Raw genomic sequence first — 1,153,433 nt, 5'->3', positions numbered from 1 at the left:
GTTTCCTTGGTATATATTGAAAACTTTTTTTGAAAAACAAAATTTGAGCTTGATAATCATTAGGGAAGCTTGTATAACTATGCAACTTTCTTTTCCACAAAGACTTGTCAGCAGTTGCCTGCTTTTTTTTTTTTTTTTTTGATGTACCTGTTGGTCTTCCCCAGTGGGTTTTTGAGAACTTGAGTTAATGTTTAGTTTAATCAGACTTTCCGATTAAAAGGTTTTTTGTGTTTTTTTCACATTTTTTAAAATAAAACACTTCTGACTGGTGTGGGGAAAAAAGGAGCACAATACAACACTTACAATGTATTCAAGATAAACAAGAGGGGGGATGGGGTAACTGGGTGATGGGCGTTAAGGAGGGCACTTGATGTAATGAGCACTGGATGTCATATGCAACTGATGAATCATTAAACTCTACCTCTGAAACTAAGAGGGAGAGAAACAAGACTGGAGGCAGAGAGATTGTTTAGAAAACTATTTCACTAGCCAAGCCCTAGAAATGTGGTCCAAACCAAGGCAGTGATTTTAAGATTAGACAACACAGAATAGGTTTTGTTCATAAGACATTAGTAACAAAGAATTTGCAGGCTTCATCTCCTACTGAGTATAAAATACAAAGTGAGAACTTCCTGTTTTCTGAATGGACAGAAGGTGTTGCCAATCATGAAGGTGGGAACTGGAGGAAGGAGGACTGATCTGGGTTTGGGAAAAATGAGTCTGATTCTGAATATGTTGAATTTGAGATGCTTATGACACCACATTGAGATGGCCAGTTGAAGCTGGAGGTATAGGTTTGGAGCTCAAAAGCACAGTTTGGGCTGGAAATATGGCATGTAGATTGGATTTAAAACACAAGAGTGAACGGGGTCACATGGGAAGACTATGAAGAACACAGAAAGTAGGAAGAAGTCAAAGACAAATCCTAAAGAAAACTAACATCTAAGGAATAGGAAGAGAGTAACAGCAAAGAGACAGAAAACATAGCAGAGAGGTAGAAAGCCAGTATGTAGTTTCGTGGAAGTTAAAAGAATGTTTCAAAAAAGACAGTGGCAGACAATGATACTGCTTTAAAGTCAAGTGACAGAGAACTAACAAGTTCCCATTTGATTAAGGAGCTAGGAAGTTGTTGGCAATCTTAGCAAAACAGTTTCAGGGGATAGTAAGAACAAAATCCAGATCACAGGAGGTTGAGAAGATGAGGAAGGGAAGCAATTCTCTTTCTGTAGGAAGGGAATTGAGTAGGAACCAGTATTCTTTTTTTTTCTTAGTTTCTGAGGTAGAATTTAGTGATTCATCAGTTGCATATAACACCCAGTGATCATTACATCAACTCCTCTCCTTAAAGCCCATCACCCCATTATCCCATCCCACCACACATCTCCTCCAACAACCCTCAGTTTGTTTCCTAGAGTTCAGCATCTCTTAGGGTTTGGCTCCCTCTCTATTTTCATCTTATTTTAGTTTTCCTTCCCTTCCTGTATGTTCCTCTTTTTTGTTTCTTAAATTCCACATATGAGTGAAATCATATGGTATTTGTCTTTCTCTGACTGACTTATTTCACTTAGCATAATACCTTCTAGTTCTATCCACGTCATTGCAAATGGCAAGATTTCATTCTTTTTGATGACTGAATAATATTCCATTCCATATATATATGTGTGTGTGTGTGTGTGTGTGTGTGTGTGTGTGTATGTATATGTGTGTGTGTGTGTGTGTGTGTATATATATATATATATATATATATATATATATATATATATATACTACATCTTCTTTATCCATTCATCTGTTGATGGATGTGGGCTCTTTCCATCTGTTGGCCATTGTGGACATTGCTGTTTTATGCAGTGGGGTGTATGTGCCCGTTTGTATCATTTGAATAAATACCTCGTAGTGCAATTGATGGTCATAGTATAGTTCTATTTCTAACTTTTTGAGGAACCTCCATACTGTTTTGCAGAGTGGTTGCACAAGCTTGCATTCCCACCAATAGTGTAAGAGGGTTCCCCTTTCTCCACATCCTCACCAACATCTGTTGTTTCCTGAGTTGTTCATTTTAGCCATTCTGATCAGTGTGAGGTGGTATCTCATTGTGGTTTTGATTTGTATTTTCCTGGTGCCAAGTGATGTTGAGCATCTTTTCATGTGTCTGTTGGCCATGTGTAGGTGTTCTTTGGAGAAATGTCTGTTCATGCCTTCTGCCCATTTCTTGACTGGATTTTTTGTGGGGTTTTTTGGGTAATGATTTTCATAAGTTCTTTACAGATTTTGGATACTAGCCATTTATCATATGGCATTTGAAAATAGCTTCTTCCACTCCGTAGGTTGCCTTTAGTTTTGTTGACTGTTTCCTTTGCAAAAGCTTTTTATCATGATGAGATCAAAATCATTCATTTTTGCTTTTGTTTCTCTTGCCTTGGGAGACATGTCTAGCAAGAAGTTGCTGTGGCCAAGGTCAAAGAGGTTGCTGCCTGTGTTCTCCTTTAGGATTTTGATGGATTCCTGTCTCACATTTAGATCTTTCATCGATTTTGAGTTTATTTTGTGTATGGTGTAAGAAAATGGTCCAGTTTCATTCTTCTGCATGTGGCTGTCCAATTTTCTAAACACCATTTGTTGAAGAGACTTTTTTCCATTAGTTATTCTTTCCTGCTTTGTTGAAAAGTAGTTGATCAGAGAGTTGAGGGTCCATTTCTGGGATCTCTATTCTGTTCCATTGATCTATGTGTCTGTTTCTGTGCCAGTACTATACTGTCTTGATGATGACAGCTTTGTAATAGAGCTTGAAGTCTAGAATTGTGATGCCGCCAGCTTTGCTTTTCTTTTTCAACATTTTTTTGGCTATTCAGGGTCTTTTCTGATTCCATACAAATTTTAGGATTGTTTGTTCCAGCTGTATGAAAAATGTTGATGGTATTTTGATAGGAATTGCACTGAATATGTAGGTTGCTTTGGGTAGCTTAGACATTTTAACAATACTTGTTCTTCCAATACATGAGTATGGAATGTTTTTTCACTTCTTTGTGTCATCCTCAATTTCTTTCATAAAGGTTCTATAGTTTTCAAAGTACAGATCCTTTACCTCTTTGGCTAGGTTTATTCCTAGGTATTTAATGGGTTTTGGTGCAATTGTAAATGGGATCAATTCCTTGGTTTCTCTTTCTTCTGCCTCATTGTTAGTGTATAGAATGCAACTGACTTCTGTGCATTGATTTTATATCTTGCGACTTTGTTGAATTCCTGTATCAGTTCTATCAATTTGGGGGTGGGGTTTTTTGGGTTTTCTACATAGAGTATCATGTCAGCTGTGAAGAGTGAGAGTTTGACCTCTTCTTTGCTAATTTGGATGCCTTTTATTTCTTTTGTTGTCTGATTGCTGAGGCTAGGACTTCCAGCACAATGTTGAACAAAAGCAGTGGGAGCAGACATCCCTATCATGTTTCTGACCTTAGGGGAAAAGCTCTCAGTTTTTCCCCATTGAAGATGATATTTGGTGTGGGTTTTTCATATATGGCTTTTATGATATTGAGATATGAGGAACCAGCATTTTAACCCCAGTCCTTACATCTTTGAGGCTCACTTCCCACCAGGAGTATCAGGAATATATTTGCTGAGAAATCATTCACACAATTACATTAGGCACAAATCTTAACTGTATATTTTTTACTTTAAATTATACTTATTTGTACCCTATGGCACCAATTGTCAAATGGTGAAATATGTCCAGCAACCCAGAAGACAACCCCAGGCCCTTTCCAGTCAACAGCCCCTCTGTCACCCAACCACTGACAAATGTTGTTGGGATTTGTTTCACAAGTTACTTTTGCTTGTGTTTTAATTAACTTCATATAAATGAAAACTTACTGAATATTATACCTGTGTAATTAATTCATTTTGTTATGCCAATAAGTACTACTCAAGTATTATAATAATAACAACAACAAAGCCATCAAAAAGACAACCTAATATTGCCACACCTAAGCAATCACCTTCACTGTATAGACGGCAGTGAAATCACTCCCTTTGGAGAAGGCACAACTTCTTTAAAACTATCATGAAATAAACATGCAAACAATAGAAAGATGTATACGGTATGATGTGTAAGTGCCCCTTTGCTACTTTCCCAAATCCTGTATCCTTCTGCCTTCCCCATAGGTGACTGCTGTGCACACTTTGCCATGTCCTTCCAGAACTTTTCCTATACATTTACATATGTTTCATTCAACAAATAGTTATTGAATGCCTACTATCTGTGAGATCCTTCGTATTACAGAATTTTTGGTACTGTTTTTAAGAATTTCACTGAATATATATTGGAGAATTTTCTGTCTGTATCTACATATCTAACTTATGTTTGCAATGCCTTATCATATTTCATAAGATATATGTATATGCCAAAAATTGTTTACTGGTCCCCTGATAATGAACATTCAGGTTGATTCCAATTTTCACTGTGTAACAATGCAGGGTATATTTAATTTTTATTTATCTTGTGTCCATATTCCAAAAATGGAATTGCTGGTCAAATGTGCATTTTTAATTTTTCTAGATCTTGCCAGCTTTTGATGGCTATTGCAAAAATACCATCAAAATGGCTGCAATAATATGCACCACAGGATATGAATGCATGTTTTCTTCTGTCCCTCACCAATTCCAGATATGATTTTTATCTTCTTAACTTTTGCCAATCTAACCAGTAAAATATGGAATCTTGCTGTTGTTTTAGTTTATGTTCCCCTGATTATTAGGGAGGTTGAACATCTTTTCAGTACTTATGGGTCATTGTTGTTGTTTTTCCAGGACTCTACCTCTCCTGTCATTTGCCTTTTTCTTATTGATTTGTGTGAACTCTTTATTATGACTATAACTCGTTCTGTTGTATGTGCAGCAGATATTTTCTTCTGATCTTTGGTTCTTGTTTTAACTTTGTTTATCATGTCTTTCACTAATCAGAAGTGGTTTTAGTGTTTTGTTTTTGTTGGTCAGAGCTGTCAATCAATTCCTTGATGGTGTTCAGAATTTGTGTAACTTAGTAAACTCTTAGTTGACCCCAAGGTTATGAAAAGATCCCTCTATAGGTTTTCTTTTAGCACCTTTTAAAGTTAGGCTTTCCATTTTAGAAATATATTTCATCCAGAATTTACTTTTGTATTTGGGGAAGTCAGGACTCTAATATTTTCCCCCATCAGGTAGGCAGTTGTCCCAAAAGCCCTTATTGGATGGTCCATTCTTTCTCTATTACTCATTGCATACGTTCTTCTTCAATCCCATATATCCCCAGGAACTGATTTCCCTATGTTCAATTACAGGTGCTCAGCCACATTATTTTGAAAAAATTTTGGTGAATACAAAATTTTTCAAGATAGTATATTTCCAAGACTTACTAGAAGTTCACGAATGGTTTCCAGGCTCTGTCAACTTCCCTCAAACCCCTTTCTCCTCTACTAAAAAAGCCTGGCTGGGGGAGGTGGCTTAATTGCCACATTAATCAGACCAGGATGTGTCAGGGGCTGCTGCCCTCCACAGTGGAGTGGCTCAGGGACCTATGGCACAGTGACAGCCCCAAGGAAAGGCCCTGTGAAATTACTCCATCTCCATAAATTTTCCTCCGAGGCAGCTTCTTTGTAAAGTCCTTTTGTTCTTTCATTGATGTTTGTGAGTTATCAGGGCTTAATGTAAGAAAAAGTGTATTTCAAGACAAAAGCCTTTCTTCTCAATAATAGTCAAGACAGTTGGGAGAGATTAGTCAAATCATAGTATTCTAGAGATGGCATGGCTTTCATCATTTTTTCAAAAGTAAAGAATATGTTTTATTACTGTGAACTGATTTGGGTAGATCAAACCAAAGTGCTGTGGTTCATTTTTGTTTTGTAATTGTCCTTAATGCATGACTGCCACCTGGCCAAGTTTCCTTCTCACAGGGAACAGATCAAATGTTCTTTCAACAAGTATGCAAATAACTTTCTTTCAAATCTCATTGATATAGTTGATATGGATAAACTTCTGTTTATTTTTATTGTAATTTTTTAATTCGTCAAATGCATGATCCATGCCATTCTCCTTGTGTGTATGTGTAGTTTTTTTAATTATACCATCTTTAAGAGACCTGCCATCAACCAGACAACACACAAGAATTGGAATAAATGATTCAAAATGAGCAGTTGCATTTCAAACCTTTGACATAGCACAAATTGCCTAAATAGGCCACATGCATAAACAGTTTAAACTTCTATTGAGCCAAAATGGTTAGAAACATTAAGTTCCAGATTCTAACCTGCCCACCCACTGTCTGTAGAACAGGCACTTCTGGATGATCTTGCTAGTATTGATGGTGATCCCTCACTCTCTGTTGTGACCAAGCATGAGACATTGACTGAAATAAGGAGTTAGGCTCTTCCCATGTGGAGCAGAGTTTGTCTCTATGCCAAGGTGGTTTGCATCTTTACATTAACACAGGAACTTTCTCTAATCAGCTGAGTAAAGTAGCTCAGAGCTCAACTGACACCAGAATTCATGGGGAGACAAGCCCCTATCCAAATCAAAGATTCAGGATAAGCTACAATCTCTAAGAGTATGATTCACTCAATTCAACTTTTTAACAAAGGCAGGGTGCCATAGACTGTAGTAACACAAATGCGCCCTTAAGAATATTTTTTCAAGATCCTCTTTGTAGGCCTGTTGTTTTCAAAATTCACAGTACAAAGCTTCACATGGGGTAATTTGTGAAAATGCTGATCCAGGCTTGTCCCAGGTCTGTTAACTGATATCATCATGTTAGATGAGAAGTGCAAGGCCTGAGAGAAAAGCAAACTGGACAGAGGGTGACAGCACAGGGTTGCTGCCATACAGCATGGCACACCAGCACAGCTCCAAGTGGGTGACTAAGGACCACAAGCAGCACAAGTACATTCCAGTAACAAATTCCAAGGTAGATATTCCATAGTCCAAAAGGACAGCAGCCATCATTTCCTTCACACTGCTTTAAGCCAAAAGGATAGCTTCCAACTTCCCACATTTGCCTTAAATTTGTTTGTGTAGATTTGCTAGTTACCAGTCAGTTTACTATACACAATGAGATGATAAACATTCTCCAGGCAGTGACAGCAAACAGTGTATCAAAACCCCATTATGCTTCAAATCTCTCTGACTTGTACCACCAGCCAAAGAAAACCCTCTGCTTGTAAGGGTTACTCCAAGTATACTGGACCCACCCAGATTATCCAGTTAATCTCCTTAACTTAAGGCCAGCTGTGCCATGTAACATAAGGCAATCAAGGGAGTGATAGCTCATTACTGTTTGGGGGTGGGGGAGGGGGCATTTCAGAAATTTTGCTTATCACAGCTATAAACACTGCCTGTTTGCTAGTATTCTAGGTGGCCGTGTTGTGTGTCATTAAGTTCCCAAATTGGCAGTTTCCTTTCCTGAGAATTTGAGATAATGACCCTTTTTCAGGACTCAGTAGACCATGAGAATGATTGCAAATTCAAGCCAAATATTTGTTTGCAAATATTTCATTGCTATATCAAATATCCTCAGCAGGTATAATATACTGTGTTGTCCTTAACACATAAAGACAATGCTATTGATCCCCCTGCCTTCCCATTGAAAGGGGTTGTGTTTTTTTTTTTAAGATTTTAATTTATTTATTTGACAGAGAGAGAGAGAGAGAGAGAGCAGCAAAGGGAGAGGGGAGAAGCAAACTCCTCACTGAGCAGGAAGCCCAATGTCAGACTCAATCCCAGGGCCATAGGATCCTGACCTGAGCTGAGGGCAGACACTTAACCGTCTGAGCTACCCAGGCACCCTCAAAGGGTTATGTTTTGAATGTCCTTCCTGGGAGTGATGGTGGCTTAACCTGCTCTTTCTCACTTATTTCATCCACCCTGCAGCAATGCTCATTGTACCAGTCAAGGTTTGGGGAAAACTAAGAAGAGTTTAATAAAGGTAAATAATAAGATTTGACCAGATACATAACAACAGCAGAAGGCCATTACATCTGGGTCTGGAGGGCAAGAGGAAGGAGTGTTTACCAGATCACTGAGGTCTTAGGTAGAGGAACACAGACATCTCCAACCTATAGCCTGGCAAGGAAGAAGCCAGGGGATAAATACTCTGAGCTTTCTCTCCTCCCCTCTCCAATATCCTACTGATGCCTCCCATCAGTTGAACCCAACCAGAGGCAGAAAGAAAGGAAGCATGGTGGATATAGTCAATAGAGATCAGCATCCCAGAGCACAGGGCATAGTGAGAAAATTGGAAATATAGTAACTTTGATATCAAAGAGGAAGAATGTATTAGTCATAACAAAGTTTTGCTGCAGCAACAAATGACCCCAAATCCCAGTGACTTTCAATAATGGTCACATGCTCATCCAGGTCCAGCTGCTACTTTGCTCCATGTCATCCTCCCTCCAGAATGGAGGCCGATGGAGCACCACCAGCTGATGTATGTCCAATCTTATAGAAAGAATAAAGGAAGCAATCCTGGTGCCAGGTACAAAAGACTCTGTCTAGAAATGGCACACATTAATTCTGTCCCCATTCCAATGGCTAAAAAACATCACATGGCCACTCTTGTCTTATTAAATATATGGTGATGTATAACTTCCCATTGTGAGGGGCATTATAGGGAGGAAAAACTGGAATATCTAACAAACAGAAGCACAATGTAACATAAAAGGGATGAGTGGATATGGGTAAGCAAACAGCAGTCTACCACAGTCTACCTCTCGCTATCCAATATCTACACCTACCCTTCCAATACAGAGAATCCTTCAGTCCTTCCCCATGGGAGATCAACCCTGAGGACTCACCCTGTTACTTCATCCTCCTTGAAGTCTAGGAACTCTCAGTGATACCCTCATCATCAGGTCCAAATGTGGCTTCTCAAGACCCAGTGACCTATGAACATATGACCTAAAAAGGTATCTTCCCCATTAACACACCCAATGTGCATAATTGCAATAAAAACTCACTCCCATTGGGAAAGGAGGAGAATAGGAATTACACAGCAACAAGCAGCCATGAGTCTATAGCAATTATCAAACCCTTCTAGGCAAAATTTTGTGTATATATGTGCATTTTTCTGAGGAAGCAGTCTATAACTGATAAAAATCTCAAAAAAAAATCCGAATTTGAAAAAAGTTAGGAACCACTGAAATAAAAAGAAAATGTTATTGAGAACTAAAATTTTTCTGCTGTAGTAGAATTTTCTTGGAACAAAAGCACAGTTAGAACTCATTTCTATATTATAGAAGTTGAATATAAAAGGGAGATAACCCCTAACTTCACTGAAGTAAGATGAAAATCATTCTACACTCAGTAGAGAAGAGCTATCATGCAAATATAACTCCTTAATTTCTCAGCACCTGGATCATTTTGTGTTCAGAAAACATATAATTTTGTTTCCTCAAGTGGTTTAGGAATTAGGTATACTTTCTCTCAGGAGCTGGACAATTGAAGTGAAATGGGATAGATAAGCAGGACATAATCACTTCATCTCAATTTAGATTTACCCCAGTTAGCTTGCAGAGCAAAGTGCTCATAATCAATTACTTCCAATAAGAAAGAAATTATTTCACAGAAGAACAGAAAAATAATTCATTATGGTAAATTCATTTTAATGAGATCCCTGAAATCAGCTCTCATCTTACATAAATCTCAGTGCATGCTGGTGTCAGAGAATATTTATCAAGTGAGTTTCTGATGGAATTCCTTTCACTTTATCCTTTTCCCTTGGGCTTCTTCTTCCAGTGGAATTGGCAAGGTAAATTGACATGGTCTTCCATTTTCCTGAAAAAACGCACATATACACAATGTATATATACACAAAATTTTGCCAGTCCCCAGATTCTTTAAAAAAAAAAAAAAGACAAAGATGCCATTAGGGAAACTGACAGAAAGAGTATGTCACTGAGAAACTACAGTGAGAGTTACAGAGAGATCTTCTAAGTCCACCATCTAAAATAATCTATATATTAGTCTCTGGAAAACTGTGACAAAACTGTCTTTTTAAAGACAACTAATAATTATATGTGACTGAATTCTAAACTCTAGAGGAGAGATGACAAATACAAAACACATACGCCACCAATACAATTACTACCAGTCAATCAGATACGCTTACAATCTCTGTCTATCTCTGCCCAGGAAAATTCAAAGCTATGCTACTTTCTTTTTTTATTATTATTATCAGTTATGTGCTACTTTCTCTTAAAAGAAGTAGTGATGATGATGATGATGATGACAAGAAAAATAATCCTGGGGGTTCAAAGGTCAAGATTTTCCCAAAATAGAGTGGACCACTTTATGGAGCAATAATGAGAAATTCTTCTAGTAAAAATATCAACAAATGTACTTATACAAGTTGGGGATAGGGGATCTGCAGTTGAGATGATGTAGAATAAATTCTAGTTGGAAATGATAATTGTCATCCACCAGAAAATTCATAGCAGAAAGAAGAAAGAAATGAGTTGGTTGGTTGGTTTCTTCCTATAAGCAAGTCTTTAAAGAAAGATGAAGCCTCCATAGAGACCTTCCTGACTGGGAGGAATCTTGTAAATGTTATAAGAATTAATTAAATAAATCCTCAAATTTCTATAGATAACTTAGAATCCAAGGAAGATGCCCCATCTATTTGATGCTATGGTAGATCTCAACAAAAAAAACTACAGTGTTGTTTTTTCTTGCTTCTGGGAAATAAAAATAATTCTGAGAAAAATATTCGGATATTTATTCTAAGAATACAAGCTACACGATCAAATATTTAAATATTTCCTGAGGTAATTCAAGTATGGCCATAGTTGTTACAAGATAGAGAACCATATCTTTATAAAAGAAGTAAGCTGGACAGATGGTATAAATATCTGCCATCTAAGCTAAGTGTCCATTTGTTTCTGAGCACAACTGAAAATGGTACAAACATTTGCAATTTTGATTTTTTGCAGGTTTATGTGGTGAAATCTTAGAAATTCTTATAATCAAAACTGATTCAATAGGAAATAAAAACCTGATAGTACTGTTAGCATTAAAGAAATTGAAATAGTAGTTTACAATCTTCTCATAATAAAAACCCCAGCCATACAAAATGTTATCATTAAGCTCTAGCACATATTGAAGAAATAAATAACTCAAATGTTACACAAACTATTTTAGATAAAAGATGATATCGGTTTATAACCATAATGTAGGTTTGATCTATTATTAGAAAAACAATTAATGTTATTTACTACATTGACCAATAAAAACAAATAACATATGACCATCTATATAAATGCAGGGAAAACTTTGTATGAAACCATATCCATTCATGAGTTTAAAACAAAATAAAATTCTTAACATGCTGGAAACTTCCTTAATCCAAAAATCAAAAAAACAGTCTCTTCAAAAAACCTACACCGTATGAGATACTTAATTGATGCTTAATTGAATATCAGAAAGATCTGCCTGCTTTCTGCCACACTATACTAGAAATCTTAAACACCCCAGCAAAGCTAGAAAAAGAAAAAGGTAAAAGAAGTAGAAAGAAAGGATCAAAAAGTATTTTCCACATGTACAAATGATAGAGCCGTATACATAAAAAATTACAAAGAATCTACACATAAATAATTATAATTAATGGTAGAAGTCAGCAAGACTTCTGGGCACAAATTCAATTTTTAAAAATCCATTTTGAGAACTTTCTCTTTCAAAAAAGTAGAGTAGACATACTTATTCTTATTCTTCTCTTTAAGTACAGCTAAAAACCCTGGATGTTATATATAAATCAAACAAAAGGAGACTCTGAAAGGTGTAGAGAAGAATGCAAACCAAGTAGGAAAACCTGGACCCAATAAACAACATGATGCTGAGTTCCTCAGGTTTTCTTTGCTTCATATATCCCAGACTGGTGCTAGAGAAGCTAGCAACATGGAAATTCCAATGGGCACAGACACACAAAAAGCACCAAGAAAAACCTGCTCTCTTTAGCCTATGGACCAGAAATTGGGCAGCCTAATAAGACAAAAACCTTTAGATGATAACCACTCTATTCCAGCCCCCATAGCTACCTCTGACAGCAAAGACTGAATGCAGAGCATAGACTTGGTGAGCCTGAACCTTCACTAAGCTGTGATGAGGCATCCCATCTCCCATGATGAAGTGCAGTCAGAGAAGACCAAGAGGGGATGAAAACATAGTAAGTCTCAGCAAAGAAAAAGAAGGTATAAAGAAGAACCAAATGGATATTTTATAGCTAAGGTACAATAAACAAAAATTTAAAACCCAATGAATGTATACCAACTACTGGCGAGAATGTGGAGTAACAGGAACTCTCATTCATTGCTGCTGGGAATCCAAATTTTGGAAGAAATTTTGACAGTTTTTTATAAAGCTCGACATAGTCTTATCATATAATCCAACAGTGACACTTCTAGGCATTTATCCAGTAGATTTTAAAACATGTCCATATGAAATTCTTCATGTAAATATTTATAACAAATTTATCCACAAAACTGTGGAAGCCACCAAGATGTCCTTCAATAGGTAAATGAAAAAATAAACTATGATACACTCATACAATACTATTATTTTCTATAAAAAAGAATGAATCATGAAGCAATGCAAAGATATGAATGAATCTTAAATGCATATTGCTACATGAAAAAACCCAGTCTAAAAAGACTACATACTTTATGATTCCACTTATATAATATTCTGGAAAAGGTAAAACTATACAGATGGGAAATACATTAGCATTTCTCAGGATAGGGGAAGCACAGGTGATTTTTTGAAGCAATGAAATTATTCTGTATGATACTATAATAGTGAATCCATACAACTTTACAGCAGAAAGAATAAACCTTAATGTATGTAAATTTATTTTATATACTAGAAAAATTTAGTATATAAGAGGAATTTCAATATGGAAAGCAAACTATGACAAAAGAATTCAACTGTATTACCAATATATGAAATAACCTTACTGAGAAGGGGTAAGAGTGGGAAGGGTGACGACCTAAGTTATTTTGCATATTAGCAGTCTGTAAAGCTAAAGATAAAAGGAACTGCATATAAGCACTGTACTGTAGTTGATAAAGTTATTTCCCATTAGGGTATAGATTAAGAATTTTGAAGCCACAATTTATGTATGCCATAATTGAACAATATATAAATCTATGGCATATGAAGAGGGGCAGGTTTTGCACCACTGAAGTGGGAGATTACAGAGAAGTAAGGGTAGGAGTCTAGAATAACCCATGTGGTAATGGGTTAAAGTTTGAGACATCAGTATGAGCCCACCTTAGTTTAATATAGATGAATATGATTATACAGAGAAATGTTTATACATTTGTGTGTATACAGGTTAATATACACACATGTATTTCTTTGCTCTGTCAGTTTAGAGGGACTAGTAGCATTGAACACAGCTAGCACCCAAATCTTAGTTCCTTAATGCCCTTCTCTGATAAAAAGAATCAGGTTCTACAGTGACATGGCTGATCCTAGGACTGTGACAGGAAATATATGGGATAAGCCAGGAGAATTGTGTAGTGCCAGCAAGTAAGGAAGTGCTAAAAAAATAACAACAATAATAATACATACACTGATGGGAGTATGTCAAAGGGACAAGGAACCAATTGAAAGGGTCCCTAATGGCCAAAGTTGGAATAATTTGAGCAAAAATAATTTGACCAACATAGTATTGGATTAGAACACAATGTATAAAATAAACATTCATGAACCCATACTAATATAGGTAAATGAATAGATGATTGATATGATGGATGAGGATAAATAGAGGATAGATGATGATGACAGATGATAGATAGATGATAGGAAGGAAGGAGAGAGAGAGGAAAGAAAGAAGAAAGAAAAAGAAAGAAAGAAGGAAGAAAGAAAGAACGAAAGAAAGAAAGAACGAAAGAAAGAAAGAAAGAGGAAAGAAAGAAAGAAAAGAAAGAAAGAAAGAAAGAAAGAAAGAAAGAAAGAAAGAAAGAAAGAAAGAAAGAAAGAAAGAAAGAAAGAAAGAAAGAAAGAAAGAAAGAAAGAAAGAAAGAAAGATGGGCAAATCTTTCGTGGAGAATTTCCAATGATTTATGTAAATACTCTGTGTTCAAGGAGATATAGCATAAATCCCCCTTCCTTAAGTACTGGTTGCAATAGTGACTTTATTCCAAAGAGTACAGGATGACTTGGGGGGGGAAAGAGGAACTTTACAGTAGAGATGGCAAATGTCACCTCAGCCAAGGGATCAAGAGTAACATCAACAGTCATGTTGACAGTATATTGATAGTATGTACTTTAATAGCATGTGATGAGAATGGCATTTTACCTCTGTGACGTTCCTTCCCAAAACCCACAATCCCAGTCTAATCATGAGAAAAACACCAGACAAGACCCAATTAAGAGACGATATACAAAATATCTGGTGAGTATTCCTCAAAACCTCCAAGGTCATCAAAAACAAGGAAAGTCTGAGAAAATGTCACAACCAAAGGAGCCTGAGGGGACATGGTGACTAAAGGTAATGTGGTATCATGGAATGGGGTTCTGGAACACAAAAAGAACATTAGGTTAAAAACTAAGAAAGTGTATAAAGTATGGACTTCAGTTAATGTATCAATATTGGCTCATTCACAGTGACAAGTAGACCATACTGATGCAAAATGTTAATGATAGGGGTATATGGGAGCTCTCTACACTATCAGCATAACTCTTCTTAAGTCTAGATCTATTCTAAAGTAGTCTATTTAAAAAGTAAGTTTAAAAATCAATGGATAGGCTTATTAGCAGAATAGAGAAAACAAAGGAAAGATTTGGTAACCCAGAAGATAGAAATCACCCAAACTGAAAAGAGATAAAAATAGATTTTTAAAAAATGAACAGAGCCTTAGGACCTATGGAACTATAACAAAAGATCTAGCATTCATAACATCAGTCTCGGAAGGAAAGGCTGCAAAGAAATAATGAAAGAAATTTTTCCAAATTTGGCAAAAGACATAACCCTACAGATATAAAAAGCCGAGCAAACATAGGGTAAAAACAAAGAAATCCATGCCAAGATTTATTATAATTACCAAATGTCATGTTTCTTATCAGAAATCATGGAGGCCACCAGAAAGTGACACATTATCAAATGCCTAAAAAGAAAACAAAAATTTAAGAGCTGCAAACTCAGAATTCCATATCTAAGTAAGTTTTTCTTCAGAAATGAATAGTATATGAAAAACATCTCAAATGAAGGAAAACTAAGATCATTTGTTGAAAGCAAATCTACCTGGGGCACCTGAGTGGCTCAGATGGTTGGACATCTGTCTTCGACTCAGGTCATGATCTCCAGGTCGTGGGATCAAGCCCCGCATCTGGTTCCCTGCTCAGCGGGGAGCCTGCTACCTCCTCTCCCTATGCCTCTCCCCCTGCTTGCACTCGCTCTCTCTCTCCTTCTCTCTCAAATGAATACATAAAATCTTGAAAGAAAGAAAGAAAGAAAGGAAGAAAGAAAGAAAGAAAGAAAGAAAGAAAGAAAGAAAGAAAGAAAGAAAGAAAGAAAGAAAGAAAGAAAGAAAGAAAGAAAAGAAAGAAGATCTACCCTTAGAAAAATGCCTGAAAGAAGTTACCCAAACAGAAAATTTATCAAAATAGGAAATGGAACATCAGGAAGAAAAAAGAGAACAGTAAGAGTAAAAAAGGGGGGGAGGGTAAACTTTTCTTCTCTTTTAGAGTTTTCTAAGTTACGCTTAGACCTGCAGCAAAAATTATAACATTGGATGATGTGTCTCTCAGTGTATGCAAAAGTTAATATTTAGGATATTGTAAATGAAAGAAGATAAAAAATATAAAGGGAGGTAAGATTTTTACACTTCACTAAAACTGATAAAATAATGACATAAGCAAACTGAGATATATATAGATATATAGATATAGATATATGTGCTTAGAGCAATCACTAAAAAGTAAATAAAATGACACACCAAAAAACACTATAGATAAAAAAAACAGAGACAAAAAACAAAAAATAAAATGTCAGACTTAAGTAGTCTAACTACATTAATTAAAAGGCAGAGATTGGCAGAGTGAATTAAAAACATGATCCACTTATACTCTCTGTATAACTCACTTAAAATATAACAACATAGGCTGAAAGTAAAAGGAACCAAGATAGCCATACAGACATTAATCAAAAGAAAGTGGAGTAGCTATATTAATAACAGAAAAAGTATACTTCAGACCAAAGAAAATTACCAGAGGCAGAGGGACTTCACCCAATGATAAAAGGGTCAATCCACCATGATGATATACAATTCAAATAATGCACCAAAAAACAGCTGCAAAATATATGAAGAAAAAATGACAAAAGCAAAAAAAGAAATAGATGATTCCATAACAATAGCTGGAGATTTCAATTTCCTGCTCTCGAGAATTGACAGAAAATCAGCAAGGATATGGAACTCAACAACATATACCAAGGTGCACCATATCTTGGGGAATAAAACAAACCTCAACAAATGTAAAATAATTGAAATAATAACTTATTCTCCAACTACGATGAATTCAAACTAGAAATTAATAACATTCTTTGGTCTCAGCCATAGAAAAAAGATGACAAAGGGGACATCATCATTTGGAAAGTCTTGCAATAAGACACACACATTGTGCTGCCACTGTGGCTACCACCTTCAGAAGTCAATTTGTGGCAAGCAGAAGAGAAATAATAACTGGAGGGCCAAGGTTAAAAAAGAAATACCAACTTCTGGGGAAGACGGTAGGGTAAGAGGACCATAAATACCTCATCCCACAGATACAACTAGATAACACTCACTGGCCTCAGAACAAACACCCAGGAGGAGCAGCAAGATGGCAGAGGAGTAGGAGACCTAAATTTTGTTTGGTCCCCGGAATTCAGCTAGATAGGGATCAAACCAGTCTGAACATCTACAAATTCAACACAAGATCGAAGAAAAGCAAAGCAGCAACTCTCTGAACAGAAAAGCAACCACTTTCTGGAAGGTAGGACATGCAGAGAAGTGAATCTGAAGCGATATTCGGAAAGACAGATGGTGGGGGAAGAGGCCTCCATCAGCCGCTACCGGCAAGTGATGGAGCCGCGGAGCACAAAATCGGAAATTTTAGAAGTCAGCTCTGCTGAGGGACGTCGCTCCAGTGGCTCAGCAGGGGGTGGAACCCTCGCTGGGACAGTGTGGTCTCAGGACGCTGGGGGTCACAGAAAGACCGGGGGTGCCTGAGTGTGGCAGGGCTCACAGGTATCAGAGCGGGGAAGCCGGCTGCAAAGACTAAGCTGAGGAGTGGGTTCTCAGCTTGGGGTTGCCATAAACTGTGATCCGTGGCACAGTCAGGCCACTGCTCCTCCAGCAGGGACCCAACAGGAGGCAGATCCAGGGAGACTCCCCTTCCTCCCCTGGGAGGAGTGGCATGGGAGCACACCGCAGGAATCTGCTGGGTTTGGAGACTCCACATGGGGTCATGTGCCAGAGATAGAAACGCAGTCACAGGCCAGGTGAGCACGGAGTCCAGCCGGAGACCGGGGAGACAGGAGTGATTGCTTTTCTCTGGGGGCACACTGAGCAGTGGGGCCCTGAGTTCTCATTTCCTCCGGGGAGGAGATTGGGAGGCCTCCATTTTCACTCTGGTCCTCCAAAGCTGTACGGAAAGCTTGCAGGGAACAAAACCTCCAGAGAGCAAACCCGAGCAGAATACTTAACCTGGCCCCCGGCAAGGGCAGGGCAATTCTGCCTCCGGCAAAGACATTTGAAAACCACTGCAACAGGCCACTCCCCCAGAAAATCAGCAAGAACAGCCAGCCAAGACCAAGTTTACCGATCAATGAGAATGGGAGAACTCCAGCACCAGCAGAATACTGCACGTAGAATTGATGGCTTTTTTCCCATGATTCTTTAGGCTTTCAAAGTTAATTTTTTTAACTTTCTTTTTTCCTTTTCTTTTTTTTTTGAATTTTTCTTTTTCCCTTTTTCAACAAACATTTTATCAATCCCTTTTTTTAAAGAATCTTTTTTATTTTTCATTTTTAGAGTCATATTCTATCCCTTCATAGTAGTTAAAACCTTATTTTTGGTATATATAAGTTATTCTCTTTAAAATTTTGAGATACAGTTTGGGGCACCTGGGTGGCTCAGTCGTTAAGCGTCTGCCTTCGGCTCAAGGTCATGATCCCGGGGTCCTGGGATCGAGCCCTGCGTCGGGCTCCCTGCTTGGTGGGAAGCCTGCTTCTCCCTCTCCAACTCCCCCTGCTTCTGTTCCCTCTCTCACTGTGTCTCTCTCTATCAAATAAATAAATAAAATCTTTAAAAAATAAATAAATAAAAAATAAAATAAAATTTTGAGATACAGTTTCTTCTGATAGACCAAAATATACCCTAAATCAATAGTGTATGGCTTTGTTCTAGTCTCCTGCCTGATCGCATTCTCTCCCTTTTTTTTTTCCATTCCTCTTCTTTCTTTTTTTCAACCAAATTATTATCTTATCAATTCCTTTTATAAAATCTTTTATAATTTTCATCTTTATAGTCATAACCATCCCTTCATTGTATTTATCCTTATTTTTGTACATATATGTTTTTCTTTCTTTAAAATTTTGGAGGCACTTTCTTCTAACAAAAAAATACGCACAAAATCTAGTGTGTGGCACTGATTTATGCACCAGCCTGATCATATTTGATCATATTCTGTTTTGTTTTGTTTTATCTTTTTCTTTTCTTTTTTTTTTTTCTTTTTTCATTCTTTCCCTTTCTTTTCCCCCAGTTTCAGGTCTCTTCTGATTTGTTTAGTGCATATTTTTCTGGGGTCGTTGTTACCCTGTTAGCATTTTCTTCTCTCATTCATCTATTCTCCTCTGGACAAAATGAGAAGATGGAAAAAAATCACCTCAACAAAAAGTACAAGAGGCAGTACCACTGCCAGAGACCTAATCAATACGGACATTAGTAAGATGTCGGACCAAGAGTTCAGAATGACGATTTTAAAGATACTAGCTGGGCTTGAAAAAAGCATGGAAGATATTAGAGAAACCTTCCTGGAGAAATAAAAAACTAAAATCTAACCAAGTCAAAATCAAAAGGCTATTAATGAGGTGCAATCAAAAATGGAGGCAATAACTGCTAGGATAAACGAGGCAGAAGACAGAATCAGTGATATGGAAGACCAAATGATGGAAAATAAAGAAGCTGAGAAAAAGAGAGATAAACAACTATTGGATCACAAGGGCAGAATTCGAGAGAAAAGTGATACCATAAGATGAAACAACATTACAATAATTGGGATCCCAGAAGAAGAAGAAAGAGAGAGAGGTGCAGAAGGTATATTGGAGCAAATTATAGCAGAGAACTTCCCTAATTTGGGGAAGGAAACAGGCATCAAAATCCAGGAGGCACAGAGAACCCCCCTCAAAATCAATAAAAATAGGTCAACACCCCAAAATCTAGTAGTAAAACTTACGAGTCTCAGAGACAAAGAGAAAATCCTGAAAGCAGCTTGGGAAAAAAGATCTGTAATCTACAATGGTAGAAACATTGGATTGGCAACAAACCTATCCGCAGAGACCTGGCAAGCCAGAAAAGACTGGCATGATATATTTAGAGCACTAAATGAGAAAAACATGCAGCCAAGAATACTATATCCAGCTAGGCTGTCATTGAAAATAGAAAGGAGAGATAAAAAAGCTTCCAGGACAAACAAAAACTAAAGGAATTTGCAAACACAAAACCAGCCCTACAAGAAATAATGAAAGGGGTCCTCTAAGCAAAGAGAGAGGCTAACAGTAACATAGACCAGAAAGGAACACAGAAAATATACAGTAACAGTCACCTTACAGGCAATACAATGGCACTAAATTCACATCTTACAATAGTTACCCTGAATGTAAATGGGCTGAATGCCCCAATCAAAAGAAACAGGCTATCAGATTGGACTAAAAAACAAGACCCATCTTGCTGTCTGCAAGAGACTCATTTTAGACCCAAAGACACCCCCACATTGAAAGTGAGGGGGTGGAAAACCATTTACCATGCTAACGGACACCAAAAGAAAGCTGGGGTGGCAATCCTTCTATCAGACAAACTAGATTTTAAAACAAAGACTGTAATAAGAGATGAGGAAGGACACTATATCCTACTTAAAGGATCTATCCAACAAGAAGATCTAACAATTATAAATATCTATGCCCCTAACATGGGAGTAGCCAATTATATAAGCCAATTAATAACAAAAGCAAAGAAACACATCAACAACAATCAATAATAGTGGGGGACTTTAACACCCCCCTGACTGAAATGGACAGATCATCTAAGTAAAGATCAACAAGGAAATAAAGACTTTAAATGACACACTGGACCAAATGGACTTCACAGATATATTCAGAACATTCCATCCCAAAGCAACAGAATACACATTCTTCTCTAGTGCCCATGGAACATTCTCCAGAATAGATCATATCCTAGGTCACAAATCAGGTCTCAACCGGTAGCAAAAGATTGGGATTATTCCCTGCATATTTTCAGACCACAATGCTTTGAAACTAGAACTCAATCACAAGAGGAAAGTCGGAAAGAACTCAAATAAATGGAGGTTAAAGAGCATTCTACTAAAGAATGAATGGGTCAACTAGGAAATTAAAGAAGAATTAAAAAAATTCATGGAAACAAATGAAAATGAAAACACAACTGTTCAAAATCTTTGGGATACAACAAAGGCAGTCCTAAGAGGAAAGTATATACCACTACAAGCCTTTCTCAAGAAACAAGAAAGGTCTCAAATACACAACCTAACCCTATACCTAAAGGAGCTGGAGAAAGAACAGCAAATAAAGCCTAAACCCAGCAGGAGAAGAAAATAATAGATCAGAGCAGAAATCAATGAAATAGAAACCAAAAGAACAGTAGAACAGATCAGTGAAAGAAGGAGCTGGTTCTTAGAAAGAATTAACAAGATTGATAAACCCCTGGCCAGACTTATCAAAAAGAAAGAGAAAGGACCCAAATATATAGAATCATGAATGAAAGAGGAGAGATCACAACCAACACCAAAGAAATACAAATAATTATAAGAACATATTATGAGCAACTATATGCCAGCAAATTAGATACTCTGGAAGAAATGGATGCATTCCTGGAGATGTATCAACTACCAAAACTGAACCAGGAAGAAATAGAAAACCTGAGTGGACCTAAAACCACTAAGGAAATTGAAGGAGTCATCAAAAATCTCCCAACAAACATTAGTCCAGGGCCAGATGCCTTCCCAGGGGAATTCTACCAAACATTTAAAGAAGAATACTTATTCTTCTGAAACTGTTCCAAAAAATAGAAATGGAAGGAAAACTTCCAAAATCATTTTATGAGGCCACCATTACCTTGATCCCCAAACCAGACAAAGACCCCGTCAAAAAGGAGAATTACAGATCAATATCCTTGATGAACATGGATGCAAAAATTCTCACCAAAATACTAGCCAATAGGATCCAACAGTACATTAAAAGGATTATTCACCACGACCAAGTGGGATTTATCCCTGGGCTGCAAGGTTGGTTCAACATCCGCAAATCAATCAATGTGATACAATACATTAATGAATGAAAGAACAAGAACCATATGATCCCCTCAGTAGATGCAGAAAAAGCATTTGACAAAGTACAGCATCCTTTCTTGATCAAAACTCTTCAGAGTATAGGGATAGTGGTACATACCTCAATATCATAAAAGCCATCTATGAAAAACCCACAGGGAATATCATTCTCAATGGGGAAAAACTGAGAGCTTTCCCCCTAAGGTCAGGAACACGGCAGGGATGTCCACTATCACCACTGCTCTTCAACATAGTATTAGAAGTCCTAGCCACAGCAATCAGACAACAAAAAGAAATAAAAGGCATCCAAATCAGCAAAGAAGAAGTCAAACTCTCACTCTTTGCAGATGATATGATACTTTATGTGGAAAACCCAAAAGACTCTACCCCAAAACTGCTAGAACTCATACAGGAATTCAGTAAAATGGCAGGATATAAAATCAAAGCACAGAAATCAGTGGGATTCCTATACACCAACAACAGGACAGAAGAAATAGAAATTAAGGAGTCGATCCCATTTACAATTGCACCCAAAACCATAAGATACCTAGGAATAAATCTAACAAAGAGGCAAAGAATCTATACTCAGAAAACTATAAAATACTCATGAAAGAAATTGAGGAAGACAAAAAGAAACAGAAAAACGTTCCATGCTCATGGATTGGAAGGACAAATATTATGAAGAGGTCAATGCTACCTAGAGCAATCTACACATTTAATGCAATCCCCATCAAAATACCATCCACTTTTTTCAAAGAAATGGAACAAATAATCCTAAAATTTATATGGAACCAGAAAAGACCCGAATAGCCAGAGGAATGTTGAAAAAGAAAAGCAAAAGCTGGCGGCATCACAATTCTGGACTTGAAACTCTATTACAAAGCTGTCATCATCAAGACAGTATGGTACTGGCACAAAAACAGACACATAGATCAATGGAGCAGGATAGAGAGCCCAGAAATGGACCCTCAACGCTATGGTCAACTCATCTTTGACAAAGCAGGAAAGAATGTCCAATGGAAAAAAGACAGTCTCTTCAACAAATGGTTTTGGGAAAATTGGACAGCCACATGCAGAAGAATGAAACTGGACCATTTCCTTACACCACACACAAAAATAGACTCCAAATGGTTGAAAGACCTAAATGTGAGACAGGAGTCCATCAAAATCTTAAAGGAGAAGAAGGCAGCAACCTCTTCGACCTCAGCCGCTGCAACTTCTTCCTAGAAACATCGCCAAAGTCAAGGGAAGCAAAGGGTAAAAATGAACTATTGGGACTTCATCAAAATAAAAAGCTTTTGTGGAGCAAAAGCAGTCCACAAAACCAAAAGACAACCGACAGAATGGGAGAAAATATTTGCAAATGACATATCAGATAAAGGGCTAGTATCCAAAATCTATAAAGACCTTATCAAACTCAACACCCAAAGAGCAAATAATCCAATCAAGAAATGGGCAGAAGACATGAACAGACATTTTTCCAAAGAAGACATCCAAATGGCCAACAGACACATGAAAAAGTGTTGAACATTGCTCAGCATCAGGGAAATCTAAATCAAAACATCAATGCGGTATCACCTCACTCCAGTCAGAATGGCTAAAATTAACAAGTCAGGAAACAACAGATGTTGGTGGGGATGCGGAGAAAGGGGAATCCTCCTACACTGTTGGTGGGAATGCAAGCTGGTGCAGCCACTCTGGAAAACAGTATGGAGGTTCCTCAAAAAGTTGAAAATAGAGCTACCATACGACCCAGCAATTGTAGTACCGGGTATTTACCTCGAAGATACAAATGTAGTGATCCGAAGGGGTACATGCACCCCAATGTTTATAGCAGCAATGTCCACAATAGCCTAACTATGAAAAGTGCCAAGATGTCCATCGCCAGACGAATGAATAAAGAAGAAGTAGTATATATATATATATATATATATATACAATGGAATATTATGCAGCCATCAAAAGGAATGAAATCTTGCCATTTGCAACAACATGGATGGAACTGGAGGGTATTATGCTGAGCAAAATAAGTCAATCAGAGAAAGACATGTCTCATATGATCTCACTGATATGAGGAATCTTAATCTCAGGAAACAAACTGAGGGTTGTTGGAGTGGTGGGGGGTGGGATGGTTGGGGTGGCTGGGTGATAGATATTGGGGAAGGTATGTGCTATGGTGAGCGCTGTGAATTGTGTAAGACTGTTGAATCACAGACGTGTACCTCTGAAACAAATAATATGTTATATGTATAAAAAAAAAAAGAAGATCAAGATAGCAGAAAGGGAAAAATGAAGGGGGGCAAATCGGAGGGAGAGTCGAACCATGAGAGACTATGGACACTGAGAAACAAACTGAGGGTTCTAGAGAGGTGGGGGGTGGGAGGGTAGCTTAGCCTGGTGATGGGTATTAAAGAGGGCACATACCGAATGGAGCCCTGGGTATTATACACAAAGAATGAATCATGGAACACTACATCAAAAACTAATGATGTAATGTATGGTGACTAATATAACATAATAAAATAAAAAATTTTTCAAAAAAAAGAACAAACAACGCAGAAAAAGACCCAAAGTTTGGCCAAACAAATGCAACTAAATGTAGAGACGAGGTCTCATCAAAGAGGATAGGAAGGGCAAGGATTCATGAACCCAAGCTCCATGAGTCTCTCCACTGGAGTGAAGGAGACATGGGTACAGAGAGGGGCAAGAAACAGACAAGCACACCAAGGATCCTACACGGGAAAGAGAAATACCCATAGTATTAGGCTTAGAAAATCAGAAGGGCTAAATTTCATGAATTCTTACAACCAGTGGGAATTAAAGCCTGGAACTTCATTTTTTTTTTTAAGATTTTATTTACTTATTTGAGACAGAGAGAGCATTAGCGGGGGAGGGGGGGCACCGAGAGAAGGAGAAGTAGACTCCACTGAACACAGGGCAGGGAGCCCAAGGCAGTGCTTAATCCCAGGACCCCAAGATCATGACCTGAGCCAAAGGCAGACACCTAACTGAATGACTCACCCAAGGGCCCCAAAGCCTGGAACTTTAAAAATCAGTGGACTCGGCTGTGAGAGAGACTGGTGGGAGATAGGAAGCTGGACCCCTGCCCTTAAAGAGACAGCACAGCAAACAGCCTGTGGAGATACAGCTTGAAAGCAGCAGTTTAAAAGGTGCCTGGGCCTTAGAGGAGGGAGAGTTAGTGACTAATCTCAGGGTTCACTGGGGACTTCTTCAGGAAAAATGGCAGACACTTTTTCCCTCTCCCACCCCTCATCATAAACACACAGCCACCTGTGAGAACCAGCAGAGCACTGGCACTCAATACCTCACTTGCTTACACCATGCCCTGCCCCCTCCAGTCAGATCTGCCTCAGTCCTGGTGATGCAGATCCCTACCTCAGAAGATCCACACAAACCTCGCCAACATTGCAACTCCCAATCTCCTGCACAAGACTGTGCACCTTGTTAAAATTGCACCCAACCAGCACACACTTTGTGCAGTGGCCCTAATCAGCCCAGATCTCCATGATGGCTGTTAAAGGAGAATCAGTGCCACCTAGTTTAAAATGCGAGTCCCATCTGCTACTTTCAAGAGCAAGAGACATAGCTGACCTTTCTAACATAGAGAAACAAACAAAGAGAGCTAAGCAAAATGAGGAGACAGAGGAATATGTCCCAAATGAAAGAACAGGACAAAATCACAGCAGAAGATCTAAGCAAAACAGAGTATCATAGAGATACTCACCCGACTTCAGTAAAGAGTGGAGGACATCACTGAGACCCCAAACAAAGACATAAAAAAATAACATATCAGATATTAATGACTCAATAAATGAAAAAAGTACACTTGGTGGAATATACCAGGCTGGAAGAAGCAGAGGTATGAATTAATGAACTAGAACACAGAGTAATGGAAAGTAATCAAGCTAAATAAATGAGAGAAGAAAGAATTATGCAACATGAACAGAGACTTAGGAAACTCAGCAACTCCATCAAGCATGAAAATATTTGCATTATAAAGATAACAGAAGGAAAAGAGAGAGAGAAAATGGGGCAGAAAATTTATTTTAAGAAATAATAGCTGAAAACTTCCCCAATGTGGGAAAGGAAACAAATACCCAGACTCAGAAAGCACAGAGATCCCCCAAAAAATTCAACCCAAGGAGATCCACATCAAGACATATAGTAATTAAAATGGCAAAAAGTACCAATAAAGAAAAAAAAATTAAAGTAGCAAGAGAAAAGACAGTTACATACAAGGGGAAACACCATAAGGCTATCAGCAGATTTTTCAGAAGAAACTTTGCAGGCCAGAGGGTAGAGGCACTATATATTTAGAGTACTAAAGGGAAAAATCTACAGCCAAGAATACTCTATCTAGCAAGGCTACCATCCAGAATAGAAGGGGAGATAAAAGAGTTTCTCAGACAAACAAAAACTATAGGAGTTCATGACCACTAAACCAGCCCTACAAGAAATAGTAAATATTAAAGAGGACTCTGAGTGGAAAGGAAAGACCATAAGTGAAAGTATGGAAAGTAAAAAACACAAAAGCAGTAAAAATAAATATTTCTGTAAAAATCAGTCAAGAGAGTCACAAAATAAAAGGATGTAAAATATGACACCATATACCTAAAATATGGGGGGAAGTAGTAAAGAATTAGTTCAAACCTAAGCAACTATCAACTTAAAATAGACTGCTATATGCAGATGTCATATACAAACCAAATGATAACCATGATGAAAATCCAGGAATAAATATGCAAAGAATAAAGAAAATGAATCCAAGTATATCACTAAAGAAAGCCAACAAACCATGAAAGAGAGCAAAAGAAGAAAAGATCAGAGAGAAAATTTTAAAAACAACCACAAAACAAGTAACAAAATGGCAACAGATACATATTAACAATAATTACTTTGAATGTAAATGTACTAAATGCTCCAGTCAAAAGACATAGGGTCACAGAGTGGATAAAAAAACAAGACCGATCTATATGCTGCCTACCAGAGACCAATTTCAGACCAAAAGATACCTGAAAACTGAAAGTGAGGGGATGGAGAAACATTTATCATGCAAATGGATATCAAAAGAAAGTAATAGTTGGATCAGACAAAATAGACTTTGAAACAAAGGCTGTAATAAGAGACAAAGAAGGACACTATACAATAATAAAGGGAAAAATCAACAAGAGTATCTAACATTTGTAAATATGCACCCAACATGCAGGCAACCAAATACATAAAACGGTTAATAACAAACATAAAAGAACTAATAGATAGTAATACAATAATAGTAGGGGACTTTAACACCCCACTTACCTTGATGGACAGATCATCCAAACAGAAAATCAACAAGGAAACAGAGGCTTTCAATGCCACACTGGACCAGATGGATTTAACAGATATATTGAGAACATTCCATCCTAAAACAGCAGAATATACATTCTTTTCAAGTGCACACAGGGACATTCTCTGGATTAGATCACGTACTGGGCCACAAAACAAGTCTCAACAAATTCAAAAACTGAAGTCATACCATGCATCTTTTCTGACCACAACGCCATGAAATTAGAAATCAACCACAAGAAAAAATCTAGAAGAGCACAAATACGTGGAAGTTAAACAACATGCTACTAAACAATGAATGGGTCAACCAAGAAATCAAAGAAGAAATAAAAAGTTACATGGAAATGAAAATGAAAACACAACAGTCCAAAATCTTTGGGATGCAGCAGAAGTGACTCTAAAGGGGAATTCGATAACAATACAGACCTACCTCGAGAAGCAAGAAAAATCTCAAATAAACAACTTAACCCTAACACCTAAAGGAGCTAGAAAAAGAACAACAAACAATACCCAAACCCAGCAAAAAGAAGGAAATAATAAAGAATAGAGCAGAAATAAATGATATGGAAACAAACAAACAAACAAAAAACAATAGAACAGATCAATGAGTCAGTAATCTAAAAACTCCCAACAGAGAAAAGCCTAAGACCAAATGGTGTCATAGGTGAATTCTAAAAATCATTTCAAGAATTAAAGAATTAACATCAATCTTTCTCAAAACCTTTTAAAAAATAGAAGAGGGTGCCTAGGTGGCTCCCTCAGTTAAGTGTTGGCTCAGGTCATGATCTCAGGGTTGAGGTAGAGCCCCAGATGGGGCTCAGCTCTGGGCTTGGAGCCTGTTTAGGATTCTCTGTCTCCCCCTTCCTCTGCCCCTCTCCCACTCCCCTTCTCAAAAAATTAAAACTAAAAAATAAAAAATAAATTTAAAATAACAGAAGAGGAGGGAAAATTCCCACATTTTATGAGGCTAACATTACCCTAATACCAAACCCAGATAAGGGCATGACATGAAAAGAAAACTATAGGCTAATATCTCTGGAAATATATAGATGCAAAAATTTTCAATAAAACTCCAGCAAACCAAATTTAAAGCATTTTAAGAGGATAATGTACCATGATCAAGTGGGCTTTATTCCTGGGTTACAAGGATGGTTCAACACATACAATCAATAAATAAGATACACCACATTAATAGAGTGAAAGATAAAAATCTCTCTGATCAGGAGAATGGAGTTAAGATGGCAGAGAGTAGGGGACCCTAAATTTGTCTGGCCCCTCAAATACAGCTAGATAGTTATCAAAACATACTGAACACCTGCAAAATCAATCAGAGATCTGAGAAAAGAAATGCTGCAACTCAACAATTAGAAAAGTGACCATTTTTTAGAAGGTAGGTGGTGCGAAGACTTGAATCCAGAGAGATATACCTGAGGATATGGCAGAGGGGAAGGAGTCTGCTTAAGGAGGCTACTGCAAAGTATTATAAGCAGTGGATTGCAAAATCAGAACTTCTAGAAGTCTGCTGCAGTGAATAAGTCCTAGCTTAAAAGTGCTCAGATGGTAAAGCTGGGTAGAACCCCAAGTTGGACAGTGTGGTCTCAGGATCTCTGGGGTCACAAGAACAGGGGTGGCAGAGTTCCCAGGCACAAGGGTGGGGAAGGTGGCCAAAAACAGCAAGCCTAGATGCCGGCTTTCTGCTCTATGTTGCCATAAACAGCAAACTGCTGCATGGTCATGTGACCGCTTTCCTGGCAGGGGTCCAGCAAAGGTCAGAAATGTTCTAAGACCCCCTTCCCTTTCCTGGGAGGAACATCATGATCCACACCTCAGGAGTCTGTAAAATTTGGAGTTTTGAAACTCAGTCTCCTGCCTGAGATAAAAATGCTCAGTCACAAGTCAGGTGAACACAGAGTTCTGACAGAAACTAGAGACAAGAGTGATTGACTGCTTTTCTGTGAGTGCTCACTGAAGAGTGGGGAGCACGAACTTTCAGCTCCGGGGCTAGAGAGTAGTGCACAGCCATATTCATCTTGCCCATTGGTGCTGAAAGCCTTCAGGGAGCAAAATAGTGTCACATAGTAGAATTTAGAGCCATTTACACCGAGTCCTACCTCCCTGTGCACTGGAGGCTCATTCCCATTAGGGCAAGTGCACCTGAGAATCAGTGCAACAGGCCCCTCCCCCAGAAGACCAGCCCAAACAAATGGCTTGCACTGAGTTTACTGATTAGAAGGGGATGCAAAGCTTCAGCTCTTGGGGAAAACAGTATATAGTATTTATTGTTTGTTTGTTTTTTTTATTCTATAGTCTTTCAGTATTATTTTTCAGGTATTGTATTGCTCTATTTTTTCAATTCTTTTTAAATTTTTATTTTTATATATGTTATACACATCTTTTATTTTTTCTTTCCTTTCATTTTATTTTATTTTATTTTTGTATATATATGTTTTTCTTTCTTATTTTGGCATCTAGTTTCTTTTAACAAGCAGAAAAGACACACCAGCGTATCAGAATGGATTAAAAAAAAAATGAGACCCATCCATATGCTGTCTATGGGAGACCCATTTTAGACCCAAAGACACCTCCAGATTGAAAGTGAGGGGGTGGAGAACCATTTATCATGCCAATAGACAACAAAAGAAAGCTGCAGTAGCATCCTTATATCAGAAAAACTAAATTTTAAACCAAAGACTGCAATAACAGATGAAGGACACTATCTCATAATAAAAGGGTCTATCCAGCAAGAAGATCTAACAACTGTAAATATTTATGCCCCCAACTTGGGAGCAACCAAATATATAAACCAATTATTAACAAAATTAAAGAAACTCACTGATAATAATACAATAATAGTAGGGGACATTAACACCCCACTCACAGCAATGGACAGATCGTCTAAGCAGAAGATCAACAAGGACACAACAGCTTTGAGTGACACACTGGACCAGAGAGACTTAACAGATATATTCAGAGCATTTCATCTTAAAGCAGCAGAATACACATTCTTCTCAAGTGCACCTGGAACATTCTCCAGGATAGATTACATCCTGGTTCACAAATCAGGACTCAATCAGGACAAAAAGATTAAGATTATACCATGCATATTTTCAGACCACAATGCTTTAAAACTTGAAGTAAACCACAGGAAAAAATTTGGAAGGACCACAAATACATGAAGGTTAAAGAGTATCCTACTAAAGAATGAATAGGTACCAGAAAATTAAAGCAGAATTTTTTTAAAAGTACATGGAAGCAAATGAAAATGAAAACACAAAAGTTCAAAATCTTTGGGTTGCAGCAAAGACAGTCCTAAGAGGGAAGCATATAGCAACACAGGCCTTCCTCGAGAACCAAAGAAAGTCTCAAATGCACGACCTAACTTTACACCTAAAGGAGCTGGAAAAAGAAAAGCAAATAAAGCCTAAAGCCAGCAGGAGAAGAGAAATAATAAAGATTAGAGTAGAAATCAATGATATAGAAATTTTTTTAAAAAGTAGATGCAGAAAAAGCATTAGATAAAATAAAGTGTTCTTTCTTCATAAAAACTCTGTGCCACATACAGATAGAGGGAACATACCTCAATATCATAAAAGTCATATACGAAAAACCCACAGCAAATATCATCAAAAACTGAGAGTTTTTCTCCTAAGGTCAAGAACACAACAGTGATGTCCACTCTCATCATTGTTGTTTAGCATAATACTGGAAGTCCTCACCTCAGCAATCAGACAACAAAAAGAAATAAAAGGCATCCAAATCAGCAAAGAAGTCAAACTCACTCTTCACAGATGACATGATACTCTATGTGGAAACCCAAAAGACTCCACCCCAAAATTGCTAGAACTGATACAGGAATTCAACAAAGTCACAGGATATAAAATCAATGCACAGAAGTCAGTTGCATTTCTATACACTAACAATGAGGCAGAAGAAAGAGAAACCAAGGAATTGATCCCATTTAAAATTGCACAAAAAACCGTAAGATATCTAAGAATTAACCAAACCAAAGAGGTGAAGGATCTGTACTCTGAAAACTATAGAACACTCATGAAAGAAATTGAGAGTGACACAAAGAAATGGAAAAACATTCCATGCTCACGGATTGGAAGAAGAAGTATTGTTAAAATGCGTATGCTACCCAAATCAACCTACATATTCAATGCAATCACTATCAAAATACCATCAGCATTTTTCATAGAGCTGGAACAAACAATCATAAAATTTGTATGGAACCAGAAAAGACTCTGAATAGCCAAAGGGATGTTGAAAAAGAAAAGCAAACCTGGCGGCATCACAATTCTAGACTTCAAGCTCTATTACAAAGCTGTCATCATCAAGACAGTATGGTACTGGCACAAAAACAGACACATAGATCAATGGAACAGAATAGAGAACCCAAAATGGACCCTCAACTCTTTGATCAATTACTTGTCAACAAAGCAGGAAAGAATATCCAATGGAAAAAAAGTCTCCTTAACAAATGGTGTTGGGAAAATTGGACAGCCACATGCAAAAGAATTAATCTTGACCACTTTCTTACACCATATCAGAAAAATAAACTCAAAATCAATGAAAGACCTAAATGTGAGACAGTAATCCACCTAAATCCTAGAAAAGAACATGGGTAGAAAATCTCTTTGACCCTAGCCCCAACAACTTCTTGTTAGATACATCTCCAAAGGCAAGAGAAACAAAAGCAAAAATGAACTATCAGGACTTCATCAAGATAAAAAGCTTTTGCATAGCAAAGGAAACAGTCAACAAAACCAAAAGACATCCAACAGACTGGAAGAAGATATTTGCAAATGACATATCAGATAAAGGGCTAGTATCCAAAATCTATACAGAACTTACCAAACCCAACATCCAAAGAACAAAAAATCCAGTCAAGAAATGGGCAGAAGACATGAACAGACATTTCTCCAAAAAACACCTACAAATGGCCAACAGACACATGAAAAGAAGCTCAACATCACTAGGCACCAGGGAAATACAAATCAAAACCATAGTGAGATACCACCTCACACTGATCAGAATGGCTAAAGTGAACAACTCAAGAAACAACAGATGTTGGTGAGGATGTGGAGAAAGGGGAACCCTCTTACATTGTTGGTGAGAATGCAAACTGGTGCAGCTACTCTGGAAAACAGTATGGAGGTTTCTCAAAAAACTAAAAAAATAGAACTACCCTTATGACCCATCACACTACAAGGTATTTATCCAAAGAGTACAACCATAGTGATTTGAAGGGACACATGCACCCCACTGTGTATAGCAGCAATGTCCACAATGGCCAATAGATGGAAAGAGCCCAGTCCATTAACAAAACAGTGGATAAAGATGTGGTGCACATATATATATAATGGAATATTACTCAGTCATCAAAAAGAATGAAATCTTGCCATTTGCAACATGGATGGAACAAGAGGATATTATGCTAAGTGAAATAAGTAAGTCAGAGAAAGATTTACTTCAGATGATTTCACTCATGTGGAATTTAAGAAACAAAACAGAGGAACATATGGGAAGGGAAGGAAAAGAAAACTAAAATAAGATGAAAATAGGGAGGAAAACAATAAGAGATGCTGAACTCTAAGAAACAAACTGAGGGTTGCTGGAGGGGAGGTGGGTGGTGAGATAGGATAATTGGGTGATGGGCTTTAAGGAGGGGAGTTGATGTAATGATCATTGGGTGTTATATGCAACTGATGAATCACTAAATTCTATCCCTGAAACAAATAATACAGTATATGTTAACTAAGTTGAATTTAAATTAATAATATTTTTTTAATCTCTATGATATTCTCAATAGAGCAGAACAAGCCCTTGAAAAATTCAACATCTTTTCATGATAAAAACTCTCAACAAAGTGGGTTTACAAGGAATGTACCTCAATAGAACAAGGTCATATATGACAAGCCTCCAGTTAACATCATACCCAATGGTGAAACGTTAAAAACTTTTCCTCTAAAATCAAGAACAAGAGAAGGATGCCCACTCTCATTACTCCTATTCAACATAGTGCTGGAAGTCCTAGCTATAGAAATTAGGCAAGACAAAGAAATAAAAGGCATCCAAATCAGAAATGAAAAAGCAAAATTGTTTGTATTTGCAGATGACATGTTATTAAATATAGAAAACCCTAAAAACTCCATCAAAAGACTGTTAGAACTAATCAACAAAGTAAACAGATACAAAATCAACATACTCAAATCAGCTGCATTTCTGTACATTAACACTGACCTGTCTAAAAAAGAAATAAGGAAACAGTCCTATTTATAACAGCAGAAAAGAAATAAAATACTTAGAAATAAATGTAACCAAAGAGGTGAAAGATGTACATGTGATAATTATAAGACATTGATTAAAGAAAGTGAAGAAGCCACAAATAGATAGATATCCCATGTTCACAGATCAGAGGTGTTAATATTGTTTTAATCTCCATAGTGCCCAAAGCAACCTAGATTTAGTGCAATGCCTATCAAAATTCCAATAGCATTTTTCACAGAAATAAAAAAAAAATTCTGAAATTCTTGTGAAACTACAAAAGACCCTGAATGGCCAAAGCAATATTAAGAAAGAACAAAGCTGAGAACACCACATTTCCTGAGTTCAAACTATATTACAAAGCTACAGTAATCAAAAGAGCAAGGTAATGGCATTAAAACAGATATATAGATCAGTATAACAATATGGAGAGTCTAGAAATAAGCTGATGCATAAACAGTTAACTAATACTTGACAAGGGAGCCAAGAATACTTAATGGGGACAGGATATCTTCTTAATAAGTGGTGTGGGGGAACTGAATATACACAAGCAAAAGAATGCAATTAGACTGCTTCTTACACAACTCACAAAAATTAACTGAAAATGGATTAAAGACTTAAATGCAGAGGTGGAGGAAAAGATGGTGGAGGGCGCCTGGGTGGCTCAGTTGGTTAAGCGACTGCCTTCAGCTCGGGTCATGATCCTGGAGTCCCAGGATGGAGTCCCGCATCAGGCTCCCTGCTCGGTGGGGAGTCTGCTTCTCCCTCTGACCCTCTTCCCTCTCATGCTCTCTATCTCTCATTCTCTCTCTCTCAAATAAATAAATAAAATCTTTAAAAAAAAGAAAAAGAAAAGAAAAGATGGTGGAGGAGTAGGGGACTCTATTCCAACTGGTCCCCTGAATTGAGCTGGATATCTATCAGACCACTCTGAAACCCATGAAATCAGCCTGAGATGGAAGAAGATATATCTGGATTTCTACAAACAGAATATCGCAAGTGGTTGGTTTCAAGGTATGAAGCAGGGATCCAAGATTTCGCGGGCAGATATTGGAAGGTAAACTGAAGGAGGAGGGAACCTTCGGGATCCTGTACCACTGGTGGGCGAAAGCCTCCCGAGCTGGGGATGGGAACAGACTCGCAGACCGGTAGTGGCGGGGAAAATGGCAGCCCCCTGGATGGAACCCCAAGCAGTGGGGCGTGCATGCAAACTGGGGGTGGCTGGCGGTTTTGGAAGCACAAAGGGCAGAGAAGTGTCCCGACCTGGATGCAAGGGCTGGGAGTGTTGCTGAGGGGTGCACAACCCAGGACACTGCAGTTTTTAGCAGCACAGACAGAAATGAAGATAGTGTGGCCTGCAGAGCTCACTGAAGAACAGACTACAAACTCTCTGTTCTGAAGCAGAGGTTTGGAAATGGTCTCTTCCACTCTGATTCTTGGAAGAGATGTGGAGAGATGCCAGGGAAAGCCGCCAGAAAACAAAAGTCCCAAAAAAACAGTTATCACTGAGCCCATCCCCCCCACACGGGGCAAGGCAACTCTGCCAAAACAGGGCTGCCTGAGTAACAGCAGGGCAGGTCCCTCCCCCAGAAGACAGGCTGGGAAAACAAGAGGCCAACAACCCTAAGGTCCCTATAAAGCAGGTGCATCTTGCTTGGGTTGTGGTCAATAATTTGGACTCTATACATTCCCCCAACCACCCCTCAACAGAATGACTAGGAGGAGGAACCCCCCAAATAGGAAAGACTCGGAGACTGTGACTTCTAGCACAGATTTAGAAATGGATACAGATATAAGCAAGATGTTGGAAATGGACTTCAGGGTAGCAATTATGAAGACGATAGCTAGAATGGAGAAATTGATTAATGGCAACATAGAGTCTCTAAGGGCAGAAATGAGAGCTGAACTGGCAGGACTTAAAAATGCTGCCAATGAAATCCAATCTCATCTAGATACTCTTAACAGCTAGTGTAAATGAGGCAGAAGAACGAATTAGTGACCTAGCAGACAAATTAATAGAAAAGAAGGAAAAACAGGAGGCCTGGGAGAAACAGCTTAAAATCCATGAAAACAGAATTAGAGAAATAAGCAACACCATGAAACTGAAATTTCAATGTCAGAATTATTGGGATCCCTGAGGGGGTGGAGAGAGAGGACTAGAAGATATATTTGAGCAAATCATACCTGTGAATTTCCCTAATCTGGGGGATGAAATAAACATTCGTGTCCTAGAGGCAGAGAGGACCCCTCCCAAGACCAAGGAAAACAGACCAATGCCCCGGCATGTAATAGTAAAACTCACAAATCTTAGAACCAAGGAAACCATCTTAAGGGCAGTTAGGGGGAAGAGATTCCTTACGGACAGAGGGAGGAACATCAGAACAATTTCACACCTATCCACAGACACCTGGCAAGCCAGAAAAGGCTGGCAAGACATACTCAGGGTACTAAATGAGAAGAACATGCAGCCAAGAATACTTTATCCAGCAAGGCTGTCATTTAGAATGGATGGAGAGATGCAGAGCTTCCAAGACTGGCAGAAACTGAAAGAATATGTGACCCTTAAGACAGCACTGCAAGAAATATTAAAGGGGGGTTCTATAAAAGAAGACAGACCCCAAGAGTGATATAGAATAGAAATTTACAGAGACAATCTATAGAAACAAGGGCTCCACAAACAACATGATGACAATAAATGCATATCTTTCAATAATCACTCTCAATGTGAACAGCCTAAATGTTCCCATAAAACAGCAAAAGGTTGCAAATTGGATAAAAAGACAGGACCCATCCATATGCTACCTACAAGAGACTCACTTTGAACCTAAAGATACATCCAGACTGAAAGTGAAGGGATGGAGATCCATCTTCCATGCCAATGGACCTCAAAAGAAAGCTGGGGTATCAATTCTCATATCAAACACGTTAGATTTTAAGCTAAAGACTGTAGTTAGAGACACAGGACACTATATCACTCTTAAAGGGTCTACCCAACAAGAAGATCTAATAATTGTAAATATCTATGCTCCCAACATGGGAACAGCCAACTACAGAAGCCAACTGTTAACCAAAATAAAGAGTCATATTGATAATAATACGTTAATTGTAGGAGACCTCAATACTCCTCTCTCAGCAATAAACAGATCATCTAATCAGAAAATCAACAAAGAAACAAGAGCTTTGAATGACACACTGGGCTAGAGGGACCTCATAGATATATACAGAACATTCCACCCTAAAACAACAGAATACTCATTCTTCTCAAGTGGACATGGAACTTTTTCCAGAATAGACCACATACTGGGTCACAAATCAGGTCTCAACTGATACCAAAGATTGAGATTATTCCCTGCATATTCTCAGACCATAATGTTTTAAAACTGGAACTCAATTACAAGAAAAAATTTGGCAGAAATTCAAACACTTAGAAGCTAAAGACCACTCTGCTCAAGAATGTTTGGGTCAACCAGGAAATCAAAGAACTTAAACAATTCATGGAAACCAGTAAGAATTAAAACACATAGGTCCAAAACCTATGGGATACTGCAAAGGAGGTCCCAAGGGGGAAATACATAGCCATCCAAGCCTCACTCAAAAAAGCAGAAAAATCCCAAATTCACCAACTAACTTTACACCTTAAAGAACTGGAGAAAAAGCAACCTATGATGCCTAAGCCATGCATTAGAAGAGAATTAATTAAGATTAGAGCAGAGATCAATGAATTAGAAACCAGAAACACTATAGATTAGATCAATGAAACTAGAAGCTGGTTCTTTGAAAGAATTAATAAGATCGATAAACCACTGGCCAGACTTATCCAAAAGAAAAGAGAAAGGACCCAAATTAATAAAATTATGAATGAAAGGGGAGAGTTCACAACTAACACCAAGAAAATAGAAACAATTATTAGAAATTATCGAGAACTATATGCCAATAAATTGAGCAACCTGGAAGAAACGGAGGCCTTCCTGGAAACCTATAAACTGCCAAGACTGAAACAAGAAGAAATTGACAACCTGAATAGGCCAATAGCCAGTAATGAGATTGAAGCAGTGATCAAAAATCTCCCACAAAACAAGAGTCCAGGGCCTGATGGATTCCCTGGAGAATTCTACTAAACATCCAAAGAAGAAACCATACCTATTCTCCTGAAACTGTTTCAAAAAATAAAAACAGAAGGAAAGCTTCCAGAGTCATTCTATGAGGCCAGCATTACCTTAAACCCTAAACCAGGCAAAGACCCCATCAAAAAGGAGAATTTCAGACCGATATCCCTGATGAATATGGATTCCAAAATCCTCAACAAATCCTAGCTAATAGGATCCAACAATACATTAAAAGGATCATCCACCACGACTAAGTGGGATTTATCCTCAGGAGGCAAGGGTGGTTCAACATTCATAAATCAATCAATGTGATAGAACACATTAATAAGAGGAGGGAGAAGAACCATATGGTCCTCTCAATTGATGCAGAAAAAGCATTTGACAAAATACAGTATCCCTTCCTGATTAAAACTCTTCAGAGTAAGGGATAGAGGGAACATTCCTCAATTTCATAAAATCCATCTATGAAAAACCCACAGCGAATATCATCCTCAATGGGGAAAAGCTGAGAGCCTTTCCCTTAAGATCAGGAATACGACAAGGATGCCCACTCTCGCCACTATTGTTCAACATAGTACTAGAAGTCTTAGCAACAGCAATCAGACAACAAAAAGAAATAAAATGTATTCAAATTAGCAAAGAAGAAGTCTCTCTCTTTGCAGATGACATGATACTTTATGTGGAAAATCTAAAAGACTCCACCCCCAAATGTGGCAGGATACAAAATCAATGCACAGAAATCAGTTGCTTTCTTATATACTAACAACGCAACTCTAGGAAGAGAAATTAGAGAACTGATTCCATTTACAATAGCACCAAAAACCATAAGATACCTCAGAATAAACCTAACCAAAGAGGTAAAGGATCTATACTCTAGGAACTACAGAACACTCATGAAAGAAATGAAGAAGACACAAAAAGATGGAAAAACATTGCATGCTCATGGATCAGAAGAATAAACATTGTTAAAATGTCTATGCTGCCCAGAGTAATCTATACCTTCAACAACATCCTGATCAAAATTCCAATGACATTTTTCAAAGTGCTGGAACAAACAAGCCTAAAATTTGTATGGAATAAGAAAAACCCCAAATCGCTAAGGAAATGTTGAAAAAGAAAAACAAAGCTGGAGGCACCACGTTGCCTGATTTCAAGCTATATTACAAAGCCGTGATCACCAAGACAGCATGGTACTGGCACAAAAACAGAATAGAGAGCGCAGATATGGACCCTCAGCCCTATGGTCAAATAATCTTCAACAAAGCAGGAAAAAATATGCAATAGAAAAAAGACAGTCTCTTCACTAAATGGTGCTGGGGAAATTGGACAGCTATATACAGAAAAATGAAACTCGACCATTCTCTAACACCATACACAAAGATAAATTCAAAATGGATGAAAGACCTCCATGTGAGACAGGAATCCAACAAAATCCTAGAGCTGAACATAGGCAGTAACCTCTTTGACATCGGCCACAGCAACTTCTTTCAAGATACATCTCCAAAGGCAAGTGAAACAAACGTGAAAATGAACTTTTGGGACTTCATCAAGATAAAAATCCTCTGCACAGCAAAGGAAACAGTCAACAAAACAAAGAGGCAACCCACAAAATGGGAGAAGATTTTTGCAAATGACATGACAGACAAAGGGCTGATATCCAAGATCTATAAAGAACTTCTCAAACTCAACACCCCAAAAAACAAATAAGTCAAAAAATGGGCAGAAGACATGAACAGACACTTCTCTGAAGAAGACATACAAATGTCTAACAGACACATGAAAAAATGTTCATCATCAGTAGCCATCAGAGAAATTCAAACAAAAACCATATTGAGATACCACCTTACACCAGTTAGAATGGCAAAAATGGACAGGGAAAGAAATAACAAATGTTGGAGAGGTTGTGGAGAAAGGGGAACCCTCTTACACTGTTGGTGGGAATGCAAGTTGGTACAGCCACTTTGGAAAACAGTGTGGAGGGGCCTCAAAAAATTAAAGATAGAGCTACCCTATGACCCAGCAATTACACTACTGGATATTTACCCCAAAGACACAGATATAGTGAAAAGAAGGGCCATATGCACCTCAATGTTCATAGCAGCAATATCCACAATAGCCAAACTATGGAAAGAGCTGAGATGCCCTTCAACAGATGAATATATAAAGAAGATGTCGTCCACATATACAATGGAATATTACTCAGCCATCAGAAAAGATGAATACCCAACTTTTCCATCAACATGGATGGGACTGGAGGAAATTATGCTGAGCAAAATAAGTCAAGCAGAGAAAGTCAATTATCATATGGTTTCACTTATTTGTGGAACATAAGGAATAGCATGGAGGATATTAGGAGAAGGAAAGGAAAAATGAAGGGGGGAAAATTGGAGGGGGAGATGAACCATGAGAGACTATGGACTCTGAGAAACAAACTGAGGGTTTGAGGGGGGATGGGTTAACCTGGTGATGGGTATTAAGGAGGGCACATATTGCATGGAGCACTGGGTGTTATACGAAAACAATGAATCATGGAACACTATCAAAAACTAATGATGAAATGTATGGTGACTAACATAACATAAATAAAATAAAATAAAATAGACTTAAATGCAAGAACTGAAACCATAAATCTCCTGAAAGAAAACACTGGGAAAAAGCTTCTTGATGTTGGTCTTGGCAATGATTGTTTTGGATTTGACACCAGAAGCATAAACAGCAAAAACAAAATCAACAAGTGGGACTTCCTCAAACTAAAAAGCTTCTGCATATCAAAGGAAACCATCAAAAAAATGAAAAATCAACTGTAAGAGTGCTGACAACACTGATTCCATCATTGGCCCTCTATCTTGTTCTCCCCTCTGGCACAGAGATGGCACCACACTAGATAACTACCCTATGACCTCACCCCCATGCCCCTCAGTCTATAAAAGCTGTGGGTTGAGGTCCAGGTTTGGTGAAGAGGGAGGAGAGAAGCAGCAAGAATAGGGACAGAGAATAGCTGCATAGTGATCTGGATCATCCATCTACCCATCCTCCCACCTGTCCAATTGCTCCATCAGTGAGTTACCCTGAATAAAACTCTGTGTAAATGGTATGGAATGGCTTGCTTCATTTTTTGGTGTTAAAGTCCCTTCTTAGTCTGGAAAATATATTATTGACCTTCCTCCACTTCTGTAGTATGGGAGAAAATATTTGCTAACCATATGTATGGTAAGTAGTTAACATATAAAATATATAAGGAACTCATACAACTCAATAGCAAAAAAACAAATAATCTAATTAAAAATGCACAAAAGATTTGAATAGACACTTTTCCAAAGAAGACATACAAATGGCCAGCAAGTACATGAAAAGGTACTCAACATTATTAATCATCAGGAAAATACAAATCAAAACCAGAATGAGTTATTACTTCACACTGATATAATGGCCAAAAGATAAAAGATAACAAGTGTTGGTGAGGATATGGAGAAAAGGAAATCCTTGAGCACTGTTGGTGGGGATATAAATTCATAAGTCACTATGGAAAACAGTATGAAGTTTCATCAAAAAAACTAGAAATATAACCACCATATGATCCAGTAATTCCACCTCTGGATATATACCTAAAGGAAATGAAATCAGCATCTCAAAGAGTTATCTGCATTCACATATTCATTGCAACATTATTTACAATAGCCAAAACATGGAAAAGCCCTAAGTGTCCATCAACAGATGAATGAATAAAGAAAATGTGATAGATGATAGATATAGATTAGATAGATGATTGATAGATGATAGATATGATAGCTAGATTAAAATATATATATTACACGTACATATGTATGTATAATGGATGAATTTATTTATACACACATACAATGCCATTTGTGACAACATGGACACCCTCTGAGGGCATTACACTAAGTGAATGTCAGATAGAGAAAGTCAAACATTATAAAATCTCACTTATATGTGGGGTCTAAAATATCTAAACTCATAGAAACGGAGAGTAGATTGGTGGTTGCCAGGGGCTGGGGTGTGGGTAAAATGAGATGTTGGTCAAAGGGTAGAAACTTTTAGTTATAAAATGAACGGGTCCTGGGGAATCTAATGTAGAGCATGGTGACCATAGTTAACAATATCATAATGTATACTTGAAAATTGCTAAGAGAGTAGATATTAAATGTTTGCCCCAGAACAACAACAACAACAAAATGGTAATTATGTGAGGTGATGGAGGTGTTAACCTCATCACCCTTCATTTCACAACATATATGTGTTTCAAGTCATCAGGTTGCACCCCTTAAACTTAATGTTATATTCAATTATATTTCCATAAAACTTGATAAAAATAATTTCAACAGTGAAAAATCGCACAATTCGATTAGAAAATGGGCAAAAGATATAAAGAGATATTTCTCCAGTAAGGATATATGCATGGCAAATAGTCACATGGAATATGTTCAACATCACTAGCCATTAGAGAAATGAAAATTAGAACCACAGTGAGATAGCACTACACACCTGTTATAATAGTTAAATAAAAAATAATAATAATACCAAATGCTGGTGAGGATACAGAAAAACTGAATCTCTTATACATGACTGGTAGAAATGTAAAATGGTAGAGCCACTCTGGTAAACAGTTGGCATTCATTAAAAAATGGCAGATACACTTACCATACTACTGGGCAATTGTGCACTTGGGCATTTATTTCAGAAAAATGAAAACTTATGTTGATACTAAAACTTGTGCATGGTTGGTTGTTCATAGCAACCTTACCTGTAATAGCTAAAAACTGGAAACAACAAAATGTTCTACAATAGGTGAATGTTTAAACAAATGTAGTACATTTGTATCCTGGAACACTACTCAGCAATAAAAAATAATAAACTATTGATACATGTAAGAGCTTGGATGAATCTAAAGATCATTATTCTAAGCAAAAAAAATCTCGTATCAGGGTGCCTGGGTGGCTCAGTCGGTTGAGCGACCAACTCTTGATTTGAGCTCAGGTCATGATCTCAGGGTAGTGAGACTCAGCCCCACATCAGGCTCTGCACTCAGTGCAGAGTCTGCTTGTCTCTCTCCCTCTGCTCCTCCCCTCACTCATGCTCTCTCTCTCTCTCTTCCTTTCTCTCTCTAAAGTAAATAAATAAAATCTTTTTTAAAATTTCATATCAAAAAGTCACATGCTGTATATTTGCACTATATAAAGTCTTTGTAATGACAGAAATATAGAAATGGAGAACAGATTAGTGGCCAAGAATGAGTGATGATGAGGTCAGAGAAGGCTACTGGAGAACCATAAAGGGGTAGCACCAGGGAGAGCTTCATTGGGATGGAGTAGCTCTGTAACTTGTTTGCGGTGAGGGTTATCAAAATCTACCTTTGTGACACAATAACCGAATTATACACATATATTGTACCAATATCAATTTCCTGCTCTATTTACATAAGATAGTGTGCTCTATTTACATAAGATGTAAAGACATGGAAACTTTCTGTACTATCTTCACAACTTCCTGTGGATCTGTAATTATTTCAAAATAAAAAGTTTTTTAAAAATCAATTTCATTTTTATTTATCAGCAACAAACAGTTTGAAAATATGTTCCTTAAAAGAAACACACAAAAACATTAAAAAAAAAAAACCCTAGGGTTAAATCTGACAAGAGATAAACAAGATTTTTATGAGAAAAATTATAAAATTTCATTATAAAACTTATAAAAGAATGTAAGTAATTGGAGAAATAGGCAACCATTTTGTGAATTAAAAAACTAGGTGTAACAAAGACATTAGCTCCCCCTTCATGGATCTATAGATTCGGTGCAATTTCATTTGAAACCAAGTTCTTTTTTCTTAAAACTAGAGACGCTGATTATAAAATTTATATGAAAAGCAAAAGGCAAAGAACAGCCAAGATACTTCTAATGAAGAAGGTAGCAGCAATTGCCTCACAGATACCAAGAGTAATTTTAACACTACAGAAATTAGAAAAATGTATTGCTGCAGAGATAAACAAATTGATTAATAGAACAGAATAGAGGCTAGACCCAGATCAGCACATGAATAGAAACTTTCTGCATTTCTCAGTTGGCATTGCAGACTAGTGGAGAAAGATGGATTATTCAATGAATGATGCTGGGACATTGACTATACATACAGAAAAAAATGAAACTGGACACTTAACACACACGATACACAAAAATCAATTCTAGAACATCAAAGACAAATGAGAAATATAAAACTATAAAATTTTAGAAAACAAAATCTGTGCATATTGAGACAATAAAGGATTTCTTAAAACACCAAAGCAAAAGCATATGGGAAAAGACTGATGACTTCTGGCTAAATTAATTTTTTTATTTCTGTTCTATGCAAAGACCTTATAAAGGGAATGAAAAAGAAAGTAAATTTCTGGGAGAAAATATCTGTTAGACTTGTAAATAAAAAAGGAATAATATCTGGGATATAAAGAACTGTATAAGTAAGAGACAATTCCAATATGAAAATGGACAAAAAGCTTGAACAATACTCCACACAGAAAAATAAAACATGGCTCATAAACATGACAAAATATACTCAACCTCATTAGCAACCACAATAAGAAACCATTTCATACTTACTAGATCAGCAAAGATTTTTAAGTCTGATGATATTAACTCTTGGGAAGGATGTAGAACATCTGCGAAGCGTGCATGTTCCCTGGTGGAGTGTTAATTACTACAACCAATTTGGAAACCCACTTAGAATCTAGGAAGTGTGAAGAATGCATACACTCTATGACTTAGCAACTCAGCTCCTAGGTAAATAAGCACCTTAGAAAGCTGTTGCATTTTACAAGGAGATAGAATGTTCATAGCAGCTCTTTTTGTAATAGAAAGCTAGACTCAAATCAAATGATCATCAACAGAAAATGGTATATTCCTTCAACTGAAATGTATATGGCAATGAAAATGAATTACAATTACATAAAACAACATGGATAAATCTCAGGGACACACAAAGATGAATAAAAATGAGAAATCACAGAAAAATATATAAAGAATATAAAATGATTTCATTTATTTCAAGCTCATAAATAAGAAAAAAAACCTAAAATATTTTGTAGGACAACAAACATGTAGTAAAACTATAAAGAATATCAAAGGGAGATAAACACAAATTTTAAATATTAGTACTTGGAAGGGACCAAAGAGGAGATGGCTCAGGAGGGGACGTACACATCAAAGGTGGTCAAAGTTTACTTAATTATGTATAATTATATATGTTCTCAAAATTACAAAAATAAAGATAAAAGAAAGTGAAAGTCTCTAGGAACCACTTCACCTTCTTTAGAATTGATGAAGGGAAAAAGAAGGCAGAGCTTCCACAGTATCTCCGACTGACACCCTCTACTCAAGTAAGCTTCCGGTTTTCCCCAGTGATGGCTCACTGCCTAAACCTGGAAAGTGGGGGATTAAGGAGCATGGCTGCCCATCACTAGGAGAGTCAGCCAGGAAAGAGCAGTGAGGGGAGAGGAGAATGACCCTCACCTTCATCTGCAGCTGCAAGACTTCCTCACTTTGCCCTGGAGTGTGCTGTGCAGAAGACTGGGCCCAGGAGCAGAGCACTTCTGTCTGCTAGCCATCTAGTTCCTACTCATGTCAAAGCAGGTATGCCCAAGCCTGCTTTGAAGGTAGGGGAGGGAGGATGTCCTGAATTCAACCGCCAGCTCCCAATCTCTTCAACTCCATGCCTCTCTCCTTCTCCTTCCACATTGTTCTGTCTTTCATGCTATGTCCTGACACAGAAACTGACCCCCTTGTATTCACCATTCCACTGTAATTCCTTTTCATGTGCTCCAAGTGAAAATGTTCAGGAATATAAATAAGGAGGGGGAAGAGCATGCCATAGGGAGGAATATAGAAATGACAAGGTTCAGTGACAGTCAAGAGACTCTGAAATTAGTTTATGGCCACCATCTATCCCTTGGGCCCAGGAGATTTGTCTCTGGGTTTCTCCTGGTATCTTGTCCTCAAGTGTGTCCTGCCAATCACCCTTTCCATGCTAAGATCTTTAGGAGCTAAGATCAGTTGGAATCACTTGTGTCTTTGGGTCCTAAACTTTTGTGACCTACTAATGTCCCTGGTGCCAGGAATCTCTAGCAGGAAAATTCCTCTCTTATCTCAGGGGAGCTCACCTGAAGAAGCAGGCCTCACCAGACCTCTCCTTATCTCCTCTGCATGGGCACAAGAATTATGGTGTCTTGTCAGGCAGCATTTCCTGGTCAAATCAAGGGAAATTGTCCATTTACTCTCCGACCTTTTGGGAAAGTAACTGCTGGGAGCCTTTCTTGTATGGTGGAAAATTACAGCACAGCGCTTCTAAAAGACAGGCTGTAAAATACTTTTCGTGTCTTGTTCAAATCTGCAAAGCCTTACAGGTGAAGTTCTAGGCTTGATAGAGTCCAGCTAACTCTGCCAATGAGTGCTCTGTGCCTTTGGGATCTGGGGGACATTCTGCTCATGTGCAAATCTGAGCTAGAATCTCAAAGAAAGACATTTCTTAGAAGGACAGCATTCAGCTCCAGATGCCCCCACAGCCTTTCTCTCTTATCTCTTGCCTCTCCCTTAAGAGCTAAAAAGGGGTCATGGGACAAAGTAAGTCCAGTTTACATGAATGCATCTAAGAGGTTTAGTGTTTTCTAAGGCATATTTGTCCCACAAATACATAAAAAGAGTTTGTAACAATTGCTTCTATTCTCCTCCAGTGGCCTTAAAGCTGACCAAACAGGAAACCAAGAAAGCTTCTGAATACTTGAAATTCAGTGTCCCAATATTCACTAAATGTGTTGAGACACTTTTTTTTCATTATTTAGAAGGTCAGTGAAGTTAAGTAATCAGAATAAAAACAAGACAAAGGTATAAAAAGCTAGAACTGCACTTAGAAGACATTGTGATTAAATGGTCCCAAATGAGATTAGAAATGTATGGCATTTGGGGAAAATATATTAATTAAGTGTATCACTTACTCACAACAGCAAATTTTGGCAACCTCAAATACAAAAGGATCTCTCCAAGAAGAAGCTAATGAAATAATAAGATTGAGGCAGATATGGATAAAAGGGCAAGAAAAAAAGTATGCACCCAGCAAGTGATTAAGAGCCTATACTACATTGGACTCTAATTCTCTGGGTAACCCAAAAGGGCACAACTCACTATCCCCTTCTTTAAAGAACTTATATTAAAATTACAATTCTGATATATCCAAAAGAATTGAAAACAGACACTCAGAGAAATACTTGTACACACATATTCATAGCAACTTTATTCACAATAACCAAAAGGGGGAAGGAAGCCAAATAAATGTTCATCAACAGATAAATGGACAGCAAGATGTGGTCTATCCACACAGTGGAATATTACTCAGCCATAAAAAGGAATGAAGTGGCAATACATGTTGTGCCATGCATGAACCTTGAAAACACTATGCTCAGGGAAGAAATCAGACACAATAGGCCTCACATTGCCTGATTCCATCTGTATGAAATACCCAGAATAGGTAAATTCATAGAGGCAGACAGTAGATTGGTGGTTGCTAGGGGCAAGGGAACAAGGAGAATGCAGAGTGACTGTTAATGGTACAGAATCTTCTTTAGGGGTTGCTAACGTATTCTGTGACTACATAGAGGTGGTGGTTGAACAGCAGAGTGTACTAAATGCCACTGAACTGTACACTGAAAGGTTAGTTTATGTTATATAATTTCACCTCAATTTAAAAAAAAATACATTTTACGGGCTCCTGGTCGGTTCAGTCAGTTAGGCATCTAACTCTTGACTTCGGCTCAGGCGGTGATCTCAAGGTTGTGAGATCAAGCCCCGAGTCCAGCTCCATGCTGTGGAGTCTGCTTAAGATTCTCTCCTTCTCCCTTGGCCCCCTCTGCCTGCTCACACACACTCTCTCTCTCTCTCTCTCTAAATGAATGAATAAAGATCTTTTAAAAAAAATTTTTTAACTGCATTTTGATGGAATGTCAGAAATCATCTAGCAGTTTTCTTTTTAGCCACAGAATATTTTCTTCAAATGAAAATATAAGGCATGCTAAAGTATAAAGAGACAAACATGGAATTTCTCCAGCTGAAACAAAGGTAGGTGAGGCTCTGGGCCCTCAGTGTTCACTTCTGTGTCCCAGCAGCCCGGAAAGAGATGCCACTAAATCCCTAGGGTTCCCAAAAGGATATGACATAGCCCATCTTCTTACATAAAAACTCTGAGGCAGAAAGGATATGTCAATTGTCTAAAAAACTTATGCATTTTTGAAAGATTGAAGACAGATTCATTATATTTCCCATGTGAAAGATACCAATAAAAACTTAGCTAAGGGGACGCCTGGGTGGCTCAGTCAGTTAAGCGCCTGCCCAGTGTCCTGGGATCGAGCCCCGCATTGGGCTCCCTGCTCAGCAGGAAGCCTACTTCTCTCTCTCCCTCTGCTGCTCTCCCTGCTTGTGCTCGCTCTCTCTCTCTCTCTCTCTCTCTCTGACAAATAAATAAAATCTTTAAAAAAAAAAACTTAGCTAAGTGAATAGTGTGGATAACACATGCAGAGGTGTGAGAAAAGTGGGCATAGCGAGGGCCTGGGTCCCCCAGAGGCCATGTCACCTGGGCCAGCAGAGCAGTGCAGACACTCTGGGAGAGATGCCAACACAGAAAAATGTCAAAACAGATTACTATTACATCTGTGTACAATAAAGAGCTTAAGCAAGGGGATGTCTTGCTGGATCAGTCTGACTTCAGCTCAGATCACGATCTCAGGGTCCTGGGATGGAGCCCCGTGTAGGGCTCCCTGCTCAGTGGAGAGTCTGCTTCTCCCTCTCTTTCTCCCTCTGCCCCTCTCCCTGCTCATGCTCTCTTTTTCTCTCTCTCTTGCAAATAAATAAATAAAATATTTTTTAAATGTGTCAATAATTACATCAATAATTAATATAAATTATTTATTATTTATCAGTTATTAAATAATATGTGAAATTATATTATTACAAAATAATATATTAATAATTTAAATAGTAATGTTATTTATAACTATTTATATGTTAATAATCAAAGAACATTCTTCTCTCTAATTCTCTGCCCTTTAAGAGCTCATTACACAGAAAAGCACAGCCCCTTCTTCTCCCTAGTTCATATGGAAGAACCACCAAGTGGTAAACATCCACGCAGTATCTTCCCACAAACTCAGCCCGGGAGACACAGGAGCTGGGACCCTGAGCCAGGATGGATCAATGCTCCCAAACTCTGGAGCAACTTCTAGTTGGGAATTAGGTGCAGCAAGGATGGCATCTGTCCTGTCTCAGTGGCATCCTCTCCTGCAGGAGCTTCTTCAACACCCCCCATTACAGACTTTACCTGGCTCAAAACCCCACAGGGTGAAATACAGCATGCTCCTGACCCTTCTGTTTCAGATGCTAGGGAGACTGACTACAGTGAGATGAGGAGTGTCATTTTCTGCTGTTTTCCAGAAAAGGAAATATTCCTGATTTCCACACTGATGAAACTACTGGACTGTATGGTAAAGATTCTGGATGTACTGGAAACGTTTCCTCTTTTTCGAGTTCTGTGAGCCTTTCAAATGTGTGTAAAAAAGAAATGAGAAACCAGGTGAAGAATGTTATTAAGAACAGAAGTGAGAATGGGAGCAAGATGGCGGAGGAGTAGGAGACCTAGATTTTGTCTCATCTCAGGAATTCAGCTGAGTAGGGATCAAACCATTCTGAACACCTACGAACTCAACAGGAGATCGAACAGGAGAGTAGCAACAACTCTCTGAACAGAGAAGCGACCACTTACTGGAAGGTAGGACGTGCGGAGAAGTGAATCCGAGGCGATATTCGGGAGGATAGACGGCGGGGGAGGGGCCTCCGCCGGCCGCTTCTGGCAAGTGCTAGAGCCGCGGAGCACAAAATCGGACCTTTTAAAAGTTGGCTCGGCGGAGGGACGTCGCTGCAGTGGCTAAGCGGGGGGTGGAATCCTCCCGGGACAGTGTGGTCTCAGGACCCTTGGGGTCACAGAGAGACCGGGGGTGCCTGAGTGCGGCAGAGCTCCCAGGTGTCGGGGCGGGGAAGCCGGTTGCAGATACGGAGCAGAGTCGCGGGCTCTCAGCTCGGGGTTGCCATAAACTGTGATCTGTGGCCCAGTCGGGGCACGGCTCCCCCAGCAAGGACCCAACAAGCAGCAGATCCGGGGAGACTCCCCTTCCTTCCCGGGGAGGAGCGGTGCGGGAACGCACTGCAGGGATCTGCTGGGTTTGGAGACTCCGAGCGGGGTCGGGTGCCAGAGATAGCAACGCTCGATCACAGGCCGGGTGAGCACAGAGTGCGGCCAGAGACCGGGGACACGGGAGTGACTGCTTTTCTCTGGGGGCGCACTGAGGAGTGGGGCCCCGAGTTCTCGGCTCCTCCGGGCGGAGACTGGGAGGCCGCCATTTTCGCCCTGGTCCTCCAAAGCTGTACCGAGAGCTTGCAGGGAACAAAAGCTCCTGAGAGCAAACTGGAGCAGCTTCCTTAGCCCGGACCGACAAGGGCGGGGCAATTCCGCCTCCGGCAAAGACATTTGGAAACCACAGCAACAGGCCCCTCCCCCAGAAGATCAACACAAACAGCCAGCAAGCCAAGACCAAGTTGATCGATCAAGGAGAATAGGAGAACTCCAGCGCTAGGGGAATACTGCACATAGATTCATGGCTTTTTTTTTTTTTTTTTTTACCATGATTCATTATTTCATCAAAGTTAATTTTTGTTGACTTTTTTTTATTTTTCTTTTTCCCTTTTTCAACCAACATCTTATAAATCCCTTTTTTTAAAAAAAAACATTTTTTATTTTTTTTTCATTTTTAGAGTCATATTTTATCCCTTCATAGTAGTTATCCTTGTTTTTGGCATATATATATAAGTTGTTCTCTCTTTAAAATTTTGAGGTACAGTTTCTTCTAACAGATCAAAATATACCCTAAACCACTAGTGTATGGCTTTGTTCTAGTCTCCTGCCTGATCACATTCTCTCCCTTTTTCCTTTTTTTTTTTTCCTTAAATCTTCTTTCTTTTTTCAAACAACTTATCTTACCAAGTCCTTTTATAATATCTTTTATAATTTTCATCTTTACAGTCATCTTCCATCCCTTCATTGTATCAACCCTTATTTTGTACATATATGTCTTTCTTCCTTTAAAATTTTAGGAGGCACTTTTTTCTAACAGACCAAAATACGCCCAAAATCTAGTGTGTGGCACTGATCTATGCACTAGCCTGATCATATTTGATCATATTCTGCCTTTTTTGAATTGTTTTGTTTTTGTTTTTATCTTTTTTTTCTTTTTTTTTTTCTTTTTCTCTTTCTTTTTTCTTTCTTTCCCTTTCTTTTCCCCTGGTTTCAGGTCTTTTCTGATTTGTATACAGTATATTTCCTGGGGACGTTGTAAACCTGTTAGCCTTTTGTTCTCTCATTCATCTATTCTCCTCTGGACAAAATGACAAGACGAAAGAAATCACCTCAGCAAAAAGAACAAGAGGTAGTACCGTCAGCCAGGGACCTACTCAATACGGACATTAGTACGATGTCGGACCTAGAGTTCAGAATCATGACTTTAAAGATACTAGCTGGGCTTGAAAAAAGCGTGGAAGTTATTAGAGAAACCCTTTCTGGAGAAATAAAAGAACTAAAATCTAACCAAATCGAAATCAAAAAGGCTATTGATGAGGTGCAATCAAAAATGGGGGCACTAAATGCTAGGATAAATGAGGCAGAAGAGAGAATCAGCGATATAGAAGACCAAATGATGGAAAATAAAGAGGCTGAGAAAAAGAGAGAGAAGCAACTACAGGATCACGAGGGCAGAATTCGAGAGATAAGTGATACGATAAGATGAAACAACATTAGAATAATTGGGATCCCAGAAGAAGAAGAGAGAGAGAGAGGGGCAGAAGGTATATTGGAGCAAATTATAGCAGAGAACTTCCCTAATGTGAGGAAGGAAACAGGCATTAAAATCCAGGAGGCACAGAGAACCCCTCTCAAAATCAATAAAAATAGGTCAACACCCCGACATCTAATAGTAAAACTTACGAGTCTCAGAGACAAAGAGAAAATCCTGAAAGCAGCTCGGGAGAAGAGATATGTAACCTACAATGGTAGAAACATTAGATTGGCAACAGACCTATCCACAGAGACCTGGCAGGCCAGAAAGGACTGGCAAGATATCTTCAGAGCACTAAACGAGAAAAATATGCAGCCAAGAATACTATATCCAGCTAGGCTATCATTGAAAATAGAAGGAGAGATAAAAAGCTTCCAGAACAAACAAAAACTAAAGGAATTTGCAAACACGAAACCAGCTCTCCAAGAAATATTGAGAGGGGTCCTCTAAGCAAAGAGAGAACCTAAAAGCAGCAAAGAGCAGAAACGAACACAGAGAACAGACAGTTAACAGTCACCTTACAGGTAATACAATGGCACTAAATTCATACCTTTCAATAGTTACCCTGAATGTAAATGGGCTCAATGCCCCAATCAAAAGACACAGGCTATCAGATTGGATTAAAAAACAAGACCCATCCATATGCTGTCTGCAAGAGACTCATTTTACACCCAAAGACACCCCCAGATTGAAAGTGAGGGGGTGGAAAACCATTTACCATGCTAATGGACACCAAAAGAAAGCTGGGGTGGCAATCCTTATATCAGACAAACTAGATTTTAAAACAAAGACTGTAATAAGAGATGAGGAAGGACACTATATCCTACTTAAAGGGTCTATCCAACAAGAAGATCTAACAATTGTAAATATCTATGCCCCGAACATGGGAGCAGCCAATTATATAAGGCAATTAATAACAAAAGCAAAGAAACACATTGACAACAATACAATAATAGTGGGGGACTTTAACACCCCCCTGACTGAAATGGACAGATCATCTAAGCAAAAGATCAACAAGGAAATAAAGACTTTAAATGACACACTGGACCAAATGGACTTCACAGACATATTCAGAACATTCCATCCCAAAGCAACGGAATACACATTCTTCTCTAGTGCCCATGGAACATTCTCCAGAATTGATCACATCCTAGGTCACAAATCAGGTCTCAATCGGTACCAAAAGATTGGGATCATTCCCTGCATATTTTCAGACCACAATGCTTTGAAACTAGAACTCAACCACAAGAGGAAAGTCGGAAAGAACTCAAATACATGGAGGCTAAAGAGCATCCTACTAAAGAATGAATGGGTCAACCAAGAAATTAAAGAAGAATTAAAAAAATTCATGGAAACCAATGAAAATGAAAACACAACTGTTCAAAATCTTTGGGATACAGCAAAGGCAGTCCTGAGAGGAAAGTATATAGCAATACAAGCCTTTCTCAAGAAACAAGAAAGGTCTCAAATACACAACCTAACCCTACACCTAAAGGAGCTGGAGAAAGAACAGCAAAGAAAGCCTAAACCCAGCAGGAGAAGAGAAATCATAAAGATCAGAGCAGAAATCAATGAACTAGAAACCAAAAGAACAGTAGAACAGATCAACGAAACTAGGAGCTGGTTCTTTGAAAGAATTAACAAGATTGATAAACCCCTGGCCAGACTGATCAAAAAGAAAAGAGAAATGACCCAAATCAACAAAATCATGAATGAAAGAGGAGAGATCACAACCAACACCAAAGAAATACAAACAATTATAAGAACATATTATGAGCAACTCTATGCCAGCAAATTAGATAACCTGGAAGAAATGGATGCATTCCTAGAGATGTATCAACTACCAAAATTGAACCAGGAAGAAATAGAAAACCTGAACAGACCTATAACCACTAAGGAAATTGAAGTAGTCATCAAAAATCTCCCAAGAAACAAAAGCCCAGGGCCAGATGGCTTTCCAGGGGAATTCTATCAGACATTTCAAGAAGAATTAATACCTATTCTCCTGAAACTGTTCCAAAAAATAGAAATGGAAGGGAAACTTCCAAACTCATTTTATGAGGCCAGCATTACCTTGATCCCAAAACCAGACAAAGACCCCATCAAAAAAGAGAATTACAGACCAATATCCTTGATGAACATGGATGCAAAAATTCTCACCAAAATACTAGCCAATAGGATCCAACAGTACATTAAAAGGATTATTCACCACGACCAAGTGGGATTTATTCCTGGGCTGCAAGGCTGGTTCAACATCCGCAAATCAATCAACGTGATACAATACATTAACAAAAGAAAGAAGAAGAATCATATGATCCTCTCAATAGATGCAGAAAAAGCATTTGACAAAGTACAACATCCTTTCTTGATCAAAACTCTTCAGAGTATAGGGATAGAGGGTACATACCTCAATATCATAAAAGCCATCTATGAAAAACCTACAGCAAATATCATTCTCAATGGGGAAAGGCTGAGAGCTTTTCCCCTAAGGTCAGGAACACGGCAGGGATGTCCACTCTCACCACTGCTATTCAACATAGTATTAGAAGTCCTAGCCACAGCAATCAGACAACAAAAAGAAATCAAAGGCATCCAAATCGGCAAAGAGGAAGTCAAACTCTCACTCTTTGCAGATGATATGATACTGTATGTGGAAAACCCAAAAGACTCCACCCCAAAACTGCTAGAACTCATACAGGAATTCAGTAAAGTAGCAGGATATAAAATCAATGCACAGAAATCAGTGGCATTCCTATACACCAACAACAAGACAGAAGAGAGACAAATCAAGGAGTCGATCCCATTTACAACTGCATCCAAAACCATTAGATACCTAGGAATAAATCTAACCAAAGAGGCAAAGGATCTGTACTCAGAAAACTATAAAATACTCAGGAAAGAAATTGAAGAAGACACAAAGAAATGGAAAAACGTTCCATGCTCATGGATTGGGAGAATCAACATTGTGAAGATGTCAATGCTACCTAGAGCAATCTACACATTCAATGCAATCCCCATCAAAATACCATCCACTTTTTTCAAAGAAATGGAACAAATAATCCTAAAATTTGTATGGAACCAGAAGAGACCCAGAATAGCCAGAGGAATACTGAAAAAGAAAAGCAAAGCTGGCGGCATCACAATTCCGGACTTCCAGCTCTATTACAAAGCTGTCATCATCAAGACAGTATGGTACTGGCACAAAAACAGACACATAGATCAATGGAACAGAATTGAGAGCCCAGAAATGGACCCTCAACTCTATGGTCAACTTATTTTTGACAAAGCAGGAAAGAATGTCCAATGGCAAAAAGACAGTCTCTTCAACAAATGGTGTTGGGAAGATTGGACAGCCACATGCAGAAGAATGAAACTGGACCATTTCCTTACACCACACACAAAAATAGACTCCAAATGGTTGAAAGACCTAAACGTGAGACAGGAGTCCATCCAAATCCTAAAGGAGAACACAGGTAGCAACCTTTTCGACCTTAGCCGCAGCAACTTCTTCCTAGAAACATCGCCAAAGGCACGGGAAGCCAGGGCAAAAATGAACTATTGGGATTTCATCAAGATAAAAAGCTTCTGCACAGCAAAAGAAACAGTCCACAAAACCAAAAGACAACCGACAGAATGGGAGAAAATATTTGCAAATGACATATCAGATAAAGGGCTAGTATCCAAAATCTATAAAGAACTTATCAAACTCAACACCCAAAGAACAAATAATCCAATCAAGAAATGGGCAGAAGACATGAATAGACATTTCTCCAAAGAAGACAACCAAATGGCCAACAGACACATGAAAAAGTGCTCAACATCGCTTGGCATCAGGGAAATCCAAATCAAAACCTCAATGAGATACCACCTCACACCCGTCAGAATGGCTAAAATTAACAAGTCAGGGAACGACAGATGTTGGCGGGGATGTGGAGAAAGGGGAACCCTCCTACACTGTTGGTGGGAATGCAAGCTGGTGCAACCCCTCTGGAAAACAGTATGGAGGTTCCTCAAACAGTTGAAATTAGAGCTACCGTTCGATCCAGCAATTGCGCTACTGGGTATTTACCCCAAAGATACAAATGTAGGGACCCGAAGGGGTACGTGTACCCCAATGTTTATAGCAGCAATGTCCACCATAGCCAAACTGTGGAAAGAGCCAAGATGCCCATCGACAGATGAATGGATAAAGAAGATGTGGTATATATACACAATGGAATATTATGCAGCCATCAAAAGGAATGAGATCTTGCCATTTGCAACGACGTGGATGGAACTGGAGGGTGTTATGCTGAGTGAAATAAGTCAATCAGAGAAAGACATGTATCACATGACCTCACTGATATGAGGAATTCTTAATCTCAGGAAAGAAACTGAGTGTTACTGGAGTGGTTGGGGGTGGGAGGGATGGGGTGGCTGGGTGATAGATATTGGGGAGGGTATGTGCTACGGTGAGCGCTGTGAATTGTGCAAGACTGTTGAATCACAAATCTGTACTTCTGAAACAAATAATGCAACATATTTTAAGAAAAAAGAAAAAGAAGAAGATAACAGGAGAGGAAGAAAAGGGGAGTATGTCAGAGGGGGAGACGAACCATGAGAGATGATGGACTCTGAAAAACAAACTGAGGGTTCTAGAGGGGAGGGGGGTAGGGGGATGGGTTAGCCTGGTGATGGGTATTGAGGAGGGCACGTTCTGCATGGAGCACTGGGTGTTATGAACAAACAATGAATCATGGAACACTGCACCAAAAACTAATGATGTAATATATGGTGATTAACATAACAATAAAAAATTAAAAAAAAAAAGAACAGAAGTGAGTTTTAGAGCCTACTGGAAGTCAGAGCTGAAATCTGGACAGAGGGGACATGTCAGAGATCACCACAGAGCAGAGAGTTTTGTGTAAGTTGGGGCAATTTATACAGGGAGACACCTTCTACCTCTTTCCCAGTGGATATTGCATCTCACCCAAGGACAGCGTTTGGAAAGGAGAGCGTGAACTGAACCTAAAATGTGTAAGAAGGCAAAAAATAACTACACATAGAATCAGCTTAAGTCCCTGGCAGTAACTTGTGTCATAGCTTCCACCCAAGGCACTCCAACACCCACCCACCCCCTTGCCCACTTTGATTTAGATCCGTGACTGTCAGCAAACCTGGGCAGGAAGCAGTCAGATGCCCACCCAGATCTTTGCACGTCTGAGTCACCCACGTTGATTATGAGCCATTCCAAAGCCAAGAAAATAAGATGCTTCACTTACCAGAAACATACAACTTCCCAGATCGTGCTTATTTTACTTGAAGACTATCCTCAGAAATACATTACCAGGATCCCTCTGTACATTATCCATGTTTGTACTTAGAAAAAGAGCAATGTCTTGCCAAAGATTTCAAATGGGTTTAGAGAGGAAAAGTCCATAATACATAGGTATGTGTAAGTTTTAACTGCAGAATTTTTTCTGAGAAGATAGGAAAAGCTACACCACCAGCTCTATCTAGACACATCTATGTTCACATGGAATGGGCATCCTTTCTCAGAGAACAGGTTCCTTCATTCTTTTACAAGGGTGGGCACTGCCCTCTGCTGATTACTCAAAAATAGCAGGGGGGGGATACTTGATATATGTAAGGGCAGAAGTCTCTCTCCCTCCCAACCAGTCCCTCTTCCTGAAATGGACACTTTACAGCATCACATACCCTTTTTCTCTGACCTTCAAACTGAGCCATCTCATAGTTCATTAACTGAAGCCAGAAGCCTATGACAGATTAAATCTTGGTCTCTGAGTGCCCAGAACAGACTTGGCCACAAGACCTTGGTCTCATCAAAGTTCAGAGGGTCACAAAGAAGACACTTGTGCACAGATGACTCAGGGACCCTGGCTACTGAAAGGGAACCAGAACTCCATGGGCAAATATCACCTCTAAAGGCCACACCTTCACTCTTTTATTTAAGACTTATTTATTTATTTTAGAGAGAGAGAGAGAATACAGGAGAGCGAGTAAGGGGAGGGCAGAGGGAGAGAATCCTTCAAGCAGATTCCCTGCCAAGCACGGAAACTGATGTGGGTTTAATCCCACCCCCCATGATATCATGACCTGAGCTGAAACCTAGAGCCAGATGCCCAACTGACTGAGCCACCCAGGCACCCCAAAAGGCCACAGACTTCATGACCCAGGTGTCCCTCTGCATACAGCCAAGGACTGTGTCTCCACCACCCAGCAGTAGCCAGGAAGGAGCACAAGGACACAGAAGCTCAAATGTAATGCAGGAAAGAGCCAAATGGAGTCTACTGACTGTGGTTAACAGCACCAGCTCCACACAGATGATGAAGCTCATATGGAATTCACCTAACAAAGAGTGAATTCTCTCTTCCACTCAGCCCCAGGCTAGGTACCAGGGCCACTGGCCATGAGTAACACCCAGCCCTTTGGCCAGCATGGAAACTGCAAGGAACATGAATGGAATTTAAATCAAACAGCTATTCTTTTTCTTTTCTTAAAGATTTTATTTATTTGAGAAAGAGAGAGAGCACAAACAGGTGGAGGGGCAGAGCTCCCTGCTGAGCAGGGAGACTGATATGGGGCTCCATCCCAGGATCCTGAGGTCATGACCTGAGCTGAAGGCAGATGCTTAACTGACTGAGCCACCCAGGTGCCCCTCAAACAGCTATTCTTCAGTGAAAACAGCATAATAAACAATATAAATTGACTTTTGCAAAAGGATTACAAAGCAAAGAAAGGGTCCTTGATTTCCTTATAGTTTACACCATTTGCTGAAATCTCCATTATAAAACATCTTAAAGCAGTCTAAAAACAGAATCAAAAATGAGTGAATCTGAATGCTAAAATTAGCCAATTGCATAAACAAACAAAAAACTCAATCCACCTTTAAATACCTAGTTTTATTTTAAATAGCTCCTTAAGAGAACTAACAGCACCCAATGACAAAGCAGCAAATTCCTTCAGTAACACTAGACTCAATGAGCAAAACTGAAAAAAACAAATATTTTTCTTGAGAAACACCACCCACGAGCTTTCCATATGCGTTTATTTAATGTAAACTCTCTTGGTGAATGTCACAAAACATGAAAGGCGTGCTTCCTGGAGTCTGCCCAGCACTGCAGGGAAAACATTTCTGTTTACTGGAAGAGCTGAATGGTCGGACTCTGAGGAGCCCAGGCCCAAAGCTTGTTCATAGTGATTCTGCCTGGTTTTGTCTCTGGAGGCATTAAAACAATAATCAAAACACTCTGTACTTATATAGCATCTTTCACCCTGGAATTTCAGAGCCCTTTGCAAACATTAACTTGTTCGTCCTCCCTGTGTTATGTGGTCAGCTGGGGGAGGGCACTCCTCATGCTCCTTTCAAAAAAGCAGGTCTGAATGTGTCTCCTGGAATCACCAGTTTCAGACCAGATCACCAAACCTAAAATAACTCACCCAAGTAATTCAAGCAAACGAGCATCTGTTGAGGGGGGTGTTAGCTCAGGCATCCAAATAATGGCCTAAAGCTCCCACTTTTCTGGCCTGGAGATCATAGCCCACAAGTCAGAGTGGCATTGAGGAGGGGCCTCAGCCCTCCACAACGCCATACAAGCAAAAGCAGCACCTAGGGTTTAACAGCCAAGGCTCCCCCAGCTACCATGTTAGTCAGCAGAAGCCCTAGCATGCCACCAGTGTACCATAGAGCAATGGACCAAAGGTGTGGATTTGTCTAGTATAGCAAATATTTCAGAGGAATAGTCACTTGAACAAAAAATACCTCCAGATTTAAGTAAACACTCAAGGCATCTTCCAAAACCTCGTTTGGATTGGACTTGGTCTAGAATAGGCCCAGGTCAAAAGAACCGGTTTCCTGGGATTTGAAATTTGGGATTTATAGAAGAATCAAAATTTCTCTAACACGATTACTGGTTGCTTCACAGTCAAAATCTAGGGCAGACCATTGGGGCTAAAATGGAATCCTCAGCAGTCTATAAGCATTCCCTCATGATGCTTATAGCCTTGGGGTGCAAACCCACAAACCAGAAACTCTCAGAGGACACTCAGTGTCTAGAGAATGCCTTGATCTTTGAAGACTCAATTTTTTAACACCCTGCAGTTCAAAAAAGCTATCTTTCTTCTAGACTCCTAGGGTTCATATGACTTTTCAGTGTGATCATAATGCATTAGTTGATGGAAAATCAGAATATACAATGCAGAAGTCTTAGAGATGAGAACAGAAAGAAGGAATATTTATGAGAGCAAAGACCCTGCTAAGGAGGGGGGCAGCAAAGGAAGTGGTGGAGAGCAGAAAGGTCAGGAAAGGAACACACATAGCTTCATTTAAGGGCAAAAGAGACTGCCTTCAGAAAAACATAAACATTGTATCCTACATGACATTAAAAGGGAATTGTTAATTTAAAAAAAATTTTATCTGCCAATCACAGAACCATCCTATCTTCATCTGAAAAATGTGAGTGTTGTCCGTGATCTCCTAAGTGATGAATGAATCAATAGGATATTTTGTCACTGCCTGCTTGCCTGTGGTATATAAGCGGGTTTTCATGTTGGACGGTCTGAGTCATTTTCACCTAAGATTTTAACGCACAACTTCAGAAGTTTCAAACAGATTAAAATTAGTTTTTATTCCATTCCAGTTATGTCAAGGCCAGGGGAGACTCCTGGCCAAGGGCACTGGTGGGAAGATGAGGCTCCAAGGGACTCCTTTCCAAGCTGCCATGTCCTGCGGAAATGGCCAAGTCACAATCCTGGCTCACCGTGCAAATGACTAAGTCACCTTCTACTCTACATGCAGGTTGGCAGGGAAGCTGTTCTATAGAGTCTGTAAGTTCCCACAATTCCTTTCTTCCTGGTTGAAAAAGTCTCCCACTTCAGTTCACTGTAAAATGATGGTTTGTATATTCTATTTTCTTTCCTAGTTCAGTGAAGGCAAAACAGAGCAAACAGAGTTGGATGTGGGTCCCATGCACCAGTGTTCTATCTTGCTCTGTGATGTTAAAATAGCAAATTGTGGTGTCAGAGTCTGGTTATCACAGAGGAAAGCTGTAACTTTCTGGAATAAAACATTTAAAAAATCATTCCTCTGGTATAATATGGTCTCTGCTCTTCTTCCCACACATTAGCACCTAGGGATGAGAACATCTTAGTAAAACTCTCTGGGGAAATTTTGATATTTGCAGAGGATAGATAACTTTAAAATGTATGAGTTGGGAGGAGTTAAGATGGCAGATGGTGAAGTAGGGGGACCCTGAACTTGCCTGATCCTTTGAATATAGCTAGATCAACATTCAACAATTTGGAACAACTAGAAAGACGATCTGAGGATTAAGGAAACAGTCTGTACAGTTGAAGCAAGAGAACACAGCAGATGTGAGGTTCGGAGCCCTGAACTGGGAGAAAGGAAAGCCACAAGGCTGAGAAGGGGACAGAACCCACTTCTTGGAGCAAAGTTAGGGAGAAGGAGAAAGCGGGAAAATCCTGAATGGGTTTCAACTGAACAATAAGCCATGGTGAGGAGATCCCCTGGGTTGCACAGGGAGAGGTCACTCACCTTCTCAGAGGTCATTTGGAAGAGTGTATTTTGCCTCTCCAAGGACCAAAGGCCAGCTGGAGCCATTGAGCAGTGCTCATCAGCAGGATCAGAGGTGTGCACAGAGGGCAGAAAACCTCATAATAACTTTTCTCTGTGAGCCACAATAGGTTTAAACCTCTGTGTATGCTGAGCAGCTGCTGCTTTTCTGTGGCAGAACTGAGTGGAAAGCAGAGACTGGGGCAGATTGAAGATAACCTGGCCATGGTTTTTGCTGTCTGCCACAATACATTCAAGCCTCTGTGATGACTTTTCTGGGACAGAAGGGATCAGGGGACTGAGTCAAGTGCAGACAGCTGATAACCTGGTTCCAGCTTTTTGCTGAGCATTATGGTAAGCTCTAGGCTCTGCATGAGCACTGTTCAATGGCTTTTTGGGATGGGACAGTGCTGGGCACACCCTGAGCCTCTCCTCTGGGGGACAGGAGTGGGCCTGCACCTTACCAGACCCCTTAAAACTTGGAGTTTTGAATCCCAGCCACTGACCAGAGGTAAAATACAGGAGATCTGTGGGTGTGCCAATGGCCCTGGCACAGACTGGTTAAGGGCAGGGAACTGACAAAAGCCCAGGACACAGGAGATTGTTTGCTTTTCTAAGAGGGCCTCCTGAACAGCAGTGGTAGGGAGTTCTGCTCCCCAGGGACAAGAGGGTGGGTGATGCCACATTCTACCTCCTCCACCATCAGCACAGTGGGACTTCAGAGAGAAACAGAGCACCTCCAGTGGAGGCTGGAGTCCCCTACACTAAACCCCGCCCCCCAGCACCTGGCAGGAACATCTTTACAAGGGCAACTCAATTTGTGAGCCAGTCCAGCAGGCCTCACCTCAGAAGACCAACACAGGCCCCTGCACCTACCAAGTCTACTGATTAAAGAAACCTCCAAAACATCAGCTTCTGGTGGAAATAGGGCCAGGCTTGCTTCTTAATTTTTCTCTTTTCTTAATTTTTAAAAATTTTTTATTTTTCTATTTCTTATTTTTTATTCTTTACCCTTTATATTTTATATGTATATTCTTTTCTTTTCTTTCCTCATCTTTTTTTTTTTTTCTGGTATCAGGCTTATAAACTTTTGTTCATTTGTTGGTTTGTTTGTTTCATTCTCTTATTTTTCAGGTCAGGCTTCTTATTTTTTTTTCTCTCTTTCTTCTTTCCCTACTCTTTTTTCCTTCCTTCTTTCTTATTTTTTAGAATCAGGCTTATAGTTTATTGTTCAACTGTTTGTTTGCATTTTTGTCCCATTTCCTTTTCTCTTGTATTGGATCAGGGTTTCTTTCTGTTGTTTTTTGTTTTTCGTTTTTATTTTTATTTTTTTCTTTTCTTTTTTCTTTTACAGGCTTATCTTAACAAACAAATCAAAGCACACCTACTTAAAGGTCCAAACACACCCTACTACAAGCAAGAAAGAACTCTCTAGAGGAAGGACCAGAGAGAAAGAGCAGGCAAAACACAACAGCAGTGTGTACACAGCACACACCAGAAACACTTCCTTTTTTTCTTTAATATTTTATTTATTTATTTGACAGATAAACACAGCGAGAGAAGGAACACAAGCAGGGAGAGTGGGAGAGTGAGAAGCAGGCTTCCCATGGAGCAGGGAGCCTGACATGGGGCTCAATCCAGGACTCTGGGATCACAACCTGAGCCGAAGGCAGACGCTTAATGACTGAGCCACCCAAGGGCCTCCAGAAACACTTCCTAAAGTCTTTGTTGTTGTTATTATTATTGCTGATTTTGTTGGGGTTTTTTTTTTCTTTTTCTTTTTTTTTTTCTTTCCTCCTTTCTTTTCTGGACACAATGACTAGATAGAGAAATTCATCCCAAGAGAAAGAACAAAAGGTAATACTCATCACCAGGGATTTAATGAATAGGAATATAAGTAAAATGTCTGAACTAGAATTTAAAACAATGATTATAAAGATACTAACTGGGTTTTAAAAAAAGCATAGAAGCCCTAGAGAATACCTTACTGTAGGAATAAAAGAACTAAAATCTAATCAGGCTAAAACTAAAAATACTATTACAAAGATGCAGTCAAATGGAGGCTTTAACAGTGAGGCTAGATGAGGCAGGAGAGTCGATGATGTAGAAGACAAAATGATAGAGAATAAGGAAGCTGATAAAAAGAGAGAAAGACAACTACTGGATCATGAAGGAAGACTTCCAGAAATCAGGGATTCCATGAAGTGAAATAATGTCCAGATAAAAGGGGTCCCAGACGACACAGAATGGGAGAGAGGAGCAGAAGGTTTATTTGAACAAATTATAGCTGAGAACTTCCCTAGCCTGGGGAAAGAAACAGGCATTCAAGTGCAAGAGGCACAGAGAACACCCCTCAAAATCAATGAAAATAGGTCAACACCTCAACATATAATAGTGAAGCTTGCAAATTTCAAAGATAAAGAGAAATACTGAAAGCAGCTTGGGACAAGAGGTTCTTAACATACAAGGGTAGAAGCATAAGGCTGGCAGCAGACCTGTCCACACAGACCGTGGTGGGCCAGAAGGGACTGGCATGATATATTCAATGTGCTAAATGAGAAAAATATGCAGCCAAGAATACTTTATCCAGCAAGGCTGTCATTCAGAATAGAAGGAGAGATAAAGAGTTCCCAGGACAAAGAAAAACTAAACGAATTTGTGAACACTAAACCAGCCCTGCAAGAAATATTAAAGGGGACCCTTTCAGTGAAGAGAGAGCTCAAAAGTAACAAACACCAGAAAGGAACAGAGACAATCTACAGAAACAGTGACTTAATAGGAAATACAATGGCACTAACTTCATATCTTTCAAGAATTTTTCTGAATGTAAATGGACTAAATGTTCCAATCAAAACACATAGGGTATCAGAATGGATTTTCAAAAATGAGACCCATCAATATGTTGTCTATGGGAGACCCATTTTAGACCCAAAGACACCTCCAGATTGAAAGCGAGGGAGTGGAGAATTCATCATGCCAATAGACAACAAAAGAAAGCTGAAATAGCATCCTTATATCAGACAAACTAAATTTTAAGCCAAAGACTGCAATAAGAGATGAAGAAAGACACTATCTCATAATAAAAGGGTCTATCTAGCAAGAATATCTAACAATTGTAAATATTTATGCCCCTAACTTGGGAGCACCCAAATACGTAAATCAATTAATAATAAACATAAAGAAACTCATTGATAATAATACAAAAATAATAGGTGACTTTAACACCCCACTCACAGAAATTGACACATCAACCTAAACAAGGGCTTTGAGTGACACACTGGACCAGATGAACTTCACAGATATATTCAGAGCATTTTATCCTAAAGCAGCAGAATACACATTCTTTTCAAGTGCACCTGGAACATTCTCTAGAATAGATCATATACTGGGGTCACAAATCAGGACTCAACTGAAACAAAAATTTTAGGATTCTACCATGCATATTTTCAAACCACAATGCTTTAAAACTTGAAGTCAACCACAGAAAAAAATTTGAAAGGACCACAAATATATGGAGGTTAAAGAGCATCCTACTAAAGAATGAATAGGTCAACCAGGAAATTAAAGAAGAATTTTAAATAAATAAATGTAAGCAAATGAAAATGAAAACTCGACAGTTCAGAACCTTTGGGATGCAGCAAAGGTGGTCTTAAGAGGTAAGTATATAGCAATACAGGCCTTCCTCGAGAAACAAGAAAAGTCTGAAATACACAAGCTAAACTTACACCAAAAGAGCTAGAAAAAGAACAGCAAATAAAGCGTAAATCTAGCAAGAGCAATAATAATGATTATAGCAGAAATCAATGATATAGAAATTAAAAAAAAAAAAACAGTAGAACAGATCAACAAACCTAGGAGCTGGTTCTTTGAAAGAATTAATAAGATCAATAAACCCTTAGCCAGACTTATCAAAAAGAAATGACCCAAATAAATAAAATCATGAACAAAAGGGAGAGGTCATAACCAACACTGAAGAAATACAATTATAAAGAGATTATTATGAGAAATTATATACCAACAAATTAGGCAATCTGGAAGAAATGGATGCAACCTGGAAACACATAAACTACCAAAACTGAAACAGGAAGAAATAGAAAACCTGAACAGACCCATAACTAGCAAAGAAATTGAATCAGCACATGTGGTGAGCACTGGGTGTTATACACAACTAATGAATCATTGAATACTATATCAAAAACTAATGATGTACTACATAGTGGCTATCTGAACATAACAAAAAAAAAAAGAAAGAAAGAAAGAAAGGAAAAAAATCTTCCAAAAAACAAGAGTGCAGGGCCATATGGCCTCCCAGTGGAATTCTATGAAACATTTAAAGAAGAATTAATACCTATTCTTCTGAAACTGTTTCAAAAAGTAGAAATGGAAGGAACACTTCCAAACTTGTTCTATGAGGCCAGCATTACCTTGATCCCAAAACCAAAGACTGCACCAAAAAGGAGAAATACAGACCAACATTCCTGATGAACATGGATGCAAAACTCCTCACCAAGACAATAGCTAATAGAATCCAACAACACTTCAAAAGGATTATTCACCATGACCAAGTGGGATTTATTCCTGGGCTGCAGGGGTGGTTCAACATCCACAAATCATTCAATGTGATACACCACATTAATAAAAGAAAGGACAAGAACCATATGATCCTCTCAATAGATGCAAAAAAAAAAAGCATTTGACAAAATACAGTGTTCTTTCTTTATAAAAACTCTCTGCCATGTACAGATAGAGGGAACATACCTCAATATCATAAAAGCCATATAAGAAAAACCCACAGCAATTATCATCCTCAACAGGGAAAAACTGGGAGCTTTTCCCCTAAGTCAGGAACAAGACAAGGATGTCCACTCTCACCACTGTTGTTCAACATAGTACTAGAAGTCCTAGCCTTAGCAATCAGACAACAAAAAGAAATAAAAGGCTTCCAAATTGGCAAAGAAGAAGTCAAACTATCACTCTTTGCAGATGCCATGATACTCTATGTGGAAAACCCAAAAGACTCCACCCAGAAATTGCTAGAACTGATACAGGAATTCAGCAAAGTTGCAGAATATAAAGTCAATGTACAGAAGTCAGTTGCATTTCTATACACTAACAATGAGGCAGAAGAAAGAGAAACCAAGGAATCGATCCCATTTACAATTACACCAATAACCATAAGATATTTAAGAATTAACCTAAGAGGTAAAGGATCTGTACTCTGAAAACTATAGAACACTCATGAAAGAAATTGAGGATGACACAAAGAAATGGAAAAACATTCCATGCTCACGGATTGGAAGAACAAGTATTATTAAAATGTCTATGCTACCTAGAGCAATCTATACATTCAGTGCAGTCACTATCAAAATACCATCAGCATTTTTCATAGAACTGGAACAAACAATCCTAAAATTTGTATGGAATCAGAAAAGACCCGAATAGCCAAAGGAATGTTGAAAAAGAAAAGCAAAGCTGGAGGCATCACAATTCCAGACTTCAGGCTCTCTTACAAAGCTGTAATCATCAAGACAGTATGGTACTGTCAGAAAAACAGACACATAGATCAATGGAACAGATTAGAGAGCCCAGAAATGGACCATCAACTCTATGGTCAACTCATCTTTGACAAAGCAGGAAAGAATGTCCAATGGAAAAAAGATAGTCTCTTCAACAAACGGTGTTGGACAGCCACATGCAGAAAAATGAAACTCCTCCACTTTCTTACACCATACACAAAAATAGACTCAAATGGATGAAAGACCTACATGTGAGACAGGAATCCATCAAAATCCTAGAGGAGAACACAGTCAACAACTTTTTTGACCTCAGCCACAGCAACTTCTTTCTAGACATGTCTCCAAAGGGAAGAGAAACATAGCAAAGATAAACTATCAGGACTTCATCAAGATAAAAAGCTTCTGCACAGCAAAGGAAACAGTCAACAAAACTAAAAGACAACTTACAGAATGGGAGAAAATATTTGCAAATGTCTTTTCAGAGAAAGAACTATATCCAAAATCTGTAAAGCTCTCATCAAACTCAACACCCAAAAAACAAATAATCCAGTCAAGAAATGGGCAGAAGACATGAACAGACATTTCTCCAAGGAAGACATATAAATGGCCAACAGACACATGAAAAGAGGCTCAACATCACTCGGCATCAGGGAAATACAAATCAAAACCACAATGAGATACCACCTTACACCTGTCAGAATGGCTAAAATGAACAATTCACGAAACAACAAATGTTGACGAGGATGCACAGAAAGGGCGCCCTACACTGTGGGTGGGAATGCAAGCTGGTGCAGCCACTCTGGAAAACAGTATGGAGGTTCCTCAAAAAGCTAAAAATAGAACTACCCTAAAACCCATCAATTGCACTACAAGGTTTTATCCAAAGGATGCAAATATAGTGATTCAAGGGGTACATGCACCCCAATACGTATAGCAGCAATGTCCACAAGAGCCAAAAGATGGAAAGTGCCTTGATGTCTATTGACAGATGAATGGATAAAGAAAAATGGATATATATATCCATTCGATATATATATATTTGTGCCATATATATATATTTGTGCCATATATATATATTTGTGTCATATATATATATCTCGAATGGAATATTACTCAACTATCCAAAAGAATGAAATCTTGCCATTTGGAATGACATGGATGGAACTAGAGGGTATTATGCTAAATGAAGTAAGTCAGTCAGAGAAAGACAAATACTATATGATTTCACTCATATGTGGAATTTAAACAAAACAGAGGAACATAGGGGAAGGGAAAGAAAAATAAAATAAAAGGAAAAGAGGGAAGCAAACCATAAGTGACTCTTGGGGTTTTTTTGTTTGTTTTGGAGGGAGGCTTGGGGTTTGGGGTTTTTTTTTAACATTTTTTTAATTTATTTATGACAGAGGGAGAGAGCACAATTAGGAGGAGCAGCAGAGAGAGAGGGAGAAGCAGGCTCCATGCTGAGTAGGGAGCCCGATGCAGGGCTCCATCCCAGGACCCTAGTATCATCACCTGAGCCAAAGGCAGAGGCTTAACCAAATGAGTCACTCAGGCACCCCCCATAAGAGACTCTTAACTATAGGGAGCAACCTGAGGGTGCCGGTAGGAGGTGGGGGGAGGATGGGCACCTGGGTGATGGGCATTAAGGCAGCACCTAAAGGAATGAACACTGGGTGTTGTATGCAACTGATGAATCACTGAAATCTACCTCTGAAATTATTAACACAGTATATGTTAATTAAATTGAAATAAAATTAAAAAAAAATAAAATGCATGAGTTTGTTAGATACCATAAAATATTTCAGAAGAACACAAATACCTCTTATCTAGCTCAAAGAAGTCCCTGAAATCAAATAGTCCTATATATTGATTGAGTCCTATCATATCACACAGTGCTATTTTTGATGGTAATTTAGAAAATAAGAAGTCTTATTTTAAAATATTTTAAACATATTGTCACTTTTCTAAACAAAAATGAATCTGTGAGTGAATGCAATATCATACAAGACTTGAAAAATGATTAAATTTATTGTTCAAATTATGTCTCCTTTATCAACAATACTTGCAGTACAATACAACTTCATATAAAAGACAAATAGGACTTAATATTCATAATACCAAATGCAGAAAAAATCTCAAGTTACTTGTTATGCAATGAAAGTAACATTTTTCTATTTAGATATTTTTGGCTAAGTATTAAATAAAAAATGTTACAGATGACGTGCAGAATGGGGGGTGGGGAGGTTAGGGAGAATATGGAGAAATGATTGACATTCTTACCTGATAGAGCCAAGAAAAAGCACTTTATTTCAAAATTGAAAAAAAAATTTCACAAGACACTAGTATTATTAGTGTTGCCTTAATAAAACCACACCAACATTAATGAGAGCAAGTTTTAATTCACTTACCATCCCACCACCCTAACAAATCACTTTTATTCTCCCCACTCTCAAAATAGTTCAATCCTAAGAACCCACATAAGCTGAAGTGCCAAGAACATAGAAAAAATGCACTTCCACATTTGATAAAACTCAGTTTAAAAAAATATATCCTAAAATATTTACAAGAACAAAGAAAGTTATTAATAAGAATGAGGCATATTTCATTCACGTATGTTGAAACCTATTCCTAAGACTTCTGTGTTTCCCTATCATTCTGAACATGCCCAAGAGGAAATGCAGAAATATTCTGGATGTGGGAAACAGGTGCCCTGAAAGCATCTGCAACTGATCCAAATTTTAACTGATTACTAGTGAATTTTCTCACTGCTGTGGGGCTGGTCATGAGAACAGAAAACAAAATCTCATAGCACTGTCCTCTATGGTTTCAGCATACTCTTTATTCTAGCCTCAGGGAGTTCTCACAGCAAATGAAACAGTCACCCAAGGACGGAGGAAAAAATTGGAGCTAAGAATTTACCCAACTTAAAACTTACGAGTATAATTCCTGAAACTGATCAGGATTTAAGAAAACATGGACTGCTATGTTCATGCCCCTCCTGGTGACTAAATTGGGGAAAATTAAAAATCAGGTTTTCCAAAGTCACATTCATTAAATGTTTGAGTGTCCACAGTGTGAAGGATGGGACTCCACCAGTCTTCAAATAAATGTCCATACAGCCTCTCCGCTATGGAGACCACCCACCATTTCACATCCTGCCTGTAAATTCTCTGTATTAAGTAGAACATGCTGTCCTGGCTTGGGCCTTCAGCTTATAAAAAGCTTCCTAGAGAAAGGTTTGTTCTGTTCTTTATTTGGCAGATGGCATTTCAGGTTTGTGCACATGCTCGACACTATAAATAACAGCTCAAGCAGCCTTCAACTAGCTCTTGCCTTCAATGACATATAGAAGGCCTTAGCTTCTATGGGCCACTGCTATTTCCTTGTCAAAGTTAACCTTGTGTCCTGACATTTTTAGGCTATATTTCTTATGACTCCCATTAAGAAGAAAAAGACACCAACATGGTATTTATTAATTCTAAAAAATACCACTCTTTATAAAATATACAGCACCTGGGGGGCACAGGCCTCCACAATGCAACATTAGTGATGTACATGAGCCATCTCACACTGGCAGGGCCACAAGAAAGGTGTCAGTGTGGGAGCCCCAAGGTTAGGCTTCCATGGGAAATTGTTTGGGCAGCAAGTTGCTCCTACAGCTTGATGATATTAACAAGGAAAAGCCAGCTGTTGTTCAAACTAATCTTCAGCTCAAATACAGAATGGAATAATTTTTCCACAGTCGGGAGGAAAAGCCACTTGCAAATTTCCACGGTCTGTGGCATTCCAGAGTTCTGTTTATAGCACCCTAGGACCCTAATCTTCAAGGAGATGAAATGCTAAACTAGACAGAAAAATACAGAGCCTGAGTCCTGCACAATTTGGAATTGAGGAAAGGGCACCCATCTTGGTGGTAATCTCTTTCCTCAGGCATGTGAGCACAATGGTGATCCTCTCCAGGGAGGCTGTGGAGGTCTCCCCAGAACCTCACCATCTCCCCTTAGTCCTGTCTTTTTTCCAACACTGCAGCCAAAGTGGTCACATTGAAACTTACTTCTATTCATGCCCTTCTTAGCTCAAGACCCTGCAATAGCTGCTCATGACACTCAGAAAAAAAACAATGTCATCCACGCATATGCATAAATATCCATGTACAAAGACATTCTTTGCAGCATTGTCAGTAATGGTGGGGGAAAAAACCTGGCCTGAAGGTGAATCAGTCAATTGTTTGAGAGGTCAAAGTAATGTCAATGCAGCCACCTACAGAAGGGGTGCACCTATATGTACTGACATGGAAATGTAAATAACCCAATTTGTTAGGTTAAAGAAAAAACAAAACAGAATATTACATTTAGAATAAATCCATTGATGTTGTTTTAAAAGTGTGTAAAAGTGGGGGGCACTTGGGTGGCTCAGTTGGTTAATGGTCCAACTCTTGATTTCAGCTCAGGTCTCCATTTCAGGGTTGTGAGTTCAGCCCCTCTTTGGCCCAGCATGGAGCCTACTTAAAAATAAAATAAAAGAGTGTAAACCTTTCTCCAAGTCTCTAAGGAACCCATGTTTGGGTTTTGATTTTGTAAGTGTAGAATGGTGTTTAGAAACCATTTGCTAATATTTAATAAATGAATTTGTTAAAATGAGTCTGATATCTGATTATTGGGTTAAAATTAAGATTTCAGAACATGATTAAATTACTACCAATTCTTTCCTTGGAAAAATAGTACTAAAAAAAGTCCTTTTATTTTTTGAAATCCCCTGAAGCCAAAGAATTTAATAGATGTAGCAATCTTTGTTCTGCATTTAATTATCTGTACCCTCCTTACTCCCACCCAAAATTATTTGTTCCACTTTTTTTTTGTCCCTATTCAGAAGAAATAAAACTTCTCAGCAGGCAGCCTAAAAACCAATAGCATTTGGGGAAGCAATTCAACAGCTTTAGGTCTCATGAATATTGAAACAACCCCCAGGGCACAGCTGGTCCCTTGGGAACCAGCTTTATGTCCACTCTTGTCAGCAACCTGAGTTGGTAACGAAGCAGTTTGTCTGAGATATTGGCCTAAATCTTGCAGATTCACCTTGATCAGCTTCACTTCAGCTAAACTTCAGATCATGGCTGATGTGATATAATTTTGGGGTTCAAGAGTGAATAGTCAAGAAAGAATTCTTCAGTGCACAAAGGGGGGTTTTATTAAAGCACAAGGACAGTCCCCGTGGCCGGAAAGAGCTGCACTGGGCTTGTGATGGTGACTGATGACCTATTTTCAAGTTGGGAGGAGGATGAGGGATAGAGTAAGTCTCTAAGGAATTTGGAAGTAGGTTTCCAGGACTTTGAGGGATCACTTACTACTGTCTAATGAAACCTCAGTCATGAGACCCTTAAGATGTATATCAGTGGGCCATATGCTTGGAGGATGACTGCTAACATGTATCTTGGGGAGGGAAGGGTGGAGATTAAGCGACTTTTATAGGTTAAAGAAGACTTACAGGATCCTGGAGGTGGGGCTTATGTCAAGCTAAGGTTGCCTTTTGCCTCTAGCAAAGTATTAACACTGAAGCAGTTGAGTTTCTAGAGGAAAGTCACTCTGCCTGTCCCAAGTACTTGTCAATGGGCTGCAAGTTGTAAGGAACTTTAATTTTTTTCTACATTTCTTTTGCATTTGTTCTCCACATCAGTGGGCAGATGACCTTTCATCATCTGATAGCTCTTCCTAGAACTACAGCTTTACCATCACCCTGACTATGCTTATACCTTCTTGCCTGTGCTTGCCCTGGTTGTACAATAAATGTGCCAAAAGAATCTGAGACTGGAAATGCCCAAGAGCTTACAATGATCTGATTTGCTTTCCTATCCTCAACTCTCCCTCCCCTCACTCAGAACTTACAATATTCCCTTGCATATAGTAAGGACTCAATAAATATCTGTTGAATAAATAAATGAGGCAACAAATGGACAGATTTCTTTCTCGGACATGCAATCCTCCCCCCAGTTGCCATATTCACCACCACATGTCCCTCCAAGTCTCCCACCTACTCATCTTTGCCCCCACTCAAACTCAGTTCACCTCACATCCTCCACAAAACTCTCAGTAATCTATACATTATCATTCACCCACCAAAAAAATGCATACTTACTGTTATATATACAGTGTTTAATAAGGGTAGTTATATGCATGCATGTGTGCATTTGTGGCATACAAATTTGTTTTCACTGATCAAATCAATGATACTCTACCAAATGCCTGAGCCTTCAAACAGATAAATGTATTAACTCTAGCAAACTGAAATGTGAAGCAAGAAATTGTTTCTGAGATTTCCTCTAATAGCTTTGAGATGTATATGTCTCTTTCTTTAGATAAAATTTTCAAGAATAAGGGGTGCCTGGGTGGCTCAGGCAGTAAGCATCTGCCTTAGGCTCACGTCATGATCCCAGGGTCCTGGGATCAAGCCCTGTTTGGGGAATCCCTGCCCAGTGGGGAGCCCAATGTCTTCCTCTCCCTCTTCCCCTCTCCACTGCTCATGCTCTCTCTTTCTATCTCTCTCTCTAAAATAAATAAATAAAATCTTTAAAAAAATTTTTTTTTGAGAATAAAACTTTTTTTCAAGAATACATCTTTACCTGCTTTGAAATCAGGTGTCATGAAGTGGAAATTGTAACGAGAATCTTTGGCACCAGAATTTTTCTTATTCCATTCTGTTATAAGCCTTTTGGAGTCAAAGATGAGAGCTTTAAGCTGGTGTATCATCAGTGACTCAATCAACCACCAAAAATGATTAAGCTTCTTTAACTTCATTTTTGTATTCTGGTTCTTTGCTTGTTTGGTTTGGTTTGGTTTTCCCCTGGGAGGGAGGGAGAGAAGAGGAGGCTCAGGATAAGACAACGATAAGTGAGCAACTTGACAAGGAGCAGCCAAGAGACATTTTTAGAAAGAGCATGTCTGACGTTCAATTTATTTGCATTGCTGTGCTACAGATCCTCCTTTTATTAACTCCTTCACATTTTCTCCCACTCAAAAAAAAACAAAAACCTACATGGTTAAGAATGCCTTTGTATAAGTGACATGTAGAATAGAAACTGATCAAGAGAGTTAGTGAGGTATCTAGGTCAATGGTATTTGGAACAGAGACAGCTCTTCTGAAAGCAGGCCCCAGAGCAGAAATGACCATAAATACATAAGGACTCTGGGAATTTTCACAAATTTGTGTTCCATGGAGAACAGAAGTCAATTAGCTATGTATAATTAACTTTTGCTGAACTCAATAGCTTTAATAGTTATGTGTGTAGATTGCTTACAATTTTTTATATACAAGATCATGTCATCTGAAATAGAAATAGTTTTATTTCCTTCCTTCCAATTTCAATGCCTTTTATTTCTTTCTCTTGCCTAACTGCCCTTGTTAGACCTTCTAGTACAATGATGAAGGCAGTGGCCAGAGCCGAGATCCTTATCTTGTTCCTCATCTCAGAAAGCTGTCAGTCTTTCACCATTAAGTATAACGTTAGCTGTAGGTTTTTATAAGTGCCTGTTACCAGGCTGAGGAAATTCCCTTCTGTTCCTGATATGTTGAGTGTTTTTATCATGAAAGGATGTTGGATTGATAAATGCTGCTTCTGCTTCTATTGAGATAGGCTACGGGTTTTGTCCTCTATTCTATTACTATGGTGTATTACTTTGATTGAGTTTTCTATATTGAACTGGCCCTGCTTTTCTGGGGTAAATCCCACTCAGTCATGATATATAATCCTTTTTAAATGTGGCTGGATTGTGTTTGCTAGTAATTTCCTGAAGATTTTCATCAATATTCATAAGAAATATTGCTCTATAGTTTTCTTTTTTTATATCTTTGTTTGGTTTTGGTATCGAGGTAATACTGGCCTCATAAAATGAGTGAGAAGTGTTCTCTTCTATTTTTAGGAAGAGTTTGTGAAGAACTGGTATGAATTCTTCTGAAACATTTGGCAGAATTCATCAGTGAAGCCACCTGGGCCTAACCTTTTCTTTGTAGAAAGTCTTTTTTTTTTTTAATTACTAATTTGGTCTCTTTACTTATTGTAAACCTATTTAGATTTCCATTTCTTCTTGTTTTGGTAGTTCAAGTCTTTCTAGGAATTTGTCTAGGTTCTCTAATGTGTTGGCATAGGAATCACTTATAATCCTTTTTATTTCTCTAAGTTAAGTAATAATGTCCCTAACTTTATTCCTGATTTTGGCAATTTGAGTCTTCATTCCATTTTTCTTGGTCAATCTAGCTAAAGGTTTTTCAGTTTTGTTCATGTCTAGACTTAATTTTATACAGAACTCAAGATGTCAAGAGCCCCCAGATATATTTGGATTCTACTGTGTATGTATAATGGAAACTCTAAATGCTTATCCTTGAACACGCTCCAGAGTTACACTCTCTTCTCTTTCCCCTCAGTGACATTCAGATAGCACTAAAACTGACCCTATAAGCCCATTATTCTACATAACTTCATTTCCACAAGTTTAAATAAACTTGGCAAGAGTTGAAGATAAATATGTGTCATTTGATCCCTTTCAGAAACATTAAAACAGACAGAATTATAAAAGAAGATATATAGTATCATTAGTAAATGTAGGTGAGTAACACAAATCAGCTACATTGAAGTCATTTTTCCTCAATTAACTAACATTAACTATCTCCAAGTTGAACGATCCAAGTACTAAACTTTTAGAATCTGAAACCTGGAGAGTCCCATAATTTATAGTAGGAAAAGAGGCCCATGCACAGAAGGCCTTATGAACCTGTCTCACCACTGTGGCCTCCTGAAGTTGCACCTATGCAAGGAAGAGGCAGCCCACACTTACAGGGTGTAATAAGCATGTGACAAGAGTTGGACATAAGTCCTACCATCCATGGTGACTCAGACAGGGAGTAAATAATGATGCCAGTGGAGCTGCTTTCACAACTACCTGTCCTTAAAATTCATAGCCATGTTCATGCATATGTATACATACTCACATACACATGTACACACATACACACATCTGAAATAATCCCAAAATAGAGAGAGAGTGAAAGAAAGAGACGTGAGCCAAACTCAAAGATTAATGCACAGCTTCATATGAGGTGAGCCTGAAATGACAGAAATCGAATGATACCAATTTGGTCTAGAAAAGAATGAGCTTCTACTGCAGCCACTCACATTCTCTGCAATCTTTCCCTCAGATCCCAGAGTTCATCTTATCCATCAATGTTAACAATAAGAAAGTGGAAAGGCAAGATAGCACTATGCATCTACACAGGCTAGCCATGATCCTATAAGGAAAGAAGGAAAGATATAGAAGAGCAATGAAAATTTTTTTTATGCAGTGAAGGACTGAAATATTTTCAATTAACTGTAGATGAAGAATCTATCAATTTGACTGTCAAATAGTAACAAAAGAGGCAAAAAGCTAAAAGAAAAGAGTAATAGTGGTTGGATCAGGGTAACATGACCTTGCTAGAGGTTACCACCAGCATAGTAGAGAACTCCCCCTGACTCAGGAGAAATGAATAAGTGAGCAAAGTACGACCAATCAAAAATATGGGTCTTAACAGAGCCCCATATGCCTGAGTTTCTACAGATTTGTGGAAGAATGATTCAGAGTATTGTCACAGGAACACACCATGGGGTGTAGTGGCTTTGACATTAAAAAGGCCAGGACATAGCAAAGAAGGATGAGATTATAAACTGAGGTTCTTGTCCTATATTCAATTTTTTTCTTAGTATAGATGTTTATGGACACACACAGTAATTACACAATCTAGCAGGAAATACTTGCAGAAGTTAAAATTATCTTCCTGTTATGAGACATGTTAACATCACAAAAATTTCCCAGATGCATAACATCTATATTTTCATAGCACTATTTTCCAATGGCTACCACACTATATGATCACCTTTATAGGTCTTTTTTAGAAAATACAAATAAAATTGATGATGGGAGTCTATAAATTGCTTTTTTATTAGAAGTATATTCAACCTATTAAAAAAAAAAAAAACCAAATCCCAAATGTCTGATTTCAAAAGCATTAGACCAGTAGTTTTCAAATCAACTGATCCCAATTCCTCACTGCTTCGGGAAAACAAGGTGCTCTAAAAAAATTTTTAGAGCCAACAGAAGGGCTCCAAGCTGCTCCACTCCCTCCCCTGACTTCAGTGGGATCCAAGCCACTGTTGTCTCATTTTTATACTGGGTTCTCCAGCTAATGATTGTATTCGAAACCATTGGCTGAGATCATGGTCTATCATTACTCTGAAATAACAAAATAACAAAATTTATAAGTTGTATTATTTCACTGATGGTTCTCTACATAGTATTTCAACACACATATGATATTTTAACACAAAATCACCAGGAAATCCTTAGTGACTGTGTTCGGTATTCTCCAGTTGCCCCTCCAGATTCCCTCTCAACCTCTCCATCCTGCTGCCCACCCTGGGAGGCTGAATGCCTGGACTATGTGAGCATAGACCACCTCAGCAAGGACTTTGTCACCACATATTACATGAGCAGTCCCACTCTAGACTTTTTGGTGGGTTCAGCCAGGCTGAACCCTGTCCTGGCAGGGGAGCCAAGGGCACAGAATGTGGCCCATCCTGAAGTCCTGGATCCTGACAGGAAGGCAGTCCTCTTGAGGCTTCTCTGCCCCCTCCTGGTTGGTAGCCATTCCCTCTCATATGCCCCATCCCTGCCTTCACCTGCCTGGGCTACTACAGCAGCCCTGAGGGTTCCCAGCCTGGGTAATCAGCACCTTCATTCAGCCTTCTTTGAATTATCCTCATTCACACATGCCTTGGATTCTGACTGATAAGGCAACTTTCATACCTCATATCCATGTCAGATTTTACAGTCTATTAAGCCCTTGCACACACGTGATCTAACTTAACCCTCCAAAGAACCTAAGAGGTTGCAGTCTTGGCTTAAATGAACAAGTATTAGCCCAACAGACTCTACAGCATAGGATTAGGTGAGCAGGGAGAGGCACATGTGGCAAAGTGAGCAAAGGCTGAGCTTAAGTAGGCCTGCCTAAGTCTCTAGGACCTCACACCAACCTGTCCCCTGGCCAACAACTTAGAAACAGTCTCTAAGACCTTGAAATCAATGACTCCTCTAACTTCCTTAATCTCCCCCTTTGCAGTGGAGTCTACATCTGAAGTGCTTGCAATTCTAGAGAATCAATTGGTAGCCTCAGGTCAGTCATAGAAGCGTTGAAAAAAAATTTTTTTAGATTTTATTTATTTGTTTGAGAGAGAGCATGAGTGGGGGTGGGGACAAAGGGAGAGGGAGAAGCAGGCTCCCCGCTGAGCAGGGAGCCCACTGCGGGGCTCAATCCCAGGACCCTGAGATCATGACCTGAGCTGAAAGCAGACACTTAACCAACTGAGCCATCCAGGGGCTCCACTTTGAAAAACTTCTTAAAACAGTTTATATCCACTCTGTTTTCTTTCTTAATGATGTCCATATTCCCATAGGAGTTAGTCCCCATTGTTTACATCTTTAACATAGTAGTACTACCAATTTTTTTTCCTTTAAGTTAGTTGACATTTCTTCCTCAAATTAAAGAGGGGTAGGTTCATATCAAAACGTTATTCATAAGGTGTCTGCCACTACTTTTCCTCAATTTGCCCTAACATTTAGGATATAGTTTTGCAGGACCATCACCCAAGTTTGCCCATAACACTCCAATATGAACTGCATTCATGACAAGAGCTCTGCTGCATCCAGGCGCTCAAAGACTGGAGGCACCCTGAGCCGGGGGTTAGGGGGACAATGAGAAAAAACCTGTTAACAATTCCTAAGCCCTCAACTCTGTGTAAACACTTGCTCTTTTTAAACAGGGATTTTACATGGACAAATAATAACAGAAAGCAAAAGGAAGAAGTGGTTTCTGCCTGTCAGTGTTGGCCCTTAGCGGCATTACTACAGTATTTTCTTCTTTCATCTAATTTTTGCCTTGTGATAAAATCAGGCATACTAAATATCAAAAATGAAATTTTCTTCTTTTTTTAATAAATGGTATACAAGCACTGTTTCATTCTAATACATAAAAATTAAGCCCCAAATACCTTTCCAAGCTCTTGTTAAAGTTTTATGACTATCCTATGAGATTCTACAGAAGCCTAGGACACTTAAAGGAGGGAATTAAAATAATAAGTAGAAGCATATGTGTTTACTTAACCCAACTAGTGGGAGACTAAATGTACTTTCTGTTTTACTTTCTGGTTGAGGAGAAACTTCAAAACATTAAATATAAGACAAAGACTAGAAAAAGAAGAACAATAAGAACCTGAAGAAAGTAGAAGGAAAAAATAAAAATTGGAGCAGCTATCAGTGAATTGAAAACAGGAAATTAACAGACACAATCAATAAAACCCAAAACTGGCTCTTTTAAAAGATCACAAAAATTGATAAACCACAAGTCAGGCTAGCCAAGAAAAAAAGAGAGGACACAAATTACAACTATCAGAAACTAAGGAGAAGTCATCACTAATGTTCCCATGTCCATTAAAAGGTTAATAAAATAATACTATAAACAATTCTGTTTGATAACTTAGATGAAATGAACCCAATTCCTTGAAAGACACAATTGATCAAAACTCACACAAGGAGAGGTGGAAAGGGTTAAGATGGCAGAGGATCAGGGCTACCCTAAGCTTGCCTCCTCCCTCAAACACAGCTAAATAAGTATCAAATCATTCTGAACACCCAAGAAATCAATTGGAAGTCTTAGAGAACAAAGCTGCACATCTATAAACAGAAAAAAATGACCCATGAAAGGTAAGAACTGCAGAGAATTTATTCATGGGAGAAAAGAGCAATGGGTGCTGCACAAGGAGGGAGCCCTGATCACAGATGGAGTAGCAAGAGAGAATGAGAGAGAGAAAGAGTGGGGGTGGGGGAAGAGTATAAACACATGTAGAGGACTGCACAAGAAAACTGCTCCCTAAAATCATTGACTGGGGAAAAGGAGAGGGTTTCTATACTGCCAGTTTTTTTCTCTTCAGTTTTTTATAAACACTGGAGCACAACAGGGATGCCTGGGTGGCTCAGTCAGTAAGGGTCCTGGAATCCAGTCACACATCAGGCTCCTTGCTCAGTGAGGAGTCTGCTTCTCCCTCTCCCTCTGCCTGCTGCTTCCCCTGCTTGTGGTCTCTCTCTTTCACACACACAAACAAATAAATAATATCTAAATAAATAAATAACAGTGGAGCACAGAATCTGAAGTTTCAGAGGTCAGCACCATAGCCACTGCACCTGGCAGTGTTCTTGTAGGGAAGTAGGGCAGAGCCCTGAGAGCAGGCAGCACAGTCTGAAGATCCCCTGGGTTGCACAGGGAAAAATGGTTCCATGCTTGGAGTACATCTGTCATTCAGAAAAGGAGAGGTAAAGAGTTTCCAGGATAAACAAAAGCCCAAGGAGTTGGTAACAACTGGAGCTAGCCCTGAAAGACATGTTAAAGGGGACTCTTTGAGTGCGGGAAAAAAAAGACCAAAGCAACAAAAACTAGAGAGGAACAGACAACATCACCAGAAACACCAAATTTATAGGTAACACAATTGCACCAAATTCATATCTATCAAAAATCACTCTGAACATAAATGCATTAAATGTTCCAATCAAAATACATAGGGTATCAGATTGGGTTAAAAGAAACAAGATCCATCAATATGCTGCCTATAGGAGACTCATTTTTTTTTTTTTTGAGATTCATTTTAGACCTAAAAACATCTGTAGATTGAAAGTGAGGGGATGGAGAACAATCTATCATGCTAATGGATGCCAAAAGAAAGCCAGAGCAACCATATGTATATCAAACAAACTAGATTTTAAGACAAAGACTGTAATAAGAGATGAAGAAGGGCATTATATCATAATTAAGTGGTCTATCTATCCATCAAGAAGATCGAACAATTATATAAATATTTATGCCTCTAACTTGGAAGCACCCAAATATATAAATCAATTAATAATAGACATAAAGAAACTCATGGGAGGGCATGGAACAAGATGGTGGAGGAGTAGGAGACCTGGATTTCATCTGGTCCAAGGAATTCAGCTGGATAGGGATCAAACCATTCTGAACACCTACGAACTCAACAGGAGATTGAAGAAAAGAATAGCAATAACTCTGAACAGAAAAGCGACCACTTTCTGGAAGGTAGGATGTGCGGAGAAGTGAATCCAAGGCTATATTCAGGAGGATAGATGGCGGAGGAGGGGGCCTCTGTCGGCTGATTCTGGCAAGTGATAGAGCAGCAGAGCACAAAATCGGAACTTTTAGAAGTCGGCTCTGCTGAGGGACATGACTCCAGTGGCTAAGCAGGGGGTGGAACACTCACTGGGACAGTGTGGTCTCAGGACCCTCAGGGTCACAGGAAGACCGGAGGTGCCTGAGTGTGGCAGAGCTCCCAGGCATCAGAGCAGGGAAGCCGGCTGCAGAGAGGGAGCTGAGGTGTGGGCTCTCAGCTTGGGGTTGCCATAAACTGTGATCCACGGCACAGTCGGGCCACTGCTCTTCCAGCAGGGACCCAACGAGGGGCAGATCCGGGGAGACTCCCCTTTCTCCCCCAGGAGGAGTGGCACAGGAGTGCACTGCAGGGATCTGCTGGGTTTGGAGACTCCACACAGGGTCGTGTGCCAGAGATAGAAATGCTCGATCACAAGCCGGGTGAGCACGGAGTGCGGCCGGAGACCAGGGAGACAGGAGTGACTGACTGCTTTTCTCTGGGGCCTCACTAAGGAGAGGGGCCCTGAGTTCTTGGCTCCCCCAGGGTGGAGATTGGGAGGCCGCCATTTTCACTCTTGTCCTCCAAAGCTGTACAGAAAGCTTGCAGGGAGCAAAAACTCCCGAGAACAAACCTGAGCAGATTACTTAGCCTGAACCCGGCAGCGGCAGGGCAATTCCGCCTCTGGCAAAGACATTTGGGAACCATGGCAACAGGCCCCTCCCCCAGAAGATCAGCAAGAACAGCCAGCCAAGGCCAAGTTTACCGATCAATGACAACGGCAGAACTCCAGTGCTAGGGGAATACTGCACATAGAATTCATGGCTTTTTTACCATGATTCTTTAGTCTTTCAAAGTTAATATTTTTAACTGTTTTTTTTTTTATTTTTCTTTTCCCCTTTTTCAACCAACATCTTATCAATCGCTTTTTTAAAAAATATTTTTTATTTTTCATTTTTAGAGTCGTATTCTATCCCTTTATAATAGTTACCCTTAAGTTGTTCTCTCTTTAAAATTTTGAGATACAGTTTCTTCTAACATAAAAATACATCCTAAATCTCTAGTGCATGGCTTTGTTCTAGTCTCCTGCCTGATCACATTCTATCCCATTTTTCTTAATCCTCTTTTTTCTTTTTTCAACCAACTTCTTATCTTATCAATTCCTTTTATAAAATCTTTTATAATTTTCATTTAATCCTTATTTTTATACATATATAAGTTTTCCTTTCTTTAAAAATACACCCAAAATCTAGTGTGTGGCACTGATCTATGCACATATGCAAATATGATCATATTTGATCATATTCTGTTTTCTTTGTTTTGTTCTGTTTTTGTTTGTTTTTATCTTTTTCTTTTATTTTTTTTTCTTTTTCTATTTTCTTTCTTTCCCTTTATTTTCCCCGGTTTCAGGTTGTTTCTGATTTGTTTAGAGTATATTTTCTGGGGACGTTGTTACTCTGTTAGGATTTTATTCTCTCATTCATCTATTCTCCTCTGGACAAACTGAGAAGATGGAAAAAAATCACCTCAACAAAAAGAACATGAGGCAGTACTGACTGCTAGGGACCTAAACAATATGGACATTAGTAAGACGTCGGAACTAGAGTTCAGAATGATGATTTTAAAGATACTAGCTGGGCTTGAAAAAAGCATGGAAGATATTAGAGAAATCCTTCCTGTAGAAATAAAAAACTAAAATCTAACCAAGTCAAAATCAAAAGGCTATTAATGAGGCGCAATCAAAATGGAGGCAATAACTGCTAGGATAAATGAGGCAGAAGACAGAATCAGTGATATAGAAGACCAAATGATGGAAAATAAAGAAGCTGAGAAAAAGAGATAAACAACTACTGGATCACGAGGGCATAATTTGAGAGATAAGTGATACCATAAGATGAAACAATATTAGAATAATTGGGATTCCCAGAAGAAGAAGAAAGAGAGAGAGGGGCAGAAGGTATATTGGAGCAAATTATAGCAGACAACTTCCCTAATTTGGGGAAGGAAACAGGCATCAAAATCCAGGAGGCACAGAGAACCCCTGTCAAAATAAAAAAAAAATAGGTCAACACCCCAACATCTAATAGTAAAACTTACGAGTCTCAGAGACAAAGAGAAAATCCTGAAAGCAGCTTGGGCAAGAGATCTGTAATCTACAATGGTAGAAATATTAGACTGGTAACAGACCTATCCAGAGACCTGGCAGGCCAGAATGGACTGGCATGATATACTCAGAGCACTAAATGAAAAAAATATGCAGCCAAGAATACTATATCCAGCTAGGCTGTCACTGAAAATAGAAAGGAGAGATAAAAAAGCTTCCAGGACAAACAAAAACTAAAGGAATTTGCAAACACAAAACCAGCCCTACAAGAAATCTTGAAAGGGGTCCTCTAAGCAAAGGGAGAGCCTAAAAACAACATAGACGAGAAAGGAACACAGACAATATACAGTAACACTCACCTTATAGGCAATACAGTGGCACTAAATTCATATCTTTCAATAGTTACCCTGAATGTAAATGGGCTAAATGCCCCAATCAAAAGACACAGGCTATCAAATTGGATTAAAAAACAAGACCCATCCATATGCTGTCTGCAAGAGACTCATTTTAGACCCAAAGACACCCCCAGATTGAAAGTGAGGGGGTGGAAAATGATTTCCCATGCTAACAGACACCAAAAGAAAGCTGGGGTGGCAATCCTTATATCTGACAAATTAGATTTTAAACCAAAGACTGCATTAAGAGATGAGGAAGAACACTATATCTTACTTAAAGGGTCTAACCAACAAGAAGATCTAACAATTGTAAATATCTATGCCCCTAACATGGGAGCAGCCAATTATATAAGGCAATTAATAACAAAAGCAAAGAAACACATCAACAACAATAAATAATAGTGGGAGATTTTAACAACCCCCATGACTGAAATGGACAGATTATCTAACCAAAAGATCAACAAGGAAATAAAGACTTTAAATGACACCCTGGACCAAATGGACTTCACAGATATATTCAGAACATTCCATCCCAAAGCAACAGAATACACATTCTTCTCTAGTGCCCATGGAACATTCTCCAGAATAGATCACATCTATGTCGCAAATCAGGTCTCAACCGGTACCAAAAGACTGGTATCATTCCCTGCATATTTTCAGACCACAATGCTTTGAAACTGGAACTCAATCACAAGAGGAAAGTTGGAAAGGACTCAAGTACATGGAGGCTAGAGAACATCCTACTAAAGAATGAATGGGTCAACCAGGAAATTAAAGAAGAATTAAAAAAATTCATGGAAACCAATGAAAATGAAAACACAACTGTTCCAAATCTTTGGGACAGCAAAGGCAGTCCTAAGAGGAAAGTATATAGCACTACAAGCCTTTCTCAAGAAACAAGAAAGGTCTCAAATACACAACCTAACCCTACACCTAAGGGAGCTGGAGAAAGAACAGCAAATAAAGACTAAACCCAGCAGGAGAAGAGAAATAATAAAGGTCAGAGCAGAAATCAATGAAATAGAAACCAAAAGAACAGTAGAACAGATCAACGAAACTAGGAACTGGTTCTTTGAAAGAATTATCAGGATTGATAAACCCCTCGCCAGACTTATCAAAAAGAAAAGAGAAATGACTCACATAAACAAAATCATGAATGAAAGAGGAGAGATCACAACCAACACCAAAGAAATACAAACAATTATAAGAACATATTATGAGCAACTCTATGCCAGCAAATTAGAGAACCTGGAAGAAATGGGTGCATTTCTAGAGATGTATCAACTACCAAAACTGAACCAGGAAGAAATAGAAAACCTGAACAGACCTATAACCACTAAGGAAAATAAAGCAGACATCAAAAATCTCCCAAAAACAAAACCCGAGGGCCAGATGGCTTCCCAGGGGAATTCTACCAGACATTTAAAGAAGAATTAATACCTATTCTTCTGAAACTGTTCCAAAAAGAAATGTAAGGAAAACTTCCAAACTCGTTTTATGAGGCCACCATTACCTTGATCCCCAAACCAGAAAAAGACCCCGTCAAAAAGGAGAATTACAGACCAATATCCTTGATGAACATGGATGCAAAAATTCTCACCAAAATACTAGCCAATACAGTACCCAACAGTACATTAAAAGGATTATTCACCATGACCAGGTGGGATTTATTCCTAGGCTGCAAGGTTGGTTCAACATCCGCAAATCAATCAGTGTGATAAAAAATTAATAAAAGATCAAGAAACATATGATCCTCTCAATAGATGCAGAAAAAGCATTTGACAAAGTACAGCATCCTTTCCTGATCAAAACTCTTCAGAGTATAGGGATAGAGGGTACACACCTCAATATCATAAAAGCCATCTATGAAAACCCTACTGCAAATATCATTCTCAATGGGGAAAAACTGAGAGCTTTTCCCCTAAGGTCAGGAACACAGCAGGGATGTCCACTATCACCACTGCAAATCAACATAGTATTAGAAGTCCTAGCCACAGGGGCGCCTGGGTGGCTCAGATGGTTAAGCGTCTGCCTTCGGCTCAGGTCATGATCCCAGGGTCCTGGGATCGAGTCCTGCATCAGGCTCCCTGCTCCTTGGGAGCCTGCTTCTCCCTCTGCCTCTCTCTCTCTCTCTCTGTCTCTCATGAATAAATAAATAAAATCTTTAAAAAAAAAGAAGAAGAAGAAGTCCCAGCCACAGCAATCAAACAACAGAAAGAAATAAAAGGCATCCAAATCAGCAAAGAAGTCAAACTCTCGCTCTTTGCAGATGATATGATACTTTATGTGGAAAACCCAAAAGACTCCACCCCAAAACTGCTAGAACTCATACAGGAATTCAGTAAAATGGCAGGATATAAAATCAATGCACAGAAATCAGTGGCATTCCTATACACCAACAACAGGACAAAAGAAAGAGAAATTAAGGAGTCGATCCCATTTACAATTGCTCCCAAAATCATAAGATACCTAGGAATAAATCTAACCAAAGAGGCAAAGAATCTATACTCAGAAAACTCTAAAATACTCATAAAAGAAATTGACGAAGACACAAAGAAATGGAAAAACTTTCCATGCTCATGGATTGGAAGGACAAATATTGTGAAGATGACAATGCTAGCTAGAGCAATCTACACATTCAATGCAATCCCCATCAAAATACCATCCACTTTTTTCAAAGAAATGGAACAAATAATCCTAAAATTTGTATGGAACCAGAAAAGACCCCGAATAGCCAGAGGAATGTTGAAAAAGAAAAGCAAAAGCTGGCGGCATCACAATTCTGGACTTGAAGCTCTATTACAAAGCTGTCATCATCAAGACAGAATGGTACTGGCACAAAAATAGACACATAGATTAATGGAACAGAATAGAGAGCCTGGAAATGGACCCCCAACTCTATGGTCAACTCATCTTCGACAAAGCAGGAAAGAATGTCCAATGGAAAAAAGTCTCTGCAACAAATGGTGTTGGGAAAATTGGACAGCCACATGCAGAAGAATGAAACTGGACCATTTCCTTACACCACACACAAAAATAGACTCAAAATGTTTGAAAGACCTAAATGTGAGACAGGAGTCCATCAAAATCTTAAAGGAGAACACAGGCAGCAACCTCTTCGACCTCAGCTGCAGCAACTTCTTCCTAGAAACATCGCCAAAGGCAAGGGAAGCAAGGGTAATACTGAACTATTGGGAATTCATCAAGATAAAAAGCCTTTGCACAGCAAAAGAAACAGTCCACTAAACCAAAAGACAACCGACAGAATGGGAGAAGATATTTGCAAATGACATATCAGATAAAGGGCTAGTATCAAAATCTATAAAGAACTTCTTAAACTCAACACCCAAAGAACAAATGATCCAAACAAGAAATGGGCAGAAGACATGAACAGACATTTTTCCAAAGAAGACCTCCAAATGGCCAACAGACACATGAAAAAGTGCTCAACATTGCTCAGCATCAGGGAAATCCAAATCAAAACCTCAGTGAGATATCACCTCACACGAGTCAGAATGGCTAAAATTAACAAGTCAGGAAATGACAGATGTTGGCAGGGATGCAGGAAAGGGGACCTTCCTATACCATTGGTGGGAATGCAAGCTGGTGCAGCCACTCTGGAAAACAGTATAGAGGTTCCTCAAAAAGTTGAAAATAGAGCTACCATATGATCCAGCGATTGCACTACTGGGTATTTACCCCAAAGATACAAATGTAGGGATCCGAGTGGGTACGTGCACCCCGATGTTTATAGCAGCAATGTCCATAATAGCCAAATTGTGGAAAGAGCCAAGATGTCCATTGACACAGTGTGGAAAGAGCCAAGATGTCCATCGACAGATGAATGGATAAAGATGTGGTATATATATACAATGGAATATTATGCAGCCATCAAAAGGAATGAATTCTTGCCATTTGCAATGACGTGGTTGGAACTGGAGTGTGTTATGCTGAGCAAAATAAGTCAATCAGAGAAAGACATGTATCATATGACCTCACTGATACGAGGAATTTTTAATCTCAGGAAACAAACTGAGGCTGCTGGAGTGGTGGTTGGTGGGAGGGATGGGGTGGCTGGGTGATAGACATTGGGGAGGGTATGTGCTATGGTGAGTGCTGTGAATTGTGCAAGACTGTTGAATCACAGATTCGTACCTCTTAAACAAATAATAGATGATACGTTAAAAGAAGAAGAAGAAGAGGAAGAAGATAGCAGGAGGGGAAGAATGAAGGGGGGAAATCGGAGGAGGAGACAAATCATGAGAGACTATGGACTCTGGAAAAAAATTCAGCGTTCTAGGGGGGAGGACGGCGGGGGAATGGGTTAGCCTGGTGATGGGTATTAAAGAGGGCACATTATGCATGGAGCACTGGATGTTATATGCAAACAATGAATCATGGAACACTAAATCAAAAACTAATGATGTAATGTATGGTGATTAACATAACATAATAATAAATAAATAAAAGAAACTCATTGGTCATAGTTCAAAAATAGTAGGGGACTTCAACATCCCACTCACAGCAATGGACACATCATCTAAGCAGAAGATCAACAAGAAAACAGTGGCTTTGAATGACACACTGGACCGGATGGACCTAACAGATTTATTCAGAGCATTTCATCTAAAGCAGCAGAATACACATTCTTTTCGAGTACACATGGAACATCTTCCAGAATAGATCACATATTGGGTCACAAATCATCCCTCAACAAGTAAAAAAAGACTGAGATCATACCATGCATATTTTCAGACCACAACACTATGAAACTTGAAGTCAACCACAAGAAAAAATTTGGAAAGACCTCAAATACATGGAGGTAAAAGAGCATCCTAGTAAAGAATGAATGGGTTAACCAGGAAATTAAAGGTGAAATTTAAACGTACGTTGAAGCAAATGAAAATGGAAACGCATCAGGTCAGAACTTTGGGATGCAGCAAAGGTGGTTCTAAAAGGGAAGAATATTGCAATACAGGCCTACCTCAAGAAGCAAGAAAAGTTTCAAATATAAAACCTAACCTTACACCTAAAGGAGCTAGAAAAGGAACAGCAAATAAAGCCTAAATCCAACAGAAGAAGAGAAATAATAAAGATTAGAGCAGGAATCGATGATATAGAAACAACAACAAAACGGTAGAACAGACCAACAAAACCAAGAGCTGGTTCTTCGAAAGAATTTCTAAAATTGATAAACCCTTAGCCAGATTTCTCAAGAAGAAAAGAGAAAGGACCCAAATAGATAAAATCACAAATGAAAGGGGAGAGATCACAACCAACACCACAGAAAAACAATTAGAATACTATGAAAAATTATATGCAAACAAATTAGGCAATCTGGAAAAAAATGGTTAAATTACTAGACAATACAAACTAGCAAAATTGAAACATGAAGAAATAGAAAATTTGAACAGACCCATAACCAGCAAAGAAATTGAAACAGTAATAAAAAATCTCCCAACAAACAAAAGGCCAGGGAGAGATGGCTTCCAGGGGATTTTTACCAGACATTTAAAGAACAGTTAATACCCATTCCTCTCAAACTTCTAAAAAATAAAAATGGCACGAAAACTTCCAGACTCATTCTACGAGGCTAGCATTACCTTGATTCCAAAACCAAAGGCCCCACTAAAAAGAATTACAGATCAATATCCTTAATGAAAATGGATGCAAAAATTCTCACTAAGATACTAGCAAAATGAATTTAACAGTACATTCAAAGAATTATTCACCACAATCAAGTGGAATTTATTCCTGGCCTGCAGGGGTGGTGCAATATTCACAAATCCATCAACATGATACACCACATTGATAAAAGAAAGGATAGTAACAATATGATCTTGCCAATAGATGCAGAAAAAGCATTTGACAAAATACAACATCCTTTCTTGATAAAAACCCTCAACAAAGTAGGGATAAAGGGAACATACCTCAACATCATAAAGGCCACATACAAAAGACCCACAGCTAATATCATCCTCAATGGGGGAAAAACTGAGGGCCTTCCCCTATGGTCAGAAACAACACAAGGATGTTCACTCTCACCATTACTATTTAACATAGTACTGAAGTCCTAGCCTCAGCAATCAGACAACAAAAAGAAATAAAAGGCATCCCAATCATCAAGGAAGAAGGCAAACTCACATTTCACAGACAACATGATATTCTATGTAGAAAACCCAAAAGACTCCACCAAAAAATTGCTATAACTAATACATGAATTCAGCAAAGTCATAGGATATAAAGTCAATATACAGAAATCTGTTGCATTTCTATACAACAATAACAAAGCAGCAGAAGAAGAAATCAAGGAATTAATCCCATTTGCAATTGCACCAAAAACAATAAGATACCTAGGATAAAACCTAACCAAAGAGGTAAAAGATCTGTGCTCTGAAAACTATAAAACACTGATGAAAGAAATTGAAGAGGACACAAAGAAATGGAAAAACATTCCATACTCATGGACTGGAAGAACAACTATTGTTAAAATGTCTATGCTACCCAAAGCAATCGCCACATTTAATGCAATCTCTATCAAAATACCACCAGCATTTTTCACAGAGCTAAAACAAACAATCCTAAAATCTGTATGGAACCACAAAAGAGCCTGAATAGCCAAAGCAATCTTGAAAAAGAAAAGCAAAGCTGGAGGCATCACAATTCTGGACTTCAAGCTATATTTCAAAGCTGTATTCATCAAGACAGTATGGCACTGGACCAAAAACAGACACATAGAACAATGGGACAGGATAGAAAACCCAGAAATGGACCTTCAGCTCGATGGTCAACCAATCTTCGACAAGGCAGGAAAGAATATCCAATGGAAAAAAGTCTCTTCGACAAATGGTGTTAGGAAAACTGGACAGCAACATGCAGAAAAATGCAACTGGACCACTTTGCTACACCATACACTAAAAATAAATTCAAAATGGATGAAAGACCTACATGTGAGACAGGAAACCATCAAAATCCTAGAGGAGAACACAGTCAGCAACTTCTTTGATCTTGGCCGCAACAAGGTCTTATTAGACACATTTCTGGAGGCAAGGGAAACAAAAGCAAAAGTGAACTACTGGGACTTCATCAGGATAAAAAAGCTTCTGCACAGCAAAGGAAACAACCAGCAAAACTGAAAGGCAGCCTATGCAATGGGAGAAAATATTTGCAAATGACAAATCTGATAAAGGGTTAGTATCCAAAATCTATAAAGAACTTACCAAAGTGAACACCCAAAAAACAAATAATCCAGTTAAGAAATGGGCAGAAGACATGAATACACACTTTTCCAAAGAAGACATCCAGATGGTTAACAGACACAAGAAAAGACGCTCAACATCACTTATTAGGGAAATACAAATCAAAACCACAATGAGATACCTCCTCACATTTGTCAAAATGGCTAAAATTAACAACACAGGAAACAACAGATGTTGGCAAGGATGCAGAGAAAGGGGAACCCTCTTACTCTGTTGGGAATGCAAGCTGATGCGGCCACTCTGGAAAACAGTATGGAGGTTTCTCAAAAAGTTAAAAATAGTGCTACCCAATGACCCAGCAATTGTGCTACTAGGTATTTATCCAAAGGATACAAAAATACTGATTGGAAAGGGCACATGCACCCTGATGTTCATAACAACATTATCAACAATAGCCAAACTATGGAAAGAGCCCAAATGTTTATTGATTGATAAATGAATAAAGAAGTTGTGGTAAATAGATATAATATATTTTATATATTTATTATGAATATTTTGAATATTCATATTATGAATGTTTTATATATTTATTAGGAATATTACTCAGCCATCAAAAAGAATGAAATTTTGTCATTTGCAATGACATGGATGGAGCTAGGGTGTATTATGCTAAGCGAAATAAGTCAGTCAGAGAAAGAAAAATACCATATGATTTCACTCATGTGTGGAATTTAAGGAGCAAAACAGACGAACATAAGGGAAGGGGGGGAAAAGGGAAAAAGAGAGGGAAACAAACTATAAGAGACTGTTTGATAGAGAACAAACTGAGGGGTGTTAGAGGAAAGTGGGTGGCAGTGGACTAGATTGGTGATGGATATTAAGGAGGGCACTTAATATGATGAGCTTTGGGAATTGTATGTAAGTGATGAATCACTGAATTCTACTTCTGAAACCAACATTGCATATATGTTAACTAAGTAGAACTTAAATAAAAATTTGACAAGAAAAAAAAATACAAGGAGAAATATATAATCTGAATAGACCTGTATCTATTAAAGAAATTGAATCAATACTTAATAACCTTCCAAAAAACAAAACACTATACTCAGATAGTGTTACTGGTAAATTCTATCAAATATTTAAGGAAAAATGATAACAATTCTCTATAATCTTTTCAGAAAATGGAAGTAGAGGGAACACTCCTAACTTACTCTATAAGGGCATTGCCAGCATCACCCTAATAAAGACCTTACAAGAAAAGAAAACTACAATATGGTTTCACTCATATGTGGAATATAAGAAACAGTGCAAAGGATCATAGGGGAAGGGAGGGAAAACTGAATGGGAAGTCTCTCATGGTTATGAGAGATTCTTTAACTATAGAAAACAAACTGAGGGTTGCTGGAGGGCAGTGCGTGGGGGTAATGGGGTAATTGGGTGATGGGCATTAAGGAGGGCATATGATGTGATGAACACGGGTATAATACACAACTGATAAATTATTGAACACTACATCTGAAACTAATGATGTACTATATGGGTAATTGAATTTAAATAATTAAAAAAGGAAAACTACAGACCAATATCCCTCATGAACATAGAAGCAAAAATCTTCAACAAAATGTTAGCAAATTGGATCCAACAATTATATGCTGCAACCAATTGGGATTTATCCCAAGTATACAGGTAATTTCAACATTCAAAAATAAACTAATGTAACCATCATGCAAACAGGCTAAAGAAGAAAAATCACATAACCGTATCAGTGGATGCAGAAAGCCTTTGACAAAGTCCAATACCCATTTATGATTAAAACTTTCAGCAAATTAGGAGTAAAAGGGAACTTTCTCAAATTGATTAAAAAAAAACCCTACAGCTTATATTATACTTAATTATACTTAAATGATGAGAAATTAGATGCTTTCCTCCTAATATCAACAATAAGGCAAGAATACCGCCCTCTCACCAGGCCTATCCAACATTGTATTCAAAGTCCTAGCTAATGCAATAAGACAAGAAAAGGTATACAGGTTGGGAAAGAAGAAATAAAACTTTCTGTTTACCAGTGACCTATTTGTCTATACAGAAAATCCCAAAGAATTCAGAAGAAAAACTTATTGGAACTAATAAGCAATTATATAGTAAGGTTGCAGGATCCAAGGTTAATGCACAAGTCAATTGCTTTCCTATTTACCAATAAGGAACAAGTGGAATTTAAAATTTAAAACACTATACATTTACAAGCAGCACCCCAAAAATGAAATGCTTATGTATAAATCTAACAAAAATATATGCAAATCTATATAAAGAAAACTATAAAACTTATGAAAGAAATAAAAGAAGTCCTGAATAAATGGAGAGATATCCCATGTTCATGGGTAGGAAGACTCAATATTTTCAAAATATTCAGTTTTTCCCAACTTGATCTATAGATTCAGTGCAACCCTAATCAAAACTCCAGCAACATCCAAAGAAGTGACCTTTAATCTGGGAAACCTGAATGATAGGTAGGACACAGGCAAGAGAGAGAGAGAGAATTTCACTCTCCAAGTAGAGGAAACAGGATGTATGACCTCTCTGCAGCAGAAAAATACATAGTATGTTAGTAAACAAAGAGGAGAGAGCAGATTGGAAGGTGGCACAGAGTGAGGCTGCAGAAGAAAGTAAAGAGAAATCATGCAGGGTTTTAGACCAGCTGGGAGTTTGTGCTAATGGGAATGGGAAAACACTTGTAGAGTTCTAGGCATAGACAGTATATAATCAAATTTACATTTTTAAATAAGACTATTCTGGCTACCACATGGAAACTGGACTGGACAAGGACAAGGGTGTCTGTCAGGAAGAGTTAGAGAGCCACTGTGGCTGGAGGGACTCTAGAGGGGGTGGACCAAAGCATGAGGTGAAGCAGGATTAAGTGGGGAGACTTAGAGGTAGAATATGGGGACCAGATGAAAGGAAAGGAAGCACTGAAGTTGACTACTGGGTATTTGGTCTGAGCACTTGAGTAAATCATGGTGTCATTTCTAAGGGAAGGTGGGGACAGCAGAAGATCATGGTGTCATTTCTAAGGGAAGGTGGGGACAGCAGAAGGCCAGCTTTGGGGCAGGCTGCCTATGATGTGAGATATACTGAGGCGGGGGTGGCCAAGGGGGTGGCAACAGGGAGAGGCCAAATCTGAGACTTATATAAGAGTCTAGAGCCACACAGCACTCTTTGGCTGAAGCCCCAGGAGTCCACAGATAGCCTGAGAAAAGAGTAATGTACAGAAATCAGAGGAAGGGCAGCATTTACCAGTTAGGATAACCAAGCAGAGGAATTGAACAACAGCAACAGAGGCAGAAAGAAAACTAATACATTTTGGTGTCAGAGGGACTAAGGGAAGAATGTTTCAAGGAGGAAGAAATGGTTGACCATGTGCCTAGAGTCAGCTAAAAAGAGTCCTCAGAGCATAGAGACATGGACCACACTGGAGCTGCCATCAATGGGTGCAAGCATTGGTGGCAAAGTGAGGCTGAATCATAATGGAATGGAGGGAGACGTGATGAGGGTGAAGAACTGCAGAAAGCAAGGAAGGAGGCCCAAAGTCCCCTCAGAGGACTTAGAGGGGGCTATCATTGAGAGAACAATACACCAGAAGTGTCCATATGCAGGTATGGGTTTGGCCCTCTGGTTGCTGGCACTAAGGGTCCACAGGCTTCAGAGCATCCTTGCAGCCAGTGTTTTCTCTGTGGCCAACCCCAACATGTGGCAGCAAGATCACCCCCATAACTGGATTATCAGGACAAAGGATTTCATTTGGGTACTGTGGATTCAGAGAGGTGGTGGCTTCTTGAGATTTTTCTAAGTGTTCCGAAGAGTAGGAAATTAAGTGAGGAGGCTCTGGCCCTGTTTCTGGAAGGGTATGAAAAGAGAGAAGTACTCTCCAGATTAAGAAAATGTTCTCTGGACGTGAGGGATAAACAGAGATCTTTGGGTCTTTGGCAGCACTCAGTCAGAGGCCAATATCAGGATGCCACTGTGTGCGCTAAACCCAGGGACTTTGCATGTCTGAGGGTGGGACCCCAGGGATGAATAAGGCAAACTTCTCTCCAGTCTCACCTACTAAATCCTGCTGTGATTAGGGCTGACCCCCTGAGACCCAAGAGGCATGGTGTACAGCCCCAGGTGGGCACACCTGCTCACCACCCCTGTCTGGGTCCTTGCCCCCATCCCCTCCCCTGCCTCTTACCTGTGTACAGGGGATGTGTCTCGGGCTCTCTGGGACACAGCAACCCCTGACTTCAGAACACTCCACTTAAGCCCTCCCTTCCAGGGCCTTCGTCCTCAAGTCACTACCTCTGTACAGCCCTAACTGGGGATGGGTGTGGATTATATTTCTCTGCCCCTTGTGCTCCCAAGCACAGGGTACCCACAGCCTGGCACACACCAGGAAACACACGCATGGCAGTGCCTGGTTGTCACTGCCCTTTAGGCATCCCCAGAACCCACTTGCTGCCTGGCCCACCCCAGGGCCACTCCAGCCCCAGTCTTACTGGAGTGCTGTGGGTTGGCTATGCCACAACTTCAGTGGACAGTGCAGCCACCTTGGGCTCTGAGCACTCACCCTGGCACCAACCTGCAGGTTGTGCAATGACGCAATGTTTGTTTTAAAGACTCTATGCCTGGGTGCCTGGGTGGCTCTGTCATTAAGTGTCTGCCTTCAGCTCAGGTCATGGTCCCAGGGTCCTGGGATCAAGCCCCGCATCGGGCTCCCTGCTCCATGGGGAGTTTGCTTCTCCCTCTCCCACTCCCCCTGCTTGTGTTCCCTCTCTCTGCTGTGTCTTTCTCTGTCAAATAAATAAATAAAATCTTTAAAAATAAATAAATAAAATAAAGACTCTATGCCTTTGTAAAATTTGCATCAAGGCTCAAGTTGGGCCTATCTCAGCCAGGTTCCAGTCCCTTTATCCCAGCGAGGTGAAGTGAATGGATGCTCCCGAAAGACAGACCTTGCCCACCAAATTGGGCTCTAGCACAGAGTATTGCCCAATAAACATTGAAGCAAAGAAGGACAGAGGGAGGGAAGGAAGGACAGAATTCCACATAGAGCTTACTATATTCACTGACCACAGCTCAGACTTCAAAACATTCTGAAACAGCTCCTCAAAAACAAGCCTTTTTTGCACTACCATTTAGCCCCTGTAATCCAGATGTGCTGGCAGGCTCCTATTCAATTCCTACTCAACCCCAACTCCATGATTTTATTAATTATTCCTCCATCTTGGAAATCCCTCTGCCTATTTCCAAACTAATTCTTCATCCATAATTTCTCTCTAGTAAACTTAGATATTTTTTGTTTTCTTCATAAAATTAGATTTTAAGCATTTGCAGAGGAGCAAAAAGCACATACTTCATTTCCATCCCCCACTACAACTCGCAGACTCTTAAATATTTACTAGGTGGTGGGTATTAGGTAAATTCTTAACTGAGTAAGGCTTTTTGTTTTTAAACAAAATCTTTTTTATTGTGAAATATCACATATACAAAAGTACACAAAACAAATATTACAGTTTAATGGGTTTTCACCTCTCAGCTCAGAGTAACCCTCTCTTCAACTACTGGGTAACCACATTCATGCTTACCATGTAAGCATATATTCTTAAACAAAATGGCTCAGTTTTGTTGGGTTTTTAGAACTTAATATAAATAGAATCAAACAATAAGTATTCTCATATCTTGCTTCTCTTATTCAACATGTTTGTAGATTCATCCAAGCTGTTTTTGTGTATGTTGAACAACATTTGAAGGAAAGAACCATAAATTGTTTACCTTGCCCCTGTTGATAAACCTCTGGGCTGTTTCCAGAGTGTAGCTATCATGCATACCTTTTGTGCATGTTTCTTGGTAGCTTTGGGGATAGAGTGACTGGGCTATTGAATATGCATATCTTTGACTTTATTAGATGATGCCAAGCAGTTCTTCAAAGGCACTGTTTATGCCATTGTACACCGTGGATAAGAACTGGGGCAGCTGTACATTCTCAACAGTGTTCAGTTTTGTCAGTCTTCTTAATTTCACCCATTCTCAGAAGTATCAGAGACAACTCACTGAGCACCTTTTCATATAGCTGTTGGCCATTTGGTTATCATCTTTTGTGAACTGCTGGTTAATACCCATTTTCCTAGTGGGTGGTCTTTTTCTTATTCATTGATAAGATTTTTACTTATAGATTTGAATTCTACTTATTTGTGTTGCAAATATGCACTCTTGATGAGGATTTGTCAATTTTAGAAATCTTAACAGAGAGCAAAACTTAGATTTGTTGGTTCTCTCTATTAGACATTTATTTTCTAATTTATTGTTCTTTACTTTTATCTTTATTTCCTCCTTTCTACTATCAGTTTAATTTTGCTTTCTCCCTATAACTTCTTCTTTTTTAATTTAATTTCATTTAAATTCAACTAATTAACATATAGTGTATTATTAGTTTCAGAGGTAGAGTTCAATGATTCATCACTTGTATATAACACACAGTGATCATTACATCATGTGCCGTCCTTAATGCCCATTACTCAGTTACCCCATCCTTCCACCCATCTCCCCTCCACCAATCCTCAGTTTGTTTCTTACTGTAAAGAGTCTCTTATGGTTTCATCTTATTTTATTTTTCCCTCCCTTCCCCTATGATCCTCTGTTTTGTTTCTTAAATTCCACATGAGTGAAATCATATAATTGTCTTTCTCTGATTGACTTATTTTGCTTAGCATAATACCCTCTAGTTCCATCCACGTCATTGCAAATGGCAATATTTCTTTTTTTCTGATGGTGGAGAAATATTCCATTGTGTATATATATACACAGCAGAGGTTGATGGACATCTGGGCTCTTTCCATAGTTCAGCTTTCGTGGGCCTTGCTGCTATACACATTGGGGTGCATGTGTGCCTTCGGATCACTACATTTGTATTTTGGGTAAATACCAGGTAATACAAATGTTTGGTCACAGGATAGCTCTATTTTTAACTTTTTGAGGAACCTCCATACCAATTTCTAGAGTGGATGCATCAGATTGCATTCCCCCCAGCAGCGTAAGAGGGTTCTACTTTCTCCACATACTCACCAACATTTGTTGTCTCCTGACTTGTTTTTTAGCCATTGTGACTGGTGTGAGGTGGTATCTGATTGTACTTTTGATTTGTATTTCCCTGATGCCAAGTGATGTTGAGCATTTTTTCATTTGTATGCCTTCTTTGGAGAAATGTCTATTAATGTCTTATGCCCATTTCTTGACTGGATTATTTGTTCTTTGGGTGTTGACTTTGGTAAATTCCTTATAGATTTTGGATACTAACCCTTTATCAGATTTGTCATTTGCAAATATCTTCTCCCATTCTGTAGGTTGTCTTTTAGTTTTGTCAACTGTTTGCTTTGCTGTGCAAAAGCTTTTAATCCTGATGAAGTCCCAATAGTTCATTTTTGCCTTTGTTTCCCTTGCCTTTGGAGATGTGTCTAGCAAAGAGTTGCTGTCCTGAGGTCACAGTGGTTGTAGCCTATGTTCTCCTCCAGGATTTTGATGGATTCCTGTCTCACATTTAGGTATTTCATCCATTTGAGTCTATTTTTGTGTATGGTGTAAGAAAATGGTTGAGTTTCATTCTTCTGCATGTGGCTGTCCAATTTTCCAACACAATTTGTTGAAGAGACTGTCATTTTTCCATTAGATATTCTTTCCTGTTTTCTTGAAGATTAGTTGACCAAAGAATTTGGGTCCATTTCTGGGCTCTCTATTCTGTTCCATCGATCTATATGTCTGTTTTTGTGCCAGTACCATACTGTCTTGATAATGACAACTTTGAAATATAGCTTGAAGTCTGGAATTGTGATGCCATAAGTTTTTGTTTTCTATTTCAAAATTCTGTTGGCTATTCAGGGTCTTTTTTGATTCCTTACAAATTTTAGGATTATTTGTTCCAGCTCTGTGAAAAATACCCATGGTATTTTGATAGGGATTGCATTGAATGTGTAGATTGCTCTGGGAAGCATAAACATTTTAACAATATTCATTCTTCTAATCCATGAGCATGAATGTTTTTCCATTTCTTTGTGTCATCCTCAGTTTCATTCATAAGTATTCTGTAGTTTTTGAGTACTCATCCTTTACCTCTTTGGTTAGGTTTATTCCTAGGTATCTTAGGGTTTGGGGTGCAATTGTAAATAGGATCAATTCCTTAATTTCTCTTCCTTCTGTCTTATTGTTAGTGTATAGAAATGCAACTGATTTTGGTGCATTTATTTTATATCCTGCCACGTTGCTGAATTCCTGTATGAGTTCTAGCAATTTGGGGGTGGAGTTTTTTGGGTTTTCCACATAAAGTATTATGTCATCTGTGAAGAGTGAGAGTTTGACTTCTTCTTTGCTGATTTGGAAGCCTTTTATTTCTTTTTGTTGTCTGATTGCTGAGACTAGGACTTATAGTACTATGTTGAACAACAGTGGTGAGAGTGGGCATCCCTGTCATGTTCCTGACCTTAGGGGAAAAGCTCTGAGTTTTTCCCCATTGAGAATGATATTTGCTGTGGGCTTTTCATAAATGGCTTTTTATGATATTGAGGTATGTTCCCTCTATCCCTACATTGTGGGAAGTTTTAATTAAGAAAGGAGGCTGTACTTTGTCAAATGCCTTTTCTGTATCTATTGAGAGGATCATATGGTTCTTGTTCTTTTATTAACGTAGTGTATCACATTGGTTGATTTGCAGATGTTGATTAAGGACTAAAGGAGTAAGGAATAAATCCCATGTATTTGTGGTGAGTAATCCTTTTAATGTAACTGTTGGATCCTATTGGCGAGTATCTTGGTGAGAATTTTGACCTCCATATTCATCAAGGATATTGGTCTGTAATTCTCCTTTCTGATGGGGTTTTTGTCTGGTTTTGGGATCAAGATAATGCTGGCCTCATAGAAAAAGTTTGGAAGTTTGCTTTCCATTTTAATTTTTTGAAACAGCTTCAGAAGAATAGGTATTAATTTTTCTTGAAATGTTTGGTAGAATTCCCTTGGGAAGCCATCTGGCCCTGGACTCATGTTTGTTGGGAGATTTTTGATTACTGCTTCAATTTCCTTGCTGGTTATGGGTCTGTTCAGGTTTTCTATTTCTCCCTGCTTCAATTTTGGTAGTTTATAAGTTTCCAGGAATGCATCCATTTCTTCCAGATTGCCTAATTTGTTGGCATATGGTTGCTCATAATATGTTCTTAAAATTGTCTGTATTTCCTTGGTGTTGGTCATGATCTAGCTTCTTTCATTCATAATTTTATTAATTTGGGTCCTTTCTTTTTTCTTTTTGATAAGTCTGGCTAGGGGCTTATCAACCTTATTAATTCTCTCAAAGAACCAGCTTCTAGTTTCATTGATCTGTTCTACTGTTCTTCTGGTTTCTATTTCATTGATTTCTGCTCCCATCTTTATAATTTATCTTCTGCTTGGTTTAGGCTTTACTTGCTGTTTTATCTCCAGCTGCTTTAGGTGTAAGTTTAGCTTGTGTATTTGAGGCTTTTCTAATTTTTTGAGAAAGGCTTGTATTGCTATATAATTCCCTCTGAGGACTGCCTTTGCTGCATCCCAAAGGTTTTGAACAGCTGAGTTTTCATTTTCATTTGTTTCCATGAATTTTTTAAATTCCTCTTTAATTTCCTGGTTGACCCATTCATTCTTTAGTAGGATGCTCTTTAGCTTACAAGTATTTGAGTTCCTTCCAAATTTCCTCTTGTGATTGAGTTCAAGTTTCAAAGCATTGTGGTCTGAAAATATGCAGGAAATAATCCCAACATTTTGGTATTGGTTGAGACCTGATTTGTGACCCAGTATGTGATTTTTTCTGGAGAATATTCCAGGTGCATTCAAGAAGAAAGTGTATTCTGTTGCTTTAGGATGGAATACTCTGAATATATCTGTGAAGTCCATCTGGTCCAGTGTGTCACTCAAAAGCCCTTTTTCCTTATTGATCTTCTGCTTAGATGATTTGTCCATTGCTGTGAGTGGAGTGTTGAAATCCCCTACTATTATTGTATTATTATCAATGTGCTTCTTTAATTTGGTTATTAATTGGTTTATATATTTGGCTGCTCCCAAATTAGGAGCATAAATATTTATAGTTGTTAGATCTTCTTGTTGTATAGACCCTTTAAGTATGATAGTGTCCCTCTTCCTCCCTTACTACAGTCTTTGATTAAACATCTAATTTTCTAATATGAGGATTGCTACCCCAGCTTTCTTTTGAGGTCCATTAGCATGAAAAATGGTTCTCCAACCCCTCACTTTCAATCTGAAAGTGACTTTAGGTCTCAAATGAATCTCTTGTAGACAGCATATGGATGGGTCTTGCTTTTTTATCCAATCTAATACTCCGTGTCTTCTGATTGGAACATTTGCACATTTACATTCAGAGTAACTATTGAAAGATATGAATTTAGTGCCATCGTATTACAATTAAAGTCCCAGTTTCAGTAGATTATCTGTTTCTTTCTGGGCTATGTTACTTTTGGGTTCTCCCTTTGCTTACAGGATCCCCTTTAATATTTCTTGCAGGCCTGGCTTAGTGGTCACATATTCTTTTAGTCTCTGTTTTTCCTGGAAGTTCTTTATCTCTCCTTCCATTCTGAATGACAGCCTTGCTGCATAAAGTATTCTTGGCTGCATGTTTTTCTCAGTTACTACCCTGAATATATCATGCCAGCCCTTTCTGGTCTGCCAGGTCTCTGTGGATAGGTCTACTGCCAGTCTAATGTTCCTATCCCTGTAGGTTAAGAACTTCTTTTCTCGAAGAAAGAGAAATGAAGGAGTCAATCCTATTTATTATTGCACCCACAACCATAAGATACTTAGAAATAAACCTAACCAAAGAGGCAAAGGATCTGTACTCAGAAAACTATAGAACACTCTGAAAGAAAAGGAGGAACACAAAGAAATGTAAAAACATTTCACACTCATGGATAGGAAGAATAAGTATTGTTAAAATGTCTATGCTATCCAGAGCAATCTACACATTCAATGCAATCCCTATCCAATGACATCAGCATTTTTTACAAAGCTGGAAAAAATAATCCTAAAATTTGTATGGAATCAGAAAAGACCCTGAATAGCCAAAGGATTGTTGAAAGAGAAAACCAAAGTAGGTGGCATCACAATTCCAGACTTTAAGCTCTATTACAAAGCTGTCATCATCAAGACAGTGTGGTACAGGCACAAAAACAGACACAAAAATCAATGGAACAGAATAGAGAACCAGAAATGGGCTATCAACTCTATGGTCAACTAATCTTTGACAAAGCAGGAAAGAACATCCAATGGAAAAAAGACAATGCCTTCAACAAATGGTGTTGGAAAAATTGGACAGCCACGTGCAGAAGAATGAAACTCAACCATTTTCTTACACCACACACAAAAATAGACCCAAATGGATGAAAGACCTAAATATGAGACAGAAATCCATCAAAATCCTAGAGGAGAACGCAGGCAACAACCATTGTGACCTCAGTCACAGCAACTTCTTGCTAGACACATCTCCAAAGGCAAGGGAAACAAAGGCAAAAATGAACTATTGGGACTCCATCAAGATAAAAAGCTTTTGCACAACAAAGGAAGCAGTTGATAAAACCAAAGACAACCTATGGAATGGGAGAAGATATTTGCAAATGACGTATCAGATAAAGGGCTAGTATCCAAAATCTATAAAGAACTTATCAAACTCAACACTCAAAGAACAAATAATCCAGTCAAGAAATAGGCAGAATACATGAACAGACATTTCTCCAAAGAAAACATACAAACGGCCAACAGACACATGAAAACATGCTCCACATCACTCAGCATCAATACAAATCAAAACCACAATGAGATACCACCTCACACCAGTCAAAATGGCTAAAATTAACAAGTCAGGAAATGATAGATGTTGATGAAGACACAGAGAAAGGGGAATCCTCCTACACTGTTGGTGGGAATGCAAACTGGTACAGCCACACTGGAAAACACTATGGAGGTTCCTCAGGAAGTTGAAAATAGAACTACCTTATGACTTAGCAATTGCACTACTGGTTATTAACACCAAAAATACAAATGTAGTGATCTGAAGGCACATATGCACCCCAATGTTTATAGCAACAATGTCCACAATAGCCAAACTATGGAAAAAGCCCAGATGTCCATAAACAGATGACATGGATAAAGAAGATGTGGTATATTAATATATATAATATAGTGGAATATTACATAGCCATCAAAAAATGAAATCTTCCATTTGCAATGATATGGATGGAACTAGAGAGTATTATACTAAGCAAAATAAGTCAATCAGAGAAAGACAATTATCATAAGATCTCACTGATATGTGGAATTTAAGAAAAAAAAACAGAGGATCATAGGGGAAGAGAGGAAAAAATAAAACAAGATAAAACCAGAGAGGGAGATAAACTGTAAAAGACAATCATAAGAAACAAATTAAGGGTTGCTGGAGGGGAACGGGGTGGAAGGATGGAGTAACTGGGTGATGGACATTAAGAAAGGCACGTGATGTAATGAGCACTTGGTATTATGTAAGACCAAGCCTGTACCTCTGAAACAAATAATACATTATATGTTAATTCATTGAATATTTTAAAAATGTTAAAAAAAGAACACTTCAACTCCAGTATAAACTATTTTTTAATTTCTGCAAATAAATTATTTCTCTTAAATTATTACTTTAAAAAATAAAAGAAGTTTATGTGCCACAAAATCTAAAAAAATAAATAAAACTTGTCTCAAGCTGCTTTCAGGATTTTCTCTTTATCTCTGAAATTTGCAAGCTTCACTATTACATGTTGGCGTGTTGATCTATTTTTATTGATTTCTAGACGAGTCCTCTCTACCTTTTGGGCTTGTATGCCTGTTTCCTTCCCCAGATTAGGGAAGTTCTCAGCTATGATTGCTTAAATATACCTTCTGTCCCTCTCTCTCTTTCTTCTTCCTCTGGCACCCCAGTAATTCTAATATTGTTTTGTTTTATGGTATTGCTGATTTCTTGAAGCCTCCCCTCATGGTCCATTAGTTGTTTTTCTCTCTTCCTCAGCTTCCTTCCTTTGCATCAACTTGTCTTCTCTGTCATTATTCTCTTTTTTGCCTCATTTGCCGTAGGTGTTAGAGTGTCCAATTTAGACTGCTTCTCAGTTAAAGCATCTTTAATTTTGGCGTGATTAGATTTTATTTCTGCACTAAGAGATTCTCTAGTGTATTTGATGCTTTTTTCAAGCCCAGCTAGAAATTTTATAATCATTATCCTGAATTCCAGCTCCAACATTTTACTTATATCCATATCAATTAGATCTGTGGCAGAGAGTATTACCTCTGGTTCTTTCTTTTGATGTGAATTCCTCCTTCTAGTCATTTTGCCCAGAGAAGAATGGATGAACAAGAGAGCAAAATTAAAAATATCAACCATCACCCAAGCAAAATACACAGTAGACAAATCCCAAGAGGTCAGAAACAAAAACAAAAACAAAAAAGAAAGGAAAGAAAAGGGGTGGGGAGAGAGAATATAATCTCCTAGGTGGCCAAGATCCACTTGGCCTTGGGTGTATTTTGGTCTGTTTGTTAGAAGACACTAAATCCCAAAATTGTAAAGAACATGAAAGTTTATATATATATATATATAATTGAATACGGTGAAAGGAAGCCAAAAATGAATATAACCATAAAATGTAAATGTAGAAAATTAAAGTTAGAAAAAGACAAGGAGTTGATAAAATAAGAAACTAGTTGAAAAGGAAAAAAGAAAAAGAAAAAAGTAAAGGAAAATTTTAAACTGAAAGATAACCAAATCATGAGGAAAAACTTCGAATTCAATATACTATATTCCCTAGCACTGGAGTTTTGCAGTCCTGTGTGCTTGTAAACTTGGCGTTCGCCTGTTTTTTCAGTTTGTCTTCTGAGGGAGGGGACTGCTGCACTGATTCTCAGGTGTCTTTGTCCAGGCAGAGTTGCCTGGGGGCTGGTCTCAACTGCTTCTGGTTGCTCTATGGCTTTTGTTCCCAGAAGGCTTTCTGTGCTTCTTTAGAGGATGAAAATAAAAATGGCCACACCCAAATTTCTAGCCCAGAGCTGAAAGATCAGGGTACCCTCTCTTCAGTAAACCCTCAAGGATAAGCAGTCTTCACTTTTGCGTGTGCCAAACTCTGCAGTCTCCTATGGTGCACACCCTCACTGATCCTCCCAGGAAAAGGCATAGGGTCACTGAAGTCCTTTGTAGGACCCCTACACAGAGAGCTGTCACTAGACCCAGCTGCAGGTCATTGTTTATGGCAAACTGAGCTGAGAGCCCCCTCCTGGGCTCACTGACCCTAACTGGTTTCCCTGCTCCAATGCTTGGGAACTCTGCCAGCGCAGGCACCTCCATTCTTTCTGTGACCCTGGAGAATCCTGAGACCACACTGTCCCACCTAGGATTCTGCCCCACTTCACCACCTGAGCACCTTTCAGGCAGAGATGTCTCTCACTGGAGCAAATTTCCAAAGGTTCTGATTTTGTGCCCTGGGGCTGTATCACTTTCCCATAGCAGGCTTAGAGAGGCTCCCTCCCTATGGTGATTATCCTCCAAGATATCCCCTCAGATTCACTTCTCTGCACCTCCTACCTTGCAAAAAATGGTCTCTTTTCTATTTGTAGAATTCCAGCAGTTCTTTTCTTATGTCTCAGGTTGAATTCATCTAGTTAAATTCAAGGGACCAGATGAAACGAGGTCCCCTACTCTTCTACCATCTTGCCTCCTTCCCTAGAACCTCATTGTGGTTTTGATTTGTATTTCCCTAATAAGTGATGTTGAGCGTCTTTTCTTGTGTCTGTTAACCATCTGGATGTCTTCTTTGGAAAAGTGTGTATTCATGTCTTCTGCCCATTTCTTAACTGGATTATTTGTTTTTTGGGTGTTCACTTTGGTAAGTTCTTTATAGATTTTGGATACTAACCCTTTATCAGATTTGTCATTTGCAAATATTTTCTCCCATTGCATAGGCTGCCTTTCAGTTTTGTTGGTTGTTTCCTTTGCTGTGCAGAAGCTTTTTTATCCTGATGAAGTCCCAGTAGTTCACTTTTGCTTTTGTTTCCCTTGCCTCCAGAAATGTGTCTAATAAGACCTTGTTGCGGCCAAGATCAAAGAAGTTGCTGACTGTGTTCTCCTCTAGGATTTTGATGGTTTCCTGTCTCACATGTAGGTCTTTCATCCATTTTGAATTTATTTTTAGTGTATGGTGTAGCAAAGTGGTCCAGTTGCATTTTTCTGCATGTTGCTGTCCAGTTTTCCTAACACCATTTGTCGAAGAGACTTTTTTCCATTGGATATTCTTTCCTGCCTTGTCGAAGATTGGTTGACCATCGAGCTGAAGGTCCATTTCTGGGTTTTCTATCCTGTCCCATTGTTCTATGTGTCTGTTTTTGGTCCAGTGCCATACTGTCTTGATGAATACAGCTTTGAAATATAGCTTGAAGTCCAGAATTGTGATGCCTCCAGCTTTGCTTTTCTTTTTCAAGATTGCTTTGGCTATTCAGGCTCTTTTGTGGTTCCATACAGATTTTAGGATTGTTTGTTTTAGCTCTGTGAAAAATGCTGGTGGTATTTTGATAGAGATTGCATTAAATGTGGCGATTGCTTTGGGTAGCATAGACATTTTAACAATAGTTGTTCTTCCAGTCCATGAGTATGGAATGTTTTTCCATTTCTTTGTGTCCTCTTCAATTTCTTTCATCAGTGTTTTATAGTTTTCAGAGCACAGATCTTTTACCTCTTTGGTTAGGTTTTATCCTAGGTATCTTATTGTTTTTGGTGCAATTGCAAATGGGATTAATTCCTTGATTTCTTCTTCTGCTGCTTTGTTATTGTTGTATAGAAATGCAACAGATTTCTGTATATTGACTTTATATCCTATGACTTTGCTGAATTCATGTATTAGTTATAGCAATTTTTTGGTGGAGTCTTTTGGGTTTTCTACATAGAATATCATGTTGTCTGTGAAATGTGAGTTTGCCTTCTTCCTTGATGATTGGGATGCCTTTTATTTCTTTTTGTTGTCTGATTGCTGAGGCTAGGACTTCAGTACTATGTTAAATAGTAATGGTGAGAGTGAACATCCTTGTGTTGTTTCTGACCATAGGGGAAGGCTCTCAGTTTTTCCCCATTGAGGATGATATTAGCTGTGGGTCTTTTGTATGTGGCCTTTATGATGTTGAGGTATGTTCCCTTTATCCCTACTTTGTTGAGGGTTTTTATCAAGAATGGATGCAAGCAAGATTTGAATCATCTTAAATTGGTTGTTTTGTGACCTAAAATAGCTTGATAAATGTTCCATATGCAAAATGTATTTTCTGTATTGGATGGAGTATTCTATAAATGCCAATTATGTCAAGATGGTTGATAGTGTTGTTTGAGACCTCTATATCCTTATTTTTTGTCTTCTTATCCTATTCAATTATTGAGAGGGTTGTTGAAATTGCTGACTCTATTTGTGGATTTGTCTACTTCCCCTTGAAGTTCTATAAGATTTTTTTAAGATTTTATTTATTTATGAAAGAGAGAGAGAGCAGGGGGAGGAACAGAAGGAGAGGGACAAGCAGACTCCACACTGAGCCACTGAGCATGGAGTCCCATGTGGGGCTCAATCTCAGGACTCTTAGGTCATGACCTGAGCCAAAACCAAGAGTCAGATGCTTAACCAACTGAGCCACCCAGCCACCCTGAAGTTCTATCAGCTTTTGCTTCACTTTTGAAGCTATTTTATTTGGTAAAGAAATGCTTAAGGTCATTATGTCCCTATGATTAATTGATAATTTTATAATTATTAAATGACTCTTTATCTTTCATAATATTCTTTCCTGTGAAATCAATTTTGCCTGATAATATAACTACTCCAGATTTCTTTTCATTAGAGTTTTCATGATGTATCTTTTTCCTTTCTTTTAACTTATTTGGGTCTTTTTATTAAAATTAGAATTCTTGTAGACAGCATATATTTGGGTCTCATTTTTTAATCCAGTCTGATAATCTCTGCCTTTCAATTGAGGTGTGTAGAGCACTTACATTTAATTGATATGAGTGATATAATTAGTATCACTGAGTATAAATCTAAGATCTTACTATTTGCTTTTTATTTTATTTGTCCAATATTTTTCTCTTTTCTCCTTTTCCTCTTTTCTGCTATTTTTTGGATTTGGTGATTTTTTTATTCCATTTTATACCTTTTATTGGCTTATTAGTTGCAACTCTTTGTCATGTTATTTTAGTAGTTGCCTTAAGATATCTAGTTTACATATTTAATTTATTACAATCTACCTTCAAGATATATTACATCACTTTTCATATCATATAAGAGCATTATAACAGTATAATCCTATTTCTCTCCTCCAATATACACAAAAAAATATGTATGTATATATATATGTGTGTGTGTGTGTGTGTGTAAATTGTAGTGTTCTTCATGCCTTTGTATTGATCCATATTTCTTCTGGTACACTCTTCCTTCTGCTTTAACAATTTCCTTTTATAATTCTTATACTGCAGGTCTCCTGGTGATTAACTCTTTCAACTTCAATATGTTTGAAAATGTTCTTATATCACCTTTGTTTTCTAAAGATATTTTCAATTGGCAAAGAATTCTAAGTTTGTTTCCCCCTTCCAGTACTTTGAAACTGTAGCTCTACTGTGTTGTAGCTTGCATAACTAGAATACAAGAACTACAAGAAATACACTGTCATCCTTATCATCGTTCCTTTGTACATGATGCACCTTTTCCTGCTGCTTTTAACGTCTCTATATCACTGGTTTTAAGCAATTGAGTAGACTTAATGTTGTTTCTTCATGTTTCTTGTGCTTCAGGTTTATTGATATTTTTGAATATGTGGATTTATAGTTGTCATCAAATTTGGAAAATATTCAGCCATTATTTCTTCCCACACCCCAGCTCTTCAGAGTCCCTTTTTTCCCCTCCAGTCTTTTTTCTCCTTGTGTTTCTTTTTGAATACTTTCTATTGTCTTTAAATTCACTACTCTCTTATTCTGCAATGTAATCTGTTATTAATCTTACTTGGTTAGGATTAATTCCTATTAGTTACTATTCCTGTCAATTCTATTTTTCATCTCAGACATTTTAGTTTTATTTCTAAAAGTTCAGTTTGGGTCTTTTATATCTTTTATATCTCTACTTAACATGTTTAGTCTTTCCTCTATATTCTTAAAAATATCAAATACAATAACTATTTTAATGTTCTTCTTTGCTCATTCTATCATCTGTTATTTTTGGGTCAGTTTTGATTGATGGATGGATTGGATTGTTGTTCTTTTTTTTTTTTTTTTCCTCCTCATTATGGATCTTATTTTTCTACTTTGAGCACTGGGTAACTTTTGACCAGATGCCAGACAATGATTGTTGAGTGCTAGGCATTTTTGTATTCCTATATTTTGTGCTTTGTTACAGGACACAGTCCAATTTCTTAAACAATTTGATCCCTGGTCTTGCTTTTAAATTTCCTTAGAACCATAACAGCATTTAGTCTAGGGTTGATTTATACTGAGGCAAAGCCATCCTGAGTATTCTACCTAATATCTTGTGAAATACGAAGTATTCCACTTTACATATGGAAACAGCCACTGTTCCACGTCCTCTGATTTTTTTCCCTCTAATCCTTTCAGGTACTTCTCTTTCCTTGGCCTCGGGTGCTATTCTCTCACAGACAGGCTGATCTGTACTGAGCTAAATAATAAATGGAGACCCTCTGTAATCCCTTTCTGTGTGGCTCCCTTCTCTCCAGTACTCTGCCCTGCAAAATCTAGCCACCTCAGCATCCCCAAGTTCCCAGCTCTGTCTCCTCAAATCAGGGAGACTGCTGGACTCTACCTGGCTTCCCCTACCCGCCCCTGTATCTTAGGAAACTTCCTCCAGGTAATTGGCACGGTAATTAGAGGGCTCCATTCATTTGTTTCCTTTCTCCATTACCTGATGTTCAGTGCTTCAGAACCATGGCTTCATATATTTTGTCTGGGTTTTTCTTTTTTTGTTTTTTTTTTTTTTAATAGGGAGAGTAAATATGGTCCCTTTTTTCCATCTTTTAATAAATAGGAATTTATATCTTTACGTTATAGCTGTACATCATGTTAGCTATCATATAATTAGGTATTTTCTTTGTTTCCAACATGACAATATTTGTTTTTTATTAGAACAACTTACCATTTACTTTAACATAATTACTGATATATTTATGTTTGGATATGCCATCTTATCAAGCTCCTGTGTTACCTATTCTGTATTACTTTTCCCTTCCTTCTCACCTTCTTTTGGATTATTTAAGGAAGGGAGAGTACAAGAAGCAGCTGACAACCCTCAGATGGGGTTCTCTCTGGATAATGAGAATCACCTTAGCTGATATTATGACCCCTTTCTGGAGGCAGTCCACATGCAATGGTTGGTTGATGCAAGAATCTAAGGACCTAGTCCCCTCACCTTGATTTGCAACAACTCTGAGGAGCCTCCTACTCCAGAGTTCCCATGGAACTGGCTGGGGCTTTTGCTGTGACTGCCTCTCAGCTCAACATTGTGGTGCAGTGGCCCTGCCAGGTAAGCTATACAACTAAAGAAACTATATGCTAGGAAGGAAAGATGGCGGAGGAGTAGGGGACCCTATTTCAACTGGTCCCGGGAATTGAGCTGGATATCTACCAGACCACTCTGAGCACCCACGAAACCATCCTGAGACGTAAGAAGATCTGGATCTCTACAAACAGAATATCGCAAGCAGTTGGTTTTGAGGTACGAAGCAGGGAGCCGTAATTGTGCTGGCAGATATCAGAGGATAAACGGCAGCGGGAGGGTGCCTGGCCATGGGAATCCTACACCACTGGTGAGCAACAGCCTCATGTGCTGGGGACGGGGCACAGACTCGCAGACCGGTAGCTGCGAGGAAAGGACTTTAAGGCAGCCCCCGGGGCAGAAACCCAGAGTGGCGGGGTCGCGCATAGGAACTTGGGGCAGCTGGTGGTTTTAGAAGCACAAAGGCAGAGACATGCTCCGACCTGGAGGCAGGACTGGGGGCGCTGCGGAGGGGCGCACAACCCAGGATGCTGCAGTTTATAGCAGCACGGACAGAAACGGAGTGGTGTGGCCTGGAGAGCTCAGTGAAGAACAGACTGCGGTCTCTCCTCTCTGAGGCAGAGGGTTGGAAATGGCCTCTTCTGCTCTGACTCACGGAAGAGACGTGGAAAGCCACCAGGGAAAGCTGCCAGAGAACAAAAGCCCCAAAAACTGATTACCACTGAGCCCATCCCCCACCACAGGGGGGCAGGGCAACTCCGCCCAAAAAGGGTTGCCTTAGTAACAGCGCAGCAGGCCCTCCCGCAGAAGACAGGCTGGGAAAACAAGAGGCCACCAACCCTAAGGTCCCAAGAAAAAAGGTGCATCTTGCTTGGGTTCTGGTCAATAATTTGGACTCTGTACATTCCCTCAAACACCCATCAACAGAATGACTAGGAGGAGGAGCCCCCAAAATAGAAAAGACTCAGAGATCATGACTTATGTTGCAGATTTACAAATGGATGCAGATATAACCAAGATGTCAGAGATGGAATTCAGGCTAGCAATTGTGAAGACAATGGCTAGAATGGAGAAATCAATTAATGGCAACATAGAGTCTCTAAGGGCAGAAATGAAAGCTGAATTGGCAGAACTTAAAAATGCTATCAATGAGATCCAATCTAATCTAGATAACCTAACAGCTAGGTTAAGTGAGGCAGAAGAATGAATAAGCGACCTGGAAGACAATATAATAGATGAAAAGGGAAAAGAGGAGGCTGGGGAAAAACAGCTCAGAATCCATGAAAATAGAATCAGAGAAATAAGTGACACCATGAAGCATTCCAATGTCAGAATAATTGGAATCCCGGAGGGAGTGCAGAGAGAGAGGACTAGAAGATGTATTTGAGCAAATTGTAGCTGAGAACTTCCCTAATCTGGGGAATGAAACAAACATTCGTGTCCTAGAGGCAGAGAGGACCCCTCCCAAGATCAAGGAAAACAGGCCAACACCCCGGCATGTAATAGTAAAACTCGCAGATCTTAGAACCAAGAAAACCATCTTAAGGGCAGTTAGGGGGAAGAGATTCCTTACGTACAGAGGGAGGAACATCAGAATAACGTCAGACCTATCCACAGAGACCTGGCAAGCCAGAAAGGGCTGGCAAGACATATTCAGGGTACTAAATGAGAAGAACATGCAGCCAAGAATACTTTATCCAGCAAGGCTGTCATTTAGAATGGATGGAGAGATGCAGAGATTCCACGACCGGCAGAAACTGAAAGAATATGTGACCACTAAGCCGGCTCTGCAAGAAATATTAAGGAGGGTTCTATAAAAGGAGAAAGACCCCAAGAGTGAAATACAACAGAAATTTACAGGGACAATCTATAAAAACAACATCTTCACAGGCAACATGATGACAATTAATTCATATCTTTCAATAATCACTCTCAATGTGAATGGCCTAAGTGCTCCCATAAAAAGGCACAGGGTTGCAGATTGGAAAAAAAGACAGGACCCATCCATATGCTGCCTACAAGACACTCATTTTGAACCTAAAGATACATCCAAACTGAAAGTGAAGGGATGGAGATCCATCTTCCATGCCAGCGGACCTCAAAGATAGATGGGGTAGCAATTCTTATATCAGACAAATTAGATTTTAAACTAAAGTCTGTGATTACAGATACAGAAGGACACTATATCATTCTTAAAGAGTCTATCCAACAAGAAGATCTAACAATTGTAAACATCTATGCCCCCAACATGGGACCAGCCAGCTACATAAGCCAACTGTTAACCAAAATAAAGAGTCATATTGATAACAATACGTTAATTGTAGGAGACCTCAATACTCCATTCTCAGCAATAGACAGATCATCTAAACAGAAAATCAACAAGGAAACTAGAGCTTTGAATGATACATTGGACCAGATGGACCTCATAGATATTTACAGAACATTCCACCCTAAAACAACAGAATACTCATTCTTCTCGAGCGCACACGGAACTTTCTCCAGAATAGACCAGATACTGGGTCACAAACCAGGTCTCAACCGATACCAAAAGATTGAGGTTATTCCCTGCATATTCTTAGACCACAATGCTTTAAAACTGGAACTCAATCACAAGAAAAAATTTGGCAGAAATTCAAACACTTGGAAGCTAAAGACCACTCTGCTTAAGAATGTTTGGGTCAACCAGGAAATCAAAGAAGAACTTAAACAATTCTTGGAAATCAATGAGAACAAAAACACATCAGTCCAAAACCTATGAGAAACTGCAAAGGCGGTCCTAAGGGGGAAATACATAGCCATCCAAGCCTCACTCAAAAAAAGAGAAAAATCCCGAATTCACCAAGTAACTCTACACCTTAAAGAACTAGAGAAAAGGCAACAAACGATGCCTAAGCCATGATTTGAAGAGAAATAATTAAAATTAAAGCAGAGATCAATGAATTAGAAACGAGAAACACAGTAGATCAGATCAATGAAACTAAAAGTTGGTTCTTTGAAAAAATAAGATCGATAAACCACTGGCCAGACTTATCCAAAAGAAAAAAGAAAGGACCCGAATTAATAAATTATGAATGAAAGGGGAGAGATCATGACTAACACCAAGGAAATAGAAACAATTATTAGAAATTATTATCAACAACTATATGCCAATAAACTGAGCAATCTGGATGAAATGGAGGCCTTCTTGGAAACCTATAAGCTGCCAAGACTGAAACAAGAAGAAATTGACAACCTGAATAGACCAATAACCAGTAACGAGATTGAAGTAGTGATCAAAAACCTCCCAAAAAACAAGAGTCCAGGGCCTGATGGATTCTCTGGGGAATGCTACCAAACATTCAAAGAAGAAATAATACCTATTCTACTGAAGCTGTTTCAAAAAATAGAAACAGAAGGAAAGCTTCCAGAGTCATTCTATGAGGCCAGCATTACCTTAATCCCCAAACCAGGCAAAGACCCCATCAAAAGGAGAATTTCAGACCAATAACCGTGATGAATATGGATTCCAAAATCATCAACAAAATCCTAGCTAATAGGATCCAACAATACATTAAAAGGATCATCCACCATGACCAAGTGGGATTTATCCCTGGGAGGCAAGGGTGGTTCAACATTCACAAATCAATCAATGTGATAGAACACATTAATAAGAGGAGGGAGAAGAACCATACGGTCCTCTCAATTGATGCAGAAAAAGCATTTGACAAAATACAACATCCTTTCCTGAAAAGACTCTTCAGAGCATAGGGATAGAGGGAACATTCCACAAGTTCATAAAATCCACCTATGAAAAACCCACATCGAATATTATCCTCAATGGGGAAAAGCTGAGAGCCTTTCCCTTAAGATCAGGAACACGTCAAGGATGCCCACTCTCACCGCTATTGTTCAACATAGTACTAGAAGTCCTAGCAACAGCAATCAGACAACAAAAAGAAATAAAAGGTATTCAAATTGGCAAAGAAGAAGTCAAACTCTCTCTTTTCACAAATGACATGATACTTTATGTGGAAAACCCAAAAGACTCCACCCCCAAATTACTAGAACCCATACAGCAATTCAGTAATGTGGCAGGGCACAAAATCAACACACAGAAATTAGTTGCTTTCTTATACAATGACAACTCAACTGTAGAAAGAGAAATTAGAGAATCGATTCCATTTACAATAGCACCAAAAACCATAAGATACCTCGGAATAAACCTAACCAAAGAGGTAAAGGATCTATACTCTAGGAACTACAGAACACTCATGAAAGAAATTGAAGAAGACACAAAAAGATGGAAAAATATTCCATGCTCATGGATCGGAAGAATAAACATTGTTAAAATGTCTATGCTACCCAGAGCAATCTATACCTTCAATGCCATCCCGATCAAAATTCCAATGACATTTTTCAAAGTGCTGGAACAATCCTAAAATTTGTATGCAATCAGAGAAGACCCTGAATCGCCAAGGAAATGTTGAAAAAGAAAAACAAAGCTGGGGGCATCATGTTGCCCAATTTCAAGCTATATTACAAAGCTGTGATCACCAAGACAGCATGGTACTGGCACAAAAACAGACATAGAGACCAATGGACAGAATAGAGAACCCAGATATGGACCCTCAACTCTATGGTCAAATAACCTTTGACAAAGCAGGAAAAAACATGCAATGGAAAAAAGACAATCTCTTCAATAAATGGTGCTGGGAAAATTGGACAGCCACATGCAGAAGAATGAAACTCAACCATTCTCTAACACCATTCACAAAGATAAACTCAAAGTGGATGAAAGACCTCAATGTGAGTCAGGAATCCATCAAAATCCTAGAGGAAAACATAGGCAGTAACCTCTTTGACATCGGCCACAGTAACTTCTTTCAAGATACATCTTCAAAAGCTAGTGAAACAAAAGCAAAAATGAACTTTTGGGACTTCATCAAGATAAAAAGCTTTTGCACAGCAAAGGAAACAGTCAACAAAACAAAGAGGCAACCCACAGAATGGGAGAAGATATTTGCAAATGACACTACAGATAAAGGGCTGGTATCCAAGATCTATAAAGAACTTCTCAAACTCAACACCCAAAAAACAAATAATCAAGTCAAAAAGTGGGCAGAAGATATGAAAAGACACTTCTCTGCAGAAGACATACAAATGGCTAACAGACACATGAAAAAATGTTCATCATCATTAGCCATCAGGGAAATTCAAATCAAAACCACATTGAGATATCACCTTACACCAGTTAGAATGGCAAAAATGGACAGGGTAAGAAACAACAAATGTTGGAGAGGTTGTGGAGAAAACAGAACCCTCTTACACTGTTGGTGGGAATGCAAGTTGGTACAGCCACTTTGGAAAACAGTGTGGAGGTTCCTCAAAAATTTAAAAATAGAGCTGCCCTATGACCCAGCAATTGCTCTCCTGGGTATTTACCCCAAAGACACAGATGTAGTGAAAAGAAGGGCCATATGCACCCCAATGTTCATAGCAGCAATGTCCACAATAGCCAAACTGTGGAAAGAGCTGAGAGGCCCTTCAACAGATGAATGGATAAGATGTGGTCCATATATACAATGGAATATTACTCAGCCATCAGAAAGGATGAATACCCAACTTTTACATCAACATGGATGGGACTGGAGGAGATTATGCTAAGTGAAATAAGTCAAGCAGAGAAAGTCAATTATCATATGGTTTCACTTATTTGTGGAACATAAGGAATAGCATGGAGGACACTAGAAGAAGGAAGGGAAAAATGAGCGGGGGGGGGTGGAATTGGAGGGAGAGATGAACCATGAGAGACTATGGACTCTGAGAAACAAACAGGGTTTTAGAGGGGAGGGGGGTGGGTAGGTTAGCCTGGTGATGGGTATTAAGGAGGGCACGTACTGCATGGAGCACTGGGTGTTACACAAAAACAATGGATCGTGGATCACCACATCAAAAACGAATGATGTATTGTATGGTGACTAACATAACATAATAAAATTTAAAAAATAAATAAAAAATGTGAAAAAAAAACTATATGCTATTATATTTGTGTTGTGGTGGGGAAAGAAAAAAAAAAGATACCTGGGGTATTTGCAACAAGTCCTTACAGGAGAATCACATTATAGTGCTAAGGTTCTAAAGCAAAGCCCTGCCTTCTATGGCAGACACTTACGTCTTTTGAAAAACAGCTGTTGGTACACTACTGGCCCTGAGAGAGACAGAGTGTCTGATCATAGCCAATCAGATGTCCGTGCAGCCAAAACTACCTTTGATGATCTGGCTCTGTCAGACCCACCAACTCATGAGGCCAGAAGGATCCATCAGCAATCCACTGTAAAAGGAAATGGCACTAAGGGATCAGGCACGAGCATGACCACAAGGAACTTGTGAGCCTCACATGCGAGTGACCTTGAACATCATGTCATCCCCATTGTTGCATCAATACCTCTTCTTCAGCTCACACCTGTAGCCACACTGGGGCCAAAGGGATATCTGAGACCAGCTTACTGAGGAGAAACAAGGACAAGCCTGGTTTGCATGTTGGTCAGTTTCGCGTATCAGTACAAAGCCAAAAAGGGACTGCTGCCACATCACATCCCTACTTATGGCAGCCCTGAAAGGCAGCAGTGAGTGACATCCTCATGACATCCTTGAGCACCACACCTCACCATCTACTTTGTGAAGCAGGAAGAAGCCTAAAGTCACAGCATACATGAACTCATGGGAGAGGACAAAACACTCAGCTGGTTGAGGAAGAGTATGGCAGAAAAACAACTGGGAGGTCAGAGGAAGAGGCATGTGGATGCATCTATGTAGTGGGTACAAAGTGTGAAGATCACTGGATCAGAGGTTAATGTCCACCAGGGAACATCTACTACAAAAGAGATAGCAAACATCCAAGGGGACAGAATGACTCAGCCAGCTGGCATCAGCTGGTCTCTCTTCACCACCTCAGGGCTCACACAATGGATACATGAAGATACAAGGACGGCAGGGGTGGAAGTAACCAAGACCAGTCTGTCAACTGCTGCTGCTGAGTGTCCAACATGCCAATAACAGCCCGATACAACACATCCTGAGACAATCACCCAGACACTTCGGAGCAAGTTGAGTCTGCTGTACCCTTTCAATCCTAGAGAAGGATGATTTAATCTTGCCTCTAATAGACATATTCGGGGGATGGATTCACCTTTCCTGCCACAGAGTGTCATGGTCTGATCCTGGGGGCAGCCTGGACTATGACTGTCAGTCCAAGGATATAAAAGCCCACTCCTCTTGCCCCAAATTAGGACAACTCTGAATGGCCATGCCAGCTCCACAGCACCCCCATTGGAGTGGCTGAGGCCTTTGTTGTGACTGCATCACAGCTAACATTCTCCCTCTGCCAAGACTGCTTTACTCCCATACGTATTGATTGCAAGAGCACTTCTCAATAAACTTCCTGCACAAAAGTCTCCATCTCAGAGTGTACATCCTGGGGAACCTGCTTGCAGTAGAGGACAAGGCTAGAGACAAACAGACCAGCCCAAGCCAAAGTGTATTGAGTGCTCTCTTCTATACATTGTCCATTGCTGATCCAATCCCGGACTAATGGGCACATTCTAGCATTAGGTTCTTAATGACAAACTGTTAATTCTGATTTCTGAGTTTCCAAAAAGGGATCCAGTGTTTGCAGCCTTGAAGGTTCACCTAGTGCTTGGGCTTCTGAATTAGAAAATCAGGATTTCAAAAGAGAATAAGCAGAATGTTGTTAAACTGGCAAATACACTAAAAACAAAAAGGGTCACATTCTCATAGCCATAGGCTGCGATATAATTTGCATTAAATAAAATCATACAATAAAATATGCCCTGTGTAAGATTTCTAAACAAACAGAATAGCTTGAACATGATAGCAAGTATGAGAATACTGGCCTTCTGATTCAGAAAAATGAATTGTCTAGAGAAGAGCTTAATAAACCAGATTAAAGCTATAATATAATAATATCTGCAGTTGGTTATATGTTGTCTAGCAATGCCTTCAATGAATCCTGAGAAAATTTAAATATTGCTCTGTAATAGAAAACTGCCAATTCTGATTGGTCAAGAAGAAATAGAAATTTAGCTACTATGTCCTCTTTTTCTCCCTTCTCTTTTTCTTCTCTCAGAGATATTTTTTCCTGCCACAAAAGCCAAGAATTACCAAAATAAAAACAAGCCCTTGAAGTCATATTAAGTACCTGAAACAAGAGGATGACTCTAACATATCTTGTCCTTGAATTTTTACAAATGCCATATTTATAAGCTTTATATTAACCTGTATCTCTATTCACATTATCAAATGAATGAGGTATCCAGCAATTAGATTTACTGTAATTATCATTTTCTCACACTTGATTAAATTTTTTTATATGTTAAAAAAAATCCTGTACATATAAATACCATAGACAAGTCCATATTGAAACATAATTAAATAATGTGCCAGAAGTGATAAAATGATAATTTGGGGCCCTAGAAAAAAATAATGGTTCAAATTCAATACTGGAAATAATAGAAGTTCAATTAGAGAGTAGATAAGAGCCCTAGTGGCATTTAGTTTTCTCAATCAATATCCTAACAATAACCAACAGATTGTACTTCCCTCCAGAAATCTTTGTTACATTATTTGCTCATCAAGAGATCAGTGTCTGTTTATAGTGGGTCTTATTTTTAAAACTTCCTGGATCAATTGAGAAAACACCATCTATAGTTTTTTCAGGACACAGTTGCCACATGCATTAGCAGTATTTCAGTAAAAGGAGTATTTCAGTAAAAGGGGCAAGGCTCCCTCTTAGATTTCTGGGCCCCCCTTCCTCAAATCCCACAGCTGGGCTGGCTCCATCACCTCAGATCTTCTGCCTGCAAACTCAGAGGAGACAGGAAGTGAGTCCTGGTAGCCTACATTGTTAAGAGCCAGAGAGGAAAAGAAAGGACTTCAGAAGTATCTAGGTTTCACTTATGTGTTTCCAGCATGTTATAAAAAGTAAATCTTTCAGAAGAGTCAAAAAGGAAAAACATCTAAATGATCCGTGGACATGAATTTGGCTTCTAAAATGCAGGACATTCCGTTTTCTTTTGCACATGTTCACTTCACCCAATCTAGAGTCCCTTCCCTAGATGCAGCACTCAACCCTGTGGCTGCCTTCATTTCCATTGTTACATAATGACAGATAATTGCAATAAAACACATCCACACATTTTTATATCTACAAAGTGCCTGATAGTAAACAATTCTGGTCTGGTCTTTGCAAAATTTCAGCTTTTATTTAGCTAAGCCAAAAGTAAAACAAATAAACAAATATCCTATTTCTCTTAGGAAACTGCCTACTAGCAAAACTCTTCTGGTCAAATATATAAATTTTTGTTCCCAGGGTGCCAAAATAACACATGTGCCTATAAATAGCAAAGAAAGCTCTTCTGGAAAGTAATATGTGAAAATGGGTTATGTCAGTCTCCTTTCTCTCTGAGCCTTGCGTCAGCCCTGGTGCATTTCCCCAAATGGCTGTCCTGTTGAGTCTGCTTATTCTCAAGTCAGTCTAGTCATTTTCAGCCACTACTTTTGCCAACAGGACAGAAGAAACAGAGAGAGGATTTTTGTCAGTAATCTTTTATCCTCAGCACTGCCAAGTCATTCTTACTCAGAATAATACTTCCTTGGAATTGCCCAGGTTGTTAACCATAAATAATGGAATATTATAAAGCACTACCTTATTCATATTTTCTTTATTTAGCTTAATTTTTAGCTTGCCACTTCTCAATTCCAGAATCCAATCAGTTCCAGGTTTAGCAATAACCTCATACTCTTTCTCTGTATCCTGCCAACCGAGGTCAGTTCTTATTTGGGGCTTCTGACTTGGATTAGTTGGTGACATGGACTTGAGAAGTGTGTGGAGGACCTCTCATCCCTGACAACTGCCTCAGATTGTGCCAACTTGACTGGCTCACTGCCTAGGAATCGCCAAGATGGACAAAAATGCAGATATGCCCCACTCTGTGACTTAGAAAATTCACTCCATTCATATAAAAATTAAAATACACACAAAAAAAGATCATGTCTCTATCACTGTTTAATTTACCTGCAAAGCTCCAGCCCATACCAGTCATCAACCCCACCTATATTACAAAAATCCAGGAAGATGATTTCTTAAAATTATTGGGTTTTGTATTTATATCTTACTATAATAAACATTTGATTTTTTCCCCTCCAATCTTTAAAAAAAAAATGTAGGGCATTTTTATGTAGAGAGAATATCCATGTACACCCTCTCCCCATTGCACACACTTTCCCTAATTAGCATCTTGCATTGGTGGGGTACACTTGATGAACCAATATTGACACATTATCATTAACTAAAGTCTTTAGTTTGCCTTAGGGTTCACTCTTTGTATTGCACATTCTGTGGGTTTTGACAAATGTATAATGCATGAATTCATCATTACAGTATCATACTGCCCTAAAAATGTCCTGTGCTCCGCCTATTCATCCCTCCCCTGCCTCCCCACCACTCCCCAAACTCCTGGCAACCACTAATCTTTTTACTGTTTGCCTTTTCCAGATGTCATATAGTTGGGATCATAAGGTATGTAGCCTTTTCAAACTGACTTCCTTGACTTAACATGTATTTAAGATTCCTCCATGTCTTTTTATGGCTTGATAGCTCATTTCTTTTTATTGAGGAATAATGTTCCACTCCTGAGAAAGCATCTTTCTCTTCCTCCTCCTCCTTCTTCATCATCATCATCACTATTGCTATATGCCAGGCATTATTCTAAGTGCTTTATACATGTTAACTTAATACTTTCAACAACCTGATAAGTACTACTAATATCTCCATTTTACAGATAAAAGAGGAAATATTTTACAGAGGAAACAGGGCAGAGAGCCCAAGCCTGTAAAGCTAATAAATGGTGGAACAAGATTTGAACTCAGGTAGTCTGGCTCTAGGGTCTATGCCCTTAACAACTATAGTATACTGTTTCATGTAAACGTGTCTACAATATTTTTCAGAGCCTTATCTTGTTTAATTAATTCAAAGAGCTATATGAATATATAATTATATATAATTGAATTAGGGGTGCTCTTTATTTCTCAGGAAGAGTAACTCATCTTAGTTCCTACATCTCTCTTTACTTTTATTTGAATGTCTCACTACCCACATTCAGTAATATCTGTATGCATAAGTATAACTGGTGACAGTAACTAGACTCATCATCTAATCTTCAATTTACATTCAATTCTCATATTATGTAGTATTTCCATAACTTCAGATATCTTAGCCAAAATTATACTTTCCATCATCAATTGTAAAAAGTAGGATATTAATTTTACAAGATTATGAAAATTCCAGACTGAATAACACTGGGCCCACTTATAGTCATGTTGTTGTGAGAGGTCCTTGGTTAGATATATACTTCAAATCTCAACATCATGCCCTCTGGGCAACACAGTAACCTGGTTGGCAACCTTACCAGGAAAATTACTCTTGAAATATTGAGTGTTTCTGCATTATGACTGCAAAACATAATGGAAGAGCAATTGGGCAAGAAAAAGAAATGAAAGGGCGCCTGGGTGCCTCAGTTGGTTAAGCGACTGCCTTCAGGCTCAGGTCATGATCCTGGAGTCCCGGGATGGAGTTCCACATCGGGCTCCCTGCTCAGCGGGGAGTCTGCTTCTCCCTCTGACCCTCTTCCCTCTTGTGCTATCTCTCATTCTCTCTCTCTCAAATAAATAAATAAAAGCTTAAAAAAAAAAAAGAAATGAAAGACATCCACTTTGGAAAAGAGTAAAATTATCTCTATTTGCAGATGGCATGATTTTATGTACAGAAAACCCTAAATAATTTACACCAAAAACTTATCAAAGCTAATAAACAAGTTCAAGATTGAAGACACAATATTCTCAACAAAGAGGATACAAAGGGAATATCTCAACATAATAAAAGCCATATGTGATAAACCCATGGCTAACAAGGTACTAAATGGTGAAAAGCTGAAAGATTTTCCTCTAAGATCAGGAACAAGACAAAGATGTCCACTCCCACCAGTTTTATTCATCATATTACTGGAAGTCCTAGCCACAGCAATCAGACAACAAAAAAATAAATAAGTAAATAAAAGGTATTTGGATTGGTAAGGAAAAATAAAACTGTCACTATTTGCAGATGACATGACACTATGTATAGAAAACTCTAAAAATTCCATCAAAACATTATCAGAACCCATCAGTGATTTAGTAAAATTGCAGGATACAAAATTAATATACAGAAATCTGTTGCTTTTCTGTACAATAATAACAAACTAACAGCAGCAAGGGAAATTAAGAAACAATCCCATTTACAATTGCATCAAAAAAAAAAAATACCTAGGAATAAATTTAGCCAAGGAGGTGAAAGCCCTGTACAATGAAAACTATAAGACATTCATGAAAGACATTGAAGACAACATAAATCAATGGAAAGCCATACCATGCTTATGGATGGAAAGAATTATTATTGTTAAAATGTCTATACTGACCAAAGAAATCTAGAGACTAATGCAATCCCTATCAAAATACCAAAGGTATTTTTCACAGAATTAAAACAAATAATCCTAAAATTTGTATGGAACCACAAAAAAAACAGAACAACAACAAAAATAACCAAAAATCTTGAGGAAAAAAGAACAAAGCTGGAGGTTTCACAGTCCGAGATTTCAAACTATACTACAAAACTACCATACTACAAAACTATAATAATCAAATCACTATGGTACTGGCACAGAAACAGAGATCAATGAAACGGAATAGAGAGCCCAGAAATAAACTCATGCTTATATCGTCAATTAATCTACAACAAAGGAGGCAAGCATATGCAATGGAGAAAGGGCAGTCTCTTCAATAAATGGTGCTGGGAAAACTGGAGAGCTACATTCAAAAGAATCAAACTGAAATACTTTCTTACACTACACACAAAAATCAATTCAAAATGGATTAAAGATCTAAATGTAAGACCTGAAACCATAAAACGCCTAAAAGAAAACTATATAGGCAGTAAACTCTTGAACGTTGTTTTAGCAACATTTTTGAATCTGTCTCAGGCAAAGACAGTCAAAGCAAAAATAAACAATTAGGACTAAAAAAAGTTTTTGCACAGCAAAGGCAACTACCAACAAAACAAAAAGGCAACCTACTGAATAGAAGATATTTGCAAATGATATATCCAATAAGGGTTTAACATCCAAAATATACAAACAACTCATTCAATTCACCCCCCCAAAACAAATAACCCAGTTAAAAATGGGCAGAGGTCCTGAATAGACATTTTTCCAAAGACATAAAGATGGACAACAGACACATGAAAAGGAGCTCAACATCAGGGAAATACAAATAAAAACCCCAATGAGACATCACTTCACACCTGTTAAAATGGCTGTCATGAAGAAAAGAAAACACGTGATGAGAATGTGGAGAAAAGACAACCCTTGTGCACTGTTGGTAAGAATGTAAATTGGTGCAGCAACCACTATGGAAAACAGTATGGAGAGTCCTCAAAAATTTAAAAATAGAATGACCTGGGGTACCTGGGTGGCTCAGTCAGTTAAGTGTCTGACTCTTGATTTCAGCTCAGGTAAGGATCTCAGGGTTGTGAGATCAAGCCCTGCACTGAGCTCTGCACTGGGCATGGAGGATGATCCTCTCAATAGATGCAGAAAAAGCATTTGACAAAGTATAGTATCCTTTCTTGATCAAAACTCTTCAGAGTATAGGGATAGAGGGTACATACCTCAATATCATAAAAGCCATCTATGAAAAACCTACAGCGAATATCATTCTCAATGAGGAAAAGCTGAGAGCTTTTCCCCTAGGGTCAGGAACGCAGCAGGGATGTCCACTCTCACCACTGCTATTCAACATAGTATTAGAAGTCCTAGCCACAGCAATCAGACAACAAAAAGAAATCAAAGGCATCCAAATCAGCAAAGAGGAAGTCAAACTCTCACTCTTTGCAGATGATATGATACTGTATGTGGAAAACCCAAAAGACTCCACCCCAAAACTGCTAGAACTCATACAGGAATTCAGTAAAGTAGCAGGATATAAAATCAATGCACAGAAATCAGTGGCATTCCTATACACCAACAACAAGACAGAAGAGAGACAAATCAAGGAGTCGATCCCATTTACAATTGCACCCAAAACCATAAGATACCTAGGAATAAATTTAACCAAAGAGGCAAAGGATCTGTACTCAGAAGACTATAAAATACTCATGAAAGAAATTGAAGAAGACACAAAGAAATGGAAAAACGTTCCATGCTCATGGATTGGGAGAATCAACATTGTGAAGATGTCAGTGCTACCTAGAGCAATCTACACATTCAATGCAATCCCCATCAAAATACCATCCACCTTTTTCAAAGAAATGGAACAAATAATCCTAAAATTTTTATGGAAACAGAAGAGACCCCGAATAGCCAGAGGAATATTGAAAAAGAAAAGCAAAGCTGGCGGCATCACAATTCCGGACTTCCAGCTCCATTACAAAGCTGTCATCATCAAGACAGTATGGTACTGGCACAAAAACAGACACATAGATCAATGGAACAGAATAGAGAGCCCAGAAATGGACTCTCAACTCTATGGTCAACTCATCTTTGACAAAGCGGAAAGAATGTCCAATGGAAAAAAGACAGTCTCTTCAACAAATGGTGTTGGGAAAATTGGACAGCCACATGCAGAAGAATGAAACTGGACCATTTCCTTACACCACACACAAAAATAGACTCCAAATGTTTGAAAGACCTAAATGTGAGACAGGAGTCCATCAAAATCCTAAAGGAGAACACAGGCAGCAACCTCTTCGACCTCAGCCACAGCAACTTCTTCCTAGAAACATCGCCAAAGTCAAGGGAAGCCAGGGCAAAAATGAACTATTGGGATTTCATCAAGATAAAAAGCTTTTGCACAGCAAAAGAAACAGTCAACAAAACCAAAAGACAACTGACAGAATGGGAGAAGATATTTGCAAATGACATATCAGATACAGGGCTAGTATCCAAAATCTATAAAGAACTTATCAAACTCAACACCCAAAGAACAAATAATCCAATCAAGAAATGGGCAGAAGACATGAACAGACATTTTTCCAAAGAAGACATCCAAATGGCCAACAGACACATGAAAAAGTGCTCAACATCACTCGGCATCAGGGAAATCCAAATCAAAACCTCAATGAGATACCACCTCACACCCATCAGAATGGCTAAAATTAACAACTCAGGAAACGACCGATGTTGGCGGGGATGTGGAGAAAGGGGAACCCTCCTACACTGTTGGTGGGAATGCAAGCTGGTGCAACCACTCTGGAAAACAGTATGGAGGTTCCTGAAACAGTTGAAAATAGAGCTACCATACGATCCAGCCATTGCACTACTGGGTATTTACCACAAAGATACAAATGTAGGGATCCGAAGTGGTACGTGCACCCCAATGTTTATAGCAGCAATGTCCACAATAGCCAAACTGTGGAAAGAGCCAAGATGTCCATCGACAGATGAATGGATAAAGAAGAGGTGGTATATATATACAATGGAATATTATGCAGCCATCAAAAGGAATGAGATCTTGCCATTTGCAACAACGTGGATGGAACTGGAGGGTGTTGTGCTGAGTGAAATAAGTCAATCAGAGAAAGACATGTATCATATGACCTCACTGATATGAGGAATTCTTAATCTCAGGAAACAAACTGAGGGTTGCTGGAGTGGTGGGGGGTGGGAGGGATTGGGTGGCTGGGTGATAGACATTGGGGAGGGTATGTGCTATGGTGAGCACTGTGAATTGTACAAGACTGATGAATCATGTATCTGTACTTCTGAAACAAATAATGCAATATATGTTAAGAAAAAAAAAGAAGAAGATGATAGGGGAAGAATGAAGGGGAGTAAGTCGGAGGGGGAGACGAACCATTAGAGACGACGGACTCTGAAAAACAAACTGAGGGTTCTAGAGGGGAGGGGAGTGGGGGGATGGGTTAGCCTGGTGATGGGTATTAAGGAGGGCACATATTGAATGGAGCACTGGGTGTTATACACAAACAATGAATCATGGAACACTACATCAAAAACTAATGATGTAATGTATGATGATTAACATAACAATAAAAAATTATTTAAAAAAATGGGCAGAGGATTTGAATAGAAATTTTTCCAAAGACATACAGATGGCCAACAGACACATGAAAAGATGCTCAATATCACTTTATCATCAGGAAAATGCAAATCAAAACCACAGTGAGATAACAACTCCTACCTTTTAAAATGGCTATCATTAAGAAGACAAGAGAATACAAGTGCTGGCGAGAATGTGGAGAAAAAGGAATCCTCATGCACTGTTGGTGGGAATGCAAACTGGTGCAGCCATTGTGGAAAACAGTATGGAGGTTCCTCAAAAAATTAAAAATAGAATTACTATATGATCTAGGAATTCCATTCAAAGGAAACAAAAACATTAATTCAAAAAGATATCTGCACCCCCATGCTCTTCAAAGCATTATTTACAATATCCAAGACACAGAAACATCTTAAGTATCATCAATAAATGAATTGCTAAAATGTGGGGGGAAAGAAATATATATATATATATATATACTCACAGACACAATGGAATATTATTCAGCCATAAAAAAGGAAATCCTGCCATTTCCAACAGCACGGATAGACCTAGAAGGTTATATGCTAAGTAAAATAAGTGAGACAGAGAAAGACAGATACCTTATGATCTCACTTTTTGTGGAATCAAAAAAACAAAACACTTTATATACAAAGAAAACAGATTGATGGTTTGCCAAAATGGGGTGAAGATGATAAAAAGGTGCAAATTTTTGGTTACAAAATAAACAAATTGTGGGGATGTAATATACAGTGGAGAATAAAGTTAATAATACTATATTGTATATTTGAATGTTGCTAAAAGAGTAGATCTTGGAAGTTCTCACCACAAGAAAAAAAAATGTCTTGTAATTATGTGTGGAGATGGATATTAACTAGACACTGTGGTGACCATTTCACTATACGTATGTTGAATCATTACGTTGTACACCTGAAACAATGTTACATGTCAATTATATCTCAATTATTAAAAATTATCGATTATGTTAGTTTTGATAATAACTTATGTAGGACCCATGTTACTTTTAAGAAGTATTTAGAGGTAAATGTTAGAATGTCTGTATCTTTAAAAATACTTCAATATAAACATAGAGTTTTCAAAAAGGATGGTCAGTTGCAAAAACAATTGTAAAAATGTGAGTATAAACAGCCCAAGTTTCAAAAATCATGCTCCAGTGTCATGAATTATACTTAACTGGACAAAATGATGCATGGACACAGAAGCTTTAATCTCAAGAGGCCTCCCTATAACCATCCCCTCCCCCACACACAAAATGCGAAATAAAAATTTCTCTAATTTAAAGTAAATTATCAACTTTAAGTGATCCCCTAATATAATTTTAGAGAAACTTTTAGGTTTGTTATACCATGTCCAGAATCACTAAAGACAGGGATTAGAAGATCTGAAATTATAACAAAGTATTCCAGAATAATCACTACTCAGGCAACATGGAATGTTGATTTTCATACTGTTGTCTTTATTGCACGTGCTTCATTTTCACACCCTACCCTGGAATTATTTCCTTTGTACAGTAACAAACATCCTTTGTTCTAAGCACATATCTAACAAGGAAGCAAAGATCAGTGTTTGGGAGAGAGGAATTAAACTTCAGTTAATGTTAACAACTAACTCATTTCACCGTATGACTTGATAAGCTGCTGTGGCTGACAGTGCTGGTCATTACTTGGGAATAATGTAAAGGCAACTAATGAAAAGTAGTAAAGGGCTTAGATTCTTTGGGATATAAGATCAATCTAATTAGGATACAAATGGGTTAGACCTACAGAGTACACATAATTTCTCTTCAGGGAGCCTACCGCAGAGGGAAAAAAATATTGCAGACACATGATCAATATACAAAAAATCAGTTGTACCAATTAATCATCTGAAAATGAAATTAAGAGAACAATTCCACTTACAGTAGCATCAAAAATAATACATACATAGGTATAAACTTAAAAAAGTGCAAGACTTGTCTACTACAAAGACAACTATGAAACATTGTTGAAAGAAGTCAAAGATGTAGATAAAGTCATCCCATGTTCACTGGTTGGAAGATTTAATATTGTTAAAATGGAAATACTTCCCAAAGCAATCTACAGATTCAATGCAATCTCTACAGAAATTTCCAATTTTTTTCCACAGGAATGAACAAGCTGGTGTTAAAAGTCATATGGAAATGCAAAGGACCCAGAATAGTCCAATCTTGAAAAGAACAAAACTGGAGGACTCACAATCCTTGATTTCAAAACTTATTGCAAAGTTACAGGAATCAAGACAGTGAGGTACTAGCATTAAAGCTAGACTTACAGCAGATTGATGGAATAGAACTGGAAGTCCAGAAAGAAACCCATACATATATGGTAAACTGATTTTTGACAAGGGTTCCAAGATCATTCAACAAATGGTGCCAAGATAACTGGATATCACCATACAAAAGAATTTGGACCCCTCCTTCACACTATATTCAAAAATTAACTCAAACCAACCAAAGACCTCAATGTGAAAGCTAAAAATATAAAATTTGTAGAAGAAAACATAGATGTAACTCTTTGTTACTGTATCAGTCAGGACCAAAAGACAGATCAATAGATATAGGTAGACACAACATAGAGATAGACAAATTTATTACAAGGAACTGGTTCAAGTGACTGTGGGGGCTGGCCAGTCTGAAAGGTGTAGGGCAAGCTGGCAGGCTGGAAATTCGGGTAGGACTTGATGCAGAATTTATTCAGAAACCTCAATTGTTTCTCTTAAGGCCTTCAACTGACTGGAAGAGGTCTACTCTCATTGTTGAGAGTGGTCCCCTTTACTTAAAGTCAGCTGATTGTAGATGTTGCCTGTATCTGTGTCTACATCTATAAAGTAGCTTAAGAGGACAACCAGATTAGTGACTGATTAAATAACTGGTTACTATAGCCTAGCCAAGTTGACACATAAAACTAACCATCATAATGACCTTGGACTAGGCAATGATTTCTTAGATGCATCAAAGTATAAGCAACCAAAGAAAAAAATAGAAAAACTGGACTGCATAAAAATTAAAAAATTTTGTGCACCAAAGAATAGTGTCAAGAGAGTGAAAAGATAATACAAAGAATGGGTTGCAAACCATGTATCTGATAAGGATCTAGTATCCAAAATATATAAAAATTCAACAATAAAACAAAGAACCCAATTTTAACAAGGGGCAAAGAACTTGAATAGATATTTCTTTAAAGATAATATACACATCTTGTAAAAAAAAAATGCTCAGCATCAGTGATTAGTAAAAACCACACTGAATTACCCTTTATATCCATTAGGATTTCTAGAATCAAAAACAAATAAGCGTTGAGAAGGATGTGGAGAAATGAGAACCCCCATACACTGCTGGTAGGGATGTAAAATGACACAGCCACTGTAGAAGATATCCAGGCAGTTCCTCAAAATGATTAAACAGAGCTGCCATATGACTCAACAATTTTACTCCTAGGTATCTACCCAAGAGAAATGAAAACATTTGTCCATGCAAAAACTTGTACACAAATGTTTGTAATAGTGTTATAGCCAAAAAAATAACAGCTCAAATGCCCATCATTCTGGAAATGCTCTGGAATTAGATAGTGGTGATAGTTGTACAATCTTGAGGATGTATTTAAAAACACTGAATTGTACACTGCTATATGGTGAATTATACGGTATGTAATGTATATCTCAATTTAAAAAGATATGGAAATGAAAAGCTCAGGACATGTAGATATGACATCACTCCCAGCTATTCTGGCCTCAGGGCTAGTACTGTCAGGGCTGGAATGGAGTGGGCCTAATGGAGTAGCAGAACAACACTGCAGCATTGTCCAACATAGCTTCACCTCCAGGGAGCACCTTCATTGGGTGCATGAACCAATCATGCTTAGGAATGGACCTGACCAGGTTGTCAGTCAGCACATTCTAATAGAGAGCACTATTGGGCAGTGTTCCATACCATGTTAGCTCAAAGGTAAACTGGCTTCATCAATATGTCTAACCTCTACATAGTTACTTTGAGATGCAGGTCAAATGTCTGTATTTCAGGTAAGCCAGTGAAGTGTATGCCAATACCTGTGCTGGATCAATGAACTACACCAACAATACCAGTTCAATTTGTAACTTATCTTACAACAGAAAAAGAAGGCAAACCATCATAAATATCTATTAATGGTCACATGACCATGAAAAGGGCAGGTGGAAAGGGCAGAAGTGGAGCTGGGTTTTAGAGGCAACAGGAACCAGAATTGAATACCACACCATCCTTTCTGTCCATCTCTTATGTCTGTCTCTGAGGGCCAATCTGTCCTGACTGGCTGCACCCTCACCGTGAGAATAGCCCTCCACACCACCTCCTCTCCCTCAGCCCACACACATCTCCCCCAGAGGGAAAATGAGCAGTGTCCACTTCTCAGATGAAAGGAAAGAGGTGGACAATGGTTGTCTACCATGTTGTCTTTCAAAATTTGTTTCAAATTATACACAGTTCATTAAAATTTCAATCCAGACTAGAACATAAATATTGAGAAAGTGAGCTGATGACAAAATTCTGGAAGTCATCATGGGGTTTTTATTTGCACTTTTACTCTTTGCTTAGAGACAACAATTCAGAAAACTAGTATATTTGGTAACAACAACAGGAGTAATTTTCAGTGATGAAAATATTTTCTAACATGAAGGTGGCTCATGATGTCACTGCTCCCCATTTTTGGTTTTAGCAAGATACCCTTTCAACATCGCTAACTCTTGACAAGTACCTGACTTTTCCCTTGTCCAGGGAACACATCTAAACTCAGTGGTAATCATATTTAGTGCCATCATTATTACATGAGTAGTTTCTCAAAAGAAATGGTCTCAAAATTATAGTCATATTCACCCACAAGTGCTAACAGGGAGGCTGTAGATAAAAGAGCAATACAACCTTAGAAAGAGAAATGTCTATAGAGCTTGGAATGTTTTAAGAGCCATCCTACCTAACTCTACAACATTAAGTTCAGAACTAGAGAGAAAGGAATTAAAATAAAGATCATCCAATACACATTGCAGGTAACCTTAAAATCACACTTTATGTAGTAAACTATTAAATCAACAAGTATCTATTACATAATTATCTGTAACTATTATGTATCAATTTGCCTGGTCAATTAAAAACGTTTGAGAAATAGAGTTAAGAAAAAAAAAAAACCCTTGGGGCGCCTGGGTGGCTCAGTTGGTTAAGCAACTGCCTTCAGCTCAGGTCATGATCCTGGAGTCCTGGGATCGAGTCCCACATCAGGCTCCCCGCTCAGCGGGGAGTCTGCTTCTCCCTCTGACCCTCCCCCCTCTCATGTGCTCTCTCGCATTCTCTCTCAAATAAAATCTTAAAAAAAAAAAAAAAAACCTCAACAGTTCTAGTAGTAACTGAGGAGGCCCCTCTTTTCACTTATCTCCCTCTTCCACTGCAAGCTGACATTTCTGTGACCTCAAGTAGCAAAGTTTGCTTCTTACTCCCCTGACCCTTTCACTCAATGGTTATGCCAACACCAGACAGGTGAGGCTGGCCATGCTGGTGGGCAGCACACACTGTATGCTAGTGAGGACTGCACTTACATCATAGCAAGCCACTTTGCTGCTCCCTCCAGGAAAATAATGCCTCCACCTACAAGTTCTTCCTTTATATACAGTTTCGGAGAAGAAGAAAGTAGTATAACATTTTAATTGAGATAAGATTTGAACTTAGCCATAACAGGATACTTGAAAGAAATCTCCTTGTTTTGCAAAAGTAAATGGCCATGTGTCTGGAACAGGGATGAGGAGCTTCCCAGGGTTGGTAAAAGAACTAGTATTAACAGGAGATGAAGGTTTGGATTCTGTGAGGCAGTGTTCAGAAATGCCTATCCAACCAGGGGGAGGGAGTAGCTTTGCAAATAAATTCAAGACCAGAGCAATGTGGACATACACCAATGGTGGGTCCACAGAGACCAGAGGTGCACTGAGGGGATGGGGGGCTGGAGGCATAGAAACATCACTGTCTGCACAGGAAATGCCAAGGGCAGCAGTCACAGTAAAACTAATTTATATACAGCCTAGATAGGAACATTTGAAAGAGAATTAAACTTCATGATGTAGCAATGTCAAATTTAGATATCTGGGGTAGAATCACTCCTCCACCCCTCCACACATATGCACAAACACACGATTTGACAGTCAGCAGATCTCAAGTATGGGGCTGGTGAAGAACACCAGAGGAATTAACAGCAGAGGGCCAGAAAAGTAAGCAAGGGGAATTTGGAAAGACAATCAGCACACATGGGGACTTCTCGGTGCAACTGCCCTTGTTCCTTCTCTGTATAGATAAGAGAATGAGCTTATGCACCCAAATCGTGGTCTACTCAACAGTGTCTGCTATATGCTAGATACTCTTCCATTACTTTCCTCCAAAATACTGTTTATTAGACCCTTTGGTAGGGACATCACTGGGAATTTAAGAAATACTGAACCTGAGGGCCTATCCCAGATGTACTGAATTTAAATCTTCAACAACTCCCCACTCAAATGCCATTAAAATCTGAGCAGCACTGGTCTATACCACTAAATTAAATCCTTTCCAGATTGCACACTATACACAAAATTATGATTCTGTGTGCCCCCACAGGACCAGCAAGGCTCAACACATGATAGAGCATTCTATGCTGCTTAGAGCACACACTCTAAATGACTGAAAAATCAACAAACTTGGCACTGAAGGCATTTCAGAACTTGTCTACTCCAGCTTCCTTTTCATGGGTCAGGAGACTACCCCAGAGAATATGTGGGCTATTTAAAGTCTAAGTTATTCTTAAATGACAATATAACCCTTTAATAATTCAAACACACGGATGAGCAAATCGGTATGTATTTATACTTTTTAAAAGATATGCTATCAATCATACTGTGTGTAGCTGTTCAAGAACCTTCGGAATTCAGTCCCAAGAAGATAGATGTTCCTTATGAATATCCCACAAAGGCCAACACTTCACCTCTCTTGGCATTTGTCAATAAATAAGTTGCCTATTTGCCCATCTCTAAGCCCCAGTAGACTGTACCCATAAGATGCTGTGTGACACTACCTTGTGACACTCACCACTGTACATACATGCCTAGTGGACTGCACAAACCTAATACAGTTCTGTTGAATTACTAGACTAATATAACCAAATAAAATCAACTAACCAAAATCAGACAACTGTTAGTGGTAAAGACAGTATTAAAAGCCAGTCTTTTAACACCTGGCAGGGGAATTAGGGGCAAGTATTATTAACTTAATCCACATTTTTGACTAGATAAAAAACAATTTATAAGCATTTACTGAGGTCTTAACCTATCCAGGAATTACATTATATACAACTCCAGGAAGGCAAGGATGAGCAAAAAGAAAGCCTTTTTTTAAAAAAAGATCTTATTTGACAGAGAGAGACACAGTGAGAGAGGGAACACAAGCAGGCAGAGGGGGAGAGGGAGAAGCCGGCTTCCCGCCTAGCAGGGAGCCCGATGCGGGGCTCGATCCCAGGACCCTGGGATCATGACCTGAGCTGAAGGCAGATGCTTAACGACTGAGGCACCCAGGCACCCTACTCTTGAGATTTCCTTGGAGGCACCACATATTGACATTTACTACAAGTAGACTTTTTTTGCAGGGGGAAGGGAGCTCTACAACTCAGATGACTTCAATATGATTACATTCAAGAGTGAAGATGATTGGGACGCCTGGATGGTTCAGTCGGTTAAGCACCTGCCTTTGGCTCAGGTCATAATCCCGACGTCCTGGGATTGAGTCCCGCATTGTGCTCCTTGTCCAGAGAGGAGTCTGCCACTCCCCCTGCTTGTGCTCTCTCTCTCCTGACAAATATATAAATAAAATCTTTTAAAAAAAATACAGCTCTCTTCTCTTTAAAAAAAAGTGAAGATGATTACTGGAAGATGTAAATTTGAAATGTAATCTTTTCCTTTAATCATGTTTCTTAGCACATACATTCACTTTATGTGGGCTGCATATACAAAATTTTCTACTGGAATGTAGTTGAAATAGTGGGGCCTTCAGCCCAAGTTACGCAAGCTTTCTTTTGCACTACAAGTAAGTTACTTCTTTCCAATGGAATTCATTGTAAAAACCTGCTGATACCAAAACAACCGTGCCCATCCAGATGTGGATCCACCAGGCCCACCACACCCAGGAGCAGGACAGGGGGAAGGGATCCTCTGGCCAATGTCAGGGGTGCCAGGCATGCCAGAACTAACATCCAGAAGCCCATCTGTTTACCTTCAACCATGACCAGAAATTAAATTCATCCAGAATGCACAAGTAGCTAAATAAAGCCTACATAACCTCATATAACTTTCTGAAAAATCAGCCCACACTCTCCACAGTAGACACTTAATGCAAATGCATACTTTAAGATTTAATGCTTAGATTAATATTTTTAAATGCTACCACTTATTGATCACTCTGTATCAGACTGTAAATAAAACTTTCATATTATTTCATAAAACCACAACTCTGGGTAAACATGGACTTTACAGAACAAAGTGAAGATTACAAAAGCTAACTGGCCTGAAGTCATAGGGCACATGGCAAAACAGTATTCACCCCCAGGATTTGCACTAACTTCCTCTCTACTGCTCTTCTTCATTTACCAATTATTACTATCCTGTTCACCTTAGAACCTTATTGCTAATGGGCACTTAGGCTCTATCAGTATTTATTTGTCCTGCCAACATAATTCACTCAATAACCAAGAGTTGGCCATAATTTATATTTACGTATAAACTCCATATTATCATCTATATTCATGTACTAGTAAGTGGCATTTCATAAGGATTTAACACAGGGAGTTCTTGAAAACAAGTATCCCAATGTGTTTCATAAACAGAACTCAGGAAAGTTTTCATGACATAAAAAGTTACCTCATATCTGGTAGTCATGATTCCAACAACTTTTAATCCAAATAAATAATTCTAACATTTCTTTGTAGACAAATACATTTGTTTTCAAAAGGTGATATTTTTAATAATCTTAAGTATTTCAAATAAGAAAACATCCAATTTTTTTAGTTTCAAAAAATATACTTTGGAGGTATGTTATTTAAAATTCAAATAATACAATTATTAAAATACATTTATAAATAACTTTACTGTGATGATCATGACCACCATATTTGGCTGCTTGGACATCAACTCTCAAAAGTTAAAGCCAAAAACATCAACACAAGGCCAAGGAGGACAACAGAGATAGGTTGAGAAAAAGATCTAAAATCAGAGTGGTAAAGAAGTTAGGAAGGAAACAGGATTACAAACACTAACAGAGGTGATGAACAAAGGGCACATGGTAGGAAGGAGTCAGAGCATACCAAACTGATTCAAGCTGGTGAAACAATCTCCCAAGAGTATTCTTCAAACTCATGGTTAATGCTGATGCCAAAGGAAGAGGATGGAGGAGATCACATCCAGGATGATGGGGAGAAGAAACTGAAAGTGCCTGAAGGAATTCCAAAGAAAAATCCACTCAACAAGACAGGAGAACTGGTCACAAGAAGAACAGAGGTGACCATGAGCTGATGGAAACAGAGATTCACCAGAGAATGGTGACACAGTACTCAAAACAGAGAGGGAGGGGTCTCTTTTAACTGCAGTTTATATTCTAAAACAATAAATGTGTTTAGCATCCCTTACCACTGAGCTTGGGGATCATACCATTTAGCTTGAAGACATCATTAAAATGTGTTACCCTAGAAACTAGTAATATACTATATGTTAACTAACTTGAATTTAAAATTTTAAAAAAGGAAAAATTGTTACCCTAAATTAAAATGTTATCAATGTATCAAGTTACCTATCATCACCAATTATAATTGTTATTCCTATACAGGACCACAATGACAGTAAAGTATCACTGTAATTCTTCATAATCAAGGTTTTAAGACAATTGTGGTCTCAAAGTGGAATCAAAGACTCAGGAATTTTAGTTCTTTGCAAGAACTGTCTGGCTAATAGAAAACAACAGTAGTGGACTTAATAAAGAATTGTATTTACACCAAATGAAGGTCAGATAACATAGCAAAGATGTTTCTGTAGCAGTCTGGCAAGAGAAAAAAGAAAATTTGAAATATGGCAGCACATCATAGTATGGACATGGCAAAAAAAAGGGGAGGGGGAGCCAAAAAGAAACACCACCTATATTTACATTTCAAGCAGATTAAATAAAACATCCTCAATTCTAAATTATTTTATATTTTAATTACTCTGTAGTTGAATGAAATATACTTTGTAATTTTATAAAGCCCAAGAGCGTGTTTATACATTGCATTAGTACAGTTTTATGCATTAAACAATGTTTTAACAATAATTCAAAACAATACTGAGTCCACAAGTACTATTTTTCTCCTTAAAGAAGTCCATACATTACTCAGGATTAAGAAATCTAGGCATTTAGATATTTTACTTTTCTTGTGTACTCAATTATTTTGAGTATTGCAAATTATTGAAGAAAAACCTATCACCCACTTTGAATTTGTCTATCACCCACTTTAAATTATCTGGAGTTTTTAAAATTATAGCAATAGAAAGATAATTATGATAAGCTGGACATCTGACAATCATTACTTGGCCAACATGGCTTGAAAAGGAGTAAAACAGTAATACATTTCTTTGTCAGTTATCAACTGTGAAGAAAATCTATTTTTCCTCTATTAAAGACTGCTAAACTACAATTCATCCCACCCTTGTATAATAAAGCATTTACATTTACCTTGCTTGTTGACTGTATAAGGAGTCGTCTTTGGACCCCCCAAAAATGACATTATCGTAACAAATTTTACTACATTTTAATATGAGAATATCCTGTTAAAATCTCACATTATATTGTAAATTTTCCAGGTTACTTTTATTTTTTTAAAGATTTTATTTATTTGACAGAGAGACACAGCCAAAGAGGGAACACAAGCAGGGCGAGTGGGAAAAGGAGAAGCAGGCCTCCCACGGAGCAGGGAGCCAACCTGATGTGGGGCTCGATCCCAGGACCCAGGGACCACAACCCGAGCCGAAGGCAGACACCCAACGACTGAGCCACCCAGGCGCCCCTCCAGGTTACTTTTTTATCTATCGCTTTTAAAAAAGCAATTCTACTACATGAAGAATAAACACTCAATTGTTAACAGTGTTTCTTTATAATCTTTGAAAAAATATTTTAATTTTTTTAAAAGATATTATTTATTTATTTGACAGAGAGACAAAAAGCATAAATAGGCAGAGTAGCAGGCAGAGGGAAAGGGAGAAGCAGGCTCTCTGCTGAGCAGGGAGCCGGACATGGGGCTCGATCCCAGGACCCTGGGATCATGACCTGAGCCGAAGGCAGACGTTTAACCGACTGAGCCACCCAGGCGCCCCGAACAAAATATTTTTTATCCAACTACTGCACTGAACAAACTAAAGTTTTTACTCTCAACTCAGTAATTTGCTTCTTTGCTGGCCACAGGTTTCTCATTACTACTGGATTCTTAGTGCCAACTATAAGTCTTCCTTTGGGGGTAAAATATTAACTTCACTTCTGTGTAATTTCTTGGCTGCAAAAACTTCCAGAGAAACAGCTGTGCATTACTGAACAAGGACAAGACAAAAGAATTCACACAAGTCTACACTTGGCAGCCAACGGATCCCTGCACGAACCTTACGTGGTATTTGGTCAGTTACTCATTTTAGAAAGAATGATTCCTGGAACTTTTCTAAGTTAAGAAAGTGAGATCTAACTGGCTTTGATCGTTGATTTCCTAATGAACTTGCCAAAAAACTCGTGGCTCAGTCTTACAGACTACATGGGAAATGAGATGAAGCCTACCCTTAGGAACTTTTTTTGGTGAGAATATCCAACTAAGGATGTAAACACCATGGCAACCTCTTCATATCCACTTATTTTTTTTAAATCATGTACTCACTCCATGAGTTCCCCAAACTCGCTTATTCCACAAATTGATGGTTTTGACGTCATTTTCTGTATCACCAAATACCTTCAAATTTTTCTCTTCAGAAAATGCATATGGTGTATCTTTTATTTTCAACGTTCCACTATACTTTTAAAATAACATTTTCAGTGTGAACTATGGTAAGATTTCCATCCACTCAATATAACTTCTATAAGGCATATTAACTTTAGCATAAAAGGTATTTTATTTCCATACATTTCCTGCTTTTTAGTAAACACAGTTCTGGGTGGGAATTAACTGCCAATGCTCATATAAATTCTGTAATACACTGTATCCATTCCATTCCTTTTTATACTGTTTCTATTTTATATACAAAATACATATGCTTTCCAAAATTGTGAGAATTGGAATCTTTTTGTGAAAATAACCAAAAATCAATCAAGATGATACTGGAAAATTACATTGATACTTATCAGAAAAGTAAAATCAGTGCCTTTTATTTAGATCCTTCCCAGCAATAAACAATACTATGATTCTACACATAGGTCTAAAAAATATACTTCTAAAATGAAATCAGGGGGGAAAATTCCTTAAATACCTACCAAATCCCACTATTCATTACAGTAGACTTTATCATTAGTACTTACATTCTTTAAACTGTACATAAGAACACAATCATGTGCTCATTAAAAGGGTTAACATAGTTTTGACCAAAGTCTGTAATTCCATGATGCACCTACCCAAACCACCCAAAGCCATACACACCAAATCTATTAAGGATAATGTACTAATATTTTCCAGCTGTCTCCTCTAAATTTTTAAAACAATATTAATTTCACATGTATTTATCAGTAAAAATATATACAGTGGGAAATATTTAAAATCAATGAATTGGCATTAAGTAATCCAGACCAATAAACCATAGTGAGTAAAACTAATGTACTCTCCAAGCACTTACTCAAATTGAAGTGTGATAAATTCTTTTCAAAGGATAATTTGAAATTATAAATTTCCTCTGTATTACACCCAGAAGACTCAAATACCACGATCCTTACAAATGTTTATGGTCCAAAATTCTGAAAAGTAACACTTAACCCATAACAAATGCCATCACTTTAAAAATATTAGAAAAAATATGTTAAAACCAGCAATTCTGAAAACTAGTAACTAAAACCATTAAAACATAACACTGACCTAATAGGAGAAGAATTTCATTTCTGTAATCTTTATTAAATGTGTTGATCATCCCCTAGGATCACAACTGCTAGCCTTTTAAACAAATTTTGAAGGCAATTTTACAGTTCATTTAATACCATACACTCCTATAACCTTAGCCACTTTAGAAAACAAAGGAAAAACTGCTTCAAAAATGCAGTCTTAGAAATGTTACTATAATTAAGAGTGGTTCTATATTAGCTCCTTTTATAATCAACCAGTGTGTTTCAGATTGCCATGTATATCTTGATTGTGACATGCAAAATGGATTCTGCTTTGGAAACTGTCTAATTGGCATGCAAAATTCTGCAGAGATCCATAGTCCTAAAAACAAAACAGGAAATAAATATCCTCAGGCCGACTCAGACAACATATACTTGGGGGAAGAAACCCTTCAAAATAGTGGATTTGGAAAGGAAAGAGGACAAGAGATCAAGGTACCCAGATTTTCAGCGCACCAATATAATTTAACATTCAGATGGTTATTAGCTACACTGTACGACAAGACACGCTTCCAAAGTGGAAAAGTAGCTGCTAGTCTGATTTAGACCAGTAATGGTCTTAAAATGAAGTCATTGTAATTCAAGTTAATCTTCAACCATTTAAAATTTTTAAGAATGTATTCCAAGATAATTCATTTCAAACCTACTTTAATAAATTACACATGCACTAATTTGTGGGTATATAATTTCTATGTATCATCTGAAAGCATTTTAAACATCTTTGATAATTAAAAATAGCCATGTAGGAATTAGTAAATTCAGACAAACTGTCACTAACTTTCATGTATTATTAACCAAAAAAAAGTAGCTCAGAGCTTTAACTGTGAATGACTTGATAACATGTCAGGCATCTTTGAGAAATTTGTCCCTGTTATCTAACTGCCTTTCTATTTTCTTCAGGGAATTCATAAGAAAAGAACATTTTTAACAAAGTAGTATAGCCAGTGCTTTGAAATGAAAAACAGTGACCTAAAGCCTTGAGTCATTTTGGTTAAGACAGACCATAAATGAGCTTTCACTTAAGAATTACTATTCGCCAAAGTGGAGGTTAAGTGAAACGATAAAATTAATCCCAATTAGTATTAGAAGCACTGAGGGAAGAAATGTCACAGAAAACTAAAGAAAAAAGAGGTTACAAAGAAAAAATGGAATGTGTATTCGGATAATTTGCAATTTATAATTCTGTAAGAACTGCTAGAATTCATTTTTAAATAATAGTTCTGGTAAACTAAAATTCAAAATATAATACCTGGGATTCCTCTTTCTCCAAAGAAGAAATTAAACTAATTAGGTAGTTTGTTCTCTGAAATACTCTGCAAATTCCAATTCAGAAGAAGTATATAAAATAGGATAATAATAAAAGGTATTTATAGATGAATAGCTACAATAATTCCAATTTTTGCTACCTCAGCAAGGTACTGTATATATACCACATCAATATAATAGAAATGGCACAGTTTCTGAGGACACGTTCCACATTTTATTTACATTTTAAGACTAACTTTAATCTCAAAATCACATATCCATACACCTATTTCCTTTTTGTTGATTTCACTTAAATGCACGGTTTGTCAAACAAAGACTGTAAACAAATATTTACCATGTCTGTTACATGTAACACACAGGAACGGCTTTTAACAGAAATTCATCGACCTCCCCCACAACATTTTTTTATTATAAATACAGGTATCAAAACAATCCTGAACATATTTTTGATACTACTAGTAGTCAGCACCCACACCGCTTCAAAAATTAACACAATTTGTGACAATATTCATTGTACCTGCTACTTTAGACAATTTCAACTGAAGCTCTTTCACTAAAGCAAGATGGATAAAGCATGCCATTTGTTTTTCCTTCTTGAGACTTTTTTTTACTTTTCAGAAACACATATGCTTCCACAGCATCTGACTCTTCTCTCCATGCTTTCATCTTGTAAACCTGAATTCTATTTTGAGTACTCCAGGTTTATGCTTAAATGATAGTGCCTTAACAAGAGAAAAAAAATTGTGCTGCATTTTTCCTCCTGTAACCTGAAAACATAATGGTGTACATATATTAAATATATTCTTACAAATGTCCAGGTCATGTTTACCAGCTGGAATTCTTGTACTTAATGTGTGGGTATTCTGCATTGTGATATTTAATCAAGACATTAACATGAGTAGAAGGTTGTTGATTTAAGACAAGTTTGAGATCCACTAAAATTAATTGTTGTATGTTTGTCCTTCTGGTGGCTGTGGAAGCTTCATATTTTCTTTGGACATCATTAGACGTCTTAGCTCTTGAAGTACAACTTTAATGCTATATGAATTTTGCCATTTTGCTAACACTGGTATGCTCCGTGCATCCACCTGAAATGGGGGGGAAAGAGCAAAATTAACTACAAAGTTTAAAGTACTATGGCACCAATTTATTAAACATATTTTAATGAGAAGAAGTGCTTTTAAAATTCATAGCCTGGCTCTATTTTCACAAAAGAGAACCTTATGAAACTACAGGTTCATATCATACTTAGGAAAAATAGTTACTTCTGTAACAGGTATTTCCTAAAAATATATGTATGTCTTTTGTGTGTATGTGCTTTTCTATATCTTACAATAAACATGTAGTGAACTTTGGACATCAGAAATAAACAAACGTTACATTAAATAACTACACTGTAAACATATTTAACAATTGCTTCTTGATGAGGTAAGGTCTGAAGGTTCCTCTCCATTTCCAATGCCACTACCCAGAATCTGGGAAATTATCTTCACTGGGATTTAGGAAAAAGCTGTGAACCTGATCTCTGGTTTTGGATTTTTCTTTCCAGTGTTTTCTCTGCACTATACTAAAATAACCTTCCACTGAAGAAGATGGACAGAATCGGACTGCAGCTCCTTCAAAGCCTTATTCCCAGATAACTGACATCACTTGACCTGTCTGGCAGTTCCCTGGAAAACCCCACTCGCAGGGTTTTTCTTTATCTGACCTCAAAATTCACCGATTGAGTACTGCCTGTCACTCCTCCCAACCACATCCACACCTACCCCAGGAATTTGTCAAAAATAATCAGCGTCAATTGTTTTAATATCTCTGCTGCCTGGGGAGACAATACAAACAGGAAGGTGATCAAAATATTTCAGAGGAAAAACTGGGAAATAAGATGCCCAGAGGGGCTTTGAAAAGTTCCAACATATCTCTGGGAATCTAGAAGACTACACATTGACAGGGCTGTGCACAGGCTCACAAAAGACTTGATAAACTCCCACCTGTGGCTGACCTTGAGTAACACATAAAAAAGATTACAACCAAGTGGGATTTATCCCAGAAATGCAAGTTTGGCTCAGGATTTTAAAAATTAGTCAATTAATAAACCATATTAATAGAGAACAAAAACCGTAATTATTTCAACAAACACAAAAAGATATTTGATAAAAATCCAACAACTTTCATGAAAAAAACACTTAACAAACCAGGAATAGAAGGGTACTTCCTCAGCCTGAAAAAGGGCATCTATAAAAACCTACAGCTAACATCATACTTAATATCACTGCTACTCAACATGGTACTGGAGGTTCCAGCCAGGCAATCAAGCAAGAAAATGAAATAAGAGGCATCAGACTAAAAAGAATGAATAGATCAATCTCCATTTGCAGATGACATGATCTAATATATAGAAAATCCTAAGATATCCATTAAAGAAACTAGCAGAGCTAATAAATAAATACAGTAAAGCTGCAGGATACAGAATCAATTTATAAAAACCATGTCTATATACCTGCAATAAACAATCTGAAAATAAAATTAAGAAAACAATGCCATTTACAACTGGATAAGAATAAAATGCACAGGTATAAGTGTAGGACTGATATGAGGAAAACTATAAAATATTGTTCAAAACTTAGACCTAAATAAATGAAAAGACATCCTCTATACATGGATTGGAAGACCTAATATTGCTAGGATGACAATACTCCCTTAATGGGCACGGGGTTTCCTCTGAGAAGGACAAAAATGTTCTAAAATTAGATTGTGGTAATAGGTCCACTATCCTGTGAATACTAAAAAAACACTGAATTATATGCACTTTGAATGAATTCTATGGTATGCAAATTATATCACAATAAACTGCTTAAAATAGAAGAGAAAGATAATTTTTAAATAATTCTCTTACTGAAACAGTAAGAAGAGTATTATAATGTTAAGATATACTTAAAGTGCTTACTCTAATGCTTTAACTTATGGAGTAGCAAGCCCCTTAGCCTATTTTAAGTAGACTCCATTAGTGAACAACAATTTACAAGTGGAGAAAATACGAAGTTCTTTCCAAAGCAGAAACAAACACTTCCAGCTGTAAGGTTACATGATAGTTAAATAAACATAAGTGATTGCAAATCCTGTGAAATACCAACAGAGTACACAAAAAACTGGAGGAAAAAAAAATGGAGAGAGGAGAGAAAAAAAGAGCATGGGAAAATAAATATGTCAGAACAAATCTGCATCTTATCATTCTATAATATACAATAAACTCCAAAAGTTGAGACCTCACAGCATAAATACCTATGATTTACGTTTTACAGTGCTAACCACCCACAAGGAATAATTCTGTCTTGTTGTATTAAATAAATATAAACCAAAATTACTAAAGCAAAACCCATAATTCATCAGGTACTTAAATAACCTCAAAATATATAAAATTATCCTGGCATATCACCAATGGTCAATGTGAGATTATGGTTATTTATTTACTAGTTATGAAAGTAATACTTTAAATTCTTAAATATCGATCAAAAGAAAAACTGATGTCCAGTGTATTCACCCTACCTCTAACCCTCTACACACTCATCTACACTCTAATAATTAAAATCAGTATTTCCTTTTTCTGTTTTCAAATCCCCGTTCCAGATTGACAATATGAAGTGTTGGTGAGAATGTACAATCACAGGGTACTGTTATACACAGCTAGCAGGACAGACATGGATACAGCCCTGTAGAGAGCAAGCTGGCAATATTCAAGTTGAAGGCAAGCCCCACACCTCAGCAGACATTCCACTTCTAGGTGTATGCCCTGGAGCAGCGCTACTCAAAGTATGTTCCATGGAATGATGTCAGGCCTTGAACTAATTTTTTGCTGGTGCACCACAAGATAAAAACACAGAAATTGAGAGTGTTTCAAGAGTCCTATGATAATTTGACAGAGAAATTTTCACTTAAAAAATCCAAGCTTGTATTTTATCTTTTTTATTTCATTTTCTTGGTAATTTTTATTGTATTTTACAAAAGTACTGATCTGTAACATACTGGAACCAACAAACCAACCAACCAATACCCAAGTCTTGAGAAGCACTGCCCTAGGATAAAAGAATACATGTATAAGAATGTCCACAGTAGCAATCTTTTCAGTGAAAACTGAAAACACGGGTGCCTGGGTGGCTCAGTCGTTAAGCGTCTGCCTTCAGCTCAGGTCATGATCCCAGGGTCCTGGGATCAAGCCCTGCATCCAGCTCCCTGCTAGGCGGGAAGCCTGCTTCTCCCTCTCCCACTCCCCCTGCTTGTGTTCCCTCTCTTGCTGTGTCTCTCTCAGTCAAATAAATAAATAAAATCTTTAAAAAAAAAACAAAGTTGAAAACAGCCTAAAGGAACAATCTAATTTAAATGACTCAACATGGATGAAGCTCAAAAATCACTGACAAAAGCAATACAATACAGAAGTATACACACACATGCATAGTAAAAGCACAACAATCATGCTCAGAAATGATAAGCACCAAATTCAAGATGAGACTACGTCTCTGAGGAAAGTGGAAGGGGAAACTGGGGAAAGGTACACATAGCTAACAACCATTTAAAATATAGTCTTTCTTTAAAAGAAGAAAAATACTAATAAAGCTATTACAAACAAGACCAACATTCTAAAATTTGACAAGAGAAATGGAAGATGTTGGTTATATCATTTTCTAAAACTTGTCTACATGTTAAAAATATTTCTTGTTTTTAAAACACCAAAAATGAGGGCGTCTGGATGGCTCAGTTGGTTAAGCGTCTGCCTTCAGCTGAAGTCATGATCCTCGGTTCCTGGGATCAAGTCCCGAATCTGGCTCCCTGCTCAGCAGGGAGTCTGCTTCTCCCTCTCCCTCTGCTCCTCCCCCCTACTTGTGTGCTCGTTCTCGCTCTTCTCTCTCAAATGAATACTCTTTAAAAAAAAAAAAAGACACCAAAAATGAAAAAAAAGAGAAAAGTGGTAATGAACTTAAAGTAACTACTACAAAGAAAAAGATTATCAGAGTAAAAAAAACAGAATTCAGACTGCAGAATCAGGAAGGACTCCTCTGAGAAAGTGACATTTACACTAAGAAATGAAGCATCTGTAAGGATTAGCCAGAGTGGAAGAGATGTCCAGACCGAAGAACAGACAGTGCAACAGTCCTAAGGCAAAATGAAAGGTGTGTGGGGCAGTGTGTACCCTGTGAGTCCCAACGAGACATAGCAAAAAGCATGCACAATGAGGCTGAAGTCGTTAAAGGATATTAAAACACAGAAGTGACATGACACAATTTGTATTTTAGAAAGATCCTCTGGCTCCTTGCTCTGCAAAGATTGGAGGAGGTAAAAAAGCAAATTCAGAGAGACTGTTGCAAGACAAGAGATGATGGTCAACATTCATTCAGTGGCAATGTAAACAGAAAAGTAAGACCTGACTCAAGTTACAATTTCAACAAAGACTGACAGGATTTATGGTAGATGGGCAAGGGAAGAAAAACAGAGAAAGAGACAAAATGTCAAAAAGTAGGTAAGACACCCGTGAGATCAGATAAACTTGTTAGAGGTGTGCCTGAAATTTAATCCTGAATTTCCTAGTTCCTACAACAATGCAGAACCCACCATTAATTAATTTACAGAGTCTATAATATGAAAACAAACCAGCAGTTGAGAAGAACAGCTCCTCCTGGTAGAGAAATTTAACAAAAATATCTTCCTCATAAAGGCAATGCTGTATGTCACAAAAGAAATTCCCTAAACAATACTTTCTGTAAATTCAAAATGTTTTATAATACTATTTCTATAACATTTCTTAATATTACCTGACATAGAAATAATTAAGTTATTTCTAGAATAACCATTGAAAGAATAGAAAGAGAATTTAAAAAGTTGAGAACAGCCATTTCAAAAGTAGACAAGAAACAGAAACACACGGAAAAACAGAAACCACAAAATAAGGTAATTTATTAAACCTAAATGTATTAATATATTGTGTATTAAATGGACTAAATATTCCCAGTAAATTACAAAGATTGACAGACTGACAGGAAGGACTCTCAGGACCCAGCTTTTAGTTGGCATGCAGCAGGTAGAGAGGTTTGGAAGTGACCCAGCAGGTCCGGAGCTGAGATTTCCAATGACCTGTTCATCACCTTCTTCCTGTCAGGATCATGCTTTCATCCAGTGCACCCAGCAGCGAGGCACTAGCCATTCCAGGGCCTAGCTGTGTGCCTGCATATTTGACTGAGGTTGGGGGCTAGAGGGATAGCCAGAGGGAATTACAAATGTGGAACAGATGAAATGTGGACTATGCTCTATCGTGTTGGAATAGAACTGAAGGTACTAGCATAAACTCATGGTTTTTTTGTCTTTGTTTTTCATTTATTCATCAGAGAGAGAGAGCGAGTGAGCAAGAACGAGCAGGGGGGAGGAGGCAGAGGGAGAGGGAGAAGCAGGCTCCCCGCTGAGCACATGGCATCTCAAGAGTCTGGATTTAAAGGTCTTAACATGAGGGACACCTGGGTGGCTCAGTCGGTTATGTGTCTGCCTTCCGCTCAGGTCATGATGGAGCTGCGCATCGCGCTCCCTGCTCAGCAAGGAGTCGGCTTCTCCCTCTCTCTTGCCCCTCCCTCTGCTTGTGCTCACTTGCTCTCTCTCTAATAAATAAATAAAATCTTTAAAAAAAAAAGTCTTAACATGGACGTTAACAAACTCACTCCTCATACTGAAATTCAGCCTTTCCACTAACTTCCCTGTGTGAATCTGGTAGAACATGTCATTTTGGTTTATTTGCTTTCAACAGACCAGCGCTTATCCTGTTTGTTCTAATACAGACATACTTGTTCCTCAAAGAAAAGCCTCCTCTTTAAGAATATTCATCTTTTTAATTTCACCAAATGTACCTTAACCTAAAGAAAAATAACATTCAAAAGGAAATAATGGTCTTCTTTTCACCAAATAAGGATTCAACTAAAATATGACTACTGAAGCAATTAATAAAACCCTAAGAAAACTGCTATCATCACATCTATCTAGGCTGGTACATAAAGGTTTTTTTAAGGATAGGTTGATTTATAAGAGAAAAACAACATTAAGATTAACTTTTTAACTTCCAGCTAAACAAGGGTCCTTTTTAAATTTTGTTTCTCCTGACTACATATTATTCATTATATAAGAATAAAATGACTATTTTAACTTACCATTCCACTGGAATTATTAATTCCATTCATATTAATTTTGGTTACAAATCTAACTGATGGAGGAGCTTCTGGGTATTTAGGTCCACATTCTACTTTCAGGCTATATATTCTGTTTTCATAATTTGTCTGAAAGGCAAAAAATAATAATAGTAATAATAATAATAATTATATTCAAATGCTAATAAAGAGAAAAAGTACAATATGAATATATTTGATATTACTTTATGATCAAGAATTTGCTTTTCTACGTTGAAATTTATTTGACTTATATGGTCAGAAAAAAATGGAGCAAGCACACTTAAAGTCAAGATTTAATAATATTAAAATAATTCTACAAAGTAATATCGAGACAATCAGAACTTGCTTTTTGTGGTACAAACAATGCCTATAACAAAATTAAAAGTAAAAAACAAACAAAACAAATCCAGATTTTGTTAAAAAAAAGTTTACATTGTGAGGGAGGGACTACTTGACTTGTATCAAACATATGTAAAGGTTTCCATTTGTCCAGAACAATTCTATCTATTCCTACTGTCCCAGTATTAATTATTAACAACACTTCTTCACTCTCAAAAGGGTCTGGCTGGACAATAAACTACACGGTTAATCCATTTATACAGCAATCAAAAACTTCTAGCTAAAGGGAAACCAGCATATTATACCACCTTACAGCAATAAAACAATTATTTCATGCCCATTATATTTATATTACTTCATTAACCTTGTGATTCATTAAATTCCATTTTCAGAGCTCTAACAGCAAGCTTTGTGTCTCCATATCATTTTAAAATAGTTTCTTATTTAAGAGGTTGAATATCACATTATAAAATAACTATTTTAAAGCTCCCAAATAAAATACTTCCAGATTATTTAGGCTTATTTTCATGCTATAATTAACTCTTTATCTTATGGCTTTTGCTCACTTGGTTAACTTATTAATGTACAATTAATAATAGTAAAGAAAAAAATGAAAGTGACAAATTTAATACCTGTTGGTTCCTGCATAAACCTGGAAAAACAAATTAGCTAACCATCTATAAATTTCACTTACCCAAACTGATGCACAGCTTCCTTTCCCTTAAGAGCTATTCCCAAGTGGAGGTCAGATCTGGGATATTAAACTACTGTAATTTAAAGTGTATGCAACAATCTTGTACATATGATTATTAAATATTTTGACACTTTAAAAGAAACACCTGTATAAAAGTCATCCCAGTTTAACAGCACACATCAATTAACAACATGCCCAGCACTGGATACACATTAGCCTCTCTGTAAAACTTGCATTAAAAAATAATAATAGCCCCCAAGAAATTCTACAATGTTGGAAATACTCACTGTATGTGGAAACAACCAGAACTCTCACACTTTGCTGGGAACAGAGAATGGTATAACCGTTTTGGAAACAATTTGGCATTTTCTTATAGAGAGAAATAAGTGTCCACCTACCCTATGATGTAGCAATTCCAATCCTAGGCATTTTATCCCCCCAAAAATGGAAACAAACATGTTCACAAAAGACTTTTAAAAGAATGCTCATAGCAGCTTTATTTCTAATAACCACAAAGTAGATAAAATCCAAATACCATGAACACATTGTGGTACAGATCCATACAATAAAATACTACAGAGTGATAAAAAGAAAGACACTCCTACCATATGGAACACACCTGAATCTGTAAGATACTGTGCAGAATCAAAAGAAGCAGACCAGTAAATACGAACACTGCATGATTCCACTTATACAAAGTTCTACAACCTGCAAAACTGCTCCAAGGTGCAGGAAGTAGTGCCTGGGGTGGAGGTGGGAAGAGGCACAGGTGACTGAAATGTTCTATATCTAGAGTATAGGCAGCAAGGTATATTTGTGGAAACTCATGGTAAGATTTGTACATTTCATTATACGTAGGTCAAAAAACTCTAAGCTAGCCTTTTGATCTAATTCAATGCTTAGAGTAAAACATCATCTAAACTTTGGACACCTTGGACTAATTTTATAACCTCTAAATTTTATTTATTTAATTTATTTTACTTATTTATTTTTTTGACAGAGAGAGAGACACAGCAAGAGAGGAAACACAAGCAGGGGGAGCGGGAGAGGGAGAAGCAGGCTTCCTGACGAGCAGGGAGCCCATGCAGGGCTCGATCCCAGGACTCCGGGATCATGACCTGAGCCAAAGGCAGACGCTTAACCGACTGAACCACCCAGGCGTCCCTATAACCTCTAAATTTTAAAAAACAGCCACATCTTTCTATTATCTAATAAAATAGTAAAATAAAGTAAAAGGAACTAATATTTACTAAATATATACTAGTCAGGCACCTTCCTATTGTCTAATTAAGTCATTTAATCCTCCATATTTCTTTAAGATTTTATTTATTTGAGAGAGAGAAAGAGAGCACTTGCACATGCGTGAGCAAGGGGATGGGTAGAAGGAGAGAGACAATCTCAGAAGACTTCGTGCTGAGCCCGACACAAGGCTCAATCCCACAAGGCTGAGATCATGACCTGAACTGAAATCAGGAGTGAGACGCTTAACCGGCTAAGCCACCCAGGCGCCCCTCCATATATATATATATAAAGATGGATACAGTATCTTCATTTACACATGAGAAAACTTGGGAAAGTTACTAAACCTCTAATGCTAAAAAATATTGCTTCAGAAAATTTAAAACACAAACATATATGGAAAAACAAAATTGCTAATCATATAAATCCAAATACTGGAATAACATAAAGAAACAGGGATCTTAATAATGCATAAAACAATTTAAAAACCATTAACCAAGTAACAGTATGGTAAGGTAAAAATTTTCCCATTATCCGAGTTAGATGTAGATACCTAAAGCTGAGGACAAACTGCTCTAAACCTGGTACCTTCTAAAGAGAAAACAACTAAGGTGAGACAGCAACCCCTGCAGGTTTTATTGAAAGGCAACTGAGGGCACCTGGGTGGCTCAGGTCATGATCCCAGAGTCCTGGGATCAAGCCCCGCATCGGGCTCCCTGCTCAGCCGGAAGCCTGCTTCTCCCTCTCCCACTCCCCCTGCTTGTGTTCCCTCTCTCGCTGTGTCTCTCTCTGTCAAAAAAATAAAATCTTAAAAAAAAAAAAAAATTCAAAAGGCAACTGAATGAGTGCACAAGGCATTCACCCCACTGGGTCCCACATGCCTCAGTGAGGAAGGTTAAGTGGAGAGAAAGCGGGTGATGCAAGGCAGAAATCACTGGCTGGCTGGAAAGATGCTGTGCCTTTTTAAGGTGCTCCCCTCTTGCCTCTTCCTGGCACCCAAAGGAAGTGAGAAGAGGCTCTAAGACCCCCACCCCCAGAAAGGGGGAAGGCCCAATGAACAGAAGCCCAGCATGGCCACTGGCGGCACTGTGTCTACATGCCCTTTTCAAGCAAGCCAGGCCCACTCCTCCCCAAGCTAGAGCAGCCTTCACTGTGCACTGGGCATAGCCTGGACACAGGAGCTTCCTGCAGTTCAGTGACACCAGGAAAGGCAGCTAATCTGGGGAGCCCTGCTGGTGACCCCAACAGTATGAGATCAAGTGGGAGCTGCTCTTCCATATTTGGGAACTATGCTATGGGACAGCCCACAGAACCACTAAGGAACTCATACACAAGCTTCAAAACATTCCTAACATTTGAAGTCCATTGGAGGTAGTGCCTGGAGAAAAACGAAATCTAAATAATTTCAAATTTATATTCTATCAAGCTCAGACTGTCAAATCTTCAAACTATTCATTAAGAATGTTCATAAATTAAATCACTTTTTTTAACCAAACATGGTAATAATGTTCACAGGCACTGAAAATCAAGGTTTTCATTACAAATACCAAGTTATAAAATACATCAATATTACATTTCCTTCCTCAACTATCTTATAGAAAAATCAAAGCAGTGGAAGGAAGTGGGAGTTTGTTAGGTTAAGTAGTGTGTTCAAATCTTGCAAAGGAATACCAGAAAATATAAAGCATACATTAATTAACTCTCTAAAGTTAACATTGCTGATTACTTGGATCCATTTTTCTTTTGTAATAATCAAGAGGAAATCTAAACTCTACCCAACAGCAAAACAGTTGAAATGCTCTCATAAGGTAGCCAATAGTATACAAGACTGAAGACTAAAAAAAAAACAAAACCTTCAAATTGGTGTTCTTGCCAGTTAAGTCAAAAACATTACGCAACATATATTTCAAAGACTCACTGCCAAGAGTGCTGTAAATGGGACCTTTGAGTAAGGAATGCAATGTAGAAAAATATTTCCCAGTCTGGAAAAGATTCTGAGTACAAATAAAACTTCATAAACTTGAGAAAGACCTAAGAATAAAACACAACTGGATCTGTTGCCAACAATGCTAGAAAATATGCAAAAATCACAGACTTTTCTCTATACTTTATTAATGAAGAAATTGAGGCCTATAGCATTTACAAGGCAAGTCAAATGTCAAAAGGGCAAATAGCAGTACGCACTCAAAACAAACCAATTTAGAAACCCTTGGTTACACACATAGCAGATTAGTAACATGTTATGTCAAAATATACTGTTTGTTCTTCCCAAATACCCCTCCATTTCCTCACCTTTTCTCCTCTCTATCTGGAATGTTCTCCATCCCCATCACCACCTTCTGAAATCCTACCAGTCAGTCCTTTAAGGCTCATTCCAAAGGCAACTTCCTCCACTGTTCAGCCTTCCTCAATTATTCCAGCTAGAAGAAACATATTCTAAAGTCCCGTAGTGAACTTTCTCTGCCATATTTAAAGTCTGTCATTTGTACTTATTTTTTCTCCTCTACTAAACTGCTAACACCTTGACGGCAATGACCATATCAATCTTTTCCCCCCAGGCCTCCATAAAATCAAGCATTATACCTTACACGCAGGAAGCATCAATAAAAGTATACAAAATGAATTAAAAGGGAGGAATTGTTTCAGTTAGAGGTGATAATTATTTTAATATCAATACTATAAAAATGCTTACTCTAAAATGACAATAAATAATAAAAAATATATAATTTATAGCACTGACCCTTGGTGGCCCAATAATCATGCCTGTCCACCTTGTAAGTGTCATATCTTCATCATCTTCGAGGCCCCAGCTAACCGTACCATCGCCTACTCCTTTTTGTCCTTCTTCAAGTTCTTCCAACAAGCGAAAATTACGAGGAACTTTAACTCCTATACAAAAGAATGTCAATGTAAATGTAAAAAGCCCATAATTACAAGAGCTACATATATTCAAATTCAGCTTTTTCCAAATTAACTTTTATAAATTATTTCCCCAAAAAGACAAAATTCCCTTTAAGCATTCTGCTCAGAAAATGCTCAATCAAAAAACTGCTCAAAATGTTAACGCTAAAGAAAACACTGTACCAAATATTTACTGCAATACAGAACATGTATATAAATTCCTAATTAATCAATGTTATCCTGACATAAAAAAATCATAAAGAAATCATTATAAAATGAATATTTTCTGTAATTGAGATTTCTGTTCCAAGCCTAGAACAATGCATCAAATAAATGGGCAAAGACCAAAGTTCATAAAAGTTCAAATTTATTAACAAACATTCTCTAATGCTTTTTAAAGAATAGAATTATGTTCCATCTTTAAAAAAAAAAGCGCTAGAGGGTACTATTTTTTTCTACAATGCTGAAGCAGCCCCACCCACAGTCCCCAGTCAGTCTCCTTTCCTTTTCTCGCCCCAAACCAGTAGGGTCTTACCTCTTCCATGTCAGAACAGCGCTTAATCATCACTTGGAGAGTTCCTCCATTGAGGAACAACTCTCCTCATGGATGTAAGTTTCCTAAGACCCACCCTTCAACTCTGGGCCCAACCTAGCAACTATTGATCCACTAGCCCTTCTCATACCTGCCTTTCTTTAGACCTCATTACCCCTACTTTATATCTAAAATCTTTTTTTTTTTTAAGATTTTATTTACTTGACAGAGAGAGATACAACGAGAGAGGGAACACAAGCAGAGGGAGTGGGGGAGGGAGAAGCAGTCTTCCCACAGAGCAGGGAGCCCGATGCGGGGCTCGACCCCAGGACTCTGGGATCATGACCTGAGCCGAAGGCAGACGCTTAACAACTGAGCCACCTAGGCGCCACTATATCTAAAAGCTTAACACAGACGTCTTGCCCTCTGCCTAGAATCTCCTAGCATTTCACAGTTTTCACTCTTTCATTCTCAATAAACCTGGTCTTTGCCACCATTGTGACCTCCAACCCCTAGAATCCAACCATGATTCTTTTAATTGACCACAACCTTTCCCAAAATTATTGGCCTGGCCTTTCCAAAGGATGGACCCTGTGGCTCCCATGTTCTTAGCAGCACCTAGTTTGAAACATCCCCCAGTCCAAACACATAAGTCTTGAAAAAATTATGTAAATGCCCCTAGAAGCCTCTCTCTCTGGCTCTGGAGCTTGCACACATATGCTTGCACACTCTCTCTCATGCATGCACACACACAATTATGAAACAGAAAGAATTGACATCTCCTGCTTTTTTTTTTTAGACATCTCTTCTAAAGAAACCGTCATTTTGTGTAACTTCTCTCTTGGTACTAATTCACAGTAATCCTTCTGGACATACAATAAAAACGCAATAAATATTGTAACTTATAAAGAACACTAGCCATTTTAGATACTATGCTTTATAAAAAAAAATGCTTGAAAATTTTGGGCCACAGAAATATGGAGCGGTCATAAATTACAAGAAACAAGAGTAGTCACTATTACAACTACTATGATTACTAATAACCACTTGTGCTACTTTAAGCAAATTATCCCATTTAATCCTAAAAGCACCCATTTTACGGTTAAAGGAACTAGGATATGAAAAAGTTAGGTGACCTACCCAAAGTCACACAGCTGTAAGAAGCAGATCCTCAGTTTCTAGACCAAAGCCACTTTTAACCATCAAGTTGCACAGCAGTACAAACTACGCAGGCAGGATGTGAGGGTGATCTGGCTGTGACATCTGTCACCCCACTGATCGCCAAGGTTGATTCAGCTGATCTGACTGGCTAGGCTGGTGTCCCCTTCCTCCCTCACCACTCCATGTGCGTCCCTCCCGAAGCTGCGTGCTCAGTTGAAGAAGATGACCTTCCCCAATAGAGGAGGACCATTCTTCGGTCAAGGGTATACGAGTAGCTGTGCTCCCCTGCTAGAACCTCCAAACAAGCTCTCTAGATCCATTTGTAGGAGAATGTAGGGTAGTCAAGTTTCCAAGACTCCAGACACATCCAAATGAGGCGCTGCATGCAGCAGTCTGCCTTTCTTAGGGGGGAAAAAAACCACACAGGCAGCATATTCTGGCACAGATCTAAGTTTCGGACTGCCTAAGTCCAGTTCTGCTAACCACTTGATATGTGACCCCCCCAGCCCTGTTTTCTTGCCTATAAAAGCGAGGTAACAGTAGCTCCTACCTCATGGAATCACTGTGAAATTAAACAAGGTAATCCATCTTAAACTCAATAAATGTTGACTATGATGATAATTTTAGTATTTGTTTTTAGACAGAATTACATAAAAGTTCTATTAACCTCCATCTAAGCTATGTGAGAAGAAAAGCTCTTTGTACAACCCTGTAGGGTGGACCCTAGAAATTGTATCCTAAGCTGTAAGTTTCTATTCACCTAACATTGCTATTTTCCTATAGAGTCATGACTTCTACAATATATTGCTACTGAATTGTTTTTTTAAAGTAATCTTAAATGAGTTTGATTACCCTTATCCAAGAATTATTAAATTTGCATTGAATTTTGTTGCCTCCTATTTATAAACAATTCAGTCAAGTGACCTTTATGGCCACCAAAACTACAAAGTGAACGATGTAAAATTAATGCTTTTTCTTTTTTTACATAAGTGCCATAAAAGTGATAAACCTAGTTACTGCTAAACTTTTCACCCTTTCTTTATATAGCTTTTTGGGGAAAGAGTTCTAAGATTGATAGATCAATTACTGACAATACTAACATTCAAAAAGTTATAGCAGCTACTTTCCTTTTAAAATATAAGACGGGGCGCCTGGGGGGCTCAGATGGTTAAGCGTCTGCCTTCGGCTCAGGTCGTGATCCCGGGGTCCTGGGATCGAGTCCCGCATCGGGCTCCCTGCTCAGTGCAGAGCCTGCTTCTCCCTCTCCCTCTGCCATTCCCCCTGCTGTGCTCTTCTATCTAACTCTCTGTCAAATAAAAAAAAAAAAAAACAAAAACCTTTAAAATATAAGACAAACAATAACCAAAAAACACTGTGCCATATTTTCAAATTCAGGACTAGAACACTCTGGCTTTATTTCACCCAACCACTAATGTCTGTGAAGAAAAAAAAAAAGCCACAAGATGGGGATGTTGTTCCATGAAAACTGAAGTATTACATAAACTGCCTTCTGGATCTCTGCCATCTACGAGCCTTTTTCTATAGTTCTACTTGTCTTTTTCCTGTATGTCTGTGTGTGTTGTTTTTTAATAGTTTTAAATATTTTACTCCCTTAGTCTGGGATCGTCATTAAAAAAAAAATAGTAACCCACAAATCTACCCCTTTCTAGCTGACACTTTTAAAATGCTGTCAATTTTTGGTCCAGAAGAACACCAGAGATCATCCAGTCCAAAACTTAACACTTTAGAGGAAAGAAAATTATCACAAAAAGTCACTTAACTATTTGTTGACAAACCAATTCAAAAACCCATCTCCAGGCTTCTCCACTAATCTAGTTTTCTCTTGAGTAGATTACAATGTAACCTGCACTTCTGAGGAATAACACCAAAAATATTACCATCCATTAACACAAACAACCTAGAAAACATGCTTCCAGCTTTTTAAATCTGAAAGATATCAAATTCCAAATCACCTGCCTTTAACTCCCATGATACCAAAAATAAAGGCATAAAGACTACCAAATAAATAGAATAAATCTTGCCATGCCATATTTATTAGGAAAAAAGATTTCCCAACTTTAATTTACAAATCTTTACCTTTTTCAAGTTACAGCGAAAAAGGTATAAGACCCTGAATGTAATAAATCTGTCAATCTATCCATACAAACATGAGAAACGATAACAAAGCAAATCTATCAGTTTGCAATTAATCATCTAAATTAAATAGTTCTAAAGTAACACTAAAAAAAGATGAGAGGTAGTGCAGTTTTAGAGAGGGTAGTGTGGATTCCAGTTCCAGGTGATGGTAAACAGTCTAAGATGTACAAAAGTCCCCAAAATTCAGGAATAATTATTGTTACCATTTAGTGTCTCTTCAGATTACTTTCCATACACAATATATGATTTCCGCATGTTACCAAAATGAAATGATGACTCATAGCTTTGTAACTTCCTTTTTCCCCTACTTATGAACATATTTCTATGGAAGACATTATCAAGTGCCATTTTAAAATGCCCCAATGAATAATATTAGTCTTGCTTGAGGGGCAGGAGTAGGGAGACCGGACCAGAGGAATCATCACCTACTCAAAAATTAAAGGAAAACACCTGTAGGGATGGAGTAAACCTTTTCTGTGTTATGTGCTTTAGCTGGTCCTCAAGAACACCCAAGTCGGCCATGGGTCCCTTCCCCTTATCCTACTACACAGAATATCTATGAGGTTAAGGAAGAGAGTATCTGGGGCATGTGTGCTGTGGTATGCAGCCAGGCTGTTTACCTGCCGCCTGCAGAGTTCTTAGGTGTGGGTTGCAACAAACCTGAGCAGACACACTGTTAAGATGGAACTCGTGAAAAGTCCCACCTGTGATTTTAGTTCTCTGGTTCTGCCCCATTTTGGGAGTTCTGAGTTCTCCTCAAACCCCCAACAAACTGACTTGATTAAACATAACATATTTATTGAGCTCCTCCTATGAGACAAACATCTGCTAAAAGTTTTACAGGCAGAAAGTACTTCATTAAAGCTCACCTTATAAACTGATATAATATCACCATTTCACTCGGTAAGAAAATTAAAGCTTAAATTATTAGGTTGAACCTTATAAAATGAAACTGCTACTATTCAGGCATCTTTTTAACCAACAGAAAGAGTAATCTCATAAAATTCAATCTAATTATATGAGTGAGTGAGTCAGGGTTGAAGCTTAGCCATTATTCTCCAATGCCTCCTCTGGAACCCACTAGTCCCGGATGGAACTCATTTCCCTAGCTACTGCTAACTTGTCCCCAGTCCCTGCAAATCTGATGGGGATGAGAGACACACTTGGCCAACTGTGGAAGCAACTCTGACAAAATACATACTGTTCTGAACTCTCTTGAAAAGAACCTTTCCATACGTCACAGACTGGGTGTACTCAAAGCAAAACATTCCTATCCAGTGAAATAACATAGCATTTTATATTTTTCAAATTACTTTCTCATACAGCCATCTATCTGTATATAAAAGAAATTTTCTGAGCTATAATGGACAGCTATATCCACATTTACAAAGACCAAAGACATGAAGTAACTTATTCAAAACCGTAGTAAGCTAGCAGCTGAGTCAAAACTAATACTCAAATTTCCCAACACTCTATCACTGTATACTGCATCTCAAACTCCAGAAAATTTTACTCATTTTTATTTTAAGTAAGCTCTAAGCCCAATGTGGGACTTGAACTCATGACCCCAATATCAAGAGTCACATGTTCCACCAACTGAGCCAGCCAGGCACCCCAAAATCCAGAAAATTTTTTTAAAAAGTAGGGAGATTACAGAATGTATAGAACTTAAAATATGTATTTTCTAAAAACCACTCATTGTTGAAATATGTCTTATAAACAAAGAATTTCTGTAATTTGTCATGTAAAAAATACTGTAAAGAAAATATTAAAATTGAAGTCCAAGAAATTTCTGGTTTTATGGTGCTTAAAATCATGTATTAATAAAAGCATTTATAAAACCTGAGTAATACTCTACAATTTTTCAGTAATTTAAGACTCAAATATTTGTCTGATTTTCACATTATCTTCCTTAATGAGACAAACAAAATTATGAAAACACAAAGTAGAGGAACACACATAAGGTATCAGGAGACCTATATTTTTTTTTAATAGATTTTATTTATTTATTTGATGGAAAGAGACACAGCGAGAGAGGGAACACAAGCAGGGGGAGTAATAAAGCCTAAATCCAGAAAAAGAGAAATAATAAAGATTAGAACAGAAATCAAGGAAATAGAAACCAAAAGAACAGAACAAATAAAACTAAAAGGTGTTTCTTTAACAGAACTAGCAAGATTGATACCCCAGCCAGACTTACTGAAAAAAAAAAAAAAGAGAAAGGACCCAAATCAGTAAAATCATAAATGAAAGAAGAGAGATCACAACCAACACCAAAGAAAAACAATTATAAGAAAATATTATGAGCAACTATATGCCAACAAATTAGGCAATCTGGAAGAAATGCATACATTCCTAGAAACATATGAACTAACAAAACTGAAACAGGAAGGAACAGAAAACCTGAACAGATGCATAACCAGCAAAGAAATTGAAGCAGTAATCAAAAACCTTCTAACAAGCAGGAGTCCAGGCCAGATTGCTTCCCAGGGAAATCCTACCAAACATTTAAAGAAAAATACCTATTCTTCTAAAACTGTTCAAAAAACTTGAAATGAGAGGAAAACTTCCAACTTATTCTATGAAGCCATTATTTGATCCCAAAACCAAAGACCCCACTAAAAAGGAGAATTACAGACCAATATCCCTGATAAACATGGATGCAAAAATTCTCACCAAGATACTAATAGGATCCAATAGTACCTCAAAAGGATTATTCACCAGGATCACCAAGAGTGGGATTTATTCCTGGTCTGCAGGGGTGGTTCAACATCTGCAAATCAATCAATGTGATACACCACAATAACAGAAAAGATAAGAACTATATAATCCTCTCAATAGATGTAGAAAAAGCATTTGACAAAATGCAAATTCCTTTTTTGATAAAAACACTCCAGAATGTAGGGTTAGAGAACATACCTCAACATCATAAAGGCCATATACAAAAGACCCACAGTGATTATCATCCTTAATGGGAAAAAACTGAGAGCTTTCCCCCTCAGGTCAGGAACATGACAGGGAACATAAACTCTCATCACTGTTGCTCAAAACAGAACTGGAAGTCCTAGCCTCAGGAATCAGACAACAACAAAAAATAAAATAAAAAGCATCCAAATCAGCAAAGAAGTCAAACTTTCACTCTTCACAGATACACTATGTAGAAAACCCAAAATACTCCAAAAAATTGCTAGACTGATACAGAAATTCAGCAAAATCACAGGATATAAAATCAATGCACAGAAGTCAGTTGCATTCCTATGCACTAAGAAAGCAGCAGAAAGAGAAATCAAGGAATTGATCCCGTTTACAACTGCACCAAAAATGAAAAAATACCGAGGAATAAACCTAACCAAAAAGGTAAAAGATCTGTACTCTGAGAACTACAGAACACTTATGAAAGAAATTAAGGGTGACATAAAGAAATGGGAAAACGTTCCAGGCTCATGGATTGGAAGAACAAACATTGTTAAAATGTCTATGCTTCCCACAGCAATCTACACATTCAATGCAATCCCTATCAAAATACCATCAGCATTTTTCACAGAGCTGAAACAAATAATCCTAAAATTTGTATGGAGCCAGAAAAGACAAATAGCCAAAGGAACTGTTGAAAAAGAAAACCAAAGCTGGAGGTAAAACAATTCCTAGACTGTATTACAAAGCTGTCGTCATCAAGACAGTATGGTACTGGCACAAAAACAAGACACATAGATCAATGGAACAGAACAGAGAACCCAGAATGGACCCTCAACTCTATCGTCAACTACTCTTCAACAAAGCAGGAAAGAATATCCAATGGAAAAAGAATGGTCTCTTCAACAAATGGTGCTGGGAAAACTGGACAGCCACAAGCAGAAGAATGAAGCTGGACCACTTTCTTACACAATACACAAAAACAGACTCAAAATGGATGAAAGACCTAAATGTGAGACAGGAATCCACCCAAATCCTAGAAGAGAACACAGGCAGAAACCTTGGCCACAGCAACTTCTTGCTAGACACATCTCCAAAGGCAAGAGAAACAAAGGCAAAAATGAACTATTGGGACTTCATCAAGATAAAAAGCTTTTGCACAGCAAAGCAAACAGTTGACAAAACTAAAAGGCAACTTACAGAATGGGAGAAGATATTTGTAAATGTCTTACAGAGAAAGGGCTAGTATCCAAAAATCTATAAACAACTTATCTAACTCAACACCCAAAGAACAAATAATCCAATCAAGAAATGGGCAGAAGACATGAACAGGTATTTCTCCAAAGACATACAAATAAATGGCCAACAGACACATGAAAACATGTTCCACATCACTCGGCATCAGGGAAATACAAATCAAAACCGCAATGAGATACCACCTCACACTGTTCAGAATGGCTAAAATGAACAACTCAGGAAACAATAAATGTTGACGAGGATGTGGAGAAAGGGAAACCCTCTTACACTATTGGTGAGAATACAAACTGGTGCAGCCACTGGCAAACAGTATGGAGGTTCCTCAAAAAGTTAAAAATGGAGCTACCATAAGACCCAGCAATTTCACGATTAGGTATTTATCCAAAGGATACAAACATAGTGATTCGAAAGGGCATATTCACCCCACTGTGTAGAGCAGCAATGTCCACAATAGCCAAACTATGGAAAGGGCCCAGATATCCATCAACAAATTCCATAAACAGAAAATATGGTGTATATATGTACAATGGAATAGTACTCAGCCATCATAAGAATGGAATCTCGCCACTGGTAACAACCTGGAAGGAACTAGAGGGTATTATGCTAAGTGAAATAAGTCAGTCAGAGAAGAACAATTATCATATGATTTCACTCATATGTGGAACTTAAGAAACAAAACAGAGGACCAGAGGTGAAGGGAAGGAAAAATAAGATAAAAACAAACAAGGAGGCAAACCATAAGAGACTCTTAACTACAGGGAACAAACTGAGGGTTGCTGGAGGGGAGAGAGTAGGTACGTTACTGGGTGAGGGGCATTAAGGAGGGCACTTGAAATAATGAGCACTGGGTGTTATATGCAACTGATGAATCACTAAATTCTATCCCTAAAACTAATAATACAGTATATGTTAACTAAATTGAGTTTAAATAACAAATGTAAAAAAAAAAAAAAATAGGGCGCCTGGCTGGCTCAGTTGGTTAAGCGACTGCCTTCGGCTCAGGTCATGATCCTGGAGTCCCTGGATCGAGTCCCACATCGGGCTCCCTGCTCAGTGGGGAGTCTGCTTCTCCCTCTGACCCTCCCCCCTCTCATGTGCTCTCTCTCTCTCTCTCTCTCAAATAAATAAAATCTTAAAAATAAATAAATAAATAAAGCTCATTAGTGGGAAATTTGGCAGAATTTGAATAGGGCCTATATGTTAGAAGTTCTGTATCAATGTTCATGTCCTGATCTTGGAAAATTACATTGTTGTAATGTAAGAGAATGCCTGGTTTTAGTAAACACATAGCGACATATGTAAGAGTGAAGAAGCATATGTCTGTCACTTATTTTCAAATGGTTCAGAAAAAAATTGTCTGTGTGGGTAGGGAAGGGGAAAGAAAGCACATATGCAAGTACACATAAAAACGTTAAAATATTAACATTTGATGAATCTGGGTGAAGGTATTATATGGGAATCGTTTGTACTGTTTATGTAATGTATCTGTAAATCTGAAATTATTCCAAAAGAAAAAACTAGGAAAAGAATGTACTTTTCAGTTAATGGTGTTAGGACATTTTATCTATATGGAAAAAATTAGATCCCTATCTCACAGTATACATAAAAAATAAATTCTAGGCAAATTAAATGCTAAATATGAAAAGCAAAATATTAACTTTAAGAAAATATAAGGTATCCTTATGACCTGAGATATAAAAAAGAATTTCTTAAAAGTAAAAAAAAAAAAGCAAAACCAAAGGACTGATAAACTTCACGAAATAAAAAACAAGTTCAATGAAAGATAAAAGATGAGCCACAGACTGAAAGAAGATTCGAGTAACATGACTGGCAAAATGTTACCATCTAAAATATAGAGACAAGGAAAAGACAATTATGAATAAGAAACTCCACAGAACAGGAAAAAGGACTGAAAAATAAACATAAAAAAAAGATGCTTAACATCAACAGTAATCAGGGAAACATAAATTAAAACCATAATAACTATCCCCCAGATAGACAAATATTAAGTCTCACAATACTTTATTTGATGAAGACGTAGAGAAAAGAAGCTCATTCAATGTTGACATGAGAATAAACTAGTACAACTACTTTGGTGAGCAAACTGGTAATATTTAGAAAGATCCGAGCATAGGGCTGAAGAAATTCATTTGAGTGCTCAGAGGAAGACAGGAATAAGAATGCTCACTAGGCATTATCTCTAAGAGTGAAAACTTAGAAACAACCTAAGACTAACAAGGTATAATCAATGACACAAGACTATTGCAATTACAGTAAAAGAATTAGAGCTGCAAGTATCCATCAATGCTAAAGTTTTTAAAGCACAGTATTTAACGAGTACATGGTTTGTTTTGCAAGTTGAAAAAGTTCTGGAGATTGCTGCAAACAACATGAATATACTTAACCTTACTGAACTGTACAGTTAAGATGATAAATGTTATGTTATATATATTTTATCACAATTAAAAAGAAAAAAAATGAACCCCTCAAAAGCCATATAAAAATGTCTTTTTACTGTTCCTGAGTACACACATATGTAGCAAAAGTAGAAAGACACTTGTGCAATATACTCCAAAATGAGAATAGCAGTCATCTCTGGGCAAAGAGAAAGAGGCCTAGGACTTGGAAGGGTACTGATAATATTTATTTCTTCAAAAACAACCTGAAGCAAGAATAATTTACTAGAATTTGAGAGAGTTTTCCTGCCATTTAAAGTCTCTTTAAAAAAGGAGGGACATCACCAAAAAAAAAAAAAAGAGAGAGAGAGAGAGAGCGAATGGTAGGCAATGTTTGGGGACAGTAGTTGAGAATGAATGAGCAAAGAGCCAGATACGGCCTGGAAGGCAGGGCTCAACAAAGAAAGGGCAGGTGCACTTGCTAACTCAGACTTTACCTGCAGCAAGGGGTGGGGTTGGGGGCGGGGGCGGGCAGTAAGCATTAACTCCATTGATAAGGAAAGAAGAAAAGGAAAATAGCATCAGTTGTGATGAAAGACCAGGAAATGCCTCAACTAAGAAAACTGTAGTTCATTTTATTGTAATCCTGTAATTTTATTTACTTCCAATTAACCAAAATCAAAAATCAACTACAAGCTAGAAACTATGTGACACAAATGGGATCTAGCACTGACACAGTCCCAGCCCTCTTGCAGCTTACAGTTTAATAGGGGAGCAAGACACAGAAATCAGAGTATGAGAAGTGCTACAGACAAGAAGGAGCAACACAAAATTTTCATTAATATTTTGCTCTACCCAGAAACTAGCCAGGTGACTCTGAGCAAATAGTGTTTTTTACACTGCGTATTTCAGTGTGAAATGTGGAACTAAACTACATGAGTGATGTACAACCTTTTGTCCATCCCAACAAATCTCAATGACCAATACATAAAAGCTTACTACAGGAAGGAATCCACCAGTGTAGGGAGAAAAAAGAGGCAACAGGAAGAAGACATCCTCTCGCCTTTTTTCTGCCCTCATCTCCATTCTCTGGTTCAGAATCCTTCCTGAACCACATTTTTTCCAAATTTAGGATTCTTGAACTCCATGAAAGCAAGCTATCAGAGATCAATTTTGAAAAAAAACAACTTACCTATATGATTCCTGAAACACCTTTAAATCAAAGATAAAATGCAGTTTTAGTGTTTGCAATTTATACTGCTTTACCTTCTAAAAATTCATGATTCTTTTACTAACTTGCAATCAAAATAGTTGAGAATCACTGTACTTTGTAGCACATTAAAGGTGGCCAGAAATTCTTTGCTATTCTTACCACTGCAAAGTGTCTAATTTTCCTTCCTTCATTTTATCTAGAGGACTGTTTCAGAATTATCGGACATGACCCTATCTTAAGAAGTTGAAAAGAAAAATAAAAGGGAGAAGTATGAAATATAAGGTATAAAATTCTCAAGTTGATTTCAATATTTCTTAATTAAAACCTGCTAATATCAATAACCAGTTCCTTGAACAAGCAGTAAATGTTCACACGTTTATAACAATGGGTAATATGTATTTCACAGACATGTCAAACGATAAAACAAGAACATAAGCCAAACAAGAAAATTTTTAAAAAACAAGCAAGCTAAAGTATGATGAAATTATACAACCATCAAAAAATAAAATTTAAAACATGCATTTAAACACACTACACAGTGCTGGTAGAACTGTGAGAAAAGTATATTTATACACAATTACACACAACTGGAAATCAATTCTACCTTGCTTAAGAGGTAATTTGACAGGGCGCCTGGGTGGCTCGGTCGGTTAAGCGGCTGCCTTCGGCTCAGGTCATGATCCCAGGGTCCTGGGATCAAGCCCCACATCGGGCTCCCTGCTCGGCGGGAAGCCTGCTTCTCCCTCTCCCTCTGCCTGCCTGCCGCTCCCCCTGCTTATGCTCTCTATCTCTGTCTCTGTGTCAAATAAAAATAAATAAAATCTAAAAAAAAAAGAGGTAATTTGACAAAATATAACAAGAATTTTTACTCATATGCTTTGCCTTAAAATTCCACTTTATGAATTTGTCCTCAAGAACAGAAGAGAAGGAGGGGCACCTGGGTGGCTCAGATGGTTAAGCATCTGCCCTCGGCTCAGATCATGATCCCAGGGTCCTGGGATCCAGCCCCGCATCAGGCTCCCTGCTCAGCGGGGGGCCTGCTTCTCCCCTTCCCTCTGCTTCTCCCCCTGCTCATATTCTCTCTCTATCTGTGTCTCGAATGAATAAAAAAAAAAACAAACTTTAAGAACAAAACACAAGGAGCAGTCTATAGATTGCCTCCAAAGCCAACTATGAACAATTCTTCTCCCTCAGGACACAGCCCCCTCCCCCATCAAGGGATAGAGGGTATTTCCCCTCCACTTGAATCTGGGATGGCCTTGCCACTTATTTTAATAGAATATGGTACAGTGATGCTGGTGCAGTTGTGAGAATAGCATTCTCAGAGGCCTGATGGCTTCTCTTGTTTTTAGCTCTCTTGGAAACCACACTACCAGGATGTGAAGAAGTCAAACAGGCCAGAGAATGGCCAATCCTTATTGAACCAAGGCACCTGGGCAACAGGTCCAGCCCAACATCACGTGAAACCAACAGAGCCACCTAGTTAATGAAAATCATGAGAAAGAATGAATCACTGTTTGAAGCCACTAAGTTCTGCAGTGATTTGCTATATAGCCATAGATAGGTAAAGGTGAGAAGAGCAGGTGAAAAAGTACTCTGGAGAAAAATGTTTAGCAATGCAAAAACTTAAAAGGCCAACTGTCATACATTCAGGTAACTGTCATATTTAAAACATTATATAAAATCATTTTAAAATACATGAGTTATGGACACCTGGGTGGCTCAGTCGGTTAAACATGACTCTTGATTTTGGCTCAGGTCATGATCCAGCCCCACATCGGATTCTCCCTCTCCCCCTCCCCCCCACCCCAGTCTCTCTAAAAAAAATAAAATTAAATACATGAATTGTATCCCACAGCTAACATCATCCTTAATGGGGAAAAACTGAGCGCTTTTCCCCTAAGGTCAAGAACAAGACAAGGACATCCACTCTCACCACTGTTATTTAACATAGTACTGGAAGTCCCAGCCACAGCAATCAGACTACAAAAAGAAATAAAAGGCAATCACATTGGTAAGGAAGAAGTAAAACTTTCATTATCTGCAAATGACATGATACTCTATATAGGAAACCTTAAAGCAAGTCCACCAAAACACTGCTAGAACTGATAAATGAATTCAGTAAAGTTGCAGGATACAAAATCAATGTACAGAAATCTGTTGCATCTCTATACACCAACAATGAAGCAGATGAAAGAGAAATTAAGAAAAGAATCTCATTTCCCATTGCACCAAGAACAGTAAGATACCTAGGAATAAACCTAACCAAAGAAATGAAAGACCCATATTCTGAAAACTGTAAAATACTGATGAAACAAATTCAAGACAACACAAAGAAATGGAAAAATATTCCATGCTCATGGGCTGGAAGAACAAATATTGTTAAAATGTCTACACTACCCAAAGCAATCTACACATTTAATGCAATCCTTAGCAAAATACCAACAGCAATTTCCACAGAATTAGAACAAACAATTCTAAAATTTGTATGGAACCATAAAAGATCCCGAATAACCAAAGCAATCTTGAAAGAGAAAAACAAAACTGGAGGTATCACAATTCCAGGCTTCATTACAAAGCTGCAGTAATCAAAACAGTACAAAAAGAGACACATAGATCAATGGAACTGAATGAAAAACCCAGAAATAAACCTACAACTATATGGTCAATTAATCTTTGACAAAGTGGGAAAGAGTATCCAATAAGAAAGTCTCCTCAACAAATGGTACTGGGAAAACTGGACAGCAACATGCATAAGAAACTGGACCACCTTCTCATATCCTACACAAAAATAAATTCAAAATGGATTAAAGACCTAAATGTGTAACCTGCAACCATAAAAATCCTAAAAGAGAACAAGGCAGTACCTTTTTTCCCCATCGGCCATAGCAACTTTTATCTAAATATGTCTCCTGAAGCAAAGGAAATAAAAGCAAAAACATACTATTGGGACATATGAAGGAAACAATCAACAAAACTAAAAGACAACCTATGGAATGGGAGAAGGTATTTCCAAATAACATATCTCATAAAGGGTCAGCATCCAAAATATATAATGAACACCCAAAAAACAAATAATTCAATTTAAAAATGGGCAGAAGACATGAACAGACCTTTCTCTAAAGACACAAAGATGCTCAACATTACTTAACATCAGAGAAATGCAAATCAGAAGTACAATGAGGTATCACCTCACACCTCTTAGAATGGCTAAAATCAACAAAAGAAACAACAGGTGCTGATGAGCTTGTAGAGGAAAAAACCCTCTTGCACCACTGGTGAGAATGCAAACTGGTGCAGCCACTGTGGAAAACGGTATGAAGGTTCCTCAAAAACCGAAAAATAAAACTCCCCTATGATCCACAATCACACTACTGGTTATTTACCCAAAGAATACAAAAACACTAATTCAAAGGGATACATGCACCTCTATATTTACAGTATCGTTATTTATAATAGCTACAATATGGAAGCAGCTCGTGTCCATCAACTGATGAATGGATAAAGAAGATGTTGTGTGTGTGCGTGTGTGTGTGTGTCGAACATAATGAATATTATTTAGCCATAAAAAGGAAGGAAATCTTGCCATTTGCAATGACACGGTGGAGCTAGAGTATAATGCTAAGCAAAATAAGTAAATCAGAGAAAGACAAATACCATATGATTTCACTCCTATATGGAACTTAAGAAACAAACAAGCAAAGGGGAAATAAAAACAAGAGACAAAAATCAAGAACTTATAGAGAGTCTTAAAGAGAACTAATGGTTCCCAAAGCGAGTCGGTGGGAGAATGGGTTAAATAGGTAATAAGGATTCAAAAGTGCACTTGTGATGAGCACCAGGTGATGTGTGAAGTGTTGAATCACTATATTGTACACCTAAACTAATACAACACTGTTTACTAACTGAAATTAAAATGAAAACTTAAAAAAATAATAAAGTACATGAATTACACTATGTATAAATGAAAAAAACAGGCCTAATTAACAACACATACACATCGATCATATTTATCAGAAGTTTTCAAATGTTCATCAATATGGACCCATAGATAACCTACAAATGATGCTTTAAACTCATTAGGCCTTTTTATCTTACAATGTCATTAATTGCAGAATATTTTAGAAAAGTATGTAGTCATTCTGTGTCACCACTTTACTGCCCTCTATTTTGGACTATGTACACTTACTCTCTCTTCCACACACCATCAGTGGAATTCCTAGCTGAGTAGGCCTATCATCCAATTAGCTCTGACCACTCGTTCAGCAAAGGAGCAAATCTGACTGAATCATTAATCCTTATTCACAGTTCTTCACTCAGAAAAAAACCCATTCCACAATTCTAACTAGGCCTATAACCCCACTAGCTTTTTCAAAACCAGCATTACAATCCCACATTAAATGCTATCATCAAGAATGTCAAAAACGTCAAGAATACAGAATTATTGACATCAAGGCTTATGATTACAAAAAACTTTAGAATGGAATTATATCCATCAATAGTATGAAGCGGCAATATAAACAATGATTTAATACTAAAAATATAAAAATTAAAATTAAAAATTACATTAAGTCAGAAAATATATGAAAAATATATTTTCATATATTTTTATATAACTTTTATATAAAATATATTCTTTAGCTGAAATGAAGATTTATCATGTATAGCAATTTTAACTTTTGTCTCTAAATTTTTTGTCTAAATTATTTTGTCTAAAATAAATATTTCAAGAAATTGCATGAGATTAAAAATTATTTCACTATATTGTTTTTAAGATTTTATTTTATAGAGAGAGCGCACACATGTGCACACACAAGTCGGGGGGGGCAGAGGGAGAGACTCCTCAAGCCGACTCACGGCTGAGCACAGAGCCCAATGCAGGGCTCACTCCCAGGACCCTGAGATCATGACCTGAGCTGAAATCAACAGTCAGGCACTTAATAAACTAAGCCACCCAGGCGCCCCTACAATACATTTAAGTTTATAATAACTACTTAATTAATAAACGAATGACAACACAGTTAACATGCTTGTAGAACCCTGTACTTTAAAATCTGGTATATGGGGCACCTGGGTGGCTCAGTCGGATGGATGTCTGCCTTCAGCTTACGTCATGATCTCGGGGTCCTGGGATGCAGCCCCATGTAGGGCTCCCTGCTCAGCTGGGAGTCTGTTTCTCCCTCTCCCTCTGCCCCTCCACGCCACTTGTGCTCTCTCGTGCACACGCATGTATGTTCTCTCTCTAATAAAATCTTTAAAAAAAATAAAGAACTGATTAAACATGGTAAATAAAAACATCTGAAAAAACAAAATTCAAATCAAATATTGTACATCTGAAGCATCTGTACTATACCTTTAAATATAAGTGGAAAAACCTCTGGAATACAGGATCTGTAAAGTATCTCAATTCTATGGTTTAGGAGATGCATTATGCACAGAATATTAATTATGCTACTGGTACTCTAGGTTACAACCAAAACCACTCTGCCCCTAGATACTCCCAAAAAATTCTGCAACTATATGAATAATTCATTCATATAGTTATGTGCTGTATACTAACTCAGCTAGATTAGGAGAAAATAATCAACTTTATGTGTATTTGAACTAAAATCTTTTAATACTGTTTTACTTCAGAAAAATAAACTAAAAGCAGAATTCATGTGTAAAACATAATTTACAAAGAGGGAAAGGTAGATTTTACTTCAACCATTTATTTTCTCACTAAATCACTTAAATAGACACTGTACCATAATGATGGCAACACAAGAGGCACTCAAAAAACACTTAGTGAATTTATGGTAGGTGCTTACTTTCAATCTTGCTCTCAACACTTATCGACCGACGGTCCAGTAACAGGTGCTGCTGATTCTAACACCAACACAGAATCCTTTCCCCAAGCTTACACTCAAGTGTCAGATATATTCAACATTCAAACACAATGCAGTTAAGTTGTTGAAGACTTTGCTCAGATACTTTATAGATATCTCAATGAGATAGGCAAACCAAGGGAAAACACAAAAGTAACAGAAGTTACTTTCTCCAGGAAAGCAGCTAACAATGTCTATTCTAGAACTGGGAAAGGACATTTCCCTTAGAATAAACTAAGAGGTGGAGGAAAGTTAGGTAAACTGCAATATACTGTGGTTCCTGTCTAAGTAAAATTAAAAATGGCATACACTCTAGAAGATATGAGGTCTTCTGACAGAGACCATTTAAATGAGTATAACTGCTCTCCTCTATCAGTCCAATTAGCTTGCAGTCAGAAAAACGTATTAAGCAAAAAATTAAATATCCCTCCAAATCGCTGCTTGTAAGGTAAACACTTAAGAAAATTAAGTTTTACAACTTACGTGTTTCAGGAAATAACCATTTATGTCAATATAGTTTAGTAAGCCACAACCGATAAATTAGGTAACAAGTGACACTAGCATAGATAACAAATAGTAAGCCAACGTATGCATTGTTTAGATTTTTCAGTAACATTCCAGTCACCAAACTGAAAAATCCACATCATAATTACAGTACTTACAAATCATAAACTGTTTACAGTATGCCTTATATCTGGCTATTTAACTTCTTTAACTGTAAGGTTAAACCTCATACCTGGCAAGAGAGAGCTTGGACTCCTACAGCCCTCTGTCATACAATAATTATGTAAAACAATCATAATCAGATTACCAATTAGAAGTTACATTATGTCATCACTTCTCCCCTTTTGGCTAAAATCAAGTGCAGAATTTACATTATGTCAACACGATATTTTTAAAACAAAGAGACAATGAAATACATACCAAAAGCCATACTTCACATCTTAATAAAAGTGGAAAAAATAGATAATTGGACTTAACCAAAATTTAAAACTTTTGGGTTTCAAGGATACCATCAAAAAAGTGCAACGATTACCTACAAAATGGGAGAAAATACTTGCAAACTATATATATGATAAGGAAGTTATATCTAGACTATATAAAGAGCTTTTACAACTCAACAAGATAGCCTAATTTAAAAGTAAGCGAAGAATCTGAATAGACATTTCTCCAAAGACCATATACAAATGACCAATAAGCACATAAAAAGATGCTCAACATCATTAGTCATCAGGGAAATGCAAATCAAAACCACAATGAAGGGTGCCTGGGTGGCTCAGTTGGTTAAGCGTCCGCCCTCGGCTCAGGTCATGATCCCAGGGTGCTGGGATGGAGTCCCGCAGGGAGCCTGCTTCTCCCTCTGCCTCTACCTCTCTCTCTGTCTCCCATGAATAAATAAATAAAATCTTTTAAAAACACACACACACAATGAAATATCATGTTACACCCACCAGGCTGGAATCGAAAAGTCAGGCAGTTTGTGAAATGTGAAGAAATCAGGACTCTTAGAAGGTACTGGTGAGAATATAAAATGGTCTCCCTTTGGAAAAGAGTCTGACAGTTTCTCAATTAAAAATAGAATTACCATATGACCCAGCCACTGTACTCCTAGATATATACCAGAGGAAATGAAAATATACATCCATACAGAAACTGGCACACAAATGTTTATAGCGGCATTATTCATAATAGCCAAAAAGTGGAAACAATCAAAATCAACAATGAATGGATAAATCAAATGTGGTGTATATATAAATGATAGATTATTCAGCCATTAAAAGAAATGCATAAGAACTGATAAATTCTACAACATCGATGAACCTTGAAAACATACTAAGTGAAAGAAGTCAGACCCAAAGACCACATACTCTATGACTCTATTCATATGAAAGTCCACAATGGGCAAATCTACAGAGACAGAACATAAATTAGTAGTTGCAGGGGCTGGAAGGGGACGATACAGGGATAAGATGGTGAGGGTTAAAGGATACAGGGTTTTTGAGGTAATAAAAATGTTCTCAGGTGACTGTAGTTAATGGTTGCTCACATCTGCAAATATACCAGAAAATAATGACTGTACACATAGGTGAACTGTATGGTACATGAATTCTATCTCAACAAAGGTTTTCAAAAAAAAAAAAATTAAGTAGAAAAGAGTAACTCCCTGAAACTAAACTCAGTATTTATTTACAGTTCCATCCCCCAGAAGCTTCAGCTTTCTCAGTGAACCATCACTCAAAGGTATAGTCAAGGACCTCATGGAGAAGACTGGCCTTTTTCCAAAGGACACTGGATCTTATCTTTTTTTTTAAGATTATTTACTTGAGACAGAGAGAGAGAACAAGAGAACACGAGTGGGGGGAGGGACAGAGGTAGAAGCAGATGCCGGGATAAGCAGGGAGCCCAACACGGGGTTTAATCCCAGGACCCCAGGATCATGACCTGATTAACCAACTGAGCCACCGAGGCACCCCAGGACCCTGGATTTTAGAAACCATTTCAAACCTGATTAACCAACTGAGCCACCGAGGCACCCCAGGACCCTGGATTTTAGAAACCATTTCAAACCCCTGGGGAGAATAAGGAGTCCAGATTACATAGCTGTTGCCCAGTCTTCCCAGTCCCACAAAGCTTGGAACCAGGTTCTTCCCACCTGATGAACATACAGTCCTGTCCAGAGGCACCCTACTTGGAGAAGTAGGTAAGAAGAAGAATGGGGAAAAGGGGAGTCAGTATTAAGTGTCCTTAAGGGCCACTTTATAAGCAATATGGAAATGTTTAAGATAACTCATCAGGTTATGCTTCCTACTTCTGATAGAGATGAATTTCTATAAATCTCATAGCACTACCAATAACCTCTTCTCCATCCCATCCCCAAAATAAGCTCAGAGGGAAAATGTTAGATATTATAAGAATCACCAAGGGAAACAATTACTACATGTATTTGCCCACAATACCAAATTTGTGCTCACAAAAAAAAATTTTGTTTAAATGTGTAACAAGATTTAGCTATTAATATCAATTGTTAGATTTTTTTGTTATTCTTTCAACATAATCATTTACATCTTAAGAGAACATATAGTTTTAATTACTTATAATCCATTACACTCTTTCAAGTGTTTTGTCTTGATTCTTAATGACATTTATTTATGAAATCACATTGTTAGATTCCTACAAAATAAAAGCAAACAAAAAGTTTATAGAATACAGTGTAATACAAAAGTAGTATCAAAGAACTTGAAATAAAGAAACTAGCTCTGGACTCAATATCTAGCTAAATAATCTTGTGAAAGTCATTTCATATCTAGATTTCCATTGTTCATCTATAAAATGAACTTGGTCCAGGGCCTAGATAATCAATAATGTGCTTTCCATTAGAACTACTATTTCAACTTATGTAAAGACTTACACAGGCTTTAAGGATTTCTCTCCTGTGGTCTGAAACTTTGCTGAGTTCTAACTTAAACTGAATATAACAACTGCTCTTATACAAATCAGTGGAGACTTTGTAAATAAGAATAAGTCACTCACAAACACCAGTCCTGAAGACCCACCTTATAATATCACCTCAAAGATTTACTTATAAAAGCAACAGCTCTTTTAAAAAGTCAACTAAATTTGAAACAAACTTTTGAACACTGAATTTTATTCCATTTATTCTAGTCTGCCAGCCTCATGTACCCACGTCGAAATTTTGTGTCAAACAGCTCCCCAAATAATTGTCAAGTGGATGTTTCCACTAAGGATAATCTTTGCTTTCCATAGTTTCCATTTGCCTGACTTTCAGTTAGCATTGTTTAAATAGCACCAGTCCCCCAACAACATGATTGAAGCTTCAATTAGCAGCCTACTAACTGTGAGTAACTGCATTAAGTACAAACTTTGCTGCTAGCTCCCCAGTCCACAAATCACTTAAATAGATAAGCATTGTAACCAGTGGCCAATCACTTCACATCTGTTGGTGATGGGTCATTGCACATTTGTTAGTCACATACAGACAGCAAAGCTTATAGTAGTGTTGCCTCCTTGTCTGCCAGTTGTAAACCCATGTGACATTCTCATTATTTTCTTTTTAAGATTTTACTTATTCATTTGAGAGACAAAGACAGCATGAGAGAGACAGCACGGAGTGGGGGGGAGGGAGATGCAGTGGGAGAGGGAGATGCAGACTCTAGGTCGAGCAGGGAGCCCGATTTGGGGCTCAATCCTAGGACCCTGTGATCATGTCCTGAGCCAAAGGCAGACACTTAACTGAGCCACCCAGGCACCCCAACCCATGTGACATTCTATAAAAATAGCCAATAAAGGAAATTAGCCAACAAAGATCAAAGCAATCAAAGCACAGCGAAGAAATGAAAACAAAGTGCAGCAAAGAAACAGAAACTGGTAACAGTGAAGTGAAATGTGAATCAAATATAAGTAGTTATGGAAGAAATACCCGACCATAAAGTGTTGGAGACTCTAGATGAGCAGCCACATCAACTTTGTGAATGTGAGCTTATGGATGTAAATGAGGTAAGTATTAAGAAAAGGATGACAATGTTCCAGAGAAAGTAAAACACTTCACAATAAAGAAAATCACAGATTATTTCCTAACACTGAAAGCACAAAGGATAAAATATTGGAAATGATTCCAACTTGTATGACAATTCACCAAAGCACAGAAAAGATGCTTGCTCCACATCCTAAGTTATATGAGAAAAAGGAAACACTGTTCCATACTCTTGACAAGCTTTTTTAAAAAATAAAACACTCTAATTCTTAATGTCTCATGTTTAATTTCGAGTACTAAGCAAATACTAGTTTTACAATTTTTTTTTCATTTTCCTATACACTTGTAATCACAGGAAGAGTTTTTAATGTCTGAGCAAACATTTTCAAAGGTCACAGAGTAATAATTTTTCTTACTTAATAAAACTGCTTTGGGGGCACCTGGGTGGCTCAGTTGGTTAAGCATCTGACTTCGGCTCAGGTCATGATCTCGGGGTCCTAGGATCAAGCCCCATCAGGTTCTGTGCTCAGCAGGGAGCCTGCTTGTCCCTCTCCCTCTGCCCCCCTTGGTCTCTTGGTCTCTCTCTCAAAAAAATAAAATCTTTTAAAAAAAATGCCTTGAACAGTTTCAGTTTGAGTGGTCATTTTTACCACTCTGTAGTACTGTACAAAGGGATGACTGCCTATATAGTAAGGCTGTATTATTTAATCATATTGTCAAGAGCAAACATGTATCAAGGGTATGCAGGTTCCTAATGGACACAGAAAAACCTATCAAGCCAGGTAATAAAGTCTCAAGAGGGAAATGTACTAGACTACTGCAATTTGGCTCTCCTACTGTTTAGTTCCCAGATTGTATGTTATGATCTACACACGTAGATCTTTTCTATTACTACTCTCAAATTCTGTTCATTAATCTTGAAGATGGGGAAAACAAAATCATGTTGTCCAACCTTTTCATAGAAGGGATGGGGAAAGCAAGGCTTAAGAGATCCAGTGGCATGCCTACCATGCCACAGTAATCTATCAAGGGCTGGCAGGGGAATTAAAACACTGCTAATCTAGTTCTTGTTCCCATATACACAATGCTACCCACTTCTGAAGAGGGTAATTAGTAAGTTTTATTTTGGTTTCATTTTTCAACCATATGGTTTACACAGACCCACTATTAAGGAAAAAATACTCCATTTTTTCCTGAGCTTCTCATTCCTTAAAGATATTTTACAACCATCTACATTCAAAGACTAGAACGCCACTGTAACACTAGTGTAACTTAAGTAATATGAAATTTTAAAATGTTTCCCATTACAATGTATCCCAGATGGGATCCTGAGACACAAAATCTACATTAGGTACTCTAATGTACAATCGTTATGTACCATCTTCACAACTTCTCTGTAAAACTGTTCTAAAATTTAAAATTTATTTTTTTTAAAGTACTGCACATACTTTTTTTATCCACGTCTTTTCTTAGTGCAGGGATCTAATTAAATTTTTGATCAAAGTTACTAAATGTATTAATAAATTTCTATTCCTTAAAGTAGTGTTTCTTAAGCTATGTCCTATGAAATCCTCTTGACCCCCAGAGGTGACTCTGCCTCTTGGAAAAGGGGAACCTAGCCAGTGGGTCTCCACCACAGCCCAATTTCCATTCATAAGAAGCATCTAACAGTCCAAAACAAAGATTCTGCTAGAAAGAAAAGTGTGAAAGTCACTCTCAAGCATAAAAGGGAGTAAGATTCATGTTTGAGGAATATTCCAAATTCACAGTTCCTCATAACAGAAAGAACATTAAACTGAGGACAAAAAAAAACCCCAAATTCTAATCTTGACTCCATCACTATGTACAATCTTTATTTCTTTAGGCCTCAGTTTTCTCATCTGCAAAATAAGAGGACCAACAGTTCCCATTCTAATTAGAATTTTTTTCTCCCCAATTTTTCTTCTAGTAAAAGGAAGGGTAATGCACCTTTAGATAACGCACATTAAAATATAATTCCTGGGGCGCCTCGGTGGTTCAGTCGTTAAGCGTCTGCCTTAGGCTCAGGTCATGATCCCAGGGTCCTGGGATCAAGCCCCACACCGGACTCCCTGCTCAGTGGAAAGCCTGCTTCTCCCTCTCCCACTCCCCCTGCTTGTGTTCCCTCCCTCGCTCTCTCTCTCTGTCAAATAAATAAAATCTTTAAAAAATAAAATAAAATAAAATTCCTTAGAAAAGATAAAAAAATATTTGTCAAGTGTCTCTTCTTTTTGTCCTACCAAATAACTATTTTTATCCAAGATTACTTTGTCTATGTACATTTTTAAATGATTCTTTTTTACAAAGTTTTTTTTTTGTAATCTCTCCACCCAAAATGGGGCTCAAACCCAAGACCCCGAGATCAAATACATGTTCCTCAGACTGAGCCAGCCAGGCACCCCAAAACATGCACATTATTACATCCATCTAGCTCATCTCATTTTAATAAATTTCAAGTTACATCATTTATTTCACAATATACACATACTGTTTCCCTTCCATGCCACTAAGAAGCAAAGAATACAAAAATATAGCTAACAGAAAGCGTAATTTAAAATGTCCAAAGCTGCTTCTGCGCTCATATCCCTCTCAGTTCAACAATACTGTCAATAAATAAAGCACATAAAATAAGTAGAATAATACTGAAATTTACCAGGGGAAGTTTTTAGCAATAGTTTCAAAATGAGTTTCAGTGATTTAAGAAAGCTCAAATGCCTAAATAACATCTTTACTAATTATGCGAAGGCTTCAAATTTCATAAATCTAAAAACAGAGTGAAAATGTAACAACTGTGATGCTGAAGTATAAACTAGAAAACACAGGCATCCGATGTATGCATAAGGAAATATGCCAATAATCAGCAACATCTTTATAATTTATATTTGACTTCCTTAAAAATGACTAAAAGTAGTTAACTAAAAGTATCTGCCATTAACATCATCTAATATTTGGTCTTTTCAAAATATTTCCACACTTTCTCATACGTATAATGTTAGGGAAAAAATCATGTTTAAATAAACGCAATCTACAAAATGACTAATAACTATCAAATTACTATAACTCATAACTATCAAATTAAATTACTAAATTTTCAAGAACCCATAGGTACTAATAAGCACAATTCTTAAAAAGATATGGCCCATTCACAAGCACACTGGATTTCAAACAGCAAGTAAAGTCTTAACAGTAAAACCTCATTTTTGAAATAATCCTTGTTTTACTAGTTCGTTCTGACCTCAAGTATATTTCTCAGCGCTAAAACTGTTAAAGATCTCATCACCTATGACATCTGTAAATAAATATGAGACTTAAAAGACACAATTTTTCATTAAAATGTATTTTAAATGTATTCTGAGGTGTTCCAGTAACATACACTGCAACCTTCCATTTTTCAGCACAATATAGATTTAAAAATTCGTTTTCATGCAATGATGGCGTGAATTATTAAATCACACTGTTCTATAACCTGGTTTCAATAATGACTAGGAAAAATGAAAGATCAAACGTATGTTTAAGTAGTAAAACTTAACATTTTCATTTTAACATTTTTTTAAATGGCCAAGCTTCGAAAATCTCAGCGTTAATATTTAATTTCAAAGTCTGTGCTCATAGGAAACCAAACACTTTACTCAGTACGAGAAGAGTTGAACAGCCTGAGAAACCACTTCTTCAATTAGCTTTTACTTGCTCTATGCTTTTATTCTACTTGCCCTACAGTTTTGCATTTAAACGAATAAAAAGACAACACATATTCAGTCAGGTAAGAATAGTCATCATTTCTCCGTTATTACAAAGATTAACAGTTCCAAGGGAACGCAAGCCCCACTCTATCCATGACGCCCCTTACCCCGAAATCCTTCCGTGCCTGAGGTTGACACCGCCCACCTTGGGCCTCCTCTCCTCCCTCCCACACCGTCTTCCGCTCAGCAATCGGACCCGAACCCGCCAGACCCCGCGAGTGCGCCCGCGCCAGAGCCACCCCGCCCCCAGCCCGAGGACGCGCGGCCGACGCGCAAGCACGACCCGCCGCCCCCGACGGCCGCCCCGGGCCCTGGGCGCCGGCCCGGCCGGCCCCTCCCCGCTCCCGGGCTTCGCTCCACGGGGAGCCCGGTGTCCGAGAAGGCGCACTCCGGATTCTCCCACACAGTCAGTGCCCGGCCGCCAGCAGCAGGTGGAGGGGCAAAGCCGGGCTGGAGTGGGAAAGCAGGCAGCCCAACCAGGGAACCGACCTGTGGAGACCGCCATCTTCTCCTGCAGCCCGACGCAGCCGCCTGCACGCACAGCGACGTCAGTGCCACTTCCGGAAGCGCGCCGCCTCGCCCCGCGCCCTGCGGCGTCCCGGCGCGCGTCACCATGGGCTCCGCCCCCGGCGGCTTTCGCTCCGGTCACCTAGCCCAAGGGTATGCAGGGCCTCGCTGGTGTTTGGGCGGCTTCCTAAGCTACTAGAGTAGATTCAAAGTAATAAAGAAAAAGTTCATTGGGACATCACGTTGAGTCAGTCATCCTAATGTAGAGCAAAAGGCCAAAGAGAAAATATTTGTTAAGAGGCATGTGCAAGGGAGCGGAGGGGAAAATTTTCTTTTAATTTTTTTTTAATTTTTTAAAAAAGGCATGTGCAGTGCGGCTGCAATCCCTAATACGGCAACCACCTGTATTATGAGCTCGTGCCTGGAGATGTGCTGTAAGGGAGACAGCGCAGGTTTGCAAAACCCTAATCTGTTTAACAATTCATGTAAAGAACATCTTGTTAAGAATGTTTTATGTTGATTATGGAAATAATATTTTGATATATTGAATTAAGAGAAGCATATTATTAAAAGTCAAAACAAAATAGGGCATTGACAATTCTGTGTTGAAAAGTGATTCAAAGGCGTTCAACAGAAAATTTAAAGAGCCCCTTGGAATTAAATGAATTTTTGCATTCATATTTCACTTTTGAGATATGCATGATAGTGAAACACTAAAATCTATGTCTAAGTCAGAAAGTGCTTTCAAAAACGTCTAAAATAAAATTTCTAAGTAATTAGGAAGAATGTCATTCAAAAAGCAAAGATTTTACATCCTTAGTTTTCACCACAGTGACACAGTAGAAATGTTGCCATCTAGTATTATGTAACTATCATGGCTCTTAATACCATCCTCACAAATATAATTAGTAATATTTGATACTACCATCCCCATTTTATAAGAAATGAAACTAAACCCCAAAGAACTGAAATGACTTTCCTAAGAGCGTGAATCTACCAGTACTTACAAAAGAGCTGGAATTTGGACAAAATTCTGATTCCCAAGTTAATGGTCTTTTCATTCCCAGTTGCCCTTACAGTGCTGGTCCTGATGGTAAATGCTGATGCCACTATAGTAGTATTCAGGAGTCTGAAGTTTTTACTTTTAGTGGTTCTTAGTTCTTTCCATCCCACATACTTATTTACCCCATCTTTTTTTTCTTTAAGATTTTATTTATTTATTTGAGAGTGAGAAAGCACAAGCAGGGGGATAGGTGGAGGGAGAAGCAGGCTCCCCGCTGAGCAGGGAGCCTGATGGGGGACTTGATCCCAGGACCCTGGAATCATGACCTGAGCCAAAGGCAGACGCTTAACTGACTGAGCCACCCAGGCACCCCCTACCCCATCTCTTAACCTGTGTCTGAAGCTTTGGGAAAAGAAAGGCCCTATTCTTAATTTCTGAACTTGGAGCGCCAGCTGCTTTTTCTTCATAGTCAGTCCCATCTCCGTCCCATAACGTGAAGTGACGCTATGCAGCATTCTTCTAATGTTGTTTCACTCTTTGTGGTAGGCAGACCTCTGAGATGGCTCCCGGTGATCCCCTCCTGGTGTCCATGCCCTTGTTTTTTATAATTCCCTTGCCTTTTATGGGGGCTGAGTTTACTAACTAGCTTTCAGTGAATAAAGTAAGACAGCAGTGCTGGGGTATCACTTTTGAGATTATGTTTTAGAAAGACTAGATTCCATCTGCAGCACAATCTCTTGCTCTCTTGCTTCCCCTGAGGGTCACCAGCTGCCATATGGAGAGTTACCCTAGAGAGAAGCCCAGGTGGCAAGGAGCTGATATCAGCTTCTGGCCAACAGCCTTGGAGGAAGTAAGGCCCTCAGTCCAACAGCCATGAAGAACTGAATCCTGTCAACAAACATAAGGGTGGGCTTGAAAGCATACCCTGCCCTAGTCAAGTCTTCAGATGACACTGCAGTCCTGGCCATCACCTAATTGCCCAGGACACCTAGGACCCACCTAAGGCATGCCCAGATTCCTGACCCACAGAAAATAAGATAATACATGTTTGCTGTTTTAAGCCACTAAGTTTTGGGACAATTTGTTATGCAGCAATAAGAAACGAATACATTCTCCCTGGTTACTGTTACTTTGTGTTAACTATTCTTACAAACATTGTTTGAGTAACCATTATCATACATTTTTCACAAATGTCCACTTACATTTGGATGTTGATGAACTTCTGCTGACATATATTTACCATCTTATTAGGGCAGACTGATGGATAATGGCATTTAATAGCTTAAATCCTCTCCTCCCCACAACAGAATCAAAATTATCAACTAGCAAAACATTGACCAAATTCAATTCTACTTTACCAGTTGTAAATATTTTCTCAGGAAATGCTGGAATCTTAAAAACAAAATACATAAGGACACCTGAGTGGCTCAGTCAGTTAAACATCTGCCTTCAGATCAGGTCATGATCCCAGGGTCCTGGGATCAAGTGCAGCATCTCCCTCTGCCTGCCACTCCCCCTGCTTGTGCCCTCGTGCACTCTCTCTCTCTCTCTCTGACAAATAAATAAGTTAAATCTTTAAAAAAATAAAATAAAAAATAGACACCCTTTAAAAAAATACATAAATGTTGTCTTCACATTTTATAAACAAGACTGGCAAAGCCAACAGTAGTCCTGCCATTTTCCTACCTATTGTTCTTTGAAGAGCAAATTACAATCTATGGGAGGAAGTCAGATTTTGTGTAACTTGAAAACAAAAATGCTCAATTTTTGCTTATTCACAATAGTATGTAAAGCAACAAGCCTCAGTGACAACCAGGAAAAACTAGGGGGAAAAGTTACTTCCAATTTTTTGGGAGTCAAAGAAGAAACAGAAGAAAACAAAAAAGAAAATCTGGTGAAAGAAGAATAAAATCACAGAAATAAAAAAATCAACTAATCTAATACAACTTTGATCAATATGGAACTGAAATTGAAGAAAGAAGCAAATCAAAAGTTGTCTAGAGTGTTAGAAACAGTCAAAGAACAACTGTGGAAGCAGTCTGGCATTTGTGGGGTACCAGCATGAGGCAGGGGACAGTGTGAAGGACTCAAGAACCCGGGAGGTTCAGGAAAGGCCAAGGTGAGCAATAGGTGTAGGTTCCCCCATCACCTTCCAGCACGGCTCCCTCGGCTCTTCAGTGTGCAATGAAGAAATGATGGATTTGGAATCAAAGAGATCTAAGTCCAACCACTTGTTCACCTTGTGGTGTTAAAAAAGGCATTGAATCTCTTTAATCTCCAATTTCCCACCAGTGAAATAGAAGTGATCTTAGGATTAACACATTAAATATAGTATCTGGCAATCAAATGTGCACAATAAATTGTTGCCATTTTTATGATGATAATACCATAGAAGAAAACTATTCTTTTTCCTAGTAGGCAAATAATTTTTATAGGCATTTTGTGTTTTCCTCCGCCTCTGGCTGTGAAGAAACTCAAAACCAAATCTCTAGCACCTGTCTAGGAAATGTTCATGGTGTATAATGTATGTTCTGACTTCACCTTTTCAATTCACTTTGTTTTCTCATTTCTTCCATGTCACAATTTACACTTATTTGGTTCCTTATCTTGGTATTTATTATACTGTACTGTAAACTACCACAAAGTCTCTTTTTTAGAAAGAAGTACAGTATTAATAAATGATAAATTAGCTATTTATTAGCTTTTGAGTTCTATATAACCACTGGATAACTGGTATATGTCATTTCCTAATCCCTTCTTGAGGAAAAAATGCCCTATCATGTGCTCTAGTGGAAGAGACCCTAAGCTGTTCCTTGAACAAAAGTGGTCCAGCTGCAACAGTTAAACCACTTCCTGCCAGCTACAGCTAATATACCATTCCAGGGCACCCATTCTATTGACTGACTAACAGCCTATGTGAAGGTCTGTCACAACAAACACCTTGGTCAAACATGAATATCTCTCCCCCCACTCTCTCTCTATCTCTGTATCTCTCCCTCATCTAACCAGGAAAATACAGAAAACAACTATGGATGGAAGCGGAAAGAAAAGAATGACATACAAGAAGATGCATAGACACACAAAAAAGTCACAGAATCCCTTTAATGAAAATTTGAAGGCATAATGCTGACTAGGTCCTTAGATCCATGTTGGCTCCTTCTAGTTGCCAAAATAACTGTTCCTCTTCTTCCAACAGTAGAAGTACAACTCCCATGAAGTTCCTGCTTCCCTCATTATCATTAATGTTTGTTCTGGACAGTCTAGGGCACCACATGATCCTAGGATGTTCATGCCCTAGGATGTTCCCTTCCCCTTCAGTGTGAACAGGACTTATGGCTTGTCTTTTTTTCTTTTCCAGCTTTATTATTATTGACAAATTAAAAATGTGTATATTTAACATAAACAACATGATGTTTTGATATATTTATACACTGTGAAATGATTCATAATCAAGCTATATACATCACACATAATTACCAATTTCTCAAGTGACGAGAACACTTAAGACTCACTCTCTTAGGGGTGCCTGGGTGGTTCAGTTGGTTAAGCGTCTGACTTTGGCTCAGGTCATGATTCCAGGGTCCTGGAATTGAGCCCTGTGTCAGGCTCCCTGCTCATTGAGGAGTCTGCTTCTTCCCTCTCCTTCTGCCCCTCCCCCTGTTTGTGCTTTCTCTCAAATAAATAAATAAAATCTTAAAAAGAAAGATTTACTCTCTTAGCAAATTTGAAGTATATAATACATTATTATTAACTATAGTCCCCGTGCTGTAAATTAGGTCTCCAGAACTTATTTATCCTATTACTGGAAGTTTGTAACCTTTAATGAGTATCTCTGCACTTCTCCTATATCCCAGCCCCTGGCAATCACCATTTACTCTCTGTTACCATCATATTTTTTTTTAAGATTCCACATATAATTGAGACCATACAAAATGTTTTTCTGTGTCTGGCTTATTTCACTTAACATAATATCCTCCAGGTTCATCAATAGCATTTACAAATAGCAGGATTTCCTTCTTTTTTAAAGAGGATAAATATTCCAGTGCAGGTATACACATCTCATTTTCTTTATTTGTTTGTCAACAAACACTTTGATTGTTTACATGTTTGGCTACTGGGAATAATGCTGCAATGAACATAGAAGTGCAGATATATCTTCAAGATGGTGATTTTATTTCCTTCAGATATGTACCCAGAAGCAGGATTGCTGGATCATACGGTAGTTCTATTTTTAATTTTTTGAGCAACTTCCATATTGTTTTCCATAGTGGCTGTACTAGAACTTTGTCTTTAATCATTAGAGAATATGGTAAAGTGATGGGATATCAACTTGTGCAATTATGATACCTACTATTGTAATGATCATCTCACAAGGAAACTTTTTCCTTTGCTGGATTTGAAAAGGCAAGCTGCAATGTTGCAAGCTTTGCTTTGGAGAGGGCCGTGTGTCAAGAAACTGAGGGCAGCCTCTGGCTTATAGCCACCAATAAACTGAGGCCGTCAGTCTGATGGTGTGCAAGAAACTGAATGCCTCTAACAACCACATGAGCCTGGAAGCAGCTTCCTCCCCTGTCAAGCCTTTAAAGGAGACCACAGACCCTGAACTGACACATAGATTGAAGCCCTGCAGAGGACCAGTTGAGCCATGCCCCAGACTCCTGACTCCTGATGCAGTGAAAAATAAATGTGTGTTGTTTGTGTGTTATTTGTGTGATAATTGGTTATACAGCAATAAAAACTAATACTGTATAATGACCATGACTTGACAAAGCCTGAGGGAGTCTTTTTATTTTTTTGACAAAGGAACCTGACATAATAACCTAACTAGAATTTCTTATCACTATGGGAAAAAAAAACCAATATCATCAAATTATTAAATATACTTTCCCCAAGCTTGTTTTCACAATTCCCACTGATCTCAGCATCGTATTGCATACCTAGATTGCAACAGCCTCTCAGCTGAACTATCCTAAACATCAATGTTTCTTAAACATTGCCTTTATTCTGTCCTTTCTAATTGAGAAAACCTACATTTGCTCCGTTTTGCCTACAACCAGGTTCACAATAAGTTTCATATTTGTTGTCAATCCTGATCAATTCATAATGGCTACCTGAAGAACTATCTGGAGAATTCTAAGGCTATATTCATGCTCAGCAGAAAAAGAAGTGCTGTCATCAAAAGTTGAAATCTGCCATAGGGAGTTACAGCAAATAACTCTCTACTTAACAACCCAGACAAGGATATCGAACCCAAATACCTGACCTTCACAACCTTCCAGAATCCAGCCTCTGCTGACCTCTCCTGTATTGTTTCTTATCACTCTCCAATGGTCAACCTGCACTTTACTCAAGCCACCTCTCAGGTATGCCATTGCTATTGCTATGTGCTAATTGCCACATTCATGCTTATATCTCTACCTTAGATTTCCCCTCTCATCTCTACCTTCCAATATCCTGTCCTTATTTCAGGCCAAATTCACGTTCTACTTTCCTGAATCCTTTTCTGATTAATTTTTCTTGTCCCTTCATTAAACTACTCTACCTCTTTTAGTCTGTATTAAGGAGGTAGTACAGAAAATGCAGACCTGTTCTATCTGCAACATAAAAATCAGATCCATTTAAAGTCAGTTAACTTGTCGACTCAGGAAGTTGTAAGTCTTCAAAAACCAATGCAATCATGGATTTTCTCACAAATGGGAAGCTTAGTACCTGTGATTGAAACACTCTTGTGCACATATACACACACAAAACCTCATTATCCATTCTGGGAATATTTCTGTCTTCTCAGAATTTTGATGCTATCTTCTCTGTGTTGCCCTTTTATGTAGCTGGGCTTTTTTCTTCCTCCTGTTTGGGACAAATTTCAATCATTTAAAGTCTTTGCTCCAAAGCTTACCTTTCTCCACTCTTGTTATCTTTTCCCTGCTTAGGAGCCTTCTGATATTGAAATGCTGTCCAATAATGGAATCTCACGGTTAATTCCCAGTGCTCATCCTACTTGACCTGCAAGCAGATGGTAGCATAATTGACCATTCTGTTATCTGAGAACCACTTTTTCATTTGGCTTCAAACTCATCACATTTTCCTGGTATTGTAAGGGTAACTGGGATTCATTTTAATCAGATATGATAGGACACATAGATAGAGAAATGACTGTCATGAAGAAAGAAATTTGTTATACTCACAGTTCCCTAGAAAAAGTAGGCATGGACATCCCTGTCGTGTTCCTGACCTTAGGGGAAAAGTTCTGTTTTTCCCCATTTTCAGTCAAGAAATGAGCAGAAGACATCAATAGACATTTCTGCAAAGAAGACATACAAATGGCCAACAGACACATGAAAAAATCCTCAACAACGCTCAGCATCAGGGAAATACAAATCAAAACCACAATGAGATACCACCTCACACTGGTCAGAATGGCTAAAAGGAACAACTCAGGAAACAATAGATGTTGACAAGGATGTAGAGAAAGGGAAACCCTCTTACACTATTGGTGAGAATGCAAACTGGTGCAGCCACTTTGGAAAACAGTATGGAGGTTCCTCAAAAAGTTAAAAATAGAACTGCCTAAAACCCAGCAATTGCACTACTAGGTATTTATCCAAAGGTTACAAACATAGCGATTCAATGAGGCACATACACCCCACTGAATATAACAGCAATGTCCACAATAGCCAAACTATGGAAAGGGCCCAGATATCCATCGACAGAGGAATGGATAAAGAAGATGTGGTATGTAATGGAATAGTACTCAGCCATCAAAAAGAATGAAATTTCACCATTTGTAACGACCTGGATGGAAATAGAGGGTATTAAGCTAAGTGAAATAAGTAAGTCAGGGAGGCTCCTGGGTGGCTCAGTCAGTTAAGCATCTGCCTTCGGCTCAGGTCATGATCCCAGGGTCCTGGGATTGAACCCCACATCAGGCTCCCTCTCCCTCCACCCTTCCCCCTCACTCATGCTCTCTGTCTCTCAAATAAATAAAATCTTAAATAAAAAAAAAAAAACAGACAAGGAGGCAAACCATAAGAAACTCTTAACTATAGGAAACAAACTGAGGTTGCTGGAGGGGAGGTGGGGGGATGGGGTAACTGGGTGATGGGCATTAAGGAGGGCACTTGTGATGAGCACTGGGTGTTGTATGCAACTGATGAAACACTGAATTCTACCCCTGAAACTAATAATACAGTATATGTTAATTAAATTGAATTTAAATAAAAAATTAAAAAACAAAAGTAGGCATGGTATATCATGTTGGGCCACATTGGGAAGCACCAGTCAGTCAGGAGACAGAGGGGGTAAGGGAGAAATGTAGGCAAGAATCTTTATTGTGGATTCCACAAGAAAGAATGGACAAGGCAGGATAAGCAGGTTTAGGACTGACTAATTTAAATAATTTCAGTGGGTTCTGGAACATAGGAGATGTCCTTAGTTTGATCCCTTACTCTGGAGTGATTAAGGCAGGAAATAGTGACCCAGAATGTCTAATAAAGGAGGTGATGTCAGTGTAAACTCTGGATTGTTTGGTTTGCTTTTGAAAGGCACAGTCCCAGGAGAGTTATTTACCATCTTTAGGAATTGACTAACCCTGAAGAGGGCCATCCCTCAAGGGCCAACAAGACCAAAGGATACCAAAGCACGGAAATACAGAAAATAAAAAGACATAGTTAATACTTCTTGTCTTCCTCCTACCTCACTGGCCATTCCTTCTGAGTCTCCTCTTCTGATTTCTCCTTTTCTCTAAGAATCAGAACAGTGAGGGCTAATTCTCAGTTCTTGGAAGTTTTTTCTCTCTCCACGGTCACTTAGTGACATCTAGACTCATGGTGTCTATATGCTTTGCCTCCAAAATGGTCCTTCATTTCTCCTTCTCTCACATCATGTATTCAGTCCATCTGGAAGTTCTGCTGGCCGTACCTTTCAAATATATCTGACATATTGCACTCTTCATGGTCTCCATTTTTCCTGCCCTGCTGTAAGCCTCCGATGTCTCTCACCTGGCTTACTCCAAGAACCTCTCTGCTGCTACCCTTCCCCCAAATAGCTCATTCTTTTTTTTTTTTTTTTTTTATTGTTCTGTTAATCACCATACATTACATCATTAGTTTTTGATGCAGTGTTCCATGATTCATTGTTTCTGCATAACACCCAGTGCTCCATGCAGAACGTGCCCTCTTTAATACCCATCACCAGGCTAACCCATCCTCCCACCCCCCTCCCCTCTAGAGCCCTCTGTTTTTCAGACTGCATAGTCTCTCATGGTTCGTCTCCCCCTCCGATTCCCCCCCTTCATTCTTCCCCTCCTGCTATCTTATTCTTTTTTTTCTTCTTAACGTATATTGCATTATTTGTTTCAGAGGTACAGGTATGTGATTTCAAAAGTCTTATGCAATTCACAGCGCTCACCATAGCACATACCCTCCCAAATGTCTATCACCCAGCCACCCCATCCATCCCACTGCCCCCACTCTAGCAACCCTCAGTTTCTTTCCTGAGATAAAGAATTCCTCATATCAGTGAGGTCATATGATATATGTCTTTCTCTGATTACTTATTTCCCTCAGCATAACACCCTCCAGTTCTATCCACGTTGTTGCAAAGGGCAATATCTCATTCCTTTTGATGGCTGCATAATATTACATTGTATATACATAAATATATACCACTTCTTCTTTATCCATTCATCTGTCGATGGACATCTTGGCTCTTTCCACAGTTTGGCTATTGTGGACATTGCTGCTATGAACACCAGGGTGAATGTACCCCTTCGGATCCTAACATTTGTATCTTTGGGGTAAATACCCAGTAGTGCCATTGCTGGATCGTACGGTAGCTCTACTTTCAACTTTTTGAGGAACCTCCATACTGTTTTCCAGGGTGGTTGCACCAGCTTGCATTCCCACCAACGTGGGTTCCCCTTTCCCCGCACCCCCTCCAACATCTGTCGTTTCCTGACTTGTTCATTTTAGCCATTCTGACATTGAGGTTTTGATTTGGACTTCCCTGATGCCGAGCGATGTTGAGCACTTTTTCATGTGTCTGTTGGCCATTTGGATGTCTTCCTTAGAAAAATGTCTGTCGTGTCTTCTACCCATTTCTTCATAGGATTATTTGTTCTTTGGGAGTTCAGTTTGATAAGGTCTTTATAGATTTTGGATACTAGCCCTGTATCTGATATGTCATCTGCAAATATTTTCTCCCATTCTGTCGGTTGGCTTTTCTTTGTGGACTGTTTCTTTTGCTATGCAAAAGCTTTTTATCTTAATGAAGTCCCAATAGTTCCTTTTGCACTTGCTTCCCTTGCCTTTGGTGATGTTTCTAGGAAGAAGTTGCTGCGGCTGAGGTCAAAGAGGTTGCTGCCTGTGTTCTCCTTTAGGATTTTGATGGACTCCTGTCTCACATTTAGGTCTTTCAACCATTTGAAGTCTATTTTTGTGTGTGGTGCAAGGAAATGGTCCAGTTTCATTCTTCTGCATGTGGCTGTCCAATTTTCCCAACACCATTTGTTGAAGAGACTGTCTTTTTTCCGTTGGCATTCTTTCCTGCTTTGTCAAAGATGAGTTGACCATAGAGTTGAAGATCCATTTCTGGACTCTCTATTCTGTTCCATTGATCTATGTGTCTGTTTTTGTGCCAGTACCATACTGTCTTGATGATGACAGCTTTGTAATAGAGCTAAAAGTCCGGAATTGTGATGCCGCCAGCTTTGCTTTTCTTTTTCAACATTCCTCTGGCTATTTGGGGTCTCTTCTGGTTCCATACAAATTTTAGGATTATTTGTTCCATTTCTTTGAAAACAGTGGATGGTATTTTGAAGGGGATTGCGTTGAATGTGTAGATTGCTCTAGGTAGCATTGACATTGTCACAATATTTGTTCTTCCAATCCATGAGCATGGAAAGTTTTTCCATTTCTTTGTGTCTTCCTCAATTTCTTTCATGAGTATTTTATAGTTTTCTGAGTACAGATCCTTTGCCTTTTTGGTTAGATTTATTCCTAGGTATCTTATGGTTTTGTGTGCAGTTGTAAATGGGATCGACTCCTTCATTTCTCTTTCTTCTGTCTTGTTGTTGGTGTATAGGAATGCCACTGATTTCTGTGCATTGATTTTGTATCCTGCCACTTTACTGAATTCCTGTATGAGTTCTAGCAGTTTTGGGGTGGAGTTTTTTGGGTTTTCCACATAAAGTATCCTATCATCTGCAAAGAGTGAGAATTTGACTTCTTCTTTGCTGATTTGGATGCCTTTGATTTCTTTTTGTTGTCTGCTTGCTGTGGCTAGGACTTCTAATACTATGTTGAATAGCAGTGATGAGAGTGGACATCCCTGCCGTGTTCGTGACCTTAGGGGGAAAGCTCTCAGTTTTTCCCCATTGAGAATGATATTCACAGTAGGGTTTTCATAGATGGCTTTTATGATATTGAGGTATGTACCCTCTATCCCTATATTCTGAAGAGTTTTGATCAAGAAAGCATACTGTACTTTGTCAAATGCTTTTTCTGCATCTACTGAGGGGATCATATAATTCTTGTTCTTTCTTTTGTTAATGTATTGTATCACGTTGATTGATTTGCCGATGTTGAACCAACCTTGCAGCCCAGGGATAAATCCCACTTGGTCATGGTGAATAATCCTTTTAATGTACTGTTGGATCCTATTGGCTAGTATTTTGGTGAGAATTTTTGCATCCATGTTCATCAAGGATATTGGTGTGTAATTCTCCTTTTTGACAGGGTCTTTGTCTGGTTTGGGGATCAAGGTAATGCTGGCCTCATAAAATGAGTTTGGAAGTTTTCCTTCCATTTCTATTTTTTGGAACAGTTTCAGGAGAATAAGTATTAATTCTTCTTGAAATGTCTGGTAGAATTCCCCTGGGAGGCCATCTGGCCCTGGGCTTTTGTTTGTTGGGAGATTTTTGATGACTGCTTCAGTTTCCTTAGTGGTTATAGGTCTGTTCGGGTTTTCTATTTCTTCCTCGTTCAATTTTGGTAGTTGATACATCTCTAGGAATGCATCCATTTCTTCCAGGTTCTCTAATTTGCTGGCATAGAGTTGCTCAGAATATGTTCTTATAATTGTTTGTATGTCTTTGGTGTTGGTTGTGACCCCTCCTCTTTCATTCATGATTTTGTTGATTTGGGTCATTTCTCTTTTCTTTTTGACAAGTCTGGCCAGGGGTTTATCAATCTTGTTAATTCTTTCAAAGAACCAGCTCCTAGTTTCGTTGATCTGTTCTACTGTTCTTTTGGTTTCTATTTCATTGATTTCTGCTCTGCTCTTTATTATTTCTCTTGTCCTGCTGGGTTTAGGCTTTATTTGCTGTTTTTTCTCTAGCTCCTTTAGGTGTAGGGTTAGGTTGTGTATTTGAGACTTTCTTGTTTCTTGAGAAAGGCTTGTATTGCTATATACTTTCCTCTCAGGACTGCCTTTGCTGTATCCCAAAGATTTTGAACAGTTGTGTTTTCATTTTCACTGGTTTCCATGATTTTTTTTAATTCTTCTTTAATTTCCTGGTTGACCCATTCATTCTTTAGTAGGATGCTCTTTAGCCTCCATGTATTTGAGTTCTCTCCGACTTTCCTCTTGTGATTGAGGTCTAGTTTCAAAGCACTATGGTCTGAAAATATGCAGGGAATAATCCCAATCTTTTGGTACCAGTTGAGACCTGATTTGTGACCTAGGATGTGACCTATTCTGGAGAATGTTCCATGGGCACTAGAGAAGAATGTATATTCCGTTGCTTTGGGATGGAATGTTCTAAATATGTCTGTGAAGTCCATTTGGTCCAGTGTGTCATTTAAAGTCTTTTATTTCCTTGTTGATCTTTTGCTTAGATGATCCGTCCTTTTCAGTCAGGGGTGTGTTAAAAGTCCCCCACTATTATTGTATTGTTGTCAATGTGGTTTTTTGCTTTTGTTATTAATTGGCTTATATAATTGGCTGCTCCCATGTTAGGGGCATAGCTATTTACAATTGTTAGATCTTCTTGTTGGATAGACCCTTTAAGTAGAATATAGTGTCCTTCCTCATCTCTTATTACAGTCTTTTGTCTAAAATCTAATTTGTCTGATAGAAGGATTGCCACCCCAGCTCTCTTTGGTGTCCATTAGCATGGTAAATGGTTTTCCACCCCCTCACTTTCAATCCTGAGTGTCTTTGGGTCTAAAATGAGTCTCTTGCAGACAGCATATCGATGGGTCTTGTTTTTTAATCCAATCTGATAGCCTGTGTCTTTTGATTGGGGCATTTAGCCCATTTACATTCAGGGTAACTATTGAAAGATATGAATTTAGTGCCATTGTGTTGCCTGTAAGGTGATTGTTACTGTATATCGTCTGTGTTCCTTTCTGGTCTATGTTGGTTTTAGGCTCTCTCTTTGCTTAGAGGACCCCCAAGATTTCTTGTAGGGCTGGTTTCGTGTTTGCAAATTCCTTTAGTTTTTGTTTGTCCTGGAAGCTTTTTATCTCTCCTTCAATTTTCAATGAGAGCCTAGCTGGTTATAGTATTCTTGTATGCATATTTTTCTCGTTTAGTGCTCTGAAGATATCATGCCAGTCCTTTCTGCCCTGCCAGGTCTCTGTGGATAGGTCTGTTGCCAATCTAATGTTTCTACCTTTATAGGTTACATATCTCTTCTCCCGAGCTGCTTTCAAGATTTTCTCTTTGTGTCTGAGACTCATAAGTTTTACTATTAGATATCGGGGTGTTGACCTATATTTATTGATTTTGAGACGGGATCTCTGTGCCTCCTGGATTTTGATGCCTGTTTAGTTCCCCACATTAGGGAAGTTCTCTGCTATAATTTGCTCCAATATACCTTCTGCCCCTCTCTCTCTTTCTTCTTCTTCTGTGATCCCAATTATTGTAATGTTGTTTCATCTTATGGTATCACTTATCTCTCGAATTCTGCCCTCGTGATCCAGTAGTTGCTTATCTCTCTTTTTCTCAGCTTCTTTATTTTCCATCATGTGGTCTTCTATATCACTGATACTTTCTTCTGCCTCATGTATCCTAGCAGTTAGTGCCCCCATTTTTGATTGCACCTCATTAATAGCCTTTTTGATTTCGACTTGGTTAGATTTTAGTTCTTTTATTTCTCCAGAAAGGGTTTCTCTAATAACTTCCTTTTTTTTTTCAAGCCCAGCTAGTATCTCTAAAATCATGATTCTGAACTCTAGGTCCAACATCATACTAATGTCCATATTGAGTAGGTCCCTGACTGTTGGTACTATCTCTTGTTCTTTTTGTTGAGGTGATTTTTTTCCATCTTCTCATTTTGTCCAGAGGAGAATAGATGAAATTGAGAACAAAATGCTAACAGGGTAACAACGTCTCCAGAAAATATACTCTAAACAAATCAGAAAAGACCTGAAACCGGGGCAAAAGAAAGGGAAAGAAAGAAAAAAGAAAAAGAAAAAGAAAGAGAAAGAAAAAGATAAAAACAAACAAAAACAGAACAAAACAAAAAAAATAGAATATAATCAAATATAATCAGGCTGGTGCATAGATATGTGCCACACACTAGATTTTGGGTGTATTTTGGTCTGTTAGAAGAAAGTGCTTCCCAAAATTTTAAAGAAAGAAAAACGTATATATGTTCAAAAATAAGGGTTGATATGATGAAGGGATGGAATATGACTGTAAAGATGAAAATTATAAAAAATTTTATAAAAGGAATTGATAAGATAAGAAGTTGTTTGAAAAAAGAAAGAAGAGGAATTAAAAGAAAAAGGAAAAAAGGGGAGAAAATGTGATCAGGCAGGAGACTAGAACAAAGCCATACACTAGAGATTTAGGGTATATTTTGATCTGTTAGAAGAAACTGTATCTCAAAATTTTAAAGAGAGAACAACTTATATACATATGGCAAAAATAAGGGTAACTACTATGAGGGGAGAGAATATGACTCTAAAAATGAAAAATAAAAATGTTTTTTTGAAAAGGGATTGATAAGATGTTGGTTGAAAAAAGGAAAAAGAAAAATTCAAAAAAAAAAAGACAGTTAAAAAAATTAACTTTGAAAGCCTAAAGAATCATGGTAAAAAAGCCCTGGATTCTATGTACAGTATTCCCCTAGCTCTGGAGTTCTGCTGTTCTCATTGATCAGTAAACTTGGTCTTGGCTGGTGGTTCTTGCTGATCTTCCGGGGCAGGGGCCTGTTGCCGTGGTTCCCAAATGTCTTTGCCGGAGGCAGAATTGCCCCACCCTTGCCCTGTCTGGGCTAAGTAATCAGCTTGGGTTTGCTCTCGGGAGCTTTTAATCCCTGCAAGTTTTCCCTACGGCTTTGGAGGACGAGAGTGAAAATGGCGGCCTCCCAATTTCTGCCCCGGAGGAGTCGAGAACTCGGGGCCCCCCTCCTCAGTGCGGCCCCAGAGAAAAGCAGTCAGTCACTCCCGTCTCCCCGGTCTCCAGCCACACTCCGTGTTCACCCAGCCTGTGCCCGAGCATTCCTGTCTCTGGCACCCAACTCAGTGTGGAGTCTCCAAACCCAGCAGATCCCTGCAATGCGCTCCCACACTGCTCCCCCCAGGGGAGGAAGGGGAGTCTCCCTGGATCTGCCACTTGTTGGGTCCCTGCTGGAGGAGCAGTGACCCAACTGTCACCGATCACAGTTTATGGCATCCCCGAGCTGAGAGCCCACGCCTCGGCTCCGTCTCTGCAGCCAGCTTCCCCACTCCAATACCTCAGAGCTCTGCTGCACTCAGGCACAATCCTGATCTTCCCCTGACCCTGAGGGTCCTGAGACCACTGTCCCAGAGAGGGTTCCACCCCCTGCTAGCCACTGCAGTGATGTCCCTCAGTGGAGCCGACTTCTAAAAGTTCCGATTTTGTGCTCCGAGGCTCTATCACTTGCCAGAAGCGGCCAACGGAGGCCCCCTCCCCCGCCATCTATCCTTCCGGATATCACCTCGGATTCACTTCTCTGCACGTCGTACCTTCCAGAAAGTGGTCGCTTTTCTGTTCAGAGAGTTGTTATTCTTTTCTTTGATCTCCAGTTGAGTTCGTAGGTGTTCAGAATGGTTTGATCCCTATCCAGCTGAATTCCTGAGACCAGACGAAATCCAGGTCCCCTATTTCTCCACCATCTTCTCAATGATATTCCCAAATAGCTCATTCTTACCATAGTAGCCAGAGTGATCATTTTAAAGCACAAATCAGATTAAATTATTCCTCTGCTCAAAAATCTCCACTAACTCCCAAAATATGTGGAGACAACAGACTTCCAAATAACACAAGTCAAAGAAGTAATCTCAAGAGAAATTTGTATTTTTAAATAAATGAAAGTGAAAACACAATTTATCAAAATCTCTGGGATACAGTAAAAGCAGTGCTTAGGGAGAAATGTATAGCATTGAATACATGTGTTAGAAAACAAGAGAAGAACTAAAGTCAGTCATCTAAGCTCCCATCTTAGGAAGCCAGAAAAAGAAGAGCAAATTAAATCCAAAGAAAGCAGAAGAAAAGAAATAATAAAAATTAGAGTAGAAACCAATGAAATTGAAAATAAGAAATCAATAGGCAAAATCAACAAAACCAAAAACTGGTTCTTTGAAAAGATCAATAAAATTAATAAGCCTCTAGCCAGACTAATAAAAAAAAAGAGAGAATGCAAATTACTAATTTGGAAATGAAAATACAAATCCTATGGACATTAAATATTCAGTAAAAAAATATATACTATGGGGCATCTGGGCGGCTCAGTCAGTTAAGCACCTGACTCTTGATTTCAGCTCAGGTCATGATCTCAGAGTCATGAGATCTAGAGGTGAGTCAGGTTCTGTGCTGGGTGTGCAAACTGCTTAAGATTCTCTCTCTCTTATTTATATAAGAATGAGCTTTTTGGGAGGCGCCTCAGTCATTAAGCATCTGCCTTTGGCACAGGTCACGATCTCAGGGTCCTGGGGTCGAGCCCCACGTCAGGCTCCCTGCTCAGCGGGGAGCCTGCTTCTCCCTCTCCCACTCCCCCTTCTTGTGTTCCCTCTCTTTCTATGTCTCTCTCTGTCAAATAAATAAATAAAATCTTTTAAAAAAAGAGTTTTTTTTTTTTTTAACAACAATATCCTTTTAGAAATTTCTAACTACTTTGTAACTGCATGACTTAACCTGGTGATAAAAGCAGTTATTAAAAGTCTACCTTTTCAAAAAAAAAAAATTCTTTCTCTCTTTCCCTCTCCCCCAACTCGAGCATGTGCTCACTCGCTCTCTCAAAAAAACAAAACAAAACACTATGGGGCGCCTGGGTGGCTCAGTCATTAAGCGTCTGCCTTCAGCTCAGGTCGTGATCCCGGGGTCCTGGGATCGAGCCCCGCATCAGGCTCCCTGCTCAGCAGGAAGCCTGCTTCTCCTTCTCCCATCTCCCTGCTTGTGTTCCCTCTCTTACTGTGTCTCTCTCTCTCAAATAAATAAATAAAATCTTTAAAAAAAGAAAATCACTATGAGCAACTCTATGCCCCAAATTCAACAACCTAGCTAAAATGGACCAATTCCTTAGAAGACACAACCTGCCAAAACTCACAGAAGAAGAAATAGACAGTATAAATAAGTCTATATGTATATTCCAAAAGAGAAAGCACCAGGCCCAGATGGGTTCAATGGTAAATTCTATCAAACATTTAAGAAAGAAATTATACCAATTCTGTAAAATCTCTTTCAGAAGATAGAGCAGAAGGAATACTTCTTATTTCATCTGTTAGTTCAGCATCACCTTAATAACAAAACCAGACAAAGACATTACAAAAGAAGAAAACTATAAACCAATATGTCTCTTTAACATGGATGCAAAAATCCTCAACAAAATATTAGCAAATAGAATCCAACCATGTGGAGTGCCTGGATGCCTCAGTCATTAAGCGTCTGCCTTTGGCTCAGATCATGATCCCAAGGTCCTGGAATGGAGCCCTGCATCGGGCTCCCTGCTCAGCGGGAAGTTTGTTTTTCCCTCTCCCACTCCCCTTGCCTGTGTTCCCTCTTTTGCTGTGTCTCTCTCTCTGTCAAATAAATGGATAAAATCTTTAAAAAAAAAAAGAATCCAACCACGTATAAAAAGAATTACACAATAACCAACTGGGATTATCCCAGGGACACAAAGCTATTTCAACATTCAAAAATCAATTAATGTAATCAATCACACAAACAGATTAATAAGAAAAGCACATGATCATATCAATAGATGCAGAAAAGCATTTGATAAAATTCAACAACTATTCATGATAAAAACCCTAAGTAAAATAGGAATAGAGGGGAACTTCCTTGACTTGATAAAGAATATCTACAAAAAACAACAGTTGACATGATACTTAATGGTGACCAATTATAAGATTTTCCACTTAGATCAGGAACAAGAGAAGGATCCCTTCTTCATCATTCCTCTTCAACATTATACTGGAGAAGAAGGAAAGAAACTGCCAATGACATGTTTGTCTAGGTAGAAAATCTGAAAAAAAAATCAACAAAAATAATCTGAAACTAGCAAGGTTACAGGATAAAAGGTTAACATACAGAAGTCAATCACTTTCCTAAATATCTGCAATGATCAAGTGGAATCTGAAATTAAAAACATAATACCATTTACATAAGCACCCTAAAAATTAAATTCTTAGCTATAAATCTAACTAACTGTGTATAAGATCTATATGAGTAGGGACAGCTGGGTGGCTTGTTTGGTTAAGTAGCTGCTTTCAGCTCAGGTCATGATCCCAGAGTCCCAGGATCAAGTCCTGCATCGGGCGCCCTGCTCTGCGGGGAGCCTGCTTCTCCCTCTGCCTGCCGCTCCCCCTGTTTGTGCTAGTGTGCTCTCTTTCTGACAAATAAGTAAATAAAATCATTTTTAAAAAAATTAATTAATTAAGCTGAAGGAATCTATAGTTGGAGACCTTGATTTGGAAAGTAACCTGACTGACTGAAGATGACTCAGTCATTCCTATTGAACTTTTTATCTATGCATTATGTAAGGTTTTTATTTTCTCCTTTAAAATTATTTATTCTTAACTAGCAGAACATGCTTGAAATCTAGACCTGACAACAAGATTTCACATATCAGACCCTTTCAGGAAAGTCTTGCTGCTGCAATGCATCCTGACGTCCCAGTACATTTACTGACTTCTAATCACACAAACATGGGCACTCCTTCCATTTCTACCTGGCTGAGAAAATTGCAGGATTGTGATAAGGGAAGTCAGAGGATTGGTTCACTGTTTCGCAAAAGAAAACTTCCCTGGAATTTTAGTAGAAAATAAAGTGTACTATATTGCAGATGACTGTAGTAACACTCCTTATACAGTATCTAAGTGGTATCATTTCAGGTACACATGAACACTTAGAGAATGCTTAGTAGTGTGTCCAGAAACACAAATAATTTTATTATTTGTAAATGATTCTCCAATGACATAAATTTTTAAACAGACCTTTAGTGACTTCTGACCATAAGATTAACTTGCCTTTAATTAGATGAGTGTTGGAGCACCCTGCTGGCTCCATCAGTAGAGCATGCAACTCTTGATCTCAGGGTCATGAGTTCAACCCCACATTGGGCATAGAGTTTACTTAAAAAAAATAATTAGACAAGAGTTAATCCAAAACCCAAGTCTATATAGAGAGACCATTGTACTATTAATAAAACATGAAATTTATTAGCATTTATTTAATATTTGCTCAGCAAGCATTTATTGAGTTCTTACTGTTTTTATTAATAAATAATACTGTGGGAAAGAAAATGAAAGAATAAGAAAATTAAGAAAAAAACTTTGAGCAGTTCCAATCCTGAGATTAGAACAAACTACATGTGAATATAAAGATATTAGAAAATAATTTTCACAAACAATGAATCATGGAACACTACATCAAAAACTAATGATGTGCTGTATGGTGACTAACATAACATTAAAAAAAAAAAGAAAACAATTTTCACATACTAATAATACAATTAAAAATATTGGGAGTTCACAACTAAAGCACACACTTTTAGGGGTTTATACCTGAAGTACATAATATTTTCCCCCTTACCGGCAAATTCCTTCAGGATGCACTGCTATATGATATCATCGAAAGCTTTTGGCATGGTAGGGCTCTTCAGAAAAAATAGTGAGTCTGTTAGTGTGGTAGAAGAAAGGCTACATCTGGTCTTTGTTTCCTGTGCCTGGCACAGAGTTTCAAACACTCTTGGAATTTCCAGGGGTGTCTAGGTAGCTCAGTTGATTGAGGGGCCAGCTCTTGATTTCAGCTCAGGTCATAATCTCAGGGTTCTGGGATTGAGCCCCATCAGGTTCTGTGCTCAGAGAGGAGCCTGATTCTCTCTCTCTCCCTCTCCCTCTGCCCCTCTCCCTGCTTCATTCTTGCTCTCTCTCTCAAATAAATAAATAAATCTTTTTAAAAAAATTATTGGAATTTCCATCAGGATAAGAGTGTCTTTGATATGTTAATGAGGTTACTCATTAAGATAATTTAAGGATGAGGAGGGGTCACCAGAAAAATCAACTACATGATTCAAAGGCTCGAACTTTGGGCTAGCCCATCTGAGGAGGGAAAGGGGACTGGAGATAGAGTTCAATCATATGTCCAATTGCTTAGTCAATTATGCCAACATAATGAGACCTTCATAAAAACAGAAGCTCCATGGAGATTCCTAGTTGGTGAACACATTGGTGTGCTGAGAGGATAACATGCCTGGACCCTGTGAGGAAAGGACATAGAAGCTCTGCTCTCCCACTTCCCCAGACCTTGCCATATGTGTCTCTTCATTTGACTGTTTCTATCTATATCATTTGTCAGAGTTCTCCAGGAAAACAGAACCAATGGGATGTATATATTGGGGAGAAAGATATGTATTATAAAGAATTGGCTCACATGGTTATGGAGGCTGAAAAATCCCAAGATCTGAGTCAGCAAGCTGGAGACCCAGGAGAACTAATAATGTAAGTTCCAGTGTGAAGGCTGGCAGACCCAAGAAAGTTGATGTTTCGGTTCAAATCTGCAGGCAGGAAAAGACTGGTGTCCCGGTTCAAAGCAATCAGGCAGGAAGAGTTCACTCTTACTTGTGGGATGGTCCTCCTTCTCTTCTATTCCAGCCTTCAGCTGATTGGATGAGGCTGAAGGAGAACAGAAGACATGACCCAAAAATATGCCAGTTTGACATTTACCTCTCCATTCACAACCTAAAAGAATTTAGAAAGGAGGGCTGGCTCAGGGTGAGAGGTATTACCAGATAACTTTTATCTGAATGACCTGTAAGGTCATGTAATTACTATACATCTGCATGTATGTAATTACTATAGCATGTAATTACTATACATCTGCTCTTCTTATCATCCTGTGAATCACCTCCTCTCCTTTGAAGCTCCAGGCTCCATCCTTTAGCTCAGATTGGCATATAACCCTCAATGCCCAGGTTGCCCTTGGGTTTCATATTACTATAGGTTTCCCATATGTATGAAATTAAATCCGGTTTTCTCCTGTTAATCTGTCCTATGTCATTTTAATTATTAGAGAAGCCAAAGAATCTAGAAGAATAGAAGGAAAAATTTTCCTTCCCTACAGGGCCCACCCACAGTAAGGAGAGCAATCTGCTCTCCTCAATCTAACAATTAAAACATTAACCATTAATCTTATCCAGAAACACCCTCACAGACACATCCTGAATAATGTGTAATTAAATATCTGAACACCCATGGCCCAGTCAGGTTGATAACATAATATTAACCATCACAATATTCTTTATAATAAAACTGTAATGTTAAGAATAGCACTTTTAGTGAGTTCTGTGAGTAGTTCTAGTGGATTATAAAACCTGAGGGGATTGGGGGAACCTCCATATCTATAGCTGCTTGGTTAGATGGTGCAGGTGGCCTCCCAGACTCACAGCTGGCATCTGAAGTGGGGGCAATCTTGCAACAGACTTTGTCTTTAACCCATAGGATCTGTGCTAAGTCTGGTAGTTAGTGTCAGAATTGAATTGCAGTCCATCCAGTTGGTGTAGAAACAGAGCATTTTGGAATTTGTAGCAAGGTGAGCAGAAGTGCAGGTGGTTTGGGGACACCAAAAACTTGCAAATGACATCTGAAATGGAGGAATTTTTGTTGGGGATTTTGTCCTTAAGTTTGTGAGGTCTGTGTAACTCTGGGTAGTTAGTGTTGGAATTGAATTGTGGGATACCCAGTTGGTGTCAGAGTTGGTGTTTGAACACTGATAGACTATGTAAAAAAGATAACAATACTTGGGACACCTGGGTGGCTCAGTCAGTAAAGTGACTCTTAATTTAAGCTCAGGTCATGATCTTGGAGTCCTGGGATCAAGCCCCACATTGGGTTCCATGCTCAGTGGGGGGTCTGCTTGAGGATTCTCTCTACATCTCCCTATGCCCACCCTCTCTTTCTCACTCTCTCTAAAATAAATAGATGAAAAGGTGGTTTTTTTTCAAGGTAGCAATACTTTTTATATAGCCGTAGCCACTTGTCAAAAGACAAAGCATGTTAGTGCTGGTCGTGCCTTGGTCTTTTCAGCTTTATGATAGATCTTTAGTGATCTTCTCTAGTAGAGTCATCTCCAAAAACATAATGACCATATATTAACAATACTGCAACATGACATTAACTTGCAATATGGTGTTGCAAAGGTAGCACTGTAAAAAAAAAAATCTTTTGGTGTGTCAGAAGTACAAGAAATGATATTCCAAGTTCTCACATAGGTATTTGTCACCATCAATATATCTAGACCTTTGCAGACTCTTTGTATGTTTGGTCACATTTATAAGTCAATTCAAGTATTAATGAAATGACTCTGTAATGACAAGACTAGCTACATCACCAAAGAAAAGCATAGTGTATGTCCAGTTAAATTTTTTCTTTTATTTTTGAATAGGTAATACATTCCCAATGTTCATAACTGAACTACAAGAAACTATAGCAAAAAGTGTTACTTCCATCTATGTACCATCTGCCCCATCAACTCCCCAAGTAACCACATTTATTAGGCCTTTATATATTCTTCCAGAGTTTTTTTATGCATTCTAGCAAATTAGAATATAGATTTTTACTCTTCCCCAATGTAACTAACTAAATACACTATTTAACACACAAGTGTAACTAACTAAATACACTATTTAGACCTGGCTTTTTCTTCTTAGCAATATTTCTTAGAGATCTTTCCATGTAAGTACATTGAGAGGCTAACTCATTCTTTTTTTATAGTATTCCATTGTATGGATGTATATAATTTATTTAATCAGTTCCTATTAATGTGTGTTTGGGTTGTTTCTAATTTTTTACAGTTATAAGCAATATACAATAACCTTATATATAAATCATTTCATATGTCTGCAAGTATTTAGACGGAGAATTGTTTTGTGCAAACATTCACAGTGATACATTATGGCAAGTTAGACTGTAACAATTTTTGACAACTAATATTTGCTTGAGATCTCAGGACAAACAGATAGTAAAACATTTTAAGGAAGAGGAAAGTGAGATTCTGAGAAGTGAAGGTGTCTTCTCAGGTTGTTCAGCAGTGCTAAAGCCCAATCACCACCTCTTGATTCTAATGTCTGAGCCTGTCGATATGCAAGGCTGTTTCCATTTGTGTCCCATCACTCAGAAATCCTTTCCAGTCAAGACTGAAAGCCTCCCCAGGTCTAGTGATGCAAGGATTATGTCTTTAGACTCTAATTAGACAAGAAATCTTGGCAATATCTTCATGTTCCAAAGTTTGCACATTCTTTTCTTTTCAAATGCTCTCTTCCACAAAATTTTATTTCCTCTCTATTTTCAAACCTTCTGTTAAACTGGTTGCCTTGTAGAAACACTATGGGGAGTGAGTGTGGAAAAGAAACATGTTTGGCTCTATATTATTCGGTATTGTTTGAAATTTTAAACCAGATGTTACCTTGTTCTTTTAAAAAATAATTTTTCTAAATTTGCTTATTTGTCAGAGAGAGATAGAGCACAAGCGGGGGAGCGGCAGGCAGGGGGAGAAGCAGGCTCCCTGCTGAGCAAGGAGCCCGATGTGGGAACTCGATCCCAGGACCCTGGGATCATAACCTGAGCCAAAGGCAGACGTTTAGCTGACTGAGCCACCCAGGCCTCCCAAAAAATAATTTTAATAGGCAAATAAAACTGCTTCAAAAATCTTTTCTTTAAACTAATCACACATGGCCTTTTCCAAAATTCTTTCCAAAATTTACCATGTATATACATGATGTTTGTTTGTTATTCATTGGTATATAAAAAATCCTTTTTGGATCTTCTCTTTTGGCCCTCAAGCTTTTGATTTCAAAAGTAGCTGTGTAGGGTATCTGGGTGGCTCAGTTGGTTAAGCAACTGCCTTCAGCTCACGTCATGATCCCGGGGTCCTGGGATCAAGTCCCATATCAGGCTCCCTGCTCAGCGGGGAGCCTGCTTCTCCCTCTCCCTCTCCCTCTGCTGCTCCTCCTGCTGTGCTCTCTCTCTCTGTCAAATAAATAAATAAAATCTTTAAAAAAATGTAGCTGTGTAAAAGGGAAAAGTTTTAAAATTAACTTAAAAGGCAAAGTGCAAAAGTTCAGTACATAGTATGAACATAAATATTTCAAAACATTCAAGCATACGTTAAGGAAATACATTTAAAAGTGGTTTTGTCCGGGAGATTTTTTTGAGTAGGCTCCACACCCAAAGTGGGGCTTGAACTCATGACCCTGAGATCAAGAGTGGCATGCTCTACTGACTGAGCCAGCCAGGCACCCCTTAAAGTGCTTTTTTAAAGAGTTTTTTTTAAGATTTTAATTTATTTATTTGTCAGAGAGAGAAAGAGAGGGAGAGGGGGTGGGCAGGCAGAGAGAGAAGCAGACTCCCCATTGAGCAAGGAGCCCGATGTGGGGCTCCATCCCAAGATCCTGGGGTCATGACCTGAGCCGAAGGCAGCCACTTAACCAACTGAGCCACCCAGGTGCCCCTAAAGAGGTTATTTTTGATTAGTGGAACTACTGAGTGATTTTTTTTTAATCTCTTTTAGCTTTCCTGTATTATACAAATTTTATTTTATTTTATTTTAAAGATTTTATTTATTTATTTATTTGAGAGAGAGAGAATGAGAGATAGAGAGCATGAGAGGGAAGAGAGTCAGAGGGAGAAGCAGACTCCCTGCTGAGCAAGGAGCCCGATGTGGGACTCGATCCCAGGACTCCAGGATCATGACCTGAGCCGAAGGCAGTCGCTTAACCAACTGAGCCACCCAGGCGCCCACCTGTATTATCCAAATTTTATGCAGTATAGATATATATTAGTTTCCTAGAGCTGCCATAACAAATTGCCACAAAGTTGGTGACTTAAAACAACAGAAATTTATCCCCCCACCCCCACTCCCGTTTTGGATTCTAGAAGTCCAAAATCAAGGTACCTAAAGGTGGGTTCCTTTTTGAGGTTCTGAGAGAGAATCTGTTCTATGACTCTCTCCTAGCTTCTGGTCGCCAGCAGTTCTTGGCATATAGACACATCGCTCTAATCTCTGCCTCTGTCATCTAACGGTATTCTCTCTTTGTATCTCTGTGTCCAACTATCTCTCTTCTTATAAGGACACTAATGCTTGATTAAGGACCCACTCTAACCCAATATAACTGCATATTAACTTGATTACCTCTCAAAAAGCTATTCCAAATAAGGTCACATGCACCAATATTGGGGGTTAGAACTTGAACATACCCTTTTAGGGGACAAAAACCAACCCACAGTGGCATGTATTCATTATTTTATTCTGTCTTTCTTTCTTTCCTTCCTTCCTTCCTTCCTTCCTTTTTCTTTCTTCCTTCCTTCCTTCCTTCCTTCTTCCTTCCTTCCTTCCTTTCTCTCAAAGATTTGTTTATTTCATTTATTTTGGAGAGAGAAAGAGCATGAGCAGGGGGACGGGCAGAGGGAGAGAGAGAATCTCAAGCAGACTCCCCACTGGGCATGGAACCCAACACAGGGCTCGATCTCAGGGTCCTGAGATCATGACCTGAGTTGAAACCAAGAGTTGGACACTTAACCGACTGAGTCACCCAGGCATCCCTTATGATCTTTTTCTTAATACAAAAGTAAGAAGTTAATTGGACAAAGGTTAAAAATAAGTAAAATTGTATAAAGTATATTTGGAAGGATACATAAAAATATAACATTGCTCAGCTCCTAGGGAGGGAGCTGGAAGGACCAGAGTAGGATAAACAGTTTCCCTTGTGTGTCATTTTATATCCTTAGTGTGTTACACTATGTACATGCATTTCCCTATTCAAAAATAATGTTTTGTTTTTGTTATTATTATGTTATGTTAATGACCATACATTACATCATTAGTTTTTGATGTAGTGTTCCATGATTCATTGTTTGCATATAACACCCTCCATTCAGTACGTGCCCTCTTTAATACCCATCACCAGGCTAACCCATCCCCCCACCACCCTCCCCTCCAGAACCCTCAGTTTGTTTCTCAGAGTCTATAATCTCTCATGGTTCGTCTCCCCCTCCGATTCCCCCCCCCTTCATTCTTCCCCTCCTGCTATCTTCTTTTTTTTAAAAAAAAACATATAATGTATTATTTGTTTCAGAGGTACAGGTCTGTGATTCAACAGTCTTACACAATTCACAGTGCTCACCATAGCACATACCCTCCCCAATGTCTATCACCAAGCCACCCCATCCCTCCCACCCCCCCACCACTCCAGCAACCCTCAGTTTGTTTCCTGAGATTAAGAATTCCTCATATCAGTGAGGTCATATGATACATGTCTTTCTCTGATTGACTTATTTCGCTCAGCATAATACCCTCCAGTTCCATCCACGTTGTTGCAAATGGCAAGATTTTTTTCCTTTTGATGGCTGCATAATATGTTTAAATATTTTTAAAAGGTGATCTGAACAAAGATGAAAAAGTAAAATTACCTATAATTCTACCATCCAGAGACCACCCTGCTATTATTTCTAGATGCATCCTTTTGGTATTTTTCTCTGTGTGTATGTGCAGTTTCTACAAAGAGGAAATCATACTGTACCTTTAGTTTTTAATTTTAAGATTTTATTATGTGAAAATAAGGGTATTTGGGAGATCCTCTTCCTGAAGTGATGGTAGTGAAGAGCGATTACTTATTAAGCACTTACTCTGTACCAATACTTTATATACATCATCTCAGGTAAATTTTCCAATCTGCCCATGGGCTAAGTGGGTACCAGCAGAGGACATCTCTTGTTCTCCTTCAAGCGTCCATCTCCTTTCTGGTGACAGCACTATGCTTTTCCTTTGGAGAAAAGTCTCTGCCCCACTCTCAGTCTGATTTGCAGGCAAGAACTATTCCCACTCCACTGAGACCTAGGTGGGCAAGGGACTGAAGCTGGGGCATTTACATATTCCACCCACCGACAGTGAATGGGTGCAGAAGGTTCTTACTGCAAAAGGAAGTCTGTCTTTCAGGTTGGTGAGCTCTGTGGTAGCCACCCAGCCTCCACCCCAGAGAACCTGCCTGAACAGAGGAGACCACAGAAAGGAGGGCTGAGCAATGGAAACAGATATCAACCACATCAGCAGGCCTCTGTATCTGGCCAAGATTGAAATCCATATGCCCATAAACATTCTAGTTATGCAAACCATATATTTTCTTTTTTTCTTAAGCCAGTTTGTGCTAGGTTTTTTTTTCCTTTGCTAACTAACTAATATAGTAGCATTACCTCTATTCTACACATGAGGCAATTGGGGCATGGAGGGGTAAAGTAATGTGCCCAAGATCATACAGCTTTCAGGTAATAAAGCCAGACTTGAACCTCGGCCTGTCTACCTGAAGGCCAATGTTTAAAGAAATATACTATATTGCAAACAAGCATACCTACCAATGCCTCTGTTCATAAGATACAAATAAGTCTTATTGCTCTTTTAAAAAGGTAATTTAAATGACTGGGTATAAATGAGCAGATTTTCTCACCTGTTCCATGCAGGTGACCTCAGTTAGACACATTGTCGCAGAGCAAATCAATCAATGAGACTACTTCTGTCCCCTGAAAATGCAGTAATACAAGTACACTTTCTAAATAAATGATCAAAACTAGAACACTACATCCTTCATAAAACTAAACAGAAGGTTTATGATAATAGCATTTTCTAGGTTTTACCAGCACGGAAGGAGGGAAGCCTGGAACTCTACTTGATAATGAAATTGAAGTGCATTGTCTTGAAGCCCAGGGAAGAAAGAGCAATAATGAGTGGATAAACCCTTTCCTTGGGCTAACTGGAAGTCACTATCAGTCATTTCTCAGTTTATCATGGAGCTATTCACCATTTTCCTCTGACAAAATACAGAGGCTTCCAAGAAAACTTACAACTAGATGACTGAAAGGAGCAGCAGAAGTCACTGCTTCCTATAAAAATAATAATCTCACGTCCATATGAAAACTGGATGTGACAGGGGTGAAGGGATGAAGGGCATCAGACTATGTCACCCCAAAGTACGCCACTTGGGCAGAAGAATTATTTTGAGTTGAAGACATTTGGGAATGAACACACACAGGAAGAGTTCTCTGCCCTCTCCTAACCTGCCTGAAAGCAGAGTAGAAATTTCCCTTTGTGTAGGTGTTTCCCTCCTCTGAACTTGAAAAAGAACCCTCGTCACTGGAGAGTCAACCCTGACATAAGTTTGTATAAACAAACCTTACTGAAATAACCCCAATTTTCCATTAGTTTCCCCCACATATTTTCTAGTCACTTTCCTACAATTTACCATCCTTTGTAAGCCAAACCCTCTTTCCTTAGTTAAAAATAGTACGTAAGGGGGCACCTGGGTGGCTTAGATGGTTAAGCGTCTGCCTTCCGCTCAAGTCATGATCCCAGGGTCCTGGGATCAAGCCCCACATCCGGCTCCCAGCTCAGCGGGGAGCCTGCCTCTCCCTTTCCCCCTGCCTCCAGCCCTGCTCATGCTCTCTCTCTGTGTCTCAGATGAATAAATAAAATCTTTTAAAAAAATAGTATGTACGTCCTGTATCTAATCACTTCTTTGAGTTTCATTTTTTTCCTATAAATCCTATGTGCATGAATGTTAAAAATATGTGCCATTGCGGTACGTCGGCGCGTAACTGGGGGTGTGTGTGAGGTCATCGCACAGGCGGGCAGTCGCGGTCGGGCGGTTTGAACGAGACGAAGTCGGAACGAAAGCCGGGCACAGGCCGTGGACGCGGTTCCGCCGAGAGCCGAAGATGGCAGTGAACATATATTCAGCATCAGTCACCAGTGATAACCTAAGTCCACATGACATGCTGGCCTGGATCAATGAGTCTCTGCAGCTGAATCTGACGAAGATCGAACAGTTGTGCTCAGGGGCTGCCTACTGTCAGTTTACGGACCTGCTGTTCCCTGGCTCCATTGCCTTGAAGAAAGTGAAATTCCAGGCTAAGCTAGAACATGAATATAACCAGAACTTCAAAATACTACAAGGAGGTTTTAAGAGAATGGGTGTTGACAAAATAATTCCTGTGGACAAATTAGTAAAAGGAAAGTTTCAGGACAATTCTGAATTTGTTCAGTGGTTCAAGAAGTTTTCTGATGCAAACTATTATGGAAAAGACTATGACCCCGTAGCTGCCGGACAAGGTCAAGAAACTGCAGTGGCTCCCTCCCTTGCTCCAGCTCTGAACAAACCGAAGAAATCTCTCAGCTCTAGCAGTGCACCTCCACAGAGGCCCATTGCAACACACAGAACTACTGCAACCCCTAAGGCTGGCCCGGGTGTGGTGCGAAAGTATCCCGGTGTGGGTAACGGGGATGACGAAGCAGCTGAATTGATGCAGCAGGTCAAAGTATTGAAACTTACTGTCGAAGCCTTGGAGAAAGAAAGAGATTTCTACTTTGGAAAGCTAAGGAACATTGAATTGATTTGCCAGGAGAACGAGGGGGAAAACAACCCAGTATTGCGGAGGATCGTGGACATTCTGTATGCCACAGACGAAGACTTTATGATACCTGATGAAGGGGGCCCACAGGAGGATCAAGAAGAGTATTAACGGCCTGGACCAGCAGAGCAACATCCGAATTCTTCACTCCAAATCATGTGCTTAACTGTAAAATACCCCCTTTTATTATTCTTAGAGGACTCACTGGTTTCTTTTCATGAGCAAACAGTACCTCTTCTTAAAGTGCACTTTGCAGAAGTTTCACCCCTTTTCCAATGAGTTTGAGTTAGGAGCTTTTACCCTGTAGCGGAGCAGTATTAACCTCTAGTTGGGTCACCTAGGGAACAAAGAGACTGACCATGGGGCTCACCGTGTGGACGCTGGTAACACTGATTACTGGAGAAGGTGTTTTCATGTGATACACTGAGGCAGAAACCTCAGTAGAGAAATGTAAAGACTGATTTGAATTTTAAGCTAATGTGAAATCTTGGCAGAGAACGTTTTAATAAATAAATGCCTTAAGAGTAAAAAAAAAAAATGTGCCATTGCTCTTGTTTATCTGTCTTTTATTAGTTGAATTCATAGTACCTTGCTCACAAACTTAAGAGGTAGAGGAAAAGTTTTTCATCCCTTACAGGGGTTTGTTTAGAGGATCTTTTCTGATCCTGTTCACACTGGGAGAGTTCTTTGCTGTTGTTGGTTACTAGGTGCTGGAGGTGGGGGAATAGAATGGGGCCTCTTAATGGGCATGAGATTTCCTTTTGAAGTGATGAAAATGGTTTGAATATGGGCAGAGGTGGTGATTGCACAACATTGTGAATGTACCAAATGCTACTAAATTGTTCCCTTTAAAATAGTTAAGTTTATGTTATGTGAATTTCACCTTAATGAATTAAAAAAAAAAAGGAGGGGCAGTGGTTGAAACTATCTAACCATCATTCACTGGTCCCCTCCAAGAACAGCTCTTTCTGACATTCTTTCTGCTTCTCTTTTCACAAACCCTTGCCCTTCCCATTGCTCTGAAAACTGCATCTCTTCCTCAGAGGCTCCAGTACTTGAGCCCTTGGTTAGTCCTGCGACTTAGGCTTCTGTCAGGTGCCAGTGGAGCCACTCTGAACTAGTCTACCCAGGAATGAGGGGGAACAGGGGTGCTTGATTCCAGCTCTGTCTTTCCTTTGGAGAAAGCTGCGTTTGAAATCCCTGACTTGGGCACCCAGGAAGAAAACACCCTTTGTCAAGCAAACTATGGGTTTTTCTGGCACAATATAATATAATCTCTTACTAGAAAAGGACATTCATTCTGCTGGCATGTCATTGACGAGCCAATTTTCCAAACAGAAACTCTCAAGGCACTTTGTGAAAGAGCATTTACTTCTTTTCCTGGGTCTGGTTTAAATCACAAAAGCTACCCTAGCTATAAATGTTTCACTATAACAACGAAGTCGATTCTGTTCATGACAAATGTCTGCTAATTGGGGGTGGGAAGAGTGAAAGAATAGGACTTTTTCTTCCATTTCATTCTACCATACCTGTAATACACTACTTTACAAAATCCTTTAAATGTATATGTGCACCTTCTAACCACCTTGTAACATGGTTGAAATGAGTATCCTTATTCCAGTTTGACAAATGAGGAGGCCACTGAAGCTTGGAGAGATTAAGTGGTCCAGCTGGAACGTGAATCCAGGCCCTCTGACCTCTAATCCTGTGCTTTTATGAAGCTTAAAGGCTGAGAAGGAAATAGTATACATTTTTACATGTAAATGATAATTGCTACCCCTAAATCAAGCACTTCCTCTGTGTCAGGCACTCTTACTTAATTATGTACATGTGTTTTTTCATTTAATCTTTACAACAGCTATTTACATTGACATAATTATTATCACTTTTCTAAATAAAAAACTTAGAGAAGTTAGGTAATTTGCCCAAGATCACGTAGTAGTGGCAAACCAGAGAATAAACATAGGTTGCCTGACTCCAAGGCTTAAGTTTTAAACCTCTACATATGATGTCTATAAACAGTGGTTTGGTTTAGGTGGAGGAAGAATTTAAAAATGACATATAACCATTTTTTCCTTTACTTTCTTTACATATAATTTGTAAGAAGGCTAGAGAGATTGTAACCAACTGCTTCTTTAACTTCTGTTTTTTGGTTGACTGAAGAAATAATTAAGTCTTAACTGCCATTTTTCTGTTTTAATTTTTCTAGTTAAAATTGCCTCATTAAAGGGCACCTGGGTGGCTTAGGTGGTTAGGTGTCTGACTCTTGGTTTTGGCTCAGGTTATGATCTCATGTGCAGAGCCCATGCCAGGTTCTGCACTCAGCAGAGTCTGCTTGAAGATTCTCTCCCCTCTGCCCCTCTCCCCATACATGCACATAATGCTGTGTCTCTCTCTCAAATAAATAAATAAATCTTTAAAAAAAGATTGTCTCTTTAAAAGGAAAGAATGAATGGAAGAGGAACAGCTAGAATAAATCTGTGGTGTTATTTTGGAATTGCTTGTATCAGTATGAAATTGCAGGGAAGTAAAAACGATCCCCTCTCCTCTCAGGTTAATTTCTGGTCTTGCAATTAATTAAATGGACAAAAGACGGATTAACAAGAGAAAAAAACAGACTTAATTAAATAAGTCAATGACCAATGACTTAATCATGACTGTGCAATGAAACTGCCATAAAAATTCAAACCTCCATAAAAATTTACAACAATGTGAATGTGTGCATGTGGAGATTGGGAAGAGCGGTACCTGGGGAAGGTATGAAAGCTTGGTGCCCTCACCTTATGTATCTTTTCATCTGATTGTTGATTTATATCCTTTATCATATACTTTAATAAACTGATAAGCATAATTACTTCCCTAAATTCTGTGAGTTATTCTAGCAAATTAAAAAAACTAAGGAGGAGGTCATTAGAACCTTTGATCTGTAGCCATTGGTGAAAAGCACAGGTAACATCCTGGGGTTTCCAACTGGCATCTGAAGTTGGGGATGGGAGCAGTCTTTAGGACTGAACCATTAACCTGTGGAATCTGACACTATCTCTGTGTCAATAGTGTCAGAATTGAGTTGAGTTCTTGGACATCCTACTGGTGTCTAAGAATTGCTTCATGTTGTACATGTGGGGAAACCATCATCTATATGTCGGAATTGGGTCTGGGAACCCTAAAAGAAGGGCATTATTTTAAATGAAATAAGCCCATCTCAAATGGACAAATACTTTATAACTCCACTTATATGAGGTACCTAGAGTATCAAATTCATAGACAGAAAGTAGAATGGTGATTACTAGGGGCTGACAGGCAAGGAAAGGGGGGTTATTGATTAAGGGCACAGAGTTTCAGTTACATAAGATGAAATGACTTTCAGAGATGAATAGTGGTGATGGATGCACAAAAATGTGAATGTACTAAATGCCACCAAAATGCACACTTAAAAATGGCTAATATGGTACATCCTATGTTATGTGTATTTTACCCCAACTTTTTAAAAGCAATGCCCAGAAGTGTATATAGTATGCTATTGTGACAGTTAATTTTATATGCCAGCTTGGAAGGTATTTTTGCAAGAGATTAATATTCAAATCAGTGAACTCTGGATAAAGAAAATTGTCCCTTTAATGTGGGTGGGCCTCATCTGGTCAGTTGAAGGCCCAAATAAAAAAATAACTGGTCTCACTAAGCAAAAGGAAATTCTCCAGCAGGTAGGCTTTATACTTCATCTACAGCATAGGCTTTCCTGGGTTTCCAGGCTGTCAGGCCACACAGAAGATTTTGAATTTCCCAACCTCCATCATCATATGGCAAATTCTTTATTATATATATTATATATATTCCTTATATATAATATATTATATAGTAATATATGTTAATAATATATTAGGAATATATTATATATATTCCTTATATATATATATAGAGAGAGAAAGATGATTAACACAGCTACTCTTTATGTATTAAGAAAAGAAAAATTCAATTGCACCAAAAATAATAAAATATCTAGGAATAAACTTAACCAAGGAGGTGAATGATGTGTACTCTGAAAACTGTAGAAAACTTATGAAAGAAATTGAGGAAGACACAAAGAAATGCAAAAATGTTCCATGCCAATAGATTGGAAGAACAAATATTATCAAAATATTTATACTACCCAGAGCAATCTACACATTCAATACCATCAACATTTTTCACAGAACTAGAACAAATAATCCTAAGATTTGTATGGAACCAGAAAAGACCCCAAATAGAAGAATGTTGAAAAAGAAAACCAAACTGGGTGGCATTAGAATGCTGGACTTCAAGCTATATTACAAAGCTGTAATCATCCAGACAGTATGGTACTGGCATAAAAACAGACACATAGATCAATGGAACAGGTTAGAGAACCCAGAAATGGGCCCTTAACTCTGGGTCAACTAATCTTCAACAAAGCAAGAAAGAATATCCAATGGAAAAAAGACAATGTCTTCAACAAATTGTGTTGGGAAAATTGGATAGCCACATGCAGAAGAATGAAACTCGGCCACTTTCTTGCACCATACCACAAAAGTAGACTCAAAATGGATGAAAGACCTAAATGTGAGACAGGAGTCCATTAAAATCCTAGAGGAGAACACAGGCAGCAACCTCTGTGACGTCAGCTGCAGCAAATTCTTCCTAGACACATCTCCAAAAGCAAGGGAAACAAAGGCAAAAATGAACTCTTGGGACTTCATCAAGACAAAAACTTTTTGCACAGCAAAGGAAATAGTCGACAAAACCAAAGACACCCTATGGAATGGGAGAAGATATTTGCAAATGTCTTATCAGATAAACAGCTAGCATCCAAAATCTATAAAGAACTTACCAAACTCAACACCCAAAAACAAAAAATCCAGTGAAGAAATGGGCAGAGGACATGAACAGACATTTCTCCAAAGAAGACATAAAAATGGCCAAAAACACATGAAAAAATGCTCCACATCACTCAGCATCAGGGAAATACAAATCAAAACCACAATGAGATACCACCTCACACAGTTAGAATGGCTAAAATTAACAAGTTAGCAAACAACAAATGTTGGTGAGGATGTAGAGAAAGGGGAACCCTCTTACACTGTGGGTGGGAATGCAAGCTGGTGCAGCCACTCTGGAAAACAGTATGGAAATTCCTGAAAAAGTTGAAAATAGAGCTACCCTACAACACAGCAATTGCACCACTAGGTATTTACCCAAAGGACACTAACATAGTGATTTGAAGGAGCACTTGCACCCCAATGTTTATAGCAGCAAAGTCCACAATAGCCAAACTATGGAAAGAGCTCAGATGTCCATTGACAGATGAATGGATAAAGAAGATGTGGTATATATATATATGTATATGTGTATATATATATATATGTATATGTGTATATATATATGATGGAATATTACTCAGCCATCAAAAAGGATGAAATCTTACCATTTGCAATGATGTGGATGGACCTGGAGGGTATTATGCTAAGCAAAATAAGTCAATCAGAGAAAAACAATTATATGATCTCACTCATATGTGGAATTTAGGAAACAAAATAGGGTCATGGGGTAGGGAGGGAAAATAAAATAAGATGAAATCAGAGAGGGAGACAAACCATAGGAGATTCTTACCTATAGGAAATAAACTGAGGGTTGCTGGAGGGGAGGAGGTTGGGCATGGTGTAACTGGGTGATGGGCATTAAGGAAAGCATGTGATGTAATGAGCACTGGGTGTTATATGCAATTGATGAATAACTGAACTCTACATTTGAAAGTAATGATACACTGTATGTTAATTAATTGAATTTAAATAAAATAAAATAAATTCAAAATGGATTAAAGGCCTACATGTGACACCTGAAACCACCAAAATCCTAGAAAAGAGCACAGGCAGTCACTTCTTTGACATCAACAATAGCAACATTTTTCTAGATATATCTCCTAAGAACAGAGAAACAAAAGCAAAAATAAACTATTGGGACTATATCAAGATAAAAAGCTCTGCACAGCAAAGGAAACAATCAATAAAACAAAACAACAACCTAAGAATGGAAGAAGATATTTGCAAATAATATATCCAATAAGATGTTAATATCCAGAATATATAAAGAACAGACACAACTCAACACCCAAAAACAAATAATCCAATTAATAAATGCACAGAAGACATGAACAGACATTTCTCCAAAGAAGACAAATGGATGACCAACAGTCACATGTAAAGATGTCCAACATCACTAATTATCAAGGAAAAACAAATTAAAACCACAATGAGATATCATCTTACACCTGTCAGAATGGCTATAATAAAAAACAATAAACAAGTGTTAACAAGGATGTGGAGAAAAAGGAATCTTCATGCACTGTTGGTGGGAATGCCAACTGGTGCAGTCATTATAGAAAACAGTATGGAGGTTCCTCAAAAAATTAAAAATAGAATTACCATGTGAACCAATAATTTCATTACTGGGTGTTTACCCAAAATATGCACCCCTGTGTTTATTGTAGCATTATTTACAATAGCGAAATTATGGAAGCAGTCTGTGTCATTGATAGATGAATGGGTAAAGGTGTGTGTGTGTGTGTGTGTGTGTGTGTGTGTGTGTGTGTGTGAATACACATTATATGAATATAGATGAATATTACTCAACCATAAAAAAGAACAAAATCTTGCCATTTCCAACAACATGGATGGATTTAGACAGTATAATGTTAAGTGAAATAACTCAGAGAAAGACAAATACCATATGATTTCACTCGTTGTGGAATTTAAGACACAAAATAAACGAAGGATAACTTTACAGGATATAGAATTCTTGACTGACAGGGGCTTTTTTTTCTTTCAGCCCTTCAAATATATCATCTCATATCTTCTGATCTCCAAGGTTTCTGATGAGAAATTAACCGATATTCTAATTGAGCATCCTTTTATGTGATAGGTTGCTTTCAAGATTCTTTCTCTATGGTTTTGACAGTTTGACTGTATTGTGTGTTGGTGTTGTTCTCCTTAGGTTCATCCTATTTGGAGTTCATTAACCTTTTTGGATTTGTAGATTCAAGTTTTTCATCAAATTTGGAATGTTTTTTTGCCCATAATTTTTTTCAAATTTTCTTTGTGCCCCTTTCTCACTCCCTTCTCTTTCTAGGAGTCCATAAGCTATATGTCCATTTGATGGTGTCTGTATTAGTCAACTTTGGCTGTTATAGCAAAATACCATAGACTGGATAGCTTAAACAACAGAACTGTATCTTCTTAAAGTTCTGGAGGCTAGAAGTCCAGATCAAGGTCCAGCAGAGTCAGTTTCTGGTGATCACTCTCCTTCTGGCTTGTAGAATGGCACCTTCTTTCTAAGCCCTTACACTGCCTTTCCTTGGTGCATGAGATGGACAGAGAAACAGAGCAAGCTCACTGTTGTGTCTCCTCATAAGGACACTAATCCTATCAGATCATCACCCCACCTTTATGATTTCATTTAACCTTACTTATTTCCAACACCAAATACAGCCACCCTCTGGGTTAGGACTTCAACATATGAATGGTGGTGTGCGTGTGTGTTGGGGGAACTATCCTTGAAAAATGAGGGAGAAATCGAAACATTTTCAAATACACAAGAGCTGAGAGACTTTGTTACCACTAGACCAGCCACATAAGAATTGCTAAAGGGAGAGGGTGCCTGGGTGGTACAGTCAGTTAAGCATCTGACTTTGGATTTCAGTTCAGGTCATGATCTCAGGGTCATGAGATCAAGTCCAGCATCAAGTTCCATGCTGGTGTGGAGCCTGCTTAAGATTATCTATCTTCCTCTTCCTCTGCCCCTCCCCCCACCCACATGCTCTCTCTCTCTCTCTTTCTATCTCTATCTCTCTCTCAAAAAAAAAAAAAAGAAATGCTAAAGGGAGTCACTTAGGTTGAAATAAACAGCTGCTAGATAGAAATTAGAAGTTGTATGAAGACACTCAGCACAGTCTGCTTGAGATTCTCTCTCTGCCACCCCTTTCCCTCTGCCCCTTCTGCTTGTGCTTTCTCTTTCAAATAAATAAGTTACCTTTAAAAAAAAAAAAAAGGAACTGAAGGGAGAAAAAAATTGTCAAAATAGACAAAGAAAAGAGAGAATCTTGAAAGCAGAAATACAGGCATACCTCAGAGGTATTGCAGGTTTGGTTCCAGATCACCACAATAAAGCAAGTCAAATAGTTTTTGGTTGTTTCCTGGTGCATATAAAAGTTATGTTTACATTATACTAAAGTCTATGTAGTGTGCAATACCATTGTCTAAGAAAAATTTCTCTGTAGCATGTGATGCTGTTTGATACCATTTTACCCACAGCAGAACTTCTTTCAAAATTGGAGTCAGTCCTCTCAAAACCTGCTGCTGCTTTATCAGCTAAGTTTATATAATATTCTAAATCCTTTGTTGTCATTTCAACAATCTTCACAGAATCTTCACCACAAGTAGATTCCATCTCATGAAACCACTTTCTTTGCTCATCCATAAGAAGTAACTCCTCATCTGTCAAGTTTTATCATGAGATTACACCTTCAGGCTTCACTTCTGATTCTAGTTCTCTTGCTCTTTCCACCACATCTGCAGTTACTTTCACCACTTAAGAAGTGAACCCCTCAAAGTCATCCTTAAGGTTGGAATTAACTTCTTCCAAACTCCTGTTCATGTTGATATTTTGACCTCTTCCCATGAATCATGAATGTTCTTAATGGCATTTAGAATGGTGAATCCTTTCCAGGTTTTCAATTTACTTTGCTCAGATTCATCAGAGGAATAACTCTCTATGGCATCTATACCTTTATGAAATGTATGTCTTAAATAATAAAACTTGAAAGTCACCTGGTTCGCTCAGTCAGTGATTCCTGATCTTGGGGTCATGAGTTCAAGTTCCACATTGGGTGTAAATCTTATTTTTTTTAAAAAGACTTAAGGGGCGCCTGGGTGGCTCAGTTGTTAAGTGTCGGTTCAGGTCATGATCCCAGGGTCCTGGGATCGAGCCCCACATTGGGCTCCCTGATCAGCGGGAAGCCTGCCTCTCCCTCTCCCACCCCCACTAATTGTGTTCCCTCTCTCGCTGTGTCTCTCTCTGTCAAATAAATAAATAAAATCTTAAAAAATAATAAAAAATAAAAATAAATTTAAAAAAGACTTAAAAGTCAAAATTACTCTTTGATCTATTAGATGCAGAATGCATATTGTGTTAGCTGGCATGAAAACAAAAAATCTCATGGTTACCTCTCCATCAGAGCTCCTGGATGACCAGGTACATTGTCACTGAGCAGTAGTATTTTGAGAGGAATCTTTGTTTCTGAGCAGTAGTTCTCAACAGTGGGCTTAAAATACTCAGTAAACCAGGTTGTAAACAGATGTGCTGTTACCCAGGCTTTGTTATTCCATTTAGAGAGCACAGGTAGAGTAGATCTAGCATAATTCTGAAAATCCTAGCATTTTTTGAATGGTAAATGAGTTGACTTCAACTTAAAGTCACCAGCAGCATTATCCCCTAACAAGAGAATTAGCCTGTCCTTCGAAGCTTTGAAGCCAGGCATTGGCTTCTTCTCTCTAACTAAGAAAGTCCTAGATGGCATTTTCTTCCAATAGAAAGCTGTTTAACCTGCATTGGAAATCTGTTGTTTAGTGTAGGCACCCTCATTAATTACCTTAGCTAAGTCTTCTGGATAACTTGCTGCAGCTTCTACATCAGTACTTGCTGATCCACCTTGCACTTTAATGTTACGGAGAGAGTTTCTTTCTTAAACCTCAAGAACCCAACAAGATAAGGATGCCCATTTTGCCATTTTTATTCAATACAGTATTGGACATTTTAGACAGAACAATTAGGCAAGAAAAAGGAATAAAAGTCATCCAAAATGGAAAGGAGGAAGTAAAATTATCTATGTTCACAGATTGACATGATCTTATATGTAGAAAACCCTAAAGATTCCAAAAAATAAACTTTTGGAACTAAAAAACTAATTCAGCAAGGTAGCAGGATACAAAATCAATACAAAAAAGTCAGTTGCATTTCTATACACTAACAGTGAATAATCTGTAAAGGGAATTAAGAAAATCATTTTATTTGCCATACCATATAAAAATACTTAGGAATAAATTTAATCAAGGAGGAAAAAGTCTTGTATACTGAAAAGTGTAAAACATTGCTGAAAGAAATTAAAGAAGACGTAAATAAATGGAAAGACATCTCATGTTCATGGATTGAAAGACTTCACATTGTTAAGATGAAAATACGACCGAAATTGCTTCAGTTCACCAGGCAGGAGAGCTCCATGTGATGTCAGCGAAAGTCAGAACAGACAGGGGTCTGTGTTGTCTTCCTAATGCTGAGGACTAAAGTGAGGTTGACGCTCTTTATCATAGGGCTATGCTCACACCTGCTCCTGAAGGAGGGGTAACCTGGGAGGGAGCACAAAATGCAGACAGAATGGCTGTTTTTTGTTTTGGTTTGGCTTTTTTTTTTTTTTTTTTTTGCACATTCCTTATCTCTTGCAAATCTCTCCTGTGGCCATCCCAACCAAGACCATGTAGGGAAAGGAATTCCACAAAACATAGTTCCAGCTTAACCAAGTTGACATAGAACAAAACCACCACAGTTATAAAATATTTATAACTTGAGAACTAAATAAAGAATCTATTTGGTTGACAAGCCAGGAGGTTGTGAATGCTTCAAGTAAGATTATGTTCTAACTTTTATCATAAATTTCATATCCTACCTGTTGTGTATTTAAGAATTTCAATGTACAGATATATGGAAACTCATTAAAATGATTTACACAGAACCTCTTTGTTCCCATCCAAACAATTTTATGCTTGAAGAGATGTCATCAGGATTTATGAAGTATATTTTAAATTATTTCCAAACTCATAAGTGATTTTGATAGTGCCAATTTATATGTATAGCAACCTAATTATTTTAGATATGTTTGTACATGCAGTGAATTCAGTTTCTGTTTTGTTTTTCACCTTGATCTAAAGCAGAATATTTGTTTATTTTTACATATTTATTTATTTGAGAGAAATACATATTTTTTATTGAGAGAAAGAGAGAGTGAGCACGGGGTGGGGTAGAGGGAGAGGGAGAGAATCTCAAGCAGACTTCCCACTGAGTCTGGAGCCCGGCATAGGGTTCCTTTTCACAAGCCTGAGATCATGACCTGAGCCTAAATCAAGAGTCAGATGTTTAACCAACTGAGTCGCCCAGGTGCCCCAGAATATTTGTTTTACACACTATTTATAGAACTAAATGTGTCCTCTGATGGTTGAAATATATGTTTCAATTGCATCTCCCTGCTGTTACCATTTATAATAAACTTAAAAGTTTTTAATTCTTGTGGTTTCAAACAGTATAGGAAAAAAATGTAAAGGACTTTGAAATGGACTAAGAATCACACTGGGCGTGTATAATGGAAAATTAGGGTGCTGTCTGGGTTACCTGATCCTGTAGGTTCTCTGCTTCTTTTGCTGTCTTTGAGCTACTTTACAACTCTGTAAGTTATAGAAAGCTGATAACAGTAGCAATGATTCTTGTCCATAGAAATATAAATTGTGTCCTGTGGATTGCAATTGATTATTCCCTGTGTGTAGTCTCATTTAACTTCAGTTTGTAAATTAATGCCAGCACTTTTCATATGAACCAGTTCTAATTTCTTACTGATTCCCTGATTATTACTTAAAATCTTTAACATATGTTCATTTTATATCTTTCTCAGTTTCTTGATTATATTCTTTTTTTATTGCTACAAGTATTTTTTTTAATTTTTATACTATTTTTTAATTAACATATAATGTATTATTTGTTTCAGGGGTACAGGTCTGTGATTCATCAGTCTCACACAATTCACAGCGCTCACCATAGCAAATACCCTCCCCAATGTCCATCACCCAGCCACCCCAACCCTCCCACCCCACCCCCCACTCCAGCAACCCTCAGTTTGTTTCCTGAGATTAAGAGTCTCTTATGGTTTGTCTCCCTCTCTGGTTTCATCTTGTTTCATTTTTCCCTCCCTTCCCCTATATTCTTTTTTTTAATCACCTTTTAACAACAGCTTTATTTATATTTCTTATGCTGAATTTCAGTAAGAGCTCATGGAAGCCACATGTGACTTCTGGTTGTATTTATATATTTATTCTAATTTTATTGAGGACTCATGCCCTGCCTTAGGCCCTGGGAAGGAAATATGAAAACCACAGCAGCAGGTAAGCACAGCATTGCAATGTAAAGCAAAGGTCATGGGCACCTGGGTGATGTAGTCAGTTAAGCATCTGCCTTCAGCTCAGGTCATGATCCCAGGGTCCTGGGATCAAGTCCCGCATCAGGCTCCCTGCTCAGCCAGGAGTCTGCTTCTCTCTCTCCTTCTACCTCTGCCTCTCCCCTCCCGCCCGTGCTCTCTCTCAAAAATAAGTTAAATCTTTTTTAAAAAATAATAAAGCAAAGGTCATGGTAGAGGGAGGTGCAAGGAGAGTGAGCTCCTAGAGAGGATCCCAAGGGCATCTTGGCTTGGATCTTATAGAAGGGCAGGAGTTGGATAGAGAAGGAGAGGCATTTTGTGCAGAAGCACAGAGTAATGGGAAGCATGGCATGTGTAGAGAACTGCCACACATCCAGAGGTGAGCATGGGGCACTGCAGGAAAGTGTGTTAGTTCATCTGGTGGCTATAAGGAAATAAAACACCAGAAATTGCGTGGCTTACACACAACAGAAATTTATTTGCCACAGTTCTGAAGGCTGAGAAGTTCAGAATATGCCTCTGACAGATTTGGTGTCTGGTGAAGTCCCTCCTCTGAGTTGCAGAGGGCCAACTGTGTCCTCACGTGGTAGAAAGAGGCAAGAAATATCTCTGAGCTCTCTTTTATATGGGCACTAATCCCATTTGTGAGGGCTCCACTATCAACTCCCAATGCCCCACCTACCTTGGGCATTACATTTTCAACATAGGAACTTGAGGAGGATATAAACATTCCAACCACAGCAGCTGAAGAGTTGGATAAGGACCTCAGCTATCCCAGGGAATTCAGATTTTCTTAACAAGGTTCTGGGAATTGTAGAAGGACTGTAAGTGAGCAAGTCACATAAACAGAAAGGTATTTCTGCAGGCCAGGGATGATGCCCTTTCCTCAGAGGTGGGGGAAAGAGTGTGCAGCTGACCAGGAAGCCCTCTAAATGCTGCCTGGATGCCTCGCCTTTCTCAGACTGCTCAAGCTGCTATTTCTGCCTTCCAGAGCAGTCTGGCAATTCAGAGGCACATGGCTCTGCTTCTAAGTGGCACTAGAGTTGGACAAAGTGGAAAAAAAATTCTATTTTGCTCCTTCTTGACATATATTTCAAGTTTATCTGAGTTATCTAGTTATAACATTATTATGCAGAGGATACAAGATGTAAAAATGAAATATTATTATTTTATTTATGTATTTTTTTGAAGTAGGCTCCACACCTGAAGTAGGGCTTGAACTCACAACCCTGAGATCAAGAGTTGCACCCTCTAGCAACTGAGCCAGCCAGGAACGCCTGAAATATCATTTTAATCAAACATGCTTATCAACACTATGGATTAATCTTTCCTTAGTGAATAAAGTTCTATTTTTTTAATAACAGCTACTAATTAAGCAACAGAATAGTTTAACTTGACATTAACTTTTTCCTAAAAGAATCATTAATATGTAGAATCAGTTTGAAAAGTACCTGGAACTCCACATTCATATTCTATTTCATGAAACTGTCTGTTTTTTGTCCATGTAAACTACAGTATACACAAGATTATCTACAATCTTTAAATCAGATATTGAGAATAAGTAAGCAAATTGTTGAACGTACTTGAAAATTTTCTCCCCTGGCATTTTTTCTTCTGAAGCCTCACTAACTTATAAACTCATTCAAAGTAAAATTTCACATTTGTTAGTGGTTTGATGTGTAACCCTTTAGAAATATTTTGCATTTTACAGTATCCCAACTAAGAAAAGATTGTTTTCATTTTTTAAGATTGTGCATTCAACTGCCCTTAAGATGGTTTCCTAGGTTCTAAGATTTGCGAGTTTTACTATTACATGCCAGGGTGTTGGCCTGTTTTCCTTGACCTTGGGAGGGGTCCTCTCGGCCTCTAGGACACGAATGTTTGTTTCATTCCCCAGATTAGGGAAGTTCTCAGCTACGATTTGCTCAAATATACCTTCTAGTCCTCTCTCTCTCTCCACTCCCTCCGGCTTTCCAATAATTCTGACATTGGAACGCTTCATGGTGTCACTTATTTCTCTGATTCTATTTTCATGGATTCTGAGCTGTTTTTCCCTGGCCTCCTCTTTTCCTTTTTTTATCTATTAAATTGTCTTCCAGGTCGCTTATTCGTTCTTCTGCCTCACTTACCCTAGCTGTTAGATTATCTAGATTGGATTGGATCTCACTGATAGCATTTTTAAGTTCTGCCAATTCAGCTTTCATTTCTGCCCTTAGAGACTCTATGTTGCCATTAATTGATTTCTCCATTCTAGCTATTGTCTTCACAATTGCTAGCCAGAATTCCATCTCCACCATCTTGGTTTTATCTGCATCCATTTCTAAATCTGCGGCATAAGTCATAATCTCTGAGTCTTTTCTATTTTGGGGGTTCCTCCTCCTAGTCATTCTGTTGATGGGTGGTTGAGGAAATGTATAGAGTTCAAATTATTGACCAAAACCCAAGCAAGATGCACCTGTTTTCTAGGGACCTTAGGGTTGCTGGCCTCTTGTTTTCCCAGCCTGTCTTCTGGGGAAGGGGCCTATCCTGCTGATACTCAGGCAATTCTGTTTGGGTGGAGTTGCCCTGCCCCCATGTGGTGGGGGATGGACTCAGTGGAAACCGGTTTTGGGGGCTTTTGTTCTCTGGCAGCTTTCCCTGGCGGCTTTCCGCATCTCTTTTGAGAGTTAGAGCTGAAGAGACCATTTCCAACCCTCTGTGTCAGAGCAGAGAGATTGCAGTCTGTTCTTCATTGAGCTCTCCAGGCCACACTACCTCCATTTCTGTCTGTGCTGCTATAAACTGCAGCGTCCTGGATTGTGCACCCCTCCACAGTGCTCCCAGTCATGCCTCCAGGCAAGCTGGTACAGCCACTTTGGAAAACAGTGTGGAGGTTCCTCAAAAAATTAAAAATAGAGCTACCCTATGACCCAGCAATTGCACTCCTGGGTATTTACCCCAAAGACACAAATGTAGTGAAAAGAAGGGCCATATGCACTCCAATATTCACAGCAGCAATGTCCGCAATAGCCAAACTGTGGAAAGACCCGAGATGCCCTTCAACAGATGAATGGATAAAGAAGATGTGGTCCATATATACAATGGAATATTACTCAGCCATCAAAAAGGATGAATACCCAACTTTTATATCAACATGGAGGGGATTGGAGGAGATCATACTAAGTGAAATAAGTCAAGCAGAGAAAGACAATTATCATATGGTTTCACTTATTTGTGGAACATAAGGAATAGCATGGAGGACATTAGGAGAAGGAAGGGAAAAATGAAGTGGGGGGAAATCAGAGGGGGAGATGAACCATGAGAGACAATGGACTCCGAGAAACAAACTGAGGGTTTTAGAGGGGAGGGGGTAGGGGGGATGGGTGAGCCTGGTGGAAAGTACTAAGGAGGGCATGTACTGCATGGAGCACTGGGTGTTATACGGAAACAACAGATCGTGGAGCACTACATCAAAAACTAATGATGTATTGTATGGTGACTAACATAACATAATAAAATAAAATTAAAAAAAAGATTGTGCATTCAAGGTTCACAGTGCTTAAAGACATCAGATGGCACGCTTTCCTTTTGAAATCCCGTTAAAAGAGCAGGGAGGTCAGTGCTAGGAGAAGTAATAGGGCATCTGAGTAGGGAAGATGAAACTGAGATTTGAATTTTATAAGCAGCAAATTTCTTCTAATTAGAAATTTCAATCTAAAGACTGATGCTATTTTATTGGGGCAAAGCAGGGGGCCCATATAGTTTAACTGCTTTCAGGTGGTAATATAGGAAGTACTACTTAAGTCTGAGGCCTTCCTTACAAACAACCTCTTAGCCCTTTTTAGAAATCAGCTCACTTTTGTAATCATTGTGAGGAGATGGCAAAGAAGAAAAGATGGGGCGCAATCAACCATTCCACTGAAGTGAGAGGGGAGACAGCACTCAAGGCTTACAGAGATGGGAGGGAAACTGAGGAGGGCAGAAAGCAGGAAGGGACTGGGGAGGAAGGGCTCCGGGGAGCCAGAGGAAGGCCATGGGGTAGGCAGCACTGATCTGTACCCAGGGGCTTGCTGAGAATGACCTGCCACTGTGTGCACGCTCACACTTCAAGATCATGCAGAGGAAAGGCCCGGGACTTTTCCTGAGCTACAAATAGATCTGTTTTATAAAATATCTTTGAATTACACATTATTACTGCAAAATAATTGTATCCATGTAAATGAAGGTGTATACTGATTAAATGTATGTACATGGAGTGTAAATATATGCATGTTTTTAAATTATAATCCAAATACACAATATTTTCATGTAACTGTCAGACCCCAGAATATGTGTAAGACTCCCTTTTACTTCTGTAGTTTTTGGTTTTGGGGGTTTTTTATTTTCATTTTTTTGCCCTTGTATTTTTATAATTAAGTTTTGTAAAAATAAAAATGAATCTGTTAAAGTAAAGCAGGTAGTAAGAGACAGATACCATAGTTTAACTTTTCTTCAAAGGGCAAATTTTGTGAGCCTTTAATTGATATGTGGAAATAAATGAAGGCCACACAAATGAGAAAAGCAAGGGCTATTTATTCAGAGGTTGATAGATAGCAAGGGAGCCAGCAAGTCACTTTCAAAACTTTCTTTTTTCAGAGACTTAAAGGCAGGCAAAGGAGTGGGCAAAATTTTTTTAATTTTTTATTGTTCTGTTAATCACCATACATTACATCATTAGTTTTGGATGTAGTGTTCCATGATTCATTGTTTGTGCATAACACCCAGTGCTCCATGCAGAACGTGCCCTCTTTAATACCCATCACCAGGCTAACCCATCCCCACACCACCCTCCCCTCTAGAACCCTCAGTTTGTTTTCAGAGTCCATCGTCTCTCATGGTTCGTCTCCCCCTCCGATTTTCCCCCCAGCATTCTACCCCTCCTGCTATCTTCTTCTTCTTTTTTTTTTCTTAACATATATTTCATTATTTGTTTCAGAGGTACAGATCTGTGATTCAACAGTCTTGCACAATTCACAGCGCTCACCATAGCACATACCCTCCCCAATGTCTATCACCAAGCCACCCCATCCCTCCCACACCCCCACCACTCCAGCAACCCTCAGTTTGTTTCCTGAGATTAAGAATTCCTCATATCAGTGAGGTCATATGATACATGTCTTTCTCTGATTGACTTATTTCACTCAGCATAACACCCTCCAGTTCCATCCACGTCCTTGCAAATGGCAAGATCTCATTCCTTTTGATGGCTGCATAATAGTCCATTATGTATATATACCACCTCTTCCTTATCCATTCATCTGTCAATGGACATCTTGGCTCTTTCCACAGTTTGGCTATTGTGGACATTGCTGCTAAAAACATTGGGGTGCACGTACCCCTTCGGATCCCTACATTTGTATCTTTGTGGTAACTACCCAGTAGTGCAATGGCTGGATCGTATGGTAGCTCTATTTTCAACTGTTTGAGGAACCTCCATACTGTTTTCCAGAGTGCTTGCACCAGCTTGCATTCCCACCAACAGTGTACGAGGGTTCCCCTTTCCCCACATCCCCGCCAACATCGGTCGTTTCCTGACTTGTTCATTTTAGCCATTCTGACGGGTGTGAGGTGGTATCTCATTGAGGTTTTGATTTGGACTTCCCTGATGCCGAGCGATGTTGAGCACTTTTTCATGTGTCTGTTGGCCATTTGGATGTCTTCTTTGGAAAAATGTCTGTTCATGTCTTCTGCCCATTTCTTGATTGGATTATTTGTTCTTTGGGTGTTGAGTTTGATAAGTTCTTTATAGATTTTGGATACTAGCCCTGTATCTGATATGTCATTTGCAAATATTTTCTCCCATTCTGTCGGTTGTCTTTTGGTTTAGTGGACTGTTTCTTTTGCTGTGCAAAAGCTTTCATCTTGATGAAATCCCAATAGTTCGATTTTGCCCTTGCTTCCCTTGCCTTTGGCGGTGTTTCTAGGAAGAAGTTGCTGCAGCTGAGGTCGAAGAGGTTGCTGCCTGTGTTCTCCTTTAGGATTTTGATGGACTCCTGTCTCACATTTAGGTCTTTCAACCATTTGGAGTCTATTTTTGTGTGTGGTGTAAGGAAATGGTCCAGTTTCATTCTTCTGCATGTGGCTGTCCAATTTTCCCAACACCATTTGTTGAAGAGACTGTCTTTTTTCCATTGGACATTCTTTCCTGCTTTGTCAAAGACGAGTTGACCATAGAGTTGAGGGTCCATTTCTGGGCTCTCTATTCTGTTCCATTGATCTATGTGTCTGTTTTTGTGCCAGTACCATACTGTCTTGATGATGACAGCTTTGTAATAGAGCTGGAAGTCCGGAATTGTGATGCCACCAGGTTTACCTGTCTTTTTCAACATTCCTCTGGCTATTCGGGGTCTCTTCTGGTTCCATACAAATTTTAGGATTATTTGTTCCATTTCTTTGAAAACAGTGGATGGTATTTTGATGGGGATTGTGTTGAATGTGTAGATTGCTCTAGGTAGCATTGACATCTTCACAATATTTGTTCTTCCAATCCATGAGCATGGAACGTTTTTCCATTTCTTTGTGTCTTCCTCAATTTCTTTCACGAGTATTTTGTAGTTTTCTGAGTACAGATCCTTTGCCTTTTTGGTTAGATTTATTCCTAGGTATCTTATGGTTTTGGGTGCAGTTGTAAATGGGAGCGACTCCTTAATTTCTCTTTCTTCTGTCTTGTTGTTGGTGTATAGGAATGCCACTGATTTCTGTGCATTGATTTTATGTCGTGCCACTTTACTGAATTCCTGTATGAGTTCTAGCAGTTTTGGGGTGGAGTCTTTTGGGCTTTCCACATACAGTGTCCTATCATCTGCAAAGAGTGAGAGTTTGACTTCTTTGCCGATTTGGATGCCTTTGATTTCTTTTTGTTGTCTGCTTGCTGTGGCTAGGACTTCTAATACTATGTTGAATAGCAGTGCTGATAGTGGACATCCCTGTCGCATTCCTGACCTTAAGGGGGAAGCTCTCAGCTTTTCCCCGTTGAGAATGATATTCGCTGTAGGTTTTTCATAGATGGCTTTTATGATATTGAGGTGTGTACCCTCTGTCCCTATATTCTGAAGAGTTTTGATCAAGAAAGCATGCTGTACTTTGTCAAATGTTTTTTCTGCATCTATTGAGAGGATCATATGATTCTTGTTCTTTCTTTTGTTAATGTATTGTATCACGTTGATTGATTTGCAGATGTTGAACCAACCTTGCAGCCCAGGGATAAATCCCACTTGGTCGTGGTGAATAATCCTTTTAATGTACTGTTGGATCCTATTGGCTAGTATTTTGGTGAGAATTTTTGCATCCATGTTCATCAAGGATATTGGTGTGTAATTCTCCTTTTTGACAGGGTCTTTGTCTGGTTTTGGGATCAAGGTAATGCTGGCCTCATAAAATGAGTTTGGAAGTTTTCCTTCCATTTCTATTTTTTGGAACAGTTTCAGGAGAATAAGTATTAATTCTTCTTGAAATGTCTGGTAGAATTCCCCTGGGAGGCCATCTGGCCCTGGGCTTTTGTTTGTTGGGAGATTTTTGATGACTGCTTCAATTTCCTTAGTGGTTATAGGTCTGTTCGGGTTTTCTATTTCTTCCTCGTTCAATTTTGGTAGTTGATACATCTCTAGGAATGCATCCATTTCTTCCAGGTTCTCTAATTTGCTGGCATAGAGTTGCTCAGAATATGTTCTTATAATTGTTTGTATGTCTTTGGTGTTGGTTGTGATCCCTCCTCTTTCATTCATGATTTTGTTGATTTGGGTCATTTCCCTTTTCTTTTTGATAAGTCTGGCCAGGGGTTTATCAATCTTGTTAATTCTTTCAAAGAACCAGCTCCTAGTTTCGTTGATCTGTTCTACTGTTCTTTTGGTTTCTATTTCATTGATTTCTGCTCTGCTCTTTATTATTTCTCTTGTCCTGCTGGGTTTAGGCTTTATTTGCTGTTTTTTCTCTAGCTCCTTTAGGTGTAGGGCTAGGTTGTGTATTTGAGACCTTTCTTGTTTCTTGAGAAAGGCTTGTATTGCTATATACTTTCCTCTCAGGACTGCCTTTGCTGTGTCCCAAAGATTTTGAACAGTTGTGTTTTCATTTTCACTGGTTTCCATGATTTTTTTTAATTCTTCTTTAATTTCCTGGTTGACCCATTCATTCTTTAGTAGGATGCTCTTTAGCCTCCATGTATTTGAGTTCTCTCCGACTTTCCTCTTGTGATTGAGGTCTAGTTTCAAAGCACTATGGTCTGAAAATATGCAGGGAATAATCCCAATCTTTTGGTACCGGTTGAGACCTGATTTGTGACCTAGGATGTGACCTATTCTGGAGAATGTTCCATGGGCACTAGAGAAGAATGTATATTCCGTTGCTTTGGGATGGAATGTTCTGAATATGTCTGTGAAGTCCATTTGGTCCAGGGTGTCATTTAAAGTCTTTTATTTCCTTGTTGATCTTTTGCTTAGATGATCCGTCCTTTTCAGTCAGGGGTGTGTTAAAAGTTCCCCACTATTATTGTATTGTTGTCAATGTGGTTTTTTGCTTTTGTTATTAATTGGCTTATATAATTGGCTGCTCCCATGTTAGGGGCATAGCTATTTACAATTGTTAGATCTTCTTGTTGGATAGACCCTTTAAGTAGAATATAGTGTCCTTCCTCATCTCTTATTACAGTCTTTTGTCTAAAATCTAATTTGTCTGATAGAAGGATTGCCACCCCAGCTCTCTTTGGTGTCCATTAGCATGGTAAATGGTTTTCCACCCCCTCACTTTCAATCCTGAGTGTCTTTGGGTCTAAAATGAGTCTCTTGCAGACAGCATATCGATGGGTCTTGTTTTTTAATCCAGTCTGATAGCCTGTGTCTTTTGATTGGGGCATTTAGCCCATTTACATTCAGGGTAACTATTGAAAGATATGAATTTAGTGCCATTGTGTTGCCTGTAAGTTGACTGTTACTGTATATTGTCTGTGTTCCTTTCTGGTCTATGCTGCTTTTAGGCTCTCTCTTTGCTTAGAGGACCCCTTTCAATATTTCTTGGAGGGCTGGTTTTGTGTTTGTAAATTCCTTTAGTTTTTGTTTGTCCTGGGAGATTTTTATCTCTCCTTCGATTTTCAATGAAAGCCTAGCTGAATATAATATTCTTGTCTGCATATTTTTCTCGTTTAGTGCTCTGAAGATATCATGTCAGTCCTTTCTGGCCTGCCAGGTCTCTGTGGATAGGTCTGTTGCCAATCTAATGTTTCTATCTTTATAGGTTACATATGTCTTCTCCCGAGCTGCTTTCAGGATTTTCTCTTTGTCTGTGAGACTCGTAAGTTTTACTATTAGATGTCGGGGTGTTGACCTATTTTTATTGATTTTGAGAGGGGTTCTCTGTGCCTCCTGGATTTTGATGCCTGTTTCCTTCCCCACGTTAGGGAAGTTCTCTGCTATAATTTGCTCCAGTATACTTTCTACCCCTCTCTCTCTTTCTTCTTCTTCTGGGATCCCAATTATTGTAATGTTGTTTCATCTTATCGTATCGCTTATCTCTCAAATTCTGCCCTCGTGATCCAGTAGTTGTTTATCTCTCTTTTTCTTAGCTTCCTTATTTTCCATCATTTGGTCTTTTATATCGCTGATTCTCTCTTCTGCCTCATGTATCCTAGCAGTTAGTGCCCCCATTTTTGATTGCACCTCATTAATAGCCTTTTTGATTTCGATTTGGTTAGATTTTAGTTCTTTTATTTCTCCAGGAAGGCTGTCTCTAATAACTTCCATGCTTTTTTCAAGCCCAGCTAGTATCTTTAAAATCATGATTCTGAACTCTAGGTCCGAAATAGTACTAATGTCCATATTGAGTAGGTCCCTGACAGACAGTACTACTTCTTGTTCTTTTTGCTGAGGTGGTTTTTTTCGTCTTGTCATTTTGTCAGAGGAGACTAGATGAATGTGAGAACAAAATGCTAACAGGTTATCAATGTCCCCAGCAAATATATTCTAAACAAATCAGAAAAGACCTGAAACCAGGGGAAAAGAAAGGGAAAGAAAAAAAAAGAGAGAGAAAAGAAAAAGATAAAGATAAAAACAAACAAAAAACAGAACAAAAGAAAAAAAAACAGAATATAATCAAATATGATCAGGCTAGTGCATAGATCAGTGCCACACACTAGATTTTGGGTGTATTTTGGTCTGTTAGAAGAACATGCTTCCTAAAATTTTAAAGAAAGAAAGACTTATATATGTACAAAATAACGGTTAATACAATGAAGGGATGGCAGATGACTGTAAAGATGAAAAGTATAAAAGATTTTATAAAAGGTATTGATAAGAAGTTGTTTGAAAAAATAAAGAAGATTTAAAAAAAAAGAAAAAAAAGGGAGAGAATATGATCAGGCAGGAGACAAGAAGAAAGCCATACACTAGTGATTTAGGGTATATTTTGATCTGTTAGAAGAAACTGTATCTCAAAATTTTAAAGAGAGAACAACTTATATATATATGCCAAAAATAAGGGTATCTACTATGAAGGGATAGAATATGACTCTAAAAATGAAAAATAAAAATTTTTTTTCAAAAAGGATTGATAAGATGGTGGTTGAAAAAGGGAAAAAGAAAAATTAAAAAAAACAGTTAAAAAAATTAACTTTGAAAAAGTAATGAATCTTGGTAAAAAAGCCATGAATTCTATGTGCAGTATTCCCCTAGCGCTGGAGTTCTCCTGTTCTCCTTGATCGGTAAACTTTGTCTTGGCTGGCTGTTCGTGCTGATCTTCTGGGGGAGGGGCCTGTTGCCATGGTTCCCAAATGTCTTTGCCAGAGGAGGAATTGCCCCGCCCTTGTCAGTCCGGGCTAAGCAATCTGCTCGGGTTTGCTCTCAGGAGCTTTTGTTCCCTGCAATCTTTCCGTACAGCTTTGGAGGATGAGAGTAAAAATGGTGGCCTCCCAATTTCCACCCGGAGGAGCCAAGAACTCGGGGCCCCGCTCCTCAGTGCACCCCCAGAGAAAAGCAGTCAGTCACTACTGTGTCCCCGGTCTCTGGCCACACTCCATGCTCACCCGGCCTGTGACCGAGCGTTTCTATCTCTGGCACCCGACTAGGTGTGGAGTCTCCAAACCTAGGAGATCCCTGCGGTGCTCTCCCGTGCCGCTCCTCCTGGGAGAGGAAGGGGAGCCTCCCCGGATCTGCCACTTGTTGGGTTCCTGCTGGAGGAGCAGTGGCCCAACTGGGCCACGGATCAGGGTTTATGGCAACCCCAAGTTGAGAGCCCGCACCTCGGCTTTGTCTCTGCAGCCAGCTTCCCCACTCCGATAACTGGGAGCTCTGCTGCACTCAGGCACCCCCGGTCTTTCTGTGACCCCGAGGGTCCTGAGACCACACTGTCCCACGAGGGTTCCACCCCCACTTAGCCACTGGAGCGATGTCCCTCAGTGGAGCCAACTTCTAAAAGTTCCGATTTTGTGCTCTGCTGCTCTATCACTTGCCAGAAGCGGCCGACGGAGGCCGCCTCCCCCGCCGTCTATCCTCCTGAATATCACCTCGGATTCACTTCTCCACACGTCCTACCTTCCAGTAAGTGGTCGCTTTTCTGTTCAGAGAGTTGTTGCTATTCTTCTCTTCAATCTCCTGTTGAGTTCGTAGGTGTTCAGAATGGTTTGATCCCCATTCAGCTGAATTCCTGAGACCAGACGAAATCCAGGTCTCCTATTCCTCCACCATCTTGCTCCGCAGGCAGGAGTGGGCAAATTTTATAGTGGCAAAAAGAGAAGGTCCACCTGTGCCCTGATTGTTGGTGAGGGGAAAATGTAGTGGGGTTGTTATTGGTTAGGGGAGCATATTTGACTTTCTCTTGTTGATCCTCAGTTGGAATTAGGTCAAATATTAGGGAAGCTGGCAGTTCTTAAGTCCTGGCCATTTTAGTTTGTTTGTTTTTTTTTTTTAATTTTATTTATTCGTTTGAGACACACAGACAGAGAGCATGAGAAGGGGGAGAGGCAGAGGGAGAGGGAGAGCCACCCAGGCACCCCAAGTCCTGGCCATAACAGGAGTTATTGTTTAGCTGCCTGAATTGTCACTAGACAATCTGACATTCTGCATGTCTTAGAGCACTCTGGCTTCCTGAGCTGTTTATTATAGATGAAGCGTCACTTTCCAGCACAGGTTGTGGCAGGTTGTGGGTCAAAGTTCTATTTTTATATAAAGTCTTGCTGTTGCCCCTTTGTATATTCAGTATCTCAAATAATATTAAAATAATGGCATATACTGTTGCATAAAAGTACATATTAAAAAACATTTATTCTGGGGGAGGCTGGGTGGCTCAGTCTGTTAAGTGTCTGCCTTCTGCTCAGGTCATGATCCCAGGGCCCTGGGATTGAGTCCCACATCAGGCTCCTTGCTCAGTGGGGAGCCTGCTTCTCCCTCTGCCTGCCACTGGCCCTGCTTGTGCTCTCTCTCTCTCTCACTCTCTGACAAAAAAATAAATAAAATCTTAAAAAACAAAACCAAAAAAAGGACCTTGGCGAGACCCCCCCCTTACTCCCCAGGGAGGAGCGGCATGGGTGTGTGCCCCAGGAATCTGCAGGGTTTGAAGACTCGAATTGGGGTTGTGTGCCTGAGATAGAAACACTCAGTCACAGGCTGGGTGAGCACGGAGTGTGGACAGAGACCAGGGAGACAGGAGTGATTGTCTGCTTTTCCCTGAGGGCACACTGAGGAGTGAGGCCCCAGGCTCTTGGCTCTGGGGCTAGAGATTGTGAAGCTGCCATTTTCATTCTCATCCTCTAAAGAAGTGCGGAAAGGCTTCAGGGAACAGAAGCCAAAGACAGCAATCCAGAGCAGATTATTTAGGCAGGCTCCCTAGCAAGGGTGGTGCTGTTCCTCCTGGGGCAAAGACACCTGATAATCAGCACAACAGACCCCTCCTCCAGAAGATCAGCAAGAACTTCTTGCTAAGACCAAGTTTACCATCAGTGAGAACTGCAAAACTCCAGAGCTAGGGGAAAATACTATATAGAATTCATGGGTTTCCCACCCCCCCATGATCCTTTAGTCTTTCAATTTTAATTATTTTCTCTTTCCTTTTTTCACCAATTTTTATTTTATCAACTCTTTTTTAAAAATCTTTTTTAATTTTCATTTTTACAGTTACATTCTATCCTTTCATTGTATTTAATTTTATTTTTGTATATACGTAAGTTTTTCTTTCCTTCCGATTTTGGGATGCAGTTTCTTCTGATAAAGAGACAAAAATGTACCCAGAATCTAGTGTATTGCTCTCTTCTCTTCACCTGTCTGATCATACTCTCTCTTTTTTTTTTCCTCTTTTTCTTGTTAAAGTCTTTTTAAATTTCCATCTTTATGGTTACATTCTATCCTTTCAATGTATTTAATTTTATTTTTGTATATATATAAGTTTCTCTTTCTTACAATTTTGGGATGTAGTTTCTTCTAAAAAACAGACCAATATACACCCAGGATATAGGGTATTGCTCTGTTCTGTTCATCTGTCCAATTATATTCGCTTTTTTTTTTAATTTTTAAATTTAATTTAATTAATTTATTTTTTGTGGTTTTGGGTCTCTTCTGATTTTGTTTAGTGTATCTTTCTCTGGGGATGTTATTGCCATTTAGTATTTTGTTCTCATGTTCATCTATTCTTCGGACAGAATGACAAAATGGAAAAAATCTCAAAAAAGAGAACAAGAGGCAGTACTGCCTGCCAGGGACCTAATCAGTATGGATAAAAGTAAGATGTTGGAACCAGAGTTCAGAATAATGATTATAAAGATACTAGCTGGGCTTGAAAAAAGCATAGAACAATAGCATCCCTTTCTGGAGCAATAAAAGAACTAAAATCTACTCAAGTTGAAATTAAAAAGGCTATTAATGAGATGCAATAAAAAAAATGGAGGCTCTAAATGCTAAGATAAATGAGACAGAAGAGAGAATTAGTGACATAGAAGACAAAATAATAGAGAGTAAAGAAACTGAGAAAAAGATAAACAACTACTGACTGAATCAGGGGAGATTTTGAGAGATGAATGATACCATAAAGCAAAACAATATTAGAATAATTGGGATCCCAGAAGAAGAGGAAAGAGAGAGAGGGGAGTAGAATGTATATAAGAACAAATTATAGTGGAGAACTTCTGTAATCTGAGGAATGAAACAGGCATTCAAGTCCAGGGGACACAGAGAACCCCCCTCAAAATCAATAAAAATAGGTCAACACCTTGATGTATAATAATGAAACTTGTGAATCTCAGAGACAAAGAGAAAATCCTGAAACAGCTCGGGACAAGAGGTCCCTAACCTACAAAGGCAGAAACATTAGACTGGCAGCAGACCTAACACAGAGACCTGGCAAGCCAGAAAGGACTGGCATGATATATTCAGGGTGCTAAATGAGAAAAATATGTAGCCAAGAGTATTTTATCCAGCTAGGACGTCATTCAAAATAGGAGAGATAAAATCTTCCAGGACAAACAGAAACTAAAAGAATTTGTGATCACTAAACGAGCCCTGCAAGAAATATTAAAGGGGATCCTTTAAGCAAAGAGACAGTTCAAAAGTAAAATAGACCAGAAAGGAACAGAGACAATATACAGAAACAGGGACTTTACAGGTAATACAATGGCACTAAATTCATGTCTTTCAATAGTTACCTTGAATGTAAATGGGCTAAATGCCCCAATCAAAAGATACAGGGTATCAGATTGGATAAAAAAGCAAGACCCATTGATATGCTGTCTGCAAGAGATTCATTTTAGGCCCAGAGACACCTCCAGATTGATAGTGAGGGGGTGGAAAACCATGTATCATGCCAATGGACAGCAAAGAAAGCTGGGGTGGCAATCTTTATATCAGACAAATTAGATTTTAAACCAAAGACTATAATAAGAGATGAGGAAGGACACTATATAATTAAAGGGTCTCTCCAACAAGAAGTTCTAACAACTGTAAAAATTTATGCCCCAACATGGGAGCAGCCAATTATATAAGACAATTAATAATAAAATCAAACAAACACATTGATAATAATACAATAATAGTAGGACTTTAACATGCCCCTCACTGCAATAGACAGATTGTCTAAGCAGAAGATCAACAAGGAAACAAAAGCTTTGAATGACACACTGGACCAGATGGACTTCACAGATATATACAGAACATTCTATCCCAAAGCAATAGAATACACATTCTTTAGTACACATGGAACATTCTCTAGGATAGATCACATCCTGGGCCGCAAATCAGGTCTCAACCAGTACAAAAAGATTGGAATCATTCCCTGCATATTTTCAGAACACAATGCTTTGAAACTAGAACTCAGTCACAACAGGAAATATGGAAAGAACTCAAATCCATGGAGGCTAAAGAGCATCCTAATAAAAATGAATGGGTCAACTAGAAAATTAAAGAAGAATTTTTTAAAAATCATGGAAACAAATGAAAACAAAAATACAACTGTACAAAACCTTTGCGATGCAGAAAAGGCAGTCCTAAGAGGGAAGTATATAGCAATACAAGCCTTTCTCAAGAAACAAGAAAGTCTCAAATACACAACCTAATCCTACACCTAAAGGAGCTGGAGAAAGAACAGCAAATAATGCCTAAACCCAGGAGGAGAAGAGAAATTATAAAGATTAGGGCAGAAATCAATGAAATACAAACCAAAAGAACAATAGAACAGATCAACAAAACTAGGAGCTGATTCTTTGAAAGAATTAATAAGATTGATAATCCTCTGGCCAGACTTATCAAAGAGAAAAGAGAAAGAACCCAAATGAATAAAATCATGAAAGAGAAGAGTACACAACCAACACCAAAGAACTACAAACAATTATAAGAACATATTATGAGCAACTATATGCCAAAAAATTAGGCAATCTGGAAGAAATGGATGCATCCTAGAGATGTATAAACTACCAAAACTGAACCAGGAAGAAATAAAAAACCTGAACAGACCCATGACCAGCAAGGAAATTGAAACAGTAATCAAAAATCTCCCAACAAACATGAGTCCAGGGCCAGATGGCTTCCCAGGGGAATTCTACCAAGCATTTAAAGAAGACCTAATACCTATTCTTCTGAAGCTGTTTCAAAAAATAGAAATGGAAGGGAAACTTCCAAACTCGTTCTATGAGGCCAGCATTACCTTGATCCCAAAACCAGACAAAGATCCTACTAAAAAGGAGAATTACAGACTAATATCCCTGATGAACATAGACGCCAAAATTCTCACCAAGATACTAGCCAATAGGATCCAACAGTACATTAAAAGGATTATTCACCATGACCAGGTGGGATTATTCCTGGGAAGCAAGGTTGGTTCAACATTCGCAAATCAATCAACATGACAGAGCACATTAATAAAAGAAAAGACAAGGACCATATGATCCTCTCAATTGATGCAGAAAAAGCATTTGAGAAAGTATACCATTCTTCCTTGATTAAAACTCTCCACTCTATAGGGATAGAGGGAATATACCTCAGTATAATAAGAGCCATATATAAAAAGCCCACAGCAATTATCATTCTCAACAGGGAAAACTGAGAGCTTTTCCCATAAGGTCAGGAACACGACAGGGATGTCCACTCTCACCACTGTTGTTCAACATAGTACTAACAGTACTAGCCTCAGCAATCAGACAACAAAAAGAAATAAAAGGCATCCAAATTGGCAAAGAAGAAGTCAAGCTCTGACTCTTTGCAGATGATATGATACTCTATGTGAGAAACCCAAAGACTCCACCCCAAAATTGCTAGAACTCATACAGGAATTCAGCAAAGTCCCAGGATATTAAATCAATGCACAAATATCAGTTGCATTTCTATACACTAACAGACAGAAGAAAGAGAAATTAAGGAATCAATCCCATTTAAAATTGCATAAAAACCATAAAATATCCAGGAATAAACCTAACCAAAGAGGAATAGGATCTGTACTCCGAAAACTATAGAACACTCATGAAAGAAACTGAGGAAGACACAAAGAAATGCAAAAATGTTCCATGCTCATGGATTGGAAGAACAAATATTGTTAAAATGCCTATGCTACCTGGAGCAATCTATACATTCAATGCAATCCCTATCAAAATAACATCAACTTTTTTCACAGAGCTGGAACATATAATCATAGAATTTATATGGAACCAGAAAAGACCCTGAATAGCCAAAGGAATTGTTGAAAAAGAAAACCAAAGCTCTTGGCATGACAGTTCCATACTTCAAGCTCTATTACAAAGCTGTAATCATCAAGACAGTATGCTACTGGCAGAAAAACAGACACACAGATCAATGGAACAGATTAGAGAACCCAGAAATGGACCCTCAACTCTATGCTCAACTAATCTTTGACAAAGCAGGAAAGAACATCCAATGGAAAAAAAGACAGTCTCTTCAACAAATGGTGTTGGGAAATTTGGACAGCCACATACAAAAGAAACTGGACCATTTACTTACACCATACACAAAAAAGACTCACAATGGATGAAAGTCCTAAATGTGAGATAGGAATCCATCAAAATCCTAGAGGAGAACACAGGCAGCACCCTTGTGACCACAGGCAAAGCAACTTCTTGCTAGACATATCTCCAAAGGCAAGAGAAACAAAAGCAAAAATGAACTATTGGGACTTCATCAAGATAAAAAGTTTTTGCACAGCAAAGGAAACAGTCAACAATACTAAAAGGCAACCTACAGAATGGGAGAAGATATTTGTAAATGTCTTATCAGATAAAGGGCTAGTATCCAAAAATCTATAAAGAACTTATCAAACTCAACACCCAAAGAACAAATAATCCAATCAAGAAATGGGCAGAAGACATGAACAGACATTTCTGTTCCAACAGACACATGAAAACATGCTTCACATCACTGGGCATCAGGGAAATACAAATCAAAACCTCAATGAGATACCACCTCACAGCAGTCAGAATGGCTAAAATTAACAAGTCAGGAAATGACAGATGTTGGCGAGGATGAGGAGAAAGGGGAACATTCCTCCACTGTTGGTGGGAATGCAAGCTGGTGCAGCCACTCTGGAAAACAGTATGGAGGTTCCTCAAAAAGTTGAAAATAGAGCTACTGGGTCATAGACCCAGCAACTGCACTATTGGTTATTTACCAAAGATATAAATGTAGTGATCCAGAGGGGCTCCTGAACCCCAATGTTTATAACAGCAATGTCCACAACAGCCATTCTATGGAAAAAGCCCAGATGTCCATCAACAGATGAATGAATAAAGAAGATGTGGTAGGGGTGCAGCAAGATGGCGGAGGAGTAGGAGACCTGGATTTCATCTGGTCTCAGGAATTCAGCTGAATGGGGATCAAACCATTCTGAACACCTATGAACTCAACAGGAGATCGAAGAAGAGAGTAGCAACAACTCTCTGAACAGAGAAGCGACCAATTACTGGAAGGTAGGAGGTGTGGAGGAGTGAATCTGAGGCGATATATGGGAGGATAGACGGCGGGGGAGGGGGCCTCCGTCGGCTGCTTCTGGCAAGTGACAGAGCAGCAGAGCACAAAATTGGAACTTTTAGAAGTCGGCTCCGCTGAGGGACGTCGCTCCAGTGGCTAAGCGGGGGGTGGAACCCTCGCGGGAGAGTGTGGTCTCAGGACCCTCGGGGTCACAGAAAGACCGGGGGTGCCTGAGTGCGGCAGAGCTCCCAGGGATCAGAGCGGGGAAGCCGGCTGCAGAGACGGAGCCAAGGCACAGGCTCTGAGCTCGGAGTTGCCATAAATTGTGATCTGCGGCCCAGTCGGGCCAATGCTCCTCCAGCAGGGACCCAACAAGCAGCAAACCCAGGGAGACTCCCCTTCCTCTCCTGGGAGGAGGGGCGCGGGAGCGGACCACAGGGATCTGCTGGGTTTGGAGACTCCACAGGGGGTCGGTTGCCAGAGATAGAAACGCCCGATCATAGGTTGGGTGAGCATGGAGTGCGGCTGGAGACCGGGGACATGGTAGTGACTGACTGCTTTTCTCTGGGGGCACACTGAGGAGCGGGGCCCCGAGTTCTCAGCTCCTCCGGGCAGAGATTGGGAGGCCACCATTTTCACTCTCATCCTCCAAAGCTGTACCGAGAACTTGCAGGGAACAAAAGCTCCCGAGAGCAAACGAGCAGATTGCTTAGCCCGGACTGACAAGGGCGGGGCAATTCCGCCTCTGGCAAAGACATTTGGGAACCACGGCAACAGGCCCCTCCCCCAGAAGATCAGCAGGAACAGCCAGCCAATACCAAGTTTACCGAGCAAGGAGAATCGGAGAACTCCAACGCTAGGGGAATATTGCACATAGAATTCATGGCTTTTTTACCATGATTCATTAGTTTTTCAAAGTTAATTTTTTAACTGGTTTTTTTTTTTTTAATTTTTCTTTTCCCCTTTTTCAACCAACATCTTATCAATCCCTTTTTTTTTGAAAAAAAATTTTTATTTTTCATTTTTTGAGTCATATTCTATCCCTTCGTAGTAGTTACCAGTTGTTCTCTCTTTAAAATTTTGAGATACAGTTTCTTCTAACAGATCAAAATATACCCTAAATCACTAGTGTATGGCTTTCTTCTAGTCTCCTGCCTGATCACATTCTCCCTTTTTTTTAAATCTTCTTCTTTCTTTATTCAAACAACTTATCTTATCGATTCCTTCCATAAAATCTTTTATAATTTTCATCTTTACACTCATATTCCATCCATTCATTGTATCAACCCTTATTTTGTACATATATAAGTCTTTCTTTCTTTACAATTTCAGGAGGCACTTTCTTCTAACGGACCAAAATACACCCAGAATCTAGTGTGTGGCACTGATCTATGCACTAGCCTGATCATATTTGATCATATTCTGGTTTTTTTTGGTTTTGTTCTGTTTTTGTTTGTTTTTATCTTTTTCTTCTTTTTTCTCTTTCTTTTTTCTTTCTTTCCCTTTCTTTTCCCCTGGTTTCAGGTCTTTTCTGATTTGTTTACAGTATATTTGCTGGGGACATTGTTAACCTTTAGCATTTTGTTCTCTCATTCATCTATTCTCCTCTGGACAAAATGACAAGATGAAAAAAATCACCTCAGCAAAAAGAAGAAGAGGTAGTACCGTCTGCCAGGGACCTGCTCAATACGGACATTAGGACGATGTCGGACCTAGAGTTCAGAATTATGATTTTAAAGATACTAGCTGGGCTTGAAAAAAGCATGGAAGTTATTAGAGACAGCCTTCCTGGAGAAATAAAAGAACTAAAATCTAACCAAATCGAAATCAAAAAGGCTATTAATGAGGTGCAATCAAAAATGGGGGCACTAACTGCTAGGATACATGAGGCAGAAGAGAGAATCAGCGATATAGAAAACCAAATGATGGAAAACAAGGAAGCTGAGAAAAAGAGAGATAAACAACTACTGGATCACGAGGGCAGAATTCAAGAGATAAGTGATACGATGAGACGAAACAACATTAGAATAATTGGGATCCCAGAAGAAGAAGAAAGAGAGAGAGGGGCAGAAGGTATATTGGAGCAAATTATAGCAGAGAACTTCCCTAACGTGGGGAAGGAAACAGGCATCAAAATCCAGGAGGCACAGAGAACCCCTCTCAAAATCAATAAAAATACGTGAACACCCGACATCTAATAGTAAAACTTGTGAGTCTCAGAGACAAAGAGAAAATCCTGAAAGCAGCTCGGGAGAAGAGATATGTAACCTATAAAGGTAGAAACATTAGATTGGCAACAGACCTATCCACAGAGACCTGGCAGGCCAGAAAGGACTGACATGATATCTTCAGAGCACTAAACGAGAAAAATATGCATACAAGAATACTATATCCAGCTAGGCTCTCATTGAAAATTGAAGGAGAGATAAAAAGCTTCCAAGACAAACAAAAACTAAAGGAATTTGCAAACACAAAACCAGCCCTCCAAGAAATATTGAAAGGGGTCCTCTAAGCAAAGAGAGAGCCTAAAAGCAGCATAGACCAGAAAGGAACACAGACAACAAACAGTAACAGTCACCTTACAGGCAACACAATGGCACTAAATTCATATCTTTCAATAGTTACCCTGAATGTAAATGGGCTAAATGCCCCAATCAAAAGACACAGGCTATCAGATTGGATTAAAAAACAAGACCCATCGATATGCTGTCTGCAAGAGACTCATTTTACACCCAAAGACACTCAGGATTGAAAGTGAGGGGTGGAAAACCATGTACCATGCTGATGGACACCAAAAGAAAACTGGGGTGGCAATCCTTCTATCAGACAAATTAGATTTTTAAAAAAGACTGTAATAAGAGATGAGGAAGGACACTATATCCCACTTAAAGGGTCTATCCAACAAGAAGATGTAACAATTGTAAATATCTATGCCCCTAACATGGGAGCAGCCAATTATATAAGCTAATTAATAACAAAAGCAAAGAAACACATGCACAACAATACAATAATAGTGGGGCACTTTTAACACCCCCCTGACTGAAATGGACCCATCATCTAAGCAAAAGATCAACAAGGAAATAAAAGACTTTAAATGACACCCTGGACCAAATGGACTTCACAGACATATTTAGAACATTCCATCGCAAAGCAACGGAATATACATTCTTCTCTAGTGCCCATGGAACATTCTCCAGAATAGGTCACATCCTAGGTCACAAATCAGGTCTCAACTGGTACCAAAAGATTGGGATTATTCCCTGCATATATTCAGACCACAATACTTTGAAACTAGAACTCAATCACAAGAGGAAAGTCAGAGAGAACTCAAATACATGGAGGCTAAAGAGCATCCTACTAAAGAATGAATAGGTCAACCAGGAAATTAAAGAAGAATTAAAAAAAATCATGGAAACCAGTGAAAATGAAAACACAACTGTTCAAAATCTTTGGGACACAGCAAAGGCAGTCCTGAGAGGAAAGTATATAGCAATACAAGCCTTTCTCAAGAAACAAGAAAGGTCTCAAATACACAACCTAGCCCTACACCTAAAGGAGCTAGAGAAAAAACAGCAAATAAAGCCTAAACCCAGCAGGACAAGAGAAATAATAAAGAGCAGAGCAGAAATCAATGAAATAGAAACCAAAAGAACAGTAGAACAGATCAACGAAACTAGGAGCTGGTTCTTTGAAAGAATTAACAAGATTGATAAACCCCTGGCCAGACTTGTCAAAAAGAAAAGAGAAATGACCCAAATCAACAAAATCATGAATGAAAGAGGAGGGATCACAACCAACACCAAAGACATACAAACAATTATAAGAACATATTCTGAGCAACTCTATGCCAGCAAATTAGAGAACCTGGAAGAAATGGATGCATTCCTAGAGATGTATCAACTACCAAAATTGAACGAGGAAGAAATAGAAAACCCGAACAGACCTATAACCACTAAGGAAATTGAAGCAGTCATCAAAAATCTCCCAACAAACAAAAGCCCAGGGCCAGATGGCCTCCCAGGGGAATTCTACCAGACATTTCAAGAAGAATTAATACTTATTCTCCTGAAACTGTTCCAAAAAATAGAAATGGAAGGAAAACTTCCAAACTCATTTTATGAGGCCAGCATTACCTTGATCCCAAAACCAGACAAAGACCCTGTCAAAAAGGAGAATTACACACCAATATCCTTGATGAACATGGATGCAAAAATTCTCACCAAAATACTAGCCAATAGGATCCAACAGTACATTAAAAGGATTATTCACCACGACCAAGTGGGATTTATCCCTGGGCTGCAAGGTTGGTTCAACATCTGCAAATCAATCAACGTGATACAATACATTAACAAAAGAAAGAACAAGAATCATATGATCCTCTCAATAGATGCAGAAAAAGCATTTGACAAAGTACAGCATGCTTTCTTGATCAAAACTCTTCAGAATATAGGGACAGAGGGTACACACCTCAATATCATAAAAGCCATCTATAAAAAACCTACAGCGAATATCATTCTCAACGGGGAAAAGCTGAGAGCTTCCCCCTAAGGTCAGGAATGCGACAGGGATGTCCACTATCAGCACTGCTATTCAACATAGTATTAGAAGTCCTAGCCACAGCAAGCAGACAACAAAAAGAAATCAAAGGCATCCAAATCGGCAAAGAAGTCAAACTCTCACTCTTTGCAGATGATAGGACACTGTATGTGGAAAGCCCAAAAGACTCCACCCCAAAACTGCTAGAACTCATACAGGAATTCAGTAAAGTGGCACGACATAAAATCAATGCACAGAAATCAGTGGCATTCCTATACACCAACAACAAGACAGAAGAAAGAGAAATTAAGGAGTCGCTCCCATTTACAACTGCACCCAAAACCATAAGATACCTAGGAATAAATCTAACCAAAAAGGCAAAGGATCTGTACTCAGAAAACTACAAAATACTCGTGAAAGAAATTGAGGAAGACACAAAGAAATGGAAAAACGTTCCATGCTCATGGATTGGAAGAACAAATATTGTGAAGATGTCAATGCTACCTAGAGCAATCTACACATTCAACACAATCCCCATCAAAATACCATCCACTGTTTTCAAAGAAATGGAACAAATAATCCTAAAATTTGTATGGAACCAGAAGAGACCCCGAATAGCCAGAGGAATGTTGAAAAAGACAGGTAAACCTGGTGGCATCACAATTCCGGACTTCCAGCTCTATTACAAAGCTGTCATCATCAAGACAGTATGGTACTGGCACAAAAACAGACACATAGATCAATGGAACAGAATAGAGAGACCAGAAATGGACCCTCAAATCTATGGTCAACTCGTCTTTGACAAAGCAGGAAAGAATGTTCAATGGAAAAAAGACAGTCTCTTCAACAAATGGTGTTGGGAAAATTGGACAGCCACATGCAGAAGAATGAAACTGGACCATTTCCTTACACCACACACAAAAATAGACTCCAAATGGTTGAAAGACCTAAATGTGAAACAGGAGTCCATCAAAATCCTAAAGGAGAACACAGGCAGCAACCTCTTCGACCTCAGCTGCAGCAACTTCTTCCTAGAAACACCGCCAAAGGCAAGGGAAGCAAGGGCAAAATCGAACTATTGGGATTTCATCAAGATGAAAGCTTTTGCACAGCAAAAGAAACAGTCCACTAAACCAAAAGACAACCGACAGAATGGGAGAAAATATTTGCAAATGACATATCAGATACAGGGCTAGTATCCAAAATCTATAAAGAACTTATCAAACTCAACACCCAAAGAACAAATAATCCAATCAAGAAATGGGCAGAAGACATGAACAGACATTTTTCCAAAGAAGACATCCAAATGGCCAACAGACACATGAAAAAGTGCTCAACATCGCTCGGCATCAGGGAAGTCCAAATCAAAACCTCAATGAGATACCACCTCACACCCGTCAGAATGGCTAAAATGAACAAGTCAGGAAACGACCGATGTTGGCGGGGATGTGGGGAAAGGGGAACCCTCGTACACTGTTGGTGGGAATGCAAGCTGGTGCAAGCACTCTGGAAAACAGTATGGAGGTTCCTCAAACAGTTGAAAATAGAGCTACCATACGATCCAGCCATTGCACTACTGGGTAGTTACCACAAAGATACAAATGTAGGGATCCGAAGGGGTACGTGCACCCCAATGTTTTTAGCAGCAATGTCCACAATAGCCAAACTGTGGAAAGAGCCAAGATGTCCATTGACAGATGAATGGATAAGGAAGAGGTGGTATATATACATAATGGACTATTATGCAGCCATCAAAAGGAATGAGATCTTGCCATTTGCAAGGACGTGGATGGAACTGGAGGGTGTTATGCTGAGTGAAATAAGTCAATCAGAGAAAGACATGTATCATATGACCTCACTGATATGAGGAATTCTTAATCTCAGGAAACAAACTGAGGGTTGCTGGAGTGGTGGGGGTGTGGGAGGGATGGGGTGGCTTGGTGATAGACATTGGGGAGGGTATGTGCTATGGTGAGCGCTGTGAATTGTGCAAGACTGTTGAATCACAGATCTGTACCTCTGAAACAAATAATGAAATATATGTTAAGGAAAAAAAAAAGAAGATAGCAAGAGGGGAAGAATGAAGGGGAATAAATCAGAGGGGGAGACGAACCATGAGAGATGATGGACTCTGAAAAACCAACTGAGGGTTCTAGAGGGGAGGGGGGGTGTGGGGATGGGTTAGCCTGGTGATGGGTATTGAGGAGGGCACGTTCTGCTTGGAGCACTGGGTGTTATGCACAAACAATGAATCATGGAACACTACATCAAAAACTAATGATGTAATGTATGGTGATTAACATAACAATAAAAATTAAAAAAATAGATGTATATGTATACACAATAGAATACTACTCAGTCATCAAAAAAAAAGAAATCTTTCCATTTGCAATGATGCAGATGGAACTAGAGGGTATTTTGCTAAGTGAAGTAATTAGGGAAAAATAATTACCATGTAATCTCACTCATATGTGGAACTTAAACAAAACAGAGGATCATAGGGGTAAGGAGGGAAAAATAAGACAAAATCAGAGAGGGAGACAAACCATAAGAGACTATCAATTATAGGAAACAAACCAAGGGTTGCTGGAGGGGGGATGGGGTAACTGGGTGATGGACATCAAATTGGGCACATGATGTAATCAGCACTGTGTATTATATAAGACTGATGATGAATCACTGAACTCTATCTCTGAAACTAATAATACATTATGTTAATTAATTTAAATTAAAAAATAAATGAATTTTAAATATTGTGAGTGATTAGGAGTTTCTATTTTATTTTAATTAGAATAGGTATTCTTCAAAAGGTTTTAGGAAATGAGATAATGCAATTTGTATGGCACTGCCAAATCACGGTAATGTGATTTGTTTTAAAAAAGATCAATTCCAGGGGCACCTCGGAGCTCAGTTAGTTAAGTGTCTGCTCTAGGCTCATTCATGATCCTAGGGTGCTGGGATCAAGTCTTGCTTTGGGCTCTCTGCTCAGCACAGTCTACTTCTCCCTCTGTGCCCTCTGAAATCTCTAAAAAATATATAAACAAAAATAAAAAGATCAATTCCAGTATTAAAGGGTAAAAGGTAAATGGGATCATGTGTGCAGCTTACTTACAAAATTTGATGAGAAACAGTATTTACATAGCCCAGATTATCTCCCCACAAGATACTTAGAATTAGTAGGGGGAAAAAAAATAGTAAATTACAATGAAGAAACCTGGCAGATACCACCTTACTCAAGTGATTGAGGTTAACCTATCAGTAAAGCGTCAGGCTTATTGACTCTCTTGATATGATGCACTGGTCACAGTGTCACTTCATTGGTTCCTGCTGAAATGGATACCCAGAATCTAATCATAAAGACATCAGAGAAACCCAAATTGAGGGATATTTTAACAAGAACTGGCCTGTACTCTTTCAAAATGTCAAAGTCATGAAGAGAAATAACCTAGGAAAATTCCAGATTGAAGGAGACTAGATATGAAAATGAAATGCAACTTGTGATGCTGTCACAGAAATGGGAGATTTTTTTTGTTTACTAAGAAAAACATGATTGAGACAATTGATGAAATTTGAACATTTGTACAAATGTAACAGCATTCATTTTAAAAATGTTATGAAATTGTTCTGTCGTTATAGAAGGCAATGTCATTGTCTTAGGATATACATGGTTTTTAGCAAGTTTTTAGAAGTAAAGGGGCATCCTGTTTCTCTCAAATGATTAAAAAAATTTAGAGAATGATAAAAGCAGATTTGAGAAAACGTTAACACTAAAGTAATTTCAGTAAATGATATATGGGAATTATTTTCACTATTCTTACAACTTTTGTGTAAGTCTGAAATTTATTTCAATAAGTTTTAAAAACTGAGGCACTTGGGGGCTTAGTCAGTTAATTGTCCAACTTTTGATTTCAGGTTGTGGGATTGAGCCCCACATTGGGCTCCCTGCTCAGTGTGGAGTCTGCTTGGGATGTCCTCTCTCCCTTTCCCTCTGGCCCCCCCCAACCCCGCTTGCACTCTCTCTCTCTAATATAAAAAAAAAAAATCTTAAAGTTTTAAAAATTGAATTGCAAATGTATTTTAAGAAATTGCCTTAGATTTAATAAGTAACAGCACTCTCTTAAATATGTCCCGACCTGTTTGCTAAGTCATTAAATTCTGGTTTCTTTATTCTTGCTAAATTTTGACTCCTTTGGATGGAATTGATTATATTTATGATGGATACTGGAAGAACAGCATGTGTATATTTGTGTAAATCAAATAAAGCCATTCTAACTAGCAAGTTTATCTCTCAGGGTCAAAATCAGAGAAAAAAATTCAAGTGGAATATATTATACCGTAGTGTTTTTGAAGAAACATATTCATAGGAAATTAAACTGAAACTGTATTGTCCTAGTAAGAAAAACCCATATTCTCCTTATTCTGTTCACACTAACAGTACCGAGCACTTACTATACCAGTGTCCTAAGCACTGTAGGTTGGCAGTAAGCCACAAGCCAGGATGTAAGCCTGGCAGCCTGTACCTGTGCCTCTTAAACCACCTGATACAAATAGGGGGATGCTCTTCAGACCAAGGTAGTGGCTCTCGACCTTTCCTACCTCATACTCTTGAGGGGTATGAGATGCTGCAGCTGAGTCATGAGGCACACCTCTCAGGAAGCATTTATCAGAATTCAGGGGGCAGAGCTCTAATTTAACACATCCTCTCACTCTTCCATTCCACATCCTGAGATTTCACTGATTTCAAGAATGTTCTCTGATAATTTTCTCTTTACAAATATGTTAACACACATCTATTGCCAGGCACTGCACTGAGGTGATCACCATCCCTGCTTTCAGAGACCTACAGACCACTGGGCAAGTCATAGATGTGAACAAGAAATTCACCAAAATAAAGTTAAATTCACTATGATGGAACCACTCAGCAACCGGATAGCCACATTATTTTCGTTCAACTAAAATTCCCTTAAAACCAAACCACATATACATTTCATTTGCATTGTATATTTCCATCTTGGCATTGAATTAAAAGGTTTAGAAAAAAAATTACTAATGTATAAACTTCAGGGAGAAAAATCTTAAGTCAACAACTATTTGAGTATACATTATTTCCCAAGCAATTTCAGGTACTATCAGGACATATTCAATTGCAAATATGGCTTCCAATTTCCTAGCCATTACTGCAGGATAAGAATTTGGAGAAAGAATCTGTCTTTATTTCTTATATCAATTTTAACTCCGCAGAAGTGTATAATCAGCTCTGGAACTTCATGACACCTTGATTTCTAGCTACCTAGTACCTAGTACCTAGTGGCAGCGATGGAGTGTTTTTTAATTAGTTTATATTTGTACAAGGGACTCATCTTTTTGTGACCTTATTCAGTATGTGATTGGGGGAAAAGTCAAGAGAGCTCATTCTCAGTGGCCATAGGATGGTTTCCAATTACTTTCAGGTAACGTTGCCTCATAAAACCCTACACGTGTAGTTTTTATAATGATAATGTATGCTATTTACAGCTTATCAGTGGCAAGCTCAAGTACAGCCTAAGAACCAGTTATCTCTGAGTAACTCAAAAGATGTGAGTAAAACTTATTTCTAGTCTGAATAACATGTGGTCACAAGAACACAGTTCAACAGATTCAAACTTCTCTCCTCAGTAGAACATTTATGAAGAATGTGTCACGTGACAGGCACCAAGGAAACTTCTCCACGTCATTTGGAAATGTAAGCAATGAGTCCAAAAGCACTGAACAGTTAAAAACCTGAGTTATAGCCAGAGCATGGCATAGTTAAAGTTAAATTTTTAATCAGAAGACTTGACTTTTAATTCCAGCTTCATCTCTTGCTTTGGGTCTTCAGGCAAGAGATGAGACTTCTTGCTTCCTTCATCTATAAAAAGGAAAGACTGAACTTACAGAGTGGCTGGCAATTACATATAAAAGGGTGTCCTGGGCGCCTGGGTGGCTCAGATGGTTAAGCGTCTGCCTTCGGCTCAGGTCATGATCCCAGGGTCCTGGGATCGAGTCCCGCATCAGGCTCCCTGCTCCTTGGGAGCCTGCTTCTCCCTCTGCTTCTCTCTCTCTCTCTCTCCCTCTGTCTCTCATGAATGGATAAATAAAATCTTTAAAAAATAAATAAATAAATAAACTTGTAGCCTTCCTTTAAAAAAAAAAAAAAAAAAAAAAAAAAAATAAAAGGGTGTCCTACACAGTGAGTTCACTGAGAAAACTTCACTAGTAAAGTCACTTGCTGGGCAGTGGGCCTGGATCCTTTGGTGAAGCCCCAACCTAACTACTGCCTCCTTCAAAATATAAGGCATTTTGCAAACCTGTCAAGAACAGCACAGGTAAGAATGATGACTGACAAAAACAAAGAGTCTGATGAAAATTTGACTCTAAAGGCACCTGGGTGGTTCAGTCAGTTAAGCATCCGACTCTTGGTTTCAGCTCAGGTCATGATCTTGGGGTCATGGGATTGAGCCCTGCGATGGGCTCTGCACTTAGCACAGAGTCAGCTTGAGATTCTCTGCCTCTCCCTCTACCCCTCCCCCTTGTTCACATATGCTCTCTCTAAAATAAAGAAATAAATAAATAAAATCTAAAAAAAAAGCCTCTAAATATCATTCCAATATTAACATTTTAGTGCTATTTAACAATTCAGTTAGTCCTATCATTTCCTATGGATACTGGATTAATGAATGTTGATCCTAAATTATAAAAAAAAAGGCTAACTCATATAATAACTTCAGTGTTTTAGAGATTATTTATTATAGTCCTATTTCCATATAAAATTCCAGCCTACGGTGGTTTTATAAGAATAATGCCTGCTACGAGATGCCTGGGTGGCTCAGTTGCTTAAGCATCTGCCTTAGGCTCAGGTCACGATCCCAGGGTCCTGGGATTCAGTCAGTCCCGCGTCAGGCTTCTTGCTCAGCAGGAAGCCTGCTTCTCCCTCTGCCTGCCACTCCCCCTGCTTATGCTCTCTCTCTGATAAATAAATAACATCTTAAAAAAAAAAAGGATAATGCCTGCTAGGATTGAAATAAATTGGAATTTATAGTGAATTTTTTTTGTGCGTTCTAAAGTACTCACTACTATCATGAATTTCCATGAATAGTATTTATTCAAGGTTTTTCTCTTAATGAAAAATAATACCAGATAACCAAATATTACTTATTCAATCATTTATTTAGGAAAAAGTTTACATATTAGGAAAAAGTAGAAGTTAACCTAGAATCTAATCATTTCCAACCACCTATTTTTTTTTTAAATCTTATGGAAGCCATGAGAACAAGCCTCTAGAAGGAATTACACTTGAGAGCTGTTAAGAGGGAGAAAGGCTCTGGTCCTTCATTACCTCACACTGAATGATATGCACTGGCTAAGTTTTATCTCATATTACAAAAACTTCAAGCATATGGATGATTGCCTTTAGAAAGTCCAGCACAAAAAACATGACCCATGACCCAGACTATCATCTCCAAAAAAGACTTGACATCCTCACATATACATACATACATATATATATGGCAATACAGATTAAAAGCCCTGGTGCTAAAATAATGGCACTTAAAAAAAAAAAAAAGCCTCTACTGTAAATTGTAAATTGGCACAGCATTTTCACTTAAAATGTTAAACAAGTGAAAACATACACTTCATTATGAAAACTCAACCCAGGTTAGAAAGTTTTTATGGAGCCTAATAATGACTTTAAGAATCTATTTCCACTGACAGCAACAGTGGCAGCTGATTGGCCCCTATGCAGCACACATATGTACACAAGTACAACACCCAAGTGCAGACACACACAGACAGCACTGCTCACAAGAGCTTCAGAGCAAGCGGACAGTTTTGCCAGTTACTGTTAAGAAGTCATCATCAGCCAAGGCACGCAGGGCTTCTTCAAACATATCTTTGGTAATAGCCTTGGGGGAAGAGATGAAAACAATTATTTTACACATCAAGTACTCCCTTAACTGTTAGATATACATTGATTTCAATGTAAAGAATCACCAGTCTCTTTTCTTTTTGGTGGCTATATACATTCCTTAGGTTCTAACTCAGGAGGGGCAACCATTTCCTGTAGAGGGCCTGATGGTAAACAGACAGGCTGGACGTCTACCCATATGGCCTGTAGAAATATAGAAATATTCAACTCTGCCCCTGTAGTGCTAATGCAGCTGCAGAAAATATGCAAGTGAAGAGGCGTTATGAAAGCGGGCAAATGGCTGGACTTGGACCCTCAAGTTCTTTTCACTGGGCAATCCAACTTTATTTACAAAAGGGAACCTGATCATATCATCATTAAGATAAGATGCATGGTTAACACTATGTATAATAGGAAGAAGCTGCAAACACCCTAAATGTCCAACAATTGGTTAGGAAATGATGGAATAGGCATGCAAAGGGATCTTACCCAATCATTATAAATAATGTTATTAAGTCTATTTACCATCACAGATGATGTTAATAACACTTTTAATTAAAAACCAAAGAAAAAGCAAGTTATATAACAGTGTTACTCTAATTGACTATGTTCATTTTTCAAAGAAAAGACCACATGTGTACATATACACATGCAAAAACTGTTAAAGGAATACAACAAAATTTTGTTATTATTTCTTGGGTTTATGGGTGATTTTACTTTTTTTAAAAATCCAGATCTACATTTAATACTGAAAGAAAAACACTTAAAAAAAACCTTAAAAGAAGTACTAAGTTAAAAAAGAAAAACTCCATTATGCAAAAACTACTTATAAAACACTTACTATGTCAGATTGTCCCCGGATGTCTTCAAAAAGTTGCTGGTATTTTAGAGCTGGTGTTTTGCCCTTAGATGAAATAAGTTTTTTCAATGCTTCAGCTAACTCTTCTTTCCGTTTACGAGAGGTGGCACTCATTCCTGATTTAAAAGAAATGAAAAAAAAAATTAATGGAAATATTTCTGCTACAAGGAATTTGAAATATTTCAAATTTCCATAAGTATTTCTTTAGCAGTGTTGCTACAAAAAAGGTTAGGGGACAGTGGCTGAATGCGAAAATATATTCAAAATTGTGAGTTCTGAACTCTCTGCTGTTTCCAATTCTCTGTAAGCCAGTAACTGCTTGTTTCCACTGAAACACAGTCCACATAATCTGTATAGCAAGTAGTCAGTGCTCATTAAGAAATGAATTACTTCTTTAAAGTGGACTAACACAGGTGCCTAGATAGCAGAAGAGCACTGTGAAATTAGATACAACACTGTGTGTGTGCATGCTGTATGCTAGGCGTTATTTTTCTCAACTTTTAACAGATTCTCAAAGAGGCCTTAATCTGAAAAAGGTTAAGAACCTCTGCCACTTCAAATGATTTAACTGTTAGCTCAAATATGAAATATAAATTACTTGTATGTTAAGTGTATATATATATATATATATATATGTATTAAAAAATTCTCATGTGCTCTTATGTTCAATGCACCTGTAGTTAAAATAGATATGTCCACAATGCCAGTCCGGGGGTCAGTGGCAGACTGCTTTAGAGCTTCCCGATGGAGACGTTTTGCTTCTTCAACATCAACTGCTTCAACTTTGCTTGAGAATCGTACTTTAGCATGGGCTTCTGCTAGTCGAATTAATGACTCCAGCTGTCGAGGGTATGCAGAAACCATTCCTCGGCTGCTACCAATCTTCCTCATGTCTACATAAGCCTAGTGTAGACAGGAGAAAAAAAAAAAAACACCCAAAACTCCTTGTAACAATACTTCAATTTTGTGGCTAAACTGAACAGTTAGGATTCTATTAAATAAACTACCAGCTGCCAGGTGCAGTACTAAGGGGAATTAGAAGTCAGATCTAGCCTCAGGCCTTATAGCTCATCAAGAAGGTGGTATCTGATGTGGCTATGAAGAACGAAGAATGGGAGTGGGCAGGGAGGTGTGTGAGGCTGGCACTCAGGGGACATGGTGTGTTGGGGTAAAGGGCAGGTCACAATTACAGCAGAGGACTATCAGAGCGCCTGTCTGAAAAAGGTGTTCAGGCACCAACTCTGGTTTATGCCCCTGCTGAGGGTTCATTTGATGAGTGAGGCATGCAAAGATTACTGGAATAATGAATAATGAATAAATAATGAATAAAGCTGAGTTGTATTAAACTCACATATATATAACATAACTTTATTTTTTTTTGAGCAACTCTTACGTCTTTGATACAAATGGAAAATTACGAATCATGTATAACTTTGAGTATTTTCAGGGGCTTAGTTAGGATGTAAAGCCATCAAACACCAGGAACCTTCTTAGTATCATAACGTATGAGTAACTGAAGGTGTCATTTTGCACTGCTGTCCATGTGAAAGGATACTGAAAAGTGAACACAAGTACTCACAAGTCATTTTACTTTTTAGAAACAAGCAAATGGAAGCTCAGAAAAATTAGATGACTTTTCCAGAGTTACAAAGTTACTAACTAGCATAACCTCTGTTTCAACTCATGTATTCTGATCTTAAATTCACTGTGCTTACAAATATTTAATTATAAAAAGTTCCTACGACATATATAAAAAAAATCTTTTCCCCTTTTTTATCTTTGGAAAAGTCAATTTTGCAATGCAGGAGGAAAAAGTAGTTATAGGAAATAGGTTATTAATCAAATTACTTTTTTAAGGGAGATAGTCAGCTAGTTACATTAATGCTACTGGCTATAGGCTCAACAAAAACATTTTTCAGGGTTTAAACACAGACCTCAATGAGAGCCTGGCTGGCTTCCTGGCTCAGACGAGGCATGACCATGCTATGGGCGTAAGCAATGTAGTCCTTCAGCACTGCCATGTCCATGAACTCCTCCTCCACTTGCTCCTCGCTCTGGTAGTACAAAGCGACGAGGTGGTGGGCCAGACGCCTATCATAGGCTTCATCCTGAGGGTCCAGCATGAGGAATATCAAATCAAACCTGAGAAAATATTGTAAAAACACTGTTTTCCTGCTTGGGACACCAACACAGCCACATATGTAACTTAAAAAATTGCTCCTGGGGATCCTGGATGGCCCAGTCGGTTAAGCCTCTGACTCTTGGTTTGGGTCATGATCTCATGGGTTGAGATTGAGCACTGCATCGAGGTCCAGGGTCCATGCTCAGTGGCAAGTCAGCTGGAGATTCTCTCTCCCCCTCTCTCTCTGCTATCCCCCCTCCCCTAAGTGCTCTCTAATTAAATAAATCTTAAAAAAAAAATTGCTCCTGAGCCACCTAGGCACGTACAGTGAACATGTGTGTAGTCAGGGCTGCTGAGGGAGAATTAAGAGTCTGCTGTCCAGTTGTCTGGTGAGCCTTCAGATCAAATCCCTTTCTCCCTAACCTGGCCCCAGCAGGCACCCACTCTTCTGGCCATTAGGTCTGCCCCGGAAATGGCTGGTCACCAAATAGCTCAGTCAAAGAAGTAAGAGTCTTCCAAGGGAACTGTTATTGTAATTTTGAAGATTGGAAGATTTAAAGGAAAAAGCATTTAACTGTTTTGGAAAAAAAACAAAAAACAAAAAACAAAACATAACTTTGGGAAAAAGTTGAATAATTAAAATCTAAAATCCATTTATGAATACTGTAAATACTATTATAATCTAAAATACTATTTATGAAATACAATCTATTAATGAAATATTCGTAGCAGTATGGTTGAGAAAAACTGTGGACTACACAACTCTAACAAATTTAATTTTTTAGAACCTTATCTGTCATGTGAAGCTTTTCTCTGTAATTTGATGATATTCTTTAGCGACTTTAAGACTGAGATGAGCAGTAAGTGATGGGCTTCTGAAAAAGATGTCAAGGTGAAATGTGTCCTAAAAGCTTCAAAGAATGAATAAATGTTAAGATGCTACCCACGGCTGAGTAGAGAAACACGGTCCTTGCCATGAAAACCTGACTACCCATATTAGAAAACTTTGCATTAGAGGGAAGAGCTTATTGAATTTTATTATTTCCTTTTATCTCAACCTGAAAATTCTACAAATGAGCAAAGTAAGAGCATCTTTATGTTCTCATACCTTGATAATAATGTGTGAGGTAGCTGGATATTTTCAATGGTAGTTTTTTTAGGATTCCATTGAGACTCAATAGGATTTGCTGCTGCCAGGATAGAGGTACGGGCATTGAGCTGGCAAATAATCCCAGCCTGTCAGAGAAAACAGCGCAGTTAGAAGCTTCACCCTGGTCCTAGCAGGAACAGTGTGAGCTATCTTCACCTGGTGTGGCCTTTGCCATATATTCACTGTCACCAAGAGCCACACACATCACCTTGGAAGGATGCTATCAACAGATTTATCTGGGACAAGGCCATCCTCAGATTCACGCCAACTGTATTTTAGACAAATGTATGCTGGAACCACATTCTTCTCAGAAACTAAACCCCCTGCATGACCTTTAGGACAAACTCAAGTTCTGTGAATACCACATATTAGTGGGTTAGTATAGCAAAAAAAGATCAAAGAGGAAATACTCAAAGACATTTAGCTGAAACCTAATAGGAAAAGTATTCATGAGTTTCCCAAAGTTAGAACCAAAGTGAGTACAGATGCTACATTTCTAAGTGTGCCCACGTTTACACATGGAGAATGGGCCTCACCTTCGCAATGGAAAGAGTCTGCTGTTCCATGACTTCATGTAGTACTGATCTTGTACTTTCATTCATCTTGTCAAACTCATCAATACAGCAGATACCATTGTCACTCAGGACAAGGGCACCAGTCTGCAAGACAAGCTGCCTTGTCTCAGGATCTTTCATCACATACGCGGTGAGGCCGACTGCACTGGAGCCTTTCCCGGACGTATACTGGCCCCTGGGGACCAGATTGTACACATACTGCAGCAGCTGGGACTTGCTGGTCCCAGGGTCACCACACAACAGGATGTTGATCTCGGCACGAAATTTGCCTCTTCCTGTGTGACTAAAATCCTTTCTTGTTCCACCAAAGAGCTGAAGCAAGATTCCCTAAACAAACATGTTTAAACATTCACTTACTACAGAGTAACTGAGATCTAGTTTAAATGTTAGAGGTATTTTCTTATCCTGTGAATAAAAAAATCGTAATTAAATTAAGGGAAGGTAAAAACACAACAGTGCTTTAAGTTATCACTAACCAATTTATACAGAAGCACATACAACTGTGCCAGAATGGTGGCCATGTAAATCCTTATTCTGACCCCATCTGGCTTTTGTTATGTTTAGAAACATGTAAGTTCAATGTAGATATGAGGAAATGAACAAGGATGCTGGGATTCTTGTCAACCAATAACCAAGTTAGATGGTGAGCACCTTGCTCTGTGGACCAGGCCACAGTTCTTATCCTTTGGGGGAGGGGAGAGTGATGGCAGTAGGGAGGGATGTTCATGCCTTTTGATCTCAAAGAACTATAAATCCTGATCAAAGTTAAAAGTCCACTGTTACCTTCTTTATATCTTCATGTTCATAAATGCTTGGAGCCAAGGCTGACGCAAGTCTCTCATAAATGTCTGGCTTTTTAGAAAGTTCCTTGAGCAATTCCACACGCTTCTCTGAAAAAAGTTTCTGCTCTGCTTCTTCATCAAGGCCATGCAGACGTTTTGCATCAGTTTTCCGATAGTGAATGACATCAATGTGGGTTTTGTAGACAGACTTCACGTTACTCACTCTTGAGTTGACTCGAATAGGAACAGCTCGATAGATGCCTGAGGGCACAACCAAGAGAGATGCTTTTACCTTCCCTAAATGGCTCATAAACTAGCAGGCAGCACTTAAAAGATCTGAGGGCTGGCAGTGGAAGTGAGTTTTGAGCACACTGCCTTCATGGCTCTCCTAGAGTCAAGGACTCAGGCCTATACTGCAAAGCTCCCTGCTGAAGGGGGCAAGGCAAGTTGGGAAGAACACAGGTTTTTGAAAAAAGCAGACCTAAAAACATGTTCATCTGTGACCATCCGTTAGCTCTTGGATACCTATCTGAGTATAACCACACTGCACATAATCATTCTGAGATTTAAATGAAATTACTCTGGCTTTAGCACAGTGCTGGCCTACAGCTGTGTTCAATAAATAGTATTTTTAAATGGTATTTTCATTTCTCTTAAGTTGAATGTACAGAATCTGCTAAGTAATTATTTGGCTAGAACAAAGTACTAAAATCCTGTACCAAAAATTTGGAAAGGAAATCCTAAAAGCTCTTTTAAAAATGACTTGAATAAATAAAATCTTTAAAAAAATTACTCAAAAATTATTTCACAGACAAGACAGTCTACTGAGTCAAAGGTAAAAATATGGTAAAGAAAAAATTACATGTTAATAGTAAGAAGTTTTCTAGGTGAATGGCCATAACCTCACACGCTTCCTAAAGAATGTAATTTAAGAACATTAGAAGAAATAAATGATCAACCCTTCAACCATACCAACTCATTTGTTCTCCAAGAAGAAGTTTCCCAAACTGATATTTGTGATGTTTATCTTTTTTGACTTTCAATCTAGAAGCCTTGGACTCTGGGACAATCCAATTTCTTGTTTTCTGAGGAGCAAGCATCTGCTCTATCACAGGCTTCTTAGCAACTTACCATAGATCACCAATCCTTTTGTTTATTTAACAGGTCAATGTAATTCTTTTTCAAAACATAAAAACCAGTTTATATGTATCATTCTGGGAGTACACAACCTTCTTCATAGCAAGCTGAATTAGGGATGGATGACTAAAGTGGCCTAGTTATCTTTACTGGTGCTTGCAATGATTAATCATCACAGAGCAACATCAATACTTATTTTACATCTATATGGTGCTTTCCACAGCCCCCATCCCCAAATACGTTCACCTGTATCATCACATTAATTCCACTTGGCAGTTGAGGATATTAAAATAGCAGATTAAACACTTCATCAAAGGATTCAGACAAATAGGATGGCAGAACGAGGACTGCACATCTTTCACTAATGACACATTCTTTCACGTTGTTAGTGGACTACAAGTGCTTTTATAACTTAAGATTGCTATGGGCAGCTGTTGGGCTTCATACTGGGGAGACACATGATGAGAAGTCCTAACTCACTGAATACAACCAACGGGCTACACCAAGAGCCACAGCCACTCCTTGGACTCAGTCCCCACCTTGACCTCAATGAACTGTGCCTACTGTCCACACAAACACAGCCCCTTTGAGAAACCAGTGCTCATGCTGCTCTGAAGCATCGAGAGAAAGACTGGCGTATTCACATGGTACAGAGGAACGAGCACTTTCTTGGCCAGAAGAGAGGAGGAACCTTGTGTCACAGATTACCGTAGAACCTCAGCTACCGTGAGCTCCAAGTCTCTGAATCTCTGCTTCCTCTAAAAATACCATAATGTAACTCCTGTACAGAAGCAACGTGCTCTGACCCATTTCCTCTCTATAATAAGTAAATGTTAACCCTTGGCTGTACATTTGGGAAATAAGTAGCAAATTACTTAAAATTCCAAAATTGGTGAGTGCTGCTTCCTGGAGCTGCTGGTATAACTCGAATCTTACCAATACTAGTCTTGTCTGAGTTGTTTTTTCAAGATACCAATGCTATCAGGTCAAAATACACTCATAGCTCTGGAACGCTGAGATAGCAAAGAGCAAGCAACTGCAAGGACAATGCACTGAAAGGTTCCATACTGCTAGGTAAAAAAGTGATTGAAGCATTACAGGCAGGACCAAGCCTCCTGCCAATGAATTCATGACCAAGCCAAAGGACTGACTAAAAAGTATCAAAAAAAAAAAAATAAAAAAGCAAGACATACTTATCTCATTAATACAGCCTTCATTCTTACCTGTAATGTTCACTCTGTCTCCAGGCTGAACCTTGTCAACAAGATCATTGTGAGCAAAAAGGATGACAGTATGAGGTGTCTGCCCTGCAGGCATATCTTCAGGAGACTCTTGAAGTTTGATCTGAAAGAGCAGTGGAAACAGAAAACTCAGGAAATGACAAGCATAATTTAGACAAAACTGCCAGTCTTTGTTCCACTCTATTTTTTATGTTTACCACATTTTTATTTTATTAAAAAGATTTCATTTATTTATTTTAGAGAGAAAGCATGCATGCATGTGTGTACACCTGAGTGGGGGAGGGATTGAGGGAGAGGGAGGGAAGCAGACCTCCCAGCTGAGCACGGAGGCAGCTGCAGGGCTCGATCTCACAACCTGAGCCAAAAGCAAGAGTTCCACACTCAACTGACTGAGCCACCGAGGCACCCCTACCACATTTATTTTTAAAACACCATTCTTGGGGCGCCTGGGTGGCTCAGTTGGTTAAGCGACTGCCTTCAGCTCAGGTCATGATCCTGGAGTCCCGGGATCGAGTCCCACATCGGGCTCCCTGCTCAGCAGGAAGTCTGCTTCTCCCTCTAACCCTCTTCCCTCTTGTGCTCTCTGTCTCTCATTCTCTCTCTCACAAATAAATAGAAAAAATATTAAAAAAAAAAAAAAAACACCATTCTTGGGGCACCTGGGTGGCTCAGTCAGTACAATATCTGCCTTTGCTCAGGTTATGATCCCAGAGTTCTGGAATCGAGTCCCGCATTGGGCTCCCTGCTCAGTGGGGAGCCTGCTTCTCCCTCTGCCTCCCCCAGCTTGTATTTGTGTTCTCTCTCTCTCAAATAAATAAATCTTAAAAAAAAACACCACCACCATTCTTTGTTTTTATCTCCAGATATCTAACATTTCTTTTAAAAAAAAACCTTTAATGTGATATGAACATACATTTTGTAAAGATATTGTGTATTTACAAATTCTATCTGGGGGGGAGTGGTCAGTGATTTACGTGACTGTTTTTTGCCATTTCAAGGTTGTAGTGGATATTGCTTTGTATAAATGTTTGTCTAAATTTCTAATTATGTTTTTAGCAGTTACTTCTAGAGATTTCCTGGGTGGAGAAGTACATACTTTTCAGGTTCATGGTTAAGCACTTTTGTGCATCTCTCCTAGTCACTGCGTGCACCTCATAAACACTTAGCCTGGTTACTCATCTAACAGGTATTTGCTGAGCACCTGGCATGTGCTGGACCCTGGTTCTAGGTGTTGGGGACTCCACAGTGAATGAAGTCTTCCCTCAGAGTGGAGTGAGGACAGACAATACACATTTGACAATGACAAATGTAATGGGCAGGAGAAAAAAAGAGCAAGGAACATGGGCAGTGGGGGTGGAGGGGACGCTTTTCATAAAGCAAGGTTAGGGAAGGCCTTTCTCAGATCAAAGAACCTCTAAAAAGAGGTCTAGGGGACGTTAGGGAGGAAGCCATGTGTTCTGAATGCTAAGAACAGCAAGTGCAAAGTCCTGAGGCAAACCTGTGCTTGGCTGAGAAGCCCTGTATAAGGAAGTGGTTGAGACACCATCAGTGAGGTCTGTGGGTACAAAGGTGTGTTGTGGTGATGATGTTGGGCCACATAGTTTGGAGACTACTCTAGGATACTAAGTTTTATTTCAAGTCAGTTTGGGAGTCTTTGAAGCATTCTAAGAAAGAATATTACACTATAAGCTCCTTGGGAGCATGGTTCCACATTTGTATCTCTAGCTCTCAGCACCATGCTGGCATGAGTTGAGGCACATTTGCTCCAATAATTGATAGCAATATTAGATGAAAATTTATATCTATAATTTTCAATTCTTTGGTTAGTAAAAACATTGAACACTTTTTCACATTTGCTAGTATTTTTCTTATTGAGTCCCCATATGGAAATTAACTTTGTAGTATTTTTTTTTTAAAGATTTTATTTATTTATTTATTTATTTATTTATTTTTTTTTTAAAGATTTATTTATTTATTTTGAGAGAGTGAGAATGAGAGAGAGAGAGAGCGCACATGAGAGGGGGGAGGGCCAGAGGGAGAAGCAGGCTCCTCGCTGAGCAGGGAGCCCGATGCGGGACTCGATCCCGGAACTCCAGGATCACGACCTGAGCCGAAGGCAGTCGCCTAACCAACTGAGCCACCCAGGCGCCCCTAAAGATTTTATTTATTTATTTGACAGAGAGATAGAGAGAGCACAAGTAGGCGGAGAGGGAGAAGCAGGCTCTCTGCTGAGCAGGGAGCCTGACATGAGACTTGATCCCAGGACCCTGGGATCATGACCTAAGCCGAAGGCAGCTACTTAACCGACTGAGCCACCCAGGTGCCCCCAACTCTGTAGTATTCTGAACATATTTTATTTAAATTTTAAAAAGTTGGGGCGCCTGGGTGGCTCAGTTGGTTAAGCGACTGCCTTCGGCTCAGGTCATGATCCTGGAGTCCCGGGATCGAGTCCCACATCAGGCTCCCTGCGCAGCAGGGAGTCTGCTTCTCCCTCTGACCTTTCCGCCTCTCATGTGTTCTCTCTCTCATTCTCGTTCTCTCAAATAATAAATAAAATCTTTTAAAAAAATAAATAAATAAATTTTAAAAAGTTGTTTAAACATTGTAACAAAATTAAAAAAACTTAACAGTCCTTGTCCCTGTGCCTACTTTAACACCATCATAATCATAGCAAATAAATGATTTTGACTTTTCCCACTTATTTCTATGTTGTTTTAATAACTTCATCTTAACATTTTCATTATTAAAGGCATGCCTGGGTGGCTTAGTCAGTCAAGCATCCGACTCGTAGTTTTGGCTTAGGTCATGATCTCGCAGTTGTGAGACTGAGCCCTGTGTGGGGCTCTGCACTCAGTGTGGAGTCTGCGTCATTCTCTCTTCCTCTCCCTCCCCCTCTGCCCCTCCCTGTGCACACGCTCTCTAAAATAAATAAAATCTTTAAAAAAAATTTCATTAAAGACACAAAAGCCAAACTTCCTTTAAAATGTGTGAGAAAAACTTCAGAAAAATTGTCAACTCATTCTGTACTAGTGGAACAGCTGCAAAATGACAAAATTTAACCAAGTAATTTTTACCAATATATTTTTCAAAATATTTTAAAGTAATCTCTACACCCAATGTGGGGCTCAAACTTCTAACTCAGAGATCAAGAGTCACATGCTCTACCAACTGAGCCAGCCAGGCACCCCAATTTTTACTGATCGTATGTTTTACATGCTTTTGTCTGATAGACTAAATTTTTTTTACAAGCTTAAGTATTTCCTATAGAAACATCTCATGTTAAAATTTTTTTGAAAGATTTATTTTAGGGCACCCGGGTGGCTCAGTCAGTTAAGCAATCCCCTTCAGCTCAGGTCATAAGCCCAGGGTCCTGGGATCGAGCCCCGCATCGGGCTCCCTGCTCAGCGGGGGAGCCTGCTTCTCCCTCTCCCTCTTCCCCTCCCCTATGCTCATGCATACTCTCTCTCTCAAATTAATAAATAAAACCTTAAAATAAGATTTGAGAGAGAGAGGGGAAGGGGGACGGGAGGGGAAAGGCTAGAGGTAGAGGGAGAAAAAGTCTAAAGCAGACTCTGCACTAAGCGCAGAGCTGGATGTGGGGCTTGATCTCTCAAGCTGAACAGAAACGAGACATTTAACCAACTGTGCCACCCAGGCACCGCTCACATTAAATTTAATAAGTCAAAAAGTGGAGATAATAGTGAAAGAATGCATTTTTCTTATTATAAAGTATCTTAGACCATGAGAACATGGCATATATAATAACGACCTGGTGCTCACTGGCAATAAAAAAGGAACATTCCCATCCCAAAGCTGACGCCTTAAGCACTAATATGCCAAAGGGGAGGCCTTCCAGGACACCCAAGAAGGCACATACCATCTGCTTGTCAGAGAACACAGAGCGGTTGTGGATCAGCGCCATGCTGTGGGTGGTGTGGCAGCGCTCACAAACAGAGGGCTCGGCAATGCGGCCACGGTCAATCTCCACCCGAGCTGTGTGGGCACACACTTGGCACTGGAAGAAGGCCTCTTGCATCTCTGGAATCAGCTGGGATGTCCTGATTACCATGCCACTGATGGCAATAAGCTGGTCGATGTCTACAAGGAGTTGGGGAGAGAGGTCAGTTTATCCACCAGCCACTGCCCACAGCCCAGCCAGAGGTGGTCTCTTCCCTGAGCTATATTCCTGCCGGGGCAGGTCTGGGTCTGCCATCAAGCCCAGGAGAATCTTACTGGGAGATGCAGAGGTACCTGGGGATGGCTGGGGTCACAGGTAGGTGCTGTGGCCAGGGCATGAATGTTTCATTGGGTATCCTCAGGTCTGGCCTGGGATGCCCTTCCTGTGCTGTCTTCCTTCTCAACTCCGATGGGACCTCTGGCCTTCTGCCGCATGGCCCTCTGTCCAACAGGCATCCACCACCTTCCTGCTCATCTAGCCCCTGCTCCCTTCCACCTTCTGGGTTTGCATTAGAATCTTTACACTTCTGCCTTCTTTGCCCCCATGGACTTCTGCCTCATGCACTGTATCATGTGGAAGTCCTGCTGTCTCAGTGTATGTGAAATGCATTGGCTCCAGAGCCAGATGGTCTGGGCTGAATACCTGTGTGACCCTGGGGACACTGTTAGCCTCTCTGTGCCCATCTACACATGGCAGTAATGGCACCTACCTTACACTTGTTGAAGATTAAAAGCCTGCATACATCAAGCCTAATAAGAACAGTACTTGGAAAAAAGAAAAGGGGCGCCTGGGTGGCTCAGTCATTAATTAAGCGTCTGCCTTCGGCCCAGGTCATGGTCGCAGCGTCCTGGGATCAAGTCCCCCATCAGGCTCCCTGCTCAGCAGGAAGTCTGCTTCTCCCTCTCCCACTCCCCCTGCTTGTGTTCCCTCTCTCGCTGTGTCTCTCTCTGTCAAATAAATAAAATGTTTAAAAAAAAAACCAAAAAACAGTACTTAGCAGAAATAAGCACTGTATAACTTAGCCAATCATTACCATCTATATAAGAAAGCCCTTGTATAGAATATTTTTTACTCTTGATCCTGGTTTGGAATTTTCCTGATAAGAAAACTTTAACATAGCTAATTCCCACTGCTGGTTCCAAAGGAGTTATACTATTATTCATAATCAACAAAACGTGGCCTGTAGTTAGCCACAGCGGGCCTTGTAGTTTGTCTCAGCCTTCCAGTACTTACTGCTACTTCACAAGGTCTTTCCCACTTGGTCTTGTCCTCCCTTCTACCTACTTACAAATCTTCCTTTCTTCTTTCCCTAGCAATTCTTATTTTACTTTAAAAAGTAAACTCTGTAGTATGTTACACAAATCAACATAAAAGTTAAAAACTTTTAAAATCAGTTGAGCATCTGGCAATTCCTCTTCCTCTGAAATTATGATAATCTCCAGTCTTAACCTGAAATTCATGTACCAATGCTCTGCCTCTGAAAAATGAACTATAGCACTCTCAGTCTCCTACTTCCTCCAATGTCTCCACTGAATACCCTATCACAGAAGCGAGGTCGGGAACGAATTTCTTAAGAAAATATGTATTCCTTTATTCAACAGTGAACTCCAACACTTGCTCCGTTGTTAGCTGTTTTATTTTCTTATAGTGACATTTGTGTCTTTTGTGCATTCATCTATAGGGCTGTTTATAAATTCTCAATAGTTTTTATATCTTAATCTTCACATACAGCAAATACCATGTTTGTCCTGAATTTCACTCTTATGGCTGCTGTCCAGCTTAGGACCCTGCTGCTCCATACTGGAGCTACTATTAAAGTCCCTTAACTGAACTTCAAAACACTAGACCCACCATGAACTTCTCAAGAGTAGCAAAAGCTTTCTCATTTTCTTCTGAAAAAGTATCAATGGCTCCCTACTGACTCTGGAATAAAAATCTGAATTCAAAGCTCTTCAGGATCCACGCCTTCCAACCCTCACACAAACATTTCCTCCCTTACTTTCTGCATCAGCCAGCACTTATAACCTGCATATAGCTCTGCTTTGCTTCTGCCTACATCCCCTTTGTGCTGTCCAGTGTGAATTCATTCATGTCTGCTTTCCAAATCCTTATTATAATTCAAATTCCTCTTTTACCATGAACTCGTCCTACCTGGGTCTAGCATTCTCCTTCCCTCCCTGGGCTGAGACACTTCCTGCACTGCTCTCTTGTTCTACATTTTCTTTTATTTACTTTCCAAACTAGATTTTTTTTTTTAAAGATTTATTTAATCATCTGAGAGAGGGAGAGAATCCTCAAGCAGACTCCCTACTGATTATGGACCTGAGATCATGACCTGAGCCACAATCAAGAGTCGGATGCTCAACCCACTGAGCCACCCAGGTGCCCCCAAACTAGATTCCTTTTTTAAGTTCCAAAGAAGGGATTATATTTTGTATTTGTTTTCTGCAGTGATTTGCAAAACGTGCCTACTTAGTAACTGTAAAATTACTACATTTGGGTAAAATTACTACATTAAGATAGAGAACTGTCAAGAGTTACAACCTCTTTTATGTCATTTCAGTTAAGTTAAAAGAAGGTAGGGTGGGTTCAAAGGCATATAGGGTAAATGAATCTCACATATATTTAGTCAATTTATAATCTATTACCACTATTACCACTATTACTATTACCATTGGTAAAAAAATACCAATTCTTTTAAAATTCCTTGATGAAATAAATTTTATTTTTACATATTTTCCTGCTATTAAAAAACATTACCTTCTGGATTCAGGTTTCTCATATTCTTCGTCTTTAATGCATTGAATGGTCTTACTTGAATCTGATGTTCTAAGATTGAGTCAGGGTAACGGTCAAAGAAGATCTCATTGACAGCCATGTCAAAGATTGGGATAACTTCCTATAAAAATAAGTGTAAAGAAGCCAAGCTGTGTTTATATTCCCATCATAGAATTAAATACAAGAAATAAGGCATTTCATATTAGCAAAGTATAAAAACAAATACATCTGGCATAATCCTTAAGTATCATCTCTATGTAATCACAAACATGCTGTTTAAAAACCTTAGGTACATTGAGACTGAGCTCTCTCACCTCTGCATATTCTCATTTGGGTTAAAGGTGGTCATATATATGAAACCTTCACAATGTACTGATATATCTTAGGCTTTTAATTAGTAATGAAAAGTTTCTGAACTCAGAACTCATAACTTCTATGTTAGGGAACTTGACCAAGGTCACACAGCTATTAAACAGCAAGATCAAAATATAAAACAAATATAGCTGATACTTGAATAATAAAATCTGACATAAAGCTTAAAATAAAAAGGTTATAAGGGCGCCTGAGTGGCTCAGTTGGTTAAGCGCCAGACTCCTGATTTTGGCTCAGGGCATAATCTCAGGGTTGTGAGATCGAGCCCCGTGTCAGTCTCTGCGCTGGGTCTGGAGCCTGCTTAAGATTCTCTTTCTCCCTCTGTCCCTCCCACCCCAAATTAAAAAACAAAAAAAGAAAAAGATTACAACACAGTTAACATAATCTTATGTTATGCACACATAATAGCACGGATAGCACACAGTGTAATGCGTTTATTGATAAAATATTTTTGCTTAAGGGATGCCTGGGTGGCACAGTTAGTTGAGTGTCTGACTCTTCATTTCAGCTCAGGTCATGATCTCAGGATCATGAGATCCAGCCCCAACTGGGGCTCTGCAATGAGCCTGGAGTCTGCTTAAGACTATCCATCCCTCTCCCTCTGCCCCCCAGCCCCCGCCACCTCCTGCGTGTGCGCACTCTCTGAAATAAATAAATCTTAAAAAAAGTTTTTTTTTCCCTTAGGATAATTTACTTCATCCAACCCAAGCAGCTATGAATTTTAAGATTCACCATTATTTTAAATACTATTAAGAAACAACCTGCCAATTAGACTATGACCTGCCACTGACAATAACACACATCCCAATTTTGGAAACGTGAAAGTGTGAGGAAATGTTCATCTTAAAGGAGAAGAAATATGATTTTCTTAAGTTGTGGTGCTCTGGAGGCACATTCTTTCTGCTATCCAGGAAATTCTGCTATTCAAAAACCCTCTAGGTGTTCTGGATGTTTACTATAATTCATCAAGGTCAAAATCAAAATCTTACCTGTGGGTAGCAGATGAGCTGTCTGTATAGATTTTTGTCAAATGATTTTATGTGTTCACAGTTTACATTTAAAAATGGCTCCCCGATGACATTTATCTAGAAGAGAAAACAAAGAGGTTTTGTTCTGCTGATTGTTTTAAATGCATTAATTTGATTTTATAAGACTATTTGATTACCTCCCCAAGTCGTTGCATGTACAAAGGTTCAGTAATATCTATGCCAATATTTTCCTCTTCTTTAGCCAGAGGGTCAATAAAACGCTGAAGGAATCTCTTGATGTGGAAACAAAAAGAGTAAGTTTGATGCATTAGGAATAACAACTACTCAAAATGCAAAATATTATGAGTATGTCTCAGGAGTATGTCTCCACTATTTGGAGACAGACGTAAATAGTATTTTTTCTTTTTAAAAACATCAACAATTCTAAGCCACCTAAAACTCTATTTATAAACCTTTTCTCCCAGCATTTTCAGAACCCTAAAGTACTAAGGTACAGCTCACCTGAAAATTTTCTTTGCATGTCGCCACATTTACATCTGTTCCCCAAATCACAAGTTTTTGGCCTAGAGACTGCTCACTCGCCACTATATCTTCTGTTGCTGGCTATACAGAAAAATATGATAGAACCAGTTAATAGGGAATTACCCATTTTATGTTTCCCAAATGCCCCTATCAGAAGATTGTACTATGTACTCACCACATCAGACTGCAAATCCACCTGCAGGCCCTTCCGTGCAGACCCCAGGTCAGGCCTCTGCCTCACAGGTGTGCCTCTAACACCACTCCTTGGAGTTCCCTCTACCCGAGAGCTGGGAGTGCCATATGTCAGCGGTGAACTAACGTCAAAGTCAAGAGGAACTGCTATAAAAACAAAATTTGAAAGTCTACAATAAAATTCTGGTAGCCTATCAAATCCTAAACTACAGCATGTTGATTTAAGTCATCTAAGCACAAGAGCAAATAATATTCCTTGTAACCCGTGGTGGTTAAGATTCTGAGGACTATTAAACCTTCTAGTATAAAAAAGCACCAGAACTTTTTTTCTCTGTTCACTAAGCCCTAACGTGTACCTATCTTTGTACTCTTTGTGAACATACTAGCTCATGTCCGGTTACATAAACTACCCGTTAACAAAACAGCAAACCTGACCAGCTAAAGCATTATCCATATATTAACCACAGTAGAACTTAGATCGCCAAAAATATACTTGAGGAATGTATTTGAGCAGGGCTGGAAAATAACATATCCTGCGCGGCAGGGCTCTGCAGGTCAGCTCCAGGTGAGGTCGGCATAGGCTGTAACTCTCCTGTAGAGGTAGAATCTTCGCCTCTACGTCTCTGATATGGTGACGACCTGGCATCTTCACTTCGAGCTTGTGACATAGAACACAGAAAAGATGGCCATCAATTCTCACGTTTGGTTTTCCGGGAGTTCCATCAAGTCTCTTGGGAACAAATACAAACCAAACAGAACAAAGACAAATGGGCACAGACGTGCCTAACAATTAGAAATGGTGGAAACGAGGGCCCAGCACTGCCTGCCTCACAAAAAAAGTATCTGCACACTAGAATTGACAAAGCATGAGCAAATGCTCGCCGTCCTCACGTCTTACTCCCCCTGGGACTTAAAGACTGCGCTCAGAGCCAGAAATCAGGCGCACAGACCAGGCCTCTCTGTGGTGGCGGGAAAAAGCCCGAAGAGGGGAAGGGAGGGTAACGTGGCGGGCTCGACTCAAGGGAAGGGACTTACGCGTCTGCGCAGAGGTGGCCCGCCCGCGCCGGCCGCCGCGGCGGCTCGGGGTGGACGCCGGGGATGACATGATGCTCGTGGAATCTGCGCGAGAAAAGGGCAGGTTCCACCCGCATCCGCCCCGGCTTTCTCCCTCCCCACCGCACAGATACCCTCTCCAGGCTCCGCATCGCGCCACCTCAGCCCACACGCTGCTACCGGGAAAGCTCGCCTCTGACGCCCGCAGGGCACCCGAACGCACCGGGTGGGTCGCTCTCCTACACAGCACGAGCGGAACAAGGTTTCGCGCCGGCAGCACCATCGTCAACGCCCTGGGCGGTGCCCCACCAATCACAGCAGCGCTCTCGCATGGCTCCGCCTCCGGGAGGTGCCACTGTGCACCAACAGGGGGGACTGAACGGCCTCCTTCGGCGCCCCACGGAAGGCAGACGCAAGCCTCGCTCGGTTCCCCCCTCCGTTTAGATGGTCTGGTCCCTTGCTAGACTGCGTTTTCGCGGGAAACCTGGGGAGTCCCGCCAGACTGTTCACCGAGGGGTTGATCTACGCTGTATTGTCGGCTAAGGAGAATATCCTTTATCCCTTAAGCATCTTCATTTCTAAAGACATTACACATGCATTTTTCACTCTTTATCAAGGGACTACTTCGTAGATCTTGACCCAAGCCTCTAGTTTGTCTTTTTTTTCTGCCTGCGGTGTTTAGTCAACTCTAATTCACCAACCATCCCCCTCTATTTCCGGAGGTCAAATCTCTAGATTCCTGTTTCTCTCTAAGCTCCGATGTATGCATTCTAAGTGTATTGTATGCAACACATTCATTGACCTGCCAATATCTTAATTGACATCTAACGGGCTTTTCCTATGGAGAAGACCCCTCCTTTCAGGGTCCCCCAAAGGTTTCCCACCACCGCGAGCCCCATCCCTGCCCTGGGAACTCCGCCCCCGTACCCGTGAGCCCCACCCCCGTGCCCGTGAGCCCCGCCCCCAGCCCCAAGGCATTTTGGGGCGCAAGCGCAGTGCCGGGTCTGAGCGTGATGGCTGACTCCGCGTCTGGCATGCGGGGTTCTCTACTGCAGCTGCAGGAGTCCTTGTCTCACGGCGACCGCTGCAGCGCCGCGATGGCCAGTTATCAGCTGATCCGGGGCCTGGGACAGGAGTGCGTGCTGAGCACCGGCCCCGCGGTGCTGGGTGGGTACTGTCTCGGCCGCGCCAAGGAGGGTCCCAACGCGCGTGCGCGTTTGGGGTTTTCGCGTTTTCGGGTTGTGCCGGGGCGTCGGGGCCTGATAGTCTAGTTTCTGTCCTGGTGGGTTTATCTGACAGTGTTTTGAAAAAGTCCAGTCGTTTGATTCTGGATTGTCGAAATTTCTGTGGTTGTCATGCTGCTTTTTTTTCTTAGCAGGGTAAAGATGTTTTAAAAGTAAAGTTGGTGAAAATACCCTAAATTTGGCAATCATTGCTATGCAAAGGTGGCAGAGGGAACCAAAGTAATGTTTCTTTCACCTTTTTTAAAAGCGCCTAAATCCACCAGTGCATTTTTGCACCTCTTAGTTTGCTGTTCCTATTTCTGAGAAGCATTGCAGAAATGTAACTGTACAGTTCTGCAGTTCTTTTAACTTTTTTAGCAGTCCCTGAATGAGAACCTTTTGCTCCTTTGTAGTAAAAGTGCCTCTTTTCAGCACTTTTAAAATACATCATTACAAGAAAACTTTTGATGCTATCTAGTACCTATATATTGTCAAAGATATGTTAATGGGGAAGTAAATTTAAAAAACTAACATGTAAATGCTTTCTAGTCTCAAAGCTTTTTTTTTTTAATTTTAGAACGGGGGTAGGGGCAGAGAGAGAGAGAGAATATCTCAAGTAGATTCCCCACTGAGCATGGAGCCCCATGCAGGATTCCATCTCAGTACCGTAAGATCATGACCTAAGATGAAATCAAGAGTCCCATGCTTAACCGATTGAGCCACCCAGGCACCTCTAGTCTCAGAGTTTCTAAGTTAGAATTCCTTTTTTGTTCCTTTAGTTAACTTGTTTATAAAGCAGTTCCAAGTTTACTCTGAATGTTTAGTATGTTTTTTCAGGTGGAAGGTTATAGAGGAATGTATTAGTTTTCTGTTGCTGCAGTAACAAATACCACAAGCTTAATGGTTTAAAACAACATAAATTTAACAATCTTACAATTTGGTAGTTAGAAGCCCAACAGGGGTCTCAACCAAACTAAAACCAAGGCATCAGGCAGGTCACTTCACTTTCTAAAGGCTCTCCTGTAGAATCCATTTCCTTTTTCATTCAGTTTGGCAGAATTCTTTGCAATTATAGGACTAAAGTTCCTTTTTCCTTCCTGATGTTCCCTGCTTGTAGAAGCCACCCACATTTCTTGATTCATGGCCTCCATCTTCAAAGCCAGCATGGGTCTAGTAACTCCTGTGCTTGAAATCTCTCTTCTCTCCTGTTCTCTTTCCATTTTTCTTCCTCTCTTCTCCACTAGTAAGGGCTCATGTGATTGAGGGGCCCATGGACAATTTAAGGGCCCATGGATAATCCAGGATAATTCTCCCCCCCTTTTTTAAGTCAACTGATTAATAACCTTAATTCCATTTGCAGCCTTAATTTCCTTTTTCCATGTGAAGTTAGTGTATTCACACGTGTGATATTGGGATTAGGGCTCAGGTATCTTAGGGTCCGTTATTCTGCCTGTGTCATCCCAGTGGAAAATCACCTAGAGTCTCCTGTTTTCCTTGTTTAAATATAGCAGCCTTAAGTTAGTGTTTACTTGCTTATAAGGCTGAATTGAGAAACATGCAGCCCATTTAGGGTGGGTTTATGGAGTGCTTCTTGGCAGCTCTCTTACCTTTTTTTTTTTTTTTTTAATCCAGCGTTACAGACTTCTTTAGTTTTTTCCAAAGATTTTGGTTTGCTTGTATTTGTTCGGAAGTCACTTAGCATTGATGAAGTAAGTTGAAGATTTCATTTTCCTTTTCTTGTACATTCCTTTATGTTGGAGTGACTCTTTCTTGCCCGTGTTTACTACAATGTTTATTTCTTTCATTATAGTTTCGTGATTGTAGAGAAGAAGTCTTAAAATTTTTATGTATTTTCTTAGAAAAAATTGGCCAGAAGATCACACCTTATTCTCTTGAAATTAAGGTAAGGAGAAAAAACATATCTCATTATATACCAACATCTATTTTAACTTATGCTGTGAGTTAAATTTGGGTTTATATTTTATTCCTGCCTTTCTCATCAAGGAGTTTACTTATTTGTGCCTGATTGTGGGCTAGAAATGAAGTGGGCTGTTCTTTTTATAGATTTAGTAAGGTAAGGCCCTTGTCAGAAACTACTTTGATAACTTTTTGCACATAGGATAAATAATGTATTTTATAAAAAGTCATAATAAATTTGGTTTTTTGAATTGTGAGGAGATTTCAAAACTCTAAAAATTTTAAAGAATTCTTCTGCTGGGTAAGATTCTTATTTCATGTCCTTCATGTGTGCCTTTGGCAGCAGTTTGAAGTTTGCCTTTCTTGTACCTCCTGTTCTCTTTCCACCTGCCCTCCCCAGGTGTCCTCATAATTTACTGTGGAACTAGTAATCATAAAGTTGTTCTTTTTCAGGCTTGTTTATACTTTGAACAAGTGCCAAAAGTTAAGTTGTTTTTATTGGTCCCGAATTGTTTCTAGTTCTTGGATGCTAAGATTTGATGAAGAAGTATATATTCAATCTGGGGTAATTTATAAGAAGTTATTTTATTAATTATAATTAACCCTAATATATGACATAATAATCATCAATCTTTTTTTTAATAGGTTTTTTATTTTCTTTTGATTTCTAGCCTTTTGGGTTTGGAATCCTAACACAGTTGACCCTTGAACAACAGGGGATTAGAGACATTGACCCCCTGCATGCAGTTGAAAATCCATGTATTTGACTTTTGACTCCCCAAAAAGTTAACTACCAGTAGCCTACTGTTGACTGGAAGCTTTACTGATAAGCATAAATAGTTGATTAGCACATATTTTGTATGTTATGTGTATTACAGATTGTATTTTTATAGTTGAGTAAGTTAGAGAAAAAATATTCAGGAAATCATAGGAGAAAATACATTTACAGTACTGTACTGTATTTATCAAAAAAAATCTGGGTATCCAAGTGGACCTGCACAGTTCAAGCCTGTGCTGTTCAAGAGTCAACTGTATTTTAAAAAAATTGCTTCAACAGTAGGAGTAACTAACATCTGTAGAGTGCTCCATAGTTTACAAAGTTCTTTCATGGTACAGTTTGTCTTACTTATTTTTACCAAAACTCTTTGAGGTAGGTATTTTTAATCTCCTTAGCTTACAAATGAAACTTAGAAGTTAAGAAACTTCACCCAAAACATGGAGCCAAGTGACCTCCTTCCAGAGTGCCTGTTTTTTTAGACTGAGCTGTTCTGTTCCCAACCATTCTTCTCTGAATTACTTTAGTTACTTTTTTAAAATTTTTGATGCTTGTTTTCTTGATATATGGCAGCAAGAGCTATGGGAGGTATGCATGGAAGCATAGCTTTTTTTTTTTTAATCCTGCTCACGTGTCCATTTAGTTTGTGTTTTTGTGACTATTGCTCCCCTCAGAGATGTACTTTTAGCTGTTGTGAAGAACTGAGATCTTATTGATGATTTTGGTATGTCTCCTTTTAAAACCTAGAATACTTGTACCAGTGTTTACACAAAGGATAAAGCTGCTAAATGTAAAATCCCAGCCCTAGATCTTCTTATTAAGGTAATTTTATTATTCTAAGTACATGTATTTCATATTAAACATACAACTTAAAAAGCAGAAAATTAGAATTTTAAGTTATGTTTTGAGTGAGAGATGTTGGAGGCTAGGCTTTGGTCACGTTGATGTATGGACAAGATTTTCTGACCATCACCTGTTAATACTGTGACCTTTTGGTCTCAGTCCCTTCAGAGTAGCAGAGGAAGGATTTTGGGTTGTGAGGGGAATTAAGAGGAAAAATAAGTAAGGAATGTACTGCTCCTGTTTACTCTCAACACCCTGACTCTTAAAACCTAAGGCTACTAAGAGTTGCCAGAGTTCGCATCATTGTAGCTTTGAGTTCTTTCCTAAATGATACCATGAAAATGGGTCTCTATATTGTATTTAAGTGCTTCTTGGGGACTCACTGTCACCTGTTTCTCTCTCAGATGCATCTCTTTTATTGCATCTCTATTTTAGAATTCCTTTGGGTCTTGTTAGCCCTCAAGTGCCTCCGAGAGAATGGCTCTAGTCATATTATTGGTTTCTTGGGAAGGTAAACTTAAGTTTACACCCTCTTCCCCTTTGTAACCCCTGTGTTCTACCACCCACCTCAGCCTCTGCCTCCCAAATAATCAGGCTAGAGTGCTCGCTTCGGCAGCACATATACCAAATAATCAGGCTAGATAGGAGTGCCGAGAGGCCAGGGAAATCCCTTAGAGACACGTGATTCTGGAGCTTTGTGTAGAAACAGTGCAGAAGAGGAAGGCTTGTCATTATTTTCCTGTTTAGATAATGCTAGTTTGTATTATTTTAGTTACTTCGGACTTTAAGAAGTTCTAGACTCATGGATGAATTTAGAATTGGAGAGTTATTTAGCAAATTCTATGGAGAACTTGCATCGAAAACAAAAATACAGGATACAGGTGAGATGCATTCAAATGTTCTTTTTATTTTTATTATTTTATTTTATTTTAATATTTTATTTATTTATTTGACAGAGACACACAGCAGGAGAGGGAACACAAGCAGGGGGAGTGGGAGGAGAAGCAGGCTTCCTGCTGAGTAGAGAGCCCGATGCGGGGCTCAATCCCAGTACCCTGGGACTGTGACCTGAGCCGAAGGCAGACGCTTAATGACTGAGCCACCCAGGCACCCCCAAACGTTATTTTTAAATATTTTAACAAACTGATGTTAAAAAATTAGTGTAAAACTTGGGTTTTTCTCTATTAAAGCATTTATATGTTTTATAGATGAATCCTTTTTGCTGAAAACAAACCCAAATAGAAATAAACAAAAACATGTGAAGACTTCTTCTGAAAGTTTAATCTTTATGAAATGATTTATTTTAAGTAGGCTCCACACCCAATGTGAACCCACAACCCTGAGATTAAGAGTTGCGTGCTCTACTGACTGAGCCAGCCAGGTGCCCCATGAAATGATTTCTTTAAATAGAAAGCTCACACACACACAAAAAAAACTCACAAAACATGTCAAATGTTACTTAGTTTATAATAGTAGATTGGCATAAAATTTATCAGGAAAGATTCTGGTACATAAAACTAGATATTTTCTGTGTCTTATTATGAAATTACTTTGGACTAAACATTTTGTTATTGATACATTTTTGTTTATTTAAATTTTTGGCCTTCACTTATCTTAAATTTATTTTTTAGTTTTAGAAAAAATATATGAGCTTCTAGGAGTATTAGGTGAAGTTCATCCTAGTGAGATGATAAATAATTCAGAAAAACTCTTCCGGGCTTTTCTGGGTGAACTTAAGATCCAGGTATGGCAAACTTTATGCTATTCTGCTTCCAAAGATTTGATTGTGTTTTTCTCTTTTAACGATACCTTCTTTAAAACTCTTTTTTTTTTTTTTTAAGATGACATCAGCTGTAAGAGAGCCCAAACTGCCTGTTCTGGCAGGGTGTCTGAAGGGATTGTCTTCACTCATGTGTAACTTCACCAAATCCATGGAAGAAGGTATTGTTTGACTTCATTTGATTTTCTTCTTGGTTCAAAAACTATAATTCTAAAATGAATTGCCTGTTTATTTTTTTGAACTTTTAAACCAATTGTGGATTCACACACAGTTGTGAGAAATAATACAGAGAGGTTTCATTTACTCACTTTCTACTACTAGTGATGACCTCTTTTATAACTAGTACAGTAGCATAACCAGGATATTGACATTGATAAATCTGCCAACCTTATCCACATTTCACTAGTTTAATGTGCATACCTTTGCATATGTGTATTTCATTCTCTGCAGTTTTATCATGTACAAATTTGTGTATGCATCACCATAGTCAAGGTACTAAACAGACCGTCACCATAAGCACTCCTGCTATCCTGTAATAGCCACAGCCACCTTTCTTCTACACCACCGGCCTCCCTCCACCCCAAACCACTACTTTTTGACTTGTGAATATGCTGCTAGAAAGTGCAAATATCTGTTGGAGTCCCTGCTTTCATTTTTTGAGGGATATACCCAGAAGTGAAATTGCTGTTTATATGGTAATTCTGTGTTTAATTTCTTGCCATATTGTTTTCCAAAGCAGCTACAACTATTTTATATTCCCACCAGCAATGCATGAGGATTTCAGTTACTTCATATCCTTGCCAATACTTGATATTTTCTGGGTTTTGATAATAACCATTATAATGTGTGTGAAGTGGCATATCATTGTGGTTTTCATTTGCATTTCCTTTATGACTAGTGATGTTGAGTGACTTTTCATGTGCTTATTGGCTATTTACATATTTTCTTTGGAGAAATGTAATTTAAGTTCTCTGCCCAACTTTTTTATGGGATCATTTGACTTTTTATTGTTGAATTGTAGGAGTTCTTTAGGTATTCAGATATCAATTCCTTACCCAATACATGATTTGCAAGTGTTTTCTCCCATTTTATGGGTTGCCTTTTTGTTCTCTGATGTGTAACAATTTTTTATTTTGATGAAGTCTAGTTATCTTTTTTCTTTTGTGGCCTGTGCTTTTGTCATGTCCATGAAATCATTGCCAAATCACTGTTGAATTGTTTATGTGCCTTTGTAAAAAGTTACTTGGGTGCATATGTGTGTGCAGTTCTAAGTTCTCTATTCTGTTCCATTGGTCTACGTATTTATCTCTCTGCCAACACCACACCGTCTTTTTGACTATAACTATACAGTAAACCTTAATGTCGAGTAAAGTCCTCCCATTTTATTTTTCTTTTTCAAAAGAACTGCTTTTTTTTTTTTTTAAGGTTTTATTATATGTTTGGCAGAGAGAGAGAGTGCACAAGCAGGGGGAGCGGCAAGAGAGGGAGAAACAGGCTCCTTGCTGAGCAAGGAGCCCAATGTGGGACTCTGTCCCAGGACCCTGGGATCATGACCTGAGCCGAAGGCAGACACTTAACTGACTAAACCACTCAGGTGTCCCCAAAAGAACTGCTTTTGAAATCATTTATTTATTTTTTTATTTTTTTAGTAAACTTTTTTTTTAAAGATTTTATTTATTTGAGAGACAGAGAATGAGCAGTGGGGAGGGGCAGAGGGAGAGAGAGAGGGAGAAGCAGACTTCCCACTGAGCAGGAAGCCTGATGCAGGGCTCAATCCCAGGACCCTGGAATCATGACCTGAGCTGAAGGCTTGACCTGAGCAGACACTTAACCAACTGAGCCACCCAGGTGCCCCTATTTACTTATTTTTAAAAAAGATTTTATTTATTTGAGAGAGAGAGCAAGAGAGAGGGAGCACAACCGGGGGGGTGGTGCGGGGGAGGAGCAGAGGGAGAAGCAGACTCCCTGCTGAGTAGGGAACCTGATGGGGGCTCGATCCCAGGACCCTGGGATCATGACCTGAGCCAAAGGGAGAGACTTTACTGACTGAGCCACCCAGGTGTCCCTGAAATCATTTAAGTGCTGTGCTTTTCTATGTATATTCCAGAATAAGTTTGTGTCTACAAAACACCTTGCTTGGATTTTGATAGTCATTGCATTAAACCTGTGTATTAATCTGGTGAGAACTGACATCTTTGCTATGCTGAATTTTCCAATCCATGAACACAATTTATCTCTCCATTTATTTAGGTCTTCTTTGATTTCTTCCATCAGTATTTTGTAATTTTTAGGATATAGATTCTTGCCTATGAATTTTAAAGTTTGCTTAATATGCTTTTATTTGTAGTTCTAATGTTTCCTTGTAATATCTCAAAATTAAAGTTTTAGAGGATAATGTAGCTAGGATGGCATTATATGCATTATGAAATTCATTTCTTTTTAAAAAGCAATGAAAACTTTTAACCCTAAAAGATTCTTTAAATGACAAAAAAATTCTCTATTTACTCTTCCTTACCATTTCTGTTCATGTAATTGCCAAATTTTTCTACCTGCTGTGTGTTTGCTTTTATTAGGTTGAAACCCAACATCCAATGATTTTTGACCTACAAAAACAGCAATTTCATGTTTCAACCTAATATTTTTACCCACTCCTCTGTTGCTTACCAAGGATGTTGTAGTAGCTCTATGTGATTTCTCTTCCTTTATTTTCTCTCTCATCTGTCACATATTCTGTTGCCAGCTTCCCATTTCATCAGGTTCTGGCTCACAGATCACCCATTTGAAACCTTTATGATTCCCCTGAGATGAGTCACTTCCTCTGACTTCTGTATTCTCCTGTTACAGCACTTCCTACGATATATTTTTAATTTATCAGGTTATGTGTTTATTTCTGTCACTTGTGCCTGCTGGTAGGTAATGTTGCTGATTTGTCTTTGTATTTCCTTGGCGTATTAATTGATATTCAGTGAACACATACAGTTTAAGAAGAATAACAGCACTTATTGCTCATTTACCGTGTGCTAAAGACTATTCTAGAATAGTTGCAGGGAAAATTCCAGTAATAACTCTGGAATTTTCTAAATTAGGAAACTAGAACTAAGACAAGTTGCTTGCCCAAAGTCACACAACTGATGTGGTAGTAGAGTAATAATGGCTCCCAATGATGTCCTCATTCTAATACCCTGAAGCCTCTAGAAAGAAATACAGCCCTTCTGACCTGATTTTACCTCAGTGAGACCCATTTCAGATTTCTCATCTCCAGAACTGTATAGTAACAAATTTCTATCTTTTAAGCCACTCACTTTGTGATAGTTTGTTATAGCAGCAGTAGTAAATTACATAACCAATAAGACTAGGATTTAAACCTTGGTCTGAGGCTATAATTTATAGTTTTTCTGTCATGCCACGATCATGTGACATCAAGCACTAAATACTAATACTAGTATTTTCATTCATACAGTACGTGTTCCTTGGGTGCCTTCTATCTAAAGAATGATGAGTTAGGTGTTGGATTCAGTGATCAGAATCACCAGGTTCCTACCATCATGAACTCAGTTTAGTAGAGGAAACAGACACTAAATAGATGAACAAGCTATTACAGATTTCAGGGTTCAATTGTGCGAAGAGTTTGGGTACAGTGAATAGGAATATCAGAGCATGGAGAGGGTAGAGGATGTATATGGCCTGCTGGTTCTTTGTGAGGAGGCAACAAGAAGCTAAGGCCTGCAGGATGGCAAAGAGACAGCTGGGAAAGAGCTCAGAAGAGCATGCCAGGCAAAGGGACCAGCAAGTACCAGGCCTCAAGCCTGGCCAGTGCACAGTGGTCAGAAGGGTTCAAGAAAACTGGCATGTCTGGAGTAGAGTGGCACACTGAGAGTTGGGGAGGGAGTGCACAGGATGTGGGGTCAGTATGTGAGGGGATTTTGAGTTGGAATTTTATTCCAAATGGATTGAGAAACCATGTTTTTTTTCTGATGAATAGGTATAGGGTAGTTGATGTTTTACAGGGGTCTACTTGACTGCTATTGGATGTGAGATTTGTTTTGGTGTAGGATTGAGAGACTTTGCTCTTGAGTGTGGCCGTGAGCAGCTGAAGTAGGTGCAGTGGTGTTTAACCTGGGTGGGGCAGGTTTCAGGCAAAACCTGGCTTTTTGTTTTGGACATGTTTAACCATTGAGGCTATGGAGTGTCTCAGCTTAGATGTTAAGAGTAGGGTTGTATATGTAAGACTGGATCTTGCAGGAGAAATTAGACTTTAAGATACAAATTTGGAAGTTTTCAGCAAACAGGTAATATGTGAAACTGTGAGTGTAAGATTAGCTGGGGAGCGGGTGCAGAGAGACTGGGGCAAGGATGTAAGATGCTTTCTCTGGATGGAGTCTGAATGCAAAGCCACCAGAGCTGCAGAGTGGGTCCAGGCAGGTTCAGCTGAATGTTAGAGGACAAGCTGGACAGATCAGGTTAAGGGTTAATAGGGTAAAGACAAGGTGGAATGGAAGGGAGGAAGTGGAGGCTATCTGCAGAAAACCTTTTAGAGAAATCTTAACAGAGGAGACCAAAGAAATGTATGGCTGAAGGGAGACAAGGTGGTAAGAGAGGGTTTTTAGAAATAGATACCGGTGGGGCGCCTGGGTGGCTCAGTTGGTTAAGCGACTGCCTTCAGCTCAGGTCATGATCCTGGAGTCCCGGGATCGAGTCCCGCATCGGGCTCCCTGCTCTGCAGGGAGTCTGCTTCTCCCTCTGACCCTCTTCCCTCTCATGCTCTCTATCTCTCATTCTCTCTCTCTCAAATAAATAAATAAAATCTTTAAAAAAAAAAAAAAAGAAATAGATACCGGGATTTGTACATTTATGTTCCTAGCAACACTATCCATAATAGCTAAAAAGGAGAAGTAACCCAAGTGTCCATCAACAGATGAGTGGATGAACAAATGTAGTGTAAACGCAACAGAATATTATTCAGTCTTAAAAAAAGGAGGGAAATACTGTCCATGCTACAAGTGTGGACTAGAGGACATTATGCTAAGTGAGGTAAGCCAGTCACAAAGGTATAAATACTGTATGAAGTAGCAGGAACAGGGAAATTTATAGGTTCAGAAAGTAGAATCAAGGGTACCAGGGGCTGGGGGGCAGGGGAGTTAGTGTTTAATGGGTACAGCCTTTCTGTAGGGGATGATGAAAATGTTTTGGGTATAGATAATGGTGGTGAGTACACAACAATGTAAATATTTAACGCCACTGAATTTTACACTTACACAGGGTTAACACTGTAAATACTCTGTTATATATATTTTACCACAACAGAAAAGTAAATACAAGAGCATGCTTGAGGGAGTGGTCCACTAGAAAGCAGAGGTGGACATAGGAGAGCGGACAGTGGAAGGCAGAGCCTGGGAAAGGTCATGGAGGTGATGACCATTCCCACTACTGAGAGCTCAGGCCCTTGCATTCCTGCACCTCCCTGTGTTCACCTGAGTCCCCCCATTCTAGACCAACTGTGTGCCTACAAGTACCTCATGTCCTTGAGTCTGTACACCTCTGTCTACATGGTCACTTTTTATTAGTATTAGAATGACCTTTTTTTGAATTAGTTCCCATTCTTTTAGGCCCAGCTCAAGTGCTGCCATATCTGTAAAGCCTGTCTTGAATACTCAATAGCCAGAAGAAATCTCTCCTTATATTAGATATGAGGAGCTTTTTAAATATTTCTTTTATGGAATTATCCTACAGACATGCTGATGTTTCTCTCCTCTTAAACCCTCTCTGACCCCTTTTCCCTCTATCTTCTTTGACAGTTGGGCTCTGTTTTTAAATGTATCAGTCCTTTCGATCAAAGCAAACAGTTTTGGAGCCTCTGCTGTTTGCAAGTCACTGTTACAAGAGCAGAGAACTTAGCGATGAGTAAAGCTTGATTTCTGGACAGCTGCAGTGAATACTGGTAGGAGACAGTTAAACAATTGTGGTGTCAGGTCAGGATAAGAGTTTTGGGTTATACTTGTATAGCCATTTTATCTTTAGGTGATAAGTTTACTGAGGTCAAAGATCATATTTTTTTCATATTTGTAATTCCCATAGCAATTTGGTGTACTGTGTGCTTTAGCATAAAAGCCTGGCAGTACAAGGATGATGATCACATGCTTGGTCTTATATAATCCTCCATACAACTCTCAAAAAAGCTATATAGTGTCCCTTTTTATAGATAAGAAAACTGAGGCCCTGAGAGATTACCTAACAGAGCTTGTAAGTGATGAGGTGGAATTGAAACCCATGTCCTTTTTACACATTTTTTTCTTACTTTACTGTAGTAATAACTGCAGCAGTCATAATCTGCAGCTCTTCAGCTGAAATGAATGATAGAAGCCGTGATTCCTCAATTTGAGCTGTATGAAATAAAGCTGTTGGTTGTGAACAGTTTCTGAGGTTAGATGATACTGTTGGGATTTGTAATGGAGGCTTCTTTTTGTTTTCTCAGATCCCCAGACTTCAAGGGAGATTTTTGATTTTGCATTAAAGGCAATTCGTCCTCAGGTAGTATTAATATTACTCTAATTCTTTTATAGCTGAGACTTGCAATTGTCAAACATTGATGGTAATTTTTTTTTTAAATAGATTGATCTGAAGAGATATGCGGTACCCTTAGGTAAGATTGTATATTTAACAAGATGGAATATTTCATATTTTTAAATTAATGTCTTGAGTAAACTTTTGCTTAAACTGTGAATGAGAGTCTGTATGATAATGTCTCTGATGTTCCATATACAGTTACTGGAGGCTCTTGGAGACTTTGTTTTTAGCACGCAAACTCTGGTTAAATGGTCACGCTTAGATTACATGATTTTAAAAACATTACTTTAGAACATCTTTTAGGGGATCCAGATTGTTTGATACTGATTTTATCTAAATAAACCCTGATCCTACTTCTGAAATTTGTTCTGGGGGTCACTGGCCCATTGATTCAAATGAAGGTTGGCAGTGTTAGAACTCTGATCAGAATCCCTAAGTTATTACAGTATAGTGATAGTGGATCTTCATGAACAGTTTTAGTTTTGACATAGACATATACTTAAAGCTTTCTTAGTTTTTTATTCTGCTTTTTGTTATTCTATTTTAAATATATGGTTTTTGCAATTGCAGCTGGCTTATGCTTATTTACCCTACATGCATCTCAGTTTAGCACCTGCCTTCTGGACAACTACATTTCTTTATTCGAAGTACTGTCAAAATGGTGTAGCCATACAAATGTAGAATTGAAAAAAGCGGCACATTCAGCTCTGGAATCTTTTCTGAAACAGGTATTCAACTTTTATTTAAAAATATTTTTTCCATGCAAAAAATTAAATTTCAGTTTTGTGCATGCACATTTGAAAAATGAATACAGGTTGATCTATTAGCTTCTGTAGTATCTAAAAAAGCTTGGTTATTGATCAGCTGCATGGGTGGCAGCAGGACTGAAAGAAGGGTGGGAAGATACCAGATCTGATCACAGCCTCAGAGGCAAGACCAGGGGAGTCTAATGGACATGAGAAATGGCAATGAGGAGGTAGAAGGAAGAAAGGCTGGGGGGTCGGGGATCCTCTGAGCCAGGGGCTCTGATGGAAAACTCTTTTAAGAGTCACCAAAAGTTTTGTTTGGAGCAATGTTATAAATGGTAGTTAAATTTACAAGCTCTTCCATGAAGACCTGTCTGAACTGTGGCACAGACAGTATCCCATTGTGAGGATATACACAGTCTGTTTATAGGCACTTGGGTTGTTTCCACCTTGGGGCTATTTTAAATAAAACAGTTAAGAACATTGTGATGAAGTGTTTTTGTGGACATATGCTTTCACTTCTCTTGAGTAAAAACCTAGAAGCGGAATTGCTGGGTCATATGGTAGGTATATATTAAACTATAAAAAAAACTGAACTCTTTTCAAGCTGCTTCCACTAGTTTAATTCCCACCAGCAAAGCATGGGAGTTTCTGTCAGCTCACATTGTGATCAACACAGGGTATTGTTGGTCTTTTCGATTTTTCTCTTCTCATGGATGTATGATGTTACCTTACTGTGGTTATAATTTGAATTTCCATGGTGACTATTGATAATGATCTTTTCCTATAGTTACTAGCCTTCTTATATATTGTGAGGTATTCATTCAGATATTTGGCTTATTTTAAAATTAGGTTGTATGTCTTTTTATAAATGAGTTGTGACAGTTCTCTACATCATTTGGATATAAGTCCTTTTCTAAAAATATTACAAATAATTTCTGTGGCATCTTTGAAAAAGCAGATGTTTTCTTAGCAGCATCTTTGAAAGAGCAGATGTTTTAAAGTTTAAGTCCAGTTTACTAGTTTTCCAACTTGTTCTTCCTTTCTGTGTCCTAAGAAATTTTTGCCTATCTCATGGTCGTATAGATTTTCTCTTGGTTTTCTTCAAAAAGTTTTTATAGTTCATAGCTTTAACATTTACATTTAGGTCTATAGTCCATTTTGAATTAGTTTTTGTGTATGGTACAAAGTAAGGATTGAAAGTTGATCCCCCATTTTTAACTGTGAGCATCATTTGTTGAAGACTCTTCTTTCCCTAGTGACTTACCTTGGTACCTTTGTCAAAAATCAGTTGATAGGGTTTATTGGTGGACTCTCTATTTTGTTCCATTCATCTGTCTGTCCTTACATCAGTACCTCACTGTCTTAGTTATTCTAGCTTTATGTCAAGTGTTGAAATTAAGTGGTGGATGTCCTCTAGCTTCTTTCTTTTCTATTATTATTTTGACTATTGTATGTAAATTTAAACATTGCTCCTGAGGGAAAGAAATTTTTCAATAGATCTATGTAAATTTCTTATAAACATTGTAGGATAGCAGCATAGAATTCAAAAAGATATAGAAGGGTACAAAGAAAACTTAAGATCTTCTGAAATCCTACCATTAAGGAAAAAAAAAATCACCATTTTAGTGGCATTACTTCTAGAACTCCTCCTTCATTTCTCTGTCCCTTACTCTCTCCTCCTTTCTCTCTCCCTTTACCTCCTTTCATTCCCTGTTCTTCCCAAGGGAAAGGAATGGGGATGGAAGAAGAGCAGTGTCTTGACATAAAGGAATATTCATAATTTCTGTGACTTTATGATTTTCCATTGTGTTGGGTGTTTTCCTGATAGTGCACTGAGAGCTACATGATTAATTGGATAATAATGTATAAAAAGGATGTTTGCTGAAAGCACAATAAATTAGAAACAGTTTATAAATGTGTAAGCATTATAGTATATTCTATAAAGTGAAAAACTATTCTGTGATTAAGTTGATGGTGTTTCCTAACATCTTAAGGAACATATTCCCGATATGTTTGTGAAGAAGAAAATTTTGGGGCAGTATGTATGATACCCCATTCTTCTAAAATAAATGGGGTTTCATTCAGGATTAGGGTATGTGTTGGTAGGTTGACAATGAAAGGTGGATACCTTTTTTCTGCCTTTAATAATTATCTAGATTCTTTCCATACTTACCGTCTTTATGCTGAAATTAGGAATGATTTTTTGAACATTTGTATAAGTTCTTGCATTTAGGTTACTGTTGCAGTATGGTAGATGGAGATCTACTTGCTTCTCAAAGTACTTTTTTCACTTGCCTCACCTAATGCAAGCTTTGCAGTTTGTAGCTTATTTTTTTTGAAAGATGAGATGCTTTGTCTTTCTTATGATTGTGAGTCCTGAGCTCTGTTTTGTGTTGCCCTAATGAGACACTGAGTCTGTTAATTCTGAACTTGCTGGCCGCTGGGCCTGCACAACTCTACACCACGCTTTGAGTTACAGACGAGCTTTAACTACGCTTTCTGCTTCATCAGGGAGCTTAAATTCAAAACCTGGTTTTTGTGCATGTCTTCCTACATTGGCCTTGTCTCTTTCAGTGCCTTTCTCTGGGAAAAAGGCATCACATGTAATAAAGAGAGTGTCTTTTCTAAACTTGATGCAGCCTAAGCAAATTGAAGCGGTAGTTCTTTATCAGTAAAAGCGATTGTGGGGGCGCCTGGGTTGCTCAGATGGTTAAGTGTCTGCCTTCGGCTCAGGTCATGATCTCGGGGTGCTGGGATTGAGCCCCGCATCAGGCTCCCTGCTTGGAGCGGAGTCTGCTTCTCCCTCTCCTTCTTCTGCTCTTCCTGCTTGTGCTCTCTTGCTCTGTCTGTCAAATAAATAAATAAAATCTTTAAGAAAAAAATAAAAGCGATTGTGTGGAATTATAACAACACATTGATAATATCTAATTAAACAATGCTAGCCTTTTTACATTATAATAGATTGTTTTGCTATTAAATATTTCTAAAAAGTAAATATTATGCAATTGCAGATTTCTTTTATGGTGGCGAAAGATGCAGAAATGCATAAGAGTAAGCTACAGTACTTTATGGAGGAATTCTATGGAATCATCAGGAACATGGATTCAAACAGCAAAGATTTATCCATTGCGATTCGTGGATATGGACTTTTTGCAGGAGTATGGCTCATTAATTTATTCTTTTTATTTCCTTTTGAGCATTTAAAGGAATATAATTTATTGCATTTTTGAATAGCATCTCACACTTGTGACAGTATTGTTACTTGCTTTGTTGTTAACTTGGTTTTTTCAATGCCAAATATGTACTAGGATTCTGAATACGTATTATCTCAAATTTTCATAACTCTCCTGCAGGCTGTTAGGAGTATTATTCCACTTTTCAAATGAGGAAACTGAGACCTAGAGAAATTAAGTAACTTGTCAAAGGACACACAGTTAATAATTTATAGAGCCAAGACATAAAATTCAAGTCTGAAGACTTGAAACACCATGTTTTTTCTACTGTGCTATGCTGCCCATTATTTATGAAGTAAAATTATAGTTGATGTCACTCAGTGTTTTAGAAAGAGCAGTTCTTGGGGCGCCTGGGTGGCTCAGTCGTTAAGCATCTCCCTTTGGCTCAGGTCAGGATCCCAGGGTCCTGGGATTGAGCCCTGCATCGGGCTCCCTGCTCCGCGGGAAGCCTGCTCCTCCCTCTCCCACTCCCCCTGCTTGTGTTCCCTCTCTCATTGTGTATCTTTCTGTCAAATAAATAGATAAAATCTTAAAGAGAGGTTCTTACGACAGAAGTATATTTAAGAATATTGATGGGGTGCCTGGGTGGCTCAGTCAGTTGAGCATCCGACTCGATTTCTGCTTAGGTCATGATCTCAGGGTTGTGAGATGGAGCCCCATGTCAAGCTCTGTGCTGGGTGTGGAACCTGCCTAAGATTCTCTCTCTTCCTCTCCCCCACCTTCTCTTAAAAAAAAAAAAAAAATTAAAAAAAAAGACTATTGATAATAACTATAGTTGTTTCCCTCTTACTGGATCTCTGTGACTTCTACTTTACAGAGAAAATCACTTCCTACCTCTCTTTCTACAGATCTCCCCATCAGTGTCTACTCCCTTTTTCAGGGAAGGAGAGCCCCTTTTCCCAGCTTTCTACTCTCACTACTCATTCCATTTCTGGTCATTTCCTCCTTTGCTTCCAAATGATCCTCCCTTCTCTTGCTCTTTTTAATCTTCATCTGTCTCTGTTGGCTCCTTTGAATATATATAGGGCAGAAGAACCAGTATGTGAGAAGACTTAGAGGTAAATGAGAACATGGAATTTTCAACTTCATACATTATGGTCTAACCAACTTAAACTTGTTCACTGTAGATAGAATATATTCACAGTGTAGCTGGAGCCAGACAGACAAAAAGGGAGAGGACTCGAAAAAAAGATTAGTCAGATCCTCAGGGAAGCTAGATTAGATCTGAGGTCCAAAGAAGCCTTTGAAAAATCTGAAGCTGAGTAGTAGCATTATCAGATTTGTGAGTTACAAAGATGGCTCTGGGTGTAGTGTGCAGAATGGTATCGTAGCTATTCCAGCTCTGAGTTTACGTCTCAGTTCCCCCTTTAGGTGACTACCTCACGGGGCACAAACTGCATCTCATTTGTCTTTGATAGCTACCATCTAAGCAATATCTAGAATAGTTGACCATCAGTAGATTTTTTTGTGTGTAAATACATATTTAGAATATAATTACAGATTATTTTTAAAAGCATCTTTATGAGATGTATTTTATAATTTTCATCTCCATTAAAAAGCTTGCTAATATTCACCTTATCACATGGCTTAACATGACACCTTAAATAACATTATTTTGACATTGATAAGATTGATAAAGACTTTTGTTTACCTTTCCGAAAGCCTTGCAAGGTTATAAATGCAAAGGATGTTGACTTCATGTACGTAGAGCTCATTCAGCGCTGCAAGCAGCTTTTCCTCACCCAGATAGACACTGTTGATGACCACATTTACCACATGCCAAGTTTCCTCCAGTCTATTGCAAGTGTCTTGCTTTACCTTGATACAGTAAGTGAAATTAATTAAACTGAGCACGATTTTAACTATTTAATCTCAGTTCGTCAGATAACTTCATGGAGTCATATGAATTGTATGCATTTAGTACAGGCACCATTGTGAACAAGGTGACATTTTTAGTTAGTACTTTGTGTTAATAGAATTATTGTCATGAAAGTTGACTTTTTGTTATCCAAAGCAGGAAAAATTATTTACTTGTTTTATCTTTCTAAAAGATTAAGATTGCTTCTTGGGATAGAATTGCACCTTAATTATCATTCAGACAGCTTTACTCTGATTTTTTTAGGCAGTCACAATAAGTGTTCAGCTTATTAGTAGATTAGCTATAAGCCAGGTTTTTCATTTATCTAATATGTGTCCACTTGAGTTGTAATTACTTTGGATATTTGTATTATTCCTATATATATTTATTCCCTCCTCTAACTTTTAGTTTGCTCTCCATTTCTGATAGGTTCCTGAAGTGTATACTCCAGTTCTGGAACATCTCATGGTGGTACAGATAGACAGTTTCCCACAGTATAGTCCAAAAATGCAGTCAGTGTGTTGTAAAGCCATAGTGAAAGTTTTCCTAGCCTTAGGGGGGAAAGGACCAGTTCTCTGGAATTGCATCAGTACCGTGGGTAAGTTTGGAACTCACCCTTGTTTTTATGATGATGAATGACGAATACTTAACATGTTGTTTGATATAGATACCTTTCATATCTTTTGATGTCTCTTGGAAAACTCATGTTTTGGTGGATCAAAACCTCCTTTTCCATCCTTTTTTTGAATGTTTTTTTTATTTCTTTTGCTTCTGAATCTTATTTTAAATAAGAATAATAATTGAATCTGAATTTTAAACTGAAGAAATTAAACTTAAAGGAAAAAATTGAGAGGTAGAGTTACATTCAGTGAAATAATGGTTTGCTTTTTGTTGTTTGCTTTATTTTTGTTTTCATTTTATTTTTTCAGTGCATCAGGCTTTAATCAGAATATGTTCTAAGCCAGTGATCATTCAAAAGGTAAATTCCAAATCTAAAGTTCTGGTATTTAGTCTTTTGTCACTGAAAGTTAGAAGTGATACTGGGGTTTTTAGTCTGTAAATATACACAAATGGCCTTTTAGTTATTAGTCATACCTCACATTTTGGAAAAGTGTAGGACATAATGCCTCTCTATTTTTTCAGGTGAATAGACTTCTCCTAAGTTATGGAATATCCTTAAATGTAACTTTACTATTATTTGCACATTTTTATAAGAAGGGAATGTTTTCTCTCTTGAAACTCTGAGACAAAATGCTTAGGTGTGTCATGGAAGGCGTATCTTAGTTACTCGAAGTTACAGGAAATAGGATGAGGTGGAAGATTGATCTGAGTGGGAAAGTGAGATAAATGACTCATAACACATTCCTTAGGTATTGTTTTGAAATATTTGTTCTTGCATCACTATTTTAGTCCCTGTTAGAAAAATCATGATTTCTTTTTCAGCTTGCTTATTATCCTTTCATGCTATACTGTCTTCCTCAATCAAATTACAGTCTCCTACTAGTGGGTATTTTAGCTTAGAAGACTCTGAAAATCAGAACGTTCTGGCAGCCTTGCTTATTTTGTGAATCCACCAGTAAATATTGTCATGTTGTCTTCCTGCCCAGGATGTTGAGTCTGAATCTGAAGATTATCGTGCATCAGGGGAAGTTAGAACTGGCAGATGGAAAGTGCCCACATATAAAGACTATTTGGATCTTTTTAGAAGTCTCCTGAGTTGTGACCAGATGATGGTAAAAATGACTATTTTAAAGTCATGAAAGTACCCTTGTTCCTCTAATTAGTCTCCATAGTTTTACCCTTAGGACTTTCAGAGTTAAATTTTACTAAGTTTTCTGTTGTTTGTTTTTTTTTTAAGTACTTTGATAATAAAAAATTAAAATGGTATAAGTTAAGAACAAAATCATACAACTCATGTAAACTTAATAATTGCCATAACTCAGTCCTCATTTCATCCATGAGTAGCCAGTGTAGTATTTTTGATGCTAAGTTATTCTTCCTAACAGATCCAGCCTCTTAGGTAACAAAAGTATAACAGTACTGTCACTATGGGAGAGCTATTCTCTTTTTATTTGTTAAAGATGAAGATTAAAAAGAGATAAATCTCACTGATTCACTTGGTGTGAAGAAGATTGGTACACAGTTATTTACGTTATTTATGATTAGAATAATGCCTCCTGCTTAATGTTTCTGGTAGATCTTTCTCTGATGTCAGCTTTAAGCCTGGTTCTAGCCACCATTTTATCATACTTTGACAAAGCATTATAGCCTAGGAAAAACAATTTTTGTCCATAGATGATTTCTATCCTGTGAAAAATCTGAAGAGTTTTTAGTTGTTTTCATATTGAGATAGAATAGTATAGCAGTGTTAGTAATTTACTTAATATTTCTTTCTTATATGTGACATTAGATATTCCTGTAGTTTGAGGTCAAGTTCCATAGAATATTTGAGTAAAGGCAGAGTAATTGGCCTGTTTTTGGAATAGTAGAATATTTTCACTTTTACAGAAATGACAAATTATACTTTTAAGTCCATTTTAAGGATAGGTATACATTTTTTCACATGGATGTATGCTTACATGTGTATATGTATGTGCATGCATGCATATTTAAGTGTATATGCATAAACGTATAAGCATGTGTATTTCCACAAACATAAGTATATAATGTATGTGTGTGTATAGTGTACATATGTGTTTTTGCACACATGCACGCACACACACATACACACTCTAAGTGAGATAAATGCTTTGACAAGGATTGGCCTAAATCTTCTCCTTTGCCACTGTGTACTTAATAAGTATCTGTTACATGCCTGGGTAGGTCATATCTGACTGAAATGATATTGTCCTAGTAATTTAGGAAAGTGTCTACATTTTTCAGCTTGAAAACTTCCAGGTAAATCTGCTATAGTTTACACAGAAGTTTCTATAATACCTAATTATGCATATTCATATATGCATTGTAATGCTTATACTGATACTTGTTTGCATAAAATTTTGAAGTTTATTATTTTTCTTTATTTAAAGGAGTCTCTCTTAGCAGATGAAGCATTTCTCTTTATGAATTCCTCCTTTCAAAATCTGAATCGTTTGCTATATGATGAATTTGTCAAATCAGTTTTGAAGATTATTGAGAAATTGGATCTTACTCTAGAGAAACAGAATGTTGGGGGACACGAGGTTAGAGGTTTTTGTCAATAATAATTTTCCATCATTTTTATACCAGCTCTCTTTGTATGTAAGCATCCAGGGAATAGCACATTTGTAGAGTGTTGCAGGAAATTGATTTCTGCGGCATTCATGTGTGTCATTAATACTTTGCTATTTGAATAGCCCAGTGTGTAGAAAATGTTATTCCTATATTTGTTCAAAAAGTAATTTATATGTTTAATATTTTGAAACTACTTATTTTAAAAAAGTTGTTTACTGGGGCACCTGGGTGGCTCAGTTGGTTAGGTGATTGCCTTTGGCTCAGGTCATGATCCTGCAGTCCCAGGATCGAGTCCCACATCAGGCTCCCTGCTCAGCGAGGAGCCTGCTTCTCCCTCTAACCCTCCCCCCTCTCATGTACTCTCTCTCTCTCCTTCTCGCTCTCTCAAATAAATAAATCTTTAAAAAAAAAAGTTGTTTACTATGCTTTTTACTCATTTCTTAGCAATAGTAAAGAGTGAAATCTTACTTTGTGTAGAGGTGACTTTTTGTAGTAGGGTAGGGAAACCTGGGATTCCTATTGTTTATAGCTAAGGAAACTCCAAAGTCTGGGTGCAAAGTATTAAATGTATTCTTGAGATAGTAGAATATAGGGAATAGGCAGAAAATGAAGAATACACCCTCCCTTTTTTCTGTATCCAGATTTCCTGGCCTGGATAGAAGGTAAGTCATGGTTTAAGGCTGCCAGCTAGAAGCTGCTCTGCTCTTAGGACAAGTTTTAGTAAATCACTATGGTAATGACACTAGTGTTGAAGGGCTTGAGTTCCAGTAGAAAACATCTAATTTGCTTTTCGGCCCAGTGATTTTTTTTCCCCTTAGATTAGATTATGCATGTTAGTACATGTGTACTTCCACTGCAGTACCGTGAAGTTAGACAAGAGATAATGGGGTGGATATGCAGAGGATAAATAAAGGAAGCAGTAAAAGGCCATTTATCACATTGACTGTATTGCATTTGTATTGTTCTATTTTTTATGATAGTTGGTGGGAACACCAGGGTGTGTTCTATTACTTTTTATGCTTTGTTTATGTCTAAAATAATTTCATTGAAAAACTTGCTGAAGGGGCTTCCTGGAACTGTGTCAGCCAACAAATGTGCTTTTTAGGATACATGTCTTTGTCACTTTCGTTGTCTTCAGTGGCTTCCCTTGCACTTTCTTTCTCTTCTTGTTTTCTGCTCTCTTCTGTTTCCTGACCTTTTTACTTCACCTTCAGGAGGTCAGTGGTCACCTCTGTGAGCATTTCCCAAGTAAGCCTATACTCTGCCTTACCCTCCTTTTTGACAGCTTCCAGTCTGCATTTCTTTTCTTTTTTTTAAGATTTATTTATTTATTTGAGAGAGTGTGCTTGTGCACGCAAATTGGGGGAGGGGCAGAGGGAGAGAATCTCCAAGCAGACTCCCTGCTGAGCACAGAGCCCAACACAGGGCTTTGTCCCAGGACCTTTAGATCATGACCTGAGCCGAAATCAAGAGTCGGCCGCTTAACCAACTGAGCCACCCAGGCGATCCCCGGTCTGTATTTCTAACTGCTTGTCTAACATTTCCACCTGAGTTTCATAACACAAGCACAGTATATTCATAGTAAGTTACTGTTACTTAACACGGTCAATTATTCCTCTGGTTCTCAGCTTGAAACCTGCAAGTCATTACTGACACTTTTTGTGTTCTGAAATTCTACCTCTGTGAAGAGGTTTTTTGCTTCAAAAAGTTAGAGTCCCCCCTTTATATTTTGTGTTTGCACCAATCACTTCACTTTGTAACTTCCTCTGTGTCCTTTTCTTTAATGTTTTCTGCAAGCTCTGTCAGTTTTATTAAATTGTATTAGTTGTAATTTTGAGGACCCATCTGTACCTTTCTCACTTTGATACAGTGTTTGTTTGGGTACATCTACTTTTAAGGATGAAAAGGAAGTTACTGGTGTTTGGGTGATCCCGACCTCAGATCCAGCTGCTAACTTGCATCCTGCTAAACCCAAAGATTTTTCAGCTTTCTTTAACCTGGTGGAATTTTGCAGGTATTTTTAAAAATTCTAATTATTTAAGGGTGGAAATCACCAGTTATTAGCTATAATATAGGAAAACCACTTACACAGATGTATGAAATGAAGTAGAGTTTTAAACTCTAAAATTGCTTATATGAACCATTAAAATATATCTATAAACATACCAGCTTAGAATTACCATTGTTTTTCTCTTTAAAAGATGCTCAGGTAGGGAAAAAAGGGAATATGAAAATGTTCATATGATGGAATCGTATACCTTTTTGATTATGTCCCTTATAATTTTGAAGCTGAATAAAAACATATGGTAAGAAATTCTACATTAAGCTTTTTAATTTGTTTTTACAGAGAGATTCTTCCTGAGAAACATGTAGAATTTTTTGAGCGATGGGTACATTCATTTGCATATGAATTAATTTTGCAGTCTACACGGTTGCCTCTCATCAGTGGTTTCTACAAATTGCTTTCTGTTGCTGTGAGAAATGCCAAGAAAATAAAATATTTTGAGGTAAGCTTTTTTTTTGTGGGGACATTGAATATTCTTGTGTTTTTTAGGTTGTATGAGTGTGTATAAAGGCATTATAAAAGATTATAGTATATTGCAGTTTTAAAATCTCATTTTATTTTCCATACTTTTAAAAACTGATAGTGTGGCAATTGAATGACACTGTTAAAAAATTAATAGCATTTCCTGTTCTGATTTACAAGCACTGGCTAATAAGGTTAGATTAACAGAGGTTCTCAAAGTGTGGTCCTAGGACCAGTATCAGCATTACTTGGGAAATCTATGCCCTTTCCAGACTTACCTAATCAGAAACTCTGGGGACAAGGCTGAGCAGTCCGTGCTAACAAACCACCCAGATCATCTGGTGGCTAGCGACATTTGAGAATAACTGAATTAGTATACCTAACACTCTATAGTCAATCAAGAGTGGTCCAACTGGTTAATTACAGGGTGAGCAGTTCTCTTGGTTCATAGATGTATGTGTTGGAAGACAGGGAAGGGGGGAATGGATCTAGCTAGGCCTCTGGCTTTTGACCAGCCATTCACTTTCCATCTTAGGCTTTCTCACTGTCCTCTGCCTGAAGTGTTATCAGAGCCAATTTTTTTTCCTCTCTGCACAAGACCTTGGCAAAGTGAAAATGGAGTCACCCCTTAGAAGTGCTAGATTAGGACACACAAATCCATGATTATTGTTCACTTTACTAATTTACTGCTTTATTCGACAGGGAGTTGGTCTGAAGGGTCAGACACAGTCTCCTGAGGATCCAGAAAAGTATTCTTGCTTTGCTTTGCTTGCAAAATTTGGTAAAGAGGTAACTTTTAAATGATTTTTGCAGTATTACCATGGGCTATTTAAAAAGGAAAGTATGTTGATAAAAAATCTTAGTGATCATAAATTATCTAATTACTTAAAAATTGGTTTGCTTAATCCAGATTGGGATTAAGGGATTAGGAAACACTAATAGAGGAAAATCATTGTGTTTCAAAAGTCCCTTGAGTTTTCATGATACACCTTGAATGATGTCAACTTGAAACTAATGGATTCTTTAGCTCTATTATAATGAGAATTAGGTACTTCAACAAGTGAACTTTTCCTCGAGATTAGTGCTTAATTTGTAATTAAGCCATGTCATATAAAAGCTGCATGATCACTTTTTGTATTTGAGAGTAAGGTAAATATTTTTTAGTTGATTTTCAAATTATAGGCTCTAGTCAGGTGCATAGCACTGTGTTTCTCTTCTTCTTTCTTGTTAAGGTTTCAGTTAAAATGAAGCAATACAAAGATGAACTTTTGGCCTCCTCTTTGACCTTTATTCTGTCCCTGCCACATGACATCATTGAACTTGATATTAGAGCCTACGTTCCTGCATTGCAGGTAGATGCATTATTTTAAATCCATTTTCTTCACGTAATGTTATGTTTTCTAGAAAACATGGAAATATCAAGGTCTTGCCACTGCAGTCACAGTAGGTGCCTACCCATCAGACACCCCTGGTTCTGCCACTTAGCTTTGGGACTTGGGATACTTGGCTTGGCCTCTCAGAGCTTCCCTTGCAGGTGGACGTGAGGATTAAACCTATGTGTTGAAAGTCTGCAGTATAACACCAACTATATAGATTGGTGGTGTTTGTTTTCCCAGTAACAACATGGGATGCACCTACTTACCTTCAGAAATATCTGTCAATAGAAGGGTTTATTCATTAGAAACCAAAACCAATTGGTGTTTTTTCTTTAAATTTCCTACATTCCAGTTTACCTTGTTTGTATTAATATATAGATGGCTTTTAAACTGGGCCTGAGCTATACCCCACTGGCGGAAGTAGGCCTGAATGCCCTAGAAGAATGGTCTGTTTACATCAGCAAACATGTAATTCAGCCCCATTATAAAGACATTTTACCCAGCCTTGATGGATATCTGAAAACTTCAGCCTTATCAGGTAAGGTTTAGAAGAATTGTGGTGTGTATCTTAAATAAAATAGCAATGTAATAACTTTAATAGGACTGTTTGTATTTTTATAATTTCTGAAATTTGAACATATTCAAAATATGTTTGATATTTTTATCTCCCCAATTTAGTCAGTATAGTTGGGACATAAGAAATAACATTGGGACACATAATTGAGGTATTAAACCTGTTTTTCATTTCATTTCATTTCATTTCACTTTTTTCATTTTACTCACTTATATCCTACCAAGATTTATAAAATCTTCAAGGGCAAGAGCTCTATCTTTAATATCTTGAACTCTTTATAAATCCTAATACACTGCCTTGAAATAAATAAATAAATTGTTAAATTGGAATTAAAACTATAAAATTCAATAATTTTACATTTTGTTGATTTTTATTGGTTTTCCAAATATAATTGATGAAGTACTAATATTAGCCAGTTATGAAGAATTATCATAGTAGATATAGGTTTAGGAAAAGATTCAAAGGGAAAAAATCATTGGCCAGGCAAAAGTATACTAGTCAAGAAAAGTAGTAGAGTTCAGAAGACAGATTTATTTGAACCAGAATGAAGATGAACGTTGTTATTAGATGGAGCAAAAAGAAAGATTCAGATTGGAGAAAGACACTGAAATATTGCTAAGAATTTAAACATTACTGTCATGAAAAATTAAGTGAATTAAGTGGAAAATTAAGTGTTAATTTGTACAACTGTATCTATGTAAATCATTTTTTTTGTTCAACTTAAGTTTTGTTGGTTTGGAAACATTTAAGTGGAAGTTGTGTGACACATTTTATTCACTGAGTCTGGTTTTTATGACACCCTTGATGCATATTCAGAGTTTAAGTAGAGTCACAATTTTGAGAGATTTTTCTGTAAATGCTAACAATAACAAGCATTATTTAGAGAAAAAAAATGTAAGCTAGTTAATGTTTATAGCTTACTTAGGCTTTTGAAATTCACATTATATAAGGATTGCTGCTATTTGAGTAAATCACTAAAATACATGGACTTAGTTTAAAAAATGAATATATCTAGTAGCAAATGGTACTTTTTGTTTTCTGGAATTTAGTTCTGTCAGTTAGCTCATTGAAAAGATTTATGTTTCTTTTGGGGTGCCTGGGTGACTCCGTCAAGTGTCTGACTTTGGCTCAGGTCATGATCTCAGGGTCCTGAAATCAAGCTCTGTATCAGGCTTCCCACTCAGCAGGGAGTCTCCTCCCTCTTCCTTTCACTCTGCCTCTCCCCGCACTCATGCTCTGTCTCTCTCTCAAATAAATAAATAAAATCTTTAAGAAAAAAAAGGAAAAGATGTGTTTCTTTTATTTTTTTTAAAGATTTTATTTTTATTAATTTGTCAGAGGGAGAGGGAACACAAGCAGGGGGAGCAGCAGGCAGAAGGAGAAGCAGGGAGCCCGATGTGGGACTCGATCACAGGACACTGGGATCATAACCTGAGCTCAAGGCAGACGCTTAACCAACTGAGCCACCCAGGCATCCCGTGTTTCTTTTAAATTAATAACAGAAGATTCTGTGATTCTTTTAAGCAAAGGATTTATCTACTCATAAATATGTGTACTGTAGATAATTAGAAGATAGGGAAAAACAGTGAGTATAATTAAGTAACAAGAAAATCCATAATCTTAAAAACAACTACTATTTTTAGTAATGTTTTATTTGAAATGATCAAACTTTCAGGATAGTTGCATTAATAGTGAAAGGAACTCCTGTATACTCTACACAGATTCCACAGGTAAGGTTTTGTTCCCTTTGCTTTCATTACATGTACTCTCCTTGTATTTCAAGATAATATGTGTGTGTATCTATACCTGACATTTTTTTCTGAACCCTTTGTGAGTAAGTTGCAGGCATCATGGATATTTATGCCTAAATGTTGCAATGTGTATTTCTTTCCTTTTTTTTTTTTTTTTAAGATTTTATTTATTTATTTTAGAGAGAGCTTGAGCGGGGTGGGGAGCAGAAAGAGAGGGATAGGCAGACTCCGCACTGAGCACGGAGCCTGACGTGGGGCCCAGCCCCATGACCCTGAGATCACGACCTGAGTCAAAAACCAAGAGTCAGTTGCTTAACCAACTGAGCCACCCAGGTGCCCCACAATGTGTATTTCTTAAGAGTGAAGACATTATTTTATATAACCATGGTATCATTATCAAAATCAGGAAAAATAACATGGATACATTATTCTTTTCTAATCTACAATCCATATGTAGATTTCTTAGTTGTCCATTTAAGTTCTTTTATAGTTTTATTTTTCCTGGCCCAGAATTCAACCTAGGATCATGTGTTGCACTTAATCATAATGCCTTAGCTTCCTTGAATGCGGGTAGCTCTTCAGCCTTTCTTAGTTCTTATGATGTTGACATTGTTAGATTATAGGCCATTTATTTTCGATGTGGGCTTGTCTGATGTTTTCTCATAATAGGATTCAGTTGTACTATTTTGGCAGAAATACCCAGAACTGATACTGTGGTTTCCTCACAGCATCATGATGGTAATTGGTGCCATTACCAATCACATTCATTTTGACCATTCGGTTAGTGAGTTTCTGCTCCATCTTTTTCTAACTGTAAAGTGACTGTTTTCCCTTTGTGGGAGTTAGTCATTTGAAGTTCTCTTCCTCTCCTAACGGAAGAGGTATGTCCATGGCAGGAAGTGCACTCAGGATTCTCCTACTCCAGAGTAGGAGTATTCAGTAGGAGTATTCAGTCCTAAGGCCTTTAGGTGGTACAGAGGAAGTTAGGTGTTAGGGTGGCAGTGGTGCTCCCCAGGAATATGAGGAGGACAGCCCTGAGGGGCAGCCTGGCATGGGTGTCAGCTGGAGCAGGGTGGGGGAGCACCTACATGTTGGGGCAGCCTTATTGGGCATGGGGGTCAAAGCAGGATGGGGAAGGTTAAGCAGATTAAGGTTAATGGAAACTAGGTTTCTCTTTGTTAGAGAAGGAAGTTACAAATAGAGAAAGAAAACTAAAGTGAACCCTATGGTATTGGATAGGAAGTGGATGTATCAGTGTGAAATCATGGTCCTCCCACCTTCCCTCCCCCATCTCTTTTTTTTTAAGATTTATTTATTTGAGAGAGAGAGCACATGAGAGGGGGTAGGGTCAGAGGGAGAAGCAGACTCCCCGCTGAGCAGGGAGCTGGATGTGGGACTCGATCCTGGGACTCCAGGATCATGACCTGAGCCAAAGGCAGTCGCTTAACCAACTGAGCCACCCAGGCACCCCATCCCCCTCTCTCTTTTTCTCTTCCTTTCTGTCTCTTTCTCTCACATGCACACACTTATATACATACATATATGGATAAGTAAATGTAGAAATAGAAATGAAAGTGTGTGTGTTCATGTATGTATATATAATACATGCATATATTTCCGATCAGTCCACTGAAAGGACCTGCCTTGGAGTAGTGATACCTTAATAGTAATGAGCAAACCTATTGCTTAGATTATAGCTTCTAAATATCATTTTACTCTAAAAGAAACCAGTACTCCTTGAAGAGATAACTGGCTCCAGCTTGCAACAGGGAAAATACAAGATAAACCTAGAATATTATGTTTTCTGAGACATCAGGAAATTAAGGAAATGTTCAAAGAATGATGGAGAAATGTGACAGGCCAAATTGGGGATAATTTGGATCAGCAAAAGAAGATAATCACAGGGGAGGATCAAGATGGTGGAGTAGGAAAATCCTGAGTGCACTTTCTCCCATGGACACACTGAAGCAACAATCACATATAGAGCACCTCTCTCTGAGAATGACCTGAGACTAACAAAACAGCTCTTTTATAGCTAAAGATAAAGTCACATTGAGACAGGAAGGGCAGCGATGAAGACTGGCCAAGACCCTTACTCCCAGTGCAGTGACCCACAAGCAGGAGGAATATCATAGGTGTGGAGGTCCTCCCTGAGGAGCAAAGGGTTCAAGCCCTATATTGGGCACCCTCACCTGGGAACCTGTACCAGGAAGATGGGCCCCATGACATATGACTTTCAAAACCACTGAGACTTAATCCTGGAAGAGTTGGAAGGCTATGAGAAACCAAGACTGCACTCTTAAAGGGCCCGTACACACACTCACTCACTCTGAGACCGAGCACAGAGGCAGCAGTTTGAAAAGCACCTGGGCGATATGTGAAGGAGATTTATTGACTGATTTTAGAATGTGTGCTGGAGGGGTAGGGCTATGTAGGAACTTTCTCTGGGAATGGAAGTGTTGATGGATGCCAGGTCTGACACACTGTCTTGCTGGCACCGGTTACCCTGCCCTGGTTTTCCTCTGTGAACCAGCCCTGTGCAACCTGCCCACCTTGGCAGGCACCCCTCCAAAATGGCTCCCACCCCACTGTACTGGCAGGTGACTTTGGCTTGGACCAGTGCTCCCCAACCCCAGTGGCTCCAACCCCACCACACCCTGTAGGCAACCTCAGCCAAGACTGCCTCCCCACCATCAGCTCCTGCCTTGCAGGGGCAGCCCCACCACCAGTATACCCAGAACAGTCATAGCCGGCCCTCATAGCCAGCAGATTAGATGATATAGAAGAATGGATCAGTGATCTAGAAGACCGGGTGGTGGAAATTACTCAAATGAAACAGGAAAATGATAGGAAAAGAAAAATGAATTTTTAAAAATAAGGGCTCTTTGGGACAACATCAGGCATACTAACACAGGCACTGTGGGAGTCTAGAAGAAGTAGACAAAGGGGCAGAAATTTTACTTGAATAAATAATGGCTGAAAACTTCCCTAACCTTGGGAAGGAAACAGACATCCAGGTCCAGGAAGCACAGAGAGTTCTAAACAAGATGAACCCAGAGAGGTCCATAGCAAGCCATATAATTAAAATGGCAAAAAAATAACAATAAAATCTTAAAAGCAGCAAGAGAAAAGCAACTAATTATATAGAAGGAGAACCCCATAAGTCTATGAGCTGATTTTTCAGCTGAAACTTTGCAGGCCAAAAGAGAGTGGCATGATATATTTAAAGTGATGAAAAAAAAAAAAACCTACAATCAAGAATACTCTTCCCAGGGGCACCTGGGTGGCTCAGTCAGTTAAGTGGCTGCCTTCAGCTCAGGTCATGATCCCAGGGTCCTGGGATTGAGCCCCGGATCAGGCTCCCTGCTCATCGAAGAACCTGCTTCTCCCACTCCCTCTGCCTGCCACTCTGCCTACTTGTGCTCTCTCTCTATCTGTCTGTCAAATAAATAAGTAAAATCTTTAAAAGAAAAAAAGAATACTCTTCCCAGTGAGGTTATCATTCAGAATTAAAGGAGAGAGAGGTTTCCCAGACAAAAACTAAAGGAGTTTATCACCATAAACCAGGCCTTACAAGAAATGTAAAAGGGACTTCTTTAAGTTGAAAAGCAAGGGCATTAATTAGTAACAAGAAATATATAAAAATACGTATCTCACTAGTAAAAGAAAATACATAGTGAAGATAGTGGATTAATCACTTGTAAAGCTAATATGAAGGTTAGAAAACAAAAGTAGTAAAATCAGTTATACCTATGATAATTAGTTGAGGTATGCAAAATAAAGAGATGTAAAATATTGAGTAAAAAACAACATTGGGGGAGTAAAAATGTGCTACTTTTAGAATATGTTCAATCATAAATGACCATCAATTTTTTTTTTAAAGATTTTATTTGAGAGAGCGAGACAGAGCATTGTGGAGGGGGGCGGAGGGAGGCAGAGGGAGAGGTAGAAGCAGACTGCCCACTGAGCTGGGAGCCTGACGTGGGGCTCAATCCCAGGACCCTGAGATCATGGCCTGAGCTGAAGACAGACACTTAACCAACTGAGCCCCCTAGGTACCCCTAGTGACCATCAGTTTAAAATAGACTGCTATATACATGGGGTGTTATAAACCTCATGGTAACCACAACTCAAAAACCTGTAGTAGATACACAAATAATAAAGAGAAAGAAACCCAAATACAGCAGTGAAAGTCACCATATCACAAGGGAAGAGAACAAGAGGAAAGGAATGAGAACTATAACACAATCAGAGAACAGTGAACAAAATGTTCACAGATAAGTACATACCTATCAATAATTACTTTAAATGTAATGGACTAATGCTTCAATCAAAAGACAGACGGTAAATGGATTAAAAAACTAAAACTAAACAAGACACATCAATATGCTGCCTATAATGACTCATGTCAGACCAAAAGACAAAAAGACACATACAGACTGAAAGTGAAGGGATGGAAAGATCTATGCAACTGGAAATGAAAAAAAAAGCCAGGGTAGTAGTACTTCTATCGGACAAAATAGACCTTTTTTTAATTTGAAATTTTATTTTTTTTTTAATTTGTATTTTTTGAGAGAGGCTTGGATTGCTGTGTACTGCTGTCTTAGGACTGCCTTTGTGGTATCCCATAGGTTTTTGAACCAATGTATTTTCATTCTCATTAGTTCACATGAATTGTTTAAGTTCCTCTTTAATTTCCTGGTTGACCCATTCATTCTTTAGCAGAATGCTCTTTAGCCTTCAAGTGTTTGAGTTCCTTCTAAATTTCTTCTTGTGATTAAATTGAGTTCAAGTTTGAAAGCATTGTGGTCTGAAAATTGCAGGGAATAATCTCAGTCTTGGTATCGGTCTAGACCTGATTTGTGATCCAGTATGTGATCTATTCTGGAGAAAGTTCCATGTGCACTGAGAAGAATGAGTATTTTGTTGATTTAAGATGGAATGTTATATATATATATATATACACACACACACATCTCCAGAACTAGTGAAAAATAATTTTATAGCTTTTAAAATTTTAACTCTACATTGGTATAAAGTGTACTGTCAAAGATTTTATTTAACTCAGTAGTAATAAAGGAACTAGTAAAATGTTAAACTGGCTTCTATAACCTGAATCTAATCATGAGAAAACATTAGACAAATCAAATAGAGGGACAGTATACAAAATTCCTGGCATATAATTTTTTAAGTGTTCAAATCATGAAATTCAAAGGAAGACAGAAGAACTATTTCAGTTTAAAGGATACTAAAAAGACAGGACAACTAAATATGACATGGTTCTGAGCTAAAGACGTTATTAGGATCGATGCTGGAACATGAATGGAGCTGAGGATTAATTGTGGGTCATGTCTCAAGACAAGTATCCAGATTTGGATAGTTGATGTGGCTGTCACAAAGGAGAATGTCCTTGCAGGACTGAAGTATTCAGGGGTGGTGGGGCTTCAGGTTGGTAATTTACTCTTAAGTGGTTCAGGAAAGAAGTTTTGTACCATACTTTAAAATTTTCTCTAAATTTATGATCATTTCAAAAAAAATGTGTAAGGAGATATTTTACAGCTCATTACTTCTCATTGAGTTTTCACCATAATAGTTTTAGTATCCCTTGATGATTATTCCTAATATTCATTAATGCTGTGACGGTTGCAAAATAGTAATTTTCCAACTCTATCATTCCTGTATACTAGTTGGCATTTTACTATAAGCAGTAACTTTCTTTTCTCACCCATTTTTTAGTAGGGACTTGTGGATTCTTACTTTTCCAATGACTCTAATCTTTTATGATTATTAATTTTGAAGCTCAGATTGGTCCAGATTTGGCTTTCATATAAAGAATGGGGGCTGGCTGCATTTCTTCAAGCAGTTCCTTACTTCTGGAACCACAAAGTGATTCAGGCTCCTCTTACAAATACAGGTCTGCCCAGTCTCTGGAGTTAGCCACTTGTCCAAGGAACCATGTTCCTTTTAGTAGACAATGGTATTTAAACCAGGACAACCACTATAATTTCTTTTTGTTGTAGAAACAATAACCATAATTAAAAGTAGAATTTTAATGCTTCTATTTGGCAATATTGTGTGTTCCCTAGTATTCATCAAAAAACTGAGTGAATGCTATTTAAAATTGATTTTTGTTTACTATTGATAGATGAGACCAAGAACAATGGGGAAGTATCAGCACTTTCTCGAGCTGCCCAGAAAGGATTTAATAAAGTTTTATTAAAGCATCTGAAAAAGACAAAGAGCATTTCATCAGTAAGAAATACCTTATATTTTCTTTACGTTAAACAATGCAGAGATTAGATTCTAATGCTTATGAAAAGTAAAAATCTTCATTTAAAATATTAATTCTTATATATAAATTGCAGTATAGAAATAATTTCAATATGTTTTTAGCCATAAGAATGTAAGAAATATTAACTCTTTGGTTTATTGTCTTGATCTTGTTTTCCTGTTTTCTTCACCTTCAGATGTATTTAGTGGATAATAAAAAGTAATGTTTCATATTCAATAAGCAATCAATATTGATATTATGGGTATGGAAGAGTGAATCATTTACATACTATATCTTAAAATATATCATTTTATCAAATTTAATTCATGGCAGTTTTTATGTTTTTTGGTGCTGATTTCTTAAGATCAGGTTTTTGAGATGTGGCATATAATGTAATAGGAAAAAAAATAAAGAGAGAAAACAGTATAGAGAAAATATGTATTTTAGGTATGAAGTGAAAATTAAAATTTGAAAAACTTTTAATGTTTAGAACTGATAATGCAAGCTCTAAGATAAATTCTTTCTACCTCCTTATCTTTGACAGCTTTTGATTGAGAGACTGCATACAACTGGAAATGGCTGTCTAAAATATTTAAATTATTTTATCACATATAAATAAGGCAAGATAAAATTACTTGAGAATATCTCGAGTTTTGCACATAAAATTTCTTTACAGATACATAATCCCTTATTTTCTAGGAGAGTGGTTCTTGAAGTGAGGACCCTCTTGTGGGTTCCAGGTACAAGGCCAAAACTATTTTTACTCAGTGACATTTGTACTGTGGTGTAATGATGGGTAACACTGTTGGTTCCTTAGCACTTTATTAAATCTTGACCCTTGAACACATGTCTTTTTAATGTTCTGTGTGATGAAACAGGAAGTATGCATAAAACAGTCTGCCGCATAGTGCAGTGTGACAGTTGTCTTCAGGAAAAGCACTTTTGTGATGCTTTGAGCTGTGAGCTCAAGTAGCGACTTATTTCATGAACACCACTTTTACTTGAAAGAAAACTGACAAGACAAACTAGCTATTCAGTATTTGGCAGAGATTTTATCTAAAATAAATAGAGTGAGCCTGTCACTTCAAAGAAAACATTTGAGATTATTTGTTGCCAATGATAAAATTCAAGCTTTTAAACAAAAATTAAATTTTGGAAAACTTGAAACCACCACCATGAGCTTGACAGCTTCTCAGTACTTAAAGATTTTTCTGAAGACATTGGTGATATTAACAAATGTGATTTTTTTTTGCATATGTAATGAAATGTGTCAACATTTGGAAGATCTGCATAACCGAGTAAACCAATATTTTGAGATGACCAGTACATTATGCTACCAAATCATGCATGGGTAAAAAAAATCCACTCAAAGTGCAAGATAGACCAATGGATTTTAATGTAACAGATCTTACCACTTGTTCAGTTTTAGAGTGGTATCAAAGAATAACCACAGTTATCTAAAAAGACTATTAAAATACTATCCCCTCTTCCAAGTGTGGCCCAAACAACGTATCACCATAGTTGTTTTCTAGTGAGCCAGACAAAGAGATGCACAAATGTGAAACAGTGTCACTTTCCTGAGGTTTTTAAATTTTATTTGGAAAATAGTTACTTTTCCTAAAAATATGTCATTTGTTAACATGTAACGGGTTTAATATTTTTAAATAAAATAATAACAATGTCAAGGTTTTAACCTCTAGTATGATAAATATTAATAAATATGACCCACTTTAAACAAAAGTTCTTTGGGGATCCTCAGTATTTTTTAAGGGTATAAAGGGTCCTGCCAAAACTTTGGAACTGCTGGCCTTGGAAATGGATATCTGACTGCAAAACTGGAAAACATGTGAATTCTTTCCATGAATTTGCAATAATATTAACAGCAGTACTATGTAGCTATAATGAGCCGTTGAGAGACATTAATAACAGAGAGGGTCGTAAAATAGTTTGCTTTTTTCCTCTCATAATTCTCTTAATTTTTAACTCTGTTATCATCACATGTATATCGTTGTTCACATTTGCAGAATGAAGCACTGTCCTTAGAAGAAATAAGGACTAGAGTAGTACAAATGCTTGGCTTTCTAGGAGGACAAATAAACAAAAATCTCCTAACAGGTAAACTTTGCTTTAAAATAAATTTACCTCTGTAGATGTATTTGTACTTTAATTTGGATGTGTAAAGATCATGGTATATTCTGGTATTTGCTCCTATATGTGATTTATATATTTTCAAATAAGATTACAAAGAACAGTATTTTGTCTAGTGAAATGCTTTGACTATACCCATGCAATCTGGATAATTCACTACTAGTTGGGAAAATGTTCTAGCCTGATTTGTTAAGTACATTTTCCATTTTGAAACAGAATCTAGTTTGACATTTTTTTAAAAATATTAAACATTGTGTCAGGAATTCAAAGTTAATCTTTTTTAAATCCGATATTCTTACACTACATCAAAAACTAATGATGTAATGGATGGTGATTAACATTACATAGAAAAAAATCCGATATTCTTAGTATTTGGATATTTTTAGAGTGTTTTTGATTGGAATCAACATTTTAGATTAGTAAAAATTCATCTGTATTTTTAGTTTTGAAATTTCATATTAAGTATACTAGTGACTTTTGGTTATTTAGGAAGTTAGAACCTATACTGAGAAAATAAGTTTTACAAAGGGGAGATTTTTAATAAAAATATTGTTCATTTATCATTTTTCCATATAACACCTGAAATAATTCTTACTGAAAATGGAAATTAAACATTCTAGACTGTTAAATTTGTTTAAAAATAATTTTACTTTTTTTTTTTTAAAGATTTTATTTATTTATTTGGGGGGAGAGACAGTGAGAGAGGGAACACAAGCAGGGGGAGTGGGAGAGGGAGAAGCAGGCTTCCCGCTGAGCAGGGAGCCTGATGCGGGCCTTGATCCCAGGACCCTGGGACCATGACCCAAGCCAAAGGCAGACACTTAATGACTGAGCCACCCAAGCACCCCAAAAAATAATTTTACCTTAAATCGAAGTTAGAAATAGTTTGTCAGTGATTTCTAATGTTGTAATTACATGTCTGAAGTAAAACAAAATAGAAAAGGAAAGATGAATAACATACTTAACACACTCTGCTTTCACTAATGAATTGTAGAGCAATTGCTATTGGAAAGATTTTGAATGAAAACATGCTCTTCCTGATTTTTTTTAACAGTTGCATCCTCAGATGAAATGATGAAGAAATGTGTGACATGGGACAGAGAAAAAAGACTCAGTTTTGCAGTACCATTTATAGAAATGAAACCTGTCATTTATCTGGATGTGTTCTTACCTCGGGTCACAGAATTAGCTCTTTCAGCTAGTGACAGACAAACTAAAGTACTTTTATTTTTCATTACACATGATTTAGAATCTCTGCTTTTTAAGACCTGAATTTGTTAGAAAATAGATAATATATTTCAGCAATTCCAATATCGTTAATTTTGTATTTTCCATAATGTGGTAATTAGAAAATGATTCAGTTATCAGAAGTAGTTGTCACTGATAAAAAGGAAATACCTAATAGATAATAACCTGGCAAAACGTTAATATACCAAAAGACTTCATAATAGAAAATACAGTACAAAGGGCATTTAAAAGTGATTTCCAATCTGTGCACTGTTATCTCCTTAACCTGGGAGATTAAAACAGATAATCTCAAGTTTTTATGAAATTCATGTGTATATTTCCAAAGTACTTTAAAAGTATATTTACTAAAAGTGATGGTGAAGTAATGTGCCCAGAGCGTTAATTTTACACAAGAAGTGCTACTTCCAGTTAAGTATATTTGTATAAATTTATATATTTTATATCTGCTGTAAAAGTTTTCTTTTTAAAGGGCTAAACAGAGTTAACATTTCAAAATACTCTTCCCTTGTAAACCTGGAAACTTAAACTCTCTTGAACTCCTGGCTTATTTTAGGTTGCGGCTTGTGAGCTTTTACACAGCATGATTATGTTTATGTTGGGAAAAGCCACTCAAATGCCTGAAGGTGATCAAGGTTTCCCACCCATGTACCAGCTCTACAAGCGAACTTTTCCTGTGCTACTTCAACTTGCATGTGATGTAGATCAGGTAAGTGAATGATTTTGAATCTGACACAGTTGCAAAGTTGGGTCTAGTTCAGTGATCCTTGCAGGTTGGAGTACCCTGGGATCTTAAAATAGATGCTGCTTGGCTGCTGCCCCTTCTGACTGATGTAATTCCTCAGGGATTTGACTTTAGGGATTGGGACTTTTAAAAGCTCTCCTGGTGATTTTTAATGTGCCACAATTTGCGAATGAATCACTGAACAGTTACTGATAGGATAGGCATCTAAAGCTGAGTTGGCAGTCTCCCCTCATATAGGGACTTACAGTCTCAAGGAGTGAAGGAGAGATAAGTAACCATGTACAAGATTGCAAATGTTGACAAATGGCCTCTTCCTGATGAATTTGTTGTAAATTCTCCATTGCTGCAATGAAGCAGAAGAAACTAGAATTCTCAGTTCAGTTGATGAAGCTAGTATATTTCTGATACTAGGGTGCACACATAAAAAAGGAAAGTAAATGAAAAACTCACTTGAGGGGCGCCTGGGTGGCTCAGTTGATTAAGCATCTGCCTTCAGCTCAGGTCATGATCCCAGGGTCCTGGGATGGAGCCCCACATTGGGCTTCTTGCTCCACAGGGAGGCTGCTTCTCCCTCTGCCTGCCGCCCCTGCTTGTGCGTGCTCTCTCTTTCTTAAAAAAAAAAAAAAAAAGAAAGAAAAACTCATTTGAAAATATAGATGGAACATTCTTCACCATATATAAATGAATACAATCCAGCAAAGTATTAAGATGTGCTGTGAATAAATAGGATTTTTGTTTAAAACTGGAAATTTACCACAGAATCAGATTTCAGAAGCAGTGATTGTCACCATAGAAGCCTAAAAGGTATTTGTCCTGCTAAACTAGGATAGTTTAATGTTATCTTTAATACGATAAAGAATGTCTTCCTGAATGCTAGAGCCAAATCATCCCCAGGCATGAAGCACTAATGCTGCCTTGTGCTTGGGCCAGGACAGAAGCCCAAGGTGAGAAGTGAGTTGGCCTGTTGAGGGGCACCTCCAGCACCTAACCAAAGCAGTTCCTGTAGTATGGAGTGGTTGTTTAGTATTACTTCACGTGCATTTAATTATTTATTTGAAGTGTTAGTATTTGCGCCTCTCACCAGGATGAGTTCCCTGAGGACAAGGACAGTAGAAAGGAAGGAGAAGAGATTATTATTTTGAATATAATTTTTTTTATTAAACCTGGAAAGCCCAAAAATACCAACTGCTAAACTCGAGGAGTTAGTAAAGGAAGAAGCTGATGAATTACAAAACAAAATTCTCATATATGAGTATTCTCATAAATATATATATATATTTTTTTTCTTTTAGAGAGAGAATTGGGGGGAGGGGCAGAGAGAGAGAGAGAATCTTAAGCAGGCTCCACCCTCAGCATGGAGCCTGACACTGGGCTTGATGTCATAACACTGAGATCAAGACCTGCGCCTGCATCAAAAGTCAGACACTCAACCGACTGAGCCACCCAGGCATCCCAGCATTCTTATATATCTTTAATATTAGTATTGACCACTTGGAAAATATGTAAATATGTCTACAGCATCTCATTCATAGCAGCATCAAATATATATATATATATATAAAATGTCTATAAATAAATTTCAATATGCCAGGCGACGTATATTTTATGAATATAAAATGAGCATGCTCTGTACTTGAGATAGAAGAATCAATATTGTGGGGCACCTGGGTGGCTGTTAGTTGAGCATCTGCCTTCGGCTCAGGTCATGATCTCAGGGTCCTGGGATCGAGCCCTGCATCCTGAGCAGGGAGCCTGCTTCTCCCTCTCCCTCTGCCCCTCCCCTTGCTTGTGCTCCCTCTCTCTCTCTCTCTCAAATAAATGAATGGAATCTTTTTTTAAAAAAAAAGAAGAATTAATATTGAAAAAATGCCAGCTCTTCTGTAATCAGTAAGTTTGGTATCATTCCAGCAGAAAGCCCAGAATTAATTTCATTTTAACCCAAAAAGTAATCTGAAAGAATAATTGCTTGAGCTTAACCAAGAAAAATTTTGAACAGGTTAGAGTACTAAAGGAAGTCTTGCCTTAGCAGATGTTAAAATGAAGCCATGTTAATTATAATAGCATTGAACTAGGCACAGATAGATTGGTGGGAGGATCTTATAGCTGTCAAGTGGACCCATGTGTATACATAAAAATTGTATATATGGTAGAAGAGGCTTTCTAAGTTAGAAATGGATCATTTAGTAAGTCATATTAGGCCAGTTGACATGAAAAATTAATTTCAAATTAAGAGAAGGAAAACAAACTATATTACAGAAAAATGTAATGAGTTATAACATGTCGGTGTGTATCTTTGGATCAGAATGGTCTTTTTCATTGATAAAATACGTTAATATAGAAACACATGAAGCTAAAAGTGAATCTCCATCTCATCACCCCCTTCCCACTCTTATTCCCCTGGAAAAGCCACTTTCTCCTCTGCTGAAAGGTTGGTGAATATATGCCCAGATCTTTGTAAAAACGTGTTTTTACAAACGTGCATATTCAGAAACTTTTATGTATAAGATGTGATTTCTGCTACTTGGATGGACTTTGTTATCATTACATTATAGGCATCCTTCCATGTCTTTCCCTAAAGTCTGCATAGAAAGGGAGATTTTCCTACAAAATACAGAAGCAGATATATGGAAGAAAAATGTTAACGTCTTGACAGTTTTGACTTTATAAATACTTAAAAATACTGAATGGCACAAAAATCACAATTTTTATACGTACATAATGTAGGGAAATTTTTTTGCAATACTCCACTGAGGATAAAAGAGCCTTAAATGGGCAAGTGGATAAAGAACACAAATAGTTTATAAATGAAGAGATATATGGCCAATGAAAGATACTTTGAAATATTTCATCTTTTTAGTAAACAAGGAAATTCAAATTAAAATGATATTGTTTACATCTATTGTCAAATATTTTATTTTATTATTTTTTTAAAGAATTTATTCATTTGACAGAGAGAGCGAGGGCAAAGGCACAGGGAGCAGCAGAGGGAGAGGGAGAAGCAGCCCCCCCCACCCCGGCCCTGAACACAGAGCCCAGGGTGGAGCTTGATCCTAAGACCGTAGGATCATGACCTGAGCCGAAGGCAGATGCTTAACCAGCTGAGACACAGGCACCCCTATTATCAAATATTTTAAAAATTGACAGTGTTTAGTGTTGCCAAGCATGTAGGGAAAGGACCTTGAGAGTTGTGGCTGGTGGGATTGTGAATAGACACAGGCTATAGGTGGGCAGAGCAAAAGGCTGGGTGACCTGCAGCCCTGGTCCAATACTTTGATTACTAGAGATGTGCTCAGAACAGTGTATGTGACTTTTCCGTGATTTCTTCCTAATAGTTAAAAATATCTGCATTTCTAATAATAGGATTTGGGCAACTGGATCATGGTATATCTATATATGAGATACGAGGCAGCTAATAAAATATTGATACAGCTTATGTATTTATATGAAACTACTCAAAATTAAGAGGAAAAGTGGTTACAAAAATGTATATTTATTTTTACATGTGCATATATGTATATTTAAATGTGTGTAAATAAAATATTGAAAATTACAGTGATTTTGAATGTTCACAGTCATTATCTTTGGGATATAGGATTGTAGAGAGATAGTTTTCTACATTTTCTGTAATTTCTATAAGGTGTGTATATGTATATATATACGTTTGTGTGTATGCATGTGTATTATATGTATATAATTTACTTACTATGGATGAGAGAATGTAGTTCTTTTGGGAAAAAAAAAAAGTGATGCTTTAAGACCAAGTTAAACTTCCACACTGAAAGGTAAGAACTTTTACTTTGATTAATCCTAAGGTTAGAAAGATACTCTTTTGGGGAAAAATATCCAAGGGCAAGAGGACTGTGTTGTTTAGTCTGAGTCCCAAGACATTTTATATGGTTTTGACATGATATACATACCAAAGTGCTTCATTCTTGAGTTCAGTGTCAGTGGGGAGATAAAACTCCCCTGGATTTCTTGGTATTTCTATAGGAACCTTAGCCTTCTGAGACACAGAAGTGTTTAAGATACAAAGTTTGCCTTCATTTCTGCCATAAACATTTTACTTTTCATATATAATGAGGATTAGATGTGTAATCATTTGTGTAGGTAATTGCTATGATCCAAAAGGATAATAAGACCTCTTTTAACTACCCAAGAGATCACATGGTCACACCAGACTAGGTCACTTGGTTAAGCTCCCAAGGTTCCAGAAGATGAGTACTGTCTCCCTGGGTATTATCTTTCACAGGGGAGGAGTCCAGGCCTGGCAGACATCTGGGATTGTAAAAGCCAGAGACCCACAAGGCTCTCTGCTCCTGGAGAAGCTTTATTTACATTCTAGAAGGTTGGAGTGAGAACCCAAGATCTTTTCCATCCCAAGCTCCAAGTAGTAAAGATTTTACTTCTTTTTGGCAGGATGAGAGAGTTGATTCTTCGTCCTTTATCTCTTTTTCTGTGATACGGGCTTTAAAGTTTGTATACATAGGGTGTTGATCTGACTTTTATTTTGTCACCACAAGGGTGTGAATCACGCTGTAGGGAACCACATGATCATTATTTGCCTTTTTTTTTTTTTTTTTGAGAGACAGGGAGAGGGAGAACAGGGTGGGGGGGGATGGGGCCGAAGGAGAGGGAGAGAGAGAATCTTAAGCAGGCTCCATGCTAGGCATTGGGGCTCAGTCTCATGACCCTGAGATCATGACCTGAGCTGATATCAAGGGTCAGATGCTTAACTGACTGAGCCACCCAGGCACCCTGGTCACCATTTGCTTTTTAGTTGAATAATGATAATGTCTCTGATCCAGAATACCTTATATGCATGTTTAGGATCAAATTAATGAAGATAAATATTTTTAAGAAACCAACAATATCTGCCTCCATATTAGAAGAACAATAAGTTTTAGTATGCATATTTTTCTCTCCTGGACTCAGGAAATAGCAAAGAAGAGCTAGAAAGAACATGTTCATCATTGAATTTTAACTAGAAAAGGAAACTAATAAAACCATTGTATTATTACTTAATTTTTCCTGTCATTTAGATAGAACTCTTTCCAATATTAAATTACGTTACCATAAAGAAAACAAACTCTAATGGTATTGTTCTTCAGGTGACAAGGCAACTATATGAGCCCCTAGTTATGCAACTGATTCACTGGTTCACAAACAATAAGAAATTTGAAAGTCAGGATACTGTCGCCTTACTAGAAACAATATTGGTAAGTAATAGTTGATTCTTTTCCTGTTATTTGCATTGACTAGTTATATTTGATCTATGTTTAGAACTTTAAGAAAAATTACCTGTAAAGATATCAAAATGTAGCACGTAGCTAGGTCCTACTGTCTTTTTTATTTTAGAGAATTTGTGAAATGACATTTTAACTGACAGGATACCATAGTTATTTACTGAAGTGTTACTTTTAAATATCTCTGCAAGCAGTGTGCACATTTTTTTAAGATTTACTTATTTGAGAGAGAGAGAGCACACCCAAGTGGGGAAAGGGACAAAGGGAGAGAATCCTCAAGCAGACTCCGTGCCGAGTGCAGAGCCTGACATGATGTGCGATCCCACGACCCACGAGATCATGACCTGAGCCAAAACTAAGAGTTAGATGCTCAACCGACTGAGCCACCCAGGTGCCCCTGCACATTTTGTTGTTGTTATTTTGTCCTCTTTTGGGAGAGTGGTTATAAATTGACAAACTTCATTATATTAAGGCTCTGTGTCTGTGTGTGTAGAGTAGAAGGAATGAATGAGAATGTGCTTAGACTTTTCATCAGTTGCAGTACCCTCTTTAAAAAAAAAAAATCTATAGTACAATAATTAAGAGTAAAAGGAATTTTTTGAGCTTACCCAGTTTTCTCCTGCATTCAGATTCGACAACTAAAGAGCCCTAGAAAGAGTATCCATTTCTGTAGAACTATCCTGAGACTATAGAGGTAGAATCATTAAGATTTGATCACTAGTTCATTGAAGGCAGAAACAGGGAGGTCAGCTAAAGCCTTAGTGTCTTTTGACACTGATTTTATTATAATTTTCTGAGTTTTTGCAAATGAGTTTACATTGGATTCCTTTAAATGTCATCATATTTGATTTTCCCTGTTTTTTCATCCTATGATTTGGTTTTGTCATATATTGACTTTGGAATCAGAAGCTCCAGTTAAGTGGATAGCAAGTTTGTCCAAACAGACGTCTTTTAATTCCATGTTTTTGTAAACTGATTCCAATTTGAATGTGTGTGTCACTTTCTGTTAACTTTGAGAGGAGCCAGAGGAAATAGGGGATTTGACATTGGGCATCTGGACAGAGGCAACAAAGGCAGTAAGTGCTTGGTGTGTTTGTGAGGATTTCGGCTGTTTTGTTTTGCTTGCATGGGAGCATATTGCGAGGCAGGCTGGGAAGACATGCCAGGCAGAGCAGCATGTAGGGCAACCACATGCTCCAGTTTGCCCAAGACAGTTCTGATTATACTGGTTGTGTATGTGTCTCTTTTCATTCTCAGAGTTACCCTAGTTGGATGCCATGTTGTGGACAGTGGGAGTTACTGAACATTTTAAATTAGGATGGTGACATGGTATCTGTGGTTTAATTCCCTGCAGTGTCTATCAGTGAGTCTGGCCTATAATAAATATATTTAATTAAATTTAACTTATGGCATATTTGCATTCAGATGAATTTATTCTAATGTTTCTATTCTGAAGTTTCTGTCTAAGCTGTTTCTCTTGCCCTCTTGATCCTTGAAGGGGCTTAAGTAAGGGTTTCACAAAGAAATCAGATAAGATCATGATAATGTAAAGTGAGATAGCTGAGGAAAGGAAAGGTAAAGGAGGAAATGTGAAGTTGGGATAGCGCTTGAGTGAAAGCATGTCTATAGGTTTCCCAGGAAGAATTGGTAATTCCCTAATGTCAGCACATGCTTTATTTAACACTGCTCTGAGAAGCAGTAAGTATCACCTCTTCACATTTCCACAGTTAATTGCTTCTTGAATTCTAATTAGCACTGTAATCAAAGATTTTATATGTAGCAAATAACTGGGATGTTAGGTACAAGAACTCCCTTATTTCAGTGTTCAGTATAGTTTTTCAAGTTAAACCTTTCCTACACAGATCTAAGAGGGAATTAGGTCTAGCAGGAAACAAAAACATTCAAATTTCCTTATTTGCTTTTCTTTTCAGGTATTTAAAGATGGCGCCTCTAGGAGACTGCTTTTATGGAAAATTATATTTTCAGAACCACATTTCCATATGATTTTTCTTTTTTTTTGTTTCTGTATTTCTTTTTCTTTTTTTTTATTAACATATAATATTTGTTTCGGGGTACCGGTCTGTGATTCATGGGTCTTACACAATTCACAGCGCTCACCATAGCACATACCCTCCCCAGTGTCCATCACCCAGCCACCCCATAACTCCCACCGCCCTCCACTCCAGCAACCCTCAGTTTGTTTCCTGAGATTAAGAGTCTCTTATGGTTTGTCTCACTCTCTGGTTTCGTCTTGTTTCATTTTTCCCTCCCTTCCCCTGTGGTCCTCTATCTTGTTTCTCAAATTCCTCATATCAGTGAGATCATATGATACTTGTCTTTCTCTGATTGACTTATTTCACTTAGCATAATACCCTCTAGTTCCATCCACATTGTTGCAAATGGCAAGATTTCATTTTTTTGGATGGCTGCATAATATTCCATTGTGTGTGTGTGTGACACCACATCATCTTTATCCATTCATCTGTTGATGGACATCTTGGCTCTTTCCATACTTTGGCTATCATGGACATTACTGCTACAAACATTGGGGTACAAGTGCCCTTCAGATCACTACATTTGTATCTTTGGGAAATACCCAGTCATGCAGTTGCTGGGTCGTGGGGTAGTTCTATTTTCAACATCTGGAGGAACGTCCATACTGTTTTCAAGAGTGGCTGTACCAGCTTGCATTCCTACCAACAGTGTAGGAGGGTTCACCTTTCTCTGCATCCTCGCCAACATCTGTCGTTTCCTGACTTGTTAATTTTAGCCATTCTGACTGGTGTGAGATGGTATCTCATTGAGGTTTTCTGATTTGTATTTACCCAATGCTGAGTGATGTTGAACACTTTTTCATGTGTCTATGGCCATTTGGATATCTTCTTTGGAAAAATGTTCATGTCTTCTGCCCATTTCTTGATTGGATTATTTGTTCTCTGAGTGTTGAGTTTGGTAAGTTCTTTATAGATTTTTGGATACTAGCCCTTTATCTGATATGTCATTTAAAAATACCTGCTCCCAAGATAGCAGGAGGGGAAGAATGAAGGGGAGTAAGTTGGAGGGGGAGACGAACCATGAGAGACGATGGACTCTGAAAAACAAACCGAGGGTTCTAGAGGGGAGGAGGGTGGGGGGATGGGTTAGCCTGGTGATGGGTATTAAAGAGGGCACTTTCTGCGTGGAGCACTGGATGTTATGCACAAACAATTAATCATGGAACACTACATCAAAAACTAATGATGTAATGTATGGTGATTAACATAACAAAAAAATTAAAAAAAAAAAAATCTTCTCCCATTCCGTAGGTTGTCTTTTGGTTTTGTTGATTGTTTCCTTTGCTGTGCAAAAGCTTTTTATCTTGATGAAGTCCCAATAGTTCCTTGCTTCCCTTGCCTTTGGCGATGTTTCTAGGAAGAAGTTGCTGCCGCTGAGGTCGAAGAGGTTGCTGCCTGTGTTCTCCTTTAGGATTTTGATGGACTCCTGTCTCACATTTAGGTCTTTCAACCATTTTGAGTCTATTTTTGTGTGTGGTGTAAGGAAGTGGTCCAGTTTCATTCTTCTGAACGTGGCTGTCCAATTTTCCCAACAGCATGTGTTGAAGAGACTGTCTTTTTTTCATTGGACATTCTTTCCTACTTTGTTGAAAATTAGTTGACCATTCAGTTGAGGGTCCATTTCTGGGCTCTCTATTCTGTTCCATTGATCTATGTGTCTGTTTTTGTGCCAGTACCATACTGTCTTGATGATGACAGCTTTGTAATAGAGCTGGAAGTCCGGAATTGTGATGCCGCCAGCTTTGCTTTTCTTTTTCAACATTCCTCTGGCTACTCGGGGTCTTTTCTGGTTCCATACAAATTTTAGGATTATTTGTTCCAGCTCTGTGAAAAATATCTATGATATTTTGATAGGGATTGCATTGAATGTGTAGATTGTTCTAGGTAGCATAGACATTTTCACAATATTTGTTCTTCCAATCCATGAGCATGGAACGTTTGTCCATTTCATTAATCTTCCTCAATTTCTTTCATGAGTATTCTGTAGTTTTCTGAGTACAGATTTTTGCCTCTTTAGTTAGATTTATTCCTAGGTATCTTAGGGTTTTGGGTGCAATTGTAAATGGGATCGACTCCTTAATTTCTCTTTCTTCTGTCTAGTTCTTGGTGTATACAAATGCAACTGATTTCTGTGCATTGATTTTATATCCTGCCACTTTACTGAATTCCTGTATGAGTTCTAGCAATTTTGGGTTGGAGCCTTTGGGTTTTCCACATAAAGTATCATATCATATGCAAAGAGTGAGAGTTTCACTTCTTCTTTGCCAATTTGGATGCCTTTTATTTCTTTTTGTTGTCTGATTCCTGAGGCTAGGACTTCTAATACTATGTTGAATAGCAGTGATGAGAGTGGACATCCCTGCTGTGTTCCTGACCTTAGGGGAAAAGCTCTCAGTTTTCCCCATTGAGAATGACATTTGCTGTGGGTTTTTCATAGCTGGCTTTTATGATATTGAGGTATGTACCCTCTATCTATCAAAACCCTCTGAAGAATTTTAATCAAGAAAGGATGCTGTACTTTGTCAAATGCTTTTTCTGCATCTATTGAGAGGATCATATGGTTCTTGTTCTTTCTTTTATTAATGTATTGTATTGATTTGCGGATGTCGAACCAACCTTGCAGCCCAGGGATAAATCCCACTTGGACATGGTGAATAATCCTTTTAATGTACTGTTGGATTCTGTTGGCTAGTATTTTGGTGAGAATTTTTGCATCCATGTTCATCAAGGATATTGGTCTGTAATTCTCCTTTTTGATGGGGTCTTTGGTTTGGGGATCAAGGTAATACTGGTGTCATAAAATGAATTTAGAAGTTTTCCTTCTATTTCTATTTTTTGGAACAGTTTCAGGAGAATAGGTATTAATTCTTCTTTAAATGTTTGGTAGAATTCTCCTGGGAAACCATCTGGCCCTGGGCTCTTGATTGTTGGGAGAGTTTGTTTTTTTTTTTAAGATTTTTATTTATTCATTTGAGACACAGAGATAGAGAGAGAGAGCATGAGCAGGGGGAGAGGCAGAGAGAGAGGGAGAAGCAGGCTCCCCGCTGAACCAGGAGCCAGATGCAGGGCTCAGTCCTAGGACCCTGGGATCACGACCTGAGCCGAAGGTAGATGCTTTACCATCTGAGCCATGCAGGTGCTCCATGTTGGGAGATTTTTGATTACTGCTTCAATTTCCTTACTGGTTATGGGTCTGTTCAGGTTTTCTATATCTTCCTGGTTCAGTTTTGGTAGTTGATACATCTCTAGGAATGCATCGAGTTCTTCCAGATTATCTAATTTGCTGGCATATAGTTGCTCATAATATGTTTTTATAATTATTTGCATTTCTTTGATGTTGGTTGTGATCTCTCCTCTTTCATTCATGATTTTATTTGTTTGGGTCCTTTCTCTTTTCTTTTTGATAAGCCTGGCCAGGGGTTTATCAGTCTTATTAATTCTTTCCAAGAACCAGCTCCTAGTTTTGTAGATCTGTTCTACTGTTCCTGTGGTTTCTATTTCATTGATATCTGCTCTGAAATTTATTATTTCTTGGACTCTGCTTGGTTTAGGCTTTATTTGCTGTTTTTTCTCCAGCTCCTTTAGATGTAGGATTAGGTTGTGTATTTGAGACCTTTCTTGTTTCTTGAGAAAGGCTGGTATTGCTATATATTTTCCTCTTAGAACTGCCTTTGATGCATCCCAAAGATTTGAAAGTCGTGTTTTCATTTTCATTTGTTTCCATGAATTTTTAAATTCTTCTTTAATTTCCTGGTTGACCCATTCATTCTTTAGTAGGATGCTCTTTAGCCTCCATGTATTTGAGTTCTTTCCAACTTTCCTCTTGTGATCGAGCTCTAGTTTCAAACCACTGTGGTCTGAAAATATGCAGGGAATGATCCCAGTCTTTTGGTACCGGTTGAGACCTGATTTGTGACCTAGGATGTGATCTATTCTGGAGAATGTTCCATTGGCACTAGAGAAGAATGTGTATTATGTTGCTTTGGGATGAGATGTTTTGAATATATCTGTGAAGTCCATTGGTCCATTGTGTCATTTAAAGCCTTTATTTCCTTGTTGATCTTTTGCTTAGATCTGTTCATTTCAGTGATGGGGGGGTGTTAAAGTCCCCTACTATTATTGTATTATTGTTGATGTGTTTCTTTGATTTTGTTATTAATTGGCTCCTCCCATGTTAAGGGCATAGATATTTAAAACTGTTAGATCTTCTTGTTGGATAGACCCTTTAAGTAGGATATAGTGTTCTTTCTCATCTCTTATTATAGTCTTTGGTTAAAAATTTAATTTGTCTGATAGAAGAATTGCTACCCCAGCTTTCTTTTGGTGTCCGTTAGCATGGGAAATGGTTTTCCACCCCCTGACTTTAAATCTTGAGGAGTCTTTGAGTCTAAATTGAGTCTCTTGCAGACAGCATATCGATGGGTCTTGCTTTTTTATCCAATCCGATACCCAGTGTCTTTTGATTGGGATATTTAGTCCATTTACATTCAGGGTAACTATTGAAAGATATGAATTTAGTGCCATTGTATTGCCTATAAGATAAGTATTACTGTATATTGTCTCTGTTCCTTTCTGGTCTGTGTTATTTTTAGGCTTTCTCTTTGCTTAGAGGACCCCTTTCAGTATTTCTTGTAGGGCTGGTTTCATGTTTGCAAATTCCTTTACTCTTTGTTTGTCCTGGAACCGTTTTATATCTCCTTCATTTTCCAATGACAGCCTAGCTGGATATAGTATTCTTGGCTGCATATTTTTCTCGTTTAGTGCTCTGAATATATCATGCCAGTCCTTTCTGGCCTGCCAGGTCTCTTTGGATAGGTCTGCTGCCAATCTAATGTTTCTGCCATTGTGGGTTATAGAGCTTTTGTCCCAAGCTGCTTTTGGGATTTTCTCTTTGTCTCTGAGACTTTCAAGTTTTACTCTTAAATGTCGGGGTGTTGACCTATTTTTATTGATTTTGAGGGGGGTTCTCTATGCCTCCTAGATTTTGATGGCCCCTTTCCTTCCCCACGTTAGGGAACATTTGCTAACATTTGCTCCAGTATACCTTTTGCCCCCCTCTCTCTTTCTTCTTCTTCTGGAATCCCACTTATTCTAATACTGTTTCATATCTGGTATCACTTATTTCTCAAATTCTGCCCTTGTGATCCAGTATTTGTTTATCTCTCTTTTTCTCACCTTCTTTATTCTCCATCATTTGGTCTTCTCTATTACTAATTCTCTCTTCTTCCTCATTTATCCTAGCAGTTAGAGCCTCTATTTTTGATTGCACCTCATTAATAGCCTTTTTGATTTCGACTTGGTTAGATTTTAGTTCTTTTATTTCTCCAGAAAGGGATTCTCTAGTATCTTCTGTGCCCTTTTTCAATCCCAGCTAGTATCTTTATAATTGTCATTCTGAACTCTAGTTCCAACGTCTTACTAATGTCCGTATTGATTAGGTCCCTAGTGGTCAGTACTGCCTCTTGTTCTTTTTTTTTGAGGTGAGTTTTTCCATTTTGTCATTTTATCCAGAGAAGAACAGAGAATGAGAGAACAAAATACTAAAAGGAGTAACAATGACCCCAGAAAAATATGCACTAAACAAATCAGAAGAGACCCGAAACTGAGGTTAAAGAAAGGAAAAAAAGGAAAAAAAAAAAAAAAAAGAATATGATCAGGCTGGTGAATAGAACAGAGCCACACACTAGATTTTGGGTGTATTTTGGTCTATTAGAATAAACTGCCTCCCCCCCCAAAAAAGAAGTAAGAAAGAATAAACTTTCCTCCCCAAACTTTAAAGAATAGAACACTTATGTATATACAAAAATAAGGGTAAATACGATGAAGTGATGGAATATGACTGTAAAGATGAAAATTAAAAAAGATTTTAAAAAAGGAATTGATAAGAAGTTGGTTGAAAAAAGAAAGAAGAAAAATTAAAAAAAAAAAAGAATGTGATCAGGTGGGAGACTAAAACAAAGCCATACACTAGAGATTTAGGGTATATTTTGGTCTGTGAGAGGAAACTGTAGCCCAAAATTTTAAAGAAAGAGAAACATATATATGTGTGTGTGTGTGTGTGTGTGTGTGTGTGTGTGTGTATACACACACAAAAGATAAGGTTAAATACAATGAAGGGATAGAATATGGTTGTAAAAAGGAAAATTAAAAAAGATTTTTAAGAAGGAATTGATAAGTTGTTGAATGAAAATGAAAGAAGAAAAATTTTAAAAAATAGAAAATAAATAAAATTAAAAAAATTAATTTGGAAGACTAAAGAATCATGGGAAAAATGCCATGAATTCTATGTGCTATATTCCCCTAGCTCTGGAGTTTTGCAGTTCTCATTGATTGGTAAACTTGGTTTTGGCTGGATGTTCTTGCTGATCTGCTGCAGGAGGGTCCTGTTGCAGTGATTCTCAAATGTCTTTGCCCGAGGCTGAATTGCCCAGCCCTTCCTGGGGTGGACTAAATAATCTGCTCGGGTTTGCTCTCGGGAGCTTTTGTTCCCTGAAAGCTTTCTGTACAGCTTTGGACGACGAGAGTGAAAATGGCAGCCTCCCAATCTCTGGTGCTAGAGGAGCCGAGAACTTGGGGCCCCACTCTTCAGTGAGCCCCCAGAGAAAAGCATCAATCACTTCTGTCTCCCTGGTCTCCGGCTGCACTCCGTGCTCACCCGGCCTGTGACCAAGCTTTTCTATCTCTGGCACAGGACCCCGTTTGGAGTCTCCAAACCCAGCAGATTCCTGCGGTGTGCTCCTGCGCCACTCCTCCCCAGGGAGGAAGGGCATTCTCCCCGGATCTGCCGCTTGTTGGGTCCCTGCTGGAAGAGTAGTGGCTGGACTGTGCCGCAGATCATGGTTTATGGCAACCGTGAGCTGAGAGCCCACTCCTTGGCTCCGTCTTTGCAGCCGGCTTCCCTGCTCCGATACCTGGGAGCTCTGCCACACTCAGGCACCCCTGGTCTTCCTGTGACCCTGAGGGTCCTGAGACCACACTGTCCCAGCAAAGGTTCCACCCCCTGCTTAGCCACTGGAGTCATGTCCCTCAGCAGAGCTGACTTCTTTAAGTTCCGATTTTGTACTCTGCTGCTCTGTCACTTGTTGGTATTGGCTGACGGAGGCTCCCTCCCCCTGCTATCTGTCTTCCCGAATAGCGCCTCAGATTCACTTCTCTGCACGTCCTACCTTCTAGAAAGTGGTCATTTTTCTGTTCAGAGTTGCTGCTATTCTCTTCTTCAATCTCCTGGTGAATTTGTAGGTGTTCAGAATGCTTTGATACCTATCTAGCTGAATTCCTGGGTCCAGACGAAATTTAGGTCTCCTCCTCCTCTGCCATCTTGCTTCTCCCCCCTGATTTTTCTTTATGTAGCATTACAGTTCTCTTGGTACCCAGAACGATCTTGTTTTCTTTAAGTTCAATAAAGCAATTTCAAATACTGTTATGAGGTAAAATCACCACAGAAACTTTTAGGATATAGCCATTGGGTTTCTTCAGGGAAAGGAAGAAATTTTGTTACTACATAATTAAAGTAGTCTCTTTTTTTCATGGATTTTTCAGTTTCTTAGTTTTTTGTTTTTTGTTTTGTTTTTTAAAGATTTTATTTATTTGGCAGAGAGAGGGAGAGAGCAAGCACAAGCAGGGGGAGCAGCAGACAGGGGAGAAGCAGGCTCCTTGCTGAGCAGGGAGCCCGATGTGGGGCTTGATCCCAGGACCCTGGGATCATAACCCGAGCTGAAGGCAGCCGCTCAACTGACCGAGCCACCTAGGTGTCCCGTTTCTTAGTTTTTTTGAAAGAAAATGCTTTCATTATGTCAAAAGGACATTGTTATTAGAGTTTAGTTTCTAAACAATCTGATTGGTTTTACTTGTGCTTATTTTTTCTTGAATAGTGCCGTAAATTAATTTTCACAACATGCTATAGTTATACTCAGAAAAGACCAGGGTATTCAGTTGACATCTTATGTTTTGTTTTAGGATGGAGTTGTAGACCCTGTTGACAGTACTTTAAGAGATTTTTGTGGTCGGTGTATTCGCGAATTCCTCAAATGGTCCGTTAAGCAGACAACACCGCAGCAGCAGGAAAAAAGTCCAGTAAACACCAAATCGCTTTTCAAGCGACTGTACAGCTTTGCCCTTCACCCTAATGCTTTCAAGAGGCTAGGAGCATCACTTGCCTTTAATAATATCTATAGGGAATTCAGGTAAGTAAGCCATATGACAGGGAAGAATATAAAATAAGTTCTTGAAATTTTTAATAGTGATTGTGAAAAGTGCTGTTTATGTATCCATGTATTCATATATCAGGCATTTAGTTAACTATTATGTGTCAGATGCTGTGCTATTTTCTGGGGATTAAAAAATTAATTAAAATACAGTTCACATTCAGGAAGCTCAGAAACTACTGAGAGATACATACAAACATAATACCATAGCAATCTTTTAAATGCAACAGAAGACATAATCTTTGGAGCACAGAAGAGGAGTATCTAAGCCAGCTTGAGTAGGTTAAAGAAGTCTTCCTGTAGTGTTTATACTTAGATGAATCTTAAAGGATAAATAAATCAGCCAAAGCATTTCAGATCAAAGAAATGGATTAGAGAAGAAAAATAGGATGTTATATAAGGAGATGAAGACATTTTATTTTCCTTGACTGTGGAGTTGGAAGTTTGGAAGGGAGCATAGTGAGACTGGCCTGGAGCCTTTGTCTGTAGAGTTAAAAAACATAGGTTACTTCTAGTGACAACAAGTTCCTGGAGTTTTGGGAGAAGAGAGCTGCATGTTTAAATTTCCTCCTAAAATCCACCTGCCATAGCTATATGGAGAGTAGATCTGAATGATATAAGACAATAAGACAGGGCCAGGACACCAGTGAGGGGGCTGTTTCAGAAAGCCAAAAGAAAAAAAAAATCATTAGTCCCTGACCTAAGGTTGTAGTAGTAGTGTTTGTTCATTCATTTATTGTTACTTATTAAGAATATTATGTGCCAGGCACTGTGCCAAATGCTGATGATAAACAGATACAGCCATTCATGAGGATTGCATTTAAAAAAAGAGATAGATAATAATTAATCACATAGATAATTGTAAAACTTGTTGCTGAAATCAGTTCTTTTAAGTAGTAGTAGATGATTACAAGTAATCTTATAATGAGGAACCTGACTTTGTTTGGTCCAGATGGTTCTCTCATGAAATGACAGTTATGATAAAGATGAGGCAACAGCTGTAAAAGTAAGATAGATGATAGAGAAGGATGGATGGATGGATGGATAGGAAACTGTGTGTGTGTATCTGTGTACGTGTGCACATTTATATGAAAATTGACTAGAGTTTGAAGCCACTATTATTTTTTTTAGCTTTTTAAATTGTGAAACTTACATGTACAAAAGAGTGTTTAAAACGTATGTATGAATCTGTCACTATTTTCAGATGACACAGTATTATATATAGAAAACCCTAAAGACTCCACCAAAAAACTATTAGAACTAATAAATGAATTCAGTAAAGTTGTAGGACACAAAATCTATATATACAAATCTATTGCGTTTCTATACTTTAATAACCAATTATCAGGACATGAAATTAAGAAAACAATCCCATTTATAATCACATCAAAAAGAATAAAATACCTAGGAATGAATTTAACCAAGGAGGTGAAAGACCTATACATTAAAAACCATAAGACATTGGTGAAAGCAACTGAAGAAGACACAAATCAGTGGAAAGATATACCATGTTCATGGATTGGAAGGATTTATATTGTTAAAATGTCCATACTCCTCAAAGCAATCAACATAGTGCAATCCATATCAAAATTCTAATGGCATTTTTCATAGAAACCAAACAATCCTAAAATTTGTGTGGAACAACAAAATACATTGAAGAGCCAAAGCAATCTTGAGAACGAAGAACAACGTTGGAGGCATCATGCTCCCCAATTTCAAACTATACTACAAAAGCTGTAGTAATCAAAACAGTGTGGTATTGGCATAAAACAGGTTAATGGAACAAAATAGCTTAGAAATAAACCCATGCAAACATGGTCAATTAATCTTCGACCCAGGAGCGAAGAATAAACAGTGGGAAAAGGACAGTCTCTTTACTACATGCTGGTGTTGGGAGAACTGGACAGCCACATGCAAAAGAATGAAACTAAACTAGTATCTTACACCATACACAAAAATTAACTCAAAATGGATTAAGGACTTGAATGTAAGACCTGAGAAGCCATAAAATTCCTGGAAGAAAACCTAGGTGGTATGCTGTTTGATATCAGTTTTGGCAATGATGTTTTGGTTCTAACTCCAAAAGGAAAGGCAACAAAAGCAAAAATAAATATGTGGGACTGTATCAACTAAAAGCTCCTGCATGGCACAGGAAACCATCAATAAAATGAGAAGGTGACAAAAGATGATCAGTATCATTAGTCATCAGGGAAATGCAAATCAAAACCACAATGAGTTATCACCTCATGCCTGTTAGAATGGCTACTATGAAAAAGACAAGAAATAACGAATGTTGGCAAGGATGTAGAAAAAGGGGAACCCTTGTGCACTGCTGATAGGAATGTAAATTGACAGAGCCACTATGGAAAATAGTATGGAGGTTCCTCAATAATTAAAAATAGAAGTACCATATGATCCAACAATTCCACTTTTGGGTATTTACCTAAAGGAAATGAAACATTAAAAAAGATATATGCACCCCCACAATTATTGCAGCATTATTTAAAATAGCCAAGATATGGAAAGTGTCCACCAGTGGATAGATGGATAAAGAAAATGTGGTATATGTATACAATGGAGTATTACGTGGATGGACCTTGAGGGCATTATGTTAAGTAAAATAAGTCAGAAAGACAAATACCTGTGGTCTTACTTATTTGTGAAATCTTAAAAAAAAAAAAAAAATTCAAAGATACAGAGAATAGATCGGTGGTTGCCACAGGCTGGGAAGAGAGGTAGGCAAAATGGGTGACCAGTCAAAAGGTACAAACTTCCAGTTATGAAATAAATAAGTCATAGGGATGTACAGACATGCCTCATTTTATTGCGCTTCATTTTTTTAAAAAAGATTTTATTTATTTATTTGAGAGAGGGTGAGCGAGGGAAGGTGGGGGGCAGAGGGAGAAGCAGACTCCCTGCTGAGAAAGGAGCCCGATGCGGGACTCGATCCCAGAACTTTGGGATCATGACCTGAGCTGAAGGCAGATGCTTAACCGTCTGAGCCACCAAGCATCCCTTATTGTGCTTCATTTTATTGCTCTTCACAGATACTGCATTTTTTACAAATTGACTTTGAGCAGGTTTATTGGCACTACTTTTCCAACATTTACTCACTTTGTATCTCTAAGTCATGTTTTGGTAATTCTTACATTATTTCAAACTTTTTCATTATTCCTGTATTTGACGTGGTGATCTCTGATGGTGATCTTTGATATAACTATTGTGATTGTTTTGGGGTGCCATGAACTGCTCCCATATAAAACAATGACCTTAATTGATAAATGTGTGTGTTTTGACTGCTCCACCAACTGGCTGTTCCCCTATCTCTTTCCCTCTCCTCGGGCCCCCCTATTCCCTGAGACACAACAATGTTGAAATTAGACCAATTAATAACCCTACAATGGCCTCTAAGTGTTAAAGTGAAAGGAAGAGTTGCACATCTCTCAATTTAAATCAGAAACTAGAAATGATTAAGCTTAGGGCAGAAGGCATATCAAAAGCCGAGATAGGCCAAAAGCTAGGCCTCTTACACTAGTTAGACAAGTAGTGAATGCCAAGGAGAAGTTCTTGAAGGAAATAAAGCTGACACTACAGTGAACACATGGATGAAAAGGACGAGAAACAGACTTATTGCTGATATGAAGAAAGTTGTAGTGGTCTGGAATGAAGATCAGACCAGCCATAAAACTCCCTTAAGCCAAAGCCTCATCCAGAGCAAGGCCCTAACTCTTTAGTTCTATGCAGTGAGAAGGTAAGGGAGCTGCAGAAGAAAAGTCTGAAGCTAGCAGAGGATCCATGAGGTTTAAGGAAAGAAGCTGTCTTCATAACATTAAAGTGCAGGATGAAGCAGCAGGTGCTGATGTAGAAGCTACAACAAGTTATCCAGAAGATCTAGCTAAGATAATTAATGAAGGTGCCTACGGTAAGCAACAGATTTTCGGTGTAGGTGAAACAGCCTTCTACTGGAAGAATAATCCATCTAGTACTTCCATAGCTAGAGAGAAGTCAGTGCCTTGCTTCAGAGCTTCAAAGGACAGGCTGACTCTCCTGATGGAGGCTAATGTAGCTGGTGACTAAGTTAGAGCCAGTGCTGATTTACCATTCTGAAAATCCTAGGCCCTTCAGAATTATGCTAAATTTACTCTGCCTGTGCTCTCTAAGTGGAACAACAAAGCCTGGATGATAGCCGTCTGTTTATAGCCTGATTTACTGAATATTTGAAGCCCACGGTTGTGAACTGCTCAGAAACAAAGATTCCTTTCAAAATATTACTGCTCAGTGACAATGTACCTGGTCACCCAAAAGCTCTGATGGAGAGATATCATGAGATTATTTGTTTTCATGCCTGCTAACACAATATCCATTCTGCAGTTAATGGATCAAAGTTACTTTGACTTTCAAGTCTTATTATTTAAGACATACATTTCATAACGCTGTAGATGCCATAGAGAGTAATTCCTTTGATGAATCTGGCAAAGTAAATTGAAAACCTGGAAAGGATTAACCATTCTAAATGCCATTAATTACATTCATGATTCATGGGAAGAGGTCAAAACATCAACATTCACAGCGGTTTGGAAGAAGTTGATTCTAACCTCATGGATGACTTAGAGGGGTTTAAGACTTCGATGGAGGGAGTAACTGCAGATGTGATGAAAAGAGCAAGAGAGCCAGAATCAGAAGTGAAGCCTGAAGGTGTGACTGAATTGCTGCAATCTCATGACAAAACTTTAATGGACGAGGAGTTGCTTCTTATGGATGAGCAAAGAAAGTGGTTTCTTGAAATGGAATCTACTAGAGTTGAAGATTGTTGAAATGACGATAAAGGATTTAGAATACTGTATAAACTTAGTAGATAAAGCAGTGGCAGGGTTTGAGAGGATTGATTTCATTTTGAAAGAGACTCTGCTGTGGGTGAAATGCTACCAAATAGCATCAAATGCTTTAGAGAAATTGGGTCTGGAAGGAAGAGTTGATCTATGCAGCAAACTTCTCTGTTGTCTTATTTGAAGAAATTGTCACAGCCACCCAACCTTGAGCAGCCACGAACCTGATTAGTCAACACCAGCCATCAACATCGAGGCAAGACCCTCCACCAGCAAAATGATTATGACTTGTTGAAAGTTCAGAATATGGTTAGCATTTTTTAGCAATAAAATATTTTTAATAAAAGTATGTACATTTTTTAGACATAATACTTTTGTGCACTTAATATACAGTACAGTATAAACATAACTTTTATATGCCCTAGGACACCAAAAAATTCACTTCACTCACTCCCTGTTTTGAGATAATTGCTTTATTTTGGTCACCTGGAACCGAACTCGTAAGATCTCTGAGGTGTGCCTATAGAGTATGGTGACCATAGTTAATAATACTGTATTGCATATTTAAAAGTTGCTAGGACAGTTGATTTTAAATGTTCACATCACAAGGAAAAAAATTTGTAACTGTATGGTGATCCATGTTAACTAGACTTACTGTGGTGATCATATTGTAATGTATACAAGTGCAGAGTTGTTGTACTCCTGGAATTAATATAATGTTATATGTCGGGTATGCCTCAGGTTAAAAAAGAACTGTGTAAAGTTTCTTGAATGATAATAAAACAAGTTTTTGTATACTCACCACCTAGGTTAAGAAATGGAGTATTTTCAATATTTCAGACCTTCCTCTGCTCTGAACTAATCATTCTTTCTTTATGTTACTTATTCCCTTGTTTGTCTTTTTTGTTTCATTTTGTATGTATATACCCTAAATGATATACTTTTGGATTTTGGAAAGCAGTAAGGTCAGTGTTTTCACTGTTAGGTGAAGTATCCTGGGATATTCTTTTCAGTGGAGACTGGTTTCAGCTTCCATGAAAGATTACAGAAGCGCATTCCAAGGAATTAGAGTGACAAGGTTCTTGTTAGTTTTGGGAAGCAGAATGGTGTGAAATAGGCTACAACTGACGTCTGAGAGTGTGGACTGCCCTTTAAATTCTGCATCTCAGTTCCCATTGGTCCACCCCCATGTGTCAGGAGCATGTCAAAGCAAAATTCTCTTGTGGGATAAATGAGCACTGTCAGCTGATCCAGATTGAACATGGACAGGAGAAGAACTTTAAGTACCTGATCATGGTAGGCCAGATTAAGAGGAATTTGGGCTTTCTTCTTTATAGGTTGAAAAATCCATACTGTGGTGTTTTGGTGGAGACAGCTTTAACAAGTCTCTTTTTTGGATCCTTGCTCACCTGTCAAGTCTGGGTCTTCTTGCCTCTCCTCTTGGATGTCCTCTGTACTTCTTCCCTGTGTTTGATCTTTTGTTTCCTTTTCCTCTCTTGTCTTCCATTTTGGATACTATTGATTTGTTGGATCACATTCGAAGTGGCTTTTTGAGAAAAGGTGCATGAGTGATAATTTTTTTGAAATTTGGAAGTTGAATACTATAGATACGAGTTCTGTTGCTTCCTTTCTGCATGCTAATGAACTTATTGTACACCTTTCTTTGGAAGCACAGTTCTAGGGCATCATTTTGTCATGTCATTTCTCTAATTACCTATTTTAGTTGGTGTTGATATATAAGCTGTTATACTCAGCCTGGCCTTTCAAGGCCCCCCCACCCCAACTTTTGCAATCTCATCACAAACTGCTCTTCCAAGTGAACCTTTTCTTCTAGCTTTGTGGGTTTGCTTGCTGTCTCCTGTGTTTTTCATCTTGCCTCCATGTCTTTGCCCATACCACATATTTATGGGGAATGTCCTTTATTTTCAGTGTCAGATCGGGATGTGTGACACTAGGGGAGATGTGGAGCTTGTGGAACTCTTGACAGGCCCTGTCCATCCTAGGATTCAAACTTAAAAAAAAGAAACTGGGACAGTATTCCTGCCAAACCAAACACCAGTTTGTAATTCTTGTTCTAAGTGCTCTCCGTCCTCCGGCACCTCACTCCAGTTCTGTTTGTTCCAGGAAATGCGCTCCTTCCCAGTGGGCCGTGCAGTGACCCAGCACTTCATCACACAAGTAGAACTTCCAACTCGTACTATTCTCTGAACTCCTCTGAGACTTAGTACCTAGCCCTGTCATTTTATGCTTAATGTATAAAGTCCTGTGTTATTTTTACTGTCCTGTGTTATTAAGGAGCAGATTTTCGTTTACTGTTGGTGTTGACTTACTTTTGGATAGGGTGAGAGCTCTTGAAATTCTTTTATTCTGAAAGAATGTGGATGTGGTATGAGACCTTCTTTTCTATTAATCTTAATGAGGTGTGTGGAAGTGTGGTCAGAAAAGTGGTTCAGACCTTATGTGCTATGAGCAGTTTTACAGATGGAAGGGTACTTGTGTGCACAGAAAAAGCCAGTGTTGCCTCTTTTGGTTTATGTACTTTTTGAGGAAGTTTTCTTTGACAAGTGTTTTAGGTTGCTTTATGTTTCAAAACATTTGAGCCATTTTTTTTTTAAAACAAGTTTAATTTATGTGTTCTTTGATAACATTACTTTTTGCCCTTGTCACTCCTGCTTTATTGTTTTCCTAGGTGAGGTTCAATATTCTTTATTTTACAGGGAAGAAGAGTCTTTGGTGGAACAGTTTGTGTTTGAAGCGTTGGTTACATATCTGGAAAGTCTGGCCTTAGCACACACAGATGAGAAATCCTTAGGTAGGTCTTATCTGAGCTTTTTGTTTGCACACCAGTTCTGTTTGCCTGACAAATCTATAAGAGCTTTTCCACTCAGGGGTTAAGCCTCAAGTAGTTCTCTCATAAGGTGGTGGTTTCTTTTCTCTCATCTCCCATGTAGGATGGTAAGTGTGAAGGGGAGATATGAGATATGCCCCTCTGGTGCCTCTTCAATGCCCGCCTCCTTTAAGGCCCACAGATTTTCCAGGGAGAGACAAGGGCAGGTGGGATAGTTTTATTGTGCAGCTCCAGTGAAGCCAGCCAGCCACTGTGATGACACGAAATGTGAGAATGTACGATTACACCATGTAAAGAAAGCTGAGTATGATAACCACTGAGATGTGGCCAGTGTCTCACTGATGACAATTTGAAACATGGAAAATAGATTGTGATTACAAGATTGTGATAAAGATGTTTTGACCATAATTAAGAAATAATACAAAATAATAAGTCAGAAATAGACTTAAATTAGCTAAGAGAGTAATAAATGGTAGTCTTACAATTAAATTCTGTCTAGCAGGTATTATGAACATCCTGGAATTTCTGGGCTGGAAGTCTTCTTAGACATCTTACCCAGAGAACACAAGTGACTGATCTAGGTCGCATAGCTGTGTGTGGCAGAATGCTCTTTCACTTATCCAGATTTTATTTTGTTTTTTCAAAAGACAGGTTGAGCTCTATTACTCTTCATGTTGATAGCCTGCTATGGGTAAAAATGCTTAAAATTTAGCTCTTGTCATCAAAGAGCTTAAAATTGTTTATCTTAACAGCTCATATAGGTGAATTTTCTCAACAAGTGAAACTTAACTTTTAAAAATCACTGCCATATCTTCAAAGCATAAAAAGAAAACTTTTTCTTGGTTACAGAACTCAAGTTCTGTAAGGCTCTTTCCTAAATAACCCGAGATGTCTGTGGATGGTTTTACTAAATTACTCTGGTTCTCCTACAGTGGCTATATTATTAAGCTATTGAATGGCTTAACCTACATAAGAACAAGGGGAGGTCAAGGAATTTATACCCCTTAAATAATAGGCTTAACTTGAGGTAAATAGGATCTGGCCTGGTATGTGAGTTTTGTAATACCCGTAGAGTCTCTTCCACCTCAAATCCATTATGTGAGGCTGTGCTTTGGCTGGCTGGGGACTGGTGGAGCAGTTTCTCATTAGGTGTAGTATTGCTGTGAGTGTGTTTGTGCATGTGCACTATACTATCCTGCAATTAAATGTGGGTTTTGTTTTTGTTTTGGGACAATATAAATCATTTATTTAAAATTTGCATTCTGAGGGATGAAACAATATTAACTCTATTGTAAAATTACCTTTTTAGTTAAAAAACTAGGTCAATAAACTTATAATGCTATTTTATTAATAATAATTAGCTGTTTATCTCCTTTGGAAATATATTTTTATACTTGGGAACAGGTACAATTCAACAATGTTGTGATGCCATTGATCACCTAAGGCGTATCATTGAAAAGAAGCACGTATCTTTAAACAAAGTAAAAAAGCGACGTAGGCCACGGTAGGTGCTAATTGCTTCCCTTTTTTATTTTTTTTTTCCAACATAAAACTAATTCTCAGTAAAAGAAAATTTGAAAGGAATGTGTGGAAGCATAAAGAATCAATTTTCTAAACAAGGAATACGTGGAAATAGGAGTCAATTTCTAGGACGCTAAAAAGCTTTGTGTTTGAAAATGCTTGGCCTAAGGTATAAATTTGTAACACATTTTATCTGCACTAATTTTGAATACAAATTTGGTGTGGAATTATTTGACTAGGAAATGCATGAGCTATTATGGAGTAAATTTGAAATATAAAAACTGAAATATTGAAATAGTAGCATTTTGACAGCCATGGAATTACAGAATTATGAAATGAAGCTACCCAAAGCCAAGGCAGGCTTATTAACCAGTGGTATCCAGTCTTCACTGTTAATTCCATCCTAGCAAGGTCTTATTCTCCAGAAGGATGGGGTGTGCCATGCATCAGCCCCTCCAGATCTGTGCAGGGTGTCTGGGGAGTCTGCTGGCTGCTACCACTCTGCAGAAGCATTGGCACATGTAAATTAGATATTAATATTTTCTCTGTTGTTTTTAAAATTGATCCCTTCAGATCCTATTGTTAACTTTTGACCTCTTTAGATCGTTGGTTCTCAAACTGAAACATGCATCAGAATTACCTGGAGGTATTGTTAAAACATAGGTTGCTGGGTCCTGCCCCCAGAATCTTTCAGTAGGTCTGGAGTGGGGCCAAGAATTTGCATTTTCTGCCAAGTTTTACAGATAATATTGATGCAGCTGGCTCAGGGACCACAATTTGAGAGAGACTGCTTTAGATTTCAAATCCCCCTTTGTTTTAAGGTACATTGAAAAGGAAACATGAAAATATTGGTACTGTTGTTTTAAGCAACACTTTTTAACTTTTCCCTCAAGTTAAAAAAAAAAATGAAGGTAAGCAGCATTTAGGACCAATATATTTAACCTGTGACATTTTATGGTATACTATTGATAATACATTAAAAATAAATTGAATGCCTTTTGATGAAGTTTCTACATGTGTGGCAAAATTGAGTTTATGGTTTCTAGACTAACATTTAGCTAAATGCTAAATGTTGGGGCATGTGTATTAAATATAGTATGTTATCTCCATTTAGAGGATTTCCACCTGCGGCATCATTGTGTTTACTGGATGTGGTCCAGTGGCTGTTAGCCCACTGTGGGAGGCCCCAAACAGAATGTCGACACAAATCCATAGAACTCTTTTATAAATTTGTTCCTTTATTGCCAGGTATTGTGACCTTTATGTCCTATAAATTATGGGTTTTTCTGTTACCAGTAGTAAGAGAGATGTATACTTATTTAAAATGTAACCTTTCGGGCACCTGGGTGACTCGGTTGGTTAAGCGACTGCCTTCAGCTCAGGTCATGATCCTGGAGTCCCAGGATCGAGTCCTGCGTCGGGCTCCCTGCTCAGCAGGGAGTCTGCTTCTCCCTCTGACCCTCCCCCCTCTCATGTGCTCTCTATCACTCTGTCTCTCAAATAAATAAATAAAAAAATGGGTCACCTGGGTGGCTCAGTCGTTAAGCGTCTGCCTTCGGCTCAGGTCATGATCCCAGGGTCCTGGGATCGAGCCCCGCATCGGGCTCCCTGCTCGGCGGGAAGCCTGCTTCTCCCTCTCCCACTCCCCTTGCTTGTGTTCCCTCTCTCACTGTCTCTCTCTCTGCCAAATAAATAAATAAAATCTTAAAAAAAAAAAATCTTTAAAAAAAAATAAAAATGTAACCTTTCTGTTATACAGATGAGTATAACAAATAATACATTCCTAATAAAAAGATAAGTATATTCAATAATCATTACAGATCATTTGTATGACAAAGGATAAACTATGGGGTGTACATTTCTCAAAGATTTATAGAAGGAAAGAAAAAAATCCTATTTTGATGTCAAACGATATAGAGGAAGTAAATTTAGAATTTCCCAGTATCTTTTTTATCCTACTACATTTTTGCTTTTTTTATCTCATTTAAAGGAAGTGAAGTAAGGGTTGGATGACCAGTGCAGTTAACATGATATTCAGTTAATAGTTAGTGAAATAATGCAGTTATTTTATTTCACCATGTGATTAATAAGAAATTGTTAAAACTGCTAAATCTGAATGATCTCAGATTATTGTGATATTAAAGGAAAGCAATGAACCCATGCTTTTTAATAATTATTGCATTAAGCCATTAAACAATACTTACAGACTTGAAATAATTACTAAAGTTTTTAGTACAGGAATAAATGTATTCTCTTTTCTCCAGTTAAGTCCAGACTGAGGTTTGGGAGTGTAGGTATGGGGAAACTGTGCCTCAGGATGGACCGAGGCCCTGGCTTCCCCCTATGGAATGCACTGTGCAAGAGTCCAGAACCAAGAGGTGCTATGGTGTCTGGATAAGAAAGGTCATGGTACACTACAGAACATGAGGAAGACCCAGTTCTTTTTAGAAAATAGGGTGGAGTACTACTTTGGGGCTTTTTCCTCATGGAAGAAGAAGTGACAGTTACTTAATATAGTTCTAAAACTTAGAAGATTCTATTCTGTTTTGTTATACTATGGAATGTATTATGATGATATGTGCCATAGATTTATATAGCATATATTGCAGTTGTATTAGTACTACGTATACTCTCTGGTATATATATATATTTGTCTATATTTATTTGTCTACTATAATTATATATATAAAGTGGTAATGTGTATTTGGATTTTTAATGTAGAGAATTGTTTAAAAAACACTAATATTTTATATTTGCTTATTGCTTTTAGTTAACAAAATTAGTCTTATATGTTGTCATTCTTAAAATACACCTATAGTCCATGAAGATTGGATGGGTGGAAGGGTGGGGCATGTTTTCCTTATTTTTATTTTTATTTTTTTAAGATTTTATTTATTTATTTGACAGGGAACACAAACAGAGGGAGTGGGAGAGGGAGAAGCAGGCTTCCCACAGAGCAGGGAGCCTGATGCGGGGCTTGATCCCAGGACACTGGGATCATGACCTGAGCCGAAGGCACACACTTAACAACTGAGCCACCCAGGCGCCCCAATATTTTCCTTATTTTTAAATGAAACTTTGGCCCAGATATTATAAGGGTGCAACTGCTAGTTGGCAGACCTTACCTCCCTCCAGGGTGGATCTTTGACTCTCCCTCAGCCCACACAATTTCTAGTGTTGTCAGCTTGACTGATCCTAGGCATTTCTATTGTTCTTCTCAGTTGCCTACAATAGAGACCTTACGTATTTTCAGTGAAATAAGTAGAACTCTGCTTCTCAGAATTGTTTCTGTTACACAAAGGATGCCAAGTAGTAGGTGAACCTTGCCCCGCTGCCAATATATAACACTCCTCTGTGCCCTCCAGTGTTGCATCCATTGTTCTCTCTGCTGTGTTTTCCCCCCAGTAGTTTTTTTTTCTTAAGTTTTTAATTCCAGTTAGTTAACATACAGTGTCATACTAGTTTCAGGTATACAATATAGTAATTCAATGATTCTGTATATTACCTGGTGCTCATCATGTCAAGTACACTCTTAATCCACACCACCAGTTAAATGATCCTTTAACCATCAGTTTGTTCTTTATAGTTAAGAGTCTGTTCCTTGGTTTGCCTCTTTTTGCCCCCATATGTTCATTTGGTTTTTTTTGTTTGTTTGTTTGTTTTCTAAGATTTTATTTATTTGAGAGGGCCCAGGGAAGGGCAGAGGGAGAAGCAGACCCTGCTGAGCAGGGAGCCCAACATGGGGCTCGATCCCAGGACCCCAGGATCATGATCTGAGCTGAAGGCAGATGTTTAACTGACTGAGCCACCCAGGTGCCCCTGTTTTGTTTTGTTTCTTAAATTCCACCTATGAGTGAAATCACACGCTGTTTGTCTTTTTCTGACTGACTTGCCTAGCATAATGTTCTCAAGCTCCATCCATGTCCTTGTAAGTGGCAAGATTTCATTCTTTTTTATGGCTGAATAATATTTATACTACATCTTCCTTATCCACTCATCCATCAGTCGATGGACAGTTGGGCTGATTATATATTTGGTTGTAAACAATGCTGCCCTCAGTGGTTTGTGTGTGTGTGTGTGTGTGTGTGTGTGTGTGTGTGTGTGTGTGTGTGTGTTTTAAGAGGGTGGGGAGTGGAGGAGGGAGAGAGAATTTCAAGCAGGCTCTACACCCACCGTGGAGCCCAACACGGGGCTCAGTTGATCCTACAACCCTGAGATCATGACCTGTGCTAAAATCAAGAGTCGGACGCTTAACCAGCTGAGCCAGCCAGGTGCCCAACCCCCAGTGGTTTTTAAGGGACAATGTTAGGTGTCTTTTTAGATCAGAAGTCCTGTGTCCTAAAAGAGTATGCTGTTGTCAGGGCTGCTGGGCAACACCTAGATCAGTGGGCCGTATGACAAGTATACAGACATGTCCCTACGACATGTGTCAGGGGCTTCTGACTGCTGAGACTCATGTTGGACAGAAAGCCAGGGTGACAGCAACCATAGTTCAGAGGAGGAGAGTGAGAAAGAGGCAGGGATTTGGGAAGGTTCCCGGCAATCCAGATGTGCTTTCCCAGGCCTGTCTCTTGGTCCGCATATTCCCTTCTCCTCTTCTTCCTCTACACCTGTCTCTCTCTGTCCTTTCTCTTCTATGACTCTTAGCTAGTATTCAGTATAGAACTTAAATATTATTTTTACTCATTTTATTTTATTTTTTGATATTTAGTGAAAATAATGGAATGTTTAATAGTTCTCCCTAAAACAAACCTGAAAACATGATATTAAATCTTTTACTTATATAGCGGTGACAGGTATATTTTAACACAATAGGAAAACTATTTCTTCTTTTTACTACATCAGAAATACATTAGTGTTTTGAATTCTTCTCTAACTTCATTAGAATCAGGATGATTTGACCTTTTGAGCGTCACTGATTTCAGAGCATACAAAATACAATTTAATGTTTTTTCTTTAGTTTAGAAAATGATTAATACCTAAAGGAAAAAATGCTTTTTAAAAAGCAGTTAATTCAGGGCACCTGGTGTCTCAGTCAGTCGAGTGTCTGCCTTTGGCTCAGGTCATTGATCCCAGGGTCCTGGGATTAAGCCTCGTATCGGGATCCCTGCTCAGTGGGGAATCTGCTTCTCCCTCTCCCTCTGCTGCTCCCCCTGCTTGTGTGTGCACCCTCCCCCCCTCCCTCCCTCTCTCTCTCTGTCAAATAAATAAAATCTTTAAAAAATAAATAAAAGATAATTCAACTCTTTTATTTAATAAAAACTGCATTTAACTGAATGATGGATGCTACTCTAAGCACTATTTCAAATATTAACTACTTCAATTCATTTACTCTTTGTAGGAACCTCAGAGGTAGATACTGTTAGGATTCTCATTTAGAGATGAGGAAACCGGGACACGAGAGAGGCCAGATCCACATACCCAGAAGTAGGATAGGAACTTGAGAGTCACAGTGCTCTTTTTGTGTTCAGCCTTTAAATTAGTCCTGAAAAAAAGGGATAACAATTTTCAAGAAAAAAGGCAAGGGAAAGGATATGATGTTTATAAGTGTTCAAATGATATCCAACCATTTTTATAATGTTTAAAGCAACTGAAGAGGATGGCTTTGGTGGAAATACCTTCTTGGCAGTAATTACAGTGAAACAAGTTGTGATTGCTATAGGTAAAAAAAAAAAAGATTATCCCTTATCATTCTGAAATTGTATTGCTCTGGTAGGTACTTTATATGGGACTTTTATGGAAACTATATTTGAAATACTGTGATCTGGTCTGAATATGTTTGTTAACATATCAGACTTTTAATTCTTGTTTTTTATTATTGGGGGATGCTACTTTTAATTAGGCACCATGATTAGATTAATTTTAATTATGTGAAAGTTATATGTGTGTTTTAATCTTGTTTCTTTTTTAAGGCAGTACATCCCCTTCTTCATGGCTGAAGGATATTCTTAAGAACAAAGATACTTCCTTTCTCATAAACATATTTGAGGGGGGAGGAGGAGATTGTGATCGGCTGTCAGGCATCCTTGCTCAGCCCACCCTCTTCCATCTGCAAGGGCCGTTCAGCCTGAGAGCTGTCCTGCAGTGGATGGACATGCTTCTGGCGGCTTTGGAGTGCTACAACACATTCATTGAAGAGAAAACCCTTGAAGCATCTGAGATCCTGGGTAGGTAAAACCTACACCCCAAGTTACTGTGGTCCAGTTCTACCTGGAGTCATTCTGCGCAAAAGAGCAGTGGGGTGTTTGACTAGACAGGCACCACTGTCTCAGAATCCCAGAAACAAAGGCGATAGCAGGGAGCATTAATTTAGTACTTTCATTCTTGACGCTCACAGTGAGGGCAGGGTTCTGGTGTATATGACAGCAATGAGGCTACAGAAACCTGCCCAGTCTGTACTTTGTGCCCTGTTTACAGGTTCTTGATGATCCTTTTATCAAATAACCTTTTGAGGTTTTCATTTGCATATAACACATTAAAAGAGTTCTTCCTGGGTGCGTGGCTGGCCCAGTTGATAGAGCATGCAATTCTTTTTTTTTCTTTTTTTTAGAGAGAGCATTCAAGCAGGGTGGAGTGGGGTAGAGAAGCAGAGGAAGGGGGCAGAGAGGGAGGGAGAGAAAGAATCTTAAGTAGGCTCCATGTTCCGTGTGGAGCTGGATGCAGGGCTCCATCTCATGACCCTGAGAATGAAATCAAGAGTTGGAAGCTTAACCAACTGAGTCACCCGAGCACCTGGAGCATGCAACTCTTGATCTCGGGGTTGTAAGTTCCAGCCCCACGTTGGGTGTAGAGATTACTTAAAAAAATAAAATCTTTAAAAAAAAATGTTTATGGGGGCACTTGGGTGGTGTGGTCGGTTAAGCGGCTGACTCTTGGTTTTGGCTCCTGATCTCAGGGTCCTGAGATCGAGCCCTGCATTGGGCTCCATGCTCAGCACTGAATCTGCTTCACATTCTCTGCCCCTCCTGCTAATATTCTCTATCTCTCTCTCCCTCTCTCATAAATAAATCCTTAAATGTTTATGAAATAAATGAATTCTTTGTGACATGAGGCTCTGTGATCTTATTCCATGGTTTTTTGAGTAGCATGTCTTTATTTTTCTTATATTTTCCTATTCCTTAGTGTTTTTATTGTAGCATGATGATGATAGTGTTGTTTACAGAGGATAGAATGCAGGGTGGAGTGTTTTGTGTGCTCCTTAGCCCATGCTGGGAAGGAGGAGATGGCAGGCTCCATCGTTCTAGTGACCTAAATGGGACCTCAGAAGGCGGGAGATGGCTCCTGGGAGGTGGGTGTCTCCCAGAGTAGAGTACCCAGGAGTGGACCATAGCTGAGAGGTAAGTTGCTCTGGGCTTCGAGGTTCTCTGAGCAGGCTATTTTAGTCTTCAGGGGTTTCACCTAAATCCTCTCTCATGGGCTGAACATCCATCCAACTTACCACTCAGACATGTTCTGTCGTTTAAATGATTTTCAGTGTAGACAGAGCATCCATTCTGGTGGTGGCTGACTAAAGGAACTACCAGTCTCTAATTCTGTCAGAGCTGAAGTCTGTATTTCAGGAATTTGGGAGAAAGAACCAGGCTGTCTTGTCTTCCTTCTAGCTTGAGGAAGTTGGAGCCAGACATGGTGGGGAGTGTGTAATGTGTGTGTGTACACACATGCTAGGGTTCAGGAAAACAGATTTTATGCTTCTGAGATCTGACTCTCCAGCGTGGGATTCTGCATGATTCTAGTGTGGGATTTTAGAAAGATAGGTAAGATAAGTTCTGAAACTTTAAAAACAACAATAGTATAGCTGTTAACTTGCAAATAGTACCTTAGATTTGTTGTTTTAAGAGATCTATATCATTTTGAAAATTTCTTTTTTTTTTAAAGATTTTATTTATTTGACAGAGAGAGACAGTGAGAGAGGGAACACAAGCAGGGGGAGTGGGAGAGGGAGAAGCAGGCTTCCCGCTGAACAGGGAGCCCGATGCGGGGCTCGATCCCAGGACCCCAGGGTCATGACCTGAGCCTAAGGCAGACGCTTAATGACTGAGCCACCCAGGCGCCCCTCATTTTGAAAATTTCAACAAGGAAAAAAGCATAGGAAACCCTGTCCCCTAATTGCATTACCTAGTGACAACACTAAGACAGTATAGTCTTTACTCTTCTAAACTTTTTCTATACATATAATATATATTTTAATTTTTATTTTATAACTTAATGCGACTATTGCATGCTTTACTGTACTTTGCTTTTTAAAAAGAAACTTTTAAACAGAAACTTAATATATTGGATGTCTTTTTATGTCAGTAAATATACCTTGAGCTAATTTAAATGACCACATATTACTAAATTAAGTGAATGTGTCACAATTAAGCAGTCTTCAAACTGCTTTATTCATTTACCTTGTGAGGAGTGGGGAACATTAAAAACAATGTACCTTCTTTCAAACTTGACAAAAAATTCCCCTTTGCTTTCAGTTGTAATTTCTGGTGTATCAAAATGTGGGTATTTTAACATAAAATGTTAGCATTACTTAAAAAATGTATTCAGTGGAGCCTAAATACTGTAGAGGTTTTTTTATTTAACATCATCAGCCTTAACAGTTCCTTTACTGGAAATTTTGCAAAGTTCCTGAATTATTCTCACCATTCCATACCCTTCACATTTTTTTTTAACCTAAGTCTTCTGTGTTTTTATGCTTATGTTTTTACTCATAACTCTTTGTCTTTGCAACAAAATGGTCTACATGTTACAGGTTTCTTCTGTGTTGCATTATCATTGCATTTGTTATTAGGGCACTTTATGTTTATTACCACTATAATGATAGAAACATAATAAGATTTTGTTGAATAATTATTACATATAAAAGGTAAAATTATATGGTTAGAATTCTATTTTTGTTTTGTATATGATTTTACTAAAAAATAACTTGGTCACATAAACAAGTGCCATATTTGAATGGTGCTAAATGAACTTGCTAAAATGCTCATTTTTTTCCACATTTAGCGTATCTGTAATTGGAATGTGTCATACAGCCCCTGCTCTGTTGGATTTAAGGATATTTGGTGTTTGAAAATGAAATTCTTAATATATTTTCTCTCATTTCTTTGAATACATGATGATCTGTCATCAAAATTATTTTTAATGTTCTGTCAGGTTTGCAATTTGATGAACTTAAATTTTATGAAAACAGAATTAGAAACCCTCAGACTTATAAAAGTGTTTTTTTTATTTTTTTATTTTTATTTTTTTAGATTTTTACTTATTTGAGAGAGGGAGCATGAGCAGGGGGAGGAGCAGAGGGAGAGGAAGGAGCAGACTGCTTGCTGAGCAGGCAGCCTGATATGGGGCTCCATCCCAGGACTCTGGGATCATGACCTGAGCTGAAGGCAGACGCTTAACTGACTGAGCCACCCAGGCACCTCTATAAAAGCATTTCTTACTCAGTCATTACCTTTACTCTTTCAACATGTACACCACTTTTTAAGACTGTCCCTTTGTTTGGGAGGTCTTTACTCTCTGGTACAAAACTACAGTAAGACTGAGGAGAGGAGAAAGTTGTTTTGTCTTTCTTCCATAAGCAAGACTGGGGTAATCATGAAAGAAGTAGGGTTGGGGGGGGGCGCCTGGGTGGCTCAGTTGGTTAAGCGACTGCCTTTGGTTCAGGTCATGATCCTGGAGTCCCAGGATCGAGTCCCTGCTTGGCGGGGAGTCTGCTTCTCCCTCTGACCCTCCCCCCCTCCTCTCTCTATCTCATTCTCTCTCTCAAATAAATAAATAAAATCTTTAAAAAAAAAAAGAAAACAAGTAGGGATGGGGGGACAGAGAACCAGTACCTTTGTGTTTTTAGACATGTGAGTTTTATGAAAAAGTCTCTTTGGGAGTTGATGCAATTGTTTCCATAAAAAGACCACTGCCAGAATTTGTTTCTCTGTTGCCTCTTTGAAGGACATTTCAGTTGTTTTTGTTTCTTCATTATTAAAAACAAAGCTAAAATGAACATCCATATAAACACTTTATAATGCTGTCATTATTTCATTAGGATAAAATTTCAATGCTGGATCAAAGCATATGAGCTTTTTTAACATTTGATAGAAATTGGTGTGCATATTTTTTAAAGCTTTTTCTGTTTGAATTTTGGCTAAAAGTATATCATGCCTATTTACATTAATCATAGTGGAGTTAGAAGGAAGCATATGTTAATAATTGAGTATAATTTTTTTTAGGTACTGAAACACAGTCTTCACTTTGGAAAGCGGTGGCTTTCTTTTTAGAAAACATTGCTATGCATGGTATTACGGCAGCAGAAAAGTGCTTTGGCACTGGGGCAACAGGTCACAGACCCAGTCCACAAGAGGGAGAAAGATATAATTACAGCAAATGCACGATTGTGGTCCGGATTATGGAATTTACCACAACGCTGCTCAGCACCTCCCCAGAAGGCTGGAAGGTGGGTCACTCCTGGTGCTCTCTTAGTTTGAGGTCAGTACTTGGCCCTGGAAAAATATTTTCTAGTACCTATTAAAAGTGGTTTTAGTTTCCTTAGAACTTTCCATTGCTGTAGGAGTTATGTGTTCTAGAAAGTAATAAAATTTTGCATGTACATCAGATTCTTATGTGAATAAAATACAAAATAGTTTTCCTAAATGTTTTATTGGATATTGCATTTTATGCTATGATCAAAGGTTTGCTTTAGGAAACATGCATTAACAAATATTTGTAAATGTCTGTGAGGCTTATTATATAAACAAAGTCCAAGTCGGTGTATCCATTTAATACATACTAAGTGTCTACTCTAAACCGGGGGCCATAAAACTATGGTCCACAGGCCAAATCCCACCTGCTGCCTGCTATTGTAAAGAAGGTTTCATTGGAACTTGTCTAAGCCCATTTGTCTATGTATTGTCTGTGGCTGCTTTCATGTTATAATGGCAATTAGTTCAGCAGCTGCAACAGAGACCATAGGGCCCACAAAGCCTAAAATATTTATTTTCTAACCCTTTACAGAGAAAGTTTGCCAACCCCTGCCCTAGCCAGGCAAAAATTCCCCGCTTCATGGACCTTACACTAGTGAAAATCTAAGTGCTGACTAATGGATGTGTTTTTTTTTTCCCCACCCAAATCATCTTTTACAGCTCCTTGAAAAGGATTTATATAATAACAAAAACCTTATGAAACTCTTGGTGAAAACCCTATGTGAGCCCTCGAGCATAGGTTTCAATATTGGTGATGTCCTAGTTATGAATCATCTTCCTGATGTTTGTGTAAACCTGATGAAAGCACTAAAGAAGTCCCCATACAAAGACACCCTTGAGATGTACCTCAAGGAAAAAATAACAGCACAGAGGTGGGCATTCAGATTATGCTTGGGATCAGTGTTGTGTTGAAATTTAAGGTTGTATCATACTCTGGCAGCTGTGTGTGTTTCTGCTATAGCCCCATTTCCTAAAGTAAAGGATCTCATCAGTTGTTTGATTTAACACATGCTTTACCTGTACCTTATGGTAATCAAGCCTCTGATGTGGCTTAGCCCCATGTTGATTTCCACGGCTGGATTAGCTCATGGGCCCCGTGTTCATTGTTAACCCATGTTTGCTTTCCAGGGTCATATAATGAATTTGAGTGTCAAGTAATCAGTAAACACATTTATAACAGAACACATAGTTTTTCAGTGTATCCTGCTAGTTTAGTGAGATTAATACTCCTCTCATTTCTTTTTGTTTTTCTTACATGGCAGCATTGAGGAGCTCTGTGCTGTTGACCTGTATGGCCCTGATGCTTATGTGGATAGGGCCAAGCTGGCGTCTGTCGTGTCAGCTTGTAGACAACTTCACAGAGCTGGTTTTTTGCATGTTGTATTACCATCTCAGGTAACCACAGCCAATCTGTTTTTACATTTCTCTTAGCTTTATTAAGCTAATTAGTCCATTTATTTATATATATGTTTTAAACATCCTATATGTATGGAATGTGCTGAAATGGGTATTATAGAATTACTTGTGCCAGACATGTGTTAACTGAAAATATAAATATAAAAATTTATAAATATAAAATAAAATGAAGGACATTTATATTTCCAACAGCCTTTTGAAGAATTTTAGGGACGAATTGCTATCGTGCCTTTGTGGGTAGGCAATATAAATGAAAAAATATAGCGTAGAAAGCAAAGTTGAGTGAAGATTTTCCTGACGATTAGAATGCAGTCAGTGTTAAAGAACACGGATTTTTTTTAATTCATGAAAGGTGTGAAATTGTGTCTCTATAAAATATATTATTGCTGGATGTTTCAGTGTTGACTTTATTTTAGTCTGCAGATCAGCATCATTCTGTTGGCACAAAACTTCTTTCCCTGGTTTATAAAAGCATTGCACCTGGAGATGAACGAGAGTATTTTCCTTCACTAGACCCCAGTTGTAAGCGATTAGCCAGTGGACTTCTGGAGTTGGCCTTTGCTTTTGGAGGACTGGTAGGAACAGCAGCTACATGCTCTTCTATCCTAATGATGTAAATATATAGCTCACTTGCAGTGTGTTTCTAAAAACAAGAATTTAGCTTGAATTTAGTAAGTTCTTAGCTAAGCAAGTACTTTAATAGGTTTACATGATCTGACTTCCTTTCTAAAAGGTTTTTTTTTAATAAAAGAAATAGGACAATATTCTTCTTAAATTGGGGTTTTGTCTATTGCACTTTGTTTCCAAAAGGACTTTATAAGGCAGAGAACATTTTGTGAATATAAACCTGAACTGTGTTGACACAGTGACTTCCTCTTCCCCTGTCCTTTGTGACTTTCAGATGGTTGATTTGGGAGCACCCCTGGAGGATAATTCCAGAGGCACCACAGAAAGATATCTTCATGGATTTTCAAACCGTTCAGGGCTGGCCTCACACAGTCTCTGCTGTAGCTGAGATCTGCTAGCCAGTCCTTTGTGTTCATTCCTTCCACCTGTCTTCCCTTTCCTATGCAGAAAGCTCTTCTTTGCCCATTTGTTTACTTAATATAAACAAATCACGTGTTTAAATGGTCTAAAAATGCCCTTACTAGCCTCTCCCCTCAGAGCAACAAGATTTTCTGGAAATTTGGGAGAAACATGAGTCAGGGAAGATTTCTTTCCCACAATGAAACCTAGAAAATGCAAGCTTGTTGAAATGTATGCAATTCAAACTTGAACCCAGGCCTTCAAATACCAGGTTCTCTTTAGACCTTACTGTATGATTTTCCACTTCCAACGGTAGCAGCTTCCCAGGAGTCTTTCTATAATGGGTAAAATACGTACTCCTGTCATTGTACCTTTCCTTGCTTTTTCAGTGTGAGCACCTTCTGAATCTTCTCCTCGACACCACAGTGTTGTCTAAGTCAGCCCCAGGAGTGTCCCAGAGAAACATGGTCAGCTTCTCTCACGGAGAGTATTTTTATAGCTTGTTCGCAGAGACAGTCAACACCGAATTATTGAAAAATCTAGATCTTGCTGTATTGGAGCTCATGAAATCATCTGTGGATAATCCCAAAATGGTAATGAAATTTTTATTTTTACTTTTTTTACTTGTAGCTAGAATTACCATCAGATTCCACTCATTGGGCCAGAGACCCTTGTGGTGTTAGCCAAAGATTTGCCCCCCATGTCGTACACTACCTACACTTGTGAGTTCATTGTGAAATTTTTACTTAAGTATATTTTCTTACATAATGCCTATAAAAAGATTGCCATATTCTTGAAAACAAAACAAAAGTTTCTCTTTCCAGAAGGTTTAAAGCTCTTGCCAATGTTTGAAAATAAAATCAAAGGAAAGAAAACCCAGCTTTAATGAACATTTAATAATGTTAAATGGACATTGAAACAGTGATTATTTTTTTTAATCTCTCACTCCCCCAGAATCTCTAGGCCGAATATTACAAGGCACAGCTATGTAGTATAAACTTTTGTGAAGAAGTGGTGTTGGAGCTCATAAGCCTGGAGCCTGCCTTTGTTTTTGCACCAGCTGCCAGCTGGTTTTGTGCACTCCGGGTGCTTTCTGTAGTCATGGTCATTTCACAGGTTGGTACACAGAGTCATTATTTCCTGTGTGCTCCTGCTCTAGCCCACTTTGCCCCCTCACATTGAACCTTGGATCTCAGTATTTAATATATAGTTGACTTTGGTTTGCTAAACTTGTAAAATTTTGAAATTTAACCCAGTCTGTAGATGGTCAGGAGCTAGGAACTATTGGGAATGACCATTTTAAGGGAGAATGCATAATTTCGTACTGAGTTAAGCTTTTATTCCAAACAGTGCTTGTTGTCTGTCGTAGGAGTATTTTGTGGCAGGTTGTACTAGGTATTTGTATTTAAAGTTAGAAATGAACCCTTTAGTAGACCCGTGACACACAGGAAATAGAACATTATGATCTCTGAAGCTGTTCAGACTTCTGGTGAAGGTAATGGATAAACACCATACATATTTACCTCTACTTCCTCTTCGGTTCCCTCTAAAGTGAAAGAAATGGGTCTTTTTTGTTTTGTTTTTGTTTTTAAAGCACAATGTTAAAAGACGCATTAAAGGAGGAAAGACAAGAGTGACAGCATTTTGGAAGCTAGAAAGCAAAAAGATAAGTTATAACAGACTTTAGAGCCCAAGAAAACTGCAGTGTAACATAGTGGTGGGGGATGGGCAGCTGATTTGTGCTGCAGAACCCAGACTTTCTGGGGTCTGGTGATGGAGTCCCAGGCCTCCAGAGTACCAGAAGCAGGATGTGAAGGAGAGGCTGAAAAGAGGAGGACTGTGTGAATGTTAGCTGTCCCTTGCCAGGTCACCTGGCCTTGCCATGTCCTCAAGGAACTGATCCTTCTGCACTTGAAGACACTGGGGGCAGCCAGATCTCTGGAAGGGATAAGTATCTGCACTGCGGCACTCTAGGCAGAGTTGACTGTAGGATACCTTTTTTTAAAATTTTTTTGTTTTTAATTGAAAGACCTATAGTCAAGATTAGCGTCATGTTCTGTATATAAACACCAGTATTTCTTTGAGCAAAGATGTAAAGTTTGAAATACGTCACACTGTATAAAAACATTTTATTATTCCATAAGTGAGAACTCTTGTTTTCTACTTTGATCTCTCAAGTTTAATGTCACTTCTCCCACTCTTCTGACCTTAGTCTCCCACTAGTATTTTTGAACAACCAAAATGTTTCTGGTGTGTGCTGTATCTTTGTATTTTGCCCATTTTTCTATTGGGGTGAAACTTCTTATTAAATTTTAAGAGATTTTTGTATATTAAGGATAGTAGACCTCCGTCATGTGTGCAGAAAGTACTTTTTCCTATTGGTCATTTGTCTTTCAATCTCACTTGGAGTGTTTATACAGAAGTATTTATTATAGTTAAATTTATTAATTTTCTTTTCTATCATTCCTGTCTCCCGTGTCATGCTTAGAAAGGCCTTCTCCACCCCAGTATTATCTATCTAAAATCAGCCCATCTTTTCTTGTTATTTTCATAGGTTCTTTTTTTAACAAATATAAATAATGCAAAGAGCACACCTGAATATTCTTGAAAGTGAAATTTAGAATCATTTTGTTGGGTTACCACCCTTTCCACAACATGCTAGGGATTTTAAGTGATAATACGCTGAATATTGAGTAAATTTAAACCAAACTGACCTTTTTAAAACATAAGCCTACTTTTTCTAAGGTACATCTTTCCATTTATTCAAACCTTTACTCATATTCTCAAATTTTTTTGTCCTACTATTATGTAGAAAGCTATCATTTTATTCATCTAGTTACTGCACATTTTTTTCTTTAAATTTTTTATTGTTTATTATGGTGTGTGTATATATATATATGGTATAAAATACCATATTATTAATATGGTATTAATGTAATACCATATATTACATCATTAGTTTTTGATGCAGTGTTCCATGAGTCATTGTTGGTACATAACACCCAGTGCTCCACGCAGAATGTGCCCTCTTTAATACCCATCACCAGGCTAACCCATCCCCCCGGCCACCTACCTTCTAGAACCCTCAGTTGTTTTTCAGAGTCCATCGTCTCTCATGGTTCGTCTCTCCCTCCGATTTACTCCCCTTCATTCTTCCGGCTCCTGCTATTTTCTTTTTCTTTTTTCCTTTACATATATTTCATTATTTGTTTCAGAGATACAGATCTGTGATTCAACAGTCTTGTACAATTCATAGTGCTCACCATAGCACATATGCTCCCCAAGGTCTATCACCCAGCCATCCCATCACTCCCACCCCCCCACCACTCTAGCAACACTCTGTTTGTTTCCTGAGATTAAGAATTCCTCATATCAGTGAGGTCATATGATACATGTCTTTCTCTGATTGACTTATTTCACTCAGCATAACATCCTCCAGTTCCATCCACGTCGTTGCAAATGGCAAGATTTTTTTGATGGCTGCATAATATTCCATTGTGTATATAGACCACCTTTTCTTTATCCATTCATCTGTCGATGGACATCTTGGCTCTTTCCACAGTTTGGCTATTGTGGACATTGCTGCTATAAACATTGGGGTGCACGTACCCCTTCGGATCCCTACATTTGTATCTTTGTGGTAAATACCCAGTAGTGCAATGGCTGGATCGTATGGTAGCTCTATTTTCAACTTTTTGAGGAACCTCGATACTGTTTTCCAGAGTGGTTGCACCAGCTTGCATCCCCACCAAGAGTGTAGGAGGGTTCCCCTTTCTCCGCCAACATCTTTCATTTTCTGACTTGTTAATTTTAGCCATTCTGACTGGTGTGAGGTGGTATCTCATTGAGGTTTTGATTTGGATTTTCCTGATGCTGAGCGATGTTAAGCACTTTTTCATGTGTCTTTTGGCCATTTGGATGTCTTCTTTGGAAAAATGTCTGTTCATGTCTTCTGCCCATTTCTTGATTGGATTATTTGTTCTTTGGGTGTTGAGTTTGATAAGTTCTTTATAGATTTTGGATACTAGCCCTTTATCTGATATGTCATTTGCAAGTATTTTCTCCCATTCTGTTGGTTGTCTTTTGGTTTTGTTGACTGTTTCTTTTGTTGCCCATAGAGTTGAGGGTCCATTTCTGGGCTCTCTGTTCTGTTCCATTGATCTATGTGTCTGTTTTTGTGCCAGTACCATACTGTCTTGATGATGACAGCTTTGTAATAGAGTTGGAAGTCCGGAATTGTGATGCTGCCAGCTTTGCTTTTCTTTTTCAACATTCCTCTGGCTATTTGGGGTCTCTTCTGGTTCCATACAAATTTTAGCATTATTTGTTCCATTTATTTGAAAAAAGATGGTATTTTGAAGGGGATTGCATTGAATGTGTAGATTTCTCTACGTAGCATTGACATCTCCACAATGTTTGTTCTTCTAATCCATGAGTATGGAACATTTTTCCATTTCTTTGTGTCTCCTTCAGTTTCCTTCATGAGTATTTTATAGTTTTCGGAGTACAGATGTTTTGCCTCTTTAGTTAGATTTATTCCTAGGTATCTTATGGTTTTGTGTGCAGTTGTAAATGGGATTGACTCCTTCATTTGTCTCTCTTCTGTCTTGGTGGTTGTGTATAGAAATGCCACTGATTTCTGTGCATTGATTTTATATCCTGCCACTTTACTGAATTCCTGTATGAGTTCTAGCAGTTTTGGGGTGGAGTCTTTTGGGTTTTCCACATAAAGTATCCTGTCATCTGCAAAGAATGAGAGTTTAACTTCCTCTTTGCCGATTTGGATGCCTTTGATATCTTTTTGTTGTCTGCTTGCTGTGGCTAGGACTTCTAATACTATGTTGAATAGCAGTGGTGATAGTGGACATCCCTGCCGCGTTTCTGACCTTAGGGGGAAGCTCTCAGTTTTTCCCCATTGAGAATGATATTCACTCTAGGTTTTTCTTTTTTTTTTTTTTAAAGATTTTATTTATTTATTGGACAGAGAGAGACAGCAAGAGCAGGAACACAAGCAGGGGGAGTGGGAGAGGGAGAAGCAGGCTTCCTGCTGAGCAGGGAGCCTGATGTGGGACTCGATCCCAGGACCCTGGGATCATGACCTGAGCCGAAGGCAGACGCTTAACGACTGAGCCACCCAGGCGCCCCACTCTAGGTTTTTCATAGATGGCTTTTATATTGACGTATGTATCCTTTATCCCTATACTCTGAAGAGTTTTGATCAAGAGAGAATGCTGTACTTTGTCATATGCTTTTTCTGCATCTATTGAGGGGATCATATGATTCTTGTTCTTTCTTTTGTTAATATATTGTATCACATTGATTGATTTGCGGATGTTGGACCAACCTTGCAGCCCAGGGATAAATCCCACTTGGTCATGGTGAATAATCCTTTTAATGTACTGTTGGATACTGTATTGGCTAGTATTTTGGTGAGAATTTTTGCATCCATGTTCATCAAGGATATTGGTCTGTAATTCTCCTTTTGATGGGGTCTTTGTCTGGTTTTGGGATTAAGGTAATGGTGGCCTTATAAAATGAGTTTGGAAGTTTTCCTTCCATTTCTATTTTTTGGAACAGTTTCAGGAGAATAGGTATTAATTCTTCTTTAAATGTTTGGTAGAATTCCCCTGGGAAGCCATCTGGCCCTGGGCTTTTGTTTGTTGGGAGATTTTTGATGACTGCTTCAATTTCCTTAGTGGTTATAGGTCTGTTCAGGTTTTCTATTTCTTCCTCGTTCAATTTTGGTAGTTGATACATCTCTAGGAATGCACCCATTTCTTCCAGGTTCTCTAATTTGCTGGCATAGAGTTGCTCATAATATGTTCTTATAATTGTTTGTATTTCTTTGGTGTTGGTTGTGATCTCTCCTCTTTCATTCATGATTTTATTCATTTGGGTCATTTCTCTTTTCTTTTTGATACGTCTGGCCAGGGGTTTATCAATCTTGTTAATTCTTTCAAAGAACCAGCTCCTAGTTTCATTGATCTATTGTACTGTTCTTTTGGTTTCTATTTCATTGATTTCTGCTCTCATCTTTATTATTTCTCTTCTGCTGGGTTTAGGCTTTATTTGCTGTTTTTTTCTCTAGCTCCTTTAAGTGTGGGGTTAGGTTGTGTATTTGAGACCTTTCTTGTTTCTTGAGAAAGGCTTGTATTGCTATATACGTTCCTCTTAGGACTGCCTTTGCTGCATCCCAAAGATTTTGAACAGTTGTGTTTTCCATTTTCATTGGTTTCCATGAATTTTTTAAATTCTTCTTTAATTTCCTGGTTGACCCATTCATTCTTTGGTAGGATGCTCTTTAGCCTCCATGTATTTCAGTTCTTTCCGACTTTCCTCTTGTGATTGAGTTCTAGTTTCAAAACATTGTGGTCTGAAAATATGCAGGGAATAATCCCAATCTTTTGGTACCGGTTGAGACCTGATTTGTGACCTAGGATGTGATCAATTCTGGAGAATGTTCCATGGGCACTAGAGAAGAATGTGTATTCAGTTGCTTTGGGATGGAATGTTCTGAATATGTCTGTGAAGTCCATTTGGTCCAGTATGTCATTTAAAGTCTTTATTTCCTTGTTGATCTTTTGCTTAGATGATCTGTCCATTTTAGTTGGGGGTGTCAAAGTCCCCCACTATTATTGTATTGTTGTCAATGTGTTTCTTTGCTTTTGTTATTAATTGCCTTATATAATTGGCTGCTCCCATGTTAGGGGCATAGATATTTACAATTGTTAGATCTTCGTGTTGGATAGACCCTTTAAGTAGGATATAGTGTCCTTCCTCATCTCTTAATACAGTCTTTGTTTTAAAATCTAACTTGTCTGATATAAGGATTGCCACCGCAACTTTCTTTTGGTGTCCATTAGCATGGTAAATGGTTTTCCACCCCCTCACTTTCAATGTGGGTGTGTCTTTGGTCTAAAATGAGTCTCTTGCAGACAGCATATCGATGGGTCTTGTTTTTTAATCCAGTGTGATAGCTTGTGTCTTTTGATTGGGGCATTTAGCCCATTTACATTCAGGGTAACTATTGAAAGATATGGATTTAGTGCCATTGTATTGCCTGTAAGGGGACTGTTACTGTATATTGTCTGTGTTCCTTTCTGGTCTGTGCTGCTTCTAGGCTCTCTCTTTGCTTAGAGGACCCCTTTCAATATTTCTTGGAGGGCTAGTTTCATGTTTCCAAATTCCTTTAGTTTTTGTTTGTCCTGGAAGCTTTTATCTCTCCTTCTATTTTCAATGACAGCCTAACTGGATATAGTATTCTTGGCTGCATATTTTTCTCATTTAGTGCTCTGAATATATCATGCCAGTCCTTTCTGGCCTGCCAGGTCTCTGTGGATAGGTCTGTTGCCAATCTAATGTTTCTACCATTATAGTTTACATATCTCTTCTCCCGAGCTGCTTTCAAGATTTTCTCTTTGTCTCTGAGACTCGTAAGTTTTACTATTAGATGTCGGAATGTTGACCTATTTTTATTGATTTTGAGAGGGGTTCTCTGTGCCTCCTGGATTTTGATGCCTGTCTCCTTCCCCACGTTAGGGAAGTTCTCTGCTATAATTTTCTCCAGTATACCTTTCGCCCCTCTCTCTCTTTCTTCTTCTTCTGGGATCCCAATTATTCTAATGTTGTTTCGTCTTATCGTATCACTTATCTCTCGAATTCTGCCCTCATGATCCAGTAGTGTTTTTCTCTCTTTTTCTCAGCTTCTTTATTTTCCATCATTTGGTCTTCTATATTTCTAATTCTCTCTTCTGCCTCATGTATCCTAGCAGTTAATGCCCCCATTTTTTATTGCACCTCATTAATAGCCTTTTTGATTTTGACTTGGTTAGATTTTAGTTCTTTTATTTCTCCAGAAAGCATTTCTCTAATAACTTCCATGCTTTATTCAATCCCAGCTAGTATCTTTAAAATGATGATTCTGAACTCTAGGTCCGACATCGTACGAATGTCCGTATTGAGTAGGTCCCTGGCAGATGGTACTACCTCTTGTTCTTTTTGTTGAGGTGATTTTTTTCATCTTGTCATTTTGTCCAGAGGAGAATAGATGAATGAGAGAACAAAATGCTAATAGGTTAACAACGTCCCCAGAAAATATACTCTAAACAAATCACAGAAGACCTGAAACCAGGGGAAAAGAAAGGGAAAGAAAGAGAAAAAAGAAAGTAAAAGAAAAAGATAAAAACAAACAAAAACAGAACAAAACAAAAAAAGCCAGAATATGATCAAATATAATCAGGCTGGTGCATAGATCAGTGCCACACACTAGATTTTGGGTGTATTTTGGTCTGTTAGAAGAAAGTGCCTCCTAAAATTGTAAATAAAGACTTTTATATAGGTACAAAATAAGGGTTGATACAATGAAAGGATGGAATATGACTTAAAGATAAAAAGTATAAAAAATTTTAAAAAAGGAATTGATAAGAAGCTGTTTGAAAAAAGAAAGAAGAGGATTAAAAAAAAGGGGGAGAGAATGTGATCAGGCAGGAGACTAGAACAAAGCCATACACTAGAGATTTAGGGTATATTTTGATATGTTAGAAGAAACTGTATATCAAAATTTTAAAGAGAGAACAACTTATATATATATGCCAAAAAGAAGGGTAACTACTATGAAGGGATAGAATATGACTCTAAAAATGAAAAATAAAAAATTTTTTTTAAAAAAGCGTTTGATAAGATGTTGGTTGAAAAAGGGAAAAAGAAAAATTCAAAAAAAAAAAACCAGTTAAAATTAACTTTGAAAGACTAATGAATCATGGTAAAAAAGCCATGAATTCTATGTGCAGTATTCCCCTAGCGCTGGAGTTCTGCCGTTCTCATTGATTGGTAAACTTGGTCTTGGCTGGCTGTTCGTGCTGATTTTCTGGGGGAGGGGCCTGTTGCTGTGGTTTCCAAATGTCTTTGCCCGAGGCAGTATTGTCCCGCCCCTGCTGGGCCAGGCTAAGCAATCTGCTCAGGTTTGCTCTCGGGAGCTTTTGTTCCCTGCACAGCTTTGGAGGACGAGAGTGAAAATTGCGGCCTCCCAAACTCTGCCCGGGAGGAGCCGAGAACTTGGGGCCCCGCTTCTCAGTGCGCCCCCAGAGAAAAGCAGTCAGTCACTTCCGTCTCCCCGGTCTCCAGCTGAACTCCGTGCTCACCCGGCCTGTGACCGAGCGTTTCTGTCTCTGGTACCCGACCCCCTGTGGAGTCTCTAAACCCAGCAGATCCCTGAGGTGTGCTCCCGCACCGCTCCTCCCATGGGATGAAAGAGAGTCTCCCCGGATCTGCCGTTTGTTGGGTCCCTGCTGGAGGAGCAGTGACCCAACTGTCACCCATCACAGTTTATGGCAACCCCGAGCTGAGAGCCCGCGCCTCGGCTCCGTCTCTGCAGCCAGCTTCCCTGCTCTGATACCTGGGAGCTTTGCCACACTCAGGCACCCCCGGTCTTTCTGTGACCCCGAGGGTCCAGAGACCACACTGTCCTGTGAGGGTTCCACCCCCTGCTCAGCCATTGGAGTGACGTCCCTCAGCGGAACCGACTTCTAAAAGTTCCGATTTTGTGCTCCGCAGCTCTATCACTTGCCAGAAGCGGCCAACGGAGGCCCCCTCCTCTGCCCTCTATCCTCCCAAATATCGCCTCGGATTCACTTCTCCGCACCTCCTGCCTTCCAGAAAGTGGTCATGTTTCTGTTCAGAGAGTTGTTGCTATTCTTTTCTTCGATCTGTTGAGTTCGTAGGTGTTCAAAATGGTTTGATCCCTATTCAGCTGAATTCCTGAGACCAGAAGAAATCCAGGTCTCCTGCTCCTCCACCATCTTGCCCAGTATCCATTACTGCACATTTCTTAAGAACATTTCTAGATATTGGATGCTATTCAGCTGTAAATGTAAATGGAACATTTTCCCTTTATATTTTTTTTTGAAAGATTTATTTATTTGAAAGAGAGAGAAAATGAGTGGGTAAGGGCCAAAGGGGGTGGGAGAGAGAGAGAGAGAGAGATAGAAGTAAACTCCCCAGGGGTGCCTGGGTGGCTCAGTCGTTAAGCGTCTGCTTTCGTCTCAGATCATGATCCCAGGGTCCTGGGATCGAGACCCACATCGGGCTCCCTGCTCCGCAGGAAACCTGCTTCTCCCTCTCCCACTCCCCCTGCTTATGTTCCCTCTCTCGCTGTGTCTGTCACTGTTGGATAAATAAAATCTTTAAAAATAAATAAAAAGTAAAAAAGAAGTGAACTCCCCAGCTGAGCATGGAGGCTGACACAGGACTCAGTCTCATGAACCTGAGATTATGACCTGAGATGAAATCAAGAATCACTCTTGGGGGCGGAGCAAGATGGCGGAGGAGTAGGAGACCTAGATTTCGTCTGGTCTCAGGAATTCAGCTGAATAGGGATGAAACCATTCTGAACACCTACGAACTCAACAGGAGATCGAACAGGAGAGTAGCAACAACTCTCTGAACAGAGAAGCGACCACTTACTGGAAGGTAGGGCGTGCGGAGAAGTGAATCCGAGGCGATATTCGGGAGGATAGACGGCAGGGGAGGGGCCTCCGCCGGCCGCTTCTGGCAAATGATAGAGCCGCGGAGCACAAAATCGGACCTTTTAGAAGTTGGCTCGGCGGAGGGACGTCGCTGCAGTGGCTAAGCGGGGGGTGGAATCCTCCCGGGACAGTGTGGTCTCAGGACCCTTGGGGTCACAGCGAGACCGGGGGTGCCTGAGTGCGCCAGAGCTCCCAGGTATCGGAGCGGGGAAGCCGGCTGCAGAGACGGAGCAGAGTCGCGGGCTCTCAGCTCGGGGTTTCCATAAACTGATGCGCGGCCCAGTCGGGCCACTGCTCCTGCAGCAGGGACCCAACAAGCAGCAGATCCGGGGAGACTCCCCTTCCTTCCCGGGGAGGAGCGGTGCGGGAACGCACTGCAGGGATCAGCTGGGTTTGGAGACTCCGTGTGGGGTCGGGTGCCAGAGATAGCAAGGCTGGATCACAGGCCGGGTGAGCACGGAGTGCGGCCGGAGACCGGGGACACGGAAGTGACTGCTTTTCTCTGGGGGCGCACTGAGGAGCAGGGCCCCGAGTTCTCAGCTCCTCCGGGTGGAGATTGGGAGGCCACCATTTCTGCCCTGGTCCTCCAAAGCTGTACCGAGAGCTTCCAGGGAACAAAAGCTCCTGAGAGCAAACCGGAGCAGCTTCCTTAGCCCGGACCGACAAGGGCGGGGCAATTCCGCCTCGGGCAAAGACATTTGGAAACCACAGCAACAGGCCCCTCCCCCAGAATATCAGCACAAACAGCCAGCAAGCCAAGACCAGGTTGACCGATCAAGGAGAATGGGAGAACTCCAGCGCTAGGGGAATACTGCACATAGATTCATGGCTTTTTTTTTTTTTTTCTACCATGATCCATTATTTCATCAAAGTTAATTTTTGTTGACTGTTTTTTTTTTATTTTTCTTTTTCCCTTTTTCAACCAAGATCTTATCAATCCCTTTTAAAAAAAAAAAAAAAAACATTTTTTATTTTTCATTTTTAGAGTCATATTTTATCCCTTCATAGTAGTTACCCTTATTTTTGGCATATATATATAAGTTCTCTCTTTAAAATTTTGAGGTACAGTTTCTTCTAACAGATCAAAATATACCCTAAATCACTAGTGTATGGCTTTGTTCTAGTCTCCTGCCTGATCACATTCTCTCCCTTTTTCCTTTTTTTTTTTTCTTAAATCTTCTTTCTTTTTTCAAACAACTTATCTTACCAAGTCCTTTTATAAAATCATTTATAATTTTCATCTTTACAGTCATCTTCCCTCCCTTCATTGTATCAACCCTTATTTTGTACATATATGTCTTTCTTCCTTTAAAATTTTAGGAGGCACTTTTTTCTAACAGACCAAAATACGCCCAAAATCTAGTGTGTGGCACTGATCTATGCACTAGCCTGATGATATTTGATCATATTCTGCTTTTTTTGTATTGTTTTGTTTTTGTTTTTATCTTTTTTTTCTTTTTTTTTTTCTTTTTCTCTTTCTTTTTTCTTTCTTTCCCTTTCTTTTCCCCTGGTTTCAGGTCTTTTCTGATTTGTATACAGTATATTTGCTGGGGACGTTGTAAACCTGTTAGCATTTTGTTCTCTCATTCATCTGTTCTCCTCTGGACAAAATGACAAGACGAAAGAAATCACCTCAGCAAAAAGAACAAGAGGTAGTACCGTCAGCCAGGGACCTACTCAATACGGACATTAGTACGATGTCGGACCTAGAGTTCAGAATCATGACTTTAAAGATACTAGCTGGGCTTGAAAAAAGCGTGGAAGTTATTAGAGAAACCCTTTCTGGAGAAATAAAAGAACTAAAATCTAACCAAATCGAAATCAAAAAGGCTATTGATGAGGTGCAATCAAAAATGGGGGCACTAAATGCTAGGATAAATGAGGCAGAAGAGAGAATCAGCGATATAGAAGACCAAATGATGGAAAATAAAGAGGCTGAGAAAAAGAGGGAGAAACAACTACAGGATCACGAGGGCAGAATTCGAGAGATAAGTGATACGATAAGACGAAACAACATTAGAATAATTGGGATCCCAGAAGAAGAAGAGAGAGAGAGAGGGGCAGAAGGTATATTGGAGCAAATTATAGCAGGGAACTTCCCTAATGTGAGGAAGGAAACAGGCATTAAAATCCAGGAGGCACAGAGAACCCCTCTCAAAATCAATAATAATAGGTCAACACCCCAACATCTAATAGTAAAACTTACGAGTCTCAGAGACAAAGAGAAAATCTTGAAAGCAGCTCGGGAGAAGAGATATGTAACCTACAATGGTAGAACCATTAGATTGGCAACAGACCTATCCACAGAGACCTGGCAGGCCAGAAAGGACTGGCAAGATATCTTCAGAGCACTAAACGAGAAAAATATGCAGCCAAGAATACTATATCCAGCTAGGCTGTCATTGAAAATAGGAGGAGAGATAAAAATCTTCCAGAACAAACAAAAACTAAAGGAATTTGCAAACACGAAACCAGCCCTCCAAGAAATATTGAGAGGGGTCCTCTAAGCAAAGAGAGAACCTAAAAGCAGCAAAGAGCAGAAACGAACACAGACAACAGACAGTTAACAGTCACCTTACAGGCAATGCAATGGCACTAAATCCATATCTTTCAATAGTTACCCTGAATGTAAATGGGCTAAATGCCCCAATCAAAAGACACAGGCTATCCGATTGGATTAAAAAACAAGACCCATCAATATGCTGTCTGCAAGAGACTCATTTTAGACCCAAAGACACCCCCAGATTGAAAGTGAGGGGGTGGAAAACCATTTACCATGCTAATGGACACCAAAAGAAAGCTGGGGTGGCAATCCTTATATCAGACAAACTAGATTTTAAAACAAAGACTGTAATAAGAGATGAGGAAGGACACTATATCCTACTTAAAGGGTCTATCCAACAAGAAGATCTAACAATTGTAAATATCTATGCCCCGAACATGGGAGCAGCCAATTATATAAGCCAATTAATAACAAAAGCAAAGAAACACATTGACAACAATACAATAACAGTGGGGGACTTTAACACCTCCCCCCTCACTGAAATGGACAGATCATCTAAGCAAAAGATCAACAAGGAAACAAAGACTTTAAATGACACACTGGACCAAATGGACTTCACAGACATATTCAGAACATTCCATCCCAAAGCAACGGAATACACATTCTTCTCTAGTGCCCATGGAACATTCTCCAGAATTGATCACATCCTAGGTCACAAATCAGGTCTCAATCGGTACCAAAAGATTGGGATCATTCCCTGTATATTTTCAGACCACAATGCTTTGAAACTAGAACTCAACCACAAGAGGAAAGTCGGAAAGAACTCAAATACATGGAGGCTAAAGAGCATCCTACTCAAGAATGAATGGGTCAACCAGGAAATTAAAGAAGAATTAAAAAAATTCATGGAAACCAATGAAAATGAAAACACAACTGTTCAAAATCTTTGGGATACAGCAAAGGCAGTCCTGAGAGGAAAGTATATAGCAATACAAGCCTTTCTCAAGAAACAAGAAAGGTCTCAAATACACAACCTAACCCTACACCTAAAGGAGCTGGAGAAAGAACAGCAAATAAAGCCTAAACCCAGCAGGAGAAGAGAAATCATAAAGATGAGAGCAGATATCAATGAACTAGAAACCAAAAGAACAGTAGAACAGATCAACGAAACTAGGAGCTGGTTCTTTGAAAGAATTAACAAGATTGATAAACCCCTGGCCAGACTGATCAAAAAGAAAAGAGAAATGACCCAAATCAACAAAATCATGAATGAAAGAGGAGAGATCACAACCAACACCAAAGAAATACAAACAATTATAAGAACATATTATGAGCAACTCTATGCCAGCAAATTAGATAACCTGGAAGAAATGGGTGCATTCCTAGAGATGTATCAACTACCAAAATTGAACCAGGAAGAAATAGAAAACCTGAACAGACCTATAACCACTAAGGAAATTGAAACAGTCATCAAAAATCTCCCAAGAAACAAAAGCCCAGGGCCAGATGGCTTCCCAGGGGAATTCTATCAGACATTTCAAGAAGAATTAATACCTATTCTCCTGAAACTGTTCCAAAAAATAGAAATGGAAGGGAAACTTCCAAACTCATTTTATGAGGCCACCATTACCTTGATCCCAAAACCAGACAAAGACCCCATCAAAAAAGAGAATTACAGACCAATATCTTTGATGAACATGGACGCAAAAATTCTCACCAAAATACTAGCCAATAGGATCCAACAGTACATTAAAAGGATTATTCACCATGACCAAGTGGGATTTATTCCTGGGCTGCAAGGCTGCTTCAACATCCGCAAATCAATCAACGTGATACAATACATTAACAAAAGAAAGAACAAGAATCATATGATCCTCTCAATAGATGCAGAAAAAGCACTTGACGAAGTACAACATCCTTTCTTGATCAAAACTCTTCAGAGTATAGGGATAGAGGGTACATACCTCAATATCATAAAAGCCATCTATGGAAAACCTACAGCGAATATCATTCTCAATGGGGAAAGGCTGAGAGCTTTTCCCCTAAGGTCAGGAACGCGGCAGGGATGTCCACTATCACCACTGCTATTCAACATAGTATTAGAAGTCCTAGCCACAGCAATCAGACAACAAAAAGAAATCAAAGGCATCCAAATCGGCAAAGAGGAAGTCAAACTCTCACTTTTTGCAGATGATATGATACTGTATGTGGAAAACCCAAAAGACTCCACCCCAAAACTCCTAGAACTCATACAGGAATTCAGTAAAGTAGCAGGATATAAAATCAATGCACAGAAATCAGTGGCATTCCTATACACCAACAACAAGACAGAAGAGAGACAAATCAAGGAGTCTATCCCATTTACAATTGCACCCAAAACCATTAGATACCTAGGAATAAATCTAACCAAAGAGGCAAAGGATCTGTACTCAGAAAACTATAAAATACTCATGAAAGAAATTGAAGAAGACACAAAGAAATGGAAAAACGTTCCATGCTCATGGATTGGGAGAATCAACATTGTGAAGATGTCAATGCTACCTAGAGCAATCTACACATTCAATGCAATCCCCATCAAAATACCATCCACTTTTTTCAAAGAAATGGAACAAATAATCCTGAAATTTGTATGGAACCAGAAGAGACCCCGAATAGCCAGAGGAATACTGAAAAAGAAAAGCAAAGCTGGCGGCATCACAATTCCGGACTTCCAGCTCTATTACAAAGCTGTCATCATCAAGACAGTATGGTACTGGCACAAAAACAGACACATAGATCAATGGAACAGAATCGAGAGCCCAGAAATGGACCCTCAACTCTATGGTTAACTTATTTTTGACAAAGCAGGAAAGAATGTCCAATGGCAAAAAGACAGTCTCTTCAACAAATGGTGTTGGGAAAATTGGACAGCCACATGCAGAAGAATGAAACTGGACCATTTCCTTACAGCACACACAAAAATAGACTCCAAATGGTTGAAAGACCTAAACGTGAGACAGGAGTCCATCCAAATCCTAAAGGAGAACACAGGTAGCAACCTTTTCGACCTTAGCCGCAGCAACTTCTTCCTAGAAACATCGCCAAAGGCACGGGAAGCCAGGGCAAAAATGAACTGTTGGGATTTCATCAAGATAAAAAGCTTTTGCACAGCAAAAGAAACAGTCCACAAAACCAAAAGACAACCGACAGAATGGGAGAAAATATTTGCAAATGACATATCAGATAAAGGGCTAGTATCCAAAATCTATAAAGAACTTATCAAACTCAACATCCAAAGAACAAATAATCCAATCAAGAAATGGGCAGAAGACATGAACAGACATTTCTCCAAAGAAGACATCCAAATGGCCAACAGGGACATGAAAAAGTGCTCAACATCGCTCGGCATCAGGGAAATCCAAATCAAAACCTCAATGAGATACCACCTCACACCCGTCAGAATGGCTAAAATTAACAAGTCAGGGAACAACAGATGTTGGCGGGGATGTGGAGAAAGGGGAACCCTCCTACACTGTTGGTGGGAATGGAAGCTGGTGCAACCACTCTGGAAAACAGTATGGAGGTTCCTCAAACAGTTGAAATTAGGGCTACCGTTCGATCTAGCAATTGCACTACTGGGTATTTACCACAAAGATACAAATGTAGGGACCCGAAGGGGTACGTGTACCCCAATGTTTATAGCAGCAATGTCCACAATAGCCAAACTGTGGAAAGAGCCAAGATGTCCATCGACAGATGAATGGCTAAAGAAGAAATGGTATATATACACAATGGAATATTATGCAGCCATCAAAAGGAATGAGATCTTGCCATTTGCAACGACGTGGATGGAACTGGAGGGTGTTATGCTGAGTGAAATAAGTCAATCAGAGAAAGACATGTATCACATGACCTCACTGATATGAGGAATTCTTAATCCTAGGAAACAAACAGTGTTACTGGAGTGTTTGGGGGTGGGAGGGATGGGGTGGCTGGGTGATAGACATTGGGGAGGGTATGTGCTATGGTGAGCGCTGTGAATTGTGCAAGACTGTTGAATCACAGATCTGTACTTCTGAAACAAATAACGCAACATATTTTAAGAAAAAAGAAAAAGAAGAAGATAACAGGAGAGGAAGTAAAGGGGAGTATGTCAGAGGGGGAGACGAACCATGAGAGATGATGGACTCTGAAAAACAAACTGAGGGTTCTAGAGGGGAGGGGGGTAGGGGGATGGGTTAGCCTGGTGATGGGTATTGAGGAGGGCACGTTCTGCATGGAGCCCTGGGTGTTATGAACAAACAATGAATCATGGAACACTGCACCAAAAACTAATGATGTAATATATGGTGATTAACATAACAATAAAAAATTTAAAAAAAAAAAAGAATCACTCTTAACTGACCAAGCCACCCAGGCTCCCCACCTTTTTATTTTCTTTTCAAGGATGTGATATATCAGAAAACTACTGATTTTCTTTATTTTATAACCATTCACATGAATGAATATTCTTTTTCTTTTTTCCAAATTTATGGACATATAATTGATATATAACGTTTTGTAAGTTTTAGGTGTACAACATGCTGATTTGATTTAATCAAATTTGGTAATCATACAGAATGATTACTGTGATAAGTTTAGTTAATGTTCATCACCTTATATTGATAAAATTTTTTCCATGCAATGAGAACTTTCAAGCACATCAGCACTTTTCAAATATGTGATACAAATTGTTAACTTTAGTCACCATGCTGTAATTTACATCTCCAGAACTTAATTATCTTATAACTGGAAGTTGTACCTTTGACCACTTTCATTCATTTTGCCCAACTTGGCATCCCCTGCCTCTAGCAAGCATCAGTCTGTTCCCTATGAGTTTAATTTTTAATTTCCATGTATAAATGATATACAGTATTTAACTTTCTCTGTAGGATCCATTTCACTTAGCATAATGTTGTCAGGGTCAAATCTATGTTGTGACAATTGGCAGAATTTTCTTCTTTATAATGGCTGAAAAAATTTCATTGTATATGTATGTACCACATCCTTATTCATCTGTTGATGGACACTTTGTTTCCATGTCTTTGGCTATTGTACATAATGTTGCAATGAACAGAGGGTTGCAAATATATTTTTTAGATAGTGATCTCCTATTCTTCAGATAAATACCCAGAAGTGGAATTGCCAGACCATGTGGTACTTCTGTTTTTAATTTTTGGAAGGACTGCCACACTGTATTCCATAGTGGCTGCACCAGTTTGCACTCCCAGTAACAGTGCACAAGAGTTCCCTTTTCTTCACATCCTTACCAACACTTTTGTCTTTTTGATGCTAGTTGTTCTTACAGGTATGAGATGATGTCTCACTATGGTTTCGATTTGCATATTCCTGATGATTAGTGATGTTGAGCACCTTTTCATGTACCTTTTGACTACCTGTCTTCTTTGGGAAAATGTCTATTCAGTTCCTCTGCCCATTTTTAAATTAGATTGTTTGATTTTTTTTGCTGTTGAGTTGTATGAGTCCTTCATATATTTTGGATATTAACCCCTTATCAGATACAAGATTTACAGATATTTTCTGCCATTTTCTAGCTTGCCTTTTCATTTTGTTGGTGATTTCTTTTGCTGTGCAGAAGCTTTTTAGTTTGATGTCGTTCCACTTGTTTATTTTTACTATTGTAGCCTTTGCTTTTGGTGTGAAATCCAAAAAACAATCATTGTAAGACCAATGTCAAGGAGCTTATCCCTCAAGGAATTTTATGGCTTCAGGTCTTAAGTTCAAGTCTTTAATACATTTTGAGTTGATTTTTGTGTATGGTGTAAAATAGATTTCAAGTTTCATTCTTTTGCATGTTGCTGTCCAGTTTTCCCACTACCATTTATTGAAGAGACTATCCTTTCTCCATTGTATATTCTTGGCTTCTTTGTCCTTCATCATTGTATATTCTTGGCTCCTTGCATGTGTTCATTTCTGGGCTCTCCATTCTGTTCCATTGATCTATGTTTCTATTTTTATGCCAATGCTCTATTGTTTTGATTACTTTGACATAATATAGCATGAAATCAGGAAGCATAATCCCTCTAGCTTTGTTGTTCTTTCTCAGGATTGCTTTGATTATTCAGGGTCTTTTGTGGTTCCATACAAATTTTAGGATTGCTTGTTCTATTTCTATGAAAAATTCCATTGGAATTTTGATAGGGATTGTATTGAATCTGTAGATTGCTTTGGATAATACCAACATTTTGGCAATATTAATTACTCTATTCCATGATTACAGGATATCCTTCCAGTTATTTGCATCTTCAGTTTTTTTCATCAGTGTCTTCTAGTTTTCATCACACAGGTTTTTAATCTCCTTGGTTTAATTTATTCCTAGCTATTTTATTCTATTTGATGCAATTGTAAATGGGATTGTTTTCTTAATTTCACTTTCTGATAGTTGGTTATTAGTGTATAGAAATGCAACAGATTTTTGTATATGGATTTTGTGTCCTGCAACTTTACTGAATTTATTGATTAGTTTTAATAGTTTTTTGGTGGAGTCTTCAGGGTTTCCTATGTATAATATCATGCCATCTGCAAACAGACAGTGTTACTTCTTCCCTTCTGTTTTTGATGCTTTTTTTTCTTTTTCTTGTCTGATTGCTATGGCTAGGACTTCCAATACTATGGTGAATAAAAGTGGTAAGAGTGGACATCCTTTTCTTGTTCCTGATATAGGGAAAAAGCTCTCAGTTTTTCAGTATCAAGTGTGATGTCAGCTGTGCATTTATCATATATGGCTTTTATTATGTTGAAGTATGTTCCGTCTGTACCCGATGTGTTGAGTTTTTATCATGAATGGTTGTTGAATTTTATCAAATGTTTTTTCTGTATCTATTAAGATGTTCCTATGATTTTTATCCTTTATTTTGTTAATGTGGTGTATCATGGTAATTGATTTGCAGATGTTGAACCATCCTGGCATCCCTGAAATAAACCCCACTTGATCATGGTATATGATCCTTTTAATGTATTGTTGAATTTGATATGCTGATGTTTTGTTGAGGAGTTTTGCATCTTTGTTCATCAGAGATATTTCCCTGTAATTTTCTTGTAGTTTCCTTGTCTGGTTTTGGTATCAGGGTAATGCTGGCCTCATGGAATGAGTGTGGAAGTGTTGACTTGTCTTCTAGTTTTTTTAGAAGAATTTGAGGATTGGTCTTAGTTCTTCCTTAAATGTTTGGTAGGATTCACAGTGAAGCCATCTGGTCCTGAACTCTTGTTTGTTGAGGTTTTTGATTACTGATTCAACCTCCTTACTATTAATTGGTCTGTTCAAATTATCTCCTCAAGATTCAAGCCTGGTATGTTGTATATTTCTAGGAACTTATCAATTTTTTTCTAGGCTGTCCAATTTGTTGGTGAATAATTGTTCATAATGGTCTTTTATGATCCTTTGTATATCTTTGGTGTAGAAATACTTTTTTGAAACAAGGAAGTTAAGTGAAAGCCTCCCTGAATTCTGAACTTTAAGGCTTTTAGCTCTCTTCCCCAAGTTTGGCTCCCAGAATATGGTTGGTTAGGTATAATACCTTCAGGCAGGATATCAGAATATTTTGACAAGCCTAAGAGAAAATGAAGATTAAGTGTCATCATTGCCCAGCCAACCTTCAGTGATCCTTATTGCCAGTGACCTTGCCACTGCACAGTACTTTTAGTCAGTTCCTCAATATGTGCCAACAGCCAGGGAGCACCAGGCATCGAGGAAATGGATTCTAAAAGGGATAAGCAGGTAAAAAGCTATTTGACACAGAGACTATTCAGTGAGATGGAAGTGTAAAGAGAAAACCACAGAAATGAGAGAAGACAGCTTATTGATGAAATAAGAATTGCTACTGAAAAGAACACTGAACAAAAAAGAACATTTGAGAATTAAGCATAGGCATCAGAAATTAAAAATGAAATGGGTTTGGAGATAAAATTTAGGTACTCTCCCAGAGAATAAAGTAAAAAGACAAAACAGAAAGTAATAGAGAAAACATGATGAAACTTGGGATCCACTGATAAGGTCCAGCACCAGGACCTCCTCCTCAGGGGGAAGACAGGCCCTCAAGAGAATGTCCCAGAAATGAAGACCTTGCGCTTCCAGATGGGAAAGGGCCATTGAGTATCCAGCACGGTGTATGAAAGCAGCCTTACATGGAGCAAATTTCTTGACAGTTCAGAACCCCAGGGGCTTCACCATGAGAAAAGATTCTAAAAAGTTTCTGCAAGAGACAACCTGATAACATTTTAAAGAATCAAGAAAGCAGATTCCGTTTGTCTTTGCAACTGCAGAGTGGACACTAGAAGACTAAGCCTAATTCCTTTCACAGTTCAGCAAAGAAGTTTCCAACCTAGAGTTCTGAATCTGGCCAGACTGTCAGTCATGTGTGAGAGTTGAATGCAGATGTTTCAGATGTGCCAGATTTCAAAGGAATCTTATCTCCTATGCACTCTCATCAGTCAGCCAAGAAAGAGGAAAATGTTGGATCTGGGAATCAAACACAGAGAAGGGGACTATTCTCCTGGAGGGTGCTGAAGTGACACCCAGAGGGCAGTGATCACAGACATTCCAGCATGGGAACTATGTTGCCACTGAGATGGAGCTGATAAACTTCCTGATGTGTTTAGATGTCTTGAGGTGATTTCATTAATTGGGGAGAGTTTGATGGCAAATAATGATAGGCACATTGAAAACAGCAAAGAAAGCAGATAAGTTAATACTTCAGGGAGATCAGAATGTTGTGTAAAAATGATTGCATTGTCATAATGATAAGAATATTGAATATAAATCTAACAAAATTAGGATGTCAGCTACTGGAAAGGTGTTGGGACAGGAAATGTGTGTGTGTGTGCAAGCATGTGTATATGCTTCTGTGCATGTGCCTGTATAACAGAGGAGAGTTAATACTTCCTCTCATCGAGAATGCTCCCAACTAAGAAAATAAGCAATAGGATGAACATGATTTCATAAAGGAGACCACCTTATGCTTTTGTGGGAAAATTTACTTGTTAAGTTTTTCTTCTCAAATTTGAGGAGTTATGAAATAAATAGCTCTTAAGAAATAGCATCTTTATTTTCCAAGAATAGCTTTGAACTGAAAGTAGATTTTGTTATATATCCATCAGTCTTGATATTGAGGATTTTTCTTCAAGTACCATACACTTATTTCAGGTAAGCACCGTTCTGAATGGTATGTTAGATCAGAGCTTCAGGGATCGAGCCAGCCAGAAACACCAAGGACTGAAACTTGCGAGTAAAATTCTGCACAACTGGAAGAAGTGGGACTCCTGGTGGGCCAAAGATTCTACTCCTGAAAGTAAAACAGCAGTGCTGACCTTACTGGCCAAAATTTTGCAGGTACCTTGAGAAACCTTAAAAAAGAAGTTTTTTTGGACTCTGTAAGTTTTATCTTTAAAAATGTGTTGGAGATTTCTTAAGCTCATTGGTTTGATAAGAAAAAATATTTTCACTGGACATTTGCTGATTACCTTACATTTTATACTTTTTCCATTATTATCATTTATACTCATTATCCTTTCCTGTACTTTACCTTTTTAGTGTCTTTACATGCATTGTCTTAGCAGATAGATTTAAAATATTTCAGAACAAGAATTGTTAAAATATTGTTGAAGCCGAAGAACAAATTTCTAGATTATTTCTGAAATTAAAAAACTTAGAAAATGTGTTAAAGGAAATTAGAGGCATAATATAGAAATATATCATGTTTTATTTCCTCTCCTTTAGATTGATTCATCTGTATCTTTTAATACAAATCACAGTGCGTTCCCTGAAGTCTTTACAACATATGCTAGTCTACTTGCTGATTCAAAGTTGGGTTTACATTTAAAGGTAAGTGATGAAAAAGATTTTTCTTTCAGATTACATTCTCCATTATTTTCCCATTTTATAATTTTACATATTTGTGATGTGTTCTGTTTTTTATTATGGAAAATTTCACACATATTCAAAAGCAGAGATTACATGATCCTTGTGTACCTGTCACTCAGCCTCAATAGCCATCTGTCTATGGGCATGTCTGTTTCAACTATGCAGCCACCCCTACCCTTGAAAGATACCCCTGGCATCATATTATTTGATCTGCGCATACTTTTTTATGTCTCTCCAAAAGATAAATATAATCACGATGATTTTCCCATACTTAGAAGAATTAATATTTGTCTTTTCATATGTGTGGTTCAAATTGGCTTTTTTGAGAATTGCTGTCTTAGTGAATGACAGAATTTAAACTATTACTCAGTCATCTATTAATAAATATATTGGTAATTTTTAGAGTCAAGAACTTAATATTATAATTTTAAAGTCCTATAATAATTAGATTTTATGTTCTAATAAAATATGGCCTTAATGAAAGATGTCTTTTTAGTAGACCATAAGGATATTTCTTTGGAATTTTCTGTTCTGTGGTTAATCAAATTTCTCATTCCTCAGTATGAGGGAGCCTGGGAATTTTCTTGCCATGCAAGGGAGATAAGAAATATCATCTAGTTTTACTCTCGTTATAAAGTTCTGAATTAGCTCTGTGAGAAATATTTATAAATTTTCCCATAGGTTGTTCAGTATGCTCTTTCCATACCATACGCTTATCCAGTGTATCTGTATTAGAGTCTGTATTTGTAGAAGGAGAAATCACACAGCATCATCATACAGTGTCCTATTTAATTACACGTATAGCCCTGAGTTGGCCTGCTGGCCTCTAGAGTAGAAGCCGAGATACAGTATTGTGTTCAGGTTGGCTTTCAGTGTAATCTAGAAGGTATTCTGAAGTCATTCATTGAATCCACACAATGCTTTATTTGCAAAGCCTTAAGAAAGCAGTAATTTTATTTATTCTATAGGATTCATAAGACCTGACTGGTGCAATTTCATTATGTCTGCATTGCTCCCACAGGGTCAGGCTGTAATTCTTCTTCCATTCTTCACCAGTCTTACTGGAGGCAGTCTTGAGGACCTTAAGCATGTCCTTGAAAAGCTTATCGTTTCTAATTTCCCCATGAAGTCTGAAGAATTTCCCCCAGGAACTCTGCGGTACAATAATTATGTAGACTGCATGAAGAAGGTTAGTTTTTAGTAGTACCAAGTGAAGTTAAAACATTGTTTTTCTGTTACATATCTTGATGAAAAGAAGTAAGTGAAATATTCAGAGTCAGAGATGTATTGTAACTTTAAGAATTCAGTTCAATTCATTTTGAAAGCTGGGTAGCTGTGGAAGCAGATGCATATCTAAATCCTTTGGAATTCATTCCCTCCCATTTTAAATTGAAATCTTTTATGCAGAAAAACATTGTGAAATATTCTATGCATAATGTATAAATTTTGAAAATTAATGCCAAAAAGAGCTAAGAAATAGAATAAAGTAGTGGTTATTTGAGAAACATCTAGTGATTATCACCTATATTATTTAATATATAGATGAAGATCTCTAAAATACCAGTGGCTTAAACAAGGTGGTAGATTGTTTTTCCATACAATACTAGATTATTGTTATTTATAGCAACTATATACAGGTTTCCCCTGCTATCTAGAAGTGGAACATTTCTGTGAAAACTTTTGTAAGCCAAAATGGCATAAAGCAAAGAAGCAATTACCATTAATTTGTATGGAAATTTTTTGAGCATTCCCAGACCCAAAAAATATCCTCTCTTAGGCCCATTTGATACCAAAGGATACATCTTGCTAACAGGTACACAGAATAAATTGAGATATAGCACAGATGCTCAAAGACAACAGTTCAAAGCTATGGTGGCTTGATGCTGAGATGCTGAGTGTAGTTTCTGGGGAAAGAGCTTGGTGGTGCCACTCTCAGTGCTCAGGGTACATGCTGCCTCTAGCTTGCCAGTCACCTTTTGTGAATGGTGCATTCCTGTAATCAGCAGGTCATTGATGGGGTGACACCATTATGTAGGTGCCATCTAAGCATCCTCTTTCCCAGGCAGTCTGTTACCTAATGGTTATAGCATCCACAAAGATTCTACATAGATCTTCGGTACTTTCTCTTAATGTAATTGTGCTAATGTAAATATAAGTACAGTCACTGAACATTTGAAGGAAGCTTCCAACCTTAAAAGATGTAAACCAATAGGAAAAAGGAACTCAGAGGGAACTGAGTCAACAAAGGGAGATGGGAGGTGAGAACATCAAAGAAACTGTAAGAGTAGTTTCAGAGATGAGAGAAGGTATTGTGTCCATGAAGTAGAACAAATAAGTGCTCTTGGAAATTAAATATATAAAAGCAAAATTTCAAAAAAATACACAAAACAGAAGATAAAATTGAGGCTATTTCCTAGAAAGTAGAACAAACAGACATCAAGGTAGAAAATGGGGGAGTAGAGGACATTAGATGAACAGCCTAGAACAGCTGCTGTGCAGTGAAGATGGTGTGGAAAAGACATGTCTCCAAAATAAAAAAAAAAACCCAGAGTACCTGGAATGGTGAAGACAAAGACCTCAGTAAAGTCACATCATCGTGGAATTTCAGAACCTGGAATCATATCTTTCAGAAGATCCTGACCGCTGTAAGAGAAAAAACATCTGCAAAACCTTAAGAGAATCAAAACTCAAATATTTAGCAAATGTCATTATATGCCAGGCATTCACTGTAGCTGCAGAAATGGCAAGTGTTAGCATTTGTTACTTCTCTGTGAAACCTGGTTTTAATTTTCCATTTTGTTATTACTGGTAAGAACAAAACAAAAATAAAGACCCAAGAAAATTATTTTTTTTTCTAGTTTCTAGATGCATTGGAATTATCTCAAAGTCCTGTATTGTTGCAGTTGATGACGGAAATTCTTTGTCGGGAACAGCAACATGTTATGGAAGAATTATTTCAATCTACTTTCAAAAAGATTGCCAGAAAGTAAGTCATTCTATTCTAGTCTGGGACCGGAGACACCATATACTTTTTATTTCTGTGGGGAATTATCTTCTCTGTTCCAAAAAAAGTTGAGGGCAATTGCAGTCAACTCTTACAACTCAATTTTATTTTGTTTTTCTTGATGGAGAAAAAAAGACTTATTGTGAAAGTTTCAAACTTTTTTTTATTATGAAAGTTTCAAACATATGCAAAGCTAAAAGGTAAGACTGTAACTGAACATCTAGATCAAACACACATTAAGCATTTTCCAGCCTAATCAACCCTATTTTAGCCTCTTTTCTTTTGTGCTGTAGTTACTGAAATAAAGAACCCTGATGACATGTCATTTCACCTCTAATTCTTTTTTTGTTTTTTTTTTTTAATTTTAGTTAACATACAGTGCATTATTGGTTTCTGGAGTAGAATTCAGTGATTTATGACTTACAACACCCAGTGCTCATCACAAGTGCCCTTTTTGATAAATATTACCCATCTAGCCCATCCCCCACATTCCTTCATCAACCCTCAGTTTGCTCTCTATTGTTAAGAGTCTCTTATGGTGTGTTTCTCTCTCTCCTTTTTTCTTTTCTCTCTTCCCGTATGTTCATCCGTTTTCTTGGGGTGGGGGCACAGGCAGACAGAGAGAGAATCTTAAGCAGGCTCCATGCCCAGTACAGAGCCCCATGTGGGCTTGATCTCACGACCCTGAGATCATGACCAAAACTGACTCAAGAAGAAATAGAAAATCTGAGTATACCTTTAATAAATAAATAAATAGAATTACTCATTTAAAATCTTACAAAGGAAAGCCCAGATCCAGATAGCTTCCCTGGTGAATTTTCATCAGATATTTAAAGAAGAAATAAGACCAACCTTTCATAAACTTTTCAGAAAATAGAGGAGAAAGGAATACTTCCCAGCTTATCCTGTGGAGTTACAGGATAACAAAGCAAGACAGAATCATTGCAAGAAACTTGTAGACCAATATCCTTCATGAATATAGACACAAAATTTTTCCAAAAATATATTAAAAAATCAAATCCAACAACATATATATATTCTACAATGTCAATTGGGGGATTTGTCCTAGGAATGCAAAACTACTTTAGCATCTGAGAATCAATTAATAGTATATACTATATTAAAAGACTAAAGGACAAAACCACATTATCATTTCAGTAGATATAGATAAATTTGCGACAAGATCCAACATCCATTCATGATAAAAAGGACAAAAGGTTATCTATGGAAAACCAACAGCCAACAAAATATTTAATAGTAAAAGACTGAATGTTTTCCTCCTAAGTCTGTGAACAAGGCAAGGGCATCTGCCCTTTTCAATTCAACATGCAGTTTTGGGGCACCTGGGTGGCTCAGTCAGTTGAACTTCCTGGAGTTCAGAACTGGAGGTTCTAGCCAGTGCAGTCAGGCAAAAGAAAGAAATAAAAGGCAACCAAATTGGAAAAAAAGGAGCAAATTCAATTTTTTTTTTTTTTTGAGAGAGGGAGAGAGAGCATGTATGCAATATGTGGGGGAGTGGGGTGGGATTGAGTGGGGCGGGTGGAATGGGGCAGGGTAGAGAGAGAGAGGGAGAGAAGCCCAAGTAGACTCCTAGCTGAGTGCAGAGCCTGACGTGGGGCTCAATCCCATGATCCTGAGACCATCACCTAGCCGAGATCAAGAATCAGAAGTTCAACTGACACTCAGATGCCCCAAAACTCTCTATTCACAGATGGCATGAGGTAGAAAATCCTAAAGATCTACAGAAAGCTATTAGAACTAATAAATAATTATAGAAAATTTGTAGGATATAGTATCAATGTTAAAAAATCAGTTCTTTTTCTATATATGAGCAGAAAACATGTAAAACTATAATTAAAAATATAATTGCATTCATAATATCACCAAAAAGAACAAAGTACTTAAGAATAAATTTAATGAAAGAATGGCAAGACTTGTACACTAAAACTTATAGCCCATTGCTGAGGAAATCAAAAATTAAAGATTTAAATAAATGGAGAGACACGCCATGTTCATGAATTTGAAGATTCAGTATTGTTAACATGGCAGTTAAGTTGTGTAAATTTAACGCAGTCCCTATAACAATTCCAGCAATACTTTTTTGTGTGTGTGCAGTTTAAAATTTTCATTTTAATTATAACTTACTTAGAATATACTCTGATACACAGTGAAAGTTTATGTTCTAAAATCCCTTGGTAAATTATTTTTCAATATGTGGTTATTAAACCAATTAGGTTTATTTTAGTTAATTTTCAGAAATAGAAATTGTTTATCTTTTGCCTTTTGATCTAATTTTGTTTTTGAAAATGTAAAATATTTACAGGATTTGGAAGTCATAACTATATAATGAACTATATTTAAGAGTCTTGCTTCTGTCCATGTTCCTAACCTTAGGGGAAAAGCTCTCAGTTTTTCCCCGTTGAGAATGATATTCACTGTGGGTTTTTCATAGATGGCTTTTATGATATTGAGGTATGTACCCTCTATCCCTATACTCTGAAGAGTTTTAATCAAGAAAGGATGCAGTACTTTGTCAAATGCTTTTTCTGCATCTATTGAGGGGATCATATGGTTCTTGTTCTTTTTTTTATTAATATATCGTATCACATTGATTTGCCAATGTTGAACCAACCTTGCAGCCCAGGAATAAATCCCACTTGGTCGTAGTAAATAATCCTTTTAATGTACTGTTGGATCCTATTGGCTAGTATTTTGGTGAGCATTTTTGCATCCACGTTCATCAGGGATATTTGTCTGTAATTCTCCTTTTTGATAGGGTCTTTGGTTTTGCAATCAAGGTGTAATGCTGGTGTCATAAAATGAGTATGGAAGTTTTCCTTCCATTTCTATTTCTTGGAACAGTTTCAGAAGAATAGGTATTAATTCTTCTTTAAATGTTTGCTAGAATTCACTTGGGAAGCCATCTGGTCCTGGACTCTTTGTTTGTTGGGAGATTTTTGATAACTGCTTCAATTTCCTTAGTGGTGATAGGTCTGTTCAGGTTTTCTGTTTATTTCTGGTTCAGTTTTGGTAGTTTATATATCTCTAAGAATGTATCCATTTCTTCCAGATTATCTAATTTGCTGGCATAGAGTTGCTCATAATGTGTTCTTATAATTGTTTGTATTTCTTTGGTGTTGGTTGTGATCTCTCCTCTTTCATTCATGATTTTATTCATTTGGGTCATTTCTGTTTTCTTTTTGATAAGTCTGGCCAGGGGTTTATCAATCTTGTTAATTCTTTCAAAGAACCAGCTCCTAGTTTCCTTGATCTGTTCTACTGTTCTTTTGGTTTCTATTTCATTGATTTCTGCTCTCATCTTTATTATTTCTCTTCTCCTGCTGGGTTTAGGCTTTATTTGCTGTTTTTTCTCCAGCTCCTTTAGATGTAGGGTTAGGTTGTGTATTTGAGACCTTTCTTCTTTCTTGAGAAAGGCTTGTATTGCTATATACGTTCCTCTTAGGACTGCCTTTGCTGCATCCCAAGATTTTGAGCAGTTCTGTTTTCATTTTCATTGGTTTCCATGAATTTTTTTAATTCTTCTTTAATTTCCTGGTTGACCCATTCATTTTTTAGTAGGATGCTCTTTAGCCTCCATGTATTTTGAGTTCTTGCAACTTTCCTCTTGTGATTGAGTTCCAGTTTCAAAGCATTGTGGTCTGAAAATATGCAGGGAATGATCCCAATCTTTTGGTACCGGTTGAGACCTGATTTGTGACCTAGGATGTGATCTATTCTGGAGAATGTTCCATGGGCCCTAGAGAAGAATGTGTATTCTGTTGCTTTGGAATGACATATTCTGAATGTATCTGTGAAGTCCATTTGGTCGAGTGTGTCATTTAAAGTCTTTATTTCCTTGTTGATCTTTTGCTTAGATGATCTGTCCATTTCTGTCATGGGGGGGGTGTTAAAGTCCCCTACTATTATTGTATTATTGTCGATGTGTTTCTTTGATTTTGTTATTAATTGGCTTATATAATTGGCTGCTCCCATGTTAGGGACATAGATATTTACAATTGTTAGATCTTCTTGTTGGATAGACCCTTTAAGTAGAATATAGTGTCCTTCCTCATCTCTTATTATAGTCTTTTGTTTAAAATCTAATTTCTCTGATATAAGGATTGCCACCCTAGCTTTCTTTTGGTGTCCGTTAGCATGGTAAATGGTTTTCCACCCCCTCACTTTCAATGTGGGGGTGTCTTTGGGTCTAAAATGAGTCTCTTGCAGACAGCATATCAGTGGGGCTTGTTTTTTTATCCAGTCTGATAGCCTGTGTCTTTTGATTGGGGCATTTAACCCTTTTACATTCAGGGTAAGTATTGAAAGATATGAATTTACCCTTTTACATTCAGGGTAAGTATTGAAAGATATGAATTTAGTGCCGTTGTATTGCCTGTAAGGTGACTGTTACTGTATATTGTCCATGTTCCTTTCTGGTCTATGTTACTTTTAGGCTCTCTCTTTGCCTAGAGGACCCATTTCAGTATTTCTTGTAGAGCTGGTTTGGTGTTTCCAAATTCTTTTAGTTATTGTTTGTCCTGGAAGCTTTTTAACTCTCCCTCTATTTTCAGTGACAGCCTGACTGGATATAGTATTCTTGGCCACATATTTTTCTCGTTTACTGCTCTGAATATATCATGCCAGTCCTTTCTGGCCTGCTGGCTCTCTTTGGATATGTCTGCTGCCAATCTAATGTTTCTACCATTGTAGGTTATAGAGCTCTTGTCCCGAGCTGCTTTCAGGATTTTCTCTTTGTCTCTGAGACTTGTAAGTTTTACTTTTAGTTGTTGGGGTGTTGACCTATTTTTATTGATTTTGAGGGGGGTTCTCTGTGCCTCCTGGATTTTGGTGCCTGTTTCCTTCCCCAAATTAGGGAAGTTCTCTGCTATAATTTGCTCCAATATACTGTCTGCCCCTCTCTTTCTTCTTCTTCTGGGATCCCATTATTCTAATATTGTTTCATCTTATGGTATCACTTATTTCTTGAATTCTGCCCTCATGATCCAGTAGTTGTTTATCTCTTTTTCTCAGCTTCTTTATTCTCCATCATTTGGTCTTCTATATCACTAATTCTCTCTTCTGCCTCATTTATCCTAGCATTTAGAGCTTACATTTTTTATTGCACCTTATTAGTAGCCTTTTTGATTTTGACTGATTTCGGTTATGTTTTAGTTTTTTATTTCTCCAGGAAGTGTGTCTCTAGTAACTTCCATGCTTTTTTCAAGCCCAGCTAGTAATCTTTATAATCGTCATTCTGAACTCTAGTACCACCATCTTACTAATGTCGTATTGATTAGATCCCTAGCAGTCAGTACTGCCTCTTGTTCTTTTTTTTTGAGGTGAGTTTTTCTATCTTGTCATTTTGTCTAGAGGAGAATAGATGAATGAGTGAACAAAATGCTAACAGGGTAACAGAGACCCCAGAAAAATATGCACTAAACAAATCAGAAGAGCCCCGAAACCAGGGGGAAAGAAAGGAAAAGAAAGAAAAAAAACAGAATATGAATAAATATGATCAGGCTGGTGCATAGATCAGTATGATCTGATCACACACTAGATTTGGGGCATATTTTGGTCTGTTAGAAGAAAGTGCCTCCCAAAATTTTAAATAAAGAAAAAACTTATATATGTACAAAAATAATGGTTAGTATGATGAAGGGGTGGAATATGACTGTAAAGATGAAAATTATAAAAGATTTTATAAAAGGAATTGATAAGATAGGAAGTTGGTTGAAAAAAGAAAGGAGAGAAATTTAAAAAAAAAGAGAAAATGTGATCAGGCAGGAGACCAGAACAAAGCCCATACACTAGAGATTTAGGGTATATTTTGGTCTGTTAGAAGAAACTGTATCCCAAAATTTTAAAAAGAAAACAATTTATATATACACAAAAAATAAGGTTAACTATAATGAAGGGATAGAATATGACTAAAAATGAAAAAGATTTTTAAAAAAGGGATTGATAAGATGGTTGAAAAAGGGAAAAAGAAAAATTCAAAAAAAAATAGAAAAAAAAATTCTGAATGTTAACTTTGAAGACTAAAGAATCATCAGGAAAAAAGCCATGAATTCTATGTGCTGTATTCCCCTAGTGCTGGATTCTACTGTTCTCGTTGATTGGTAAACCTGGTCTCGGCTGGCTGTTCTTGCTGATCTGCGGGAGGGGCCTGTTGCAGTGATTCTCAAATGTCTTTGCCCGAGGCAGAATTGACCAGCCCTTGCCAGGGACCAGGCTAAGTAATCTGCTTGGGTTTGCTCTCGGTAGCTTTTATACAACTTTCTGTACAGCTTTGGAGGACGAGAATTCAGGGCCCCGCTCCTCAGTGAGTCCCCAGAGAAAAGCAGTCAATCACTCCTGTCTCTCCGGTCTCCAGCCACACACTGTGCTCACCCGGCCTGTGACCGAGCATTTCTGTCTCAGGCACAGGTCCCCGTTTGGAGTCTCCAAACCCAGCAGATTCCTGTGGTGCACTCCCACGCCACTCCTCCCCGAGGAGGAAGGGCAGTCTCCCCAACTCTGCCGCTTGTTGGGTCCCTGCTGGAAGAGTAGTGGCCCGACTGTGCCGCAGATCACAGTTTATGGAAGTACTGAGCTGAGAGCCTACTTCTTGGCTCCGTCTTTGCAGTCAGCTTCCCCACTCTGCTACCTGGGAGCTCTGCCACACTCAGGCACCCCCGGTCTTTCTGTGACCCTGAGGATCCTGAGACCACACTGTCCCAGCAAGGGTTCCACCCCCGCTTAGCCACTGGAGTGACATCCCTCAGTGGAGCAGACTTCTAAAAGTTCCAATTTTGTGCTCTTCTGCTTTATCACTTGCCAGTAGCCAGCTTCCTGCCCCCGGGGTCTGTCTTCCGAAATATTGCCTCGGATTCACTTCTCCACACGTCCTACCTTCCAAAAAGTGGTTGCTCTTCTGTTCGTAGAACTGCTGCTATTCTTTTCTTCGATCTCCTGTTGAATTTGTAGATGTTCAGAATGGTTTGATCCCTATCCAGCTGAATTCCTTGGACCAGATGAAATTTTGGTCTGCTACTCCTCCGCCATCTTGCTCTCATTCAAAGGCATCCATTTCTTCCCGGTTCCTCAATATTAGCATATAGTTGTTGGTAATAATTTCTAATAATTTTTTTCTGTTTCATTGTTGTTAGTCGTGATCTCTCCCCTTTCATTCATAACTTTATTAATTTGGGTCCTTTCTCTTTTCTTCTGGATAAGTCTGTCCAGTGGTTTATTGATCTTATGGGAGATCTTCTTTCAAAGAACCAGCTTCTGGTTTCGTTGATCTGATCTACTGTGTTTCTGCTTTCTAATTCATTGATCTCTGCTCTAATCTGAATTATTTCTCTTCTCATGTGTGGCTTAGGCATCATTTGTTGCTTTTTCTCTAGTTCTTTAAGGTGTAAAGTTAGTTGGTGAATTCGGGATTTTTCTATTTTTTTTAGTGAGGCTTGGATGGCTATGTATTTCCCCTTTAAGACCGCCTTTGCACTATCCCACAGGTTTTGGACTGATGTGTTTTCTTTCTCTTTGGTTTCCATGAATTGTTTAAGTTCTTCTTTGATTTCCTGGTTGACCCAAACATTCTTTAGCAGAGTGGTCTTTGGCTTCCAAGTGTTTGAATTTCTTCCAAATTTTTTCTTGTGATTGAGTTCCATTTTCAAAGCATTATGGTCTGGAATATGCATGAATAATCTCAATCTTTTGGTATCTGTTGAGACCTGATTTGTGGCCCAGTATGTGGTCTATTCTGCAGAAAGTTCCATGTGTGGTCGAGAAGAATGAGTACTCTGTTGTTTTAGGGTGGAATGTTCTGTATATATCTATGAGGTCCATCTGGTCCAGCGTGTCATTCAAAGTTCTTGTTTCTTTGTTGATTTTCTGCTTAGATGATTTGTCTATTGCTGAGAGTGGAGTATTGAGGTCTACAATTAACGTATTGTTATCAATATGATTCTTTATTTTGGTTAAGTTGGCTTATGTAGATGGCTGCTCCCATGTTGGGGGCATAGATATTTACAATTGTTAGATCTTCTCATTGGATAGACCCTTTAAGAATGATGTAGTGTCCTTCTGTGTCTCTAACTACAGTCTTTAGCTTAAAATCTAATTTGTCTGATACGAGAATTGCTACCCCAGCTTTCTTTTGAGGTCCATTGGCATGGAAGATGGATCTCCATCCCTTCACTTTCAGTGTGGATGTATCTTTAGGTTCAAAATGAGTCTCTTGTAGACAGCATATGGATGGGTCCTGTCTTTTTATCCAGTCTGCAACCCTGTGCCTTTTTATGGGTACATTTATGCCATTCATGTTTGGAGTGATTATTGAAAGATACGAATTTATTATCATCATGTTGCCTGTGAAGTCCTTGTTTCTATAGATTGTCTCTGTAAATTTCTATTCTATATCACTCTTGGGGTCTCTCTCCTTTTGTAGAACCCCCCCTTAATATTTCTTGCAGGGCCATCTTAATGGTCACATATTCTTTCAGTTTCTGCCAGTGTTGGAATCTCTGCATCTCTCCATCCATTCTAAATGACAGCCTTGCCGGATAAAGTATTCTTGGCTGCATGTTCTTCTCATTTAATACCCTGAATATGTCTTGCCAGCCCTTTCTGGCTTGCCAGGTGTCTGTGGATAGGTATGATGTTGCTCTGATGTTCCTCCCCATGTACGTAAGGAATCTCTTCCCCCTAACTGACCTTAAGATGGTTTCCTTGGTTCTAAATTGCAAGTTTTACTATTACATGCCGGGGGCGTTGGTCTATTTTCCTTGATATTGGGAGGGGTCCTCTCTGCCTCTAGGATGCGAATGTTTGTTTCATTCCCCAGATTAGGGAAGTTCTCAGGTACGATTTGCTCAAATATATCTTGTCCTCTCTCTCTCTCCACCCCCTCAGGGATCCCAATAATTCTGACATTGGAATGTTTCATGGCATCACTTATTTCTCTAATTCTGTTTTCATGGATTTTAAGCTGTTTCTCCCAGGTCTCCTCTTTTTCCTTCTTTTCTATCAATTTGTCTTCCAGATCACTAATTCTTTCTTCTGCCTTATTTACTCTTGCTGTTAGAGTTTCTAGATTAGATTGGATCTCATTGATAGTATTTTTTAAGTTCTACCAGTTCAGCTCTCATTTCTGCCCTTAGGGACTCTATGTTGCCATTAATGGATTTCTCCATTCTAGCTATCATCTTTATAACTGAAGTCCATTTCCGACATCTTGCTTATATCTCTATTCATTTGTAAATCTGTGGCAGAAGTCACATTCTCTGAGTCATTCCTATTTTGGGGCATCCTCCTAGTCATTCTATTGAGGGGTGGTTGAGGGAATATAGAGAGTCCAAATTATTCACCACAACCTAAGTGAGATGCACCTGTTTTATAGGGGCCTTAGGATTGTTACCCTTTGTTCTCCCAGCCTGTCTTCCAGGGGAGGGACCTGTCGTGCAGTTACTCAGGCAACCCTGTTTAGGCACAGTTGCCCTGCCCCCTGTGGCAGGGGGGGAATGGGCTCAGTGAAAACCGTTTTTTGGGGGCTTTTGTTCTCTGGTGGCTTTCCCTGGCGGCTTTCCACGTCTCTTCCGAGAGTCAGAGCAGAAGAGACCATTTCCAACACTCTGCCTTAGAACAGAGAGATCGCAGTCTGTTCTTCAGTGAGCTCTCCAGGCCACACTATTTCCATTTCTGTCTGTGCTGCTAAAAACTGCAGTGTCGTGAGTTGTGCGCCCCTCAGCAGTGCTCCCAGCTCTCCTTTCCAAGTCGAGGCACGTCTCTGCCCTTTGTGCTTCTAAAACCACCAGCCACCCCCAGTTCTCACATGTGGCCCCACCAGTCCAGGTTTCAGTCCAGAGGGCTGCCCTAAAGTCCTTTCCCCACCTCTACCGGTCTGTGAGTCTGTGCCCCGTTCCCAGCACCAGAGGCCTACATGGATGGTGCAGGATCTGGAAGGCTCCCTCCCCCTTCCATTTATCTCCCGATATCTGCCCGCAGAATCACAGCTCCCCAGATCATACCTCGAAACCAACTGCCTGCAATATTCTGTTTGTAGAGATTCAGATATATCTTCTTACATCTCATGCTGATTTTGTGGGTGATCAGAGTGGTCTGGTAGATATCCAGCTCAATTTAGGGGATCAGTTTGAATAAGTTCCCCTACTCCTCTGCCATCTTTTCCTCTCCTTCCTTGCCAATATCTTTAGCATGGATTCCAAAACATAATTCAAAAGGTAAATGCATTTGTAATTTTGCCAGCTTTCACCGCATCCCTTATTTGGAGGCTATAATTTTTTGCATTCCCTTGGCCCTGTACAAGAGTGTCTATTTCATCATAGTCTTGCCAGTAGAGTATATTGTGATTTTTTCCAATTTGATAGGTGAGAAAGAATTTCTCAGTGTTACTTTCATTTATATTTCTCGTTACGAATGAAATAGAGCATATATTCATATATTTAAAGCTCATTTGCATTTATTTTTAGTAAACTATCTTCTGGCCCGTTTTTATAATCAGATTTTGCTCTTTTTCTTTTCCTCCTCCTCCTCTTAGCTTTCTCTGTAAGAGTTTTAGGGCTGTGCATCTCTGCTGTGCTCACTATCAGGAAGCTCCTCAAAAGAATTTAAATCTAAGATAGTGCCCAAATAAATATTACAGAAGCCCATGTAGCATCTGGTAGTGATCTGAGCCTTAAAATTTTATGACTGAATTACCTTCTAAATTGAACATTTTTGCCCTGGTTAATATTTAACTACTGAGTATCAGGATTTTAGAACTAGAAAAGGATTTTAATGATCATTGAGTCTTAACCTCATATTTTTGTAGGTGAGGAAACTAACTGTATTCTTGGTTTATACACAAAATCTTATAGATGATCATTCAACTATCTTATATTCCAGATGAGAGTATAAAGGGCCAGATGAATATTTCTCTGTATAGGAGATAGGAATGTCAGTTTGTTACTAGGAAGAGACTAGAATTTTTAAATTATAACTCCTGAGTTTCAGATTCTGGTACTGTGATCATCTTCAGGCCTGAGACTATCCCAAAGCCTTCCAGATGTTTTCTAAAGAAACCAGATTTAAAAGTAAATGAAAACAGTTCTTCTTAATGCCTAAATTTGGCATGAAGATTTCTGGGGATGAGTACAATAATATGGTTCATGTACAAATGCTTCTTGTATTTCATGGTTTTTATATATAATAATCTTTAAAGTTATTTATAATCATTGGTGTTTATTTTGCTTGTTATGTGGGTAGGCACTCGTAAAATATTTGTTCAAAGCAGGGATGTTCATATAATTTTCTTTTTTTCTTAGGAGTTCATGTGTCACACAATTAGCCCTTTTGGAAAGGGTGTACAGAATGTTCAAGAGGGACGACCTACTTTCAAATGTTACTCGCCAAGCTTTTGTAGATCGCTCCCTTCTCACCCTTTTGTGGCATTGTAGCCTGAGTGCTTTGAGAGAATTCTTCAGCAAAATTGTAGTGGATGCCGTTGATGTGTTGAAGTCTAGATTTACGAAGGTATTGTACATCTATTATTAAATTTAATATTACTAAATATTGACAAATCTCCTTGATTGGTGTCCTTAAAAACTTCAGTGTGTTCACTCAGAGGATCTTTAGTGCTCAAGGAGTGTTACCTCAACAGTTTGATAACAATCTGTATTTACATGGGTTCTGCATTAGGTTCCTGAGGGTGCTGTAACAAATTACCACCAATGTGGCTTAGAACATCAGAAATTTATTCTCTTATAGTTCTGTAGGCCAGAAATCAGCATCCTTGGGCTTCAGTCAGGGTGTTGCAAGGCTCCAGAGGCCCGAGGGGCAAATACGTTCTTTGCCTCTTCCCGCTTTTGGTGGCTGCCAGCATTCCTTGGCTTGTGGCCGGATCACTCCTCTCTTTGCTTCTATGGTCACATTGCCTCCTCCTCTTCTGTCTAATTGCTCTCTGCCTCCCTCTTATAAACATATGATTGCATTTAGGACCCATGTGAATAATCTCCCCATCTCTTTACTTGATTTTGTCTGTATAATCCTTTTTTATCATATAAGGTAACATTCATGGTTCCAGTGATTAAAACATGGGTATTTGTAAGGGGATATTATTCAGCTGAATACAGGCCGCCTGCACCAAATATTCCCATTTGCAAAATACATTTATCCCATCCCATATCCCCCAAAGTCTAAATGCATTACCTCATCAACTTTTAAGTCCAAAATTGTGTCTGAATATCATCAGTTCAGAGTCCTAACTTTCATCATTTAAATCATAATGAATCAGATATGGGTGTGATCTGTTATGGGGCAAAGTTCTTTCCATTTGTGGACCTGTGAAACTAGAAGACAAATAATTTGTTTCCAGAAGACAGTGGTTCAACAGTTGGGATGACTATTATATTCATTCCTGTTCCAAAAAGGAGAAAATGAAGTAAGAAAGAAGTTAGTGTTCCATAGCACTTTCAAGGTCCAGGCAGGCAAATTCTGTTAGGTTTCGAGACCCGGGAATAATGCTTTGTGGCTTAATGTTCTGCCCTCTGGACCAAAGGCTCCGTTTTTGGAGTCATTCTTTTTTCTTGAAGGGTAGCATATATTTGCAGCTGAGTAGTTTTATCAATCTGTTTCTTGCCTGTAGAATTCAGGGAGTACAAGAGCCTTTTCTTTTCCCCCATTTCATTTTGTCTCTGTCCCTTTCAGTCCAAGCTGGTGGTGTTCCTTCTGGTATGACGTTCTCAAAAACTATAAAGCTCTCCTATTTGTGTCTTGGAGGTTTACTCCATTAGATAAGAGAGTCCTCCACAGATCTTTGATGGATAATGGCATCTCTGTTCCTGATTCTGCTGAAATGGTTGAGGGCATCCATGAGTACCATGCTTAATTTCTTCAGCACTAGCTCAAGTCCTTGTTCTTCTCTCCAGAGCCACTTTTCTAACAGTGAATGTTAGAGCATCTTTTACCTAATGTTAGCATCTTTTACCATCTGGGTAAGCTGAGAATTTCTCAAGTCATCACATTTTGGTTCTTTTTGCTCAGTAGTTCTTAACTCAATTTATTTCTTGCACCTCACATTGTATTATAAGCAGCAACGAAGAAAGCAGGCAGCACCTTCAACAAATTTGCTTGGAAATTTTCTCAGCTAAATATTCAAGTACATGGCTTACAAATTCTGTTTTGTGTGTAACTATAGAACACTTACTCAGCTAAGTTTTCTGCCACTGTAAAACAAGGATCCTCTTTCCTCCAGTTTCCAAAAATACATTACGTATTTCCTTTTGAGACCTCACTGGCAACTACTTTAACATCCAATTTCTACCAAAAATGTGTTTATGATGATTGAGATGTTCTGTAAGAGTTTTAGCTTTTTCTGCCATGCTTTTCATTTCCTTCTGAGTCCTCACCAGCAATGCGTTCAGTGTTGGTATTTCTACTAGCAGTCACTATAGGCAGTTGGCTTTTTCTGTCTTGCATGGCAAATTTATTTTAGGCTCTACTTATCATCTATTTGTTAGAGCAGATCCAACTCTTGATACCAGAATGTGTTATTAGTTTCCTGCATCTTCAGTAACAAATTACCATAAGCTTGGTGGCTTAGAACACCAGAAATTTATTCTTTCCCAGTTTTGGAGGCCAGAAGTCCAAAATTATTTTCACTGAGCTGAATTTATGGTTTTGTCATGGCTACGCTTGCCCCAGTGGCCCTGAATATCCACTCCTTGCCTCCTCCAGCTTCTGGTGGCTACTGGCATTCCTCAGTATGTGGCTACATCATTCTGGCCTCTAATTCTGTCATCAGATTGCCTTTTCCTGTATGTCTCATCCCTCTCTCTGTCTTCTTACAAGATTACATGTGGTTTCATTTATGGCCCACAGGAACAACCCAGAATTGTCTCCTTATCTCAAGATCCTTAATCACATTCGAAAAGTCCTTTCCTGCCTTATGAGATTGCATTCACAGGTTCTAGGGATTAAGATGTGGTATCTTTAGAAACTACTGTAAATAGTTGAAAATTTTGTTTTTTAATACATTGAAGTTTCACCTGCTATTGTCATGCCTTCGATAAGATTTTGTGCAAAAGCCCTATACTCATGTCCTAAGTTTACTATTTGGACATTCTGCATTACTTCCTGCCACACTCAATATAACACATAAATATTTATACCTGTGTTCCTGATCTTGGGTGGTCTCCTATTGAAGTGATTCAGTATCTATGTTAAAATTACTTTTATGTAAAGAGCATTGAGTGTTAAATATATTTATTTAATTGAATAATATATTCAATAAACTATTTTTCATGTTTGGTAAGACCAAAGATAATCATCTGTTACCTTTTCTTAGCTAAATGAATCTATCTTTGATACTCAAATCACCAAGAAGATGGGCTATTATAAAATGCTACATGTGATGTATTCTCGTCTTTCAAAAGAGGATGTTCACTCGAAAGAATCTAAAATTAATCAAGTTTTCAACGGCTCATGTGTTACAGAAGGAAATGAACTTACAAAGACACTTATCAAGTAAGGTTTTAGTTAACTTTGTTACTTGATTGTATATGATTTGTTGTATTTGATTCATTAATATTTTTGATGCATATATTTTTATGCTTGCATATAATGTGAATAAATGGTTAAGTTTTAAATACCAGTTTTTATAGTTTTCTTGGTTTTTTTTCTTATGTACAAACTACTTAGACTTTAATGTAGCAGGTTATTGGGTAGCATGTTTTATCCTATACTCATCTTTTACAAGGAGTAAAACTTTTTTCTGTTATTATTGTTTTTTTCCTACCATTTTCCCTCCCTTAATAGCTTGATATATTTTTAATGGTGTGATTTACAATATGAAAGTATTTTTTTCCTGACTGCAATTTGAAATGAAAGGAATGGCAGGTATGTTCAAGCAGGTATTCTATAAAATACAAAGTAATCGAATACATTTTCTCTAAAACTGACCTTCTAATGAAGTTCCCTCTTAGTGAATATTGAATGCAGACATTGCTATATCTCATTTTGCATATCCCAAAGAAGCTTATCCTTACTTTCATCTTACCCTATTCTTATTTTATATCCTCTGGGAATGACATCACCATCCATTCATTTGCACCAATGAGAGCCCTGTTTTATTTTTCCTTCTTCATCTCTCCAGTCTCCATGCACACCCTGTCAGTCACCAGATCTGGTGGATTTTATCTCCTCAGCCTTCCCAAGACTGGGGCCCTTCTTTCATCTTCCTTCCTTCATATAGTGTTGTAACGCCTGGTGTTCTTTGGTGAACCAGTGCAATGCAATCTCCTTCGTAGTTATTCTCCCCACTCCTGGGCTTGTCTCTCTCAGTTTTTCCATACTACTGCCAGTATGATAATACCTCTACAGTATGAACCTGATTGTTTCATTCTCCTACCTAAAAGATTTCAGACCTAAGACACTTCAAAAGAACTTCATCTTCAGTATCAGGGAGCAGCAAAATTTTTCTGTAAAGGGCTCGCCTGATAGTAACTGTTTTCAGCTTTTCAGGCTGTCTGGTCTCTTGCAACTACTACACTGTACTGGAAAAGCAGCCATAAATAATATGTAAATGAATGGGCATGGCTATGTTCTGACAGAACTCTTCAAAAGTAGTTGGTCACCTGGGCACTGTTTGGAGACCCCATCCTGCAGAATGAAGTCTGAGCTCCTTAGCATGGCAGGCAAGCTCTTGTAGGAACACACCCCTCTCCACCTTGTGCTCACTGCCAGCCACTGCTGCACCCACCTCATCTTCTGAACACACTGTGTGGCTTAGCTCTTACTGTAAGTGACACTCTTCTCTCTGTTCGTAATCCTCACATACATTTTCCCTTTGACTGACTTAGAATTCAAAACACAGTTCTTATACTTTCTCTTAAAACCTTTTGTTGATTCCTTCACCTGGGTTACTATCCATCCTCCTTGCTTCCATCTCTTAACTTGTGCTGGTTGCTGTTGCTGTGCTTACCACAGTGTGCTGAAATCCCTGGATGCTGCCTTTGCCTTGAGATGGGCATGGGTTCAGTGACTTGCTTGTCTTTTATTTCCAGTACCTGGTACTATGCCAGACACAAACTTGACACTCAGAAAAGGCTGAACTGAATTGAGATCCTGTTGTCTGGCATTGCTGGGCTTGAGCAACAATTTCCCTGTTATATGAATTAATTTTTAACCTGGATCTACTCTGCAGATTGTGCTATGATGCATTTACAGAGAACATGACGGGTGAGAATCAGTTGCTGGAGAGGAGAAGACTTTACCATTGTGCTGCATACAACTGTGCCATTTCTGTTATCTGCTGTGTCTTCACCGAATTAAAATTTTACCAAGGTTTTCTCTTCACTGAAAAACCTGAAAAGGTAGACTTCTGAAATTTTCACAGTTGCTGTCACTGTAGGATTTCAAGTTAGACTATATAAATTAAAATTATATCATAATTTGCACATTCTTATAATATTAAAGATGTAGCTCTTATAGATCTGCATACACACACACACACACACACACACACACACACACACATTAAAGCTGAAGTGCTTTCCCATGAGTTATTAAATAGCATTAATTCTATAGTAGCATCAGCAATAAGGATTTCCACTATTCAGATATTTTTATATGATTCTTTGAATTTACAGAACTTGCTTATTTTGGAAAATCTGATTGACCTGAAGCACTGCTATACATTTCCTGTAGAAGTTGAGGTGAGTGAAATTTTTCAGTGGTGTTACCGAGTTTAAAAAATTTACCAAGTACTTATAGAAAAAAAAAATGTTAAGTTGAACATGTTAAATTCTCAATATTCAAGTCTGCTTTGAACTATAAAATCTGGTAGTTTAATGTAGTTCAGCCCGAGGTACAATCTCAGGCAATTATAAAAAAAATTATCATAACTTGATTTTTCCCTTTCTTAACTAGTAAAAGATAGAAAATGGCGATAAAAAGAGCTGTTAGGACATATCCCAGAAGTTGCTTGCTGAGTAAATTCCTCTAGTTAGTGAAATTGAGATCCATCCAGATACAGAATTATAATGCTATGGCCTGCTTGGGTGATTTGGCAGGATAATGGAAGCGCTGTGAGTAGAAGTCATGGGGATAATTGGAAAACTTGCTGTGGCAAATGTGACAAGCTTGATTTTAGTCAAGCTAAGTTTGACATGCCAGCCTCAGCAATTGGTGGGAGGTTGTAGGTGCAGCCTGTCACAGCCCACTGGAAATGGGAATTGGGCACAGTGCCAGAGCTTGTGCACCATGGTCTAGGTCAGGAGCTGTCACTCATGTTAGTGTGCATGGCTGCTGACTTCACCATGTCTGAGTGGTACATGAGTTCATGTAAATGGTTGCTTCCTGCATTGTGCCCTTTTGGAACAAGACTGGGAACATTTTTCAAGGTGTATTTTCAAGGAACAAACAAACAAAAATAGCACTCAGACACTCGCTATATGTTACTTCTGAACTTTACAATAGCACTGTAAAGTGCCATAGCATAACTGTATAGTTAAGGAAACTGAGGCTCATAGGTCAAGTACAGACTATTGGTAATCTGAGCATGTAGCTACCAGAACTTAGTCTGCACTTGGTCCCAGAGCCAAGTGGGGAGGCAAATGCCTCAGTGGGGTTCTGTGGGAAATGCATTTCTTAAGGGTACTCACCTATCTTCGTGGATACTTTTTGGTGATTTTAAATTTGATAAAAGTCTTGTTTAAAAATTAATTTTTTTTGCCAAATTGCTACTAAAATTGAAAATGTATGATCATGATTCTAAAAAGTTTTAAATTGTGTATTTGTTTTGCCTAATAGGTTCCTATGGAAAGAAAGAAAAAGTACATTGAAATTAGGAAAGAAGCCAGGGAAGCCACAAATGGGGATTCAGGTAGGATGTTTTCAAAATGATGAGAATGATTCCAATTTGTTATGTAACAAATGGTATTTGCTATGTAAATAAAAAATATTTTACATATCCAAAAACATTGAAATTGAGTTTGAAAAGGTTTTAAGTGGCAAATAGAATTATATTTTGAAAGAAATGCAATTAGCTAAACCTCAGTATGTCCAAAGAGGGCTGAGAAATGGTATGCTTTTCTTAATAGTGCAAGATAGGTTGCTAGTTATTTGTTTGCATATGGATTATGTTTGTTTTTTGTTTAAATACATTCAGAAATGTGTTAAAATATAAGTCCCATCCTGCCACTCCTTTGCTCCAAACCTCCCGTCATCTCCCACTTCCCTGAGGACAGAGCTGCCTAAGGTCCCTGACCTGCCTGCTGCCTCCCTGCCACTCTCCTTCCTGCTTACTCTGCTCTAGCAGCACTGTTCCCCTGCCTATGCTTGTAGGCACCAGGCTCACTTTGGCCCCAGGGCATTTGCACGTGATGTTTCCTAAACCTAGAGTAATCTTAGTCCCAGATATCAGCGTTTTGTTTAATACTAACCTTTGAAGGAAGTTCTCCCTGGCTTCCCTATTTAAAATTAACTGTCTTTTGCTCCACATGCTCCTTGTTTTAGTTTTTTGCTTTATTTTTCTTCATAGCTTTTTTTTCTTGACTTGGGGATAAAATTTGGACCAATGTTGTAAATTCCTTACATATATGGATTAGTTGTTTTTCAGTAGTATCTTTTCCCACATCTGTGTTAGACTATGTGCAAAATGTACCCCATCAAAATTTTAAATGCAAGGAAATTATGTTACTATCATATCCAGAAATTGTATACAGTTTAACTTCTCTGTCCATGACAGTAGAGAATAATTGCTCAATAATAACAAAACCAAAGGAGGTCTTTCCCCTTTTCCTTTTGCTTTGTTTAATCTGAATAATCTGTTGAGAATCACAGAATAGAAAAAAGCCTTAGTTAACACAGTCTTTTAATTTTAATATCATTTGAGCTTAGAGAAATACATTTTTTACCAATCTGAATCCATGTATTTTCTTCTTTATATTTCAGGTGGCCCTCATTATCTATCTTCCTTGTCATATTTGGCAGACAGCAGCCTGAGTGAGGAAATGAGTCAATTTGATTTCTCAACTGGAGTTCAGAGCTATTCATACTGTTCCCAAGAACTGAAATCTACCCCTGGTCATTTTAGGAGACAGGTGATCACATTTTGTATATTAAAAAATATTGTTGGCATTTGTAAAGGAAGGGGGTCTTCATTGTTAGGAGAAGCCACTTCTCTATGGGTAGTCCTCAGATAATAGTGTTTGGAGAATTTACCCGGATCTAAGTCCCAGCCTTCCATCCTATAGGCAATTGGATTTCATCAGTAGGATGAAAGGAGGAAAGACACTAATGAAATTAGTGTCTGAGGGGCGCCTGGGTGGCTCAGTCGTTAAGCGTCTGCCTTCGGCTCAGGTCATGATCTCAGGGTCCTGGGATCAAGCCCCACATCAGGCTTTCTGCTGGGCAGGAAGCCTGCTTCTCCCTCTCCCACTCCCCCTGCTTGTGTTCCCTTTCTCACTGTTTCTCTCTCTGTCAAATAAATAAATAAAATCTTGGGAAAAAAAATTAGTGTTTGAAATCAGAACTGCATTTAAGGGTCTCCAGTGAGAAAGATAACTACCATAGAGACTCAGATGCCATGCTGATGTGACTGTTGTATTATCCTCTGCAGAAAATGAAGAAGCTGCTCAAGTATTTGATGTTATCAAACAGATAACTAAATGCATCTGTGTTCACAAATGATAGCTTAACCTCATGAACAGAGCTAGGAAACGTGTAGGTAGATACATATCTGTGCACTTACAGAGGCACACCCATGTGTACAAATGTGTAAAAACCATGAGCTCCACAGAACCCATCCAGGGTTCATTCAAGTTTTTCCCTTTCTGGTTTCTTTGACATGCACTGACTCACCTCTTCCTTCCCTCAACCCCTCTGCTGTCCTCTGAACACTGATGCCTTCCTGGAGTGGGTCCTGAACCACAGGCAGGCACCCCACTCTCTCCTCCCCACTCCCAGACACTGCCAGGCAGCTCTTGTCCCACTCTGGTCTGCCAAAGTGGTTTTGTGCCTGAGGAGGACAGGAGCAGTACAGTGTTTTTGAAGTTGAGTTTGACTGTACTTTATGTTGCCTGTATGGTTGGCTTCTTCCTTTGTAATGAATGCTTCAAGGAGGAGCCCATTCATTAATTCTTTCACCCAGATTATGTCGTACGTCTGTGCTGGGCAATAAAAAAGTACAACTTTGTTCTATTATGGCTACATTGTCTGGTGAGACTCATCCTTCATGAATAGGCCATTTACATTGAGTCATCTTGGGTTCAGTCCTCATGCCTTCAATTTGATTGCATGACTTGAGTCTCCAGTTTCAGATCTATCCAGTCCTTGTGAGAAGCATCCTGACAAATAATTTTGGCTGAAAAACGTGTCGAGTAGATCTGAATGCAGTCAGATACTGTGATTAATTCCTTTGACACCTTACCAGGTATATGGAAAAAAGGGACATTAAGATTACTCTGATTGATTTTTATGGCTCATTATTTTTTTCATGTTTCTTATAACCCTGACTGTATAAAAATTACTGTTTATTATTTACAATTTATTGTTCCACTCTGTGTGTGTGTAAAATTTACTATATGTGTATGTAAAACTTCAGTTCATCATTACACTTATAAAATGATTACCTCTGCTATAATTTCTAAGAATTTTAAAAGTTTTGTTCTTTTATTGATTAAAATTTTATTGATTAAAAAGGCAAATTAAGGATTTTACATTTTTTAGTTTACTGAGAAAAAAATATAGGTGAAAATTTATCTGATAGTTGTGTTTCAGTAGTTCGCTTTCTCCATAATGTGGCAACTAAGAATCATGGAGACTGTTGCTCTCAAGGTGTTGAGAGTTCTGGGGCCTCCCAGGACACAAACATTTGGAAAAAGATCTTAGTGTTTGTACAAAGCAGCATGTGTCCGCATGGATGGTGTGAACTAAGTATGACCCCGGAGGGAGTGACCATGCATATAGAGGTCAGAGGGAAAATATGTATCTAGAATGTAAAGAAGACATGAGGTCCTGGGTTGTTTTTTTTTTTTTTAAGTTGTTTAATAAGAAAACCCAACAAATGTGTTTAATATTATTACCAATTTATCAGTTACCTTAGTGTGTGTTTTATGACATTGCCCCAAAAGTCAGAATATTATATACACTAAAATTTTAACAGTGTACTCTGCATCATCGGATTCTTCCCTTTTCCTAGGAGCATAAAGACCCCATGGTCCAAGATGCTGTCCTAGAGTTAGAGATGGATGAGCTCAATCAACACGAATGTATGGCGACCATGACAGCCCTGATTAAGCACATGCACAGAAATCAGATACTACCTAAAGGAGGAGAGGTTTGTTTCTGCTAATCTTGTCTCATTTAATACTGTTCATGGTATCATAGTAAGAATGAACACTTAATATTGAATACCAAATTCTATATCTACTAAACATTTTTTGTTGCTCATGTCTTACTTTGTCAGCTCATAATATCAAAATGTGAAGTTATTTTCTTCCACTTTTTAAGGTAATCTTGAATGTATCATTTCAGGGTTCAGTGCCAAAAAATCTTCCTCCGTGGATGAAATTTCTTCATGACAAACTAGGAAATCCATCGGTATCATTAAATATCCGTCTCTTCTTAGCCAAGCTTGTTATTAATACAGAAGAAGTAAGTAATTATTTGCTTAAAAATTCTTTGCAATTAGTAAGATGGTGGAGGAATAGGAGGATGCTAAGTTTGTCTCATACCTCGAATGCAACTAGATAGTTATCAAATCATTCTGAACACCTGAGAAATCAGTAGGAGATCTGAGAAAACAAATGCTGCAAGTTTACCAGTAGAAAAATATGACCACAGGGGTGCCTGGGTGGCTCAGTCAGTGAAGTGTCTGCCTTCAGCTCAGCTCATGATCCTGGGATCCTGGGATCAAGCCCTGAATCGGGCTCCTTGCTCAGTGGGGAGCCTGCTTCTCCCTCTTCCTCTGCCCCTCCCCCCATTCCTGTTCTCTCTCTCTGTCTCTCTGAAATAAATAAGATCTTTAAAAACAGAATGACCACATTTTGGAAGGTAGGAGGTGTGCAGACTTGAATCCAGTGTGATAGAGCTGAGGATATGGCTGAGGGGTGGGAGCCTGCTTAAAGAGGATACCACAAAATACTAATAAGCAATGGAATGCAAAATTGGAACTTTTAGAAGTCTGCTACAGTGGGGCATGCTCCTGGCTTAAAGGTGCTCAAATGGTGAAGCAGGGCAGAATTCCAGGTGTGATAGCATGCTCTCAGGATCCCCGGGGTCTCAAGAAGAACAGATGGTGCCTGAGTGTGGCAGAGTTCCTAGGCATAAGAGCAGGGAAGCCGGCTTAGAACAGTGAGTTTAGGTGCCAGCTTTCTGCTCTGTGTTGCCATAAAGTGTGTAGTAGTCATGCGACCACTTTCCTGGGAGGGGTCCAGCAAAAAGCAGAAATGTGGTGAGGACCCCCTCTCCAGGAAGATCAACATGGGTCTGCCCCACAGGAGTCCCTAAAATTTGGAGTTTTGAAACTCAGTTTTGTGCCTGAGATAAAAATGCCTGGTCACAGGCCAGGTGAACACAGAGTTCTCATGGAAACTGGGGCGACAAGACTGATTGATTGCTTTTCTGTGAGGGCTCACTGAAGAGTGGGGGGCGTCTCCATATTCATCCTGCCCATCAGTGCTGAAAGCCTTCAGGGAGCAAAACAGTGCCACCTAGTGGAGTCCAGAGCTGGTTACACCAAGCCCTACCTCTGCTCATTGGAGGTGTTTTTCCACCAAGGCAAGTCCACCTGAGAATCAGTGCAACAGCGCCCCCTCCCCCCTCCCCCTCTCCCCCCAACCCCAGCCCAGAAGACCAGCACAAACAACTCACTCACCAAGTTTATTAATCATAAGGGGCTACAAAGCTTCAGCTTGGGGAAAACACTATATAGCATTCTTCACATTTTTGTTCATTAGTCTTTTAGTATTCCTTTTTGTTATTTTCTTACTTTTCCAAATCTTTTCTTATTCTTTTAAATTTTTATCTACATATATGCTTTATATATTATTTTTTGCTTTCTTTCATTGTATTTTATTTAATAATTATATATGCATATATATATAGATATATATATTTCTCTTTCTTCCTTTCATTCATTCATTCAGCATTTTGGGATCTAGTTTCTTTTAACCAGACCAAACACAACCAGGATCTACTTTTATGTTTTGTTTAGTTTGTTTGTTGTTTTGTTTTCTTTTTTCTGTTGTCATTGTTGTTATTGTTTTTTCTCCTTTTTTTTCTGGACAAAATAACAAGACAGAGAAATTCACCACAAAAGAAAGAACAGAAGGTAGTACTCACTGCCAGGGATTTAATCAATATGGATATAACTAAGATGTCTGAACTAGAATTTAAAACAATGATTATAAAGATACTAGCTGGGCTTGAAGAAAGCATTGAAGATACTATAGGATCTCTTACTGTAGAGGTAAAAGAACTAAAATCTAGTCAGGCCAAAATTAAAAATGCTATAACCAAGATGCAGTCCTACATGGAGACCAAAAAAAGAGGATGAATGAAGCAGAAGAGTGAATCAGTAATATAGAAGATAAAATGGATGGAAAATAAGGAAACTGAAAAGAAGAGGGAAAGAAACCTATTAGATCAAGAAGGTAGACTGAGGAAACAGCGATTCCATAAAGCAAAATAATATCCATATTACAGGAATCCCAGAAGATGAGTGGGAGAAAGGGGCAGAAAGTTTATTTGAATGACTTACAGCTGAGAACTTCCCTAAACTGGGGAAGGAAATAAGTCTTCAAGTCCAGGAGGCACAGAGCACCCCCCTCAAAATTAAAAATAGATCAACATCTTAACATATTATAGTGAAGCTTCATATTACAAAGATAAAATCAGGGTGTCTGGGTGGCTCAGTCAGTTAAGCATCTGCTTTCGGCTCAGGTCACGATCCCAGGGTCCTGGGATTGAGTCAGTCCCACGTCAGGCTCCTTGCTCAGCAGGAAGCCTGCTTCTCCCTCTCCCTCCAATGCTGCTCTCTAGTGCTCCTTCACTTGCTCTCCCTCTCTCAAATAAATAAAACCTTAACAAAAAAAAGATAAAGAGAAAATCCTGAAAGCAGCTTGGGACAAGAGGTTCTTAACCTACAAGGATAGAGCTATAAGGCTGGTAGCAGACCTGTCCACAGAGACCTGGCAGGCCAGAAAGGACTGACATGATATATTCAACGTGCTAAATGGGAAAAATAGGCAGCCAAGAATACTTTATCCAGCAAGGCTGTCATTCAGAATAGAAGGAGAGAGAAAGACTTTCCATGACAAACAAAAACTAAAGGAATTTGTGAAACTAAACAAGCCCTGAAAGAAATATTAAAGGGGATCCTTTGAGCGAAGAGAGAGCCCAAAAATAACAAAGATCAGAAAGGAACAGAGACAATCTACAGGAACAGCGACTTTATAGGTAGGTAATACAATGGCACTGAATTCATATATTTCAAGAATTATTCTGAATGTAAATGAACTAAATGCTCCAAACAAAAGATATAGGGTATCAGAATGGATAAAAAAAACAAGACCCATCAATATGCTTTCTACGGGAGACTCATTTTTAGACCCAAAGACCCCCAGATTGAAAGAGGGGTTGGGGTGCCTGAGTGGCTCAGTTGGTTAAGCAGCTGCCTTTGGCTCAGGTCATGATCCTGGGGTCCTGGGATTGAGCCCCATGTCAGGCTCCCTGCTTGGCAGAGAGCCTGCTTCTCCCTCTCCCTCTGCCTGCCTCTCTGCCTACTGTGCGCTCTCTCTCTCTCTCTCTCTCTCTCTGTCAAATAAATAAAATCTTTAAAAAAAAGAACCTGAGGGGATGGAGCACCATTTATCATGCCAATGGACATCAAAAAAAAGCTGAAGTATCAGGCAAACTAGATTTTAAACCAAAGATTAATAAGAGATGAAGGACACTATCTCATAATAAAAGGGTCTATCCAATAAGATCTAAGGATTATAAATATTTATGCCCCTAACATGGGAGCAGCCAATATATAAACCAATTAATAACAAAATTAAAGAAACTCTTTGATAATAGTACAATAATAGTAGGAGATGTTAACACCCCATTTATAGCAATGGACAAATTATCTAAGCAGAAGATCAACAAGGCAACAAAGGCTTTGAATGACACACTGGACCAGATGGATGTAACATATACTCAAAGCATTTCATTCTAAAGAAACAGAATACACATTCTTCTTGAGTGTATGTGGAACATTCTCCGGAATGTTCCCACATACTGGGTCACAAATCAGGTCTCAACCACTACAAAAAGATTTGAGATAATATCATGCATATTTTCAGGACACAATGCCATAAAACTTGCAGTGAACCACAAGAAAAACACAAATACATAGAGGTTACAGAACAGCCTACTAAAGAATGAATGGGTCAACCAGGAAATCAAAGAAGAATGTAAAAAATACATGGAAGCAAATGAAAATGAAAACATTACAGTTCAGAACCTTTGGGATGCTGCAAAGGTGGTCCTAAGAGGGAAATATATAGCAACACAAGCATTGCTCAAGAAACAAGAAAAGATCTCATACACAACCTAACCTTACACCTAAAGAAGCTGGGAAAATTACAGCAAATAAAGTCTGTATCCAGCAGGAGAAGAGAAATAATAGAGATTAGAGTAGAAATCCATGATAAAAAAACAAAAAGTAGAACAGATCAACAAAAGTAGGAGCTGGTTCTTTGAAAGAATTAATATGATTGATAAACCCCTAGCCACACTTACCAAAAAGAAAGAGAAAGGACCCAAATCAATAAAATCATGAATGAAAGGGGAGAGATCACGACCAACACCAATGATATGCAAACAATTATAAGAGAATATTATGAGCAGTTGTATGCCAACAAATTAGGCACCCTGGAAGAAATGGATACTTGCCTACAAACTACCGCAACTGAAACAGAAAGAAATAGAAAACCTGAACAGACCATAATCAGCAAAGAAATTGAATCAGTAATCCAAAATCTCCCAAACAAGAGTCCAGGGTCAGATGGTCCCCCAGGGGAATTCTGTCAAACATTTAAAGAATTAATACCTAGTCGTCTGAAACTGTTCCAAAAAAAACAGAAATGGAAGGAAAACTTCCAAACTCATTTTATACAGCCAGCATTACCTTGATCCCCAAAAAGGCAAAGACCCCACTAAAAAGGAGAATTACAGACGAATATCCCTGATGTACATGGATGCAAAAATTCTCACCAAAATACTAGCTAATAGGATCCTACAGTACATCAAAAGGATTATTCACCACGACTTAGTGGGATTTATTCCTGGGCTGCAGGGGTGGTTGAGCATCTGCAAATCAATCAAGGTCATACACCACATTAATAAAAGAAAGAACAAGAGCCACATGACATCCTCAATATATCTCTCTGACATGAATGGATAGAGGGAACGCTCCTCAATACCCTAAAAATCATATAGGAAAGACCATACCTATAAAAAGTCATATAGGAAAGACCCACATGAATATCATCGTCAGTGGGGAGAAACTAAGAGCATTTCCTCTAACGTCAGGAGCACAACAGGGATGTCGTCTCTCACACTGTTATTTAACACCATATTGGAAGTCCCAGCCTCAGCAGTCAGACAACAAAAAGAAATGAAGGGCATCAAATCGGCAAAAAAGAAGTCAAACCTTCACTCTTTGCAGACGACATGATACTCTATATAGAAAACCCGAAGGACTCCACCCAAAAATTGCTAGAACTGATACAGGAATTCAGGAAAGTCGCAGGATATAAAATCAATGCCCAGAAGTCAGTTGCATTTCTATTCACTAACAGAAGAAGAATGAGAAATCAGGGAATCGATCCCACTTACAAATGCAGCAAAAGCTGTAAGATATCTAGGAATAAGCCTAAGTAAAGAGGTAAAGAATCTATACTCCGAAAACTATAGAACACTCATCAAAGAAATTGAGGCAGACACAAAGAAATGGAACAACATTCCATGTTCATGGATAGGAAGAACAACTATTTTAAAAATGTCTATGCTACCCAAAGCAATCTACACATTCAATACAGTCTCTATCAAAATACCATCAGCATTTATCACAGAGCTGGAACAAACAATCCTAAATTTTGTATGGAACCACAGAACATCCGAAATAGCCAAAGGAATGTTGAAAAAGGAAAGCAAAGCTGGAGGCATCACAATTCCAGACTTCAAGCTGTATTACAAAGCTATAATCATCAAGACAGTATGGTACTGGCACAAAAAACAAGACACATAGATCAATGGAACAGAACAGAGAACCCAAAATTGGACCCTCAACTCTATGGTCAACTACTCTTTGACAAAGCAGGAAAGAATATCCAAGCAAAAAAGGATAGTCTCCTTAACAGACGGTGTTGGGAAAATTGGACCGCCACATGCAGAAGAATGAAACTGGACCATTTTCTTATACCATACACAAAAATAAAGTCAAAATGGATGAAAGACTTAACTGTGAGTCAGTTATCCATCAAAATGCTGGAAGAGAGCACAGGCAGCAACCTCTTCAGCCTTGGCCACAGCACCTTTTTGCTAGACATGCCTCCAAAGGCAAGGGAAACAGAAGCAAAAATGAACTATTGGGACTTCAAGATAAAAAGCTTTTGCACAGCAAAGGAAACAGTCAGCAATGAAAGGCAAGCTACCGAATGGGAGAAGATATTCGCAAACGACATATCAGATAAAGGGCTAGTATCCAAAATCTATAAAGAACTTATCAATCTCAACACCCCCCAAAAAAAAATCCAGTCAAGAAATGGCAGAAGACATGAACAAACATTTCTCCAAAGAACACATACAGATGGCCAACAGATACATGAAAAAAATGCAACAACAGATGTTGGTGAGGATGCAGAGGAAGTAGAACCCTCTTACATTGTCAGTGGGAATGCAAACTGGTGCAGACGGTTTCCTCAAAAAGTTAAAAATAGAACTACCCTACGACTGAGCAATTGCACTAGTAAGTATTTATCTAAAGGATACAAACAGTGATTTGAAGGGGCACATGCAACCCAACATTTATAGCAGCAATGTCCAGAATATGCAAAATATGGAGAGTGCCCACATATCAATGGACAGATGAATGGATAAAGAAGATGTGTGTATATATATATATATATATATATATATATATATATATATATATATATGCAACAGAGTACTACTTAGCCATCAAAGAAAACTAAATCTTGCTATTTGCAACAACATGGATGGAACTACAGGGTATTAAACTAAATGAAATAAGAGAAAGACATACCATATGATTTCACTCATATGTGGAATTTAAGAAACAAAACTGATGAACATAGGTCAAGGGCAAGAAAAATAAAATGAAAACAGAGAGGGAGGCAAACCATGGGAGACTTTTAATTGTAGGAAACAAGCAGAGGGTTGCTGGAGGGGAGGAGAGTGGGGGTATAGGGTAATTGGGTGATGGGCATTAAGGAGGGCACTTGATGTGATGAGCATTGGGTGTTATATGCCACTGATGTATCACTAAATTCTACCCCTGAAACTAATAATATAGTATATGTTACCTAAATTGAGTTTTATGTAAGAAATTTAAAAACAAGTCTTTGCAGTTATATATCTACTGACAAGAAAACCCATAATAAAGAAACAAAGCATGACATTTTTGTTCTCTGAATAAGTTAGCCAACCATATTTATTTGTTCAACATCATTCTTCTGTCATTTTTTTAAACCTGAAAATTAAAATTAATTGTTAGAAATATCTCTATGAATTACATGTGTTAGCAAGTTTCTTTTTTTAATCTTTTTTTAATTTAAATTCAATTAGCCAAGGTATCATTAGTTTCTGATATAATGTTCAATGATTCATTAGTTGAATATAACACCCAATGCTCATCATATCACATGCCCTCTTTAATTCCCATCACCCAGTTACCACATCCCCCCACCTAACTCCCTTTCACAACCATCAGTTTGTTTCCCAGAGTCAAGAGTCTTTCATGGTTTGTCTCCCTCTCGGATTTCTTCCCATTCAGTTTTCCCTCTCTTCCCCTATTGTCCTCTGCACTATTTCTTCTGTTCCATATGAGTGAAACCATATGATAATTGTCTTTCTCTGATTGACTTATTTCACTTAGCATAATACCCTCCAGTTCCATCCATGTTGATATAAATGGTAGATAGTCCTCCTTTCTGATGGCTGAGTAATAATCCATTGTATATGTGAATCACATCCATTCATCTGTTGAAGGACATCTTGGTTCCTTCCACGGTTTGGCAATTGTGGACATTGCTGCTATGAACACTGGGGTGCAGGTGCCCCTTTCTTTTCGCTACATCTGTATCTTTGGGGTAAATACCCAGTAGTGCAATTGCTGGGGCATAAGGTAGCTCTATTTTTAACGTCCTGAGGAACCTCCATACTGTTTTCCAGAGTGGCTGTACCAGCTTGCATTCCCAAGAACAATTTAAGAGGGCTCCCCTTTCTCCACATCCTCACCAACATTTGTTGCTCCCTGTCTTGTTAATCTTAGCTATTCTGACTGGTATAATGTGGTATCTCATTGTGGTTTTGATTTGTATTTCCCTGATGCTGAGTGATGTGGAGCATTTTTTTTCATGTGTCTGTTGGCTGTTTTTATGTCTTTGGAGAAGTGTTCATGTCTTCTGCCCATTTCTTGACTGGATTTTTTGTTCTTTGGGTGCTGAATTTGATAACTTCTTTGTAGATCTTGGATGCCAGCCCTTTAACTGTATTGTCATTTGCAAATATTTTCTCCCATTCTGTAAGTTGCCTTTTAGTTTTGTTGGTTATTTCCTTTCCTATGCAAAATTTTTTATCATGAAGTCCGAATCGTTCATTTTTGCCTTTGTTTTCCTTGCCTTTAGAGATGTTTCTTGCAAAAAGTTGCTTTGTTCAAGGTCGAAGACGTTGCTGCCTGTGTTCTCCTCTAGGATTTTGATGGATTCCTGCCTACACATTTAGATCTTTCATCCATTTTGAGTTTATCTTTGTGTATGGCATAAGAAAATGGTCCAGTTTCATTCTTCTGCATGTGGCTGTCCAGTTTTCCCAGCACCATTTATTGAAGAGACGGTCCTTTTTCCATTGGATATTCTTTTCTGCTTTGTTGAAGTATAGTTGAGGGTCCATTTCTGGGCTCTCTGTTCTGTTTCATTGAAATATGTGTCTGTTTTTATGCCAGTACCATGCCGTCTTGATGATCACAGCTTTGTAATATAGCTCAAAGTCGAGAATTTTGATGCCTCTAGCTTTGGTATTCTTTTTCAACATTCCCCTGGCAATTTGGGGTCTTTCTGGTTCCATACAAATTTTATGATTTTTTTCTTCCAGCTCTGTGAAAAATGCCAATCGTATTTTGATAGGCATTCTATTGAATATGTAGATTGCTTTGGGCAGCATGCATTTTCACAATGTTTATTCTTCTAATCCATGAACATGGAATGTTTTTCCATCTCTTTGTGTCTTCTGCTATTTCTTTCATAAGCGTTCTGTACTTTCTAGAGTATAGATCTTTTACCTCATTAGTTAGGTTTATTCCTAGGAGTATCTAATGGTTTTTGGTGCAGTTGTGATTGGGATTGATTCCTTAATTTTTCTTTCTTTAGTCACATTGTTAGTGTATAGAAATGCAACTGATTTCTGTGCATTGATTTTGTATCCTGCCACATTGCTGAATTGCTGTATGAGTTCTAGCAATTTGGGGGTAGAGTCTTTTGGATTTTCCATAATGTATTATGTCATCTGCAAAGAGAGAGAGTTTGTCTTCTTTGCCAATTTGAATGCCTTTTATTTCTTTTTGTTGTCTGATTGTTGAGGCTAGGACTTCTAGTACTATGTTGAACAACAGTAGTGAGAGTGGGCATCCCTGTCGTGTTCCTGACCTTAAGGGAAAAGCTCTGAGTTTTTCCCTGTTCAGAATGATATTCGCTGTGGGCTTTTCATAGATGACTTTTATGATATTGAGGTATGTTCCCTCTATCCCTCTACTTTGAAGAGTTTTAATCAGGAAAGAATGCTCTATTTTGTCAAATGCTTTCTTTGTATCAATTGAGAGGATCATATGATCCTTGTCTTTTCTTTTATTAATGTGCTCTATCATGTTGATTGATTTGCAAATGTTGAACCACCCTTGCATCCCAGGAATAAATCCCACCTGGTCCTGGTGAATGATCCTTTTAATGTACTGTTGGATCCTATTGGCTAGGATCTTGGTGAGTATTTTGACATTCATGTTCATCAGGGATATTGGTCTGTAATTCTCCTTTTTGATGGGGTCTTTGTCTGGTTTTGGGATCAGGGTAATGCTGGCCTCATAGAATGAGTTTGGAAGTTTTCCTTCCATTTCTATTTTTTGAAATAGCTTCAGAAGAATAGTAGTCGATCTTCTTTAAATGTTTGGTAGAATTCCCCTGGGAAGCCATGTGGCCCTGGACTCTTGTTTTTTGGGAGGTTTTTTGATTACTACTTCAATTTCCTTAGTAGTTATTGGTCTGTTCAGATTGTCTATTTCTTCCTGTGTCAGTCTTGGTAGTTTATAAGTTTCCAGGAATGCATTCATTTCTTCCAGATTGCTTAATTTGTTTCCATGTAGTTGCTGGTAATAATTTCTAACAATTGTCTATTTCCTTGGTATTAGTCGATCTCTCCCCTTTCATTCATGATTTTACTAATTTGGGCCCTTTCTCTTTTGGGTAAGTCTGGCCAGAGGTTTATCGATCTTATTAATTCATCCAGAGAACCAGCTTCTGGTTTTGTTGATCTGTCCTACTGTTTTTTCTGGCTTCTGTTTCACTGATTTCTGCTCTGATATTTATTATTTCTCTTCCCCTACTTGGTTTAGGCTTTATTTGCTGTTCTTTCTCCAGGACTTTTAGGTAGAGGGTTAGCTTGTGTATTTGGGATTTTTATGATTTTTTGAGAGAGGCTTGGATGGCTATGTACTTCCATCTTAGGACCATTGCTGTATCCTACAGGTTTTAAACTGATGTGTTTTCATTCTCATTAGTTTCAATGAATTGTTTACATTCTTTTTTAATTTCCTGGTTGACCCATTCATTCTTTTAGCAGATGTTCTTTAATCTCCAAGTGTTTGAGTTCCTTCTAATTTTCTTCTTGTGATTGAGTTCCAATTTCACAGCATTGTGGTCTGAAAATATGCAGGGAGTAATCTCAATATTTTGGTATTGGTTGAGACTTGATTTGTGACCCAGTATGTGGTCTATTCCGGAGAAAGTTCCATGTGCATTCGAGAAGAATGAGTAATCTGTTGTTTTAGGATATGGAATGTTCTGTATCTGTCTGTGAAGTCCATCTGGTCTAATGCCTCATTCAAAGCTCTTGTTTCTTTGTTGATCGTCTGCTTAGATGATCTGTCCATTGCTCTGAGTGGAGTATTGAAGTCCCCTACTATTAATGTATTATTAGCATTGTGTTTCTTTACTTTGGTTATTAATTGTTTTATATAATTGGCTGCTCCTATGTTGGGGACAATAGATATTTACAATTGTTAGATCTTCTTGTTGGATAGACCTTTTAAGTATGATATAGTGTCCCTCCAAATCTCATACTGCAGTCTTTGGTTTAAAATCTAATTTTTTAATAGGAGGATTGCTACCCCAGCTTTCTTTTGAGGTCCATTAGTATGGTTCTCTATCCCTTCACTTTTAATCGGAGGTGTGTTTAGGTTCAAAATGAGTCTCTCCTAGACAGCATATGGATGGGTCCTGCTTTTTAATCCAGTCTGATACTCTGTGTCTTTTCATTGGAGAATTCAGCCCATGTACATTTAGAGTAACTATTGAAAGATACGAATTTGGTGCCATTGTATTGCCTGTAAAGCTCCTGTTTCTGTAGATTGTCTCTGTTACTTTCTGGTCTGTGTTACTCTTTGGGTCTCTCTTTGCATACAGAATCCCCCTTAATATTTCTTGCAGGGCTGGCTTGGTGGTCACATATTCTTTCAGTTTCTCTCTGTCCTGGATACTCTCTATCCCTCTTTCAGTTCTAAATGACAGCCTTGCTGGATAAAGTATTCTTGGCTGCATGTTCTTCTCATTGAGTACCCTGAATATATCTTGTCAGCCCTTTGTGGCTGTCCAGGTTTCTGTGGATAGGTTATTCTAATGTTCCTCCCTCCGTATGTAAGAAATCTCTTCCCCCTGCTGCTTTCAGGATAGCTTCTTTTTCTCTATGATTTGCAAGCTTCACTACTATATTTCAGGGTGTTGATCTATTTTTATTGATTTTGGGAGGGATCCTCTCTGCCTCTTGGACATGAATGCTTGTTCCTTCCCTAGTTTAGGGAAGTTCTCAGGCTTGATTTGCTCAAATACACCTTCAAGCCCCCTCTGTCTCTCCACCCACTCTTGGATCCCGATGATCTGATATTGGTTCTTTTCAATGTATCATTAAACTCTCTAAGTCTTTCTTCATGTGCTGTGAGTTGTTTTTCCCTCTTTTCTTTAATTTCCTTTAATTCCATCGCCTGTCCTCTAGATCACTTATTCTCTCTTCCACCTCATTGACCCTGACTGTAGAGTATCCAGTTTAGACTGCATCTCATTCATAGCATTTTTAAGTTCAGCCTGATTCGATCTTGTTTCCACTCTTACAGATTCTGTATTGTCACTTTATGCTTTTTTCAAGCCTAGCTATTAACTTTATGATTGCTTTCCTGAATTCTGTCTCTGACATCTTACTTAAATCCATATTGATTAGCTCTTTGGCAGAGAATACTGCTTCTTGTTCTTTTTTTGATGAGTTCTTCCTTCTAGTCATTCTGCCCAGAGACCGATGAGTGGGCAAATGAACAGAGTCCAAAATATCAACCATGACCCAAGCAAAATGCACCCTGGAGCTCAATATACAATTTTCCCCTGGTGTTGGAATTTTACAGTTTTATGGGATCTATAGGCTTGTCATCCACCTGTTCTTCCAGTCTGTCTTCTGGGGTAGGGGCCTGCCACACTGTTTCTCAGTTATTCCTTCCTGGGTGGAATTGTCCCACTCCCTGTCAAGGGGGATGGACTCATTGCAAACTAGTCCTCTGTGTGGCTTTTTTTCCCTGGGGGCCTGGATCCCTTAGAGGATCAGAACAAAAATGGGCTGTGCCCATTCCTCTCTGGCTCAGAGCAGAAAGATTGCAGTCTGCCTTCTTTAACAAACCCTCTGGGACAAAGTCTCCACTTCTGTATGCACCCCAAACTGCAGCTTCCCATGGTGCACGCCCTCTGGAACTCTCTCAGAGGTAGTCCCAGGGGCCCTGGAGCGCCATGCCCTTTGTGACTTAAAACCACAAGCATCCGGGGGCTCACGCTCACACTCAAAGTTCCTGGATCATGTCTGGGTGCTGCCCTAATATCCTTTCTGGGCTGCTACCGCCCTCTGAGCTTTTGTCCAGTCACAGGCACAGGTTCCATTCCTTTTCAGGCTGCTCAGGAAAAGAGTGATTATTGACTTGCTGGGCTCACGGTTTACAGCAACCTGAGCTGAGAGTCCCCTCCTGGGCTTGCTGACCATAACCTGCTTCCTGGCTCCATTGCTTAGGCACTATACTGGTTCAGACACCCCCTTTTGCTTTGTGACTCCTCAGATCCCAAGACCACAATGCCGCACCTAGAATTCTGCCTTTTCATTTCCAGAGCCCCTTTCAGAGAGGATGTCATTCATTCCTTAGAATGAATTCCATAGGTTCCGATTTTGTGGTCTGGTGTTATATCACTTTCCAGGAGCCAGCTTATGGAGGCTCCCTCCCCCTTCTTGTTTATCTTCCAATATCTCCCTGTAGATTCACGACTCCACATGTCCTACCTTGCAAAAAGCAGTCACTTTTCTGCTTGTAGAGATCCAGATATATATTCTTACATCTCAGGCAGATTTCGTGGGTATTCGAAATGGTTTGATAATCTAGCTAATTTCAGGGGACCAGTTGAAACGGGGTCCCCTACTCTGCCATCTTGCCTCTGTAATATGTTTGCAAGTTTCTTATGGCTTCCATCGTAATTGGTTTTAGTAGCAAAAAAAAAATGTTGAAAATATTCCTGATAATGTTATATGAAAAATAGGTAACTCTTTTAGGTAGGTGTTAAGTTTATCAGTTGGTTTATGTGTAGCACCACATTAGGGGAGAGCCTCTTCCACCAGTGGGCTTAGGGTAGATTTTTCAGAGAGCCCTTGAATGATGTGTAATGTGCAGTGGGAATTTATATTCTGTGTAGAAGGAGCACTGTGAGCAGAGACGGCCTCCGAGAGAGCCAGTCATGTCTGTACTGAATGCACAGACCATGGTACATGGTCTAGAGAAGAGTCAGTGGCATGGCCACATATCCTCAGGCAGGTGAGCTAGGCCAGGTTATCAGGATCCATATAGAGGGTGCGGCTCATTTGTTGAGCAGTAGGGAGCCACTGATGGGTGCTAGGTGGAATGACGTGATCCAGTTTGCTCTATAGAAAGACCTTCTAGGAAGCACTGCAAATGTGGAACTGCAACAGAGCCTGTGTTCCTCAGGGTCACATTTGATTTCTACCTCCTGGGGCTGCTGTAACAAGGGTACCACAAACTGGGCAGCTTAAACAACAGAAACTTACTGTCTCATGGTTCTGCAAGCCAGAAGTTTGATATCAGGATATTGGTAAGGATGGTTCCTTTTGAGAGCTCTGAGGGAGAATATGTTCCAGGCCTCTCTCCCAGGTTATGGTGGCCACAAGCATTTTTTGGCAAATGGATGGTATTTTTCAAGTCTTCACACTGGCTTTCCTCTCAGCATCTGTTTCAGTATGTACAAATTTTCTCTTTTAATAAGGACATTGTCATTAGATTAGAGCCCACTGTAATGACCTCTCTTAACTTGATAATCTTCAAAGACCCTATTTCTAAATCAGGTCATGTTTATAGATGCTCGGAGTTAGTACTTGAGCATCCTTTTGGAGGACACAGTTCAACCCATAATGCTTGGGGTCACACGTGATTTCTGGCTCCTGAGTGCTGACTTGATGGCTACCAAAAAGGGAACTGTTGTCTTTATTTTGGGATGATTTCTTTGTAGGCTGGGAGTGGGTAAGCAGGTTGACAAGGAAGCATACTGAACTTGTTGACAAATGTGGATGTGAGGTGCCTCTGAGATGTCACTGGGAGATTCCCTGGGGCTTGTGCATTTCCAGAGCTCAGGAATGACCAGGGGAATGGGTTCCAAAAGGAAATGTTCTGGATGGCCATTGTCTTTTTTTTTTTTTAATTTTTAAATTCAATTTAGCTAACATATACTGTATTATAAGTTTCAGGGCTAGAATTTAGCGATACATCAGTTGGATGTAACACCCAGTGCTCATTACATCACGTGCCCTCCTTAATGCCTGTCACCCAATTACCCCATCCCTCCACCCACCTCCCCTCCAGCAGCCCTGTTTGTTTCCTACAGTTAAGAAGCTCTTATGGTTTGCCTCCCTCTCTGTTTCCATCTTATTTTATTTTCCTTTCCCTTACTCTATATTCATCAGTTTTGTTTCTTAAATAACACATTTAAGTGAGATCATATGGTATTTGTCTTTCTGAATGACATCTTTGCTTAGCATAATATCCTCTAGTTCCATCCTTGTCATTGCAAATGGCAAGATTTCATTCTTTTTTTTTTTTTTTTTAAGATTTTATTTATCTGACACAGAGAGAGAGAGAGAGCACAAGCAGGGGGAGTGGCAGGCAGAGGCAGAGGGAGAAGCAGGCTCCCCACAGAGCAGGGGGAGCCTGCTGTGGGACTTGATCCCAGGACGCTGGGATCATGACCTGAGCCGAAGGCAGTTGCCTAAACAACTGAGCCACCCAGGCACCCTGCAAGATTTCATTCTTTTGGATGGCTGAGTAATATTCCATTGTATGTATATATACACCACATTTTCTTTATCCATTCATCTAGAGAGTCCTTTGTCTTACGGAAAGAAAGATTAGAACTTGTGTTTACATTTATTATTAAAATTTCAACTTTATTTTCCTTATTTTTTTTTTAAGTTTTTATTTAAATTCCAGTTAGTTAAAATAAAGTGTATTATTAGTTTTAGGTGTACAATTTATTGATTCAGCACTATATACAACACCCAGTGCTAATCACAAGCACACTCCTTAATCCCCATCATCTGTTTAACCCATCCCTCTGCCCACTACCCCTCTGGTAGCCATCAGTTTATTCTCCATAGTTAAGAGTGTGTTTCTTGGTTTTCTTCCCTTTTTTTCCCTACTATGTTCATTTGTTTTGTTTCTTAAATCCACATATGAGTGAAATCATATGGTGTTTGTCTTTCCCTGACTCATTTCCCTTAGCATAATACTCTCAAGCTCTATCCACACTGTTGCAAATGGCAAGTTTTCATTCTTTTTTATGTCTAAGTAATACTGCCATATATATATATACACACACATATACAGATACATATATGTATGTGTATACACACACACCCCCCCCACAACTTCTTTATCCATTCATCAGTCAATGGACACGTGGGATGTTTCCATAATTTGGCTGTTGTTGATCATGCTGCTATAAACATCGGGGTGCATGTATCCCTTCAAATCTGTACTTTTGTATTCTTTGAGTAAATACCTAGTAGTGCAGTTGCTGGATTGTAGGGTCGTTCTATTTTCAACTCTTTGAGGAACCTCCATACTATTCTCCAGAGTGGCCGCACCAGTTTGATTCCCACCAACACATCTTTCTTTGCATCCTCGCCAACATCTGTTGTTTCCTGAATTAATTTTATCCATTCTGACAGGTGTGAGGTGGTATGTTGTCATGGTTTTGATTTGTATTTCCCTGATGATGAGTGTTGTTAAGCATCTTTTCGTGTGTCTGTTAGCCATCTATTCATGTTTTCTGCACATTTTTTAACTGGATTATTTTTGGGGTGTTTTTATAAGTTATTTTTATATTTTGGATACTAGCCCCTTATTAGATGTGCCATTTGCAAATATATTCTCCCATTCCATAGGTTACCTTTTAGTTTGTTGATTGTTTACTGCTGTGTGGAAGCTTCTTATCTTGACAAAGTCCCAGTAGTTCATTTTTGCTTTTACTTCCCTGCCTTAGGAGACATATCTAGTAAGAAGTTGCTATGGCCAATGTCATGGATGTTACTGCCTCTGTTTTTCTGTAGGAATTTGATGGTTTCCTGTCTCACATTTAGGTCTTTCATGCATTTCAAATTTATTTTTGTGTATGATATAAGAAAGTGGCCCAGTTTCATTCTTCTGCATGTTGCTCATTTTCCCAACATCATCTGTTGAACAGACATTCTTTTTCCAAATGAATATTCTTCCCTGCTTTGTCGAAGATTAGTTGATTATAGGGTTGAGGGTCCATTTCTGGGTTCTGTGTTCTGTTCCACTGATCTACATGTCTGTTTTTATGCCAGTACCATACTGTCTTGATGACTGCAGCTTTGTCATATAGATTGAACTCTGGACTTATGATGCCTCCAGCTTTGCTTTTATTTTTCAACATTCCTTTGGCTATTCGGGGTCTTTTCTGGTTCCATACAAATTTTAGGATTGTTTGTTGTAGTTCTGTGAAAAATGCTGGTGGTGTTTTGATAGGAATTGCGTTGAATGTATAGATTGCTTTGGTTTAAATTGACACTTTAACATATGTGTTCTTCCTATCAGTGAGCATGGAATCTTTTTCCAATTCTTTGTGTCATCTTCAATTTCTTTCATAAGTGTTTTATAGTTTTCAGAATACAGATCCATTACCTCTTTCGTTAGGTTTATTTCTAGTTATGTGGTTTTTGGTACAATTATAAATGGATCAATTCCTTGATTTCTTCCTCTGCTGCTTCATTTATTGGTGTATAGAAATGCAACAGATTTCTGTATGTTGATTTTGTATTCTGTGACTTTGCTGAATTTGTCTATCAGTTTTAGCAATTTTTTGGTAGAGTCTTTTGGGTTTTCTATATACAGTATCATGTCATCTGCAGATAATGAAAGTTTGACTCCTTCCTTGCCAGTGTGGATGCCTTTTATTTCTTTTTGTTGTCTGATTGCTGTGGCTAGGACTTCCAGTATGGTGTTAAATAACAGTGGTGAGAGTGGACATCCCTGTCTTGTTACTACCATAGATGAAAAGGTCTCAGTTTTTCCCCACTGAGGATATTAGCTGTGGGTTTTTTGTAGATGTCCTTTATGATGTTGAGGTATGTTTCTTCTAATCCTACTTTGTTAAGGGTTTTTATCATAAAGAGATGTTGTACTTTGTCAAATGCTTTTTCTGCATCTATTGAAAGGATTTTCTTTTATTATTGTGTATCACATTGATTGACTTACAAATATTGAACCACCTTATGGCCCAGAAATAAATCCCACTTGATCGTGGTGAATGATTCTTTTAATGTGCTGTTGAATTCATTTTTCTCGTATTTTACTGAGAATTTTTACATCCATGTTCATCAGGTATTTGGCCTCTAGTGCTCTTTTTTAATGGAGTCTTTGGTTTTGGTTAAAATTTCAACTTTAATTTATTGGTTATACAGATCTTCCTTGACTTAGGATGAAGTTACATCCCAGTAAACCCATCATAAGTTGAAACTATCATAAGCTGAAAACGCATGTAGTACACTTAATTTGCCAAACATCATAGTTTAACTTCACCTACCTTAAACGTGCTTAGAGCCCTTATGTCAGCCTCTAGTTGGGCAAAATCATACACAAAGCCTATTTTATAATAAAGTGCTGAATATGTCATGTAATTTAATGAATGCTGTACTGAAAGTGAAAACCAGAACAGATATATGAGTGCAGTATGGTTTTAAGTGTATCATTTGTTCACCCTTGTGATTGCGTAGCTGACTGGGAGCTGCGGGTGCTGCTTGCCCCTGTGCAGCATTTCGGGAGTATCATCCCGCCCATCGCAAGCTCAGGAAAAGATACAAATTCAAAATACAGTTTCTACTGAAAGCATACTGCTTTTACAGCATCATAAAAGTCCAAAAATCTTAAGGTGAACCATTGTAAGTCAGGGACTGTCTGTAATTTAATAATAAAGTTTGTATTTGTAAATTATAAATCAACCAGTAGACATATATGGAGAGTGTTCAGACTTTTTTTTTACTTATGGGGTGCATAAACAAAAAAGATTTGAGAGCACACAGATTTAAGCTGTAAGAGAATCCCTGAGGAAGCATATTTAATAAAAAACGAAGCAGCAAAGGTTAAGAAGATAGGTAGCTTGAATTATACTTTAGTCTGTTCTTTTACATCAAAATAGCTTTTTCATGAAATTTCTAAAATAAAATAAATGGAATTTAGTGTATGGATGCATTTTATTTAGATTTCATAGATCTTGGGCAAATGAAGTCTATAACATAGTGACTTCTATAAGAATAAATGAAAAAAAATTAGCCACATGCACCTGCCTAATTTTTGTGTTCTCATTTTTCATATACCCTATGCATTTGCATAAAATAACAGAATTCTCTAGAGCCACATATTATTCATATGGGACAAGATTGATATAGAATACTTTCATTTTGATTTTTAAGAGCATAGTTATATCACATTATCAATGAAGAAAAGACCAGTAATCCATTTCCTTTGAATTGGGGTTTCAGGGACCCATGAGGAGAGAATTCAACAGAGAATCTGATCTGATTAAGCAGAGTAATTGCAGGAATTTACATCTGTTTCAGATTTAGGTCAAGTCATAATATTAAATTTAGCTGATGAAAGACTTTTTTTTTAAAGATTTTTATTTATTTTAGAGAGAGATACAGAGACGGAGAGCATAAGCGGGGGGGCAGGCAGAGGGAGAGGCGGAGAGAGAATACCAAGCAGACTCCATTGTGAGCATAGAGCCCAACATGGGGCTCGATCCCAGGACCCCGAGATCATGACCTGAGCTGAAACCAAGAGTGGGACGCTTAACTGACTGAGCCACCCAGGTGCCCCTGGAGGACAGATTCTTGAAATAATATTTTGGTTATTCAAAACAATTTTTTGATATTTGACTTTTAAATTCTCTTGTAGGTCTTTCGCCCTTATGCGAAGTACTGGCTAAGTCCCTTGCTGCAGCTGGTAGTTTCTGAAAATAATGGAGGAGAAGGAATTCACTATATGGTGGTTGAGATAGTGGTTACTGTTCTTTCATGGACAGGATTAGCTACTCCTGTGGTAAGAATGGATACATCTTTTATGCAGTACTATATATCAGTCTCTTGCTGATATAAACGGAATTTATGACAAACTTCTCTTAATGACAAGAGTCATCATTTTTAGCATTAATTGTCATATTGCTGTGGTGCTGCTATACTAAATGGCCTCATATTGCTTTAGTTCTCTTTTCTTTTGTGTCTGCTTTTGATAATTCCTCTGACTTTGTTTTTATGTTTAAGCTATCAGGTGTTTTTTGTTTGTTGCTTTTCTCAGAGCTTGGAAACTAGATAACTGATTTATTAAAATAAGTGTGAAATAAATGTCAGTAGGCCCTGAATATGAGGTCCTGAAAAATTCTGCTAAAACTAATGTCCGTGGATTTTTTGGCATTTGTTTTGCCAGCTTACCTACTTCCCTAATGTCTCTAGCCCATTAATGGTTGAGATTGCCAAAGAAAAGTGAGTACCAGGTGAATGATACTGTGTCATACGGAGGCAGTCTTGTGGCTTCCCCCAGTACAGATTCGTGTATGCTGGAGCTTTGCCCATCACTTAAAAACTGTAGCACAAAAGGTTTCATATAATAGTATCCTAGAAACATTCCTTAATAAACATAATATAGAGTCATAGAGTTTTTACATGTGTCTATATCTGGATGTGTCTGTCTTATTTCACAGTAAACCGAATTTAGATTTCTTAGCTTTAATGTGATAAAATACTTTGTATTCTGCTAATAACATGAAAAAATTGTGAGTGTGTAGTTTAACTTAGGAACCATTGGGAAAGATTGAGTTCAATGTCAGGTGCTTGGCTGAGCTTGAGAGACTGAACTGCTAGGTGTCAGAATAGCTGCATAAAGCAACAGTGAGTCAAAGTGAGAATCAAGTGAAGCCTTTAATCATTTATTGTGGTAGTACAAGCAAGAGGCTAAAGCCAGAGGAAGCGTTGACTCCCCTTGTCTGTTTCCCCCATGGAACATTACAACATGGTCTGGTCTGATCGAGGTTCAGGTGGATTAGCACAGATCTGGGTGTCATCTTACTGTTGAGGGAGCCCTGAATTAAAGGCTCAGCAGTTTTATGGGACCCTGGAGTTGAGAGGAGGGTGAGGGGGAAGGGACGGGAATGGAAAAGCCCTGGGGACTGAATCAGCAAAGGGAAAAGTGTTTTCAGAGTTGCCCTTCCTCCCTGTAAGGAGGTCTCAGCAGAGACCCCTAAAGAAGATAAAGAGACCAAGGAATGAAGGTGCCTGGGCTAGGAATGCAAACATGTGACACAGCATGACCATTCTGGGGGGTACAGGTCATGGATGTCTAGGGGTCTAACTGCAGCTACCCTTGGAGACTGCAGAGCACTGGCTGTGTTCCAGCCTGGTGCATGAGGGCATCTTGCCCATGAGGCCTGCCAAGTAAAGCCTTTTTCACTGCCTGTGGTTGGAACTGAAAAATCACCCATAAGCTTTTCATCAGAATCCGGAAGCCTCAGTAGACTGGCGGATTTCTTTTATAAATGGACTTTTGGATTAAAAAAATGCTTTTCTAAGCATTCCATGCTCATGGATTGGAAGAACAAATAATGTTAGAATGTCTATACTACCCAAAGCAGTCTCCACATTTAATGCAATCGCTACTGCATTAAACAATGCCAACAATCCTAAAATTCGTATGGAACCACAAAAGACCCCAAATAGCCAAAGCACTTCTGAAAAAGAAAAACAAAACTGGAGGCATCACAATCCTGGACTTTAAGCTCTTTTACAAAGCTGTAATCATCAAGACAGTATGGTATTAGCACAAAAACAGACACATAGATCAATGGAATAGAATAAAGAACCCAAAAATGGACCTTCAAATCTATGGTCAACCAATCTTCGACAAGGCAGGAAAGAATATCCATGGAGAAAAGTCTCTTCAGCAAATGGTTTTGGGAAAATTGGACAGCCACATGCAGAAGAATGAAACTGGACCACTTTCTTACACTATACACAGAAATAAATACACTTCCATCAAAATGGATGGAAGACCTTAATGTGAGACCAGAAACCATCAAAATCCTAGAGGAGAACACAGGCAGGAACCTCTTTGACCTCCGCTGTAGCAGCCTCTTACTAGATACATCACCACAGGCAAGGGTGGGACCTCATCAAGATAAAAAGCTCTGCACAGTGAAGGAAACAATCAACAAAACTAAAAGGCAGCCTGTGGAATGGGAGAAGATATTTGCAAACAACGTATCTGATAAAGGACTAATATCCAAAATCTACAAAGAACTTATAAAACTCAACACCCAAAAAACAAATAATCCAGTCAAGAAATGGGCAGAAGACATGAGTAGACACTTTTCCAAAGAAGACATGCAGATGGCCAACAGACACATGAAAAGATGCTCAACATCACTCATCATTAGGGATATACAAATCAAAACCACAACGAGATAGCACCTCACACCAGTCAGAAGGGCTAAAATTAACAACTCAGGAAACAGATGTTGGCAAGGATGCAGAGAAAGAAGAACTTCTTAGTGTTGGTGGGAATGCAAACTAGTGCAGCCACTCTGGAGAACAATATGAAGGTTCCTCAAAGAGCTGAAAATAGAACTACCCTACAATCCAGCAGTTGCACTACTAGGTATTTACCCAAAGGATATAAAAATACAGATTTGAAGGGATACGTGCACTCCAGTGTTTATAGCAGCATTATCAATAGTAGCCAAACTATGGAGAGAGCCCAAATGTCCATCGGCTGATGAATGGAGATACATATATACAATGGAATATTACTCAGCCATCAAAAAGAATGAAAACTTGCCATTTGCAACAGCATGGATGGAGCTAGAGTGTATTATGCTAAATGAAATAAGTCAGTCAGAGATAGACAAATACCATGTAACTCATATGTGAAGTTTAAGAAACCAAAAACAGATAAACATATGCAAAGGGGGGAAAGAAAAAAGGAGAGAGAGAAACAAGCCATAAGAGACTTTAACTATAGAGAAGAAACTGAAGGTTGATGGAGAGAGGTGGGTGGGGGATGGGCTACATGGGTGATGAGTATTAAGGAGGGCACTTTTATGATGTTATTTGTAAGTGATTGATTAATCACTGAATTCTACTCCAGAAACCAATATTGCACTGTATGTTCACTACCTAAAATTTAAATTTAAAAAAATGCTTTTGCTAAGTGAAATAAGTCAATCAAAGAAAGTCAGTTATCATATGGTTTCACTTATATGTGGAACATAAGGTATAGTGCGGAGGACCACAGGGGAAGGGAGGGAAAACTGAATGGGAAGAAATCAGAGAGGGAGACAAACCATGAAGGACTCTGGGAAACAGACGGAAGGTTATAGAAGGTAGGGGGCTGGAGGGATGGGTAACAGTGACGGGTATTAAGGAGGGCATGTGTGGTGATGAGCACTGGGTGTTATAAGCAACTAACGAATCGTTGAACACTACATCAAAAACCAATGATGTATCATATGTTGGCTAATTTGAACATAATACAAAAATATAACAAAAAATATTTTTTAAAAAGTGCTTTTCCAGAATGGAATACTGCATATTAATATAGAGTTTCTGTACCTTTTTAGGGTGTCCCTAAAGACGAAGTATTGGCAAACCGATTGCTTCATTTCCTAATGGAACATGTTTTTCATCAAAAAAGAGCTGTGTTTAGACATAACCTTGAAATTATAAAAACCCTTGTTGAATGCTGGAAGGATTGTTTATCTATCCCTTACAGGTATAAATTTACTAGATTTTGCAGTATCCTTTATACATTTTTAAAATGTAGCATGTTTAAATGGTGATTACAGTGAAATTTAATTACTTGATAGAAAAAGGAAGATAATTTGAAATCAAATCATTTGTAAGGGTATAATACTGCTACTAGTAAAATTATAACCCACAAAGTTTGATACTAGAAGCAACGGTGGACAGTTTACTGCCTCCAGGTGGCCCCTGCTCCATCTCCCAGCTCACCTCTGGCTTTGCTCACACAATGGGGATGTGGGGTGCCCTCTGCCTTTCACTGTCCCAGCCCAAGGGTAGACTATAAGACTTCTCTTTGATTCCTTTTAGCACAGCCTGAGGCAAGCTAAAACTTGCCTAAGATTTCAGTATCACCTAAGGGAGAATTGGGGCAAAATTAGATGGTAAGAAATATAGACCTGTCTGTGTTGCACAGCTAGAATAACTTGAATGCGTAAAGGAGGGTATTAGCAAGAAGGGCGTTAGACGTAGGGAAAGACAAAGGATTTCTTACCCTGAAAATTAGCCATAGAAAATTTTATATCTTCTTGCTGCTTATTTTACTATATGATAACCTATATTGTTCTTTATGCTTATGTTTCAGGTTAATATTTGAGAAGTTTTCCAGTCAGGATCCTAATTCTAAAGACAATTCAGTAGGAATTCAATTATTAGGCATTGTAATGGCCAATAATTTGCCTCCCTATGACCCAGAATGTGGCATAGAGAGCATAAAGTGAGTATTGAGGAGTTTTGGCTTTGCTTCTTTTTTAGGTTAAAGTATAGATGAATTGGATTGATGGACTGGAGTGTGGTCTAATTTTGATAAATGTAAGGACCTAGACCCATGTTAAAAATATTTCTACCAAAATTAAGTGGTTGGGCTTAGAGGTCATTTGGGAGAAGAAATATGTTAATGGAGTGAATGAGGAAAGTTCAGTTTTTCAAAATTAGTGTAATGTTTTTCTAGTGTGATTTAGCAAATAGGAAGTGTTAGGTATTTCCTAAAGTCATATTTTCAGCATTTGCTCTGAAAGCGACATGAACTCTGTGGACCATTCATGACCGGATCATGACCTGAAATGGATGCCTGGACATTGTGCTGCCTTGTCGCTGTACTTCTACTGTAGCTGCAGCCTCTGCTCCGTCTATCAGGACCCTTTGTGGGTGGGGGTGGATGCCGCCCAATGTCGGGGGCAGGGGGTTGCTAGTAAGATAATCCTGTACCATCATGGAATGGAACTTCATTGCCCTACTATTTCAGGATTTTTGAAAAGTCGGCATTCACGTCATGGTTACTGGAGATTTCAGCATGTCCCTTCTGAGCTTTTCCCATTACTTTGGAAGTGTCCCACTCTGGTTGGTCCTCCTGTGTTAGCCTCCTGGCACCAGTTGCACCAATCACCTGGTATCATAGACAGACATGTGGCTCCACACAGAGTTAGTGGGAAATAGTTTACTTTTAGACAAATTACCGTTTTTGAGCTTTGATTCCCCCAATGACAGCCAAACTGGAGGCTAACGTGATGTGGCCTCGAGTCTGGGGGCACTGCACTGGTGCTCACTCTCCTCATTTTATTGTCCTCCTCTTGTCATAGCAGATGGCTTTCAAGGGTTGTCAGTAAATCATGATATTGGATAGTAGCTTTCTTTTTACTACAGTTTTTATAGCATCCAGCATTGTGTTTTGCTTTGACTACAGCAGGTCCTCTGTGATTGAACTGTGGACTTTAATGTGCCTTCCAGGTCATGATGTCAGAGCCTTAAGTACATCTTCATATATGTTTTCACACAAATAATTTCAATCATGTTTTATGTTTCATATTTTCTCAATTTGTGCTATTTATGTACGAGGAGCAAAGTTGTTATATTTTTATGTCAACAGAATGTAGTATTGTGCATGTTTATTTTCTGTATTTGTTACAGATACTTTCAAGCTTTGGTCAGTAATATGTCCTTTGTAAAATATAAAGAGGTATATGCAGCAGCAGCAGAAGTTCTAGGACTTACTCTTCGATATATTACCAAGAAAGAAAATGTGAGTGTATTATACAATTTTAAATAAATACTTCTTTTTCAGTTTTGATTTATCATAACCCTTGTTATTTATATCCTCAATAAGATAATAAACGAAAGTGGGCATTCTGCATTTATTAATACTCCACTCTTCCCTACTGTATACAGTGCTCAGGGGTTTTTTTAGATTTTATTATTTGTCAGAGATCGAGAGAGCACACACAATCAAGGGGAACGGCAGGCAGAGGGAGAAGCAGGCTCCCCACTGAGCAAGGAGCCTGATGTGTGGGACTCGATCCCAGGACCCTGGAATCATGATGTGGGTCAAAGGCAGACACTTAACCGACTGAGCCAGCCAGGCATCCTCAGTGCTCAGTATTTTTTAAAGAGGACATAGGATTTTTTTAAACACTTGGAAACTTGGTAAACATTTAAAGATTGGTAACTTTTTATTGTGAAAGTCAGGATATGAGTACTTAACCCGCTTTCATTCCTCTGAAGGTAGTGTCAGTATTTCCTTTTGGAGAAAATTATTCTGTTAGATAATTGCTGTGGTTAGTTAGGGCTAAGTTAACTAGTAAAATCCCCCACTTCCATTTTGGGATATAATATAGCTGTCAGACAGGACAGGGCACCTCAGGGAGCTTTCTCAGTGTGTGTGCCCTGCCCACTTTACAAGATTGTGAGAATAACCTAATTGAATCTTTTAGTGCAATATACATTCAGAGTACTGCAGTTCTCAATAGAATGTAATTATTACAAATGTATGTAAATTTCATGGGCCATTGTATGGTAATTACATGTTCTAACTTACTTGAGAAAAGCATAATGGAATGATGCTTACTGCTACATCCCATGATGCTTACTGTCCTCCCCTGGTTAGTAAGTGAGGTGCTGCATGTTTTGGAGCCTCCAAAACTACTGTCACTCATTGTGATAAGCCACTCTTGCCAGGTCTCACTGCAGTCTGTCCAGGATGACACAGTTGATCATTCCTCCTGATTACCTTTGTCACTGCTTCTAGGACACTCTCTCGGCTCCCTTTCTACTTCCCTGGCAGTTTCCTCTCCCTTCCTTAGCGCCGTGTTTCCTGGCCACCTCCCTAGCTCTGATTTTGGTCCTCTTCTCCTTCCCTGCTCCCCTGTCAACCATCCAGCCTGTGTTTTTGAAAACTGCCTATATGTTCATGATTCTCAACTTCATACCTCCAGTCCCCATCCTCTCCTGAAGGAAAAGATGGAGAGTGGAGAGTGAGCTACTTTCACTCTCTGCCTGGATGAGGAGAGGTTTAGGGAAGTCGGGAGGTCCTGAGGGCAACCAGAGTATCCCAACACAGTGAATTGGACCCCTGCCCATTTTGCTAGTCAGGCATTTATTTGTGCTTAAAAGAAAATTAAGGGAAATAGACCCATGTAGGGAGATCAGTCTTCACTTATAATTTATTTTAGGGATTACCAGCTATTTCTGTAAAATAAAATTTATAAATTCAGAATAACCTTGTTATTATTACATGATTCTAATGCCCCTAGATGTTGGGTTTCAGTTTATATAATACGCTAAGTTTTCAGTACAGATGGAGCAAATTATAGCAGATCCCAGGTTTAATCTCTCTTCACTTAAATTTCAAGTAGGTAAGAATGATAAACACTTTTGTTTTACATAGTCTTTTCTGAATATAAAATGGTATTGATTTAGTATAGAAATTAGAAAAACAGAGTGAAATATAATGAAGTCAGTGAGAGTCACTCATATTCTAACCACTGAATTGCTTTTGGCCCCTGAGATGTAGTCTTCAGTCATCAGTACGTATGTGCATGCTCTTGTCTTCTGTTGTTCACCCATATTGTATTCTTTTATAATTTCGGTTATGTATGTTGGGTACTTACTGGCTGGCTCTGGGGGTGCAGCCAGGAACAGGGCAGGCCAAGCCCCTCCCTGCCTCAGGAAGCTAGCATTTGGTGAGGGGAGATAGACAATACACAAACGAATCTATCATGGTAGATAGTAGTATGTGATGAAGAAAAAACAGGATATAGGGAGATAGACAGTGAGGGGTTGGTTTTTTAGATAAAGTTGCATGAACATTCTGGTTTATGTGAATATATGACCAGAGATGTGAACACTGGTGTCATAAAATGTGTTTACACAGCATCTAGTCGCTGATTTTAGTTCAGCTTCTCAAATACTCGTTAGCAGTAATCTTTATCAACCTGCCATCTGACAGGCGCTAGACGCCACCAGTGGTAGAAGCACAAAGCAGTCATGGCCGTGGCCTGGCTCACCCAAACGCACAGCCCCAGGGCCTCTTGTGCCCAGTGTTTATGCCAACCTGTGCATGCTCCTGGCACTATACCCTGTGAACACCTTTACCTTGTAGGTGATAGTATTCAACACCTTCCTTGGGTTCACTTAACTATTCAAGACAAACCTATTTTCAGTAACCAACATAAGTTTCCACCTTTGTGAATTTGAAAAAAACTTAATTTTTCAGGTATTGGAGGAGTTGGTGTATGAACTGATCATAAAGCAGTTGAAGCAACATCAGAATACGAGGGAGGACAAATTTATTGTGTGCTTGAACAAAGCCGTGAAGAACTTTCCTCCTCTTGCTGATAGGTAAGATGTCAGTTGTGGCGGATATCCTGTTGCGGGAGAGGGTCTGAGCTGCCCTCTCACTCATTGGCCGTGTCCACTGTTTAGGTTTATGAACACCGTGTTCTTCCTGCTGCCAAAATTTCATGGCGTGATGAAGACCCTCTGTCTGGAGGTGGTGCTCTGTCGTGCAGAGGAAATAACAGATCTCTACTTACAGTTAAAGAGCAAGGATTTCATTCAAGTCATGAGACACAGGTAAGTGTGAAGCTAGCCCCATATTCTCAGAGGCAGCTGGCTCATAAAATTTTGATTTGTTCAGCGGTCTCCTTCAACTCAGAAAGAACTCGTAGGTTTTCATAAAATATGTATTTGTTAAATTTTAATCAGAATTAAAGGTGGTGGGGCCTGACCCTCCTGCCTCTGCTAACCTGGCACTTTGGGGAAGCCATATCTCAAGCATTGTCTAAGGCTCTTCTCAGATTTAAAATACATGGTTTTGAGTTCTGTACCCATTTTGCCAATTAGGAGGCTTCCATTATTAAAATTGTTCATTTATTTTCACATTATACTATCAAAAGAAATATTAAAAGATGCTTTGATCACTTACAGTATTTTTATTTCTCTGTATTTATTTATTTCTCTGTTCTTTTCCAGTCTTGTCTGTACACATATATTTTTTTAAAGATTTTATTTATTTATTTGACAGAGACACCGCGAGAGAAGGAACACAAGCAGGGGGAGTGAGAGAGGGAGGAGCAGGCTTCCCACTGAGCAGGGAGGGTCATGACCCGAGCGAAAGGCAGATGCTTAACAACTGAGCCACCCAGGCGCCCCAGTGTATACGTGTTTTTTACATAGGGACAAATTATTGATAAATGCCAATAACAAAGAATCTATGTTGTTATGTTGTAATATCCTTCATTAGAAATTTACTCAGTATCTACTGTGTGTAAAGCATTAAGTTGGGTGCTTCAAGGAAAAAAAGATAACATAAAACAGATGTACACCTTATTTGGGGCCCAGACTACCCTAACTTGCTTCTGACCTGCCAGGTGGCCTGACTAGCACTTGAAATCGTTTTTTCAAAATGTGAAATCCTTTATATTTAGTTTATTTTGTTTGACATTTCAGGTTTTTTAAAATATGAACTTTTATTTTAGAATAACTATATTTATAGAAAATTTGAAAGATAATACACAAAGTTCCCACATACCCTTCATCCAGTTTTTCCATGTCACATAATCGTGGTACATTTGTCAAAACTAAGAAATTAACATCAGTAAATTAATGTTAACTAAACTAGATTTTATTTGGCTTTTACCAGTTTTCCCACTAATGTTCCTTTTTCTATTCCAGGATCCAATCCAGGATATCACAATGAATTAATTTAGTCATTTTTAATATTCTAGCTCATGATAATTTTTTAAGATGTAAGTTTTATGTTTCTGTTGTAACAAATTTTGAAATACAGAACAGCACAAAGAAGAAAATGTTACCTGTCATATCTGAAAGTATAATAAAAGTTGTTAAATTTGTGTGTTTTAAAAAAATCTCTCGTTACAGAGATGATGAAAGACAGAAAGTGTGTTTGGACATAATTTATATGATGATGGCAAAATTGAAACCAACAGAACTCCGAGAACTTCTGAATCCTGTTGTAGAATTCATTTCTCATCCTTCTCCAGTGTGTAGGGAACAAATGTATAATATTCTAATGTGGGTTCATGACAATTACCGGTAAGGTCTACATTAACTTTTTTTTTAAGATGGGGGAGGTGGTAGAGGGGCAGAGGGAGAGGGAGAGTGAGAATCTTGAGCAGACGCCACACCCAGCACAGAGCCCAACATGGGGCTCAGTCTCACGATCCTGAGATCATGACCTGAGCCAAAATCAAGAGTTGGACACTTTACCGACTGAGCTACTTAGGCACCCCACTACATTAACATTTTACATTACTATTTTTAAGGGAGCTTTTGGGTGCTTATAGCAATCTGGAACAGATTATAATAATGAAACATTTTTAAACATATGATTAATAATTAAACAAGTTTATTTTAGTATATTGACATGTATCATTATTTTAACTCCTTTTATGTACCTGTGGGAATTCAGAATGTGCAGTTACTGGTTGAGTTAGTTAATAGTGTAATTTGTTTTTATAGTTATCCCTTTAAAATTTACAAAATTAAGGAAATGAACTCTCTGGGATGTCTTCATCCCAGGACTTCCATCACACCACCTCCCATAGGGTGTGAGCCTGTCCTAGGACCTCTTAGCATTCCCAGGGAGCCGTCTGCGGCCCTCTCCCCATTACCACTGCCCCACGCACCTGAGCCCTATCACATGGCAGGTGGAGCTGTGACAGCACTTGGATAGGCTTGCAGGGGCACCAAAGAAGGGTGTCAGGGTACATACTCATGAGGGTGGGTTCTGCTGTGGTTTGGGAAGTTAAAGTACCACGGGAAAAGATTATTTTTTAATTCTGGATGGTGTTGTTCGGATTGCACAAAAGCGATAAACAATATTAATGTTTTGTCATTTTGTTATTTTTTCTCAGAGATCCAGAAAGTCAAGCAGATGATGAGTCTCGGGAAATATTTAAGTTGGCAAAAGATGTGTTGATTCAAGGGTTGATCGATGAGAACACTGGGCTTCAGTATGTGCTTCTCCTGGAACAATTGGGCCAGGACAAATAAAATTAGGGATATTTCTTCCTAGATTTGCACTGGGTATTTTTCAGCAGTTTTAGAATTATATTTATAGTATTAGCATTTTCTTTGCTTTCTGTATTCATAGTGTTTAATAAAAAGGTATTTTAAACCACATTAAGACTTAAAAATCCTGACAAGTTATTTTAATATAAAAGTCTTACAAAAGTGGTATGAATAAAGCTTTCTCTGCTCATGCAGTGAATCAGTGTCTCAAAATGAAAAAATCTGTAATGACGATTATTGTTTCTCATTTAACTCAAATAGTTGAGATCACACTATACATATTAATATTGAGTGAAATGTTTGGAACTTTAGAAATAAGAGAAAACTATAATATTGATTATATGGGGAAGTATAAATGATGATTATTTTCTTTAGGGTTTGGCCAGCAAACCTTGAGATGGTGAATGAAAGGATTTCTCCCAACACCTTAGTAGGAGAAAGGGGAGGCCTGGGGGCCAGACACTCTAGTGGCAAAAGGCCTTGAGCCAAGTTCAGTCTCCGCTTTTATTGTGAGTTTAACTAATACACCATGTGCAAGGCAAGGAGTTCGTGAAGTATGTGACCACTACAGGTGCCTGTATTTTAAACCCATTCCCTGGATGAGACCCTTGAGCTCAGTAAGAATCTGGCTACGTTCAGCCAAGAAACTTCAGAGGAGGCCCAGCGTCCGGGCACTCCTCCTTTGATTTTCAATTAGTCTCATCCAGGGAGGCATATACAAGTCAGGTTTTATCTATCCAGGCACTGTGAATCCTCAGTTTTCCTCTAAAATGCCTACCCTGTTAGTTTTAGGAGTGTTGTATCAAGTACTAATTATATAAGAAGGGGCAAAAACTTTTTGTATGGTTCTATATTTCAATTTTCCATTCTGCCACAATTTTAAACTCATTTTGCTTTTCAGAATTGCATTTGCATTTCATAAACATTCATAAACTGTAAAACCTAACCTGTATTTTTTTAGCAGGGGGAAGGACAGAGGGGGAGAGAGAGAATCACACTGTGTGGAGCCCAATGGGGGCTTTGATCTCACAAGCCTGAGATCATGACCTGAAATCAAGAGTCAGACTCTTCATCACCTGAGCCACCCAGGCGCCCCGAGCCTAGCCTGGTTTTTTTGTTTTTTTGTTTTTTAAGATTTTATTTATTTATTTGACAGAGAGAGACACAGCGAGAGAGGGAACACAAGCAGGGGGAGTTGGGGAGGGAGAAGCAGGCTTTCCGCTGAGCAGAGAGCCCGATGCAGGGCTCGATCCCAGGACCCTGGGGATCATGACCTGAGCCGAAGGCAGACACTTAATGACTGAGCCACCCAGGTGCCCCCTAACCTGGTTTTTAACTAGTTCAAGTTTTGAATATTTTATGGCACTAATTTTTGGAGTGTATTGTTTTAGCAAGGCAGTGAAGGAATACATGTAATTTCTTAAGGTGTTTTCTCGGTTTCCAAATAGTTAATATATACTCCTCATTGAAAACTTCCCAGACAGTAGAGATGAGAATAAAATCATCCAGTTTTTCACCTCTTGTTAAATATGGTAATGTTTTAGAATATTCCCCTCCTTCAGTGCATATTATTGTTCATAACTCAGATTAAACTCTTTATACAATTTTGGGTGTGGTTTTCCTCTGTGTTAAGCTTTATAGAGATGACAAACTGCCTTCTCCACATGTCCGTGTGTAGGACATTCTTTCTTATTTGCCAGTATCTGAGAAATATGCTTCTTTCCTCTCTGCTTTTCAGATTAATTATTCGAAATTTCTGGAGCCATGAGACTAGATTACCTTCCAATATCTTGGACCGATTGTTGGCACTAAATTCCTTATATTCTCCCAAGATAGAAATGCACTTTTTAAGTTTAGCAACAGATTTTCTGCTTGAAATGACCAGCATGAGCCCAGATTATCCAAACCCTGTGTTTGAGCATCCTCTGTCAGAATGTGAATTTCAGGTAAAGTACTTATCTCTGTAATAATAAATTTTATAAGCTTTTCCTGTCTTTTAGTCAATAAACATTTTCTAATAGAGTTAAACTAGCTGTCTTTTACTGAAATATAAATGACGAATGATATACTAGTTTCAGGTGCACAACATGATTTGATATTTGTTTGTATTGTGAGATGATCACCACAGTAATCCTAGTTAACATCCATCACCACATAGTTAAAAATATTTTATCCTTGTGATGAGAACTTTTAACATCCTCTTAGCAACTTTCAAATATATAATACAGTATTATTAACTATAGTCACCGTGCTACACATTCTATCTCCATGACTTACTTATTTTTTAACTGGAAGTTTGTACCTTTTGACCCCCTTCACCCATGTTCCCTTCCCCCATCCCCTGCCTCTGGCAATCACCAGTCTGTTCTCTATATCTATCAGTTCACTTTTTTTTTGTTTTGATGTTGTGTTTAGATTCCACATGTAAGTGAGAGCATGTGGTATTCGCCTTTCTCTGTTTGAAATATTTCACTTAGCATAGTGCCCTCAAGGTCCATCCATGTTGTCACAGATGGCAAATTTCCTTCTTTTTTATGATTCAGTAATAGTTCATTGTATATGTGTGTATATGTGTACACACACACACATCACATCATTTTTATCCATTCATCCATCGATGGACACTAAGGATGCTTCAGTGTCTTGGTTATTATGAATAATGCTGCAGTGAACATGGAGGTACTTATATCTTTTTGAGTTAGTGTTTTGTTTTCTTTGGATAAATACCCAGAAGTAGAATAGCTGGATCATTTCTATTTTTAATTTTTTGAGGACCTCTATACTGTTTTCCTTAGTGTTTGCACCAATTTATATTCCCACCAACAGTGCATAAGGGCTTCTTTCCTCTTCTCCGCATCCTCACCAACACTTGTCATTTCTTGTCTTTTTGATCATAGCCACCTGACAGATGTGAGGTGATGTCCCATTGTGATTTTGTTTTGTGTTTCCCTGATGATTCATGATACTGGGCTTCTTATTTTACTTGGAATACTCAACACATTCCTTTCTGAAACACATTTGCTTCAGCCTCATCTGCTCACACTCTCTTCATATGCTCACACTTGTCCCCCTTTCAGCCTCCACTTAGATTTTCCTTTCTCCATAATGCCATTCTCCTTCCTCATCAGTCCCCCCCATCAATTTGGTAGATACCGAGTTTGCATTTTCTCCTGGCAGCCTTAACAACCTGTGATGATTTACATATACGGACATGCTCACTTCATCTCTGCCAACCTGGGCAGCAGAGCCTGATTGTTTTGCTTGCACTTGTCCTAGTGACTTTCCTAGTGTCGAGCACATGGTAGGACTTTGGAAGGAGTTGAGCCCTTTAGCTTGTTACTATTGTGGTGCCATTATTGAGTGTGGCATTAAGCCATTTAATGCAAAATGTGAAGGAAGAGAAATACGGTTTTTCTCCCCCAGTACTAATCACTATTTCTAGTTGGCAAATAATTATTTAGTTAAAATTTTTAAATTCGGAAAGGTGGTTCTTCAGCTGCTTCCCACAGAGATACATGAAATTATAGTACATATTTGCTGATAGTAGCAATGGATTTTAATAAAAATATTTCAGTGTTGCTAAAGAAGGACCATTATTTCATTTGGAGCTCTCTTACGTGCAGGAATATACCATTGATTCTGACTGGCGTTTCCGAAGTACTGTTCTCACTCCGATGTTTATTGAGACTCAAGCCTCCCAAAGTGCTCTCCAGGCCCGGACCCAGGAGGGATCCCTCCCAGCTCAAGGGGTGATGGCTAAGCAGATACGGGCCACCCAACAGCAGTATGACTTCACACCTACACAGACTGCAGGTAACTGTCCACCTGAACACCTGCCTGCTCTGCACCAGGCAATATGATCTGTGGAAGTGGCCTCTACTGCAAGAACACTGTAAGAGAAGTGAAACAATAATAGAAAAAAGTGGTAAGAACCACAGAAAAGATACATCAGTCAAAGGAGAAAAGCACTGGGGTTCCAAGAGTCATCAAATTCTTAAGAGTTGGAAGGGGGAGGACTGAGGAGGGGTGATAGGAGCTGGTGTTTAAAGGATATGGAGTTTCTGTTTAAGAAGATGGGAGGTGCTCTGGAGATGAATTGTGGCGATGGTTGCCCAACTGTGTGACACCATAGTACTGTACACTATAAATGGTTAAAATAGTTAATTTGGTGTTCTCTAAATTTTACCACAGTAAAAAAAAAAAAAAAAAAAAATAGAAAGGGATTATTTTTGACTAGGAAAAACAAAAGTTACAGTACATGTATGTTTTATTTTGGTTTTGTCCAGAAAAATCCATTTAGTGCATCAGATTTAAAATCCCTTATCTCAAAAGCAAAGTACTGAAGAGCTAAACCAAAATCATTTACTGTGTTTATAGTTTATTAAACTTTTCTTTTTTAAATCATTCACCTATTTCCTTTGATCAGAGAAGTACAAGTTGTAGAGTAAAATACCTAAATCATTTCATATAAGCATTTCAAATGTTTTTCCTTTATATGAATTTTTTCATGTTCCATTGGTTCTAGAAGTACGAATGATTTGAATAATTACCATGGATATTTTATGACATTATATTAGAAGTCATGAATCTTTAGTACCTCATAGTAGATACAAAGTATCATTCCTATAAGGATCACTGTGGCTTGAAGGAGCAGGTGGGGTGTTTCCTGCTTCACAAATGAGGACGATGAGGCTCAGACACCTAAGCTGCCTCGGGTCACTCACTAGTAACCTGATAGAACTTCTGCCTAGTGACGTGGCTGTTTCCCTGGAGGAGCTGTCCCCAGTGACTATGGCAGGTGAGCCTGTGGAGGCACCAGGTGCCACCAGAATGATACATCCCTTGTCGCTCACAGTGTGTCTGGCGGTTGGTGCTGCTCCAGATGCAGTGCTGGGGTGGTGTGGGCTTGGCAGAGTTGTGCAGTGCTGAGCATGCTGTGACATGCTCTGGTTATGCCTGTTTGTAGATGGCAGAAGCTCCTTTAATTGGCTCACTGGGAGCAGTATTGACCCACTAGTGGATTATACAGTCTCCTCATCATCGGATTCCTCATCTTCCTCCTTGCTGTTTGTCCACAAGAGGAGTGAAAAGTTACAGAGAGCACCCTTGAAGTCAGTGGGACCTGATTTTGGGAAAAAAAGGCTGGGTCTTCCAGGAGATGAGGTGGATAACAAAGCAAAAGGTAAAGTAAGGTTGCTGAAATATACTTAAAATAAGTTAATGCAGAAGCTTAGATAAAGAAAGTACATTTCTTGGGGCGCCTGGGTGGCTCAGTTGGTTGGGCGACTGCCTTTGGCTCAGGTCATGATCCTGGAGTCCCGGGATCGAGTCCCACATCGGGCTCCCTGCTCAGCGGGGAGTCTGTTTCTCCCTCTGACTCTCTCTCATTCTCTCTCTCAAATAAATAAATAAAATCTTTAAAAAAAAAAAAGAAAGTACATTTCTGACTGCATTCACATTTCCTTATAACCTGTGAATAAGCCAATTAAAATTTAATTCGGGGGCTCTGGGATGGTTCGGTCAGTAGAGCATGCAACTCTTAATCTTGGGGTCATGAGTTTGAGCCCCATGTTGGGGGTAGAGTTTACTTAAAAAAATAATAAAATTTAATTCAGTAAATGTTGTTGGGTACTTACCACATTGAAAGCCTAGTTTTAGGTGCTCCAGAAAAGCTATTGAGTAAATTGGACTCAATCCATTCATTTAGTGACTTTCTGAACATCAGGGCTTGGTAAGTCAACAGGTAGGTGAAGTGAGAATTAGTAAGTCTCAGAGAGAATGAGAGAGTGCCAGGAAGACCTGGTGAAGAGGCCGCCTTTGGGACTAGCCTTGGGAGCTAGGGGTGTGGGAAGGGGGAGGGGACCCAGATCAGCTTAAGATTGTTTAAGGACTGGCAGGCGTTGTAGAAGTCTACCCTGTGGGACAAGCCCACTGGGAGCATAGAGCAGACAGCTGGGAATGTGGGCCTGCAGCTTTAGGAGGCAACCAAGGCTTTCTCTAGTGAACCAAGCAGACAAGCAGGGTTCTTTGGATGACCTCTTGGGCGGGTCTGCATGGAGCAGCATGTGGGGTGCCTGAGGAGGCCCTGGAGGCCAAGGCCACAGGCATGCCCACCCCCACCACACACCCAGGGTCCTGGTGGGGAAGACGAGGGGAGATGTGTCACAGGGGCTGCAGGGAAGTGCCAGCAGAGCTCGAAGACCCAGTACTGGCTGAAAAGCAACTCAGCTTTTTATGAGAATGGCAGCTCTGGGAGCAAGTCAAAGCCCAGAGGAAGAAAACGGAGAGAGAGAAAAGGTCCCAACACAGAGCCTTGGGGAAATGCCAACCATATGAATTTGGATATGAAGAAGTAAAATTAGGAGCAAGGATAAATTCCTTTTACTTTTATTTATTTTTTCTTTTTTATTAAGTTTTTTATTTTAATCGCAGTATAGTTAACATACAGTGTTATATTAGTTTCAGATGTACAATAACATAGTGATTCAACAATTCTGTACATTACTCAGTGCTCATCATGATAAGTGTACCCTTAATCCACTTAACCTACTTCACTCATCCCCCCACCACCCTCCCCTAGGATATGCTTTATTTTATTTTATTTATTTTTTAAGACTTTATTTTTAAGTAATCTCTATACCCAACATGGGGCTCAAACTCACAGCCCCGAGATCAAGAGTTGCACACTCTACTGACTGAGCCAGCCAGGTGCCCCTGATACGCTTTATTTTAAATGAGTAAGGGTAAATTCCTTTAGGAACTAAACACATACATGAAATGCTTTCCTCATTTCCAACCACTCTTTTTCACATTTATGTCGCAGATGTGTGGCCATACATAATTCTGTGAATTTAATGTAGGTGAGGTAAATCTAGCTTTCTCCCACCACTCTGGGTTTGAAGGGGGCTAATGAGCCCCCTCCTGCTCTGTCTGTTCTGCTCCCTGCTTTGGCCTCCCGCTGGTCTTCTTTCTTTTATATCCTCTTCCTCTGCTGTTTCTCTGCCAGATTGTCATCCAGCCAGAGTGCATAGTTCTCTGTCCTTCTGATGATGAAAGCCCTGAAGTTAAAATGCAGTCCCAGAATGACTGTTACTTCCCCATGGCTCATGAAGTGTCTTGCTCACCTCAAACCCATGGCACGTATATCCTCACACAGAATTGTTGAGGTGTGCATTTGGGGCAGCCTGCAGTCCAGTTAATGCATGGTGATTCCCCATGACCCACTCTTCTGAATGGGGAAGAGGCTCAGGAAACAGAGGGAAGTGGCTTAGGCTGGCAGCATCGTCCACAACTCAAACTGTTGAGCAGTTTTTCCCTGTCTTTATTGAACTTATATAGAAATTAAGGAGGATAAAAGGTAAAACCTAATTTTTAAACTATTTTCCATAAAAGTTTTATATGTGAATTTGAAAAAACTCGTCGAACTGAGTAAGCAAAATGAATACTGTTAGCTATCCATTTTAATTGGATTAATATATTTGAATCTCCCCTTGTACCTTTGTAGATATAAAATATTTCCCATACTGTCTTCTTTGGGGTTTATGTATTTTCTTGCCTAAAGAGGAATATTTGGAAGTTCATGAAATATGGTGAATTAATCTTTACTATGATACTATTTATTATTGACATTTAAAAATGAAATTGTAACCTAATTAAGATATCACTTTTCAACCATTATATTCTTATTACAGTTTCCTTTAGTTATTTGTATCATAGTAACACATGCCTGTAGTTTAAAGAGTCATATACTTTGCCAAAGCTTTCTAGAAGAAACAGCAACCCTCCCTACCCATTTCCCAAATTCCAGATACAGCCACTTCCATATCTCCAGTACTGCTACCCTACCTTTTTTTTCTTTCAGTATTGGTCATTCTCTTTTAGCTTGCATTATGAACATTGAGGTTCTGCTCCTTCTGGTCCCTCACCCTCACTTACCACACACAAACAATGAATTCTTCTTGTGCCCTCATCCTCTGATATAATTATGTCTTAATCTTAGTTTCATCAGTAATTTCCTCTTATTTTGACTACATAAATACTACGTGTGTTCAAGGCATAGTACTATTATGATTATTTTTCCTTTCTTGTACAGTAATTTTTCCTGGGCATTAATAATTATTTTGGTTTAGATTTCTGCATATTATTACTTGATTTCCTCTGAGTTGTACCATTGTCTTTTACTGTGTCCCAACACATAAATGTTTCATCTCAAAAGAAATCTCTCCTGGAGCTTCTGAGCCACCCTGTTCCAGGCTACCTGTTCTTGGGGTGTCTGCTCAGCTATGGTCTAGAGACCACCCATCCTGAGGGTCTTTTCACCTCTCTTGGATCTGATTCTTCCTTGGCTTGTTCCTTCTTTCTGGTGAAGCACTTCCTCAAGTATTCCTGAGAAAAGAGGTCAGAAACAGCTGTTTTTGATGGCACTCATACCTGCTGGGTAATTTAGCTATAGAATTTTGAGTGTGAATTCATCGGGGTTCCCTAGTCCCCAAGATTGGGTTGGGAAACCTGGTGGCATTCATTTTGTTGATTCTTTGTAAGAATTGGACTTCTTTCTCTGCAGAAGATCTTAGGATCCTTTCTTTTAAATCAATCAGGAAATTTCACGAAAGGGTCCTTTGGAGCCTGCAGGTCTGTTTTAGTCCATTTTTCTGGGTACTAGGAGGGTCCTTTCAGACTGCTAACACATTTTCCAGTTCTGGAATATTTTTTCTTGGATGATTTTGTTGATGATTTCCTCATATCAGTTTTCTTTTTGGAATCCTGTTGCTTGGATATCAGACCTTATCAGATCTTGTAATTTTCTTGGTTTTTTTTTTTCTTTTTGCTTTGTATTCTGGGAAATCACTTTAACCTATCTTCTAATCCTTGCTTTTAAGTTATGATATCATATTTTTAGTTTCCATGAGCTTTTTATGTTCTCTGAATGCCTTTCCAGTCCTTGATCCACTGTTGCAATTTCTACTTTTGTCTTTTTGATAAATGATAATATTTTGAAAGTTTTTTCCCCTGGATGGACTGCTTTCAACAGTTGCTCTTTCCCTATTGTTTTTTTGTTTTGTTTTGTTTTGTTTTGTTTTTTTCATTTCTGTCTTTCATGTTTGAAGCTTTCCTCAAAATGTCTGGTGACTTGTCTTTTTGCTTATACTCCCAGATGGGGCACTAAAAAGGCATTTGGAATAGGTACACTTTGGGAATGTGGAGGTCAGACTAGACCAGGACACTGAAACTCCTGACGTGTTGATATCTTTGCCTGTGTTTTTGTGCTGGTGGATTACCCAGGGCAAAATCTCCAGTCTCTTGCCTGCAGGCTAGCAGGCCAGGGTGCCAGCACTCTAGAGGCCAAGCAGAAGCAGGCAGCTGCAGGTTCCAGAAGCCCTTGTGGTCGCTCGTGGTGTAGTTGCTGTGCCTGCAGCTCTGCCGTCCCTGTGCACCCATGGGCCATGTGTCCTCTCCCAGGGTCCACACCTGCAGCACGAGGGGCAGTGCTTTCTGACCACACCTCCTGCTGCAGCCTCACTTTCCTCCCCTCCCATAGACATGCCTGCTGCTGCCAGGTCCTGAGCCTTCCAGGTCTTTCCACTGTCCTTGCTTTGTCCCTGTTCTCTGCATGGTGGCACTGGGGCTGGGCTGAGTTAGTTACAACTTTCTACTCTCTAGCTTCCAAAACTGGTTAGTGGTCTCCTCTGCTATTCTCTGTTCTTCATAGACTTATGCCATTAAAACAAAACAGAACAGCTAGATGAAAGTAAAAAATGGAAGTAAGCAAATAATTCTACTTTTATTTTAGGGGATTTTAGAAAGGAGGTAAAGTAAACTACAAACGTCAAATTGGCCATCTGTAACAAACCTTTGTGTTCTTCAGGTATAGACAATCGGGCAGAAATATTAAGATTACGCAGACGATTTATAAAGGACAAAGAAAAGCTCAGTTTGATTTATACCAGAAAAAGTATTGCTGAACAAAAACGAGAGAAGGTTTGTATCTGTTTCGAGAATTTGAGTGGTCAGAGATATTTATTTTATATCAAAGGATATATACTAAGGAAATAAGTTTCTTGTTAGATATTTCTTCCATAACAAAATTACAGAAGCAGCACTATATGAGTTAAAGTTAATTATGAACCAAAGATTATTCCTCTGACTAATGGAGATGTAAAGGACAGTTGTGACTCACTAATGAGGTCATGGGAATCTTGGAATGGGGCCTATGTGGGTAGTTGTGTGGGGTATGTTGTGGCTCACAGGCACTGCCAGGACCTCATCCCTGCCCCTTATCTCAGACTCTCACTGGAGCTTGGTTTTGTTCTTCTCTGTGTACAGCCTGGCTTTCTCCATGTGATAGAGACACAGCCTCCAATCATTCCTGAATGATCTTACAACTTTAGCTGCTGGGAAGGATTAGCCAGAGCCTTGACCCACCTTGGGTCTGGAGCCACTGTGGGACCACATTACAACCAGCCACTCTCCTAGGGGTACCTGGATAAAGAGGGAATGGTGAGCCCAGAGAAAGCCGTGAGCAGGCAAGGCGGATGGTCCAGGGTTATCTGCTGAAAGCAGTTGACCTAGCGTGGCATAAATTAAACATTTCTCAAAATGTGGAAATAATGAAAGAGTTTGTTTAGCCATAGCTTCAGTATTACTTACAAATCAGTAATTATGACAAAATTTTCAAGAAAGACAAGATTGTGAATTAAAAAAAAAACCTGAGTTCTAATTCAGTTTAAATCCTCAGTCACTTAATTAACTTGCAAATCTGAGTATGAAGTAGTTGAATGGTTCCACTATATCTTCTGTGGAAAGAAAATGTACATTTCATCTTTCTCTTGTCTCTGTAAGTACAGCTATTCTCTTGAAGATGAGGGTCCAAAATCAGTGCTCCACAGTCATCCCACTCTCCTTCTCACTGGCCCCACCACACGTGGAGAGTGTTCTGCTTTTCCCACTCGGAGAAGTAACCACAAGCTACTAATTAAGCCTGAAACCTAAGTAGGTGTGCCTGAAGGAAATAACAAGCAGAATATAAACAGAGGGAAAAGATAAAACCAGGATTGTTGGGTAGAAATCACAGGGAGATATTTTGGTCGGATACAAAGAAAGTCCTTTAAATAATTAATAAATGTGGAATGGCCTGCTGTGTGAGGCCATGCATGCCCTCTGACCCAGGTGTTTTTATCTGAAGTGGCTGACCTCTCAGTAAGAATGGCATGGAGGTAATCAGGCATCAAAAGTCCATGCGCTTTATTTGTTGGGAGCATTGTGCTCATTGTCAGGTACTACTCTCAATGGTAGTGGTATAGAGGCGAATATAATACAAGCATTCATGGAGCTACAACCCAGGGTGTACAACAGAACAAAAAAAAAAAAAAAAGAATGAGTTAAGATTACAACGTGCAGTGTTGGAAATTAGGTGATGACTATGTGTGGGGAAGACTGTTAAAGAGGAGGTGAGAAAGCAAGCCTCTTTGAAGATGATATCTGAGATGGGAACCAAATGATGAGAGAAAAACTGTGAAAAGACATTCTAGGCAGAGATGAACAGGTCCCACAGTCTTGTGTGGTGGGGAGTCGGGGGTGACTCAAGAGCAGGTTCAAGGCTAGTCTGGCCTGAGCAAGTGAGCAGGGTAAGGAGGAGCTGGGATTTGGGGGCTGTGGTGATATCACTGGGCCTGATAGCCAAGGTTTGTTTTTTAAGAGGAATTAAGAGGAAGTACTGCCCTCTGAAATATGGCTTTAAAAAGTTTTAATTCAAGTTCTCTGAGTTTATAAATATTCACATTATTTTGTGATGAATATTTAAATAATCTTACTACTCATTTGATAGCAGTTTTTATTTTGGATTTATTGTCTGCCATAGACTGTAGTGACCAAACCATTTTGGATAAAAATTGTCATCAAGATCACCTTTATGTTAAAGATAAGTACTGACTGATTGTTTCATAATTCATGCACTACAGATTTCTTCAATAAGAATTCTAATCTTCTTTCTTTGGTTCTAATGATTATAGGAGATTAAGAGTGAATTAAAAATGAAGCACGATGCCCAAGTCATTTTGTACAGGAGTTACCGTCAAGGAGACCTTCCTGACATTCAGATTAAATACAGTAGCCTGATCACCCCCTTGCAAGCTGTGGCCCAGGTTGGTCCTTGAATGCTTCATTTTTCTATTAACAGATAAAAACTATTTAACAGTTCCAGGGGGCTACTATGTGCAAGGAGAAATGGTTGATGCTACACTGTATCATAAATGAGGTGTTGATTTGTCTTTAACAATGGACTTGGTTAAAAGACATTGGTCCAGGTTTTGGCCCTGCTGTTTCCTGTCTCCAAAACTTCTTTTCACAGGTGCCACACACTTAGAGTCATCTAGAAGATAGTCCTGCAGTTGGGATCCTTGTCAAGACATTTAATGCTCTGAGACACAGCTTCTTCATCTATAAAACCAGGGAGTGAAATCTATTTTTCTTACCAATAATGTTGGTCAGTGAAATAATGTGTAATAAATTTTAAAGTGCTAAGCCACTTAAATCATTGCTTATACAAGATCCTTTTGGTGGGCTGGGGGGATCAGGAGACTATCAGTTTATGGGTGGGATTAGTATTTTACTTCTCTGTTAATTTTCTTAATAGCAGAGGATTGGAAATATTTTTCTAAGTTGTGAGGGTTAAGAGTGAATGAAGTTTTCTAGCTGAATTCTCTGACAAAAACAGGACATTTATTCCTCGAAAGCCTAATTAAGATTCCTTTGACTTTTATCGAAAAAACTTTAAAAATTACACTAGGTGCTGAAATATAACGCCATTTATTTTATTATATGTAAATTTTCAGAACTAATGTTATGTGTAATAATAAGTTATATCTGCATAGTCTTTTACTCTTTAAGCTTTTTATTTAATCTGAATAAATATAGATTGACAGGAATTTGCAAAAATAGTACTTAGTCCCATATACTTTTCTTTTTTTTTTTTTTTTTTTAGTCCCATATACTCTTTACCTGGCTTCCCCCACTGGTGGTGTCTTATTTAACCATAGTACATTATGTTGATCTAGAAATTGACATTGGAACAACAGTGTTGACTGGTGTTAACCATTTTTCCCTTCACACGCGCACGTGTATGTGTGTGAGTGTGTGTGTGTGATTCTGTGCAATTGTAGCATGCCAACTGATTGATGTAATTACTATCACAAAAGAGCCCTTGGTTGTTAAAGAGTGCTTTCACATTTCTTTCATTAGATTCTCCCAGTAATTTTGTGACATAAAGGCAGTTGTTAGACACATTTACAAATGAAGAACTGAAGATTAGCCAAGAATGGATAATATGGTTCAAACTTTGTATCTTGCTGGGTGTGGAACTAAGACAACACCCCTTCCTTTGTTTTGACACCTGGCCTTGTGCTTTTCTTCACCCCCATTATTTCCCAGTTTTTCTAGTGCATTGCACACATGTATTCACATCACTGCCTCAGAAATGATGCTGCCACCTGCTCTCCTAGGCATGGTTTGCATCTGCCCATGTTGGATCGGTATGTGGTATATACTGATGGTAGCAGGTTACAGGCCTGATACAGCTGAGAGACCCATGCCTACTATGTGCAAGGAGAAATGGTCAGTTCATCTCATTGGTGCTTGGAAAATATTAAGATGGTGAATATTGTTTTGAAAAAAACATAACTACATTTTTTCTGTTCTTTGAAAAAGAATGTGTTTCCTTATATTTCTCAAATTCCAATACTTTATTCAAATACTATATATGGAGCAACTCCTTCTGGATGCCAGGGACTGCTCTAAGCACTGAGATGCAGCTCTGGACAATACAGACAAGGTCTCTTCTGCTGTCCAGGGACTCGCCTTCTTCATCATGAGCATTGCACGCTAGAGAACTGAAGAGGAGCCTGTAAACTAGCCATTGTCCAGCAGCAGCATTTTGTTGCTCTGAAAACATTATCTTAAGCACCATTGCATTATCGTAACAGAAGGAGCATTTGGAACTCCCTGGGCAATGAGGGAATTTGTGCATATGACTCAAGAATTGGGTTGTAGACATGGGAACCTGTCTGCCGCAAGTTAAGTTATCAAACAGATACCATATGAGAGAGTGTGCGTGTCTTGAAAGACCAACCCATGGCAGTGAGTGTCTTCATGTAGTGTAGTATGAGTGATACTTTCTTTTTTTCCTAATTTATATTTTCTGAAATTTTTTATAACCATATAACTTTCTATAATACAAATACATGAATAATAGAGAACACATCAAGTTGTACTTTTTATTCAGACACAGTTTTTATCAAGCAAAATAATTTTCAAATTTTATTAATTCATGCATTCATGCCTTCCTTTAAAAAATACAGACACTGCATGCTAGGGACTGTTCTTAGTACTGGTGTCATAGGCACAGATAAAGGGTAATGTTCCTGTGGTCATGGAGTATGAGGGTTAAAGCCATAAAAGATCAGGTAGTATTCTGTTAGAGCTGAATACACCAAACATGAAAAGCACAAAAGTGGCTACTGATGGTTTTAACAGTTTAAGTGGTCATAATGATGGGACTCTGAAATTTTAAATTGGCATTTTATTTAAGCTTCTCAGTTATCTTTAGCTTTATGATGATACTAATATGACAATGGTTCCTAAAAATCTCATTTAATCTTTCTTGAAGATCTTATCTGTTACTGAGGTGGTCACTTGATGTGCATTATCTTGGCTAATCCTTACCACAACCCTGAGGTGTGTTCTGTTATCCCCACTTTCAAGATGAGGTGTCTGAAGGTCCACACTCACCCATGAGTTAAGCCATGTGGCTACATATGTGATTGAGCCAGCTTACATTATTTCTGTGTCCAAAATCCATGATATCACAGGTATATTTGGTTAAATTTCAAATACTAGCCATGTCAATACCTGTTAAAACTTTCTAAACAGAATTGAGATGTAAATTAGATATGTTTACAGCAGTTTGTGTTTTCAAATAAAGCTCTGATAGTATTAGTGAATTATAGCATTTTTACTTCAGATCCTAATTTGTCTTTGTTTTGGATATTTTACAGAGAGACCCAATAATTGCAAAACAGCTCTTTGGCAGTTTGTTTTCTGGAATTATAAAAGAAATGGATAAATACAAGACCAAGGCTGAGAAAAACAACATTACTCAAAAGTTGCTCCAGGACTTTAATCATTTTCTTAACACCACTTTCTCTTTCTTTCCACCTTTTGTCTCTTGTATCCAGGTAAGTTTGTACACATGCTTCATAAATATTGCATTATCTACTTTGCCATCACATGACTATGTCATAATAACTTCATTTGTTTCACAAGCTGAAGCACAAGGTGTTTGAGTAGATGTGCTCTGTATGGTTACCTCTTCCCGGATGGGTAGGTGTGATTTATTTATTTATTTTTTAAACAAGCATATAGGGGCGTCTGAATCTTAGTTTCAGCTCAGGTATTGATCTCAGGGTCTTAGGATCAAGCCCCATGACAGGCTCCATGCTCAGCGGGGAGTCTGCTTGAGGATTCTCTCCTTTAGCCCCTCCCCCCCACTTGCACCTGCTCTCTCACTCTTTTTTTCTGTCTCTCTTTAAAATAAATGGATGAATCTTTATTTAAAAAAAACCAAAAACCCCAAACTTATATTTGACTGAATAATTAGAAATCAGCCTTGGTATAAAAGTGCTCTGATTTTTAATAAGCCATAAGCCAGTCCCTTCAGTGTTTTGGTTAAGCCCTGCATGTTGTTAGTTGTTTTTCCTTATATACTGTTTCACCAGATTATTTCCTGCCTCCCGATTGCCTTCAACAGATATTGATTGAGCATATTCCTAACTTTGTTGTAAGTGGCGGGGATGGTGAATGATGCAAAGAAGCACAAATCTCTGCCCTCCTGGAATTACAATGGGTGACAAACAATAAACAGACAAATACAAAAGATAACGGGAAGTAGTCTTAAGTGTCATAGAACTTGAGTACTACAGAAGCAGTAGTGTAATATAGGGTAGTAATGAAGCAGGAAGGGAGACAGCCTCTTGAACAGGGTGGAGGGGGTGGGTATGTACCATGATAGATATTTAGATGGAGTGGTCAGAGAAGGCCTTTCTAAGGCAGTACGGTTTGAGCAGATGTTAATGTAGGCATAGTTTCAGTTACTACATAAACATGCTTACTGGAAGGTTACTTTTTCATATAAGAAATGCTTCCTTTGCCGTTCAAAACATGGATCGTTAGAGAGTCCCTAATAGAAAACTGTTTCAATTCATTTTAGTATTTAAAAATTTTTTTTATTTAAATTCAATTTAATTAACATATAGGGTATTGTTAGTTTCAGAGGTAGTATTTAGTAATTCATCAGTCTTATATAACACCCAGTGCTCATTCCATCAAGTGCCCTCTTTAATGCCATCCCCCCACCCACCTCCTCTCCAGCAACCCTCAGTTTATTTCCTATAATTAAGAGTCTCTTATGGTTTGTCTCCCTCTCTATTTTCATCTTTTTATTTTTCCTTCCCTTCCCCATGTTAATCTGTTTTTGTTTCTTAAATTCCACATATGAGTGAAATTTTCTTATTTCGCTTAACATAATACCCTCTAGTTCCATCCACGTCATTGCAAATAGCAAGATTTCATTCTTTTTGATGCTTGAATAATATTCCATTGTATATATACACCACATCTTCTTTATCCATTCGTCGATAGATATCTGGCTCCTTCGATATTTGGGCTATTGTGGACATTGCTGCTATAAACATTGGGATGCATGTGCCCCTTCAAATCACTATATTTGTATCCTTTGGATAAATACCTTACTGGTGCAATTGCTGGGTCATAGGGTACCTCTATTTTTAACTTATTGAGGAACCTCCATACTAATTTCCAGAGTGGCTACACCAGTTTGCATTCCAACCAACACTGTAAGAGGGTTCCTGTTTCTTCACATCCTCGCCAACATCTGTGTTTCCTGAGTTGTTCATTTTAGCTATTCTGACGGGTGTGAGGTGGTATCTCATTGTGGTTTTGATTTGTATTTCCCTGATGCCAAGGGATGTGCATTTTTTCATGTATCTGTTGGCCATTTGTATGTCTTCTTTGGAGAAATGTCTGTTCATGTCTTCTGCCCATTTCTTCACTGGAGTTTTTGTTTTTTTGGGTGTTGAGTTTAATAAGTTCTTTATAATATAATAATAATATATTTTGGATACTAGTCCTTTATCTGATATGTCATTTGCAAATATCTTCTCCCATTCTGTAGCTTACCTTTAGTTTTGTTGACGGTATCCTTCACTGTGTAAAAGTTTTTTATCTTGATGAAGTCCCAATATTTCCTTTTTGCTTTCGTTTCCCTTGCCTTTGAAGATGTCTCTAGCAGGAAGTTGCTGCAGCCGAGGTCAAAAGGTTGCTGCCTGTGTTCTCCTCTAGGACTTTTATGGATTCCTGTCTCACATTTAGGTCTTTCATCCATTCTGAATCTATTTTTGTGTATGGTGTAAGAAAGTGGTCGAGTTTCATTCTTCTGCATGTTGCTGTCCAATTTTCCCAACACCATTTGTTGAGGGGACTTTTTTCCATTGGATATTCTTTCCCGCTTTGTTGAAGATTAGTGGACCATAGAGTTGAGGTTCCATTTCTGGGTTCTCTATGCTGTTCCATTGATCTATGTGTCTGTTTTTATACCAGTACCATACTGTCTTGATGATGACAATTTTATAACATAGCTTGAAATCTGGAATTGTGATGCCTCCTGCTTTGCTTTTCTTTTTCAACATTCCTTTGGCTATTTGGGATCTTTTCTGGTTCCATACAAATTTTAGGATTGTTTGTTCCAGCTCTGTAAAAAATATTGATGATATTTTGATAGGGATTACATTGATGTGTAGAATCTACTTTGGGTAGCATAGACATTTTAACAGTATTTGTTTTTCCTATTCATGAACATGGACCATTTTTCCATTTCTTTGTGTCTTCCTCAGTTTCTTTCATAAGTGTTCTGTAGTTTTCAGGATACAGATCCTTTACCTCATTGGTTAGGTTTATTCCTATTATGGTTTTTGGTGCAATTGTAAATGGGATCGATTCTCTGATTTCTCTTTCTTCTTCATCCTTGTTAGTGTATAGAAATGCATCTGACTTCTGGGCATTGATTTAATACCCTGGGACTTTGCTGAATTCCTGTATCAGTTCTAGCAACTTTTTGGTGGAATCTTTTGGGTTTTCTACAGAGTATTATGTTGTCTGCGAAGAGTGAAAGTTTGACTTCTTTGCTGATTTGATGCCCTTTATTTCTTTGTGTTGTCTGACTGCTGAGGCTAGGACTTCCAGTAGTATGTTGAACAATAGTAGTGAGAGAGGACATCCCTGTCGTGTTCCTGTCCTTAAGGAAAAGCTCTCAGTTTTTTCCCATTGAGAATGATATTCGCCATAGGTGTTTTGTATTTGACTTTTATGATATTAAGATATGTTCCCTCTAACCCTACATGGCAGAGAGTTTTATGAAGAAAGGATGCTGTATTTTGTCAAATGCTTTTTTTGCATCAATTGAGAGGATCATATGGTTCTTGTCCTTTCTTTTATTAATGTAGTATATCACCTGAATTGATTTGTAGATGTTGAACCACCCCTGCAGCTCAGGAATACATCCTGCTTGGTTGTGGTAAATAATTCTTTTGATGTATGATAGGATCCTATTAGCTAGTATCTTGGTGAGAATTTTTGCATCCATGCTCATCAGGGATATTGGTCTTTGTCTGGTTTTGGGATCAAGGTAATGCTGGCCTCATTAGAATGAGTTTGGAAGTTTTCCTTCCATTTCTGTTTTTTTGGAACAGCATCAGAAGAATAGGTATTAATTCCTTAAATGTTTGGTAGAATTCCACTGGGAGACCATCTGGCCCTGGACTCTTGTTGTTGGGAGATTTTGGATTTCTGATTCAATTTCTTTGCTGGTTATGGGTCTGTTCAAGTTTTCTATTTCTTCCTGTTTCAGTGGGGGTAGTTTATATGTTTCTAGGAATGCATCCATTTTTTCCAGTGTGCCTAATTTGTTGGCATATAATTGCTCATAATATTCTCTTAAAATTGTTTGTATTTCTTTGGTTGGTTATTTGTTGGTTATGATCTCTTCTCTTTCATTCATGATTTTATTGATTTGGGTTCTTTCTCTTTTTGATAATTTGAGCTATGGGTTTATCAATCTTATCAATTCTTTCAAAGAACCAGCTCCTACTTTTGTTGATCTGTTCTACTGGTTGTTTTTTTTTTCCTATATCATGGATTTCTGCTCTAATCTTTATTATTTTTCTTCTCCTGCTGGATCTAGGTTTTATTTGCTGTTCTTTTCCCAGCTTCTTTAGGTGTAAGGTTAGGTTGTATATTTGAGACCTTTCATGTTTCTTGAGATAGACCTTTATTGCTATATACTTCCCTCTTAGGACGGCCTTTGCTGCATCCTAAAGGTTCGGAACTGTTAGGTTTTCATTTTCATATGCTTCCATGTATTTTTTTAAATTCTTCTTTAATTTCCTGGTTGACCCATTCATTCTTTTTTTTTTTTTAAGATTTTATTTATTTATTCATGAGAGACAGAGAGGGAGAGGCAGAGGGAGAAGCAGGCTCCCCGCTGAGCAGGGAACCCAAAGTGGGACTCAATCCCAGGACCTCAGGATCATGACCCGAGCCAAAGGCAGATGCTCAACCATCTGAGCCACCCAGGCGCCCAACTCATACATTCTTTAGATGGATCCTCGTTAACCTCCATATATTTGTGTTCTTTCCAAATTTTCTCTTGTAATTGCATTCAAGTTTTAAAGCTTTGTGGTCTGAAAATATACATGGTATAATCTCAGTCTTTTTGTACCAGTTGAGACCTGATTTGTGACTAAGTATGTCATCTATTCTGGAGAACATTCCATGTACACTCAAGAGGAATGTGTATTCTGTTGCTTTAGGATGAAATGCTCTGAATATATCTGTGAAGTCCATCTGGTCCAGTGTATCATTCAAAGCGTTGTTTCCTGTTGATCTGCTTAATGATCTGTCCATTGGTATTAGTGGGGTGCTAAAGTCCCCTACTATTATTGTATTATTATCAATGAGTTTCTTTAATTTTGTTATTAATTGGCTTATATATTTGGCTGCTCCCAAGTTAGGGGCATGAATATTTATAATTATTAAATCTTCTTGTTGGATAGACTCTTATTATGAGGTAGTGCCCTTATTCATCTCTTATTACAGTTTTTGGTTTAAAAACTAGTTTATGTGATATAAGGATGGCTACTCCAGCTTTCTTTTCATGTCTATTAGCATGGTAAATGGTTCTCCATCCCCTCACCCCTCACTTTCAATCTTTGGGTCTAAGATGAGTCTCAGCATTTCGATGGGTCTTATTTTGTTATCTAATCTGATACACCTGTGTCTTTTAATTGGCGCATTTAGTCCATTTACATTCAGAATAATTTTTGAAAGATACGAATTTATTGCCATGTATTACTTAAGTCACTGTTCCTATAAATTGTCTCTGTTCCTTTGTGATCTTTGTTACTTTGGGGCTCTCTTTTCCCTCAAAGGATCTCCTTTAATATTTCTTGCAGGGCTGTTTTAGTGTTCACAAATTCTTTCAGTTTTTGTTTTTCCTGGAAACTCTTTATCTCTTCTATTCTGAATGACAGCCTTGCAGGATAAAGTATTCTTGGCTGCATATTTTTTCCCATTTAGCACGTTGATTATGTCATGGCAGTCTTTTCTGGGCCTACCAGGTCTCTGTGGAAGGGTCTCCTGCCAGCCTTATGTGTCTACCCTTGTAAATTGACCTCTTGTCCTGAGCTGCTTTCAGGATTTTCTCTTTATCTCTGAAATTTTATAAGCTTTACTATATTATGTCAGGGTATTGACCTATTTTTATTGATTTTGTGGGGGATTCTCTGTGCCTCCTGGACTTGAATGTCTGTTTCCTTCCCCAGAGTAGGGCAGGTCTGATCTATAATTTGTTCAAATAAACCTTCTTCCCCATCTCTCTCTTCATCTTCTGGGACCTCTATTACTCAAGTTTCACTTTATGGTATCGCTGATTTTTTGAAGTCTCCCTTCGTGATCCAGTAGTAGTTTATCTCCCTTTTTCTCAGCTTCCTTATTTTCCATCATTTTATCTTCTATATTACTGACTCTCTCTTCTGCCTCATTTATCCTAGCTGTTAGAGCCTCCATGTTTGAGTGCATCTCAGTAATAGCATTTTTAATTTTGGCCTGATTAGATTTTAGTTCTTTTATTTCTACAGTAAGGGATTCTCTAGTGTCTTCTATGCTTTTTTCAAGCCCAGCTAGTATCTTTAAAATTGTTTTGATTTCTAGTTCTGACATCTTACTTATATCCATATTGATTAAATGCCTGGCAGAGAGTAGTACTGTCTATTCTTTCTTTTGCGGTGAATTTCTCCTTCTAGTCATTGTATTTAGGAAAGTAGGGAGGAAAGAGAAAAACAAAACAGCAAAAACAGCAATAATAACAACAGAAACCTCAGGAAGTTGTTTCTGCTGTATGCTGTGTATACTCTGCTGTTGTGTTTTGGCTGCTCTTTCCGACTGGTCCTTCTTCTACAGAGTTCCTCCTTGCTTGCAGTGGGGAGTGTTTTGATCTTTAAGTACATGTGGTTTCATTTGTTTGTTGTTAAGCTTGTAAAGGAAAAAAGAAGAAGAGAAAAAAAAGACAAAAGAAAACAAAGCCTGATCCAAAAACAAGAGAAAGGGAAACGGAACAAAAGTGGATACAAACAGACAAACAATAAACTATAAGCCTGATTCGAGAAAATAAGAAACAAGGAAGGAAAGAAGAGTTGGGAAAGAAGAAAAGAGAGAAAAAAAGTAGCCACGTCCAAAAAATAAGAGAAGGAAACAATCAAACCAACAAGTGAACAAAAGATTATCAGCCTGATTCAAAACAAGAAGAAAAAGAAAAAGAAAAGGGAAAAAAATAATTAAAGGATGAAGAATAAAAAATAAGAAATAGAAAAATACAAAATGAAAAAAAAGCTTAGGAGTGGCTGGGTGGCTTAGTCGTTAAGCATCTGCCTTCAGCTCAGGTCATGATCCCAGGGTCCTGGGATCGAGCCCTGCATCAGGCTCCCTGCTTGGTAGGAAGCCTGCTTCTCCCTCTCCCAGTCCCCCTGCTTGTGTTCCCTCTCTGGCTGTGTCTCTTTCTGTCATAGCTGGAAACAGGTTATAGGCAATCTGTACTCACCTCTGTCCCCTACTCCCCTCTGTCTCAGAAAAGCCTTTGCAGAGGCTTGAATCTACTGTGGCAGACCGCAAAAACTATGGCCAGGTTAATTGCAATGTGCTTCAGTCTCTGCTTTCTGCTCAGTTCAGCTACAGAAAAGCAGCCAGAGTGCACACAGAGGTTTAAGCCTGTTGTGGCTCACAGCAAAAAGTTGTTTAGAGGTTTTCTGCCCTCTGTGTGTACCTGTGACCCTGCTGTTTGAGCACTGCTCAATGGTTCCAACTGAACTTTGGTCCTTTGAGATGCAAAATACCTCTTCCAAATGCCCTCTGGAATGGGTGTGATCTTTCCCTGTGCAACCCAGGGGATCTCTTCACTGTGGCTTATTGTGTGGTTCCTACCCACTGGGCTGTTTCCCACTTTCTCCCTCTTCCTGACTTAGCTCTGAGAAATGGGTTCTGTCCCCTTTGTGGCCTTGTGGCTTTCCTCTCCCCCAGTTCAGGGCTCTGAACCTTATATCTGCCCCATTCTATTGCTCCCAACTATGCAGATTGTTTTCTTAATCCTCTGATAGTCTCAAAATACTTAAATGTTGATCTTAGCTGTATTTGAAGGACATGGCAAGTTCAGGGTCCCCCTACTATTCCACCATCTTAACTCCAACCCCCAAAGCCCATTTTAGTAATTTTGTACCTAGTAACCTCCCTGGAATAATTTAAAGTATATATTCTGTAATATTATTTGTTAGTAGCTTCGGTTTGCAAACGAATTGTATAATAATTCCCTGAGATGAAATACTAGGTTTTCCTGTTTTGTTCTTTTCCTATGTAGCATGAAGCTATTAATACAGTTTCTTTTTATATATTCTATTTTTATTGGTTTAATATTTACAAGTAGAATTCCTTCATTGTTTTTTTCTTGGCTACACTAAAGATAAGATTTGAGAAATTGTATTGAATTAGCCGGTATTTCAAAATAAGTTTCTCTTTACATTGTATTCCTAAGTGATTTTTTAAATTCTGAATAGTTGCTTACTTATTTAAAACTTTCACAAAAGACTTCTATTGCAAATGGGAATAAATCTTAAGCTACATGCAGTCTGGGACAGCATTGTTTACCACAATATCTGGAACATAGAAGGCATTCAGTAAATATAGAATGAGTTGATTCCTTGAAAATTAAAAGTATATTTATTATAAAGATTTTATTTATTTGCGAGAGAGAGAGTGAGAGTGATTGCGTGTGCACGTGTGTGCCCATGCACTAGCAGGGAGAGGGACAGAGGGGGAGGGAAAAGGAGAGAGAGAATCTCTCCAGCAGACTCTGCTGGATCTCATGACCCTGAGATCATGACCTGAGCTGAAGCCAAGAGTCAGACGCTCAACCAACTGAGCCACCCAACAGCCCCCCAAAATATATTTATTTTAAAATAGTCTTATGTAATTCAGGGTTTCACTCTCTAAATTAGAATGATGTTATCTCAAAATCTGACACCTCAGCTAAGACCAAGACTTTGCTGTGTTATTAATTGAAACAGAATTTTATTTGGATTTTCTTTCCTCTACCACTAGTTCCTTCTAAGAGTGACATTTTTGTTTGCTAGCTTGCTTTGGAGAATGCATTTTCTCAAGTCCTCTAATGTACAACTTAAGTTGCCTTGGTCAAACTTAGCAAGTGGTCCTTGTATGGCACAGCTGTGAGGAAAGTGTTGTGTTTGTGGCTTAGGCAGGACTGTCTTTACTGTCTTCTCCAGATATCTGCATATATGTGCATGCATAGACATACACACAAGAATTATGTGCATGCATAGACATACACACAAGAATTATGTGCACACATGCAGGTTTGTTTTAATGAAAATGCTGCCATACTATTTATAATGTTCTGTATATTGATTTGTAGCTTATTTTTATTGGTGTATATAGGACTCTCAAATTGAGAGTTACAAAGTAAGGTCATATAAAAATTCCTGAAATCCTCTAATTCAATATTATTGTGAATAAGTTAGCCCCTGGGTGGAAGGAGATGGGAAAAACAATGCTAAATAGTGTAACAGAGATAAGTATACCTACTACTTGGTGATTGGATATAAAATCTGTGTTTCAGCTGCTTTTCTCACCTATTCAGGCTAAATATTCCTGGGAACTACAATTGTTTGGATGTATAAATTATATATACGAAATTTTTTATGTTTTGCTAGTGGTTTTCTTGCTTTAAATTAACCTCTGAATTGGAAGTGTAAAAATAAAAGGTCATTTCCTCCTTTGAGCAAGCTGAATGTTGAGGAAATTTTGTTAATAGAATACAGAGAAATTTTTGGTTATATCACTACTTACATCAAAATGTTCTTTTATGTTTAGTAAAATGACTTATTTACTTGTGAAGATACAAAGTACCACAGGCAAAATAGCTGCATGTGTTTGTGGTTTCACAGGAAATCAGTTGCCAACACACAGACTTGCTGAGCCTCGACCCAGCTTCTGTCAGTGCTGGCTGCCTGGCCAGTCTACAGCAGCCTGTGGGCGTCCGCCTTCTCGAGGAGGCCCTGCTCCACCTGGTGCCTCAAGAGCCACCTGCCAAGAGGTTTCGGGGGAGGACTTGCCTCTCTCCTGATGTCGTCAGATGGATGGAACTTGCTAAGTAAGCTCTGTGATCCAGACTGTTGGGAGAACAGTGAATTTGACTGAAGTAATACAGAAAAAACTTTTCATTCTGGTGGAAAATGAATAAATAAAGTTGATAGTAACACTTCTGTGAAATTTTTTGAAAAATCTCTCTGGCAAAGTACCATTCCATAAGTCAGGAATAGTTGTCACACAAGGAATGTCTTGCTTCAGGAAAGAGAACATCAGTTAAACCTATTCTCTCAGTATACAATCTTTTCGGACTCAGGGTGTTATTTACCAAGTTTAGTTTCCTGTAAAGTGTGGCCATAACTTACAGTTTTATATGTTTTTACTGAATGACTAAACTGAATAGAGGATAATCCATTATTTTTAGCAGGACTCAAACTTTTAGAAACACTTTAATCCAATTACTTTGTTTATTTGGGAAAAACAAGTTCCATTTTGTCATTATGCTGTTTTGCATTATGTCTGGTCTTTTTCCTTACTTGTGGTTTTATCATAAGAAAGCCAGTGCCTAATTCTGAGAAGGATGTTAGGTTGAAATTAAATTTGAACTTCTATTTTATAGTGCTGATTTTTAGATCTTCAGGTTCTAGGAAAAAGAGTAAAGGTAAGGGTGGGGAATCTTTGTACTATTCGCTGTTTTAGAATCATTCATATCTTAATTGAGCACTATATGTGAGCAATACATTGTATTAGGTGCTGAGAAGAATTAGACATGTCTCCTAGACTAACAAAACTAGCCATCCAATAGGAAATGTATGTACTTACATGCATAACTAACCATACATGAAATGGAAAGTGGTGAGTTCTCTTGAGAGGCAAGATAAATACCAGGGCAGTTCAGAAGGTGCATCTTGGCTAGTACTGATTCTACCTAGTAACAATTTTTATCCTGTTGTTTCAGATGTGTAAGTGAGCAGTCAGTAACACTGTATATTTAATATTTTCAGGGAATGAGAAACTCATCTAATGTGTATTTCCTGGGTAAATGAAGTACACAACTTTTAAGAGCCTAAACTTTAAACATTTGTTTCTAACTTTATTTAATACTTCCTCATACTTTTGGGCACCTGGGTGGCTCAGTCAGTTGAATATCCAACTCTTGGTTTTGGTTCAGGTCATGATCTCAGGGTCATGAGATCAAGCTCCGCTTTGGGCTCCACACTCAGTGGGGAGTCTGCTTGGGATTCTTTCTCTCCCTCCACCCCTTCTCCTGCTTGAGCTCTCTCTGCTTTCTTTCTCTCTCTCTAAAATAAATAAATCTTTAAAAGAAGTACTTCCTTATGCTTTTGTGTATATAATATTTTGCATTCCTTTGAAACAGAGTACTAAGAACATAATTTTGGGAGGCGCCTGGGTGGCTCAGTCGTTAAGTGTCTGCCTTCAGCTCAGGTCATGATCCCAGTGTCCTGGGATCGAGCCCTGCATCAGGCTCCCTGTTCCGCGGGAAGCCTGCTTCTCCCTCTCCCACTCCCCCTGCTTGTGTTCCCTCTCTCGCTATGTCTCTCTGTGTCGAATAAATAAAATCTTTAAAAAAAAAACATAATTTTGCTTGTTCATGATGTCATGGTCATCATTTTGACCATGTTGTAGTGTGCATCATCCCAGGAACATGGGGCCAGTGCAAGGTGGATATGACACTGATCTCTTTTCTGAGTTACTGGAAAATGGTTGTAGTTTCATGTCCTCATGGGCTCTTGGACTGTGAGCTGTTATCCTACCTCCCATCTCCCACTTCTGCCTCTGATTTGTTACCCATAACCCTCTACAAACAGAGCAAAGAGAGGGCCATATCTACTAGATTTTTATCTAAATTTGGAATCCTGGGGCACCTGGGTGGCTCAGTTGGTTAAGCATCTGCCTTCAGCTCAGGTCATGATCCCAGGGTTCTGGCATTGAGTCCCTCATCGGACTCCCTGCTCAACGTGGAGTCTGTTTCTCCCTCTCTCTCTACCCCTCCTCCCTGCTCTTGCTTTTTCTCTCACTTTCTCTCTCTCAAATAAATAAAATCTTTTAAAAAATAATAAATAAATTTGGAATCCTTAGGTTCTGAGAGAGCCCTTAGGGCTTTTTCAATGTAGTAAATACATTGGATTTCATACCTGAGAAAGGACCAAACCAGTCCAGAGGAAGCAGTCCTCGCTGGCTGGCCAGGTGATTGCAGCTTCAGGAAGAGATGACATTTGTGTTGAGACTTAAAAGATGGGGGAAAAAATTCCAGGGGAAGGGAACAAACTTATTAACACTTGAGAATATCTTAGTGGGGAAGCTTGGTTGATGAGGTGAAGTAGATTTTTGTTAATGTGAAGAGAGGAATGAGTGCCCTAGCAATAAGGCTGTAAGAAAATTACTTGTCAGTAGAATGGGGATGGCCCATAGCATGTGGATTAAAACATGGTCTTATTAGAACCAGGATTAATTTTTAATGTATGGTGATTAACATAATTAAAAAAACAGTATTAATTTTTACTCTGGATTCTTGACTACGTTCCAAATTTTAGGTATTGACAGGATTTCGAATAGGTCACCCACTGAAATGTGCAATGTTACTGTAATGGATTAACACAGAATAGTCTTATTGTAATGAGGCAGTTTATTCATTGTAAACTTAAGATATTTTCAGATTTCACTCTAAATGTACTTTAGAATAATCTGTCTCCTCTATGACTAAAGTAGTAAAACCTAATGGTAACTTCACAATGTCTAAGATTTTATATTTTTATAAAACAAAAATAACATATATCCTTTTTGGCTAACATAATGTGGCCTCTTGATTTAATATCATTTCGTTAGAATAAATACTTTAAAAATATTTGCATGTTCATTGATTTGGATTTTTTTTTTTTTTGGTTTGTTTTTTTAGACTGTATAGGTCAATTGGAGAATATGATGTCCTCCGCGGTATTTTTAGCAGTGAGATAGGAACAAAGCAAGTCACTCAGAGTGCGATATTAGCAGAAGCAAGAAGTGATTATTCTGAAGCTGCTAAGCAGTATAATGAGGTAAAATTGATCTCTAGCAAATATGTCAGTTGCTTAAACACGTTAGTTTTCTGAATGGAAAAACTTTTAGCTTTAGAATTCAGAGCTTCATAATGTTTCAACTTTATTCCTTAGTTTTTACACAAAAATTAATATCAGGGAATAGTTTCATAATAACCAAATGTGAAATAATTATTGCTTTATCTCTTATTCTCTTTAAGAAAACATCACTGAATAAAAGAGAAAGCATTTCATACCAAATACTATAAAACTGTAAGATGTTATTTCAGTATCTGCTGTTATTATATAATTCTATTTGGGTAGATTGTTTTCCTTCAGTAAATAAAAACTTTATGAAGAGGTAGATAAGAATTGGTTTTGGGAAGATGACTATAAGGTCAATTTTGTACATTTTGTGTTTTGAGTTGCCGGTGGCTATCCAGGTATAGATGTCTAGCAAGTAGTTAAAATTCAGAGTCTGTGATCTGTGAGATTCTTGAATGAGCAGTCCAGGTTGTAAAGTCATCTGCAATTTTCGGTAAATGTTCTATTTTGTAATTTTCAATCTAAGAACTTTTTAAGTGGTAAATGACCCACATTATTGATTTAAATCAAATTTTGGGGGGGCGCCTGGGTGGCTCAGTCGTTAAGCGTCTGCCTTCGGCTTGGGTCATGATCCCAGGGTCCTGGGATGGAGCCCCACATCGGGCTCCCTGCTCTGCGGGAAGCCTGCTTCTCCTGCTCCCCCTGCTTGTGTTCCTGCTCTCGCTATCTCTCTCTCTCTGTCAAATAAATAAATAAAATCTTAAAATAAATAAATCAAATTTTGGGTCATTCAGACAGAATCTTTAGTTAATTGGCTTCATTTGTAAGTTTCTCAGAGAAATAGTTTCCTCTTGGTTTTTATGTTCATTTGTTCCCATAAGATTTGTTTTGGTTTGTTTTCTTCCATTCAGTGTTACTCTCTTTTCCTTTTTCTCTTCCCTTGTCATAAATCTGAAAATGATTGTCCTTAGCATGAATGTTAACACTACCTATAATACAATGTTTTCTTTATATTCTTTCCAACTTTGTAAAATAAATTTATGAACTTTTCTTCATGAGGCTCTCAATAAACAAGAGTGGGTGGATGGTGAGCCTACAGAAGCTGAGAAGGATTTTTGGGAACTTGCATCCCTCGACTGTTATAACCAGCTTGCTGAGTGGAAATCATTGGCATACTGTTCTGTAGTCAGCATTGATAATGAAAACCCTCCAGATCTAAATAAAATGTGGAGTGAACCATTTTATCAGGTGGGTAGAATTATTTTTTTTAAAGATTTTTTTTATTCATTTTAGAGAAAGAGCACAAGCAGAAGGGGTAGAGGGAGAAGGAGAGAGAATCTGAAGCAGACTCTGCACCCAGTGTGGAGCCCAACTCAGGGCTTGATCACACGACCCTGAGACCATGACCTGAGCTAAAACCAAGAGTCAGGTGCTTAACTGACTGCACCACTCAGGCATCCCCAGTAGAATTATTTTTCAGGTCACTAAGATAAATATTTTAGGTGGTAAGCTGTTTTCTAATTAATGAAGTTTTTTAAAACTTTTAAAAAACAAAGTAGTAGTTGTGAAGTATTAGGATATTTGTATAGCCCAACTCTCCCCATGAACTCCGTAATGTTTAAATCTCTTTCCACTTTTGGTTGACCCTTTCCAAATAAATAGGATGCATTTAAAAATAAATGTTAACATCCATGCTATGACTTCGTGGAAGAAAATTTCATGGTGTCTCTGCCTTGAGTCACAGGCTACGCATGGGATAGCCCTGGCCCCTGGAGTGGGATGGTTCCCCTCCCATGGGATAACCCAGACTCTTGGAGGGAAGTGGCTCACCTGGTTCCCACAATACAGCTGTCTTGGCTGTGCTTGTAGATTCCTCACTTGTATGTAACACCCAATGATCTTGCAGGTAAAAGTGGTTCTCATCTTCTACAGAACATATTCCCACGTCTATTGTGGTTACAAAATGAATAATTTTAAGTGAACATGTTTTAAAAGTTAAAGTTTTAGGTTTGAAACATCAGACATCACATTAGCTCTAAATCTTGACCTAAAAAATCATACCAAAGGATATTATAAAATAATTAGGCATATTCATATTGACTTTCTAAAGTTACAAGTAGAGTTTTCTGTTCCTTAGGAGACCTATCTACCTTACATGATCCGCAGCAAGCTGAAGTTACTGCTTCAAGGGGAGGCTGACCAGTCCTTGCTGACATTTATTGATGAAGCTGTGAACAAAGAGCTTCAGAAGGCTCTTATAGAGCTGCATTATAGTCAGGAATTGAGTCTTCTTTACATCTTACAAGATGATGTTGACAGAGCCAAATATTATATTGAAAATTGCATTCAGATTTTCATGCAGGTAATGCAGATGCACCAGTCTGAAATGTACCATTTCTATGATACTTTTAAAAGTCAGTAAACTCTTGAATAAAAAAAATCAACAAGCAAAAATTTTCATTTACTATTTGATACCACCCATTTCCTTCTTTTCTGTTCTTCCAGTTTATTCTAAAATCTCTTCACTCTGTCCTTTGTTTTAATGCATTTTTAATCCCTTTTTTTTCTGTTTTAAAAAGTTCCATTTTTTTTGTTTTTCCTTAGGTTTTTATCTTTTTCACACTGTTAAAGAACACTTGGGGGTAGACTTTTCATCTAGTTTGGCTGAATGAAAGTTTGGTTGCTTTGTGAAGAACATGAACTAATTTTCCCTGTTCGTTTACCATTGTGCCTTCTTTCTTTTTTGCTTTTATGAGAATCTTTGATGTTTGTTTTTAAAGTCAATGTCTTTATAGAGCCTGTTAACATTTATCATTGGCTTGTATTGATCAGAAAAGCATACCCACTCATTGTCTTTATTTTGTATTTATTTACTTATTTATTGTTTTATTTATTTTTTATTATGTTATGTTAATCACCATACATTTCATCATTAGTTTTTGATGTAGTGTTCCATGATTCATTGTTTTTGTATAACACTCAGTGCTCCATGCAATACGTGCCCTCCTTAATACCCATCACCAGCCAAACCCAACCCCCCTCCTTCCCCTCTAAAACCCGGTTTGTTTCTCAGAGTCCACAGTCTCTCATGGTTCATCTCTCCCTCCGATTTCCCTCCCTTCATTTTTCCCTTCCTTCTCCTAATGTCCTCCATGCTATTCCTTATGTTCCACAAATAAGTGAAACCATATGATAATTGACTTTCTCTGCTTGACTTATTTCACTTAGCATAATCTCCTCCAGTCCCATCCATGTTGATGTAAAAGTTGGGTATTCATCCTTTCTGATGGCTGAGTAATATTCCATTATATATATGGACCACATCTTCTTTATCCATTCATCTGTTGAAGGCATCTCGGCTCTTCCCACAGTTTGGCTATTGCCGACATTGCTGCTATGAACATTGGGGTGCATATGGCCCTTCTTTTCACTACATCTGTGTCTTTGGGGTAAATACCCAGGAGTGCAATTGCTGGGTCATAGGGTAGCTCTATTTTTAATTTTTTGAGGCACCTCCACACTGTTTTCCAAAGTGGCTGTACCAACTTGCATTCCCACCAACAGTGTAAGAGGGTTCCCCTTTCTCCACAACCTCTCCAACATTTGTTGTTTCTTGCCTTGTCAATTTTTGTCATTCTAACTGGTGTAATTTTATTTATTTTTTAAGTAGCCTCCATGGCCAGTTTGGAGCCATTGTGGGGTTTGAACTCATGACGGTGAGATCCAGATCTGAGCCAAGATCAAGAGTTGGTCACTCAACCAACTGAGCCACTCAGGCACCCAAAATTTTGAATTTGTTTAGTACACTCAAAGGGAAGTTTATCAAAGAAGTAATTGTCTTCTGTAGTTGGCAGTTTTATATTCTAGGACATTGTGATTTTTAAAAATTGGTGGTGAATAGAGGCAATGATGCCTAATTATATTGATTTTGTTGACTTCTTTGAACCAAAATGAGATTAAAAAACCTAAATTATTTTTAAAACTTAAACCATTTGTTAATTATTTCTGTGAGCTAACTACTCTGAGACACATTTTGTAATTGATATAGGGTAGTTGTGATATTTTATGTTTTAGGGAACTGTATTAAAATTTAAAGTAGTAAATTGATTTATAAACAGTGTTAAATATCTTTTTTCTAGAATTACTCAAGTATTGATGTCCTCTTACACCGAAGTAGACTCACCAAATTGCAGTCTGTACAAACTATAATAGAAATTCAGGAGTTCATCAGTTTTATAAGCAGACAAGGTAATTTTTTTTAACCTACCTTTTTTTCTTTTATAATTATGGAAAATTTTTTTTTTTTTTTTTTTTTTTTACTTAGTAAAAGTACATGTCTCTTAACATATGGGTTGGAAAATACCTTGAGTTCATTCTACAAATACATATTTTGACATCATTGAAATAAATGTTTAAAATGGTCAAGCACTATTCTAGACACTGGGGATGCAAAGCCAAATAAAACATATTGCCTAGCTTGAAAAAGCTTTCAAAAGAATGGGGTAATCCCCACACAATGTGATCACTACTGAGGCAGAGGGAAGTCCCATGTCAAATATGGATAACAGAATCTGCCCTGGACTGAAGGGTACAGGAGGCTCCTGGAGGAAGTGCCTGAGTTAAGTGTGTAAAAGACAGGGGCTCGCAGAAGTTCTGTCTTATAGAAAGCCTGCAGTGTCCCAGATGGGCTGGAAGTTCAATGACTGGGTGCCACATGCCCTGGCCTGAGGGGAGGTGAAGCTGCTGGCAGCAGTGTGCAGACCCTGAAGGTCTTTCTGCTGCCAGCAAGTAGATTTTATCCTGGCACCTATGGGAGGCCATCCAGAGTCAAAGGGAAAGAGTACATCTTTGCATCAGGTATGTATCTTAGTTATAAATTGGAATTTCTGCTTGTATGCTGAATAATTAAAAATAAAAATGAAAGATGCTCTCAGAGTACTAATAAAAATTGGTATTCATACATATCTACAGCTAATCATACTCTGCTTTAAATTTGGAGAATTCTTTTTCAAGTACATATTGTTAATGACATAATTAATGATCACTCATTAAGTGTTTTCTACTTTCCAGGACTTAATCTCTTTTTTCTATATTACATAGTTTTTATGAAAGCCTTACAAGATTTAGATTTTTTTTGTCTCATTTTATAGAAACATAGGTTAAATAACTTGCCTAATCTAATGTGGGAAAGATCCTGATCTTGAACCCAGGACTGTCCGATTTAAGCTTTTGTTCTTAACCACTGCTTTCCCACCAATAGAAAGAGAGAAAACTAAAGCTTTAAACATTAGTAATGTGAAATTTAAATTTTCTGAGAGTTATCATGAATCTCTTAAGGCCAGATTGCTTTGTTTATTAATTATTATCATGTACATACCAGAGTCTGGGACAGTATTCCGTCATTCAACACAGTGATGTGTGTCCAGCTTAAGAGGTGAATATTCACATAAATGGCATAAACCAAGACTATAAGTAGCCCTATGCTGATTCATATCAGATTTTGCCAACAAGAAAACTGGCAGCAACCCTATGAAACTTTTCAAGTTTCAGTGCTTTTTTAATTTTGGAATTGTGGATGAAGGACTGTGAACCTATGCTAAATTTAAAAATTGTATGTTTATTTCCCCAGTCTTACTCTATGTCCTTAAGAAATTGAGTCTTGATTGTCAAAATGTATTAGGTTTACTGTGGTAACTTTTTGTTCCTGTTGTAAAAGACAAAAATTTTTAATTTGATCAAGAAATTTGAATTAAGTTTCTATTTACTAATGGCAGCCCAACTTTGTAAATTGGTCTTGTCATTGAGCTGTGGATATAGTCATCTTCTAATATTTTTAGGTAGTTTATCATCTCAAGCTCCCCTTAAGAGACTTATAAAAACCTGGACAAACAGATACCCAGATGCTAAAATGGACCCAATGAACATCTGGGATGACATCATCACAAACCGGTAAGATGTGATCTTTTTCATCTGAATATGGATTTTTTCTGAAATTGTCAGAAAGGCTTTTCTCCAAAACTATGGTTTAGGAAAATGTGGGATTTGAGTCTTTTGTAGATAGCTCTCATCTTGCTGATTTCCCATGTAAGTTCTTAGTTCTCAGAAGACTCTCCATTTCAGCAGTGTGTCTTTTGTCCCAGCTTGTCCTCTGTGAGGAGATTGCAGCCCACTAACATTGAATTTATCATGTGCTGGGAGGTTGGCAATGAACATCCTTCTGGCAGTGAGAGAAGGCAGGGGAGCAGTGGGGGCAGTGGTCCATCTGCTTCTGTCTCAGGGCTGAATGTTAGCTAGTGAAATGGCAGCAAAGAAAACACTGCTCAGTGATTTTTTTATTATTCTATTATAAATTGGATTTTTGACACTCCTGACTCTGTTACATAACTGTATGTATCACTTTACCAGGCCTGAGATCATTTTCATATGCTCAGTTTTTCCTTGCCCTGTGACAATCCTGGATAATCCATGAGGCAGATACTAGCCATATATTTCAGAGACAAGGCACCAGAATCAGAGATGTTGTGAACTATTTTATGCAAATATACACAGTAACTAGGACTCAAGGACTGTGACGCTATGTTTGGTGTTCTTGCCATTATATCCTTTTTTTTAAGATTTATTTATTTATGTATGTATTTGAGAGAGAGAGAGAAAAAGCACAAGCGGGAGGGGCAGAGGGAGAGGAAGAGAGAATCTGAAGCAGACTCACGCTGAACTCAGAGCCCGATGCAGGGCTCCATCTCATGACCTTGAGATCACGACCTGAGTTGGACACCTAACCGATTGCACCATGCAGGCACCCCTTACCATTATATCCTATTTCCTCTGCTGCTACAGTGTTTTTTGTGGGTTTTTTTGGTTTGTTTTTGTTTTTTACTTTTTATAGTTTTTATTTTTTGTATTTTTTTTACTATTTATTTTGAGATAACTTATCTATAGAAAAGTTGTAAGAAAAGTAGAACTCCCCTCTGTATCTTTTACTCAGATTCACTGTTTTTAAACACTTTTAACATGTTGCCACGTCAGCTTTTTTCCTCCCCATGCATACATAAGTATATTCAGAACCATTTGAATTTAAGTTGCATATATATGTCTCTTTATCTCTTCATCAGTGTACATTTCCTAAGAAAAAGTATTCTCTCATATAACTTCAGTACAATAATAACTTCACTGTTTTCATTTTTAATCTACAGCCCCAATTTCAGTTTTGTCAATAGTCCCATTAATGTTCTTTAAAGCATTTTATGCCCTTCTAAGACAGAATCCAGTCCAGAATCTCATACTGCATTTAATAAATATGTCTTTGTGGCCTCTTAATCTGGAACATTTCCTCAGCCATCTTTCATGACATTGACACTTTAGAAGAATGTTCGTCAATTTGAGTTTGTCTGTGTAGCCTCACATTTATATTCAGGTGATACATCCCTAGTTAAAATATTACTTAACTAAAGTATTATTCTCAGGGTATCACATCTGGAAGCACAGAGTGTCTGCGTGCTTTTTACTGGAGATAGTAATTTTTATTGCCTGGTTAAAATATTGTCTCACATGCAAATATGGTCGACATCACTCATCGTTGGGGAAATACAAATCAAAACTACAGTAAGATATCACCTCATACCTGTCAGAATGGCTAAATCAACAATACAAGAAATAACAGGTGTTGGCAAGGATAGAGAGAAAGGGGAACTCTCTTGCACTATTGGTAGAAATGCAAACTGGTGCAGCCACTGTGGAAAACAGTAAGAAGGTTCCTTAAAAAGTTAAAAATAGAAGTACTATGCAGTCTAGCAACCGCACTGCTAGGTATTTACCCAAAGGATACAAAAATAATAACTTAGAGGGATACGTGCACCTGAATATTTATAGCAGCATTATCTGTAATAGCCAAAGTATGAAACAGCCCAAGTGTCCATCCACTGACAAATGAATAAAGAAGATGTAATGTGTGTTTGTGTACACACGCACACACACACACACACACACACAATGGAATATTAGACATAAAAAGGAACAAAATCTTGCCATTTGCAACATGGATGGAGCTAGAGAGTATTATATTAAGCAAAATAAGTCATTCAAAGAAAGATAAATATCATATTTATTTCACTTGTATGTGAAATTTAAGAAACAAAACAAACAAGCAAAGGGAAATAGGCAAGCCAAGAAACAAACTCAACTATAGAGAACAAATTGATGGTTACCAGAGGGGAGGCAGGTGGGGGGATGGGTTAAATAGGTGATGGGGATTAAGGAGTGCACTTGTGATGAGCACTGGATGATATATGTAAGTGTTGAATCACTATATTATACATCTTTAACATTGTATGTTAACCAACTGGAATTAAAATTAAAACCTTAAATACATAAATAAGAAAATAAAAAAGCAGAACTTAGAAAAAATATTGTCTGGTCTCTCCAGTGTGTAATGCTTGGGATTTGTTGTTGTTTTAATGCCTAGTTTTTTTCTCACTTTCAGCAATATGAGAGATGCTTTGAAACATGCATATATCCTGCTTCTCATAAGACTTAACCCTTTATATTTTGTATCTGTGCATGACTCTTAGCCAGAACCAATCTTGACAATGATAGTTACAAGGTGATGATTTTCTAGCTCCACCACTTGTTCTGTTTATCAGTCTACATCTTAGTGTAAGGAAGAGCCTTCTCTTCTCTATTTATTTACTTACTTAAATTTTAGTTACCAATATAGAATCATGGATTCCAATTTTATTTAATGGAATATAATCCATTAATGTTCTTATTTATATCATGTCCAAATTGTCTCAGATTTGGCCAACAGGAGCCCCTTCAAACTGATATTATAGGCACATCTTGCAAAATTATTCCATGTTTTTTCTAGAAATGTTATAGTTTTAGTTCTTACATTTAGGTCTATGATCCCAAGATTATATTTGTAGATGGTGTGAGGTGGGTAGATGGTATGATGTTCATATGGCTTTTTCATATGGCTATATAGTTGTCTAGTCCCATTGTTCAAAAGTCTTTTCATAATTGAATTGCCTCAACAGCTTTTCTGAAAATCAATGACCATATGTGTGTGGGTCTGTTTTTGAATACTCTATTCTATTACTTGTTTATATACACATTTTTTTTCATATGTCAAACTCTCTTCATTACTGTTGCTTTATGTCTTGAATCACATAGGGTGACTACTCCAGCTTTCTTTTTCTTTATGAAAATTACTTTGTTTTAGGTTATTTATATTTATATATACATTTTAGAAAACTGCTTGTCAATTTCTACCAAAAACAAAAGCACTGACATATTGGGATTTTGTTGACTAGATGTAGTTTGGGAATTGCCATCTTAACAATATAGAGTTCTCCAATTCATGAATATATGTCTTTCTAATTAGGCTTATTTAGGTTTCTTTAAAAAAAAATTTCTTTTCATTTTAAGTGTACTCTTAATTCCCTTTATCTATTTCACCCATGCCCCACCCACCTCCACTCTGGCAACCCCCATTATGTTCTCTGTGGTTAAGAGTCTGTTTTTTGTTTGTCTGGTTTTTTTTGTTTGTTCATTTGTTTTGTTTCTTAAATTCTAGATATGAATGAAATCATATGGTATTTGTCTTTCTCTGACTTATTTCACTTAGCATTATACTCTAGGTACATCCATTTTGTTGCAAATGGCAAGATTTAATTCTTTTTTATGACTAATATTACATTGTATACATACCACATCTTCGGTATCCGTTCATCCGTCAGCAGCCACTTAGGTTGCTTCCATATCTTGGCTATTGTAAATAATGCTGCAATAAACATAGGAGTGCAGATATCTTTTCAAGTTAGTGTTTTTGTTTTCTTCAGATACCCAGTAGTGAAGTTCCAGGATCACATGGACGCTCTGTTCTTAATTTTTTGAGGAACGCCCCCCATACTATCGTTCACAGTGGCTGCACCAGTTGACATTCCTACCAACAGTGCATGAGGGTTTTTTTTTCTCCACATCCTCACCAATACTTGTTATTTCTTGTGTTTTTTATTTTGGTCACTCTGACAGGTGTAGACAGGTGTAGACAATGAGGTCTACCTCTTAGTGTAAGGAAGAGCCTTCTCTTCTCCGTCTATTTATTTATTTACTGATTGGGGTTTTGACTTGCATTTCCCTGATGATGAGCGACTTTGAGCATCTTTTCATGTGTCTGTTGGCCATCTGTATGTCTTCTTTGGAAAAACGTCTATTCAGATCCTCTGACCATTTTTAAAATCAGATTATTTGCTTTTTTGGTGTTGAGTTGTGTAAGTTCTTATATCTTTATATCTTTATCGTTTGCTATATATAGTGTTATGTCACCTGCAAATAGTAAAAATTTTACCTCTTCCTTTAATTTCAGTGACTTTTTTTTTCAATAAGGATTCTTAGATGTCTTTTGTTAGATTTGTTCCTAGGTATTTTATGTTTTTCAGCAGTGTTTCAGTTATTTGCTGTTCACATTGGATATTAACTCATCACATATGTCATTTGCAAACATATGCTTCCATTCATTAGGTTGCCTTTTTGTTTTGTCAGTGGTTTCCTTCACTGTACACAAGTTTTTTATTTTGGTATAGTCCCAATAGTTTATTTTTGCTTTTGTTGCCCTTACCAGAGGAGACATCTGGAAAATTGTTTCTATGGCTGATGTCAAAGATATTACTGCCTGTGTTCTCTTCTAGGAGTTTTATGGTTTCAGGTCTCATAGTTAGGTCTTTAATCCATTTTTAGTTTATTTTTGTGTATGTCATAAGAAAGCGGTCCAGTTTCACACTTTTGCATGTAGCTGACCAGTTTTCCCAGCATCATTTGTTGAAGAGACTGTCTTTACCCCAGTGTATAGTCTTGCCTCCTTTCTCATAGGTTAATCGACCATATGATAAGGGTGAGTTTATTTCTGGACTTTCTGTTCTGTTCCATTGATCTGTGTGTCTGTTTTTGTGCCAGTACAATACTGCTTTGACTACTGTAGCTTTGTAGTATATCTTGAAATCTTGGATTCTGATACCTCCAGCTTTATTCTTCTTTCTCAAGATTGTTTTGGCTATTTGGGATCTTTTGTGGTGGTTCCATGCATATTTTAGTATTATTTGTTCTAGTTCTGTGAAAAATGTTTTTGGTATTTCGATAGGGATTGCATTAAATTTGCAGATTGCTTTGGGTAGTATGGACATTTTAACAAGACTGGTTCTTCTGATCCATGAGCATGGAATATCTTTCCATTAGTTTGTGTCCTATTCATTTTTTTTTAAAGATTTTATTTATTTATTTGACAGAGACACAGCGAGAGAGGGAATAGAAGCAGGGGGAGGGGAAAAGGGAGAAGCAGGCTTCCTGCCAAGCAGGGAGCCCAATGCAGGGCTTGATCCCAGGACCCTGGGATCATGACCTGAGCCGAAGGCAGATGCTTAACGACTGAGCCACCCAGGCACCCCCATTTTTTTTAATCAATGTTTCCCAGTACAGATCTTTCACCTCCTTGGTTAAGTTTATTCCTAGATATTTTATTCCTTACAGTGTATTTATTTGTAAATAGGATTGTTCTCTTAATTTCTCTTTCTACTACTTCATTATTAGTGTATAGAAATGCAGTAGGTTTCTGTATATTAATTTTGTATCCTACAGCTTTACTGAGTTCATTTAATACTGCTAGTAGTTTTATTGTTGGCATCTTTATCGTTTGCTATATATAGTGTTATGTCACCTGCAAATAGTAAAAATTTTACCTCTTCCTTTAATTTCAGTGACTTTTTTTTTTCAATAAGGATTCTTAGATGTCTTTTGTTAGATTTGTTCCTAGGTATTTTATGTTTTTCAGCAGTGTTCCAGTTATTTGCTGTTCACATTTTCTGAGTTTTGTTTTTGTTTTTCTTTTTTTTTTAAACATCACAAATGTGATTTTTTTATTTGTCACCATTAAATGTCTGACTTTTAAACAGATTCTTGGACTGGTGGCTCATATCCATCAGCTCGTTCAACTTTAGCACCAGTTTCATCCCCAGAAGCTTTTCCAGAACTACTACCTTCACCATGAAGTTCCATGAGCTTTCGCAATTCAAACTTGGGCTTCTTCAGCACTTTTACTTTTCTAACGAATGCATGGGTGTTGAATTTTATCAAATACTTTTTTTCTGCATCTGTTTAATTGATCATATGCTTTTTCTCCATGGTTTATGTTTGTTAGGTCTGTAGTCTATAGTTTTGTCTATAATGTTGTGCACAAACACTGTTTCCTTATTGATTCTCTGAATGATCTATCCATTTTGAAAGTGAGATATTAAAGTCTCCAACTATTATTGTATTTTTCTCTAATTTTCCTTTTAGTATTTGCTTTATATATTTACGTGCTCCAGTGTTAGGTGCATAAATATTTACAGTTGTTATATCTTCTTGATGGATTGACCACTTTATCATTATATAATGACCTTCTTTGCATCTTTTTACTGTGGTGAGCTTAAAGTCTGTTTTGTCTGATTTAATATAGCTACCTCTGATTTTTTTATTTTTTTTTATTTATTTTTTGGTTACCATTTGCTTGAAATATCTCTTTCCATGTCTTCACTCTCAATCAGTGTTGTCTTTAAAGCTAAAGTGAGTCCCTTGTGTGCAGCATATTGTTGGATTTTGTTTTTTTATTCATTCAGCCATTCTGTGTCTTTTGATTGGAGAATTTAATCCATTTACATTTAAAGTAGTTATTGACAGGTAAGGGCTTACTTTTGCCATTTTGTTCTCTGACAGTTTTGTAGATCTATTGTTCCTTGCTTCTTATCTTGCTGTCTTTTGTGATTTGATGACTGTTTGTATGGATATACTTTGACTTCTTTATCATGATCTTTTGTAATTACTAAGACCTTTCCTCTGTGTTTACCATGAGACTTACATAAAATATCTTATAATATCCTATTATAAGCTGACAACTGCGATAGCATTTTTAAATTTTTACATTTTTACTTCCTCATGCTCCTCATGTATTAAGTTGTTAATGTTATAATTTATATATTTTATATTGTGCATCTAATAACAGATTACTGTAGTTACTGTTTTTAATACATTTGTTTATTTTTTTAAAGATTTTATTTATTTGAGAGAGAGAATGAGATAGAGCATGAGAGGGGGGAGGGTCAGAGGGAGACACAGACTCCCTGCTGAGCAGGGAGCCTGATGCAGGACTCGATCCCAGGACTCCAGGATCATGACCTGAGCCAAAGGCAGTTGCTTAACCAACTGAGCCACCCAGGTGCCCCTACATTTGTTTTTTTAATTTAAACTTAGCATTATAAGTGAATTACCACCATTACCATATTAGAGAATCTGACTTTGGCTCTATATTTACCATTACCTGTGAGTTTTGTATAACTTCACATGTTCTTATGATGTTAATTAGCAGTGGTTTATTTCTACTTGAAGAACTCCCTTTAGCATTTCTTATAAGCCAGGTCTAGTGGTGAATAAACTCCCTTAACTTTTGATTGTTCAGGAAGGTCTTTATTTCTCCTTCATTTTTGAAGGATAAGTTTGCCAGATATAGTATTCTTGGTTGACAGGCTTTTTCTTTCAATATTTTGAATATATCATTCCATTGTCTTCTGGCCTGAAAAGTTTCTTTTGAGAACTCCACCTATAGTCTTATATGGAGGTTCCCTTGTATATGATGTGTCACTTTTGCTGCTTTCAGAAAGTCTGTCTTTGACTTTTGATAATTTAATTATGTGTCTTGGTGTAGCCCTGTTCAGATTCAATCTATTTGGGGTCCCTTGGGCCTCATGGATTGGAAATCCATTTCTCTGCTCAGGTTTGTGAGAAGTTTTCAGCCATTAATTGTTTTAAATATACTTTATGTCCCTTTCTCTTCTCCTAGCATTCCCATAATGGGTTTATTATTTCATTTTGCTGCCCCATAAGTCCATAGACTTTCTTTACTCTTTATCTTTTTTTGTGGCGGGAGGGGTCTTCTCTGGTTGATTTCACTGATTCTTCTGCATGGTCAGGTCTGCTTTCTAGTGAATTCATCAATTCAGTCTTAGTAACCTTTGGCTCTAGGATTACTGGTTTTTTGGTTTTTGTTTTATTTTGTTTTATGGTTTCTATTTTGTTGTTTTTGTTATAGAACTTCTCATTTTGTTCACGCATTGTTTTCCTAATTTCGTTTGTCTATTTCTGTATTGTAGTTCACTAAATTTCTATAAAAGTATTATTCTGAATTCTTTTTCTGACATTTCATAGATCTCCATATCTTTAGGGTCATTTATTATAGCTTTGTTATTTTCCTTTGGTGGTGTCATGTTTATCTGATATTTCATGATCCTGATTTCTTACATTGGTGTCTACACAATTGAGTAAGTCTCCTCCTCCAGACTTTACAGGTTTGCTTTGACAGAAACAGTCCTTCACCAGTCAGCTCAGCTTGGGGTTCTGGATGTGTCAGCTGGTAGCATCCTTGAGCAGGTGGGGATTATCTTAGGATATGTTTTAGGGTGAGGCCACTGCCCAAGTTCTGCAGTTGGGGTGGGGTAGTTGCCACTGGCTGCAAACAACTGAAAAGAATTGCTGACTTGTTTCCCTACTGAAGTGCAGCTGTAGGATGGTCTCTGCAGTTTCCTCTATTCTCTGGTCAGTCTTCTAGATAGTCAGGACTAAGTACTATACTCAGCAGTGGGCAGGGCTCTGAATTAGCTTCCCCTCACCCCAAGGTGGGACAGCAAATTGGCCCCAAGGCCAGCAGAGCTTTGTTTGGGGGCCCAAATCAGGCAGGGATGAACACTGCATTTTCCTGCCAGAGGAAGCCACGTTTTGCCCTGCAGAGAGGGAGAAGTACTGGCTATTCTCTTTGCTCAAGTACTACTGTAAATGGAGCTATGGGATGGGCTACACAGCTTCCTGTGTACTCTGGTTAGATTCCATGGGCAGGCAAGCTGAAGGTTCTATTCAGTAGTGGGTTTAAACAAATGAGTTTCCCTGCCCATGCAGGGCCATTATACAAGCCCCAAGGTGGGCAGGTTTCTTGTTTGGGAACCATATTAAGCAGAACTATGTACCAAGTGCTGTGGCCTGGTGGGCCACTGTCCTGGCTCTGTAGATGGATAGGGCCACCCATCAGGTGCTCTGCTCAAGTGCTGCTCTAATCACAGTTGCAGGATGGACTGTGCAGATTCCTGGTCAGCTCTGGTTAGGTTGGAGGCTGTATTCAGCAGTGGTGGGGCTATAAATTCACTTTCTTGTCTGGTTGGGACTTCAGAACAGGCCCTTAGGGCTTGCAAGGGCCTTTGTTTAGGAGACCAAATCAGGCAGAACTGTGCATCAAGCTCTCTGGTCAGATGGGGTCACCATATTGCCCCTATAGACACAGGGCTGCTGGTCTGGCTCTCCATTCAAGTGCCAATTTAATAGGAGTTGCAGGGTTAGCTTCACAGATTCCCAGGAACTGGGATTGGATAGGATTGGCAGGGTTGGAGGCTGTATTCAGCAGTGGGTGGGGCTACTAATTAGCTTCCCTGCATGGATGGGGGACACGGAACAGATACCAAAGCAGGCAAGGCTCTTATTTGGGAAGCAAATTAGGCAGAACTGTGCAGCAGTTGGGGCCACTGGCTTGGCTCTGTAAACAGGCAGGACTTTCTGCTTGTGTGGACTTTCTGCCCAAGTGCTGCTGGGTTAAGCAGCTTCCTAGGTGCTCTAATCAAGTTTCATGGTCAGGTAGGATAGGACCAAGAGTGACACTCAGAAATAGGTGGAGCTGTGAATTAGCTTCCCTCCCCTGGCAGATTAGCTTGTTGTTTGGGGTCTAACATCAGGCAGACCTGTGCCCTGCCTACTTCCCTGGTCAGACTGGGCCACTGTGTTGGCTCCACAGATAAGCCAAGCCACTGGTTAGAATTTCTACTTGGGCACTGCTATGAGTAGGAACTCCATCTGCCAAGATCTGAGTGCTGGTTGCTGTAAGCCCAAACCCCCTTTCTGTCACAGTCTGATTCCCAGTCATCAAGTTCTGCTGCAGGTTCCTTCATGATCCCTAAGAGATGAGACCCAAGCGCGCTTCCTGATTTGCAAACCACAACGCTGGGGTAACTAGATGTCCCTCTCGGGCTCTTTTTTTCCTACTAGAAAAACTTCAGACTTGGGGGCGGAGCCCTCTTGGTGTGGTACTGTCCCATCCTGAGGTAGGGACCATACAGTCATACAGTAGCTGCTCCTTTTTCTCTTCTTATGTGATCCATCTGAGTCTCTGTGGTGTTTCAGGCTTACCCCTGTGTTCTAAGATTTTCTCAGTGGTGTCTTGTCTATGAATAGTAGTTAGTTGGTTTTGTTTGTTTTTGTTTTTGTTTTTGTTTTTTGAGGGAGACTGAAGTCAAGAATGACCTATGTCACCATCTTGATGATGCCAGTCCTCCTTGTAGTTTATTACATTGACTGATTTTTTAATATGAAACAAATGTGGCATTTTGAGGGTAAACCTTGTGTGGTTACAATGATCCTTTTTATATATTCTTAGATTTGCTAACATTTTGTTAAGAATTTTATTGTGTATATTCAAGTGGGATATTGGTTTGTAATTTTCTTTTTTATAATGTCTTTGTCAGGTTTTGGTATTAGGTTTATAAAATAAGTTGGACATGTTCCCTTCTTTCTTCCTTGGAAAAAGTTTATGTAAGAAGATCCTTCTTATTTCTTACGTGAATATTTGATAGAATTCACCAGTGAGACACTAGTAGTTTTCCTTTGGGGAAGATTTTTGATAATGCACAGTTTCTTCGGTAGATGGGGCTATTTAAATTTTCTGTTTCTTTTTGTGTCAATTTTATTAAATTGTATTTTTCACTATATTTTTCCATTTCATTTACGTTGTCAAATTGTTCACAAAAAGTTGCTCATATTATTCTCTTATTTTTTTTATTACTTGCAGTATCTGTGGTGGGAACCCCTTTTTCACTCCTGATATTGGTGATTTGTGTTCTTTGTTTTTTCTTGATCAGTCTAGCTAAAGGTTTGTCAATTCTGTTGATCTTCGCAAAGGACCAGCTTTCAACTTTGCTAATTTTCTTTAATATCTGTGTTCTATTTCATTGATTTCTGGTCTCATCTTTAGCATTTTCTTCTTTCAACTTATTTTTGACTTACTTTGCTCTTCGTTTTTTAGTTTCTTAAGGTGGAAACTTTGATGGTTGATTTTATACCTTTTTCCCCTAATATAAACATTTAAAGTTACATGCATCCCTCTAAGCTCTGCTTTAGCTGCATACTGCAAATTTTGATATATAGTATTTACATTATCATTTAATTTAAAATATTTTCTAATTCTCTGGGGCTCCTGGGTGGCTCAGTTGATTGGGTGTCTGACTCCTGATTTTGGCTCAGGTCATGATCTCATGGTCATGGGATCAAGCCCCACGTCAAGCATTGCACTCAGCAGAGAGTCTGCTTGAGATTCTGCTTGAGATTCTTTCCCTCTCCCTCTCCACCCCCCGCCCCCGGCAGCTTGCACATGTGCAAGCTAAATAAATAAAATAAATAAATAAATAAAATCTTAAAAAATATTTTCTAATTCTCATGTGATTTCATTTTTGATCCTTGAAATACTTATAAGTGCTTTAATTTCCAAATAGGTGAAGGGGTTTTTTTGTCTCTCATTTATTTCTAAATTAATTCCACAGTGGTCACAAAACACATTCTGCATGGTTTTAGCTTTTTAAAATTTATTGAGACTTGTTTTACAGTTTAGCATATGGTCTATTTTAGTAAATATACTATGTGTACTTGAAAACACTGTATATTATGCTGTTCTTAGACGTAATGTTTATAAATTTCAATTTGATCAAGGTGGTTGATGGTATTTTTCAGAACTCTATGTCTTTATTGATTTTTTTGTCTATCCCATCAGCTGCTGAGATACGTAGGGATTTCAAAATCTCTTACTTTGTGAAATTGTCTATTTTTCTCTTTAATTCTGTTTTTACTTACTGTATTTTGAACTTTGTTATTAAGAATATACACATCAATAATTGCTAGGTCTTCCTGATGAAATGTCCTTTTTATCATTATATGTCGATATAATGTATGATGTAGCATATAGTGAAAACATTAATAGATAATATTATATTTTTGCTTTAATATATAAAGCAAAACAGTCATACATATTTGAAAGAACTTAGAGGAGACAGAAAGTCATTTTATACTTACTATTTCTTATGCTCATTATTTGTTTGTAAAGACCCTAGTTTTCCTCCAATATCATTTACCTTTAGCTGAAAATTTTCCTTTAAGCAATTCTTGTAGTTTAGGTCTGCCTTTGGTGAATTCTCTTAGTTTTCCTCTATCTGAAGATATCTTTATTTCACTGTGTTTCCTGAAGAATGTTTTCTGTGGATATAGAATTCTGGGTGGATCCCCCTTCCTCCTCAGCAGTATCATTTGCCCTCATGTTTCTAAAGAGAAAGTAAGGGAAAGTAAGATTATTCAAATTGTTGTTCCCCTGTATGTAATCTATCATATTCTTTGACTGGTTTCAGGATTTTTTTTTATCATTGGCTGTCAGCAGTTTGATTATGATATGTTCAGGTATAGTTTCCTTTGAATTTACCTGCTTAAGGTTTCCTGAGCTTCTCAAATCTATACATTTATGTCACTAAATTTGGGGAATTTTCTGTTATTTTTCATCAAATATTTTTTGCTACAATTTTTCTGTCTTTGTGGGGTGCCCATTATATATATATTAAGACTTTTTGACATTGTCTTACACAGGTCCCTGAAGCTCTGTTCATTTTTATTCAATCTTTTTTTCTCTTTATTCTTCAGATTAGATCATTTCTATTGAACTATCTTCAAGGTCACTGTCATTTTCCTCTGTTGTCTTAATTCATCTTTTAAGTTTATGTAGCAAATTTTTTATTAGTTTATTTTTTCGGTTGTAAAATTTCCATTTGGCTTTTTAATACTTACTTTTTCCTACTGAGATAGCTGCCTTTCCATTATTTCATGTTATTTTTTTGACCTCTGGGAGCATCGTTAAAATAGCTGCTTGGGGTGCCTGGGTGGCTCAGTCAGTTAAGCATCTGACTCTTGGTTTCAGCTCATGTCATGATCTCAAGGTTGTGAGATCAAGCCCTACATCAGGCTCCACACTCATTGTGGAGTCTGCTTGTCCTTTTCCCTCCCCCTCTACCACTCCCACCCCTCCCCGCTCACTCACTCTCCTTCTAAAATAATAAATAAAAAAATTTTTTTAAAGCTGCTTTAAGGTCGTTTATGATCATTCCAGCATATGGATCATCTCAGAGTTGAATCTGTTGACTGTCTTTTCTACCAAGAATGGATATATTTCCCTGGTTCTTTGTATATCAAATAATTTTGGATCTTAGAAATTGTTAATATTACCTTCTGTAGACTCTGAGCTCTATTATAATTCTCAGGAATTATTGCTTTAGCAAGCAGTCAGCCCAGTTAGATTTGGATAGTGGACTGTGTCTTGCCTTCTTGATTTACATCTCAGTTCAGGACTCAAGCCTTTCCATCACTGTTTCCAGTCAATCCTACACATGAATATTTTAGGAGGGAGGTTGAAACTTGTGTGGCTTCATATATAGAATTAGAGGGCCTCTTCTCTGGCTCTCTCCCTTCCAAGATTTCCACTACAACCTTTGGTCTGCCTAGGTTCCCTTGCAGGTTTCTCCGGGCACAATACAGCAGGATTCCTGTCGGAATCTTAGTCACTCTGGCTACCATACCCCTTATCAGCCATGGTTACCCTCATGGAAAAACTGGAAAAAGAAAGAGAAAACAAAAACTCATCCTAATGACAGTACCTTTGGCCTCCCTGCACATAACAATCTGCCATCTTTTTTTATTATTATGTTATCTTAGTCACCATACAATACATCATTAGTTTTTGATGTGGTGATCCACGATCCATTGTTTTCGTATAACACCCAGTGCTCCATGCAGTATGTGCCCTCCTTAATACCCATCACCAGGCTAACCAATCCCCCCTCCCCCTCCCCTCTAAAACCCTGTTTGTTTCTCAGAGTCCATAGTCTCTCATGGTTCATCTCTCCCTCCAATTCCGCCCCCTTCATTTTTCCCTTCCTTCTCCTAATGTCCTCTATGCTATTCCTTATGTTCCACAAATAAGTGAAACCATATGATAATTGTCTTTCTCTGCTTGACTTATTTCACTTAGCATAATCTCCTCCAGGCCCATCCATGTTGATGTAAAAGTTAGGTATTCATCCTTTCTGATGGCTGAGTAATATTCCATTGTATATATGGACCACATCTTTATCCATTCATCTGTTGAAGAGCATCTCAGCTCTTTCCACAGTTTGGCTATTGCGGACATTGCTGCTATGAACATTGGGGTGCATATGGTCCTTCTTTTCACTACATCTGTGTCTTTGGGGTAAATACCCAGGAGTGCAATTGCTGGGTCATAAGGTAGCTCTATTTTTAACTTTTTGAGGCACCTCCACACTGTTTTCCAAAGTGGCTGTACCAACCTGCATTCCCACCAACAGTGTAAGAGGGTTCCCCTTTCTCCACAACCTCACCAACATTTGTTGTTTCTTTCCCTGTCCATTTTTGCCATTCTAACTGGTGTAAGGTGGTATCTCAATGTGGTTTTGATTTGAATTTCCCTGATGGCTAATGATGATGAACATTTTTTCATGTGTCTGTTAGCCATTTGTATGTCTTCTTCAGAGAAGTGTCTTTTCATATCTTCTGCCCACTTTTTGACTTGATTATTTGTGTTTTGGGTGTTGAGTTTGAGAAGTTCTTTATAGATCTTGGATACCAGCCCTTTATCTGTAGTGTCATTTGCAAATATCTTCTCCCGTTCTGTGGGTTGCCTCTTTGTTTTGTTGACTGTTTCCTTTGCTGTGCAGAAGCTTTTTATCTTGATGAAGTCCCAAAAGTTCATTTTTGCTTTTGTTTCACTAGCTTTTGGAGATGTATCTTGAAAGAAGTTGCTGTGGCCGATGTCAAAGAGGTTACTGCCTATGTTCTCCTCTAGGATTTTGATGGATTCCTGTCTCACATTGAGGTCTTTCATCCATTTTGAGTTTATCTTTGTGTGTGCTGTTAGAGAATGGTTGAGTTTCATTCTTCTGCATGTGGTGGTCCAATTTTCCCAGCACCATTTATTGAAGAGACTGTCTTTTTTCCATTGCATGTTTTTTCCTGCTTTGTCAAAGATTATTTGACCATAGAGTTGAGGGTCCATAACTGGGTTCTCTATTCTGTTCCATTGGTCTATATGTCTGTTTTTGTGCCACTACCATGCTGATCACAACTTTGTAATATAGCTTGAGATCAGGCAACGTGATGCCCCCAGCTTTGTTTTTCTTTTTCAACATTTCCTTAGCGATTCAGGGTCTTTTCTGATTCTGTACAAATTTTAGGATTGTTTGTTCCAGCACTTTGAAAAATGTCATTGGAATTTTGATCGGGATGGCATTGAAGGTATAGATTGCTTTGGGTAGCATAGACATTTTAACAATGTTTATTCTTCTGGTCCATGAGCATGGAATATTTTTCCATCTTTTTGTGTCTTCTTCAATTTCTTTCATGAGTTTTCTGGAGTTCCTAGAGTATAGATCCCTTACCTCTTTGGTTAGGTTTATTCCGAGGTATCTTATGGTTTTTGGTGCTATTGTAAATGGAATCGTTTCTCTAATTTCTCTTTCTACAGTTGTGTTGTTAGTGTATAAGAAAGCAACTGATTTCTGTGCATTGATTTTGTATCCTGCCATATTACTGAATTGCTGTATGAGTTCTAGTAATTTGGGGGTGGAGTCTTTTGGGTTTTCCACTTAAAGTATTATGTCATCTATGAAAAGAGAGAGTTTGACTTCTTTGCCAATTTGAATACCTTTTATTTCTTTTTGTTTTCTGATTGCTGTTGCTAGGACTTCTAGTACTGTGTTGAACAATAGTGGCGAGAGTGGGCATCCTTGATGTGTTCCTGATCTTAAGGGAATGCTCTCAGCTTTTCCCCATTGAGGATGATATTCGCTATGGGTTTTTCATAGATTGATTTTATGAACTTGAGGAATGTTCCCTCTATCCCTATACTCTGAAGAGTTTTTTCAGGAAAGGATGTTGTATTTTGTCAAATGCTTTTTCTGCATCAATTGAGAGGACCGTATGGTTCTTCTCCCTCCTCTTATTAACGTGCTCTATCACATTGATTGATTTGCGAATGTTGAACCACGCTTGCATCCCAGGGATAAATCCAACTTGGTCGTGGTGGATGATCCTTTTAATGTATTGTTGGGTCCTATTAGCTAGGATTTTGTTGAGGATTTTGGAATCCATATTCATCAGGGATATCGGTCTGAAATTCTCCTTTTTGATGGGGTCTTTGCCTGGTTTGGGGTTTAAGGTATTGCTGGCCTCATAGAATGAGTTTGGAAGTTTTCCTTCCGTTTCTATTTTTTGAAACAGCCTCAGTCAAATAGATATTATTTCTTCTTTGAATGTTTGGTAGAATTCCCCAGGGAATCCACCAGGCCCTGGACTCTTTTTTTGGGAGGTTTTTGGTCACTGCTTCAATCTCGTTACTGGTTATTGGCCTATTCAGGTTGTCAATTTCTTCCTGTTTCAGTCTTGGCAGCTTATAGGTTTCCAGGAAGGCCTCCATTTCATCCATTTTGCTCAGTTTATTGGCATATAGTTGTTGATAATAATTTCTGATAATTGTTTCTATTTCCTTGGTGTCAGTTGTGATCTCTCCCCTTTCATTCATAATTTTATTAATTTGGGTCCTTTTCTTTTGGATAAGTCTGGCCAGTGGTTTATCAATCTTATTAATTCTTTCGAAGAACCAACTTCTAGTTTCGTTGATCTGATCTTCTGTGTTTCTGCTTTCCAACTCACTGATCTCTGCTCTAATCTTAATTATCTCTCTTCTAATGCATGGCTTAGGCACCGTTTGTTGCTTTTTCTCTAGTTCTTTAAGGTGTAGAGTTAGTTGGTGAATTCGGGATTTTTCTATTTTTTTGAGTGAGGCTTGGATGGCTATGTATTTCCCCCTTAGGACCGCCTTTGCAGTATCCCATAGGTTTTGGACCAGTGTGTTTCCGTTCTCATTGATTTCCATGAATTGTTTAAGTTCTTCTTTGATTTCCTGGTTGACCCAAACATTCTTGAGCAGTGTGGTCTTTAGCTTCCAAATGTTTGAATTTCTGCCGAATTTTTTCTTGTGATTGAGTTCCAGTTTTAAAGCGTTGTGGTCTGAGAATATGCAGGGAATAATCTCAGTGTTTTGGTATCAGTTGAGACCTGATTTGTGGCCCAGTATGTGCTCTATTCTGCAGAAAGTTCCATGTGTGCTCGAGAAGAATGAGTATTCTGTTGTTTTAGAGTGGAATGTTCTGTAAATATCTATGAGGTCCATCTGGTCCAGTGTATCATTCAAAGCTCTTGTTCCCTTGTTGATTTTCTGCTTATATGATCTGTCCATTGCTGAGAGTGGAGTATTGAGGTCTCCTACAATTAACGTATTGTTATCAATATGACTTTATTTTGGTTAACAGTTGGCTTATGTAGATGGCTGCTCTCATGTTGGGGACATAGATATTTACAATTGTTAGATCATCTTATAGGATAAACCCTTTAAGAACGATATAGTGTCCTTCTGTGTCTCTAACTACAGACTTTAGTTTAAAATCTAATTTGTCTGATACAAGAATTGCTACCCCAGCTTTCTTTTGAGGTCCGCTGGCATGGAAGATGGATCTCCATCCCTTCACTTTCAGTCTGGATATATCTTTAGGTTCAAAATGAGTCTCTTGTAAAGGGCGCCTGGGTGGCTCAGTCGTTAAGCATCTGTCTTCGGCTCAGGTCATGATCCCAGGGCCCTGGGATCGAGCCCCATGTCGGGCTCCCTGCTCAGCAGGAAAGCCTGCTTCTCCCTCTCCCACTCCCCCTGCTTGTGTTCCCTCTCTCGCTGTGTCTCTCTCTGTCAAATAAATAAAATCTTTTAAAAAAAACAAAAAGAGTCTCTTGTAGACAGCATACGGGTGGGTCCTGTCTTTTTATCCAATCTGCAACTCCTTGCCGTTTTATGGGAGCATTTAGGCCATTCACGTTGAGAGTGATTATTGAAAGATATGAATTAATTGTCATCATGTTGCCTGTGAAGACGTTGTTTTTATAGTTTGTCCCTGTAAATTTCTGTTGTATATCACTCTTGGGGTCTTTCTCCTTTTATAGCACCCCCCTTAATATTTCTTTCAGGGCCGGCTTAGTGGTCACATATTCTTTCAGTTTCTGCCAGTCTTGGAAGCTCTGCTCCTTTTCATCCATTCTAAATGACAGCTTTGCCGGATAAAGTATTCTTGGCTGCATGTTCTTCTCGTTTAGTACCCTGAATATGTCTTGCCAGGCCTTTCTGGCTTGCCAGGTCTCTGTGGATAGGTCTGACATTATTCTGATGTTCCTCCCTCTGTATGTAAGGAATCTCTTCCCCCTAACTGCCCTTAGGATGGTTTTCTTGGTTCTAAGATTTGCGAGTTTTACTATTACATGCCGGGGTGTTGGCCTGTTTTCCTTGATCTTGGGAGGGGTCCTCTCTGCCTCTAGGACACGAATGTTTGTTTCATTCCCCAGATTGGGGAATTTCTCAGCTACGATTTGCTTAAATACATCTCCTGGTCCTCTCTCTCTCATCACTCCCTCCGGAATTCCAGTTATTCTGACATTGGAACGCTTCATGGTGCCACTTATTTCTCTGATTCTATTTTCATGGATTCTGAGTTTTTCCCTGGCCCCCTCTTTTCCCTTTTTATCATTTAAATTCTCTTCCAGGTCACTTATTTGTTCTTCTGCCTCACTTACCCTAGCTGTTAGATTATCTAGATTAGATTGGATCTCACTGATAGCATTTTTAAGTTCTGCCAATTCAGCTTTCATTTCTGCCCTTAGAGACTCTTTGTTGCCATTAATTATTTCTCCATTCTAGCAATTGTCTTCACAATTGCTAGCCTGAATTCCATTTCTGACATCTTGGTTATATCTGCATCCATTTGTAAATCTGTGGCATAAGTCATAATCTCTGAATCTTTCCTAATTTGGGGGTTCCTCATAGTCATTCTCTTGATGGGTGGTTGAGGGAATGTATAGATTCCAAATTATTGACCAGAACCCAAGCAAGATGCATCTGTTTTCTAGGGACCTTAAGATTGCTGCTTCTTGTCTTCCCATCCTGTCCTCTGGGGGAGGGGCCTGCCGTGCTGTTACTCAGGCAACCCTGTTTGGGCGGAGTTGCCCTACCCCCCTGTGGTGGGGGATGGGCTCAGTGGGAATCAGTTTATTGGGGCTTTTGTTCTCTGGCGGCTTTCTCTGGTGGCTTTCCACGTCTCTTCCGAGAGTCAGAGCAAAAGAGACCATTTCCAACCCTCTGCCTCAGAGCAGAGAGATCGCAGTCTGTTCTTCAGTGAGCTCTCCAGGCCACACTGTCTCCATTTCTGTCTGTGCCTCCATAAACTGCAGCATCCAGGGTTGTGCGCCCTTCCGCAGCTCCCCCAGTCCTGCCTCCAGGTCGAGGCACATCTCTGCCCTTTGTGGTTATAAAACCGCCAGCCGCTCCCAGTTTACACGCATGACCCCACTCCTCCCGGTTTCTGTCCCCAGGGGGTTGCCCTAAAGTCCTTTCCTTGCCGCTACCAGTCTGTGAGTCTGTGCCCCGTCCCTAGCACGTGAGGCTGTCACTCACCGGTGGTGTAGGATCCCCACAACCAGGCTCCCTCCCGCTGCCGTTTATCCTCCGATACCTGCCTGCAGAATCGCGGCTCCCCGCTTCGTACCTCAAAAGCAACCGCCTGCGATATTCTGTTTGTAGAGATTCAGATCTATTTTCTTACATCTCAGACTCATTTCTTGGGTGCTCAGAGTGGTCTGTTAGATATCCAGCTCAGTTCCAGAGACCAGTTGAAATAGAGTCCCCTACTCCTCCGCCATCTTTTCTTCTCAGTCTGCCATCTTGTATTCATTCTCAGTGATCTCGGGTGGTTGTATTTGGTATTTTATCCATAGCGTTATCAGCAGAAGGATGGGCTGTAGGATGTGAACGCTGTCATGTAAGAGCGAGAACTTTGTTATTTTTGGGAAGATGGTTCTCTTCCTGGCTCCATCCTCACCAGTCTGATACAAGAACATGTCACACACATAACACTTCTCTGCCTTCTTTAATTTGTTTCTTCTATCTAGAACTTCCTTAGCTCCTCTACTACATGAAATTAAATGCATTTTTCAAAGTCCAGGAAAAAGTCTTTCATTTTGTGAAAACTAATCCACCTCACCTTGTTGCCCCCCCTTCCTATTTCTGTGAGCCCAGGGCACTTTACTCATACTGATAGTGTAACATTTATGTTTCAAAGCATGTTTCATAATTATTCCTCAAATATTTATCAAATACCTATCTTACACCACTTTTTCTTGTTTATTCTTTTAACTAAAAACAGTGAAAGCTTAAAAAACAGGAGCTCCTTCAGGAAACAAACTGAGTGTTACTGGAATGGTTGGGGGTGGGAGGGATGGGGTGGTTGGGTGATAGACATTGGGGAGGGTATGTGCTACGGTGAGCGCTGTGAATTGTGCAAGACTGTATGTCAGAGGGGGAGACGAACCATGAGAGATGATGGACTCTGAAAAACAAACTGAGGGTTCTAGAGGGGAGGGGGGTAGGGGGATGGGTTAGCCTGGTGATGGGTATTGAGGAGGGCACGTTCTGCATGGAGCACTGGGTCTTATGAACAAACAATGAATCATGGAACACTGCATCAAAAACTAATGATGTAATATATGGTGATTAACATAACAATAAAAAATTTTTTAAAAAAACAGGAGCTCTTGGGAGGGAGGGGGCGCTTGTGTGTTGGGTAGGGGGCTAGGAACACAGAAGCAGATAGATGACTAGAGAGGCTTGTATCTTGGGAATAACAACAAAACAAAAGAAAGAGATGTATGGGACATGCTAGTCTATCTGGCCACAGTATTTCTAAGAAAATGGAAATTAGTCACTGGATGAATAAAAAACTTAGTTGATATTGATCAGGGATGGATTTTATATGTTAAGGTCCTTGTCAGTGGTACTGACATGAAAATAATGAAAATGAAATCACTAGAACAGTCAGATATGTAAATTACAATACAAATACAAAGAATTTTATAGCAATACAGCCTTATCTTTTCATATCCCCAGTGATTTTAACCTGTTTGCTGCTTTACATGTTTCACCTTTGGGGTGGGGACCTTAGATTAGGAGATATGAAAAGAGAAACGGCTTCTGACCCAACATAGGGCATGTCACCCATTCATTAAGAGAGAACATTGTGCATTTAAATGCTTTATTTTGTGGAGGTATAGGCAATAAATGGTATCTGGAAAAATATCTTTTAAAGAGTTGGTTAATTAAAGGTGGATATTGAGTCTGGTACCTAGAGTGTACATTTACAGTCTAAAAAATGAGCAAAAAAAAAAGTTTTTTAATTTATTTACTTTTAGAGAGTGTGTGAGCAGGTGGGAGAGGGTCAGAGGGAAAGGGAAAGAGAGACTCTCAAGCAGACTCCCCACTCAGTGCAGAGCCTGACACAGGGCTCGATCCTACAACCCTGAGATCATGACCTGAGCTAAAATCAAGAGTCGGATTCTCCACTGACTGAGCCACCATGGTACCCCCGGAAATGAGCCAAAATTTAATAACTGTAGAATTTCTGTCTGTAAATGCCATCTAGTAGCTTCCTATATGTCAAAGATTTCTTTCATGAGTCTCTGGCATTCACTTTCATTTTTCTTTCTTTTGTGTAGATGTTTCTTTCTCAGCAAAATAGAAGAGAAACTTACTCTTCCTCCAGGTGATCATAGTTTGTCCATGGATGGCGATAGAGATTCTAGTGATACAGTGGAAGTTCAGGAGCAGGGAGAAGAGGTCTGTTCTCTGATTAAGAACTGTATATTCTCCATGAAAATGAAGATGATAGAAAGTGCAAGAAAGCAGGTGGGTACTTATATTTATGGTCCTCTATTGTAGCATAGAATTTTCTTAAATTAGCTGGTTTTTTTAACTTAGCTTTTCCTTAAAATCTGAAGCTTAAAGGTAATTGAGTAGTTAGTATTTTTTTCTCTTTAAAAGAAAGTAAACTTGAAGAAACAGTTAAAATTATCCTGAAGGCTCTAAAGTTTACTATGTACTTGTTAATCATTAGAAAATATTTTCTGTTATTAAAAGACAAAATAGACCCAATATCAGGTTTGATCTTGTTTAACAAAATCAGTGCTTTCCAGTTAGTTACAAATTGTATTTAGGTTTATTTTGTGGAAATATGTCATTTGATAATAATATCCTTTCTTGAAAATAAGTATACTTTGCTTATAAGTTGCATATAAACTAAATATATTAAATCACACTTTTCATGTAATTAAATCACATTTTAATATACTGGGGGAGCTTGCTCTTTTAATGATCCTGTATTAATAGATTGCTGTTATAAAGCAAAGAATGTTATTCCAGTAGAAATAATTAATATTTCTGTTTGTAAGTTTAAATGCTCATGTATAGGTTTTTCTTTGAGACGGGTGTTGTATCAGTTAGGAATTTTTATACTTCAAATAACAGAAAACCCAACACAGAGCAGCCTAAGTGAATAAAAGAAATCTATTAGTTCCCATGAATAAGGAAGTCTAGAAGACCTGGCTTTTAAATACTCTGAAATATTATCACCAAGGGCCTGCTTTCTCTCCCTCAGTTCTCTCTTCTACCATATTGGTTTTGACCTCAGATTCTTACATAGTGAGTCTCTCTGGCAGCGCCAGGCTCACCCTTTTTAGTTGGAAATGGCTGTAGATGTTCCATGTCTTCCTTCCTCTACACTACGTTTTCTTGGAATTAAAGACAGTTTCTATTTCTTGCAGAAAAAAAGAAGATCCTTTTTATTAGCTCTGATTGCAGCTGGGGCCATCTTCCAAGGCACACAGCTAAGGAGGGATATATGTGGCTTCTTAGCAGGAAATTAGGGTACTTGGGCCAGAGAGAGAGACAACGCATGCTACCTAGTGCTGCTCAAACTTTTCCAAAGTGGGGAGGGTCCTGATGAGAGAGAGGAAGGAAATGAGCTACAAGTACATTATTAAGAAATATGTAAGAATCACCAGGATCGCTAAAAACCTTTTATATGACACGGTGGCTTTTCTTAGAAATTTTTTTATTATAAATAAGAGCTATCAATACCAGTTAGCTATCAATACCAGTAATACTGGAGGTGAAGAGAAAAAATAGTTCCAGTCTGAAGATTACATAAAACCTTCAGTGCGTTTCAGTTTACTTGCCCATACTCTTCAAAACTCTTGAAAAGTAGAAGTGAAATTTGAGTTTTGCCTCTTCATTACCAAGCACAGCATTAGGTGCTGGAGATACCACACTGAATAAAATACGGACATGTAGACAAACAATTATAGTATGATAATACTAAAGGACAGTCACATGGGAAGGACACCTGACTCAGCCTTGTGGGAACAGAAAGCTTCCTGGAGTTGGAGGTCATATCTAAGTTGGGAACTGAAAGGTGAAATAGGATGGAGGGAATAACGTTGAAGACCCAGGAATGACCCTGGGCATTTGGTTTCCTAAGTGGAGCGATAGTTGAACTTGAACACCTACTTAATAGCTGTGCTGCTTTGTGCAGGAAGCCCTGGGATGGAGGTGAAAGGATAAACAGTTTTTGTTTTTTTTTTAAGATTTTATTTATTTATTTGAGAGAGAGTACGAGTAGAGAGGGAGAGGCAGAGGGAGAAGCAGACTCTCCACTGAGCAGAGAGCCCGATGTGGGACTCAATCCCAGGACCCTGGGATCATGACTTGAGCCAAAGGCAGACACCTAACCGGCTGAGCCACCCAGGAACCCCAGATAAACAGTTTTAAAACAGTGTTCTGACTGTAGTGAGAGGAACGATTTGAGGAAGGGCAAAGGGTTGCCCAGCTTCTGTATTAGTCCATGTAATTGATAAGGGCAGCCAATCTAGGTTAGAGTCTGGGAAGTAGAGATAAGTGTACAAGTTCAAGAAAAAGGAGGCATGAATGAGACACTGTGACTGGTTCTGTTCAGTAGGGGAAAGTAGGATCCCCAGGCTTCTGCCTGTGTAGCTGGGTGGATGGGAACACAGGAAGAAGAGCAGTTTGTAGGGCAGATGGTGCATTCAGTTCAAGACATATTGAATGTGTGAGGCCTTTAAGATAAACAAGCAAGTTGTGATTTCTATTAGATAATTTGTACATAAGAAATCTAAAGTTCTGGCGAAAAAGAGCTGTGCTTGCTATAGAGGTCTGAATGTGATCGGCGTGTGGACTGTCACTGAAGCCACAGGAGTGGATAAGGTGACAAGGACCAGTTGCCAAAACAGACCTACAGCTTTGGGAGGAGCAAAGGGAGAGGTATCCACAAAGGAGCTGAAACCAGATTGTGACATTAGAGGATGACCAAGAGGCTGAGCCCACAGGGAGGGGCAGAAATCATCAGTGCCTGTTACCCAGGAGAGCAAAGGCGTGCAGAGACTAAAGTGCCCTTGCATTGAGGGGAGGCTTGTGCTGACTTCAATGAGAACCATTTCACTGAAGCAGAAGTCAGATCATAGTGGGTAGAAGAACAGATAAGGGTAGAGATATGGGGACAGTGAGCACCCGCTGCTCCTGAGGAAGCAATGATGAGGAAGAGCAAGTGGGCTCAGGGAGGAGTTTGGATTTTTAGGTTGGAGGAGACTGGGGATGTTTAAAGCTTAATGGTAGGAAAAGAATGGACATACAGAGAGGAATAACTAGTAAAATAGGATTTCTTGTGGAGTTGGTGGGGACAGGATTCAGGCAGAGGTGAATGGAAGAACTCTGTTCTCTCTGGGAAGCGGGCAGTGAGGCCCTCTGCAGAGTCTGAGCTGAAGAGATCTGAGAATAGTGGGGGGAGTGGTGGGTTATTCTGGGCTGTGGTGGAGGGGCTGGGGAGCCATGGAAGAACTGTCAGTGCTGTCTCTGGGGAGTCTGAGTATAGGAGCAGACAAGGCATGCACTTAAATGTACCCAAGAGTGTAGTTTTGCCAGGTGGGCATAACAGGGACAAAGGCTGGTGATCTGAGCGTGTTGCAAAGAGAGTGGTGGGAGTAGCTGGCTGGCTTAATTGCACATGGAAGTAGAAGCAGGAAGAAGGCAGGTAAAGTTACCAGAGGTCTTAAGGTTATAAAGCAAACATAGCAAGAATTTTTGTGGGTAGAGTGGGTTTGTAGTCAGAATTGTAGGATTTGAGGTTAGGAATTTGGTAGTGAGGGAGTTCTGAGTAGTGATGAGGATCACAGTGTGGCTAAGAAACTGCACCCAGCAATGTCAGGGGCAGGGTTGGGAAACTACTATTCCTGCTCTTGTGATCACTGTCTAGCGAGACAACAAGAGCTGCACTTCCACCCAACAAGAGCCCAAGATGGTTGAAGAGAAGAGAGATCACCATGCTAGGAAAGCCCAGGGAAGAAGAGAGATTCTGCCTGGTAGGAGGGCTTGCTGGAGAAGGCGGCATTTGGATGGGGTTTTTTCGAAACAGTAGGGTTTGCACTTTGAGAAGAGAAAAAGGTGTATAGATACAAGATACATTCAAACAAAATCATGGAGGTGAGAAGCTGGGAATTGCAGTCTGCTTTGGACATGCTGGCTCAGTTGGAAACTATATGGATGATTGCCTGCTGAGGAAAAAGCAGAGAGACTGTGAAGTCTCAAACTAGGAAAGCAGTGGTAGGAATGCAAACAATGTGAAAGATGCTCTAGAAGTGATGTAAGAAGCCCCGAGATAGTAAGAATGATGGAGAGGATGCAGCTGAGGATGGCTCAGATTTTTAGCCTACGTAGTTGAAAGGATAGCAATGAATAAAACATGGGTCTGATGAAAATGTCTTTGAAACTTGGTAGAGAAGATTTAAAAGACGTCCACATAACAACCAAATAAAAAAATAGAGAAATTATACATCAAAATTTAGAAATTCCTGTGCCTCAAATAACACACTCAAAAAGTGATGAGACAACCCATACAATGTGAGAAAATATTGGGAAATCACATATCTGATAAGGGTCTACTACCCAGAACACATAAGGAACTCTTTATAACTGAACAACAAAAACTCAAACAATCCAACTTAAAAAATGGACAAAGAATTCTAAATAGACATTTCTCCAAAGCAGATATACAGATGGTTAACAAGCACATGAAAAGATATTCAACATTATAAGTTATTAGGAAAATGCAAATCAAAACCACGCAAGATACCACTTCACACCCACTGTAATCAAAGAGACAATAACAAGTATTGGTGAAGATGTGGGGAAATTAGAACTCTCATACATTGATGATAGGAATGTAAAATGGTGCAGATGCTGTGGAGAACAGTCTGACAGTTCCTCAAAAAGTTAAACATCGAGTTACCATTTAACCCACCATTTCCACTCCTAGGTGTGCAGGAAAAATGAAAGTCTATGTCCACACAGAAATTTGAACGTAGATGTTTACAGTAGTAGTATTCAAAATAGCCAAAAGGTGGAAACAACCCCAAAATCTATCAATAGATAAATGGATAAATGTGTTCTATCCATGGAACAGAATATTATTCAGCCATGTGAAGGAATAAAGTACGAATACACACTGTAATTTGGGCAAACCTGGAAAAGACTATGCCAAGTGGAAGAAGATAGATAAAAATCCCCACGCTTCTGATTTCATTGATGGGAAATGTCCAGAATAGGCAAATCCATAGATGCAGTAAGTAGTTCAGTGGTTTGCCCATAGCTAGGGGGAACGGGGAGCAAATGCTCATAGATAAAGGGTTTGTTTTTGAGTTGATCAAATGTTCTGGAACTAGATAGTAGTGATGGTTGCCCAACTTTGTAAATGTGCTAAAAGACAGAACTGTACACTTGAAATGTGAATTCTATCCCCATGATAAATAAAAAGACATCTACATAATGTAAGCTGAGGAGATGGGTTCGCTGCTCTAAGGTGAGTTACATCATGCAAAAAGGGAAGCAGGCCAATTAAAAATTCTGTCAGATAATTTTATTTCTAAGTAATCAACCTGTGTGTTATCATACCACTTTCTCTCTTCTATAGCACAGTTTCTCACTTGCCATGAAACTACTGAAGGAGCTTCATAGAGAGTCAAAAACAAGAGAGGACTGGCAGGTGAAATGGGTGCAGAGCTACTGCCGGCTCAGCCACAGCCGGAGCCAGGGCCAGAACTGCCGTGAGCAGATTCTCACGGCGCTGAAAACAATCTCCTTGCTGGGTAGGAGACTGTTCTTATCTATGTAAATAAGTTCAACGGTACTATTTTATATTATGTCTCTGTGTCTTTTAAAACTTCTTTTGCTGCTTTATCTAACATTTGGGAATTAAATCTTGTAATAATTTTATTAAATATTTGGAGCCAAGGTACTTTGTATCCTAATAATGCTATTGAATATGGTAGTTGGAGATTTTATTTCTTTACTGATCAAATAAAATTGAAATTAAGTTTTTTCTTTAATACTTATGCAAATTATGGGTCTAATAGTTTAATTATTTTGAAAACCTTGTTCACTTACAAAAATTGCCTTTTAAAAAATTGAACATGAAACACCTTTTTCCTCCTCAGCTTTTCTTTTTTTATAACATAGCCTTCAAAACTGAGGGGAGAAAAAAATTTCACTATGTGAGTTTTCGATCCACTCCACCTGTTTTGCTGCCCTATGTCCCAGGGTACATAGCAGCACTATTACTGACCGTGCTCAAAACCATATGACAGGGAATTATATCAGAGTATCAGTCTCGGTAAAAATGCAAATAGGAGAAGCAGGCCTTCCATATTTATCAGGATCAGAAAATCATCCTTATGATTGCTTAAATATTTTTAGGGTTTTTGGATGGGGGGAATGGAGGAGAGGAGGAGAAGTTGGCTGATACTAAGATAACATTAGTACTCCTAATAATAATTCTACAGTTTTAGTAGTCACAGTATGGCTGTAGTTTGTAACTGTCTTGTGAAATAGTAGGGCCAGTAGTTTTGAACATGTATCTGAGGGTAATCTGGCAGAGTATTTTCATGGATGGATGAGCAGGGCAGAATGGTTGTTGGGACTTGCTGGGTGACAGCCCCTTCTCTTTTGTGCCCCTTCTCATACCTTCTCTGTAAGCTGCAGGCTTGATCAGGGCTGGTAAGCTCCTTCCCCAGAGTAAGACATAGAACTAGACCTTTACATGCAGCAGTATCTGTAGCTTTATCAGCTATAAATCACAGTAGCAACTTAAAAATCTACTCTGTTTATTAATGTACATGCACAAATGCATTAAAAAGAGACATTTTCTTTCCTTTATAATGGATTTAGGTGCTTTGACAAAATGCAGAATGATGGTGCTTGAATAAAAGTTTATTCCGTGTTTTAATTACCTTAGCCTCTGTAGACTTTGATACAGTCACTGCTAACAAAGAACACTTTTCATTAATGTGAGTTCAAGAAATTCCCTAACCAATGTTTGAAGCCAATTTCTTATGCTTACGAGATTTATTTTAATTTCTTAATAGAAAACAACTTTTGTACATTATGAGTATCTTTTTTTTAATTTATGGCATTCATTTATTTCTGAGAAAATCATGTGTGTGTATGTGTGTGTTTTTAATCCAACAGGTGAGAGCACACCAAGTTACTTAAGGAAAAATGTTCTGGCTTTCCATGACCAGAATATTCTCTTGGGTACAACTTACAGAATCATGGCTAATGCTCTCATCAGGGAGCCAACCTGCCTTGCTGAAATCGAGGAAAGCAAGGCCAGAAGAATCTTGGACCTTTCTGGATCCAGTTCAGAGAATGCAGGAGAGGTAACGAGTGAACTTTTTATGTTTGTGTGTTGTACGTCTGTAATGTGCAGCCTTCTAGCTACACAAAAGAAATAATGAGAAATGATGATTGCTTTGTGTTTTGAAAATGTATTTGACAGTTATGCACAGCCAAGTTTCTTATGTGGAAAACTGACATACTCCATGTGTTTCCTGCTTATTTGAATGATACAGATCGTTTTAGTATTAGAAGTGAGAAATTTGTGTTGGATTGACGTGGACAGTTCTACCAAGAATTTTGTTAGTGGATTTCACCACCAGTCGCCATTCAGATGTCCCATTAGCTTGTGGAGCAAACCAGCCTTTTCCACTTTTTTATGTAGTGTCTGCTTTGCCTAGCTTTTCTCAGATGATTTTGTATTTTCCATAGTTAGCAGCCTCTCCTTATCTCCCCATGCCCACCTCACTTTAGTTGTTAGCCTTGCCTTCTTCCTCCTCAGTGTTACTGCCAACATCTGTGCAGGGTGGTAAGGGTAAAGCACCAACTTCCATCTCTTCTTCAGTTCCTGACAGGCTGCATGACCCCCATTGATCTTTGGTGCCAGGTCTGCATGACTAGTGGACCGTCTGGGTTTTAAAAGTACTGAGGATCAAACTGGAATCGCTCACTGTTTCACAATCAGGGCAGACAGACTCCCTTTTCCATTTAACCAGCTTTCTGTGTTATATCATGGCTCACAAATCACAAGTATTCTTTCTGTATCATCACAAGTAGAAAGTAGAGTTCTTCCAGAAAACTTAAGCTGTACTTACAGATTTATAGCTGAGACCTCTGTGAATTCTAGGTGATTGCAGGTCTGTACCAGAGAGCATTCCATCACCTTTCTGAGGCTGTGCGGACAGCTGAGGAGGAGGCCCAGCCTTCCCTCAGGGGCCAGGGTCCTGTAGCCAGCCTCACAGATGCTTACATGACACTGGTGGATTTCTGTGACCAGCAGCTCCGCAAGGAGGAGGAGAGTGCATCAGGTGAATCACAAAAGGAAAAACCATTTAGTTTGTAACCGTGTGTTTGCCAAAGTCTTAAGACTTCTGTAGATACTTTAGGTTTCCTGTTTGCTTGTTTTTATTTATTTCTTTGTTTATTTAAAGACTTTATTTGAGAGAGAGAGAGAGAGAGAGAGTACATGTGCACATGGTGGGTGGAGGTGCAGAAGGAGAGGGAGAGGGGGAATCTCAAGCAGACTCCGAGCTGAGCTCAGAGCCAGACGCGGGCCCGATCCCACGACCCTGAGATCATGACCTGAGCTGAAATCAAGAGTCAGATGCTGATCCGACTGAACCACTCAGGAGCCTCTACTTGTTTTTAAATGACAGTTATTCTGAGATAATTTTGTCTTTTTAAGACAATGACATCTTCAAGCAATACGACCTGCATATAAACAGAGTCAAGCTATCTTGTCTTTCCATTTGCTTATAGTTTCTACATTTTACTTGTAGCTTTGGTAATATTGGCTATGTGGCCTGCCTCTTGGTCCTGAAATAAATTCAATAACCAGGAGCTGCTCTGCGTTCCCACCCAGCCCAGGAAGGAAACTCTGCTCTATGCAGAATGCATGATCCAACGAAGAGTTCAGCTTCAAGATGGAAGCTTTTACATACGGACCAAAACTGCATCTGGTGTTTGTTGATCTAAAGTACTTGTTAAAAAAGAGAACAGTGACATATTACAAAATATAAGCCCAAAAGGGAAATGTAGTCATTTCTTAAATTTATAGTTTATGTATGTATAAGTGGATATACTGACCATTGTTTTCTTCTCTCCTGTCCTTGGTAGTTACTGAGTCTGTAGAACTTCAGACATATCCAGCCCTTGTGGTGGACAAAATGTTGAAAGCTTTAAAACTGCATTCCAGTGAAGCCAGGCTGAAGTTTCCCAGACTGCTACAGATTATAGAGCTATATCCAGAGGAGACCCTGAGCCTAATGACAAAAGAGGTTAGTGTCTATATTCTAATGACGAGAACTTTACAGAACTTAGACATGTTTCTCTTTATATCTAAACACATCAGTATGTACACAATGCATATGTTAACAGGTTTTCCTAACCAGCATTGCATTTTATTATATTCTGAGAACATATATAACTTAAAGCTATAGAAAAGAGTGCTCACATTTACCCATTTTCCTCTGGGGGTGTTGGTAAGAACATTGTGTCTGAACAAGGACCTTGGGAAGAGGAGGAGGTATGTCTGGGACAGAGGTGGGAATTTTCTCTAGCACAGTTTGCTGGCCAGAATTACTAAGCTGTAGTCTGGAACATCTGTTGGTGCCTTATGCTCAGTTTATTATTTATCTCAGAGAGAGGGAGTACATTTCAGCTGCATCCCACCCCCGGTGACTGTAGTGCCTGTTGGCAGCACCACCTTCATGAGGATCCTGAGGCCTCCAAGCATGCAGTGAGCAACTAGGGTATGCGGGCACTCCCCCACAGTGTTCTGTTCACCACTTGTATGTCCCGTGCAGGCCCCTCCTGACACGGGGCTGCATCAGCCTACTGTCTTTCTGTTATTTGAGCCATCTGAAAAACTCGTTAATGACTTTTATAGATGTTTAACTGCAAAATAGGGCCAGGCTTTGAGTCGATAATATAATAGTTCAAAAGGGTACCATAGCACTCTGTTGGCTTTACATAGTAAATTTTTAAACAGTGCTGGTCTCTGAGCTGTGGAGACTCAGTACCTGGCAGGGCTTTACTACATACTCTGACCCTCTTGTGGATTTGGAAGGATGGGATTTTTTTCAATAGGTCCTAAAAAGGGGATTAAAGTAACTTCAGAAATGTAATAGATAACATGTGTGTATGTTTTTCTTAAAAGATTAGTGAAGAAATGATTAAATAAATTATTATTTTAGTTTTCCCAAAATAATATTTATGTATGGTGAAGATAGCATTTCAAATTTGTGAGGAAATAAATGGAATGTTCAGTCAGTGTTGTTATGGCACCAGGGAATTGCTTGAGATGGGGAACTAACATTTATTGAGCACTCCCTGTGAGCTATGTGGACTGATGCCTTTTATCCCCACATACTTTGCTCTTTCCTCATTTAGTAGATGAAGGTAGGAAACTTGCCATGTTCACTCCTTATACCGACATTCCAAGTGCATCAGATTTTATCTTAAAATTAACACATTAAAAAAGCATTAGAGGAGGGGCGCCTGGGTGGCTCAGTTGGTTAAGCGACTGCCTTCGGCTCGGGTCATGATCTCAGGGTCCTGGAATTGAGCCTTGCATCAGGCTCCCTGCTTGGCAGGAAGCCTGCTTCTCCCTTTCCCACTCCCCCTGCTTGTGTTCCCTCTCTCTCTGTCTCTCTCTCTCTCTCTGTCAAATAAATAAATAAATAAAACTTAAAAAAAAGCATTAGAGGAAAAAAAAGATACATGAGCAAATTTTGAAAATGGCCTTGGAATAAAAAGACAAAATCCAGAAGCTATAAAGGAAAAGAATCAACACTTCCCTGCAGGGGAAAAAAACAAAAATATATACAAAGTTAAAAAAAAAAAACTGCCAGAAAAATATTTGCACCACATATTAGAGACAAAGAGCTGATGTCTCCCTCTAAAAAAAAAATAGACCAGTAGAAAATGGTCAGAGGAAATGCATGCATGATTTAATATGTAAGGAGAATAAAGATAGACCATTTACCCTTACTGATAAAGAAACATGAAAATTAAAATTATATCTTTTCACCTCTCAGATTGACAATAAATTAAAAAAATTCATTGTCTCCTGTGTTGGATTTGTAGTCAACTGAATACACTGTTTTTTAATTGAATATGTAATTGACATAACAGTATCATAAGTTTCAGGCATACAGTATAGTGATTCAACAATTCTGTGCATTACTCAGGGCTCATCACAACAAGTATAGTTACCATCTGTCATCATACCATGTTATTACAGTATTGTTGACTGTATTCCCTATGCTGTACTTTACATCCCCGTGACTTACTTATTTTATACTTGGAAGTTTGTACTTCTTAATCCCCATCAACTATTTTGCTCATTCTGCCACATCCCCCCCTCTGGCAACCCCTAGTTTGTTCTCTGTATTTATGCATCTGTTTCTGTTTTTGTTTGTTCATTCGTTCTTTAGATTCCACATATAAGTAAAATCATATAATATTTGTCTTTCTTTGTCTGACTTATTTCACTTAGCATAATACCTACTAGGTCCATCCGTGTAGTCACATGGCAAGATGTCATTCTTACATAAACCACATCTTCATCATCCATTCATCTATTGATGGACACTTGGGTTGCTTTTATATCTTAGCTATTGTAAATAATGCTGCAGTAAACATTGGGGTGCAGATATCTTTTTGAATTAGTGTTTTTGTTTTGAGTAAATACCTAGAAGTAGAATTACTGGATTGTATGGTATTTCTATTTTTAACTTTTTGAAGAACCTCCTTAGTGTTTTTTCCACAGTGGCTGCACCAATTTACATTCCCACCAACAGTGCACAAGGGTTCCCTTTTCTCCACATCCTCACCAAAACTTGTTTCTTGTTTTTTGATACTAGCTATTCTGACAGGTGTGAGGTGATATTTCATTGTGCTTTTGATTTGCATTTCCCTGTTGATGAGTGATGTTGAGTATCTTCATGTGTCTGTTGGCCATCTGTATGTCTTCTTTGGAAAAATGTTTACTCAGGTCTTCTGCCTATTTTTAATCAGACTGTTTTTTTTGGTATTGAGTTATTTGAGTTTCCATTATGCTTTTAAAAATAAAAATTTGAAAATCATTTTGGAGGGAAATCTAGCAGTGTTTTTTTTTACGGTTGTTAGTGTTCACACAGTAATGTTACTTCTAGAAATTTATCCTATGGGCACACATAGCACAAGTACAAAGAGAGAAACATGTAGAAATGTCTACTGTAGCATTATCTATAATAGCAAAACTTAGAAAATAAACTAAAAATTCATTATACATCAGTAATTAACTAAAACAGAATACTATACAGCTGTTAAAAAGAATGAGGTAAAGGGGCGCCTGGGTGGCTCAGTTGGTTAAGCGACTACCTTCGGCTCAGGTCATGATCCTGGAGTCCCAGGATCGAGCCCCGCATCGGGCTCCCTGCTCAGCAGGGAGTCTGCTTCTCCCTCTGACCCTCCCCCCTCTCGTGTTCTCTCTCTCATTCTCTCTCTCTCTCTCAAATAAATAAAATCTTTAAAAAAATAAAAATAAAAAAATAAAAAAAATCTTTAAACTTAATACTAAAAAAAAAAAGAAAAAAGAATGAGGTAAATCTATTCACCTAAGAAAAACCAGCAACAGTATATCTAGCCTGATTCCATTCTTGTAAAGAATGGATATTTGTGTACATACATACAAAACATCTAAAAGAATGAAATGGTGCTTCATCGGAATAAGAACTGAGAGAGGGCTGAGGGAGAAAAGATGTTTTATTTTAGACTTATGTCTGTTCTTATGCTTCTGATTATAGATATATATTTTTTATATTGGGCACATAATACTTATTATAATAAAACAGTGTTAAAAGTTTTATTCATTATTAAATTTAGCTCTCTTTGTTTTAGATTTCTTCCATTCCTTGCTGGCAGTTCATTGGCTGGATCAGCCATATGGTGGCCTTACTGGACAAAGAGGAAGCTGTTGCTGTCCAGCACACTGTGGAAGAGATTGCTAATAACTATCCACAGGCAATTGTCTACCCATTTATAATAAGTAGTGAAAGCTATTCTTTCAAAGATACTTCTACTGGTCATAAGAATAAAGAGTTTGTGGCAAGGTGAGTTGATCAAGTACTATAGGTTATAGGGTGTATTGGTAGAAGCAAACGTATGGGGGCTCAGTCAGTGGAGCACAGGACTCCTGGTTTTGGGGTCCAGAGGTCAAGCCCCATGTTGGGCATAGAGCTTACTTAAAAAAACAAACACACGGAAGCTTGTGTTTGTCTTCAAATTAATTAGAGCCATCATTTAAAAAATAGAAAATCTTAGACATCTATTTGTTGAACGTATCTACCCCAGGTATGTTACTTGTCACAGAATTTCTTCCCTTTTTTTAAAAGATTTTATTCATTTATTTGAGAGAGAGAGAGAGAAAGCATGAAAGGGGAGAGGGTCACAGGGAGAAGCAGACTCCCCACTGAGCAAGGAGCCCAATGCGGGACTCGATCCCAGGATCCTGGGATCATGACCTGAGCTCAAGGCAGATGCTTAACCCACTGAGCCACCCGGGCAGCCTCCTTTTTTTTTTTTTAAAGTAAACTACACCCAACGTGGGACTCCAGCTTACAACCCAGAGATCAAAAGTTGCATGCTCTACTGACTGAGCCAGCCATGTGCCCCTGAATTTCTTTCCTTTTTTAAAATACATTTCATCTTAGAATGATATTCATGAAACATTCTGTCTTATAATGGTAACAGTTGACAGTAGTAGCTGATTGAGGCAGACTAGATGAGATGCTTTTTGAAATCAGTTCCTGAAATTGTTCTTTAATTCAAAATATCTGGGAAGTCCCTCTTAATAAGGATTCAGTAGGCTGCCTGAAGTGCCATCCTTTTCATTTTTCCATTTGATTTATAAGTGGAGACTGTTGACATAACTAGCAATGATGTATTAGTTTTGCAAGAATACTTGGTAAATAATGGTGTTTTAGGCATTCTCTATTAAGAGCTTTTTTTTGTCATGAGCTCATTTGTCTTATTAGAGTGTTTGTTTCTGGGAAGACAAGAGTAAGACACCTCCTTTGTCATGGTTTGTGGTGGGTTGGCTGTGCCAATCCCATCTGCCACTGATGGTACACTGCCCACCCCCGGTGGTGTCTCAACACAGTCAACTGCAACATGATTAATTTTTTTAAAAAGAAAAAAGAGGGGCGTCTGGGTGGCTCAGTCGGTTGAGCGTCCAACTCTTGATTTTAGCTCAAGTCATGGCCTCAGGGTCATGGGATGGCAAGCCCATTGTCAGGCTCCTTGCTCAGTCTGCTAGAGATTCTCTCTCTCCCTCTGCCCCTCCCCCACCTTGCGCACGTGCACGATCTCAAATAAATCTTTTTAAAAAAAAGAAAAGGGAAAGGTTTGAAATTGTGTTGAGAAAGTGACCTTTTCTTTTATAACATAACTTCAGAAACTGTATATATCAAATTGTGTACATCAAAATGTCAACATTTGCAGAGATTTGCTTTCCCCTTGTCTAAAAAGCTCACCTCTTGATAGAATACATACTTTGTACTTCATCTAATATTGAACAAAATTTTAAAATTGCTCCTTCCCTAGACTATTGGTAATATAGTTTTATATATGAATATAAATAATTGTATATAAATAAACTGTGGGCCTTGATCTTTGGAGGATGTTTGATTACCTAAACTTGGTAATTGTTTTATAGGATTAAAATTAAGTTGGATCAAGGAGGAGTGATTCAAGATTTTATTAGTGCCCTAGAACAGCTCTCTAATCCTGAAATGCTCTTTAAGGTAATGTAATAGCTTCTAGCTCATCAAACACAGAATTTGGATAAAACCTACTTGCAGTCAACTTGGTTTTTCTTTTTTTTTTTCTGCACAGGATTGGATTGATGATATCAAAGTCGAACTGGCAAAAACCCCTGTTAGTAAAAAAAACATTGAAAAGATGTATGAAAGAATGTATGCAGCTTTGGGAGACCCAAGGGTTCCAGGCCTTGGGGCTTTCAGAAGGAGGTTTATTCAGGTATGGATAGGTGGCAGCCTGCCTTTATAATAATGTAATCATTGTGAAGATCACTATTTATATTTGCTGGTTTGTTAATAATCCTGGTTTTAAAATGTCTATTAAATTTGTAAACTTTTCTTCAGACCTAATGCTTTCTGGGAGATAGTGATGCACATATTAGGTGAGATAGTGGCAGGTGGGGCAATAGATAAAACCATGGGGTTTTTATTGCATTCTGTTCTTCATGCTCATATTTTTAGATTTGAAGGTTATATGTAGTTTAATATATTTGTTAATTTTTTTAAATTTAAATTTTATTAGTTAACATATAGTGCACTATTGGCTTCTGGGGTAGAATTCAGTGGTTCATCACTTACATACAACACCCAGTGCTCATCACAAGTGCTCTCCTTAATGCTGTAGTTTAATATTTTTAATTCTCGTAACAATTTGAATGTTGGATCAAGAAAATATTTGTATTGTGTACAAGTTGATGACCATTTTGAGCCCTTCCCTCTGTCCAAGGCATACTCCTGGGTGCTACAGGACATACAAAGAGAAGACAGACCCAGTTCCTGAATTCAAAGAGATTGTCTGACAAATACAGTATATAAAAAACTGTGGCTTGAGAACAAATATGATACATGAAATCTGTTTCTGAAGTTGCCCTAGAGTTGAAAGGAAGAGAATACCCCCTCAGTTGGGAGGGAATCAGGAGAGCCCCTTGGAGCCAGTAGAGAACAAAATGAACACTGAAATGTCCAGATCTCACAGCACCATGCCTTGTGCTTGTTGCTCCCTTTACATGGGTTTACCTTCTCTCCGTCCATCTGGAGAACTCATGCTTAGAGACTTGGTTTATGCATCATTTCTCCTGTAGAGCTTTCCCTGAACCTCCTTACCCAACAGGATTTAGATACTCCTTCTCTGTTGTATAACACACCATATGTACACCTCTGTTAGCATTAATCACTGATTTTTGTTCTAATTTTTGTCAAATTACCTTTGTTTCATAAACTTCAAGAAATATAATAGCATAAAGAGAAGTCCTGGTAGCTCATATTGCCAGAATTCTCAGTTTCACAGTCTCTAGTGCAAAGGAAGATCTTTGTCTCTTCTGGTTTTTTTAAATAACTGGTTTATTAAGATATAATTCACACACCCTATAATCCATCTATTTAAAGTATACAATGCAGGGCACCTGGGTGGCTCAGTCATTAAGCGTCGGCCTTTGGCTCAGGCCATGATCCCAGGGTCCTGGGATCAAGTCCCGCAACGGGCTCCCTGCTCAGCGGGAAGCCTGCTTCTCCCTCTCCCACTCCCCCTGCTTGTGTTCGCTCTCTCACTGTCTCTCTCTCTCTCTCTCTCTCTCTGTTAAATAAATAAATAAAATCTTTTAAAAAAATAAAAAAAGTGTAGAATGCTATAGTTCTTTTTTGTGTTAGTTTTTATTATATTTACAGAGTTGTATAAATATTACACATCAGTTTTAGAACATTTTCTCTTTTTTTAAAGATTTTATTTATTTGAGAGAGAGCGGGCATGAGTGGTGGGGAAGGGAGGATTGGGCAGAGGGAGAAGGAGAAGCAGGCTCCTCACTGAGCAGGGAGCCCAGTGTGGGGCTCAATCTTAGGACCCTGGGATCACAACCTGAGCCAAAGGCAGTTGCTTAACCGAGTCACCCAAGCACCTCTTTTTAAAGATTTCATTTATTTATTTGAGAGAGAGAACAAGAGTGAGAGCAAGCATGAGCTGGAGGGGAGGTGGGAGGAGAGGGAGAAGCAGACTACCCGCTGAACAGGGATCCTGATGCGGGGCTTGATCCCAGGACCCTGAGATCATGGCCTGAGGTGAAGTCAGCTGCTTAACCAACTGAGCCACCCAGGCGCCCCCAGAACATTTTTATCACCCCTGAAAGCCCATACCTGTTAGCAGCTACTCCCAATCCCCACCCTCCTGTCACCCCAGACAACCACTGAAGTACTTTCTGTTTCTGTAGATTTGCCTCTTCTGGACATTCTGTATAAATGGAATCTTACAACATGTGACTGGCTTCTTTCACCCAGTGTGATGTTTTCAGAGTTCATCCATGCTGTAGCATGTATCAGTGGTCATTCCTTTTTATTGCTGTATATTATTCCACTGTAAGGACATGCCACATTGTGTTTATCCTTTTGTCAGTGGATGGACATCTGGAGTGTTTCCGTGTCTTAGCTGTTATGAATGCTGCTGCTGTGAATATCTGTGTATAGGTTCTTCTGGGGAGATCCTTGGGAGTGGAAAACCCTTTTTCTCTTTAGCTCTTCCTTTATTTTTTTTTAATTTGTTTATTGTTATGTTAATCACCATACATTACATCATTAGTTTTTGATGTAGTGTTCCATGATTCATTGTTTGTGCATAACACCCGGTGCTCCACGCAGAATGTGCCCTCTTTAATACCCATCACCAGGCTAACCCATCCCCCCACCCTCCTCCCCTCTAGAACCCTCAGTTTGTTTTTCAGAGTCCATCGTCTCTCATGGTTCATCTCCCCCTCTCACTCCCCTTTATTCTTCCCCCCCCCTGCTATCTTCTTCTTTTTCTTTTTTCTTAACATATGTTGCATTATTTGTTTCAGAAGTACAGATCTATGATTCAACAGTCTTGCACAATTCACAGCGCTCACCATAGCACATACCCTACCCACTGTCTGTCACCCAGCCACCCCATCCCTCCCACCCCCCACCACTCCAGCAACCCTCAGTTTGTTTCCTGAGATTAAGAATTCCTCCTATCAGTGAGGTCATATAATACATGTTTTTCTCTGATAGCTCTTCCTTTAATTTATGAATTAATTAGACTCGTGGACAGGGATTTTGTCTTGTTCACCTTTTCTCTCCACCTCCTAGAATGCTGCCTAACATGAAACTGGCATCTTGAATTAGATGAATAATTGGTATAGTTTTGATAAGTAGAGATAGATTTTGGTGGGTACTTTAGGTACATTTCTGCTTAGGGTAGTTTTAGTTAATGGTATGAATGTGGGATCATACCAGACTGTTACCTACATGTGACCAGTGATATATCCTTAAAAGTGAAGATAAAACCATAACTCTCTGTACTTCATGTTATGACATAATAATGCTAGGCTCTACATTGTATCAAATCTGTCTCACAGTACTAAATATACAAGAACCTCAGAACAGGAAATATACATACTGTAAATATACTTAAAGTCAATGTACTAGCATTAATACAATTTATAAAATTGTAGAAAACTAGATCTGGAAAAGTATTTGTTTTTTCTTAAACCAGTGGTCTACATGTGTTTTCTGTAAAGGTCCAGATTTTCGATTTTCAGGCCATATCATTCTCATGTTACGAGTACTCAAATCTGTCATTCTACGGCTGCGAAAGCAGCCCTAGACAGTATGTAAATGAATAGGCATGGTCGACAGGGTTCCAATAAAATTTTATTTATAAAAACAGGCAGTGGGCTTTGACTTGCAGGCTGTAGTTTGCCATACCTGTTCTAAACAAAGAAGCTAGGTCTGACAAACAGGAGACTTGCCCTGTATCAAATGGAGAGAATGGCAGAATGGCAACTGATGCCAAGTCCTCTAGCACAGTGGAACTGGTCCATCACCTGTGAGAAAGCTTTACTGTTCTGCAGCCTTCCCGCATCCACCCTGTTCTCAGGATGTTCTGACCCCTGCCCCGGAGAGAGGGCAGGGTATTTCATCCTAGTTTGCTGTCTGTTTCTCTCCTCAACCAGTGTGAGAATATCGACAGCGGGCCCTGTTCATTGGTTCCTGTAGAATATTACTGTGCAGTCCCCCGTGAAGACTGAATTCATGTCCATTTCTTTTCCCTCCATGCTGGGTACCAGAAGGCTCTACCGTGGAAATCTGTTAGGGTAGATCACTGTTCTTCCCAGCTGTTGCTGAGCACAGCTGCATCCAGCTCTAACCTAGGGAGAGTATCATATCAGCAGAAACATATACCTTCATCATTCCTACCAGGCACGATACTTGTTTTGAGGTTTTATTTCTAGTACCTTGGAAAATCAATCTAGAACTTTCTGCTTCAAACCAAATTAATACACAATTTGCATTAATTAATTAAAATAATAATCTACCAAAACAGAATTGCCTCAGATTTCACTTCAGAGGGCATTATGCCATTCACATATGTTGTTGATGCTGATTATGTTGGGGACATAGCTAATCTTTTTGTGTATTCTAAGAACTAGAGATTGTTTCTATACTTTCAATCCATTTATAGATTAAAGAATAAATTTGTTTTATATATGTCAATTTTCCTGTAATGGATTATCTTAAAATAGGACATATATTTTGTTTATACCAGATTTCTGTTTTGGGATGAGTTTTAAATTTGGTAAAAAATTTTTAAAAATTAAAGATGATTGGGGGCGCCTGGGTGGCTCAGTTGGTTAAGCGTCTGCCTTTGGCTCAGGTCATGATCCCAGGGTCCTGGGATCGAGCCCACATCGGGCTCTTTGCTCAGTGGGAAGCCTTCTTTCTCTCCCACTCCCTCTGCTTGTGTTCCCTCTCTCAAATAAATAAATAAAAATCTTTAAAAAAAATTATAAAGATGATTGAGTAAATCTTGATGACTATTACTAAGTCACTATTAGTGATTCTCTTGTTTTTTGGGTTTTTTATTTTGATATCAGGATTATAATTTAAATAAATATTTTAGTAGAGACTAATACAAACAAATATTTATGTTCCAAGATAAAGGACTTCTAATAATTGCTTTTATCATTGTTTTTCAGAGTCCATCGTCTCTCATGGTTCATCTCCCCCTCTCACTCCCCTTTATTCTTCCCCCCCTGCTATCTTCTTCTTTTTCTTTTTTCTTAACATATGTTGCATTATTTGTTTCAGAAGTACAGATCTATGATTCAACAGTCTTGCACAATTCACAGCGCTCACCATAGCACATACCCTACCCACTGTCTGTCACCCAGCCACCCCATCCCTCCCACCCCCCACCACTCCAGCAACCCTCAGTTTGTTTCCTGAGATTAAGAATTCCTCCTATCAGTGAGGTCATATAATACATGTTTTTCTCTGATAGCTCTTCCTTTAATTTATGAATTAATTAGACTCGTGGACAGGGATTTTGTCTTGTTCACCTTTTCTCTCCACCTCCTAGAATGCTGCCTAACATGAAACTGGCATCTTGAATTAGATGAATAATTGGTATAGTTTTGATAAGTAGAGATAGATTTTGGTGGGTACTTTAGGTACATTTCTACTTAGGGTAGTTTTAGTTAATGATAATAAATTATCTATAAAAATACAGATTTGAAGGGGTATATGCTCCCCAATGTTTATAGCAGCATTATCAACAATAGCCAATCTATGGAGAGAGCCCACATGTCCATTGACTGGTCAATGGATAAAGAAGATGTGGTGTATATATACAATGGAATATTACTCAACCATCAAAAAATGAAATCTTGCTATTTTCAGTGACATGGATGGAGCTAGAGTGTAATATGCTAAATGAAATAAGTCAGAGAAAGACAAATACCATTTGATCTCACTCATATGTGGAATTTAAGAAAGAAAACAGATGAACATATGGGAAGGGGGAAAAGAAAAAAAAGGAGAGAAAGCCGTAAGAGACTCTTAAAGATAGAGAACAAACTGGGGGTTCATGGAGGGTGCTGGGTGGGGATGGGCTAAATGGGTGATGGGTATTAAGGAAAGCATTTGTTGTGATGAGCACTGGGTGTTGTATGTATGTGAGGAATCACTGACTTCTACTCCTGAAGCTGATATTGCACTGTATGCTTACTAACCAAAATTTAAATTAAAAAATAATAATAAAAGAAATATAAATTATCTAAATAATGTTTATACTGGCTTGTGATCCAAAATAATGGCTTAAAGACCTTTATTGCTCTTTAGCTCTGATGAAGAATCACAGGCGCTTCATTTTTGTTCAATTACTCCCTTTATTTAGTACCTCATTCCTAAGTACTCCTGCTGTCATAATGATGTAGATTAGTAACTAGACAATGGACACAAAGAGGTTAAAAGGTTTTTAAGCCCTTATTAGAACCTATGAGTAGAATTTATGATTATAAGTCATTACTAACTGTATCCTTTCTGTCTTTTCAGAGGAACACAAAAAAAGACAGGCTTCATGTGTTTAGAGTATTAAAACATTCAAGGAAAGGAAAAGTATAAATCTAGAACCTTTCCCAAATTTCAAATTAAACATTAATATTTAATGTAAATTATTATTAATTTCAGGCTTTTGGAAAAGAATTTGATAAACACTTTGGGAAAGGAGGTTCTAAGCTACCTGGAATGAAACTCCGTGACTTTACCAACATTACCGACTCACTATTTTCTAAAATGTGCAGAGACTCAAAGCCACCTGGGAATCTGAAAGAATGCTCACCCTGGATGAGTGACTTCAAAGTAGAATTTTTGAGAAATGAGCTGGAGATTCCTGGTGAGATTACCCTTGGGGTGACAAAACTGGACTTTAAGGAGAATAGTGGTATAGCAGGGACTCTTTATTTCTAAAAATAGGAATTTTAGATTCTTGACAGTTACTTTTTTTTTTCAAAGAATTTAAGATTTTGCCATACCTTTTTGTCATTAGGAGAATCTATAATTACTATTCATGAGTACACTGAACTAAATGTCTAATTAGCTTATAGTTTTCTTACTTTCCTGATTATACAAGTATTCACACTTCCATTTAATAATGTAACTGGTAATTTCCTCTGAACATACCCATGCTTTGCTCTTAAATAACTTTTCTTCAGAAATGTAGTACAGGTATAAATGCAAATCCTTTCCGTGGATGTGTATGTTGATCCCATTTAAAATGACGAGATAATGATAAATGACTTACCTTCAGGACAAAGAACTGTGACATTGAGGATAGAGACACAGCAAGTTGTTCTGATGTGAACACAGCATGATTTTTCAAAGACAATCTTTATACATTCCATGTTCTTCACCCTGGAATTTGCCAAAGAAATGTTTTATTATGGTTATTCATATTCTTATCTAGTGGATATAAAAACAAATTGGAGACTTTTCTTTGTTCTTAACAGCTCTGCATTGCATGAAGAAAAACTGAAAATGTAAGCCTCCTCATATGTAGCTAGATTCTCCTTGAAATAAAGTGTTCTAGCTTAATGCATTATTTTTCCTGTTTGGAATTTGTCTACTCCATTAGAATAGGAAGCTAACTTCCATGAGTCAAATGAGAAATAATAGCATTACTTAAAACAACTCAAATTTTGGGGGGCGCTTGGTTAAGCATCCAACTCTTGCTTTCATCTCAGGTCATGATCTCAAGGTTGTGAGATCAAGCCACCATCAGGTGCTTGAGATCTCTCTCTGCCCCTCTCCCCCACCCCACCCCCTAAACATGTGCTCTTTCTCTGTTTCTCTCTTTAACATAAATAAATAAATCTTTTTACGGGCACCTGGGTGGCTCAGTTGGTTAAGCGACTGCCTTCGGCTCAGGTCATGATCCCAGGGTCCTGGGATCGAGCCCTGCATCTGGCTCCCTGCTCGGTGGGAGGCCTGCTTCTCCCTCTCCCACTCCCCCTGCTTGTGTTCCCTCTCTTGCTGTCTCTCTCTCTCTCTCTGTCAATTAAATAAATAAAATCTTTAAAAAATAAATAAATAAATCTTTTTAGGTCATTTTTTTAAATGAAAACTTTTAGTAAAAAATTTTATCATATAGCTTTTTAAAAATTATTATTAGATCAATAGGTATGTGTTAAAAATACAGGGTTCTGTAACAAACTATATCTAAGTAAGGCTTCTGTGGTTTGTCTTAGGTCAATATGATGGCAAAGGAAAGCCAGTGCCAGAATACCATGCACGAATCGCTGGATTTGATGAGCGGGTAGGTGCCAGTGTTTGTGACTGTTGCCAGTGTTTGACAAGTTTTGGTGAGTAACTATTGGATGAAGGAAGAGGAAATAATCATAAATAGCTGCAAGGCCTGTTTTTCTTCATTGTACTCTATTCTGTCCTGAAAGTATTTATATAGGAGTAAATTTCTCATCAGTCACAAATGATTTCTGTAAAGATTGTGAGTGGGGTTCTTCAGGTATAAGAATGACATATTTGTCTTTACTAAAGAAAAGACAGTTTCCCATCTTGATTTCAAATGCACGGAGTATTCTGATCCTATTACATATTGAATCTCTTAATAGAATGCTCAGTGTTACAAACTCAAAATGTACAAACTCAAAGAATAAATTCTGTGTGTGTGTGTGTGTGTGTGTGTATCTATTTTAAAACATATGTAGAGTTAAATTAAGTAATTTTAGTAAGTTTGTATGTTGCTCATTTCTAAGGATATCCACATTTATAAGCAATTATTTGAACAAGGGATATGAAGTTTCTAGAGTTACAGCAGTAGGGCATAAAAGGGCATAAACAGGTAACAAATATTTTGCTGGCACTAGGTTCCCTATTATTTTTCTGTCACTTCACTCTGTCCTCAAGAGAGGTCTCTCTTTGAGGAATGTATGCCAACCAGCCTTACTTTTCCTCTTGTGATAATGATATGATCAGCTGTTCTGTCAATTTCTTAGACTGCATCTAAAATATTTTCATAATTTTTAAAGGTAAAAGTAATGGCTTCTATCAGAAAGCCGAAGCGTATCATCATCCGAGGCCATGATGAGAAAGAGTACCCTTTCCTTGTCAAGGGGGGTGAAGACCTGCGGCAGGACCAGCGGATTGAACAACTCTTTGAGGTCATGAATGTCCTCCTTTCTCAGGATGCTGCTTGTAGCCAGAGAAACATGCAGTTGAAGACCTACCATGTCATACCCATGACCTCCAGGTGGGACCAAAGCACATGGTCATTCTAGAACAGATCTATGTGAATGGAAATTCTAGCACTGAGCCAAATCCTTGTTTAAGGTTGCAGAGATGGGATTGGAGGTCACTTGACAATTTGGTATTTCAGCTTTCACAAAGCCTGGGCTAAACAGAACTAATAAACACTTATAAACCTATGATTTTCAAATTTAATGTGGAGAAGGTAAATGAAGAACTGACATGAAGAACTCTGTTCTGCTTTGATTCTACAGAACTTTTTTCTAGTGAAGAAAGAACAGTTTAGATTTGTGTTCATAAACTATTTATTCTCCTTTTCAGATTAGGACTAATTGAATGGATTGAAAATACTTTTACCTTGAAGGACTTTCTTTTGAGTAACATGTCACGAGAGGAGAAAACTGCTTATACAAGGTGATGTGGAACCTAAATACTCCTCCTTCAGCTCTGTCCAGACACATCCTGCAAGCCTGTTACTCCCCAGTCATAATCTCCCTGAGTAATGTTGTTTTATATTAAGTTTCCTCTACCTCGTGTTTCCAGTGACATTTCTGGGTTCCTTCTAATTTGGGGCTCTGAGCCACACCCTGGTTAGTTCTTTTGTCCACCTCTGGCTGGGTGAATAAACTAAATGGAGTAGAGGGTTCCACACAGTAACTACATAGATTTTTACCACATTGAAAAAAAAAAGTATTAGCTTTGCAACAACAACAAAAATCTTGAAGGAAAAAAAATAAATAATAAGATTAGCAGCTAACATTTGATAAACATTTTCTGTGGCTAGACAGTATTCTCCGTTCTTAATGTGTATAAAGTAATTTCTTTCTTACAAAAACGACAACTTACTAACATCTTTGTACAGATGAGGAAGTTAAGGCCCAGAAAGGTTATGTAAATTGTCCTAGGCTGCTCAGCATGTAAGTGGGCTAGCTAGGATTATTAGTGATTAATTCTAAGTCATGGTATTGGTGCTCTTTATTTTTCTTTATCCTTTTATATTTTCCAAGTTTTCAACAATGAACATATATTTTTAATCAGAAAGGGTTTTGTTTTTTGTTTTTTGTTTCTGTAAAGAAAGATAAGGACAACATTGAAAGACATTTTGAAGGAGTTGACAAGTTTTGATGACTAACTATTGGATGAGGGAAGAGGAAATGGCGATAAATAGCTTCAAGACCTGTTTCTCTTCGTTGTACTCTGTTCTGTCTTGAAAGTATTTACATAGGAGCAAAATTTCTCATCAGTCAAAAATGATTTCTGTAAAATTAAGCATATTCTTATCAAACTCTTGCTCCTGCTAAATAAGGCTGTGTTTATGAACTTTTAATTTCAGTCATTTGAGTCCTTTGCCTACAGTTGTTTCTGAGTTCCCTGGAAGACAGGGAAACTGATGGACAGTACTTTGTGGAGTCAGGAAGTCCAGATCTCACTCACTTCAGTGCTAACTTAAAGTGGTTCTGACTTACAGTAGGAATCTTGAAAAGGTGACTTGCCTTTCCTTTGTTCCCATGCCTCCATTTCTAAGATGGGGTAATAATGTAAAATACATAAAGTAAACATAGGTATCGATGGAGTTTAAAGTGCTTTTCAAATACAGAAGTGTATAAATTACTTCCCACTACCTTTTTAAAACAAGGCACTTCCAGCCCCTATTAGTAAAATCATTGCTACTTTTTACTTAATTTACATGTTGCAGTTTTCCAACTTAGATTTTCATCCCAAATGAAACTTGGAGAGAATTTAGACTGAAGTGGAAAGCTGTATTGTGAAATTAACTTAGTAGCAACTCAGAAAAGATTCACTTTAAGTGATTGAACTACTAACTTTGTGAAATAGTTTTATCTTTAGATTTCTTTTTAGGAAGACTTATTAAAGCTTTTGACAAACCCCAAAGTGGCCGAACATACAAACACATGTTTCCAACAGCCCAATATGCCTTTTGTCTGTGAAGTATTACTAAAAACAGCTTTCTAAATTCAATTCAAAGCCATTGTCATTTAAGAAAATATCTTATTGTATTTAGTATGGATTTTGTATGTATCTGCATATTGGAAATGGTGAAGAAAAAGTGTGGCAATCCAAAAACAGACTTCATCCATCTTCAACACATAATTTATGGCCTTTTAGTTTGTAGTAGTATGGCTTATCACTTCTTGCCTACTCTAAGTTGCATGCTGTGCTGTCATCTTTTTGCTATGTTTTTTTTCCACTACCAGAGTTTTAGAACCATATGCCTGGATCATAAACACTCACATTTAGTTCATCTTATTCCTGTCTGTATGAAGTGGAAATTTATTGTATCTGATCATTTTGTGCCTGAATTTTTGCATAGGAAATAGCTTTGGTTTCTTTAGGAGTAACTAAGAATGAATAATGATATATTAAGATTCTAGATCCAGAGTAGCCATGGGGTCAGTGTTAATATTAAATATGATTAAAAGTCATATTTCTTTCCCTGACTCTTCACTATTTTTCAAAGAATTCTTGGTGATCTTTGCCACTGAAATCATTATAATGCTAAATATCTTCCTAGTGCTGATTCCCTTTTTCCTACTTGTTAGTGATCCCAAAGCACCACCATGTGAATATAGAGACTGGCTGACAAAGATGTCTGGGAAATACGATGTTGGCGCTTACATGTCAATGTTTAAGTAAGTTTTGTTTTGATTTTCCTTTTTACTAACTAGTTAATTCTTCTCAAAGTAGCGTGTTACTTTTGTTTCTTAGAAAGTTTTGCCTCAGGCACCTGGGTGGCTCAGTCAGTTAAGAGTCTTCCTTCAGCTCAGGTTGTGATACCAGGGTCCTGGGATCAAGCCCCACATCAGGCTCCCTGCTCAGCGGGAGTCTGCTGCTTCTTCTCCCTTTACCCCTCCCGCTCTGCTTGTGTTCTCTCTCTCTCATGCTCTCTCTCTCTCTCAAATAAATAAATAAAATCTTAAAAAAAAAAAAGTTTTGCCTCAGATCATCAAAACCTAATTATTTGATACTTCAATATAAATAATTTTAAATTTTAAATCTCAAGTCATAAAAATTTGTTCTAATTAGGCATTTCCTATTATTAAATTATAGGGCAGCTAGTCGTTCTGAAACAGTCACATCTTTTAGAAGGAGAGAAAGTAAAGTGCCAGCTGATCTCTTAAAGTAAGTATCCTTCTGACTACAGACCAGTTGGTGGCGTAGCAGAGACTACAGAGATCATGTCTCCCTCCCTCAGGCGGGCCTTTCTGAAGATAAGCACAGGCCCTGAGGCCTTCCTGGCACTTCGCTCCCACTTTGCCAGCTCTCATGCTCTTATGTGCATCAGCCACTGGATTCTGGGCATTGGAGACAGACATCTGAACAATTTCATGGTAAGCATGGATACAGGTGGAATGATCGGAATCGACTTTGGACATGCATTTGGATCAGCTACTCAGGTATGCTCACCTTGCTCTCGTTCTTGGCTGATTTAGAACCATAGTCATAGGACCTTCTGGAAATTGGATGGTCTTTAAGGAAGAAATGACACATCAAATAGCTTGGTTTGTCATGGTCATTAAATTTGATATTCTTGCAGAATAAGGGATAATCTCAACTTTGTTTTGGCCTTGTTCAAACAGGTTAGAGAAGGTGTAATGATGAATTATATAATCAAAGCCAAGAATAAAATGTGTTCCTATAAAAAGGGAAGACTAGGGGCACCTGGGTGGCTCAGATGGTTGAGCCATCTGCCTTCTGCTCAGGTCATGATCTCAGGGTCCTGGGATCGAGCCCCGCATTAGGCTCCCTGCTCAGCGGGAGGCCTGCTTCTCCCTCTTCCTCTACTGCTCCCCCTGCTTGTACTCTCTCACTCTCTCTGTCGAATAAATAAAATCTTAAAAGGGAAGACTATAAGGAGGTTTTATGAAGCCCCTTAATCTAAATGTCTTCCACAAGATGTGATACAATATAAATCTTTCCTGTGACATTAAACACTGAATGTTCTCAGTTGTACTTGTAAATCCATGCAGGCTGTGTGGTCCTACACACATAGGTTTGTGCATTGCAAAGATGATTGTGTTGATTTGGGCACAGTGGATTCACATCTGTGTAGCTAATTCCAAGAAAAGAAGAGTTCATATTTTTACCAGCTGTGAATTATTCACTAACTGTGAATAATAACTATCTGTGGAATGATGCTTTGTGCCTTTTCTTTTGAGATTTCTAGTTTATATATTCTCCTTCTCGTACATTATTTTTTTCTCTTTAGTTTCTGCCCGTCCCTGAGTTGATGCCTTTTCGTCTGACTCGCCAGTTTATCAATCTGATGTTACCAATGAAAGAAGCAGGCGTTATGTCCAGTGTCATGGTGCATGCACTGAGAGCCTTCCGCTCACACTCTGACCTGCTTACTAACACCATGGATGTGTTTGTAAAGGAACCTTCCTTCGACTGGAAAGTAGGCTTGTTTATATGCACTTTTTATTTTTATTACAGTATACCAAGGACTGATCTGGCATCTCTTATTGTATGATGGAAATACATTAGATTGTATTTATTAAAATATTTACATTGTTTTATATAGTATTTCTTAAAATTAACATTTGGGGGCAGTTGGCCTGAAAACCAGGTAAGAGACATAATCTTCATTTGGAGAAAACTGTTGTTTCAAATGAGTATATTTCTAAGAAGGAGTTAATTGGTGGTGGGTCTGATTTCTGAGACAACTTTTAGCTTAAAATCAGTTCCACGTGAGGTTCCTTGATTTGACACATAGTGCTTTCTTAAATGTTGAGGTTCTTTATAATATAGCCCCAAAAGAATGAAGTTTAGTGATGGCATCCTTGATAGGGTGTGATACATAACTGCAGTCCCTCACTGTCATTGTCACAGTTATATGTAGTACTATTAGAATGTGTATAAAAAGCTATAAAGCTCTCTCCAGTTAAAGATACTTATTTTAAAATCATTACTTGTTCAATCTGTTTGGATGTGATCATATAAACTGTTATAATAAGCAGAGAACATCATGTTCTTTTCAGAATTTTGAACAGAAAATGCTAAAAAAAGGAGGATCATGGATTCAAGAAATAAATGTAACTGAAAAAAATTGGTATCCCCGGCAAAAAATACATTATGCTAAGAGAAAGTTAGCAGGTGCCAACCCAGCAGTTATTACTTGGTAAGATGGTTATTTGTGAAGAAAAAAAACACCAACATGCTGCTATTTACTGAAGAATTACTAATATATAAAGTCCTGAATACTTTCCATTTAGCATGATGTTAGCATTATTATCCTCATTTTACAAATGAAAAAAGCATGGCTTAAGGAGGTTGACTTCTCCAAGGCTGGGCAGGGTCTGTATCTCTGAATGCTCTGTACTTGGCTTCTGCCCTCTTGGCGCAGTCTTCAGGTCAGTATCTGGAATAACCTGTACCAGTGTGAGGAACAGCGGGAGCATTTTTTTTTTAAGATTTTATTTATTTATTAGAGAGCAAGCACAAACTGGGGCAGGGGTGGGAGGTGGGAGACAGAGGGAGAAGCAGACTCCCCCACTGAGTAGGGAGCCTGACATGGGGCTAAGTCCCAGGACCCTGAAATCATGACCTGAGCCGAAGGCAGATGCCTAACCAACTGAGCCACCCAGGCACCCCCAGCAGGAGCATTTTTAGGCAATTACAATAACATTTTTGTATATAAGAGGAGATTTAGATTCTAAATTTGCTTTTGTCCTTTTTAGGACAAAATGCTATCTTGATGTGCATAGCACACAGATGTAGAGAATGTAGTATGGACTTATTGGACAAGAATCCACACTGGGTTAGCCTTTAGGTTAGCTTCAAAATTTTTTCTTGTTGAGGTCTAAAGCAAACAAATTTATAGAAATGTTTCACAAGAGGGAAAAAAGTTGGACTTTACAATTAAGTAATAGTAAATGGCAATCTGTGTTCAGTTGTTCAGCGTATGAATGGTCTTTCCAATAAATGGCTCTGGCAAAGGAACAAAAGTGGATCCCTATCTCACACCATACACAAAAATTAATGCAGAATGGATCAAAGACCTAAACATAAGAGCTAAAACTATAAAATATTCAAAAGAAGTACAGGGATTGATCTTCATGGCCTGGATTTGGCAATGACATCTGTCATTTTTAGGTACAACACCAAAAAGCACAAACAAGAAAAGAAAAAAAAAAGGTAAATTCATCAAAACTTAAAAGTTTTGTGCTTCACAGGATACCATCAAGAAAGTAAAAAGACAACCCCACAAAATGGGAGAAAATATTTGAAAGTCAGGGGACTTGTATAATACATTAAAAAAAACTTTTAGAACTCAATAAAAAGACAAACAACCCCGGGCGCCTGGGTGGCTCTTTGGTTGGGTGGCTGCCTTCGGCTCAGGTCGTGGTCCTGGAGTCCCTGGCTCGGGTCCCGCATCGGGCTCCCTGCTCGGCGGACGGTCTGCTTCTTCCTCTGACCCTCCCCCCTTTCATGTGCTCTCTCTCTCTCTCTCTCTCTCTCTCTCTCTCTCATTCTCTCTGTCTCAAATAAATAAATAAAATCTTAAAAAAAAAAAAACACAACCCAATTTAAAAATTACCAAAGGATTTGAGCAGACATTTCTCTAAAGAAGGTATATAAATGGCCAAGTAGCATATAGCATATAGCATATAGAAAGATACTTAAAATTATTAGTCATCAGAGAAATACAAAGAGAGGTACCACTTCACACCCACTAGAATGGCTATAATTAAAAAAATGGAATTTGGGCCACCTGGGTGGCAGCTGGTTGAGCATCTGACTCTTGGTTTCAGCTCAGGTCATGATCTCAGGTTTGTGAGATCAAGCCCCAAGTCAGGCTCTGCACTAAGCACGGAGTCTACTTAGGTTTCTCTCTCTCCCTCTTCCTCTACCCCTCCCCCTGTACTCTCTCTGTCTCTGAAATAAATCTTTTTAGAAAATGAAATACAGCACATGTTGCGAAGAATGTGGAGATATTAGAACCCTTGTATGTTGCTAATATGAATGTAAAATGATGCAGCTGCTATGAAAAACAGTCTGGCAGTTTCTTAAAAAGTTAAATATAGAATTACCACTTGGCCCTGTAATTCCACTCCTAGGTACACACCAAAGAGAAATGAAAGTGTACATTTACACAAAAACTTGTAGACAAATTTTTTAACATATATATTTTTTAATTCTGTTAGAATTTTTATTAGCTGAGCTTTGTTTATTTTTAAAAAATAATCTCTACCCCCAACGTGGCGCTCTAACTCATAACTCTGAGATTAACAGTCACATGCCCTACCAACTGAGCCAGCCAGGCACCTGTAGACAAATGTTAATAGCAACATTATTCATGTTCCTACAAATCCAGTCTCTTGATTTCAAGGTTTTAAGCCACAGAAAATATTCTATAAGTGATGAGAGAGGGAATGTTTGTGTAGGATAGCTAGGAATGCAGGGAACAAAGGAAAAATAATGAATGGTTCATGTTTTTGTATTTGCTTAATCTTTTTTCCAGTGATGAGCTGTTCCTGGGCCATGAGAAGGCACTTGCCTTTGGAGATTATGTGGCTGTAGCACGAGGAAGCAAAGATCACAACATCCGTGCCCAACAACCAGAGAGTGGACTGTCAGAAGAGGCTCAAGTAAAGTGCTTGATTGACCAGGCAACAGACCCCAACATTCTTGGCAGAACTTGGATAGGATGGGAGCCCTGGATGTGAAGAACTGTGCAAGTCAGCAGATAAAAAGCATGAAAGTGTTCAAAGAATCTCCTAAACTTGGGCCACCTGGGTGGCTCAGATGGTTAAGAATCTGCCTTCAGCTCAGGTCATGATCCCAGGGTCCTGGGATTGAACCCCAGGTTGGGCTCTCTGCTTAGCGGGGAGCCTGCTTCTCCCTCTGCCTCTGCCTCTCTCCCCTGCTCATGCTCTCCCTCTCTTCTGTCTCTCAAATGAATAAATAAAATCTTTAAAAAAAAAAACAAAACTCCTAAACTTCCATCTACAGCCATCAATGTGCTGATTTTCCAGAAGCACTGAAGAGAAGAAATCTATTTAGTGGTAAAGTCTTGTAGCAAGAGTTTAATCAAGATCATGATGAATAAGTGAATATTGGTATGAATGAATGATTAGTTTATAAACAAAGATTAGGTTAGGATTATAATGGACAAAGTGGGAAAATATATATCTAGGCTCATACAAGCATTAAATCAAGAATATAGCACATTATAAATGCTATGACTTATATAAACCAGCTATCTTAATAAATGGTGTAAGTATGAACATCCCATGCAGTATTCTCATTAGTAATTATGACACATTGGAAATAACACCCAGAAGACTTCATCATTAAGATTTTATAAGAGTAAAGCCAAAAACATAAATGATAAGATGTTACATTATATTAGTACGGGAATAATCATGAATGATATGGCTTATAACATCTAGAAATGATTGCTTTTGATATTTTAGGATATTTTTCTAGGCTATTTTCTTTCATTTTATTCTCATATTTTAGACATTTTATGATAGATTTGTTCTCTAGAAGAGAAGGTGTTTAGGAGAGATAAGAAACCTTGGTCTTAGCACTCACTTTTGCTACTCATATCCACAATAAGAAGATAGATAAAAGTGCCTGGCATCCCAGACTCAGAATTTCTAACTTCAAGACTTGCAAGTATGATGATAGGGATAGCTCAGAGCTTTTCAATTCTAGGAAAAAACAAACACACAAAACCCTATGGAAATGAATTCCTTATTTGGAGAGAAAACATGCATTCTAAAACAGCAAGATCAAATTATGAAACACAGAAATGGCTTCCTTTTCTTCACAGAATCCCCACCCCTCATCTAATCCTGCATGCACCTGAACTGATTTCAGGTTGGCTCTGAGCTTTTTGTTATTGTTTCTTTAGACATTTATATTTGGAGATTCTTGTATGCTTTTGAAAAATAATCATCTTAGGAATATGAAACATTTAAATTTTTTCCCAAAGTAGTGTAGTTTCAGAAACAAAATGTTCACCTCATGAAATAATTCATTATACTACTCGACAAAGTCATTCTGATAAATACAGGTTGAATGCATTATGATATTAAAAATAAACGATTATATTCTCAACAAATGGTATTATATTAAACCAATGAAATTTCATCTCAAAAGAAAAATAAGTGAGGGCGCCTGGGTGGCTCAGTCGGTTAAGCGACTGCCTTCGGCTCAGGTCATGATCCTGGAGTCCCAGGATCGAGTCCCGCATCGGGATTCCTGCTCAGCAGGGAGTCTGCTTCTCCCTCTGACCCTCTTCCCTCTCGTGCTTTCTATCTCTCATTCTCTCTCTCTCTCAAATAAATAAATAAAATCTTTAAAAAAAAAGAAAAAAAAATAAGTGATCATGTATGTGAAAATCCAGTATACACATGATCTAGTAAATATTTTTTGCTAAACACAAAAACAACCAAAACAAACTACCTTGGTGTTGATTATAATATATTGTTTAACAACAAATTAACCATCATTTTTGCTTGTGTCTTGATAATGTGGGATGTACTGACTACATCCCCATGTTATGGGAAACCCTGTTTTTTAATGACTATTTTTCATGTCAGTAAAAGTTCATTGTTACAAGATGACTGTGTATCAGAATCCAGTTTCAAAGCTGTCTGCTTGAAATTGTATCCAAACCCATGAGAACGTGGTAAAAGGTCACTGTATACAGCTTTCAGAGACATTTGCACTACTGCTCAGGATGATAAATGACCTCATTACACATGGGGGACTACATGTCTAAGCCATATCTTGTCTCCAAACAGCAACCCTGTGATTCTTAGCTGAGTAAAGATCTTTGTTTGGAAACCAGGAAATAAGACATCTGTACTGATTATAAGGAAATATGAATAATATCAAGAAGATTTTTGGGGTTTTCTATATGTAGGATCACATCATCTGATAATAGTTTAACTTCCTCTTTTCTAATTTGCTTTTATTTCTTTTTTCTTGCCTAATTGCTCTGCCTGGAACATCTAATACAATGTTGAGTAACAATGGTAAAAGCGGGCATCCTTGTTTGTTCCTCGTCTTTAGGGGGACATTTTCATCTCTCACCGTTGAGTATCTTCTCAGCTGTGGGACATTTACATAAATGTCCTTTTATCATGTTGATAACGTTCCCTTCTGTTCTTAGTTTGCTGAGATTTTTATCATCGTAGAGTGTTGTCAAATGCTTTTTTTGCATTAATTGAGATGAACTTGTGGTTTACCTTCATTTATGAATGTGAATTATAATGATTGATATTTAGGTGTTGAACCATCCCAGCATTGCGGGGATAAATCCTGCTTGGCCATGGTGAGTAATCCTTTTACTCTGCTGTTGGATTCTGTTTGCTAGTATTTTGTTGAGAATTTTTGAATCAGAGTTCATAAGGGATATTGGTTTCTAGTTTTCTTGTGGAACCTCTGTCTGGCTTTGGTATCAGGGTAATAATGGTCTTTTCAAATGAGTTAGCACATCTTAACTTCTCAGATATGTTTTAGAGAAGTTTGAGAAGGATTGGTGTTAACTTTTTTTTAAGACTTTAAAATTTATTTTAGAGTGTGTGTGTGTGTGTGTGTGTGTGTGTGTGTGTGTGTGTGTGTGTACGGGGTGGGGGGCAGGTTGGAGAGAGAGAGACTCCCAAGCAGACTCCATGCTGAGTGTGGAGTCCAACATGGACCTCAATCTCACAACCCCGAGATCATGACCAGAACCGAAATCAAGAGTCAGATGCTTAACCGACTGAGCCACCCAGTGTCCCAGGATTGGTGTTAACTCTTAAGTGTTTTATAAAGTTCACCAATGAAGTCATCTAGGTGTTGGGCAGCTCTTTGTTAGGAGATTTTTTTGCATTTATTTTTGTCTTGTTTTTCTTTTTTTTTTTTTAATTGAAGTATAATTAACATACAGTGTTATTGTAGTTTCAGGTGTACAATATAGTGATTCCACAATTCTTTTTTTTTTAAGGATTTTATTTATTTATTTGAGAGAGAGCGAGCACAAGCCAGGGGAGAGGCAGAAGGAGAAGGAGAGGAAGAAGCAGACTCCCTGATGAGCAGGGAGCCCAATGCGGGGCTCAATCCTGGGGCCCTGAGATCATTACCTGAGCCAAAGGCAGATGGTTAACTGACTGAACCACTCAGGCACCCAATTCCACAATTTATACATTTCTCCATGCTCATCAAGGTAAGTATACTCTTGATCCCCTTTTTCTATTTCACCCTCCCCCCCACACTCACCTCCCCTCTGGTAGCCACCAGTTTTCTGTATTTAAGAGTCTGGGGTTTTGGGGGGGTGCCTGGGTGGCTCAGTTGGTTAGGCATCTGCCTTCGGGTCAGGTCATGATCTCAGGGTCCTGGGATCAAGCCCCACATCGGGCTCCCTGAGCAGCGAGCCTGCTTCTTCCTCTGCCTCTCCCCCTGCTTGTGCTTTCTCTCTCTCTCTCTCATAAAATAAATAAAACTTAAAAAAAAAAAAAAGTCTGGGTTTTTTTTTTTTTGTCTTTTCTCTTTGTTTTGTTTCTCAAATTCCACATGTGAGTGAAATCATATGATATTTGTCTTTCTCTGACTGATTTATTTCACTTAGTATAATACCTTCTAGGTCCATCCATGTTGTTGCACATGGCAAAATTTCTTTTTTATGGCTGAGTAATATTCAGTGTGTGTGTGTGTGTGTGTGTGAGAGAGAGAGAGAGAGAGAGACATCTTTATCCATTCATCAGTCAATGAACACTTGAACTGCTTCCTTACCTTGGCTATTGTAAGTAATGCTGGGTGGCTCAGTCGTTAAGCGTCTGCCTTCGGCTCAGGTCATGATCCCAGGGTCCTAGGATCAAGCCCCGCATCGAGCTCCCTGCTCAACGGGAAGCCTGCTTCTCCCTCTCCCACTCCCCCTGCTTGTGTTCTCCCTCTCGCTTTGTCTGTGTCAAATAAATAAAATATAAAATCTTAAAAAAAAAAAAAACGGGTGCATATATATTTTCAAATTAGTGTTTTCATCTTCTTTAGGTACATACCCAATAGTGGAATTACTGGATCATGAGGTAATTCTATTTTTAATTTTTTGAGGAACCTCCATACTGTTTTCCACAGTGGCTGCACCAGTTTGCATTCCCACCAACAGTGCACAAGGGTTCCTTTTTCTCCACATTCCTAGCCAACACTTGTTTCTTGTGTTTTTGATATTAGCCATTCTGACAGGTATGAGGTGATATCTCGTGGTTTTGATTTACATTTCCCTAGTGATCACTGATGTTGAGTATCTTATGTGTCTATTGTCCATTTGTAAATTGTCTTTGGAAAAATGTCTATTCAGGTCCTCTGCCCATTTTTAATTGGATTATTTGGGCTTTTTGGTGTTGACTTATGTACATTTTGGTTATTAACCCCTTATTGGATATATCACTTGCAAATATCTACTCCCATTCAGGAGGTTGCCTTTGCATTTTGTTGTTTCCATTGCTGTGCAAAGCTTTTTATTTTGATGTAGTCCCAATACTTTATCTTTGCTTCTGTTTCCTTGCCTCAGGAGACATATTTAGAAAAAAATGTTTCTTTGGCCAGTGCAAAGAGATTACTGCCTGTGTTCTTCTGGGAGTTTTATGGTTTCAGGTCTCTGTTGGGAGGTTTTGATGCTAATTCAATCTTACTATATATGGATCTATTTAGACTTTTTTTTTCTTATGTTATGTTAGTCACCATACAGTACATCATTAGTTTTTGATGTAGTGTTCCATGATTCATTGTTTGCGTGTAACACCCAGTGCTCCTTACAACACATGCCCTCCTTAATATTCATCACCAGGCTACAGAGGTAGTGAAAAGAAGAGGCATATGCACCCCAGTGTTCATAGCAGTAATATCCAAAATAGCCAAACAGTTTAGACTTTCTATTTCTTCTTGACTCAATTTTGGTAATTTAATATTTCTAAGAATTTATCCTTTTTAATTAGGTTATTTAACATGTTAGTATTTTTATTTCTGTAAGGTTGATATTATCCTCACTTTCTGATTTTAGTTATTTGTGTTGTCTTTTTTTTTTTTAAGATCTTATTTATTTATTTGACAGAGACACAGCAAGAGAGGGAACACAAGCAGGGGGAGTGGGAGAGGGAGAAGCAGGCTTCCTGCTGAGCAGGGAGCCCGATGTGGGGCTCGAACCCAGGACCCTGGGGTCATGACCTGAGCCCAAGGCAGACGCTTAACGACTGAGCCACCCAGGCGCCCCTGTTGTCTTTTTTTTTTTCGTCTAAAAGAAAGCATGAGAATTTTGTTGACATATTCAAAGAACCAACTTTTGCTTTGTCGATTCTCTGTTATTTTTCTATACTCTATTTCATTTATCTGTGCTTTAACTTTTATTATTTCATTAATTTTCTAGCTTTGGGTTTAGTTTGCTGTTTTTTCTTTAGTTCCTTATGGTGTGGACTTAGGTTATTCATTTGCCATCTTTATTTTTTTTTAAGATTTTATTATTCCTGAGAGAGAGAGAGCGAGAGAGAAAGAGCTCACAAGCAGGGGTAGTGGCAAGCAGAGGGAGAAGCAGGGTCCCCACCGAGCAAGGAGCCTGATGCAGGACTCGATCGCAGGACCCTGGGATCATGACCTGAGCCTAAGGCAGATGCTTAGATGACTAAGCCACCCAGGTGTCCCGCCATCTTTTTTTTTTTTAATTTTATTTTTTTTTTAATTTTATTATGTTAGTCACCATACATACATCATTAGTTTTTGATATGGTGATCCATGATCCATTGTTTTCGTATAACACCCAGTGCTCCATGTAGTACGTGCCCTCCTTAATACCCATCACCGGGCTAACCCATCCCCCCACCCTCTCCCCTCTAAAACCCTGTTTGTCTCTCAGAGTCCATAGTCTTTCATGGTTCATCTCTCCCTCTGATTTCCCCCCTTCATTTTTCCCTCCCTTCTCCTGATGTCCTCCATGCTATTCCTTATGTTCCACAAATAAGTGAAACCATATGATAATTGACTTTCTGTGCTTGACTTATTTCACTTAGCATAATCTCCAGTCCCATCCATGTTGGTGTAAAAGGCATCAGAAAGGATGAATACCCGCCATCTTTATTTTTTTAATTTAGGTGTTACGTGTAACTGTTGTTTTTGCTGCATTATGTTTTGTCATATTGTGTTTTTGTTTTCATTTGTATCAAAGTATTTTCTGATTTCCTTTTGTGATTTCATGTTTGACTCCATTGTTTTAAGAGTGTGTTAATTTCCAAGTATTTGTAATTTTCCACTTTTCCTTCTAAAGAAGGAATTGATTTCTAGCTTCATTGCATTTTAGTCAGAGAAAATATTTTGCAAGATTTCAATCTTTTCAATATCCTGAGATTTGTTTGGTACCTAACATGTGGTCTATCCTGGAGAATGCTCTGGGTACATTTAGAGGAATATGTGTTCTGCTTTTGTTGGGTGGAGTGTTCTATATGTCTGTAGGTCTAGTTGGTTTATAGTGCTGTTCAAGCCCTCTATTTCCTTATTGTTCTTTTGTCTAGATGTTCTGTCTCTCCATTATTGAAATTGTGGTCTGTGCTTTTTTTGGGGGGGGTATCTCACACAAAGTCTATTTTCTGATATTAGTAGCCATGCCAGCTTCTGTTGGTTACTAGTGCATGAATATATTTTTCTGTTTTTTTTTTTTTTTAACTTTAATCTGTCACTTTGGCTCTAAAATGATCCACCTGTATATGGTATATAATTGGATTGTGCTTTTATAATCCATTCTGCCAATATCTTTCTTTGAATTAATGAGTCTAATTCATTCACATTTCAAGTGATTAGGAAGCACTTCTGTCATTCTTCTATTTGATTTCTATAAGTATCATCTTTTTCCCCTGAATTATTCCAGAACTGTTTTCTTTTGTATTTAATCAATTTTGATAATACGCCATTTGAAATCCCTCCTTGTTTCCTTTTCTGTATGTTTTTAAGTTTTTACTTACAGATTATTCTGGTGATTATAATTAACATTATAAATTTATAACAACATGGATTGAATTGATACTTAGTTTTAATAGTATACAAAAACGTTCCTATAAAGCTCCAGCCTCTCTCCCACTTTGTGGTGTTGTTACAAATTACATTTTTGTGTATTATGTCCCCATTAATATAGAATTATTGTGTTATTTTGTGCAGTTGTCTTTTAAATTACATAAACAAAAATAGTAGTTATAAACCAATATTATTTATGTAGTTATATTTATCACAGTTTCTTGGTAAGCCTTGTAATCTTTTTTTCAAACTGAAAGTTATGAAAATCCTAATTCTGGAAAATTCTTTTTTCTCCCTTCCCTAGGTTTACCATTGTTTCTTGATGGCTCCAGTTGTCTATTTTTTTTTCTTGCTTTTTTTTTTATTAGTTTCAAAGGTAGGATTTAGTCATTCATCAGTTGCATATAACACTCAGTGCTCATTATATCAAGTGCCCTCCTTAATGCCCATCACCCAATTAATCCTATTCCACCACCCACCTACCCTGCAGCAACCCTCAGTTTGTTTCCTACAGTACAGCATTTCTTATGGTTGGCTTAACTCTGTTTTCATCCTACTTTATTTTTCCTTCCCTTCCCCTATGTTCATCTGTTTTGTTTTTTAAATTCCACACATGAGTGAAAGTATATGGTATTTGTCTTTCTCTGACTTATTTCCCATAGCATAATACCTTCTACTTCCATCCATGTCGTTGCAAATGGAAAAATTTCATTCTTTTAATGGCTGATAATATTCTATTATACATACACACACATATATATAATGATATATAATGGAATATTATTCTATATATTAATATTCCATTAGATATATGTCTATAGATAACTGGGCTCTTTACATAGTTTGGCTATTGTGGACATTGCTGCTATAAATATTTGGGTGCATGAGCCCCTTCAAATCACTGTTTGTATCCTTTGGATAAATACTAGGTGGTGCAGTTGCTGGGTCATAGGGTAGCTCTATTTTTAACTTCTCAAGGAACCTCCATACTGTTCTCCAGAGTGGCTGTACCACTTTGCATTCCCACCAACAGTGTAAGAGGGTTCCCCTTTCTCTGCATCCTTGCCCACATTTGTTCTTTCCTGTCTTGTTAATTTTAGCCATTCTGACTGGTGTGAGGTGGTATCTCATTGTGGTTTTGATTTGTATTTCCCTGATGCCAAGTAATGTGGAGCATGTTTTCATGTGTCTCTTGGCCATTTGTATGTCTTCTTTGGAGAAATGTCTGTTCATGTCTTCCACCCATTTCTTCACTGGAGTTTTTGTTTTTTGGGGTGTTGAGTTTGATAAGTTCTTTATAGATTTTAGATACTATCCCTTTATCTGATAAGACATTTGCAAATACCTTCTCCCATTCTGTAGGTTGCCTTTTAGTTTTGTCGACTGTTTCCTTTGCTATGCAAAAGCTTTTTATCCTGATGAAGTCCCAGTAGTTCATTTTTGCCTTTGTTTCCCTTGCCTTTGGAGATGTGTCTAGCAAGAAGTTGCTGCAGCCGAGGTTGAAGAGGTTACTGCCTGTGTTCTCTAGGATTTTGATGGATTCCTGTCTCACATTTAGGTCTTTCATCCATTTCAATTTATTTTGTGTAAGAAAGTGGTTGAGTTTCATTCTTCTGCACGTGGCTGTCCATTTTCTCAACACCATTTTTTAAAGAGACTGCCTTTTTTCCATTGGATATTCTTTACTGCTTTACTGTCAAAGAGTAGTTGACCATAGAGTTGAAGGTCCATTTCTAGGTTCTCTATTCTGTTCCATTGATCTATGTGTCTGTTTTTGTGCCACTACCATACTGTCTGGATGATTACAGCTTTGTAATATAGCTTTAAGTCCAGAATTGTGATGCCTCCAGCTTTTGTTTTCTTTTCAACATTGCTTTGGCTGTTTGCAGTCTTTATTTTCCATTCAAATTTTAGGATTGTTTGTTCCAGCTCTGTGATAAATGCTGATAGTATGTTGATAGGGACTGCATTGAATGTGTAGATTGCTTTGAGTTGCACAGACATTTTACAGTATTCTTCCATGAGCATGGACTATTTTTCATTTCTTTGTGTCTTCCTCCATTTCTTTCATAAGTTATTCATAGTTTTCAGAGTACAGATCCTTTATGTCTTTAGTTAGGTTTATTTCTAGATATCTTCTGGGTTTTGGTACAATTGTAAATAAGATCGATTCATTGATTTCTCTTTCTTTTGCCTCATTCTTAGTGTATAGAAATATGACTGACCTCTGTGCCTTGATTTTATATCCTGCAACGTTGCTGAATTCCTGTATCAGTTCTAGGAATTTTTTGGTGGAGTCTTGTTTTTTCTACAGTGAGTATCATATTATCTGCAAAGAATGAGAGTTTGACTTCTTTGCTGATTTGGATACCTTTTATTTCTTTTTGTTGTCTGGTCACTCAGGCTAGGACTTCCAGTTACAATGTAGAACAACCTTGGTGAGTGGGCATCCCCGTCGTGTTCCTGACCTTAGGGGACTAGCTTTCAGTTTTTCCCCACTGAGGATGATATTCGATGTGGGTCTTTTGTATATAGCTTATGATACTGAGATATGTTCCCTCTATCCCTATCCTGTGGGGAGTTTTAATCAAGAAAGGATGACGTATTTTATCAAATGCTTTTTCTGCATCAATTGAGAGGAGCATATGATTCTCGTCCTTTTATTGTCCTTTAATGTGGTATATCACATTGATTTGTGGATGTTGAACCACCCCTGCAGGCCAGGAATAAATCCCACTTGGTCGTAGTGAACAATCCTTTTAATATACTGTGGATCCTTTTGGATAGTATCTTGGTAAGAATTTTTGCATCCATGTTCATCAGGGATATTGGTCTGTAATTCTTTTTGGTGGGGTCTTTGGTTTGGGGATCACATTAATGTCAGCCTCATCGAATGAGTTTGGAAGTTTTCCTTCCATTTCTATTTTTTGTAACAGTTTCAGAAGAATAGGTGTTAATTCTTCTTAAATGTTTGGTAGATGGGGAACCTAAGTGGCTCAGTTGGTTAAGCATCTGCCTTCAGCTTGGGTCCTGGGATCAAGCCCCATTGTTGGGCTTCCTGCTCAGTGGGGAGTCTGCTTCCCCTTCTACCTCTGTTCCTCCCCCACCCTGCTCATGTTCTCTCTCTCTCTCTCTCAAATAAATAAATAAAATCTTAAAAAAAAAAATAAATGTTTGGTAGTATTCTGCTGGAAGCCATCTGGCCCTGGGCTCTTGTTTGTTGGGAGATTTTTCATTACTGCTTCAATTTCCTTAGTGGTTATGGGTCTGTTCAGGTTTTCTCTTTCTGTTTTAGTGTTGTTAGTTTATACATCTCTAGGAATGCATCCATTTCTTCCAGGGTGCCTAATTTGTTGGCATATAATTGCTCATAATATTCTTATAATTATTTATATTCTTTGGTGTTGGTTGTGATCTCTCCTCTTTCATTCATGATTTTGTTGATTTGGGTCCTTTATTTTTTCTTTTTGATAAGTGTGGCTAAGGGTTTTTCAATCTTATTAATCCTTTCAAAGAACCAGCTCCTAGTTTCGTTGATTCATTCTACTGTTATTTGATTTTATATATAATTGATTTCTGCTCTAATCTTTATTATAGATTTAGGTTTAATTTATTGTTCTTTTCCTAGCTCCTTTAGGTTAAGATTAGGTTGTGTATTTGAGGCTTTTCTTGGTTCTTGAGGTAGGCCTGTATTGCTATGTACTTCCCTCTTAGGACCACCTTTGCTGCATCCCAAAGGTTCTGAACTGTTGAGTCTTCATTTGTTTCCATGTATTTTTTTAATCTTTAATTTCCTGGTCAACCCATCCATTCCTTTTTTTTCCCCAAGTGTTTTTTTTTTTTAATTATTTTTTAATTAACATATATTGTGTTATTTTTTTAGGGGTACAGGTCTGTGATTCATCAGTCTTACACAATTCACAGCGTTCACCATAGCACATACTCTCCCCAATGTCCATCACCCAGTCACCTCATCCCTCCCACCCCCCTCCACTCCAGCAACCCTCAGTTTGTTTCCTGAGATTAAGAGTCTCTTATGGTTTGTCTCCCTCTCTGGTTTCGTCTTGTTTCATTATTCCCGCCCTACCCCTATGATCCTCTGCCTTCTTTCTCAAGTTCCACATATCAGTGAGATCATATGATAATTGTCTTTCTCTGATTGACTTATTTCCTTTAGCATAATACCTTCTAGTTCCATCCATGTCATTGCAAATGGCAAGATTTCAATTTTTGATGGCTGCATAATATTCCATTGTATATATATACACCACATCTTCTTTACCCATTCATCTGTTGATGGACATCTAGGCTCTTTCCATAATTTGGCTATTGTGGACATTACTGCTACAAACATTGGGGGCACGTGCCCCTTTGGATCACTACACTTGTGTCTTTGGGGTAAATACCTAGTAGTGCAATTGCTTGGTTGTAGGGTAGCTCTATTTTCAACTTTTTGAGGAACCTCCATACTGTTTTCCAGAGTGGCTGCACCAGCTTGCATTCCCACCAATGGTGTAGGAGGGTTTCCCTTTTTCTGCATCCTCACTAACATCTGTCATTTCCTGACTTGTTAATTTTAGTCATTCTGACTAGTGTGAGGTGGTAACTCATTGAGGTTTTGATTTGTATTTCCCTGATGCTGAGTGATGTTGAGCACTTTTTCATGTGTCTCTTGGCCATTTGGATGTCTTCTTTGCAGAAATGTCTGTTCATGTCTCCTGCCCATTTCTTGATTGGATTATTTGTACTTTGGGTGTTGTTTGATAAGTTCTTTATAGATTTTGGATACTAGCCCTTTATCTGATATGTCATTTGCAAATATCTTTTCCCGTTCTGTCGGTTGACTTTTGGTTTTGTTGACTGTTTCCTTTGCTGTGCAAAAGCTTTTTATCTTGATGAAGTCCCAATAGTTCATTTTTGCCCTTGCTTCCCTTGCCTTGGCGATGTGTCTAGAAAGAATTTGCTGCAGCTGAGGTTGAAGAGGTTGCTGCCTGTGTTCTCTTCTAGGATTTTGATGGATTCCTGTCTCACATTTAGGTCTTTTATCCATTTTCATTCTATTTTTGTGTGTGGTGTAAGGAAATGGTCCACTTTCATTCTTCTGCATGTGGCTGTCCAATTTTCCCAACACCATTTGTTGAAGAGACTTTTTTTCATTGGACATCCTTTCCTGCTTTGTCAAAGATTAGTTGATCATAGAGTTGATGTTCCATTTCTGGGCTCTCTATTCTGTTCCATTGATCTATGTGTCTGATTTTGTGCCAGTACCATACTGTCTTGATGATGACAGCTTTGTAATGGAGCTTGAAGTCCGGAATTGTGATGCCACCAAACCCATCCAGTCTTAATAGGATGCTCTTTGACTTCCATGAATTTGTGTTCCTTCCAAATTTTCTCTTGTGATTGAGTTTTATTTTTAAAGCACTGTGGTCTGAAAATATGCATGGAATAATCTCAGTCTTTTGGTAGTTGGTAAGACCTGATTTGTGACCCAGTATGTGATCTCTTCTGGAGAATGTTCCATGTGCATTTGAGAAGAATGTGTATTCTGTTCCTTTAGTATGAGATGCTAAATATATCTAAGTCCATCTGGTCCAGTGTGTCATTCAAAGCCTTTGTTTCCTTGTTGATCTTCTGCTTAGATGATCTGTCCATTGCTGTGAGTGGGGTGTTGAAGTCCCCTACTATTATTATATTATTATCAATGAATATGTTTAATTTTATTATTAAGTGGTTTATATATTTAGCTGCTCCCAAGTTAGGGGCATAAATATTTATGATTGTTAGATATTCTTGTTGAATAGAGCCTTTTATTATTGTACAGTTTCCATCTTCATCTGTTATTACAGTCTTTGGCTTAAAATCTAGTTTGTCTGATATAAGGATGGCTACTCCAAATTTCCTTTGATGTCCATTGGCATGGTAAATGGTTCTCTACCCCCTCACTTTCAATCTGGAGGTGTCTTTGTGTCTAAAATGAGTCTCTTCTAGACTGCATATTGATAGGTTTAATTTTTTTTCCAGTCTGATACCCCATCTTTTGATTGGAGCATTTAGATCATTTACATTCAGAGTAATTATTGAAAGATTTTAATTTAGTGCCATTATATTTCCTGGAAAGTCTCTGTTTCTGTAGATTGTCTCTGTACCTTTCTGGTCTTTGTTACTTTTGGACTCTCCCTCCACTCAAAGGACCCTCTGTAGTATTTCTTTCAGGGCTTGTATAGCGGTCACAAGCTCCTTTATTCTTTGTTTGTCCTGAACCTCTTTATCTCTCCTATTCTTTTCTCTCTTTTTTTTTTAAGATTTTTTATTTATTTGACAGAGAGAGATAGCGAGAGAGGGAACACAAGCAGGGGCAGAGGGAGAAGCAGGCTTCCGCTGAGCAGGGAGCCCGACGCAGGGCTCGATCCCAGCACCCTGGGATCATGACCAGAGCCAAAGGCAGATGCCCAACGACTGAGCCACCCAGGTGCCCTCTCTCCTATTCTGAATGACATCCTGGTGGAATAAAGTAATCTTGGCTGCATATTTTTCCCTTTCTGGCCTGCCAGCTCTCTGTGGACAGGTCTGCTGCCAGGCTTATGCATCTCCCCTTGTAGGTTAAGGACCTCCTATCCCGCGCTGCTTTCGGGATTTTCTCCTTGTATCTGAAATTTGTAAGCTTCACTCTTATGTCGACTTATTTTTGTTGATTTTGAGGGGGGTTCTCTGTGCCTCCTGGACTTGAATACCTGTGTCCTTCCCCAGATTAGGGAAGTTCTCAACTATTTGTTCAAAGAAACCTTCTTCCCCTCTCTCTCTTCATCTTTTGGGACTCCTACTATTTGGGTTTTATTTTGCTTTATGGAATCACTGATTTCTAGAAGTCTCCCTTAGTCATCCTAAGGTTGTTTTTCTCTCTTCTTTTCAGGTTCTTTTCTATTTTTCTTCGATATCACTGACTCTTCTGCCTCATTTGTCCTCATTGCTAAAGCCTCCATGTTTGACTGCATCTCAATAACAGCATTTTTAATTTCAGCCTGATTAGATATTTGTTCTTTTATTTCTATAGTAAGGGATTCTCTAGTGTCTTCTATGCTTTTTCAAGTCCAACTAGTATCTTTATAATCATTGCTTTAAGTTCTAGTTCTACATTTTACTTACATCCGTATTGATTAAATCTCTGGTAGTCTGTATTAATTCCTGTTCTTTCTTTTGTGGTGAATTTCTCCTTTTACTCATTGTGTCCAGAAAATAAAGGAGGAAAGAAGAAGAAGAAGAAGAAGAAAGATGGAAAAAACAGCAAAAATACCACAACAGAAACCTCAGGAAGTTGTTTCTGCTGTATGCTGTGTACACTCTGCTGTTGTGTTTTAGCTGCTCTTTCCCACTGGTTTGTCCTCTACAGAGTTCCTCTTTGCTTGTAGTTGGAGTGTTTTGACCTTTAAATAGGTGTGCTTTGATTTGTTTGTCATGTTAAGTCTGCAAAGGAAAAAGGAAAACATGTCCTGATCCAAGACAAGAGAAAAGGAAATGGAACAAAAATGCATACAAACAGACAAACAATAAACTGATGATTCTAAAAAATAAGAAACAAGGGTGGAGGGAAGAAGAAAAGAGAAAAAAAATAAGCCTGATCCAAAAAATAAGGAAACGAACCAAAAATAAACAAAAGATGGTAAGCCTGAAACAAGAAAAAAAAAGATATATATGTTTATAAAGAATAAAAAATAAATAGAAAAAAAATTTAAACATTTAAAAGTATTAAGAGAAGAGGGGGGAAGCCTGGTCCTATTTGCACCAGAAGGTGATGTTTTGGAGCTTTCTTTAATCAGTAGATTTGGCACACACAAAGGGCCTGTGTTGGTCTTCTGAGGGGCAGGCCTGTTGGGCTGGCTCACAAGCTGACTTGTCCTTTTAAGGATGCCCCTGCCAGGTGCTGGGGTGCAGAGTGTAGTGTAGGGGACTCCAGACTCCACTGGAGGTGCTGTGTTTTTCTCTGGAGTCCCACTGTGCTGGTGGAAGGAAAGTGGGGAGGTGTGGAGGAGGTAGAAAATGGCGTCATCCAGCCCTCTTATCCCTGGGGATTGGAACTCCCAGCCACACTGTTCAGGAGCCCTCTTAGAAGAGCAAACAATCTCCTGTACCCCGGACTTTCGTCAGTTCACTACCTTTAACCTGTATGTGCCCAGGCCATCAGCATGTCTGAAGCCACAGATTTCCTGTATTTTATCTCTGGTTAGTGGCTGGGATTCAAAACTCCAAGTTTTAAAGGTCCTGGTAAGGTGCAAGCCCACTCCCGTCCCCTGGAGGAAAGGCTTGAGGCATGTCCAACACCGTCACATCCCCAAAAATTTGTCTCACAGTGCATATGAAGAGGCTAGAGTTTATTGTAATGCTCAGCAAAAAGCTGGAACCAGGTTTTCGGCTGTCTGTCCCCTATTCCCTTCTGTCCCAGAAAAGCCATCTCAGAGGCTTGAATCTATCGCTGCAAACAGCAAAAAGCAGCGGCCAGGTTATCTGCAATCTGCTCCAGTCTCTGCTTTCTGCTCAGTTCAGCTGCAGAAAAGCAGCCACTCAGAGTGCACACAGAGCCGGTGAGCCTGTTGTGGCTCACAGCAAGAAGTTAAGAGGCTTTCTGCCCTCTGTGTGTACCTGTGACACTGCTGATGAGCACGGCTCAATGGTTCCAGCTGGCCTTTGGTTCTCTGAGAGACAAAATACGCTCTTTCAAATGCCCTCTGGGAAGGGGAGCTATCTCTCCCTATGCGACCCAGGGGAATCTACTCACCGCAGCTTATTGTGCAACCCTAACCCACTGGGCTGTTTCCCACGTTCTCTGTCTTCCTGACTTTGCTTCACGAAACAGGTTTCACCCCCTCCAAGGCCTTAAGGGGTTCCCCTCCCCCAATTCAGTGCTCTGAATGTTGCATCTTCCATGTTCTCTCACTCCCAGCTGTGCAAATTGTTTCCTTAATCCTCAGATCGTCCTACATGAAAAAATGCTCAACATCACTTGGCATCAGGGAAATACAAATCAAAACCACAATGAGATACCATCTCACACCAGTCAGAATGACTAAAATTAACAAGTCAGGAAATGACAGATGTTGGCAAGGATGCAAAGAAAGGGGAAATCTCCTACACTGTTGGTGGGAATGCAAAGTGGTGCAGCCACTCTGGAAAACAGTATGGAGGTTCCTTGAAAAGTTAAAAATAGAGCTACCCTACGACCCAGCAATTGCACTACTAGGTATTTACCCCAAAGATACAAATGGAATCTTAAGGGGCACCTGCACCCCAATGTTTGTAGCAGTAATGTCCACAATAGCCAAACTATGGAAAGAGCCCAGATGTCCATCAACAGATGAATGGATAAAGAAGATGTGATATACAAAAGATTGAGATTATTCCCTGCATATTCTCAGACCATAATGCTTTAAAACGAACTCAATCACAAGAAGAAATTTGGAAGAAATTCAAACACTTGGAAGCTAGAGACCACTCTGTTCAAGAATGTTTGGGTCAACCAGGATATCAAAGAAGAACTTAAACAATTCATGGAAACCAGTGAGAATGAAAACACATTGGTCCAAAACCTATGGGATAGTGGAAAAGCGGTGTTAAGGGGGAAATACATAGCGATCCAAGCCACACTCAAAAAAATAGAAAAAATCCCAAATTCACCAACTAACTTTACACCTTAAAGAACTGTAGAAAAAGCAACAAACGATGCCTAAGGCATGCATTACAAGAAAAATAATTAAGATTAGAGCAGAGATCAATGAAGTAGAAACCAGAAACACAGTAGATCAGATCAACAAAACTGGAAGCTGGTTCTTTGAAATAATAAGATTGATAAACCACTGGCCACATTTATCCAAAAGGAAAGAGAAAGGACCCAAATCCCAAATGAATAAAATTATGAATGAAAGGGGAGAGATCACGACTAACACCAAGGAAATAGAAACAATTATCAGAAATTATTATCAACAACTATGTGCCAATAAAGCAACCTGAAAGAAAGGGATGCCTTCCTGGAAATCTATAAACTACTAAGACTGAAACAGGAAGAAATTGACAACCCGAATAGGCCAATAACTAGTAACGAGATTGAAGCAGTGATCAAAAACCTCCCAAAAAACAAGAGTCCAGGGCCTGGTGGATTCCCTGGGGAATGCTACCAAACATTCAAAGAAGAAATAACACCTATTCTCCTGAAGCTGTTTCAAAAAATAGGAACAGAAGGAAAGCTTCCAGACTCATTCTATGAGGCCAGCATTACCTTAAACTCCAAACCAGGCAAAGAACCCAGCAAAAAGGAGAATTTCAGACCGATATCCCTGATGAATATGAATTCCAAAATTCTCAACAAAATCCTAGCTAATAGGATCCAACAATACATTAAAAGGATCGTCCACCACGACCAAGTGGGATTTATCCCCGGGATGCAAGGGTGGTTCAACATTCACAAATCAATCAATGTGATAGAACACATTAATAAGAGGAGGGAGAAGAACCATATGGTCCTCTCGATGCAGATAAAGCATTTGACAAAATACCACATCCTTTCCTGAAAAAAACTCTTCAGAGTATAGGGATAGAGGGAACATTCCACAATTCCATAAAATCCATCTATGAAAAACTCACAGTTGAATATCATCCTCAATGGGGAAAAGCTGAGTCTTTCCCTTAAGATCAGGAACACAACAAGGATGCACACTCTCACTGTTGTTCAACATAGTACTAGAAGTCGTAGCAACAGCCATCAGACAACAAAAAGAAATAAAAGGTATTCAAATTGGCAAAGAAGTCAAACTCTCTTTTCGCAGATGACATGATACTTTATGTGGAAAATCCAAAAGACTCCACCCCCAAATTACTAGAACTCATACAGCAAATTCAGTAATGTGGCGGAATATAAAATCAATGCACAGAAATCAGTTGTTTTCTTATACATTAACAATGCAACTGTAGAAAGCGAAATTAGAGAAATGATTCCATTTACAACAGCACCAAAAACCATAAGATACCTCGGAATAACCCTAACCAAAGAGGTAAAGGATCTATACTCTAGGAACTACAGAACACTCATGAAAGAAATTGAAGACACAAAAGGATGGAAAACATTCCATGCTCATGGATTGGAAGAATAAACATTGTTAAAATGTCTATGCTGCCCATAGCACCCATACCTTCAACGCCATCCCGATCAAAATTCCAATGACATTTTTCAAAGTGCTGGAACAAACAATCCTAAAATTTGTATGGAGTCAGAAAAGACCCCGAATCGCCAAGGAAATGTTGAAAAAGAAACACAAAGTTGGGGGCATCACGTTGCCCGCTTTCAAGCTATATTACAAAGCTGTGATCACCAAGACAGCATGGTACTGGCACAAAAACAGACATACAGATCAATGGAACAGAATAGAAAACCCAGATATGGACCCTCAACTCTATGGTCAAATAATCTTCGACAAAGCAGGAAAAAAATATGCAATGGAAAAAAGACAGTCTCTTCAATAAATGGTGCTGGGAAAACTGGACGCTATATACAGAAGAATGAAACTCAACCATTCTCTAACACCATACACAAAGATAAACTCAAAATGGATGAAAGACCTCCATATGAGACAGGAAGCCATCAAAATCCTAGAGGAAAACATAGGCAGTGACCTCTTTGACATCCTCCACAGCAACTTCTTTCAAGGTACATCACCAAAGGCAAGTGAAACAAAAGCGAAAATGAGCTTTAGGGACTTCATCAAGATAAAAAGCTTCTGCATGAACAAAGGAAACAGTGAACAAAACAAAGAAGCAGCCCACAGAATGGGAGAAGATATTTGCAAATGACATTACAGACAAAAGGCCGATATCCAAGATCTATAAAGAACTTCTCAAACTCAACACACAAAAAACAAATACTCAAGTCAAAAAATGGGCAGAAGACATGAACAGACACTTCTCAAAAGAAGACATACAAATGGCTAACAGACATGAAAAAATGTTCATCATCATTAGCCATCAGGGAAATTCAAATCAAAACCACACTGAGATACCACCTTACACCAGTTAGAATGGCAAAAATGGACAGGGGAAGAAACAACAAATGTTGGTGAGGTTGTGGAGAAAGGGGAACCCTCTTACACTGTTGGTAGGAATGCAAGTTGGTACAGCCACTCTGGAAAACAGTGTGGAGGTTCCTCAAAAATTTAAAAATAGAGCTACCTTATGACCCAGAAATTGCACTCCTGGGTATTTACCCAAAAGACACAGATGTAGTGAAAAGAAGGGCCATATGCACCCCAATGTTCATAGCAGCAATGTCCACAGTAGCCAAACTATGGAAAGAGCCAAGATGTCCTTCAGCAGATGGAATGGATAAAGAAGATGTGATCCAGGGCGCCTGGGTGGCTCAGTTGGTTTGGCAACTGCCTTCAGCTCAGGTCATGATCCTGGAGTCCTGGGATCAAGTCCCACATCAGGCTCCCTGCTCAGCAGGGAGTCTGCTTCTGCCTCTGACCCTCCCCCCTCTCATGTGCTCTCTCTCTCTCTCTCATTCTCGCTTTCTCAAATAAATAATAAAATCTAAAAAAAAAAAAAGTCCATATATACAATGGAATATTACTCAGCCATCAGAAAGGATGAATACCCAACTTTTACATCAACATGGATGGGACTGGAAGAAATTATGCTAAGTAAAATAAGTCAAGCAGAGAAAGACAATTATCATATGGTTTCACTTATTTGTGGAACATAAGGAATAGCATGGGGGACATTAGGAGAAGGAAGGGAAAAATGAAGGGAATCGGAGGGGGAGACAAACCATGAGAGACTATGGACTCTGAGAAACAAACTGAGGGTTTTAGAGGGGAGAGGAGTGGGGGGATCCAGTGATGGATATTAAGGAGGGCACGTATTGCATGGAGCCCTGGGTGTTATACAAAAACAATGAATCATGGAACACTACATCAAAAATTAATGTACTGTATGGTGACTAGCATAACAATAAAATAAAATTAAAAAAATAAAATGGATATGGAAAAAAAGATGTGGTGTATATATATACAATGGAATATTAGCCATAAAATAATGAAATCTTGCCATTTGCAACAATGTGGATGGAACTAGAGGGTATTATGCTAAACAAAATAAGTCAATCAGAGAAAGATAGTTATCATATGATCTCACTGATATGTGGAATTTAAGAAACAAAACACAGGATCATAGTGGAGGAGAGAAAAAACAAAACAAAACAAAACCAGAGAGGAAGACAAACCATAAGAAACTCTTGATCATAGGAAACAAACTGAAGGTTGCTGGAGGGGAGCAGGGTGAAGGGATGGGGTAACTGGGTGATGGACAATAAGGAGGGCATGTGATGTAATGAGCACTGGGTATTATATAACACTGATGAATCACCTGTACCACTGAAACTAATAATACATATGTTAATTAATTGAATTTTAATTTTTAAAAAATTGAAAAAAATCTGATCGTCTTTCTAGTTCAAAATAGTTGAATGTTGATTTAGCTGTATTTGAAGAATGAGGCAAGTTCAGGGTCCCTCTACTAGTCCACCATTTAATTCCTGAAAGTATTTCTGCACATTTTTAAGGTTTTTTTCTTAGTGGTTACCCTGGGGATTACTATTAGTATTTTAATTTTATAACAACCAAGTATTAATTAATACCAACTAAGTAGTATACGAAAACAGTAGTAAGCAAAAACTACTTTATTTTTTTCTTTTTTAAGATTTTGAGAGAAAGCACATTAGCACAAGTTGGGGGAGAGGCAGAGGGCGAAGCATTTGTGGGATTGAGCCCTGTGTCGGGCTCTATGCTCAGTGTGGAGTCTGCTTCAGATTCTTTCCCTCTCCCTCTCATTCACTCTCTCTCTCTCTCAAATAAGTAAATAAAATCTTTAATTGTGATCATATGGTATGTATAAAGTTGGATATATTAACGTTCTCATTGTCATTATTTCTTTAAAAATCTATACAGAATTAAAAATTTTTAATTGTATTCTTAATTGAAGTATATTTAACATACAATAAATACTACATGAGTTTCGGGGTGCCTGGGTGGCTCAGTTGTTAAGCGTCTGCCTTCGGCCCAGGTCATGATCCCAGGGTCCTGGGACTGAGCCCCACATCGGGCTCCCTGCTCCGCAGGAAGCCTACTTCTCCCTCTCCCACTCCCCATGCTTGTGTTCCTTCTCTCCCTGTGTCTCTCTCTGTCAAATAAATAAAATCTTTAAAATAAATAAATAGATAGATAAATAAATAAATAAATAAATACTACCTGAATTTCAGGTGTACAACATACTGATTTGAGCACTCTGTACATGTGCTTATGCTCACCACAGCTGCAGCAACACTGTCATCATTGACTATATTCCCTATGCTGTGCCTTTTTCCCCATGACTTATTCTTTCCATAACTGGAAGCCTGTATTTCCCATTCCCCTTCATCCATTTTGCCCATCCATCTAACCCCTTCCCCTCTGGCAATCTCTAGTTTGTTCTCTTTATTTATGGACCTGTTTCTGCTTTCCATTTTTTGCTTATTTGTTCATTTGTTTTGTTTTTTTAGTTTCCACATATAAGTGAAATTATATGGTATTTGTCTTTCTCTAACTTATTTCACTCATAGATAAACCATATCCTTACAAATGTGTTAAGGTCTCATTCTTTTTCATGGCAGAGTAATATCTAAGTGTGCGTGCGTGTGTGTGTGTGCCATACTTTTTTATCCATTTATGAGTCAGTGGACACTCGGGTAACTTCCATATCTTGGCTATTGAAAATAATGCTGCAACAAACCTAAAGGTGTATATATCTTTTTGAATTAGTGTTTTTGTTGTTGTTTGTCTTTTCTTTTTTTTTTTTAATTTTCTTATGTTAGTCACCATACAATGCATCATTAGTTTTTGATGTGGTGACCCACGATCCATTGTTTTCGTATAACACCCGGTGCTCCATGCAGTACGTGCCCTCCTTAATACCCATCACTGGGCTAAGCAATCCCACCTCCTCCCTCCCCTCTAAAACTCTGTTTGTCTCTCAGAGTCCATAGTCTCTCATGGCTCATCTCTCCCTCCAATCCCCCCCGATCAATTTTCCCTTCCTTCTCCTAATGTCCTCCATGCTATTCCTTATGTTCCACAAATAAGTGAAACCATATGACAATTGACTTTCTCTGTTTGACTTATTTCACTTAGCATAATCTCCTCCAGTCCCATCCATGTTGATGTAAAAGTTGGGTATTCATCCTTTCTGATGGCTGAGTAATATTCCATTGTATATATGGACCACATCTTCTTTATCCATTCATCTGTTGAAGGGCATCTCGGCTCTTCCCACAGTTTGGCTATTGCGGACATTGCTGCTATGAACATTGGGGTGCATATGGCCCTTCTTTTCACTACATCTGTGTCTTTTGGCTAAATACCCAGGAGTGCAATTGCTGGGTCATAGGGTAGCTCTATTTTTAATTTTTGAGGAACCTCCACACTGTTTTCCAAAGTGGCTGTACCAACTTGCATTCCCACCAACAGTGTAAGAGGGTTCCCCTTTCTCCACAACCTCACCAACATTTGTTGTTTCTTTCCCTGTCCATTTTTGCCATTCTAACTGGTGTAAGGTGGTATCTCAGTGTGGTTTTGATTTGAATTTCCCTGATGGCTAATGATGATGAACATTTTTTCATGTGTCAGCCATTTGTGTGTTTCTTCAGAGAAGTGTCTTTTCATATCTTCTGCCCACTTTTTGACTTGATTATTTGTGTTTTGGGTGTTGAGTTTGAGAAGTTCTTTATAGATCTTGGATACCAGCCCTTTATCTGTAGTGTCATTTGCAAGTATCTTCTCCCATTCTGTGGGTTGCCTCTTTGTTTTGTTGACTGTTTCCTTTGCTGTGCAGAAGTTTTTATCTTGATGAAGTCCCAAAAGTTCATTTTTGCTTTTGTTTCACTAGCTTTTGGAGATGTATCTTGAAAGAAGTTGCTGTGGCCAATGTCAAAGAGGTTACTGCCTATGTTTTCCTCCAGGATTTTGATGGATTCCTGTCTCACATTGAGGTCTTTCATCCATTTTGAGTTTATCTTTGTGAATGGTGTTAGAGAATGGTTGAGTTTCATTCTTCTGCATGTGCTGTGCAATTTTCCCAGCACCATTTATTGAAGAGACTGTCTTTCTTCCATTGCATGTTTTTTCCTGCTTTGTCAAAGATTATTTGACCATAGAGTTGAGGGTCCATAACTGGGTTCTCTATTCTGTTCCATTGGCCTATATGTCTGCTTTTGTGCTGTCTTGGTGATCACAGCTTTGTAATATAGCTTGAAATCGGGCAACGTGATGCCCCCAACTTTGTGTTTCTTTTTCAACATTTCCTTGGCAATTCGGGGTCTTTTCTGATTCCATACAAATTTTAGGATTGTTTGTTCCAGCACTTTGAAAACTGTCATTGGAATTTTGATCAGGATGGCATTGAAGGTATAGATTGCTCTGAGTAGCATAGACATTTTAACAATGTTTATTCTTCTGGTCCATGAGCATGGAATATTTTTCCATCTTTTTGTGTCTTCTTCAATTTTTTCATGAGTGTTCTGGAGTTCCTAGAGTATAGATCCTTTACCTCTTTGGTTAGGTTTATTCCGAGATATCTTATGGTTTTTGGTGCTATTGTAAATGGAATCATTTCTCTAATTTCTCTTTCTACAGTTGCGTTGTCAGTGTATAAGAAAGCAACTGATTTTTATGTTGATTTTGTATCCTGCCACATTACTGAATTGCTGTATGAATTCTAGTAATTTGGGGGTGGAATCTTTTGGGTTTTCTACATAAAGTATCATGTCGTCTGTGAAAAGAGACAGTTTGACTTTTTGCCAATTTGAGCACCTTTTATTTCTTTTTGTTGTCTGATGGCTGTTGCTAGGACTATGTTGAACAATAGTGGTGAGAGTGGGCATCCTTGACGTGTTCCTGATCTTAAGGGAAAGACTAAGCTTTTCCCCATTGAGGATGATAGTTGCTGTGGGTTTTTCATAGGTGTGTTTTATGAACTTGAGGAATGTTCCCTCTATCCCTATACTCTGAAGAGTTTTTTCAGAAAAGGATGTTGTATTTTGTCAAATGCTTTTTCTGCATCAATTGAGAGGACCATATGGTTCTTCTCCCTCCTCTTATTAATGTGTTCTTTCACATTGATTGATTTGTGAATGTTGAACCACTCTTGCATCCTGGGGATAAATCCCACTTGGTCGTGGTGGACGATCCTTTTAATGTATTGTTGGATCCTATTAGCTAGGATTTTGTTGAGAATTTTGGAATTCATATTCATCAGGGATATCGGTCTGAAATTCTCCTTTTTGCTGGGTTCTTTGCCTGGTTTGGGGATTAAGGTAATGCTGGCCTCATAGAATGAGTCTGGAAGCTTTCCTTCTGTTTCTATTTTTTGAAACAGCTTCAGGAGAATAGGTGTTATTTCTTCTTTGAATGTTTGGTAGCATTCCCCAGGGAATCCACCAGGCCCTGGACTCTTGTTTTTTGGGAGGTTTTTGATCACTGCTTCAATCTCGTTACTAGTTATTGGCCTATTAGGGTTGTCAATTTCTTCCTGTTTCAGTCTTGGCAGCTTATGGGTTTCCAGAAAGGCCTCCATTTCATCCAGATTGCTCAGTTTATTGGCATATAGTTGTTGATAATAATTTCTGATAATTGTTTCTATTTCCTTGGTATTAGTCGTGATCTCTCCTCTTTCATTCATAATTGTATTCATTTGGGTCCTTTCTCTTTTCTTTTGGATAATTTTGGCCAGTAGTTTATTGATCTTATTAATTCTTTCAAAGAACCAACTTCTAGTTTCATTGATCTAATCTACTGTGTTTCTGGTTCTAATTCATTGATCTCTGCTCTAATTTTAATTATTTCTCTTCTAATGCGTGGCTTAGGCATCGTTTGTTGCTTTTTCTCCACTTCTTTAAGGTGTAGAGTTAGTTGGTGAATTCCAGAATTTTCTATTTTGAGTGAGGCTTGGATGGCTATGTATTTCCCCCTTAGGACTGCCTTTGCAGTATCCCATAGGTTTTGGACCGATGTGTTTTCATTCTCATTGATTTTCATGAATTAAGTTTAAGTTCTTCTTTGATTTCCTGGTTGACCCAAACATTCTTGAGCAGTGTGGTCTTTAGCTTCCAAATGTTTGAATTTCTGCCAAATTTTTTCTTGTGATTGAGTTCCAGTTTTAAAGCATTGTGGTCTGAGAATGTGCAGGGAATAATCTCAATCTTTTGGTATCGGTTGAGACCTGATTTGTGGCCCAGCATGTGGCCTATTCTGGAGAAAGTTCCATGTGCGCTCAGGAAGAATGAGTATTCTGTTGTTTTAGGGTGCAATTGTTCTGTAAATATCTATGAGGTCCATCTGGTCCAATGTATCATTCAAAGCTCTTGTTTTCTTGTTGATTTTCTGCTTAGATGATCTGCCCATTGCTGAGAGTGGAGTATTGAGGTCTCCTACAATTAACGTATTGTTATCCATATGACTCTTCATTTTGGTTAACAGCAGGCTTATGTAGATGGCTGCTCCCATGTTGGGGGTATAGATATTTAAAATTGTTAGATCTTCTTGTTGGATAGACCCTTTAAGAATGATATAGGGTCCTTCTGTGTCTCTAATACAGACTTTAGTTTAAAATCTAATTTGTCTGATATAAGAATTGCTATCCCATCTTTCTTTGAGGTCCGCTGGCATGGAAGATGGATCTCCATCCCTTCACTTTCAGTCTGGATATATCTTTAGGTTCAAAATGAGTCTCTTGTAGGCAGCATATGGATGGGTCCTGTCTTTTTATCCAATCTGCAACCCTGTGCCATTTTATGGGAGCATTTAGGCCATTCACGTTGAGAGTGATTATTGAAAGATATGAATTAATTGTCATCATGTTGCCTGTGAAGATGTTGTTTTTATAGATTGTCCCTGTAAATTTCTGTTGTATTTCACTCTTGGGGTCTTTCTCCTTTTATAGAACCCTCCTTAATATTTCTTTCAGGGCCGGCTTAGTGATCACATGTTCTTTCAGTTTCTGCTGGTCGTGGAAGCTCTGCATCTCTCCATCCATTCTAAATGACAGCTTTGCCAGATAAAGTACTCTTGGCTGCATGTTCTTCACATTTAGTACCCTGAATATGTCTTGCCAGGCCTTTCTGGCTTGCCAGGTCTCTGTGGATAGGTCTGATGTTATTCTGATGTTCCTCCCTCTGTATGTAAGGAATCTCTTCCCCCTAACTGCCTTAAGATGGTTTCCTTGGTTCTAAGATTTGCAAGTTTTACTATTACATGCCGGAGTGTTGGCCTGTTTTCCTTGATCTTGGGAGGGGTCCTCTCTGCCTCTAGGACATGAATGTTTGTTTCATTCCCCAGATTGGGGAAGTTCTCAGCTACGATTTGCTCAAATACATCTTCTAGTCCTCTCTCTCTCTCCACTCCCTCCAGGATTCCAATTATTCTGACATCAGAATGCTTCATGGTGTCACTTATTTCTCTGATTCTATTTTCATGGATTCTGAGCTGTTTTTCCCCAGCCGCCTCTTTTCCCTTTTCACCTAGTATATAGTCTTCCAGGTCGCTTATTCGCTCTTCTGCCTCACTTACCCTAATTGTTAGATTATCTAGATTAGATTGGATCTCATTGATAGCATTTTTAAGTTCTGCCAATTCAGCTTTCATTTCTGCCCTTAGAGACTCTATGTTGCCATTCATTGATTTCTCCATTCTAGCCATTGTCTTCACAATTGCTAGCCTGAATTCCATCTTTGACATCTTGGTTATATCTGCATCCATTTGTAAATCTGCAGCATAAGTCATAATCTCTGAGTCTTTTCTATTTTGGGGGTTCCTCCTTCTAGTCATTCTGTTGATGGGTGTTTGATGGGAATGTATAGAGTCTAAAATAATTGACCAGAACCCAAGCAAGATGCACCTGTTTTCTAGGGACCTTAGGGTTGCTGGCCTCTTGTTTTCTCATCCTGTCTTCTGGGGAAGGGTCTGCCGCACTGTTACTCAGGCAACCCTCTTTGGGCGGAGTTGCCCTGCCCCCCTGTGGTGGGGGATGGGCTCAGCGGGAATCAGTTTTGGGGGCTTTCGTTCTCTGGCAGCTTTCCCTGGTGGCTTTCTGTGTCTTTTCCACGAGTCAAAGCAGAAGAGACCGTTTCCAACCCTCTGCCTCAGAGCAGAGAGACCGCAGTCTGTTCTTCATTGAGCTCTCCAGGCCACACTGTCTCCATTTCTGACTGTGCTGCTATAAACTGCAGCGTTCTGGTTTGTTGTACGCCCCTCCGCAGCACTCCCAGTCCTGTCTCCAGGTCAGGGCACGTCTCTGCCCTTCGTGCTTCTAAAACCACCAGCCACTCCCAGTTCGCATTTGTGACTCCACTGCTCCAGGTTTCTGACCAGGGGGCCTGCTCTAAAGTCCTTTCCCTGCCACTACCAGTCTGTGAGTCTGTGCCCCGTCCCCAGCACGCGAGACTGTCACTCACCGCCGGTGTAGGATCCCCACGGCCAGGCACCCTCCCACTGCCATTTATCCTTCAATATCTGCCCGCGGAATCACGGCTCCCCGCTTCATACCTCAAAACCAACCACCTGCCATATTCTGTTTGTAGAGATCCAGATCTTCTTACATCTCAGGCTGATTTCGTGGGTGCTCAGAGTGGTCTGGTAGATACCCAGCTCAATTCCAGGGACCAGTTGAAATAGGGTTCCCTACTCCTCCTCCATCTTTCCTCTACAGTGTTCTGTTGTTGTTTTTGAATAAATACCCACTAGTGGAATTACTGGATCATATGATAGCTCTATTTTTAATTTTTAAGGAAACCCCTTACTGTTTTTCACAGTGGCTACACCAGTTTACATTCCCATCAATAGTGCATAGGGTTCCTTTTTCTTCATATCCTCACCAACACTTGTTATTTCTTGTCTTTTTTATTCTAGCTGTTCTGACAGGTGTAAGGTTATATCTCATTTACATATCCCTGATGATTAGTGATGTTGCGCATCTTTTCATGTGTGTGTTGACTATATATCTTCTGTGGAAAAGTGTCTACTCAGGTCTTCTGCCAATTTTTAATCAGATTATATGGGGTTTTGGTGTTGAGTTGTATACTTCTTTATATATTTTGGATATTAATCCCTTATTGGATATATCATTTGCAAATATCTTCTCCCATTCAGTATGTTGTTTTTTTTGTTTTGTTAATGATTTCCTTTGCTGTGCTAAAGCCATTATTTTATTTATTTTATCAAAAATAAAAAATAGTTTAGGGGTGCCTGGGTGGCTCAGTCATTAAGCATCTGCCTTCAGCTCAGGTCACGATCCCAGGGTCCTGGGTTCAAGCCCCACATCAGGCTCCCTGCTCAGCGGGAAGCCTGCTTCTCCCTCTCCCACTCACCCTGCTTGTGTTCCCTCTCTCGCTGTGTCTCTCTCTGTCAAATAAATAAATAAAATCTTTTAAAAAAATAAAATAAAAAAATAAAAAATAGTTTATTTTTGCTTTTGTTCCCTTGGGATACACATCTAGAAAAATGTTTCTATGGTGAGTGTCACAGAAATTACTGCCTATGTTTTCTTCTAGGAATTTTATGGCTTCAGCTCTCACATTTAGATCTTTAATCCATTTTGAGTTTATTTTGTATATGGTGTAAGAAAGTAGTCCAGTATCATTCTTCTGCATATAGCTATCCAATTTTCCCAACACCATTTGTTGAAGAGACTTTTTCACCACTATATATTCATTCCTCCTTTGACCATGGCTTTATTTCTGGGCTGTCTATTCTGTTCCATTAATCAATGTGTCTGTTTGTGTGCCAGTACCATATGCTACTGGGATTTTGATAGGCATTCCATTGAAAGTATAGATGGCTTTGTGTAGCACAGAAATTTTAACGTTAACTTTTCCAATCCATGAACATGGAATGTCCCTCCGTTTGTGTCTTCTTTTTTTAAAATATTTTATTTAAATTCAATTTAGATAGCATACTGTATTATTAGTTTCAGGGGTAGATTTTAGTGATTCATCAGTAGAATATAACACACAGTGCTCACTACATCAACAACCTTCCTTAATACTCCATTCCCCCACCGACCTCCCCTCCAAAACCCAGTTTGTTTCCCATAGTTAAGAGTCTCAAGATGCCTGGGTGTTTCAGTCGGTTAAGTGTTTGCCTATGCCTTGAGTCATGATCCTGAGGTCGTGGGATCGAGTACCACATCAGGCTCCTTGCTCAACAGGGAGCCTGCTTCTCCCTCTGCCTGCCACTCCCCCTGCTTGTGCTCTCTCTGACAAATAAATGAAATCTTAAAAAAAAAAAAGTCTCTTACAGTTTGTCTCCCTCTTTGATTTTGTCTTATTTTATTTTTCCTTCCCTTCCCCTATGTTCATCTGTTTTGTTTCTTAAATTCCATATATGAGTGAAATCATAGTATTTATCTTTCTCTGACTGGCTCATTTCACTTAGCATAATACCCTAGGTTCCTTCTATGTCACTGCAAATGCCAAGAGTCCATTCTTTTTGATGACTGAGTAATATTCTATTGTATATATAAACCACATCTTCATCCATTGATCTTTTGATGGACATCTAAAGGCTCTTTCCATAGTTTGGCTATTGTGGACCTTCCTGCTATAAACATTGGGGTGCATATGCCACTTCAAATCACTATGTTTGTATCTTTTGGATAAATACCTACTAGTGCAATTGCTGGGTCATAGGATAGTTCCATTTTTAACTTTTTGAGGAACCTCCATGCTGTTTCCAGAATGACTTAACCAGTTTGGATTCCGACCAAGAGTGTAAGAGGGTTCCCCTTTAACACATCCTAACCACCATCTGTTGTTTCCTGAGTTGTTCATTTTTTTAATTTAGATTCAATTACCCAACATATAGTACATCATTAGTTTCAGATGTAATGTTCAATAATTCATCAGTTGCATATAACACCCATGCTCCTCACATCACGTGCCCTCCTTAATGCCCTTCACCCAGATACCCCATCTCCCCACTTACCTCCCTTCTAGCAACTATCAGTTTGTTTCCTATAGTTAAGAGTCTCATGTTTTTTTCCCTCTCTGATGACTTCCCAGTTTTCCCTGCTTTCCACTATGATCCTCTGCGCTGTTTCTTATATTCCACATATGAGTGAAACCATATGATAATTTTCTTTCTCTGATTGACTTATTTCACTCAGTACAAAACACTCCAGTTCCATCCACATTGATGTAAATGGTAAGTATTCATCCTTTCTGATGGCTGAGTAATATTCCATTAAATATATATACATCTTCTTTATCCATTCATCTGTTGATGGACATCATGATCTTTCCACAGTTTGGCTCTTGCTGCTATAAACATTGGGGTGCAGTTGCCCCTAGGGATCAATAATTTGTATCTTTGGGGTAAATACCTAGTAGTGCAATTGCTGTGTTGTAGGGTAGCTCTATTTTTAACTTCTCAAGGAACCTCCATACTGTTTTCCAGAGTGGCTGTACTACTTTGCTTTCCCACCAGCAGTGTAAGAGGGTTCCCCTTTCTCTGCAATCTTGTCAACATTTGTTCTTTCCTGTCTTCTTAATTTTAGCCATTCTGACTGGTGTGAGGTGGTATCTCATTGCGGTTTTGATTTGTATTTCCCTTATGCCAAGTGATGTGGAGCATGTTTTCATGTGTCTCTTGGCCATTGTGTGTCTTCCTTGGAGAAATGTTTGTTCATATCTTCTGCTCATTTCTTCACTGGATTTTTTGTTTTTTGGGTGTTGAGTTTGATAAGTTCTTTATAGATTTTGGATACTAGCCCTTTATATGATAAGACATTTGTAAATACCTTCTCCCATTCTGTAGGTTGCCTTTTAGTTTTGTCGACTATTTCCTTTGCTGTGCAAAAGCTTTTTATCCTGATGAAGTCCCAATAGTTCATTTTTGCCTTGGTTTCCCTTGCCTTTGGAGGTGTGTCTAGCAAGAAGTTCCGCAGCTGAGGACAAAGAGGTTGCTGCCTGTGTTCTCTTCTAGAATTTTGATGGATTCCTGTTCTACATTTAAATCTTTCATCATTTTGAGTTTATTTTTCTGTATGGTGTAAGAAAGTGGTTGAGTTTCATTCTTCTGCATCCTGGCTGGTCCAATTTTCCCAAAAGAGACTGCCTTTTTTTTTAAAGAGACTGCCTTTTTTCCATTGGATATTCTTTACTGCTTTGTCAAAGAGTAGTTGACCATAGAGTTGAGGGTCCATTTCTGTTCCACTGATCTATGTGTCTGTTCCATTGATTTATGTATCTGTTTTTGTGCCAGTACCACATTGTCTTGATGATTACAGCTTTGTAATACAGCTTTAAGTCCAGAATTGTGATGCCTCCAGCTTTGGTTTTCTTTTTCAACATTTCTTTGGCTGTTTGGGGTCTTTACTGGTTCCATACAAATTTTAGGATTGTTTGTTCCAGCTCTATGAAAAATGCTGATGGTATTTTGGTAGGGATTGCTTTGAGTATGTAGATTACTTTGGGTAGTATAGATATTTTAACAATATTTGTTCTTCCAGTCCATTAGCATTGATGTTTTTCCATTTCTTTCTATCTTCCTCAATTTCATTTATAAGTGTTCTATAGTTTTCAGAGTACAGATCCTTTACCTCTTTAGTTAGGTTTATTCCTAAGTATCATCTGGTTTTTGGTGCAATTGTAAATGGAATTGATGCCTTGATTTCTCTTTCTTCGGCTTCATTGTTAGTGTATAGAAATGCAAGTGACTTCTGTGTGTTGATTTTATATCCTGCAACTTTGCTGAATTCCTGTTATCAGTTCTAGGAATTTTTTTGTGGGGTCTTTTGTTTTTTCTACAGTGAGTATCATATTATCTGCAAAGAATGAGAGTTTGACTTCTTTGCTGGTTTATTTCTTTTTGTTTTCTGGTCACTGAGGCTAAGAGTGGGCATCCCTGTCATGTTCCTGACCTTGGGGGAATAGCTTTCAGTTTTTCCCCAATGAGGATGATATTCGATGTGGTCTTTTGTATTTGGCTTTTACGATATTGAGGTATGCTCTCTCTATCCCTATGCTGTGGGGAGTTTTAATCAAGAAAGGATGTTGTATTTTGTCAAATGCTTTTTTTGCATCTATTGAGAGGATCATATGGTTCTTGTCCTTTCTTTTATTAATGTGGTGTATTGCATTGATTGATTTATGGATGTTGAACCACCCCTGCAGCCCAGGAATAAATCCCACTTGGTTGTGGTGAATAATTCCTTTAATCTACTATTGGATCCTATTAGCTAGTATCTTGATGAGAATTTTTGCATCCATGTTCATCAGGGATATTGGTCTGTAATTCTCCTTTTTAGTGGGGTCTTTGGTTTTGGGTCAAGGTAATGCTCACTTCATAGAATGAGTTTGGAAGTTTTCCTTCTATTTCTGTGTTTTTTAAAAATAGTTTCAGAATAATAGGTATTAATTCTTCTTGAAATATTTGGTAGAATTCCCCTGGCAAGCCATCCTGCCTTGAACTCCTGTTTGTTGGGAGATTTTTGATTACTGATTCAATTTCTTTGCTTGTTATGGGTCTGTTCAGGTTTTCTATTTCTTCTGTTTCAGTGTTGGTAGTTTATACATCTCTAGGAATGCATCCATTTCTTCCAGATTGCCTAATTTTTTGGCATATAATTGCTCATAATCTCTTATATTATTTATATTTCTTTGGTGTTGGTTGTGATCTCTCCTCTTTCATTCATGATTTTGTTGATTTGGGTCCTTTCTCTTTTCTTTTTGATAAGTCTGGCTAGGGGTTTATCAATGTTATTAATTCTTTCAAGGAACTAGTTCCTAGTTTTGTTGATTTGTTCTGTTTTTTTTTTAATTTTATATATCTTTGATTTCTCCTTTAATCTTTATTATGGATTTAGGCTTTATTTGCTGTTCCTTTCCAGCTCCTTTAGGTGTAAGATTAGGTTGTGTATTTGAGACTTTTCTTGTTTCTTGAGGAAGGACTGTATTGCTATATATTTCCCTCTTAGGACCACCTTTGCTGCAACAGAAAAGGTTTGAATTATTGTGTTTTCATTTTCATTTGTTCCCATGTATTTTTTAAATTCTTCTTTAATTTCCTGGTTGTCCCATTCATTCTTTAATAGGATGCTCTTTAACCTGCATTTGTGTTCCTTCCAAATTTTTTCTTGCTGTTCACTTCAAGTTTTATAGTATTGTGGTTTGAAAATATGCATGGTGTGATCTCACTCTTTGTACCAGTTGAGACCTGATTTGTGACCCATTATGTGACCTATTCTGGAGACTGTTTCTTGTGCACTCAAGAAGAATGTGTATTCTGCTGTTTTAGGATGAAATATTCTGAATATATCTCTTAAGTCCATCTGGTCCAGTGTGTCATTCAAAGCCCTTGTTGCCTTATTGATCTTCTGCTTAGATGATCTGTCCATTTCTGTGAGTGGGATGTTAAAGTTTCCTACTATTTTTGTGTTATTATCATTGTGTTTCCTTAACTTGCTTTTAATTGGCTTATATATTTAGCTGCTCCCAAGTTAGGGGCATAAATATTTACAATTGTTAGATATTCTTGTTTTATAGGCTCTATTATTATCATATAGTGTCCATCTTCATCTCTTACACAGTGTTTGGTTTAAAATCTAGTTTGTCTGATATAAGGATGGCTACCCCAGCTTTCTTTTGATGTCCATTAACATGATAAATCGTTCTCCACCCCCCCTCTTTCAATCTGGAGTTGTCTTTGGGCCTAAAATGAGTCTCTTATAAGCAGTATATTGATGGGTCTTTTTTTTTTTTTAATCCATTCTGATACCCTATGTGTTTTGATTGGAGCATTTAGTCCATTTACATTCAGAGTAATTCTTGAAAGATATGAAGTTAGTGCCATTGTATTATCTGTTGTCACTGTTCCTGTAGATTGTCTCTGTTCCTTTCTGGGTTTTGTTACTTTTGAGCTCTCTCTCTTCGCTCAAGGATCCCCTTCAACATTCCTTGCAGGGTGGTTTAGTGGTCAAAAATTCCTTTAGTTTTTGCCCTAGAAACTCTTTATCTTTCCTTCTATTCTGAATGACAACCTTGCTGGCTTCCTGGCTGTATATTTTTCCCATTTAGCATGTTGATTATATCATGCGAAGTCTCTTTGGAAATATCCGCTGCCAGGCTTATGTGTCTACTCTTGTAGGTTAAAGACCTCTGTCCTGAGCTGTTGCAGGATTTTCTGTTTATCTCTGAAATTTGCAAGCGTCAGTATAATATGAGGAGATATTGACCTTTTTTGCTGATTTTGAGGGGTGTTCTCTGCGGCTCCTGGACGTGACTGCCTCTCATGACCTTCCTCCTCCAGATTAGGGAAGTTCTGAGCTACAATTTTTTCAAATAAATCTTCTTCTCCTTTCTCCTGTTCCTCATCTTCTGGGACTCCTATAATACAGATATTATTTCACTTTATGGAATTGCTGAGTACCCTTAGTCTACTTTGTGATCTAGGTCTCTTTCCCTCTTCTTCTTTTCTTTTCTTTTCTTTTTTTTTTAAGATTTTATTTATTTATCTGTCAGAGAGAGAGCAAAGCAGGGGGAGTGGCAGGCAGAGGGAGAAGCAGGCTCCCCGCTGAGCTAGGAGTCCAAAGCGGGACTTGATCCCAGGACCCTGGGATCATGCCCTGAGTCGAAGGCAGATTCTTAACTGACTGAGCCACCCAGGCATCCCTCTTTCTCTCTTATTTTCAGGTTCCTTATTTTCCATCACTTTAGCTTCTATATCACTTATTCTCTCTTCTGCTTTGTTCATCCTCGTTTATATGGCCTCCACTTGGGACTACATCTCTGTAATATCATCTTTTAATTTCAGCCTAACTAGATTTTAGTTCTTTCATATCTGTAGTAAGGGATTCTCTAGTGTCTTATACACTTTTTTTCAAGCCAAGGTGTATCTTTATGATTGTTGTTTTAAATTCTAGTTCAGACATCTTAGTTATATCTGTATTGATTAAATCTCTGGCAGTGTGTACTGTTTTCTGTTCTTTGTTTTGTGGTGAATTTCTCATCATTTTGTCTAGAAAATAAAAGAAGAAGAAAAAAGAGAGAAAACAACAACAACAGCAATAACAGAAAATAACAACAAGAACAAACAGTAGATCCTGGGTGTGTTTGGTCTGCTTTTGAAAATAAACTAGATTCCAAAATAGGAAAGAAAAACATATGAATAAAATACAATGAAAGGAAACAAAAAATAAAAAATATATATAGAAAAAATATATATAAATTAAAATTAAATGAATACAAGAAACAATTGAAAAAATAAGATAATAACTGAAAAAATAAAGGACTAAAGAATAAAAATAGAAAGAATGGTATATATTGTTTTCCCTAAGAGCTGAAGCTTTACAGCCCTCTATCATCAGTAAACCTGGTGAGTGCAAGTTATTTGTGCTGGTCTTCTGGGGGAGGAGCCTGTTGCCCTGATTCTTAGGTGCACTTGCCCTCCTGGAAATGCACCTCCAGTGTGCAGAGGCAAGGCTCGGTGTAAGTAGTTCCAGACTGCACATGGTGGCACTGTTTTGCTCCCTGAAGGCTTTCAGCACCGATTGGTGGGATGATATACCCCGCCCCACTCTCTAGCCCCAGAGCTGATAATTCATGCCCCCTACTCTTCAGTGAGCCCTCACAGAAAAGCAGTCAATCAGTCATTTCCCTGGTTTCCATCAGAACTCTGTGTTTACCCAGTCTGTGACAGCATTTTTATCTCAGGCACACAACTGAATTTCAAAACTCCAAATTTTATGGGCTTCCATAGTGCCGACCCGCCCTGTTCCTCTCAGAGAATGGGGGGCATTTTGCCATGCTTTTGCCTTTTGCTGGACCCCTCCCAGGAAAGCTACTGGACCCTAGAGTGGTTTGCAGTTTATGGCAACACAGAACAGAAAGCTGGCATCTAGACTCGCTGTTTGCATCTTCCCCACTCTTGTGCCTGGGAATTCTGCTGCACTCAGGCAGCCCCATTCTTGTGACACTGGGGATCCTGAGACACTGTCACACCTGGGACTCCACCCCACTTTGCCGCCTGAGCACCTTTGAGCCAAGGACATACCCCACTCCAGCCAACTTCTAAACGTTTTGATTTTGTGCTCTACAGCTTTGCAGTTGCTTCTTTAAGCAGGCTCCCTCCCCTCTCCTGTGTCCTCAGATATATCTTCCCAGATTCAAGTCTCCACACCTCCTATCTTCCAAAAAGTGGTTGCTTTTCTACTCGTAGATTTGCAGCATTTCTTTTCTCAGATCTCCAATTGATTTCACAGGCATTCAGAATGATTTGATAACTATCTAACTGTATTTCTGGGATGAGATGAACTTAGGGTCCCCCTAATCCTCTGCTATCTTAACTCCCGTTTATGTCATCTTTGAGTTCTTTCAGCAAGTCTTATAGGTTTCATTGTACACATCTTTCACTTCTTTGGTTAAATTTATTCCTAGGTGTTTTGTTGCTTTTGATGCTATTGTGAATGAGATAGTTCTTATTTTATTTTTATTTTTAGATATTTCATAGTGTGTAGAAATGCAACTGATTTCTGTGTATTGATTTTATATTTTTTAACCTTATGAAACTCTTTGATTATATGCAACAATTTATTAATTGAGTCCCTGGGATTTTCAAGATACCATACTATCTGCAAATAGTGACCCTTTTATTTCTTCCCTTCCAATTTGGATGCCTTTTCTTTGCCTTGCCTGATTGCTCTAGCTAGGACTTCCGGTACTATGTTGAATACACGGAGAGATACCCTTGTCTTGTTCCTGGTCTTAGAGGAAAAGTGTTATATTTTTTCCCATTGAATATGTTAGCTGTTGGTTTGTTTCATATGGCCTTTATTGTGTTGAGGCATTTTCCTTCTATACCCAATCTGTTTAGTGTTTTTATTATAAAATGATGTTGTGTTTTGTCAAATTCTTTATCCCCATCTATTGAGATAATAGTATGATCTTTATCTTTCATTCTATTAAAGTGGAGTGTCACATTTATTGATTTGCGTATGTTGAGCCATTCCTGCATCCCAGAGATAAATCCTGCATGGTCATGCTATATAATCATTTTAATGAGTTCTTGTGTTTGGTTTGCCAATATTTTGCTGAAGTTTTTGCATCTCTGTTCTTTAGGGATATTGGCCTGTAGTTTTATTGTAGTGTCCTTATCTGGCTTTTGGTATCAAGTTATTACTGGCTTTACAGAATGAGTTTGGAACTGTTCCCTCCTCTTCAATTTGTGGAAGAGTTTGAAAATGATTGGTGTTAATTCTTTAAATGTTTGGTTGAATTCACTAGTGAAAGCCATCTGGTCCTGAAGTTTTCCATTTTGGGCCATTTTTGATTATTGATTCAATCTCCTTACTCATTATTGGTCTGTTCAGACCTTCTATTTTTTTCCTGTTTCAGTATTGGGAGGTTGTATGATTCTAGGAACTTAATTCATTTCTTCTAGGTTATCAAGTTTGTTGGCATATGATCCTATGTATTTCTGTAGTGTCTATTGGAATTTCTCCTGTTATATTTCCGATTTCATTTATTTTAGTCTTCTCTTTTTTCTTAGTTCCACTAAAGGTTTGTCGAGTTTATCTTTTTGAAAAAACATCTCTTGTTTTTGTTGATCTCTTCTATTGTTTTCCTGGGCTTCTATTTCATTTATTTCCACTGTAATCTTCATTATTTCTGCTAATATTACTTTAGTTTTAGGCTGAATTTGTTCTTTTTCTGATCCTTTGAGGTGGAAAGTTAGATTGTTTATTTTCAGTCTTTAATACTATTATACATATAATATATGTTATAGTATTATATATATATAAAATCTTAAAACTGCTTTTGCAGGATCCCATAAGTTATAGTATGTATGTATGTATCCCATAAGTTATAGTATGTATAGTAAGTTATAGTATGTTGTGTTTCCATTTTCATTTGTTTTGAGATATTCTTTGATTTCCCTTTTGATTTCTTCTTTGTTCCATTGGTTGTTCAGGAGCATGTTGTTTAGTTTTCATATATTCGTGGATTTTCCAGCTTTCCTCATGTTGTTGATTTCTTGTTTCACGTCATTGTGGTTAGGAAAGTTACTTGGTATGATTTTAATCTTAAATTTTCATAGACTTGTTTTATATCCTAACACATGATCTGTCTTTGAGTGTTCTGTGTGTACATGAGAAGAACTTGTTTTCTGCTGTTGTTGGGTGGAATGTTCTATAGATGTCTATTAGGTCCTTTTTGTCTAATATCTGGTTCAAGTGCATGTTTCCTTGTTGATTTTCTTTCTGGATGACCTATCCATTGTTGAAAGTGAGGTACTAAAGTCCCCTATGATTACTTGTTTATTTTCCCCTTTATTTCTGTTAGTATTTGCTTAATATATTCAGGTGTGCCCATGTTGGATGTATATATATTTATGATTTTACCTTTAATAGTGTGTTGTGTACTTCGATATGTTTTCACATCACTGACTAGTGTCTTTTTATTTTGGCTTGAAGAACTCCTTTCAACATTTCTTGCAAAGCAGGTACAGTGGTGGTGACTCCCTTAGCTTTTTGGGTTTTTGTGGGAAAGCCATTATTTCCCCTTCATATCTGAAGGGTAACTTTGCAAATACAGTATTCTCAGCTGGCACTTTTTATGTTTCCACACTTTGAGTATGTTATTTCACTCTTGCCTGGTCCATAGGATTCTGCTGATAGCTTAATGGGGATGCCCTTGGAGAGTACATTTCCCGCCCTCTGGCTGCCTTTAAGATTACTTCTGTACCATTGATTTTTGACAGTTTCACTATAATGTATTTTGGAGAGGGTCTTTTTGCATTGGGATAACAAGATGATATATTCACTTCATGGAGTTGTACGTTCAACTCTACCCAAATTTTGGGAGTTCTCAGCTATTATTTCTTTAAATATACCCTCTACCCCTTTTCCTTCACTTCTCCTTCTGGAATCCGATTATTCTGATATTTATCTTTTTGAAGGAATCATATAGTTCATGTAGGTTTTCTTCACTCTTTTAAACCTGTTCTTTCATTTCTTCTGTGTTATTTCAAAATTCCTATTCTCCAAGTCATTTACTCTTTCTTCCATCTGGTCTGCTCTGTAACAGAGGCTCTCTATTGCATTTTTCATCTCATTCATTAAATTCTTTAGCATAAAAATTTCTGTCTGGTTCTTTTTTATAATTTCAATCTCCTTGGAAAATAATTCATTTTGCTCATATATTTTATTCCTGATTTTATTGAATCGCTTTCTTTAATTTTGTTGTAATTTGTTGAGTTTCTTCATAATCACTATTTTGAATTCTATATAAATTAGATTGCAATATTCTATGCCTTTGAGCTTAGTTGCTCATTTTCTTTTTTGGATGCCATATTTCCTTGATTTTTTAATTATTTCTTGTGGCTATGCATTGATGCTTTCACATGTGAAGTAGCAGACACCTCCTTAGCTGTTAATTGCCTTCAGCAGTTGGGGTGTTATGTTCTATAGTATTGTTATGTGATGTCACTCCTATGCATTTCCTCTGTGTTTGTGAAAGTAAACCTGCTCCACTCTTCTTGCTCTCTCATGGCCAAATTTTTGAAAAAATTTTTTTATTTAAATTCAATTTAATTAACATGTAGTGTATTATTAGTTTCAGAGGTAGAATTTAGTGATTCATCAGTTGCATATAACACCCAGTGCTCATTCCATCAAGTGCCCATCACCTGGTTACCCTATTCCCCCACCCATCTCCCCTCCAGCAACCCTCAGTTTGTTTTCTACAGTTAAGGGTCTCTTATGGTTTGTCCCCTCTCTGTTTCCATTTTATTTTATTTTTTCCTTCCCTTCCCATATGTTCATCTGTTTCGTTTCTTAAATTCCACATATGAGTGAAATCATACGATATTTTTCTTTCTCTGACTGACTTATCTCACTTTGCATAATACCCTCTAGTTCCATCAATGTTGCTGCAAATGGCAAGATTTCATTCTTTTTGATGACTAATATTCCATTGTATGTATATATATATCACATCTTCTTTATCCATTCCTCTGTTGATGGACATCTGGGCTCTTTCCACAGTTTGGCTATTGTGGACATTGCTGCTGTAAACATTGGGGTGCATGTGCCCCTTTGAATCTTGATGTTTGTATCCTTTGGATAAATACCTAGAAGTGCAATTCCTGGGTCATAGGGTAGCTCTATTTTTAACTTTTTGAGGAACCTCCATGCTATTTTCCAAAGTGGCTGCACCAGTTTGTGTTCCCACCAACAATTTAAGAGGGTTCCCCTTTCTCCGCATCCTTGTCTTTGTCTGGCCATTGGAAACCTCTCCTTTTTTTCCAGAAGGTGGCGTTATAGCTCTGTATAGTTTCTTCCTTGCCCATATACAGTGGCCTGCTTTCTGAGTGTGCTCACTTGTCTACCAGAGCTTGCTCTCAAGTCATACTGGTGACTGTGTGCAAGGAGCCAGCAGGACCGTGGGGTAGAGGTGTGGGTTTAGCATTTGGCATGTTGGGGGTGCCCTTGTATCCTGCAGGGACATCTCCAGGGGTGGTACTCCCAGAGGTTCGTGGGTGGACTTACTTCCAAGTAGAGTCCCTTTAATGGCTTTGAAATTAATCTTCCTTTTTCCCATTATCCTCCCTCCCCTCAGTGGTGAGCTTCCACCTTAGTACTCTGCTTGCTGTTGAAGACAGATGGTTTCTGTCCTGTGTCCTGCCTGCCTGAGGTAACCAGGCATTTACTTACTAACTTCTGTTTCTCCCATGGGAAAGGTTGCCTCCACCAGACAAATCGGCTATATTCAGTGTTTCTTTAGGGGAGGGACAGTGTTGGGAAAGTTTCTCCTAGTGTTGGGAAAGTTTCTCCACTGCAACCAAATTCACTTTTCCCCCCAGTAATGTGATGGACTTTCCCTTTGGGAAGGCTGGTGTTGTACAGTTTCTGTCTCATGTGTGAGTGCCTGCCTTTAGGTCAGCACTCATGCAACTTTGCCTGACAGAGATGGGAAGGGTCCAGGCTGTTTTGCTGGATTAGCTGGTTCTGCAGCCTGTTTGGAGCGTTGTCTGGTTCTTAATGGCTGCACTGATGAGTGAGATGCTTCCTTTTGCTATGTCCCAAAAGACCCCCTAAGGTACTTTTGTTTATATATGAATATTTTTTGATTGATTAAAAAGGGAGATAAACAAAAAAGGTATGTCACATTGCCATGTTGCTGATGTCACTCCTATGCATTTTGTCTTTTAAACCAAATAGTAAAACAAAAGAAGAGTTTACAAACCAAAAATAAAATAACACTGGCTTTTACATTTACCTGTATAAAAGGTAGCTATCTTTACCATCCTTCATTTCTTTATATGCCTTTGAATTACTGTCTAGTGTCTTTTCATTTCAGCCTGAAGGACTCCCTTTAAGATTTTTTGGAAGGGTAGGTCTGCTAGTGAAATACTCCCTTAGTTTTTGTTTATTTGGGAATGTCTTAATTTCTCCTTCATCTGTGCTAGATATATTCTTTATTGGCATATATTTCTTTAACATGATGCTCCTGGCTCCCACAGTTTCTGAGGTGAAATTGACTATGAATTTTATTGAGAATTTCTTGCTTGTCATGAGTCACTTTACTCTTGCTGCTTTCAAGATTCTCTTTGTGTTTGGCTTTCCACAATTTGATTATGATCTTTCTAGATATGAATCTTTTTTGAGTTTATTCTACTTGGCATTTGTTTGGATTCTTTGTTGTGTAGGTTCATGTCTTTCATAAAATATGAGTTGTTGGACTTTATTTCTTCATATAATCGTTCTGCCCCTTTCTCTCACTCTTCTTCTGGGACTCCCATTGTGCATGTGCTGGTGTTCTTGACCCAACATCCCTTAGGTTCTATTTACTTTTCTTCATTCTTTTATTTTTATGCTTCCCTGAATGGATAATTTCAATTGTCTTATATTCAAGTTTGCTGAGTCTTTTCTTCTGTTTGTTCACTTCTATTGTTGTAACCCTCTAGTGAAATTTTCACTTAATTGCAGCTTCAGAGTTTGGTTCGTTTTGATAATTTCCTGAATCTCTTGATAGTCTATTTGGTGGTACATCATTCCTGGTTTACTTTAGTTCTTTGCCCATGTTTTCCCTGAGCTCTTTGAGCATTTCTAATACAGTTGATTTATTGTGATTATGATTGAAATATAGTTGACATACAATATTATATTAGTTTCAGGTGTACAACAGTGATTTGGTATTTATATACCTTATGAAATGATCACCATAGATCTATTTAACATCACCTATTTCCCCCATCTCCCCATTTGCCAACCATCATTTTGTTCTCTGCATTTATGAGTCTGTTTCTGTTTTGTTTTGTTTGTACATTTGTTTTTAAGATTCCACATATAAGTGAAATCATATGGTATTTGTCTTTCTCTGTCTCACTTATTTCACTTAGCATAATGAACTCAAGGTCCATCCATATATTCACAAATGGCAAGATTTCATTCTCCTTATGACTGAGTAATATTCCATTGTGTGTGTGTGTGTGTGTGTATATATATATATATATATATCATACATTTTCTTTATCCATTCATCTGTCGATGGACACTTAAATTGCTTCCATATCTTGGCTATTGTATATAATGCTGCAGTGAACATAGGGGTTCATGAATCTTTCCAAATTAGTGTTTTTCTTTTCTTTGGATAAGTATCCAGAAGTGGGATTTCTGGATCATACTGCAGTTCTATTTTTAATTTTTTGAAGAACCTCCATACTGTTTATCATAGTAGCTGCACAAATTTTACATTCCCACCATCAGTACAAGTGGTCCCTTTTCTTCACATCCTTGCCAATACTTTTATTTCTTGTCTTTTTGATTCTAGCCATTCTGCCAGATGTGAGGTGATATCTCACTGTAGTTTTGATTTGCATTTCTCTGATGATGAGTCATGTTGAGCATCTTTTATGTGTATGTTGGCCATCTGTATGTTTTCTTTGGAAAAGTGTCTGTTCAGGTCTTCTGCCAATCTTTTAACCAGACTGTTTCTTTGGTGTTGATTTGTGTGAGTTTATATATTTTGGATATTAACCACTTATTGGATATATTATGTGCATATTCTTCCATTCAGTAGCCCCCTTTTTTTAAATTTAAGTAGGATCTACACCAAATGTGGGGCTGAACTCATGACCCCCTAGATCAAGAGTTGCATGTTCCACCAACTGAGCCACCAAGGTGTCCCTCAGTAGCCCTTTTTAATTTTAATATTTATTTATTTATTTTAAAGATTTATTTACTTTAGAGAGGGAACACGCATAGTGGGGGAGGGGCAGAGGGAGAGAATCCCAAGCCTACTTCTAAGCATGGAGCCCAACGCAGGGCTCAATCTCACTACCCTGAGATCATAATCTGAGCTGAAATAGGAGTTGGATGCTTAATCAACTGAGCCACCCAGGTCCCTCAGTAGCTCTTTTTTAAATTAAGTTTTTTACTTTAATTCCAGTATAGTTAACATACGATGTTATATTAGTTTCAGGTATACAATATAATGGTTCAACAATTCCATACATCACTCAGCACTCAGCACAACGAGTGCACTCTTTAATCTCTATCACCTATTGCACCCCTCCCCCCACCCACCTCCCGAGAGAGACAAACCAAGAAACAGACTTCTATAGTTAAGAGTCTGTTTCTTGGTTTGTCTCTCTCTCTCTTTTTTTTTTACTTTGCTTGTTTGTTTTCATCTTAAATTCCCCATATGAGTGAGATCATATGGTATTTGTCTTTCTCTGACTGAGTTCACTTAGCATTATACTCTCTAGCTCTATCCATGTCCTTGCAAATGGTAAGATTTCATTCCTTTTAATGGCTGAATAATATTCCAGTGTGTGTGTGTGTCCACATCTTTTTTTTTTAAAGATTTATTTATTTTGAGAGAGTGAGAATGAGAGAGAGAGAGAGTACATGAGAGCGGGGAGGGTTAGAGGGAGAAGCAGGACCCTTGCCGAGCAGGGAGCCCGATGTGGGACTCGATCCCGGGACTCCAGGATCATGACCTGAGCCGAAGGCAGTTGCTTAACCAACTGAGCCACCCAGGCGCCCCTGTCCACATCTTTTTTATCCATTCATCTATTAATGGACATTTGGGCTACTTCCATAATTTGGATATTGTAAATAATGCTGCTACAAACATAAGGGTGTTATGTATCCATTCAAATTAGTGTTTTTGTGTTTTTTGGGGTAAATACCCAGTAGTGCAATTACTGGATCATAGGGTATTCTGTTTTCAACTTTTTGAGGGACCTCCGTACTGTTCTCCATGGTGGCTGCACCAGTTTGCATTTCTACAAATAGAGCATGAGTGCTCTTCTCCACATCCTCACCAATACTTGTTGTTTCTTGGGTTTTGGATTTTAGCCATTCTGACAGGTATGAGGTGATATCTCACTGTAATTTTGATTGGCATTTCCCTGATGATTTGTGACGTTGAGCATCTTTTCATGTGTCTGTTGGCCATTTGTATGTTGTCTTTGCAGACATGTCTGTTCATGTCTTCTGCCCATTTTTTTTAAGTGGACTGTTTGTTTTTTGGGTGTTGAGTTGTATAAGTTCTTTATATATTTTAGATACTAACCCTTTATCAGATATGTCATTTGCAAATATCTTCTCCCATTCTGTAGGTTGTTTTTTAGTTTTTTTGATTGTTTCCTTTGCTCTGCAAAAGCTTTTTATTTGGTGTAGTCCAACAGTTTATTTTTTCTTTTATTTCCCTTACCTCAGGAGACATATCTAGAAAAATGTTGCTACACCAATGTTAGAGAAATTATTGCCTGTGTTCTCTTCTAGGATTTTTATGGTTTCAGGTCTCACATTAAAGTCTGTGATCTATTTTGAATTTATTTTGGGTTGTTAGAAAGTGGTCCAGTTTCATTCTTAAGCATGTAGCTGCCCAGTTTTCCCAACATCATTTTTTGAAGACATTTTTTTCCCATTAGATATTCTTTTCTGCTTTGTCAAAGACTAATTGACCATATAATTGTTCGTTTATTTCTGGGTATTCTATTCTGTTCCATTGATCTATGTGTCTATTTTTCTGCCAGTACCATACTGTTTTGATTACTATAAGTTTGTAGTATAACTTGAAGTCTGGAATTGTGATATCTCCAGTTTTGTTTTTCTCTTTAAAGATTGCATTGGTTATTTGGGATCTTTTGTGGTTCCATACAGATTTTAGAATTGTTTGTTACAGTTCTGTGAAAAATGCTGGTGGTATTTTGGTAGGGATTGCATGAAATCTGTAGGTTTCTTTGGGTAGTATAGCCATTTTAACAATATTTGTTCTTCTAATACATGAGCATGGAATGTCTTTTCCTTTCTTGGTGTCATCTTCAATTTCTTTCATCAGTGTTTTATAGTTTTCAGACTACAGGTCTTTCATTTCTTTGGTTAGGTTTATTCCTAGGTAACTTATTCTTTTCAGTGCAATTGCAAATGCACTTAATTTCTTTTTCTGCTGTTTCATTATTAGTGTATAGAAATGCAAGATTTCTGTACATTGATTTTGTATCTTGCAACTTTACTGAATTAGTTTCTCAGTTCTAGCACTTTTTTGGTGGACTCTTTCAGGTTTTCTATATAGTATCATGTCATCTGTAAACAGTGCAAGTTTGGAGGTCTTTTATTTCTTTTGGTTGTCTGATTGCTGAGGCTAGGGCTTCCAATATTATGTTGAATAAAAGTGGTGAGAGTGAAAACAGTATGGAGGTTCCTCAAAAAGTTAAAAATAGAGCTACCCTGTGACCCACCAATTGCACTACTAGGTATTCATCCAAAGAATACAAACACAGTGATTCGAAGGGCTCATGCACTCCACTGTTTATAGCAGCAATGTCCACAGTAGCCAAACTATGGAAAGAGCCCAGATGTCCATCGACAGATGAGTGGGTAAAGAAGATGTGGTATATATATGGTATATATAATGGAATAGTACTCAGCCATCAGAAAAAATGAAATCTTGCCACTTGCAATGATGTGGTTGGAACTAGAGTGTAATATGCTAAGTGAAATAAGTCAGTCAAAGAAAGACAAATACCATAAGACTTCATTCATATATGGAATTTAAGAAATAAAACTGATGAACATAGGAGAAGGAAAGGAAAAATAAAATAAGATGAAAACAGGGAAGTAAACCGTAAGAGACTCTTAACTATAGGGAACAAATGGAGTGGCTGGAGGGGACGTGGGTGGGGGAATAGGGTAACTGGGTGATGGGCATTAAGGAGGGCACTTGATGGAATGAGCACTGGGTGTTATATGCAACTGATGAATCACTAAATTCTACCCCTAAAACTAATAATACACTATATTTTAACTAACTTGAATTTAAATAAAATAAAAAAAAAGAAAGAAAAAAATGGCGAGAGTGGACATCTTTGTCTTATTCCTGACCTTAGGGGAAAAATTTTCAGTTTCTCCCCATTGAGTATGATGTTCACTGCAGGTTTTACTATACCTTTATTATGTTGAGGTATGTTCTCTCTAAACCTATTTTGTTGAGAGTTTTTATCATGAATGGATGTTGTACTTTGTTGGATGTTTTTTCTGTATCTATTGAAATGATCATATGGTGTTTATCCTTCTCTTATTGATGTGATGTATCATGTTGATTGATTCACAAATATAGCCTTTGTTTTAATAGTTACCTTAAATGCCTGAAGCCAAAAGTAAAATATATATACCCCTGCCAAAAAAAGTACACTTTTACTTTTTGCAGATTGGTTGTTTGCAGATTGGATGCTTAGCTAGGCTTTTATTAATTCCGCTTTAGCTTTCAATCCGTGAATGAGTGGAGCATGAAGTACAGCCAGAAGTGAAAGACTGGGGTATTGTATGGCCCTTTCTGAATATGCAACCCATCCTGAGCATGCACGTGGAATTCTTGATTTCCTGGCATATGCAGGAGCTTTTAAAAGCCCTTTCCCCCAGTTTCTCTCCTTTTCCAAAGTCTTCCTTCCCCACGTTTTTGGTCTTTCTATTGCTTGCCCTCAGTTTTGCTCTTATGTGCTTTTGGCAAATGCCCAAATGCCCCTCCTTGCTCCACTCCCTCGGGGAGTCACTGGACAGATCCAAACACACATCCTCAGTTCCTTGTGAATAGAGTCTGCATTGCTCCCTCTGGCGCTAGCAACCTGCACCAGGAATTCATAGTGCTGTCTTCATGACCGCCAGCAATCTAGAGAATGGGAGACAGTAAGCAGGAAATTTAAAATGCCACAACACTCTCTTATTGCAGCAGAGGAGCTTCTTTCTTTATTATGCTTTTCTCAGGTTGTTGTAAGTTTTTGGCCAGATTTTACACTTCTGTGAAGGTTGATTCTGTGAAGGTTGATTCTGACAGTTTTGCCAGTTGTTCTTGTGCCACTATTTTTAGAGACTTTGCTCCTCTCATTTTCTTAAAATTACTAATTTGTATTCATATAAAGAACTCAGTCTCCTTTAGATACTGATTTTAATAATATATCACTCCAATGCATATGTAAACAGGAAAATGTAAGCCAGGTATATTGCTTAAGATATTTCTACACTTCACATTCACTGCCTGCCTGCTCTGAACCACTTTTCAATTCAGTCTTTGATGTTTGGGCTTTCTACACAACACTGCTGTCTGCTCCCCCTGGAGAGTTTATGATCTAGAACTTCTTAAAAGAGCACTCTCTACTGTCATCCCCAGGACTTCACGCCCAGCCTGTGACACCCATATACAATCAATGACAAACATCATAACTGACACATTGGCCAATGGTGACGGTCACATGAATCCCAATTTCAACAAAATATGAAGAAATATACATCTAATAATTGGCAGTATGTGGGTTGTATTTTTCTTAGAGACCAGATGAGGAAATGATTAATTTGGCTAACGTGGGACACAGAAAGCAACAGAAAAACACCATTTTGGGAGGGCTAGAGAGTTGATGGAAGGATCCGGCCAGCCAAGCAGTAGTGGAAGAACCCTGTCAGCAGAACCATCAGCATCACACGCAGGAGACCAGGCAGGTCTCTCAGATATTCAGAGTTGAGTCACGTGTCAGTTGCTTGTGGTAGGAAATGGATTTAAAGAAGTGGGCAGTGGAGGGCTCATGCTTGGAAAGTGAAACACTATTGTCTTGGCCAAGGACTTTACAGAAGATTCTGAGGAACAGAGTAATGTGATGACATCTTCCTCTTCAAAGATCTCTTGGAGGCCATGTGAGGAAAGGCTTGCATGTGGAGGACAGATTGTGAGATCTGTGGCTCTGTGGGTGAGCAAGTGTGACAGAAGTACCATCGAGGGGGTGGCTGAGGAGCTGGGCTGTGGTAGGGAGGAGGGAGACAAGACTGACAAGTGTAGGCTGACTGGGGGTAAGTCCACTTGACAAGTTGGGAAGGCAAACCACTTCTCCTTTGTGTTTTCATTATTGGGAATGTGAGCAAATATATGGCAGGTTGGACAACTGACCCACATAATCAAATACCTGTTCTCAGCTCTGGCTACTGTTTAATCTAGGGGCTCAGTCTCACAAATTACAGAGGCTGAAGTGAATGCAGAAATGTTTACCTATCACAGTAGGCTTTTAATAAAATATATAGGATTTAACAGCACCAGGGATGTGACCCCAACGCACATGGACCTTGTGTTGTTACTATGTTGGCCCTTGCCTTGCCTTTTCAAAACTAATATATTTGGAATAAGGTTTATCCAAGAAAGTATATATTTGTAACCTCACTATTGTCTAACATAAAACACAAAAAAATATACCATGTAGTTAAAATTAGCCCTAAGGTAGGTTAACAAAATATATAATGTGATAGTTGAGAATAATAATCTGAATAGGGTGCTAAAGTCAGCCAAGTCTCTTTCCTCTTCAAACTTCATTTTTACATTTTAGATAGCACTGTTCACAAAACATTTGTACTAGACTTTAATTGGGAGGAGACCTGTTCTTGTTTCACATCTTGTGCCATATATAGAAGTGTGGCAAAATGATCCCTCATTAGAACTGAGTTATGGTCACTGTGTTATGAACACGGAGGAGGAAACCCGTGTACTAGAGCATACTAAAAATTTTAAGCATTTTCAGCCTCCTGGATTTCTAAAAGACTGATGTGTTCAGAAAGTCCATAGGGAGTGGACTTCATCTAACATCTCAACTGTGCTCAACATAGATGTGTCCTCATAAACATGGGGAATCCAAAGGCTCCAATGTTTTACAGGAATGCTTTCTTACTTGATGCCTTCCTTTCAGCAGTTCTGCTCAGAATACCAAAGACTCAAGAAGGCTCAAGTAATTACTTGAAACAAATCCCTAACAATGAGAAATGATGAACAACTCAGTATTTATCTTGAACAAATTTATAGTAGAGCTAAGAAAGGGCAGAAAGTGGAGATTTCAAGAACGGACTATGAACTACCATCAAAAAAACTAAACTGTTTATTATTTTTAAAAAAGTAATTTGCCCTAAAATGTCACAACAGATTTATACTTTGCTGGTCTATGACCTCTCCTTTAAATCCTTCTGGAAAAAGGAAGAAAATATTGAAATCTAAAAGTGATTATTAGTGCATAATACATTTTAAAAATGTTGGCCTAGCATCTCTTTCAAGCTCAATCCTAATCTGATATCTGAATCTACTAATCTCACTGAAGTTTTATGAGAATATAGTTCCTATTATTTATTTTACATCCTCTAATTGATTGGAGGGGGCTTCAGTAGTGTTTCTATGGGCTCCTAAATAAATAAGAACTAAGAAATTAGTCTGGGTATGCATGAGCCCACACTACATGTGTCACTTGGCTTTGCCCTTCATAGTAAATTAGTAGTGTAACATCAACACCCTGTGCCCTCTCCAAGCAATTCTAAAGCAACGGGTTTGTCCTTGTAGGAAACCTATTAAATATCCATAGTACATCATTAGAAATTACCTCTGGAATTGACTGCAGAAACTCCGGTGCAATTTGTGGAGCATTAGGTGTTTGCACATAAAGTCTGGTGAGTGAGAAGCCTAAGCCAAGCATAGATGTGAGATGGAGGCCATGTTTGAATAGGGACAGTGATTTAATAAATGGAGTTGACCAGAAATGCTTGCTCCAAATTTCAGGAAACGTAATGAACAAAATCAATCCATACTGTGTTTTCATGCATTTTACAGTATGAAGAGCTAGCAATTTAATACTCTACCGGAGCTGCAAGTACAAATCTTCTCTTTCTCCTAAAGACCCAACTGCTTTAGATTCAAAAGAACTTCTCCGGAATACTGAGCGGAGAAAAAGAGCTCGAAACTTAAAAATAGAACTGGAGCAGGACACCGCCGCGAGATGGCACTGCTTTAGAAGGGCTAGAAGGGACGTCAGCGCGCGGGGAGCGCGGGGGGCCTCGGGTCAGCGTTGCTCTGCCGGGTTCCAGCCGGCCGTCGGGCCTGGTCAGGCCTGCGCGCGCTGGAGCCTGGTGCTTTTAGGGCGGCCGGCGGCTCAGACCTGTGTCGTGACTCCTCTCCCATTTGCTGCGCTTCCCAGTCCCTGCGGCCTGGAACTTCCAGCCGCGACGCTGAGCTCTGACCCCCAGGGCCTTCGACCCAGATGAGACGGGCCAAATCGCGCCCCGAATTCCTGGAAACGTGCGAAGCAGCCCCATCCCCCCGCGCCCTCCCCGCCGCCCCAGCCACGGACCAGGGTCCCCGGGACGGGAGCCGTGGCTGGAGAACGTCACCAAGCTCTCCTCCGCGCCAGAGCCGCCCTCCCCGTTTGGGCTCCTCTTGACGATGGGAACCGGCCCGGGACACGCGCGCCGCGGCCAAGTCCAGGTTTTGATTTCACTGCCGGCTGCGAGAGCGAAGAGCCTCCAAACCCAAACAACAGGAAGGAGAGAAGGAGCCGGAGTGCGGGCAGAGGGAGGGTCATTCCCAGCAGAGGCGCAAGGGCCGGGCCGGGCCAGGGGCGGGGAGGAAGCAGCGCCCCTTCCCCTCCCGCGCGGCCGGGGGTGGGGGCGCGGGAACAGCGGAGAGTACGGCAGCGGCGGCGGGGGGAGGTTTGAGGGCGGCTCCGGGGCCGGGCGGAGTGCTTGGGGCGGGGCGGGGGCTCCCTGGACGCTGCCGCCCGCGGCCCCCCTCCCCGCGGCCCCAGGGCGCCCCCGCGGTTCTGGAGCCGGGGCGGAGCGTGCGCGTCAGCTCGGGCTAGAAAAGGCGGCGGGGCCCAGCCCAGCGAGGTGACAGCCGCGCTCGGACAAGGAGCCCGGCCCGACGCTGCCATGAGCGCCGCGCTCTTTAGCCTGGACGGCCCGGCGCGCGGCGCGCCCTGGCCCGCGGAGTCCGCACCCTTTTACGAGCCAGGTCGGGCGGGCAAGCCGGGCCGCGGGAGCGAGCCGGGAAGCCTGTCCGAGCCAGGCGCCGCTGCCCCTGCCATGTACGACGACGAGAGCGCCATCGACTTTAGCGCCTACATCGACTCCATGGCCGCCGTGCCCACCCTGGAGCTGTGCCACGACGAGCTCTTCGCCGACCTCTTCAACAGCAACCACAAGGCGGGCGCGGCCGGCGCCTCTGCCAGCGCCCTGGAGCTGCTGCCCGGCGCCCTCGCGCGTGCCCACGGCCCGGGCACAGCTGCCCCGCGTCCGCTCAAGCGCGAGCCCGACTGGGGAGACGGCGACGCGCCCGGCTCGCTGCTGCCGGCGCAGGTGGCCGCGTGCGCGCAGACCGTGGTGAGCCTGGCGGCGGCCGCACAACCCACACCACCCACGTCGCCCGAGCCGCCGCGCTCCAGCCCCGGGCCGAGCCCTGCTCCTGGCCCGGCCCGGGAGAAGAGTGCGGGGAAGAGGGGCCCGGACCGCGGCAGTCCGGAGTACCGGCAGCGGCGCGAGCGCAACAACATCGCGGTGCGCAAGAGCCGCGACAAGGCCAAGCGGCGCAACCAGGAGATGCAGCAGAAACTGGTGGAGCTGTCGGCCGAAAACGAGAAGCTGCACCAGCGCGTGGAGCAGCTAACGCGGGACCTGGCCGGCCTCCGGCAGTTCTTCAAGCAGCTGCCCAGCTCGCCCTTCCTGCCGGCCGCTGGGGCCGCCGACTGCCGGTAACGCGCGCCCCGGGGGCGGGAGAGACTCAACCAACGACCGATACCTCAGACCCGACCGGCCAGGGAGCGGAGTGCGCCCCGCCCGGACGCCGCGAGAGCCGCTCGGCGCCGGCTGCAGTTTCTTTGGGACGCGCGAACGAAGGAACCTACAGCCTGGACTTAACCACCACTGAACTTCGAGAGAAGCTATACGTGTTTATTTTTCCTTAAATTATTTTTATAATGGTAGCTTTTCTACATCTTATTCCTATTGATGCAGCTAAGGTACATTTGTAAGAAAAAAGACTTTTCAGACAAATCCTTTGTATTGTAGATAAGGGGAAAAGACTGAGCATGCTCACTTTTTTATATTAATTTTTACAGTATTTGTAAGAATAAAGAAGCATTTAAAACCACCCGATTCCGGTATTCACAGTGACTCCTGAACGCTGGTAGCCCCCAGGACCTCGCTGGGGAAGGGCATGCAGCAAGGCACCGGGGAGGCCGCGGGACCCAGGTGTGTGTACATGAGGGGGAACCAAGGTCCCTAGAAGAGGGGGTCTGCTTTGCTTTTGAAACCAGCCACAGTCTACCTACAAATGTTACATATCTGCCTAAGATCGGCGAAGCACGACTAAGCTCATGTTAAGCTAGCAGCTTTCTGGTGGAAGGTGCTCCCAAAGTAGCCCGAGTTGGGGAGGGGGCTGGCTGGCCGACTGTCCCTGAGCTGATTTAGGGGCTCTATGAAGAGCTGAAGGGCGCCCTAATTTTAGTTGGCTGCTCGAGGGGTGAGGGGGTAGTGGAGGGCTCTGGTTATCCGAAAAGCATGTCTGACTAATCTTTGACTTTCATGGGACTTTGCTTTCACTTTCCTCAGTCTTATGTACTGCTTTGAATACATTTCTCAAAGTGGGTATTAAGTACAAAATAGTCCTGTTGTAGTAGATGCAAAGGACAGTCAAAAAGCTACTCAAAACCGGCTATCTTGCCAGGCATTGTAGTGTTTCAAAACTTAATCAGGACAAATAAAGCCGTTTGCCTTTCTCCCAGTTAAAGTGGGTACTAGGCACCTTTTCTTGCTCTGGGCTGCTAGGTCTGTATTAGGTAATCAATAACCATGGCCTGTCATGATTATATTATTACAAGGGAGGAAACAATCTTTGTCTAAAGATAATTTATTCATCATTTAATGTTAATTTAAATCTCTGCCAACAAAGCAAACAATAACCAATCACTCTTCTTGAATCTGTTACCTTGGCTCTCTGTGCACAGTACCCACAAGATTAAACAGGCCTATCTAGAGTGAGCTATCTATACCTCTGTGCAGTATGGTGATAATCACACCAGGTAACTTATCTATACTTTATGGGTAACAGTTTTACCTCTGACACAGTTTACCAGAACATTTTCCAAAAAATATTAAACTGCAAAATGCCTAAGTTGGACATGTACTGTGTAGAACAGTAATACTACAATTTAGGACAAATGTTTCAGCTTTGCAGGGTATTCTTTGGGACAGTGTTAAATAACTACAAGAAAAACGTTGGATCATGGTAAAATTTAAACACTTAAAAAATTACAAGTGAACGAAATTTTTTTCTTGCTGTTTTAATATTATTGACTAAGATGAAATACAAAATGAATACCTCAGGCTTATTAAGTTTTAATAACATATTCCTAAATTTGCAAAAACAAGGAAAAAGTATTTTGATGTTTAGTTCACAAAATCATCTTACTAACATTTGACCCAGAAAAATCTTAAGTTCCATTTCAAGATCATACATTTGCTCTGCCCATAGTTAACAAATAACTACCCCAAGCCGCCACCACCTCCACCACCATTGCAACTGCATCACAAAGTTCACAAATCCTACGGCAACCGGCAGTGTTCGGAAGAGGCTCTTCCTGCACTCAGGAGCTCAATTTCCTCCAATCCAACGCAGCTAGCTGGGTGGGTGGTTATGGACTGGACAAAACAATTCAACAACCCCACCTCCTTTCCGAGGACACTCTTCACTTCATAACTCTGCAGTGATAGAAGGCATTCTGGTTAAAGCAAATAGAGCTAGCCCTGGACGTTCTGTTCCCAAAAACACAGAACACCAAAGAGCAGAGCATAAGGTCCTTTCCTCAGTCTGTGACCTTCCACTTTTCAAATGGTAAGAACAACATGGGTAAGGAGGAAAAAAATTAAAGGCTTGATAAAAGCTCTATTTACTATGGCAAATGAAGGAACTCCTTTTTTCTGCTGTTAGTGGATGCAACGACAAGCGTGTCCCAGCTGGCTGGCCTATGAGAGGAACTGGGGACGGACATACTAAGGGATATGCCCTGTTCTCTAGCAGGAAGGCTGGGGGCTGGGCGTGCATCATGCTTGCAGCTGTCTCCCACTTCCTTTGGGACACTTCCCCAATCTAGCAACACTTCTGGTCAAAGGATTTCCTGGTACTTTGCCCCAAACCTCCCTCCTCAGTTAGGATCCCATTTCTTCTAGAGTAACACTGAGCCAAAAATGTCTACGTTGTAAAAAGCTTTTTCTTCACATTGTTTGATGAGTGTCTTATGGTGATTAATCTTGGGCAGGTTTCATCTCTAGATGAGAACTCAGGGCGCTGGGCAGCAGGGGTACCAGATGACTAGGCTAGGAAGGTATGGCAGGGCCTCAGTGGTCTCAAACCTCAGAACATTTTCTTCCTGGGGTGGGGCTGAAAATAAAGAGCAGCTCAAAAGCATGGGGATAAGTCAGATCTGTGGCTTTACCAGACACCGAAGCCCTAGAGGGTAATGCGTTTTTCAGAGACTCCTTTGCTGCCACTTGCAGAGTACTGTCTGGGGTACCTCACTCTTCTGGGCAAGAGGCTTAACACATCTCTACAGTAGCTCAGTTCAGTATGTTTTAGCTCACCCATTCCATCATTGATGTGTCTTGGCAAAGGAGATTGAGGCCGGAGGGCTCCGACAACGCAGCCAAAGTCGGCACATGTCTGTGGCTCCTTGGTGCCCTCCCATCAAAGGTGGGCACCTCACTGCTGTCACCCTGGCTCCTGGGCTGGGCTCAGTTGACTGCTTCTTAGGAAGAGTGTGGTGGAAGGGACATTGAGTGGCGTCCCGAGCTTGGTCAGGAAGGTGCCCAGCCTCTGCCTGCCTCTCTTGGGATCCAGACACATGCCATGAGGGAATCCAGACTGTGTGGCATCTGGCCTGAGCCCGGGAAGGTCCCAAGCAACAGGAGTACAAGAGCCAGCCAGGGACTGAAGGGCGTTTTGTGACTCTAGCCCAGCCTTTGGGGTACCAGCTGATGTCCTGCGGGGCAGAGATGAGTTGTCCCGGCAGAGCCCTATCCAAATTGCAGATCTGTGTGCAGAGTAAGTGTGGAGGCCACTAAGCTTTGAGATGGTTTGTTCTGAAGCAATACATATCAGGATCAATCTGGGATGTGAGCACTGCTCTAATGCCAAACCACTGTGATCATTCTGCTTTCCTGTCTTTCAAGTCAGGCATGGTGTGAAACACCAAGCATATTCAATATGATTTGTAGAGTTCAGGCTTCTTCAGTAAAAAAAATTAGAGTAAGGTCAACAGAGTGGTTTAATGGAGGGATAGGGGAGTAGAAGTCATAATCAAGACAGGTGAAGAGATGGAACTGGATAAGTCTCTGACTGGACAACCATGGCTGAGACCTTCCTCCGCTTAGCTCATCTGTGACAGATGTCAGGTTCATGGCTCACTGCCTTGATCATTAATCAAGGGCTTGCTATGAACCCATGAGGGGCCTGACCCTGAAAAGATGGCAGAGGACCAGACAGCCACGGGGATGCTGGTGCGGAAGGCACGCACAGGGCCGTGCAGAGTGAGGCGTTGTCGTCCAGGTCTGGGAGGACTGAGGTAGGCCAGCTGGATACTCCTTTGCTGTCTCTTCCCACTTTAGCTAGCCTTGCACATTTGTGTGTGGGGAAGTAGAAGGACCAGGCACTCCTACACTCACTTGGGGTAAAAGTACAGAATTCTAACTTGGAAAAAAGTCAGTAACAGATCATTTCTTTTTACAATGTCAGGTTTCACAGCTAAAGTTTATAATAACTATACCATAGTCAATAATAACTATATCATTTATAAACAGAGATCAAATGATAAATATATTTGGGGGGAATTAACATGGAGAGGTAAAAAAAAAATCACACCAGCAAATGCAAACACACTGTTCATATAAATGTGTAAAACGTGTCTCTATTTTTAAAAGGCATACTATATTTTCCTTTAACTTTTCTTTTTCTGAAAGTAAGGAAACAAACTCCAAATTTCATATTACTGTAATGTGACCTTTGAGAACTGACATGTACAACAGTGGCGAACTCCATTGTTTTCACATCTGTAGCTTGAACACATTAAAGTTATGGCATAAAACTTAACACTCATGTGTCCTAACCAGAAACATTACATCTGTTCCAGGGAATAGAGTTCTCGTGGAAAGCCTAATTTGATTCTTTGGATTTTGGCCAATGTGCATTCTCACCCAGAAAACTGACAAAATCCAGACTGGAAAACTCATCCTCGTGTCTACACCGAGGTCCTTCTTGTACCCATCCGCTATCAGCTTCTTGCAGGTCAGATGTAAAGCCCTGATTATTCACTGTGAGTAAAGCTGGAGGAGGGGGAATGAGCTTCTGTCCCTCCAGGTTGCAATTTACCCTAATTTGACTGGCGTCAGCTCTGATAACAGAGCACCCAGAAAGGTGATACCTGAGGCTGTTGCCACCCTGTGCCTCACCCAGTGCACATGTGCACACACAGGCACATACTCAGGCACACTCATGTACACATGAGCACACACAGGTGTATACACACATTCAAGCACACCCATGGGCAAACCCACCTACACACACACACACACACACACGTACAGTTGTACACACGCCCTAGCTCTTTATAATTAGGGCTTTGCCTACGGGCGTACTGTAGTTAAGTGTAATGTGTGAGAGGTACAAGTCAGCCTCAGTCAGAAGGAAATCAAATGAAGAGGCAGGATTTCTGCCAGGGCCTCCTCCTGGTCTCTGGGTCCCTACAGGGAGTTAGGGTAGTCAAGGGCAGTCCATGGTTGGAGGCTTTCTAGAAGAAGCACCAGGCTGCTCTCCTGGAGAGCCTGCGAGAAACCAGCGCGAGATCAGGCTTGAGCCTGGTAGGGCCCAGCCAAGGCCACCTGAGGAACTGCAGGGCAGGCACTGCACCTCTGTGCTGTGTGGGACTACAGGGAGCTAGGCGCCATCCCAAGTGCTGTTGGTTTTTGTTTGTTTAGGTTGTGCGTTTTGGTTCATTCGCTCTGTGTTCTCCTTAAGCAGGAGTTTTCCCCAACACTTTCCCTCAACCTTTTCCATGGAAATATCTTCCCTGATAACTTAGATCTGCCATTTTTAGCACCTGTTTAAAGATCCCTCCAATTCATCAGCCTTACCCAGCATCACACCCTTCTTTCTTCCTCCTCCCCCACCCCCACCTCAAAGACAGAGGTGAGGTGACAAGGGATCAGCCAACAGGTACCACTGTCTCGTCACACATTAAACATATAAACTTCAGGAAGAATAGAAACATACACATAAGGACCCTGTCACCCTCCTCCCACTCTGTTAGGTGGTCACTTGTGGGGATAACAATGTACCCAACAGAGACCGTGACTGTGAGCCCTGCACTCTTGTTTCTTCAGTGGTAAAATGTGGATCTTGCACCACTGAGATGTTGGAGAGATTAAATAAGGCAATGTGTGAGAAAAGTTGTGAGCATAGTTCTTAGTCCATTAGAGTTATTTACTTGCATTTTACTTGTAAACAATCAGGGAATAACTAGCTCATAAACCCTCCTACGGCCTGGTCTACACATCAATCCCTACATGTGAAAGAGCCCTGTAGATAAAGGTTTGGTGCTGGGTTGGGGGTGTCATGGAGTTGCTTTAGGGAACTATGCACAGGCTGGTGGGCTTTATCCCAGGGGCGGAGCCAGAAACTCTTTTTAGAGCCCCGCAGGCAGTTCCACCCTGAAATCAGGGTTGGAAACCACAGTCAGACCAGTGATCCTCAAGGATCCTATCCATGGATTTATCCACGTACCCAATGAATCCAAACTTTGAGAGCCATGGTTTTGAGGAATGAGTGCAAATGGCTGCCCCACCTCCTCATGCTGCCAGCCGTTCCTAAGGGGCAGAAGCCCCTCACAGCTCCAGAGGATGGATAAATTCAGCCTTGTATTCAGACTGCAATCAGAGGTGGAATTTGACCATGGGACCCCATCAGAAAGTTCTGTAGATGATCAGCCCCCTTTTCACCACAATCTCCCCAGCTGGCCCAAGTCTGCTACTTGGATGTGGACCCTAACACTGGCCATGGATAACTTTTGTGACCTAGGTGCTGTGCCCTGGCATCACCCCAGTGGGGTCAGTCCTCAGTGCTCTTCTCTGGGGTTCAGTGGTTCCTGAAGCCACTTGTGGTGCTTTTAATTGGTTTTGACAAGACAGAGGTGACATCTCAAGGACAGAGCTCTTTTGTTTATGAGGGCTAAATTTCACAAGGAAGAAACTGTCTCTTGACTGTAAGTTATGTATATTTAGGTGGTGGTTTTCTTGGAGGAGCGCACCACTTTAATAAGCCTCACACCATAGTAACTCTCAGGGAAGGCAAAAGAGTTCTGAGAAATAATGGTTAAGTTTCCAGTTACTCAGACTCTGGAATACCCAGCAATTAAAAAACACAAAATGTGTGTGTCTCAGATATTTCTGTTCTATTAACCTGAATCATGACAGTAGTACTTGAAATGTCCCTGGTCTAACTATAATCAAAGCCAGGGCGGCATATTCATGTATCTACTGCAAGATTGGTCAGGAAATCACCTCAATTCCAAAACGGAAAGAATCTCATGAACAGACACAGCTATTTGTCAGGGAGTAAGACTTATTATTGACTATTGTATAGTTATTAACCGTAGTAAGACATATCCATGTCTTGGTATAGTCTAAACACTTAGCATGCACCCAATGATACTGTGGCACTTTGTTGTAATTGAAAATACATGGGACAAGGATCTTCACCTGGAGATGATCCACTAACTCGGGGCTTAAGAACACAGGGGTGCACACCTGGGCTGCATATTCCTGGACTTACCCCATCCTCGCAGGCGGCAAACCTCAGGAGTGAAGAAATACTGGCCTGGGACAGCTGCAATAACAGTGGGGCGGGCTGATTAAAATCCCAGGACTGGGGCAAGTGCTCACGCCCACGCATGGAGGGTAATGTTCAATCTAAACCACCTTCATTTCTTTAGCAGCTTCCACCTCAGAGCCTTATGTCAAATGTGACTGTAAGTCCTGGATGTGGAAAGACTGTTCTCCTGAGGGGGTGTCCTTCCCATCTCCTCCCCAGGGCAGGAACAACAGATGCTGCCCTCTTGGCTACTGTGGCAGAGCAGTTCCATGAGGTGGGGTAGGATGCACATGAATTCCTGCACCGCTCCTACCTTGACCCTCACTGTGCACTGCGGTCGAGACGGACAGTCCAGGAACACCTGCAGGTGCCTTCTGAGGCGAGGAGAGGTGACCACACGGGAGCAGTCCCCACAGGAAAAGGTGCCTCTGTTGATTGGAAACACATAAGGAAGATAACACTTGAAAAGGCACAAATCAAAAGAGTCTAGCAGTAGACAGACACTTCTTTCTGAATCTGAGTGTTTGCTGATATAGAAAAGGGGGATTTACTCTCAGAAACCAAGTTCCTGAAATAGGCCAGAAGAAGCTCAGCCTGTTCTGAGGGATCAGCGTCAGCTTCTGGCTAACCGCTGCATGGGCAATTGACGCCCCAGGGGACGGAAAGGACACTCAGGCAGGGAAGCCTCATTCAAGCTGGGCATAGAGGATGACAGCAAACATCCCATGAAGCGAAGTGGAGGCCCTCTGCTCAGCAAGGGGAAGTCAGGGCTTCCCATCTGCCTGAACAGGAAAACCTACTTCTAATCACCAGTAGCTACGCTCCTTATTGCTACCAAGTAAACCTGTGATACACACTCTTCTTGTCTCTAGAATGATCCAGTGATGCCTTGTTTATACATAAGACCACCAACCCAGGAGGCATCAAGAAAACACTTGTGCTTTGGTTATTAAGAAGCAGAAAAGTAATGAGTATGCCCCTTTCTGTCAGGTGACAAAGTCACCTTGGGAGCCTGGGGAACTGGCTCAGAATGACACTGATACCCAGCCCCAGCTCCCTGAGCCCCAGGGAGGATATGCAGTAACTCTGGTCGGGGAAGGAATGAATGTCTGATTATACAGCTGTTCACTGGTCCCTGGAAAAGTCTGCACCCCTGCAAAAGACAAGCTGTACAGTTACCAAGTTTGTCTCATTTATTCAGGTTTGCCCTTTTTCTCTTCTCTGCTGATAATAAAGGACCTGAGTACAAAACCTGGCTCTTTTCTCTTTTAAGATGGGAGGAACTGAAAGGACCAGCAAAAATCCCTGTTACAAAGAAGTAAACACACCTAGTGCCATGGCCTCCAAGCAGCAGCATGGGAACTTGGTTTCCCAGTGGCAGCCCTGCCTTAGCAGGGGAAGCTGGCCCGAGGCAGTGCGGCCGTGGAGCCCCTCGGACTGGCTGCGGCTGCCCCGGGGTCTTTCAGGCCAGCTCCTGCACCCTCACCTGTTTCCTGGGCTCTGTTCCAATCTCTCGTTGCCACACAGGTCGCAAGTGGGCCAGGAGAAAGCAGTGCTCTCGTCCACACCAACCACAGTGCCTAGGCCCAAGAGAAAGCAAAAGCTGGAGTCCAGAGGCAGTGTCTTCCCTCCCAACTTCTCTTTGCCCCTCAAGACATAGATGTTAACGTGAGATTCCTCAGACTTTTTTTTCCTCACTTATGAGATTATGTAAGTGTTCCCAAGCTTTTTATAATTTCCATGTACTGCAAAAACAAAATTACAACAATAAAAAGTAAGTTTTAAAAGTTGCCCACATTACTACCCAACCAAGTATTTCCATTCTGCCTCATCTTTTTAGTCTTTTTTTCCAGATGCATACGTACTGAAATCATTATAAGCAAACCGTCAGGCAATGTCTCATTCTACTTTGTAGGTTGCTGTAGAGCTGTTGTAAGGACTGTCTTATCGATACTCAATTTAGGTGATGTGTCACGGTTCCCTCCAAACTGGACATACAGGTCTGAGGCAGTGGACAGCTTTCCACATAAGGCCTTTCCTGTAGTGAGATACCTTCCTTAGGATAGATTCCTGGAAGCAGAATCACTCTGCCAAGAATATGAGTATTGGAGATGCAGAAACACCCTTTCAGAGGTGTTTCCCACAAGGACTTTCTAATTCACACTTTCACCATCCATTTACAGAGTGCTAGCTTCACTGAGCTGCATGCTAGTATTTGCCTCCTTAATAGGTGTAATGGAATTCCTTATCTTAGTTTCCACTTCCTTGATAAGGAAAGAGAAATATTCTTATTGCTTTGTTCATATCTCCTCTTACGTGATTTCTCTGGTTTCCTTATTTCTTTTTTAATTCAACTTTTGTGACTTATTTATTCAACAAATATGTATACAATGCTACTTAGTGTGGGATATATGTGTAGCATAAAAAATGTAACGATGAAAGCTACAGTCCCTACTCTTGTGAACTCCATAGTCTGGCCGAGATGAACACATAATGAGAAAAACATTATGAATATGGGAGAAAATATTCACAAAAAAACACATCTGGTAATGGACTGTTACCCAAAATATACAAAGAACTCTTAAAACTCAACAATACAAACAACCCAATTAAAAGATGGGCCTAAGACCTTCATAGATGCCTCACCAAAGATGATATACAGAGGGCAAATAAGCATATGAAAGATGTCAAACATCATGTGACTAGGGAAATGCAAATTAAAACAAGGAGAACACCAAAAAAAATCCAAACAATGGAATTAAAACTGGGCAGAGGACCTGAATAGACATTTTTCCAAAGAAGACATTTGGATGGCCAACAGACCCATGAAAAGATGCTCAACATCATTCATCATCAAGGAAATACAAATCACAATCACAGTGAGATATCACCTCACCTGTTAAGATGGCTAAAATAAAAAAGATAAGAAAAAAAAGTATTGGTGAGGATGCAGAAAAAAGGAACCCTAGTGCACTGTTTGTGGGCATGCAAACCGAGGTACCCACTCTGGAAAAGCATATGGAGGTTCCTCAGAAAATTAAAAATAAATGCCATATAATCCAGTAATTCCCTTACTAGGTATTTACCCAAAGAAAACAAAAACTCTAATTTGAAGATATATCCATCCCGATGTTTATAGCAATATTATTTACAATAGCTAAATTATGAAAGCAGCCCAAGTGTCCATTCATGGATGAATGGATAAAAAAGATATGGTATACACACACACACACACACACACACACACACATATATGCAATGGAATATTATTCAGCCATAAAAAAGGAATGAGATCTTGCCATTTGCAACAAAATGGATGGACCTAGAGGGTATTATGCTAAGTGAAATAAGTCGGAGAAAGACAAATACTATATGATTTCACTCATATGTGGAATCTAAAAAAACAAAATAAACAAAAAGCAGAAACAAACCCATAAATACAGAGAACAAAGTGGTAGTTGCCAGAGGAGGGAGGAGTGGGGGGGATATAAGCTTCCAGTTATGGAATGAATGTAATGAGGATGAAAGCTACAACACAGGGAATATAATCAATGAGACTGTAGAGCTGTATGGTGACAGATGGTAGCTACATTTGCAGTGAGCATAGCATAATGAATAAAGTTGTCAAGTCATTATGTTGTACACCTGAAACTCATGTAACACTGTGAATCAACTATACTTCAATAAGTAAAAAAAAAACCTCACAAAACAAACAAAAAAAACATTCAATAATAAGACAACACTCCATACCTATTTTAATGGCCAAAATCCAGAACACTGACAACACCAAATTCTGGTAAGAATGTGGAGCAATAGGAACTCTCATTCCTGATTGGTTGGAATGCAAAATGGTATAGCTACTTTGGAAGACATTTTGGCAGTTTCTTTCTTTTTCTTTCTTTTTTTTTAAAGATTTTATTTGTTTATTTGAGAGAGAGAGAAACAGCATGAGAGGGGAGAGGGTCAGAGGGAGAAGCAGGCTCCCCGCTGAGCCGGGAGCCCGATACGGGACTCGATCCCAGGACTCCGGGATCATGACCTGAGGTGAAGGCAGTCGCTTAACCAACTGAGCCACCCAGGCGCCCTGGCAGTTTCTTATAAAACTAAACATAGTCATACCATATGATCTAGCAATTGTACTTGGTGGTATTTATCCAAAGGAGCTGAAAACTTACGTCCATACAAACACCTATATAAAGATGTTTATAGCAGTTTTATTCTTTTTTTTTTTTAAGATTTTATTTATTTATCTGACAGACAGAGACACAGCAAGAGAGGGAACACAAGCAGGGGGAGTAGGAGAGGGACAAGCAGGCTTCCCGTGGAGCAGGGAGCCCGATGTGGGGCTCGATCCCAGGACCTCAGACGCTTAACGACTGAGCCACCCAGGCGCCCCTACAGCAGCTTTATTCTTAATTGCCAGAACTTAGAAGCCACCAAGCTGTCCTTTAGTAGGTGAATGGATAAAACTGTGGTACCTCCAGACAATGGAATATTATTCAGCACTACGAAGAAATGAGCGATCAAACCATGAAAAGACATGGAAAGAACTTAATGCACATTGCTTAGTGAAAGAAGCCAGTTTGAAAAGGCTATATACTACATGATTCCAACTATACAACATTCTGGAAAAAGCAAAACTATACAGTCAGAAAAAAAAAACTACACAGACGTAAAAAGATCAGTGGTTGCCAGGTGTTAAGGGGGAGAGAGGGATGAATAGGTGGAGCAGAGGAATTTTAGGTCAGTGACACGATTCTGTTGATACCATAATGATGGATACATGTCATACATTTGTCTAAACCCATAGAATGTACAACACCAAGAGTGAACTCTAATGTAAACTCTGGACTTTGGGTGATTATGATGTCACAATGTAGTCTCATCAACTATAACAAATGTACCACCCTGGTGGGGGATGTTGATAGTGGGGGACGCAGCACATGTGTAGGGTATGGGGAATCTCTTTGCTGTAAACTTAAAACTGCTCTAAAAATAGTCCATTAAAAAATACCATGAAATAAATGCTAAACTGAGAAATGGAAAAGGCCCCTGGAGGTAGAGAAGAGAGGCCCTCCATGCTAGCTTGAGGTCAGAGAATGTTTCCCAAAAGAAGAGACTTGAGGTGGGGCTGCAGGTGGGGTGGAGGGCATAGGCTGACCCTGCACATTGAAGCAGGGCTGGAGGCCAAAGGGGCATGAAGGAAAGGCAAGTGACATGGCTGTGAGGTTGGGAGACCCAAGTCATCCAGGGTCTTGCTGGGGATTTTAGACCTGGAAGGCATGAGAAGCCAGTGAGGAATTTTAAACAGGAGGCTGAGATGTTCTACTTTCTTGAAATGTGAAGCATTATAGATATCATCTAGACATGCTGGCAAATCACAGACCATTCCTGTTGAAAAGTGGTGAAATTAGACATTTGAAAACAAGCAAGATGTGACCTAAGTTTCCAGAAAAATAGAAGAGTCATCCCTCCTACTCCTGGAGCAAAGAATTTCATTCCCCACTAGAATAAGCATAAGGAAAAAATTTATCTGTAGAGGATAAAACAATTGTTACAACTAAGTAGGCTTGATTTACTAAAATGCATTCATGCAATGCCCACTTGAATGACTTTTTAAAAATGAAAATAATAGATCTTGATTTTGGAAAGGCTGTCCCAGCTAATTTCATTGTCCTTGCAAATCTAATCAAGATTGAGTCAAAGGGATTAAAAGTAAAGTCAATAATGGCTTATAATACGGCCGGAAAGCAGTGTTGACCAATTCACAACAGGCAGAGGCATAAGTAGGGCCAAGCAGGATGAGCGGCTCCCATTCCATGGGTGTGTGTGCCCAGCAGTACTTAGTGTCTGCCACATGAACTAATAAAAAGAAGACTGCTACCAACTGAAGTTCCTTTTTATCCTAGGATATCTTTGGGTGTTAACTTCATTTACATTTAGATGGGATTAAGCAATTTCTTTCCAGTAGGGAACAAGACACAGTTGAAGAAATCTATTTTATCTAGGGTCTACACACCACTGGAAATGCCTTCTGGTAACTCTAAATAAATTCTAAGGGATTACTGGGAAGTGTACTATTAAACTGTTAGTATCTAGAACATTCATTTATATGAACATCAGAAGGAAAAAAAATTTTGTTAGAGTTTGATGGTTTTGACATCACACTCATCATTAGGCTGCAGTCTGCTATTGAAAGCTTTTACTTTCCTTATTTACAGAAATCTCTTGTAATTAGGCTTGGGAAAGGTATATCACGTATTTATTAAAGCATCTTTTTAAAAAGGTTTTTTCAAAGGCTCCTTCCTGGGAACTGCAGTGGCTCCTTTCTAGTAGGGCACATAGCACCTACATGCTCTGGTATTTTCTTCAGTGACATTTAACTCTCCGCCACACCCTCCTCTCCAAACTTTTTCTCTGACGGAAAGAAGTTGGGGCTCAGAAGTGTTTCCTTCTAGTTAGAGGCCAAAGCCTGGTTTGAAGACAGGACTTGGCCACGCCTTCCCAGGGAGACAGTACAAATGTGCACTTGCTGAGTTCATGCCCACGGTGGTGAGCAAGACCACCACCCACTAGCAAGGGGTGTATAAATAAGTGACAAGCAATGCAAAGATATAAAAGTCAATGCTGCAAAACTCTGTCATCCTAAAAAAATAAACTGGGAGGAAGTCTTTGCATGGTCTGGATGCTGATGTTCGGGAAATGAGATGAGAAGGCCTGAACACCCAGGGAAGCAGTGAGCACTATCCCCTCGCGGAGGCTCCATTTCCTAGAAGCACTTATGCAGATGGACAGATGTTATTTCTCAGTGGCCAACTGACTCACAGGGCTGTACTCTGAGTTTGTGCAAGCCCTGCCTGAGGAAAATGCTCAGTGTTCTACAATGTCCACACCATTGCTGGAGACCCCGATGCCCAGCTGATTTAGCTGCTGCAGAGAGCTATCCAACTCCCAGCACTGACTTCCTACAGATGATTAAAGAGCCTGCTTAGGGCTATCCTTGGACAAGCCATCACTGGACTTTCTGGGACAGGGATGGACAGAGTAGGGCAAGGCTGAGTTTCTGAGAAGGGGGTGTCTACTATTGTTACTTCACAAAGTAGAGAGGAGTGGGATCTGGATGAGCCTACAGCTGGCTGGAGAACAGGGCAGGGAGCCTCTGTGCCTTTCTGTCTGTCCGTGGGATCTGGTCAGTGCCCCAGCCTCTGTGTTGGCTGGGGTGTTCCTGCATGGAAGGCTGGGCCAATATTTGCTATTTTGCAGCTGGGGTTTTGTTTTCTCTTAATCCTTAGTTGACTGGTTCTTATCAGAGGATCTGGCAGCACCATGATAGCAGTGTTTACATATCCACCTGACCCACCCAGAGGCCTGCAGGACAGCTTGAGAGAGAGACCCACAGGGAACTCTACATTGAAATGGTAACATGTGAAGGAAAATAATATAGGTCAGAAACTGGATCTACATAAACTAAAGGAAGAGCATTAGAGAAGGAATAAATGAAGGTAAAAGAAAATCTTTTACATTTGTTATTCTAAATTTATCTAAAATATAATAGTTTATTTAAGTAATAATAACAACAATGCATTCAGTGACTATACCTTATGGATAAGTGAAGTGAATGTCAGAAATGTTCTAAGGATGGGAGGGAAGAACTGAGAATATCCTTGTAAGATACCTGTACTACCCTGGAAGGAGGATAGTGTTATTTGAAAGTGGACTTGATTGGTTGTAAGTGTATCTAGGGCAACCACTAAAGAATGTTAAAAAAAAGTGTTAATATGCTGAGAGAGAGGAGAAAATAGAATCATAAAATGATCAATTAAAATGAGAAAAGGCAGAAAAGGGGTGGGAGATGAGAAAAGAAACAAGAGCAATGAACAGAAAACAATTATAAATATGACTGATATTAATCCAATTATATATGAGTATTGACTTTATTTATTTTTTAAAGATTTTATTTATTTATTTGACAGAGAGAGACACAGCGAGAGAGGGAACACATGCAGGGGGAGTGGGGGAGGGAGAAGCAGGCTTCCCGCCCAGCAGGGAGCCCAATGCGGGGCTCGATCCCAGGACTCTGGGATCATGACCTGAGCCAAAGGCAGACACTTAAGGACTGAGCCACCCAGGTGCCCCATGAGTATTGACTTTAAATGTGAGGGGTCTAAAAACACAAATTAAAAGAGACTATCAGAGTGGACAAAAAACAAGAGCTAACTCTATCTTGTCTACAAGAAACCCATTTCAACTATAAAGACACATAAAGATTAAAAGTAAAGTTATAGAAAAAGATACATCCTGCTAACACTAATAAGAGTTAAAATAGTTAAAATTAATTTCAAGCAGAGCAGACTTCAGATCAAGGAAAATTATCAGAGATAGGGAAGAACATTAAATAATGATAAAGGGGTCAATTTGCCAAGAAGATATAACAATCCTTAATGTGTATGTGCCTAACAACAGACTGTGAAAATAGGTGAAGCAAAATGATAGAACTTCAAGGAGACATAAACAAACCCATCATTATATTTTATTTATTATTCTTTGAGACATCAATACCCTTCTATAAATGACTGACAGATCCAAAGGCAAAAAATCATAAAGACATAGTTGAACTGAAGAGCACCATCAATCAATTGGATCTAATTGACATTTATAGAATATATCATCCAATGACAGCAGAATAAACATTTTTCTCAAGCTCACATGGAACATCCATCAAGACAGACCACAAAGTGGGGCATAAAACACATTTAAAATTATAGAAATCATACAGAAATCATATTAAGTATGCTCTTAGACAATAATGAAATTAAACACAATAACAGAAAGATAGCTGAAAAACTCCCAAATAATTGGAGATTAAATAATATACTTCTAAGTAATACATGGGTCAAAGAATAAATCTCAAGAGAAATTTTAAAATATTTTGAACTAAATGAAAATAAAAACACATCAAAACTACAAGAGCAGTGCTTAGAAATTTATAGCACTGTATGCATATACTAGAAGATATCTAAGATCAATAATCTAAGTCTTCATCTTAGGAAAAAAAGAAAAAGAGAAGCAAATTAAAACCAAAGCAAGAAGAATATAAGCAATAATGAAAATTAGAGCAGAAATCAATAAAATTAAAAACAAGAATTCAGTAGAGGAATTCAAGAAACCCAAAAGTTGATTCCTTCAAAAGATCAATAAAAATTGATAAACTTCAAGCTAGGCTAATCAAGAATAAAAAATTATTTCTATCAGAAATGAAAGAGGGGCCATCATTACTGATCCCATGGAAATTAAAAGGATAATAAAATAGTGTTATGAACAACTCTATGCCCCCAAATTTGCTAAATTATGTGAAATGGACCAATTCCTTGAAATACACAATCTACCAAAACTCACACAAGAAGAACTAGATGATCTGAATAGGCTTACATCTATTAAAGAAATGGGATCAATAATTCATAATCTTCTAAAACAGAAAGCACCAGGCCCAGAAGGGTTCACTGGCGAATTCTACCAAACATTTAAGGAAGAAATGATATCAATCCTCTAAAATCTCTTCAGAAAAATATAAGCATAAGGAATACTTCTTAAACTCATTCTGTGAGGACAGCATTAACCTAATACAAAGCCAGATAAAGACATGAAAAGAAAACTACAGAATAACATCTCTCATGAACATAGATGCAAAGTCCTTAACAAAATATTAGCAAATCTAATCCAGTATATATATAAAAAAAAATGTACCATGACCAAATGTGGGATTTATTCCAGGTATACAAGGCTGGTTCAGTATTTTTTTTTAAAAATCACTTAATGTAATCTATCATATTAATGGACTAAAGAAAAAAATCATATGATCCTATCAATAGATGTAGAAAAATAATTTGATAAAATCCAACATCCAATTATGATAAAAACTCTCCGCAATCTAGGAACAGAGAAGAGCTTCCTCAATTTGGTAAAGAATATGTACAAAAACCCACAGGTGGAATAAACCAATAAAGAAGCCTTGTGTAGGAAACAGTGAATTAAACCTAAATGATTAATATGAGGGTCCCAGGAAGATAGCTGAGAGTAGAGCAACTAGTCCAGATTGGTTTGGAGGGACAGAAAGCTCTAGGAGGAAATTACAAAGGAAAACTCCAATGATTTGTCACCATTTTTGGAGATTTGGAAAAAAAAAAGATGTACTGCAGGCAATGCAAGGAAAATAAAAGTCAATATAAATTTGTGAGAAATCACACAAGAAAGGAAATAGAAGTGCATTATATTAGTTTCCTGTTCAGTGAAAATATTTATATAATCACAATAATAAAAAATACCACTTATTTATTTTCATCTTTGAAAATAAATCTGTTAAAAAAAAGAAAAAATCTGTAGACAAAGTGTTCAGGTTTAATTATGGTTATAGAAAAGAATATCAATCTTGACAATAAAAAGTACAGAAACAACTGTAGAAAGGTGGAAAGAAAGAGTAGAGTAAAAGAAGGGCTGAAGAACTAACACTTTTTCTTTCAAAATATGGAATGAAGAGATACTATCTTTAGCAGAAAGAATGACAAACAAATAAACAAAACCCCTACAGCCAACATCATACTTAATGGTGAGAAAGTAGATGCTTTCCCCTTAAGATCAGGAATAGAGCAAGGAAATCCCCTCGCACTGTTTCTATTCACTTTATAATGGAAGTACTGGCTAATACAATAAGACACAAAAAGGAAATAAAAGGTATACAAATTAGGAAGAAAGAAAAAACCATCCTTGTTCACAGATGACATCGTTTTCTATGTAGAATATCCAAGGAGTCAACCAAAAAACAAATATGATTGTATCAAGGTTGTAGGATACAAGATTAAAATACAAAAATCAACTGCCTTCCTATACACTCGCAATAAACAAATGGAATTTGAAATTAAAAACACACCAGGGAAGCTGATCCATTCCAACCACCGCCTCATGGCCGCTTATGTGCCGCTCATGCCTGCTCTGGTACAGCGCTGCATCGCAGACTACGAGGCTGCCTCAGCTGGGTCAGGGGTTGCTGCTGAAGAGTCCAGAACCTCACCATCAGGCAGCTAGCCCTCCCCAACCCCGGGAAGGGAGGCACTGGATGGACTCTCAAATTGAAGGAGCCAGTGGACCTTGGGCTGGATACGGCCTGTATATAGAGCGAGGGGTTACCTGAGAGCTAGGTACTATTGCTCCTTTTCCTGGAGCCAATAAACCTGCTTTTACTCTCAAAAACAACAACAACAAAAAAAACCCCAAAAAAACAAAACACAACACCATTGGGGCATCTGAGTGGCACAGTCGGTTAATTGTCCAAATCTTGGTTTTGGCTCAGGTCATGATCTCAGAGTCCTGAGATTGAGCCCCACATAGGGCTCTGTGCTCAGCGTGAAGTCTGCTTGAGATTCTCTCCCCTCTCCTTCTGCCCCTCCTGCTCATGCTCTCTCTCTCTCTAAAATAAATAAATAATTAAAAAAAACCCCAACACACCATCATTTACATCAACACTAAAATAAGTAAAATACTTAGGTGCAAATGTAACAAAGTATGTACAAGATCTATATGAAGAAAACTTCTTAAAAACTTGCTGAAAGAAGTCAAATCTAAATAGAGAGATATCCATGTTCAGGGATAGAAAGACTCAATGGGTTAAGATATAAATTTTTCCTAAATTCATCTACAGATTCAACACAATCCCAATCAAAATCCCAGCAAGTTATTTTATGGATATAAACAAACTAATTTTAAAGTTTATATGGAAAGAGAAAAGAACGCTTAGAATAGTCAAGACAATTTTGAAGAACAAAGTTGGAGGACTAACACTACCCAGATTATGCATAATATTAAAAACAGTTGATGCTGATGAATGGATAAACAAAACTTGGTATATCCATGTGATGGACTATTAAGTTATAAAAAGGAACAAAGTGCTGATAAATATTACAACCCGGTTGAATTCTGAAAATGTTCTGCTATATGAAAGCAACCAGAAACAAAAATAACACATATGATTCTATCAAATGAATTGTCCAGAAGAAGCAAATCCACTGAGACAGAAAGTAGATTAGTGGTTGCCACAGGCTGGACAGAGTGGGCGGTGACTGCTAATGGACATGAGGTTTCTTTTTGGGGTGATAAAAATATTCTGGAAATAGTGGGGATACTTGCACAACTGCATGAATACACTAAAAAACACTGAGTTGTTTTATAAGGGTGATTTTCATGGTATGCGAATTACATCTCAATTAAGCTGTTATTAAAAAATAGAATGCGGGACACCTGGGTGGCTCAGTCGTTAAGCGTCTGCCTTCGGCTCAGGTCATGATCCCAGGGTCCTGGGATAGAGCCCCGCATCGGGCTCCCTGCTCAGCGGGGAGCCTGCTTCTCCCTCTCCCACTCCCCCTGTTTGTGTTCCCTCTCTCGCTGTGTCTCTCTCTGTCAAATAAATAAATAAAACCTTAAAAAAAAAATAGAATGCAACTTCATTTTCAAAGCCACTGAGTTGGCAAAAGACAAAATATAAAATAGGAGATAGTGGCACAACATTGTCAATATACTAAATGCCACTGAATTGCTCACTTAAAATTATTTTTTAATTAAGTATAATTAACTTATGTGTTATATTACTTTCAGGTGTACAATATAATGATTCAACAATTTTTTTAAAAAGATTTTATTTATGCATTTGACAGAGGGACAGCGAGAGAGAGAAAGAGAGCACAAGGAGGCACACAGGCAGGCAGAGGGAGAGGGATAAGCAGGCTCCCTGCTAAGCAGGAAACCTGATGCGGGGCTCGATCCTGGGATGCTGGGAACCTGACCAGAACCAAAGGCAGACGCTTAACCAACTGAGCCACCCAGGCACCCCTGATTCAATAATTCTATGTGTTGGGGCACCAGTGCCTTTAGTTTTGTACACATATGAGTCTCAAGCAGACTCAGTCCGTTAAGTGTCTGCCTTTGGCTCAGGTCATGATTTCAGGGTCCTGGGATTGAGCCCAGCATCGGGCTCCCTGCTCAGTGAGGAGTCTGCTTCTCCCTCTCCCTCTGCCCCTCCCCGTGCTTGTGCTCTCTCACTCTCTTCCAAATAAATAAAAATCTTAAAAACAAAAACAATTCTATATGTTACCAAATGCTCATCAAGATCAGTGTACTCTTGATGCTCTTTATCTATTTCACTTATACCCCACCCAACTCTCCTCTGGCAACCACCAGTTTATTCTCTGCATTTAAGAGTCTGTTTTTTGGTCTCTTTTTTTGTTTATTTGTTTTGTTTTTTAAATTCTATGTATGAGTGAAATCATATGCTATCTCATATACTTTCTCTGACTTATTTTGCTTAACATTATACCCTCTAGGTCCTTTCATGTTGCTGCAAATGGCAAGATTTCATTATTTTTTACGTCTGAGTAATATTCTACTCCATATATATACACCACATCTTCTTTATTCATTCATCTATCAATGGACACTTGGGTTACTTCCATATCTTGGCTATTATAAATAATACTGCAATAAACATAGGGGTGCATATATCTTTTTAAATTAGTGTTTTTGTTTTCTTTGGATAAATACCCAATAGTGTAATTACTGGATCATATGGTAATTCTATTGTTAATTTTTAAAAAGATTTATTATTTTTAGAGAGAGCGAGTGAGAGCATGCGCACAAGTAGGGGAGGGGGAGAGGGAGAGACTCTCAAGCAGACTCCCCACTGAGCACAGAGCCCGATGTGGGGTTCAATCTCATGGCCCTGAGATCATGAACCAAACAAAATCAGGAGTTGGACACTTAACTGACTGAGCCATCTGGTCACCCCTTATTTTTAATTTTTGAGGAATCTCCGTACTGTTCTCCACAGTGGCTGCACTAATTTGCATTCCCACCAACAGTGCACAAGGGTTCCTTTTTCTCCACATCCTCACTGACACTTGTTATTTCTTGTACTTTTGATTTTAGCCATTCTGACAAGTATAAGGTGATACCTCATTGTGGTTTTGATTTGCACTTCCCTGATGATTTGTGATGTTGAGCATCTTTTATGTGTCTTTTGGCTATCTGGATGTCTTCTTTGGCAAAATGTCTATTCAGGTCCTCTGACCATTTTTTAATTGGATTATTTGTTTTCTTGGTATTGAGTTATATAAGTTTTTTAATATATTTTGGATATTAACCCTCTATTGGCTATATCATTTGCAAATATCTTCTCCCATTCAGTAAGTTGCCTTTTTATTTTGGTAATGGTTTCCTTTGCTGTGCAAAAGCTTTTTATTTTGGTGTAGTCCCAATAGTTTATTTTTCCTTTTGTTTCCCTTGCCTGAAAAGACATACCTAGAAAAACGTTACTATGGCCAATGTCAAAGAAATTATTGCCTATGTTTTCTTCTAGGAGTTTTATGGTTCCAGGTCTCACATTTAGGTCTTTAACCCACTTGAATTTATTTTTGTGTATAAGAAAGTTTTCCCAGCACCATTTGTTAAAGAGAGAGTCTTTCTCCACTGTGTATGCTTGCCTCCTTTGTCATAGGTTTATTCACCACATAAGCATGAGTTTGTTTCTGGGCTCTCTATTCTGTTCCCTTGATCCATGTGTCTATTTTTGTGCTAGTAGTATGTTTTAATTACTACAGCTTTGTAGATACCTACAGCTGGGATTGTGATACCTCCAGCTTTGTTCTTCTTTATCAAGGCTGATTTGGCTATTTGGGGTCTTTTGTGGTTCCACACAAAATTTTGGAGAGTTTGTTCTAGTTCTGTGAAAAATGTTGTGGTATTTAGACAGAGATAACATTAAATCTGTAGATTGCTTTGGGTAGTATGGACAATTTTTAAAATGGTTATAATTTTATAAATCCCACCTATAAATTATTATTTTAAAAAAATATATTCTTCAGAAACTAGAAAAATTAGGTCTTCTCTCTCCCCACAAGAATCTACACGTTTTCCTCTTTTTGCATCTCTGTGGCATTCGCTGGCTATGGATAATGGGTTAGGTTTCAAACCCTCCTTTAGAAGCCAAACTCTTCAGGTACATATTTTCTCATAATATGGTGCTATGGGTGGTGGTGATTCTTATGGTCTTATAATAACAGGGTCCCATATAGCTTCTTTTTTTTAAGATTTATTTATTTGAGAGAGGGAGAGAGAGGCAGGGCAGAAGGAGAGAATCTTAAGCAGACTCCACACTGAGCACTGAACCTGAAGCAGGGCTCGATCCCACGACCCATGAGATCACAACCTAAGCCGAAATCAAAAGTCAGATGCTCAACCAACTGAGCCATCCAAGTGCTCCAGGGTCCCATGCAGCTTAAGCAGTGTGGATGGGTGGTGGTCCCTCTCAAATGTGGGGCAGAGAACACTGCTGGGAGACTGTTCCCACACCCTTCTCTCTCTTCTGAGCCCCTGACCAATCCTGGGCTCACCTGAGAGGTGAGGGGTGGGACGAGAACAGATGGCAGCCAGTGAAGAGAATGAAGGTGGAAGGGAGGCCCCTGGAGTTGGTGGAGATGTGTAAGCGGTAGCAGGCTGTGGGCAGAGTGACAAGGACAGGTGCACAGAGCATCTGCTGCAGGGCGTGTGTCTGCACTGTGCGCTGTCCTCACAGCCTGTGCCCTGTCCTCACAGCCTGTGCCCAGGGGCCCAGCAGAGCCAATTCTTGGAAACCCCCACAGTCCACTTAGCCTCTGCAGACTCTCAGTCCTTCCTTCCCTGCACAGTTCCAAACAGCCTGTCAGGAATGAATCCAGCTTTGTACCATAGTCTATCTATGGTGACAAAATTGCTTCATTTAAGAAAACAAATTGATCATACAACCTCCTTAGCATTCTGGGAATAGCAGAACAAGACAGAGCCAACTCCATCCCAAGAAGGCCCTGCCTCCTCCAGCACATAAAGCTTTTACAACTGCCCCTGGCACCTCTGTGGGTTTTCCATATGGCCTTCATCTGTCTGGAAGACCTTCACCACTCTGTCTGACAAATCCTAACAGTCCCAAGGCCACCTACCTACTGCCTCACTGGCTCTTGCCCTCAGCCAGCCCTCCTGGTCTGTAGAAGTGGAAGCACTGAGATGTCATCCTTCTCCACTACTCTGTGAGTGCTCCAAGCCCCCAAAGCCTCATGTGCATTATCTTATTTAATCCTCAACAGTGCTTTAAGGTGTATTCTATTAGCCCTGTGTTACAGATGAGAAAATAGAAGACCCAGATGACAGGTGGCTTGTTAAGAGTCTGCTTTCTTCAGGACCACTAGGCTATACTGCTCTCATTTCTCATTTCAAATCACAATCTTAGTTATGTTTTGGTACTAACACTAAAAGAAGATGCACAGAAAAGAAAATCCAAATGGCCTCAACACAATGAATGAGTGCTCAATCTCACAAGCAGGCAGGGGAATGTAAATTAAAGCAACAACAATAGGATCAGAGTTTTGCTATTCATAAAAATTATAAAGATTCAGAAATCTAGCAGTGGGCAAGGCTGGAGGAAATAGGCCTTCTTAGAAATTACTTTTGGAAATGTGAATTTTTGTATGCTTTCTGGAAATTAATATCTTTTAATATTAAGGATACACCAATAGTGTGGCCACTTTGGAAAACACTTACACATTTCTTCAAAAAGGCTAAGCACAGGGTTTCCCATATGACCCAGCAATTCCACTCCTAGATACATACCCCAAATTTGAAAACACGTTGTTCAAACAAAAACTTGTCCATAAATATCCATAGCTGCACCATTTACAATAGCCAAAAAGTGGAAACAACCCAATGTCCATCAACTGATGAATGGATAAAACAAGATGTGGTGCAACCATACAATGAAATATTCAGCCATAAAAAGAAATGAAGTGCTGGGGCACCTGGGTAGCTCAGTTGTTAAGCGTCTGCCTTTGGCTCAGGTCATGATCCCAGGGTCCTGGGATCAAGCCCCGCATTGGGCTCCCTGCTCGGCGGGAGTCTGCTTCTCCCTCTCCCACTCCCCCTGCTTGTGTTCCTGCTCTCGCTATCTCTCTGTCAAATAAATAAATAAAATCTCTAAAAAAAAAAAAGAAAAGAAAAGAAATGAAGTGCCGATACCTGGTACATCATGGATAACTTTGAAAACATTATGCCAAGTGAAAGAAGCCAATTTTCAAAGACTATATAATGTGTGATTCCATGTATGTAAAATATCCAGAAAAAGCAATTCTATAAAGACAGAAAGTAGATCAGTGCTTTCCTAAGACCAGGGTAAGGGCTGGGGTGGGAGAGCATAATGGGGAGTGATTGACAATGGGCATGAGGTATATTTTTTGGATGATGACAATGTTTCTTTTTAAAGATTTCTTTTCTTTTTCTTAAATAATCTCTACACCCAATGTGGTGCTCAAACTCACAACCTGAGATCAAGAGTTGCATGCTCTACTGACTGAGCCAGCCAGGTGTCCCGACAATGTGGTGATAGTTGCATAACTCTGAATATACTAAAACATTTTAAATGAGTGAATTGTAGCGATGTAAGTTATATCTCAAAAAAGTTGGTTAAAAAATCTATGAACCCTAAGATCCTGAAATCAGCTACTGAAACATCTCAGATGTATCAAAAACACTTAAGCTCTCCAAGACAGAGCTAAGATTGTTCTCTCAAAGCTGGCCTCTTCCACCATGTTCTACTCCATTGAACAGCTCTACCATTGCCTTGTTGCCTAAGCTAGAATCTCAGAGGTCATCACATACATTCTCACCCTCCATCTACACCTTGCTCCCTCTGTACTGAATTCACTACCCAACCTGTCTGTTTCCCCCAACTAAACCCACTTCCAGATTTACTTTGCTTCCTCCCTTGTCTCACATCTTTGGACTGGTGCTTGCCCTCCCACTTGCTACCACCCAAGGCCCTGGCCCTTCCACTCTGCTCTGCAGAGACAAAACCTGGAGAACCCGTCTCTCTGTCGATGACAGAGCGCACTCCTGCTAGGGCCACTGACTTGGGCAGTGGCTGGGCCCTTCAGCCTAATCTCCGGTCACTCCATCCATCCAGATGGTGCTCCCCAACTCTACCCTGTCAGCAGCCTTTTTATGTCCTATTCTTTTTCTGTCAGATATCCTTCCTGCCCCTACTCATTCACCTAATTGGCTACTTCCTATCCTTCAGATCTCAGCACAAGGCTCCTGTCCTTGAGGAGACTACAGTGAGCTCCCTGACAAGGTGAGGCCCCAGCAATCAGCACATGGAGCACTTGGAACATTGCAGTTCTATACGTGATTGTGTGCACAGCTCATTGAGGTCTTCTATACCCACTAGAAGTCTAAGAGGCAAGAACCTCTTCTGATTTTGTTTCTTAGGTATCCAAAGTTTGGAACATGTCAAACATAAAAACTTGTTGAATAAATGAAATGAATATGAAGTATGGTATTTAAAAAAATATAAATACCATTTCCACCAGGATTGACTACCCACCTTGAACGCTGCAAACGGAGTTGACCTGAGTGACAGAATCCAGTTCATTGAGCTTCACAGGGCCAGTCAGTTCACAGGAGCAAGCACCGGAGCCCGCACCCAAAAGGGGCTTTTGAAGCAAGAGGACACTTCGTTCAACACAAACAATCCGACCTGCCAACAGAGACACTTCAGATTATTGAAGCACTGAAGAAAAAAGTGAGTTCTCCTGCCAGTAAAGACAGTGTCCTTTGCCAACCCCACTGTGGGCAGAGGGCACAGTTTTGATGCCCATCCATTGTATCCAATGACACATGCACTGTACGGAAAGAAGTGCTAAAGTCACAGGTGTGCTAAGTGGGGAAAGCACACAAAACTAGATTCAAATTCATTTTAGAAAGGTGAATTTTGTGGTATGCAAATTATATCTCAACAAAATAAAATAAAAATATAGTTTGGGCAGGATTCTAGTTTGATTCCTGGCAAAAAAGAGCTAACTGATCTAAGTGTATTATTTATAATGTTCTAGCTTTTTGTTTGTTTTAAAAAGTGATGTTCCAGGCAATGACTTCAAGTGGCTTCTGTACCTGTAATGTGTGCCACCAAGAGACAATCCTTGAGTAACCAATGGCATCTTTCACAGGGAGTGTCAGTACTGCAGGGGTTCTGGTTCTGTGAAGGTTCTAGCCCCATGACAGGGGCTAGTGAAAGCTGAGGGCTGGTATCATGGGTCTCTTCCACTCCATGTGCCATGTCCACAGTTGGCTTCATGAAGGGGCCAGCAGTTCCAGAGTAAGGCAAAGCCCACAATGCCATTTTATGGCATCTATCAGTCACCACTGGGTCAAAGCTAGGAAGAAGAAAGCATACCCTGGGCTCGGAGAGTATCCCTGAAGAGAAAGCTGTGAGAGACAGCCTCGGTGAGCGCTTTCAGGACTTCCTGGCTCAACACACATGAGGGGGCCACACAGACTGGCATGGTTTTGGGGAGGCCAGAGTTATTCTCATCCTGCATCTGCAGGGTGACATCAGTCACCATCAGCCAAATCTCCCTTTGCTGCAGAGGAAGCAAACTGTTTACCTACAATTCAAAGACACAGTCAAGTCTATTAACTTTAAGAGCTATTCTTACTATCCAAATTTTTTTTTAATTTTTTAAAATTAATTTTAATGTATTTAATCTAAATATCCAAAATATACTTTTGTCATATAATAAATAGAAACAATAGATATATGTATTTTTTAAAACAATTTTTCTTAAAGATTTTATTTATTTAGTTGAGAGAGAGAGAGCACATGAAAGGGGGAAGGGTCAGAGGGAGAAGCAGACTCCCCGCCGAGCAGGGAGCCCGATGCGGCACTCAATCCAGGGACTCTAGGATCATGACCTGAGCCGAAGGCAGTCGCTTAACCAACTCAGCCACCCAGGCACCCGAAACAAAAGAGATATTTTATCTTCTTGTTTTTTTGTACTAAATCTTCAAAATCCAGTGTGTACTTTATTATGTTAGTCACCATACAGTACATCATTAGTTTTTGATGTAGTGTTCCATTATCCAGAATTTTAAAAAAGCATTATGTTAGATGATTATTACTAACAATTTTAGTTATCATTCCAACAACTATTTTCAAATATACAATAGACTCTGCAGGTCTTCGTCACTAGTGCCCACTGACATGGCTGTGTCCTGAGAGTGCAAACCCTGTACCTGTTAGGGATACAGTCTGCCCTTCCCTGGCACTACTGTACTTGTCCTTGAACTACTCAGGGAGATTTCATTGTTCTTTTCCTCCAGATCTCAGAATGTTAATTACCACATTGTTTTATATTTAGTCCATACACATTCTTCTTTCTTGTTAGATTTAAGTTTCCTAAGGATCAGTGATTGTTATGAACTGAATGTTTATATCCACCCCTAAGTCCCCAATTCATATGCTGAAGTCCTAACCTCCAGTGTGATAATGGTAGGTGGGGCCTTTGGGTGGTAATTAGGTCCTCCGTAGAGCCCTCAAGATGGGATTCCTGTCCTTTTAAGACAAGAGTTTGTTTCCTCACTCTGCCCTTCACATTGTGAGGATACAAGGAGATTTCCTATTGTAAACCAAGAGAGCGCTCACTAAGAACCTGACCTGGTGGCACTTTGATCTCAGACTTTAATATTCCAGACCTGTGAGAAATAAACTGTTGCAGTTTAAGCCACACAGTGTATGGAATTTTGCCATAGCAACCTAAACTGACTGAGACCGGAATACTTGTTACTTGCCCTCAAATTTTATATAGGGCTCTGATATAAAGCAGGTATAAAATATTTGTTGTATCTATAGCAAATTTACTTTTTTTTTCTTTTTTTATTTAAATACAATTTTGTTAACATACTGTACTACTATGTTCAGGGGTAGAATTTAGTGTTTTTTTTTTTTTTAAAGATTTTATTTATTTATTTGAGAAAGAGAGAATGAGAGACAGAGAGTACGAGAGGGAAGAGGGTCAGGGGGAGAAACAGACTTCCCGCTGAGCAGGGAGTCCGATGTGGGACTTGATCCCGGGACTCCAGGATCATGACCTGAGCCGAAGGCAGTCGCTTAACCAACTGAACCACCCAGGCACCCTAGAATTTAGTTTTTCATCAGTTGCATATAAGACCCAGTGCTCATTAAATTAAGTGCCCTCCTGGGGCGCCTGGGTGGCTCAGTCGTTAAGCGTCTGCCTTCGGCTCAGTCATGATCTCAGGGTCCTGGGATCGAGCCCCACATTGGGCTCCCTGATCGGCGGGAAACCTGCTTCTCCCTCTCCCAAATCCCTGCTTGTGTTCCCTATCTCGCTGTGTCTCTGTCAAATAAATAAAATCTTTAAAAAAAAAAATCAAGTGCCCTCCTTAATGTCCATCACCCAGTTACCCTATCCACCCATCCACCTCCCCTCAACAACACTCAGTTTGTTTCCTACAGTTAAGAGTTTCTTATGGTTTGACTCCCTCTCTGTTTTCATCTTATTTTATTTTTCCTTCCCTTTCCTTCCCCCTCCTTTTCCTTTCCTTTCCTTTCCCTCCTCGATGTTCATCTGTTTTGTTTTTTAAATTCCACATATGAGTGAAATCATATATTTTTCTCTGACTGACTTATTTCCCTTAGCATAATACCCTATAGTTCCAGCCACATCATTGCAAATGGCAAGATTTCATTCTTTTTGATGGCTGTGTAATATTGCATAGTATATTATACCTCACATCTTCTTTATCCATCTCTCTGTCAATGGACACTGCTTTTTCTACAGTTTGGCTATTGTGAACATTGCTGCTATAAACACTGGTATGCCAGTGCTCCTTCTGATCACTATGTTTTTATCCTTTGGATAACTGCAATTGCTGGAGGAATTCTATTTTTAACTTTTGGAGGAACCTCCAGAGTGCCTGGACCATTTTGCATTCCCAACAGTGTATCTTTCTCCACATCCTCGGCATTATCTGTTGTTTCCTGAGTTGTTAATTTTATCCATTCTGACTGGTGTGAGGTGGTATCTCATTGAGGTTTTGATTTGTCTTTCCCTGATGCCAAGTGATGTTGAGCATTTTTTTCATGTGTCTGTTGGCCATTTGGATGAAGAAATATCTGTTCATGTCTTTTGCCCATTTCTTGGCTGGATTATTTGTTTTATGGGTGTTGAGTTTGATAAGTTCTTTATAGATTTTGGATACTTGGGCGCCTGGGTAGCTCAGTTGGTTAAGCGACTGCCTTCGGCTCAGGTCATGATCCTGGAGTCCCGGGATCGAGTCCCACATCGGGCTTCCTGCTCGGCAGGGAGTCTGTTTCTCCCTCTGACCCTCTTCCCTCTCGTGCTTTCTATCTCTCATTCTCTCTCTCTCTCAAATAAATAAAATCTTTAAAAAAAAAAAAAGATTTTGGATACTAGCCCTTTAAATGATAAGGCATTTGCAAATATCTTCTCCCATCCCATAGGTTGCCTTTTAGTGTTGTCAACTATTTCCTTTGCTGTGCAAAAGCTTTTTATCCTGATTAAGTCCCAACAGTTCATTTTTGCTTTTGTTTTCCTTGCCTTTGGAGACATGTCTAGCAAGAGTTGCTGTGGCTGAGGTGAAGAGGTTGCTGCCTGCGTTCTCCTCTAGGATTTGATGGATTCCTATCTCACATTTAGGTCTTTCATCCATTTTGATTTTATTATTGTGTATGGTGTAAGAAAGTGGCCGAGTTTCATTCTTCTGCATGTGGCTGTCCAGTTTTCCTAACACTATTTGTTGAAGAGACTTTTTTTTTTTCCATTGGATGTTCTTTCCTGCTTTGTTGAAGAGTAGTTTACCATAGAGTTGAGGTCCGTTTCTGGGCTCTCTATTCTGTTCCACTGATCTATGTGTCTGTTTTTTTGCCAGTACCATACTGTCTTGATGATGACAGCTTTGTAATACAGCTTGAAGTCCAGAATTGTGTTGCCTCCAGCTCTGTTTTTTTCTTTCAGCATTCCTTTGGCTACTTGGGGTCTTTTCTGTTTCCACACAAATTATAGCATTGTTTGTTCCAGCTCTGTGAAAAATGCTGATGGAATTTTGATAGATTGTTATTGAATGTGTAGATTGCTTTGAGTAGCACAGATATTTTAACAATATTTGTTCTTCCAATCCATTAGCATGGAACGTTTTTCTATTTCTATCTTCCTCAATTTCATTTATAAGTGTTCTATAGTTTTCAGAGTACAGATTCTTTACCTCTTTAAGGTTTATTCCTAGATATCTTCTGGTTTTTGGTGCAACTATAAATGTGACCAATTCCTTGATTTCTCTTTCTTCTGCTTCATTGTTAGTGTATAAAAATGCAATTGACCTCTGTGCATTGATTTTATATCCTGGGACTTTGCTGAATTCCTGTATCAGTTCTCACAATTTTTTTGGTGGAGTCTTTTGGGTTTTCTATAGAGAGTATCATGTCATCTGTGAAGAGTGAAAGTTTGATTTCTTTGCTGATTTGCATGCTTTTTACATCTTTTTGCTGTCTGATCGCTGAGGCTAGGACTTCCAGTACTATGCAGAACAAACGTGCTGAGAGTGAACATCCCTGTCGTGTTCCTGACCTTAAGGGAAGGGCTCTGTTTCTCCCCATTGAGGATGATATTCATTGTGGGTTTTTTGTATATGGCTTCTATGATATTGAGGTATGTTCCCTCTATCTCTACATTGTGGGGAGTTTTAATAAAGAAGGGATGCTGTATTTTGTCAAATGCTTTTTGCATCAATTGAGAAGATCACATGGTTCTTGGCTTTTCTTTTATTAATGTGGTGTACCACGTTGATTAATTTGCAGCTGTTGATCCACCCCTACAGCCCAGCAATAAATCCCACTTGGTCATGGTGAATAATCCTTTTAATGTACTGTTGGATCCTATTAGCTAGTATCTTGGTGAGAATTTTTACATCCATGTTCATCAGGGATATTGGTCTGTAATTCTTTTAGTGGGCTCTTTGGTTTTGGGATCAAGATAATGCTGGCCTCACAGAATGAGTTTGGAAGTTTTCCTTCCATTTCTATTTTTTGAAACAGTTTCAGAAGGTGTTAATTCTTCTTTAAATGTTTGGAAGAATTTCCCTGGGAAGCCATCTGGCCCTGGACTCTTCTTTGTTGGGTGATTTTTGATTACTGATTCAATTTCTTTGCTTGTTATGGGTCTGTTCAGGTTTTCAATTTCTTCCTGTTTCAGTTGGGGTAGTTTGTATGTTTCTAGGAATGCTTCCATTTCTTCCAGATTGCCTAATTTGTTGGCATATAATTGCTCATAATATTCTCTTATAATTATTTGTATTTCTTTGGTATTGGTTGTGATCTCTCCTCTTTCATTCGTGATTTTGTTGATTTGGGTCCTTTCTCTTTTCTTTTTGATAAGTCTGGCTGGGGTTTATCAATATTATTAATTCTTTGAGGGACTAGCTCCTAGTTTCATTGATTTGTTCTACTGTTCATTTGATTTCTAAATCATTGATTTCTGCTTTAATCTTTATTATGGATTGCTGTTCTTTTTCCAGCTCCTTTAGGTGTAGGGTTAGGTTGTGTATTTGAGACTTTTCTTGTTTCTCAAGAAAGGTTTGTATTGGTATATACTTCCCTCTTAGGACCATCTTTGTTGCATCCCAAAGTTTCTGAACTGTTGTGTTTTTATTTTCATTTGTTTCCATGTATTTTTTAAATTCTTCTTTAATTTCCTGGTTGACCCATTCATTCTTTAGTAGAATGTTCTTTAGCCTCCATATATCTGTGGTCCTTCCAAAGTTTTTCTTGTGGTTGACTTCAAGTTTTATAACATTGTGGTCTGAAAATATGCATGGTATGATCTCAATCTTTTTGTACCAGTTGAAACCTGATTTGTGACCCAGTATGTGATCAATTCTGGAGAATGTTCCATGAGCACTCGAGAAGATTCTGCTGCTTTAGGATGAAATTCTCTGAGTATATCTGTGAACTCCATCTGGTCCAGTGTGTCATTCAAATCCCTTGTTTTGTTTTTGATCTTCTGCTTAGATGATGTGTCCATTGGTCTGAGTGGGGTGTTAAGTCCCCTACTATTATTGTAGTATTATCAATGAGTTTTTTTTTTCTTTAAAGATTTTATTTATTTATTTGACAGACAGAGACACAGCGAAGAGAGGGAACACAAGCAGGGGGAGTGAGAGAGGGAGAAGCAGGCTTCCCGTTGAGCAGGATGCCTGATGCGGGGCTTAATCCCAGAACCCTGGGATCATGACCTGAGCTGAAGGCAGATGCTTAACCCACTTAACCACCCAGGTGCCCCATCAATGAGTTTCTTTAATTTAATTTAATTGTTATTAATTGGTTTATATATTTGGCTGCTCCCAAGGTAGGGGCATAAATATTTACAATTGTTAGATCTTGTTGGATCAACCCTTTTATTACGATATAGTGTTCTTCCTCATCTCTTATTACAGGCTTTGGTTTAAAATCTAGTTTGTCTGATATAAGGATGGCTACTCCAGCTTTCTTTTGATGTCCATTAAGCATGATAAATGGTTCTCCATCCCCTCCCTTTCAATCTGGAGGTGTCTTTGGGTCTAAAATGAATTTCTTTTAAGCAGAAAACCGATGGGTCTTTTTTTTTTTTTTATCCATTCTGATACCCTATGTGTTTTGATTGGAGCATTTAGTCCATTCACATTCAGAGTAATTCTTGAAAGATGTGAAGTCAGTGCCATTGTATTATCTGTTGTCACTGTTTCTGTAGATGTCTCTGTTCCTTTCTGGTGTTTGTTACTTTTGGGGTCTCTCTTTGCTGAAAGGATCCCCTTTAATATTTCTTGCAGGGCTAGTTTAGTGTTCACAAATTCCTTTAGTATTTTTTTGTCCTGGAAACTCTTTACTTCTCCTATTCTGAATGACAGCCTTGCTGGATAAAGTATTCTTGGCTGCATATTTTTCTCATTTAGCATGTTGAATATGTCATGTCAGTCCTTTCTTGTCTACCTCGTTTCTGTGGATAGGTCTGCTGTTAGCCTTATGTGTCTACCCTTGTAGGTTAAGGACCTCTTGTCCTGAGCTGGTTTCAGGATTTTCTCCTTATCTCTGAAATTTGGAAGCTTCACTGTAATATGTCAAGATGTTCCTATTTTTGTTGATTTGGAGGGGGGTTCCGTGTGCCTCCTGCACTCGAATGCCTGTTTCCTTCCCCAGATTAGGGAAGTTTTGAGCTATAATTTGTTCAATAAAACTTCTGCCCCTTTCTGCCGTTCCTCATCTTCTGGGACCCATATAATACAGATATTATTTTGCTTTATGGAATCACTGATTTGTCTAAGTCTCCCTTCGTGATCTAATAGTTTTTTTTCCTTTTGCTTTTTAATGTCCTTATTTTCCATCATTTTATTATCTATATCATTGATTCTCTCTTCTGATTCATTAATCCTCGTTTTTATGGCCACCACTTGGGACTGAATCTCTGTAATAGCATTTTTAATTTCAGCCTGACTAGATTTTAGTTGTTTTATGTCAACAGTAAGGGATTCTCTAGTGTCTTCTATGCTTTTTTCAAGCCCAACTAGTATCTTTATAATGTTGTTTTAAATTCTAGTTCAGACATCTTACTTATATCCATATTGATTAGATCTGTGGCAGTGAGTACTAACTCCTCTTCTTTCTTTTGGGGGTGAATTTCTCCGCCATGTCACTTTGTCCATAAACGAAAGGGAGAAAGAAAAAAAAAAAAAGAAAAAAACCAGCAAAAACAACATAACAATAACAACAACTTTAGAAAGTGTTTCTGGTGTATGCTGTGTACTCTGCTGCTGTGTTTTGGCTGCTCTTTCCCACCAGCCCGTCCACTACAGTGTTCTTCCCTGCTTGCAGTGGAGAGTGTTTGTACCTTTAACTAGGTGTGCTTTGATTTGTTTGTCAAGATAAGCCTAGGAAAGAAAAAAGAAAAGAAAAGAAGAAAAAAAACAGATGATCCTAGAAAAGGAAAAGCAACAAAAATGCAAACAGACAAAAAACTATAAGCTTCACATCTGCCATGTTCTTTCCCTCTGACTTTTGTTAATCCTCAAATCATATTCCTGGTTGTTCAAAATAGTTGGATGCTGTGTTCCAAGGACGAGGAAGCTCAGTGTCCCCCTACTACTCTGCCATCTTAACTCCAGTAATCTTTCTCTTTTCTTTATTTTTTATCATAATTTTCTTGTATCTACAAAAGTTGTAATGCCATTTTAAGTTCATTATAATGGTTTTTGCCCTTTCCCCTTGGTCAGGGTTTAGGATTCAGTATATCCAAATGGGGCCAATGATTTGCCTGGGAAGACCCTTGTAGTCAGCAGGGCTGGACCATGAGAACCTGGCTGGTCTGAGGTTCAGCTGGTGCTACTGGTGTGGATGGCATAATCAGGCTGAGGATTCCATTTGGCTGGCTGACAGGACTGGGCAGAGAAAGTGACTTGCATGGTGAGGAACTGTGGGTTGGGGTGAAAGGGGTAGCTCACATGGTTGGGAGGTTGATTACAGATAGGAAATTGAGTGAATTATATTGAGGAAAATGAAAGCCACGTTTTCTCACTGTTGGATAAGGGAGTTATAAATATGGAAATACAGAAACGTAGAGTCAATTCTGTGGTGATGATCTACAACTGGAGATACTGGTATAAAATCATGATTTCAGATATAGGTGAATAGATGGAAAGAAATAGGTATGGATTTATGTGCATATGTGCATGAGTTTACACACATATACTTCTTTGCTCTATCTGTTGGGAGGGCCTAGAGACAATAACCTCCCAATAGCAGTGAGCCCATCTAGTACCCAGACCTTTGCTTCTAAATATCATTCTCCATTAAAATCAACCATGGCTCCTTCAAGAGATGGCTGTTTCCAGGATAAAGCACAGATGAGTCTGAAACATCTTACTGTGTCAGAAAGTAAGGAAATACTTAAAGAATGATAGGGACACATCCAAAGGGCTCATGAAGCAGCTTGAATCCGGTAAATTTGAACATCCATATAAACAAAAGTGAGATTATAATCCATTGAACAAAACTGAATCCACTGGTCCATACTGATATAAACAGTGAATACATAAATAGGGAAATAAGCACATAAGTAGAGCTGAATGCCAACTACTAAACGTAAAAGGTATGCTGGACTTAGAAAACTACCATTTGACCACTATCAGAGTAATAATTCAGGCAAGATAGTCTCAATGCATCTTCCTATAAAATATTTATTACATAGTTATTAATTTGTAAGTAGGAGATACTTATTACTTAACTTTAGAGTGGTGAAGCCTAGAAAACACCACCTTTTTTCCCCCTTCAAGTTCTTATTTAAATTCCATAGTGTAATATTAGTTTCAGGTGTACAATTTAGTGATTCATCATTTACATACAATACCCAGTGTTCACTGTAAGTGCTCTCCTTAATACCCATCACCCATTTAGCCCATCCCCCCACCCACCTCCTCTCTAGCAACTCTCAGTTCTTTCTTATAGTTAAGAGTCTGTTTTCTAGGCAGCTCTTTCTGCCATGGGTCCTGTCCCCATGCTTTAATAAAAAAAAAAAAAAAAGTCTCTTCTAGTTTGCCTCTCTCTTTTTTTCCCCCTTTGCTTGTTTGGTTTCTTAAATTTCACATATCAGTTAAATCATATGGTATTTGTCTGTCTCTGACAAACTTATTTCACTAAGCATAATACCTTCTAGCTCCCTCCATCCACATTGTTGCAATGGCAAGATACCATAGTTTTTGATGGCTGAGTAATATTCATTTGTATATATAGACCACATCTTTAGCCATTCATCAGTCGATGGACACATGGGCTCTTTCCATAATTTGGCTATTGTTGATAGCTGTATAAACATCGGGGGGCATGTACCCCTTCAAATCTGTATTTTTGTATCCTTTGGATAAATACCTAGTAGTGCAATTGCTGAATCATAGCGTAGTTCTATTTTTAACTTTTTGAGGAACCTCCATACTTTTTTCCATTGTGGCTGGACCAGTTTGCATTCCCATCAACAGTGTAAGAGGGTTCCCCTTTTTCTGCATCCTTGCCAACACCTGTTGTTTCCTGTGTTGTTAATTTTAGCCATTCTGACAGGTGTGAGGTGGTACCTCATTATAGTTTTGATTTGTATTTCCCTAACAATGAGTGATGTTGAGCATCTTAGAAAACACCATCTTAATCAATTGATAAACTACCACAGAACTGGGACAAATCAACTGTGCCTCCTGATATGAAGACAGTATTTTTATGTGGTATTCCTGACAAAGATGCGTAACTTGAATCTATTCATGAGATAACATCAGGCCAATCTAAATGGAGAGATATTCTATTAATTACTGATCTCTATTCTTAAAAACTGCCAAGGTCATAAAAGATAAGCAAAGATGCAGAAATATTCAATTTGAAGAAGAAAGAGACATGACAACTAAGTGCAGTGCATGATACTGTATTGGACTGTGACGTTATAAATGATTTGGGGGGAACAACTAGCAAAATCACATTTTAAAAAATGGTAGCTATCTCAGGAAGGGCAAAGATTTCTACAAGATTATCTGCAGTTGGGAGTTTTTCTGACAATCTTCAAAGATTTTAGATACTCTGTGTAAATACCCTGGATTTTTACTATCTTTTTCTTTTTTTTAAAGATTTTATTTATTTGACAGAGAGAGAGAGAGAGAGAGAGACAGTGAGAGAGGGAACACAAGGGGGAGTGGGGGAGGGAGAAACAGGCCTCCCACTGAGCAGGGAGCCCGATGTGGGGCTCGATCCCAGGACCCTGGGATCATGACCTGAGCCGAAGGCAGACGCTTAACGACTGAGCCACCCAGGCACCCCTTACTATCTCTTTTTCAATCTCTTGATGAGCCAAAATGGTCTAACTTCCTTTTAAATTAACTATCAAATTATCTTTACCATTGGGGTATCCTCTGTAAAAAGACACAAATAACCAATTAATTCAAAGCAGTGCTACCAATCTAATTGTTAAAATTTTATTAAAAATAGATCTGTTCCACACAAAAATGCCCAATAATTTTGACAAAGTTGCAAAAGCAATTCAACAGAGGAAGGACGGCCTATCAACAAATAATGCTGGAACAACTGGACATCCACAGGCAAAAAAAGGGAACCTTGACCTAAACTACATACTTTATTAAAAAAATCAACTCAAAATGCAGCATGGACTCAAATGTAAAATTATACATCTTCCAGAAAAGAACATAAAAGATAAACTTTGGGACCTAAAATTAGGCAAAAAGGCTTGACTTGCCTTTATGACAAAAGCATGATCTATAAGAGGGAAAGTTAATAAATTTGAGTGCATAAAAATGAAAAACTCTGCTCTGCAAAACCCCTGTTGAAAGGATGAAAAGACAAATTACAGACCCTGAAAAATATTTGCAAATCATATATCTGACAGAGGCTTTGTATATAGAATATATAAAGAACTTCCAAATTCAGCAGTAAACAAAAAAATAATTCAAACAGAAAATGGGCAAAAGACATGTATAGACCTTTCACCAAAGAAGTTATACAGATGGCAAATAAACATATGAAGGGTTTTCAACATCATTAGCTCTCTGGATGAATCTCTAAAGACAACAACAACAACAACAACAACAACAACCAAACAGCTCCCAAAGGAGCTGTTACAGGTTAAACTGTGTCCCTCCAAAAAGATCAGTTGAAGTCCTAACTCTAGTACCTCAGAATGTGACCTAATCTGGAAATAAGGTCTTTACAAATTTAACCAAGTCAAGATGAAACCATGACAGCAGGCCCTCATCCAATCTGACTGGTGTCCTTATAAAAAAGGAAATTTGGACACTGATCTACAGAGGTAAGACCACATGAAGACACAGAGGGTGAAGATGGCCATGTGCCTGGGGTGATGTATATATAAAACCAAGGAAGGCCAAGGATTGCTGTCAAACACTAGAAGCTGGAAGAGGCAAGGGAGGATTTTCCCCAGAGCTGTCATAGAGAGCATGGCCCTGCTGACACCTTGATTTCAGATTTCTAGCCCCCACAAGTGTGAAATGATAAATTTCTGTTGTTTTAAGCAATCTTGTTTTTGGTACTTTGTGCAGCTGGCCTAGGAAACAACACGGATATATACTGCATGGTTTCATTTGTGTAACAATCACGAAATAACATAATTATAATGATGACACCAGATCAGTGCTGATGTCAGTTTCTTGGTTTGGGTGTTGTATGGTGGCTATTGTGGGCATGGTGTGTTAGTGTGGGAGACGGTGTACACTATATATTTCTTTGAAGTCTATTGTGAATCTATAATTACTATGAATCTAAAAAGTTAGAATAATTGTATTCAAAATAAAAGTTAAGGGGGTGCCTGGCTGGCCCAGTTAGTAGAGAGCATGTAACTCTTCATCTCGGGGTTGTAAGTTTGAGCCCCAGGCTGGGTGTAGAGATTACTTAAAAATCTTTAAAACTACATCAAAAACTAATGATGTACTGTATGGTGACTAACATAACATAATAAAATAAAATATAACTTAAAAAATAAAAAAGTTAAATACAAAAAATATGTCTTTCACTTGCATGATTAGCCATTTGTATAATGGAAATACAACAGAATCTTCTTTGATGACTCAGGTTCTTGCAGTGACTCACTGTGCCATTCTTTAAAGTCAACTGTTACTGTAGAGTGTATAGGTGATTGACTTGACCACACAGTGGCCCTGGGACTTAGCTTATTTCAATTTCTCCCTGAGGAAGTTGGTTTCTGGTGATTCTCTGTCCCACAAAAACAGAATACAGGAGGTAGAAAATTTTAGTACACTGAGGAATCTGTTCCATTGGCTTCCAAGCCCCTACACTTCCTAAGTACCACCAATTCTTTGGTACATACACCCACCGAAACCCATACTTGCTGGCAGGCTGCACCTATGTTAGTGGAAGCATATTTCTTGGCAGAAAACTTGGGACAGGAGGGTATCAGTGTTTTCAACCAGCCACAATGCAGGCTTCCTTCATCCAGTGAGGCAGATGATCTGCAGTTTGTCTTTGTCCTGGGGCTCCCCTCCACTGGGGCTATTGTCAAGACGGGCAGTGGTGTATCTGACACCTGTTTTTTACTTTACTCTGCTGTCAGCTGGGGCTTTGAGCAGGCGAGGCTCTGTGGGCAGGAACACGGGGTATATTGCCCCTGAGGACAGTATTCTATCTGCAGAGTAAATGGCGGCTGCACAGTGAACCACTGCCTGATGTCACAGCCCAACAACCTGGAATGTGTGTTAGAATAATGGGAGTGTGCCAGATGCCAAGCATGTCTTAACATACTGAGCGTTCTGCAGACGGTGAGGGTGGGAGGGAGTTTGCAGTCAGCCTTCAGTTTGCTTCAGGGTTGGAAGGTAAGAGACACCTCGGGTGCCTGGAACCTCCTCTTCACTATGGGCCTGTCCCTGCGCCTATTGAGCCACATTCTGGGATGGCTCACAGGAAGCACTGTGACTGACTAATGTCAATCACTCTCTTATTCCTCAGGAGATGTACCAATTCACTAAAAGGTGAACAGAGAAAAGGAAAACAAGGATTGAACAATGGGTTGTTTTGTATACCTCAGGTGACAGATTTGCATGGACGTTCCTCTCTGAGTTAAGGTCAACCAGAGGTTTCTTTCTTGCAGAACTTATACCAAATGTTCAGCTTGCCAAAAACATCCCTTTCTCTCGTCTGCTTCTTGCTGATCTGTTGAGTGGGAAGGCAGCAAACTAGCAGCTCCTCTAGGCTGCAGCTCCCCAGCACTGCTGAGGCCTCCCAGAGGCCGCAGGGCTTCCTTCCCCTATTGATGGCTCAGAGTTGTTGGACAGTTCTGACAGGGGCTAAGCTCAATCCTGAGATTCCTTCTTCCCTCTCCTTTCTTTCCTTTCTACAATCTCTGTGCCAGAAAGGAACTCACAGTGCTGGGCTGAGAAACTTTCAGGTGAGCTATGCCTAGGTTGTTTCATACACAGTACTTACCACAGTGGCTGGCAGGCTGCACCTGCACAAGGAATGGATTAATTGCCTCAGCATGGATCATGCATAAATGGATTTTTAAAATGCTTTTCTATTTAGCACCCCATTAATTTCGGTGAGAGGTTATCCTTTAATAAACTTTATAGCACCTTATCAGAAAGAGAAAGGAAGAGGGATTAATTACCTGTGGTCTTTGATAAATCACTCTGGCATAGAAACTGCAACGGGTACTAAGATCATTAGTCTGGAAAGGCATTGAAAATGATTAGAACACCCCACAGAGCACACATATACAGTAAAAATAATTAAAGACCCTATTAGAAACACAGATATTACCTGGAAAATTTCTCTTAAGAAGCGGGGAACTGGAGGCTGGTAAAGCTTAGAAATGGGGTCTTCTTCAATTATTTCAATTTGTCCCACATTTGGATGAGCAGTGAGGATGTAACAGAAGCTAGGAGGAGGCACATGAATTTTTACCTGTTTAAAACGAAGGCAAAGGTAGAACGTAAATATGCTAGTAAAAGATTCAAATACACTATTAAAATCTACTCTTTAATATATAGGTATTTATTCACAGATGCATTCTATTTCTCTGGAAAGTTGTATAAGAAATAGATTATGTTGTTTATCTCTAGGACCAAGCATAAGAACTTTGATACTTTTTGAATTTACCATGGATTCAAGACTTCATTTAAAAAATTAATTCTTCAGAGTATTCTTGAAAAAACCATTTAGAAACTTTTCCCTCTTAAATAATCTAGAATTGGGCATTTTTATTTTATTTTATTTTTTTAATTTAATTTTATTATGTTATGTTAGTCACCATACATTACATCATTAGTTTTTGATGTAGTGATCCACAATTCATTGTTTTCGTATAACACCCAGTGCTCCATGCAGTACATGCCCTCTTTAATACCCATCACTGGGCTCACCCATCCCCCAGCACCCCCTGAAACCCTCAGTTTGTTTCTCAGAGTTGGAATTGGGCATTTTTGACAACTATTTTCCTGGTCTAGTACTGTACAGAGTCATAGTTTTAGCAGTCTGCTAGGAAGTCAGCTACCACACAAGCAAGACAGCTCCCCGTTTTTAGCTTTGGGAGCTATGGCCCAAAGCAGCTGCTAGTCAGTCTGCTGGATAAAACTCAGGATGAAGAAGAAGGGACACATTTTGATCGGTTTTGCTACATGTGAGCAACTACCATAAACAATTTGATGCAGCAGGAAAATGGAAATCCCTGGCTCACCTGGTGGTTGAAAGAATATCCACAGAGTTTATTTATTAGGTTATGTGAGTTTGTGCTCTAATTGGTAACTGAGTGTTGGTTCTAATAGTGATTGGGAGGTGGTGGGGAAAACATCCTGTGTCTTAATTAGGACGAGGCTAAGACCCTAATTATTGCAATGGCATGCAATGGCTGTGGCTTAAAAACATCGCCGTAAATTAACCACAAGAAGAATGGAATGGCATAGGCAGAAAGAGCAGCCAGAGTTTGGACTTTGGAGTGAGGTGAGCAAGACTGAATCTCTGTCCTCCTGGCTCTCAGTCCCTGGACCTCCCCTTTTCAGGGATGTGGACTATGAGTGGGGCCTGGCTCAGCAGCGGGCAGAGCAGGTAGTGACCAGGGGAAGCTCTTCCGATGGTGTCTTACCTCTTCACAGGCTCGGCCATGGCCAGGTGCTTTCAGAGGCATCACTGGAGGCCACATGGTATCGATCAAACTGAAAAGCCCTGCTGTCCTGGAAAAAGAAAGGATGTTGTCCATAGTATTCATCACTTAAGTGCCTCTTTATGATCTGGTCATATGCAGTTTTGCCTAACAGACACCATTCCTAATGCCAAGGAGATACCATTCAGGATGCGTGGTGATTCAGATGGGGAAGACAGTGTCACACAGACCAACAGGCCTTTGAAACTGCACAAAAACAGGAAGGATACTGTTCATTAAATTATGATCCATCTCCCAATGAAGTATTATACAGCCACTGAAATGGTTACATAGAAAATATTTAAAGACATGGAAAAATGTTTGATACCTTGCTAAGTGAAAAGCAGGCAACAAATTATAATGTCTTTATGTGTATATCTACGCATGCACCCACATGTAATAAGCCAAAGGAAAAGGAGACTGAAAGATATAAAAATGATTTTAGTCGGTATCTGAGTAGAGCTTAGAAGTGATATTCACTTTCTTCACTGGGCTTTTATGTGTTTCCTTTTTCCAAAACAGGTATGTGTTACCCACATAAGAAGAAAATTATCTATTTAACAAATTATCTAAAATAAAGAATATAGCCAGACACAAAAGGACAAATATTTTGATTCACCTCATGAAGTTCCTAGGGCAGTCAAATTCACAGGGACAGAAACTAGAAGGGTGGTTGCTAGGGGCTGAGGGAATGGGAAATGCACAGTTAATGTTTAATGGTTTGGAGTTTTAGTTTAGGAAGATGGAAACATTCTAGAGATGGATGAGAGTGATGGATATACAATAGTGTGAATGCACTCAATGCCACTAAAAATGGTTAAGGTGGAAAATTTTGTGTTATGTACATTTTACCACAATGAGAAAATCCTGTTTTAGTTGCTATAGGTATGAGTGTGTGTACGCACACATACACGAATAGCTCACAAAGGCTTCTTAGATTTTGCTCTAAGTTTCAACAATATTAATATATAATATGTTGTTTACTTTTTAAAAAGCTTGTGTCCTTAATAATTAATGTGACATATTATTATTTCTTTCAGTGTTTAATAGCAAGTACTGTTTTAGGTGCTTAGGATTTGGCAGTTAACAAAAGTGAACAACTCAGAACCTGAAAATCATGTACTAGAACAAGACTCAAGCACTTCTCCACCTCCTTTTGGTTTCTTACACCACTTACAATAGAAGAAGCCCACGGAGAGTGTAGCCTGTGACAAAGACCCAGCTCAGTATCATTCCTGTGAATTTTCAGGTTCTGGCTCAAAATCAAGCACAAAAAATAAGCAAAGGCAGGGAATTAAAAAAGGAGTGCCTAGTGAAAATTCACTCTCTTCCTCTCGTTTTTTTTGTTTGTTTGTTTTTGTGTTTAAAGATTTTATTTATTTGAGACACACAGAGAGAGCACAAGCTGGGGAAGTGGCAGGCAGAGGGAGAAGCAGACTCCCCTGCTGAACAGGGAGCCCGACGTGGGGCTCGATCCCAGGACCCTGGGATCATGACCCGAGCTGAAGGCAGACACTTAACTGACTGAGCCACCCAGGTGTTCCCCTCTTGATTATTTCTGAGAAGTACACTGCTGCAGCTATTTGTGTGAGTGATGGACAGGGCTGGGTGACCCAGGGCCAACTAATGTCAGGAAAGGCTGTCAGGGAAGGTTTGGAGGTGAGCTCATTTGACCTCTCACTGCCCTTCCCCAAGACTAAGGAACTGGGTGGGTCCACTGTGCCTCTGGGTGAGGGGGAGGGAGAACAGGACATGGACTGTCCACTTGCTCCCTGTCTGCCATGTGCCCGGGACTTCCTGTTCCCGGCTTGGTTCCTTTCTTTTCACTGAGCATGCCTCCTGACTCGTGTTCCTCCTCCATCCTTCCACTGTTTGATGTGAGCTCCCCAGGGGATGGGCATGGATTTGTCCCAGTTACATTTCCACTGCTGCAGAGTAGTGCCCAGTTCATACAAAGTGATCAAAAAGACTTGGTTTGGTGAATGAATAACTGACACCCACTATCACAAGTGCCTACATACTTCATTGCAGAAATCAGACCTAGCATCTTTTTTTAAAAAAGATTTTATTTATTTATCTGACAGAAAGACACAGCGAGAGAGGGAACACAAGCAGGGGGAGTGGGAGAGGGAGAAGCAGGCTTCCCGCTGAGCAGGGAGCCCAATGCGGGGCTCTATCCCAGGACCCGGGGATCATGACCTGAGCCGAAGGCAGACACTTAACGACTGAGCCCCCAGGCGCCCCAGACCTAGCACCTTTGATATGCTCATTTCCTATTTGTAAGTCTGAGAAATGCAATGTTCTAGTGTAAACAGCAATTTTCTACACCAATAAATAAACTGTTTCTCACCTTAGACCTGACTACATTTCTAAGATAAAGCTAAGATGTTACTCAAGCCCCTTGTTTAACAGGGAGTGGGTGCAGCATGGGCCTTGGAGTCAGACCTGTGTCTCGCTCTAGCTCTGCTGGTTATGTACTATGACACCTTAAGAAAGTTGCTTAATTCCTGGCCCTTCTGTCTCCTCTTCTCTAAAACTGGGAGAGATCAGTATGTAACTGCTGTTACTGCTAGGAGTGAAATAAATAATGCATGCACAGCATCTACGAGGGTTTCTATGCTTAGAATAAGTACTCAGTACATGTTTCTGTTGTGTGGAGTCCCATAAACACCATGGTGACAGGGTTCTGTGGTCAGTTAGGGTTGCGGTGTGCAGCGTATCTGTGGCTTAGCAGAACACCCTGGAGTGGTAGACTCTGGAAAACCTTGTGTAAAAGACACATGTAAAATCTGGACAAATGGAAGTTTCTTCAGTTTATAACCATGAAATCCTTTTTGGTGTAATCACTATTAATATCCCAAGAAATCAGTGTTCCCTTGGAATTATCTTTGAGAAGTGCTGTACTACGAACATATTCTTAGAAAAGTTCTATTTGAATTTAATGATGCTAATTTAGAGGATGCTACTAATGGCTAATTTTTTAAAGTTTGTACTGGTTACAAATTTATATTTCAATGTAGACTCTTATGTATAGGATCCCTATGCATTAAATAAAAAGCTTAGTCTTATAAAAAATCAGCTTCTCTCCTGTCGTGGAAAATAGATATGATTCAGATGGCTGTTATTGCTCTATGAACTAGAACCTTTGTCTTGGGCAAGACACACGTTCCTCCAAATGACTCCAGCCTCTGAGTGGGACAGACTTTGTGCTGAAGCTAACTTTTGGCACAGTTAGAGTGTATTGTTCTTCCCACTTCAGTTCATTCCCTACCATTCATTTTTGCATAAGGTTTCACTTTGTTGCATAGGAAACTCATTCTTAAAAGCCATCCCTTTGGGCGCCTGGGTGGCTCAGTCATTAAGCGTCTGCCTTCGGCTCAGGTCATGATCCCAGGGTCCTGGGATCGAGTCCCGCATTGGGCTCCCTGCTAGGTGGGAAGCCTGTCTTTCCCTCTCCCACTGCCTCTGCTTGTGTTCCTGCCTTCTCTCTCTCTGTGTTAAATAAATAAAATCTTAAAAAAAAAAAAGCCATCCTTTTAAAATATGTTTAAAACAACAAACAAGCTGCCTGACAGGGTAGAGGCTACCAAAAGTTTATATTTTAATTTTTAAAAAAGTTTACAAAATAAATATTTAATTAAAATAGAGAAAAAGGACATATAAAGTCATTAGGTTTATAAATATGATTTAAAAAATCTGAAAACGTCATTTTGCCAGAATAAATTTCTTAGGATATATCTTAATTTATAGATTACATGAAGTGAATCTGCAGAAAAATTTGGGTCACATCTCAGAAAATTAGGCAGCTTCTATAGCTACATTTTTATTTATAGTAACAGATGTACTTTTTAAATGGGAAGACATTAAGATACATGCACATATTAAAATTATATTTACCAAACTGCACACTTAAAATACATTTTGTACATTTTGTTATGTACATATCATTATATATATATTTTTTACCACAGTAAAAAATTATATTTACCACAAAAAATAAGTAGTATTTTGATTGGGGTCTCCAGGGACTGTTGATAGTTCATAAAAAGGGGTATCCTTTCTGTGAGATGTGATGCAATATGAACACCCCAAATTCTTTACTGTACCATAGGAACATAGAAGGTGGTATAAACCCCATTTTTAAAAGAGATATGTCACAAATGAAAAAATTCATACTTTTCGAGTGTACAGTGCACTGATTTTTAGTGTATTCATAGAGTTGTGTAACTTTCACCACTACTTTCAGAATGTTTTATCATGCCAATATTATCCCAGATACACTCCCTGCTGTGCCCATTAGCAGTCACTCTTGCTACTGATCTACTCGCTGTTTTTATGGACATTGTAAATAAATGGAATAATATAATTTGTGGTCTTTTGTGTCTGGCCTCTTTCACTTAGCATAATTTTTTTAAGGTTCATCCATGTTACGACATGTGTCAGTACTGCATTCCTTTTTGGCTGAATAATATTCCATTGTATGGATATTATCCATTCATCAGTTTGTGGACATTTGGGTTGTTTCTACTTCTCAGCTTTTATGAAAACTGCCTCTATGAACATCCATGTACAAGTTTTTGTGTGGACATCTATTTTCAGTTCTCTTGGGTAGATAACCTAGGAGTGATTTGCTGGGTCGAATGGTAATTCTGTGTTTAACTTTTTGAGGAACTGCCAAACTACTGTACACAGTTGCTGTACCATTTTACATTCCCAACAATGTGGGGGGTTATAAATCCAATTCTGCTTTCAAGTTAAATAAATGTATTTTCTAAAATTTGGAAACATGAAACTTTGCATCTGGAAGGTAACTTCCAGATACAAACTTTGTATCGGGCTCTCTGCTCCGCCATGGGCCTGCTTCTCCCCCTGCTTGTGCTCTCTCTCTCTGTATCTCTGTGTCTCAAATGAATTAAAAAAAAAAAAAAAAAATTCTTAGTATTTTTTTCCTACATTCACTTTTATGCCTTTTGGACACTGAAATTTTAACAAGAACATGTATTATTGTTTTTTAAAAGATTTTATTTTTTTATTTGACAGAGGGAGACACAGTGAGAGAGGGAACACAAGCAGGGGGAGTGGGAGAGGGAGAAGCAGGCTTCCTGCAGAGCACGGAGCCCAATGCGGGACTCAATCCCAGGACCCTGGGATCAGGACCCGAGCTGAAGGCAGACGCTTAACAACTGAGCCACCCAGGCGCCCCAAGAACATGTATTACTTTTATTATCCATCTTGAAAACCAAAAAGTTAGGGCTCTGTTAAAACAGTGGTAATCACTGGAGAGAAGTGTCTTAGAGTGAAAAGAGGATCCTCTTTAGTCACACACAGGTCTGGTCTAAGCCTAGTTGTGACCCCCCCAGCCACGGGCTGTGGACATGTTTCCAGGGTGGTTGTGGGGACTAGAGAGAATGTATCTTTTGTGCCTGAGTGTGGCATAAATGGCAACTGCTATTGCTATTATTGGTATTTTTAGGTACTTTCAAATAAACTTCCAAAAAAGTAGTATCATTTAATTCACAGTTATTTAACTATTACTGCTTTTTTAAAACTATTTAATCAGCAATTCATTTGATTTAAAAAAAAACTTGGTTTGAACTAACTATAGATTCACAGAAAGTTGTAAAGATAGTAGAGAGATGATCCTGTGTAGCCGTCACTTTCTTATAAATAGTCCAGGTGTGTAAAGTACTAGCATATAATAAGCTAGTGATACAACTACTCATAAATGCAAAGTGTACTCTTTTCAAAGACACTTATTCCTGTGACCAAAAGCATAAGCAGGACGTAGGATCAGAGATTTCCTTTAAAATGGTTTTCAACTCGGGGCGCCTGGGTGGCTCAGTCAGTTAAGTGTCTGCATTCAGCTCAGGTCATGGGATCGAGCCCCACGTCAGGCTGCCTATTCAGCAGGGGAGTCTGCTTCTTCCTCTCCCTCTGCCCCTGCTCATGTTCACTCTCTTGCTCTCTCTCAAATAAATAAAATCTTAAAAAAAAATGGTTTCCAACTCTTCCTCTCTTTCTAACAAGAGTTACAGCAAGAGGGGACCAACTTGAGGGCATCTCCAGAAAAAGTCTCATAAATTTGGCATAAGAATCTGAAACGGTGTCAACACTCAGATGCCTCTCTTGGGGTTAATAAGAGTGAAGGTGCCCCAACCTAGGACAAGAATGGTGCACTGAACTGAATAAGCTATGCATGCTCAGAAAACACCAAATGGGTATATCCACTTAGAGAACTTTTGGCTGAGAATGGCAGATCTCTGGCCCCTGACTCACAATGCTCTCAGTCATATGACGAGTTAAAGATGACTGGGGTCAGTCCTGGGGCAGCAACAGCAGGCCCTCTGGTTGGCACTGGAAAGGAGGCTGTGAGAGTAAGGACTGTGACTGGGGACAATATTAAAGAGGACTTTCAGAAATATATACAAATAGATGAGGAAGGAAATGGGGTTCCAGGCTCACTGCCATTTGAAACAATGCTAAGTTTATATATTTTTACACGAATTTTATAAATTCTTTGGTGCAATGAATGATTGACTTCCTCTGGTCTTATTATATCCAATCTTATTTATCTTTTTTTTTAAAGATTTTATTTATTTATTTGAGAGAAAGAGTGAGAGAGAGAGCACCAGAGGGAAGAGGGTCAGAGGGAGAAGCAGACTCCCTGCCGAGCAGGGAGCCCGATACGGGGCTCGATCCCGGGACTCCAGGATCATGACCTGAGCTGAAGGCAGTCGCTCAACCAACTGAGCCACCCAGGCACCCTCCAATCTTATTTATCTTGACTGGTAGATAATTAATGCCATTTGGAAAACCAACTACTCAGGTAAGGGAAACTAAGATGTTCATGGCCTCCAGAACACTGGAAGAAGGTAAAGGTGGCAAGTTTTTCCCTCTGCATACTAGATTAACTGATACTACATGCTTGCTAGGCCTGTTTTCTGAGTTATTTTAGTGGCTATTTTCCTCATCTGATACTGTATTATCTAACTACTACTCCCAAGTCTTCACTGGGTAATCTAACACTGCCTGAACCACTTTCTTTTGGGTGTGGATAGAGTGGAATTTGCTCCAGGAGATTTAAACCCCAGTGGTGCTGTCAACTATAATAGGAAGGCAACATGTAAAGAAGCAACATGGTCCACTGAGTTAGTTCATACTGAGAGAGATTTTTTTTTTTAATCAAGCATATATTTTGGGTATAAAATGTTCCTAAAATTTGTCATGTAGTTGGTAATTTCCCCATACCTACTATGATAGTAGTACTCAGAACTCTGCAACACAGATTATCTGAAAAATGGAATACTTCAGACCTATGTTTCTCAAAGTGGGGCTTGGTGACCCCTGGAGGTCTCTGACACCTTTTCAGGTGGCCCTCAAGGCCAGAACTATTTTCTAAGACCTGATTTTCCTTTCTAATGAGTGCACAGGGGAGATTTCCAGAGGCCACAGGATGCATAATACTACAACAGTTTGAACGCAGGGCAAAAATGATACTCCCTTGTATTCTAATCAGCCAGACATTAAAGAGATCAGCAAAACATAAAACAATACTACTCTTCTCACTAAAGTGGTTTTGTTTTAGAAAATATTTTTCATAAAAATGCTATTTATGTTATTATTTAATGGGTTTATTATTGGGATTTTTAGGTGAACTAATAAATATTTATTTTTTTCAGTTTTAATTTCAAATATGCTGAGTATTTCTATAGACTCTTTTTAAATTTTTTTAAAGATTATTTATTTGAGAAAGAGAGAGAGAGCATAAGCAGGGGGAGTGGCAGGCAGAGGGAGAAGCAGGCTCCCCGTGGAGCAGGGAGCCCAATGTAGGGCTTGATCCCAGGACCCTGGCATCATGACCTGAGCTGAAGGCAGACGCTTAACCGATTGAGCCACCCAGGAGCCCCTATAGGCTCTTTTTTTAAAAAAGATTTTATTTATTTGAGAGAGAGCAGGAGCACAAGGAGGGGGAGGGGCAGAGGGAGAGCAGACTCCCCACTGAGCAGGGAGCCCCATGTGGGGCTCTATCCCAAGACCCTGAGATTATGATCTGAGCCAAAGGCAGATGCTTAACTGACTGAGGCACCCAGGCACCCTTCAAATATGGTACATATTAATATAAGCCACATTTAAAAAAATCTCCTTGGGTTCTCATTAATTTTGAAGAGTATAAAGGGCTTCTGCGACCAAGAAGTTGGAACTGTTCTTTAAGCCTTAATGTTGCTTAAGACTGACTCCACCATTTTCCCTTCATGTCTGTCTGTCTGTCTTTCTCTATGCACTGGATGATGGCCACCTGCCATTAGAAGACATAGGCTGCACATCTTCCTTCACACAGCACTGGCTCTATGTGCCTGAACTCCTACCCATCAGAAGACAACAAGCTAAAGGAGAAAGAAAAAGAAGATAACAGGCTTCAGGCATTTCTCTTAAGTTGTATGTTTAGATATAATCACAGTGCAGTCTAAGAAATAGTATCTTCCTTATTCCTGAATCATTACTAATAGTGTTCAACTTAGACAGGAATATTATTTTTAGTTGTAAAGACAACTTTCTATTCTTTGTAAAATTAGATCAATGCGTCTGGTTACTTATAAGTAATATAATAATTCTCATCACTTTATACTTTCTTATGGCCCAACACTCAAGAAGAATATAGTAGTTCTAGAAGCAGGCCAACTGGCAGTGTTGAGAAAGACCTATGGGGATCCTGAGGAAGATGTCTTCCTGGGGATGGGAGCAGCTGGGGGGTGCACACTTGCTCCAAGAGAGGAGGCCCACCTCTAGGAACTGCCCGTACTACCACTGTGAATGCCTTGTCAGTACCAAAGAGAACAGCAAAGGTGAAGCAGTCTTAAGGAGACTATTGCTGCAAGAACCATTGTTAACATTTTTTAAAAAAGATTTATTTATTTATTTGACAGAGAGAGGGAGCTAGGGAGAGCAGGAACACAAGCAGGGAGCCGGATGCAGGGCTCCATCCCAGGACCCTGGGGATCATGATCTGAGCCGAAGGCAGATGCTTAACGACTGAGCCACCCAGGTGCCCCCATTGTTAACATTTGTGCAAGAATACAGGTGTGAGAATAAGCAGAGGAGTCTCACTTGTAGATGATCAAAACTACTGTATGAATCCCAGAAGGCAACAAATCCTCTTTTCTAGTAAGGTATTCCCTCTTGAAAATCCAGATATAAGCATAATAACAGCTACCAATAATTACTTGGTAATTTTATCATAGGCCAAGGACTGTTTTTAGCATTTTACATATATTAAGTTTCATCACAACCCTGTTTGTACAGATAAAAATCACAGCAAATAAATTGACTTGTTTAAGGTTACCCTTTCTAGTAACACATGGTAGTTTAGACTTAGGTAAAAAGAAAGTATTTCTTCAGAGGCCTTACAGCCAACATGTGCCCTCCACTGCTTACAGCCAGGTGCCTGTGGTCTTGCAGGGCTGGCTCCCTTTCTTGCAGTGTTGCTACCTCCTACAGAGGGTCCATGCCACACCCACACCACACCATGGGAGAGCACAGAGGTTTCCGGGGCCACCACCAGTAAGCGGCAAGAGGCTGAAGCCAACTCCATATCAAACCACCCCAACAGGATCTGGTGACATTTTAAAACTTTCTCATGACTGGGTATCATCTGGGTCAAAGTTATCTCTTATTCACTACAGCACAGGCATCACAACACCCGAGTAGATCCTGGCAGTCAGAATGGTAGTAGGAGAGCCCTAGGAGAGCTGTGCTGGAGAGAAGCTGGGCATTCCCTCATGGGCAGAGCCCCTTGGCCTGTCCTGCCTGGGAAGGTGTGCTGGAGAGGTTGGGAGAAGGGATGTGTGCACACACACTTGGGGACACTGGTCTCATCCCCAAGGCATTCCTCAACCAGGCAAGGGGAGGCTACACTTGAATGAGGGTCTGGAGAGAAAAAAAGTGAAACTAAAGAGTCAAAGAAGTCACAGAAAGAAATTTTTGAAAGTAGCTAAATGAGGGGCACCTGGGCAGCTCAGTCAGTTAAGTGTCTGCCTGTGGCTCAGCTCCTGGGATGGAGGCCCACGTCGGGCTCCCTGCTGAGCCTGCTGAGCCTCCCAGCTTCCTCTCCCACTCCTCCCGCTTGTGCTCTCTCCCTCTCTCTTCCATTTGAGAATTTTTCATAAGCCTTGACTTTCCTTTTAAGAAACCTATGGTTTCTAAATTTCTTTTGTCTAATCACACTTGTTTAATTAATCTAGTATCAGACTCTGCTAGTCATAAATACAGTTTTAACATAATTTAAGAAGAAAAAAGACTGTCTTCCAGAAGGTAGCTTAAATCCCTTTATGTCCTTTTATGTCATCTTCATTACACTCAAAAGAGAACTTTGAATTAAATAAGCTTTTGTTATGATACTGAAATGTATTTCCTTCAAAAAGGGTTTGGTCTACTAGAGAAGACATTACTAGATGGCCCAGGAGATCCTTAACACATTGATAGGAGCCATGGAAACCTTGAGATCCTAATAAGATTAGATAACCAGTGATTTAAAATGTATCATTATGCTGGTGAGATGGTAACCTGGGGCAGTCACTTTGGAAAATAGTTTGGCAGTGACCCAGCAATCCTGATCTTGGGAATCTACCCTAGAGAACTGAGCACTTAGGTCCAAGCAAAAATTGTGTATGAGTATTCACAGCAGTTATTATTACTCATGATAGTCAGCAAGTGGCAACAAGCCAAATGTCCATCAACTGATGAATACATAAATAAATCTGGTATATCCATATAATGGAGTATCAGGCAGCCATAAAAAGGAATGAAGTACTGCTACATGACACAACATGGATGAACCACAAAAACATTATGCGAAGTACAAAAAACCGGCATAAAAGACCACAGAATATATGGTTCCATTTATATGAGGTGTTCACTATATGCAAATCCAGAGACAGAAAGCGATTAGTGTTTGTCTGGGGCTGGAGAGAATAGGAAGCAACTGCTAATGGGTATGGAGTTTCTTTTTGGGGTGATAAAAATGTTCTGAAATGAGACAGTAATGATGGTCACACACTTTGTGAATATAAAAACTACTAAACTGTATACTTTTAGAAGGGTAAGTTTTATGGTGTGAAAACAGAATCTCAATAAAGTTGATATTTGAAAAGTATAACTAACTTAAGACAAGGATCTCCAGCAAGGAGACCTCCAACCCTGACCTGAAATAAGTCCAGTGTTACATCCTCTTCAGTTCTGCTTAATGATTTTGCTACAAACATCATCTTTCTTCCCTTTCCTAGAAGCTCTCACCCAAACGAATATAAAAACTTCCAGAAAACCAAAGGTTGGGGACTTTTGCAATCAAACAGTGATGCTGTCATCTCTACTTAGAAAGCTTACACGGGACCCAGTAAGCAGTACGAGGGCTGGGAGAAAAGAGGAGAGAGACGCTAGGCAAAGCTAGACAATCCTTAACACCCTTCTTTTACAATGCCTGCTCTTCCTTTTTCTAAGTCAAGACAGGCAGGATGTGTGGCACTAGCTCTGTGTTCCCCTTGTTGGCGCCCCCACACCCCAGGTGAGCCAGGCATGCTGCTGACCCATGGGAGTGAGTCCATGACCCTGCACAGGTCTGCCATGAACTCTGAGATAGAGGCTGTATGTGTGCTGATGCCCAGTGCTTATGGAAGCTAAGGAGAACATGAATACTAAGAAAAAGACATCATTTTCACCTGAGTTTACCTAAACATCTATATAAAGACATGGACAGCTTTTGAAATAGGCTGTTCTGACTGATGGCTGAATTTCAAGGAATGACTTCAGATTTAAACCTTTTCTGGTGATGAGAAAGATACTGAAAACAACAGAATGCATACTATAAAACAGCTTTTCAGTAATACTGCTGGGATGGTTGTATTCACTGCAAATGTACCGCTAGCTGGGCCTGGACCTCAGCACCTGTACACACGTACTCACACAGCCCTCTAGCCATTCCCCTGCTGGGACGTACCAACCCCTAGGTTGAGTAGCTAGCAAAGGCATCAAATCAGGCATTTTGACCACAGAGACATTTCTCTACTAAGAATATCCCACAAATACTTTATAAATCCAGGGAAGAACATTTTCCAAGGCTAGTCCACGGAATTTCAGGAAGGTACTTTTCAAACTATAGATAGCTGGAGAAACTGAAAAAAGTAAATTAAATATACACCTGAAATTAAGCCTTTTGCACTGTTCCTTTCAATCACTGATTAAACTGCTATAATTATGTAAGATAAATTTGTAACTCTGGAATGCTTCACATTTAACAAGATATCTACTACTTATATTTAAAAATGTTCTTCCTAATATCAACTCTTTCTTCAAGATTTGAGATATAAAAATATTAACTAGCACAATTTTGTATAGAACACGTTCTTTGCAAGTTTCTGTTCTACCTTAGCAGGAAATCTCTCTCTCTCTCTCACACACACACACACACACACACACACACACTAGAACACGTTCTTTGCAGGTTTCTGTTCTACCTTAGCCCGAAATCTCTCTCTCTCTCTCTCTCTCTCTCTCTCTCTCTCTCTCACACACACACACACACACACACACACACACACACTCCACTACTTGGGAAATAAGGAATTCCTGCAACATGTTGCTATCTGGAAGTCTGCAAAGTTCTAGGTCTTTCCCATGTCCCAGGTGGTATTTATTATTTCACATGTTGTATTCACTCACCAGTGTGGAGGCAGGAACACCCACATTTCCACAGAAAATCTGTGAGCCCATATTTTTTGATACATGTTTTTTTACAAACATTATTACAAGTATGCTGATACTTGAAAAAAAAAAAAAAGAAACCTGCCTCCTTACAATCTACTATCATGACTTCACATATCAAGTAGCCTCCCTTCTTATACTCTAAGACTGAAATAATTAACAATGGGGTGTCAAATAATGAAGAAGAAAACAGAAAAACACTCTATCAAGCTCCAACCTAATTAATAAATCAATCTGCGCTATTGCATGGACAGCTTCAGGGAAAAAACTATGGTGCTGGAAACACAGAGGTACAGGACCTTTCCCTTCTACTACTGGAACAGGAAGCAATGTTAGCTGCCACGCTCCCCACCCCATCCCGCATGTTCTGAAACTGGCATTTCTAAGCATATGTCATAGGAGAGGCAGCCTGCAGTGGGAAGGTTCTCATGCCTTACCTCCACCCCCACCCTACCCAATCACAGACAGTAACTAAGGGAAGGGATGGTGGTTTATTTTGTAATCAAGCATTTGGCATGGGCCACCTCACCCTATACCCCTAAGCCCAACCCCAGTACAATCAAACTAGACTATGCTTCAGGATACCATAACACAAGCAGAATTTACTTTGGAGCCATTTAAAAGTGTGTTTAAGGTAAAATATTTACTCTTGATGAGCTTTAAGTCCCTCATCTATGAAATGGATAAAATAATACTTGCTTTAAGTGGTTATTTTGAGGATTATATACACGAATGCACACCCAGCATAGTATCTGGCATATGATAAATAGTAGCCCTTGTTATTATAAACACCCTTTTGACTTCTTTTATATTTTACTGTTTCCCTTGATGCCTCAGTTAATCTCATTACCTGTAAGAATATTTCTTGGACCCGGGGAAGGATACCCAGCCTCCCACCGTGCTGGGTGTGGTCCCAGGAGAGCTAAGGGTCATTTCAAAGAGGCTTATGATACTTAATGAGGCCCTGCCTGTAGGGTCACAAAAACAAGTCTAGTTACATACTCTTGGCCCAAGCAGTTCCACTTTGGGAATGCTATCCCCAAATCAAAGTACCATTCATGACCTCAGGGTATGAAAAGATTTCTTAAACAAGTGAAATGAAAGCACTAACCATAAAGGAAAAGATTGACAACTTTGATAAATTAAGTATTTCAGCTAATAAAAAAAAGAACAAAAAGACATGCCACCTATATAACACATAAACCGTGTAGAACCACTGAAGAACTCATTTTCAGAATATATAAAGCTCAATACTGAAAAAAAAAAAAAACAAGCAACAGACTTGAATAGACCCAAGAGGGAATACAAATGGCCAATAAACATAGCAAAAGTTTCTCAGCCTCAGTAAGTCATCAAGGAACTGCGATTTAAACCAAAATGAGATTCTACTATAGATCCATCAAGGTGAAAAAGAATATGAAGGGGGTGCAAATCAGAGGCGGAGACGAACCATGAGAGACTATGGACTCTGAGAAACAAACAGGGTTCTAGAGGGGAGGGGGGTGGGGGGATAGGTTAGCCTGGTGATGGGTATTAAGGAGGGCACGTACTGCATGGAGCACTGGGTGTTATATGAAAAAGGCTGAATCGTGGATCACTGCATCAGGGACTGATGATGTGTTGTATGGTGACTAACATAGCATGGTAAATTGAAATTAAATTAAAGAAAATAAAGACAGGATCAGTAAAAGGGATAGTTTGACAATAAACATCTTGTAAATAATTTTGTTTCTCCTTTTTACCTTAGCTGCAAAAACCTCAGAACCAGATCTTAAGTTCAATTATTTCAATTATAATATTCCATGAAGTATGCATGTTTGTGGTATTGCCATGCCCTTGGCACTGAGGATGGAGGGGTGGTTAATTTTCTTTTTTTTTAATTTAATTTTATTTTATTGTGTTGTGTTAGTCACCATACAGTACATCATTAGTTTTTGACGTGGTGTTCCATGATTCGTTGTTTTCGAGGGGTGGTTAATTTTCAATTTCTATTTTATATTTTTGCTATTATTTGTTCTCCAAGTGAGTGACACTGTAACAAAATTATCTGAGATAAAAATAAATAATAATATAGACTGAAAAAAATTAAAAAAAAAAAAGAAAAACACTAATTCAAAAAAAGAAAAAAAAAAGAACAAAGTCTGGAAAAAATAAGGAAAAGACATCTAAAGATACCAAATAATGGAAAGAAAGCAGAGCAGCAAGAATAGTTTACAGTGCTAACAGGCAAGGAGACTGGAACTCCTACTTTTGGAAAACAGTTTGGCATTACCTACTGAGGGTGAAGAAGCACCCTCCTCCCCACCATGACAGGCACACACTTGTACACTAGGGGCCACACATCACTGGGCTTATGCCACTGTCTGTAATGTCCAGAAATGCCTAGAATGATTATATGGATAAACAGCCTGTGGTAAGTGCATAAATCTAGAATGAAAATGAACAAACCAGAGTCACCTACAATAAATGGATACATCTTACGAAGTTTATCGGCATAATAAAATTATCAACAACACAGAGGGGCTAAACGGGAGGGCCCCCACCCTTAAGTTTCTTGGCTGCTGTGTATGGCTAGGGCCTGTGGTATCTCTTTGGTGAGTGAAAGAAGCAAAACTTAGGAATACACACATATGGTACCCTCTCTATAAAGGTCAAAAATAGGCAAAGCTAACCATATTTTTAAGAATGTACACAAAATGGGGCTTCTGGGTGGCTCAGTTGGTTAAGTGTCTGCCTTCGGCTCAGGTCATGATCTCAGGGTCCTGGGATAGAGTCTGCATCAGGCTCCCTGCTCTGTGGAGAGCCTGTTTCTCCCTCTCCCCCTGCTCTTCACTCTCTCTCTCTCTGTCAAATAAATAAATAAAATCTTAAAAAAAAAAAAAGAATGTACACAAAATGCTAAAACTATAAAGAAAAACACAGAAGAAATCTGAGGACTCAGATGATCTTCAGTGGAGGGACAGGCGATGTCACCAGGAAGGACACTTACACTGGGGGTGGCTTCTGGACACTGATCATGTTTTGTTTCTTGAACTCGGTAGTGGCTTCATGGGTGTGCTTTATAATCATTCTACACTCTACAATTATGCATTCATTCATAGTTTGCTATATTTCACAGTAAAAAAGGTTAACTTAAAAGATCAATAAATAAAGGAGACATGTATATATACACACAGAAGGATATTTGTTGCAGCATAGCTTTGAAGCAGCAAAAACTGGAAACAACCTGAACGTCTGTCAGGAAAGGGACATCTTCATGAGATTATTAAGTGAAAAAAACCAAACCCTATCTCTTTGTTTAAAGATGTGTTAACATTCATGAAGAGAGATATGAAGATCGCACTCACTGGAATGAATACCAAGTGGAAAGAGAGATCATTAAATTTCCTTTACTCGTTATTTTATATTTTAATTATTTGAACAGCGACAACCAACAGTGACTATATTATTATCTCATTTGCAGATAATATTGAAAGTCCTAATGTGAGGCTTTTTACAGATGAGCAGTCCAGATTCAGTGGCCTTCCTGACAATCCATTCCATTGTTGGCTATTCTAGGAAGTAAGCAAACTGCCTTTTTTAAAAAAATGGTAATGAAGGGCGCCTGGGTGGCTCAGATGGTTAAGTGTCTGCCTTTGGCTTAGGTCATGATCCCAGAGTCCTGGGATCGAGTCCTACATCAGGCTCCCTGCTCCTTGGGAGCCTGCTTCTCCCCCTCTGCCTCTGCCTCTCTCTCTCTCTCTCTCTGTCTCTCATGAATAAATAAATAAAATCTTAAAAAATAAAATAAAATGGTAATGAAAATTACCTTTCTTGGAATTTATATTTTCATTAATAACTGTCTAAGTAATTGAAAAAGAAAATCTCTAACTAAACCTGAAGCATTCGGTGTAATTATTTACTATGGATCTGATACTATTCCCGGTTACTCAAGATAATTCTAGTATAGACAGCTTATTGCTGTTGTTTAACAAAAACAATGGAAAACACCAAGAATCTAAATTAATACCAACACCACTGACAAAAAGTAATCAGATTTCTTATTTAAGGGCCAGGGACAATAACCATAAAGTGAATAGGAAATTTACAGAAATGAATTCCCCTAAAACTGGAAGTAATTAAATGTCAGCTGTAATACCGAAGATGCTGGCTTTGGAATTTGATGGACCTGGCTTGAGGCCCAGCTCATATACTTGGAGCCGAATTATTTAATTTCAGTGAGCTTCAGAATCTTCATTCAAAATAGAGTAACATCACCTAATTTGCCAGCTAGTTGGAGGGTTAAATGAAAGCGGAACCTTACTGACATTGAAACTTTTTCTGTGCCCCATATTAACAGATATTTCGTTGGCAAATTCATAAAGATTCATGAGTACTCTATCTAAAATTAAAAGTATAAGATTCTCCAAATCTGAAAAGCCAGCTAATGATGGAATATTTAATTTAAGTATTTGATTTCATATTTGAGATTAACAAAATAACACACTCCCGTTCAGCTTCTGAATTATACTGTTACCTGTGCCCTCATGATAATAACTATTGCCACAGAAATCTGAGAGAGGGAGGAAAAAAACTATATTCATATGTAAAATGTTTATAGGAGGAATTACCTCAATAATTACTTTCAAACTATGCTGCTGGAGCCCTAAGAAGCCAGGTGGAGAGGCTGTGGGGGTTTCTACCCATCCACCTCCCAGGTTTAAACAGAACAGCTCCACATGGATTTGTTGTCACATTTCAATTGTACTTTAGATTTCTATTTTTTAAAAAAGTTCAAAAGTTTTAAAACTACTGGCCTACTGGTAGATAATTATGACTTTTGTTAGGAAAAGAACAGCAGGGGGAAGAAAGAGGAATTGTTGAGATTTCCAAGAGAAGGAATGAATGAAAAAGAAAAAAAAATCCTGCCCATTTACTGAATTCTAGAGTTGCTGTGCTGCAAGGCAAATCAACTAGATAAACTGCTAACCTGGAGGGACAGGTACTAGTTGTTTTTATGTTCTTGTATCAGCTGATCTTCCTTCTGGTTTCTTTGATCCTTGTTTTAACTAAATCTCTCTGTACTTTTAATTCCACTGGTTTCATTATCCATTCTTTCCCATTATGATTGGGCAATTAACAAGGCCTGGCAATTTCCGACTGGATTTCTTTTCCTTCCTGGAAAAAAGTGGAACACTTCCAATTTCTTTTTTTTTTTTTTTTTTTTTTTTTTTTAAATTTTTATTGTTATGTTAATCACCATATATTACATCATTAGTTTTTGGTGCAGTGTTCCATGATTCATTGTTTGTTCATAACACCCAGTGCTCCATGCAGAACGTGCCCTCCTCAATACCCATCACCAGGCTAACCCATCCCCCTACCCCCTCCCCTCTAGAACCCTCAGTTTCTTTTTCAGAGTCCATCATCTCTCATGGTTCGTCTCCCCCTCTGACATACTCCCCTTTTCTTCCTCTTCTGTTATCTTCTTCTTTTTCTTTTTTCTTAAAATATGTTGCGTTATTTGTTTCAGAAGTACAGATCTGTGATTCAACAGTCTTGCACAATTCACAGCGCTCACCGTAGCACTTCCAATTTCTAATTATCATTCTTCTAAATTACTCTATTGTCTTTCTCTTACCATTTTGTTTGTAAAAACAAGACAACAAAGTCTTAGATCAGTTTAGGCAAGATTTCTACTTTTCAGCTAATCAAAAAAGAAAAAATAAAGTAGGAGGAAGAAGGAAAGAACCACTGTTTATATGGTGTTTTAGATTGTACAAAACACTTTTATTTATTATCTCATTAAATTATCCTAACAGCCTTGGGAAGTAAATGCTATTTATTCTGACTGATAACTAAGAATGGGATTAGTTTCAGTCAACCAGCGGACATAAGAGCTAATATATAACTCTGATATGTTGATTCTGAGACCAGTGCCCTTTATCAACACGGAATCCCAATTGCCTCTGATCAGTGTCCAGCAAAGTTCTTGGAAGTATGAGTTTTGTTTTTTAACCAGCAAGTCCCCTTGCATAGGCCTGGCAGATATGGTTATATAATTCCAAGTTAACTTGGTTCTATTTTGTCTCTTGGTTATGGGGGAGTATGTAGTGAAGTGAGGGAGGAAGATCAAAGACAGTTTTGAGATTACTACTAAAAAATTTGTTTCATCATGCAGCCACTCTGGAAAACAGTATGGAGGTTCCTCAAAAAGTTGAAAATAGAGCTACCATACGATCCAGCAATTGCACTACTGGGTATTTACCACAAAGATACAAACGTAGGGATCTGAAGGGGTACGTGCATCCCAATGTTTATAGCAGCAATATCCACAATAGCCAAACTATGGAAAGAGTCAAGATGTCCATCGACAGATGACTAGATAAAGAAGATGTGGTATATATACACAATGGAATATTATGCAGCCATCAAAAGGAATGAGAGCTTGCCATTTGCAACGATGTGGATGGAACTGGAGGGTGTTATGCTTAGTGAAATAAGTCAATCAGAGAAAGACAGGTATCATATGACCTCACTGATATGAGGAATTCTTAATCTCAGGAAACAAACTGAGGGTTGCTGGAGTGGTGGGGGGATGGGTGATAGACATTGGGGAGGGTATGTGCTATGGTGAGTGCTGTGAATTGTGCAAGACTGTTGAATCACAGATCTGTACCTCTGAAACAAATAATGCAATATATGTTAAAAAAAGAAAAGAAGAAGAAGATAGTAGGAGGGGAAGAATGAAGGGGAGTAAATTGGAGGGGGAGACGAACCATGAGAGATGATGGACCCTGAAAAACAAACTGAGGGTTCTAGAGGGGAGGGGGGTGGGGGGATGGGTTAGCCTGGTGATGGATATTAAAGAGGGCACATTCTACATGGAGCACTGGGTGTTATGCACAAACAATGAATCATGGAACACTACATCAAAAACTAATGATGTAATGTATGGTGATTAACATAACAATAACAAATTTAAAGTAAAAAAAAATTTTGTTTCATATGGCCAAGAAATGTTTGTGACTGTTTTGGTTCTGACTTTATCATATGATCATCAAGTTTTCATTGAAAACTATTTAACTGCTATGGAGGACACAGAAAAGTAACACTTGGTTCTGAATGGTAGTCTGTTTTTGGTCAAAAGATAATGGGAAAATAAATTTATGGCTGGGAGAATGCTCTCCTATGGGTTTCTGCCTGGAAACCTGATGAACCTATAAGGCACACCATGAAGGCCTTCTTGTTGAAACCTTCCTACTGACTCAAGCAAATGAGGGGGATATCCACCCACTCCAGCAAAAACCTTATGATACTGTTATTGTTTCCAAACTGCTTCCCTGCTAGAATGTAAACTCTTTGAAAACTGGAACTAGGACATCATCCATGTGTCCACAGTAAGGTGATGTGGTAATGAATGAAAAAGGGAAGAAAAAGAGACACGTAAAAGTCTATAGTCAAAACAGAATTTCTTTATCTAATGGACTACAATGCAAATTTATTTTTATTGAATAGTTTTTCTAAATACTATTAAGGGCAATAATCTTGACAATGGTTACTGCTTGACCTGTGAAGTTCAAAGAGAATCTCTTACGTGGTTTGTGGCTGTCATTCAACCTTCCTGTGATCAACCTGGTGGGTGTGCCAAGCCTTGCTGTAATCTGTTGATTTTTTTCTTTGTATCCTTTAATCAATGTCTTGATTTTCACTATCATTGACAATAAAAACAAATTAGAGGAGATATAAAATAGCTTTCTTACCTTAAGGATCTTTCATTGAAAGATAAAGGTGATGAATGATTTAGAGGGGTGCCCATTTTAATAAATCTTTGTCTTAATTTCTCCAAAATAATGGTTAAGCTTAAATAACTGGCATTTCCTTTCTGAGCCCCTATTCCCTAGTTATCCCTTTTTGAGATATGTGAAATTATGCCCAGAGGTTCCATTTAGAAACTATTCTGCTCCAACTAGACTTATGGAAACATTTGTAGCTGTTTTCATAACTCAGTATAAGCATTTTTTAGACAATCAGTTCATTTTTCTTTTTTCCTTTTCAAAAATTGAGGTAAAATTCATACAGCATAAAATTAACCATTTTAAAGTACATGATTCAGGGGGCATTTAGTATATTCACAATGTGGTGTAACAATCACCTCTATCTAGTTCCAAAACATTTTCATCACCCCCAAGGCAGACCCTGTACCCGTGAGCAGTTGCTCCCATTCTCTCCTACACCCAAGCCCTGGCAGCCACCAGTCTGCTTTCTGTCTTCAGGGAAATGTCTATTCCAGGCATTTCATATAAATGTAATCATATATTATGTGACCTTTAGTGTCTGGCTTCTTTCTCCTAACATAATGTTTTCAAAGTTCATTCATACTGTAGCATGTGTCAGCATTTCATTCTTTCAACTCAGTTTATTTTTGCTTACTAAAAAACCCTTTTTGTTTGCCACTTCATTTATTCTCCGGAATACATGCCCTCCTTTACTTCTGATTATATTTCTTTTCTTTTTCAGGCTGGGATTATTCATAAATTCTTTTTCTTGAGTACAGTTGACACAATGTTATATTAGTTTCAGGTGTACAACACAGTGATTCAATTTCTCTATATATTATGGGCTATGCTCAGCCATATGTAGCTACCATCTGTCACCAAATAAGGCTATTACAATATCATTGACTATATTCCCTATGCGGTACCTTTCATCCCCGTGACATATTCACTCCATAACTGGAAGCCTGTACCTCCCCTCCCCTTCACTGATTTGACCCATCTCCCCCCTCCCCTTTCCCTCTGGAAACCATCAGTTCTTTGTATTTTATAGGGCTGATTCTACTTTCTGTTTGTTTATTCATTTGTTTTGTTTTTTAGATTCTACATATGAGTGAAATCATATGGTATTTGTCTTTCTCTGACTTATTTCACTTAGCATGATAGGTTCATCCATGTTGTTGCAAATGGAAAGATTCCATCCTTTAAACAATCTTGACAAAGAAGAACAAAGCTGGAGGCATCACAGTCCCAGATTTTAAGATACACTACAAAGCTGTAGTAGTCAAAATAGTATGGTACGGGCACAAAAATAAATACATGGATTAATGCAACAGAACAGAGAGCCTAGAAATAAGCCCACGCCTATATGGTCAATTAATCTATGACGAAGAAGGCAAGAATATACAATGGGGAAAAGATAGTCTCTTTGATAAATGGTGCTGGGAAAACTGGACAGCCACATGCAAAAGAATAAAACTGGACCACTTTCTTATACCATACACAAAAATAAACTCAAAATGGGTTGAAGACCTAAATGTGAGGCCTGAAACTATAAAAATTCTACATGAAAAACAGGCAGTAATTTCTTTGACAATGGCCATAGCAACATTTTCCTAGATATGTCTCCTGAGGCAAGGGAAACAAAAACAAAAAAACTATTGGAACTACTTCAAAATAGAAAGCATCTGCACAGTGAAGGAAACTACCCACAAAGTGAAAAGACAACATACTGAAATGCGAGAAGATATTTGCAAATGACATATCCAATAAGGGCTAATATCCAAAATATATAAAGAACTTATACAATGCAATACCAAAAAAACAAATAGCCCAATTAAAAAAATGGACAGAAGACCTGAATAGGCATTTTTCCAAAAAAACACATCCAGATGGCCAACAGACATGTGAAAAGATGCTCAACATCATAAATCATCAGGAAAATGCAAATCAAAACTACAATGAGATATCACAGCTTATATCTGTCAGGATGGCTAAAATCAAAAAGAAATAACATGTGTTGGTGAGGATGTGGAAAAAAAGGAACCCTCGTGAACTGCTGGTGGGAATGTAAGTTGGTGTAGCCACTGTGGAGAACAGTACAGAGATTCCTCACAAAATTAAAAATGAACCAATAATTCTACTACTGGGTATTTACCTAAAGAAAACATGAATGGTAATTAAAAGAACATATATGCATCCCTATGTTTATTGCAGCATTATTTACAATAGCCAAGATATCTAAGCAACCCAAGTGTCCAATGACAGATGAATAGATAAGGAAGATGTGGTTTAAATATACACATACAATGGAATATTACACAGGCTTGTGATTATACTTCTGTGTTTGCACAGAGGTAGTGTTTTGGGGTTGATATCCAGTTTGTTTGTTTTTTTCTGGCTAAGTTCTAGCCTCAGTAGGATTTTACAAGAGAGCTTTGGAGAACAAATTATAGATTAGATTTTGTCCAAACATGGGCTTTCATAAGCCACTCATTGGCTAAGGGCCACCTAAACTAAGGGGAACCCAAATTCTCAGATATTTCCAGCTGTTTTCACAGGCAGACAAAACAGTATCTGTGGCTGAGTGCAGTCTTTTGAAGACAGGGACAGATGTGGGCCCACAGATGCAAAAATACAAAGGAGCTGGGGTTGGGGATGGGTACAAAAGAAATGATGGAAGGGCTTTAAGGGGATCTGGTCCAGTATCAATAGTTGTTTGCTACAGGGATTATTTATTAATTCTGATTAAATGATTCTCAATCATTAAACAAATGATTCATTTAGTGATTCTGAAACATGTTCATTTTAAAAGAATTGTTCAATAGGCAAACAATTCTGTTCAGATATTAGCTTAGCCAAGGGCTACACTATAGGATATCCTTCTCCTTACTATTTCTCAAACACACCATACACAAATCTGTCTCACACACTTTGTACTTGTTTCTTCTGCCAAGGTCTCACCCCATAGAATGAGAAAAATACGACTTTGTGATAGAGGGATTTGCCTGTTTCACCCTGATCCCAGGCTTGCTATCACTGATTAGATGTTGTGTACCTCTTAATGTGAGGCAATACGAAGTATACAACATCATCATAGAGTATTCTTGCCCAAAACTATTTAAATAGACTTTGATCAAACTTTTCCTAACTTCGGGTGTACAATATAAATATTGTTTTATATAGTCAGTGTTACTTGGGAGTACTGGGTTTGCCCACATATTTACCACTTGGTTTGCTCATCCTCCCTTCTTGCACCTCACACATTTCAGTTTGGTTTAATTGTATCCTTTTGAATTTTCTTATTGGTATTATGTCCCGTATTCTTCTGACTTAGGCTTATGAATTTCTTCCTGTTTTTATTCTTATTTTTCTTAATTAAACCCCTGAATACTAGTGACTATTTAGTTGATAATAAAAATAAAGAAACCAAACTTTGATGCATGATACTGCTTGGGTTACTTTGTTTCTTCTATACATCTCCTTCTTATCATGTAAAGATCTCCCTGTATCAGAACTAATTAATTAATGTGATTACAGCAAAGCAATCAAATATATTAAGGAAGCAATTCAACAGTTGAAGTCTAGAGTTGTAAATCTAATCATGATTTGTTTGACTTGAGACTATAACCTCAGATTTTGAAAAGTACCTTCCCTCTAAATAAAAATAAAAGGTATGATTTCTATTAATCTTGGATTAGAATCTAATAAAAATAACTGTCAGTTCACAGTAGCAAAGACATTCAGAAATAAAGTGATTAAAGCAAACAATAGTGGATGCCTGGGTGGCTCAGTTGGTTAAGCAACTGCCTTCGGCTCAGGTCATGATCCTGGAGTCCTGGGATGGAGTCCCACATTGGGCTCCCGGCTCAGCGGGCAACCTGCTTCTCCCTCTGACCCTATCCCCTCCCATGCTGTTTCTTTCTCTCTCTCTCTCTCAAATAAATAATAAATAAATAAAATCTTAAAAAAAAATAAAGCAAACAATAGTTAGGAAAATAGACATCATCTTCCTAAAATGTTTCTAAGAAAAGTTTTGTAGAACTTGTTTTACCTTCCAAAATGCTCTACATTGAAAGTCACAATCTAGCTCACTGTAATCCTTACTTTATAGACCTTACAAGGTTTACTATGTTTATTATGCTCAGCCAAAGATGTATGCTCCATACCTACGAAAGAGATGGCAACTTTGCAATTTTATGTGTAAGAAGATTGTTTAAACAACAGGTTCAATATTTTCTTTAAGGAAAAGATGTTCAAGTGGAAGAAGTATCTTTGTGTACAAAGCTAAAAATAAAAGCCTCCCTGAAAGGGAAAGTAATAACCTTAAACCTAAAGAGGCCTGAAGGTTATTTGGTCTAGTCATTTCATTTCCAGATGCATAAGGCACCAGAGTTACTGGTACTGGTAGCACAGCCAGGAGTACAATCCAGGTCTCCTGATTTCAAGTTAAGACTCTTTCCACTCTATGCAGAATGTCCATTTGGGTGCCCTCAAATTAGAGAACACCACAGCAGCAAAATAAGGGGGTGTGGGCAGCACAGATATATAAGAAATTCTGTATAATGTCAGGCAAGAAATACAACAGAACACAAAAACAACACATACACAATATTAACCAAGAAAGGTTGAAGAAGGGGGGGATACAATCTTGAAAAGATTTGCCTACTTAAACTTCTATTTACTGTTTTATTGTTGTTTATGCTTTCCTGTACAATTGTTAAATAGAGACCAAAAATAATCCCACGTCAAAGGACAATAGAAAGATTTAATTTTGAATTAAAGTACTCATGTTAAGAAACAATGGCAGAGAGAAAACAATAAAATCTATAGGGAAAACACAAAACATACTTCTAAACTGATTAAGGGCTTAAATTAATAGCATGATGCTTGTTTAGTGGGAGCTTCCTTTTGCTTCTTTGAGCATCACTGGTTTTAAGATTTAGTACATTCTCTTTCACTGACATTTTATTCACCTTCCAGAAACTTAAGTGAACCCCAGGAACAATTTTATTTTTCAAAATCATGAAATTATTATTAAGAACATCCCTGAAAAGGAGGGTTTCCAACCACAGCAATTAACAAGAGTTTCTGGACCTCAAACCCCAAGGGAAGTGTGTGGCTCTTTAAAAGGGTGGCATTTTTGAAGAGGGAAAATCAAAGGAAGGAAATTACTACGTACGTTTCTTACCCAAGGAGAGCTCTCAGCACCACATATTTTCTGTTAAAGAAGCATCTGAAATGTTCCTCAATAATAACCCTAACCCAACCCAGTCAACTTGCATTGAATAATTCCTAATGATTCCCTTCTACTGCACTTCTCCGCACTCTGGGTCACACCCAACTGGAGTGAAGGCAAAGGTCTACATAGGAGACTGAACACCCTAGTGTCACATCACACTGGAGCTTGACCCTGGCCAATCATCCTCACCTCTAAAATGGGAGTGAGAACAGAGTCTTCTCCTATACTGACTCTTGTGAAGGCTAAAAAAGGACAAGAAAATCAAAGTGCAATGCATGGAAAACTTTTTTCTGTTAAATATTAAGTAATGAACATTCACACTCTCCCCCTCCTTGATAAAGTGTTTTCACAGCACAACCCCATGCATGTCCGCTTAGACTTTGTGAGGAAACCAAAGGTCTATGTGCAGAGGTTCATAGAGAGCATGGCCCTCACCTGCACTGGATGCAAGTCTTGGGGCCAAATGGTTTCCATTCTTCCTGCTAAAATTGAGCTCCAATAATTACCACTAATTATGTACAAAAATATACATCCAAATCCTGTGGAGGAAAACTAAGATAAACCTAAGCAAACAACTAATGTCCATTTCACAAATATTTATTATGAGTGTGTCATGTGCTAGGAAATATAATGGTGAACAAGAAACAGCACCTGCCCTCACAGAGCCTAACAATGGGCAGACTAGCTTGAAATACTGGCCACCAGGCATTCTAATCAATGTCAACTTTTACTGATTATCTACATCATGCAAAGGTATGTGACAATGACCAAGACAAGGTCTGATGTCTTGGTGTGACTCAGAGCCAGGCACATGGTGCAGGACAGCTTGGGAGAGCCATTCCAAGATTCCTCATAAAAGTCTTGATGTTTGTACATTATTGCTAAAAAAATGGACACATTCAAACTTATGCCTATGATGTCACTCTTATTTACATTAAAGTATACCTCTCTGGTGGGACACAGGTCAGCAGGAATTCCAAAGAGTCCTGGGCATGGGCATTGAAGTGAGTAGCATTATGACCACTGGAAGCCCAGGTGGAGGAGGGGAGGAGGTGACCCAGCAGTAACCGCTGCAGGAGATAAAGGAAGTGCTGGGTACAGATAAAGTAGTGCTGGGTACAGGTGCCAGGAGTCTTAATGAAGGAGCATCTTAAGACTGGCCTATGAGGGAAAGGTGGGGCTTAAATAAGGCCCAGGAGAAAAGCAAAGTGTTCTAGGTCTAGGGCATGGCACATGCCTGAGTGGTGGGACTAAAGGTCACAAGTGCAGCAGGCTGGGGACTAGCATGGGGGCTTGTAAAGGACTTTTGAATCCTGACTATGGGGTTAGTATTTGAGCATATTGACTAAACTTGGCTTCTAGTATAAAAGTTATCAGTACTTAATCGGTTACCTTGAAAATAAAAGTTGACATTTAAACAGTAACTATTAATTGGATCACTCTCTGAAATGCACCACCCCACACACAAAGTGCCCACCCCTCACTCTATAATGAAAGCTGACCAGACAGCAGTGCTCTCCTTATCTTCAGTCTGGCTCCCAAAGGAGATAATGGAGACAGTCTTCCCTCTCTTCCTCATTCTGGTCTTTAGCCTCAGGCCTTTCCTGTTCTCTTCAGGGTTCCTAAATCTTGACCTGCCCTCAGATCCCCCCTCAAAGGTGGGTGCTATCAACCCACAGCTCTCTGTATTAGGCACTTGCCGGTCAGTGTCTGCTTGGGTCACCCCTGGCTCTCCTGCTGGTCCATGAGCTCCTGGAGGGAACGGTCTATTTTTACACTCCTGGTGGAGCTGCCTGCAGGTATCAGAAATTAAGATTAGTTTCTAACTGGTTCTTTGTTCTCCTTCTCTCAATTGCTACAGAAGTTTCCAAATCTGTAGCCCTGCCCCAATCTCTCCCTGTATCTTAAATCCATTATAGGTACAACATCAGGATAATCTTAACTCCATTTTTATTTTTATTACCTCTTCTTTTCTTCTCTCAAGGTCTCATAGAGGCCCTAATTTTCTCTCTGATTGATGCGGAATCCCTAAAAATAGGATCTAAGGCTTTATCTAGTTGACTTTATACCCTAGTATATTCTGGTTTAGGATAAATCCCAAAAATCTAGCACACAGCTCAGTGCCTCAGCCTTTAGCCAGGGGCATAGCACAAAGAGGCACTAAATCCTTATAGAATAAATGAGTGAATTATCTTTTCATTTCCTCTTTTGCATACATCTCTCCTGATCCTACGTGTATGTTTTCACAGATAACATCTTACCAATCTGAAGAGAACTTTTCTTTCTGACAGGTCAGGATGTTTAAAGCACTTGTTCTCACTGACTTCTTTTATGAAATCTGAGATTATAGCCAGTTAGGATCTAGTCACTTAAACCATTCTCCAATATTTGTGCCTGTCCCGTTTTCTGTTCAAAGGGATGCAATTCAAGGTCAAAGAACATGTGAACTGCTTCCTTGTCATTCTGGGTACTCAGGTAGAGCTTTCTGTACATGGTGAGTACTGACTAAATACTCTTCAATAAATCTTCTCTTAAAGGGCCAGTCAACAGATCTAAGTCAAATAGCACCTACAAATTAGTGATTTTAGACACAGAAATCAGTGGGTTTTAACAAGTTAGGGCATAAATACGAGTAGGATTTTGAACTGAAAGAATTTCCCCTCCCCCACAAAAAATTTGGCTAGCTATATTTTCCATTTCCATTTCCAGTTAACACATATTTTTGGAATTCTTTTCCCCCTCAGTATAGCCCTATCATATAAAAATAAAAATGTATAATAATCAACAATAAAAAGATAAAGTTCATACACAGAATTATGACATCAAGGTCATGTGACTTTTCCACTCATTTGACCCACTAAACTGCTGCACAGGCCACGTGGGAAGACAAAGGTCAGGGGATATGCCTTAGGAGGAGAGTCACTGGACAAATAGCAGGGAGTGCTCTAGAGAGGAAGAAAGCACAGACACCAGAGCTCCACATTCTGTTTAATGAGCATGTGTCAGCAGTGTTTTTCTGAAAATTGTAGTTTTTTTCCTTTAAATCCAGGCTATTTTCTGAGTTTTTTTGCTTTAAGCAGTCAGTATGGACATGCAACTCCAAAAATATATCAGAGAAATACAAAAGATATGATTGTTGTTTTTATGCAAGCCTTCCCAAATGAGGCAGGTGGACAGAGCAGCAATCCCCACACACTGGTCCAACAGCATGTCTGTTCTGACTCGACAGCTTTGAGGTCATCAGTCCACTTCATAGCCCTTGTAGGGAGTAGTGATTTTCCATCACTAGAAGCATGGATCAGATGAAATCTGGTAGCCAAGATCTAAAAGACTTCATGACTTAGCCTAAACACACAACTATTTTCCAACTTTTTTTTTGGAAATACTTCCAATTTCTGTATTAGATATTGGAAGTATATAATTATAATTAATCATTTTAGCTTGAATTTTGGGAAATAACGGTTTATGAGAAGTATATTTTGTTAGAGTTTATGGGAGTTGCCATGAAACACAATAATTTGGGGGAAAATAAAAGAGACAATTTGTGTTTACTGGGCCATGGATGGATGACTGACAATGGATGATATCACTAATAGGCAATTATAACATCCAGCATTCCTAAATGATTTAATAATTTGTTTTGAAGAAATATAGTTTCCAAAAGAACAAAAAGACAATCTAAACATTTACTGGGATAGCTGTGTGCCAAAATAAGATAAAATAAAATAAAATAAAATAAAATAATAAAATTAAATTAAATTAAATTAAATTAAAATAAAATAAAATAAAATAAAATAGATAAGTAAAGAAATTAATGCCAACCTAAAAAAAAAACCAAATATTTAGTCACAAACCTAAAAATGGTACGGGTTCCAAAGTTTGTAAATGAATTATTTGCAATACTCAGTGTATTTCCTGTGGAAAAAACATTTCCTATGGGAATGTTGTAGATAGTAGTAGGGCTCCCCTTGTAACCCACAAAAAAGTAGGTTAAGGGTTAGGAACACATATGATCGTAAAGTATAATGGTAAAAGAACATGAACTTTACAGAGCCAAAGACTCAGGATTGCAGTGGCTCTGTCATTTACCGGTAGAACTGCCACAAGAAGTTATGTACTACAGTCTCCAGCAAGAAGTAAGCCTCCCAGAGCAGCCTCTGTCTGGCCTACACTAGGGAAGCTGGCAGCTGGAGCAACTCTGCTGCCCCATAGGGAGGATTTCCCGTCATGGGGAGCCCACCTGTATCCTGGTATGCTCAGGTGGGAGGCTTATGTGTAGAGTTCATGTCGAGGAAGATTACCTCCCACATGGCCCTGATAGAGTTAATGCTGTCAGGTCAATATGCTGGGGCAGCGATACCATTTAAAACTGTACTATAGTCTTTTCAGATTCTTGTAATTATTTTTTTTTAAATTTATTTATTTTTTAAAAGATTTTATTTATTTATTTGACAGAGAGAGACACAGCGAGAGAGGGAACAGGGGGAGTGGGAGAAGCAGACTCCCGGCTGAGCAGGGAGCCCGATACGGGGCTCCATCCCACGACCCTGGGATCATGACCTGAGCCAAAGGCAGATGCTTAATGACTGAGCCACCCAGGCGCCCCCAGATGCTTGTTATTCTAAAACTTAGGACTAAAATGAGGTTCAGCCTTAATAAAGATAAGTTTCATGTGAAACTTAAGCTTTTCACACATGTAGATACGCTTTCTAAATATCTGGGTAAACCTCCCCCTACCCCCAATCTATAAGGCAATTGCATTATAATACAGCTACCTTTTTATAAACAAAAGGAAGCATTTGTTATAAGACAAATCTGCATGGATCAATGTTCTTTTGTCTATCTACCCAGGGTTTATAGGACTCTTTCCATGAAATACATGTTTTTCAGGAAAACAAGCTCTTGGGCAGAGCCATCACTCACCTGTACAGTACCATATGAAAGCCAGATGAGACATGGAGTTATGGTCTCTGGGAGTGCTGACTGCCTACATAGGTCAGTCAGGACAACACTCAATAAATGCTCACAATTTAGAATGACCATGGCTAGAATGTTCATTATGCAAACCACTGGAAGATGCTATCAATAACTGCTTCAAAATCAGAACATCATATATTCATGATGGGTTTTTTTCTCTCTCATATACTGGTATAAGCTCAGATGTTACGATAATTAGTAAAAAATTAACATCAAGAGAGTTAAAATAACACACTATTCAAGTGAAGAGAGATTACAATAAGAGAGAAAATTGCAAATACACTGTTTACACTAATTCTCTAAATGACTGAATAGTTTGATTAAAAATGTTTCTTCTTTTCCCTAATTTATAGATTTAGGATGATTATTGGAGATGTAATAGCCACAGTTTGGACCAAATCTACATACCATTCTACCTTGCCTATCCAAAACCACATTTTAAGGTAAGGTACCATGAAACTTGATAGAGAACAAAACTTTCTTACTATGGAAAGCAAAAAGATGTGACAACTTAAGAATTTTGTTTAAAGCTTATAAAATGCCTTTATAGTAAGTTATATTTTCATTTACATAAACTGACTCATGCAAAGCTATCTTATTTTTTAACTAGGAAAACATATAAAAAAATCTTAGAATTAAAACACACATACATAACATTTTTTATCTTCTTAATTTTTAATAAAATTAGGAATCACTAAACCTGCATTATTGTTTTTGTTGCCAATTATAATTTTTCCCCTAGAAGTACTTTATGGGCTTGACTTAGCTCTGCCCTAGTTTTACAGGCAAACTCTAGGATCCTAGTTTATTGTCTTTAAAAATAAGAGATAAGGGGTGCTTGGGTGGCTTCAGTTGGTTAAGCATCTGACTCTTGATTTTGGCTCAGGTCATGATCTTAGGTCATGATTTCAGGGTTGTGAGATCGAGCCCCAGCTCTGGCTCCATGCTCAGCAGGGAATCTGCTAGAGATTCTCTCTCTCTCTCTCTCTCTCTCTCTCTGCCCCACCCCCCGCTTGTGCTCTCTTTCTCTCAAATAAATAAGTAAATCTTTTAAAAAAAAAAAGATAAAACACTAATAAAAGAACCAGCCATTGTAGCAAACTAGTTGCTATTACAGAGTGTCCTTACCTTCCTCTGGTAGCCTTCTGTAGAACCTTCATTCCCATCAGGCTGCAGGACTTTCCTTCCAACTGTTGGTCCTTCAAGATGGTGCCCTCAGAGTGCACTTCACTGAACATCCCATAGGCATCTTGCACGAGAAGGCAGACTCTACAAAAAAGTATTCACATTTTTTTAAGAGACAGTTTTTGATTCACTACAGAGGTCAGGATTTCCTTCTCCTTTGTTAGAAATCCATTGTAATCATCTTTCTGAATGGGTAAATCAAGGTAAAAGAAGTTGAATTCAAATATGCACTTTAGATTTGTACTTACAGGTGTTTGGATCACTATCCACAAAATACAGAAGGAAACAGAATTCTCTTTTGGCATAGAACTAAACCCTAAGCCAAATGTGGTTTAAAAGCACATAAAGAAGATCATCCTTTCAAATAAAATATATTACCCCTGCCCAAAAAGAGATTATCCTCTCTCCCCATTTTTATCCTGTTATAACAGGAAACATTTCTATTTCATATGGATGCTCAATACTGAGAAAAGCTTCAGTGTAACATTATGATAAGAACAATAGTAAGGGGCTTTCTCTGAGAAGGTACATATTTACAGACATGCATATCCCACAGGATAAAAAACCAGCATCCCTGCTGGCAGCAACACAGACATAATGGATATCCAGTGACATGATGGGATTCCCCCAACTTTTAAATTCAAAGGGTAGTACTTATAAAAACCTATTTATGATTGAATTTCCAATCCTCTCACTTCATAATTCAGGTAAATCAAGTGTTATTTATTATGAAATGACACATTCTCAGAAAATATTTACTGAAGCCTAAAAAAAAATTAGGCAGTAAATAACACCACCAAATAGACTGTGAGGAACAAAACTATTTTATTTTATTTATTTTTTTAAAAAAGATTTTATTTATTTATTTGACAGAGAGAGACATAGCAAGGGAGGGAACACAAGCAGGGGAGTGGGAGAGGGAGAAGCAGGTTTCCTGCTGAGCAGGGAGCCCGATGCAGGGCTCAATCCCAGGACCCTGAGATCATGACCTGAGCCGAAGGTAGATGCTTAATGACTGAGACACCCAGGTGCCCCAAAACAAAACTATTTTAAAGATGAGGGTGTACAGTAAAGTGCAGCATGTTAGGAAAGAACAGATGACAAACAATGAACAAAGGAATGCTAAATCTGAAGCAATGAACTTTGTTTTTAAAAAAAATTTATTTATTTGTTAGAGAGAGAGAGAGAGAGAGCACAGCAGGGGGAGTGGTAGGCAGAGGGAGAAGCAGGCGCCCTGCTGAGCAAGGAGCCTGATACAGGGCTCCATCCCAAGACCCTGGAATCATGACCTGAGCCGAAGGCAGACGCTTTACCAACTGAGCAACCTAGGTGTCCATGAAACACTGAACTTTAAATAATGCTTAGAAGCTAGACTTCCCAATTAATTCTTCCAGATCCACAGGGTCCCCCTGATTCATAACAGAGGCAAAGGTAAATCTTGTCTGAAAGAAATCACCTTTAATTTTATCATTAGTTGTCATGGAGTAAAATCAAATAAACATGTGCTTGAATAAAAATCTCTAGTACAGGGATGCCTGGGTGGCTCAGTTGGCTCAGGTCATGATCCTAGAGTCCCTGGATCGAGTCCTGCATCAGGCTCCCTGCAGGGAGTCTGCTTCTCCCTCTGACCCTCTTCCCTCTCATGCTCTCTGTCTCTCATTCTCTCTCTCTCAAATAAATAAATAAAATCTTTAAAAAGAATCACTAGTATAAGGAAACAAATCACTATGTGTGGGAAGAGTAAAAAATAAAACAATAGACCTCACGAGGACTTGACATATTAGAATTAAAAGATATAAAATACTGAATAACTATTTTAAAAAGGTAAAATCACAAAGATATAAATACAAAACAAAAAGCTGTACAGCATGACCTGGCAGATTTGAAGAATGAAACAGACTTTCAAAAAGGAAACACTACATTTATTGAAATAAAGAAGTTATTAAATAGGTGTAAACAGTTACATGTACCTGAAGAGTGTGTATGTGAGAACTGGGTTATAAATTTGAGTAGATTACCTAGAATGCATGTTGAGAGCTGAGATAAAAAAAACATGAGAGAAAAGAGAAGTACAGAGGATAGAATGAGAAAATCTTAATATTTGTCTAATAGGAATTTCAGAAGAACAAAATAGAGGAAGGAGAAGCAATAATTTGTACATTTAAAAACTGCCAATTTTCTCCCCAACTGATGAAAGAAATAAATCCAAAGGGGCGCCTGGGTGGCTTAGTTGGTTAAGCAACTGCCTTCGGCTCAGGTCATGATCCTGGAGTCCCGGGATTGAGTCCCACATTGGGCTCCCTGCTCAGCAGGGAGTCTGCTTCTCCCTCTGACCCTCTTCCCTCTCATGCTCTCTATCTCTCATTCTCTCTCTCTCTAATAAATAAATTTAAAAAATTAAAAAAAAAGAAATGAATCCAAAGATACAGGAAGAGAAACAAATACTAAGCAGGACAACTAATAGGAAATCCATCCTAGGACACATACTGTAATAAAACTAGAGAACATCAAACACAATGAGAAGATTCTAAAAGCAAAAAGGGTGAAAAGACCATCTGCAAAGGAATAAAAATTTGATTTACATCAGCCTCCTCAAAAGCAATGAATGAAGCCAGACAACAGTGAAATATTTTCAGAATTCTGGAAGCCATTTCAAAACTGTGTACCAGTAAAACTGTCTTTCATGAATGATGGTAAAATAAAGGCATTTTTAGATAAAGAAACACTGCACATGTTTTCCACCTACAGAGTCTAAAATATTTACTAGATATGAAGATAATTACTAAAATAATTTCTAAATTATGCATTTTAGGAAGGAGAATATTCTGGGACAAAGGTCTAAGATACAAGGACTACTCAGCATCACTATAAACAAATCAAAACAAACACAGTAGGATAAAATAACACCACCACCAATAATATCAATTAATGAAGGGGGAGCTGAAAAACTGGAAATGGAAAAAAGAATTCAAAGTTCCAAAATTACTGGATACATTACTTGATAATAAGTATTAAAACTATAGGGGCGCCTGGGTGGCTCAGTTGGTTAAGCATCTGCCTTTGACTCAGGTCATGATCCCAGGGTTCTGGGATCGAGTCCCATACTGGGCTCCCTGCTCAGCACAAAGTCTACTTCTCCCTCTGCCTCTGCCTGCCGCTACCCCTCCTTGTGCTTTCCCTCTGTCAAATAAATAAATAAAGTCTAAAAAAAAAAAAATAGCCCCAAACTGGAAACAAGACAAATGTTTAGTAATAGCTGAATGGATAAATAAATTGTGATATATCTTTAGAGTGGAATACTACTCAGCAGTGAAAAGGAAACAAACTACTGATACACGATGAATCTTGAAAACATTGTGCTGAGTGGAAAAAAAAAACTATGAAAAGTATATAAAAGGCAAAGGAAATCCATAGTAATAGCAAGCAGATCTGTCGTTGCCTGCAATTGGGGCCAGGAAGGACTGACAGCAGAGGGCATAGGAAACTTTTTGGGGTTATGGAAATAATCTATGTCTTCACCCACTGCTTAAATGGGTGCATGTTATTGTATGTATGTAAACTGTACTGCATGTAAATTATACCTTCAAAAAGTTATTTAAGGAAAAAAAGGGTGGAGCGCCTGGGTGACTCAGTCAGTTGGGCTCTAACTCTTGATTCTGGCTCAGGTCCTGGTCTCAGGGTCCTGGAATTGAGCCCCACATCTGGCTTTGTGCTTAGTGTGGAGTCTGCTTGAGACTCTCTCTTGCTCTCCTTCTGCTCCTCCCCTGCTGTCTCTCTCCAAAATAAACAAACAAATCTTTAAAAAAACAATAAAGAGAAAGGGTATAGGAGACAACTTGAAGAAGATTCCACTGGATAAACATAGGATAATTATGGAGAAAAGACAGGAAAAGTTATTGGTACATCTGGTTCCGATTCATTTTGCTAAAAACTGGCAAACAATGGGAAAGAATCAAATGCTTAAAAATCCATTAGAAAAATATTATGGTTTGCAAAGAGGCATTTCCCCTTGTCATTATACACGAACTTTCAAAGGCAAACGGTGATATCATCTAAGCACATGTTTTCTTGCACATCTTCGACAAATACTGAAAACCACTTACTTTTAGAGATAGCTCTCAGAGTATGAAATTATGAATATATTTGGATATTTAAAAAAAGGAAAAATACATTACTGACGTTTCATGAAACAAAACTTAAAATCTTATTCTTTTCATGAAATCTTCTCCATTATAAGGAACCAGATACAAACTACTAATTTCACCCTAAAAACATGAGGGTTGAAACTGCTCACATGTTCTCTTTCTGAGCTATAGCAGGTTCTCAAATACTCCTTCCATGTTTGAGAGAACGAATGAGGCTCTGTTGTGAACACACACAGCAAACTCACATAATACCTAATTGCACAGTGTTCACAGAAATATTCCTCCTTGTATTCAGTCACTAATGCATTCATTTGAAGCTTACTGGGCTTATACTTTGTAGGATATGTAAGGAGGGAAGGAGTCAAATAAAAATATAATTGACAATCAAATAAAATATTGAGCAACATTAACACCTAACACTAATATAATGTATTATGGCTAATTACAGCATTCTCATATTATCTATTTTATCCCTCAACTGAGGAAACTAGGCATTATTGATAGATGAGGAAAGTGAGACTCAGAATGTTTAAAAATCCTACCCAAGATAGTAAGGAGGGAGCAGAATCAGGTCTTAAATGCAAAGCACTTAATTTGGTATTTTTGTGCCATAATATCACATTACAGTAACAAGTTATATGAATGTAGAAGACTGATTAATTTTGCAGAGTGGAACTGGAGAAAGCATCCCAGAGCAACTAGCATTCTAGTCTGCAAGGCAAACACCAAGAAGGCAACAAGGAATAAACTCATGGCAAACTGCATGTCATAAAATCCAGAACATCTAAATCTAACCTTTATAGAGAGGCAATGATATTTCCCACTGCTAAGTCAAATTATTTAAGATATACATAAATTGTAACTAGTCCATAATGAGGCTACTAATCTAGAAGAGCTTTATTCACTCTGTAACTTTCAAAAGATACTTTATTTATTTATTTATTTATAGAGAGACAGGAGGGGAGGGGCACAGGAAGAGGGAGAGAGAGAATCTTAAGCAGACTCCAGCCCAGCACCGAGTCGAACGCAGGGCTTGATCTCACAACCCTGAGATCAGGACCTGAGCTGAAATCAAGAGTTGGACACTTAACTGCCTAAGCCGGGTACCCCAAAAAGATACTTTTAATGTTTGACAAGAATCATATTAGAATATTAAGGTCAGAATTTATGCATCATTTTAAAGGCTGCTAGTGTAATATAATGAAAAGGAAATATTCTTCAATTAAATCACTTGAAAACAATTTTATTAACTGTTCGATACTGTATGACTTTAACCTAAACCCCAAGAGGGAAAGAATGAAAGATTATTCTTTCATAATATTGTCTTATTTAAAACAGTATGCCATGTGAAAGCAAGGATGAAAGCATACATTTTTGTGTTGAATTTATAATGTCTTTTTTGGTCCACAGACCATTTCATATCATAACCTCTAGGAGGGAAGTACTTTAATGTTTTTCCCTCAAAGGCCTATTCACCCCCTAATTATCCCATCACCTGACTTGTCTCTCTGCTCCATGTCTAATTAGGGAGGCTGAGGCAGAACCTTGGGGAATCAGGCTTCATTTCCTAAGGAGGAAGCCTCAGGCTTCCTTTAAGAGTGTTCTTATATCAGCTCAATTAATGCCTGCTTGACTACACTGATGCATCCAGCACTGTTTTTTGTAAGCATTATTGTTTGTTAATATATGCAAAAGTCAAGATGAATATAAAGATCTCCATGGATCTGCTTTATAAAACTTAGAGAGAATTTTTGATTGCTTGTGTTTAAAAGGGAGAGATGAGGAATTAGCTAGTACCTTTTCCTTAAATCTGTTATATTTGCCTTTATCTCAAATAACCAAGGAATGGTGCTCTTGTTTGTTCTTCTGCCCTAGAGAAGAGATATTAATACTTTCTCCTTTGTTCATGCCTGGCCACACACACTCTCCCACCTTGTCCTGCTCACACAGCTGAAGCTCAGGGGGAGCTCACTGGCTCAGGCCTGAGGTAGAATAACCGTCCTCATGGGTTCAAATGAACTGGAACTGTGTTATTCAATAGACAGTCCAAACCAGAGTTAGCTCATCAGCAGCACAGAAAGAATTCCACCTTCTTGTTACTGCTTCCTGCTCAGCAAATACTATCTCCTACAATCAGTGCTTGTGTGACAGGTCTGAACAGAAAAGGGACCCCTGATCCAATTGTTTTTCCTGAATCACCAGAGATGTTCCCCATAAATAACATCATATTCAAAGGAACACAGGGAGGAAAGAAATGTCATGTTAGTAACTCTGGGACCCTAAAATGTTACTTACTGTATGAACTTGAATTTACTCAACATGGGAATAAAGGAACCTAACTGAGAGGGCTGTTAGAGCATTCGAGCAATGATACAGGGCTCAGCACAGTGACTGGCACAAATACAGCAATCTTTTTCCTTGGCAGGGTACTTAGGCCAATTTTATAATACAGTTTTCTCCATATAGTTCTTGAACATCTTTTTTTAGATCTATGCCTAGATCACTTATGATTGTGTTTGATATTTTAAATAGTTTTTTTTTTCTAAGATTTTATTTATTTATTTGACAGAGAGAGAGATAGCAAGAACAGGAACACAAGCAGGGGGAGTGGGAGAGGGAAAAGCAAGCTTCCCGCCCAGCAGGGAGCCCAATGCAGGGCTCTATCCCAGGACCCTGGGATCATGACCTGAGCCGAAGGCAGACGCTTAATGGCTGAGCCACCCAGGCGCCCCAATAGTTTTTTGTTTGTTTGTTCCTTTGTTGCTGGTGAATAGAAATACAGTCGACTTTTATATATTGAACTTTTTGTAATTCATCAATCTTACTAAAATTATTTGTAATACTTTTTATGAAGTTTTATGTAATCATTTCATCTATGCATAATGACAACTTTGCTTCAGCCTTCCCAATCCTTGTTTAATTATTTATCTTTTCTGGCTATACTATAGGACCTTCAGCACAATGCTGAAGAGAAGCCAATGGCACTGAGTATCCTTATCTTGATTTTGAATAAAATATCTTCAGTGTTTTACAATTAAGAATGATGCTTGCTATAGGGTTTTTTGGTTGATATCCTTCATCAAGTTAAACATTCTTAGTTTGCTGAAAAATTTTTTTAATCATGCATGGTGTTGAACCTTATCAAATGCATTTTCCATATTAACTGAAATGACTATGTTTTTATCTCCTCTGCTGATGTTGTAAATGACAATTACAGCTTTTTAAGTTATTTTTTATTAGATTTTATTTATTTATTTGAGAGAGAGAGAGAGCATAAGCAGGGAGGAGGGGCAGAGGGAGAGGGAGAAGCAGACTCCCTGCTGAGCAAGGAGCCTGATGCAGGGCTTGATCCCAAGACCCTGGGATCATGACCTGAGCCAAAGGCAGATGCTTAACCAACTGAGCCACCCAGGTACCCCTACAGCTTTTTAAGTTAAAACAATTTTTTACTCCTGAGATAAAGCCAAGATCCTATTTGCTACATTTTGTTTAGGAGTTTTCTATGTCCATGAGTGATAATGACCTTTAATTTTGTTTTTCAAATTAGATTTAATTTTATTTCTCATATCAAGACGATTTATAGTAGTTTCATATAATCAGTTGACATGGATTTTTTTCTTTGAAAAATCTGTGTAAGATTTGAATGACCTGCTTTTTGAAAGTTTGAAATAATTTAATAAAAAAATGAATTGGAGCTAGTGCTTTTCCTGGGAAGATTTTTAACTATCAACTCAATTTCTCTAATGATAATTGGGCTATTTGGGCTATTTTTTAATCGAGACATTTTGTTAAGATAAAAAAAAGATATATTTTCCTAGGGATTTGTCCATTTGGTCTACATTTTTAAATTAATTAATTAATTAAGATTTGTAGTATATATGTATATTTTATTAAGTTTTTATTTTAATTCCAGTATAGTTAACATACAGTGTTATATTAGTTTTAAGTGTATAATTAGTGATTCAACAATTCTTACAACATCGGTGTTCATCACAAGTACACTACTTAATCCCCACCATCTATTTAACCCATCTCCCCATCCACCTCCCCTCTGGTAACCATCAATTTTCTATAGTTAAGAGTCTGTTACTTGGTTTCTCTCTCTCTTTTTTTCCTTTGCTCATTTGTTTTGTTTCTTAAATTCCACATATGAGTGAAATAATATGGTATTTATCTTTCTCTGCCTTATTTTGTTTAGCATAATACTCTAGCTCCATCTATGTTGTTGCAAATACAAGAGTTTGTTCTTTTTTATGGCTGAATAATATTCGTTTGTGTGTGTGTGTGTGTTTGCATATCTTTATCCATTCATCTACTGATGGACATTTGAGCTGCTTCCATAATTTTGGTATTATACATAATGCTGCAAAAAACATAGGGGTGCATGTATCCCTTTGAATTAGTGTTTTTCTATTTTTTGGGTAAATACCCAGTAGTTTGATTACTGGATCATAGGGTAGTTCTATTTTTAACTTTTTAATGAAACTCCACACTGTTTCCACAGTGGCTGTACCAGTTTGCATTCCCACCAACAGTGCATGACAGTTCCTTTTCCCCCACATCCTTGACAACACTTGTTTCTTTTTTATTTTAGCCATTTTGACAGGTGTGAGGGGTATCTCACTATAGTTCTGATTTGCATTTTCCTGATGATCAGTGATGTTGAGCATCTTTTCATACGTCTATTGGCCTTCTGTTTGTCTTTGGAGAAATTTCTGTTCATGTCTTCTGCCCATTTTTTAATTGTATTATTTGGGTTTTGGGTATTGAATTATATTGATTCTTTATATATTTTGGATATTAACCCTTTATTGGATATATCATTTACAAATATCTTCTCCCATTCAGTAGGTTGCCTTTTAGTTTTGTTGATGTTTCCTTCACTGTGCAGAAGCTTTTTATTTTGGTGTAGTCCTAATAGTTTATTTTTGCTTTTCTTTCCATTGCCTCAGGAGATATATCTAGAAAAATGTTGCTACAACTGATGTCAGAAAAATTATTGCCTGTGCTCTCTTCTAGGATTTTTTTGGTTTCAGGTTTCACATTTAGGTCTTTTACCTATTGTGAATTTATTTTTGTGTATAGTATAAGAAAGTGGTCCAGTTTAATTCTTTTGCATGTAGCTGTCCAGATTCCCCAATACCATTTGTTGAAGACTATCTTTTTCTCATTGTATATTCTTTCCTACTTCACTGAAGACTAACTGACCATATAATTGTGGGTTTATTTCTGGGTTTTCTATTCTGTTCCATTGATCTATGTGTCTATTTTTGTGCTAGTACTACTATTTATTTATATCTTTGCTTTTTCTTTATGAATTTTACCATAGAATTACTTAACATTTCAAAGAGCCAACTCTGGGTTTTGTTTATTCACTGTTCCTTTATGCCATTAATTTCTACTCTTATGTTTATAATCTCCTATTTTCTTTGTATTTATTCTATTTTAACTATTTCTTGTATTAGAAGCTTAGCTCATTAATTTTGAGCCTTCCTTCTTTCTAAAGTGAGTTGTTTAGACTACAAAATTTCTTATACATATCAAATTTTGGCATTTAGTATTTTTATTATTTATCAGTTCTAGGAATTTCAATTTTCCATTATTGTTTCTTTTTTAATCCATAAGTTATTTGGCAGTTTTTAAGTTTTTTTTCTATAAGGATTTAAAATACATATTTTTTAAATTAACTCATTTAATTGCACTAAGGTGAGAGAATATGTTTTCTAATAATGATTCTTTTAAATCTATAAAGACTTGTTTTATGGTCTAGAAGATAATCAATTTTTATGAAAGGGCCAAATGAGAAGAATGCATATGGTCCAGTTGTTAAGTAGGGGGTTGTGTACATGATGTATAAGTCACGTAATTTAAGAGTGTTTTTCAAATATTCCCTATCTTTACTTTTTTGTCTGCTTCCCTGATCAGTTATTGCAGTGTTTATCCCACAAATCAGAAGATTAAAATAAGAATTTTTTCACAATGTATGTGGGTTAGAAATTCATCATCTTGATGGCAGTTAGTGCCAGACCCTTTACTATTTGCATTATCTTACCCTCAAATGGCTACAAAGAGCTAGGCTGGCTATTACTATCCTTACTTAGCACAAAAAAGACAGAAGATTAGAAAGATTTGGTATCTTGCCCAAGACTGTACAGCATTAAATAAGAAAATTCAAAAAATAAAATGAATATGTAGGGGAGCCTCGGTGGCTCAGTTGGTCAAAGGTTTGCCTCTTGATTTTGGCTCAGGTCATGATCTCAGAGTCCTGGGATCAAGCCCTGCATCAGGCTCCCCGCTCAGTGGAGAGTCGGCTTGTTTCTCTCTCCCTTTGCCCCTCCCCCTCCTCTCACGCACACAACTCTGTCTCTCTCAAATAAATACGTCTTTTTTAAAAAATCGAACCTTAAAAAAATCAATAAAATAAAATGAATACATAAACATATTTCATATAAATATCTCTTTAAATGTACAAAAATGGGAAATTATCAACATAATTTCCAGAGCTAAGTCTTTATCTATTTCAAGTACAGGTGAAACTGATCTACATATTGCTGTAGTAAACAGTAAGTCTAAAAAAGCCTGTGGTCTAAAAGAACTCTCTGTGCTGATGGAATGTTCTACATCAAGTGTCGTCTAATGTGGTAGCCACTAGCCACATGGGTCTATGCTTCAAATGTGGCTAATGTAAGGAACTGAATTTTAGATTTTAATTTTAATTAATTTAAATGTAAATAACCATCTGTGGCTAGTGGCCACCCTATAGGACAGCACAGTCTAAAGGCATAAGAATAAAGAGAAACCAAAACTCTAAATACTTAATAATTGGTTGAAACCTTTGAAAGAACAGTAAATACAAAGTGACAGTGTAAATGAATAAGAAGTAACAGTCTATTTAAAAATATTTCCAAATTATGTTTTATCAAACACTAAAATTCAAAGATGTTAATAGGTATTCCTTGAAAATCATCACTATCATCAAAATGTTGCTAGCAATATTTTTTCTAAAATATACTCTACCAGATCTATGGAGAAAAATATATCAAAATCACATATAATTATTACTGTCCTCAATTCTCCTTGCAAATATATTTATACCCTAGAATACCAGGAAATCCCTGACTAGTCACCTGATGAATATATGGTTTTAGGTCTACTTATTGTGCATAAACAATATTTAGCACATGGTACCCAGAAGAATTTACCATCTATCTTAAGACAACTAAACATTTCCAGATATATGTATGACATTATTTAATATGTTGTGGCTATAAGACATTTATATAGTACAAACTTATTTCTCATGACTCTGTGAATGAAAAAAAATTTATGTAAGAAATAGGCTTATAATTAGGTCTGGATCAAACAAGTAAAAAGCTAGACTACTTCAAAATGAACAACTGGAACCTACCAAAAATGGGGGGATGAGTTGCTTAAGATAAAACCATGTTCAATCCTACTGACTTAACCTCAGGATTTAAAGACCAAAAAGTGTGAGGCAAGTTATTTGTTTCTTTTGAAATTTTGAAGATTGTCCCATTGCCCCTGGCCTCCATTATGTCTAATGAGAGGTCTGTTCTTATCTCACTGGGTTCTCTTATTATATAATGAGTCATTTTCCACTTGTTTCTTTTAAGGTTCTCTTTATCTTTGGTTTTCAACATTTTGACTATGATATGTCTGGGTATGAATCCCTTAGGTTTATCCTACTTGAAGCTCTTGAACTTCTCAGATGAGTAAAGTTCACCAGTCAAATTTGAAACGTTTCAGCCACTATTTCTTCTGCATTTTTTTCTTCTGATATTTTTTTCTGCACCCTCTTCCCAACTCCCCTGACTTTCTGGCATACTCATTTCATGTATGTTGGTGCACTTAATGATGTCCCACATTTCTATGAGGTTCTGTTTTATTTTCTTCATTCTTTTATTTTCCTCCTTAGGATATTTGTCATTTGGGAGATTTCTATAATAATACAGAAATGATTTATTTTGGTGTGCACTAATTCTTCAGAAAGATTGAGTTATTTAAAAGTCTTCACAAACCTTTTAATCTCTAAAATACTCTGTGGTAGTAAATTTGAGATTAAGTTTTAACATCCTATTGAAATTACCATTTGCTTTTTGGGAAGAATTTTAAATTTGATGAAAGTCTTCAAAATATGTAATGCTTCACAAATTTGTGTGTCATCCTTCTGAAGGGGCTATACTAATTTCTGTACCATTCTGATTTTAGTATAAGTGATACCAAAGTGAGCACTCATCATTTTTTTTTTGTTTGTTTTATTCTCTCTCCTTCAGATTGTGCAAGCTCAATTACTCTGGATTCATGTTCTCTAACTTTCTTCTGTCAACTGAAGTCTACCGTTGAGCCTAGCTAGTGAATTTTTCATTTTAGTTATACTTTCTAACTCCAGAATTCCCATTTGGCTCTCTTTTATAGTTTGCATCTTTTCAGTGATATTATCCATTTGATTAGACACTGCCATCATACCACCCTTTAATTCCTAAGACATGGTTTCCTTGAATTTCTGAACATATTTATAATGGCTGCTTTGAAATTTTTGTCTGCTAAGTCCAACATCTGGGCCCCTTCAATTGCCTGCACTTTTTCGCCCCCTGTACATGGGTCACACTTCCCTGTTTCTTCACCAATCTTGTAATTTTTGTTGACAACTGAGGATTTTTGATAATATATTGTGGCAACTCTAGATACGGATTCCTTCCTCTACCCCAGGGGTTGATGTTGTTATTTGCATGGTAGTTTATTCAGTTGTTTCCTGGCTTGTCCGAACTACTTTTTCCTACAGGTTTCAGTATCTGATGCTCCTGCCCCAATTTTTTTTTTTTTTTTTGGTTTGTTTTTAATCTTTTCACATGCCCCGATGTCAGCATAAGCCACTTTTTGGTGAAAGGTTATGATTTAAACCCCTTGGAAGTTAGATTTTTACTCTTTGCCATTGGATGTATATACCTTGGAGATTGTTATTATAGTTCAAGGAGGTAGGTTTTTGCCCTCATCCCTCTCCATGAGACAGGGCTTATATTACCCCTCTTTAGTCACTCCTGTGAGGGTATGGCCTTGGGCCTGCCAGACTGCCAGGGATGTGTGTCTTTTATTTTAAAGTCTGGCTTCTTAAGAGTGGCTCCTGGGTCAAAGCAGCTTATTGTTCATCTAGTGTGGCTGGAGGTGGTGCTGAGGCTTGCAGTGTCAGTGAGGCTTGCACCCTGTGGGTTGCTCTGACTGCTCCCGACTGGGTGCAGCCAAGCACACCTTTTTTGACTCCGAAAGTTTTACTGTGATACTAGGAGGGTTTTCCTTGGCTGTGTCTTTTCCCTGATGCTCTCTGTTAAACTTCTGATTGCTTGGCCATTTCCTTGTTGATGTAGTATCACAGAGCTACAGGCACTCTTGGAATTGCTCTTCACCAAGATCCTCATTATTTTCAACAATGCCCTTGGGCATAGAATTGTACTCTGTTCCAAATAAAGTCAGCCCTCTCATACAGTGCCTTAGAGCCCTTCTTCCTTAAAACCTGTTTTCCTCTGGGCAGAACCTCTGAGTCACTCACAGAAGGATAAAGACAGTGTCCCCTTCTCCTGGAGTTACACCTCTGCTGTAAAGTGGGTTCTGGGGGTGGTGGTGGTGGGACTGGTCTGGGGCTGTCTCTCTGGTGTGGTGCTTCTAGCCTATGGGTGAACTGGGGTAGGACAATTGGGCAAGTATTCTTGGTCTACCACACTTGGGGTAGAGATACAACATGGGCTAGGAGATCTCCTACAGTGAAATTGTACCCTAGACTGTGAGCTGAGGGGAGAGGGGACATCATGACTGCAGTCCTAGAGTAAGTGCCCCACAATAGTCTTCATAGGACATATCAGGTTGGTGGGGGGTTAGGTCATGGCTCAAGGGCCACAGACTCCTCATTCTTCCTAAAATTTAGTAGATTCTCTTGATTCTATTGATAGTGTTTCTCCGTTTACTGTATGCCTTTAGGAAAATTTCCCGAGGCTTTAAATTATTAGTGTTTTTAACCTTTCTCCAGTTAAAATGTTTATTAGGGAGAGAATCCACTGTGTCTTCACTCTGCTATTCCAGAAGTCAGTCTTCCGTTTTTATCTTCAATGTACTTCCATTAGAAATAATGATCCTTTGGATATATAGCATGTGCTGTGTAAGAAAACATAATGGCTCTTTAGCCATTATTTATAAATTTTGGGAGTATCTGGAAACTATCCATTCTGAATTTGTAGACTTAAGTGTGAGTCGTCCCTTTTTTCCTAAACGACATCTTGATTTGCTTGAACACAATAAAGGAGTCTAGTACAAAATTACCAAGTCAGACAAAAGAAGTACAGTAGATGCAGTGAGGCACAGAGGTCCACAGAGCCATGATATAAACATCATAAGATTCTTAATAACAATGGCACTTATGGGTTTTTCACTGTACACTAAAACAGTGCCCTGGCTTTTTGCTGAGCAGAGATCCTGTTGCGGGGCTCGATCCCGATCATGACCTGACCTGAAGGCAGATGCCGAATCAACTGAGCCACCCAGGCGCCCCTAAGCGAGTCTTGAAGAAGGATAAGCCAATCATGCAAAAGGTTGAGAGAAAACAACTTAAAACAGAGAATGGAGCATATACAAAATCCTGTGATGGGAAAGAGCTTTTCCATGTTTAAGGAATTGATAGAAGGCTAAAAAATAAGAGAGGGGGGTGGAGAAAGAAAGAAAGATTACGAAAGTGATAATAAGGTAAAGACTAATATTTGGTGATTTCAATGTATTATTCTTTTTTCGCATTATTCTTAATTTAAAATCAAAGTTACATTTATAATAAAATTAAAACGTTGATAAGCATTTGTAAAGAAAGGAGAAAATGGGATGGGGAGAAAAGCACTGGGTTGGGAGAAGGAAAGAGAGGCATCATTCTGGTGGAGTCACGTGGCTGGACATGGCTGGCACAGTGACGCCTGACAGTGGCTGGGGGTAAAAGCCAAATGATGATGGCCTTGTGGAGCCTGATCTGATAGGGGAGCAGAGATGGTAAATAACTGGCATGTGGGCCAGCCAGCACACCTACCTCCTGCCATCAATGAGTCAACAATGGGGTGACACTAAAAGGTGTTAGATAAAAATTTTTGTTTTAGAAATACAATGCTTGGGACAGGGTGGAGGATGGCTTGAACAGAGAACTTTTAGAGAAGGTCTCCTTAGACCAGTATGAGTTCATTGTTCTAATCAATGAAAAATGTGTGATAGGAAATAGTGAAGTTACAAAGTGGTGTTCACAGGCCATGTTCAGCTGGTTGATATGTTTTCTTTGGCTTATACAGTGTTAAAACATTTATAAACTAGTTAACAAATACCAAACACTGGGAGATTTTATACAAAACTCCAATTTACTATTGTCTGGCAGCACTGGGTCAACACTTGTGGATGAGGCACGAGCTTGTCAGTTCATCTTGTGGCCCCCACCCCCACCTTTGATCCCCAACCCTCACACAACTGCTGTTCTCTCTTGGCCTCTTTGGCCTCTATCAGCATGTGAGCATGCATTAGGAAAACATTTCAAGGAGGAGACAGAACTCGGTAGTGATTACGGGTAAGGGTCAGGGAAGAGTCTACACTGATCTAAGCTCTCTAAGGAGGTAAACGGTAGTGGAGAGTAAAGGCAGCCTCAGGGACAGGCAGACCAGATGTACGTTAGAGAAGTTGTACAATCCAAAGGCTGGTCAAATGACCTGAGCCATTTAGCAGGCAGGACAGAGCTAATTAACACAGAACATGGAAATCCAAACTGCTCAGTGGAGGATGCAACTCAAAGCAGTGTGGCAGTGGCGTGGAGGTGTTGCAGGTCCAGCCTTTCCACTATCACTAACAGCCCGTAGTGACTCTCTGGCTGACAGTCCTCTTTTGTAAGACATATTTCCTGCTAATTCTCTAGAGGTCTTTTCAATTATTTTAGTCTAAAATAGATTAGAACAGCATCTGAGGTCTCTGAGCAGACACTGTAACAACATATGGCCATGCGCAGCAGGATAACCAGTTGACACCAGCACTGTCCTTAGTAAGCTCTGAAATACTGTGAACTTAGCTGCTAGCCAAGTCACGTGAAGATTAGGAGATTTGCATTTTATTTTATTAATTTTTAAAAGATTTTATTTTTTTAAAAGATTTTATTTATTTATTCATGAGAGACAGAAAGAAAGAGAGAGAAGCAGGCCCCCAAGGAGCAGGGAGCCTGATGCAGGACTCGATCCCAGGACCCTGGGATCATGACCTGAGCCGAAGGCAGACGCTTAACCTTCTGAGCCACCCAGGCACCCAAAGATTTTATTTATTTATTTGAGAGACAGAGAGAGAAGAGGGAGGAACAGAGGGGAAGGGAGACTGACAAGCAGATCTGTGCTGAGCAGATCTCACGACTCTGAGATCATGACCTAAGCTGAAACCAAAAGTCCACCGATTGAGCCACCCAGGTGCCCCAGGAGATTTGACATTTTAAAGTTATATGATGGGTCGGTGTTAATAAAATTGAGTTTCTACTTTGGGAAGCAGTTGAGTATACCCTTTTGCTTTCCTGCTCTAGAATACTCACTGGACAAGGCAGATGTGCACATTCAGTAATACCAAATCTGTGCTGCCAGTGATGGGCAAGCCAGGCCTCAGGCCACAGGTGACACTTCGCACTCCACCTGGCACTGAGCACTGTTGGTAGGTACCCTATGCCTATCATGAGAGGGACACTGCTATTTTTAGAAGTGATTAACTTAGAACAGCAGAGAGAAAATGTCTCACAGGGAGGAAGTAGGATGTTAGTGGTTTGAGTAAGAGCCTCAGAACTATATTCGTTCCATGAGACAGTTTGACATTCAAAATTCTTGGAATAAAGATCTGGCAAGTGAATGCCACTTATTTAAAATCAATGTTTCACCCATGTCTAACATGTAGACCCTCATCCACGTAAGATTCCTCCTCCCATTTTCATGATTTTAAGCATGTGGTGCAGGGGAGCAGCAGGTCTACAGAAGAGGGGTTCTGTTTTGAGCTCTGCTGTTTTAAATAGTATTTATTTATTTATTTAAGAGCAAGCATGAGTGAGAGAGAGCACAAACTGGGGGAAGGGCGGAGGGGCAGAGGGAGAGGGAGACGCAAACTCCCCGCTGAGCAGGGAGTCTGATGTGGGACTCAATCCCAGGACCCTGGGATCACGACCTGAGCTGAAGGTAGACGCTTAACCGACTGAGCCATCCAGGTGCCCTTGAGCTCTGCTGTTGATGGATGTGAGCCCCTGGCTACACACCTGTACAATCCAGATTTACTTAAGTCTATTTCACACCTACTAAAAGCCTGTACTTAATCTGTGCTCAAAATCTTGGTTTCCTTCGCCCAGTAGGCAAATTTACTACGACAAATGCAATTAAGGAATAAGATTATTCTCTAGTGGCCGCTCTCCTAAGTCTGTTAGCACGTATGTGCACCTTGGTGAAGAGGCTTGGAGAAAGGTGCTTGATAACAGCACAAAGGCACACTATCCCACACAGGAATGGCATTGCCATACATGAAACCAACCTGTGAATGGCCTTGTGATGCTGCCCTTGTCACCCAGCTATTGCAGTTCTGTTTGAAAGGTAAAGCTCTATTCTGGGTGAAGCAAGAAACAATCATGAAAATACCCAGGGTCTTCAGTTTGCCCCTGCCCCAGTCAGCCACACCCCACTCCTCCCCCTCCCAGCGGGGTGGGGGGTGCGGAGAGGGGGAGAGGGGACTAAGATAGCAGTCAAAAAGTAGTTCAAGAATCTCCTGTTTCAGCCATCAGGAGTCATTTGGCAGGGTTTTGATTCTATGCGTTTCTGAGCCATGAGGGTGAGGCCGGGACCATGTTGGAAGAACTGACTAAAACTGTTGCCAAATGAAACTACATTCCACAGTACATTCCCAGCAGCATAAAATAATACAGATAAGAGGTTCACTGTTCAATCACATTCATAGCATGTTGGAAGTATAAAAGTCCATTATGGAGTTAATATTTGTCTTTAAGAATGTTTTTTTCCTTCTCTTACCAGCTTCATGGCAGATCATGCTAATTAGAGAATACTTTAAGAATTCTAAAAATTCATGTATTGTTAATCTGCAAAAGCAAGAACAAAGCACAAGGAATAAGGAAAACAAAACTGTTGATCTGTAGAGGGAGTTTCAGTGAGACTCTAATTTAATTCCTCTTTGAAGTTTCAAATGCTCCTCCCCAACTTTTGAAAAATATTCATTTTTCCCCTTCCTTTCACTCACTGGCTCAGTTTCATAGAAACACAAGAGAAACAGTAGACTTGTGTGCGTGTGTGCGTGTGTGTGTGTGTGTGTGTGTGTGTGTGTGTGTATAGCATGTACACCGAGAGGGGAGATTACGTGAACATGTGGGATGTTTACCCCGGTTATGGGAGCAGTTCTTAGCAGTCCACCAAGAATTCCCGGAATCAGAGTCAGTCCGGCCGCTTTCTTCTAGGTCAGTGTCAACTTAAGCAGCCTCTAAAGATCAACAAGGTTCTTTCTCTCCACACATAATTTCTTACTAAGCCTCCATTTTAAGGAAGAAATTGGAGGACACAGTGAGGGGGAAAAAGCAAAAGAAAGGAAAAGGGGGAGGGAGAAGAGGGAGAAGAGAGTTTGGATATGAAGGGGGGAGGAAGAGTCACAGAAAAGAGGGAGGGAAGAGGAAGAAGAGCAGGAGAGAGGGACGGCAGAGGCTGAGTGGGTGGAGGGCCTTTCCCCAGCTCCACCAACCCGCTCAGCAGACGGGAAACCAGATACAGCAGGACATTGTGTTCTTCTCCTGAAAAACAACCACACTGCGCTCCTAAAGTAAACAGTTAATCCTGTTGTTTATCTTTGTAACATGAGGAGATGTTAACAGAACGATTTCTACTGCACAGAAATGTGGTTTTTATTCATTAAAAAAAATCATATTTTCTCTTTGATAAAATAAAAGTGTGACCTATAAACTTTCTAATATCAGTGAACAGGAAGGAATAACAATCTTTCTTCGCTAAAAGTTACTTAACTAAAGGATGCCAAAAAAGGCTGAGAAAAGCCTTTTCTTCACTCAGACATCCTTTTTATTTTTGGAAAATACTGCATTACTGAATCAAACCAAGTCAAACCAAAACAAAACCTGCTGTAAGTTTGGTCCATCCCAAACTTCGATTTTGGGTATTGCTTGTAGAAATAAGACTATAACTGGGCCAAGACAAGAGTAAGAAGAGTACTTTTTATATGTTAACAGAAGTTTGCCCATAGAACAAATTTTCAAAGATATATAGTTATTCTTATACATTTTTATTAATTGAAATTTTTATGGACGTAATTGTGGATTCACATACAATTGTAAGATATGCTATAGAGCTCATATGTGCTCAGTTTCCACCACTAGTGTACTATTATACTAGCAAGTAATGGTACAACATGACACCTAGGATATTGACATTGATACAATCCACCAATCTTATTCAGATTTCACAAATTTTACTTGTGCTAGTGTGCATGTGTTTGTGCATGTATTCAGTGCTATAAAGTTTTACCACCTGTGTAGGATCTCATATCCAGCACCACAGTCAAGAAAGTGAACAGTTCCATCACTACAAGGATCCCTTAGGCTGCCTTATATAACCCACTTCCCACCATCTCCCCACCCCATCCCAACATCTAGACACTATTAATCTGTCCTTCATTTCCAAAATTCTGCCATTTCAAAATGGCAGAATGATCTAGTATATAATCTTTGGGATTGGATTTTTTGCCCCTCAGCACAGTTCCCTGGTGATTAATCCAAGCTATAATGCCTTTTATTTTTATAGCAGCTTTGAGACATAATTTACACGCCATAAAATTCACCACGTTAATAAAAGCAGTAAGTGGCAAAATACACATAATATTTACCATTTTAACCATTTTAAGGTGCAATTCAGTGGCATTAAGTACCTTCACAATGTTCTGCAACCATCAACACTATCTTATTCCAGAATATTTTCATCATCCCAGAAGGAAATCTCAGTCTACTAAAGCAACCTCCTCATCTTCCCCTCCCCCAAGTACCTGGAGACAACTAATCTACTTTCTGTCTCTATGGATTTGCCTATTTTGGATACCTCACATGAATGGAATCATGCAATATGTGGCCTTTTGTGTCTGGCTTCTTTCACTTAGCATATTGATTTCAAGGTCATTCACATTGTACGTCATTCATTTTTGTTGGTGAATATTCCATTTTGGGGTTATTTCCACTGTTTTGCATTTATAAAATAATGGTGCTAGGAACATCTGTGTAGGAGTTACGTGGATATATGTTTTCAATTCTCATGGCTATATACCTAGGAGTGGAATTGTTAGGTAACATAGTAACTCTATGTTTAACATTTTTTTTTAAAGGCTTAAAATGTATTTTACTAAGTTGATGCTACATTACTGATCCATTTCTCAGAAAAACTCCAAAGATATCAGGGACAAATAAAACATGGTATACCAATAAAAAATGCACAGTGTAAGTACCTAAGATAGGCACACAGCAACCCTGTTCCTAAGATTGTACTATCCCTTTCAAGAAAAGCTGTGAATAAGAACATCATAGACAAAAAAGGGCCAATCCTGGGTTGTCCTTACCCAGGAAAAAGATGGAGGCAACTTAACACAAGATTTTAAAAAAATATACTAAAATGAAAATCTCTAAGAGAAAATGTCTTCCTTAGGACATGATGGGGTAATATATAGGATATAACAGAACTGTATGTATATAGTCTGTGACCTCTGTGGACATTTGCCTGAATCCTTGTTACTTCCACTTGTCTAAGTATGTTTATTTTCAAAGTCAAACTCAAATTCCATATCTTTCATGAAGATGTCTCTCATTTCAGTAGTGAAAACAATTCTTCCTTTTTCTTTGTAATCAAAGTGGGTTTTTTGCCTTTATTTTAGTTCTTATCACATTCTGCTCTGTGTTATAAACATTTGAATAGATCTTTTTTCTCTACTTTTTGCCTGGAAGTTTCTTTATTTTCCCTTTTTTCATTAAGCTTTTAATTTTAATTCCAGTATAGTTGAAATACAATGTATTAGTTTCAGGTATACAATATAGTGATTCAGCAATTCTATACATTACTCAGTGCTCTGTACTCTTAATCCCCATCACCTATTTCACCACCCCCCTCCCCCAAATTCCCTCCTGGTAACCATCAGTTTGTGTTCTATAGTTAAGAGTCTCTTTCTTTCTTTCTTTCCTTTTTTTAATAAAGATTTTCTTTCTTTATTTGACAGAGAGAGAGAGACAGCGAGAGGGAACACAAGCAGGGGGAGCAGGAGAGGGAGAAGCAGGCTCCCCGCTGAGCAGGGAGCCCAACGCAGGCCTTGATCCCAGGACCCTGGGATCATGACCTGAGCAGAAGGCAGACATTTAACGACTGAGCTACTCAGGTGCCCCAAGAGTCTGTTTCTTGATTTCTCTCTTTTTTTCTTTCCTTTGCTCATTTGTTTTGTTTCTTAAATTCCATGAGAGAAATGATATGGTATTTGTCTTTCTCTGTCTTATTTTGCTTAGCATAATACTCTTGAGCTCCATCCATGTTGTTGCAAATGGCAAGATTTCATTCTTTTTTTAAAAAAACATTTTATTTATTTATTTGACAGAGAGAGAGAAAGAGCAAGCAAGCACAAGCAGGAGGAGCAGCAGGCAGAGGGAGAGGGAGAAGCAGGCTCTCTACTAAGCAAGGAGCCTGATGCAGGGCTTGATCCCAGGACCCTGAGATTATGACCTGAGCCAAAGACAGATGCCTAACTGACTAAGCCACCCAGGTGCCCTGAGATTTCATTCTTTTTTATGGTTGAATAATATTCTATGGTATAGATATACCCCCCTCTTCTTTAACCGTTCATCTATTGATGGACACTTGGGCTGTTTTCATGATTTCAATATTGAAATAATGCTGCTAAAAACACAGGGGTGCATATATCCCTCTGAATTAGTGTTTTTGTATTTTTGGGTAAATACCCAGTAGTGTGACTGCTGGATCACAAGGTAGTTCTATTTTTAACTTTTTGAGGAAACTTTATACTGTTTTCTACAGTGGTCACACCAGTTTGCATTCCTACCAACAGTGCACAAGTGTTCCTTTTCCCCACATTCTCACCAATGCTCATTATTTCTTGGGTTTTTTATTTTAGTCATTCTGACAGGTATAAGGCAATATTTCATTGTAGTTTTAATTTGTATTTCCCTGATGATACAGAAATAAATCCACAATTATATATATGGTCAATTAATCTTTGACAAAGGAGTAAAGAATATAAAGTGGGAAAAAGAGAGTCTCTTCAACAAATGGTGTTGGGAAAACTGGACAGTTACATGCAAAAGAATTAAACTGGACCACTTTCTTATACCATTCATACAAATAAATTCCAAATGGATTAAAGACCTAAATGTGAGACTTGAAACAAACAAAAAAATCCTAGAAAAGAGCACAGGCAGTAATTGCTCTGACATCACCCATGTGACATTTTTCTAGATATGTCTGCTGAAGCAAGGGAAATAAAAGCAAAAATAAACTATTGGGACTACATCAAAATAAAAAGCTTCTGCACAGTGAAGGAAACAATCATTAAAACTAAATAAAAGTCAACCTACTGAATGGGAGAAATATTTGCAAATGAAATATCCAGTAAAGGGTTAGTATCCAAAATACATAAAGAACTAATACAACTCAAAACCCCAAACCCAAATAATCCAATTAAAAAATGGGAAGAAGACATGAACAGACATTTCTCCAAAGAAGACAAACAGATGGCCAATAGACATATGAAAAGATGCCTAGGAGTTTCTCAAGGGCAGTGATTGTATTTCTTATTCCTTATGTGCCCAACACAACTCTTAGCTCAGAGCTTTATACATTACAGATGATCCACATATGCTTGGTATACCAAGTTGAATTAATTTTTCAGGCTTTTTGGGGATAGACGATATAAGCTGTAGTTCCTACCCTCAGAAACAGTAACAGGTACTTAAAATGCTTTCTACAGGTAATTCATAAGGTGAGACTTCTACATTGTTCTAAAGTATAGGTATGGGAAGGGAAGTATTAGTATTCCAGTGAAATAGTAAGTTAGAACAAAATAAATGCAGGAAAGGAGGGAGGGAGGAATATTAACTAAGAAAGTTTATTACTCAAATGTACCAAATTAACTCAGCAGCCCTGGGCTGATTGTGGTTTTGTTTTCTCTCAATTTATTCCCCAACTCCTCTCGAATGAGGGGTCATTTGTTATTCTCACTTTTCTGTGTCTACTCAGCACTGAAACCTGAAGAGACAAAGGCCTATGACTGAGAACAGAGTGAGGAACAAGGCACACAAGGGGCATAGTTTTGATAGTGCCATAGGTAATCCACTGATTCCTCTGGATCACCAAATAGTATGTCAGCAAAAGCAAGAGTCATCACAGCCTTTCTCAACCGGGATTCTGCAAGGGAATTGAACCCTAAAACTCTGAGGTTGCACTGCATGTAATGAGTAAGAACCCTCCATTGCATCTAAAATGGCACCAGTTACATGCACTCTTAGGAGAAATGAGAATAAGCTTCAGGGTTCTGTACTCCCAATGTGGGAGCCAGTTTAGAGTAAATGAACCTGAGAGTAAACAGCACTACTGTATTGGGCCTATTGAAACAACAGGGAACAGTGTTTAATCATTCTTGGATGATTTCCTTCTGAATCAGGGTTTCATACTTTAGGCTGAGTAACTGGCCTAGAAACTCGTCCTACCTAATGCAATGGCTTATAGATCATCTGTTTGTGAAGTACAGGTACATATTCTACCTACTCTGACTCTACCAAATAAAACACAAATTACCTAGGCAAAAGGCAAACATATATGGCTTACTGTTTTTTTTCTGAAATATCAATGGTGATTTTCTAAATTCTGCAATCCTAAGAATATCTGTTCTAGAAACAGTATCACTGAGAAAAATATTAAATTGCTTTACAATATTTTATAATAAAGTAATTTCAATTTCAAAGACTAACCCATACTCAGTTTACTGTATTGAGAAGAGACAAGGGGTCATTTTTAGAAGACAACTCTATTTCTCAGAGAGAAGGAAGTTTCTCACGTATGAATTTGTTCCATTTCCAGCCCGCCTACCTCAGTACATAGGACTGCATGCCACACCAGCTGACATTCCATTGAGCTTCTTACCCACCCTCAACTTTCCACCTAACCTGGGCACCCAGGACACCCACTGCCTACAGGTCTTTCTTTTGCAATGACTACTGCTTATCCTACATCTATCTGTTCACTCTCCAAACACCAGCTTTCGCATGTAGACTAGCAAACTAGCATACTTTGAAAGTTCAGAGCAGTCTCCTTTCAGCTGGTAGCCTGCTTTGCACTCTTTCCTGCCAACCTTCTAGAAGTATGGGCTTCGCTTATTTCCATTTATCACCTCTTATTTGCTTTTGTGATAATTTAGAAGTTTTTGGAAACAATCTCAAATTTACTAAAAGTTCTAAATACAGTACAAAGCATGTTTTTTTCCTGAATCATTTGGGAATAAGTTTATACAAACAAGGACTTTCTCTTACATAACCGCTATACAACCATCAAGGGGAGGAAACAAACACCTAATTCTCAGACCCCACTCATGCTTCACCCATTGTTTCACTCATGTCCTTTGTAGCAAAAGGAGATAATTCAGAATCATGTATTGCATTGAGTTGTCATGTCTCTTTAATCCTCTACAATCTGGAAGGGTTTCTCAGCCTTTCTTTGACTTTCATGACCTTAACATTTTCAAAGAATATAGGCCAGTAATTTTGTAGTGCAAAAACCTTCAATTTGGGTTTGTCTGATATTTTGTCATGATGAGATCCAGCCTATGTATCACGGGTAAGAATAACACAAAATTGATGCTATGTTCTTTTAAATAGTTGGTACAATATTTCAATTTGTCCCATTACTAATGATGTTCACTTACTATTTGATTAAGGTGATGTCTGCCAGGCTCCTCAGCTATTTCCTTCTGAAATTTAAAAAAATATTGTGGGGTAGATACTTTCAAATTATGTAAATATCCTATTCCTTATCAAAATTTTTAAAAAGATTTGATTTATTTGTCAGAGAGAGAGATAGTGAGAGCAGGAACACAAGCAGGGGGAGTGGGAGGGGAAGAAACAGGCTTCTTGCTGAACAGGGAGCTCAATGCGGGGCTCGATCCCAGGACCCTGTGATCATGACCTGAGCCGAAGGCAGATGCTTAATGACTGAACCACCCAGGTGCCCCCCTTGTCAAATTTTTAATTCATTCATTTTTATATATGTGTGGACTCATGGATTCTTATACTATGGGCTATAATCCATAACTATTATTTATTTTGATGTTCAATTTGTCCCAGATTTATTTTGATGTTCAAATTGTCCCATCCTTTGCAAGCTAACTCCTGTATCCTTTTGATGTCTCCATTGTTCTCTGAGAATGTTCTTACTTTCTGACATAATGAAATGTTCAAAGCTCATCTTATATTTTCTCTCATCCAAAACTGTAATCAGCGATTTCACCAAGGAGCCCTGGTTTCTTTCAGATATTTAAAAGCTAATATCTGGGTGCTAAATGTTCTCATTGCTACCAGAGTATCGCTGCCTCAGGACCTCTTAGTAGACAGAGCTAGGGAATACACACACACACACACACACACACACACACACACAGTAATACACATTTACTTCTGTTTATTCATCCCTTCATCTATTTTGAAAACTATGAGTTGACCCCACCTTGGGATTCATTTCAGTTTTCTCCTTTTCTACATTTTGTTAACTCACAGGTACCTCAAACTCACCACGTCTAAAACCAAACATAATTTTTCTAGTTTTCTCCAAATCTGTTCACCCTCCTAAATTTCTCATCTCATTTAATGATACCATTTATTTTGTTGCCCAAACCTTAGAATCCTTCTAGATTCTTCCTTCCCCTCCACCTTCCACATCCATTCATGGAGTCCCACCTTTTCCACTTCTCAACTATTTCCAGATGTGCACCATCTTTTTATCCATTAACAGACAAGTTAGACATCTTGCTTTTCACGCAGGCATTTACAGTTACTTCCTCTTCTCTTCAGAAACTTCCAGTGTATGACATGTAGCACATGTAGAGAAAAATCCGAAGACTTTGCTATAGAAAACTAGAACAAAGTTCCAGATCTTCTCATGACCAGAACACTGACCCTATTCCTTCTATCTTCATTTACAATGTATGAAAAGCCACACTGGTCTCCCTGCTGTTTTGTAAACAAGCCAAGCATGTCCATGCCTTGCAGCCTTTTGCACTCACCCTGTCTGCCTGAGATACTCTTCCCCCAAACACCTGCATGGTTTGTTCTCTTACCTCCTTTGGAATTTTTCTCGAATATTATCTTCTCAGTGAGGCTTTCCTTGATCCTTAGGTAAAAAGAGTAACCACTCAACATTCACTATCCCCTTATCCAACTTTATTTAAAGCCATAACCACTATTACTTTCTTATACTGTATCTCTTTGTCTGCTGTCAGTCTTCCCCAATGTTCCATTAATTCCATTAGCACATAGATTTTTGGGTTTGTTTGTTTTAAAGATTTTATTTATTTGACAGAGACAGAGTGCATGCGTGTGCACAATAGGCAGAGGGGCAGGCAGAGGGAGAGGAAGAAGCAGGCTCCCCACCCAGCAGAAAGCATGAGGTGGGGCTGGATCCCAGGACCCCAGGATCATGACCTCAGCCAAAGGCAGATGCTTAACTGACTGAGCCACCCAGGTGCCCCAGCACATAGATTTTGTGGGGTTTTTTTTTTTTGTCAGTCTTATTTATTGTTGTATCCCTAACTCCCAGAACAATGTGTGACATATGATAAATATTTGGCGAATGAATGTTTCCTTATGGTCTTTAGTTACATTATATAGTAGATTAATATTCTATCATGTAGTATGTCATAATTAAATAATTCTCCTTATACTGGATATTTAGGTTGCTTCTTCCCCTCCCGCCCCCATTATAAGGCACTGATATCATGAAGAACTGTGTGTGTGTGTGTGTGTGTGTGTGTGTGTGTGTGTGAATTTTTTTGTTTGCTTTTCATCAATTAAATTTCTAGGGATTACTGGGTCAAAGAGTGTATCTTTATTGCTGTATGTTATGTACTGCTCTCCAAAATAGTTGTAATGCTTAAAAATTCCAAAAGCAATAACTGTGCATAAAGAGTCCTATAATTTTTCTAAATAATATATATAATTCAAAATTTTCAAGTATTACAGAAATATGTGACACAAAAGTTTCCCTCCCCTTCTTGTCCTCCATTCTCCTTGTTCCCATATGCTTACACAGATATTCTCTGTAATTTGTATTTTACATATCCTTCCGCAGTTTCTCTCTCTTTCCCTATCACCCTCTCTCCCTCTATCTCCCTCTTCCTCCCTCCCCACCCCATATATATATATATATTCTCCAAGGAATATAGCACATTTCAAATCTGCTCCTTGTTTTTTGCATATAACCAATGTCATAAATTTTTCTTTCTTTTTTTTTTAGGGAGGGGGAAGGGCCTGAGGGAAAGAGAGAATCCCAAGCAGGTTCCACGTCTAGCACAGAGCCCAATGCGGGGCTCAATCCCACAGCTCTGAGATTATGACATGAGCTAAAATCAAGAGTCAGATACTTAACCAACTGAGCCACACAGCGCCCCAATGTCATAATTTTTTTCTGTATCAGTTCATAGAATGCTTCCTCATTCTTCTTTTTGTAACTGCATAGATAGCTGTATGGCATTCTATTATATGGATGTACTATAATTTAATTTTAATCCTCTAATGCTGACCATTTAGGCTGTTTCCATGCTTGCTATCCCAAACAATGAGGCAAAGAATAACCCTGTACTTCATATGTATGTAAGTGTGCCTGTAGGATAAATTCCAAGAGGTGGAAGTGCTGGCTCAAAGAGTTAATGCACTTAAAATTTACACTCCTGCACACATGCACAGCTCCCCCCCCATATTTATATATGCATACTAACAAAGCCATCTCTATGAGGGTAGTAACAATTTATTCTCCCTCCACCAATGTGAGAGGGTGCTTGTTTCCCCTTAGCCTCGCCAAACAAATGTTACTAAAGTTTTGGATTTCTGCAAATTTGATAATAGTGTTTTTAAAATTTGCCTTTCTGCATTATGACACATTGAATATCTTTCTATATGCTTCTTTTTAGCTATGAACTGTGTGTTCATATCCTTTGCTCATTTTTATTTTGGGTTATTGACTTTTCTCTATTTTTTCTGTGGGCCTTTTCCATATTAGAGAGATGGGCTTTGTAATATGGATTACAAATATATATTTCCAGTTTGCTCTACTTTTGACTTTACTGTGCAGATTTAATAGAATTTATTAATATTTTCTTTTGGAGCTTTTGGATGTTAACTCACAGTTAGAAGAAACTTTCACTTCAAGATAATTCTCCCATGATTTCCTCTAGAATTGTTTTAGCTTTTATGTTTAAATCTTTGATCCATTTGGAATTTATCCTGGTGTGGGATAAGGAATACAGATCCAATTTTTTTTTTTCCAGATGGCTCATCTGTTGTCCTTGCACAATTTACTGAAATGGTTAATTTTTTCCCACTTTTCTGAAATATGTGTATTATTTACAAAATTTCTATGCATCTGGGACTGTCTTTTCTGTTCCACTGGTTTATCTATTATGGGAGAAAAATCCTTTAATTTTAAAAAAGTGGCTTTGATTAAATGAACAAAAGAAAAAAAATACAAACTAAAAAACAGACTCTTAACTATAGAGAACAAACTGATGGTTACTAGAGAGGAGGTGGGAGTGCGGAAAATAGATGAAGGGGATTAAGAGTACACTTATCTTGATGAGCACTGTGTAAGATATGAAATTGTGAAATCATGATACTGTACACCTGGAACAAACATGTTAAGTACAGTGGAATTAAAAAATTTAAAAGAAGTGGCTTTCATTAATTACTGCTTCTAGTAGCTAGATGTTATTTGTCTTACAGCGTTTTTGTGAAAAATAAAGGAAATAACTCCTGCCTGGGCCCAGTGTCTGACTCTCATGTCCTATTCTCTCTTCCACTGCAAGTTCATATCAAATTTAATTTTTCCAGCTCAGTGTTTAATGGGACTTCCATCTTAACAAAGCCATATTGGAACTCTAGGCTCCCATTGCTAAATCTCCCAAGTCCCCTCCACCTTAGTTACTGAAAACCACCAAACCAATAACCTCATAGTCGTCCTCCCTTCCCCCTCCACTACCCCACACCCAATCATCAGCAAGTAACATGCACTCCATCTTTAAGACAGACCCCAACCTTTCAACTTTTTAACACTTCCTCACTAGCACTCTGGTCCAGCCATCAGTCTCATCTGTCTGGATTGCTGACACAGCCTCCTCATTTGTTTCCTGTAGTCTTTTCTTTTTTTTTTACTGTAGTCTTGTGCCTCCATATTCCATTTCATCTAGAGCAGCCAAAGCAATCTTTTCAAAGTATGGATCAGATCACATCTATCCCATGTTTAAAACCTTAAAGGCTCCCCATCACACTTGGCATGAAGCTGCCTGCCTCCCCTCTGTGCTCATCTTCTGTGATGGCCCCTGGGTTCACTAAGCCCCAGCCCCACTAGCTTCCCTCCTGCTCCTTGAACGCACCAACTTCATCCTTTTCTTTGTAATAGTTGATCTCTTTGACTGGAAAGTGTGTCTCTCAGAGCTTTTTACCACAGGCTCCACCTCTTCATTCAGGTCCTTACCTCAAAGGGCTCCTTCCTAGGCTTTCTCTTACTAGTTATTCCAAATGACCTTGATACCCCCACCCAGGTTATTCCGTATCACAACATTATTTCCCATAATGAAAACAATGCCTTTTGAGCACCTAATTAAAGAGAGAGAGAGTTAACTTCAGCCTCCATTCAGATTTATGCTGTGCTTGGTTGGGTCCTACCCTCCTTGCCAGGTGTGCAGGTTTAAGGGGGTGGCTGGTGAGGCCAACAGTGGAGGGTGCAATCCTCAGGGAACTTCCTCATTGGTAACCCCCCCCCCCCCCCAGTACTGGCTTGGTCATGTGGCTAGGTTTGGTGTGAGTGGGAGTCATTGATAAGGACAAGCCAGCAGCACTCTGCCCTCAGTGCAGCCAAGACAGACCAAGGGTGGAGCCCACAGGTTTCAGAAATGAGAACACCACACCCTAAGCCTCTGTTGACATTGTGCTTAGAGTTTAAATAGTGTAATTAAAAAGCGCCTACATGGCACTATGATGAATGACCTAAAAAAGTTTATATACTTGAATAAAACATATGGAAAAAACCCGACCTTTAATAAATTGATAGGATGTGTTGGGTATTGCTCTCCAAGGTCACAGTAGTATATAGCTGAATTAATATTTCATTTGGGGCAGGAAGAAAAGTCTTTCCATTTTAAATAACACTTCAAAATTTTTTCATGGCAAATGCTTTTTTTTGGTAAATAATACATAAGAAATATTTCATTAACTATTGAATTGCAGCTTTTTGTAAATTAGAATATCGCAGTTATAAAAGTATAGAGAAGAACACTACAGGATGCAGAACTGAAAATAAAAAGTATTTTATCTATTAATCATCTGAATATTAGTATTTTCCATCAGAAATAAGTAGATGTGGGCTAAATTTGGCTTAAAATAACTTCCACTTAAAAAAAAAATTCCACAGGGTGCCTGGGTGGCTCAGTTGGTTAAGCGACTGCCTTCGGCTCAGGTCATGATCCTGGAGTCCCAGGATCGAGTCCCGCATCGGGCTCCCTGCTCGGCAGGGAGTCTGCTTCTCCCTCTGACCCTCTTCCCTCTCGTGCTATCTCTCATATAAATAAATAAAATCTTTAAAAAAAATTCCATCGTTTGTATATGTAAAATCCACATTTTAAGGCTTTTGTAAACCTCAGCAGCTATCTATCCATCAGATATTGGCTGGACAATAATGCTAGCAAGGGCTGTCAATGCAGTAAAACAAAGTAGAATAAATAAAGAGTATTCTAGATTCAGTCAGTACACAAGATTCAATATGCCAGAACCCTCACATATGAATGAGATACATTCCAAGAACTTGATAATTTCCCACATTTACAAAGATTGAGAATATCTGTACACATTTTTGCCTTCTACCAAATCACATTTTTGTTGAATTTTCCGTGAACAGACACATAATTCAAAACTGCTTTTTTCAACCTTCACTGAAGTTTCCTCTCTTACTGATGACCTTCCTTAAGATAAGAAAAACATGAACACTTTATAAGAGTTACTGTTTATTAGAGGTCTCAGAGAAAATGACGCAGTGCTAGTGCGGGTCACTCGCTTGGCTGCATATAGCAAGCCTAAGGCAATTTCTTAGTCTGACAAAGTCACCACCATTTACTACGTGCCTTGCATGGACTACAGGGCCATTCTCAGCCAAGGCTATGAATGCTAATCATTGCATGCAAGGGGCCACTCTAGTATGTGCAGATACCACTTAGCCCAGAACACCGCACCAACGCCTGTCACTGCCACACAAATCTGCCATTGTTTCTAGGCCCCAGCAGTCTGTGGCTAGGTCGGATCAGATCTCCCAAAAGTGCTGGTTTCCTTTCCTCTGCCCAATATGTCCTCTGACAAATATTCCAGTTTACTTCACCACTGAACAAGAAGACATTTTGGGAATTTGTTAACTTCTAACCTAGCTCTTCCCTGTGTTGGGTTGGGTAAAGTTGAGACAGTCAGCAAGGCTTCTGTGTTGGGCGGTAGCCTAGTTCCTGGACTTCATTTGGTCCATCCTCTCTTGAGGGTTTGTCCTTATCACCTTAGAGGCCAAATAAGGAAAAGCAGCTTTTAATGACATGCATCCATTTGTAATTGCTTTATTACGACTTTTTACTTAAAAGTTTCAAGAACTCTTAAGCCCTTAGTACTATTATGCTTAAGCACTTACTTTTAATAACCTCATCATCATTGAACACTTATTTGTAATGGTCATATTCTTTAAAAATGTCTCATCTTGGGGCACCCGGGTGGTTCAGTCAGTTAAGCGTCTGACTGTTGATTTCAGCTCAGGTCATAATCTCAGGGACATGGGATTGAGCCCCACATCTAGCTCCGTGCTCAGCGGGGAGTCTGCTTCTCTCTCTCTCTCTCCCCCCACCCAATCCTGCCCACCCCCCCTCACAACCCTCTCTGTCTCTAAAATAAATAAATAAATCTTTAAAAAAAGTCTCATCTAAAGAAGGCACTCAAGTGAATCTTTTGAATTGAATCTTGCTTCGGAGAGAAAGCAGAAAATGAACCTAAGACAAACATTATAGAAATAAAAAATATTCAGAAATAACATAAGTATTGCAGAGAGAAAAAGTCAGGATTGATTAGTTTTATTTATCTCATTTCTTAATTTATAGAGTATTTGCGCTAAGATTTGCTTACTTTAAAAAATTTTTAAATTGTACCTCAACTGTGCATAACTATTTTCAGCATCTACTAATTAAATTTCCCTTTTAAATCACAGCTCAATAGTTGTAGTCTATACTATAAGATTTTATAGTTTTAACACTTTTTTTTTTTAGATTTTATTTATTTGACAGAGAGAGAGAGCACAAGCAGGGGAAGTGGCAGGCAGAGGGAGAAGCAGGCTTGCCGCTGAGCAGGGAGCCTGATGTGGGGCTCAGTCCCAGAACCCTGGGATCATGACCTGAGCTAAAGGCAGACGCTTAACCGACTGAGCCACCCAGGTGCCCCTATAGTTTTTTTTTTTTTAAGATTTTATTTATTTATTTGAGAGAGAAAGAATGAGACAGAGAGAAAGCATGAAAGCGGGGAGGGTCAGAGGGAGAAAAAGACTCCCTGCTGAGCAGGAAGCCTGATGCGGGACTAGATCCTGGCACTCCAGGATCACAACCTGAGCCAAAGGCAGTCGCTTAACCAACTGAGCCACCCAGGCGCCTGCCCCTATAGTTTTAATACTTATTATCAAGTAATGTATCCAGTAATTTTAGAACTTTGAATTCTTTTTTTTTTTTAAGATTTATTTATTTCAGAGAGAGAGCACGCACATATTGGAAGGGCAGAGGGAGGGAGAGAGAGAATCTTAAGCAGACTGCTCTAAGTGCAGAGCCCAATACGGTGCTCAGTTTCATGCCCTTGAGATCACAACCTGAGCAGAAACCAAGAGTTGGACGTTCAACCAACTGCGCCACCCAGGCTCCCAAGGACTTTGAATTCTTTTAAAAAGACAGAACATTAAGGTAAATGATAGAAATATATTCTGCATTCCATAGCATTCTAAAATGAAATTTTAGTACTGTGGGTCTTTGCTATTTTCCTCTACTTCCTTCCTACATTTTTACTTCTCTCTTCCTAGTGAGTTCTTTCTAACTTTTTTGGTGGATATGAATGATTCCAATTGCCCTCTATGGGCCTCCCTAAATTCCAGAGACTGGGAAGCAAATGCTACATGTCTGGGGGTCTCTTTGGCTAAAATCCCTGATGTAACTTAGGGCCTGTCAATTCATAGTCAGAAGTGATACCAAGGCAGAGCGCTTGATTTTTGCTACTGCTGCTAGCAAGCATAACAGTGACAAAGATCTCAGGATCTGGCGAATTGCTATGAAGGGTTAAAAGGCAAGAATGAGGCTTCTAGTTTGTTGATTCAGCTTGTAGCCCACACTGTGGCTCTAGAGTGGGAAGTAGTAATGACAACTTTCTGATCATGCGGCCCCCTACTGTTAGCTATGGCTCAGGAGTTGGTGGAGAACTGAAGCACCAGACCTCTGGTTGTAGAAGAGAGAGCAGCTCCCACGGTGGCCTGCCTCTTCAGTGCTGCTTTGATAGTCTTTCTTAAAATTTCAGCACAGAATCAGTTTCTTTAGTTTTCCCAATGATTCTATAAGCATTCTGAATCCTTTAATAAATCTCTTTCTGCTTAAGTTGGGTAGACTTTTTTCTCAATGAGCCTGATTTCCTTTGATATGCAGATTCTAATTAGAAGTGGAATTGTGGGGTAAGGGAACTGTATATACTCTTCTCTGGGTAAATTAACAACAACTAAAAAGGCAAAAAGAAAATCAGAAACAAAATAAACTTGGTGTTCACTTTTGTAGAAATACTGTATCTTCCTGAGGCAGGTTTGAAATCAGAAGCAGAGACCTAATCACATTTTTGGACCTGGGGGGGCGGTGCCTGCGTGGCTCAGTTGGTTAAGCCTCTGCCCTCCGCTCAGGTGATGATCCCAGGGTCCTGGGATGGAGGCCGGCACTGGCACCACCGGGCTCCCTGCTCAGCAGGAAGCCTGCTTCTCCCTCTCCCACTCCCCCTGCTTGTGCTCCCTCTCTCGCTGTGTGTCTCTCTGTTAAATAAATAAATAAAATCTTTAAAAATTTTTTTCTTTTTGGACCTGAGTCTCTTACTAAATATAATTGTTGTGATGACTTCTGCAAGAAAACATTATATGTGTCAACAACGACAGAATTTCTACATGGGAATCCATCCTGAGAAAATGCCGAAATGAGTGACACAGCAAAGGAAGAGTACACTCAGATTATTTTATATTTCTTTCTATTTATTGCTTAGCACAATTATCATTAAACAATCACAATTAAAATACTCCTCAGCTAAGGATCCCAAGTTTCTTACGCTAAAAATTCTCTTACTATTTGACAGCCAGTAGTTAAAATACCTAGTTCCTACCTGGCCAAACATTATATATGTTTTTTATTAAAGATTTATTTATTTATTTGAGAGAGAGAGAGAGAGCGCACATGAGTGGGAGGTGCAGAGGGAGAGAGAGAGAGAATTCCAAGCAGACTCTGTGCTAAGCGCAGAGCCTGATGAGGAGGCTCAGTCTCATGACCCTGAGATCAGAACCTGAGCCGAAATCAAGAGTTGGATGCTCAACTGACTGCACCACCCAGGTGCCCCTGCCCAAACAATATTTTAAGAAGTATTTGAGAATGCACATTCTTTCAATACCATAGCCACAGATCATAGAAACTACAGCATCTAGGCACCAGAGGCTCATAAAATAAACGGTAAACCATTCAAGGAAGGCTTATGTCAAATAGGGACTTTTCATGCAGATGATATCCTGAAATGATTTAGAGTATGTGATAATGCTGTCATGTAAAGAAGCCCAGCAGGGGAGATAAAAGAGGAGAGAGGCCCACTCAGGGATCTGGAATGGCACAGTCACTGAGGCTCACAGACAGAAGTTCTTATATAAGCTCCTTCAGAAATGCTTCATGATGATAGTAAATCATAAAAGTGTCATTATATCTGAGAAACAAGAAAGAAATAGTAAATGAGTACAATAATTTTAAAAAGCTCTATCTATAGAACAATTTTGAAGAAGGATCTTTTCCCTGGGCTACAGACAATCCCTCCAGGTGGTGAAAGTTACATATCAAACATTCCAAAACAGAGCATTCTTACTTCTAAAACTTCTATCTGGCCATGATTACTGAAGTTAGTATCACTTCTATAACGTTTTAAAGTGAAAGTGTATTTTAAGTCATTCTTCAACAAAAGGAACCTGAGCTCCTTGGAGAAATGGTTGATTCTTGGACTGCGGCAGGAAATGTACAAAATGAGCTTGGAGTATCCTGTAGTGCTAGAAAAGAAAAGAAGGGCTCAAAACAAAACAAAACAAAACAAAAAACAAAACAAAACTGAAAACCCACAAGGATGGGAGTATGGCTAAGAGACAAGGGAGTTGATTGAAAGAGCTTCAGTGGCAAAAGCTGGAAGTTTGAGCAACAAAATAAATACAGTAGTATTCAATTATCACCCAAAGTATAAAATAAATATTCACAAGTCCATACTGATATAAATAATTGAGTAAATGAGTGGGGGAGAAGAATTCCAAATAATTATCCCACCATCATGAAGGGGGATCAGAATTCACCCCTCCTTAGGTGTGGGTTATACCTAGTGACTTCCTTCCAAAGACTTCAGGATGGAAAGGGGGCAAAAGTATAACTTTACAGGGGAGAAACCTGACAAGAACTACCTCAGCAAAATGATCAAGGCCAGTATCAACAATGATAAGTCATGTCAACATGTATATATCTTTGATATAATGTGATGAAACATCATTTTACCTCTGTGATCTTCTTCCCAAGAACCTATAGCCTCAGTCTAATCATGAGTAATAAATCAGATAAATTTCCATTAAAGGAATTCTACAAAATACTTGACCAGTGCCCCTCAAAACTGTCAAAGTCATCAAAACACAAGGGAAGTCTAAGAAACCAAAAGGAGCCTAAAGAGAATGACTACTAAATGTAATGTACTATTCTGGATGGGATCCTGGAACAGAATAAAAACAATAGGTAAAAATCTTAAAAACATGTGAAAAAATTAAGTACTTCAGTTAATTAAAAAAAAAATCACATTGACATACTTTCAAAAAGCAGTAGAGATCTGTGTCAGACATTATAATAGCCTATGTAGACAATGATAAATGTCTACATAGATTCTAGGACCCCCTGCCCTAAAGCTAAGGCCCCTGGTAGAAATTTGGTGATCAGTACACTGGGAAGGGGTAATTCTATCCTATTCCAGTTTTATTGAGATATAATTGATGTATTACACTATATTAAAGGGTACAGCATACTTTTCTTGACTAGCATGACTATTTTATTATTTTGTCACTAGTACGTTTCCAAATTGCTACAATTTCTGATTTAATCTTATTTCTTAGTATAGCATTCACCAATTCCTTAGAAAGTGTTTCTGAGTAAATTTCTCTACACATAGGGAAATAGTTCCCTTTGTGGTGGGTTCTCTTGCCCAAGGCTACACAGAAAGCCAGCAAGTATGTCTGTCGGATTTTTACCCACTGGGAAGTAGGTAAGCATGCCAACTTCCTATTACCTCCCAGAGGTCAGAGGCAACTTAGCCCAAACAGCTGCTTTTTAGGGTAATCTGTTTTTATATTTGATGCTTGGTTATAGTTCTTTCACAGTTCTTTTAACTGATAACAGAGCAAACCTCAGGGTCCCATTCTCAACTAAAATGTTACCTGATGATATATATGCTTTCTGGGTCAAGGTGTTTAAGAGTTATAGTCAGAAATAGAAGAGATTCACTGGAAACTTTAGTTATCCCCATGGATGATAAAAATTTTCTTCCAGCTGTTTAATACTCCATTTTTCCATTTCTGTGGGGCTGACAAACTGGAAAGCAAAAAACAGAAGCAGTGATCTTGTTGACAAATGTTTTGTGAAAGGTAAGTCAGTGAGTGCTGCATAGGCTAGGTGGTACCTGGACAGGTCCTGGGCCAGGTGAGAGCAGTTCCCTTGTGCCTGTCATGCCTGGGCCGGGCAGTCAGGTTATCCTCTGGCTCAGGCTGGAGCATGATGCTCAAGGAGAAATAGTGACTTTAATGAACATCTTTGCTGATTTCAGGGTATATAAAGAGTGCAGGTTTTCCTTTGGAGGGACACAGTGAGTCAGAATATGAAGTCTTCTCTCTCACTTTTATATTTGAAAAAATTCTTTTTTCTTTGCTTTTAAAAGCTGCATCTGGGATCTAGATGAGAATCTAGACTAGACTTGAGATTATTTTTTTTATTAACATATAATGTATTATTTGTTTCAGGGGTACAGGTCTGTGATTCAACAGTCTTAAACAATTCACAGTGCTTACCACAGCACATACCCTCCCCAATGTCCATCACCCAGCCACCTCATCCCTCCCACCCCCCTCCACTCCAGCAACCCTCAGTTTGTTTCCTGAGATTAAGAGTTTCTTATGGTTTGTCTCCCTTTCTGGTTTTGTCTTGTTTCATTTTTCCCTCCCTTCCCCTATGATCCTCTGTCTTATTTCTCAAATTCCTCATATCAGTGAGATCATATACTTGTCTTTCTCTGATTGAGTTATTTCGCTTAGCATAACACCCTCTAGTTCCATCCATGTCGTTGCAAATGGCAAGATTTCATTTTTTGATGGCTGCATAATATTCCATCGCATACCACATCTTCTTTATCCATTCATCTGTTGATGGACATGTAGGCTCTTTCCATAGTTTGGCTATTGTGGACATTGCTGCTATAAACATTGGAGTGCATGTGCCCCTTCAGATCACTACATTTGTATCTTTGTGGTAAATACCCAGTAGTGCAATTGCTGGGTCGTAGGGTAGCTTTATTTTCAACTTTTTTTTTTTTTAAGATTTTATTTATTTATTTGACACAGGGACAGAGACAGCTAGAGAGGGAACACAAGCAGGGGGAGCAGGAGAGGGAGCAGAAGAGGGAGAAGCAGGCTCCTGGCTGAGCAGGGAGCCCAATGCGGGGCTCGATCCCAGGACCCTGGGATCATGACCTGAGTTGAAGGCAGACGCCTAATGACTGAGCCACCCAGGCGCCCCTATTTTCAACTTTTTGAGGAACCTCCATACTGTTTTCCAGAGTGGCTGCACCAGCTTGCATTCGCACCAACAGTGTAGGAGGCTTCCCCTTTTTCCACATCCTCACCAACATCTGTCGTTTCCTGACTTGTTAATTTTAGCCATTCTGACTGGTGTGAGGTGGTATCTCATTGAGGTTTTGATTTGGAATTCCCTGATGCCGAGCGATGTTGAGCACTTTTTCATGTGTCTGTTGGCCACTGGATGTCTTCTTTGGAAAAATGTCTGTTCATGTCTTCTGTCCATTACTTGATTGGATTATTTGTTCTTTGGGTGTTGAGTTTGATAAATTCTTTATAGATACTGAATACTAGCCCTTTATCTGATATGTCATTTGCAAATATCTTTTCCCATTCTGTTGGTTGTCTTTTGGTTTTGTTGACTGTTTCTTTTGCTGTGCAAAAGCTTTTTATCTTGATGAAGTCCCAATAGTTCATTTTTGCCCTTGCTTCCCTTGCCTTTGGTGATGTTTCTAGGAAGAAGATGCTGTGGCTGAGGTCGAAGAGGTTGCTGCCTGTGTTCTCCTCTAGGATTTTGATGGATTCCTGTCTCACATTTAGGTCTTTCATCCATTTTGATAGACTTGAGATTATTTTTAACTTAAGTTCACTATGCTTTTTTCAAGTCATACTATTGCCATGTACCCTGAATGAATAGGCCTCATACAGTACTAAATGAAAGCAATGATGAATGCAATTAGTAAAAAGCACTCTCTCTGTCTCCTTACCCTCTCTCTTCAACCACACTTAGTGAATGTCTGCCCTGCACTAGGCCCTGGTTCCTATGCTAGGGATGCAAACCTCAATGAAACAAATTTCCTATACTGATGAAGTCTGCAGTCCTGTGGGATCTACAGAAAGATGAACTCAGATTTTATTTTGAAGTAGCTCATGAGATATGCCCAAAGTGGGGAAAAGTAAGAAATACTCCAAATCCAAAATTTTAGTTTAAAATTCAATGCATAGACACCAATCAGATAAAAACATACTGAAAAAAAAACCAACAAAAAACTGAAAACACCAAATACTGTTGAGAATGCAGAGAAACTGAGTCACTCATTGATTGCTGGTGGGATTGTAAACTGGTACTGCCACTCTGGAAACAATCTGGCAGTTTCTTATTAAATTAAATGTGTAACTATCCCATGACTCAAAAATTGCACTTTTGGGCTTTTATACCAGAGAAATGAAAACTCAGGTTCACACAGAAACCTGTACATGAATGTTCATAGTAGCTTTATTCATACTAGTCAAAAACTAGAACCAGTCTAGCTGTCTTCCAACACTGAAATGTTAAGTCAAACTGTGGTAGATCTATACCATGGAGCATTACTTGGCAAAAAACAACAAAAAACAAATCATTGATGCTTGCAGCAACTTAGAATTATGCTGAGTGAAAAAAAGCCAATCCCAAAAAATTATGTACTGTATGTTTATACAGTATTTATATAATATTCTTGAAAAGAGAAAATTAGAGAAATGGAGAACAGTTTAGTGGTTGCTAGGGCCTAGAGAGGGGAGGCGAGGGATGAGCGAAGTACACTGGGAGAAAGGTGCGGCAGAAGGGAAGTAGATGTGGTTATGAAAGGACAACAGGAGGGAGCACTGTACGTGATGAAGATGTTTAGTGTCTTGATTGTGGTGGCCCATACACGAACCTATATGTGTAATAAAATTGCATAAAACTAAATACACAAATACATACAAGTTAAATTGGAAATCCAAACAAGATAGGTAGATTACACCAATGTAATATACTGGTTGTGATATTGTAGAATAGTTTCACAGAATGTTAACTATGGCTGAAACTGGGTAAAGGATACATGGGGTCTCTCCTGTATTACTTTTTACAACTACATGTAACTCTATAATTATTTCAATAAAATTTCCAATTTAAAAATGACAAAACAACAAAATAACATAACATTAAAACTTTAGTGCATTTATAGCATTCACTACCAAAATATGCCTGTGGCCTCTGTGTCAGACAACAATTAAAGTCAATTAAAATTACTATTGCTTCCATCATAAAAACATCTACCACCTAGACACAAAAAAATAGTGAGATTCAAAGTGAGTATCTGTCCAATTAAAATCTTTTTATCACAACTTTGATTTGGTAATAAAGCAAGTTTAAGCATCTATAATACTAATGGAGATTAGAACCTGAAGATGGACATGATGGAATCTTCCCAGTCATGTTCCTCCATGGTACTATGTGAGCTACTTTCATTCACTGCTCAGGAAGATCAAGGAGATGTGCCCACATGTCTGAGGTAGAATGTAGACACATGGACTCATACCAAGGGCTACACTTTCTCTCTTCTGGGTCTGATCCAAGTGGTAACGTTTTAATCTTAAAATATATGAGTAATAGTTCTACACAGTGGTATCTGACTAGAAGTGATTTTTAGTCCTTTTTCTTCTTCACTTCATGTTTGACATCTACTTTTCCACATCTTTATACCTGATTTGTTTTTTCAAATTATCATTTCCATGTCTAATCTTAAAAAGGAAAAACAATTTTTCTACATCTCATGCACCACAGGCAGCATGGCACGAAGGTCTTACAACAGCAGACTGGTAATACTTCTCATTTTCATGGCCCTAACTGGTTCTGTAATCATTCCTTTCCTAAGGAAAAAGCATCAGTCCTTTCATTGCTACCCACACAGCTAGAAAAAGCAAGAGGTAACACTGAAATGCTCAGTAACGTTTTTTTTTCTTCATCTAAAAGTCTAAACAACTTTCTGATTGAAAAGATGATTTTTTGTTTAAAAATATGTTTAAAGGATGCCTGGCAGACTCAGTTGGTAAAGCATGTGACTCTTGATCTTAGGGTTGTGAGTTCAAGCCCCATGTTGGGCGTGGAGTATACGTTAAATAAATAAATAAATAAATAATAAATAAATATGTTTTAGACATCAAAAAATAGTGTCATTAATACTAACTTTCTAAACACCTGATTATAGACACTTGTTTCAACAGCTGGGTTCTTTACAAGTGGAGCTGACAGTAATTGTTCATACGTCAAATAAAAATATGACTAGTATTTCTTCTATTATCTGTACCAGTGCAGGTTTCCATTCCAGTGAATAAGAATAACCATTTTAATTTTTTTATTTTATTTTTTTTAAAGTAACCAATCAAGTTACCATCTTTTTTTTTTAAGATTTTTTATTTATTTATTTGAGAGAGAGAATGAGATAGAGAGAGAGCATGAGAGGGGAGAGGGTCAGAGGGAGAAGCAGACTCCCCTCTGAGCAGGGAGCCCGATGTGGGACTCGATCCCAGGACTCCAGGATCATGACCTGAGCCGAAGGCAGTCGCTTAACCAACTGAGCCACCCAGGTGCCCAAGAATAACCATTTTTATATGACTAGCAGTTTTAAATGATTACTGTTCTAGTGAGCTACAGGATGTAAAATAAGTTAGCTGCTACATTTATAAAATCAAGTTACTTTGTGCCCTTATTTGCTTTAAAGGCTCAGAGTCACATGGACCTGGTTTTGAGTTCTAGCTTAGCCTGAGATGAGTCTTCAGTCTCCTGCCCTTTCAGCAGACTTCTCTAAGCCAGGGGAACACTCACACCCACCTCTCTGAGGTGCTGGCCTTTTCCATTACTGTTGTGCAGAGTGCCACCAGCAGGTACTACGTGGATATTTTACATGCTTTTTTTCATTAGTATCTCAAAAAACAAACAAACAAACAAAGAAAAACACAAGTGCTTGGGATATCATTAGTTCCCAACGAAATTCTCTTCTTCTCCCCACTGATCCATTGTCAAATTGAAATGTTGCATAAAGACTATTACGGTTTGCTGACATTCTTTGGGCTAAGAACAAAATGTTTCATGATCTCAACTTAAAAGAAGTATTATAAAAAAGACTAGAAGAAGGGCACCTGACTGGCTCATTTGGTATGTGACTTTTGATGTGACTTTTGATCTTGGGGTCATAAGTTTGAGCCCCACATTAGGTGTAGAGATTTAATAAAAATAAATAAATAAGAGTAGAAGATAACATACAAAATGATTATACAGGGGACAGAATTAGAACAATTTTTCTATTTATGCAAATTTTGAAACTTTCCATAGATGTCACTATATTGCTTTTATTATTTAAAGTTACACTAAAAATATTAATGGACCAGGCTGTCACTGCACAGTCATATTACTTCATGCATAAGATGGGCTGTGAGCACAAACAGTGAAAGAGTGCAATGTTGAGCAACGCTTCTTGTATTTTGAGTTTTGCCAAGCCTAGCCCATGCCTGGGTACCATGTGTTAACTCTCAAATTTCAGACCAGGCAAAACTTTGCCGTTTGTTTGAAAAAGATGGGATGGTAGTTCAACTTGGTATTTCAATATCAGTGTTGTCAACTACAGAGCAGAACATGTCAAAATTGAATTAAAATGTAAATATCTGTTATGGTATGTAATGAAAAAAGTTGTGAAAAAACATTTCCTAACCCCCTGCCATTTTTCTAAAAATAGTCCATTCCAAAGGGTTTAATTCAAAATATGTTCCATTTGGGTGTTGGGGAGGGGGATGTGTGTGTGCAGAATTCTCTTTTACATCTGTGACTCCTGCAAAAATATCTGGCAGTACATTCAGTTCTGTGTCTTAAAACCTCACAGGGCCAATTTAAAAATAATATTATAAATGCTCATGGTTATCATCACTTAACTAATCTAAAGCAATAAAACTATTGGACCTTTAGTCTTCCCAGATCCTCCTGAGGTAACGGCTGAATTCTGGCCTCTGGTCTCATTAGAAAGACTTAGTTTGTCACAGAGTAAATTTCATATAAAACAAGGAGCTGTATTTCACTGCCTTTCAGAAAATAAACTACAACTATCATTGATAACTATTTTGATTCTCTGAATTTTTGGTGAATTGTGAACTCTGAAAAGTCAAAAAAGAATTATTTGTCAACTCCCCATTTCTTTTATATATGTTCTGAGCAAATAAAATCTAAATCCATTTTCCAAATACAAATTTCCTCTTTCACCATTTGCACAATATATTTATTATGATGATTCATGAATCCAGTACTCTTCTGTGCTACTTTTTAATTTAAAAAAATGCAGTCATATTTGTGTGGTTTTAAAATTTGTGTGGGTTTTAAAATTCATTAACTAATACACTAAATATGCAATATCAGGAGGTAAGACCCAAGTGATTATAAACAAATACCTACATTTTAATTTAAGAACTGTTCATAAATTGATCCTAATATAGGTTTCCCTTGAAATCTATTGTTACAACAAAGTTCAAAGCCTTAAACCAAAGACTGTGATCTTTATTCTCCCAGTGTTATAAGACCATGGGGCAGACACAGTTCAGGTCTGGAGGCTGCCCCAGGGAAGAGCAGAGACTTGGGGCTCACATTCCCCCCTCTATCAGCCAGTGCCTACAGGAGCTTCAGCAGTTCGCGAGTGGTCAGAAATTTGGGCGCCCTCACTGAGGTGTACCTCAGTCTCTTTATGGTTCCCTCTCTTTGTATGGAGTCCCTCACTCCTCTCCTGCCTCTCCCTTCCCTGAGGATGCCTGGGGTTGGTCCCATTTTTGGTCTAATAGTCTACAGTTCTCCCTTTAAGGCCTCTAATTAATTATTTAATTATTTTTTATTTATGCTCAATTAACATACAGTGTATTATTAATTTCAGAGGTAGAATTTAGTTATTCATCAGTTGCATATAATACCCAGTGCTTATTCCATCAAGTGCCCTCCTTAATGCCTATCACCCAACTCTATCCCCCCATCCCCCTCCCCTCCAGCAACCCTCAGTTTGCTTCCTAGAGTTAAGAGTCTCTTATGGTATGTCTCCCACTCTGTTTTTGTCTTATTTTTCCTTCCCTTCCCCTATGTTCATCTGTTTTGTTTCTTAAATTCCACATGTAAGTGAAATCATATGATATTTGTCTTTCTCTGACTGACTTACTTTGCTTAGCATAATACCCTCTAGTTCCACCCAGGTCGTCGTAAACGGCAAGATTTCATTTTTTTTGATGGCTGAGTAATAGTCCATTGTATATGTATGTGTGTGTGTATATATATATTTATATCTTCTTTACCCACTCATGTGTCAATGGACATCTGGGCTCTTTCCACAGTTTGGCAAATGTGGACATTGCTGCTATGCACCTAGGAATGAATGTGCCCTATGTTTGTATCCTTTGGATAAATACCTAATAGTGAAATTGCTGGGTTGTAGGGTAGCTCTATTTTTAACTTTTTGAGGAACCTCCCTACTGTTTTCCAGAGTGGCTGCACCAGATTGCATTCCCACCAACAGTGTAAGAGGGTTTCCCTTTCCCCACATCCTTGCCAACATGTATTGTTTCCTGAGTGGTTAATTTTAGCCATTCTGACTGGTGTGAGGTGGTATCTCATTGTGGTTTTGATTTGTAGTTCCCTGATTAAGGCCTCCAATTTAGTATGACTGGCACTGTATCTTCCTTCCAGTGGTTATAGCCATTTTACATTTTTTTGAGTCAACAGTGCTAATAAATGGACTTGATCTACACCCCACATGATTAAGAACCACTCATGTTGCATTAGCTACACAGGTTCACCTAAAGAGCAGGGGGTTACAGGTCAAGTGACATTTGCTGAATAAAAGTTAGTAATGTATTCTCTAGAACATTTAGCCCATATGCACCTCTCAAAGTTAGATATGTGAGCCAAGATGAATGTGTGGGTAACTAAGAGAAGCTACATGTCCTCAAGTTCTACTGCTCTGGAAAAGGTCAGCTACACAAAGTATCAGAAGGCAGCTCCAAATTGCCCTTGGACCAAGGTAAGTATATCTATCATACGTACAATCAATAATGCTATTTTACAGCAATCTAAAGCCCCCAAAGCACTTTACACATCTCTTCAACACTATAAAACAATGTGTAAAATATATTATTCTCTCTGCTTAATAGTGAGAAAACTAAAGCTCAGAAGCAGTAATTAAGTTGCCCAGTATACTAAGACCATGTGGAGTACCAGAGCTGACACTGTAGTTTAGAAACTTTCATTACAAATGCTAGATTCTTTCTCACCCCCTTTACTGCTTTTCTCAGGATGTACATTAAACATTGCTTTCATTCATATTTTTATACTCTTCACACTTACTCATCGTGTGTATTCTATTTCCCCTGGTGTTCATTCTTTCACTTGTAAACCATAAATCCTAGTATAAAGGTTGTGATTTTTACCTTACCGTGGGGTTCATAAATTTGGTATAATATCTGTATCATTTTGTAATTCAACATATTTGAGAGACAAATTATACAGAGAAATCCCAACATTTCTAAATGTCACATCATTTTACCCCATGGGACAGTAGCTATTTTATCTGAAAATTAATACATTAAGCCCTCTAATTTTACACATTCTTTTCTGTATGTAGTTCAAAAATGCATAAGCATAGGGGCACCTGGGTGGCTCAGTCAGTAAAGTGTCTGCCTTCGGCTCAGGTCATGATCCCCGCGTCAGGTTCTCAGCTCAGCAAGGAGTCTGCTTCTCCTCTCCCCCCTGCTCATGTTCTCTCTTGCTGTCTCTCTCTCTCAAAAAAAAAAAAAACAAAAAAAAACAAACATAAGCATATACTTGTACCTTCAAGTGTTACTTTGATGTGTAGGGTGTGAAGTTGAAACTGTAGTAAACAGTGACTGAAAATTCTCTTATCCTTCAAAGGAAATACAAGATAAAAAAAAAATTTACCTATTTGTATGGGTCATGGGTTGGCAAACTATGGCCTATCGGCCAAATAATGCCTGTCACCTGTCTTTGTAAATAAAATTTTATTGGAACTCAGCCACACCCATCTATTTACATATTAGTGTCTACGGCCGCTTTCACACTACAATAGCTGAGTTGAGTTAACTGTAACAGAAACTGTGGTGTGGCCTACCAAGTCTAAACTATTGTTTTTGCCAACTCCTGGTCTATATAAATGAAAAAAAAAATTAAGACTTACTGTGTGGCAGACAATGCATCTATGTTACCTCATTTAATTCCCTAAACCATCCTGTGAGGTGGGTGACAGTTGAGTACCTATTACTGTACTAACACATGTAATTACTAAATCTCTAATACTGTCATACTCTATTCTGGGGAAAAAGAAAGTGGAAGGGGGAAAGGGGAAGAATCAAGGACAATTTTTTCTTAGGATAACTACCCAGGCTGGGATCCTATGAGAGATGGCTGTATCTCTTCAAATAGCTGCTCTATTAAAGAAATAATCCTAGCCCTCATATTTTCATGACTTAATCATTTAGCACTTTTCAAAGGCATAAGCTTACTTTTGCAAATAAATTAAGTTGAAAAGGGGATATATTTTCTAATTTCTGATGAGACTGATTCAGGAAGTAGCTGAGGCTTACAGATTCTTGGCTAGATAAGAATACTGGCTAAATTGGTTTATCCTTTAATCTACAAACAAGCTACACAAGAATCCAATAAACTGTTCAAAATGTTTTCTATTTCCTATTTCCATTTCTCTAGATAGAAATGAATACATAATTAATAAATATAATATAAATAATATATATATTCATTTCTATATTTTATTTCTTCATTTCTATATTTAACTTGTTAGGAATCATTTAAATAGAAATATGTATAGATAGAAGTATATATATTTTCATCTCTATCTGGCTATTAATGATTTCCTAAAAAGTTAAATTTTGCCTTCAGTCAGAGTTCAACTCATGAAAAGCTACAGCAATATGAACAGTTCTGTTTAACTTACCCAGAAATGGTTGGGTAAATTATTCTCTACCCCCTTTAGGATGATGATTCCTTGCTGTGGCTAGAGGAAAAACAACTTTCTCCACCCAATTTTTAAGATACTGATGGGAGAACATCCTAGCTTTCTTTAAAAGCATAATCTAAGGAAGCATAATCTGTGAAGGATGGCTAGTTTAATACAGAAAGCTACCTATATTTTTCAGTTCCTTGTTTGTTTTCAAGGATGGACCTCAGGGAGTTCCTGTATTTTAACGGAGCCATTCTAAATCACATCCCATGACAGACTGAGTGAGTTCATGTAAACACAGTCAGTGGTATCATGAGTAACAAAATCTGTTTCCATCAGAAGCCCTTTATCCTGCGTAAGAGACCTGTACACTAATGGGCGGCCGGCCGAGGCTAACATTAACCAGCTACAGCTGGTTCAATGCTATAAAAAGAACTAATGAAAACACAAATGCTAACCCTCTATTCCACTTCAGCCAGTAGTCAAGCCTGCACAAAGACAACAGTTTCCAAATACTCTCTGTGAATGAACTGGCCAGGCCTGGTTTTCTGAAGTTGTTTACTGAACAGTGTGTGCAAGGACTCAACTGAGCACTGAGGTGGGGGAGGGCAGGAATCGCATGATCTATTAGTGCACAAAGCCAACTTTCCGAATGATCTTGGATTTAGTTCTATAACAAATAGGAGGCAGAGAAAATTTTCAAAAGCAGAACTAACGTACTTTGAGCAATTTTTTAAATACACATGCACACACACACACAAATACACACTTCGATTACTTAGGGTTTTGTTATGAAAATGTATCATTAAATCTGAGATAAACTGATGCCTTATCAGATATTCTAAATTCTTAAGTAAATGTAAATATTTTCTTGTAAGGTTACTTTCCAAGAGGAAGCAATCTGATGAGGAAATTGTCACTATTTTAATTTTTTATATATAACCTAAAAGTTCTAGATTTTAGTTAGTGCTAGAAGGGACCATGGTAATTTTCTCCCATCTTGTCGTCTCACAAATGGATCATATGGGGCTCACAGGATCCTTAGCCTGCCTGCCTCAGACCACACTGCTTGGTGGCATGAAGAACCTGGATATCCTGGCACCCAAAACTGTTTCTCTACTCCATCTTGTGCTAGACGTGGCTAAATGAACATAGCCAAGAAAAATGAACAGAGTGCCTGGCTTACTTCATAATATCATGGGTTTTGACCTAACCCAGCCTTTTAATGTATGAGGTTATTTGCAATGTCAACTGAAAATTTAGGGAGTTTCCTTGGCCTTTTTTCATGTTCTTGAATAGGCTGAAAGTGTTATTCAGTAAACTATTCTGCTGGATAAAAGGGTTTTTGCCTTGGACATGCAGGGCTGATGTTTGCTGCCAGAGACATTAATCTGCAGTGCAGATGCTAATTCATATGTCATCACCACCTCTCCTCAGGACTCCAGTCCTGCATTTCCATCTGCCTGTGTGACATCCCACCAGGGTGTTCTGTCATCACCTCCATTTCTACATTCTGTTGAGGCACTCACATGCAAATTAATGTCAGATACCAAACCACAAATCCAGGAAACTCAGAGAATACCAAGCAGGATAACTGCCAAAAATAACCCCAAAACCCTACACCTTACCATATTATTTTCAAATTACAGCAAATGAAAGATAAAGAAAAAAATCCTTGGAAGAGCCAGAGGAGAAACAACACCTTACCAAAAGATGAACAAAGCTAAGAATTACATCTAACTCCTCCCCCAGACACTGCTCAAGCAAGAAGAGAGTTAAGTGAAATATTTAAAGTGCTGAGAAAAAAAAAACTCCACCAACCTAGAATTCTGCACTCTGTGAAATTATCCTTCACAAGTGAAGAAGAAATTAAAAACTTTCTCAAACAAAAATTGGAGTAACTTGTAACCTTGCAAGAAATGATAAAACAAGTTCTTTAGAAGGAAGGAAAATAACATAGGTCAGAAACTGAGAAAGAAAGGAAGAGTAATGAGGAAAGAACAAGTGAGGTTAAAATAAAACTTTTATCTTAATTCTTAGTTAATCTAATAAATAACAGTTTGTTCAAAATAATTATACCAATAATGTATTCAATTATATATGTTTATGTATAAACCTTACGTATATATGTGCATATATATATGCTTATGTATGCGTATATATAAGTGAAATGAATGACAGCAAAGGATGGGAAGAAGGAATTAGAATTATTTTGTTTGTGTTGTTTTATTTTATTTATTTATTTGACAGAGAGAGACACAGCGAGAGAGGGAACACAAGCAGGGGGAGTGGGAGAGGGAGAAGCAGGCTTCCCACAGAGCAGGGAGTCAGATGTAGGGCTCGATCCCAGGACCCTGGGATCCTGACCTGAGCTGAAGGCAGACGCTTAACGACTGAGCCACCCAGGCGCCCCTAGAATTATTTTGTTATTATAAGGTACTGATACTACCTGTGGTCAGTCTTATTTGATAGTATACTTGTATTGGTTGTAAATGTATATTGCAAATTCTAGGGCAATCACTAAAAAAAATTTAAAAAAGAAGTATAACTGACATGCTAAGAAATAAGAAAAAAGGAATCATATAAAATGCTCAGTTAAAACTACAAAGGGGACAAAGGAGTGGAGGACAAAAAAGAAAAAAACAATGGCAACAAATAGAAAAAAGCAATGAATATAGTAGATATCACTTTGAATGTCAATGGTCTAAATGCACCAATTTAAAGGGATTGTCAGAGTGGATCAAAAAAAAAAAAATGACCCAACTATATCTTGTCTACAAAAAACTCACTTGAAGTACAAAGACATATAAATTAAATGGATGGAGAAAAATATACCACGCTAACATAATAACATGGTTATGATATTATGATATCATAATTTTTAAAATACTATGCTAATACTAATGAAACCAAAGCAGGAGGGGCTCTTTTAAATTAATTTAAAAATCTTTAATTCCAGTATAATTAACATACAGTATTATATTAGGGAGCTAATTTAATTTTAGACAGAGCTGACTTCAAAGGTAAGTAAGGTTATCAGGGATAAAGAAGGACATTACATAATGATAAAGGGATCATTTCTACAAGAAGACTTTAACAATTCTTCATTTATATGTCTGACAAAAGAGCATCAAACTACATGAGACAAAAACAGAACTGCAAGAAAAAAACAGATGAATCCACTCTCATAGCTGGAGACTTCAACATCCCCTTTCTCACAAATGGATATATCCAACAAGCAGAAAAGCAGCAAGGACATAGTTGAACTCAACTATACTATCAATTAACTGGATACAATTAGAATCTATAGACTACTTCATCCAACAGTGGCAAACTACACATTCTTCTCAAGCTCACATGGAACATTCACTAAGACAGACCACAGTCTGGGCCATTAACCACAATGGAACAAATTTAAAGAATAGGAACTATACAATGTCTGCTCTCAGTGGAATTAAACTAGAATTCAATAACAGAGAGATAACTTGAAAATCCAAAATGTATGGAGATTAAAGAACAAACTGCTAAATAACACATGGGTCATAGAAGAAATCCTAAGAGAAATCAAAAAATATTTTTAAGTAAATGAAAATGGAAACACAACTTACCAAAACATGTGGGACGATGCCAAAACAGTACCTAGAGGGCAATTTATACTATTGAATGCATTTTTTAGAAAAAAGAATAATTTAAAATCAATGATGTAAGTTTCCATCTTAACAGATTATAAAAAGAGCACACTAAATCTAAAGTAAGCAGGAGGAAAAAAATATAAAGATGAGAGCAGAAATCAGTGAAATTAAAAATAAGAAATCAATAGAAAATCAATGAAAACAAAAGTTGATCCTTTGAAAAGATCAATAAAATCTATAAGCCTCTAGCCAGGCTAACTAAGAAAAAAAGAGAGAGGACATAAATTACTAATATCAGAAATGAGAGGGGCGCCTGGGTGGCTCAGTTGGTTAAGCGACTGCCTTCGGCTCAGGTCATGATCCTGGAGTCCCTGGATCGAGTCCCGCATCGGGCTCCCCGCTCAGCGGGGAGTCTGCTTCTCCCTCTGACCCTCCCCCCTCTCATGTGCTCTCTCTCTCATTCTCTCTGTCTCAAATAAATAAATAAAATCTTTAAAAAAAAAAAAAAAGAAATGAGAGAAGGCACATCACTACAGATCCCAAGAAAATTAAAAGTATACTAAAGGAATACTATTAACAACTGTATGCCCACAAATTTAATAACCTAGATGAAAATTTCTTGAAGTCTTTCAAGACAACCTGCCAAAATTCATATAAGAAGAAACAGATGATCTGAATAGGCCTGTTATCTATTAAAGAAAATGAATCAGTAATTCAGTCTTTCAAAATAGAAAGCATCAGGCTCAGCTGGGTTCACTGGTGAATTTGATCAAACATTTAAGGCAGCAATTATTCCAATTCTCTATAATGTCTTTCAGAGGACAGAAGCAGAGAGAACATTTCCTATCTTATTCTACAAGGTCAGCATTACCCTAATACCAAAACCAGACAAGGATATTACAAGAAAGGAAAACCATAAACCAATATATCTCTTCAATATAGATGCAAAAATCCCCAACAAAATATTAACCAATCATATCCAATAATGTGTAACAGGAATTATATACCATAATCCCACCAAGTAGGATTTTATGCCAGTTAGGCAAGGCTAGTTCAACATTTGAAAATCAGTTAAAGCAATTCATCAAGGGACTAAAAAAGAAAAATCACATGATCATATCAATAGATTCAGAAAAGCATCTGACAAAATCCAGCACCCACTCATGATAAAAACTCTCAGTCTTTCTGCCCGTGGACGCCGCAGAGTAAGCATCGTTAAAGTCTCCCCTCCCACCGCCGTCATGTCTAAGTCAGAGTCTCCCAAAGAGCCTGAACAGCTGCAGAAGCTCTTCATCGGAGGTTTGAGCTTTGAAACAACCGATGAGAGTCTGAGGAGCCATTCTGAGCAATGGAGAACGCTTACGGACTGTGTGGTAATGAGAGATCCAAACACCAAGCGCTCCAGAGGCTTTGGGTTTGTCACGTATGCCACTGTGGAGGACGTGGATGCAGCCATGAACGCAAGGCCACACAAGGTGGATGGAAGAGTTGTGGAACCAAAGAGGGCTGTCTCAAGAGAAGATTCTCAAAGACCTGGTGCCCACTTAACTGTGAAAAAGATTTTTGTTGGTGGCATTAAAGAAGACACTGAAGAACATCACCTAAGAGATTATTTTGAACAGTATGGGAAAATTGAAGTGATCGAGATCATGACTGACCGAGGCAGTGGCAAAAAGAGAGATTTTGCTTTTGTAACATTTGATGACCATGACTCTGTAGACAAGATTGTCATTCAAAAATACCATACTGTGAATGGCCACAACTGTGAAGTAAGGAAAGTCCTATCTAAGCAAGAGATGGCTAGTGCTTCATCCAGCCAAAGAGGTCGAAGTGGTTCTGGAAACTTTGGTGGTGGTCGTGGAGGTGGTTTTGGTGGGAATGACAACTTTGGTCGTGGAGGGAACTTCAGTGGTCGAGGTGGCTTTGGTGGCAGTCGAGGTGGTGGATATGGTGGCAGTGGGGATCGCTATAACAGATTTGGTAATGATGGAAGCAACTTTGGAGGTGGCGGAAGCTATAATGATTTTGGCAATTACAACAATCAATCCTCAAATTTTGGACCCATGAAAGGAGGAAATTTTGGAGGCAGAAGCTCTGGCCCCTATGGTGGTGGAGGCCAATACTTTGCCAAACCACGGAACCAAGGTGGCTATGGTGGTTCCAGCAGCAGCAGTAGCTATGGCAGTGGCAGAAGGTTTTAATTACTGCCCGGAAACAAAGCTTAGCAGGAGAGGAGAGCCAGAGAAGTGACAGGGAAGCTACAGGTTACAAGAGATTTGTGAACTCAGCCAAGCACAGTGGTGGCAGGGCCTAGCTGCTACAAAGAAGACATGTTTTAGACAATACTCATGTGTATGGGCAAAAAACTCGAGGACTGTATTTGTGACTAATTGTATAACAGGTTATTTTAGTTTCTGTTCTGTGGAAAGTGTAAAGCATTCCAACAAAGGGTTTTAATGTAGATTTTTTTTTTGCACCCATGCTGTTGATTGCTAAATGTAATAGTCTGATCATGACGCTGAATAAATGTGTCTTTTTTTAAATGTGCTGTGTAAAGTTAGTCTACTCTGAAGCCATCTTGGTATACTACCCCAACAGTGTGAAGTTAGAATTCCTTCAGGGTGATGCCAGGTTCCATTCAAAACTGATTTGCAACCTGCTTGGGCACAGAAGCCATTGTCTCCACAAACCTTGGTGTAGTTGAACTGACAGTTAATGTGTTGTGACCTGGAGTTCACCATTAAAAAGGTCACCCAAGCAAAGTCCTGGAGTTTATTTGGTTATTAATATGATTGTTGGCATATCCTATGCAATATATCTAAATTGAGTTATGGTATCAGATAAAATTCTAGATGGGATTAAAGCTTGTGTATCATCCATTATCATGTGTAATCAATAAACGATTTAATATTCTCTTGAAAAAAAAACTCTCAGTAAACTAGGACTAGAGAACTTTCTCAACTTGACTATCTACCAAAACCTACAGCTAACATACACAATGGTGAGAAACTAGAAGCTTTCCTACTAAGATCAGGTACAAGGCAAGGATGTTGCCTTGGTGTGTGCCAAGGATCTCACTGCTAATTTTCAACATTTTACTGTAAGTCCTTGCTAATGCAAAAAAAAGAAAAAAAAAAAGAAATAAAACATATACAAATTGAGAAGGAAGGCATAAAACTGTCTTTGTTTACAGATGATATGATCATCTATGTAGATAATCTAAAAGAATTAAAAAAATAAAAACCTCCTGGAACTAATAAGTGATTATAGCAAGGTTGCAGGATACAAGGTTAATATATAAATGTCAATTGCTTTCCTATATACCAACAACAAACAAGTGCAATTTAAAATTAAAAACGCTACACCATTGGGGCACATGGGTGGTACAGTCTGACTCTTGGTTTCACTCAGGTTGTGATCTCTGGGTTGTGAGAGTCAGGCTCTGCATTCAACATGTAGTCTGCTTAAAAGACTCTGTCTCTCTCCTCCTCACCCCTGCAACTCTCACTCTTCATATATATATATGTATATATATGATAAATCTTTGACAAAAATAAAAACACTACCATTTAAATTAGCACCCCCCCAAATGAAATACTTAAGTGTAACAAATTATGCACACATGCACGTAAGAAAAACTACAAACCTCTGATGAATGAAATCAAAGAACTAAATAAATGGAAATTTATTCTATGTTCATGGGTAGGAAAACTCAATATTGTCTAGATGTCAATTCTTCCCAACTTGATCTATAGAGTCAATGCAATCCCAGGAAAATCCCAGCAAGCTATTTTACCGATATTGACAGAGTGATTCTAAAATTTATGGATAAAGACAAAAGATCTAGAATAGCTAACACAATATTGAAGAACAACAAAGTTGGAGGACTGACACTAGCCAACTTCAAGACTTACTATAAAGATACAGTAATCAACACAGTGTGGTACTAGTGAAAGAAAGAGAAATAGATCAATAGAACAGGATAGAGAGCTGAGAAACAGACCCCTCTAAATATAGTTAACTTATGTTTGACAAAGGAACAAAGGCAATACAATGGAGCAGATAGTCTTTACAATAAATGCTGCTTGAACAACTGAACATCCACATGCAAAAAAAATAATCTAAAAACAGACCTTTATATCCTTCACAAAACTTAACTCAAGATGGATCATACAGCTAAATACAAAATGTGAAACTACAAAACTCTTAGAAGATAACATAGAAGAAAACTTAGATGATCTTGGGTATAGTGATGTCTTTTTAGATACAGCACCAACCAAATAAATGATTCATGAAAGATATAATCGATAAGGTGGACTTCATTCAAATAAAACTTCTGACCTTTGAAAAACAATGTGTGAAGAAAATGTGACACAAGCCATGGACTGGGAGAAAATATTTCTAAGACATATCTGATAAAGTACTCCTTTACAAAATTTACAAAGAATTCTTAAAACTCAACAGTAAGAACACAAACAACCTGATTAAAATATGGGCCAAAGACCTTAACAGATACCTCACAGGGTACACATGCTCACACAGATGGCAAATAAGCATATGAAAAGATGCTTCACATCATATGCCCTGAGGGAAATACAAATTAAAACAGAAATGAAATACCACTACACATCTATTAAAATGGCCACAATCAGGAACACTGACAAACCTAATGCTAGTAAGGATGTGGAGCAACAGGAGCTCTCATTCATTGCTATTGGGAATGTAAAACAGTACAGCTACTTTGGAAGACAGTTTGGCAGTTTCTTACAAACCTAATTCTACTCTAACCATAAGATCCAGCAATCACACTCCTTGATATTTATCCAAAGGAGCTGAAAATTTATGTCTACACAAAAACCTGCACACAAATATTTATAGCAGTTTTATTCATATTTACCAAGACTTGGAAGCAATCGAGATGTCCTTCAGTAAGTGAATGAATCAATAAACTGTGGCACATCCAGACAATGGAATATAATTAAGCACTAAAAAGAAATGAGCTATCAAGCCATGAAAAGACAGAGAAACCTTAAATGCATATCATTAAGTGAAAGAAGCCAATCTGAAAAGACTACAGACTGTATGATTCTGACTACATGACATTCTGGAAAAGGCAAAACTATGGAGATAGTACAAAGATTGGTGGGTAACAAGGGTGGGGCAGGGGAGATGAACAGGCACAGCATAGAGGCCTTTGAGAGCAGTGAAAATACTCTGTATGATATTATAATGATGCATATTTGTCATTATACTTTCCTCTAAACACATAGAATGTACAATACTAATTGTGAACCCTAATGTAACATATGAACTTTGGGTGATTATGATGTGTCACTGGAGGTTCATTCCTGGTTAAAAAAAAAAAAAGTGCCACTCTGGCTAGTGATGTTGAGAAGAAGGTATATGGAATATCTTTGTACCTTCTTCTCAGTTTTGCTATAAACCTAAAACTGCTCCAAAAAAATAAAGTCTTAAAAAAGAAAGTGGGGAGGAATAGCATAGTTGTTTGATGACAGAATCAGGATTAAAACATTGAATTGGTTCATGGGCTGAATCTGCCAAAACAAAATTTAAGAGAGATAAATATAAGGTGCTGCACTTGGCTCCAAAAAGAAATCAACTCCAAAAGCAAGGACAGAAGCTCATCAGCAACTTCAGAGCCTTTAATATAGAACAACTAGGATTATAATGAGAACCACGTATGTGTGTAATATGCTATCATGCATAAAAGTAAACAGATTCTACCTGACCCCAAGAGGAAGTGTCAGTTCCAATGGTCAGAAGACCCAGGAAAAGAGATTTAGGCTCAAGATAGCAGAGAAATTTCTTGAGTGAGAACTGTACATGAATGGGCTGTGGCAGAGTACTTACTGTGTCTGCCAAAAGAGGAGTCCAATCCTGCTGCAGCTGAGACTCAACTATCAAATCAATAACTTACAACCGGTATCTAAGGGCCAATCTAACTCTAAGATTCCATAATTCTATAATATTTTTTATTAAAAGACATTTAAACCAAAAACACAAATTAATCAAACCAAAGCTGAATAATCCTACTACCTGGAAAGAAATATTCAGAGGTTCACTGTGTAGAATTGTATCTTGGAGCACATGAAGGTGATTCCATGATTAAGAATAACTCGAAGTGAGGTCAACTATTAACAAACTTAAAGCTAACAATCAGTTCTGTTTTAGATAATATATTACAAAAGGTTTTTTTAAAAAATAAGTAACACATTCAAACTCTTTCTCTTCTTCTCAACCACCTGGTTCTCCTGCCATGGGACAAATAAGGTTACCAACTTTTATGTATTCTTCCAGACATATTTTATGCATATAAAAAGCATTTAAGTCCATATTGCCCCTCAACCTTTGTTTTAACCAAATGGTAGTATATTTTGTATATTGTTTTGGACTTTGTTCATTTGTTTTAATAGTATATCCTTGAAGATCATTTCATATTAATACACGAAGAGCTTTCACATTCCTTATTTTTAAGTGACATCATAATATTCCATTTTTGACATGGATATGGCTCCTAAAATACGCTGTAATTCCTCATGAATAAAGCTGAAGACCAGTGGAATTAACTAGTAACCATTACTTTTATTTTTTTATTTTTTGTCAGAAAAGTACTTTATTTTTTTTTAGAAAAGTACTTTAAATGAGTTACAACTGTATACGTAGTATCTTATAATTTAATAGGGATACATAGAAGTATGTTATTTTTATAAATTCTGTCTGAAATACTTTATACTAAGCATTGTTTCTTTTTTTTTTTAAGATTTTATTTATTTATTTATTTATTTGAGAGAGAGAGAGAGAAACAGCATGAGAGGGGAGAGGGTCAGAGGTAGAAGCAGACTTCCCGCCAAGCCGGAAGCCTGATGTGGGACTCGATCCCAGGACTCCAGGATCATGACCTGAGCTAAAGGCAGTTGCTTAACCAACTGAGCCACCCAGGCACCCTATACTAAGCATTGTTTCTGTGAGCCTGTATTTCATTTTTACATGATTCATGTTAATTTAGAAATTGTGGGGGAAAAGTTCAGCCCAGAATGAATTATATCATTAATCAGCAATCCTACCATTCATTGTACATATATATATAAAAAGAGTATCATCTTTGTGTATTTCCTCCCATTACACTCTCTTTGCATGCATCCATAGTAGGGGCAAAAATATATGTAATGAACATATTTTGTAGAACTGCATTCCTGCCTCTAAGGATGTGTGTAACCATTACTTTTAAAGTCAGTTACTTAGTTGTTCTTACCTCAAAGCACACAGTTATCTTTAAAAAAAAATCTTATACAAAACAGTATCTACAGATTTTTAAAAATAAGACCTTATAGAGAGGAATAAATTGCTTCCCAGGTAATTATGGGAAAATAACACATTTGTTCATCTTCCTTTTTACATGTGTGGAGAGTTTACAATTAAAAAATTAAATCATGAGAAAATATAGCTATATGAAGAAAAATTAACTCCTGTTAAAATTTAGATAGTGCTCACTGTGCAGCCAATCATCCTTGGAAATATTTTATTTTATTCAGTTTGAGTTGATGTATGCACCTAAAGAGGAAAAAACACTTATAATTCAAGTGATTCAAAGTTTGAATACATTCAGTTTGGCTTTCTTTCAAGACTGAATAAAAAATGGCTAAACTGTTTTGAACTAATTGGAAGACAGGAAAAGTCTTACAGTGATAGATACACCTTTCTTATAAAAGCTAAAGAAATGGAAGTTATTTAATTAATTAAAAAAAAAAACCCAGCTGGGCAGATCAACTAGAAATGATACACTGGAGGGATTCTGATTAAAATACAAACCACAAGTATAAGAAGCCTATTAACTCTGTAGTGATCTCTTGACTTCAGAGATCATTCAACACTAAAATTTTACAGCTTAGTTGGTAACTAAAGGTACACTGTGGCCTAGGTGGCTCAGTCAGTTGAATGCCCAACTCTTGGTTTTTGCTTGGGTCATGACCTTATGGGTTGTGGGATCGAGCCCCTAGTCAGACTCCGTGCTCAGCGCACACACTCTCTCTCTCAAATAAATAAATAAAATCTTTATTTGAGAGAGAGAGAAAGAGACAGAGCACAAGCAGGGGGAGGGGCAGAGGGAGATGGAGAAGCAGACACCCCACTGAGCAGGGAGCCCCACACAGGGCTCATTCCCAGGACTCTGGGATCATGACCTTAGCTGAAGGCAGATGCTAAACTGACTGAGCCACCCAGGCGCCCCTAATATAAATCTTAAAAAAAAAAAAATTACTTCAAAGACTGCTCAGAAATTTGGCTTGTATGTTATCTCTCCTCTGCTCCTATAAAAGTCAGAAATGCTCTTCCTTCATACTCCCTTAGGTGCCAATGAAGGTAACAGTGTATGCTCCAGCTTTGCTCCCAGGACTTTATGAAATGGGTGTTAAAACATAAATTAATTTTTTAAAAGAGTAACTTCACAGTATAGAAACCTAACAAACCCTAACTCAGTTAACAATCAAGGTCAACCACAACAGAGATATGTTGTTGATACCACGTTGATAGTAGTATGTACCTCTGATATGATGTAATGAAAATTACACTTTACCTCCATCATCTTCTACCCTGAAACCCATACCAGTATAAATATCAGAAAAACACAAGTTAAGGGATACTCTACAAAATACCTGGATAGTAATCCTCAAAACTGTCAAGGTCATTAAAAAAAAAAGAGTATCTATAAAATTGACAGTCTAAAGTAGGCTAAGGAGACACGACAATAACATGTAATGTGGTATCCTGAATGGGATCCTGGAACAGAAAAAGGACATTAGGGAAATTCTGAAGAAATCTAAATATAGTACGGATTTCAGTTAATATATTATCAATATAGTATAGTAATATTACAGTATATAATATAGCATAATAAAGCAATATTAATATAGATGGTAATAATATCAATATAGGTTTAATAAGTATGAGACTGTATCATACTAATATAAGGTGTTAACAATAGGGAAGCTGGCTATGGGGTATGTGGGAACTCTCTATTATCTTTGTGAATCCAAAACCACTCTAAAATAAGAAGTTTATCAAGCTTCATTAAATAAAAAAGCAAAGATATGTTTATAAATTCCCATTACAGAAAATACTACTGCAAAGAAGGATCAAGGAGAATGGAAGTAGTTCCATAACCTGATGACTCAAAGCATTATTTTAATAATTTGGTTATAATACACTCTCTACCAAGAATCATCAAAAGTGAGTATATTCTGTGATTCTTAACCATATAATGCATAATACAAAAAAAAAAAGTGGATTAGGCTATGCAGGAAAAGCATTTGACAAAATCCAACATCCTTTCATGATGAAAACATACAACAAAGCAGAACAAGGGAACATCCTCAATCTGATAAAGGGCACTTAAAAAAACGAAAACCAAAAATCAAAAACCAAAAAAACCCAACCAAACTATAGTTAACATTATACTCAATGGTGAAAGACTGATTCTCTCCAGATAATTCTACTCAGAGCAATTAGTTAAAAAAAAGAAATGAATGGCAAATAAGTTGGAAAGAAATAAGTAAAAATATCTCTTTTACACCTGATAGGACAGTTGTTACAAAAAAAAAAAAAATAAAGAAAGAAAAATAAATAAATAAAAAAGAAAGAAAGAAAGAAAGAAAGAAAGAAAGAAAGAAAGAAAGAAAGAAAGAAAGAAAGAAAGAAAGAAAGAAAGAAAATAACAAGTGTTGCCAAGGATGTGGAGAAACTGGAACCCTCATACATAGCAGTGGGAATATAAAATGGCACATCTGCTATAGAAAATATTCTTGTGGTTTCTCAAAAAGTTAAACACAGAATTACCATATGACCCAGCAATTCTACTCTTAGGGCTATACCCAAGAGAAATGAAAACATGTCCACAGAAAAACTTCAAGACAGATGTTCATAGCATCATCATTCATAATAGCTACAAAGGACAAACAACCCAAATATCCATCAGCTGATAAATGGGTAAACAAAATTTGATATATCTCTATGATGCAATTTTATTCAGCCATAAAAAGGCATGAAGTACTGATACATGCTACCACATGAAATGGACCCTGAAATCAGTATGCTAATTGAAAGACTCAGACACAAAAAATCAGATATTGTACGATTCCATTTAAATGAAATATCCAGAAAGGTAAATTCATAGAGACAGAAAGCAGATTAGTGGTTGTCAGGGGCTGGGAGACGGGGTTTATAAGGGAAGGACTGCTTAAAGGGTACAGGGTTTCCTTTAGCATGATGAAAATGTGTTGGAACTATACAAAAATGGTAGTTACACAGCATTGTGAACACACTACTACTCAGCTGTATACTTTAAGATGGTTTATGTTACGTGAATTTCATCTCAATTTAAAAAACTTAAAAAGAAAAGATAATGTGTGCACAAACACAAAATTCTTATGTTCTAACAAGCATTGAAGGAGCCTGTCCCATAGCACCTAGTTTCTTCTCCCCAGAGGCAGGGACTACAAACAGTCCTTTTTTAATTTTTTAATTTTAATTTTTAATTTTAATTTTTTAAGTAGGCTCCATGCCCAATGGTGGACTTTAACTCATGACCATGATATCACGAGTCACATGCTCTACCGACTGAGTCAGCCAGGTGCCCCAACAAGTTTCTTCTTATGTAAACTTCTAAGCAGTCTATTCATAGAGTCATATATGAATATCTATGTGAAAATAAGTGTATTCATTGTTTTTATTAAATGTTAACCAAGTAGGCTCTCTCCAAACAAGGGAGATGGTAGAGTCACAGCTACGGCAGGGCCAGAAAGCCCTCAGAAATAGGGTTTCACTAATGTGCCTCAACACCTCAGGCTGTACTCTCCCCCATTTTCCACCCACCCAAAAAGCAGATACCAGATACTCTTCTTTAAGAAGTACCTGGAAGAAATTAAAAATTTAAACATAAAGGTCAAATGCTAGAGAGCCTGCTGTGATGAATGACATGTGCTACCAAACACAGGTTTCCCCTGCTTTCTGGAAGTAGAGCATTCCTATTAAAACTTTCGTCAGCTGAAATGGCATAATTTATTTTACCATTAATGTATGTGGAAAATTTTTTTAACATTCCTCGACCTCAAAAAATAACCTCTATTAGGTTTTTCTGACACATCACTGGGACACATCAGACATCACTAACAGGTGCACAAAATAAATCGAGATAAAGCACAGATACTCACAGTAAGTTCAAAGCCACGGTGGCTTGATACTGAGTGTAGTTCCAGGAAGGAGTTTCACAATGCCAGCCCTGGTGGGCATGTTCTGCCTCTAGAATAGCTCACTGCAAAACAAATGCTGAAGGCTATTTTTGCTTTTCATTTTCACTTTTTTTCATAAAAGCAAAACTCCTCTTTAGATTTCGTTTGGTTAGCAAAAACAGGCACTAATGTAGGTCTTTTGTAAAAGCAAAGTGATGTAATGTGAACTTTGGAAAAATGAGGGAAACCTGTACACAGTAACCTTTGTGCAAAGTATATCATTTCAGGAAATCTCATTCTAGTATTTTCTGAAGAGAAGATGCTGCATTAAGGAGCACAATAAAAACTGGGATTACTTACATTCAAAAATTGTAAAGATAAGATTTACTGGTATCCTTGCTATCATTGCAGTTTTCCACTTTTTTTTTGTTTCAAGTTTTTATTTAAATTCCAATTGGTTAACATATAATTGTCCACTTTTCTATAGCTCATGTAAAGAAAGGCCCTCAAGATCTTCAGATTTTCCCCATTCAATGTCTGTGGTTTTCTTGGATAGCCAGTGTTCTTATATTGTAACTTATCTGGGTGCAAAGACTCAAGGTACAGAGTTGAATAAGCTAACTCTAAGTTTTCCAAAAGTCTATTTAAGTGGTAAAACACCCAGGAGATTTTTTTAAAAGATTTTATTTATTTATTTGACAATGAGAGAGAGAGAGAGAGAGCACAAGCAGGGGGAGTGGCAGGCAGAGGGAGTGGGAGAAGCAGGTTCCCCTCTGAACAGAGAGCCCGATGTGGGACTCAACCCCAGGACCCTGGGATCATGACCTGAGCCGATGCTTAACCAACTGAGCCACCCAGGCGCCCCGATTTTGATATTTATTTCATTCTTCTTCCCACTCCCAAACATATAATACAGTCTGGTCCTTTTTATGCCTCCCCCACAACCTCCCGAGCTTTCAACACCTGCACTCAGATTCCTACCAGGGAAAGGAAGGATAGTCATCACTTAAGGGAAACAAAATAGCAGGGCACGATACATAGCTCACACAGCAGCTGTGAGATTCTGAGCTACTGAAGACCTATAAAACCTCTCCCCACCATCTTCCCCTGGATGACTCAGTCTTCCTTTTTGTTTAATTCAAATCATGAGTTCCTTCCTTTTCAAGTAATTCAGTTTGGTTTAAGGTTAAAAGCTAGGTTTTTTGTTTTTTGTTTTTATTATTTTAAAGATTTTATTTATTTATTTGACAAAGAGAGCACAAGTTGGCAGAGCCACAGGCAGAGGAAGAGGGAGAAGCAGGTTCTCCACTGAGCATGGAGCCCGACGTGGGGCTCCATCCCAGGACCCTGGGATCATGACCTGAGCCGAAGGCAGACGCTTAACAGACTGAGCCACCCAGGTGCCCCTAAAAGTTAGGTTTTCATCCTTTCATCTTTTACCTGTGGCTGCTCAATTTTTTCTTGACATCTCTTAGTTCTGCATTAATTGTAACAAATGCTTTCAAACTCTTAAATCATTACCAACTGGATTCTTTTCCTTTCTTAATAAATTCTCAGTCAAGAGCTGCTCTTGTTCCTCCTTTGCCACCTCCCTAAGTGCCTCTCCTTTTTCCTCCTCCTCTTCCCTCCTTCTTTACACTGAATGAACACTTTGTAGAGGTCTCTAGTCCAAGTATCTCATTTTCTGTAAGATTGGTGTGGACTAGACTTTACCTTTTTCCAAAAGCAGAGTATTCCTGGCAATTCTTACTGTACTAAGTGCCTACAGAGAAACAACAGCATTGTAGAACATCTCCATGGACCAGTTCGTCCTGAGAAAGAATACATAGCCTCCACAGCTACTACTTTTCCCCATCTACACATACTTGTTAAGTGTCTACTACATTCATGGTCTGGTACCAAAATATGATGAATCACAGACTCATCTTGACCCCAGAGGGTTAAACAGAAGAAGTGAAATTTAAAAAAAAAAAAAAATGTATGGCCTTATTTTGAAAGCACTGACAAGTACCAGTGCAATGTATAATACCTGGCCATTGTGATCACTATATAACCAAGCACCTGTGTAGATACCTGTATCTGTCACTCTCTTTTTGTCTCTGTGCAAATAAATGTGAAGGTTCAGAACATATATGATATCACTGCCAGGCAAACTGATCCAGAAAAAACAAGAGTACCTGTTCATATATTACAATGTCTCTTTCTTGTGAAGAAGGACACTCTTCCAAAGAATTGTTTTGGAGGTTCTGTTTGCTCCACTGTTCTGTGGAGCATGGGGTTGATTTGGCTCTAGCTAATTAGAACTGTAGAGACAAGAAATGTGCACAAGGATGAGCTTACCAAGACTACCAGCTGGCTGCCCCAAATGCTCTGGGTCTAGCAGCAGCTGGGAGACAAGGCAGGAACAGGTCACTTGACAGAGCCAAACAGGGAGGAAAGAGACAACAAGGTGTAGCAGCCTAGCTAGAGCTGAAGTCAAGATGGATATTACACTTGATCTCACCCTGTCTGTGCTTTTGGCTATAGAGGTATGTGGTGCTGTGTGCTTGCATGTGGCTGCCCCTGCAGACTCTGCCAGTCTGTGTGTTCTGTCTCTCATAGCTCTTCTCTGTGCTGTCATTTCAGAAAAGTACATACCAGAGCTGCAATCTAGCTCATAGAAAAGTTCTAGTGTGACCACAGTACTGCTCCAGATTGCAGCTGCAGGCACAGAGGGTACAGACCATTAAAGGTCTCTAGGGGCGCCTGGGTGGCTCAGACAGTTAAGCGTCTGCCTTCGGCTCAGGTCATGATCTCAGGGTCCTGGGATCGAGCCCCACATCGGGCTCCCTGTTCAGCAGGGAGCCTGCTTCTCCCTCTGCCTCTGCCTGTGCTCTCTCTCTGTCAAAAATAAATTAAAAAAAAAAAAATTTAAAGGTCTCTAGCCTCTTTTAGCAACAAAAGTTTCCAGGGAAAAGAGGTCAGGCAGAAAATTCCACGCCATTTATATTGGGCCACTTTGAAATCATTCTCCATCTTGATGGATAACAGGTGCTGGAAAATCACCAAGGCCAGGTTAAGATGCAAACTTAGAACTATGGATGCACATACCATGTCTGGCTATGAATCTGGGAAATTACTCTTGTTATCTTCATTCTGTATGAAAATTTTATTTTCATGATTGTCTATACTCACAGCACAAGGCTGTTGTCATTCCTTTTGATCTTTTCCTTCAAGTCTATCAACAACTTAATATATAAAAAAAGAATATGGGAACTTTCAATTTCTTATTATCAACAGGCTCATTAAGGATATTTAAGATATGTCAGTTATAAATGTAAAGGATGGATCAAATGACATGGGTTGGTATCATAAAATATTTATTTAGTTTTTTTTAGTGGGGGAGGGGCAGAGGAAGAGGGAGAGAGAATCTTAAGCAGGCTCCATGACCAGCAAGGAGTCCAATGTGGGGCATGATCTCATGACCCTGAGATCATGACCTGAGCTGAAATCAAGAGTTGGATGCTTAACAGACTAAGCCACCCAGGCGCCCGTGAATATTTAAGAACATAAACGTGCTACTTTCAAATAATCTACAATTCTAATTCTATTCTGAAACATTTGAAATTTTAATCTGCTAACTGCACCTGACACTAGATCAATAAAATAATAAAAGCTTAAAGAAAAGATAAAGGGTAGAAAAATGGGTCCATTTCCTGCCATCTAGAATGGGAGAAATGATACAAAGAGACATAATACATTGCCAACAGTCATAAATGTGAAAAAAAGAGGTGTAAGAGAAATATATTTAGGAACATATATAGTAGGAACAGTATATGCAGAAAAAGCATTAATGAATACTACCACTACTTCTTCACATAATCCTTACCAGCAAGGACTTTACAATCTTATAGTAAAGACTGATACATCTATAACTAACTATAATACAAAAACTATAATACTTATAAAACAAATAGTGTTAAGAGCATTTACGAGGTGTCAGGCATTTTAGAAACGTTACATCATTTAATCTTCAAGTTTGAAAGTAATGGTACTAACTTTATGGGGCTGTTGTGAAAATGAAAAGAGTTAAGGGACGCCTGGGTGGCTCAGTCAGTTAAGTGTCTGCCTTCAGCTCAGGTCATGTTCCCAGGGTCCTGGGATCAAGTCCTGCAACAGGCACCTTGCTCAGCAGGGAGTCTGCTTTTCCCTCTGCCTGCTGCTCCCCCTGCTTGTGCTCTCTCTGTGTCTAATAAATAAATAAAATCTTAAAAAAAAAAGTTAAGATCTACCTACCTACCTACCTTTAACCAAAAAAAAATATAGCTAAGTAGTTTTTCATTCTACCATCTAAAGAAGAGGCCAACTCCATAGGGGAAATTAGGAGAGATTCCATGGGGCAAGTGGTATAAGACTGGGTAGTGAAGGATGCATATGACTTACAGAGAGAAAAATAGAAGAAGATGAGCTACCATTACTGCACCAAATCATCAAACAACCATTTTTCCCCCCTGCCTTAAGATACTTGAAAGAATTGCCAGAGCAATTAAGAAAGAAAAAGAAATAAAACCAACCCAGATTGGAAAGGAAGAAGTAAAATTATCTTTATTTAAAGATTACAAAATTTCACATATGGAAAATCCTAATGAATCCACTAAAAAACTATTAGAGTTGATAAACAAGTTCAACAACACTTCAGCAAATAGATCCATATATAAAAGTCACTTGCATACCTATACATTAGCAATAAATAATCTAAAATTAAATTAAGAAAATTTCACTTGCAATAGCATAAAAGAATACTTAGGTATAAATTTAACTAAAAAAGTGTTAAGACTTGTACTGGAAACTATAAAACACTGTTGAAAGAAATTAAAGAACTAATGAAATGAAAAGGCATCCCATGTTTATGGATCCAAAGACTAAATATTGCTAAAATGACAATTCTTTTAAAAATAAATAAATAAATAGGGGGCGGAGCAAGATGGCAGAGGAGTAGGAGACCTGGATTTCATCTGGTCTCAGGAATTCAGCTGGATAGGGATCAAACCATTCTGAACACCTACGAACTCAACAGGAGATCGAAGAAAAGAATAGCAGCAACTCTCTGAACAGAAAAGCGACCACTTTCTGATAGGTAGGATGTGCGGAGAAGTGACTCTGAGACCATATTTGGGAGGATAGACGGTGAGGGAGGGTGCCTCCGTAGACCACTTCTGGCAAGTGCTAGAGCAGCGGAGCACAAAATCGGAACTTTTAGAAGTCGGCTCCACTGAGGGACGTCGCTCCAGTGGCTAAGCTGGGGATAGAACCCTCGCGGGACAGTGTGGTCTCAGGACCCTCGGGGTCACAGAAAGACCGGGGGTGCCTGAGTGCGGCACAGCTCCCAGTTATCGGAGTGGGGAAGCTGGCTGTAGAGGCGGAGCCGAGGTGCGGCTCTCAGCTCGGGGTTGCCATAAACTGTGATCCGCGGCACAGTCGGGCCACTGCTCCTCCAGCAGGGACCCAATAAGCAGCAGATCCGGGGAGACTCCCCTTCCTTCCTGGGGAGGAGCGGCGTGGGAGTGCACTGCAGGGATCTGCTGGGTTCGGAGACTCCACACCGAGTCGGGTGCCAGAGGTAGAAACACTCGGTTACAGGCCGGGTGAGCACGGAGTGCGGCCAGAGACTGGGGAGACGGGAGTGACTGACTGCTTTTCTATGGGGGGTGCCCTGAGGGGCGGGGCCCCGAGTTCTCAGCTCCTCCGGGGCGGAGATTAGGAGGCCGCCATTTTCACTCTTGTCCCCCAAAGCTATATGGAAAGCAGGCAGGGAACAAAAGCTCCTGAAAGCAAACCCGAGCAGATTACTTAGCCCAGACCAGGAAAGGGCGGGGCAATTCCGCCTCCCGCAAAAACATTTGGGAATCACGGCAACAGGCCCCTCCCCCAGAAGATCAGCCCGAACAGCCAGCAAGCCAAGACCAAGTTTACGGATCAAGGAGAACGGCATAACTCCAGTGCTAGGGGAACACTGCACATAGAATTCATGGCTTTTTTACCATGATTCTTCAGTCTTTCAATGGTAATTTTTTTTAACTGCGTTTTTTTTAGTTGTTCTTTTTCCCTTTTTCAACCAACATCTTATCAATCCCTTTTTTAAAAAAACTTATTTTTCATTTTTAGAGTCATATTCTATCCCTTCATAGTAATTACCCTTATTTTTGGCATATATATATAAGTTGTTCTCTTTAAAATTTTGAGATACAGTTTCTTCTAACAGAATAAAATATACCCTAAATCTCTAGTGTATGTCTTTGTTCCAGTCTCCTGCTTGATCACATTCTCTTCCCCCTTTTTTCTTTCTTTCTTTCTTTCTTTTTTAAATCCTCTTCTTTCTTTTTTCAAACAACTTCTTATCAATTCCTTTTATAAAATTTTTTATACTTTTCATCTATACAGTCATATTCCATCCCTTCATCATATCAACCCTTATTTTGTACATATATGTCTTTCTTTATTTAAAATTTTAGGAGGCACTTTCTTCTAACAGACCAAAATACACCCAAAATCTAGCATGTAGCACTGATCTATGCCCCAGCCTGATCATATTTGATCATATTGGTTTTTTTTTGTTCTGTTTTTGTTTGTTTTTATCTTTTTCTTTTTTTTTTATCTCTCTTTTTCTTTCTTTTCCCCTGGTTTCAGGTCTTTTCTGATTTGTTTAGAGTATATTTTCTGGGGACGTTGTTACCCTGTTAGCATTTTGTTCTCTCATTCATCTATTGTCCTCTGGACAAAATGACAAGACGAAAAAAAGCACCTCAACAAAAAGAACAAGAGGCAGTACCATCTGCCAGGGACCTACTCAATACGGACATTAGTATGATGTCGGACCAAGAGTTCATTATCATGATTTTAAAGATACTAGCTGGGCTTGAAAAAAGCATCGAAGTTACTAGAGAAACCCTTTCTAGAGAAATAGAAGAACTAAAATCTAACCAAGTTGAAATCAAAAAGTCTGTTAATGAGGTGCAATCAAATATGGGGGCACTAACTGCTAGGATAAATGAGGAAGAAAAGAGAATCAGCAATATAGAAGACCAAATGATGGAAAATAAAGACGCTGAGAAAAAGAGAGATAAACAACTACTGGATCACGAGGGCAGATCGAGAGATAAGCGATACCATAAGACGAAACAACATTAGAATAATTGGGATCCCAGAAGAAGAAGAAAGAGAGGGGGGGCAGAAGGTATATTGGAGCAAATTATAACAGAGAACTTCCCTAATGTGGGGAAGGAAACAGGCATCAAAATCCAGGAGGCACAGAGAACCCCTCTCAAAATCAGTAAAAAGAGGTCAACATTCCAACATCTAATAGTAAAACTTACGAGTCTCAGAGACAAAGAGAAAATCCTGAAAGCAGCTCGGGAGAAGAGACTGTAACCTATAATGGTAGAAACATTAGATAGGCAACAGACCTATCCACAGAGACCTGGCAGGCCAGACAGGACTGGCATGATATCTTCAGAGCACTAAACGAGAAAAATATGCAGCCCAGAATACTATATCCAGCTAGGCTGTCACTGAAAATAGAAGGAGAGATAAAAAGCTTCCAGGACAAACAAAAACTAAAGGAATTTGCAAACACGAAACCAGCCCTACAAGAAATATTGAAAGGAGTCCTCTAAGCAGAGAGCCTAAACACAGCATAGACCAGAAAGGAACACAGACAATATACAGTAACATTCACCTTACAGGCAATACAATGGCACTAAATTCATATCTTTCAATAGTTACCCTGACTGTAAATGGGCTAAATTCCCCAATCAAAAGACACAGGCTATTAGATTGTTTTAAAAAACAAGACCCATCAATATGCTGTCTGCAAGAAACTCATTTTAGACCCAAAGAAACCCCCAGATTGAAAGTGAGGGGGTGGAAAACCATTTACCATGCTCATGGACACCAAAAGAAAGCTGGGGTGGCAATCCTTATATTAGACAAATTAGATTTTAAACCAAAGACTGTAATAAGAGATAAGGAAGGACATTATATCCTACTTAAAGGGTCTTTCCAACACAAAGATCTAACAATTGTAAATATCTATGCCCCTAACGTGGGAGCAGCCAATTATATAAGGCAATTAATAACAAAAGCAAAGAAACACATTGACAACAATACAATAATAGTGGGGGACTTTAACAACCCCCTGACTGAAATGGACAGATCATCTAAGCAAAAGATCAACAAGGAAATAAAGACTTTAAATGAAACACTGGACCAAATGGACTTTACAGACATATTCATAACATTCCATCCCAAAGCAACAGAATACACATTCTTCTCTAGTGCCCATGGAACATTCTCCAGAAGAGATCACATCCTAGGTCACAAATCAGGTCTCCACCGGTATCAAAAGATTGGGATCATTCCCTGCATTATTTGTAGACCACAATACGTTGAAACTAGAACTCAGTCACAAGAGGAAAGTTGGAAAGAACTCAAATCCATGGAGGCTAAAGGGCATCCTACTAAAGAATGAATGGGTCAACCAGGAAATTAAAGAAGAATTAAAAAAATTCATGGAAACCAGTGAAAATGAAAACAAAACTGTTCAAAATCTTTGGGATGCAGCAAAGGCAGTCCTGAGAGGAAAGTATATAGCAATACAAGCCTTTCTCAAAAAACAAGAAAGGTCTCAAATACACAACCGAAACCTACACCTAAAGGAGCTGGAGAAAGAACAGCAAATAAAGCCTAAACCCAGCAGGAGAAGAGAAATAATAAAGATCAGAGCAGAAATCAATGAAATAGAAACCAAAAGAACAGGAGAACAGATCAATGAAACTAGGAGCTGGTTCTTTGAAAGAATTAACAAGATTGATAAACCCCTGGCCATACTTATCAAAAAGAAAAATGACCCAAATCAACAAAATCATGAATGAAAGAGGAGAGATCACAACCAACACCAAAGAAATACAAACAATTATAAGAACATATTATGAGCAACTATATGCCAGCACATTAGATAATCTGGAAGAAATGGATGCATTCCTAGAGATGTATCAACTACCAAAACTGAACCAGGGAGAAATAAAAAACCTGAACAGACCTATAACCACTAAGGAAATTGAAGCGGTCATCAAAAATCTCCCAACAAACAAAAGCCCAGGGCCAGATGGCTTCCCAGGGGAATTCTATCAGACATTTAAAGAAGACTTAATACCTATTCTTCTGAAACTTTCCAAAAATAGAAATGGAAGGAAAACTTCCAAACTCATTTTGTGAGGCCACCATTACCTTGATCCCCAAACCAGAAAAAGACCCCATCAAAAAGGAGAATTACAGACCAATATCCTTGATGAACATGGATGCAAAAATTCTTACCAAAATACTAGCCAATAGGATCCAACAGTACATTAAAGGATTATGCACCACAACCAAGTGGGATTTATCCCAGGGCTGCAGGTTGGTTCAACATCCGTAAATCAATCAGTGTGATACAAGACATGAATAAAAGAAAGAACAAGAATCATATGATCCTCTCAATAGATGCAGAAAAACCATTTGACAAAGTACAGCATCCTTTCTTGATCAAAACTCTTTAGAATATAGGGATAGAGGATACATACCTCAATATCATAAAAACCATCTATGAAAAACCCACAGCGAATATCATTCTCAATGGGGAAAAACTGACAGCTTTCCCCCTAAGGTCAGGAACACGGTAGGGATGTCCACTATCACCACTGCTATTCAACATTGTACTAGAAGTCCTAGCCACCACAATCAGACAACAAAAAGAAAGAAAAGGCATCCAAATAGGCAAAGAAGAAGTCAAACTCTCACTCTTTGCAGATGATAGGATACTTTATGTGGAAAATCCAAAAGACTCCACCCCAAAACTGCTAGAACTCATACAGGAATTCAGTAAGTGGTAGGATATAAAATCAATGCACAGAAATCAGTGGTATTCCTATACACCACCAACAAGACAGAAGAAAGAAATTAAGGAGTCGATCCCATTTACAATTGCGCCCAAAACCATAAGATACCTAGGAATAAATCTATCCAAAGAGGCAAAGAATCTGTACTCAGAAAACTATAAAATACTCATGAAAGCAACTGAGGAAGACACAAAGAAATGGAAAAATGTTCCATGCTCATGGACTGGAAGAACAAATATTGTGAAGATGTCGATGCTACCTAGAGCAATCTACACATTCAATGCAATCCCCATTAAAATACCATCCACTTTTTTCAAAGAAAAGGAACAAATAATCCTAAAATTTGTATGGAACCAGAAAAGACCCCAAATAGCCAGCAGAATGTTGAAAAAGAAAAACAAAGCTGGGGGCATCACAATTCTGGACTTCCATCTCTATTACAAAGCTGTCATCATTAAGACAGTATGGTACTGGCACAAAAACAGACACATAGATCAATGGAACAGAATCGAGAGCCCAGAAATGGACCCTCAACTCTATGGTCAACTAATCTTTGACAAAGCAGGAAAGAACGTCCAATGGAAAAAAGACAGTCTCTTCAACAGATGGTGTTGGGAAAATTGGACAGCCACATGCAGAAGAATGAAACTGGACCATTTCCTTACACCACACACAAAAATAGACTCCAAATGGTTGAAAGACCTAAACATGAGACAGGAGTCCATCAAAATCCTAAAGGAGAATACAGTCAGCAACCTCTTTGACCTCAGCCGCAGCAACTTCTTCCTAGAAACATCGCCAAAGGCAAGGGAAGCAAGAGCAAAAATGAACTATTGGGATTTCATCAAGATAAAAAGCTTTTGCACAGCAAAAGAAACAGTCAACAAAAGCAAAAGACAACCGACAGAATGGGAGAAGATATTTGCAAATGACATATCAGATAAAGGGCTAGTATCCAAAATCTATGAAGAACTTATCAAATTCAACACCCAAAGAACAAATAATCCAATCAAGAAATGGGCAGAAGACATGAACAGACTTTTTTCCAAAGAAGACATCCAAATGGCCAAGTGACACATGAAAAAGTGCTCAACATCACTCGGCATCAGGGAAATCCAAATCCAAATCTCAATGAGATACCACCTCACATCAGTCAGAATGGCTAAAATTAACAAGTTAGGGAAGGACAGATGTTGGCAGGGATGCGGAGAAAGGGGAACCCTCCTACACTGTTGGTGGGAATGCAATCTGGTGCAACCACTCTGGAAAACAGTATGGAGGTTCCTCAAAAAGTTGAAACTAGGGCTACCATACGATCCAGCCATTGTACTACTGGGTATTTACCCCAAAGATAGAAATGTAGGTATCCGAAGGGGTACGTGCACCCCGATGTTAATAGCAGCAATGTCCACAATAGCCAAACTGTGGAAAGTGCCAAGATGTCCATCGACAGATGAATGGATAAAGAAGATGTGGCATATATATACAATGGAATATCATGCAGCCATCAAAAGGAATGAGACCTTGCCATTTACAATGACGTGGATGGAACTGGAGGGTGTTATGCTCAGTGAAACAAGTCAATCAGAGAAAGCCATGTATCATATGACCTCACTGATATGAGGAATTCTTAATCTCAGGAAACAAACTGAGGGTTGCTGGAGTGGGGGTGGGGTGGGAAGGATGGGGTGACTGGGTGATAGACATTGGGGAGGGTATGTGCTATGGTGAGTGCTGTGAATTGTGCAAGACTGTTGAATCACAGACCTGTACCTCTGAAACAAATAATGCAATATATGTTATGGAAAAAAAAAAAGAAGAAGAAGATAGCAGGAGGGGAAGAATGAAGGGGGGGAAATTGGAGGGGGAGACGAACCATGAGAGATGATGGACTCTGAATAACAAACTGAGGGTTCTGGAGGGGAGGGGGATGGGGGATGGGTTAGCCTGGTGATGGGTATTAAAGAGGGTATGTTCTGCGTGGAGCACTGGGTGTTATGCACAAACAATGAATCATGGAACACTACATCAAAAACTAATGATACAATGTATGGTGATTAACATAACAATAAAAAATTGAAAGAAAAAAATAAATAAAATGACAATTCTTTTCAATGTGATCTACAGATTCAACATAATGTCTATCAAAACCCCGTTTTATTCCAAAATTGACAAGCTCATTCTGAAATTAAAATGTAAATCTAAGAGACTAAGAATTCTGAACACAATCTTAAAAAAACAGTTAAAGGGCTTACACTCCGATTTCCAAATGTACGATTAACGTTTTAGTAATTAAGATCATTATGGTACTGGCATAAAGACAGATATATAGGTCAATGGAAGAAAAATGACAGTCCAGAAATAAACACTTATATCTGTGGTTGACTGATTTTCAAAAAGGGTACCAAGAAAGTTTCAAAGAGAAAGAAGAGTCTTTTTAGTCAATGGTATTGGACAACTGGATATACACACATGTAAAACGATGAACCCCTGCCTCACACGACACACAAAAATTAACTCAGATGGATCATGGGCCTAAATACAAGACTATAAATTGTAAAACTCTTAGAATAAAATATAGGAGTAAATTTTCATAATCTTGGATTAGGCAACTGTTTCTTAGATGTGACACCAAAACACTAAAGCACAAGAGGAAAAAAAAGATAAATTAGACATTATTAAAGTTCTAAACTTTTGTGTTTCAAGGGACACTATCAAAAAAGTGGAAAAAATACTCCACAGAATGGGAGAATATATTTTCAAATCATATATATGATAAGAGTCTTGTAACCAGAATAAATAAAGAATTCTTAGAATTCAACAAAAAAGGGACAAATAACCCAAAACAAGCAAAGGATCTGAAGATGCATTCTCCAAAGTAGTTTGACAAATAGTCAAAAAGCATATGAAAACACACTCAACATCATCAATCCTTAGGGAACAGCAAGTCAAAGCAACAAGGATATACCACTTCACATCCATTTGGATGGCTATAAGAAAGATAATCACAAGTCTTGGTGAGGATGTGGAGAGATTGGAGTCCTCATACACTGCTGGTGGGAATGGAAAATGGTAGTTTCTTTGGAAAACAGTTTAACTCTTCATAGAATTAAACAGAGTTACCATATGACCCAGCAACTCTACTCCTAAATATATACTCAAGAGAACTGAAAACATACATTCACAGAAAGAACCTGTACACAGATGTTCATAGAAGCACTATTCATATTGCTCAAAAGCAGAAACAACCGATGTCCATCACCTGATAAATAAACTGAATATGGCATACCCATACAATGGAATGAAATACCGATACATGTCACAACATGGATCAACATGTTACAACATGGGTGAGCCTTGAAAATATTTACGTGAAAGAAGCCAGTCATAAGACCATACATTGTATAGTTCCATTTATATATGTCCAAAACAGGCAAATCCATAGAGATAGAAAATTAGTGGTTGCCACAGGCTGGGGGAAGGAGAAGTAAACAGTCAATGGGTCTGGGGTTTAATTTGAGGTCACAAAGATGTTCTAATATTAGATTATTGTTATAACTGCAAAACTCTGTAAATATAGGACTACAAAGAAAATATGGCAAAATGACCTTGGTATATCATACAGACCACCAAGAATTGTCTTAGAGGGGAAGCAAGCAAAAGTTAAGAGCTGGGTAGCTGAGACTGAAGTGTTTATCTAAGACTTATGAATACAGAGCTAATGATTAAAAGAGGATTTAAATTCACTGAGAGCACAAGTGAGGAAAATCTAAAGAATGGGATATGGTTCATATCATTTATAAGAATACATTAAAAAAAATGAATCCCTGCTCTCATATCTTTTGCACTGCAATAAAAATACTCAAGTCATTGAAAAAGAGTTAATTCCAACTTTTCTACAACATGAAGAAGAAAAGAAACTTCAGAAATAAAGTATGGATAATAATAACAACCTTATGAGAGTATGATGCTAAGTAGGTTAATCATCAAAACCTCTCCACAGATTCTGGTATGTGGTAGTACGGAGGAGAGCAGGTGAAATGGTCCTGTGTACTGTTGAGGAGATGGAGTCTTTCCTTTGGGCTCTTTCATCACTGACACATATGTATCTCTGTTCTGGTGAAAGAATGCCATGCCACTCCATCTCTATGCACAGAAAAGGAGACATTAAGTCCACTTTATCATCCAGTCATTTAATAGGAAGAAAAGCAAATGTTTACAAGCAGGGAGAAGAGTTGCATGCACCTAGGGAGACCTGACTGGTGAGCACACAACTGTGGAATCAATGTGCCACAGCTTACAGCCTTCTCATCAAAAGGAATCTTGCAAACTTGATACAAGTCTTTCTCTATTGTCCAAACACACACAAAAGCTAATCATCATAAAGCTCACTAATCATCATATCCACAATCTACTAATTCATGTTCCTCATTCTGCTTTAATATTGTATCATTTTCACCACCAGGAGTCTGGGATGTCTTTAAATCTCTAGACAAAGACAAAAATATACCAGCCATAATTACCAGCACCATCCAATACTGGACCCAGCACTAGGGCAGTTTTCTGCCAAATGTTTATTACAGAGGAACTTTTATGTCTCCATCATTTAGAAGGCAGTAGTCACATTTCATATGTATGAGTTTATATAAATGTTTGTTTTCTAAAGTAAATGAGCAGCGGGCGCCTGGGTGGCTCAGATGGTTAAGCGTCTGCCTTCGGCTCAGGTCATGATCCCAGGGTCCTGGGATGGAGTCCCGCATCGGGCTCCCTGCTCCTTGGAAGCCTGCTTCTCCCTCTGCTTCTCTCTCTCTCTCCCTCTGTCTCTCATGAATAAATAAATAAAATCTTAAAAAAAAATAAAGTAAATGAGCAGCAACTCCTTGTTGATGGGGGGGCTGCACAGCAAGGGGGTGGTGCAAAAGGACAGGAGTAAAAACCACCTTCAATCAAGCTTCTCCTGCAGCCAGGCAACAGACTCAACTCTAACATGAATGCTGGTTTGTAATATGATCTTCTTCTTTGTTTATTTTAGGTTTCTATTATTGTAATAATGTTATTTATCAGTATTTTACAATTTTTAAATCTTTGCACTTGCTTTTAAAGAGCCAGTGAGCCACCTTCTATTGAGTCCTTATATGAGAAGCATAATGCTAAACACATTATGTATATAATCTCAGTTAATTTTCATCATGAACCTGGATAATGGAAAGAAATAATTCCAATTTCATAAATAAGGAAACATTTTGCCCTGTCTTCCTACTAAGTGGCAGAATCAGCATTTGAACCTAGATCAGTCTGATTCCAGACCTTCTGCCTTTCCCATTAATGGTCTGCCTCTACCTCAATGCATTTTTAAAAATTTTAATTCCAATATATTTAACAAAGAGTGTTATATCAGTTTCAGGTGTACAATATAGTGATTAACAATTCTCTATACTACTCAGTGCCTATCACAGTAAGTGTACCTCAATGCATTTTTAAAAGAAAAATGGTACCTATACTGGAAACCATGGACAGAATGCCCTCATGAGTTTTGTTGTTCTGCTGAACATTTGACATTCTCATTCTCCTATGCATCAACAAAGCACTTGCTATCAAAACCTGTCCTTCCTCACCACCTCCCACTCACTCTTCAACTCCCCACCAACTAGCTTCCAGTCTCACCTCTCCCCTGCACCTCCTGTTCATAAAGTTATATAGAACTCAGCAATCCATTGTACATGTTTTCAGTCCTTATTTTATTAGGATTCTCTGCACCACCAACTTAGCTGTCACTTGCACAAATGGAAAATCCTGTATCTTTTGTGCCTGCCACAGTACACTGGGTTTTCCTCTTCTACCATTAGCCCTTCCTCTTTAATCCCCTTTGCTGGTCCCCTCTTCTACCTGTTTGCCAATGCTACAGGACTTTAGATCTCTATGCTAGCATTTCTTCTTTTCTTCTTGTCTACTTTTTCCCTAACATGATCTCATCCGCTGCCCTGGTTTTAGAGACTTACTAGCTGTAACAAACACTCCTAGAAGGGGTGTGGAGAGGAAGAGCAGGAGAAACCACCTGGGACGAGGGCTGGAGGTATCTGCCTTTTCACTGCATGCCCTCTAGTGCCTTGGGAGCTCGTCGACCAGCTATAGGCTGAAAACTGCCAAATGTTTATCTCCAACCTAAAGTCCTTCTCTGAATGTGAGATCTTTATATTCAACTTTCTCATCTGACACCTCTCCTTAGATGTCTCAGGAATCTCGAACTAAATAGGCCCCAAACTGAATTCTTCAGCTTCCCTCCAAACCTGTTCTTATCCCAGTTTTTCTCACCTCAGTAATTAGCTCATCATTCCACCAAGCAATCAAACCAAGCATCATTCTTATTATTTCCTTGTACTTCCCTCTCCCCATATCCAATCCATTCTCAAGTCTTCACACACATTTAGAAGGTGATCCTTTTCTCCACATCCCAGTGGTGCCACACGAGACTCAGGAGCCGAGGCTGACTTGGGACTCCTACAGTCTGCCTCTTCCTGGTCTCTCCACTTCCACTGGGACCTGGTCCATGTGCCTCCTCCTCTTCCCAAACCATTTTCCATCTGACAACTAAAGTAATTTCCAAACAGGTAAAGTTTATTTTGGGTCAGTGGACAGCCATGGCAAACACTATAGACCATGTGTGCAGCCTATGGCTGGCCTGCCTCTCTGGGCTCTCCCACTGGCCCACACATCTTGGCCACATCAGCTTCTCCCTCCTGTCTAGGAGCTTTCAATGAGAGAGAGATAGAGAGAGACAGAGCACAAGTGGGGGGAAGGGCAGAAAGAGAGGGAGAAGCAGACTCCCCGCTGAGCAGGGAGTCCTACCTGGGGCTTGATCCCGGGACTCCGGGATCATGACCTGAGCCAAAGGCAGATGACCAACCGAATGAGCCACCCAGCACCCCTACGAGCTTTCAAAGGTATTCTCTCTTCCACTGCAATTCTCTTTCATTTGCTTTTTACCTAACATCCACTTATCTTTCAGGTGCCAGCTTAAATAGCACTACCTTACAATACCCATCCTTGAATCCTCTAAACTAAATCTGCCCCTTCTCCGTTGGTCTCTTTCCTAGTGTCCTACTTTTCTTACCAGAGCACATATCACAACTTATAATCATAAATGTATTTGTTTTTAATTGTTTTGTGTGGGACTTCCCCACTGGACTGTGCTCCAGGAGCATAAGGACAATGTCTGATTTTGCTAATCACTGAGGACCCAGAACCTAGCCTAAGACAATGGTGGATTTTTTTTAAATTTTTCCATGGTGAAAAGGAAGAAGAAATACAAGAGAAGAGACTAAAGGAAGAGTCAAAAGATGAAAAGAGAAAATAAAATATCAAGGTTTGAAGAAAGAAAAATGTGCTCTTTTCCTGAGTTCAGCTCAACGAATTTCCATACAACTATAATGCATGATAACTATTAAACTGGGAGGTTCTGAAATTCCAGCTTTTTGTCCAAACATAAGACCACTGAGCAAACTGTTTGAATTAAATGCCCTCACAAAAGACTAACTCTCCCATTATCAATACTTCTGCAATGACAGGCAAGAAAGAATGTACATCTCTAAAGGATAAAATTAAATTATTTGTCTACAAGTTAAATATCTGAAGGAGAAAGGAGCAGATGTTTCAGAAAGGGAGAAAGTCAATATTTAATGGCAACCAGCATGGATGGGGAGTGAGGAAACATGATCCAGGGACTGCTCTGCCATGAGGTAGGGAGTTACCAGGGAATTCACTTTTCTTTGCCTCAGTTTCCTCTATTACAATTTATCTCCAAGACCAGGGCTCCCTTTCTGGTAAAAAAAAAAAAAAGCCTGTTGCTTTATAGTCATGCATTTATTTAACATTCATTCAATATTCAGTGAATCTAGATAAAGGTGGGTTTGGGCTCTGAACAGTCTGCCTAGATTAGTGCTTAGGGAGTGCTTTCGAAGTTGCTTTTTTGTTACTTTTGATTTTAGTGATTTATAAAACTTAAGTTTGTATGGTTATTCTGACCTATAACACCTTGATAAACTTTGTAGAAGTGTTTTCTTTAGGGCTACCTGGGCGGCTCAGTCGCTTAAGCATCTGCCTTTGGCTCGGGTCATGATCCTGGAGTCCCGGGATCGAGCCCCACATCGGGCTCCCTGCTCAGAGGGGAGTCTGCTTCTCCCTCTGCCATTCCCTCTGCTCATGCTCTCTCTCTCTCAAATAAATAAATAAAATCTTAAAAAAAAAAAAAGAAGTGTTTTCTTTAATAGCTTGAGTTAAAAGAAGTCATCCAGAAGAACAAGGGACAGGAGATTTACATGTTATATTTCTGAAATCTAAAGTGTGTGTGTGTGTATAATCTAAAGTGTATATATATGTGTGTGTGTGTGTGTGTGTGTGTGTATGTGTGTATATATATGTATTTTAAAGGTTTATTTGTTTTAGAGAGAACATGAGCACGTGCAAGTGGGGGGGAGGGGCAGAGGGAGAGAATCTTCAAGCAGACTCCCCAATGAGTGTGGAGCTGGACGCAGGGCTCTATCTCACAACCCATGAGATCACAACCTGAGCGGAAACCAAGAGTTGGATACTCAACCAACTGAGCTACCCAGACACCCCTGAAATCTAAAGTGTATTTAGATAATGTTTCACAGCTCAGAAGAAATGAGCCTTTTGACTGAACCCATGTGACCCTGTTCAGGACTGGCTGGCTCCAAATGAATTTCCTTTTATTTCAAAGTTGGCAACAATCTGGCTGTCTGCCATCAGAAGATGAGGTCTACTGATCTTAGAAAAGTGAGACTGCTAAAGCACTGGGAACAGATTGAGATAGACACCTATGGTTGAGGCACTAAGTACACTTAGATGTAAGACTCACCACAGTGCTCCATGAGGAGTCATCGGGCCTTGTTTGAGCAGAAAAGAGAGAATTATTGTGGCAAAATATTTACCATATGACAGAGTCATTTCTTTTTTTGCAAGCCTTAATTTCTTAGGATATGGTAATTTCTGGCACTTTATGGAAAACACATAGTGATCAACACTGTCTTTCAGTTCACTGATAGAAGGATCTCTGAGGCATAGCCAGTTATGGCAAGAGAGCAGACCTGGAGCCGCCCTCAGTGTAAGGGGTCCCTATGCCATCTCCCCTGTCTGCTGCAGTCATGCCTCTGGATGAGAATGACTCCCATGTGCTGCACAGGAGTTCACCCAAAGTTACAGGTAGAAACTGTAAGTAGAAAAGAAAGGAATCTTCCAAACTATAAACTTAAGTCTTTTAATAATGTTTTCTTTTATATACATGCTACATGTATATAAATAAAAGTCTACATTAGCAAACATGTTTCTAAATGATCCTCCAAAGCAAATATTTTAACGCTTTTGATTATATATATATATATATGTATATATATATACATATATGCAAAGAATTAGTACAGGATTAAGTATAATTCTACTTCTATATTAATTTTGCTTGTAAACTGGAACTTGATCATTATTATAGCATTATGAGTCTAGAAAATATTAATAATCAGTTTTACAATAATACCTTTGTGTACCCAAAAGACATCTCAGAAGCCTTGTCCTCAAACCCAAGCTCAAATGCTATGATTTTCTGTTCAAAGGTTCATTTTCTTTTTTTTTTAATCTTTTTCATCTCAGTATATTTTTATTACAATTTCATTACAGGTTGATGTTTATAGATTGGTTTATACCAAATGCATTTCAGGTAAGCTGTTCCCTAACAATATATGGGAAAGCAGAATCATTACATGGAAGGGCTGCCTACAAATCCAACTTTTGCCTGTAGACTGAAATGCCATTGATAGAATTTTGACATTAACGACCTTTAATTCTAAAGAGCCTGAGTCTCATTGGGGCACCTGGGTGGCTTATTTGGTTAAGTGTCTGACTCTTCATCTCAGCTCAGGTCTTGCTCTCAGGGGTGAGTTCAAGCCTCATGCTGAGCTCCATGCTGGGTGTGGAGACTACTTAAAAAAAAAAGCCTGGGTACCCTTGACCTTATCTTCTTGACCTTTTCCTTCCATTATCACATGTGTATCTGTCTTACTGAGGTCTACAGCACTGTCACTAAACACAAAAACTAACCATGAATATTTTTTAGTTCCATTATATGCCTAGCACAGAGGCTCATGTGGTAGGGGGTTAAATATGTGCTGAAAGAAAGTGAATTTTAAAATATATATGCTTTACTTACTAAAATGTTTCGTTTTTATAGGAAGCTAGAAAAGAAAATGAAAAAGCCAAAGAAATTTTATATATAAAGAAATTACATATAAGGAAACTATGTGAGCGGCCTCTATACCCTATTGTTAGCCAGTTCAAAAAAACCCACAGGCTTCAGGTTATAAGGTATCGGGTAAGGCCCCCCTCTCGGACCGCTGAGAGCCTCCGGCAGTGTCGTAAGATATTCAGGATCACGTGAAACCGCTTGTCAGCTTTCAAAGTTGTGAACTCCTTTATGTCAGCTTCCACTATGGAATAACGACCTTTGGTATCCTTTGTTTCTTCGTCAATAAATCTGTGATAGAGATTTCTGGCCACAGAACTCATTGACTTTTTTGGTTGATGTAGGATCTTATATTTACTAACCACCGCCTTGTTGATTTCTTTAATAACATCATTAATTTGACAATAGGTTAAGCGAGATTTCATGTACACTGGAATGCCATTAAATTCATCAGAAGTTATAAACGGCATTTCTTTAATACTTCTTTGTTCTTTTGGGGGCTTCTTTGTGGGTACAGTTTCCTCAACTTTGGTTCTTCAGGGTCAAGATCTGACACATTAGCAAAGTTCTGGCTTACTGTTACTTGAGGCAAATGGGGAGGAATGTTTTCTTTGAGATGCTCCACATCTTTATAATCCTCTTCAAGAGATTCAGAGTTCCTTGAGTGAATGGTTGGTTTGTTCTTGATATTGAATCTCCAATTCCAATTTTTTAGAAGTTCATTTACTACAATGATTTCATCTCCTATTTTATCTAATATAGTCTTCAAGGTAGGTTCCTGACCACAATTTCTTAGTAACAGAGTTCTTTTAATGTTGGCAATCTTTTCATTAATATGAGAGCATGACTGTTCCAGATCTGAGGAGGCCATCCTTTAAGCCTCTGGCGCGGATCCGGGAGCAAAGCGCCACTCGCTGCAGTATCGCGAGCCGTCAAGACCCAGTCTTGGAAGCCCAGGATCGCGAGACGCGACTCCGGGAGCGAAATTCAAAGTGCCCGCTGGGACCCGGTGCCGCGCAGGCGCACCTCGGCGCTCCCGGAAGGCTCAAAGGTTCACTTTCTTAACACAATCCAATCAATTCTCCCCAATGACTGGGTACTTTCACTACTCCTGCTGCCCAGGATGACCTGACCCCCCAAGTCAGGCTTAATCTTAATCAATCACAGCTTGGTCCTAACTCATTTTATCCCCTTTCTTTCAGCTCCATACTCTGTACAACCCTGACATGTTTGGGATTCTATATCTTATGATGTTATTCTTTTTGTCCACCTGTATAACTGTCAGCAAGTAAGAACCTCTCTGAGGCTCAGTTTCCTCATCTGTGAAATGGGACTAATATCCTCTACCCTCAGCATTGTATAATCTCATGTGTGCTACAGGAAATACAGCACACACAATGCATATTTAATTACAGCTGAATAACTGAATAACTGAAAATAACAAGTTATTTTCTTGTTTTTGAGGTTTATGCCTGGCCTTTTTTCAATCCACAACCTAGCACAGTCTCATGTGATATGTTCCAGTGTATGTTTAAGGTACAAATCCAAAACATTCATAATGCCAGCCATTGGCAGCAATTCACCAGAAGTTAGCTTCCAATTCTTTTTGCTTAACAAGTAAAACAAGTACCACCAAAGGAGCTAGAGGGACAGGATTCAAGGTGTCCATTGCTTGTGATTACTCATAAGGAAGCAACCTCATTGTCAGTTTTGCCTTGCTTTCTCATCATTGTGACTCAGTCCCTGCTGTCCCCAATCTCCTCTGAGTGTGTGGTCTATGTGCTGAGCTGGAGAAGCTTTACCAAGATCATCACTGCTTAGGTTGTCCAGTATTTCCTTCTCCAAAGCCTAAGGCTGGATACATTCCACAAAATACATAAAATAAAACCTATGTCTGATCTATAACTGGCTCAGATCTATTTAGGTTTACCACAGATTTAAGTTAAAGACTACAAGACTGGTCTACACCTGTAAGTTAAAAACCCTAAAACTGATAGAATCATTTCAGACATACACATATTCCAAACAAAATAAAATTAAAATTTTTCCTATAAATCCAAAAGAAATATTCTCTAACTCTACACCTAAAGAGACTTTTTGAAATTCATAGGACTTTCAAATAAAGTGCCACCCACCTGAAGAGGATTCATAATTAACACAAATGTTTCTTGTCGCTCCTTTTTTTTTTTTTTTTTTTTAAAGACCTTATTCATCCATTTGACAGAGAGAGACACAGTGAGAGAGGGAACACAAGCAGGGGGAGTGGGAGAGGGAGAAGCAGGCTTCCCACAGAGCAGGGAGCCTGATGCAGGGCTCGATCCCAGGACCCTGGGATCATGACCTGAGCTGAAGGCAGACACATAACGACTGAGACACCCAGGCGCCCCTATACTTTTAATTTCTATTATAAGTCCATCTCACTGCTTTGAGGGCAGTTTCAAATAGAAAGTAATATAACCTCAAAAGGTTATACCAAGGCTCTGACATAAATAAACTCTTCAGTCAATGACATGACTATAGCTATTTGAAAAAACACAGAAAGGGCATAAATACAAGTAAAAGAAGATATCATTCCCATAGTTAGTATGAGCAAAGTACTTTGAATTATGGGTTTGGCTCATGTAGCTGCGCTGTCCACCAACGTAGCCACTAGCCACATGGAGCTACTTAAAGTTAATTGATATTAAATAAAACTTGAAATTTAGTTCCTCAGTCCCATTAGCCATATTCTGAATGCTCAGTAACCATACGTGGTCAGTGACTACCTCACTGGATAGTACAAACATACAACATTTACATCATTGCAGAAAGTTCTATTAGGTAGTGCTGAAATAGGTTAGAATAGCACTCTTTGAAAGCCATAGATTTGCTAACTGCCATTTATTTACTTAGGTTTTTAAGATACATAAACCTTGACAGATACTGCAGTGGTCATTTTAGGTATGGTAACCCTATGTCCTGGCTTTTCTAGAAGACCAGTATTTCCTGTCTATATTACTTCCAATAACATGAACCATTAAAGGTAAAAGTAAATGTAACAAATTAAATTTTTAGTAGGACTTTTTATATTAAATAAACAGACTCCTCTGTCACACAACGTGTCCCAAATTTTGATGCAAGAAAAAAACATAAAAAATAAAAACTCACATATATGGTGAATGCAGCCAAGAGTCTCTACTTTCTCTAGGAAGAGTCTCTACTTTCTCTAAATGACCCTAGCACCCATGCCTGTGTCTTAATTACTCACCGAACTCTAGGTAAGTCTGATCCAGGTGGAGCAGCTGAACCACCTCCCTGCTGATATCTGCAGGGAAGATAGTAAACTCTCTGTACCACTACTCGGACCCCAACTCCTGACCATGTGGCAGCTCCCTGGCTTTCCACTGCATCCAGGAGAGAATCCCTCAGGAGAGCTTGGGCTGGGAAGTGCTGTTTGGCTTCCTCATGTCCATGGGTGCAGTCTGTCCACATTGTAGTGAGACCACTACACATAACCTGGCCAAGACATGCAAAGGGAACAATTTCAGTTTAACTCATAACAGCATGGTATGTACCAAATCATGACATTATGAGGCAATCTTCTGACGTAACTGCAGAACAAGAAAGGAATGATAAAGATAAGACATTGCATGTGCCTCTGTGTCTGCCAGGTAACTAATGCTGTTGAGGAGGGCAAGGTGAGCAAGATAACATGGGAACAGCAGAGTGTTTCCAATCAGGAGAAGCACAGATCATTTTGGGTCTTTGAAAACATGTAAAGTCCTGCTATTACAATACTTCATGGTAATCTAGAAAATTTTTCTTTTATGAGATAAACAATCCCAACAGGACACTAAAAAACAAAAGAATGACTAGGGTTTCAAAATTAAGTCATTATTAAGTGCTTGTTGTGTGCAGTCTACTAGGCTAGACACTTTACAGGCTCATGTAGACTCCCAACAACCCTTTACAATAATATTAAATATCATAGTAAGGTAACACTTCTAGAGGACATTCCAGGTACTTTTCTTTATGTACTGTACTTATATAACCAACGTATTTAACCTCATAACTACCCAAGTGGGTAGATTATATCATTATTACCATTTTAAAGATAAAAATATCAAAACACAGAAAAATTATGTATCTTGCCCAGTGTTACTCAGCAATAAGTGGTTGAGGCAGAATTTGAACCAGGATACCTGGTTCTAAAGCCTATATTCATAACCATGATGTTATACTGCAGCTTCATTGTCACTGTTGTTAAGACAAAAATGTTATCTCAAGAATTTAGTATCAATAGCTATTTACAACTAAATGTTAAAGCAGTAATGCCCTTTGACTCATAAATTAAATTAATTAGAGAGCCCTCTTTTCCCCATTATTCCCTTCAGATACTTCTTTTGATAATCAAAGGGAGAGTATGCTTGTTGAAACATTTACAAACAAGATGCAAGTTTGTATACTTTTTTCTTTTTTTAATTTAAGATTTTATTTATTTATTTGTCAGAGAGAAAGAGAGCACAAGCAGGGGGAGCAGCAGGCAGAGGGAGAAGCAGGATCCCTGCTGAGCAAGGAGCCTAATGGACCTGAGCTGAAGGCAGACACTTAACTGACTGAGCCACCCAGGCACCCCCACTTTTCTTTTTCTTATATCCCCTCATACGATCTGTCAGCCTTAGCATTCTGTTCAGTGCTGATTCAGCTAATTGGGTGAACCTGAGATGGTGCACATGGAGTCATAGACACTTAGAGCCTGGAATGATCCTTGGAGTGCCCTTCCTGCCTTCTATGAGTGAAATTTAATGGTTCCCTAAATATATCTTGGCAAATGATCATGACTCAGGGCCAATAAAATTTCAAAAAACAATCTACAGCATATAATTTCAAGTTTATGCAGTTCTTTTTATCCCAAGGGATATAGATACTGTGAAAAAGAAAAAAATGACTTTTCTGATAAGTAAAAGGCTTAAGCAAAATTCTTAGACAATTACAAAATGAGAATAAAAAATAAAAAATCATATATTTTGATGGATTAGAATAAAGATTAAAAAAACACAATTATATAGATGAAATACTATGAAAAGACTACTACCAAATACTGAGCCACTTCATACTTTCTTCAGACATAACAATAATAACAAGATGTTCTAGCATATATATTTACTGAATATTTGAAGGGGAACCAAAGGTAAACATCTTTGCTTATACCTTTCAAGTCCAATATTATTACAAAGCATAAAACATCTAAAACAAATGAAAATTTACCTGGCTTTCAGGTGATTTATATGTTAGATTCCTAAATCTAAACATTTGAGCCAAAGTGATACTTCTTGGAAGGAGTGTGTCCCAACAGTGTGCTTCATGTATTATTTTTGAATCTTCTTTGGCAACAACTTTCTCACAAAAATAAGTATTCAGAATAACAGGGCAACTTCCATTTGGTACAATAAGTTTTTGCCTGAAAAAGAGAAAGAAATATAATAGTTTACAGTTAGAGTTTATTTACAATGTTGGATTTCCCTCATGTTCTTGCTAAATCAAGAATACAAAGGGCAATGACTTACCTCTATGGACAGATAAAACTAAGTTAGGCCACTAAGTGACAGCTACAGATGAATGAATGGAGAAAATGTGGTACATATATACACTGGAATATTACTCAGCCATAAAAAGAATGAGATCTTGTCATTTGTAATATGAATAGATTTAGACAGTGTTATATTAAGTGAAATAAGTCTGACAAAGATAGGAAAATACCATATGATCTCACTTAAATATGGAATCTAAAAACAACAGAAACAAACAAACAAAAACAAAACAGTCTCATAAATACAGAAAACAAACTGGTAGTTGCCAGAGGGGCTGGGCTTGGGGTGGGGAGATGGGCAAAATGGGTGAAGGGGATTCAGAGGTACAAACCTGCAGTTATAAAATGAGTAAGTCATGGGGATAAGAAGCACCACATGGGGGACATGGTCAATAATATTGTAAAACTTTGTATGATGACAGATGGTAACCTATCATGGTAAGCACTGTGTAATGCACAGAACTACCAAAGCACTATGTTACATACCTGAAACTAATGGGATATTGTATGTCAACTATACTTCAATAAAACAAACAGACAAACAAACAGAAGTGACACCCACCCTCACATGCTCAAGAGGGAATGTCAATGGAATTAATTTTACTTTTCCAGTGCAAGTCTGTGTCAGGAGACGGGGAATGGAAGAACGCCATGTCACTGCCTGGGCTTGAGCTCCCTCAGGTCTCCTACTCTGGTAGATGATGGCCTTGGAGAAATGCAGGGAGTGAGCAAAGACTATCAACAGGATCAAGAATTGCCCAGACATTAAAATGTTATTTACAAATGAAATCTTCAGACACTTTGACAGCTCTAATCTTTCAAAGAACATGACATCAAGACCCAAAGGAGCTTCTACCTTCACTATCAAACAGAACACAGTCACAGAAATGCTTCACGTTTAAGTTGAAAAGTAATGTGGGGACATAACAGACAAAATTCTCCTGGTCCCTTTCAGACATCTGATTTGACATCTTCAACACTCATTCCTTAAAGAAGGTAGTGCTGCTTAACATTAAGGAAAATTTAGGACTTCTACTTCTGGGAAGGTGGGAGTAGACATACTTTTCCCTAATTTATCCTCTGAAGCACAACTAAAATGCCTAACATTCCATATCAACTAAACATTAGACACTGAGGTGGAAAAAAGAAGGCATACCAGCGAAGCCCTGGAAACCTTGAGACCTAAGGAACAACACAGTGGTGAGTTCCCGGGTTTTCTGTTTTCTTATATGCCAGACTTCAAACTGAAGAAGATGGCAACCTGATACAGCAATGGGTACAGATAAAAAAGTCTCCTACAAAAGCTTACTCTCTCCAACTAAAGGCTAATAAAGGAATAGCCTAGTATAATACAAAACTTTCAGAAAATGACTGCTCTAATCTAGGCAAACATCACAGAAAAACCTGTGACTCACTATCATATACACCAGAAAAGGGTGAGTAGGGAGCTCAGACTTGCACTCTTATCAGGCTGTAATAAAAAATCTCGATAGCCCAGGTGGAGTGGTGTGAGAGAAGGCAGGATAGAATGTTGGGACTTCCATCCCTGCAGGCTTATAATGAGCCTTCCCTGATCAACCCCCCAACCCCCAACACACACACACCATGACAATGGAGATCACCTGGGGGCCTGGACTTCAATCCTCCCCCAACCCCCTCCCCCCCGCCCGACATCAGTAACCAGTACTCCTGGCTACCCTCTATCCTCACACCTTCTTCCAGTCCTCTCAGTAGAAGCCATGTGGGAAGCAGCACCCCTGGCCCTCCCAGCAAGGGTGATATCAGTGGAGGCTTAACAGGAAGCTGGAACTCACATCTACCTAGCAGTTACAAGGAGTCCTTTCCCCCTAAGCATTAATGGAGGCCAAGTGGGGAATTTGGACTTCTTCCTCCACCTGGCAGTAACAACCTCCACCCCCCTGCCCTACTCCCTCCACTTCTCTTCTCAGAACAGTATCAGACAAAGCACCCTAAAACAGATTTAAATAAGATCCAGAGTCTCATAATACCTCAAATGTACAGGTTACCATCTAAAGTCACTTCTTATACTAAGAACCAGGAAAAATCTCAAATGAAAAAAGATAATTAATAGATGAGAATGCCGAAATGACACAGGTATTAGAATTATTTGACAAAGATTCTAAAGTAGCCATTATAAGCATGCTTCAATAGGCAATTATGAACACACAGAGACAAATGAAAAGAAATAAAGTCTCAGCAAAGAAATAGATTTTTTTAGAATGGAAATTTTGAACCAAGAAATAAAATGACAATAAAAACTCAATGGATGGGTTCAACAGCAGAATGGAGGAAACAGAAAAAAAATCAGTGAACCTGAAGACAAAAACAGAAATTAAACAATATGAATGACAAAGAAGAAACAGACTTAAAACAATCTGAACAGAACTTCAGGATCTGTGGGAAAGACGAAATAAAAATAGATATATACAGGTAAATACAATAAGCTTTCCTACTCTTCTTGGGTTTTCAAAATTGTATTTAGAGTTGCAGCAACAATTAAAACACTCTCTGATATAGTTCTAAATGAATATAAAAACAATATTTAAGAAAATCATAGTTGAGAACAGTAAAGGGATATAAGAGGTAAGGTTTATACACTTCATAAAAACTGGCAAAACGTTGATCCAGTAGACTGTGATAAAATGTAATCCTTAGAGCAATCAATAAAATAGCTATAAAAAGAGATATATACAGAAATATTATAAATAAATTTATAATTTATTATAATTTAATTTATTATAAATAAATTAAAATAAAATTCTAAAAAATGTTCAAGTAACCCACATGAAGCTGGGGAAAAGAAAACAGAAATGAAAAACAGAAAGAGAATGTAGAGAAGACAAAAAATAAAAAGGTAGCCCCAAGTCCTAACACATCAATAATTATATTAAGTGTAAATGGTCTAAATAAACCAAGTAAAAAACAAAGATTAGCAGAGTGGATTAAAAAAACATGATCCATCTATATGTTGTCTATAAGAAATTCACTTCATATATAAAGATATAGGTGAAACAAAAGTAAAAAGATGGGGAAAATACATCACATAAACATTAATAAAAGTATAGCTTTTATTAATTTATTAAGGGAAGGGTATCATATGAAGTAGGCTTTAGAGCAAAGAAAATTATCAGAGACCAGAGGGACATTACATAATGACTTTTACCAAATGTGCAAAGAAAATTAACACCAATTTCATACAATCTTTTTCAGAAAACAGAAGAGGAGGAAATACTGCCAATTCACTTTATAAAGCTAGTATTACCCTAATATGAAAACCAGATAAAGACAGTGCCAAAAAAAAAAAAAAAAAAGGGAGAAGAAGAAAGAAAAGAGAAACCACAGACCAACATACCTCAGGAATACAGATGAAAAATTCTTAATAAAATACTAGAAAATAGAATTCAGAAGTGAGTATAAGGAAGTATGCAACATGACAAAGGGGTTAATTCCAGAGATGCAAGTCTCATTTGATATTTGAAAATCACCTCCACCACATTCAAGATGAAAGAAGTCATATAGCTCTGCATCGGTAGATGCAGAAAAACCATTTTATAACATTCAACACTCATATAATAATAAAAAAAAAAACAGAAAACCAGAAATACAGAACGCCCTCAAGTTGATAAAGAGCATTCACAAAAATCCTACGGGTAGCACTATAATTAATAGTGAAGGAATGAATGCTTTCCATCTAAGAAGGGAAACAAGGCAAGGATGTCCATTCTCACCACTCTTTCTTTTCTTTTTTTGTTGTTAAAAAGAGGCCTATGTTCTTTCTTCACATACAGGACATTGAATACTTTTAACAGCATTTCCCACAAAGAATGAGAGGAAATGGAAAGAAAAGAGTGAGAATTATTTACATTTTCCAAATGGAAACAAGGAGATTCCCAAGGGCATAAGTGGTCATCAGAATTCTGGGTTGCAAGCCCCATTTGGTCTTAGTTCTACCACCAACACCATCAGGGGACACAGGAGGAGCCACAAGTGACAAGCCTGCTAACCTCAGTTCCAGCTGTGGGCCCTAAAGCAGCCCATGACCCAGATCTAGTGGGTTTACAAACCATTTATCTGATATCTGATATCACATATCTGATAAGGGATTAATATCCAAAATATAAAAGAAACTCATACAACTCAATAGCAAAAAAACAACCTGATTAGAAAATGGGCACAAGATCTGAGTCAACGTTCCTCCAAAGAAGACATACAAATGACCAACAGGTATATGAAAATGTGCTCAACATCATTAATCATCAGGGAAATGCCAAACTAAATCACAAGATTTCACCTCACACATGTTAAGATGGCAAGTCTCAAAAAGACAAGATATCAAGTATTGTTGAAGGTATGGAGAAAAGGAAACCCCTGTACACTTTTGGTAGGAATGCAAATTCGTACAGTCATTACAGAAAACAGTATGGAGGTTCATAAAAAAATTTACAATAGAACTACCATATGATCCAGCAATTCCACTTCTGGGTATATGTCCAAAATAAATGAAATCAGGATCTCAAAGAGATATGTGAACTTCCATGTTCATTTCAACATTATTCACAACAGCCAAAATATGGAAACAACCTTTGTCTGTTGACAGATGAATGGATAAAGAAAAAGTAGTGTATATATGCACATGTGCATGTGCACACACATGAATAATATTTAGCCATAAAAGAGGAAATCCTGTCATTTGTGAAAACATGAATAAGGAGAAACCTGGAGGACATTATGCTAAGTGAAATAAACCAGACACAGAAAATTAAATATTTCATAATCTTGCTTATATGTGGAATCTAAAAAAATTGAACTGCTTGAAGCAGAGAGTGGAATTGTGGTTAACAGGGGCTACGGGATGGGGAAAAAGAGAGCTATTGGTCAAAAGATACAAATTTTCAGTTATTAGATGAATGCGTTCTGGAGATCTAATGAACAGCATGGTGACTATAGTTAATAATATATTATATAGTTGAATTTTGCCATGAAGTAGATCTTAAGTGTTCTCACCACACACACAAGAAAAGGTAACTAAGTGTGATGAAAGATACATTAATTAGATTGTGGTAGTTATTTCACAACGTATATCAATATATATCAAACCATCACCTTATACACTTTATACAATTTTTATGGCCCATACACCTTAACAAAGTTGGAAAAAAATAAAATTTATATGGAAAGGTAAAGGAAATAGAATATCTAAAACAATTTTGAAAAAGAATAGAATGGGACAAATCACTCTATCTGATATCAAGACTTAACCATATAGTTACAGTAATCAATACTGTATGGATTTGGTAGAGGAATAGACAGATCAATAAAGCAGAATAGAGAACCTATAAGTAGACTCCACAGATATGCCCAACCGATTTTTCACAAAAGTGCCAAAGTAATACAATAAAGGAAGTAGACTCTGGATTATTCATAGTCAGGAAAGTATGAGCTTCAAATGAAGTCTCAAACTTCCTATGAAATTTAACTCAAAATTAATCATGAACACAAATGTAAACCATAAAGCCGTAAAACTTTTAGAAAAAAAAGACACAGGAAAAAATCTTTAATACTTAGGCTAGACAAAGTATACTTAGACTTGAGATAAAAAAAAAAATTACCCATAAAAAGAAAAAGAAATTGACAACTGGACTTCATCAAAACTAAAAACTTTTGCTTTGAGAAAGACCTTGTTAAGAGGACAAAAAGAGGTGGGGGGATGGAGCTACTGGGTGATGGACATTAAGGAGGGCATGTGATGTAATGAGCACTGGGTATTATATAAGACTAACAAATCACTGACCTCTACCTCTGAAACCAATAATACATTATATGTTAATTAATTGAATTTGAATTAAAAAATAAATAAATTTTTAAAAAGAAGATAAAAAGAGAACCTACAGAGGGAAGATATTTGCAAATCACATATCCAAGAAAGGACAATGACCTAGAATATATAAAGAAATCTGAAAACTGAGTGTGAAAAAATGAACAATTAGAACATGGACAACTGTCACGAAAAGACAATTCACCAAAGAGATATACAAATGGCAAATTAGTACATCAAAATATGTTCATTGTCATTAGCCATTAATAAAACACACATTAAAGCCACAGAGGTATATAGTACCTCTATACTATCCAAATGGTTAAAATAAAACATAGTGATACCATCAAAAGCAGATGAGGATATAGAGAGCTGGATTGCTCAAACATTGCTGGTGGGAATGTAAAGGTATACAGCCACTCGGAAAAATTTTGGCAATTTTGGAAAAACACTAAATATGCAATTACCATACAACCCACTGCACTCCTGGGCATTTATTGCAGAGATGCAAACTTATGTTTATACAAAAACCTATGTAGGAATGTTCACAGCAGCTGTATTCATAATAGTCTACAACTGGAAACTTAAATGTCATCATTGGGTGAGAATCGTTAAGCAAACTGTTAAATCCACATCACAGAACAAGTATTCAGCAATAAAAAGGAAGGAACTATTGATAGACACAACGACATGGATAAATCTCCAGGGAATTACGCTGAGTGAAAAACAAATAATCCCTAAAGAGATAGAGAACATATTAGCAGTTGCCAGGGTTTAAGGGTCTAGTACATTTCCACAAAATCCAAATACAAATTTGCAAGTGAGGTTTTAAGCCTATCGGCTATAGGTATGGTAACTAGGAGTAAGAAAAAAATTATGAGAGATGGAGACAGAGTTAGACACACACACACACACACACACACACACACACAAAGAGAGAGAAGAGAGGAAGGGAGGGACAGAGAGACAGATACAGAGTCAGCAAGAAGAGGCTATAATAAGAGAGGAAGGGTGGGGCACAGTGTCTAGCACTGTCTGGGTAAATATGTTCCACACAACAAGATGGATGAAAGCTGTCATAAACTTCCAGCCTTTTCTTTCAAATTAATTTAAAAAACTAAGATAAATATTATTTTAACAACTAAGTTAAGAAGAAAGTACTAGTAAAATTTTTATATTTAGAATCTTTCAGTTTACAGATAAACATTACCAATATTAGAACTATGTTCTGTCCAATTCAGTCTTGTTTAAGGCTGTTAAGGTTAAACTGAATTAAAAATAGCAAACCAGGGGTGCCTGGGTAGCTCAGTTGGTTGAGCCTCCGACTCTTGGTTTCAGCTCAGGTCATGATTTCAGGGTCATGAGATGAGCCCTTCATCGGGTTCCATGCTCAGCACGAAGTATGCTTGAGATTTTCTCTCTCCCTTTCTGCTCCTCCCCCACTCACACTCTCTCTCTCTCAAATAATAAGTAAAATCTTAAAAAAAAGAAAATAGCAAACCACTCCAACGAAGTGAAAGCTTAATTAGCCTTCTTTCTATGCTACCAATAATCCCTAAAATTTTCAAAATTATTTTAATGAGTTTAACCTTCTATTTATTCTACTTAGCTCAGGTCCAAAAAAGGATATCTTCCTTACTTAAATAATCACTTTTTCAAAAAGAAGATTAATTTACTGATTTCAATAGCATTAGATGTTCTTTGTCTCCTGGGGAGGACCACATGGCTAATTATGAGCAATTTATCTGCAAAAGCGGCATAATTTACAAACACATATGCAAATCCAAAAGGGGCTCATTTTTTTGATCTCTTGTTGACAAAGTGAATAAACTCATGATAGATGCAGGATTATTGCATCAAAATGAATAAAAAGCATTAATATATTTGGCCTGTCCTCAATGCAACTATACTAGATAACTGTACAAATATACCCATGATATCAAGCATTATATTCTTGGTGTTTTTGCTCATTTCCCTCCATTTCCTTCTTATTTATGAGCAGACTTGAAGGGCCTCTTAAAGTGTTTCAAATGCCTTGCTAATCTCTATTATAAAGCTCACATTTTTATTAGCTAATAAAAATAATGTTTAACACTCCATATTTTAATATTTGCCTATTAGAAACATAGGTCTCCTTAGCCTGGTGATGGGTACTAAAGAGGGCACGTATTGCGTGGAGTACTGGGTGTTATACACAAACAACGAATCATGGAACACTACATCAAAAACTAATGATGTAATGTATGGTGATTAACATAACAATAAAAATTAAAAAAAAAGAAACATAGGTCTCTAATGCTTATAGCTCCCATATTCTAATTCTCCTTCGTATTTAATGTTCAGTTCCATATGAAAATATTCAAAACATATTCTTTTTATTTATTATTTTTTTATTTTATTTTGTTATGTTAGTCACCATACAATACATCATTAGTTTTTGATGTGGTGTTCCACGATTCATTGTTTTCGTATAACACCCTGTGCTCCATGCAGTACGTGCCCTCCTTAATACCCACCACCGGGCTAACACATCCCCCCAACGCCCCTCCCCTCTAAAACCCTGTTTGTTTCTCAGAGTCCACAGTCTCTCATGGTTCATCTCTCCCTCCGATTCCCCCCCTTCATTTTTCCCTTCCTTCTCCTAATGTCCTCCATGCTATTCCTTATGTTCCACAAATAAGTGAAACCATATGATAATTGGCTTTCTCTGCTTGACTTATTTCACTTAGCATAATCTCCTCCAGTCCCATCCATGTTGATATCAAAACATATTCTTGATAAAAAAAATTAACTTTGAAATTTTACAATTCATAGTAATCTGATAAGGAAGGTTGACCTGGCAGGAATCCCTTTTAGCAATAAAAAAATAGAACTCTTTTAATTTCAAATGGGGAAAAAATGAAGTTAGCTAATAGGCAATTAACAAAAATAAACATTAAAGTGATGCAGTTGGAAAGAACGATGTCCTTAATTAAATGTGTATCATTTTGCAATATCACAGCATTTTTTTAAAGATTTTATTTATTTATTTGAGAGAGAGAGAATGAGAGATAGAGAGCACGAGAGGGAAGAGGGTCAGAGGGAGAAGCAGACTCCCTGCTGAGCAGGGAGCCCGATGTGGGACTCGATCCCGGGACTCCAGGATCATGACCTGAGCTGAAGGCAGTCGCTCAACCAACTGAGCCACCCAGGCGCCCAATATCACAGCATTTCTGTTTACTTACTCAGCCCTCCACCTTGGTAGCAATGTTAGGGTTAACCCAAATTCAGAATCTTCCAGATTCCCAGAAATTATAGAGATGATAATAAACAGTGTCATCCCAAACAGGCAGATTTTTTAAAGTTTTAAAAACTTTTTTAAATCATTAAAAAAGATTTACCTTGTAACTATTAATCGGGACCTCTTTTATAATTAACAAGTCACTACAAATTTAGCAAAAAGAAAAGTTTTAACTATTTTGAAATGTGGCTGAGTAATTACATATTTTCAAAAATAGCATATATATATCAGTGTTGTTAGCTTTGCTTAAAAGAAATGAAACCCAAGGTAAAAATAATGGTTATTTGGCCCAGCTGTAGGGCTCTGGGAGAGATAAGAACCCAGGCCATGCTTTTGAAGCATGCGGCCAGCTCATCAACCCCTGCATCTTCTGCAGAAAACAAGGGGGAACGCTTATTTTAATGATGACACAAATGTTTACTTAATTATACATAAAACAAAAATATTGAATATACACATTTAGTAAAATTGTTCCTGATTCAAGCTAATCAAAATGAATTAGTTTAGAATAGAAACGATTTGTAAGGATGCTTAGTTCATTACTTTAAATCACAAATTAAAATTATAGTTGTTAGAAAAGAGAAAGTTTTGGCAAGCCTTCTGAAATAGAAATAACTAATTTTTTTTAATTAAGGTATAATTGACATATCATGTTATATTGTTTCAGGTATACAAAATGAATCATTATTTGTATATATTGTGAAATGATCACTGCAATAAGTCTAGTTAACATCCATCACCATATATAGTTACAAATATTTTCTTGTGATGAGAACTTTTAAGATCAACTCTCTTAGCAACTTTTTTTTTCTCTTAGCAACTTTCAAAAATACAATATAGTATTATTAACTACAGTCACCATGATGTACATTACATCCCCAGGACTTCTTTTATAACTGGAAGTTTGTGCCTTTTGAACCCCTTCACTCATGTTTCCTGACCCCACCCCCTGCCTCTGGAAACCACCAATCTGTCCTCTGTATCTTTGGGCAGGTATGACTAATTTCTGACTAGCACATCACTTGTTTCTGTACAAATAGTACTGAGATTTGAAAACAATTGATTCTCTAATAAACACACTTGAAATCTTGTTCAAATTTCTCATGCACTCGCAAGTACCTTTTATGTTCAAAGTTAACTACACAGGTAAACATAATCTAACTAGATCCATAGGATCATATTTCTGAATTAGGGAATCTAATGAGGTTTAAAATGATTTAGCATAATAAAGGAAGTATAAAATTTCAGTCACAGATACAACTTTTTACACTCAAGAGGATCTGGGAAATTAATTCAAATAATAACACAACTAATAATAAGATTTGGAAGGGTAGTAGATACTGAAAGACCTTAAAACCCGTATCTAGGTCCATCTGATTCATTTCACTCTTTTTACTGAACACCTATGATATGCCAGGCACTAGGAATCCAGTCAGAGACAAGAAGGTTGAGTGGACGGTTTTACTGCAAAGGAAAAGGGTGTTACTGAGATAGGATACCCCAATGGAGGACCCTCTGTGAATAAACCCACTGCGGTTAGGGAAGTCTTCCCAGGAGAGGGAGCCAGATGAGGGGTGTCATGGATCAGGGAGGGTGAAAGCACAAAGAAGAGATGCATGGAGGCCTCCAGAAGCTGCCCAGTGGCAATGACCACAATTTAATTTCAATGTGATGAACAAATATGTCACACTACCACATCACTGAGTCTCTTCAAAAAAAAAAAAATTCACACGTTCAATTTCTTTTACTAGCAGGAAAAGGAAGTTAGAGCTTTTCAGCATCCATATCCATCATTATTTCTCTAGATAGTATGACCTCTCAATTTCATTTTATACTGCAATCCAATACTAACTGCTATGGACCTTACAATCATCTCTTGATGTATTTTATCGCTACAAATGTTATATGATGGCCAAAAAAGTTTACAGAGCATTTATGATTAAGATTAATATTATAGCATATTTAACTAGTATTTCTAAAGAGCAAACTGAAAATAAAAACAAACCTAAGGTGTTAAACCTCACTTGACAAATCATACATACAACCAACACCACCAGTGAACATTATCATGACACTGAAGAATATGCATTTACTTTCTAGTAAACTCTCAGAGAATCCTTAAGATGGCAGCAGGGTGGGCTAAAATATGGGAGAATTATACACACAAATGAAATACACAAAAAAATGGAAAGTAAGTCTTCAAAGGAGTCCAAGTACTAAGGTTTCTGGTAGAAATCTTTTTTGTTTGTTTGTTTTTGTTTTGTTTTTAATAGAGAATACTGTATGTTTAGGGCGCCTGGGTGGCTCATTTGGTTAAGAGTCTGCCTTGGCTCAGGTCATGATCCGAGGGTCCTGGGATCGAGTTCCGCACTGGGCTCCTTGCTCAGCAGGGAGTCTGCTTTTCCCTCTCCCTCTGCTGTTCCCCTTGCTTGTGCCCACACTGATGTGTTTGTGTTTGTTTCTACAAAGAAATCCTCAACTACTAGAATATATCAGCTGTTTCATTTTTATCTTTGTTTTTTGAATGGCAAACAGTACTTGACATCAGCAAGGAACCCAACAGATTTTCCTAAACTAATGAACAAAAATGTATTCTTATTTACCAGATATATGTATAAAGAAATGAGTGTGACTTTTAAATAGGTAAATCAGACCTACTATAACTGAGTCCCGTAAGTTCTAAGTAGGAATCTGGGAATGGTACCAATTTAAAATAAGGGCTTAGAAAAATGAAAGCTCTAAAGGGAGAGCATCCAGGCCCATGAATGTCTACTGCATAGCACACAATAATTTGAGAGGCCAGAGAGAGAATATGGGTTTTGGATCTAAGATGTCTTAGATTTAAATCCTGGTTTTGCCACTTATTAGCTGTGTGGTTGTGGACAAATTCCATCTACAACTCCGTTTCTATAAAATGGGAGTATCAACAGTAGCTAGAGGTACTCCACAGATGTCTTATGAGAATGAAATGAATGAACTGATGTGTTCTTCATTCAGCTTCACACCTGCAAGGGTTCAGGGGGTGAGGCTGTCAGTGCCGCTGCTGCTGCTGCTGCGACCGTGAGTTTTACCTTCAGTCATTTCACATTAGTCACTGTCTGCTGGGCGGCAAGACCAGGGTTATTTAGTGTTATTTCCAAGGCCCATTTTCTTTGTCCTCCTAAAGATTAACTAGAATTAGAGGTCGTCAGAAGGAAATATTACTTCTCTGTTACCCACTCATATGCTAAGTTGCCTAACACCTTTTCTGCTACTGATACTCACTGCTTAAGATTCTGCTAGGTCTTACTGCACTGGCCTACACTCTTAGTACTCAGTCCTTTCAGTCTTCACTCCATAGGACAAATATGACTATCCCAATCTTCAGAGGAGGCTAAATAACAATCATTTCTATACCACTGGTCCATTCCCGGGCTGAAATGCAAACAAACTGGCTTTAAAGCTAGTCTGTTCTTTTTCCAAGATACCAGGCTACCTCCCTGGAACAAGAATGGGACTCACCACTTGGACACTGGCAACAAAGGTCCTGCCCTTATTCCTGGAGGAACCAAAGCACAAGAAGGGGAAGTGATACATATTTACAGGAGCTGGTTAGCTAGCCCACAGGATCAGATCAGGCTAACAAGAATGCATGAAATTTAGGTGGGACTACAGGAGATTATGCTTCTTGTTCATAGCTATCAAGTGCTAGGCAGTTTGACAAGCTGCAATGGAGGGACTTGAAATTTAATTGCACAAAGGTCCCTGGTGATAACAGAACTTTTAGAGCCACTTTCTACACCTGTGCCTATAAGGTAGCCACTAGTCCTTGTAGCTAATCAAATTTAAATTAAATAAAATAAATTTTAAAATGCAATTCCATAAATTGCATGAGCCACATTTCTAGTATTCAACGTGGCTAGTGCTTATCATAGTGGACAGCACATTTCCATCAATGCAGAAAGTTCCATGGAGCTACCTGAGAATTCTGATTTTCAGGATAAACAATACCACATTCTACTCATCAGTAAATGCTTTTTGATCAATTGACTGATCGAGTGATTGGATTTGAAAGGGGCTACTATACCCAGTGACTTCTAAGGCTAACTTCACAAACTTTAGGACCACCCATGTCCCCTACTCTGGACACCTACACCAGCACATGGGCACTAAATCTAAGTTAGTGACAAGACAATGTTAATGATTTTTGTTATGAATTTTTTAAAATAGCAAAATATCCTGCCCATCTTCTCAGGCATTTAAAGAGTGAATGGACACACTTTCTCCCCCCAAAAATCAGATTTACTTAAGAAAAATTTAAAGGGGTGCCTGGGTGGCTCAGGTCATGATCCCAGGGTCCTGGGACTGAGCCCAGCATAGGGCTCCCTGCTCAGCGGAGAGCCTATTTCTCCCTCTCCCTCTGCTGCTCCCCCTGCTTGCGCTCGCGCACTCTCTCTGTCAAATAAATAAATAAAATCTTAAAAAAAAAGAAAAATTTAAAAACAGAAGTTCTAGGAAATCTCTCAAAACTGAAGAATTAAGCCAATTTCAGAAATAAGAACTTTCAGGCTTATACTTTATCTTCAACTTTTTTTTTTTAAAGATTTTATTTATTTGAGAGAGAGAGAAAGTGAGAGAGAGCATGAGAGGGGAGAGGGTCAGAGGGAGAAGCAGACTCCCCACTGAGCAGGGAGCCCGATGTGGGACTCGATCCCGGGAATCCAGGATCATGACCTGAGCCGAAGGCAGTCGCTTAACCAACTGAGCCACCCAGGCGCCCTATCTTCAACTTTTTTACTGTGTTCAAATGTCTTTCTTTTACCTTCCTATCCAAATTAGACTAAGAAACTGCTAAAAACCACTGCAGAACACTGACATTTATAATTGCGTGTGCTATTTTTAAATTCCCAGAATACACTTTGTCTAATTGCCCTTTTATCCAAATAAACGTAACATTGAGGAGTTTATTTCTGTTTGAAAGTGAATAGTATAGTAAATAACATTTAAGATGAATTCATAAAAGGGTATAAAATATGAGAATAACTACTTTGTAAAACAGAAGTCTAGTTCTCTTGACAAACATAAGTCTCTGATCTGATCATTTCCTTTTCAAGGCACAGGGCCACTGGGAATGGCAATTTAAAGACAGGACCACCATGTTTCTGGCAGTGGTTATACATTTTATTTTCAAGGTACAGATTCCCCACTTATATTTGGTAATGAAAATTCTGCCAGACTTGACAGGAAATACAAGGAGAACGAAGCAGGAAGAAAGGCCTGGTCTGAAGTCACACTAACTTGGGTTTAAATTCTAGCTCTGCCACTTATTGCCTATTTTGTTTTAATCAAATTACTTCAATTTCCAGAACTTTTTCATATCTAAAATGGGGATCATACATACCTAATGGTGTTACTGTGAGATTAGTTACACATATACAAGCCACACATGCAGATGACTTACACATAATGCCTGGCACATAGACCAGCTATTCTTTTAAACAGGAGCTAGTATTACTAGATACTGGCTATTTCTAAAATCTCTAGAGGTTAACATAATTTTTACAATGCAAGATAGGTCATCTTAGAAAAATTAAGTTTTCTCTGGGTTATTGTAGCATATCCACTTCTATACACAAGTGGGTAATTAAAGGTCTTAGAAATGTTCATATAGTTTTACTCAACAAAGTCACTGTAAAGAATCTATACTAATGAAATAATCAGAGATGTGAAGAAAGACATCTATGTATAAAAATATTAATTATACTCATTTAAATAGATATAGCAAAGAATTTAAATTTCTAACAAAAAGTAGAAAAATAAATCATGAAACAGCAATACAAATGATAGCACTAAAAATCCTAATTCAAAAAATATATTTAATGAAATTGTGGGTTATACCGTTGTTGTTATACCGCTGAATTAGAAAAACAGACTTAGGTCTGTAACATAGAACTATGTGATCCCAAGATGGTAGGACTATATCTTACTAATATAATGTTCTTATAAAGACAAAGTGCTAGAACAATCTCCACCAAAAAATTAAGCAATTTATCCCTAGATGAAAGGATTATATATGGGTAACTTTTTACGTTCTTCTTTGTATTATTGTATCTTTTTTCTTCCCACAATAAAAGTGTATTTTTTAAATATGTATAAATAAACATTTAAATAAATCTTTTCTTGGGGCACCTGGGTGGCTCAGTCATTAAGTGTCTGCCTTTGGCTCAGGTCATAATCCCAGGGTCCTGGGATTGAGCCCCGCATCGGGCTGCCTGCTCTGCGGGAAGCCTGCTTCTGCCTCTCCCACTCCCCCTGCTTGTGTTCCCTCTCTCGCTGTGTCTCTCTCTGTCAAATAAATAAATAAAATCTTTAAAATAAATAAATAAATAAATCTTTTCTTTAATAATAAATTGCCTCAAATAATTGGATAAATTATGTAACAATCACTTCCTATTTGAGTAACTCTCAAATATGACCAAACTGACCCAAGCTAGGACTCAACATTTTCTTCATATTTTCTTTTCCCTAGCATCACCATTTTATCTCTCTCTCTCTCTCTAATTTTAGATTTGTGCTATGACAGTACCATCTCTACAGAGTTGGGTTTGTGACTCTAACACACAAAAGGCTGATTATCACCTTTCAGCTACTTTGCTGCATTAAAACATGTTCCACTAGGTCAACGAAGCACAAGGCTATGGTTGGGTTTCCTATAGGTATGTTTCCTATTTCCTGGGTAAAGGATTACACCTGTTCTGTTCAATGTTTTTTGAAAACCAGAAGTAGGAATCTTTATAACAAGATCCAAAATACATGCATTAAGAAGTGAAGTGCATATTGCAGTTCTGAAAGAAATCTGGATACCTTAGTATCAGTTATGACTGGCCCCTATCTTTAAGGATCAATCTGACCCTGAGTTGTAAGGCATCTCCTGAATATAAACCTAAATGTATTTGCATGCTTGTCAGCATTATTTCTCCCAGACCAATCTTAAATATTTATCTTTAGAGTCTTTATCTCTCAGTGTGACTCCAGAACAGAAATTTTCAAACATTAGGCATGAATCAGAACCACAGGTTTGTTAAAACACAAATTGTTGCACCCCACCCCCAAAGTTTCTGATTCAGTGGGTCCAGGGTGGGGCCCCCTTGGTGGCATTTTTAACAAGTTTCAAGGAAATGCTGATGCTGCTGGTCCTACAGCCATACTTTGAGGATTAGTATTCTAGAAGAACACACATAGCCATTTGCACAAGTACCTATAATGCACCTCAAGCTTACCCTGACAAAACACCTGCCCAGGATCAGGACTTACCACAAGTGATAAGAAGCATTTCTATGGAGGCCTTCTGGTTTGGCCAGTACTTGTAGGAAAGCAAGACTTCCTCCTTTGAGTTCCATCACATCTGGTCAAGCTTTGAAATCATTACAACTATAGTGTTTTAATGCTTTAACTTGTTAACATGAACAGATTGGCTTTCTCATCCCCTAATTAACAATAAAGATCTTGTTCCATGCAGCAGAAGAGATAAAAATTATCCAGTAAATCTCTGGGCCCACAGCTCAACTGCTGCAGAGAAAATTACAATTTGATGCTTTTCTTCACTTGATTGAGGTAACAAAGCCTTCTATGAATCTCATCTGTACTATCAAGAAGTCAACAGTATACACATTTTTAGAAACATCCAATATGCCATTCCACATTTTTTTCTAGGTGTAAAGCATCTATTCAGAGCAGCAGGGTGGCACAGCAGAGATAACACAGAATATAAGTCTCTCAGTTTTGTCTTGTACAAGCCAAATGATCTTGATTATATCACCTAAACTAACAGAGTCCATTTTGTCTTGTATATGGGTACAGCAACATTTGTTAGAGCATTTTAAGGAATAATGGATACGAAACTATTTGATATATTAAAATGCTTTATGTAAAATATTATTCTTCAAAGAGCTTGGGTCTATAAAAATTATTCCAGAAAATTTTCAAAATAGTATTTTTCCCATAACAAACCATTTACAACTATCATTTCAATACAATTTAATGTAATTTAAACAAAATAATGATACTTTTTAAACTACTGAAATTGAGAAATCTTGGGGTGCCTGGTGGCTCAGCTGGTTAGGCGTCTGCTTTTGGCTCAGGTCATGATCTCAGGATCCTGGGATTGAGCCCCACGTTGGGCTCCCTGCTCAGTGGGGGGTCTGCTACTACCTCTCCCTCTGTGTGTGCCCCCCTCTCTCTCTAATAAATAAATAAAATCTTTTAAAAAAAAAGAAATTGAGAAATCTTTCGTGTATCATTTTTAATCAGAAATATATACATTTCTAAACACACAGGTAACAAAGCCTACTTCAACTCTAGGATGTTAATAACCACAAACCTCAACTGTGGGAATCATCTTCATAGAACACGGAAATAAAAAGATGAAGTGCCAATACCCAAGACAAGCAAATGGTCAGAGTTGGTGACTCAGTTTTTACTTAAGCTAATTTTTACTAGAGCTCTCAGAAGAAGAAACTGGCCCAGGGACAGGTTGAGGATTTACTGATTTTAAATCAGTAAAAGCTGCTAGGCAGTGGTTTGGTTTGTTGTCTAGTTTTTAAATTCTAGTTAGGATGAAATGTTGATTAAAAAACCACTTTAGAGGGGGAGGAGCAAGATGGTGGAGGAGTAGGAGACCTGGATTTTGTCTGGTCCCAGGAATTCAGCTGGATAGGGATCACACCTACGAACTCAACAGGAGATCGAAGAAAAGAATAGCAGCAACTCTCTAAACAGAAAAGCGACCACTTTCTGGAAGGTAGGACATGCGGAGAAGTGAATCCGAGGCAATACTCGTGAAGATAGCGGGGGGGGGGGGGGGGGGGGGCTGTGTCAGCCGCTATTGGTAAGTGATAGAGCAGTGGAACACAAAATCAGAATTTTAGAAGTCGGCTCCGCTGAGGGACATCGCTCTAGTGGCTAAGTGGGGGATGGAACGCTCAGAGGACAGTGTGGTTTCGGGACCCTCGGGGTCAAAGAAAGACCGGGAGTGCCTGAGTGCGGCAGAGCTCCCAGGTTTCAGAGTGGGGAAGCCGGCTGCAGAGACGGAGCTGAGGCGTGAGCTCTCAGCTCAGGATTGCCATAAACCGTGATCTGTGGCACGGTCGGGCCACTGCTCTTCCAGCAGGGACCCAACAAGTGGCAGATCCGGGGAGACTCCCCTTCCTCCCCTGGAAGGAGCGGCGCGGGAGCGCACCGCAGGGATCTGCTGGGTTTGGAGACTCCACACAGGGTCCTGCACCGGAGATAGAAACGCTCGGTCACAGGCCGGCTGAGCATGGAGTGCGGCCAGAGACCGGGGAGAAAGGAGTGATTGACTGCTTTTCTCTGGGGGCATACTGAGGAGGGGGGCCCCGAGTTCTCGGCTCCTCCGGGGCAGAGATTTGGAGGCTGCCATTTCACTCTCGAGCTCCAAAGCTGTACGAAAAGCTTACAGGGAACAAAAGCTCCCGAGAGGAAACCCAAGCAAATGACTTAGCCTGGACCGGCAAGGGCTGGGCAATTCCGCCTTCAGCAAAGACATTTCGGAACCATGGCAACAGGCCCCTCCCCCAGAAGATCAGCAAGAACAGCCAGCCAAGATCAAGTTCACCAATCAATGACAACGGCAGAACTCCAGCGTTAGGGGAATACTGCACATAGAATTCATGGCTTTTTTACCATGATTCTTTAGTTTTTCAAAGCTAATACTTTTTGAACTTTCTTTTTTTTTATTTTTCTTTTTCCCTTTTTCAACCAACATCTTATCAATCCCTTTTTTAAAAAATCTTTTTTATTTTTCATTGTTAGAGTCCTTTTCTATCTCTTCATAGTAGTTAACCATTTTGGTATATATATAAAAGTTGTTCTCACCTTAAAATTTTAGGATACAGTTTATTCTAACAGACCAAAATATACCCTAAATCTCTAGTGTATGGCTTTGTTCTAGTCTCCTACCTGATCACATTCTCTCCCTTTTTTTTTAATCCTCTTCTTTCTTTTTTCAAACAATTTATCAATTCCTTTATAAAATCTTTTATAATTTTCATCTTTACAGTCGTATTCCACCCCTTCATCATATTAGCCCTTATTTTTGTACATATATGTTTTTCTTTCTTTAAAAATTTGGGAAGCACTGTCTTCTAACAGACCAAATTATGCCCAAAATCTAGTGTGTGGCACTGATCTATGCACCAGCCTGGTCATATGTGATCATATTCTGTTTTTTTTGTTGTTGTTGTTGTTTTTATCTTTTTCTTTTTTCTTTCTTTCCCTTTCTTTCTCCCCGGTTTCAGGTCTCTTCTGATTTGTTTGGTGTATATTTTTCTAGTGACGTTGTTACCCTGTTGGCATTTTGTTCTCTCATTCATCTATTGCCCTTTTGACAAAATGACAAGACAAAAAAAAAATCACCTCAAAAAAAAGAACAAGAGGCGGTACCGACAGCCAGGGCCCTAATCAATACGGACATTAGTAATATGTTGGAACTAGAGTTCAGAATGATGATTTTAAAGATACTAGCTGGGCTTGAAAAAAGCATGGAAGATATTAGAGAAACCCTTTCTGGAGAAATAAAAGAACTAAAATCTAATGAAGTCAAAATCAAAAAGGCTGTTAATGAGGTGCAATAAAAAAATGGAGGCTCTAACTGCTAGGCTAAATGAGGCATAAGAGAGAATTAGTGATATAGAAGACCAAATAATGGAAAACAAAGAAGCTGAGAAAAAGAGAGATAAACAACTACTGGATCACGAGGGCAGAATTTGAGAGATAAGTGATACCATAAGATGAAAACAGTATTAGAATAATTGGGATCCCAGAAGAAGAAGAGAGAGAGAGGGGCAGAAGGTATATTGGAGCAAATTATAGCACAGAACTTCCCTAATGTGGGGAAGGAAACAGGCATCAAAATCCAGGAGGCACAGAGAACCCCTCTCAAAATCAATAAAAATAGGTCAACATCCCAACATCTAATAGTTAAACTTACGAGTCTCAGAGACAAAGAGAAAATCCTGAAAGCAGCTCGGGAGAAGAGATATGTAATCTACAATGGTAGAAATATTAGATTGGCAAGAGACCTATCCACAGAGCCCTGGCAGGCCAGAAAGGACTGGCATGATATATTCAGAGCACTAAATGAGAAAAATATGCAGTCAAGAATACTATATCCAGCTAGGCTGTCATTGAAAGTAGAAGGAGAGGGAAAAAGCTTCCTGGACAAACAAAAACTAAAGGAATTTGCAAACACGAAACCAGCCCTACAAGAAATATTGAAAGGGGTCCTCTAAGCAAAGAGAGAGCCTAAAAGTAACATAGACCAGAAAGGAACATAGACAACATACAGTAACAGTCCCCTTACAGGCAATACAATGGCACTAAATTCATATCTTTCAATAGTTACCCTGAGTGTAAATGGGCTAAATGCCCCAATCAAAAGACACAGGCTATCAGATTGGATAGAAAAACAAGAAGCATCGATATGCTGTCTACAAGAGACTCTAATTTTAGACCCAAAGATACCCCCACATTGAAAGTGAGGGGGTGGAAAACTATGCTAATGGACATCAAAAGAAAGCTGGGGTGGCAATCCTTATATCATACAAATCAGATTTTAAGCCAAAGACTATAATAAGAGATGAGGAAGGATACTATATCCTACTTAAAGGGTCTATCCAACAAGATCTAACAATTGTAAATCTGTATGCCCCTAACATGGAAGCAGCCAATTATATAAGCCAATTAATAACAAAAGCAAAGAAATACATCAACAACAATACAATAATAGTGGGGGACTATAACCCGCCCCCCCTACTGAAATGGACAGATCATCTAAGCAAAAGATTAAAAAGGAAATAAAGACTTTAAAATGACACACTGGACCAAATGGACTTCACAGATATATTAAGAACATTTCATCCCAAAGCAACGGAATACACATTCTTCTTTAGTGCCCATGGAACATTCTCCAGAATAGATCACATCCTAGGTCACAAATCAGGTCTCGACCAGTACCAAAAGATTGGGATCATTCCCTGCATATTTGCAGACCACAATGCTTTGAAACTAGAACTCAATCACAAGAGGAAAGTCGGAAAAAACTCAAATACATGGAGGCTAAAGAGGATCCTACTAAAGAATGAATGGGTCAACCAGGAAATTAAAGAATTAAAAAAATTCATGGAAACCAATGAAAATGAAAACACAACTGTTCAAAATCTTTGGGATGCAGCAAAGGCAGTCCTAAGAGGAACTTATATAGCAATACAAGCCTTTCTCAAGAAACAAGAAAGGTCTCAAATACACAACCTAACCCTACACCTAAGGGAGCTGGAGAAAGAACAGCAAATAAAACCTAAACCCAGCAGGAGAAGAGAAATAATAAAGATCAGAGCAGAAATCAATGAAACAGAAACCAAAAGAACAGTAGAACAGATCAACGAAACTAGGAGCTGGTTCTTTGAAAGGATTAACAAGATTGATAAACCCCTGGCCAGACTTATCAAAAAGAAAAGAGAAAGGACCCAAATAAATAAAATCATGAACGAAAGAGGAGAGATCACAACCAACACCAAAGACATACAAACAATTTTAAGAACATATTAGGAGCACGTATATGCCAGAAAATTAGACAATCTGGAAGAAATGGATGCATTCCTAGAGGTTATAAATACCAAAACTGAACCAGGAAGAAATAGAAAACCTGAACAGACCTATAACCACTAAGGAAATTGAAGCAGTCTTCAAAAATCTCCCAACAAACAAAAGCCCAGGCCCAGATGGCTTCCCAGAGGAATTCTACCAAACATTTAAAGAACTAATACTTATTCTTCTGAAACTGTTCCAAAAAATAGAAATGGAAGGAAAACTTCCAAACTCGTTTTAGGAGGCCACCATTACCTTGATCCCAAAACCAGACAAAGACACCATCAAAAAGGAGAATTACAGACCAATATCCTTGCTGAACATGGATGCAAAAATTCTCACCAAAATACTAGCCAATAGGATCCAAAAGTACGTTAAAAGGATTATTCACCATGACCAAGTGGGATTCATCCCTGGGCTGCAAGGTTGGTTCAACATCTGCAAATCAATCAATGTGATACAATACATTAATAAAAGACAAGAACCATATGATCCTCTCAAAAGATGCAGAAAAAGCATTTGATAAAATACAGCATCCTTTCTTGATCAAAACTCTTCAGAGTATAGGGATAGAGGGTACTTACCTCAATATCATAAAAGCCATCTATGAAAATCCCACAGCGAATATCATTCTCAATGGGGAAAAACTGAGAGCTTTCCCCTAAGGTCAGAAAAACACGGTAGGGATGTCCATTATCACCACTGCTATTCAACATGGTATTAGAAGTCCTAGCCACAGCTAAGAGGAAACAAAAAGAAATAAAAGGCATCCGAATCAGCAAAGAAGAAGTCAAACTCTCACTCTTTGCAGATGATATGATACTTTATGTGGAAAACCCAAAAGACTCCACCCCAAAACTGCTAAAACTCATAGAGGAATTCAATAAAGTGGCAGGATATAAAATCAATGCACAGAAATCAGTGGCATTCACCAACAACAAGACAGAAGAAAGAGAAATTAAGGAGTCAGTCCCATTTACAATGGCACCCAAAACCATAAGATACCTAGGAATAAATCTAACCAAAGAGGCCAAGAATCTGTACTCAGAAAACTATAAAATACTCATGAAAGCAATTGAGGAAGACACAAAGAAATGGAAAAACGTTCCATGCTCATGGATTGGAAGAACAAATATTGTGAAGATGTCAATGCTACCTAAAGCAATCTACACATTCAATGCAATCCCTATCAAAATACCATCAACTTTTTTCAACGAAATGGAGCAAATAATCCTAAAAGTTGTATGGAACCAGATAATACCCTGAATAGCCAGAAGAATGTTGAAGAAGAAAAGCAAAGCTGGTGGCATCACAATTCTGGACTTTCAGCTCTATTACAAAGCTGTCATCATCAAGACAGTATGGTACTGGCAAAAAAACAGACACATAGATCAGTGGAACAGAATAGAGAGCCCAGAAATGGACCTTTAACTCTATGGTCAACTAATCTTCGACAAAGCAGGAAAGAACGTCCAATGGAAAAAAGACAGTCTCTTCAACGAATGATGTTGGGAAAATTGGACAACCACATGCAGAAGAATGAAACTGGACCGTTTCCTTACACCATACACAAAAATAAACTCCAAATGGTTGAAAGACCTAAATGTGAGACAGGAGTCCATCAACATCCTAGAGGAGAACACAGGCAGCAACCTCTTCGACCTCGTCCGCAGCAACTTCTTCCTAGAAGCATCGCCAAAGGCAAGGGAAGCAAGGGCAGAAATGAACTATTGGGACTTTATCAAGATAAAAAGCTTCTGCACAGCAAAAGAAACAGTCAACAAAAGCAAAAGACAACCGAAAGAATGGGAGAAGATATTTGCAAATGACATATCAGATAAAGGGCTAGTATCCAAAATCTAAAAAGAACTTCTTAAACTCAACACCCAAAGAACAAACGATCCAATCAAGAAATGGGCAGAAGACATGAACAGACATTTTCCAAAGATGACATCCAATGGCCAACAGACACATGAAAAAGTGCTCAATGTCGCTCAGCATCCGGGAAATCCAAATCAAAACCTCAATGAGATACCACCTCACACCAGTCAGAATGGCTAAAATTAACAAGTCAGGAAACGACAGATGTTGGCAGGGAAGTGTAGAAAGGGGAACCCTCCTACACTGTTGGCGGGAATGCAAGGTGGTGCATGCACTCTGGAAAACAGTATGGAGGTTCCTCAAAAAGTTGAAAATAGAGCTACCCTACGAACCAGCAATTGCACTACTGGGAATTTACCCCAAAGATTCAAATGTAGGGATCCGAAGGGGTACATGCACCCCGATGTTTATAGCAACAATGTCCACAATAGCCAAACTGTGGAAAGAGCCAAGATGTGCACTGACAGATGAATGGATAAAGAAGATGTGGTATATATACACAATGGAATATTATGCAGCCATCAAAAGGAATGAAATCTTGCCATTTGCAATGATATGGATGGAACTGGAGGGTATCATGCTGAACGAAATAAGTCAATCCGAGAAAGATATGTATCATGTGACCTCACTGATATGAGGAATTCTTAATCTCAGGAAACAAACTGAGGGTTGCCGGAGTGGTGGGCGGTGGGACGGCTGGGGTGGCTGGGTGATAAGACATTGGGGAGGGTATGTGCTATGGTGAGCGCTGTGAATTGTGTAAGACTGTTGAATCACCGACCTGTACCTCTGAAAGAAATAATACATTATATGTTAAAAAAAAAAAGAAGAAGATAGCAGGAAGGGAAAAATGAAGAGGGGGAAATCGGAGGGGGAGATGAACCATGAGATACTATGGACTCCAAGAAACAATGTGAGGGTTCCAGAGAGGAGGGGGTGATGGGTATTAAAGAGGGCATGTACTGCGTGGAGCACTGGGTGTTACACGCAAACAATGAATCATGGAACATTACATCAAAAACCAATGATGTAATATATGGTGATTAACATAACATAATAAAAAAATGCTTGAAAAAAAACCACTTTATCAATAAACATCATAGTAACTATTGATATGAATAATAATTTGCAAATAGATTTAGATCATTAAAGATTAGCAAAGGCAACAAGGTAACAACATACTTTAAAAGGTATAAAAAGGAATTGTAGTAATGGTCACCATACATAATGTAGGTCAGCTCAACAGAAGCAGATAATGTTCACATGTAAAAAATGTTTTAATGGTTAAATCTTTTGATTTCAATAATAAAAACTGAGATGGCACAAAATATGAGGAACAGACTATAGTATTTGAATAGTGTACTGAGAATAGAAAGGGGTAAAAGTAAATGAAATGGACTGAAAATTGTTTTTCTAAAATCCATGAAATGTCCCAAACTGAAATTTCTGTTGAAAATTTATGAAATTCAGAACAAAAGGATTCACGCTAAATGGCAATTAAAAAGAATTTGGGAAGACAATGATCACAGAAGAGCTGAAACTGGCACTACTAAAATAAAAGAATCAGTAAAATAAGACCAAGACATATTGTCCTCAAAAATTACAAAGCCTAAGTTTAATTATTACCACAAATAGGCAAATACTAAGCTTAGTCTAGCTTCAAACAGAACAAACCTCAGTTAAACTAGATAAATGTGAAACTCTAGTTAAAGGACACTGCTTTAAATTACACAAGAAATAAGAACATTTGGGATCAAAATTCTATTTTACAGAGAAAGCATAATTTCTCTTGAATGGCACCATTTATTTTCACAAACAAACAAATTAGGGCAAATAAGGACAGCAGAAACCTCACAGTGTCACATAGCAAGCAGAGCACAGCAAAACCATAGCAGGGTGTGTCATATGCTAACATCAAAATAATACCCCAAGGTGAGCTTCAACCACCCATGAGAGAGGCAGTACACTAACCAGAGTCAGAAACACATATACAGTTTTTGATCCTTAGAAAGTAAGACTGTTCCCCCTGAAAAGGAAAACTTTCTCTGAGATGCTAGAACTATCTGAATGCTGTAAGTCCCAGTAAGGATTAATCAGGGGAAGGGATGAAACCTCCCCAAGCTTAGTTTCTCCTCTGACTTGTTCCCATTACCTTCTACCAGACTTGGCCTCTCTGACATGTCCTTCTGAGAGCTGCTTGGCTCTGGCCTCAGATTATAATGTGGCCTCCACAAATGTGGATGTAGAACAGGGGCATGTTTGGGCAGCCACCACCCTCATTACAGACTCAACACACTCTGACACTCCCAGGTTATCACAGAGGATTTCTAAGCATGCCCTTTCTGAAGGAGAGGTATGGAGCCACAGAGAAGTCAGTGTACCATTATACTGTCAACTCTCCATCCTTGAAGGTTAGTCATACAAGCTTGAAACATAAACTTAGCTAACAACCACCCGCCTCTGCATCCACCTACACTTCCATGTCTCCCCAGGTGGGAGATTGCCCAGCACTATGCTGAACTCTCTAGGGGACAATCAGGACAAGCAGCTACTGGACTGACTCTGCTCTGAAAAGTTCATTGTGTAGAAGTTTCACTTCATAATTTAGACACTTTATTTTAAATAGAACTTCAAGTCATTTTATACTATAGGCTAATCTGTGTTAAACTTACTATTTAAATCTTAATGTGAATTACTTTTTTTTTTTAAGATTTTATTTACTTATATGTCAGAGACAGAGAGAGAGCACAAGCAGGGGGACTGGCAGGCAGAGGGAGAGGCAGGCTCCCTGCTGAGAAAGGAGCCCAGTGCAGGACTCTATCCCAGGACCCTGGGATCATGACCTGAGCCAAAGGAGATGCTTAACTGACTGAGCCTCGCAGGCATCCCTGTGAATGACTTTCTGCTTAACAGATACAAAATGTTCTTGTTTGCTAATATAAAGACAAAGCACATAAAGATTTGTTTTCATCAATGATGGAATAATTTTCTTCTATTCATAGGATATTGGTCATTTAATGCTCTTCTCTTTCTGGACTCTATTTAGTGGGCTTCCTTGGGGGCAGGCGATGGCAAGGCTCTAGCTCCAAAAGAGACAATGGTCAATGTGTGTGAGGGTATGAGAGAGAAACAGACCCATCTGAATGGAAGCCTTTTCCATGTTCCATTTTTGTCTTTAAAACATTTCTCATTTGCAAAGCAGATCTCCAAAGAAAATATAAGAATCAATTGTATAAGTGTTTATATCTTCCTTTACAAGATTATTGATAATATCTACTAACTGAGTTCTTGGCTCCCTAAAATTTATATATACATAAAGATATATGTATGTTAAGGTTGTAAACTATCACTCTGAGGAGCTATAGTAATTATACCTTGGTAAAGATTTACAACACTAAAGATTATCTAGGTTCTATGACAAAATAAACCAAATAGATTATTGATATCATATTCTAAATAGTCTGTAGCATCCTCTCAGGAAAACCAAATAATATCCATGTATTTTATATTATTTCGAAGTTTAAACTATTTCAATTAAATTATTCTCCAGGACATTTACTGAGCAGTTATTATATACAACTAATTACTCAGTATACCAACAGATACAAATAAGAATATGATTAGCTTGATAAAGAGTTTCGTCTGTTAGGAGAGGGAAAGCATAATAATGTATATTGTTATTATGTTTATCATAATATTTAATAATTATGTTTATTATTACAATGATTTGCATTTTATACATTAATTAAATGAGCACTTTATAAATTACTTGTCCTTAAATGACCTCATATGATTCTTACAACTATCCTGGAAGAAAGTTAGCTATACAGAATTATCTTCATTTTAGAGGTGAAGACTGCATGATTTGCATAGCAGATCAGTGAAAAGGCCAAGACTGACATCAGGGCTCCAGACTCCTAAGCTGGTAGTGATGGTATTATGGTATGACTGAGCTTATGAGACAAGTAAAGGGAGCCAACCACAGCTAACAATTCATGCTTCCTATGTGCCTGACACCTTCCAACTCATTAATTCCTGTACACCTCATAGAAGAACCTCTGAGGCAAAGAGAAGCGCACTAATTCCCTAAAAGTACACAGCTAATAAGTGGTGGACCAAGATTTGAATAGAGGCAGTCTGACTTGACAGCCCATGACCTTAATTATTACTCTTTTTTTTAATGATTTAAATAAAAAAACTATAAAAAAAGAAAAATAATAATTACATGTCAAGACTGAACCATGAGGAAATAAGGTAATCAGAACAAACCAATTACTAGTATGTAGATTGAATCAGTAATCAAAACCCTCCCAACAAAAGTCCAGGACCAGACACCACCAAACATTCAAAGACAAATTAATACCAATTGTTCTCAAACTCTTCCAAAAATTAGAAGACGAGGAGACACTTCCAAATTTTCTTATGACGCTAACATTACCCTGATACCAAAACCAGACAAAGATGCCATAAGAAAAGAAAATTACAGCCCATTACCCTGATGAACATAAATGCAAGACTCCTCAACAAAATATTAGCAAACTGTATGTAACAATACATTAAAAGGATCATATCATACACCATGATCAAGTGAGATTTTTTCTAGGGATGCAAAGATGGTTCATTGCCTACAAATCAATTAATGTGACAAACAACATTAACAGAATGAAGGATAAAAATCATATAATAATCTCAATAGACGCAGAAAAGGCATATGACAAAGTTCAACATCCATTTATGATAAAAACTCTCAACAAAGTATGTATAAAGGGAATGTACCTCAAGATAATAAAGGCCATCTATGATAAGCCCACAGCTAACATCATACTTAACAGTAAAAAGGTGAATGCTTTTCCCTCTATGATCAGGAACAAGACAAGGATGCCCACTCTTGCCTTCTCATTCAACGTAGCACTGGAAGTCCTAGCCAGAGTAATTAGACAAGATAAAGAAATAAAAGTCATCCAAATTGCAAAGGAAGAAGTAAAAGCATCACTGTTTGTAGGTAACATGGTATTATATATAGAAAACACTAATGACACCACTAAAAAGCTGTTAGAACTAAGAAATGAATTCAGTAAAGTTGCCAGATACAAAATCAATATACAAAAATCAATTACTTTCTATACATTAACAACAATCAGAGAAATTAAGAAAACAATCCCATTTACAATTGCATCAAAAAGAATAAAATACCTAGGAAGAAATTTAACCAAGGAGGGGAAAGACTTCTACACTCTAATCTAGAAGACACTAATGGAAGAAATTGAAGAAGACACAAATAAATGAAAAGATATCCCATACTCATACTCATGGACTGGTAGAATTAATACTGTAAAAATGACCATACTACTTTGAGTAGTTTTGAGCAATTCAGTTTAATCCCTACCACAATTTCAATGACATTTTTCACAGAAACAGAACAATCCTAAAATATGAATGGAACTACAAAAGACACCAAATAGCTAAAGCAATCTTGAGAAAGAAGAACAAAGCTAAAGGCAGCATGCTCCCTGATTTTGAACTGTATTACAATGCCAGAGTTATCAAAACAGTATGGTATTGGCATAAAAACAGATAGATCAATGGAACAGATAGCCCTCCTCCCAAAACCCCCTTCACAAATATGGTCATTTAACTTGTGGCAAAGAAGCCAAGAATATATAATGAGGAAAGAAAAGTCTGTTTAATAAATGGTGCTAGGAAAACTAGACAGCCACATGAAAAAGAATGAAACAGGACCACTATCTTATACTATATACAAAATCAATTAAAATGAATTAAAGACTTAAACATAAGGCTTAAAACCATAAACTTCCTACAAGAAACCATAAGTGGTAAGTATGTTGACATTGGTCTTGGTGATGATTTTTTGGATTTGATACCAAAAGCAAAGGCAATAAAAGCAAAAATAAACAAATGGGACTATATCAAACTAAAAAGCTTCTGCACAGCAAAGGAAACCATCAAGAAAGTCAAAAGGCAACCTACAGAATGGGAGAAAGTATTTGTAAAATCATATATCCAATAAAGGGTTAACATACAAATATACAAAGAACTCATGTAACTTAATAGCAAAATAATAATCCAATTAAAAATGGGCAGAGGATCTGAATTGACATTTTTCCAAAGAAGACACATAGATGGACAACAAGTACATGAAAAGATGCGCAATATCACCAGTCATCAGGGAAATGCAAATCAAAATCACAATGAGATATAACCTCACACCTGTTAGAATAGCTAGTATCAAATAACAAGCATTGGCAAGGATGTGGAGAAAAGGGAGCTCTCATGCACTGTTAGTGGGAATGTAAATTGGTGTAGCCACTAGGGAAAACAGTATGGAGGTTCCTCAAACAGTATGGAGGTTCCTCAAAAAATTTTAAAAAGAAATACCATACTACCCAGCATTTGTACTTGTGGGTATTTATCTGAAGAAAACAAAACACTAACTTGAAGATATATGTAGCATTATTTACATTAGCCAAGATATGGAAACAATCTGTGACCACTGACCACTGATGGAAGAATAAATAAATGAAATGTAGTGTGTATATTATTTTATTTATTCAATATTAAACATATTATATTATACACACACAATGAAATATTATTTGGTAATAAAGAATAAATATTGCCATTTGTGACCAAATGGATGGAACTTGATGGCATTATGCTACGTGAAATAAGCCAGAGAAAGACAAATACCATAAGATCTCACTTATATGTGGAATCTTAAAAAAAGAAAAATTGAGCTCATAGATACAGAGAACAGACTGGCGATTGCCAAAGGTGGCAGTGAAGGGAGGGCGAAATGCGTGACTGTGGCCTAAGGTACAAACTTCCAATTATGAAATAAAAAAAATCATAGGGGTATACCATGTACAACATGGTGACAATAGTTAAGAATACTGTATTACATATTTGAAAGTTCTCATTATTAGAAAAATAAATTTTAACTATGTGATAGATGTTAACTAGACTTATTGTGGTGATCATTTCACCACATATACAAATATCAAATCATTATGTTACACATCTAAAACTAATATAATGTTATACATCAATTATATCACAATACAAAACTTCAACAGAAATACAATTTTTATTTTATTTAATATTTATTTAAATAGTAATATTTAAAAATGTTTCTAAAAGACTAGAATGACACAACAAAGATCTTTATTTTCACTTTTTTTAATTATGTTCAGTTAGCCACTGTATAGTACATCATTAGTTTTTGATGTAGTGTTCAATGATTCATTAGTTAGTGTAACACCCAGTGCACATCACAACACGTGCCCTCCTTAATACCCATCACCTTGTTACCCCCTCCCCCCATTCCCATCCCCTCTGAGACCCTCAGTTCGTTTCCCGGGGTCCATAATCTCTCATGGTTCATCTCCCTCTCTGATTTCTCCCCCTTCAGATTTCCCTCCCTTCCCCTATGGTCCTCATGCTATTGCTTATGTTCCACATATGAATGAAACCATATGATAATTGGTTTCACTTACTTCACTTAGCATAATCCCCTCCAGTTCCATCCATGTCGATGCAAATGCTGGGTATTCATCCTTTCTGATGGCTGAATAATATTCCATTGTATATATGGATCACATCTTCTTTATCCATTCATCTGTTGAAGGGCATCTCGGCTCCTTCCACAGTTTGGCTATTGTGAACATTGCTGCTATGAACTTTGGGGTGCATGTGCCCCTTGTTTTCACTACATCTGTATCTTTGGGGTAAACACCTAGTAGTACAATTGCTGGGAATGCAAGCTGGTACAGCCACTCTGGAAAATAGTATGGATTCCTCAAGATGTTAAAAATAGAGCTACCCTATGACCCAGGAATTGCACTATTTTCACTTTTAAAAAGTAAATAAATAATATTTCCTTAGACATACTTGAGGAACTTGGTGTAAACATTACTCCAATATTGTAACTTGAAGTTGTTTCATTTTACTGCCCAAAGTATGCAAGTCACCCAAAGAGCAAATTAGACTTGGTCATTCAATTTCTTTTACACAAAGGAAATAAACCTAAAATAAATTTGTACCCCATTTTATTTAATATTCCAACTATTAAGAAAAACTGCTAAATAAATAGCTTAAATTGAGCAAGGAAATACTTTTAGAAATTCATTTGAGAAATGATGAAATAATATATTTATTATATGTGTGAAACTATTTGATTTTAAGAAGTCTTTGTATTTAAGAAAAGCACATGTACACAATGAATTATGAAAATGTACTTAACTACCAAATTCTATAACAAGTAAATATTTGAATGTGATTTTTTTTTTAAGATTTTATTTATTTGAAAGAAAGAGAGTGTGTGTGCAAGAAAGAGAGAGCACAAGCAGGGGAGGAACAGAGGAAGAAGCAGACTTCCTGCTGAGCAGGGAGCCCAATGCAGGCTCAACCCCAGGGATCATGATCTGAGCCAAAGGCAGACACTTAACCTACTAAGCCACACAGGTGCCCCTTGAATGTAATTTCTTTAAAGGATTAAATGGTCCTTAAGTCTTAGAAGAATTAGGTTTAAGTTTCTTTTCACACTTTGAAGATTTTTTTTTTTTAAGATTTTATTTATTTGACAGAGAGAGACACAGCGAAAGGGAACACAAGCGGGGGGAGTTGGAGAGGGAGAAGCAGGCTTCCCAACGAGCAGGGAGCCTGACGTGGGCCCGATCCCAGGACCCTGGGATCATGACCTGAGCCAAAGGCAGACGCTTAACGACTGAGCCACCCAGGCGCCCCTTGAAGATTTTTCTATACCAAAAGATATCAACCTTAGACTTAACAGGAAAGTAATCAGGTAGCTGAAAGAATAGTCAGAGATCATGTTAAATAGGTATTTCCTCCCTCTTATTTCCAACAAGATCAACTAAAAAAATTTTCAAAGACAGTGATCACCCAAAAGTGTCGTTCCTATTGAAATACCTACTAGATTAATTTAGAGACAGTGAGCTTTTTTAGGAATGTTATTACAAAACTGAAAGCATTCAAGATAAAGATTTGGGTCTTCTCAGATCCCAATCTTATTTTCTCATACCACTACCACCCAGACTACCCCCAGCATGTGACTGTCCTGATTTATTGTGCACAGAGGGGAGTCCAAAGGTCACATGGAGCCCCAAGGCAGAAAAATAAGTGGTGTGTTCTAGTAGAGAGAATATGGGCAATGGAATCAGAAAGACTTGAGCTTAAGAAGGCCTATATGACCTGGACCCATCTCTTTCTGGGATTTTGTGAGAATTTAATGTGAGAATTTATAATAATGCATATAAAAGAACAAAACACATAGTGGTCCTTGGTGAGGATGACTTATTTCTTTCCTTCACTGATGGAGATGACATATAGTAAAGTACTGTTTCTAATTAGCTCAATAATTCTAAATACCAGGAAGCATCTTTGTTATAAACAAAAACAAAAAACAAAATAAAAAACCTGTTATAAATCCAAAGGGTGTTGAGAAATTCTCTCTAGACTGCAGTCAGAAACTTTCTTGATAAAATGTACAAAGACTAGATTTGAAGTGCATTCAGACTGGATGGTCAGAGCATAGCTGGAGGGGTAGTTTAAAAGGGGTGGAAGATTGCTCTGGGTAGCACAGACATTTTAACAATATTTATTCTTCCAATCCATGAGCATGGAATGTTTTTCCATTTTTCTGTGTCTTTCACCATTTCCTTCCTAAGTGTTCTGTAGTTTTCAGAGTACAGATCCTTTACCTCTTTGTTTAGGTTTATTCCTAGGTATCTTACGGTTTTTGGTTCAGGGCAATCCCTATCAAAATATCATTGAAATTTTTCACAGAGCTGGAACAAATAATTCTAAAATTTGTATGGAACCAGAAGAGACCCCAAATCACCAGGGGGAATATTGAAAAAGAAAACCAAAGCTGGTGGCATAACAATGCCAGACTTCATGCTATATTACAAAGCTGAAATCATCAAGACAGTATGGTACTAGCACAAAAAGAGACATATAGATCAATACAACAGAACAGAGAACCCAGAAATGGACCCTCAACTCTATGGTCAACTAATCTTGGACAAAGCAGTAAAGAATATCCAATGGAAAAAGGACAGTCTCTTCAATAAATGGTGCTGGGAAAATTGGACAGCCACATGCAGAAGAATGAAACTGGACCATTTTCTTACACTGTACACAAAGATAAACTCAAAATGGATGAAAGACCCCAAAGTGAAATTGGAATCCGTCAAAATCCTAGAGGAGAACACAGACAGCAAACTCTTCGACCTCAGCCATAGCAACTTCTTGCTTCCTGTTTCCCTCCAAAGGCAAGGGAAACAAAAGCAAAAAGGAACTTTGGGACTTCATCAAGATAAAAAGCTTCTGAACAGCAAAGGAAAAAAACAGTCAAAACTAAAAGGCAACCACCGGACTGGGAGAAGATATTTGCAAATGACTTATCAGATAAAGGGCTAGTATCCAAGATCTATAAAGAACTTTTCAAATTCAACACCCAAAAAACAAAAAATCCAATTAAGAAATGGACAGAAGACATGAACAGACACTTCTCCAAAGAAGACATACAAATGGCCAACAGACACATGAAAAAATGCTCCACATCACTTGGCATTAGGGAAATACAAGTCAAAACCACAATGAAATATCATCTCACACCAGTCAGAATGGCTAAAATTAACAAGACAGGAAACAACAAATGTTGGGATGCAGAGAAAGGGGAACCCTCTTATACTCCTGGTAGGAATGCAAGCTGGTACAGCCACTCTGGAAAACGGTATGGAGGTTCATCAAGAAGTTAGAAATAGAGCTACCCTATGACCCAGCCATTTCACTACTATATGTTTGCCCCAAAGATACAGATGCAGTGATCCGAAGGGGCACCTGCACCCCAATATTCATAGCAGCAATGTCCATAATAGCCAAACTGTAGAAAGAGCTGAGATATCCATCGACAGATGAATGGATAAAGAAGATGTGGTATATATATATATATATATATATATATATATATATATATATATATATATAATGGAATATTACAGCCATCAGAAAGGATGAATACTTACCATTTACATCAACATGGCTGGAACTGGAGGGTATTATGCTCAGCAAAATAAGTCAGTCAGAGACAGACAATTATCATATGGTTTCACTCATATGTGGACTATAAGAAACAAGGCAGAGGACCATTGGGGGAGGGAGGAAAAACTGAATGTGAAGTCATCAGAGAGGGAGACAAACCATGAGACTCTTAACCATTAGGAAACAAACTGAGGGTTGCTAGAGAGGAGCTGATTCGGGGAATGGGGCAACTGGGTGGTGGGCATTAAGGAGGGCACGTGATATGATGAGTACTTGGTGTTATATGCAAGTAATAAATTACTGAACACTACATCTGAAACTAATGATGTACTATAAGTTGGCTAACTGAATTTAAATTAAAAATAAATAAATAAACAAACAAACAAATAAATAAATAAAAGGGTGGAAGATGGGACTATGATAAAGGAGTGTGAGTAAGTACTTCCTACAGCTTAATCCTAAAAACAGGCACTCCAAGATATATAAAAAAGGAAGAATAGAAGCGAAGAAAGAAGTATCTTTTTCTGGTTATAAAAATAATAAATGACCATTAAATGAAACCTGGAAAAATAAAAAAAATGGAAAGGAGAAAGAAAATCATTAGGCAGACAGCAATGAACACTATGGTGTAATTGCTTCTCTCTTTGAACATATTTCAGAGTTGTAATCATGCTGCACAAGGAAAATTCAGTATTTCACTTCTCAGTGTTATTACACAAATATATATTATATCAATATAATTAATATAATAAAATACAGTGTGTCAATCATTATTTATAAGGCTTCATGCTGACCTACAGGATCCCTTGTATATGGGATGGGCAGGATGTGGGCAGATACTGGGAGAGATGAGATGCCGGACCTGTCAGAGACACAGGGTGAGTAACTCACCAGAGACAGATGGAGTTGAGGGACCTACAGGAGAGGCAGGGATAAGGCAGGGGAGGAACGGGGTTGAGGCAGGAATGATCACTGCAACGAGGATGTAAGCTGGAGAAAGCCAATGGGTCTAAAAATTAGTTGGTCAGGAATTTACTATGGAGTAACTGATCTCAGAAGCAAAGTGCAACTGAAGATCACTTGCAATGGGCTGAGAACAGAATGTAAAATCTGCCCATGGAAAGAGAGGCTGCTGCTTGATTTTTCAAGTTGCAAAGGTAAGGAGAGTTATGAGGCACAACTTGAGGCAATATGGCTCATAGTTAGGTGGACAGAGGGAAGGGCTCAAGATAAGTGATGGAGCAAGGCACTGAGGAGGTTTGAGGATTAAATGTCAGGATGTTAGAGTAATTCTGCCTGGCTGCATGTGGAAACTCCAAAATAAATATAATACTTGAAAATACTTGAAACACTGATATGCTGCCATGCAGATATATCCAACACTTCATAGGCCCTGATACTATAACCACGGTGCATGCCAGGAGTTTGATTTGAATGTATGTAGTGTTCAAGCCATTATTAAATTCATAGCAAAGATCTTATGAAGCACGTGTTCTACACCAGGCATTGTGCATTCTTTACCTCAGTGAACCATTATGCCCATCCTACCAAGGTGCTGTTAGTATCACAAATTTAAAGTTGAGGAAACTGAGGTGGAGATAGATTAATTTCCCAAGATTACAAAAACAGGAACAGAGAAGCTGGGTTTGAACTAACTCTGCTTTAAGCAATCTAACACTATACCTAGAAAGGATACCTTCCAGGCACAAAAGAATTGACTCAGTTTCATTTTACAGTGGAGTCCAAAGGGACTGTTTGAAGTGAAATGCTCATTTCTTTGGAGAAAAACACACACAGGTACTAACTCTTAAAGTGGTAAAATGTGGACTTAAAAATGGGGAGGGTATGTGCTATGGTGAGCACTGTGAATTGTGTATGACTGTTGAATCACAGACCTGTACCTCTGAAACAAATAATACATTATATGTTAAAAAAAAAGAAGATAGTAGGAAGGGAAAATGAAGAGGGGGAAATCGGAGGGGGAGACAAACCATGAGAGACTATGGACTATAAGAAACAAACTGAGGGTTCTGGAGGGGAGGGGGGGTGGGGGGATGGGTTAGCCTGGTGATGAGTATTAAAAAGGGCACGTACTGAATGGAGCACTGGGTGTTATACGCAAACAATTAATCATGGAACACTGCATCAAAAACTAATGATGTATGGTGATTAACATAACATAATAAAAAAAAGTAAAAAAAAAAGAATGGATTGATGACCCCAATATAAATATAAAGGGAGAGAAGTAAGAAAAAAATTACTCTTTTCTGATTATAAAAGTCATATAATAGCCATTATAGATAACTTGGGAAAATCAGAAAAGTAGAAAGAAGAAAAAAAAATCATTAATAGGCTTCCAGCCATAATGAACATATTGGTGTAATGCTGTAACTCTGGTGTAATATGTAAAAGCAATTACAATGGGCTGCTTGGACTTTTGTCCCTGAGCAAACCCAAGAGATGTCTGGCAAACTGCCTAAATAGTCTGAACTTGTTGGTGGAAACTGGAAGGCTTTTCAGGGAACTGAGAATCCCAAAGGAACTGCTAGATGCAAGAGGACAGCTGCAAGCTGGATGAGAGCGAAAGAACATGCTCAGTTGTCTGGCACCTAAAGGCGGAAGAACAGAACCTAAGTGGCTAACTTGAGGACCTCTAGAAAAGATGCTGCACCCCAAGAATCTGTACAACCAGCAGGAAGAAGTCTTCTCCTGGACCCACCAGTACTATGTGTGAAAAGATATATTTGGAAAGAACAGTCAAAACTGTAAAAATATCCCACCAGGTAAAAGGACAGCAATTCCTATCAGGAGAGTTGGGTAAATGTCAAGTTTCACATTGACATTAGCATTTTATAGTTTAAGAAAGAGTTAATACCAGGGAATACTATGAAATATTGTTTAGTTCAGCCAACAAAAATGACCACTTTTGATAAGATCACCTGAAATTTTAATCAGGTATGGCCTATCAACATAACATAAGCAAGGAAATTTTACCACTTTAATCTGTGTCAATTTTCCCCAAAGGGAATACACATTTTGCTTTAAATAGATATAACATTGCGTTAAATGTTATTCTTATCAGAAGGTGGTCATTCACAGGTTACATAAAAGTAAAATCAACAATCAAAGTTTTGTTTGTATTTGGTAAAGTCAACCTGATCTGAAAGAGAAAACTTGAATTTGGGTCATAGAAGAAAAAAAATGCTACCACATAGAGTCTTTCCGACCAAGACTTCTTTCACTGTTTATTTCAGTTCATTTCTTCACAAGGAGAGTAAGAGCCTGTGGCACCACATGTTTCTGCCCCTCGTCCTTATCTATATACCCACTCCAGTAAGCAAAGGGGATGCTTCTGTGTCAACCTGTACTGTGTTGTGTCTCTGCCCAACTACCACAGCATAAAAACTGAAAGACCTCCCCAGTTGTCAGTACCATCCCTCTTCAGGAGAGTGTACAATTGTTTCTTTATGCTCTCATGGACATTTTATAGATGGGAAAACAGAGACATGAATGACCAGGTGACTGGCCCACAAGGAGTCCCAGACTGAGGAAGGGGGACCGACTCAGGTTGACTGGGCTATGCAAGCATCTGTTTCCAGGGGAATGCATGTTGTAAGTGAAGTGAGACAACCACATCTAGGCAGCGTGCAATTCCCTTTTAAAACTACAACCTGCAGTTTTAGTCACATGGCACACTAGAATATAGGTACAGATAATTAAATGAATCAAATTTGTTCAGTACTGAATTGCTATTAATCCAAAAGCTATGTAACTTAAAAATGTCCACTATTTATATAAGTGACTTTTTTACCTCTTTACACCCAAACTTTATTTTCCATTTAACAATGGCTAATTATTTAAAGGAACACTCCATGATAAAGTAGTGACAAACCAGAGAAATAAGTAAGAACAAACATTCTTCAAAGACTAAAACAAACCACGTCACCAGCAACCACAAAGGATATTAAAGTCTACAGATAAGGATAACCATCAGATACTGCTCAAGATATACTCAATGCATATTTCGCTGGCCTGTTACAAGGTTAATGTGGAATTCAAACTCTTCCTCATGTTTTAAAAACAGCAAAATTTGTTATTTATCCAGAACTGGGTTTGTAAAGACAATAATCATCTACAAGTTCTGAGTGTATAACTTGCCCACTATTTACTGGTATCTTATTAGAATAAAGACATTGCAGGACTTTTCCTCTTTGGGAGGAAAATAATTTGTGTTCAGTTGGAGCTACGTAAAAGCTCAAGACATACTATTTACATTTGCATGCTATAAATATTTGTATCAAAGTTAAAAAAAAAGCTGTGTCTGTTTTAAGATATTAGAACTGCACATAGCACAGAACTTTTCTGCAACAGAAGCATCAAATTATAAAACCGGTTCCTTAATCAATTATAGAACTCACAAGTTTGGTACATATAGAAGGAGATCATAGATGTCTTTAGTAATACACCACAGATTCATCAGCTTCAAACTGAGATGAACCTATGCAAAATGTTGACCAACAGCATAAGTTAAGAATTTAAAAGGCAGCCATGAAATGGAGCATTCAGGCTATCTAGGAAGAGTTAAGCCGATACTGGTTTCTGCTCTCCCATTATCTGCAATTTGATATAGTACCAATGATGCAGCTTAAGATGTTTTAGACAATGAGAAATAGATACATTGAAGACTGTTTCTGACTTGCGCCTGGGTGGCTCAGTCCTTAAGCGTCTGCCTTCGGCTCAGGTCATGATCCCAGGGTCCTGGGATCGAGCCCCGCATCGGGCTCCCTGCTCAGCGGGAAGTCTGCTTCTCCCTCTCCCACTCCCCCTCCTATGTTCCCTCTCTGGCTGTGTCTCTGTCAAATAAATAAATAAAATCTTAAAAAAAAAAAGACTATTTCTGACTTGCATCCAGTTTAGGAAATAACCAAACATGGTGTACAGATGAGCACAAAAGACACTATCCTTCACTCTCTACCATTCATAATCTCTCTGCAACTGCCCTTTTTGTTACCAGTTCAGAACAGAGGATCAGTGGCTGGCCTGTTCTAAGAAAGCATAAAGGCTTATTTTTTGGTGTTCAGGGATGGATGTTTTTCCAATTTATAAAGACATTCCTGCCCCCAAACACCTACAGTTCTCTTCTTTTCCCCATCCCTCTCATTCTCCCCCTCAGGGGACATATGTCCACAGTATCTCAACTGGATTCAAAATTCTTTTTCTCAGAGAAATGATGTTATAAATGTGGTTAAGGAGAGATGAAGTTTTGCTATCGGTAAAATGTTAGAATACATTAGTGTGAAACAGACTTTTGGGGGCTAACCTGGGAATGGAACCATAATTTCTATTACCGTTCTTTGGGCAAATGCAGTCTAAGTTCCAAGACAAGAAGTTTTGGGAAGCAACCCATTCATACTTTATGGGGGTGTAATTTGGGGTCAGAAAGTAAAAAGTATACAAGGTGGGGACATGCAAACATTCTAATTTAAACTTACTAATCCTATTCCTACCACCATAATTACCTGTGACAACTTTTAGTCTTAAATATTCACCTACAGGTTTAAATTACAACATGTAGTTGGGCATTATTTGTTTATGTATATGCATAGGATTTCATTCTAAAGGCCAGATATGTTACTATAATACACATGTGCTCCAGAAAACAAATAGCAGGAATTTTTCAGCCCAAATATCTAGGCCCCAGATGACAGTTCTGGCTTGGGAGGCACAGCTCACCCTGCATTTAGAGGAGATCATACCCAGCATCTCCCCTGGAGAATGAGGCCAGGGAGTGGGCGGAGTGCGTGGAGAAAGTCAAAGCAAAGCAGAGATAAAAGATACAATAAAAAGGGAAATGATTATACCACTTGTTTACTTATAAGTACTGTCGATTAGATCATGACCATCTAAAATTTAGGAAAAATCTATGAGGCAATGAGAAAATCTCAAAGGAAATTGAAAAATATACTCTACTAAAGGAAAATGACAATAACTACACATCAAAATTGGTGGGATGCAGATAAAGCAGTGCTGAGAGGAAATCTTATAGCATTAGATGCATGTGTGAGGAAAGTTTCAAATCAAAAATCTAAACTCCCTCATCAATGACACAAAAAGAAGAGCAACCTAAACCCAAGCAGAGAAAAGGAAATAATATACATAAGAACAGAAATTAATAAAGTTAAAAAAATAGAGAAAATCAATGAAACAAAGAACTGGTTCATGGACATGGTCAATTATATTGACAAACCTCTGGCAAGACTGACCAAGAAGCAGAAGACACAAATCACAGGGCTCCTGGGTGGCTCAGTCTGTTGAGCATCCGACTCTTGATTTTGGCTCAGGCCATGATCTCTGGTTTGTGAGACTGAGCCCCCCATTTGTACTCAGCAGGGAGTCTGCTTCGCTCCCTCTGCCCCCCACCTCAAAAAATAAATAAATCTAAAAAAAAAAGACACAAATTACCAATATCAGAAATGAAATAGGGAATATCACTGCAGACTCTGCAGAAGACGTCAAAAGGATAATAAGGGAATACTACAAACAACTCTACACACATAAATTTGACACATTAGGTGAAATGAACCAATTCCTTGAAAAAATACAAACTACCACAACTCATACATTATGAAACAACTCCTATCATTCATGATATCTGATGATTTTCAGATTTATCTCCTTGCTTGCATTTGTTAGCACTCTTATCCAGGTACCTATAAGATGACAAATGGTTGAGTACTCATCCACCCACCCCCGTATTTCCTCTTTAGCAGTCTTGATAATTAAAAAATAGCAGGTAAGACAGTACTGCTTACAGAAATTTTATTTCTAAAGGATTTAAGAAAACTTGCTTCAATTTCTTGTTGAGATTTTCTAGACCTTCATTTGATAAAGGTCTCCGGAATTGGGTGCTTGATTTCTTTCAGTAAAGATCAGATGTAGGTATGTGATGTGTGTGCATTTGTATACATACATACATAAACATGTTTTCTAATAATTTTAATTACTGTGAAAATGAGATAAAACTGCTGTTTCAGAACCTTTACTTGAAATGTGCAATACTGCCATATTCCTAATTCTGAATGTTGCTAATACCAACATAAAGAAAAATTAAGTATAGTATTTAAAAAAATTCTTACTCACTACTATACTTTAAATTATTTCAAAAACATGTCCTTTCACCATGAGAAGATATGGACAGTCTTGTGGTGATGAGCAAAAGCACCTGAGTGGGCTGATGCCAACTGGGCCACTTACTAGCAGTGTCCACTTGAGCAAGTTTCCTAACCTGTGAAATAGGGTGGCAGGAGTTTCTAACCATAGGATTACTGTGAAGATCAGATGAAATCATTCATGCAAAGAATTCAGTACAAAGACAAGTTTATAGTATGTTCTTTTGAGTGTGTTAATTTAAACTGTTGTTTTTCACTCCAAGTAAAATCTGAAAAATGTCAATTATCCATTAATTCACCTCATAACTACTTCATGAATACCTACTATTTCCCAGACACACAGTTTCATTAGGCGTCTCTGACTTAAAGGTGCCTACTCCCTAGGGAAAGACAAGAAAAGATTTCTATAGAGTATGGCAAGTGGTACAGGTAATACTGTAAATCATGCAGGTGAGAGGTATGTCTTGGAAAATGGGAGTTCCAAAATGCTGGTCTTAATGCAGAGTGGAGTTAGAGAAAGTTCTCAAAAGGAGGTGATGCCAGATCTCAGTCTGGAAATAAAAAGTAGAATGGTAGGCTGGCTACTAGAGGCAGATGAGTGCTGGGGACTGTTGAATAGAAGGTCAAAATACCTTTTTTTTTTTAAAGATTTTATTTATTCACTTGTGAGAGAAAGACAGAGAACAAGCAGGGGGAGAGGCAGAGGGAGAGGGAGAAGCAGACTCCCTGCTGAGCAAGGAGCCCAATGCGGGACTCGATCCCAGGACCCTGGGATCATGACCTGAGCTGAACGCAGATGCCCAACCATCTGAGCCACCCAGGCGTCCCCCCCTTTTTTTAAGATTTTTATTTATTTATTTTAGAGACACAGTGAGCAAGCAGGGGGAGGAGCAGAGGGAGAGAGACAAGCAGACTCCATGCTGAGTGTGGAGCCTGGCTCGACCTTAAGATCATGACCTGAGCTGAAATCAAGTTGGATGCTTAACCAACTAAGCCGCCCAGGTGCCCCAAGAAGGTCAAAATACTTTATTATATTTTTGTAATTATAGTTTTTGAATGCATTTCCTGGTAAGATAATACAAGCTTTCAAAAAATCATCCTATAGCTATAGAAATACTATTAAATTTATTTTTTTTTAAAGATTTTATTTATTTATTTGAGAGAGAGAATGAGAGATAGAGAGCACGAGAGGGAAGAGGGTCAGAGGGAGAAGCAGACTCCCCGCTGAGCAGGGAGCCCGATGTGGGACTCGATCCCGGGACTCCAGGATCATGACCTGAGCCGAAGGCAGTCGCTTAACCAACTGAGCCACCCAGGCGCCCCTATTAAATTTATTTTTAAAATACTATTAATTTTTAAAAAGTAAATTAAAATAACTTCTGTTTTCTTTTCTCTTTCTATTTATTTGACTATAAAAGTCAGCACATTGTTTTTTGGATACTTTCCTCTGTGCTGCAGGCCAGCTTACCCATTCCCAAACAAATGAGAAATCTAGAGAACTACTGACTCTGTTTCATTAGAAAATTATGGTCATAAGTGATCCTTATGACCTTTTCCTGATAGTATCCATAAAAGTGTTTAAAACTCACCTATTTCACCCATCCCCCTCTGGCAATCTTGTCCTCTGTATTTTTTGTTTGTCTCCTTTTTCTTTCTTCATTTGTTTTGTTTCTTAAATTCCACATATGAGTGAAATCATATAGTATTTGGTTTTCCCTGAGTTATTTTGCTTATTTAGCATTATACTCTCAGGTACATTCACGTTGTTACAAATGGCAAGATTTAATTCTTTTTTATGTTGAGTAATATTCCATCATATATATACCACTCTCCTCTTAGTTCCTGCCCTCTCTCTCTCTTTCTCTCTCATCTATAGAATCTACTTTTTTTTTAAGATTTTATTTATTTATTTGACAGAGCGAGCAAGTGAGTGAGCAGGCAGAAGGAGAGGGAGAGGGAGAAGCAAGCTTTCCGCCCAGCGGGGAGCCTGATATGGGACTCGATCCTTAGGACCCTGGGATCATGACCTGAGCCAAAGGCAGACACTCACCGACTGAGCCACCCAGGCGCCCCTAATTCTTCCTTTAAAAGCTGGATTAAGATACGGAGAAATTTGGTCCAATGCAGTAGTAGGCATGGGCTGGGTCCCCACTTCAAAGGAGAATGCAGCTACTAACAGGCAGTCCTAACTGGGTTTCAAGTCTGAGAATAAGCAATCAAGACACCAACAGACAGCCTCCCTTAGGAAAAAGGGATTCTTAAGGAAGAAAGCAAAGGACCTTAGATTGTCTGTTACATAGCAAGCTCCGTTTCTCAGGACTGCTGGATAGGAATCTCCAAAAAGATTCCATGCACCCTCACTACACCTGACTCTTAAGACTTCCAGGAATCATTTTTTTTTTTTTTTAAAGCAGGGAGTTCAGCTAGAACATGGCTGTGTTTCATAATTAGCTTGTCATTTCATAATTATTAGATATAAAAGGTGAATATACAGTTGAGGTAATGCTTTATTGTACATAAGTTTCTTCAAATGATTCACAAGTTTAACAGTCTAACGATCAGACCCTTCCTCTTGTGGAGAGGGAGAGGAGGTCTGTGGTATGGGAGAAATGTCCATGGTTCCCTAAGTTAAAGAAAAGTGATTTCCACTAGCCATCACTCCATTTTTTAGGTTTCTTCTTAGCCAAGCTTCTTGAAAGAATAATTGTTTGGCTCAACCTTCAGTTGTACAGTTTCCCCCAAGGCAGTCCATTAAAACACCTCCAGTCCAGTCACTGATGACTCCATGGTGGCTAACTATTAAAGATTTATTTATTTATTTATTTGAGAGAGAGAGAGAGAATGAGAAATAGAGAGCATGAGAGGGAAGAGGGTCAGAGGGAGAAGCAGACTCCCTGCCGAGCAGGGAGCCCGATGTGGGACCCGATCCCTGGACGCCAGGATCATGACCTGAGCCGAAGGCAGTCGCTTAACCAACTGAGCCACCCAGGTGCCCCATGGTGGCTAACTAAAGGGGCACTTTCTTATTTCATCTGTCTGTTGACCACCTTTTTTCCCCTGGATACTGGATAACTATCATCCCCTCTAGTCCCTGCTGCCCCTTACCAGTGGCTCATTGCTGAGGGTCCTTCTTTCCTCTTCCCTCTCTGCACATTTTTCTTGCTTGGACCCTACAAGCCTCACTTCACATGATGGTCAACCCCATGTGCTCCCCCCAGCTCCATACCTACCTGCTGATCTGCAACTTGGGCCTGAACATTTTGTTTGCCCTCTATTCTAACAACTGATTGGATCATATGAATTTTATTTTTTATTTGTTTTTTTGGGGGGGGATCATATGAATTTTAAATGAACCTGTCAAGCATGGAACTAGAAGTTTTCTCTGGCTTCAGTATTACCTATCTTGGTTAACACCCCCATCAGCATGCAATTATCTAAGTCAGAATCTGGAATTTGTCTTAGACTCTTCCCTCTTCCTCAACCAAACAATCCTTCAGGGGTACTTTCAACTTTAATCACCCTCCTAAGGTTTCTCTCACAACAGCCTTCTAAGTGGCCACTCTGCCTACCTCGAGCTCATTTCTCACGCTGCTGCCAGACTGCCCACTGGACGCACAAACCTGTGCTCCTCTCACTACATCCCTGCTCCGTGCTCCCTCCTATCAAAGGGTAATAGAGCATACTGTTGAAATATTACTCAGATATTTAAGTTGTAGCAAGTCTGTAAGAATGGATTCATCTACTTCTCCTTGCAATTCTACCAGTTTTTGCCTCACATGTTTTGAAAGGTCTGTCATTAGGCACATATACATTGAGGGCTGTTATGTCTTCTTGGAGAAGTGGCCTACTGATCATTACGTAATGCTCCTCTTTACCCCTGATAATTTTACTTGCTGTGAAGTCCGCTTTGTCTGAAATTAACATAGCTACTCCAGCTTTCTTTTGATGGATATTAACATGCTAATACTTTTTACATCTCTTTACTTGTTTAAAACTAAGATATAATTGACATATAACGTATTTACTTCAGGTGTACAACATGACTTGATATTTGCACATACTGCAAAATAATCACAGTAAGTCTAGTTAACATCTGTCATCATACCTAGTTGCAAAAATTTTTTTTCTTTTGATGAGGACTTTTAAGATCTACCTTAGCAACTTTCAAATATGCAATATCGTAAGTATTATTAAGTATACTCACCATGCTACACATTACGTCTTCCTGACTTATTTATTTACAACCAGAAGTTTGTACCTTTGGACCCCCTTCACCTATTTTGTTCACCCCTCTAACTACCTTCCCCAGCTGGCAACTACCAATCTGTTCTCTGTATCTATGAGCTTGGCCTTTTTTTGTTTTTAAAGATTCCACATTTAAGTGAGATCATATGGTATTCATCCTTTTCTAACTTATTTCACTTAGCATAATGCCTTCAAGTCCCATCCATATTACAAATGGTAGGATTTCATTTTTTGTGGTTGAATAGTATTCTACTTCTTTTTATCTGTCCATCTATCCATCGATGGACACTTAGGTTGTTTCCTCATCTTGGCTATCATAAACAATGTTGCAGTGAACAGAGGGGTGCACACATCTTTTCGAATTAGTGTTTTTGTTTCCTTCAGATAAATACCTGGAAGTGCAATTGCTGGATCGTATGGTATTCCTATTTTTAATTTTTTGAGGAACTTCCAAACTGTTTCCTACAGCAGCTGCAACAATTTACATTCCCTTACAGTGTCATTCCCTTACTTTTGATCTGTGTTTTTATATTTAAGGTGAGTTTCTTATAGATAACTTGGTTGTTTTTTCCACTCTGTCAGTCTGTCTTTTAATTGGTGAATCAGACCACTGATGTTTAAAGTGATTACTGATATAGTAGGATTAATATCTACCATATTTGTTACTGTTCTGTATTTATTGCTCTTGCTCTTTGTTCCTATTATTGTCTTACCCACTTTCTGCCTTCTGTGGCTTTGAATGAGTATTTTAGTTTTCTCTTAACATATCAATTATACTCCCTTCTAAAACTTTTTTAGTGGTTACCCTTGAGTTTCCAATATATATTCCCAACGAATTCAATTCATTTTCAAAGAACACTATATCACTTTATGGGTAGTGTATACACTTTATAACAAAGTATTCCCAATTCCTTCCATCCCTTATAATATTGCTGTCATTCATTTCACTTATATATAAAATCACTGAATACATTGTTGGTATTGTTTGGAATAAATGATTATTTAGATCAATTAGGAATAAGAAATATATTTTATTTTACCTTTACTTATTCCTTCTCTAATGCTCTTCCTTTCTTTATGTAGACCCTAATTTCTGACCTTTCCTGATTTCTAAAGAATTTCTTTTAATGTTTCTTAGAAGGCAGTCTATGTCAACAAATTCCCTAAGATTTTGTTTGTCTGAGCTAGTGCTTCTCTTTTACTTCTGAAGAATACTTTTGTTATATTAGGATTCTAGACTGACAGGGGTTTTTTTCTTGCTAATACTTTAAATATTTCATTACAACCTCTTCTTGCTTGCATGGTTTCTGAATAGAGTGTGATGAAGTTGTTATCCTTGCTTCTCTATAGGTAAAGTGTTTTTTTCCCCTCTGGCTTCTTTCAAGATTTTTTTTTTTTTTTGGTCTTTGATTTTCTGTTTGAAGAGGGTATGTGTAGGTACAGATTTTGTTTTGTTTTTCCTGCTTGATGTTCTCTGAACTTCCTGGATCTGTAGTGTGTTCGCTCTCATTAATTTTGGAAAATTCTCAGTCATTATACATTGCTTCAAATATTTCTTTCAATCCTTTCTTTCTTCTCTAGTATTCCCATTACATGTGTGTCACACCTTTTGTAATTGGTCCATGGTTCTTAGGTATTACATTCCCCCTTTTTCATCCTTTTTTTTTCTTTTTGCATTTCAGTTTTAGAAATTTCTACTGAGATTTCTTCAAGCTCACTGATTCTTTCCTTGGCCATATCCAGTCTATTGATGAGCCCATTAAAGGCATTCCTCATTTCTGTTCTGGTGTCTTTTATTTCTAGCATTTCCTTTTCATTCTAGAAAAGAAAAGGGTTTGGGGACGCCTGGGTGATTCAGTCAGTTAAGCGTCTGCCTCCGGCTCAGGTCATGATCCCAGGGTCCTGGGATGGAGTCCCGCATCGGGCTCCTTGATCAGCAAGGAGCCTGCTTCTCCCTCTGCCTGTTGCTCACCCTCTTTGTGCTGACAAATAAATAAATTAAAAATCTTAAAGAAAAGAAAGAAAGAAAAGGGTTTCTATCTCTCTGCTTACATTACTGTTCTGTTCTTGCATATTGTCTACTTTTCCCGTTAGAGCCCCTAGCATATTAATCATAGTTGTTTTGAATTCCAATCTGATGAATTCTTTTCTTTCTTTTTTTAAAGAGAGAGAATGTATGCGCATAAGAGAGAGAGGGGAGGAGAGGCATAAAAAGAGGGAGAGAGAGAGAGAGAATCTTAAGTAGGCTCCACCCTCAGCACACAGCCAGAGGAGGGGCTCAATCTTAGGGCCCTGAAATCATGACCTGAGTGGAAATCAAGAATCCGACGCTTAACTGACTAAGCTGCCCAGGTGCCCCGCTAGTCTGATGAATTCCAACATCTCTTCAATATCTAAGTCTGGTTCTAATGCTTGCTGTTTCTTTCAAACTATGATATTTGCTTTTTGGAGTGCTTTATAATCTTTTATGGAAAACCAAACATCAAAGGATCTAAGGAATATATGCCGGTGGCGTGAGGTTTTGTGTTTATGCTATCTTTACTGTTTGCTGTAGCTATGGTTGTCAAAAGTGAAATTTTTCTCTGTTGTTTGTTGCTCCTATTGTATTTTCAGTTCCATAGAGACTTCTTAAAATAAGGTCTGATTTACATGATTCTTTCAGATTTATTTCTCTGTTATTAGGGCTCAGTCCGGATTGTGAACCTTCCAGGTACTTCTCAGCTTTCCCCGCTTAGGTGGGGTAAGAAGACTAGAGGGCCCAGGAGTTGAGTATTACCCTCCCCCCACATCAGATGGGTTTTGATAAAACCCCAATAGGTTAGGCTCTGGTTAAATAGTTTCTCTTGAGGGCAGGCCTGTTAAGAAGAACAGAATGCTCTGGCACATTTCAAGATGGCTATAGTTCCCTTCCCTGCACTGGAAGCATGAGATATTTCTCAGATCTTCACTGTGAGAGCCTGGTAGGGTTTCTGGAAGTAGAGCTCACAAAAGTATGCTTCTCCTCCCACCCCTCCAAGACTGGGGCCCCTGAAGTTTTTAACTCTTAACCTAATCCATAGAGTCTCTAGCAATTTGTCAGTTATACTTAAAAGTTTTTCTACCCTGATACTAGTTCCATGGGTGTGTTTCCTCCTGGGCTTCTGCTCTGGGAAGATGTATCTCTGCATCCTCTTCTCTGTCTCTCCAATTTTGGGGGTAGTGGTGTGCCCTATGACTCTGATGGACCTAAAAGGGTTGTTGATTTTGCTTTTTTAGCTTTTTTCTTGTGAAAATAGGTATGATGATTTCCAAGTTCCTTATATGTCAGACCAGAAACTGGAAGTCAGAACTCCTGTTTTTGATTGCTTCATTTTGGCCTCTTTAAACACTGTCTTGTTAGCATTCCTGGATGTCCACTGCTGCCACCCTTGCAGCACTCTGTGCTTGGCTTTGGGAATCCTGTCAACCATTTCTTCACTTCTGTACTTGTGGTTCTTCTGAACACCAGACAGCTGAATGTTCCACTTCCATAAAACATCGAGGCAGGAACCTGTTTTTTTTCTTTTTGTTCACATTCTGCTGCTATATGACAGTTAGCTGGCTTTTATCCAAAAGGAGACAGTAGGTTCCCTGTGCCCAAAATCTGTGTCTTAAATGTTCTGATTTTTCTCTTAGTACCTAGCAAAGCAGTAGCAAGATAGCAGGACTCTTTGTTAATAATAAATTTAAAATTTATTGATATTTATCCAATTAAATATTCAAATTTCTTCCAATTATATAAAAAACTAAGTCTAAAGAAAGGTAACCTGGCTCTAGTTCAATGCGCGAGACCAGAATTAAATGATAAAATCAGGATAGCAAGAAATACATATGCTGCAATGTCACCAGGGCAGGATGGTGTCACTGACCCTCAGGCATTATTTCTATACTCCTTATTTCAGTACCACATGGCACTGCCTCAACGTGAGGAAGCAGACCCTGGGAACAGCCACCAAACAGGCCAGTCTTCCTTTCTCCAAATTAAGAGGTTGGCTCTCAGTTTAACTCAGGAGAATGACTCTAAATATATTACTCTTAAGGGCACTCAGACTGGTGCCATTGTACCCTTCTGGACATTCTCACATTTAGTGAAGAAATAATCCTTTCTATACACATTCTGCCAAGTTTTGTCAGGTGTTATCATGGAGATACCTGGAGTGACAATGAGCACACTGAATCATATTCTTTATTACTCCAGGGAGAAGGAATAAGCCCCACAGATCTTACCCACAAATCCAGAGGGCAGCCTGCATGATCTGGGGTTCCCTCCAGGACAACTCTGTGGGCACACTCAGGTTGGACTAGCCAGCAGTGCCACCACCTTGCCTTGTGATTTCTACTTATAGAAGTTTTCCTTATACACAAAACTTTGAAAAGAGAGAAAACATAAAATCTCCTACTTTTTCACCTGTACTTATTAGCAGAATAGAAGGAGACAGACCAGTTTTTGTGTTGTTTTGTTTTAGGCTTTCTCTTATTCTGGTAAATGCAATATCAGGATTCTCCACAGAATCATGTGACACAAGGCAGCAAACAGCTGCCCTCTGGCACAGTATGTAAATGAACTCAGTCACCCTTTGGGTTTTCCCCTCTTCTTTCCCTGCTCTTTATGGAGGACACAGAATCATAGGGAGTAACTAGCTTAAGTTTGCTCTGTACTTTAATAGCAGGCAGGAAGCCAAACTGCAAATACAATGACTGGATTCAGTTTTACAAGCAAACACTGGAACTGAATTCACCCTAGTCCGGGAAGAATGCCTCGGATCAGAACTAGCAGGAAATCCAATTCAAAACAGGGTGTGTCATCTTTAATTCACAGTATGGCCTTTACACCTTTAATGAAGTCCTTTGGAAATAAAAGCTTCCTCTGTTAAAGGTCCACACAAAAGACTAAATTTTACTCAAATGATATCAGAAATGCTGCACAGGAACGTCTGCATTCCCACAACTTGCACACCAGGAAGAGAGTGTTAGCTGTGCTCTTTCTCCTTTGAATGCTGATTGTTAAAGTCTTAGAAGATACTAATACTTACTTAACTCTCCCAACTCCCTTCCAACTTCTGACCCCTCTCTTACATCATGAACTATCAACTCCCTTCTTATTCTCTGGGTCATTTGAATAACTGAATATGAGAACTCTTTGAGATCCTGAGAGAATGAGGACAGTCACATACTTTGGCCCAAATGCCCCCTTCAATGTGCCAGGAGGTTTACATGCCTGTCTCTTGTGCCTCTAGCTGGAGAGGACAGCATTCTGAGAAGGGACAAATGCAAATGCCTAGAGTCTGCAGTTCCAGCAGGGGAGTTCAGGAGAGGTCAGGACCTCATGCCCAGCTGCCCATGGTGGGGCCTTACCAACACTGTGATTATAGGAGCCCACAGGGATTGCTGTCAGGCATGTGTAACAGGGAGCTAAATGCCAGTTACAAACATTCTCATCTGGGTGCATGGGAGGAGAGAACAGAAGAAATAAGTATGAAATAAAGACTTCACAAACTTAAAGCTTTTGGTGAGGAGTAAGAAGTTGAGGGGTAGCAGGGGGAAGATATTTCTCATCCCCACAATGGCATTATTTTATGCAAACTCAACATTTTATGTAATTTATAGCATCAGGTATAGAGTTGCCAGATTTACCAAATAAAATATAGGATGGTCAGCTAAATGTGAATTTCAGATAAATGATGAGTAACTTTTTAGTGTAACTATGCCTGCTATCTTAACTGAAATTCACATTTACTTGGGTACCTTCTATTTTATTTGGTAACCCTACCCAGGTGTCCATTCTAATGAACTGATGATCCCTAAAATAACCTGTATTTCAAAATACAAATAAAAACTCAGTGCTGAGATTCCAGGATTGTGAATCAAACCAATGCCAGCAAGTTGTGCCTGACACTTCATGACACTCAGTTCAGCCATCACTATTTTCTCATGGGGATGTGGACAAAGATGCCACCTCTTCACCCAACGACAGGAAAACAGACAGGCCCACAGTTCTGTAAAAAGACTTTGCAATAACTCTTAAATACTAAAATTTTAACACCAGAGAAACTAGGTTATGTAATGGTGTATACCACACTTCTGTTTTCCTGAGGAAGTTAGCACTTCTTATTGAGAAGACTGTGGCTTGCTTGTGCTGTTATTAATATTAAAAGAAAACATGTTCTTTTGCATAGTCAAACAGAACAGTATGTAATAAAGAGAAAAGAGTGGCAAACCTGGATGTAAAGTGTTTTACATAAGGGATCAAGTGTAATCTGTATCACCAACCAACATGAAGGCAGTTTTGCAGTGAAGTCAAAAGGACAACAGCCCCCTGGAACTGCAGCCTGTATTGCTCTGGACTCCAGATAACTTGTTTAAGTTGGTGGCTATACTGAGGAATTTCTAAACAGCTCAAGTGTTAAAGTCACGCCTTTTAAACCTCTGTATTCAGTTGGTCTTTTCCCCTAAAGCACACACAGTCTTCAAACTTCCATGAACAATGGGAATGTGCCTTGCTCTACTGTATCAGAGGTTCTCTCAGTCTACACTGGTTCTGTATTTGGCCACAGAACAGACATTCTGGGCCATAGTCCTGCTAAAGACCACCTCTGGGTGATGCCTCAATCTTACTGATTTGGTTAGGGTCAAATAGAACAAAACAGGTTTTCAATAAAATACCAAGAAGCTTCACAAAAAGGAATTTAGGTGAAAATATACCAAAGTAGTACCAAGGTTGAAATTCTAAAAGAAAAACTTCCTTTAAAAAAACCCTAATTCTTAATGTTAAATGTTGCTTTTAAAACAATGTGGCAAAAATATCATTAAATTACTGTAGATTTCACAGATAATATATATTAAAGAGTTCTGTCAGAAATAGTAATACTAGGGGCACCTGGCTGGCTCAGTTGGTAGAGCATGTATGCGATTTGTGATATTGGGGTCTTGAGTTAAAGCCCACTGGGAGTAGAGCTTACTTTAAAAAAAAAAAAAGAAATAGTAATACTACCAGGAGGAAAAAAAAATCCATCCAAAACCAAGGACATCCAGTAAATAAAACACTTTTTAGGATTAAAAAATAAGGACAAACTATGTTTTAAATATTCAACAAATACTTTCCACTTTTGTCTTTTTGAAAGAGCAAAGCAATAGAATATTATGCAGACAACACAGTGATATTTTGTGATTTTTGATATTAACACATTTGTACCCAACCCACCCTCTGCAGAGGGGGAGAGGTTGGGCAGGGGAGGGGGGACTGGTCAGCCTAAGGTCCCTCTGGCAGCCAAGCACAGCAGAACTTCCTCTTTCCCTTTGAGCTCACAGGCCCTAGCATTTCCAAGCTGGCTCTGACCAAATCTTTAGCAGCTTTTCCTGCTGCTGACAACCAAATGAAAATAAATGAATTTTAAAACGGTTATTTTCTTCACAAATTTGGGGAAAGAGACCATGTAAGAAGAAACACATGTGGGTAAATACAGTCACATATTATTAAGGATGCTGCAGAAACCAGAGAGCCAAAGTACACGCTTAATCTAAAACAACGAAGCAGGGCGGGAACAGGATGATCCTTTTAGTGCTAAAATTCTTTTTCTCCTGCTCATACATTTCTAAGAACTAGGAACATCCTTCATTAACACAAAATACTGCCCTATCTTGCTGATTAGATTTCCATCTATAAAAACTAACTGGAATGTTTCCAAATATGAAATGGTTTTCTCCTCTATTAGAACAACAAAAATGTCTGGGTATTTTTTTCCAGTATCCTCCTTGTAGGTTCTGTATTTTCTTCATTTACAGCCATGCACATTCCATAATACCCAGGACAGAAATTTCTGGTTTTAATTATTTGTTCTTAAAGAGAAAGTAGTAAAGAAAGGAAGATATATGAAACATAGTTATCACTAGTTTATTAGCCAAAGCAACTTCAATCAAATTTCTACCGTAAAACTGAGTGAAGTTATCCTCAAGTTTTACTTGGTGCCATCCCCCCTAAAAACAAGTCAGACTTCTGATGCCTATGTGGATTCTATCTAATTTGCCTCTAATTTGACACTCCACTTTTAGGAGCCTCTCTGCTGGCAGATGATTTGGTTCCAACAATCACTCTCAAAATGCTACACATGCATTGTCCTCTGAAGAAGGGAAGCCTTTTTACTCTTCTTCAGAGCAAGGCCATATCCATATTTATATGGAAGCTGCAAGACAAGGTAATGCTGTTCTCTCAAAAGGAAGGTTCTGCAGTCATGTCCCTGGAAAATTTTTGAATCTCATCCAGTTTGTTTACATTTTCTCAAGGTCATTGTCATTTTCTCCTGTCATTAACAGACCATAGGAGACTCAAGAAAACTTGACTAGGTTACCTGTGTGCTAAACACTAATGAAAATCTAAGACAAAACTGGCTTTCTGAAGCCAGTTAACCAGAATACCACTCTGGAGTCTGACATGCCCAATGTCACACAGCTTTGTGACCCCTACTAGTGGTAGGACATTTAGCAAATTATTTAATCTCTGACTTTAGTTTCCCCATCTGCAAATTTAGAAGATAATGCCTCCCTTACACTGTGTTAGGGATTAAAAGATAGAATAACCTACACAAAGTATTAAATATGACTAGCTTCTTTTTTAAGGAACACATGAAGAATTTTCATGCCAACTGCAGCACACCATCTTGGGCTGCCAAGGGTTAGACGGGGAGAGGTAGGAATCGGCTCAGAGACCAAGAAGGAAAAAGTCAGGGTACAAAGATTCTTAAGGTTAAATTTCAAAATGAACAAACAAAATACTCTAGAGCCAGACTTCTTGGAACTTGCCTGATACAAGCATAAAATTCAACTATTCAAGTTTTGTTCAGTTCATATCAAACAAAAACTCAAAATGTGTAGCAGCTTCAATAGGAAGTAAAAGATCAACTGAACAGGTCCCTGCCACCCCTGGGCTCACTCACACATGTTAAACTGACTATTAGCAAACTAGGGAGTCATCAAAGAGCTAGGTGATCACTACAGTGCTTATAAAACACGTCTCCCCATGTTATTAGAGGCATAACACTCTAAAATTCCTTTTCAGAATTTCACAGGAAAACTGAGAAAGAAAACTAACAGAAAGTCAAGTAAAAGACACTCCATATTCAAAATCTATGCAATGAATCTGTATTATCTGCAGTAAAGTTGAGGTTATACTTTGGTAGCTAACTCTCCTCCTTCTCCCAGGATTCAAACTGAATCTGTGCTATACTAAGGATGCAAGAGTTTAATACAATGGCAAGGAGTAAAATTAAAAAATCTGTCGGACTTTGTGCTTATGGACTAGCTTAGTTGTCTTTGAAACTGATCGTGTACTTTGGTTTTGAACTTTTTAAGATCTTGTCTCCCAATCAAGCTTATTTATTTATCAAAAAAGATTTATTTATTTATTTTATAGAGAAAGAGAGCACAAGAGAGAGCACATGAGTGGGGGTAGAGGGAGAGAATCCCCAAGCAGACTCTCCGCTGAACACAGAGCACAACATAGGGCTCCATCCACAAGATCACGACTCCAGCCGAGATCGAGTCAGACTCTCAACCCACTGAGCCACCCAGGTGCCCCTAAAGCATATTTGTTTTTGAATTATTCATAAACAGACGAAGCAAGGCACTAATTTTGGGCAAGGTTTATAGACTATCAACACAATGAAACAGAATATAGAGCAAAGAAATAAATCCTATGATGTAAAGGAATATAGTATGTGATAAGAGAAACATATAAAAACATCCAGGGAAGGATTATTCAGAAAGTGATGCTGATAAAACTATTTGGAAAAAAATATGAAAATTGATCCCTACCTCATTTTTAAAAAGATTTTATTTTTTTATTTTTGCGAGAGAGAGAGAGAGAGCAGGAGTGAGGGTGGAGGGGCAGAGGGAGAAGCAGACTCCCCGATGAGCAGGGAGCCCGACGAGTGACTTGATCCCAGAACCCTGGGATCATGACCTGAGTGAAGGCAGACGCTTAACCGACTGAGCCACCCAGATGCCCCCTACCTCATTTTATACACCAAAATATAATTGTAGATGTAGTCAAGTTAATTACAAATAATAAGACCATAAAGTTAGTAGAGAAATAAGCATTTTGCTGATTTCATGATTTCAAGATGTCCTCACTGTACAATAATAATTCCACAACCTTTTCTTTTCCAGTTATTTAATGTCTACATATTGTAGCTTTAGATTAAAAGCTCAGTTTTCCCAAGAAAACTAAAAATCAGTGAAAGTGAAGATAATTTTAGATAATGAATCTAATACAAATATAGCAAAAGACTATGGTGTAGCAAAATTAGCTAATTAGAGGAGAACACACTCTCTTTCTCTGAACCCTCACAGAGCAGTGGCAATCTAGCGTGACCTGTGGTCACAGATATGCACATCACATCAAGTAACCAGTGTTTGTAGGCAAGGGGAGGACTAGAATTGGAGAAAGTTTGATGAGGAACTCTTTGCATCTTTGCTCCACACTTCTATTTTGCAGGTAACAGAAAGTAATTGTTTACTGGGGGTATTTCAGAATTTTAAAATGTATTATGTGCTCAACATCACTATTCATTAGGGAAATGCAAATCAAAACCATGATGACATACCACTTCATACCCATTAGGATGGCTATTAAAAAAACAAAAAAGAAAAATAACAAGTGTTGGTGAAGATGTTGAGAAATTGGAACCCTCGTGCATTGCCAAAGCTAGACTTCAGAAATGAAGAGCATCATGGCTTCTTGAAAAGCAGTCATATGCCAGAAACTTGGTGTGCTGTTTGTAAGCTGTATGCATGCATATAAAGACATAATTTGCAATATATATTTGTATTTATTAAATTTTCCTTTAAAACAGTCTTGAATATCTCTGTCCTACATGTATTTCTATTTCCCTCATCTCCTTCATTAGATTGTTTTCTTAGCATTGCCTATTCAAATTGACTTTCAACCATCAACTCTGACAGCTTTGGAATGATATCAAAAAGATCTCACAGAATTTAGCAGAGATTTGAGTATCCTCTTCCTTTATGCCTCATTGTACTTTTAAATTTTACCACAGCAACTGTAAAGGAATACTACACATTTATGGTCATATAATACCCCTCTGGTCTGCCAGCACCCACCACGTCGCCCCACTCCACCTCCACCAAAGAGAGAACAAGGAGCACATCTTCTTCATATCCTCAGTATGTAGTCTGTCCTGACACAGAGCAAGTACTCAGTATTTATAGAATTGATGGGTGAACACATCTGGGATATATTAACTCTATGAGACCAGAGATCACTATAGAAGGTGAATTTTTGTTATGGAAAGTCCCTCTTCCCCAAATCTAGCAGTCATTTCCATATCAAAAGAATGAAACAGAAATTTCAATCAGTAATTTCAGATTTGGAGAATGTAACAAATGTAAAATATCCAGGACAAAGACAGGCACATTAAAGGCAACAAATCCTAGTTTTTCTCTTAAATCCTGCCAAATAATATTTTTAGTTTTCAGTAAATTTTTGCTATTAGATTCAGGGTTTTCTAATCAAAGACTTTTATAAAAGTATATGGTAATATGCAAAGTATATGCAACACTATAAGCCTTTTTCTGGACCAATCTCCTAGCTGCAAGCACCTCTGTGACTGACCTATTATAGACCCTGCAGTTAGTCACCATCCCAGCCTGTGGTGCCACAGGGTTCACCAGTGGGGCAAGAGGCGGAAGAGAACAGTAGGTGACTATAGCAAAAACAACCTGTTTTCCAAATTCTAATAACAGACTTAGAAAAACACACATTTAGACACATACCTAACCCTAGAACTTTTAGTCATTTTAAAGCTATTAGTGAGGCTCTTATCCCAAGCAACAGTCTCTTCCATCCCCACCCCTATGTCTAAAAATAAAATAGTACATTACAGAGGCATATTTTGCTTGCTTCAGCCAAGAGATCAGAAAACCCCCCAAGCCCTACTGTAGCTGGATCAGTCCATTGTATACTATGAGTCAGCACTTCTCCACAACTCTGGAAATTCCTCACCAGCAACATGACCTACAACAGGAAGCCAACTTTCCATTTCAATGTATAACAGGAAGTATTCAAACACATTTCACCTAAACTGAAGAACTGCTGTTAATATAACTGCTGTTACACATCAAAATAATTAAAAATCTACAGAAAGGCATCCATTTAATACTTTTTTTTACCTGAAAGTACAAAGACACAAATTTTGATTTGCTAAACCAGTAAAATGGATTTGAACAAAGGTACTTTGGTGGCCAGAAGACAGGAAAATACAAATAAGGTTTAAAATTTAACTCAATTACTGTCCAATTTTCTGTTGCACACATTATTGCAGAGTTGCATGACTGGAAAAACCTATGTTTATTATATTAAGAGTCTGCCAAGTTTTGTTTTGAATATCTGGCTTGGCCAGTAATGTGATATACAGAAATAATAATAGAAATGTAAATATTTTGAGAAAAAAACCTCTACAGCAAATACTTTAACAGATATACCTCTTCCCTCAATTAATGGCTTGATGTTATTCGATTAGCACAAAATATGTTACCAGGTTCCAGAGATTTTATGTCTCAGAAGTAACTTTTTAGGAAATTAACAGACCCTGAAACAGCTTGTACATGAAACTCATGCACAAGGGTGATTTTTCCTTGCTTTGCCCTAAGAAAACTGCCTTCGTAGTTAAAATGTCAGCTACAAGAAGTTGTTTTTCTATAATTCTTAAAGAAAGTTTCAAAATTTAAGTTCAGTAAAAAGCCAAATAGCTCAGCTATTACAGTCATTAATAAATGTATTTAACATTCGTGCAGCATCAGAATGCAAGACATCTGGTTCTAATTTCAATTTTGGCTCAGAATAAAAGTGCCTCCCCCACAATAGTTTGATTATAAACTGTTCTTTTCCTCCTCTCTTTTTTTCCTCTTTGGAAGCTGTTGTCCTTCATTCTTGCTGGAAGCCACCTGACCATTGCCAGGAAGAGGAATGCAAAACATTCCCAGGAGCGGCTGTGACGTAAGCACCACATTCCACCTCTCCGTGGTCAGGGCTGTCGGGAAACTCCAGCCTCCAGCAAAATCCCTCAAATGAGATAACAGCTGAGGCCTGCACTAAATCATACTAAAAACTCCCATGTTCTGCTTTAAAGATGGATAGTTTTAAAGAGAAAGAGAATGAAAGAGAGGCAGACAGATGGAGGAAGGGAGGGAAAGAGAATAGAGTTGGGTTTAAAACAAGGCACATTTACTGTTAATCTTCAAAACCGTCCGTTAATTTGTTCCTAGAGGGGAAAACAAGGAAAAAATGATTTAACAACAATGGTAGCAGATCGATCACCTTAAGATTAGTGTGTAGACAGGGTAAGATAAACAGCAGAATAGGCTGGGCTTCAACTTGCAGACCTTGCTCAATTAACCCCAACAATTGGTTTCCAAAGCCCCTTACAGAAGAGACAAGTTCTACTGAAGGATGCTTTAGACATGTTAAGAAAGTACTAGATGCATTTTCTCTAAAGAGAAATATTCTAAGATAGAAACTGAAAGGTTTAAATATTGAAGAAAATGCTAGCATAAACATAATCCTCTCACATACAATATTCACTTGTAACTTTCTAAATTCTGTCAAGAGGTATATTTTAACATATTAACAAATATATTACACATGATATTTTGTACTGTTTTTTGCACATATTATATGATATATTATCCCATGCTATATTATGATCTTTTTTAAATTTTTTAAATTTTATTTTATTATGTTGTTAATCACCATACATCATTAGTTTTTGATGTAGTGTTCCATGATTCATTGTTTGCATATAACACCCAGTGCTCCATTCAATACGTGCCCTCTTTATTACCCATCACCAGGCTAACCCATCCCCCCACCCCCTGCCCCTCTAGAACCCTCAGTTTGTTTCTTAGAATCCATAGTCTCTCATGGTTCATCTCCCCCTCCGATCTCCCTCCCTTCATTTTTCCCTTCCTATTATCTTCTTTTTTTTAAAACATATAATGTATTATTTGTTTCAGAGGTACAGGTCTGTGATTCATCAGCCTTACACAATTCACAGCGCTCATCATAGCACCTACCCTCCCTAGTGCCCATCACCCAGCTACCCCATCCCTCCCACCCCCCTCCACTCCAGCAACCCTCAGTTTGTTTCCTGAGATTAAGAGTCTCTTATGGCTTGTCTCCCTCTCTGGTTTCATCTTGTTTCATTTTTCCCTCCCTTCCCCTATGATCCTCTGTCTTATTTCTCAAATTCCTCTTATCAGTGACATCATATAATACTTGTCTTTGATTGACTTATTTCGCTCAGCATAATACCCTCTAGTTCCATCCATGTCGTTGCAAATGGCAGGAATTCATTTTTTGATGGCTGCATAATATTCCATCATATATATATATATATATATATATATATATATATATATATATATACACACACCACATCTTCTTTATCCATTCATCTGTTGATGGACATCTAGGCTCTTTCCATAGTTTGGCTATTGTGGACATTGCTGCTATAAACATTGGGGTGCACATGCCTATATTATGATCTTCTATACTTTATGAAACTCTAAGACTATAAAATGCTTCTTGGGGAGGAGAGGGGACCCATTATAAAAAAATCCTTTATACACATAATTTTCTTTGTTGTTGTTGCTGTTAAATGATGTCCTTGGAATAAATTTGAAGACATGGATAACTAAATTATGAAATTTCTTATGGCATTAGCTACATGCTGCCATATTGATTTCCAAAAAAACTATACTCAATATAAGACTATTATAAGCTTCCTGTATCCATTGTCCTGTAACTTGGTCAGCATTTGTGTGTATATTCACAAATAATTGCACAGATAGTTGGCATATAATAACTTATCAAAGATACTTTAATCTATATTTTTCTGATTAATAATTAGACTGAAGTCCTTCATGAGTTGAGTTTTGGGCAATTTTTGTGGTTGGAATTTTAGAAAAAAAATAGTACAATCGTAGGTATTATCAAAAAACAGATTTTACCAATCCATCGAAATGCTAAAAAAGAAACACTGAATTTGGGACCTGAATGAACCAGCTAGGTATAGGTACAAAAATTATTCAAGTACAGGTAAAAAGATAGTCTTATTATGTCTCTTTTATGGAAAAGATAATGTAGTAGGATGACATGCTATAAGACTGGTTGAACATAATGCTACATGTTAGGTTTAAGTTGGTGTGGCAAACATATGAGTCTTGACCTGGTAGACATAATACTTTCTCCCCTAGATGACAAAGGAAAAGCCCAGAAAACAGCAAAGAATTCCAGGATGGGCCTGTAGTGATATTCGAAGAATTTGGTATTATTTTTATAGTCACAAAATGGGAAATCTTCCTAGAGACTGAATGGAAAGGTTTATAAACACTTAAGTATTTATTGCAACCTACAACCTAAATGTAGTTTTCAATAATGTTCTGGTTTGCCTTTAAATTATAATTTGAATATTACAATGTGTTAATCACAGAGGAGAATATTTAATCCAGGTTGCTTTGATAAAGAAACTGCTGACCCCAATTATTGAAGATGGAATGCATACCAATGACTGTGTTTGTTGCTCATGGAACAAACTGTGGAATGATGCAAAAGAACTGTTAGACCAGTTGGCCAAGAATGTGTTTCCCTTTGGCATGTCACTGTAACAGGGAGGGAGGGAGGTAGGATGGGATCCTCCCTCCAGCCTTGATGAAAAAACATAACATCTGTCCTGATGGTTTCAACACTGAAAGTCACAGTTAATTCTTGTATTTTGATAGTATACCACACACTGACATTATAGTCAATTTGAAAAAGAAAACAGTACCCACTTTTTTATTCATTCACTCTCCTTTGGGTACCTCTCAATCATTCTACTATACTCTTTCAGCAAGGAAGCACTGTATGTAATTAAGACAATTCACTTTGTTAACATAATGAATAGGCTCTCCAAATGACAACTGTGCCTTACGTAGTTTCTTTACTAGTCTGTCTTTTAGAATAATGCCTGAAAGCCAGCTGTCCAATGACCAGATTGTAAGAAAAGATACCCAAGGTCCCAAAGGACACTCTACATACAATGTCTATTTCCACTAAACCCTTTACACTTGCAGAACTAATGATCTTAGCACCCTTTATCAAAAGATGAAGTGTTTAAAAGCTGTAATTATGCTAAACAAAAAATTGTAAACAGTTTTCATGAAAGAATATATATTCTTCATAAATGCACACAGATGTTCTGCAGAACATACCATATGGTCAGTAAAATTAAAAAGACCGAAATTATACAAAATATCTTCTTTGACTACAATGGAATAAAATTAGAAATAAATAGTACAGGGAAATCTGGGAAATTCACAAATACATGGAAATTAAACAATGCACTCCTAAATAACTAAAAGGTCAATGGAAAAATAAAAATATTACAAATTATTTTGAAAGGAATAAAGTGGAAAATACAACATAGCAAAACTTATGAGATACTGGTAAAGCAGTGTTCAGAGGAATATTTATAGCTGTGGATGCCTATATTAAAAAAGAAGAAAGACATAAATCAACCTCAGCTTCCATATTAAAAATACAAAAGAGCAAACTAAACCTAAAGCAAACAGAAAAAGAAAATCACAACGATTAAGCAGAAATAAGTGAAATAGAGAATAGAAAAACAAAAAAAAATCAATAAACCAAAAGACGGTTTCTTGAAAAGATCAACAAAATTCACAAACCATTAGCTAGACTAACCAAGAAAAAATAATAGAAGAATTAAATGGCAAAAATCAATAATGAAAGAAGAGAAGGAAGCACTACCAACCTTACAGAAATCAAAGGGATTATATGGAATACTTCAATGTAATAATATGAGACACCAACAAATTGGATAAATGAAATAAAATGCATAAGTTCTTAGAAAGACAAAAATTACCAATACTGACAGGTAGAAATAGAAAATTTTAATAGACCTATAAGAGATCGAGTCAGTAGTTTTAAAACTTCCCCAAATCAAAAGCCCAGGCTCAGATGCCTTCATTGGTAAATTCTACATTTTTATTTTAAAAATTTTTAAAGATTTTATTTATTTATTTGACAGAGAACGAAAAAGAGAGAGAGAGAGCACAAGCAGGGGGAGCAGCAAAGGGAGAGGAGAAAGCAGGGGCTCTGCTGGGCAGGGAGCCTGATGCAGGCCTTGATTTCAGGACCCTGGGTTCATGACCTGAGCTAAAGGCAGAAGCTTAATGGACTGAGCCACCGAGGCGCCCTCTACCACATTTTTAAAGAAGAATTAATATCAACCCTTCACAAACTCTGCCAAGAAGTATCACAGAAGGGACTACTTCCCAACTCATTGTACAAAGCCTGGAAACACATACCATCTCAATGTGACCTTACAGAAATTCAGACTCAGCCATTTTATCAGAGTACAAAGCATTTCTCTAAACATAAAATTTAATCCTCTATTTCACTTAAAAATTTCATTTTTCCTTGCATGAACTAGATTAGAAATTTAAAATCTAGGGGCACCTGGTGTCTCAGTTGGTTAAGTGTCCCATTGTGATTTCAGCTCAGGACATGATCTCAGTGTCCTGAGATCAAGCCTGGCGTTGGGTGCTGGGCTCATGCTCAATGAGGAGTGTAGCTTGAGATACTCTCCCTCTTCTTCTACCCCTCCCCCCACCTCTAATGAATATATAAACCTTTAAAAAAATAAATTTTAAAATCTATTTGCCACAATTACTCTACTGTAAAAGTGTTTTTTTTTCTTAAAGATTTTATTTATTTATTTGAGAGATAGAGAGCAAGCACAGAGGGAGAAGGAGCAGCAGACTGCCTGCTGAGCAGGGAGCCCGACATGGGGCTCAATCCCAGGACCCTGGGACCATGACCCAAGCCAAAGGCAGATGCTTAACCAACTAGGACACCCAGGTACCCCTCTACTGTAAAATAGTTTAATTTATACACATGCTTCATAGAATTCTTAAATAAATGAAATACCTTAAAGGAGCTTAGAACATTGTCCAGCATTTAGTAAGTTTTGAAAAATTACCTTCTTTTTTTTTTTAAAGATTTTATTTATTTATTTGACAGAGAGAGACACAGCAAGAGAGGGAATACAAGCAGTGGGAGTGGGAGAAGGAGAAGCAGGCTTCCCTCTGAGTAGGGAGCCCGATGTGGGGCTCAATCCCAGGACCTGGAATCATGACCTGAGCCGAAGGCAGACGCTTAACGACTGAGCACCCAGGTGCCCCAGAAAAATTACCTTATTTCTTAATAACTATCATTTTAATATTCTGTATTGTTTAGTATGAGGCTTGGCATTCTGTGACCTGTGTATTTTCACTTTCTGATTTGTTCAATGTCAAATTTCTCTGTGATTTTGAATTCAAAAGTTCTGAGACTGCATGTTTATAATTACAACACATTATGTCAGAAGTGAATTTGATAATTAGTAGGCACTCCATATTTATTAAAATGTTTGGGGGTTTTTGAGTTCACATTTATTACAGACAAAAAGAAATCATTAGGTATTTCCATCCACTTACCTCAACCTGTATCTGAATAATGACATAATTTAATCCCAAATGTTTATTTTAAATATCTCAGTATTAAATATCTGAACATATTTTTCAACTATCACGTTGTTCCTTTATTTAGAAATGTAAGGTTATTCTTTGCTTCCAAAGGCTGGATTATAATCTTTACATTTCATGTAAGAATAGCAGCAATATAGTAACAAATAATTTTCTCTAGTGTCATTTAAGTGCTTATTCATTAAACATTTTCTCATTATAGCATTTAAACAACAACAAAATACTTTTCTAGAACAAGGAATTTCGTTTTATTTTCTCTGTACATTTGCAAAACACTTAGGACCAAGAAAGAAAAATAAATAAAAACTTCTGTGAAAATAATTACAATTAAGGGGGGAAAAAAAAGGCCTTAAGAGGGATTAGTGCCTTAGTCCACTGTGCTACAGAAACTCTGATTGGTCCAAAGAATTGAAAAGATATTTGGAGGACATAATAAGAGGCCAAAGAATGAAAAATTATTGAGGCAAGGGCCTTAAAGTGGGCCAAAGAGGGGAACTGGAGGCCAAAGGTGAGTCTTGGTAGAGGGAGAGGACCCTGCTGGTGGCTCTCAGGTGTCAGTTGGAGAGGGTGAGTGTACCCATGAGGAGGCATCAGTGGAGGAGATCCACACATAGCATGTGGAGGTGTAAGACCTGGGTGACTCATGGAAATCCAAAAGGAGGCCCCCATGAGGGCATACGCATTAGAGGAGGTCCAAGATGAGGGATTCCCAGTGGTAGTTGGGAAGATGGCTACCCCACAGAGCCTGGGGGTATCCTAAGCCATGAGGGCCATGGTAACCTCATACCAGAATTAAAGATATTTCAAGAAAAAAAAACTACCAACCACTATCTCCTATGAATAAGAGATGTGAAACTGCTCAACAAAATATGAGCAAACCAAATCCAGCAACATATTATTAAAACAATTATACATCATGAGTAAATATGCTTTATCTCAGGAATGCTATGTTGGTTTAACACTTGAAAATCAATTAACCATATTAAGGGAATAAAGGACAAAAAACACATGATCTGAATAGACAGAAAAGTCATCTGATAAAATCCAACACATTTTCATGACAAAAATACAACTAGGAATACAAGAGAACTTTCTCAATCTGACAAACAGCATCTATAAAAATCTTACAGTTAATATCATATGGTGAATACTTTCTCCCCATGATCCAAAAAAGGACAAAGATACTTACTCTTGTCATTTTTATTCAAAATTGTAGTAGAGGTTCTAGTCAGAGAAATTAGGCAGGGGGAAAAAATGCATCAAGATTGGAAAAAAAGAAATAAAACTCTTTATCTGAAGACAATTAATCTTGTATATCTTAAGGAATCATCAAAGAAAAACTATTAAGAGTAATAAATGAGTTCAGCAAGTTTACAAGATAAAAGAACAATAAAAAATCAATTGTATTTCTACACCATACCAATAAATAATACGAATATGAAATTAAAAACAAAACTTTCATTTACGTTTGCATTGAAAAGTAAAATACGTAGGAAAAAATTTAATTAAAAAAGTGCAAAATGTGTACTCTGAAAAATACAAAGCACTGATGAGAGAAATTAAAGAATTCTTAAATAAAAGATGCTTCATATTAATATATAGAAGACTCAATATTGTTAAGATAGCAGTGTTCTGTGAATTAATCTAAAGATTTAACATAATCCCTATGAAAACCTACCTAGCTTTTTTGCAGAAACTGACAAGTTAATTTTAAAATGTAAGGGACTTAACAATAGTCGAAACAATATTAAAAAAGAGGAAAAAGTTGGAAGAGTCACACTTTCTGATTTCAAAACTAATAATCAAGACAGGGTGGCACTGGAATAAAGGCAGACATATATATATCAACAGTGGCATAAGAATGGACACATAATTCAAATGGCTAACAAACACATGAAAAGATGCTCAACATCGCTCATCGTCAGGGAAATACAAATTAAAACCACAATGAGATACCACCTCACACCTCTCAAATGGTTAAAATTAACAATTCAGGAAACAATGGATGTTGGCGGGGAGGTAGAGAAATGGGAACCCTTTTGCACTGTTGGTGGGAATGCAAACTGGTGCAGCCACTCTGAAAAACAGTATGGAGTTTCCTCAAGTTAAAAATAGAGCTACACTACAACCCAGCGATTGCACTACTAGGTATTTATCCAAAGGATACAAAAATGCTGATTTGAAGGGGCACATGCAACCCCAATGTTTATAGCAGCACTACTGACAATAGCTAAATTATAGAAAGAGCTCAAATGTCTATTGACTGATGAACAGATAAAGATGTGGTGTATATATACAATGGAATATTACCTGGCAATCAAAAAGAATGAAATCTTGCCATTCACAATGACGTGGATAGAACTAGAGTATATTATGCTAAGGGAAATAATTCAGAGAAAGACAAATACCATATGATTTCATTCATATGTGGAATTTAAGAAACAAAACAGATGAACATAGGGGAAGGGAAGGAAAAATAAAATAAGACGAAAACTGAGAGGGAAGCAAACCAGAAGAGACTCTTAAATACAGAGAACAAACTGAGGGATGCTGGAGGGGAGTTGGGTGGAGGGCTGGGCTAAATGGATGACGGGCATTAAGGAGGGCACTTGTTGGGATGAGCACTGGGTGTTATATGTGATGAATCACTAAATTCTACTCCTGAAACCAATACTACACTATATGTCAACGAACTTGAATTTAAATTAAAAAAAAAGGGGGGGGGTGGCTCAGCCGTTAAGTGTCTGCCTTCAGCTCAGGTCATGATCCCAGGGTCCTGGGATTGAGCCCCGCATCAGACTCTCTGCTCAGCAGGAAACCTGCTTCTCTCTCTCCCACTCCCCCTGCTTGTGTTCCTTCTCTTGCTTTGTCTCTCTGTGACAAATAAATAAATAAAATCTTTAAAAAAATGGATACATAAATTAACAGAAAAGAAATGACCCTCATTTGTGGTCAACTGATTTTCATCAAGGGTGCCAAGAATAATCTTTTCAACAAACAGTGGGGGACAACTGGATATCCACAGGCAAAAGAATAAATGCAGACCTCTTTCTTACACCATCTATTAAAGTTAACTAAAAATGGATCACAGATCCAAATGTATGAGCTAAAACTATAAAACTTTTAAAAGAAAACATAGGGGTAAATCTTCATAACCTTGGATTAGGCAATGACCTCTTAGATATAACACCAAAAGTACAAGTGACAAAAGAAAAAATAGATAAATTGGGTGTCAGTGAAATTAAAATTGTTTATGCTAAAGGACTCCATCAATAAAGCAAAAAGACAACCCACAGAAGGGACAAAATATTTGCAGAACATAAATATAATGAGACTAGAATCCAGAATATATAGAGAACTCTTACAACGCAATAATTAAAAGATAAATAACACAACTAAAATATAGGCAAGGGACATAAATAGGCATTTCTCCAAAGAAGATATACAAATGGCAAAGAAGCACATGGAAAAGATACTCAAAATCACTAATCATTAGAAAAATGAAAATCAAAACTACAATGAAATACCATTTCTTGGGATCGAGCCCCACATCGGGCTCCCTGCTCAGCAGGAAGCCTCCTTCTCTCTCTCCCACTCCCCCTGCTTGTGTTCACTCTTTCGCTGTGTCTCTCTCTGTCAAATAAATAAATAAAATCTTTAAAAAAAAGAAATACCATTTCATAACTACCAGGATGCCTATTATCAAAAAGACAATTACAGGTGTTGGTGAGGTTGTAGAGAAATTGGTACACTCATTCATTGCTGGTAAAGTAAAATGCAAAATGTGCAGTCGCTTTAGAAAATGGTCTGGCAGATCCTCAACATGTTAAACATAGAATCAGCTCATGACCCAGAAATGCTACGTCTAGGTATACACCAAAGAGAAATGAAAATGAAAATTTATGTCCACATAAAAACCTGCACATGAATATTCAAAACTTGCACATGAATATTCATTAGCAGCATTATTCATAATACTCAAAAATGGAAAACAACCCAAATATCCATCAACAGATGAATGGATAAACAAAATGTGGTATATCCAAATAATGAAATATTATTTGGCCATAGAAAGGGATGGAGTATTGATAGGTACAAGGATGAACCTTGCTACTATGCTACATGAAAGAAGCCATTTACAAAGGACCATATATTGAATGATTCCATTTATATGAAATTTTCAGAACAGGCAAATCCAAAGGGACAGGACATAGATGACTGCTTGTCTAGTGCTAGAGACTTGGGGTCAATGAAAAGTGAATGCCAATGGTCACTTCTAGGATGATGAAAATGTTCTAAAATGACTGTGGTGACAGGTGTATAACTCTGAATATATTAAAAAAAACACTGACATTTTAAAATGAATTGTATGGTATGTTAATTATATCTTAATTTTTAAAAGCAGCTCTCTTACAACTCTGTATGGATTATGCCTTGTTTTACTGAAATGATTTTAGATGGTGCCTATACCATCTAAGAGGAGAGGGAAAGAAAGTGAGGTGAGAATCTCAATATACCAAGTTCCAACTGATCTAGATATGATAAAATTCTCATTTGGTGAAAGTCAGGTCAATTCCTTGACATATGTAAATATGCATTTATAAGAATGCTTGAAGGTACCAGCAGCTCTAAAATGCATGGTGCTTGGTAGCAGTATTGCTACCATGCTTTTTAATTTGATCAGATCCTTGCTCTATGCAATACACATACAAGATAGCAAGATAAAATTCCAAGCAGTAACTTAAAAAAAAATTGTCGACTGAAATACAATTGGCTACAATAATCCTAAAGATTCATTCCGATGGCTCTATCTTAACATGGAGAAAGTTACAAGAACTCACCAGTAGCCCCATGCAACCTCCCCCTCACTAGAGTGAAAACATAAATCATGGCCAGATCACAGGAGTAAACATTAAAAGATGCAAAATATACAAAATTTTTCCTTAAAAGATGCAACATGTTTTCAAAGGTAGACTAAAAAAACAAAAAGTATTTCACTTCAATCCTAGAACTAGCAGGGTAAGCAAATTCCTCAAAAAGTGAAAGTGAAAGAAATCCATGGATTTGGCAAATCCTGTATGCCTGTGTAAAAGGAGGGTCTTAATCTCACATCCTAACAGTCACTGTAAGATCCATACACAGTGGCATGCCATTAACATTTATTTATATATTCACTGATATACTGCATTTAAAAAATGCTACATCTCATAAAATATGGATTTCCTTCACAAGTTAATAAAATTAATTGGGGGGGGGCACCTGCGTGGCTCAGTCAGTTAAGTGCCTAACTTGATTTTGGCTCAGGTCATGATCTCAGTGTTGTGAGATTGAGCCCTGTATCGTGCTCCATGCTCAGTGCTCTCCCTCTGCTTGCACTCACACGTGCTTTCTCTCTCTGAGTAAATAAAGAACATCTTTAAAAATAAAATAAAGTAAAATAAAATAAATTAGGAAATTGTTCTTCAGGTCCATAGGTCTCATTTATTCTCCTGGATAGATCCTGTTTATAACTTCCTGTATTTGAAAGAAGATTTTTCACTACATTTAAAAATGTAATTTTTACATGGAATATAAATCTAACAAGAAATTTTGACTAGGCCAAAAACTCTTCACCAATAGTCCAAATGTCAAATAAAATATTTTATAACTCTAATAATAGGTTAGATTCTATTAAGCCTCTGGAAAATACCACCTTAAAAATGTGTGTGTGTGTGTGTGTGTGTGTGTGTGTGTGTGTGTATGTATATATATTTGTAGGTTTTTGTAAATTTATAAATTTGTCCAAACCTATAGCATGCACACCATGGTCTCTGAGTGATAATATATCAATGTAGATTTATCAATTGTAATAAAGGCAGCACTCTGATTAGTGATGCTGATAATGACAGAAGCTATATATATGTGTGGGAACAGAGGGTATATAGGAAAACTGCATCCTTGGCTCAATTTTGCTGTGAACCTACTAGAGCTGCTCTAAAAAATAAAGTCTATTTTTAAAAAATGGAGTTCTCACTAAAAGGGCAGAATTTAAAAGATACCTTTAAAAAGTAAATTCAAATTCTTACTTAAAAAAAAATCTTTAAAAAAAGGAAAACAGTAAAGAAGTATACAATAATTTATCACTCCTTTCCTTTTCTCCTGAGAGCGCTTTGGAGAGTTTTTCACCAAAAAACGTAACTGCAGAGGTGTATCAAAAGTATCATGTCTGGGGCGCCTGGGTGGCTCACTCACTTAAGCGTCTGCCTTTGGCTCAGGTCATGATCCCAGGGTCCTGGGATCCAGCCCTGGGTCAGGCTCCCTTCTCAGCACGGAGTCTGCTTCTCCCTCTCCCTCTGCCTCTCCCTATTGCCCTCACACCCCAGGCTTGTGCTCTCTCTCCCTCTCATTCACTCTCTCAAATAAATAAATAAAATCTTTAAAAAAGAAGTGTCACGTCCAAAGTCAGAGCCATTTGAGTTTGTTAAAATAATAATAATAAAATAATACATACATATGTGTAAATAAATAAATAACTGATGAAAACAGCAAACACTATCTAAAAATGAACCATGACACCCAAGCAGTTGGTATAAGAGATAGCTCTAACACATGTGCCCAGAATCTCATTCTCCTGATTCACCTGGTGCTACAGGTGGCAAAATGACAAAGAACCCAACCACTGAGGCATTCATGGAGGGCCTTATGAGGGCCACGTCTACAATACAGGGATAAGGCATGCCCTGCGTGGCCCTCCCCAAATGGGGAACTGTACAGCAGGAGGGAAAGAGCCAGGCAGTAAGAGAAAACTATAGTTGGAGTAAAGAATTTGGAAAAAAATCATTCTCAAAGTTGAAAATGCTAATATATAAGAATTACCTAAAAGGTGACTGCAAGACTTGTATGTATATCACACACGACAATTTTTCATTCTTTATTTGGTTCCAAAATGAAGTTTTAAAGAATGGTTCTATTATTTACTCCTCCCTTTCTGCTTTTTGAAGGAAATATTAAATTCTTTTAAACGGATGTTCTATTTATAACAAATGAAGCTTTGTATTAACTTGAAAAAAGACTTATTTTTTTAGTTCTAGATAGTAAACATCTACCTACCTAATGACTAAAATCTTACCATAATAATATAAAGAAGACCAAAATCTTAAAAATTTACCAACTCCTGGATGAAAAAGTGTCTTTAAGGAGTTGTCACTACATGGATCAGTTTTAAATCCAATGACACAATAGAAAAAAAAAAAAAAAGAACCTCCTCACCATCTGAGCATACTGAGTGGACCACCCTGCCATGTTTTGACTGGGCAGGCTGCTGGGCCTGCTGATTTCTACCAGGCTCCAGGTCTGCCTCCAGGACTAGTACAAGTTTTCAGCTTTTATTTCACAGTACTGCTGAAAAATAAATAGGCTTGAAAAATGTTGGGAAGATAAAGGCAAGTCTTAAAAATTACTACTAAGAATTGGCCTGTTAACATTTTCCTATTTGATTCTGAAGTGTTAAAAATAAAGTAAAATACTTAAAAGAACAATCTATTTTTTTTCTTTTAAGATTTTAGTTATTTATTTGATAGAGACACAGTGAGAGAGGGAACACAAGCAGGGGGAGTGGGAGAGGGAGAAGCAGGGTTCCTGCTGAGCAGGGAGCCTGACGCGGGGCTCGATCCCAGGACTCTGGGATCATGAGCTGAGCCGAAGGCAGACGCTTAACAAATGAGCCACCCAGGCACCCCAAGAACAATCTATTTTTGGAGTCCCATAGCACTAATTTTCTTCCTTAAATGTTTTCCAGGAAATACATTTTAAAAATCTCTTTGAATAAGAATGAGTCTGGAAGCTTTCCTTCTGTTTCTATTTTTTGAAACAGCTTCAGTAGAATAGGTATTATTTCTTCTTTGAATGTTTGGTAGAATTCCGCAGGGAATCCCATCAGGCCCACTCTTGATTTTTGGAAGGTTTCTGATCACTGCTTCCATCTCGTTACTGGTTATTGGCCTAGTCAGGTTGTCAATTTCTTCCCGTTTCAGTCTTGGCAGCTTATAGGTTTCCAGAAAGGCATCCATATCATCCAGGTTGCTCAATTTATTGGCATATAGTTGTTGATGATAATTTCTAATAACTGTTTCTATTTCCTTGGTGTTAGTAGGGTTCTCTCACTTTTAATTCATAATTTTATTCATTTGGGTCCTTTCTCTTTTCTTTTGGATTAGTGTGGCCAGTGGTTTATCAATCTTAATTAATTTTCAAAGAACCAGCTTCTAGTTTCGTTGATCTGATCTACTTTGTTTCTGCTTTCTAATTCACTGATCTCTGCTCTAATCTTAATTATTTCTCTTCTAACGCATGGTTTAGGCATTGTTTGTTGTTTTATTCTCCAGTTCTTTAAGGTGTAAAGTTAGTTGGTGAATTTGGGATTTTTCTATTTTTTTGAGTGAGGCTTGGATGGCTATGTATTTCCCCCTTAGGACCATCTTTGCAGTACCCCATAGGTTTTGGACCGATGTGTTTTTGTTCTCATTGGTTTCCATGAATTGTTCAAGTTCTTTGATTTCCTGGTTGACCCAAACATTCTTGAGCAGTATGGTCTTTAGCGTCCAAGTGTTTGAATTTATTCCAAATTTTTTCTTATGATTGAGTTCCAGTTTCAAAGCAGTATGGTCTGAGAATATGCAGGGAATAATCTCAATCTTTTGGTATCAGTTGAGACCTGATTTGTGATCCAGTATGTGGTCTATTCTGGAGAAAGTTCCATGTGCGCTCAAGAAGAATGAGTATTCTGTTGGTTTAGGGTGGAATGTTCTGTATATATCCATGAGGTCCATCTGGTCCAGTGTGTCATTCAAAGCTCTTGTTTCTTTGTTAATTTTCTGCTTAGATGATCTGTCTATTGCTGACAGTGGAGTATTGAGGTCTTCTACAATTAACGTATTGTTATCAATATGACTCTTTATTTTGGTTAACAGTTGGCTTATGTAGATGGCTGCTCCCATTTTGGGGGCATAGATATTTACAATTGTTAGATCTTCTCGTGGGATAGATCCTTTAAGAATGATATAGTGTCCTTTTGTGTCTCTACAGTCTTTAGTTTTAAAATCTAATTTATCTGATATAAGCATTGCTACTCCAGCTTTCTTTTGAGGTCCGTTGGCATGAAAGATGGATCTCCATCCCTTCACTTTCAGTCTGGATGTATTTTTAAGTTCAAAACGAGTCTCTTATAGACAGCATATGGATGGGTCCTGTCTTTTTATCCAATCTGCAACCCTGTGCTGTTTTATAGGAGCATTTAGGCCATTCACGTTGAGAGTGATTACTGAAACATATGAATTAATGGTCATCATGTTGCCTGTGAAGACCTTGTTTTTATAGATTGTCCCTGTAAATTTCTGTTCTATATCACTCTTGGGGTCTTTCTCCTTTTATAGAACACCCCTTAATATTTCTTGCAGGGCCGGCTTAGTGGTCACATATTCTTTCACTTTCTGCCGGTCTTGGAAGTTCTGCATCCCTCCATCCATTCTAAATGACAGCCTTGGCGGATAAAGTATTTTTGGCTGCATGTTCTTCTCGTTTAGTACCCTGAATATGTCTTGCCAGCCGTTTCTGGCTTGCCAGGTCTCTATGGACAGGTCTTATGTTACTCTGATGTTCCTTTCCGTAGGTAAGAAATCTCTTCCCCCTAACTGCCCTTAAGATGGTTTCCTTGGTTCTAAGATTTGCGAGTTTTACTATTACATGCCGGGGTGTTGGCCTGTTTTCCTTGATCTTGGGAGGGGTCCTCTCTGCCTCTAGGACACGAATGTTTGTTTCATTCCCCAGATTAGGGAATGTTCTCAGCTACGATTTGCTCAAATATATCTTCTAGTCCTCTTTCTCTCTCCACCCCCTCAGGGATCCCAAGAATTCTGACATTGGAATGTTTCATGGTGTCACTTAGTTCTCTGATTCTATTTTCATGGACTCTGAGTTGTTTTTCCCTGGCCTCTTTTCCCTTCTTGTCTATTAATTGGTCTTCTAAGTCACTAATTTGTTCTTCTGCTTTGCTTACCCTAGCTGTTAGATTATCTAGATTAGATTGGATCTCATTGATAGCATTTTTAAATTCTGCCAATTCAGCTTTCATTTCAACCCTTAGAGACTCTATGTTGCCACTAATCGATTTCTCCATTCTAGCTATCATCTTCACAATTGCTACCCTGAATTCCATCTCTGACTTCTTGGATTACCTTAATCCCCAAACCAGGCAAAGACCCCATCAAAAAGAATTTCAGACCAATATTCCTGATGAATACGGATTCCAAAATCCTCAACAAAATTCTAGCTAATATTGGATCCAACAATACATTAAAAGGATCATTCACCTGACCAAGTGGGATTTATCCCCGGGATGCAAGGGTGGTTCAACATTCACAAATCAGTCAATGTGATAGAACACATTAATAAGAGGAGAGAGAAGAACCATATGGTCCTCTCAATTGATGCAGAAAAAGCATTTGACGAAATACAGCATCCTTTCCTGATTAAAACTCTTCACAGTATAGGGATAGAGGGAACATTCCTCAAGTTCATAAAATCCATCTATGAAAAACACCCAGCAAATTATAATCCTCAACGTGGAAAAGCTAAGAGCCTTTCCCTTAAGATCAGGACATGACAAGGAGGCCCACTCTCGCCACTATTGTTCAACATAGTACTAGAAGTCCTAGCCTCAGCAATCAGACAACAAAAATAAATAAATAAATTCAAACTGGCAAAGAAGTCAAACTCTCTCTCTTTGTGGATGACATGATACTTTATGGGGAAAACCCAAAAGACTCCACCCCCAAATTACTAGAACTCATACAGTAATTCAGTAATGTGGCAGGATACAAAATCAATGCACAGAAATCAGTTGCTTTCTTATACACTAACAGTGCAACTGTAGAATGAGAAATTAGAGAAACAATTCCATTTACAATAGCACCAAAAACCATAAGGTACCTTGGAATAAACCTAACCAAAGAGGTAAAGGATTTATACTCTAGGAACTACAAAACACTCATGAAAGAAATTAAAGAAGACACAAAAAGATGGAAAAATATGCCATGCTCATGGATCGGAAGAATAAACATTATTAAAATGTCTATGCTACCCAGAGCAATCTATACCTTCAATGCCATCCCGATCAAAATTCCAATGACATTTTTCAAAGAGCTGGAACAAACAATCCTAAAATTTGTATGGAATCAAAAAGACCCCGAATCGCCAAGGAAATGTTGAAAAAGAAAAACAAAGCGGGGGGCATCATGTTGCCTGATCTCAAGCTATATTAGAAAGCAATGATCACCAAGAGAGCATGGGACTGGCACAAAAACAGACATATAGACCAATGGAACAGAACAGAGAATCCGGATATGGACCCTCAACTCTATGGTCAAATAATCTTTGACAAAGCAGTAAAAAATATGGAATAGAAAAGACAGTCTCTTCAATAAACGGTGCTGGGAAAACTGGACAGCTATATACAGAAGAATGAAACTCGACCATTCTCTAACACCACTCACAAAGATAAACTCAAAATGAATGAAAGACCTCCATGAGAGACAGGAATCCACCAAAATCCTAGAGAAGAACATAGGCAGTAACCTCTCTGACATTGGCCACAGCAACTTCTTTCAAGATTCATCTCCAAAAGCTAGTGAAACAAAAGCAAAAATGAACTTTCAGGACTTCATCAAGATAAAAAGCTTCTGCACAGCAAAGGAAACAGTCAATAAAACAAAAAGGCAACCCACAGAATGGGAGAAGATATTTGCAAATGACACTACAGATAAAGGGCTGGTATCCAAGATCTATCAAGAACTTCTCATACTCAACACCCAAAAAACAAATAATCAGGTCAAAAAATGGGCAGAAGACACGAACAGACACTCTCCAAAGAAGACATACAAATGGCTAACAGACACATGAAAAAATGTTCATCATCATTAGCCATCAGGGAAATTCAAATCAAAACCACACTTAGATACCAGTTAGAATGGCAAAAATTCACAAGGCAAGAAACAACAAGTGTTGAAGAGGTTGTGGAGAAAGGGGAACCCTCTTACGCTGTTGGTGGGAATGCAAGTTTCCAAAGCCACTTTGGAAAACAGTGTGGAGGTGCCTCAAAAAATTAAAAATAGAGCTACCCTATGACCCAGCAATTGCACTCCTGGGTATTTACTCCAAAGATACAGATGTAGTGAAAAGAAGGGCCATATGCACCCCGATGTTCATAGCAGCAATGTCTGCAATAGCCAAACTGTGAAAAGAGTTGAGCTGCCCTTCAACAGATGAATGGATAAAGAAGATGTGGTCCATATATATAATGGAATATTACTCAGCCATAAGAAATGATGAATACCCAACTTTAAATCAACATGGATGGGACTGGAAGAGATTATGCTAAGTGAAATAAGTCAAGCAGAGAAAGTCAATTATCTTATGGTTTCACTTATTTGTGGAACATAAGGAATAGCAGGGAGGACATTAGGAGAAGGAAGGGAAAAGTGAAGCGGGGGGAATTGGAGGGAGAGATGAACCATGAGAGACTATGGACTCTGAGAAACAAACTGAGGGTTTTAGAGGGGAGGGGGACGGGGGCATGTGTTAGCCTGGTGATGGGTATTAAGGAGGGCACATATTGCATGGAGCACAGGGTGTTATATGAAAACAATGAATCGTGGATCATTACATCAAAATATAATGATGTACTGTATGGTGACTAACATAACATAATAAAAGAAAATTAGAAAAAAATAAAATATCTTTAAATTATATCTTAAAATAGCTAATTGTGCTATTCGTGGCAATAACTGATTTTTTTTTTTTATCGGTTATAGGTTTAAAGGTAATGAACAACTTTCAACCTATATGGAACAAGTGAGTTTTTCTACAGTAGCATCCCAAATTATAGCAAATTCTATAACTGAAGATCTGTTCTCTGTATGTTACTGTCCCATATCCATATTTCCTGTTCTTAAGGAGCTAGCAATCTGCAAAGTAGGAAGATAGGAGAAACCTAAGTAACAGCTCTTACATTAGGAGAATATGACAGATGCTATATGAGACACTAATTTTAAAAAGGAAACAAATAAGCAAGCAAACAAACAAAAAAATGGTAAAGTTTCAAACACTGGAGAGAGCCCAACCAGCTGGAAAGAATCAGGACAGACTTCATGAGGAAATGGAATTTGAGAGGTCTTAAGTGAAGAGTTAAGACATTCCAGGCAGAGTAAGGGGGGAAATACCAGGAATATTGAGTTGGTTCATTAACTAGGCCACAGAATAAATAACAGAGCAACAGAAATACACTTGGAAAAGTTCTATGAGGGAATCATAACTTGCGCACTAAGAAGCATTGACTACAGTTGTATGCTACAAGGAACTACCTAAGGATTGTGAGCAGATAAGCAGCATGGCCAAAGCTATGTTTCCAAAATTTGTATCAGGGTTGTGGCAACACCAGTGGTAAGATACAAAATGGTTTGGAAAAAAAAAAGAAAAGAAACAGGACCCAGAAGTGGGCAGGTAACCAGCTGGAAGTCATCACAATGGCTTAGACAAGGAGTAAAAACGTAGCAGTCAAGATGGAAAAGAAAGGGAACTAAAGAGCTATTCTGGAGGGACAGTTTATGAAGGCTTAGGCACTTATTTGTCACTTACAATTTGGTATGCGAAGTTAACCAGATTCCTCCAATCACCAGTAATGAGGAGTAAATTCGTTAGGGCTAAAATGTACCATGGCTGACCTGTTTCTAAGAGATGAGAGAGCTGACAGATTTTTCAAAACTAACCCCTATATAAAGGTTTTCCTTGGTCTATTTTGCAAGATATTTGTTTTTATAGCTTGGGAAGAATACAATGAGGTGTGTGGGCAGTATGGGACACTCTCACCACATCATGTGGTGTCCTTACAGGTGGCATGGGGAAGGAGCAACTCTGATGCATGAAGGTTTAGTTATCCAGACTTCATGTATCAGGTTAGGGCGGAGGGGCTCCTGGAGAACTATACTTGGAACCACCCAGGGGTTGAGTCACACTGGATAAAGGTGGAGACCTTGCTACCTCCTACACTTCCTGACCTTCTGTGGCCTGGTTTCCTTCCAACACTTTGCAGGTGGTTGTGTGCTAAGAGATGTTGATATGGAATTATTTTAAAAACAAAAGGCTTGGGGTGCCTGGGTGGCTCAGTCGTTAGGTGTCTGCCTTCAGCTCAGGTCATGGTCCTGGCATCCTGGGATTGAGCTCCGCATCGGGCTCCCTGCTCAGTGGGGCGCCTGCTTCTCCCTCTCCCACTCTCCCACTTGTGTTCCCTCTCTAGCTCTCTCTCTCTGTCAAACAAATAAATAAAATCTTAAAACAAAACAAAACAAAAAGGCTCAATAATGGTCTACCTGAAATCTCAGCATGCCTATATCCCATCCCTTTTGGGAAGACTAAGATAAACAGCAGAGAACAACTACTCTGAGTAGTTGCCACTGGGCCTCCATGTTTATATTTAAGTCACATTCTTTGCTCTCTGAAACTAGGTTTTGTGGCTTCCTAAGATAACCTTTCTGCTTCATTGTTTTATTTTGGAATATTTTCAGAGTTACAGAAAATATGCAAGAACACTCTCATGCTTATTGACCTAGATTGGTGAATGGTGAACCCTTCATCATATTTGCTTTGTCACCTTCTCCAAACACACATGCATGTACATATTACTGTTGTTGTGATTGTTGGTTACTGTTATCATTTTGTTGAATCACAGAGAGTGATTTCATGGCCATCATGGTCATTTAGTTAGAAAAAAATTTTTTAAAAGCAGTTTTAAGTCATAGCAAAATTGAGGGGAAAGTACAGAGATTTTCCATATATGCCTCATCCCTACACATGCATAGCTTCCCCCATTATCAGCATTGCCCCAACAAAGTGGTATATTTATTACAATTGATGAACCCATATCAACACATCATAATTGCCCAAAGTCCATAGCTTACAATATAGTTCACTCGTGGTGTTGTATATTCTCTGAGTTTAGAAAAATGTATAATGAGTGATATGTATCCATCACTGTGGTATTATACAGACTATTTTCACTGCCTACAAATTCTCCATGCTTCTCTTAGTTATCCTTCCCCCTCCCTTCCATAACTCTTGGCAACCACTGATCTTTTTACTGTCTCCCTAGTTTTGTCTTCTCCAGAATGCCATATAGCTTGAATCATACAGTGTGTGTGGCCTTTTCAGATTGGCTACTTTCATTTAGTTGTATGCATTTAAGTTTCATCCATGTCTTTTTATGGCCTGATAGCTCATTTTCTTTTCGTGTTGAATAGTATTCCATTTTCTCGATGTACTGTGTAGTTCATTCACCTACAAAGGACATCTTGGTTGTTTTCAATTTTTGGCAATTATGAATAAAGCTGCTGTGAACATCTATAAGCAGGTGTTTATGTGGATATAAGTTTTCAATTACTTTGGGTAAATACTAAGGAGCACAACTGCTGGACTGTATGGTAAGAGTGTTTTTATTTTTTGAATTAATTAATTATTTAGATTTTATTTATTTGTTTGGGAGAGAAAGAGCACAGAGTTTGGAAAGGGAGAGGGAGAGGCAGACTCCCCACTGAGCAGAGAGCAGCCCAGGACCCTGAGATCATGACCTGAGCCAAATGCAGATGCTGAGCTGACTGAGCCTCCTAGGCACCCCTAATTTTTATTTATTTTTAAAAAGATTTTATCTATTTATTTATTTGAGAGAGAGAAAGAGAAGAGGTTCAAGCAGGTAGACGGGCAGAAGGGGAGGAAGAGGGGACAAGCAGACTCCACACTGAGTGCGGAGCCTGACACAAAGCTCAGTCTCATGGCCCTGAGATCATGACCTGAGCTGAAATCAAGAGCCAGATGCTCAACCAACTGAGCCACCTAGGTGCCCCGAGTATTTTTCTAAGAAATTACCAAAGCGTCCACAGCAGCTGTACCATTCTGCATTCCCACAAGCAATGAATGAGAGTTGTGGTTGCTCCATAGACTTTCCTATTGTCAGTGATCTATATTTTGGCCATTCCAATAGGTGTGCAGTGTTGTCCCACGGTGGTTTTAATTTGCATTTTCTTGATGACATATGTGGATTGCCATCTGTGTATTTTCTCTGATGAGGTTTCTCTGTTAAAGTCTTTGGCCCATCTCTTAATTGTGTTTTCTTATTGTTGAATTTAAAGAGTTTTTTGAATATTTTGTTTTGGGGGGTTTTTAAATGTAAATTTTGTTAGTTACCATACAGTGCAATATTGGTGAGTAGAATTCAGTGATCCATCACTTATATACAACACCCAGTGTTCATCACAAGTGTCCTCTTTAATACCCATCACTCATCTAGCCCACCCCAACCCACCTCCCCCCATCAACCCTCAGTTTGTTCTTTATCATTAAGAGTCACTTACGACTTGTTTCCCTCTCTCCTTTTTTGCTTTCCCCCTTCCCATATGTTCATCTGTTTCCTTTCTTAAATTCCACATATGAGTGAGATCATATGGTATTTGTCTTTCTGATTGACTTATTTCACTTAGCATAATACATTCTAGCTCCATCCACATTCCTGCAAATGGCAAGATTTCATTCTTTTTGATGAGTGAATAATATTCCATTGTAGGTAAATATCACATCGTCTTTATCCATTCATCAGTTGATGGACATTTGGGCTCTCTCCATAGTTTGGCTATTGTTGATAATGCTGCCATAAACACTGGGGTGCATGTACCACTTTGAAACTGTTTTTTTTATCCTTGGGGTAAATACCATAGTGGTTCAATTGCTGGATCACAGGGTAGTTCTATTTTTAACTTTTTGAGGAAATTCCAAACTGTTCTCCAGATATATGCCCTATACTTTTCACAAAAATAAACTCAAAATGGTTTAAACTTAAATATGTTAAATGTAAAATTGTAAAACTCCATGAAGATTATACAGGAGAAAACCTAAATGGTGTTGAATATGGCAATTACTTTTTAGATAAAACATCAAAGGCATGATCCATGAAAGAAATAATTGATCAATTGGACTTCATTAAAAATAAAAACTTCTCTGTAAAACAGTATCAAGAGAATGAGAAGACAAACCAACAGGCTGGGAGAAAATATTTGTAAAATACACATCTGATAAAGGACTGTTACCCAAAATATACAAAGAACTCCTTAATATCTATTCTATTATATCCACCATGTTCTGCCCTGGGAGAAGGGCAATGCTGGTGATGAATTTGGCTTGTGGGAGCACTGCACACAGGACTATGAGTTTCATCCACCACAGCCAGGAACAGCTGGACCCACCCTAGGTTAGCAGGTCCACCTCATTGAGCCTTACCAACAAATTCACAGTAGCTCCAAAGAGCAATAAAAGAAATGATCTGCCCAGATTATTCTGGGAGACTGACTCATAAAGAACCTACAAGATAAGTAAGCTCTCACTAAAAGTTCCTATAGTAGGTACCCCTTATCCATGGGGGATACAATACATTCCAGGACCCTAGAGGATACCTGAAACCAGGTATTTCCAAACTCTATATATGCTATGTTTTTCCACATACATACATACATACCTATGATAAAGTCTAATTTATAAATTAGGCACAGTAAGAGATTAACAATAATAACTAATAATAAAGCAGAACAATTACAGTAATACTGTAATAAAAGTTATGTGAATGTGGTCTCTTTCTCTCAAAATATATTATTATACTGTATTCATCCTTCTTGTGATGTTGTGAGATGATACAATGCCTCCATGATGAGGTGAAGCAAGGAAGGTATTGTGAAATAGTGTTAGGCTGCTATTCCCTGCTGACAATAAGCCAGTAAGTGGATCATCTGCTTCCTGTTGGGGGCTTTCTGTGAATAACTGAAACCACAGAAGTAAAACCAGGGTAAAGCTGGATGGACTACTATTACTATCATCGCTACTTTTATTTCTATTTGGTTTCTAACTTTGGTGAAAACAGCAGGACTTCAACGTCCATTCGACACCTTTATTTAGTGACTTCTTTGTGTCAGTCTATCTTCCCTTTAGGTGAACTCATACATCCCCATCTACAGAAATTCACTCTTGAAAACCAGTTCAAATTATTTTAGAAGTGGCAATCACTGAAATAGTTTGCTAACTTCAGAAAGAAGTACCAACATTTTTAGTAGGAAGCTCTACCTAGTGACTTACCAGAGTCAACTTCGGGTATAAAAATTTGAGCGCTTTCTCTAGATAAAACTCCAACTCTACCCCATCTCTATCCCAACATTCTCCTAACCATGCTTCCAGGAATGCAAATGAGCTACTTCATTGATCAGAAGGAGACCAAGAGTTTTAGATCATAATTATAATATCCCTCAATGGCCTTACAGTAACAATTATTGATTTTTTTTTTTTTAAGCAGGCTGCATCCCAGTGTGGAGCCCAATGTGGAGCTTGAACTCACAACCCTGAGATCAAGACCTGAGCTGAGATAACGAGTCAGATGCTTAAATGACTGAGGCACCCAGGTTCCCCAGCAATTACTGATTTTATTTTGGATCATACACCATTGTGAAAATGGGATATAAAGAGGTCTTCTCCTTAGAAAAAAGTAACATACACACACATTTCACATATTGTCTGTTTTAGAGACAAAACAGTGGTACTGTTCATCAATTTCCTTGTCTTGTCTTTGGGGTTCAGATTCTCACTCATGTCCTTGGGGCATAATCTGTGTGACCACCTATTCTAAATGGTCTATATATTCCTCTAGGCTGAATGCTTTTGGGATGGCAGTTACCCCCATGGATCATCACTTGGTACTGGTAGTATCAGTACCACACAGAATATTATCCAGGGCTTATTAGAATCAAGAAAAGCAATAAGCCTGACTGTCTGGAGGTATGGATTAGCTCCCAGCTTATCTATTATGCTGCCATTTTCTATTAACTCTATTGAATGGCAGTAAGTAAAAAGGATATAAAGTTAATATAAGCTAGATGATATAAACTAAGGATTTTTAAAAAATTTTTTAAAGATTATTTATTTATTTATTTATTTATTTATTATTTATTTGTTTGTCAGACAGAGAGAGAGAGAGAACACAAGCGGGGGGGGGGGGGCAGCAGGCAGAGGGAGAAGTGGGCTCCCCGCTGAGCAAGGAGTCCGATATGGGACTCAATCCCAGGTACCTGGGATCACAACCTGAGCCGAAGGCAGATGCTTAACTGACTGAGCCACCGAGGCATCCCAAAACTATAAGGATTTTTTAAAGAGATTTTATTTTTAAATAATCTCTCCACCCAATGTGAGGCTCGAATTTATAACCCAGAGAGAGATCAACAGTCACATGCTCTACTGACTGAGGCAGCCAGACACCCCAAACTATAAGGATTTTTAACAGGTAAAAATAAAGCCAAAAAAAAAAAAGGGAGCTTAATTTAAAAGAAATAACTGAACAAAGACCTAAGGATATAATAAAATCTGTTCAAAAATAAGACAAGCCTAAGAATATAAGAGTCACACACAAAAGCAACAGTGATAAAAAAGAAATTAAGTTGTATGGCCTTTTGAATAGGAACTGGTAAAATCTTTAAGGCTGAGGCAGCTAAAGAACAGGAAAGCTGGACTTGCTACCATGACTCTGGGCAATGCCCCACTGCAGAGGGGCTCTGAGGTCCATATTCTTGGCAAAACAGCCCTAGAATAAGCAGCTTTCACCTTCACATACACGTTATCATAAGCCAGGTAGTTGACACTTGTTTTTAAATATTTAGTTGCTCACTCCCTTTTCATGTTTTCAAAATTCATTACAATATACAATCTACTTTCTTTTTTTTTTAAGATTTTATTTATTTATTTGAGAGAGAGAGAATGAGAGATAGAGAGCACAAGAGGGAAGAGGGTCAGAGGGAGAAGCAGACTCCCCGCTGAGCAGGGAGCCCGATATGGGACTCGATCCCGGGACTCCAGGATCATGACCCAAGCTGAAGGCAGTCGCTTAACCAACTGAGCCACCCAGGCGCCCCTACAATCTACTCTCTAAAAAAAAAAGAGAGAAAAAACAGAGACAATATCCAAACTGATATTCTTGGTATTATTTATTATCCAACAAACTACCAACCAAATCAAAGATTTATGGGGTTAGAGATGACATGGTAAGATTTACAGGATTGAGGAAGAAAAGGAGCAGAAAAACATGAAAAAATGGATTCCCATGAAGACTGAGCTGGGGAAAGAGGCAAACAAATCCAGAATGGGAAGGTCAAAGGAATCAAGGGGCTGAGCCTTTCTTGATATCCTTCTAACCTCTCATCACTGTTTGGAAGCATCTCTGAAGCCTATATCTGGGATCAGTGTTCCAGTGGAGCCCAACATAAAATTCTCTTATGACACCTCTCACTTATAGTTGCCTATTCCATTATTCTCTCCCTTACCAGACAGTTAGGTAGGCACCTATGTACCCTATACAGAACAGTTGTCCCATGAATATTTGCTGGCCCTGTACATGAGAATGAAAAGCAATGGCACCATTAGGAGATGGTATCCTCTAGAAGCAATAAGATATTTAAACTTGAGGAGATTAAGATTCTCAAAGAGCAAAATGAAAGAGGGCAACAATGTCAATCAAAGGGTGATCTGGGTCTTAGAAGCAAATAAATGTAAAAATGAAAATTTCAAAGGGTGTAAGTACACACTGTATGGAGCTGCAAATTTCAGGTGCTATAGTAACATGCAGCAGCATAAGCAACAGGAGAAGAAAAATAAATACTTTAGATACAAATATTTTTGTGCAAATTCACCTTGTATGTTACATAACTATAAACTGAATACTCACATTAAAGGTAATAGATGTTATAAAGAATCACCCCAAAATATATCCCTACTCTGAGGAGAGTAACGTATGACCAAAGTTGGTTTTAGATTACATTAAAAGTGACATTGTCATCCATTTGCAATTACTGCTCAAAGGAAGGCAGATCACTGTAATACCTAAAATGTAATTAATACATTAAGAATGAAGAGTTGTTTGATATAGTCCCACTTGTTGATTTTTGCTCTTGCTGTTTGTGCTTCTGGCGTCATATGCAAAAACAAATCATTCCTAAGACCAAAGTTGTGAAGTATTTTCCCTATGTTTCCTTCTAGGAGTTTCATAATATCAGGTCTTTGATACATTTTGAGTTCATTTTTGTGAGTAGTGATGATAGGGGTCTAATTTCACTTTTCTGCATGTGTTAATCCAGTTTTCCTAACATTTGTTGAAGAGACATTCCAAACTTAAAAGCTTCTGCACAAGAAAAGAAACAATCAACAACAACAAAAAAGGCAACCTACAGAATGGGAGAAAATTGAGGAGAGGCAAGATGGCGGAGGAGTAGGGGACCCTATTTCAACCAATCCCCTGAATTTAGCTGGATATCTACTAAACCATTCTGAACACCCATGAAATCAGCCTGAGATGTAAGAATATATATCTGGATCTCTATAAGCAGAAAATCTCTGGTAGTTGGGAGGTATGAACGGCAGAGTCGTGATTCTGTGGCAGATATCAGAAGATAAACAGAAGCGGGAGGGAGCCACCATAAGCTGGCACCGGGAAGGTGATATAACACCCAAAGCGCAAAAGCGTTCCACACTGGGGATCGGGCACAGACTCGCAGACTGGTAGCAGTGCGGAAAGGACTTTAGTGCAGCCCCCAGATAGGATCCAGGAGTTATGGGTGTGCCTGTGAAACGGGGGTGGCTCACAGTTTTAGAAGCACAAAGGGCAGGGGCAGGCCCCGTCCCTGGGATCACAACTGGGAGAGCTGCCGTGGGGCGCACCCCCAAAGGAGGCTGCGTTTTTTAGCAGCACAGACAGAAACAGAGACTATGTGTCCTGGAGAGCTCAGTGAACAGCAGGCTACAATTTGCTCTGGGTCAGAGGTTTGGGTGCAGTCATTTCTGCTCTGACTCTCAGAAGAGACAAGGAAAGCAGCCAGAGAACAAAAGCTCAAAAACCCAGTTTTCAATGAGCCCGCTTACCCCCTTTCCCCCCACCAACAGGGGGCAGGGCAACTCTGCCCAACAACAATGAGGCAGGCCCATTCCCCCAGAAGCCAGGCTGGAAGAACATGACAACCCTAGAGTCCCTATAAAACGGGTGCATCTTGCTTGGGTCAAAGTTAATACTTTGGACTCTATACATTCCCTCAACAATCCCTCAACAGAATGATGAAGAGGAGGAACCCCCAACAAAGAAAAGAATCAGAGACTATGGCCTCTGCCATAGACCTAATGGATATGGATATAAGCAAGATGTCAGAGACAGACTTCAGAGTAGCAATTATGAAGTTGATATCTAGGCTTGAGAAAAATATTAACAACAATATAGAATCTCTAAGGGCAGAAATGAGGTCTAATCAGACCCAACTCAAAAATGCTATGAATGAGATGCAGTCTAAACTGGATATCCTGACAGCCAGGGTAAATGAGGCAGAAGAATGAATTAGTGAGGGGGAGGAGCAAGATGGCGGAGGAGTAGGAGATGTAAATTTCGTCTGGTCCCAGGAATTTGGCTAGGTAGAGATCAAACCATTCTGAACACCGATAAACACAACAGGAGATAGAAGAAAAGAATACAGCAACTCTCTGAACAGAAAAGCTATCACTTTCTGCAAGGTAGAACGTGGAGAAGTGAATCCGAGGCAATATTCGATAAGACAGATGGCGGGGTAGGGGGCCTCTGTCGGCCGCTACCAGCAGGAGATAGAGCAGCAGAGCAAAAAATCGAAAATTTTAGAAGTCGGCTCCACTGAGGGATGTCGCTCTATCCAGTGGCTAAGCTGAGGATGGAACCCTCGCTGAGACAGTGTGGTCTCGGGACCCGCAGGGTCACAGGAAGACGGGGCTGCTTGAGTGTGGCAGAGCTCCCAGGTATGGGAGCAGGGAAGCCAGCTACAGAGGGGGAGCAGTGGAGTGGGCTCTCAGCTTGGGGTTGCCATAAACCGTAATCTGCGGCACATTCAGGCCACTGCTCTTCCAGAAGGGACCCAACAAGCGGCAGATCTGGGGAGACTCCCCTTCCGCCCCCAGGAGGAGCGGCGCGGGAGCGCACTGCAGGGATCTGCTGTGTTTGGAGACTCCACACAGGGTCGTGCGCCAGAGATAGAAATGCTCAGTCACAGGCCAGGTGAGCACAGAGTGTGGCCAGAGACAGGGGAGATGGGAGTGATTGACTGCTTTTCTCTGGGGGTGCACTGAGGATGGGGGGGCCCCGAGTTCTAGGCTGCTCCAGGGCGGAGATTGGGAAGCCGCAATTTCACTCTCCTCCACCAAAGCTGTACAGAAAGCTTACAGGGAACAAAAGCTCCCAAGAGGAAACCCAAGCTAATGACTTAGCCGGGACTGGTAAGGGCTGGGCAATTCCGCCTTTGGCAAAGACATTTCAGAACCATGGCAACAGACCCCTCCCCCAGATCAGCAAGAACAGCCAGCCAAGACCAAGTTTACCAATCAGAGACAATGGCAGAACTCCAGCGCTAGGGGAATACTGCACAAATAATTCATGGCTTCTTTACCATGATTCTTTAGTCTTTCAAATCTAATATTTTTTGAACTTTCTTTTTTCATTTTTTTAATTTTTTTCCCTTTTTCAACCAACATCTAATCAATCCCTTTTTAAAAAAATCTTTTTTATTTTTCATTTTTAGAGTCCTTTTCTATCTCTTCATAGTAATTAACCTTCTTTTTGGTATATATATAAAAGTTCTTCTCTCCTTAAAATTTTAGGATACAGTTTCTTCTAACAGACCAAAACATACCCTAAATTTCTAGTGTATGTTTTTCTTCTAGTCTCCTGCCTGATCACATTCTCTCCTTTTTTTAATCCTCTTCTTTCTTTTTTCAACCAACTTCTTATTAATTCCTTTTATAAAATCTTTTATAATTTTCATCTTTGCAATCATACTCCACCCGTTCATCATATTAACCCTTATTTATGTACATATGTAAGTTTTTCTTTCTTTAAAATTTTGGGAGGCACTTTCTTCTAACAGATTACGCCCAAAATCTAGTGTGTGGCACTGATCTATGCACCAACCTGATCATATTTGATCATATTCTGGGTTTTCTTGTTGTTGTTGTTGTTTTTATCTTTTTCTTTTTTCTTTATTTACGTTTCTTTTACCCTGGTATCAGGTCTCTTTTGAATTGTTTAGTGTATATTTTTCTAGTGACGTTGTTACCCTGTTAGCATTTTGTTCTCTCATTCACCTATTGTCCTTTCGACAAAATGACAAGATGAAAAAATCACCTCAAAAAAAAAGAAAAGACACAGTACCGACTGCCAGGGACCTAATAAATACAGACATTAGTAAGATGTTGGAACTACAGTTCAGAAAGATGATTTTAAAGATGCTAGCTGGCCTTGAAAAAAGCATGGAAGTTATTAGAAACCCTCTCTAGAGAAATAAAAGAACTAAAAATCTAATCAAGTCAAAATCAAAAAGGCTGTTACTGAGGTGCAATAAAAATGGAGGCTCTAACTGCTAGGATAAATGAGGCAGAAGAGAGAATTAGTGAAATACAAGACCAAATAATGGAAAACAAAGAAGCTGAGAAAAAGAGAGATAAACAACTACTGGATCACGAGGGCAGAATTTGAGATAAGTGATACCATAAGATGAAAACAGTATTAGAATAATTGGGATCCCAGAAGAAGAAGAAAGAGAGAGAGGGGCAGAAGCAAATTATAACACAGAACTTCCCTAATGTGGGGAAGGAAACAGGTATCAAAATCCAGGAGGCACAGAGAACCCCCCTCAAAATCAATAAAAATAGGTCAACACCCCAACATCTAGTAGTTAAACTTACGAGTCTCAGAGACAAAGAGAAAATCCTGAAAGCAACTCGGGAGAAGAGATCTGTAACCTACAATGGTAAAAATATTAGATTGGCAACAGACCTATCCACAGAGCCCTGGCAGGCCAGAAAGGACTGACATGATATATTCAGAGCACTAAATGAGAAAAACATGCAGCCTTGAATACTATATCCACCTAGGCTGTCATTGAAAATAGAAGGAGAGATAAAAAGCTTCCAGGACAAACAAAATATAAAGGAATTTGCAAACACAAAACGAGTCATCCAAGAAATATTGAAAGGGGTCCTCTAAGCAAAGAGAAAGCCTAAAAGCAACATAGACCAGAAAGGAACATAGACAATATACAGTAACAGTCCCCTTACAGGCAATACAATGGCACTAAATTCATATCTTTCAATAGTCACCCTGAGTGTAAATGGGCTAAATGAACCACTCAAAAGACACAGGCTATCAGACTGGACTAAAAAACAAGACTCATCAATATGCTGTCTGCAAGCGACTCATTTTAGACCCAAAGACAACCACAAGATTGAAAGTGAGGGGGTGGAAAACCATTTACCATGCTAACATACACCAAAAGAAAGGTGGGGTGGCAATCCTTCTATCAGACAAATTAGATTTTAAACCAAAGACTATAATAAGAGATGAGGAAGGACACTATATTAAAGGGTCTAGCCAACAAGAAGATCTAACAATTGTAAATATCTATGCCCCTAACATGGGAGCAGCCAATTATATAAGCCAATTAATAACAAAAGCAAAGAAACACATAGACAACAATACAATAATAGTGGGGGACTTTAAAACCCCCCTCACTGAAATGGAAAGATCATCTAAGCAAAAGATCAACAAGGAAATAAAGACTTTAAATGACATACTGGACCAAATGGACTTCACAGACATATTCAGAACATTCCATTCCAAAGCAACAGAATACACATTCTTCCCTAGTGCCCATGGAACATTCTCCAGAACAGATCACATCCTAGGTCACAAATCAGGTCTCCACTGGTACCAAAAGACTGGGATCATTCCCTGAATATTTTAAGACCACAATGCTTTGAAACTAGAACTCAATCACAAGAGGAAAGTCGGAAAGAACTCAAATCCATGGAGGCTAAAGAGCATCCTACTAAAGAATGAATGGGTCAACCAGGAAATTAAAGAAGAATTTAAAAAAATTCATGGAAACCAATGAAAATGAAAACACAACTGTTCAAAATCTTTGGGATGCAGCAAAGGCAGTACTAAGAGGAAAGTATATAGCAATACAAGCCTCTCTCAAGAAACAAGAAAGGTCTCAAATAAACAACCTAACCCTACACCTAAAGGAGCTGGAGAAAGAACAGCAAATAGAGCCTAAACTCAGCAGGAGAAGAGAAATAATAAAGATCAGAGCAGAAATCAATGAAACAGAAACCAAAAGAACAGTAGAACAGATCAACGAAACTAGGAGCTGGTTCTTTGAAAGAATTAACAAGATTGATAAACCCCTGGCCAGACTTATCAAACAGAAAAGAGAAAGGACCCAAATAAATACAATTATGAAGGAAAGAGGAGAGATCACAACCAACACCAAAGAAATACAAACAATTTTAAGAACATATCAGGAGCAACTATGTGCCAGAAAATCAGAGAACCTGGAAGAAATGGATGCATTCCTAGAGATGTATAAATACCAAAACTGAACCAGGAAGAAATAGAAAACCCGAACAGACCTATAACCACTAAGGAAATTGAAGCAGTCTTCAAAAATCTCCCAACAAACAAAAGCCCAGGCCCAGATGGCTTCCCAGGGGAATTCTACCAAACATTTAAAGAAGAACTAATACTTATTCTTCTGAAACTGTTCCAAAAAATAGAAATGGAAGGAAAACTTCCAAACTCGTTTTATGAGGCCAGCATTACCTTGATCCCAAAACCAGACAAAGACCCCATCAAAAAGGAGAATTACAGACCAATATCCTTGCTGAACATGGATGCAAAAATTCTCACCAAAATAGTAGCCAATAGGATTCAACAGTACGTTAAAAGGACTATTCACCACGACCAAGTGGGATTCATCCCTGGGCTGCAAGGTGGTTCAACATCCACAAATCAATCAGTGTGACACATTAATAAAAGAATAAGAACCATATGATCCTCTCAATAGATGCAGAAAAACCATTTGACAAAGTACAGCATCCTTTCTTGATCAAAACTGTTCAGAGTATAGGGTAGAGGGTACATAGCTCAATATCATAAAAGCCATTTATGAAAATCCCACAGCGAATACCATTCTCAATGGGGAAAAACTAAGAGCTTTCCACCTAAGGTCAGGAAAACATGGCAGGGATGTCCACTATCACCACTGCTATTCAAGACAGTATTACTAGAAGTCCTAGCCACAGCTAAGAGGAAACAAAAAGAAATAAAAGGCATCTGAATCAGCAAAGAAGAAGTCAAACTCTCACTCTTTGCAGATGATATGATACTTTATGTGGAAAACCCAAAAGACTCCATCCCAAAACTGCTAGAACTCATACAGGAATTCAGTAAAGTGGTAGGATATAAAATCAATGCACAGAAATCAGTGGCATTCCAATACACCAACAAGACAGAAGAAAAAGAAATTAAGGAGTCGATCCCATTTACAATGGCACCCAAAGCCCTAAGATACCTACGAATACATCTAACCAAAGAGGGTAAAAATCTGTCCTCAGAAAACTATAAAATACTCATGACAGCAATTGAGGAAAATACAAAGAAATGGAAAAACGTTCCATGGTCATGGATAGGAAAAACAAATATTGTGAAGATGTCAATGTTACCTAGAGCAATCTACACATTCAATGGAATCCCTATCAAAATACCATCAACTTTTTTCAAAGAAATGGAGCAAATAATCCTAAAATTTGTATGGAACCAGAAAAGACCCCGAAGAGCCAGAGGAATGTTGAAAAAGAAAAGCAAAGCCGGTGGCATAACAATTGCAGGCTTCAAGCTCTATTACAAAGCTGTCATCATCAAGACAGTATGGTACTGGCACAAAAACAGACACATAGATCAATGGAACAGAATTGAGAGCCCAGAAATGGACCCTCAACTGTATGGTCAAGTAATCTTCGACAAAGCAGGAAAGAATATACAATGGAAAACAGACATTCTCTTCAACAAATGGTGTTGGGAAAATTGGACAGCCACATGCAGAAGAATGAAACTGGACCATTTTCTTCCACCGCACACAAAAATAGACTCCAAATCGTTCAAAGAGCTAAATGTGAGACAGGGGTCCAACAAAATGCTAAAGGAGAACACAGGCAGCAACGTCTTTGACCTCAGCCGTAGCAACTTCTTCCTAGAAATATCATCAAAGGCAAGGGAAGCAAGGGCAAAAATGAACTATTGGGACTTCATCAAGATAAAAGGTTTTTGCACAGCAAAAGAAACAGTCAACAAAGCCAAAAGACAACTGACAGAATGGGGGAAGATATTTGCAAATGACATATCAGATAAAGGGCTAGTATCCAAAATCTATAAAGAACTGATCAAACTCAACACCGAAAGAACAAATGATCTAATCAAGAAATGGGCAGAAGATGTGAACAGACATTTTTCCAAGGAAGACATCCAAATGGCCAACAGACACATGAAAAAATGCTCAAGATCGCTCGGCATCAGGGAAATCCAAATCAAAACCTCAATGAGATACCACCTCACACCAGTCAGAATGGCTAAAATTAACAAGTCAGGAAATGACATACATTCGCGGAGATGTGTAGAAAGGGGAACCCTCCTACACTGCTGGTAAGAATGCAAACTGGTGCAGCCACTCTGGAAAACAGTATGGAGGTTCCTCAGAAAGTTGAAAATAGAACTACCCTATGATTCAGCAATTGCACTACTGGGTATTTACCCCAAAGATACAAATGTAGCAATCCGAAGGGGTACATGCACCCCGATATTTATAGCAGCAATGTCCACAATAGCCAAACTGTGGAAAGAGTGAAGATGTCCATCGGGAGATGAAAGGATAAAGAAGATGTGGTATATATACACAGTGGAATATTATGCAGCCATCAAAAGGTATGAAATCTTGCCATTTGCAAGGACGTGGATGGAACTGGAGGGTATTTTGCTAAGCGAAATAAGTCAGTCAGAGAAAGACATGTATCGTATGATCTCACTGATATGTGGAATGCTTAATCTCAGGAAACAAACTGAGGGTTGCTGGAGTGGTGGGGGGGGTGGGAGGGATGGGGTGGCTGGGTGATAGACATTGGGGAGGGTATGTGCTATGGTGAGCTCTGTGAATTCTGTAAGACTGTTGAATCACAGACCTGTACCTCTGAAACAAATAATACATTATATGTTAAAAAAAAAAAAAAAAGAAGATAGTAAGAAGGGAGAAGTGAACAGGGGTAAAACTGTGGGGGAGACAAAACATGAGAGACTATGGACTCTGAGAAAGAAACTGAGGATTTTATAGGGTAGAGGGATGGGGGGATGGGTTAACTTGGTGATGGGTATTAAAGAGGGCACGTACTACATGGAGCACTAGGTGTTATACGCAAACAAAGAATCATGGAACACTACGTCAAGAACTAATGATGTAATGTATCGTGATTAAGATAACATAATAAAATTTAAAAAATTAAAAGAACGAATTAGTGAGGCAGATGATAAGATCCTAGAACAGAAGGAAGCTGAGGATTCCTGTGATAAACACCTAAAAGCCCAAGAGATCAGACTGAGGGAGATTAATGACACCATGAAACATTCCAATGTTAGAATTATTGGGATCCCTGAGGGGGTGGAGAGAGAGAGGACTAGAAGATATATTTGAGCAAATTGTAGCTGGGAACTTCCCTAATCTGAGGAAGGAAAGTAGCATTTGTGTCCATAAGGCAGAGAGAACCCCTCCAAGTTCAATGAGAATAGACCATCGACCTGAGATATAATAGTAAAACATGAAAATCTTAGAACCAAGGAAGCAATCCTGAAAGCAATTAGGGGGAAGAGATTTCTTATGTACAGAAAAGAACATCAGAGTAACATCAGACCTGTCCACAGAGACCTGGCAAGTGAGAAAGGGCTGGCAAGAGATATTCAGGGCACTATATGAGACGAACATACAGCCAAGAATACTTTATCCAGCAAGGCTGTCATTTAGAATGCATGGACAGATATGGAGCTTCCAGGATTGGCAGAACCTGAAAGAATGTGTGACCACTAAGCCGGCCCTTCAAGAAATATTAAGGGTGGTTCTATAAAAGGAGAAAGACCCCAAGAGTGATATACAACAGAAATTTACAGAGACAATCTATAGAAACAAGGACTTCACAGGCAACATGATGATAATAAATTCATATCTTTCAATAATCACTCTCAACATGAATGGCCTAAATGCTCCCATAAAACGGCACAGGTTGCAGATTGGATAAAAAGACATCCATGGGTCTTTAGCATATGGGCCCCATCCATATGCTGTCTACAAGAGACTCATTTTGAACCTAAAGATACATCCAGACTGAAAGTGAGGGGATGGAGATCCATCTTTCATGCCAACGGACCTCAAAAGAAAGCTGGGGTAGCAATTCTCATATCAGACAAATAAGATTTTTTAAGCTAAAGACTGTAGTAAGAGATGCAGAGGGACACTATGTCATACTTAAAGGGTCTATCCAACAAGAGGATCTAATAATTGTAAATATCTATGCCCCCAACATGGGAGCAGCCATCTACATAAGCTGACTGTTAACCAAAACTAAGAATCATATTGATAATAATACTTTAATAATAGGAAACCTCAAGAGTCCACTCTCGGCAAAAGACAGATCATCTAAGCAGAAGATCAACAAAGAAAATAGAGCTTTGAATGATATATTGAACGAGATGGACTTCATAGACATATACAGAACATTCCACCCTAACCCAAAAGAATACTCATTCTTCTTGAACGCACATAGAACTTTCTCCAGAATAGACCACATACTGTGTCACAGATCAGGTCTCAATCGATACCAAAAGACTGAGATTATTCCATATTTTCAGACCACAATGCTTTGAAACTGGAACTCAATCACAAGAAGAAATTTGGAAGGAATTCAAACACTTGGATGCTAAAGATCATCCTGCTCATGAATGTTTGGGTCAACTAGTAAAGAACTTAAACAATTCATAGAAACCAATGAGAACAAAAACACATTGATGTAAACCTATGAGATAGTGCAAAGGCAGTCCTAAGGGGGAAATACATAGCCATCCAAGCCTCACTCAAAACAATAGAAAAATCCCCAATGCACAAGGTAACCTTAACACCTAAATGAACTGGAGAAAGAAAAGCAAATAAAACCTAATCCAAGTAGGAGAAGAGAAATAATAAAGATTAGAGCAGAGATCAAGGAAATAGAAACCAGAATAACAGTAGAGTAGATCAACAAAACTAGAAGCTGGTTCTTTGAAAGAATTAGTAAGATCAATAAACCTCTGGCCAGACTTATCCAAAAGAAAGAGAAAGGACCCAAATTAATAAAATTATTAACAAAAGGGGAGAAATCACGACTAACACCAAGGAAATAGAAACAATTATTAGAAATTATTATCAGCAACTATATGCCAATAAATTAAGCAACCGGAAAGAAATGGATGCCTTCCTAGAAACTTATAAACTACCAAGACTGAAACAGGAAGAAATTAACAATCTGAATAGGGCAATAACCAGTAATGAAATTGAAGCAGTAACCAAGAACCTCCCAAAAAACAAGAGTCAAGGCCCTGATGGATTCCCAGGGGAATTCTACCAAATATTTAAAGAAGAAATAATACCTATTCTTTTGAGGCTCTTCCAAAAAATAGGAACAAGGAAAATTCCCAAACTCATAGTATGAGGCATTACCTTGATCCCAAAACCAGACAAAGACCCCACCAAGAAGGAGAATTACAGGGGTGTCTGGGTGGCTCAGTCATTAAGTATCTGCCTATGGCTCAGGTAATGATCCCAGGGTTCTGGGATCAAGCCCCGATCGGGCTCCCTGCTCCACGGGAAGCCTGCTTCTCCCTCTCCCACTCCCCCTGCTTGTGTTCCCTCTCTTGCTGTGTCTCTCTCTGCCAAATAAATAAATAAAATCTTTTAAAAAAAAGAAAAAGGACAATTACAGTCCGATATCCCTGATGAACATGGATGCCAAAATACTCAACAAGATCTTAGCTAATAGGATCTAACAGTACATTAAAAGGATTATCCATCACGACTAGGTGGGATTTTTTTCCTGGGATACAAGGGTGGTCAACATTTGCAAGTCAATCAGTGTGATAGAGCACATTAACAAACGAAAAGACAAGAAAGATATGATCCTCTCAATTGATGCAGAAAAAGCATTTGACGAAATACAGCATCCTTTCCTGATTAAAACTCTTCAGAGTGTAGGGATAGAGGGAACATTCCTCAATTTCATAAAAACCATCTATGAAAAGCCCACAGCAAATATCATTTCAATGGGGGAAAAGCTGAGCTTTTCCCTTAAGGTCAGGAACAGGACAAGGGTGCCCATTCTCACCACTATTGTTTAACATAGTCTTAGAAGTCCTAGCCTCAGCAATCAGACAACAAAAAGAAATAAAAGGTATTCAAATTGGCAAAGAAGAAGTCAAACTCTCTCTCTTTGCAGATGACATGATACGTTATGTGGAAAATCCAAAAGACTCTACCCCAAAATTGCTAGAACTCATACAGCAATTCAGTAATATGGCAGGATACGAAATCAATGCATAGAAATCAGTTGCCTTTCTATACACTAACAATGCAACTGTAGAAGGAGAAATTAGGGAATCGATTCCATTTATAATAGCACCAAAAACCATAAGATACCTCGGAATAAACCTAACCAAAGAAGTAAAGGATCTATACTCTAGGAACTATAGAACACTTATGAAAGAAATTGAAATTGAGGAAGACACAAAAAGACGGAAAAACATTAATGCTCATGGATTAGAAGAATAAACATTATTAAAATGTCTATGCTTGCCCAGAGCAATGTACACTTTCAAAGCAATCCCTATTAAAATACCATTGACATTTTTCAAAGAGCTGGAACAAACAATCCTAAAAAGTGTATGGAGCCAGAAAAGACCCAGAATCGCCAAGGAAATGTTGAAAAAGAAAAAACAAAGCTGGGGGCATCACGTTGCCTGCTTTCATGCTATATTACAAAGCTGTGATCACCAAGACAGTATGGTACTGGCACAAAAACAGACACATAGAACAATGGAACAGAATAGAGAACCCAGAAATGGACCTTCAACTCTGTGGTCTTCGACAAATCAGGAAAAAGTATCCAGTTGAAAAAAGACAATCTCTTCAATAAATGGTGCTGGGAAAACTGGACAGCCACATGCAGAAGAATGAAACTGGACCATTCTCTTACACCACACACAAAGATAAACTCAAAATGGATGAAAGACCTCAATGTGAGATAGGAATATATCAAAATCCTAAAACAGAACAAGGCAATAACCTCTTCGACATCAGCCACAGCAATTTCTTTCAAGATACATCTCTAAAGGCAAGGGAAACAAAAGCAAAAATGAACTTTTGGGACTTCATTAAGATAAAAAGCTTCTGCACAGCAAAGGAAAGAGTCAATAAACCTAAGAGGCAACCCACGGAATGGGAGAAGATATTTGCAAATGATATTACAGATAGAGGCTGGTATCCAACGTCTATAAAGAACTTCTCAAACTCAACACCAAAAAATAATCAAGTCAAAAAATGGGCAGAAGACATGAACAGACACATTTCCAAAGAAGACATACAAATGGCTAACAGACATATGAAAAAATGTTCATCATCATTAGCCATCAGGGAAATTCAAATCAAAACCACATTGAGATACCACCTTACACTAGTTAGAATGGCAAAAATTCACAAGGTAGGAACCAACAAATATTGGCGTGGATGCGGAGAAAGGGGAAAGGGGAACCCTCTTACACTGTTGGTGGGAATGCAAGTTGGTACAGCCACTTTGGAGAACAGTATGAAAGCTCTTCAAAAAGTTAAAAACAGAGCTACCCTATCATCCAGCAATTGCACTACTGGGTATTTACCCCAAAGACACAAATGTAGTGAAAAGAAGGGCCATATGCATCCCTATGTTCATAGCAGCAATGTCTACAATAGCAAACTGTGGAAGGAGCCGAGATGCCCTTTAATAGATGAATGGATAAAGATGTGGTTCATATACACAATGGAATATTTCTCAGCCATCAGAAAGGATGAATACCCACCATTTGCATCGACATGGATGGAACTGGAGGGGATTATGCTAAGTGAAGTAAGTCAAGCAGAGAAAGATAATTATCATATGGTTTCACTTATTTGTGGAACATAAGGAATAGCACAGAGGACATTAGGGGAAGGAAGGGAAAACAAGCGGGGTAAGTCAGAGGGGAAGACGAACCATGAGAGACTATGAACTCCAGGAAAGAGAGGGTTTCAGAGGGGAGGTGGATGGTGGGATGGGGTAGCCCGGTGATGGGTACTAAGGAGGGCAAAGGTTGTAATGAGCACCATGTGTTATACGCAAATAATGAATCATGGAACACCACATCAAAAAACTAATGATGTACTGAATGGTGACTAATGTAACATTAAAAAAAGAAAAAAAAAGAATGGGAGAAAATTTTAGCAAGCCAAATACTAAATGAGGAATTAATACCCTAAATACATAAATAACTCATATAACTCAACAACAACAAACACCCGATTAAAAAATGGGCAGAGAAACTAAATAGGAATTTTTCCAAAGAAGACATCCAAATACCCAACAAGTACTCAACATCTCAAGATTCTCAATATCACTAATCATTGGGGAAATGCAACTCAAACGTGAAAATGAAATACCACTTCATACATGTTAGGATGGTTACCATTAAGTAGATAAAGATAACAAGTGTTGGTGAGGATTTGGATAAAAGGGAACCCTTGTACACTGCTGGGTAAAAATGCAAATTGGTTCAGACACTATGGAAAACAATGTGGAGGTTCCTCAAAAAAATTAAAAAATAATGCTACCTTATGAAACAGCAGTTCTATTTCTGGGTATATACCAAAATGAAATAAAAACAGGATATTGAAGAAAGAAATGAAATTTCATGTTTATTGCAACATAATCACAAAAGCCATGGTATGGAAACAATCTAAGTGCCTTTCAATGGATGAATGGCATAGACATGATATGTGTATATATATATATGTGTGTATATTATATATATATAAAAAATCTCATGTATAATGATACATATCAATATATATCATGATAAATCTATCTATCTATCTATCTATAGCACACAGATGAATATTATTCAGTCATGAGAAAGGAAATCCTGCCATTTGTGACAATCATGGATGAATCATGAGGGCGATATGCTAAGCAAGATAAGTCAGAAAAAGACAAATACTCTAAGATAATACCTATATATAGAATGTTAAAAAAAACCCAACAAACTCTAAAAACAGAGTAAAACATGGTTACCAGGGGCTTGAGGGTAGAGAAAGAGGAGAGATATTGTTTGAGGGTACAAACTTGAAATGAATAGTAAATAAGTCCTAGAGATCTAATGCATAGTATAGTGAATACAGATAACAATATTGTATTATGATCATCAAACTTGCTAAGAGACTAGTTCTTAATTATTCCAACCACCAAAAAGAAAAGATTATCATGTGAGGTGATTCTATCACAATCACAATCATAATACAAATATATAAATGTATCAACATGTTGTACATCTTAAATTGACAAATATATGTCAATAAGAAAAGAATGAAAAACAGGTACTAAGAACTCTACTATTTCCAGAAACTTCCTCTTAACCAACTTCAAATGGTCCTTTTACAGGTTTTTTTTAACTTTTTTATGCATGCTTAACCTTGTGGATCATATATCAGCCCAGTCATTCACACCTGCTGGTCTCCCAAAATTGCTTTCCTAGCTCCACCAGTTCTTTTTTCCTTTAGTATTTATTCTAATAGTCATTCAATACAGGTTGGGTGCAAACTATGAAGCAGGTACTATGCTAAAGGTCAGAAATTCATAAACAAAATAATACCACTGACAGAACAAACTGCACAACTGGAGGGAAAGAAGAGGCCATATAGTGGAAGGTAGGAGGTGCAGATATGTGATTTGGGGGAGAAAAGGATCATGTGTGCTATAGAGGGGAGGGAGCCCTGATCACCAAGAGAGGAGAGAGGGAGCAGGAGAGAGAGGGAGAAAGAGAGAGAGAGAGAGTGGTGCACACAGGGGATCGTACAAGGGACACACTTCCCCAAAGCAACTGACTGGGAAAACAAGAGGGGCTGAATTTTTACAACCAGCGGAGCTCAAGGACTAGAATTTTAGAGGTCCACACTTTGGGTGGTGTGGAGCGGGGGGTTGGGGGTGGGCAGCATGGCAGTGCTCCTGTGGAGGAGGACAGATGGACTGGTAGTGCGGACCCATTATCTGAGGATGTTCTTGGATGCACTGGGAGAGATGTTTCTCCCTTCTTGGAGCACATCTGGGAGAGTTGGCATTGCCTCTCTGGGGACAAAAGAGCCAGTGGGTGCCATTACATTCCACCCCCCGCACCCGCCCACCCCCTGCCCCAGCATAAGATTGGAGACACCTGCTGAGGACGGCTAACCTGGACACCAGCTTTCTGCTGTGCTTTACTCCAAACTCCAAGCTCCTGTGCCTTGGTGCAACTGCACTTCTGGGATAAACCTGCACCAGCCACAGTGTGGGAAGACCCTCCCCAAGAGGACCAACGTGGGACTGCACTAGGACAGTTCCCTAAAGTTTGGAGTTTTAAAACTCAGCTGGTCTGCCTGGAATAAAACACAAGTGCATTGCACTGCCCAGACACAGAGATGGTGAAGACAGGGATCTGAGGGATGCCTGAGATATATGAGGAAAGATTGTATACTCTTCTGTTAGGTCTTACTGGACAGAGAACTCCCCTCCCTGGGTGGAGGAAGGAAGCTGGAGCCATTTCTCTCCCCAACACCCAGCATAAACTAACTTCAGTAAGCAGCAAAGTGCCAACAGGGGTTGCCTAAACCTCTTACACCAAACCCCGCCTCCCTGCACTCTACAGGTACTGCTTTACTAGGGAAAACGTGTCTGAGAACCAGAGCAGTGGACCCCTCACCCAGAAGACCAGCACAACCCCACCCCTACCCCCTCACACACCACATCTACTGATCATAGAATGCTGCAAAGCTATAGCTCTAATGGAAATAATAGCATCAGGTCTCACTTAACAAGAAGACCAGAGCACACCTAGTTAAAACTCACCACACCCTGACCAGAGTCCAAACACTACCCAATGTAGGGAAGGAGAAACTTTGAAGAGGACTGACCTGAGGGAAAGAGCAGACAAAACACAGCAGAGTGCACACAGGATACACCAGAGACACTTCCTGAAGTGCAAGGCCCTGGACAGTATAGGACCTCTTCTTTATAAAGCCATTACTCTCAGGAGAAGGAAACATAAAAGCTTTCCTAACACAGAGAAGACAGACCTAGATAAAAATGCCAAAATGGAAGAATTCATCCCAAAAGAAAGAACAAGAAAAGATCATGGCCAGGGATCTAACCAAAACAGATATAAGTAATATGCCGGCTATAGAATTTAAAGCAACCATCATAAGGATGCTTGAGAAAAGCATACAAGACACGAGGGAGTCCCTTACCACAGAAATAGAAGACAAAAAAACTAGTCAGGACAAAATAAAAAATGCTATAACAGAGATGCAAAACCAACTGGATGTAATGACCACAAGGATGGAAGAAGAAGAACGAATAAGTGATATAGAAGATAAAATTATGGAAAATAGTGAAGCTGAAAAGAAGAGAATAAGAAAAATATTGGATCACACATGTAGACTAACGGAACTCAGTGTCTCCCTAAATCATAATAACATGTGCATTATAAAAGTCTCAAAAGAATAAGAGAGGGAAAAGGGGACAGAAAACTTATTTGAGTACATTATATCTGAAACCTCCCTAATCTGGGGAAGGAAACAGATATTGAAATCCAGGAGGCACAGAGAACTCCCACCAAAATTAACAAAAGCCAGTCAACACCAAGACATTATCTTAGTTAAATTTGCAAAATACAGAGATAAGGAAAAAAATCCTAAAAACAGCAAGATAAAAGAAGTCCCTAACTTACAAGGGAAGACAAATAAGGTTAGCAGCAGACCTCTCCACAGAAACATGACAGGCCAGAAGAGAGTGGCATGAGATATTCAACATGCTGAATGGGAAAAATATACAGTCAAGAATACTCTATCCAGCAAGGCTGACATTCAGAATAGAAGGAAAGATAAAGAGTTTCCCAGACAAAAAAAACTAAAGGAGTTCATGACCACTAAGCCAGCCCTGTAAGAAATATTGAACTATGAGTGGGAAAGAAAGACCAAAAGTGACTAGAAAGGACAGAAATAACAACTTAACAAGTAATACAGTGACAGAATATTTATATCTATCAATAATCACTCTGAAGGTAAATGCAACTTCTTCCTAGACACAGTGCCAAAAGCAAGGGAAGCAAGGGCAAAAATGAACTATAGGGACTTCATCAATATAAAAGCTTTTGCACAGCAAAGGAAACAGTCCATAAAAATGTCTTATCAGATAAAGGGCTAGTATCCAAAATCTATAAAGAACTTATCAAACTCAACACCCAAAAAACAAAATGTCCAGTCAAGAAATGGACAAAAGACATGAACAGATATTTCTCCAAAGAAGACATACGAGTGGCCAATAGATATGTGAAAAAATGCTCCACATCACTTGGCATCAGGAAAATACAAATCAAAACTACAATGATATACCACCTCACATTCGTCAGAATGGCTAACATGACCAACTCAGAAAGAACAGAAATCAGCGAGAATGTGGAGAAAGGGGAACCCACTTACACTGTTGGTGGGAATGCAAAGTGGTGCAGCCACTCTGGAAAACAGTATGGACCTTCCTCAAAAAGTTAAGAATAGACTCTGGAAAACAGTATGGACCTTCCTCAAAAAGTTAAGAATAGAGTTACCTATGGCCCAGCAATCGCACTACTAGGTATATCCAAAGGATATAAAAATAGTGATTCTAAGGGGCACATACACCCCAATGTTTATAGCAGAAATGCCCACAAGAACCAAACTATGGAAAGAGCCCAGATGTCCATTGACAGATGAATGGGTAAAGAGGTGTTTATATATATATATATATATTTGTATTTATATATAATATTATATATATTATAAATAATATATATATAAAATATATATACAAATATATAATATATATAAATATTTATATACAACATACATGTATATAACACATATATCATATATAATTATATATAATATACATAAATATTATATATATATATATATATATATATATATATATGGCCATAGAATATTACTCAGCCATCAAAAAGGATGTAATTTTGCCTTTCACAATGACGTGGATGGAAGTAGAGGGTATCATGCTAAGTGAAATAAGTCAGTCAGAGAAAGACAAATACCATATGATTTCACTCATAACTGGATTTAAGAAACAAAACAGATGAATGTAGTGGAAGGGAAGGAAAAATGAAGATGAAAATTGAGAGGGATGCAAAGCATAAGAGATGCTAAACTCTAGAAAACAAACTGAGGGTTGCTGGAGGGGAGGTGGGTGGGGGGAACAGATAATTGGATGATGGACCTTAAGGAGGGTACTTGATGTAATGAATGCTGGGTGTAATGTGCAACTGATGAATCACTAAATTCTACCTCTAACACACACACACACACACACACACACACGAAACTTGTGCCACATTTGTTTTTTTTTTTTTAAAGATTTTATTTATTTATTTGAGAGAGAGAGAATGAGAGATAGAAAGCACGAGAGGGAAGAGGGTCAGAGGGAGAAGCAGACTCCCCGCTGAGCAGGGAGCCTGATGCGGGACTTGATCCCGGGACTCCAGGATCATGACCCGAGCCGAAGGCAGTCGCTTAACCAACTGAGCCACCCAGGCGCCCTTGTGCCACATTTGAAGGTACTCATGGAGTCATATTATTCACATAGCCTGGAGTTCAGAAACAGACTAGAAACAACTAGGACAAAAAAGAAAGAAAATAAGGAAGGGAGGGAGGGACGGTGTTATCTTCAGCAAAACTGAATGTTAAAGGAAATCCTGAGATGTTCTGAGGAGAAAATATTTTATTTATTTATTTTTTAAAAGATTTTATTTATTTATTTGACAGAGAGAGAGAGAGAGAGACATCACAAGTAGGCAGACAGGCAGGCAGAGGGACAGGGAGAAGCAGGCTCCCTGCTGAGCACAGAGCCCGATGTGGGGCTCAATCCTAGGACACTGGGATCATGACCTGAGCCGAAGGCAGACACAACCGACTGAGCCACCCAGGCACCCATGAGGAGAAAATATTTTAAACCAAGAATTGTGTACCCAGCAAGAGAGAATTCAAATGGGAGGGCAATGATATTAAAGTGTTTGTAGTCACACAAGGACTCAGAAATGGACCTTCTCTAGAGTTAAGATTTGTTCATGGATGATTTAGAGAAAATGAATATTCAGTCCAAGGAATAAAAAATATAGGATAAATAATGGTAAGCAAAGAACCCAGTAAAACTTATAGATAAGTAGAAATACATATTGAATAAACTTTTAAAAATCTAAAACTAAATTCTTAAATGATACAGCACAAAAGTAATGAGAGAGAAGGTGGAAATAATAGTGTGCTAAATTTTTCCTTTTGGTAAGAAAAGATATACAAATAAATTTTATAAGTTCATAGGGGTGCCTGGGTGGCTCAGTCAGTTAAGCATCCAGCTCTTGGTTTCAACTAAGGTCATGATCTCAGGGTCATGAGATGGAGCCCCACATGAGACTCTGCTCAGTGTGGAGTCTGCTTGAGATTCAGAGACTCTCCCTCTGCCCCTCCTCCCACTCATGTGTACACATGCTCTTTCTCTCGCTAAAATAAATAAATATTTTTAAAAAGGAAGTTTATAGATTAATTCATGTTTATTTTTTTAAAGATTATTTATTTGAGAGAGTGAGAATGAGAGAGAGAGAGAGTACATGAGAGGGGGAAGTGTTAGAGGGAGAAGCAGGCTCCTCGCTGAGCAGGGAGCCCGATGCGGGACTTGACCCAGGGACTCCAGGATCATGACCTGAGCCGAAGGCAGTCGCTTACCAACTGAGCCACCCAGGCACCCGATTCATGTTTATTTTCATTAGGTAATCTCTACATCCAATGTGGGGCTCAAACTCACGACCCTGAGATCAAGAGTCGCAGGCTCCACCAACTGAGGCAGCCAGATACCCCAGATTAACACGTTTAAATGCGCATGCTAAAATTGTAAGAATAACCACTTAAGCAATAGAAAATAGATGAAATAACTTCTAAAGCTAGGAGAGGAAAAGAATATGGGATGAAAAAAATCAATCTATCTAATAAAAGGAAGAAATAACATCTTAAACTTGCAACAACCTAGTTTGAATAATGCCATTTTAGTTTCAATATTACATAAAATCCTCTGCTCTTATACACCTGTCTACTGCCCTTTATGTTGTTATCATCACAGCTTACATCATTATACAACATAAGCCCATTAACAAAGATTTATAAATAGTTGTGCAAGCATTTGCCTGTTACATGAGAAAAGAGAGAAATTACAAATAATACCAAAATTAAAAGAAAAAAACCATAAGTAAAGACCACTGGTAGCAATCTCCTGGAATTTAGAAAAAATTCCTGTGAAGGCCATCTACCTGTGAAGCAACACTTTAACTTTTTAATCCCTAAACTCCCAGTTGCAGCAGCTTTAACACAACTATCTTATACTGACATGATACCTATAATTAGACCCAAACATATGGAGTGAAAGCAGTAGCTTTACTGAGTTCTTTCTAAGGGCCACTACTAAAACTATACATCCTCTTGCAATTTTTCAAGTTAAAATGTTTGTGTTACAATGGCAAGCCTTAAGCTGATCCTGTCTGATATCAATAGGTTATTGAGTGCTAGGAACAATTTCTGGAAGAAAAACTTCAAAGTTTTTCTTAACAGCTTATATTTCCACTTAAGTAATATTTAATTTTTAAAAGCTAAAAATAGAATAAAATGAAGCCAATAACTAAGGAAATAGACCTTTTTGTTTTCTTGTTAGAATACTGTATTAGTTTAGATAGAACAGTCATAATCACCTATCTCTTATCTTTTGGGGGTCATTTCATATGTGTCTTCTTGGCTCTAGTATCAATATGCTTATTATTCCTTTCTTCTCCATGTTTAACACTGGTCATAAAGCCAGCATTATATTCTCCAAGAGATACAAATGATAAGAAACATGTAGCCTTTTAAATAACATTTACTTCACAGAAAAGAGTTATACTCAAATGCTCAGATACATAAGAGGTTAACAATTATCTAAAAATAATCAAAGAATGATATCCTTCTTGAAATTTTATTACAATAGTATTTATTTTTTAAATTAGTACATAATTTTAAAGATCACTGTGGGGTAATGTTTATTTTATTTTTCATTTTTTAAATTTAAATTCAATTAGTCAGCATATGATTCATCACTTGTATATAACACCCAGTGCTCATCACATCTCATGCCCCATAAATTATTTTAATTATGAATCACCAGTCTAACAAACACAAGTCTATTCCTCAATAATTGGTATGATTCTTACACAAAAGGAAGGAAAGAAGTTAAAAGCAAAACTGTGTGAGACAACAGGACAGAATGCACTATCCATCATGAGTACATTCTATTCAGGGTATGTTTCTGGAAAACATGGCAGGCAATCAGGAGGATGGTGAACTGAGTTTGGATGCTTCTGCTGGGCCACTAGCCTACCTTCCTTAATCGCTTTCCCTAAACTAGGGGAAAGGGTAAAGGTAACAACAGCTGAGGTACATTTGTCCCCAGGGCAGCATTTCAAGACAATATTGCTGCTTTCAAATAATCCAGTTAAAATCTTCCTTTCCCAACACATTCTTCTATTTCCCACTGTCACTTCCTTAGCATTTAAAGAGAATCTATGCAACATTTACTTTCAGAACATAAAGTTTCTTCCTCAGAGATCTAAAGTAACTGAGCAAAACAAATTAAAGAATTTGTTTTCTATGAAAAAGTGTCCATTATACTACTAGTAAAAACAATAATAGATACAACTCAAGCAGATCTGAGAGCCAGGAATTTTGAATTTTAATTATGAGCCAGCCACTGACTCAGTTGGTTTCACCAAACTATACTTAAACTGTATAAACTCTGCATTCTCATCTGTAAAGTGAAAGTGTAATGGTGAACACTCTGGACTCTGAAAGTGACAAATTCCACTGACATCCCATAAAAGGGAACAAGTAACAAATTAATTCTCTGTTGGACTGGATTCTCATTTCCTAAATTAAAACAATTATTTCTAAGATCCTTAGGATTCTAGAGAGAGGAAGGGGCAGAGGGAGACAGAGTGGGAGAGAGAATTTTAACCAGGCTCCACGCCCAGCTTGAAGCCTGATTTAGGGCTCAAGATCATGACAGGTAGATCATGACCTGAGCCAAAATCAAGAGTTGGATACTTAATGGACTGAGCCACCCAGGCACCCCCAAATAGACATTTATATTTACTGTTGCCAGGGGACTAAGGTAAACTTTGGAAAGGGAATATAGATTCAGAACTCTGATTTTACATTACTGACTTGTCTGAAAGAGATAATATGCAAAATGGTGACAAAGGCAGAGTTGACCTTCAATCCCATCAGAAAGAGCCCCAATGTTGAGAACTAACACCGAGAATGTGACATTGTGATGGGGACTGGAATAATCTTTTAGGGATTGGCACTCCTACTATTCTACTCTTTGGATTATTTTTATAAGATTGTATCCCTAAAAGAGCAAGGGATGGCATTTTTACTGAGCAAACTTATTGAATAAGCTCATAATTTATAGACATTCATATTCAAAATATTACTTTTAATCTTTTCAAAACATCCATGGATGCTTTGAATTTTTTTTTTATCCTTCTGATCAATTTTCATTCTTTTTTTTTTAATGAATCTATTCTTTTATTCATATACACACACATCTGAGTAGGGGAAGAGGCTTAATCTTTTCAAGTTTGGGGGCTGCTGAAGGTCTTTATAGCTGTCCCCAAAAGGGTAGCTTCTGTGCCTGGATGCTGTTCTCCAGAGATGGCTGGATTCAGAGGACGGGAATGACCTCCCACTTGCTCCATAGGAGTGGGCATCTTTGCAAATGTGCCTGAGTCACTTTTGCAAATTGCAAGCACTTGTACTAAAAAAGAAAATTCTGTGCTGATGAATCCAGCCCTTCTTACAGGTGCCTGGAGGGTGGAGTGGGTGCAACCTGGCACTAATCCTGGTTCTTCTTCTAGAACAACAACCTGTGACCATAAGCAGGACACAACCTCAGCTTCCTCATCTGCACATGAGGTTATCTTGCATCACAGAAGGTTAGTGGGCACTAAACAGAGTTGTGTGACACCAGCACAAAGCCAGGCCTGCTGCAAATGCTTAATAAATGAGAACTACTGCTCTGCACAGGTGGAAACTTTGTATTTGCCACAAATGAAACCAGGTCAAGAGGCCAGCTTATGGGGGTCTCCAGGAAAGTAGGAAGACCCACTTGGCTAGTGAAGCCTATATTGGGCTTAACACACAATTGTTTCTTGGACAAATGAGTGGAAGGTAAACTTCTTTTTGAGCACTTTCTAAGAGCTAGCTGTGGTTCTGGCTCATATAAATTCCACATAAATTATCTCCATTAATTCTGTCCACAAACTTGTGGGGTCTTCTGATCAATTTTTTTTCACCTAATAAGGAATGCTGAAGTGACTTTTTACAGTGTCACCATTCCAGGCTGTGAGAGAGAATATGTCTCACGTAAAATCAATTGAAGTTCAGTGATCATGCCTGCTTATACATATTTTTCCTTGTCTGCTTGGCAATAATTTAGCAGGAGAGTTCTAGTGTTAAGTGAAGACTACCTGCCTTTGCTACTATTCTATATACTATTGCTATATACTATATACTGTCCTATAAGGCTGCGGAAAGAGGATGAAAACTTTCTAAGCATTTTTATATTTTATTTTATTCTGGGTATAAAGATCTAGTAAACTATGTGCTTTTATAGCTGCAAATACTAGCATACATATCCCCACCCCCATTTCTGCTTCCTCAAAAATGAGCTGGTTTTCCAAATTCAAGATTTTCTGGGAAAACATAGGGATCATATGATCATACAGGTCTTGCAAAGCCAATTTCCACTTACGCCACAGATACTAGCCTTACACTCAAGCTCACAGTGAAGGAGGAAAGACAGAGGTGTAAACTGTAGGTGATTTTCTATTTAATGTGCTAAAATGGAGGCATGTGGAAGGAACCATGATGGCACACAAGAGCGAGAACCAAGTTTGCCTTGAGTTGGGAGGAAGATGGCAAGGAAGGTACAAAGAAAAGGAGCAGGACAAGTATATGTTTTGACATGTACTGGGGGCGGTATGTGAAAAAACACTACAGGCAGAAAGAACAGTGCCCACAAAGAAGGGGAAACACTCAGTGACCACAATAAGCCATTACTGTTTTGACAAGACCAAAGACCACCTCTATTCTAACCTTTGTCTTATCTTCTAGATTATTATGTTGAAATTAATAAAAAAGGAAAAATTAAGAAAAGCTTTTTTATTCTAGCTGAGACTTATATGGGTATAGCATATTATGCTTCTATAATGTGAACACACAGAAGGTGAAAAACATGATTGTTTCCAAGATGTTTTAAGCAAGAAGAAATCTATATTAAATTGTAAAATATATTTTTGTTCATATATATTATTTAACCTGATGACTCCCAATGTGTTTGTGTATCTGAAAGAATTAGTGTGCTAAGTGGAGTGTTCTTAAAGAGGGACACACACTGGGAGAGCAATGCAGTGACACTTCTCTGCATAGGAGCTCACAGGTCAGTATACCTTGGTGGCAGGGAACTCGGGGACCATGCCCACTAACACCCCACCCCTGGAAGACCATGGCCAGAAAGCAGAAATTTTTTAAACAGTGAAACTTTTTGTTTGCTTTTCCAATCTTTCTGTTGCGATAAAGAGTATTCATGGGCCAACTGGGAGGCTGCATTAGATATGAAACATTCCATTCATTCAATAATGTTTAATATTTAACCATAAGTTTATTGCTTTAACTGTAATGTTCTTAACAGGGCTTCAAGGCTGGATCAAAATTGGCTGTGTCTCTGGCCAGTACCGGCTCATGTTGTTGCATTAAAGTTTCTTATGTTGAGATCATGATGTCGAGCCTCTCTAAAGTAAATAAACCTTGCTTTACACAGAATAAAGTATCCTCTGACCTTAATGCGTGACATATTTTCAGAAACAAGTCAATAGTAAATCTCAGATCTAGGACTTCAATTTGCCCCATGAGTATGACCTCAGTAGGCAGTGCCATACTTGATCCTTTAATACTTACAGTACCCTGCAAAATTACTTCACCATTACCTCTGGAATTTTCACCTAAAGTTTTACATGATTTTCACAGTCAATCACTGCATGAAAGTTGAAGTCTCCAAACTGTAGTTATGCAGTTGACCCTTGAATAACACAGGTTTGAACTGCACGGGTCCACCTATACATGGATTTTTAAAATAAATATGTTGAAAAACTTTTTGGAGATTTGTGACAATTTGAAATGACTTCCAGACAAACTGTTTAGCCTGGAAATATCTAAAAACTTAAGAAAACATTAGGTATGTCATAAATGCATAAAATATATGTAAATATTAGCCTATTTTACCATTTACTACCATAAAATATACACAAATCCATTATAAAAAGTTAAAATTTATCAAAACTTACTCATACAGATTTCAATTAGCAGTAGAAAGAAATGTAAACAAACATAAAGATGCACTACTAAATTATATTATTAAATTACATTATATGACAACTTAAAGCAAAAGGAAGTTGAAGGATCTAAAGCTGGAATTTAATGCCAGCAAATAATGGTTTGATAATCTTAGAAAGAGGTTTGGCTTAAAAAATGTGAAGATAACAGGAGAAGGAGTTTCTGCTGACCAAGAAAAAGCAAATGAGTTCCCAGGCACCATTTAGAAAATCATCAAGGAGAAAGGATATCTGCCTGAACAGGTTTTTAATGCAGACAAAAGTGCCCTAACCTGGGTGGAGGAAAAAGAAAAAAAAAAAAGCTGCAAGGGATATTTATTAGTAAGGAAGAGAACCAGGATTTAAGACAGGAAGGGAATGGCTAACTCTACTGTTCTGTGCAAATGCAGTCAGGGTTAAAATCAGGACTACCCTTATCTATAAAGCTGCTAACTCCTGATCCTTGAACGGGAAAGATAAACACCAGCTGCCAGTGTTCTGGCTGTATAAGAAGGCCTGGACAATGAGAACCCTTCTCCTGGATTGATTCTATTGATGCGGTAGTCATGAAGTATCTTGCCAGTAACTGACTGCCTTTTCAGTTCTTTTGATATTAGAAAATGGCCCCGGCCACATGAGTTCAACAATGAAAGGGCTGAAATAGTCTACTTGTCCACAAACACATCTCTAATTCAGCCTCTAGACCATGATGTCATAGGCCTGTTAAGTCTCATTACATGTGGTACTTACTCTATGGAAATGATTGTCAACACCATGGAAGAGAACCCCAAGCGAGAACATCATGAAAGCCTGGAAGGATTACACCACTGAAGATACCATCAGTGTCAGAGAAAAAGCCATGAAAGCCATCAAGACACAAACAAAACATTCCTGCTGGAGAAAAGTGTATTCAAATGTTGTGTATGACTTCACAGGATTTAGGTCAGAGCCAATCAAGGAAATCATGAAAGAGACTGTGGATATGGCAAAAAAGGTGGGTGTGTGTGAAGGTTTCAAGATATGGATCTTAGAGAAATTAAAGAGCTAATTGACACTACACCAGAGGAATTAACAGAAGACTTGATGCAGAGATGAGTGCTTCCAAACCAGCTCCAGACAATGAGGAAGAAGACATAGAAGCAGTGCCTGAAAACAAACTGACATTACACAGTCTGGCAGAAGGATTCTGATTATTCAAGACTGCTTTTAGGGGTGCCTGGGTGGCTCAGATGGTTAAGTGTCTGCCTTTGGTTCAGGTCATGATCTTGGGGTCCTGGGATGAAGCCCCCATCAGGCTCCCTGCTCAGAGGGGAGTCTGCTTCTCCCTCTCCCTCTCCCCCAGCTCATGCTCTTTCTCACTCAAATAAATAGTCTTAAAAAAAAACTGCTTTTGCAACATGGACCCTTGTATGATAACAGGCATTGAAACTAAAGCAAGAGGTGGACTGGTATCATATAGAAACATTTTGAGAGAAATGAAAAAGCAAAAAAGTTAGATGGATATTAAGATTTATTTCCATGAAGTTACACTGAGCATGCCTGCCTCTCCTTCCCCTCCTTCTACCTCTTCCACATCCTTTGCCTCTGCAACATCTGAGAGAGCAAGACTAAATCCTCCTCAATCTCTTCCTCCTCAGCCTACTCAATGTGAAGAGAATAAAGATGAAGACTTTATGATGATCCACTTCTACTTAATGAATAACAAATAATTATCATGCCATATGGTTAATAAACTTAGCTGTGGTGTATGTGTGCAAGTATCTTTGCATTAAAATCTAATAACCGTATGAGACAATTTTGTGTCATCATCATTGTTTAAGTATTCATTGTGTAGAACATCATGTACAAGACTCACATGGAAGGAGAAAGGCTATCCTTACATAGGCATACAGTGAGTGATATTTAATATAAAATTAATAACATGTTAGTTTTATACTGCTTTATAACTTTTCTTCCAAAGAATTATATTGCTGTACAGTATGCCTTTTTCTCTTAGAATTGGAGACTGCATATCAGCCTATCATCAGATATGTGTTTTTTTAAAAGAATGTTAACAATGTTTCCAATACTATATTATGAATATGGCTGTGATATGGTACACCATAAAATTTTGTAAGGATTCATTCATTCATTATTGTATAGGCTAAGCTACATGAAGTAATTGTATTCATTACAATAGGCCACCATACTGCAATCATATTGTTGCTTTTTTGTTAAAATATTTGAACTGTTAAACCTGTAAAATAGTGAATTTTTTCCACATTATCTTTTCATTTTTGATGTTCAGTGTTAGTAAAACATATAACATCTACAATGTTTTGTATTATATAAGACAATATTGATGTAGGTTCTAACAGACAGATGATCCATCTTGTAAACAGATGACTTAAACTTATGGTATCGATAAATATAGTACAGTACTATAAATGTATTTTTTCTTATGATTTTCTTTTTTTTTTAAAGATTTTATTTATTTGAGAGAGAGACACGCAGATAGAGCAAGAGCAGTGGGGGAGGAGTCAGAGGGAGAGGGAGAAGCAGGCTTCCCACTGAGCAAGGAGCCCAATATGGGACTCAATCCGAGGACTCTGGGATCATGACTGGAGCTGAAGGCAGACGCTTAACCAACTGAGAAACCCAGTTGCCTCCCTTACGATTTTCTTAATAAGATTTTCTTTTCCCTAGCTTACTTTATTATAAGAATATACAGTCTATAAAACATACAACATACAAAATATGTGTTAGTTGACTGTTTAAGTTATTGGTAAGGCTTTTGGTTAAAAGCAGGATATTACTAGTTAAGTTTTTGGGGAGTCAAAAATTACACAAAATTCCAACTGTGTGGGGGTTGGCACCCCTAACCCCTTCATTGTTCAAGGGTCAATTATAATTATGTTTCTATAGTGTCACAGAGAAACATAAGTGGAAACAGTTGGGTTCATAATGGACTATTCTATTTATCATTTATCCTCGGTCACCTTGTGAAAAAGGCACAAATAATATCATCTGCCATGTTACAAATAAACATAATGAGACTCAAAGAAATGATGAGAAATGTAGTGTTGGGTCTTAAACTCTGGCAAGTGTATCTCAGTACTCTTCCCACCAACATTCCTTGAATCTAAGGAACCGACATATCTCTTTGTTCCCATAGGCTGTTCAACCCAGTAACAATCTCCTGGATTCTGGTCACCACTCCTCTCTCTGCTGCCACCTTATCACTGGTCACAACACAGCATCTACGGTTAGGTAATATTAATTTGCCAACTCTTCTTGAGCCTCATGACGGGACTCTGCAGGATGACAATCCATTATTCCAGCCTCTTCTTCTCTTCTCAGAGAGAGAGACAGTGGAGAGGGAGGGGTAAGCCTTGTTCAATACTCCTACCTAATACTTTTACTAGTATTTTTGCAGAGTTCTGCTTTGTGAGACAGAAAAAGGTCTTACCATGGGCTTTCCTTAGTGAGTCTTTTTGCTTAGGTTTCTTGGTATAGAATATAGGGGAGAAAAAAAGTAACAATCCTGAAGGGCTACTGTGAAGTTAAATAAGATTCAGAAACTGAGCACTATACCTGGAACATAATGAACACTCACGCAAATGTTAGCAATGGTCATATTTGCAGTATTTATAAGTTTAATGATGAATTCATTGGGACATCACTGGAATTTTGGAATCCTGTGAACTCATATATTTAGACTTTACAACAAAGGGATTAAATGACCTTAATTCAATATACCCATTCTTAATATTAGTATCAAACTAAATTTTATTAAACATTCTATTTAAATTGGATTTATATATTTTTAATACAGTGTGCCTCTACATCCACATGTGTACTGGAGAGGTATGAATTTTGGTAAAATAGCCAATTTATGAACTAAAACAAACACCAGAGAATAATTAGCTCTTTTAGCTGCTCCCTTTTTTCTGTACTTGTTTTTATTGTAGTAAAACATACATGAATGTTACCATTTTAACCATTTTTAGGTGGGCAATTCAGTGGCATTAAATGTATGTATAATGGTGTATAACCATCACAACTATCTATTTCAAGAACTTTATCATTAGCCCAAACAGAAACTCTGTACCTATTAAACAGTAACTCTCCGTTCCCCTCACTCCTTAGTAATTTCTATTCTACTTTCTATCTCTATGAATTTGCCTCTTCTAGATAACTCATATAAGGGGAATCAAATAATATTTGATTTTTTGTATATGGCTTCTTTCATTAAGCATATTTTTAAGATTCACCCAAGGTGTAGCATATGTTAGAATTTCACTCTTTTTTAAAGGATGAATAATATTTAATTATATATATATATATATACAATATTTTATCTATTCATCTGATGCTATGTTGTTAGCATCAGGGGGTTGTTTCCTTCTTTTGGCTGTTGTCAATAATGCTGCTATGAATACTGGTTAACAAGTATCCTTTTGAGTCCCGGTTCTCAATTCTCTTGGATATATATACTCAGGAGTGAGAAATTGCTGATATATGGTAATTCTGTTTAACTTTTTGAGGAAGAGCCAATTTTCCACAGCAGCTGTGCCTTTTAAAATTCCCACCAGCAGTGCAGAAGAGTTCCAATTTCTTCACATCCTCATCAATATTTGTTATTTCCCATGGTCTCTGATCATAGCAATCCTGATGGGTATGAAGTGATATCTTACTGTGGTTTTGATTTGCATTTCCCTAGTGACTAATGATGTTGAGCAGCTTTTCATGTGTTTATTGGTTGTTTGTATATCTTCTTGGGAGAAGTATCTATTTAAGTCCCTTGCCCATTTTCAAATTGCATTGCTGTAGCAGTTCCTTATAAATTGTGGTTATTAATCCCTTAACAGATATATGATTTGCAAATATTTTCTCACATTCTGTCAGTTGTCTTTTCATTTTCTTGTTACTGTCCTTTGATGCACAAATGATCTTAGTTTATGACAAAGTTCGATTTATCTATTTTTTAAAAATTTCCTATGCTTTTGGTGACATATGCAAGAAATCACTTCCAAATCCAATGTTATAAAGATTTTCTCCTGTATTTTCATCTAACAGTTTTATAGTTTTAGCTCTTAAGTTTAGGTCTTTGATTAATTGTTAGTTAATTTTTGTGTATGGCCCAACTTCCTCCTTTTGCATATGGCTATCCAGTTTCCTATCACCATTTGTTGAAAGTCTGTTCTTCCACATGGATTTAGTGCCCTTGTCAGAAATAATTTCAGCATATATAAGGTTTATTTTGGGTGTCTCTATTCTATTCCATTGTTCCATATCTCTGTCCTAATGTCAATACCATATGGTTTTAATTACTGTAGCTTTCTATTAAGTTCTAAAATGAGGAAGTATGAATCCTCCTGTTTTCCTTTTTCAAGATTATTTTGGCTATTTAGGATTCTTTGATACTCCATATGAATCTCAGGAAGGGTTTTCTCCAACCAGAAAAAAATGCTATTGGAATTTTGATAGAGATTGCCCTGATTCTATAGAGTTCTTTGGGGACTATTGTCATTTAACAATATTAAGGCTTCCCTCCAATTCATGAACATGAAATATTTTCCATTTATTCATGTCTTTCTTAATTTCTTTCAGCAAAGTTTTATAACAGACTTGTAGTAGTATTACTTCTATGTGTAGAAGTCTTAGTATTCTTAAGTATTTTATTCTTCTTGATGCTACTGTAAATGGAATTGTTTTCTTAATTTCCTTTTTCAGATTGTTCATTGCTAGTGTACAGAAATACAACTGCCTTTTGCATGTTGATTTGTACCCTGCAACTTTATTTATTACCTCAAACTGTGTGTGTAATCTTTGGGGTTTTCGCTATATAAGATCATGTCACCTGTAAGCGGAGAAAATTTTACTTTTTCCTTTTCAATCTGAATGTCTTTACTTTCTTTCTCTTGCCCTAACTGGCCTATCTAGAATTTTCACTACTATGTTGAAAAGAAGTGTTGAAAGGTGGTCAAACTTGTCGTGTTTCTCATCTTACAGTTCTGATCTAAAGCTTTTAGTCTGTCACTATTAAGTATGATGTTAGGCTGTGGGAATTTTATGAATGCCCCTATATCAGGTGGAGGAAGTTCTTTTCTGTTCCTAGTTTCTGGACTGTTTATAGTAATAAAAGGGTGTTGGATTTTTCTTTTTTCAAATGCTTTTTCTGCATCAATTCAGATGATCATATGGTTTTCTCCTACATTCCATTAATATGGTGTATTAAATTACACTGATTTATTTTCATATGGTAAACAATCCTTGCATTCTGGTTATAAATCCCACTTGGACATGGTATACAATCATTCTTTTCATATGCTGAATTCAGTTTGCTAACATTTTCTTGAAGATTTTTTCATCAATACTCACAAGGGATATTGGTCCCTAGTTTTTTATTATTTTTCTCTAGCTTTCGTATCAGAATAATGCTGTCCTCATAGAATGAGCTAGTAACTATACCTGACTCTTCAATTTTTAGGAAGAGTTTGAGAATGGTATTAAATCTTTAAGTGTTATGGAGAATTCACTGGTCATGGGTTTTCTTTGTTGGAAGATTTTTGATTACTGATTAATCTCTTTAATAGTTATAGGTTTGTTCAGATTTTCTATTTCTTCATGAGTCAGTTTTGATAGATTTGTGTGTTTCTGGGAAACTGACCATTTCATCTAGGTTATCCAATTTATTGGTGTCCAACTATTCATACTATTTTCATAGTCCTTTTTATTTCTGTAAAATCAATAGTTATGTGTCCTCTTCATCTCTGATTCTAATCATTTCAGCCTTCTGTTTCTGTTTCTTATTTTTTTAATAATTTTTAAAAGATTTTATTTATTTATTTGAAACAGAGAGAGAGAGAGATAGCAGGAGCAGGGGGAGCGGCAGAGGGAGAGGGAGAAGCAGTCTCCCTGTTGAGGAAGGAGCCCCATGCGGGGCTCGATCCAGGACCCTGGGATCATGACCTGAGCCAAAGGCAGAGGCTTAACCGAGTGAGCCACCCAGGTGCCCCTTGTTTTTGTTTCTGAGGCAGTCTAGCTAAATGTCAATTATTTTGATGTTTTCAAAGTGCCAACACTTAGAGTAAAAGATTTTTTTCTACTTTCTTTCTGTCCTCTATTTTTTAAAATCTCTACTCTAATTTTATTATGTCTACCCTTCTGCTGGCATTGGATTTAGTGTGCTCTTTCTTTTAGTACCTTTAGCTGTATAGATAGTTTTCTTCTTAATTTTAAGGTATATGTTTATATTTACAAATTTCTATTGACACTTTTTGCATTGTAAATTTAGGTGTGTTTTGTTTTCATTTGCATTTGTCTCAAGGTATTTTCTAATTTCTCTTGTGATTTCTTCTTCAACCTATTGGCTGTTTAAGACTGTACTGTTAATTTCCACATATTTATTAATTTTCAGTTTTCCTTCTGTTTGTAATTTCTAGTTTTATTCCACCGTGAACATAAAAGATACTTTTTAATTTGAATTTTTTAAATCTAAGATTTGTATATTTGTTTCCTAGGGCTACCATAACAAAATACCACAGACTGGGTAGCTTGAAAAACAGAAAATTATTTTCTCACAGTTCTGGATGCTGTGACCTGTAAGTCCAAGATCAGAGTGTCTGCAGGTCTGGTTTCTCCTAAGGCCTCTCTCGTTGGCTTGCAGATGGCCACCTTTTCACTGAGTCCTCACATGACACCTTCTCTGTGCACATGCATGTCCTTCTTATAACAGCATATCTATCATATTGGATCAGGGCCCTACCACATAACTTCATTTAACCTTATTACTAACTCTTAACGTCCCTATCTCTACTGTCAAATTGTGAGTTGTACAGGAGTGTTTAGAAATTTAACATGAAGGGCACCTGGGTGGCTCAGATGGTTAAGCATCTGCCTTCGTCTCTGGTCATAATCTCGGAGTCCTGGGATTGAGCCCTGCATTGGGCTCCCAGCTCAGTGGGGAGCCAGCTCCTCCCTCTCTCTGGTGTTCTCTCTGTTTCAAATAAATAAATAAAATCTTAAAAAAAAATTTAACATGAATTTTGGGGGCGCACAGTTCAGCCCATAATAACTTGTTTTGTGCCTTAACATATGGTCTAGGTTGAAGAATGTTCTATGTGCACTTAAGAATGTACACTCTGCGGTTTTGGTGTAGTGTTCCATATATGTTTATTAGGTCTAACTGGTTTATTGTGTTGTTCCAGTCTTCTGTTTCTTATTGATCTTCTGTCCATTATTGAAAGTGGGATATTGAAGTACTATAGGTCTATTTCTCCCTTCAATTTTTCAATTTTTGCTTCATATATTTTTGGGGCTATTTTGTTAGGTATATATATGTTTATTTATTTGAGAGGGGGTGGGGAGGAGCAGAGGGAGAGGGAGAGAGAATCTTAAACAGGCTCTCCACTGGGCATGGAGCCCAATTCAGGGCTCAATCTCAGAACCCTGAGATCATGACCTGAGCCGAAATCAAGAGTTGGATACTTAACCAAATGAGCCACCCAGGAGCCCCAGGTATGTATATGTTTATGATTGTTACATCTTATTGTATTGAACCTTTTATAATATATAATATCTGTTTTTGTCTCAGCCTTTTTAAATTTAAAGTCTATTTTGTCTGACAATAATATACCCACTCTGGTTCTCTTCAGTTACTATTTGTATGGAATTATATTTTCTTTTCTTTTTATTAAAGATTTTATTTATTTATTTGACAGAGAGGGCGAGAGAGCCCAAGCAGGGGGCACAGTAGAGGGAGAGGGAGAAGCAGGCTCCCCGTCAAGCAGGGAGCCTGATATGGGGATCAATCCCAGGACCCTGGGATCATGACCTGAGCCAAAGGCAGACGCTTAACCATCTGAGCCACCCAGGCACCCCTGGAATTATATTTTCTTATTCTTTTACTTTCAACCACTTTGTGACCTTATATTTAAATTGAGTCTCTTGTAGACAGCATATAGATAGACACTGTTTTTATTTTTTGAAATCCAACCTGCCAATCTCTCCTTTTTAATAGTTTTGTTCCATCCATTTACATTTAATGTGATTACTGATAAGGATTTATTTCTGCCATTTATCTATTGTTTTCTGTATACCTTATATGTTATTTTTGTTTTTCAGTTCCTTCAATATTTTATAGTAAAATATTAATAATTATATATTAATGTTAATAATTATGTATTTAATATTTAGTTGACTTTTTTGTAGTGTACATTTTAATTTCTTCCTTCCTTTTGTCTATATTTTTTAAGTTATTTTCTTAACATTTGCCTAGCAAATTACAACTAATATCTTAAACTTATAATAACCTACATTGGAAAAGACCAACTAAGTTTCAATAGTATACAAATACTTTGCACCTGCAGTACATCTCCTTCCCTCTCCCTTTTTATTGTATTATCATAGGTTACATCTTTATACACTGTATTCCCATTAACATATATTTATGATTATTGGTGCATGCATTTTCATGTTAAATAATATAGCAAATATTACAAAGAATACCCAAAGTACACTAATACTGGCTTTTATATTTACTTCTGTAGTTACCTTTACCAGTGTTCATTTTCTATTTAGGTTCAAGTAGCCAAACATTTCACCTGAAGGACTGCCTTTAGTATTTCTTGTAGGGCAGGTCTACCGGGAATGAACACTGTTGGCTTTTGTTTATCTGTAAATGTCTTAATTTCTCTTCCATTCTTGAAATATCATTTTGAAAGACAAAGAATTCTTGGTTGAGTTTTTTTTTCCAGGATATTTTTAAAGATTTTATTTATTTATTTATTAGAGAGACAGAGGGAGTGCACAAGTTGGGGAGGGCAAAGGGAGAGGGAGAAGCAGATTCCCCACTGAGCAGGGAGCTTGACGCGGGGCTCAATCCCACAACCCTGTGATCATGACCTGAGCCGAAGGCAGACACTTAACCGACTTAGCCACGCAGGTGCCCCCTTCCAGGAATTTAAATATGTCATCCAACTGCTTTCTGACACCATTTTTTTTTAATCAGAAATTATCTCAATATTTTTGAGGATCCCTTGTGCATGACATGTTCCTTTTCTCTTGTCTCTCTTCCTTTGATTTTAAGAATTTTACTGTAATATGTTTTGGTGTGGTTTATCATTCTCAGAGATCGTTTGGTTTCTTGGATATGTATATTTATGTCTTTCCACTTATTTGGCAGGTTTTGGGCCATTATTTCTTCCAATATTTTTTCTCATGTTTCCTTTTTCTCTTTTCCTTCTGGTACTCCTATACAACATATGTTCTATATTTGATGGTGTCCTTCAGGTCCCTTGGGTGCTGTTCATTTCTCTTATTTTTTTCTGTTCCTCAGACTATTTAAAAGTTCAACTGTCCTATCTTCAAGTTCACTGATCTTAGGTTTCACTTGTTCAAATATGCTGTTCAAACTAGAGTTCAAAACTCTCTAGTGAGTTTTAAAATTTAAATTATTGTATTTTTCAGCTCCAGAATTTCTTTTTTAAAAAATTCTTTCTGTATTTCTATTGAAATTTTCATTTTGTTCACATATTACTTTCCTTATTTTCTTTAGTTGTCTATCTATGGTTTCCTTTAATTCTTGTACATATTTAAGACAGTTGATTTCACATCTTTGACTAATAATTCCAATGTCTGGGCTTCCTCAGTGATGGTTTCTACCAAATTAATACTTTTTTTCCCGTTAATGGGCCATTCTTTCCTGTTTCTTTGTGTATTTTGTAATTTTTGTTGAGAAGTGGACATCTGAGTATTATTTTGTGGTAACTCTGGAAATTTAATTGTCCCATTCCTCAGGGATTGCTGAATCTTACTTGTTGAGGGCTGGATTCATCTGTTTGACTTTTCAGTACTATTTTTTCAAGGTGTGTGTTCCTTGTCGTATTTGGTATCTGTTATTTCTATTCCATTATCTCTGTAGTCAGTAGTGATCTAATAAAGATTTCCTTAAATGTTTGGCTCCCAAAAGGGAAAGTAGACAAATACTATCTCTTTAAATCTCTTGGAAGAGTCATCTCTGACTCTAATCATTTCAGCCTTCTGTTTTTGTTTCTTATTTTTTTAATAATTTTTAAAAGATTTTATTTACTTATTTGAAACAGAGAGAGAGAGAGATAGCAGGAGCAGGGGGAGCGGCAGAGGGAGAGGGAGAAGCAGTCTCCCTGTTGAGGAAGGAGCCCCATGCGGGGCTCGATCCAGGACCCTGGGATCATGACCTGAGCCAAAGGCAGAGGCTTAACCGAGTGAGCCACCCAGGTGCCCCTTGTTTTTGTTTCTGAGGCAGTCTAGCTAAATGTCAATTATTTTGATGTTTTCAAAGTGCCAACACTTAGAATAACAGATTTTTTTCTACTTTCTTTCTGTCCTCTATTTTTTAAAATCTCTACTCTAATTTTATTATGTCTACCCTTCTGCTGGCATTGGATTTAGTGTGCTCTTCTTTCCTTTAGTACCTTTAGCTGTATAGATAGTTTTCTTCTTAATTTTAAGGTATATGTTTACATTTACAAATTTCTATTGACACAGTGTTTTTGCATTGTAAATTTAGGTGTGTTTTGTTTTCATTTGCATTTGTCTCAAGGTATTTTCTAATTTCTCTTGTGATTTCTTCTTCAACCTATTGGCTGTTTAAGACTGTACTGTTAATTTCCACATATTTATTAATTTTCAGTTTTCCTTCTGTTTGTAATTTCTAGTTTTATTCCACCGTGAACATAAAAGATACTTTTTAATTTGAATTTTTTAAATCTAAGATTTGTATATTTGTTTCCTAGGGCTACCATAACAAAATACCACAGACTGGGTAGCTTGAAAAACAGAAAATTATTTTCTCACAGTTCTGGATGCTGTGACCTGTAAGTCACTTGGAAACCACTTCAGCCTGTGGGGGTTGAAAAAATGTCCACTGGCCTCTGTGCCAGTTCCTCAGTGATCAAAAGCAGCTTTCAGCAATCAGTACACAACCCTGATATATTGCCCACCCTGGCTCCAGCATTCTGCACCAGGACTGTAAGACTGAGGATGTGGGATGGTAGCTACTACCACTTGAGAGGCTGAAATTCCTCCAAATTTACTCTTTATCAAAGTGTTCCCTGGAGCTACAAATGTTCAACTACATTCAGCTCCTCCCAGTGTACTAGTTGTTTAGGTGGAAGTGTTTACTACTCCACCATTTTTTGAGACATCACTACTCTTCTTCTCTTGACACATTTTCTTAGATTAGGAAATATGTGATCATTTGTTGCTCATGTTTTGCTTGTATGTTCCTCTCTGTTTTGGCTTTCCTCTACTGTAAAATGTAATGGACATTTGCATATTAGACTCTGAGCAGTCTGACAGTGTATTAAATAGTCCATATTTAAGTAGCCTTTCCCAAAGTTATTTGAGTGCAGAACCTTTTGGTTGTATTCCTATGAAGATCCCATGGAAGAGTGTTCTGTAGCTGATAGCTGCTTTTCTTCTTTTCTCATGAAAGCATAAATGATTGATTTTGTTCTCTCTTCCCTTCTAGTTTTTTAGATTTTCTAGATTACTATCATGGTCTTCATTTTCTTCCTTTTCTCACTGCATTAATTTTCTTTCCTATTTATTTCCTCTCAAGACATCCTGTAATTTTGGTGGGAAAAAAATTGCCCTTCTGGCTGTCACAAGAGAAAGTCAGTACCACCCAGGAAACAAGCCTTCCATCTTTAATATTGCTTTACTCCTAGCAATAAGTGTCAGTAACATCTTCATTTCAAAGAATCCCAGGTGGCAAATATAAAGGAGGAACAAAAGCAGCTGTGAATAAGCCTATGGGTTCTACCTTGGTCCTCTGGCATTTACCAAACATGGGTTACACTGAAAATCCAGACCAGACCAGCTGACAAGAGTGTTTCTCTTGGCATCACAATCTCTTTTATGTTTACTCAGGGCTTTAGCTATTGCTGGTCTCAAGAAGGTACTGTTGACTGTGTCCACCAAATCAACCCAAGTCTCCCCATTTTACAACATGGCATCATAAATCACTTGTTTCCTCAAACAAAAAACTTAGGAGTTTTCTAACTTAACCTTGTTTCTTGACTTTCATTCACAAAGCACATCAAAACTATAAGAAAATCTTGTTGCTTCTGACTCCAAAATATATCCCAAATCTGCTGTTTACCATCCTAGTCCAAGTCATCATCTTCCTTACACTTGAGCTACTTCCAAAGCCTGCAAGATGCCTTTACTCTAGCCTTCTACAGTCAGTCTCCACAAACTTCAAAGTGTGAACCAGATCACATCTCTCTTCTCCTGGACAGCAGGGAGGATTCAATACCAGCTCTTTATAACATTGTACACAGGTTCTCCGGCCTCACTTGCTGCCACCCCTGCTGCAGAATTTCTACTTGATCCATCTAACACTATATATATCCCTGCACACACCCTACACCACCATACCATTGTGGCCTCTTGGGACTTTGCTCATTCAGTCTTTTCTACTTCAAGCCCTTATAATCCCTTCCATTGTTCTTTCCAATGTAGCATTCGTAGCTTGGATAGGGGATCACCAACTCCAGGAAGATACCCTTGACACTCAAACTGTACTCTCCCCAGCGTGCGTGTATGTGTGTGTGCACACACAAACCTCTACTGACCTACCTATCAATTGTACTGCCCTCCTCACTGTCCTCACATCCCTCATACAGAGCTCTATTTTTATACATTCTAGAGGCCTTTATAACTTGTTTATATTACCTTTCTCTTCCACCACACTGTGAGTTCCTTAAGGGCAGAGATGACTTGTCATTTTTGTTTGTTTTTGCTTTTTATGTATTTTTGAGAGAGAGAGAGAGAGAGCCCATGAGTGGGAGGAGGGGCAGAGGGAGAAGCAGACTCCCCGCTGAGCAGGGACTCTATCCCAGGACCCTGGGATCTTGACCTGAGCCAAAGGCAGACGCTTAACTGACTGAGCCACCCAGGCAACCTGATTTATCATTTTGAATACTGTATCCCCATTATCTAGCACAAGGCCTTTTATAGCATATGTAAACATTCAATAAATGCTTCTTAATGAATGTACAAATCAATGAAATACACTGATATATCCTCTCATTCAAATAGGGAGCATAAGAAGACTGACAACGTCTTGATGATTATTTAATACTCAGCACTGATCATATAGTTATTGAATGTTTACTATGTCTGGCATTATTCTAGTCACTGGAAATACAGTAGGAAAAAAGACTGACTTAAAAGTTTTAGCTAATGTAATAAGACAGAGACAGGTAAGGAAGCTTAAGTATTAGGAAGGAAACAACAAAATTATTATCATAAGTAATTTAACTATAAATAGAAATGTTTTGCTACATAAAACAGGCATACAAATAGATAAGAAAGTCTGTAGGACCCCAACAAATATGAGTAAAAGTTGAGACAACCAATTCTCAAAAGAGAATCTGCCATTAGTAAATAAATATAAGAAAAAGTATTCACTTTGACCAGGAGCAGGTACTCTACTGTGAGGTTTATAGATAACTATATCAAGATATTACAGCAGTGACAATAACAACAAAATGTATACCTTTAACTGACTAAAACAGTTCCTAAAATCTACTCTGAAAAGCAATCTGAAATATGTACTAAATTATATACATGTGTATGTCTATTAAAGAGTTATTTATGTTAGAAAAAATGGATATATACTACATGCTGATAATATAGAAAAGAATAAAGAAATAATATCATAATGTGTAGTCATTAAAAATGTTGAGTGTTGGTTGGTTAAGTATCTACCTTCCACTCAGGTCACGATCCCAGGATCCTTGGATCGAGCCCCACATCAGGCTCCCTGCTTAGCAGGGAGCCTGCTTCTCCCTCTTCCTCTGTCCCTCTCCTCCCCTCGTACTCTTTCTCACCATCTCTCTCTCTCTCAAATAGATAAAAATCTTTAAAAAATAGTTGAGTGTGTATTGATGTGACTGCTGAAAAACTGGCAGCAGTGGGAACATTTATAACCTTGACAGGTTACTATGGTAATAATATATTGAAAAGCTCAAAACCCACCATATTCTCTAAGCAAGAATTTTTTTCTTTTTTTAAGTAAGCCCAACATGGGGCTTGAACTCGTGAGCCCAACATCAAGTCACGTGCTCTACCAACTGAGCCAGCCAGAGCCCCTCTAAGCAAGAATTTCTACTTTTAGAAATATCCTAGGGGTGCCTGGGTGGTTCAGTCAGTTAAGCCACTGCCTTCGGCCTAGGTCATGATCCCAGGGTCCTGGGATCAAGCCCCGCATTGGGCTCCTTGCTCAGCAGGGAGCCTGCTTCTCCCTCTCCTCCCCACTCGTGCTCTCTCTCGCTCTCTTGCTCTCTCTCGAGTCTCTCTCTCAAATAAATAAATAAATAAAATCTTTAAAAAAAAAGAGAAATATCCTAATACCATTAGATGAGAGGATACACACTTTCATTCAGTACTGTTTCAAACAGCTCAAAATGGGAAGCAACCTTAAAAACTCAATATGGAACTAGAGGGTATTATGCTAAGTGAAATAAGTCAATCAGAGAAAGACATGTATCATATGATCTCACGGATATGATGAATTCTTAATCTCAGGAAACAAACTGAGGGTTGCTGGAGTGGTGGGGGGTGGGAGGGATGGGGTGGCTGGGTGACAGACATTGGGGAGGGTATGGGCTATGGTGAGCACTGTGAATTGTGTAAGACTGTTGAATCACAGACCTGTACCTCTGAAACAAATAATACATTATATGTTAAAAAAAAAAAGATAGTAGGAAGGGAAAAATGAAGGGGGGAAGGATCAGAGGGGGAGATGAACCATGAGAGACTATGGACTCTGAGAAACAAACTAAGGGTTCTAGAGGGGAGGGGGATGGGGGGATGGGTTAGCCTGGTGATGGGTATTAAAGAGGGCACATATTGAATGGAGCACTGGGTGTATTACGCAAACAATGAATCATGGAACACTACATCAAAAACTAATGATGTAATGTATGGTGATAAACATAACATAATAAAATTAAATTAAAAAAAACTCAATATAAGAGACTGCTTAATGATATATCCATGTAGAAATGCTAAGTAGCCATTAAAAAGATGATGATATAGACAGATATTCATGATAATGGGAAGTCAGATTTCATGCCTTCCCCAGATTAGGATGCTTATTGTAACGGGGGAAAATCATCTGCCACACAGTGTACTAACAAATATTTTTGAATGAAGGAGTGAATGAGTGGGTAAGGTAGGAAGTGTCCTGGCTGTCCCCTGATAGACTACACATACTCATCTTTCTCTGGTGCTCATCCTGGCTTTAGATCTGGTAGTGGGTCATATTCAATTAGCCAGATGAATTCTACCTCCCTCTTTCTACAACTAGCATCACAGAAAACTTCTTTCTTCACATAAAAAAAAAAAAGTGTTCAACTTGCTAAAATGTTTCTTTGGAATCATATTTAAAGCTTTTAGTTTCCTTTAGTGGTAAACTTTGTTTATTCATTAATTGATAAATGTTAAAACTGTGATGGGGACATGAGATTGATCACACTGTTATATTTTTGTATGTCTGAAATTTTATGCATTCATGACTTTTTTATAAGTTGCTTACTGTTACATAATTCTATACTTCATAATACAATTAATCCTACCCAAGGCATCTTACTTCTAAATTCATTCCCAGATTTATTCAGACAAAATAATATTACATCTTAAAGGAATTCAATAAGAATGTATTAGGTAATATATAAAGCGGGCTCTAAACTCCTTTGGGTAAGCAACCATTTTACAACTAAACCCACATTTATTACTAAAGGACAAATGGAATTGTCTGAAGTCTACTGATTGTTTTTAAAACTGTTTCCATGCTGAAAGCCAGTTTGAATGTACACAAAAGGCTTTTCGTGGGAAAAGAGCAGACAGCCTACAAGGAAAAAAAATATTTAAGGTGGAAACTTATCAAGTTTCCACTAAAAAAAAAAGACTAGTCATTATTATTTTGGCTTTTTTTTTCAACTATCAGGGTTTTTTGTTTTGTTTTGTTTTGTTTGTTTGTTTTTTATTTTTTTGAGAGAGTGTGCAAGCAGAGAGGGGCAGAGGGAGAGGGAGAGAGAGTATCCTAAGCAGGCTCCATGCCCAGTGCAGAGCCCAATACAGGGCTCAATCCCATGACCCTGCGATCATGATCTGGGGTGAAATCAAGAGTTGGATGTTTAACTGAGCCACACAGGCACCCCTAACTATGAGCTGTTTTTAAGAGACATCTAGACTAGCTTCAGTTAACATTTGGATAACAAAAAATAAATTCTTAATTAAAATACAGAAACTTCCAAATTATTAAGACAGATGGCCCAAATCACCTATACAAGTATACTGATAAAATCATCTTTCAAAACACTTCCCATCCATTTCTCTTCCTAAAGTACCTAAAAAAAATACTATTATGCTTTCTTTAAATTAAAAAAGGATCTTTGTGAGAAAAATCTATATGTATATATAACAAGACATAATACAAGACAATACAATTCAGGAAGCTATTTAGACGACTGTCACGTTCTCTGAGAGACACGGGAACAGAAAAATCAGGTGATTGACCAAATTCACAACACTGAAATATCCAGTAGAAAGTGCTAATTTTTATGACAGTGTTATGAACCGAACTGTGTCCCTCACAAATTCAAATGTTGAAGCCCTAACCTCTGGCACCTCAGAATGTGACTATATGGAGATAATTACCGTTAAAAAGGTAATTAAGTTAAAATGAGACCACTTAGGAAGGGCTCTATTACAACTGGTGTCCTTATAATGAGAGGACATTTGGGTACACAAACAGACATCAGGAGCATGGGCCGACACAGAGGAAAAACTACTTGAGGACAGAGCAAGAGTGTAGCTATCTTCAAGCCAGAGAGAGAAGCCTCAGTGGAAACCAACCACTGGTACCTTGATATTGGATTTCCAACCCCCAAAACTGTGAGAAAATGAACTTCTGTTGTTTAAACCATCCAGTGTGTGGTATTTTTTTTTTTTTTTTATGGGAGCCCTAGAAACTAACAACAATAGTGTGTCAAGTTTGTCTGCTGGGTAATGAGAAGGTAGCCAAGGAAAAGTGGTAATGCTCCTCCTACCCAAATGACCCTGACTGCTCCTCCTGTCTCAGTGACCCCGAGGGCCGTTTTATGACCCACTCTCTGCGAAACTGCACTGTGATATAGATATTTTTCTAGGAGAGGAAATAAAAATTTCTTTTACTATGTGAAAGATGTGCAGGGATGTACAGAAACTTATTTATTCCACTCCATATTGACTATTTAGGCTGGTTTTAGATTTTAAGGTTTTAAGCACAACATTTACGACAATATCTTTTGTACCTAATTGAAAATTTTTACAGGATAAAGTCCCAGTAGCAAAAGTTCTGTATCAAAGTATATTCACATTAACATCTGTAACATATTGCAAAGATACACAAATTGCACCTCCCACCAACATTTGAGAATGATTGGTATTTTAAAATTTTGCCCAAGTATCTTGCTTTATATATTTAATACTTCTATAAAAGAATTTTCATGTGTTTGTATTAAATGTATTTATATATTCATTTCCTTCTTTTGAGATGGTGATTTTGAGAAAGGTCCTAATGACTCCAGAGAAATTTATCAAATTACATGTATTTCAGAGATTTTCACTTTTGTGGATTTACTAAAATTCTTAGATACCATTAATATTAATATCTGGTACCATTTGCCTTGGATAACACAAACATTCTAAGCTATCTTCCTAGAGAGCAAAATTCATTTTCTGTTCATGGCATAATATGTAAAAACAGTAAGATCTCACATATTAAAATGGGCAAATACAGGATTTCATTTCACTCTTATTTTATTACCTATATTCCATTTATAGAGCAAAAAATCTCAAATTGAAAACTGTAAGAGAGACATGAGAGGAAAAAAATAACCAAATAAAGTTTAGAATTAACAATCTCTGCATATAGAACCACAGAAGAAATTCCATATAATTCCAGACAGAAAATTTCCCCTAAAAGAATGACAGAAGCAAGTTGCCTCGGTAGTTCAGTCAGTTAAGTATCTGCCTTTGGCTCAGGTCATGATCTCAAGGTCCTGGGACGGAGACCCTTGGTGGCGGCAGGCTCCCCATATATGGGGAGTCTGCTTCTCCCTCTGTATCTGATTCTACCTCTGCTCATGCTTTCTCACTCTCTCAAATAAATAAAATCTTAATATCTGATTCTGATATATAACAAGACATAATACAAGACAATACAATTGTATTGTATATGCATGCTCTCTCACTCTCTCAAATAAATAAAATCTTAAAAAAAAAAAAAAAAGAATGAGACACAAACACTAAGGCAGTTGCCTCAGTAAGACCCAGACCTAAAAACACTGCAAAGCCAAATGATAATAACTCATCCACTTATAAGGTCTAAGGAGCCAGTGGGATTTGGAATTTTTTTGTAAATATAAATCTTTGCAGATAATCTTGATCTAATTTTACTTCTTATGAGCTCAAGAAAGTGTCCAACACATTCAATACCTCTAAAGCATCTTTCCTAAAGAACACTACACTTAGATACTAATTCTTTTTACTTAAAAAATGCATCACTTAATAAATGGGGTTTTTTTAAGGCAGGGGAAGGGGCAGAGGGAAAGGGAGAGAGAGAATCTTAAGCAGGCTCTTGAGATCATGACTTGAGCTGAAATCAAGGGTCAGATGCTTAACCAATGAGCCATTCATGAGCCCCAGAATGTGTTTTAAAATATACAGGCTTGCACAAAAATATTAGAAGTTGAGGGAGGAGATTAAAAACAAAGAATAGCAAATCACCCTTGCCACCATAGATGAACTTAGACTCTACTGAAAGCAAGAGCTAAATTACACAAAGGACCAAAACTAGGGTAAGAAAGGAGAAGATGCTTTAATGAGGACAGATTTCTGAAGAAGACAGATTTCCAGAACACTGGTGTTCTGATATATGCTGTGATTAACTCCATCAGCATGGGGAAGGGAGGAGTATCCTAGCAGAGCCTGACCCAAAGACAGCTTTTTAGTCCTAATTCATGAATTTATAAATTTAACGTGATGCCAATAAATGGTGCTGGGACTCCTAAGTAGTCATTTGGGGGAAAAAAATGCATTTCCTACTTTATCTATTACATAAATATAAATTCCAGGACTCAAAGATTTAAATGTAAAAATTTTTTCCCAACACCATTTGTTGAAAAGACTGTCTTTCCAGTGGATTTTCTTTCCTGTTTTGTTTAGGTATTTATCCAAAGGATACAATAATAGTGATTCAAAGGGGCACATGCACCCCACTGTTTATAGCAGCAATGCCACAACAGCCAAAATATGGAAAGAGCCCAGATGTCCATCAACAGATGAATGGATAAAGAAGATGTGAAATATATATATATATCTCACATCTTCTATATATAATATATAATATATATCTATATCTATATCTATATATATATATATAACTCAGGCATCAAAAAAATGAACTCTTGCCATTTGCCAACGACCTGGATGGAACTAGAGGGTATTATGCTAAGTGAAATAAGTCAGCAAGAAAGACAAATATGATTTCACTCATATGTGGAATTTAAGAAACAAAACTGATGAACATAGGGGAAGGGAAAGAAAAATAGATAAAAACAGAGAGGGAGACAAACTGTAAGAGACTTTTTTTTTCATTAAGATTTTATTTATTCATTTGAGACAGAGATACAGAGAGAAAGAGCATTACCAGGGGGAGAGGGAGAAGCAGTCTCCCTGCTGAGGCAGGAGCCCGATGTGGGGCTTGATCCCAGGACCCTGGGATCATGATGTGAGCTGAAGGCAGATGCTTAACCATCTGAGCTACCGAGGCACCCCTGTAAGAGACTCTTAACTATAAAGAACTGAGAGCTGCTGGAGGAAAGGTGGGTGGGGGGAACAGATAATTGGGTGATGGGCATTAAGGATGGCACTTGATGTAATGAGCACTGGGTGTTATATGCAACTGATGAATCATTAAATTTTACCCTGAAATTAATAATATACTATATGTTAACTAACATAAATTTAAATAAAACCAAAAAATAAATAAATAAATAAATAAATGTAAAAAATTTTAAGTAATTAATCCATAAAAATATTAGAATAAAACAAAGAATAAATTTTTAATCTCCCAGCAAGAAAGATCTTCTTTACTACCTATGATATAAAATGTAGAAACTACAAAAGATAGATAAAGTCATGGAAAAACAGACTACCCTGCTTTTCAAAACCAAACAAACAAAAAAATCCCTACCCCCTAAAAGAGTTGAAAGACTAATAACAAACTGGGATAAAACTCATTTAATGTGTATGATTGGCAAGGAGCTATTTTTATCATTGCTAAAGAGTTGATACAAATCACTAAGATAAAGATCAACAATCCAAGACAATACAGGTCAAAAGTCATCAACAGGCATTTCATAGAAAATAAAATATAAATGGTTCTTAAATTCAGGGAATGAAGCCTAAGCCCATATTATAGTAAAAGAAATGCAAATTAAAATTATAAAATTCATTTTCTAGTTTTTAAATTGGTGAAGATTAATACAGTAGGTTAGTAAAAGGAAAACAGGCACTTTATGTACTGCCAGTAGTAATGTAAAATGATGCCATCTGATAATGTCTGCTAACATTAAAGAGGTATATATCCTCTGATCCAGCAATAACAAAGAAATTAACCTTACAGCCCTTCCTCACATATGAAGAAAATGATATAGTCCTGTTTGCAGTAACCAAAGAGGAGGAGCAACCTACATGTTTATTCAAAGGGTCTGACTGAATAATAATGGTATCTTTAAATCAGAAGTCAGTGCCAAAAGAATGTAGCAACTATTCTCAACATAATAAAGGCCATCTATGAAAAACCCAGAGCTAACATCCTACTCAATGGTGAAAAACTGAAAGCTTTGCCCCTAAGATAAAGAACAAGAGAAAGATGTCCTCTCACCACTTTTATTCAACATAGTCCTAGCCACGATAATCAGGCAATTAAAAGAAATAAAAGGCATCCAAATTGGTAAGGAAGAAATAAAACGTTCACTATTTGCAGATAGCATGTTACTACATTTGGAAAACCCTACATATTCCATCAAAAACTACTAGAACTGATACATAAATTCAGTAAGTTTGCAGGATACAAAATCAATATACAGAAATCTGTTGCATTTCTATACATTAATAATAAAGTAGCAGAAAGAGTAGTTAAGGAAACAATCCCATGTACAATTACACCAAAAAGAATAAAATAGCTCGGAATAAACTTCACCAAAGAGGTGAAAGACCTGTACTCTGAAAACTATAAAACACTGATGAAAGAAACTGAACATGACACAAAGAAGTGGAAAAACATTCCATGCCCATGGATTGGAAGAACAAATATTGTTAAAATGTCATTACTATCCAAAGCAATCTATAGATTTAAGGTAATATCTATCAAAATACCAACAGCATTTTTCACAGAAATAAATAATCCTAAAATTTATATGGAACCACATAAGACCTCAAATAGCCAAAGCAATCTTGAAAAAGAATAAAACTGGAGGTATCACAATCCCAGATTTCAAGACATACCACAAAACTATAGTAAATCAAAACAGTATGGTACTGGCACAAAAGTAGATACGTAGATCAATGAAACAGAATAGAGAGCCTGGAAATAAACCCATGACTATATGGTCAATTAATCTATGACAAAGGAAACAAGAATATGCAGTCTCTTCAATAAATGGTGTTGGGAAAACTGAACAGCAACATGCAAAAGAATGAAACTGGACCACCTTCTTACACCATACATAAAAATAAACTCAAAATGTATTAAAGAACTAAATGTGAGACTGTGGTGTGTGTGTGTGTGTGTGTGTGTGCAGACGTGCCCTCTTTAATACCCATCACTGGGCTAACCCATCCCCCCACCCCCTCCCCTCTAGAACCCTCAGTTTGTTTTTCAGAGTCCATAGTCTCTCATGGTTTGTCTCCCCCTCTGATGTACCCCCCTTCATTCTTCCCCTCCTGCTGTCTTCTTCTTTTTCTTCTTCTTTTTTTTTTCTTTTAACATATAATGTATTATTTGTTTCAGAGGTACAGGTCTGTGATTCAACAGTCTTACAGAGTACACTAAAGTTTCTAAATGTAGTTCCAAACACAACTATGCTGGAGTTTTCATTGTCTCACTATAAAAAACTCAGCATAGCTTGAATATACATTTTTTTGTTGAAATACAATAAATGAAAACATAAACTGTTGTTGTATATAAGAAGATAAAATAGGACACTCTGCAAAAATCAAATACTCTCAATATTACTGAGTTTTACTATAAGCTTCCAGAAAGGACTTCCAATAAAACAGTTGAAAGAACACAAGAAATTACAGGAACAAGACCCTACACAGGAGGAGCACTGTCAGGACAGGGAGGAAATTGCTCACTCATTCCATAGCAAAATTCTAAACTAAAATACTTTAATTTGCCTGATTATGAAAAACAAAGTAGGAAAGGACAATGAAGGGTGTGGAAGGAGGTAGTTTCCAATTTTAGGTATGGGACCAAAGGTAGGATTCTTGAGAAGGTGACATCTGAGTAAATGCCCAGAGAAGATAAGAAAACTGCAAGCCATGCAGACATGGGGAGGTGTGGAACAGAGCACCCCAGCACAGGCAAGAACCCAGCACAGGCAAGAACCCAGGCACCAGGGGGAAAGTGGCATGGAACCTGAGGACCAGAGTGGAGTCCCGGGTGGCCACGATGGAACTGGGGAAGGAGAAAGGGGTGGGAGATAAGGCCCCAGAGCTCAGGAGGGGTTTGTGTATGAGGTGAGCAGACACTGGGGTGTGTGGAGCCAAAAAGCAGTATGACAACTTATATATTCATAGCTTTGCTCCTTTAGTCATCTTGAAAGAGACAGAAGGAGAGCACGGAAAGAAGCAAGAAGATGATTTAAGAAACTACTGCAACAATCCAGAGGACAGACAATGATTACCTGGAAATGTTCTAACAGTAGAGGTGACAAGAAGTGCTGGACTCTGTGCATTTGGAAGTGGAGTTACCAAGAGGTTCCCACAGGCAGAAGGGAGATTATGAGAAAAAGACGAGTTGATGATATGTGGAGGAACTACAAGAAGGTGGTTTCCATTTCCTGAGTTGGGGAAGAGTGGGGAAGTGGAGGGAGGGTCAGGAGCTTGATTCTGCCATGCCTTCAGCACCTAAGTGGAACCATGGCTGAGGCAATAAGGAATGCTGCTCTGGTGATGGAGCAGACAGTGGGTTTTGGGAGGGATCAGTGTGCAGCTGGCATTTGAAGTTACAAGATGAAATGAAAGCACCAAGAGGGTGAGGTGGACAGGACAGAGAAGAGGTCAGTACTGAGCCGAGCAGAGCACTTTAGTACTGAGAAGCCAGAGAAAGGCATAAGGAGGAGCACAGGGGAGGCAGGGAAACAAAGCAGGAGTGAGCACTAACTGCAGGGAGACATGATGGCCACACAAGTGACCACAGGAGAAGCAGCATGGAGGTCACTGCCAATGCTAGGGGTGTGGTATGGGGAGTGCTGGGCTGGAAGCCTGAAAAAACAGGCTCAGTAGAGAATGGGAGGCAATATGGCCATGGTGGGGAGAGGAAGTACAGTCAAGATGAATTAAAAAAATATTTTTAACATAGTAGAAAAATAATGGCATGATTTTAGTATGATGAGAAATTTCAGAGAGGAGAATTAATGGCATTGTATTATTTTTTATTTTATTTATTTGAGAGAGAGCACAAGCACAAGCAGTAGGGGAGGGGCAGAAGGAGAAGCAGACTCCCCATTGAGCAGGGGGCCTGATGTAGGGCTCGATCCCAGGACCCTGGGATCATGACCTGAGCTGAACGTAGACATTTAACGGACTGAGCCACCCAGGCGGCCCATTTGTATTGTATTCTTGAGTGAGCTACACAGAAAGACGGTTGGTCATTATAGTATTATTCGTAATATCCTCAAATTGAAGACACCTAACTATCAACAGAAGAACAGATACATTAATTGCATAAATTAATACAATGGAATACTTTATAGCAATAAAAATGAACAAACTGCTAAATATAACAATATTGTTGAATCTCACAAGCATAATATTAAGTGAAAGTAGTCAGGCAAAAGAGAATGCATATTGTATGATTACTGCATGCTTTTTTTTTTTTAATTCATTTATTTGACCCAGAGAGAGACACAGCGAGAGAAGGAAAACAAGCAGGGGGAGTGGGAGAGGGAGAAGCAGGCTTCCCACTGAGCAGGGAGCCCGATGCGGGGCTCGAATCCAAGATCCTGGGACCATGACCTGAGCCGAAGGCAGAAGCTTAACGACTGAACGACCCAGGCGCCCCTACATGGTTCTATTTATATGAAGTTCTCAAACATTCCAAGGACTCTATTATATCATAAGTCAGGATCATAGTTACCTGGTGCAGGAGGGAGAGGGAGGAAATGAGAGGGGGATGGGGTGGCTCCAGGTATGCACTTCATTCTATTTCTTGGACTGGATAGAAATTACATAGTCAGGGCACCTGTGTGGTTCACTTAGTTAAGCAGCTGCCTTCGGCTCAGATCATGATCCCGGGGTCCTAAGATCTAGTGCCACATCAGGCTCCCTGCTCAGTGGGGAGTCTGCTTCTCCCTCTCCCTCTGCCCCTCCCCCCTGCTCAGGCGCACATGCTGTTATCTCTCTCCCAATCACTCTCTCAAATAAATAAATAAAATCTTTAAAAAAAAATTACATAGTCACTTTGTGATTATTTGTAGAAATGTATCCTTATAATTTGTGTATGATCCTGTATATATCTTATACTATTCAATAAAAGATACATTAAAAAACAAAACAAAACAAAACAAAATAAAATGCAAGTTACCCTACATTATCCGCAGCCTGTTAGTGGAAGAATTTAAGTAAAGACTGAGAATCATTCACTATGGACACTGAAAAAAAGATCCCTGTGGGAGGGATGTTTAACTTTTAAGACCTGTAAGTCAACTTCAAAACTAAGAATTTAGCAGATGAATGAAACTTCTAAAAATTTGCCAATAAAATTAATAGTTAGCTCTTAAAACAAGGCTGCTCAAACGTTCCCTCAATAATAGTAAGATTTTCTTCTTTTTGTAGTAAAATTAACCTATAGAGAAGCAAACATGTGTCCTTAAAAATAATTTGATTCATTAATGACCATTTATGCTTCTAAAGATCAAACCGTCCTATGTCTTAATATATGCTTTTCATCCCTCCCAAAGTGATTAGCAAAGAAATATTAATGTGCATTATCATATTGTCACATAATGCCTCTTAACTAAAATTGTATTTCTAAGAAAGACAAAAACAATACCAGCCAGATTTTATAAGACACCACTTAGACAGGAATCTTGATATGGTTGTTTCTCCCTTGCCCCTCTATCCTCAAATTATCAAAAATTTCCTGCCAAAAGTACAGACAAGCATTCAAATACAGGTCAGTGCTTCTGTTACATAAAATCTATGTCAAATTCTGGCTTCCTTCTCCTGGCATTTCTTCATAATAAGGTGACAAAAATGTTCATCATAAAAATATCTTTTGAGACAAACTCACAGTTAGTCAATCAGTTCTTTGCACTCACCAGGGAGGGTAGATATGGACAATGTCTTGGGGATGTCCCCTGAGGTGGTGAGCAGTCTCCTTAGTGAACAGAACCTTCAGGCCAGTCCTAGGGGCCTCACCTTGAGAAGGGCTGTTGGCCTGCAGCCCTGCTAAATGCTCACACATGGCAACTTGGATGGTGCATTCCTCATGCAGCTCTAGAATTTTCACAATTAATACACCCGATTTTCTACCTAGAAGGTGAAGAAGAAAAAAAAGCAAAATGAAGTATAATAGACGTATGGTCCAACTGTGAATAAAATGTCATGAAAAAAAAAGAAAGAATTAAGATTGCTTTACTCACCTCAAGAAAATGGTTTGTATATTTTTCAACGTATAGACTCTAACACACTCACTGTGACATCTTTTTAATCAAAATAACTTACATGTTGCATTTTAAGCAACATGAAAAATAGTCTTCCATCATAAAGAAACAGTCTTGCATACACAGAAGACTCAGAACCATCATTTCACAGAGCATGTTTTTACACCAAAACTTTAACTCTTTTGATAACCACAACAAAGGGAGTAAGACTACTTATTGATCCTTCTTCTTTCTTATATGCTCCCTCTACCTCATTAACTGCTTTGATTTTCTACTTTGGAAATGATACAGGAGACTGCTGGTTACAAATGTTGTAATGAACATAAAGATTAAAGGTAAGGATTTCTGAGGAATGCTGAATGTTAGGGCTCGAGATTTATAAAGATGGAATTTAATCTAAATTTAAGTACTGGCTCTCTGATTAATTAAGTTCAGTCAGGATAGATAGCATTTCAACACCTGTTTCCTCATGTGTAAAATGGGGATCATGCCACCTGCCTCAAAGAACATTTTTAAGAATTAAATGACAGAACTGAAGTTGACAGTATGTGTAACCTAAAACCCGTATGTGTCCCAGAAACTGTTACAACACCAGGAGACCTAAATAAGGATGCATACCTCAGTACTGTTTATAAGAGCAGAAAACTGGACCCACCACAAATCAACAGGAGGAAGGATAAACCATGCTGTGTACATACAACAGAACACCATGAAGTTAGCTAGTGGACCTGGTCTATATGTATCAGCATAGAGAGATCTCAAAAACAAGAGGGTATAAACAAGATAATGTAGAGTATGATACCCATGATGTTATTTTTTTTAAGCACAGAAAACAATAAAGTATTGTTGAGGATACATATGTAACACAAGTATATAAATATGACCAGCAGGATACATAGAAACACATACCTAAGGAGAGAGAAAGGAGCATGACTCAGGATTTCACACTTACCTGCCATACTGTTTCTATTACAAAAATATGTGAATCAAAAAGACAAAAGATTAAAATGTGTTATTAATTCCAGGTGGTAAGTATACTTATGTTTTTCTATTACTTTGTTTTTTAATTTAAAAAAATAAATGAAATAAAAACTAAGTGTCTAGCATAGTACCCTGCTAATAATAATAGACACTGATATGAGTTTTCTTTATCACTTTAGCCAACTGGTTAATAGTGATTAATAAAAATTAATATTTAAATAGCACCAACATTCTAGTTATATAATTTAATTTCATTTCTCTTTCTTTCTCGCCTTCTTCTTCATTTTCCACTCACCCCTAATTTTCCATTCCTTCCTTTCTCTAAGTGCCAACAGCATGTGTTCACATATTAAGCAAGGCCACACCACTGAGCACTGTCTTGAACTACTGTTTCCTAAGGTATGTACCTATTTTGCTACTATTTCTTAAGGTAAGGAAGGAAACAGAATGGGGGAAGGATATGAATAAGCACAATGTCAGGCTGGCGGTACTAGTCACTACAGGGGGGAGGGAAATAGAGGATTGAAAACAAGTATTACAGAAAGGCACTAACTAGGAAGTATTTTCTTTCTGCCATAATAGTTGTTACTTTAATAAAAAGTGGCTCACCCTCAGCTGATGAATAGGAAAAGAAGTCAGGATAATGTAAAGGTCACTCTGATACATACACTTTTCCCTTGCAGGGCAGCCGGAGCAATGGGTAGAGAATTAGGGTCTTTAGCAGCAAAGGGAAATGCCCTAGGTTTAAATGCAGTAGCTACAGGAGCATTTGTGGACAACATAAGAATTTTTATTTTATTTATTTATTTTTTTTTAAAGATTTTTTCTTTATTTAACAGAGAGAGGGAACACAAGCAGGGGGAATGGGGGAGGGAGAAGCAGTCTTCCCACTGGGAGCCCGATACGGGGCTCAATCCCAGGACCCTGAGGTCATGACCTGAGCCGAAGGCAGAAGCTTAATGACTGAGCCACCCAGGCACCCCTATTTTAAGAATTTTTAAAACTTGTACCTGTAGTCAGGCCCCATCCCTAAAACTGTGCAGCAGGCATGGAACATCTCTCATCAACCAATGACAGCAGCTGCTATTCAGAGCTCCAGGGCCCATGAAATCAGATGGTCTGGCAGAGCACATCCTCTTGGCTCTGTGTGGCTAAGCCACACTCAGTGGTCTGCCTGCGCTGCACAAGTTCTCTCCTTGGGTACTAATTATCGTCTTATGCAGCTCTGACTAAAAGTGAAATAGGTTTTCAGTGGTCTGCCCAATCCTACAGTTCCCATAGACCTTTGACAGATTGTATGAAGGCAAGACATTGTAGAAACTATAGTTATTATGGCAGAAATACCTATATATCTAAGATGAATCATACTGCTACTAACTACACTCTTTGAAGATTTTTATGATAAATCCTGGCAATACTCCTAAAACTATGGTTTCGGCTGAAGATAAATAGCACTAAATAATTTGTAAAATAAACATGCTTCATGGTATTAGCTATCACCACAGCCCAGGCACTGCAGCACAGAGTAAACATTCTTTTTTTTTTTAATGGGGAATAAAAAAATTTATTTTTTAATTTATTTAATTTATTTATTTGATGGTGGAGGGCATGAGCATGAGCACGGGGAGAAGGCAGAGGGAGAGGGAGAAGCAGACTCCCCGCCGAGCAGGGAGCCTGACACAGGGCTCAATCCCACGACACTGAAACCATGATCTGAGCCGAAGGCAGACACTTAGCCAACTGAGCCACCCAGGCATCCCCAGAATAAACATACTTAATGGTACTATCACCACAGCCCTGGTGTACTGGGGCAAAGAATCAGCACACTGTACAGTATTTCAATAAGCACACTATGATATTACTATCACCACAGACACAATGCACTGCTGTGTAGAAAAAAAACATGCTTTATGGTAGTATCACTAGAACTCTGGTGTACTGCAGTGTAGAATAAATACCCCATATGGTATTGACTATCATCCTTGTGTACTACAGCATGGAATAAACACACCATACGGTACTGACTATCACCAAAGTCCTGGTACACTGCAGCATGCCTGGTAATTTAAATGGACTTGGTGAAGAATGCTGAGCAGTGCCATTTAGGCTGTACCACAGGGCTAGAACAGCACAATGTTCTCCACAAAGCACTCTAAAGTCTCTCATAGAAAATGTCCTCCAACACAACCTTAGGGAGAAACCAGTGGCCTGCCTTCCCTAAAGAAATTAAGGCAGTGTAATTTGCACTTTGTGTGAGGGATAAAAAAGTAAAAAGCAACCTAAGATAAACTGTGTATTTGAGGCAAGCTTTCAATCTGGGGATAAGAGATACTGGTTTTACAAACGAAGATTAATTAAATAGGTGGTACGTAAAAGGCATTTCTGTGCCAGCAAGGCAACATTTTGCATAAATGATGTAAGACTCAGTCAAAATATCACTTTGACCAGCAAGGGATTACTGAATCCCAGCCAGAAGAAACGAAGATTAATTAAATGGGTGGTACGTAAAAGGCATTTCTGTGCCAGCAAGGCAACATTTTGCATAAATGATGTAAGACTCAGTCAAAATATCACTTTGACCAGCAAGGGATTACTGAATCCCAGCCAGAAGCAACTATTCCTTCCCTTTTGAAATCCTCAAATACTTTATCTATACTTATCTTCTTTTTAACAGTGTCCTCATCTTTAAATGGAGACAGTATTAGCCATTCTCAAGAACACTGCAAACATCAAGAGATGTAACACAAAAAGCCCATAGTGCAGGGCCTGGTCCATCACACATGTAATAGCAGCAGCCATTGTCACCCTGGTCACTAACAATGTTATTAACTTTCCAAGGCATTTTCAAATCTATTATCATATTTGACCTACAATAACCCTATGAAATAGGTAAGGAAGATATTAATCTCCCTTTTCCGCAGATAAGAAAACTAAAAAAGTTACTTGCTCACATGACTTTCTTAAGATCAGAGAGAATTACTGGCAGGTCTAATCCTAGAAATTGAGTATCCTTTACAAGTCGTGGACCAAAATGTCTCTCAGGTAAATGCTGGTTAAAGATAGGAAATTGTGAGTGATGCTTTTTTCCTACTCTATTATGTTAAAATATGACTTCTTTAAAATGTAAAGAAAGCATATCCATTTGAGAAATGGAGGCTCTCACTATGGCTGGACATGGTCAGAATGTCAACACTGATCATCGCACGATAAAAGAAGAGGGTAACTTTTTCACAGTACTAAATACTGAAGAGTAAGTGCCACAAAGATCAAATGGAGAGCATAAATAGTAATATATAACACCAAAGACTTTAAATGATTAAGAAAGAGGAATAAAAGGATTCATATAGAAAGTATACTACAGGATATAGTAATTTCTATCTCTATATATGAATAACAGATAAAACAGTTCTTAGTTAAAAATGAAAAATATTTAACTTAAAGGCTAACATTTGCCAAATGAATGTGTGAATGATTTATTTTATCAGCTAACTGCTCTTAAAAAAATCTGGTTTTAAATGACTAAGAGGTCACAAAAGAATCAAGTAAATGATAGAAGAAGAAAATGTATCTGAGACTCCTGGGTTAAATGATTTCTTTGAAATATACAGGTATTTCCTTGAAATATACAGGTAGCCAGGATCCATTTACATGCAAAGTCAACTCCTAAATAGGTTATGTTGATGAATTAATATATATTATAATGATAACTTCATGAATATTTATATTAGAAATACTATAAAAGAAATTAATGAAAATTGTACAAGAAAGTACCAAGTGAAACTAGTTAGTATGTGGGGATATTGAGATGTTGAGATATTGAAGTGATCCTCCTCTAGAGGACAGAAACATCTCTAAGTTTTTCTAAGAGAAATACTTTTCATAATATATTTGTTGCACTCTAAGTTACTCCACTTAATTAACCAAACATTGGCTACATAGTAATATGGAATTTCGCCCTATATTATTACTCTCTCCTTATCTTCATAGCTATCCCATTAGACTAATCTACACAGCATCTTGCTTTAAAGTATATGGTCTACTATTCTCTGAAACTGGTGCTTCCTCTTCTTCAGGTCAAAACATCAAAAGTGCCCACCATTCCTTTTTCCCTCAGTCCTCACCCATCATGTACTTGCACACACAGATGGACCGACAGACCGACAGACACACACACACACACACACACATACACACACACACACACAGGTTGGGGTGACAGCACAGCAAGCCTCAAGGATGGACATCAGGGGATTTTAAAGTCCACCTGCTTCCAATACAGGCAGGACCTCTGTCCTTAACAGATACTTGACACAGTTACCACCAGCTGTGATTATTACAATTCTTGCTGTACTCACTCTGGGTTACCATGATATAATCAGTTCACATTTTATTCTTTTTAAAGATATTTTATAGCTTCCCCCTAACCCCCAAAATGATACATGCTTCTAGGACCAAAATGGTCTTATGTGGGTGCTTCTGTTAGTTACTTGTAAAATTTTAAATAATACCTTTAAATAACTCTATGTCCTATTCTATTAATTTCTAGTATATATATAGATACCAAAGACTTTAAATGATTAAGAAAGATGAATAAAAGGATTCATATAGAAAGTATACCACAGGGGTCTAGTAATTTCTATCCATATATATGAATAGTAGATAAACAGTTCTTAGTAAAAATGGAAATCCCAGCCTTGTAAAATGAAGAAGGGCTAGAGTCCTAGGAATACATTCGAATGAGAATATCCTTATCCTCAAGTTCAAATGATTGGCTACAGTACTTCTTATGTTCAGTTAAGCCCTCCAAATGCCAAAAGAAACAGGATGGTATTCTGGTGGCTTCAATATCCCCACTAGAAGTCTCAGCTTTCCCCAAAAGTTCATTCCAGCCCTTCAGAGAAGAGTCCATTCCTATTCTGGCTAGGACTAAATGTAGTCTGCCTAAACCTGGGTGGCAGGGGATAGGAGATCAGATGACAACGGTCAAGCAGAGAAAAGCCAAGGTCTTATATCATTGTGTAGACTTGGGTTATTTCCTATGAGTGTGATGGGAAGCCAATGAGGAAGGCACATAATTTGCTTTGCTGAGAACACACCAAGGATAGAAAGGAAGAAATAGGGAGACCAGTTAGGAGGCTACTGTGGCAAAAAAAAAAAAAAAAAAAAAAAAGGAGCTACTGTGGCAACCCAGGAGAGATGACAGTAGCTTGTACCTGGGAAATGGGGAGAGAGTTGGTGAGAAGTTGGTTGACCTGAGTCGAAGGCGGACGCTTAGCTATATTTTGAACATAGAGCCAAAAGAACCTGTTGATGGACCATCAATGGGAAATGAGAGAAAAGAGTCAAGAATGACTCCAATGTTTTGGCCTGAGAAAGTAGAAGTACAGAGTTAATGTTTACCAAGACAGAGAAGATTTCTAGATGACCAGCTTTCTTTGTGTGTTTGTGTGTTGGGGGACGGGGTGGCCTTGACAGGGGAGAATACTGGTAATGAAGACATCAGTTTGGGATATATTAAGATTGAGGCCTCTTAGTTAATACAATAGCTTGGCCTTAACTGACCTTTCCAGTCTAGCACCTGGCCATTCTAATCCATGGTACATAAGGCCCATTACAGGACTCTTTTTAAGTATAAATTAAATAATAGCTACCCCTGTGCTTGAACCCTTCAATGGCTATCTACTGGATGAAATCCAAACTACTTTCCATTGTATAGAAAGGCCTTTGTTACTCGTTATTTCTTGCTGCTCTAATCTCAAATTCCCCAGCCCTACTCAAGTATTTTTAAATTATTTCTTTAAGAAGGTGAAAACTAGACCATACTTTTAAGAGTTTCATCACCATCTCCCTGGTGAACTCCCTGAACACAACTTTCTTTTTCCATCCAGCTGAGTTTATTACTCTCCTTTATGTCATCACTGCAACTCTTACTTACCAACATTTTCACACATAAAATGAATACTTTTGTCTACTAAACCATGAACTCAGTGCTGTATCTGGATCAGTACCAATAAATATGTATGAACTAAATGAACCCTAATACAAATAGATGTAAAGAACTTTGGCGACTATTTTACTAGCCTTAATTTCACTGCTAACCAAGATGATTTTAACTTACTTCCCCTTCTCTAAATTGAACGTGATATGCATCCAGAGAATGTAAATTAACTGTGATTCAAGTGATGCTCCAAGAAGAAAAATAAACACATTCCAAATCAAATCCAAATGATGTTTTATCTATTTACTGTTTGTATCTTACCACTGTTTTTTTTCATTAACATGCACTGAAATCTAAATTGTATTTGTTTGTACATAATCATACTATCTTTTCTTTTGAGAAGTTACAACTATGCCCAATTTTACCAACGATTCCCAAACACCTAGCAATATTATGCTCCTGTGACTATTCAATGTGTGAGACTTTTATTAATTGCAATATTGCATTATTATTGTTTGTTAAATCAAAACTAGTTTCTGAGTAAATTTTGTAAGCTGCCATCAGATTCATTTCGTAATTTCATGATAAAATTCAGAAAGCTCCAAGCAGTAGGTCTAGATTACAATACCTAAAAACTATATTCTGAAGAAATTAATATCTTTATCCTGTAACCAGCATAGTTTTGTTTAAAACTTATGTTCTCCCATAAAATTTTAAGTCATCTGGCAATGATGAACAGACACATTTGTTAACCACAAGTGCTTACTGAACTATAAACAATTGTGCTTTCACTTCTTAATTCCACATTTTTTTTGCCTTTTCACCCAGTTTAAAATATTCTTCTCCAAAAGCCACAATAATCCTAAGCATGAAACAGAAATCTGAAACCCAACTCTTAAAAAAAAAAAAAAAAGACTAGACAATACTGACCAGGTGATTGGAATGTTCCTTACAGTCTGTAGCAATGAGAACAATCAGAATTTAGCAAAGCACACCAGACACCTGGGATCACAGTGTCACAGTGCTACCACCAGGAATGTCACTGTGACTTGTTCTGCAGAGGTAGCTTGTACTGTTTTGGGAGAGGGTGAAGAGGTAATAGAAGGTCCAATTTTTTAAGAAATCCAAGTAAGAAAAAACTATACAAAGGTTCCAGGAAGACAGTAGATTCCTAAGCAAAGTTTGTACAAAACTGGACAAGAAGGGGTACCCTGGATTGAATTTGTGTCCCCCACAAATTCATATGTTGAAGTCCTAATTCTCAGTGTGGCTGTATTTGGAGATAGAACGTCCAAGAAAGTAATTAAAGTTGAATGAGGCCATAAGGTGGGGCTCAGATCTGATAGGATTAGTGTCCTTCTATAGTTTCTTCCTCTCTTCTTATAAAGAGACACCAGAAATTTCCCTCTCTCTCTACCAAGCATAGAGAAAAGACTACAATAGCACACCGCCAGATAGCTGCTGCTTACAAACAAGGAAGAGCAGAGCTCTCACTAGAAATCTATGACCATGGCGGAACCCTGATCTGCTGTTTAAGCCACAGAGTCTATGGTATTTTGTTATGGCAGCTAGGTACTGCTGTAACAAATACCTAAAAATGTGGAAGTAGCTTTAGAGCTGCGTAACGGGTAGGGGCTGGAGGAGTTCTAAGGTACATTCTAGAAATATGTATGTTAAGGATAATTCTGGTGAGGTATCAAACAGAAATGAGGAGGAGATTATTAGAAACTGGAGGAAAGGAGATTGCTATGAACTGAATGTTTTGTAACCCATCAAAATTCATATGTTGAGGTCCTAATCCCTAATGGTGGTATTTAGAGGTGGGGCTTTCAGAAATAATGAAGTCCTGAGGATGGAACTTTTATGAATGGGATTGGTCCCTTACAATGAGACAGAAGAGAAATGATCTCTCTCTTTGCCATGATATAGCAAGAAGGTGCCATCTACAAACCAGAAAGTTGGCTTTCACCAGGAACCAAATCTACTGGCAGCACCTTGAACTTGGACTTCCCAGAATCCAGAACTGTGAGAATTAAATGCCTGTTGTTTAAGTTACCCAGTCTATGATATTTTGTTATAGCAGCCCAAACTGATTAAGACAACAATTTTTGTTATAAAGTATCAAAGAAGTCAGCTGAATTGTGTTCCAGTGTTGTTTTTTAAAGATTTTATTTATTTATTTGTCAGAGAGAGGGAGAGAGCATAAGCAGGGGGAGCAGCAGACAGAGGGAGAGGGAGAAGCAGACTCCCCGCTGAGCAAGGAGCCCAATGTGGGGCTCCATCGCAGGGCCAGAGAATCATGACCTGAGCCGAAGGCAGACGCTTAACCGACTGAGCCACCCAGGCGCCCCTGTTCTAGTGTTCTGTAGAAGATAGAACTTGTGAGCCACAAGATTGGATATTCAGCAGAGATTTCTAACTAAAATATAAAATGTATAGCCTGCATCCTCCTGATTTCTTAAAAGTGAAATTCGAGAGGTGAGAGATGAATTGAAGAGGGAATTGTTAAGCAAAAAAGGAAGCAGCATTTCAAGACTTGGAAAATTCTCAGCCTGTCCATATTGAAAAAAATGAGAAAGAATGTTGGAAGAGAACACCAAGCGTGTGACTAGACAATCACTTGATAAAGAGATTGTGGGATGTATGAGCAAAAACACTGCCATTAGAACTGAAGGAGACATACACCAGAAGGAATGAAGGAAGGCTGTCAGACTTCTTACATTCTGTAGGACAGGACAATAGGGCTATTCTTTTGTGAATGTGCATCATCCTTCAAAAAAGGGAAGAATGACTCCAAAAGCGCTGAGGAGATCATCAGGGCTGCCACTCACCACAGGGCTGATTATTTCCCCTGGTTTCCAAAGTATGGGTCTACCTTTTTGGTTTAGGTGGGCCAAAATGTCCCCTCCTTGTCTCAGTGGTGAGGTCTTTGCAGAAAGCCCTCAGGGTGCAAGGCCCAACAGAGCCATGGGGATAATCCTGGCATCCCAGTAGACCTGGAGGGCAGAGCATTGAACCAAAGGGAATTTTCCCTGAGCCTTAAAATCTAATGGAATTTTCCATGGTAGTTTTTGAACTTACTTGAGACTTATCACCCGTTTCTTCCTTTCCGTTTCTTCCTTTTGGAATGGAAATGTCTATCCCATACCTGTCCCAGCATTGTATTTGGAAGCACATAAACTTGTCTGGTTTCACAGGCTCATAGCTGTTGAGGAATTATACCACTGGATGAATGGTACTTCGACTCCCACCCACCTCTGATTTAGATGATACTTAGATGAGACTTTGGACATTAGACTTTAGAGTTGATACTGGAATGAATTAAGAATTTCAGGGCTGTTGGGATGAAATGAATGTATTTTGCATGTGAGTAGGGCATGAATTTTGGGAGGCCTTGGGCAAAATGCTTTGGACTGAATGTTTGTATCCCCCCAAATTCATACATGAAGCCCCAATCCTAACCTCCCATGTAGCTATATTTAGAGATGGTGCCTCTAAGGAAGGAATTAAGGTTAAATGAGGTCCTAAGGATGGGGGCACAGATTCATTAGGATTAGTGTCTTTATAAGAAGATGCACCAGCAGTCTGTCTTTCCTCTTGTGCACAAAGAGGTTATGTGAGCATACAGCTAGATGCAGCTGTCTATAAGCCAGGAAGAAAGCTCTCACTGGGACTGGATCATGGTGGTTGACACCTTGATCTCAGAATTCCAGCCTCTAAAACTGTGAAAAATAAATGTCTGTTGTTTAAGACCCCTGATCTGTGGCACTTTGTTATGGCAACCCGGGCTGACTGAGACAGGGGCCATTACAGGTTAACCTTTCCAAGGAGTGAAGTATATAGGACCACTGAATGTGCGTACTGCCCCTTCCACTCTGAGTACTCACAAAGCAAGGTCCTCTTTATTAAAAAACTTCCTCATTTAAAACACCTTATTTCCTAACACTGTAGGTAATATTTTTGGCTCATAAAATAGGTTTTAAGTGGTGTCCAAAAATCACACTGAAAACGACTTTTAAAAGGTCTTAAGGCTAAAGAGAAAGTACAGAAATAGATATCTAAATATCTCTTCTTTAAATGTAACATCAACTGAAGAATAAATCTGTTAAGAAAAATTTCAGGAATCATTAAATAGCAACTAATTGTGGATGATTAGAAAAATGCTCTAGAGTTTAGAGGCTCACACCCACCGTCCTCTAAACAATACTGAAGAAGGCCAGAACTGCATGTACATCTGTACAGAACAGCACACCCTCTACATGTGGAAACACTATAAATCTGTGTAGCAAAAAGAGCTGAAAATACACTTACTGATGCACTAACAGAATCCAGGGTGCCACTACTTCCATGTTATTCTTGATACTTAGTCCACATCAACCCTCAACCCTCTACCCCTCTGTAACAACCATTAACACAGAAAATAATGAAATGAATGGTTAACCCTTTTATCTCTGAACACTGAATGAGATAAATTTCCAACTGCTGTTCTTTATTTTTTAATAAAGCATATTCTAATGAACAACTTCTAATTCATTAGTTAAGTCACTTTAATTAGGTCAAAATGGGCAAAATCTACAATTAACCAGAGCAGTGCATGTCCTAATGAGTACAGCAAATTCACAACTGCTAAACAAAAGTATTTTAGTCTTGGGTGCTCTTTTCAACAACATTATAACAAACACTAACAAGGGAGAGGGGAGGAAAGGAAAAGGGAAATTAGCTTAAGGATTAAAATGAGATGATGTCATGAAAGTGCCTCTCTTAAAAGGCATGCAGGGAGAGACCAGAGAGTTCCAATCATGGAAAAAGTGTGAGGGATGTAAAACACGTACAGGGACTCCTTAGTGAAAAATGCTCAGAGTGTTTTTACATGGAAACACCACACAAGGCAAGGTAAAACAGCAAGACAGAATTTTAAAAGTAGAAAGAACCCAAGGCTTAACAATTTCAACTCTTATCAGTAAAGAAAGTGAGGCACAGATCACATGACCCACATAGGTTTTTGGCTCTGGCAGAGTTGGGACCAAAACCAGTATCTCCCTACTAGGACCATGTTTGCATTCAGATGTCACGTAGTGTTTTTAAATTCACCACTGACATCTATTTATGTATTTCATAAACACTTCTTGAGTTACCAGACACTGGAATTGCTAGGTAAGCCCTATATTTTTGCAGCACTCTGCTCTCAGTTATTATTTACTTATACTTTGTATAATTACAGTATAACAAGATACTGGCAGTAAAATTACAGATAAAGAGAGAAAAGTATATTAGGCCCAGTAGCCAAACGTATCATGACAGACATAGCTGACCCACGAAGGAAGTATTTAGTGTTGTGCACATGTGTGGGGTAGCAGAAAGGGGGCAGTGGGAAATGAGACTACAACAGGTAGGCTGGGCATGTGACCAAGAATGCCACACAAGACAACTTAAAGGTGGTGAACATTTATTCCAACAACAAACGGTCAAAAGAAATTTTAAAGCAGAAGTGTGAAATTATCAGATTTGCCTTTTAGGATGATGACCCTGATAGGCTGAAAATGAGGAAAGGTCAGTGGCAAGGAGACCAGATGGAAACTGACACAATCATCCAGGCATGAGGGAATCTGAGCCTTAACTAGTAGCAGATGGGATAAATGAAGAGATCTGACTTAAGAGACAGTTCTGAGGCTGAATCACCAGAATCTAGGGGTGAGATGGATTGAAAAAAATGTACAAGAAAGTCCAACTGAAAACTGCTCAATCAACAGACCAGGGAAGGCAAGTGCTGGGGCATACTGGGTCTGTGGAACCTGCAGAATTCTTAGGTGTTGGTGGGGCTGGGGCTGGCCCAAGAAAGGCAGCAGGACACACAATTACCAAGCCTCCTGGCAGTCCTTGGGGAGGCAGCATAGAGATCCTCGATTACCCATCAAGGGCATATAGGACAGGAAGAGGGCTAGGACGGAAGTCTGAGGAACACCTGCTGAAGCTGCACACAAAAGAGGAGCCAGCAAAGAACCAAGAAGGAAAATGAACATGAGAAGAGGCAAACCAGGAAGGAGCACTGCCCTTAAAGCAAGGGTGACCAGCTGTGTGAATGCTGCAGAAAGATAGCAATTAATGGAAATGAAGCATCACATTGGGATGAAAAGGGGTGTGAAAGCAGGCCTCCTGGACATGCATTTAAATCACTATCACAATATAAGAACACAGCTTCTAATTTTTTTACAACTTTACAAGGCATTTTACTAATCCAAGAACTTGTTTTTTCTGTGTGCAGGCTGAAAAGGTTCCCATTTATTAAGAGGAAAATTTACAACTGCATCTGTTCAGAAAGATAGGTGGGACTGTGCGATGAGTTGGAGCCCATTCTTAGATCACCTTCTTTTAGTGCGATTCACACTGGCGACCGAACAGTGCTACCTGGCACTCTTCCTCGGCAATCTCTGCTGAAAGATAGGCACAGACAAGTCTGGACTTGTCCTCTCAAGCCATCTACTCCAGGCAACAGGTCCCAAGTGCAAACCCTAGAACCCTTTGAAAATAAAAATGAGCTGAAGAAATCTGGAAAACTAGATTGGTGGAAAGGTTAAGACAACAAACATAAGATTTCACAGCATGGACAAATGCCAGTGTGATACTGAACTAGGCTAGAGGGTAAAAAAGACAATTGGTTCAAGAATACTTTCAATACTTTTCAATACTTTCCTAATGGTTGAAATCAGGGTTTTGAAGATGTAGATAATGTTCATCGTTGACAAGGTCCCAACCGAACACTGCAAATGAATTTTTATTTATTGAACCACATATGGAATGCAACAGGAAACATGTTTTACCTACTACATAATTCATTCAGAATGGGCTAACTGTGCAGTCTTATTTTTGGATCATTTACAACAGAAATAAAGATTCTTTTAAACCTCAGGCCTATGAGAAAACAATCTTAAAACTGTAAACTACTATTTTTCTTTTCATATAAAAAGAAATGGAGACAGCATAAATTAAGTAAATCTACAGGGAAACCGAAAGCATCATTGAATTCTGCTGTGTCACCAAACCACATTTTATAGATTTTTTTACATAGAAAAATTCATAAGAAATAACTTATTTTTAAGAAATGAAGGTAAAGGGGCACCTGGGTGGCTCAGTCATTAAGCGTCTGCCTTCGGCTCAGGTCATGATCCCAGGGTCCTGGGATTGTGCCCCATGTCGGGCTCCCTCTCCCTCTCCCCCTGTTTATGTTCCCTCTCTCAAAAAAATAAATGAAATCTTAAAAAAAAAAAAAGAAGGTAAAAATGGATGTGGCAGAAGCAGCTAAACTGTGACAGGTATACTAGCCAGAGAGCTGTTTGGTATTAAGCATTCCTTCCTCTATTTCTCAGATCCCATCATATATTTTTAATAAAGTTATGAAAGTCAAATATAAACTCTTTACTCCTCTGTTAACTTACACTTAAAATGATCATTGGAAACTGTAGTTATTTAGGACATAAAATCACAGCTCTAACAGTGGACAAACTAATATCACAGTTTGTTTCCTGACTTGACTACCTCAGCCTAGAGTATTCACGTGAATTCTTCTTGCAGATGATAGCAAAGAACCATATTAAATACCATGGCTACAGTAAAATGTGGGTAGAAAAGAGAAAAAATAAAGCTTAGACATGGAATTGGCTTTCTGGTTTTATTGGCTAGAGGAAGCTGGAGATAATCCAGAGACAGCTCCCTTGACCCCAAAGGAAAGGGGAAGTTAAGAAAAGGAACTACAGCAAACCCTCTCCAGCCAAACTGTAGTTGACCCACACTGAGTAGGTCATAGCAGTGTCCCTTCAATTGAAACTAGGGTGGTAAATTAAGGTAGATCAGGGAGTTGAAGAAAAAAATTTAAATGACTTTTTAAAGACTCTGGACTATAAAACCAACAACCCTTCTTCAATCCATGTTATTCTCATTCTGTAAATCTAAATAAGCATACATTGTTTTACAAATTTGTCCTATTATGCCCAGAATCCCCTATGTCCCTACAGAAACAAAATATTTAAAAGGCATAAAGTATTGCTCCAAATTGGACAAATTAAATGAACAGGTCACCACAGCTCTCTTTCCTAATTTTAAAAACACTGCTACAGGAGGCTTAGATGAAATCATATGTATTTACTAACAATTATTTTTCTTCTAAATAAAGGGCTCTTAATTTGCCAATCAACTTGCTTTGGCAGAAATAATCAGCCTAACATTTTCTACCCCAAATTATTCTTTAATTATGAGAAAATATTACAGCAAAGATAAGTCTTTTAGACACACACATATCTACACAGGATTCTTGACTCTTCTTCCTGCTCACACCACTGTTTCTGTATAGAAAATGCTGGCCCTAACATTCCTTCTTCCTCTCTTGACCACTCAAGCGGTGAGTCTGAAAAATGACCCCATTTTCAGGGGCTCCCCAGCCTCAGAGGGGTCCCTTGAAAGCAATGAGAAAGAGGCAGGGGTCATATTTCTGGCTGCCTGTTCCCAACAGGGCCACAGGGACCCTACTTCTCAGGTCCTGCAGCCACTACTCCTGGCCTTGGCCAGAGGGACTCTGGGGGCAGTGGGTGCCCTCAGGGCCAATGTTCAATTCTCAGCCTTCCTTTGCATCAGGAGCACGGAAATGCCTGTGTTAAGGTTTGTGCAGGTAACAAGGAGAGCCCCAGGAGGAGTGCCTAATGGGAACTTGTAGTGTCAGAGATTACAAAACCAAGCCTCTGAGGTTGTTCACAGCTGATCATGCTCAAGGACAAACAACACCTTATACTCTGAGTTTCGAAAACCTGCCTCACTGGAAAAACCAGGCTCATTATTGAGCTATTCACCTCCTGATACAATGGTACACATTTTAGTAGTTCATAAGTAAAATCCAGGGTGTTATTTGCTACCTCACATTTTCTCCCTTCTTCTTTAATTATAAAAGCAATATATTTGATTTTGATAAATTTCTTCTTTTATAAAAGAAATTCTGTCCCAACACCTTTTGCTTTATTTTTATTTTTTTAGATTATATTTACTTATTTATTTGAGTGAGAGAGAGAGGAGCACAAGCAGGGGCTTGACCCCAGGGCCCTGAGATCATAACCTGAGCCGAATGCAGACACTTAACTGACTGAGCCACACTGGCACTCCTCAACAACTTTTCCAATGATAACCTTTGTTTAATGGTTTTCTACAATTTATTTTATAATATTTACTAATACTTCCAGACTGTTATACAATGTGAAGAAAGCCTAAAAGCATTAGTTAGAGTTGCTCCAGAGCACTATCCTGAGTATTTATTATAGTTGATCATCAGCACAAGGAATAGTATATAGATTCCTTCTATTTCTCTTAAAATTGTATAAATAAAATATTCTTCAAGGAGTAATTCACTGTAGTCACTCTCTCTACAATTCGTAAGGAGTAATACACTTTATTTCTTCTGGTCTTGTTTCTTTTGTCTGATTTTCCAAAAAGCACTTCAATAAGTAAAATTTTACAGACATTACTAAAACATCTTCAAGTGCAAAATACCGTTTTGTTTCCTTCTAAAGAATAAAGCTTTACTATTTTAAATAAGAAAGCAAGAAAAATAATTATAATGTTATAACAGGGTCAGATAGCTATGTCAGTGGTGGCAGCATATATGTTGCTTAATAAAAGCTTGAATAAATGAATAAAAGAAATAAGAGTAGTAAGAGTAATGGTGGTTATACAGTGGTACTTCCTTTATATGTACATGTTAAACTGCATGTCTATATTTTCTGGTCTTTTTTGTGTTATGTTTCAACACAAAATATAATTGAAGAAAAGGAAATATTCACATGGTAAAAAGGCATTTAAATAAAAATTCTGTTGCATCCTGAATTTTCCAAAGGTTTAAATTGTACTTTTATATTTCATTGCCTGAATATAATATATACTAAGTAAATTGCCTCTTATTGGGCTTCAATAATAACCTTAAGAAATCTTCCAATTATAATGATTTTGCACAAAAGGAAAAACATGGAAAAAGGAAAAACAAAATATGGCCTATTCAGGGGGCCTTCTCACGGAACCTGCTTCTCCCTCTCCCACTCCCCCTGCTTGAGTTCCCTCTCTCGCTGTGTCTCTGTCAAATAAATAAACAAAACCTTTAAAAAAAAAATATGGGCTATTCAGGCCAATAGGTACATGAAAAGATGTACAACATCACTAATTACTAGGGAAATGAAAATCAAAACCACAGTGAGATATCACCTCACACCTGTTTGAATGGCTAGCATTAAAAAGAAAAACAGTAACAAATGCTGGCAAGGATGTGGAGAAAAGGAAACCTTTGTACACTGTTGGCGGGGATGTAAATTGATATAACCACTGTGGAAAACAGTATGGAAGGGCCTCAAAAAAAATTAAAAATACAGGGGCACCTGGGTGGCTCAGTTGGTTAAGCGTCTGTCTTTGGCTCAGGTCGTGATCTCAGGGTCCTGGGATCGAGCCCCGCTTCAGGCTCCCTGCTCAACAGGGAGTCTGCTTCTCCCTTTCCCTCTGCCTCTGCCCCTACTCATTCTCTCTCTCTCCAATAAATAAATAAAATCTTTTTAAAAAATTAAAAATAGAAATACCATATGATCCAGCAATTCTACTTCTGGGTTATTTATTTAAAGAAAGTGAAAACACTAACTTGAAAAGATATCTGCACTCCCATGTTCACAGCAGAACTTTTTACAATAGCGGAGATATGGAAACTACCTAAGAGTCCATCAATAGATGAATGGATGAAAAAAATGTGGTATGTGTATGTGTATATGTGTGTGTGTATATATATATATATATACATATATACACATATACACACACACAAACATGCATACATACACACACAATAGAATATATATATATAAAATAATGGAATATTAATGGAATACTATTCAGCTATAAAAAGGAAATATCCTGCCATTTGTGACAACATGGATGGCCCCTGAGGGCATTATGCTAAGTGAAATAAGCCAAAGAAAGAAAAATATTGTATGATCTCACTAATATGTGGAATCTAAAAAAAATAAAAACAAAACAAAAAACAAAAAATACCCAAATTCACAGCGAGATTAGATTTGTGGTTACAAGAGGTGGGAGTGAGCACACACGTGTGCACACATGCATATGCATGCGTGTGTTTGTGTGTGTGTGAGGGGAATTGGATGAAGATTATCAAAAGGTATAAACTTCCAGTTGTAAGATATATAAGTACTAGGGATGTAACCTACAAAAGTGACTACACCTAATGCTAAAACAGTAAATCCTAATAGTTCTCATCATAAGAAAAAAATATTTTTTTTAATTTATTTTTTTAAAGATTTTATTTCTTTATTTGACAGAGAGAGACACAGTGAGAGAGGGAACACAGGCAGGGGGAGTGGGAGAAGGAGAAGCAGGCTTCCCAGCCGAGCAGGGAGCCTGATGTGGGTCTCCATCCCAGGACCCTGGGATCACGACCTGAGCCTAAGGCAGACGCTTAATGACTCAGCCACCCAGGAGCCCCTCCTTTATTTTTTTTTTTATCTATGTAAGATGATAGATGTTAACTGAACTTACTGTAATTTTACGATACTTGCATGGCAAATATTTATGCTGTATACCTTAAACTTATATATTGCTTTTCTCAATGAAACTGGGGAAAAAATAGAAACAGGAAAAAACTGGGCTCTTCAAAATTTCAGTTAAATAAAATATAATTTTTCTGGCAAAAATTACTAAAGAACAAAACCTCTAATGTTTCATAAGTAGTTAGCCATCTTCCTTTGATAATCTGTCCTAGAACATAGACAGAGGCTGTAGGTACCCATTATAAATCTGAAGCTGTCTTCCACGGCCTGTCTAGTGTGTAGTGCACACTCTCACTCCCTCACAAATCCTTTACTATGCCAACCTGCACCTATATTCTTTTTGCTTATCATCTACCCACTGAAATAGAAGTTCTATTTGTGCAATGACCAGATCTTGCTTATTCATGGTGCAGTGTCTGGTACACAGTAGTTCCTCAATAAGCACTTGTTGAATTAATAAATAATTACCTGTCTAGCTCCTTATCTGTGACCCTTTCCTGCAAACATCAATTTCCACCACGAGACTCTAAGCACCAGTAAAGCAGGAGTATGGGAAAAGAACATGGATTTCATATAACTAAAACCAAAACAGAAATATAGGCACAGGGGCACCTGGGTGGCTCAGTTGTCGGTTAAGCATCTGCCTTCAGCTCAGGTCATGATCCCAGGGTCCTGAGATCGAACCCTGCATGGGGCTCCCTATTCCACGGAAAGCCTGCTTCTCCTTCTCCCTCGGCCTTCCACTCCCCCTGTTTATGCTTTCTCTGTCAAATAAATAAATAAAATCTTAAAAAAAAAAAGAAACAAAGAAATACAGGCACAAAAAATTTTCCTCTGCATAAATGATGTACATGACAATTTTATAGAAAAAGACACTAAATATTACTTAGTTGTTTACCTTCTAAAATACAACTTAAAGGAGAATCAATGTTTTCAATTAGCTAATTGAAGCAACCTTAAACATCCAACAAAGCTCACCAAAACAAAAAACCCCACCCCACGTTGTTTAACAATAGGCAGTGAAAAACAAATAAATAAAAGAGTAGTGGCCCTGTCTCCCATCCCCAAATCAGCTTTCTTCCTTTAACAAACAATTTCTGATTCTATGGACTAACAATAGAACATTCTGGGTACTTTTATAATCTGGAAGGCATAGTGCAGCTCTGAAGGGTTCTGGAGATGATTGGTGACATGAAGAAGTACATAGGCACTGCTCTACTCAGTGCTTGGCAGGAAGGAGCATTCAGTGGGAGCCATCACTTATATTATCTGCATCAATCTGAACTCCAGTCTCACCTATTTGCATCATCTCTGAAAAACTTTCAAGTCTGGTATCCAGAAATCCAAGAAGAAATAACAAATGGCAATTTTTCCCCTAAATTCAGAGACTGTTCTCTGGAGGAGAAAAGAACAACAAATAAAAACAAAAACCCCATAAAAAAATAACAAAACCTTTGAAGGGGACATGTGTAATAAAAGGTGACATTGGAAAAACAATAAGGAAGTGAATATAATTTTGTAAAAATCATGGTGGGAAAATTAAGGAAATAATTATTCTCAATGCAAAGAGACTAGGAAATTAAAATAATAAAAGAAAAAATAAGAACTCCTGAAATCTGAACAGATTTCACTAATAGTGATACACTATTAGTGTATTAGATACACTAATAGTGCACAGTTATCTAATAGAGTATGGCAGTTGAATAACTCTGTGAATTTTAAGGAGACTCAGTACCTTGTCCAGATGAACCAGCATGGGCATTCTACCAACTAACTGAGGAGAGGTTCCTGAGGGGCTGGCTAGTGGTGTAAGTGGAAAGCAAGGTTTCCCTGGTAGCAGTATCAAGATGCTGTTGAGCAGTGTGGGAGAAAGGCACTACAGAAGTTATAATGTTTTGTGGCCTACACTTCACAAAATTTCAGCTGACCGTAACCCAGTGGCAAAAATAATAATAATAATAAAAATGCTAATATAAAAGCTATTAAATACTAATACCAATATGAATAACTAAATTCATTCTTTGCTCTTATAATACTAATCTAAGCTCAAGACAACATATTTATTATGTTTGAAACACATACACAGAAAACCTACATCATTTTTACCTTCTCAAGCATATCAAAGGGTGTTCCAAAGTGAGAACTCACACACACATGCTTAGTGACCACTCTCAACATATTTGATAACCACAAGTTGAGGAAAAAGAAAATTCAGAGAGAATTCTGCTTTGGACACCAGTAAATGCTACTGCACTTCACTGATTTTACTTGTTTTCTCCAACCCTACCCCACAATCTTTCTCAAATTTAGAGTGAAGTTTTCAGAACAAAAATCTCATAGTGAAAAATAATTTATCTGAAGAACACCCTTTTTTTTTCCACTTACCTTTTTTTCACCCTACTCTCTTCCTAAGCAATACAAGGAGTTCACAGGTTTTGTCCATCCAAGAATATCCTTAACTATTTCTGGTTTAAAAAACTTAGATATCAAACATTGTGAATGTATTTGTCACAGTCTTACTAAACACAGGTTGAACAAGGGATCGGGGCATAGACTTTGCTATACTCACATCTCCAGAACTCAGTCATGCCACAGGCATATATTCTCAGTGCCTGCCTGGATCTGCCTCCCAACAACCTAGCTAGAACAAGATGGGCTATGATCATAAGCCACTGACAGTCTGATGCAAATCTGGCTCTTCTACCTGCTGGCCAGACACACGGGGCTGCGCCTGTCCACATTCTCTTCATCTTTAAATAGTATCTGAAGACCTAACTGGAAGGGTTATTGTTAGGATTAAATGGGTTAACAAACACTTGAAATGCTTTGGATATCACATAATAAAAACTGGCCATCACAAAGCAGTGTTGGAAAACTGCTTCCTCTCAAAAAGGAAGAAGAAAAATAGAATGGTTCCTGAAGAGAAACCTAGGAAATATTTTTCTTCTGCTCTATAATCATCCATTCCCTATTCCACAGCCACATTTCAAAATGCATTTCTAAGGCATCACTTTGGAAGGTGGGTGAGGGGTGGGGATGGGCAAAATAGACAAAGGGGAGTATGAAGTCCATTTATAAAATAAGTAAGTCATGGAAATGAAAAGTACAGCACAGGGAATATAGTTAGTATAGTTAACAAAATAATGTAATAATTTTGTATGGTGACAGATGGCAACTACACTTATGGTGAGCACTAAGTAATGTATAGAATTACCAAATCATTAGGTTGTACACGTGAAACTAATACAACATATCTTAATTACACTTAATAAATTTTAAGAAAATTCAATCATGGCCTCCAGGCCCTGGGTAGTCAGGCCTCTGGCCCCCTCTTCTCTGCCTGTCAACTCACACACCCATCTACATTAGCATTTATGTGCAGCACACACACTTCTGTCTTCAAACGGCCAACCTCAGTCCCTCCTTAATGACCACAAAAAAAAAAAAAAAGAAAAAGAAAAACAGCCAAGGAAATAGGCACACATTTAAAATTTATTCAAGTCTGAAGAACCCTGAGATATGTCTTTTATATTGAAATGTACTCAAAGGTAGAAACAGGGAAAACAAAACTGATTATTAAATGGTATAAGTGGGAGTTATAAAATAGCCCAGAAAAGTAAGCTATACATGAGGGAAGTAAAGAAAAATTAAAATCCACAAAGCAAAGGTGTTAAAGAAATTTTTATGTTATGTTAGAAATATTCAGTGATTTGATATTAACATGCAACATCTTATAAAACTAGACATGCAGGGGCACCTGCGTGGCTCAGTCATTAAGCACCTGCCTTCAGCTCAGGTCATGATCCCAGGGTCCTGGGATCGAGCCCCGCATTGGGCTCTCTGCTCACCGGGAAGCCTGCTTCTCCCTCTCCCACCCCCCGGCTTGTGTTCCTTCTCTCGCTGTGTCTCTCTCTGTCAAATAAATAAATAAAATCTTTAAAAAACAAAAAACTAGACATGCACTTACTATAACACCTGGTAATTTCTCCCCTGATCATTTATATCAGAAAAAGAAAAACCTATGTTCACTGAAAAAGTTGTACACTAATGTTCATAGCGCCTTTATTTGTAATAGCCCAAATATGGAAATGATCAAAATGTCCCTCAGCATGTGCACAGTTAAACAAAATGGTACATTCATATCATGGACTACTACTCACCAATAAGAGGAAGTTGACTATTGATATACATACAAACTTGGATAAATCTTTTTTTTTTTAAAGATTTTTATTTATTTGAGAGAGAGAGAATGAGCGATAGAGAGCACGAGAGGGAAGAGGGTCAGAGGGAGAAGCAGACTCCCTGCTGAGCAGGGAGCCCGATGCGGGACTCGATCCCGGGACTCCAGGATCATGACCTGAGCCGAAGGCAGTCGCTTAACCAACTGAGCCACCCAGGTGCCCCAAACTTGGATAAATCTTGAGGGAATTATGCTGAGTGAAAAAAAGCCAATCCCGAAAGGTTACACACCATATTATTCCATTTATATAACATTTTTGAGATGTAACCACGGAGAGAAACTACGGAAATGGTGAGCAGATTAGCAGTTGGGAGGTGTTAGAGAGGAGGGTAGGAAAGAGGTGGCTGTGGCTGTAAAAAGGTAGCATGAGGAATTCTTGTGGTGATGGACTGTTCTGTATCCAGACTGTGGTGATGGGCACCTTAGTCTATACATGATAAAATTATATAAAACACACACACAAACTTACAAGTACATGTGAAACTGGTAAAATCTGAATAAGGTCAGTGAATTGTATCCTGGATTCATATCCTGGTTGTGCTATCATAATATGGTTAGGAAAGATGTCATTGTTGGAGGAAAGCAGGCGAAGGGCACAGAAAATCATTCTGTATTGTTTCTTACAACTGCATGAGTTACATGTCAATCTATAGCTATCTCAAAATAAAATGATTTCAAAAAAGGCAGAAAGATGTGTTGGAGACATTCACTCAAACATTTCAAATCAATAAGGAAGTGCACACCCCTCCGCATTACGGATTAATTAGATAATACTCTTCAAATGGGAACAAATGTAAGAAGAAAGGCCTCAAGTAAATAATTACAATTGACACATTAATTTTGTAAACCATTACTTCTCATGTCTGAAAGAGATAAAGATAGACTGAGTGAGATATGCTATACTTAATATCTAACCAAAAGCCAAGATGTGGTTCATAAAAGTACTACTAATTCCTAGATTTCTCAGTAAACCCATTAGAAGAAGGAAAGCCAAGCCCGATCTATTCACCTGTTCAGTCAAAATTAACCTAGGATGAACAATCCACTTCCATGTGTGAGAAATAAAATGGAACTCTGACTGCAGTATCTTGTAAACCGAAAGGTACATCCAAACCCTAAGGAAGAGGAGGAGAAGCTGATTTTGCAGAATAATGCAGTGTCTCTTTCTTTTCCCCATCTACTGAGTGCTGACTCTGTCCTGCAGCTGTATGTGTTCCCATGAAGTATCAGATTTATTGTTAGCACAAGCTCAACAGTTGAGGTACTACTATTACACTCACTTATGATAGGAAAATTAAGAGGCTCAGAGAGTTTAGATTAATAATATAGATATTTTAATAAATCCATCATTAAATCTCAGCTATTTACTAAATTTTCATTCTTGGGATTAAGGTTGGAAGGAACTATTAATGTTAATACATTTTTCTTTTATTTACTCAGTTACTATAAATATGTAGAAATAAGAAATGTAAACTGAAAGAAAAAACTTCTGCCAGGCCATAAAGTAAACAAAATAGTGAAATTTTCTTCCTAATACATGTTTATAGTAAGTTATATCAAAAGGAATGAGAAAAATGGCAGAACGTATTACAAGACACCAAGAAGAGGATCTAATAGACCCGAAAAATAAGAAATTCATCTAAAAGAAAGGAAAAATAAAATCCAAATCTCAGTCGGTAGAGCACATGACTCTTGATCTCAGGGTTATCAGTTTGAGCCTCAGGTTGTGCATGGAACCTACTTAAAAAACAAAAGAAAGTAAAACCATTGGAGATGGGCACATTCATATACCAAAGTAATGGATTCATTTTTGACTCTGTGTTTTTGTTTCATTTTGCCTTTGTCTTTTATTCATGGTATAACTGATATACCCTCTATCCCCCAAATTATAAGGGACATTCCAAATAAACTATTTGGTGCTTCTGAGCCAAATAAAAGGTCATATTTCTCCCCTTCATTTCAGGCACATAGTCACACTTGTTTGACTTGATATTTTTCTATTCCAGCTTCCAGAAGGTAACTCTCTCCTCTGTGCTTGACAATTTGGTCAATTTACTGTAATGAGAAACCTGGACAACAATGTAGAATGACTTCTAGTATATATTAACATGAATAATTAAGAAGACAATCTGCCACCTCCCTATCAAAATCGTAAGATTTTAGGGTATCCTACACAAGATTCATGATTTATAACCTTCAAATTTATGTCCTAGACTCCTTAAAACAGTGCTGTCTCAAGAACGTGATATGGACCTTCACACTGAAAGACTACTTTTTCCCCAAACAAAATCACATTTATCAGTATTTCTAATTTTGCTGGTTCCTTAATCACTTGCCTTCTTAAATCCTTTCCCCAGCCCAAACAGGTCATCTAATGAAGGCCCACATAGATTGGTGAATAAGAACATAGACTAGAGATAACCTCAAACCTGGGCTTACTCATGTATACCATATATTCATTCCATCTACAGCTTTTTTCTTTTTTTAATTTATTTATTTATTTGAGAGAGAGGGAGAGAGAGAGAGAAAGAGAGGGAGGACGAGCAGGGGGAGCAGCAGAGGGAGAAGGAGAAGCAGCCTCCCCTCTGAGTAGGAAGTCCAATGTGGGGCTCCATCCCAGGACCCTGGGATCATGACCTGAGCGGAAGGCAGGTGCTTAACCAACTGAGCCACCCAGGTGCCCTGACCTACAGCTTTTTCATCTGGAAAATAAGGAAAGCAAATTGAATCTTAGAGCATTATTTTGCATATTAAATGATTTAATATGTAGTAAGCCCTCAGCATTATACCTGCCATACAGTAAACCTTCAAATGTGATACAACAATGACAAGGACGGTGTTGAAGGAGAAAAGAAGAAGCTATTTTTCTCCAATTATTTCTTAGGAATTTATGGTCCAAATTAAAGTCTGTCCAAGTCTTCCTCTCACCTTGAGGATATTTACAATATTGCAAGGCTATAAAGTCAACAAAATTCAGGACAGATACCATACTGGACACATTAAGTCCAATCTGGGGTGTTTGTTTATTCCTTAATGTAATATCAAGAGCAAATTGGTAGAGGAGTGAAAAAATTATTTTTATGAGGCAGAATGTGGTTCCACTGAAAGAGCATGACACTGGCAGTCAGGTGGCTGGGGTTCTAGCCCTGTTCCTTCCGTTAATCTGAATAATCAGAGCAAGTCATTTCCCTCTTCTAGGTCACATACTCTCTCCATCCCCCCAAAAGAAGCTGACACTATAAGATCTCTAAGAACCCTCAAGAATTAACATTCTACCTTTTTGTTAGGGAAAGGAAAAAAGGGTGTGGCATGAACACTAATGTAGCATATAGATGGCACTTCTAATGTTCGGCCTTTTAAGTGTACAGTGGCCAGAGTCCAAGGAAAAGCTAAGTATCCCAGTTACTCTGTTTGCCATCCTCTTCTTGTCCTCCATTCTTCCCATCTTGTTTTTACCATTTTGTGGCTTATGACCCCATCCCAACCTCTCAATATAAAGCTAGTCTATATCACTAAGAAATAAAAGTTGCCGCACTGAAATTTAATAACGTAAATATTTATATCCACTCAAAAAGAAATCCAAGCTTACTATTCTCTTATATGATTACTTCAAAGGAAGGGAGGCAAAAGCAGAACAGGAACAAAGAGAAATAGATGGCAAAGCCTTGTTTTTCTGGTTCAAGGGGAACAAAAGAAATTTTAAATGCATAGAATCCCAAACCAAATTGAAAATGACACAAAGTTAAACATAACTAGTTAGCGGTGGAGGTGAATAGATTATAGGAGAAAGTGATCTCTCCAAGTCAAGGACATTCATATTTGAGAGGTTAAGTATGTATATATAAGTATTTACAAATAGGAGAACATGAAAGATCACTAAAATGAGATAATATATTATTAAACCATAAATGGTACTTGCTAATTTTTATTAAGTAAGTCTTAATAAAAAAAGATCACAAGTTAATCAGAGGGCTAGTATAGTGCTATTTATTATATTCTACTTCAACAATGATTAGTTCAAGGACGGATACACGTCTCAGCAGATCAATGAAAATCACTTCAGAATTTCTGGTAAAATACTGAAAAAGAAAGCCTTCTTTTTATTGGACTTGGAGCTGTGAATTACCACATGGAAAAGACCTGACAACCTTTTCAGACCAATATGCCTGAAGCATGAAATCTTCTCCCTGTGGCTTTCAATAACAAGCACTATTAAATTCTTTTTTGTGCTTAAGCCAGAGTATTACTGACTTCCCTGAGTTATAAAAGTTGTCAACCTTTATATATGCTTGGCTTTCTGACTGATCAAATGAGTTGTAAAGATGATTATTTAATATAATCCTTGTTTTAAAAAAATGACAAGATACAAAGTAATAAATGTAACAACAGGCTGATCCATAGCCTGTGTAACAAAAAAAGTATTCTTGGTCATCCTGATATGTATTATAATACTCTAATACAAGAATGTGAAAGAGAAAAGACAGTTGCTAAAAGATAGCTGGAAAGGATTTTATTTTATTTTATTTTATTTTATTAAGATTTATATATTTGAGAGACAAATGAGTGGAGAAGAGGGAGAGAATATCCAAGCAGACTCCTGCTGAGCATGGAGTCCTATGTGGGACTTGATCTCATGACCCATAAGATCAGGACCTGAGACAAAATCAAGAGTTGGGCACTTAACCAACTGAGCCACCCAGGCACCCCTATTTTATTTTTAAGATTTAAAAATTTTAAGTAATCTCTACACCTAACCTGGGGCTCAAACTCACAACACTGAGATCAAGAGTCAGATGCTCCATCAACGGAGACACCCAGGTGCCAGCTGAGAAGTATTTTAAAGATAATAAATGAGATCAGACTTAAAAAGTCTTCCAGAGAAATGTGCAAGAGTTGACAACATACTAGTTCAGTATTCTACCTAGACTCTTGTTCTATTTTGCATGCTAACATTTGCCAGAGTAAACTGTGAGCCATTCCAAGGATCCCCCTGGAGGGAAAACTATTAATAGATTTGGAATAGACACCATGTTCACCCACTTCTTCCCCACCTCCTGATGGAGAGACCACTCAGGAAGAAACCGTGAAAAAGAACACAGTCTCACAGGAAAGGAAACTTTTCTAGGTATATGAAATATTTTTAAGATCTAACAATTTGTTAAGAAACAAGAGTTTCCAGTCACTTGCTTGTAGTAGCAACTTTCAAACTCCATCTTGCAACTCATTAGGGGAAACCTACATCAATTTAGTGAGACTAGGATTATGGTAAAAATAAAAGAGAATGAAGAATATATCAAACCTAGTAAGGTTAGTGTTGTTTATAAAATGTTTGTTTCAGGGGTGTGCATGTGTGTGTGTGTGTGTGTGTGTGTGTGTGTGTGTGTGTGTGCATGTAAGTCATGTGTGCACTGGGAGAAGATATAAGATGTATTTCTTACTAGGGGTCGCAGTCACAAAAGTCTGAAAGCTACTGGCTTTCAGATACAGCAAAAGATACAACAAAAGAAAGGCCTAATACAGAACCCTCCAAGTAAGATTAATAATAAGTCTTCTATTGAACTGTGAGAAGTTCTATGGGGAGGGATCAGTAGACCTTGTAAGAACGGACTCATCTTTCAGAACAATTTCTGAGACCTAAAGGACACCTGGAGAAAAAGAAAACGTCATGAAAATACTAATGATCAAATTTATATATCTTAATGTAAAATACTTTCAATTGGCACATTCTTTACCCACAGCCTCAGATGTCAGTGCAGGCCTTACCTGAAAGTGTCTTTTGGTAAGAAACACATTGATGTCTCCACAAAGAAATGGCAGACCTCTCTCGATTCTGCAGGCCATTTAGTCTTTCTGCTAGCCCGCCTCTGTTTAATGAATTATAATGTATTAAGTTAGTTAAAAGAAACGTTTCAAAATAGTTGGAACATTTATATTTTATACTCTCCAACCAGAGACAAATACATAAAACATACAAATTCTAACTTATTTGGCATTACATTGTCTTCCTAGAGGCCCAATCCTCCTAGATCAGTAATCTTTTTAAAGATTTCTTGGAAGCTCAGTTTCTTGATTCTTAGAAATACAAGCTACTCTCAGATCAATTTGATTTCCTTTCTATTCTTTCCTAGTTTATTTATCCCATAAACATATACAGATCACTTCTTTCCTGTTCTATCTAGCAAAGTGCTAGATGCCAGTAATGCAAAGAAGGCAATGAGCCATGCCATGGGGGAGCCTCACAATCTGACAAAACATATAAATTAAAGTGTGGTCAGAATTATAGTCAAGAATAAAACCTGCAAATTGCTGATAGGCAGAACATTAAATAAGAAAATTTGGGTATGGGCTTATTATTTGGACCACAGAGACAAATGAGTTTTAATCACAAGCACACAGCAAGGATACCAACATTATAAAAATAAAAAAAACTTCCATGTATGGCAAGAAGATGATTGATAACAATGGACATACTTCATAAAAACCCTTCCCCATCAATGAATAATATATATAATACTATTATATATTACTACACTAACCTATCAATTATATTATTATAATATTTATATATTATATATAATATACATTATATATTATAATTACATATTGTTACATAATTACATTGTTATGTATTATATGATATAAGTATATTTTATATTAACAATACAATGCTTATATTAACATATATTAAATCATATATAATATGTATATTCATTTATATGTATATTATAAATGCATATGAACATATATATACAAATATTTTTGATTCAGGAAGCTACCTAGGGTCAGAGAAGTCAGCAGCTCCTAACACATCTGAGCTCTCAAGAAAAGTCAGGATCAGTTGTTAACCACCATTATGACCACATGCTACATAATTTATCAATATATTATCTCACACAATTATGTACCAGCTCACTGATCGTTTCAGTACACAGATAATGTACTGAAGACATAAAAGAGATCATTTTGTAGATAGAATAAGATCATTTTATTCTAATAATATACCTTTATTAAGAAAGAACAAATATCAATAATTACCAAATAGATGATAAAACCCAGAGCTTAGAGGGAGGTTAAGGAAATTCTCCAATATTACATAACTAGCCAGATGATGAAATAAGTTGTTGAAACCAGAAAAGACTTACCATAGTGCCCAGCATTTAAACCTTCAAGAAATAGTCATTGGTGTTACTGATTTTGTTATGATTTTTACTTGCACCTTATGTTCTTTCCACTGAAATGACTGAAAGTTCTTATTTTTATACATATTATGTATATTATCATACTACCTACTTTGTTTTTCTATAGACACTTGTTTTTCAATAGACACTTGTTTTTCAATGGCACTATTATTTCTGAATGTATAGCATATAAATATATATATAATTCTCATAATCACAAATATGCCAAAGAACCTCTACTTTTATGTCTATCTCTACTTAATATATGTGTAAGCTCCGCTTCATAGCCTTCTGTTTACAGAAAGTAACTTTTATACTCCTTCTCTAAACAACACTATAAAAGTAGGTACTATTGTCATCCTCATTTTACACATGATAAACTGAGGCACTGAGAAATTAAACACCTATGCAAGGTGAGACATGTGATAAGTGGCACACCTGGATGCACACCCAGGCAGTCTGGCTCCAGAGTTCATAAGCTTAGCTTCAATGATATATCAACTGCCTCTTAGAGAGTACTACTTAAAAAGAAACTCATAATAAATATAGAAAAAAAGCAAAACACTGTATTCTTTGTACAATGATCTAGACAGTTATTTGTCAAATGTTGGTTTTTCAATCCTATGACTGTGAAGAAAAGAAAAAATGCAATCTGAAAGCAGTATACGGTTAAGGCCACATCCTCAAGTAAACTGTAGAATCTCACAAGTAAACTGTAGGAATTATAAGATGAAAAGTAAAAAGATAGAGTAAACATAAATGCAGAACAGTTCTCTGCATGTGGGAATATCTAGAGCCATAAGATAGAATCAGCATTTGAGCTTGCTTTTAGTTATTAGGAGCTGTACTGGTGCTTCACAGGATATCTCTGTTCCAATCTGCCCAAAGAAATTCTCATCATATGCAACAAAACTTTAGGAATGGAAACATCATGACTTCTATTCCACAATCATAATTCTAGTAAAAACCTGTACCACATTATTTTTTTAAAAGATTTTATTTATTAATTTGAGAGAGAGAGAGTGCAAGCGAGAGAGCACAAGCAGGGGGAGCAGCAGAGAGAGAGGGAGAAGCCAACTCCCCAATGAACAGGGAGCCTGACCTGGGGCTCGGTCTCAGGAAAGGCAACTGCTTAACTGGCTGAGCCACTCAGGCACCCCCATACCACATTATTTAAAAAAAAAAAAGTCACCCAGGCAGTTCAATAAGGCTCTGTTTGTATACATACAAATTAACTTTTTTTTTTTAAGTTCCACTGAAGTATAATTGACAGATTTACTAAGATATTTAAAGTGTATATTGTGGTGATTTGATATACATTGTGAAAGGATTCCTCCCATCTAGTTAATTAACAAATCCATTACCACACATATTTAACTTTTGTGTGTGTATGAGAATATTAAAGCTCTACTCTCTTAGCAAATTTCAATTGTACAATACAATGTTAACAACATTAGTCACTGTGTTTTACTTTTCCTTTTTACACTGTCAGATTTTTTTTTGTTGTTCTTCAATCTGAAAACTATTATAGTTTATCAAAGCTCAAAGGTAGTAGCTATTACTGTATTTTACTTTAAATCCTCAGAACTTATTCATCTTTTACTTTAAATCCTCAGAACTTATTCGTTTTATACCTGGTACCCTTTTATCACATTCTCCATATATACACAACTGGCACTGGCAACCACTTTTTTACTCTCTGTTTCTATGAGTTTGACTTCTTTTTTGTTTTTAGATTCCACTTAATAAGTGATACCATGCAAGTACTTATCTTTCTCTGTCTGGCTTATTTCACTTTGCATAATGCCCTGAAGGTCCACCTATGTTGTCACAAACGGCAGGACTCCCAGCTTTCTCATGACTGTATAATATTCGTGTGTGTGTGTGTGTGCGCACGCGTGCACATCACATCTTCTTACCCATTTATCCACTGGCTGAGATTAGGTTGTTTCCACATATTAACTATTCTGAATAATGCTATGATAATCATGGAAGTGCAAATATCTCTTTGATATCCTGTTTTCATTTCTTATGGATTTACTACTGAACAGTGAACTGGTGGATTGTAAGATAGTTCTATATTTAATTTTTTTCTTAAGAAATTGTCATACCATTTTACATAGTGGCTGTACCAATTTACATTCCCACCAACAGTGCACATGGTTTCTCTTATCTTCACATCCCCACCAGTACTTATTATTTTCTTTTTTTTCCCCTAAAGATTTATTTATTTATTTTACAGAGAGAGAGAGTGTGTGTGTGCACATGCACACAAGCAGTGGGAGGGACAGAGGGAGAAGAGCAGACTCCCAATGAGCACAGAGCCCAAGACAGGGCTTGATCTCATGACCCTGAGATCATGACCTGAACTGAAATCAAGAGTCAGTTGCTCAACAGACTGAGACACCCAGGCTCCCACATCTCTTGTCTTTTGATGATAACCATTCTAACAGGTATGACTGAGATCTCTGAGTTTTGTCTTACATTACCCTGATGATTAGTCATGTAGAGCACCTTTCTCATGTACCTATTGGCCATTTGTATGTCTTCTTTGGATAAGTATCTATTCAGTTACTCTGCCCTTTTAAAATTGGATTGTTTGTTTTCTTTGCCGAGTTGTAGGTGTTCATTATGGATTTTGGATATCAATCTTTTAATAGATGTATAATTTGCAAATATTTCCTCCCTTTCAGAAGAATGCCTTTTTCATTGTGTTAATGGTTTTCTTTTTTGGTGTAGAAGCTTTTCAGTTTGGTGTAGTCCCACTTGTTTATTTTTGCTTTGATTTCTTTTGCTTTTGGCATCAAATCCAAAAAATCATTGCCAAGATCTATGTCAAGGAACTTACCCCCAAGTCGTGATCTAAGAGTTTTATGGTTTTGGGTCTTAAATTCAAATCTTTAATACATTTTGAGTCCATTTTTGTGTATTGTATAAGATCATAGTCTAGTTTCATTCTTTTCATGTGGCTGTCCAGTTTTCCCAACACCATTTATTGAAGAGACTGTCCTTTCCCCATTGTATATTCTTGGCTCCTTTGTCACAAAGAAATTGACTATATATGCATGGGTTTATTTCTAGGCTTTCCATTACGTTCCATTGAAATATATGTCTATTTTTATACCGGTACCATACTGTTTTGATTGCTACTGCTTTGTGATATAGATTGAAATAAGGAAATGTGATGCCTCCAGCTTTGTTCTTCTTTTTCCAGATGGTTTTGGCTCTTTAAAGTCTTTTGTGGACCCATGCAAATTTTAAGATTGTTCTATTCCTGTGAAAAATGCAATTGGAATGTTGATAGGGGTGGCACCGAACCTGTAGATTGCTTTCGGCAGTATTAACATACTAACAATATTAATTCTCCCAATCTATGAACACATTTATTTTTTACTTCCTTCATTTCTTTCATCAGTGTCTTATACTTTTGAGTGTACAGTACTTTTACCTCTTGAGTGAAATTTCTTCCTATATATATGAGCAAGGGGAGGGGCAGAGGGAGAAGGGGAAGGAGAAGCCAACTCCCTGCTGAGCAGTGAGCCTGACCCAAGGTTCAATCCCAGGACCTTGAGATCATGACCTGAGCTTGTCAGATGCTTCACCAACTGAGCCACGTGGGTGCCCCTCTTCCTAGGTATTTTAATATTTTGATGCAATTATAAATGGGATTATTTTCTTGATTTCTCTCTTGGATAGTGTATAGAAATACAACTGATTTCTGTGTATTGATTTTGTATCCTGAAACCACTGAATTCATTTACTAGTTCTAACAGTTTATTGCTGGAGTCTTTAGGGTTTTCTACATATAATATCATGTCATCTGTAAATAGAGACAGTTTTATTTTTTCCTCCGCAACTTAAATGCCTTTTATTTCTTTTTCTTGCCTAACTGCTTTGGCTAGGACTTCTAGTAATCTGTTGAATAAAAGTGACAAGAGTGGGCATCATTGTCTTGTTCCTCATCTTAGGAGTATCACGTTAGTTGTAGGCTTATTATATGCGCCTTTTTATGTTGAGGTACTTTCTATACTCAAATCATTGGCATTTTTTCTTATGAATTGATGTTGACATTTGTCAAAAGCATTTTCTGCATCTATTGAGATACTCATATGATTTTTCTCCTTCATTTTGTTAATGTGGTATATATATCATGTTGATTGATTTGTGTATGTTGAACCATCCTTGCATCCTTGGAATCAATCCCAATTGATCATGGTGTATGAACCTTTTTTCAATTTGGTTTACTAAAACTTTGTTGGGGATTTTTGTGTCGATGTTGAACAGAGATATCAGTCTGTAATTTTCTTATGGTGTCTTTCTCTGATGTTAGTATCAGCATAATGCTGGCTTCGTAAAATGACTTTGGAAACATTCCCTCCTCTTTTATTTTTTAAAAGACTTTGAGAAGGATTAGGTAGAATTTGCCAGTGAAGGCATTTGTTTCTGAACTTTTCTTTGTTGGGAGGTTTTTGATTACTGATTCAATATCCTTACAAGTAATTGATCTGTTCAGATTTTCTATTTCTTCCTGCTTCAGTCTTGGTAGGCTGTATGTTTCTGGGATTTATCTATTTCTCTTAGGTTGTCCAATTTGTCAGTGTATAATTGTTCACAGTAGTTTCTCATGACCCTTTGTACTTCTGTGGTATCAGTTGTAATGCCTCCTCCTGCGTATCTAATTTTATTCATTTGAGTCTTTTTTCATTTCTTGGTATGTCTAGATAAAGATTTCTCTATTTTTCAATCTTTTCCAAAAATCATCTCTTAGTTGCATTGATAGTTTCTAGTGTGATTTTAGTCTCTATATCATACACTTCCACCATGATTTTGATTATTTCCTTCCTTCTACTAACTTTGGGCTTAATTTGTTTTTCTTTTTATGATTCTTTGAGGTATAAAGTTACATTGTTTACTTCAGGTCTTTTTTTTCTCTTACTAAAGGCATTTAAAAATTTTTTTTAATTTAAATTCAGTTAGCCAACTTAAAGTACATCATTAGTTTCAGATGTAGTGTTCAATAATTCATCAGTTGTGTATAACACTTAGTGCTCATCACATCACGTGCCCTCCTTAATACCCACCACCCAATTACCCCATCCCCTCCAGCAACCCTCCCTTCCAGCAACCCTCAGTTTGTTTCCTATAGTTAAGAGTCTCTCATGGTTTGTCTCCCTCTCTGATGACTTCCCATTCCCCCCCTTCCTCTATTACCTCTGTGCTGTTTCTTATATTCTACATATGAGTAAAACCATATGATAATTATCTTTCTCTGATTGACTTATTTTGCTCAGCATTATACCCTCCACTTCCATCCATGTCGATGTAAATGATAAGCATTCATTCTGATGGCTGAGTAATATTCCATTGTACATGTATACCACATCTTCTCTTTATCCATTCATCTGTCAATGGACATCTTGGCTCTTTCCACAGTTTGGCTATTGTGAACATTGTTGCTATGAACACTGGGGTGCAGGTGCCCCTTTGGATCACTACATTTCTATCTTTGGGGTAAATACCCAGTAGGGAAATTGCTGGGTCATAGGGTAGCTCTATTTTTAATTTCGTGAGAAACCTCCATACTGTTTTCCCGAGTGACTGCAACAGTTTGCATTCCCACCAATAGTGTAAGAGGGTTCCTCTTTCTCTACCTCCTCGCCAACATTTGTTGTTTCCTGTCTTGTTAATTTTAGCCATTCTGACTGGTGTAAGGTGGTATTTCATTGTGGTTTTGATTTGTATTTCCCTGCTGCTGAGTGATGTGGAGCATTTTCTCATGTGTCTGTTGGTCATTTGTATGTCTTCTTTGGAAAAATGTCTGTTCATGTCTTCTGACCATTTCCTGACTGGATAATTTGTTTTGGGGGTTTTGAGTTTGAGAAGTTCTTTATGGATCTTGGATACTAGCCCTTTATCTGATATGTCATTTGCAAATATCTTCTCCCATTACTATAGGCATTTATCTCTATGAACTTCCCTCTTAAAACTGCTTTTGTTGCATCCAGTTAGTTCTGGTATATTGTATTTCCATTTCTTTGGAATTGAGATTTTTTAAATTTCTCTTGTGATTTCTTTGACCCGCTGGTTGTTCAGGAGTATGTTTTTTAATCTCCATGTATTTGTGAATTTCCAGTTTTCTTCCTATAACTGATTTCTAGTTTCAAACCATTGTGGTCAGAAAAGATGGCTGATACGATTTCAATCTTCTTATGCTGTTAAGACTTTGATCTAGCCTGAAAAATGTTCCAGGTGCTCTTGAGAAGAATGTGTACTTTGCTGTTCTTAGATGTAATGTCCTATAAATGTCTGTTAAGTCCATATGATGTAATGTCTCTAAGTCAAAGATTTTATCTGGATGATCTACCTATTGTTGAAAGTCGGGTGCTGTAGTTCCCTAATATTATTGTATTTCCGCCTTCTTTCATACCTGTTAAATCTGCTTCATATATTTAGGTGCTCCAATGTTAGGTACATAAGCGTTTACAATTGTTCTATCCTCTTGATGAATTGATACCCTTGTGATTACATAATGATCATGTTTTTATTAGAGTTTGTGGCTCAAAGTCTGTTCTGTCTGATGTAACTATAGCAAACCCTTTGGGTTCCAATTTTCACACAATATGGTTTTCTGTTTTCATTTTCAGTCTATGTGCTTCTTTAAGGAATGAATGAGTTTCTTAAGGCAGGATATAGTTGGGTCTTATTCTTTTAATCATTCAGCCACTCTATGTCCTTTGATTGGAGAATTTAATCCCTTTATATTTATAAGTAATTGCTGAAAGATAAGGACTTACTATTGCCATTTTCTTGTTTTTTGCCTTTTTGTAATACATTTGTCCCTTTCTTCCTTTGTCTCTTCCATATTAATTTGATGACTTCCTATAATAGTCTGTATTGATTCCTTTCCCTTTATCTATTACAGTTTTTTTAATAAGATTTTATTTATTAGAGAGAGAGAGAGCACAGAGGGAGGGTGAGAAGGAGAAGTAGACTCCACGCTGAGCAGAGACCCCAATGTGGGGCTTGATCCTAGGACCCTGAAGTCATGACCCGAGCTGAAGGCAGACACTTAACCAACTGAGCCACCCAGGCACTGCCTATTACAAGTTTTTACTTCACATTTACTATGAGATTTAAGACATCTTATATTTATAACAGTCTATTTTAACCTATAACAACTTAAATTCAAATGCAGACTAGAGCTCTATATATTTATTCTCCTGTTACAATGTTTTTGATGTCACAAGTTACATCTTTTTATCTTGTTTATCAACTAACAAATTTTTTGTATAGATTTTTTTAATACTTTCGCTTTTTAATCTTCATACTATAAGTGATTTACCCACCACCATTACATCGTTAGAATATTCTGAAATTAACTACATATTTACATTTACCGATGAGATTATACTTTCATGTTTTCCTGTTACTCATTAGTGTCCTTTTGTTTCAGCTTGAACAAGTTCCCTTTAACATTTCTTGCAACACTAGACTAGTGTTGATGAACTCCTTTAGCTTTTGCAGTTGTGTAAAACTCTTAACTTCTCTTTCAGTTCAGAAGGACAACTTTGCTGGGTAGTGTATTTTTGGTTGGCAGCTTTTTTTCTTTTAGCACATTGAATATATCACGCCACTCCCTACCTGCCTGCCAAGTTTCTGCTAAAAAATCCACTGACTAAAAATCCATGGGGGTTACCTTATACATAACAAGGTAAATTTTCTCTTCCTGCTTTAAAAATTCTCTTCTTGGGATCCCTGGATAGCTCAGCTGGTTAAGCGTCTGCCTTTGGCTCAGGTCATGATCCCAAGGTCCTGGAATCAAGTCCCACATTTGGCTCCTTGCTCAGCAGGGGGCCTGCTTCTCCCTCTGCCTGCTGTTCCCTCTGCCTGTGCTCTAATAAATAAAATCTTTAAAAAAAATAAAATAAAAATTCTCTCCTTTAACTTTTCATAATTTAATTATGTTTCTTGGTGTGGGTCTCTATTCATCTTATTTATAACTCTGTGGACTTCTTGGAACTAGATGCCCATTTCTTTCCCCAGATTAGGGAAATTTCTAGCCATTATTTCTTTAATAAGCTTTCTGCTCCTTTCTGTCTCTCTTTTTCTGGGACAACTATATTGCAAATATTCATCCACTTGATGGTATCCTTTAAGTCCCTTAAGGTATCTCCAGTCTTTTCCATTTTTTTTTTCTCTTTTTGTTCCTGTGTTTGGATGAATTCCACTGCCCAATCTTTGAGTTCACTGATCTTTTCTTCCAGCTGATCTAGTCTTTTGAATTTTTCTGTAGTTACTGTATTCTTTTCAGGTCTGTGGTTTCTGTTTGGTACATTCTTTTATTTCTATCTCCTAAAATTCTCACTTTGTTCATGCATTATTCTCCTGACCATGCTAAACATCTTTATGACTATTATTTTGCACTCTTTGTCAGACAAATCACTTATCTCCATTTCATTAAGGTCTGTTTCTGGAGTTTTTCCTTGTTCTTTTTTTGGAACATGTTCCTGTTTCTTCATTATCCTTGATTCTCTGTTTTGGTTTCTATGTATTAGGTAAAACAGCCACTCTTCCAGTCTTTATAAAGTGGTCTTGTGTAGGAGATGGACCTTATTGTTCAGCCTGCCTTGAGCTCTTAGTTATCTCTTTGTGGAAGTCAAAACTGCCTTTTTTTTCTTAGTAGCTCCCAGTAGTTGTGGGTGCCAATACCTGTCAGTGTGCCAAAGGGTAGGATCTCAGTCAGCACTAGATATAAGCTGACTGAAAGCTGAACCCTTAGTCAGCAGCTTTTAAAGTATGCAAGCAGACTTCTTTCAGGGTAAGACTAGGAGCTCAGCATTTTCCTCTGCTCATCTCTGCTCTGAGTCCTCAAGGGATAGCCAGGTAAGAACTGCTTCCTTGTTTGCTACAGACCCATGGGACCCACAAACTACAAGTCCCCCTAGTCATCAGAGCCAGGAGATCAAGAGATGTACCCTCTGGGAGACACTGAAGATCTACAGGGGGCACGGAGATGTCATCTGCTGACCTCCCTGATCTCTAGGGAGGATGACAGTCAGTACCTACGTGTGTGCTAAATTAGAAGCCTGATCCTCAGGCAGCAGCAGCTTTTAAAGTACACAAATAGGCAGCTTTCAGGAAAAGACTAGAAGATGGGTGTTATATACTCCCTCTGTGCTGAGCCCTGGAGGGAAAACCACAACAGGTCCAAGCCAGGTGAAAAATAGTTTGCTATAGTCTTATGGGTCTTGTGGACACAAGCCCTGTTTCAGAACTAGGTATTTTGGGGGTTCATCTCTCCAGTGAAAGTCTTAAAAGTTGGGGTGCTAGACGCTGGGTTCAAACTCTTTGTTTCTCATGGAAAACTAGGGAGTTATGAGTTCCCTACCTAGTGTATGTCACTATGCTAGGGGTAGGATTTATGGCTAGAGTGTGTCTTACCCTTTCCTACCCCTTTCAATGTGGGTACTTTCTAACTCATCCAATGTATAAGAGTCCCTCAGTTTCTGGATTTTTTACAAGAGGAACTGCTTCATGTGTAGCTATAGATTTGGTGTCTTCATGAGGAAGGTGAATTCAAGAGGTTCTTATATTGCCATCTTGGATCAGAGCCTCCAAATTGACTATTTTCAATACAGTCACCAAAGTTATTTAGAGATAAAATTCAACACACCAACGGAGAAAAAAAATTCACTAAGCAAGTTAAGATATTCTAATTAACTTTTATATAAAAAAGTTGATTGGTAACCTACCTGAAAAGGTTCCTGGCATCAATTCAACAGTGCTAAACATTTTTTCAAAAACAATATGAAGTGAAAAAGAATAAAGATTCAAAACTCTTCCAACATTTCCAGAAAAAAAGCTCACTGAAATATTTTTAATATGCTATATAAGTAAAGAAAAAAATAATTTAAATACATGTAGTATAGTATTTTCAAGTTTTGCTTTCTGTTAGATATAATAGACATTGTGAAAAATAACCTGATGATAAGAATGGAGAAATATGGCTTTATTATTGAAAACATACTTAAATATAAGACCAATTTTGCATTGACTTTTATTAGTTATGACTTAAACACAATGAATCCATGAACCAAAAAGATAAAAATTAAAAAACAACAACAAAAAGAAAGCCCAAAGAGATTGAATAATATTTCTCTATGGGGCAAAGCCAAGGGAAAAGGCCAATGTCTTCCAACATTGAAATGCCAATAACTACTTAACTTGATCCTTACTAGTGAGCAATTATCAAGTTAAAAACAAAACAAGAGGAGGACCAAGATGGCAGAGTCTTTAGCTCCCAAGACCTAAATTCCGCCTGGTCACAGGAATTCAGCTAGATAGTTATCAAACCATTCAGAACACCTACAAACTCAACAGAATATTGAAGAAAAGAATAGCAGCAATTTGGGGCACCTGGGTGGCTCAGTTGGTTAAGCATCTGCCCTCGGCTGGGGTCATAATCCCAGCATCCTAGGATGGAGCCCCGCATCAGGCTCCCTGCTCAGTGGGGAGCCTGCTTCTCCCTCTCCAGCTCCCTACCCCCGACACCGCTTGTGTTCCCTCTCTCGCTCTCTCTCGCTCTCTCTCTCTCTCTCTCTGTCAAATAAATAAATAAATAAAATCTTAAAAAAAAAAAAAGAATAGCAGCAATTCTGTGAACAGAAAAGCGACCACTTTCTGGAAGGTAGGATGTGCAGAGAAGTGAATCCGAGGCGATATACGGGAAGATAGATGGAGGGGGAGAGCCTCCATCAGCAGGCTACCAACAAATGATGGAGCAGTGGAGCACAAAACTGCAAATTTAAGAAGTCTGCTCTGTTGAGGGATGTTGCTCCAGTGGCTAAGCGGGCAGTGGAACCCTTGCTGGGACAGTGTGGTCTCAGGATCCTCAGGGTCACAGAAAGATTGGGGTGCCTGAGTGTGGCAGAGCTCCCAAGTATGGGAGTGGGAAAGCCAGCTGCAAAGATGGAGCCAAGGAGTGGGCTCTCAGCTCCGGGTTGCCATAAACCGTGATCCACGGCACAGTTGAGTCACTACTCTTTGAGCAGGGACCCAACAAGCAGCAGATCCGGGGACATATCCCCCTGCTTCCCCACAAGAGGCACGGGAGCACACTGCAGGAGTCTGCTGGAATTGGAGACTCCAAACGGGGTCATATGCCAGAGAGAGAAATGCTCGGTCATAGACAGGGTGAGCATGGAGTACGGCCAGAGAGCAGGGAGACAGGAGTGATGGACAGCTGTTCTCTGAGGGCTCACTGAGGAGTGGCGCCCTGAGCTCTTGGCTCCTCCGGGACCAGAGATTGGGAGGCCACCATTTTTACTCTCCTCCTCCAAAGCTGTAAGGAAAGCTCTCAGGGAACAAAAGCTACTGAGAGCAAACCCGAGCAGATTACTCAGCCTGGCCCCTGGCAAGGGTGGTGTAATTCCGCCTCAGGCAAAGACATTTGAGAATCACTGCAACAGGCCCCTCCCCCAGAAGATCAGCAAAGAACATCCAGCCAAGACCAAGATTACCGATTAATGAGAACAGCAAAACCCCAGCGCTGGCGGAATACAGCACATAGAATTCATGACTTTTTCCCCCCTAATTCTTTAGTCTTTCAAAGTTAATTTTTAAAATTTTCTTTATTTTTGGGCGCCTGGGTGGCTCAGTTGGTTAAGCGACTGCCTTCGGCTCAGGTCATGATCCTGGAGTCCTGGGATCGAGTCCCACATCGGGCTCCCTGCTCAGGAGGGAGTCTGCTTCTCCCTCTGACCCTCTTCCCTCTCATGCTCTCTATCTCTCATTCTCTCTCTCTCAAATAAATAAATAAAATCTTTAAAAAAATTTTTTTTTCTTTATTTTTTTCTTTTTCTATTTTTTTAGTTGAATTTTTCTTCTTTCCTTTTTCAGCCAACATCGTATCAATTTCCTTTTTTAAAATCTTTTTTAATTTTCATTTTTACAGTCATTCTATCCCTTCATTGTATTTAACCTTATTTTTTGTATACATATAAGTTCTTTCTTTAAAACATTGGGATATGGTTTCTTTTAACAGACCAAAATATATCCTAAATCTAGTGTATGACTTTGTCCTAGTCTCCCGCCTGATCACATTTTCTTTTTTTCATTTTTTTCAACCAACTTATCCTATCAATTCCCTTTTTAAAATCTTTTTTGGGCTCCTGGGTGGCTCAGTTGGTTAAGCAACTGCCTTTGACTCAGGTCATGATCCCAGAGTCCTGGGATCAAGTCCCACATCGGGCTCCCTGCTAAGCAGGGAGTCTGCTACTCCCTCTGACACTCTCCCCTCTCATGCTCTCTCTCTCTCTCTCAAATAAATAAATAAAATCTTAAAAAAATAGACAAAATAAAATCTTTTTTAATTTTCATCTTTATCATCATATTCCATCCCTTCATCATATTTACCCTTTGTGTGTGTGTGTATATATATGTTTTTCTTTCTTTAAAATTTTGGGAGGCAATTTCTTCTAAGAGACCAAAATACACCCAAAATCTAGTGTGTGGCTCTGTTCTATTCACCAGCCTGATCACATTCTTTTCTTTTTTTTCTTTTCTTTTTCCCCCCAGTTTCAGGTCTCTTCTGATTTGTTTAGTGTATATTTTTCTGAGGTCATTGTTACCCTTTTAGCATTTTGTTCTCTCATTCACCTATTCTTCTCTGGACAAAATGACAGGACGGAAAAACTAACCTCAAAAAAAAGAACAAGAGGCAGTACTGACTGCCAAGGACCTAATCAATATGGACATTAGTAAGATGTCGGAACTAGAGTTCAGAATGACAATTATAAAGATACTAGCTGGGCTTGAAAAAGCACAGAAGATACTAGAGAATCCTTTTCTGGAGAAATAAAAGAACTAAAAGTCTAACCATGTTGAAATAAAAAATGGAGGCTCTAACTGCTAGGATAAATGAGGCAGAAGAGAGAATTAGTGACATAGAAGACCAAATGATAGAGAATAAAGAAGCTGAGAAAAAAAGATAAACAACTACTGGATCACAAGGGGAGAATCTGAGAGATAAGTGATACCATAAGAAAAACAATTATTAGAAATGTTCTGTACTCAGAAAACTACAGAATACTCATGACCAAAATGTGAGACAGGAATCCATCAAAATCCTTGAGGAGAACACAAGCAGCAACCTCTTCCACCTCAGCCACAGCAACTTCTTCCTAGAAACATCACCAAAGGTGAGGGAAGCAAGGGCAAAAATGAACTATTGGGACTTCAACAAGATAAAAAGCTTTTGCACAGCAAAGGAAACAGTCAACAAAACCAAAAGACAACCGAGAGAATGGGAGAAGATATTTGCAAATGACATATCAGATAAAGGGCTAGTATCCAAAATCTGTAAAGAACTTATCAAACTCAACACCCAGAGAATAAATAATCCACTCAAGAAATGGGCAGAAAACATGAACAGACATTTCTGCAAAGAAGACATCCAAATGGCCAACAGACACATGAAAATACAAATCAAAAGCACAATGAGATACCACCTCACACCAGTCAGAATGGCTAAAATTAGCAAGTCAGGAAATGACAGATATGGGCAAGGATGCAGGGAAAGGAGAACCCTCTTACATTGTTGGTGCAGCCACTCTGGAAAACAGTATGGAGGTTCCTCAAAAAGTTGAAAATAGAGCTACCCTATGACCCAGCAATTGCACTACTGGGTATTTACCCCAAATATACAAATGTAGTGATCCAAAGAGGTATGTGAACCCCAATGTTTATAGCAGCAATGTCCACAATAGCCAAATTATGGAAAGAGCCTAGATGTCCATCAACAGATGAATGGATAAAGAAGATATGGTATACTTACACACACACATACACACACACACACACACACACACACACACACACACACACACACCCTCTGGAATATTATGCAGCCATCAAAAAAAATGAAATCTTGCCATTTGCAATGACATGGATGGAACTAGAGGGTATTATGCTAAGTGAAATAATCAGAGAAAGACAAGTACCATATGATCTCACTGATATGAGGAATTTGAGAAACTGGACAGAGGATCATAGGGGAAGGGAGGGATAAATGAAACAAGAAGAAACCAGAGAGGGAGACAAACCATAGAGCCTCTTAATCTCAGGAAACAAACTGAGGATTGTTGGAGTGGAGGGGAGTGGGAGGAATGGGGTGGTTGGGTGATGGACACTGGGGAGGGTATGTGCTATGGTGAGCGCTGTGAATTGTGTAAGACTGATGAATCACAGACCTGTACCCCTGAAACAAATAATACATTATATGTTAATTAAAAAATAAATAAATAAAAGCAGGGGTGCCTGGGTGGCTCAGTCATTAAGTGTCTGCCTTCAGCTCAGGTCATGATCCCAGGGTCCTGGGATCGAGCCCTGCATCGGGCTCCCCACTCTGCAGGAAGCCTGCTTCTCCCACTCCCCCTACTTGTGTTCCCTCTCTCGTTTTGTCTCTCTCTTTCAAATAAATAATCATAAATAAATAAATAAATAAATAAATGCCAAGCTGCTCAAAAAAACAAACCAAACCAAACAAAAAAGGCAACAATTCTTTTAATCACTGTTCTATTCATTCTAGTTAAGGAAAATCTATTACTTACACCTCTTTTTGTGTGTGTGTGTGTGTTTTGTTTTTTGTTTTCCTTAGCAGCAGTTTATTTCTCAGGTACTCTGTTGTCCTTCTATGACAAAAGTTGGTTATCTTTTATTGTGAGGATTATCAGGGCATCAGTATTCTCAGCATTTTCATAAGAGTTCACTTCAACAAAGCCAATATTTAATGCAAAACTTTCTTTGATCATTATTAGACAACTAGCTAAGAGATTTTCCTCTCTAAATGCATGATGCTCTAGTGCTTTCATTACAAAGCAGCCTATGAATCAAAATGATACCATTTTCCCTGCTTCAGAAGGAGGTCAACAAACTGCCATCATGGGCAATCATAAGCTTTTCTAGTCAGTTTAGCAAAGCTGGCTCCTATTGTCAAGAGTTTTCCAGTTTGAAAGCCTGAGACTGGCTCCTATTGTCAAGAGTTTTCCAGTTTGAAAGCCTGAGACTGACAACCCTAATCACATCAAACTCATTTTTAATATTTAAACACATTAACATTAAAGGAATGACCACAAAACAGACATCCGTTATTTAGTTATCATTTAGAAATCACAAGAAAACAATCATTTGCATATTGCTGGAGTTGCTTCAATCATCAGCAAAAACTCTTATGTCCTCAACTTCTTTTAAAGTTCCTTTCATCTTACTCCTCCCCTGAGGACAACCTGGCAATGACCTTAAACTGCAGCTGCCCTCCCTTCCCTCCTTTCTACCCAATGAACATGGAGGGCCAGGAAGAGACAGTCTTGCTCATCACAAAGGCTTCCAGTTCCCTTATACTTCAATTGTGAAGCACAGAAAGAGAGGAAGAGTCCACCCCTACACAGAGGCAGGCACCTTCAGGGCTGTCCCACCCATCCTTTGGAGCCTTGGGCTTTAGGCTACTGTTCTTTTTTATTTCAGTGCCTTCTAATACCTTAACTTCCCCATTCCATGAAGTCCTCCCCCACCTCACCTCAGCCATTCATCTGCCCCATTCATTCTCTACATCTTGAAGTTACAAACTGCTTCCCTCCACTAATTCAATTCTGAGCACCCATCATTCTTACCTGTCTAGTTTATTACCTCTAGTTTCAGCACTTTAAACGTGTTTGACCAACCTCTTCCCAATCTAAAATAGGCTGGTCCTATCCCCCATCTCTTTGTACTCCACACCCTGCCTGTTACTATTTCTGACCTTACCTGGTCTAGATTTCATGGTCCAATATTACAATCACTACATGGAACTTTTATTGACTACTTTCATTGTAATCAATTACTGGACAATCTCAAGCTCTGCCTGTTCCACATTTGCAGCCCCACAATTCAATCCATATTGACTGATCTCCCTTATCTTGCCAGACAATCCTAATATACATTCCTTGTCCATTGACTCCCCCACTACAGGACTATGTCATCTATTCTCTAGCTTCATTCCTCCAATGCCATCTCCTTGTCATCACTCTAAGCTAATGAAGATACTTTCCATTTCACTGTCAAAATGGAAGTGATCAGAAAGAACTTGAGTTCCCACTGCCATATATAGCTACCAGCAACCTGCACCTGAGGACGCTCTGCCCTCCCAACTGTTCACGGATGTCTATGCTCCTGACCCAGCATACCCCCCCATTTGCACACTCCTGTCACCAAATCAGACACCATACCAATAGTTATCCTTTCTTTCCCCTACTGAGGACCTTCCCCATGAATATACAACATGTGCTGTAATTCCCACCCATAAAAAAAAAAAATCTCAATCTCCACATTCCTTCTAGTTAACAACCAGTTCTCTACACCTCTTAAAGCAAATTCTACCAAAGAATTTTCTATTCATGCTGTCTTCAGTTTCTCTTTTTCCATTCTCACTTAAACCCACAGCAGTCTGGTTTAGCCCAGCCATACCAATGAGAAAGCCCCACATTCCTTGGCTTCCACAGTGCAACCCAGCAGCATCCATCACAGTTAATTGCCCTTTTTCCTTCTCAAAGACACATCTTTACCTGACTTCCAGGACACCACATTCTCGAAGATTCAATTCCCCCCACAGCAGCTTCTTCCTCTGGGCCCCAACCACTGCAGAATGCCTCCGGCTCAGACCTCATAGACAGATATTCCTTTCAATCTGCATTTGATCTCCTGCAAACTGACCTTGCTTGTGCTTTAAAACCATCTGGACATAGGAGCCTACATCTAGCACCAGCACTGTCAATGAGGTTCAGACCCATATCCTATTCAGATATATAATGTACAAATGAACATGGTCAAAAGCCTCATGATTTCTTTCATTTTTGTCTTATAGTTTTCAGGGTAGAGCTCTTTCATCTCCTTGGTTAAATTTATTCCTATTTTATTGTTTTTGATGCTATTGTAAATAAGACCATCTTTTTAATTTATTTTTCTGTTAATCTGTTGCTAGTATATATATAGATCTGCTACCGATTTTTGTATGTTAACTTCATATTCTGCAACTTTCCTGAATTCATTGATTAGATCTAACAGTTTTTCAATGGAGTCTTTAGGATCTTCTCTATATATAGAATCATGATGAAAAAAACTGCAGACAACACAAATACATGGAAAGATATCCAATGTCCATGGATTGAAAGAATTAATATTGTTAAAATGTCCCCAACTACCCAAAGCCATCTATAGATTCAATGCAATCCCTATCAAGATTCCAATGGCATTTTCACAGAAATAGAAAAAGCACTTCTAAAATGTGTATGGAACCACAGGAACCCCAAATAGCCAAAGCAATCCTGAGAAAGTACAACGAAGTGGGAGACATCACACATGCTGATTTCAAGCTATATGATAAAGCTACAGCAATCAAAACAGTATAGTATTGGCATAAAAACAGACAAATAGACCAAAGGAACAGAATTAAAGCCCAGAAATAAACTCATGTATAAAGAGTCAACTAAAATTTGATAAGGGGACCAAGAATACCCAATAGAGAAAAAACAGTCTCTTCAATAACTGGTGCTGGGAAAACTGGATATTTACATATAAAAGAATGAAACTAGACTCCTATTCTTACACTACTCATAAAAATTAACTCAAAGTGGATTAAAAACTTAATCCATAAAACCACAAAACTCCTAGAAGAAAATATAGGAAAAAAGCTCCTTGACATGGGTCTTAGCAATAATTTTTTGGATGACACTTAAACCACAAGGAATAAAATGAACAAGTGGGACTACATCAAACTAAAAAGCTTCTGCACAGCAAAAGAAATAATAAACAAAATCAAAAGGCAGACTACAGAATAAGAGAAAATATTTGCAAATCACATACCTGATAAGGAGTTAATATACAAAATATATAAAGAATTTATACAACTCAATAGCAAAAAAACCCAATTTTAAAAAATTGGCAAAGAATCTGAATAGACATTTTTCTAAAGAAGATATTTAAATGACCAACAGGTACAGGAAAAGGTGTTCAACGTCACTAATCGTTAGGAAAATGCAAATCACCACAATGAGACATTACCTCACACTTGTTGGAATGATTATCATCAAAAAGGCAGGAGATAACAAATTCTTGTTAAGATACGAAGGAAAAAAAACTCTTGGGCACCGTTGGTGGAAATGTAAGTTGGTGCAGCTACTATGGAAAACAGTACAGAGGTTCCTCAAAAAATTAAAAATAGAACTACTATATGATCCAGCAATTCCACTGCTGGGTATATATCTGAAGGAAAAGAATCACTATTTTGAAGAGGTTATCTGCACCCCCATGTTCACTGCAGCATTATTTACAATAGCCAAAAATGGAAGTAATCTGAGAGTCCATTGACAGATGAATGAATATAGAAAATGTGGTACGTGTACACACACACACACACACACACACACACACACACACACACACACACACACACACACTGCCTGGATTATTATTCAGTCACAAAAAAGAAGGAACTCCTGTCATCTGTGACAACATGCGTGGACCTTGAGGGCATTATGCTAAGTAAAATAAGTAAGACAGAGAAAGATACATACTTTATGATCTCACTTATCTGTGGAATCTAAAAACAAAACAAAAATAAAAACAAAAAAACCTCATCACAAATTCATAGAAAAAAAGATCAGATTTGTGGTGACCACAGGTGCCAGTGGGGGGCAGAACTGGAGGAAGGTGCTCAAAGAGTACAAGTTTCCAGTTATAAGATAAATAAGCATTGGACATGTAATGTACAACATGAGGACTATGGTTAACAATGCTGTATGGTATATTTGAAAGCTGCTGAGAGAATAGATACTAAAAGAGCTTATCACAAGGAAAAAAACATTTTTTTCTTGGTATCTATATGAGGTGATGTTAACTAAACTTATAGTGGTCATCATTTCAGAATATATGTAAATCAAGTCATTACACTATACACCTTAAACAATACTGTATATCATTTATATTTTCATAAGACTGAAAGAAAAAAGAACACAGTAAATGTAAAAAGATATTATTACTACTAAAAATGCAGATGGACTCTGAAAAACAAACTGAGGGTTCTAGAGGGGAGGAGGGTAGGGGGATGGGTTAGCCTGGTGATGGGTATTAAAGAGGGCACATTCTGCATGGAGCACTGGGTGTTATGAATAAACAATGAATCATGGAACACTACATCAAAAACTAATGATGTAATATATGGTGATTAACATAACAATAAGAAAATTAAAAAATAAATAAATAAAAATGCAGACCAACTTTCCACTTTTAAAAACTAATGGGGTAGGTGGGTGACACAATATGACCAACTGATAGAACTGAACACACTAAATAGAAACCTTCATACATTCTTTTTTTTTTTTTAAGATTTTACTTATTTATTTGACATAGAGAAAGAGAACAAGTAGGAAGAGAGGCAGGCAGAGGGAGAGGGAGAAGCAGGCTCCCCGCTGAGCAGGGAGCCTGATGCGGGACTTGATCCCAGGACCCTGGGATCATGACCTGAGCCGAAGGCAGCCGCTTAACCGGCTGAGCCACCCAGGTGCCCCCCTTCATACATTCTTGCCAAATACACCTGTTCACATATAAAAGAATTCAATGCCAAACAGCAAAGGTAGTGGGAAAAAAAAAATCCAATTTTTGTTTGAAAATATAGAAGCAAAACAGTAATAAAAACTCAGACCCCAATATATAAACTGTAAAAAGAATGTATATGGTCAATTTACAATAAAGTAAAAGGCTAACAATTCCCTCCCTCAAAAAAAAAAAAAATAATAATAAGGCCTCATGATTTTCTCACCAAGAAAAACCAAACCAACCAACCAAACAAACAAACAAAAAGAAAAACCAAATAAAACAAAACCATCTGATCCCCTGCACCACCCTCTTGCCTCACCTTAGGCAATGTCAGCTTATTTATGAAATACCCTTTGCCACACCTCTTAGCCAGTCTTGATCCCTATTTTTATCTGATTTCTTTCCATAAAGTTTATCTTCTTTTGACATTACTTCTACTTTACTTCTTGGGTCCTCATCACACTCCCCTACAGTCAGGGCTGTAGTTGCTATGTCTCCAGGATATGCAACGGTGCCCAGCACATAGTAGGCCCTCACTAGGGTGGGGGACATGGCTTTCTGTAATTGCATGGCATCAACTTCAACAAGGACATTCAAATCCCTCTAATTGTCTTCCCTTCCTGTTCTTTCCAGAAACTATATAAACCACCACCATTCTCTTTTGATGCTTTAAATTTCTCTGCTTTGGGCATACGGCCTTCTGAGTTATTTTATGTTAACATATACATATGGTGAATAGGCATGAACTGACCCACCATGCTACATCCATCCCACCAGACTCTGTGACATCTTTATGCTTGTGCCTCCACCCCTACACTTAAGATGGGCCTCTCCTCTCCTGATCCCCCTCCCCTACTTCCTTCCCTGGACACTGATAGAGCAATTATCCCTAACCACTCTGTCTCTGCTGGGTCCTCCTCATTATTCTCTAAATAGGCCTCATCTTTCCTCTGGTGACTCTCTGGACCCGAGATCCCTTTCAATCCACTAGCAGCTAATCTCCACATCTGACTTCTTGCCTGAAATCCTAGTCCTAGCAGAAGAATCACAGCACTGTCTCTACTCTTTGTCTTGGACACTCCATGAGTCATGGGTTCCTGGCTTCCTCCCCTGCTAGTTCACTAACATTGCCATTGAGTTCTCAGTATACACTGTACCTGCCTGCCTCTTGATGTAAACATTTCCTAAACAGATCTAAACCTGTGTTTTTCATTGCCACATTTACTCTTTCTACTGAAACTCCTTTTTCCTTGAGACTCTATTAAGTTTGCTTTTATGGCACTGCTTCCCACAAGTTCTCATTTTCATTGAAATTTTTTCATTGTTTTGTTCTAATTTAAAACACAAAGAGACCATGTATTACACAGGGTTGGGACACGGCTCTTGGAATGCATACCCCTATCCCCTTCACATGTCCTGCTTGACCCCCCATGGCCTGGCCCTTATGGTTATTCATATACATACCAACCAGTTTCCTATCTGGGTGTCTTTGCTCTCTCATACATCTTTGCATTTGCAAGTGTTCCCTTGGACAATCTCCGTAACCATATTTGTAAAAATAAACCAAATATATTTATTTCTATTTCCCTTTTTATAATATAACTTATTCAAAAACAGGAATAGTCTTATCTAGTCTTGTCTTAATTGTCTAAGTATCTGGAATACTGATGCTCAATAAAATTTGATAAACCCAAATAACCAATCCCACTAAGGATTAATCATGTAAGCTGTTATGACTGAAACAGTGAATGCTTGACTTGGATAAACAGTTCCCTAAATCATCTCCAGAAAGTAGAACTTCTATAATTGCTTATCAAAGTTACAATTCTATTCTGTCAATTTTCTTCCCCACGTAAACAAGTTTAAGTATTTTTAAATTAACATTTCAGGTATTTGGATTTTAAAGAAAGATAACAACTTAAGAAAAAAAGGATTTAAAAAAAAAGGTGTAATTTAACCTTAGAAGCTTCTTCTTGTTTGCTGATCTGTCTGGAATCCTGGGAAACGTCTGTTTTTGGGGTGTGTACAAAATGGTCTCTGCAGATTTCACCCTCGGCCTTATCAGTCTCTCCATCTGTCTATCATCAGATCCAAAATCCATGTGGTATTTGGGAGAGGATTCAGAATCAATGAACAAGACATTCTCTGAGTCATCTTCCTTTTCACTATCTGATGAATATTCCAAAATTTCTGTAGAACTCTGAAAAATATTAAAAGAAATGCAGTTAAATTTGGAGAACTCTTTATTCAAGTCCATATTTACATATGCCTTTATTCCATTTTCTTCTGGTTATATTCATTGAAATAACTTTGTAAATAGTTATAGGTTAAACTTTTATTTTGAAATTACTATCAACAGTCCCTATTTAAGAATACGAGTCATTGCCTCTTTTCCTAACATTTCCTAAAATGTTTCTTACTTTCTCCTACTCAAATTTCTAATTCAAAAATGTTTTTGAAAAGTGGATTATAAAACAGAGATCATATCATATAGTGAATCCTGGACAGAAGAATCAAAACTTTTTCTGTGATGTCTTCTGTTTTTACTTAGACACACACTAAAATATTTAAATGTGGTAGGTATCTTATTTTCCCATTACTTGGTTTTGCAGGTCAGTCCCATTTTGTTCTAACATCAGCAACAATTTATCCTTCAACATTCTAATTTTCCAGTGTATTAGGAAGCTCTTCTAATTTAATATGTTTTTAAAGATTTATTTATTTATTTGAGAGAGCGAGAATGAGAGTACATGAGAAGGGGGAGGGTTAGAGGGAGAAGCAGGCTCCTCGCTGAGCAGGGAGCCCGATGCGGGACTCGATCCTGGGACTCCAGGATCATGACCTGAGCCGAAGGCAGTCGCTTAACCAACTGAGCCACCCAGGCACCCCTAATTTAATACATTTACAAAAATTTAAATTTATTAAATGAAAACAGTACATTTAGTTGAAATGGATCTTCTGTACCCACTCAATTTGTAGGGTAGGCATGGGGTCCTTCATGAGGAGCCCTGCTTATTTTGATGAATCAACATGGACTATGTCCCTGGCACTGTAGCAGACATGTGGTTAAAGAGAGGATACAAGTGTATGAGTGTTACTGTTGGTTAAACCAGTGTGTGTGTGAACTAGTATGTGAGTGTGCAGGGTAGCACTAGAGTTTTCATCATTTGCTAATCTAATCGTAAGACAAAAAGTTTACTTTTTGTGCCCTTTTCTGAGATTTTACAGTTAAATCCTTTTTAAGAGCTTAAAAAGGACATCACTCATTCCCACATCTCCAAAAAACTGCCTGGGTAGTCACCTGTTACTAGGCACATTTAAAGTAAGAAAAAGTAAATGAAGAAACTTCTCAAATAGCTTAGTTCCACTATACTTTTCACAATCTCAGGTGTATGCTTAAATTACTGCAGGTAGCTGATAACCCATTATTAAGCACTAGACTCACATGTTTTCCCCACAGCACAAATTCTGAATAAATATTAATAGGCCACAAAAAGAACCAAAGCAGTTTAGACTAGAAATTAACTTGCTTGATACTAAAAATTTGCATACATTGAGAACTCCAAATTCAATTCATCTTTTTCTTATGAAAAGTCTTTTCTTTCAGTGCCCTGAAGTTTTACACTTCATCCTAAAGCAGGATTTCTCAACCTCAGCACAATTGTCATTTGGGCTGGATCATGTGGTGGGAAGTCTCTTGTGCACTGTAGGGTTGTTTAGCAGCATACCTAGCTCCTACCCACTAGATAACAGCAGCATGATCGCACCAGTCATAACTATCAAAAATGTCTCGAGACATTGCTAATGTCCCCTGGGAGACAAAAATCACCCCTAAGTATGAACCACTGTCCTAGAAAAATGTCAGCAAATAACCAACCACATTTGGCCTATGCTGGAGACTCACATCCAGAAGTGAAGGGGACACAGCACTTCATGGGGATGGAGAGGTCAGAATGAAACGCATTAGTACTCCCTTCTCTGCGGGGATACATTCCAAGACCCTCAGTAGATGCCTGAAACTACAGATAGTACTGCATCCTATACAGACTGTTTTTTCATATACATACATACCAGTAATAAAACTTAATATATAAATTAGGCACAGTAAGAGATTAACAACAATAACTAGTAATAAAATAGAATTATAGTGTAATAAAATTTATGTGAATGTGGTTTTCTCTCAAACTCTTATTATACTATATACTCATCCTTCTTCTTGTGATGATAAAATGCCTACTTGATGAGGTGAAGTGAGGTAAATGATGTAGGCACATGACGTAGTGTTAGGCTAATGACCTTCTGATGATAAGTGAGAAGGAGGATCTGCTTCCAGACTGTGGTTGACCCCAGGTAACAAACCATGGAAAGTAAAACCACAGATAAGGGGGATTACTATAGTTACAAAACAATGTGTTAGAAGTATTGTAACCGAAGTATTGCTCAGGCTCCATGGGGAACATGTAAGAGGAACAAAAAAATCCAGGTGGGGCACAGGGAGAAGGGAAGAAGAACTGCCACCTAAAGCTGAATGCTAAGTGTAAGTTAATTAGACAGAAAGAAGAGCAAGTACATTCAAGGGAAAAGGAATAGGAGGGACATGAATATGAGGCCAGAGAGAACAGAGCACGTGCAGGAAAATCTACAAACAGCAGCCAAGAGAGGTTGTATGAGGACCTTGAAAACCATAGCAGGGCATTTGGCTTTATTCCAAGGCAGTGGGGGAATCACTGGCAGTTTCCACAAGGGCTAACAAAATCAGATGGAATGATCATCCAAACCACATTCTGAACAACAGACTCTAATATGGAAGAGAGAAGGTATCAAAGACTGCCAGTAGGAAAGCAGCTGGCTAGAGGTTCTTCATAATCGAAGCAGAACACAAAGAGGATGTGAGTGGGAGTAAGAATAGGAGAGGTACACTTGAAAGAAAATGAGGGAAGAGATGTAACCACACTTGAAGATTCTCACATGTGAAAAAGGAGAGTGAAGACATATTCAAAGAAGACCCTAAGCATCTGTTTGGCCAACCAGAAAAGTGTGATCACCTAGAAAGGGAATTCAGAAAATAATCTGTAGAGGAGTAGTTGCTAATATACATTTGGTTTTGATATGTTAATGTTCTGATGCTTATGGAATAGCTGAGATAAAAGTGGCCAATAGGTAGTGGCTTTATGGGTCTGGAGTTTTAATAAAGTAATACGGGATAGAGATATAATTTCAGGAATCATCAAAACAAAAACTGTGCATTAAAGTATGTGAGTTAGAAAAGACTGTTCCTCTAAATTCTGTAAAAGTGAGAAAAGAAGGTCCAGGCTGGAACCATGGGAATACGATCACCATTTAAGCTGTATTCAGGTGAAAGGAGACAGAAGTTTCGGATTTGAGAAAAAAAGAGATTGCACAGTTTTAAGAAAACTGTGAGACCTTGGAAATAGTGTGCTATAAAGAATAAATGATGCAAAATGGTCCAGCCACTTTGGAAGACAGTTGGCAGTTTCTTACTAAATATACTCTTAAAATACAATCCAGCAATCATACTCCTTGGTATATACTTGGTATATATATATAAGGAGGTAAAAAGATGTTCACATAAATACCTGCACACAGATGTTTAGATCAATTACTCATAACTGCCAAAACGTGGAAGCAACCAAGTGAATTAATAAACTGTGGTACATTCACACAATGGAATAGTATTTGGCACTATAGAGAAGTGAGCTATCAATCCATGAAAAGACATGGAAGAACCATAAGTGCATAGGACTAAGTGAAAGAAGCCAAACAAAAAAGGCTACATACTGTATGATTCCAACTATATTACATTCTGGAAAAAACAAAACTATGAAGACAACAAAAAGATCAGTGATTGACAGCAGTTACGGGGGTGAAGATGAATAAACAGAGTACTCTTGGACAGTGAAAATACTGTGTATGATATAATGATGAATATGTTATTATGCACTTGTACAAACCCACAGAATGGACAACACCAAGAGTAAACTTTAACATACACTACGGACTTTGGATGATTATAACACGCCAATGCAGATTCATCAATTGTAACAAATGTACCATTCTGGTAAGTGATGCTGATAATGGGGGAGGCTATAGATGTGTCACGGCAAGGGGTATATGGCAAGTCTCTAAGATCTTCCTCTCAACTTTACTGTAAACATAAACTGCTCTAAAAACATATAAAAAATAAAACCAAAAATAGGAATAAATGGAAGGGCAGGTGAAAATAGGAGACCTGATAATTCTTTCAGGAAGCTTGGAAATGCATATTTTAATTGCTTCCAAAAATAGAAAAGACAACATAAAAAGACACATTTGCCCAGCTATGAACAACTCATATGACAAAGTTGAAGATAAAATCACGAAAATAAAAGTGTACTCGAGACTCAAGTCTATTTTCCAACCACAACCATGAGCTTTAAATGAATTTCCTCAAGGAAGAATTTTTTTTAATGATTTTATTTATTTATTTGACAAAGACAGAGACAGTAAGAGAGAGAACACAAGCAGGGTGAGTGGGAGAGGGAGAAGCAGGATCCCCGCCCAGCAGGGAGCCCGATGTGGGGCTCAATCCCAGTACCTTGGGATCATGACCTGAGCCAAAGGCGGACTCTTAATGACTGAGCCACCCAGGCGCCCATCAAGGAAGAATTTAATAGCATTAAGATGGGTAAGATTTAATAGAAATTTAGGTAGTAATTCAACAATTCCATATATTACCTGGTGCTCATCACAGTAAGTACACTCCTTAATCCCTATCACCTATTTCATCCACCCCCGCCATCCACCCTTCTGGTAACCATCAGTTTGTTCTCTAATGAAGAGTCTGTTTCTTGGTCTGTCTCTTTCTTTTTGATTTTCCCTTTATCTCTGTTATGTTTCTTACATTCCATATATGAATGAAATCATATGGTATCTCTCTTCTTCTCCCTGACTTATTTTGCCTAGCATTATACTCTGTACTTCCACTAATGTCATTTTTTTATAGCTGAATTAACTTCCATTGTACATATTTACATCCATTGTATACATTTACATTGTACATATTTACATGGATACATCTTTTTTTAATTTTATTTTATTATGTTATGTTAATCACCATACATTACATCATTTGTTTTTGATGTAGTGTTCCATGATTCATTGTTTGCGTATAACACCCAGTGCTCCATTCAGTACATGCCCTCTTTAATACCCATCACCAGGCTAACCCATCTCCCCACCCCCCTCCCCTCTAGAACCCTAAGTTTGTTTCTCAAAGTCCATAGTCTCTCATGGTTCGTCTCCCCCTCCAATTTCCCCCCCTTCATTTTCCCCTTCCTATTATCTTTTTTTTTTTAACATATAATGTATTGTTTCAGAGGTACAGGTCTGTGATTCATCAGTCTTACACAATTCACAGCGCTCACCATAGCACATACCCTTCCCAATGTCTATCACCCAGGCACCCCATCCCTCCCACCCCCCACCACTCCAGCAACCCTCAGTTTGTTTCCTGAGATTAAAAATTCCTCATATCAGTGAGATCATATATGTCTTTCTTTGATTGACTTATTTCGCTCAGCATAATACCCTCCAGTTCCATCCATGTCTTTGCAAATGGCAAGCTTTTTTTTGATGGCTGCATAATATTCCAGTGTGTGTGTGTGTGTGTGTGTGTGTGTGTGTGTGTGTGTGTGTGTGTGTGTGTGTGTGTGTATACCACCTCTTCTTTATCCATTCATCTGTTGATGGACATCTTGGCTCTTTCCACAGTTTGGCTATTGTGGACACTGCTGCTATAAACATCGGGGTGCACATACCCCTTCATATCACATTTGTATCTTTGGGGTAAATACCCAGTAGTGCAATTGCTGGGTCATAGGGTAGCTCTATTTTCAACTTTTTGAGGAACCTCCATACTGTTTTCCAGAGTGGCTGCACCAGCTCGCATTCCCACCAACAGTGGAAGAGGGTTCTCCTTTCTCCTCATCCTCGCCAACATCTGTCATTTCCTGACTTGTTAATTTTAGCCATTCTGACTGGTGTGAGGTGGGATCTCATTGAGGTTTTGATTTGGATTTCCCTGATGCTGAGTGACGTTGAGCACTTTTTCATGTGTCTGTTGGCCATTGGATGTCATCTTTGGAAAAATGTCTGTTCATGTCTTCTGCCCATTTCTTGATTGGATTATTTGTTCTTTGGGTGTTGAGTTTGATAAGTTCTTTATCGATTTTGGATACTAGCCCTTTATCTGATATGTCATTTGCAAATATCTTCTCCCATTCTGTCGGTTGTCTTTTGGTTTTGTTGACTGTTTCCTTTGTTGTGCAAAAGCTTTTTATCTTGATGAAGTCCCAATAGTTCATCTTTGCCCTTGCTTCCTTTGCCTTTGGCAATGTTTCTAGGAAGAAGTTGCTGCGGCTGAGGTCGAAGAGGCTGTGTTCTCCTCTAGGATTTTGATGGATTCCTGTCTCACATTTAGGTCTTTCATACATGGATACATCTTTATCCATTTATCAGTCATTTTAGCCATTCTGACAGGTGTGAAGTGGTCATTGTAGTTTTGCTTGTATTGCCCTGATGATGAGTGATGTTGAGCATCTTTTCATGTGTCTGTTGGCCATCTTGATGTCTTCTTTGGAGAAATGTCTGTTCATGTCTTCTGCCCATTTTATAACTGGATTATTTGTTTTGGGGTACTGAGTTTTATAAGTTCTTTATTTATTTTGGATACTAACCCTTTATCAGTTATTGTCATTTGCAAATATCTTCTCCCATTCCACAGGTTGTCTTTTAGTTTAACTGATCGTTTTCTTTGCTATGCAAAAGCTTTTATTTTAATTAAGTCCAAAATTTATTTTTTTCTTTGTTTACCTAGCCTCAGGAGACATATCTAGAAAAAAGTTGCTACAGCAAATGTCAAAGAGGTATTAACTGTGTTTTCTTCTAGGATTTATATGATTTCAGGTCTCATATCAGGGTCTTTAATCCATTTTGAATTTATTTTTGTGTATGGTGTAAGAAGTGGTCTAGTTTCATTTTTTTACATGTAGCTATTCAATTTTCCCAACACTGTTTGTTAAAGAGACTGTCCTTTTCCCATTGGATATTCTTTCCTGCTTTGTTGAAGATTAATTCACCAAACAGTTAAGAGTTCATTTCTGGGTTCTCTATTCTGTTCCATTGATCTGCTGTGTTCATTTTTGTGCCAGTACCGTACTGTTTTGAACACTACAGCTTTGTAATATAACTTGAAATCCAAAATTGTGATGCCTCCAGGTTTGCTTTTCTTTTTTCAAGATTCCTTTAGCTACTGGATCTTTTGTGGTTCCATGAAACTTTCAGAATTATTTGTCCTAGTTCTATAAAAAATGCTGTTGGTATTTTGATAGGGATTGCATTAAATGTATAGATTGCTTTAGGTAGTATAGAAATTTTAACAATATTTGTTCTTCCAATCCAGGAACACAGAAAGTTTTTCCATTTCTTTTGTGTCATCTTCAATTTCTTTCATCAGTGTTTCATAGTTTTCAGACTACAGGACCGGTCTTTCATCTCTTTGGTTAGGTTTATTCTTAGGTATCATATTATGTTTGGTGAAATTGTAAATGGGATAGTTTTCTTAATTTCTCTTTCAGTATTGCTGTATAGAAATGCAACAGATTTCTGTGCATTGATTTTTATCCTGCAACTTTACTGAATTCGTGTATCAGTTCTAGTCATTTTTTGGTGGAGTCTTTTGGGCTTTCGACATAGAATATCATGTCATTTGCAAACAGTGCAAGTTTGACTTCTTCCTTGCCAATTTGGATGGCTTTTATTTCTTTTTGTTGTCTGATTGCTGTGGCTAGGACTTCTGGTACTATGCTGAATAAGAGTGGATATCCTTGTCTTGTTCCTGACCTTAGGGGAAAAGCTCTCAGTTTTTCCCCATTAATGATGATGTTAGCTGTGGGTTTTTCATATATAGCTATTATTATGTTGAGGTATGATTCCCTCTAAATGTACATTGCTGAGGGTTTTTATCATGAATGGATGTTGTACTTTGTCAAATGTTTTTATTGCCTCTATTGGAATCATATGTTTCTTATCTTTTCTCTTATTCATGTGATGTATCCCATTGATTGATTTACGAATACTGAATAAATCCCTCTTGAGGTGAATGATTTTTTTTTTAATGTATTGGATTCTGTTTGCTAGTATTTTGTTGAGAATTTTTGCATCTGTGTTCATCAGCGACAATGGCCTGTAGTTCTCTTTTGTAGTGGTGTCTTCATCTATAGTGGTATCTTTGGTACGAGGGTAACGCTGGTCATAGAATGAATTTGGAAGTTTTCCTTTCACTTCTATTTTTTTGGAATACTTTGAGAAGAAGAGGCATTAACTCTTTTTTAAATATCTGGTAGAACTGGCCTGTGAAGTCTTCTGATCATGGACTTATGTTTGTTCAGAGATTTTGATTACTGATTCAGTTTCTTCACTGGTTATCAGTCTGTTTTCTATTTCTTCTTGATTTAGTTTTGGGAGTTTATATGTTTCTAGGAATTTATCCATTTTTTCTAGATTGTCCAATTAGTTGGCATATTTTTCATAATATTCTCATAATTATTTGTATTTTTGTGGTGTTGGTTGTTATTTCTCCTCTCTCATTTGTGACTTTATTAATTTGGGTCCTTTCTCTTCTTTTGATAAGTCTGACTAGAGGTTTATCAATTTTACTGATTTTTTTCAAAGAACCAGTTCCTGGTCTCATTGGTCTGTTCTATTGTTTCTTTAGTTTCTATATCATTTATTTTTGCTCTAAACTTTATTATTTCTTTCCTTCTGCTGGTTTTAGGTTTTGTTTGTTGTTCTTTTTCTAGCCCCTTTAGGTGTAAGGTTAGGTTACTTATTTGAGATTTTTCTTGCTTCATGAGATAAGCCTGTATTGCCACAAACTTCCCTCTTAGAACCATTTTTGCTGCTGCAGGTCCAAAGGTTTTGGACCATTGTGTTTTGTTTTGTTTTTTAAAGATTTTATTTATTTATTTGAGAGAAGGGGTAAGGGGCAGAGGGAGGAGGAGAGAATATCAAGCAGACTTTGCACTGAGTGTAGAGACAGAAGCAGGGCTTGTTCCCATGATCCTGAGATCATGACCTGAGCTGAAACCAAGAGTCAGTTGGTACAACCTACTGTGCCAACCAGGTGTGCCAGGACTGTTGTCATTTCATTTTCATTTGTTTCCACGTACTTTTCTATTTCTTTTTATTTCCTGGTTGACTGGTTCATTATTATTTATGGTCTTTATACACTTTTTCTTGTGGTTGATTTCTAGTTTCATAGCATTGTGGTCAGAAAAAATGCATGGTTGACTTTTGATTTTTTTGAATTTGCTGAGGCTTGTTTTGTGGCCTAACACATGATCTATTCTGGAGAATGTTCTATATGCACTTTAAAAATTCTACTGTTATAGGATGGAATGTTTTGAATATATCTTTTTAATCCATCTGGCCCAGTGTGTCATTCAAAGCCTCTGTTTCCTTGTTGACTTTCTGTTCAGATGATCTATTGATTTGAGTGGAGTGTTAAAGTCCCCCCACCATTATTCTATTATTATCGATTAATTCCTTTATTTTGTTATTAACTATCTTATATATTTGGGTGCTGCTATGTTGGGGTGCATAAATATTTACAATTATTAGATCTTCTTGTTGGATTGTCCCCTTATTATATAGTGTCCTCCTCTGTCTCTTGTTACAGTCTGTTTTAAAGTCTATTTTGTTGGATGTCTGGGTGGCTCAGTTGATTAAGCAACTGCCTTCAGCTCAGGTCATGATCCCAGGGTCCTGGGATCAAGCCCCACATTGGGCTCCTTGATCAGTGGGGAGCCTGCTTCTCCTTCTGCCTGCCACTCCCCCTGCTTGTTCTCTCTGACAAATAAATAAAATCTTTTTTTAAAAAAGTCCATTTTCATCCAATATAAGTATTGCTACCCCTGCTTTCTTCTGACATCCATTTGCATGATAGATTTCCCCACCCCTCACTTTCAACCTGCAGGTGTCTTTATGTCTAAAAAGAGTCTTTTGTAGGTAGCATCCAAATGGGTCTTGTTATTTTAACCATTTTGTCACCCTCTCTCTTTTGAATGGGAGTTTAGTCTATTAACATTCAAAGTAACTATTGACAATATGTACTCATTGTGATTTTATTTGTTTTGTGGTTGTTTCTGAAGATTTTCTCTGATCCTTTCTTGTCTTTCTCTCATGTTTTGCTGATTTTGTTTACTGATATATTTGGATTTCTTTCTCTTTATTCTTTGCATATTTATTAGTAGTTATTGATATATGGTTGCCATTAGGTTTGTATATAACCTCTCCTGCATATAGCAGTCTATATTAAGTTGATGGTCATTTAATTTTGAACCCATTCTTTCTGTGCCTCTCTTCCCCATGTTTTAGGTATTTGTTGTCATATTTTACATCCTCTTATTTTGTGAGTTCCTTGACTGATTTTTTTAGAGAAATATTCAGTTTTACTGATTTTGTATTTCCTACCTTCACACTGTCACTTTTGATCTTTCCTTTCCCCTCAACAAGTTCCCTTTAATATTTCTTTCAGAGCTGCTTTAGTGGTTATATATTCCTTTAGTTTTTGTTTGTCTGGGAAACTCTATCTCTCCTTCCATTCTGAATAATACCCTTGTGGGACTGAGTATTTTTGGCTGCATATTTTTCTCATTCAGCACTTTGAACATATCATGCCACTCCCTGTTAAAAAAAAATCCCCTGCTAGCTTTATGGAGTTTCCCTTGTATGTTACTGTCTTTATTTTTTTCTTGATGCTTTTAATTTTTTTTTTCTTTATCACTATATTTTGCCCTTTTAATTACAATATGTCTTGGTGTGGATCTGCTTTTGTTGATTTTTTGGGGAGTTCTCTGTGCCTCCTGTATTTGGTTATCTGTTTCCTTCCCCAGATTAGGGAAGTTTTCAGGTATTATTTCTTTAAATAAATTTTCTGCTCTCTTTTCTTTGTCTTCTTATCCTGTAACTCCTATGATACAAATGTTATTACATTTGAAGGAATCACTGAGTTAAGTCTATTCTCATTTTGCCTAATTCTTTTTTCTCTTTTGTTCAGCTTGATTACTTTCCATTACTCTGTCTTCTAGATAATTAATTCATTCCTCTGCTTCTTCCAGCCTGCTCTTCATTCCATCCAGCATGTTTCTCATTTCATTTATTGAGCCCTTTATCTCTGCTATGTTATTCCTTATCTCTGTGTTAAGAATCTTGTCTTTCCTTTTTGTTTTCATGACTATCCTTATGATCAATGCTTTAAATACCCACCAGGCATGTTACTCATATATGTTTCACTTAGATCTCTGGCCATGGACCTGTCCCATTCTTCCATTTGGGATATATTTCTCTGTCTTCTCATTTTGTCTAAGTCTCTGTACCTGTTTATGTGTGTTAGGAAAGTCAGCTATGTCTCCTGTTCTTGAGGGTAATAGCCTTATAAAGAAGAGGTCCTCTAGTGCCTTACCATGTATCGCCCCCCATTCCCCAGGGCCTGGTGCTTCCAGGCATGTCTCCAATGTGTACTGTGTGTGCTCTGTTGTTTTGTCCTGGCCACTTTATCTTTCAGGCCAGTCATCTACACAGACTCTCTTTGCCTACCATGGGCAGTGTTTGGCCCCTGGCCTGAATGTACTGCATTTTAACTAGGTGTGCTCTGGTCTGCTTGTAAAATGAGACCTGTTGCCACTGCTGCCAGAACCAAGGCCTTACAAAACTCCCATGTCATGAGAACCAGTGTGAGGAGGGGTTTGGGCTCGTCTTCTGGGGGAGGGACTTGTGGCACTGGGACTGAGGCAAACAAGACTGGGAAGGGTGGTTCTGCTGGAGCATTGTTGGGGGGGGCGGAGGGGGCCTTGACGTAAGCATGTTATGTAGAAGCGTTAGCGCTCTGCTGGTTCCCGCAGGTGGTCCTGTGCTTATGCAGAAGGGTGGCAGAGGGAAATGGTGCTGGCCAGTTCCTTTGTTCCTGGAGGGTTCTCTCCATGAACACTGCATTTCTGGGACATGCACCAAAATGAATAAATAACCTCCCCACTGTGCGTCCCAGGCACTCTTCATATCAGTTTACATGCTTTATGTCTCTGGGTTCCTTGCCAGCCTTCGCTCTAAGAGCAGCACAGTGCCCTCCAGGCTCTATCATAGCCAAGCCCATTGACCTCTGAAACTCTAAGGCCTTAGGGGCACTTGGCTGGCTAAGTTGGTAGAACATGTGACTCTTGATCTCTGGGCTGTAAGTTAGAGCCCCACACTAGACATAGAGATTACCTTAAAAAAAAAATAAAATCTTTAAAAAAAACAAAACCAAAAACTCCAGGCTTTAAGCTCTGCTGGTTGTCAGAAGTCAGGAAATTCTGCCTCTCTGACTTTCCAAGCCAATTGCTATGGAGATTCATTTTCTCCCTCTGTGCTTCCCTGTGTGTTAGTCTGTCTCTTGCCCTTCTCTGTGACAGTGGCTTCCTCCTGAGTACAGCAGCCACAGATTGTTTCTCCCCTAGACTGTGTCTCCACACTTCCTACCTTCTTTGATATGGCCTCTTCTCTACCTTTAGTTGTGGAGTTTGTTTTGCCAGTCTTCAGGACAATTTTTGGGGTATTTAGGATGATTTGATAGTTATCTAGTTGTATTCATGGGATGAAGCAAGCCTAGAGTCCTCCTATTCCACTGCCATCTTCCTCTCTTCTTGTACTTTTTTAAATTTTTATTCTGACAGGTATGAAATATTTCACTCTTAAGTTTGTATTTTCTTGATTATCCACAGGGTTGATCTTTGCACTTTTTTATTGGCTCTTCATATTTCTTTTTCAGTGAATTGCTTATTCATATACTTTACCTGTATTTCTAGTAGGAGAGACATTTACTTTTTACTCATATGGGTCTAAATGATGCATAGACTGAGAGGTCATCAGAAAACCATTATTACAATTTAAAAATGACAGAGGAAGACCCAGTACATAAAACTGAAATCCCTTCTAGTACCTTAAGAAAATTTTCTCAACCACGATTTTTTAATCACTATCTCTGGTAGACTGCCTAGTGCTACACAGTGACCCAGTTTACTTGGGCAATATTTTCCTTCCTTGAAAATTTTTATTCTTTATCAAATCATCTTTATACAAAATGTATTACTTTACTTCAATACTGGATCTCAAGTACCAAGATAAAGCTTTATTTTTTTTCTTTTGAAACACATATTTTCCAATATTTTCTCCTGTTTCCTTTAGAAAGCTAACCAACTGGTGCCCTCTTAAAACTTTCATATAAAATTACTTCTTTCAGGTATACAACCTTCCAGTATTACAGAAATAATACCGACAAGTAAATCTGGATCTTTAATAGCAGAAAATTTACTGCAGTGGTCAAATTCACAGAGCCAAAGAGTGACTATATAGCTACAATCATTATTTGCTAATGTTTGAAACATAATACACTTATTAGTATTGTAGTAATACTCAAACATTATACACTTATTAGTACTAGTGTCAATGCTAGTAAGTGTAAAACTCCCTGTGTTGGAAATAATATCTTCCAACACCCACACAGATTGGGTGTGCATATAGAGAGAACACACATGTTCTCTTAACATAAAGACAAATGAAGACCTAATAACCTCAGAACTGTGAAGACACCTGAATTAGTGATTAAATATCACAAATGACAAGATTAAGATATGAGCAAGGAGTAGTTCCTGTGAAATCAGTCACCAAAAAACAATGACAACATTGGAAACTGTCTGTAAACTGAAACCATCTGCAACTTAACAAAATCATAAAGTGTTCAAAACATTCTCAGTTTCCAAAAGTGATAAATACTGCTATAATAGACAACTGTCACAATTTATTTCTGATTTCTCTTTTCAGAGAACTATCGATGGAGAAAATAGCCTTCAACATCCAAGCAGTCACAGGTGTGGCCTCATCCATGTCTAAGCAGCCATGTGTCTACTATAATTTGCCTCAGAAAGACAAGTCACCAAAGTTGGGCCAATAAGATTTTTAATTGAGAGATACAGAGTCTGGGAAGGAGAAGCTAAGACACACTAATGGCTAATCTCTAAATCAAAGATCCATGATTTCCTGCTGGTGAGGTTTCCAGAGCTGCCCTGAGACCCGGTTCATCTTTCACCTTTATCTTAGATTCCTTGGGATACACAAACATGATTCCAATAAATTTCTTCTTCTTCTTTTAAAGTAGCTAGTTTTGTTTTCTGTTGCTTGTAACCAAGAGGCTTAATATCTGCTAAATATCTCCAAAAAGAAAAAATTTTCTATTAAACAAATACTTATTCAGTACACACTATGTGCAAAATGTTATGCAAGAGAGAAAATCTGAAACATAGTTCCATAAATAGCTTGACATCAAATAAAGGAGATATTACAAACATGGTCACATTAAATGTTACAAGTGGGCGAAGAATGGAGCCCTTATTTCTGTCCCATCTGAAACCAGCATACATACCAGGAGAGATAAAACCTACACCAGGTCTCAAAGCACTGGAAGATTACTTTTTTCTTTTTTTTTTTAAGATTTCAATCAGAGAAAGACATGTATCATATGACCTCAGTGATATGAGGAATTCTTAATCTCAGGAAACAAACTGAGGGTTGCTGGAGTGGTGGGGGGTGGGAGGGATGGGGTGGCTGGGTGATAGACATTGGGGAGGGTATGTGCTATGGTGAGCACTGTGAATTGTGTAAGACTGATAAATCACAGACCTGTACCTCTGAAACAAATAATACATTATATGTTAAAAAAAAAAAAAAAAGAAGAAGATAGTAGGAAGGGAAATATGAAGAGGGGGAAATCGGAGGGGGAGACGAACCATGAGAGACTATGGACTCTGAGAAACAAACTGAGGGTTCTGGAGGGGAGGGGGGTGGGGGATGGGTTAACCTGGTGATGGGTATTAAAGAGGGCACGTACTCCATGGAGCACTGGGTGTTATACGCAAACAATGAATCATGGAACACTACATCAAACACTAATGATGTAATATATGGCGATTAACATAACATAATAATTTTTTAAAAGACTTATTTATTTATTTTAGAGAGAAAGAGAACAAGTGTGGGCAAGGGGAGAGACAGAGAGAGAGAGAGGCAGACTTCCCACTGAGTGTGGTGCGGAGCCCAATGCAGTGCCCGATTACATGACCCTGAGGAGCATGACCTGAGCTGAAATCAAGACCAACTGAGCCACTCAAGCGCCCCTGGAAAATTCTTAATAGATGAAAATGAGAAGAGAGAAGAAATCACATAAGTCAGGAAACTAGAATGGATATTCAAGATATATAAACAAGTCCAGATAAAGTTTAGGGTTCAAACTAGGAAGCAAGAGACAATAAGAATAAGATAATAAGAACAATATAATCCTACAGATTGGGTGTGCGTGTAGAGAGAACACACATGTTCTCTTACATAAAGACAAATGAACAAACCTATCATCCATGGGGAATATGCTCAAATTTATTTCTTAGAATAATGATGGGCAAATTCTTTCACATGCTTTCAAGGTAGCTTCTAAGTACCAGTGACTGGTCTGAGTCAGTGGTAAAGTCCATGCATTCAGACTTGTTTCTGTTCCCAACCCCACTGCTGAAATGCACTAACAAATTAAGTTTTGATAACATTTTAATGTACTAAAAGTAATTCAATACAATTCATTTTTGGCCTACTACTTTAATAACCACTATTCTAAAATTGTTTGGTAATCAATAGTGCTAATGAAATACTTCAGAGGAAGAATCAATTGGTTCAAGTGATGAACAAAGGAGGCGAAATTTAGAGACAGGATAGTGGTGCTACTAAAGGAAATAGAGAATACCTTCAGGAGCAAAGAAAGGGAAAAGAAGATATTATTCCCAACACAGGGAGTTTTAAATGATCACAGGACTAGCACAGAGACATAGAGCCACCTGGCAAGAGGCTGGAATGCATCTGCTTGGCGAAGAGGTCATTGGAGAAGAAATGATCCAAGACACCAACCTTTAAGATGCCCGAGTTGTGGACACATGTGAGAACAAACCAGCCACAGCATTCTACCTCCTGAGCTCCCTGAACATTAAGGAGTATTTATGTGACTGTAGCCTCATCATAGACAACCTCCTTCAGGTTGCAGGATAGGGATCACAAAGACTCCATGACTTCCATTACTTTCAGGGATTTTTTATTTTGATATTCTATAATACTATACAGCCAAAATGGTACGAAAAAAGACCCCATTTCTCTCCTTTAAAATCTGGCAGTTATTTGGTAATGCACACAACATCTGGGCAACATGAAGAGCTGGGATAAAATAAGAAGCACATACATATACTTACATGAGCTGATTAAAAAGAAAAATAAAAAAAATAGATAATTTTCTAAATAGGTGTTTATTCAATAAGCACTGTTTTTCCTTTAAAAAATAAATGTTAAATAACTATCACAAATTTTAAATTTAAAAATTAATTAGCATAATGCTTTATGCAAATCATCTGATACCTTTGAAGCTAATGTAACCCTATCTACAAATTTCTTCATGGAATGTTTAGGAAAGATTCCTGTTAGTGATCTCCCTGAATAAAGAGCTACTCCTGAACTGAAGTGTCCCAATTCCTGTGTATCAAATCTAAATCTAAATCCATGTATGAAAGTCTACATGAGTCGGGTCCTCTTAGATAAAAACTGTGTCTACTACTAACAAAGTCAAAAAATAGAGTCTAATTACAAGAATAAGTAGTACCTCCATGGTAAAGTTACCTCTATGACAAATGAAACAAATTAGCCAGATCAAACACTGCTCTCTAACATTTAGAAATTTAAAGGTTTTAACTCTGAAATGTATTGAAAGGTCACACTAAGAGCAATAGTAGAATACTAGTAATAAATCACCACTTCTTAGTTTTAAATAACACCTTTGTAGCTACTAACTCAGCTGGTAAAACAAAGAAAAGGGAAATAGTAACTAAACTAAACCATTCTTTTAGATAACCAATTATAAGACAGAAAACAGCTCACTTGACTCATATTTCATGCAAAACAAAAGTCTCAAGCCTTTGTTTTCAGCCCAGGTGAGAAGGTGTCCATGAGGGGAGGGGAGGCAGGTTGGGGGTGGGGGTCAGTGAAGACACCTTGTATGCCTGGTGGTAAGGGGGCAGGTGCTGGCTGCACCCTGACTTGCAGGGCCAGGCATGTTCCCCATGCCACATCCTGCAGTACACTGGTTTCTGCTCTCTGAGACGTCCCACTCAATTACTGACCAGGCCCAGACCTGCCCTTGTAAGATCTTATAAGATCACCAAGAATCAGGCTATGCTAAGTTCACCATGTTTATTTTAGGTTCAGCCTCCCTTTCTTAAAGTCACACTACAAATAAGAACAGTAGTGGCATTTTAAGGAAAGAACAAAAGGATTTTAAGGCTCTGCCTGCTCAGAAGCTTTTAAATCTAATAACCACTAAATGTTTTTAGGGAAGGCAGAAGGTAAGGGCAACAGCAAAAATGCCGTAGGAGATAAGCCACGGCAACTGTGGCAAACAAAATGACCAAAACCAAGACAGCTCCTACAAATTAAAGGGAATGAAAGAGTACTGGTGACTGATAAACCAACAAATTTACTTAGCAAATGCCTTTATTTCCACTTCCAAAATTAAAATGGAATTTATTCAAATTAATTGCGTGCCTATTATGTATCAGGAATCATTCTGGGTACAATGATTATAGTGGGGGAGGCACCAAAATTCATATCCCAGTGGTCTTTAAATTCCAATGGAATCACATACACACCCCTTAATTAACATGGTCTGTTTTCTGGCTAGTTATCAAGAACTGCACAGTTGTGTGGAATAGCAAAAACACCAAAAATGGAAAGATTATATATATCAGACTTCCAGCTGCTCACAGAATTTTATTTTCTATTGGGATTAAAAATCAATAAACACAACACAATTCTAGACAATAGAGACTTAAACTATTGATAGGCGATATACTTTCACTATTTACTTGGTATGTTTGTGACTGAAACTTTATCCGTGAAAATTGGGAGCCAGCTAGTGAGGAAAAACAAAAGCAATAGATTTTCTCACACGCTGAAGAAAAAAAAAATCTTTTCTGAGGTAAACAGGTTTAACAAGCTACTACCATGGTCACACCTTTGTAAACCACTTGGCTTGCCCTCCTCAAATATGTTTCCAACCTCAAATTCCAGCCTGATGAGAATGACGGAACTCAAGTCCTATCAACCTGATCTTAAGTTCCAAAGAGCCTGCTCTGAGGAACCCAAAGAGAAAATGAGAAACAGCAGGACAAGGCGCATCTTAAGAGAAAGGGAGAGAGAGAGAAATTACTATGCTCTAGAAGGAACCTACCGGGTCAGTCATAGTTCACCAAGCACAGCTGAGTATGGAGAAGGTCAGGGCATATGCCCAAGGACAAAAATCCACAGCAAACAAGTGGTGATCTGCCCAGAACCAGGTCCACATAGCCTGGCTACAGTGATTGTAGAGGACAAGAAAGAAAAGCACCCCCTTGTCCAAGGAAGACACTATATAATTGTAGAATATGGATACAGTCTGTGATACAACCTATCCAGCCATTTTCTCTGTTTCAAAATATGTTCAGAGAAAGACACAGCCCTGCACACTCAGGTAGGGGCAGCACACCTTGTCCCCGGTCTGCTGAAGGGTCCTCCAACTCAAACCTACACTCAAAACTGGGGCCTCAAAACTAATAGAGAAGCCAAATGAGAGTGTGTTCTAAAAATTAATCTGTTCACTTATGCAAATGGAACAAGAGGCAGGACACAGTCTGTTTCTGGTTATGAGCTAGGCTTTTTTTTCCCCCCAAAACAAAGAACTGAAATCTTACACAATGGTGGACTGGGGAGGGAAGAAAATGAAAGAAAATCAGAGAAGCCTAGAGAAGGTAGAAAGAGCTTCCACAGAAATATGCCAGGTAAATGCCCTAAGAAAACAAAGGCAATAAAGAAAAGCAAAAACAGTACAAAACAAGTATACAGCCCTCTAGACCTGGGATTTGCCTCTCCAAACACAAGATCCATGTTAATAAGTATTAAGAGAAAATGATCTCTACAATCAAATCAGTCTGTATAAAGTAGGTTGAATAAAATTAAATTGTAAGATTTCTCAGGAGCTTTTTTAATTTAAATTCAAATAGTCAACCTATAATACATCATTAGTTTCAGATGTAGAGTTCAATAATTCATCAGTTGTGTATATCACCCAGTTCTCATCACTCAGGAGCTTTTAATATGCCCATGTGCATTGTGACCTCTAAGAGGCGGCTGTAATATGTAGTGTTTCCTAAACATATTTGACTACAATTTGCCCAGTTTTTCACCGAGCATCTCATGGAACTGAAAATTATAAAAACTTTTTATACTTTAATCATTTTAATGGAAATCCCTCAGAAGTGAAGTTTTCCATAACTTATGCTACTTCTATCTTCTTAAATATCACATGCTCAATAGTTTAATATTTTCTCCACAACTCACAATTATTATTGTGGATAACCATTATTTTGGACTGTGAGGTAATGCACTTCTGCATATGCCAGATGGGTTTCCTTCCCTCCATCTACAGACTGTTGGCTGGCCTCAATTCCTATCCAGGCCCAAGTCTACACAGACCACTTGTTCGCCTAGGGTTTAGACACCAGGAAAGAGCAAAGCTCCATGTTGGACATCTGGACTACAATGATTAATAAAATACAGATTCCGCTCTTTAGAGGTTTATATCTGGCTACTTTTTCAAATCTGAGTTGAGCCACTAACAGCCCAAAACACTTACTGCAGGAGTACCTAGGTAGCTCAGTTGGTTAAGCATCCAACTCTTGATTTTGGCTCAGGTCATGATCTCAGGGTTGTGCGATCCAGCCCTCTATTGGGCTCTGTTCAGTAGGGAGTCTGCTTGAAATTCTCTCTCCCTCCCCATGGGTCCCTCCCCCGACTTGTGCAAACACATGCGCACTCTCCCTCTCTCAAACAAATAAATAAATCTTAAAAAAAAAAAAACAAAAAAACCTCACTGCAAAGCAAATCTACTATCCGTTACTTCAGAGGCCCAGGGCCTCCTTCTACATCCATGGTTAGGTGAAAAGGCCCTAATCAGATTTCAGGTAGAGGGCTCTAACCACATCTTAGACATACAGGAAGATACTTCCTCAAAATAGCCAAACCTGATCAAATAATCCTCACAAGATTCCTTTGAGGTGAAAGGAGGCAAACTAGGTAAACTGAAAGAGGAAGATTAAATGATTTATATGCAGTTGTCCAGAGTCACACAAGTTAAGGCAATAATCTCAGGAATCCCCACTATCCACATAGTATCCAATACACACGATACCAGGTTCTGTCTAGAAAATGCCAGCCAAAATAGGGGAAATATTTTATAGATACACACACACACACACACACACACACACACACACACACACACGTATATATATTTAACTTCAGCAGCTACAAACATGCAGAGAGGCATAATGAATTATCTCTAAAGAAGAAATTTGTTGATTATTTTTCCATAACTATGAGGTTCAATAAAGGTGATACATCAAGTACTTTAATATTAAGTAATTTAAAAAGGTATAATGTTTCATAATGCTTATTTCATCATTATTTCAAAAACTAAGAGGTAATATTTAATACACTGTTGGGAATGTTACGGGCCACAACGAGCTAAAACGATATTATGGAGATAAGTCATCTCTGCAAATGATTACTCTTTAACATTCATGCAAGAACATGAACTATGAAAAAAGTGCCAGACTGTTTCAGTCTCTATAAAAACTAGAAAGAGCAAAGGTAGTCCTGGAAACCTCACTCCTGAGAACATATTTTGTTTAAACTGTGAATCCAAACAAAACAATGTTTATTTTGGTGAGATTTTAAAGACTCATGATACTATAAGGTTACTCTGGGCTTGATTTATGAAGTCACGTAGGTAATTTCTTACTTGAAAATAAGATAATGCTGACTAAAATAAGTTACTAAAAGAACCTATTTGAAATATAATTATAACTAGCATTATATCATATATATAAAACTATATATATATAACTAGCAGAACATTTACAGCTAGCAAACATTTTGTGTTTGTTTCTGAACATAAATCTTGTGTTTCTGACCACTTATTATGGGACATGCATGAAAATGTTAACTCAGGTTGAGTTGGTACAATCATGTGTATTCTCAGAAGGGCCTGTTTTCCTGACTGGCCACTGACTGGCACTTGGGAATTGATCTCCTGGAGTATTGTGACAGAAATGTTTTGCACACTCAGTACCTGGGCCACACTGTACTATTTTGTCTTAGTCTGTGCAAACAATGTAATTTGTGGTGAACATCTGCTTTCTTTCTGAGAGACTGAAGTTCCACTGCAGTCATGCAAGCACAGTTATCTACATGATGGAACCCCAATAAAAACTAAGTGAGCTTTCCTGGTAGACAACACTTAGCACATGTTGCTGCAATTCATTGCCAGAGGAATCAAGTGTATACTGTGCAACTACCCTGGAAGAGGACTCTTAGAAACTCATGCCTGGTTTCATCTTTGTTACTTCTGGTGTACCTTTTCCCTTTGTTGACTTGACGTTGTGTCCGTTGCTGTAATAAATCATAGCTTAAGTATAATGACTTCAAGTCCTATGATTCCTTCCAGTAAACCACTAACCCTGAGGATTGTCTGAGGGATCCCAGACACATAGTTTATAAGATTTTATTATTTTTAACACATTTTCCATCATTTGAGTAGAATCAGAGGTACAAGCTAATCTAATCCTGGTAATCAGGGATGGCTGGATATATTTCTTTTAATAATGTATATTCAAGACACAAAAATATCATTCCCCATCCATGGAAGCCATTTAAGGTTAGATGAGTATTGTTTTAAAGCAAATCACCATCTACACAGAGGTTGGCAAAATTTTCTGTAAAGGACCATATGGTAATTATTTTAGGCTTTTGAGTCTTTTACAAATACTCAACTCTGAAATTGTAGTATGAGAGCAACCACAGATAACACATAAATGAGTGAGGGTGGCTAAATTCCAATAAAAATTTGCAAAGACAGGTAAGGGGCCTGATTTGGCCTGCAAGCTATAGTTTGCCAACCCCACTGGAGAATAAGTGAGTTTCAATAAAAATGACTTTTCTCAGTTTCTCTTCTAGGTAAGGAAAACTACAGATTAAAAAAATAATAAAACAAATGAAACTAAGGAAAATACCAAGATTTCTTCTCTCATCACTCAATGAATAAACATAAATTGTCTAAATTAAAAGTATAAATTAATTTTAAAGTTCAACTTAGCATTTACTGATACCCACTGTGACCTCAGTACATTAGTTATGAAGAGAAAACCCACATATAAGATTCTGCTCAGGAGTCCCATTCAGTTGAGTGACCAACTCTTGATTTCAGCTCAGGTCATGATCTCAGGGTCATGGGATCAAGCCCTGTGTGTTGGGCTCCACGCTCATCAGGGAGTCTGCTTGGGATTCTCTTCTCCCTCTCCCTGCAGCCCTCTCCCTGCTTGTGTGCACCACTCTCTTTCTCTAAAATAAATAAAGAAATCTTAAAGAAAAAAAAAAAAGACTGCTCACTGGCACTGGGATATCCCTAGGCTGGTTGACATTCCGCTACACTGGTTTTCTATTACTTCATAACAAATTACTACAAACTGAGTGGCTTAAAACAACACCCATTTATTAGCTCTGTCAAACAAAAGTGCAGGCATGGCATGCTGGGCTCTCTATTCAGGGTCTCCCAAGGCTAAAATCAAGGTACTGGGTGGCCGCCTTCTCATCTGGAGCTCAGGATCCTCTTCCAAGCTCACGTGATTGTGGCAGGACTCAGTTCCTTGCAGTTGTCAGAATGAGGTCCCTGTTTTCTTACGGGCAAACAGCTGGGGGCTACTCTCAGCCCAGATTACTTTCCATATGCTCCTTTTTGACTGACTTTCTCCACATCTGTCCCTAATCCTATTTTTGAAATTTCCCAGAGGGACAAGAAGAAAAAGATGGCTCAGTAGAAACCACCACAACACCTAGAATGAGCAAAACAAATTAACCTAAAGGAGCACATGACAAGTCAAGGACAACTCAACTTTTATTAAAAGAAAAAAAAATAACGTGATTATCATGGTTGACAACAGCACTTCAAAAGTAAGCTTCAGGGGTAAGCACTTTCCACAACTTATTTCTCCTAGGCCTGTGCCCCTGGACATTTATTAATATCTGAAAGTCATTATCTTTCAAACTTTCTCTTAATTTGGAATTTCAAAAAATGGAACTTATGCCAGAAAACATTTCTACATAATCAAATATTAATGTAGGTTTTGTAGAAATTTTAAACAATGGTAACTTGGGCCTACTACTAAAATCCTCCTTGATTTGCAAATTCTATAAAATGACTGACTGATTTTGAATCTAATGAAAACCAATGAACTGATGTGTCTAGCACAAATACTTGAAAAGCCTACATAATGAAAAGCATCAACTTTTTTCTAAACAAACAACCATACAACTAGACTACTGCCAAATTTTAAACCTGAAAATCTCAAATGCTTTGAATGCATTTCTCCTTCAAACTGCCAAAATCGGACTAATTACTAAAGTATACCAACTCATATATCTACTTTTCTCTGCACTATAGTATGAAACTTGTATTGGATTAGAAATGTGTAAAGAAGTGTTACCATGTCTTTTGAAATGAAAACTGTCTCAATTTAAGGGATTTGCCTATGGAATTTTTTTAAAAACTTTTTTTTTAATTAAGATTTTCAATTAAGAGAAGGTTGTAATCCCTATCATTTATCTTTAATTAAAACTAGCAGCACTATTTGAAATACTACTTTTCTGATGACTGGAGATTTTCAATCAAGTTTTTAATACCATTTCAGGAATATGTTCCACAGCACTGACCTAAATAGTTTACTGTTTACTCCCATTTTCTACAATTACATCACTAGCTTAATAATTAAGGAATACATTCTTTTTTTTCTTTTTAAATTTTTTTATTTTTATGTTAATCACCATGTATTACATCATTAGTTTTTGATGTACTGTTCCATGATTCATTGTTTGTTCATAACACCCAGTGCTCCATGCAGAATGTGCCCTCTTTAATACCCATCACCAGGCTAACCCATCCGCCTACCCTCCTCCCCTCTAGAACCCTCAGTTTCTTTTTCAGAGTCCATTCTCTCTCATGCTTCGTCTCCCCCTCTGACTTACTCCCCTTCATTCTTCCTCTCCTGTTATTTTCTTCTTTTTCTTTTTTCTTAAAATATGTTGCGTTATTTGTTTCAGAAGCACAGATCTGTGATTCAACAGTCTTGCACAATTCACAGCGCTCACCGTAGCACATACCCTCCCCAATGTCTATCACCCACCCACCCCATCCCTCCCACCCTCAACCACTCCAGTAACACTCAGTTTGTTTCCTGAGATTAAGAATTCCTCATATCAGTGAGGTCATATGATACATGTCTTTCTCTGATTGACTTATTTCACTAAGCATAACACCCTCCAGTTGCAACCACGTCGTTGCAAATGGCAAGATCTCCTTCCTTTTGATGGCTGCATAATATTCCATTGTGTATATATATCATTTCTTCTTTATCCATTCATCTGTCGATGGACATCTTGGCTCTTTCCACAGTTTGGCTATAGTGGACATTGCTGCTATAAACATTGGGGTGCACGTACCCCTTCGGGTCCCTACATTTGTATCTTTGTGGTAAATACCCAGTGGTGCAATTGCTGGATCGAATGGCAGCTCTAATTTCAACTGTTTGAGGAACCTCCATACTGTTTTCCAGAATGGTTGCACCAGATTGCATTCCCACCAACAGTGTAGGAGGGTTCCCCTTTCTCCACATCCCCGCCAACATCTGTCATTCCCTGACTTCTTAATTTTAGCCATTCTGACGGGTATGAGGTGGTATCTCATTGAGGTTTTGATTTGGATTTCCCTGTTGCCGAGCGATGTTGAGCACTTTTTCATGTGCCTGTTGGCCATTTGGATGTCTTCTTTGGAAAAAAGTCTGTTCATGTCTTCTGCCCATTTCTTGATTGGATTATTTGTTCTTTGGGTGTTGAGTTTGATAAGTTCTTTATAGATTTTGGATACTACCCCTTTATCTGATATGTCATTTGCAAATATTTTCTCCCATTCTGTCGGTTGTCTTTTGGTTTTGTGGACTGTTTCTTTTGCTGTGCAAAAGCTTTTTACCTTGATGAAATCCCAATAGTTCATTTTTGCCCTAACTTCCCATGCCTTTGGCGATGTTTCTAGGAAGAAGTTGCGGCGGCTGAGGTCAAAGAGGTTGCTACCTGTGTTCTCCTTTAGGATTTGGATGGACTCCTGTCTCACGTTTAGGTCTTTCAACCATTTGGAGTCTATTTTTGTGTGTGGTGTAAGGAAATGGTCCACTTTCATTCTTCTGCATGTGGCTGTCCAATTTTCCCAACACCATCTGTTGAAGACTGTCTTTTTTCCATTGGACGTTCTTTCCTGCTTTGTCAAAGATTAGTTGACCATAGAGTTGAGGGTCCATTTCTGGGCTCTCGATTCTGTTCCATTGATCTATGTGTCTGTTTTTGTGCCAGTACCATACTGTCTTGATGACAGCTTTGTAATAGAGCTGGAAGTCCGGAATTGTGATGCCGCCAGCTTTGCTTTTCTTTTTCAACATTCCTCTGGCTATTCGGGGTCTCTTCTGGTTCCATACAAATTTTAGGATTATTTGTTCCATTTCTTTGAAAAAAGTGGATGGTATTTTGATGGGGATTGCATTGAATGTGTAGATTGCTCTAGGTAGCATTGACATCTTCACAATGTTGGTTCTCCCAATCCATGAGCATGGAACGTTTTTCCATTTCTTTGTGTCTTCTTCAATTTCTTTCATGAGTATTTTATAGTTTTCTGAGTACAATTCCTTTGCCTCTTTGGTTAAATTTATTCCTAGGTATCTAATGGTTTTGGGTGCAATTGTAAATGGGATCGACTCCTTGATTAGTCTCTCTTCTGTCTTGTTGTTGGTGTATAGGAATGCCACTGATTTCTGTGCATTGATTTTATATCCTGCTACTTTACTGAATTCCTGTATGAATTCTAGCAGTTTTGGGGTGGAGTCTTTTGGGTTTTCCACATACAGTATCATATCATCTGCAAAGAGTGAGAGTTTGACTTCCTCTTTGCCGATTTGGATGCCTTTGATTTCTTTTTGTTGTCTGATTGCTGTGGCTAGGACTTCTAATACTATGTTGAATAGCAGTGGTGAGAGTGGACATCCCTGCCGCGTTCCTGACCTTAGGGGAAAAGCTCTCAGCCTTTCCCCATTGAGAATGATATTCGCTGTAGGTTTTTCATACATGGCTTTTATGATATTGAGGTATGTACCCTCTAACCCTATACTCTGAAGAGTGTTGATCAAGAAAGGATGCTGTACTTTGTCAAATGCTTTTTCTGCATCTATTAAGAGGATCATAGGATTCTTGTTCTTTCTTTTGTTAATGTATTGTATCACATTGATTGATTTGCAGATGTTGAACCAGCCTTGCAGCCCAGGGATAAATCCCACTTGGTCGTGGTGAATAATCCTTTTAATGTACTGTTGGATCCTATTGGCTAGGATTTTGGTGAGAATTTTTGCATCCATGTTCATCAAGGATATTGGTCTGTAATTCTCCTTTTTGATGGGGTCCTTGTCTGGTTTTGGGATCAAGGTAATGGTGGCCTCATAAAATGAGTTTGGTAGTTTTCCTTCCATTTCTATTTTTTGGAACAGTTTCAGGAGAATAGGTATTAAGTCTTCTTTAAATGTCTGATAGAATTCCCCTGGGAAGCCATCTGGCCCTGGGCTTTTGTTTCTTGGGAGATTTTTGATGACTGCTTCAATTTCCTTAGTGGTTATAGGTCTGTTCAGGTTTTCTATTTCTTCCTGGTTCAGTTTTGGTAGTTGATACATCTCTAGGAATGCACCCATTTCTTCCAGGTTATCTAATTTGCTGGCATAGAGTTGCTCATAATATGTTCTTATAATTGTTTGTATTTCATTGGTGTGGGTTGTGATCTCTCCTCTTTCATTCATGATTTTGTTGATTTGGGTCATTTCTCTTTTCTTTTTGATCAGTCTGGCCAGGGGTTTATCAATCTTGTTGATTCTTTCAAAGAACCAGCTCCTAGTTTCGTTGATCTGTTCTACTGTTCTTTTGGTTTCTAGTTCATTGATTTCTGCTCTGATCTTTATGATTTCTCTTCTCCTGCTGGGTTTAGGCTTTATTTGCTGTTTTTTCTGTAGCTCCTTTAGGCGAAGGGTTAGGTTGTGTATTTGAGACCTTTCTTGTTTCTTGAGAAAGGCTTGTATTGCTATATACTTTCCTCTCAGGACTGCCTTTGCTGTATCCCAAAGATTTTGAACAGTTGTGTTATTTTCATTGGTTTCCATGAATTTTTAAATTCTTCTTTAATTTCCTGGTTGACCCATTCATTCTTTAGTAGGATGCTCTTTAGCCTCCATGTATTTGAGTTCTTTCCGACTTTCCTCTTGTGATTGAGTTCTAGTTTCAAAGCAGTGTGGTCTGAAAATATGCAGCGAATGATCCCAATCTTTCGGTACCGGTTGAGACCTGATTTGTGACCTAGGATGTGATCAATTCTGGAGAATGATCCATGGGCACTAGAGAAGAATGTGTATTCCGTTGCTTTGGGATGGAATGTTCTGAATATGACTGTGAAGTCCATTTGGTCGAGTGTGTCATTTAAAGTCTTTATTTCCTTGTTGATCTTTTGCTTAGATGATCTGTCCATTTCAGTCGGGGGTGGTTAGAGTCCCCCACTATTATTGTATTGTTGTCAATGTGTTTCTTTGCTTTTGTTATTAATTGCCTTATATAATTGGCTGCTCCCATGTTGGGGGCATAGATATTTACAATTGTTAGACCTTCTTGTTGGATAGACCCTTTAAGTAGGCTATAGTGTCCTTCCTCATCTCTTATTACAGTCTTTGTTTTAAAATCTAGTTTGTCTGATATAAGGATTGCCACCCCAGCTTTCTTTTGGTGTCCATTAGCATGGTAAATGGCTTTCTACCCCCTCACTTTCAATGTGGGGGTGTCTTTGGGTCTAAAATGAGTCTCTTGCAGACAGCATATTGATGGGGTCTTGTTTTTTAATCCAATCTGATAGCCTGTGTCTTTTGATTGGGTCATTTAGCCCATTTACATTCAGGTTAACTATTGAAAGGTATGAATTTAGTGCCATTGTATTGCCTGTAAGGTGACTGTTAACTGTATATTGTCTGTGTTCCTTTCTGATCTTTGCTGCTTTTAGGCTCTCTCTTTGCTTAGAGGACCCCTTTCAATATTTCTTGGAGGGCTGGTTTCATGTTTGCAAATTCCTTTAGTTTTTGTTTGTTCTGGAAGCTTTTTATCTCTCCTTCTATTTTCAATGACAGCCTAGCTGGATATAGTATTCTTGGCTGCATATTTTTCTCGTTTAGTGCTCTGAAGATATCTTGCCAGTCCTTTCTGGCCTGCCAGGTCTCTGTGGATAGGTCTGTTGCCAATCTAATGTTTCTACCATTGTAGGTTACAGATCTCTTCTCCCGAGCTGCTTTCAGGATTTTCTCTTTGTCTGTGAGACTCGTAAGTTTTACTATTAGATGTCGGGGTGTTGACCTATTATTATTGATTTTGAGAGGGGCTCTCTGTGCCTCCTGGATTTTGATGCCTGTTTCCTCCCTCACATTAGGGAAGTTCTCTGCTATTATTTGCTCCAATATACCTTCTGCCCCTCTCTCTCTCTTCTTCTTCTTCTGGGATCCCAATTATTCTAATGTTGTTTCGTCTTATCGTATCACTTATCTCTCGAATTCTGCCCTCGTTATCCTGTAGTTGTTTCTCCCTCTTTTCCTCAGCCTCTTTATTTTCCATCATTTGGTCTTCTATATCGCTGATTCTCTCTTCTGCCTCATTTATCCTAGCATTTAGTGCCCCCATTTTTTATTGCACCTCATCAATAGCCTTTTTGATTTCGACTTGGTTAGATTTTAGTTCTTTTATTTCTCCAGAAAGGGTTTCTCTAATAACGTCCATGCTTTTTTCAAGTCCAGCTAGTATCTTTAAATTCATGATTCTGAACTCTAGGTCCAACATCGTACTAATGTCCGTATTGAGTAGGTCCCTGGCTGACGGTACTACCTCTTGTTCTTTTTGCTGAGGTGATTTTTTTCGTCTTGTCATTTTGTCCAGAGGAGAATAGATGAATGAGAGAACAAATGCTAACAGTTTTACAATGTCCCCAGCAAATATACTGTATACAAATCAGAAAAGACCTGAAACCAGGGGAAAAGAAAGGGAAAGAAAGAAAAAAGAAAGAGAAAAAAAAAGAAAAGATAAAAACAGAACAGTACAAAAAAAGCAGAATATGATCAAATATGATCAGGCTAGTGCAGAGATCAGTGCCACACACTAGATTTTGGGCGTATTTTGGTCTGTTAGAAAAAAGTGCCTCCTAAAATTTTAAAGGAAGAAAGACATATATGTACAAAATAAGGGTTGATACAATGAAGGGATGGAAGATGACTGTAAAGATGAAAATTATAAAAGATTTTATAAAAGGACTTGATAAGATAAGGAGTTGTTTGAAAAAAGAAAGATTTAAGAGAAAAAAAAAGGAAAAAGGGAGAGAATGTGATCAGGCAGGAGACTAGAACAAAGCCATACACTAGTGATTTAGGGTATATTTTGATCTGTTAGAAGATACTGTATCTCAAAATTTTAAAGAGAGAACAACTTATATATATATATGCCAAAAATAAGGGTAACTACTATGAAGGGATAAAATATGACTCTAAAAATGAAAAATAAAAAAAATTTTTTTTTTAAAAAAGGGATTGATAAGATGTTGGTTGAAAAAGGGAAAAAGAAAAATAAAAAAAACAGTCAACAAAAATTAACTTTGATGAACTAATGAATCATGGTAAAAAAAAGCCATGAATTCTATGTGCAATATTCCCCTAGCGCTGGAGTTCTCCCGTTCTCCTTGATCGGTAAACTTGGTCTTGGCTTGCTGGCTGTTCGTGCTGATCTTCTGGGGGAGGGGCCTGTTGCCGTAGTTCCCAAATGTCTTTGCTGGAGGGTGAATTGCCCCACCCTTGTCAGTCGGGCTAAGGATGCTGCTCCGGTTTGCTCTCAGGAGCTTTTGTTCCCTGCAAGCTCTCGGTACAGCTTTGGAGGACCAGGGCAAAAATGGTGGCCTCCCAATCTCCACCCAGAGGAGCTGAGAACTTGGGGCCCCGCTCCTCAGTGTGCCCGGAGAAAAGCAGTCACTCCCGTCTCCCTGGTCTCCAGCCGCACTCCGTGCTCACCCGGCCTGTGACCGAGCGTTGCTATCTCTGGCACCCGACCCCGTGTGGAGTCTCCAAACCCAGCAGATCCCTGCAGTGCGTTCCCACGCCGCTCCTCCCCGGGAAGGAAGGGGAGTCTCCCCAGCTCTGCCGCTTGTTGGGCCCCTGCTGGAGGAGCAGTGGCCCGACTGGGCCGTGGATCACAGTTTATGGCAACCCTGAGCTGAGAGCCCGCGCCTCGGCTCCGTCTCTGCAGCCGGCTTCCCCGCTCTGATACCTGGGAGCTCTGGCGCACTCAGACACCCCCGGTCTTTCTGTGACCCCAAGGGTCCTGAGACCACAGTGTCCCGGGAGGATTCCACCCCCTGCTTAGCCACTGCAGCGACGTCCCTCAGCCGAGCCAACTTCTAAAAGGTCCGATTTTGTGCTCCGCGGCTCTATCACTTGCCAGAAGCGGCCGGCGGAGGCCCCTCCCCCGCCGTCTATCCTCCCGAATATCGCCTTGCATTCACTTCTCCACACGTCCTACCTTCCAGTAAGTGGTCGCTTCTCTGTTCAGAGAGTTGTTGCTACTCTCCTCTTCGATCTCCTGTTGAGTTCGTAGGTGTTCAGAATGGTTTGATCCCTATTCAGCTGAATTCCTGAGACCAGATGAAATCTAGGTCTCCTACTCCTCCGCCATTTTGCCGCAAACGCCAGGAATACATTCTTGAAGACCTTATTCTAATTCTAACCCTTGTACCTCTTCCTTTTCATTTCCCTTTTGCCTAGCATAGTACCTAACTCAAGCTAGGAATTTTAGACATTGTTTTAATTTTTTCAAGTTACAAAGCATTTGGAAAAGTGTTATTCCTGGCACAAAATGGCTCACTTTTTATACTAATTTAATTAAAAGAAAATTTTAATTCACTGTCATGTCTGTGAAAAGAAATGCTCTAGGCAATATGGGAAATTCAAAAATGAGTAAGACATCTTCATATTGATGCAGTAGAAAATGAACTGGCACTTGAGTCAGAGACCTGGTTGTAAATCCCAGCTTTAAGATCTACTAGTGGTATAACCTGGACAAGTTTTTAACCATTCTGAGGTTCAATGTCTCAAATTATAAAAGAGGAACAACAGTATCTACTTCACAAGGTCATTGTAAGGATTAAAAGAATATAAAAAGCACTACAAGGTATTTAAGAACAGGGATAATATCTGGTCTTACTTATCCCTAATTTCCAGCACTGGCTATGCAAATTATAAGACTTTCTATCCTTACTCACCAAGCAAACTTTAAATTACATATATACTATATACCAGACATTCTTCTAGGCTGGGGACAAAAAATAAATGAGACAGTTACCTTAACCTCAGAAACTGACAATGTTGAAGGAACAGAAAAGCAAACACGTCAGTGAAATAAAGAGTGACAGGTATTATGGTAAATGTGCGGGCATGGGAGGATTCACAGGGAGCAAGGGCTCAAGTTTATGGGCAAGAAAGGCTGATGGGAAAGTCTTCCCAGAAGAGGTGACTTGAAAATGAGTACATCTTTCACACAGGAGACAGAGGTTGGGAAGTGAGGGCACTCTACACAAAGACAACAACAAGAACAGAAATATGGAGGAATAAAGAGCCTGCCACATTTGGAGAGTTGTGATATAATTAATATGGCAGAGCCAGAGGGAAATGATTTAAGGAGTTAGAATAAAGGTGATTGCCATATCCCAGAAAGTTCCAGGCAGAGGATTTCTAACCACCTGGTAGAATTTAGCCATCTATATATGAGTGATCCCTATCCTTTTTTTTTTTTGTAAGCAACCTACTTTATTTTCATGATCTCTTTTGATCCTTACTATAGCCCCAAGATAGGTGGTATTATACTCACTTTATAGAGAAGGCCCAAAAAGGTAAATTTGCTTCCAACATTGTAATAACAACGTGGACTCCAACCTGGCCCGTCTGAACCCATGCTGTCCATGCTCTTAAGCCTTATGCTCTGTCACAGTTTTCAAATTGCTTTTGACCACAAGATACATTTCAGCAGGCAAGACATACATACCTACAACTGAAACAACAGTTTCATGAAGCAGCATATATACTTCAATGGTTTTCATTCTCTTCCCTTTAAAAAAAAAATCTGATTGTAGTTGTAAGGAAGAACAAGTGATGGGTAGTGTCAATGCTCCTGATAAGCCATGTAGGATGAGGATGGAGAGCTTGCCTTTGGAATAAACCTAGTGTAGTTCCTTGGTGGCCTTGGGGAGTAGTACCACTGGGGAAGGAATAAAGATAGGAGATGGAGGAATGGTATTAGAGAGAAATTCGATACAGCAAACTTAGAGATGAATCTCAAGGAATTTTACTTCTCATGGGGGCTGGGGGGAATGAGATGGAACCTGCAGGAAAAGCACAGTCAAGAAAGGTGTGAGTTTTGTTTTGTTAAATATGGGAAAAGAACACTCCCTGTCTTTTGCAAGCATAAATAAAAAGCAAATAGCTTAACATTCAAGGCCCTCATCATCTTAATTCTCTAATCTCATCTCCTACTGCTCTTCCATTAAAAAAAAAAAACCTAACTCAGCTGTACCAAATTACTGAAGTTCCCCAGAATGCTCTGCTCTGCCCTGCCCTTCCTTGTCCTTCCCTCCCCTCCCCTCCCCTCCCCACTCCCCTCTCCTCCCTTCTCTACTCTTTGCTTCATACTATTTCTTTTTCCTGGAATATTCTTCCTCCTTCTTGACTACCTGGCAACTCCCACTCAATGTTGAAGACTTGGGAGCATCCTTCATCTATGAAGCCTTTCTGTCCACCCCTGACATTCTATGTGAATTTTACTGAAAGCATCCATAAATCTACCATCTAGATTCTACCTTTAATATTTTTCTATACTTCCATGTATCTACTATGGAGTCATTCCTAACCCACAGAGGGCTTTTTTTTTTTTAATCACCACACATTGTACCCATTTCTATACACTAAAACTATTTGTATACATGTCTGTCCTTTCCTTGAGATTATAAACTTCATGAAACCCTAACTAGGTTTCTGTATGCATGGCTCCAAGAATATAAATTGACATAGAGAAATTTACTGTAGGAGAGAATGTGAAATTTTGGCCACATTACTTACTGAAAACTTCTCTTTATCTAATCCCTGAATAATAAGAGCAGAAAATTATTTTTTTTTCATAATATACCTTTCCTTTATGTGTTGAGAGCCCGAGGGGCAACTGTTCCATTTGAATATCAACAAAGGGGAAATAAACTTTGTGCCACTTCTGCAGTTGACAGAGAAGGAAACTAAAGAGGTTCCTTCTGCTTTGGGAGGAGAGCAGACAGATTTCTTTATACACTGGGTATCATACACACAAAAAAACCCTCCAAGAGACCACAGCCAAAATTTTAAAAGAATGTTCATTTGAGGGGTTAACCACTCTGTTCTGACCCATTGTTTTATCTAGGAAACCATCTTCTCAAAAGATAATCACAAAATCAGCACCTGCGCAGAAAAGGTAAGATTAACAGTACACAACAGACTGTGCAGAAAACAGGAGAGAATGGAAGATAAAATACATGGAGATTTCTTTCCATTCTGTCAAAGAAAAAGACTCATACAATTGGGACAGTGGGGAAATACACAAAACATCTTAAAAATAAAAACAAATAGACAAATCAAAAAAGTCACTGTTGGAAATCAATGAATTTAACATGCCCATAAGGGAAAACAGCAGTGGACAATAGGATCTTTTTTAGACTATTGTAAAAAGATTTTCTTTCCACATGTACTTTGTTTCCCAGATGATTAGCCTCTTAAATGTATCCTTAGAAAAGAAGTTCTTTCTACAAAGTGTCCTCTTCATAACTGCCATTCAGAATATCAACTGCCTACCATGACACAGCAACCAAGAAACATGAGGCTTTTGTTGGAGACAGTCAACTTGTGATTTCCTGCTAGACTTTCTCAATTCATAGGATGATGAAATGGCCTAGTGTTGCAATGCATTTATGGGTTTAGATAAAAACACAGGACATCCAAGACAGAAGTGGCAAAAGAGAACAGCACCCAGCAGGAAGTTGTTCCTACAAAGGAAATTGCAGTTTCTAAGATGAAGAGGAAGTCAAGAGGGAAAATTAAGTGTCTTAAGAACTTGAGAAAATATTGAAGAAACTAGTTGTGGTCTCAAATATAGCTTTAGCTATATATTTAAGTAGTATATTCATGTTATCATTAATTGTAAATCTGAAGCTTTGCCAATGCAGTTTGGGGCAAAGCTCGCCCACAAAAGTCAAATCAAGCCTACGTTAACTGTCTTTCTGTTAGGACCTGTAGCCCTCCTCTCTTCCTTACAGAAAGCTCTTCTGGAAAAATGTCTGATGTTATTGACAGAAAGGGATAGAGGAAAAACACACACTCATCTGCTCCTACACACTCTAAGAATCTTGGTCATGTTTCTCTTAGTTTTATGATGTCCTACAATGTCCTCTTCATGTACAAGCCCATCCCACAATAAGCTTCTAGTCTCTAGATACCAAACGGCTAACTTCTCCTAACATTTATTTCCACTTGCTCACAAAATGTACCCTAGTCACAGAGAATACATTACCAGTCAGTTCTTTGGTGTTACATAGAATAGCCCAAGCTATCATTTTTACTCTAATACAACTTTCACATAATAAGGCCTAAGGAAACCCTGGTAGGAGTTGTTTCTACCCCTATCATCTGTACACATTAGAAATTCAATAGCAACTTCATACCCTGCCTACTTATCTCTTTAAAAATTGTTTTTATCATGACCAGAATTCTTTTACTGATGCTTCTAAATTATGCACAGATCTTTTCTACCATTAAACATTAGGAAACAGTATTAGACATGTTTTTAGTTAATAGTAAGCTATATAAATACCTACCAGTGGTATTAAAAAGAAACTATTAATTTTTCATAAAAGACCACATGACTTTGTTTCCTGTGTATGGAAAGTGAGCGTCAAGTGTGTCCACCATGCCACTTTCCCTCTTTACATCAAGACCACACCATGATCACCTCTGCAAGACACTGTGAGGCACTAAGGATCCACTGTTTATTCTAATCACTCAAATCTTATTTTAGTATTCACTATTCTACTCTGAACAATCTGAATTCAGGACTGGAAATCTCCCTAGCAAAATCATCTTTTTTACTTTTCAACTCCTTCTGACTATGTAATAACCACTGATATCCACCATCCTGCAGTTTCTAGTTTGGCTTTTGAATCACTGTGTTCTTATCATGTCCATCTTCCCTTCTTCCCTGTTTTTCTTCAGCTGCCCTTTTTTCTCCAACTAGTATTTCATAATTCCTTCCTTACCTTTGTTCATTTAATAAATGCTTACTGAATACCAAGTATTCTGTTAGATGATGCTGCTACAACACCTGAGCGAGACTCATGTTGGTTATGGACAGGGAATAACAATGTAGTACACTAAGTGCTGTGAAAGGAGTGAGGACTAGGTGCCAAAGGGCACAAAGCCAGACCCAGGGGTGGTGGTCAAAGAAGAGGTTTAGGAGGTGCAGATGAACCTGTGAATATGCTAGGACATACCAGGGTGGCAGAAGTTTTTGCCAGCTATTTAACTTCCTTATATTCCCATATTCCCTCTGTCTTAAATATGTGGGTTTATATAACGATGTGTAACAGCTGTCCCCATCAACCACTCTTCACAAACTTTGTATTAGGTTTCTACTTCCATGTAAACAAGTTACCACAAACTCAGTGGCTTATAGCCACACTCATTTATTAGTTCATCGTTCTGTAGGCCAGAAGTCTTGCACATTCTAACTGAGTCCTCTGCTCAGGGTATCACCAAGTTGAAATCAAGGTGTTGGCTAGGCTTAGTTCTCCTTTGGAGGCTCTGGAGAAAAACCCAATTCCAAGTTCATTCTTCTTGGCAGAATTCAGCTCCTTGTGGGTTTATGATTATTTCCCTGCTGGCTGTCAGCCAGGGTCATAATGAGCTCCTAGATGCTGCCACATTCCTTGCCTTGTGGCCCCTTCCAACTTTCAAACAGCAGTAGTACATTAATCCCTCCCTGCTTCCAACCTCTGACTTTCCCTGTCTCTGACCTCTAGATCCAGATTTAAATGGCTCATGGGATCAGGTCAGACCCACTGAGGATCAATTCTCTTAAAGTCCACAGTGCCACACAACAAAACCTCATCATGGGAGTAAATTCCATCCTACAGTCTCAGGGATTATGCAAGGTATAACAGGGAATAGGGATGTTGGGGTTCATTTTAGAATTGTACCTACCACAGTTTATAAAGAAAACATAAAAACTTGGCATCCAAATACTTGACATCAAGCAAGAATTTTATGACGCTGATTAAAAATAGGGTACTTGGATTCTCTCTATACAAGGATTTTTTTTAAGTTTTTTTATTTATTTGACAGAGAGAGACACAGCGAGAGAGGGAACACAAGCAGGGAGAGTGGGAGAGGGAGTAACAGGGAGCCCGATGTGGGACTCAATCCCAGGACCCTAGGACCATGACCTGAACTGAAGGCAGACGCTTAATGACTGAGCCACCCAGGTGTCCTATATAAGGATTTTATTTTTCAATCCTGACAGTGCAATAATAAAAAAATTATAGACAACTCTCAAAATCTTTTCTCCAGCCCTTTTACACTTAATCCACTCATCTTTACAAATGTCTGAGACATTTATATTTAAATATCTCAGTCAATGTCACATGTAAAACTGAACTAATAACCTTCTTCAGAGTTACCTCTTCAGCCCTCCAGGATCTCAGCCTTAGCACAATTATTTTATCTTTTATTCTATGTTCTCTTTGACATCAAACTGAACTGAAACTAATTCATCAATAAACAACAATTCACTCTCCATTCTCAAGAACACTCTGTCTAGAACGGGATCATTAGAAACACTGGTCTCCTAACCTGACCTCCCTGCCACTTTCTTCTCTTTTTGTCCATGTACACATGGGCCCATCTTAACTAACATGTCTACCAATAAAGTCCCCAACCCAGGAACCACAGTGGCCCCTTATTCCAGCACTCAAGGCCAACACCCAGCCATTCCCTGGGTCCCATATTCCGACTGCACAGCACGTGTCTACCTCTTGGCCACCTCCCTTTCTCATCCCAGCCACAGGCATCTGCTCAGGGCTCTTTCAGCAAGACACACCTCAGCCTTGAGGGGTCAGCTCCACAAAGGCTTTTCTCACTCTCACCTACAATCTGCCTCAAGCTCTCTGCACCCATGAAATCCTGGTGTTCTCTGTCTCGCTCTTCTCCTACCACTGTTTAATAGGGTCATTAACCATCCCCACTATATTAAGAACTCTGTGTGTGTGTGTATGTGTGTAAAGTATATACACATATACAGCTGACTCAAGTTTGAACTGTGTGAGTCCACTTATTAAGTGGATTTTTTTCAATACAGTACAGTACTGTAAATATATTCTCTTCCTCATGATTTTAATAATATTTTTTCTCTAGCTTATTTAATTTATAAAAATACAATATGCAATACATATAACACAGAACGTGTTAATTGACTTCTTATCAGTGAGGCTTCTAGTCAACAGTAGGTTATTAGTAGTTAAGCTCTAGCAAGTCAAAAGTTATACTCAGATTTTCAGCTGCATGGGAGGGGCAGGGGGATTAGTGTCCTTAACCCCTGCATTGTTCAAGGGTCAATTGTATATTCTGTTTCATATCCTTCAGCTTCTTATGCAGCACACACAAGAAGCTAAACAGTTTTCTCCCACAATCCAATCTATATCTCCATTCCTAACTTTTCATCTGTTTTATAATCCCTCTCTCTCCTTGCTTAGAAGAACAGTCTTTAAAATAGAGGTTGATAAAGTAGGCATCCACTCTGGTCTCTATAGGAATGAGGTAGTAGTATAAATAACACTCCAGAGTTGCATACAAGTCAATTTATTTAATGTTTAAATTAAATAATATTTAAGACTCTTAAAATTGGAGTAAACAGATTCTAGGAAAACAGATTCTAGGAAAATAAACTACTTCTAGAAAATAAATAAAAATAGAAATAAAAAAATAAAAATAGAAAATAAAACTACTTCTAGGAAAATAAATTACTATTAAGGACACAGAGCATATAACCTTCAAAGTAAGAAGAGGAATAGAACTTGGAAAACATGTATTTCACATGCAGAATAGCAATGTGCATAAGAGCAATTCTGTTTCATAAGAAAAGATGGGAAACAATCTGAAAGTCTACCCACAGAGGAATGGCTAAATGGATGAGGGTATCACTATATGCTGGAATGCTGCCCCATGGTGGTAAAAAGAAGGAGACTTCCTGAGTCTTGGGCACACTAAACATGTACTTCAATTGCAGAGCTATGTGATAAGCATGCTGCCATTTGTCTAAAAGTGCTGGGTAATAGATCTTCATATACATCCACTTTGCCTGTTGGAGGAAGGAAACTGGGTGAATGGGGACAGGAGTTAGGAGTGTCATCCTTTCCTATGACATACAGACCTTATAAACCTGGTACCTAAGCTGGGGCAGCGTTACCTCTGCAAATGTGGGAATGGGGCAAACTGATCCACAGTTTGTTCTAAAGCTCAATGGCCCAGAAGAAGCTTGATACTTCCAGAAATATGCATATATGTCTTTACCTGACCCAGATTCTCTGGCAGAAGAAGACAAGCTAATAAATAATATGCCCCAAACATTTGTGGACTCCTTCTTTAGCTACAGGTGCCATGTCGTACACAGCACAGATACAAGCCACAGGCCTGCTGTGAGGGCAGAGGAAGAGGCATGCAGGGGGTTCTGCCTAGGTGGCATCCACACACAGGAGGGTAGCTACCTCATGGTAAAGACCATCCAGTCCTGCCATTTGCAACCACACAGACAGACCTTGAGCACACTGTGCTAAGGAAGAGGAAGTCAGACAGAGAAAGAAACTATTGTATGATATCACTTATATGTGCAATCTAAAAAAGCCAAACTCATAAAAATGGAGAAACAAAATGGTAGTTTCCAGGAGATGGGAGGTGAGGGGGACAGGACAGATGTTATCTAAAGGTACAAACTTAAAACGACTAGCAAATAAGTCCTAGAGACTGAAATGTACAGTATAGTGAATACAGATAACAATATTGTATTATAATCACCAAACTTGTTTAAAAATTAGAAGTCATCCCAACCACTAAGAAGAAATGAGAATTATATAACGTAATAGAGGTATTAACTATCGCTACAATGGCAATCATATTACATACGTAAATGTATCAAAGTAACATGGACGCCTTAAATTTATACACTGTTGTATGTTGAATATATTTCAATTTAAAAAATTAAAAACAAATTAGAAATAAAAAGTATCTATGTGCTACCTGCCTATGGGTATGCAGGGAAAGTTTGGAAACTCACTTAAGGCTCTGAAGTATTTATGGATCCAAGACAAGCTCTGACCATAAACTCAGAGGGAAGAAACTGACTTACTAAAGATGAAGCTGCACTTTAACATTTTTGGATTATGAGGCCTGTTTTACCAGAAATGCCACTGAAAATACTTCCAGAAAAACACACAGTATTTTAGAAATTCAAATCATAGCCTGTAAGATTTGTTATAACTGAAAGAAATCAAAGGAAGACTGGATATTTTCCAAAAGAGAATTCTGTTTGTGAACTGAAGAGAAAGTGGGGCCTGCCAACTGGTAATTAAACAACTGAGCAGACTTAACCAACTAGTGGATTGGTCCCTCATCCAGGAGTAGGTTCTACACCTATGTGTAAGAAAAACAAAACTTGCTTTGAAATTGTAAGATCAAAAACATTGCTTGGCAGATGTTAACTAGACTTAATGTTGTGATCATTCTGCAATATATACAAATATCAAATCATTATGTTATATACCTGAAAGTGATATAATATTATATGTCAATTAGACTTCAATTTAAAAAAGAGAAAAATCAAAACACTGCTTAGAACAACAGTTAGGGTTGTTCTGATAGCTTTCAGGCCAGATTAGGCCAGTGATGGCAATGGCTCTTCAAGTGAACTTCAACTGAGAGCCGCCAGGAGTTTCAAGCTCCAGAGTCTGGGCCAAGGAAGCAAGAGGCACCTACAGGAACACTCAGCTCATAGTACTGTTGGCTTGATGGCAAAGAGGGTAGAAGCCATCCAAGAGTTTGGAGGAGGCTAGGGTCAGTTTTAAGTCTACAGGATTAAAGTAATCACTTACTGTTCTAGACAAAATATGTAATATACTCTCATCATAAGCCAAATGTTTTATTTCATAATTAACTTTAGAACAATGCTTTTATGGGAGCAATAACTGAGCACCGAAAACTTATTCCCCCTTCTCCATGTGTGCCTTTGAAACAGTAAGCCAAGTGTATTTAGGACACAGATTCCTACCTTTGAATGAAGCAACAGACTCTATAGACATATCAGGCACCTTCCTTTATGTCCCCAAAATAGCTTGCAGAACTTTGCTGGAATAAAGTGATTTTACTTTAACCACTGAGAGACAGAGGGAGAGAGAAAGGCAGCGAGGGAGGATTGAGAGAGAGTATCACCTAGATTTGACAGCAGGTTGCCATATTCTCCTGACTAAATGTGAGCTCTGTGGCCCCCATGCTGAATTGCTGCACAGAGCATATTTCTACTCTTCTGAATAGCAAAATCAGAAAATGAGTGTTTTTTTAAAGTACTACCTTGTTAACATGAGTTACTATCTATTATGCTTCCAAACATAAGCAAGGAAACTAGCCATCTAATGCATGTCCTTCTTGAGATCACTACCAGAGGCTAGGGCAGCAGACAAGGGAAAAAGAGAAACCAAAAAAAGCAGAGTTTGAAATATTTTTCTACCTAAATAAACAAAACCTGTAATTTTTATGCCTTTTAATTTCTTCAGACATACTTTTTTGCATGAATTAGCATATGGAACTCCCCTGGACCTCACTGCAACATGACCCCCAATAAACTCACTGCTTTGTCGCTCACTAGATAAGAGGAGACGTGTGGGCTGACCACTTGAAGGTGGGACAGGATTTGTTTAGTACAGATTTGATCTATAATGAGGTGATCCTGTGCTTGCTTCAGCAGCACATATACTGAAATAGAATTGGGTGATTCCAGTCGGAAAAAAAGAACATGGGTAAGGATGGGTGGAAAGGGCCTGAATTCTCCCTGTAATGTTTTACTTCTCAAGCTGAATAGATTTGTGGGTGTTTGTTCTTTTTCCTCTTTACATTTTTTGTGTATCTACTTCATTTCATTAAAAAAAAAAGGAAATACAACGTATATTCTACAAACAGAGAAAACCTAATATGGCTAACATGTAAACATGTGGACAAAAAGCAATGGAAGAAAATGTTTATAGGCCCACACACTAGTACTGGGTGAGACAAGCTCCAAGCAGCCTTGTAGACCACAAGGGCACAGAGGAAGAAAGACCTATTGGTCCAAATCTCACTAGTAACACTGCAATAGCATTTTAAAATGGGAGCTTTTGATCCTGCTGCACACCACAATCACTGTTGGTCTTTAAAATTAATACAAGTGGTTTTGTCAGTACCATGAAAGAGAGGGAGGCCAAGTAACTTTGCAGCCTCTCAGGCATAACACATCTGTTTTCCAAGACAGCAAGGCAGGCCTCTACTATGCCAACATCAGAGGAATATGCACGTACATGCACACTTGTCCAGGCACACATAAACACACATACACATCCCACACACACTGTACCCCTAGCACTCCATTTCCACTTCTGTTAGGTTTCAGCCCCCATGCTCACACTTCTACACTGGCCCCCAATATGCTTTCCTGGGGTCACTCTGGTTACTCCAAGAACTAAACTTCAGATTGTCAAAAAGATGTGAAACACATAGAGCCTATGGGCTAGACAACTGCACCAAAGGGCAGTCCAGGAGCAAATGCTGTGTCCCTGATGACTGAGGGTTCCTGACATTCATCACTCTGGGCCTGTTCTCTCAGATCATATTAAGCCAATTAAGTGAAATCTGGCCTCAGGCTATTGTTTCTGCCCTTGACTCCTAGCCTGCACTCATGGGCCCTGAGTTCCTGATCTCCCCCTACACCATACTAGCTCCAAGACCACTCTCCTACAGACATGCCTCAGCACAGCTCTTCACCTCACAGCAACTCTCAAATCACAGAATCAACTGCAGAGCTTATTAAAATAAAGAGTGGCTGGGCCTCTCCAGGTCTTGACTGGGAGGTCTGTGGTAAGCCCAAGAAATTGTATTTCTATTAAGTTCCTAGGTTTTGCTGCTGTTGCTGCTTGGAGAACCACTGCTCTATGTAGTACTAGCATCGGAATATTTGGTTTTGATTTTCATTCCTGTCCACCTAACAGCCTTACCCAGTCCAAGCTTATAACGTCTCCTGGGACAGTGGACTTCCAAACTAAGCTCCCACTCAGGCCCTTCCTGGGAGCCACAGTATGTCACAGATCCACAAACCAGGATCAATGTACATTTATCTTGTCTTCTTACTAGTGGTCAGATGGATGGAAGGCATGGAAAACATGATTTATTTTTTTTTCCAGATGTACAACTTGTGATTTGACAAATTCATACATTATGCTATGTTCACCACAGGTATAGCTACCATCTATCCCATTACATTGTTATTACAGTACCACTGACTGTTTCCTTATGCTCAGCTTTTTGTTCCTGTGACTTACTCACTGCATTATAAGAGGCCTGCATCTCTCCCCTTCATCTGCTTTTGCCCAATTCCCACCCTCTCCCCTCTGGCAACCATCAGTTTGTTCTCTGTATTTGTAGTTCTGGTTCTGCTAGTTTATTTCTTCTTTTTAGATTCCATTTATGAATGCAATCATATGGTATCTGTCTTTCTCAGTCTGAGTTATTTCACTTAGCATAACACCCTCTAAGGCTCATCCATGTTGTCTCAAGTGGCACAATCTCATCCCTTTTTTATAGCTGTGCAATATTCCATAGTACATACACACCATATTTCCTTATCCATTTTCCACAGTGGCTGTACCATGAACTAAATTATTAATAAAATGACTTGCTGCCATGACAAACTCATATAGCGCTTTAACATTTACAAAGCACTTTCATCCTCAGTTGTCCCACCTGAACTTGACAACAAGTTCTCATAGTAGATATTACTATTCCCTTTCAGGGATGATCAAACTGAAGTCAGAGAGAGATTACGAACTTACACAAGGTCACAGCACTAGTACTTTAGATACCTCCTTTTATATAACTGTGGTCATTTAATCCATTTATCAGTTGTATTTTTTAGTGTCATCAGTATCACTCATCACTTATTTTCAATATTAAAAAGCACAATAGCATTTAAGCAAGGTGTGAAACAATATGTGAACACTTACCATAAACACTAAATAAATGCTGGCTGAATCAGTCTTATCTATCCTACCATGAATGCAAACAGCACCAAAGCAATGTTTATGATCCGACAGTTCCAAGAGCAAGGCTGACAGGCATAAAACAACCAGTGGACAGGGTTTTGTTTTTAGTTTTCTCCCTAAAAAGAGTTTTTCACTTGTGGTTTCCATTTTTCATTTGAACTAGTTACTTACATGTAGAAATTGGGAGATTTCACATACAGATCTGGATTGATAGCTTCTCTCTAAATTGAGAATTCTGGCAAAGCTGGAAGCACATTCTTGCAAAGCAATAGCTGGCTGGAGCTTGTCCATCATCCTTGTGCTCAATAAGGGAGCCCTTTCCAGTCCAGGAGGTTTGCACCACCCACCTGGGTCCATAGGCATTCAACAGGCCTCCTGCCCTGGAACTTGTTCTTACATAGTTAAAATGAATCAATAACAAACAAGGTGAGCAGAATAAATTTCTCCAGGCTCACAGAATTATAGTTTTAGAGTGATAGAGTTTGGTTGCCTAGGGACTACTGAGAAATAACTAGCCACACAGCAATGAAATGGGAGAGCCTGATTCTTATTGCCTGTCTTCTGAGAAAGCCAGTCTCTCCATTTCTGTAAAACAGCGATAAACCATCCCACCCTCTTTCACACAGTTTTACATATATGCATATGTATAGACATACAATACAGTATGGAAGCCAATCCTGATCACACTGTTATGGCTTGTTGTTACTGAGGATCCATTTTTCTGTAGCAGGAAGGGTACCCCTGGAGGATAAGACTAAGGGAACATTCCAAAATGAGAACTACCATTCAAGACATATTTTTGAGGCACACAAAAAAACACACAACACACAAACAATGACTATATTTTCTTCAGAGATGGGATGATCTCCACCCTAAATTATAGGACACTTATAAATGCTATAGGGTATAATGTTGAGTGATCAAAATCTCAATTTTATCTGCAGTGGTAAGTTAATTTTGTAGGAAAAGGGGGAAAAGAATTAAAACAAATTCATACCCCACCTTCATCCCTGCAAAAAAGGTAAGACATAAAATCACTATCCTGTATTCATCAACTCTCTTTTAATTTTTGCCCCTATAGGTATAGCCCAAAAGAAAGGCTGTTTCAGGCTCCTTTACGAAGTGCTCTGGTGCACAAAACTGGGACCTGGTACTCCCAAACAGCCTTCACCTGTGGTACTTTTCAAAGAAGAGAAGCTGTTGAAGTTTGGAACTAACAGAGTGTCCCAACATAGCGATAACAGAGGTGATATAAATTCTTTATCTAATGTGCTATCATGAATAATATGAAACAGATCAATACTAGAATTTATAAAAGTAAAAGGGTCTGACACCTCTGTGGCTGATTCTCATCACCATTTGTCTATGAAATTCCAGTCACACTACAGTTAGTATCTTAAAATGAAAATAAATTACACAAAAATGTTAACTCTAATTACCTCCAGCTATAGAGACTATAGAAAGTTTATTATGGGGAAGCTTAACCTGAGAAATTCTTATCAAACCATCTAAGCCAATGCCATTCCATGTTTAGAGACAACCACCCAGAGGAAAAAGAATGATTTTATTTAATCATTTTCTTTTCACAAGACAGTTGGGGGGTTGGAGAGTAGGCATAGCGAGTCCTTAGCCTCAAATCTTAATGTTAAATTAAGAAAATCTGTGTTAGGTCCTGTCTCCTGCCACCACAGGAAAATGGACCAAACTCTGGAGTAAGTGTATATTGTAAAGCTATCATTTTGTTTTGTTTGTTTTTGTTTTTCAACTTAACATTTATTGCAAACTCACTAGAGGCAGTTGCCAAGTCCTCAAAAATACAAAGCTTTGAACACACAACTTCACTGTCAAGGACTGCAGAGATACACTACCTAAAAAAACAATTTTGTGGAAACAAGTGGGAGAGAACAGTAATTTGGGTGAGAAAAAGATGACACTGGAGGGTTTGGGATGGATACTTTAGCATAAGCAAAGGTTCCAAGGTGTGAAAATATGGTCCACTTGAGAATCTCCTATCCCCAAGCCCCTATGCCTTGAGCTTTCTTTTTACCACTGCCTCCTCTATTTCTGTTTTTCCTACTTCATACTTTCAGCTTATTCAACTGCCTTGCCTCTAGTTCACCCATCTTTCTACCCACTACAACTTTTCTGGGGAGCATTTTAGCAAAGATACTTTGTATTTTAATGCTTTCAATCTAAAGCTGTCATTTTTGATATATAGTTATTTGGGAAAAAGTGAGATAATCTCTCAATATTCTTTTTTTTTTTTAATTAAAAAAAGGGGGGTCTCCTGAAAGCCTAATTTACTTGTTAACAAATTTGATAAATAAGGGTGGCAACTCTTCAGGTTAGAGAACAAAGATTATCAGAATAAAATGCACGTAAGCCACAGGTATTTTAGTGACTAAACACTCACAAATATGCTAAAACCACAGATAAGTGTATTTATATTTAATGTTCTCTAATATCATTTACTGACCTTTATGCAGCTGTAAAACTACATCCTCAACACATAAGAGAGCTTTCTTTTCTTTCTCCTTATTTCCTCCCCATTTCCTTACCCAACTTTTTTTTTCAGAACTTCAAATTCCAGACTATGAATTTCCTTCTTATAAGTGAAAAACAAAATAGAAGCACATATATATGGAAATGAGTTCGAGGCTCACAGTGCATTCCTTCTTAGAAGTTCAACTCAATAAATCAAAAGAACCAGAAACTGTATGGTGAGTAAAATAAATGCTATCTTGATACTACAGAAAGAATGTAATCCATAACCACAGTGAAATGATGGAGTAAAAATAAAAGAAATTTGACTTATGCAAATATTCTCCTTCTCTTGGCCTTCCTAAATCCCTCCACTTTGGTCATTTGTTCAGATAGATATCCTGAAACCTAGTGAGATATCTTGAAAAACTACCAGATATACACTGAGCAGAGCAGAGCACGGTCTCCCACACAGGCAAGAAATGCACAGCAAGTTCTGACAGGTAGCGAGGGAGTGGGTGTTAGGACATGGAACCAAGGCGGAATGATTTTCCCTCCCTCGGATCCAAATACCAAAGTGTGCCAAGGCCCAGAAATTTGGATGGAGGACTCTAAGTAAACGATGAACAAGAAGCAAGCTACTATAGACAATTTAATGTGTTCTCTTATAAGCTTGGTTGATAAATTCATACTCTTTCCCCTATTTTTTAATCGCCCACTTATTTAAGAATCAAAACCCTTTACATGAGCACTCAACTTAAACTGACTAGTGGAACACAGGAGATTCTCCTTCTTTTATGATCTAATTCAAAGACTCTGTTGGTTGTCCTCATCTGCCCCTTACCAGCACAGTAATGCCAGGCAAGTTTTTAACTTGAGATACAGCCATGTTATCCAAGATGCAAAATAAAAACAGTACTATTCATCTCAACAGGGTCACTGTGGAAACTAAATGAGAAAATATATGTAAAACAGATTCTGTGGCACCCCTACATATTAGGTAGTCACCCACAAAATAGCAGCTGTCATTACTATACAAGTTTTAAAAACTGAAGTTCTGCATCCAAGATTTCCTAGGGCTTTATACATATATTGATCTTACTTTGGGTTTAAGACGGAACCCCTCCCTACCACTGCCCATGACAAATGTGTGGTTTGTTCAGTAATGCTTTTCATTAAAATTTCTTCTGGAAATATAAGTTATACAGATCATAACTACATATTCAACCCATGGGATGCATTAGCTTTGTTAATGAGCCAGTCTACTTAAAATTTAATTATCACACAAAACCCTGGGAATAGGTTTTCAAATGACTGAGCCACATGATCACACGTGCTTGTTACATACTCATTTCTTTAACTATTTTTCCTAATTAAGTACAGAATCTTTCTCCAGTTAATTTTTCTCAGTTGAACATTCTGATTATATCAGGATGCATACTTTAAGTATTCTCAACTATGTACTGATGGACACTCAGAAGCAGCTGTTACTAAATGCGAAATTATGCTCCCATGACAGCAACTCCAATCTCTTAACTTTGTCTTGTTACCCTTATTACAGGCATACAACTGTGATAAAAGAGAAATTTAAGGGAATAAATATAGAATAAAAAAATATAGTATCACCAATTCTGTTTTCATGAGACTTGAATATTTAGTTATATTTAGTTACGCTTTTACCATAGGTATAGGTATTTAATTCAAGAGTATATAAGTCTTTTGTCACCAGTTTTTAAAGAAATCGCTGCCACTATCATCCATATGCATGCCTTGCCTCTACTTTATTCATTCATTCATTCATTCACTCATTCATGATGATCCCAGACCTCAAGAAACTCGCAGTCTAGCTGGGAAGAAAGGTAAAGCAATGATCACTGGAAGCTATGACAAAGGGCACTGTGGAAGTAGGAAGAGCACTACCATGGTGTAATACCCAAATCCTAACTTTTAGCTAACAACTACAATGTGCCTCATGAGGAAGGAGAGGAAGGAAGTAATACATTCCTTCCAATATTTAACATTCTAACGTTTTCTGAGAAATTCATGCATATTCAATCCACATCAAAAATATTTAATGCTGGGGGCACCTGGGTGGCAGTCAGTTAAGCGTCTGACTCTTGGGTTTTAACTCAGGTTATGATCTCAGGGTCCTGGGATCAAGCCCCACATCGGGCTCCACACTCAGCGTGGAGTCTGCTTGAGAGTCTCTTTCTCCCTCTGCCCCTCCTGTTCATGTTGTCTCTCTCTCTAAAATAAATAAATAAACAAAATCTTTAAAACGCAATCAGAGGTACTTGAAATTACAATAAATGATTACTTTTGTCAAATGAAGATTTGATGGGGAAAAGAAGTTTCTTCCATTCAAGCTTCATTGAAAGCCCAGCCAATGTAACCCATGCAAAAAAATGTGCCAAAGAAAGTTTACATTATAGCTTTCTGATAACATGTTTGGTTTTACATACTTAATATGTGTCTGTAAAAAGCATGTATTTATGACTTATTTGTTTTATATATTTTTATAATATAAAAGCATTAATGAATAAGAAAGACAATGATCAATCACAAAACAGAAACATTATCAGACATTAGCCAAAAAATCACATATTTGAACAGACACTAAGGCAAGTCTTTAAAACTTTCAACAGGGGCACCTGGGTGCCTCAGTCAGTTAAGCGTCTGCCTTCAGCTCAGGTCATGATCTTGGGGTTCTGGAATCAAGCCCCGCATCAGGCTCCCTGCTCTGCCGGGGGCCTGCTTCTCCCTCTCCCTGCTCTCCCCCGTCAACCCTGCCACCTGCTTGTGCTCTCTCTCTCTCTGTCAAATAAATAAATAAAATTAAAAAAAAAACCTTTCAACGGTATCAACACAAACTAATCACCTTGGTTAAATGCTGCAATGAATAGGAAAGTTATCTTCTGATGGTCTAGTGAGCTAGTTATAAGGCAAGATATGCTTGTTCCCTCATTTTCACATATGTAAATTAAATATTTTTAGAAGAAATGTGATTAAATATGTATAATTTTCAGACAAAACTCCTCTAATCCTTAGCTTTCTATATATTTATTGCATTCTGAATACAACAGAATCAAAGCATTTCTGTGACTGGAAAATGATAGTAAATGAGAAAAATAATGAGAAAGAGCCATTCCTTCCAAAAATAAAGGAATACTTAAATATATCTTGGTGATATACATGCTTTATCAAACACTGTACTTTTCCTGCTTCTAATTCACCTTTCCTAATTTTTAGTTCATATATGTGACTGAGAAAAGCACTTTCTGAGTATGTGTTTTCTTCAATGGTTTAACCGAATACCTTAAATGATACAGCAGAGTCCATATAGTACATACTGTATACTTGTCTGGTATGGTTAGGTGAGTTGTGATATTTCACCAGTTCAGGCACGGCCAATCAATTAGGTGATAGCAGTATCAAGCACTGTTTACATATGAAGTCTTAAAACAAAAAAACCATATCCCTGAAAAATAATCTTGTTTTAAAACAATTTTCTAGACCCACCTAACATGCAAAGACAAGAGAAGCATTCCTCACTCAGTTCAGGACCTACACTGAAACTTATCTGAATGAACTTGACCCTGGTTGGCAGTAAGCCAACAATCTTCGTCACTGAATGACTTAACAGGAACACTGTGTTCCTGACACAGACACCAAAAAGGGTGTTGAAATCCATGCTAAAAAGAATCTCAGCTTATATTTTAAATCAATTTTTAAATATAATGATAAACGATACTTAAATATGATAAGGCATTTTCAGTGTTTGGTACATGTTTATTTCAGGTAATTTTTTATCCTTACTCCATTTGGGTCACTTTCAAAGCTTCCCTGAAACCCTCCCCTAAGCACAATGAACCTATGCTCTAGCCCTCCTCCTGTGCCTCCTCCTCTAATAATGTACCTGGAAAATTCCAAAGCATCCTGAGCTGGCGTATTAGGGAGGGACAGCAAGTAAAGCCAGAAACAATGTATTGACTCACTTCCGCAAAAAGCCCTGGAGAAAGATGTGGGCCACAGTTCAGTTCTCTCATGCAACGCAGTTAGAACAGGTAAGAGGTAGTAAAGTTATGTCATTCCCAAACAGGTTATGTTAACTCATCCACAAAGGTAAGATGCAAATGAGAAGGCAAGTAAAACACAATTTGGCAGGGAGTCTGTATACTTTCCTTCGTAAAAAACTCTAGTCTTTTCCTTTAGTTTTTGCTACCTTCCTTTTCTCCTGCTCCAAAATCCAGGTCTCCAAAAATGCCATCCAGTATAACATTAGGATAGTTTGTTCTCACCATTAGCTGAAAGCAGTCCACAGTCACCTCATATTTTGGGGGAACCCTACATAAGTCCTAGTGTGTTCAGAGTGAGTAAGACTCAAACTACAAAAATTTAGCAGTCTACATTGGCAGAAATAACAAAATGACAATGTTTTTTTTCACCCTTAAACCATTTAGTTTTTAGTCTTACTTCTTTACTAATTTTACAGGCCTCAGGCCTGTGTGCTTAAACAAATATTTGGAGGGAAAATATTTTAAAGTCATACAAATATATCCTATTTCTCGTTATTTTTATTATTCACTGATGGACCTTGCCTTCAGCAATTACTACTGTCGTAAACTAAAAGATGATTTTCTATTTCCCTCATTCCTTCTACATTTATTAGAATTCCTCTCTAAGGAAAAGTTGTTCTTTCTCTACTATTTATTCAATCATGTATCTATATCAGTATGGACTTATATATATTTATTTGGGGGGTTATAATCCAGTATTATCATTCTTTACTTCATTGCTCCAATTGTTCCAGCTTTGGCCACACAGAACACTTTCAGATTAAATATGTCATTTGGATCTTCCCCTCCCAACCTTTTCTGAACACCTCCTTATTTTCTGACAATACAGGATGTTCCAGGCATATCTTGTATTTTCTCCATCCTGGCCACAGATTCAGCCATTTTACCAAGGAGTCCTGGTTCCATTCATTAGAGTGTGGTATTAGAAACCAAGATCTAGGAACTAGGTGTGCTTATTGCTCACTGCTTCTAGGCCCCCTCAATGGACAGAGATAGGAAAGTAAACACATACATTTATTTCTACATTACCTTCTTAAATCTATCTACGTGTGTGTGTTTTAAAGCACATACGTTCACAATGATATACTGAACTCCAATATAGCACCATAGAGTTCATTTTAGTATTTCCCATTGCTTATTTGTAACTTCTTTCTCCCCTAGGTCTCAATTTCTACAATGTGAAATATATTTACTTCAACAGTAGTACACATGCAAAGTATTTTCAAAACTGCTAAGCCATACAGCTGTGAGAAACAAACTTACCAACTACAATAAAGTGTTTGTATACAGTTTTTGTCTTTAGCCTTACAGAATTTAATCCAAAATTGCTTTCCCAATTACTTAGGTCAGCTCCCCTCTCCTCAAACCTTTCAGTGAAGTTATATCATCTACCACAGCCTGTATCCATCTTGAGATCCCCCTGACAAACCCGATTTATTTAGTTGATTTATTTAAATGTGCATGAGTAAAATTCACTCTTTGGGGTGTACAGTTCTGTAGATTTTGACAAATGCATAGAGTTGTGTGTCCACTGCCACAACACATGAAGGACAGTTCCCATGCCCTAAAAACTCATGTTGCCCCAATGCAGTCAATCCCTTAGCCCAACCACTGACCTGTTTTCTATCATGACAGAATTGTTACATACTTGGTTCTGGCTTCTTTCCCTTAGCTAAATGCATTTAAGATTCATCCACATTGTTGCTCAATACTCAGAGTATTCCATTGTGTGATGCATCCATTCACCTGCTGAAGGACTTCTGGGTAGGTACCTAGAATTAAGACTACTGTGTCATATGGTAAATATATCCTTAACATGTATGTGTGTGTGTATTTATTTGAAATGTTTGACATATAACATCATTAAATTTAAGATATACAACATGTTAATTTGATACATTTATATACTGTAATATAACTGTCTTGTAGCAATACTACCTCTATTAAATCACATAATTATTTCTTTTTTGTGGTGGGAATAAGATCTAGTTCACTTATCAAGCTGATGATTATAATACAATATGGTTTTCTATATTCACTAACCTAGGACTTATTTGTTAACTAGTTACAAGTTTGTACCTTTACACAACATCTCTCCTATTCCTCCACACTCTAGATCCTCGTAACTACCATTTCACTCTGTTTTTATGAGTTTGGTTTGTTTTAGATTCCACATAAAAGTACTATCATGAAGTATTTGTATTTTTCTGTTTGACTAATCGCATTTAGCACAATGTCCTCAAGATCAATCCATGTTGTCACAATGGCAGCATGTCCTTACTTCATGTGGCTGAATAATATTCCATTGCATACATACCACATCTTCTTAATCCATTCATCTGTTCATGGGTCACTTAGGTTTTTTCCCATCTTAGCTATTGTGAATAATACTGCTGTAAACACTGGAATGCAAATCTCTGATACTGTTTTCATATCCTTGGATATATACCTAGAGGTGGAATTGCTGGCTCACAGGGTAGATTATTTTTGAGTTTTTGAGAAACCTCCACAACTGCTTTCCACAGTGGATGAAATAATTTACATTCCCATCAACAGCGTACAAAGGTTCTCTTTTGTCCACATCCTTACTGACACTTGTTATCCCTCATCTTTTTGATAATAGCCATACTAACAGGTGTGACGCAATATCTCATTGTGCTATTTGATTTGCATTTTCCTGCTGATTAGTATTCTTAGGCATCTTTTCATACATTTGTTGGCCATTTGAATGACTTCTTTGTTTGGAAAAATGTTTAGTTCCTCTGCCCATTTTCTAAATCTTATCAGTTTTTGTTGTTATTATTGAGTTATATGAGTTCTTGTTATGTTTTGGATATTGACCCTTATCTGATATCTGATTTGCTCACATTCTATAGGTTCTCTTTTCATTTTGTTTATTATTTCCTTTACTGTGCTAAAGCTTTTAAATATGATGTGGTTCCACTTACTGATTTTTGTTCTTGTTACTTGTGATATAACTTTTTGCTCTTGTTATTTGTGATATAGCTTTTGGTGATACATCCAAAAAGTCAATGTTAGCCAATGCTGAGGAGCTTCCTCCCTGTATTTTCTTCAAGAAGTTTTATGGTATCAGGTCTTATATGTGAGTTTTTGATCCATTTCAGGCTAATTTTTGTGAGAAGATATTCAATTTCATTTTTCTGCATGTGGTTATCCAGTTTTCCCAAATTTGTAAAAGAAATTATCTTTTCTCCATTAGGTGTTCTTGGCTCCCTTATGGAATACTAGTTGATTATATATGCCAGAGTTTAACTATGGTCTCTCCATTCTGTTCCATTGGTATGTGTCTATTTTTGTGCTAATACTATAGTGTTTCAATTACTATAGGTTTGTAGTATAGTTAGGAATCAGGAAGTATGATACTTTTGGTTTGTTTTTTCTCAGGATTGCTTTGACTATTCAGGGTTTTTTGTTCCATACAAATTTTACTTTTTTTTTTTCCTGTGAAGAATCCCATTCAAATTTTGATAGAAATTTTGTTGCATCTATAGATGGTCTTGGGTAGTATGGACATTTTCACAATATTAATTCTTCCAATCTATAAACATGAGACATCTTTCCATTTTTGTTTTTTTTTTTAATTTCTTTCAAGTTTTCATTGTACATATCTTTCATTTCCTTGGTACAATTATTTACAGATATTTTATGGGTTTTGGTGCTATTATGAATGGGACAGTTTTCTTTATTCCTTTTGCAGATGTTTCATTATTAGTGTATAGAAATGAAAAAGATTTCTGTATATTGATTTTATATTCTGCAAGATCACTAAATTCATTGATTTGTTTCAACATGTTTTTGGTTGAGTCTTTGGGATTTTTCTATATACAAAACTTATATCAACTGCAAATAATGACAAATTTACTTCTTCCTTTACAAATCTGGATACGTTTTATTTCTTTGCATTGCCTAAGCTCTAGCTAGGGCTTCCAGTACTGCATTGAATAACAGTGGTTAAGAGCTGTCTTCTTCCCGGGCACCTGGGTGGCTCAGTCAGTTGGGCATCCAACTCTTGGTTTCAGCTTAGGTCATGATCTCAGGGTCATGAGATCAAGCCCCATGTCAGGCTCTGCACTCAGTGGGGAGTCTGCTTGAGATCCTCTCCCTCTCCCTTTCCCCTCCCCGTTTTCTCTCTAACATAAATAAATAAAATCTTTAAAAAAAAAAAAAAAAAGAGTTCTCTTCTTCCTAATGTTAGAGCTTTTCACTGTTCAGTGTGATGTTAGCTGTGATCTTATGGCCTTTATTATGTTGAGGTATATTCCCTTTATACATACTTTGTTGAGTTTTTATCATAAATGGATGTTGTATTTTGTGAAATGCTTTTTCTGCATCCACTGATTTCATATGATTTCTATCTCATTTCATTAATGATAAATTTGAATACGTTGATCCATCCTTCCATCCTAAGGATAAATCTTTTCAGTATGTTTTTGAATTTGGCTCACTTTATTTTGTTGAGCATTTTTGCATCTATGTTCATCAGGGACATTGGTCTATAATTTTTTTTTTTATATTGTCCATATCAGGATAATGCTGGCCTCTGAGAATAAGTTTGGAAGTATCCCCTCCTCTTCAATTTTTTGGAAGAATTTTAAGAGGTTTGCCATTAATTCTTTTAAATGTTTGACAGAATTTGCCAGTGAAGCTATCTGCCCCTGAGGTTTTCTGTGTTGTGAGGTTTTTGATAATGGATGTAATTTCTTTATTTGTTATTGGTCTGTTCAGATCTTCTATTTCTTCCTGATTCAGTCTTGGTAAGTTTGTTGGAATTTATCAATTTATGTTATCTAATTTCTGTCATACAATCATTTATAGTAGTCTCTTAGGATCTTATGTTGCTCTCATTGCAACACTTGGGAGTACATATAAGGAGTTAGCCACATAGTTGGGAGAAGTGTGGGTTTAGCACTCGGGGCCCTGGGGGTACCTGTTTGACTGGTAGAGAGACCCTCAAGTGGAATACTTCATAGAAGTTTGTTTCCTCTTATTCTTGTAACTCATTAGGCTGGCTGCTATGTGTTTCTGTAGTATCAATTGTAATGTTCCCCTTTTCACTTCTAATTTTATTTACAGGCATACCTTATTTTATTGCACTCCACTTTATTGCTCTTCATAAATACTGCATTGTTTTTACAAATTGGAGGTCTCTGGCAACCCTGTGTCAAGACTGGCACCATTTTTTTCCAACAGCATTTGTTCACATTATGTCTTTGTGTCACATTTTAGTAATTCTCAAAAACTCAAACTTTCATTATTATATTTGTTATGGTGATCTGTGATCACTGATTATGACCCACTGAAAGCTCAGATAATAGCGAGCATTTTTTTAACAATAAAGCATTTTTAAATTAAGGTATGTACAATTACTTTAGACATAATGTTATTGCACACTTAATACACTACAGTATACTATAAACATTACGTTTATACACCTTGGGAAAACAAAAAATTCATTTGACTCACTTTATGGCAATATTTGTTTTACTGCAGTGGTCTGGAATCAAAGTTGCAAAACCTCTGTATTTTAGTCATCTCCTTTTCTTAGTTACTCTAGCTTAACCTTTGTCAAATTTGTATCTTTTCAACAGAACCAGCTCTTAGTTTCATTTGATCCTTTCTATTATTTTTCTGGCCTCTATTTCATTTATTTCTGCTATGCTGTTTATTATTTCCTTCCTTCTGCTAACTTTGGCTTAATTTGTTCATCTTTTTCTAGTTCTTTAAGGTATAAAGCTAGGTTGTTTGAGATCCTTCTGATTTTTAATAGATGCATGCTGCTATAAACTTTCCTCTCAGAACTGCTTCTGTGGCATCCTACAGGTATTGGTGGTTGTTTTTCCATTTTCATTTATTTTGAGATAATTTTTTTGATTTCTTTGACTCACTGGTTGTTCAGAAGTGTGTTTAGTTTCCACACATTTGTAGATTTTAAAAGTTTTCTCTTGTTGCCAATTTCTAGTTTCTTTACATTGCTGTCAGAAAATAGTTTGTATGATTTCAGTCTTCTTAAATTTGCTAAGACTTGTTTTATGTCCTATCATTATGACCTTAGAGAATGTTCCATGTGCACTTGTGAGGAATGAGCATTTTATTGCTGTTGGATGAAATGTTCTATATATATCTGTTAAGTCCATTTGGTCTAAAGTATGTTTCAATTCCTATGTTTTCTTGTTGATTTTCTGTATGGATGGTGTATTCATTGTTAAAAGTGGGGTATTGAAGCCCCATACTATTATTGTATTGCTATGTATTTCTACCTTCCAATCTGTTAGTATTTGCTTAATAATATTTAGATGCTCTGATATTGGGAGGGTATATAATTGTTATACCTATGTACTGAATCCTTTATCATGATAAAATGTCCTTTTTCTCATTTTCATTTTTGGCTAAGTATATTTTGTCTGATAGAAATCTGCCTACTCCACTTTCTTTTCATTTCCACTTGCATGGAATATCTTCTTCAATCCCTTCACTTTGAGGTAATGTGTGTCTTCAGAGCTGAAAAGAGTCTCTTACAGGCAGCAAATAGCTGGGACTTGGTTTTTGTTGTTGTTTTTTTTTTTTAATTTTATTTATTTATTTGACATAGTAAGAGAGAGAGCACACACACAAGCAGGGGGAGTGGCAGACAGAGGCAGAGGGAGAAGCAGGCTCCCCACTGAGCAGGGGAGTCCGATGTGGGACTCAATCACAGGACCCTGGGATCATGACCTGAGCCGAAAGCAGTAGCTTAACTGACTGGGCCACCCAGGCACCCTTTTTTGTTTTTTTTAACCCATCCAGCCACTCTGTTCCATTTGGTGAATTCAGTCCATTTACTTGTCGAATGATTACCTATATGCAAAGACTTACTACTGCCATCTCAGTGTTTCTTTTCTGGTTGCCTTAAATCTCCATTTGTTCTTTTTCCTCTGCTTCTGCATAACTTCACAAATTGGCAGTATTCCATGGTGGTATGTTCTGCCCCCCACCTTTTTTTTACATTTTGTGAATCCACTTTAGATTTTTGCTTTGTGGTTACCATGAGGTTTACATAGAACATCTCAAAAATAACAGTCCAATTTATGCTGAAAGCAACTTATCTTCACTTGGTCATAAAATCTTCACCCTTTTACGCCTCCCCTTTCGTATTTTTGATGTCACAATTTACCTCTTTTTCTACTGTGCATTTGTTAACAAGTTACAGTTATAATTATTTTTAAGACTCTTTGCCTTTAATCTTATACTATAGTTGTTAATACATTAATTTATTACAGTATTGGAATTTTCTAATCTGACTATATTTTTCACCTTTACCGGTATGTTGTATACCTTCCCACGTCACTGAACTGCCTGAGTTTTCTTGTAGCTTGTTGAATTTCTTCAATACAGCTATTTTTAATCCTAAGCTAGATCACAGTATTTTGTGTGTTTGGCCTCAGTTGTCGAAAAATGATTTATAACTTCTGGTGATGGCATATTTCCTTTTTTTTAGTTCTTTATATTTTTGTGTTGCTGCTTTCACACTCAAATTATTTTTCTTGGTTATCTTTAGACTGTGGTACTGCTCCTTGGTGTTGCTTCCCTGGGGTTTCCTGGGTTTATCATGGATAGACCTGCTCCACTCTTCTTGCTCCCTCTTGTGGCAGAATTCTTAACCATTGTGTTTCCTCTTATTCTTATAACTCATCAGGCTGGCTGCAGGAAATCTCTTAGTTTTTAGAAGGTGGTGCTATAGCTCTAGTCTGTGGTTTTCCGCCCCGCCCACTGACCCTGGATGATTTTTCTGATACCTGCTCTCATTGCAACACTTGGGAGTACATATAAGGAATTAGCCACATAGTTGGGGGAGGTATGGGTTTTGCACTCGGGGCCCTGAGGGTGCCTGGTGGGGAGACCCTCAAGTGGAATACTTCATAAAAGCTTGTAGGCAAAATTCCCACTGAAGAACTAAAGCAGAAAATAAGAACCACATTCCTTTAATGCTCTTTGATACTGTTATCTGCTTCCTTCCCTTTCTCCTCTCTTCCCCCATGTCATGGAGGTCCTGCCTCAAACTCAGGGTGCCTGTAGAGAGAAATGGACTTATCTGGTTCCACACACACAACTATGATAGCTGGGTATTCACTTACCATTTTGTATAGCTGGGTATTCACTTACCATTTTGTACCTCCTCTACAGAAGTCTCCACTGACAGCTTACCTTAACAACTTGAGGAAAGAGAAAGCTCTGGAAGAGTACATCCCTCTCTACATGCAAATCTGTCCCTATACCGCTCTCAAGCTGTGCTGGAATGTCCTCTTAAGCAAAAAAACTTCTACAAATTCTTTCCTGCCTATGGGTATCTGCTCAGGTAAATGATATCCAGGGTTTTTTCCCTGACCAGGGAAGTCAGAGTGGAGCAAGTTCACTGACTCCCTGAATCCATAGCCCTTACCATCTTGTTTATTTTCAGATGCATAGGTAGGCTAGAAACCTCCCAGGTCCCTAGGCATGAGTGCTAAAGGTACTTTTGTTTGTGAATGGATGTCTAATTATTTGTTAAAGACAAGAGAAAGGAGGAAGAACTCATATGGCCATGGTGCTGACATCACTCATCAGTATATCCTTAACTTTATAAGAAACTGCCACAGTTTTCCAAAGTAGATGTATGATTTTGTATTCCCCCCCAAAAAAACATGTGAGCACTCCAGTTACTCCTCGTTCTCATTAGCATTAGTTATTGTCAAGTTGTTTGGTTTTTGGTGGTTTTTCAGTCATTCTAACAGGTGTTGTAACAAGTGTGTTTTACACATGGGAAACCACACATATGAATCTTAATTTCTATCTTCTAGAGAATCAGAAGTTTAGATATTAGTTTATTTGTTCCTGTAAGGCAACAACTGGTTAGAACTACTGCTACTTTTACACAAACATTTTCTCCATTATATCACAGCCCCTACCGCTCCCAATTATCTATGTCAGTCTGCTTCACATATTCACAGTATCTGCCTGATCTGCATAGTCATCTGAGTTTGAGACCCACATATAATTCTTGGTGGGAGCCTAGTGTGCCATACCCAGCCAAACCCCAAAAACTTAAATCCATATCTTCAGGTCCTTTTACAATCTTGCCCCAAACAACCTTTATAATTTTATCTTGAAACATCTTCTCCACCCTAAATTCTTATATCCAGTTTGCAAAGATACTTAAGTATGCCTCTAACTCATTACCACATTTCCTACTTTATGAAATCTTATAGTCTTCAAAACCCAACTCTGTCTCCTCTCTGAACTCATCTAGTTTCTTCACATTGCTTTTTAATACCTGTGACCTTAAAATAAGAACAAATTTATAGAAAAGTTGTTTCTCAAATATTACACTACTGGTTTCAAATTTAAATGTTCACTTAAACCAGCAATCCTCAACCATTATATGATGTAGGATGTGGTCAACAGCAGTGAAGAAATGTAAGATATGGCCATTAATAATACAGTTCAAGGTTTACATTTGCCCCCTTATTTCAGAAATTAGAGTAGAATCACATCACACATTCTCCCTTACATTCCAATAGGCTTTCTTTCTTTCATTTTTTTAAAAGATTTTTTTTGACAGAGAAAGAGAGAGAGCATAAGCAGGGGGAGTGGTAGTCAGAGGGAGAGGGAGAAGCAGGCTCCCCGCTGAGCAAGGAGACTGATGCAGGGCTCAATCCCAGAACCCTGGGATCATGACCCAAGCTGAAGGAAGACACTTAATTGACTGAGCAAGCCAGACACCCCTCCAATAGGCTTTCTTGTGTAACAGAATCAGGCATGAAATAATAGCTAGTACCAGGAATGTACATAGCTTTGAAAGTATGATACATAAATTATATTAAATGTTATCCTTCATATGTATCAAATTTAAAAAGCAGTTTAGAACCACCAGTCTTAGCCATCATACTGTGAAACATTCCCACAAGTAATCTATTTCCACTCAGAGATTCTTCTTGGGAATCTGTAAATTCTCTTTGTTATAATTTACTTAATCTCTCTTCTACACATTTCATTCTTTAAGATGGGAATGATAATAATAGCAAAGTTCCTGGATTGTTAAGAAAAAACAAACCATACATGAAATGACCTAGTAGAGTGTCTGCTACAGACAGGTTAAGTATATAATAAATGTACTAGAAGCGTTTTCTTTTTCCCTCCGCTTCATCAATTCATTGATTCAGTCAACATTTGGTGAGAATCTACCGCATGCCACCCTCTGTGCTAGTACTGAATGACAAATAAATCAAAGGTCAGAATAATGTACAGTCAAAGATCAGATTAATGAAGAGAGGGGATTTATAGTCTCTTCCTGAATACAAGAAAAATCTAACTCTGAGATACCTGGAGCCAAAAATAGTGGAGAAAATACCACTTTTATTTTCCTATTTACTTCTTAGTTTTAAAACCCTAACCAAATTTTTATATTGGAAAAAAATTTTTTTAGGGAAACCTACACAGTAAAAGTACTATATCCTCAAATTTATATGAAGTAATTTTAAAAAGTGAAGAAAACAAAGATCAAACCTAACAAAAAACAAAACAAGGCTACAATCTTTAAAACATTTCCTAGGAGAAGTATTAACACGGAAAACATAGCATCTACTTAACTAGACATAATATCAAAATACTGGCATAATAATGTTAGGATAGCTAGATAATGATCCTGGAGTGCCTATGTCTTAACAATTTCCAATCCGATGGAACCCTAGATGAAACTGATAAATATATTCTTTACAACTTACCTATACATTCTGAAAAGTCTGTTCATAAGTATGACCACTGGTTTTATGAACATGCAGGGATCAAACCCACAAGTATTATGTTAGTACAGTATTGCTTAATGATAGAAAGGAAAGGCAGGCAAGAGAGACATCTGCTCTAAAGATAAGTAAATACTGCAAAACCAGTAGGCATAAGAAAGGCAATAATAAGAAGGGGAGTTTACAATGTATACCCCCCAAAAACTCTAAAAAATATAAAATCAGGACTTATTTCAAAGGACAATAGAGGATAAATTAGAAACATGAGTAACTGTGCTCCCATTATGACTAGATAACAAATGGCAAGAACTCTAAAGAGGAAAGCAGTGAGGCCAAAGAAAAAGCCATGAGTTGGCAGTCATTCTATCTGTTTCTATCCCTGGACCTCCTCTTTGTCCAGATAATTTCTCCATTTATCAATCATGGGTCATTGAGAGTTTACTTCCCTAATATTCAAATGATTCTATATGAAAATAATCATACAGATAAGTTCAGGTAAGATGGCAAACAGGGAGGCTGAGCTTACCCCATCCCATGAATACACTGCGATAACAGCTACATATATGCAACTAACTCTGAAAACGATCTAAAAAATGGCAGAACAGACCTCCTACAGTGGATCATACAGAAGAAGCCATAATGAAAAGGGTAGAAGGGGCAGAGACAAGGTTGGGAACCAAACCCTCTGGAGAGACTAATCACAAATGGGAGGGCCATGACAAGCACAAAGAAGCAAGATGATCAGACCCCACACCAGGTACTCCAGGCACTAGGGACCTGCACTAGGAAGACAAATCCTCATAATATCTGGCTTTGAAAACTACTGGGGCTTAACTTTGGGAGCTTTTAAAATCAATGGGGCTTAACTCCAAGTACTTTAAAAATCATTAGGCTTAACTACAGGAAAGCCAAAAGTTGATAGGAAACTTAGCCCCCAAGCTTAATAAGCTAGCATAATTAATAACTTGGCCCAAGACACAGCACAGAAGCAGCAGTTTGAAAACTACCAGGGGTATATGTGAAAGAGACTTGTTATTAATCTCAGAACATGAGCTGGAGAGGCAGGGGTCTTCAGTGATAGAAAGGCAAGGCAGGTAAGAGAGTGATGGTAGGTGCCATTTCTCTTACCCTCACCCAGTCTACATGGCTGGACACTTGCAGAAGCCAACATGCACACTCTCCGTCTACCTTGCAGACTCACCCCATCCAACATGCTGAATACAGCAGGCTTTCTCCAAAGTGGCTTCTACCCACCATACACCCTGTAAGCACCTAGGGCCAGTACAACTCCAAAGTGACTCTTACCCTGGGGAGAAGGGAAGATAACCCCACACACATACTAACATGCCTTCAATTCCACCAGCCAAGCATCTCAGCTAGCTGCACAGAGTCAGCCCTGCTGTTTGGTACACCCATAACTGTGGCAGAGAGGCTGAATGCAGACACCTAATCTGACTGATGGCCCTACCCAGCAACAAGGCAGTAGTAGCCTCAGCAGATAGGCTTCTCAATAGCACAGGAATCAAACCCTGCCCAGTATGCCTACAGCAGCAAAGTGGGTCATTGCAGCTGCCTAGCTGAAGGCAAGTGCAACTCATCAGAACAGTAGGGTATAAAAAGCCCAGGCAGGAAACACTTCTTAAGTGCATGGTTCTGATGACCAGAAGGGACTGCACTACAGAGTACCAGAGGACTTCTACACATGGCTACTACTTTCCAGACCAGGATATGTAGCTGACCTCACTAACACACTGAAATCAACACAGAGAGTTAGACAAAATGAAAACACAGAGGACTATGTCCCAAATGAAAGAATAAGACAAAATCACAACAAAAGAGGTAAATGAAATGGAGATAAGCAATATGCCTGATTAATAATTTAAAGTAATGGTCATAAAGATACTCATGGGAATTGAGAAAAAGAGTAGATGAAGTCAGTGAGAATGTCAACAAAGAGATCAAAAATATAAAAAAGAACCAGTCAGAGATGAAGAATTTAAAAACTATAAAAAATACACTAGAGGGAATCAATAGCAGATTAGAAGAGGTAGAAGACCAGATCAGCAATCTGGAAAAAAAGGATAATGGAAAGCAACCAAGCTGAGGAGCAAAAATAAAAAAATAACAGAAGCAAAAAAAGGTTAAGGGAACTCAGAGACATCATCAAACATCCCATTTGCACTACAGGGATCCAAGGAGAAGACAGAAAAGAAGGCAGAATGCTTCTTTGAAGAAATAATAGCTGAAAACTGTCCTGACCGGAGCGGGGGCGGGGGGGGGGGGGATATCCAGAGTGAAGAAGCATAGAAAGCCACTAACAAGGGAGCCACTAACCCAAGGAGGTCCACACCAAGACACATACTAATTAAAATGACAAAAAGTAATGATAAAGAAAGAATTTTAAAAGCAGGAAGAAGAAAGAAAACAGTTACATACAAGGGAAACCCCATAAGGCTATGAACTGATTTTCAACAGAAACTTTGCAGGCCACAAAAGAGTGACATGATATATTCAAAGTGTTGAAAGGAAAAACCCTGCATCCAAGAATACTCTTCTTAACAACAACTTTAACATTTAGAATAAGAGAGATAGAACCTCCTAAACAAACAAGTTACAGGAGCACATCACAACTAAACCAGTCTTACAGGAAATGCTAAAGGAAATTCTAAGTGGAATGAAAAGGCCCTCATTAGGGATGCCTGGGTGGATCAGTCGGTTAAGTGTCTGCCCTCAACTCAGGTCATGATCCCAGGGTCCTGAGATCGAGTCCCGCATTGGGCTCCTTGCTCATCGGGAGACTGCATCTCCCTCTATCTGCCGCTTCCCCTGCTTGTGCTCTCTCTCTCTCCAACAAATAAATAAATAAAATCTTTAAAAAAAAAAAAAGGCCCTCATTAGAAGAAAGTTATAAAAGGCAGATATTTCACAGGTAAAAGCAAACATATAGTAAAGGTAGTAGATTAGTCACTTATAAAGCCAGTAAGGAGGGTAAAACAGAAAAGTAGTCAAATCAATTATATCTATAAAAGTTAAATATGTAGAACAAAAAGATGTAAAATATAATAATATATACATAAAACGTTAAGGGGGAAGTAAAACTAGTGCTTTCAGAATGTGTTCAAACTTAAGTGGTCAACAACTTAATAGACATATGTTATATATGAATCCAATGGTAAGCATAAATAAAAACCTATAAAAAATATAACCTATAATAGATAAGCAAAAAAGAGAAAGGAAGCCAAGCATAACACTAAAGGAAGCCATCAAACCACAAAAAAAAAAGGAAAGCAAAAGAAAGGAACAAAGAACTACAAAAGCAACTCAAAACAATCAGTACGTACCTATCAATAATTACTTTGAATATAAATGGACTAGATGTTCCAATCAAAAGACACAGGGTGACTGAATGGAAAAAACAAGATCCATGTATGTACTGCCTCCAAGAGACTCACCTCACACCTAAAGACACATACAGACTAAAAGCAAAGGAATGGAAAAACATACACCGTGCAAATGGAAACAGAAAAAATAAATAAATTAAAAGCTGGACAGCGATACTTATATCAGACAAAACAGACTTTAAGACAAAGACCATAACAAGAGACGAAGAAGGACACAACATAATGACAAAGGGATCAATTCAACAGGAGGCTATAACATTTATAAATACCTACGCACCCAATGTAGGAACATCTAAATACATAAAGCAAAAATTAACAAAGTAAGACATTTATAGTAATATAATAATAGTAGAGAATTTTAACAGATCAGCCAGACAGAAAATTTATCGATTTGGCTCTGAATGACACAGTAGACCAGGTCTAGCAGACCTAATAGTTATGCACAGAACATTCCACCCAGCAGAAAACACATTCTTTTCAAGTATACATGGAACATTCTCTAGAATAGATCACATGTTAGGCCACAAAACAAGTCAATAAATTCAAGAAGATTGAAATTACATCAAATATCTTTTCTGATTGCAATGGTATAAAACTAGAAATCAATTACAAGAAAAATCTAGAAACAACACACATATATATAGAGGTTAAACAATTTGCTATTAAACAACTAACAGATCAGCCAAGAAATTAGAAGAAATTTTAAAAAAATGAGTAAATAGAGACAAATGAAAATGAAAATGCAATGGTCCAAATCTTTGGAACATAAAAGCATTTCTAAGAAGGAAGTTTATAGTGATATAAGTCTACCTCAAGAAATAAGAAAAATCACAATAACCTAACCTTCCACCTAAAGGAGACAGAAAAAGAAAAAACAAGATCAAAAATCTAGAAGAAAAGAAATAATAAAAATTAGAACAGAAATAAATGAAATAGAGACTAAAAAGAACAATAGAAAAGCAATAAAATCAAGAGCTGCTTCTATGGAAAGAAAAACAAAATAAATAAACCTTTAGTCAGATTCATCAAATAAATAAAATCAGAAATAAACAAGGCGATATAACAACCAATACCACAGAAATACAAAGGATTATAAGAGAATGTTATGAAAATTTATATGCCAAAAAATGGGCCAAACTAGGAAAAAGATGGATAAATTCATAAAAGCATACACTCTTCCCAAACTGAATCAGGAATCGAAAATTTAAATGAACTAATTATAGTAATAAAATTGAGTTAGTAATAAAAAAAAAAAAACTGCCAAGAAACAAAGTCCAGGAGCAGATGGCTTCACAGGTGAATTCTACCAAACAAAAAGAGGGGGAAAAAATTTCTAGACTCATTCTAAAGGGCAGCATTACCAAGATACCAAAACTAAACAAAGACACTACAAAACTAGAAAACCACAAGCTGTTATCTCTGATAAACACAGATGCAAAAATCTTCAACAAAATATAAGCAAACCAAATTCAACAATACATTAAAAAAAACCATTCACGATGATCAAATGAGATTTATTCCAGGGATGTAAAGGGGGTTCAATACTGGCAAGTCAATGTAATACATCATATTAATAAGAGAAGGGACAAAAAACATATGATCATCAATATAGATGCAGATAAAGCATTTGACAAAATACAATGTCTATTCATGATAAAAACTCTCAAAAAAGTGGGTTAAGAGGGACCATACTACAACACCATAAAGGCTGTATATGATAACAGCTAACACCATACTCATGGTAAAAAACTAAAAAGCTTTTCCCCTAAGATCAGGAACAACATAAGGATGCTGACTCACCACTTTTATTCAACACAGTACTGTAAGTAGCTGTGGCAATCAGAAGAGAAAAAAATGCAACCAAATTGATTAAAAAAAAAAAAGTATACCTGTTGCTACTTGCAAAAGACATAATACTACATATAGAAAATCTTAGACTCTACTAAAAACTAAGAACTGATAAATGAATTCAGTAATGTTGCAGAATAAAAAATTGACATACAGAAATCTGTTATAGTTCTATACGCTAATAGCAAAGTTGCAAAAAGAGAAATTAAGAAAAAAAACCCATTTACAATTGCACCAAAAGAATAAAATGCCTAGGAACAAATTTAACCAAGGAGGTGGAAGACCTATCTTAAAACTATATGACACTGATGAAAGAAATTGAAGATTACACAAATAAATGCAGAGGTATACCATGTTACGGAACTGCAAGAAATATTGTTAAAATGTCCATACTATGCAAAGCAATCAAAGGATTCAATGCAATCCCTATCAAATTAGCAATAGTATTTTTCACAAACTATGACAAGTAATTCTAAAATTTGTATGGAAACACAAAAGAACAACAGCCAAATAGCCAAAGCAATCATGAGAAAGAAGAGCAAAGCTAGAGGTATCATAATCCCAGATTCCAAGATATACTACAGAGCTGCAGTCATTAAAAAAGTATGAGACCCATACAAAAACAGACATAAGTTTATGGAACAGAACAGACTGCCCAGAAATAAACCCAAACCTATATGGTCAATTAATCTATGACAATGGGGGCAAGAATATATAATGGAGAAAAGACTCTTCAATAAATGGTACTGGGAAAACTGTGAACAGCTACATGTAAATGAATTAAACTGGACCGCTTTTCTACACCATACAGAAAAATAAACTCAAAATGGATTCAAGACCTAAATATGAGATGTGAAACCATAAAAATCCTAGAAGAAAACACAGGCAGTAATTTTTTCTGACATTGGCCTTAGCAACATTTTTCCGGATAAGTCTCCTGAGGCAAGGGAAACAAAAGCAAAAATTTAGATTACACCAAAATGAAAGCTTTTGCACAGTAAAGGCAACAATCAACACAACAAAAAGGTACCCTAGGAAATGGGAGAAAATATTTGCAAATGATATATCCAATAAAGGGTTAATATCCAAAATACATAAAGAACATATACAACTCAACACCAAAAAACCAAACCACCCAATTAAAAAATGGGCAGAGGACATTAATGGACATTTTTCCAAGGAAGACACACAGATGGCCAATAGACACATGAAAAGATGCTCAACATCACTCAACATCAGGAAAATGCATATCAAAACCACAGTGAGCTATCATCTCACACCAGTGAGAATGGCTAGTATCAAAAAGCCAAGAAAACAAGTTTGGGGGAGGATGCAGAAAAAAAGGAACTCTCGGGAAGTGGAGATGGCGGAGCTGTACGTGAAGCCGGGCAACAAGGAGCGTGGCTGGAACGACCCGCCGCAGTTCTCCTACGGGCTGCAGACCCTAGCTGGGGGACCCAAGCGCACGCCGCTCACCAAGAGGGTCGCCGCTCCCCAGGATGGCTCCCCTAGAGTCCCCACCTCACAGACTTCTCCTGGGCCTCCCGCAGTGGGGCCTCCACCTCCTTCTAATAAGGCTTCCAGGCCCCCACCTGTGGGAAGTTGTCCTGCCTCCAGTGTGGAGCCAACAAATTTCCCAGTCATCGAATCTGAAACTCTGCTGGAAGATGTGCTCAAACCTTTGGAAGAGGTACTGGAGGACTGCCGTGGCCACACAAAGAAGCAAGTATGTGATGACATCAGCCGCCGCCTGGCTCTGCTGCGGGAACAGTGGGCTGGAGGGAAGCTGTCAGTGCCTGTGAAGAAGAGGATGGCTCTGCTGGTGCAAGAGCTTTCAAGTCACCAGTGGGATGCAGCAGATGACATCCACCGCTCACTCATGGTTGACCATGTGACTGAGGTCAGTCAGTGGATGGTGGGAGTTAAAAGATTAATTGCAGAAAAGAGGAATCTGTCTTCAGAGAAAGAGTCCAATGAAGAGAAATCTACAGCCACAGCTGAGGAGAACCAGACGGTACAGGCGTCCAAGAGGCTCCATAATCCCCCGTGGGATCCCGACTCACACCATTTCCTATGCCTGGGCCTTCTCTCACCTGGCTCCCTTACCATTTGGGAGACTGTCTGCTTCCTTGGGATCCTTTGCCTGATCTACCCATCTCTGGGGGAAGAGGTGTCAGCCACCTGGGCCACAGGGAAGCCGCCTGTTACCCATAACATATCATTTCAATAAAAACATCTTAATAGTGGGGAAAAAAAAAAAGGAACTCTCGTGCACTGCTGGTGGGAATGTAAACTGGCACAACCACTGTGGAAAACACTATCAAGGGTCCTCAAAAAATTAAAACCAGAAATACCATACGATCCCACAAATCCATTACTGGGTATTTACACAAAGAAAACAAAAACACTAATTCAAAGAGATATATGCAACCCTATGTTTCTTGCAACATTATTAATAAGAGCCAAGATATGTAAGCAACTTAGAGTATCCACTGACAGATGAATGGATAAAGAAGATGTGATATGTATATATATATATATATATACATACATATATATATATATATATATACACACACACACACACAACAGAATATTACTTCACCATATAAAGGAATGAGATCTTGCCATTTACAACAACATGGATGGACCTAGAAGGTACTAAGGTAAGTGAAACAAGTCAGAAAAAAATACCATATGATTTCACTTGTATATGGAATCTAAAAAACAAACAAACAAAAAACTGGTCTCTTAAATACAGCAAACTGGTGGTTGCCAAAGGAAAGGTACATGGGGGGGCTAGGTAAAATAGATAAAGGGGAGTAAAAGGTAAAAACATCCAGTTATAAAATAAATAAGTGACAGAGATTAAAGTACAACACAGGGAATATAGTCAATTATATTGTAATAACATTGTATGGTAACTATACTTACTGTGGTGAGCACTAACAGTATAGAACTATTGAATCAATAATGTACACCTGAAACTAATTTGACATTGTATGTTAATTATATCTCAACTTAAAAAAAGAAAAGAAGCATACAGAAATATCTGCAAAATAGGCAAAAGCCCCTACATTTATGCTAAATTTTGGTAAAAACAGCCTTCTATAACAGTTTTCCTAAATATAAGATTTTATATGAAATATCTTTTTCAAGACCATTTGTAACAGGAATAGAGGGTGAGAAATGGGGGGAAGTATAAAATAGAAGGCAGAGTTGCAATGAACATATTCTTAAAACTATTTGGAAAATGACAGAAAAAGCTAAAGCAAAATATACCTACCTCTGAGAAACATGTTCTTGTGTCATTTTGGCAAGGTAGCAGGCAGGATAGGAAATGGGGGTAAGAGGTAGGATTAGAGAGTAAAAGACTCATGTAGGAACTGCTGATACAACCAGGTATCTCGAGATAATATCAATATTTTCTATATACTATGGCAGGAAATTATAATGGGTGTAATAAAGCTTTAGAAAAGGAATTTGGAAAATACTCCTGGAGGTACACAGGAATATTCTCTTAAGTTGAATCCATGAGGGACAAAAGTTACTGGAGGCTCTGGAAACTAAGGGACCCAGGGAGCTGGTGCAAATAATTTAAAATTTAGACAACTTAAATCAGGGATAAAGATGTAGGTATAGAAAAATAAAATTCTCCTTTGCATTAAAATTACCTGCAAAAAGGTAATACATTTCTTTAAAGTGAGAAATGAAATTTTGGAAATGGAACAGTAAATTGAACTTAGCATTGCATATTATTACAATATAAATGCATACAATATATTTTTTACTTACTTTCAAGGTCTTTTAAGCAAACAAAAAACATACACATCTATATATCTCAAAAGCCCTAAATTACAGCCAAAATCAGTATTATTTTTCCCATAGATTTTAAGTTGCTTAAGCAAGAATTCTTCTATTACAAGAGATCTTTAATAACATAAAGCTCACAACTGGAAAGAAAACACTGTGCTACCTCATAGGCTTGCTGTGAGAAGTGAATGAAATGAAGTATGCAAAAATTAGAAAAGTCTCAAATACACAATACTGTTTCAAATACACAATACTGTTTCAACCCCAACTATTCTACTACCAACTGGGTATATTACAATTCAATTTTCATCCTAACTTCTCCAAAACAGCACAGAATCCACACATTAAGGTCAAAGTATGGCACAAAATTGTCCTTACTTTACACCAGCCACAGGTTCCATGCATCCCCATGTTGACTAGCTACAACCCCCTGATGTTTAATAATTCACTACAACAACTCACAGAACTCAGGAAACAAATGAAAAGAAATTACAGTTTTCTTATAAAGAATACACACAGGATGTAGTCTGGGAGGGTCCCAGATGCACCACTTCCATGCCCTCTCCCTGTGGAATCAGGCCCTGTCAACCTCCCTGTAGTCTGATGTGCTCACTAGTCAAGAAGGGCCAGAGTCCACAGTTTCTACTGGAGATTCATTACTTAGGAACAACTGATTAAATGACTGGCCTGACTAAATATCAGCCAAATTGAAATCTCAATCCTCTCTTTCCTTGGTGTTTCTGGTGAACAACCTCCAACCTGAAGCTATTTAGAGGCCTATTTATCAGCATAAAGAAGACATCTTATCCCTCAGGAAATTCCACGGGTGTGTAAAGCTCTGTAGTACGAACTGGGGACAAAGACTAGATGTATTCTTTCTTATACCGCAGACAGACCTAAAGTTAAATCTCACCTCTTCCACCTATCAGCTAGAATCCTTAGATAATTTAACTGCCTTCCAGGTCTTCCGCTTGTATCTCTGTAAAAGAAGAATACTAAATGCCCTGTGCAACTGTAGAGAAAATTAACTAGACTAAGCAAGAAGATGGCAGGCACAGAAGAATGAGCACAAGCTTTACATCAGTCCTGCACTCAATTCAGGTCCTACCACTAATTAGCTATGTAACCTTGAGCTATTCTTTTATTCCCTAGGTCAAAGTTGTTTGCTTGCTTTTTTTTTTTTTTCTTTCTTTCCCAAAGTTGCTTTAGTCAGAAATATTCTAACATATCTACCTCACATTCCGGGAAAAAATAGGACTACTCCAAGCTGTTATAAGAAAACATCATCCATTACCACGCTCATAGCAATGGACAGATCATCTAAACAGATCAACAAGAAAACAAGGGCTCTGAATGACACACTGGACCAGATGGACTTCACAGATATATACAGAGCATTTCATCCTAAAGCAACAGAATACCCATTCTTCTCGAGTACACATGGATCATTCTCCAGAAGAGATCACATACTGGGTCACAAATCAGGTCTCAACTGATACCAAAAAATTGGGGTTATTCCCTGCATATTTTCAGACCACAATGCTTTGAAACTTGAATTCAATCACTAAAGGAAATTTGGAAGGAACTCAAACACTTGGAGGTTCAAGAGCATCCTACTCAAGAATAAATGAGTCAACCAGGAAATTAAGGAAGAATTTTAAAAATTCAAGGAATCTAATGAAAATGAAAATACAACTGGTCAAAACCATTGGAATACAGCAAAGCTGGCCCTAAGAAGGAAGTACATAGCCATACAAGTCTCTCTCAAAAAATTAGAAAAGTCTCAAATACACAAGCTAACCTTAACCTAAAGGAGCTGGAAAAAGAACAGCAAATAAAACCTAAACCAAGCAGAAGAGAAATAATAAAGATTAGACCAGAAATCAATGAAATAGAAACCAGAAAAACAGTAAAGGAAATCATTGAAAATAGAAACTGGTTCACTGAAGGAATTAGTAAGATCAATAAACCCCTAGCCAAACTTATCAAAAAGAAAAGAGAAAGGACTCAAATTAATAAAATCATTAATGAAAGAGGAGAAATCATGACCAACACCAAGGAAATACAAACAATTTTAAGAACATATTATACCAGCAATTTAGGCAATCTGGAAGAGATGGATGCATTCCTGGAAACTTATAAACTACCAAAACTGAAACAGGAAGAAATACAAAATCTGAACAGACCCATAAGCAGCAAGAAATTCAAACAGTAATCAAACATCTCCCAAAAAACAAGAATCCAGGGCCAGATTGTTTCCCAAGGGAATTGTACCAAACATTTAAAAAAGAACTAATACCTATTCTTCTGAAGCTGTTTCAAAAAAATAGAAATGGAAGGAAAAATTTCAAACTCGTTCTATAAGGCCAGCATTACCTTGATCCCAAAACCAGACAAAGACTGCACTAAAAAGGACAATTACAGACCAATATCCCTGATGAACAAGGATGCAAAAATTCTTACCAAGATACTGGCCAATAGGGTCCAACAGTACATTAAAGGGATTATTAACCACGACCAAGTGGGACTTATCCTGGGCTGCAAGGGTGGTTCAACATTTGCAAATCAATCAGTGTGATACATGACATTAACAAAAGAAAGAACGAGAACCATTTGATCCTCTCAATTGATGCAGAAAAAGCATCTGACAAAATACAGCATCCTTTCTTAATTAAAATTCTCCCCAGTGTAGGGATAGAGGAAACATACCTCAATATCAAAAAAGCCATCTATGAAAAACCCACAGCAAATATCATCCTCAATGGGGAGAAACTGAGAGTGAAAAGCTCCCCTAGGGCAGGAACACAACAGGGATGCCCACTCTCACCACTGTTGTTCAACATAGTACTAGAAGTCCTGGTCTCATCAATAGACAACAAAAAGAAATAAAACGCATTCAAACTGGCAAAGAAGAAGTCAAACTCTCACTCTTTGCAGATGACATGATAATTCATGTGGAAAACCCAAAAGACTCCACCCCAAAATTGCTACAGTTCATACAGGAATTCAGCAACATGGCAGGATATAAAATCAATGCACAGAAACCAGTTTTATTTCTATACACTAACAATGAGACTGAAGAAAGAGAAATTAAGGAAACAGTCCCATTTACAATTGCACCAAAAACCATAAGATGCTTGGAAATAAACCTAACCCAAGAGGTAAAGGATCTATACGCTAGAAACTATAGAACACTTATGAAAGAAACTGAGGAAGACACAAAGAAATGAAACAACATTACATGCTCATGGGCTGGAAGAATAAATACTGTTAAAATGTCTATGCTACCCAAAGTAATCTACACATTCAATGCAATCCCTATCAAGATACCATCAGTTATTTTTCAGAGAGCTGGAACAAATAACTCTAAAATTTGTATGGAATCGAAAAGGATCCCGAATAGCCAAAGCTGGTGAAATCACAATTCCAGACTTAAAGCTATATTACAAAGCAATGATCATTTACAGGATTTATACTGGCACAAAGAGAGACACATAGATCAATGGAACAGAAAAGAGATCCCAACACTATGGTCAACCTATCTTTGACAAATCAGGAAAGAATATGGAATGGAAAAAAGGACAGTCTCTTCAATAAATGGTGCTGGGAAAATTGGAGAGCCACATGCAGAAGAACGAAACGATCTTTTTCTTACACCATACACAAAGAGAAACTCAAAATGGATGAAAGACCCCAAAGTGAGACAGGAATCCATCAAAATCCTGGAGGAGAACACAGGAAGTAACCTCTTTGACCTCGGCCACAGGAACTTCTTGCTAGACATGTCTCCAAAGGCACAGGAAACAAAAGCAAAAATGAAATATTGGGACTTCACCAAGATAAAAAGCTTCTGTACAGCAATGTAAACCAGTCAACAAAACTAAAAGGCAACCTACAGAACAGGAGAGGATATCTGCAGGTGACATTACAGATACAGGGCTAGTATCCAAGATCTATAAAGAACTTCTCAAACTCAACACCCAAAAAGCAAAAAATCCAGTCAAGAATCGGGCAGAAGACATGAACAGACATTTCTCCAAAGAAGACATACAGATGGCCAAGACACATGAAAAAATGCTCCACACCACTTGTCATCAGGGAAAGACAAATCAAAACCACAATGAGATACCACCTTATACCACTCAGAATGACTAAAATTAACAAGACAGGAAACAACAAATGTTGGCAAGGATGTACACTGCTGGTGGGAATGCAAGCTGGTACAGCCACTCTGGAAAATGGTATGGAGATACCTCAAAAAGTTAAAAATAGAGCTATCCTATGAACATGCAATTACAATACTGGGTATTTTACCCCAAAGATACATATGCAGTGATCCGAAGGGGCACTTGCACCACATATGTTCACAGCAGCAAGGTCCACAATAGCCAAACTGTGGAAAGAGCCAAGATGCCCATCAACAGAAGAATGGATAAAGAAGATGTGGTATATATATACACTGGAATATTACTCAGCCATCAGAAAGGATGAATACTTACCATTTACATCGACGTGGATAGAACTGGAGGGTATTATGCTAAGTGAAATAAGTCAGTCAGAGAAAGACAATTATCATATGGTTTCACTCATATGTGGAATATAAGAAACAGGGCAGAGAACCATTGGGGAAGGAGGGAAAACTGAATGCGAAGTCATCAGAGAGGGAGACAAATCATGAGAGATTCTCAACTATAGGAAACAAACTGAGGGTTGCTGGAGGGGAGATGGGTGGGGGTATGGGGTTAATTGGGTGATGCGCATTAAGAAGGGCACATGATGTGATGAGCACTGGGTGTTATATGCAACTGGTAAATTGCTGAACACTACAAAAAAGAAAAAAGAAAAAAGAAAAAAAATCATCCATTGACAATAACTAAAATGTAAAACTACAACAAAAACAGAAATGGAGAAAAATGGAACACAAAAAGAACTTTTTCTTTTTTTGGATACTCAGGAATAGATACTCACATGTAAAAGCTAATATATTACAAATTCAATGTGCCAAAATATGTGGAAAAAGAATCAATAGATAATAAATGCTACTAGGGAAAGTACATAGACTCAAACTTATACTTCATACCACAGTAAAATTCCAAATACATTAAAGTATTTTAAATGTTTTCAAATCCAAATATTCTAAAAAAGATTAACAAAACAGAATGTTTATCTCAATAATAATTACCTTAACTATGAAGAAAATTATGAAAGACTCTCCTATAGTAAAATTGAAAATTTGTGTACCCACTGTGCATACTTTTATAAAGCACTTATATTTTTAAAGTATTTATATAAATGTCTTTTATAATTCTCCATATTATATACCCCAAAGGAATATATAAAATATAATGAGAAATCAAAAAGCAAACAAAAATTTCAAGTTCACTAAAATTTTTTAAATACTTATCAAAACAACTATTGCTCCATTCTATGTCTGTTAAATGAAAAAAGAAAATTATTTTCACTGCCATTTCCAACCTACAAGCATAGTTCTGATCTTTGGTGCCTTCTGTTCTTACCCACATAATTTCAGGGATTTCCTTTGTTGAGGACACATAAAGGGTTAAGATTTAATGAAACTGGGAGTGGCATACATTAGTGGGTCTCTTTATTTTAAAAATCATGTTATTTTATATTAAAAAAGTATACAGAAATCTCTTGCTAACTATACAAAATCCTCCTCCTCCTCATGCAAAATATTGGTATGAATAATAGACTTTTATAATACTCAGTTGACCAAAGTAGCCCAAAATGAAAGGACCATTGCCTTCAAGCAAACATACAGCACATTCTTTCCAAAAATGTTCAACTGGTTAGTATTTACTTTCACTTGATTCCAAAGCTCCCTTCTCTGGAATGCCTTTCTAGCCATTTTCAATCCTAGAAAGTGCTTTCTTTGCTCAACTTTTTTACAATTCTCATTTGATTATAAATTCTCAAAAATATTCTGTAAATAATTCATTTCTAAATAACAATATTTATTAGTATAATCAAAATGCCAAATAAGGTATGTAACAGACATAGATGGATAACAGGATAAAAAACAAACAAGGAGAGGTTACAGAAAAATATTTCTGATGTGTTCGAACATTTTAAGGCCTAAGTTCATTCACAGTCCTGTCTCTATTCTCACTGGTTCGACTCTAAGGAAATAATTAACCAGAAAAGAGATAAGTGCAAGTCTGTATATGTCTATCTGTATGTAGACACCTTTAATAACAGTGAAAAAATGGATAATTCAGTCCAACAAATATTAATTATAATAAATATTTATTAAGTACCTATATTTAGGGCTGGGAATAAAGTAGTGAATGAAAAAAGACAAATTCCCCACTTTTATACTGTAAGTGAAAAACAGATAATATATAAGTTATATAGGGGCACCTGGGTGGCTCAGATGGTTAAGCGTCTGCCTTCGGCTCAGGTCATGATCTCAGGGTCCTGGGATGGAGCCCCGCATCGGGCTCCCTATTTGGCAGGGAGCCTGCTTCTCCCTCTCCCTCTACGGTTCCCCCTGCTTGTGCTCTCTCGCTCTCTCTGTCAAATAAATAAAATCTTTATATATATATATATGTTATATGTGAAAATAATTTCTTAGGGGTGCCTGGGTGGCTTCAGTCAGTTAAGCATCTGCCTTCGGCTCAGGTCATGATCTCAGGGTCTTGGGATAGAGTCCCACATTGGTCTCCCTGCTCAGTGGGGAGTGTGTTTCTCCCTCTCCCTCTCTGCCCCCTCCTTGTGCGCATGCACTCGCTCTCTCTCACCCTCAAAAATATAAAATATTTTTTAAAAATTAAAAATTAAAAAATAAAAGATGGGTTTATTAATGTACAACTATGTTTAGAAGAAGCCAAAAACTGAACAACTTTGAGAGACTTGGTCATATCTTCCCTCCAGAACATGCAAGACAATGCCCCAAATGTATGCATTCACTGATCAAGCCCCACAATCCTCTTTTGTGTTAGAAACTGTTTATCCAGTTGGAAGGTAAAGAATGAAGGCACAACACAAAATTATAACAGCCACTAAAAACGATAAACATGAAGAACTGGAAAAAACCCACAAAATTATACCACGACTAGATTTTAATTATGCAAAGACTACATTTACTCATGGATAAAAATTAAAGCAACAGTAAAAGAATATAGTTATGTTACACTCAAGAGCTATTGCACTTAAAATTTTTTTGTTTTGTTTTAAATAAAAACGGTGAGCTGTTTATTTCATCTCTCTAAACAGATCCTAAAAATGGTAAAAAATATCTTTATTTTCTGGGTTGTTTAAGTAAATACCCATTTTCACAGGCCTTAGTACTCAATCTACTAATCTTCAGATAAATGAGAAAAATGTGGAAATTATTAAGAAAAATAAAGGTTAACTTCTTAAAAAGTATTATGGATAATTGCCATCTTCAAATATTTTCTTTGGCTTACAATCATAGAAACGTGGTAGGTAAATTAGTTCTCAATAGAAACATGGTTGATCATTTCTCAATAAGACCATGACAAGTTAGTTCTTGATAAAAACATAAGTTAATGCTAAATAGAATCATGGTAAATTAGTTCTCAATAGGAACATGGTAAATTAGACATAAGGAGTAATCTTACCAAAACAATCTCAAATATATTTCTAAAGTTCCAAAAATGTAACTGCATGATATTGTGTCAAGTATTAATTATGAGTGGTGAATCATCTCCTACAGAATATTTAAAAGAGAAATCAGCAAATACTACATTTGAAATTATTTTAGCATTTGTTAAATAGTCCTTACCTATTGAAGGTTGTAATTATTAATATCCTATCATAGTTCCTTTTTTCTACAATCCAGGACCCCTTGTAGGCACTCATACTGAGACAAGGTTCACAGATCTAGTTAAAGAAATTTTTACTTCCTCATAGTGAACAAATCACCCATTAAGTTTCACTCTTCAAAGTAAATAATATCTTTATGTAAAGTAGAATAATTCAAGCTCAACTGATTTTACTAGTCTGTCCTTCATAAACATTCCCTATTCTCAGTTGGCCACAATTTAGGCTAAAAGAATGCCAATGCTGACATCCCACCAACAACTTGGACCATATCTACTAATGTAATTGAGCAGGGCCACCCCTAGGGAATGCGGAGGCCATAAGAAAATAATTTTTGTGAGGTATCTGTCTGAAAAAATAACCTGATTTTATAAAATTCATGAGTCCATGGGAGCTACAGTGATCTATCAACGAAGCTTTAAAATACTGGGTAGAAATACTTACTATTTATTATCTAATCATACCCATGAATATTCTTTATGGTATCTAAACACCATATCTGTGTTCTTCATTATCATGTGTACTATTCTTGGCTAATTTTTTAACTCCCACCCAAGAAAAAGGTAAAAATACTGTTGTTACTCAGGATGCTATGGTTCTTAGGACATGCTGGTATTAAAACAACATATGGGGGGGCAAGATAGCAGGAGTAGGGGACCCCATTTAAACTGGTCCCCTGAATTTACCTGGATATTATCAAACCATTTTGAACACCCACGAAATCAACCTGAGATGTAAGAATATATATCTGGATCTCTACAAGTAAAAAAGCACTGCCTGTTGAAAGGTAGGAAGGGCAGAGTTGTGAATCTGTGGGGAGATATCAGAAGATAAACAGAAGGGGCAGGGAGCCGCCATAAGCTGGGGCCTGAAAAGTGATATAACACCAGCGCAAGATCAGAGTCCTTGTAAATCTGCTCTGGTGAGAGACATCCCTCTCTCAAAGGGGCTCTGGAAATGAAGAGGCAGAATTCTAGGGAGGGCATGGTTGTCTCAGGATACAGGGGACCACAGAGCAAAAGGAGATTCCTGAAACGGTGGAGGGCCCGAGCGTTGGAGCCAGGAAGCAGGTTTTGGTCAGCAAGAGCCGGAAGGGATTTGTAACTAGGATCACCAGAAACCACGAACCCAATGGGTCGATAGCCGTTCTTTCCTTAAACAGCTTGAAAAAAATCTGGAAACAAACACGCATGAAAGGGCAAAAACTCGCAGAGCAGCAGTGGCTGGGAAGGGACTTTAGGGCAGAACTGAACCAGATTCCGAAGCCGTGGGTGCATGTGCAAACCCACAGCCACTTGCGGTTTTAAAAGCACAAAGAACAGAGATAATCCCGGGCCCCTGAAAACACTCTTGAGAGTAACTGTGAGAATGCACCAGGGGAAGCAGCAGTTTTCAGCAGCACAAGCAGAAGTGGAGACTCTCCGTCTTGCAGAGTTTATTAAAGAGGGGAAACTGCGAATTCTCTGCTCGGGATCAGAAGTTTGGCTGTGGCCATTTTTGCTCTGATCCCCAGAAGGGCGCACAAACACTCCAGACAACAAAAGCCAAAAAGAAGTCTGGTTTCCACTAAGCCCATCCCCCTGCACCGTGAGAGGCTGCGGTATTCAGCAGTACAAGCGGAAGTGGAGGCTCTCTGTCCTGCAGAGTTTACTAAAGAGGGCAAATTGAATTTTCTGCTCTGGGCCAGAGGTTTGGCTGCGGCCATTTTTGCTCTGATCCCCTGAAGAGGCGCGGAAAGACCCAAGGTACAAAAGCCACACAGAAGTCCAGTTTCCAGAGCCCACCCCCCAGACAGGGGGTGGGGCAACTCCACACAGGTGAGAAACAGAGTGACAGGCCAATCTCCCAGAAGACAGGCTGGACGAACAGGTGGATGACAATCCTTTGGATCCTATATGACTGTAAAATCCCAACAAAAGGGGAAAATTGTATCTTGAGCTCCAGGTGTGGCCTCATGACTTGTTAACTTTTCAGAAATAATTTTCCATTCCTTTTGTTTCTTTCCTTTTGTTTTTTTCCTTTTCTCATGCCATTTTCCCCTACCGTATTCTTCCTTATGCCTTCAACTCACTGCAACTAGATATCTATTATATCAACTCATTTTTGCATATACACTTTTTAACTTGTGTTTTTACACATCTATATTTTATATATATATATATATGCTTTTAGCCTGTTTTTCACTCTAATCAGTTTTACCTTTATATATATATATATATATATATATATATATATATATATATGTTTTACTTTCCTAGTGACTTTGGTATGTAGTGTCCTCTAACACACAGACCAAAATACACTCAGGAACAACCGAAACTCCCTGTTTTGACCACACTGAGAGATTATAGCCACCCTTTCCCTCTCCCCATTTTTTCTTTATTTCCTATTATGTATGTATATATATTTTTCCCCTTTTTTCAATTTTTAAATATTATTCTTGTATTTTATTTTGGCTTTGTTTTTTCAGTGGTGACATCCAACCATCCCAGATTTTGCTAGGGTGCATCTGGCTTGAGTTGTGGTTGGTATTTTGGACTCTGTACAGTTGTTCGACCATCTATCAACAGAATGACTAGGAGGAAGAACTCCCAACAAAGAACCAGAGAAATGTCTTCTGCCACAGAACTAATGTATATGGATATAAGCAAGATGTCAGAAACAGACTTCAGGAGAGCAATCATGAAGTCAATAGCTAGGCATGAAAAAAGTTTTAGCAACAATACGGGATCTCTAAGGGCAGAAATGAGACCTAATTAAGCCGAACTTAAAAATGATATGAATGAAATGCAGTCTAAACTGGATACTCTAAAAACCAAGGTAAATGAGGCAGAAGAACGGATTAGTGACCTACAAGATAAGTTGACAGGAAGGAAGGAAAATGAAGAAGAAAGGAATAAAGAGCTAGTGGCACGTGAGATTAGAATTAGATCAATGACGCCATGAAATGCCCCAATGTCAGAATTATTGGGATCCCTGAGGGGGTGGAGAGAGAGAGAGGATTAGAAGGTATATTTGAGCAAATCATAGCTGAGAACTTCTCTAATTTGGAGAAGGAAACAAGCATTCGAGTCCAAGAGGCAGAGAGGACCCTTCCCAAAAATCAATAAAAATAGAGCAACACCTTGACATGTAATAGTGAAGCTTGCAAATCATAGAGCCAAGGAAGCTATCCTTAGAGCAGCTAGGGGGAAGAGATATCTTACGTAAAGAGGAAGGAACATCAGAATAACATCAGACCTGTCCACAGAGACCTGGCAAGTCAGAAAGAGCTGGCAGAACATATGAAAACAACATGCAGCGAAGAATACTTTACCCAGCAACACTGTCATACAGAATGGATGGAGAGATAAAGAGCTATCAGGACAGATAGAAACTGAAAGAATATGTGACAGCAAATCCAGCCCTACAAGAAATTAATTAAAGGGGATTCAACAAGAGAAACCCCAAGAGTCACACAGACCAGAGAGAAACAGAAAACCTACAGAAACAGGGATGTTACAGGCAATACAATAGCACTAAATTGATATCTTTCAATAGGTACTCTCAAGGTGAACGGGTTGAATGCTCCCACCAAGAGACATGGGGTGTCAGATTGGATAAAAAAGCAGGACCCATCCATATTGTCTACAAGAGACACCCCCCAATTGAAGGTAAAGGGATGGAAAAACATTTACCATGCCAATGAAGCTCAAAGAAAGCTTTTCAAAAGAAACCTGGGACAGCAATTCTCATACCAGACAAATTAGATTTTAAAGCAAAAATTGTAGAAAGAGATGTAGAGGGACACTATATCATACTTAAAGGGTCCATCCAAAATGAAGAGCTAAGAATTGTAAATATCTAGTGCCCCCAACATGGGAGCAGGCAATTATATAAACCTATTAATAAAGAAAACATAGAAACATGTAGATAGTAATACATAAATAGCAGCAGACCTCAACACTCCAGTCACAGCAATGGACAGATGATCTAAGCAGAAGATCAACAAAGAAACAAGAGCTTTGAATGACACACTGGACCAGACGGACTTCGTAGATATATAGAGAACATTCCATCCTAAATGGAATAAACTAAACAACAGAATATTCATTCTTCTCAAGTGCACATGGAACTTTCACCAGAATAGACTGCATACTGGGTCACAAACCAGGTCTCAACAGATACCAAAACATTAAGATTATCTCCTGCATATTTTCAGACCACAATGCTGTGAAACTGGAACTCAACCACAAGAAGAAATTTAGAAGGAACTCAAACACCTGGATGCTAAAGAATGAATGTGTCAACCAGGAAATTAAAGAACTTAAACAATTCATAGAAACTAATGAGAATGAAAACACATCGGTCCACAATCTATGCGATACTGCAAAGGCAGTCCTAAGGAGAAAATACATAGCCATCCAAGCCTCTCTTAGTAAAGTAGAAAAATCCCAAATGCACAAGTTTACCTTACACTTAAAGGAACCTGGAGAAAGAACAGCATAAAGCCTAAACCAAGCAGGAGAAGAGAAAATAAAGATTAGAGCAGAAATCAATGAAATAGAAACCAGAAGAAGAGTAGAATGGATTAATGAAACTAGAAGCTGGTTCATTGAAAGAATTAATAAGATGGATAAACTGCTGGCCAGACTTATTCAAAAGAAAAGGGAAAGGACCCAAATTAATAAAATTATGAATGAAAGGGGAGAGATCACGACTAACACCAAGGAAACAGAAACAATTATTAGAAAATATTACCAGCAACTATATGCCAACAAGTTAAGCAATCTAGAAGAAATGGACACATTCCTGGAAACTTATAAACTATTTATAAATTTATAAACTACCAAGACTGAAACAGGAAGAAATACACAATCTGAACACACCAATAAACAGCAAGGAAATTGAAGCAGTAATCAAAAACCTCCCAAAAAATAAGAGTCCAGGGCCAGATGGCTTCCCAGGGGAATTCTTCCAAACATTTAAGGAAGAAATAATACCTATTATACTGAAGCTGTTTCAAAAAATAGAAATAGAAAGAAAACTTCCAAACTCATTCTATAAGGCCAGCTTTACCTTGATCCAAACACCAAAGACTCTTCTCAAAAAGGAAAATTATAGACCAATATCCCTGATGAACATGGATGCTAAAATACTCATCTAGCCAATAGGATCCAACAGCACACAGAAACTATTATTCACCATGACCAGGTGGGATTTATTCCTGGGATGCAACAGTGGTTCAACATTCGCAAATCAATCAACATGATAGAGCACATCATTAAAAGAAAAGAACCATATGATCCTTTCAAATGATGCACAGAAAGCATTTGGCAAAATACAGCATCCTTTCCTGATTAAAAAGAGTACAGGGATACAGGGAACATACCTCAATATCATAAAAGCTATCTACGAAAAGCCCACAGCGAATATCATTCTCAATAGGGAAAATTTGAGAGCTTTTCCCTTATGGTCAAGAACATGACAAGGATGCCCACTCTCACTAGAAGTCCTAGCCTCAGCAATCAGACAACAAAAAGAAGGGGAACCTGGGTGGCTCAGTTGTTAAGTGTCTGCCTTTGGCTCAGCTCATGATCCCAGGGTCCTGGGATCAAGCCCCACATCAGGCTCCCTACTCAGCAGGAAGCCTGCTTCTCCCTTTCCCACTCCCCCTGCTTGTGTTCCTTCTCTCTCTCTCTGTCAAATAAATAAATAAAATCTTAAAAAAAAAAAAGAAATTAAAGGCATTCAAATTGGCAAAGAAGAAGTCAAATTCTCTCTTCACAGATGACATGATACTTTATGTGGAAAACCCAGAAGACTCCACCCCCAAGCTATTAGAACTCATTCAGCAGGTTCAGCAAGGTGGCAAGATACAAAATCAATGCACAGAAATCAGCTGCATTTCTATACACTAACAACGTAACTGAAAAAAGAGAAATTAAGGAATCAATTCCATTTACAACAGCTCCAAAAACCGTAAGATACCTAGGAATAAACCTAACCAAAGAGGTAAAGGATCTATACTCTAGAAACTATAGAACACTTAACGAAAGAAATTGAATAAGACAAAAAGAGATGGAAAAACATTCGATGCTCATGGATTGGAAGAATAAACATCATTAAAATGTCTATGCTGCCCAGAGCAATTTATACTTTCAATGCAATCCCTATCAAAATAACATTGACATTTTTCATAGAGCTGGAACAAACAATCCTAGAATTTGTATGGAACCAGAAAAGATGCTGAATTGCCAGGGGAATGTTGAAAAAGAAAACCAAAGCTGGAGGAACCACGTTGCCTGACTTGAAGCTGTATTACAAAGCTGTAGTCATGGGGCGCCTGGGTGGCTCAGTTGGTTAAGCGACTGCCTTCGGCTCAGGTCATGATCCTGGAGTCCCAGGATCGAGTCCAGCATCAGGCTCCCTGCTCAGCAGGGAGTCTGCTTCTCCCTCTGACCCTCCCCTGTCTCATGCTCTATCTCATTCTCTCTCTCAAATAAATAAATAAAATCTTAAAAAAAAAAAAAGCTGTAGTCATCAAGACAGTATGGTATTGGCACAAAAACAAACACACAGATCAATGGAACAGAATTGAGTCTACAGAAATGGACCCTCAACTCTATGGTCAACTAATCTTCAACAAATCAGGAAAAAGTATCCAGTGGAAAAGAGACAGTCTCTTCAATAATTGGTGCTGGGAAAACTGGACATCCACATGCAGAATGAAACTAGACCATTCTCTTGCACCATACACAAAGATAAACTCAAAATGGATGAACGATCTCAATGTGAGACAGGAGTCCATCAAAATCCTGGAGGAGAACATAGGCAGTAATCTCTTTTGACATTGCACACAGCAACTTCTTTCAAGATATATCTCTATAGGCAAGGGAAACAAAAGCAAAAATGAACTTTTGGGACCTCTCCAAGATAAAAAGCTTTTGCACAGCAAAGAAACAGTTAATAAAACTAAGAGGCAACCCATGGAATGGGAGAAGATATTTTCAAATGACATTACTGATAAAGGGATGGTATCCAAGATCTACAAAGAACTTCTCAAACTCAACACCCAAGAAACAAATAATCCAGTCAAGAAATGGGCAGAAGACGTGAACACACAGTTCTCCAAAGACATACAAATGGCTAACAGACACATGAAAAAATGTTCAACATCACTAGCCATCAGGGAAATACAAATCAAAACCACACTGAGATACCACCTTACACCAGTCAGAATAGCCAAAAATAACAAGACAGGAAACAACAAATGTTAGTGAGGTTGTGGAGAAGGGGGAACCCTCTTGCACTGTTGGTGGGAATGCAAGCTGATACAGCCACTCTGGAAAACAGTATGGAGGTTCCTTAAAACGTTAAAAACAGAGCTACCCTACGACTCAGCGATTGCACTACTAGGTATTTACCGCAAAGATATAGATGTAGTAAAAAGAAGGAGCACCTGCACCCGAATGTTCATAGCAAAAATGTCCACAATAGCCAAGCTGTGGAAGGAACCAAGATGCCCTTCAACAGATGAATGGATAAAGATGTGGTACATATATACAATGGAATATTACTCAGCCATCAAAAGGATGAATATCCACCATTTGCATCGACATGGATGAAACTAGAGGGGATTATGCTAAGTGAAATAAGTCAATCAGAGAAATACAAATTACCATATGGTTTCATTCATATGTGGAACATAAGGAATAGAGCACAGGACCACAGGGGAAGGGAAAGAAAACTGAATGGGAAGAAACCAGAGAGGGAGACAAATCATGAGAGATTCTGGACTCCAGGAAATAAACTGAGAGTTACAGAAAGGGGGGGAGGATGGGGTTACTGCGTGATGCGTATTAAGGAGAGCACGTGCTGGGATGAGCACTAGGTGTTATATGCAACTAATGAATCGTTGAACACTACTACAACAAAAACTTATGCTGTACTATATGCTGGCTAATTGAACATAATGAAAAATATAAAAAGTAATAATAAATTCCAGTTAAGATTCACCAGTGAAAATAAATAAAATAAAAACAACATACATCTGTTGAGTTCCTTAATACCATTTAACGTTGGTTACATAATTACTAATGTCACAATATCTTTCATTACAATGCCTATGAATGCTAACTTCCATTGTCTCTCTGAAGTCTGTTAGATTTTTGTTCATTCAAAAATCTCAAGTCTTAACCAAAATATGCAGGAATGTGTGAATGATAACTTGCTTTCCGGACATGTTGAATTTACTGTTGGGATTTCCTAGCATAAAAGTAGAACACATCTTCTAACCATGTCTACTCTTGAACTCTTCATACCATGATCACTACTAAATCATTACTAGAATGTGACCTCTCTCAATGGGGAATGCAAGTCTGCCTCCAACAGACGACCACGAGGAAGAGGACATGGGTCTACTCACCCAGGGGAGAGATGTGGGACAAGAGGACAGAAATGGAAAGGCTCATTCTAAAATACATATGGAAATGTAAAAAACCCAGAATAGCCAAAACAATCTTGAAAAAAAGAAAAGGATTAGAGAACACTTAACTTCCCAATTTCAAAACCTACTACAAAACTATGAATTAGCATAAAGATGCACATACATATAGATCAATAAATTAGAATATAGACCTAGAAATAAAATCTATACGTCTATTGTCACCTAATCTCTGACAGGTGTGCCATGATCTTTAAATGGGTAAAGAAAGGCCTTTTAAACATATGGTGCTGGGGCAACTGTAAATCCACATGTGAAAGAATTTGGACCTACCTAACACCACCTAAAAATCAACTCAAAATGCACAATACATCTACATTTAAGAGCTAAACTACAAAAACTTTTAGAAGAAAATATAAATAAATTAACCATGATCATGTATTACACAGTGGTTTCTTATATATGACAAGAAAAAACACAATCAACCAAAGAAAAATTGATAAACTGTTTAAAAATAAAAATGTTCGTGCAACAAAATACAGTTATCAGAAAGTGAAAAGACAACTCGCATATGGGAGAAAATATTTCCAAATCATATATCTGATAAAACTTATCTATATACACTATATATTCAGAACTTGTACAACTCAACAATAAAACCAAATAAGCCAAGTGAAAAGTGGGTAAAATATCTGAACAGACATTTCTCCAAAGAAGACATACAAGTGCTCAATAAGTACATGTAAACCAATAAGCTAAATATCATTAGCCATTAGAGAAGTGCAAATCAAAACCAAAATGAGATACCACTTCATACCCACTAAGAAGGCTGTTTATCTTTTTTAAAAGATTTTATTTATTTGAGAGAGAGTGAGAGAGAGAGCATTAGCAGGGGGGAGGGGCAGAGGGAGAGGGAGAAGCAGGCTCCCTGCTGAGCACCCAGGCGCCCCTAAGAAGGCTGTTAAAAAACGAAAAACAAAAAACAAAACCTTGGAAAATAGGCAATGGCTGCTTTATCAAAGATGAGGAAAAACCAGAACACTCATAAATTGTGAATAGGAAAGTAACATTGTCCAGCCACTCTAGAAACAGTCTGAATGTTCTCAGAAAGGTGAAACATACAGTAACCATTTGAACCAGAAATTCCACTTCTAGGTATATACATAATACAACGTAAAACAGACGTTTATAGAAAATCTGGTACCTGGCGGCGCCTGGGTGGCTCAGTTGGTTAAGCAACTGCCTTCGGCTCAGGTCATGATCTCAGGGTCCTGGGATCGAGCCCTGCATCGGGCTCCCTGCTAGGCGGGAAGCCTGCTTCTCCCTCTCCCCCTCCCCCTGCTTGTGTTCCCTCTCTCACTGTCTCTCTCTCTGTCAAATAAATAAATAAAATCTTTAAGAAAAAAGAAAGAAAGAAAGAAAGAAAATCTGGTACCTGAATTACAAGAAGCAGTATTCTTAACAGTCAAAAAGGGGAAAAAATCCAAATGTGGATCAACTGATAAACAAATTTTTTTTTAAAGTGGTATATCTATATAATGGAGTATTACTTAGCCACAAGAAGAGTGAAGTACTAATACCTGCTACAACATGGATAACCCTTGAAATTACGCTTAGTGGAAAAATACAGACACAAAAGACCACATATTTTATAACTCCATGTACTTGAAAGTTCAGAGTAGACAAATCCACAGAGACTGAATATAGATTAGAGAGTTCCAGCATAAAGCAAAGGGTAGAATGGGAATTGACTACTAATGAGTACGGGGTTTCTTTCTGAGCTGATAAAAATGTTCTAGAATTAGAAAGTGGTGAGAGTTGCACAACCTTATAAATATAACTAAACATTTCTGAATTGTATATTTTAAAAGGGAAAACTTTTTGTTGTTTGAATTATATTTCAACATTTTCAATGTAAAGGTTGGTATGATGACAATGTTTCATTAAATGAAGACTATCACTAAAGATAAATTATAAAGTACAACCAAATAGAAATCCTACAGATGAAAACCACAATAACTGACCAGAAGGGCTTAACAGTAGAATAAAGCTGGAAGAATGATTTGATGAACCTGAATAATAAAGATTATGAAGAACAGATTAAAAAATTGAAAATAAACTCTATGAAAAATATGGGACACTTTTAAGCATACCTGTAATGGGAGTACAAGGAGATAAAGGAGCAGGAAAAAAAACATTCCAAGAAAAAATGGTTATAAATTTACCAGATTTAATAACAAATATAAACCTACATATGTAGGAAGGTCCAGAAACTCCAATAGGATAAATACAAAGGGATCCACATCCAGATACATCATACTAAAAATGTTGAAAGACAAAGAAAAAAATCTTAAATGAAATAAGAGAACAATCACTATCATATGCAAGTGAACCCTCATAAAATTAACATCTGATTTTTCATCAGAAACAAAGGAGACCAGAAGAATGGTGACACACTAAAAGTGCTAAATTAAAAAAAAAAAACTGTCAACCAAAATTTTTATATACAGTGTATCTATCAAAAATGAAGGTAAAATAAAATATTCTCAGATAAACAAAAAATTGATCAATGGTAGCAGACCCATCTTACAAAATATATTAATAGAAGACATTCAGCCTAAAAGCAAATGACTTCATAATCCACACAAATCCACATGAAAAATTATTGTCAATGAAATTACCTAATTTTTAAAAAATAGAATGTGTGTTCTTTCTCTTAACTGATTTGAAAACCAATTGCACAGAACAGTAGGTATAATTATAGTGCTGGACCTATAACACATAGAAATGTAATGTATCTGTCAATAATATAAAGGAGGTAGGTGCAAACAAAACTGTACTGAACCAAGGAAATGTTCGCCAGATGATAATGTGATTCCATGGAAACCAATGAAGAGAACAAGAAATGATAAATGAGCAAGATTATATACCACTTTATAAATATATACTTGCCCTCCTCTCCACTTCTGTAAAAGACATAAAACTATACTAATTTATAATTGTAACAATGCATTAATGGGTTTGTAAGGTATACAGATATAATACGTATAACAATAGTAGCACAAAGAAGGGTGAAAGGGAATAGAGCTATATATGAGACATTTCTAACTCACTGGAATAAAATTATTATATATCTGAGGAACATATACAGCTATATTAAAGTGTATATGGTAAACATGAGAGCAATCTCTGAGAATCTAAAAATATTTCGAGAAAAAATCATTAAAGGAATTATATGTTACAAAAGGAAAACATCACTTTCATGCAAAAGAAATCAGAAAAACCAGAGTGGGGGGGAAATGGCATACGGGATTCCAGGGAAGATGGCAGAGTAGGAGGGCCCTAGGCTAACCTTGGCCCACAGATACAACTAGGGACTACTTACACCACTGTAAAGAGCCCAGAAAATGACCCAAAGACTGAGAGAATAAACTCCACAACTAAATGTAGAGAAGAGGGTAAGAAGGGCAGAGACACTGTGGGAAACTAAAGGGACTTGCAGGATGTGGAAAGGGAAAAGAAATAGACCCTCATGTCAGAGTTCCCACAAGGGGAGGACAAATCCCCATACCATTTGGATTTGAAAATCAGAGGTGCCAAATTATATGAGTTCTTACAACCAGTGGGACTTAAAACCTGGAAGTTTAAATGATCAGCTGGCTTGGCTCTGGGAGAACTGGGAGGGCAAGAAGAAACTGATTCACTGCCCTTAAAAAGACAGCACAACAAACAGCCCATAGAGATGCAGCATAGAAGCAGCAGTTGGAAAGGTGACTCATGCATATATGAGTAAGAGTTATTAACTATGGTAATCTGAAAGCCTGACCTGGAAGGAACAGAAATTGCTGGGTAATTCCTCCAGCAACAAAGGAACTGGCAGGTGCCATTTCCCTCCCCAGCTCAGCAGTGTAAATATATGGCCACCTACAGGACTTACTACATAACTTAGCACTGCTGCCCTATGTGCTGTCCACCCCACCACCACAATGTGCTTCTATCCATCCACCCCTCTGGACAGCCCTGCCACATTCTGGGCATGGCAGGGCTGCTCACACAAAGGAACAGCAGCACACAAAGCTTCCTAGCACTGTCACCCAACCCAACCCAAACCAACCCCAACTACATTCACCAACAACCCCCCCTCCAGGCGCTGTGCTTCCACTGATCAACCCTCCCCAATATGCACTTGGGTAGAGCCCATACAGAGTGCTGCCGTAGGTCTGACAGTGTGCAAACACCCCCTACAGTGCCCAGCACCATCCCGAAGTGACTCCTGTCCCAGAGAGAAGGAAAGATAACCACAAACCAGTCAGTCAAAGGCTCCAGCAATGGGCTGGAGGCCCAAAAGTGTTCTGACTGCAGGTTCTGCACACCAATGAAACCTTCTCAGGGGACAACACAGGGAAAGCACTCGGCAGTTTTGTGCTACTGCAACTCTGGCAAATGTCTACTCTGACTCAACTCAAGCCCAAGGCATCCCCAGACTGGCTCACTAACACCACAGGGAACAAACACTACCCACAACAGGCAAAGAGAACTACTGTAGACAACTGGACTGAAAGATAAAACAGATCAGCCACAACAGCAAGGCACATGCGTCACATGTGAGATGTACCTGAAGTGACAAGTTATGGTAAACAAAGGACACAACATGGCAGGGCACTATAGGACTTCTTCATAAGGCCATCACTTTCCAGTGTAGGAGATGTAGCTATCTTTCCTAACACACAGCAACACACACAGAGATGGAGACAAAATGAAGAGGCAGAGGAGTATGTCTCTAATGAAAGAACAGGACAAAATCACAGCAAGAGACCTAAGCGAAATTGAGGTAAGTAATATGCCTGAAGAGAATTTAAAGTAATGATTATAAAGATACTCCCTGGACTTGAGAAAAGAGTGGAGGAGATCAGTGAGACCTTTAACAATGAGATAAAGAAGAATCAGAGATGAAGGACATAATAAGAACTATAAATGAAATTAAAAATACACTAGATGCAATAAACAGTAGACTACACAAAGCAGAAGAATTTATCAGCGACCTGGAGGAGAGAATAATGGAAAGTAATCAAGCTGAGCATGTGAGAGAAGAAAAAAAAAATTATGCAAAATGAGAACAGACTTAGGAAGCTCAGCAACACTATCAAGCCTAATAACATTTGTGTTATAGTGATTCCAGAAGGAGAAGAGAAAGAAAAGGGGACAGAAATTTGAAGAAATAATAGCTGAAAACATCCCAAATCTGAGGAAGGAAACAGAAATCCAAATCCAAGAGGCACAGAGATACCCCAACAAGATAAACCCCTGGCACATAATTAAGATGGCAAAAAGTAATGATAAAGGGAGAACTTGAAAAGCATCAAGAAAAAAGAAAGCAGTTACATACAAGGAAAATCACATAAGGCTATAAAAGAGTTCTCAGAAAAAACTTAGCAGACCAAAAGCAAGTAGAATTATAATTTCAAAGTGCTGAACGGAAAAAAATCTGCAGCCAAGAATACTCTATCCATCAAGGCTATAATTCAGAATAGACAGAGAGATAAAGAGTTTCCCAAACAAAAGTTAAAGGAATTCATGGCCACTAAACCAGCCCTACAAAAAATATTAAAGAGGACTCTGAGTGGAAAAGAAAGACCACAAGCAGGAGTAAGAAAAGTAGGAAGCACAAAAGCAGTAAAAATATCTGTAAAAAATCTGTTAAAGGACTCACAAAATAAAAGGATATAAAGTATGACACCATATACCTAAAACATTGGGGAGAAGAGTAAAAAATGGGTTCAAAGTTAACCAACAATCCACTTAATATAGATTGCTATATGCACAAGATGTTATACACAAACCAAATGGTAACCATAAATCAAAAACAATACATACGCAAAAAATAAAGAGAAATGAATCCAAATATTTCACTAAAGAAAGCCAACTAATTATGACGGAAGAAAACAAGAAAGGAGAAACACTTTAAAAGCCACCATAAAACAAATAACAAAATGGCAATAAACATATATCTATCAATAATTACTCTGACTATAAATGGACTAAACCCTCCAATCAAAAGACATGGGGATGGGGTGATGATATAAAGAAACAAGACCCATGTATGCTGCCTACAAGAAATTCATTTCAGACCTAAACACATATGCAGACTGAAAGCAAAGGGGAGAAGTTAAGATAGTGTAGTAGGGGGACCCTGAATTTGCCTTGTCCTTCAAATACAGCTAGATCAACATTCAACTATTTTGAACAACTAGGAAGGCAATCAGTGGATTAAGGAAACAATCTGCACAGTTGGAGAGAAGAAGTGGCAGATGCGAGGTGCAGAGCCCTAAATTGGGGGAGAGGAAAGCGAGGAGGCTGCAAAGGGAAGTGAACCAATTTTGCTGAGCAAAGTCAGGAAGAGGGAGAAAGTGGGAGATAGCACAGCAGGCTGCAACTGCATAGTAAAAGTCAGGGTTAGGAGATCCTCTGGGTCGCACACTGAGAGATTGTTTCCCTTCCTGGAGGGCATTTGGAAGAACTTATGTTGCCTCTCCAAGGACAAAAGGCTAGCCAGGGAGCCACTGAGCAGTGCTCACTAGCAGGGTCAGAGATGGCACAAAGGGCAGAAAACCACTTAACAACTTTTCCTGTGAGCTACAATAGACTTAAACTTCTGTGTGCTCTCCGAGTAGCTGCTTTTTTGCAGCTGAACTGAGAAGAGAGCAGAGACTACAGCAGATTGCAGATAACCTGGCTTTTCACTATCTGCCACAATAGATTCGAGCCTCTGTGACAGCTTTCATGGGACATAAGGGAGTAGGGGACTTAGTCGAGTGCAAACAGCCGATAACCTGGTTCCAGCTTTTCACAGAGCATTACAATAAACTCTAACCTCTGCATATTTCCCAATGGACCAACGCGACGGTGCTGGGCACACCCTGAGCCTCTTCTCCGGGGGACAGGAGTGAGGCCTTATTTTACCAGGCCCTTTAAAACTTGGAATATTGAATCACAGCCACCAGCCTGAGATAAAATACAGTGGATCTGTGGCTCTGGGCAAGCCAATGATCCAGGCACACACAGTTTAGTGCAGGGAACTGACTGAAGTCCAGGACACAGGAGATTGTTCGCTTTCCTAAGAGGGCCGCCTGAACAGTGGGAGCCAGGAGTTCTGCTGCCCAAGGATAGGAGGACAGGGTGACACCATATTCTACCTCTTCCACCACCCCTCATTCCTCCTGTCCACTAGCACAGGGGGACTTCAGAGAGAAACACAGTGCCTCCAGTGGAGTCTGGAGTCCCCTACACTAAACACTGCCTCCCTGGGACTGGCAGAAGCTTCTTTAAAAGGGCAAGTAGGCTTGTGAGCCAGCGCAGAACTCTCCCACAGAAGACCAAAAACCCCCCACATCCACAAAGTCTACTGATAGACTCCAAGCTGATAGACTGATAAACTACTGATAGACTACCAAAGCTCCAAAATATCAGCTATCAGTGGAAACAGAATCAGGCTTCTTTTTTAACTCTTCTCTTAATTTTCTTGAATTTTAAAAAAATTTTTATTTTCCTATTTCTTTTTATTCTTTACCCTTTATTATATACATACATATATTTCTACTGTTTTTCTTTTTTTTCCTTTTTTTTAAATAGGCTTATAATCTTTTGTGCATCTGTTGGTTCATTTCTTTCCTTTTCTTATTTTTTGGATCAGATTTCTTTTTTTCTCTCTCTTCGTTTTCTTTTTTCCTTTCTTCCATTTTTTAGAATCAGGCATATGCTTTATTATTTGTCTGTATGCATTTTTTAAATGTTTTATTTATTTATTTATTCATGAGAGTCAGAGAGAGAGAGAGAGAGAGGCAGAGGCAGAGGGAGAAGCAGGCTCCCCGCCTACCAGGGAGCCCGATGCGGGACTCGATCCCAGGACCCTGGGATCATGACCTGAGCCAAAGGTAGACGCTTAACCATCTGAGCCATCCAGGCGCCCCTGTCTGTATGCCTTTTTGTTCTGTTTCCTATTCTCTCGTCTTAGGTGAGGGTTTTGTTTTTGTTTTCTGTTTTTTCCTTTTTCTTTTTTTCTTTTCTTTTTTCCTTTACAGGTTTAACTTGTACAAACAAATCAAAGCACACCTACTTAAAGGCCCAAACACTCCCAACTACAAGCAAGAAGAAACACTGTTAAGGACCAATGGGAAAGAGCAGCCAAAACACAACAGCAGAGTGTACACAGCATACAACAGAAACATTTCTTGAAGTTTTTATTGTTGTTGTTATTATTGTTATTGTTGGTTTTGTTCCTTTCCTCCCTTCTTTTCAGGACTCAAAGACTAAAAGGACAAATTTACCACAAAAGAACAGGAGGTAGTACTCTCTGACAGGGATTTAATCAATATGAATCTAAGGAAGCTGTCTGAACTAGAATTAAGCAATCGTTACGAAGATACGAGCTGGATGAAAAAAGCATAGAAGACACGAGAGAATCCATTACTGTAGAAATAAAAGAACTAAAATCTAATCAGGCCAAAATTAAAAATGCTATTACTGGGATGAAGTCAAACATGGAGGCTTTAAGAGTGAGGATAAATGAGGCAGAAAGGGAGCCAGAGATACAGAAGACAAATGATGGAAAATAAAGAAGATGAAAAAGAGAGAAAAACAACCACTGGATCACCAGGGAGACTTTGAGAAATCAATGATTACATAAAGCGAAATAATACCGGAATGATAGGCGTCCAAAAAGATGAAGAGAGAGAGAGAAGGGAGGAGTTTATCTGAACAAATTACAGCTGAGAACACATTCAGGTTCAGGAGGTACACATGACCCCCTCAAAATCAATAAAAATAGGTTATTACCTCAACAAATAATAGTGAAGCTTGTAAATTTCAGAGATAAAGAGAAAACTGTGAAGCAGCTTGGGACAAGGTCTTTAACCTACAGGGTAGAAAATATAAGGCTGGCAGCAGACCTCTCCACAGAGACCTGGCAGGCACACAAGACTTACATGATATATCCAATGTACTAAATGGGAAAAATATGCAGCTAAGAATACATTAGCCAGCAAGGCTGTCATTCAGAATATAAGAGATAAAGAGTTTCCAGGACAATGAAAAACTAAAGGAATTAGTGAACAATAAACTAGCCCTGCAAGAAATATTAAAGAGGATCCTCTGACTGAAGAAAGAGGTGAAAAGTAAAAAAGACCACAAAGGAACAGAAATAATCTATAGACAATAACTTTAAAGGAATTACAATGGCACTATATTCATATCATTCAAAAATTAATCTGAATGTAAATGGACTCAAATCCCCAATCAAGACACAGGCTATCAAACTGGATTTTAAAAAAAAAAGACCCATCAATATGCTGTCTACAGGGACTGATTTTAGACCCAAAGACAGCTCCAGATTGAAAGGGAGAGGCTGGAAAACCATTTATCATACTAATGGACATCAAAAGAAAGTTGGAGTAGCAATTCTTAGACAAACCAGATTTTAAGCCAAGGAATGTAAAAAGAAATGAAGGACACTATATCATAAAAAAGGGTCTATCCAACAAGAAAATCTAACAATTGTAAATATTTATGCCCCTAACTTGGAAGGAGCCAAATATATAAACCAATTAATAATAAAATTAAAGAAAATCTTTGGTAATAACATGATAATAGTAGGGGACTTTAGCACCCCATTCACAGCAATGAACAGATCACCTAAGCAGAAGATCAACAAGGAAACAAGGGCTTTGAATGACACACTAGACCAGATGGACTTACCATATATTTAGAGCATGTCATCTGAAAGCAACAAAATATACATTCTTCTCGAATGCACATGAAACATTCTCCAGATTAGATCACATACTGGGTCACAAATCAGGTCCCAACAGAGACTGAGATTGTTCCATGCATATTTTCAGACCACAATGCTTTAACACTTGAACTCAATCACAACAGAAAATTTGGAAGGAACACAAATACATGGAGGTTAAAGAGCATCCTACTAAAGAATGAATGGGTAAACCAGAAAATTAAAGATTTTTAAAAATACATGGAAACAAATAAAAAGGAAACACGACAGTTCAGAACTATCGGAATGCAGCAAAGGTGGTCCTAAGAAGGAAGTCTATAGCAATACAGGCCTTTCTCAAGAAATGAGAAAAGTCTCAAATATACAACCTAACCCTACACCTAAAGGAGCTAGAAAAAAGAACAGCAAATAAAGCCTAAACCAAGCAGGAAAAGAGAAATAATAAAGACTAGAGCAAAAATCAATGATATACATATCAAAATAAAAACAGTAAAGCAGATCAACGAAACTAGGAGATGCTACTTTGAAAGAATTAATAAAATTGATAAACCCATACCCAGACTTATCAGAAAGAAAAGATAAAGTACACAAATAAATAAAATTATAAATGAAAGAAGAGAGATCACAACCAACATCAAATACAAACTGGGTGGCTCAGCCATTAAGCATCTGCCTTCGGCTCAGGTCATGGTCCCAGGGTCCTGGGATCGAGCCCCTCATCGGGCTCCCTGCTTGGCAGGAAGCCTGCTTCTCCCTCTCTCACTCCCCCTGCTTGTGTTCCTGCTCTCGCTATCTCTCTGTCAAATAAATAAATAAAATCTTCACAAAAAACAAAAAATTAAAAAAAAAGACATATTATGAGCAACTATATGCCAACAAATTAGGCAATCTGGAAGAAATGGATGCATTCTTAGAAATATAAACTACCCCAACTGAAACAAAAAAATGGAAAACCTGAATAGACCCACAACCAGCAAAGAAATTGAAACAGTAATCTAAAATCTCCCAACAAACAAGAGTCCAGAACCAGATGGACTCCCAGTGGAATTCTACCAAACATTTAAATAATTACTACCTATTCTTCTGAAACTGTTTCAAAAAATAGAAATGGAAAATTCCAAAAACGGTTCTATGAGGCCAGCATTTCCTCAATCCCAAAACCAAAGACCCCACCAAAAAGGAGAATTATGACCAATATCCCTGATGAACAATGATGCAAAACTTCTCACCAAGATACTAGTCAACAGGATCCGACGGTACAAAGGATTATATGAGATGCCTGGAAATAAACCTACCCAAGGGGTAAAGAACCTGTACTCTGAAAACTAGAGAATACTTATGAAAGAAATTGAGGAAGACACAAAGAAATGGAACAACATTCCATGTTCATGGATAGGAAGAACAGATTATTTTTTAAATGTCTATGCTAGGGCGCCTGGGTGGCTCAGTTGGTTAAGCGACTGCCTTTGGCTCAGGTCATGATCCTGGAGTCCCAGGATCGAGCCCCACATTGGGCTCCCTGCTCAGCGGGGAGTCTGCTCCTCCCTCTGACCCTCCTCCCCCTCGTGTTCTCGCTCTCTCTCAAATAAATAAATAAAATATTTAATAAAATAAAATAAAATAAAATGTCTATGCTACCCAAAGCAATCTACACATTTAATGCAATCCCTATCAAAATACCATCAACATTTTTCACAGAGCTGGAACAAATAATCCTAAAGTTTGTATGGAACCACAAAAGATCCCGAATAGCCAAAGGAATGTTGAAAAAGAAAACCAAAGCTGGAGGCATCACAATTCAAGACTTCAAGCTGTATTACAGAGCTGTAATCATCAAGACACTATAGTACTGGCACAAAAAAAACAGACACACACATCAATGGAACAGAACAGAGAACCCAGAAATGGACCCTCTACTCTATGGTCAACTACTCTTCAACAAAGCAGAAAAGAATATCTACTGGAAAAAGGATAGTCTCATCAACAAATGGTGTTGGGAAAATTGGACAGCCACATGCAGAAGAATGAAACTGGACCACTTTCTTACACCATACACAAAAATAAAATCAAAATGGATGAAAAACCTATATGTGAGTCAGTTATCCATCAAAATGTTGAAGGAGAACACACGCAGCAACCTCTCTGGCTTTGGCCACAGCACCTTTTTGCTACACACGTCACCAAAGACAAGGGAAACAAAAGCAAAAATGAAATATTGGAACTTCCAGATAAAAAGCTTTTGCACAGCAATGGAAACAATCAACAAAACTAAAAGGCAAGCTACCAAATGGGAGAATTTATTTGCAAATGACATTACAGATAAAGGGCTAGTATCCAAGATCTATAAACAACTTCTCAAACTCAACACCCAAAAAACAAAAACAAAAAAACCCAGTGAAGAAATGTGTAGAAGACATGAACAGATATTTCTCCAAAGAAGACATAAAGAGGGTCAAAAAACACATGAAAAAATGTTCCACACTGAGATACTACCTTATACCAGTCAGAATGGCTAAAATTAACAAATCAGGAAACAACAGATCCTGGCAAGTATGCGGAGAAAAGGGAACCCTCTTACACCGCTGGTGGGAATGCAAACTGGTACAGCCACTCTGGAAAAGGTATGGAGGTTCCTCAGGAAGTTGAAAACAGAGCTACCCTACGACCCAGCAACTGCAGTACTGGGTATTTACCCCAAAGATACAAATGTAGTGATCCAAAGGGGCACCTGCACCCCCATGTTTATAGCAAAAATGTCCACAATAGCCAAACTATGGAAAGAGCCCAGATGCCCATCAACAGATGAATGGATAAAGATGTGGTATATATATCACACACAATGGAATACTACTCAGCCATCAAAAAAAAAAAAAGAAATCTTGCCATTTGCAACAACGTGAACGTGGATGGAACTACAGGGTATTATGTTAAGTGAAATAAGTCAGAGAAAAACAATTATCATCATATGATTTCACTCAGATGTAGAACTTAAGAAACAAAACAGAGGATCATAGGGGAAGGAAGGGAAAAACAAAATAAGATGAAATCAGAGAGAGAAACAAACGATAAGAGACTCTTAACTATAGGAAACAAACTGAGGGTTGCTGGAGGGGAGTGGGGTGAAGGGATGGGGTAACTGGGTAATGGGCATTAAGGAGGGCACTGGATGTTATATGCAACTCATGAATCACGAAACCCTACCTCTGAAACTAATAATATAGTATATGTTAATTAACTGAATTTAAATAATAATAAACAGAAAATATAACAACCATATATATATATGTTCCCAACATCTGAGCACCAAAACATATTAAGGAAATACTAATAGGTCTTAAGAGAGAAACAGACAACAATACAATAAGTAGGGGACTTCAATACCCCACTATTCACAGTGGATATATTGTCCAGACAGAAAATCAAGGAAACATTGGCATTGAACCATATTTTAGAATAAATGGGCTTAACAGACACATATAAAACATTCCACACAACACACATTCTTCTCAAGTGCATGTGGAACATTCTCCAGGATACATCATATAATAAGCCACAAAACTATTATTACCAAATTTAAGAACACTGAAATCATACCAACTATCTTCTCTGACCACATGGCATAAATTTGAAATCAATAAGAAGAAAGGGAGTATATCTTCAAATATACGGAAACTAAACAGCACATTTCTAAACAACACATGATTCAAAGAAGGAATCAAAAAGGATATAAAAAGTAACCTCAAAAGAGATGAATGTAAAAGTATAATGTATCAAAATTTGGGGGATAAGCAAAAGCAGTTCTGAGAGGAAAGTTTATAGCAATAAACCCATATCTTAAAAAATTAGATCTCAAATAAACAATCTAACTTTACACCTTAAGGAACTAAAAAAAGAGCAACTAATTAAGCCCAAAGTTAGGGGAAGGAAATAATAAAAATCAGAGCAGAAATAAAAATAGGAACCAGAAAAACAACAGAAAGGATGAATCCATGAAACTTAAAGCTGGTTTGTTGAAAAGATTAAAAAACTGACAAACCTTTAACTAGACTAAGAAAAAAAGACAGAAGACTCAAATAAAAAAAATTAGAAATGGAAGAGGAGACATTACAATTCGTATTACAGAAATACATAATTATAAGAGACTACTATAAATAATTATATGCCAACAAATTACATAACCTAGAAATGGGTACATTTCTAGAAACACACAAGATTCTACCAAGACTGAATTAGGAAGAAATATAAAAATCTGAACAGAGCAGTAACAAGTCATGAGATTGAGTCAGTTATCAAAAAATTCCAACAGAGAAAACTCCAGGGCCAGACAGCTTTATTAGTGAATTCTACTGAACATTTAAAGAATTAACACCAATTCTCCTCAAAGTGTTCCAAAATATGGAGGAAGAGGAAGCACTTCTAAACTCATTCTACAAAGCCAGTATTACCTTGATACCAATACCAGATAGACATCACAACTACAGACCAATATCCCTGATGAATATAGATAAAAAAAATTCTCAACATGTATTAGCAAACCAAATTCAAGAACAAATTAAAAGGATCATATACTATGACCAAATCGGATTCATCCCTGGGATGCAAGGATAGTTCAATGTATGCAAGTGAATAAATGTAATCCACCACATCAGATCAAAATCACATGATTATCTCAATGGATGCAGAAAAAACATCCTTTCGTGATAAAAAAAACATTCAATAGACTTGGTATAGAAAGAACATACCTCAACATAATAAAAGCCATATACAAGAAACCCACAGCTAAGATTATATTCAATGGAGAAAAATTGAAAGAATTTCCTCTGAGATCAGGAACAAAACAAGATTGGCTATGCTCACCTATTCAATATAGTACTGGAAGTCCTAGCTAGAGCAATTGGGCAAGACAAAGACATAAAAGGCATCCAAATCAGAAAAGAAGTAGAGGCACTGGGGTGGCTCAGTTGGTTAAGTGACTGCCTTCAGCTCGGGTCATGATCCTGGAGTCCCAGGACGGAGTCCTGAACTGGGCTCCCTGTTCAACAGGGAGTCTGCTTCTCCCTCTGACCCTCCCCCCTCTAGTGCTCTCTCTCTCTCTCTCTCTCTCTCTCTCTCTCTCTCATTCTCTCTCAAATAAGTAAATCTTAAAAAAAAAAGTAAAACTGTCACTATTTGCTGATTCTGATCTTAAACACAGAAAAATCGCAGAGTCCATCAAAAAAAAAACATAGGAATTAATCAACGATTTCACATAAGTTGGTTACAAATCAACTTACAGAAATCAGTGGCTTCCTTTACACTAATGATGAAGCACTGGGAAAAGAAATAAGAAAACTATCCCAATCACAATAGCATCAAAAGCAATAAAATACTTAGTAATAAATTTAACCAAAGAAGTGAAAGATCTGCACAATGAAAACTATAAGACTTTGATAAAAGATACTGAGCAAGACACAAACAAGTGGAAAGATATCCCATGTCATGAATCAGAAGAATAAATATTATATAAATGGCCATACTGCCCAAAGCCATCTGCACATTCAACACAAACCCCATCAAAATACCAAAAGCATTCTTCACAAAAATAGAATAACAATCCTAAAATTTGTGTGGAACCACAAAAGACCCCAAATAGTCAAAGCAATCCTGAGAAGAAAGAACAAAGCTGAAGGCATCACACTTCCTGATTTCAAACTATACTGCAAAGTCATAGTAATAAAAATAGTACAGAACCATAAAAACAGACACATCGACCAAAAGAACTGAATAGAGAGTCCAGAATTAAATCCTGGCATATACAATCAACCAATAATCAACAAGACAGACAAGAACACCCAGTGAGGAACAACAACAAACATGCCTGGAAAACTGGATAACCACATGCAGAGCAATGAAATTGGACCTCTATCTCATACCACACACAAAAATTCAAAACTTAAGACTTAAACATAAAACTTGATTCCACAAAACTCCTAGAAGAAAACATAGGGGAGAAATTCATCAATACTCATCTTGGCAATGATTTTTGGATGATGCCAAAAGCACACATAGCAAAAGCAAAAATCAACAAATGAGACTACATCAAACTCAAAGCTTCTGCACAGTAAAAGAAACAAGTAAGAAAAAGGAGATGGCACACTAAAGAATGAGAGAAAATATTTGCAAACTACATATTAGAAAAGAGATTAATATACAAAATGCATAAAGAACATAATTTAATAAGAAAACAACAAACAATCCAATTAAAACATGGGCAGAAAAATTAAATAGACATTTTTCCAAAGAGGGCATCAAAATGACCACTGGGCACGTGAATAAATGCTTAACATCACTAATCATTAGGGAAATGCAAACAAAAACTACAATGAGATATCACCTCACACCTGTTAGGAAGAGACAAGTACTAGGGAGGATGTTATTGAAAAGGAACACTTATACACTGTTAGTGGGAATGTAAGTAAGTCCAAAGACTACATTAGACAATATGGAGGTTTTTCAAAAAATTAAAAATATATCTACCATACAATCAGCAATTCCACTTCTAGTTATATACTCAAGGAAAATACAAATAGGATTTTGTTGAGATATATGCACACCCATGTTTATCAGACATTATTCAAAATAGCCAAGATGGGGAAACAACCCAAATACCCATTGATGGGTGAAAGAACTTTTTTAAAAAAAGATGTGGCATATAGAGACACAATGGAATATTACTTGGTCATGAGAAAGGAGGATCTGCCATTTGTGACAAAATGGATAGACACTGAGTACAGTATGCTAAGCGGATAAGTCAGACAGAGACAAGTACTATATGATATCACCAATGTGGAATCTATAAAAATCAACCTTGGAAAACAACAGAGGGTAAAATAGTGGTTACCACATGATGGGGAGTGAGGGAAAAGATTTATAGTGTTTAAGGGTAGAAACTTTAACATTAGTAAAATAAGCCATAAAGATGTGATGCACAATATAATGACTATAAACAATAATATTGTACTATAATATGATAAATACTGCTTCAAATGGCAATCAAATTATATAAATGTGTCAAAGTAACATGCTGTATACCTTAAATTAACAAAGTGTAACATGTCAAATTTATCAAATAAAAAATAGATGGGAGTCACAATCTTTTTTAAATAAACAAACAAATAAAAAACCCCACAAGGCTTCTGGTAATACTAGGTATTTTAAAAAAGAAAGTGATAAGTCAGGTTACTTAATGGAAGAAAATATTTGCCAATTATATATTTGACAAGGGTTTACTAACTAGAATATATTTTTAAAAAATCCAAAGAGAAAAAAAACCCAATTAAAAAATCAATAAAGGACTTAAGTAGCCATTTCTTCAAAGAAGATATATAAATGACAAGGAAAACATGGTTATCATCATTAGTCATTAGGGAAATAAATACCCAAACCACGTTAATATACTACTTTATACCCATTAGGATTGTTACAATAAAGTTTCTTTTAAAAAGGAAAATAGGGGTGCCTGGGTGACTCAGTCGTTAAGCATCTGCCTTCGGCTCAGGTCATGATCCCAAGGTCCTGGGATCGAGCCCCCCATGCTCCGTGGGAAGCCTGCTTCTCCCTCTCCCACTCCCCCTGCTTGTGTTCCCTCTCTTGCTATCTCTCTGTCAAATAAATCAATAAAATCTTTAAAAAAAATAAAAATAAAAAGGAAAATAAATGATGGTGAGGAAGTAGAGAAAGTGGAACACTGTGCATTGCTGGTGAGAATGTAGAATAATGCAATCACTATGGAAAACAGGTTAGTGGTTTCTCAGTGAGTTAAATATAGAATTGCCATATGACCCAGTAATCCCAGTCCTTGGTATATACCCTAGAGAATTTAAAACAGGTACTCAAACTAATATTTGTACACCAATGTTCTTAGCAGCAATATTCACGATAGCCAAAGGGTGGAAAAACTCAAATATCCATCAACAGATGAACTGATAAATAATTTTGGTATATTCATACAACAGAATATTATTCGGCCATAAAAAAGAATGAAGTAGTGATATATGCTTCAGTGTGGATGAACCTCAAAAACATTATTCTAAGCAAGAACCAAACACAAAAGGTCACAAACTGTATGATTCCGTTTATATGAAATATTCAGAACAGGTAAACTTACTGAAACAGAGAGAAGACTGGTATTCCTGAGGTGTGGGGTAGGGGGGATTTTGGAGTGGATGCTTAATGATATGGTGTTTCCTTTTTGATGATGATTATGTTTTGAAATGAAGCAGAAGTGGTGGCTATACAACATGCTACTATGTACTGTCACTGAAATTACTTTAGAAAGTTAATTTTATATTATGTGAATTTCACCTCAATAAAATTTTTTTAAATAAATCAAGAGATCTGGGGCACCTGAGTGGCTCAGTTAAGCATCTGCCTTCAGCTCAGGTCATGATCCTAGGGTCCTGAAATCGAGCCCTGCATCAGGCTCTCTGCTCAGTGGGGAGTCTGCTTCTCCCTCTCACTCTGCCTGCCACTCTGCCTACTTGTGCGCATTCGCTCAAATAAAAAAACATAAATCTTAAAAATAAATAAATAAATTGAGAGATGTGATGACCAACTGCATGTAGCTAAGAAGTATATGTGGCAAGGATAACAGATACTGAAGTTTCTTTGAACAATTAAGTGGGTAGACACCCCAATAAGAGAAAAGAATCACAACAATCAAACTGCATCAATTTAACAACATGTTAAAATGTATGGTCCAATAAAATAAGAAAAGAATAAGAAAAAATAAATGGGTAATGTCTCACACTTTTTCTTCCATAACTGACTGCTACTTATGGCCAGTGCCCTGTGCCATATCCTTGGTGAGATAAGCAACTTTAATCATTAAAGTACTATTCTAATACATTTTGTATATTTATTTATCATTTTGGTATATTAAACAATTAACATACTTTTACTTGAGACAAAAAAAAATATAATCATCCCTTTGACCCCAGTGTATTATTTTAGTTATTTTTTAAAGAAAATCGGTAGCAACTGGACTGCTAACAACTAAAAGTGGAAGATTACAAAATAATGGGTTTCACCATTTATACAGATTAAGTGGCTTGTATGAGACTAAATGACCTGACATCAGAGGACTTTCCAAATAAAGGGGCACACATAGGTTTTCTTGAAAAGGACTTCAAAAAGTAGAATAATAATTTCAAATTCAGAAGGTGACACTAGTGTTAATGGGCCTCCCCTATCTCACCAGTAATTGCCTCTCTACTCATTCTACCCTGACTACTTTGACTCTAACTTCTTGTCAGTTCCTGCTTACTCTCCTCAAGTGATCAGTTTCTCCAGCTCCCTATTGAAGGGCTAGTTTTAAACTCCAGTCATATCATCAGAGCCCTGGAATCTCCTCTTTTAAACTGTCATAACAGACAGCCCTTTCCAGCCCTGTCAGAAGGCAATACCTGCAAAAGTTAGAATGTTTAGGAAAATAAAATCCACAGTGTGACATTTCTTAGGATAAAACAAGTCACCTAAGTTAGTCTTTCTTAGGCTATAACTTGGTGAACCTGGGACCAATTCTAAAATTTGTATTTAAATGCTGTACCAATGGAAAAGGGTACATTCAATCAAATGGAAAGCAAACACTCACACTTTATTTTATAAAAGAAATTGAGTGGATGTAGGCTTGATTCTTTTGTGTAAAGATACAGAAATGGTCAGAAGAAGAGAGAGTAAAGTTGTATGACCATCATCTTATTATCAACTTTAGTTCTATAAGAAGCCTTCTTTCATCTCCTTGGATAACCTCTGAAATAGAGCTGACAGCCATGGAATGTTCAACAACCTAGATGTCTCACAGGCGTTTAAGGTAAAACAGAGGAGACTGTTCCCACATGAGCGTATCAGGGGAACCAAGACTGGCAGAGTCTTCCATTCTTTCAGAAAGAGCACAAATCCCAGATGCCTCTGTCATAGCTGCTGTAACTACAGCAGCCAGAGAAGAAAAAAGGGGTAAGATTTTTCTGGAGCACCAAAGATGTCTTTTTGGCTTTGGAACTCAAAAATTAAATCCCTCCCAAAATATTTATAATCTGAAAAACATTTTCATTATAATGTTTTAAAAATTGCTGGTATTTGAAAATGAAAAATAAACTGTGACAAAACTACTGAAATAAATCCATGAGATATAAATCTTATCGTTCCATTCCAATTTCTCATTCTAATTTCTCTTGTGGGTTCATTTCTTCATACTTTCTAATAATTTTTACAACTACCCATACTATTTTTTTCTTCTTGCCCCAGAAATGTAGATTCAGAGTGAAGAGAAAATGAAATTTCCTTGTGTTGCTTTAATTTTAATATAGTACCTCTAACTGCTCTCCAAATCAGCATCCAATGCTGGTTCTGTACCAAACATTCCAAGGTGACATCAACAACTCACTGTACATCAACAACCCACTATACTTTTTCAATCTAATACTCTAACAGAAAACTCATTCTTAAGAAAAATCAGTTCTCTGTTTATCAAAACTACAATGAGATATCACTTTACACCTGTCAGAATGGCTAAAATGAACAATACAAGAAACAACAGGTGTTGGCAAGGATGCAGAGAGGAACACTTTTGCACTGTTGGTGGGAATGCAAACTGGTGTAGCCACTCTGGAAAACAGTATGGAAGTTCCTCAAAAAGTTAAAAATAGAGCTACTCTACAACCCAGCAATTGCACTAATGGGTATCTACCCCAAAGATACAAATGTAGTGATCCAAAGGGGCACCTGCACCCCCATGTTTATAAGCAAAAATGTCCACAATAGCCAAACTATGGAAAGAGCCCAGATGTTCATTGACGGATGAATGGATAAAGATGTGGTGTGTGTGTGTGTCTATATATATATATATATATTTGCAACAACATGGATGGAACTACAGGGTATTATACTAAGTGAAATAAGTCAGTCAGAGAAAGACAATTATCATATGATTTCACTCATAGGTAGAACTTAAGAAACAAAACAAACAAGCAAAGGAAAAAAAAAGAGAGAAACAATCCAAGAAACAGACTCTTAACTATAGAGAACAAATTAATGGTTTCCAGAAGGGAGATGGGTGGGGGGGGGGGGGGTTAAATAGGTGATGGGAGTATGAAGTGCACTTGATGTGATGAGCACCGGGTGTTATATGTAAGTGTTGAATCACTATATCATACACTTAAAATTAATATTACACTGTATGTTAACTAAAATTTAAATAAAAACTTAAAAATAATTTTTAAATTTTTCTTTATAATACTGTTATAGGCTGAAATGTGCCCCCCCCAAATTCACACATTGAAGTCCAATATGCTCACAGACTAGGCATGTAGCATCATGTATGAAGTATCTCTTATAATATTTCTCCAACTAATTGAATTGTCCTTTTATTGTAGTAGGGGTTCGCTATACAATCTGGATACAAGTCCTTTACACATAAATGCTCTCTCTTAATGGTGGTCATTTTTTTTATTGTGATTAATTTTAATTTACAGTAGTTTTAATATTTGTTGCTTTTGTAGCCTACCAAAGAAAGCTTAGCCTATTCTCTACTTTTTCTTCTAGAAGCTTTCCGGCTTAACTTTCACATTTAGATCCATGATCCATCTTAAGTTTTGTGTATGTGAGATAAGGGGTCAAGGTGAATTTTTTATCTATGTGAATATCTAATCATTCCAGCACTATTTGTTTAAAAACCATTGTTTCCCCCATTGGAATGCTTTGTCAAAAATAATTTCTCAACTCTTATTCTGTTCCATTGATCTATCTGTATATCTTTATCCACTATCACAATCTTGATTACTGTAGCATTAGAGTAAGTCAGGTAGTGTAAGTTAATGAAGTAATTCTTCTTCAACACTGCTCTACAAAACCTAGATCCTTCATATTTCCATATGAATTTCATACTCAGCCTGTCCATTTCCACCTAAAGAGAAGAGGCCTGCTAAGATAATGACTTAGCCACATCAAGGTGGGTGGGAGAGGCGGTGACGCAGTCCTGCCATAAACCTCACCTCAGTGCAGTAAACCACAAACGGGGGGGAACTAACAAACCAAGAGCTTCCCCCTGCGGAGCCAAAGGTTTGTACCCCACATCAGGTACCCCAACTTTTCCAATCTGCACCTGAAAGATTATATTCAAAACATGTGGCTTTCAAAGCCAACTGGCCTTGGATCCACAAAACCCACAGAGCTGTACCAAACTGAGAAACATCTCTTAAAGTGATCATGTTCAGACTCACTCACATCCTGCAGCCCAGCCCAGAAAGAGCTCTTTGAAAAGCACCCAGACTCTATGTCAAAGAAATACATTTGCTAATCTTAGAGTACCATCTGAGAGGCCACAGCCTGTTGGGATACTCTCAGGGGAAGGAGGTGCTGCTGAGTGCCATTGTTAAGTTCTCCCTCTAACTTACTAAAGCTAGTAGGTCCCTTTTTTCTTTTAAGGTTAGACTTCTTTTTTTAATTTTATTATGTTAGTCACCATACAATACATCATTAGTTTTTGATATGGTGATCCATGGTCCATTGTTTTCGTGTAACACCCAGTGCTCCATGTAATACATGCCCTCCTTAATACCCATCACCAGGCTAACCCATCCCCCCACCCCCTTCCCCTCGAAAACCCTGTTTGTTTCTCAGAGTCCATACTCTCTCATAGTTCATCTCTCCCTCCGATTTCCCTCTCTTCATTTTTTGCTTCCTTCTCCTAATGTCCTCCATGCTATTCCTTATGTTCCACAAATAAGTGAAACCATATGATAATAGACTTTCTCTGCTTGACTCATTTCACTTAGCATAATCTCCTCCAGTCCCATCCATGTTGATGTAAAAGCTGGGTACTCATCCTTTCTGATGGCTGAGTAATATTCCATTGTATATATGGACCACATCTTCTTTATCCATTCATCTGTTGAAGGGCATCTAGACTCTTTCCACAGTTTGGCTATTATGGACATTGCTGCTATGAACATTGGGGTGCATATGGCCCTTCTTTTCACTACATCTGTGTCTTTGGGGTAAATAACCAGGAGTGCAATTCCTGGGTCATAAGGTAGGTCTATTTTTAAATTTTTGAGGAACCTCCACACTGTTTCCCAAAGGGGCTGTACCAACTTGCATTCCCACCAACAGTGTAAGACGGTTCCCCTTTCTCCACCACCTCTCCAACATTTGTTTCCTGTCTTCTCAATTTTTGCCATTCTAACTGGTGTAAGGTGGTTATCTCAATGTGGTTTTGATTTGAATTTCCCTGATGGCTAATGATGATAAACATTTTTTCATGCGTTTGTTACCATTTTTGTATGTCTTCTTTGGAGAAGTGTCTTTTAATATCTTTTGCCCATTTTTTGACTTATTTGTTTTTGGGTGTTGAGTTTGAGTTCTTTATAAATCTTGGATACCAGCCCTTTATCTATAGTGTCATTTGCAAATATCTTCTCCCATTCTGTGGGTTGCCTCTTTGTTTTGTTGACTGTCTCCTTTGCTGTGAGACAGCTTTTTATCTTGATGAGGTCCCAAAAGTTCATTTTTGCTTTTGTTTCACTAGCTTTTGCAGATGTATCTTGAAAGAAGTTGCTGTGGGCAATGTCAAAAAGGTTATGGCCTATGTTCTCCTCTAGGATGTTGATGGATTCCTGTCTCACACTGAGGACTTTCATCCACTTTCAGTTTATCTTTGTGAATGGTGTTAGAGAATGGTCGAGCTTCATTCTTCTGCATGTGGCTGTCCAGTTTTCCCAGTACCATTTATTGAAGAGACTGTCTTTTTTCCATTGCATGTTTTTTCCTGCTTTGTCAAAGATTATTTGACCATAGAGTTAAGGGTCCACATCTGGGTTCTCTATTCTGTTCCATTGGTCTATATGTCTGTTTTTGTGCCAGTACCATGCTGTCTTGGTGATCACAGCTTTGTAATATAGCTTGAAATCGGGCAACGTGATACCCCCAGCTTTGTTTCTCCTTTTCAACATTTCCTTAGCAATTTGGGGTCTCTTCTGATTCCATACAAATATTAGGATTGTTTGTTCCAGCACTTTGAAAAACGTCATTGGAATTTTGATCGGGATGGCAATGACGGTATAGATTGCTCTGGGTAGCACAGACATTTTAACAATGTTTATTCTTCTGATCCATGAGCATGGAATATTTTTGCATCTTTTTGTGTCTTCTTCAATTTCTTTCATGAGTGTTCTGTAGTTCCTAGAGTATAGATCCTTTACCTCTTTGGTTAGGTTTATTCCGAGGTATCTTATGGTTTTTGGTGCTATTGTAAATGGAATCGTTTCTCTAATTTCTATTTCTACATTTGTGTTGTTAGTGTATAAGAAAGCAACTGATTTCTGTGCCTTGATTTTGTATCCTGCCACATTACCGAATTGCTGTATGAGTTCTAGTAATTTGGGGATGGAGTCTTTTGGGTTTTCCACATAAAGAATCATGTCATCTGCAAAAAGACAGAGTTTGACTTCTTCTTTGCCAATTTGGATACCTTTTATTTTTTTTGTTGTCTGATTGCTGTTCCTAGGACGTCTGGTACTATGTTGAACAACAGTGGCAAGAGTGAGCATCCTTGACATGTTCCTGACCTTAAGGGAAAGGCTCTCAGCTTGTCCCCATTGAGGATGATATACACTGTGGGTTTTTCATAGATGAATTTTATGAACTTGAGGAATGTTCCCTCTATCTCTATACTGTGAAGAGTTTTAATCAGAAAAGGATGATGTATTTTGTCAAATTTTTTTCTGCATCAATTGAGAGGACCATATGGTTCTTCTCCCTCCTCCTATTAATGTGTTCTATCACACTGATTGATTTGTGAATGTTGAACCACACTTGCATCCCGGGGATAAATCCCACTTGGTTGTGGTGGATCATCCTTTTAATGTACTGTTGGATCCTATTAGCTAGGATTTTGTTGAGGATTTTGGAATCCATATTCATCAGGGATATCGGTCTGAAATTCTCCTTTGGATAGGGTCTTTGCCTGGTTTGGGGATTAAGGTAATACTGGTCTCATAGAATGAGTTTGGAAGTTTTCCTTCTGTTTCTATTTTTTGAAACAGCTTCAGTAGAATAGGTATTATGTCTTCTTTGAATGTTTGGTAGAATTCCCCAGGGAATCCATCAGGCCCTGGACTCTTGTTTTTTGGGAGGTTTTTGATCACTGCTTCAATCTCGTTACTAGTTATTGGCCTATTTGGGTTGTCAATTTCTTCCTGTTTCAGTCTTGGCAGCTTATAGGTTTCCAGGAAGGCCTCCATTTCATCCAGATTGCTCAGTTTATTGGCATATAGTTGTTGATAATTTCTGATAATTGTTTCTATTTCCTTGGTATTAGTTGTGATCTCTCCCATTTCATTCATAATTTTATTAATTTGGGTCCTTTCTCTTTTCTTTTGGATAAGTCTGGCCAGTGGTTTATCGATCTGATTCTTTCAAAGAACCAACTTCTAGTTTCATTGATCTGATCTACTGTGTTTCTGATTTCTAATTCATTGGTCTCTGCTCTAATTTTAATTATTTCTCTTCTAATGCATGGCTTCAGCATCGTTTGTTGCTTTTTCTCTAGTTCTTTAAGGTGTACAGTTAGTTGATGAATTCAGGATTTTTCTATTTTTGTGAGTGAGGCTTGGATGGCTATGTATTTCCCCCTTAGGACCGCCTTTGCAGTATCCCATAGGTTTTGGACCGATGTTTTTTTGTTCTCATTGATTTCCATGAATTGTTTAAGTTCTTCTTTGATTTCCTGGTTGACCCAAACATTCTTGAGCAGAGTGGTCTTTAGCTTCCAAGTGTTTGAATTTCTGCTAAATTTTTTCTTGTGATTGAGTTCCAGTTTTAAAGCATTGTGGTCTGAGAATATGCAGGAAATAATACCAATCTGTTGGTATCGGTTGAGACCTGATTTGTGACCCAGTATGTGGTCTATTCTGAAGAAAATCCCATGTGTGCTTGAGAAGAATGAGTATTCTGTTGTCTTAGTGGGGAATGTTCTGTATATATCTAGGAGGTCCATCTGGTCCAGTGTATCATTCAAAGCTCTTGTTTCCTTGTTGATTTTCTGCTTATATGATCTGTCCATTGCTGAGAGTGGAGTATTGAGGTCTCCTACAATTAACGTATTGTTATCCATATGACTCTTTATTTTGGTTAACAGCTGGCTTATGTACATGGCTGCTCCCATGTTGGGAGCATAGATATTTACAATTGGTACATCTTCTTGTTGGACAGACCCTTTAAGAATGATATAGTGTCCTTCTGTGTCTCTAACTACAGACTTCAGTTTAAAATCTAACTTGTCTGATAGAAGAATTGCTACCCCAGCTTTCTTCTGAGGTCTGCTGGCATGGAAGATGGATCTCCATCCCTTCACTTTCAGTCTGGATGTACCTTTAGGTTCAAAATGAGTCTCTTGTAGGCAGCATATGGATGGGTCCTGTCTTTTTATCCAATCTGCAACCCTGTGCCGTTTTATGGGAGCATTTAGGCCATTCACGTTGAGAGTGATTATTGAAAGATATGAATTAATGGTCATCGTGTTGCCCGTGAAGATGTTGTTTTTATAGACTGTCCCTGTAAATTTCTGTTGTATATCACTCCTGGGGTCTTTCTCCTTTTATAGAACCCCCCTTAATATTTCTTGCAGGGCCAGCTTAGTGGTCACATATTCTTTCAGTTTCTGCCGGTCGTGGAAGCTCTGCATCTCTCCATCCATTCTAAATGACAGCCTTGCCAGATAAAGTATTCTTGGCTGCATATTCTTCTCATTTAGTACCCTGAATATGTCTTGCCAGGTCTCTGTGGATAGGTCTGACGTTATTCTGATGTTCCTCCCTCTGTACGTAAGGAATCTCTTCCCCCTAACTGCCCTTAAGATGGTTTCCTTGGTTCTAAGATCTGCGAGTTTTACTATTACATGCCGGGGTGTTGGCCTGTTTTCCTTGATCTTGGGAGGGGTCCTCTCTGCCTCTAGGACAGGAATGTTTGTTTCATTCCCCAGATTAGGGAAGTTCTCAGCTACGATTTGCTCAAATACATCTTCTACTCCTCTCTCTCTCTCCACTCCCTCCAGGATTCCAATTATTCTGACATTGGAACACTTCATGGTGTCAGTTATTTCTCTGATTCTATTTTCATGGATTCTGAGCTGTTTTTCCCCGGCCTCCTCTTTTCCCTTTTCATCTAGTATATTGTCTTCCAGGTCGCTTATTCGTTCTTCTGCCTCACTTACCCTAGCTGTTAGATTATCTAGATTGGATTGGATCTCACTGATAGCATTTTTAAGTTCTGCCAATTCAGCTTTCATTTCTGCCCTTAGAGACTCTATGTTGCCATTAATTGATTTCTGCATTCTAGCCATTGTCTTCACAATTGATAGCCTGAATTCCATCTCCAACATCTTGGTTATAACCGCATCCATTGGTAAATCTGCAGCATAAGTTGTGATCTCTGAGTCTTTTCTATTTCGGGGGTTCTTCCTCCTAGTCATTCTGTTGACGGGTGGTTGAGGGAATGTATAGAGTCCAAATTATTGACCAGAACGCAAGCAAGATGCACCTGTTTTCTAGGGACCTTAGGGTTGCTGGCCTCTTGTTTTCCCAGCCTGTCTTCTGGGGGAGGGGCCTGCCACGCTATTACTCAGGCAACCCTGTTTGGGCGGAATTTCCCTGCCCCCCGTGGCAGGGGAATGGGCTCAGTGGGGATCAGTTTTGGGGGCTTTTCTTCTCTGGTGGCTTTCCGCATCTTTTCTGCGAGTCAGAGCAGAAGAGACCCATTTCCAACCCTCTGCCTCAGAGCAGAGAGATCGCAATCTGTTCTTCAGTGAGCTCTCCAGGCTACACTGTCTCCGTTTCTGTCAGTGCTGCTATAAACTGCAGCGTCCTGGGTTGTGCGCCTCTCCGCAGCGCCACCAGTCCTGCCTCCAGGTTGGGGCACGTCTCTGCCCTTTGTGCTTCTAAAACCGCCAGCCGCTCCCAGTTCGCACGCGCGACTCACCACTCCGGGTTTCTGCTCCAGGGGCTGCCCTAAAGTCTTTTCCCCGAAGCTACCGGTCTGCGAGTCTATGCCCTGTCCCCAGCGCACGAGACTGTCACTCATTGGTGGTGTAGGATCCCCGTGGCCAGGCACCCTCCCGCTGCTGTTTATCCTCCAATATCTGCCCGTGGAATCAGGGCTCCCTGCTTGATACATCAAAACCAACCGCCTGCGATATTCTGTTGGTAGAGATCCAGATCTTCTTACATCTCAGGCTGACTTCGTGGGTGCTGAGAGTGGTCTGGTAGATATCCAGCTTAATTCCGGGGACCAGTTGAAATAGGGTCCCCTACTCCTCCACCATCTTCTATACTAACCTAACCTTAGACTTTTTTGTTCACCGTGGATGCCATCTTTATCCTCCAACCAGTGCACACCACTTTTGTGCTCTCCCTCTGTGTTGCTAAAGTCAGCAGGAACCATTTTTCTTTTTCCTTAGAGGGTAGGTACCATCTTTGCATGCTCACTCGTCCACACTCTGCAGCACCACTGTCTCCTGAAGGGGAGCTTTTACACACATCTGGTGCCCCAGTTTTTGCAGTTGCAGCCCAGGAATGCTCCTTGATAGCCGGGCTCTGGTGGCCAAGGAGGCTTGTTTTCTTGGATCCCATGGTACTCTACAATTGGACACAATTCTTGGCAGAATACCACCCCCAGGGCTCTGCACACATAGCAGAGTGAAACACACCCCTAGTCTTTCTGAGAAAGTGGCCTATCTGCTTGTCCAAGAAATTTGGCTTGATGGGTAGGTTTCTGGTCTAACACACATTTAGGTGCCCAAAGACATGCTTTCAGGAAAACAGAGGCCACTGGGTACAATCTTTGCACTTTGCCTTGCTCTAACTTACTAGTATCTCTCAGAAAGAAGCTTATACCCTTGTCTGGCACCTTGATTTTTAGAGCTGCTGCCAGGGAACATGTCCACATCACCTGGCTCTAATGGCCATTGGGGTTTACGCTCACAAGTCTCATAAGACTGTCACCAATGGTGAAAGAGTTCTTAAACAGTTACCACACTCAGGGCAAAGCAAGAGGCAAGAGACCCAGGAGCTTTGTGAAAGATGCCTACAAGCAGGCATCATAGCTCCAGCCTGAGGGACAGGCTGCTAATTAAACATACATCTAAGGGCTGATTGTAAACCTGACCAGAGATCTCAGAAGATGGGCACTATGTTCATGTTCACCCTCAGTTGCAATCCAGAGCACCAGTCTCTTAGAAGGGAGCTCTTACATGAGTTTGGTATTCCACTTTTTACATCTGGTGTCCTGGTGTTTGTGGCTGCCACACAGGCGAGGCCCCTTGAATGCTTGGCTCTGGTCAGGCTCTGGCTCTGGCCAGGGGGGCCTGTATTCCTGGCTCCCATAGGACTTTTAACAACTGGAGAGACAGTTCTTTGTAGGGTGCCACTCCCAGGGCACTGAACAAACAGCGAAATGAACCCCCCCCCCCCCCGGCCCCGTCTCTCTGTTGAAAGAGACCCATTTGCTTGTCCCAATGCTTCAGATTGATTAACAGGCTTCAGGTTTGGCATACACCTTAGAGGCTAGGGAGGCACTCACATGGAACATAGGCAGAGGAACATCATCAATGTGCCCTCCCTCTCCCTCACTATAGTTTGCCAGTATCTCCCAGAAAGAAGTTAATACACTAGTCCACAGTGTTGATTTTTGAAACTGTTGTTCACAGCACAACTCCAGATCTTATGTTATGGTGGCCACCAAGGCTTATGCTTGTGGTCCCACAGAACTGTATGTGTAAACATACATAATATATGTTTTGCATACATACACACACACACACACACACATATATGCATACTTTAAAAGCTGTTGCCTAAAGATCTGGCTTCCAATCAGCCTGGATTTAGGCCTTAACTGAGATATTCCCCTCTGGGACATGGATATGTGCCCCTTGGCACATCCTCCGTAACTGGGAGCTACTAACAAAAAATTAGGCTGCTTGGAAAATCATAAAGAGACAACCAAGAACTAGGGAAAGGTTGAACATCAAAGGTTCATCTCCTACAAGAGACATTCTTCCGAGACTGGGAGAGTTGACTGTTTCATTTAATACAGAGAAACAAACAGAAAGAGTCAAGCAAAATGAAGAAACAGGAATGTGTTCCAACTGAAAAAATAAAACTCCCCCCCACCAAAAAACCCTTAATGAAACAGAAGTAAGTAATTAACCTGATGAAAAATTCAAAGTAATGATTATTAAGATGCTTTCTTAAATTTGGAAGAAGAATAGATAAACACAGTGAGAACTTCAAAAAAGAGTTAGAAAATACAAGAAAGTACCAAATGGAAGTCATAGAGCTGAAGAATGCAATAACTAAACCAAAAAATACACTAAAGGGGTTCAACAGCAGATTGGATGAAGCAGAAGAATCAGTGAACTCAAAATAGGGCACTGGAGATCACCCAATCAGAGCAGCAAAAAAAAAATAAGAAAAAAAATGAAGGTAGCCTAAGGGACTAACTGGAAAACATCAAACAGACTTAAAATTCACACTGTATCTGTCACGGAAGGAGATGGAGAAAACTTACTTGAAGAAATGAATAAAATGGCAGAAAATTTCCCTAACCCAGAGAAGGAAACAGACATCTTATTCTAGAAAGTTCCCATTAAGATGAACCCACAGACCCACACAAAGACACTTTCTAATTAAAATGTCAAAAGTTAGGGGAGCCTGGATGGCTCAGTCGTTAAGTGTCTGCCTTCGGCTCAGATCATGATCCCAGGATCCTGGGATCGAGCCCCACTTCGGGCTCTCTGCTCAGCGGGAAGCTTGCTTCTTCCTCTCCCACTCCCACTGCTTATGTTCCCTCTCTCGCTGTGTCTCTCTCTGTCAAATAAATAAATAAAATGTTTAAAAAAATAAAACTAAAAAGTTAAAGACAAGGAGAAAATCTTAAAAGCAATAAAAAACTGTAACATTAAAAAAAAAAAAAAAAAGACTATAGCAGATTTTCAGCAGAAGCTTTTCAGGCCAGAAGGGAGTAGCACAATATAGTCAAAGTGCTGAATGGAAATAAACTTCAACCAAAATACTTCACACCCAGCAAAATCATTCAGAATTGAAAGAAAGATAAAGAGTTTTCTGGACAAAAAAAACCTAAAAGAGTTCATCTAAACCAGCATTACAAGAAATGTTAAAGGGATTTCTTTAAGCTGAAAATAAAAAGGACAAATTCACAAGAAGAAAACATAGGACACCAAACTTGGGACTGTCTGAACTAGTGGTTTTCAGATGGCTCAGAAGGTGACAAAAGCTGTGTCAGCAGAGAACAAGATCCAGATCACTAGGAACCTCCACCAGTGTAGCATCACTGTGAAGTAGAGGGGAACAACCCATACCTGAAAGAGGGTCACCATATTGTAGCTCTGTTTCCCCTGCACCAGGAGCAGCTGAGCCACCACCAAAGTAGCCATGAGGATGAGGACCATTTCAACGTGCATGGCTTCATGGCTAGGGGTGCCTGGTATGCATGCACATGTGCTCAACCCTCCACTGCTCCTTTTGGGAAAGGTCTAACATATCAACCTCATCCAGCTCCTGTTCTCCAACAATACCTCCTCCAACCTCCACCTCCACCACTGCCACCATCTTCACCACTTGTACAGACACCGCAAGGTTGGTTTATAAGTAGTTCTTGTTGATCTATAAAATCAGCTATGCCACTGGCATTGTTAGCTACATGGCTGTCATGTTTACCCTCTTTGGTCTATATTATTCAAAATCAAACCAGAAGATGCCATGGACCTTGGTATTTCTCTCTTCTTCTATGGCCTCTACTATGGAGTTCTTGAACGAGACTTTACACAAATGTGTGCAGACTACATGGCGCCTACCATAGGGTTCTACAATGAGTCAGGCATGCCTACCAAACACCTCTCTCTCAGACAGTGTGTGTGCCCTGTGTGGGCAGCAGATCTTTGTGGATGTCAGTGAAGAGGACGTCATCAAGAATATACATAAGCTGTCTTGTAATCATGTATTCCATGAGTTCTGCATCCTCAGCTGGTGCATTGTAGGAATCAAACAGATGTGTCCCTATTGCAAACAGAAAGTGAATCTCAGAAGAATGTTCAGCACGCCCTGGGAGAGGCCTCACATCATGTATGGGCAACTGCTAGATTGGCTTCGATATTTGGCAGCCTGGCAGTCTATCATCATTGGCCTGATGCAAGGCATCAACTACATCCTAGGCCTGGAATAGTCAGGAAGAAGAGCATCCACCCACTATGGACCTCAGGGCACTCTCCTCCCTGCTCTCTAAGATGTCCTGGGTAGGAAAAACTTAAAGGGGGCACTTGGGCCAGTCAGGACCCCTCTAACTGTGTCTAGGCTGGGGAGGGAGATGATGGAGAGCCAGCCAGTGGGGCTGCAGCAGTGGGGCCTTTTTAAAAGAAAACTATTTTGACAAATATTAAAAACAAATATGAAAGTATAAATCTCATTGGTAAAGGTAAACATATAGTAAAAATGGTAGATTAATCACTTATAAAGCTAGCATAAATGTTAAAAGACAAAAGTAGTAAAAATTATAACTACAATAATTAGTTAGGAAATACATAACATAAAGGTACGTAAAATGTGACATCAAAACCACAAAACATGGATGGGGTCGGGGGGAGTAAAAATGAGTTTAGAATGTGTTCAAACTTAGGTTATCAACTTAAAATACAGTTATAAATAAAGGTTGTTACACTAAGCCTCATAGGAACCACCAAGCAAAAACCTATGATAGATTCCCAAAAGACTGTGAGAGAGGAGATTCTTCTCCAAGAAAACAAATGGCAGATGATGTTGGTGATATGGTAGGGTCCAGGGCCTCTGGAATGGGAGGCCGTGGTAGCTTCCACAGAGGCTTCAGTAGCAGCATCTAGGCCAGGGCCAAGGCCACAGAGCTCAAAGAGGCAACGCCAAGGACAAGAAGTGGACCCCCATCACCATGCAGGGCCTGGTCACAGACATGAAGATCAAGTCCCTGGAGGGGATCTATCTCTTCTCCCTGTCTATCAAGGAATCTGAGATCACTGACTACTTCCTGGGGACATCCCTCCTCAAGGATGAGGTTTTGAAGATTCTGTCTATGCAAAAGCAGACCCATGCTCATCAGGTCAGGTTCCAAGGCATTTGCTGACATGAGTCTGGGTATTAAATGCTCCAAGGAGGTAGCCACTGCCATCATCCTGGCCAAGATTTCTTTCTTTCTTTCTTTTTAAGATTTTTTATTTATTTATTTGACACAGAGAGAGAGAGCGCGAGCACAAGCAGGTGGAATAGCAGGGACAGGGAGAGGGACAAGCCGGCTCCCTGCTGAGCAAGGAGCCAGATGTTGGGCTCAATCCCCAGACCCTGGGAACATGACCCAAGCCAAAGGCAGTCACTTAACCCACTAAGCCACCTAGGTGCCCCATGGCCAAGCTTTCCATCATCCCATTCAGCAAGGCTACTGGGGGAACAAGTAAGCCCCACACTATCCCATGCAAGGTGACTGGCCACTGTGGCTCTGTGCTGGCATGCCTCATCCCTGCCCCCAAAAGCACTGGTACTGTCTCAGCCCATGCCCAAGAAGCTACTGATGATGGCCACTATTGATGACGTCTACATCTCAGCTAGGGGCTGCACTGCCACCCTGGGCAACTTCACCATGGCCACTTTTGATGCCATTTCCAAGATCTACAGCTATCTTACCCCTGATCTCTGGAAAGAGACTGTGATCACCAAGTGTGCCTAGCAGGAATTCAATGACCATTTTGTAAAGACCCACACCAGAATCTCCATGCAGAGGACCCAGGCTCCAGCTGTAGCCACCACATAGATTTTATACCAGAAAAATAAAGTGAATGAAAACCTGTTTAAAAAAAAAAAGATTGTAAGAAAGGAATCTAAGCACACCACTAACAAAATTTATCAAACCACAAAGGAAGCGACCAAGAGAAGGAAAGGAAAGGAACTACAAAACACCCAGAAAACAATTAACAAAATGGCAATAAGTTCATAACCATCATTATTATTTTAATACAAATGGGCTAGTCTACAATCAAAAAGCAAGTGGCTAAGTGGATTTGAAAAAAAAAAGACACCTCTATATATGCTTACAAACAGACTCATTTTAAAAACTATCCTTAGACAGGGGGCAGAGCAAGAATGCGGAGGAGTAGGAGACCTGGGTTTCGTCTGGTCTCAGGAATTCAGCTGAATAGGGATCAAACCATTCTAAACACCTACGAACTCAAAAGAAGATCGAAGAAAAGAATAACAACTCTCTGAACAAAAAAGCGACCACTTACTGGAAGGTAGGATGTGCAGAGAAGTGAATCCGAGGCGATATTCGGGAGGATAGACGGTGGGGGAGGGGGCCTCCGTCGGCCACTTCTGGCAAGTGATAGAACCACAGAGCACAAAATCGGAACTTTTGGAAGTCGGTTCCGCTGAGGGACGTCACTCCAGTGGCTAAGCTGGGGGTGGAACCCTCGCAGGACAGTGTGGTCTCAGGACCCTTGGGGTCACAGAAAGACCGGGGGTGCCTGAGTGCAGCAAAGCTCCCAGGTATCGGAGCGGGGAACCCGGCTGCAGAGACGGAGCCAAGGCGCGGGCTCTCAGCTCAGGGTTGCCATAAACTGTGATCCGCAGCACAGTCGGGCCACTGCTCCTCCAGCAGGGACCCAACAAGCGGCAGAGCCGGGGAGAAGCCCCTCCCTCCCCCGGGAGGAGCGGGGCGGGAGCACACTGCAGGGATCTGCTGGGTTTGGAGACTCCACACGGGATCGGGTGCCAGAAACAGAAATGCTCAGTCACAGGCCGGGGGAGCACGGAGTGCGGCCGGAAACCGGGGAGACGGCAGTGACTGCCTGCTTTTCTCTGGGGGCGCACTAAGGAGCGGGGCCCCAAGTTCTCAGCACCGACCGGCGGAGATAGGGAGGCCGCCATTTTCACTCTCGTCTTCCAAAGCTGTACCGAGAGCTTTCAAGGAACAAACGCTCCCAAGAGCAAACCCAAGCAGATTGCTTGGCGCAGATCGACAGGGGCGGAGCAATTCCTCCTCCAGCAAAGACATTTGGGAATCACGGCAACTGGCCACTCCCCCAGAAGATCAGCACAAACAGCCAGCCAAGACAAAGTTTACCGATCAAGGAGAAGAGGGGAACAACAGCGCTAGGGGAACACTGCACATAGAATTCATGGCTTTTTTACCATGATTCATTAGTTTTTCAAATTTAATTTTTTTAACAGTATTTTTTTTGAATTTTTCTTTTTCCCTTTTTCAACCAACATCTTATCCTTTTTTTAAAAAAAATTTTTTTTATTTTTCATTTTTAGAATCATATTCTATCCCTTCATAGTAGTTACCCTTATTTTTGGCATATATATATATATATATAAATAAGTTGTCCTCTCTTTAAAATTTTGAGATTGAGTTTCTTCTAACAGATCAAAATATACCCTAAATCACTAGTGTATGGCTTTGTTCTAGTCTCGTGCCTGATTACATTCTTTTGTTTTTTAAATCTTATTCTTTCTTTTTTCAAACAACTTCTTACCAATTCCTTTTATAAAATGTTTTATAATTTTCATCTTTACAGTCATCTTCCATCCCTTCATTGTATCAACCCTTATTTTGTACATATATAAGTCTTTCCTTAAATTTTAGGAGGCACTTTCTTCTAACACACCAAAATACACCCAGAATCTAGGGTGTGGCACTGATCTATACACTAGCCTGATCATATTTGATCATATTCTGGATTTTTTCTTTTGTTATGTTTTTGTTTTTATCTTTTTGTTTTTTTTTTTTTCTCTTTCTTTTTTCTTTCTTTCCCTTTCTTTTCCCCTGGTTTCAGGTCTTTTCTGATTTCTTTAGAGTACATTTGCTGGGGACGTTAACCTGTTACGATTTTGTTCTCTCATTCATCTATTCTCCTCTGGACAAAATGACAAGATGAAAAAAATGACCTCAGCAAAAAGAACAAGAGGCAGTACCATCTGCCAGGGACCTACTCAATTCGGAAATTAGTACAATGTCGGACCTAGAGTTCAGAATCATGATTTTAAAGATACTAGGTGGGCTTGAAAAAAGCATGGAAGTTACTAGAGAAACCCTTACTGGAGAAATAAAAGAACTAAAATCTAACCAAATCAAAATCAAAAAGGCTATTATGAGATGCAATCAAAAATGGGGCCCCAACTGCTAGGATGCATGAAGCAGAAGAGAGAATTAGCAATATAGAAGACCAAATGATGGAAAATAAAGAAGCTGAGAAAAAGAGAGATAAAAAACTACTGGATCACGAGGGCAGAATTCTAGAGATAAGCGATATGATAAGACAAAACAACATTAGAATAATAGGTATCCCAGAAAAAGAAAGAGAGGGGCGCAGAAGGTATATTGGAGCAAATTATAGCAGAGAACTTCCCTAATGTGGGGAAGCAAACAGGCATCAAAATCCAGGAGGCACAGAGAACCCCTCTCAAAATCAATGAAAATAAGTCAACACTCCAACATCTAATAGTAAAACTTCTGAGTCATAGAGAGAAAGAGAAAATCTTGAAAGCAGTTCGGGAGAAGAGATATGTAACCTATAATGGTAGAAACATTAGACTGGCAACAGACCTATCCACAGAGACCTGGCAGGCCAGAAAGGACTGGCATGATATCTTCAGAGCACTAAACGAGAAAAATATGCAGCCAAGAATACTATATCTAGCGAGGCTGTCATTGAAAATGGAGAGATAAAAAGTTTCAAGGACAAACAAAAACTAAAGGAATTTGCAAACACAAAACCAGCCCTACAAGAAATATTGAAAGGGGTCCTCTAAGCAAAGAGAGAGCCTAAAAGCAGCACAGACCAGAAAGGAACACAGACAATATACAGTAACAGTACCTTACAGGCAATACAATGGCCCTAAATTCATATCCTTCAATAGTTACCCTGAATATAAATGGGCTAAATGCCGCAATCAAAAGACACAAGCTATCAGATTGGATTAAAAAACAAGACCCATCAATATGCTGTCTGCAAGAGACTCATTTTAGACCCAAAGAGAACCCCACATTGAAAGTGAGGGGGTGGAAAACCATTTGCCATGCTCATGGACACCAAAAGAAAGCTGGGGTGGCAATCCTTCTATCAGACAAATTAGATTTTAAAACAAAGACTGTAATAAGAGATGAAGAAGGACACTATATCCTACTTAAAGGGTCTATTCAACAAGAAGGTCTAACAATTGTAAATATCTATGCCCCTACCATGGGAGCAGCCAATTATAAAAGGCAATTAATAACAAAAGCAAAGAAACACATTGACAACAATACAATAATAGTGGGGGACTTTAACACCCCCCTGACTGAAATGGACAGATCATCTAAGCAAAAGATCAACAAGGAAATAAAGACTTTAAATGACACACTGGACCAAATGGACTTCACAGACATATTCAGAACATTCCATCCCAAAGCAACAGAATACAAATTCTTCTCTAGTGCCCATAGAACATTCTCCAGAATTGATCACATCCTAGGTCACAAATCAGGTCTGCACCGGTACCAAAAGATTGGGATTATTCCCTGCATATTTTCAGACCACAATGCTTTGAAACTAGAACTCAATCACAAGAGGAAAGCCGGAAAGAACTCAAATTCATGGAGGCTAAAGAGCATCCTACTAAAGAATGAATGGGTCAACCAGGAAATTAAAGAAGAATTAAAAAAATTCATGGAAACCAATGAAAATGAAAACACAACTGTTCAAAATCTCTGGGATGCGGCAAAGGCAGTCCTAAGAGGAAAGTATATAGCAATACAAGCCTTTCTCAAGAAACAAGAAAGGTCTCAAATACACAACCTAACCCTACACCTAAAAGAGCTAGAGAAAAAACAACAAATAAAGCCTGAACCCAGCAGAAGAAGAGAAATAATAAAGATGAGAGCAGAAATCAGTAAGTAGAAACCAAAAGAACAGTAGAACAGATCAACGAAACTAGGAGCTGGTTCTTTGAAAGAATTAACAAGATTGATAAACCCCTGGCCAGACTTATCAAAAAGAAAAGAGAAATGACCCAAATCAACAAAATCATGAATGAAAGAGGAGAAATCATAACCAACACCAAAGAAATACAATTATAAGAACATATTATGAGCAAATTAGAGAACCTGGAAGAAATGGATGCATTCCTAGAGATGTATCAACTACCAAAATTGAACGAGGAAGAAATAGAAAACCTGAACAGACCTATAACCCCTAAGGAAATTGAAGGGGTCATCAAAAATCTCCCAACAAACAAAAGCCCAGGGCCAGATGGCTTCCCAGGGGAATTCTACCATTTAAAGAAGAATTAATATCTATTCTTCTGAAACTGTTCCAAAAAATAGGAATGGAAGGAAAACTTCCAAACTCATTTTAGGAGGCCACCATTACCTTGATCCCTAAACCAGACAAAAGACCCCATCAAAAAGGAGAATTACAGACCAATATTCTTGATGAACATGGATGCAAAAATCTCACCAAAATACTAGCCAATAGGATCCAACAGTACGTTAAAAGGATTATTCACCATGACCACGTGGGATATATCCCTGGGCTGCAATGTTGGTTCAACATCTGCAAATCAATCAACATGATACAATACATTAACAAAAGAAAGAATGAGAATCATATGATCCTCTCAATAGATGCAGAAAAAGCATGTGACAAAGTACAGCATCCTTTCTTGATCAAAACTCTTCAGAGTATAAGGATGGAGGGTACATACCTCAGTATCATAAAAGCCATCTATGAAAAACCTACAGCGAATATCATTCTCAATGGGGAAAAGCTGAGAGCTTTCCCCCTAAGGTCAGGAACGCGGCAGGGATGTCCACTCTCACCACTGCTATTCAACATAGTATTAGAAGTCCTAGCCACAGCAATCAGACAACAAAAAGAAATCAAAGGTTTCCAAATCGGCAAAGAGGAAGTCAAACTCTCACTCTTTGCAGATGATAGGATACTTTATGTGGAAAAGCCAAAAGACTCCATCCCAAAACTGCTAGAACTCATACAGGAATTCAGTAAAGTGGATATAAAATGCAGGATATAAAATCAATGCATAGAAATCAGTGGCATTCCTATACACCAACAACAAGACAGAAGACAGACAAATGAAGGAGTCAATCCCATTTACAATTGCACCCAAAACCCTGAGATACCTAGGAATAAATTTAACCAAAGAGGCAAAGGATCTGTACTCAGAAAACTATAAAATACTAATGAAAGAAATTGAGGACGACACAACGAAATGGAAAAACATTCCATGCTCATGGATTGGAAGAACAAAAATTGTGAAGATGTCAATGCTACCTAGAGCAATCTACACATTCAATGCAATCCCCATCAAAATACCATCTACTTTTTTCAAAGAAATGGAACAAATAATCCTAAAATTTGTATGGAACCAGAAGAGACCCCGAATAGCCAGAGGAATGTTGAAAAAGAAAAGCAAAACTGGCGGCATCACAATTCCGGACTTCCGGACAGCTCTATTACAAAGCTGTCATCATCAAGACAGTATGGTACTGGCACAAAAACAGACACATAGATCAATGGAACAGAATTGAGAGCCCAGAAATGGACCCTCAACTCTATGGTCAGCTAATCTTTGACAAAGCAGGGAAGAATGTCCAATGGAAAAAAGACAGTCTCTTCAACAAATGGTGTTGGGAAAACTGGACAGCCACATGCAGAAGAATAAAACTGGACCATTTTCTTCCACCGCACACAAAAATAGACTCCAAATCGTTCAAAGAGCTAAATGTGAGACAGGAGTCCATCAAAATGCTAAAGGAGAACACAGGCAGCAACCTCTTCGACCTCAGCCTCAGCAACTTCTTCCTAGGAACATCGCCAAAGGCAAGGGAAGCAAGGACAAAAATGAACTGTTGGGATTGCATCAAAATAAAAAGCTTTTGCACAGCAAAAGAAACAGTCAAAAAAGCCAAAAGACAACCGACAGAATGGGAGAAAATATTTGCAAATGACAGATCAGATAAAGGGCTAGTGTCCAAAATCTAAGAACTTATCAAACTCAACACCCAAAGAACAAGTAATCCAATTAAGAAATGGGCAGAAGACATGAACAGACATTTTTCCAAAGAAGACATCCAAATGGCCAACAGACACATGAAAAACTGCTCAACATCGCTCGGCATCAGGGAAATCCAAATCAAAACCTCAATGAGATACCACCTCACACCAGTCAGAATGGCTAAAATTAACAAGTCAGGAAATGACAGATGTTGGCGGGGATGCGGAGAAAGGGGAACCCTCCTACACTGTTCATGGGAATGCAAGCTGGTGCAACCACTCAAACAGTATGGAGGTTCCTCAAACAGTTGAAAATAGAGCTACCCTACGATCCAGCAACTGCACTACTGGGTATTTACCCCAAAGATACAAATGTAGGGATCCGAAGGGGTACGTGCACCCCAATGTTTATAGCAGCAATGTCCACAATAGCCAAACTGTGGAAAGAGCCAAGATGTCCATCAACAGATGAATAGATAAAGAAGAGGTGGTATATATACACAATGGAATATTATGCAGCCATCAAAAGGAACGAGATTTTGCCATTTGCATTGACGTGTATAGAACTGGAGGGTGTTATGCTGAGTGAAATAAGTCAATCAGAGAAAGACATGTATCATATGACCTCACTGAGGAATTCTTAATCTCAGGAAACAAAGTGAGAGTTGCTGGAGTGGTGGGGGGGTGGGAGGGATGGGGTGGCTGGGTGATAGACACTGGGGAGGGTATGTGCTATGGTGAGCGCTGTGAATTGTGCAAGACTGTGGAATCACAGATCTGTACCTATGAAACAAATAATGCAATATATGTTAAGAAAAAAAAAGAAGATAGCAGAAGGGGAAGAATGAAGGGGAGTAAATCGGAGGGGGAGATGAACCATGAGAGATGATGGACTCTGAAAAACAAACTGAGAGTTCTAAAGGGGAGGGGGGTGAGGGGATGGGTTATGCTGGTGATGGGTATTAAAGAGGGCACATTCTGCGTGGAGCACTGCACAAACAAGAATCATGGAACACTATATCAAAAAGTAATGATGTAATATATGATGATTAACATAATAAAAAATTTAAAAAAATAACTATCCTTAGACAAAATAGACTAAAGCAAAGACTATTTTTAAAAAACAAGCAAACAAGGCATTACATAATGAAGAAGGTATCAATCCACAAAAAGATGTAACATTTGTAAATATTTATGCACCCAAACTAGGAACACCTAAATATATAAAGCAAATATTAACAGATCTAAAGGAAGAAACAGACAGCAATACAATAATAGTATGGAACTTTCATAATGGATAGATCATCCGGACAGAAGATCAATAAGGAAACATTGGACTTACACAACATGTTTAGTAGATGAATTGAACAGATATATACAGAACATTCCACCCAAAAGCAGAATACATATTCTTTCCAAGTGCACATGGAACATTCTCGAGAATAGATATGTTAGTCCACAAAATAAGTTCTACTAAATTTAAGAAGATTGAAATCATATCAACCATATTTTCCAACTATAATAGGATGAAACTAAAAATCAATTACAAGAAAACTGGAAAATTCACAAATATATGGAGCTTAAATAACATGCTACTGAACAACCAGTGAGTCAATGAAGAAATCAATGAGAAATAAAAAGATACCTTCAGACAAATGAAAATGGAAATACAATGTACCAAAATTTAGGGGATATAGCAAAAGCAGTTCAAAGAGAGTTCAGGAGATAAATACTTACCTCAAGAACTAAGAAAAATTTCAAATAAACAACCTAACATTACACTAGAAAAAGAAGAACCAGTGAAGTCCAAAGTTAGTAGAAGAAAGGAAATACAGAGTGGAAATAAATTAAATAGACTAAAAAGATAAAAATAAGATCAATGAAACTAAGAGTTGGTTCTGTGAAAAGATACACAAAATCGGCAAACCTTTAGCAAGACTCAGCAACGAAAAAAGAGGACTCAAAATCAGAAATTAGGGGCACTGGGTGGCTCAGTTGGTTAAGTGTCTGCCTTCAGCTCGGGTCATGATCTTGGGTTCCTGGAATCGAGCCCCATGTCCAGCTCTCTGCTCAGCAGGGAGCCTGCTTCTCTGCTGCCTGCCATTCTCCCTGCTTGTGCTTGCTCCCTCTCTCTGTCAAGTAAATAAAATCTTTTTAAAAAATCAGAAATTACAACTACATACAAAGAATCACAAAATACTATTATATGCCACAGATTTTACAATCTAGAAGAAATGAATAAATTCCTAGAAATATTCAGAAAGGAACTACAATCATAAAAAAATAAGAAATTTTAAAAGACTGATTACTAGTAAAGAGATTGAATCAGTAATCAAAAATCTCCCAATAAACAAAAAAGTCCAGGACCACATGCCTTTACTGGTAAATTCTACCAAACATTTAAAGAATTAATGGCAATCTTTCTCAAACTCTTTCAAAAAATAGAAGTGATGGGTACACTTTTGAACTCATTTTATGCAATCAGCATTACCCTGATATCAACACCATATAAGGACACCATAAGAAAAGATAGTTATAGGGCAACATCCCTGATGAACATAGATGCAAAAATTTTCAATAAAATACTAGCAAACCAAATTCAACAATACATTTAAAGGCTCATATACCATGATCAAGTGGGTATTATTTCAGGGATGCAAGGTAGTTCAACATCTGCAAATCAATCAACATGACACAGCACATAAACAAAATAAAACATAAAAATCATATGATCTTCTCAATAGATGTAGAAATAGCATGACAGAATTCAACATCCATTTATGATAAAAACACTCAACAAAGTAGATATAGATGGAATGTACCTCAACATATAAAGGCCATATATGACAAACCCCTGCTAATATCATACTCAATAGTGAAAAACTGAAAGCTTTTTGTCTAAGATCAGCAACGACACAAGGATGCCCACTCTCACCATTTTATTCAACATAGGATGGATGTCATAGCCAGAACAATTAGGCAAGGAAAAGAAGTATTAGGTATCCAAATTGGAAAGGAAAAGTAAAACTGTATTTGCAGATGACATGATATTATATATAGAAAACCCTAAAGACTCCACCAAAAAAACTGCAGAATAGTGGCTCAGCTGGTTAAGTGACTACCTTCAACTCAGGTCATGATCCTGGAGTCCCAGAAGCAGGGAGTCTGCTTCTCCCTCTGACCCTCCCCCCCTCATGTTCTCTCTCATTCTCTCTCTCAAATAAATGAAATCTTTTTTTAAAAAGTTGCAGAATACAAAATTAATATATAGAAATTTGTATTTCTATACACTAATAACAAAGTAGTAAAACGATAAATTAAGAAAACAATCCCATTTACAATTACATAACAAGAATAAAATACCAAGGAATAAATTTAACCAAGGAGGTGAAAGACCTCTGCAATGAAAACTATAAGAAACTGATTAAAGTAATTAACAAAGATAAATAAATAGAAAGATATTCCATTCTTATGGATTGAAAAATTAATATTGTTAAAATATTAACAGTACCCAAAGCAATCTATAGATTCAATGCAATCCCTAAAATTTACAATGTCACTCTTCACAGAAACAGAACAAACATTCCTAAAAATTTGTATGGAACAACAAAAAACCTCCAAAACCAAAACAATCTTGACAAACAACAAAGCTAGAGGTATCACAATCCCAGATTTCATACTGTATTACAAAGCTATAGTAATCAAAACAGTATGGTCCTGGTTTGAAAACAGACAGATGGATCAACAGACCAGAAGAGAGAACCCAGAATCAAACCCACCTATATGTGGTCATTAATTTATGACAAAAAATTAAAGACTATAAAATGGGGAAAGAACAGACATTCCCTCCAATAAATGATGTTGGGAAAACTGGACAGCCACATGCAAAAGAATGAAACTAGGATATGATCTTACATTATACATAAAAACCAACTCAAAATGGATTAAAACCTTGAATATGAGGCCTGAAACCATAAAACTAGAAGAAAACATAGATGGTACACTCCTCAATATTGGTCTTGGCCACTGAGTTTTTGGATCTGACTTCAAAAGCAAAGGCAACAAAAGTAAAACTAAACAAGTATAAGCTATATCATGCTAAAAATCTTCTGCACAGCAAAGGAAATCATCCATAAAATGAAAAGACAACCTACCGAATGGGAGAATATATTTGCAAATCCTGAATCTGATATATCTGATATAATATCCAAAACATATAAAGAACGCATACAACTCACTAGCAGACAAACAAACTAAAAAACAGAGAACCTGAACAGGCATTTTTCTAAAGAAAACATACAGATAGCTAAGAGACACATGTAAAGATGTTCAACATCATCAGGGAAATGCAAACCAAAACCACAATGAGATACCAACTCACACCTATGAGGATGGCTTTCATCAAAAAGACAAAAAGTAACAAGTATAAGTGAGAATGTGTGAAAAAGGGAACCCTTATGTACTCTTGGTGAGAATGTAAATTGTATAGACACTATGGCAAACAGTATGGAAGTTATTCACAAAATTAAAAACAGAACCACCATATGGTCCAGCAATTCCACTTCTGGGTATTTATGTGAAGAAAACAAAAATACTAATTGGAAAAAATATATGCCACCTTTTCATTCACTACAGCATTATTTTCAATAGATAAGATATGGAAGCAATCTGTGCAAGATGTGGTATATATATATATATATATATATATATATATATATATATATATATACAATGGAATAGTGTTCAACCATAAAAAAAGGAAATCCTGTTACTTATGACAACATGGGTGGACCCTGAGGCCACTAGGTTAAGTGAAATAAAGACAGAGAAAGTAAAACACTGTGGGCTCTCACTTACATGTGGAATTTTAAAAACAACATAACCAAGCTCATGGATACAAGGAATAGACTGGTGGTTGCCAGAGGTGGGGGCCGGGGGTGGGACAAAGGACTGAGGCATAAATTTCCAGGTGTAAAATAATTAAGTTATGGGGATATAATGTACAACATGTTGACTACAGTTAATAATACTGTACTGCATATTTGAAAGTTGCTAAGAAAGTAGATCTTAAAAATCCTTATCAAAAGAAAAAATATTTTTTTAACTATGTATAGTGACAGATGTTAACTAGACATTGTTGTGATCACTTCACAATATATGCAAATATGTTGGTAGACCTGAAACTTATATAATGGAATATGTCAATTATACCTTAATAAAAGCTATATCAAGTGGTGTTCTTATAACTTGAAATAAGAAAAATCATTATTACAAATATGGACCTGGTCTTTTACAATTAATGCAAGCTTAGAGTGACTTAAAGTAATACAATGAAGACTGTCATAGGTACTTTAAAAAATGTCCATGGAGGGGCTCCTGGGTGGCTCAATCGGTTAAGCAGCAGACTCTTGGTTTCAGCTCAGGTCGTGATCTCAGGGTCATGAGATTGAGCCCCACATCTGGCTCCGCACTCAGCGTGGAATCTGCTTGAGTTTCTCTCTCCCTCTCCCTCTGTTCCTCCTCTGCTCTCTCTCAAATAAATAAATCTAAAAAATAATAATAATACCTGTGGAGAAAAAATGATTTTGATCACATTAAATCTGTAGATTGGCTAGGAAAATTACAGTTTTAATTCCAAATACTTGGACTTTTCTGCATATCTTATTAATGATTTCTACTTTAAATTCAACCATGGTTAGAAATTAGAGTCCTTAGAATTTCAAACTTTTGAAACCTATTGAGAAGTTTTATAGCCCTATATATGATTTATCTTGGTATGCGTATCATGTGCACTTGAATGGAATGTGCATTCTGTTGTATTCTAGTTACATGTGATGTTCTACAAATGTCAATTAGGTCAAGGTAGTTGATAGTGGTTTTCAGATCCTTTATGTTCAAATTGATTTTTTTTTTTTTTTGGTCTAGATTTTCTCTAATTATAGAGAGTATGGTGTTAAAATTTCTAGCTATGATTACAGATCTTAAGCACTTACAAATGAAGGGGGGGAAGGAGGGGGAGACGAACTATGAGAGACTATGGACTCTGGGAAACAAACTGAGGGTTTTAGAGGGGAGGGGGTGGGTGGATGGGTTAGCCCGGTGATGGGTATTAAGGAGGGCATGTATTGCATGGAGCACTGGGTGCTACACACAATGAATCATGGAACACTACATCAAAAACTATTGATACTGTATGGTGACTAACATAACATAATTTAAAAAAAAAAGCACTTACAAATTTGTGGCTGGTATGTCTTCCTGGTGTTACCACTATGAAATGTCCTTCTTTATCTCCAATAACACTGTTTGAAATCTATTTTACCTAATATTAATATAATCACTCCAGCTATCTTATAATTACTATTTGTATGCTACATCATTTTCCATGCATTTATTTTCAATCTATGTCATTACATTTTTTTTAAGATTTTATGTATTTATTTAAAAGAGAGAGAAGGGGCAAGGGGCAGAGGAAGAGGAACAAGCAGACTGTGGGCTGACCTTGAAGCCCAATGCAGAGCTTGATCCCACGACCCAGAGGTCACAACCTAAGCAGAAATCAAGAGTCAGATGCTCAACAGGTTAAGCCACCCAGGCATCCCTGTGTTATTACATCTAAAACACATCTCTGGTAGACAACAGATAAGGAGGTCTTGCATTTTACCAATGTATCAAGCTCTACCTTTTCAGTAAATACTTTATCTATTTTCATTTAATGTAATTGTTGATAGGGTTAATCTAAGTCTATAATTTTGCTATTCATTTTTTTTTTAAGATTTTACTTATTTGAGAGAGAGAGGGAAAGACAGAGCACACACAAGTCAGGGGTGAGGGGCAGAGCGACAAGGAGAAGCAGACTGCCTGCTGAGCAGGGAGCCCGATGCAGGGCTCCTCCATCCCAGGACCCTAAGATCATGACCTGAGCCCAAGGCAGATGCTAACCGACTGAGCCACCCAGATGCCCCTATTTGTCTTCTCTTCATCTCATCTGTTTATATTCATCTGTTATTACCTTTATACCTCCTTTTATAATCTCTGAATACACTTTAAATTCTACTTTGATTTCTCTATTGTTTTTTAGCTATACTTATTTGTATTTTATTTTTCATTTTTAGTGTTTGTTGTAGGAATCATAACATACACCTTTAAGTTTAAGGCATATAATTCCATCTACCTAGCCAAATCCCTCATTCTACATCTGTCATATTACATCAACATATGCCATAAATGCCATGTTATAGTGTTAATGTTATAATTTTTGCTTTAAATTATCAGGTTTAACTTTTCTTAATAGGTGGGGAGATTATTCCACCCTGAAGATGTGAATTTTCATCTCGTATTACTTCCCGTCAACCTAAAGAACTTCCTTTAGCATTCTTATAATGTTTATCTGCTGCAATGAAATCTTTTAATTCTTGTTTTTCTGAAAAGGTTTTTATTTTGCCTTCATTCTTAAATGATATTTTCACTGACAGAATTCTGGGTTGATTTGTTTTTCCAGCAATGTAAAGGTGTCCTATAGCCTGCTAGCCAGCACTGTTTCTGATAAGCTATCACTTATTGTTATTGTATCAGTTCTCAGGGTTCTTTCAAGATTCTTTATCATTTCAACTGCTTGACTATGACGTGCCTAAGTGTGATTTTCTTGTACTTATTTTGTTTGGAGATCACTGAGTTTCTTGAATATGTAAATTTATGCCTTTCACCAATTTGGGGTAATTTTCAACCATTATTTTTCCAAAAATTTTTGCTCTGATTTCTCCTCTCCTATACATATAGGACTCCATTAAAATGTGTTGCTAGATCTTTTGATATGTCCTCCAAAGTCACTGAGGCTAACTTCATTTTCTAAAATCTTTTTTTCAATTTTCAAATTAAATAATTTCTACTGATCTATCAAGTTCATTGACTTCTTTCCCAATCTTCTATAATCCTGTGTAATGAATTTTTTATTTCAGGTATTGTACATTTAATTATAAAATTTTCATTTGGTTCCATTTTTGTGTCTGCATTCATTATGTGCATATTTTCCTTTATGTCCCTAAACAACAGCTGCTGATTCTAATATATGAGTCATATCAGGGCCCATCTCAATTAACTGTTTTTTCACTTTAAGTATAAGTCATACTTTTCTGGCTGGGATAACAGGGTGACAGTGAGAGGAGGAACATTTATACTAAGAGAAATTGACAAAGCTCCTGCCCTGGTATCTCATTAGCTGAAGTTTAGACAATTAAGAAGGGAGATGTTGGAAAAATAAGGATGTAAATTCTGAAAGAGATGCTACAAATTATATGGGCACACACTTTCATAGAGAATAAAAACCAAAATACGCTTGTTATGAGATCATGAACACATATATCATATCTCTATCATATATAGATCATATATATAGGCATTACCTTGTTTATTGTACTTCACCTTATTGGGTCTCACAGATACTGCATTTTTGCAAGTTGAAGGTCTGTGGAAAGCCTGCATCAAACAAGCTTATCAGTGCCATTTTTCCAACGGCATTTGCTCATTTTGTGTCTCTGGGTCACATTTTGGTAATTTTTCAAATTCACAATATTGCAAACTTTTTCATTATTACTGTATTTGTTACAGTGATCTGTGATCAGTAATTATCAGTTGCTAAAAGCTCAGATGGTGGTTAGCACTTTTTAGCAATAAAGTATTTTTTAATTAGTAGTAGACTGTTTTGTTAGACATAATGCTATTGTACACTTAAGAGACTATAGTATAATGTAACACAACTTTCACATGCCCTGGGAAACCAAAAAATTCACTTGACTCACTTTATTATGGTATTTGCTTTACTGTGGTGATCTGTAATGGAACCTGCAGTATCTCCAAGGCAGGCCTTGTATAAACATAAATTATAATATAAAATAACCAAAAAATACACATTCCTCAATATAACCTCTAACATCCCTCCGTTTTTACTATGAGAACACACTAGAATATGGATTTCTTCTGAAGTGCAATGTTTCTATAATGAAATCTTTAAAATATAATCAAAAAGCCATTACTAAAAACTCCAGACTTCCTTTACAATCATTAAATTTTGTTGGTTTTTATATAAACATAATTATATTTGAAAGCCAGTTTCTAAAATGTTTTTGATCATAATTATTTCAAGTCCATATACAATGTATGCAATGAACAGTTCTTAGACATTAACAATTAGTACATATTTAGTCACATCATTTTAATCTAATTCATTAAAACTCATTAAAAGTGAAATTAAATGTATTACTTTCAAATTTCTATATAAACAAATGAATAAAAATAAACAAAGATAAAATTACAAATATGCTCATAAATTTAGAAATAGTTTCAAGATCACTTTGTAAGGGGTTACAATATACTCCCATGTAAGAATACAAAATGCTGTTTATCCTTACTTTGTTGAAACTTTTCCATATTTCATCTTCTATGAGATATTGAATCATTTGTTCTACCACTACTGTTAACTATACAAAGAAAACATCTATTTCATAACAATGACTATGTATTTCAAATTTGAAAACCTCATTTGTTTTCTCTTTAAAATTTCATGAATTACTTTGAGATCTTTCATTGTGTCAGCCAGCTTCTGCTGCACACCTTCAACAAAAACCTGAACCTTATTCAGGTTATCGCCTGTTAACTTGCATAGGAGTCACTACATAAAGTACATGAGAATTACATAACAAAGCTCACCTAAATCCAACTTCCTTCACACTTCCTGGAAACCTGTAGGTTATGAAGAGAAATCACTGCTGTGTCTCTGCTGCCCTCTACAGGAATGGTTCTTGGAAGACACATAAATTGTGAAAACTCAGACAGCCATACCAACCAATAACAGAAAGCAACATCAATAATCAACTATATTTGTTAAATGTGCTAAAAAATGACATTACAAAGAGAAGTTATTGCCATTCTCTTTGATTTCTATCATGCTTTTCCTCCACGTAGTTTAACATGTAGTTAAACTGTTATACTCCAAGGAATACAACCTAAGTAATTAAGAGAATGTGGGATCAGATTCCATGAGTTAGAATCTCATTCTGACATTTATTAGCTGTATCTCCATTCCCTCATCTATAAAATGGAGTTGGTAATAACATCTAGCTTACATGATTGGCACTTTAATAAAGTGCCTAACGTATAGTAAAAACACAGGGTTATCGTGTTATTAACGTTATTATTGCTATTACTATTATTGACCCACTATAACAAAATGGCCAGGACCACAGCTCAGAAACCAGAGTACCTGAGTTAGAATCCTGGCTCAGTCATATACTACTTTATAAACAAAGAAAAATTACTTAATCTGTCTGTGCCTTAGAATCCTCTGAAAATTAGGGATGATAACAACAGTTCCCATATCGCAAGAGCAATTATGAGGTTTAATTAAGCTAATGTACATAGCACAGCACTTAGAAGAATGCCCCACAACAAGGAAGAATTCATAATGTTAGCATGTGCTATTATTACGAGTTCAGTTGCCTTTACATAAGGACTACCAGAACTCTGCTCCAGAGAACTGGCAAAATTATGCTCACAGGCAAGACTGTTTCCTAAATCAACAACATCGCTCATGTCAGCCTGGGCAAGGGATTCAAAACAGACCTAAATTATAATCAATGTTTCCCACTGAGTGAAAGTATGGTTCTCCCACAGAGTTAAGTATCCACACACCACATATGTTCTGTTTCTACAAACATTCATGAATGAGAGGCAAATAGCCTATTCTTCATAAAACAGTAACAATTATTCAATAGTAAAAGAATAAGGGAGAGTTTGCTTCCGGAGAGCTAAGTAATAAATCTTCCCCCTTCCATTTTATTCAATGTACATTTAAACACTACAACAGACACTGCTGACACCCTACTCATATCTCCTCCCCTATCTTCAGTGATGCTGGCTCTATCTCCAATTTCCAGCAATTCCATTTCTTTGCCTCAGAGATTTCTCTGGCTGCCAGAAGCCATTCTTCCCCACCTGTGCAGTAGTCTCTAAGAACTAGGAAATACTCTATTGCCCAAATTCCACCAAGGGCCAGCCCATAACCAATGAATAAAGGGATCTTCATATAAATAACCCAGCTTTCTTGCCCCTTCCCTGTCCCTCTGATGGGATAATTCTGAGGCTCGCAGAGTTCTACAGCAGTGCTAAGCTACAGGTGCCCACAATAATTAATGATCCCTTGATTGGCTGCTATCCCATCCCAGGCTCATTTGCTCACCACTACTAGGTGTTCTCAGGGCATGCTTCCCTGCAAATTCAAAGACAAATAATAAACTGAATACAGACAAAGTCCACAAAAAACACACATCATATATTTTACTTTTTTCAACCTACCTGAAATGTTGAATAAACAAAAGAGGAAGGTTAAGGTATCAGCGTAAGTATTAGGAAGGAAGTGCTAGTGTGACTGCAAGATGCTGGGCAGAGCATGCAGGTATGAGTTAGTCTCCTGAGGGCAGATGCCAAGACACCATCAGCTATAGAAGAGATTCACTGAAGGAAGCACCTGCAAAGGCTTATAAAGGGGAGAAAGTAGGAGTCGAGGAGAGATTTAAGACCACAGTGCAGGTCTGAAAACTATGAAAGGAGGACAAGGAAAGAGAACTGGGTAGGAAGAGTCTCAGACTGCAGTGCAGCCCATCGGTAACATGGCCCTAGTACAAACAAAATGAAGGATCCTAAAGGATGGCAGTTGGGGCTGTCAATCAACTATGTTCCTTACAACTGAAGATCTGAGTGCACATTTCCACAGCTGCACTGCAGGGAATGATGATGCAAAGTGACATCGCAACAATTTGAAAAATGTGTCTAGAGAAAAACTTCCTCTCCTCCAAGATTGTTGGTTATCAATATGTACTACTGTTTTGCATGATTATATACTTCATATAATGCAGTATCAAACAGTACATATCCTTTGGCAAACTGGCTTACTGCCTCAATATTATTCAAGATGATAATATAGTTTTCTACTATATACAAAACAATCTGCCTGTGTTCATATAAAATTAGCTTACTTTCAGAAGTTTTTTCTCTTCTAAACAATGCTACAATGAATAGTCACGTATATATATTCCTCTAGGCATGTGTGAAAATTCCTCTGAACAGCGGCTTTCAAATATTTTTGCTTAAGAACAGTAAAAAAAAATACATTACATATTGTAATTCAACACACATATACTAATAAATATAACTGAATATAAAATTGCATGAAAATACTGTTACTAATTCATACATTCTAATGTAGTCTGTTTTATTCCACTGTATTTTTAATACTCACTGAATCAATTACCCACTATGGGTCATAAGCCAATTTGAAAAACTCAGGGATATTTATCTAAGAGCACAACTGCAGGGTCATAAATTATGAATAACTTCAGCTTTATCAGAACTTACCAAATTACAAAAATGACTAAAGCAATTTACATTCAACAGCAACTACTCCTATTGATACACATTCCTGACATTGGGCACCATCACCTTCCTTTTAGTGTTTTGGTAATCTCATTAATATGTAGTATTTCATTTTTAATTTACACTCCCCATACTACTAGTGAGACTGAGCATCTTTTCACATGCTTAGTAGCCATTCAGGTTTCCCTTTCCTACTCATGACCTGATTTTCATTTGGGCTATGTCTTTTCCTTACTGGTTTGTTAAAGTTCTCAATATATGCTGGATACTACTACAGAATGTCCTTTTAGAAAACATTTTTTAATGCAAGCAATAATGTACTTGGTTCGAAATTCAAAATAGCATACAAGGTTATTCAGTAAAAATAAGTTACCACTCTGGAGATAGTCCATAGAAACACATATTCTTTCCATTTCTTTCTTTTTTGTTGTTTTTTTTTTTTATTTAAATTCTGTTAGTTAACATACAGTGCAATATTGGTTTCTGGAGAAGAATTCAGTAATTCATCACTTACATACAACACCCAGTGCTCCTCACACAACTGCCCACTTTAATACCCATCACCCATCTAGCTGATTCCCCACCCACCTCCCTCTAGCAACCCTCAGTTTGTTCTCTACTTGAGTCACTTATGACTTGTTTCCCTCTCTTTTTTGCTTTCCCCCCTTCCCATACGTTCATGTTTTCTTTCTTAAATTCCACATATCAGTGAGATCATATGGTATTTGTCTTTCTCTGACTTATTTTACTTAGCATAATGTACATCCACATCATTGCAAAAGGCAAGATTTCATTCTTTTTGAGGGCTGAATAATATTCCATTGTATATATATACCACCTCTTCATCCATTCATCAGTTGATGGACATTTGGGCTATCTCCATGGTCTGACCACTGCCAATAATACTGCTATAAACAGTGTATGTACACCTTTGAATCTGTATTTTTGTATCCTTTGGGTACAGAGTCTAGAAATGGAACCACCATGGGGTAGTTCTATTTTTAACTTTTTGAGGAACCTCCATACTGTTTTCCAGAGTGGTTGCACCAGTTTGCATTCCCACCAACAATGCAACAGGGTTCCCTTTTCTCTGCATCCTCACCAACACTTGTTTCTTGTGTTAATTTTAGCCATTCTGACAGGAGTGACGTGGCGTCTCATCATGGTTTTGATTTGTATTTTCCTGATGATGAGTGATGTTGAAAATCTTTTCATTTGTCTGTTAGCCATCCAGATGTCATCTTTGGAAAAGTGTCTATTCATGTCTTCTGCCCATTTCTTAACTAGATTATTTGTTTTTTGGGTGTTAAGTTGGGTAAGTTTGCTATAGATTTTGGACACTAACCCTTTATCAGATATGTTGTTTGCAAATATCTTCTCCCGTTCTGTGGGCTGCCTTTTAGTTTTGTTGATTATTTCCTTTGCTATGCAGAAGCATTTTATCGTGAAAAATCCCAATAGTTCATTTTTGCTTTTGTTACCCTTGCCTCCGGCTAGATGTCTAATGAGAAATGACTGTGCCTGGAGTCAAAGAGATTGCTGCCTCTGTTCTCCTCTAGGATTTTGATGGTTTACTGTCTCACATTTAGGTCTTGCATCCATTTTGAATTTATTTTTGTGTATGGTGTAAGAAAGTGGTCCAGTTCTTCTGCATGTGGCTGTCCAATTTCCCCAATACCATTTGTTGAAGAGACTGTCTTTTTTCCATGGGATATTCTTTCCTACTTTGTCAAAGAGTAATTGACCATATAGTTGTGGATCCGTTTCTGGGTTCTCTATTTTGTTCCATTGATCTATGTGTTTTTATGCCAGTACCATACTGTCTTGATGACTACATCTTCTTTTTTTTTTTAGTGCAATTTTATTTATTAAGATTTTATTTATTTGTGAGAGAGAACGAGAGACAGAGAGCATGAGAGGGAGGAGGGTCAGAGGGAGAAGCAGACTCCCTGCTGAGCAGGGAGCCCAATGTGGGACTCGATCCCGGGACTCCAGGATCATGACCTGAGCCGAAGGCAGTTGCTTAACCAACTGAGCCACCCAGGCGCCCGATGACTACATCTTTCTAATATAGCTGGAAATCTGGAATCATGACGCCTCCAGTTTTGTTTTTTTTCACAATTGCTTTGGCTATTCATGGTCTTCTGTGGTTCCAAACAAATTTTAGGATTGTTTGTTGTAGCTCGGTGAAAAAGTTGATGGTATTTTGATAGTGGTTCAATTAAACATGTAGATTGCTTTGGGTAGTACAGACATTTTAACAATGTTTGTTCTTCCAATCCATGAGCATGGAATATTTATCCATTTCTTTGTGTCCTCTTCAATTTCTTTCATAAGTGTTCTGTAGTTTTCAGAGTACAGATCTTTTATCTCCCTAGTTAGGTTTATTCCTAAGTATTTTATTGTTTTTGGTGCAATAGCAAATGTGATCGATTCCTTGATTTCTTTTTCTGCTGCTTCATTATCTGTGTATAGAAATACAACAAATTTCTGCACATTCATTTTATATCCTGCGACTTTGCTGAGTTCCTCTATCAGTTCTAGCAATTTTTTGGTTGAGTCTTTTCAGGTTTTCTACAGAGTGTCATGTCATCTACAAACAGTGAAAGTTTGACCTCTTCCTTGCCAACTTGGATGCCTTTTCTTTTTGTTGTCTGATTCTTGAGGCTAAGACTTCCAGTACTATGTTAAATAGTAATGTTGAGAGTGGACATCCTTGTTTTGTTCCTGACCAAAGGGTAAAGGCTTTCAGTTTTTTCCCCACTGAGGATGATATTAGCTGTGGGTCTTTCGTATATGGCCTTTATGATGTTAAGGTATGTTCCATCAATCCCTATTTTGTTGAGGGTTTTTATCAAGAAGGGATGCTGTACTTTGTCAAATGCTTTTTCTGAATCTATTGATAGGACCATATGGTTTTAACCCTTTCTTTTATTAGTGTGGTATATCAGTTTTTTTATTTTTTTAAAGATTTTTTATTTATTTATTTGACAGAGAGAGACACAGCAAGAGAGGGAACACAAGCAGGGGGAGTGAGAGAGGGAGAAGCAGGCTTCCCACAGAGCAGGGAGCCTGATGCGGGGCTCAATCCCAGGACCCTGGGATCATGACCTGAGCCAAAGGCAAACACTTAACAACTGAGCCATCCAGGCGCCCCCATGTGGTATATCATGTTCATAGATTTGCAGATGTTTTTCAGTTTTTAGGGTTTTTTGCTTTTTAAAAAAGTTTTTATTTAAATTCCAGTGAATGCTGTGTTTTTTTTATGTTATGTTAATCACCATACATTACATTATTAGTGTTTGATGTACTGTTCCATGATTCATTGTTTGCGTATAACACCCAGGGCTCCATGCAAAATGTGCCCTCTTTAATACCCATCACCAGGCTAACCCATCCCTCTACCCTCCTCCCCTCTAGAACTCTCAGTTTGTTTTTCAGAGTCCATAGTCTCTCATGGTTCGTCTCCCCCTCCGATTTCCCCCTCTTCACTCTTCCCCTCCTGCTTTTTTTTTTAACATATAATGTATTATTTCAGAAGTACAGATCTGTGATTAAACAGTCTTACACAATTCACAGCGCTCACCATAGCACATACCTTCCCCAGTGTCTAGACATTGGGGAGATTTACAGATGTTGAACCACCCCTGCAGCCCAGGAATAAATCCCACTTCTTTTAATGTACTGTTGCATTCGATTTGCTAGTATTTTATTGAGAATGTTTACATTTATGTTCATCAGGGATATTGGCCTGTAATCCTCCTTTTTAGTGGGGTATTTGTCTGGTTTTGGGGTCAAGGCATGCTGACTTCGCAGAATGAGTTTCAAGTTTTCTTTCCATTTCTTTTTTTTTTTTTCTTTTTTGGAACAGTTTGAGGAGAATAGGTATTAACTCTTCTTTAAATGTGGGGTAGAATTCCCCTGGGAATCCAAACACTGGACTTTTGCTTGTTGAGAGATTTTTGATTACTGATTCAATTTCTTTGCTGGTTATGCAGCTGTTTAAATTTTCTATTTCTTCCTGTTTCAGTTTGGTAGTTTGTAGGTTTCTAGGAAATTGTTCATTTCTTCCAGGTTGCCCAGTTTGTTGGCACATAATTTTTCACAGTATTCTCTTTATAACTGTATTTCTGTGGTGATGGTTATGTCTCCTCTTTCATTCATGATTTTATCTATTTAGGTCCTCTCTCTCTCCTTTTTTTTTGATAAGTCTAGCTAAGGGTTTATCAATTTTATAAATTCTTTCAAAGACTGGCTCTTAGTTTCATTAATCTGTACTACTGTTTTTTTGTTTCTATATAGTTTATTTCTGCTCTAATCTTCATTATTTCCCTTCTTCTGCTGACTTTAGGCTTCATTTGCTGCTACTTTTCTAACTCCTTTAGGTGTAAGGTTCGGTTGTGTACTTGAGACTTTCCTTGCTTCTTGAGGTGGGACTGTATTGCAACTTAAAACTGCCTTTGCTTCATCCCAAAGGTGTTTTCATTTTCATTTGCTTCCATGTACATTTTTATTTCTTTTTTAACTTACTGGTTAACCCAATCATTCTTTAGTGGGACGCTCAATAACCTCCACGTATTCGTGGTCTTTCCAAATATTTCCTTATAGCTGACTTCAAGTTTCAGAGCATTGTGGTCTGAAAATATGCATGGTATGACCTCAATCTTTTTATACTTGTTGAGGGCTGATTTGTGACCCAGTATGTGATATGTTCTGTATGCACTCAAAAAGAATGTGCATTCTGATGCTTCAGGATGAAATGCTCTGAAAGTATCTGTTGAGTCCATCTGGTCCAGTGTGTCATTCAAAGCCCTTGTTTCCTTGTTGATCTTCTGCTTAATGTCCATTGCTGTAAGTGGGGTGTAAAAGTTCCCTACTATTACTGTATTATTATCCATGAGTTTGTTTATTAATTGATTTATATATTTGGGTGCTCCCAAGTTGGGGGCATGAATATATACAATTATCTTCTTGATGGAGAGATCCCTTAATTATGATATAATGCCCTTCATCTCGTTACAGTCTTTGTTTTAAAATCTAGTTTGTCTAGGGCGCCTGGGTGGCTCAGTTGGTTAAGCGACCGCCTTCGGCTCAGGTCATGATCCTGGAGACCCGGGATCGAGTCCCACATTGGGCTCCCTGCTCAGCAGGGAGTCTGCTTCTCCCTCTGACCCTCTTCCCTCTCGTGCTATCTCTCATTCTCTCTCTCTCTCTCTCTCTCTCAAATAAATAAATAAATAATCTTTAAAAAAAATAAAATCTAGTTTGTCTCATCTCAGTATGGGTACTCTGGCTTTCTTTTGACATCCATTAGCATGATAGATGGGTTATCCCTCCCTCCCCTCACTTTCAATCTTTAGGTCTAAAATGAGTCTATCGTAGGCAGCATATAGATTATCTTGTTTTTTAATCCATTCTGATATCCTGTGTCTTTTGATTGGAGCATTTAGTCCATATACATTAAAAGTGATTACTGAAAGATATGAATTCAGCACCACTGTGTTACCTGTACAGTTGGTGATTCTGATGATGTTCTCTGGTCCTTTCTGGTCTTTGTTCCTTTTGGTATTTTTTTTCTCCACTCCTATGGTCCCCTTAGTATTTCTTGCAGGGCTGGTTTAGTGGTCACAATCTCCTTTATTTTTTGTCTAGGAAACTCTTTATCTCTCTATTCTGAATGAAACCTTGCTGGATTGAATATTGGAACATTGGAATAATTCCAACTCATCACATTGAATATTTCCTGCAACTCCTTTCTGGCCTGCAAGGTTTCAGTGGCCAGATCTGCTGGGAACCTGATCTGTCTTCCCTTGTAGGTTAAGGACTTTTTTTATCTTGCTGCTTTCAGGAATCTTTCCCTGTCTACTTTGTGAATTTGACTATGATATGCCTTGGTGATGTTTGGCTCTTTTTGAATTTAATGGGATTTCTCTGTGCTTTGTGGATTTTGATGTCTGTGTTTTTCCCAGGTCAGGGATGTTTTCAGCTGTAATTTGTTTGAATAAACTGTCCCTTTTTTTCTCCCTACATCTTCTAGGACTCCTATGATACGGATGTTATAATAGTTTAATACGTCACTGATTTCCCTAAGTCTACCTTTGTGATCCATTACCTGTTTCCTTCTTTTTTTCTGCTTCCTCATTTTCTCTTCTATATCACTGATTCACTCCAATGATTCATCTGTCCTCATTTTTATGGCCTCCACTTGTAGCTGCATCTTGGTTAGAGCATTTTTAATTGGCCTGATTAGATTTTAGGTCTTTTATCTCTGCAGTAAAGGATTCTCTAGTGTCTTCTATGTTTTTTTTTTTTTTCAAGCCCAGCTGGTATCCTTGTAATCATGTTTTAAATTCTAGTTAGCTATACTGATTAAATCTCTGGCTGTGAATACTACCTGCTATTCTTTCTTCTGGGATGAATTTTCCCATCTCATCATTTTGTCCAGAAAAGAAAGGAAGATGGGGCACTGGCTGGCTCAGTCAGTTAAGCCTCTGCCTTCAGCTCAGGTCATGATCTCAGGGTCCTGGGATCGAGCCCCATGTCAGGCTTCCTGCTCAGCAGGGACTCTGCTTCTCCCTCTCCCTCTGTCCCTCCCCCCACTTGTGCTTGCTCTCTCAAATAAATAAATAAATCTTAAAAAAATAAAAGAATCTAGATCCCAAAGAAATATAAAAATAAAGTGCAATGAAAGTAAACAAAAATAAAAATATAAACAACTTTTAAAAAAGAATTGCAAAAAATAAGAAAATAAATGAAAAAAAAAAGTAAAGAATAAAAGTCCAAAGGAGGCTAGATACTATTTTCCCTTAGAGCTGAAGCTTTGTAGCCCTCTATAATCAGTAAACTTAGTGTAAGCAAGTTGTTTGTCCTGGTCTTCTTGGGGAGGGGCCTGTTGCACTGATTCTCAGGTGGATTTGCCCTGGGGGGGTGGGAGGGAGGCAAGGAGGCAGGGCTTGGTGTAAGCAGCTCCAGACTCCACCAGGTGGCCCTGTTTTGCTCCCTGAAGGCTTTCAGTACTGATGGGCGTGTGGGATGAATATGGTAGCACCCCACTTTAGCCCTGGAGCTGAAAATTCGCATTCCCCCACTCTTCAGGGAACCCTCACAGAAGAGCAATCAATCACTCTTGTCTACCCAGTTGCCATCAGAAGTCTGTGTTCACCCTGCCTGTTGTCCAAGCTTTTTTATCTCAAGAATGCACCTGAGTTTCAAAACTCCAAATTTTAGGGACTCCTATGGCAGACCTGCAGTGATTCCCTGGCGAGAGTCTTGACAGGCCTCTGCAGACCCATCCCAGGAAAAGCAGTTGAATGACCACGCAGCAGTTCATGGTTTATGGCAATAGAGAGCAGAAAGGTGGCACCTAGACTCACTGTTCTCAGCCAGCTTCCATGCTCCTATCCCTGAGAACAGTGCAGCACTTAGGTGCCACCCATTCTTCTTACAACCCGAGGATCTTCAGACCACGGTATCACACCTGGGATTCCACCCCACTTTGCCACCTGAGCACCTTTAAGCGAGGCACATTCCCCCACTGTACCTGACTTCTAAAAGTTCCAATTTTGCACTCCACTGCTTATAATACTTTTGTGGTAGCTTCCATAAGCAGGCTCTCTCCCTGCCGCCATCATATCCACAGCTATATCACACAGGATTCAAGTCTCTGCACTTCCTACCTTCCAAAAGGTGGTCACTTCTCTACTTGGAGAACTGCAGTTTTTGTTCTCTCAGACTTCTGATTGATTTCCCAGGTGTTCGGAATGGTTTGATAACTACCAAGTTGTATTCAAGAGACAAGACAAACTTAGGGTCCTCCTAATCCTCTGCCATCTTAACTCCTCTAAACTCTTTCCATTTTTCTATACAATTATTCTATATCCTGTTTTGTCATTTAAAAAGGTATTTTGAAAATTATATCATAAGCACATGGAACTACATCTTTCTTGCACTTAAACTTACCGGTTTTACTGAAGTATATTAACTTAAGCATACTAAAATACACATACCGAACATATTCAATTTGACAAGTTTTGACATGTGTGCATTCCTTTGAAACTATTACCACAATCAAGATAATCAATATTTCCATCAGCCCCACTTTCCTCATGTCCCACTTTCCTTCCCCCATCTACCTTCAGCCCAGTCAACCACTGACCTGCTTCCTGTCACTATAGAATCATTTGTATTTTTAAGGACTATATATAAATAAAAACAGACAGTGTATACTCTGCCTCATTCACTTGAGGGAACTGTGGCTAAACTGTGAAGGTTAAGTTATATGGACCTTGACTTTTGAGCAATGAGGAACCATCAAAAGTATTTCAGTAAGTGAGTGATAAAGTCATAATTTTTATTAAGATAAATCTACTAAAAAGACATAAGCTAAGAAATTAATTATGACGCTACTGAAACAATACAGAGACTAGGTGAAAGGGCACCATTTAGGGCAGAAGTTGTGAGGATGTTAGTTTAGATAAGGTCAAATCTGCATGACCCGGTAACAAAACAGATTCAGGCAGTGAAAAAGGAAAGTTATTAACTAAGACCAAAAACACACAAACAGGATGAGCTTGCATTAAAAAGAAAAGAAAGGATATGGCCTGGGACCCCTCTGACTTACAGTAACTTTAGAACATTGACGCAAAGATGTCATTAGGCAGCTGTAAACCCACATGGAATTCAGGACAGCAACTGGGTTATAGAAAGATTTAACAGTTATCAGCACTTGGAAGAAAATGTTGCTTGAGAAGAAAATAAAATCACAATCTTTGTTCCCATATGAGGAAGAGAATGGAAGAAAAGGAGACAGGAATTAAGGCCATAGAGAATACCACTGTGATTAGATCACAAATCCAAAAGGATTTTTGTTATATTGTAGGAATGCTTCTCAATGTCTACTTAGAGAAATTCATTTCTGAGTCAATGGATTCAATTTATTTATTTCAAATGACAATGTAGTATGTTATGCTTTAATGAACAAGTTTATTAAGTATATACCTTTTATTAAAAAGGTATACTTCATGACAATTTACATGGAAGAAGTCTTGAATTTTTTAAATACAAAGCAAGCCAAGTTCTTCTCTTTTCTATGACCATATCTTTCAAAGTTCTGCCCATTTGCATGCTTCTTCCAACATAAGAAAAAAATCAATGTAGATTGGGAGGCATTCAACTAACACCTGAATATTTCTATGGCAAGATTTCAATCACTGATGCCTTACTATTTAATAAGTAACTTGTTTGCAGTTACAATTATATTTTCTAATAGTTTCCTTATCTGAAAATTGGGTATAACCACATCTACTTCACAAGATTGTTTTAAGGCTTAAATGGAAAATGTAGTGCTGTAAACTAAATGTTGAAACCTAATCCCTTATGTGATGGTATTTAGAGGCAGGGACTTTGAGTGGGGCCCTCATGAATGAGATTAGGACCCTTACAAAAAGGCCCCAGAGATACCTTACCCCTTCCAACATGTGAGGACACAGTGAGAAGACAACCTTCAATGAACCAGGAAATGGGCCCTCAATAGACACCATATCTGCCAGCACCTAGATCATAGAACTTTCCAGCCTCCAAAACTGTGAGAAATAATTTCTGTTGTTTTAGCTACCAGCCTATATATTTTTGTTACAGCAGCTCAAACAGACTAATACATGTACATAAAGCAATTAGTATAATATAAGACCCAGTATATATGTTCAATATATGTGATCTGTTTCTCTGTTTTGTCTTTTTTTTTTTTTTAAAGATTTTATTTATTTATTTGAGAGAGAGAGAGAATGAGAGATAGAAAGCACGAGAGGGAAGAGGGTCAGAGGGAGAAGCAGACTCCCTGCTGAGCAGGAAGCCTGATGTGGGACTCGATCCCGGGACTCCAGGATCATGACCTGAGCTGAAGGCAGTCGCTTAACCAACTGAGCCACCCAGGTGCCCCTCTCTGTTTTGTCTTTAAGGAAAAAGCCACTCACTGCTATATTTTTCTTATTTTTTATTTAAATTGTGAAATAAATGCAACAGAGAAGAAAATAAACTTCTCCAATAATTCTACTACCCAGAGATATGCTGTTTACATTTTAGAGAGCTATGGATGCTTACCATTTACTTTTTATAAGTATATATTATTCAAGAGCTTCCCTGAAAAGTCTGTGTCATATTGTAATTTGTAATTTTAACAAGGTATGAATTGAATTGAAAGCACTATAAAACATGAATGCAAGAGTTTCTCAGTTAGGTAGTGAACGCAGCCAATCACCCAGCACCCTTGATCTATGCAGCATTAGTCTTTCTCATAGTCATGGTAATTTACAGCAGCTTTCAAAGGATGAACATATCCTCAGTTCACAGAATATTTCTCTCAAAAAAAGCCAAGAAAAAAATTAAAAGTTCTAATAAACTTATTTTCTAATAAAAAAATTAAAGTTTGTGACAAGAGTAAAATATTAAATTTTTTATTTAGTGATGGCAATAACCTATGATGAGAACAAATCCATCATTTGTTCTATTCAAAATAAGAAAAAGAAATTCATAAATTTTATTAAATGCCTTCTTATAAGTACAGAACCTGCTCATGAAATATCAGATAAAACTCTAAAATTATAAAAACAAGTAGCCTATGATATGAAGCTCTGCACAAAAGTCCCATCTTTCTCAACAGAAATGAGGCGCTTTAAAAAGCCACACGCATGAAGTAACAGGTATTTCAGCCACTGAAACCACCACCACAATTAACATTAAGAAAAAATTTGGGGGCGCCTGGGTGGCTCAGTCGATTAAGCACCTGTCTTCAGCTCAGGTCATAATCCTAGGGTCCTGGGATCGAGCCCCGCGTCAGGCTCCTCCTTGCCCAGTGAGGAGACTGCGTCTCCCTCTCCCTCTGCCTGCCACACCCGCTGCTTGTGCTCTGTTAAATAAATGAATAAAATCTTTAAAAACAAAAACTTTAAGGGATGCCTGGGTGCCTCAGTTGGTTAAGCATCTGCCTTCAGCTCAGGTCATGATCCCAGCGTCCTGGGATCAAGCCCCACGTCAGGTTCTCTGCTCAGTGGGGAGTCTGCTTCTCCCTCTCCCTCTGCCTGCCCCTCTGCCTGCTGGTGTGCTCTCTTTCTCTCTGACAAATAAATAATCTTAAAATGTGTTATGTACTAAAGTAAGACCATGCTATTACAGAAGGTTTTCTTTCACACTGAAGAAGTTCATAGAAATAAGGGTTACTAGTCTAGTCCCTATACTGAAAGGTCAAGAAAAACTTTTAGGTCATGGCACAACACTTCCTGGTCTAATTAGATATGATTTATTCCAAGGGGTTTTGGTAGTAGTCTTGGGATTCTCAATGGTCCTTTGGGATCCTCGAGTTAAGATTTTACTGCATGTACAGTAAGTCTTTTGCTTTATCATCTAGCATTCTCTCTAGAAACATTTTTACCATATCAACAATAAAAAGTCCTCAGAAACATAAAATTTAATGGTAGAAAAATATTTTAAAATAAAGATATATTTTTTCATTTTTTTATTGTGGTGAAATATACATAGCAAAAAATTTACCATATTAACCACTTTTAGGTGTACACCTCAGTGGCATTAAGTACATTCATGTTTATAACCACTACCACTGACCATTTCTAGAACCTTTTCATTATCCCAATCAGAAACTCTGTACACATTTAAAAATAACTCCCCTTACTCTTCAGCCCCTGGTAACCTCTATTCTATTTTCTGTTTCTATGAATTTGCCTATTCTAGGTACTGCATATAAATTGAATCATACAGCACTTGTCCTTTTGTGTCTGGTTTATTTTATCTATAATAAGGTTTTCAATATTCATCCATATTGTAGCATGTATTAGAATTTCATTCTTGTTTTTCCTTTGAGAGAGAGAGAGAGGAGAAGGGGGAGGGGCAGAGGGAGAGAGAATCTTAAGTAGGTTCCATGCCCACCATGCAGAGACCAATGTGGGGCTTGATCTCACAACCCTGAGATTATGACCTGAGCCAAAATCAAAATTGGACACTTAACTGAGCCACCCAGGCATCCCACAATTTCATTCCTTTTTAAGGCTGAATCATAATCCACTGTACATATATACAACATTTTGTTTATTTTTTCATCTGTTGATGGACATTTGGGTTGTTTCCACCATCCAGCCAGCGTGAATAATGATGCTCTGAACATCGATGTACAAGAATGTTTGAGTCCCTGCTTTCAATTCTTTTGGGTATATATCCAGAAGTAGAATTGCTGAATTATGTGGTAATTCCATGTTTAACTTTTTGAGAAACCATCAAACTTTCCCACAGTGGCTGTACAATTTTACATTCCCACCAGCAATGTACAAAGGTTCCAATTTCTCATTTTTTTTCCATTTATGGATAATAGCCATCCTAATGAGTATAAAGTGGTATCTCATCATGGTTTGGATTTGCAACTCCCTGATGACTAATGATGATGAGCATCTTATCATGTGCTGGATTGCATGAAAGATCAGGAAGGTAGCCAAGATGGAATGATAGCAAATGGAACCCACTTAAAACACCAAAACAAACAAAAAACAAAAGAGAGAGAAAGAGAAAGGAGAGAAGGAAGGAAGAAAAGGAGGGAGGGAGGGAAGGAAGGGAATAACGCAGACAAAATACATGAAACAATGGTTTTTAAGACACTGAACATCAGGCAAAAACATAATCCCTGAAAGTCAGGAAATAAAAATTGAGTTCCACAATTGCCCTAGCTTACTTTCTTAAAAAAATTTCCAAACCACACAGTAGAAAAGGGGAACTGAGGTGGAACCCCTGGGAAGAGACAGAACTGAGAGTCCACAAAAGTAGCTAGAGTTCACAGGATGGAGTAACAGAAAAACCAGAGCTACTTAGAAAACTATAGCAATCCCCCCTCAATTATTCAGCAGACTTCTGATCAGCATGTGCGATCAGTATACAAGGGGAAGAATCATCTGGAGAACAGCACCCAGTGCTCACACAGGGTCAGGACATGGCAGCTATTCTTGCCAGGCAGACTGGAAAAGTAAGAGCATTAGCAGAATACTCAAAAAGATAATGGGACATAATACTGAACACTTCTCCAGACCCATCTAATAAATCATAAAGCAACATCCAAAGGATGAAATTGTCTCCAAAATAACTGTACCTGAGAATAAAGTCCCAAAATATTTAAAGACATTTTTAAAAATCCAGCACCCAATATAAAATTCACAATGTCTGGTATCTACTCAAAAATTTTCAGGCATGCAGAGAAGCAGAAAAATATAACCTACAATGAAGAGAAATATTAATCAACAGAAACAGACACAGAAATAACACAAATGGTAGATTTACAGAAAAGCCACTAAAACAACTATTATAATTATACTCCATATTTTCAAAACATAGAAAAAAATATGAGGTTAAGAATGATAATATAAAAAGATTCATATCAAACTTTAAGAGATGACAAATACACTGGATAGTTTAACAGATTAGACACTGAGAGAAAAAAGATATTAAACTTGAAAAATATAGCAATAGAAACCATTAAAAATGAAAGGGGGGTGAACACAGCATCAATGATCCCATGATACAACATGAAGCAGCCTCATTAATGTACCTATAATTGTATTCCAAAAGGAAAGGAAAAGGGATGTCAGAAAAAAAATGTTGAAGGCAAAAACCTTTCCAAATGTGATTAAAACTTTAAATCCATTATGTGAAGAAGAGAGTTAACAAAGCTGACCTAAGATGGGTATCCTTAGAAAGGCCTGCTTATAATGTTGGTCCTTGCCTACCTCTGGTTATTTAGACATCAGGAGAGTTACCATCATTCCCTAATGGTAAGAGCGGCTCCCTCTGCCTAAACTGTGCAAACAATATGGCTTAGGCTGAATACCTGTTTGCCTTCTTAAAATCTGAAATTCTAAAACATGCAAGGCAGAAGGAGTGCCTACTTTACCAGCCCCCAATAAAAACTCTGGGCACTGAGTCACCAATGAGCTCCCCTGGCAGGCAACACTTTACAGAGGTTGTCAAAACTCATTGCTAGAGCAATTAAGCATATCCTGTGTGACTCCACTACAATAGGACTCTTAAATATTGCTGATTTTGCTTTGTATTGTTTCACTATAATAAATCATAGCCCTGAGTATGACTGTACACTAAATTCTGAGAGTCCTCCTAGCGAATTACCAAACCTCAGCAAGGGCTTGGACCCAATTCATCAAATATTCAAAAAACTTGATAAACTCCAAGCAGAATACCACATGTAGGTATAATCACAATCACACTGCTTAAAAGAAGTGATAAAGAGAAAATATTAAAAAATCAAGAATGAGAGGGAAGTCTGGGTGGTTCAGACGGTTGAGGAGCTGACTCTTGATTTCAGCTCAGGTCATGATGTCAGGTTCCTGGGATTGAGCTCTGTGCTCAGCAGAGTCTGCTTGGAATTCTCTCTCTCCCTCTCCTGCCCCTCCCTACACCTCTCTCAAATAAATAAATCTTTTTTAAAAATCAAGAATGAGAAGAGCTTCAGGCTTCTTGACAGCAACTCTGGAACTAGAAGACAACGAAATAATGCCTTCAAAATTGTGAAGAAAAATAATTTCCAACCTAAAATTCTATATAAATTGCCATCCACTTATCAAAGTGTGATAACTGCATCTTCTGACATGCCATTTATTTTCCATAAATCCTCTCTTGAAAGCTATTAGAAGATGTGCTCAATCATACTGAGTGTGAAAACCAAGAAAGAGGAAGACATGGAATCCAGGATAAAGTTGCTCCACATTGGAGAGAAGTGAAGGGAATTACCAGGAAGATGATGAAGAGAGACCTAAGGATGGCTACATCCACAAAGCAGAGAGGATAAGTTCAAATTAGAGCAGCTAGGAGGTTGTGGGAACAAGTTCTCCAAAAAGACAAAACTGCTAGAATGCCTACTTTGCCTGAAAAACCTTAACAGGAGAGCTAAACAATGGCAAAAACTTAGTTTTATTAACAATAAATAAAGTTAGGCAAACAAAAACCCAAAGTAATTAACTCCAAGGAAAATGAAAAGTTGTGAAGGAAAATAATCATAATTAATATTTGCCTTTTATGAATATTATGCAATGCTGAATACTAATCTAACCAAACCATGATACATGTGTCCTGAGAGAATGGAGGAATGGGAAAAGTTCAATGTGTAGCAGGTGGAGGGAGTGGGTGAGGAGATGGTTACCCATGTTCAGAGGTGTATTATAAACCTGTTATTTAGAGACAAGGAGGTAAAGAATGAAAGCATCACTAAGAGTCAAAAGTGACTGTCCTGGAAAAAGGAATTAAAAATGAAACACCAAAGGCTATGATTAACAAATGTATAACCAGAAAGAAAAATTTTGAGACAATTAGTTCTTACCTTCACAAGCTCAGAGAGCCTCTCTTCACTAGTCACAGAATGAGTGCTTGAACAAGAAGCACAGTCTGATATTTCCACAACACTCTCACCATCTTCAAATTCATTATACTCACTAGTATCTTCCCTGTCACTGTCAATCTCCCAGTCAATAAACTGTAGTTCATCTAAAAAAATACAATTGTAAACAATTTTATATTTCCTTTATATATCCAATTTTAAACAATTTTATATATCCATATATATATATATAACAATTTTATATATCCTATATATATAACAGACACAGGATATATATATACACTTTCTTTATTCTCAGTAGTTGAAAACATCCATAATGCTGAGTAATTTTTAAAATAGGTATTAAGACTGAAAACTCTATTCCTACTCTTATCTCTAGCCATCCTGTTTCCCCTACCCCAAATCTCAGGTTACGTATCTACTTTTATTAGTTATTTTTGTATCTTTCCTGAGTTTTTCCAGCATGTTCAAGCAAATAAAATATACTATAATTTTTTCCTCCTTTTTGATACACTTTGATTTTTTTTTTCCTTAACAGAGTTTTTCTGTATCAATAACAGGGAGTATCCTCATTCTTTCCTACAACATAGTAGGAATATGCATTCCACTGCATAGTTGACCCACAGTTTATTTACCAGTGTCCTTTTTTTTTTTAAGATTTTATTTATTTATTTGACAGAGAGAGAGGCAGCAGGAGAGGGAACACAAGCAGGCAGAGTGGGAGAGGAGAAACAGGCTTCCCACCCAGCAGGGAGCCCAACACAGGGCTTGATCCCAGGACCCCAGGATCATGACCTAAGCCGAAGGCAAATGCTCAATGACTGAGCCACCCAGGTGCCCTTTAAATCAGTCTCCTATTAGCAGACTTCTTAAAGGATTTTCACCTAAAACTTTTTTAATAGATTTTGCATCAGTAAAACAAGTAAATTTAGTTTTTAGTTTACTTTATAAACATTGTTATCTAGGTGTTACTTTTGCAAAATTTAATTTGGAAGTTAAATTATTTTCATATACCAAATAACCAAATTTAATCTATTTTAATGAAATAAATGTAGTTATTAAGGATAAATTAATCTCTGAGGTATCTATGAGGCATATAACATAAACTGCTCCTAGCGTACAAAGCCCAAGTATTCCCTCACAGCTACTTCACAACTAAAGAGGGCTAGTAAGATATCTTGGCCCGTCTAATAGCAACAATCTTATTTCCAGATAGAAGTAATATATTTTTTTAAAGATTTTATTTATTCATTTGAGACACAGAGATACAGAAAGAGAGCATGAGCAGGGAGAGGCAGAGGGAGAAGGAGAGAAGCAGGGTCCCTGCTGAGCCAGGAGCCCGATGTGGGGCTCGATACCAGGACCCTGGGATCATGACCTGAGCCGAAGGCAGATGCTTAACCATCTGAGCCACCCAGGCGCCCTGAGATAGAAGTAATATTAAAAATAAAATAACCTACTAGCTTTAATACCTGAAAGGGAATTCAAAATAAAAATCAAAAAAGACAAGAAATATTTAAGCTAAGGGTAAAAGTATGGAATAAAGCAAACAAAAATATAAGTCTTCTTTTATCTGATACTGTTGTTCCAGAAGATAAAAGTCCACTATAGTGATTATATAGAGATCAGACCAGTCTGAGAGAAGCAGATACATAATGGCAGTAAAATAACTGCAGGAGCCACTCTTACCATTAGGGGAATGGCAGGGAAAAACTACATGTAACAACACATTTACTCATGGAAGCCAGGCAATGGAATACCTAAAGAAATTCTCCAGGCTGCTGAAGCATCACAGCAGAAAACCATGGGAAAGGTAGAGTTCTGAGGAATGAAAGTGCCCCCAGAGCTACTATATTTTTGTAGCATTTGTTTATTCATTCCTCATTCATTCAATAAAATCAGTGCCTACTGAGGGCCTACTACACCACCCTAGACACTTACAATACCAAAATAAACAAACACAGGAGATAATACAGAACACTGTTCCTACCCTGGAGAAGCCCACTGATGAATAACATTTATACTGCAGTTGCTGAGTGCTATAAAATGATATATCGGGGCACCTGGGTGGCTCAGTCGTTGAGCGTCTGCCTTCGGCTCAGGTCATGATCCCAGGGTTCTGGGATCGAGCCCCGCATCAGGCTCTCTGCTCGGCAGGAAGCCTGCTTCTCCCTCTCCCACTCCCCCTGCTTGTGTTCCCTCTCTCGCTTTCTCTGTCAAATAAATAAATAAAATCTATAAAAAAAAATAAATAAATAAAATAAAATAAAATGACATACCAACGCAAACTAGTAAGACCTTTCATTCTTCACAATAATTTTATGAAGTAGGCGAGATAATTACTGTTAGACTAAAATTTGCATTTTACAGATGAAGAAGCTGAGTCTCCAAAAAGTTAAGTTTTTTCAAAGTTATGTAAAGGACAAATGGAGGGGGGAAATTTTTTTTAAAGAAAAAAAGATTTTGACAATTTTAATTCAGGGCTCTTCCCTCTCAATCTCAATTCTGGGCCTGAAGACACAGAGACTCTATCCAATACAGCTGGAAGGAGGTCTGGGTATATTGTGTTTAAAACTCACCTGGCAATTCTGTTAAGAGGCCAAATCTGTTAAGCACCAGAACAGTGCTGAAGCACACATGCACTGAAGTTAGACATCCCTGACTATAAATATTAATTGGCACACTTGTTAACTATGTGACTCTGGGCAAGTGATTTGACTTCTCTGAGTCCCAATTTCCTTCTGTAAAACGAGGGTACTCAGCTCACAGGATGTAGTAGATATAAAAGGAAATAATATACATAATGTCCAGCCAAGTGTCTGGGGTAAAACAAGAAACTGATAAACAGTAATTAATGGTAAAAAGGAGTGAGGGGAGGAGGAGAGGGAAATGGAAGAGAGAAGAGAAGAGAAGCCAGCAATTAACACACATGATTAGATACACTCCAAGGGATCATTTACTTGTTACCTAAAAGTCAACAATTCGTTAACTCATTTCAAAGTAATTAGCTCAAAGCACCTTTCCATTCTTAGAATTTTGAAAACTACTATGTCTTTTAATAGAGAAAGACACAGACAGTTTTTTGTTAATAGCAGCTTGAATAATTAACAAAGCATACTATTCACCCATAAAAAAACATAATTTTTAAAACATCTTAGATGTGTAAAGATCAAGAGTTACATAACAATGAATTTCATTTAATATGGTTGAATTAATAAAATAAGCCCTGTGAACTTATGTATAACCTTAAAATACCACCTCACCTGTTTATTACTAGAATGTCAATGGGTAGTTACCAAGATGGCATACAAAGTGGCCAAAGGTATATAATCACCTTCCACAGGGTTGTCTGTATAAACTTACCCTTAACCAAGTAACCAACTCACATGAAGCTTATTTTGAAAGCATTAAGACTTTTGAATACTCTAGATGAGCTATATCTTCTAAAATCTGTAAAAGAACATGATTTTCTTAATTCTAAGTCTGGTTCTCAACTCAGAATGATTCTGTCCTTGTGCGGATATCTGACAACATCTGGAGATATCCTTAGTTGTCACAACTGAGGCTGGGGGAGGGATGCCTGTTTGGCTCAGTCGGTTAAGCGTCTGCCTTTGGCTCAGGTCATGATCCCAGGGTCCTACAAAGGGCTCCTTGCTCAGTAGGGAACCTGCTTCTTCCTCTCCCTGCCGCTCCCCATGCTTTTGTGTGCACGCACATTCTCTCTCTCTCTGACAAATACATGAATGAAATCTTTAAAAAAAAAAAAAAACCCAACTGGGGCTAGCGGAGCTACTGTCACTAGTGAACAGAGGCCAGAGATGCTGCTAAAAACCTGATACTGCACAGGAAAGCTCCCGCTCCACACAACAAAGAATTTTCTGGCCCCAAATGGCATTAGTGACAAGGTTGGGAAACGTCGCTTTAAACTGTCAAAAACACAATATAAAATGCCATCAGAACAGCAACTTGTGTTATTTTACTATCACACATTTACTGTAAGAATATTTAAGGAAAACAGGTCAGCAAGGGGCAATATAGGTATAGCATTATACAAGAGAAACCCTAAGTGGAATCTGAACCAATTCCACTGTTCAAGCTTAAGTTCTTAGCTGTAAAAATAATACATATTATATTTATCTCTTAGAGTTGTTGTGAGAAATTCTAAATGACAAAATGTTTCTGGGGGGAGGAGCAAGATGGCAGAGGAGTAGGAAACCTGGATTTCCTATGATTCCAGGAATACAGTTGGATAGGGATCAAACCATTCTGAACACCTACGAACTCAACAGGAGATCGAACAAAAGAACAGCAACAACTCTCTGAACAGAAAAGCAACCACTTTCTGGAACGTAGGACATGGGGAGAAGTGAATCTGAGGCGATATTCAGGAAGACAGATGGTGGAGGAGGGGGCCTCCGTTGGCCGCTACTGGCAAGTGACAGAGCAGTGAAGCACAAAATGGGAACTTTTAGAAGTCGGCTCTGCTGAGGGACGTCGCTCCAGTGGCTAAGCAGTGGGTGGAACCCTCGCGGGAGAGTGTGGACTCTGGACCCTTGGGGTCAAAGAAAGACCGAGGGTGCCTGAGTGTGGCAGAGCTCCCAGGTTTCAGAACAGGGAAGCCTGCTGCAGACACAGAGCAGAGGAGTGGGCTCTCAGCTCAGGATTGCCATAAACCATGATCCACGGCACAGTTGGGCCACTGCTCCTCCAGCAGGGACCCAACAAGTGGCAGATACAGGGTGACTCCCCTTCCCCAGGAGGAGCGGCACGGGAGCACACCGCAGGGATGGGAGACTCCACACGGGGTCATTTGCCAGAGATACAAACGCTCAGTCACAGGCCGGGGGAGCAGGGAATGCAGGAGGAGCCTGGAGAGACAGGAGTGACTGACTGCTTTTCTCTGGGGGCTCAATGAGGAGTGGGGCCCCGAGTTCTCAGCTCCACTGGGGTGGAGATTGGGAGGCCACCATTTTCACTCTCGACCCCCAAAAGCTGTATGGAAAGCCTGCAGGGAACAAAAGCTCCTGAGAGCAAACCCGAGCAGATTACTTAGCCTGAACCACCAAGGGCGGGGCAATTCCACCTCTGGCAAAGACATTTGGGAAACATGGCAAAAGGCCCCTCCCCCAGAAGATCAGCAAGAACAGCCAGCCAAGACCAAGTTTACCGATCAATGAGAACGGAAGAACTCCAGCACTAGGGGAACATTGCACATAGATATCTGGCTTTTCTCCCATGATTCTTCAGTCTTTCAAAGTTAATTTTTTTTTAACTTTTTTTGTTTTGAATTTCTCCCTTTCCCTTTTGCAACCAACATCTTATCAATCCCTTTTTGAAAAAACATTTTTATTTTTTATTTTGAGTCATAATCTATCCCTTCATAATAATTACCCCTATTTTTGACATATGTATAAGAGTTACTCACTCTTTAAAATTTTGAGATACTTTTTTCTAATAAATCAAAATATACCCTAAATCTCTAGTGTAAGGCTTAATTCTAGTCTCCTGCCTGATCACATTCTCTCCCTTTTCTTTTCTTTTTAAATACTCTTCTTCCTTTTTTCAAACAACTTATCAATTCCTTTTATAAAATCTTTTACAATTGTCATCTTTACAGTCATTTTCCATCCTTTCATCGTATTAAACCTTATTTTTGTACATATATAAGTTTTTCTTTCTTTAAAATTTTGGGAGGCACTTTCTTCTACCAGACCAAAATACACCCAAAATCTACTTTGTGGCCCTGATCTATGAACCAGCCTGATCATATCTGATCGTATTCTGTTTTTTCGTTTTGTTCTGTTTTTGTTTGTTTTTATCCTTTTCTTTTTCTTTCCTTTTTCTTTTTTCTTTCTTTCCCTTTCTTTTCCCCCGGTTTCAGATTTTCTTCTGATTTGTTTAGAGTATATTTTCTGGGGACGTTGTTACCCTGTTAGCATTTTGTTCTCTCATTCATCTATTCTCCTCTGGACAAAACGACAAGATGGAAAAAAATCACCTCAACAAAAAGAACAAGAGGCAGTACCGACTGCCAGGGACCTACTCAATACAGACATTAGCACGATGTCAGAACTAGAGTTCAGAATGATGATTTTAAAGATACTAGGGGGGGCTTGAAAAAAGCATGGAAGTTATTAGAGAAACCCTTTCTGGAGAAATAAAAGAACTAAAATCTAACCAAGTCGAAATCAAAAAGGCTATTGATGAGGTGCAATCAAAATGGGGGCCCTAACTGCTAGGATAAATGAGGCAGAAAAGACAATTAGTGATATAGAAGACCAAATGATGGAAAATAAAGGAGCTGAGAAAAAGAGAGATAAACAACTACTGGATCAGGAGGGCAGAATTCGAGAGATAAGTGATACCATAAGACGAAACAACATTAGAATAATTGGGATCCCAGAAGAAGAAAGAGAGAGGGGGGCAGAAGGTATATTGGAGCAAATTACCAGAGAACTTCCCTAATCTGCAGAAGGAAACAGGCATCAAAATGCAGGAGGCACAGAGAACCCCTCTCAAAATCAATAATAATAGGTCAACACCCCGACATCTAACAGTAAAACTTACAACTCTCAGAGACAAAGAGAAAATCCTGAAAGCAGCTCGGGAGAAGAGATATGTAACCTACAATGGTAGAAACATTAGACTGGCAACAGACCTATCTACAGAGACCTGGCAGGCCAGAAAGCACTGGCATGATATATTCGGAGCACTAAATGAGAAAAATATGCAGCCCAGAATACTATATCCACCTAGGCTGTCATTGAAAATAGAAGGAGAGATAAAAAGCTTCCAGGACAAACAAAAACTAAAGAAATTTGCAAACACGAAACCAGTCCCACAAGAAATCTTGAAAGGGGTCCTCTAAGCAAAGAGAGAGGCTAAGGGATGCCTGGGTGGCTCAGTCAGTTAAACGGCTGCCTTCAGCTCAGGTCATGATCCCAGGATCCTGGGATCGAGTCCCACATTGGGCTCCCTCCTCAATGGGGACTCTGTGTCTCCCTCTGCCTGCCACTCTCCTGCTTGTGCTCTGTCTCTCTCTCTCTGACAAATAAATAAATAAAATCTTTTAAAAAAAGAGAGAGAGAGGCTAAAAGCAACATAGACCAGAGGGAACACAGACAAGATACAGTAACAGTCATCTTACAGGCAATACAATGGCACTAAATTCATATCTTTCAAGTTACCCTGAATATAAATGGGCTAAATGTCCCAATCAAAAGACAGAGGCTATCAGATTGGGAAAAAAAATAAGACTCGTTGATATACTGTCTCCAAGAGACTCATTTTAAAACCAAAAACACCCCCAGATTGAAAGTGAAGGGGTGGAAAACCATTTACCATGCTCATGGACACCAAAAGAAACCTGGGGTGGCAATCCTTGTATCAGACAAATTAGATTTTAAACCAAAGACTGTAATAAGAGATAAGGAAGGACACTATATCCTACTTAAAGGGTCTATCCAAGAAGAAGATCTAACAATTGTAGGGGCGCCTGAGTGGCTCAGTCGTTAAGTGTCTGCTTCAGCTCAGGTCGTGATCCCAGGGTCCTGGGATCGAGCCCCGCATTGGGCTCCCTTCTCTGTGGGAAGCCTGCTTCTCCCTCTCCCATTCGCCCTGTTTGTGTTCCCTCTCTCTCTGTGTCTCTGTCAAATAAATAAAATCTTTAAAAAAAAAAAAAAAGAAGACCTAACAATTTTATCTATGCCCCTAACAGGGGAGCAGCCAATTATCGAACCCAATTAATAACAAAAGCAAAGAAACACATCGACAACAATACAACAATAGTGGGGAACTTTAACACCACCCTCACTGAAATGGACAGATCATCTAAGCAAAACATCAACAAGGAAATAAAGACTTTAAAATGACACACTAGACCAAATGGACTTCACAGATATATTCAGAACATTCCATCCCAAAGCAACAGAATACATTTTCTTCTCTAGTGCCCATGGAACATTCACCAGAATAGATCGCAACCTAGGTCACAAATCAGGTCTCAACCGGTACCAAAAGACAGGGATCATTCCCTGCATATTTTCAGACCACAATGCTTTTAAACTAGAACTCAATCACAAGACGAAAGTCAGAAAGAACTCAAACACGTGGAGGCTAAAGAGCACCCTACTAAAGAATGAATGGGTCAACCAGGAAATTAAAGAAGAATTAAAAAAATTCACAGAAACCAATGAAAATGAAAAGACAACTGTTCAAAATCTTTGGGATGCAACAAAGGCAGTCCTAAGATATAGCAATACAAGCCTTTCTCAAGAAACAAGAAAGGTCTCAAATACACAACCTAACCCTACACCTAAAAGACCTGGAGAAAGAACAGCAAATGAAGCCTAAACCCAGCAGGAGAAGAGAAATAATACAGATGAGAGCAGAAATCAATGAAATAGAAACCAAAAGAACAGTAGAACAGATCAACAAAACTAGGAGCTGGTTCTTTGAAAGAATTAACAAGATTGATAAACCCCTGGCCAGACTTATCAAAGGAAAAGAGGAATGACCAAATCAACAAAATCATGAATGAAAGAGGAGATATCACAACCAACACCAAAGAAATACAAACAATTATAAGAACATATTAAGAGTAACTATATGCCAGCATATTAGACAATCTGAAGAAATGTATACATTCCTAGAGATGTGTCAACTACCAAAATTCAACCAGGAAGTAATAGAAAACCTGAACAGACCTATAACCACTAAGGAAATTGAAGAAGTCATCAAAAATCTCCCAACAAACAAAAGCCCAGGGCCAGATGGCTTCCCAGGGGAATTCTACCAAACATTTCAGGAAGAATTAATACCTCTTCTGAAACTGTTCCAAAAAATAGAAATGGAAGGAAAACTTCCAAACTCGTTTTAGAAGGCCACCATTACCTTGATCTCCAAACCAGACAAAAGACCCCATCAAAAAGGAAAATTACAGACCAATATCCTTGATGAACATGGATGCAAAAATTCTCACCAAAATACTAGCCAATAGGATCCAACAGTACGTTAAAAGGATTATTCACCATGACCAAGTGGGATTTATCCCTGGGCTGCAAGGTTGGTTCAACATCCGCAAATCAATCAACGTGATACAATATATTAACACAAGAAAGAAGAGGAATCATATGATCCTCTCAATAGAGGCAGAAAAAGCATTTGACAAAGTACAGCATCCTTTCTTGATTGAAACTCTTCAGACTATAGGGATAGAGGGTACATACCTCAATATCATAAAAGCCATCTATGAAAAACCTACAGCAAATATCATTCTCAATGGGGAAAAGCTGAGAGCTTTTCCCCTAGGGTCAGGAACACGGCAGGGATGTCCACTATCACCACTGCTATTCATCATATTATTAGAAGTCCTAGCCTCAGCAATCAGACAACAAAAAGAAAGAAAGCATCCAAATTGGCAAAGAAGTCAAACTCTCACTCTTTGCAGATGACAGGATACTGTATGTGGAAAACCCAAAAGACTCCACCCCAAAACTGCTAGAACTCATACAGGAATTCAGTCAAGTGGCAGGCTATAAAATCAATGCACAGAAATCAGTGGCATTCCTATACTCCAACAACAAGACATAAGAAAGAGAAATTAAGGAGTCGATCCCATTTACAATTGCACCCAAAACCATAAAATACCTAGGAATAAATCTAACCAAAGAGGCAAAGGATCTGTACTCAGAAAACTATAAAATACTCATGAAAGAAATTGAGGAAGACACAAAGAAATGGAAAAACGTTCCATGCTCATAGATTGGAAGAACAAACATTGTGAAGATGTCAAAGCTACCTAGAGCAATCTACACATTCAATGCAATCCCATCAAAATACCATCCACTTTTTTCAAAGAAATGGAACAAATAATCCTAAAATTTGTATGGAACCAGAAAAGACCTTGAATAGCCAGAGGAATGTTGAAAAAGAAAAGCAAAGCTGGCGGCATCACAATTCCGGACTTCAAGCTCTATTACAAAGCTGTCATCATCAAGACCGTATGATACTGGCAAAAAAACAGACACAGAGATCAATGGAACAGAATAGAGAGCCCAGAAATGGACCCTCAACTCTATGGTCAACTAAATCTTCGACAAAGCAGGAAAGAATGTCCAATGGAAAAAAGACAGTCTCTTCAACAAATGGTGTTGGGAAAATTGGACAGCCACATGCAGAAGAATGAAACTGGATCATTTCCTCACACCACACACAAAAATAGACACCAAATGGTTGAAAGACCTACATGTGAGACAGGAGTCCATCCAAATCCTAAAGGAGAACACAGGCAGCAACCTCTTCGACCTCAGCCGCAGCAACTTCTTCCTAGAAACATCACCAAAGGCAAGGGAAGCAAGGGCAAAAATGAACTATTGGGACCTCATCAAGATAAAAAGCTTTTGCACAGCAAAACAGTCAACAAAACCAAAAGCCAACTGACAGAATGGGAGAAGATATCTGCAAATAACATATCAGATAAAGGGCTAGTATCCAAAATCTATAAAGAACTTATGAAACTCAACACCCAAAGAACAAATGATCCAATCAAGAAATGGGCAGAAGACATGAACAGACATTTTTCCAAAGAAGACATCCAAATGGGCCAACAGACACATGAAAAAGGTTCAACATCGCTCGGCATCAGGGAAATCCAAATCAAAACCTCAATGAGATATCACCTCACACCAGTCAGAATGGCTAAAATTAACAAGTCAGGAAATGACAGATGTTGGTGGGGATGCAGAGAAAGGGGAACCCTCCTACACTGTTGGTAGGAATGCAAGGTGGTGCAGCCACTCTGGAAAACAATATGGAGGTTCCTCAGAAAGTTGAAAATAGAGCTACCCTACGATCCAGCAATTGCACTACTGGGTATTTTCCGCAAAGATACAAATGTAGGGATCCAAAGGGGTATGTGTACCCCAATGTTTATAACAGCAATATCCACAATAGCCAAACTGTGGAAAGAGCCAATATATCCATCGACAGATGAATGGATAAAGAAGAGGTGGTATATTTATACAATGGAATATTATGCAACCATCAAAAGGAATGAAATCTTGCTATTTGCAATGACGTGACCGGAACTGGAGGGTGTTATGCTGAGCGAAATAAGTCAATCAAAGAAAGACATTTATCATATAACCTCACTGATATGAGGAATTCTTAATCTCAGGAAACAAACTGAGGGTTGCTGGAGTGGTGAGGGGTGAGAGGGATGGGGTGGCTGGGTGATAGACACTGGGGAGGGTATGTGCTATGGTGAGTGCTGTGAATTGTTTAAGACTGTTGGTTCACAGATCTGTACCTCTGAAACAAATAATACATTATATGTTAAAAAAAAAAGATGCAATGTATGGTGATTAACATAATACAAAAAGAAAAAAGTGGGAACAGGGATTGTCAAAGAAAATATACGCTTTTCCTCTTGTGTAAAGAAACATGTACAGAATATCTCTTAAGCTCATAGAAGTCTATAATTATTACTAATTACAGAAGCTGAAGAAAAAGACACATTGTTTTACTTACAATATGAATGCAGTTTCTGGGTCCTACCCTAATGCAGAGGCATTCAATAGATATGCTGAGCCAAAAATGAAAAAAAATAAATAAATAAACAGTAATTTAAGCTACTTAATCTTGGTTCAGAATTTCAGAGTATACTTTGGTAAAAACACAATAATTTTATTAAGAATCTGGTGCTTCATCTTTCACTAGCTATTTTATAATAGGCATAACCGTTAGCCTTAAATTTATTGTACATTTTTAATTCAGGTTAGAATTTGTGTGTGTTTAAAAAAAGGTTTTGAATTCAAATTTAAATATTTTTATTGCCAGAAAGGTCATTAAATTTACCTAATAAAAAAATACTTCTATCAAAAAAAAAGGAATGAAATCTTGCCATTTGCAATGACGTGGATGGAACTGGAGGGTATTATGCTGAGCGAAATAAGTCAATCAGAGAAAGACATGTATCATATGACCTCACTGATATGAGGAATTCTTAATCTCAGGAAACAAACTGAGGGTTCCTGGAGTGGTGGGGGATGCGAGGGATGGGGTGGCTGGGTAATAGACACTGGGGAGGGTATGTGCTATGGTGAGCGCTGTGAATTGTGCAAGACTGTTGAATAACAGACCTGTACCTCTGAAGCAAATAATACATTATATGTTAAAAAATAAATAAAAAGAAGAAAATAGCAGGAGGGGAAAAATGAAGGGGGGGAATCAGAGGGGGAGACAAACCATGAGAAACTATGGACTCTAAAAAACAAACTGAGGGTTCTAGAGGGGAGGAGGGTGGGGGGATGGGTTAGCCTGGTGATGGGTATTAAAGAGGGCACGTTCTGCCTGGAGCACTGGGTCTGATACGCAAACAATGAATCATGGAACACTACATCAAAAACTAATGATGTAATGTATGGTGATTAACATAACATAATAAAAAATTTAAAAAAAAAGAAATACTTATATAGCTCTTATTCACAGAAAGTTTTCCCACTCCGCAGAATTTTTGGCAAGCTTTCACATAGCTCTTTTTGCCATCGGACATAACAGCATTTGCTGCCATCTATTAAGCAACTACTAAGTGCAAGCCTTTGAAATAGACATTTTATTACTTTCTTTTTGTTAACAATAACCCAATGAGGCACACATTCTTATACACATTTCCCAGATGGAGAAACTAAGGCTTAGTGTGTTTAGCTTCTTTCCCAAGATCACACAGTCAGGACCCCTAGGGGCAAAGGAGATCCCTAAGGTCTCAAGCACTGACTTTCCCTGCCTACCCCACTGAGTGTAGCAAGCAGAGCCAGCCAGCAGCCTCCCTGATACCCCGTTTTCTTCCTTACTAACAAAAACATCGATATTTAAAAATCTTTAACTTCACTGAAGTCCCTTTAGTAGAGGCGACCCTATATAACAGGTTCTGGCCAAAGGTAGAGGTCCTTCGATGGAATTCCTTCCCAGAAGAAAAGTATACCTGGAGAAAATCCTCAGAACCTACAGTCTTCCTGAGAAGTAGGCCCAGACAATTTAGCTTCCACCTCATGACTGCAAGAACAAACTCCACACTAAGGTCGCAGAACTCAGAACACATCTGACTCCCTGAACTTCTTATTGCAGGAGATAAATTCAACCCCATTTCTTCAAACACTCTAAAAGTTTCCTACTATCTGTATCAGAAAGCCTTCCCTAACTAATTCACCAAGTAAGAATTTCATTGCCTGAAATACTATAGTCTTTTATCATAGCTCATAACCGTTATTTTCCAAATCAGAATTTTTTAAAATCCTGGAGCTGTGAGCCTAAGTTAACCTACTGGGCTCTGATGATAACAGTAAACCCAGGAAGGACACACAAAAAATTTTAATAATTATCTACAGGAGGCAAGAAAAAAAAATGGGGTAAATAGTGACAAAGATGAGAGATTTCTCAAAAATTACCTTTTTACATTTTGATGTTTTTAAACCATAAATATATAGTCTACCCAAACTATGCAAATAAATCAAAGAAGGATATATTAGCCTTATACCATTTCTGTCAAGAAATCAACAAAATATTACCTTTCTTGGGTTGAGGGGATAATTCGAGGTGCTCTTCTGTAACAATCTCCTTTTCAGCTGTTAATGACTGCAGGAAGATGACAATAATAATAATGATAATGTAGTAATTTATGTGAACAAGGGCTAAAACCAAAAATATTTTGTAAAATACTCAAAACCTTAAACTATACCATCCTTAAAATATGCCTCTCTTTTATTTATATTTACCAATAAGTATTCCCAAAGCACATACTCCTCATACATACATAAATGTATTTTTATATTCTACCAGGAATCTAAACAGAGAACTAACCATTAAGAGTTTATAACAGTATTCCATTTTGTACATATCTATAAGTATTTCAAAATTAGCATATATACAAATATTAACCAGAATATCTTGTTGCCAAAAGATCCTGAGTATACAAGCATTTCATAAATATACTTCATGTGAAGAGTAGGATGCTCAAAAATTTCATCTTCTAAGAAACTTCTCAGTGTGTATCCTACATTTACAAAGAAGTACAAAGGTTGGGCCTGGCATAAAGAGGTGATTACTAACTTGCCACAATTACTAAGGGAATGCAAGGTTGAAAAAAGAAGACTACCGGGATGCCTGGGTGGCTCACCCAGTTAAGCAGCTGCCTTCGGCTTGTATCATGATCCTAAGGTCCTGGGATCCAGTCCTACATCCCCACATCGGGCTCCTTGCTCAGCGGGGAGCCTGCTTCTCCCTCTGCCTGCTACTCCCCCTGCTTGTGCTCACTCTCTCTCACTCTCTGATTTAAAAAAAAAAGACGACTGTACGAATTACTGTGTCCTGAAATAAGGAAGGGAATGCCAAAGAAATATAATTACAGTGGCCTAAACACTCAGGAATCTAAGTATCCTTTGGCATTCAAGGAAAACAATTTTATAATTTTTATAATTACCCTACCAGAGTCTCAGAAGTGTCCTGAAATCCTTCTCCACATCTGAGCCATGCTTCAGAGAGGGAAGCAACTGCCCCCACTGTCCTGAGACCTGCTCTTCTGAACTTCAGTGGACTCCCTCCTGGAAAGGATGGGTTTTCTATATCCCAATTTCTTTTTCTCTGTAGAGATGGTTTTTAAAGAAAAAAAACAAAACACAAAATTCAAATAAACTTCATTAAATATACATTAAGTTGACAATTAACACTGTGGAAACCCAGGCATAGGTTTTGAATGTCTCTGAATCCCCATGTAAAAAAAAAAAGTAACAAGAAAGCACATAAACATGTACAATTAGAGAACAAATTCCAAAATACAAATAGGTGAGGACAAATATTCAACCCTCCAAAAGTCCTGCATATGATTCTATCTGAGAGCAAACCTGAGAGAAGTGAAGGAGCAAAGGAGGATCTGAGTACATAGACATGTGGTGTTCACTAGGAAGTGGAGCAGGCAAGCTGAGAATGAAATGGTACCTGAAACAGGATGAGGACAAGGGTTCCACCCAAGAAGATCCAAAGGAGTAGGAGCAGTCTAGGACACTCAGCACTGGTCAGCCAGGACTACCTTCCTGGACCGGGCCTCACACTGCAGAGAAATTGCTGGCAGTGCAATCTGCTCAGCAGCACAGGGATGGTAGAGACAAAGAAAAGAAAAGGTCCAGATGGAGTGGAGGAATGGAACCAAGCCAGAAAATATCTAAATAACAAATAAACATGTGGCCATATTTTTGCAAACTACAAGAAAACAACAGAAATTATCAAAGCTATTTTGAATCCTGCCGTCTTCTAAAAATGCACAGAAACCATAACATAAAAATAGGCAATAGAAAGGGATCAAGGTTAAATCCAATACAAAGTTATAAATAGAAAAAACGGAATGGAGCAGAATAACATTCCAACACACAAAGAAAGCATACTAAAGACATGTTGATAGAACAGAAAAAGTGTAACCTACTATTTCAATATAAGACAACATATTTAGATTACAAAAAGTCAGAAATGAAGTAACAAAACTTAAGCAGTAGAATAAAGTTAAAAAATCAGCTGAAGGAAAGAGCCCAGATGTCCATCCACAGATGAATGGATAAAGATGTGGTTTATATACATGATATACAATGTACATACAATGAAATGAATATATATATACACACACACACATATATATACACATACACACACACACACATCCATACAACGGAATGTTACTCCACCATCAAAAAGGATGAAATCTTGCCATTTACAACAACATGGATGGAGCCAGAGTATGTTATGCTAAGTGAAATAAGCCAGTCAGAGAAAGACAAATACCATATGATTTCAGTCATATGTGGAATTTAAGAAACAAAACAGATGAACATGGGGGGAAGAGAAAAAGAAAGATGCAAACCATAAAACAGACTCTTTTAACTACAGAGAAAAAACTGAGGGTTACTAAAGGGGACATAGGTAGAGGAAAGGGTTAAATGGGTGATGGGGATTAAGAAGAATACTTATGATGAACACTGGGGGTATTGTATGTAAGTGATGAATCACTAAATTCTACTCTTGAAACTAATATTGCACTGTATGCTAACTAAGTGGAATTTAAATAAAAACTTGAAACAAAAATAAAATATTCTCTCAACAGGGAAAAAAAATCAGCTCAGGAAAAAAAGACTAAACTGGAAGGAATCCAAGAGCAAGTAGCTATCACAGATAATATCTTAAAAAAGTTGTAAGAAATTTTAAAGTTCACCCACCTCCAATGAAGAAAGTAAAAGTATTCAAGAGAAACAGAGTGATCAGTCAAGTCTCTCTTGTGATCCAACACACAGATAATAGCAATCCCTGAAGAAGATGAAAACCAAGATAATAGACAGAACAAATATTAAAAACTGCGATTCCAGAAAAACGTTCCTGAAATCTTAAAAAAAAAAAGGAAACTGCATATTGAAGCACACCACATACCTGGTAATATCAACCCAGAAGCAATCAAAACCAAGATATATCCTAGAAAACAGACCTTTAAACAAACGCTTTGAACATCTAGGGAAAGGAATAAATGACTTACAAATGAATAAAAATTACCTTATCATAGGATGTTGACAGCAACTTTATGCCAGAAAAAAACCCAGAAAAGTGTATTTAAGATACTCAAGGGAGGGGCACCTGGGTGGCTCAGTTGGTTGGGCGACTGCCTTCGGCTCGGGTCATGATCCTGGAGTCCTGGGATCGAGTCCCGCATCGGGCTCCCTGCTCAGTGGGGAGTCTGCTTCTCCCTCTGACCTTCCTCTCTCTCATGCTCTCTACCATTCTCTCTCTCTCTCTCAATAAATAAATAAAAATCTTAAAAAAAAAAAAGATACTCAAGGGAAGAAAATGTGAGTGAAGGAATTTTATCTAGCAACAGTGATAACACTGATTTATTTTCTCCAAATGTTTTTGTATAAGTTTTGCGTTTTTTTTTAACAAATGTCTACAACATGCATTCATTTCATAAGATTTTAAATTTGCATTTTATTTAAGGAAAATCTTTTAGATTTGTATCACAAATCAAATTAAGGTCAACTACTGTAAGTTGATCACCTGAATAATACAAAAAAAAAAAAACCCTCAACATCATTGTGGTTAAAAAAGAAATGAATTAAGATTAAAATGTACCAGTAAAACTTCCATAACTAGAACAGAGGGAAGAAATCCAAAAAACAAATTCAGCCATAACATAGATGGTATTTTAATATGTAAGAACCCTAAGCATATTCCTCTTTATGTAGAAATTCCTATGGCAGGGCAGGACTACAAAAGGAAGCGTCTATCCTCAAGAGGGTATTCACCCTCCACTAGTGGCAGTTTCCCCTGACAGCTCTGAGGAAGCTCTCTTTGTTAACTAGAACAGTAAATAAAGAGGAAGATAACATTTGGTCTCTTTTGAGCCAATTTTTTTTTAACTCCAGAATACTCTTTAATGCATTAAATCAGCCCAGGTCAGCTCTGTAAACGAATGGGTGACATGGGGGAATAGGACAGGAAAGTACAAGATGAGCCTGAAGTATCTTAAACCAGACAGTAAGAAAGCACTCAAGGAATGAGAACATGTCATAAGGACACATGAGCCTGCGTGAATGGCCTCTCACTGGCCAAATGTGGAACATTCCTGCACCAAATAAATAATGACAGTAAAGGATTATAACCTATTGAATAGGCATATGAGTCTATATTGATATAAACAGTGGATTTAGAAAATCATCAATGAAAGCTGAAACTAGTAGGTGACGGTTTAATGATGCAAAGGATATTTACATGCTCATGAAGCATCTCCCCACAAATTACTTATTAATTCCAAAGGGAAAAACAGTAACTTTAAAGTGGGGAAACCTGTCAGACACCACTTTAATCAAGTAACCAGCATCAAGTGCCTCTTGATTGGAGGCACTGAAAAGAACACAAGATTTCTGTGGTATTCCTACCAGAGAGGAATAACCTAAATCTAAACTGGGGAAAATATCAGACAAGACCACAATAACTGGACTGTATACCTCAGCAATGACAAGGTCAAGAAATACAAAGAAAGTCTGAAGAACTGTTTCAGATTAACAGAAGATTAAAGAGGCATGGAAAGGAAATGAAATGTATGATCCTAGATTGGATCTTGGACCAGAGGAAAAAAGGTCATTATTAGGCAATTGATAAAATCTGAATATGAACTATTGACTAGATAATATTGTATCAGTTTTTAATTTCCTATTTTTGTAATTATACTATGCTTATGTAAGAGAAGATCCTTATTCCAGAAATAAATATTTAGGGGTAGAGGTACAGAAAAAAAATTGATACAAGCATGGGGAAAGAAAGAGGAAGAGGAGGGGGAGGAAGAGGAAAAGAAAGAGGCAAAAAATAATAAACCAGTGAAATGGAGTAAAGGGTTATATTAGTTTCCTAGGGTTGCTTAACAAATGACCACAAACTCAGTGGCTTAAAACAACATCCTTATTCTCACAATTCTGGAGCCAAGAAGTCCAAAATGAAGGTGTTAGCCCCTCTGGAGGCTCCAGGGAAGAATCTTTCCTGGCCTCTTTCTCCCAGCAATCCTTGCCTTCCTTGGATTGTGGCTGCATCATTCCCGTCTCTGCCTCTGTCGTCTCGTGGCCTTCTCTCCTACGTGTCTTTCTGTGTATCTCCTCTTCTCACAAGTCATTGGGATTCAGGGCTCACCCTAATGCAGTATAACTTCATCTTAACTAGTTACATCTGCAAAGGTCCTATCTCCAAAAAAGTCTACCTTCTGGAGTTCCAGGTGGACAGGAGTTTGTAGAGGACACTATTTAACCTATTTACAGTTCCACCATAAGGAATTTCATTACACTATTCTTCCAACTTTTCTGTAAGTTTGAAATTCTGTCAAAATAAAAGTTACCAAAAAAAAAAAAACCCCACTAAATAACTACATAAGCCCAGGATGATCCCAGCAAGAAGAGAAATATAGTCAATTTTCATTATTCGTAGTAGTTACCATTCAATAAAGTCACCACAAACAATGAATAGCAAATACTGACCCACTATTTCTAGGGGAAATACAGGATTGATCCCTGTCAGTATACAACCTTATTTTATGTGTGTTTCTACTTAAAAACACCTTATTTAATATATATAGTTGATTCTTTAACATTGAACTCATGGCCAAAAGCACTCATACCTGAACAAGGCTGATCTAACATGAATTTTCTCTGTAAGGCACGTCACAGTTGTTCTGCACTTAGGGACACTAGACAGCACCTCAGAACTACGCTTGGGGGCCATTTTACACAGTGAAATCACACAAAGCATAAAACTGTGAAAAACATGGCATTAGGTAGACCAAGAAAGGACACACTTATTTACAGTGTAAGAGCTGGAACAAGCAGGCAGAATGGGCCCTTGTTCGACCTCAGCTAAGAACTTACACGTCAAGCGACTCAAATTTTTCTCTGCTCTACACATGTCCACAAATTACTGTAAAAGCATCGCAAGGATTGGTTTGGGGATTACAAATAACTTTGGGCAAAGAGGGGAATTTGTTAATACAGAATCTGAATAATGAGGATCGACTATACTTTGAATAGAACTTTAAAAGGAAGCAATTGAAGTGGTTGAAACACAAAAGTGTTCATTGCTTCATTGTTTTACTATCCAGCCCCTCAGAGATCACTTTTCCTTCTTGTTGCTGCTCTGCTCAATTTTTCATCTCTTTAGGTACACCATGCTTATGAATTTTATTTATTCATTTTGAAACTTTACTCCCTAAAAAAGTAAATGCATGCCACCATACATCTTTGGGCTACTCCCCCTGGAAAAGTTTCTAAATAGTATTTGTTTGGGGTATCATTTAATAAATTTGGGGAACAAATAAGATCTCTAACTGAATGCAAAGGGGAGTTTTCTTGAGTATCTGAATAAATCTCAACGGCTCAAGCCATATACTTGAAGAATGTAAATGCCTTTGCACCCAGGAATTTACATACATTCAGAAGAGATAGTGACTCAGGGACGCTCAAGTCAGTGGAACAGATAGAAAGTTTTAACCAAGTTGGCCAGTTAGCAAGCACTGTGAGACTCAGAGCTCATTCTATCAAATATTTGCCCATTTGTTTCTTCAGAGGTCTTTCCTTCCCTCAGGTGACAGAACATTTCTCAGGCCTGTCACTCACTGCTCTAATTACCTTTGGTCCTTTGCTTCTCTAGATTTCATCCATACTCAGATTCTTTAGGGACTAGAACCCTCTAATTAATATAAATGACAGAAATATGATGTTCTTATCTTCAGTCAACATTTATTGAGCGCCCAGTGCATGCAGACACTCTGCTAGGCCTCAGGGATACAAGATGAGCAAGAAAGACCCTGCTCTCCAGTAGCTCAGGCTGTGGTGAGAGAAACTCTCCCACAAATCTGAGGACATGAAAGCCTGAGCCCAAGTTCAGATACTGGCTAGCCTGGCCTTCAACGTTACTTTTCAGCCTTCCCCTCCACTCCCCCAATCAATCTGTTCTCCCCCTTGACACACTCAACAGAGCCCGCACATCTCCACCACCATAACTGCATTCATGGCACTGTTTGCTGGAAATCACCTCTCCACTCCCTTCAGTCTCTCCAACTCTGCCACAGATCAATGCTCTTGTCTTCCATGAAATATTCCCCAATACCTCCACATACATACCTCCTTCTGTGAAGCCATCAGGGCTCCAGTATATTCTACTCCTTCCATTAGAATAGCAGGAAACATGTGCCTAATCATCTCAGCACCTCAGGGCATAGTGCTCTCCCCACAGAGGTACTCATTAAAATGACTGCTAAATGAATATGTAAATTATTTATCATACTAATCATCACTGCTTCACAGATGCTAATGATATCTAAAGTAAATCAGACAGTAGGCATAAGCTTAAAGGGAAATTCAGTATACTACATTTCCATTTTATCCATCGAATGTAACAATACCTCTACCACAGATCCCTTTACATGGTTAGTAATCATTGTATATGTCTCTCTCCAGTGTTTACTCAGCCATAGAGGAGGCACTTACAATGCAGCTTCACTGGCCTTCTCACCCAGCCTTTTTTTTTTTTTTTTTTGAGGCTACTGGAAAAGATTCTCTTCTTCCCAACTTGGTCAAGGATGTGACCCCAAAGCAGCCAGCAGCCTTGTCCTATACCATATGAAGAAACCTGAGAAAGTGAGAAGAGGTACAAGTTGTGCTCCAGGTTATAGGCCAAGTATTTGAGCAATCCAGGTGCCCAGCTGCTGTGAGCTGCAAGTCTACCCATCAATCTTTTGTACTTTTGTCCAGTTTAAATTAGGCTTCAATCACTAGCTACTGAGTTGAACTATAGCACTCAGTTTATGTTTCCCCCAAACTGAAGTGATTCACTGACCATTCTGAAGGTATACAGCTACAAAGTTTGCCCCCTTCAATGACCTTGGGTTCTAAGAATATGCATTAGAGTGGAGGAAAAAGGAGGCCAAGATTGGATTGATGGACTCAAAAATAGATTAGTAAGAGAATGTTTCCTGGTGAAAGCTGGTTTTGACTCACATGAGGGAAAAAATGTACTTTGGTGATGGCTATACACAGGTCCTGGATTTTCCAGGATAGTCCTAGTTCCAAATATCCTGATTATTACCCTCCCAGAGCAGAGAAACATCAAGGCAATTTCACAAGCAGCACACAAGTCCTTATAGAGCACATGTTCAGGTTTTGCTGTCAGAATGCTGTCAATGACCTGTGCTACTTGTTAGCCGCATTAACACTGAGCCAGGTTATCTTCTCAAGACATGTTTCTGCATCTGTAAAATGGAGATAACATACTGACCTCAAGACCATTATGAAGATTAAGTTGGTACTAACAACAATCCTATGTAATAATAGTACTATAGACCACAATTACAAAAGGTAGAAGAATAGTTAATTAATATTCACAAGTTAAAATGGGAATGTGCTTTAGACATTTTTAATAGATGCTTTATTTTCCTATGCTGTGATTCACAAAAATATTGCTTTAATCTAATGACTTACTTCAATATCTCAAACCCTAAAAGAAAAAAAGAAGCTTCCTGATTAGAACTCCATGGCCTCTCAAAGTTTAAGGAACAGAAACGAATTAAATGAAAAACTCAGTGGAATAGGCCAGTCTATTTCTAGAGTCAAAGTCACTATTCCATAAGCTATAGCCCTGTGACTAATACACTTGCCTTATTTTTCTCCTAGGCTGGTCAGGCATGTGAATTAAGAAAATAAAAGTAGGCCCTCTTCCCTCTCGTGCTCTCTATCTCTCATTCTCTCTCTCTCAAAATATAAATAAATAAAATCTTTAAAAAAAAAAAAAAAAGGGCACCTGGTGGCTCAGTTGGTTAAGCGACTGCCTTCGGCTCAGGTTATGATCCTGGAGTCCTGGGATCAAGTCCCGCATCGGGCTCCTTGCTCAGCAGGGAGTCTGCTTCTCCCCCTAACCCTCTTCCCTCTTGTGCTATCTCTCATTCTCTCTCTCTCAAAATGTAAATAAATAAAATCTTAAAAAAAAAAAAGAAAGAAAAGAAAAGTAGGGGTGCCTGGGTGGCTCAGTCGTTAAGTGTCTGCCTTCGGCTCAGGTCATGACCCCAGGGTCCTGGGATCGAGCCCCGCATCAGGCTCCCTGCTATGTGGGAAGCCTGCTTCTCCCTCTCCCACTCCCCCTACTTGTGTTTCCTCTCTCGTTGTGTCTCTGTCAAATAAATAAAATCTTTAAAAAAAGAAAAAGAAAATAAAAGTATTAGAACAAACCTGAGGAGAAAAAAAATCTATAAGTAAAATAAATTTTCATAAGGCACAATGAAGTTTTTGAAAACTGCCTGTAAGGTTCATGATAACTCTGTCCATATATTGTTTTCTGCCAGGCTGCCTTTTCAGTATCTTCAGCCTGACAAGATGGGCCCCTCAAAACTTGGCTCAAGAATTACCTTCTTCATGAACCTTCAGGAACCTTATAGCCCTCAGTGATCCTCCTTGAAATTATTCCTTTGGGAATTAGTTACATACTACTTCCTATAGCACTTCCATTGTTACTACACAGAATGTTATTTTCATGTGTTTGTCTTCATCTAAATCCAGGACTTCATTTATAATTTATGTTCTATATGTGACAAGTTCTAAAAGAACTAGCTTCTAGAACTTGCTGGTTTATCCATTATTTGCTGAATATATACTTGCAATACATGCTAAATAAGTCTAGAGGCTACCTAAATCATTGCTTCATTTAAGGACGTCCATGTCTATACTAAAGTTTTGATTATTTTTTCCATTCATAGAAGACTTTCAGGAAAGAACCCATAACCATTCCAAATGGCTTTTAAATGTTCAGTCAAAAAAGCCTTGAATCATGTACCAGTTTCAATTCATTTCTTCTTCTGTCATCAGAGAAAATAAAGCAAACAGCTGGTTGCCATATTTTGTATAGCCGTCATATACTTTCAAACTAAAAATTACTATGGCCTAAATTGTAAATGCCTGAAATATGCCAATTATGCTTAGAGTCACACTAAAATAACTGCCTGCTTTTGGTATCTTAAAACACCAAAACTAATCAAACAACCCAGATTTATTTACCATAGGTATTCTAGAAGACTTTGAAGCTAGAACCCTAACATCTGGCAATCTGGTTCTCTTGTTTTCATTCGTCTGAACAATCTGGAACTCCCTAATATAACAATGTTGGGAATATGGTGATACGTTTTATTTTCGACATTTAAAAAGAAATGCAGAATTATTTTCCACTCACTCTGTATACCAGATCAGAATACCATTTGTCTGAAACTTTTTTTTCTGAAATGGAAAATTCCTATGCTAGAAACCAATTTCCCATGCCAAGCTGCCTACAACACCATCCCCTCCCTATGCCAAGCTGCCTACAACACCATCCCCTCCCTCCCCTACCCCCTACACACTTGATATGACTCTTTATCCAAGCATTTTTTAAGATTTTATTTATTAGAGAGACAGAAAGAGAGAGAGAGAGCGGGGGTAGGGGCATAGGGAGAGGGAGAAGCAGACTCTCCTGCTGAGCAGGGAACCTGATGTGGGGCTCGATCCCAGGACCCTGGGATTATGAACTGAGCCGAAGGCAGATGCTTAATGGACTAAGCCACCAAGGCACCCCTAATCCAAGGATTTAAAAGACAAAAATAACTGCTACTGTATCACAGTGTGGGTCCAGTTTTATTTTATTAATCACTCCCCACTCAAAAGCAATTGATGGATTTCCTGCTTCCCCACTGTTAGCAAGTTGAGGCACAATAACCTATACACTCAGACTGTGATAGAGTTAGTCTTATACAAAGGTAGGATATCATCAAGATCCCTGAAAATGCTCTAAATTCAAGTCTCTGTCCTTCATTCCCTCAAAGTCCTCTAACGGAATCTTTGGTTCAATACTGACCCTCCTACTTTTCAAAACAGGAAGTCTGAATAAAATACAACACACTTTAACTCAAGAGCAATCACTTAAAAAGGTGCTAAGCCAATCCTTCAATTAAGTCTCTTACCTAATTTAAAGCACCTCACACATAATTCTGTAATCACATACTGCTAAAGCACAACAAGCTCCAACGAAAACAGGCAGAATTATTTAGCTAGACTGAATGTTTGTATCCCCCCAAATAATTTATACGTTGAAACCTAATCCCTACTGTGATAGTGTTTGAAGGTAAGGACTTTGGGAGGTGATTAGGTGATGAGAATGGAGCCCTCATGAATGGAATTAATACCCTTAATAAAGAGGACCCAGAGAGATCCCTTCTTTTGTTTCTTCCACTATGTGTGGCTGCCTAAGAACTCAGAAGCAGACCTCCACCAGACACTGAATGTGCCATTGCCTTCATCCTGAACTTCCCAGCCTCCAGAACTGTAACAAATGTGTTGTTTATAAACCACTCAGCCTATGGTATTTTGTTACAAGCAGCCCAAATAGACTAAGACAATTTAGTAGGTGCCAGCCACTACAGTAAATGTGTCATGTATATTACCTCATAAAGATTCTAGATGACAAAGTATACTGAAATGAATAGTACCAATCCTATGTTATAGATAAAACTAAGTGTTGAAGAGATTATCTAAGATCATACATCTATAAATGGCAGAGCCAGGATAAAAATCTAGGCTAGTCTAAGCCCAAGGACCATAGTCTCAATAGGGCCACATTTTTCTGCAAATGAGAAAAGATCCTCCTACTCAAGTCACTATACTTCAATCTACTGAAAAATTGTCATAATATATTGATTAGGAAATACACTTTATTACCATCTACTGGAAGAGTATCATAATAAATACACATTTTTCAGGACATAATTAGGAATGGGGCCTGTGAGGGCACTGCAGGTCTCAACCTGCATAACTAAATACAGCCGTTCTGGTGGTTAAAAGCAAATGGAATTTCAATATATTTTTATTATTATTGAAAACTAAATTCAACAAACTGGGCTTTATAATAGTTCAAGCACAGAAGACACAGATATAAATCATGACCCTATCCTCAAGAAATAAATATGATCAATGGGTATGTTACAAAACACAATAACATGGAATGAGAGTAATATCAAAGTTAGTAAAAGGCAGTATGAAGAATGGAAAGATTAATTCTAAAAATCTTTTTTTTTAACTTCTCTCATTCAAGCCTTATGGTAACTCTGTGAGTTAAATAGGACAGGAATCACATACTTCAAAATGGGGACATTGAATGTGCATTAGTAAGACATATTTGCGAATTAAAAAAGAGAATTTGTGTTTGTTAAAATGTGAGCTCTCAAAGTGTGAAAAGAAAGACAACCCTGAGTAATGCATTTCTTAGGAAAAAACTGAGAAAACAAATGTATAATAAAGAATTTAACCTTACTAAAAATGAGGTCTGGCCTTTGTTGTTGGCTTCTGGGAAATAATCCCTAAACCCTTGAAATATCATGGCTGAGAGGGTATCTTTCTTTGCCTGATGACCTCAGTTACACTGGATGGTCTAACAGTGTGATTTAGGGTGGGGGGTAGCCATACCCTATAGTATTAGCATAGGGACTGGTGACACCAGAAAGACAATGTGATTTAGAATGGGGGCTCTGGGTCACACACGGAGGAAGTAAAAATGGAAGACGGAGATCAGCTATGTGGGCAATCAATCATGCCCACAGAATGTTGTCTTAGTCTGTTCAGGCTGCTCTAACAAAATACCATAAACTAGATGCCTTATAAACAACAAACACTTATTTCTCGTAATTCTGGAGGACAGAAAGTCCAATATCAAGGCATCAGCAGATTCAGTGTCAGGTGTTGGTGATACCTAATGAAGACTCACTTCATAAATGATGCTGTCTTCTGACTACAACCTTAGAAGGCAGAAGGGATTAGGGATGTCTCTGGAATCTCTTTGATAAGGGCACTAATCCCATTCATGAGCTCCACCATCATAACCTAATCACTTCCGAAAGGGCTCATGTCCAAACACTACAATATTGGGGATGAGGTTTCAACAATAAATGGGGTGGGACACAAATATGCACTCTACATCAAAGCCCCCAATAAAAACTCTGAACACCAAGGCTCAGGTGAACTTCCTTGATATTATCACACTATACATACCAGAAAATTAACCATTCTGATTCCAGAGAAAACAAGAGAAGCTCTGTGTCTGAGACCTTTATTGGATTCTGTCCTATGTGCTTCTTTCCTTGGCCAATTTTAATCTCTATCCTTTCTTTATAATAAACTGTAACCACAGGTATAATAGCTCCCAGCAAATTCTGTGAGTCTTTTTAGTGAATTATTAAGCTTGAGGTTGGCTTTGGGGACTCTGGGAGCCTGAAGTTGGTGTCAGAGGTGACAGTGATCTTACGTGGAGTAATCCTTCTAGCTGGGCAACTGGCTAAAACTCTAACTCCTCACAAGAAAGACAGTAAGCTAGGTAAGAGGTGGTGTACTTCACAGATCAAAAGAGAAGCCACAAATGAGATTAATGAAGAAGAGGAGTGAGAAGAATGACTAATTCGGTAAAATAAAGTTTAGATTTAAGAATGATTTTTGGGGGATGCTGGGGTGGTTCAGTAGGTTAAATGTCTGCCTTCAGCTCAGGTCATGACTTCAGGGTTCTGGGATCGAGTCCCCAGTCTGGTTCCTTGCTCAGTGGGGAGCCTGCTTCTCCCTCTGCCTGTAGCTCCCCGCTTGTGTGCCCTCGCTTGCTCTCTCTCTCTGACAAATAAATAAATAAAATCTTAAAAGAAAGAAAGAATTTTCTTCTTTTAAATATTAGGAAGTAATCTAGAATATACATCTAAACCTGAGGAGCTATGTTTGAAAAAACAGTCAGAGGGTAAAAAAGGGAATGTTAAGAAGTCTAACAAAACTGCAAAAGAAATCAGAGTTGAACTGGAAAAACAAATAGCACTCTCCAGGTACCAACAAAAGAGAGAAGAAAACAAAAATATATTGGAATTTGTAATATGCACATGTGAGCATACACATACAAACACAACACATAACCCTGAAGCAGGTTCTGGCACTCTGACCACTTAGTGGACTGTAACAGTATTAATACCACTAATGAAACAAAACAAGTAAAATGCTAAGATGACTTGAGGCCACTGTCTTCAAGGAGTTCCTAAATCCTTGAGAGATAACGGAAAAAGTGATCAGCCATAAAGCAAATTAAGTCCCTGCTATCCTATCACAAAAAGGAATAGTATTCCATATTTTTACTATGCTAGGGTAGAATTGAAAGAGCCCAGTATAAACAAAGAGAAGTCTGAGACAAAGGTCTTACCTATTGCATACTGGAACAAACCACTTTATTGCATACTGGAACAAACTACTTAACACCTGAACAAGTGACTGGCTATTATACTTGACATCTTTTTAGGGATATCTTCCATCACAGATTTTATAATTCTAAGAATGAGTGCCTGGTAAATAGCCATTAAACAAAGATGTTCAATGAATAAAATACCTGAATCTCCATATCCTCATATGTAAAATGCAGGCATTTAACAGCATGAGCTCAAACATTCCATCAAGCACTATAATTCCATAATTCAAGTGACCATGACCTCAAAGTCAAAGGGCCCCAACTTACCCAACCTTGCTAACACCAATATAAATGTTTGCTTCATCATCTGGCCCTGAAATTTACAAATTGTACTCTTAAAACAAAAAAGATGAACTCTGGAACCTAGTTGAAAACTTACAACAGGGAGAGCCTCGGTGAAGAAAGCAGCTACTACTTTGCAGTAAAAGAACACCATGGCATTTTAAATTGCACACCTACCACACCTTGCACACTAGGTCAGCAGGGGTCATGAAGACAGCAGTTCACACTCCTGGTACACGTTACTATTACCAGGGAAACAATATGGACTTTACTGTAAAATAATTGTGCTTGTGTGTTTCGACCTGTCTTGTGGCTCGCTATGGACTGAAGCAAGGGTTTTGGTTTCCCTTTATTCCATAAAGCTTGGAGCATCTTCCAGGCAGGGGCAGCTTCCTGTGTAGTGTTTGCCAAAAGGACTTAAAGAAACAATTATCGGCCACAGTAATCTAGAGCAAGAGATAACAGTTGGGATAAGAGTCAGACAGAATGAAATGTCTGAAAAAATACAGGTTGTGAAAGGAGATACAAGGGTGGAAAATGCTATTAAAAGCTCTTGGGGTGTACACAATAGCCAAAATATGGAAAAAACCCAGATGGAAAAATGGATAAAGACAATCTGGTGTGTGTGTTTGTGTGCGTGTGCGTGTGCGCACGCACGCAGAATATTACTCAGCCATCAAAAAGAATGAAATTTTTGCAATTTGCAACAATGTATATGGAACTAGAGGGTATTATGCTAAGTAAAATAAGTCAGTCAGAGAAAGACAAATACCATATGATTTCACACATATGTGGAACTTAAGAAACAAAACAGATGAACATAGGAGAAAGGAAGGGAAAATAAAATAAGATGAAAACAGAGAGGGAGGCAAACCATAGGAAACTCTTAACTATAAGAAACAAAAGGAGGGTTGCTGGAGGGGAAGGAGGTGGGGAGATTGGGCAACTGGGTGATGGACATTAAGGAGAGCACTTGAAGTAATGAGTAATAGCTGTTGTATGCAACTGATGAATCACTAAATTCTGTGCCTGAAACTAATACTACAGTGTATATTAGTTAAATTGAATTTAAATTTTTTAAAAAGCTCTCTGGTGTACAGAGTAATTAAGAAAGCTACAGGCATCCCCAGCATGCTTAGAAAAGGCTTGAAAACACCCTAAACCTTTATTTCTAGTTGACAATCAGGTTCCACACAAGCAGAAAGTGAATGTTAATGCACAATCATAAATAGCCTGGCTACATGCTGAAGGAATGCCCCAACACAGAGCCAATCTGCAAACTTAGAAAATTTTTTTTCCTGTTTCTTTTCATTTGAGGAAATTGTCAAAACACTAGTTTACAAAGGACCACAGAATTCAGTGGTAACATAAACTTCAAGATACAGTTTGGAACAATCAATAAACAAGCCACAACCCATAAGCAGCAACAAATTTGTAGAAGGGGAGAATCTGATTTGCAGAAAAGTCACATTATAATCATGACCAGTTTTAAACAAAATTTTAACAAGCATGTGACAAAGCAGGAAAGTATAATATACACTAGGAAGTACAGACACTGACTGAAAGAGACAAAGACATTTAACTGCCTTAACTATACTTACTCAAAGAGGTATAGGAAATACAAGCCAAAAAAAAAAAACTAAATAAAACTAAGAAGAGGAAATATCAATGTAAAAAATAAAATATGTCAATAGAGATATAAATGATAAAAATGAACCAAATAGAAATTCTAAGACTAAAAAATATAACTGAAACAAAAATTCACTAGGGGGCTTCAACAGCAGATTTCAACAAGAAAGAATCAGTGAATGTGGAGATAGATTAACTGAGCTTATCCAGTCTGACAAGGAAAAAAAAAAAATGAAAAGAAACGAACAGAATGTAACAGACCTGTAAGTCACCATCAAGGATAACAATATAACACATAATGGGCATCCCAAAAGAGAGAGAGAGAGAAAGGGACAGAAGAATACCCGAAGAATAAAAATGGTTAAAAATTTCTCAAACATAATGGAAGACATAAATGGACACATCCATGAAGCCCAATAAATTCTAAGAAGGACAAACTCAAAAAGATTCACATTAAGATACAGTATAAACTACGGAGAGTTTAAGACAAAGAGTGAGTTTTGAAAGCAGCAAGAGAAAATCAATTTGTCACATAAAAGAGGTCTTTAATATGATTAATGGCAGATTTATCATCAGAAACCAGGGAGGTCATAAGGGAGAGGGATGACATCTTTAAAGTACCGAAAGGAAAATATGTCAAGGAATAATTCTATATCCAGCAAAACTAGCATTAAAAAATGAAGCAGAAATTGAGACATACACAGATGAACAAATGTTGTGGGAATACATAACTAGCAAACTGTCCTACAAAAGATACTGAAGGGAGTTTATCAGGATGAAATAAAAGAACATTAGACAGGAACATGAAGGCATACACACAAAATGAACACTGATAAATACAGAAACATAGGTAAACATAAAAGCTAGTAATATTGCATATTTATGGTTTTTAACTTTCTGCCCATATGATTTTTAGAAATAAAGGCACAAAAAAATAACTACAAGTTAATATCAATGGGCACACAATGGAGAAAGATATCATTTGTGAAACTAATGTAAAGGGAGGCCTTAGAGCTATATACTGGGGAAGAATTTTTGCTATTCCACCTAAGTTGGCATTAATTCAAACTGCTATGAATTGCAGAAGTCAATTATAAGCTGAAGAACTAAAAAAAAAATAAAATTATAAAGAAAAAGAAACAAAAAAGGAATTAAAATAGTACACTACCAAAAAACAATCATCACAAAAAGAAAAGTCTTCACAGCAGCAGTAATGGAGCAACTGAAAAATAAAAAAGGTATGACAGATACAGAAAAAATATGAAAATGGCAGAAATCTTTCATTCTCAATAATAATTTTAAATGTAAGGGAATTAACCACTCCAATTAGGAGGCAGAGATTGGCAGAACGCAATAAAAGAGCTCAATACAACTTTATGCTATCTATAAGAGATTTTTTTTAGGTGCGAAAACACACATAAGTTGAATATAAAAGGATGGAAAAATACAATCCATGCCAGTAATAAACAAATGAGTGCCAGTGTGGCTCTATTTATATCAGACAAAACAGACTATAAGATAAAATTGTTAGAAAAGACAAGGTACATTTTATATATTGAAAAAAGGGCCAATTGATCAAGAAGATATAACCATTACAAAAGTATGCACACCTAACAACACAGAATACATGAAACAAAAACTGACGGAGTTTAAGGAAGAAATAGGCAGCTTTCAATAAAGTTGGAGATTTTAACATCCTACTTTCAACAGAACAACTAGACAAAAAAATCTAATGGATTTGAATGAAAGAGTTTGAATATACAATAAACTAAAACGTTTTTCTTTTAAGATTTTATTTTTAAGTAATCTCTACACCCAATCTGGGGCTCAAACTCATAACCCTGAGATCAAGAGTCACATGCTCTACGAACTGAGCCATCCAGGCACCCCCTCCAACTAGACTTTATACACACATATAGAATATTCTATGCTACAAGAGCAGGATACAAACTTTTCTCAATTGCACATGGAACATTCTCTAAGATAAATTTATGGAGGTCACAAAAATAAGCCTCAATTAATTTAAAAACAGTGAAATCATAAAAAATATCTTCAGCCAAAATGAAATAAAACTAAAAATTAACAAAAGGGAAAATGGAAAACTAACAAATATGTGGAAAATTTAAAGAAAAAAACTTAAGCAATCAGTGGATCAAAGAACTAGAGGAGGATGGGAGTAAGATGGTGGAGGTGTAGGAGACCTGGATTTCATCTGGTCCCAGGAATTCAGCTGGATAGGGATCCAAACCATTCTGAACACCTACGAGCTCAACAGGGAGATCGAGAAAAGGAATAGCAACAACTCTCTGAACAGAAAAGTGACCACTTTCTGGAAGGTAGGACATATGGAGAAGTAAATCCAAGGCGATATTCGGGAGGACAGATGGCGGGAGAGGGAGCCTCCGTCGGCTGCTACTGGCAAGTGATAAGAGTCGCAGAGGACAAAATCAGAACTTCTAGAAGTCAGCTCCACTGAGGGACGTCGCTCCAGTGGCTAAGTGAGAGGTGGAACCCTCGCTGGGACAGTGTGGTCTCAGGACCCTCGGGGTCACAGAAAGACCGGGGGTGCCTGAGTGTAGCAGAGCTCCCGGGTATCGGAGAGGGAAAGTCGGGTGCAGAGACGGAGCCAAGGAGGGGGTTCTCAGCTCGGGGTTGCCATAAACCGTGATCCGCGGCACAGTCGGGCCACTGCTCCTCCAGCAGGGACTCAACAAGCGGCAGATATGGGGAGACTCTCCGTCCACCCCCGGGAGAAGCGGCAGGGGAGTGCACCGCAGGGATATGCCAGGTTTCGAAACTCCACACGGGGTGTGTGCCAGAGATAGAAATGCTCGGTCACAGGCTGGGTGAGCATGGAGTACAGCCGGAGACTGGTGAGACGGGAGTGATTGACTGCTTTTCTCTGGGAGCTCACTGAGGAGTGGGGCCCCTGAGTTCTCGGCCCCTCTGGACGGAGATTGCGAGGCCACCATTTCCACTCTCATCCTCCAAAACTGTATAGAAAGCTCACAGGGAACAAAAGCTCCAGAGAGCAAACACAAGCAGATTACTTAGCCCAGACCCGGCAAGGGCAGGACAATTCCACCTCCAGCAAAGACATTAGGGAACCATGGCAACAGGCCCCTCCCCGAGAAGATCAGCAAGAACAGCCAACCAAACCAACTACACTGATCAATGAGAATGGCAGAACTTCAGCGCTAGGGGAATATTGCACATAGAATTCATGGCTTTTTTACCATGATTCTTTAGTCTTCCAAAGTTCATTTTTTTTAACTGTCTATTCTTTTTTTTTTCCTGAATTTTTCTTTTTCCCTTTTTCAACCAACATCTAATCAATCACTTTTTTTTTAAAATATTTTTTATTTTTCATTTTTAGAGTCATGTTCTATCCCTTTATAGTAGTTAACCTTATTTTTGGTATATATATTTAAGTTGTTCTCTCTTTAAAATTTTCGGACACAATTTCTTCTAACAGATCAAAAAATACCCTAAATCTGTAGTGTAGGGCTTTGTTCTAGTCTCCTGCTTGATCACATTCTCTCCCTCTCTTTTTTTTTTTAAATACTCTTCTTTCTTTTTTCAACCAATTTATCTTATAAATTCATTTCATAAAATCTTTCATTTTTCATCTTTACACTCATATTGCACCCTTCATCATATTAACCCTTATTTTTATGCATATATAATTTTTTCTATCTTTAATATTTTGGGAGGCACTGGCTTCTAACAGACCAAAATACACCCAAAGTCTAGTGTGTGGCACAGATCCATGCACCAGCCTGATCATATGTGATCATATTGTTTTTTTTCTTTCTTTCTTTCCCTTTTCCCCCGGTTTCAGGTTTTTTCTGATTTCTTTAGAGTATATTTTCTGGGGACGTTGTTACCCTGTTAGCATTTTGCTCTCTCATTCATCTATTCTCCTCTGGACAAAACGACAACATGGAAAAAATCACCTCAACAAAAAGAACAAGAGGCAGTACCGACTGCCAGGGACCTACTCAATATGGACATTAGTATGGTATCGGAACTAGAGTTCAGAATGATGATTTTAAAGATACTAGCTGGGCTTGAAAAAAGCGTGGAAGTTATTAGAGAAACGCTTTCTGGAGAAATAAAAGAACTAAAATCTAACCAATTCAAAATCAAAAAGGCTATTAAAGAGGTGCAATCAAAAATGGGGGCTCTCACTGCTAGGCTAAATGAGGCAGAAGAGAGAATTAGTGATATAGAAGACCAAATGATGGAAAATAAAGAAGCTGAGAAAAAGAGAGATAAACAACTACTGGATCAGGAGGGCAGAATTTGAGAGATAAGCGATACCATAAGACAAAACAACATTAGAATAATTGGGATCCCAGAAGAAGAAAGAGAGAGAGGGGCAGAAGGCATACTGGAGCAAATTATAGCAGAGAGCTTCCCTAATCTGCGGAAGGAAACAGGCATCAAAATGCAGGAGGCACAGAGAACCCCTCTCAAAATCAATAAAAATAGGTCAACACCCCGACATCTAACAGTAAAACTTACAACTCTCAGAGACAAAGAGAAAATCCTGAAAGCAGCTCGGGAGAAGAGATATGTAACCTACAATGGTAGAAACACTAGATTGGCAACAGACCTATCCAAAGAGACCTGGCAGGCCAGAAAGCACTGGCATGATATATTCAGAGCACTAAATGAGAAAAACATGCAGCCAAGAATACTATATCCAGCTAGGTTGTCACTGAAAATAGAAGAGATATAAAACTTCCAGGAAAAAACAAAAACAAAAGGATTTTGCAAACACGAAACCAGCCCTACAAGAAATATTGAAAGGGGTCCTCTAAGCAAAGAGAGAGCCTAAAAGCAACATAGACCAGAAAGGAACACAGACAATATACAGTAACAGTCACCTTACAGGCAATAGTACCCTGAGTGTAAATGGGCTAAATGCCCCAATGAAAAGACACAGGCCATCAGATTGGATAAATAAACAAGACACATCGATATACTGTCTGCAAGAGACTCATTTTAGACCCAAAGACACCCCCAGATTGAAAGTGAAGGGGTGGAAAACCATTTACCATGCTCATGGACACCAAAAGAAAGCTGGGGTGGCAATCCTTCTATCAGACAAATTAGATTTTAAACCAAAGACTGTAATAAGAGATAAGGAAGGACACCATATCCTACTTAAAGGGTCTATCCAACAAGAAGATCTAACAATTGTAAATATCTATGCCCCTAACATGGGAGAAGCCAATTAATGACAAAAGCAAAGAAACACATCGACAACAATACAATAATAGTGGGGGACTTTAACACCCCCTCACTGAAATGGACAGATCATCTAAGCAAAACATCAACAAGGAAATAGACTTTAAATGACACACTGGACCAAATGGACTTCACAGATATATTCAGAACATTCGATCCCAAAGCAACAGAATACATTTTCTTCTCTAGTGCCCATGGAACATTCACCAGAATAGATCACATCCTAGGTCACAAATCAGGTCTCAACCGGTACCAAAAGATTGGGATCATTCCCTGCATATTTTCAGACCACAATGCTTTGAAACTAGAACTTAATCACAAGAGGAAAGTCAGAAAGAACTCAAATACGTGGAGGCTAAAGAGCACCCTACTAAAGAATGAATGGGTTAACCAGGAAATTAAAGAAGAATTTAAAAAGTCCATGGAAACCAATGAAAATGAAAACACAACTGTTCAAAATCTCTGGGATGCAGCAAAGGCAGTCCTAAGAGGAAAGTATATAGCAATACAGGTCTTTCTCAAGAAACAAGAAAGGTCTCAAATACCCAACCTAACCCTACACCTAAAGGACCTGGAGAAAGAACAGCAAATAAAGCCTAAACCCAGCAGGAGAAGAGAAATAATAAAGATGAGAGCAGAAATCAATGAAATAGAAACCAAAAGAACAGTAGAACAGATGAACAAAAAAAGGAGCTGGTTCATTGAAAGAATTAATAAGATTGATAAGCCCCTGGCCAGACTTATCAAAAAGAAAAGAGAAATGACCCAAATCAACAAAATCATGAATGAAAGAGGAGAGATCACAACCAACAACAAAGCAATACAAACAATTATAAGAATATATTATGAGCAACAGGAGTCTATCAAAATCCTAAAGGAGAACACAGGCAGCAACCTCTTTGACCTCAGCTGCAGGAACTTCTTCCTAGAAACATCACCAAAGGCAAGGGAAGCAAGGGCAAAAATGAACTACTGGGACCTCATCAAGATAAAAAGCTTTTGCACAGCAAAAGAAACAGTCAACAAAACCAAAAGCCAACTGACAGAATGGGAGAAGATAATCTGCAAATGACATATCAGATAAAGGGCTAGTATCCAAAATCTATAAAGAACTTATCAAACTCAACACCCAAAGAACAAATGATCCAATCAAGAAATAGGCAGAAGACATGAACAGACATTTTTCCAAAGAAGACATTCAAATGGCCAACAGATACATCAAAAAGGTTCAACATCGCTCAGCATCAGGGAAATCCAAATCAAAACCTCAATGAGATATCACCTCACACCAGTCACAATGGCTAAAATTAACAAGTCAGGAAATGACAGATATTGGCGGGGATGCAGAGAAAGGGGAACACTCCTACACTGTTGGTGGGAATGCAAGCTCGTGCAGCCCTCAGGAAAACAGTATGGAGGTTCCTCAAAAAGTTGAAAATAGCGCTACATACGATCCAGCAATTGCACTACTGGGTATTTACCCCTAAGATACAAAATAGGGATCCGAAAGGGTATGTGCACCCTGATGTTTATAGTAGCAATGTCCACAATAGCCAAACTGTGGAAAGAGGCAAGATGTCCATCGACAGATGAATGGATAAATAAGATGTGGTATATATATACAATGGAATACTATGCAGCCATCAAAAGGAATGACATCTTGCCATTTGCAACGATGTGGATGGAACTGGAGGGTCTAATGCTGAGTGAAATAAGTCAATCAGAAAAAGACATGTATCATATGACCTCACTGATATGAGGAATTCTTAATCTCAGGAAACAAACTGAGGGTGCTGGAGTGGTGGGGGATGGGAGGGATGGGATGGCTGGCTGATACACTGGGGAGGGTATGTGCTATGGTGAGTGCTGTGAAGTGTGCAAGACTGTTGAATCACAGATCTGTACCTCTGAAGCAAATAATACATTATATGTTTAAAAAAAAGAAGAAGAAGAAGATAGTAGGAGGGGAAGAATGAAGGGGGAGAAATCGGAGGGGGAGACAAACCATGAGAGACAATGGACCCTGAAAAACAGAGGGTTCTAGAGGGGAGGGGGGTGGGAGGATGGGTTAGCCTGGTGATGGGTATTAAAGAGGGCACGTTCTGTAAGGAACACTGGGTGTTATATGCAAACAACGAATCATGGAACACCAAATCAAAAACTAATGATGTAATGGATGGTGATTAACATAACATAAAAACAAAAAATTTAGAGGGACAATACTGTAATCACACTACTGGTTATTTCCCCCAAAAATACAAAAACACCTATTCAAAGGAATGCTTGCACCTCTGTGTTTATTGAAACATTATTTATAAAAGTCAAGATATGGAAGCAGTCCAATGTCCATCGACTGATAACTAGATCAAAAAGACACGGAGTATTTGTGTGTATAATTTTATGTAGAAAAAGAGATATACACAAACACACATATATAATGGAATATTATCCGTAATAAAGAATAAAATCTTTTCAATTGCAATGACATGGATGGACCTACAGAATATAATGCCAAACAAAATAAGTCAGAGAAAGACAAATACCATTATGATTTCACTCATATGTGGAATTCAAGAAACAAATGAACAAAGGAAAAAGATAGATAAAACAAGAATCAGACTCTCAACTATAGAGAATAAACTGATGGTTACTAGAGGGGAGGTGGGTGAAGGGGATGGGGAAGTTAGGCGATGGGACTTAAAGAGTACACTTATCAGGATGAGCACTGAGTAATGTACAGAATTGTTGAATCACTATATCGTATACCAGAAACTAATATAACAGTATATGTTCACTAGAATTAGAAAACAAAAAATACCTACCTTGACAAAAGAATAAAGTGGAACGTTACTCTATCCAATGTTAAAACTATTATATGGCTACATTAATCAGCACAGTGATTTTGGCAAAGAAGAAACAGAAACACAGATGAGTGGGGAATTTTAAAAACCAGAAACAGACACTGACATATGTGTTCAATTGGTTTTTGACAAAAAATTAAAAATAATTCAATGAAGGAAGAACTAGACTTTCAGTATATAGTACTGCACAACTAAATATCCATAAGCAAAAAAAAAAAAAAAAAAAAGATTTCAACCTAACATCTTATACAAAAATTAACTGAAAATATGTGACAAACTTGAATGGTAAAACTCATCTCCTAAACAAGGCCACTTTATCAAGAATGATAGAAGTACCTTTCTGCCTATTACATAAACACACAGAGTCAAGCAAAATGAGGAAAGCAGGACTATGTTCCAATGAAAGAACAAGATAAAACTTCAGGAAAAAAACTTAATAAAGCATAAAAAACTAATTTACCTAATAAAGAGTTCTAAGTAATGGTCATAACGAAGCTCATCAAATTGGGAAGAAGAATGGATTAAGCACAGTGAGAACTTCAAAAAAAGAGATTAAACAAGGGTAAGAAAAATACCCACTTAAAGTCAAAGAGCTGAAGAATAACTGAAAAGTACACTAGCAGGGTTCAAAAGACTAGATGAAGCAGAAGGATTAGTGAACTGGAAAACAGGGCACTGGAACTCACCCAATCACAGAAGGAAAAAAAAAATGAAAAAAGTGAAGATAGCTTACTTACACGACAACATCAAGTGGTATAACATTTGCATTTATAAGGGTCCCAGAAGGAGGAGAGAGAGAGAAAGAGTCAAAAAACTTATCTGAAGAAATAATGGCTGAACACATCCCTAGTTTTGGTAAAGACATCCAGATCCTGGAAGCCCAGAGAATTCAAAAAAAGATGAACCAAAACAACTGCAACAATACACATTACAAACAAAATGCCAAAAGCTAAAGACAATGAGAGAATCTTAAAAGCAGCAAGAAAAAAACAACTTTTTATGTACAAAGGAGACCCCCATAAGACTATCAGCATATTTTTCAGCCAAGAAAGAAGGGAGTGGCATAGTATATTCAAAGAACTAGGAACTTCATTCAAAGAACTAAGAAAAAGCAACTTACAACCAATACTATACCTGGCAAGGTCATCATTCAGAACTGTAGGAGAGAAAGTTTTCCAAGGAGAAAAAAAAAAAAAGGAGTTGACCACAAAACCAGCAACAGAAGAAATATTAAGAGACTTCTTCAAACTGAAAAAAGGCACTAATTAGTAACAAGAAAACATAAAAATATAAATCCCACTGGGAAAGGTAAATATGTAATAAAGGCAGTGGACTGATCACTTATAAAATTAGTGTGAAGGTCAAAAGATGAAAGTAGACAAGACCACTAAAACAGGTAAGGCAGAAACAAAATAAAAATATGTAAAATGTGCCATCAAAAAAATTAAACTGGGGGGTTGGAGAGTGTAAGAAATAAAAATGTAGTTTGAAAACGCATTCAAACTCAGGCTATCATATCTGAGCCTCATGGCAACCACAAACCAAAAACCTACAGTAGATAATGAGAAAAAAAACTAAGCATAACACTAAACAAAGTCATCAAACCACAAGGGAAGACAGCAAGAGAAGAAAAAGGAACAGAGAGGAACACCAAAACAGCCAGAAAACAATTCAACAAAACGGCTGTAAATACATAACTATCAATTACTTTAAATGCATGTGGACTAAATTCTCCAATCGACACAGAATGGCTGAATTGATTTAAGAGAAAAAAAAAAAACTATACTACCTACAAAAGATTCACCTGAGATGTGAGGAGGTACACAAACTGAAAGTGAATCGATAGAAAAAGATGTTCGATGTACCGGAAACCAAAAGAAAGCTGGGATGGCTGTAGTTATAAGAAACAGACTCTAAAAGAATGTAATAAAAGACAAAAAAGGGGTATTACAGAATGATAAAGGTGTCAATCCAAGAAGAGGATATAACATTTGTAAATACTTATTACATACCCAACAAAAGACCATCCAATTATAAAAGCAAATATTAACAAATCTAAAGAGAAATTGCCAGCAACAGAATAGTAGGGGACTTTCATACTCCACTTAAATCAATGGATAGGTGACCCAGATAGAAAATCAAAGGGAAACATGAGCCTAAATGATACAATCAACCAGGCAGACTTAGTGGATAAATAGAGAACATTCCAGCCAAAAGCAAAATACACATTCTTCTCCAGTGTATTTGGAACTTTCTCCAGAATAGAGCATATCTCAGAACACAAAATAAGGTGCAGTAAATTTAGAAAGATTAAAATGTCAAGCATCTTTTTCAACCAAAATGGTATGAGCCCTCTTACAGAAAACAGAAATCAAATACAAGAAAACTGGAAAACTCACAAATATATAGTGCTTAAACAGGACACTGAACAACCAATAGGTAAATGAAATCAAATGTGAAATCAGAAATAACTTGAGACAAATGAAAATGGAAATACTACATACCAAAGGCAGGATGCAGCAAAAGCAGTTCTAAAAGGGAAGTTGACAGGATACATGCCTACCTGAAGAAACAAGGATGGAGGATATGTATCATACACATACACACACACCATGGAATAATGGTCATAAAAAGATAGAAATCTCACCAAGCATGATAATATGAATGGATCCTGATGATTTTATGCTAAATGAAATAAGTGAGACAAAGACAAAAACAAACACTGTATGATCTCACTTATATGTAGAATCTTTAAAAACAAATGAGCAAAACAAAACAAAAAAACTCATAGAGAGTAGAATGGTGGTTACGAGGGGAGGAGGGTTGAGGGTGGGTGAAATTGGTGAAGGGGGTCAAGAACTATCTATAGACTTCCAGTTATAAAGTAAATAAGTCATGGAAATGTAATGTACAGCATAGTGACCACAGTCAATTTGAAAGTTGCCAAGAGAATAAAACTTAATCACAAGAAAAAAACGTTTTGGTAACTTTTTGTGGTGATGGGTGATAATTGACTTACTGTGGTGATCATTTTGCAGTGTACACAAACAATAAACCATAATGTTATAAACCTAAAACCAGAATGTTATATTGCCAATTAAATCGATTAAAAAAAAAAAAAACGTAAAAGGGGCGCCTGGGTGGCTCAGTTGGTTAAGCGACTGCCTTCGGCTCAGGTCATGATCCTGGAGTCCCAGGATCGAGTCCCCCATCGGGCTCCCTGCTCAGCAGGGAGTCTGCTTCTCCCTCTGACCCTCCTCCACTCTCATGTGCTCTCTCTCTCTCTCTCTCATTCCCTCTCTCTCAAATAAATAAAATCTTTAAGAAAAAAAAACGCGTAAAAGACATGAGTAGTTCACCAAAAAGGATGGATGGCAAATAAGTACACAAAGGCATGTTCAACATCATTATGGAAATATAAATTAAAATCAGAATTAGTTATCCGCACACATTTACCAGAATGGCTAAATTAAAAAATGTGATAGTCAAACTTGCAGAATAAGGAGTAAGGACCTCTAATAACCCACTCCTCCATAAAAGGAACAAGAAGAGTGGCAAAAATAGTCAAAATCTAATTTTTCAGAACTTAACTATAAGCTCTTAACAATCTGAATAGCATTTACCCAAGAAAACAGCTGAATCTCAACAAGAACAATAAACTTTGTGGTGTTTTAACTTGCCCTAGACTCATGCCCCCTCTCTAGCTCCATGGCAGCTTCAATAAAACAGTAATTTCATAACCAGAGTAGCTGTGCAAACCAGCAGCCTAACAGTCATAGGAGAGAGGAAACTAGGCTTAGAGCTCCTCACAAGGCCCTATCTCCAGAGTACTATCACTATCTAACCTGCCTGGTAGCTTCTGGGGAAAAACTTATTCATGGGACTTACATTTTGATTCAGCAGTTCTTTGGTGGGAAAGCCCTATCCCCAGGCCATTTCTTTAAAACAATCAGCAGCAATGAATTATTAATTATAAATTATTACTAAGCAAATTATTATTGCAGATATCTGAAGCAGCAATAGTGGTTTCCCAAACCAAGACTGGCCAAAAATACCTAAGAAGGAAGATCTGGAAAATGTTGTCCATAGGTAGTCAATGCTACTGTTAGTGTAGGGCTTTGTTCTCCACTTCGCACTCTTTAGCTCACTGATGTGGATCAAGTTGGTGGATGACAGGAGAAAATGACTTCGCCCTGTTCGGGCGCCTGGGTGGCTCAGTTGGTTAAGCGACCGCCTTCCGCTCAGGTCACGATCCTGGAGTCCTGGGATCGAGTCCCGCATCGGGCTCCCTGCTCGGCGGGGAGTCTGCTTCTCCCTCTGACCCTCTTCCCTCTCGTGCTCTCTCTCTCTCATTCTCTCTCTCTCAAATAAATAAATAAAATCTTAAAAAAAAAAAAACAAACAGATACATAGACCAATGGAACAGAATAGAGAACCCAGAAATGGACCCTCTACTCTATGGTCAACTAATCTTTGACAAAGCAAAAAAGAATATTCAATGGAAAAAAGTCTCTTCAACAAATGGTGTTGGGAAAACTGGACAGCCACATGCAGAAGAATTAAACTGGACCATTTTCTTACACCATACACAAATAAATACGAAATGGATGAAAGACCTAAATATGAGATAGAAATCCACCAAAATCTTAGAGGAAAACACAGTCAGCAACCTCTTTGTCTTCAGCCACAGCAACTTCTTGCAAGACACATCTCCAAAGGCAAGAGAAACAAAAGCAAAAATGAACTATTGGGACTTCATCAGGATAAAAAGCTTTTCCAAAGCAAAGGAAACAGTCAACAAAACAAAGGCAACCTATGGAATGGGAGAAGTTATTTGCAAAGAACATATTGGATAAAGGCCTAGTGCCCGAGACCTATAAAGAACTTATCAGGGCACCTGGGTGGCTCAGTTGATTAAACATCTGCCTTCTGCTTATGTCAGGACCCCAGAGTCCTGGGATGGAATCCCGCACCAGGCTCAGCAGGGAGTCTGCTTCTCCCTCTCCCTCTGCCTCTCCCTTCTGCCTCTCCCTTCTGCTCGTGGTCTCTCTTTCGCTTGCTCTCTCAAATAAATAAAATGTAAAAAAAAAAAAAAAAAAAAAAACTTATAAAACTCAACATCCAAAAAAACAAAGTCCAGTCAAAATACCATCAAAAGATATGAACAGACATTTCTCCAAAGAAGAAATACAAATGGCAACAGACATATGAGAAATAGCTCAACATCACTCAGCATCAGGGAAATACAAATCAAAACCACAATAAGATTCCACCTCATACCAGTCAGAATGGCTAAAATTAAGGAAACAAATGTTGGTGAGGATGCAGAGAAAAGGAAACCCTCTTACACTGTTGGTCGGAATGCAAACTGGTACAGCCACTCTGGAAAACTGTAGGAGGTTCCTCAAAAAGTGAAAAATAGAGTTACCCTATGACTCAGCAATTGCACTACTAGGTATTTATCCAAAGGACACAAACATAGTGATTTGAAGGAGCTCATGCACCCCAATATTTATAGCTGCAATGTCCACAACAGCCAAACTATGGAAAGAGCTCAGATGTCCATCAACAGATGAATGGATAAAGAAGATGTGGAGTATATACATATATACAATAGAATATTACCCAGCCACCAAAAATATACAAATATATGTATATATATATACATATATGTGTGTCTGTAATGGAATATTACTCAGCCATCAAAAAGAATGAAATCTTGCCAGTTACAATGATGTCGATGGACCCAGTGAGTTATGCTTAGCAAAATAAGTCAGTCAGAGAAAGACTTTGGCTTTGATTTCACTCATGGTGGAATTCAAGAAACAAAACTGATGAACATAGGGGAAGGGAAAAAAAATAAAATAAGATAAAAACAGAGTAGAACACAAATCACCAAAGACTGTTAACCATAGGAAACAAACTGAGGGTTACCGGAAGAGAGATTGGTAGGGAGAAGGGATAATTGGGTGATGGGCATTAAAGAGGGCACTTGATGTAATGAGCACCGGGTGTTATGCAACTGATGAATCACTAAATTCTATCCCTGAAACTAATAATACACTATATGTTAACTAAATTGAATTTAAATATAAAATTTTTTAAAAAGTTGAAAAATAAAATTTAAGGAATCCCTTAAAAAGGATTACGAAACTTTATTTTAAATAGTTATGATGAAGTGCCTCCCCTTCCAACTTAATTTATGTGGAAGATACGACCAGTTTAGTATTCAATCACTTCACTGATATTTACTAACGTATCTATAACACACTAATAACTAAAGGAGCAGGCCTAACTTTGTTCCCATTATGTAATAGTGTAACTTATGTCATTTAATTTTTTTTTTTTTTTTTGCTTTTGTTTCTAAGTCTGTGTTATGAGTGAGGCTTGATTCATCTTTTTGCATGAGATCTTAGAGGATTAAAGAGGAAATAACTTAAAATGTTTTTATACTTGAAAGATAAATGAGTATAAAGATTCAATTTATATGGAGCTTAAAATAGTTTCCTACTTTCTCCCTTCTCAGACCAATCTTTTAGAATGGAGTATTACTCATAGTTAAAGGATTAACTTAAAATATACTTGTCTTTAACTCACTTGATCTGAAAGTAGTTTTCCCTAAATTTCTTCCCATTTTTATAGGTAAAACATTAGTGGAACATAGCAAGGGGTAAGCTTTGCCATTTTATTTTTTATTGAACCTGTGCTGGCAATGAGTAGTTTTTCTATGCCTTTATACTTGACGAGAAGTCAAAAGAGAAACTGAAGACAAGGTAGATTATCTTCTTAGTTTAGTCTCTTTCATCCCAGCTCTTACTCCCTGACCCATCCTGCTTTCCTTACTGTCCGGATTAATTAGGTAGCCGATTTTATTCTTTTTTTTTTAGTAATCTCTACACCCAATGTGGGGCTTGAACTCACAACCCCAAGATCAAGAGAGGCATGCTCTTCCAACTCAGCCAGCCAGTAGCCCCAACAGCCTGCCACTGTAACATTTAAATAAAAGTCACACATTCCTACTTTGAAAACATCATAATCACTCTTCACTTCAGAGTTTGCTTTGCTTCTCTGTACAGTTATACCTTAGGGATCTTTTTTCTCCTTTAAATTACTGATAAAAATGATCTTGCTTTATATGTTGCATATTTTGAAAGCATATTATTTTGTTAAAATATATATTAGAAAAAATAAAAAAGGCAAGGAGGTAGAATGATTTTTATAAATCTGCATGGATTCATTTTAGATCTGTAGATAACTTTTTTTGTCAACTTTGTTTAGTTAAGGTGTACAGTATTTATTTAACCTTTTTAGTCAACATTTTAGAAAAATTCCATGCTTTTGAAATGAGGGAAAAAGTCACTGACTTTGAAACTACCATTTTCCTTTTTAAAAAAATGTCATTTTTTCCTTTGGTTTTTTGATCATCAAAGATAATTTTGTAGGTTAAACAGTCTAGATGTACTGATCTTGAAAAGGGAGACTTTGTTTAAGTCCTATGTTCACCATGAATATTGAAACTGTCTCATGACATCATATGGGTTTTTTGGTTTGTGTCTGATACAAATGAGTTTATTGACTAAATATTAGCTTAATAAAGAATTATAAACCTCAGAAGAATAAGAGTTCAACAAAGTTGCAAAATACAATCTCAATATAAAAAGTCAATTGTATTTATACATACTAACAATGACCAATACATAAATGAATTTTAAAAACTGCGCTAATAAAACCATAAGATACTCAACTAGAGAGAACAAACTGAGGGTTCCTGGAAGGGAGGTGGGTGGGGGGAGCTAAACGGGGTGATGGGTATTAACGAGTGCTCTTGTGTTGAGCACTATATATTGTCTGCAAGTGATGAATCATTAAATTCTACCCCTGAAACTAATAATACACTATATGTTAACTGACTCAAATTTAAATAAAATCTAAAAAAAAAAAAAAAATGCACTAATAGTACCAAAAAGAATAAAATACTTAAGGAATAAATGTAACCAAAAAAGTGCAAGACTTTCAAAGTGAAAACTATAAAATACAGTTGAAACAAATTAAAGATCTAAAAATGGAAAGACAACCCATGTTCAAGGATTGGAAAAGGAAAACAATTTTTTCTGAGAGAGCGAGAGTGTGGGGGGAGGGGAAGAGGGAGAGAGAGAATCTTAACCAGGCTTCATTCCTAGCATGGAGCCTGACTATGGTCTCAATCTCATGACCCTGAGATCATGACCTGAGCCAAAATCAAGAGTCGGACCCCTGGGCGCCTGGGTGGCTCAGTTGTTAAGCATCTGCCTTCGGCTCAGGTCATGACCCCAGGGTCCTGGGATCAAGGCCCACATCGGGCTCCCTGCTCAGCTGGGAGCCTGCTTCTCCCTCTCCCACTCCCCCTGCTTGTGTTCCCTCTCTCGCTGTGTCTCTCTCTGTCAAATAAATAAATAAAATCTTTAAAAAAAAAAAAAAGAGACCCTTAACCAACTGATCCACCCAAGTGCCCTGGAAAACTTAATATTAAGATGACAATACTCTCCAATTAATCTACAGACTTAATCCAATAAAAATCCCAGATGGCTCTTTGCAGAAGTTGACAAGCTGATGTTATTATTCACATGGAAAGCCAAGGAACCCAGAACAATTTAAATAATCTTAAAACCTAAAAAAAATTATAGAGACTTCACAAGCTACAATAATTAAGAAAGTATGGCACTGGCATAAGGACAGCACACATCACTGGAAGAGAATTCATAATCAAGAAATAAACTTGGGGTGCCTGGGTGGCTCAGTTGGTTGAGCGACTGCCTTCGGCTCAGGTCATGATCCTGGAGTCCCGGGATCGAGTCCCGTATCGGGCTCCCTGCTCAGCAGGGAGTCTGCTTCTCCCTCTGACCTTCCTCCCTCTCATGCTCTCTCTCTACCATTCTCTCTCTCTCTCTCAATAAATAAATAAAAATCTTAAAAAAAAAAAACTTTAAAAAAAAAAAAGAAATAAACTCGGCTCAGGTCATGATCCTGGAGTCCCGGGATCGAGTCCTGCATCGGGCTCCCTGCTCAGCAGGGAGCCTGCTTCTCCCTCTAACCCTCCCCCCACTCATGTACTCTCTCTCTCTCTCTCTCATTCTCGCTCTCTCAAATAAATAAATCTTTTTAAAAAAAAGAAATAAACTCTTACATTTATGGTCAATTGAATTTCAAAAAAAAACAATAAAATATTGTGGAAGAAGAATAATCTTTTCAACAAATAATGCTGGGACAACTGGATATCCACATGCATAAAAATGAAGCTGGACACCTTATACCACACACAAAAATTAACTCTAAGTGAACCAGTTTTAAGTGAAAAAGCTAAAACTATAAAACTCTAAGAAAAAAACTCTTAGAAATAAATCTTCATGGAGCACCTGGGTGTTTCAGTCCAGTTTAAGCTCCTGCCTTCAGCTCAGGTCATGATCCTGGAGTCCCAGGATGGAGCCCCACATCAGGCTCCTTGCTCAGCTGGGAGTCTGCTTCTCCCTCTCCCTCTGCTCCTCCCCCACTCATGCTTGCTCGATCTCTCTCAATCGCTCACTCTCAAATAAATAAAATATTTTTAAAAAGGCGGGGGGGCCACATCTGGGTGGTTCAGTCAGTTAAGCGTCTGCCTTTGGCTCAGGCCATGATCCCAGGGTCCTGGGATCGAGCCCCACACTGGGCTCCGTGCTCAGGGGGCGGGAGGGGAGTTCTCCTTCTCCCTCTGCCCCTCCACCTCTCACTGCTTGTGCTCTCTCTCTCCCTAATAAATAAATAAAATCTTTAAGAAAATAAAAGAAAAAAAAGAAATCATGATTTTGGGTTAGGCAATAATTTCTTAGGATACCAAAAGTATAAGCAATGAAAGTAAAAACAGATTGGACTTCACAATTTTAAAATACTTGTGCTGCAAATGACACCATCAAGAAAATGGAAAGATAGCCCACAGAATGGGAGAAAATATTTGCAAATCATGTATCTGATATACGAGTGGTATAAGAACTTATAAAGAACACTTTATAAAAGAAGATAAATAACCCAACTAAAGCATGGGCAAATAATTAAATAGGTATTTCTTCAAAGAAAACATAAAAATGGCGAGTAAGTACTTGAAAAGACATTTAACATCATTAGTCATTAGGAAAATGTAAACCAAAACCAAAACAATGAGATAACACTTTCTACCCATTAAGATGGCTAAAATCAAACGATAGGCAATGACAAGTGTTGACAAGGACGTGGAGAAATTAGAATCCTCATTCCTTTCTGATGAGACTATAAAATGATGCAACCTCTTTGGAAAAAATTTGGCAGTTCCTTAAAATTTAATCACAGAATTACCATACGACCCAGCAATTCTATCGGTACGTTTATAGCCAAGAGAAATGAAAACTTAGGTCAACCCAAAAACTGGTACAGAGAGGCTCAAAGTATTACTCCTAACAACCAAACGTAGAAATAATCCAAATGTTTATCCATTGATGAATGGATTTTTTAAATGTACTATATCCATGCAATGGAAAATTATTCAACCATAAAGAGGAATAAAGCAACAATAATGGGTGCACTTGAAAACATTAGGCTAAGTGAAAGAAGCCAGTATAAAAGACCAGATATTATTCCATTTATACGAAATGTCCAGAATAGGTAAATCCATACAGAGAGAAAGTAGCTTTGTGGATGCCATGGAGTTTTTTTTTAGGGTGATGAAAATGTTCTGTAATTAGAAATATTTGCCCAACTCTGTGAATACACTAAAAACCAATGAACTGTATACTTTAAAAGGACAAATTTATTATCTCTGAATCACTCACACATTGCCACTGTCACTGTAATATTGTACAGCCACTGTGAGAAACAGTTTGTTAGTTTATTATAAAACTAAACATCCAGGGGTACCCGGCTGGTTCAGTCCATAGGGCATGCAATTCTTGATCTCGGGTTGCAAGCTTGAGCCCCACACTGGGTGTAAAGATTACTTAAAAATGCAATCTTAAGGGACGCCTGGGTGGCTCAGTTGGTTAAGCATCTGCCTTCGGCTCAGGTCATGATCTCAAGGTCCTGGGATGGAGTCCCACATTGGGCTCCTTAATCAGCAGGGAGCCTGCTTCTCCATCTGCCTGCTGCTCCCCCTGCTTGCGCTCACTTGCGCGCTCTCTCTCTCTCTGACAAATAAAATCTTTAAAAAATACATAACCTTAATAAAATAAAACTAAACATCCAATTACCATATGACCCAGCAATTAACTTGGGCATTTATCTTAGAAAAAAGAAAACCTATGTTCAAACAAAAATCTGTACACAAGTGTTCATAGCAATTTAGTCAAAAGAGCCAACAGTGGCAACAGCCCAGATGTCCTTCAACGAGTAAAATGTTGAGCCAAACTGTAGTACATTCATTCCATGGAATACTACTCAGCAATAAAAATGAACAAACCAACTTGGATTAATCTCCAGAGTATTATGCTGAGTGAAAAAAAAATGACCCCAAAAGATTATAAACCATACAATTCCATCTCTATAACATTTTTGAAATGACGCAATGTTTAAAATGCTAGGGGTCAGTGGTGGGAGTTACTGAAAGGGAGTGGGTATGTTTGATTATTAAAGGGATTCCTGTGCTAATGGAACTGTTCAGTATCTCTAGTGGTGGTGGATACATGACCCTATACATGTGTAAAAATGCACAGAACTAAACACACAAAGTCTAGAGAAATCTGTACAAGATAATTGGATTGTATTAATGTCAATATATCTGTGGTGATGCTGTACTACAGTTTTGCAAAATGTTACTATTGGAGCAAACTGGGTGAAGGATACAGGAGATCTCTATTATTCTTTACAACCGTATGTAATTCTATAGTTATCTCAATTTTAAAAAAGTAATTGCCTCTCAGGGACAGAATTAGGTACAGGAAAGAAAAGGACAGGGATTGCTGGTCTTCATGAGAAACTTTTTTGTACAATTTTATCTTATTTGTAAGCATATATTATTCATTAAAAAGAAAGAACACCTTCTCCCTTAAATGAGGCATATATGTGAAGTACTTGACAAAAAAAACATTACCTCTCTTTCCCTTCCATTTTAAGGATAATGTCAATACTAAGTAGTCTAATTCTGAATAGAGCCACCAGTAAGTCATCCGATGAGATTATCACGGGCTAAAATTGGAACCTTAAGGTATTCCTACCAAGATAACTATGAGAGAATCCCTCACCATCACTGAACAATTTTAAAACTAAGCCCTCTTCCTAGTCCTTCCTCAGCAAGCAGAAAGAAATAATTCCAGGGAAATCTAGAGGCAAAGTAATAGAGGATGTATGATAGGTTTGTCCTCATATAAAAATCCTTTCATTATCATGGTGTTTTATTATTATTAACTGCTTTCATTACCGCTAACACTGAGTGCTTATGTGTTCAGCATATCATTTCATGCATTCTCACCATTTAATCCTCATACTAATGCTAAAAGATATAGGTATTATTTCCACTTTGTAGACAAAAAAACTACAACTTAGAAATGTTAGGTATATTGCCCTAGTCAGAGCTAGTAAGCAACATCAATATTTTCCCCCATGTACATTACAGAAATAGGGATTCTAGCCACTGACTCTGCATTATCTCATCTTAACAAAAGTGCCTAACAATAACTATAATGTGCACCTTCCACACAAAGAAGGTACCACTGGCTGAGTTTCTGACTGAGTATTTGGGAATTCTCTGAGTTATCTGGGAATTCACTGGGACATTTTTAAGTCTCAAGCCCATTCATTTTATCAGTCACTAGCTTGCTCCCAATCATGATGTCTCCCTTACCACTCTGCACTCTACGGCCAACAACTCCAGTATTGCCTTTCAAGCATGAAGACTCCTTCCCTTCTACCAATTCACTTTACCAATCACCAATCCACAGGGCTACTGTAAAAAGACCCCAAATGAGAACTTCCTTCCTATTTTCTTATTACATGTCCTTGGGCAATGCTGGTAAACACTCTTAATCATTCCCTAGCTCTCTACTCACACACACATACACACAATCACATACATACACCAATTCCATACCCACACTTACCTTTACCTCTCCATGTCACTGTCAGAGCTCAAGTCATCACATCTTCCCCCCCAAGGTTAAAATCTGAGTTCTTCTTCCCTATGGTCTCAGAGTAAAAATGTTCCTAGTCTTCAAAACTAAGCCCTTTCTGTAACAGAATCCAATCTTTGTAGTAAAGGGTCCTTATTTTCTCCACTAGCTCCATCTTTCCTGCTTCAAAGAAGGAAAATATGTCCCTTTCTTGAGAAACACTTTTCACTTGAAATGTAGCCCTGTGTACTCTTCAATTCAAACAGACATATACATTGTATTTAATTAATACCTACCATCATACCCTTGTCATTATGCAAGAAGCACCAGAAATAAAGTAAGTTTTTTAATGAGAACCCAAAAGATTAAGGAAGGAGGGTGTCACCAGGAAGATATAATTTCCCTTTTCTCCCTTTTAGGATCTTGCCAAGATAGTTTTACCTTCGGTGGGAAAAGAGTGGAGAGAACAGGGAGAGCTATAATTCAGTCTGAGGAGGTAAAAGGAACTGTGAGTAAAGGGGAAGACCAGGAAATCTCAAAAGGTAAGCAACTGGGAGAGAAAGGGAGTATTTATGGTCATTCCTGGCTTTTAGCAAGGAAAGGGAACACAAAGCATAAAGGAAAAAGAACTTGAAGGGGCAGTGAGGGGCCTAAGGCAGGAGGGAAGAAAGAACTAAAATACTCCTAGCCTTTGAGCAATTGCCTGCCCCAATCTATCCCCTGGGCTGAAGTTTCACGTATCTATACATCCTAACTCAGGTAAGAAGCAACTAATTCTCCTCAACCTTTCTGTTTTTCAGAGGTTCAACTTCTGGATCACCACTGATTCTCCCCTCTTCATCTTTCAATTTCAGTGCCTATCTCCTCTTCCATTTATAATTTATCAACTCAGTCCTCTCCCAACACCATTGCCAATTCTACTGCTTTAGTCCATGACCATATCAACTGTCATCGTTTAAGAGTCCAAAAAGATTTCTGTGGCTTGTCCAAAATCACAAAATTAGTTATTTGCAGAGCTGAGGCTGGTACCCAAGTCTTCTAAGTTATTTCCCTATGTTTCTTCAGAGCTAGAATACTTGCAAATCTTCTGAACTAGTACCCCTTCCATTCATTCATCAGATATTTATTAGGTACTTAATATGTACAAGGGGTTATGGCAGGTGCTCTGGGGGACATGGGGTGAAGACATAATCTTAAGATGTCTACATTATTAAGATGGGTACAAGTAAACCTAATACAAGACATGAAGCTATAAGAATGATATGTACAAAGTTTCACAGGAATACAGAATAAAGTCCATTTACAACTGGGATGATCAGAAAGAAGGCGGGATTTGAGGTGGACCTTGACAGATGATCAAGGTTCCAATAAGCAGAAATGGAAGATATGGCATTACTCCAAACCAAGAACATGAGTAAATACCAAGAAGAAAGTACAGTGAAAACAGTCATTTACTTTACCTAAAGGATAAATAATGAACGAAGTTATGGAATAAGGTATGGCCACTTTGTAGAAGCTGTGAATAACAGGATGAGAGCCTGAACAAAAGCAAGGTCTGGAAGTGACTACCTGCATACAAATCCTGGCTTCTTCACTTAATTGTTTTGTGACCTTGGGCAAAGTACTTAAACTCTCTGCTATACCTCAGTTTCCTTGTCCGAAAAATGAGACTAATAGAACCTGTTTAATAGGACTGTTGAAGTAAATAAGTTAATACATATCATGTATTAAGTCCAAAATAAATGATTATGTTGTCAATAAGAAGTAAAATGATGCTTAAGCAGAGGAATAACAATATAATTAAAGTGGTGTCTCTAAGGGAAAGTCATCTCAGAAGATGGAACAGGAACATGCTACATGGCTGGTACTACAAAACCACTCCAAGCAGGAAGTACTTTGGACCTGACCTAGGGTGATAGAAAATGGGGGAAAAAAAAAAACCTGAGGATCTGTACTGTGGGAATCTGGCCAAGCTCCTGGAGTATATGTGGAGCAAACTAGTTTTGGTCCAACAAACACTAAAATTACTTGGCCCCTAGACTCCTACTATAAAATAAGAATAATAGTCAGAATTTGCTAAGAAAAAAATTTTCATAAGGACTAAATACTTTGACAAAAGGATACTGAACCTGACAGCAATGAGAAAAATGTATAGTGCTAACTACTGGTGAACCAGACAGGGATAAAACAGGTATGTGTTTCTCCTCGTGGAATTTGGAGCATGTTCCCGGTGGAGTTCAGATGGTATTCTTTGACAAGACAGTGAACTCTTCATGATTCTAGCAGAGTCTTTACCCCTTTGCTTCAAACCTCTTATATTTCAGAGATACATGTTATTATAACATCTTTATAATAACTAGAATAATTTTAAATAGGAAGTATGTGACTGAAAATTGTGCCTTGTTATCTGTTACCATATTATAATTTAACCAAGAAAGGTGAGAAGAGTGAAAGCATATGTATTAAAGTAAGGGAAATGTACAATTCACCTTGTAACCATTGATAACACCTTATATAATTTTCCCAGACTGGTTTATCATGTGACAATAAAGAAAACTTTTCTAGGGAAAAAAAAAAAAAAAACCTGGGGAAAAACTATTGGGGTAGGTAGCCTCCAAGATGGTTCCCTATCATTCCTACCTTTTAGCATTCACATCCTCTCTAGTCCCCTCTCACACTGTACCAGGTTGATCTGTGATGAAGAGAACAGGAAGGAAGAGGTGATATGTCACTTCTGACACTGTTATAAAAGACACCAGGGCCTCTTTCTTAGTCCATCCCTCTCTTTCTCTTCAGAAAGCCAGTTGCCATGTTGTGAGAGCTGCCCTATGGAAGTGGCAAGTAACTGACCCTTGCCAACAAACACATGGGTAAATTTAGAAGTGGATCCTACAGCCTCAGTGACCCTTTTTTTTTAAAGATTTTATTTATTTATTTGAGAGAGAGAATGAGAGATAGAGAAAACGAGAGGGAAGAGGGTCAGAGGGAGAAGCAGACTCCCTGCTGAGCAGGGAGCCCAACGTGGGACTCGATCCCGGGACTCCAGGATCATGACCTGAGCCGAAGGCAGTGGCTTAACCAACTGAGCCACCTCAGTGACCCTTTATTTGAATGCCACTTGTAGGAGACCCTGAGCTGGAACCAGCCAGTTGACCCATTCCCAGATTTCTGACCTTCAGAAACTATATGAAAAAATAAGCATTTGTTTTAAGCTGCTTCAGTTTCGAGATAATTCATTAAACAGCAATAGATCACTAGTACAATTATTGAAAAGAAAAACTGATAAGTTCCTGAGAGTCTCAAGTCAAAAACTAAGATTTCTTTTTTTTTTTAAAGATTTTATTTATTTATTTGACAGAGAGAGACAGCGAGAGCAGGAACACAAGCAGGGGAGAGGGTCAGAGGGAGAAGAAGGCCTCCCGCCGAGCAGGGAGTCTGATGTGGGACTCAATTCCAGGACCCTGGGATCATGACCTGAGCCAAAGGCAGACGCTTAACAACTGAGCCACCCAGGCGCCCAAAAACTAAGATTTCTAAGACGTAATGTGAATGCCTGACACTAAATTTTTCGTTGCCAAGGCATCCATTTCAGAAGACATCATCTTGAATAAACATAGCACCAGCTACATGACAATTACTAGCAAATCAGCATGATAAGGAATTAAGCCGTCCCTCCCTCCTCATAAAGGTCCCGCTTTCAAAACACCCTCGATAACCTACAGTTAAACCTACATAACTGACCATTTGAGTGACGCTGCTTCTTCCTTCTGGTGCCCTAATTCCCACTCTTAGGCTTTAAATTAGCCAATAAAGGGGCGCCTGGGTGGCTCAGTTGGTAAAGCGACTGCCTTCAGCTCAGGTCATGATCCTGGAGTCCCGGGATAGAGTCCCGCATTGGGCTCCCTGCTCAGCGGGGAGTTTGCTTCTCCCTCTCCTGCTCCCCCCCCCACTTGTGTGCTCTCTCTCTCTCTATTCTCTCTCTCAAATAAAATCTTTAAAAAAATAATAAATAAATAAATTAGCCAATAAAGAATTAATCTCCAAAACCCTAGATATCCCACCCTCAGACCCTAATAAAAGCAGACCCCAAGATCTCTTGCTCTCCTTCTCCCCCAGCCTCCCTCAACCTCACAGTGTGGCCCTTGGGTGTGCAATATACCCTCTAGGATCTGTGAGTAATAAATCTCATTCCTCAAAGTTCCCTGGTGGATTTTGCTGCAGTGCATCCTGCAATCACGATAACCACAAGGTCTGCTCAGCCACAAGAATGGCTCTGGTTGGGAGAAATGGCTTGCTACAAGTAATCTGGGGGCCCAGGCAAGTGCCTCAGGCATTCCTAGCCAAGCATCACCATGAATAGGATGAGACCAACACAACACAAAAGAAACTATTAGGGCTTAGTGGACTAAGGATGTGAAATTGATGACTTCATGATACACTGAGTTTAAACTGAGCTCAAGGAAAAGTCAGCTATATAGAGTGACAGCTAACATCAACCTATGAGATTGCAGAGAAAAAATTTGTAAAAAAAAAAAAAAAAAAAAACCACCAGATCAAAAACTAGAACATGGCAGGAAAAGAGTAAAGAGAAGTAAATAAGGGGTGCCTGGGTGGTGACTCAGTCAGTTAAGCATCCAACTCTTGATTTTGGCTCAGGTCATGATCTCAGGGTTGTGAGATTGAGCCCAGAGTCCAGCTCTGCACTCAGCGGGGAGTCTACTTGAGATTCTCTCCCTCTCCTCCCGTCCCTTCCCCCACCTCATGCGCTCACACTCTCCTCTCTATATAAAAATAAATCTTTAAAGAGAAGCAAATGAGCAGATGCAAGACAGGAAGAGAATCAGGATAGCAAGAGTCAGGAATACTTGCCCCCCCCAAAAAGAATTAAATAAAAGTAAGTGATGTGTCAAATGCTACAGTGACCATGAGTTAACAATTTCATGTAATTCCTTGATTTTTTTTTTCACATTTGAATATTTCTGGAATCAGAATGTGTCTTACAATCAATAGGTATGTTTGACATAGGTTTCTTTTACTCCCTGTAATCAGTTACAAAATTCAGTGTCTGACAAGTGAGGATATTCCAGAAGCAAAGAAACATAATAAGCAAGTTGAACCTGTATATGTGGACTATTTTTTCAAGAAGGTGTTTTTGTTTTTGTTTTGTTTTTTGTTTTTGGGGGGGGTTGTAAAAGGAAGAGGAGTCAAAAAGGAGGCACTCAGAGACATCTGGGCGGCTTAGTCCAGTTAAGCCCAACTCTTGATTTCACTCAGGTCATGAGATCAAGGCGCCCCACCCCCCCGCCGTGGGCTCTGCGCTGAGCATGAAGCCCCCTTAAGATTCTCTCTCTCCCTTTCCCTCTGCTCCTCCCCCTCTGCTGGAGCGCTCTCTCTTGGGGGAAAAAAAGAAAGTACTGTGTTTGCTTTTTAAAATTTTGTTTTAATATGATGAGACAAGCATATTTGTAAGCAAGGAACTCAGAAACAGCTTAAAAAGGTAATGGACACGTGAGTACCAAGAAAACACAATTCACGGAAGAAAAGGATGTACTCACAAATACAGGTACAATCATCTAAATATAATTAATGCAATATTTCCTTTACACGTACTCCGTGTTCAGACACTGTGGTATAAGTTGGTATACACAGTTTGGCAGCGGTTAGCTTTAGACTCCTCTCCCACTGACGCAGGAATAGAAGATTCAGAAACAGTTTAGAATAGAAAGGAAAAGTGTGGCAACGGAGATATCTGGGGAAAAAATGGCACATCCATTCCAATATCCACCGCTGTCTTCGTGTGTACCGTACAGTCAAAAAGAGACAATGCCAAACACTAGAGAGGATAAATATATCTCACACGCTAGTTCCAGATTCAACTCCTGTTGCTCACTTCTATCACCTCTCCGGCTGCGCCCTCTCGCCTTTCCCAGAGTAGTGGCTCTCCCCTCCAAGCCTCCAGTGGTTTTTCTCCCGGCCCTCCCATCCCACGGGAAAGGCTCGACACCGACGGCCCGCGGAGGGCTCAATACGCACACCTGTACAAAAGGCCGACCTCAGAAGAGGCAAACCGCGACGCGGGTTCTAGCCATGCTCACCCACGGAACCTGCCGCAGCCTAGCCTAAGATCACCGTCTACACAGCGCCCACCTCTCACCCCTACCAGCCTGAGGCCAGCCACGCGGTCCTTGAGCCCCGTTTGCCCGGCCCATGGGGAATAAAGGGGAGTGGGGACACAATGGCGCGCGGGGGTGGGGGGGCGCTCCAGGGCGACCAGCAGAGACAGCGCAGAGACCGCGCGCTTGGCCGGACGCGGGTTCCCAGCCCAGAACTTACTTACCTTCCGGCCACTAGAGCTACCTCTGCGGGGCATCTCCAGGCACACCGCCTCCGCCCACGCGCTCAGGTCCCCCAAACGCACGCCTCCAGCTCAAGGCGCCTGAAGGCTGCGCGCCTCCGAACGCTCAGGGCGCGCCATATTGCGCGCTGCAATTGGCGGGTGCTCGGGCAGCGGGCGGGGCTTCTCCGGGCGCCCTGCCCTCTCGGCCCTTTGCGCCACGCGTGCGTTGCGATTGGAGGACGCTCGGGTGTAGGGCGGGGCTTCTCAACCACTCGGCTGCACAGACTTAATATGGCTGGGTTGTGCCCGGAGTCGTCCGTATTCACTACCTCTGTGAGTACGCTGCTCAGGGCACTTACCGCTGAGGCTTGGGATTCTGTGGAGTGACCTCTGGGAGGGCTGCATTGCTGCCCATGGAGTTCCTAGTTGGGCAGCTGCTGGGCGGGTTCTTGGGGGGGAGATTAGACTCCAAGTGTTTTTCAAATAAAGTTCTTAGGTGGTCTGTTTTGTCAAGCAACAACTGACCTTAAATAAAAACTCGAGGGGCCCCTGGGTGGGTCTAGAGTTATCACTTGGACCAGTGGTGAGCTGACACCCAGAACTGATTATGAGCAGAACCAAAGGAAGCCTCTGGGGGCCCAAGACCTATTAAACCCTTTAAAAAGGGGAGGATTTTGGCAGCAAACTGTCAGATTTTTCAGACCTGTCCCCTCTTTGTCTGACCACTTCATTTTTTTAAGATTTTATTTATTTATTTGACACACAGAGAGATAGAGAACACAGGGAGAGCGGCAGGCAGAGGGAGAGGGAGAAGCAGTCTCCCTGCTGAGCAGGGAGCCTGATGTGGGACTCATCCCAGGACCCTGGAATCATGACCTGATACGAAGGCAGACGCTTAACCAACTGAGCCACCCAGAAGTCCCTATGTCTGACCACTTCAAAAAGGCAACTGCCGCCCAAGGCTCAGCGGGATTAATCTCCACACAGAACCAAGATCCTTCACTGCTTGAACATAATAAGCAGTAAGTGCTGAGAGCTGACCACACCAGACAGAGGCCCTATCTCAACTACAGTGCCCACAGACTAACTTAGCGTTTGGTTCATTAACTTCCTACACCTTTCCATTATCTTGTTTGTTGTGTGGTTTGTCTTATGCCCTGCTCTGTGTGCTGTGTAAGAAGCCAAGTATAATCAATCACATGGTGAAATATCATTGAGTTTGGAATCCTGAACGTGCTTTATAATTGTGATTTAACTTTGCTTTATCATTGAATAAAGCTGTGAAAAGACAGCTCGTGTGTGTGCCTTCATAACATGCTCATGACAGTGGCTGTCAGTTAAGCCTCCAACTCTTGATCTCAGCTCAGGTCTTGATCTCAGGGTGGTGAGTTCAAACCCCAAGGCTCCCAGTGTGGAGCCTACTTAAAACAAAAAACAAACAAAAAAACTTTGAAGTAGGCTACAGATTCGACAAGCAATACTTAAGGAATGGTCCTAACTGCTGAAACCAAAAGAAAGGAGTGTTCTTTCCCCATCTATTGAAGTGGGGGTAGGTTAGGTATCCAGAGCAGAAATTCTCAAATTTAGGAAACATTAAAATCCCCAAGAGGATTTGCAATAACAGGGATGACTAATTTCGGATTCTGTAGGTCTAAGGTGGTGCCAGAGAACTTGTATTTCTGACAAGTTCCCAAAAGTTATTTGATGGGGAGAACAAATGTAAAAGACATAGAAAAAAAAATTAAACTGCCTTCCAACGTACAGCCATTGACAAGTACTTGAGACAGACAGGAGTATAGCTGCCTCGATGTTAATACTTTGCTAGATAGAGGCAAAAGGCAATCTTAGCTTAACATTAGCCTGACCTTCAGGATCCTAAGGCCATACCACCCCGAACGCACCCGATCTCGTCTGATCTCGGAAGCTAAGCAGGGTCGGGCCTAGTTAGTACTTGGATGGGAGTCTCCTTTAACCTAAAAATTCCTTTGGAAACTTCCTTTATCTCGATCCACCCCCCAAGGTATATGTTAGCAATCATCCTCCAAGCATATCGCCCACGACACACATCTAAAGGGTCTCATGACTAAGGTTTTACTGGATAGTATAGTAAATGACCTTTTCCTAACAACAGCTAGCCTCTCTAGGTCCTGGAAACCTTGCTTCCAAATTCCTGAGAGACTTACACTATCCCTAACTCTCTCCCAACTTGAAAGTATATAATCAGCCATACCTCACAACCCCAGCGCAGCTCTTTCTGCCCACATGTCCTGTTCCTATGCTTTAATAAAACTATCTTTTTGCACCAAAGACATATCAAGAATTCTTTCTTGACCGTTTGCTCCCAAACCCCAACATTTTCACATCAATATTGTTGATGCTGGTCCTGTAACTCACTTTGGGAAGTAGAGGTAACCACCATTTCTTAGATCCCACAAGTGTCTCAGCACTTTGAGAAGTAAATATAAAGCAAAACACAAGAGGAAGAGGAGCTGAGACTGAGTAGAAACTGAATTAGATCACGAAGTCTAACTAGGTAGGAATATTCTGTAATAAAAGCATCTGTTGTAGAAAAAACTAAAATGATGATTTAAGCAAGTTGAGAAAGTGTCAGCCTGGGGAAGAGAAAAGAATTCTCCATTGTACCCTCAAAAGTATAGTGGAAGTGGAGTTTGGTCTTCTTCAATTTATCCATTTTCCCTATACATTTGCCATTGTTGCCTCAATTAGGCCTTATAACACAGTTTGACCATCTTATTGCATCTCTGCTTTGACTCTCAATTTTATATCTACAATCAGAACTCTCCATGCTGCTTGGCTATAGCCCCTTAACACTACCTGCCTGTCATTGCCACCTGAATGTCTGAGAAACGTTTCAACCTAAATTTTTCTTCTCCCCAAAAATGATAATTCTCCATCTCAGTAGTGGCACTGACATCCACCCAGTAGCTCATGCTTAAACCTGGGATTTTCATGAACATTTTTGTCTCTCTTATCAAAATCCAGCCTGTCCCACCTCCCATTTGTAAATTTCTCACCTATCCACTCGTTCTCCACTGCCACTACCATATTCCAGGCCATTAATTTCTTTTGCCCAAACTACTCAGTAGCTTCTAACCAGTATCCACTAATACAGTCTTGCCCCCATCTACCATATACATAGAATCCATTCTCCATATACACATTCCAGTGATGTCTATGCTGTCCATATTAGTCTTCCTTTCAGTTGCCAAATGTACCCTGGGGCCTCTGGGTCTATGGATTTGCTACTCCATTTGCCTGAAAGGCTCTGGCCTTCTTCTGCCATGTCACTTCATACACAGCTATTGAAAATTATTGACCCTGGGAGATAGGTACATAGAGGTTTAATATATTATTACCTCTACTTTTCAAACATTTGAAATAATTTTTAAAATTTTAAGTTGAGGGGTGCCTGGGTGGCTCAGTAGTTGAGCATCTGCCTTAAGCTCAGGTCATGATCCCAGGGTCCTAGGATCGAGCCCCGCGTCAGACTCCCTGCTCAGCAGGAAGCCTGTTTCTCCCTTTCCCACTCCCCCTGCTTGTGTTCCTGCCCTCGCTATCTCTCTCTCTGTCAAATAAATAAGTGAAATCTTTAAAAAAAATTTTTAAGTTGAGATTTTTAAAAACTAAAAACAAACAAAAACAAAAAGAAACAAACAAAAAAACCAGAACTCGATCTTAGTTTCTTTGAACTCTCGAAGCTGAGCTTCCCTGTTCATTTTTATGGACCCTACGCTTCTTTGAAGGTGTTATAATAATCATAATCTAAATAATTATAATTATCATCTGGTTCCACCTCCACACTGTAAAGTAGTACCATTTCTGTCTTCTTGACCTTTATATCCCCAGCACTTAGCACAATGTCTTCCATATACAAAGCACTCAAATATTTGCTTGAATGAATGAATAAACTAATAATTATTAAATAATTATTTCTAATAATTTGTTTGAGGTCTCACAGCTACAAAGTGTTTAGGATTAGAACTCATGTATGACACCAAGGTCCATGTTTTCTCCATTCTACCATTCATAAAATAGTATAATTATGAGGAATTTTCAGTTGAACAGAGAGGCTCAGCAAAAGTGAATTATCCATAAGAAAGATAAGCCTGTACTGGAATGCATTTTTGAATATCTGTCTTGTCAACAAATATTTGATGCCAAAACATAAAAACAAGTGCAAAAACTTTTCTTTTAACTCTTTTATCATCAAACTTTTTGGCCTAGTTCTTGTTTTGCAGATATCTGGGGTTTTTTGTGTGTGGTTTTCACTCTGCTTACAAGGATCCTAAGGATTCCATAAAAGGGCCATTGGAGTCTGTGATGGGGGCAACAATCACAACAGATCTCTTATTATACCACCAGGGCAGCTCTTCTTCCCTCTGTCTTAAAAATAGGGTGAGACTTCATATAAAGAAAAATATACATAAAGGAGAAATGTTTGAAATCTACTAGTCTATATCATTTTCTAGCCTAGTAGTTAAGAATGCAGTGGACTGCAACTGAAGCCAAGATTTGCATGTGAAAAATGAAACTATAAAGGTATCAGAATAAATAATAATCAAAATTCATTTATAATCTTTGGGGGGTGTTTCTAACTATGACTCAAAATTCACTATTCATGATCGAGAAGATTGATATACTCCTCATGATACAAAAGATTGATAAATTCAACTGTGTAAAAGCCTTAATTTATGCATGGCAAAAACTACAACAAATAAAGTAAAAGACAAATGACCCAATAGGAAAAATACTTGACACTCCTCTCATGTAAAAAACTACTCCCCTAAAGTATAAATTGCTCTTGAAATCAGGAAAAGAATGACCAACAACCCAATAGAACATGGGCAAAGACATGAAGCGTTCACAGAAAAAGGGACACAAATACCCTTTATATATATGAAAAATATGGCACCTCGTGAGAAATACAAATTAAAACTGCACACTGAAGCTATTGGTTAAAATCTAAATATTTGATAAAACACATTAGGGTAAAGGCATAATACTCATAACTGCTAATGGAAGTACAAAATCATAACACCCCTATCAAGGGGAATTTGGCCATATTTTTCAAAATTACAAGTGCATTTATGCTTTAAACTAGTAATCTCTTTCTAGGAATTATTTCTACAGATATACATGCACACATACGAAATGATATGTATATAAGGATATTTATTGCAGTATTATTTGCAACAGTAAAAGACTAGAAATAACCAAAGTACTCATTTACATAAAGGAGACTATCAAATAACCCGTGGTACACCTTCACAATGATCCCTAGGATATATTTTAAAAAGCAAAGGGCAGAATAGAGTTCATAGCATGTTGCCTTTCTAAGGGTATGAAATCAGGGAAAGACTTATTATTTGTATTTGCTTGTGTCTGCATGAAGATACACTAGACATATAGAAGAAAAAAACCTTATTTTATTTTTTCATTTCCTTATTATATTTTTTTCATCTAACATCTTTCCTTTTTAAAAAAATATTTTTACTGGGACGCCTGGGTGGCTCAGTCATTGAGCGTCTGCCTTCGGCTCAGGTCAGGATCCCAGGGTCCTGGGATCAAGCCCCGCATGGGGATCTCTGCTCAGCAGGAAGCCTGCTTCTCCCTCTCCCACTCCCCCTGCTTGTGTTCCCTCTCTCACTGTCTCTCTCTCTGTGTCAAAATAACTAGATAAAATCTTTTAAAAATATTTTTATTTAAATTCAATTAACCAACATATAGTACATCATTAGTTTTTGATGTAGTGTTCGGTGATTCATTAGTTGCATATAACACCCCATGCTCATCAGATCACGTGCCCTCCTTAATGCCCATCATGCAGTTACCCCATTCACCCATCTCCCTCCCTTCCTCAGCCCTCAGTTTGTTTCCCAGAGTCAAGAGTCTCTCATGGTTTGTCTCCCTCTCTTGATTTCTTCCCATTCAGTTTTCCCTCCCTTCCCCTATGGCCCTCTGTGCTATTTCTTATATTTCACATATGAGTGAAATAGTATGACAATTATTTTTCTTGATTGATTGATTGATTGATTTCACTTAGCATAACACCCTCCAGTTCCATCCATGGGGATGCACATGGTAGGTATTATCCTTTCTGATGGCTGAGTAATATTCCATTGTGTATATGAACCACATCTTCTTTATCCATTCATCTGTTGAAGGACACCTCGTATGGCTATTGTGGACATTGCTGCTATGAACATTGGGGTGCATTCTTTTCATTACATCTGTATTTTTGGGGTAAATACCCAGTAGTGCAATTGCTGGGTCGTAGGGCTATTTTTAACTTCTTGAGGAACCTCCATACTGGAAAAAACCTTATTGTATATGGAGTTTTATTCTGTATGGAAGAGAGGAACCAGGTGATTGGCATGAAAGAAATAAGACTTCTACATCTCTACCTTTTAATACTGTTTTGATTTTTTAACTGAACATATACTTATTCAAAAAATAGATTGAAAAATTAAAAATGTATACTATGTTCTGGAGTGATGATGGTTGCATAACTGTAAATATAGTGAAAACCACTGAATGGTATACTTTAAAGGTTGAATTTTAGGGTATTTGCATTATATCTCAATAAAACAGTTATTTAAAAAATTGGTCAGGGACTAAGCATCAGCATCATCTGGGGAATTGTTAGAAATGCAAATTCTTGGGCCCCATCCTAGACTGACTAAATCAGAAATTTTACGGGTGGCGGCTGGCTATCTGTTCTGTCATGCCCTCCAAGTGATTCTGAAACATGCTCCACTTTAAGAACCACTTGACTAGATGCAGTTGCTAGGGGTTAACAGGTTCTTGCACAGTAGTAATCTGAAAGCAACTCACTAGGATATGCATGTACTCAGGGTAGGAAAAGAAGTCCTCCTCAATCTTCTTTTTTAATCATAAAAAACAATAATGTCAATAATCATAATAATATCTAATGTATGTGTGCAGGCACTGTATTAATCCCTTTACATGAAAATTAGTGTCTGGGGCGCCTGGGTGGCTCAGTCGGTTAAGCGGCTGCCTTCGGCTCAGGTCATGATCCTGGGGTCCTGGGATCGAGTCCCGCATCGGGCTCCCTGCTCGGCAGAGAGCCTGCTTCTCCCTCTCCCTCTGTCTGCCGCTCTGCCTACTTGTGCTCTCTCTCTCTCTCTCTGTTAAATAAATAAATAAAAATCTTTATAAAAAAAAAAAGAAAATTAGTGTCTAACCTCCTACATTAGGACATAACCAGGTACATAGTAAGTTCTCAAAAGCTGTTAGCTATTACTATTATCTACCTAAGATTTCTTTATTATTATTTTGTAGTTTATTATTTACTTCAGATCATCTATTTTAGCATCTCTTTTTGCAGTTTTATTGAGACATAAGTGACATACAGAACTGTATAAGCTTAAGGTGTACAGCATACTAATTTGACTTATATTCTAAAATGATTACCACAGTAAGTTTAGTTAATATCAATCATCTCATAAAGATATGAAAGAAAAAAAGAAAAAGAAAAAATTGTTTTTTTATTCCTTGTGGTGAGAACTCTTAGGATCTACCATCTTAAAAACTTTCAAGGGAGGGGGCCTAGGTGGTTTAGTCAGTTGAGCATTGGACTCTTGATTTTGGCTGGGGTTGTGATCTTTAGGTACTGTGATCCAGCCCCCCATTAGGCTATGTGCTTGGCTCCAAGTCTGCTTCTCCCTTTCCCCCTGAACCTCCACCACTCATGTGGATGCACACAATCTCTCTTTCAACTAAATAAATAAAATCTTAAAAAAAAAAACAAAAAAACTTTCAAGGGGTGTGTGGGTGGCTCAGTCAGTTAAGCGTCTGACTCTTGCTTTTGCCTCAGGTCATGATCTCGTGGGTTGTGGGATCAAGCCCCACATCAGGTTTAGGGCTCAGTGGGGAGTCTGCTTGATGACTCTCTCCCTCTGTCCCTCCCCCTCCCTCCCTCTCTCTCTCTCATAAATAGATAAATCTTTAAAAAAGAAACCTCTCAAATTACACATCTTTAGTATTTGCTTATCTCATAACTGGAATTTATATCTTTTTTTTTCAGTCCTCAAGAGTATTTTTTTCATTTAAATTCAATTAATTAACATATAATGTATTATTGGTTTCAGAGGTAGAGGTCAGTGATTAATCAGTCTTATATAATACCCAGTGCTCCTTACATCACATGCCCTCCTTAATGGCTATCACCAAGTTACCCAATCCCCACACCCCTCTCCCCTGCAGCAACCCTCAGTTTATTTCCTGTGATTAAGAGTCTTTTACGGTTTGTCTCCCTCTCTGGTTTCATCCTGTATTATTTTTTCCTCTCTTCCCCTTTGACCCTGTGTTTTGTTTCCTAAATTCCACATATGAGTGGGATCATATGAGAATTGTCTTTCTTTGATTGACTTATTTGACTCAGCATAATACCCTCTAGTTCCGTCCATGTCATTGCAAATGACAAGATTTCTTTTTTTTTTTGATGGTGGAATAATATTCCATTATATATTTATATATATGCCGCATCTTCTGTATCCATTAATCTGTTGATGTACATCTGGGCTCTTTCCATAGTTTAACTATTGTGGCCATTGCTGCTATAAACATTGGGGTGCAGGTGCCCCTTCAGATCCCTACCTTTGTGTCTTTGGGGTAAATACCTAGTAGTGCAATTGCTGGGTCATAGGGTAACTTTTTTCAACTTTTTGAGGAACCTCTATACTGTTTTCTTTTTTCTTTCTTTCTTTTTTTTAAGTGGCTGTACCAGATTGCATTCCTACCAACAGTGTAAAAGGGTTCCCCTTTCTCCCCATCCCTTCCAACATCTGCCATTTGTGACTTGTTAATTTTAGCCATTCTGACTGGTGTAAGGTGGTATCTCATTGTGGTTTTGATTGTATTTCCCTGACGCCGAGGGGTGTTGAGCATTTTTTCATATGTCTGTTGGCCATCTGTATGTCTTCTTTGGAGAAATGTATGTTCATGTCTTCTGCCCATTTCTTGATTGGATTAATTGTTCTTTGAGCATTGAGGTTGATAAGTTATTTATAGATTTTGGAAAATAGCCCTTTATCTGAAATGTCATTCGCAAATATCTTCTCCCATTCTGTCAGTTGTCTTTTGGTTTTGTCGACTGTTTCTTTGCTGTGCAAAAGCTTTTTATCTTGATGAAGTCCCAATAGTTCCTTTTTGCCTTTGTTTCCCTAGGCTTCAGTGACATGTCTAGCAAGTGTGGCCGAAGAGATAGCTGCCTGTGTGCTCCTCTAGGATTTTGATGGATTCCTGTCTCACATTTAGGTCTTTCATCCATTTCAAATTCATTTGTGTACGATGTAAGAAAGTGGTCCAGTTTCATTCTTCTGCATGTGGCTGTTCAATTTTCCCAGCACCATTTATTGAAGAGACTGTCTTTTTTCCGTTGGATATTCTTTCCTGCTTTGTCAAAGATTAGTTGACTATAGAGTTGAGGGTCCATTTCTGGGCTCTCTATTCTGTTCCACTGATCTATGTGTCTGTTTTTGTGCCAGTACTTTGCTGTCTTGATGATTATAGTTTTGTAATAGAGCTTGAAGTCCAGAATCGTGATGCCACCAGCTTTGGTTTTCTTTTTCAACATTGCTTTGGCTATTTGGGGTCTTTTGTGGCTTCATACAAATTTTGGGATTATTTGTTCTAGCTCTGTGAAAAAAGTTGATGGTATTATGAAAGGGATTGCATTGAATGTATAGATTGCTCTAGGTAGCATAGACATTTTAACATTATTTCTTCTTCCAATCCATGAACATGGAATGTTTTTCCATTTCTTTGTGTCGTCCCCAATTACTTTCATGAGTGTTCTACACTTTTCTGAGTACACATCCTTTGCTTCTTTCCTTAGATTTATTCCTAGGTATCTTATGGTTTTGGGGATGATTCTAAATGGGATCAATTCCTTAATTTCTCTTTCTTCTGTCTCATTGTTAGTGTATAGAAAAGCAACTGATTGCTGTGCACTGATTTTATATCCTGCCATGTTGCTGAATTCCTATATGAACTGTAGCAATTTTGGGGTGGAGTTTTTTGGGTTTTCCACATAAAGTATCATGTCATCTGCAAAGAGTGAGGGTTTAACTTCTTTGCTGATTCAGATGCCTTTTATTTCTTTTGCTGTCTGATTGCTGAGGCTAGGACTTCTAGTACTATGTTGGACAACACTGGTGAGAGTGGACATCCCTGCCGTGTTTCTGACCTTAAAGGAAATGCTCTCAGTTTTTCCCCATTGAGAATGGTATTCACTGTGGGCTTTTCCTAGATGGTTTTTATGATATTGAGGTATGTTCCCTCTATCCCTATATTCTGAAGAGTTTTAATCAAGAAAGGATGCTATATTTGTCAAATGCTTTTTTCTGCATCTATTGAGAGGATCGTTATGGTTCTTGTCCTTTCTTTTATTGATGTAGTGAGGATGTTGAAACACCCTTGCAACCCAGAAATAAATCCCACTTGGTCATGATGAAAAATCCTTTTAATGTCCTGTTGGATCCTATTAGCTAGTATCTTGGTGAGAATTTTTGCATCCATGTTCATCAGGGATATTGGTCTGTAATTCTCCTTTTTGGTGGTAATTCTCATCTTTGTCTGGTTTTGGGATCAAGGTAATGCTGGCCTCATAGAAAGAGTTTGGAAATTTTCCTTCCATTTCTATTTTTTTGAAACAGCTTCAGAAGAATAGGTATTAATTCTATTTTAAGTGTTTGGAAGAATTCCCCTGGGAAGCCATCCGGCCCTGGGCTCTTGTTTGTTGGGAGATTTTTCATTACTGCTTCAATTTCCTTCCTGGGTATGGGTCTGTTCAGGTTTTCTAATTCTTCCTGTTTCACTTTTGTAGTTTATACATATCTAGGAGTGCATCCATTTCTTCCAGATTGCCTAATTCGTTGGCATATAGTTGCTCATAATATGTTCTTATAATTGTATTTCTTTGGTGTTAGTTGAGATCTCTCCTCTTTCATTCATGATTTTATGTATGTGGGTTCTTTCTCTTTTCTTTTTGATAAGTCTGGCCAGGGGTTTATCAATCTTATTAATTCTTTCAAAGAACTAGCTCCTAGTTTCATTGATCTGTTCTACTGTTCTTTTGGTTTCTATTTCATTGACTTCTGCTCTAATCTTAATTATTTCTCTTTTCCTGCTGGGTTTAGGCTTTATTTGCTGTTCTTTCTCCAGCTCCTTTAGGTGTAAGGTTTGGTTGTGTATTTGAGACCTCTCTTGTTTCTTGAGAAAGGCTTGTATAGCTATATACTTCACTCTAGGACCACCTTTGCTGCATCCCAAAGGTTTTGAACGGTTGTGTTTTCATTTTCATGAATTTTTTAATTTCTTTAATTTCCTGGTTGACCTATTCATTCTTTAGTAGGATGCTCTTTAGCCTCTGTATATTTGAGTTCTTTCTAAATTTCCTCTTGTGATTGAGTTCCAGTTTCAAAACATTGTGGTCTGAAAATATGTAGGGAATAATCTTAATCTTTTGGTACTGGTTGAGATCTGATTTGTGACCCAGTATGTGATCTATTCTGGAGAATGTTCCATGTGCCCTTGAGAAGAATATGTATTCTGTTGCCTTAGGATAGAATGTCCTGAATATATCTGTGAAGTCCATCTGGTCCAGTGTGTCATTCAAAGCCCTTGTTTCCTTGTTGATCTTCTGCTTAAAAGATCTGTCCATTGTAGCGAGTAGGGTGTTAAAATCCCCTAGTATTATTGTATTATTATTGAGGTGTTTCTTTTTGATTTTGTTATTAATAGGCTTATATAATTGGCTGCTCCCTTGTTAGGGGCATAAATATTTACAATTTTTAGATCTTCTTGGTTAGACCCTTTATTATGATATAGTGTCCTTCCTCATTTCTTATTACAGTCTTTGTTTGAAAATCTAATGTGTCTGATAAAGGATTGCAATCCAGCTTTCTTTTGATGTCCATTAGCATGATAAATGGCTTTCCATCCCCTCTCTTTAAGTCTGGAGGTGTCTTTGGGTCTAAAATGAGTCTCTTGCTGACAGCATATCGATGTATCTTGGTTTTTTTTTGAAATCTGATACCTTGTGTGTTTTGATTGGGGCATTTAGCCCATTTACATTCAGAGTAACTATTAAAAGGTATGAATTTAGTGCCCCCTATTACCTGTAAAGTGACAGTTACTTTATATTGTCTCCATTCCTTTCTGGTTTATGTTACTTTAGGATTGCTTAGAGGATCCCTTTTAATATTTCTTGTAGGGTTGGTTTGGTGATCACAAATTCTTTAAGTTTGTTTGTCCTGGAAGGTTTTTGTCTTTCTTTCTATTTTGAATGACATCCTAGCTGGATAAAGTATTCTTGACTGCATATTTTCCTCATTTAGCACCCTGAATATATCATTCCTGTCCTTTCTGCTTGCCCGGTATCTGTGGATAGGTCTGATGCCAATCTAATGTTTCTACCCTTGTAGGTTACCGACCTCTTGTCCTGAGCTGCTTTCAGGGTTTTCTCTTTGTCTCTGAAATTTTTAAGTTTACTGTTACATGTTGGGTTGTTGACCTATTTTTACTGATATTGAGGGGGGTTCTCTGTGCCTCCTGGATTTTGATGCCTGTTTCCTTCCCAAAATTAGGGAAGTTCTCTGCTATAATTTGCTCCAATACACCTTCTGCCCCTCTCTTTTTCCCCTTCTTCTGGGATCCCAATTATTCTAATATTGTTTCACTTTATGGTATGACTTATCTCTCGAATTCTCCCCTCATGGTCCAGTAGTTGTTTATCTCTCTTTTTCTCAGCTTCCTTATTCTCCATCATTTGGTCTTCTATATCACTAATTCCCTTTTCTGCCTAATTTATCCTATCAGTTAGAGCCTCCAATTTTTTTATTGCATCTCACTAATAGCCTTTTTGATTTCAACTTGTTGGATTTTAGTTCTTTTATTTCTCCAGAGAGGGATTCTCTAGTGTCTTCTATGCTTTTTTCAAGCCCGGCTAGTATCTTTATAATTGTTATTCTGAACTCTAGTTCCGACATCTTACTTATGTCCATACTGACTAGGTCCCTGGCAATCAGTACTGCCTATTGTTCTCTATTTTTTTAAAGATTTTATTTATTTATTTGAGAGAGAGAGAATGAGAGATAGAGAGCACGAGAGGGAAGAGCGTCAGAGGGTTAGAGGGAGAAGCAGACTCCCTGCTGAGCAGGGAGCCTGATGCAGGACTTGATCCCAGGACTCCAGGATCATGACCTGAGCTGAAGGCAGTCGCTTAACCAACTGAGCCACCCAGGCGCCCTATTGTTCTCTTTTTTGAGGTGAGTTTTTCTGACTTGTCATTCTGTCCAGAGAAGAATAGATGAAGGAAAGAACAAAATACTAAAATGGCAACTATGACCACAGGGAAATGTACACTAAACAAATCAGACAAGACCTGAAACTGCAGAAAAGAAAAAGAGAGAGAGAGAGAATATAATCAGACAAGTGAGCGGAATAGAGCAATACACTGGATTCTGTGTGTATTTTGGTCTGTTGTTTTAGAAAACTAGATTGAAAATTGTAAAGAAAGAAAAACATATATATATAAAAATAAAGTTAAATACAATGAAAGGATAGAATATAAGTGTAAAAATGGAAATTAAAAGACAAGAAATAACAAAAGGGGGGAAAAAATGAACAACAAAAAAGGAAGGGATATAAACAGACAGGTGAACAGAATAGAGCAATACACTATCTCCTGAGTGTATTTTGGTCTTTTTGTTAGAGGAAACTGCATCTCAAAATTGTAAAGAAAGAAAAACTTATATATACAAAAATAAAATTAAATACCTTGAAAGCATAGAATGTAACTGTAATGATATTTACATTTGGGGTATTTACCACAAAGACACAGATGTAGTAAAAAGAAGGAGCACATGCACCTCAATGTTCACAGCAGCAATGTCCACCATAGCCAAACTGTGGAATAAGCTGAAGTGTCCTTCAACAGATGAATGGGTAAAGAAGATGTGGTTTATATATACAAAGGAATATTAACCATCAGAAAGGATGAATACCTCCCATTTGCATCAACATGGATGGAACTGGAGGGTATTATGCTAAGTGAAATAAGTCAATCAAAGAAAGACAATTATATGGTTTCACTCATATGTGGAATATAAGGAATAGTGCAGAGGACCATGGGGGAGGGGAGGGAAAACTGAATGGGAAGAAATCAGAGAAGGAGACAAACCATGAGAGACTTTGGACTCCAAGAAACAAACATGGTACAGAAGGGAGGGAGGTGGGGAATGGGCTAACCAGGTAATGGCTATTAAGGAGGGCACATGACGTGATGAGCATTGGATGTTATATGCAACTAATGAATCATTGAACATTATATCATAAACTAATGATGTACTATACCTTGGCTAATTGAATTTAAATTAGAGAAAAAAACAACCAAAAAAAGGGAAGAAGACAAAGAAAAAAAAGAAAAGAACAACAAAAAAATTGAATATAATCAGACAGGTGAATAAAACAGAGCCATACACTAGATTTTGGGTGTATTTTGGTCTGTTACAAGAAACTGCATTCCAAAATTGTGAAGAAAGAAAAACTTACATATATACAAAAATGAGATTAAATACAATAAAGGGATAGAGTGTAAACATAAAAATGAAAATTAAAAAAGATTTTTAAAAAGGAGTTGATAAAGTAAGAAATTGGTTGAAAAGTAAAGAAAAAGTTAAAAAAAATAAAGTTGAAAAACTAAAGAATAATGGGGAAAAAGCCATGAATTCTATGTGCTGTATTCCCCTAGCACTGGAGTCTTGTAGTTCTCACTGATGGGTAAACTTGCTCTTGGCTGGATGTTCTTGCTGATATTCTGGGGGAGGGGCCTGTTGTGTTGATTTTCAAGTGTCTTTGCCCCAGGCATAATTGTGCCGCCCTTGCCAGGGGGCCATGCTAAGTAATCTGCTCCAGTTTGCTCTACGTGATTTTTGTTCCCTGAAGGCTTTCCACAGAACTGTAGAGGATGAGAATGAAAATGGTGGCCTCCTAATCTCCCACCCTGGAGTGGAAAGCTTAGAGGCCCCACTCCTCAGTGAACCCTCAGAGAAAAGCAGTCAATCACTCCTGTTTCCTTGGTCCCTGGCCACACTCTGTGCTCACCTGGCCTGTGACCGAGCATTTCTATCTCAGGCAGGGAGGAAGGGGGGGTCTTGCCTGTTCTGCTGCTTTTTGGGCCCTTGCTCAGAGAGCAGTCACCTGACTGTGCCGCATTTCACGGTTTATGGTAATCCAGAGCTGAGAGCCCACTCCTGGGCTCACTCTTTGCAGCAGCTTCCCTGCTTCAATGCCTGGGAGCTCTGGCGCACTCAGGCACCCCAGTCTTCCTGTGACCCAAGAATCCTGAGACCACACTGTCCCAGCTAGAGTTCCACCCCCACTTAGCAGACTGAGTGATGTCCCTCACCAGAGCAGACTTCTAAAAGTTCCTACTTTGTGCTCCACTGTTATATCACTTGCCGGTAGGTGGATGATGGAGGTTCCCTCCCCCTAAGGTCTATCTTTCCATATATTGCCTTGGATTCATTTTAAACTCCTACCTTGCAGAAAGTAGTCACTTCTATTTGTAGAGTTGCAGCTATTCTTTTCTTAGACCTCTGGTTGAGTTTGCAGAAATTCAGAATGATTTGATAGCTATCTAGCTGAATTCCTGGAACCAGATGAAATTAAAGTCTCCTACTCCTCCGCCATCTTGGACTTTTTTCTGCCTATTTCTTGACTGGAGTTTTTAGTTTTTGAATGTTGAGTCTGATAAGTTCTTTATAGGTTTTGGATACTAGCCCTTGGGTAAGTCATTTGAAAATACCTTCACCCATTGCATATATTGCCCTTTAGTTTTATTGACTGTTTCCTTGGCTGTGCAAAAGCTTTTTATCTTGATAAAGTCCCAATAGTTCATTTTTGCTTTGTTTCCCTTGCCTCGAGGATTTGTCTAACAAGAAATAGCTCTGGCCTAGGTCAAAGAAGTTGCTTGCCTGTGTTCTCCTCTAGGATTTTGATGCATTCCTGCCTCACATTTAGGGCTCCCATCCATTTGGAGTTTATTTTTGTGTATGGTATAAGAAAGTGTCCAGGTTCATTCTTTTGTGTGTTATTTAACACAGTCCTGGAAGTCCTAGCCTTAGAATCTAGTTGAAACTGCACTGTGCATTAAAGCATGTGTCAAGTCCCTTCATTATTCCCTTCATTAAAATAGTGTTGTAATGTGATATAAGTGATATAACGTGTAGAACAACTAGGAAAAATCCATGTGTTTACCTCCTTGAAATTACTCTCTGCTCAAAGTGTCCTTCAAGTAATGTATTTTTTTCTTTTGAACGTTTTGTGAAGACAAATTAGTGAAAAAATGTGCTTAACTCCTTGAAACTACTCTGTGCTTAAAGCATCATTTAAGTAACAACTTTCTTTTTCACATATATGTTCATAAACTTATGTGTATAAGCCCTAGAAATTGGCCTTGTATTTAATTCCTTGAAACTATAATGTACTTAAAACATCTTCAAGTAACATTAGAGTCTCATAAAGTTAAGCAGTAATTTTACACCTGTAGTTTTAACACAAGGAAATGGTTTTGTGCTTATTCTCTTGAAACTACACTGTTTTTAACCATACTCCAAGGAACATCTTCCTTTCCTTAGAATATGTGTTTTTAACTTATGTGAATAAGACTACTAAAAGCCATTTGTTGAACTCCTTGTGCCATCACTGTGCTTAAACCACTTGTCAAGGAACATCTTCCTTTCATGAAGATTATATATATAGTCTTTCACTAAGATGTAAACTGACTGAGCCACCCAGGTGCCCCGTAAGTGTTTTTAAACTTATGTGTATAAATACAAGGGAAAAGGCATTTGTTTAACTCTCTGAAACTATGTTGTGTTTAAAGTGTCCCTAAAGTAACATCTTTCTTTCATTAAGACATAAGAACTTTTTGTGCTGGGTTTCCAAGATGGTGGAGTAGTAGTAGGGGGATCTGGAACTTGCCTTGTCCTTTGAATACAACTAGATCAATATTCAACTATTTTGAACAACTAGGAAGGGGATAGAAGGAGTAAGAAAACAATCTGCATAGTTAGAGGGAGAGAATTTGGCAGAGGCGAGGTTCAGAGTCCTGAATTGGGGGATTGGGAAGCCCCGTGGCCAGGAAGGGGAGGAAGCTTGGTTCACAGAACAAAGTCAAGAAGAGGGAGCAAGTTGGAAAGAGTGCAGCGGCTTGTGACCACACAATAAGCTGAGGTGAGGAGATCCTTTGGGTTACTCAGGGAGAGATTGCTGCCCTTCCTGGAGGGCATTTGGAAGTGTGTATTTGGCCTCACCCAAGACAAAAGGCCCGCCTGGGAGTCATGGAACAGAGCTCAGCAGCAGGGTCAGAGAGGGTGCTCAGAAGGCAGGAAACCTCTTAACTTTTCAGTGTGAGTCACAGTAGGTTCACAATTCTGTGTGTTCACCCATTGGCCACTTCTCTGGGGTGAACTGAGCAGAGCACAGAGACTGGGGAAGATTGCAGTTTAACCTAGCCACCCATTTTGCTGTGAGCCACAATAGACTTAAACCTTTGTGCATAAAGATGTTATTTGAAAGATGCTCTCTACACAGTGTTGTTTCAATGAGTTAGGTATAAGGCACATTCCCTACACTACCACACATACATTTGATAAGGCTACTATCTTCATGATACATGTTAGTTTTAGTAAGATGCTTTTCTACACAGTGATGTTTGGATGAGGGAAGTAGTGACACATTCTCTGTGTTTCCAGACATATTGAAAAATGCTACCATCTTCATGAACGAGGATGTTAGTTGAAAGATGCTTTCTATAGGGTGCTCTTTCTTTTTCCTTTCTTTTTTTTTTAATTAAATTCAATTAGCCAAGCTATGGTACATAGGGTGCTGTTTCATTGGCTTAAGTACATGGCACTTTCCTTATGTTTCCACACATACATTTGAAAGCACTTCTATCTTCGTGAAAGAAGATGTTAGTTGAAAGATGCTTTCTACATAATGTTGTTTCAATGAGTCAAGTATGGCACTTTCCTTATGCCTCAACCTGTATATTTGAAAATGCTATTATCTTCATGAGAGAAGATGTCATTTGCAAGATGCTTTCTACACTGTGTCATTTCATTGAGTTTAGTATTTTGCACTTTCCTTAGGCTTCCACAGATACATGTGAAAATACTTCTATCTGCACGAACCCTGATGTCCATTGAAAGATGCTTCCCACACAGTGTTGTTTGAAGGAGTCAAGTCTATAGCAGTTTCCTTATACTTCCACTCATACATTTGAAAACACTTCTAACTTCATGAAAGAGGATGTTAGTTGAAGGACTCCTTCCCCACAGTGTTGTTTCATGGAGATAATTATTTGAGACTTTATGCATCCACACAGACACTGGGAAACATTTATATCTTAATGAAAGAAGATGTGAATGAAGGGTGCTTTACACCCCCTTTGGTTTCAGTGAGTTAACTATATGGAAGTTTCTTTATGCTCCACACAGACATTTGAAAATATTTCTATAATCAGATAGAACCTGTTAGCTGAAAGATGCTTTCTACACAGTGTTGTTTCATTAAGTATATTGAGACTTCCTTATGCTTCCACAGATACATTTGAAAGCACTTGTATCATAATGAAAGAAGACATTAGTTGAAAGATGCTTTCTACACAGTGCTGTTTATTCCAGTATATGGCACTTTCCTTATACATCCCCATACACACATCAATAAACACACCAAACTGCATGAAATCATAAGATTTAGCCCAAGATTACATGAGATCCGGTGAAGGCAAGAGGTGGCTTATCCTACTGACACACAGATAGCCTTAACATGTCAAATGCCTCGAAAAGCCCCCCTGGAAGCCTGCCTGTGTTTTCACATGTCCAGCTCTTGGGCCAGTTTTCCTGAAACTTTGTGATATTTGTTCATAGATTGCGTGAGATTAGCCCTGAGAACTCATGAGATTTGGGTCAAGGTGTCATGAGCTGTGGACTGAGATCCAGTGCAAATTTCCCCATGATTTCCTGAGCTCAACCAAAAGAAAGAGGTGTTTTCTGTCTGCAGGTGGCAACTCTCACACAAACTGTCCTGAAAAGTTGAAAGCCTGGGACAGCACCCAGGGAGACTTCCTGGGTGTACAGATGAGCCAGCTCCCAGGCTCCCGGCCTCTTCCTGTAACTAATGCCTTCCCATGTCTCTCCCTTCTCACGTAATGTCAGTAAGGGACCTCGAGGCCATTCATCCCTAATTCAGTGCTGGGTTTGGACCCCAACATCTGAATGGCATCTGTGGGTTCTGTGGAATGCCAGGTGTTCCCATGGTCCCCCAGACAGGAATGTCCAATTGCTAGCTATTATGCTGCACAAGCATCAAGGTTAGGCATTTCCCACCCCTGTTGAGTTCTGGAGAGACTTCTTCCCAGGTCTCATGGGATTTAGTTACAGATCTCGAGAGACATGCCCTGATGTCTCAGGGGATTTTGGCCCATTTCCATGGAGTGGACATTGATCTCACCAGATTTGTCAGAGTACTCCTGAGATTTAGGATGAGGATTCCTGAGAGACAGCCAAAGAATTCTGAGATTGGCCCCAGATTACTTGAGATCCCGCTAAAGAAAGAGTTATCTTTTCTTTTTATTCTGAGGTGTTGTGAGGTAAACACAGAGAGCTTAATGTGTTCAAAGACTGGGACTGCCCCCAGGGAGCCTGGGACTGCCCCCAGGGAGCCTGCCTCTGTGTTCACATGTCCTTTCCCAGGGCACATTTCTTCTGCCTTCTCCTCTTATCCTCCTGTTTCTATCTCCTGTCTGGTTTAATGTGAATAAGGGTCCACAAGGATGATTCATGCTGAATTTGATGCTGCCTTCTTAACTGCTCTTCACCCAGGATGCTGGAACACCAGGGTTTTAGGTGTGAGATACCTCAGTCTTCTTGCAGGTCATGTCTGGGACCCATTAGGAAACCAGTCAAATTGGAAGTTCTGCCCAGTCCTGGCATGTGCATCCCCTACTAACATAAAGAGCTCCAATCAGGCTCTGCTACAGAGCGCCAGATCCTCTCAAGTGTGGTGAAGTTTGGCCACAGACCCATCGGGGTTTAGCTCTAGATTTAAATGGCCGGGCGTGAGATCTCATGAGATTTGGACCTAGATCTTGGGGGATTTGGATGAGATCTCCCGAGATTTGGACCCAGACCTCATGATATTTTCCCCAAGATGGCGTGAGGTCTGGCTCTAGAAAGAGGTATATTTTCTTTCATTTCTGGGGTGTTGTGATGCTAATACAGACACCCTTAATAATTTGAAAGCCTGGGAAAGCCCCAGAGAGCATGCCTTTGTGCTCATTTGTCCTGCTTGGGGTCCCCTTGCTTCTTCCTTCCACTCCAGCTCCCCTGTTTCTGTCACCTCTGGTTGAGCGTGAATAAGAATCCACCAAACCCATTCATCTGACTTCTGCTCCCTTCGTACATACTCTTCACCCAGGATGCTGAAACACCAATGGATTTGGAGTGAGGCACTTCGTGTTTTCCCTGCAGGTCGTGTCTGGGACCAAGTAGGTACTATTCATGTTCTGCCACATCATGGCATGAGCCATACCTACTGACATAAGGGTCCCAATTTAGGCTCTGCTAGAGAGTTCCAGATACTCCCAAGGGCCCGGTAGATTGGCCTCAAGGGCTGGGCCTGTGATCTCATGAGATTTGGAGGAGATCTCACAAGATTTGAACTGAGGTCTCCCGAGATTTCCCCCAAGATCACCTGAGGGCCAGGAAAGAAAGAGGTAACTTTTCTTTTTTGCTGAGGGGTTGTGAGGCGAAGACATACAGCTTTAATATTTCCAAAGCCTGGGAATGCCTCAGGGAGCCTGCTTGTGTGCTCACTTGTCATGCTCGGTGTCGGGGAGTGGGGGAAGGGGGACATTGCTTCTTCACTCCAGTGGTGCTCTCCTGTTTCTATCACCTCTGGTTGAGGGTGATTAAGAGTACACAAGGCACATTCCTCCTGAATTCAATTCTTCCATCATAGCTGCTCTTGACCAGAATGCTGAAACCCCAGGGATATAGTGGGAGACAACTTGTGGCTCCCAGCAAGTCATGTCTGGGACCAATTATTCACCCTGACATTGGAAGTTCTGCACAATCCTGGCATGTGCATTCAGTACTGACATAAGGAGTGCCAAGAAGCTCTCCTAGGGAGTGCCAGTTCCCCCCAATGGCCTGGGTGTTTGGCCGTAGATCCATCAGGTTTTGGCTCTAGATGTCAATGGCTGAACCCAAGATATCATGAGATTTGGATGAGATCTCACAAGGTTTGGCTAGAAATCTCACAAGATGTGCATGAGAGTCGCAAGATTTGGACTGATAGCTGGTGGTATGTGAATGATATCTCCTGAGATTTGGACTGAGATCTTATGAGAATTAGGTGGGATCTCAGAGACTGGACTGAGATCTCAAGAGATTTGGAAGACACTGCATGAGATTTTAACTGAGTTCTCATGAGATTTGGACTAAGATATCACAAGATTTGGGTAGAAATGTCGCTAGATATGTGTGAGATCTCATGAGATTTGGACTGAGATCTGGCGAGATTTAGAAGAGTTCTCGTGAGATTTGGATTGAGTACTCACGAGATTTGGACTGAGATCTGGAGAGATTTAGATGAGAGCTCATGAGTTTTCGACAGACCTCACCAGATTTACCCCCAAATCACCTCAGGTCTGGCGAAGGGAAAAGGTATATTTTCTTTTTTTTTTTCTTTTTTCTTTTTTTTCTGGGGCATTGTGAAGCTAATAAAAACAACCTTAAAGTTTTGAAAGCCTGGGAAAGCCCCCAGGGACCCTACCTCTCTTCTCACCAGTCCTGCTTTGGGGCCTTTTGCTCTTTCCTTCCCCTAATGCCTCCTGTTTCTCTCACCTCTGGATGAGAATGAGTAAGAATCCACTGTGCCCATTCATCCTGAATCAATGCTCCCTTCTCACCTGCTCGAAGGCAAGATGCTTAAACACCAGATATTTAGGTGTGAGACACTTTGTGTCTTCCTGAAAGTCGTGTCTGAGACCAACGATGAAAGTAGAATTTCGCCCCATCCTAACATGTGCATTCCCTACTGACATAAAGAGTGCCAAGAAGGCTGTGCTAGGGAGTGTCAGTTCCCCCCAAGGGGCAGGGTGTTTGGCCACAGATCCATCAGGTTTTGGCCCTAGGTGTCAAAGGCTGGGCCCGAGATATCACGAGATTTGGATGAGATCTCTCAAGATGTGGACTGAGATCTCACAAGATTTTCCCCAAGATCATGCGATGTCCGGCTACAGAAAGAGGTATCTTTTCATTTTTCTTTTTTTTCTGGGTGGTTGTACAGTTAATACAGACAGCCTTAATGTTTTCAATGCCTGGGAAAGCCTTTGTGCTCACTTGTCTTACGTGGGGGGTACACTGTTTCTTCCTTCTCCTCCTGCCCTCCTCATTCTTCATTTGGGTTTAGTGTGGATAAGTGTTCACCAGGCCCATTCATTCTGAATTCAGTGCTCCCTTATTACCCCCTCTTCCCCCAGAATGTTGCGATACCAGGGATTTAGGCCCCCAGGGAGAACCCAGTTCGAAAAAAAGAACAAAGGAATGGAAATAGATACACAGAGGGCCAACGTCCTTCATTAGGGATGAAAATGGGATCATGTTGAGCATGAAGTGACAAGCACAATCTCCTAACAAGTTGGCAATTTTGGGAATAAGAATCACTCATGGATTTGGGTTAAGGGAAACTTCCATTTGCTACCCCAGAAAAGCTTTAACCAGAGGCCTGCATTCTTCCTGCATGAAGGGAAGGGATGTTTCTGGTCATGGCTGTTTAAATGCTTTTTAAAGGTAGCAGGGATTCAGGGGTAGCAGGTTGGTTCTCCCACCTGATGACCAAGCATTTGGGAACTGTTTCTTGGTGCAGTATTCCTTGGAAAAGCTCTTTCTGCACTGACCAGCTCCAGGGACATACTGCCCATGTGGGAATGGTCTGTTCTTCAAAATGAAGGCATCTCAATCAAACAGGGGATGGAGGCAAGCTGGTTACCCATCACTGCACTTACCTAACTGGCAAAGAACCAAGTGCTCAGCAACAAGAGTGCCATAGTTCCTTTGGGGATATCAGTTACTGACTCTCCTTGCTTAGCACAGGACCAAACTGGGAACTTGTCATCCTTCCCTGGGTACTGGCTGTGTGAGTGACAGCACCATGGCCCCTGATAGTGACCCAAGACCTTGTTAGAAAAATAATACGAAATTGGGAATATCTGCCATGAGAGTCAAAGTTCTACATTTCAAATGGGAGTGAAATAAATCTGGGAATGAGATGTCTATCTTTGTTTTCCCTTACTCTACAAATGAAGGCACCCCCCACCCCGGGCAAATCCTCTGGTCTTGCCTACACACGAATATTCACTGATGGGTACCTTCAAATGCCTAATCCTGCCACTGTCAAAATAGTTCAGAAGCCATGATAAGAGGGGCCCTGTGTCCCAAGCTGTCCCACAGTCTCAAGGATTGGCCAGACTCTCAGTTGAATGCAGAGGGTATTGCCCTGAGACATTGGATCTGGACAACACTCAGGGAGAACCTAGACTGAGAAAACATCAAAGGGATAGAAATGAAATGCTTGGGAAGCCAAAGTCCTTCGTTAGAGATGAGAATGGGATAATGTTGAAGTGACTAGCACAATTTCTTAGCAAGCTGGCTGTCTCAAGACTAAGAGTGGCAGGCTTGTGCAAAGAGAAACTTCCATTGACCAAATCTGGGAACCCTGTTAGAAAAATCCTGCATTCTTGAAAGCTCTTGAGCCGGTATTTTTGCAGGATGCCGCAGGAAGACCCGCGCCGGAACCATGTTTCCCAACCAGTATGACAATGATGTCACTGTTTGGAGCCCTCAGGATTCATCAAATTGAGTATGCAACGGAACTGTCAAGCAAGGTTCAGCCACAGTTGGTCTGAAATCAAAAACCTATGCAGCGTTGGTTGCGAGGGAGGGCCGGTGGCCGAAGGCATCTCCAGGCTCAGCTCCTGCTTGCTGGACGCTACTAACACTAAACCGCCCCACGTGGCTTGGGAACGCTCGGTGCTCAACACTGACTTGGAAGAAACAAGCCCAGGGAGAAGCCCAGCTTCAACTCCCGTCCCCTCGCCCCAGGGTGGCCACATTTTGAACTATGCTTGTGTGCCCAAGGGGGAGTGGGTCCCAGCAGAATTCCAAGGGAGAAAGAAGCCTGGGCCCGAGGCACCTCTCGACTCCACTCCTCCTTCGTGAACCTAGGTCGTCTGCCCCCCCGTGTGCATTTAGGCCCAAGTGCCACCCGCCAAGCGCTAAGGAACAAAACGGTGGAGGCCCCGTGCCTCAGCCAGGAACGCCCTTCCTGAGCGCAAACTTCATCTGTTGTGTGTTTGTGTGAAAGCATGGGAAATGGGACCTAAACGTTACCCGGAGCGAGAAACCGGCCTGTGGGAAAGGCTGCTCTTGACGCACCTCTGGTTTCAGGAGGTGAGCGCCGCTGTACCCTGTGTGCCTGCCTGGATGCCTAGGTACCTGGCCACTCTCACAAAGCATCCAAGCTGTGGAGTTCCCCGACTTCACCTAACAGCAGTGCAGAGGGACCGTGTTGTAGACAGCATCACTGTTCCGGAGGGTGGAAACACTTTCAGTGTGTGTGCGTGAGAGCCTGGGAAACGATTCCCCTAAAGCCCCGGGCGAGAAAACCGGCCTCGTGCAGAGGCACCTAGCGCATGAGCTCTAGTTTCACGAAGCTAGCACTCCTCCGGCACGTGTGCGTGCGGGTCTGAGACCCAGGCACCTCCCTCGAAGGCACAACACTGTGGAGAAACCGCGCTTTAGCTCCTGCCGGTCACTGGGTGGGAGGACGCTGTATACTGTGTACTGTGGCTGAGAGCCTGGGGAACGGCCTCCCTACGTCAACCCGGGGAAGCAAAAAGGCCAGTGTCGTAGACACCTCTCGACTCAGCTCTTGTTTCTGTGGCTAGTTCCGTTACCCCGTGTGTGCGTGCAGGCCAAAAGCCAACCGCCTTACTCGAAGGAACCACACTATAGAGAATCCGTGCTTCAGCCGGAGGAGCCGTTCCTGAGAGTGGAAGCATTTGGCTGTGTGCATGCGGGCAAGCAGTGCCAGAGAGCCCCACACGGTTTTCTGAGTGAGACTCGGGCCGCGGCAGAAAGCAGAAAATGACTCCCCACGTGTGTCATGAAGCGAGCACTGCGGGCCCACTCTTGAATGCAAGTCTAATTGCTGGCATCCTGAGTCGAAGTGACAACAGTGTAGAGAAACTGTGCTCTAGCTACCGGCGACCTCTCTGAGGGAAGGAGCCGCGTACGGTGGACCGTGGGTTAGAGCTCGGGGAACGGGTTCCGTAGGTCAAAGCGAGGGAGAAAGAGGCCTGTGCGGAAGGCACCTCTCGGCTCGGCCCTTGCTACCTGAAGCCACTAACACTAAACCGTTCCCGTGTGTTTGGGGCGCTCGGGCCTCAACACTGACTTAGAAGGATCAAGCCTTTAAAGAAGCCCAGCTTGAACTCACATTGCCTCTCACAGGGTGGCCACATTTTCAACTGTGCTTGTGTGCTCACCGGGGGGACGGGTTCCCAGCAGAATTCCAAAAGGAAAAGAAGCCTGGGCCCGAGGCGCCTCTCGACTCACTCCCTCTTTCGTGAAGCTAGGTCATATGCCCCCCACCCCCGTGGGTTTAGTCCCAAGTGCCATCCGCCTAGCGCAAAGGAGCCAAACGGTAGAGGGCCCGTGCCACCGCCACGAACGCCCTTCCTGAGCGCACACTTCACCTGTGGGGTGTTTGTGTGAAAGCATGAGCAATGGAACCTAAAGTTGACTCTGACCGAGAATCAGACCTGTAAGGAAGGCTGCTCTCTCGACCCCTCTCTTGTGTGAGGAGATTAGCACTGCTCTCCCCTGTGGGCCTGCCTGCAGAACTAGGTACCTAAGCCCTAGCACGGAGAAGCCAGGCAGTAGAGTGACCGTACACTAGCTAACAGTAGTGGAGAGGGACCGTGCTGTTACAAAATCACGGTTCCGGAGGCTGGCAACACTTTCAGGGTCTCTGAGTGAGGGCCTAGGAAAGGAATCCCCTGAATCACAGGGCGAGAGAAACGGCATCACGCAGAGGCACCTCTCGCACCAGCTCTATGTCACGAAGCTAGCCCTCCCCCGGCATCGTTGCGTGGAGCCCTGAGTTCCAGGCACCTCCTTCGAAGGCAGAAATCTGGGCAGATACCGTGCCTCAAGCTCCCGCCGGTCACTGGGTTAGAGGGCGCGCTCTACTGTGTCCTGTGGCTGACAGCTCTAGGAACGGCATCCCTAAAGCCCACTCGAGCGAGCAAGAGGCCCGGTCTGAAGACTCGCCTCCTAGCTCGGCTCTTGTTGCTGGGCCCAGGACCGTTGCCCCGTGTGCGAGAGCAGACCGCAAAACCACTACCTGCTTCGCAGGCACCACACTGGAGATCATCCTGGGTCCAGCCGGGACAGCCGTTGCTGA

At 38.5% G+C, this 1,153,433-nt stretch overlaps 7 protein-coding genes, 2 non-coding genes and 3 pseudogenes across 26 annotated transcripts; 6 read left to right on the top strand and 6 right to left on the bottom strand.

The window, feature by feature from the left end:
* Nucleotides 1–138,372: 138,372 nt before the first annotated feature.
* Nucleotides 138,373–179,101, bottom strand: UBE2V2 (ubiquitin conjugating enzyme E2 V2). Of its 2 annotated transcripts, none has more exons than XM_027603945.1 (4): nucleotides 179,003–179,101; nucleotides 152,607–152,755; nucleotides 147,577–147,702; nucleotides 138,373–141,486 (listed from the first exon to the last, which is right to left on the bottom strand). In XM_027603945.1, the coding sequence occupies exons 1-4, from the start codon at nucleotides 179,016–179,018 to the stop codon at nucleotides 141,340–141,342; spliced, it is 438 nt and encodes a 145-aa protein (XP_027459746.1). In that variant the 5' UTR covers nucleotides 179,019–179,101; the 3' UTR covers nucleotides 138,373–141,339. The 2 variants fall into 2 exon arrangements, with proteins under 2 accessions (XP_027459746.1, XP_027459755.1); XM_027603954.1 differs by lacking the exon at nucleotides 179,003–179,101 and adding an exon at nucleotides 178,621–178,737.
* A 29,091-nt stretch (nucleotides 179,102–208,192) lies between these two features.
* On the top strand, nucleotides 208,193–209,144 carry LOC113910324 (microtubule-associated protein RP/EB family member 1-like). The gene has a single exon (XM_035727352.1). The coding sequence runs from the start codon at nucleotides 208,193–208,195 to the stop codon at nucleotides 208,994–208,996; it is 804 nt and encodes a 267-aa protein (XP_035583245.1). The 3' UTR covers nucleotides 208,997–209,144.
* A 42,079-nt stretch (nucleotides 209,145–251,223) lies between these two features.
* On the bottom strand, nucleotides 251,224–269,989 carry MCM4 (minichromosome maintenance complex component 4). Of its 5 annotated transcripts, none has more exons than XM_027580743.2 (17): nucleotides 269,935–269,989; nucleotides 269,694–269,777; nucleotides 269,152–269,316; nucleotides 268,642–268,805; nucleotides 268,446–268,547; nucleotides 268,121–268,216; nucleotides 267,945–268,040; nucleotides 266,566–266,704; nucleotides 263,725–263,945; nucleotides 259,830–259,950; nucleotides 257,471–257,730; nucleotides 256,649–257,014; nucleotides 256,071–256,198; nucleotides 254,775–254,982; nucleotides 253,515–253,743; nucleotides 252,823–252,956; nucleotides 251,224–251,979 (listed from the first exon to the last, which is right to left on the bottom strand). In XM_027580743.2, exons 2-17 carry the CDS (start codon nucleotides 269,761–269,763, stop codon nucleotides 251,887–251,889), a joined length of 2,592 nt encoding a protein of 863 aa, XP_027436544.2. In that variant the 5' UTR covers nucleotides 269,764–269,777; nucleotides 269,935–269,989; the 3' UTR covers nucleotides 251,224–251,886. The 5 variants fall into 5 exon arrangements, with proteins under 5 accessions (XP_027436544.2, XP_027436576.2, XP_027436551.2 ...); XM_027580775.2 differs by having other exon boundaries at nucleotides 268,642–268,802; XM_027580750.2 differs by having other exon boundaries at nucleotides 269,872–269,951.
* A 735-nt stretch (nucleotides 269,990–270,724) lies between these two features.
* PRKDC (protein kinase, DNA-activated, catalytic subunit) lies at nucleotides 270,725–511,416 on the top strand. Of its 4 annotated transcripts, XM_027608954.2 has the most exons (87): nucleotides 270,728–270,878; nucleotides 272,567–272,643; nucleotides 272,745–272,837; nucleotides 274,374–274,448; nucleotides 275,242–275,350; nucleotides 276,101–276,213; nucleotides 276,311–276,410; nucleotides 282,722–282,777; nucleotides 282,859–282,889; nucleotides 283,384–283,541; nucleotides 286,574–286,720; nucleotides 288,458–288,622; nucleotides 289,083–289,251; nucleotides 289,583–289,632; nucleotides 290,261–290,386; nucleotides 291,683–291,835; nucleotides 293,765–293,880; nucleotides 294,214–294,373; nucleotides 295,096–295,182; nucleotides 295,626–295,745; nucleotides 296,148–296,307; nucleotides 304,240–304,346; nucleotides 306,390–306,480; nucleotides 307,568–307,731; nucleotides 308,315–308,467; nucleotides 313,612–313,719; nucleotides 323,757–323,983; nucleotides 331,548–331,642; nucleotides 333,083–333,182; nucleotides 334,314–334,447; nucleotides 339,112–339,366; nucleotides 343,414–343,637; nucleotides 344,323–344,534; nucleotides 344,925–345,057; nucleotides 345,495–345,653; nucleotides 346,494–346,697; nucleotides 368,312–368,497; nucleotides 368,885–368,989; nucleotides 370,050–370,217; nucleotides 371,887–372,014; nucleotides 383,342–383,549; nucleotides 386,362–386,540; nucleotides 388,219–388,387; nucleotides 388,664–388,729; nucleotides 389,826–389,898; nucleotides 390,969–391,117; nucleotides 393,217–393,354; nucleotides 393,552–393,671; nucleotides 413,077–413,220; nucleotides 416,789–416,940; nucleotides 417,553–417,684; nucleotides 418,875–418,986; nucleotides 421,456–421,580; nucleotides 421,665–421,814; nucleotides 423,123–423,296; nucleotides 424,118–424,216; nucleotides 426,013–426,220; nucleotides 427,898–428,087; nucleotides 428,905–429,072; nucleotides 429,241–429,456; nucleotides 434,140–434,252; nucleotides 436,283–436,414; nucleotides 439,322–439,501; nucleotides 448,907–449,112; nucleotides 451,966–452,104; nucleotides 453,188–453,376; nucleotides 454,266–454,490; nucleotides 456,268–456,376; nucleotides 457,966–458,077; nucleotides 479,933–480,122; nucleotides 485,254–485,428; nucleotides 486,807–486,997; nucleotides 487,801–487,981; nucleotides 488,790–488,950; nucleotides 492,558–492,769; nucleotides 494,374–494,461; nucleotides 494,553–494,696; nucleotides 500,951–501,155; nucleotides 502,507–502,574; nucleotides 503,305–503,525; nucleotides 503,843–503,935; nucleotides 506,083–506,172; nucleotides 506,591–506,662; nucleotides 506,736–506,937; nucleotides 507,750–507,938; nucleotides 508,522–508,661; nucleotides 511,005–511,416. In XM_027608954.2, the coding sequence occupies exons 1-87, from the start codon at nucleotides 270,746–270,748 to the stop codon at nucleotides 511,207–511,209; spliced, it is 12,555 nt and encodes a 4,184-aa protein (XP_027464755.2). In that variant the 5' UTR covers nucleotides 270,728–270,745; the 3' UTR covers nucleotides 511,210–511,416. The 4 variants fall into 4 exon arrangements, with proteins under 4 accessions (XP_027464769.2, XP_027464755.2, XP_027464761.2 ...); XM_027608968.2 differs by lacking the exon at nucleotides 428,905–429,072 and having other exon boundaries at nucleotides 270,725–270,878; nucleotides 511,005–511,209; XM_027608960.2 differs by lacking the exon at nucleotides 272,567–272,643 and having other exon boundaries at nucleotides 272,794–272,837; nucleotides 511,005–511,297.
* Nucleotides 346,727–346,878, bottom strand: LOC113917530. The gene has a single exon (XR_003518266.1). It is a non-coding gene; the product is annotated as a small nucleolar RNA SNORA62/SNORA6 family (small nucleolar RNA).
* Nucleotides 511,417–562,753: 51,337 nt separating the features above from the next.
* On the top strand, nucleotides 562,754–563,777 carry CEBPD (CCAAT enhancer binding protein delta). The gene has a single exon (XM_027596505.2). The coding sequence runs from the start codon at nucleotides 562,820–562,822 to the stop codon at nucleotides 563,639–563,641; it is 822 nt and encodes a 273-aa protein (XP_027452306.1). The 5' UTR covers nucleotides 562,754–562,819; the 3' UTR covers nucleotides 563,642–563,777.
* Nucleotides 563,778–563,891: 114 nt separating this feature from the next.
* Nucleotides 563,892–1,126,990, bottom strand: SPIDR (scaffold protein involved in DNA repair). Of its 10 annotated transcripts, none has more exons than XM_027596418.2 (19): nucleotides 1,126,851–1,126,989; nucleotides 1,084,042–1,084,197; nucleotides 1,083,126–1,083,192; nucleotides 1,069,543–1,069,706; nucleotides 915,352–915,593; nucleotides 892,353–892,453; nucleotides 863,507–863,720; nucleotides 724,986–725,178; nucleotides 722,986–723,233; nucleotides 637,274–637,414; nucleotides 605,363–605,450; nucleotides 604,042–604,185; nucleotides 603,890–603,949; nucleotides 590,098–590,308; nucleotides 589,249–589,401; nucleotides 572,290–572,383; nucleotides 571,117–571,231; nucleotides 570,765–570,818; nucleotides 563,892–565,645 (listed from the first exon to the last, which is right to left on the bottom strand). In XM_027596418.2, the coding sequence occupies exons 1-19, from the start codon at nucleotides 1,126,881–1,126,883 to the stop codon at nucleotides 565,490–565,492; spliced, it is 2,634 nt and encodes an 877-aa protein (XP_027452219.1). In that variant the 5' UTR covers nucleotides 1,126,884–1,126,989; the 3' UTR covers nucleotides 563,892–565,489. The 10 variants fall into 10 exon arrangements, with proteins under 10 accessions (XP_027452219.1, XP_027452237.1, XP_027452247.1 ...); XM_027596428.2 differs by having other exon boundaries at nucleotides 565,490–565,645; nucleotides 590,098–590,284; nucleotides 1,126,851–1,126,990; XM_027596436.2 differs by lacking the exon at nucleotides 570,765–570,818 and having other exon boundaries at nucleotides 1,126,851–1,126,990.
* Nucleotides 649,625–649,728, bottom strand: LOC113917446. Its single transcript, XR_003518235.1, has one exon. It is a non-coding gene; the product is annotated as a U6 spliceosomal RNA (small nuclear RNA).
* LOC113923591 lies at nucleotides 719,849–720,609 on the bottom strand (annotated as a pseudogene).
* Nucleotides 983,145–983,975, top strand: LOC113923595 (steroid receptor RNA activator 1-like). The gene is given in 2 exon segments (XM_035727001.1): nucleotides 983,145–983,800; nucleotides 983,803–983,975. Coding segments are annotated over 2 exon segments (675 nt in total). The 5' UTR covers nucleotides 983,145–983,148; the 3' UTR covers nucleotides 983,826–983,975.
* Nucleotides 1,033,157–1,033,900, top strand: LOC113914477 (annotated as a pseudogene).
* LOC113923600 lies at nucleotides 1,034,564–1,035,496 on the top strand (annotated as a pseudogene).
* Nucleotides 1,126,991–1,153,433: the final 26,443 nt, after the last annotated feature.

Source organism: Zalophus californianus, chromosome 4 (genome assembly GCF_009762305.2).
Source record: "Zalophus californianus isolate mZalCal1 chromosome 4, mZalCal1.pri.v2, whole genome shotgun sequence".
Classification (NCBI taxonomy): domain Eukaryota; kingdom Metazoa; phylum Chordata; class Mammalia; order Carnivora; family Otariidae; genus Zalophus; species Zalophus californianus.
Note: the sequence above shows the minus strand (reverse complement) of the source record. Positions and strands in the feature narration are given on the sequence as shown.

What these genes read in the sequence shown, in the direction of transcription:
- UBE2V2 (XM_027603945.1), bottom strand. An exon ending in TGATTATTGGGCCACCAAGG is followed by an intron (nt 147,703 to 152,606) that starts GTCAGTGCTATA and finishes TTTGCCTTTCAG; the next exon opens with ACAAATTATGAAAACAGAAT. An exon ending in TTAATAATTCCAGTGGAATG is followed by an intron (nt 141,487 to 147,576) that starts GTAAGTTAAAAT and finishes CCCCCATTTCAG; the next exon opens with GTGGATGCACGGAGCATACC.
- LOC113910324 (XM_035727352.1), top strand. Translation starts at nt 208,193, where the DNA reads ATGGCAGTGAACATATATTCAGCATCAGTCACCAGTGATAACCTAAGT.
- PRKDC (XM_027608954.2), top strand. Translation starts at nt 270,746, where the DNA reads ATGCGGGGTTCTCTACTGCAGCTGCAGGAGTCCTTGTCTCACGGCGAC. An exon ending in AACAAAAATACAGGATACAG is followed by an intron (nt 275,351 to 276,100) that starts GTGAGATGCATT and finishes TTTATTTTTTAG; the next exon opens with TTTTAGAAAAAATATATGAG. An exon ending in CCTTACTAGAAACAATATTG is followed by an intron (nt 313,720 to 323,756) that starts GTAAGTAATAGT and finishes GTTTTGTTTTAG; the next exon opens with GATGGAGTTGTAGACCCTGT.
- MCM4 (XM_027580743.2), bottom strand. Translation starts at nt 269,763, where the DNA reads ATGTCATCCCCGGCGTCCACCCCGAGCCGCCGCGGCGGCCGGCGCGGG. An exon ending in TGCTCAAATACATTCCTCAA is followed by an intron (nt 268,806 to 269,151) that starts GTATATTTTTGG and finishes TTGTTTTTATAG; the next exon opens with CAGTTCCTCTTGACTTTGAC. An exon ending in TGTTCTCTGACAAGCAGATG is followed by an intron (nt 259,951 to 263,724) that starts GTATGTGCCTTC and finishes CTGCTCTTTCAG; the next exon opens with ATCAAACTTCAAGAGTCTCC.
- SPIDR (XM_027596418.2), bottom strand. Translation starts at nt 1,126,883, where the DNA reads ATGCCCCGCAGAGGTAGCTCTAGTGGCCGGAAG. An exon ending in ATGGCCGAGCCTGTGAAGAG is followed by an intron (nt 604,186 to 605,362) that starts GTAAGACACCAT and finishes CGTTTTAAACAG; the next exon opens with GTAAAAATTCATGTGCCTCC. An exon ending in TTGCCGCCTGCGAGGATGGG is followed by an intron (nt 565,646 to 570,764) that starts GTAAGTCCAGGA and finishes CTATCACTGCAG; the next exon opens with AGTTATGAAGTGAAGAGTGT.
- CEBPD (XM_027596505.2), top strand. Translation starts at nt 562,820, where the DNA reads ATGAGCGCCGCGCTCTTTAGCCTGGACGGCCCGGCGCGCGGCGCGCCC.